Here is a 1153433-nt window from a genome sequence, read left to right on the forward strand (position 1 = left end):
GCTTCCCCTCACGTTTGTCTACCTTCCACCCAATCTTTAGGTATAATCTTGAAATATAATTTTCTGTGCGAGGCATTATTGATCCCCAGATAAAATTATATTCTGCTATGCAATTTCACAGCACCTTGTATTTCCTCTATCTTCATAATAGTAATGGCATATACTGTACAACATGGGGGAATAGGCACTGTTATAAAATTATATACGCACAAAACATATGTATGTGTGTATGTGTATATATATACACATACACACACACATATGTATGTGTCGCTTTGTCTTTCCATCCATCTACCTATCTACTTATCCATAATTCATTTATATATTCTCATTAAATCCTTACTCTGAACCTATGAGGGAGACTCTTACATGCATTTTATAGGTAAGGAAACTGAGACACATAAAACTTTAAAAAATTGGCCAAGTCTACCTTCTCAGCACAGTAGGCAGCAAGTCAGTCTTGTAAAAACCTGGCCAGGCCACACAACTTTATTTAATTGTTTGTATTTCCTGGTATACTATCAGTTCTCGAAACTGGATATTATGTTTGTCTTGTTAATTGCTAAATCCTAATGTCTAGCATGGTACCCGAAAAGTTGTGTTTCATGAATTCACTTATCCAGTAGAACTTGCTTTATGAAATGTTCTGTACTAAGCACTGTTGATATGGAGATGGTTAAAATAAACATGGATTCTGTGTTGCTGGCATTTGTGAACTAGTACTAAACTCAGGTCCAAGGGTTCATAGACAGAACTGAGAAATGTTCATTGGGATGAAAGAAATACTACATCTTTATTTTCATCAATGTCTCATTAAAATGTAGCAGTATTTTTATTTATTTTTGTAGGTTATAAACCATAGTAGTATTAGAAGTACCTGTGACTTTTGTTACTAAAAGGAGTAACAAATATTTCATATCATTTTATAGAAGCTGTATAAATCTCAAAATATTTTTACATTCATTACTACTTTGGCATTATGGTTGTTATTAAGCCCACAAATATATATTGTTATTTAATGTGTTAATAAAGAAGTATGCATATTATTATATTACAACTTTTAAATCTTTAGTAAACCGTATTTCGATACAACTAGTTTCTGTTGTAATCCTAAATGTTTTATCTTGCATATGTAATAAAATTCAGACACACTTCACAAGATGTCAAAGGCTTTAAAGGAACAGGTCTTTAAATTTCACCACATGTCAAAGAATCCCTGGTTTAGGGGATAGGAGAATATAGCATTTTAGAATCCCTGGTCTAGGGGATAGGAGAATATAGTGTATTTTTAATAGCACTGTCTCCATAGTCAGACTACTTGGGTTCAAATTATTGATAGGTGACTTACAATTGATGTGTTCTATGGCAAGTTACTTAACCTCAGTTTATTCTTCTGTAAAATAGGAATAATAATTGCTGCTTTGCATTCTTGTGATAATACATTAAGAAAATGATTGTAAAAGACTTAGTATAATGCCTGACATCTATTTCACTTTTAATAAATGTTACATATCATTAGCAAGAGAGTTAGATACTAAAGGGTTATGAAAAATAAGATTATAAAAAGAAATACAAAGTATTAACAAAGATTTTTGGAACTGGAACTCATATACACTACTGATGGAAATGTAAAATGGTAAAAAACTACTCTGAAAAATAGTTTGGCAATTTTTGAGAAACCTAAACGTATACATACTGTAAGAGTCATGCTTCCTACTTGAAATGAAAGCATATATCCATACAGATTTATCCAAGAGAAAAAGAAAGCATTAGCCACCATAAAAGCTTATACATGAATTTTCATAGCAGCTATATTTGTAATAACCCTAACTGAAAATGACCCACATGTTTACCAATGTCTAACTGGATAAATAATTGTAGTATATCTATATAATGTAATGCTACTTTGCCATGGAAAGGACTGGAAACTTGATGCATTTAACCATGTAAATAAATTGCAAAACAATGATACTAACTGAAGGAAGCCAAACAAAAAGAGTACATACTGTATGCTTTCATTCATACAAAACTCTAGAAAATGTAAATATATCTGCAGTGACAATAAGCATATCAGTGGCTGCCTAGGGAAGGTGGGGGTGATAGATGAGGAGGAGGAGTTACAAAAGGGAAACTTTTTGGATAACAGATATATTTACTATATTTACTATCTTTGTTGTAGTGATGGTTTCATGTATGTGTGTGTGTGTGTGTATATATATATATAACATTTTAAATATGTATGGTTTATTGTATGTAAGTTATACCTAAAAAATCCTAAAAATAACACTTAAAAAACTCCTTTTATTATATTTTACAGTAGTCCTATTAATTTAACAAAATAGTTAAAATATAACAATCACTTCCTTAAAAGATAATCTACAAAACTTCATATAGAAATAATGTATGCGCTAAATAATTTTATCAACTGCGTATAACGCTGAACATCCCAACGAAATAATTTTTCTCACCACTTGTTATTTGTAGTTCTTTATGCCATCATTGAACAATGTTGCAATTGATTATTGTCCAATAACAAGAGTATAATTTTGTCCCATTTAACATATATAATTTTATCTATTGTGAGCATCTAAGCCAGTAAAATAAATTATTAGTCTGGTTATAAAATGGTCAGCTGCATAAAATCTAAGGTATTGATCAATATTAGCTTGTTGCCATATAATTCTATGTTATGTGAAACCTTGGAATAAGCTTCCTTTGTTAAACAATGATTAAATGTTGAATAACTTGAGTTTATAAGTTATCCTTATTTCACAACAATGGATATCATATCAAACTCAATGATTATTTAGGGGAGAAGAGGACTAAGGAAAAGTCAGGCACTGAAAATAATAAAATTTATTCACCCATAAAATTTTCTCACATGGCATTTTAAATATGATAATATATTTTTAAAAAGCCAGATAACTAAACTTATAAAAATTATCACAACTGTGAAGTTATAGTTGGATTAAGGAAAAGTAGAAAATCCTGGCCTTATTATTCTATTTTAACACTCACTCCCTACCCAGCCTAAATCAGCCAAAGGATATTTTTAAAACACAGATACGCATAAAATATCAGATTATGTCTCTGTCTCAAATCTCTTCAGTGGCTTCTCAATACCTTTAGAACAAAAGTCCTTACTATAGCCTGTAAGATCACAAATAATATGTTCCCTTACTTTCCTTTTTTTTTTTTTTTTTTTACTTTGCTCTAATCCCACTGATAGCCTGTTTCTCTTCTAACTTATGAAACTCATTTCCCCTTGGGACATTTCATTAACTCTTCCTTCCTACCAAGAATATCCTTCCGCAGATATTGCAAGACTCACTTCTTTCTTTGTAGTCTCTGCAAAAATGTCACCTCCTCAGAAGGCCCATTTTTTACTTGTGTCTTTAACACTTCCATGACCTTGATCCATTTCTCTTTTTTTTGCTTCACTTTTCCTTTCAGCACTTATCACCACCTGGTATCAAATTATTAATCAGTCAGCCCAGTGATTTTCTCTCTCAGCAGAATACAAACTCCATGATGGGTGTTCCATCGTATGCCTCATTCACCGCTCCATCTCTGGCATGTTAAATAAAAATAACAAAACCAAACAAAAACCAACCAACCAAACAAAAGACATTTGGCACAGAGTCAGCACAAAATGAATATTTGTTAAATAAATGAATGGAAAAATAGTTAATATATAGGATTACTGTTATTATTTGGCTTCCAATAGGTGACTTTAGAAAGCTGTCTATACTCACAGGTTTTTCTCACAATATACGGGAATACATGTTTCCATTGGAAATGACAGAAGTTACTGTAAAAAATCGAGGAATTTTTTTCCAGAAAACTATCTAGACAGGACCTAATATACTAAGTTTATTAGGTCTCTACCTTCAACAATATTTCACCACCATAATTATTACAAGGGAATAACTAATATATGATATTGTGAATCATCTATCTATTAATTTGCACACATTTATTAAGCACCTATTTTATGCTAGACACTTTTCTGGGTGCTGGGAATACCACTGTCCTCGTAGAGTTTGTGGTTTTGTGGGATAGATAGATATTAGACAAATAAAAGTCTGATAAGAACTAGGGGCATCAATACAGAATTTTTAGAAGCATACAGTTATAGGGCTAATTTTATCATAGAAAATTCTTCTTAAACTTACAACTAAAGGATAAATGATAATTGCATGGGTCAAGGGATAAAAGCAGAGAGTACTATAGGAAGAGGAAATAAAGCAGGAAAACATTCAAAAACTGAACAAAGTCCTCCATGCCTGGAGCATGGTGAATGTGGGGGAGAGTGAAGCGTGATGAATAAGATTAGGGTCTCAATCTAGGTAGTTGTAGATTATGTGGGGCTTCTCTTCTTTGTTAGCAATGGTAAAGATCCTGGAGTTTATTGTAAGTACATTGGAAAGCCACTTAAAGTTGTTAAGTAAATGAGTTACATGACTAAATTTGGTAACAAACATAAGCGTGAATGTACTGGTAAGTGAATTAAAATGAGGCGGGCAGTAATTCTAGATGCACAAAGGCTTGTTAAAAGACAGTTTCAGAATATCAGGAAATATAATTTGACTAGATTGCTAGCAAAGAAGATAGAAAGAAATGATGAGAGAGATTCCAGAGATGTTAACAAGGGAGACTTGATAGAACAAGGTGATTGCTTCGAAATTGAGGAGGGTTCAGGGATATGAAGGAGTAAGCATGTACTTTCATGTTTTCAACTTGAGCAATTAAGAGAATGGTGGTGTATTTTCTGGAAAAGCCGGGTTGGAAAGGGAATGATGGCTTCAATTTTGTTTCAGTTGAGTTTGCGATACTTGGGAGACCTTTAAGCAAAGATGTACAGGAGAACACAGATATTAGGGTCTGGATTTCAGAAGACATAAACATTTAAGATGTGGCAGTGTTTGATGGTAAATGAAGCCATGTATCTGGACAAAATAAAGACAGAGTAAGCCAGGAGAAGAGACAAGAGCCTAGGATGGCACCCTGAGGAACTCTAACAATTAATGCTTGGGTAGAGAAGAATGAGATTGTCAGGATTTTGAGAAGGAATGTTCAGAGAACAAGAAAAAAAGTAAATAGATATGGTATTATGGAAGTTAAGGGGATAGAAATTTAAAGAAAGAGGAAATTGTCAACTTTGTCAAATATGGTTGGGAGATACTTCTTTATCTGCATGTTGTATTAGTTACTGGAAGAGATACATTAAGATATCCAATATGATTGTTGATTTGTCCAGATCTCTATTTAGCTGTTAATTTTGCTTTATCCATTTTGAAGGTACATTATTAAAATTGTATTTTTCTATATATCCTATTGATTCGACCCATTTTTTCAGGGTGAAATGCTTTGTATCTCTTATTATATTTCTTGCCTGATACTATATAAACAAATTAATATTTTGGGGGTTAGAGGTTACATGCATCTGGAGACCTATCTGCGTCATTATAAAGTAGTTTTATTCTAAACAACCCAGGGCTGTTTTTTTTTCCTCAGTATTACAATTTTTGTATTTTAACCAAAGTGTTTAATATATAATCTATCATCTTGTTATTTTCTCTTCATCCTATTTTTTTTATTTTTCTACTCTACCATTTTTGCTACTCTTAATTATTTTACTTCTACATATAGTGGATACCCTACATTCATTGCTATTATTGTTTCTTTAAACAGTCAGTTGTTTTTTATACTTACCAATATTTTTACTATTCATAAGAAGCTCATTTATTTTTGCATGTCTGTTTTTCATTCACTACCGTTTTCCTTCAATCTGCAAAATGTGTTTTAGAAAATACATTGGTGTACAACTACTGGTGTGATGGTTAATATTGAGTGTCAACTTGAAAGGATTAAAGGATGCATGGTATTGTTCCCGGGTATGTCTGTGAGGGTGTTGCCAAAGGAAAGGAGACTAACATTTGAGTCAGTGGACTGGGAGAGGCAGACCCATCCTCAGTCTGGGTGGGTACCATCTAATCAGCTGCCAGCGTGGCTAGAATAAAAACAGGCAGAGGAACATGGAAGGCCTAGACTGGCTAAATCTCCTGGCCTCCATCTTTCCCCTGTGCCAGGTGCTTCCTGCCCTTGAACAGCGGACTCCAAGTTCTTCAGCTTTTGGACCCTTGGACTTACACCAATGATTTGCCAGTAGTTCTTGTACCTTCAGCCACAGACTGAAGGCTGCACTATTGGCTTTCCTATTTTTGAGGTTTTGGACTTGGACTAGCTTCCTTCTCCTCAGTTTGCAGACGGCCTATTGTGGGACTTCACCTTGTGATTGTGTGAGTCATTTCTCCTAATAAACTCCCCTTCATATATTCATTTATCCTATTAGTTCTGTCCCTTTAGAGAAACCTGAGTAATACAACTAGTGATAAGTTATCTCAGCATTTGGATAACTGAGACTATCTTTATTTTACCTTCATTTAAAAAATACTGTCTATTTTGCATGATTGCAGATTCGTATGCAGTTGTAAGAAATAATACAAAAAGATCTTTTTTACCTTTCAACCAGTTTCTCCCAATGATAACATCTTGCATAGTTACAGTACAATATCACAAACAGGAAATTGACAGTGAGACAATCTTATTCAGATTGCTCCAGTTTTACATAGTCATTTCTGTGAGTGTGTGTGTATTATTTTCAAAGAAATTTTATCACATATATGTGTTGTGTGACTACCACCACAGTTCCATCACAAGAATCCCTTGTGCTACCCTTTCACTGTCACAACCACTTCCCGCTTAATTTCTGGCATCTAAAGAAGCTAGAAAAAGGAGAGAAACATAAATCCAAAGCAAGAAAAAAGGAAGGAAACAATAAAGACAAGGGCAGAAATAAAAAATGTTGAAAACCCAAAAACCATAGAGAAATATAATTGAAACAAAAGATGGTTCTTTGAAAAAAATCAATACAATTGATAAACTCTTAGCAATAGTGACAAAGATCAAAAAGATACAAGATGCGAATCATCAATAACAATAATGAAACAAAAGGTATCACTGCAAATCTTAAAGCTCTTAAGAGGATAATAAGATAACACTATGAGCAATGTTACACTAACAAATTCCACAAATTAAAAGAATTGGAACAAGTCCTTAAAAATCAGAAGCTACCACAACTCAGCAAAGATGAAAGAGAGAACATGAATAGTCTTGTGGATATTAAAGGAATTGAATGCATTAATTTAAAATCTGCAGAATAAGGAATTTCTAGGCCTAGATGGTTTCTCTGGAGAATTCTACCAAACACTTGAAGAATTAGGCCAAGACTGGATCCAAGATGGCCAGCTAGATGCAGCCAGAAGAAACATTTTCCATTGAGAGACTGGGATGTCAAGAAGATTGGCACACTCCTAGCAGATCATCAGAGTAAAGGTATTGAGAGCAAACAGAGGGAAGACACAGACGCCGGGATGAAGGTGAAGGAAGATGGGAACCCTGCACAGGGCTACTGAGCACTGGGACTCATTCCTGGCACCCAACGACTCCTGCGGAGAGAGTGAGTTGAACAGGCAAGGAGCAACCCGCTATTGCCATAGGCCTCTGGAATTCTGGCAGGAGGAGACTCCTCGACCACTACGGACACTTAAGTTATCAGGGAGAGCTGCTTAGAGACGTGGTAGGGGCAGAACTCCAGCCGAGGTGGAGCCCAAAGGATTTGGTGCAGGAGCATCTGCAGCGGAGCACGGCCAGGGGCACCCATCCCCCTAGGCTCTCTATGTTCCCATAGGAGACTTTAGCCCTAGAAGAATTGTTAGACCTGAACTCTGTAGGGTGGTCTTGCCCATGAGACCGGGTGGTCTGACCTGAGCACGCCTTAATCAGTTGGCCTCTCCCGGGACCTGCAACCTCGCCATGCCTGCATGCAGTGCAGCCCCCAGGTACTTCCTGGGGGCCTGTATCATAGCTCCTGCACTGGCAGACTGCGCCTTACCAGCAGAGTGCTTCAGCAAAGTGGCCTCTGGACACACACAAGCCCGCCTGCACCCTCCTGCACTGCAGCCTCTCCGATGCTACTTTGCCTGCAAGCACTCACCCATGCCCACCCCCACATCACAGTGCCAGCATGTATGTGTGCAGGTGGACCTTGATTTCTCTTCCTTGTTAGTGCACGTGTGTGTGTGTGTGTGTGTGTGTGTGTGTCTGCTGTGCCACTGCTGCCAGCATGAGTGCACCCCACCCTCGCTGTCACTGCTGCACCGCCATTGTCACTGGAGTACTGGTAAGCATCAAGCCCACCAGACCTACCCCCGCCAGTGCTCTGAGCCTATGCTGACACTGCTGCTGGTAAGAAACCAGGCGCACAAAAAAGGGGACTTGCCCCTGGCCCTAAGTGACCGCCACTGCCAGTGTGAATGTACACAGAGTGTGCACACAGTACTGTGCCCAACAGCACCCTGTCCTCATACTAACACCATGATCGGTGCAAATGTATGCACATTTGCCAGAGGGGACTCCCTGCCCCTCCAAGCCATACTGCTACTGCTGCTGCTGTGATGCCTGCAGAGAGGCCAGCATCCTTGCACTCACTAGCACCCTGCCACTGCCAAGGAATGTGCATTCCACCTTGCTGCTCCTGCCACTGCTGCCAGCACATACAAGTGAAGACAGATCTCAGGACACTGCCCAATGAAGTGCTTTGGCTGGCACCACCCATTAGGGCGTTGTGATGAGAAGCCTGGGAGCACTTCGCCCCCTCCAGCACAGCAAGTTTTAATCTCAAGGAACCAAAGAACAAAACTGGGTCCCAATACTATTCTCCCAGAATTATTCTCTCCAGGAGTCCTGAGCTGAGCCTTGGCCCCTTAAAATCTTCTAATAATTAAGCCAGTTGACTGAAGAAATCTTATACAACAATCAAACCCCAAAGGGCATCAAATGGGATAAAAGAAAAAAAATCCAAAGAACAGCAACTTCAAAGATTGAAGGAACATTAGCCCACAAAGATGAAAAAGAACCAGCACAAGAACTCCGGCAACTCAAAAAACCAGAGTGCCTTCTTTCTTCCAAACAGCTACACTAGTTCTTCAGCAAGAGTTCTTAAATGGGCTGAGATGGCTGAAATGACAGAAATATAATTAAGAATATGTATAGAAATGAAGATCATGAAGATTCAGAAGAATGTTGAAATCCAATCCAAGGAAGCTAAGAGTCATGAAAAAGTGACACAAGAGCTGACAGACAAAATAGCCAGTATAGAAATGTACGTAATCAACCTTATAGAGCTGAGAAAACACTCTACAAGAATTTCATAAGACAATTGTTAAGTATTAACAGCAGAATAGACCAAGCAGAGGAAAGAATCTTAGAGCTTGAAGACTGGATGTGTGAAATAAGGCAGTCAGTTAAGAATAAAGAAAAAAAATGAAAAGGAACGACAATAACAAAACATTCCAAGAAATATAGGATTATGTGAAGAGACAAAATCTATGACTCATTGGCACCCCTGAAAGGGATGGGGAGAATGGAAGCAACTTGGAAAACATATTTCAGGATGCCATTCATGAGAATTTACCCAACCTAGCTAGACAGGCCAACATTCAAATTTAGGAAAGGCAGAGAACCCCCACGACATACTTCACAAGAAGATCATACCCAAGGCACATAATCATCAGATTCTCTAAGGGCAAAATAAAAGAAAAAAATGTTAAAGGTAGCTAGAAAGAAAGGACAGGTCATCTAGGAAGGGAAGCCCATCACACTAACAGAAGACCTCTCAGCAGAAACTCTACAAGCCAGAAGAGATTAGGGACCTATATTCAACATTCTTAACATGAAGAAATTCTAGGCAAGCATTTCATATTCAGACAAACTAAGCTTTATAAGTGAAGGAAAAACAAAATCCTTTTCAGACAATCAAATGCAGAGAGAATTTGTTACCAGTAGACCTTCCATAAAGAGCTCCTGAAAGAAGCACTAAATATAGAAAGACTGTTACCAGCCACTACAAAAACACACTGAAGTAAACTGACAAGTGACACTACAAAGCAACCACATGAATAAGTCAGCATAATAAACAGCTAACAACATGATGACAGGATCATATCCATACATATCAATACTAACCTTAAATGTAAATGGGCTAAATGCTCAAATCGAAAGGCACAGAATGGCAAGCTGGATAAAGAAGCAAGACCCAACGGAATGCTGTCTTCAAAAAACCCATCTCACATGCAATGACACCCATAGGATCAAAATACAGGGATGAAAAAAAATCTACCAAGGAAATAGAAAACAGAAAAAAGCAGGGGTTACAATCCTAATTTCAGACAAAACAGACTTTAAACCAACAATGATAAAAAAAAAAAGAAGGACATTGCATAATTGTAAAGGGTTCATTTCAACAAGAATATTTAACTATCCTAAATATATATGTATCCAACACAGGAGCACCCAGATTCACAAAGCAAGTTCTTAGGGACTTTCAAAGACACTTAGACTCCCACACATTAATAGTGGGAGACTTCAACACCCCTCTGATAGTATTAAACAGATCAACAAGGCAGAAAACGTATACATTTAAGACCTAAACTCTACTGTGGGCCAAATGTTTCTGAGAGACATCTACAGAACTCTACACCCCAAGAAACAGAATGGGCTGGGCGCGGTGGCTCAAGCCTGCAATCCCAGCACTTTGGGAGGCTGAGGCCGGTAGATTACCTGAGGTCAGGAGTTCAAGACCAGCCAGACCAACATGGTGAAACCCTGTCTCTACTGAAAATACAAAATTAGCCAGGTGTGGTGGTGCATACCCATAATCCCAGCAACTCGGGAGGCTGAGGCAGGAGAATTGCTTGAATCTGGGAGGCAGAGGTTGCAGTGAGCTGAGATCACACCACCGCACTCCAGCCTGGGCAACAAGAGCGAAATTTCATCTCAAAAAATAAATAAATAAAAAAACCAGAATGTACATTCTTCTCATCTGCATATGGCACATACTCCAAAATCAACCACACAATCAGACATAAAATAATCCTCAGCAAATGCAAAAGAACCAAAACCATATCAGCTACTCTCTCAGACCACAGCACAACAAAAATAGAATTCAAGACTAAGAAATTACTCAAAACCATACAGTTACATGGAAATTAAACAACCTGCTCCTGAATGACTTCTGGGTAAACAAAGAAATTAAGGCAGAAGTCAGGAAGTTCTTTGAAACTAATAATGAGAACAAAGGTATAACATACCAGAATTTCTGGGCCACAGCTAAGGCAGTGTTAACAGGAAAATTTGTAGCACTAAATGCCCACATCAAAAAGTTAGAAATATCTCAAATGAACAACCAAACATTACAACTAAAAAAAAAAAACTAGAGAAGAAAGACCAAACCAACCCCAAAGCTAGAGGAAGACAAGAAATAATCAAAATCAGAGATGAACTGAAAGAGATTGAGACATGAAAAACCATTTGAAAGATCAATGAAGCTAGGAGCTGGGGTTTTTTTTTTGAAAAAAAAGACAAATAAACTGCTCACTAAATTAATAAATAAGAATAGATAGAATATCCAAATAAACACAATCAGGAATGACAAATGGGATATTACCATTGACCCCACAGAAATAACCATCAGAGACTATTATGAACACCTCTATGCACAGAAACTAGAAAATCAAGAAGAAATGGATACATTCCTGGACACATACACCCTCCAAAAATTGAACCAGGAAGAAAATGAATCTCTGAATAAATAACAGACAAATCCCTGAACAGACAAACAACAGATAAATAAAGAGATCCAAGAATGAATTGATAATAAGTAAGCAACCTGCCAACCAAAAAAAAAAAAACAAAAACAAAAACAAAAAACCAAAAACCCAGGACCAGATGGATTCACAGCTGAATTCTACCAGAAGAGCTGGTACCATTCCTACTAAAATGATTCAAAAAATTAAGGAGGAGCGACTCCTCCCCAGCTCATTCTGTGAGGCCAGCATCATCCTGATACCAAAACCTGGCAGAGACACAGCAAAACAAGAAAACTTCAGGTCAATATCCTTGATGAACATCATGCAAAAATTCTCAAAAAATACTACCAAACTGAATCCAAGAACACATCAAAGATCTCATCCACCACAATCAGGTAGGCATGTTGCTGGTGTATAGGAATTCTATTCATTTTTGTATGTTGACTTTCTATTCTGAAACTTTGCTGAAGTTGTTTATCAGCTTAGGAATCTTTTGGGCCAAGACTATGGGCTTCTCTAGATATAGAATCATGCCATCTTGGTATATGTTTCATGGGCACTTAAAAAGATTGTATATTTTGCAGTTTTTGAGTATTGTAAAAATATCAAATAGAACTTGTTGGTTAATGGTATTGCTAAGTTTTTCTATATCCTCGATTCAATGATATGCCTATGAAACTAACATTGGCATTCTTCACAGAACTAGAAAAAACTAATTTAGAATTCATATGGAAGCAAAAAAGAGAACAAAGAGCCAAGGCAATCCTAAACTAAAAGAACAAAGGTAGAAGCATCACACTAACTGATTTCAAAGTATACTACAGGGCTATATTAACCAAAACAGCATGGTACTGGTACAAGAACAGATACATGGACCAATGGAACCACATAGAGAACCCAGAAATAAGACCACACACCAACAACAATCTGACAATCTAGGCAATACCACTCAGGACATAGGCAAGGGCAAAGATTTCATAATGAAGATGCCAAAAGCAATTGCAACAAAAGCAAAAATTGGCAAATGGAATCAATTAAACTAAAAAGTTTTTGTACAGCAAAATAAACTATCAACAGAGCAAACAGAAAACTTACAGAACGGAAGAAAAAATTTGAAAACTATGCAACTGACATAGGTCTAATATAAAGCATCTATAAGTAATGTAAACAAATTTGCAAGAAAAAAACAAACATCTCTATAAAAAGTGGGCAGAGAACATAAACAGACACTTTTCAAAAGAAGACATACACGTGACCAACAAGCATGTGAAAGAAAGCTCAATATCACTGATCAGTAAGGGAATGCAAATCAAAACCACAATGAGATTCCATCTCACACCAGTCAGAATGACTATTATTAGAAAGTCAAAAAATATTTGGTGCTGGTGAAGTTTACACTGTTGTAAAGGTGTTTGCTCTGTGGGTTGGAATGTAAATTAGTTCAACTATTGTGGAAGACAGTGTGGCAATTTCTCGAAGACCTACAGTCAGAAATACCATTTGACCCAGTAATCCCATTACTGGGCATATACTGAAAAGAACATAAATCATTCTATTATAAAGACACATGTACTCACATGTTTATTGCAGCACTGTTCACAATAGCAAAGACATGGAATCAACCTAAATGCCCAGCAATGATAGACTGGATACAGAAAATCTGGTAGTTATACACCATGGAATACTATGCAGCCATAAGACAGAATGGGATCATGTCCTTTGCAGGGACATGGATAGAGCTCTAGGTCTTTATTCTCAGCAAACTAACACAGAAACAGAAAATCAAATACTGCATGTTCTCACTTATAAGTGGGAGCTAAGTGATGAGAACACGTGGGCACGTAGAGGAGAACAACAGGCACTGGGGCATATCAGAAGTTGGAGGTTAGGAGGAGCGAGACGACCAGCAAAAATAACTAATGGGTACTAGGCTTATTACCTGGGTGATGAAATAATCTGTACAACACACCCCCATGACACACATTTACCTATGTAACAAACCTGCACATCCTGCACATGTATTCCTGAACTTAAAAGTTAATAATAACAATAATCTCCATTTATTAGTGGATATAATTGGTTAAAGTAATTATTACATTAGAGGGCACAATGACCAAAACTAAGTGGAACAATAATGTCAAGTAAGTTTGTAGTTAAAGAATGTAAGAGCTCCCCGCCTGAAATTGTCATAGAAGACCAAACAACACTGGACCAATTTTAGGACCCAGAAAGACTAATGCTAGTAGCCTCAACGTGCTTAGTAGTAGATCCAGGAAGGGGAAACACCATATGATGGCCTCTAAAGGAAAAAATAATAAGCAGAAGAGAGGGTGAATACAAGCAAAACAAAAGTTTTGCCTCTGGTATTCTTTTTTTTTTGAGATGGAGTCTCACTCTGTTGCCCAGGCTGGATTGCAGTAGTGCGATCTTGGCTCACTGCAAGCTCCGCCTCCCGGGTTCATGCCATTCTCCTGCCTCAGCCTCCTGAGTAGCTGGGACTACAGGCACCCGCCACCACGCCCGGCTAATATTTTGTATTTTTTTTTAGTAGAGATGGGGTTTCACCGTGTTAGCCAGGATGGTCTCGATCTCCTGACCTCGTGATCTGCCTGCCTCGGCCTCCCAAACTGCTGGGATTGCAGGTGTGAGCCATCGCGCCCGGCTGCCTCTGGTATTCTGACATACCCACTTATGGAACATAGCAGTTGACAATAAACAGACAACGTGAAATAAGAAGCATGTTACTTTTTGTGCTCCAGTCAATTAAAGTAGAATGTGATATAACAAATGGCAAAGCTCATATATAAGAAACTGAGAGTCATTAGTGGGATGGGGAGTGTGGGAATTCCAGATGCAAAGAGCATTCCCTTCTTCCCCAATTCATAAATAAGATAAAAATAAAAGGTGAAAGTAATAGAGAAAAGTTAGGACTAAACCAAACTTTAGAAAAATCACAAGGGCTGTCATAAAGTTCAGTAATATTTGACAATATTCTACAGAAACCTAGAGTAATGGTTATTTTACAAATTTTACTTAAAATTAGAGGGTAAGCGATTAAGCAAATTTATTTCAGAGGAATGAATAAAATTGGCAGAGAAATAGACTGATAAAATGATTGCTTTATAGAAGCAACAAAAGATTAGGAACTAAGATCTTTGGTCCCTTGGTTTGTCACCTTTATTAACTAGTTGTGGAATTTAAGCATAGTACCTCATTTATTAAATACATCTTGGGACTCAAAGGAATGCTTGTTTTCCATGACTCAGTTTTTGGGGAGAATTTTACAAAACTAGGATGAGAAGGAACTTTGAGATGGATAAAGTAGCCTTTTAAAGTTAGTAGTACTTTATAGTAATATTAAAGATAGGATACGCAGGTAGAAATTTAAAACAAATATCACATGTAAAGTTGACTTTAAAGTGAGGAAGGAGTCCTTGTGCTTTGTCGTCATTGGTTATAAATGGACTGTTTCATGTGTTTCTTTACTTTCTTTGTGGCTACAGTATACTATTATAAAAGGCACAATTTTATTTCTTTGTCACTTCAAAACTAATCCTCTTAAGTGCCAAAGTATAAAGTATTAGCTATCTATTTTATTAATTCATAAATATCAACTGTTACAGAAGAATTAAAGAACGGGTATTCTGGTACTTAATTTGGACAAACCAGGAAGAAAGAATGTATTCAGAAGAAAGATGATCAGAGCCTTGATTAAAATGGTGATAATATAGATAAAGTTAAATAACATTAGTTTATACAACTAAAACTGATGTAGTACCAAATATATGACAGGGACAATTACAAGTAAGACCCAAACCATGAGGATTCAAGTAGAAGAGATTTCAGACTGTATTTCCATGACAAAGAAGAAAGTCCTTAAAAAATTAAGGAGGTATAAAAATATTTTCAGATAAAAAAAAGAATTTGTTTTGAGGAATCCTAACCTTAAATAATTACTGAAGGAAGTTGTCTGAACAGAAAAAAAAAAAAAAAACAGAAAAACTCTCGAACTTCAGAAAGGAAGGAACATCAGAACGGGGAACAATAAAATCAGTATAATAGACCAGGATTCTTATTCATTTCTTAAGTCATATTTTATGGTTGAAACAAAAGTTATAAAACTACCTGAGGTGGTGCGTAATATGTGTAGGAAAAATACCTGACAATTATAAGAGCCGTATATGACAAACCCCCAGCTAACATCCTACTGAATGGGCAAAAATGGGAAGCATACCCCTTGAAAACCAGCACAAATCAAGGACAGCCTCTCACCACTCCTATTCAACGTAGTATTGGAAGTTCTGGCCAGGGCAATCAGGCAAGAGAAAGAAATATAGAGCATCCAAATAGGAAGAGAGGAAGTCAAACTATACCTGTTTGCAGATGACATGATCCTGTATCTAGAAAACCCCCAGTCTCAGCCCAAAAGCTTCTTAAGCTGATAAACAACTTCAGCAAAGTCTCAGGATACAAAATAAATGTGCAAAAGTCACCAACATGACTATACATCAAAAATAGTCAAGCCAAGAGCCACATTAGGAAAGAACTCCCCTTCAAAATTGCCACAAAAAGAATAAAACATCTACGAATACAGCTAACAAGGGAAGTGAAGGATCTCTAAGAAGAGAACTACGAACCACTGCTCAGAGAAATCAGAGACGACACAAACAGGAAAAAACTTTCCATGCTCATGAATGGGAAGAATCAATATGCTTAAAATGGCCATACTGCCCAAAGCAATTTAGAGCCTCCTGCTCTCTACTTTTTGCTTAGGATTGTCTTGGCTATTTGGGGGGTCTTTTCTGGTTCCATATGAATTTTAAAATAGTTTTTTCTAGTTCTGTAAAGAATGTCATTGGTAGTTTTATAGGAATACCATTGAGTGTGTAAATTGCTTTGGGCATTATGGCCATTTTAACGATATTGATTCTTCCTATCCATGAACATGGAATGTTGTTCTGTTTGTTTCATCTCTGATTTCCTTCAGAAGTGTTTTGTAATTATCGTCGAAGAGACATTTCACATCTCTAGTTGGTTGTATTCCTAGATATTTTATTATTTTTGTGGCAATTGTGAAAAAGAACTGCATTCCTGATTTTTTTTAATTTAATTTTTAAGTTCGGGGTACATGTGCAGGTTTGTTACATAGGTAAACGTGTGTCATGGGGGTGTGTTGTGCAGATTATTTCATCACCCAGGTAATAAGCCTAGTATCCATTAGTTATTTTTCCTGATCCTGTCCCTCTTCCTTACCTCCAACTTCTGAAATGCCCCAGTGCCTGTTGTTCTCCTCTACGTGCCCATGTGTTCTCATCACTTAGCTCCCACTTATAAGTGAGAATATGCAGTATTTGATTTTCTGTTTCTGTGTTAGTTTGCTGAGAATAAAGACCTAGAGCTCTATCCATGTCCCTGCAAAGGACATGATCCCATTCTGTTTCATGGCTGCATAGTATTCCATGGTGTATAACTACCAGATTTTCTTTATCCAGTCTATCATTGCTGGGCATTTAGGTTGATTCCATGTCTTTGCTATTGTGAACAGTGCTGCAATGAACATATGAGTACATGTGTCTTTATAATAGAATGATTTATATTCTTTTGAGTACATACCCAGTAATGGGATTACTGGGTCAAATGGTATTTCTGACTGTAGGTCTTTGAGGAATTGCCACACTGCCTTCCACAATAGTTGAACTAATTTACACTCCCACCAACAGTGTAAATGCCTTTCTTTTTCTCTACAACCTTGCCAGCATCAGATATTTTTTGACTTTCTAAGAACAGCCATTCTGACTGGTGTGAGATGGTATCTCATTGTGGTTTTGATTTACATTCTTCTGATATTAGTGATGCTGAGCATTTTCTCATATGCTTGTTGGTCACATGTATAGCTTGTTTTGAGAATTTTGTGTTCATGTCGTTTGCCCATTTTTTAATGTTGTTTTTTTTTATTGTAAATTTGTTTAAGATCTAAAGGGAGATTCTTGAGCCACATACAATATTATTCCTAGATAACGATAGGCAGTGTTTTTTAAACATTCATCTTGAGATTAGGTGAAAACACTTATTGTTTCAAACTTAAGAAATGATCTTAGTGTTGGAAATTCAAATTTCAGAAAATAGAAATAATGGTGACCTCAAAGAAAGGAGCAAATTTACCTCTAGCCATAAACATTCTGCACTTAACAGTTACCTCACCTAGAAGTTCATAAATATAATTCATAAATGATAAAAATTGCTTTTGTCTTCAAATTATTGATAAAAATTATAGTCATTATAAACACAGCATATAATTTCGACTGAGAGGGAATTTGTTTTTGTGTATGTTTTTAGCAATTTACGGTAACTCTAATCTCTATCATTTCTGTTTTAGGTGCTAAATGATCAGATAATCAAAATCATTTTTTTGCAACCCACAGCCATTAGTTTGTCATAAGAGGGTTAACGATTGCATACTGGATCATTTACCTGCAGACAGTGTACTTTTTAGATTCATTGCTGCCTCTCTTTGTTCCTTTCCTGCTTCCTGTATTCTAAAGTGCTAATAATTCGTGAAAGATAAGAGAGTATAATATCACAGGGAAATAAGTTAATGTATAACATTTGCATTTTGTTCCAAATGTCCAAAGTGATAACCTAAACATGGTCTCTGAAATTTAGCAGCTTCTTACAAATGAGACAGTTTTAAATCTCTCTTCACACATAAATAAATTTTCTTCCCTTTTTTGTTTTTAAATAATCACAAAGATAACACATTAAGAGAATAATCTAAAACAGGATGACCAAACCTAAAACCAAATGTATGAAAAAAGGTTTACATGAACCATCTCATTTAGTTAAAATCAAAACTAATTCAGATAATCACCTTTAATTTTGCCTTCTAAATATGCTAAGCATTTGAATTCATAAGATTTCTCACCAGTGTAATATTGTGGAAATTATTCCCTATTAAAAGTGCGGCTTCTGCGAAGCAGCCAATTTGTTTTACATATCTGATGTGTATGACAGATCAGAGATTTGTTTTTCATTTTTTAAAGTCACAGTTGAGATACTCAACTGCAATGATTTTGAGGTAGAAAACATAAAATAAGCATTTCCTATTGTATTTTTGCAAAGACATAGGCACAGGGACAGCTCAAGAACTTTCCCACAGTCCAGCTACCCACAAGTGGAGATGGACCCACCTGGTCATTGAGTAACATATTCCTTTGTCTATGCCAAGAATCTGCTCTTGAAACATAGCAACACAGGATGTTACCAAAAATGAGGGACCAACATCTTAGATCATTCTACCACAAAAAGATAGAATCAGAGGATATTAGAAAAAGAAGAGACTGACCTTTCAGATCATTTTTTTCAACTCCCTCTATTTATGGATAAAAACATACTACCTATAGAAAAAAAAAAAAAAAGGAGAGCCCACAATAGAAAAGAGTTAGTAATAGTGTGGAGACAAAACCTCTGAATGTCACTCCAGTGCACTTGACCCTTTGGTAACTCCTGAAGGTCACAATCCCTTAAAGAGTACTGGCTCCAGGTTTCTACACTGTCTTACTGCATATGTTTTGAAATAGTTTCTGTGTAAATAAACTTTCCTCACCTTGTGCAATTTTGAGTGTGCTGTCTGTTTTCTATTATGATATGATGGATACACTAACTCCTAGTCATCTTACAAACATTCTGAGCTTCAGTTTTTCATCTGTAAAAGAGAGGTATAATGTAGATCTCACAGAGTCGAAATGAAAATCAAATGAGATAATGTATATAAATCACTTAACAAAGTACCTGACACACAGTAAACTCCCAATTAATGCTAATTATCACTAGTGGGTATACTATGTCTTACTCTTCTCTATAAATAGAGATGTGTAGAAAATTTTAATATTTCACATGTTTAAGGGAAAAATGTTGTAGGAATATCAGTAGCTACTTGAGAAAATTATTCTATTATGTATTTACCAATTCTAATTAATTAAAGATACACGGTCTAATTTTAATTTATCTTCTTATTCCACACTGAAACCTCCCCAAATGGAAACTGTGAATATTTTAATATCTCATAATTTTACCATTTTCTATCTGGTATTATAAGACAATGACTTAGGATAAGAATCCATCTATCACATTAAAAATATTTTGGGAAAGAATAAAGTTTCTTAGGTAACAAAAGGGGCATCATAAAAGTTTTCAAAAATTGTTTATCTTCAAGATAATAAATATCAACATGACCATTTATCACCGTATCACAGATATATACAGGGGGAATCAAAATATATTTTTTCTTTTTTCTTAATTTTATTTCAATAGCTTTGGAGGAACAGATGGCATTTGGTTGCATGGAAAAGTTCTTTATTGGTGATTTCTGAGATTTTGGTGCACTCATCACCCGAGCAGCGTACACTGTACCCAATGTGTAGTCTTTTATCCCTCACCCTTCTCCCACCCTTCCCCCAAGTCACCAAAGTCCATTATATCACTCTGATGCCTTTGCATTCTCATAGCTTAGCTCCCACTTAAAATTGAAAATATACGATGTTTGGTTTTTCATTCCTGAGCTACTTCACTTTGAATAATAGTCTCCAACTCCACCCAGATTGCTGCAAATGACACTGTTTCATTCCTTTTTATGGCTGAGTAGTATTCCAGCGTATGTATACATATTTTCTTTATCTACTCATTGGTTGATGGGCATTTAGGCTAGTTCCATATTCTTGCAATTGTGAATTGTCCTGCTATAAACATGCGTGTGCAAGTGTCTTTTTCATATAATTACTTCTTTTCCTCTGGATAGACACCCAGTAGTGGGATTGCTGGATCAAACGGTAGTTCTACTTTTAGTTCCGTAAGGAATTGCCATACTGTTTTCCATAGTGGTTGTATTAGTTTACAATGCCACCAGCAGTGTAAAAGTATTCCCTTTTCACCACCATCTGTTATTTTTTGATTTTTTAATTATGACCATTCTTGCAGGAGTAAGGTCGTATCTCATTGTAGTTTTGATTTGCATTTCCCTGCTAACTGGTGGTGTTGAGCACTGTTTCATATGTTTGTTGGCCACTTGTATATCTTCTTTTGAGAATTGTCTATTCATATTCTTAGCCCACTTTTTGATGAGATTTTTTTTCTTGCTGATTTGAGTTCCTCACATATTCTAGATATTAGTCCTCTGTCAGATGCATAGTTTGTGAACATTTTCTCCCACTCTGTGGGTTTTCTGTTTACTCTGCTGATTATTTCTTTTGCTGTGCAGAAGCTTTTTAGTTTAATTAGGTCCCATCTATTTATTTTTGTTTTTGTTGTATTGGCTTTTGGGTTCTTGGTCATGAACTTCCAGAAGCTGTGATTTTTTAAAATTTATGGTATCTATTTCTGTGGAGCATTTTTCACCCATATCCTGTATTGTCCTTTTTAATTTTTTTAAATTGGTTTTCACCTTGCTCTGGTATCTCCTTGTGTAGCTTAATAATCAGCCTCCTGAATTTCAGAGATTTCTTCTTGGTTTAAATACATTGCTTGAGGGACTAGTGTGGTCTTTTGGGGATGTTATAGGACCTTGTTTTATCATATTACAAGAATTACTTTTCTGATTCCTTCTCATTTGGATTAACTATTTCAGTGGAAAAATCTGGAACTCTAGGGCTGCTGTTTAGATTCTTTTGTCCCACAGTGTGATCCCTTGATGTGGTGTACTCCCCATTCCCCTATGGATGGGACTTCCTGTGAGCCCGTCTGCAGTGATTGTTGTTGCTCTTCTGGGTCTAGCCACTCACTGTGCCTACCAGACTCTCGGCTAGTGCTGGGGAATGTCTGCAAAGAGTCCTGTAATGTGACTGATCTTCAGGTCTCCCAGCCATGCATACAAGTACCTGCTCTGGTGGAGATGGCAGCAGAGTGAAGCTGACTCTGTGATAATCCTTGGTTGTAGATAATGTTTAGTGTGCTGGCTTTCCCGAATGCTGGTTATGCTAGCAGTAAAGTTGTCACATGGACAGACTCAGGACCACGGGTTAGCCTGAATGTTGCAGGCAGTAGAATTAGTTTTTGTTTTCTCCTTCCTTGGAGCAGGGTTGTTCTGTCATGTGTTGCTGTAATGTTTTGGGTTGGTTGGCCTCCACCCAGGAGGTGGTGCATTCACAACAGCACCAGCTGCGATATTAAAAGGGGAATATAAGCTTAAAATATCTTAAATAAATGCCAAATAAATGTTCTTTTGCACTGTTTAGAGGTTTAATGTAGACTATGTATATTTCTACAAAATCTAGTTCTCTTATGAGAATTTGATATCCATTTAAGGGAGCTCTTTTCTTTCGATGAAGGTTGATATGAATTTAGGAGACTTGGTTTACATTTTCTTCAACCTGAAACTTTAAATGATGATTGAGAATGTGTAAAGTTGTCCCATATTTTTAAAATAAACTTTCCAAATTGGAAAGAAATTTAGGTCCAAAAAGAGCATAATGGTTCCTTTAGAGTGGACCACAGATAGAATACAAGTTGGAAATAACTTGCAGTTAGATGAGAGTGTCATAAAAATAATACGATTGAATTAATTTAGCTTATATCAGCATCTCTGGCCAACCCTGCTTACGGGGTGCCCAGGGCTGAAATAAGAAGTGTTTCTGCCATTTATTTGCTGGGGTTTTGGCAGACATTCATGGCAGTGCTCATGCGGACCTTAAAGAGTACATTATTTTTATTTCCCTTCTCATTTTCTTAAGCAGTAGTTTTTGCTTTATGACTAATTAGGAGATAATAATTAGGTTCAGAATTTTTTTCTTCATTTTTAATATACTTTGAACCTTGCATAGGCCCCATAAACTAGTTGTATACATTTAACTTTCAGTTTTAATTCCTTAGTCTTAAGAAAAATAGCAATGGACTTAAAAATATACTTTATCTTTCAGAGTAGATTTAGGTTCACAGCAAAAATGAGCAGAAGGTACTGAAATTTCTATACACCCACTGCCCCCATACATGTATAACCTCCCCCATTATCAACATGCCCTACCAGAGTGGTACATTTTTTACAATAATGAGCCTACATTGACACATCATTATCATCCAATGTTCATAGTTTGCAGTAAGGCTCACTGTTGGTGTTGTACATTCTATGGGTTTGAATGAATGCATAATGACATATATCTATCACTATACATTCATTAATCATACAGAGTATTTTTACTGTTCTAAAAATTCTGTGATCAGCCTATTCATCCCTCTCTCTCTGCCCCAATAATAAGGTTTAAATCTAACAAAATATGTACAGCCCCAGGAAACCACTGATCTTTTTACTGCTGCCATATGCTTGCCTTTTCTAGAATGCCATAGGTTTGCCTTTTCTAGAATTACAGGTGGAATCATACAGTATGTAGGCTATTCAGATTCACTTCTTTCCCTCAGTAATATGCATTTAACGTTCCTGCATGTCTTTTCCCAGCTTGATAGCTCATTCTTTTTAGCACTGAATAATATTCTATTGTCTGGATGTACTATAGCTTATTTTCCCTTCACCTACTGGAGGATCTTTTGGTTGCTTTCAAGTTTTAGCAAGTATGAATAAAGCTGCTCTATACATCTGTATGCAGGTTTTGTGTAGACATAAGTTTTCAACACCTTTGGATAAGTACCAAATAGTGTGATTTCTATATTTCATGGTAAGTGTGTGTTTGTCTTGTGAAAGACTGCCAACCTTTCTTCCAAAGTGGCTGGCTGATTTTATGTTGCCACTAACAGTGAATGAGAGTTTCCATTGCTCTACACCCTGGCCAGCATTTGTTGTTGTCAGTGTTCTGAACTTTGTTCATTCTAATAGGTGTGTAATAGTATCTCACTGTCATTTTAATTTGCATTTCACCGATGACATGTGACATAAGGCATCTTTTCACATGCTTAATTGCCATCTGCAAGTCTTCTTTGGTTAGATGTCTGTTAAAGCCTTCAGCTCATTTTTTTGTACTAGGGTTGTTTATGTTATATAAAATTTTTAGTTATTTTGAATACATAATAGTTGTACATATTTATGGGGTACATGTGATATTTTGATATAAATATACAATGTAATCAAATCACAGTAATTGGGGAGTCCATCACCATAAGCATTTATCACTTTTTTGTGTTATGAACATTTTAATTCTACTCTTTTAGTTATTTTGAAACATGCCATAAGTTATTGTTAACTATCACTCTCACTAAAAATCAAGGGAAATTTTCCTCTGGAAATCCAAATTAATGTCAAGGCCATTAAGACCCCAAGGAAAATTTAATTTAACTTATAAAGAAGATATCAAAAATATCTCAAGAAATTTTGGGGACAAAGCTAGACGAGTTCAGGGCTAAACAAGATACAATCAAAATGTAAAAAGCGATGCTTGAAGTTTCTATGACAATTTGTTAACCTCGAGTTGTAGAAACTCCCTTTATCCTTGCTGAATATGATTTTATCATCTAAAGGATTAAATGGTTTTTTTGTGTGGAGATGTTGGGTAAGAAAAATGAGACAGATACATTTGCCATATGGCTGTAGGTAGCAAGATATTTTAGAACACATCAGACAAATATATGCTCATCCATGCTTCATGGTACAAGCATATACCGTGGATTAAATAACTATGGTCTCCAAGTTCAGTTCCTTTATTATTATCATATTCTACAAACCTACTTTAAGGGATATTGTATTGATTTAATCATCATTTATGTACTTATTAAAATATTTCTTGTTTCTTATGTGGTAAGCACTACTATAGGTACTACGGATTTAGTAGTTGAAAACCATGGCCTCAAGCTTTTAAAGCTTACAGTCTATGGAAGATAGACCCACCAATACATATTAAATAATGTGTGATGACTATTATTAAAAGAGAAATGTAGAAGATATGATAACATATAGCTGAAGGAAGCCTCACTGGAGAAATACATAATATTAGGTGATACATATAAGAAAAACTTGCAAAGAACCAGTCATTTTACTATGTATGAGGAGTAAAGTTGTCTGGTAAACATATTAAAACAGTTAAGACAGAAGTAGCAAAGTTAGTAAACGCATGTAAGTTTGGGGACCTCTAAAAAGTTAAGAAGGTCTTAGGCTAAGATGAGGTTGGAAAAGTAGCTTGGGAAATATGTTTAATGATACAAATTCCAAGCTAATGATTATGGACTTCAATCTACATGCCCTGTTAATGTTATGGCTATGCCAGGGAGAACAAAATCATAGGACAGAGAATATGGCACATCTTCATCTTCCCAGAACATGAATTTTACTGGAAGATATGTAAAAATTAGCAGAAGACACATTGTGGAATAGGAGCATGATACTGATGTCACTTGTAAAGGAAAAATAAATTAGGCTGATAAATTTTCAATTGTTGGTAGCAATGTTATAATTCAAATTTATTCAGCACAATAATTACAGAACTGAAGGGATAGATATTTGGTCATTTACTGGCATGGAGCCATTGACAAGTTTAGCTAAGCAATGTCATGCTCATGGTACCTAGCAAGGCTTCAGTTGATGGGCATAAACCGAGTATAGCAATTTATCTTGAGAACATTTTTAATTTGTTAAATATTTATTTTGTAACTAAGAAATTATTTGGTGTGAGATGGTATCTCATTGTGGTTTTGATTTGCATTTTCTGATGGCCAGTGATGATGAGCATTTTTTCATGTGTCTGTTGGCTGCATAAATGTCTTCTTTTGAGAAGTGTCAGAATGGCAATCATTAAAAAGTCAGGAAACGACAGATGCTGGAGAGGATGTGGAGAAATAGGAACACTTTTACATTGTTGGTGGGACTGTAAACTAGTTCAACCATTGTGGAAGACAGTGTGGCGATTCCTCAAGGATCTAGAACTAGAAATACCATTTGACCCAGCAATCCCATTACTGGGTATATACCCAAAGGATTATAAATCATGCTGCTATAAAGACACATGCACACGTATGTTTATTGCGGCACTACTCACAATAGCAAAGACTTGGAACCAGTCCAAATGTCCATCAATGATAGACTGGATTAAGAAAATGTGGCACATATACACCATGGAATACTATGCAGCCATAAAAATTGATGAGTTCATGTCCTTTGTAGGGACATGGATGAAGCTGGAAACCATCATTCTGAGCAAACTATCGCGAGGACAGAAAACCAAACACCGCATGTTCTCACTCATAGGTGGGAATTGAACAATGAGTACATTTGGACACAGGGTAGGGAACATCACACACCAGGGCCTGTCATGGGGTGGGGGGATGGGGGAGGGATAGCATTAGGAGATATACCTAATGTAAATGACGAGTTAATGGGTGCACCACACCAACATGGCACATGTATACATATGTAAGAAACCTGCACGTTGTGCACATATACCCTAGAACTTAAAGTATAATAATAAAAAAATCCCAACAATTAAAAAAAAGAAATTAGTTGATTTTAGTCTCACTCTATGTATATATAAGATTTCCTTAGGAAAATGACATATAAAAAGATAAATCTATATTTTAGCGGTGGCATTTTGCAGGCTTTTTTGCACTCAGATGTCTTCCAGGGAATAATAGGCCAAGTCAACTGTTCATGATTACATTCCTAGAGAGGGACTCTGGATCCTCGGTTTTGAATGAAAAGATACTGGGCTACCTAGTAAAAGATGTTTATATTAACTCTAAGGCGGCAATAGATAAATGATAGATATATTAGGTAGACAAAGTTCAAATAAATACATTTGAAAATCAAAATAATAAAATAAAATCTCTTCAGAAAGTTTCAGATACAATTCCTAAATTTACCTTAACTTAAAGCATTGCTTGACTGAAAGTAATAAGGAATTTTTAGTTTGGTGAGTCTAATGCATGCAGGTGCCTTCTGAATTGTCTGCTTTTCTCAAGCATCTAGGAGATGATAAGCAGGAGGTCGGGATTAACCTGTGACAGCCAACCTCTCCAGATATCTAGGTAATGCCAGGTAATCCAGGAGTGCATCTTTCAGCTTGCTCCACTAGAATTCAAAATGCCACATAAGCGTCCAAGGGGTAGATACAACTTGCCTTCAGAGGACATTGAGATGGAAACATCTTGGTCAGTACCCCATAAAGAGTCTAGACGTACATTCGAGTCCAGATTTGTTTTGATTGTTGTAGTATTATCTTTCATTATTTTATTGTTTTATTATAAAATTAAAAGATACCAAAGTTAAAGAAAATAAGATTTCCTGATTAAAGTAAGTACTTGTCAAACTAATAATAAATATAATTAATATATTTAACTAAATATTTGAATTTTGTGAGAAATGTTAATTATTTTGCTGGCATTTCATGGGAATGTTGGTTTTATGAAATAGAGTTGTGTTTGAAATTACAAAGGAGTATTTATGTTTGTGTGATTGTTAATTTTAGGTGTCAACTTTCCTGGATTAAGGAATACCTGAAGAGCTAATAAAGCATTATTTTTGGGTGTGTCAATGAGGGTGTTTCCAGAGGAGAATGGCTTGTGAGTTGGTGAACTGAGTGGGGAAGATACACCCTTAGAGTGGTCAGGCACTATCCAACTGCTGGGAGCACAGATAAAACAAAAAAGCAGAGAAAAAGAGAATTTGTTTTTTCTCTCTGCTGGAACCAGGACACCCTTCTTCCCCTGCACTTGAACATCAGAACTTCAGGCCCTCTGGCCTTTTCATTCCAAGACTTGCACCAGCAGCCCCCTCGCTCACAGGCCTTCAATATTGGACTGAGATTTACATTACTTGCTTCTTTGGTTCTGAGGTTTTCAAATTTGGACTGAGCCATGCTACCAGCTTAGCTGGGTCTCTAGCTTTTAGATAGCCTGTTGTGGGATGTCTCAGCCTCCATGATTACGTGAGCCAACTCCCCTAACAAATCTTCTTTCATCTATCTGTCTGTCTGTCTGTCTATCTATCTATCTATTTATCTATCATCTATTATGTATTCACCTATCCTATTGGAGAACTCTGACTAATACAGTTTGTAATAAAACAAATTTTGCTAATTGTGTGTACTTACTTATCCTCCTAATCTATAAGACAGAAAAATTCTAAAAATCAGCACTACTATTTCACTGCATTATTCAAACCACTGCTTCTTTGGAATTTGACAAATAAATCATGACATAGATTTATACACAAAAGCTCACAAAATATGCACTTTAGAATCACAAAAAAACTTCTAATCCACAGTCCATTTACATAAAAATAGATATCATAGCTATCTCTCCTTTTCACTCTTTCTACTTTTTCAATTTCCGCTACTCTTCTACCACTTTTACTAACATTTTCCCCAATACAAAGGGAAATTGTTTTCTTCAAGATTTTAGAACAAGAATGATTAATCTGCCTTTTAGCCATTGTTTTACATTTTCATGAATTTTGACTTTATATAGTTTTTATCATTGCCTGATTACATACTCAAGTAAGTATACATTTGAAGATGACAACTATATATAACTACATTTAAGTGTTTAAAAATGGTATCTACATGGCTTTGTCAATATTGTTGAAATGAACTGAAGATTTTTAAGCAAGCATAGTTTGGATTCCACCTGAAAGAAACAGTACATTGATGGTTCCCAAGCTCTAGTCATACCGCAAGTGACCATCTAGGATAGTTTCATATGCCTGTGAATTGATGCAGAAATTTACCTGCAGATCAAAAGTGCCACAGGATATAAACATTGTGTGATGATCACATTCTAGCCAAGGTTAAAATGAATATGTGGTGCTTTGAAAATTTTGAGATTTTTATGTTTTAAAAGCTAGATATTTATAAAATTATGATATTTAAAAATATTTAAATATGCTATTAAAACTCAGTAAAGATATTTTTCCAATGAAAGCAACATATTTTCAACCAGGATAAATTTGGTTTGTATTAGTGGATATTGAGGAACAAAAAGAAGAGATTAGATAAACAGTGCTTCAGTCATGTTCCATGAACAATTGTACCTATAACTTCTTTAGTGAGTCAAGAGAAGCTAGTTCACAGTTACGTTAATATTTTCTCCATGTCTGCCACATTAGGCTCTTAAAGTTCTTTCCTGTTTCTATACTTGCTCTCCTAATACCTTCAATATAGAACATAACACACTAAAAGTATTGATTTACGTGACGGTCATCCCTTCTAGGTCAGTAATACTCAAAAATAGCTGGAAAGCTTGTTAAACATGTGGATTCTTAAAGCCTCACTTCCAGAGTCTGATATAATAGGTTTAGGGTATGCACAGAAATCTGTGATTTTAATCAGCACCCCAAGTTATTTGTCATAGATTATCCTCGGACTACCATTTGAAAATGAAATCTAGTCTATAGGGCAGGATCATGTCATAGTAATTATTATTTTAAATCAGGTGATGAATAAATGTTGAATTTTAAGCAAAGTTCAAAGTTCAATTGTAGACATTTCAATTCAAATATAAGAAGTGGCCCATGATAAAGTAATATCTAGCTTCATAATGTTGAACACCATCCTTTATCACCCGTGTTTCTCAACTGAGAGCAATTCCTTCCCCCCATGAAACATATCTGGCAATGTCTGGAGAAATTTTTGGTTGTCATAAGTGAAGAGCGAGATTGTTACTGGTATCTGTCCAGTTGACGCCACAGATGCTGCTAAACATCTTACAAAGCATGGAATGGCCCCAGCAACCTAGAGCTATGCAGCTCAAAATGTTACTAGTCCCAAGTTTAAGAAACTCTGCTTTGTCATGATCCCACCTTAACCCCTGATCCCCCTTTTTTTTGGGACAGAGTCCCACTCTGTCACCCAGGCTGGAGTACAGTGGTACGATCTCGGCTCACTGCAACTTCCACCTCCTGGGTTCAAGCGATTCTCCTGCCTCAGCCTCCTGAGTAGTTGGGAATACAGGTGCCTGCCACCACACCCAGCTAATTTTTGTATTTTTAGTAGAGGCAGGGTTTCACCATGTTGGCTAGTCTTGTCTCGAACTCCTGACCTCAAGTAATCCGTCTGCCTTGGCCTCCCAAAGTGCTGTGATTACAGGCATAAGCCACTGCACCCGGCCTTCCTGATCCCATTAAGAACTTCTCCCCCATTTTTCCAATGGACATCCTATATGCACATCCATGGGATGGAACATATTCTGCAGATAGTCAAGTGTTTTTCCCTAGATATTTTTTACTTTGCTCTACACATATGCTTTCTCTATTTACTGAACTAATAATGTTACTCACTAGATCAAACTTGGCCTCTGAGTTACAGAAGTCTTTTGAAACATATGGCAGAGAAAATCTTGAAAACCAGTTATATTACTTTCAAGAGTCAGGTATTTTGCAACACAAAAAGCTAAGCCTGGACAGAAACTTGGCAAAAAAATGTGTGCACTAAATGATAGATTTGAAACAGATAAAAAAGATTCAAACCACCCTATCTTTATAGATTAGATAAAGATTGCGGGAGCTGAAAAAATAGCTCCTGAGAGGGGGGCTGGCATCATTCCATCCCAGAATGATGAAAACACCAGGCAGGTCTGGGGCAATCTGAGAGCAGAGGTGAATTGTGATTCATTCTCTGGGCAGAGTCCAAAGAAGAAGCAGGTTTCACGGTGAATTTCTTTACTACTGCATGGAATTACATTTGTGAAGCATAAATGATGCGAAGGCACATGTAAAGAAAGAGCGCTTTAGAGCAAAGAGCATCTACAGCCACAGAAAGTATTCCTAAATTTCCTACGCCATTTAAGAGAAGTGCAGGTATGTTTAAGAGAGGGGCAGATATATTTTCCCTACCAACAAAGTAATATTATGGTAAGGTCTCCACCATTTTCCGTCTTTCTTATTACTAATCACCTCCATAACCTGTGGTCAACTCTGAGGATAAGGGAGGAAGAAAAATTTCCCAAATGACTGAATCAATACCTTAAATGTCTAAGGAGGAAACCCCCCCACCCCGACCAAACAAAACTATACTATCATAATTTATCTGGAAGTGACTAGATTAAATTTTATGCCATGTAGAAGGATGTGAGCTTCAACTAGAGATTATTATCCTATAGAAGTTTACATTTTAGAATAACTATTTTGTTGCTTTAGTATATTTTCCCATATATAGATAGAGACTTGTAGATACACAATAGTTGTTTCAATCTTCGTTTTGCTCATCCAATTGCCTAAGCTATATCTCTTTATAAAAATTTTCTCACTTCTGTCTTGACCCTATCAAAACTCCTGCTGACCTCCGCTTGGGAGCATTCACTGTGAAGTGTATGCGATAATATGATGAAAGTAATTCACATCAACTTATGATAATCTGAAGTGAAAAAGGGAATGATGGATTTCAGAGCAGTGAGTCTATATACTTGCATATTTTGGATGTTCAAATTGAAATATATGTAACTAGTTATGCCGTTTATAGTCTCTTTCACTTGCCATGCCAACTCTTACATTCAAAGGGTATAAAAGTAGACTCATGCTTTCTTCAACTTTGCAAATGATCCTCACTTTACACTAAACAAAGAGTTTTTGCTCATCAAATTTGAATTAGGATCATGCGTACTCAATATGTATAACATACTAGGATACATCAAATACACGGGTATTCTCCTAGACTACAAAAAAATATGTCTACCATCTTAAAATCATTCCCCATGTACAGATGGGTGATTTGAATATATGAATATCAGAGATGTGTTCTTATCTGTAAAAAAGGAATAATAATAATAATACCTGCCTTAAATAGACATGCTTTTGAGGATGAAATGAGATAAAGTTAGAAAACTTTCCTCCAAAATGTTGGTTCTTTCCCCAGGAACATGTCTCTTTCAGGCTCAGAGATGTCAAATATATTGACATTTTTAATATAACTGGACAAATAAATAGGACTAACTACAAGAATTAACAGTTGTACAATGTCAACATATAGTGAGAAACTAGCTATGGACCATGACATATGTGATTTGGATGAAGTAAACTACTATGTAATAGAAGGGAGACTGCTAAAACATTTCTAAGAAAAGCAAATGAGAACAAAATCAAGTATAATTAGAAGTTCTGAAGAAAAATAAGAGGACATAGCTAAAGACATTTTTGGACTTCAAAATATGTTCTTATATTGCTTTTTCTCCTACAAAAGATAGATGCTATTATAGTACTGGACTTATAATAGATAAGAGACTAGTTCTTGTTTGATTTTGTGAAGCATTGTGAGATTAACCTGGCTCCTTTCTGCCCATTCTAAGCCTAAAGTCCTGAGGGTGGTGGGCTGTCACTTTGGCATCTCATTCCAAAATTTGTACAGAATTCAGCCAGGCAATGGATGGATGAAGTGATTATAAAAGTGAAGGTATTTCAGGAAGAAACATAACTGCATTCATAAGTTGTTCCTCCATTATCTCCATTGCCTTTCACAATCTCAGATGTTGGGAAAACATTACAATGCACAAACATCATAGTGTATGGGCAAAATCATGAATGTAGAAGTAAATATTCAAGCTCAAGTATTTTGTAGGTCTGTGATCTTAGTAAGCTATTTTGCCACTCTGACTGTCAATTTCCTAAAGGCTAAAATGTGAGCAATAATATTTCAAACGGTTTTGTTGTGAAAATAAATACAGCCTTTAACTTAGTATCAGCATAGAATAAATGATTGTTTTTTTCAATGAGTGTGTTGAAAAAATGAATTACATTAACTAAAATTTGCTTGGTGTTTGGCATATAACAGGACTCAATAAATGTTAATGACATAAATTGATAAATGAATGAACCAATGAATAAAATAAGCAAACCCAGAGAAAAGTCTCTAATAATATGTCATGAAGTTCTATCTTTGGCCATTTCTTGTTCTTGCCTTCATTGCTTATATAGAAGAGAAGCCATTCTCAGACCAGGGATTTCCATATATCTTCTTTATAACATTATCTGTGGCTTTATCGTGCTGATGTTTACTAAGCCAAAGCACATCTTAGACTCTTTGGTCACCACTGTTTCATAATCTAGTTCAACTGATGTTCCAAAATATTTTACTGAGAACATTTTACTCTTCTATGTATTCCTTAAAAATGAGACTGACTGCTATTAAAATTAACAAAACGTCCTAATTAAAATTATGGCTTTTTTCAAGGTTTCCAGGTTTTATTACCTTTACAACTTTACTCAAGGTTTACAAGTGTTCCATACAATTAACTCTTGTTTCATATATAATAAAAGGCTAGGCATTTTATTATAAATATTAGAGATGCACATACAGTTGACACACTCGTCTCCTAATATCAATTTTAAGGCATGTCTTAGTGCTTTATTATGTATATGAAATTTGCCACTTGGAAAACATATGTATCATACTTGGGATTTCTGTACCTAAGGAGATAATTTTTTCAAAGCTATTGTGAGATAAATATGCCCATGGGAAGACTGTAGAACAGGAGACATTCTCTCATGATCATTCTATAGCATATATGAAGGTAAAGAGAATACCTCTTAACCTACTTATCATAATAAGCATTGCATTGTTACAAAAAAACTGTTGCATTAATAAAAAATTTCCTAAAGTACATATATTATTTTAAAAGTAGCTCCAATATGAAATCAGCAATTACCTTCACATTGGAACTCTTTTCTGTGTTGTGCCTGAGGCAGCTTCCAGAAGTCATACAGAGGTAACAGCTGCCACAAAAAACTGAGGACTTAGGGAAGCCCACAGTACCAGAAATGCCAAGTCAGACTAGGGAATATGACTCAAACCTTGATGATCAGAGAGGAATGTCTGTCTCTGTGTGTGTATGTGTGTGCATGTACATACACGTGCACACATACACCCACACACACTTTGCAAGTCAGATAGCATTCAATTGACAATTACTGTCACATTTAACTTTGCTATGCCCCTTTGAATATGCACTTAGATAAAAAACTTTTCTCAGTATCTTAAATTAATGTATGGAGCCATGGAGTCCTATTCTTATAGCTAGAGTTGGCGCTGTGTAAAATGGCTATTACGAGACATCTCTTGTTCACAGGATGACCCGGTTTTTCAATTTAGAAAATCATCTCATATGTTAAGGAACTAAAATGACATGGTCAGTAAAGCACAGACATGGATGGTACGAATCTAGTTAGCGGGCTGACATATTGCATCATGAACTATTCATACATGAAGTTTTCCATTATTTTAAAGGGCAGCCTGATTGAAATTGAGATTCATTATGTTAATTCTTAAACATACATAGTGTTTAGATCAGGAAGTAACTTTGGTGGTTATCCTCAGTACATCCTTTCTTCCTGTGCATATTCATCCTTTTGTTACGGGAGCAAAGCAATTGGTTCTCTTTTATTTATTTATTTTATTTCTCGAGACAGGGTCTCGCTCTGTCACCTAGGCTGGGGTGTAGTGGCCCAATCTCAGCTCACTGCATCCTCAACCTCCTGGGCTCAAGAGATCCTCCTGCCTCAGCCTCTCATGTAGCTGAGACCGCAGATGCACGTCACCGCACCAGGCTAATTTTTTAAAAATTTTTTGTAGAGATGGAATCTCGCTGTGCTGCCCAGGCTGGTCTAGAACTTCTGAGCTCAAAAGATCCTTCCCCATCAGCCTCCCAGAGTGTTGGAATTACAGGTGTGAGCCACTGTGTCTGGTCTGTTATCTTCTATTTTCTAAAATTCATTGGAATAAGTCATATCCCAAATTAAGATTTAACAGCCTATAAACATTTCTTTACAAGTGCTTTTTTTCCCGAAAGACTATCAAAATAAGAACAATATTTTTCTAAAGTTGATATTTAGAAATCTTTTTCAAAAACTATGTAATAATGTGCACTTCATAGGATTGTAATCTATTAACCTGATACAGTCCTTGACACACACTAGGTAGTAAATACTTGGTATTTGTCATTGTTCGTTGTGGACACTACTTAAAAATCTCTCATTGTACACATAAAATAGAAAATAAATAAGTTTAATGGCTTATTCCTGGTAATGATAAATAAATAACACAATTTATTTTACATTTATTTATTTATTTATTTTGCTATCTGACTAGCAAAGCATGTGTGGGTGTATGTGTGCATGTGTATGTACATGCACACATGTATACACACAGAGACAGACATTCCTCTCTGATAAATATAATAAATAAAATAAATAACAAATAAATAAAAAAAGTCAAGACCAGAAGCAAAATTATCCTGGCTGTCAGTCTGGTGCTCCTTCCCAAATTCAGTACCTCTTCTCTAAGCAACATTTAGAAACAAGAATATCGAATGATAAATAATCAATAAAACCTAGTTATTGAAATTATATCATTGTGGAAGTAACTAGTATGTTTCATACAATCAGAAACCATTAAAGGTCGACAAAGTTATAATAAACCATATGTTAGACAGTTATAGCTACAAGTAATAATATACACAACTTGTCACTAGCAGACACCAAAATTTGAAAGTGACCTCCATCAGTGGACATTGAGAAAGTGAAGAATCTGGCAGTTCAAATAGGGCCACATTCTTATTTGTGGGTCTTTATTTTCCTCCAAAAGAGTCCATGTCCTCTTCCCTAAATTCATTTAGGTCAATTATGTCACCCCACATCACAGTGTCCAATTTTCATGGATGTGTAAAAATTAACTGGACTGAAGAAAATGCAGAAAGAAGGAGAAACAGACAAGTTATGCTTCCCAATTATTGTATTCGGTGGTCCTACAGATGTCATAAACAGATTATCTCAACAACTCAAATAAAAATGCTTTACTTCTACTATTCTATTCTCTCTACCAGAAAACATTCTGTTATATTCATGACACCTTTAAATATAAATTATCTAAGAGCTATAAGATATCCATATATTCATTCTCAGAACAAAACAAAAAAGTGTGAAAATACCAAGGAAACAAAAGTGGATAGTTTTGAGAATTTATCTCCAAAATATTCATTTGGCAATTCCAGAAGTATTCTATCACTCCCTCCTCAGTCACTAATCCTACCACCACCCAGATTCATCTGGGAAGAAATACCATATTAGTATTATCTGCACTAGGTAATTATCTGCACTACATCAATTATATTATGGCTACACAGCATTTTGTGAGATGACCCAGGAACTTAACTGCCATAAATTCCAAACAACTGATTCACAGTTGGAAGCTGCATACATGTTGGCTCAAGAAAGAATCCCTCATGGAGATGTGAGAGAGAGAAATATGAGTGCCAGGCCTACCACGTCAGCCAAATTGGCCTCAGCAATCACTGGGGCAGCACATGTTGTATCCAGAGTGTCTCCATAACTATATTGTTTTCCTTTAATTATGAGCATACAAAATTGAGGCACTGGGATAATGAGAAACAGCAGAAAAATAAGGGCCTATAACATAGAGTCATGTGCACTGAAATGATGTCACAAATAGATGCAGCACCATCGTGAAGTAATGTCACAACATAGCTAAATAGCACAAAGATAATTTAAGCACAGATCTTCTGGAAAGTACACAAATATGGATAACACATATAATAGTGTCCTACACTAGGTATAACAGAGTTATTTTGGTAAGACAATGAGAACGATTAAAAAAAAAAACATGCCCAAACATATGGATTCTTCACAGAGGTAAGCTCACATTTTAGCTTCTATATTTGTATCATTTATCACAGATCTTAAGCTGGCTCCTGTCCAAGGCATTGTGTATTTAGAGTCAGTAACTGTTAAGCTATCTCAGAAAAACATACAGGCTTTTATTATAACCTGAAATTCACAAGAAAATGCTAGGATTTAAAACATGTATTTCTAATATTGTAGGTTAGAAATCTGAATTTGGGGGTTTCTCTCATCATATATGGACTACCAGGGCTATAAGGAGCTATAGTTTTAGTGTGGGGAACCCTGTCATTTTTGTCCTGGGCAACTCTTGAAAAAAGTTATGCCAAAATCACAGTTTTTTTGGATGAAACATTTACAACTGGAAAAAGATCAAAGTCAACACCTTGAATAGAGCCCAGAATCTGATTGGTAACTGATCTGGATATAATTCACGGATGTTACACGCTCTATGCTTTTGGCTCTTCCATCTGCTCTGCATCATTCTTATTCTGAATAGCTAGCACTTCAGTCAGTTCATGCTAATCTAATATTCCAAATTGGACACTGGGATCATAGGACCAAATTATCTGCCTTAAATGAAAAAGACAAATATATCCAAAGAATACACGACTACATGGCTATATGTGCATATCATTGGGGAAGAAATTGTCTTGGATTTTTAATTTTTTTTAACAATTGAATAATTTAAGACATCATATATGTAACATTTTCAATCATGGTATCACAGAGTCTTGCATTAGCATATAGTTTACAGAAATCTAGTCTATACTTACCTAACAGTAATTTACACTAACTGTGTCTGAACACAGGGCTAATTCCAAAAATTAAACAAGACATAAAAGTAAGTAAGATATTATTACTGACTTTTAGGGGACTGGGAGTAAATGTGGGATAAAAAGGTGGAAAACGATAGCACATATATTAGTGCTTATATCATATATGCAAAATAAAAGGTAATTGCTAATGTAGATTGTCAAAAAGTCATGGTGGTTCAAAGGAAAATAAAGAACATTATATCAGGCTGGGGAAGGTGAGGTAAAGATAGATTTCATGTAAGAGGTTGTACTTAACAGGGTCTTGAATGAGGGCTGATAATGTTATAGACGTGATAATTATTTATAAGAAAGAACCTTGAAAGTGACAATCTACCTTAAGGATATAACACAAACATATATACCAATATGAAAATGTTAGCCTACAGTGCATTAGAGATCTGTGGGCATAGTTCATTTCAAATAGAACAGAAAGAAAATATCAGGGAGAGTATGGGGCATAAAGACAGAAGCTCAGTTTGACGTCATGCACAAGACATCAAAGCAAGAAAATTTTACATAAAACTATAAGCAATGGGGAGTCATTAAATTTATGGAATGGAAAGTCATCACTATTAGAACTGCTCTTAAGAAAGAGATTTATTTCCAGAAAATATAATTTACAGGAATATTACATAGATAATTATCTATGTGACTATGTAAGAGGCTTTGAAAGATTTTGAGGACGTAATGCAGGTTGATGACATTGGTAATGTTTAGGAAGGGAGAAGAGAGAGAAATATTAAGTCAGACTCTATGGACTTTGGCAATTGAATTGGAGGCTAAAAACAGAAGTGCAGAGGGATTATGATATGAAGGGACCCATGGGTCGCCATCTCTGGTCTTGGCCCACCATTGTGTACTAAGAGTTACTTCTTCTTATAACAATAATGGTTACTTTTGTTATATATCTCAAATAATTCTGAACTAGATGAAGTTCTTGCAAGAAAAAAAAGGAGGGAGGAAAGATATACTCTTCTTCTCCCTCTGCCCCCAGGCCCCCGCTATCCCCTACAGATTGCCGGGCCATTGGAGAGACATAGATAATGAAAAATTACCAGGGAACAAAAAATTAAAAAAAGACATATTGAAATGATACAATATTCAAGTAATTATTGAATGCAAAAGAAGTCACCACAAAAATGCTTAAAATATGATTAAAAGAGATTAGAACATTTATATTTCTGGTAATATGATGTACACATATCAGTGTGAATAAAAAATGCTGAATGGAGTTGTGTAAACTGAATTATCACCAAGTGAGTTATGCTAAAATACTCATAGTTTTCTTTTTGATCCTTATGAAAATTACATGACTTTGATGGTAGAGCAAATATATAACCATTAGATGTCATATATTTACATATACTACTCAAATACTCTTCAATTAGTCCTAAAAATTGCACCTACATGGCTCTTTATATTTCCCTAATGCTATGTTTATGGGTGAAAGAATAACTGTGCTTTTACCAGAACTAGGGTAATGAATGTGAGCTTATTTAGCAAAAGATGGTAAGTTCAGTTTGGGCTAGAGTTTGATGAACTACTTGGATAGTCTAGAGAAAATAACCACTAGAAAATATGGGGCTGAAGTTGTGAAAGACATCAAAATCAGAGATTTAAATTGTTTTTTTTTTTAGAGACGAGGGGATTAAATTACTATTGAAGAGTGGAGAAAAAAGGTGGCCAAGTTCGGATATCAGAACATTTGCTTGAGAAGATATATCAGAGTAAAAGCTCTTGGATATAGAAAGAAAATTATAACCTGAGTCTATAATTGTTATGAAGTATGCCTGTATTTTCCTTATGGAACTTGATGTCAAAAACACAATTTCAAGTATCTTCTGATGGGTATGCCACAATATGGTCTGGCTATTTGGAGAACACTCTTTGATACCAGCAGTGATCGAGAGGAACGCATGCAAAAGAGGACATGTTCTGACTGAAGAGTTACAGGGTACTTTGCAGGCATCTTTCTGGCTCTAGAACTGAATTATTTTCACACAAAAGAAACAAACCTCAGTCTGGCAATTAATGTGCTATCTGTGTTAGTAGTTCACTGTTAATAGTCTAATGAGCAGAATATCAGTTTGGAATACCACTTTATTTAAAATCTACAAGCCACACATAAGACATATATAATAATTAGGGATCCTAAAATGAAAGTCAAATATTCTCAACCATGCATGTGTGTGCGTGTATGTGTTTGTATGCATATTTAGACATTTTGTAAATCACCAAAGATTTAATTTAGATAGAGGAAGGTTGGAGGTAAGGTGCATATGGGGAAATTGACTAAGAGGATCTTCACATGAGCAAAGAATCCAGGAGGGCCTGGTAGCAAGAAAAATAAAGCAACTTGCAGACAAAAGAATTGTCTGTACTACAAGGAAGAGAAGGCAGGAAAAGGAACATTTTCTATCCATCCATTCACTTATTCATTCAATATATACTTATTGAATACATCTTAAGTGTCAAAGACTGTTTTAGCAGTAGGGTTATAGCAGTAAACAACACAAATGTCATATTCTCAAGAAGCATGCATTTGGGGATGGGGATCCATCTTACAAATGAAACGTTAAAGCCAAATATAAAGTTCTATGTTAGATAGGATGGTCAGAGAAAGCCCGTATGGGGAGTGATGTAGACAAAGTGAGAGAGGAATCCATACAAACTTTTTGGCAGTAAAAGGGTGATCATCCTAGACAAAGGAAAACATTGACTGCAAAAGCCCTAAGTCAGGAACATGCTTGGCAGAGTCAGTCAAGAAAAATCAAGAAAGCTAATAAACTTGGAACAGGGCAAATCATAGGGAAAAGGATGGGAAATGAGATAGAACAGGGATCCAAAGGCCAGATAAGATAAATCTTACAGGCAAAGGTTAAGAACTAGAATTTTGTTGTAAGGCTGGCATGAAGCAATTAGACAGACATAATCTGACATATGTTTTACAAGAAACTCTCCGGCTGCATTGTGAATAACAGACTGAAGGCGGATATAATTGGGAGTAGTAAAACAAGTTAGGATGCTACTGTAGTTGTCTAAGTGAGAATAATTGAGGATTGGACTAGATGAGACAATTAGTGAGATGCCTCTGAAGACTGGTTCTCAAAGTGCAACCTGAACCAGCAGCATCAACAACCCTTGGAAACTGGTGACATGTACAAATTATCAGATCCTGCTCCACCTACTGCATCAGAGACTCTGGGAATGAGACCCAGCAATCTGAGTATTAACAAACCCAGTAGGTGATTCCAATGCCTGCTAAAGTTTGAGAACTGCTGCTTTACAAGTAAAGGCTCCCCTAATTCTGATTTGGGTTCTGAATCATTCGAGCACTTTTGTGTCACTCAGTAAATTAAATGTACATGTGTATGTATGTATGTAGTATAAGAAATATTGGACTTAAAACGTAGGAAATTATTTAATGAGGACATTTGGAGCAATGTGAAGTAGAAAAAAATTAAATATGGGGTGTATAACCCATGTGCACATTGTCTCAGTACCTAAAAACTGAATTTCTTGCTCTAAATGCAGGCCACATTCTGATTCATTTATAATACGGTATCATGCTACTTTAGAACAAGCTTTAATTTAAATTGCCAGCTCTCTTTCATGCAAAAAATATAGTTGAATTTAATGATCTCATTATAAGTGATAAACAATTACTCTGCAGATTTTCAGGCAAGCCATATTTTCATTTTTTAAAAAGTCACTTGTTTTACCAGTGATGGGCATCTACATTAACAAAAACTGTAAACCACAAATCTACATGAGTTGTATATAATTAATGAGTACCACAGTCTAAAATATAGAAATGAGAAGTGACTAAAACCCTGAATATTTTGAGTTGCTGTTTTGAGCAGAAAGCATAATAGGTCATAACAGAGGCTTCAAAATCAAGAAGATTCTAGAAGGTTAATTACCAAAAATAAACCCACTGGGGAAAGCCTCTCTGACTTGATGGTCTGCATTTCCCCTTGTGATTACATTTAACATATATTTCAGGGTCCCTTTGCTGGAAGAAAAAAAGTGAAGAAACAATTAAAAACGTTTAGTATTAACACAATAAAAGTTATTTTAAATACATATATGTATGTTTGTTTACATATGCATCTATCTGCATTAAAAATGACTGTACATTTATATACTCCTCACTGAAAATACATTGTGTCTCAATTACCACTCTGATGAATAGGAGATAGATTTAGAATATTGCTGTACATCCCATTGTGTTTACACTGGGGATTTTGGCAACCTCATAGGATCCCCAGGAACAGATAGGCTGGTTTTGCATTAGAGCTATCTGCCAGAAGATAGTGTTCAAAGGGTACGACGGGCTCTCTTGATCACTGTGGTAATGTATATTCACAGTATATTCAGAAGACAGGGAAATACACTTGACGCCATATATGTTTTTGTTCATACATATAATTTAATTTTTCCAAGAAAGGGCCAAAAGATAGACAAAATACAATTGATGTGTGATTTCTGCAGCTTGATCTTCCTTTCTGGTATTATTGTCTTTTGCTGTCTTTCACTGTTACGATTTACCATTTTCTCACTGAGATTTTACAAGCATCTCCTACATTATCAGTTTTCAGACATGGTTTCAATACACACCCTTAACAAACTGGAGCATCCAGAGTAGGAAGGAGAGAACTGGCACTAGAAGTTGTGCTTAAGTTGCCTGTGACCACTAGTAAGTGACCATAAAAATGTGGGCTCCCCATAGCATATCCACTTCTGACACTATATTCCAGCAGAAAAAAAAAATGTCAAAGAACCTCTAGGACCCAAATGTTTCACCACTTTCCTTATCTTCCAGATGTGATCATATCTTACCATGACTTTGAATTGATTTTCTAAAAGAACTTTGAACATTCCCTGTAATGTATCAAACTAAACATAAACAGTCTGCACTGGAATTGTACATGTTACATAACTTTATCTCAAAATTTATATGTTAGGGATATATTAATATTGCTATTTATCCCTTATTCTCTACTCAACTCTACTAATGAATATTCACTGAACGTATTCAGAGCTCCTTTCTTCCTCCGTTTCTCTACTCATGCGTCTCATGTATTAATAATTTGCATTATAAATATATGTGTACAAATCCTTGTGCTCAATATTTAAAGAAATTTGAAAAGAGGGAAAGAACATTAACTAAAACTTGCTATGAATCATATGAGGATGGTATTATAAAAACACTGTTAAAATATTTAAATTTTTTTTCATAAATGAAGAAACAGATTTAGGGAATATTTCATTGCACTAGGTTACTTGTCTATGGTCATCCAACTAGAAAGTAGTGGAATCCAGATTTAATCTTAGATCTGATACTGAAGCCTCTAGGTTCTTCCTCTTTTCCATGTTGCTTATCCTATCCCTTTCAAATAGTGCACATTATAGACTGTAAAGTCTCAAGAGCAGCAATCATCTCTATTGATTTTTGGCCTATCCATCCACTTAGCACATAATATATACACAATTATTCACCAAAATTTAACTATATATAAAATCAACTGCTAAAGGAATCTAGTATCTTACATAATACATCTAGTAGGTGAATAACAATAATATAAAAAAATACACATTAAATGCCAACCATTATATTAAAAGAACAAAAAAGAAAGATTGAAATTAATTCTGTCTCACAGAACAGGTCAGACAGGTAAGAGACACTGTTGATGTCCCATTTAGATAGGCTTTTAACAGCTCTGTGAATCTCTGCCCCAGTTTCTTCACACTTTACTGCTAAAAGCTGACTCCTGGGACATTGTGAAGATTATTCTTGAGCACTAGAGGGGGCAATCAAGAAGTGACCCCCCAGAAATACAAAAAACCTCATAGACTATTATGAATACCTCTATGCATACACACTAGAAAACTGAAAAAAAAATTGATAAATGCTTGGAAACATATAACTTCCCAAGATTGAACAAGGAAGAGACTGAATCCTTGAACAGACCAGTAATGAGTCCCAAAATTGAATTAGTAGTAAAAAGCCTACTAATCCGAAAGAGCCCAAGACCAGATGAATTCACAGCCAAATTCTACCAGATGTATAACAAAGAGCTGGTCCCATTCCTACTGAAACTATTTTTTTTTTTTTTTTTTGAGATGGAGTCTGTCTCTGTCGCCCAGGCTGGAGTGCAGTGGCACCATCTCGGCTCACTGCAAGCTCTGCCTCCCGGGTTCATGCCATTCTCTGACCTCAGCCTCCCGAGTAGCTGGGACTACAGGCACCTGCCACCACACCTGGCTAATTTTTTGTATGTTTAGTAGAGAAGGGGGTTCACTGTGTTAGCCAAGATGGTCTCGATCTCCTGACCTCGTGATCCGCCCGCCTCTGGGATTACAGGCGTGAGCCACAGCGCCCGGCCCCTACTGAAACTATTCTAAAAAACTGAGGAGGAGGGACTCCTTCCTAAGTCATTCTACGAGGCTAACATCATCCTGATACCAGAAACTGGCAGAGATACAACAACAAAAAAAAGAAGACTCCAAGACAATATCCTCGGTGAACATCAATGCAAAAATCCTCAACAAAATACTGGCAAACCGAATCCAGGAGCACATCTAAAAGCTAATCCACCATGATGAAGGAGGCTTTACACCTGGGATGCAAGGTTGATTCAACATACACAAATAAATAAATTTGATTCACCACATAAACAGAACTAAAAAAAAAAAACCACATAATCACCTCAATAAATGCAAAAAAGGCTTTTGATAAAATTCACATCCATGTTAAAAATCTTCACCAAACTAGGGATTGAAGGAACATACTTCAAAATAGTAAGAGCCACAGCCAACATCCTATTGAATGGGCAAAAGCTGTAAATATTCCTCTTGAAAACTGGCACAAGACAAAGATGCCCTCTCTCACCACTCCTACTCAACATAGTACTGGAAATCTTAGCCAGAGCAATCAGGCAAGAGAAAGAAGTAAAAGACATCCAAATAGGAGGAGAGCAAGTCAAATTATTCCTATTTGCAGATGACATGATTCTATATCTACAAAACCCCATAGTCTCTGTCCAGAAGCTTCTTGTTTTGATACACAACTTCAGAGAAGTTTCAGTATACAAAATCAATGTATAAAAATCAGTAGTATTCCCATACATCAACAACATCCAAGCTGAGAACCAAATCAAAAATTCCACCCCATCTACAATAGCCACAACAAGAATAAAATACCTAGGAATACAGCTAATCATGAAGGTGAAAGACTTCTTCAATGAGAATTACAAAACATTGCTCAAAAAGAAATCAGAGATGGCACAAACAAATTAAAAATCATGCTTATAGAATCAATATCAATAAAATGGCAATACTGGCCAAAGCAATTTACAGATTCAATACTATTCCTATCAAATACCAACGGCATTCTTTAAATAATTAGAAAAAAACTGTTTTACAATTAATATGGAATTAAAAGAGCCTGAATAGCCAAGAAAATCCTAATCAAAAACAAGAAAGCTGGAGGCATTACATTACCTGACTTCAAAATATACTATAAGGGTATAGTACCCAAAACAGCATGGCACTGGTAAAGAAACAGACACATAGACAAATGGTACAGAATACAGAACCCAGAAATAAGGTCACACACCTACAATCATCTGGTCTTTGACAAACCTGACAAAAACAAGCAGTGGGGAAAGGGCTTCCTATTCAATAAATAGTGCTGGGATAACTGGCTAGCCATATGCAGAAGACTGAAACTAGACCCTTACTTACAACATATACAAAAATGAACTCAAGATGGACTAAAGACTTAAATCTAAAATCAAAAACTATAAAAACTCTGGAAGATAACCTAGTAAATACTATTCTGAACATAGGACCTGGCAAAGAGTTCATGACACAGATGCCAAAAGCAATTGCAACAAAAGCAAAAATTGACAAATGAGACCTAACTAAATTAAAGAGCTTCTGCACAACAAAAGAAACTATCAACGGAGTAAACAGACAACCTACAGGATGGGAGAAAATTTTTGCAAACTATGCATTGGATAAAGATTTAATAACCAGAACGCAAAAGGAACTTAAATTTACAAGAAAAGAAGAAAAGAACAAACAACCCCATCAAAAAGTTGGCAAAGACATGAACACTTTTCAAAAGAAAACATACACGTGGCCAAAAAGCAAATAAAAATGCTCAACATCACTAATCACTAGAGAAATGCAAATCAAAACCACAGTGAGATACCATCTCACATGAGCCAGAATGGCTACTGTTAAGTCAAACAATAACAGATTCTGGTGAGGTTGTGGAGAAAAGGGAATGCTTATGCACTGCTAGAGGGAATGTAAATTAGTTCAACCATTTTGGGAAGCTGTTTGGCGATTTCTCAAAGAACTTAAAACAGAATTACCATTGGATCCAGCAATCGCATTATTGGGTATATACCCAAAGTAATATAAATAGTTCTGCATAAAAACACATGCACATGTATGTTCATCTCAACACTACTAACAATTGTAAAGACATGGAACCAACCTAAATGCCCATCAATGGTAGCCTGGATAAAGAAAGTATGGTAAATATACACCATGGAATACTATGCTGCCAAAAAAAAGAATCAGATCATATCCTTTGCAGCAACATGGATGCAGCTGGAGGCCATTATCCTGCACAAACTAACACAGGAACAGAAAACCAAATACCACATGTTCTCGCCTATAAGTGAGAGCTAATCATTAAGTACACATGGACAGAAAGAAGGGAACAACAGACACAGGAGCTTACTTGAGGGTGGATGATAGGAAGAGGGTGAGGATTGAAAAACCATCTGTTGAGTACTGTACTTATTAGCTGGGTGACAAAATAATATGTACACCTAACCCCCATGACACTCCATTTACCTACATAGCAAACCTGTACATATACCTCTGAACCTAATATATATATATATATATATATATATATATATACACACACACACATATATTTCTATTTTTTAAAAATTATACTTTAAGTTCTGGGATACATGTGCAGAACGTGCAGGTTTGTTACGTAGGTATATATGTGCCATGGTGGTTTGCTGTACCCATTAACCCATCATCTGCATTAGGTTTTTCTCCTAATGCTATCCCTCCCTTTTCCCCCTACCCCCTGACAGGCCCCACTGTGTGATGTTCCCCTCCCTGTGACCATGCGTTCTCATTGTTCAACTCCCACTTACGAGTGAGAACATGTGCTGTTTGGTTTTCTGTTCCTGTGTTAGTTTTCTGAGAATAATGGTTTCCAGCTTCATCCATGTCCCTGCAAAGGACATGAATTCATTTTTTATGCCTGTATAGTATTCCATGGCGTATATGTGCCACATTTTCTTTATCCAGTCTATTACTGAAGGGCATTTGGGTTGGTTCCAAGTCTTTGCTGTTGTAAATGGTGCTGCAATAAACATACAGGTGCATGTGTCTTTATAGTACAACGATTTATAATCCTTTGGGTATATACCCAGTAATGGGATTGCTGGGTCAAATGGTATTTCTGGTTCTAGATCCTTGAGGAATCGCCACACTGTCTTCCACAATGGTTGAACTAATTTACACTCCCACCAACAGTGTAAGTGTTCCCATATCTCAACATCCTTTCCAGCATCTGTTGTTTCCTGACTTTTTAAAATATCTTAAAAAAGGAAAAAAAGAATTAAAAAAAATGTGATTTGCAAAGAGACTAATGTGTAGGCTGCCTTGTTTGTAGTAGGAAATCATTTCAGAGAGAAGGCTAAAGAGATGATAGGCATTTTCAAAGAAGTAATAAAGTCTTTGTTTAGTAGATACATGTAAGACATTGAAAGTTTATTTTCCCCCTACATTGAATAAAATGAGTAGGTGTCTATATTTCTGCCTCCATACATTTTAACAAGCAACATTCTAATTGTTTTTCAAGATTGCTTGCCATGTTTCTATATTATTCTTGATATTTCTCTTGATTCTGAAAACCTAAAGGTATTCTTCTTCCTCTTCCCAGTCATTTGTGTGTACTCTTTCTCTATATAAGAAACTTTGACTTTTGTCATAATTCATTATATACTTCTGGCCTAATTTACAGTAAATGTAAGTTTTCTCAATGCAGAGTCAATTTCCAATGACTTCATTCCCGAAACCTTTGCTACTGTCTTTTCCATGGAGTCTATACCCAGTATTTAACGAATTAAATTGAAAACTAAATACTAAACTCTAGATTTTATTGCATATCACCTTTCTTCCTCCTCCACACGCCCTTTGATAGGAATAGGATAGCAGGTGCTCAGAAATATTTTTGCTTCTTTCTCAATACAATGTAGGCATCTATTTTGACATTCTATAGAATAGCAAGGTCATTCAGTCAATGGTTATCTGAATATCCTCTCATCTGCAATTCTCTGGGCATGGGGGAGGAGAGAAGAGAGATGTAGAGAGAATATTTCATTGCTCTTTCTATTGTTATAAAAACAATCTAATTTAGGTTCTTCCTTATTAAAGCCCTGATTAAAAATAACAGTAAAATAAATCATATATGACTCATTTTTAATTATTCTGTACTGTAATAGAAGGGTTCCTGTTATTTGCAAAGTCTACAAATATTGGTCAGTAAATTAAATGATAAATTCTGAGAAAAATCCCATCTAATTACATCTAGATAAATTGACTTAGTGCTGAAGTGACTACTTAGGAGCGTCAGTAGCATCCTTTCTATAAATTATGCCTCCAACAGAGTATATTCTACTTCTTTTGCATAGGAAAAAGTTCTTCATAGTCACCCTGGTAGTGACTACTACAAGAGATGTGTGGCAGTTTAAAATGATGCTTTAAGTAGATTTAATACCTATTATCTATTTTCTCTTGATTTTTCTGCTGCCCCGCTATATTATTTTTTCTGCTAGGAAATGTGAAGGGCATCTATACAATTTTAAAAGGACACACTTCAGAACCAAGTGTTTCTGGCTTTATAACAAAGCAAATAATATACGAACTTGAAATCATTAGAAGTTTCGTTCTTGTGAAAAATTCAATAAAATATACAATATTGATAATTGACCCAAAATGCCTTTAATAGTTTCTATTTATACGCTTTCATGTTAAAATATAATTTTTTTTTTAGTTTTAGCTCAAATATCTTATTCATGAAGGCTTCTCTTGAAGAGACAATTAGTATAATCAAACATCCCATGTCCTCTCTTACATTTCCCAGCTTTCCTGATAGTGATTTTGAAGTCATGTGACTTGTTCTGTCCAAGGGACTGTATAGTTGGATGCCTGTCATTTCTAGGTTTATAACTATTAAGTGCTGTTGGGCTTCTTTCATTCCTGCTTTCTTGTGACAATTTATACTAAGTGTAAAAGATGATGTAAGGAGAAGAGGGAGGAGGGCCAGCTAAACTACAATCAGAGAGATAACACTTGATTGTAGTAACACACTGAGTTTCAAGGCTTTGTCTGTTTTGACACTTAGCCTTATTTATCTTAAATAACATCCATTCCCTGATTACTTTCAATGTACAACCCAACTTTCCAGGTCATTCTATCACCCTTTTCTGTTTTCCTTAGCACTTGTTACCATGTAACATACTATAAATATCACTTTATTTTCTATAACCTTCAACTAGATCAAAAGCTCCGTAAAGCAAGAATGCATTTTTGTTTCAGTTTAGTTTACTGCTGTATCCCTAAAAACTTGGGCTGTATCTGGAACATAGTAGATTCTCCACAACTTTGCTACTTGAGGAAGTTACCTAATTTCTTAGCCTCAATTATCCTTCTTATCGTATAGTCAAGAAGATAAATGAGAACATGTGTAAATCTTCTAGTTTCATATGTAGTATACATTTAAGACATTTAATGGATGAATATTTTAAGAAAACATCACCATCTGGTTATCAGATAAGCTCTACCATAAATTTTCTCAAGATGATCTTAAAATAAATTTTGAGCTATACACCGTAACATGTTTGTCCAATAAGTAGGATTCACACTTTTTATTTGTATCACTGTTCTTTGCAATTTATCAAGATACAATGCAAACATGCATAAAAACACACATATTTTTATACACACAAACATAAGCACACACGTTTGTATGTTTGCCTATGTGTGTACATATGTATGTACCTGTGTATGTGTATTTATATTTGTATAGGTGTGTGTCTATGCATATATGTGTGGATATATATTTATATGAGATAAATAAGTAAACCTTATTTTTCTAGGTATCATCTAATAAATCTGCAGTTTCAATTCTCAATGCTGTAGGAGGACAAAGAAATGTAAATGAATGCTGAATAAACATCGGCTTTTCTCAAGGATAAATGTGAAGGGCAAAAAAGGTAGAGAAAAAGTAGATAAGATGACAGTTACTGCTCTGAGTATACAATGTATATACTCTAAAGTTATCTTTGTTCATTTGACGTATCAAATGCAGGCAACATTTTGCCACTCTTCTAGCAGATGTCAATGCCTATCAAAAGATTTTTTTGAAGGGTGACTCAACCTAAGAAGAAAATCAAAGTAATTCAACATTATCTGCAGTAACACCTAAAACTCATTCCTTTCTGCTAAAATACTACCTGAAGATATTTTTTCACCCCAGAACATTTCCCTCATACTAAACACTAATATCAGTAATACATTTTAACAAAAATTTCATTCATAATAAGGGAAAAAATGGAAAGAAGGTAAAATAAAATTATTAACCAGCATTGTGCTTGAAGACATTCTGAACAGGTCAGAACAGAAATAAACTTTCCAAATTTACTCAGAGAGGAAAAAACTATACAGATACAGAAATATATTTTAGTTCTGACTTTTAATATATTTTACCTGTTTGAAGAGAAAAACTTCTACAGAGAATGGAACTAAAGCAAACATTTCTGAATCATACATTTTATTGTGTGAAATGTCCTTCATTTTCACATTGTTATTTACAGTTTATTTCAGAAGAAGTTACTGCATCTTAACTCTCACTTAACCACGAATGAAGGAGGTAAGAGAAAATAATAGAAATAAATGAAAAATACGTAAATGAAGAAAGATCATTAGGTGTACACTCAGTAGAGCTATGTAGGTGGAGAGGTTTCAAGGGATCAGAGACCTACATATGAGTATTAATACTCATGGTAATTATATCTTCTACTAATGTTTTAAAGGCCTCACTGTTCACACACTAAAAGTCATGAAGAATGAGATTTCACTAAAGTTTTATAGAATTCCAAACAATAATTTTCCCTACATAGTCCCTTTACTGTGAAGCAGTGGAAAACTGAGAACCAAAATCCTCAGATGACTGATTTTTATAAGGGCCATTGCCATATTCTGTTTTACCTGCTGAGTGTTTGAGTGTTTTCAAAGGCAATGTAATATCAGAAATGAAGCACCAAACCAGACTAAAGCATCCATATGCCCTAGATTTTCTGTGAAAAAATTGCAGTGCTGGATTCCTGCTTTAGACGATATTCCGTCTTGTCAAAAATAAGCCCAAAATATCAAATTTCAAAATTCACAGATAAACTTCAGTCCTCATAAAAAAAATAAAGTTGGGAAAGAAAGATTGAAAGTACACTAAGGCAAATCCTTAGGAATTTTCATGTGCCTTTAAAAATAAAACAAGTTAAGTCAATCTGCAGCATAAAGAAAATACAAATGACATCTCATTGGGCTTCTTTTCATACTTGCTTCAATGACAGTTTTATTCTTCTTTATTGATGTGCTGAGGATGCTCACGAGCTTTTCTACTTTCATTTGGAACAAGGTTATGAAAATTTAAACATATTGCTTCTAAATACATTTTCCTTTCTGCCAACTTGGCAGTATTTACCCCAATTTTATTCCCACCTCTTTGTTGCATATTTAGTGGACTCACTTCGATTTCAGTGATTCTCATAGGTTGCTATTCATTAAAATAATCACTTCAATGAATGATACAAAATATTAGTGTTGAGGGAAGGCAGAGAAGTGAAACTAGAAGAAGAAACAACAAGATCCCTCACTTTTAGTGATATGAAAAATGATATGGTGACAATTCTTTTATTTGTCTATTCTTAACAACCAGCTATTAAGCTAGGTTCCATTTGGAATATATACGGTTAAAAATAGTATACAGAAGTAGATTTTACATATTCTACAATTTGCACAAGGGAATTTATTTTGGTACATCATTAATATATTGTCTAGTGACAACATATCTAACTCATGCAGAGAAGACGAAGGAAAGAAGAAAGAGAAATGGAGAGAGTGAAGAGGGAAGGAGGAAATGAGGAAGAGAGAAAACAAATTGCATAGTGCTGTCACACTCACTATTCCCCTATGTACCTCTCTCTCCTCAAGGAACTAAGAGAAAAGATCTGTAGTTTCTTTTGCAATTTCAGCTCCTGAGCCCTTTCTTGCATAGTGTCCATCTACGAATGTGACCTCCTTGTCATGCAATAATTTATAGTAGCTTAAGAATTTTCAATATTAATTTAAGCTGCACTGGTTTTCCACGTTACACTCTGAGTTCCGAATCAAACTCCTACTTAAAGTCTGACTGCAGTGTACTTTCTAATCTTAAAGAATATAAATAAGAATTGTAATGATAAAATAGATGGGGATTATTGAATTGTTAATTGCCTACTAGTACTACAGTGTAATATTGCAGATTTCAAATGTGTAAATTAGACAAATGAAACCAGGCTCAACGAATTTTTCAGATGATGGAATGAGATAACATACATTAAGTCCCTGGTGCAGGGCCTTTCTCATAACATGAAAACAAAAATCTGAAGTTAATATGATTATCTGCAGGTTTGATATTTATTTTTCTCTTGCCTGGATCAGCATTAAATCTTTACATAAGTTTAGAAAGTTTGCGTAATATAAATAAGCTACCTAAGCAGGTTGCATCTTTAAAGTTCATTTGCCAAAAACTTTTATAGAAGTGAGAAGAACATTTCTCATAAAATATTACCAGTTGTTATGACTCATATTAATTGAAAGTCTACTATGTCTTAGATTTGGTAATAAGAGCTTTATATGTCATTTTGTTTAATCTTCATAGTAACTATGGAAATAAATATTTTTCTTTTATAGATGAAGCTTCTGAGGTGCAGAGAGCTATAGTAACACATCTAAGGTTAAGTGGCAACTGAAGTATGTTATGATGCTGTTATGACACATATTAATTGAAGGTCTACTATGTTTTAGACTCTGTAATGAGAGCTTTATATGTCATTTTGTTTAATCTTCACAGTAACTGTGGAAATAAATAATTATTTTTATTTTATAGTTAAAACTTCTGAGGTGTAGAGAGCTATAGTAACACATCTATGGTTAGGTGGCGACTGATGTATGTCCGACTTTAAAACCAGTGTTTTGTTTACAGTCAGCTTACATTAGTTGATGATATATACCATAGAGCATATAGCGATTATGCATCATCTTAGGGTTAGTGTCAGTGCTTCCTGGTATCCTCTATCTATATTATTGTTGTAATGAAGTGCTTTTTATACACTGAAAATGGAATATGTCAGCATTGTTGAAACATGGCTTCCATTTTGTAATTCCCAGAGGGACCCATTTGTAATTTAACAGATATTTTCCTATAAAGAACAAAGTATGCCTGATCAAGTAATAAAAATCTCTCATAATAATTCTCATATCCACTTCAAGGAATATATATATATATACACACACACACATATATATACACATATATACATCTATATATATACACATATATACACATATATACATCTATATATGTACATAGTAGTTTAAGAATTATCAATATTAATTTAAGCTGCACTGGTTTTCCACATTACACTCTGACTTCTGAATCAAATTCCTACTTAAAGTCTGACTCCAGTGTGCTTTCTAATCTTAAACAAATAAGAATTGTAATGATAAAATAGATGGGTATTATTGAATTGTTAATTGTATATAAACGTATGTATATACACATATATACACACATGTGTATATACACACATATATACATATGTGTGTATATACACGTATATACGTATATGTATATATACACATATGCATATATACATATATACGTATGTATGTACATACATATATACACACACGTGTGTATATATACACATATATGTATATACATACACACATATGCGTGTATATATATACATATGTGTATATATGTATATACACACACACATTTTTTTTTTGCCTTTCTGCATTATCACCAAAACTGGTTTGATTAGCAAAAACTAGTCAAACACAGAGTCAAATAAATGACCATGAATATTTTAACTTCCTTAAATAATACATGTTTTTTTAAAAAAACTCATAAATATAATTTTTCGTACCCTGGAATTTACTATAAATTGTCTATTCCACTGGAACCAAAGACATCTGATTTTTGAGGCACTAGTGACTTCCCATTTTTTCCAGTTTTTCTCCTTTCAGAACCATAATGGATATAAACCCACCCACTTCAGCTTGGTTGAGATTACATGATTTTTTTGACCAATAAAATGCAAGTGAAATTTATATCATTCTTGATCTTTGTGAGATCAAATGAATAACATAAGTATCAAGTGAATCATACATTTAATCATAAGTACCAAATGAATAACATGCCGATTCTGAAGAGCATCCCTGAGCCTTCACATGGAAAATAGTTGTCTTGGATTGTTACCAAGAGCCACACAGACTTGATGTAAGGAAGGAAAAACATGGTTTTTGAGTCACTAAAATTTTTTGTTTGTTTAAAATTTTTAAATAAGTAAATGATACACTTGATGTAACAGGACACTACATCAGCACAGAGAAGTGAATTTCACTATTATGTAGGAAGTAAACATTTTCAATAAAATATTTACCAATGACAAACATTAGTGTGTATAATTACGTTTCCATATAGGTAGTAATTGATTACAGTTGTTTCACAAGTCACATTCTATATTCAGGCCAAAATATTGCAAATATCTTAAATGTTATACCTAGCAGTTTTCTAACTATGTGAATCATGGGTTTTCTTATTCCACTCCACATCCTTAAAGTTTTTAAAAAATTATTTTTACTTTCAAATTTTAAATTTGCTGTCAAAAATTCTCTCATGTGTAATATAAAGATTTAAAATCAAGAGAGACTGTATTCTATGACATATATGTATGTGCATATATACATATATATAATATATTTTATGTACTGCATGTATATGATATACATACATGTGTAAATTATATAAAATATAATACATACATGCAAATTATATAAAATACATATGTAAATTATTTCCCAAAGGAAAACCCTGATAAGATTTTTGTTATTAATTACATTATGGTAAAAAAAAACACTAATAGAAAACAAATATTCATACAAGATAAATTTTTAGCAACTAGCTATGTCCATACAAACACTACCACCATAATTCACAAAAAGTAAATCAAAATAGACAATGGTAAAATAAAAGAAAGCACAGTGCTTTTTGGATTCTGAACAATCAGAATTTTGTGTATTTAAAAGTCATTGTATGGTAGCAAATGACTAACTGACATTTTCTTTTTCAACTTTTAAGTTTGAGGTACATGTGCTGGTATGTTATATAGGTAAACTTGTGTCATGGGGGTTTGTTGCACAGATTATTTCGTGACCCAGGTATTAAGCCTTGTACCCATTAGTTATTTTTCCTGATCCTCCCCTCTTCCTATACTCTACCTTCCAGTAGGTCCTACTGTCTGTTGTGTCTGTTGTTCCCCTCTATGTGTCCATGTGTTCTCATCATTTAGCTCCCAAATATAAGTGAGAACATGTGGTATTTGGTTTTCCATTCCTGCTTTTCTTTGCTAAGGATAATGGCCTCCAGCTCCATCCATTTCCCTGCAAATGACATAATATTTTTTATGGCTGCATAATATTCCATGCTGTATATATGCCATATTTTCTTTATCCAGTCTACTATTGATGGCCGTTAGGTTGACTGTAAGCCTTTGCTATTGTGAATAGTGCTGCAATGAACATATACATGCATTTATCTTTATGATATAAGGATTTATATCCCTTTGGGTATCTACCTAGGAATAGAATTGCTGGGTCGAATGTTAATCCTTTTTCACGTCTTTAAGGAATTGCACTTTGCTTTCCACAATGATCAAACTAATGTACACTTCCACCAACAGTATATAAGTGTTTCTTTTTCTTCACAACCTCATCAGTGCCTGTTAATTTTTTGACTTTTTAATAATAGCCATTCTGACTGGTGTCAGATGGTATCTCATTAGGATTTTGTTTCTCTAATAATCAGTAATGTTAAGCTTCTTTATATGCTTGATGGCCACGTGTATGTCTTCTTTTGTAAAGTGTCTATGTTCTTTGCCCACTTTTTAATGCTTTTTTTCTTATAAATCTGTTTAAGTTTCTCATAGATTCAGGATATTTATCAGATGCATAGTTGGCAAAAATTATCTCCCATTCTGTGGGTTGTCTGTTGATTTTGTATCCTGAAAATTTGCTGAAGTTGTTTGTCAGCTTAAGGAGCTTTTGGACCAAGACTATGGAGTTTTCTACATACAGGACAATGGTGTCTGCAAAGAGGGATCATCTGACTTCCTCTCTCAATGCCCTCCATTTCTTTCTCTTGCCTGACTGCTCTGGCCAGGACTTCCAACACTATGTTGAATAGGAAGGTGCCAGAGGGCATACTTTTCTGTGCCAGTCTTCAAGGGGAACGCTTCCAGCTTTTGCCCATTCAGTATGATGTTGACTGTCAGTTTCTCGTAGATGGCTCTTATTATTTTGAGGTATGTTCCTTCAATACCTCGTTTATTGAGAGTTTTTTTTAAGCATGAAGGGGTGTTGAATTTCATCAAAAGCATTTTCTGCATCTATTGAGATAGTCATGTGGTTTTTGTCTTTAGTTGTTTATGTGATGAATCACATTTATTGATTTATATATGTTGAACCAACTTTGCATCCCAAGGGTAAAGCACACTTGAATTTGGAGAATATGCTTTTTGATGTCCTCCTGGATTTGGCTTGCCAGCGTTTTGTTGAGGATTTTTGATTTGTTCACCAAGGTTACTGGCCTGAAGTTTTCTTTTTTGTCATGTCTCTGCCAGGTTTTGGTTATCAGGATGATGCTAGCTTCATAGAATGAGTTAGGGAGGAAGACTCAACCAGGAAGAAGTTGAATCCCTGAATAGACCAATAACAGGCTCTGAAATTGAGGAAATAATTAATAGCCTACTAACCAAAAAAAGTCCAGGACTAGACAGATTCACAGCTGAATTCTACCAGAGGTACAAGGAGGAGCTGGTACCATTCTTTCTGAAACTATTCCAATCAATAGAAAAAGAGGGAATCCTCCCTAACTCATTCGATGAGGCCAGCATCATCCTGATACCAAAGCCTGGCAGAGACACAACAAAAAAAGAGAATTTTAGACCAATATCCCTGATGAACATCAATGCAAAAATCCTGAATAAAATACTGGCAAACAGAATCAATGATAGACTGGATTAAGAAAATGTGGCACATATACACCATGGAATACTATGCAGCCATAAAAAAGGATGAGTTCATGTCCTTTGTAGGGACAGGGATGAAGCTGGAAAACATCATTCTCAGCAAACTATCACAAGGACAAAAAACCAAACACTGCATGTTCTTACTCATAGGTGGGAATTGAACAATGAGAACACCTGGACACAGGAAGGGGAACATCACACACCAGGGCCTGTCGTTGGGGGTGGCGGGGGAGTGGGGAGAGATAGCATTGGGGGGAGTGGGGAGGGATAGCATTAGGAGATATACCTAATGTAAATGACAAGTTAATGGGTGCAGCACGCCAACATGGCACATGTATACGTATGTAACAAACCTGCACTTTGTGCACATGTACCCTAGAACTTAAAGTATAATAAAAAAAATCAACTACTTCATAAATCTCCAAGGTAATAAAACTGTAACCTTTAAACACTAAATAAATAAAAATAAAAACTGAAAAAAAAAGAATGAGTCAGGGAGGAGTCCTTCCTCCTCAATCTTTTGGAATAGTTTCTGTAGAAATGATATCAGCTTTATTTTGTATATCTGATAGAATTCAGCTGTGAATCTGTGTGGTCCTGGCCTTTTTCTGGTTGGTAAGCTATTTATTACTGATTCAATTTTGGAGCTTGTTATTGGTCTGTTCAGGGATTCAATCTCATTCTGGCTCAGTCTTGAGAGAGTATATGTGTCCAGGAATTTATTCGTTTATTCTATATTTTTTGGTTCGTGTGCATAGAAGTGTTCATAGTAGTCTATGAGTGTTTTTTGTATTTCTGTGGGGTCAGTAGTACTATCTCCTTTGTCATTTCTAATTGTTTTTATTTGGATAGTCTCTCTTTTCTTCTTTAGTAGTCTAGCTAGAATTCTATTTTATTAGTTTTTCAAAAAAAGACCCCACAACTCCTGAATTCATTAATTCTTTGAATTTTATGTCTCAATCTTCTTCAGTTCAGCTCTTTTTGATTATCATTTGTCTTCTGCTAACATGGGGTTGGTTTGTTCTTGGTTCTCTAGTTCTTTTAGTTGTAATATTAGGCTGTTAAATTAAGATCTTTCTAACTTTTTCATGTGGGCATTTAGTGCTATAAATTTCCCTGTTAACACTGCCTTAGCTGTTTCTCAGAGATTCTGGTATGTTGTATCTTTGCTCACATTAGTTTCAAAGAACTTCTTGATTTCTGCCTTAATTTCACTATTTACCTAAAAGCCATTTAGGAGTACATTATTCAATTTCCATGTCATTGTATTGCTTTGAGTGAATTTCTTCGTCTTAATTTGTAATTTGATTGTGCTGTGGTCCGAGAGATTGTTTTTCATGATTTCAGTTCTTTTGCATTTGCTGAGGAGTGTTTTACTTTCAATTATGTGGTTGATTTTAGAATATGTGCCATGTGGCAGTGAGAAGAATATATATTCTATTACTTTTGGGTGGAGAGTTCTGCAGGTGTCTATCAGGTCCTTTTGATTCAGTGCTAAGATTTAGTATTAAATATCTTTGTAAATGTTCTGCCTTGATGATCTGTCTAATACATTTGGTGGTATGAAGTCTGTCACTATTATTGTGTGGGAATCTATGTCTCTTTGAATGTCTCTAATAACTTGCTTTATGAATCTGGGTGCTCCTGTGTTGGGTGCATATATATTTAGAATAGTTAGGTCTTCTTGTTGAATTGAACCCTTTACTATTATGTAATGCCTTTCTCTTTTTGATATTTGTTGCTTTAAAGTCTGTTTTGTGAAGTTAGGGTTGCAACAAATGCTTTTTGTTTTCCACTTGCTTGGTAGATTTTTCCTATCCCTTTATTTTCCACCTATTGGTGTCATGCAAGTGAGATGGGTCTCTTGAAAACAGCATCCTAATGGGTCTTGGTTTTTCATGCAGCTTGCCACTCTGTGCCTTTTAATTGGGGCATTTAGCCCATTTTCATTCAAGGTTAGTAGTAATATGTGTGGATTTAATCCTGTCATCATGTTAGCTGGTTATTATGCAGACTTTTTCTGTGTGGCTGCTTTATAATATCACTGGTCTGTGTACTTATGTGTGTTTTTTAGTGGCTGGTAATGGTCTTTCCTTTCCATATTTAGTGCTTCCCTCAGGATCTCTTGTAAGGCATACATATTGGTAACAAATTCCCTCAGCATTTGCTTGTCTGAAAAAGATCTTATTTCTCTGAAGCAACACTTTCATTTGTAAGCATCACTTAATATATTAAATTCTTTTAAAACTATTTTGGATCAAAACCCAAATTACAAATAGTTACAAATTTTACTTCATCCATGTATGGAGAAGAATGGAAAAATATCCATAGTGAGGTAAAGCTAGTACCTGCTAGGTAACAATCTGATGGGTTCCTCATGATTTCTTTGCTTACACTAATAATGTTCTGACCTCTCCTAATACATTCTACAAAAAAATCATTTACTATAGACAGGAATCACTGATTTGCTTCAACTGCCATCTCATAAGAATTAAGTACATTGTGATGGTCTTATCCTGTACACAGAATGAAACACCCCATTTCTTGTCACACAGTTGATTTCACTGCTGGAGGAAACTTCAATCAAATAATTATCTCAGCCTTCAAAAATCCTTCACAACTGCATTACCAAATTAAAACATTTTATTTTAAATGTCAAAATACTTTTTAACATGCAACATTTGGATAGTGAAATTTCTTTTTTCTTACATTAATAACTTACCACTAGTTTAAAAGTTTAAATTAACTCAGAATGAATAAAATCTCTTCATTAGCTATACCATTGACTAAAGCTAAGAGATTTTATCAACTCATTCTTAGATGTTATATGATACTTGGTGGATGTTTGTGTTTGGTAACAAAGAATAATTTTTGCTCAATTCTTATGCTCATTACACTTTTGTGCACAGTTTATTTAGAAAATAGAAAAGACTATCTATGTTGTAAAGTATTATGAATCCCTAAGACAAGCTCATTTTCTGCCACATGGCTGATTCTTTAATAACTTGACCTAGGAATTGTTACTACTAGGGATTGTTGTAAAACTGGAGAATTATTTCTCTATATTTCCCTTTTCTCTGATAGCAAACAGGGTCTTAACCTGGCCAAGGATTCCCTGGGCTGCTACCCTTCCTTCTCCCCAAATTTGGTCTATTTTTTAAATGAGAAGCGCTTTGTTACCATGGCAAAAAGTTTTATATAAATAGGTTCATAGAGCACCTACTTTAGTCTAGCATTTGCTAATAAGTATCAAATGAATAACAAAAGCAACATCCATGCAGTCATATTTAACAAAGGAAAATATATATTCAAAATCATATTCTAAAGAGCCACAAAAATGCAGGATATAATTCAAGAGCAAATGAACATCAAGTATTCAATTGAGCATTGTTTCTGAGTAAATCAGAGTCTTGTTATTTTTGTCTGCTATTCTCTTTAGAGCTCCACCAGTAAAAAGAATGGGACTACATACATCACTGAAGGATACATAGGGATAGATTGGAAATCATGGGTGTGTCTGTTTATAATCAATAAATTGATAAAATATTAAAAGAAAATAAAGTAGCACTCTATAATAAAATATAGCACAACTTCTAAGGAAATTTTTAATATTTAATTGCAAAATCAAAAGACAACAGTTTGCAGAATGTCTTTGAAAACAAACAAACCAAAGCTATTTCAAGTAATTACCCTATATTTTGGTGTCTCACATTTTCTGAGTATTACTTATGTGATGAAAGCAATCAACCACCAAGATCTCTCTTCAAGAAAGGACTTTTTTCCTCCAGCTTTCATCTGTCATCCACTTCAGGGAATCCCTTTGCTGCAAAGAGACAAATTGTTCAAGGTTACACCCTTCCCATGTCAGCTGGTATTTAAGGACTGATGGAGGCAGGATTGTGAACTTCCAGCCATTTAGGCCAATTACAGGTTGATCCTGGCTCCCTGGAGCTCCCTGTGGTGATGACTGAAGCCCAGTATCACAAACGACTGGTCTTTTCTTGATTTTTCACTTACACAGGGTTTGATCAGTAGGTCATCAGTTAATAAATATCCTGCAAACTAAAATCCACCTTATAGTTAGCTCCTGGAGGACCTAAGTGAATTAAGAGACGGTTAATAAGGTAGTTGCAGGAACAACTCCATTATTGTCAATTTAAAAAGGTATTTGAGTCCTTTAGTACTTAGCATTGCCAAACATTAGGTTATGGCTAGTAAGGAAAACTTCATTGATTCAGACATATTGGAGTAGAAGGCTCATCTGAGTTTGAAAGCTTAAAACTCATAACAAAACCACCATAATAGGTGGAACACATGATGGTGGTCACAACATAAGCAAAACTGTATATGCGTGTCTCCGTCTTGGCCTGAGAGGACCAAAGCTATGGGGGGTCAAAGTAGTGATATTATTCTTGATTTTTGCTGGGATGTTTCTTTCCTTGCCAAGTCTTAGACTCCAGGCTACTTATCTTTTTGACTATTCCCTGCTTTCCAAATGTAGGCAGATATACCAAAGATGTTGGCAAATCGTGACGGTGTGGGTTTCCAACCACATGAGAGCTTCCTGGGCCTCCTTCCCCATCCTTGCACCTATAGCCACCGTCAGTGGTGTTTGGAGGCTACAGCTGTTCCTACTGATGCTCATAGGACTCATGCATGGTATATCATCTGTATTCGTGGTGAAAAATGGCTACTGAACAACTTGCACAATGGAAGTCTACTCAAGCTGCCTCCTTGTCAAATTAACATACTAACAGCAGTGATAAAAATGTGACTTTCAACCTGCCCTGTAATTTAGAAGTACTAAATAACAAATGTCGTGGTCAAGGAAATGCTTCTCATGCCAGTCTAATGATTGTTTTTAGAAAAGGATATACATTGACCTTCAATGTAATAAGAAATGCAACACTTTACGGTGTCCAACTGCTAAGATTTATTTCCAACTTGTCAGACACAACTATTTTGCCCAATCCAAATCAAAGGGAATCAAGGCTGTGAAATCCACACAGGACATCAACGCACACATAAATGAAAACTACAGATGTGTCGGAGGCAACCATATACACACAAATAATGTAACTACTAAATTCCATGAAGTAGCTGTCCAGGAATACTTTCCAAATAACTTCAGCAAAAAAGAAACACTATGAAAGCATAAAGAAACTTTCCTAACAACACCACCAAGGCCAAAGCCTACCAGGTCCCCATCTTCTGCAGGGCCAAAATGTTCATGTGCTTAATAAGTACAATATGAGTAGCACAAGTGGGACCAGTCTGCTTGTAGCATGAGGTGACATCATCATCACCTATGAGAAAAGACACAAGATGACTGTGACAAGAGTATTCAATATCAACCCAAAGGAGAACAATGACCTATAATTCTCATTTAGTGCCACTGGAAATGCAGTGAAAATGTCATTCTTCCTGTCTTCAGTTTTGGAATGAATGCAGGTTCTAGCCTGTTTTTCCCACAGGGATTTCAGTTTAATACAGTTCTAGGTGACACCAGAAATCTCATGTTTAAAGCTTCCAATGACTCACTGAGAGCCTTTCAAGCCACCAGTGGAAATTCTTTTAAATGCAATCCTAAGGAAAGTGTTCATGTTACAAACGCCTTTTCAGTAAGCATATTCAAAGTTTGGATGCTTTCAGGTTTTTTGTTTGAAGGTGACAAGTTTGGATCTGTAGAAGAATGTCAACCAGATGAAAATATGATGAGTTCTGTTGCCAGCGGAGGCTCTCATACAGGGATTGTCTTCATTGTCTCAGTTGCTTATCTCATTGACAGGAACAGAACTCATGCCTGGCATCAGACAATTTAGCATTCTAAATTACTCTCTACCACTGTAGATCAACAGTAGTTGCCAGAGGTCTATATTCATTTTCCCTGTGATTAAATTGGCAGTGAAATGGAGGCAAACTTTCTTGTAAACCGTTTTTCTAAAACCTGCTTTATAAAATGTAAAGTATTTTTTTATAAAGTAAGTAAAGCAAAATTTACTTACTATGCACAAAAGAGAATTGAAATAGTGGTGTTAGTTTTACTAACTGGTTAAATATTAATATTTACCAAAGTAGAACTCATAGAGAAGGGGAAGAGTAGTTTTTTAAATAGGCACTGACAACATCATTTAACTCCATCATTTAACTTTGTTGTTGTTGTTGTTGCTGTTGAGACGGAGTCTCGCTCTGTCGCCCAGGCTGGAGTGCAGTGGCACAATCCCGGCTCACTGCAAGCTCCACCTCCTGGGTTCACGCCATTCTCCTGCCTCAGCCTCCCGAGTAGCTGGGACTACAGGCGCCTGCCACCACACCCGGCTAATTTCTTTTTGTATTTTCAGTAGAGACGGGGTTTCACCGTGTTAGCCAGGATGGTGTCAATCTGCTGACCTCGTGATCCGCCCGCCTCGGCCTCCCAAAGTGCTGGGATTACAGGCGTGAGCCACAGCGCCCGGCCTCATTTAAGTTTTTAAGTTTCTGGCATTTGCTTTAACCACTCTTTATTCAGATGTAAAGCTCACATAAGGAAAATCTTGGGCTCTAACATTTATAACTAATGAAGGTTAGCTAATTGTTATACTGACATGTTTAAGAGAGCCAAAAATAATAGAAGAAAGAAAAATCTAAAACAAAATATTCTAAAGATAAAAATTTGAAATGTTTAAATTAAGCTATGAAAATCAGGACTGGCATGGCCCATACAGGAAATGAACAGTAAAACGTGCAAGCATTTCATAAGCAATCAGGACTATCCTTTAGTATTTTTATGTTCTGCCACCTAAAATCTGGCATGTTTTTAAAATGTTAAAATGAGTGCTATTTTTTATTTACAATTTTGTAAAGTGATTTTCTGTCTTATGTTTGAAGTTCAGGCTTATCTTACTTCTGCATTTGTGTAAAATATAGATTTAACTGTACTGATTTATCCACTTAAAGCTTGGTTAGGGATATACTCTTTTTTTTTTTTTTTTTTTTTTGAGACAGAGTCTCACTCTGTCGCCCAGGCTGGAGTGCAGTGGCGCAATCTCGGCTCACTGCAAGCTCTGCCTCCCGGGTTCACGCCATCCTTCTGCCTCAGCCTCCCAAGTAGCTGGGACTACAGGCGCACACCACCACGCCCAGCTAATTTTTTGTATTTTTAGTAGAGATGGGGTTTCACTGTGTTAGCCAGGATGGTCTCGATCTCCTGACCTCGTGATCCACCAGCCTCGGCCTCCCAAAGTGCTGGGGGGGATATGCTCTTAAAGGATCAGTACATATGCAATGCATTACCTTTAACAGTACTGACCAAATTTTCTTTTTGTTTGTCTGGAAACAACAACAGCAAATGGCAATTATCATTTATCCATGGGCCAGACATCAGACAGTGAAATTTACATTTGTTATCCTGGGTTATTTCCTTGTTATCTAAATATGCTTCTTATCATTTTACACATAAGGAAAGTAACTTCCATGTTGTTACATGGTCAGCAAATAGGATGACCGGAGTTTGAGTCACTATCTTATTAAGCTTACCATTCATTATCTAGGCTTTGTCAAATGTACACACTGCCTTCTTCTGTGACAGGGAAAAATTTTAAATAAATATATTCCTACTATTTCTGAGTATATACCTAATTGTTTCTAGGTTAATAAATTTGTATCCTCTTGGCCTGCTATAAGACTTTTTTTTTTCTCAGAGTATAATAAGCTCTCACTAAGAAGAAGTCTATGATAGACAACTCCTACCACTCCTTCATCATTAACTGGACAGTTTTCACTTACCTACACAATCTTTCCTCTCTGCCATATGCCTCAGGCCCAATACTGATTGTTCTCCACTTCAGTAGATTTTCCTAGACATTCCAGGCTTTTAATGCCCTATTGTTCCAGCTTGCTGTCTATTTCACCTCCCCATCATCTCCAAAATATTTTGTTTCCTGTGGAAGCAGAGCTGGTATGAATGCAAAGAGGTTCCTAAAACATACCTATCTCAAAGGGTTACAGTATTTTCTGTGTGATATTCCACAAATAATTCAAGGAAATTCCTCTTTTGTTTAAAAAAATAGGGAATTTTAAAATAAAAATTATGACAATTCTACTTCTATTTATTTTATTTACCTTTTTACTTATCCAGGCCCATTCTTCATACAGTGCAGGTTGAATGACTATGAGGTTTAGAATTCTACACTAATGTACAGTGAAGGCACTCTTAATCTATAATACAGGTGCCTATTGTTAGTCTACCTGCCCGCATACTTATCAATCCATTTATAATCTATTTCTCTAATTTCTTCCGTTAATCATTCTGTTTTAGGGGTAATGGTGGCAAACAGTGAGGAGACCAGAGTAACATTTGTGGCAAAAATGAATTGTGCCAATTAAGGATGGCTTTCTCTAAGTATATGGTTTACCCTTATACAATTGAGCTCTTTATCTATCTCTAAAGTTAAGTGGAAGTTTCTGAAGAACTAATAAAAAGAAATCATTTGTATGAGGAGATGAAGCTTCTTCGTCTTAAAGTGCTTTAAAAATAGAATTTGGAAGCCTACTTGAAGACAAGCATACGCCTTTTCTATAAATGGTGCTGGGAAAACTGGAAATCCATATGTAAAATAATGAAGTTGGACCCTTACCATACAATATCTACAAAAATTAATTTAAAATGGATCAAGGATCTAAATATAAGAGCTAAATCTTCAAAACTCTGAGCAAAAATATAGGGGGAAATCTTCATGACATTAGATTTGGCAGCAATTTCTTGGATATGCCACTAAAAACACAGATGACAAAAGAAAAAATAGATAAATTGAGCCATATAGAAATTAAAAATTTTGTGCATCAGATGACATTATCAAGAGAATAAAAAGGGAACCTATAAAGTGGGAGAAAGTATTTGAAAATAATGTATTTGATTATTGTTTAATATGCAGAATATATAAAGAACCCCAACTCAAAAACAAAACAAAACAAAAAGCTAACAACCCAATGTAAAAATATGAAAAGGGTTTGAACAGACATTTCTCCAAAGATATACAAACAGCCAATAAGCACAGGAAAATATGCCCAACATCACTAATTAAGAAACTGCAAATCAAAACCACAGTGAGATACCATTTCACACCCATTAGGATGGTTAATAGGTAAAAACAAACAACAAAAAATAATAAGTATTGCCAAGGATGAAGAGAAATTGGAACAACTGTATACTGCTGGTAGAAATGTAAAATGGTGAAGCCTCTCTAGAAAACAGTACGGTGGTCATATAAAATGTTAAATATGGGATTACCATATGATCCAACAATTTTACTTCTGGGTATATACCTACAAGAATTTAAAAAGCAGGGACTCAAAGAGATATCTGTATACCCATGTTCACAGCAATATTATTTACAGTTTACAGTAGGTGAAAGAAACCTAAATGTTCATCAATGGATGAGTACAGAAACAAAATGTGGTGTGTTTGTGTGTATGGTTACAGTTGACCGTTGAACAAAGCAGGGGTTAGGAGTGCTGATCCCCTGCACAATTGAAAATATGTGTCTAGAGGGTTCCAGTTCAAGATAACTAACTAGAGACCTCAGGCGGCAGTTCTCACAAAGAAGAAAGTTACAAGTGAATAATCATAACTTGAATAAAATAGCAAGGAAGGGTGCTGGAGTCTAGTGAAGAACTCCTGATAAGAAGCTGGAGCACAGAAAAAAAGGAAGCAAGGCAGTGGCAGAGATCAGCTAGGAACCCTAAGCGACTTGTTGTGTTTTGTCATAAGGGTAAGTGGGAGTATTTTGGCTGCCCTTGTCCCCATGGCAGATCACTGGTATCTGAACTATTGGAGAGCTCACCTGCCTTCACGATCCTAAACACTGGTGTGGACAGCAATTTGGAGATTTCTTAAGGGCACTGCACTAGAATACCAACTCACACTGGGTTGTTTGCCCTCTCCAGAGGCCTCAGAAGTGGTGGTGCTGCATAATACTTAAGAAGCAGCCATCGGCAGACTATGTCCTCCCCCTGAACCTCAGCCCATGAGTCTCCACGTCACCAGAGCCCTCATAGACATTCCCTAATACCCACTTGGATGGTGGCAGCCACGCAGGGCTGCCAGGACCCATGAAAGCTTCTGGATTCCCAGTGGTTTTGTCCTCAAGGAGTCTTCTCCTAAGGGAAACGAGAGCGCAGCACACTGAGAGAACACTTCTTGGAACAAAGGAAACCAGAGTGCATATTTTTCTGTGCTTGAGAGCTCCCCACTTGTTTGGGCACTGTGCACGGCCAGGCAAGGGAGGAATTTAGTTCCATCCCAGTGGCCAAGCAGCATTTATGCTTGTACCCAGGCGTGGAGAAGGGAGCTTTTCCTCCTCCTGCTACAGACACAGCCATGGCTGCTCCTATGGGAAACTGGCAGAAGTGCAAAGGAGGATAGTCTTTCTGGGCTTTTAAGGGGAACTGTGTCCTCAGAGGTAGTGTGGCCACTGGGGAAGGTTTGTGTGAAAGGCAAGGCTCCTTCCCACCTCTACACAGAGTGACAGTGTTCCTGAAACTGGGAGCAGAAAAGCAGAAGGCTATGTGTTTTGGGCTGAGGGAAGAAGTTTCTCACTGAAGCCATTTCAGTGGTGAGCCACAGGACAGGCATCTTTTACGGCTCTCAGCTACATTGCATCCTGGTGATAGATAAAGATGTCTAACTAATGTGTGTTGAAAACACCAGGGCTGAGGCATGACAGGGAAGTAGATTGCATTCCTGCCTGCTGAGGGTATGGAGCTGCATCAGTTGTCTCCCCTGCTGCAGAGATTTCAGTGCATTTCACTGGGAGCTCCCTTGCCATCCACATCAGGGATGGTGCTTGTACTCACCATTGGGGGATATGAGTGTGGGTTTGCCTAGTCCAGCTCCACCCAGCTTTGTACTCTTGCTCTGGGGCTGAATGGGGAGCTCAGGCCACTGTGCATTCCACAGACCAGCCCAATGCCTGAGCCAAGAGAGAGGTTTTCCAGGTGAACAAATACGTATCATACACCCAACTGCTACTGCTGCACCCTGCTGTTATCTGTAAGTGTTACGTACTGGCCTGATGGTTGAATTGCACAACCCAATGCAAATTCTGTTAATAGAAGTGCACAGTGCTTGGGAATGAGATAAGCTACTTAAGGCCTTCACTATCCTGGCCTTGCAGAAGATCATAAGCCTGCTAACGTGCCCAATATACTGCTATTACAACCAGCATTTGAGAGAGCTACCACACTAAGGCTATCTATAACCAAGAAACTCATACAGAGTCATTGCCATCGAAAGTACCCAGAACCGAAGCCAAACCACGCTATACAACATATGTTATACTCATATCCTCAAGTGAACAAACAAATACCATCCAAATGAAAGTAAATTCAAAAATAAGAAGGGCTATTTTCTCCAAAGAAAAACAAAGCAGCAAAATAATTCTAGAAGTATGAAGAAACAGTGTTATGATGCCCTCAAAGGATCACAGTAATTCTCTTGCAAAGGATTCTAACTAAAAGGAAATCTTTAAAATATTAGATAAATGATTCAAAATGTTGATTTTAAAGAAGCTCAATGAGATCCAAAAGAAAAACAAATACAAGGAGATCAGAATATCAATTCAGGATGTAAATGAAAAATTTGACAAAAAGATACATTTAAAAAATTCTAAACAGGACCACTGGAAATGAAAAATACAGTGAAGGAATTACAAAATACCACTGGAAGCTTTAACAATAGACTAGACAAAGCATAACAGAGAATCTCACAGCTTGAAGACAGGTCTTTGGAATAAACCCAGTCAAAAATAAAAAAAGAATTTAAAAAATAAACAAAGTTTTAAAGAAGTCTGAGAATATGTAAAATGTTGAACCTATGTGCCATACGTATTCCTGAGGACAAAGAAGAAACAAGAAGTTTGGAAAACCTATTTGAAGAAATTGAGAAAAACTTCCCTAGACTTGCTAGAGATTTAGACGTCCAAACACAAGAGGCTCAGAGGACTCTAGGAAAATACAATGCAAGAAAGACGGTATCAAGACATACAGTCATTAGACTATCTAAAGTTGATATGAAGAAAAAAATTATAAAATCAGCAAGAGAAAAACATCTAATCACATATTTTAAAAAATCCTATCAGACTGACAGTGGACTTCTCAGTAGAAACCTTACAAGCCAAAAGAGAGGGGTTCCTATTTTCAGAGTTCTGAAAGAAAAAAATCTTCCACCTATGAATTTTGTATCCTATTGGAATAAGCTTCAAAAATGAAGGGGAAATTAAGTATCTCCAGGACGATCAAATGCTAAGAGAATTTGTTACCACTAGACTGATGCTACAAAAATGCTTCAGGGAGTTCTAAATATGGGAACAAAAGATTGATACTTACTATGATAAAAACACAGGTCTTTAAACTCACAGGTCATAAAACTCACAGGTCTTATAAAAATAATTGCACAAGTGACACTGCAAGACAACTAGATAATAATTAACATTATGACAGGAAAAACCTCATATTATCAATATTAACCTTGAATGTAAATGGACTAAATGTTCCACTTTAAAGGTATAGATTTGAAGAATTGACTTAAAAAACATTATTCAACCATATGCTGCTTATAGGAAGTCCACCAAACTGGGAAAGACACTTAGAGACTGAAGGTAAAGGGGTGGAAAAAGATATTCCGTGCAAACAAAAATCAAAGGCAAGCAGGAGTAGCTATCCTTATATCACATCAAACTGACTTTAAATCAACAACAGTTAAAAAACAACAAAAAAGACAAACAAGGTAATTATCTATTGGTAAAGGGATGAGTTCAACAAGAAGATATAAGAATCTTAAATATATATGTGCCTAAAACTGGAGCACGCAGATTCATAAAACAAATACTACAAAACCTATGAAGAGACAGACAGCAATACCATAATAGTGGTAGTTTCAAACTTCACCAACAGCACTACAAAGATCATCAAGACAGAAAATCAATAAAGAAATAATGGGTTTAAATTGGATTTAGACCAAATGAACCTAACAAAAATTTACAGAACATTCTACCCAACAACCATAGAATATCCTTTCTTATAAATTCATGGAACATTCTCCAAAATAGACCATGTGTTTGCCATAAACCAAGTCTCGAAAATTTCAGAAAACTGAATAATATCAAGAATCTTCTCAGACCACAATGGAAGAAAACTAGAAATAAATCTCAAGAGGAACTCTCAAAGCTATACAAATACATGGAAATTAAACAATCTGCTCCTGAATGATCTTTGAGTCAAGAATGAAATTAAGACAGTAATTTAAGAAATTATTTAAACAAATGAAAATGGAGACACAATATACCAAAATGTCTTGCATACATTTAAAAAAATACTAAAAGGGAAGTTGGTAGTGTTAAATGTCAGCATAAAAAAATAAAAAGATCACAAACTAACAACCTGATGTCTCACCTAAAGGAAAGACAAAGTCAAGAACACACCAAGCCCAAACCTAGCGGAGGAAAAGAAATAATAAAGATTAGAGAAGAACTAAATGAAAGTAAGTCCTAAAAAACAGTAACAAGGATAAATACAAAGTTTGTTCTTTAAAAAGATAAACAAAATTGATAGACTGCAAAACTAGACTAACCAAAAGAAGAGAGAAGATTCAAATATGCACAATCAGAAATGATAAAGGTGACATTAAAACTGACACCACAGAAATATATAATATCATCAGAAACTACTATGAATGTCTCTTCACACACAAGCTAGAAAATCTAGAAGAAACAGATCAATTCCTGGAAACATGCAACCTCCAAAGATTGAACCAGGAAGAAACAGACATCCTGAACAGACCAATAATGAGTAGTGAGATTTAACCAGTAATAAACTTTTTCTCAAGAAAAAAAGGGGTCAGGACCAGATGGATTTACAGCCCATTTCAACCAGACATAAAAATAACTGGTATCAATCCTACTGAAATTGTTCCAAGAAATTGAGAAGGAGGGAATCCTCCCTAACTCGTTGTATAAAGTCTGTTATCACCGTGATTCCAAAGCCACACAAAGTCACAACAACAACAACAGCAAAGAAAACTACAGGCAGTATTTGTAAATGCATATGGAGGCAAAAATCCTCAACAAAACATAGCAAGACAAATTCAATAGCAAATCAAAAAATTAATAGAACACAATCTGGTAGGTTTTATTTCAGGGATGCAAGGATGGTTCAATTAAATGTGATTAACCTAACAATCATAATTAAAAACAAAAAACATATAATCATCTCAAAATATGCAGAAAAAAGCATTTGATAAAATTCAGCATCCCTTCATGATAAAACCTTCAAGAAACTAGGCATCAAAGAACATACCTCAAAACAATGGAAGCCATATACAAGAAGCCCACAGCCAACATCAAACTGAACAGGTAAATGTTGAAAGCATTCCCCATAAGAACTGGACAAGACAAAAATATCCACTCTCACTACTCCCATTCAACTTATTACTTACTGGAAGTCCTAGCCAGAGCAATCAGGCAAGAGAAAGAAATAAAAAGCATCCAAATTAGAAAACTGGAAGACAAATTATCTTTTTGCTGATGATATGATCTTATACTTAGAAAACTCTAAATATTTCTCCAAAAGACTGCTAGATTTGATAAATGAATTCAGAATAGTTTCAGTATACAAAATCTAGGTGCCAAAATCAGTAGCATTGCTATATGCCAATAACAATCAAGCTGAGAACCAATCAAGAAGTCAATCCTATTTACAGTAACTACAAAAAAAAAAAACCAAGGAATAAATTGAACTAAGGAGGTGAAAGATCTTTACAAGAAAAACTACAAAACCTTGATGGAAGAAATTGCAGAAGACACACACACACACAAAAATAGAAAAGCAGCCCATGCTTATGAATTAGAAGAATCATCATTGATAAAATGATCATTCTGCCCAAAGCAATCTATAGATTCAAAGCAATTTCTATCAAATTACCAAAATAATTTTTCACAGAATTAGACAAAAATCCTAAAATTCATATAGAACCACAAAAGAGCCTGAATGGCCAAAACAATCCTAAGCAAAAAGAACAAAGCCAAGGTGTTACATTACCTGACTTTAAATTATACTGCAAGCTATAGTAACCCAAACAGCATAGTATTGGTACATAAAATAGACACACATAACAATGGAAAGGAATACCTACAATCAACTGACAGTCAACAATGTAGATAAACTATGGTGAAAGGACACCTTATTCAATAAATAATACTGGGAAAATTGGCCAGTTATAGGCAGAAGAATGAAACTTGACCTCTATCTCTCGCCATACACAAATATTAACTCAAGGTAAATTAAAGATTTAAACATAAGACCTGAAACTATAAAAATAATAGAAGAAAACCTAGGAAAATCTACTGGACACTGGCCTAGGCAAAGAATTCATGACTGAGGCCTCAGAAGCAAATTCAACAAAATCAAAAATAGACAAATGGGACTTAATTCAACTAAAATGATTCTGCACAGCAAAAGAAATAATCAACAGAGTGAATAGTCAACCAGCAGAATAGGAGAAAATATTTGCAAACTGCGCATTTGACAAATGACTAATATTTAGTATCTGCAAGAAACTTAAACAACAAGAAATAAATAACCCCATTACAAAGTGGGCAAAAGACATGAGCATTTTTCAGAAGAAGACATACAAATGGCCAATAAGCATGTGAAATATGCTAAACATCACTAATCAGAGAAATGCAAATTAAAACCACGATGAGATACTATCTTACACCAGTCAAAATGGCTATTATCAGAATGTCAAAAAGTGGCAGATGTTGGCATGGATGTGGGGAAAAGGGACACTTACACACTGTTGGTGGGAATGTAAATTGAAACAATCTCTATGGAAAACAGTATGGAGATTCCTCAAAGAACCAAAAATAGAACTACTATTGGATCCAGCAATCCTACTACTGGATATATTTCCAAAGGAAACAAAATGTTTATATCTAAAAGACATCTGCACTTGTATGTTTATTACAACATTGTTCACAATAGGAAAGATAAGGAATCAACCTAAGTGCCCATCAACAGATGATTAGATAAAGAAAATGTCTCTCTTTCTCTCTCTCTCTCTCACACACACACACACAAACAAATACTACTCAGCCATAAAAAATCATAAAATAATATATTTTGCAGTAACATGGGTGGAACTGGAGGCCATTATCTTAAGTGAAATAATTCAGAAACAGTCAAATACTGCATGTTCTCACTTATCAGCAGGGGCTATATAATGTGTACACACAGAAATAGAGTGAAATGATAGAAATTGGAGACTCGGAAATGTGGGAGGGTGCAACGTGGTTGAGGAATGAGAAATTACCTAATGGGTACAATGTACATTATCCAGGTGATGGTTACACCAAAAACCTAGACTTCACCACTACACAAAACTTCCATGTAACAAAACTACACTTGTACCCTCTAAACCTGTAATAATATCAATACAAAAATCTGGGTATCACTTTTGATTCCCCAATAACTTACCTACTAGTAGCCTGCTGTTTATTGGAAGCTTCACAGATAATATAGTTGATTAACACATATTTTGTACATGTATTATGTACTGTATTCTTTTATTATTATTATTATTATACTTTAAGTTTTAGGGTACATGTGCACCATGTGCAGGTTAGTTACATGTGTATACATGTGCCATGCTGGTGTGCTGCACCCATTAACTCGTCATTTAGCATTAGATATATCTCCTAATGCTATCCCTCCCCCTCCCCCAACCCCACAACAGTCCCCAGAGTGTGATGTTCCCCTTCCTGTGTCCAAGTGTTCTCATTGTTCAATTCCCACCTATGAGTGAGAACATGCGGTGTTTGGTTTTTTGTCCTTGCGATAGTTTACTGAGAATGATGATTTCCAATTTCATCCATGTCCCTACAAAGGACATGAACTCATCATTTTGTATGGCTGCATAGTATTCCATGGTGTATATGTGCCACATTTTCTTAATCCAGTCTATCATTGTTGGACATTTGGGTTGGTTCCAAGTCTTTGCTATTGTGAATAGTGCCGCAATGAACATACGTGTGCATGTGTCTTTATAGCAGCATGATTTATAGTCCTTTGGGTATATACCCAGTAATGGGATGGCTGAGTCAAATGGTATTTCTAGTTCCAGATCCCTGAGGCATCGCCACACTGACTTCCACAATGGTTGAACTAGTTTACACTCCCACCAACAGTGTAAAAGTGTTCCTGTTTCTCCACATCCTCTCCAGCACCTGTTGTTTCCTGACTTTTTAATGATTGCCATTCTAACTGGTGTGAGATGGTATCTCATTGTGGTTTTGATTTGCATTTCTCTGATGGCCAGTGATGATGAGCATTTTTTCATGTGTCTTTTGGCTGCATAAATGTCTTATTTTGAGAAGTGTCTGTTCATATCCTTTGCCCACTTTTTGATGGGGTTGTTTGTTTTTTTGTATTCTTACAATAAAGTAAGAGAAAACATGTTATGAAGAAAATCATAAGGGGGAGAAATACATTTATAATAATGTATGGTATGTATCAATACCATAAGAGTATGTCATTTGTTTACAAGATGAATCATCTCTGAAATGGTGGACAATAACAACTGCAGACCTCAATCTACAGTACATGTAAACTTTTTCTTGTAATGTGATGACTTTTCTCTGATTCTTGGACGTACTTCCAGCATCACTAGTAGCACTTCATATGGGTCCTATGATGTTATGCAGGGTTTATGGTTTTCCACTAAACGTAATTTAAAAATATGAGAACCATGAAAGATAACTTTTTAGTGTGATACACAATTTACTGGAGAGATGAACTGCTCATTTGGAGGTGATTAGCATCACATGGATTTTTAAGTGAATACTCCCTAACACTTGAGTTTACCACAACAGGAGGTGGTTATGAAATTATTAGAACACTACAATATGTACTACAATTAATTTTATAGTTTTGATTTAATGTTGCATCTTTATATCTGTGTACATTTCTCTCAACTGCAAATAGTGCCACGTACGATCTGTGTGTGCATAAGCTTTGATAAATTTTAAATTTGTATAATAAATTTGTGTATATTTTATGATAGTATATGATAAAATAGACTATTATTTGTATATATATAATGCATTAATAATTTACCTTTTTCTTAATTTCTTTTGATATTTCTAGGCTATGTGGTTTGCTGTGAGTTTTTTTCAAATTTTTAAAAATCTCCAAAATTTTTTCTAATATATATATTGAAAAAAATCCACATATAAGCGGACTCAGACTATTCAAATTCATGCTGTTGGAGGGTCAACTACATATACAGATATATAAATACAATAATGTATGTGTATATATAGTATATACACATCCATGCACATCCAATAAAATATTATTCAACCTTAAAAAGGAAGAAAATTCTGACACATTCTATAACATGAATAAGTCTTCACAACATTATGTTAAGTGAAATAAGCCAGTAGAAAAAGGACAAATACTATATAAATCACTTATATAAGGTACCCAGAGTAGTCAAAATCATAGAGACAGAAAGTAGAATGGTTGTTACCAGGGGATGGAGGGAGGAAAAAATGGGGAGTTTTTTTTTTCCTGGGTATGGAGTTTCAGTATGTGAAGATGAAAAAATTATTTAGATGGGTGGTGGTGATAGTTGTAAAACAATGTGTATGTACTTAATACCACCGAACTGCACACTTAAAATTGGCTAAAAGGGTAAGTTTTATATTATCTATAATTTACAATAAAAAGATGACAATAAGATTGATATTGTGTTTCAAAATATGGGACCCATAAATGAAGAAGGAAAACATTGGAATATGCAATACTTTGCTTAACTTCAAGGAGAAGATTAGTAACCATTCAACTAACTGAAATGTAAACAAATTATAATTTAACTATCAATCTATATCAAGATAAAATTTAATACATACATACACACACACACCCCCCCACACACACACATATCCCAGTCAGGTGGAATTAGAGACCCTCAATCTAAAATCATAATGATGCCCAAAAATCAATTTTAGCTCTCACACAGTCTTTGAGAATCAAATACAGGACACAGATATTTCTCCGCAGAGAAAATCGTATATATAAATATATTAATAAAATAGTGCCTTCTAAGATCATGGAGAAGTCCTGACAGCCATGGAGTAGAAAGGAAATTGTCATCCCAGATTTTTCTTTTTTTTAACTTTTAAGTTCAGGGCTACATGTGCAGGTTTGTTAGGTAAACTTTTGTCATGGAAATTTGTTGTACAGATTATTTCGTCGGTCAGGTATTAAACCTAGTACCCAGTAGTTATTTTTCCCGATCATATCCCTCCTCCCAATCCCCATGTTCTGATTGTCCCAGTGTGTGTTGTTCCCCTCTGTGTGCCCATGGGTTCTCATCATTTAGCTCCCACTTATAAGTAAGAACATGTGGTATTTGGTTTTCTGTTCCTGCATTAGTTTTCTAAGGATAATGACCCCCCAGCTCCATTCATGTTCTTTCAAAGGGCATGATCTCATTCTTTTTTATGGCCACATAGTATTCGATGGTGTATATGTACCATGTTTTCTTTATCCAGTCTATCATTGATGGGCATTTAGGTTGATTCCATATCTTTGTTATTATGAATGGTGCTGCAATGAACATATGCATGCGTGTGTCTTTATAAAAGAATGATTTATATTCCTTTGGGTATATACCCAGTAATAGAATTGCTGGGTCAAATGGCACTTCTGCCTTTAAGTCTTTGAGGAATCGCCACACTGTCTTCTACGATGGTTGAACTAATTTATATTCCCATCAATAGTATAAGCATTAGTATAGTATAAGTATTCTTTTTTTCTTCCTCAACCCCACCAGCATCTGTTATTTTTTGATTTTTTAATAATAAATAGCCATTCTGACTGTTGTGAGATGGTATCTCATTGTGGTTTTGATTTGCATTTCTCTAATGATTAGTGATGCTAAGCTTTTTTTCATATGATTGTTGGCTGCATGTATGTCTTCTTTTGAAAAGTGACTGTTCATGTCCTTTGCCCTTATTTTATTGTGGTTGTTTGTATTTTTCTTGTAAATTTGTGTAAGTTACTTATGGATGCTGGATATTAGGCCTTTGCTGGATACATAGTTTGCAAAAATGTTCTCCCATTCTGTGGGTTGTCTGTTTACTCTGTTGATAGCTTCCTTTGCCGTGGAGAAACTCCTTAGTTGAATTATATCCCATTTGTCAATTTTTGCTTTTGTTGCAATTGCTTTTGGCATCTTCATCATGAAATCTTTGTCCATGGCCATGTCCTGAATGGTATTGCCTAGGTTATCTTCTAGGGTTTTATAGTTTGGGGTTTTATATTCAAGTCTTTAATCCATCTTGAGATAATTTTTGTATACGGTGTAAGGAAGGAGTGCAGTTTCAATCTTGTGCATATGGCAAGCCAGTTATCCCAGTATCATTTATTGAATAGGGAATCATTTCTCCATTGCTTCTTTTTGTCAGCTTTGTTAAAAATCAGACAGTTGTAGGTGTGCTGCCTTATTTCTGGGTTCTCTATTCTGTTCCATTGGTCTATGTGCCTGTCTTTGTACCAGTGCCATGCTGTTTTAGTTACTGTAGCCCTGTAGTAGAGTCTGAAGTTGGATAGTTTGATGCCTGCAGCTTTGTCCTATTTGCTTAGGATTGCCTTGGATATTCAGGCTTTTGCTTTTTGGTTCCATATGAATTTTAAAATTGTTTTTTCTAGTTCTGTCAAGAATCTCAATGGTAGTTTAATGGGAATAGCATTGAATCTATAAATTGCTTTGGTCAATGTGGTCATTTTAATATTGATTCTTCCTATACGTGAGCATGGTATGTTTTTCCATTTGTTTATATCATCTCTGATTTATTTGAGGAGCATTTTGTAGTTCTTGTTGTAAAGATCTTTCACCTCCCTGGTTAGCTCTATTCCTAGGTATTTTATTTTTTTGTGACAATTGATCATCCTAGATTTTTCTATGGCTCACTTATATGTAATGTAATCTAAAATAATGACCTGGCAAAATAAGAGTTCTTGTTTAATGTTTTGTTTTATTTAAAGTAATTTTATAAGACAGTTTAAGCAATTAAGATTAACTTTATATTTTGACTTTTAAAATTTAAAGCTTAACGATTTTTCATGCTATTAATTAGATTTCATTGTACTATGTCATTTATGAAGCATAGTATACAAGAGCATTTCTCAACTAATAAGCTAATGAAAACATACTTTTTAAGGCATGAGTCAAAAATGTTCTTTTTAGTGGCAATAAGATTTGTAATGGGGGACACTCTCACCTTCCTGATCATATACACAGATAAAAAATTTAAAGAATTTCATTCTCTAAACCAAAAAAAAATCAGTATATGATAGTAGAACCAGGAAAACAGAACAGCATGCAAGAGAAGAAAAGGGAAGAAATAAAAATAAGTAGGAAAACCAAAATAGAGTGTAAGAGGAAGAGAGAAGGTGAGAGAGAGGGCAAGCAGTAGGAAGGCATAATGTCAAGTTATTGTCATATATATCTTTGCATTACAACTTTAGTTATTTGACTCTTTACTGGAGGGCAAAATTATCTCATCTGCTGTTGCAGCTACATCAATCTAAAATCACAATGGTGCTCACACATCAATTATGATGATACCAATGTTTTGTGACAGCACAATTTAATCAGATCACTGTAATTAAATTTTCCAAGTCATTAAATCACCTTTTACAAAGTATATTACTTTTATTTCAATTATTAATTCAATTTAATGAACATTTCATGCTCTCTTTCCTGTATATTATTTTTTAAGTTATCTTATGTGCCGCCTTATACCCTACAGGTTCATTTTAATTTTCAAAGAGCAATAGATTCAGGAGATAAATGTATTAAACAAAGACATTCAGCACATCTTGAAACATTTCCATGAAGAACAATCACACAAATTAAACAGATTTTAGAAAATATTTAAGACCAGAATGTGTGTGAATATATAATTCCAAAGACAAAGAATATAAATTTTACCCTTGGTGTCATACATTTTGACTGACAATGACACTAATAATTTAAAACTGTAAATCTCAAATGATTAAAAGAGGAAGAAGACAAAGAAGTGAAAGAAGAAAAAGGGACTACTGCCACTACTAGAGGATTTCCTAGAAGAAACAGTAGGAGATTTTCAAAAAATAATCATAGAATAAGAAAGATACTTTTAAGGGTGACGCCAAGCCTTGAGGCCACAAATAAAAAAAAGTTTCATATATTCAGATATATAAATAAGCTAACATTTTACAGAATAAATTTCAGAATAAGCAAAGGCAAAATGATTAACTGGAAAAAAATCGTATTTTTAACTCATTGCAAAATGATAGTTTGTCCCCAATCCCATTACACTCTTCTTCTATAGTATTAGTTTCACTATGCAGAACATGTCAATCTAAAGACTATATTTCCTAGATTCCCAACATCTAGATATGGCCTTCATCAAAGTTCTGACCAATAGTGTTTGACTGTGAGTGAGGCACACTGGTTTTGAATCTTGCCCTTATAACAACTATGGGTAGGTTCCTCTAGATCTCTCCATTCTCCATCTCTGGGGACAGTAAGAACTAGAGCTGTCACATTGGACCCATCATTGGAAGCCATATATTGATCCTTGGGCTCTGTGTGTCTATCAAAACTATTATATGAGAGGAAGAAAAAGAAACTTCCAGTTCATTTAAGCTACTCTATTGGGACATTTTTTTAATATAGCAATAGAAGCTGTCCCCTAAATGACACATTGTTCTTTGAAGTGATAACTTCTCTAGTATTTAAAGATCTCTTTTAACTAAAATAATAAGATTAACAATGCAATAGAAAAATTAGCTAAGGAAATAGTTCATAAAAAAGGAAATAAAAATTGATCTTAAACATATGAAGGGCCGGGCGTGGCAGCTCACGCCTGTAATCCCAGCACTTTGGGAGGCTGAGGCGGGTGGATCACGAGGTCAGAAGATCAAGACCATCCTGGCTAACACGGTGAAACCCCGTCTCTACTAAAAATACAAAAAATTAGCCAGGCGTGATGGTGGGCACCTGTAGTCCCAGCTACTTGGGAGGCTGAGGCAGGAGAATGGCGTGAACCCGGGAGGGGGAGCTTGCAGTGAGCCGAGATCGCGCCACTGTACTCCAGCCTGGGCAACAGAGCGAGACTCCATCTCAAAAAAAAAAAAAAAAAAATATATATATATATATATATATATGTATATATGTGAGAGAATTGTTAAATCTCTCACAAAAGTAAAGAATGAAACAGAGATTCTATTGAGAGGGTATTTTGAACTATCAAATTGCCAAGAATCTGAGAGCTTGGTAACATGTTATGTTCATGAGCATAAGGGGAAACAGGTACTCTTACGAATTGTTGATTAGAGTATAAAAGTGTAAAATGCACACAGACACAAACTTTTTGATATTCCACACCTAGGAACTCATCATATACAAATGCAAAGTGGCATGTGTATAAAGTAATTTATTTAGTCACTGTTTGTTTTAGCAAAGGATCACAAATCACCAAAGTATTAATTGGCAGGAGATTGCTTGTGTAAATTATGGTCCAGATGCTATAGTTTGGATGTTTTGTGCCCTCAAACCTAATGTTGGAGATGGGGACTAGTGGGAGGTTTTTGGGTCATGGGGGCAAATCTCTCATGAATAGATTAACTCTCTTCCTTGGGGAAAAGAATGAGTGACTTCTCACTCTGCTAGTACCCATGAGAGCTGGTTATTAAAAAGAGCTTGGCACCTCCCCTCTCTTTTCCTTTTGTTTCTGCTCTTGCCATGTGATCTGTGCATACATTGGTTCTCCATTGCCTTCTGCCATGACTGGAAGTAGCCTGAGGCCCTCACCAGAAGCTGAGCAGATGGCGGTAGCATGCTTCTTGTCCAGCCTGAGGAATCGTGAACCAAATTAAACTCTTTAAGTTATAAATTACCCAGTATTAGGTATTCCTTTATAGCAACACTAAATGGACTATGATACCAACCAATTAAATACCATAGAGCACTAGAAAAGATTGAGGGAATCCTTTACACACTAATATATAATAATCTCAAAGATATATATTTTACTGATAAAAGGAAAGAACATTATATATAATTTAGCATTTATATAAAATTAGGGGAAACATTAACTTAGACTTGATTATAGTCATAGCATATTTCTGTATTTCTAAAAAGATAAGAAGGAAACTGGTAACCTTATATACCTCTACTAAGGGGAAGTAGATTATTGGTGTATAGGAGTGGAAGAAACTATATAATTTATTTGTGACTTATAAATTTTAAATCATGTGGCCATATTATTCAAGCAAAAAATAAAATATAAAAATCAAAGAGTTGGTAGAACCCCGTATATATTTTTTTCAATTTTTAATAAGATCAAAATTCTGTACCATGGGATAGAGGCTGTATTCCAAATACTAAAGGTAAAATACAACAACTACTACATTAATCATAATGTTGATTATTTTCATTGGTAGAGTAAGATAATTATTAATGCAATACGAAGCAAAAATAAAGCAATTAGAATGAATGACATTCTTAACATTTTGCTTTAAATGCATTAAAATTTGAAATATAGACTTTGAGTTTCAAGAGACAAATGATTTTTACAAATGGGAGGAAATGGGGATAAATACATGAAAATACAGATCATCCATTTGCCCTGTGAACATTTTCACCCTTATATTAAATAGCATGGAGTCTTATATTCAGGATTTGGAATTGAACTTGTGTCTACTAACACTAATGTTCAGTGTAAGTATACACTATATGTTGAAGGTTAGGTTTTCACTCTTGTATTTATAAAGTATGATCAAAGCCCAAAAAGAATTTCTAAAATTTTAAATATCCATATGTATTAGTCTGTTCTGACGCTGCTGATAAAGACATACCTGAGACTGGGCAATTTACAAAAAAAAAGAGGGTTAATTGGACTTACAGTTCCATGTGGCTGGGGAAGCCTCCCAATCACGGCAGAAGGCAAGGAGGAGCAACTTACGTCTTACATGGATGGCAGCAGGCAAGGAGAGAGGGCTTAAGCAGGGAAACTCCCCCTTAAAGAACCATCAGATCTCATGAGACTTATTCACTATCATGAGAACAGCATGGGAAAGACTTGCCTCCATGATTTAATCACCATCCACTAGGTTTCTCCCACAAAATGTGGGAATTCAAGATGAGATTTGGGTGGGGACACAGCCAAACCATATAACAAGTGATATAACTTTGTCTTTAGATAACCCAGTAAGTTTTCTAAATTGTGTGTGTATATGTGTGTGTGTGTGATTTTAAATGTCTAATGCCTGGGAAACATACAACAATAATAAATCTATTCTGTACTTCAACGGAGGGGGATCCTACAATATAAGGCAAAATTATTACACCTTATGATATTCCTCCATTTAAATGTCTTCAGCACAATAGAGCAATAAAGAAAATGTCTTGTAAGCAATGTAAATTTTCAGGCCCCACTCCCTGACCTACTGAATTAGTGACTCTGGGAGCAGTAGAAATAAGTATTTTAACAAGACTTCCCAGTGATTACAGTTTGAAAACTACCATTTTAATTTAATGGGAAGAATCAGTATTAAGTATCACCTAACACAATATTATTTTTTGGCATGAGACCAAACTAAAATAATAAATATCTCTTCAAAACTTTATTGCCAAGTTTGAAATATGATGTTTGAATTGAAACTATATATCTGTATCACGTAAATTAATTATATATATATTATTTATTATATAAACACACATGGTACATATATATATATATATATATATAAAATTACATAGGCTATTTTAGAAGCAGAAGTTCTCTAACCTGGAGTCTATATATTTCCATATAACTATTTTTCTCTACAATTTTATGTATAATAGTTTATGCACTAAAGTCACCCTATTTTGAATATTTGTTCAAATTGTGGAGATCAATTACCATGGAATGCACAATGAGGCATTCAAGAAAATTGAGACTTCTAAAATCTACCACGGTTTTGGAATCCAACACAGCTATGTCCAATGCCTCTTTAATCAATAATAATTTTAAAACACCATCTCTTCGTTTGAAAGAAGCAATTTACCTTCATCATGCTTCACACATACACAAACACACACACACATACACGTGTGCATAAGTTTCTTTAAAAATTTTAACTATGAAGACTAATAAATACTAAAATATTATAGCATGATATTTAAAATAGGGGCATTTTAAAAAGAGATATTTATCAGGTTCCTCTTTTTCATACTAAATTACTATTGAAGTGTTCTCTCATTTCTATCTCTGCAATTTATTTTTAACCCAGTCATCTCTCTTTTATTCTTTCCTAAACTTTTTGCACTTTACACAGAGTGTTGCTTTTCTCATTATCTGAAATCCCTGATCCCTGTGTCAACGCACTCCTAAATTATTCTAAACCATCTAAATGACTTCCTTCATCACAGGTCTGGTTCTAGTTTTCGTGGGTTCTTCATTAGTTCCTAGTTATTTATGGAATAGAGGTAACAATCATGCTTTTAGATATGGAAGGGACTTTATTCAATCTGCTTCATTTTACATGAAACGGAGACCCAGATAGGTTACAAAAGTTCCTGGGGTCAACTCAACAAATTATTGTTAGGGGAGCACTAGAGCACTCAGTCAACTGATCTCAATTGACAATAGCATCTTAAATTTTAATCCAAGACTTTGAAGTTTCAGATTATAATCTAAAGCACATCTTCCCATATTTCCTTTCATAAGCCTTATATATGGATTTATGGAATTATTTACTATTTCCTATACATACCCCAGGTTTACTCACCTCATGCTCATGCTCTTTTTCTCTGCTTAGAAATTCCTTTGTTCCTCTCAATTTTTGAAAATACGTATCTCTAGTATTAAAGGTCCATCTCATATGTCACCTCCTCCATTGAATCATTTGAGATCTCCAAATTATAAGTGGTCTCTTTTCTGAGACCTCTCATAACCCTTAAGCAAATGTCATAATATTTTCTATCTCATATGAGTACTTAATATATGTATTCCGGCCGGGTGCAGTGGCTCACGCCTGCAATCCCAGCACTTTGGGAGGCTGAGGCGGACAGATCACAAGGTCAGGAGATCGAGACCATCCTGGCTAACACGGTGAAACCCTGTCTTTATTAAAAATACAAAAAAAAAAAAGAAAATTAGCCGGGCGTGGTGGCGGGCGCCTGTAGTCCCAGCTACTCGGGAGGCTGAGGCAGGAGAATGGTGTGAACCCGGAAGGCAGAGCTTGAAGTGAGCAGAGATCGCGCCACTGCACTCCAGCCTGGGTGACAGGGCGAGTCTCCGTCTCAAAAAAAAAAAAAAAAAAAAATATATATATATATATATTCCATTCCTCTCTTGAACTATTCTTGAAAGATTTTTTTGTCTGATTCATATCTATAACCAACATAGAGGCTAACAGAGTGTGTTAGGCATAGTATTATCTGTTAAATGAGGATTTAAATTAATGAATCAAAGCACGTTCTCCAATTTTAATGAACATAATTGATATAGTACAGCTATATTGTCTAAAACTGGGAGGTTCTTATATACTTTTGGGGACTACTGAATAGTGCTCAGGTACAATGATTTTTTTAGGATTTTGGAGAGCTCTTCTGAAAGTGTTCTATCCATAAAAATCTTGCTACTTAACATTATAAAGTAATCTGTAATAAACACTATATCAAAGCATTACCAAAAAAATTCTGAAGCTGAAGCTTAGGACAAACTCACTTTAGAATATATTTACCTGTGATCTTGAAGTACCACCTGGTTTACCTTTAAAATTAACATTGTTTTCTTGTGTGGAGTCAGGGTAAGGGCTGGTGGACACCATCGCAAAACATAGCGTTGTTGCTGGAAAAATTGGTTCTCTATTCTAACAACTAAATATTACAACAAAGAACAAACTCAACTTCAACAAAATGTAGGCTGAATTTAATAACTCAGATGATCAAGTTCAGAGTCAGAATGGGAGGGCATAGATACAAGGAGTGGAAAAATTCCTGACAATTTTTTCTTGCTATCTAATAGGAACTCTGTCTCCTGTATAAATTTTTATTCCTATGATTTTGTAGAGGTTCTGTTCTTCTAACCAAATTCAGATGAAGGCAATAGTTGAATCAAGGCAGGTTTGCTCAAGAGTACTCTTCTCTATATTACATTTTTAAATGTTGCATATATTATATTGTGTTCCGTATCATTTTTAAAATTTTACTTATATCTTTTACAGGCTCATGAGTGATATTACCCATGTATTCCCATCCCCAGTAAAACAAAATTAATCGTAATGAGTAAGACTTGTATACATTATACAAGTAAAAAATTAATAGGAAATAGAGTTTTGTAAGCAATATGGTGGAATAGGAAGGCCCAGACCCTCATTTCTCCCATGGAGACACTAATTCAACAACAATACATGAAACCAATTTTCTGTGTAAGAAATCCAGAAACTAGTTAAGAGATTTCTGCAACCCAGAAGAACATGAAACAAAACATGTGGCACCCTGTCATCATAGCCCCTCCCTTCATTATAGTACCACATGGTCAAAAAGAAACTCCTAGCTCCAGATTCTCCTTGAGGAAGGAAAGAGAAAACTTGACACTATCTTCTTATGTTATGACTTTTCAGGGGTCTGTCAAAGGGACTGGTGGCTGTTTCATCGGTCTTAGAGCAATGAAGCGACCCAGCATATTCTAGATGCTTGGAGGTTGTTGAGAACCGAAAAGAAACTGGTGATATGTTGCTTCTCCAGAGAAACATTGGTACAGCTGACAGGGTGATACAGCTCAGAAGCATTTTCCTTAGAAAGAAGAAGACTGGAGCATGTGCACAACACTGTAGCTTTTCAGGAGTCTGCCGGAAAGGCTGATTGCTGTCTTGCCTGTCTTAGAACGCACACAGACCTGGACTGCTCTAAATGCCTAGGGGCTACTGAGACTTGAAAAGAGCTGGGTGGTGTGCCGCTGCCTTAGTGGACCTGCAGTACAGCAAACAGACACCAGAGGGAGCACGAGATTACAAGCTCTTGAAATACGAATTCTGCAAATTGCTCTAAAGGAATCTACATGTGCAGAGAAGATACATCCACAGGAAAGGTCGGACAAGCCCCCAGAATTTCCAGTTGGGATGATTGGTGAAGGTTTTCCCTGTACAAAGCCAGTTTGTAAATAATGTTAGAGGTGTTTGCTTTTTTCAAATGCAAGGATAACAACACAAAGTTGTGAAGAATATAAAGAGGGAAAACGGCTCAACCAAGAAACAAAATGAATCTACAGAAATTGATCCTAAAGAGACAGAGGTATAAGATTACCAAACAAATAACTCAAAATAATCTTCATAAAGATGCTCAATGAAGTCCAGAAAATGATTCATCAACAAAATAAAATTTAAACCAAGAGATAAAAGGTATTTTTTAAATCAGTAATTTTACAGCTGAAAAATTCAAAAATTGAACTGAAAAAATTAGTAGAGGGGCTAAATAGAAGACTTGATTAAGTAGAATAGAAACAATGAGTAAACTTGTAGATAAGTCATTTGAAATGATCCAGTCAGAACTTGAAGACAGGTCATTTGAGAAAAAAAAAAAAAAAACACAAAAGAAGAAGGAAAAATAGGGAAGAAAGCCTAAGGAGCTTATGGGACACCATTAAACACACCAAAATATGAATTATGGGTGTCTCAGAAAGAGAAAAGAGAGAGAAGGGGAAGAAAGCTTACATAAAGAAAATATGATTGAAAACTGCCAAAATCTGGAGAAGAAAATAAACATCAGATTCAAGAAGTCCAATAAATTTCATATAGGATGAAACCCAAAAGACCACAACAAGGTACATTATAATCACATTGTCAAAACTTAAAGACAGAGAATTTTTAATGCAGCATCAATAAAGTAATGGAGAAGGGAACCCCATAAGATAATTTGTGGATTTCTCAAAAGAAATCGTATAGGGCGGAAAAGAGTGAGATGTTTTATTAAAGTGCGAATGACAAAAACTGCCAACTATTGAAATGGTATCCAGCATAACTGTTGTTCAAAAATAAAGAAGAGAAAAAGACTTGACCAATAAAGAAAAGGTGAGCTAGTTCACCAACACTAGACCTGCCTTGAAAGACTGCTAAATTGAATCCTGTAAGTTAAAATGAACAAATGCTAAACAGCAAGATGAAAGTATAAAGCTCACTGGTAAAGGTAAATATACACACAAATGAGAATATTCTAATACTGTAAAGTTGGGGAATAAATCACATTTTAATAATTTTTAAAAATAGTTTTAATTATCATGGATACATAATCATTGTAATTATTTAAGGGGTACATGTGATATTTCTGAAGTCCAAAGATAAGGTACAAAATAACAATAAATATAAAATATGTTAATGTATGCATAATAAAAAAGAATATTTGTGACGATAACATAAAATGGGTGGGGTATGTAGAAGAACAGAGTTCTTGTATGTGCTTGACGTTAAATTGTTATCAGCTTAAAACAGGTTGTTTATAACTACACAATATTATGTGTAAGCCTCGTGGTAATCATAAAGAAAATACCTATAGAATATACACAAAGAAAAATAAGAAAATAAAAGCCTGTCTCTAAAAAAAACAAATAAAAAACACAAAATACCCCCAAATACAAAGGAATGTAGCAAGAGAAGAAAGCAGGAACAAAAGAGCCACAAGACAGACAGAAAACAACTAAACAGCAATAGTAAGCGTTTCCTTATCAATAATTACTTTAAATGTAAAAGACGTAAACTCACCAATCAAAACACACAGAGCAGCTGAATGAATTAAAACAAAAGAAGAAGAAGACACTGCATACAAATGATTCACAATAGATTTAAGTACATATAGGCTGAAAGTGAAGGGATGGAAAAGATATTTCATGAAATGGTAAAGAAAACAGAGCAGGAGTGGCCATACATTTATAAGAAGAAATAGACTTTAAGTTAAAAAATGGTCACAAGAGACAAAGAAGGACATTATATAATGATAAAAGGTCAGTTATCTAAGAACAAATAACATTAATAATTTTATATTTACATATATTTATGCACACACACACATATAAATACGCATACCACACATACACACACACGTACATATAAATACACACACCCAACACCAGAGCACTTAAATGTATAAAGCAAACACTGACAGAACTGAAGAAAGAAATGAGTTACAATAGTAAGACATTTCATTAACCCACATTCAATAAAGGGTAGAACAACCATGCAGAAGATCTAGAAGGAAACACAGGACATAAGCAACACTATGGAGTAAATGGACCTAACAATATATACACGACATTCACCAAACAGCAGCAGGATACATTCTCCTGAAGAGCACATGGAACATTCTCCAGGATAGATCCTAAGTTAGGCCACAGAAAAAGACTTAACAAATTTAAGAAGATTGAAATCATACCAAGTTTTTTCCAAATAAATGGAATAAAATTAGAAATCAACAGAAGGAAGGAAAACTGGAAAATTCACACATATATGGAAATTAAATACCAGTTTTGAATAGCCAATGGATTAAAGCATAAATCAAAAGGGAAATTAGAAAATATGTTGAGACATATGAAAATAAAAATACAACCTACCAAAACCTACGGGATGCAGTAAAAGCAGTACTAAGTGGGACTTTCATAGCAATAAATGACAACATTAAAATAATAGAAAATATATCAAATAAACAATCTAACTCTATACCTCAAATATTATAAAAAGAAGATCAACCTAAGCCAAAAATTAGTATAAGGAACAAAATACTTAATAAAGCTGAAATAAACAAAATGGAGAATAGAAAACTGACAGAAAAAAATTAAATTATCACGAGTTGTTTTTCTTAAAATATTAATAAAAGTAACTTCGAGCTAGACTTAAAAAAAAAAAACAGGCAGAAGACACAAAATCCAAAATGAGAGAGGAAACATTACAACCATTGCCACAGAAATATGAAAGAATCATAAGAGACTATTGTGAACAATTATATACCAATAAATGAATAACTCGGAAGAAATAGATAAATTCATAGAACATACAAGCTACCAGACTGAATCATGAGGGAATGGAAAATGTAAACAGATAAGTTAGTAAGAAGATTGAATCAGTAATCCTAAAATTTCCGATAAAGAAAATCCCAGGACAAGATGGCTTCACTCCTGAATTCTACCAAACATTTAAGAATTAAAGCCGATCCTTCTCAAACTCTTCAAAAAATCGGAGAAAAGCAAACACTGCAAATCTGTCGTTGACTCCAGAACTTCCCTAATACCAAAGCCAGATGAAGACCCTACAAGAAAAGAAAACTACAGACCAATATCCCTAATGAATATACAACAAAAAAGTCCTCATCAAAATACCAGCAATCAGAATTTAATCACATTAAAATGACGACACATCATGACTACACGGGATTTTACCTGGGATGCAAGGATGAGTCAACATATGAAAGTCAATGAATATGACAAACCACATTAAGAGTACAAGGAATAGGCTGGGCACGGTGGCTCACGCCTATAATCCCAACACTTTGGGAGGCTGAGGTGGGTGGATCATGAGGTCAGGGGTTCAAGACCAGCCTAGCCAACATAGTGAAACCCTGTCTCTACTACAAATACAAAAAAAAAATTAGCCAGGCATGTGGCAGGCGCCTGTAATTCCAGCTACTCGGGAGGCTGAGGCAGGAGAATCGCTTGAATCTGGGAGGCAGAGGCTGCAGTGAGCAGAGATTGCGCCACTGCACTCCAACCTGGGCACAGTGTGAGACTCTGTCTCAACAACAACAAAAAGAGTACAAAGAATAAAAATCACATGATTATCTGAATATATGTTGAAAAAGCATTTGACAGAATTCAACATTGTTTCATGATAAAACACTCTCAGCAAACTAGAAATAGGAGAAAATTACCTTACTCTAATATAAGCCATATATGAAAAAACCCACAGGTAACATCATATACAAAGGTGAAAATCTGAAAGCTTTTCCTCTGTCTTTAAGAACAAGGCAAAGGTACCCACTCTAACCACTTCTGTTCAACATAGGACTGAAAATCCTAGACAGAGCAATTAAGCAAGAGAAAGAAATAAAAGACATCAAAATCAGAAAAAAAAACAAGTAAAGTTGTCTGTTCTTGGATGACATGATCTTATATATAGAAAATGCTAAAGATTCTACACACAAGAAAACTCAGAAGTAACGAACAAATCCCGCAAAATTGATAGAAACAAAACCAACACTGAAAAATCAGTTGTGTTTTTGTTTGTTTGGTTTTTTTGTTTTTCTTTTTGTTTTTTAGATGGAGTTTCGCTCTTGTTGCCCAGGCTGGAGTACAACGGCACGATCTTGGCTCACTGCAACCTCCGCCTCCCAGGTTCAAGCGATTCTCCTGCCCTAGTCTCCCGAGTAGCTGGGACTACAGGTGTGCACCACTATGCCCAGTTAATTTTGTATTTTTAGTAAAAGTGGGGTTTCACCATGTTGGCCAGGCTAGTCTCGAACTCCTGACCTCGGGTGATCCACCTGCCTCGGCCTCCCAAAGTGCTGGGATTACAGGCGTGAGCCACCATGCCTGGCCTAAACATCAGGTGTGTTTCTATATAGTAATGATGACTAATCAAAGAAAGGAAATTGAGAAAAATGACCTCATGTACATTAGTATCAAAAACAAAAAATACTTAATAAATTTAAGCAGGGAGATGAAAGATTTGCACACTGAAAACAACAAAACATTGACGAAAGAAATTGAAGAAGACACAAATAAATGGAAATAAATTCTGTGTTTATGGATTTGAAGACTGAATATTAAAATGTTCATACTACCCAAAACAATGTACAAATTCAATGCAATCCTTATTAAAATGAATAGCATTTTAAAAAGAAATAGGAAAAAAAAGACATATGAAACCACAAAGAACCCTGAATAGACACATTTTGAGAAAGAAGAACAAAATTAGAGGCCTCATATTTTATGGTTCCAAACATCATAAAACTACAGTTATCAAAACAATATGGTAATGATGTAAAGATAGACCCATAGATCAATGGAACATAATAGACAGCCCACAGGTATACGTTCAACTCACGTTTGACAAGAGTGCCAAGACTACAGAATGTGGAAAGAATAATCCCTTTCCACATAAGAATAAACAGTGACAGGAATTGTGGATATTCACATGCAAACTAACGATTTTGAACTACGGTGTTGCATTGTACACAAATATTAAATCAAAATGGATTAAAGAATTAAACATAAGACCTGAAATTGTAGAACTCCTAGTAGAAACCTAGGGGGAAGGTGTCAAGCCATTGGTCTTGGCAATGATTTCTTGCATGTGATATCAAAATCACAGGCAATAAAACCAAAAATAGACAAATAGGACTACATCAAATTAAAAAGCTTCTGCCCAGCAAAGGAAACACTCAACAGAGGAAAGGCAGTCTTTGGAATGGGAGAAAATATTTGCAAACTATATATCTGATAAGGAGTTAATATGCAAATTATATAGGCAACTCTTTCAACTCAATAGCAAAAAAAGGAAAAAAAAGAAAAAGAAAGAAAAGAAAAGAAAAGAAAAGATTAAAAAGTGGGCAAAGGACTTGAGTAGACACTTCTCCAAAGAAGACATAAAAATGGTTACCAGGTGTAGGAAAGGGTGCTCAACACCAGGAATCATCCAGGAAATACAGGTCAAAGTCACAATGAACTATCATCTCACACCTTTTAGGATGGCCATTGTAAAACAAAAACAAAATTCAACTGTTGGCAAAGATGTGGAGAAACTGCAACCATTACACACTGTTGGTGGGAATGTAAAATGATACAGCTCTTATAGAAAAAACAGTACGGATATCCCCAAAAAGATAAAAAGAGAACTATAATGTGGTCCAGCAATGGCACATATGGGCATTGTTCCAAAAGAATTTAAATTGGGATCTTGAAGTGATCCCTGCACTTCCATGTTCATTGCAGCATTATTCACAGTAGTCAAGAGGTGGAAATAACTTAAATGTCTATGGACCAATAAACGGATAAAGAACACATGGTATATACATACAGTGGAATATTATCCAGCCATAACAGGAAGAAAATCTTGTCATGTGCTACAACATTCATGAATTTTGAGGAAATTATGCTAAGTGAAATAAGCCAGACACAGAAATGCAAATACTGCATGATTCCATTTATATGAAGTATCTAAAATAGTCAAACTCAATGAAGGAGAAAGTAGAATTGTGGTTGCTATGGGCCAGGGGAGGGGAAATCAGGAGTTGCTTTTCAAAGGGTATAAAGTTTCAGTCAAGCAAAATAAAAATGTTATAGAAATCAGCTGTGCAATATTGTGTTTATAGTTAACAATACTATACTGTATGTACAAAAATTTGTAAAGTGAGTAGATCTCATATGCTTAACACAATAAAAATATTTAAAAAATAATAGGAAATAAAGCCCAGTAATAGCCTTACTACTAAAATAAGTGGTAGTATGTGCCTGTCATGCGTGCCTGTCACATCTTCTTCTACCCTAAGACTTTGGTTAGTATAAAAAAATTCAACTTCTACAGTAACAGATCTTTCTCTGGGAAATTGATTTTAGCCATTTCCTCATAAATCCCAAACAAGTATTCTTTCTAGTTCACTGACACTTCAGTGATGATGGCAAATAGACGAAACTCAGCACTTAAAAAATTAGATGTGTGGAAACACAATTAAAGTGATAGTCACTGACTACAATAATAAATAATGTTAAGTATCACAACTTCACCTAAAACAAGTGTGTGTTCTTGCAGATGCCTAAGAAGGTTTAACATGAGTTGCTCCCCAAAATAAAAAATTGTAAAGAAAGAGTGACTCCTTCTCCTTTCTCTTGAGAGAGTCTTAGAGTTATGACAGTGTCGTCAGCCACCTTTTCTTCCTGTTTAAATGACTGGCAAGGATCAGATGCTCACTACAGAATCGTGTTATTTTTCAAATAAAATCTAAAACTAAAATACTGCACTTCCCTTAAAAATGCTATACGATATGAACTTTAAAGTAGTTTTTTTCCAATTCTGTGAAGAAAGTCATTGGTAGCTTGATGGGGATGGCATTGAATCTATAAATTACCTTGGGCAGTATGGCCATTTTCACGATATTGATTCTTCCTACCCATGAGCATGGAATGTTCTTCCATTTGTTTGTATCCTCTTTTATTTCATTGAGCAGTGGTTTGTAGTTCTCCTTGAAGAGGTCCTTCACGTCCCTTGTAAGTTGGAATCCCAGGTATTTTATTCTCTTTGTAGCAATTGTGAATGGAGTTCACTCATGATTTGCCTCTCTGTCTGTTATTGGTGTATAAGAATGCTTGTGATTTTTGCACATTGATTTTGTATCCTGAGACTTTGCTGAAGTTGCTTATCAGCTTAAGGAGATTTTGGGCTGAGACGATGGGGTTTTCTAAATATACAGTCATGTCATCTGCAAACAGGGACAATTTGACTTCCTTTTTTCCTAATTGAATACCCTTTATTTCCTTCTCCTGCCTGATTGCCCTGGCCAGAACTTCCAACACTATGTTGAATAGGAGTGGTGAGAGAGGGCATCTCTGTCTTGTGCCAGTTTTCAAAGGGAATGCTCCCAGTTTTTGCCCATTCAGTATGATATTGGCTGTGGGTTTGTCATAGATAGCTCTTATTATTTTGAGATATGTCCCATCAATACCTAATTTACTGAGAGTTTTTAGCATGAAGGGTTATAAGTCATACTGCTATAAAAACACATGCACATGTATGTTTATTGAGGCACTATTCACAATAGCAAAGACTTGGAACCAACCCAAATGTCCAACAATGATAGACTGGATTAAGAAAATGTGGCACATATGCACCATGGAATACTATGCAGCCATAAAATATGATGAGTTCATGTCCTTTGTAGGGACATGGATGAAGCTGGAAACCATCATTCTCAGCAAACTATCGCAAGGACAAAAAACCAAACACCGCATGTTCTCACTCATAGGTGGGAATTGAACAATGAAAACACATAGACACAGGAAGAGGAACATCACACACTGGGGCCTGTTGTGGGGCGGGGGGAGGGGGGAGGGATAGCATCAGGAGATATATCTAATGTTAAATGACGAGTTAATGGGTGCAGCACACCAACATGGCACATGTATACATATGTAACAAACCTGCACGTTGTGCACATGTACCCTAAAACTTAAAGTATAATAAGAAAAAATGCTATATGATAGGAATGAAAATCGGTTGATATAGGGTGATCACAAATTACTAATTTTTACTTTTACCATTCTGTTTTCCCCTCCTATTGTAGTAGCATTTTTTGTATTACAAATGGAAAGTAGAAGGTAATAATATTCCTGAAACAAAACATAGTGAAAATCATCTGAAGAATAAACAAAACGAAGAGAAAAAAATAAAGACAATGCCACAAGTAGTCGAAATTAAACAGGAGTCCTTGAAGGTGTATATATTTTTGAAGATATTTTTCATAATGTGCTTAAACTTAATTGGGGAGGTAGTGTGGTGCAGAGGAAAGAATGCACACTGCAGAATCTTGCCATTTTCTATCTGTCAGACCTTAGACAATCCAACTAATTTTCATATCTTCACAGAATAGGAATATTGTCAACCACAAAATAGGAATATTCTCAGCTAATGTATCAGCTTGCTGTGAGAATTACAGATTATTTTGTGTATTGGCCACCTGCTGATATATATGTGTCTCAGAAATACAGAATTAAAAATGTGTAATTGTTCAGTAAATTATAGCCAAAATTATGGTCACAGTCACGATTTATTGTTTGGGTGAAGAGACTTTTGCCCATTAACAGTCTTTCCTGTCCTCACTTTCTACATGTTCCCTAAACCTACAAAAGACCCTTTGTTTCTTCAGTAGCTAAAAGCTGTCAACATTTGAAGAAACGTTTGTCACTTCTCTTGGCTCTCCTATTACATAAACTCTCTCAGTCTTGGTATGTAGCTATACACAGTACATCCAAGTAATCCTGACTGACTCTAATACTCTCTCACTTGTCTGTCTTTATTAACTCTCAGGGGAAGATGTCTGGTTTGTATGGCCTAAAATGTATACAGTTTGTTCTTTTTAAAAAAAGAAATATAAAATTTTGAATACAAAATTACATGGAGAATGTTTCTTTATACTGTGAAAGGTGATCACGACAAATTTGAAAAAACTGACATATACCCTCAAAAAACAGTCCCAAAAAACATTTTTATTAATGACTGCTCAAAACACCATTCTCCCTACAATTTTGGCTGCATATTTCTGATCCTCTTTTAATATGACAGAGATTGTTATTCTGTCTAGAGATAATGAGGACTAATTCTTTCTATTAGCATAGTGTGTTTTGTTAATAAATGGTATAAACAGGTTTTGTCAGGTTTACAACTCATACTGATAGTGTTATTTAATGTTTAGGTTTTTTTTTTTAATTTGAGGAACCTCTTTTATATGAATTGTAAGAATTCAGTGTATTTTAAGTTTTCTTCTTCCAAATGTAATCCTAAATATTATTGCAAATAATGATGCTCATTAGCCAATTTGCTGTCAATAACTCATTTCGGTGGCATAATGTTCTATGTTATCTTTGTTGATGTCAACATTTCTAAGTAAACCGGCAAGAAATTTAATTACATTTCAATACAGTTCATATAACTCACTCCTCTTCATTAATTGACTCATCAGACAAATACAAGAGCCTGTTCATTACTTCTAATAGAACTTTATCTCTTCCTGTTATTACTATTTTGATTTATGATCTGAATTTTAATTACTTTGTTATATTGTTTTGTTTCATTATTTCTTGATGTCATAATTATTTCTATTAATCCCATTGACCTTTATTATTTTCATTTCATCTTGCATTCGACAATTGTTTGATTTTTCTCTAACATGTTTTGTTTTAAAGATGGATAAAACAAGAGAAGATAAAATTCATGCATTTCAAATCAGAAACCTATTGTTTATCCTTGTTTTATCAAGACTTTTCAAAATAAAACTCTTTCAAATTGCAGATAAAATGACATACACCCAGATCTACTACTCTTTAGCTATTATCTTCAACATGTGCATAGTCCTCCAATATAATTGGAAGTAGGTATGTGTGCCGGAGGATTCATGATAGAAAGAGATAGTTGTCTTAACAAGGTGTCATGATGTATTGCTTTTGTGTCTTTTACAAAATTACATGAGCACAAAAACATTTTGCTAGGAACTCTTCCAGTTCTCAACGTTTAAGCTTGATTCCTTAGTTTCATGGTAAATTTGTCTCTATCATTAAGACTTCAAAGGTGCCCCTATATCTTACATCCTAAGATAATGTGCCTTTTCTGTTGAGCAAACTTTTAAAGCCTTCTTTCAGTCCTTTTCGTCATAGCCAAACTTTCCTAGACAATAGTTTTCTAATTCATTACAATGTCTTCTGATCCTGATTCTACATATTAAACATATGAATTTTAACAAAAATCTCTTCCTTAGAAAATACAATATACTCTTTTTCTTTTCATGTTCTATAATGATGCTTTAGCATTTTCTCTTCAGTTGGTGTTACCGGACTGAATATTTGTGTTCCCCAAAATTTAGATGTTGAAATCCTAATTGCTAAGCTGATGGTATTAGGTGGTGGGACCTTTGAGAGGTGATTATGTCATGAGGATCGAACCCACATGAATGAGATTAGTTCTCTTATAAAACAGACCCTCCCCCGCCCCCAGAGCCCTCTTTCTTTTTCCCATCACCATGTGAAGATAGAAGAAGTTGGCAGTCTGCAGCACAGATGACAGTCATCACTCAAACTCGACCATGCTGGCATTGTAATCTTGGATTTCTAGCACTCTGACCTTGGATGTCCAGCGATAAATAAGTGTTTGCATTTAAGTCACTGAATCTATGGTAATTTTTTACAGCAACCCAAGCTGAATAACACAGTGGTCATTTTCTTCTTAAAATTCTGTCTTCCTTTTGCTTTCTTTACTTCCCTATTTTCCTTCTGGTCATTTCTTCTTGGTTACATTTATGGACTTTTCTTCTGCTGCTTTTCTTAAATGTATCTCTCAAGTCTTTTTTTTCCTTGATCTTGTCTTTTCCTCACTCAAAGATCTCTCCCCATCCACACTTATTGCTTTAAGTACCCCTATTTTTGGAGAAATCCCTGAATTATACTTCTAACCCGAACTATTAGCTCCAGCCAATTTCCCATCAGGTATTCAAAACTCAGAAAATCCCCAGATGAATTATTCTTTTAATAGCTTCTTCCTTATTTTGTGTCACAGTGAACTACATTATCATTTAAAAATGTGTTCCAATATGGAAATAACTTTGTCTTATTATTTCCTTCAGCCATCATTTTTGGGGTGAGGGGTCCATAAAAACATCTCTATTCAAAGGCATAAAGATCCTTCTCTCCTGGTCAATTGAAAAAGAAATATGTTTGAGAATTTATATTGGGACTAATTTCTTCTTATTTATGTGAATTAACTTTCACTATCATACACTGAGTGAAATCAAAATGTTCAACAAAAATCAGAGGAATAGTTTTAAGCAAAAGGATACTTTCTAAAATAACGCATAAGTTCCCTATCAGCTATATCCAGCACTGAGCTGACAGTCATAGGCCTTCTTGAAATGCACCTGATCTATCATGGCTGCAATAATCACAGGCCTTGCATAAATCCTCTAAGAGGAGCCAGGAAATGAATAAGATGTCCATGCTCTATTTATAGCATACAAAGGTCAAGTTTCTAGCTTCACTGTTTATTTATCCAGTTTCTTACTGGCTGCCACAGATCTTCAGCTGGGAACTCACAGAGGACAGTAGCCACGGTCGGTACTCAATCGGAAAAATTAACTGGAGTTCCGGTAATGTGGAATGTTTTGATAGGTTGCACATGCAGCTACTTTAGTATTTGACATAAGCAGGTTATAAGATTATAAGGCCATGTTGAGAAACATATCACCCAGGAAATAATTAATTCTTGTATTTGAATATGTTCTAAGATACCTTCCTATCACCTTATGTTTATAATGAGGTCTATTTCCTTAACATACTTACTGAAACACAGGGCAAGAGGGATTTGTCATCTTGCCAATTCCGGGTGAAAAATGTCAAGACTGTGTGTGTGTGAGTGTGTGTGTAGGAGTGTGCATTTGTGGAAGGGAATGTGTCGAGGGAGAAAAGGAAGAAGGGAGAGAGAGGAAAAGGCAGTATCTGGGGGGCGGGGGAGGTGGCCAGGATGGCTGACTAGAAGTAGCTAGTGTGTGCAGCTCTCAGAGAATGGATGGGATGAGTATATAACCTTCAACTGAAACATTCAGGTACATGCATTGGAACTAACTGGAGAATCAAATCTCTGTTCTCGACTCATGCAGAACAGAGAAAAGCAAGGCAGGATGACAGCCCACCCAGGCACAATATGGAGCCAGGGGAACCTCTCCAACCCAGGGATGTGGTGAGTGAATGAGTGACTCCAGGAAATCATGCTTCTTCCATGGATCTTTGCAACCCTTGGATCAGGAGATCCCGTCATAAACCCACTCCAGCAGGGCAGTCAGGCAGACACACAGAGCTATGTGCAACCTTGGCAGAGCAGCCACTCAGGCACATGCAAAGACCCAGGAGCCTTAGCTATCCAGGCTTTCCAGGCTTCCTGGCAAAGGTAGCTGCAACTCCAACAAAAAGGGAGGTTAGATCCCTGTACATAACTCTAGGAAAGGGGCTGAATCCAGGGGCTGAGTGGCAACAGTTGGCAGGTCCCATTTCCACAGCACCTGATAAGACCCACCACTGGCTTGGAATTCCAGCCAGCCAGTGGTAGCAGCAGTGCACCTCCCTAAGACAGAGCTCCCAAGGGGAGTGGCAGGCTGTCATCTTTGCTACTTCGGTGATTTAGCCATTCCAGCCTTTGGGTTTTGGAGAGTCCAAGATGACCAGGGACAGAAATGGTCCCCCAGAACAGCATAGCTGCTCTACCAAAACGTGGCCAAACTGCTTTTTCAAGTGGGTCTCTGATCCAATTCTTCCTTACCGGGCAAGACCTCCCAAACAGGGTCTCCAGCCACCCCCACCAGTGCTCTCTAGCTGACAGATTTCAAACATCCCTGCCTCAGAGATGCCAGAGGGTGGAGCAGGCCTCCCTGCTTTTTTAAGTGGGTCTCTGATCCCATTCTCCCTCACTGGGCAAGACCTCCCAAACAGGGTCTCCAGCCACCCCCACCAGTGCTCTCTAGCTGACAGATTTCAAACATCCCTGCCTCAGAGATGCCAGAGGGTGGAGCAGGCCTCCCTGCTTTTTTAAGTGGGTCTCTGATCCCATTCTCCCTCACTGGGCAAGACTTCCCAAACAGGGTCTCCAGCCACCCCCACCAGTGCTCTCTAGCTGACAGAGATTTCAAACATCCCTGCGACAGAGATCCCAGAGGGTGGAGCAGGCCACCATCTTTGCTATTTGGGTGAATTAGCTGTTCTGGCCTTTGGCCTTTGGAATGTCCAAGGCGACCAGGGGCTGAAGTAGAACCACAGTACAGCACAGCTGCTCTATGAAAATGTGGCTAGACTGTTTTTTAAAGCTGGCCCCCATCTCATTCCTCCTCACTGTGTGGGACCTCCCAGATCGGGTCTCTAGCCACTTCCTACAAGTGCTTTCAGGCAGCAACATGTCCGTATCCCCCTGGGATGAAGCTCTCAGAGGGAGGGGTAGGCTGCCATCTTTGCTGTTTTGTAGCCTTCACAGTTGATACCTCCAGGTACTGGAAAATCCGAGGTAACTAGGGACTGGAGTGAGCCTGCAGCATACCACAGCAGCCCTACGGAAAAGTGGCCAGATTGTTATGTGAGTGCCCATTCCCATATCTCCTCACCATGCAGGTCCTCCAGGCCTTGGCCTCCAGCAACCCCCTGCCAGAGCTATTAAGCCAGGAGCAGCTCTGCAACTTCCTGGACACAGCCCCCAGGGGCAACTGAAAGCCTCTCTGCCACTGCCTCTACAGTGGAACTGCCCTCGCTACTCTCAGACTAATGAAGGAGCAAAGACCCTAAGTGCCTTAAACAAATCTCCAGCAAGATGCAGGCAACACAGAGGAGGTCAGTCTGTCTCCCATAGGTCCCAGATACTCCCCACTGCTCATAATGAGACAGAAAAGCCTCAGCTTGGGCCCACAGCACAGACACTTCATCCTGGGCTGATTGTACTGATTGCTGACCTACATCTCTCTGGGGTGGAGCCTCCAGCAGATAAGCAAAAGACCCTTCGGCACAAGTTCCCTTCTTCTCTGTCTCCAGGTTGGGGTAGGAACATAAACACTGAGATCACCCCAGAGTTGCAATGGGCAGCACAGGGGTGCCACGCTAAGATCTACAGCCAGCACTCAAAGGGGAGAGGAACCCACACTCTCAGAGCATTGAGAGGGAACACAGCTGTAACTGTGAGGAAACACAGGGAAGCCACCCAACTGAGCAAGAGTCTACCAACTGAGCAATATGTCTAAGTGTCCAAAGCTTCAGCCCTCAAAATACCTTGCTAACATACTCTGAAACCAAAGACAAGAAGTCAGCTTCAAATAAAGACCATTCACAAAGGCTTGGCCTGGTGAAAACATGCAGAAAACAAGTCTATTGACTGCTTTCAATCTATACTACAGTAAAAGGAACACCCACATGCAGAGATCAGAGAGAATCAACCCAAGAACTCCGGTAGCTCAGATGGCTAGAGGGTCGTATGTCTTCCAAACAGCTGCATGAGCTCTCCAACAAGAGTTCTTAATCAGGCTAAATTGGCTGAAAAGATAGAAATGGAATTCAGAATATGGATAGAAACGAAGATCACTGAGATTCAGGAGAATGGCAAAACCCAAACCAAGGAAACTAAGAATCAGAATAAAATAATAAAAGAGCTGAAGTACACAATAGCAGGTATAGAAAAGATCCTGATGGATCTGACAGAGCTGAATCACACAAAACAAGAATTTCACAATGCAATTACAAGATTTAACAGCAGAATAAACCATGCTGAGAAAAGGATCTCAGAACTTGGAAGACTGGCTCTCTGAAATAAGACAGTAAGAAAAAATTTAAAAAAGAAAAGAAGAAAACCTCTGAGAAGTAGGGGATTATGTGAAGAGGCCAAATGTATGAATCCTTGACATCCCTGAAAGGGTGAGCAAACAACTTGGAAAATATATTTCAGGATATTTTCCATGAAAATTTTCCCAACCTTGTTAGAGAGGCTAAGAGTCAAACTTAGGAAATATAGAGAACCCCTGCAAGATTCTACACAATAAAATCAACCCCAAGACAGATAATCATCAGATTTTCCATGGTTGAAATGAAAGAATTTTAAAGGAGCTGGAGAGAAAGGGCAGGTCACTTACAAAGGGAACCCCATCAGCCAAAAAACAGATGTCTCAGCTGAAACCCTAAAAGCCAGAAAAGGTTGGGGGCCTATATTCAACATTCTTAAAGAAAAAATATCTTCTACCAATAATTTCACATCCAGACAATCTAAGCTTCCTAAGCAAAGAAGAAATAATATACTTTTCAGATAAGGTAATGATGAGGGAATTCATTACCACCAAACCTGCTTTACAAAGAGACTTTAAAAGAAGCACTAAATATAGAAAAAAAAAGATTGCTACCAACTAATACAAAAACACTCTTAAATACACAGACCAGTTACACTATAAAGCAACCACACCAACAAGCCAGAATAATAACCAGCTAACAACACAATTACGGGATCAAATCCACATATATTGACACGAATTTTGAATGTAAACGGGATAAATGCTCCATTAAAAAGCACAGAGTGGCACTATCTCACTCCAGTCAGAATGGTCATTATTAAAAAGTCAGAAAATAACAGATGGTGGTGAGGTTGCAGAGAAAAGGGAGCAGTTATACACTGTTGGTGGGAGTCTAAATCACCTCGGCCATTATGAAAAACAGTATGGTGATTCCTCAAAGGGCTAAAAGCAGAACTACCGTTCAACCAAGCAATCCCATTACTGGGTATATAGCCAGAGGAATATAAATCATTCTACCATAAAGACACATGCATGCGAATGTTCATTGCAGCACTATTCACAATAGCAAAGACATGAAATCAACCTAGATGCCATCAATGATAGACTGAATAAAGAAAATCTGGTACATATACACCATGGAATATTATGCAGCCATGAAAGGAAGTAGATCATGTCTTTTGTGGGAACATAAACGGAGCTGGAGGCTATTATCTTTAGTAAAATCGGGCAGGAACAGAAAACCAAATATCACAAATTTTCATGTATAAGTGGAAGCTAAATGATGAGGACTCATGAACACAAAGAAGGGAACAACAGACACTGGGTTCTAGTTGAGGGTGGAGGGTGGGAGGAGGGAGTAGAGCATAAAAGATAACTATTGGGTACTGAGTTTCATACCTGGGTGATGAAATATCTGTACAACAAACCCCCATGACACAAGTTTACCTATATAACAAACCTTCACATGTACCATTGAACCTAAACTAAAAGTCAAAAAAAAAAGAAAACATTTGTGTCAGTGCCAGAAATAAAGACACTGAAAATGTGCACAAAAGAAAAAGACAGTAAAAAATTAGAAATAATTTTAAACTGGCTTTCTAGTATTACCATATTATTCAACACTGCAACCATCTCTAACACTTCCAAATCTTTTTTCTACACCATCCTCTTTTCTACAGCATATGTACCTGTTTTAGTTGAGTCTTCCACCATTATATAGCCTTGAATGTTAAAAAAAAAAAAATCAAATACTAAATGTCCCTGCTTTGGCTTTTCTATTTATCACATGAATCTATAACATACCCATGAGGTTGACTTTTCAAAATACAAATGTGTTTATATTGCTTCACTTTTAAAATGATCCACTCTATCCCCAATAACTTAAACATAAAAATTAAAAGTCAATATTCCCTCAAATGAAGACATACAAATGGCCAACAAGTGTATGGAAAAATATTTAACATTGCTAGTCATCACAGAAATGCAAATCAAAACCACAATGAAATATATTCTCACCCCAGTTAGGATAGCTAGTATCAAAAAGACCAAAAACAACAAATGCTGACAAGGATGCAGAGAAAACGGAGCTCTTATGTAGTGTTGTTGGGAATGCAAAGTAGTATAGCCTCTAAGGAAAACAGTACAGAGGTTCCTCAGAAAACTAAAATAGAATTACCATATGATCCAGCAATCCCACTACTAGGCATGTATCCAAAGGAGAGGAAATCAGTACATAAAAGTGATATCTGCACCTCCATGTTTATTGCAGCACTAATCACAATAGATAAGATATGAAATAAACCCAGCTGTCCAAAAACAGATAGGTGGATTAAAAAAAATATGGTATATATACTCAATGGAGAACTATTTATGCATAAAAGGAATAACATCCTGTCATTTGCAGCAACGTGAATAGAACTGACATACATCAAGTGAATAAGCCAGGAACAGAAAGTAAAACACTGCATGTTTTCACTCATACACAGAAGTTTTTTTAAAAAGTTTATCTTATATAAGTAAAAGTGGAATAGAGGTTACTAGAAGCTTGGAAGGGAAGGGAGAAGAGAGGAATAGAGAGAGCACTGGTAAAGGAAATAAAATTTCTGCTAGAAAAAAGCAGTAAGTTCTAGAGTTTCATAGCACCATAGGATAACTATAGTAAACATTAATGTGTATTTTCAAATAGCTAAGAGAGAGGACAGTAAACATTCCCAACACAAAAAAATAATAAATGTTTGGAATAATCATGAATATGCAAATTACCCTGATCTGATCACTATACATTGTATGTATTAAAATGTCACTATGTATCCCCAAAATATGTACAATCATTATGTGCCCATTTAAATCATCAATATCAATTCACGTTTTGACCCTTACATGGGCCTCAATTAATAGACTGCATGTGAGATGACTGAGGGTAGAGAACATAAATATCTGTGAGTGTGATAAAATACTTGGTTTACTTGGGGACAGATGTGAAAGTAGAATAATAAAATTGTTAGGAAAATATAAATATGTGTGTAGATAACTTCTTTATAATTCAGATGTAAGTATTTGAACAATACACTAGGTTATTATGCTTCTACTGGTATGAGATATTTAATCTGTACAATGTACAGCAGGATATAAGCAAAAATTAAACAAGAAATATGGCATTTCAAAAAGTAAGAGGAATGGCAGAGACACATTGGAAAGATAAATCTTCAGTCCAATATCTGATGAACATAGACACAAAAATCCCTAACAAAATACGGGCAAACCAAATCCAGAAGCACAACAAAAAGTTAATTCACCACAGTCAAGAAGGCTTCACTCTTGGAATGCAAGATTGGACCAACACACACAAATCAATAAATATGGTTCACCATAAAAACAGAAGTAAAATCCAAAACAATATGATTATCTCAATAGATATAGAAAATACCTTCGATAAAATTTGGTATCACTTTATGTCATCAAAGGAACACATCTCAAAATAATAAGATCCACCTATGGCAAACCCACAGCCATTATACTAAATCGGCAAATGCTGGAAGAATCCCCCTTGAGAACCAGAACAAGACAAGGATGCCCATTCTCACCACTCCTATTCAATATAGTGCTGGAAGTCTTAGCCAGAACAATCAGGCAAGAGAAAAAAAGCGAATCCAAATAGAAAGAGAGGAATTAGAATTATCTCTCTTCACAGATGATATGATTCTAAACCTGGAAAACCCTGAATATTCCATGAAAACTACTAGAACTGATAACTTCTGTAAAGTTTCAGGATGCAGAATCAATGAACAGAAATCAGTAGCATTTCTGTACACCAATAATGTACAAGCTGGGGGCCAAATCAAGAAAGCAATCCTATTTACAATAGCCACAAAAAGAATAAAATACCTAGAAATACAGCTCATCAAGAAAGTGAAAGACATCTACAAGGAGAATTACAAAATACTGTTAAAGGAAATCAGAGTTGATACATACAAATGGAAAAACATTCCACACATGGATAACAATAATCAATATGGTTAAAATGGCCATACTTCCCAAAGCAATTCACAGAATCAATGCTCTATCAAACTACTAATGTCATTTCCACAGAATTATAAAACACTATTCTAAAGTTTATGTAGAATCAAAAAAAGAGCCCAAATAACCACAGCAATCCTAAGCAAAAAGAACAAAGTTGGAGACATCACGTTACCCAACTTCACACTCTACTACAAGGCTACAGTAAACAAAACAGCATAATACATGTACAAAACCAGAAGCATAGACCAATGGAACAGTTTAGGGAACCCAAAAATAAAGCCGCATACCTACAACCATTTGACCTTTGACAAAGTCAACAATAATAAGCAATAGAGAAAGGACTTCCTGTTCAACAAATGATGCTGGGGTAACTCGCTAGCCATATGCAGAAGATCGTATCTGGACCCCCTTCCTTGCATCATATACAAAAATTGACTCAAGATGCGTTAAAGACTTCAATGTAAGAACTAAAAGTATAATAATCCTAAAAGAAAACCAAGGAAACACCATTTTGGACATCAGCCTTAGGAAAGAATTTATGACCAAGTCTTCAAAAGCAACTGCAACAAAAGCAGAAATTTACAAGGGAGATCTAATTAAACTAAAGAGCTTCTGCACAGCAAAACAAACAATCAACAGAATAAACAGACAACGTAGAAAATTAGACAAAATAGTCACAAACTGTGTATCTGACAAAAGTATGACATCCAAAATCTACAAAGACCTCAACAATTCAACTTGCAAAAAAAGGGCAGAGCGTCATGGCAGAATGGAAGGCTCCATGCTGATCTCCCCAAAAAGGATGCCAATTTAACAACTATCTACATAAAAGAAAAGCACCTTCATAAGAACCAAAAATCAGGTGAGCACGTACAGTACCTGATTATAACTTCACATCTCTGAGAAAGGCACTGAAGGGTAGAAAAAGCAGTCTTGAATTGTTGACACCACCCTTTTTCCCCTTCCCCCGGCATTGGCAGCATGGTGCACACGGCATTTTTGTTTGATGGATAGAGGGAGAGTGCAGCAATTCTGGGGCATTGAACTCAGTGTTGCTCTGTTATGGCAGAAAGAAAAACTGGTCTACACTCAGCTGACACCCACCCACAGAGGGAGTATTTAAAACAGCCATAGCCAGAGGTGAAGTGCTGATCCCAGCAGTCAGAACTTGAGTTCTCACAAGCCTCACTACTGTGTGATAATGAACTCTGGGGTCCTAAATAAACTTGAAAGGCAGCCCAGGGCACAAGGACTGCGACTCCTAGGTGAGTCCTAGCGGCGAACTTGACCCAGAGCCTGTGGACTTGGGTAGGGGAGTGGCACACAACTTACTAAGACACCAGCTGGTGTGGCTAGAGAGTGCTGGCATGATAGCCCACGGCTTCAAAGGAGACCCCTTCTTTCTGCTTGAGGAGAAGAGATGGAAGAGTGGGGATGACCTCGTCTTGCATCATGGATACCAGCTCAGCCACAGGAGGATAGGGCACCAGTCAGAGTTGTAAAGCCTCTATTTCAGGACCTAGCTCCGAGATGACATTTCTGGACACACCCTGGGCCAGAAGGAATTCTGCTGCCTTGAGGGGAAGGATCCAGTCCTGGCAGAATTTGTCACCTGTTAACTGAATAGCCCTTGGGTCCAGAATAACCTGCTGTGATACCCATGAGCTATGTTAAGGGCCTTGTGTGAGACTCAGATTTGCTGGCTTCAGGTGAGACTCAGCACATTCTAAGCTGTGGTGGATGCAGAGTGACACCTTCTGCTTGAGAAAAGCAGAGGAAAAAGTAAAGACCTTTTCTTGTACCTTACGTACCAGGTTGGCCACAGGGGTATAGAGAACCAAGCAGGCTCTTGGATTCCCCAATTCTAGAACTTGGCTCTTGGACGGCATTTCTGGACCTGCCCTGAGACAGAGGGGAGGTCATTGCCCTGAAAAGTGTGTCCCAGGCCAGGCAATATTCACCACGAACTGACTGCAGAGCCTGAGGAAAACATTGGCAGTAGTCTGGCAGTACTCCCTGTGGGCCTCTAGTGGCAGTGTCCATGGTGTGAGGCTCCTCTGCCTTTGGAAAGGAGAGGAAAGAGTGAAAAGGACCGCATCTTGTGGTTTGAATGCCAGTTCAGCCACAGTACAATAGAACACCAGATAGAGTTAGTAGGTTTTCGGCTCTAGGACAGCACCTCTGGATCCACCTGGGGCCTGACGGAACTCACTGCTCTTATGGGAATGACATAGGCCTGGCTGTCTTTGCCATCTGCTGATTGTAGAGCCCAAGGGCCTTGAGAGAACATAGGTGGTAGCCAGGGAGTGGTTGCAGAAGGCCTTGGGTGAGACCCAGGGCTGTGCTGGCCTCCAGTCTGACCCAGAGCAGTCCTTGTGGTGGTGGCTAGAGGGGTACTTGTGTCACTCTACCCCTCCTGCTCCAGATAGCTCAGAATGGAGAGACACTGTTTGTTTGGCAGAAAGTAAGGGAAGTGAACAAGAGTTTCCGCCTGGTAATCCAGAGAAGGCAGCCCCTTCCCAGAGCTCCACTAGGGAGTTCCCCAGTGGGGACTCTAAGTGTGGGCATCGACCCCACATTTCCCCTTGCACTGCCCTACTATAGTCTCTCTGTGGGAGCTCTGCCACTATGGCAGGCTTCTGCCTGGGCACCCAGGCTTCCTGATACAGCCTGTAAAATCTGGGAGGAAGTTGCCAAGTGTCCTTCACTCTGGCAATCTGTGTGCCTGCAGACTTCACACCACATGGAAACTGCCAAGGTTTACAGCTTGTGCCCTACAAAGTGGTAGCCTGAGCTGTACCTGGGGCCCTTTGAGCCACGGTTGGAGCTAGAGTGGGCTGAATGTGGGAAACAGTTTCCTGAGGCTCCACAAGGAAGCAAACCTGCTCTGCCCCCTACCTTTTCTCCATTGTTTTAGATATTAGCACTTGGCTCCCTTTTAGTCACACAAATCTCTCTAGCAAGTGGCTGCTCTGCATCCTGCTTGTATTCTTCTGAAAACGCTCTAAAAAAAAAAAAAAAAAAAAAAAAAAGATAACCGGGCTGTGAATTTTCTGCTTCTCTTTTAATTGTAAGTTCCAAATTTAAGTCATTTCTTTGTTCCCGTATCTGATAGGGTTTTAGAAGCAGCTATTCCACATCTTAAGTGCTTTGCTGCTTAGAAGTTACTTTGACTAGATACTCTAGTTCATCATTCTCAAGTTCAACTTTCCATAGATCCCTAGGACATGGACACAATGCAGCCAAGTTACTTGCTAGGGTGTAACACAGGTAAAATTTACTCCAGTTTCCAATAATTTCCCTATTTCCATCTGAGGAAATGGAAGCCTGGCCTTCTATCAACATTTTGGTGAGAACTACTTAACAAGTCTGTAAGAAGTTTCAAACTTGCCTCATCTTCCTGCATTCTTCTGAGCCCTCCAAATTCTTCCAACCTCTGTTTATTACCTACTTAAAAAGACACTTCCACATTTTCAGTTATCTTTATAGCAATGCCCTACTGATTGGTACAAATTTTCTGTGTTAATCCATTAGCATTACTGTAAAGGAATACAGGAGATTCATTAATTTATAAAGAAAAGAGGTTTATTTGGCTCACGGTTCTGTAGGCTGTACATTAAGCAAAGTGCTGCATGTGCTTCTGGTGTGGTCCTTGTGAAGCTTACAATCATGGTGGAAAGCAAAGGGAAGCAGGTGTACCACATGGTGTGAGAGAGAGCAAGACAGAGATGGGAATGTTCCAGGCTCTTTTAAGCAACCAGATCTCAACTATCAGAACAAGAACTCACTCATTACCGTGGAAAGGGCAAGAAACCATTCATGAGGCATCTGTCCCCATGACCCAACCACCTCCCACCAGACCCACTTCCAATATTGGAGTTCACATTTCAACATGAGATTTGGAGGGGACAAAATACCCAAACCATATCAGCAAATTAGTTGAGTCACTGTGGAAAGCAGTTTGGACATTTCTCAAAGAACTTAAAACAGAACTATCATTCACCCAGCAATCACATTACTGGGTATATACCCAGAGGAATATAAATCATTCTATCATAAAGACACATGCATATGTATGTTCATGATAGCACTGTTCACAACAGTAGCGACATGGATCAACCTACATGCCCATCAATGGTAGACTGGATAAAGAAAATGTGGTACATATACATCGTAGAGTACTATGCAGCCATTATAAAGAATTAAATGATGACCTTTGCAGCAACATGGATACAGCTGGAGACTGCTATTCTAAGTGAATTAATGTAGGAACAGAAAACTAAATACTGAATGTTTTTACTTACAAGTGGGGGATAAACATTAAATACACATGGACAGAAAAATGAGAATAATACACACTGGGACTGTTCGAGCAGACAGATTAGAGGCAGGCATGGGTTGGAAGGCTAGCTTACAGGTACTATGCTCACTACCTGGATGATAGTATCATTCATACACCAAGCCTCAGTTACATGCAATTCACCCAAGTAACAAACCTGTACATGTACCCCTGGAACCTAAGATAAAAGAAAAAAAAATGGTAAACAAAAAATCATAATAATTTTGTTTCAAAAACACAAATACACAGATTAATATCTAAATACTAAATAAAATATTACAGGCTTGCTTTCACAGAAGAAAAATTGGTACATATACATCATGGAATACTATGCAGCTATAGAGAATGAAATCATGTTCTTTGCAGCATCATGGATGCAGCTGAAGGCCATCATCCTATGAGAATTAATGAGGAACGGAAAACCAAATACTGCATGTTCTCACTTATAAGTGGAAAGTTAACGCTGAGTACACACAGACACAAAGATGTGAACAACAAACATTGGAGACTACTAGAGATGGGAGGATGGGATGGGGGCAAGGATTGAAAGCCTAACTATCAGGTACTATACCTGGTACCTGGGTGATGGGATCATTCATCCCCAAACCTCAGCATCACACAATATAGCCATGTAATATACCTGTACATGTACCCCCGAATCTAAAATAAAATTTAAAAAAAATAACAAATAATGAGGGTACAAGGACACAAAGATGGAAACAATAGACATTTGAGACTACTTGGGGGGAGAATTAGAGGGGGGAAAGGGTTTAAGTACGATCAGGTAGTACGCTCAATACCTGAGTGACAGGATCATTCATGTATCAAACTCCAGAGACATGAAATTTACCCATGTAAGAAACCTGCACATGTACCCCCTTAACCTAAAATAAATTTTTTAAAAAAGGGAATGAAGTTGTAATTTAACACAAGGAAAACTGACGATTCATTTTATTTGGCTAGTATACAACCTTGACTTCAAGGTACTTTTAAGGATAGTAAAATAAAATTATAGGCTTACTTTACCTATTAACATAGAAATAAGTTATACAAATCTGATGATTACATTTAAGAGACATATTTTCAAGTAGAGTGATTTGCTTTTATCAGGAGTACATCAGAAAAGGAGAAATATCAAAGCTATCTTAATATAATTATTACAGTAATTTGAATCAAGGAGAATACGAATTTCAGAAATAATTATGTACCAAAAACCTACAGCAAGCATTTAATGGACAAACTTGAGATATATTCTTTTTAAATCAGAAACAAGGCAAGCATGATTTATATCATCGTTATCGTTTAACAGAGTATTTGTATTCCTGACCATTACTATAGGACAACAAAAAGGGGAAACATGAAACCTAAGAATTAGACGGTAGAAATCTGAGTTTGGTACATGTTATGATGATCTACATTAAAAAAAGAAAGAAAGAACAGACAAGGCATTAGAACTAATAAGAGAGCACAGTGAAGCTACTAAATATTTAATCTAACCAAACCAATTAATAATTTTATTCCATGCTAGTAAAACCAAACATAAAACATAAGAGCAAATTGAGTGCTATTTACAAAAGCAACAGAATTTGTGCAGAGCCCATTATTTAACTTAAAGAGTGCACACTAAGATACAGGTAAGGGAATAGGTAAAAGGCTAACGAAACAAGTAAGCTCAGAGGGGAATCTGGGCAAAATATATAAAGGACCCTCTGTGGTATTTTGCAACATCTCATGAATATGTAAATATTTTAAATATAAATTTTTTAAAAAGCTTAAAGACAGACCCACGTATTTAAGGTGAGTTGATGTATTATAAAAGTGATACAAAAAATAAATTGACAAAAGGACTGCTTAGTTGATTTTGTTGGGAATATTGATAACTAATTGGCAAACAATAAAAATGATTTCTGATTTAAAAGAAGATGTAATTACAGATGCCAAATAAACAAAAGAGAAAAATATAAAAGACAATGCTATTTTGCATCAATATTCATCAGGAATATTGGCCTGCAGTTTTCTGTTTTTTGATATGTTTTTGTCTGGTTTTGGTATCAGGGTAATACTGGCCTCAGAGAATGAGTTTGAAAATATCCCCTCCTCCTCTGTTTCTCTGAATATTTTGTGTAGGGTTGGTATTAGTTCTTCTTTAAATGTTTGCTAAAATTTAGCATTGAAGATATTGGGTCCTTTGCTTGTTTTTGCTGGGATACTTCTTATGTCTTCAATCTCATTACTTGTTATTGTCTATTCAGGTTTTGGATTACTTCATGGATCGATCTTTGTAGGTTGTATGAGTCTAGGAATTTACCTGTTTCTTCTAGGTTTTCTAATGTATTGGCATATGGTCGCTCATAGTAGTCTCAAATGATCCTTTGAATTCCTGTGGTTTCAGTTTTAATGTCTCCTTTTTCATCTCTGATTTTATTTATTTGGGTCTCTTCTATTTTTCTCAGGTTAAATCTTCTGTTTACTTCAAGAAAACAATGTGTTTTGTTGATCTTTTATATTTTTTCTTTCAAATTTATTAATTTCTGCTCTGATCTTTATTTCTTTTATTCTATTAATTTTGAGTTTGTTTTGCTCTTGCTTTTCTAGTACTTTTAGGTGCATCATTAGTTTCTTTGAAGTTTTTCTACTTCTCTTATGTAGGCAAACATTTATATAAACCACCTTAGTAGTGCTTTTGTTGTATCCCATAGGTTTTTGCATGCTGTGTTTCCATTTTCGTTTGTTTCAAGGAATTTTTAAATTTTGTACTTACTTTGTTCATCGACCCACTGGTCCTTCATACTTTTAAACTTTTTGTTTTCTATTTATATCTTATTGCACGATGTCTAGAAAAGTTGTATAGTTATTATTTTTGATAGTTTCATCTTTTAGTATTTATTCTCATGATACGAGTTCATATGACACAGTTACAGTATTATAATATTCTATGTTTGTCTCTGTAGTTATTATTACCACTGAGTTTTGTACTCACTGGTAATATTTCTTATTGTTTGTTAACGTTCTTTTCTTTTAGATTGAAAGACTCCCTTTAGCCTTTCTCGTAGGACAGGACTGGTGTTGATAAAATCCCTCAACTTTTGTTTTTCTGAGAAAGTCTTTATTTCTACTTCACGTGTGAAGTCTATTTTCACTGAAGATACTATTCTAGGATTTTGTTTTTCCTGTAGCACTTTAAATATGTCATGCCACTCTCTTCTGGCCTGTAAGGTTTCCACTGACAAGTCTGCTGCCAGATGTACTAGAGCTCTATTTTATGTTATTTCTTTTTTCTTGCTACTTTTAGGACACTTTCTTTACCTTTGACTTTTGGGAGTTTGAATATTAAATGCCTTGAGGTAATCTTCTTTTGGGTTAAATCTGCTTGGTGTTCTATAACTTTCTCATACTTGAATGTTGATATCTTTCTCCAGGTTTGAAAGTTCTCTGATATCCTTTTATATAAACTTTCTACCCCTATCTCTTTCTCTACCTCCTCCTTAAGGCCAATGACTCTTAGATTTGCACTTTCGAGGCTATTTTCTAGATATTGTAGGTGTGCTTCATTAATTCTTTTTTCCTTTGTCTGCTCTCACTGTGTATTTTGAAATAGCCTGTTTCCCAACTCACTAATTCTTTTGTCTGCTTGATCTATTCTGCTGTTGAGATACTCTAATGGAGTCTTCAGTATGTTAAAGTTTCAGCTGCAGAATTTCTGCTTAATTTTTTAAAAAATATTTCAATTTCTTTGTTAAATTTATCTGATAGAATTCTGAATTTCCTATCAAATGTATGGGTTTTTGTTTGTTTGTTTTTAGATGGAATCTTGCTCTGTTGCCCAGGCTGGAGTGCAGTGGTGCAATCTCAGCTCACTGCAACCTCTGCCTCCTGGGTTCAAGTGATTCTCCTATCTAAGCCTCCTGAGTAACTGGGATTACAGTCATGCACCACCACACCCGGCTTTTTTTTGGTACTTTTAGTAGAGATGGGATTTCACCAAGTTGGCCAGGCTGGTCTTGAACTCCTGACCTCAAGTGATCCTCCTGCCTTGGCGTCCCAAAGTGCTGGGATTACAGGCATGAACCACCATGCCTGGCCTCTCGTGTTATCTTCAGTTTCATTGAGTGTCCTCAAAATAGCTATTTTCAATTTTCTGCCTGAAAGGTGACATACCTCTGTCTCTACAGGATTGGTTTCTGGTTCCTTATTTACTTCATTTGGTGAGGCCGTGCTTTCCTGGATTGTCCTGATGCTTGTGGATATTTGTAGACATCTGGTCATTGACAAATTAGATATTTGTTGTTGACTTCACAACAGGGGTTTATTTGTACCCATCCTTCTTGGATGGCTTTCCATGTATTCAAAGGAAATTCAGTGTTTTTATCTAAGTCTTTGGTCACCGCAGTCATATCTTATTAGGGGGCACCTCAAGCCCAGTGATGCTATGACTCTTGCAGACTTGTAGAGGTACCACCTTGGTGGTCTTGACTGAGATCCAGGATAATTCTCTGGAATGTCAAGCAGATAAACTTTTTCTCTTCCATTACTTTTTCCAAAACAAATGGAGTATCTCTTTGTGCTGTCTGGGGCTGGGGTGGGGGTGGTGACATAGCACCCCTGTGACCACCACCACTGGGACTGCATGGGTCAGACCTGAAGCCAGCATAGCACTGTTTCATCCAAGGGCCATGGTGACAGCTGCCTGTCTACCGCTGGTGTTCACTCAAGGCCCAGGGGCTCTTTTGTCAGCAGGTGGCAAATCCAGCCAGGCTGGTGTCCTCTCCTTCAGGGAGGTCAGCTCCCCACTGACCCCAGAGTAGATCAGTGCTATCTGGGAGCCTAGGCTTGGAGTTGGGAACCTTAGGTATCTCCTTGGTTCTCTATTCTACTATAGCTGAACTGGTACTCAAGCCACAAGACAAAGTCATTCCCACTATTCTCTCTTCCTTCCTGATGCAGGAATCTCTCCCAGTGGCCAAACTGCCCCAGGCCTGTGGTGAATACTGCCTGGTTACCAGTGATGTTCACTAAAGGCCCAAAGGCTCTTCAGTCACCTTGTGGTGTATGCTGCCAGGCCTTGGTCTCTTCCTTCAGGACAGTTGCCTCCCCTCTGGCCCACTGTCAATATATGCCATCCAGAAGCCAAGGCCTGGAATCAGGGACCTCAGAAACCCAAGTGATGCTCTACTTCACTGTGTGGCTGAGCTGGTGCCCAGGCAGTAAAACAAAATCCTCTTTATTCTTTCCTCTCCTTTCCTCAAGCAGAAGGAGTTTTTCCCCATGGCCACCAGAGCTGGAATGTGCTGGGTCACACATGAAACCAGCACAGGCCTGCATCTGACCCAAGGTCTGTAGCAAGTACAACCTGGGTACTGCTGATGCTTATTTATGGCACAAGGGATCTTTAATTGAAGGTGATAAATCCTATCAGGACTTGGTCCTTCTATTCAAGGAAGGTGGTTAATTTCTGATCCTTGATATGTCTAGAATTGTTGTCTAAGAGTTAGGGCCTGGAATGTGGGCCTCAGGACTCTGGCTGGTGCCACATTCTACTGTGGCTGAGCTGGTATCCAAGGTACAAGACAAAGCCCTCTTTTTCTTTTTTTTTGTAATGAACTCACATTTTATTTAACTTCTTGCTCATTTTTAATCCCAAATAAGTTTAGGGAATTCCTATTTATTTATTTTTCTTTTTGTTTAATATTTTTTTTCATTATACTTTAAGTTCTAGGGTACATGTGCACAACGTGGTGGGACTGTAAACTAGTTCAACCACTGTGGAAGACAGTGTGGCGATTCCTCAGGGATTTAGAACTAGAAATACCGTTTGACCCAGCCATCCCCTTACTGGGTATATACTCAAAGGATTATAAGTCATGCTGCTATAAAGACACATGCACACGTATGTTTATTGCAGCACTATTCACAATAGCAAAGACTTGGAACCAACCCAAATGTCCATCAATGATAGACTGGATTAAGAAAATGTGCCAAAGCCCTCTTCACTCTTCCTTCTTCTAGTCTTGAGTGGAAGGAAGGAGTCTCTCCTGAAGCTGTGAGCTGCATTGCCGAAGGTTGGGGGAGGGGTGACACAAGCACTCCCTTGGTCTCCCCAGCTTGTGTCTCACTAGGTCACATGCACCCCAAGTCCACTGGCTCTGAGCCCAGCACAGCAAGAGAACTGGGCTAGGAATTGCAGTCCTTGTACCCTAGATTACCTTTCAAGTTTATTTAGGACCCCAGCATGCTTCAGCCCATGGTGGTGTGGCTAGCTGTAATTCAAGCTCCAACCACTAGCATAGAGGATTCCCTTACAGCTATGACAGAATTGAATTCTACCCATGCTCCCTGGGCACCTGCAGAATTCAATTCTGTGTAACTTTTCTCTGTGACAGGGCAGCACTGGGTTATAATGAAAAGTCCCACAATCATTGTGCTCTCTTTCCCCTAAGCACACAGATTCTCTCTCCTCTCTTAGTGGCCAGTGTCAGGGGCTGGGGGAAGGGTGGTGTTGGCAATTTAAGACTTTTTTTTTTTTACTCTTTTCAGTGCCTCTTTCCTTGATGTAATGTTAAAACTAGGTACTCTGATTACTCACTTGGTTTTGGGGTTTTATGAAGGTGATTTCTTGTGTGGGTGGTTGTTTAATCTTGTGTTCCAGCAGGGGGAACAATTACTGGAGGGTTCCTTTTGGCCATCTTGCTCCACCTCTTCCAGGTTGAATATGTTTCTTTTTCTGTAATGCCATGTGATTAAATAGCGATGATAGAGAGACAGATGATGATGTGTGAAAGAGCTGAAATTCTCATCTACGATTATAGGAAATCAATGAACAATGTGAAAAATAATGAACCCAAGCTATCATACTTTCTTCTTTTAAGAATGTAGAGGTAACTATCTGTATAAAGAGTTAATGAAAACATCAGTGATTGCCTCTAGGGAGTAAAATGTGGGGTGGGGGCGGTTAAAGGGAAGAAAAAGCCAAGCATTTATAACAATAAAAATAAATGCTTTTTAGCATGATTTAATACTATAAACTAAAAATAAGTAGGTATAATTTATTGTGCACATTGTTTCAGAAAATATTTTAAGCATTTTACATGTGTAATCTAATTTAATACTCACAGAAAAGCAATGAGTTACGTATTATTTGTTACCTCCATTTCACAGATGAATAAATTAAATCATATAGAAGTTGTTACTGCCTAAAGTCACACAGTGTTGGTTAGTGGTGGTGTCAGTGTTTATTAGATCATAAAAGCATAAGTGGTCAGACTCCAGAAACTTTATTAAGTGTCATTCTATGCTTTGATAAAAACATAGAATATTTTTTATTTTTTAATTCATTTATTTATTTAATCAACTTCTTTATTTATGAGACAGAGTCTTGCTCCATTCCACAGGCTGGAGTGTAGTGGTGCAATCATAGCTCACTGCAGCCTCAAACTCCTGGGCTGAAATGATTCTCCCATCACAGCCTCCTGAGAAGCTAGGTCTACAGGTGTGTGCCACCATGCCTAGCTATCATGATATATATTTTGAAGAGGAGCCACATCAGGAGAAAGATGGGGCAATAGTCACAGTGGGAATTAAGAAAATATTTGCTTTTTTTGTCCTTGAGTTTTTTGTATGGTTATGGGAGTAATTTGGGATGGGAGAGTGATGAGAGAAAGAAACAGAGACTCAGATCAATTGAACCATACAAATGCTAAAGGAGTATGTACACATCACTGAGAGGAGATAAGCAAGGTAGATGTGCCTCTGAGTGGTGAGAAACTCAAACTAAAAACAGAGGTTATGTATAGGTGTTCCATCTGACAATCACAGCTGAGTTTCCAGCTGACAAATGGCACCAACTAACTATCAGCCATGTAAGTAAATAATCTTGGACATCCAGCTTAGTCTAGGCTTCATATGTTTCCTGTCCCAGTAACAGTTCTTTTTTTTAAAAAAAAATTCTCTTATTTTATTAGTTTCAAATTGCTAAATGGATTTTCCAACCACCTCAGATCCCTTAATGTTTGCAAATGGACTAGAAATGGGAGTGGAAGAAGAGAAGCCTGTCAGGTTTCAGAGTCTAATCCAGTTTCACAATTCACTTACAATCTGATACCCATCTATCTCCTTTTGGCACTCAAAAGCCCAGGTCTTTCCTGGAAGCAGCTAGGCACCTCATTACCTACGAGGGACCACACATAGATCTGCTAAGCTAGGTGTTGAGAACCACTGAATCAGAAATAAAAAAAGAATTTGGGCCAAAAGCAGTCAGCACCCACAGGGAACACAGGCACAGCTCATACATGAGCAGCCAGAATATGACAGCCATGCAGAATCCAATATTAGAGGCAAATGACCCAGTTACATCATCTTATATGGCGTTTCTTCTGTTATTCCATTTAAAAATGAGATATAATTTATAAACCCCTATTTAGAGTATATAATGTATTTGTATTATATTCACAGAATCCTGCCACAATCACTACAATCTAATTTGAGAATACAGTCATCACTCCCTAAGAAATCTTATACACACTAGCAATCACTCCCCATTCCTCCCTCCACGCTGAGCTTCAGAAAACCACTAATCTACTTTCTATCTCTATAAATTTACATATTGTGGACATTTCCTAGAAAAGGAATAACACTATATGAGGTCTTTTGTGATTTACTTCTGTTACTCAACATTTTCAACGTTCACTTATGTTGTAGCATGTATCAATACTACATTTATTTTTATGGCTGAATAATATTCCAATGTATGAATATACCAAATTTTGTTTACTCCTTCATCAGTTGATTGACATCTGGATTGTTTCCATTATTTGGCTACTGTGAATATTTTGCCATGAATGTCTGTGTAAGTTTAGGTTTAAACACTTGTTTTTAATTATTTTTGCTGTATCACTTGGAGTGGAATGGTAACTTTAACATTTTGGGGAACTGCCAAACTGTTTTCCAAAGCAGATGAACTATTTTATGTTTCCACAAACAATGTATACGTGTTCAGATTTCTCTTCATTTTCACCAACACTTGTCCTTACATGTCTTTTTCATCATAGCCATCCAAGGGGGTATGAAGTTGCATTTAATGGTTTCCAATGAATTTTCTACTTAAAAATGATGTTACATATCATTTCATGCACTTACTAGCCATTTGTATATCTGTTTTAGAGAAATATCTATTCATATATGTTGTCATTTTTAATTATTTTTTCTTTTAATATAGAGTTGTAAATTTTTTTACAGGGTCTAGATACAAATCCTCTATCTGATATATAATTTGCATTTTTCCCATTCGGTGGGTTGTCATTTGACTTTCTTCATTGTGATTTTTTTTAAACATAGAAGTTTTAAAATTTGATGAAGATTATTTAAGCTATCCTCTCTTCTGTTTTGCTTTTGGTGTCATTCCCTAAAACAAGGTCATGGACATTTACACTTATTTTCTCTTAAAAGTTTTTTCTTTCTTTCTTTTTTTTTTTTTTTTGTTTTTTGTTTTTTTAGACGGAGTCTCGCTCTGTCGTCAGGCTGTCGAGTGCAGTGGCGCGATCTCAGCTCACTGCCACCTCTGCCTCCCGGGTTCAAGCAATTCTCCTGCCTCAGCCTCCCAAGTAGCTGGGACTGCAGGAGTGCGCCACCATGCCCAGCTAATTTGTGTGTGTGTTTTTTTTAGTAGAGACAGAGTTTCACCATGTTGGCTAGGATGGTCTCCATCTCTCGACATGATCCGCCCGCCTCGGCCTGCCAAACTGCTGGGATTACAGGCATGAGCCACCGTGCCCGGCCAAGAGTTTTATAGTTTTAGTTCTTATATTTCAGTCCCTGATTCTTTTAGAGTTAATTTTTGCATATGAGGTGAGGCAAGTATGCAAATTCACTAATTTGCCTGTGAATATACAATTGTCCCAGCAGCATTAATTAAAACAAAGTTCATTTCTACTTTAATTGTCTTGTTCCCTTATCAAGTTCCATTGGCCAAAATGTGAGGACTTATTTCTGGACTCTCAATTCAATTCCAGTGGCATATATGCCTACATGTACACCACTGCCACTCTCCCTTGATTATAATAGCATTGTAATAAGATGTTAAATTGGAATCTATGAGTCCTTCAATTTGTTTTTCTTTTTAAAAGATTAGTTTAACTACTTTGGATCCCATGTGATTCCACATTAATTTTAGGATGAGCAGTTCAACTTTTGCAAAAAATTGAGGTTAGCATTTTTGATAGGGGTTGCATTGATTGCTGTAGATCAATTGTTGTGTACCATTTTGGCAAATATTGCCATTCTAATAATATCAAGTCTGCCAATTCAAGAAGATGGTATGTCTTTTTTTAATTTAGATCAAGCTTGCCCAACCCTTGGCCCAGGGTCACACGCAGCCCAGGATGGCTTTGAATGTGACCCAACACAAGCATCTAAACTTTCTTAAAACATTATGAGATTGTTTTTCCTATTTCTTTTTTTTAGCTCATCAGTTATCATTAGTGTTAGTGTATATTATGTGTGACCCAAGACAATTCTTCTTCCTCCAGTGTGGCTCAGGGAAGCCAAAAGATTGGACATCCTTGATTTAGATCTTCCATAGTTTCTTTCAGCAATGTCTTGTAATATTTACTGTACAAATCTTATACTATTATGGTTAAATTTATTCCTAAATATTTCATCATTTTTGAGGATAATGTAAACCAAACCATTTTTAATTTCATTTTCACTTTCTTTACTGCTAGTGCTTAGAAGTAAAATTTATTTTTATACATTAATCTTGTAACCTATAACTTTGAAGAAGTTATTTATTAGTTCTAACAGGTTTTTAGTGGATTCTTCAGGATTTTCTATATATAATATAATGTCTTCTGCAAATAGAGTTTTACTTCTTCTTTTTCAAACTTGATGCTTTTTATTGTTTTCTTGCCAAATCACCCTTGCTAGGATGTTTAGTACAATGTTAAATAAATGTTTTAGGAGTGATGTCCGCTCACGTCATTTTTTGTCCTCTATTCTATTGATATGGTGTATTACATTGATTGACTATTGAATTTTTAACCATACTTGCATTCCTGAAATCTGGGATAAATCCTCCTTGTATATGTATATATGTGTGTATGTATATATAAAACATGTAATATATGTATATAAATATACATATATGCATACACATACACACACATTAAAGCATGTCTATATGTCTTTGCTTTCTTTTCTATACATTGGATTAGTTTTGTAGTATTTAGTTGTTTAGAATATTTGAATCTATATTCGTAAGGCATATGGCCTATAACTTTTTCTTTAGTGATGTTCTTGTTTGCTTTTGGTATCAGAATAAAGCTAGCATTATAGAGTAAGTTGGGAAGTATTCCCACTTCTGTATTTTGGAAGACTTTCTAAAGGATTGCAATTAATCATTCTCTAAATGTCTGATAGAAATGATCAGTGAAGTCATCTGGGCCTGGGCTTTACTTTATATGTAGGTTATCTAGTTATTAATTCCATCTTTTCCATTGTTATTGGTCAATTCAAATTTTCTTTCTCTTTTTGAGTCAACTCCAGTTGTTCGTGTTGTTTTAAAGTATTTATCCATTTTATATGTCATGTTAGTTTACATATGTTTCTTCATAATATTCCCTAATAAGTTTTGTTTTTGCTTTTATGAGATTGATAGTTATGTCCTCTCTTTTTGTGATTTTGATAGTCTTCTGTTTTTGTCAGCCTACCAAAAGATTTGTCAATTTTGTTGATATTTCCAAAGAACAAACTTTGGCTTGCTGATTTTGCTCTCTCTATTCTACACTTCATCTGTGTCTACTCCTTTCTCTATTATGTTCTTTCATATGATTGCTTTGGATTCAGTTTACTGTTGTTTTTCCTGTATCTTAGTTACTGATTTGAGATTTTTCTCTTGTTAATAAAGGAATTTGTAGGCATAAAAATTATTTCAGCATTGCTTTAGTTGAATTCCATAAGTTCAGTTATGTTGTGTTTTCATTTCTGTTCCCCTCAAAGTTGTTTTTTTTTTCTAATTTCTTTTGAGATTTTTTTCTCTGACCCATTGGTTATTTGGGCACGTGGTTTTTAATTTACACATATTTGTGAGTTTCTAATATTTTCCTTTTGCTATTCTAATCTAATTCCGTTGTGGTTAGAGAACATATTTTATATGATTTCAATTATTTTAAATTCATGAAGGTTTGTATTGTGATATAGTATACTGTCTATCATGCAAATATTTCATGTAGTTTTTAGAAGACTGTGTATTCTGTTATTCATGGGCATAGTGTTTTATTAAGGTCTATTAGGTCAAGTTCATTTATACTATTTTTTATCCTTGTTGATATTCTGCCTAGTTGTTGTATCTATTATCAATAGTGGGATATTGAAGTTTCCAACTACTATTATTGAATTTTCTTATTTCTGCTTTCACTTCTGCCATTTTTGTTTCATGTATTTTCCAGTTCTATTCTTAGGTACATACAATCTTATAATTATTTCTTGCTCATAGACAAAACTTTTATAATTCTAAAATGTTCTTATATAGGGAAAATTTTTTCATTTTAAAGTCTATTTTATGTTAGTACAGACACTCCAGTTCTCTTATGATTCCAATTAGTACGTTATGTTTTTTCCCATAATTTTAAAAATCTATTTATAATTTGAATCTATAATGTGTCTTCCACATATATTATGTATATGAATCTTTTTTTAAAAATCCAGTATGATAATCTGCCTTTACATTGAACTGTTCAATCTGTTTATCTTTGATGTTATTATTAATATGACTTGATTGGCATTTGTCATTTTGTTTTATTTCTTCTACATTTCTCATGTCTTTTTCTTGTTTTTTTTTCTTTTCTGTTTTCATTTTCATTAAATGAATACTTTCTAGTATAACATTTTCATTCCTGTAATATTTTAACAAGAGCTTCTTAGTTATTTATAAATAGTTGCTCTAGGGCTTACATTATGCATCTTACCTTCTCAGAATTAACTTCAAATCTATACTAAATTAAATGGAATATAGAATCTTTACCACTATATAGCTCTATTGTTTTCTGCCCATTTTGTGAATTCATTGCTATAAACATGTCATATATGTATGTGCATATATATATGAAACCTGACAATATATTATTATATTTACTATTGAATATGTTTTTACATATTTTTTAAGGAAGCTAAGATAAGAGAGAAGAACAAGTATATATTTACAAGGCTTCTTACATAATTTTTCTTATTTACACTATCTGGTTCTCTTTATTCCTATAGATCGAAGTTACCATTTAACATCAAGTAGGAAAATAGTTTTTCCTACCTTCTGCTTTTGTTCCATTACTGTCAAATATATTACATTTCTATATTGGTCTCACAATACAATTATCACATTTTATAAAATTGCTTTTTACATATGTTAAGAGAGGAAAATGAATATACATTTATATTTTATTTTAACATTGCCTGTGTAACTGCCAACATCAACACTCTTTTTTTTAATGTCGATTCAAATTACTGTATGATGTTCCTTGGTTTTAGCATGAAAAGCTTCCTTTAGTACTTCCTGTGAGGAGAGTCTTTTAGCCACAAATTATTTGATAGTTTTGTTTCTATATTTTTGTAAGATAGTTTTGCTGGATATAAGATTCTTGGATGACAGATGTTTTTCTTTTATTGCCTTTCATTCTTCTGTAATGTCATCCCCCTGACTTCTGGCAGCCATTTTTTTAATGAAAAGCCACCTATTAATCTTATTGCGGTTCATTTGTATATGATGAGGTTTTTTTTTTTTTTTTTTTTTGCTGCTTTCAAGGTTTTATCTGTGAGTTTCAACATGTTGACTACGATACTTCTAGGTATGGATCCTGTGTTTATTCCAGGTGGATTTTTTTAAGTTTAAAAAAATATTTTAATATTTTTCATCAAGTTTGGAAATTTTCAGTTATTATTTGAACACTTTTAATGCTTTTTAAAATCTTTCCTTTTGGTACTCCCACTGCAAGTATATTGTTGTGCTTAATGAGGTCCCATATTTGTCTGAGCTGTTAATTAGTTTAATTGTTTTCTCTCTGTTCTTCAGTTTGCATAATCTCTATTGATTTACCTTGAAATTTACTAATTCTTTCCTTTGTCAGTTCAGGCCTACTGTTAAGCCCTACTATTCAATGTCATTTTCATTATTGTACCTTCTAACTCAAGAATTTCCTTCTGATTCTTTAAAAAATAAGGTCTCTTTTTCTTGATATTATTCAACAAGACATTGTTACCATACTGTTCTTCAATTTTTTAAAGTACATTATTTCCCTTTGTTTTTTAAACTTATTTATAGCATTTTCTTTGAAGCTTTGTCTGAGAAGACTAACATCTGTGTACCCTCAAAAGCAGATATTATTGCCTTATTTCAATTTTGATTATGGGTCTGATTTTTATATTTCTGTGCATGTTTCATAATATTTTATTGAAAGTGGATATTTTAGTATATTATGTCAACTTTGGATATAAAATTCTGCAAGGCTACTTATTGCTGGTGTTTATTTCTTTGTTGACATAGCTGGGCTACTTCAATGAAGTATCTTTCTCCTGAAGTGTACAACCTTGATATGGTCCTCAGAAGGTTACACTTTGGCACGCAAACAATTTTCCTGACCTTCAGGGATGAGTCTGGCTTTAGCTGGACTTTGACTCTCTCTTTTCTTGATCTTCCCATTAAGCTTATGGTTGATTTACTGTATTGTTATCCCACTGAGATATTAGCCTTCTCCAACTGCTAACTCATGGGTTTATTATTTTCAACAATATTCTCAGACATTACTTGCTCTACATTGATACCCAGCCTCTTGGCAGGAGCTTGGTGTAAGGCTTGCTCTAACCTTCTCCTAGGCAGATCTCTTTGCTATGGAGCAGGAGTTAGGTGGGAAAAACTTGCTTTTCACCAGGCATTCCCTCAGGATTCCCCATATAAAGCAAGCACTGGGCAGGGGGAGGGGGAGTAGGTAGGCAGATCAATGTTGCTCTCTGGTTGCTGCCACCACCCAGTATGGAACTTCCACAGCCCAGAATCTAAGAGAATTGAATATTCTGATTTTGACCAGCTGCTGAATCTACATGGAATAGTTCTTTAATTATAGGCAACTGGTGGGGATGGGAGCTGCCACTTGCCTAGCAAGCCCTCTGGAGCTCTCCTGATTAACAGAGCTATGTAGGTAATGGGTCTTCTTTCCTCACCTGCTCCTTGGCCTGGATCCATCCTACAGAGCAAGAGTTGCAGACGGGGAATTGAGAGCTATGCTGCTGCTACTAGCCACATGATAGAACTCTTCTACAGCATAGGGTTGTAAAAACAGAATCTGCTAATGTTCACTGGTTACTGAAACTACTCTGAATGGCTCTTCCACCTCAGGATATTGGGGAGATTGGGACTGCCACTCAGTCACCAAGTCAGGGAGTTATAATAATAGTCATTAGATCAAACGGCAGGATCTCTCACAGTTCTTACATAGTTTGAATTTCATTTAATAAATTATTCTCAGTTTGTTGCTAGCCTTTTGATGAATCTCCAGAGGCTTTGAGTAATTGATTTTGATAATTGTTACCAGCTTAATACATGTCTTTTCAGGGCAGAGTTTTCTCTAAGCTTCTCTCCCTACCCTTCCAGAAGTTCCACCCAACCACTATTGAGTACAACTACCAAGTTATCCTAGTTAGAACAACCTAGCTAAGCCTAGTCAACACACATAACAGTTAGAGATAATAAAAAATTATTGTTTTAAACAGCTAATTTTGGGGTGGTGTCTTATCCAGTGATAGATAACCAAAACATGTTTCCGGATCTATTTCAATTTTTTTAAATTGTCTGTTGTGGGATATATGAGTCAAGGCTGTTAATCTTTACTGAGAAAAGGGAAGATAATTATTTTGAACACATAAACATATTTGTAAAAGTAAGTATGTTCACACATTTTTGGAAGTGACATACAATATCCTATCATGACTAGGATTCCTTAAACATCTTTTCTAGTATAAAAAATGTGAAGATGAAAGATATTTATAATCTTGTTTTAAACAACACACTCCAGATTGCTTTTGGGATCAACCATATGAACTGCCAGAATTCTTCAGAATAGCTATCATTCTTTATTTTCTATCCATTTTGTCTCATCCATTATAACAAGGGGCACAGTGACAGTCCTTCTATTTCAAAAAAATAAAAAGAAAGGAAAAAAGAAAAATAAGAAGTCCTTGACATTTTTTTGACATGGGTCTCATGAATTTTCTTCTCATTATATTATGCAGTTTTCAAGGCTTTGTAAATAGAATTTTCCATGTATAACTGCCTACCACTTTAAAAAGGTACACATAGACTTTAACTGCCTATCAAATGTGAATGAACTCCAACTTGGCAGAAAATAGCTAATATATTCAACTTGAATGCCATCCTTTACCAATACTTTTAAATCCCTGCAAATCTCAACTTAAGTCAGGCAGTATTAAATTAAAATACTCTTTGGTAATTCTGAAAACAACAATACTTGTTGAAAATATTTAAAATGTTATGCACATATTTTCTATAAGAAAATTTCTGATGTCAAGAAGACATTTTGTGTTTTTTTTTCTGATGTTATATTTTTCCTTTGAAGTAAATCAAGAGCTGGCAATTGTGCTCTTAGTGAGTTTGCTAGCAAGTCAGGGAACAAGATTGAAAAAAAAAACAGTGAAAATTTTAGATATTTATTTGGAGTATAGTTTCCAGTTCAATATCTCCTGCTTCTTTGACTACATAGCTTTACTAAAGAGAAAAAAATATATGCTTTGGTATATCTGTGCCAAGTTAGCTATATCTACATATGGGTAACTAAGGGAAATGATTAACTTTAAAATGGAGATGAAATATAACCAAAGTATGTCATTTAAGTGATGATAAACTATAATTTATGAATTACCTAAGAATATGACAGTTTTCAAAACTCTCTTTCAATACCATTATAAAGTATAATACCTATTTGGCCAAGGTGGCTGACTAGAAGCAGCTAGTGTGAGTCACTCTCACAGACAGGAGAGAGAGTGGTGCATAAGCACTAGCTCTTCAAGTGGATTGTACAGGAGTCCACACTGGGATTCATCAAGGAAGGAACAACAGCCCACGGAGAGCAGAAAGGAGACAGGCAGGACAGCCATCTACCAGGGATTAGCATGGAGCCAAAGGAGGCTCCCTACCACAGGGAAAGGGTAAGTGACTGCCCTCAATCTGGGGAGGGAGTGAAGGGCGCATGAACTGTGGCATGCGTCCAGCATGTCACAGCTGCTATACAGAAAGCAGCCAGACTGCTTCTCACTTGGCAAGGCCTCCCAAGTGAGTTTCCAGTGCGGCCACCCTACTCCCACCTGATTACTTCAGTCACTGGAAGCTCTGTGTTTCTTTGGGGTAGAATTCCCAGAGACAACCAACAGGCTCTCTGCCATTGCCGTTGTATTGACACCTGCCCTTGATGTACTTGGCCTGAAGAGCAAACAAAAACCCCAATTGCTTTGCTCACACCTCCAGCGTGTGGCAGCTACTATAATGTAGAGGAAGCCAGTTTCTCTTCCCTGTGAGCCCTTGGACCCCCTCCTCTTCACCAGGCAGGGCCCCCAGCTTGGGCCCATAGCAAAGCTACTCTATCCCTGGCTGAACATTCTCGTTTGCAGTGGCTCTGTCTCTCTTGAGTAGAAATCCCACAGACAACTTACAGCCCCTCTGCCTTGACCATTGCCATGGTACATGCCCTTGCTGCCCTTGGGCTGGGGAGTAAAGACCCTGATTACTTTGCTTGCACCTCCAGCATGCTGCAGCTGTCCTGCAGACAGGAGGCCAGAGTGTCTCACCCATGAGCTTCCCACTCCCCTGCTCTTCACAATGTAGGGACTCCTCGCTTAGACCTGTAATGTGCCACTCCATCCCCAGCTGATCATTCCAATTAGCAGTGGCTCCGCATTTCTCTGGGGTGGAGTTCCCAATAACAAGTGAAAGGCGTTCAGCCATTGTCATTGCCAAAGTCTCTGCTCCTGCTGCCTACAAGCTGGGGAATGAACAAAAAGCCTGAGCTCACCCCATAGCTGCAGTACACAACTCAGAAATGCCAAGTTGAGATCTGTGGCCAGCACTCCAGCGGGAGAGGAGCCTATACTCTCAGAGCACTAAGAGGGAGCATGGCTGCAAACGTGAGGGAATAGAGAGGAGCCACATGGCTGAGAAGAGCGTATCTACCAGCCATTATGCTTGAGCGTCATCTACTGAATTGCAGCCCAAACTATAACACCAAAAATACTTTGCTAATATACTCCCCTGTGAAACCAAGGGCAAGAATTTAGCCACAAAAATCCTGCACAATGACTTGGCCCTCTGAAAACATCCAGAAATAAAGCCAACTGACTATACTCAAATTATACAACAGTTAAAGGAACATCAGCCCACAGAGAAGAGAAAGGACCAGTGCAATAACTCTGGCAACTCTAAAAGCTAGAGTGTCTTCTTATCTACAAGTGACCATACTAGTTTCCCAGTAGTGGTTCTGAACCATAATGAAACAGCTGAAACAATGCACATAGATTTCAGAATCTAGATGGCAATTAAGAATATGAATATTCAGGAGAAAGGTGAAACCCAATCCAAGAAATCTAAGGAATCTAGTAAAATGATTCAAAAGCTGAAAGACAAGATAACCATTTTAATAAAGAACCACACTGATCTGATAGAGCTAAAAAACTCACTTCGAGAATTTTATTACATAATTGGAGGTAGTAACAGCACAACAGGCCAAGATGAGGAAAGAATCTCAGAGTTCAAACATTGTTCTTCAAATCAACTCAGTCAGAAAAAAAATTTTTAAAAATTTAAAAAATGAACAAAACCCCTGAGAAATATGAGATTATGTAAACAGACCAAAACTATGACCCACTGGCACACCTGAAAAAGAGGAAAAGAGAGCAAGCAACTTAGAACACATATTTGAGGATACTGTCCACAAAAATTTCCTCAACCTTGCTAGAGAGGTCTACATTCAAATTCAGGAAATTCAGAGAACGCTGTAAGATACTATGCAAGACAACCATCCCCAAGATACATAGTCATCACATTGTCTAAGGTCAATGCAAAAGAAAATTTATTAAAGGCAGGTACAGAGAAAGGGCAGTTCATCTACAAAGAGAACGCCATCAGGTTAACAGAGAACTTTTCAGCAGAAACTCTACATGCCCGAAGAGATTGGTGGGACTATATTCAGTACTCTTAAGGAAAAAAATTCCAACAAAGAATTTTGTATTCAACCTGAAGCTTCATAAGCAAAGAGAAATGAAATCCTTTCCAGACAAGCAGATGCTACGAGAATTCATTACCACTAGACCTGCCTTATAAGAGCTTTCTAAGGGAGTGCTAAACATGGAAATGAAAGACTGTTAATGGCCACCACAAAAATGCACTTATATACATAGACCACTGATACTATAAAGCAACTACACAATCATGTTTACATAACAACCAGCTAAAAACATGATCATGGGATCAAATCCACACTTATCAATATTAACAGGCTAAATGCCCCACTTAAAAGGCATAGAGTAGCAAGTTGGAGAAAGAAGCAAGACCCACCTGTATGCTATCTTCAAGAGCCCCATTTCACATGCAAAGACACCCATAGGCTCAAAGTAAAAGGACGGAGAAACATCTTTCAAACAAATGGAAACCATAAAAAAGCAGGGGTTGCTATTTTTGTTTCAGAAAAAAACAGACTTCAGACCAACAATGATCAAAAAGGACAAAGAAAGACATTACAGTATGATAAAGTATTCAATTCACAAAGAAGACTTAACTATTTCAAATATATATGCACTCACCACCGGAGCACCTAGCTTCATAAAGCAAGATATCAGAGAGCTACAAAGAGAATGAGATGACCACACAATAATAGTGGAAGACTTCAACACCCCACTGACAGTATTAGATAGATCATACGCAGAAAATTAACAAACACATTTGGGAACTATACTCTACACTTGACCTGACAGGCATCTAAGGAACACTCTGCCCAACAAGAACAGAATGTGCATTTTTTCTCATTTGCACATGGCATATAATCTAAAATTAATGACACACTAAGCCCTAAAACAATTTTCAACAAATTCAAAAAAACTGAAATCATGCCAATCACACTCTTGGACCGCAGAAAAATAAAAACAGAAATCAATGAAAAGATTTCCCAATACCATACAATTACATGTAAATTAAATAATCTGTTCCTGAGTGACTTTTGAGTAAACAAAGGAATTAAGGCAGAAATCAAGAAATTCTGTGGAACTAAAGAAAACCAAGACACAATGTACCAGTATCTCTGGGACACAGATAAAGCAGTGTTAAAAGGAAAGTTTACAGCACCAAACGCCCACACCACAAACTTAGAAAGACCTCAAATTAACAATCTAACATCACACCCAGAAGAAACAGAAAAACAAGAGGAAATCAACCACAAAGCTAGCAGAAAAAAAGAAATAACCAAAATCAGAGCCTATTTGAGTGAAATGGAAATGACAAAAAGATACAAAAAATCAAGGAAACTAAAAATTGTATTTTTGAAAGACTAAATAAGATTGATACACCAGTAACTAGACTAATACAGAAAAAAAGAGAGAATATCCAAATAAACACAATCATAAATCACAAGGAGGACACTAACACCAACCCTACGGAAATACAAAAGATTTCTCACAGACTATTATGAATATCTCTATGCACACAAAGTGGAAAGCCAGAAGAATTAGATAAATTCCTGGAAACATACAACCTCCCAAGATTGAACCAGGAAGAAAACAAAACCCTGAAGAGACATATAATGAGTTCTGAAATTGGATCAGTAATAAAAAAGCTACAATCAGAAAAAGCTGTAGACCAGTCAGATTCACAGCCAAATTTTACCATGTGTATAAAGCAGAGGATAACAATCTTACTGAAACTATCCAAAAAGTCAAGGAGTAGGGCCTCTGCCCTCACTCATGAGAAAGCGGGCATTATTCTCATATCAATACTTGGCAGAATCACAGTGAGAATAAAAAATAAATAAAAAAACTTCAAGCCAATATCCCTATTGAACACAGATGCAAAAATCCTCAATAAAATACTAGCAAATATCCAGCAGTATATCAAAACCTAATCCACCATGATTAAGTAGGCTTTATCCCTGGGTTGAAAGGTTGGTTCAACATATGCAAATCAAGAAATGTGATTCCTCACATAAACAGAACTAAAATGTAAAACTACATGATCATCTCAATAGATACAGAAAAAGCTTTTAATAAAATTCAACATTCCTGGGTGTTAAAAACCCTTAAAAAACTATGCACTGAAGGAATATGCATCAAAATAATAAGAGCCATCTATGAGAAACCCACAGTAAACCTCATACTGAATGGGCAAAAAGTTGGCAACGTTCCCCTTGAGAACCAGAACAAGACAAGGATGCCCACTCTCATCACTTCTATTCAACATAATACTGGAAGTCCTAGCAAAAGCAATCAGGTAAGAGAAAGATAAAAAGCATGCAAATAGGAAGAGAGAGAGAGTCAAACTATCCCTGTTTGCAGAAGATATGGTTCTATACCTAGAAAACCTCATAATTTCTGTCCAAAGGTTCCCACATCTTATAAACAACTTCAGCAAAGTTTCAGGATACAAAGTCAATGTAGAAAAAATAGTAGCAAGCATTTCCATGCACCAATAATTTCCAAGCTGAGAACCAAATGAAGAGCACAATTCATTCACAATTGCCACAAAAAGAATAAAATACTTAGAGACAGAGGTAACCAGGGAAGTGAAAGATGGCTGCAACAACGATTGAAAAACACTGCTTAATGGAATCAGCAATGACACAAACAAATAGAAAAACATTCCACACTCATAGGTGGGAAGGATCAATATTGTTAAAATGACCACAGTGCCCAAAGAAATTTACAAATTGAATGCTATTGCTATCAAACTACCAGTAACATTTTTCATAGAATTATAAAAAAATCTGAAAATCATATGGAAAAAAAGAGCTTAGCCAAAACAATCTTAAGGAAAAAGAACAAAGCTGGTTATATCACACTACCTGACTTCAAACTACACTACAAGGCTATAGTAATCAAAATGGCATGGTACTGGTACAATAACAGACATATAGACAAATGGAATAGGTTGGAGAACCAAGAAATAAGGCAGTACACCTACAACCATCTGATCTTTGACAAAGCTGATAACAACAAGCAATGGGGAAAGGACTCCGTATTAAATAAGTGGTGCTGGGAAACCTAGCAAGCCATATGCTGAAGATTTAAATTAGATCTCCTTTCCCTTACCATATACAAAATGAACTCAAGATGGATTAAAGACTTACATGTAAAGCCTAAAAGTGTTAAGAACCCTAGAAAAATAGCTAGGAAATTCCATTTTGGACATTGGCCCAGGCAATGGTTTCATGATAGAGACTCCAAAAGCAATGCAACAAAACAAAAATTGACAAGTGGGACCAAATTAAACTAAAGGGCTCCTGCACAGCAAAAGAAACTATCAACAGAGTATGCAGATAACCTACAGAATAGGAGAAAACATTTGTCAATGATGAATCTGATAAAGGTCTAATATCCAGAATCTATAAGGAACTTAAACAAATCAACAAGCAAAAAACAATCCCATTAGAAAATAGACAAAGGACATGAACACACACTTTTCAAAGGAAACCATACACATTGCCAACAAGCATATAAAAATGCTCAGCATCACTGATGATTAGAGAAATGAAAATCAAAACCACAATGAGAGAAAATCTTCACCAGTCAGAATGGTTATTTATTAAAAAGACAAAATAAAAACAGATGCTGGTGACTTTGCAAAGAAAAGAGAACTCTTATACATGGCAGGTGGAAATATAAATTAGTTCATCCACTGTGGAAATCTGGAGATTTCTCAAAGAACTTGAAACAGAAATACCATTTGACCTAGCAATCCCATTGCTGGGTATATATCTAAGGGATTATAAATCATTCTACTATAAAGATACATGCACATGTACATATATCACAACACTACTCACAATAGCAAAGACATGGAATCAACCTAAATGCCCATCAACAGTGGACTGAATAAATAAAATGTGGTACATACACACCATGGAATACTATGTAGCTATAGACAAAGAATGGGCTCATGACCTTTGCAGCAACATAGATGCAGCTGGAGGACATTATCCTAAACAAATTAATACAGAAACAGAAAAACAAATACTGCTTCTTCTCACCTACAAGTGGGAGCTAATCATTTAGTACACATGGGCACAAAGTCAGGAAAAATAGACACCAGGGCCTATTTGAGCGTAGATGTTGGGAGGAGGGTGAGGTTCAAAAAACCACCTATTGAGTACTATCGAAAAACCACCTATTGAGTACCACATTCATTACTTGGGTGATGAAATAATCTGTACACCAAACCTCTGTGTCATGCAATTTACCCATGTAAGAAACCTGCACATATACCCCTGAACCTAAAACAAAAATTGTAATGGAAAATATGGACCTATTCAAACTTAGAAAAATATAATTAAATGGCTGTCAACATAAAAAACACTTAGCAGAGAGAAAATATTATGAAAATGATAACATCTCTGGTTACCTTATAGCATATTTTCCCTTTCTGCACTTTTCTATACTCAGTTTCATAAGTATAGTAATAATTGTATAAATTAAAATTAATATGTCAAACTTACAAAGAAAAGTGTTGTGTTATAAAAACCATATGTTTTAAAAGTGCTATGGTATATTTTCTCTCTTAAGAAAATTTTGACTTCTTGTAGTTTTTTAATGGTAACCTTAATTAGAGAAAACCTGTTATTCAGTTAGGTAAGTATCCTCAATATTTCTGTAGAATCTCCGAAGTGGTAGGTTTTAAAATATACATTTCAGAATCAAAACCCCTCAAAACTACCATCAAATTTGTCAGATAAGCCTACAGCACAAACCCACCAAAGGCCCCCATAATGTAGAACAATAAGTTTAGAATATTTTCTTGAGTTTATTCAATGGATTACAAATTTAATTAATAGTTTAATAACTCCATAGTATTACATATTCCTTGAAAAAAATACATACATATATTTTAAACAAAAAATTGTATTTCAATTAAAATGTTTATAAAGATCACAATGTTCAAGTATAAAATTACGTGATACTGTCTAAAAATCATAACAAAAAAAATTCCAGAAACTAAAAAACTGAACACACATACTCTCCCCCAACTTTCAAATTTGTTGCTTTGGAAGCCTATATGCTAAAATCTCAGCAAGGAATGCATAGCAATCAGCAAATAGGTATGTGAATTTATAAATATGTTTTTTCCCACATTAGGAATCCTAAAAGGATGGGATTTTTAAAAACGATATTTGATTATTTATTTAGAGACAGAGTCTTGCTCTGTCTCCCAGGCTGGAGTGCAGTGGCATGATCTCGGCTCACTGCAACCTCCACCTCCCAGGTTTCAGCAATTCTCCTGCCTCAGCCTCCCGAGTAGCTGGGATTACAGGCGCACACCACCACACCCGGCTAATATGCACCAACTTTCTTAAAAGCAGACTTTAAAAATCTGATTTTTAAGAAAAGACATATAACTTCAATTGGAGTTTCATTCTGGTTTTGTGCCCACTTTGTGATAGGTCCTAGAAGTACTAAAGATAATATATTCACTTTTAAATTTCATGAGAGAAGCCTGGGCAGGAAAAAAAAATAAAGTTAAGCAGAACATTTACAGATCTTTTGCTTTTTGTTTTAAAAAGAATTTAAAAAGGACACTCGTGGCCTCATATATTTACTTATTAATGTTAGATTAGAAATGGAGAAGATAAAAATGAATTAATCACAGATTATGGAAAAACACGAATAAGTCAGGTAATATAGTCAATATAATTTATAGAAAACTGCGCATTTTCCTTGGTGCTGCAAAACCTGGATATCCATATACAGAAGAATAAAACTAGACCCAAGTCTCTTACCATGAACAAAATTCAATTCAAAATAAATAAACATAGGACATGAAACTATAAAACTAGTAGAATAAAATACACAGAAAACACTTCAGAACGTTAGTCTAGGCGATGATTTTATAGCTAAGACCCCAAGAGCACAAGCAACTAAAACAAAAATAGACAAATGAGAATATATTAAAATAAAAATATTTTGCACAGTAAAGGAATCAATTAGATTGAAGATCCAACCTGTTCAATTATAGGGAATATTTGCAGAATAGTCATACAACAAGGAACTAATGTCCAGAATATACAAGTAACTCAAATGACTCAACAGTAAAATAAACAAACAAAAACTGAATACTGCTATTAAAAGGTTGGTAAAGGAGCTAAATAGACATTTATCTAAAGATATACAAATAGCCAAGAGGCATGTGCAGAAATGCTCAACATCATTAATCATCAGGGAAATGCAAATCAAAAACACCATGAGATATCATCTTACTCCTGCTGGAATGGCTATTACTAAAAAGAGAAAAAATATCACAGATGATGGTGAGGATGCAAAAAGGAGACTCATATATTGTTGGTGGGAATGTAAATTAGTACAGCTAGTATGAAAAATAGTATGGAGATGTCTCAAAATAAGAAAAATTGAATTACCATGAAATCCAGCAATCCCACTATGAGGTATTTATTCAAAGTAAAGCAAATCAGTATGACAAAGTGATACCTGCACTCTCATGTTTATTGCAGCACTATTCACAACAGCAAAGATATAAAAGCAACCTAAATGTCAACAAATGAATAGATCAAGAAAATATGATTATTAACAGAATGTAATTCTATTCAGCCATAAAAAAAGAGTTAAACCATGTTATTTGCAGTAACATGACTGGAACTGGAGGTCATTATATTAAGTGAAATAAGCCAGACACAGAAAGGAAATGATCACATGTACTCACTCATATGTGGGAGCTAGAACAGTTGAATTCATGGAGATAGTATGTAGACTGATAGTTACCAGAGGCTGAAAAAGATGTGGATGTGGGAAGTGTCTGAAGAGAGGTTGGTTAATGGATACACACAGAAGGAATAAATTCTAATGTTTGATCACAGACTAGGGTGACTACAGTTAACAACACTGTATTGTACATTTCAAAATAGGTAGAAATGAGGACTTGAATGTTCTTAGCACCTAGATATGATAAATGCTTGTGGGTTTGGATATCCTAAATACCCTGACTTTATTATTATACATTCTATGCATGGTACAAAATATCATATGCCCCCCATTCCTATGTACAAGTGTGTAACAATTAAAAAAATACCTGAAGCAGAATTGACACAGATGATACAATTGGTAACCAATATGTTTAAGAAGCCAGAGAAAACATATATAATATTAAGTAAAGACATAGAATACAAAATATACTCTAAAGCCAATTTTATTGCTAAAAACGTCAGTGACTAAGGTGAAAACTATACTAGGATTAAATATAGAATAGACAATGAGATGTAAAGATTAAGCCATCTGTAAACATGCCAATATAAAGTATCTAAAGTGAACACTAGAGAGTAAAAATACTGATAAATGTGAAAAGGAGCACACCAATAAGATTTGGCACAACTTAAAGCAAACTAATATACATGTATTTGGAACCCCCAAAGGAAAGAAAGGAGTGAAAGGAAATTGTATTTAAAAATAATAGACAATATAAACTCAATATTTCTACAAAAGCTAGGCGCAAGGAACCTGAAAACAACTATAGCAATGAACATCTTAATCAGACTATGTAAAAACAGTGGTAAAAACAAACATTCTAAAGCACCCAGGAAATAAAAGACATATCACAAGCAAAGGAACTAAAACAACGAGTAAAGGGAAAAAGATAACAGCATATCATTTTTTGTTGTTTTTGTTAGAAACAATGCTAAGAAGTAAGCAGTGGTACAATACATTTATAGTATTGAGGTAAAAATGGCCGTCACCTTGTAATTCTGTATCCACTGAAAATATTTTTCAAAAATGAGAGTGAAATAAAGGCATTTGAGATATACAAAAGCCTCAAGAACTGGCCACCAGTAGACCTTTCCTACAAGAAATCTTAAAGGAAGTTATTTATGTAAAGGAAGTTATTCATACAAAAGGAAAATGTTACCAAGTGGAAATCCTGGGTTATGCAGAAGAATGAAGAACACTGGAAATGTTTCTTATTATTTAATTAGTTTTAAAAATAATTTACTCTTCACAGCAAAAACAATGAGTTCTGGGTTTTATATGTAAAAATGTGACAATGATAGCACAAAAACTAGGAAGAGAGAAATGCAAGGAGAATGTTCTAAGTTTCTTATACTATATATGAAGTTGTATAATATCACTTGAATGTAACTGTTGTAATTTAAAGAGGTAGATCATAAACCAAAAAGAAAGCACTAAAATAGCCTAAGAATGAATTTAGCTAATAAAAATCAAAGGATAAAATTAAATTATTAAAAATACTCAAGAATAAAAAAGAAAAAAATGAAAAAAGAGAAAAAATAACAAAGCAAATAGAAAACAAATAGCAAGATGGTAAATTTAAACCCAAACCTTTCAACAATCATATGAAATATACATGGTCTAAGTGAGCTAGTAAAAAGGAAGATCCTATAGAACTGGATAAAATAGGAACACCAAACTATATTTTGCTAAAAAGAAACTCACTTTAAAGACACAAGTAGGTTAAAAGCAAAGAGATGGAAAATACCTAATCTGGTTATACTAATCATAAGGAAGCTGGAGCATCTATATTAATATCTGACAAAATAAACTTCATAACAAATGAATGTTCCCAGGGATAAAAAGGGCCATTTCTCAATGATATATTGGTCAATTTAGGAAGAATATATAATCATTCTAAACTTTCATGCACCTTAAAACAGATTTTCAAAATAAGTCATACAAAAAGTATTTTAATTGTTAAGGGGAAATAGAAAAATCCATAATTGCAGACAGAAATTTCAACATTCCTCTCTTTACATTTTATAGGACAAGTAGATAGGAAATCAGAAATGAAATAAAAGTTTTATAGAATACAATAACCAAATTAACCTAATTTACATTTGTAGAACATTTTCTCTCTTGATGGAATAATGTATTCTTTTCAAATGCACACAGAGCATGCACCAAAGCCAAACCTACTCTGGACAATAAAACAAGTGTCAAATTTAAAAGGATTCAAATCATACCACATATGTGCTGTGACCACACTAGAGTACAATTAGAAGTCAATTATAGAAAGACAGCTGGGAAATTCTCAGATATTATACTTTTAAATAACTTAAGCAGTAAATAAAGATCATTGAAATTGGCCAGGCGTGGTGGCTCACACCTGTAATCCCAGCAATTTGGGAGGGGGAGGTGGGAGGATCACTTGAGGTCAGGAGTTCGAGACCATCCTGGTCAACATGGTGAAACCCCGTCTCTGCTAAAATTACAAAAATTAGCCAGGTGTGGTGGTGCGTGCCTGTAATCCCAGCTACTGAGAAGGCTGAGACAGGAGAATCACTTGAACCCAGGAGGCGGAGGTTGCAGTGAGCCGAGATCAGGCCATTGCACTCCAGCCTGGGAGACGAAGCCAGACTCTGCCTCTAAATAAATAAATAAATAAATAAATAAAATAATAATAATAATTGAAATTATTTTGAACCATATGAATATCAAAGCAAAACATATGAAGAAATGTGTGATGTGGCTAAGGAAATGATTACATTGGAATTTTTAGCACAAGGTGCCTATATTTGAAATGAAACAAGGTGTTAACCAACCTCAGTGTTTACCTTAAGAAACAAACGAAAGAACAGCAAATTAAATCCAAACTAAACAGAGAAATATAATAAAAATCCAGAGTGAAAATTAATAAAAGATATAGTAGAAAAACAACAGAGAACACATGTAATAAAAATGTTAGTCTTTGAAAACATATATGGATGGCAAACGAGCACATGAAAAGATGATCTATAGTGCAAAATAAAATAAGATACAGTGACATACCTATAAGAATGGCTTATTTTTTTAACTGACTATATCAAATATTGGCAAGAATATGGGATGACTGGACCTCTCATCTACTATTAGTGGGAATTCAAAATGATACAAATGCTTTCAAAAGAAGTTCAAAGTAGTCCTGAAAATGTTAAACATGCACTTACCATGTGTCCAGTCATTCTGCTCCTAGTTATATCTTAATAGTAGTAAACTCATATTTGTATACAAAGGCTTCTTTACAAATGTTCACAGCAACTTTATATGAGCAAAAGCCACCCAAACAAACAGAACACACACACAAAATAACAAAGCAGAAGAACTCCAAATTATCCATCTACAGGTTTATAAATAAAGTATTTTGGTATATCCATATAATGGAATATTATTTAGCAAAAATAAAGGAAGAAACTATTAAATAGGCAATAACAATGATGGATTTCAAAATAATTATGCTGTGTGAAAGAAGTCAGACAATATAAAGTATAAATAGTACATAATTTCATTTATATAATGTTCTCAAAAATACAAATGTATAGTGACAGAAAGCAGATGAGGGGCTACCTGGGGGTGGAAGTGAAAGGTAGGGGTAGCTGTGAAAAGATGAAAAGGAGGTTGGAGGAAACTTTTGGAAGTGAGGCATTTGTTTATTTTAATTATGACTGTGTTATCACAGAAGTATATATCAAAGCTTACAAAATTGTACATGTTAAATATGTGCAGTTCTCTGTATACCGAGTATCCCTCAATAAAGCTAAGATTTGTAATAATCAATTACACAACCTAACCTTTATATGTATAAATCTATAAATGTTACAAAATGTAACGGAGTGGTGCAAGATGGGATGCATTTTGTGGTGAACTAATTGTTTTTGAAATTGTACATATTCTTCCCTATGTCTAGATAGTGTGACATAATTGAATGTAAAATATCAAAATACCAGAATAATAGTCACTGATCTCAACTAAACAGCTAGCAAAATTTGGGCAGTATATTTATCCTCTCAGTTCATTTATGAAACATAGGGGTTTTCCTCAAACTCTTCCCAATTCTCTTGTTCTATATCTAAATCTAGGCAAAAAAATAAATAAACTTCTGGTGGAGCCCCACCCCTCAGTTGATGTATGACTATGTCAACAATGCCCTTAAATTAGACACAATGATACTCTTTCTAAAGTGCTAAATTTTCCAAAGTCTCAAAATATTCCGAATATGAGATTGATAAAGGAAGCAAGAAAATGTAAAACAAGGCCTATCTCCAGTATTGTAGCTCTCTTTTGGTAATCTTTACATATCTCTCTCTTCTCTCAGTTTCCTTTCTTACATGGAGGTATTTGTTTATATTCTCCCCAATACTTTCCATTTTGAACGTTAGTTATCATGGTATAAGGTTTCACATTCAACATTTCAGCAGTGATCACAGGAGTCACTAATTGTAACTGAAGTTTGAACGTTCAAGCATCTCATTACCCAAGTCTCTAGTTAGATATTAAAAAGTAAAGTAACAATTATAATTCTTAAAAATTTAAGAATTGCACAAAACTCTAAGGTAGGTATTATTTAGTTAACTGTATAGAGGTGAAACTGATAGAATAATGATTAAGTTATACTATCTATATGATGCTCTATACCCCACTCACATTTAGTCTAGATTGAAATTAAAACTATCCCTGCACAGTACTTTATCTTACAAAAATCACTCATATTTCATAAGCTATAATAAGATAAAAGCTTATGGATTTTGATGCCTAGCCTTCACCTTTCCTATTGCCATTATGTACAAAAGAAAAATTGATTCTGACCTTGAAGTCACAGTGTTAAAAATAAATCTCTGCAGCACTGATGTTTCTTTTCTGTCTCTGAAATAACTGTTTAAGCTCACTCAGGGGATTACTCTAATGATCTACTAGCTTTTTATAAGTTCTGAAAAGAAGTAAAAGAGAGGTTTGTGTAGGGAAGTGTTTATCAGTTCCTAACACATTTCAAGGAAAAATATACGTGTGTGTAAATGGTGCTGAGTATCCCCACACAGATATTTCATGTGGCCTATATCAATCAAGTTAATATCTACTATTGAGAGAACATGTATTTTCCAATCACCTTGGGGGAAAATTAATGTTTTATAATCCATAAGACATATGGAATTCACAACGACAGAATATTTATTTAAAATATTTACTTACAAAGCCAACATGATTTTCAATTGATGGCATACATAAAGATGGGACAAATCATGCCTAGTAACAAGCAAATACACTTTATTTTAAATTTTCTAATTATGGTCCTTCATTAATCTTGATGTAAATTTAAATTAATGTTTTACTAACATATGCCTAATTGATCATTGTGGTACACATTCACTATATTACTTTTTATACAAATTTAGTTATGTTTATTGTAGAAGATAGACAAATTACACAAAAAAAGTATTAAAAGAGAAAACATACATCCACTGATATATTACAAGAATGTAATTCTCTAATTTGAACTCCTACATAAGAAATCAACTGAGATTACAAAGGAAGTAGAAACTGACACAAAAAAATACTGTACAATCACCATCCTTGAGACAACTATGACTTTAATGAAATAAATATTAAAACACAGAGATCTTTTTCCAGTAATGACAGAATAAGGTCTTACCAGAATGCAGAAAACAAATAAAAAACTGAAAATTATACCAAAAGAGATATATGAAGGAAATGGAGAATGAAGAGAAGATTCCAGAATCTAGTGGTGAGTACATACTCAAAGAGGGGAGTGTAAATGAAGTGAAAGTCCATTTTCATGAATTTGAGCCTGGGGTCAGGTACAATTATTCAGTGTGTGTTGTTGCAGGATAACTGCTGGGAAAACTGTGGTGTTTTTGGTCCAGAAAGTCAGAAAACTGAAGCTGAGGAAACTGTGCCTGAAGAACAGTGTGAAGGAATCCAGGAAGTGGAAGTTACAGAGAGAAAACACCTAATTCTCTCTGTCCATATTTGCACCTGATCCCTGACACATGCATGCACAGTGTGTATGAGCCATTGTTTGCCAACTCTAGCATAAAGGACAGCGGATATATGGACCTATAGGACTGAATAGTTTCTACAATTCATGTAAAGTGATAAACTATTTACTATAACTGGAAAGTACGAAGTTAAAGATGCTTGATTTTTCAGTAATAATGCAAAGACGTATAGTTAAAATAAAAATTATCACATAATTTTATTTTTTAGTATACTTTAATGTTTCCAGTAGAAATAAAATTTGAAAATATAAAACTGAAAGGTAGACAGGAAAAGAGAAATAGATAAAAAGAAGAAATAGGAAATAAAATAATAAAATAATAAATAAATAATAAAATAAATAATAAATAAAACAATAAATAATACATGAAATAAATAATAAATAATAAAATAAAAATAAATAAAAATACAAACTAAACCATATAGTACATTTAATATTAGTAGACTTCAATCAAAAGGCAGAGATTTTAAGAAGGGATTTTAAAAAAGAGACTTAGCTTGCTGTCTACAAGAGATGCACTCTAAATACAGAGTCACAAATAGGTAGAAAGCAAATGGATAGAAAACGGTATACCACAAAAATAGTAAGTATAAGAAGGCTAAAGTGGCTATATTAATGAAAAAATAGATATTAAAACACACATACTACCAAAGATAATGAGAAATATTTTATAGCAATAAAGATGTCAATTCTACAGAAAAATATTATGAATGTGTATGGCTCTAATAATAGAGTTTCCAAATGCATGAAGAAAATATTCACATAAATAAAGCAATAAACCAACAATTCCAAAATCAGAATTGAGGATTTTAAAAGCCCACTCTCAGCAGTTGATATAACTGAGCAAAAATTCAGCAGACATACAAAAATAAAAAAAATATACTTATCAGTTGACTTGACTAGTATTTATGGAAGTCAAACACAATAACATCAGAATATTTATTCTTTTCATGTACACACAGTATGTTACATGATAGACAAACATGCTGAACCATAAAGCAAGTCCCAATGATGTTTAAAAGAATGGAATTCTGACCATGATATAATCAAATATGAATAACAAAAAACTAAAAAGAATTTGGAAACTAAAACACACCTTTCTAAATAATAGATGAGTCAGAAAAGAAATCAAAAAAGAAATTATGAATTGTATTGAACTGAATGATAAAAAGTAAAAGTTGAGACATGTAGCTTAAGCAGTTTTTAGAGGGAAATTTATACCTTTAAGTATTTGTGTTAGAAAAGAAGGAAGTATAAGAAGTAAAAGAAAGAATGGCAAATTAAACTCAAAGTAAGTAGATAGAAGGCTTTATAAAGCTAAGAGCAGAAATCAACACAATTGAAGAAGTAAACCAGAGAAAATGAATGGAACTAAATTCTGGTTCTTGGAAAGATAAGTAAAATATGTAAGCTATTTTAGAAGGACCAAATTAAAAGAAATACAATGGAAATACCAATTTCTGGAATTAAAGACCAGGCATCACAGCAGATCCTACAGAAATTAAATGGATAATAGGAGAATATAATGAATAACACTATGCCCATAAATTTGACAACCTAGAATAAATTTTTTAAAGGATAAAAATGAACAAAACTATGCAAATATAAACAGAAAACTTAACTACTCTTATGTTAAATATGGACATAGTCCTAATGAACACAGATACAAAATGCTTTAATGTTTTAGCAAGACGAATCTAACAATATGTAAAGATAATACATCATGACCAAATGTAGTTTATCAAAGTAATATAATGTTGGTGTACACCTCAGTAAGATGACAGACATCCCAACTGTATGTATGTATTTATGTATTTATTTGTATGCCATTTGTCATATCCGTTTTTTAAGCTTTGTCAAGGTATATATAACAGACATACAAAAATTTACATTGTTAATGCCTACATTTTGATGAATTTATATATATAAATATATAGCATCATCACCATCTAGATACTAAATATATTTATCACTTCCAAAAATGTCCTGGTGCTTTTGTGTGAGTGTATTTCTGTGTGTGCATAAGAACACTTAACATGAGATATATCTTAACATATTTTAAAGTGCAGAATACTGTACTGTTTACTGTATTATGCTGTACAACAGATCTCTAGAACTTACTCGTCTAGCTCAACTGAAATTTTATACCCATTGAACAAAAATTTCACATTACCCCTCCCCCACCCTGGCAACTATCATTCTTCTGTTTCTATGAGTTCAAATATTTGTGGTACCTCATATAAGTGGAATCATGCAGTATTTGTTCTGTGATTGGCATACTTAACATCACTTAGGTTTGTCTATGCTGTTCACAAAGAGTAGGATTGTCTTCTTGTTTAAAGCTTTGTGATATTCCATTGCATGTTTTCAAATCCATTCATCTGATGGATATTTGGTTTTTTTCCATATTATGACTATTATGAGTAATGTTGCCATCAACATGGAGGGGCAGATATATCTTTGAGATCCTGATTTCAATTTTTTGGGCTATATATCTATAAATTGAATTGCTAGTTAATATGGGAGTTCTATTTTTAATTTTTGAGAATATTCACACTGTTTTCCATAGTAGCTGCACTATTCTTCATTTCCACCAACAATGTATAACAGTCCCAATTCCTCCACATCTTTATCAACACTTGACATTTTCTGTTTTTTAGGTAATGGTCATCTTAAAAGGTATGAGGTGATATCTCATTGTTCTTTTGATCTGCATCTCCCTGAAGATGAGTAGTGTTGAGCACCCTTTCATATATCTCGTGGCCATTTGTTTGTTTTTTTTTGAGAAATTTCAATTCATGTCCTTTGCCATTTTGTAATTGGGCTTTCTTCCTACTGAGTTGTAGGAGTTTCTTACATACTTTGGATATTAACCTCCTATCAGATGCACAGTTGCTAATATTTACTTTCAACACAGAGCTTGACTTTTTACTCTACTGTGTTGACTGTCTCCTTTGCTGTGCAGAAGTTTTTTAGTTTTTCTATTTTGGGGTTTTTGCTTGTGTTTTGGTGTCATATCTAATAAATCATTGCCAAGACTAATAAAGAAGGTCATAAACAAGGTTTTCCTTTATGCTTTCTTCAATAAGTTTTACAATTTCAAGTCCTACATTTAAGTCTTTAATCCATTTTGAGTTTATTTTTGTGCACAGTGTAAGACAGGGTTCCAATTGTATACTTTGCATGTCAATACCTAGTCTTCCCAGTATCATTCACTGAAGAGACTATTCTTTCCACACTTTGTGTTCTTGACATCCTTGTCAAAGATATATTGACTGCATATCTGTGGGTTTATTTCTGGAATCTCTATTCTGTTTCATTGGTCTCCGTGTCTGTCTTTATGTTAGAATCCCACTGTTTTAATTATTGTAGCTCAGTAACATATTTTGAAATCAGGAATTGTGATGCCTCCAGCTGTGTTCTTCTTTATCAAGATGACTTTGGCTATTCTTTTGTGGTTCTATATAAATTTTAGAATTGTTCATTTCTGTAAAAAATGTCATTCAGATTTTGATAGGAATTGAATCTGTAGATCACATTGGGTAGTACAGACATTTTAACAATATTAATTTTTTCAGTCTATGAACAGGAGATGTCTTTTCATTTATTTGTGTCTGCTTTAATATATTCCATCAGTGTTTCATAGTTTCCATGTATACGTATTTCCCCTTCTAAGTTATATTTATTCCTAAATATTTTATTAATTTTGGATGATATTGTAGACGTTATTGTTGTCTTATTTCCTTTTTAGTTAGTTCATTGCTACTCTGCAGAAATACAACTGATTTTTATATGTTGATTTTCTATCCTGCAACTTTTATACATTTGTTTATTAGTAACAATCTGAGTTTGAAATGGGCAAAAGTTTTAAATAGACACTTCACAAAAGTACATGCAAATAAATAAAAATCACATGGAAAGCCACTAAAAGTCTCCAGGCATCTGAGAATAAAAACTGTCCATGGAATGAAAACACTACAGATACAGTAATGTGGCTAATGTTAAAACTATTGAACATATCAAGTGCTACTGAGGATGTGGAACAAGCAGATCTATCATACATGTTTGGTGAGATTGCAAAGTGATCAAATATTCTAAAAAACAGTGAGGCCGTATCTTATAAAGTAACTGAGACAACAACCATAAGACCTTACAATTTTACTCCCAGGTATTTTCTAAATTAAAAATATGCTGATATATTATGTATCCATTATTTTAATAGACCAAAACCAGAAACAATCCAAATCTCCGTCAGCTGGTGAACAGATAAGCAAATTGTGGTATATTCCACACTGTGGAATACTATACAGCAAGGGTAAGATATTAATTAGTAACACATGCAAGAACATGGATAATTTAGTGAAGGAGATCAAACACAAAGTACTACATATTATATGACACCATTTGTGTGAATTTCTAAAAAAATTTAGGGTAACATGAAAAGGACAAGTGGTGTCATGGGACCAGTGGTTGGTATAGGGAATCAAGAGTTCAGAATAAAAAAAATAGAGTCATGAAAATATCCCACATTTGAAATGTGGTAGAGGTTACATGCCTATATAGAATTATTAAAATTCATCAAACTTTACACTTCAAATGAGTACATTTTATGATATATAAGCTATATGTCAGTAAAATGAGACAACATTTTAAAGTCTCAAAGCACTCTTGTTGGTTTTTTGCTCTACATTATTTACATCCCAGTTTGAGTATTTTAGATTTTTTTTTTTGTATTTTTACTCCAAGCTTTTTGTTTTCTCCATCTTGGTAACCTCTCAATTTTAGGACTTCAACTATTACTTTAAGTTGTCATGTTTAGGCTATAGGCCTCACATAATGACCTGGGTTCTTATATATCTCTCTGGCATTTCAAACTCAGCATTCAAAAACTGAAATGAGTCTAACCCTTTCAGATTTATCTCCCCAGTGTTGCCAGTATGATCTTTACGAAGAGCTGCTCTCATCATTTAATTCTTATTATAAGCTTCAGTGGCCCCCTGCAGCTGTAATGATGCAATCTCTACTCCTCCATCACAAGGAGTAGGCTTTATGATTTGACTTTGGCTTAGTTCTTCATTATCTACATCATGGCTCAAAAATTAAAATGTTTTAGGGTGTGTGTGAAGGAGGCAGAATGAAAGGGAAAAAAGTAGTACAGGCACATTTCATCAATGTCTCCATTGTCAGGAATCCACAGGTGTGCTGGTGAAATGGAGAGTGAAGGCATCACCTGGGGACTTTAGGAAGTTGTCCTACAGCTCTGTCTACTGGGCCCAGATTTCATAGTAAAATGTTATAACTAGATATTTGAAAGAAAAAAAACATACTTATAAATGGTAAACACTGAGTAAACCAAGTGAAATTTTCCAGCATTCTGGATTGTTACTCTGTAGAAATGCAATTGATTTTTGTATGTTGATTTTGTTTCCCGCAACTTTCCTGAATTCATTTATTAGTGACAATCCAAGTTTTAAATTGGCAAACATTTTAAACAGACACTTCACAAAAATATGTATGAATGAATAATAATTTAGACTTTCCACATGGAAAAGACACTCAAAATCTCCAGACATCTGAGAAATAAAAACTGGCCATGATATGAAAACACTATACACGGTAATATGGCTAACATTAAAGCTATTGAACATACTACCTGCTACTGAGGATGTGGAACAAATAGATATCTCATACATATTTGGGGAGATTGCAAAGTGATCAGATACTCTGAAACACAGTGAGACTAGCAAATAATTAGCCCAGCAAAACACTGTCTTTTGTCACCTGAAAAAGCCTTATGTATATATACATTCTTTAGCATTTAACTTAGTTATCACTACTAAGGAAGGCTTCTTTAATTTCTTCTTTAAGAAAGTAGTATGATTTTAATGCCTTTTGTTTGTACTTCCAGGATATTTAATATTTACTGTCTACTCTATCAGATGTAGTTTATAAATACTTTACTAATACTAACTCATTTAATCTCCTTCTCAACACAATGAAGTAGGGGCTTTAATTATTCCCACTTCACAGATTGCGTAAATGTAGCACATAGCGGTTTAGTGACATTCCTAAAATATACAGTTAGTAAATAGTGAAGTCAGGATTCAAATCCTGATAATATAACAAGAGAGCCCATATTATTATTCACCATATTGCAATGATTCTCAGATTTTATGACATGGTACTGTAACAATCAGTGTGTGTATGTTTGCTCTCTGAACTGTTAAATACTTAATATCAGGGGTTCTGTTTTACTTTTTCTTTAATTCACCAGGCTTAGAACTTATTAAGCACCTACTAAATGTGAATTGAATGAATGAATGCATGAATTATTGAATAAGATGAAGAGGTATGGAACATTTTCAATACTGTTTCTATTATGTTTAATGTTCAGAGGCTACATACGCAATATAAAATTCCAAACAATACAAAAAGTTGCAAAGTATAGATTGTATGAATTAAAATTCCTCTATTTTTTATTCTGTCTTGCTTCCCCTGTCCCTAAGTATAATTTCCAGAGATTTTATATTCTTCGAGAAATTTTACAAGAATCCCTATGATTTGAAAAAGGAACTACAGAATCAACATAAGTAAATATTAGGCTCTATTTTAAGAAAAATACTCAAATTCTAGTCTCAAAAGAGATTAAAGTAAACATTCTATAGCCTTTAATTTTCTTTAAAACTATTAGAAAGTCATAGTGTAGCTTATCTTAACTATTTTATGTAGGGAAATTAAACTACAGTGTTTATTTTAATATTGCCAATGCTATTAAATTTAAACTTGAATTTGAACTGATGGAGGAAAAATGAGCTAGTCTAAGCCACTCAGAAAATAGTAGCCTATTGGTTGTCCTGCAACATGGAAGGGAAAACTAGCAGGATCTGGACTCAGGACAGACGCTGCTTAGCAAATTCCAACTACAAATTAGTTGGTGGGAAGGAGATCAAAAGACCTAAGTATACAAACACTTATAGATTGATGACCAGTACTCTACATGTATGATCAGGATTCCAGATAGCTTGATGAGAAGACAGAATTGAGGCATAAAGAGGTACAAGGCTGAAACATTACTTAGGTAATAAGTACCAGACAGATAAAAACTTCTTACTGTGTGATACAAGAATTAACAACACCTGCTATAAAGACACATGCACACGTATGTTTATTGCGGCACTATTCACAATAGCAAAGACTTGGAACCAACCCAAATGTCCAACAATGATAGACTGGATTAAGAAAATGTGGCACATATACACCATGGAATACTATGCAGCCATACAAAATGATGAGTTCATGTCCTTTGTAGGGACATGGGTGAAATTGGAAATCATCATTCTCAGTAAACTATCGCAAGGACAAAAAAACCAAACACCACATGTTCTCACTCATAGATGGGAATTGAACAATGAGAACACATGGACATAGGAAGGGGAACACCACACTCTGGGGACTGTTGTGGGGTGGGGGGAGGGGGGAGGGATAGCATTAGGAGATATACCTAATGCTAAATGACGAGTTAATGGATGCAGCACACCAGCATGGCACATGTATACATATGTAACTAACCTGCACATTGTGCACATGTACCCTAAAACTTAAAGTATAATAATAATAATAATAATAATAAAAAGAATTAACAACACCAAATACAAGGCAATACTGTTGCTATATCAAATCTCCAAATAAAACCTCAAAATAACAGTAAATATATTCTACTTCTTTGGAGTGCCTATGTTTGGAAGGAGTTGGACTATTTTACTCAGTGCCTACAGGCTGACTATGTCTGGTAATCCATCAATCAAATAATTACTTTCCCCAAGGCTCCCTTATGGCCCATCTCCAGAGAAAAGAATCTGCGGCTCTGCATCTGAGCAAGAATGTGTCAGATACATTTTCAAACAGCCAATTCTGCCACTTGCAAGCATGCCTAGGACCTAAAGCATGTTGCTCTTTTTAGTCAACAATACAGATAATTAGGGTTATCCCTGGGCTTCTGTCAGGGATTTCAACCATAAACTGATGAAATCCAGGGCTTGTCAAAATCATGCTGGCAGCATCTGTTAGTTGTGGGAAAAATTTAACTATTTATTAAGTATCAATTAGGTATCAAGCCACATGTGGAAAAGTATTAGGTATTATGAATATAAAAACTTTAGGAAGATAGGCAGGAAAATGGCAGATAGGAGACAAGACTAACGTGAAGCTCCCACTTGACAGAACAGTACGTGCAGACTCACACTGTGAACTTTTGCTCCAAGAACTAGCACAGGACCATACTAGGAAAACCAAAAGAATTCACAGACCCTTTGAAAGCAGAAGCTTGCTGCTGCAAACTCCATAAGACATCTGAAAACTGTTAGTTCCCAATGTGTGAGAGGGGAAAATCTGCCTCCAGACACTCATCCCCACTGGGGAACCTTAAAATCCAGATCACGGAAGAAGGATTTAACCTTACCTAGAGTTGAAACAGATTTAGAGAGCCAAGTGAAATATAAAGTAGAAGAAGCAATGGGAAGAGCCCCGTAGGCAGTCCTGGTTCCCAGCTTGAGCCCAAGGAAGCCATCCCTGGCTTTATTTCACAGGGGTCCTTGGGGAAGGCAGCCAGTGGAATGGGGGAGGGGCCACAGGGTGAAGGAAAGTTCTAGCTGAACTTTACAATAATTTCGACTGAGTATGAATTTTCCTGAGCATAATCCAGTGGGGCGAACAAGAAGTGCAGATAGGATACAAGCACAGAAGCCACAGATGATGGTGCAGGCAGCTGGCGAGGGGTGAGACCTGAGAATTCTGTTTGCTTTCTCAGTGGGGAGGCTTGTAGCCTGGGGCAAGATCTGAGCCCTGTGCACCAGCAGCCTGGATATAAACTCTGACTTATGGCAGGGCACAACAGTGAGGGCTGTCACTGCCGGATATACCCCAAACTTCCCTGACAACCTGTATGATGCAGCAGAGTCAGCCATAATCCCCCTTGGAACATAACTCCATTGCCCTGAGAACCAACCCCCACGCCCCACAGAGGCCTTAGCAAGCCCCACCCAAAGGTAGGCTGAGCTCAGGCCTGCCTAATTATGCCCCCAGCTGATGGTTTTTCTCTACCCACCCTGGTAGCCAAAGACAAAAGACATAAACTGGGAGCTATTTGGCCCTGCCCATCACCTGAGAAACCTGAACACCTATCCTGGCCAAGGTAGGCAAGCTTATATCCCACTTCTACTACTGCAGCTGGTGCTCTCTTGAAAGTGTCACTCCCTGGCCGGAGGCCAAAGATCTCAAGCCATTACATCAAGTGATAACTGAATAACCCTGCTCCAAAGAAGGAGAAAACAACAGCTACTTTTACCACTTGTAACTTCTTGGCTAATCAGAAGTCCTGAGTCTGTCCACCTGGCAACTTCACTGCTAGCATAACCAGCATTTGAGAAAACCAGCACACTAACCAAAACTACAACTAAGGACCCTCACAGAGTCCACTTCACTCCCTGCAACCTCCGCTGAAGCATGTGCTGGTATCCATGGCTTGGAGGCCTGAGGATGGATCATTTCACAGGATTCTTTGCAGACATTCCACAGCACGAGCCAGAGCCTGGTAGCCCTGCTGGGTGGCTAGACCCAGAAGGGCAATAACAATCACTGCAGTCTGGCTCTCAGGAAGCTCCTTCCCTAGGGGAAGGGGGAGAACACCACATCCAGGGATCACCCTGTAGGACAAAATAATCTGAACAGCGGGTCTTGAGATCCGTTCTTTCCACTGAAACAGTCTACCAAAATGAGAAGGAACCAGAAAAGTAATTCTGGTAATATGACAAAACAAGGTTCTATAACACCCCCAAAAGATCATACTAGCTTTCCAGCAATGGATCTAAACCAAGAAGAAATCTCTGAATTGCCAGATAATGAATTCAGAAGGTTGATTATTAAGCTACTCAAGGACATACCAGAGAAAGGTGAAAAACAACATAAAAAATTAAATAAAAAAAAAACCAAATACAGGGAAAGGATGAAAAAGTCTCCAGAGAAACAAATATCATAGAGAAAAGACAATCACAACTTCTGGAAATGAAAGACACACTTAGAGAAATTTAAAATTCACTGAAAAGTTTCAACAATAGACTAGAACAAATAGAAGAAAGAACATCAGAGCTTGAAGACAAAGCTTTCTAATTAACCCAATCTGACGAATACGAAGAAAAAAGAATTTTTAAAAAGAATAAAGCCTCAAAGAAACTTGGGATTATGTTAAACAACCAAACATAAGAATAATTGATATTCCTGAGGGAGAAGAGCAATCTAAAAGTTTGGTAAACTTATTTGAGGGAATAATTGAGGAAAACTTCACAGGCATTGCTAGAGATCTAGACATCCAAATACAAGAAGCTCAAAGAATACTCAGAAAATTCATTGCAAAAAGATTATCACCTAAGCACATAGTCATCAAGTTATCTAAAGTCAAGACAAAGGAAGGAATCTTAAGAGCTGTAAGGCAAAAGCATCAGATAACCAATAAAACAAAGCTGATCAGATTAACAACAGGTTTCTCAGCAGAAAATCTACAAGCCAGAAGGGATTGGGGACCTATATTTAGTTTCCTTAAACAAAAGAATTAGCAGCCAAGAATGTTCTATGAAGTGAAACTAAGCTTCATAAATGAAGGAGAGATAAAGTCTTTTTTCAGACAAACAAATGCTGAGATAATTCACTACTACCAAGCCAGAACTATAAGAAATGCTAAGAAGGAGTTCTAAATCTTGAAACAAAACCTTGAAATACACCAAAATAGAACCTCCTTAAACCATAATCTCATCGGGCCTATAAAATAATAACACAATAAAAAAAGGTATTCAGACAACAACTAGAATGATGAATTAAAAAGTAACACACATCTCAATACTGACATCGCATGTAAATGGCCTAAATGCTCCACTTAAAAGATAGAGAATGGCAGAATAGATAGAAATTCATCAACCAAGAATCTGTTGTCTGCAAAAAACTTACCTAACATAAGGACTCACATAAACTTAAGGTAAAGAGGTGGAAAAATATATTCCATGCAAATGGAAACCAAAAGTGAGGAGTAGCTAGTCTTATATCAGACAAAACAGATTTAAAAGCAATGACAGTTAAAAAAGACACAGAGGGACATTATATAGTGATAAAAGGATCGGTCCAATAGGAAAATATTACAACCCTAAGTATATCAGCACCTAGCACTGGAGCTCCTACATTTATAAAACAATTACTGCTAGACCTAAGAAATGAGATAGATGGCAACACAATAATAGTAGAACACTTCAATACTCCACTGACAGCATTAGACAGGTCATCAAGACAGAAAGTCAACAAATAAGCAATGGACTTAAACTATACGATAGAACAAATGGACTTAACAGATATTTACAGAACATTCTACCCAACAATTGCAGATATACATTATTTTCATCAGCATATGGAACATTCTCTAAGATAGACCATATGATAGGTCACAAAACAAGCCTCAATAAATTTAAGAAAATCAAAATTATATCAAGTACCCTCTCAGATAACAGTAGAATAAAATTGGAAATTAACTCCAAAAGGAACCCTCAAAACTACACAAATACATAGAAATTAAATAATCTTCTCTTGAGTGATCTTTGGGTCAACAATGAAATCAAGATGGAAATTTTAAAAATTATTTGAACTAAATGATAATAGTGACACAACATATCAAAACCTCTAGGATTCAGCAAAAGTGGTGCTAAGAGGAAAGTTCAGACCATTAAATGGTACATCAAAAAGTCTGAAAGACCACAAATAGAAAATCTAAGATCACACCCCAAGGAACTAGAAAAACCATGAACAAACCAAACTCAAACCCAAGAGAAGAAAATAAATAACAAAGATCATAGCAGTTCTAAATGAAATTTAAACAACAATGACAACAACAAAACAATACAATAGATAAATGAAACAAAAAGGTGTTTCTTTGAAAAGATAAACAAAATTGATGGACCATTAGAGAGATTAACCAAGACAAAAAAAGGAAGACCCAAATAAGCTTGATTAAAAATGAAGCGGGAGATATTACAACTGACACCAGAGAAATACAAAACATCATTCGAGGCTACTATGAACACCTTTACATGCACAAACTAGAAAACCTAGAGAAGATGGATAAATTCCTGGAAATATACTACCCTCTCAGATTAAACAAGGAAGAAATAGAAACTCTGAACAGACCAATAACAAGTAGCAAGGTTAAAACAGTAATAAACAAAATGCCAACAACAACAAAAAAAAAGTCCAGGACCAGATGGATTCACAGTGGAATTTTATCAGACATGCAAATGGGAATTGGTAACAATTCTACTGAAACTATTTCAAAAAATAAAAAGAGAATCCTTCCTAAATCATTTTATGAAGCCAATATCACCGTAATACCAAAACCAGGAAAGGAAATCACAAAAACAACAAAAAACTACAGACCAATATTCCTGATGAACATAAATGCAGAAATCTTCAACACTTATACATTGCTTGTGGTAATGTAAACTGGTACAACCACTATAGAAAATAGTATGGAGACTCCTGAAGGAACTAAAAGTAGAACTATCATTTGATCCAGCAACTTCACTACTGGATATCTACCCAGAGGAAAAGAAGTCATTATGTGAAAAAGACACTTGCACATGCATGTTTATAGTGATAGTGGCACAACACACAATTGCAAAGATATGGAACCAGCCTAAATGCCCATCAACCAATGAGTAGATAAAGAAAATTTGGTATATATAGATACCATGGAATACTATACAGCCATAAAAAGGAATAAAATAATGGCATTTGCAGCAATCTGGATAAAGTTGGAGATCATTATCCTAAGTGAAGTAACACAGGAATGGAAAACCAAACATGGTATGTTCTCAAAAGTGGAGCTAAGGAATAAGAATGCAAAGGCATAAGAATGATATAATAGATTTTGGGAACTCAAGGGAAAGGGTGGGAGAGGGGTGAGGGATAAAAGACTACACATTGGGTACAGTGTACACTGCTCAGGTGATGAGTGTACCAAAATCTCAGAAATTACCATTAAATAACTTACCCATGTAACTAAACATCTCCTGTTCCCCAAAACTATTGAAATACTGAAAGAAAGAAAGAAAGAAAGAAAGAAAGAAAGAAAGAAAGAAAGAAAGAAAAAGACGGAAAGAAATTCTTTAATAAGACTTTGATATGGTTTGGCTGTGTCCCCACCCAAAATCTTATCTTGATTTGTAATCTCCCAAATCTCCATGATCCCCATGTGTCAACGGTGGAAACAGGTGGAGTTACTTGGATCATGGAGAGGGTTTTGCACATCCTGTTCTTGTGATAATGAGTGGATCTCAAAAGATCTGATGGTTTTATAAGCATCTGGCATTTCTCCCACTTGCAATCACTTCGTCCTGCCACCCTATGAAGAAGGTGCCTGCTTCACCTTTGCCTTCTATCATGACTGTAAGTTTCTTGAATCCTCCTCACCCATGTGGAACTGTGAGTCAATTAAACCTTTTTCCTTTACAAATTACCGAGTCTTGATTATTTCTTCATAGCAGTGTGAGAATGGACTAATAAATTGGTACCACAGATTGAGGTACTGCTATAAAGATACCCGAAAATGTGGAAGTGACTTTGGAACTAGGTAAAGGCAGATATTGGAACAGTTTGGAGGGGTTAGAAGACAGGAAGTCGCGGGAAACTTTGGAACTTCCTAGAGACTTGTTGAATGGCTTTGACCAAAATGCTGATAGTGATATGGACAATAAAGTCCAGGCTGGGGTGGTCTCAGATGGAGATGAGGAACTTGGAACTGAAATAAAGGTGACTCTTGCTATGCTTTAGCAAAGAGACTGGTAGTATTTTACCCGTGCCCTAGAGATCTGTGGAACTGTGAACCTGAGAGAGATGATTTAGGGTATCTGGTGGAAGAAATTTCTATGCAGCAAAGCATTTAAGATGTGACTTGGCTGCTCTTAGAAGCATTCCGTTTTATGCATTCACAAAGATGGTTTGAAATTTGGAACTGACGTTTAAAAGAGAAGTAGAGAATAAAAGTTTGGAAAATTTGCAGCCTTAGGACGTGATAGAAAAGCCTATTTTCTGAGGAGAAATTCAAGCTGGCTGCAGAAATTTTCATAAGTAACAAGGAGCCAAATGTTAGTCACCAAGACAATGGAGAAAATGTCTCTTGGGCATGTCAAAGGTCTTCACAGCAGCCTCTGTCATCACAAGCCTGGAGGCCTAGAAGGAAAAAACTGTTTCATGGGTTGGGGGCCTTGCTGCTTTGTGCAGTCTTGGGACTTGGTGCCCTGCATCTCAGCTGCTTCAGCTGCAGTTATGGCTAAAAGGGGCCAAGGTACAGCTTAGGCCATTGTTTCAGAGGGTACAAACCCCAAGTCTTGTCAGCTTCCATGTGGTGTTGAGCCTGTGGGTGCACAGAAGTCAAGAATTGAGATGTAGGAACCTCCACCTAGATACCAGAGGATGTATGGAAACACCTAGATGTCCAGGCAGACATTTGCTGCAAAAGTAGAGTCCTCATGGAGAACCCCTGCTAGGGTAGTACAGAAGGAAAATGCGGGGTTGGAACCCCCACACAGAATGCCCACTGGGGCACTGCCTAGTGGAGCTGTGAGAAGAGGGCCATCATCCTCCAGACCACAGAATGGTAGATCCACTGACAGCTTGCACTGTGTGCCTTGAAAAGCTGCAGACACTCAATGCCAGTTGATGAAAGCAGCAGAGAGGGGACCTGTACCCTGCAAAGCCACAGGAACAGAGCTGCCCGAGGCTGTGGGAGCCCATCTCTTGCATCAATGTGACCTGGATGTGAGACGTGAGACATGGAATCAAAGGAGATCATTCTGGAACTTTTGTTTTGTTTTGAGATGGAGTCTCGGAGTCTCGCTCTGTTGCCCAGGCTGGAGTGCAGTGGGACAGTCTCGGCTCACTGCAACCTCTGCCTCCCAGGTTCAAGCAATTCTCCTCCCTCAACCTCCTAAGTAGCTGGGATTACAGGCACGTGCCACCATGCCAAGATAATTTTTGTATTTTTAGTAGAGACAAGTTTTCACCGTGTTGGTCAGGCTGGTGTCAAACTCCTGACCTCATGATCCGCCCACCTCAGCCTCCCAAAGTGCTAGGATTACAGGCGTGAGTCACCACGCCCAGCCCATTATGGAACTTTAAGGTTTAATGATTGTACTATTCAATTTTGGACTTGCATGGGGCCTGCAACCCTTCTGTTTTGGCCAATGTCCGTCATTTGGAGTGGGTGTATTTGCCCAGTGCCTGTACCCTATTGTATCTGGAAGTACCTAACTTGATTTGATTTTATAGACTCATAGGCAGAAGGGACTTGCCTTGTCTCAGATGAGACTTTGGACTTCGACTTTTGGGTTAATGCTGGAATGAGTTAAGAATTTGGGGGACTGTTGGAAAGGCATTATTGTGTTTTGAAATGTGAGGGCATGAGATTTAGTGGGGGTCAGGGGCGGAATGATATGGTTTGACTGTGTCCTCACCCAAAATCTCATCTTGAATCATAATTCTCATAATCCGTATATGACAAGGGCAGGACCCAGTGGAGGTAATTGGGGCATGTGGGTGGTATCCCCTGCACTCACTCCATCCTGCTGCCCTATGAAGAAGATGCCTGCTTCTCCTTTGCCTTCTGCCATGATTGTAAGTTTCCCACATCCTCCCCAGCCACACATAACCATGAGTCAATTAAACTTCTTTCCTGTTATAAATTACCTAGTTTCAGGTATTTCTTCATAGCAGTGTGAGAATGGACTAATACAGACTTTAAGAAGCATAAACTATAGAAAGAAAAATTAATGAGTTTGCATCAGTATCAAAGATTTCTGAATAACAAGAACGATCAATACAGTTAACAGATGAGTGACCCTCTGGAAAAAGATACTTATGGCATCTAAAAGGGACAAATGGTTAATAAACAATATACGAGCAATTCCTTTTTTTAAAAAAAAAGCTTTTGGATGAACAAGTGTGTAAATTCACATTATTTTTTGAGTAAGGACAAAGAAAATGACAAAAGATTTTGCTTATGGAAAAAAAATGCCCACTATAGTCCTATTAATTATAAATTGTGTAGAAAATTATTATTCAAGGATGTAACTTATTACCTAATTTTAGCAGAAAAAATAAATCAGGGATTTCCATAGGCCTATCAAAATATGGTGCAACTTTCTATAATGATCTAATAAAATTTGTGTATAAGTTTCTTGTGGATATAATCTATATCTATTCAACATCCTCATCCATTCTTTGTCTAACATACTGCATCAGGCACTTATAAAAATAGAACAAAGGTTTTCTTAATAAATAATAGACCTCAATCATAAAGTCCAGAAAACACACACTCATTCAACAAATGTTGATTAAACTATATGTTCCAAACATTGTGCTATGTACTAGATGTAGATTGCACAAATATAAGCATAATGCTGTTTTCATGAAACATACAGGTTAATGGAGACAAAAAAGCACAGTGATGATAAATGATATGTGGCATAAATAATAGAATTCTATGATAATTAATAACTATTACTGAGATAATATTGTCATTGAAAAGGGTTTTCATCTTCTCTCAGGAGTTGTCATTAAAAAAGGAGTCAGTCCTCCAGGAGCTGGTTATTTGAAAAGATCAACAAAATTGATAGACTGCTAGCCAGACGAATAAAGAGGAAAAGAGAGAAGAATCAAATAGATGCAATAAAAAAATGGCAAAGGGGATATCACCACCGATCCCACAGAAATACAAACTACCATCAGAGAATACTGTAAACACCTCTATGCAAATAAATTAGAAAATCTAGAAGAAATGGATAAATTCCTGGACACATACACCTTCCCAAGACTAAACCAGAAAGAAGTTGAATCTCTGAATAGACCAATAACAGGCTCTGAAATTGAGGCAATAATTAATAGCCTAGCAACCAAACAAAGTCCAGGACCAGACGGATTGACAGCCGCATTCTACCAGAGGTACAAAGAACAACTGGTACCATTCCTTCTGAAACTATTCCAATCAATAGAAAAAGAGGGAATCCTCCCTAACTCATTTTATGGGGCCAGCATCATCCTGATACCAAAGCCTGGCAGAGACACAACAACAAAAAAGATAATTTTAGACCAATATCCCTGACGAATATCGATGTGAAAATCCTCAATAAACTACTGGCAAACCGAACCTAGCAGCACATCAAAAAGCTTATCCACCACAATTAAGTCGGCTTCATCCCTGGGATGCAAGGCTGGTTCAACAAACACGAATCAACAAATGTAATCCATCACATAAACAGAACCAATGACAAAAACCACATGATTATCTCAATAGATGCAGAAAAGGCCTTCGACAAAATTCAACACCCCTTCATGCTAAAAGCTCTCAATAAACTAGGTATTGATGGGCTGTATATCAAAATAATAAGAGCTATTTATGACAAACCCACAGCCAATATCATACTGAATGGGCAAAAACTGGAAGCATTCCCTTTGAAAACTGGCACAAGACAGGGATGCCCTCTCTCACCACTCCTATTCAACATAGTGTTGGAAGTTCTGGCCAGGGTAATCAGACAAGAGAAAGAAAGAAAGGGTATTCAGTTAGGAAAAGAGGAAGTCAAATTGTCTCTCTTTGCAGATGACATGATTGTATATTTAGAAAACCCCATCGTCTCAGCCCAAAATTGCTATAAGCTCATAAGCAACTTCAGGAATGTTTCGGATATAAAATCAATGTGCAAAAATCACAACCATTCCTATACACCAATAATAGACAAACAGAGAGGCAAATCATGAGTGAACACCCATTCACAATTGATACAAAGAGAATAAAATACCTAGGAATCCAACTTACAAGGGAAGTGAAGGACCTCTTCAAGGAGAACTACAAACCACTGCTCAACAAAATAAAAGAGGACACAAACAAATGGAAGAACATTCCATGCTCATGGATAGGAAGAATCAATATCGTGGAAATGGCCATACTGCCCAAGGTAATTTATAGATTCAATGCCATCCCCATCAAGCTACCAATGACTTGCTTCACAGGATTGGAAAAAATGACTTTAACGTTCATATGGCACATGTATACATATGTAACAAACCTGTACGTTGTGCACATGTACCCTAGAACTTAAAGTATAATAAATATATATATATATATAATAAATAAAGTTCATATGGAACCAAAAAAGAGCCCCCATAGACAAGACAATACTAAGCAAAAAGGACAAAGCTGGAGGCATCATGCTTCCTGACTTCGAACTATACTACAAGGCTACCGTAACCAAAACAGCATGGTACTGCTACCAAAACAGAGATATAGACCAATGGAACAGAACAGAGGCCTCAGAAATAACACCACACATCTACAGCCATCTGATCTTTGACAAACCTGACAAAAACAAGAAATGGGGAAAGGATTCCCTATTTAATAAATGGTGCTGGGAAAACTGGCTAGCCATATGTAGAAAGCTGAAACTGGATCCCTTCCTTACACCTTATACAAAAATTAATTCAAGATGGATTAAAGACTTAAATGTTAGACCTAAAACCATAAAAACCCTAGAAGAAAACCTAGGCAATACCATTCAGGACATAGGCATGGGCAAGGACTTCATGACTAAAACACCAAAAGCAATGGCAACAAAAGCCAAAATAGGTAAATGGTATCTAAATAAACTAAAGAGCTTCTGTATGGCAAAAGAAGCCACCATCAGAGTGAACAGGCAATCTGCAGGATGGGAGAAAATTTTTGCAATCTACCCGTCTGACAAAGGGCTAATATCCAGAATCTACAAAGTACTCAACAAATTTACATGAAAAAAAACAAACAACCCCATCAACAAGTGGGCGAAGGATATGAACAGACACTTCTCAAAAGAAGACATTTGTGCAGTAAACAGACACACAAAAAAATGTTCATCATCACTGGGTCATCAGAGAAATGCAAATCAAAACCACAATGAGATACGATCTCACACCAGTTAGAATGGTGATCATTAAAAAGTCAGGAAACAACAGGTGCTGGAGAGGATGTGGAGAAATAGGAACACTTTTACACTGTTGGTGGGACTGTAAACTAGTTCAACCATTGTGGAAGACAGTGTGGTGATTCCTTAAGGATCTAGAACTAGAAATACCATGTGACCCAGCCATCCCATTACTGGCTATATTCCCAAAGGATTATAAATCATGCTACTATGAAGACACATGCACACATATGTTTAATTGTGCCACTATTCACAATAGCAAAGACTTGGAACCAACCCAAATGTCCATCAATGATAGACTGGATTAAGAAAATGTGGCTCATATACACCACAGAATACTATGCAGCCCTAAAAAAGGATGAGTCCATGTCCTTTGCAGAGACATGAATGAAGCTGAAAACCATCATTCTGAGCAAACTATCGCAAGAACAGAAAACCAAACACCACATGTTCTCACTCTCAGATGGGAATTGAACAATGAGAACACTTGGACACAGGGTGGGGAACATCACACGCTGGGGCCTGTCCGGGGGTGGGGGGCTGGGGGAGGCATAGCATTAGGAGAAATACCTAATGTAAACGACGAGTTGATGGGTGCCGCAAAGCAACATGGCACATATACACCTATGCATCAAACCTGCATGTGGTGCACATGTACCCTAGAACTTAAAGTATAATGATAAATAAATAAATAATAAAGAATAAAAAAGGTGTTAGTCATGGGTGCCAGACTACAGCAAACAAGGAGAATCACTTAAGGGGTTAGATAAGATTCTGTTTTTCACTCTTTAAAAAGAATTGTAATTTTTAATTTTTATGGATACATAGTAAATATACATATTTATTGGGGTACATGATATATTTTGATACAGGGTAAATGAGGCAGCCATCACCTCAAGCATTTATCCTTTGTGTTACAAACAATCCAATTATTCTCTTTTAGTTATTTTAAAATGTATAACAAATTATTGTAGACTGTAGTCACCTATTATGCTGTCAAATACCACATCTTATTCATTCTATCTAACTATATTTTTGTACCATCAACATCCCCACTGCCCCCTGCCGACTACCCTTCTCAGCTTGCGGTAACAATCATTCAACTCTCTATCTCCACGAGTTCAATTGTTTTAATTTTTAACTTCCACTATACTACACAAATGGGTGGGAGCATGCAGCTTGTTTTTCTGTGCCTGGCTTATTTCACTTAAAATAATGTTCCCCAGTTACATTCATGTTGTTACAAATGAGAGGATCTTATTCTTTTTTATGGCTGTATATTATTTCATTTCATTTATTTCATTGGAAGTTCATTTATTTCTGCTCTGACGTTTATTATTTCTTTTCTATACTTCTGGGTTTGCTCTCACTTTTCTATTAATTTTTTGTTTTTTGTTAGCTGATGTATTTATCATTATACTTTAAGTTCTGGGATACATTTTCTATTATAGTTCTTTAAGGTGCACCATTAGGTTGTTTATTTAAAGTTTCTACTTTTTCATGTAGGCACTTATTGCTACAAACTTTCTTCTTAGTACTGCTTTATCTGTATCCCATAGGTTTTTGTATGTTGTGTTTCCATTTTCATTTAAGAAATGTTTAAATTTCCTTCTTAATTTCTTCATTGACTTGCTGGTCCATTGGGAGTATGTTGTTTAATTTGCATGTGTTTGAATAGTTTCCAAAGTTATCATTATTGATTTCTAGTTTTATTCCACTGTTGTCAGAGGAGATACTTGATATTATTTCAATTTATTTGAAATTTTTATGACTTGCTTTGTGGCCTAATATATGGTCTATCCTTGGGAATGATCCATGTGTTGAGGAGAAGAATATGGATTCTGCAGCTGTTCTGTAAATATTTATCAGATGCATTTGGTCTATAGTGAAGATTAAGTCTGATGTTTCTTTGCTGATTTTCGGTCTTGATGATATAGCTAATGCTGAAAGAGGGCTGTTAAACTCTCCAGCTATTATTGTATTGTATTGGAGTCTCTTTCTCTTTAGTTCTACTAATATTTGCTTTATATATCTGGGTGCTCCAGTGTTAGGTGCATATTTATTTACAATTGTTATAGCCTCTGGTTGAATTGACACATCTATCATCATATAGTGACCTTCTTTGTCTACTTTTATAGTTTTTGTCTTGAAATCTAGTTTGTCTCATATAAGTATAGCTTCTCCTGCTCTTTTTTGGTTTCAGTTTGCATGAGATACCTTTTTGTTTTCAGCCTACCTGTGTCCTTATAGATGACGTGTATTTCTTATAGGCAACAGATCCTTTGGTCTTGTTTATTTATCCATTCAGCCACTCTATGTCTTTTGATTGGAGAGTTTAGTCCATTTACATTCAGTGTTATTGATAAATAAAGACTTACTCCTGCCATTTTGTTATTGCTTTCTTGTTTTTTTTTTTTTGGAAGATTTTTAGAAAATAATTTTAAGATATTTTCTAAGAAAAATGTTCTGAAAATGATTTCTAGCTTACATGTTCCATACCTGAAAGAAAGCATAGTATGTGTAGAAAGTGTGTGAATGGAGATGGAAAGATGCCTGCAATACTGTCCATTCTTTCGTATCACACAGTGTTTGAAATTTATAGGAATCCATGTTGTTGGGAGATGCTGAAATTTGCTGCCAGTAAATACTTCTCCTTTAGCCTGGGTATACAGGTAGCATAAAAGAACAGGGAAGCCAAGGATTTTAGAAATCAAACATTCAGTCTGGTATTTCCTGGCTTTTTTTTTTCACAAAAGTATATGCTGAAATTAAGAAAATTTGTTTTCCTACTTTCTACTGAAATATGATCTCCTTGTAACATTTGGCTTCGTGTCGTTCCTGTATCATTCTGTTGGCACTGTTCATACACTTACCTGTGTGGCACTTGTTTGTCTATAAACATGTTTTTTTTTCCAATAGGTTGGAAGCTTCAATAAAGGTAGGGATTGGATGCCAATTCTAAAAAGATACTAGCTGCCTCCAATGAAATCTGGTTAAGTGCAGAATAATTTCTACAGAAAACAACTCTTTTATTTAAAACGATTTTTTACTGTTAAAAAATAGAAACAGTAGCCTGGAAATGGAGAAAAATCTATCTCTGAGTTTCACTGTAAATACTAAAAACTCAGTAGGCTTGTTTCAAGGGAGTGGGAACTGGACCTTTTATTTGCTTTTCTGTTACCATTTAGGCAAATATAAAATTTACAGCTGGTCTCTCTTATGCTGTCAGAGCAATTTGACTTTTCTTTTTGGATTTGACAAGAGGGAATATTCTTGTCTTGAATGCCATTAATAGTAATGTAACACATGTACATCAGCTATGAATGAATCCCAAATGCTTTAAATAGGTCTATGTAAAGAAATGCATAAAACAAAGGATGAAAAGAAAGTGCTACCAAGGGAAGGGGAGCTGTAGTTGTATGCTGTTACGTTCTAAGCATCAGTTGATATTCGGATTCTGTTTCACCAAAAAAACGAAACAAAACAAAACAAAACAAAAAACAAAAAAAACCCTAAAACACCTATTTTTTGTGTATGAACTATTAAGTGACAATCACCTTAAGACTAGCTTGCTTTCTTTTTAACATAAGAATCTAAAATACACTAAGAATGAAAACTTGCAGGAGTCCTTTGATAAAGAAAAATTCCATGTCTTATATCAAGTTTAATATTTCTAATAAGCAGGTGCCAACATTTATCTAACATGACATTCCCATTCCCTGCAGTAATACAATGCTAATTGATCAAAGTTTACAAACGCAAAATGTATTTTATTAAACATAGCATGAGAGCAGAATATGTAGAGTGTGCTTGTGCTTGTATTTGATTGACATAACACTTAATTTTTTTTTCATCTACTCAGCATGAATGTTAAACTGTTGGGAAATATATCTAGCTTAGGCAGTCTATGGTCACTTTTGCAAGCAGAAAAAAAAGCATCTCTTAGTTCTGGCATCAGGTGGACCAGATCCCTTCATTTTTACTTGTAGATATTTTAGACAAGTTAAGCATGTGTTAGATTTAAGCCACTGTCTTTCAAAATACCAACTTCTTTATTAAAGTCTTTTATTTTCACATGGCAGTCCATAAACCTTTCTGATTTTTTCAACAGGTCTTTCAAGTTCTATTGCTGATTCTAAAGAATTGGATTTTTTAGGAGGAGGAAGAGTGGGAGTAGCTAGAGACAGTGTGTTAGTGATCAATAGCCATATGCTTAGATTCATGCAGTTTATGTTTATATCCTATTTCTACCTCTTGTGATTTGTGTTAACTTGATTAATGGGTACATTTCTCTTCCATTAAGTTTTCTTTTCCATAAAGAGATACAATATCAGCACTTCCCTCATGAGGTAGCTGTGAAGGTCAAATAAGGCAACATAAATGAAGTGTTTAGTGTGGGGAATGGCAATTGTAAATGCTTTATTAAATTACCTACCATCTTGTTATTACTATTATCACAAGTAAAAAGTTAAATGTCACATAAATGGAGGCTATACTTAGAATGAGTGTGTTAAGAATGTATAGTTACCTTATATGCATACAATTTCTACTGAATAAATTAAAAATTATTTTTAAGAGTTAGATTTAAAATAATTTTCATTGATAATATGATGTAGATTTTTGTCAAATTTAATGGTATATTAGAAACAAATTTATTTCAAAGGTTGATTTCCTGATGGAAGTAGTGTATTACTACAAATACTCTCATTTTCTACATATTGCCATTATTTTAAAATAATCTAGATTAATTTTCAGGGGTAGTAAATGTTACCAGTTGTCATCTTTCCACAAAAGCAGTCAGGTTTCCTTTTATCTTATTAGCATGACATTCAAATCTTATTTTCTAATCAAAACATTTTGGGATCAATTATGCTAACAAAGGTTAAATGGAAATATGAAAAGAAAAATTAGTTTTTTCTTGAACACATATTTGAATTCAATTTTGAAAAGGGGACATGGGAGTTATCACTATTTGAATTAGGCAATTTCTATTAATTTTAGAAAATAAAGTACTACTTGTTTGATGGGAGCAACAAATATTTTATAAAGATTTAATGTTTATAAATTTATAAAATTCCTTACAATAGAAAATGATTACTTTTATATTCAAGCAGAATTTACCATACAAAAATATACAATAAATATGCTAAGAGCACAGCTCCAATCTCTCATGACAATTCCACCAACTTTCTTAAACAAAAATTTCCTGTTTTGTTGTGGTTAATGCATTCTCACAGTAGAAAATAATTTTCTATTTTTCATTGATAATATGATGTCAAGGCAAAATTAAGACACAAGTAATGTTACTTCATAAGGATTTCCCAAGAATTTGTAAATTATCACATTTGGTGCTCAACCTACTAGACCATAAAATATCAATGTTGCCAAAATAAAATGATTACAACGATTACAATGACAATAAAGACAATGACAGCGATGATAGGAATTCTTACCTGTACTGAGAGTTTTCTACGTGTCAGGGACTGTGCTAAACACATATACATATCCCTGTTCCATCATTATAGGAACTTTATAAGGTATGTACTTTTATCTATCCCATTTTACAGATAAGGAAATTACTATGGTTTGAATGGATGTGTCTCTTCCAAAATTCATATGTTGGAACTTATACCCTAACACGATGGTATTAAGATATGGGGCCTTCTGGGAAGTGATTAAGTCATGAGGACTCTCCCTTCATGAATGGCATTAATGCCTTTATGAAAGAGGCTTAAGGGAGCTGCCTGCGCCTTCTCTATCTTCCACTACATGAGCACACAGCATTAGTTTCTTTTGCCTGTCTTCTCTTATGCCATGTGAGGTTGCAGGACAAGGAGTTATACTGTAAGGAGAGGTGGACCCACACCAGATACCATGATTTTGGACTTCTCAGTCTCCAGAATTCTGAGAAATAAATTTCTGTTGTTTATAAATTACCCAGTTTATGATGTTGTATTATATAGCGGCAGGAAAGGACTAAGAGAAATTAAAGCTTAAATAGGTAAATTTGACTTTACTCATTTAGTGTGTTGTAGAAGTGGTATTTAAACCAAGGACTGTAAATGTATGAGAGTCCAAGCATTTAACAACCAATGCCTTATAAGCAACAGTCAAAGTTGTGTAGAAGGATGTCCTTCAGCTCTTGCTAAAGAGGACAATATTCAGGTGGTACAGCACATCCTTGGCCATGCTTACCTCCTCAAGGAAAAAGCAATGAGAGTTGTATGTTGTTTATCTTTTTCAATAACTGAGGTCCTAACAAGGGCTCCAAGTTAACACCTAAGGGCCCCTGAGGTATGTCATTTGACTCTGTTCCACTCAGGCAATCATCAAGGCACCAAGGAAATGCCCACTCCCAGATATAGGTGACTACAGCAACTTGTCTGTCTTGAACACTGGAGGAAAGGTGAATGCATTGTGTCATGCCCATTACTCATTCATGGTTCTATATGCCATGACACACTGATTGAGATTTGCTCCAATTTACAGTAATTTAGTAACTGTCATTTACCTACCAGACGAATATGTTGATTATGTCAGTATCACAGACCCATACAAAGAAATTGCTGTATTCTATCAATTTGAATATGTGTCTTTTCTGAATCACTATAGCTCTCTCTTCCCTACAATACAATCAATCTTGATTATACATTGCCATACAATTTTTACATGTACTTTTCTCTTTTAAAAAATATACTATAATTCCTTGAGTTTCAGGCCTGGGACCTCTAGATTTCTTTCACATTCCCCACAGTTCTGAGCAGTTGGGCCCAATAGCTCAGCATAATTTTGCTTGATGATCATTCTTCAAGCCTGTATTTTATGCTTCATCATTCATAGCCAAGGTGGAATTAATGCTTTGAGTTTTAATAGTAGGAATGAATGTATTCATATGTATATTTCTTTTTACTCAACCTGCCTTGAGACAACAACTCCCACTTTTCAGATGCTGGCCAGGAGGTGGAATGTACTTTCTTATAATAAAACACAGTAAAGTCCACCCACCTTCAGAAATTCAATCCCTTGATCAGGATGTAAAAGCAGCTATTATGTGTTTGGCGCTGTAATCGGTACTAAAGTTTATAAGAGAGAAGACAGATGCTGTTAGAAATCTGAAATCTCATTGGAGAGCTCTGTAGCACTTTAAAACAAACAAATTACCCACACTGTAGCAGAAAACATATGTAAAAGCTGTAGGATACATTATAAACATGCCAACATGGAGTAATATAAGACGATATGTACCTACTTAACTATTTCTGTGAGACACTACAGTCAAAGCTTGCAGCTTTGCCCCTAAACACATCATATTTGCTTGAACCCTTTTTATCTTTTCTATGGTAGTTTAATCACATTAGATCGGAGCTGACTGCTGGTTGACAAAAAGCTATGTCCCATCTTTTATTCAAACCAAGTAACATGATATCCCAGAATTAAAAGGTCCAAACACTTTTCTGTTGCTCTTTTTTTACGTACATATTTTCACTTTTGAAATATAAATATAACTCAGTGGTTGGGAAACTAAAACCAGCAGTCCAAGTTCAGTCTGCTTCCTGTTTCTGTTAAAAAATTAAAAAAAGTTTTATTGGAATACAACCACACCCATTCATTGATGAAGTGTTGTTACTGCTTTCATGCTAGACAGTATTTTGGAGACCACATGGTCTGCAAAGCTTTAAAATATTTATCTTGTCCTTTATTTATAAAGCTTGCTGACAACTTTTTAAAATTAATATTTAGTTCAATAAAATGTAGTAATGTGTTTCTCAGACATTTACCATCTATATGTATCAACAAAACATCCTGAAGATTTTTTTTTTTTTTTTGAAACGAAGTCTCTCTCTGTTCCCCCAGGCTGGAGTGCAGTGGCACCGTCTTGGCTCAAGCAGTTCTCGTGCCTCAGCCATGTGCAAAACCACACTCAGCTATTTTTTTTCATTTTTTTTTTAAATAGAGATGGGGTTTCTTTTTGTTGGCCAGGCTGGTCTTGAACTCCTGACCTCAAGTGATCTGTCTGCCTTGGCCTACCAATGGGCTGGGATTACAGGCATGAGCCACCACACCTGAAGACCATTTCCTTAAGTATGGATAGGGAGTCACAACACCCAAATACAGTAGTCATTCAGAATTGTTTGCAATGTGTCATTTTCTATGAAGTATAAAGCATTTATTCTAGGTTATTTATATGCTATAGAAATATTAGATAAAAACAACCAAAGGTGGTAGCTTTAGCATTTTCATAACCTTCATCAAGTTTACAAATAGCAAAATACTTTATTTCCTACTGTGGACGTGTGCTGGGTTAGGGTCTGAGGATATTGAAGTGAATAAAATATAGTTTGGTCTTTAATGTTTTCACACTCTAGTTGGAAGAGAGAAAATTATAGTGAAAAACAACATTTTTAGTGTGATAAAGGCCCTGTAGGAAAACAGCATATAAATGAGGAGGTAACCCCTCTGTCCAAGGGAATTGGGGAAGATCTGCATAAGACATGGTATTTGACCTGAATTCCAAATGATGGACAGTGATAATCAGGTAGGGAAGGTGGTCTAGGCAGAGAAAGGGGCACATTCAAAGGCAGAAACTTTAAAGGGTATACTTTATTGTGCTCAGTGAGGCTACATTTATGACACTGTTCAAAACATTAAATATCCTGTATGTCATAATTACTGTTGATAAAATCAGAGAGGAGAGATTGGAGAAAGAAGACCAGTATGTGAGGGACTAAGAAAAGTGAGAATTAGAAAAAGCATAATGTTGGAAAAGAGATAAAGGTTATTAAGTAGATTTCACAGAATTTCTTGACCCATTGCATATGTAAATTAGAGAGAGAGCAATCAATATTTGAGGCAATTAATTTAATACAATTGCAAAATGGTTCAAACTGTATGTACAAAAAATGGTTGCTTATGTTTACATAAAGGTTCAGCTGTAGAAAATGATAATAAAAATGAAGATACAGTCAGCCCTTTGTATCTCTGGGTTTTGCCTTCACTTTTTTTTTTTTTTTTCTTTTTGAGATGGAGTTTTGCTCCTGTCGCCCAGGCTGGAGTGCAGTGGCGCGATCTCTGCTCACTGCAACCTCTGCCTCCCAGGTTCAAGCGATTCTCCTGCCTCAGCCTCCCGAGTAGCTGGGATTACAGGTGCACGCCACCACACCCAGCTAATTTTTATTTTGTATTTTTAGTAGAGACGGGGTTTCACCATGTTGGCCAGGCTGGTGTCGAACTCCTGGCCTCAGGTGATCCACCCGTCTCGGCCTTTCAAAGTGCTGGGATTACAGGCATGAGCCACCGCACCCGGCCTTGCCTCCACTGCTTTAATCACTGCATAATGAAAAGATTTGAGAACCAATCAAAACACAAATTTGAACACAATACAGTATTATAACTATTTGCACAGCACTTACATTCTTTTTGGTATTGTAAGTATTCTAGAGATTATTCAAAATATATGGGAAGTTGTGCAATGCTCACATGCACATGTTATGCCATTGCATATATAAGGGACTTAATGATCTGTGAACTTTCTTATCGCTGGATCCAATCCTCTGCTGATACTGAGGAATGACTATATGTCAAGGGAAAAACTAGAAGGAAGAAATAAAGATAGCTTTTATATCAGGAACATAATGTGGTTCCCATTGGTACTGGGAAACTTCGGTTTGTGCCCCAGACACATTCTCCCCCACCCCCCGTTTTTACATCATACTCCGCCAGGGAATGCTGACATGTATGGATAATATCTGTGGGTTTAAGTGATCTTTGACACCTGGTGAGGTTTGGTCAATGGATATCCTCAGAGGGAGAGAAGAGAGTGAGCCACGATTCCCCTGCTTCTTCCCAGGTGAAGTTCTAGTAGGTCAGTTTTCTCTCTTAAGAGAAGGTTACTGTTCCTCTCTCAAAGAGGCTTTCTCTGGAAGCCTCTCTGCTTATGAATAGTGAAAAATATCCATTTTTTCTGCCTCTTTTGGCCAGAGGAGGTGACAGTTCTGCAATTCCTAGCTCTGTGTTTCTGCTCTTTCACTTTTTAGCCCTTTTATAAACCCTTGTTGAAATAGCTTAGTTTGAACGGATCAGCTGTTACTGCCGTAAAATTTAAGATTTCTTCGTCTATTTAATAATAATTTATTCTCTACCTACTTTGTGCCAGTATTCTTCTGGGTGTTGGGGAGTCAGCCTGGAACTCAATGAAGTATCTGCTCCCACAGAGTTTATAGTCCATGAGGAAAAAGCAAAGAAGATGGAAAGGAAACTCGGGTATTTGGGCTTCTTTCTTTCCAAAGCTTTAATAAAATTACAGTAAAGAAATACAAAAGAAACATTTTATAAACAAGAGAGGGAGAGAAGACTATTAGGAGATAAGAGATTCCAATGAATTTTCAGAAGATAGAAATGAGATGGAAGCACAAGATGAATTATACTATACAAGAGACACAGATACAAGTTTATTAATATACATAAGGCCCACACAAACTTCTTGCAGGGCCTACATTATGTGAAACTTAGCAGTGTGATACAATCTGGACTGGGGATCACCAACCTTGGCCCAGGGATTTCCAGGAGACAAGGCCACCTCAATGCAGATGCAACACTCATAAACCTTAAAACAAAGCTTGCCCTTAATATTCTTACCTTTACCTAAAGCTATTCTTATAACTTACACTCCTTTTATAAAAGAAATACCTGGTAACTGACCCAGACTGAATACAGGTATAAGAAAGGGGGAAGAAATCCCCAAACTTTGAGAATGATCCTCAGATGGATACCTTCCAGTCAATTGGTCATCTGAACCCTTGACTGTATCTGGACCATGACACCAGCCTGCTCCCGCTGTCCACCTTGTAAGAGCCCTGCCAGAATAAACTGCTTGAGCATCAGGCAGTGTCTAAGACATATTTGATGCAAATGAAAATAAATGGGAAAAAATTACTCCTGCAGAAGCTGGTTAACTAGGACCATCTGAGAGCCCTAAACAGGACACAAATAAAATTATAACTAAACAAAAATACAGAAAACATGGGCCATCAAAAAGGGTGAACCAATAAAAACAAAAACAAACAAACAGACAAACACAAATAGGCATTCCTAGAAGAGAGAATAAAATAAATGCAAAGAAAACTTAGAAAATAAAAAAAATAGGTTGGCAAAAACCAAAATGAAGCATGAATCCCCAGACAGCCCAATGGTGACAATGTCCTTGTGCTGAGTAAGAATAAAAATCCCCACAGCTCAACATGGCATCTTAAATTTTGAGAATGCCAAGGATAAAGGCAAGCTCTCAAAAACTTCCAAGGAGGTGAAATCTACAGAGACAGATTCCTGACAAAGGAATGAGAATTGGCCTACAATCAATTGCCCTAGCATTACTGCATGGTTGTTGTCTAAGTTCTGTGACAGCGACTTTGAAAATAATATTGTATATACATTTAATCTGCCTATCAAGTGTAAGGACAAAATTTAGGTATATTCAGAAATTCAAAAACTGAAAAAGTTACGGCTCATGCACCTCCTCTGAAGAAATTGCTTGAATCTACTACACTAAGAAACTAGAGGATGAAAACCAAGAAACAGGAAGAAAAGAGGATTTAATAAATGGAACTCATCTAGGAGTCAAGTGGCAAAAATTCCAAGATGACATCTCTATAGTAGGCTTAGAAAGTAATAACTGCAAATTAAGTTGAGAGTCAAATGTCTCTAAGATTGCTTTATTGAAGAAAACAACTGTAAGGAATTCCAATAATAGAGTGTAAATAAAAAGATGTAAGTTATTAGTGATGCTACAAAACAGGCTTTCCCACCAATCTTAAAATAGAAAGAGAAAACCAGTAAATTCAGGGGTGGGGGTAGCATGATGAAAAAGAAAGTCATGGTTTAATTGTGAAACAAACCAAAACTTGTCATGATTGACTTAAATGCAAAAGTATCCATTTGACCTGAATCAGAAGTGCTTTCTGTGAAGTGCCACAAAAATTGTGAGATGAGACATATGCAAAGTAGTGTGCACTTAGCACACTACTTTGTTGCATAGTGAACCATAGTTAGAGTCAAATTCATCTAACTACTTGTTTTCAATTTAAAAAATAAGCACAGAAGCAATACATGGGCCACTTAAATATGGTTACAGAAATAAAAGTAAATGCCATTAACCCTGACAAATTAAAGGTAAAGGTGAGAGTAAAAGGAAGATAAGATACAAGAAGTGGATGGAAGTGTAGGTTCGCCAATCTCCTACCACTCATAGAAGAGAATTTGAAATCTTGACAAGTCAGGAAATAATCATATAATTCCATGTTTATGTCTGTTTTTTTATTCCAAAAGTAAACAAAAATACTAAATCAAAAATATTAAGTGAAAAATACTGTTAATAACATTATCTTTGTGATTTGAAGACAACTGATATTCTCTTAATAAAAAATTATAATAGGAGATAGTTTCTAATGGTAGGAATTATTAATCAGTAGAAGTAAAACAAGAAATAGTTAAAACAGTTAAATGTGTCAGATGCTAGTAGGTGGAGATAGAGACTGGGGAGAGGGATAGAGGAAAGCCAAATGGAATTATTATCTTGTGCATTTATTACTTTGATATTTTTAAAAAATAGAATACTATTTAATACGCTGTTCTATGTAACCTATTAGGCAAAACTGAATTTGTACTATATGTGACCCTCTGTATTTTAAGGATATCTCAACCAATTATATTTTTGTACAAATAAAATTACAGGAGCAATCATCATGCTAAAACTCTAACATGATTTAATTCAAAAGAAATAAGATTAATCCCCAAAATGTGTTTTGACAAGTAGAGAATATTTAAAAATACAAACTACTTTGCACTAATGAAAATTATTGAGTAGGAAAATAAAATAATGATGAGAAACAGGAGAGGTGATGGGGCTTCAATAAAAAGGTATTACTCAGATGAGTAAACCATGTTCATTTGACTTCCATCTTTTCCTGAAAGTTTGGAAATTTAAAGCAGAGTCTTTCCCAAATTTATATTCCAATTTTAGGCACACATTACTGCCAATGGGTATATGAAGACATGCTCAGCATCACTAATCTTCAGGGCAATGTTTATCAAAACCACAACCTCACACCTTTTAGAATGGCTATTATCAAAAAGACAAGAAAAACAAATTTATTTTATTTTATTATTATTATACTTTAAGTTTTAGGGTACATGTGCACAATGTGCAGGTTAGCAAACCCACAGCCAATATCATACTGAATGGGAAAAAACTGGAAGCATTCCCTTTGAAAACTGGCACGAGACAGGGATGCCCTCTCTCACCACTCCTATTCAACATAGTGTTCAAAGTTCTGGCCAGGGCAATCAGGCAGGAGAAAGAAATAAAGGGTATTCAATTAGGAAAAGAGGAAGTCAAATTGTACCTGTTTGCAGATGACATGACTGTATATCTAGAAAACCCCATTGTCTCAGCCCAAAATCTCCTTAAGCTGATAAGCAACTTCAGCAAAGTCTCAGGATACAAAACCAACGTACAAAAATCACAAGCATTCTTATACACCAATAACAGACAAACAGAGAGCCAAATCATGAGTGAACTCCCATTCACAATTGCTTCAAAGAGAATAAAATACCAAGGAATCCAACTTACAAGGGATGTGAAGGACCTCTTCAAGGAGAACTACAAACCACTGCTCAATGAAATAAAAGAGGATACAAACAAATGGAAGAACATTCCATGCTCATGGGTAGGAAGAATCAATATCATGAAAATGGCCATACTGCCCAAGGTAATTTATAGATTCAATGCCATCCCCATCAAGCTACCAATGACTTTCTTCACAGAATTGGAAAAAACTACTTTAAAGTTCATATGGAACCAAAAAAGAGCCTGCATCGCCAAATCAATCCTAAGCCAAAAGAACAAAGCTGGAGGCATCATGCTACCTGACTTCAAACTATACTACAAGGCTACAGTAACCAAAACAGCATGGTACTGGTACCAAAACAGAGATATAGATCAATAGAACAGAACAGAGCCCTCAGAAATAACGCCGCATATCTACAACTATCTGATCTTTGACAAACCTGAGAAAAACAAGCAATGGGGAAAGGATTCCCTATTTAATAAATGGTGCTGGGAAAACTGGCTAGCCATATGTAGAAAGCTGAAACTGGATCCCTTCCTTACACCTTATACAAAAATTAATTCAAGATGGATTAAAGACTTAAACGTTAGACCTAAAACCATAAAAACCCTAGAAGAAAACCTAGGCATTACCATTCAGGACATAGGCATGGGAAAAACAAATGTTGATGAAGATATGGAGAAAAGATAATCTTTGCACATTGTTGGTGATAATGTAAATAGTTACAGCCTATGGAAAACAGTTTGAGTTGTCCTCAAAAAATTAAAAATAGAATTACCATATGATTCAGTAATTTCTTTCAAGGGTATATATCCAAAGGAAATAAAGTCAGTATCTCAAAAAGACATCTGCCCTCCCATATTTGTTGCAATATTATTCACAACAGCCTAGATAGAGGACCAGTGTGGTGTTGATGGATAAATGGATAAAGAAATGTTTATACATATATATGTGTGTGTACATATATATATGTGTATTATACATGTGTGTATATATATATGTGTCTGTATATACATTATATATATTATATATAAATAAAATTTATATATATTAAATTATATAAAATTTTATATGTATATATAAATTTTAATATATATAATTTATATATATATAAATTTTAATATATATAATTTTTATATATATATATAAATTCTGTCACTTTCAACAACGTGGATGAATCTGAAGGACATTATGCTAAGTGAAATAAGCCAGACGCAGACAAATACTGCATGAGTTCACTTATATGTAGAATCAAAAAAAGTCAAATGCATGGAAGCAGAAAGTACAAAAGTGGTTGTCAAGGCTTTGGGAATGGGGAAATGGGGAGATGTTGGTCAAAGAGTAAACACTCTCAGATACAAAGTGAATAAGTTCTGGGGATCTAAAATATCGCATGATACTTATAGTCAGTAATTTTGTATTGCTTACTTGCAATTGGCTAAGAGAGTAGATCTTTTTTTTTTTTTTTTTTTTTTTTTGAGATGGAGTTTCACTCTCTTGCCCAGGCTGGAGTACAATGGTGCAATCTCGGCTCACCGCAACCTCCGCCTCCCGGGTTCATGCGATTCTCCTGCCTCAGCCTCCTGAGTAGCTGGGATCACAGGCGTGCACCACCATGCCTGGCTAATTTTGTATTTTTAGTAGAGATGGGGTTTCTGCATGGTGGTCAGGCTGGTCTCGAACTCCCAATCTCAAATGATCCGCCCACCTCGGCCTCCTAAAGTGCTGGGATTACAGGCATGAGCCACCGTGCCCGGCCCGAGAGTAGATCTTAAGTCACTTTACCACATACACAAACAATAACAACTAAATGTGATGACAGATGTGTTAATTTGGTTGTGGGAATTGTTGCAAAATGTATATCAAATCAAGTTTTATGCATTAAATATGAATACCTTTTTGCGAATTATGCCTAAATAAAGCTGGGAAAAATTGGTTGGTGAGTACATGTAGTTCAGCTGTATCATTTTGTGTACTTTCAGTGTACTTAAAACACTTGAACATTAAAAATAAAATAATGGGCTTGGTGCGGTGGCTCACGCCTATAATCCCAGCAATTTGGGAGGCCGAGGCGGGCGGATCACCTGAGGTTGGGAGTTTGAGACCAGCCTGACCAACATGGAGAAACCCTGTCTCTACTAATACTACAAAATTAGCCGGGTGTGGGGGCACATGCCTGTAATCTCAGCTACTCGGGAGGCTGAGGCAGAAGAATTGCTTGAACCCGGGAGGCGGAGGTTGCAGTGAGCCAAGGTCGTGCCATTGCACTCCAGCCTGGGCAACAGAGTGAAACTCCATCTCAAAAAATAAAAAATAAAATAAAATAATAGGCATGCCCCATAAATGGTGGGCAAACGACATGAACAGACACTTTTCAAAAGAATACATACATGTGGCAACAATCATAGGTAAAAAAATCTCAACATCATTGATCACTAGAAAAGTGAAAATCAAAACCACAATAAGATACCATCTCACACCAGTCAGAACGGCCATTACAAAAAAGCCAAAAAATAACAAATGATGGCAAGGTTGTAGAAGAAAAAGGAACGCTTATATATTGTTGGTGGGGGTGTAAATTAGTTCAATTGTTGTGGAAGACAGTGTGGAGATTCCCCAAAGACTTAAAGACAGTAATACCATTGACACATATATCCCATCACTGGGTATATACCCAAAGGAATATAAATCATTCTATTATAAAGACACACAGATGCATATGTTCATTGCAGCCCTATTCACCATACTAGACACATGGAATCAACCCAAATCCCCATCAATGATAGACTAAAGAAAATGTGGTACATATACACCATGGAATACTATGTAGCCAGAAAAAAGAACAAGATCATGTCTTTGTAGGAACATGTATGGAGCTCGAGGCCATTATCCTTAGCAAACTAATGCAGGAACAGAAACCCAAATACCGCATGTTCTCACTTGTAAGTGGAACTAAATGATGAGAACACACGATTACATAGATGGGAACAATGTACACCGGTGCCTATAGGTGGGTGGAAGGTGGGAGGAGTGAGAGGACCAGGAATAATAACTAAAGGATACTAGGCTTAATACCTGGGTGATGAAATAAACTGTACAACAAATGCCCATGGCACAAGTTTACCTGGGTAAAAAACCTTTACTTGTATCCCCGAACTTACAATAAGTTTTTTTAAAATGGCTGTGATGCATTCTTCAGCATGCCAATTGCATTTTTCAGGTCCAGAATTTGTGCATGACACTTTGTAATTATTTCCATCTCTGTTAAATTTATCTGATGGAATTCTGAATTCCTTTTCTGTGTCATCTTCAATTTCTTTTAGTTTCCCCAACATAGCTATTTTGAATACTGTATCTGAAAAGTCTCATATCTCTGTTACTCCAGGATTAATCTCTGGTTCCTTGTTTAGTTCATTTTTTGAGATCTTGTTTTCCTTCATGGTCTTGATACTTGTAAATGTTCTTCTGTGCCTGGGCATTGAAGAGTTATGTATTTACTGTAGTCTTTGAAGTCTGGCCTTGTTTGTACTCATCCTTCTTGCGAAGGCTTTCAAATATTCAAAATATGGTAGATGTTGTTACCTAAAGTTTATCTGTTTTAGGGGCATGCCAAGCCCAGTAATGCTGTGGTTCTTGCAGACTCCTAGTGGTAGCACCTTAATGGTCTTGGACAAAATTGGGGAGGATTTTCTGGATTACCAGGCATAGACACTTATTCTCCTCCCTTACTTTGTCCCAGACAGAGTCTCTCTCTGTGTTCTTAGGCCCTTGGAGCTTCAGATTGAGTGACACAACCATGCCTGTGGCCACCATCACTAGGATTGTGCTGGGTCAGACCTGAAACCAGCACGGCACTGGGTCTGCTGTAACCACTCCCTGGCTACCACCTATGTTTTCTCAAGGCCCTGAGCCTCTACTGTTAGCAACTGGCAAAGCCAGCCAGGCCTGTGTCCTTCCCCTTAGGGCATCAGGTTTCCCTCAGCTCTGGGCAGGTCTAGAGGTCCTATCCAGGAGCTAGGCACCAGAGTCAGAAACCTTAGAAGTCTACCCATTGTTCTGTTGTATTGTGGATCACCTGGCATTCAAACCACAAGATGTGGACTTTCCTACTCTCTCCTGCCCTTTCTGAAGTCAAGGGAGCCTGATCCCAAAGCCACCACCATCATAGGCCCATGGGGAGTACTGCCAATATTCCTGAAGTCCAAAGGGCTCTTCGGTCGGCATGTAGTGGTGAATATTGCCTGAGGTTGGATTCACCCTTCAGGACAATGTGCTCCTCTCTGGCCAAGGGCAGGTCCACAAATGCCTTCCAAGAGCCAAGTCATAGAATCAGGGACTCCAGGAGCCCACTTGGTCCTCTATGCACCTGTGGCTGAGTTGGTATCTAAGGTGCAAGCCAAAGTCTCCTTTACTTTTCCCTCTGCTTTTCTGAAGCAGAAGGAGTCTCACCTTTTATCCAGCACTGCTGAGAATATGTTAAATCTCATCTGAAACTAGCAAGTCTGAGAGTCTCACACAAAGCCCTTAATGTAGTACCTGGGTATTGCTGCTGCTGGGTATTCAAGGACCAAAGGCACTTCAGTTAGCATTTGATGTATGCTGCCAGGACTGGCTTTCCCTTCAAGGCAATAGGTTGCCACCTGGCCTGGGGTGTGTCTAGAAATTTCCTCTGGGGGCTATGGCCTGGAAAGGGGGCCTCATGACTCCGATAGGTTCCCTATCCTCCTGTGGCTGAGCTGGTTTCCAAGATGTAAGACAAAGTCCTCCCCACTCTTTCCTCTCCTCTCCTCTCCTCTCCTTAAGTGGAAGGAATGAGTCTCTTTTGGAGTCAAGAGCTGTGCAGAAGGAGTCTAGGGGTAGGGGATAGGTGATGCCAGCAAGCCCTTAGCAATCCAGGCTGGTGTCTCAGCAGGTCATATGCCCTCCTAGTCCTCTGGCTCTGGGGCCAGTTCAGCACTAGGACTCGTCTAGAAGTTGCAGTCCTTGTGGCACAGATTGACTTTCAACTTTATTTATAGGTCCAGAGCGCTTTAGCCCATGGTGGCAAGTCTTGCAGGAACTCAAGTTCCAACTTCTTGGATCAGTGCTTCCCCTAAAAAGGGCTGTTTTAAATGCTCCCTTTGTGGATGGGCATCAGCTGAGCTTGGACTGATTTTGCTTTCTGCTATAACAGGGCAGCACTGAGTTCAATGCCTCACAATTGCTGCACCCTCCCTCTCACCAGTGCACAGAAATGCCCTCCACGCCACACGGCTACAGCAGGGGGTTGGAAGAGGGGTGGCACTGGCAATTCAAGACCACTTTTCCTACCTCTTCAGTGCCTCTTTCATTGATTTTAATAAGACTAGGTACTGTGAGTGCTCACCTGATTTTTGGTTCTTTTGTTTTTTATTTTTAGGGCCTGCATGGTTCCCTTATGATTTTTCGTTCTTATGAGTGTGATTTTTTGTGTGTAGATGGTTGTTAAACTGGTTTCCTTGAAGGGGATGGGGATAACCAGGGTAAGTCTTCTATTTTGCCATCTTGCTAAACTACAGCTCTTAATGGATTAAATGATAATATTTCCTTACATAGCCAGAGATTTTAGAATTTTGAGTGATTTATGATGTTACATTAACATTACCGTATCTGTATCTCTCATTTTCTCTGTTATTTTCAATACAGGCTATGATATTTGTTTGTAAGTTCTTATACAAATTCATGAGGGTTTGTCAATAAATCCAGTAGCTCTGATTACAATAAATTATTTCCAATAAGCTGTAAATACTCACTGGAAAAAATACTTAGTAGGGTTTAACTGTGAATATGATAGTGAACATTAGGGCCCCTCAGATAATAAGCATGGCACCCACTAGGTAGTTTTGTTTTTATTCTCTCCCACCTCCCACCCTCCACCCTCATATAGGCCCTGGTGTCTGCTGTTCCATTCTTTGTGACCATCTATACTCGATATTTTGTTCCCACTTATAAGAAAGAACATGTGATATCTGATTTTCTGCTCCTTTATTAGTTTTTTAGGATAATGGCCTCCAGCTCCATTTATGTTGCTACAAAGGACATGATCTTATTCTTTCTTATGGCCGCATAGTACTCCACAGTGTATATGCACATTTTCTTTATTTAGTCTATTGTTGGGCATTTAGTTTAATTCCATGTCTTTCCTATTAAGTTTAGCCCAAGTTCTTCACCACTGCCTTTATCATTGCCCTTTTCACAACTCAAACTTTGAATATTTCTTGTCTGGTGAGACTGAAATAGCCTCTGAAGCTGCTTCTTGTCTCTAGTTTTACAGCACTGACATTAATCCTCCTATTGCTCTCTGTAAGACATCTGATGGTGTCACCTTCTGCCACAAATTATTTGACGATTCCTATTCTGATTATCTATTGCTTTTTAAAAAAATACTGCAATATCTGGCAGCTTAAAGCCATTTTAGTTCCTCACGATTTTGTGGGTAAGGAATTTAGAAAACGCTCAATTGGGTGGTTCATCTCTGGTACACTGATGTATTGGCAGCAGCTGGGGCAGCTGGGGCTGCAGGCTCCATTTCCAAGATGTCTTTTTAAATAACTTTTGACCCTTCCGTGTTTCTTGCTCTGCTTGCCTTTCTCTGTCTGTTTCTATGCCTCCGACTCTCTCTCCATGGCATATCAACTTTCAGTACTCTCTACATATCTTGGGTTTTTTACAGCATGGCGGTCTCATGGTGGGCATAGTTATTACAAGACACCTACATTTCAAGAGTAAAGAGTCCAAAAGACAAAAAGTGTATGGTTTTAGAATCTTAAAACCAGGGCCCACAAACTGGAACAGTATCACTGCTACCATATACTATTGCTAAAAGCAGTCACAGTGCTTTCCTTATTTCAAGGGGATGCTAGACCTCAAATCTTTACGGGAGAAATTTCCAATAATGTGTGGCAATCTTTAATCCAACACAACTTTCTAATGCTTTCAATATAAAGTTCATTCTCCACACACTATTCATCATTGGGCCATTGCCTATCTTTCCAGCATCAATTCATGCAACATCCATCAAACTAATCTTCACTGGTCTCCACAAACACACACATATATTCCAATAATAGTCTCTCTAATGCTCCAGGTTCTCCCAGCCTTTCATATGTATTTAGACTTCTATGTTCCACTGAAGACAACAAAGAGCTAATAATCACTCCATCACCAGAGTCAATGTTGTTGAGGAATGAACTATATTCAATTTTAACTTTAGAACTATGTAGAAACGAAATGAAATTTCCAAATGAAAGCACTTTTAAATCAGAAAAGTTTAAGATATAAATATCAGCATCCAAAATAGCAACGTGTTCCAGCTATTTCATAGACTTTTAAAAGACATAGACTTTTAAAAGCTCATATCTTTTATGTACAGGTAGGATGCCTTTTTGGTGTCATTTTTACAGTTAGTATGAACATGTGCATCTTCCAAATACACAGCCATGCAGTGTCAGAGCAAGTCACCATAAAACATCACCAAGCAGCAGCAGCAGAAAGAGAGAGACCTCTGAATTTAAAGTATGCCTTTTGGCCGGGTGCAGTGGCTCACGCCTGGAATCCCAGCACTTTGGGAGGCCGAGGTGGGCGGATCACGAGGTCAGGAGATCGAGACCATGCTGGCTAACACAGTGAAACCCCATCTCTACTAAAAATACAAAAAAAAAAAAAAAATTAGCCGGGCATGGTGGTGGGTGCCTGTAGTCCCAGCTACTCGGGAGGCTGAGGCAGGAGAATGGTGTGAACCCGGGAGGCAGAGCTTGCAGTGAGCTGAGATCGCGCCACTGCACTCCAGCCCTGGGTGACAGAGCGAGACTCCGTCTCAAAAAATAAATAAATAAAAAAAAGTATGCCTTTCATGAGCTACAAAGATGATGAGTTTGTACAACACTTTATGCTCTGTTATCACGTAAATTTTAGCCTTCCCAAATATGAAAACCTGCCATGGAATCTTCAATATTATGTATACAAATACTAGCCCATACACTACACCTTATTTGCCTTTATCATGGTCTACATTGAAAGAGAGTAAAAAGTCTCCTATACAACCCTAACATGTATAAGAATAACTTGATGGTAGAATAAAAAGTTCCTGAAGACTATAAAAACTTATGGTGTAGATTTATGATTTCATATGAATCCTCATGCACTCCTAAGGGACATTAACCAGAACAACAAAAACCTTTTCTGTTTATGAGATTTCATGTTTCAAAGATTCTATCTCAAGGAATTTCTCTCTGCTGTGAAAATACCTATACAGTTACACATATACACTACTGAATAGCAAATACCTACATGCCGATTATGCAGACAAATCTGAACTCGATTTGTCCCCAAGATGTCCCAAACACTCTTCTCAGGGTATCTGACTCCAATGAAATAGGACTGTGTCTCAAATTCAGATTTTGAAAGGTATCTTCTTTAATTATCTTCACAACTTCAGGCATAGATAATACAACTAATTTTAAAAATACAAGTCAATATTCATGGAATCAGAATGTCAAAAATCCTTAGCACTGACCTAATACGCCTCATAACTTTTGCAAAGATTACTGAATTCTTCCATCCACTCAATAAAAAGGAGAATCAGGATAGTGATCTATTTTAATGTGCTCTCCTGATGCATAAGAAGGTTGGTGAACTACACCTTTTACAATTATCAAGCCCTGGAGTCAGAACAAGTTCGAATCCAACTTTTACTACTTATTGGCTAAGTAAAAGCATGTAAGATTTTGAAATTCTCTATATCATGGTCTCTCAACTATAAAACATAGATCATAATATTATGTCAGGATTAAATTATGTGTGTCTTCATTATCATGCTATTCAGAATAGCAAAAACATGAAACCAACCTAGGTGCCCATCAATCATAGACTGGATAAAGAAAATGTGGTGGCCAGGCACGGTGGCTCATCCCTGTAATCCCAGCACTTTGGGATGCCAAGGCGGGTGGATCACGAGGTCAGGAGTTCAAGACCAGCCTGACCAACATGGTGAAACCCCGTCTCTACTAAAAATGTAAAAATTAGTCCGGTGTGGTGGCACACACCTGTAATCCCAGCTACTCAGGAGGCTGAGGCAGAATGGTGTGAACCCAGGAGGTGGAGGTTGCAGTGAGCCAAGATTGCACCACTGTACTCTAGCCTGAGTGACAGAGAGAGACTCTGTCTCAAAAAAAAAAAAAAAAATTGGTAAATAAATATACAACATGGAATACTATGCAGCCAGAAAAAAAATGAAATCATGTCCTCTTCGACAACATACATAGAGCTGGAGGTCATAATCCTAAGTGAATTAATGCAGGAACAGAAAACCAAATGCTACATGTTCCTACTTATAGGTGGCAGCTAAACATTGTGTACACATGGACATTAACATGGGAATAATAGACACTGTTGATACTAGACAGAGGAGGCAGGCAGGGGAACATGGGTTGAAAAACTCCCTATTGGGTATTATGCTCACTAGCAGGGTCCAATACACCCACTGAATAATGCTACACATCTATCGCTAGTATCTAAAAAACTGAAACTTAAAAAGTAATTAGTGTATTCATTGTCTAGTGACTCTCAACCAACAGTAACTTTTTTATTAATAATCTTTATTTGGTGGTTATATTTTTTGAGACTCCATTTATTGTGTCTAATCTGAATTTTCTCAGAAAACACTAAGATCATTTATTTTTAAAATGTGTAGCCTTATTATATAAATGATACAATATATATGTTTCTAATATCTTAATTTTTCTGTAGGCATGGCAGGAACAATATTTATCCACTCTGAATATGATATGATATAAGATGATATCAAGCACAAAAACCTATGCTCACAATAAACTAGTATGTTTTGCTTTTCCAAAGTAGGTTTCTTTTGATTCTCACTCCCAACATGAAACAAATTTTATTATTACTACTTTATAGATGAAGCAGCAGCCTCATAAATGTCGAGACTCAGTCATGATCTGGTAGCTAGTATCAAAAATAATTAAGTTGTTCCAGTTCATCCTCATTCTATTCTGCCTTTCTGTTTTTGTCTCTTCCAGCACAATTAGCTATATGGTCACTCACCATTCCTGCTCTCTTTCCACAAGATAAGAGTTTTTGTGGGGAGAAGGCTGTTAAACAAGGGATTACAATTTGTACCCTCCTTATCATGAGAGGCCACGTGCCTTGTTCTGCCTTGCTAAATGTTAATAATGTAATGTGTATCCCTCTTGAGAAAAGGGAAACTAGAGACTTCTTGATGCTGCTAGTCTTCACCAGCAGCTTTGAGGCCTTGTTAAGGAAGGCAGCATTATGAAACAGATGAGTAAAAACTCCACTAACAGACTGCATGAAGCCAGAATGAACGCTATACTCACTACTTGAATTCTAGTTGAGACCATATGTTCTATGTCCATACTTTAAAAGGTATACAGTTTGTGAAGAGTTAGAAAACCAGGGAATTCCAAAAGGTAAGTACTATAACATGTAATTGAACACAGATGAACATAGAAGGAGCACAGATAATGATGGTGAACTCTAACTCGGAGTCTAGAAAAGGCTATATAATGTAAAAGATATTTAAAGTGATCCTTAAGAAATAACCAGACTTTGCCAGTTAGAGAAAGAAACAGACATTCAGTGAAAGAATACTCTCTCCTGTGCCAACAGACTAAATGAACTCTCCAATGATGTGACAGTCTTATTTTTAGTATTGTCTTCTATTTGAACACTATTCCAGTTATCTACTGATGTGTGAAGAAAACACAACTGCCAAATCCAGTGGCTTAAAAAATAATCATTAATTAGTTCATGACTCTACAATTTAAGCAGAGCTTGATGAAGAAGGCTGAGTTCTGCTCTGTGTGGCAGTAGCAGAGGGGGCTTAACCAATGGGCAGTAGAGTGAAAGAATCATTTAATATGGCTTACTTACAGGGATTACAAGTTTGTACTGGCTGTTGACTTGGTTCACAGCCTGGGATGAAGACTTTGATTTGTCATCACATGGGCCTTTCCATGTGCCCTATGATTTCTCAGAGCATAATTCTCTCTAAGGCCAAGGGTACCAAGAGAGAGAAATAGGTGGGTCGTATCATCTTTTATGACCTATCCTGGAAAGTCAGAGTGCCGCTTTTGCCATAGTCTTTTAGTTTGGATAGTTACAAAGGCCCATACAAATTCAAGAGAAGGGGACATAAACTGCATGTCTGGAGAGATGAGTGTAAAGGTGCTAGAAAATATAATCTGATAGAAACACCACAGAATGAGAAAAATCTAAGGATGAAAAGATGAGTTAGTATCTACCTGAAAAATCTATTCTAATCCCAAGATGTCATGCCAAATTCACAAAAGAAAGCTTAGGTTGTGCTTCTACTTGACTGTTCAGAATTTCAAGTTTGTTTCATATTACCTTTCACATAAAGTGCTTGAGGTTGACAATATCTGATATAGCACTGGAAGCTATTGATCTAGGCTTTCCAGTTTGATTTGAAGTGTGGCCAGCTGCATTGAGAAAGTTGTGGTTGATGGTTCTCAGTTTCCAAGAGGACAAAGTAAATATAATCGCTTAACAGATGTGTCATGTTACATTTGAGAGAATTATAGAGTGAGGCAGTTATAAGACTGTTGGATAGCTTACTAAAATGGGATCACTTCAGACACCTTCAAGAAAATGTATAATCTCGTTTGCTGAATTGTTTCAACTCTAATCTAAATTAGAATCAAATAGCGGATTCAATGACTTTGATCTTCTTAGAGATTCATCTTTTACACTTTGATTGGTTAAGTTTTATGTGCACACTCCACATTCTATAGATTTAAGGTTTAACATGACCTACTCTCCTGCCTCCAGGGTATATAGTTTAGGAACAGCAGGAAACCATATAGTTGTAAGATAATGTGATAAGCATTATAGCATAGAAATGAACACTGTTAAAGGAAATGGAAAAAAAGAAAAGGCAGTAAGCTCTGGAGTTTTAGAAAAGGCCCCAAAAGAAAGACATTTAACGTGACCCTTTAAGAATAAATGGAATTTTTCAGGTAGAAAAGAGATATGAAAACTTAGTATAGCAGCAGACATATGACACAAGCTCTGTGCTGCATTTGAATTTGTGTGATAACCAGCTAAACATAAGGTAATTTTATTTTTTATTTATGTATACATTTAAAATAATAATGAATCTATTACATGTTAACATAAACATATCTCTATGAAAAAACTGCTATATCTCTAAGACAAAATGGAATTCGTAACATTGTTTTACATATTTTCAAATTTCTTAATCATCTGGCTTAATTGAAGACAAATAGATACTCATCTCTGCTTCTGTACCTAATTCATTGCAATGTGCTGCTTCAGTTGAGTTCTGTGAAGAAAATACATATCCTCACACAGTAGTTTCAGTACAGGAATTTTTTTTTGTTTTTTGTTTTTTAACCTTTTATTTATCTATTAAATTGTATTCTTTATTTCAATAGTTTTGGGGGTACAGGTGGTTTTTGTTACATGGATTAGTTCTATAGTGGTGAACTGAGATTTTAGTGTACTCATTGCCTGAGTAGTGTACACTGTACCCAATATGTAGTCTTTTATCCCTTACCTCCTTCCCAATCTCCCCTACCCTGTCTCCAAAGTCCATTATGTCTTCGTTTCCTCACACCTCAGCTCCCACTTATATGTGAGAACATACAATATTTGGTTTCTCGTGCCTGTAACTTCCTTAGAATAATGGGCTACAGCTCCATCCAAGTTGTTGCAAAGATATTATTTTATTCCTTTTTACGGCTGAGTAGTAGTTTCGTTGGTACCTATATGCCACACTTTTTTAATCTACTCGTTGGTCGATAGACACTTAGGTTGGTTCCATATCTTTGCAATTGTGAATTGTGTTTCTATAAACATGTGTGTGCAGGTGTCTTTTTCATAGAATGACTTCTTTCAGAAAAGTATTTTAATGATGTTTTCAGATAGTTTTGGAAATTATTTGACACTGCACTAAAACTCAGCAAGTGGTAGTTTCTTAGGTTTAGTTGCAATGTAAAATTGGAAACCATATTGACATTAAAAATTTTTATGATTTTAACGATTAAAATAATCAAAATCCACTAGTCTATCTTGCATGGCTTAATTTTTATTGTATATATTACAGGTGTACAACATGATGCTCTGATATACATATTGAAATGTATACATAATGAAATGACATATACTATAATCAAGCAAATTAACATATCCATAACTTTATACAGTTACCTATTTTTAGTAGTAAGAGCACCTAAAATCTATGCCATTAGCAAAATTTCAGTATACCTTTTTTTAGTACAGTTCTTATGAAATGGCATACTGGTATATGAAAATTGATTCATCAAGTAAATGCAAATAAAAAACACAATAAGATATCAACCCACACCTGTTAGAATGGCTATAATCAGAAAAGGAGAAAAGGAAACCCTTGTATACTGTTTGTGGTGATGCAAGTAGCTACAGAAATTATGGAAAACAGTATGAAGGTTCTCTGAAAATTAAATATAGAAATACCACATCACCCAGAAATCCCTCTTCTGGGTATATATCTAAATGAAAGGAAGTCAGCACCTCATAGAGATAACTGTGCTCATGATAATTTCAGCATTATTCAAAATAGCCAAGATAAAGAAACAACTTAAGTGTCCATCGATGTATAAATGGACAAAGAAACTGTGGTGCGTGTGTATATGTATACATATAAATGTATAATAAAATATTATTTAGCCTTAAGGAGATACTGCCATTTGTGACAACATGGATGAGCCTAGGAATCATTATACTCTGTAAAATAAGTGAGACACAGAAAAATACTGCATCATGCCACTTATATGTGAAATCTAAAAGTTGAAGGAATAGAAAGAAAGTAGAACCATTGTTACAGGGACAGGGAGGGGGAGAAAATGGGGATATGTAGGCCATATGGAACAAACTTGCAGTTATATAGGATGACTAAGTCTAGAGGGCTAATGTATAGCATGAAGCAGTTTTATTATTATCATTATTTATTAAATAGCAAAAAAGAATCCTTAGCCATGAGATTCTGGAATACCAACAGCTTTCTAGCACAGAGACCTTGTTTTATATGAGTCGTCTCTGTTGTCTTTTACATAAAAGGAAGTAAATGCCGTGTGGTGAAATCAATGATGGTCAGGAGGAAATGCAGGTTCACAACTTTAAGTGAACTGAACTGTGGAAATGAAATTTCATCAGGTGGCCAGAGAAAAAAAGCGGAGCCATGAAGAGAGAGATACTTTTCAGTCCCTGACAACGTGTTATCAAAAGAAAACACATTGTCAGGAACAAAACTTCTAGACAAAGGAAAAATGTACAGAGAAGTAAATGCATATTGACTGGAACTCATCCTCAGACATGTGTAACAGACACACAGATTGACATGTGTAAGACACATAGATCTATATATACAAGCGGTTATTGGTTAACATTTATTTTCTCTTAGATGTTTAAAAATGGGAAACAGATGATACCTGATGAAGTTCTCACTACGGTGTTAAAATTGTGTAATGTAAAGAATAAAAGCCCATGGCTCAGACTAATAGTTCTAAAATTTGAAAGGGTATCAGAATACCCTGGAAGGCTTGTTAAAACGAAGACTCTGGGTCTCACTCCTGGAGTTTCTATTCAGCAGGTCTGGTGTGAAACCCAAGAATGTGCATTTTTTTAAAAGTTCCCAGGAAGTGTTGATGCTGCCTGAATTGTAATCCTAAATTGGAATCTTGCCTCTATCACTTAACAGTTATTAATCTTTGGGAAAGTTAACTTCTCTCTGTCTCATTTTCTCATTTGTAAACTAAAGATATAACACAGTGTTGAGGGGCTCCACCCATATACTCCCAGCACTCACCTTTCCAATTCATGCTGCTGGAGTCCCACTGCAAAAACCTGCCACTGTCCGCCTAAGGACCTATGTTAGGTGCATCCACAGGGCTGACCGAAAGTGCTAGCAAGTTAGTGTGCAAAGAGAAGCCCTCAGCCAATGAGGGAGAGAAGCTAGAAAATAATGCTGCTGCCTGCTGTCTCTCAGGTGGGAGGAGTCTTAGGCATGTTCTCACCAGTGGTTCTCAAAATGTGGTCTCCAGACCATCACCTAGGAACTCGTTAGAAAAATTGCAAATTCTTTGAACCTATCTAAGATACATTGACTCAGACTCTGAGGATGAGCCCCAGAAATACAGTTTAACAAACTCTCCAGGTGATTCTGATACACAACAAAGTTAAGAACCACTGCTCTATACCATCTCCCAGAGAATACCAGCAGGATTGAGTCCAAGATGCCATGAGCAGCAACCTGCTTATTAAAATATCCTGTATTCTCTTTCATTCCTTTACAACCTAACCTCTCCAAATCTCTTATTGGTACTTTCTAGTGTTGCCTCACTTACACAAACACACACAAATAATAAAACGCACATACTCAAATCCTTAACTCAGTCTCTGCTTCTGTGGGAATCTATTCTATAAGAAAAGATATTAACAGTGCCCATGTGTCATAGGGAAATGATGAAAACTACATGCTATAATTCACAAAAGGGCTTCAAACAGTCCCTGGCACATGTTTAGATGGTAAAGAAAAGTTACATTTGTGATTATTATTATTATTCATGGAAATATTAATGTACAAATGTAAACAAATTTAACATTTGAATGTTCTAACCAAAATGAAAAAATAAAATAAACATTGTTTTCCATTTTTGCAAGTCAGACAGCACTACAATTTTATAATACAATCTTATCAGGTTCTTTTTCCATAATAATTTTCACCTTTCCTATGTATAAAATCTGTTGTAGTTCAATTAACTCTCCGTACACTTTTGTCACTGCTGACATTCTGTGACTTAATAATTGTTGTCACTTTAATGGGGATATCACTCCTTAAACATTCATCTGTATAAACTTGTAAACTCAGGTCCACCACAGTGTATTTAAAAATGTGTTTGAAGTGGGAAGCTGTCATTCTATTACTGAGGTATTACTAAGAAATACAGCCCAGGGCAATATCTGTGGCTTCCTAATACAACTGATATTTGGGTAATTTGACATGATTATAAATGATAATTACCTGGTAAGTAAGCCCCATAGTAGTAATATCTTCTTTTCTTACAAAAAAGTGCTTTCTTATCAGCTCTGGTTTGAAGTTCCACACAGATGTTTTTCAAAATGGAGATTCACTAGTGGGAATCGTCTTCAGCAGGGGTCTAGCATCTATTTAATCAACACAGATGATTTTAAAAATGCGCTGAATCCACCCAGTGAGCATATCTCCAGAAATGGATTTCAGAATTTAGCAGCTTAAATAATATGGGATATACTGAGTATTGAAGATTTTATTTAAATTTTTAAAAATAGTACAATAAACTCATGTATCCCTTCAACCTAAGTTCATCAAATTTTAACATTTTGTCAAATTGGCTTCATCTCCTCTTTATTAAATATACACATTCACAAACGCAAACACACATACATACACAATTGATGTTGCTGAATATTTGAGATTTAAGACATCAGGATCGTTTACTTCTAAATTCTTCAAAATTTAACTTCTAACAACGGGGCATTTTTTTCCTTTTTGAAACAGATATTTTGTAACAGCTTTTGGTATTATAAAATTCATAACTAAAGCACATGCCTATGCATAAAATTAGAAATAAAACTATATAAACTTTAAACTGTATTATTACAGAAAATATTAGGAGAGTTAATATAACAGAAAAATAAAAGAAGAGTCATCTACACTGGATATCAAAATGAAGACATCCTATAGTATGTTATCACTATCTGTACATTTTCAAAATACTGAATCCTTAATTCCTAAGAACCACAAGAGACCTGGACTAGCTAAAGCTATCTTGAACAAGAACAAACGTGAACACATCAGATTTTCTGACTTCAAATAAAATTACAAAGCCTTAGTAGTCACAACAGTGTGGTACCAAAATGAAAACAGATACATAGACCAATGGAACAGAAGAGCTCAGAAATAAAGCCCAAAATATATGGTCAAATAATCTGTGACACAGGCACCAAGAATACGCAATAGGGAAGGGATAGTCTCTTTCACAAACATTTATGGAAAAACTGGATATCCACATGCAAAAACAATGAAATTAGACCTTTATCTCACACAATATACAAAAATTAACTCAAAATGGGTTAAATATTTAAACCTAAGGCCTGAAACTACAAAACGATGAGAAAACATTGATATATTTCTGAACAAAACAAAATACAAGCTTTCCTGACAGTACACAGGCATTGAAATACTGGAAATTCAGGAGTTAAAATAGTGCAAAAGTGCTTTGCATTGATTTATAAAATACAGTGTCTATACTCTGACATACGTAAACAAGTTTCCCTCCTACAGGAATATTTCAGGGCATTGTAAAGTTGTGTGTAATGGAGGGATAGGTCTCTGCTGTTTAAGACTCAGTAATGCATAACAGGATATCTACCATAGCTTGCTTTGACTTCTTTCATACCCAGTAATTTCCTAGACACCTTGTCAGGAATTACAACTCTCATTGAGATGAAATGATTTAAACAAAGCAGAGAAAATACGAAACACTGTTTACAGCTAATGCATTAATTTTTGTTAATGACTATTCTGATTTATTTATTTATTTATTTTATTTATGATGGAGTCTTGCTCTGTCACCCAGGCTGGAGTGCAGTGGTGCGATCTTGGCTCACTGCAACCTCCGCCTCCTGGGTTCAAGCAAATCTCCTGTGTTCAAGTGAATCTCCTGCCTCGGCCTCCCGAGTAGCTGGGATTACAGGCGCCCCATACCATACCTGGCTAATTTTTGTATTTTTAGTAGCTATGGGGTTTCACCATGTTGGCCAGTCTGGTATTGAACTCCTGACCTCAAGTGATCCACCCGCCATGGCTTCCCAAAGTGCTGGGATTACAGGCATGAGCCACTGTGCCTGGCTTTACCTTTTAATTCAACAACTGATAAACAAAACAAAAATTTTATTCATTTGACAAAAAAGTAAAGCCTGACAAACTGTCTTCTCACAATTACCATAATGCTTGTAGCTATAAGCAAACCTTTTTTCTGAGATTATAAGTAGCAGTGATGAGCCTCCAGATGGAGCATTATTACAAATGATTCAAGAAACACAGATCCTTTAAGTCATCTTGATTTATTTGCTAACATCATTCCACCCATCCTGCACCTCTCCACAACAATCCCTTTGCAGAATATTACTATAAAATGAAGGTAGAAATATTTCTCCCTTTGTGCCTAAGTAACTCCCAATGTCAAAATAATAATGTAGTCATAAACAAATATGATGCGCTATGTATCAAACAACTCTAGGATATTAAGTCAAGTGTATACTGAACTTAAATACTAGCTATGCAGTTTTAAAAATTATAACCATGTTCTCAGTGATTGTGGATAATAGTTCAGCACAGTGGGATAAAGGCAAATAGGTCAGTTACCTGAAATTAACTGTATTTAAATGATTATGATTTAATATACTATCTCTTCTCAAAAGTACATTTTACAAAATAACCTTGGGGTAATGAAATTATTCTACAGTAAATAATTCATTGTTTGAAACACTAATGTCTCCCTAATATACTTTTATCTAGAAATAGCAAGGAAAACTTCGAATAGATCGTCTAAGAAAGAACATTGTAATTCAACAGAGAAGAGACGGGAAATATCTAAGGCAAGGAAGGAAAGGTAAGCAAGGCAGCCTGCTCCTCCAGGATTGTCTAGGAGCTCAAAGAGGCTCCCCAGTGTGAGGAAAGGGTGAGAGATCCGAGCAGTTTATATTCCCATAGTAAACTCCTGCAATCCTAGCCACAGGCCAGCCCCTCGATCCTCATGGGCCCTGAACATAGGGAGCTGCCTGGAGATCATGTGAAGGCATTGCTCTACACAGGGAGCTCATGCTAAGTCCTACACATACCCACGGGACGCAAGCAGGTACAACATAGTGTCATTTTGAGAGCCTAGCTCCCATCAGGTGGCATCTTGTCCTGTGGTCTAAAAGCCCCTTCATCGCCACATCTCTGAAGCCGCCTTGATATCCCTGCCCACAACTACTGCTACTGCTGGCTATTCCCACTGGAACTGAAGTGTGAGCCTGTGGCAGTGTCCCGGACATGCCCAGCAGTGGAGCTGCCACACATTTGCATATTCCCAGAGTGTAGACTCCTCAGGCTTACAACTGCTGCTGTTACTGGCTGCTCCATCTGGCAGTGATCCCACTGCCCCTAGCAGCAGGGTTTACAATAATTTACACACGCCCTAAGGAGAGACTCTCCTGTCCACAGGCATGCACCAATGCTAATTGTTGCTGCCAGTGAGTGCTGAAACACACCTCACTGGCAGTAAACCCACTACCCTCACAAGCATCAAGGCTGCCAAACATTTGCACATGCCCTGAAGACAGGCTACTTTGCCTGCAGCCACAGCCATCACCAGACGTGGCCACTGGGTGCTGAAGCAGAAGCCACTGGAAGTGACCCCACCAACTTCAGCAGCAGGGTCACTGCACATTTGCATGTACTCTAAGGACAGGATCCCCATCCACAGCCACTGCCACTATTGGCTGTTGCTTCCAGGTAACCCAAGCGTAAGCCACTGGCAGCAACCCTGTCAACCTCAGCAGTAGAGCTCACATGCATTTACGTGTGCTTTGAGGACAGGCTCCCCTGCACACAGCTGTCACTGGTGCTGAACTGTGCACTGCCCAGTTGCCTGGTTATGGCTGCTGCCACTGACAGCACCGTGCTCTTTCCGGGAACAGGGCCATAATGTACTTCTGCATGCTTGAGGAGAGGTTCCTCTGACCACCACCACTCCTGCCATTTCCACCTGAGCACTCCACAGGGGTCCTGAGGACAACCATATTTCTGTCCACGATGGCCAGTGGCCAGATGTACCATCAGGGAGCCTAAAGACAGAGTTGCCCAATTTGACCCCACCCTTCCCAGTGGCAGATTACATTATCTGGGCTGGGATTGCCCAACTTTGTCCATCACAGTTAGTACCTGAGCACTTTGCCCAGGGGCCTGGAGATGAGCCCACTAAGCCTGCTATTACAAGCACATCTGGCACCTATCTGCATGTGCCACCAGTGGGTCAAGGGACTAACCAGCACAGCTTGATGCAGCCACTACTAACACCAGTATGGATCCCCTGAGAGCCAGAGGGTTAGTCCATCATTTCTATTGCCATTGTACATATCATACCCACTGCCCATGGACCGAAGGACCTACCCAGCCTACCACTGCCACTGCTGACACCCAAGCAAACTGCCTGCAGGCCGAAGAATCAGGCTGCCTGAACCTGCTAATACCAGGGCTAGCGTATCCCAAACAAGAGCCCAAGGACAGGCACACTCGGCCTGCTGCTGCCACCAATGGAGCCTGAGAACTGGCACACCTGGTGTCTCGATTCCAGGTGAAACTTCACCACAGCCTCTATTTAAAACCATGCACAAAGCCACTGAGAAAATCACAGAAACCATTGAGGCCATTCACAGCTAAATAAATTATATGGGAACTACACTAGTGCACACACAGAGAGTCAAAGCTAAAGTGCCCTAACCAATCAATACCATAGGTATATCTTTTGTAAGATGTCTTCCCCTAACAGCAAATTCAAAAAATTGGAAGAAGCAACTGTTATACCAGATGTGCAGATATCAATGTAACATAAAAAGGAAGGAAATATGCAACACCAAATAAATACGATAATTCTCCAGCAACAGAGTCCAATGAGAAAGGTACGAAATGCCTAGAAAATCATTCAAAATAATGATATTAAGGAAGCTCAATGAGATGCAAGGGAACACAGATAAACAATAAAAAGAAATTTTAAAAAATTACTAATGAGATAGATATCATAAAAACAGAGCCAAACAAAAATCCTGGAATTGAAAAATTAATTGAATAAAAATTATACATATATATATATGTTTAAGAGCTTCAGCAACAGACTACATGAAGCAGAAGAAAGAATTTTAGAATTTCAATGTAGGTCTTTGGAAATAATGTAGAAAAAATTAAAAAATATAATTAAAAAATGAACAAAGCCTACATGACATATGGGATACCATAATTTTCAAATTTTTACTGTCCCAGAAGGCAAAGATAATGACAAAGGGATAAAAAACCTATTTAACAAAACAATCATTGAAAACTTCCAACATTTAGCATGAGATGTAGATACACAGATACAAGAATCTCAGAGATCCCCATATAATACAATGCAAAAAGGACTTCAACACTACACATTATAGTCAAATTGTCACAAGTCAAAGTCAAAGAGAATTCCAAAAACAGCAAGGGAAAAGTATCTAGTCACTTATAAAGGAACACTCAGACTAACAGAAAATTTCTCAGCAGAGATCTTATAGGTCAGGAGAGAATGAGATAAACAACAACAACAACAAAGAAAACTATGAGTTCTAATAAACAAATTCAGTAAAGTTGCAGGATACAAAAACCACATTCAAAAATCAGTGCATTCCTATATTAAAAACACGAATGAACTAAAGAAGACATCCAGAAGGCAATCACAACTACAAGAGCTACAAAGAATACCTAAGAATAAAATTAATGAAGGAAATGAAAGGCCTCCTAAAAAAGTAAAAAACCTACAAATCGCTAATGAATGAAATTGAAGAGAACACAAACAAATGGAAAGATATCCCATGCTCATGAATAAGATGAATTAGTGTCATTAAAATGACCATAATGCAGAAAGAAATCTACAGATTTAGTGCAATCTCTAGCAAAATACCGACGTCACTTTTCTAAAAAACAGAAAACAATCCTAAAATTTGTCTGGAAGAAAAAAGAGGCTGCATAGCTAAAGCAATCCTGAGCCAAAAGAACAAAGCTAGAGGTATCAAACTACCTATGTCCAAATATATTACAAGGCTCTAGTAATTAAACAGCATATTATTACTTTTTTATTTGAATTCCTTTTATTTTTAAACTTATAAGTTCAGGGGTACATGTGCAGGTTTGTTACATAGGTAAATGTGTGTCATGGGTGTTTGTTGTACATTTTTTCATTATCCAGTTATTAAGCTTAGTACCCATTAGTTATTTTTCCTGATCCTCTCCCACCTTCCACCATCCACCCTTTGATAGGCTTCAGTGTGTGTTGTTCCCCTCTATGTGTCCATGTTTTCTCATCATTTAGCTACCATTTATAAGTGAAAACATGCAGTACTTGGTTTTCTCTTCCTGCATTAGTTTGCTAAGGATAATGGCATACAGCTCCATTCATGTCCCTGCAAAGAACATGATCTTGTTCTTTGTATGGCTGCATAGTCTTCTATGGTGTATATATATGCACCACATTCTCTTCATCCAGTCTATCACTGATGGGCATTTAGGTTGACCCCATGTCTGCTATTGCGAATAGTGCTGCAATAAACATACCTGTGCGTGTGTCTTTATGATAAAACATTTTATATTCCTTTGGGCATATACCCAGCAATGGGAAGGCTGGGTTAAATAGTATTTCTGTCTTTAGGACTTTTAGGAATCATCACACAGCCTTCTGCAATGGATGAACTAATTTATACACTCCCATCAACAGTGTATAAGCATTCCTTTTTCTCCACAACCTCACCAGCATATATTATTTATTGGCTTTTTAATGATAGCCATTCTGAGTGGTGTGAAATAGTATCTCATTGTGGTTTTGATTTGCATTTATCTAATAATCAGTAATGTTGAGTTTTTTTTATGTTTGTTGGCTGCATGTAAGCCTTCTTTTGAGAAGTGTCTATTCATGTCATTTGACCATTTTTAATGGGTTTTTTTTTCTTGTAAATTTGTTTAAGCTCCTTGTAGATGCTAAATATTAGACCTTTGTCAGTTGAATAGATTGCAAAAATTTTCTCCCATTCCGTAGGTTGTCTGTATACCCTGTTGATAGTTTATTTTGCTGTGCAGAAGCTCTTTATTTTAACTAGATTCCACTTGTCAATTTTTTCTTTTGTTGCAATTGCTTTTGTTATCTTCATCATGAAATGTTTGCTCATGCATATGTCCTGAATGGTATTGCTGAGGTTGTCTTCCAGGATTTTTTATAGTTTCAGGTTTTACTTTTAAATCTTTAATCTATCTTGAGTTAATTTTTGAATATAATGTAAGGAAGGAGTCCAGTTTCAATCTTCTGCTTATGGCTACCCAGTTATCCCAGTACCATTTATGGCATAGGGAATCCTTTCCCCATGATTTGTTTTTGCCAGGTTTGTCAAAGATCAGATAGTTGCAGGTGTATGGTCTTATTTCTATGTTCTGTATTCTGATCCATTGGTCTAAGTATCTGTTGTTGTACCAGTACTATGTTGTTTTGGTTACTTTAGTCCTGTATTATAGTTTAATGTTGAGTAGCGTGATGCCTCCAGCTTCGTTCTTTTTGCATAGGATTGCCTTGGCTATTCGACTTCTTTTTTGGTTCTATATTATATTTAAAAATTTTTTTCTAGTTCTGTGAAGAATGTCAATGAGAGTTTAATGGGAATAGCATTGAATCTATATATTACTTTGGCCATTATTGCCATTTTAACAATATTGATTCTTCCTATTTATAAGCATGGAATGTTTTTCCATTTGTGTCATCTCTGATTTCTTGGAGGAGTGTTTTCTAGTTCTCCTTGAAGAGATCTTTCACCTCCCTAGTTAACTGTATTCCTAAATATTTTCTTCTTTTTGTGGTGATTGTGAATAGGAAGAGTTGGTTTGTGATTTCGGTCTCGGCTTAACTGCCGTTGGTGTATAGGAATGCTAGAAAATTTTGTACACTGATTTGGTATCCTGAGACTTTGCTGAAGTTGCTTCTTCACTTAAGAAGCTTTGGGGCTGAGACTATGGAGTTTTCTAGATATAGAATAATGTCGTCTGCCAACAGAGACAGTTTGAATTCCTCTCTTCTAATTTGAATTCCCTTTACTTCCTCCTCTTGCCTGATTGTCCTGGGTATAACTTCCAAAACTATGTTGAATAGGAGTGGTGAGAGGGGGCATCCTTATCTTGTGCCGATTTTCAAGGGGAATGCTTCCACTTTTTCCCATTCAGTATGTTTGCTGTGGGTTTGTCATGTATGTCTCTTATAATTTTGAGGAATATTCCTTCAATATCTAGTATATTGAGAGTTTTTGACACGAATGGGTATTGAATTTTATCAAAAGCCTTTTCTGGATTTATTGAGATAATCATATGGTTCTTGTCTTCAGTTCTGTTTATGCGATGAATCATATTTGTTGATTTGCATATTTGGAACCAACCTTGCATCCCGGGGATGAAGCCTACTTGATCATGGTAGATAAGCTTTTTGATTTGCTGCCGGATTCACTTTGCCAGTATTTTGTCAAGGATTTTTGCGTCAATGTTCATCAAGAACATTGGCCTGGCACTTTCTTTTCTTGCTGTATTTCTGCCAGGATTTGGTATCAGAATAATGCTGTCCTCATAAAATTAGTTAGGGAGGAGTCCCTCCTCCTCAATTTTTTTTTTACATAGTTTTAGTAGGAATGGCACCACATCTTTGTACATCTGGTAGGTTGAGCTGTGAATCCATCTGGTCTTGGGCTTTTTTTGGTTGGTAGGCTATTTATTACTTCTTCAATTTCAGAACTCGTTTCTTCCTGGTTAAGTCTTGGGAGGATGTATGTGTTCAGGAATTTATCCATTTCTTCTAGATTTTCTAGTTTATGTGCATAGAAGTGTTCATGATATTTTCTGATGGTTGTTTGTATTTCTGTGGGGTCACTGGTAAAGTCTCCCCTGTTGTTTCTGATTGTGTTTATTTGAATCTACCCTCTTTTCATCTTTATTAGTCTATCTAATGGTCTATTTTATTGTTTTTTCAAAAACACAGCTCCTGGATTCATTGATTCTTTTTGAATTTTTTTGTGTCTCAATTCCTCCATTTTGGCTCTGATTTGATTATTTGTTTTCTTCTGCTAGCTTTGAGATTTGTTTGCTCTTGGTTCTCTAGGCTTTTTTAGTTGTGATGTTAGGTTGCTAACTTGAGATTTCTCTAACTTTTTGATGTGGGTATTCAGTGCTATACATTCCCCTCTTAACACTGCCTTAGCTATGCCCCAGAGCTTCTGGTGCATTGTATCATTGTTCTCATTAGTTTCAAAGAACTTCTTGATTTCTGCCTTAATTTCATTATTTACCCAAAAGTCACTCAGGAACGGGTTATTCAGTCTTCACGTAATTGTATGGTTTTGAGTGAATTTCTTAGTCTTGAGTTCGAGTTTGATTGCACTGTGGTCTGACAGACTGTTATTATTTCATTTCTTTCACATTTGCTGAAGAGTGTTTTACTTCCAATTAGGTGATTGATTTTAGAGTAAGTGCCATGTGGGGATGAGAATAATGTATATTCTGTTGTTTTGGGGTGAAGAGTTCTGTGGATATCTATCAGGTCTATTTGATCCAGTGTGGAGCTCAGGTCCTGAATATCTTTGTTATTTTTCTGTCTTGATGATCTTTCTAATATTGTCAGTGGGGTGTTAAAATTTCCCACTATTGTTGTGTTTGAATCTAAGTCTCTTTGAAGGTCTCTAATAACTTGCTTTATGAATCTGAATACATCTGTGTTTGGTGGATATATATTTAAGATAGTTAGCTCTTCTTGTTGAAATGAAGCCTTTACCATTATATAATGCCCTTCTGTGTCTTTTTTGATCTTTGTTGTTTTAAAATCTGTTTTGTCAGAAACTAGGATTGCAACCTCCACCTTTTTTTCTGGTTTCTATTTGCTTGGTAGATTTTCCTCCATCCCTTTATTTTGAGCCTATGTGTGTCACTGCTTGTGAGAAGGGTCTCTTGAAGACAGCATACCAATTGGTCTTTTTTTTTCCAGCTTGCCACTTTGTGTTTTTAAATTAGGACATTCAACTTATTTACAGTTAAGGTCAGCATTAATATGTGTGGATTTGATCCTGTGACTATGACATTAGTTGTTTATTTTGCAGACTTGTTTCTGTGGTTGCTTTATATTTCCACTGGTTTCTGTACTTCATTGTGTTTTTGTAGTGATTGGTAAAGGTATTTTCTTTCCATATTTAGCACTTCCTTCAGGAGCTCTTTTAAGGCAGGTCTGGTGGTAACGAATTTCCTTACAATTTGCTTTACTAAAAAAAAATCTTATTTTTCTTTCACTTACGAAGCTCAGTTTGGCCAGATATGAAATCCTGGGTTGGAATTTCTTTACTTGAAGAATGTTGGATATTGGCCTCTGATCTCTTCTGGCTTGTAGGGTTTCAGCTGAGAGGTTCGCTGTTAGTCTGATGGGCTTCCCTTAATAGGTGACTTGGCCTTTCTCTCTAGCTGCCCTTAACATTTTTCCTTTCATTTTTAACTTTGGAGAATCTGACGATTTTGTGTCTTGAGGATGATCTCCTCATATCTTACTGGGGTTTTCTGCATTTCCTATATTTGAATGTTGGCCTTTCTAGCTAGGTTTGGGAAGTTCTCACGAATGATATCCTGAAATATGTTTTTTTTTTCAAAATTGGTTTCATTCTCCCCATTTTTTCAGGTACACCAATCAGTCATAGATTCGGTCTTTTTACATATTCCTGTATTTCCTGTATGCTCTGTTCATTCTTCATTCTTTTTTTAAATTCTTCTCTGCGTGTCTTACTTCAGAAAGACAGTCTTCATGCTGTCAGATTATTTCCTCTGCTTGGTCTATTCTGCTATAAATACTTGTGATTGCATTATAAAATTCTTCTAATGTGTTTTTTAGCTCTATCAGGTTGGTTACATTTTTCTCTCTACTGGCTAGTTTGCCTGTCATCTGTAGTGTCTTATGATTTTTAACTTCCTTGCATTGGGTTACAACATGCTTTTTCTTAGATCATTGAAATTCATTTTTATCCATATTCTGAATTCTCCTTCTGTCATTTCATCCATCTCAGCCTCAGCCCAGTTTGAAACCCTTGCTGGAGAGGTGATGCAGTCATTTGGAGGAAAGTGGGTGCTCTGGCTTTTTGAGTTTTCAGCGTTCTTACAATGATTCTTGCTCGTCTTTGTGGGCTTATCTACCTTCAATATTTGAGGTTGCTGGCCTTTGGCTGGGTGTTTTTTCTTTCAAGAGTCTGGTCACTTCTTAGGGCTGCTGTGGTTTGGTGGGGATCAACTACAACCCTAGTCACCTTGGATTTTCCTGTAACTGGAGGTATCCCCAGTGAAGGCTGTGAAACAACAAAGATGACAGCTTTCCCCTTCCTCTGGGAGCTCCATCTCAGGGAGGTATAGACCTGCTGCTGGGCTGGATGCACCTATAGGACGTGGCTGGAGACCCTGGTTGGGAGGTCTCATCAAGTCTGGAGAAACAGGATCAGGGGCCCGCTTAAATAAGCAGTCTGGCCATGCTTAGCTGTCTTGTGCTGGGGTACCACTTCCATCCCCAGTTGGCTTGGGCTCTCCAAAGCCTGGAGACTGAAATAGCTAAGTCTCCCAAAAAATAAAGATGGTGGCCTCCCCCTCCTCCCGGGAACTCCATCCCAGGGAGAATTCAAATCTCTGTGGGCCAGAGAACACTGGTGGGTGTGGCTAGAGTTCCTGATTGGGAGGTCCCACCCAGTGAGGAGGAATGGATCAGGGACTCACTTAAAGAAGCAGTCTGGCCATGTTTTGCCAGAGAAGCTCTGCTGTGCTAAGGGATTTCTTCCATTCCCAGTTGGTTTGGACTCTTCAAAGCCTGTAGGCTGGGATTGCTGAGTTGTCCAAAGAGCAAATATGGTGACCTGCCCCTCTCTCCAGGAACTCTGTCTCAGGTAGGCAAAACACTGTTGCCAGTGGCTGGCTGGATTTTCAAGCCATTGGGTCTTAACCTGTGAGGAACCATGGGAGTGGGGCCCACAGACCAAGACTGCTCAGCCTCCTTCGTAGGGGTATATACAGAGTTGTAACTCTCGCTTTGCCAGAGTTGCAGTTGCTTTTGCTGGGAAGCCCTGAGGAGGAGTATGTAATGCTCTTGGTTCTCTGTGTATGCCTTGTGGTTGCTTTGTGGAGACTCCAAGTAGCTGTGTGTGTCAGACTGAAGGCACTGGTGGAGTGGATTCATGAGGGGATCTCTTGACCTGAGGGTTGCAAAGATCCATGAGGGAAGCATTGTTGATCAGGGTCGCACATTCACTCACTGCTTCCCTGTGCACTGGGCATTCCATTGGCTCTGTGTTGCTCCTGGGTGGGCTATCACTATGCCTTGCTTTTCTCCATTTTCCATGGGTCAAGATGTTTCCTTGATTAGTCCCAATGTGTGTACTTAGATGTTTTAGTTGAGGGTGCTCTATTTACTTGTCCCTTTAGTTCCTCTCTGTGAGACTCACACACTGTAGCTACTTCTTGTCAGCCATCTTGGCCATGCTCCCCCAGCATATTATTGATACAAAAACAGATGCGTGGACTAATGGCATAAAATAGTGACCCCATAAATAAATCCACATATTTGCAGTCAAAGGATTTTTGACAGAGGCACCAAGAACATACACTGGTGACAGGATACCCTCTTCAAGAAATGTTGCTGAAAAAAAATATCCATATGCATAATATTGAAACTGGACCCATATCTCCACCATAAACAAAAATCAACTCAGGACTTCAACGTAAGACCCAAAACTCTAAAATGACTAGAAGAAAACTTAAGGGAAACACTTCAGGACATGGCTCTAGGCGAAGACATTATAGCTAAAACCTCAAAAGCACAGGTGACAAAACCAAAAATAAGAAAAATGAGACTATATTAAACCAAAATGATTCTGCACACCAAAGAAGACAGTCAACACAATAAAGGGACAAACTGTTAAATGCAAGAAAATATTTTCAGAATATTTATTCAATAAGAGACTATTATCTCAAATGCACGAGGAAATAAAAAAACTCAACAGTAAAATAAAAACAAATAATTCCACTAAAATGGGCAAAGACACTTATCAAAGGAAGTCATTCAAATGCAAAACAGGTACATGAAAAAATGTTCATCATCACTAATCATCAGGAAAGTGCAAATCAAAACCATAATGAGATACCACCTTACCCCAGTTAGAATGGCTATTACTGAAAAGAAAAAATAACAGATGCTACCTAGAATGTGGAGAAAAGGGAAACCTTATACACTGTTGGTGGGAATATAGATTAGTACATCCACTATGGGAAACAGTATGAAGAGTTCTCAAAAAACTAAAAATATAACTACCACTTTATCGAGGAATCCCGCTGAGTATTTATGCAGAGTAAAATAAATCAGTATATCAAAGAGATAACCTGCACACCTATGTGTGTTGCAGCAATGTTCACAATAGCAAAGGTCTGGAATCAACTTCAGTGTCCATCAACAGATGAATGGTCAAATAAAACGTGGCATATATAGACAATGGAAAGCTATTCAACAATAAAAATCAATGACATCAGGTTATTTGTAGCAACATAAATGAAACTGGAGGTCCTTATATTAAGTGAAATAAGTCAGGCACAGAAATACAAATACCACGTGTTTTCACTCATGTGGGAGTTTTAAAAGTTGATCTCATGGCAGTATAGAGCTGAAGGATAGATACAAGAAGAGGGGAAATGTGTGTAGGTGAAGGGAAGATAAAGAGAGGGTGATCAGTAGGTACACAGATTAGAAGAAATAAGTTCTAATATTCAGTATCAGAGTAAGATGACTATAGTTAAGAACAACGTACCGTATACTTCAAAATAGCTAAAAGAGAGGACTTCAAATATCCCCGGCACATAGAAATGATAAATGCTTGCTTGAGATGATGGACATTCTAAATACCAAGGTGAACATTACACATTCTATGCATGTAATAAAACATCACATCTCCCTCATAAATACGTACAAATATTACATATCGATAAACTATAAATATTAAGGCAGTAAATGTGAAGTACAGTATTGTAAATGTCTATTTCCATATTTAGCAATGGAAATCACAAGGAACTGATATAATTTAAAGAGGAATCTTTGTTATTAAATGGTAAAGTGTGCCTCTCTGACCTGATATAGGTGTGACTAGATAATACAAATTGTTCTATGTAATTTACACACGATTTTAAAAATTATAAAGTAGAAATACTGATGCCAAAGTCTTTGTGAAATGTGTTAAAGTAAAATAGTCCATGGTATATTTAGCTACTGACCTCTATTCTCTCCTAGTTATTATGGCAAGATGATGAAATCACAAATGCAAGACAGACGTTTTTCCACCCAGGTTAGTGTCCTGCATAAAAGAGAAAACACGCCTTTGTTTTATGCCCAGTACTACACGTGGCAATACTGAGACATATTTTAATAAAATAAAATAGTAAAATATATGCTCTAGAGCAAACTTTTGCTATAAGAATACATGAGATTTACCCAAATTCCTAATTCAGTTTTGACATGGATATTTTAAAAAGTCATTTAGCTTCAAAATGCGTATTAAGTCTACCCAAATTATGAAATTCCTACACATCCTGTATCTAAGAGCACTAATTCTGTTTTTTTCACTCTAAATAAGCTATATCTAAAGAAGATATAAGCATTCAACTTATGTATACATCACCAAATTCCCCTGAATGACACCCTCAGGAAAACAAAACAACCCAGGGAAACTATTAACTAAATACATGTATGGAAGTATACATAAACATACATGTACATATCTATATGTGTACACATCATATATATATATATACATGTAGATATCTTCTCACAAAAAACACATGTTAACTTAGTCTCTTATCCATTTTTTGAAGTGGCTTCCTTCGGCAATGTCAAATGTGATTATATTTTATGTCATGTTAACATTGGATAGTAAATTGAGTGCAATGGCTTTCAGAGTGCAGGTTGTAAAACAGCTGTCAAATATCAACCAGAATCACATTTGAATTTACAACCTAGAACTGAAAGGTCCTTTCAACCTTTTGCACCGAATATGGAAAGAAAAAGATTTAGAATACATTTTGACTTTTGAGAGTTGATACATTTAATAAAGGCTTGTTAAAACAAAATAGCTGTGAATGAATAACATATTGCAAGACACGACTAAAGGAACATTTGTGAAGAGTCCATTTATGCACTATGCCATTTTTCACTACAAACTATGAATATCCTGGAGGTAACATTTTCCAAAAAGTACAGTGTTTTATAAAAAAGAGTATTGTTTATTTAAAAACTGTAATTTGTAAACACAGTCATGTAATTATTCCTGGCTAAAGTATTTTATTTTAGTTGTAAGGAAATTACTATGTTTACTTTAAAAGGCTTAAAAAATACTAGCTAGTGGCACAGTCTTAAAATCATAATATTTAAATGTAAAAATATTATAAAGCAACATGCAAAATATATTATTTAAAATATATATCTAAAGAGAATATATAATATATAGAAGAAAACATTAAAACATCAACAGACTTTCCATATGGTGGTGAAATTAGATGGTAATCTTTATTTTATTTACCATGCTTATATGCATTTCCCAAATTTTCTACAGCAAGTTGCTATTACTTTGGTAACAAAAAAGTAAAATATCCATATATCTGTGAAATTATATTTTCTCTCTCTGACCATGTAAACCTATATGGATCTCTCTAGTTGGTAATAAAGCCAGGAAAATTATTACAGAAAAGGAAAGAACAATCAAAATTAGATGTGTTTTCCATTTTGTGTCTCATCTATGGTATAGGCTATCTTATTGCCTCTGCATTCCGAAAAAAAAAAATAGAAAAAAGAATGAGAGGTTAAAATAACAAACCTATTTTTCCTTCTTTCCAGAACTGATTTCTGATAGTGTCTTTTTCTATATCCACCTTAATTCTTCCCCTTCAAAATAATAGACAGTTTTCCCACCTTTGGATTTCTTACTGGTAAATTGTTGTCTTCACTCAGGCCAGCAAGTGAGCTTTCTCACACTTCAAGAGAAAGCAAAAGCAACATATATAAAGCAAAAGAAAAAGTAGAAATACTGCAGAAAGGCATTTTTTAATGTGCAAACTGGAAGGCTGAGTTTTAGCAGTTTTCTAAAACTGGCCCTAGCATTCACCATTGAATTGTGGAAAGATTGCAGCAAAGCTCTATGTCCAATTGAATCAAATCATCCAGAGCAGCTCTGTCCAATAGAACTTGCTGTGATGATAAAGATGTTCCACAGCTTCTCTGTCCAATAAGGTTGTCTATTAGACAATTGTGGCTAATGATTAAAATGTGACTAGCATTGCTGAAGAACTGAATTTTAATTTTATATGATTTTAATTAGTTTAAACATAAATTGCTACATGTGACTAGCATATCCAAAGTATTCAACTTAACACATAATACCCTTGATCCTAAAAAATGAAGTTGTAGGGTAAAAAAGAGTAAATAAAATGTCAGGGTGAATTTTAATAGCTTTATTAAGATATAATTTGTGCATCATAAAATCAATTTATTTAAAATGCATAATTCAACAGTTTTTTAGTGTATTACAGAGTTGTCAAGCATTACAAATATCTAATTTTAGTTTCATCACCCTAAAAAACTCTATATATTAATATTCATGCCCCACAGCCCCCGCCAATTCCAGCACTAGGTAACAACTAATGTACTTTCGATCGATATACCTTTGCCTATACTGGACATTTCATATGGTATCGTAGAACGCGTGGTCTTTTGTGACTCCTTTCACTTAGAAGAATGCTTTCATAATTGATCTATGTTCCAGTATGTACCAGCACTTCATTATTTTATTGCCAAATAATATGCCATTGCATGAATGTAGCACATTTAGCCAATCTATTTGTCAGCAGATGGATAAGGTGGTTCTTTTCCACACCAACTGATATGAACAATGTTTCCGTGAAGATTACTGCAAATGTTTTGTGTGAATATGTTTTCATTTCTCTTGCCTATATACTTGTGAGTGAAATTTCTGGATAATGCTCTTAACTCAATGTTTAACATTTGAGGGACCACCAAACTATTTTTCAAAGCAACTGCACTATTTTATATTAGCATCTGTAATGTATAAGGGTACATATTTTTCCACATTCTCCCCAACAGTTGTTTTTGTCTCTGCCTTTTATTAGAGCTATCCTAGTGAGTATGAAGTGGTATTTCACTGAGGTTTTGGTTTGCAATTTTTTTATTACAAATGATGTTGGGCATCTTTTCATGTACTTATTGAAGCAGTTTATTTTGGAGAAATTCCTTTTAAAATCCATGACTCCTTTTTAATTAGGTGGTTTTTCTTTTTATTATTGACTCATGAGTTATTTATATATTAAGAATAGATAATATATAAATAACATATATCCCCTTATCAGATAATATATATCCCCTTATCAGATATATATTTTGCAAATATTTTTCTCATTTTGTGGGTAGTCTTTCACTTTCCTGATTTCCTATTTGCAGTAGAAAAGTTTTAAATTCTAATGAAGTCCAATTTATTTATTTATTTTTTTGTCACTCAGACTTTTCTTATTGTATATAAGGAAACTTTGCCTAACTAAAGTCACATAAACTTAGTTTTGTGTTTCACTCTATGTGTTGAAGTTTAATTCTTACATTTAGATCTATTATTTATTTTAAGTTTTGCATACAGAGTGAGGTAGAAATCTAATTTTATTCCTTTTCATGTGGATTGTCAGTTTTTTCAGCACCGTTTGTTGAAAAGGTTATTTTCCCCATTGTCTTGGAACATTTGTTGAAAATCAACTTAACATAAATGTAAAGGTTTATTTCTAGACTATAAATTCTACTCCATCATTTATACGACTATCCTTATGCCACTACCACACTCTGTGATTACTATTTTTTTTTTTATTTGAGACAGAGTATCGCTCTGTCGCCAGGCTGGAGTGCAGTGGCACGATGTCAGCTCACTGCAACTTCCACCTCCCAAGTTCAACCGATTCTCCTGCCTCAGCCTCCCAAGTAGCTGGGACTACAGGCTTGCGCCACCACGCCCAGCTCATTTTTGTATTTTTAGTACAGATGGGGTTTCACCATGTTAGCCAAGCTGGTCTTAAACTCCTGACCTCATGATCCGCCCACCTCGGCCTCCCAAAGTGCTGGGATTACAGGCGTGAGCCACCATGCCCGGCGATTACTGTAACTTTCTAGTAAGTTTTAAATCCAGGAACTGTGAGGCCTCCAACTATATTCTTCTCTTTCAAGATTGTTTTGGCTATTCTTGGTACTTTGTACCTCCATATGAGTTTCAGGATCAGTTTGTTAATTTCTCCAAAAAAAAAAAAAAAAGTCAACTGGGGTTATGGTACAGAATACATCAAATCTATAGATTAACATGTGGAGTGTTGACATGTTAACATCTTTTAATATGTGAATTTCTATTTATTTCAATCTTTTAAATTTAATTATTAACCTGAAAATGAAACTAAGAAATCCATTTGCAATAGCACCAACAATAAAAATACTCAGGGGTAGATTTAACAAATTCACTGCAAGGCTTATATCCTTAAAATGGCAAACCATTGCTGAATGAAATTTAAAATATCTATATGGGTTATGTCTGTTTTGTTTCTCTGTCCCTTCTTCACTGCTTCTTTTTGATAAATGAATATTTTCTATTATAACATTTTAATTCATTTCAAGACTTTTAACTGTATATGTTGTTTCTTACTGACTGTTCTGTAGCTTGAAATATGCATGTTAATCCCTAAATATAATTAAAACTATGTTCACATAATTCCAGTGAGATATAGAAACTTTACCTTCATATAGCTCTATTTTCTACCCCCATATTGTGATATTGTTATACATATTACATCAGAACATGTAACAAACCTGACAAACTTATTGTTATAATTGCTACCTTATATAACCTATGTCTGTTAAAGATGCTGACACAACAATGCACAGTACGTATATATTTTTAGAGTTTACTATATTAATATTCTTATTTACCATTTCTGGATATCTTCCTTTTTCATTTTTTTCCTTTGTTGGCTCAAGTATCCATCAGTTAGCATTTCTCTACTTCAACAATTTTTTTTTCTCACCTACCTCTTTTGTACTTTCAGTGCCACATATATTATATTTCAATTAATGTATGTCAAAACCTAATAATACACATAAAGATACAAAGATATGTCATGTTATGCATTTGCTTTTCAGTAAGTTAAAAGAAGTAGGCATATGCATCCATAGTATCTTTTATATTTACTTATATAGTTATACTCTTTTTTTGTGTGGATTCAAATTACTGTCTGATGTCACTTGTCTTTATTCTAAAGAAACTGCTTTAGTATTTCTTGTAAGGCATGTCTGATAACAATAAATTCTCTGTTTTGTTTACTTGCTATTTAGCCTTCATTTTACATTTATTTACACTTTACTTTTGAAAGTTAGTTTTGCTGGATGTATAATTCTATTTTGTTCTGTTTTATAATTTCAAATTTTATTTTAAATTCAGGAGGTAAACATATAGGTTTGTTACATAGATATAGTTTGTGATGCTAAGGTTTGGGGTACAGATCTCAGGTAGTGAGCATAGTACCCAGTAGTTTTTCAGACATTATTTCCCTCCTTCCCTCCTCTCTCTGGTAGTTCACAGTGTCTATTGTTTCCATCTTTATGGCCACATGTACTCAAAGTTTAGCTCCCATGTATAAGTGAGAACATGTGGCATTTGGTTTTCTGTTCCTGAGTTAATTCATCTACAATTATGGCTTCCAGCTGCATCCATGTTGCCACAAAGGACATAATCTCATTCTTTTTCATGGCTGCATAGTATTCCATGGTATATATGTACCACATTTTTTTCCTGTGAAAGCAACCATGTAATAGTCTATTTAGTATTAGACATTAATTGGTATCTTTGAAAAAAATATTTTGATTTACATTTTCTTCTACTTTTATTTCAATTTCTGGGGGTACATGTGCAGATTACTTACCTGGATAACTTGAGTGTCACCGAGACTGGGTGTATAAATAATCCTGTCACTCATATAGTGAGCATAGTGCCTGATAGGTAGCCTTCCAAACCATGCTCCCTGCCCCCAGTCTCCCCACTTCAAGCAGTCTCCAGTGTCTATTGTTCCCAACTTTGTATCCAAGTGTATTCAGTATTTAGCTCCCAATTCTAAGTGAGAACATGTAGCGCTTGGTTTTCTGTTCCTGTATTAGTTTGCTTGGGATAATAACCTTCAGCTGCATCTATGTTGCAGCAAAGGACATGATTCTTTCTAATGGCTGTGTAGTATTCCATGGAGTATATGTCCCACAGTTTTTTGTTTTTGTTTTTTTGTTGTTGTTGTTGTTGTTGCTGTTTTTTGGCAGAGTCTCACTCTGTCACCCAGGCTGGAGTGCAGTGGCACGATCTCAGCTCACTGCAACCTTCGTCTTCCAGGTTCAAGCGGTTCTTCTGCCTTATCCTCCTGAGTAGCTGGGACTACAGGTGTGCGCCACCACACCCAGCTAATTTTTTTTTTTTTGTAGTTTTAGTAGAGACGGGTTTCACCATATTGGCCAGGCTGTTCTCGAACTCCTGACCTCATGATCCGCCTGCCTCAGCCTCCCAAAGTGCTGGGATTATAGGCGTGAGCCACCGTGCCTGGCTGTCCCACAGTTTTTTTAAACCAGTCCACCATTGATGGGAATCTTGGTTGATTCCAGGTCCTTGCTATTGTGAATAGGGCTGTGATAAGCATGCAAGGGCATGTGTCTTTTTGGGAGAATTTATATTCCTTTAGATATATACCCAGTGGTGGGATTGCTGAGTTGAATGGTAGCTATGTTTTAAGTTTTTTCAGAGACCTTCATACTGCTTTCCACAGTGGCTGAACTAATTTCCATCCCCACCAGAAGTGTATCAGCATTTCCTTTTTTTCTGCAACCTCACCTTCATCTGTTGTTTTTTGACCTTTTAATGACAGTCATTCTGACTGGTGTGAGATGGTATGTCATTGTGGTTTTGATTTTCATTTCTCTAATGATTAGTGATGGTGAGCATTTTTTCATGTGTTTGTTGCCTGCACATACGTCTTCGTTTGAGAAGTGTCTGTTCATGTACTTTGCCTATTCTTAACGGGGTTGTTTTTTCTTTGTTGAATTGTTTAACTTACTTATAGATGCCAGATATTAGACCTTTGCTGGATATGTAGTTTGTGAATATTTTCTCCCATTCTGTAGGTTATCTTTCACTCTGCTGATAATTTCTTTTGCTGTGGCAAAGTTCTTTAGTTTAATTAGGTTCTACTTGTCCATTTTTGTTTTAGTTGCAATTGCTTTTGGGGACTTAGTCATAAATTATTTTTGAAGGTTAATGTGTACCACATTTTAAAAAAAATCTAATGCCCCATTGATAGCCTTCTAGGTTGATTCCATGTCTTTGTTATTGTGAATAGTGCTGCAGTGAACATACGAGTTCATGTGTCTTTTTGGGAGAATGATTCATTTTCCTTTGAGTATCTCACTATATTCTAGACTCAATTGTTACTAATGAGAAGTCAGTTAATGTTTTGGCTGTAAGCTTGTACCTGATGTGCACTTTTGTTTTGCTACTTTCAAAATTTTCAAGATTCTGACTATTATGTGGCCAGGTGCTAAAGTCCTTTGGTTTACTATACCTGGAGTTTATGGATCTTCTTAGATGTTTGGAACAATGTTTTTAATCAGCTGTGGGAAGTTTAAACCAGTATCTTTGAATATTTTTATTTTTGTGTTTTCATTCATTTTTATTTATGATTGACACATAATAATTGTACATATTTGCAAGGTATAATGTGATTTTTTGACACATGTATATATTTTGTAAGATCAATTCAAGGTAATTACAGTATCAATCACCTTAAAAGGTATCATTTCTTTGTGATGAGAACATTTAAAACCCATCTACTAGCCATTTTGAAATATGTAATACATTTTTGTTAACTCCAGTCATCTTACTATGCGGAGAACATCAGAATTTATTTCTTCTTTCCAACTGTGCCTTTGTACCTGCTGACCAATCTCATGCCCTCCCCCTCCTGCTCCTCTTCCCAGCCTCTGGTCTCCACTATTCTACTCTTTACTTATATGAGAACATTTTTTATATTCCACATATAAGTGAGACCATGCAGTACTTGTTTTCTGTGCCTGGCTTTTTTTCACTTACCATGATGTCCTCTAGGTTTATCCATGCTGCTGCAAATAACAGGATCTCATGCTATTTTATGGCTTAATAGTATTCCGTGATACATATATACCACATTTTCTTATTCATTTATCTGTTGACAATAAGGTTGATTCTATCTCTTGGCTATTGTGAATAGTGACGCAGTAAACATAGGTGTGCATATATCTCTTTGCCATGCTGATTTCATTTCTATTGGGTATATATGCTGTAGTGGGATTTCTGGGTCATATGGTAGTTCTACTTATAATGTTTTGAAAATCCTTCATACTGTTTCCATAATGCCTGTACTAAATTACATTCCCACCAGCAGTGTGTAAGTGTTTCCTTTTCTCCACATCCCCAACACTTGTTGTACTTTGATTTTGTGATAGTAGCCATTCTACCTTCACTGACATAATACCTCATTGCAGTTTTTGGTTACATTTTTCTATCAAAATACTGATGACATTCTGCACAGAAACAGACAAAAAAAAGTATGTAACCACAAACTACCTTGAATAGCCAAAACAATCTTGAATAAACACCAAAGCTGGAGGTATCAAACAGCCTGAATTCAAAACATGCTACAAAGCCATAGTAACTAAAACAGCATGGCAGTGACATAAAAACAGACGCATAGACCAAAGGAACAGAATAGAGAATAGAGAAATCTACACATGTACAACCAACTGATTTTTGACAAAGTGCTAAGTACACAGAATGGAGAAAGGAATGTGTTCTCAATAAATGGTGTTGAGAAAAATAGATATTCACATAGAGAAGAATGAAATTATACCCATATCTCTCACCATATAGAGAAAAATAACTCAAAATGGATTAAAGACTTAAATAGAAGACTCAAACTATGGAACTACTAGAATAAAACACAGGGTAAAACTCTATGACATTAGACTCGGCAAAGATTTTTTTTTTCGATAAAACTAAACAAGCACAGGCAACAAAAGCAAATACAGACAAATGGAATTACAGCAAACTACAAAGTTCCTGCACAGCAAAGGAAACAATGAACAGAGCAAAGAGACAACCTACAGAATGGGAGAATATATTTGCAAACTATATATCTGATAAGGGGTTAATATCCAAAATATGTAAATAATTCAAATGACTCAACAACAACAGCCTGTTATTTGCAACAACATGGACTGTACTGGAGACCATTAAGTGAAATAAGCCAGGCACAGAAAGACAAACATCCTATGCTGTCACTTATTTGTGGGATCTAAAAATCAAAATAATTAAACTCATGGACACAGAGAGTAGAAGGATGGTTACCAGAGGCTGGGAAAGGTAGTGGGGGGTTTGGAGGGAAGTGAGGATGGTTAATGGATCCAAAAATACAGTTATAAAGAATGAATAAGACATACTATTTGATTGTACAACAGGGTGACTATGGTCAATAATAACTTAATTGTACATTTTAACATAACTAAAGGAGTATGATTGGATTGTTTGTAACACAAAGGATAAATGCTTGGGGGCATCGATACCCCATTCTCCATGATGTGATTATTTCACATTGCAGGCCTGTTTCAAAACATCTCATGTGCCCCATAAATATGTATACCTACTATGTACCAACAAAAATTCTAAAAAAATTTAAAGTGAGCAAATGTGACCCTATTTTGCTATCAAATAGTAGGTCTTCGTTGTACATTTAAAAATAACTAAAAGGGTATAGTTGGATTGTTTTTTAACACAGAAGATAAATGCTTCAGGGGATGGATACCCTACTCTCCATGATGTCAATATTATGCATTGCATGCCTGTGTCAAAATCTCTCATGTACCCCAGAAATGTATATATCTGCTGTGTACCCACAAAATGTACAAATTACAAATAAATTGAGCAAAAGACCCGAATTGACATTTCTCAAAAGAAGACACATAAATGGGCAACAGGTATATGAAAAAATATTCAACATTTTTGAATATTATTTTGTTCCTTTTTCTCTACCCTCTTTCTGGTTTTCCCATGAGAGTCATCTATATTAAACAGGTTAAAATAATCAAAAGCAATTGGCTCACAATAAACAGAGATGAGACCCGAGTGTGATAACAAGAGAGGAAACTAGTCAGATGCTTAATAGGAAGATCACGAAAAGAGAAAGTACAAGAAAACCCAGCTGAAAGCACCATCATCACTGGTGGTCAGGAAGACTGTATATAAACCCAAGGCTGCCACGTCTTTGGATTTAAAACATCCCAAGGTGAATATTGCAGAAAAAATAAACTTCACTGAATCAATCTAGCCGAATCACCAAACAAATGAACAAGTAAACAAACACAATGCACTCCAAAAGAGGGATAGATCAGCATGAAGAGTTGCTATATTATCTAAAATCTCCAGTTTTCAACAAGGATTTTTATTAATTTTTTATTATACTTTAAGTTTTAGGGTACATGTGCACAACGTGCAGGTTTGTTACATATGTATACATGTGCCATGTTGGTGTGCTGCACCCATTAACTCGTCATTTACATTAGGTATTTTTAAATCCTCAAATTCAGAATGAAATAAATTGACCTAGGTCACAGATCTAGTGGGTAACAGAGCTATAATCTAACATACTGGAAAGCAAGCCTCTTAAATATTAAGTTCCCATTTATTGTGGGTTTCTATGTGTGAGACCCTGTGCTAAATACTTTATATGCATTATATTACTTCATCTTGCTCTCAACAATCCTCTGTGATGAAAATTATTATACTCAACTTTCAGATAAAAAAATGAGATCTGGAAAAATTTACAACTTGCCCAAGTAAATGTTGGACTAAGGATTTGATAAGATAAATAGCAAAACATTCCCTGCTTATAGGCTGAGGCCTCAGAATGACAGTTTTATATACATAGTCTGTTTTGCTACAATGGATGTTTTAACAATGCCGATTAGCTTATCCACATTAGGTAAACAAAGGAATAATAGTAGTTTAATGTTAAAGCCATTTTGAATCACTAGCCTTATTTCCTAGTAGGTTAATATTTTGATGTGACTGGAGCAAAATAACTTTCACAAGGCTTTCATAATTAATGGGAAAGCTTTAGGCATATGTGAAGACCTTAAGAAAAACACACTTGAAAATCCCGGAAAAATGTCCTCCAGATTAAAAAGTGGTTGATGTAGTGACTTCAAGAATCACTACACTTTCAGCAATGTTAAACTATTTGAAGAAGGACCTACAAAGAGATTTCTCCAGTGTCTTTTTTTTTCTTTTGTAAAGTGATGTAGACTACTAAACCCAGAGCATAGTGTTAATTTCGATACAACTGGTTACGAGTAGAAACAAATATACTCAAGGACCTATATCTTGAAGAAAGAAGAGTGAGCCTGAGAGTGTAAGGTTGAAAAAGATGAAGGGCCTGTGACACTAGGTATAAAATACAGTGGAGATGCAACTTCATTAATGGTTTACTAAGATGCATTTTAGAAATGTTTTTAAATTCTAAATTTCTGACACAGGGTTAGCATTGTTTTTCTTAGAGTTTGGGTTACAGTGTTCCTGAGGTTTTGAGTGGTTTCCCTCTTACTCTATTTTCCCAGTAAACCCCTATGCTTAGTGTGTACTTTTGCATAACAAATGCTTTTCAATAACACAGATACTATAGAAGAAATCTCACATATTAAAACTACATCCTTTAAAACTAAATTGAATTGCTTACATTAAAACTCCCATGCTTATACTGGATTTACATGTCCATATAGATTAGTGTGGCAATTTTTTTAAAATTAGCTGACATATAATCATTAAAAATTTGGGGTAGAATGACATTTCAATACATGTACAAATTCTGTAATAAATTATTTAGCATATCCATCAGCTCATACATTTATCATTTCTTTGTGATGAGAATATCCAAAATCCTATTAGCTATTTGGATATATGTAATACAATATTGTTAATCACAATTGTCACTCTAAATTGAACAGTAACTTTGTACCTATTGACCAATCTCTTCTTATCTTCCCTCTCTCCTACCCTCCTCAGCCTCTGGTAACTACTATTCTATTCTCTGATATATGAGATCAATATCTTTACATTTCACATGAGTGAGAAAATGTAGTATTTGTCTTTCTGTGCCTGGCTTATTTCACTTAAAAATAATGTCTTCCAAGATCATTCACATTGCTGCAAAAGACAGGATATACCTTTTTTATGGCTTAACAGTAGTTCATTGTGTATATAATACCACATTTTCTTTATTTCATTCATCCATTGGTGGACACATAGGTTGTTGCCATTTCTTGGTTACTGTGAAGAGTTCTGCAATAAATATGAGAGTGTAGGTATCTCCTGGAAATACTGATTTTATTTTCTTTGGATATACACCCAAGAGTGGAATTGCTAGATCATATTGGAGCTCTATTTTTAATTTTTTGAGGAACCTTCACACTATTTTTCATAATAGCTATACTAATCTACATTCACAATAAGAGTGTATAAATATTTCCCTTTCTCCACACCCATGTCAGCACTTGTTATTTTTCATCTTTTTGATAAGTCATTCTAATTAAGGTGAGGTGATGACTCATTGGGGTTTTGATGTATATTTCCATGATGATTAGTGAGGTTGAGCATTTTTCATATACTGCTTGGCCACTTATATGTCTTTTTTGACAAAAATACCTAATGAGGACTTTTGTCCATTTTTTGATTAGATAATTTTTCTGCTACTGAGTTGTGTGAGTTCCTTAAATATTCTGGATGTTAACCCATTGTCTGATGCACACCTTGCAAATATTTTCTCCCATTCTCTAGGTTGTCCCTTTGCTCTGTTGATTGTTTCATTTGTTGTAGAGAAGCTTTTTAGATTGATGTGATTGATGCAATCCCATTTGCCTATATTTGCTTTTTGTATTGTCTGTGCTTTTGAGGTTTTTTTTTTTTTTTTTTTTTTTTGAGACGGAGTCTCGTCTCTTCCCCAGGCTGGAGTGGCGCGATCTCGGCTCACTGCAAGCTCCGCCTCCTGGGTTCACGCCATTCTCTTGCCTCAGCCTCCCGAGTAGCTGGGACTACAGGCGCCCGCCACCACGCCCAGCTGATTTTTGGTGTTTTTAGTAGAGACGGGGTTTCACCGTGTTAGCCAGGATGGTCTTGATCTCCTGACCTTATGATCCTCCCACCTTGGCCTCGCAAAGTGCTGGGATTACAGGCGTGAGCCACTGTGCCCGGCCGCTTTTGAGGTTTTATTAAAAAAAAAAAAATCCTTGCCTACACCAATGTCATGGAGCTTTTACCCATGAAATTTTATCCCTGTGATTTTATAATTTTGGTTGTACACTTAAGTAGTTAATTTGGAAAATTTTTTTGTATATATGTCGAGGTAGAGGTCTAGCTTCATTCTCTGCATGTGAATATGCAGTTTACCCAGCATCATTTATTGAAGAGATTGTTCTTTCACTAATGTGTGTTCTCGTCACCTATTGCAAAAATTTGTTGGCTATGTGTCAGATGCATTTGTTGCATTGGTCTATGTGTCTATTTTTATGCCAACACTATGCTGTTTCAGTCACTATAGCTTTCTAGTCAATTTTGAAGACAGGTAATGTGATGTCTCCAACTTTGTTCTTTTTGCTCAGAATTGCTTTAGCTATTCTGGCTCATTCATTTGTGGTTCCATGTAAATTTTAGGGTTGTCATTTCTGTTTCTGTGAAGAACGTCATTGGTATTTTAGTATGGACTGCATTGAATCTACAGATCTCTTTGGATAGTATGAACATTTCAACGATGTTAATGATTCCAATCCATGAACACATGATATCTTTCCATTTATTTGTGTCCTCTTCAATTTTTTTCATCAATGTTTTACAGTTGTCATTGTAGAGATCTTTCATCCCTTTGGTTAAAATTATTCTTCAGTACTTCATTTTTTTTTGGTAATTATTGTAATTGGAATTGTTTAATTTCTTTTTCAGATATTTTGCTATTAAAATGCTTCTTTTTGCATGTTGATTTTGTATTCTGCAAATTACTGAATTTGCTTATTAATTCTAGCAATTTTTGGTGGAATCTTTAGGGTTTTCTATATATAAGATCATGTCATCTGTAAAGAGGGACAATTTGAGTTCATCCTTTCCAATTTGGATGCCCTTTATTTCTTTTTCTTGCCTAATTGTTCTGGGTAAGACCAACAGTACTATGTTGAATAAAAATGATGAAAGTGGGCATCCTCATATAGCCAAGACAATCCTAAGCAAAAAGAACAAAGCTGGAGGCATCACGTTACTCAACTTCAAACTATACTACTGGACTACAGTAACCAAAACAGCATGATACTGGTACAAAAACAGACACACAGACTAATGGAACAGAACAGAGAATTCAGAAATAAGACCCTATACCTACAACAATCTGACCTTCAACAAACCTGACAAAGACAAGAAATGCAAAACGGATTCCCTATTTAATAAACGGTGCTGGAAGAACTGACTAGCCATGTGCAGAAAATTGAAACTGGACCCCTTCCTTACACCTTACACAAAAATCAACTCAAGATAGATTAAAGACTTAAATGTGAAACCCAACACTATAAAAACCCAGAAGAAAATCTAGGCAATACCATTCAGGACATAGGCATGAGCAAAGATTTCATGCTGAAAACACCAAAGGCAATTGCAACAAAAGCAAAAATTGACAATGGGATCTAATTAAACTAAAGGGCTTCTGTACAGAAAAATAGTCTATTATCAGAATGAACAGACAACCTACAGAATAGGAGAAAATTTTTACAACCTATTCATCTGACAAAGGTTTAGTGTCAAACAACTACATGTAACTTAAATTTACAAGAAAAAAACAAACAACCCTATTAAAAAGTGGGCAAAGGGCATGAACAGACACTTCTCAAAAGAATATATTTATGCAGCCAACAAACATATGAAAAAAACCTCAACATCACTGATTATTAGAGAAATGCAAATCCAAACCACAATGAGATACCATCTCATGACAATCGGAAGGGCAATTATTAAAAAGTCAAGAAACAACAAATGCTGGTAAGGTTGAGGAGAAAAAGGAACATTTTACACTATTGGTGGAAACATAAATTAGTTCAACCATTGTGGAAGACAATGTGGTGATTCCTCAAAGATCTAGAGGCAGAAATACCATTTGACCTAGCAATCCCATTACTGGGTATATACCCAAAGGAATATAAATCATTCTGTTATAAAGATACATGCATGCGTATGTTCATTGCAGCACTATTTACAGTCATAAAGACATGGAATCAAACCAAATGCCCATCAATGATAGACTGGATAAAGAAAATGTGGTACATACATACATGCCATTGAATACTATGTAGCCATAAGAAGGAAACAGATCCTGTTCTTTGCAAGGACATGAATGGAGCTGGAAGCCATTATCCTTAGCAAACTAATGCAGGAACACAAAAGCTAACACTGCGTGTTCTCACTTACATATGGAAGCTTAACAATGAGAACACATAGACACATGGTGGGGATCAACACACACTGGGACCTGTCACAGGGGTAAGAAGAGGAAGACCATCAAGAAGAACAGCTGATGCATGCTGGGCTTAATACCTAGATGATGGGTTGATCTATGCAGCAAATCACCATGGCACACATTTACCTATGTAACAAATCTGCCCATCCTGCACAAGTAACCCAGAACTTGAAATAAAAGTTAAAAAAAAAAAAAAGAATGTGAGCATCCTTGTCTTGTCATATATGGATTTGTAATAATTTGTCTTATATGACCTTTACTGTGTTGAGGTATGTTTATTCTACACCTAGTTTGTTGACAGTTTTTATCATGAAGGGATGTTATATTTCATCAAATGTTTTTTTCTGTATCTATTGAAATGATCATATGCCTTTTGAGTTGACTCTGTTAATGTGATATCATTTATTGCCTTGCATATGTTGAAACATCCTTGCATCTCTGGGACGAATCCCACTTGATAATGGTGAATGACCTTTTAGTGTGCTGTTGGATTCAGTGTACTAGTATTTTGTTGATGATTTTTATATCTATATTCATCAGAGATATTGGCCTGTAGTTATCTTTTTTTGTTATGTTCTTATCTGGTTCTAGTATCAAGGCAATGTCAGACTTATAGAATGACTTTGGGACTATTCACTTCTCTTTAACTTTTTTGAAATACAACTGTCCCCTTGTATATACAAAAGATTGGTTTTTGAACTCTTGCATATAATAAAATTTGTACATACCCAAGTACTGCAGTCAGCCCTGCAGGAGCTGCATATACAAAAAGTTGGCCCTCCATATATATAGATTTCACATCCCACAAATACTGTATTTATTTGAGTTTGGTTTTAAAAACCCACATATAAGTGGACCTACACAGTCCCAACCCATGTTGTTCAAGGGTTAACTGTAGTTTGAAAATAATTGGAAATAGTTCTTTAAATGTTCCATAGAATTCAGCATTGAAGACATCAGGTCCTGAGTTTTTCTAGAAAACATTCATATTTACTGTTTCAATCTTGTTACTCATTATTGGTTGGATCACACTTTCTATTTCTTCATAACTGTGGTGGGTTGTGTGTGTCCGGCGATTCATCTGATCTTCTAAGTTTCCTAATTTGTTGGTGTATAGTTGTTCATAATAGTCTTTTATGACCCTTTGTATTTCTGTGGTGTTAGTTGTAATACCTCCCGTTTCATCTCTGATTTATTTGGTTCTTCTGTTTTTTCTTAGACTAGCTAAAGTTTGTCAATTTTGTTTATCTTTTTAAAAACGAACTCTTTTTTAAGTTGATCTTTGGTATTGCTTTTTTAGTCTCTACTTCATTTATTTATGCTTTGATTTGTATAAATTTTTCTTTCTAGTAATATTGGGTTTAGCTTGTTCTTGCTTTTATAGTTTCTTGAGAAGCAACATTGGGTTGTGATATTTCTTTCATTTTTAAATCTTGGTATATATTATTATACAAGTCCATAAGTGTTTTCCATAAGAATGTTGTGTTTTCATTTCTGTTTGTCCCAAAATATTCTTTCAATTCTGTTTAGTTTCTTCACTGACACAAGAGCATGTTGTTTAATTTCCATGTATTTGTATTTTACTTTTATAGGTTATTATTTTATTTGTTAACCTTTAAGTTTGGGGAAAAAAAGTTTGGGGTACGTGTGCAGGTTTATTATATAGGCAAATTGCAAGTTGTGGGGGTTTGGTGTACACATTATTTCATCACCCAGGTAATAAACACAGTACCCAAAAGGTAGTTTTTCAATCCTCACCCTCTTCTGACCCTCCACCCTTAAGTAGGGCCCAGTATCCATTGTTCTCTTCTTTGTGGCCATGTGTGCTCAATATTTAGCACTCATTCTTAAGTGACAACATACAGTATTTGCAGTATTTGATTTTCCATTTCTGTGTTAGTTCGCTTAGCATAATGGCCTGCAGTTCCATCTGTGTTGCTGCAAAGAACATAATGTCATTTCTTTTTATGGCTGTGCAGTATCCCATGGTGGGTATGTACCACATTTTCTTTATCCAGTCTACCCTTGATGGGCACTTAGGTTGATTCCATGCTTTGCTATCTATTGTGAATAGTGCATGTGCCTTTATGGTAGAATGACTTATATTCCTTTGGTTGCATACCCAATAATGGAATTGCTGGGTCGAATGGTGTATTAGTCTGTTTTCATGCTGCTGATAAAGACATACCTGAGACTGGGCAATTTTCAAAAGAAGAGGTTGAAAGGACTTACAGCTCCACGTGTTTTGGGAGGCTTCACAATCATGGCAGAAGGCAAGGAGGAGCAAGTCACATCTTACATAGATGGCAGCAGGCAGAGATGATAGAGACCTTGCGCAGGGAAACTCCTCCTTATAAAACCATCAGATCTCGAGACTTATTCACTATCACGAGAATAGCACAGGAAAGACCTGCCCCCGTGACTCAATTACTTCCCACTGGATCTCTCCCACAACACATGGGAATTAAAGATGAGGTTTGGGTGGGGACACATTGAAACCATATCACATGGTAACTCTGTTCCTAGTTCCTTAAGAAATCACCAAACTGTTTTCCACAGTGGATGAACTAATTTATATTCCCACTAGCAGTTTATAAGCATTCCCATTCCTATACAACCTTGCCTGCATCTGCAATTTTTTGACTTTTTAGTAATAGCCATTTTGACTTGTGTGAAATGGTATCTCACTGTGGCTTTTATTTGCATTTCTCTAATGATTAGTGATTTTCAGAATTTTTTCATGTTTGTTGGCCACGTGTATGTCTTCTTTGAAAAGTGTTCATGTCCTTTGCCTACTTTTTAATGGGGTTGTGTTTTGCTTGTTAATTTGTTGAAGTTCCTTATAGATTCTGGATATTATACCTTTGTTGGAGGCATAGTTTGCACATATTTTCTCCCATTGTGCAGGTTGTCTGTTTACTCTCTTACTGTGCAGAAGCATGCCAGTTTAGTTAGTTCCTACTTATCAATTTTTGTTTTTGATGCCATGCTTATAGTGTCTTTGTCATGAAATCGTTACTGGGTCTTAAGTCCAGAATGGTATTTCCTGGGTTATCTTCCAAGGTTTTTATAGTTTTCATTTTTACATTTAACTTTTGCATCCATCTTGAGTTGATTTTTGTATATGGTGTAAGGAAGGGGTCGAGTTTCAAACTTCTGCATCTGGCTAGCCAGTTATGCCTGTACCATTTGTTGAATAGAGAGTCCTTTCCCCGTTGTTTTTGTCAACTTTGTCAAAGAGAAGATGGTTGTAGGTGTGTGGCATTATTTCTGGGCTCCATTTTGTTTTGTTGTTGGTCTATGTGTCTGTTTTTGTGGCGGTATCATATTATTTTGGTTACTGTAGCCCTGCAGTATTGTTTGAAGTTGGTTAATGGGATCACTCCAGCTTTGTGCTTTTTGCTTAGGATTGTTTGGGCTATTCTGGCCCTTTTTTGATTCCATATGAAATTTAAAATAGCTTTTTCTAATTCTGTGAAAAATGTCATTGGTGGTTTGCTAGGAATAACATTGAATCTTTAAATTGCTTTGAGGAGTGTGGCCATTTTAACAATATTGATCCTTCCTACCCATGAGTGTGGAATATCTTTCCTTTTGTATCATCACTGATTTCTTTCCACAGTGTTTTTAAATTCTGTTGTAGAGATTTCTCACCTCTCTGGTTAGCTGTATTCTTAGGTATTTCATTGAATTTGTGTCTATTGTCAGTGAGTTCTTTTCTTGATTTGGCTATCAGCTTGGAGGTTTAGTGCGTAGAAATGCTACTGATTTTATATCCTGAAACTTTGCCTTAAGTTGTTTATCAAGTCTAGGAGCCTTTGGGCAGAGACTACGGGCTTTTCTAGGTATAGAATCATATTGTCTGTGAAGAGAGTGAGTTTGTCTTCCTCTTTTCCTATCTGGATGCTTTTTCTTTCTTTCTCTTGCCTGATTTTTGGGTCTAGGACTTCCAGTGTTATGTTGAACAGAAGTGGTAAGAGTGAGCATCCTTGTTTTTTTTCAGTGCACACATGTGGTGGTGGGAGAGGGCACACAAGTTCTGCCTGCAAGTGTGCCTACAATGTAATGAGGAAAGCTTCCAGCTTTTGTCTAATTAGTATAATACTGGCTGTGTGTTTGTTATAGATGGCTCTTATTATTTTTACGTATGCTCCTTTTATGAAATGTTTGTTAAGTTTTTAACATCAAGGGAGGTAGAATTTTACCGCAAGTGTTTGCTGCCTCTATTCAGAGGATCATGTGGTTTTTATTTCTAGTTCTGTTTATAAGATAAATCATATTTATTGATTTGCATATGTTGAACCACCATTGCATCCCAGGGATAAAGCCTACTTGATTGTGATGGATTACCTTTTTAATATGCCGCTGGATTTGGTTTGCTAGTATTTTGTTGAAGACTTGTGAATCTATGTTAATCAAGGATATTGGCCTGAAGGGTGGTTTCATTTGCTGTGTCTCTGCCAGGTTTTAGTATCAGGATGATGTCGGCCTCCTAGAATGAGTTAGGAAGGAGTCCCTCCTCCTCAATTTTTTGTAATAGTTTCAGTAGAAATTGCACCAACTCTTATTTATACATCTGGTAGAATTTGGCTGTTTCTGTTTGGTCCTTTGTTGGTAGGCTTTTTATTATTGATTCAATTTTGAAAGTCAATATTGGTCTATTCAGTGATTCAGTTTCTTTCTGTCTCAGTCTTTGGAGGCTATATATTCCCAGGAATTTATCCATTTCTTCTAGGTTTTCTAGCTTATGTGCATAGAGGTGTTCATAGTAGTCACGGAGGCTTTCTGTATTTCTACTGTGTAGGTGTTAATGTCTCTTTTCTCATTTCTGATCGTGTTTATTGGGATTTTCTCTCTTTTTTTGTCTAGCTAGCAATCTACCTTATTTATTCTTTCTGAAAACAAACTCATGGACTCGATCTTTAGTATGATTTTTCATGACTCAATTTTCTTTACTTCAGCTCTGATTTTGGATATTTGTTTTCTGTTGGCTTTGGGGTTTCTTTGCTGTTGTTTTTCTCATTCCTCTAGGTGTAATGTTAGGTTGTTATTTTGAGATTTTTCTAACTTTTGAAGTAGGTATTAGTGCTATATTTCTTTCTTAACACTACTTTAGCTGTGTCCCAGAGATTCTGGTATATTGTATCCTTGTTTTCATTAGTTCCAAACAATTTCCTGATTTCTGCCCTAATTTCACTGTTCACCCAAAAGTCATTCAGGATTAGGTTGTTTAATTCCCATGTGATTGTATGATTCTGAGCGATTTTCTTAGTATTGATTTTTATTTTATTACAATGTAGTCTGTGAGGGTGGTTTGTATCACTGCAGTTTTTTTTTAATTTGCTGAGGATTGTCTAATGTTCAGTTTTGTAGTTGATTTTAGAGTGTGTGCCACGTTCAGGTGAGAAGAATGTATATTCTGTTGTTTTATGGTGGAGAGTTCTATACATGTCTACTAGGCCCATTTGGTGAAGTGCTGAGTTCAGGCCCTGAATATTTTTGTTAGTTTTCTGTCTCAGTTTTCTGTCTAACACTGTCATTGTGCTGTTGAAGACTTCACCTCTTATTGTGTGGTTAACTAAGTCTCTTCATAGGTGTCTGAGAACTTGCTTTATGAATCCCGATGCACCTGTGTTGGGTGCATTTTAGTATAGTTAGATATTCTTGCTTAACTGCATTCTTTATCATTAATGCCATGCTCTTCTTTGCCTTTTTAAATCATTGTTTAAAGTCATATTGTATGAAATTAGAATAGCAATCCCTGTTTTTTTCTGTTTTTTGTTGGCTTGGTAGATTTTTCTCCATCCCTCTACTTTGAATTTATGGGTGTCCCAATATGTGAGATGGGTCCCTGGAAGATACCATACAGTTGGTTCTTGCTTCTTTACTTTCCACTCTGTGCCTTTTAACTGGGGGCATTTAGCCCATTTACATTCAAGGTTAATATTGATATGTGTAGATTTGATCTTTTCATTGTGTTGTTAGCTGATTATTAAGCAGGCTTATTTGTTTGGCTGCTTTATAGTGTCAATGATCTATGTTCTTCAGTGTGTTTTTGTAGTGCCAATAATAGTCTTCCTTTCCATATTTAGCACTCTCTTCAAGACCTCTTGTAAGGCAAGTCTGGTGGTAACAAATTCCCTTAGCATTTGCTTGTCCGAAAAGGATCTTATTTCCCAATCACTTACAAAGTTTAGTTTAGCTGGATATGAAATTGTTGGTTGGAATTTCCTTTCTTTGAGAATGCTGAATTTAGGCCCCCAGTCTCTTCCAGATTCTAGGATTTCTGCTGAGATGTCCATTAGCCTGATGGGGTTCTTTCTGTAGGTGAACCCTACAGAAATTGAATCTTTAAATTGCTTTCAAGCAATTTATAGCCATTCATGTTAGCCAGGATGGTCTCGATCTCCTGACCTCATGATCCGCCCGCCTCGGCCTCCAAAAGTGCTGGGATTACAGGCGTGAGCCACTGTGCCCGGCCTTTTTTTTTTTTACTATTTCTATCTTTCTCTTTCTTTCTCTCTTTTACTCCCTCTTTGTCTCTCTGCCTCTTTCTCTTCTCTGTCTCTCTCCTCTCTGCCCCTTCTCTCTAGCTGCCTTTAACATTTTTTTCTTTCATTTTAACCAAGGAGAATGCGATGACTATATTTTCTTGAGATGGTTGTTTTGTATATCAATAGTATCTTGCAAGGGTTCTCTGCATTTCCTAAATTTGAATGTTGACCTCTCTAGCAAGATAGGGGAAATTTTTATGGGTGATATCCTGAAATATGTTTTTCAAGTTGATTGTTTTCTCTTTCAGAGATGCCACTCTGACGTAGATTTGGTCTCTTTAGATAATCCCATATTTCTTAGAGGTTTTGTTCAGTCTTCTTTAATCTTTTTTTCTTTATTTTTGTCTGAATGAGTTATTTTAGAGAACCAGCCTTCAAGGTCTGAGATTCTTTCCTCAGCTTGGTTGATTCTCTTAATTTTATTGGTTGGTGATGAGAGTGGGTCATTCCTTGCCGTTTCACTCACCCCTGCCCCAGGAGTCACTAGCAGGCAGGAACAAATCCCAGTGCTTGGTAGCCCTGTGCAGGGTTTGCAGCTTCCTCCCCATTCAGCCCAGCATCTGTGTCCTGCCTCTATCCACTTTCAATTTTATAATTCGTTGATTCTCATAATTTTATTCTGAAATTTTTGAAGTAAGATTTTCAGCTCTTTCACATCAGTTTGACTCTTTCCTAAAATGGCCATTTTGTCTTTTATCTCCTGTATTATTTTGTTCAATTATTTCTTAGAATAATTGAATTGAGTTTCAACTTTCTCCTGAATCTCGATGATCTTTGTTCCATATTCTGATAGAATTCCATATTCTGAATTCTATTTCTACCATGTCAGCCATTTCAGCCTGGTTAGAAACCACTGCTGGGGAACTAGTGCAGTTGTTTGGAGGTAAGCAGATACTCTGTTGTTTTGAGTTGCCAGAGTTCTTGTGCTGGTTCTATCTCATCTCTGTGGGATGATGTTCCTTCAATCTTTGAATTTGATGTACTTTGGATGAGTCTTTTTTCTTCTTTTGCCTTTTCTGATGCCCTTTGGGGTTTCATTTTGGTATAAGGTGTATTCAGTTGACTGGCTGCCTTTCTGGAAGATTTCAGGGGGACAAGGCTCGGTTTAGCACTCCTGGGCTGCCTGCTCTAATACTGAGGGGTTGATGTTGGGCTCCCAGCTTTGTTCTCTGGCCCCTTGAGGTTAGGAGCATGCTATGCTGGCGGGGCTGAGATGTTCCCGGACTGTTCACTGCAGCAGTCAGATGTTTGGTGTCATCCAAAGTGCTTCATTGAGGCAGTGGCAGTGGGTTCCATTCTATTTTGCATGTCCCAACAGCAGCCACATGGCAGGGTGCAAGTGTGGTGTCTGGGGCAGGGTCCTGGTGGGAGCAAGTCTGTGCCATTCCTGTGCACTTGCATACCAGCAGTGGTTGGGGGAGCAGGGGCCTGTTGGGCATGGGGCTGCTGGCCTCCATGCATGTATTTCAGCAAAAGTAGTGGTGGTTCAGTGGGGCTGATGCTGTCAGTCTCCAGTGCACATCTACAGTCATGGTGGCCATGCAGCAGGTGCAAGGTTGTCAGCATGTGTGTGTATATTTGTGCAGGCAATGACCACGCAGTCCAGGGGACAGGATGCGCTCATGCTGGCATCAGTGGTGAGACAGTGTTCGAGTGCACACATGTGGTGGTGGAAGAGGGCATGCAAGTTCTGCCTGTGAGTGTGCCTACAATGAGAGGGGGGTGTAAGGAAAAGTGGTTCAGTGGAGGCTGGGGGAATGGGTAGGGGTGGGCTAGTATGCATTAACAGGGCCACTGTACTGGAGGTCTGATAGGTACATTTTGCTCTTGAAGAAGCTATGAGGGCCCCCAGGAAGCACCCCAGTTGAGTATCCAAGACTGTATTGTAAGTGTGCACTGCCAGGCTGGGGCCCTAGGGGAGGCCAGCAGATGGGGGTTCTCAGATCAGACTGCCCCTTTTCAAGGGCAAGACTGCCCTGCTCTGTACACGTCCAACAGCCCCCTAAAGAGTAAAGTCTCCTAGAACAGCATAGTGACACATGGGGAATGGGCATCCCTGGTCATGCTCCACTGAAGGCATTTCTGCACCAAACTCTCTGGACCCTGCAGAGTCTGGAGTCTTTCCCCTATGACATCTCTAAGGAGCTCCCTGGAAGCTCAAGTATCTGTGGGGGTCATGGGGTCTCCTGGTGCCAAGATTTCAGTTGCTCATGATGAGAGTGGGTCATTCCTTGCCGTTTCACTCACCCCTGCCACAGGAGTCACTAGCAGGCAGGAACAAGTCCCAGTGCTTGGTAGCCCTGTGCAGGGTTTGCAGCTTCCTCCCCATTCAGCCCAGCATCTGTGTCCTGCCTCTATCCACTTTCAATGCCTTCCCTCCAAATATCTGCTCTGAGTGTGTCAGTCTTCCCAACATCCCAGTCTCTCATGGACAGATGTTTCTCCTGGCTGCATGTAGTCAGCCATCTTCAATCCCGCCTCCACGTTTACTTTTAAAAGTTGCTAAATTTATCCCGTTATTGATTTCTAGTTTTATAGCATTAAAGTCAGAAAAAGATACTTGATTTTGAATTTGATCTCCTTAAATTAGTTAAGACTTCTTTTGTGGCCTGTCATACAATCTATCCTGGAGAATCTTCTATGTGCAGTTATGAAGAATGCATAGTCTATAGCTGTTGAATGGAATATTCTGTAACTATCTCTTAGGTTAGGTATATTTGGTGAAGAGTGCAGTTTAAATTCAATGTTTCTTTGTTGATTTTCTCTCTTATTTGTCCATTGTTGAAATTGGGCTGTTGAGGTACACTACTATAGTGCAGTCTATCTTTTCCTTTGGATGTATTAATATTTGCTTTATACATTAAAGTGCTCTAATGTTGAGTACATATTTAAAATTGTTCATTATTTTGCTGAATTGAACCCTTTATTACGATATAATGACCTTCTTTATCACTTTTTACCATTTGTGACTTAATCTATTTTATCTGATATAATGTAGTTATTACTGCTTTCTTTTGGTTTCCATTTGCATGAAATGTATTTTTATAGTCTTTCAATTTCAGTCTATGGGTGTTCTTACAGGTGAAGTGAGTCACAGGCAGCATATAGTTAGGGTTTTTAAGAAAATTTTATTAAGCCACTTTATGTATTTTTAACTGGGTAATTAATCCATTTGCATTAATGGTGATATTTGATAAGGAAGGACTTACTAATGCCACTTTGTGAACTGCTTTCTAGTTGTTTTATTGATCTTCCTTTTTTTCTTCTACGTTCTTCTCTGGCGGCTAAGTGATTTTTTCTCTAGGAATATTTTGATTTCTTGCTTTTTGTTTAGTGTATCTAACATAATTTTTGGCTTTGTGTTAAACAGAAGAATTATAAAAAACATGTTACAATTATATGGGTTATTTTAAATTGATAAATTTGTTCACAAAAAAAGAAAATAAAAATACAGGAAAAATCTACCATTTAGTTTATCTTCCCCCAATTCTTAATGTTTAATATCACAATTTACATTTTTATATTGTATTTTTCTTAATGAATTATAGTTATCTATGTTCTCAATAGTTTTGCCTTTTTAGCTTCATACTAAAGATGTGATTTGTACACCACCATTACATTATTAGAGTATCCAGAATTTGATTGTGTAATTTATTTTTTCCAGTGAGTTATATACTTTCAGATGTTTCTGGTGTACTTATTACTGTCCTTTTATTTCATCTTGAAGAATTCCCTTTAGCATTTCATGTAAGATAATTGTGGTGGTAAATAATTTCCTCGCCTTTCATTGGGGAAATTGACTGGTGAGAACTGTAAGCCCATTACCACTTCAGCTGTGACAGCTCTAAAGGGAAATGTAATCCCAGGACCACCACAGTCGGAATCCTTTAGCCTCCAAGGGTAACACAGTGCTGGATTGCACCTAAAGCCAATGACCACCTAGACCTGTGCAGCACTGGGACATGCCCAAGGCCTACTGCTGCTATGGCTTGCCTACCACTGAGGGTTATTCAGGGCCGGAGGCTGCTGTAGTTACCTGGTGGTAATGTGGGCTGGATCTTGAATTCTTCTTGCCAGGGCCACTGGTTTCATTATGGCCCAGGGCTGGGCCTAGAGGCTTCATCTTTGGCCACGGGGTTCTGCTCAGTACTCAGCTTTACTGAGGTGGGCCCCAGGCCTGTGTTGTGAGGCAAAGTGTTATGCTTGCTTTTCTCTCCTCTCTTCAAGTCAAAGGTCTTCCTGGAGTTTGGGGATAGTCAACATAGTTAATACATCAACATACGCTGATGTAATGTTGGGTCTCATCCAAAACCCACTGCCACTGAGAGCTGTGCAGCACTGGGGCATGTCTAAGGCCCACAGGTGCTATGGCTGCCACTGAGGTTTCTTTGGGGCTTGAGGTAACTGCAGTTGGTCAGTGATGATGCAGGCAAGAACAAGAGTCTATATAGCCAGGGTTACAGGTTCTTTTCTGATGCCAGGGAGGGTCTAGAAGCTCCATTTGCAGGTATCGGCCTGGCGTCAGGAGCCTAAGGGTTCTGCCCAGTACCGTGTTTAACTGTGTTGGGCTCAGTACTTTGTTCCAAACCAAGGTCCTCTTTCTTCCCCCAAGCAGATATTGACTCTCTCTTCACTCTGCTGCTTTGGGTTGGTGAAAGAGTGATTCCGGTAATGTAAACCTGTCCTTGTACGTTCTTCAGTGCTTCTTTTCTTCTTATTATTATGCTACAACCAGGAACATTGCCATTGATATATTCTTGAAAATTGCCACTTTAAGAGAAAAGACGTACAGCAGGTTCTGGAATAACATTGTTTCATTCAACATTATTTTGCTATAACACTGATGAAGAAAAAAAAATGGATTTCCTGAATTCTTATGAAGGTTTTCTGGTGCGTGGATAGTTGTTCAAATTGATGTTTCTTTGGGGGAACAATCCCTGGAGAAGTTTACTTCACCATCTTGTCCAGCTTTTTGGTATAGGAATTATTAAAGATTGAATAATAAGTGTGTAAAAATCCATAACAAATATAGATTAGCATAAATAAAAAAACGGAGTTTGAAGTTTTAGCTTCCATAGAAGAGCATTATCAATTTCTATTAAATTATCACCCAGTCTGAAATGAAGTTTTGAGTTACCGTTGGTAAATGGCTTGCCTATTCCAATAAGTATTTGCATTTTGGAAACAGGTTATAACAAAAAGTAACTCATGCACAGTTTGTCTACCAGCCCATCTGGGAATTTAGAAGTTTATTTCTCATTACTGCCAAGGTTGGTATTCAAAGCTGGTAATAAATGAAGAAACAGTGGACATCAGGCTCAGAAAGACTCACTCCTGAAATTAAGTAGTTATCTGGACAAAGAGAATGTATTTCATTTGTTGCTTTCTTTGCTTTTTTCTATTTTACAAACTATACTAGGAGATCAGATGGATCTTTAAATAGATAAGGTTTAATGGTCATAAAAAGGGTAAACTTAGCTACCATTTTACCTGCTGGCTGCTTACCTTTTTAAAAATCAGCTAAGTGGATAGCATTAGGAGAAATACCTAATGTAGATGATGGGTTGATGGGTTGATGGGTGCAGCAAACCACCATGGCACATGTATACCTATGTAACAAACCTGCACATTCGGCACATGTATCCCGGAACTTAAATAAAAAAAAAAAAGAAGTGTAGGCTCATTTCAAGATACATTTCTCCTAATTGCATTTTGGAGGAAATGTTTTTCAGAGCAGCTCTTTTAGAGAAGGCCAAAGTCCAAGTATAGGAAATCTTAAATGCACTTAGATGATCCTCATTGCTTCTTAGAATGGAAAAATAAATATGACTGATTGATTAAGGGAAGAATTTGGCTTTCCTTCAAGGAATAAGTAGGTAGCAAAAAAAATCAGCTAAGTATGATATTTTTCCATTTAAAATCATTTATGAAACTGATTTTATAGTAAACTGTTATTATTTTGTTATTTTATAGTAAACTGTTATTATTTTATTAAAGAAAAAATAATGTCAGGTTAGTAAATAATAAAATCGTATATAATATATCTAAGAGGAATGACCAATAATTTAAATAACTGTGTGAACAAAACTCAATGCCCTTTAAAGAGAATGACTCTCCACAATGTATCACTCATAATGTCCATTGTACAACTACAAATTGTTGTCTAGGCATAAAAATAGTAGAAAAATGTGTTCCATAATCAAGGTGAGAATATCAATATTTGAAAAGTGATTATCATACCCTAACTTGAATCTGTGTTTTATGAGGATGTTACTGTGGCATTTTTCTCAGTGGGAATCTTAAGTCTTTAAAGACTGCCAAAAATAGGTTGCTATGTTGACTTCACACTTCTGATTTTCTAATCTGGTACAAGTTTCCCAACAGGTTCAATTTAATTGTAATCATATATCTATGACTCAGTTGTATGTTCACTAATACCTATATAGCATCTAATATCATCTACTATCTGTATATACTAATTCTCATTTAATTAACTTATGCTTCTTCCTTATCAGTTTTTTATTGCTAGTCTTAAAATTTACTAGTTTTCCATTATCATCTTCTCTGATATGCTGTCCCTTGGCCCAAATTTGAAGAGCCCACGAACTATAACAACTTTCTATTCTGTTTTCCAAGACTTTATTTACTATAAACTCTTTATGCTGAGGAACATTTACTATATCCAGCACTTTAATGTCTATAGACAGAACTCCAGCAATCAGACAGCAAGCCTAAAATCTATGTAATAATACTGTCACACTTGTTTTGATTCTGTTATTCCTATAGCTGTGTGAAAGAATATTCTGTTTTTTTCTGTAGTAAATAAGTATAATTATTTTAGTTATACATATTTAGAAAGAAAACATCAGATACAATTCAAATTTCTTAGATTGAGGAATACATATTTCTATTATCTAAAATAAATCAAGTTTTCAAATTTCAGATGCTCCCCAAATGCTATATGCTACCACAATAACACCTAGCTAATTATCACACTATATCTTTGACCGTGCCATTTCCAAGTTATTGCTCCTTGGTTTTCTAAAAATTTCAAAGCCCAACTTAAATTTTATCTCCCTTTGGAAGCTTTCCCTTCTAATAAATACTTCTATCTGCTTATTTTCTCTCCATCCATACAACAATAAACTTCATATTTTTTTCATAAACAACTATGCTCACAATTATGTACATAAAATGCGAGCAAATTAATATATGAAGACTTTCAGCAATTGGACAAAATGTGAAAATGCAGATATTTTCAGATTTCCTTGTGTTCTGTGAGTAGTAAAGGAAGTTGTGCCTAGTGTCTCTCCCCCTCCCCCCCCCACACAGAGATAAGAAAGAATGTCATTAAATAAAGTCGTGGCAAAAACAAAATCTATGCTTAATAGCATTCTAATTGATCTCATGAACGTTTAAAATTTCTAAATAAAAGAATGAAAACTAAGTCTTTAAAAATATTTTGCTATCTTTAGTATCTCCTATAGTTACCTACTTTTAACATTGTAACATTATCTTTATTCCTCTTCCCCTTTACCTCTACTTATTTTCCAGTTCTTTTCACCTTTTTATAACCAAAGGCGAATTTAAAAGTTCAAAACTATAATAATGAGATGGGTAAGGCAAATCATAATTTATTTCAATAAATTATCAAAGTAGAACAGCTTTGTAACCCCAATGATTTGCTTTTTGCAGAGAAGCTAAAGGCTAGCTTTACAGTAATAAGATTGATAGAACTTTCTAAAGACTGATAAAATTGAAAGCTTCGTGATCACTCTTTCTTCAACTATTTCTTCTCAGCCGACGATATTTTTTTCCTCTAATATCTGATCTGCTGCATCTTGGTATTCTATCTAGGTTTCAAATGCTTTTCACTGAGAGTCAATTTTATTCAGTGCTCAGGATTCTCTTATCTGCTGCTTAAAAGGTAACTTATTTAGTTGCATTTTTTTCCTAGAAGAAGCATATCAATAAAGGGGAGAATATTGTTTTTTCAGTTTCCCCCTGGGAAGATAAAACTCAGTAATCTTTTTGCATAGCAGAGATAAAAACAGACAAATGTAGTCAAGCCCACACAATACACAAGAGAATTCAATTTGATGTCCCACGAGGCCCATGGAAAGTAAATGCATGCATTCTCTCTGCTCAACAATTTAGATCCAATCAAGACGAATTGCACATTTACATGAAAATTCATGGTAGAAAAAACAGGATATTTACTTTTACTTTTCAGATGCTTTTGATGCAGCAATAACAGGAATATTAGTTATAATGCATTTCAAAATATAACTCATTTAACAAATCCTTACCGTAACACACTGAGGCCTCTCAAAGGAGAAACTGCAGGTCTTGAATAACAAAATTGAGTCATGCCTTTCATGCTGAACTCCTATGTTCTTTAAAGTGCACAGCCCATCATTAACATTCAATATTAAATAACCATGAGTACCAGTTCACATCTAACAGTACTCCTTTCTCCATCAACCTTCATCCATCCGCATGTTAAACTCTAGCAGGATCATCAATTTATCTGGAGAAAAACCGACCTTTCATGTTTCTTTTATTCTACTTGGGTAAAATCTGAAAAATATTCATCTCTTTTGCAAGCTTTCTTCAGGGCTTCCTTTCCATAAATTACCATAAAAGCCAAACCTGGATGAATCAATAGGCTTTACCCAATATATCAGATGTGCTGAAATAGAGACAGGTAAAAAATTATCACAAGTCATCAATAATAAATTAGTTTGTCTGCAGTAGTGATATCAGGCCAATATGAGGAAGGACTTACTCCTGAGCTATTTATCCTATCATAAGAAAATTCCAGTGATGAAAGATACAATTTAAGAACAAAAATGTGTTCATCAAATTATTTTCCTCTTACTTTCATCAAGTCAATTAACTGAAAAAAATACTTTAAATTCTTTCTTCCACTCAACTGTTTTAGGTACTTCTGCCAAAAAATAGGACCACAGTGTGCTATACAGTCTCCTACAGGAAATTAATCAGAGATTCTGTGAACCCACAGAAGTGACACTGAAATTAGAGTAGATTTGAGATTTCAAAAGGAATCAATGTAGTAGGAAAACAGTGGGTGGCAAATTGATTTCAAAATAGCAAAACAAGCTGTAGGAATCTGTGAGTCAGAAATGGATATTTAAAATATATTATTTTGAAGTAATTATAATAGCCTGTAGACTATTAGTAAAACCATTTTACATTCTAATCACTAACAATGTCATAATTTCTTAATTAAATATAATACATATAAAGTCTATATCATGAGAAACTATAGTTTTCTCATTGCCAGAAACAATCAATCCATGTCTAAAGAAGTACCTTTAGTTTGTGTTCGTTGCCATTTTAAAAGTGTGGATAGAATGATGAGTACACTATGAATATCACAAGAGCAGTTGAAGAGGCAAGCATTAAAAGATGGACAGAAAAATCTCAAACATTGGGAGAATAGTTATATGTTGCTATTGAATGTAGAAAGGGGATTATGAGGACAACACTAAGGGCGGGAGTGGATTACAATGTGTATAAGCAAAGACTTGGAACCAACCCAAATGTCCAACAATGATAGACTGGATTAAGAAAATGTGGCACATATACACCATGGAATACTATGCAGCCATAAAAAATGATGAGTTCATATCCTTTGTAGGGACATGGATGAAATTGGAAACCATCATTCTCAGTAAACTATCGCAAGAACAAAAAACCAAACACCGCATATTCTCACTCATAGGTGGGAATTGAACAATGAGATCACATGGACACAGGAAGGGGAATATCACACTCTGGGGACTGTGGTGGAGAGGGGGGAGGGGGGAGGGATAGCATTGGGAGATATACCTAATGCTAGATGACGAGTTAGTGGGTGCAGCGCACCAGCATGGCACATGTATACATATGTAACTAACCTGCACAGTGTGCACATGTACCCTAAAACTTAAAGTATAATAAAAAATAAAAAAATAAAAAAAAAAATAATAATAAAAAAAAAAAAAAAAAAAAAGAATTCCATCACAGAGAGTATTGCCTTCCACAATGCCATGGTCTGCCTTCTAATCTTCCAAATTCCAACTCTCTGAAGTTGTTCCATCAGAAGCAAGACATCTGCAAAGCTTACTATGGATGAGTATCCCTTTCTCTGTATAGAACTCACTAAATGACTTCAGTATCATGTCAGAAACAGATATTTCAACTCTACACTCTGTCATTTTTCTATTCTACTTCTAATCAACTGTAAACAAAATGGGCATAACTAAGAGAACATTTTCTAGAGATGTTTATAAAGTTTTGTTTTGAAGTTAGAAAATAATTTACTTTGAATTTAACTTTAGCGATAATTCGTGATCATTTTTTCACTACCCTCTTCAACTTCTGTCAACAACACATTAGACTAGCCCACAGTTCCTAAATCAGTATTTGTCAATTCTCTCTCTTTATTAGGAAACGTAGAAAAATAATAGGTTACAAAATAAAAAGAATTACCTATTCCTCTAGTCATTTACTTCGGCAGCAATTTCAATGTCTTGTCAGTACCTATGAACAAAATAGAAGGCTCAAGGTGTAGCTACTTAATCTGCTCTTTCTGCACTAAGGCAGAAATGGCTAGCTTCACCATTGCAGACTCTGAAGAAAGTAAAGTTTATAGCCTCACTTTACCAAACATTAACCATTTAGTGGCTTTCCTTGGCTTTAATTCTGGATCAAGTTCTTGAGTACTGTACTTTGTGTACTGTGCACTGAATGAATAACTTTGCATTTGTATTTACGTTATTTTCATTTGGTAATCCAATCTATCTGGAATTACAATGTCTTTCATAAGAATAATATATTTTTAAAAGAGGTCATACATCTTTGCTAACATGTACTTTTGGAAAATACATGGCCTCTCCCTGACAGCAGTCACTTTGGGTTAAAAACTAAAAATCAAATCTCTTACTTATAAGTCATGGTTTCAAAAGACCTTCCTTTGTAATTTGCAAGTTAAACAAATATGAATATTACACAGTTTTTTTTACCATTGATTCAGATTATAATTTATAGCTATAGTACCTGCCAGAACATCTCTTAGCTTCCTCTTAGCAACTCTTCCCTCTTCTAATCTATCTCCCTCTGTACTGTAGCCAGGGTGATATTTTCAAATTTGAGCATCTAATCAACTGAAGTTCTTTCTTGCTTAAAATGTTTTAATGCCTTTGAATCCCTCAAAGAACCCACACAACCATATCTGTTTTCGCCTACCCCTCCAGTCTCATCTCACATCTCCCTCTCTTCTCTTGCCATATTGCTATCAGTTTCTATTTCCGCCAACCATTAGCTATCATTTGAAACCCTCCTCCTATGATATCCTTCTCCCTCCCTACTATATACACAAAAATACTTTATCTTTCAGATAACTTCCTTGGGGTGAGGGGATCTATGCTGACTTCAGTTTATGTCAATTTATTTTTGTTATGGGCTCTCAAAAAATAATGTTTTCTTTCTTTTGAATTTCTTATCTTGAATGTTATTTGTGTATTCAATAGTGGAATTGTTTAATTGATGCCCATTTCATATACTAGCAAAGCTTCTTCACTGTGACATTGCTAGCATTTGGGCTGAATAGTATTTTATGATGGAGGCTGTCTTGTGCACTATAGTATATTTAGCAGCATTTTTAGCCTCTGTCCACCAGATTCTAGTACCACACTTCCCTCCCCACCACAACTAGAGTGTGACAACCGTAAATGTCTCCAGATATATTCGCATATATTGCACCAGGGTACAGTTACCAAACCATTAACTCTATGAATGTAGTGACCTATTTTTTGCTCATTATTTTATTCCTATGCCTAAGATAGTGCTGAGTTTTAGTGGGTACTTAATAAATATGTTTAAATGATAAATGTTGAGTCATGAAGTTTTTTTTATAGCAGAATTTGAAAACATACCTTGTCAAAATGTGAGAGCCATGAAAAATGCATCTAGCCATTTATTTTAAAAGCTTTCAAAAAAAAGCTTTCAAATGCTAAGAGAATTGCATATTACTGTCTATACAAAAAGGAAAAGTTAATCTAACTATGCTTCAAGCATTTTTTCAAAAAGCAAAACATTTAAAACATTGTGATGTAGGAATATGTGAAAAATCTACCATTTAATAAAGTTACCCTCTTTCAAATTACTTTACCACTACTTAAAGGAGGACGTATAGAGTTGTTCATGTTGATAAAGGTAAAATATTATACTTGCCTCCGCATATTTCCTTAGCTCAATCTGATTTTAAAGTAATAAGCTGAAACTTATTTTCTACATGACTGAATACATAGATTAAGTTTGGGCTGGTAAAATTACTATCTGCTCTTACCAGTGTTTAATGTTTTTAAACATTTAACCATTGAACAAAAGATGGGTACTATACTTCAAGGGAATTATGCCTTTATCTCTCCTGGTTTTTTAATTCAAAATAGAAGCTTGACTAATGTTTATATAAATATGAATAAAAATTCAAATCAATTAAGTCAAAAGATTTTGTTGTGATAAGAATAACTTTACCAGTCTATCTTTAATTCATCATACAAGACCCAGTGTTCTGAAGTTGTGTTACCAGATGCATTATAATTAAGTTAATAATGGATATAATAGTGATTTATTTGAATGCATCCACTTCAACTATTCTCTCAAGTCCTGTATATCTGTAATTTATCTGTTCTTAGATTTGTTTGGTATTCAGAATAGAATTATCACTTTGGATTAAACAAGACACAGTTTTATAAATGTTGTATAAAGGGTTCTGGGAAACAACATGGAAACCATTTATTTTACTAAATACACTGGAACTGGCTCTTTAAAAGTATGGTATCCTGAAATTAAGAGACTCACCAAAATTTTCTGGGTATATAGCTGTGAGTTAGGTAGAATAGTTAAGGAAATAAGACACAATCTAGAAACATTTTTTTTTCCTCTTTCAGTTCTACCAGACTTCAATGCTTTAATATTTATCTCTTGAACACTTTGCATTTTTCAGTTAAAGTATGTCATCTAACTACAGAAAAATTATCCTTGATATGATTCAAGAGGTGCATGATGCCACTGAAAATAAAATACAAGTTAACTGGGTCAAAGGAAACCAAGCTGATTATCGTACCCACTTTGTAGCTACAATCCCACGTGATAATACATAGGCCTATGAGGAAATATGTACACTGCTCTGCTAGAGTTGTTTTTACCAGGAAAGTGGAGCTAAATCTTAACACTGGAGTCAGGTTCTGAAATTAAACAAAAAAAATACATATATGCATAATTACCATTCAAAATCTCTTAGGAATGTGTCTTATTGGAAAATACTATTGCTCAATGAAAACATTATACTGGGGACTAACATCTCATATTAATTCCCACCTAGACAATATTTCCTTTAGCATGGGTACAGATGGCTGCTTATTTAGTGGAGTACCAGAATTAGTCAAAGGTTTGCTTTTAGAGGTCATGAGTTATGACTCATCCTTAGGAGAATGAAGTGCTTCCATTCTGAGAGGCACATGAAAATTCAATCTCCTGAGAGAACATCAGATTCACATCTTTTGCCTCGAGCTGCCTGCAGGATATATGCTTATAAATTAGAGGTGGAAAAAGGCCCATAATAACATTTATATTTTATCTCTAGCTTTGTCCTATACTAAAATTTTCATATACTAAATGCATGTCTTGCCTAGCTACAGAATCACAAAAATGGACTTATTTTCATTTGTATCCTCATATCTAAACATAAATTGGCAAACTATATACACTTACAAATACTTTATTAATGTAAGAGTTTAATCTGATGTTTATGATTTCGATATTTTAAAATTTAACTTGATAAAGTACAAAATTCAATTAGTTACAGGATTATAAAATACATAAACCAAATCTATAGGGTCTATGATGAATTTCTTTTTTTTCCCTGATTTCAAATCTTCATTCCCTATAAATCCTACCCCATCCACTTCTTTTATTCAAGAAATTTTATGCTCTCCATTACCCATGGGTTCCCTTCTAAACAATGGCTCTTGTCTTCCATAACTTGACTCTGGTTTACTTTCAACTTTAGACACCACTACTTCTATATACGTACTGGTTTGGTTCTCCTAATCATTGTCACATAATCATTTTATTTCTTGCATCTTCACAATGTGTTTATCCCATATCTCTGGTCCTAAACGGTCTTCCCACCAATAATTTCCAACTTAACTCCTACCAGCTCTGTTATAACCAAAGCAAGCCTTATGTCCTCTAATTCTGCCAGAATACTTCCCTCTTCTTAGCTCATATGATGACAACTATTAATACCTTGTCATTTTATTGAGAATTCATATTCTAGTTAGAGCCAGGTTCTTTTTATATATTATTTTATTCAATACTTAAAGCAGAGAAATAGAAGGATGACTATTCTTATGTTACAAGCAGGATAACATAGGCTGAGAAGTAAATTACTTGAGGTAAAAAAACACTAGGGTAGAGGAGCTGTAACATGAATCAAGAACCCTTTAACCCTCAAATTATGCTATTTCCACATATACCAAGAAGCCTCACAACATCTTTGTGTGTTCCATTTAGACTTATTAAATTTGCTATGTTATTATTCCTACTGTGTTTTATGTGAGTAATCTCTAATCAACTAGATTTTGATTAATCAAAAGCCATTTCCTAAATATCCTAATGATAGTCCAAAACACAGAAAGTGTTTAATACAATCATTGAGCCATTTTCTAATAAGACCACATTGAGTTTTTATGTCTATTTTTTTTTCTGATGCCACCAGCAACAAAGTACAGCAATTCATTTAAAAACAAAACAAAGATGGAGGAGCCAAGATGGCCGAATAGGAACAGCTCCGGTCTACAGCTCCCAGCGTGAGCGACGCAGAAGACGGTGATTTCTGCATTTCCATCTGAGGTACCGGGTTCATCTCACTAGGGAGTGCCAGACAGTGGGCGCAGGCCAGTGGGTGCGCGTACCGTGCGCGAGCCGAAGCAGGGCGAGGCATTGCCTCACCTGGGAAGCGCAAGGGGTCAGGGAGTTCCCTTTCCCAGTCAAAGAAAGGGGTGACGGACGCACCTGGAAAACTCGGGTCACTCCCACCCGAATATTGCGCGTTTCAGACCGGCTTAAAAAACGGCGCACCACGAGACTATATCCCACACCTGGCTCGGAGGGTCCTACGCCCTCGGAATCTCGCTGATTGCTAGCACAGCAGTCTGAGATCAAACTGCAAGGCGGCAGCGAGGCTGGGGGAGGGGCGCCCGCCATTGCCCAGGCTTGATTAGGTAAACAAAGCAGCCAGGAAGCTCGAACTGGGTGGAGCCCACCACAGCTCAAGGAGGCCTGCCTGCCTCTGTAGGCTCCACCTCTGGGGGCAGGGCACAGACAAACAAAAAGACAGCAGTAACCTCTGCAGACTTAAATGTCCCTGTCTGACAGCTTTGAAGAGAGCAGTGGTTCTCCCAGCACGCAGCTGGAGATCTGAGAACGGGCAGACTGCCTCCTCAAGTGGGTCCCTAACCCCTGACCCCCGAGCAGCCTAACTGGGAGGCACCCCCCAGCAGGGGCACACTGACACCTCACATGGCAGGGTATTCCAACAGACCTGCAGCTGAGGGTCCTGTCTGTTAGAAGGAAAACTAACAAACAGAAAGGACATCCACACCGAAAACCCATCTGTACATCACCATCATCAAAGACCAAAAGTAGATAAAACCACAAAGATGGGGAGAAAACAGAACAGAAAAACAGGAAACTCTAAAATGCAGAGCGCCTCTCCTCCTCCAAAGGAACGCAGTTCCTCACCAGCAACGGAACAAAGCTGGATGGAGAATGATTTTGACGAGCTGAGAGAAGAAGGCTTCAGACGATCAAATTACTCTGAGCTACGGGAGGACATTCAAACCAAAGGCAAAGAAGTTGAAAACTTTGAAAAAAATTTAGAAGAATGTATAACTAGAATAACCAATACAGAGAAGTGCTTAAAGGAGCTGATGGAGCTGAAAACCAAGGCTCGAGAACTACGTGAAGAATGCAGAAGCCTCAGGAGCCGATGCGATCAACTGGAAGAAAGGGTATCAGCAATGGAAGATGAAATGAATGAAACGAAGCGAGAAGGGAAGTCTAGAGAAAAAAGAATAAAAAGAAATGAGCAAAGCCTCCAAGAAATATGGGACTATGTGAAAAGACCAAATCTACGTCTGATTGGTGTACCTGAAAGTGATGCGGAGAATGAAACCAAGTTGGAAAACACTCTGCAGGATATTATCCAGGAGAACTTCCCCAATCTAGCAAGGCAGGCCAACGTTCAGATTCAGGAAATACAGAGAACGCCACAAAGATACTCCTCGAGAAGAGCAACTCCAAGACACATAATTGTCAGATTCACCAAAGTTGAAATGAAGGAAAAAATGTTAAGGGCAGCCAGAGAGAAAGGTCGGGTTACCCTCAAAGGGAAGCCCACCAGACTAACAGCGGATCTCTCGGCAGAAACCCTACAAGCCAGAAGAGAGTGGGGGCCAATATTCAACATTCTTAAAGAAAAGAATTTTCAACCCAGAATTTCATATCCAGCCAAACTAAGCTTCATAAGTGAAGGAGAAATAAAATACTTTACAGACAAGCAAATGCTGACCGATTTTGTCACCACCAGGCCTGCCCTAAAAGAGCTCCTGAAGGAAGCGCTAAATATGGAAAGGAACAACCGGTACCAGCCGCTGCAAAATCATGCCAAAATGTAAAGACCATCAAGACTAGGAAGAAACTGCATCAACTAACGAGCAAAATAACCAGCTAACATCATAATGACAGGATCAAATTCACACATAACAATATTAACTTTAAATGTAAATGGACTAAATTCTCCAATTAAAAGACACAGACTGGCAAGTTGGATAAAGAGTCAAGACCCATCAGTGTGCTGTATTCAGGAAACCCATCTCATGTGCAGAGACACACATAGGCTCAAAATAAAAGGATGGAGGAAGATCTACCAAGCAAATGGAAAACAAAAAAAGGCAGGGGTTGCAATCCTAGTCTCTGATAAAACAGACTTTAAACCAACAAAGATCAAAAGAGACAAAGAAGGCCATTACATAATGGTAAAGGGATCAATTCAACAAGAGGAGCTAACTATCCTAAATATTTATGCACCCAATACAGGAGCACCCAGATTCATAAAGCAAGTCCTGAGTGACCTACAAAGAGACTTAGACTCCCACACATTAATAATGGGAGACTTTAACACCCCACTGTCAACATTAGACAGATCAACGAGACAGAAAGTCAACAAGGATACCCAGGAATTGAACTCAGCTCTGCACCAAGCGGACCTAATAGACATCTACAGAACTCTCCACCCCAAATCAACAGAATATACATTTTTTTCAGCACCACACCACACCTATTCCAAAATTGACCACATAGTTGGAAGTAAAGCTCTCCTCAACAAACGTAAAAGAACAGAAATTATAACAAACTATCTCTCAGACCACAGTGCAATCAAACTAGAACTCAGGATTAAGAATCTCACTCAAAGCCGCTCAACTACATGGAAACTGAACAACCTGCTCCTGAATGACTGCTGGGTACATAACGAAATGAAGGCAGAAATAAAGATGTTCTTTGAAACCAACGAGAACAAAGACACAACATACCAGAATCTCTGGGACGCATTCAAAGCAGTGTGCAGAGGGAAATTTATAGCACTAAATGCCCACAAGAGAAAGCAGGAAAGATCCAAAATTGACACCCTAACATCACAATTAAAAGAACTAGAAAAGCAAGAGCAAACACATTCAAAAGCTAGCAGAAGGCAAGAAATAACTAAAATCAGAGCAGAACTGAAGGAAATAGAGACACAGAAAACCCTTCAAAAAATTAATGAATCCAGGAGCTGGTTTTTTGAAAGGATCAACAAAATTGATAGACCGCTAGCAAGACTAATAAAGAAAAAAAGAGAGAAGAATCAAATAGACACAATAAAAAATGATAAAGGGGATATCACCACCGATCCCACAGAAATACAAACTACCATCAGAGAATACTACAAACACCTCTACGCAAATAAACTAGAAAATCTAGAAGAAATGGATAAATTCCTCGACACATACACTCTCCCAAGACTAAACCAGGAAGAAGTTGAATCTCTGAATAGACCAATAACAGGAGCTGAAATTGTGGCAATAATCAATAGTTTACCAACCAAAAAGAGTCCAGGACCAGATGGATTCACAGCCGAATTCTACCAGAGGTACAAGGAGGAACTGGTACCATTCCTTCTGAAACTATTCCAATCAATAGAAAAAGAGGGAATCCTCCCTAACTCATTTTATGAGGCCAGCATCATTCTGATACCAAAGCCTGGCAGAGACACAACCAAAAAAGAGAATTTTAGACCAATATCCTTGATGAACATTGATGCAAAAATCCTCAATAAAATACTGGCAAACCGAATCCAGCAGCACATCAAAAAGCTTATCCACCATGATCAAGTGGGCTTCATCCCTGGGATGCAAGGCTGGTTCAACATACGCAAATCAATAAATGTAATCCAGCATATAAACAGAGCCAAAGACAAAAACCACATGATTATCTCAATAGATGCAGAAAAAGCCTTTGACAAAATTCAACAACCCTTCATGCTAAAAACTCTCAATAAATTAGTTATTGATGGGACATATTTCAAAATAATAAGAGCTATCTATGACAAACCCACAGCCAATATCATACTGAATGGGCAAAAACTGGAAGCATTCCCTTTGAAAACTGGCACAAGACAGGGATGCCCTCTCTCACCGCTCCTATTCAACATAGTGTTGGAAGTTCTGGCCAGGGCAATGAGGCAGGAGAAGGAAATAAAGGGTATTCAATTAGGAAAAGAGGAAGTCAAATTGTCCCTGTTTGCAGATGACATGATTGTTTATCTAGAAAACCCCATCGTCTCAGCCCAAAATCTCCTTAAGCTGATAAGCAACTTCAGCAAAGTCTCAGGATACAAAATCAATGTACAAAAATCACAAGCATTCTTATACACCAACAACAGACAAACAGAGAGCCAAATCATGAGTGAACTCCCATTCACAATTGCTTCAAAGAGAATAAAATACCTAGGAATCCAACTTACAAGGGATGTGAAGCACCTCTTCAAGGAGAACTACAAACCACTGCTCAAGGAAATAAAAGAGGATACAAACAAACGGAAGAACATTCCTTGCTCATGGGTAGGAAGAATCAATATCGTGAAAATGGCCATACTGCCCAAGGTAATTTACAGATTCAATGCCATCCCCATCAAGCTACCAATGACTTTCTTCACAGAATTGGAAAAAACTACTTCAAAGTTCATATGGAACCAAAAGAGAGCCCGCATCGCCAAGTCAATCCTAAGCCAAAAGAACAAAGCTGGAGGCATCACACTACCTGACTTCAAACTATACTACAAGGCTACAGTAACCAAAACAGCATGGTACTGGTACCAAAACAGAAATATAGATCAATGGAACAGAACAGAGCCCTCAGAAATAACGCCGCTTACCTACAACTATCTGATCTTTGACAAACCTGAGAAAAACAAGCAATGGGGAAAGGATTCCCTATTTAATAAATTGTGCTGGGAAAACTGGCTAGCCATATGTAGAAAGCTGAAACTGGATCCATTCCTTACACCTTATACAAAAGTCAATTCAAGATGGATTAAAGATTTAAACGTTAGACCTAAAACCATAAAAACCCTAGAAGAAAACCTAGGCATTACCATTCAGGACATAGGCGTGGGCAAGGACTTCATGTCCAAAACACCAAAAGCAATGGCAACAAAAGCCAAAATTGACAAATGGGATCTAATTAAACTAAAGAGCTTCTGCACAGCAAAAGAAACTACCATCAGAGTGAATAGGCAACCTACAACATGGGAGAAAATTTTCGCAACCTACTCATCTGACAAAGGGCTAATATCCAGAATCTACAGTGAACTCAAACAAATTTACAAGAAAAAAACAAACAACCCCATCAAAAAGTGGGCGAAGGACATGAACAGGCACTTCTCAAAAGAAGACATTTATGCAGCCAAAAAACACATGAAAAAATGCTCACCATCACTGGCCATCAGAGAAATGCAAATCAAAACCACTATGAGATATCATCTCACACCAGTTAGAATGGCAATCATTAAAAAGTCAGGAAACAACAGGTGCTGGAGAGGATGTGGAGAAATAGGAACACTTTTACACTGTTGGTGGGACTGTAAACTAGTTCAACCATTGTGGAAATCAGTGTGGCGATTCCTCAGGGATCTAGAACTAGAAATACCATTTGACCCAGCCATCCCATTACTGGGTATATACCCAAATGACTATAAATCATGCTGCTATAAAGACACATGCACACGTATGTTTATTGCGGCATTATTCACAATAGCAAAGACTTGGAACCAACCCAAATGTCCAACAATGATAGACTGGATTAAGAAAATGTGGCACATATACACCATGGAATACTATGCAGCCATAAAAAATGATGAGTTCATATCCTTTGTAGGGACATGGATGAAATTGGAAACCATCATTCTCAGTAAACTATTGCAAGAACAAAAAACCAAACACTGCATATTCTCACTCATAGGTGGGAATTGAACAATGAGATCACATGGACACAGGAAGGGGAATATCACACTCTGGGGACTGTGGTGGAGAGGGGGGAGGGGGGAGGGATAGCATTGGGAGATATACCTAATGCTAGATGACGAGTTAGTGGGTGCAGCGCACCAGCATGGCACATGTATACATATGTAACTAACCTGCACAATGTGCACATGTACCCTAAAACTTAAAGTATAATAAAAAAAAAAAAAGAAAAAAAAAAAAAAGACAGAACTAAGGACCACATTAAAAAAAAAAAAAAAAAAAAAACAAAAAAAACATAGTGTGGAGAAAAAGGAACATCTATACAATGTTGGTGGGAGTGTAAATTAGTTTGACCATTGTGGAAGACAGTATGGAGATTCCTCAAAATCCTAAAGACAGAAATACCATACGATCCAGCAATCCCATTACTGTGTATATACCCAAAGTAATATAAATTGTTCTATTATAAAGACACATGCACACGTATGATCATTGTAGCAGTATTCACAACAGCAAAAACATAAAATCAACCTAAATGCCCATCTGTGATAGACTGGATAAAGAAAATGTGATACATATACAACATAGAATACTATACAGCCATAAAAAGAATGAGATTATGTCGTTTGCAGGAAAATGGATGAACTGGAGGCCATCATTCTTAGCAAACTAATGCAGGAAAAGAAAACCAAATACTGCATGCTGTCACTTAAAAGTCGGAGGTAAATGATGAGAAAGCATGGACACAGAGGGGAACAATACACACTGGAGCCTATTGGAGGGTGGAAGGTAGGAGGAGGGAAGGGATCAGAAAAAATAACTAATGGATGCTAGTCTTAATATCTGGGTGACAAAATAGTCTGCACAACAAGCCCCTCATGACACAAGTTTACTTATGAAACAAACTGGCACATGTACCCCTTAGCTTAAAAGCAAAAAAGAAACAACATAAAATAAAAAATTCTGATGAAACTGTTTCTAAACTCTGCTATAATAAAAGTTAATTTTTCACCTGTAGCCCTCAAGTTCCTTATCAGTAAAATGAGCTTAATTGTGAAGTCATTTCTAGCTTTAAAATTTTGGGCCAGGCCGGGCACGGTGGCTCATGCCTGTAATCCCAGCACTTTGGAAGCCTGAGGTGGGCAGATCACGAGGTCAGGAGATCAAGACCGTCCTGGATAACACGTGAAACCCCATCTCTACTAAAAATACAAAAAATTAGCTGGGAGTGGTGGTGTGTGCCTGTAGTCCTAGCTACTTGGGAGGCTGAGGCAGGAGAATTGCTTGAACCTGGAAGAGGGAGGTTGCAGTGAGCCGAGATCGTGCCACTGCACTCCAGCCTGGGCGACAGAGTGAGACTCCATCTCAAAAAGAAAAAAAAAAAAACTGGGCCAAACTCCCAGGATTATTAGGCAGTTCAAATGAGATAAATGTAAACAGTCTTCAATATGAAATACTATGTAGATATATAGAACTGTTATTAATTTGGGTTTAAGATTAATACATAAAATAATAAATTCATTTGCAATATGTCCTAATAACTAGGAGACTTGATCGTTTAGTGGCTCTAATTCTCAAAAATGTGTTGAAGTTGAATTGTATTTTTATACAGAAATCAGGTTAAAACCCAATATTATTATACACATTGTTACCAACTTCTGATTTTAAATATTAGAAAACACTATACTAAATACTTATAATAGTTATTTTTTGCATTACTTTCAATATACAGTATATGTGGTAATTGGCTTGTTGACAGCATGTTGGCTTTTAACATTTCCAAATTTAAGTTTTTGTACTTAGTTTTTGGTTTCTCTGTTTTACTTATTTTGTAATAATTTCCAGGGGAAGAAGTCTCAAGTTTTCTTTGAGAGCTTGGCTTTCTCCTTTGATTTCTTCACTTTGTATATGAGAAAAAGAACTGCTTATGGAAATGCAGTATTTCATATTTTAGTAATCAATCAAAAGCAATAAATACTGCACAATCAGCATATTAGGAATGCACTTAGATATCTTATTGATCTCAGGAACATTAACACTACCAGCATTATGACCACATTCTGCTCTTGGATACATATGCTATTCTCAGTGGCTCGATTTCATTAAGAGCTGTGTTCATATAGGCAAGGGCAAAACTACACTTAAAAATGGACTCAGTAACTGCCTGTAAATTTATTTTAGGAGTTTTATATTTTATTATATATTTGGGATATAGCATGCATACCCTGTATTTCTTGGTAAAAACCTAACTATAAAAAAAAACCAACAAATGAACCTTTAAAATATGCATTTACTTCTACTGCTCCATTTGGAACTTGTCAAATTTGGTTAATATGAAGTTAACTGTTAACATAATAAAGTACACTGGCCTATATGGATCCTGTGGTGAAATTTCCAATATCATATATGTATTAATTGTGAAGTTATTTGAGTTTGGTACAAGTACACACATAAGAATCCACCGGAAATATAAATACAAGTAAAGCATAACAATTCAGTGAATTCCCTTTGGGATCTGTCAATATGGGGAAAAAAGAGTTATTGGGTTCTGTTATAAAACTCGTTTTGCTAAGGATAGAAAACCAAATACCACAATGTTCTCACTTACAAGCGGGGGCTAAATGATGAGAACACATGGACACATAGAGAACAACACACTGGGGCCTACTGCAGAGTGGAGGGTGGAAGGTGAGAGAGGATCGGGAAAAATAGCTAATGGGTACTAGGCTTAAAACCTGTCTCTGGAAATATCTGCACAACAAATCTCCATGATACACATTTATCTATGTAACAAACCTGCACATATACCCCTGAACTTAAAATAAACGTAAAACAAAAAACACTTGTTTTGAAAACACAAATTTGTTTCAGCGTAACTATTAGGAAACAATTTGAGAATGACACAAATTACGCACTGCATTTGTGCAGTGTCATGGGTGAGAACCGCTGGGTGAACTCAGAAATTGCATTCTGCTCAATGGAACAATGGAGTTGGACACAAAACACATGCACTCACCTCAAGTATATACCAGCTACCTCAGTTCACTCCCACCCACATCTGGCATTCAAACTTCACTTCTTATTTCAGATAGCCCACATTCTATCACTTCACAATAACTAACAAAAGCAAACCCTCTGCATGCTCACTTCCACGAGCATTGAGCCTTTTTCAAGGTAAAGTGTCTTATTTATTGTATTATTTATATACATCTTAACCATCTAACATGTATAAAACCATGATCCCATTTTCATTAGATTCTTAGATATTTTTATATGACACTGACAAAATTTTTTAAAAGTGTCTTTTTGCTTAACTCCATTTTGCATAGACCTTGTGGCTTTTATTCTACAATTTTGCATAGTGCAAAGAATTTTAGGAACACATATGTCATTTTATAGCAGAACTCGGTAGACCATAAAACTATATATAAATAATTTTGAGAACTTATATTGATCTGATAGAGACAATGATAATTTTACAAGATTATTAATAATCTATTATATATATTAGGCATAATTTTATGCATGGAAAATTATGCCAACTCTGATTTTTAGGAAAATATAGATATAAAACAAACAAGGCAAAATAATTTCATTTAATGGAGTCAATATTTTTATCTTCATACTACTAAAGCAATAGTTGGAAACATTTAATGTTTTACTTTCATGAACCTATTAATGATATGGTCTATGTTATTAAACTTTTGAGGTAAATATAATTTCTTTTTTATATGATCACCAGAACCCCCACTCTCAATTTGCTCAAGAATTATTAAATACTCTTCTAGACACTACCGCACAAGTAAAAAATTGTACAAATAAAATTGCACACCCTACTGAGAAAAGAACTCTATTTTAGTAACCTTGGTAAAAATTAGACTATTTTGAAGGTTATTATATTATAATGTACACCCAGAGTAATATTTAAAGCTGACAAATTAGGCCAGGCATGGTGGCTCACACCTGTAATCCCAGCACTTTGGGAGGCCAAGGCCAAGGCGGGCGGATCACTTGAGGTCAGGAGTTCGTGACCAGCGTGGTCAACATGGTGAAACTGCGTCTCTACTAAAAATACAAAAATTAGGTGGGTGTGGTGGTGGGCGCCTGTAATCCTAGTTACTCAGGAGGCTGAGGCAGGAGAATCGCTTGAATCCAGAAGGCGGAGGTTGCAGTGAGCCGAGATCGTGCCACTGCACTCCAACCTGGGTGACAGAGCGAGACTGCATCTCAAAAATAAATAAATAAGTAAATAAGTAAATAAATAAATAAATAAATAAATAAAAATAAAGCTGACAAATTAAAGTCATATTTATTTTTATGCTAAATCTATAGATGTTTCAACAATACAGTATTTTATAGCTTGGAACAAGCTTATCACATATACAAAAAAATCACTTACATTATAGAAACATGACTTAGTTTAGAAAACTAGAAAAGGTCAAAAATAGCAGCACATACTTATAATTCATATCTTTCATTTGAAACCTATGAAGACTGAATAAAGACATATGATATATATATCTAAGGAAAAAGCAAATAAAAAAAGACTGCTAATATTAAATTGTCTTGAAGTTAAAATTAGCCAAATACTCAATACCATCCCTGCTGAAGTCCTGTGACATTTTCAGAAATATTTTAAAAATCTGAAATGCAAATTAATGAGTATTGTCTTCCATTGCCTTAGCTGTCTTTTTCCCATTCATTAATACTTAGTTTTAAGAAATCAACATATACTTATTCTACTACTGGTAGGTAAAATAATTCAAGTTTCATTCTGTTTTCTAATGCTGGTTTAAGATAATATTTCCAATGTTTGAGTGCAAAATTATTTACTCAGAAAATTCAGTGACAATTCAACTTCACTATAATCTACTTACATTTAGAAAACAAATTTAAAAAGATGCTTATCTTTTCTCTTTGCCTTTAGCACTATGGGAAAAAATATTTTTGAAATTATTTAAAATGCAATTAAAAGTGATTTTTAAATTTAATTTGATTAGCAAACTAAAAAGTCAATCACGTTTTAATTCTACGGATCAATATCAGAAAACCAATCACAAAGCAAATAGTATTAGAAGTTAATTTCATATAATGTTTTTACTTTTATTCATCTACTTAGGGATAAATTTACAGATGTATTTAGCTTCAAAAAACATTTATTCGTTCTGTCAGTCTGAATTTATTGACCACAATGTACATGCTAAGGTTAAAAACAATTGTACAAAGGCTTATCTGCCATCAGGATGTATATAGTAGTTTATTTTTATTTTTTGTGCAAACTTAGTAGGTATATATATTTTGGGGTTACATGAGATATTTTGATACAGGCATGCAATGCACCATAATTACACCAGGGTAAATGGGGTATCCATCACCTCAAGCATTTATCCTTTGTGTTACAAACAATTAAATTATACTTTTAGTTATTTTTAAATGTGCAATTAAATTATTTTTGACTATAGTTTTTCAAAATTAAATATCTCTTAAGATTTCCAAGCCTTTTAACTGCATATATTTTTCAGAGATTATTAGCATAGAAAATTTAAATAATCGACTCTTCCTGCACTGCTTTAAATCATGCAGTACCTCCCCACTACCTGTAAGACCATGTATGATCTCAGTATTCAATTTTGTCTTATGCCACACTCAAACACTGCACTTCAGCCATAACTACTATTTGCAATATACCAGAATTCACCACGTGACTCTTGACTCAAGTGCTTTAATCTTGCTGTTTCCTCTGTTAACATTCCTCCCTGAATCCTTTGCATGTCTGGTTCCTTATAACCTTTTCCCAGAATCTTCCATCATCCATGTTTTTGTCTGTTTGTTCTTGTTCATTCTCATTCTTATATTCATTAGTTCAATCTCTACCTGTCTGTCTGCCTGCCTGTCTCTCTCTTGCTCCCTCATTCCCTTTCTGCAGGCCTCTGTTTCAGCCTCTGAAAATCATCAAAAACGTGTGTGTTGCAGTGCACACAAATTCACAGTCTTTAAGGTTTATATCAAAAATCGAAAATTCTGCATCATACATGATAAATATTTTCAACTTGGGTAGATAATTCCCAACCATTTTCTAAAGTGGCCCTGTAAATTTATATTTCTGCTAAGAGCTCCTGAAGCTTCACTTCTCAGTTATCACTTGGCATTAACAAACATTTTGAAGCAATTTTTGCTAATCTTATGAGAGTGAAGTGATATTTTATTGTGGCTTTAATTTATATTTTCCTGATTATTAATGAGGCTAAGCATCTTTTCAAAAGCTTTGAATTTCCTCACTGAAAAGTTCCGAGTCAAGTATTTTACTCAGTCTCTATAGGGCTTTTGATAGAAGCTCTTCACACAATCTGATACATGCTTCTACTCAGTTATATGCATTGGAAATATCTTCTTCTGCCCATTTATTGGTCTTTCTAATTTTTTAATAGTGTCTGTTGATAAACAGAAGTTAATGATTTAAATGTAAATGCTATTTTAAAAATGTTTTCCCTTACGCTACTGTTTTAAAGTCTTGTTTAGCAAAGCACCCATCTTCAGGTCAGGAAGTTAATCTCAATACTCTTCTATCTATTTAATGTTTCTACCTTTCAGCCTTTAATCCATTTGGAATTCTTTCCTTATACGGTATGATCTGAAGATTCAGATTTCTTTCTTTCCACATGGACAGGAAATTTCTCAGCACCATTTGAGAGAGAACATCCATTTTCTACTGTTCTTCAGCACTATTTCTGTCATAAATCAAGTACCATTTATGCCAGAATCTGGGTCTATGCTCTCTATTCTGCTCCATCAGTTTACTTGTCTACCGTGCAAATAATGCACTCAACTTGATTACCATAGCTTTCTTATATGCTAGGTTATATTGCAGAAGAAGCTCTTCGATTTTTCTTCAAGAATATCTTTGTTATTCAGAGAGAAAAATACTACAGGTTCTCACTCATGCATGGAATCTAAATATGTCATACTCATAGAAACAAACAACAGAATGGTGCTTACCAGGGCCTGGGGTTAGGGAAATATCGGGAGATGTTAGGCAAAGGTACAAACTTTTGGTTACACAAGACAGTTTCTGGAGATCTAATTTACAACTATATGACAATAATTATATTGCATGGTACACTTGAAATTTGCCAAGAGAGTAGATCTTACATGATCTAAACATAATGAGAAAAAATGGTAAATATGTGAAGTAATGGATATATTAATTAGCTTGACTGTGGTCAATATTTTACAGTATACATGTGTATCAAACCATCAAGTTGTATACCTTAAATATATATAACTTTTAATTGTCAAAAATACCTCAGTAAAGTTGAAAGAAGAAAAAAGTGAATGTTTTTGTTTTCCTGGGCCATTTACAGTTCACTATAAATTTTAGAATTGGCTAGCTGGATTCCAAAACAAGAAAAGCAGAACACCTGTTAAAATTCTTATTTTGGTTTCTTTTGGTCAGCTTTTAAAAGAAATCTTCTTTTTAATACTGACCACTGACCATTTCAATCCATGAACAAAGTAAGTTTGTTTATATTTTAGTCTCTCAAGTTTTTTTTGTTTTTTTTTTTTGAGACTTAATCTCGCTCTGTCACCCAGGCTGGAGTGCAGTGGCACGATCTCTGCTCACTGCAAGTTCCACCTCCTGGGTTCACGCCATTCTCCTGCCTCAGCCTCCCGAGTAGCTGGGACTACAGGCGCCTGCCACTGCGCCCGGCTAATTTTTTTTTTTTGTATTTTTAGTAGAGACGGAGTTTCATCGTGGTCTCGATCTCCTGACCTCGTGATCCGCCCGCCTTGGCCTCCCAAAGTGCTGGGATTACAGGCGTGAGTAGTCTCTCAAGTTTTATTATTTCCACTGTGATGATTGTGAGCATCTTTTGTTGGATTCTCTCCTAGGTACTTGATAATTTTTATGCTACTTTATGTTGTATTGTTATTGTCATTTGTCCCAAGTTATTTTTGAATTTCCCTTTTGATATCTTCTTTGACCCAGTAATTGTTCAGGAACATGTTAATTTCAATATATTTGTGAATTTCCCAGAATTCCTGTTACTGATTTCTAGTTTTATACCATTGCAGTTGGAAATGATACTTGATATGATTTCAACCTTTTTAATTTTGTTATGGCTTGTTTTGTAGCCTAACATATGGTCTTTCCTGGAGAATGTTCCATGTACACTAGAAATATAAATGATATCTGATTTTTAAGTTTACTGTCTTAATATTTGTTTTTAATATAAAATACATTAAATTTACCTGAGATATAATTCATATACCATAAAAATGATTCTTTTAAAATTTACAATTCAGTGATTTTTAGTATACAGTAAGTCCTTACAATGTCATTAATAGGCTCTTTGAAACCGCAATTTTAAGTGAAATGATGTATAATAAAACCAATTCGGCCAGTTGCTGTGGCTGATGCCTGTAATACCAGCACTGTGGGAGGCCAAGGTGGGTGGATCACTTGAGGTCAGGAGTTCGAGACCAGCCTGGCCAATATGGTGAAACTCTGTCTCTACTAAAAATACAAACATTAGCTGGGCATGGTGGCAGACACTTATAATCACAGCTAGTCAGGAGGCTGAGGCAGGAGAATCACTGGAACCTGAGAGGTGGAGGCTGCAGTAAGCCGAGATCATGCCACTGCACTCCAGCCTAGGCAGCAGAGTGAGACTCCTTCTCAACAAAAGAAAAAAAATATTGCCATAGGCTAATTGAAATACATAAGAGTAAATTTCCCATGGCATATTTCTGGTCACAAAAACATCACCAAGCTTCCAAATAAAGACCACAGACTCTTTTAATATTAAAAATTAAAGTCAATATGAGCTATACATACATTTAAGAAAGATTAATAAATACAAGTAAGAAAATTATTTACCAGTTTCGGTGAATAATTGAGTAACAGTGGTTGTAGGTTAAATTAAGGCAGTGGTGCGTTAAATCAAGGAATAAATGTCTGCAAATTGAATATTGTAAGGAGCACCTTTGACCATCACACAGTACAAAAACAAACAGTAACAAATTGGGTGGGCTGAATGCTCTCAAATCACATTGTTTATTGTTGTATGTTTGCATGATTATCATCTACTTCACAAATTTTTATTTTATAATAATTTGTATTCATTTATTTTCCAACTGACTTATTTCAGCTCAGGGTGGTGGGTGGCTGGAGCTTATCCCAGCACCTCAGAGTACAAAGGCAAGAACCAACCATGGACAGGATGTCATTCCATCGCAGGGTACATTTACTTAAACTCACACTCACTCATACTGGGACAACTTAGACATACCAATTAACTTAACATTCACATCATTGTGATGTGGGAGGACACTGGAGCATCTGAAGAAAACCCATGCAAGCGTGAGGAGAATATGAAAACTCCACACAGACAGTGGTCCCAGTTAGGAATCAATATTTTTCTCTCATCAATGTTATAGTGAAACAACATTGAATGAAAGAACATTATTCAAGGACCTGCTGTGTTCAAAAATTTGTGCAACAATCACAGCTATCTAATTTCAGAATATTTTTTATCAACGCCAATAGAAATTACATGTCCATCAACATTCATTTCTCATGCCAACCCAAAGACTCTGGAAACCATTAGTCTACCTTCAGTCTTTATAAAGATTTCTATTCTGGATGTTTTATAAATCAAATTGCACAATATGTGGTCATTTGTGCCTGGCTTCTTTCGCTTAGCATATGTGTTTAAAGATTCATCCACGTTGTAGCATGTATCACTACTTTACTTTATATAGATGAATAATATTCCATTGTACATATGTTGCACTTTTTAAATCCATTTATTAGTTGATGAGCATCTGGATTTTTCCACTTTTTGGCTATTATAAACAACATTGCTATGAATACTCACATATAAATTTTTTGTGTATGTGGACATATATCGTCAATTCTCTTGAGTGGAACTGCTGGGTCACGTAGTAACCCTGTGTTGGAGTGGAAATGCTGGGTCACATGGTATCCCTGTGTTGAACTTTTTGAGTTATTAAACTGTTCCCCACAGCAGATGCACTGTTTCAAATTTTCGCCAGCAATATATGAGGTTTTAATTTTTTCCACATCCATGCCAACACTTACAAAATGTGTGTCATTTTTATTCTAGCCATTCTAGTAGGTGAGAAGCAGTATCTCATTTTGGTTTTGATTTGAATTTCCCTAATAACTAATGATGTTAAGTGTATTTTAATGTGCCTATTGTCTATTTGTAGATCTTCTTTAGATAAATGACTATTCAAAATTTTTTCTCATTTTTAATTGGGTTATTTGCCTCTGTATTATTGAGTTGTGTCTTAGTCCATTTTGTACTCTTATAATAGAATAAGCAAGACTGGGTAAATTATAAATAAGATATATTTTTTACAGTTCAGGAGCTGGAGAAGTCCAAAATCAAGGGGCTGGCATCTTAAGAGTTCCTCTTGCTGTGTCATCCCATGTTAGAACACAGAAAGGCAAGAGCGTGCAAGAATGAAAGAAAGCAAGAGAGAGTTGAACTTGCTTCTATAACAAACCCACTCTCACAACAATAAACCCACTACCAGAATATAATTAATCTATTCATGAGGACAGAGCCCTCATACCCTAACCACCTCTTAAAGCTCCCACCTCTTAACAATGTTGGATTGGGGATTAAGTTTCAAACACATGAACTTTGGGGGACACATTCAAACCATAGTATTTATGCCTGGCCCCCAAAATTTATGTCCTCATATGCAAAGTACATTCATTCCATTACAAAAGCCCTTGTTTTTGTTGTTGATTCTCTAATAAAATAAATTACAGAATTGGTTCTCATATGCTGAACTAACTTTGTATTCCTGGGACAAATTCCACTTGTTCGTAGTCTGTAATGCATTTTCGTATGTTGACAGTTTCAGCTTGCTATTATTTTGTGCAGGATGTCTGTAAAATTCTTCCATGTCCTTTACGTATTTATTACCAGTTTTCATTATTCCGTCATTCAGATTTAAGTTATTGTCTGTTGTTCTTTCATTTCAGCCCGGAGGCTGAGTATCAAATTCCTATGATATGTATAGTAGGGCTGATGTATTAGCAAATAACTCTCTTGGCATCTCTCCATTTGGGAATGTCTTAATTTTTCCGTTTTTTGAAGGATAGTTTTTCTAGATATAAATTTCTTGGTTGACTTTTGGCAGGGCGCGGTGGCTGACGCCTGTAATCCTAGCACTTTGGGAGGCCGAGGCGGGCGGATCACGAGGTCAGGATATCGAGACCCTCCTGGCCAACACGGTGAAACCCCATCTCTACTAAAAATACAAAAAGTTAGCTGGGCGTGGTGGCGGGTGCCTGTAGTCCCAGCTACTCCAGAGGCTGAGGCAGGAGAATGGCGTGAACCCGGGAGGCGGAGCTTGCAGTGAGCCGAGATCGCGCCACTGCACTCCAGCCTGGGTGACAGAGTGAGACTCCGTCTCAATAAATAGATAAATAAATAAATTTTTTGGTTGACTTTTAAAAAATTGTTAGCACTTTGAGTATATCATCCCACTGTCTTCTGGCCTCCATGGTTTCTGATGAGAGAATAGCTGTTAATCACATTGAAGACCCTTTTTATATAAGTAGCTTGTCTCACCGATTTCAAGTATTTCAAAGGTTTGATTATATGTTTACGTATAGATCTCTTTGAATTTATCTTACATGGAGTTTTCTAAGATTCTTAGATGTGTAGATTAAATCAAATTTGAAAAGTTTTTTTCAACTTTTAAGTTCCAGGGTAGATGTGCAAGGTTGTTACATAGGTAAACGTGTGCCATGGTGGTTTGCTGCACAGATCAACCCATCACCTAGGTGCTAAGCCCAGCATCCATTAACTATTCTTCCTGATGCTCTCCCCCAACCCCACACCCCCATGACATGCCCCAGTGTGTGTTGTGTTGTTCCCCACTCATGTGTCCATGTGGTTTCATTGTTAAGCTCCCACTTATAGGTGAGAATATGTGGTGTTTGGCTTTCTGTTCCTATATAAGTTTGCTAAGGATCATGACTTCCAGCTCCATCCACATCCCTGAAAAGGACATGATCCTGTTATTTTCTATGGCTGTATAGTATTCCATGGTGTAATATGCACCACACTTTCTCTATCCAGTTTAGACTTTATCCAGTCTGTCATTGATGGGCATTTGGGTTAATTTTCAGCCTTTACCCCTTCAAATATTTTTCTGTCCTTTTCTCCATCTTCTTGTCAGCATAGTTGATGTTGCCTCATAGGTCTCTGAGTGTCAGTTCTTTTTCTTCGTTCTTTATTCTTGCTGTTGCTCACACTGAATAATCTTAATTGATCTACAAATTGGCTGAGTTTCTTTTATCTACTCAATTCTGCTGTTGAACACCAACAGTTAATATTTTTATGTCATTCATTGTACGTTTTCAATCCAGAATTCCTATTTGGTTTGTGTGTGTGTGTACATATACATATATACACATATATGTATATATACATGTACACACATTTTTTATATATATATATAACTTTATCTCTTTACTCATTTTCTCCTATGGTGAGACATTTTTCACCTGCTTTCCTTATTTGAACATGGTTTCAATTAATTATTTGAGCATATGTGAATAGCCAATGTAAAATCTTTTATTAATAAGTGCAATATCTGGGCTTCTTCGAACATAATTTCTATTGACTTTTCCTGAAAATGGGCCATACATTCTTATTTCTTTGTACATATACTACTTTTTTTTGAAAACTGGGCTTTTAAACTAATACAATGTGGCAACTCTGGAAATTAGATTCTCCTTCCTTTTCAAAGTTTATTGTTGTACCTTTTTGCTGTTTTGTTTACTTGTTTAGTGACTTTTCTGAACTCATTACGGAAAAGTGGTATTCTCTGTCATGTGTGGCCATTGAAGTCCCTCCTCAGTTTACTTCTTAGTGGTCAGTTAATGATTGGACAAATATTTTGTTAAATATCTAGAGCCAAAAAATTCAGTTTTTCCTGAAGGACTCTGTACTCATATGAATACCTTCATTACTCATTCTAGCAATGTACAACTCTGCCTTAACTTCACTTCCTGCATTGTCAGAACCTCAAGGTCAGTCAGAGGTTAGAGATTAAGGGTTGTTAAGCCTTTCCTGTGCATTTTAAACTCTGGACATGTGCATAGCCCTATGCTTGTGTGTAGCGACTTGATTCCCAAGAAGATGTTGGATTTTTTCAAACCACCCTATGGGCATCTTGTTCCTCGAATTTTACTTTCAAGGTTTTTGATTAGCCTGTTGTTTTCATCATCTCTTATTCTCCCAACGAGCAACTGCAATAAGCAATTGCCTCTGATTGTTTTTGAGAAACAAACCTAGAAAAGCTGTTCACGCTTCAGGAGCTGTGAATAAAGACAGATTTATGAGTGGGATCTTTGTTGGAACCATGATACAGGGAAAATTATAAAAATTATCTGAAAATAGGGCTTTGAAAGATCACCCTTTTTCGCCCCAGAGTCACTTATTTTAAAAGCTACCTTCAAACTGGGAGTGGGAAATTGTAACAGAGCAAGTTAAAACACCACAACGTTTATTGTTCTTACCAATATTCAGTTGCTATTGAATAAACACTACCTAGATTGCTAAACACTTTTGATTAATTTCCAGAGTTTTGAAAAATTATATTCTGAGGATTTTTGTTCATGTTCTCAATGCTTTTATGGAGGAGAGGATATATGTAGTTGCTTATTCTGACTATTTTGCTCAAGTTACTACCTAATTTTACTATATTGATGTTTTCTTTTATCCATGTACTTTGCTAATATTTCTTAAATTGTTTTTCTGAAGATAATTTTGTTTTCATAGGAATACAATAATTGAATATTCAAATAAAGACATGCTATTCTCCTTGCAATTCTGTACCTGTAATTTTGTTTTGTTTTGTTTTTTTGCCTTACTGCAATGTCTAGAACTTAAAGAATCATTCAGAGTAGAGGTAATGATAATGGGCATCTTCCTCCTGTTCCCAGTCACTATGAAACTTTGAGTATTGTCATAACCTCAGATTAAAAGATTTCCCTACTCATCCTAGATTGCTAACATTTTTTGTTTGAGTCACTGGTGAATTTTATAAAATTATTTTTTCTGCATCTTATGAGATTATTTTATTGTCGTATGTCTTAAATGTGTTAATATGGTGAATTACCAAGAATTAACTACATCAGTCAAAAGCCATGAATGCATAGTTATAAGAAGACCAGCTATAGCAAATAAAAAAAAAGATCAGGAAGTAGTAATAAAAATGCTTTTCTTTTCTAAAAAATGAATATTTGGACACACACAGTTTGTACAAACTGCTGAGGAGAACACTAAAGATAACACTGGTCCAATTTAATGAAGTTTTCCACTGTCAGCTCTAGCAGGTGCATGGAATTGAATAATTACAAGAGATTTTTGGCAAGTTCTACATTTGTCATCTCCCTTAAAAGCTTTGGTGACTGGAAATCATGTCAATAACACTAAAATATTCAAATAAGCACCAACTATATGTATAGGCCAGGGTTGCAGAACATGTACACTGTTTTAAGGTTGCCTGGATTCAAAACCCAGATCTGCCATTTAATAGCTATGACTGTGGGCATCACACTTATTTTCCTGAGCCTCAGTTTCCTCTTCTGCTACTATATTAACATTATCTTCACAGAACTCTTGTAAGGATTACATGTATTATATATGTCAAGTGCTTAATAGAGACTCTGGTAATAGAAAATTCTACACAAGTGTTAGTTATGATTACGTATTTTTTGACCACTTTAACAGTTCCACCTTAGATGGGTTCTATCACTGATACTACCTTTTATTTCTATAACTACCATAAATTTTCATTCTTATTTATTATTGCTATTTAGATTGCTAGTATAATACCCATCCCAATAAATCAGTACTAATATTGGGGAATTAGATTTTTTAATCACTGTCCCCAACTTTTACTACAAAGATCTATTAAAGGTGAATTAATGACAACTTTAGTCTACCATACAGACATAGTATGGGATTTATAATTTCATTAAACCTTTAAAGACTTGTATTTCAATGTTGCTTATATTTAGAATTTCAATAAAACTTAACTATAAGAGAGCTTCAAGGATAATAATGTTCTCTCTCTTATGAGTTTCATACTTGTATATGTTCTTCTGTTGCTGTTTAGTGTCCCTTAGTTTAAACTTGGAGAACTTAAAAAAATGGTAACCATGTGAGGAGATGGATACCTTAATAGCTTAACTAGAATAATCATTTTACTATGTATGAGCATATCAAAATAACTTGTACACCTTAAATAAATATATAATTTTCTTTAGAAACAAGTAAATAGTAAAAAATAAGATTTGTTTTGACATTATAACTGTTTCAGGATCCTTAGGGTGTTAACTTTTCCACCCAGAAACCTCTGTGGCCAGTGTTGCCTTTGTCAGAGTTTTGGTTGGGCCCACTGGGCTCATTCCACTCACTCAGCCTGGCAGACTGCACCTGTCTTGTGCTACTGGCCTGTATCCCATGCCTGCCAAGGGTGAGCCAGGCATGTAGTGGCAAGGGGTGTGTGAGCGAGTGTGTGTGGTCCAGACACTGCACACAACCAGGCACACCAGTGGCTGTGGTGGTGTGGGCAGCTCCAGGCACCGGCTCCATGCAAGGCTGTGGTTGAATCAGATTTACTACAAGTGGCTTCTACTATGGGCACCGATATCTGGATGAGGGAAATATGCTGGTACCTGGAAGCTTGGAGACACCAGGAATCATAGAGCCCCAAAGAGGGTGTCATAGCCCTGGTTCAGGGAGCCCTTAGGTCTGGGCTCCCCAAAGGGCCACAGCTCTTCTGTCCTTCTTGTCACCCACAACGTGGTGAGCAGTGTGGTGGGGGGGGGCATTTCATCCCTGTTTTTGTTACAGCTCTTTAGTCTCACTATTTGGTGGGTCCTGAGTTCTTGTCCCACATCTAGAAAGAATGAGGTACACCGACAACTGGAGGGTAAGCAAGGCAGAGAGGAGGTTCATTGAGTGACAGAACAGCTCTCTGGAGATCCGAAGTGGGTAGCTCCTTTCAGCAGGCAGGTGATCCTGACAAGTGTCTAGGTCTCAGTGAAGAGGAGATGCATAGTAGGTAGCTCCTTTCCACAGGCAGGTCATCCTGACAAGTCAAGCAGATCCAAAGTGGGTAGCTCCTCCCTGCAGCTGGTAAGTCCTGACATCTGTGTGAGTGTGGCTGAGTCTGGGGTTTTCATGGCTCAGAAGGGAGGATGCAAATGCTAACTTGTCCATGGACTGCCATGGGTGCGTCCAAAAAAAGCACCATACATTCTTACTCTGGGCCACAGACTCCACCTGGAACTGACACCCTGGCCTCCAGGCTTCAGGCTGTCCCTGGCTTGAAGGTGGGGCTTCTGGAGGGACCGGTCCCTTTCCATCCAGGAACCTGTCTGCCTCCCACTGCCATCAACATGCCATCCATGGCACCCATGCTGTTCATGCCGAGGGGTGCCTGCAGGCCTTCACTGAGCTGCCCTCAGCCCTCCCTGCTCCCTGTCTCCCTCCCATGCTCATTGGGACCCGAGGTCTGGCGGGGGCTGAGGCAGCAAGGGGGCCGGCATATCTGTGCTGCCCTGAGCATGCGCACACCCACCAGGTCATGACAGTGCCCAGGCTTGGCTACAACTCTGCTCCACACTGGAGTGGGCACCGGGAGCGGGGAGAGGCCAGGGAGGGGGAGCAGACCCTCCTGAGCCTGCAGGGGCAGGGGGAGCTTCTTGGGCCCCTGAGAGTACAGGGCTGCCCAGGTCCAGAGCCACAGCTGGGTGGCTACAGCTGCACCCAGGAGTGCAGGGCTCCCACCCTGCCAACTGGGTAGGGGGCTGGGCTCCCACCTGTTTCTGGCCCCTGCCAGCTCCATGGAGCATGCAGCCCTGGCCGTGCCTCCTTGGCTGTAGCTGGCATCCTCACAGCAGCCCCTCCAGACATGCTGTTGCTGGCATCTTAATGATAATTTTATATTTCTTATTAAGTATTTCCAAGTTGTGAAGTAAGCTCTCATCCAAACGCTGCTATAAATTCTTCCAAAGGTAAGAAGTATCCCTTAGTAATCATAAAACAAATTAGTTCCAGTCATATAAAAAAGGAGAAAATAGAGGTGAATGTTCCATTGCATTGATGATTCGGAAATCATAGATGATATTCTGAATCAAGCCAAGAAATCAAAGGACATTAGACGCAACAATAAAGAGGATGAGGGATTTTAGAGGTGAGAGAATCACTTGGAGGTGTAGGAGTCAAGAGAAAACTTCCCATTCACCTTCTGGAGGTTTGCATAAAAAATCAACTCACAAAAGGCAGATTAATAGGAGAAAGGGCATACAAATTTAGTTTAATGTGGAATTATAGGAGGATGATTACCCAATAACCCAATTAGGTATAGATGATTATATAGTCGTCTTCTTAGGGGAATAAATAGATGAGAAAGTGTTGATTATTTTAGGGGGTACTAAATGACTTTTATGGAAATTCAATGGGCTTGAATAACACACAATGGCCTGGAACAAAGTCTGTTTGGCCCTTAGAGCAGACAATGGTTTGTAACAAAAGTCTGTACAGGTTTGTCGACATTCTTTAGTCTTTCTTCCTGCAATGAGTTCAGTTAATGAAAGCTCAGGGAATGGACAAGAGGAGGTTGTTTTATTCTTTGGTAGATCCAGACTTTAGGCAGGTAAAACAGCTTCAGAGGACAATTTCATCCTGTACTTTGGGTTGTACACAGGATTGAGAGCAGGAGGTGGAGAGGGTAGGGTGTCAGACCTTGAGGCTTCTTGTTCAGCTCAGCATGTCAAAGTGTCATATGTGGGGCATTAGTTTCTGAGCCCCAACAGGGGAAAGCTCCCCCGAATTTTGAATCACTACTTCATTTTAACTAATGGCAGCTTGTGAGATAATACACCTTCCCAGGTTTTATTCGACCTTCATGATGTAAAACAGAACTGGTTAAAATGATAAATGACACCATGGTAAAGCCTGAAACGTTGTTGATTAATAGACAATATTAATTAATTCATTCATTTTTCCATTTGTCTTTCATTCAGAAAATATAGTTAAGTACCTGCTATGAAGTTGGTGGGGGAGATATAAGAAGAAAAGGACAAGTGTGATACCTTTCCTCATAGAGAGTGGTAGACAATAAACCAGCAAGCAAGCCACAAGTAGACGAAATAATTTTAGTAACTTTAGTGCTTTTAGTAAATGCTAATAATAAGAGTCATATGATAATGAATAGAACTTTGAGCAGGTATATTTTAAATAAGTTTGTAATGGAAGACTCACTGAGGAACTGACAGGAAAAGCATTTAAACCGAAACTTGAAAGATAAGCAATCAGCCATAGGAAGGGCTAGTACGTATTTCTAGCACCTACATCCTACAGGCCCAGAGCTTGCATCAGTAGTGAATCATGGCATATTTTTCTGGAAATCCTGAAGGAAAACTCAGTATCTTTCACAACTTCCTGCTGCCAACTCAATATCATATTCCTACAAGCTAACGAGATGAAAATTACTACCATTCTGGGTCCGGATCTCTTATAACAGTAATCTTTATTTACCACAACTCTTAATTCTGCCTTTTATTCATTTTCTTGTCCAGGAAAATTCCCTCTCCAGAAATAATTTCTCCCATGATATTTTATGAACAAAGCTTTGTCTTTGCATTTAGGGACTTCTGCGGCTTATCTGTGTAGAGGTGATAAGTCTATCCATCCAAGAGAGAGTGTTGGGGTGCTCTTAATTTTCACGTAGTATTGTTAATTTCTCCATTACCCTATCCAGATCTATTAATTACCAGTCTCCTAGACTTGAAAAACTTCTCAAATAACACAAACTTTAACTGGCTGTTCAGCCCACTTTATGAGAATTATATTTTTGAAGTATTGTGCATTAATCCCTCTATCTCAGCAAATTTTCCCCAAACTTTAAAAATCAAACTCTCATATTTATGACAAGGAACTTGACCTTGCTGGCTATACTGCCCTTTCATCCCTGATAGTGGCCCCTAGGACTCTCTAGAGGACCTTTATTTGTGTGAATAGAGTTGCAAGCCACAGCTCCATGTAACAAACATCCTTTCATCAAAAGAGACCATAAAACAATATTATATTTCATAATTGGACCATTAAAAAAATCTTATTCATCTACAGAATTGGACTTAATAAGTAGCATTTTGTTGTTATGTTCCCCCATTGCTTTAATAAAAATACAAGATATGTTCTTATGAAATAACCTATTACAATTTCCAGAGAGATATTTTTGAGGATGTATTTATCTATAGGTTGATGCAAAAGTAATTGCAGTTTTCGCCATTAAAAGTAATGGTAAAAATCGCAATAACTTTTGCACCACCCTAATACAACATTCCTCTTACTTGATCCCTCATGTACAAGGTTTAGAGGAAAAGTTTTCTGTGCCTTTTAGTGTTAGACTATTCTATTCTCTTCAGTAATCCGGAGTTATCACACTGACTACATCTCCCTCTACTTTGCTTGTCACAAACTCGAAAAAAATTTCTCAATCACACACTTATGTAGGCCTGCATGTATGAATTATACCTCATCTTTTCCCTTTGACCTGTTTGATAATTTATGCCATTTACTTTATTAAAATTGTTTGTTGTATATCTACTATGTACCAGAGAATGTGATATTTACAAATGAAAACCATAATATGCAGGACATGTCAGGGACAACATAGGAAACTGGAAGAGGGCGACTGGCCAAAGAAAAGGCAACAGTTCTGAAATGCTATGGTTGGATCACCTGAATCTCACAATTATTTGACTTAATCCTCCCTTGTCCAGCCTTCTCCTCACTTTGCCATTGCCACCTCTATGAGTTACTTGAATGTTTTTTCCTCCTTAGTAAAAGAAAGATTTAACTCTAAATTCTGATGTATAAAATATCTGTGATTATAATGCTAAATATTTGATTTAGCAACTAAATGGGTTTACCATCTTAGCAGCTTTATTAAAAAACAAATTATTTCATAACATGTACTCCTCCTGATTAATCTCTCCATGAGACACATCTCACAATAACAACATGTACTAAATTAATAACTTTAAAACATGGAATAGTCACAGATAATATCCACTGAATTTGGTTAAAGGTTTGCCTCACATCAGAGGAAGTGACAGATTTTTTTCTTTCCCAGGAATTGTATTAGTGAGTAGTTTTTCCCTGTGGGGATCTTGCTACAGATAGGCTTATTTTTTAGGAATTTATTGAAGTTTCATCTTCATGTCATTAATATCTCTGCTTCCCATGTTGCCCATTTCCAAAAAATCTTTACATTGCATTTGGAGTGACATAATATTTTTTTCTTAAATAAGGGATTGGGGACTAGAAGATCCGTGTCATGAAAACAGAATTTGAGTAGCCTACTGTAAAAAAAATCTAGGTGGTTGAATATAATAAACTTGATGCATACATATATTTTACATAGTCAAAGCTATATACTTTTGTCTCAAAACAAAATATCCTATTCCTTAGTTATTTTTTAAATTCCCCTTTAACTACGACTTGATATAGTAAAAAGAGTAAAAATGTTGGCGTTTCTCTCCTGGTTCTGACATAACTCTTTCAAATACATCATAGAAGACCATTAACTCCCTGCGTATCTGTATCCATCACAGTGCAGACAATATATAGATGGCACACAATGGGATAATTGAAATGAGGTAGACAGGGTTAAATTAACCAATAAAGACTGTGAAGCATGCAGAGATTAATAATACTAGAAAGCTCTTATCCTCCTGGGCCTGAAGGGAAAATGGAAAGGAGATAACTACGGGGGCCTAGTGAGAGCTGAGCTTTGGAAGACAGCGTGTACAAAGGTGGCTGTGGCCATAGTTAGAAAATGCAGGCCAGGCACCATGGCTCATGCCTGCAATGCTAGCACTTTGGGAGGCTAAGATGAAAGGATCCCTTAAGCTCAGGATATCAAGACCAGCCTAGACAACACAGTGGGACACTGTCTCCATTAAAAATAAAAATAAAAAATTAGTAGGGATTGATGGTGCAGGCATGTAGTCCCAGCTACTCAGGAGGCTGAGGCAAGAGGATTGCTTGAGCTCAGGAGGTCAAGGATGCAATGAGCTATGATCATGCCACTGCACTCCAGCCTGGGCAACAGAGATAAACCTTGTCTTAAACAAACAAACAAACAAACAAAAGAAAACCACATTTACCCTGACTGTCAGCAGGGAGTGAGTCAGGATAATAAATACCACTTTCCCCTTCAATGCTCACCTCTCTTGCCAGTGATTTCTATTGGGTTAACAAAACCAGAAGCCAGAGTACAGAGATAATTGCTTACAGAGTCCATAGAGATCAGTCTTCTAGGTATTAAGCAAGGTGGAGAAAGGTAGAGTATAAAATTAGATGGGTGAGAGGAAAATGTCTTGCACAGTAATCAATTCTATTATCTGCGCAACAGTAGAAACAATAATTTCCTGACTTGCTTGGCTTACAGGGAAGGTTTAAGACTAAAATGATGTTTCAGATAATAATATATAACCTCTAAAACATGTCACAATGAAGTGTCAAAATATCTGGCTGTTTAGCAATTTAGAGAAAATTTGCAAAACAAAATTAGTTTTCTTATTTTAAGTCTATTTTGTTCTAATGAAAAGCTTAAGAAACTGAGAGATTTTGAAAATCATGGTACTGAAAACATTCCCTGTTGTGAGATATTCAAATTGTTTTTAATTCTCATTTGTGTAAATGAAACAAAGATGAATATCTTGGTTTCTAACACTTGTTTCTCTGATATAAATTCTTGGGCTCTTGACACTCCATTGTCAAATTGTTTTCACAAAACCTGCACCTCTTCACACTCTTTATTTTATAATGGTAAACTGGTACCTGATTGCTTTATTAGCAATTAATTTTCTTACTGATTACACACACATATATAACATGCCTTTGCATTTAATAGTTTCTCAAAATTGTGTCACTCTTTATCAACTTTTAAACCATTTACCTGGAATATTTTATCTGCTACAATATTCATTATATATTTTCCTCAGTTTTAAGTGTAAAATTATAATTTTCTCTTTAATCCATCTGAAATTTATGTTGGTGTAAAGAAAAGATCTAACAGGTCTAATATTTAACAAATTTCACAGCATTACTGAATATTGTTTTATTTTCTGACTAATCAGAGTTCTTTATCATATCATTGAAAGATTTATGTTATCTTTAAATTACAAATAGAGAAAGAACAGTTTTAATGTATCTTGAAATCAATTACAGTGCATTGTGATTTTTCTTGATTGGTTCTATATTTCCTGAGCCACTGAATATTCCAGGAAGTTCTTGAGGCCATCACAAACGACTTGATTAATGTTTTGAGTTTTTCCCATTAAAATTTGGACATTGCTTCAGTGTTTTCTAGTGTTAATGTTATGCCAACGTCTGAGAGCTACTTGATTTTTGTCCTTAAGTACACAAGTTTTGTTGGCTTGTTTGTTCTATTCAGATTTCTACAGAATTAATTTTTTAAGTACCAGGATAATTCTTAAAAAATACATTTGAAACATTTTCTGTAGCTCAATCTAATGTTCCTCTCTTCAGTTGTGGCTTTGTCTTTGGCAAGCACAATTGTATATAAAATATTTTCCCTCTTTTTCTCCAAATTACATTTAGGTTTATATACTGATTTTTGTCTTTGTTTCAAACAGATTCATTTCTTAATTCCATCCTCTACAGAGCCCATGTTTCTGGTGTTATTTTTGTTATCAGCACACCTGGTGAAACTTTTAGTTTCCATATTAGGTCGTTAGATTCCTTGCAATCTATGCTTAATTTTATTTAAGTTTATTTAACTCTCCATTTTCATTTTGCATGATTGTATTTAAAGTCCATCATCTGTAAATTACATTTTGAAAAGTATTCAGAGTAGCAAGGTTTACATGTCATTTGAGAATATATGGAAGTTATATCTTTTTTCTTCAGCTGTGACATTTTTGAAGTAAATATTTAAGACATGCTAGTTTTCTAAACTGTTGAGACTTTTTCACAAACACCAGACTCTTTTCTCTATTCATACGTCCTTATAAAACAATATATCTAGACACATTGTTTGTCGATCTTTAGATTGTTTCTGGTGCCACTCACTGCCCAAAAGGATTTTGATATAACCCTATCTTAATTTAAAGCTGAAATGTAGGTTGATGTGCGCATCTTCTGGAGCAATTTAGGGTGCAATCAGAGATTTATCATCTGACTTTGTGGGCTTCATGTGGGCCTGTCCTGACAGTTCCCTAAAAGACAAAGATCCGTGGTTTTTGCGTTGCATTGCAGATCTTTAGGAGTTCTTGGAGGTGCTCTGGTGCCTTCCAAGGAACAAGCAGGAGCCTTAATTAGTGCTGTTCTGGCAACCAGGCTTCCATTTCAACCACATGTGTTCTAATTTATAAGTTTAAGTATTTGCTTTGTATATAGAATTAGATGCAAATGCAAACAATGTCTCATAGAGCAGTGCTGCTTAACATCTGTATCAGTCACCTGGTCAGCTTTTTAAAATGTACTTTCTCATCCTGTGTCTCTGGCCTAAGGCCAGAATTTTGTAATTCTAATGAGCTACCAGGTAATGCTGATGGTACAGCTCTGTGGAACACACTTGAAGTAGCTAAGTAGTCTGAGAGCCTTTGAGTAATCTCAGCTATGCTATAGCCAGTTGTTATGTATAAAATTGCTATTGTTTAAATGTGCCCTTCTGAAATTCAGGTTTCACCAATTCCATAGTATTAAGAGGTGGGGCCTTTAAGAGGTGATTAGGCCATGATAGCTCCTCCCTCTTGAATGAGAATTAGGCTCCTAGTTATGAAGCTTTCAACAGTACCTTACTTTTTTTGCCTGTTGCCATCAGAGAACAAAGGGTCTCTTCCTCTGGAGAATGCAGCAACAAGGTACCATTTTAAAAAGACAGAGCAGCCCTCACCAGACAACAGAAACATGATCTTGAACTTCCCAGCCTCCAGAACTGTGGCAAATAAATGTCCCTTCTTTATAAATTACCAACTCTCAGATATTATGTTATAGGAGCCCAAAAAGTCTAAGACAAGAACATGATGCACACTAGGAGGCACTTTTCCCAGAGATCTCTATGTCTCTGTTCACAGTGCTTTTTGTGAGGAACTATATTGTTTTTATAATGCATGGTGTTGCCAAACCTGCTCTTAAAATCCTATAATGTTCCTTACTAGTATCTGTCATTTTCTTGCTTTTTAATATTTTCTTGTGGTGATTTGTCATAGTTGTAGCTGTCTATGATCTCTTAACCAAACCTACTGAGTTTGAAGAACTTCATACATGAATTCTCCCCCTTCAAAATTGAAGAAAGTTACTTTGCATCCTTTTTTAAAGTCAAGTCGGGGATGTACATGTGTTAGACAACCCCAGTCAGACGCAATGTAGCAAGATTCTTCTTCTAAAGGGAGTGAGGAAAAAAAGAGAAGTAAAATAAAGATAGTGAGAAGAGGGAGCAGATGCCACTCTCTGGTGAGGATGGTGCTTATAGAAAAGGACATGGGAGATGTCCAAGAGGGACATGCCATCTACACATTAGCAAGTATTTAAAAACAAACTAGGTTCTACTTTGGAGGTGGAAAATTCTCTAATAAAACAGAAAGAAGCATAATTTGGATATTGGTCCACAATGCATACCTTCCAAACCGGACCCTCTATTTTGCTTCTCCCACTTTTAAAAATTCCTCTTAGTATTTACCTGAGAAAATACAGAATATTTTAAATTAATTCCCTTACAATGAACATTAGCTAGCATAGTTTCTGTTGTGGGCAATTAACCATCCTGACTAATACAGTACTCCCTAAAACAAATATTTAATTTAAACACAAATTGTTCCCTGTATTAAACAATAATAAGATAGAAAAAATAAATTTTTCCTTATGAGGCATACTAATATCATGAGAGAGGGAAGGACACTATGAATAGATGAAGAAGTTTTTCTCAATGTTTAATTTTCCAAAGTCTGTAAAAGATAATTAAAAATAAACATACAAAGCAGCAGAAATCACTAATGGAAAGAGGAAAGGAAAATAATTAGATATATTTCCACATAAAAAAATCATATGAGGTGAGTTTCATTTATCTGCCACATTATAATGCACATTTTGTGTTGTTAAGGTCACTAAGTCCAGGAAGCATAATAACTTTCTTTTTTTCCAATAGTATTGATGAAATCTTCACTTGCATTTCTGATCTGCTTCTCTTAAACTGGCAAAAAACAAAATGCTGTAAATATGTCTATGCTACCCAAAGCAATTTACAGATTTAATGTAATCCCTACCAAAATACCAAGGACATTCTTCATAGAAATAGAAAAAAAACTATCCTAAAATTTACATGGTACTACAAAAGATCCAGAATAGCCAAAGTCATCCTGAGCAAAATGAACAAAACTGAAGGAATCACATTACCTGATTTCGAATTATACTACAGTGCTATAGTAATCAAAACAGAAAGTTACTGTCATAAAAACAGACACACAGATGACCAGAAAACAATAAGAGAACTGATAAATAAATCCATGTATCTACAGTGAACTCACTTTTGACAAAAGTGCCAGATATATACATTAGAAAAAGAACAGTCTCTCAACTGTTGCTGGAATACTGGAAATCATTATGCAGAATAATGAAACTAGCCCCTATCTCTTACCATATACTAAAATCAAATTAAAATGGATTAAAAATTTAAATCTAAGATCTCAAACTATGAAAATACTACAAGAAAACATCGGGGAAACTCCACAGGATGTTGACATGGGCAAACATTTTTTGAGTAACGCCACACACGCACAGGCAACCAAAGCAAAAATGGACAAATTGGATCACATCAAGTTAAAAAGCTTCTGCACAGCAAAGGAAACAATCAACGAAGTGATGAGGCAGTCCACAGAATTGGAGAAAATCTTAGCAAACTACTAATCTGACAAGGGATTAATAATCAGAATATATAAGAAGCTCAAACAACTCTATAAGAAACAATCTAATAATCTAATTTAAGAATGGGCAAAAGATTTAAATAGACATTTCTCAAAAGAAGACATATGGATGGCAAACAGGCATATGCAAAGGTACTCAACATCATTAATCATCAGAAAAATGCAAATCAAAACTCCAATGAGATATCACCTCACCCCAGTTAAGATGGCTTATATCCAAAAGAGAGGCAATAGCAAATGCTGGCAAGGTGATGGAGAAAAGGGAACCCTTCTACGCTCTTGGTGAAAATGCTGATTAGTAAAATCACTATGGGGAACAGTTAGAAGGTTCTTCAAAAAACTAAAAATAGAGCTACCATATGATCCCTGAATCCCACTGCTGGGCATATATCCCAAAAAAGAAAATCCGTGTATGGAAGAGATATCTGCACTCCCATGTTTGTTGCAGCACTGTTCACAATAGCCAAGATTGGATTTAACACAAGTGCCCATAAATAGATAAAGTGTGGTACTTATGTACAATGAAATACTATTTAGCCATGAAAAAGAATGAGATACTGTCATTTGCAACAACATGGATAGAACTAGAGGACATTTTGTGAAATGAAATAAGCCAGGCACAGAAAAACAAACATCGCATGTTCTCATTTGTGGGATCTAAAAATCAAAACAATTGAACTCATAGACATAGAGAGAAGGATGGTTATCAGAGGCTTGGGACAGTAGTGGGGATGGTTAATGGGTACAAAAATTATTTAGGAAGAATGATTAAAACCGAGTATTTAGTATTTTATAGCACAACGGGGTAACTATAGTCAATAATTTCATTGTACATATAAAAATAACTAAAATAATATAATTGAATTGTTTTGTAACTAAAGGGATAAATGCTTGAGGAGACTGATGCCCCATTCTCCTTGATGTGATTGTTACACATTGCATGCCGTGTCTTTATCAAAATATCTCATGTACTCCATGAACATATACACATTCTACGTGCCCATAAAAACTAAAATTTAAAAGAAATTAGGGAGGGCACTTTTCATGTCTTCATATTTTCTTGAAATTTTATTATCATTAGCCAGAAATCAAAAGAATGAAGAAAATGATGGAAATATTTCTAAAATAATAAGCAATACATGAAATGTAAAGAAAGGATAAAAGATACTTATTATAGTCATAATTTACTCATTTTAGGTACAATTTGTTTTCCTTAAATCATGTATGAGAAATTAGGGTGAAAGGAAATTATAAAGACATATATATTCTTCCTTTTCAAGGTAGTAATTGGTTATTAAAATCTTCTCTAAATCCCTGAACTCTATTAAGCATCTAAGAAAGATATTATTTAGAGCAAAAATTCTACTAAGGATGTCACCTTTGTGAGAATTATTTCTAATCTAAAGCTGACACATAACTGGACATTTCTCAAACTAGAAGAAATTACAGGAAAATATCCATCTATGCATATCTGTTACAGTTTTTTCAAGTTAACTAAGATTTTAAAATTTAACAAAATTTCACTTTCCATACTGTCTTATTTTTTATATCTTCTGAAGTACACAATCTACAATCTGTTCCATTATTCTAGAAGTGTCTTAGCACTTTTTGATAAATAAGAAAGATGCAAAATATATAATTTCATAATCTACACTTACATATCACATTTTATATTTTTATATCTGACTACTCCTTTTAAGAAGTACTTCATTGATAATATTCCATAATGGCACTGTATGAAATACATTGCAACACCAGTTCCTCTATGAATTCTGTTCATTGATGACTTCACTTAAGAAAGGTTTGTGCTTAGTGGACAGTATTACATAAATAATCCCTCTTAACATCTCTCTTTGCAGAAGACCCACATGAAATTCCATCTTCAGTTTAAAGACTAAGTTCTGTGTTCAGAAACATTCTTACCCAATTTAAGAAACTATATTCAAGGGGAAAAGTATGGGGTGTTTTTCTCAACTGAGGTCAAAGTTTAGTCTTTGGCTATCTAGAAATAGGATAGAAACATCAACTACCAGAAAGAAAGAAAATGTTCACAGGGAGAACTCAGAGTGAAATATGATTTCATCTTATGGACATTTGATTGGGTGCTTTTGTCTTCACGCCTTTAACTAAAAGCACTCACACTTAAAAGAATGAGAGCACACTTCTTACTTCTTGGATATTTTATTTCTACTAGGATGCTGAGTAGCAAGTGGAGGTTCAATAAATGCTCACAAAACGGGCAGAAAAAGCTTTATGGCTTCATGAAACTGTAATATAGAGGCTTCTTGGTCACTGAAAGGCAAATAAATATAGATCTAAAAAGTACATATATGCTTCCCCAAGAAGAAATCTGTCAATTCTTATAGAATGAGACACCGACTATAATAAGTACTCTCTTACTTTTTACTAATGTTACTTAAGTGGTAGAAACAAACTATGAAATGGCACATCTAAAAGATATTTTTTTCCTAAGAATCTTTTATTTATTAAAGAAGTTCTACTAGTAGTTTAATAGGCTTATTTTAATTCATTAAAAGTATAATGTAAGTAAAATATAGAGCAAAAAAATCAAGGTTTTGAATTTTTAAAGGATTAATCTAATAATGGATAAAATTTTCTAATGTCTATACTTTTAACTTCAAATTGTAAAACTATAAATTAACTAAATGTTATTTCTCCCTTAAGTCTTTGTTTCCAATTAGGTAAGATTTTTCTATTTTTTCTGTCTCATTTTACATTGTAACTTAAATGACATATCATATTCTCTCTTGTAATATTGTCACTTTTGTATTAATGTTATTCTGCTACTAAATGATCAGTTCCATGAAGGCATGCTATAGATCTCATTATTCGTCACAAGTTTTTATTACCTGTTTGCGATAGATTCCATCTATATCCATGATTCTTCACCCCTCCCTGTATCTACACCCATTGCTATGTAACTTTGCATTTCCTTCCAGTCATAGGTAAGGTAACAGGCCTGCCAATTGACATTGAGCTCAACTGTAAGACTTGCTTTAACCAATGGGGAATTATCAGACATGGTGCAAGTGGAGGTTTAAAACAGACTTGCACATGGGCTTTGCTCTCTTTTGTACCTCTACCATTAACATAAAAACATTCTCAGGTTTGTTTGCTGAAGGATGAGGGGTGTGTGGAACACAGCTGGGTAACCCAAATCATCAAGGTCAACCTAGTTAAAGTGGTAATCAGCTGACCCTAAGACATGTGAGGAAGTTCAGCCAATCCCTACCTAGAGAACTAAATACTGAAGAAAAATAAGAACTCTATGTTTGGAGTTACTGAGTTTTGGGATGGTTTTTATAAAGTCACAGGTAATAGATCTACACTAGAATAGTATATCTATTGGTATAATATATTGTAAACAATATGTGCTCCAAAAATGTGGAATTAAAAATACTTTATTTTGAAAATTTATCTTCACAGACAACAAAGAAGGTATAACTAAAACAGAGCCACCAGACTGAATGAAAAATTTGCATTTGAATATGTTTTCTTTAATCAGTTTCCGGTACTATATAATACAGTATAGCTCAAGCACATTCAACTACAGGGATATCCAAATGACCCAATAAGATCAGAGTACTCCAACACTTTGGATATGCTGACAGATTTGTGTGTGAGTATATAACCCACTAAGGGCCATATAAAATTTTTATTTAAATTTCCTTTCTATTTTTGAGGTTTTAAGAAAAGGGAGAAGTATAACATATAGATTCTTATAGTAATTTTTCTCTCTTCAAGGGAGATTCACCAATAAATCAGAGATACAAAGTATGCTCTCAGAAAGCTGTTTAGTCATTTAACAATATTAGCATAAATTTGAATATAGTACAAGAGAGAATATGATGTGTCATAGTGTTACAAGGCACAATGGGAAGAAGTAGGAGAAAATTACAATGTACAAAGATAGTCATTGGGAGTAGAAATCAGAGACACACAGAGAAAAAGACTTATGATTTTATTTGAAGCACTGTATGAAGCCTTGCCTGAATTCTGTTTTAAGTTTTTAGGCTAATACCTCCTTTATATTTTTTTTTATGAGCTAGCTAGTAAGTGATAAGTATTACTGAACAAACAAATGGATGATTTTCATTAAAATCAACATAGGTCATAGTCTCTATTCTTTATACCATAGCCAGTTGACAGTATATTATATGCCAGACTATAGTGCAAAGTGCTAGTCTCCAGCCAAAGTTTCAAATTCAATCTCTCATTTCCACAAGAAGAGGTAAACAGGGAACAAGTAAATTTTAATTTAAAAAAAAAAAGTTGGGAAAAGTAAAAAGCCCAGAGTTCAGTCCCAGGGTAATAAAACATACAGACTGATGCAGGGACCAGCAAAGCATGTGGGAAATAATACAACACGGTGACTTTACAATCTCGTTATACATGAAAACGTTATAAATCCCATAAGATAACTAAGAAAGAATGCAAGGTTACATATTTTAAAGGCTCTATTTTTGTACAAGAGAATATGATAATTGTAGGCTCTTAGTTTAACGGGAGATAAAAATAAATAAAATATAACTTGATGTGTGCTACATATTGAAACATAAATATAATATTAGATCTCAGCACTCAGATCTTGATTTCTAATACCATGCTCCTATAAAATACACTGAGGACTCTGGGAGACATTGCTCATTCTAGTAGGTCTGGAGTGGGGAATATGAGTCTGGAGATATATGGTAAGTTAGTGCCCCACACATACACACATGGATATGGGTATGTCAAAAGGACACAGGAGCCAATGGGCAAAAGTCTTGAATAATTTGTGAAGCAAAATAAAAAATATATTAGATTATAAACATAAAGAAAATATTCATAAGTCATGATATAAATTATTGAATACATAGTGGGAGAGTAGACAATAGCTCATGCAGAATAATTCCAAATAATTTATGTAGATATTTTATGTTAAAAAAGGTAGAGCATAGCTCTTCATTCCTTAAGAGTGGGCTGTTCATTGTGACTTCCTTCCAAGGAGGGCAATATGGAAAGGATATAAAAAAAATAACTTTACAGTGGAAAAACCTGACAAGCACTTTCCACCAGGTGACTAAGGGCAACGTCAACAGTGATAAGTCATGCTTGATAGCATGTACCCTTCATATGATGTCATAAAAATGACACTTTACCTGTGATATCACCCATAAAAACTCTAATTATGAAAAAAAGTAAGACAAATTTCAATTGAGAAACATCCACGAAATACATAACCAGTATTTCTCAAAACTCTCAAGAGAATAAAAAATAAGAGAGGTCTAAAATTGTCACAGCCAAGAGAAATCTAAAGAGATATGACAACTAAATGTAATATGGTATCCTGTATGGGATCCTGGAATGGAAAAAGATAGTAGGGAAAAAGCTGAGAAAACATGGAGTATGAATGTTAGTTGATCATTATGTATTAATATTGGCTCACTATTTGTTACAAATGTACCATACTGGTATGTTAATAGGGGAAATTTGGTATGAGGTTTATGGGAACTCCTTGTACTACAACTTTTCTGTAAATCTAAAATTGTTCTCTCCTCTCTCTATATATAATGTATATACATGTATATATATACATATATGCATATATATGTATATAGCTTTCCCTCATACACACACATATATATACATATATACATATATATGTGTGTGTATGTGTGTGTGTGTGTGTATGTGTATATATATATATATATATATATATATATATATATATATATATATATCAATGATACCAAGAAACCCTAGAAGAATGTGTGGTGTGTAACCATCTACCTATCTACCTGAGGAGGGGTCAGGGGTCAGGATTTTTACCTCAGGATAAAAATCTCTGAGAGGTGGCAACATTTGGGTTTGGCTTCAAAAGAGAAATTGGAACTTGTTAGACAAATAAGGGGATTGAAGGCAGAAGAAAGAACAAGAATTGATGTTTGGAGGCAAGTGAAGTCGTGACGTGTTCAAACAAAGAGGACAAATTCACGGCCACCAGATAGAGTTGGGAGAATTTTGTGGCTAGAATACAAAGGCTTTGCATACCATGATAAAGAGTTTGGATTTTGTTTTGGAGACAACAGACCCCACAGAGATGCTTAAGCAGGAGTGGAGTCTGTATTTGGCTTTAAGGACAGTAACCATAATCACAATGGAGGAGATGATATGAGGATACTGGAAGCTGGAATCCAATTAGACATTTCTACTGTCTCCTGAGTACATATTTGAGGTGATGGATATATTATTTATCTTGATTTAATATTCTATACTATATTCATAAATCATAACATCACATTGTACCCCACAAACATATTGTAAATTTTTCAATTTACAAGTAAAAAATACAGAGGATGTCAACTACAGCAGTAGAAATAGGCTAGATTTGGGAGTGATTTCATCAATATCATCAGTATTTGGTAGCAACCTGATTGTAAAAGGTGACTGAAAAGTAACCCAAAAAAGATTCTAAATTCCCCAGTTTAGATCAGCAGGTAGATAATATTGTTCTTTAGGGTAAAAAGGAGGGCCAAGATAGTTTGAAGTTATAAGAAAAGGAATAGAAGAGAGATGACAAAATCTCAGTATGATAGTGAAAAAGCTTAGTTCACATGCATTTCGATTTTTATCACCCATGTTTGTATTCCTTCCTATTGGATGACATTCATTTCTTTTTTAGTATAGATATGCCTGTAACTAACGAAGTAGAACAGTATCTTGGTTAACTATTAGACTGCATTGGCTTACTTATTATCATGTCATTACTAGCTGTGTAACCTACGGTTTGTTACTTTATGTCTCAGTGTCTCACTTTTCTCATCGTTAAATAGATAAACTTTCATGGGCTGCTGAGATGACTGACTGAATTACTTCAGGTAAATCATATATAACATTGCCAGGAACATACTAGTTGCTCAATGGACATTATTCATTACTACTTCATGTCATATTTTTGGCAGAGAGGAGGATCAAAGCAGTGAGTGACATTAAAAAACATTTTTTACAATGCTTCATAATAGAAAATGTACTGCTAGATACATGGAACTGTTAACTTTTTTCCCAGTAGCCATATTTGAAATGCATGATAGGTTGTAGTATCTCCAATTTATAGGCAAGGAAACTGAAGCTCAAAGCACTTAACATACTATTCCACCATGTAAAAGATAGTAAATTACTAAGCCTGGTGGAGACCTTATGCCTTGTCTTTTTTTTTAAATATTTTTAAGTTTTGTGGGTACATAGTAGGAGTATATATTTATGGGGGACATGAGATATTTTGATGCAGGCATGCAATGTATAATAATTACGTTATGGTAAATGGCATATCCACCCCCTCAAGCTTTCCAGCATTTTTTCCATGTCAGAATTTTGCCTGTTTTCAGTGATTGAAATATATTAGAGTGCATCATTGATACATGTGTAAGCAGATATAGGTACAGATTTTAGCTTTGTCCCTTATCTGAATGATTCTGGAGGAGTTACTTCTCTAAACTTGGGTTAATCAGAATTATGGGATAATATTTGCTTTTTTTTTTTTTTTTGAGACATGAGTCTTGCTTTGTCGCCCAGGCTGGAGTGCAGTGGCGTGATCTCAGCTCACTGCAAGCTCCACCTCCCGGGTTCATGCCATTCTCCTACCTCAGCCTCCTGAATAGCTAGGACTACAGGCACTTGCCAGCACTTCCAGCTAATTTTTTTTATTTTTTTATTTTTTTAGTAGAGATGGGGTTTCACCGTGTTAACCAGGATGGTCTCGATCTCCTGACCTCGTGATCCACCTGCCTTGGCCTCCCAAAGTCCTGGGATTACTGGCATGAGCCACTGTGCCCGGCCAATGCCTTTTAAGGCATTTAGCCACTAATTAAGACAATGCATATAAAGCACTTGACAAGTGGTTGGCATATGGGAAGGATTATTTATAATCTAGTCCTTATTATTCTTATGCGAGTCTTCTAACATAAACCTTAGTCTCTATGGAAGCACATTAATAGGTTTTCTGCGAAAGGAAAGTAGCTTAGTCCTGAAAATAAAGTATTGTTAGTTCACTATCTAATGCATACAATATCTTTCACAGCATTAATGTTGTGCTTTTAAGTGTCCAGCCAGGTATTCAGATTTAGCTATGATAAATCATAATTGTTATCATCCCTTTTATTGCTATTATTATATAGCACAAAAATTATGGATAGCTTTTATTCAGGAAAATCACCATGAACATTGTGATCACAAGCTGTAAAGTACAAGGCTTCCAATTTTATACTTCAAGAAAACAGCAGAAAAGCCACTTCGGTTCATTAGTTTTCAGTTTGTATCACTAGGCACTTTGCCATATTCTCACCCTAAATTATCTTACACTGATGAGATGCCAGCTTAGAGCTGGCATTTTATGTATTATAGTTATACTTATTTCAGAATAATACAGACTACTTTTATTCCAAAAGATCTAAGACTTATAGAAGTAGGGTTAATTTTATGATTTCAACAACCATCAATAAGTACACAAGTTAAAAAGCTTAAAGCAAAATAGATTAGCACACAGTATATTTTTTCTGTTGATTTATTAAAGATATGTGGTGATCATTTTTTACATGCCATGTATTATGCTACTAATTATCTCAAAGATGTCTAAGATGTGTACTGAAAGGGTTCATCATCTAGGTATGAAAACATAAATAAAAGTATAGAGCGAGTATGACAAGGAGAGGAATTAGAAAAATCAACTTGGTTTATATAGGAAAAGGGTTTTTATATGCCTCGATATTGGATTTGAATGCATTAGAGGAGTTTTGTTTATTTTTTGTTTGGTTTTATTTTGCTTTAAAAGCAGGATGAGTCTTACATGACTTTAATGACTATAACAAATGACACAATTAACTGTTCTCCTTGTAAATAGAATGCGTAGTGATTTTTGTGATAGTGCATGATGATAATGACAGCTATTGATGTTTGAGTCCTCAGTATGTGCCAGGCACTGTTCTTAGTGAATCATTGTATCATTGGACTTCCTCAACAACCCTATGAGATTTGTACCCTTAATATACTCATTTTACAGGTGGGTAAACAAATGATTTGATGATTGAATACATTGCTTAAAATCTCACAACTAGGAAGTAGGGAAGTCAGGATTTAAATTCATGAAGTAAAATTCCTTCACTGGGGTTAATATTCTGGTGGATAGAGAATCCCTTCCTAAATGAGTAAACACAAATGTAGGAAATTAAACAAACCCCAAATGCTATGCTTTCTGAACTTAGAGTTGATTACACAGGAGATCCAGATGGCCCTGGATCTCCTTATTTGTTCCTGGATAGGGAGAAGGAATATGATTTATCCCATTTCTTCTCTTTTTATCTCCATAAGTCTAGTAACAGACACAAGAGTAACACTTAGCTTGTACTAGGCTCATCTAATACCTCTTTATCTGGACCAGCATTTACCCTAGGTCTTTCATAAATTACTACTTTCATAGTCTATTTATTGGTATATGTAAAAATAAAGTTCTGTTGTAAACAAGCTTTGGAAGTAGTGGGAAATAACCAGTTTAACATGCCTCCTCCAAGCAATATTTCTCAGAACCTTTCCTACACATTGTCAATAGAAGCGATATACTATGCAGTATTTTCTAAATTTACTTAACCAAAGTAAATTTCATTTTTTAATTGGCATTTCATGTGCCTACTGTTCTGAGACACATTTTGGGGAAGACTCTTCTAGAAAGTTCAATATAATTTCAAAACATAATAATCACAGAAAGAATTCATATTGCTCTCTCACTCGCTCTCTTTCTCAGGTAAATCTCTTTCTCAGGTAAATCAGGTGTCTTTCTATAGGCCTTGTTGCTTAGCTACAAAGTAACCAGGAAAGCTTAATGAAACATCTGAAAATCAAATTATCAAAATACATTATTACATTATATTATAGAGAGAGTCATTTGGCTTTTTTCATATTAGGAAGAGTCATATTCAAAACCTACAAGGTAATACAAGCCATCTGATAACTTAATTAAATAAGCATTAGAGCACATTTTGGGAGCACTCTATTGTAAATAACAGAATTGACAACCATGTTATAGGATCTACATGAACTATTCCCGTAAAAGTGTCTCCCTAGAGGATTTCAAGTAGATACTTATTCAAATACGAAATAGCACACATTTTCTGAAAGAGGAATAATACAATCAGAAGCTTCTATCTTGCAATGTAAGGTATGAATTATTTGTTTCCATTAACTTTTCTTTTTAAACTTGTCAGCAATGTTTCCTTCTTGAAAAATCTCATAGTTTCTACAGAGATCATTCACATTATCTTTTTGCTAGTTTACAAATTTCCCCACATCCAGTATTGACATAATCTCTTACCTCAGTAACTGACACAAACTAGGTACCTAATATTTATTAAAATAATGTATTGATTTGTACTTTTCCCAGAGGAAGGAGAACCTTCATTCACTACTACTAATCTAATAGATTTTTCTTTTCTGTTTACATTACCCTTTACTAAATTCCCATACCTCTTAATGCCTGTCAAAGTGATTCTTCCTCCTTTACCTTCAGTAGTATTGCTAATAATAGCTTTCAGCTTCTACCTGTAGTCACCATCATGACCAAATTTGTTTGAATACCAGTACCAGCAGCCTTCTTTAAAACGGCCAAGAATTGCAACCACCCAAGTATACATCAACGAGTGAATGGATAAGCAAACCGAGGTATATCCATATGAGGAGATACTATTTGGCAATACAAGAATGAAGTAATGATACATGCTACAACATAAATGAAGCTTGAAAATATCATGCTAAATGGCACATGCCAGTCACAAAAAGCCACTTGTTTCATAATTCAATTTATATGGCAGGTTCAAAAATGTCATACCTATAAAGATACACATTAGATTAGTAGCCTAGAGCTAGAGATGGAAATAGGGATTAATGGCAAATGGGCACAAGGAATCTTCATGTGGGGACGGAAGTATTCTAAAAACTTTATTGTGGTGATGGTTGTATAATATGGCAAATGTACAAAAATCATTGAATTGTACACATAAAATGAATTTTATGACATGTAAATTATATCCCAAAATTGTTTAAAAAAAAACTACTGAGTACCACTGTACTTAAAATGAATTCTGTCCATTACCATCAGCTTATGAGTTAACATACATTGTTTTATGTAAAAGTTATCTTTCTATAGAGACAGTCATACTGTACCAGAAATGCTTTTGATATATTCTTCTTCTAGTAACTATTTGAAATTTGTGGTAACTATTTTAGAAGCTCTCATTTAGTGACTGTGCTCCAACCATCAGGAGACGCACATTGTATTTTCAGTGTAGTTGGTTGTATTACCCTGGGCCATTCCCTTCCCTTATTTATCTAAAAAATAATGATGCTCTTCTTTATAAAGTATTTAAATATTCATATTCAAATGGAATATCTTCCAAATATGGCATACCTTCAAGTAAGCTATTTAAATAATATACTGAAATGTGATTATTGCTCTAAAAAAGGGTGGTTTTTTTTTTTTTCCCAAAGTTTGTAGAGTAGAAGAATGGTTACCAGAGGCTAGGAAGTTACATTCGATTTTGATCAAATGCATTGAAAATGGAAAGCTATATTGCCACTATACCAAATTTCACCCTCTTGTAAAATAAAAATAGACCAACATGTATTAAAAACTGGAAATCAGATACTATTTTATAATAATACATTCATCCACAATTACTCAGTGGGTACTTAGAATGCAAAATTTTATGAGTAATTAACCAGCTGAAAATTAAATATATTTCAATATATATGAAAATAAAAAATACAGGTGATCTATGGTTGCAAAAAATATATATGTAGTAAAAGCTATTTTACCTGAAAGCTATTTTTTGTAATTCAGATAATTAGAGGATTACACAAAATGCTTTTAAGTTAATATAGTTTGCATATAGGTATTTTGTAGAATCAGAAGGTAAAATAAATAGATTTTTCACCATTCCTATGGTTTTTCTTATCAGGAAGAGTTGAATGAAGTTTGATTGATATGTTATTTTTCTAAGAATGTTTTTCTCATTTTAAAATTGCTTTTCAACCTAATTTTCTGAATTTTTTCTTAGCTAAAGTGACTAAAACTTGCAAAAGTCTGAAAGTTTCTCTGATAGTCTCTGAACACTTTTACACAAAATAGGAAATTTGAAAGTCAAAGTCTTAGAGAATAAACATCCACAGACTCTTATCTTTAAAATGGTAATTCCATACAACTAGAAAATTAACAAAGTCTCTTCTTTCAAGGCAATCACTAATCTTTCCTATAGTAAAATATTAGGCTGAATCCTAATTTATCACTGAACTTACGTTCCTTCTTCTTTGCTAATAAATCCTTGAATTAATAAATAAAATGAAACAGTAAAATGGATTAATGGAATTTCAGTAAGGATTAAATAACATAACATACCAAATATTTTGTACATTGTCTGATATATAGTATTCAATAAATGAATAATAAACTTAATAATTATTTGCCCAGTAAATACCAATGAATTCTAATCTAGAATAATTATAAAGGTACAAGCTATTCTGGATTTCTCATGTATTTCTACCACAATTTGGACACTAAGAAAGGGCATTGACTTTTGTGCATATTTCTAAACATTATTCTCAAACTTTGTCCAAACCATTTACTGAAAAAATACCGCTAAGTGATTGTCATAAAGGAATAACTAAAGGTAAACATTTTCTTTAACAACGAAGAAGTGTCTTAAAAACAGCCTTTAAAACTCATGGTTTTATTATTCCACTTTCTCCCTCTTCCTTACTCCAAATCCTAGTCCAACAAATTAAGCTCCAATCACTTTTAGTTTATTATTATTTTTTTTTGAAGGAGTCTTGCTCTGTACCCCAGGCTGGAGTGCAATGGCGTGATCTCGGCTCACTGCAACCTCTGCCTCCTGGGTTCAAGTGATTCTCCTGTCTCATCCTCCCGAGTAGCTGGAATTACAGGTGTGCACCACCCACGCTTGGCTAATTTTTTTTTTTTTTTTGTATTTTTAGTAGAGATGGGGTTTCATCATTTTGGCCAGGCTGGTCTCGAACTCCTGACCTCAGGTGATTCGCCCACCTCGGCCTCCCAAAGTTCTGGGATTACAGGCCTGAGCCACCACGCCCAGCCTCCAGTCACTTTTAGATATAGTAAGTGACATGAAATGGTAATTTTTTTCTACAACTTAGTTCCCCGCACTTGTCTCATGATTTAAAAATCAAAAATCACATGCTGTGTAAAGAGTACTATTAGAAATATTCAGCAATCTTTAAAAGCTGCAATTTCATAGTTATTCTTTATTTCTCTATAACTTTGACACCGTCTAAGACATTTCAAAAGAATTCCAAACCACTACAAGCAACCAAACACCATGAGGAAGCACTGTGTATGCCTTCTCTATCTACTAATTTTACTGAATGATTAAAGGTTTATGGATATGAGGAAACCCCATCTTCTTCTGAGAGGTATTTTTGAAAGTGTTATGAGGAGGGCTTCAAAATGGCTGAGTAGAGGCACTGAATATTCACTTTGCCACAAATAATAAGCAAAATAGTGAGTACATAACCATACCTCATATAGAACACCGAAGAAAGAATGCTGGAATTTCTCAGGGCAATGATAGAAAACACCTGAGGCAAAGGAGGACCTGGAGGTGAGACAGCCAAACTGGTGCGAATCAGCTGGAAGCCCTGAAATGCTCCCCAGTGCAGGAAAAGGGTGAGAGACCTCCATGGTTCACATTCTCACCAAGGACTCCTGCAATCCTAGTCATGGAAGAGTCCCTCAACCCTCACAGGCCCTGAGACTGGTATAGGGCAATGCCTGGAGTCTGCACGACAGCATTACCTCTAAGAGGGAACTCACATTGGGTCCCATGGATCCGCGGAGACCCAAGTAGCTACAGCATGGCACCATTTTGAGTGCCCAGCCTCCATCAGACTGCATCTCACCCTAGGGCTCAACAGCCCCAGCATTTCCACATCCCTGGAACCCCATTCACATCCCTCTACTTCCAACTGGACGGCTGGAGCTGCACAAGGCTAGTTGGACCCAGCACAGCAACAGAAACCCCAGCATTCTAGCACACATGGACAGTACAGCAAACTAGGGAGGTGTCCCAGGATAAAGTTAGTCAAAGCACATTTTCCCACAGCCTAGAACCCACCTGCCTGGGGCTGATACGACTGACAGCAACCTCACTTCCACTAGCTGCAGGGCCACAGTGCACTTGCATGTGACCTAATAACAGGCTCTCATTGCTACAGCTGGAGGACAAAGTACATGTTCCCCTGAACCTGAGAGCTGCCTGCTGAGGTGGCTGCCTTCTGTGCCCCCAGGAGCAGGGCCACAGCATACTTGCAGGCACTCTGAAAATAGAATCTCTCTTCACCCACTGACGTTGCTGCTGCCACCCAAGCACACCACAAGCAGCCTGGGGATTGCCACGCCCTGCCCATCATAGCCTGACCTGATGCACATCACTGGGGTGGTCGAAAACAAGCCCATCTAGTCTGCTACAGCTCACCCTCCTGCCCAGTGCTAGATAATGCTGCTAGGGGGATGGGGGTTTCCCCACCCTGTAAGCCACCCCAGGTGCAAACACAAACCACCTGAGAACCTAATAATAGTCCAAGAATGCCTGCCTCCACTAGCACCCAAGGGTGCTGTCCAGAGGCCCTGCCCTATTTACCACAGTTTATGCCTGTGTACAACATCAGGGGGGCCTGAGGATAGGCCATCCCCAAATGGGACTGCTTCCCTCAATGCCTGAGCACAGCAACTGAGGACATGGGAACCACCCCACTCTGTCACACTGGCTCTGCATGCACACTACCAGGGGTCTAACAACATGCCCAGGAAATCTGCTGCTGGGCCCAAGCATGTTGACCAGAGGACTGGGGATTGCCTTGCCCAGTGCACCACAACTGGCATCTCTGTACTTCTTCCAGGGGCAGCAGGTAAGGCCTGCCCAGCCTGCCACCACAACTGCTGGCACGCACCTGAATGTTCCAAGTGGGGGTCTCAGAAATGACACAACCCATCACACCCATCACTAACATAAGCACATGCCACCTGGGAAACCAAGAATTGCCCCACCACCATTATTGCAACTGTCCATGCCACACATGCTGCTCAGGAGCCCAAGGACACATTCACCCACATAGCCTATGGCTGCCACTATGGGGGCCCAAGGAATGGCCCGCCTGACAACCCCGTCCCCAACAAAGCCTCACCATAGCCTTCAATAACAACCACACACTAAGCCATTAGGACATTATGGACAACACTGACATTGTTCATAGCCAAAGAAATCACATGAAGACTACATTACTGCATGCACCCACGATCTAAGCAAAAGTGCCCTACCTACCCAACCGACAACATAGATATATCTTTAGTAAAAACTCTTCCCCTATGAAGTCAACCCCCCAAAATTGGAAGAAGTGACTATAGTACCAGATGTGCAGATATCAATGTAAGAATGCAAGAAACATGAAAAATGATGGAAAGTAACACCTCCAATAAACACAATAATTCTCTAGCAACAGATTCCAATGAAAAAGGAATCAATGAAATTCCTGAAAATCAAAATGATATTAAAGATGTTTAGTGAGTTACTAAAAAAACTAAAAATAGAGCTATTATGTGATCCAGAAATCCCACTGCTGGATATATACCCTAAAATGATGAAAATCAGTGTATCAAAGAGATGTCTGCACTTCTATGTTTCTTGCAGCACTAGTCACAATAGCCAAGATTTGGAAGTAACCTAAGTGTCCATCAACAGATGAATGGATTAAAAAAAGTGGCAATTATACACAACGGAGTATATTAATCCATGAAGAAGAATGAGATCCTGTAATTTGCAACGACATGAATGGAACTACAGGGCATTATGTTCAGTGAAATAAGCAAGGCACAGGAAGACAAATATCACGTGTTCTCACTGATTTATGGGGCCTAAAAATCCAAACAATTGAACTCATGGACATAGACAGTAGAAGAATTGTTACCAAAGTATGGGAAGGGTAGTGGGGGTGAGTGGTGGGGGTGAGGTGGGGATGGTTAAAGGGTACAAAAATTTATTTAGGAAGAATAAATAAGACCTAGTGTTTGATAGCACAACAAGGCAGCTATAGTCAATAGTTTAGTTTTACATTTAAAAATAAATAGAAGTATAATTGGATTGTTTGTAACACAAAGAATAAATGCTTGAGGGTATGGATACCCCATTTTTCATGATGTGATTATTATACATTGCATGCCTGTATTAAAACATCTCATGTACCTCATAAATATATACACTATGTACCAGCAAAAATTAAAAATAAAAGAAATGAAAAAAGGACATTCAGTGAGATACAAAATAATGTATATAAACAATAGAAAAATCAGAAAAATAATTCAGGATGTGAATGAGAAATTCACCAAGGAGACTGATATCATAAAAAGAAACAGAAATACAGTAATGGAATTCAGTGAATGAAATAAAAAATATAATCTAGAACTTTAACAACTGTCTATATCAAGCAGAAAAAGGAATTTCAGAACCTGAAGACATGTCTTTCAAAATAACCCAGTCAGCCAGAAAAAATAACAGAATAAAAAAGAATGAAGAGAGTCTACATGATATGTAGAACACCATACAGTGACCAAAAATCAAATTTTGTGTATTCTGGAAGGTAAGAGAAGGTCAATGACATAGAAAATCTGTTTGACAAAATAATAGCTAAATACTTCCCAAGACTATCAAGAGATTTAGACATTAAGATACAGGAAGCAAATAAATCCCCAAATAGATTCAATTCAACAAAACCTTCTCCATGACATGTTATAATCAACCCGTCAAAAGTCAAAGACAAAGAGAATTCTAAGAGAATTATCTTAGTAGCAAGAGAAAAGCACCTAGTCACATATATAAGGGTTTACCATCAGATTTACATAGTACTTCTCAGCAGAGACCTTACAGGCCAGGAGAAAATGGGATGATATATTCAAAGTGTTGAAAGAAAAACAAAAATCTGCCAGCCAAGAATACTCTATAATCTGCAAAGTTCTCCTTCATAAATGAAGGAGAAATAAAGTATTTCCCAGAGAAGCAAAAGCTGAAGGAATTCATTGCCACTGAACCAACACTACAAGAAATGCTCAATGGGAGTGCTAAACCTAGAAGCAATAGAACAGTATATACCATAAAACAAACAAACAAACAAACAAACAAAAAACGTGAGAATATAAAACTTACTGGTAAACACACAAATGAGCAAAATAAGAGTCAAATGTCACCACTACAGAAAACCACCAAAATCACAATGATAACCGAAAAGAGAGAAAGGAACAAAAGATATACAAAGCAAACAAAAACAGTTAATATAATGAGAGGTATATGTCGTCACCTATCAAAAATAACCTTGAATGTAAATAAATTAAATTTCCCAGTTAAAATATATAGAATGACTGAATAATGAGATCAATTATATAAGATAGAACAATTCTAAATATGTATACACTCAATACTGAAGCACCCAGATATATAAAGCAAATATATCAAATCAAAAGGAAGAGATAGACTCCAATACAATTATAGTGGGGGACTTCAACAGCCTACCCTCATTAGATGGATATCGTCAGAAAATCAAAAAAAAAAAAAAGAAAGAAAGAAACACTGGCTTTGAAATGCTCTGTAGGCCAGTGCGGTGGCTCATGCCTATAATCCCAGCCCTTTGGAAGGTCAAGGCAGGTGGATCACTTGAGGCCAGGAATTCGAGATCAGCCTGGCCAACATTAGCTGGGTGTGGTGGTGCATGCCTGTAATCCCAGCTACTCGGGAGGCTGAGGTAAGAGAATCACTTGAACCTGGGAGGCTGAAGTTGCAGTGAGCCGAGATCGCACCATTGCACTCTGGCCTGGGTTCCAAGAGCCAAACTCCAACTCAAAAAAAAAAAAAAAAAAACTCATCCTTTTTATGGCTGCATAGTTTTCCATGGTGCCACATTTTCTTGATCCAGTCTATCATTGATGGACGTTTGGGTTGGTTCCAAGCCTTTGCTATTGTGAATAGTGCTGCATTAAACATACGTGTGCATTTGTCTCTATAGAATGATTTATAATCCTTTGGGTATATACACAGTAATGGAATTGCTGAATTGCTGGGCCAAATGGTATTTCTGGTTCTAGATCCTTGAGGAATAGCCACACTGTCTTCCACAATGGTTGAACTAATTTACACTCCCACCAACAGTGTAAAAGCGTTCCTATTTCTCCACATCCTCTCCAGCATCTGTTGTTTCCTGACTTTTTAAAGATTGCCATTCTAACTGGCATGAGATGGTATCCCATTGTGGTTTTGATTTGCATTTCTCTAATGACCAGTGATGAGCTTTTTTTCATGTTTGTTGGCTGTATAAATGTCTTTTTTTGAGAAGTGTCTGTTCTTATCCTTCACCCACTTTTTGATGGGGTTGTGTTTTTCTTGTAAATTTATTTAAGTTCCTTGTAGATTCCGGATATTAGCCCTTTGTCAGATGGATAGATTGCAAAAAACTTTCCCCCATTCTGTAGGTTGCCTGATGATAGTTTATTTTGCTGTGCAGAAGATCTTTAGTTTAATTAGATCCCATTGGTCAACTTTGGCTTTTGTTGCCATCGCTTTTGGTGTTTCAGCCATGAAGTCTTTGCCCATGCCTATGTCCTGAATGGTATTGCCTAGGCTTCCTTCTGGGGTTTTTATGGTTTTAGGTCTTAGGTTTAAGTCTTTAATCTATCTTGAGTTAATTTTTTATAAGGTGTAAGGAAAGGGTCCAGTTTCAGTTTTCTGCATATGGCTAGCCAGTTTTCCCAACACCATTTATTAAAAAGGGAATCCTTTCCCCATTGCTTGTTTTTGTCAGGTTTGTCAAAGATCAGATGGTTGTAGATGGATGGCATTACTTCTGAGGCCTCTGTTCTGTTCCATTGGTCTATATCTTTATTTTGGTACCAGTACCGTGCTGTTTTGGTTACTGTAGCCTTGTAGTATTGTTTGAAGTGAGCAAGCATGATGCCTCCAGCTTTGTTCTTTTTACGTAGGATTGTCTTGGCTATACGGGCACTTTTTTAGTTGCATATGAAATTTAAAGTAGTTTTTTCTAATTCTATGAAGAAAGTAAATGGTATCTTGATGGAGACAGCATTGAATCTATAAATTACTTTGGGCAGTATGGCTATTTTCACAATATTGATTCTTCCTATCCATAAGCATGGAATGTTTTTCCAATTGTTTGTGTCCTCTCTTCAACATATGCAAATCAATAAACGTAATCCATCACATAAACAGAACCAATGACAAAAACCACATGATTATCTAAATAGATGCAGAAAAGGCCTTCGATAAAATTCAACACTGCTTCATGCTAAAAACTCCCAATAAACTAGGTATTGATGGAATGTATCTCAAAATAATAAGAGCTACTTATGACAAACCCACAGCCAATATCATACTGAATGGACAAAAGCTGGAAGCATTCCCTCTGAAAAATGGTACAAGACAAGGATGCCCTCTCTCACCACTCCTATTCAACATAGTATTGAAAGTTCTGGCCAGGACAATCAGACAAGGGAAAGAAAGAAAGCATATTCGAATAGGAAGAAAGGAAGTCAAACTGTCTCTGTTTGCAGATTACATGATTGTGTATTTAGAAAACCCCATCGTCTCAGCCCAAAATCTCCTTAAGGTGATAAGCAACTTCATCAAAGTCTCAGGATACAAAATCAACGTGCAAAAATCACAAGCATTCCTATACACCAATAACAGACAGAGAACCATATCATGAGTTAACTCCCATTCACAATTGCTACAAAGAGAATAAAATACCTAGGAATACAACTTAAAGGGGTGTGAAGGACCTCTTCAGGGAGGGCCTTTTAAGAAAGTATAAGAAACAGTGTTGAGACAGGCCTGCTTCAGAGATCAATAGTACATTTGTATGATTGGAGAATTAGAGGCAAGGTATTGGGTCTCACTGAAACTAAATGGTCTTAATTGGATCTTGAGTGGTTTTCTGTCATAAAAACTTATTGATCTTCACCACTTTCCACCCAGAAATTAAAACACCAAATGGAACAACTCCATATGAGCTCATTCTTTCAATTAGAGCACTCTACCTTATGAAGATTTAGAAATTAGTTGTTGAATCTTTTATGAAATATAAGGTGCTTACAGCTTGGTACTTTCTTCAGGTAAATATAACTTCAAACGTCCCAGTTTTTCTGAAAATAGCAACTAGTTTATTAGGGCTCAATTTATTATATCGACTCATTTAGTGGGAAGACCTCTGGCATTCTAAACAATTTTGAACATACTCATAAACCTAGAAAATCAGCAAAAAAGCTACCCAAATGCCAAAGTAATGCTTTAAAGTGCAAGCACTTAATTCCATAAGAAAGGTTTTATTCAGCCATTACAAACTCTTTATATACTACACAAAATTATATCCAGGCTCTGAAAACCTCTTCTTTCCCAGATCGACTGTTAATTATCTTCTTTTAAACAACCATCAGTGATTACCTAATTTCTAAAATAGCCCTCCTAACTGGTCTTCCTGTTTCTACTTGTTCCTTCTTATTTTTTTCTCAACACAATATTCAGGGTTATTTTTAAAACATGTAAGGCTCCATCATGTCACTCCTAATCTCAAAACCCTCCAATGCTTTCTCCATTCAATCAGAATAAAAGCCAAAAATTTTGAAATGTCTATCTAAGGCCCTAAATCACCTGGACTCTGATTACTTCTTGATATTATCCCTTTTCCTTTCTCCTTGCCTCACTCTTTTAAAAACATGTGGACTTTCCTGCTGCTCCTTGAACCCAACAAGCTTGCTTCTACCTTAGAGTCCTTTCTCTGGGTGATCTGTCTACATCAAGAGCTCTTCCCTTTAATTTCTGCACAATTCCGTCCTTCACTGCTTTCAGGTGTTTGCTCAAAAGTCAATATCTGAATAAACTTTCCCTGAGCCAGATGTTTTTAATTATATTACCCTTATTATCCCTGAAACCTCCATTCCCTTTCCTACTTTGTTTTCCTCTATAGCGTTTATCAATATGTGAGATATCATCTATTTTATTTGGCAAGTGTCTGTCTTGCTCCATTTGAATATAAGCTTCATAAAAACATAGATTTTCTTTTTCTTTTTTGGTTGCTGCTGTATCCCAAAAAAATCTAGGCCAGTGCCTGACATATACATGCAATATATACTTTTGCATAGAAAGGGAAGAAAATAAAAAAGAAAGCGAGGAAGAAACAGAGACAGTAAGAATATTTCCGTATGTGCAGCACTTACAGGTATATATATGATATATAGATATTATTCAAGTTTTGCTGCCAAATTAAACTTTCTAAAAGGTTATAAGTATTTTGAAAAAAAAATCTAATGCATGCCTGATAATTTCAGGATGAAACGTTTAGCAAACTTTTTCACTATACTGTCGCATTCTGCCACATACACAATAAATTCCCTAAACACGCCATACCCATTCACATGTTACTCCAGATATACCTAATTGTTTACAGCTTCATAAGTACAAAGTAATATTTCAAACATTAGCGCTTTACATAAGATGTTCTTACTTCCAGGAATCCCATTTCCCTTGCCCTTCAGTTAAAGAACTCGTATTTGTATGTCCTAGGTAAGTCCTTTCAGAATTCATTTTAAAATTTTCTTGGCCGGGTGCAGTGGCTCACGCCTGTAATCCCAGCACTTTGGGAGGCCGAGGCGGGTGGATCACAAGGTCAGGAGATCGAGACCATCCTGGCTAACACGGTGAAACCCCGTCTCTACTAAAAATACAAAAAATTAGCCGGGCGTGGTGGCGGGCGCCTGCAGTCCCAGCTATTTGGGAGGCTGAGGCAGGAGAATGGCGTGAACCCGGAAGGCGGAGCTTGCAGTGAGCTGAGATCGCACCACTGCACTCCAGCCTGGCCGACAGAGCCAGACTCCGTCTCAAAAAAAAAAAACTTCTTTTTAAAATTTTATGGGTACATATTAGTTTTGTACATATTTATGGAGTGTGTGTGATATTTGTATACAGGCATACAATGTGTAATGATCAAATCTGGGTAATGGGGACTCTTTAAGTACTGCCTTTATGATTGTCATCCATGCTTGCCTCTGTCACAGCAATAATATTCATTATTTCAAATTAATTTGTGTCTCCAGTATACTAAGCAGTAATACGCTCCATTTTAATCACCTTCTCCCTTTCCTGGTAAATCCTATAGTCCCACTACAATACTTGAGATAAATCAGTCTGTAATTTTACTAAGTGAATAAAAAAGTAAGTAAAAGGATTCCTTTTTGAATGACAAGTTACATTTATTTAGGCGAACAAGATAGAGTAGCATTAGTACATGATAAATGTGTTTCATATCACTGGGAAACATAGACATTGTTTAATAAACATTAGCCATTTTAAGAAAAAAACTTACATTAAACCACATAATGAAATAAAGCACATGCTAATTAAAGATTTTAATATAGGTAATAAATACATTAAGATATTAAAGATTAAATCAGTTTTTCAAATCTTGCAGTAGAGAAAGCTTTCATGAAAATGACACCAAAGGGAAATTCACAAAAGACTAACAGATTTTTTTACTATGTAAAATTTTTATGCATCGAAAAATAAAAACAAATGTACCATATTCAAAAAGAAACATATAAGAGTGAAAGCCATAATGATCTTATTATGTAAGATCCTGTATGAATAAGTTAAAAAGTATTCCATGTAGAAAACAAGGAACATGAACAGATAATTCTTTTTTTATATATACTTTAAGTTCTAGGGTACATGTGCACAACATGCAGGTTTGTTACATATGTATACCTGTGCCATGTTGGTGTGCTGCACCCATTAACTCGTCATTTACATTAGGTATATCTCCTAATGCTATCCCTCCCCCCATCCCCACCCCACGACAGGCCCCATGTGTGATGTTCCCCTTCCTGTGTCCAAGTGTTCTCATTGTTCAATTCCCACCTATGAGTGAGAACATGCAGTGTTTGTTTTTTGTCCTTGTGATAGTTTGCTGAGAATGATAGTTTCCAGCTCCATGTCCCTACAAAGGACATTAACTCATCCTTTTTTATGGCTGCATAGTATTCCGTGGTGTATATGTGCCACATTTTCTTCATCCAGTCTATCATTGATGGACATTTGGGTTGGTTCCAGGTCTTTGCTATTGCAAATAGTGCCACAATAAACATACATGTGCATATGTCTTTATAGCAGCATGATTTATAATCCTTTGGTTATATACCCAGTAATGGGATTGCTGGGTCAAATGGTATTTCTAGTTCTAGCAGGGATGCCCTCTTTCACCACTCCTATTCAACATAGTGTTGGAAGTTCTGGCCAGGGCATTCAGGCAGGAGAAAGAAATAAAGGGTTTTCAACTAGGAAAACAGGAAGCCAAATTGTCCCTGTTTGCAGATGACATGATTGTATATTTAGAAAACCCCATCGTCTCAGCCCAAAATCTCCTTAAAGTGATAAGCAACTTCAGCAAAGTCTCAGGATACAAAATCAATGTGCAAAAATCACAAGCATTCTTATACACCAATAACAGACAAACAGAGAGCCAAATCATGAGTGAACTCCCATTCACAATTGCTTCAAAGAGAATAAAATACCTAGGAATCCAACTTACAAGGGATGTGAAGGACCTCTTCAAGGAGAACTACAAACCACTGCTCAACAAAATAAAAGAGGATACAAACAAATGGAACAACATCCCATGCTCATGGATAGGAAGAATTAATATTGTGAGAATGGCCATACTGCCCAAGGTAATTTATAGATTCAGTGCCATCCCCATCAAGCTACCAATGACTTTCTTCACAGAATTGGAAAAAACTACTTTAAAGTTCATATGGAAATAAAAAAGAGCCCGCATTGCCAAGACAATCCTAAGCCAAAAGAACAAAGCTGGAGGCATCACGCTACCTGACTTCAAACTATACTACAAGGCTACAGTAACCAAAACAGCATGGTACTGGTACCAAAACAGAGATATAGACCAATGGAACAGAACAGAGCCCTCAGAAATAATACTACACACCTACAACCATCCAATCTTTGACAAATCTGACAAAAACAAGAAACGGGGAAAGGATTCCCTATTTAACAAATGGTGCTGGGAAAACTGGCTAGCCATATGTAGAAAGCCGAAACTGGATCCCTTCCTTACACTTATACAAAAACTAATTCAAGATGGATCAAAGACTTAAATGTTAGACCTAAAGTCATAAAAACCCTAGAAGGAAACCTAGGCAATACCATTCAGGACATAGGCATGGGCAAGGACTTCATGTCTAAAACACCAAAAGCAATGGCAACCAAAACCAAAATTGACAAATGGGATATAACTAAACTAAAGAGCTTCTGCCCAGCAAAAGAAACTACCATCAGAGTGAACAGGCAACCTACAGAATGGGAGAAAATTTTTGCAATCTACTCATCTGACAAGGGGCTAATATCCAGAATCTACAAAGACCTCAAACAAATTTACAAGAAAACAACAAACAACCCCATCAACAAGTGGGCGAAGGATATGAACAGATACTTCTCAAAAGAAGACATTTATGCAGCCCACAGACACATGAAAAAATGCTCATCATCACTGGCCATCAGAGAAATGCAAATCAAAACCACAATGAGATACCATCTCACACCAGTTAGAATGGCGATCATTAAAAAGTCAGGAAACAACAGGTGCTAGAGAGGATGTGGAGAAACAGGAACACTTTTACACTGTTGGTGGGACTGTAAACTAGTTCAACCATTGTGGAAGACAGTGTGGCGATTCCTCAAAGATCTGGAACTATGAACAGATAATTCTTTAAAAAACATAGATGGCTGCAAAAAAACGTAAGAGTACAGCTATCTCTTCAATATATTGATTTTCTTTCTTTTGGGTATATACTCAGAAGTGGGATTGTTGGATTATGTGGTTGTTCAATTTTTAGTGTTTTGAGCAACCTCCAAACTGTTCTCCATAGTGGTTGCACTAATTTACATTCCTACCAACAGTTTTACAAGGGTTCCCTTTTCTTCTTATTTTTATTATACTTTACGTTTTGGGATACATGTGCAGAACCTGCAGGTTTGTTACATAGCTATACACGTACCATGGTGGTTTGCTGCAACCATCAACCCGTCATCTACATTAGGTATTTCTTGTAATGTATTGCTTGTCTTTTGAATATAAACCATTTTAACTGGGGTAAGATGATATTTCATTGTAGTTTTGATATGCATTTCTCTGATGATCAGTGATGCTGAGCAAATTTTCATATGCCTATTTTCCATTCATATGTCTTGAGAAATGGCTATTGAAATCTTCTGCCCATTTTCTGATAGCAATTTAAGACTTTTCCTATAGAGTTGTATGAGCTCCTATATTCTGGTTATTAATCCCTTGTGAGATGAGTAGTTTGCAAATGTTTTCTTCCATTCTGTGGGTTGTCTCTTCACTTTGTTGATTGTATCCTTGACTGTGCAGAAGCAACCTAAGTGTTTATTGACAGATGAATAGGATAAAGAAAATGTGGTACATATACCCAATGGAGTACTACTCAGCCATAGAAAACAATGAGATCTAGTCGTCTGCAACAACATGGATGGAACTGTGTATTATTTTAAGTAAAATAAGCCAGGCACAGAAAGACAAACATTGCATATTCTCACTTGTCAGATCTAAAAATTAAAACAATTGAACCCATGGACATAGAGAATAGGAGAATGGTTACCAGATGCTGGAAAGGGTAGTGGAAGGCTGGGCTTGGGGTGAGGATGATTAACAGGTACAAAATAAATAGAAAAAATAAATAAGACCTACTATGTGATAGCACAATAGGGTGACTATAGTCAATAATAGCTGAATTGTACGTTTTAAAATAAAGAATATAATTGGATTGTTTGTAACTCAAAGAATAAATGCTCGAGGGGATGGATACCCAGTTCCTCATGATGTGCTTACTTCACATGGTACCTCTTAAGTATATAGATCTACTATGTACCCATAAAAATAAAAAATAAAATATATAGATGGTAATAAATACATAATGTGGACTCCAAATACAAATCAAAGAATACACACATTTAAGGGATGTCTTTTTTCACCTATCTAACTTACTAAAAAATTAATGAATTATATCTAATGCTGGATATAATATGGAGAAAGAGTGGGTAGAAACATCTAGACCATGTTTTCAATGCAATTTGGTAGTGCTTGTCAAGTCTTAAAAATATGTGTTTCCATGAAATCCAGACATCATAATTTATCATAAACATGAGCTAGTATCCAAAAAGTTTAGCACACTGATATTCATAATCCAGAAAATCGTAAATGAATTGTCCAGCATTGAGGTATTCATTAAATAGATCGGTATATCCACTCACTGGAATATTAATACAGAGGCAGTACAGCATTGTGGTTAAAAGTCAAACTGACGTATATCTGACTCCAAGCCTTGCCATGTACTATCTGTGGGCCTCTGCACATTTTTCTTAACTTCTTAGCTTCAGTGGTCCCATATATAAAATGGAAATAATACTGGAACATAATGCATAGGTTCGTAGAGAAGATTAAATACATCAATGTTTATAAACCACACAGCACAGTGATGCATAATAAGTACTATATAATATTATTAAAATATTGAGGAGAAATATTTCATGACTTGGAAATATATTTGCACTTTATTATGGGGGGAAGCATTATAAAATAGATAAAAATTTTTTAATGAAATATATATGTCTCAAAACGTTTAATCCATATTATTGTCCGTATCTGGATTTTTTGAGTATAAGCTTTCCTCTTCATAAAGCAGTGTGACTCTTCAAACACAAGAATATTTCAGGTGTATCAATTAATCAGTTAGGACTCAGTAATAATTTACCTATTATATACAAATGGTTTCTATGCTGGGAATGAAAAATCAGGAATTAGAAAACAGGAGATTTAATGTCCATATTGATGTCTATATAGACCACACTTTTCTGCTTTCTTCTAGAAATTTTCTTTAATTTTAAAATTGTAATCTTTAATTTATTAAATTATTTAAATCTATGTTCCTCAAGTATCCAATATTCTCAGGTAACATATATTGACTTTCAAACTGATAAGTTTATAGGAAACCAAAATATAAAACATTAAGAAAAATAAAAATCTGAGTGTATATAGCTTATTTGGAAAGCACAAAGCACTAGTTGGACAATGGGTACAGAGAATGAATGACAATAAGGAGGGATATGGTAATAAGTAACATATCACAATAGTTGAATGGAAATTAGTCATGTTTTAAACCCTACCAAAGGTATAAAATCTTTCTCAGAATCTTTGCATTGGAACTGTGATGGAACTTTCAAGAAACATCGAGGTTGCTCAGAGGGATAATTTACCAACACTTTAGGCTATGTGTGTCAACAGAGCAACTTTTGATGGTTCCAAAGGGTAGGAAAAAAATTAAAGAATTTTTAAGATTAAAATATATATGTCCATGAGCTAGACAAAGATTTCTTAGATACAAATTTATTAAAAGTGCGGAGTATTTTTTAAATGACAAATTGAACTTGTTCAAAATTGAAAACCATTGTTTGTCAAAAGACACCATTACAAAAATTAAAAGATGACATCAGTAAAAATTGCAGAGTAAGTAAATACAAACTTTGGCCCTCCATAAAAGCAACAACAAAATCTAGGAAATAACTGTCTGATTCAACTTTTACAAACTGTATAAATTAAGTAAACTATAGCAGCAAACTGGGGAATCGTTATTCAAGAAATAAGGCTTATTTTTGGTAATTACAGCTTTTTTCATTTTGTGATGTTTTACGTTACACCATTCCCATTATCCATCATCCACTTGCCAGCTCAGCAGAAAGACCAGTGCACATTCCTGGTACCAAAGAGAGAAGACCAGACCACATTCAAAAAAATCAGAACTAATTTCATGTTGTGACATGTCTGGGACTGAGACCAGTGGGATACCATCAAGTAGAAAAACACACACATAATAAATACCCAGAAGAAGAAGAGAAAGATAATTCATCAGGAAGATATAATAATTATAAATGCATATGCACCTAGCAATAGAGCCTCAAAATACATGAAGCCAAAACTGACAGAATTTAAGTGAGAAACAGTTCAACTAACATTACTGAAGACTTCAATACCCCCCATTCAACAAGGAATAGAAAAACTAGACAGATCATCAAATAAACATAAGACTTAAAGAACATTATATAACAACTATACCTATACGTAACTGGTATCTATAGAACATTCAATCCAAAAAGAGCATATTTGGATAATTCATAAATATATTATAACTAAAACAATCTATTCCCAATTAATTAATAAGACAAGGAAGAAATTATAATGGAAATTAGACGATACTCTGAAAAGAATAAAAACCAAGACTAAAATACAATATACATACCAAACTTTGGAGATTCAGGAAAGCAGTGCTCAAGGAAATTTCTTAGCTGGAAATGCTTTTATTTAAAAATAATTAAGATCTCAAATCAATACCTAACTTTACACCTGACAAAACTAGAAAAAGAGCAACCTCAACCCCAAACTAAAGAAAGGAAGGATAAAGGTTAGAACAGAAATAAATGATATAGCTAACTAAAAATATAATATGATCACAAAAACCAATAGTTGGTTCTTGGAAAGGTAAACGCAGTTGACAAAACTAGCTATTCTGACCAAGAAACGAGAGAGAGACAGAAAGAGTGAGAGAGAGAAGAAGAAAAAGGAGGAGGAAGAAGAGGAAGAAAAAGGAGGATGAGAAAGGAAGAGGAAGGAAGGAGGGAGGAAGAGGAGGAGAGAAGAGAGAGACAGACAAGATTCAAATTGTTAAAATCAGGAATGAAGTGGGGAACATTACCAACCACCTTACGGAAGTATTGTTAAACATGCACTTAACATATGATCCAGCAATTTGAATTTGGGGTATTTATCCAAAGTAAACGAATATGAATTTCCACATAAATCTTACAAGCTAATACAGTTTGAATATTCATAATCTGAAAATCCAAAACCTGAAATGCTTCAAAATTCAAAACTTTTGAGGCATTGATACGATGCTCAAAGAAAATGCTCACTAGAGCATATTAGACTTCAAATTTTTGGATTAGGAATGCTCAACCAGTAAGTTTAAAATGCAAATTTTGTAAAATCTGAAATTTGAAACACTTCTGTTCCCAAGAATTTTGGATAAGGGATACTTATCCTGTATTTATAGCAGCTTGATTAATAGTAGCTGAATATATGAACTATCCCAAAGCTCCATCAGCTTTTAAAGGGATAAAGAACATGTTAAATGGATAGAATAGCAACTATGGAAGAAAACTCAAAAACATTATGTTAAATTAAAGAAACCAGATACATAAGATAACATATATAATTTCATTTAAATTATATCCTAAATAAGTCAAATCATTAGTGACAGAAAGATCAGAGATTGGTTGTTTCAAGAGGTGGAGATTGATTGTGAAGCAGAAAGAGGGATGAGGAAATTTTCTAAATCATTATTATGGTGATGACATAATGTGTTTATACATAGAAAAAAACTCATTGATATGCACTGAAAATTCATCAATTTTAAAACTATACCCCACTGTAATCTTAGCACTTTGGGAGGCCAAGGTGGCAGATTGCCTGAGCTCAGGAAGTCGAGACCAGCCTGGGCAACATGGTGAAACCCCGTTTCTACTAAAAATACAAAAAAAAAAGTTAGCTGAGTGTGATGTACATGCCTGTAGTTTCATTTACTCAGGGGACTGAGGCAAGAGAATTGCTTGAATCTGGGACGTGGAGGTTGCAGTGAGCTGACATTGCGCCACTGAACTCCAGCCTGGGCAAGAGCAAGACACTGTCTGCCCCCCAAAAAATAAAAACAAAAAAAAACAAAAAAAAACTATACCCCAATAAAACTGTTAAAAATATCACTTACAAATTCTGCCATCAAAGTAGATACCTACCCTTTGAAAATGTGAGTTTGCCACTCTTGTAATCAAGAGATGGATTTTATTTCCCCACAGCTTGGTTTTGGGCTGGATCACATAATTTGCTTTGGCCAGAGATACAAGAAATGATACATATTCAGATACTTAAAGAGTTCTGCATTTGGTATTGCCCCCAACTTACTGCTGAGACCATGAAACTATCATGTGATGGAACCCAGGCAAACTTACTGGGTGATGAGACAATCATCACCCCAGCTGACACTAGAGTCCTACAATCTTATCAATATATTCTTCAGCCCCAGCTGACCCAGGCTAAATATAAGTGATCACTCAGCCAACTCACATAACCTCAGAAACAATAAATCTTGGTGTTTTAAACCAAGGACTCACAATCACGATGGAAGGCAAAAGGCACATCTTACGCGGCAGCAGACAAGAGAGAGCGAGAGCCAGGTGAAAAGGGAAACACCTTATAAAACCATCAGATCTCATGAGACTTATTCACGACCACGAGAACAGTATGGGGGAACTGCCCCCATGATTCAATTACCTCCCACCAGTTCCCTCCCACAGTGTATGGGAATTATGGGAGCTACTACTCAAGATGAGATTTTGGTGGGGACACAGCCAAATCATATCATTTTACCCCTGGCCCCTCCCAAATCCCATGTCCTCACATTTCAAAACCAATCATGTCTTCCCAACAGTTCCTTAAAGTCTTAACTCATTTCAGCATTAACTCAAAAAGTCCACAGTCAAAAGTCTTATCTGAGACAAGGAAAGTCCCTTCTGTCTATGAGCCTGTAAAATCAAAAGCAAGTTACTTAGTTCCTAGATACAATGGGGGTACAGGCATTGGATAAATACTCCCATTCCAAGTGGAAGAAATTGGTCAAAATGAAGAAGATAAAGTCCCCATGCATGTTGAAATCTAGCAGGGCACTCAAATCTTAAAGCTCCAAAATGATCTCCTTTGATTCCATGTCTTACAACCAGGTCATGCTGATGCAAGATGTTGGCTCCCATGGACTTGGGCAGCTCCACCCTTGTGGCTTTTCAGGGTACAGTCCCACTCTTTGCTGCTTTTATGGGCTGGCATTGAGTGTCTGCAACTTTTCCAGGTGAACAGTGCAAGCTGCCAGTGAATCTACAATTTGGGGGTCTGGAGGATGGTGGCCCTCTTCTCACAGCTCCACTAGGCAGTGCCTCAGTAGGGACCCCATGTAGGGGTCAACCCCACATTTCCCTTCTGCACTGCCCTACCAGGGGTTCTCCATGACGGCCCTACCCCTGCAGCAAACTTGTTCCTGGACATCCAGGCATTTTCATACATCTTCTGAAATCTAGGCAGAGGTTCCCAAACCCCAATTCTTGATTTCTGTGCACCTGCAGGCTCAACACCACATGTAAGCTGCCAAAGCTTGGGGCTTGCAACATCTGAGGCCATGGCTCAAGCTGTACCTTGGCCCATTTTAGCCATGGCTAGAGCAGCTAGGAAGCAGGGCACCAAGTTCCTAGGCTGCACATAACAGGGGGGACCTGGGCCTGGCCCAAAAAACCATTTTTTCCTCCTAGGCCTCTGGACTTGTGATGAGAGGGGCTGCCACAAAGTTCTCTGACATGCCCTGGAGACATTTTCCCCATTGTCTTGGAGATTATCATTTGGCTCCTCATTACTTATGCAAATTTCTGCAGCTGGCTTGAATTTCTCATCAGAAAATTGTTTCTTTTTTTCTATCGTATCATCAGGCTGCAACTTTTCCAAAATGTTATGCTCTGTTTCCCTTTTAAAACTGAATGCTTTTAACAGCACCCAAGTCATCTCTTGAATGCTTTGCTGCTTAGAAATTTCTTCCACCAGATACCCTAAATCACCTTCCTCAAATTCAAAGTTCCACAAATCTCTGGGGCAGGGGCAAAATGCCGCCAGTCTCTCTGCTAAAATATAGCAAGAGTCATGTTTACTACAGTTCCCAACACGTTCCTCATCTCCATCTGAGACCACATCAGCCTAGATTTCATTGTCCTTATCATTATCAGCATTTTGGTCAAAGCCATTCAAAAAGTCTCTAGGTAGTCCCAAACTTTCCCACATTTTCCTGTTTTCTTCTGAGCCCTCCAAACTGTTTCAACCTCTGCCTGTTACACAGTTCCAAAGGCACTTCCACATTTTTGACTATCTTTACAGCAGCACCCCACCTCTTGCACCAACTTACTGTATTACTCCACTTTCACATTGATAAAGACATACACAAAGCTGGCTAATTTATAAAGAAAAAGAGGTTTAATGGACTCACAGTTCCACGTGAGTCATAATCATGGCAGAAGGCAAAAGGCACATCTTACATGGTGGCAGACAAGAGAGAATGAGAGTCAAGCAAAGAGAGAAACACCTTATGAAACCATCAGATCTCGTGAAACTTATTTACTATCACGAGAACAGTATGGGGGAAACCACCCCCACGATTCAATTACCTCCCACTGGGTCCCTCCCACAACATACGGGAATTATGGGAGCTACAAGTCAAGATGAGATTTGAGTGGGGACACAGGAAAACCATATCAACCCTGTCCTACTAATCCGAAAGGGTGAATATATCGCTACCCAATACAATGTTACTTGAAAGTCATGCAACTAATAACATCATTATTCTCTTCCTAGTGCCTCCCAATTGTCCTGATGGAAAGGGACTTGTCATAGGTGAGTTTCATTTTTTGTTGTCAACATCATGTTTACTGGAGTTTAGATTACAAGAGAAATCATACTTTTTAGGTGTACAGTTCTGAATTTAAATATGCATTCAGTTCTGTACCTCTACCAAACACAGAATATAGAATATTTCCATCACTTCAAAACATTATCTTGTACCACTCTGTGTTAATTTTCCAACCCTACTGTCATCTTTTAGGAACCAGACACCAAAATATAAAAGGAAAAATTATATAGTCAGAAAGTAGAATGGAATTTTTACAGGATTTCTTGTTTAATAGGTATGGAGATTCTGTTTGGAATCAAAATTTTATGAAATTGGATATTGGTGATGGTTGTACAACATTATAAATACACTTAATGCCACTGAATGGTACACAGATAACAATGGTTAAAATGGTAAATTTTATGTTATGTACATTTTACCATAATAAAAATCATATTTGCCTTATTTTAAATTTATGTAAATTGAATCTTATAGGGTATACTTTGCTATGGCTGGATTATTTTGTTCAGTGTTATTTGTACAGTTCATCTATGTCAGTACATATCGTTGGAGTCCATTTATATTCATTCTGTTCTGTGAATATAGCATGATTTACATATTCAGTTTATTGCTAATAAACATTTTAGCTGTTTCTGGTGCTGGACTATTCCACATAATGCTGCTATGAAGCAATATTTTAGATTCCAAAATAGGAAAAAAAATAAACCTTTAGCTTTTGCCACCACAAATTGTAGATAAATGAAATCAATTACCATAATTCTCGGTCAATAATTTCAGAGATTACTGAGTCAGCATAAGCAATCATAAAGTGTCCTATGTATATTTATTAATATACTTGATTTAATTATTTCGAAGTAACTTTTAGCCTATACCCGTTTTTCATTTTTACCCTTGTTCATATTTGATTGGTATAAATGTGTGAGAATATTAAGGTATCTTCCCTAGATTCTTGCTTTTGTCCCAAATACCACATTACTGCACTCTAAAAATTAGGTTCAAACTTCAAGGGGAGTGAGTATATTTTGCTGGAAGAGTTTGCTCTGTTGCCCAGGCTGGAGTGCACTGGTGCGATCTTGGCTCACTGCAACCTCCACCCCCCGGATTCAAGCGATTCTCCTGCCTCAGCCTCCCAAGTAGCTGGGACTATAGATGCACAGCACCATGCTTGGCTAATTTTTGTATTTTGAGTAGACAGGGTTTCACCATGTTGACCAGACTGGTTCTGAACTCCTGACCTCAAGTGATCCACCTGCCTTGGCCTCAGAAAGTGTGGGATTACAGATGTGAGCCACCGTGCCCAGCCCTCGAAATCTTGTTTCAGGATTCAGGCAAGTACTATACCTGTATGATATATTTATGTAAGTGTTATAATAATGGAGACTTACATATTTTACATATACATACATGCAGTGTTTTGGTTAATTGTTAAATATATCTGTCCTCAGGTTGAAAAGTGGTTTATATAGTCTTGTGATTTTTAGAATTCTTCTAAATTTTGATTCCAAGACTGTATTTTGCAAGACAGGTTGTCAATGCAACCCTGTCAAATTTATATATAGAGACACAAATCTAATTTTCGTTTTTTTCAGGTTTTATTGCCTCTTTAGAGTAAAAAAAGTACCAACTTTTTGGAAAGCATTTTATTCACTCAAATTAGCTTCTGAACCTTATTGCATCCACTTTAGGCTAAATCTGCTAAGTTAACATTGACATGTCTTTGCAAACACTTCCATGATGATGGTTTGGAAAAGATGTGTTGACTTTCAATTCTAAAGTTACTAAGTGTGGAATCCCTGATCTGCCTGGCCACAGCATTATTCATCATCTGACTAAATTCACATGAATAGAGATAACTATATTAATTACAAATACTACAAATTTTAACTAGAATAAACAAAGAGAAAGGTGACTCTGCATGACATATAATAGCCAAGACTGCAATTCATGTGTTAGGTGTTTATACAGTACTTCATACAGTATTTAATATATGAAACATTGGGTTGAGGGATACTTTTAAATTTTGTTTTCAGCCGGGCGCGGTGGCTTACGCCTGTAATCCCAGCACTTTGAGAGGCCAAGGTGGGTGGATCATGAGGTCAGGAGTTCAAGACCAGCCTGGCCAAGATGGTGAAACCCCATCTCTACTAAAAATACAAAAATTAGCCAGGCACAATGGCACGATGGCAGGTGCCTGTAATCCCAGCTACTCGGGAGGCTGAGGCAGAGAATTGCTTAAACCCGTGAGGCGGAGGTTGCAGTGAGCCGAGAGCAAGCCACTGCACTCCAGCCCGGGCGACAGAGTGAGTCTCCATCTAAAAATATATATAAATAAAATTTTTAAAAAAAGTTTTTACTGTTAGTACAAGGAGGTAAACATGATTAAAGCTGAATGGCTAGGAAGTGAGCTCTAATAACATAAAATTGAGAAATACACTGCTTTCCCCTTTTGAAATTGGAATGAAATTTAATTTGAATACGCCACTTACCTAGCACTTTGCTATAAAGCATACTAGATCTTGAAAAAAATTCTAACAGGGAAGAAATGAAAATTGCCGACATATGCTATCTTGGCATTCCCATGGATATAAGATGAATTATGATTTTTTGTTTTCATAATATGTAAGTTAATGTTAGTATTCCTAGCTTTGCAATACCTGTGTGACCTGGTATTTATGAGGAATTGTTTCCAGGACCGCTGTAGATACCAAAATCCACAAATCCTCAAGTCTCTTATATAAAATGGTGTGCTGTTTGCATATAACCTACGCAAAACCTCCTGTACACTTCATCTCTAGATTACTTATAATACCTACTAAAATATGTAAATGCTCTATAAGTAGTTGTTATACTGTATTGGTTTTACTTGTATTTTTTATTATTATAGCGTTTTTATTGTTTTTGCCTGAATATGTTAAATCTGAAGTGGGCTGAATCCATGGATGCAGAACTCACAAATACTGAAGGGCGACTTTATTTTAAAAAGTGGAAAGGTAATAAATTGATAATCAGTCTTTGTGCATTTGCTCATACTGGATTTTAAGTAATTACAGAAACAAGAATACAGAACTTTCTTAGTCTTAAAATAATTATTCAGTAGCTTGTCCAGTAATCTTTAAAAGACTAAACCTATTGATAAGTATATTGTTGTTTAAAATTGCATAATTTATTGTCAAATATGAATCGCTAAATATCTTTTCTATAAAATCATTCTGGCATACTTGTAGCTTTTATCAATTAATTATGTCAGCTATTTATTAGCTAAGAGATTGTAACTCCCTGAAATAGCCTCACAAATATAGCCACAGATATCATGGTTGTAGACAATAAGCGGTATTTAGTGATTGAAACAATATATATCTTAGCAAATATGCTACACTCTTCACTCTAGCCATGGCTCTGTGGAAAACACATCTGTTTTCTTCTCATCATGTCACATTATCTCTTATATCCATTGGTTCCTCATTAAAAGGATGAAGAAAAAAATAGTACCCTGTATATACAAACTTATACTACAATTCTTGAAGCTTATTAAATTTTCTTATAAATATTTCTTAATGACAAAGCATTATTTCCAGTATATACAGTGCCTCATATGGAGGATTCAATAGCAAAGTTCCCAAGGGTTGTAGAATTATTGCTTACTCTGCTAAATGATCAAGAATAACCTTTATTAAGCAAATTATGTTTAGAGAGATATTACTCTCTATCCCCACTAATGTTAATTTTCTGATGTCAAATGGATTTGAAAAGTGCGGCTAACTCTAACTCTTGGAAATTAACAGAACAGATTAAAGATTGTTAACAGTCTATAATAATAAGCAATTTTTTTAACCTAAATATCCTCAAGTATTGCTTAGATTCCTCTTTTATTACATAGCTAAACACTAAAGAATTCTAGACTAAAATATTATTATTTAAAATTATTCTCACATTCTTATGATTGTTTGGTCTTTTATCAACTATTGCCAAAAATCTGAAATAATACATATGTCTACCCCAACACTTAATGGCTTAAAATAATAGCCATACATGGGTTAGCTAGACTTGGGCTGATCTTTGCCAGGATCAGTAGAGTCAGTTATGTTCTATGTGTCTCTCATCTTCCTTAGCCTAATAGTTTAGCAGAATAAGTTCATTTCATGGTGATAGAAGAGGCACAACAGAGCAAACAAATACCAAGGCATATTAAAGCCTAGGTTTGGAACTGGCACACTTTTACTATTGTTTCATTCTATTTCTAACGTAAGTTACATGGCCAAGTACAAAGTCAAGGGAGCAGGGAAACACACTCTGCCTTTACAAGAGGAACTATGGAGTCACACAAAAATATTATGAAAATAAGAAGAGATGAAACATTAAGATCAATAATACAATTTACCATAAGTCTTTTCTCTCATTTCAGGCTGTCAGCTGTCAAGTCAACTGGTATAATTGTGAATGTTTCTAATGTGCTTCTAATAAGATTTATTTAGGAATTTAAATCACAAAAATGTACGTAAAAATAAGAACTCACAAGTTCTCATCAGAGGCTGTGTGGTTTTCTTGGGAATAAGTTTCAACATACACCATCCATAAACTTGGTGGCTTATAGTGTGGTCTGCTCAGGGTATCTATTTATTTACTTTCTGGAAATGAAATGATGCCTGAAGCTTAGCTCCAGATATGAATATTTTTTACTATCAGCTTACTTTTCTTTTTTTCCACTTCGTAATTTCTATCTGTTTAATTAATTATTAAAATGAGGATAAGTCAAGGAGGATATCAATGAATAGAAAATTTTGTGAGCCATAATTATACATAAACCATGCAACTCTGGAATCTACAAGAATATAGTAGATTATTATTTTTAAAAGTCATTTACTTTTTTAATTTCGTGTAGGTGGAGTTATAATTTTCCACTCTATTGACTTTGGACTTGGCCACAAGACTTATTCTGGCCAACGGACAGTAAGAAAACATGATGTTTGAAACAACCAAACAGAAATGTTTAAAGACATTACAAATTTCCATTTGTGTACGTCTTTTCAGTTCTCTACATGAAGTGAACAAATTCCAAATCAGAGCTCATCATTCAGTCTGAGCCGAAGAAAAAGATACATGAAACAGACTTGATTCCAACTCATAGTCAGAAGTGAGTGGAGCAATAGGCATGTAACAGGAGAGAGAAATAAACAACCGTCCTTTTGGGACACTGAGATTTGCAGTTGTATCTTATGTATCATCATCTAGCAAAACAGAATAATACACAAGATTTATATATCGGAATGTGGGAATTCTTTATAATTAAGTAGCTAGGATGTAACTGAGTGCTAAATTAGTGCAGAACAAAAGAAAATCTGAGAATACATAGAAGACTAAAAGAAACGAATATTACCTTCTTAATCTCTTCACTGCTCATTTTGTGCCTTGCTTAGGTGTCACTATTGTCTATATTTCATAGAAAATTGAAAAAAATGAGTTAATTAGATCATGTATTTGGATTGCTGGGAAGTCTTTTTTAAAAATACTTTTGTCCTACAATACTAATACCTGGGTACTATGAAACAATAAGTACAACAAACCCCAGTGACACTTGTTTACCTATGTAACAAACCTTCACATGTATCCCCAACCCAAAATAAAAGTTTAAAAAAAAAGAAATATTAAAAATAAATAAATTTGAAAAAAATACTAACATAATCTTAATATACCTTAGAAATCCAACATTTTGGTTTTATGCATCATGTTTTAGACAATTTTTTCACAATTAAAAGCAGCCCAAGATAATCATCAGACTCAGTTTTTGATACATTGCTTGCACAATTTGGTATGCTCATGAGCTGTATTTTAGCAACAAACAAATCAATTTCACATTTGGAAGCTTTCACATTTGAGTTAACTGAACTCTGTAGCCTCATTAATCCTTAATCTTAAGAAACAAACAAAACAAAACATAAAATGGTAAACAACCTTCAACTTACCATGTACATGTGTTGCACTATTTGAAAGGAAAACTCTAGTATACTTAGCTTCTCATTTGGGGCTCAATGTGCCCCATTCTACTTTTCTATTCTTCCACAACATGAACTTTCATAGGCATTACTAAGAAAAAGTTAAACCACATGATTTGCTAATTTAAACATATTTAAACATTTAATAATTAAATTACCATATACATAGCTTAATATATTTTGTATTATAGATCTTCACTGGTAAGTAGATTATGGTTAAAGGTTCCTATATGTCAGTAGTTCTTAACTTTTAGGGATTAGCCATCGTCTTGAAAATACAAATATAAATGTTCTTTTCTTTAGCAATGGGCTAGGAGCCAGACAAAAATGACTGAGAAAAGAAAACAATGTAGAAAACTCTACATAGCCTTTTAAAAATAGAGCTCAGTGGACGCTTTGCTGGCTACTTCCTAGGTAGGATAAATACTGCCCATCTCTTACTAGAAAAACATAGATTTTTAAGTGACCCAATGTTCCTATGAGAATGTACATTATTTCACCTGCTAGAATTCTCTTGTAAAATGTAGAAGAAAAAAATTAATTGAAAAACACATAGATCCATGTCCCTTCATCTAAAACTCACACCTATGATTCACAGAAAATTACTAGGCTACCAGTCATTTCAGATTTTGATGCTAGGCACAAATTCCCTGCCCGAATTCACTGTATCACTACATGAATATACGTCATTAGCCACATAAATTATTTTGAACTGAATTATAGTAAATTATACAGTATTACTGTTCACATAGCTTGAAAAGTGTTTTCTGACTCATTCTTATAACTTATTCTACATAAGAAAATAATAAGTTTAGAGAGATTTAAGTATAAAGCATTATTTTTAAAACTCTTTATATGAGGGCAAACATTTGTTAATATTATCTAATTATTCCTCGAAATAAATTATTTGGTAATTCATTTTTGTTTTTTAGAAACTAAAGTCTTAGAGTTAGAATTAAAAAAAAGCCTGCAAACAGAAACAATGTATTTTCAAGTGTTATTTTTCAGATATATTGCAGTGCATTTTAATTTTATAAAGTCAAAAGAATTTATAAGTAAATAAACTATCCAATGTCACTTTCTGCTATCCTGAATAATTATCAATAAATGCATGTATTCATAATGCTCATTTGAATATGAATGGGAGCCTGTCAGGGAATAGCTTGTATGTCCATTTCAGTTTTACACAATGGGAGGTATGTGATCACACATAACGTACTTCACCAGAATAAGGAGATAAAGCTGTAAGATGTCCCTTGAAATTAAAAGATTTCTCAACACAAAATTCTCAGATTCATCATCCACAATCAATGTAGATTTGTTTATAAATTGGTTTTAGCAAGACTCCTCACGTTAAATCATGCCACATGTAAAATAACATTCCAAACAGTAGGATGGCTGTAGTGTGGGAGAAACAGAACAATCTAAGTTTTAATCTCACTTTTGTGATTGACTAAATTTGACGTATTGGGTTATTTAATATTGGAGTGCCCATCTCTTTATCTAAAAAGGGAAAATAGTAAGTTAAGAATTCTTACGAATATTAAGTAACATGTTTCTCATCACAATACAGTAGATACCAAAATCATGTCACAGACATGTTGTGTTAGAAAACCAGATCTGATACAGTGTACAGTGTAGCAATAGGTAGCGGAAGTATAGAAGTTCAAGCCTTTGCCTTTACTTTCAACTCCTAAAATAGTTCACTTGGCATTTTCCCCCTGGATTCTTTAAATATGCCTTATACTCTGGTGTATACAAATGTGTGCCCCTACCTTGCAACTACTCCTAAAACAGAAATTTGATATGAGGACTGAGTTTGGAGCCCTGAAATCAGTTACTACCAGCAAATTCCTAAAGTCCCCATCAACATGTTTACCTATCTGAAAGGATGCTCCCTTTCTACTTTTTTCTGATGATCTGTATGGATTCTCTTCCTATCACATATTATTCTCCTTTATGGAAATTGTGTTCTATTATTTGTGTTATATTGTTTATCTCCTGATAACTATTTGTTACAGGATGTGCCTCAGCATTCTTACCTTAAAAACCAATGGGATTTCTAATCTCAGAGTCATAGCTGAGTGTGTATACATTCAATGATTTTATAGCTCATGCTGGTTTTCCTATTCATCCATGATTTTTGAAAATAAGGATTCTTTCTAACTACTACTCACTGGTTGAACACCTTAAGCAATCTTTATCTAGGGTACAATGCTCCAAATATTAACCCTTATTATCCTTTATAATAAGGATATAAATTATCCTTCTATTACTTCCCAAACTCTGTTGTAATCTGTTAGTCTATTTTAATATACTTCAGGCCCTGGGAAAACTAGTGAAACTAGGTAGGACCATGACTTTGACAATCACTTGATATACAAGGTAAGATCCAAAAGCAAAAAATTGTTTCAATACTGTGTCTGCTATTACTTAACTCATTTTTCTTTTATCGATAAATAATGATTGTGAAAACTAACTGAAACTGCCCATGTGAAAATGAGTAGCACAGATCCTAGTTCATATAATTAGAATATTTTGAAAGACAGACAGAAACCGGCCCTTATCTTAAAGTGTTTAAAATCCTCTTATGAGAGATATGTAGAACAGCAATCAACCATATCATAATGCAATTAATAAATAATGAGGTGCTAGATGATAAGCTACAGAATTCAGCAAGTAACAAATATTCAGGCAATTTGTCTTTGAGATACATGTGCATACTAGAGATTTAAATATGATGATAAAAATAAATGAAGAAAACACATGATGAAGAAGACCTTACAAAGAGTAATTAGGAAGATGTGATACTAAAATCACTAAAAATGCAATACAGTTATCCCTTTGCATCCATGAATTCCGCATCCATAGCATCAACCAACCAAGGATCGAAAATATTTGGAAAGAAAATTCCTCCTGTATAGACGCTTTTTCTTACCATTATTCCCCAAACAATACAGTATAACACCTTTTTGCATATAGTTTACAAGTAATCTAGAGATAATTAAGGCATATGGGAGGATGTGCATAAGTTATATGCAAATACTATGCCATTTTACATGAAAGACTTGAGTACCCAATAATTTTGGTATTTGTGCGAGGTCCTGGAAGAAATTCCCCCAGAGATGCTGAGTATTTAATTCTTATTCCTTTTATTAACGTGACTTGCTAAAAGTTTAAAATATATGATCTGATTAAACTTCTAAAATTGTCTAGTAAAAAATAAAAAAGATAAAAAGTAAAATATCAGATATAAAAGGATAAAATAATTACACATTAAGACAGGTTAGAACATAAATTAAAAGATAAATGAAAATAATGAAGATGTTAATAACTACAAGATCAAGAAAAAGACATCAGTTAGGTAGGTTAGAGGCCTTAGGAAAACATGAAACTTAATGGTCATACAATAAATATCATACCATTTTAAAGTTCTGGATCTTAAGCTTTTGGCAAAATTTATACACACTTCTTACATATTCATATACATATTTGATTACTGAAAATTGTGTGGTAACTCTATTATCATAGTCCTCCAAATCTTACCCTTTATACATTTTAAACTTATTAGAAAAAGAGATAAATATATAGTACTATTTCTAAAAGGAAAAGAAACCCAAAATATGTACAATTGAAATCATAGATTGAGTGCTATTCCCCCAAGTTTCCAAATTTTTTACGTATGTTACATTTTTTTTTAATCTTGAAAAGCCAAAAATGAACATACTATTCTCTTGAATTATTTCAGTAGATTTGCCTCAAAGAGTTTAAGGTTCATGCTGGTTTGCCTATCTAGCTATAACTTTGTACAATGGGGTTTCTAACTACTGCTCATTGATAGTTCACCTCAAGGTTGTTTAACTACCATGTCAATATCTATAGGCATAAATCTGCAAGTATTAAGAGTTACAGGGTTGTCCTGAATTTTTAAATGATTTAATGCTATTTGCTTTAATCTTCTGTTGCAGTGAACTTTAAATCCTCCAAGCAAACATCTATTGATTATAAACAAATTATAAAATCATTGCACTGAACTTTTGTCAACCATATTGTAGACTTCTTTTCAAGAGGAGAAGATATTACTAAATATTATCTGATGCATTATTTCTAAACATTTGTCCCAAGAATGACTGTAAATTGACATCTGCTGGAAACATATTATATAGACCTTTCACCAAAATCAAACATAGCAATATATAAATGTACACAAATCCATCTGTATTCATGCACACATATGTGCCTTCTTACATATATGCATATCTGAATACTGAAACACAGACTTTCATAATTCCTTTATTTTTTTCTTAAAATCAAATTTACACAAAAGAAATATTTGAACATGTTCAACATGTTGTCAACTACTAATATAAAATTTTAATGCACAGAGCTGCCAAAATCCACCAAAAAAGGAAACCTTTAAGAAATATTTTTTTATATTGTGATATCCTGAGGAAAAAAATCACTGAATGGCCTTTTTCATTACTATTTAGTGTGATAATTACTAGGTGCTAGTCCTCCTTCTTCCAGATAAATACAGTGTGGTAAAGGAGAATGAACAAAAATGTAGATGACTACAGACAAGATTAATGAAGACTACATCAGAGCTATTCTCAGGGTGCTGTGGAAACTGTCTAACCAAAATTTGCAGAAATGGTATTTTGAAAGGCTTCTGGAAGGTATAAAAGTTGAAATGAGTCCTGAAAGATAAATAAGCATTATCTGAGGGGAAAAAGAAAATAGGTGAAGGACAACCCAGAGACTTAGACAGCAGGTATTCATGGAGGGTATGAAATAAGATGGTCATAATTTAGAGACTTCAAGTAGCACGGTATAAAGAACACATGTGTTTTGAGGTGGATAATGCTGAAATACGATACTGAAGCAGTAAGCTGGGACCAGTCCAGATTAAACACTCTGATAAGGTTGTACATTATCCATATTTTATTAGGGGGAATTAAAAAATAAAACCATTAGACAGCAAAATGACACAATCATATGTGTGCTTTAGAAGGAAAACCCTAGTAGAAGCATGGCATAGAGAGCAAAAATCAAGAAAAACTGCTCAATGAAGATCTGAAATAAGGTAGGGGTTAACAAAAAGAAAAACGTGGGGAAGATAAAAAAAAAAAGTGAGGCAAAACCTTAGAAGTCTTGGTGAATGAAAGTCTTTGGTAACTGAAAGAGTTAATATACATAAAGAGATGGCTCTTTGGTGTCTTTAATGGACATCTAGGTGACTAATGTTACTGTTTGATGAATTATAGAAAATATGAGAAGACAAGTTTGCAGACAGAGTTAAGTGGATGAGTACAATTAATAAAGTGTAGGTCTTATTATGCTAGAGAACATTGACTTTGTAATATTCAGTGGGACATTACAGTTCTGGAGCTTATGAGATGAGATAAATCAGAATGGATTTATAGAACTGAAGGTCAAAAATGTAGACAACAGAATCGCTAATTGAAATATAAGTTGAATAATGAAGAATATGTAGAGGGAAAAGGATGATTGGAATAAATCTAAAAGAAATAACAATAGTTAAAGTTGAGACAAAGAAAGTATAGTCAAGATACAAAGCAAAATAAGGACAGCCAAGAAGATGGAAGAAAACTAAGGGAGAGTGTTTCTTCATAAGTGAATGAAGAAATTTAAAAATTTTTAAAAATTCTTGAAACTAATGAAAATTTAAACAAAGCATACCAAAACCTATGACTACAGCAAAACAGTTCTAAAAGGGAAGACTATAGCAACAAACACCTAATCAAAATATATTAGAAAGATCTCAAATAAATGCCTTAAATGTTAACATAAAGAAATTAGAAAAACAAAAGCAAACTAAACCCAAAATTAGAAGAAAATAAATAATAAAGATCAGAGTATAAATGAACTAAACAGAGAGGAAATAACATAAAAAATCGAGTAAACAGAGTTGTTTTTTGAAAAGATAAACAAAATAAAGAAACCTTTAGCTCAAGCTCAACTAAGACAAGAAGCATATTGAAATCAGAGATGGAAAAAGAGACATCACAAGTGATACCACAAACAATGCAAAGGATCATAATATACTATTATGAAGAACGATATGCCCAAAATTGAAAATCCTGGAAGAAATGAATAAATTCTTGGACACATACAACCTACCAAAATTAAATCATAAAGAAAGTGGAAATCTGAACTGACCGATAGTGAATAATGACACCAAGAAGCAATAAAAAAGTCTCTCATCAAAGAAAAGCCCAGGACCTTACAGCTTTTCTGATGATTTCTACCAAATATTTAACAAACTGATACAATTTTTTAAAAACTATTCAAAAAAATTAAAGTGGAGGAAATTCTTTCAAACGCATTCTACAAGGCCACGATCACTCTAATACCAAAAATTAGGCAAGGACACAATTTAAAAAGAAAAGTACCAGCCAACATCTCTGATGACCATACAAGGAAAAACCAACAAAATACTAGGACACCCAATTTGACAACATATTAAAAAGATAATTCACCATGATCAATTGGGATTCATCCCAGTTGTACAAGGATGATTTGATATATGCAAATCAATAAACACAAGACACCACATGTACAGAATCAAGAAAAAAGCCAATATGATCATTTCAATAGATGCAGAAAAAGCACTTGATAAACATCCCCTGTGATAAAAACTCTTAAGAAATTAGGCACAGAAGCAATGTACCTCAACACGATAAAGTCCATATAGGACAAATGCACAGCTAATATTGCACTGAATGGGGAATAGGTGAAAGCTTTTCCTCTGAAATCTGGAAAAAAATACAAACAAGAATGTCTACATTCATCACTTTTATTCAGTATAGTGCTGGAAGCCCTAGTTAGGGCAATTAGGCAAGAGAAAGAAAGGGCATCAAAATTGGAAAGGAAGAAGTCAAATTGTCTCTGTCTGCATATGACATAATCTTATATATACAAAACCCTAAAGACTCCACCAAAAATATTAGAATAAATTTATTCAGTAAAGTTGCAAGATACAAAATCAACATATAAAATCAGTAGCATTAATATACACCAATAGCAAACTATCTGAGAAAAAAATGAAGAAAGCAATATCATTTACAATAGTTAAAAAATAAAACTAGGAACACATTTAACTAATGGATTGAAAGAGCTCTACAATGAAAACTATAAAACACTGATGAAAGAATTAGAAGAGGATACAAATGGAAAGATACTCTGTGTTCAAGGATTAGAGAATTGATATTGTTTAAATGTCCATACTATCCAAAGCGATCTAAAGAGTCAATGCAATCTCTATCAAAATACTAATGGCATCTTCACAGAAATAGGAGAAAATCTAAATATTTGTATGGAACCACAAAATAACTCAAATAGCCAAAGTAATCTTGAGTGAAAAGAACAAAGCTGGAGGCATCACACTACATGACTTACTACATAGCTATAGTAACCAAATGAGCATCATATTGGCATAAAAAATAAACATAGAGACCAACAGAAGAGAAGAGAAAACGCAGAAATAACTCCACACACCTACAGTCAACTGATTTATACAAAAGTGTCAGAAACATTCAATGAGAAAAGGACAATCTCTACAATAAATGGTCCTGGGAAAACTGGATATCTGCATGCAGAAGAATGAAGCTACATTCCTATCTCTCACCATATAAAAAAATCAACTTAAAATGGATTCAAGATTCAAATGTAAGACCTGAAAGTATGAAACTACTAGAAGAAAATATGGGGGAAACTATTCATGACATTGGTCTAGGCAAAGATTTTTTTGATATGTCCTTAAAAGCACAGGCAAAAGAAAGCAAAAATAGACAAATGGAATTATAACTTACTAAAGAGTCCTGCACAGCAAAGGAAACAATGAATGAAGACACAACATATAGAATGGGAGAAAATGCTTGCATAGTATGCATGTGACAAGGGGTTAATAACCAGAATATATAAGAAACCAAATAGCAAAACAAAAAACAACAAAAAAAACCAAAAACAAACAAACTCCAATTTAAAAATAGGCCTAAGACCTGACCTAACATTTCTCAAAAGAAGATATACAAGTGGCCAACAGGTATATGAAAAATTCCTTAATAAGACTAATCATCAGGGAAACGCAAATCAAAACCACAGCAAGACATCACCTCACACTTGTCAACATGACTATTATCAAAAAATTAAAATAAAAATAACATTATTCAGCTCCCATTTATAAGTGAGAACATGCAGTGTTTGGTTTTCTGTTCCTACATTAGTTTGCTTAGGATAATAGCTTCCAACTCCATCCATGTCCCTGCAAAGGACATGATCTCGTTTCTTTTTATGGCTGCATAGTATTCCATGGTGTATATGTACCACATTTTCTTTATCCACTCTATCATCGATGAGTATTTGGGTTGATTCCACATTTTTGCTATTGTGAATAGTGATGCAAAAAACACACAAGGACATGGAGGGGAACAACACACACTGGGGCCTGTCGGGGGGTGAAGCAGAGGGGGGAAGAGTATTAGGAAAAATAGCTAATGCATGCTGGACTTCATACCTAGATGATGGGTTGACAGGTGCAGCAAACCACCGTGGCACACGTTTACCTATGTAACAAACCAGCACATCCTGCACATGTAGCCTATAACTTAAAAAAAAAACACCCACTTCAAACAGAAAAGAATTATTTTTAACACTCCTTTTAAATAAAAATTTAACACACACACAAGTAAAAAAATAAAAAATATTGGCATGGATGTGGAGAAATGGGAACACTTATACATTATTGGTGGGAATGTACATTAGTACAGCCATTTTGGAGAATAGTAAGAAAGTTCTTCAGAAAAACGAAAATAGAACTGTCATATAATCCAGTAATCCCACTACTGGGTACTATCCCAAAGAAATGAAATTGGTATATTGAAGAGATAGCTGTACTCCCATGTTTATTGAAGCACTATTCGCAATAGCCAAGATTTAGAATCAACATGCCACTCAACAGATGAATAGATAAAGAAACTGTTGCACATATATACAATGGAATACTGTTAGCCATAAAAAAGAATAAAATCTGTCATTTGCAGCAACCTTCATGAACTGGGAGAACATTATGTTAAGTGAAATAAGCCAGGGACAGAAAGACAAATATAGGATGATATCACTCATCTGTGGAATTTTTTTAAAAAAATAAACTGATCTCATAGAACTACAGAGTAGAAGACCAGATACTAGAGACTGGGGAAGGGTGGAGAAAGGTGGAGACTGGGAGAGATTGGTCAGTGAGTAGAAAATTACAGACAGGAGGAACAGGTTCTGGTGTTCTATTGCATATTAGGATGGCTATAGTCAACATTATTGTATGTGTATGTCAAAATAACTAGAAGAGAAAATTTTGAATCTTCTCACAATAAAACATTTTGATATTTAAGGTGATGTAAAAGCTAATTATCCTAATTTTTATTACACAATGTATACACATATGAAAAAAATCACATTGTACCCTCTAAGTATGTACAATTATGTGTCATTTAAAAATAAAACATTTTAAGAAATAGATGAAACATTGTCAAGGAGATTTGTGAAGGAAACAGTGACTTTGCTACCTAGTATGCATTCAGCCTTCCTCTCCCCTTCTGGAAAAGATCATGTGATTTCTTTGGGGAAACTACCACTTTTTACTATCAGGCCAGGTTGTTGGATGGTGTTGTCATCTAGCAATATTTGAGAAACCGATTCCTCTTGTCAACGTTCTTGATTCATGCATGACCATATGACACAATCAAAACCAATGGTAATATTTTGAGTCTTTATGTGAAAATTCACTAATAAAGAACATTGCTTAGGTTTTTTAACCATCATTAGACACAATGCTGTTTCTGGGAACCATCACATGAAACAAAAAAAAAGCAGGAGCAGCAGAGCCAAGTGAAACTGTGTCCTACATTGTGGCTGCTGCTGCTGCTTTTGTTATAGGCATCAATGAATTCAAGTACTGTGTCAGCCTGAGTTCCATTTCTTTTACTTTTGTCACTTTATATAGAAATGTCCCTACAGCATACAAGATGTTTACAAGTGTCAAATACAAAAAGAATAATAAGATATGAAGACACAGACCTATTTAGCAATGAAATTATTTGTAAAGTTGACCAGAGATTTTTTTGTTGTTCACATTTACAAATGTAAAAGACATGAATTGCATCCAGCCATCATAGATTGTTCTACCAAATAAGCCAGGAGATGGAAAAAGTAAAGAAGTGGGTTTTATAAGGGGTTAGTAAGCATTAGTATCAAAATGAATGCCTAGAAATTTGGATTCTCAATGTCAGAATTATAGTATTTTTGTAAGAAGAGTCCCATCAGATGTTAAGTCTACTTGTATTCAACTATAAATCAGAGAAGTATCAGTGTAAATGTAAAAATTCATGTTTTGTGCTCACAATGATATCTTTTCTACCACCAAAAATGCATGTTTTAAAACATCTTTAACATTTCAGGGTCTTCTATTATGTTATTTACATATATCACTTTTATATTTTATTCCAAATACTATAATTTCAGCAAAACAGTATAGAAAATTTGCTTGTATTACATGGTGAAGGATGAGACGTGTGTAATAACTCATTATGATATACTTAATAGACCAGTCCTTGGTACCAGCAAAAGTAAAAAGCAGCATTAAATGGATTTTTTTTTTTTTTTTTTTTTAGATGAAGTCTCGCTTTTTCTCCCAGGCTGGGGTGCAGCTCACTGCAACCTCCGCTTCCCAGGTTCAAGCAAGGCTCACGCCTCAGCCCTCCAAGTAGCTGGGATTACAGGCACACGCCACCACACCTGGCTAATTTTTGCATTTTTAGTAGAGATGGGGTTTCACCATGTTGGCCAGGCTCGTCTGGAACTCCTGACCTCAAGTGATCTGCCTGCCTCAGCCTCCCAAAGTCCTGGGATTACAGGCGTGAGCTGCCACACCCAGCCCTGAGATATCTTCAAGAATTAACAAGTTATGATGGAAAGAATAGCAAATAAATTGTAAAAAATTTTAAATATAAAACCATAACAAATTTTGACATCTATTTTACCTGAGAGTATATCTTCAAAATATATGTTTCAGTCGCTTGTGGTTATTTTAAAAAGTTAATGTATTCAATTAAAAATATTGTACTTTACAGAGATAAAATTTTCAGGAATCTTGTTTCTGGGTACACTAAACCATTTCTTACTTTGATACGTTAAGCACCTCACATATTGTTTTAGTTATTTTGGATAATTGGAATCTAGTATTTAAACTAAAAGGCTCTTCAATAACACACAGGTAACAAAACAAGCATCCACTAAATTTATGTATTTTATAACAATTCATAATGAGTCTTAGGGAAGTGTTATAATAGAATCACATTACACAATTCATACCAAAAAAGGACTACAGAAAAATGCAACTTTTATTTAAAATAAGAGGGATAGAAAAACTCCATTTTTTACATTTGCTTAAATGAAGAAAATTTAAAAATGTTTATTTAATTCATTTATGTGGTTAGAGCAACAAAGAATGCAAAACAGGAAGGAAACGGCAGGCCTACTTTATACAAACAACACAAGGAAACTCCTTATTTTTGTAAAACTCTACATAAGAAACCCTATAGCAAATGTCATACTAAAAAGGGAATTTTGGATGCAGTTTCTTTAAGATTGGCTAAAATATAAGGATTCCTATTAGGTTTACACATATTACTAGAGATCTTGTTCAATGCAATAACAGAATAAATAGATATAAGGGCTATAAGAATAGGAAAAGTAGACATATATCTGTCATTACTAAGAAAAAATTTTGCCAAGCAAACTACTGGTCACTTAAAGAAATTTTTTCCTCTCTTTCTGCATTTAAATACAAAGCATTGAAGTTACTATTTTTGTCTGTTTCTGGAGAGCTAAAACTGATGTTTGTGCTCTTATTAGAAGCACATTTTTACATGTCTTTGATTAAGCTTATTAATTATGTTATTCAAGTTATTCATGATAATTTTGGTCACTGTAAATCTTTGCTTTTAGGGGGTAGTTAAGTTTCTCAACTAAAATAGATGATTATATTCCTTTTGGAATTTCTATCACAGTGCTTTTATATGTTTATAAAATTGAGTTGCTATGTATAGCTATGTTCATTGTCATTGATAAGAATTTAAAAATTATACTGTCCTTTATCTAGAAACTATCTTAACAAAAAAGGCAAGACAACTGTTATAAACCTGTTCATAACCTACCAAGGAAAATAAAACTAGATATGTTTGTTGAATTTAGTAAATCTGCATGTTTAAAAGTTCTTCACATATTAAAATGTTCTACCATCCTTATTTTTCTGTTACTTAACTAATTAGTACCCATGCTACTATTTCTTTTTCCCCTACAATTATAATGTATCTATATATTTTGATTTATCCCAATTAACATCTAATTAACCCATTCATCATCAATTTATAATGTGAGGAAATTTTTCATTGTAATTTCTGCAAATATTTTTTCTAACTCATTTATTTTCCTCACTATTTTGGAATCTACATAAGTTAGAGAAGTCTATGATTTAACTGTACCTTCTCATTTTGAAGAAAAGACTGACAAATTTATAAAAAAAAAAACCCTCATCTTACCAGTAACTAGTTCTCCAGAAATTATTATTTGGTTATTCAACTCACCTAAGTTTTTTATTTTCACTATTATTTCTGTAAAGGTATTTTCAAATTATTCATTTTTGTAATGATGTGCTTCTTTCCAATTAAAGTTATAATCATACTTCTTTATATCTTTGAGAGTATTTATAAGTTGTTTTACATTCTTGTTTTATTTGGTCCACTAAACATGTTTGTATAGTATAAGATGCTCCTTTTGTTGTCTTTGTAACGTTATATCTTTTTTTCTCTGTTTACTACTAATATTCATATAGTTGTGTGTGTGTGTGTGTGTGTGTGTGTGTGTGTATATACATATGGGAGATGGAGTCTCGCTCTGTCACCCAGGCTGGAGTGCAGTGGTGCAATCTCAGCTCACTGCAACCTCCGCCTCCTGGGTTCAAGCAATTCTCCTGCCTCAGCCTCTCAAGTAGCTGGGACTACAGGCACATGCCGCCATGCCTAGCTTATTTTTTGTATTTTAGTAGAGACAGGGTTCCACCGTGTTGCCCAGGCTGGTCTCAAACTCCCAAGCTCAGGCAATCCGCCCACCTCGACCTCCCAAAGTGCTAGGATTACAGGTGTGAGCCACTGCACCTTGCCTGTATCGGTATCTTGTTTGAAAATCTATATTAAATAATAAGCACTAAAGCTTTCCCTAAGCTTGTGCCCCCTCTGGTGAGTTTATGGAGTAAATCCGAACATATGTCTCAAGATGGAATCCTCTAGAGGTATAGTCTGGGCTCAATCAGTCCCCATCCATCACTTTTCATTAGCAGATGCAGTTTTTAGAGAATTTACACATGAGCCCTCTTCTGGAGGGCCATGTTTTGCATTGATATGGGTAAGAAGAGGGATGCCAGGGATATGGCTAGCATGCTTTCTCCTATTATTCATTCCTGCTGCAACCAGACTCAGGAGCCACTTTGACCAGTAGTAGACTAATTCTTCTGTTTCTTTGTCAAGTGGACTTTTAACAGAATGGGGAAAATTCTAAACCAACTGTATAAAGCATTGAATTTCAATCCAAAACATATTTAGAATATACTCAAATTTTATAAAAGAAGCCAACTTCAAATGATTTTTTAAAATCAGGTAAAGTAATCCTGAAATTCACTCTGATTTACTTCCTGCACTCTAAAGGAAAAAGGGTGCTAGAAAAAATATTTACCTTTACATATATAAATGAACAGCTTAGCATTAAGGATACAGCCTAAAACTCAATCCCACAACTATCACAGCTAGGAAAGTCATTAAGAGGAAGCTGGTGTTTGGAACCCTGCCAACCTGCATCTATCATTCTCAGTTTTTGCTTTATATTAGTGGTAAATTTAGTTCCCAATATATAGATTATCTAACTCTGACTAAATTTGTCCAACTTCTTGACCTTTCATGAATTGACAACCCACTGTCACACTTAAGTCACTTGATAATTGTGACTTTGCTGATCTCTGGCAAGGCCTAAGACTCATGACTTGAAAACCCTACAGCCAATAAAACTTAATAACTTGCCATTAGGTTTCTAGTTAAGTCAGACAAATATGTACTTAAAAATTGAAATAGTTTATTAGATTATGTTATTTTATCCTTTTCAGTGTATACCTTTACTTTTAGATAACTAATATATCCAAAAGAGAACAGGACTGTTGAAAAACTATTTTTAGTAAGCTATTAAAATTAAGTATATACAAGCGATATTATCTTCACTGTGAAGCTAGTAACTTAATTATATCAACGTAAGAAAATGTCACAGCATAAAAGGTTTTATTCACCAAAGAATTCATTCAAAGACATAGACTATGTGATAGTCTATATACTGCTATAAAACATTGATTTAATTTGCCTAATAGTCAATATTAAATCTACATGTGTAATTAATAATTTACCATTACCAAAATAATCTTAGTACAGGCTGCCTCATTTTACTGTGTTTCACTCTTTTGCACATTGCAGATACTGTGCTTTTTTCAAATAGAAGGTTTGTGGCAACCCTGTGTCAAGCAAGTCTATCGACACCATTTCTCCAACAGTGTGTGCTCACATTATGTCTGTGTCACATTTTGCAAATTCTCACAATGTTTCAAGCTTTTCCACTATTAATATATATGGTATGGTGATCTGTGATCAGTGATATTTGATTTTACTATTGTAACTGTTTTGGGGCACCACAAACCACACTTTTATAAGACAGTAAAACTTAATTGATAAATGCTGTGTGTGTTCTGACCAGCTGATTCCCATCTCTCTCCCTCTCTTCAGGCCTCCCCATTACATAAGACACAACACTGTTGAAATTAGACCAATTAATAACTCTACAATGGCCTCGAAGTTTTCAAATGAAATGAAGAGTCACATATCTTTCTCTTCAAATCGAAAGCTAGAAATGATTATGCTTTGTGAAGAAGGAATGTTGAAAGCCAAACTAGGTGAAAAGCTAGGCCTCTCACACAAAACATTTAGCCAAGATGTGAATGCAAAGGAAAACTTCATGAAGGAAATTAAAAGTGCTATTCCAGTGAAGACACAAACGTTGAGAATACAAAACAGACTTATTACTATTATGGAAAAAGTTTGAGTGGTCTGGATAGAAGATCAGATCAGCCACATTTCCTTAAGCCAAAGCCTAATCCAGAGGAAGGCTCTAACTCTCTCCAATTCTATGAAGGCTGATTGATGAGGAAGCTGCAGAATAAAAGGGGGACTTAGCAGAAGTTGGTTCATGAGTTTAAAGGAATGTAGCCATCTCCATAAAAGTGCAAGGTGAAGCAGCAAGTGTTGATGAAGAAGCTGCAGCAAGTTATCCAGAAGATCTAGCTAAGATCACTGATAATGGTGGCTACACTAAACATCAAATTTTCAACACAGATCAAACAGCCTTCTATTGGAAGAAGCAACTAAAGACATTCATAGCTAGGAAAAAAGTCAACACCTGCTTCAAGTCTTCAAAAAGACATGTTGACTCTTGTTAGAATTGTAGCTGATGACTTAAGTTGAAGCTGAAGCTTACTTACCATTCTAAAAATCCTTAGAAATTATGTTACATCTACTCTCCCTGTGCTCTATAAATGGAACAACAAAGCCTGGGTGACAGCACTTGTGTTTATGACATGATTTACTGAACATTTTAATCCAGAAAAAAAGGTTCCTTTCAAAATATTACTGTTCATTGACAATGTACTAGTCACACAAGAGCTCTGATATTAATATTACAAGGATATTAATATTTTCATGACTGCGAACACAACATCCACTCTACAGCTCATGGATCAAGAAATCATTGTGACGTTCAAGTCTCATTTAAGAAATGATTTTTGAGAGGCTAGAGCTGCCACAAATAGTGATTTCTATGATGGATCTTGGCAAAGAAAATGTAAAACCTTCTGGAAAGAATTCACCATTCTAGAAGCCACTGAAAACATTCATGATTCATAGGAGGAGGTCATAATATCAACATTAAGAAAGATTTAGAAGAAGTTGATTCCAGCCCTTATAAATTAGTTTGAGGGGTTCAAGACTTCAGTGGAGGAAGTCACTGCAAATGTAGTGAAAATAGCAAGAGAACTAGAATTAGAAATGAAGCCTGAGGATGTAACTGAATTGCTGCAATCTCATGATAAAACCTGATGGATGAGGATTTACTTCTCATGGATTAGCAAGGAAAGTGGTTTCCTGAGATGAAATCTACTCCTGATGAAGTTGCTATAAACACTGTTGAAATTATAACAAAGGATTTAGAATATTAAATAACCTTAGTTAATAAAGCAGTGGCAGTGTTTGAGGATTGATTCCAATTTCGAAAGCAATTCTATTGTGAGTAAAATGCTATACAATAGCTCCACATGCTACAGAGAAATCTTTCACGAAAGGAAGAGTCAATTGATGTGCCTAACTTCATTGTTGTCTTATTTTAAGAAATTGCCACAGTCACCCTAACTTTCAGCAACCAATATCCTGATCAGTCAGCAGCCATACATATCGAAGTAACATCCTCCACCAGCAAAAACACTATGACTTCCTGAAGTGTCAGATAACCGTTTGCATTTTTTAGCAATATTTTAAATTAAGGCATGCACATTGTTACACACAATGCTATTACACACTTAGACTACAGTATAGTGTAAGTATAAATTTTATATGAACTGGGAAACAAAAAAAAAATTTGTGTGACTCACTATTGTAATATTTGCTTTATTGTGGTGGTTTGAAGCTGAATCTGCAATATCTCCAAAGCATGCCATATTTTACCTCTAAAAAATAATTTGCATCATACTTAAAGGACAATGAGGAAAAGAGAAAAATCCCAACATTTACACATTCCCAAAGTACATATTTTCTTCTGTATACATCATTTTTCAAGTTGAATGGTATATTATTAATTCCTTAACAAAATATATAAAGAATTTTAGCAATTATTTTTAAAAATTGGTACTTTCATATTGGTTGCAAAAAGTTGTATTAGCTCCTTCAAATATATACATCAATTTGTTGCTCAGGGAGGAAAAAAAATCCCTGAAAACTGTATAAAATTAGTATGCATATATTTGTAAACAAGTATAGCATCATAACACAGTTCTTTTCTTATCAGTTTTTCCTCTTCAAACGTTGTGTTCTTAAAGCAAGTCATACATCAGGCCAGGCGTGGTGGCTCATACCTGTAATCCCAGCACTTTGGGAGGCTGAGGTGGGTGGATTACAAGGTCAAGAGATCGAGACCATCCTGGCCAACATTGTGAAACCCCGTCTCTACTAAAAACACAAAAATTAGCCAGGCGTGGTAGCAGGCGCCTGTAATCCCAGCTACTTGGGAGGCTGAGGCAGGAGAATCACTTGAACCTGGGAGGCGGAGGTTGCAGTGAGCCGAGATCGCGCTACTGCACTCCAGCCTGGTGACAGAGCGAGACTCCGTCTCAAAAAACATACACCTATGACACTGTATTTCAAGGCATACACCTATGACACTGTATTTCAATCTTAGTTGTTACAGGATTAACTATTTATCTTATCATAATGGACTACTCTTGCAGTAATAAAATCCTCTTGAAAATTATGCATTGTTGATTCATGAATGTATAGCCCAAAGACTTGTCCCAAAATGCAGATTTGTCTGTCACCTAGGGCCACTTAGAACTGCTTTTTAAAAAAACTTTTGGTCCAGCATCATATGAAGATTTTAGGAGTGCACTAGGAAACAATAGCCTGGTTTCTACTTTTTTTTTTTAATTGATGTCAGAACTTCCGATCAAATCAGGAAGAAATTGAATCTTTCCTCAACATGTTTGAGTTCCTCCTCTTTATTAACTTAGTGATCACAATTGAGGAGTATATTTATTATTACTAGTCCACATTTATCTCCTCCTTTAATCAGTTATTACTTTTGGCATGATTATTTTTGATACAATTCTTTTCTTGATGTCAGAGTAATATCTACTGATTTCAACTCTCATTTTTATGTTTTGTCACATATTCTATTATTTTTTGATATGAACTTTCACTCTATGTGTGTCCCAATCAAAAGTCTATAATCTTCGCTTTATTTTAGTAAAGCCTTACAAGGCATCTTTCAAAATTATAGTCAAAATGGCATGTTTAAGCTTAGATAAATGCATAGTGTGTTTCAAATTGTACACACTGTACCATTTCTGACAGGAGGGAGCATCTATTTTAACTATGCCCTAATGAGCACTAAACCTTCTGATTTCAATTTTATACATCTGATGATGGCATGAATTTTTTTGAGACTGGCTTCTGGCTTGATACTTTTCAAACTTTGGCATACCATGCCCTTGTGTCAGTAGCTTGATGAGTGGGCAAAGTGGAGAATAAGGAGTATTCCCAGGCATTCCTCTGGGAAGGTAAGCACCATTGTAACCACACTTGGAAGGATGGCAAAACACATCACTATCCCCCATAATCTCCAAATCAATGTATTCCCAACTCAACTTTCTCTTTACTAAACATTGAAAATGCCTGCAGTCACTGCAATGCCCCCGACACAAAGGAAAGTATGACAGAGAAGTCAAAATGAAAAGAGACAATGTCTTAACTAATGATGGTTTAAAAATCTTGGTTTTGAAAATTTTACAAAAACAGATTTCTAGGACTCCTGTAGGGCTTTAGAAGGGGCTCTGCAATTGTAGGACCAGGAAGCTTAAACTTCATTAGCTTCCCAGTAAAGATGCCTCAGCTATAAAGATAAAACACAATTTTGTATATGTTTTACTTAGGGTTTCTCTTGGTCATTGATAAAAGTTTCTTTCTGGGACATAAACTTTTCACATGTTACCTAAGTTCATTTTGAGGTCTGAATATTTTTTAGCATACTTTACTTGTTATCTCCTCTTTCTGGTTTTTCCTCTTGCAATCTCACTTATCCATGTTCATCTTGAAGGCACATCTCTCTGGCCAGATCTATAACTCATAAAGGTACCTCACGAAGCTTCTTAGGCAATTTTATTTATTTTATTATTATTTCAGTAGTTTGCGGGAAGAGGTGGTATTTGGTTACATGGATAAGTTATTTAGTGGTGATTTCTGAGCTTGTGGTGCACCCATCACCAGAGCAGTGTACACTGCACCCAACGTGTACTCTTTTGTCCCTCACCCATCCCCACTCTTCCTCCCAAGTCCCAGAAGTCCATTATATCATTCTTATGCCTTTGCGTCCTCATTGCTTAACTCCCACTTACAAGTGGGAACATAACGATGTTTGGTTTTTCATTCCTGAGTACTGCACTTAGAATAATGGCCTCTAACTCCATCCAAGTTGTTACAAATGCCATCATTTCATTCCTTTTTATGGTTGAGTAGTATTCCATGGTGTATATATACCACATTTTCTTTATCTACTCATTGGTTATTTAGTCTGGTTTCTTAAAGTATTTATTAACAATTTTACCAAGTCTCTTGGTCCAAACAAAACAAGAGCATTAGGATCCTAAGTTATGACTAACTGGCCTATTAATTTGGTACAGTTAATCTTGATCCCTGCTTCTCCCAATCCTCTACACCACTCACCCCCACCGTGATTTATCACCTAGGTAGGATAGGTAATTCTATCAAGGCTCCAGCCTTGCTCAAATAATCCATGGAGAATACTGTTTATAAGAAGCCTACTTGTAAGGCCCAGAATGCCTGTTTTGAAAATTCTTCAGTCATTTAAACCAGTTTATACTATATATTTATTGCCATGAGCTCTGTGCCAGCCACATGGCAATATTGTGAGATATTCTCTTAAGAGAAAAAGAAAACTGGAAGAATGTATTTATTAACTAAAATGTTAACTGGGAACATTTCCTAGGAAGTCATATGATGGCCATAGTTTTATCTGTGTAATATATCTATTATAAAGACAAATGAGAACAGTATATGGTAATCATTAAATGTGAAGGCTCTGGACAGAGACTGCCAAGTTGAAAGTCCTGGTCTACAATTTATAAATGGTATACACCCTTAGGAAAGTCAATTGCCAGTCTGTGACTCAGTTTCTTTGTCTGAGAAAAGGACACAGACTGTAGTGAGTATTAATAAACTAATATATAGGAACATTTAGAATGATCCCAGGCTGGTAGCAAATAATCTAATTATGATTAATTAATTAATGACTCACACTATGATACTTTGTATGTTTAAAAGTGATCCTGAGGGTATATATATTGTGTGGTACATACATAACATATACTGATGTATTAATAGGTCATTTAAAGGTCACATGGATAAATCAATAAATTTGTATATTAAAACGTATATATACAAAATAATCATATCCTGAGACAGTACATTTTTAAATTACTTGCTTAGTCGTTTTAAAAATCCACCAGAGGAACTCTTTTATGCATTTCTTCACCCAGAGTGAAAAAGGAGATGTAACTTTTCAAATTCTATTTTTCTTGCTTCATTTTTAGCTGACCAATCATTAAAAAATTATCAAACTGGAAAAAAAGCATTTAAACTGAAAATCTCAATCAAAACATAATAAGCAGAACTATAATCCAGTATCAACATATTTTCCTCTGCCTAAAGCTAAAATACCTTTTCTTATTAAGAACCATACAAGAATCCCATTCCCCTTGCAAAGGAGGCACATTTATCTTAGGGTAAATTGTGCAATATTACCATCATAATTTCAAAGGAAAGAATGAAAAGCAAGCACAACTCTCAAAATGCTCGGGCTAGTGTTCACTAAATTCTGTTGTCGTAGTTGTTAAAATGATTTCAGGGATAAAAAGAAAACTGAAAACTAAACCTTTTATATAAGATGCCAATAAAGTTGCTACATCATCTGAGTTACTCAAATCCAGGTTTTATTTCATAAATTTTAACCTAGCAAATACTAAATCTTTAATCTTAGCAAGGTTACATAGTATAACTGTAGGTCAACTAGAGCAGACACCAAGAGACCTGGAGTGGGGGACCTCGTTCCACAATGGTTGCACAAACTTGAGAAAATCAATTCAAGTCTCAGTACTTACTGTCAAACTGTCAGAGGAGTTTTAAAGATATATGAGCATAATTCTATACTAGATGAGAGATTAGGGCCACATAAACCTATGGATGCTCAGATAAACATCAAAGAATTGTGACATTGACCAAATCAAATTTAACAACACAAACCAGATTTTAAATTTTAATACTTAGGGAAGACAACAAAAATTTCATTAAAATGGTAACCACCAGAAATAATCTGAACTAAGAATCACAATGCTACAATAACATTTGAGAAAACACATTAATATGACATACTACTAAATTATTTGAAAATATATCACAACAGAATATGAAATACAAATGTAATATTATTTTAAAGGCACTCTAATAGATTTAAACAAAAGAAAAGCAACTTCAGCAAATTCAGATGGTTACTTTTTCCTGAAATATATATAAATATTAATGTGCAAATTTTAAAAATATATTTCCATCTTATAATTGAAGCCACATCTGAGTAAAGAACCCTGATTAAAGTTTCAGGAATACACATTTGTGAACAATAACAACAAAACAATGGTAACAAGAACTTCTTAGCAAATTACTATATTAATGAAGCAAAGAACAAAACCCCAAATGCAACTATTGAGAGCCCAATTGTCATAAGCATACTATTTCTTAAAATTATTGATCTCTGAATTATTTTTCAATAACTCACAAGGTCAATAAATGCAGCATGTAGGGAGCATTTCAGAGTGTGGGACAAAACCATTCCCGTGCATACACATGATTAGACTAAGTTTCCAATTTATTTGGCCTTAGATAACGAACATCAGCAGAAGGTGGGTAGCTATGCGGGGCAGGTTAGTAATTGAGCGAGGACTGACTTCCTTGCATTCAAGGTTTCTTGTGAAGGAACACTACCTATGGGAGGGCCAGCATTCTATCTGAGAAGTTACACTCATTGCTTCCTTTTTAGACTCAGGGCTTATATCATAGTTTTAAAGTTTATACCAACAGTGCACTTTCTGAAATGTCAGGGTATATTTACTAATATGTGTTTCTATTAGTGTTTAAAATCAACTCACAAAAGCCACATCATTGAGAGAAAACTGAACCAGTGCTGAGGTAGCCTCAATAAATACCTGTCTCTGTATAAAGACTATTTTCTCAAGAAATAGCCCTCATAATTAATACTCCACAGAATGTGCTTCGAGGTCTGCCACTCTAAATATTTTGAACTTTAGCCTTGGAGAATAACATTGGTGGTGCTGCACACATAAAACACTCTGGGCTCCCTACTGATTTGATGTCACTGTATTTATGAACTTGCAGTCAGAAACAGCCATATGCTATATACTACTGAAATTATTACAGAGCTGTTCTTGAGTGGTATTACCAAACACATAGTACACCTTAGTATCAGTACCTACAAAAACTATGGCCTGTATGAGAAATTCATTTTAATCTTTTGGATATTGTAAACCTGTGGAGTATACACATTTAGTTCTTTTCTTTGGCTGCTAGGAAGCTCAAAGCCCAATTTGTAGCTCACAGCTAGATAACGTGTTGACTCTTATGCTGCTTACCTTCAGATTTACCCATTTCCCTGCCTTTATCTTCCCTTTGCGCCAATTACATATTTAATATGTTGCCTCAAGTTATTTCAAAAATAATGAAGAGACAATGTGAGTAGAGAGGCAAATATACTGTTTTATATATTCACAAAAACTATGCATATTTATTTTATATATATTTATATAAAATATAATGGGCATTTATTTTACATATGCTTATGTACAGAACTGAGTTTTTAGCCCAAAAAAATAAAAGTGATAAAGCTATTACTAACCTAATAGGATTAAAGGCATATAATGTAAATGTGCACCTTTATTTAAAGAAATTAAGTAACAACAAAAAAGTATGCCGGATCTTGTTTCTGAAGACCTTGATTTGAAATTTTTCATTTTAATACCTAGATGACCTTAGCTGATTAAATTTAATAACATTTATAAAAATGTTTTGAATTGTAAAACTCCTTAAGTAATCAAGGTTTTAAGATGCAATATAAATCAATCAAACAAAAAAGTTAGTAGGAGTGACACTAGTGGGAAGTGAGTTTTTAGGAAGATTCTTCCTTTCCAAGAAAGGCTTGAGGGAGTGAGACACTTGATTTTGAGGAGGCCTCCATGTAAGGTCAGCTGATAGAATTTACTAGAAATTATATAAGGGTCTTCCACAGGCCCTTCTCACTTAAAAAAAAATCCTTGTAAGAGAATACACCTGGCCTGTCTGATTATCCCTAAGACCGTAAATTATGGATTTACGAGCCACAGTTGTGTTAGAGAATGGATGTTAATCAGGTAGTCTTTCTTGCAAGGTCTAAAAGAGAGAGATCCTGAAAGGAAATGGATCATCTGGGCCTGTACAGACCACACAGAATTACTACTCATCAGTCACTGAAACAAACTGTGTGTCAGTGCAGGAATTGGCACCATAGAAAGCTTCATCTGCTGGTTTGGGACTTCCCAGCTGCTGGGTTGGTAATATCCCTAATATCCCCCTCTAATCATTAGTAAACCTTGGTGCATGAGGCATTGTACTAGTCCATTTTCATGCTGCTATAAAGACATACCCGAGACTGGGTAATTTATAAAGGAAAGATGTTTAATTGACTCACAGTTCTGCGTGGCTGTGGAGGCCTCAGGAAACTTGCAATCATGGTGGAAGGGGGTGCAAACACGTCCTTCTTCACCAGGCAGCAAGAGAGACAAGTGCAGAGTGAAGGAGGAAAAGCCCCTTATAAAACCATCAGATCTCGTGAGAACTAACTCACTAACAAGAGAACAGCAAGAGGGAATTGCCCCCATGATCACTATCACCTTCCACGAGGTCTCTTCCCCAAGAAGTGGGGAATTACAATTCAAATTACAATTCAAGATGAGATCTGGGTGAGGATACAGAGCCAGGCCATATGAGGTATCTATCTCTACCCATTTATCTGCCTATCAATTTATCGATAGATTTATCTGTCCACCCAAATATACACCCATCCACCAACCCAAACAACTATGGAAAGGAAATAATATTTAGAAAAAGCTTAAGTGACAATAAAACAAAGAAAATGTCAACAACATTTGTCATTGTAAATAAAATAGACAGAAAATATGATGCAGCCAGATAAACGTGATTTCAAATCAAGCTGTGAAAACTTAGGCAATTTATGTAACCTTTCTGAGCTTCAGTTTGAATGCCTATTAAGTCCGAAAGTAATAAAACATCCATAGTATTGCTATAAAATTACCTGACATGTAGATGAAGCAAACAGCACAATGTTCAAAAATCAATAAATGGAAATATAACCCGACTTTAGCAAAAAGAAAATAAATATAACAGATTCCCTGAAACCTTCATAATATTTGAACAAAAGTAAAAGCAAATATAATACATGTAACAAAGTTTGGCTTTAGTCTGAGTATCAGCATAAAATTTGTTATATTTTTGCCCTGGGCCTTTGGAGATAGAATACTTACTACAAAGTCATTCTGGAATTCCCAAAATATGAGTAATCAATGACAATATTATCAAATAGGTTAATATCATCTCTATTCAGGTCAAAAATGTAGCTAATATGTAAAAAGCATGACATCAAATGTAGAGTTGACATCCATATATACACATTCAAATACAATACACATTGTAGATGAAACTTAGTAATGTCTCCTCATGTCAGCTCAAATATGAATATGAATAATGTAAATATTATTGTAAAATATGTTGAAATAATTCATGATAGTTGTGAAGCTGTTGATGTAATATACAAAAATAATTCTTAATAATTTTAAATAGTTAAACAAATAGGGAAATCAGTTGTGAGTTTCTATATATGTAAAGAGATTGTACTGGTGTACCTAGGTAACTTTAGGTAGAAAGAAAATATTTATAAAAATGTCACCAATAAAAGGAAAAGAAAAGAAATTAGATAATAACATAACTAGTTTTGTAGACTTGTTTTATGTGCTAAAATTCATAACATTAAAATACACTTTAAAAAAATTTATTGTCTAGTTATTTTACTGCATTTAAGCCATATTCCTCAGGAAAACATTTTATTTGTGAATTCTTCATATCTCTTAAAGAAAAATTAAAAGCAGAATGCCAAATTCACCACCTCAAACCAAAAGAGAAATATCTCAAAAATCATGCAAAATGTCATGAAAAATCATCGTTGATGTAGATACAATAAAGGATACAAGGAATATGAAGAAGTGTATGTTACAGATAAATAGGGTAATCTCAAAATATGTTCCACCTCCACTGGTCTGGGTTGAAACTAAAGTATCTATTTGGTATTATAAATGTTATTTATACTGACTGTAGAAGCAATATCAGAGTTGACAGTCTTGAGAAATACAAAGTCAAACTTATATAAATTTAACTTCTGAAATGTTTAAATGTTTAAACATTTAAATATAAATATAATGTTCAATATGTTATTAATGTTTAATATGTTTAGTGTTTAAATATAATTATATAATTTATTTTAGATACATACAAAACAAGTATATTCTAAGATAGAGATACGTGACTTTAAATTTTATTTCTATGAAATATTGATTTCAACGCTCAACATTTAATAAAATGTATATTAGGTACATCTCTAAGTGGGAATTCAATGATGACTTCATTAGATGGAAACCTCATTCTGCTAAGAGGGGAGCATTTGATGATGTCTTAGCTATTTTGTTAAAAATAAGAGAAATAAGAGCAAAAATGTCTACTTTCAAGTTAATTCTGATTCAAAACAGAAACAAGAGCTAATGGACAGCATGAAACCTATAGGAAGCTTGGAAACTGTGTTAAGAAGAAAAAATTAAATGCCAGAAGCAGACATACATAATAAAGACTAGGAAAACACATTCAAGAGAAAGTAAGTTAAGGATAGGCTGAAAGGTATAAATGGGCAAATATCATGAATATGGACTCTGAAAGATTTATTATATATATTTTGTATACTATATATATTTTTAATATTTTCTCATTTTTTAATTTTTGTGGGTACATAACAGGTGTATATATTTATGGGGCACATAAGATGTTTTGATACAGGCACGCAATTTGACATAAGCACATTATGGAGAATGGGGTATCCATCTGTTAAAGCATTTATCCTTTGAGTTACAAATAATCCAATTACACTCTTTATTTTTAAATATACAACTAAGTTATTATTGACTATAGTCAACTTGTATTGTATCAATTTACATTCCTAACAACAGGGTACAAGAGTTTTCTTTTCTTTTCTCCATTTTCTCGCCAACATTTACTATTGCCTGTCTTTTGGATATAAGTCATTTTAATTGGAGTGAGATGATACCTAATTGTAGTTTTGATTTTCATTTCTCTGATGGTCAGTGATGTTGAGCACCTTTTTATATACCTGTTTGCCATTTGTATATATTCTTTTGAGAAATGTCTATTCAAATCTTTTGCTCATTCTTTGATTGGATTATTATATATTTTTTTCCTATAGAATTGTTTGAGCTCATTACACATTCTGCTTATTAATCTCTTGTCAGATAGGTAGTTTGCAAATATTTTCTCCCATTCTGTGAGTTGATGCTTCATTTTGTTGATTGTATCATTTGCTGTGCAGAAGCTTTTTAACTTGATGTGATCCCATTTGTCCATTTCTGCTTTTGTTGCCTGTGCTTGTGGGGTATTGCTCAAAAATTTTTGCCCAGACCAATATCCTGGAGATCTTCCCCCAATATTTTCTTGTATGAATTTCACAGTTTGAGGTCTTAGATTTAAGTTTTTAATCCATTTTAATTTGGATTTTTTATAAGATGAGAAATAGGGGTCTTATTTCATTCTTCTGCAACATGAATATCCAGTTTTCCCATCACTGTACATTGAAGAGACTGTCTTTCCCTCCAGTGTATGTTCTTCACACCTTTGTCAAAACTGCATTAACAGTAGGTGCATGGATTTGTTTCTGGGTTCTCTATTCCACTTCATTGGTCTATGTGTCTGTTTTTATGCTAGAACCATGCTTCTTTCCCATATCTCTGGAGTATCATTTGAAGTCAGGTAACGTGACTCCTCCGGTTTTCTTATTTTTGCTTAAGATAGCTTTGGCTATTCTGGGTCTTTTGTCATTCCATATAAATTTCAGGATTGTTTTTTCTATTTTCTATGAAGAATATAATTGGTATTTTGAAAGGGATTGCATTTAATCTGTAGATTGCCTTGGGTAGTATGGACATTTTAACAATATTGATTCTTCCAATCCATAAACACAAAATATTTTTCCATTTTTGGGTGTCCTCTCCAATTTCCTTCTTCAGTGTTTTATAGTTTCCTTATAGAGATCTTTCACCCAGTATTTAATTATATGTGTGGCTACTATAATTGGGATTAATTTTTAAAATTCATTTTCACATTGTTCACTGTTGGCATATAGAAATGCTATTGAATTTTGTATGTTAATTTGGTATCCTGCATCTTTACTGAATTGGTATATCAGTTCTCAAAATTTTCCTGTAGAGTCTTTAGATTTTTCTAAATATAAGATCATATCATCTACAAACAAGGATAATGTGACTTCTTCCTTTCCAATTTGGATGCAATTTATGTCTTTCTCTTGTCCAATTGCTCTAGCTAGGACTTCCAATATTATGTTGAATAAAGTTCATATGGAACCAAAAAACAGCCCGCATTGCCAAGTCAATCCTAAGCCAAAAGAACAAAGCTGGAGGTATCATACTACCTGACTTCAATCTATACTACAAGGCTATAGTAACCAAAACAGCATGGTACTGGTACCAAAACAGAGATATAGACCAATGGAACAGAACAGAGCCCTCAGAAATAATGCCGCATATCTACAACTATCTGATCTCTGACAAACCTGACAAAAACAAGAAATAGGGAAAGGATTCCCTATTTAATAAATGGTGCTGGGAAAACTGGCTAGCCATATGGAGAAAGCTGAAACTGGATCCCTTCCTTACACCTTATACAAAAATTAATTCAAGATGGATTAAAGACTTAAATGTTAGACCTAAAACCATAAAAACCCTAGAAGAAAACCTAGGCAATACCATTCAGGACATAGGCATGGGCAAGGACTTCATGTCTAAAACACCAAAAGCAATGGCAACAAAAGCCTAAATTGACAAATGGGATCTAATTAAACTAAAGAGCTTCTGCACAGCAAAAGAAACTACCATCAGAGTGAACAGGCAACCTACAGAATGGGAGAAAATTTTTGCAATCTACTCATCTAACAAAGGGCTAATATCCAGAATCCACAAAGAACTCAAACAAATTTACAAGAAAAAAACAAACAACCCCATCAACAAGTGGGCAAAGGGTATGAACAGACACTTCTCAAAAGAAGACATTTATGCAGCCAAAAGACACATGAAAAAATGCTCATCATCACTGGCCATCAGATAAATGCAAATCAAAACCACAATGAGATACCATCTCACACCAGTTAGAATGGCGATCATTCAAAAGTCAGGAAACAACAGGTGCTGGAGAGGATGTGGAGAAATAGGAACACTTTTACACTGTTGGTGGGACTGTAAACTAGTTCAACCATTGTGAAAGTCAGTGTAGTGATTCCTCAGGGATCTAGAACTAGAAATATCATTTGACCCAGCAATCCCATTACTGGGTATATACCCAAAGGATTATATATCATGCTGCTATAAAGACACATGAACACGTATGTTTATTGCGGCACTATTCACAATAGCAAAGACTTGGAACCAACCCAAATGTCCATCAATGATAGACTGGATTAAGAAAATGTGGCACATATACACCATGGCATACTATGCAGCCATAAAAAATGATGAGTTCATGTCCTTTGTAGGGACATGGATGAAGCTGGAAACCATGATTCTCAGCAAACTATTGCAAGGACAAAAAACCAAACACCGCATGTTCTCACTCATGGGTGGGAATTGAACAATGAGAACACATGGACACAGGAAGGGGAACATCACACACCGGGGCCTGCTAGAGGGTGGGGGGAGGGGGGAGGGATAGCATTAGGAGATATACCTAATGTAAATGACGAGTTAATGGGTGCAGCACACCAACATGGCATATGTATACATATGTAACAATCCTGCACGTTGTGCACATGTACGCTAAAACTTAAAGTATAATAAAAAAAGAAAAAAGAAAGTAGAGGAAAAAAAAAACAGTGATGATAGTGGGTATCCTTGCTGTTTTCCAGATCTTAGAGAAAAGGCTTTTGGTTTTTCCCCATTCACTATGATATTACCTGTGGGCCTACCTGTCATTTATGGCTTTTATCATGTTGAGGTATATTTCTTCTGTCCCCAGATTTTTAAGGGTTCTTTTTTATCATGATGGGATGTTGAATTTTATGAAAACCTTTTTCAGCATCAAGTGAAATGATCATATGGCTTTTATCCTTCATTCTGTATATATGATGTATCACATTGATTGATTTTTATTCATTGAACCATCCTTTCATTCCAGGGATAAATCCCACTTGGTCATGATGAATGATCTTTATATCAATAACACATTGTTGAATTTTGTTTGCTAGTATTTTGTTGATTTTGCAACAATATTCATCAGAGATATTGGCCTGTAGTTTTTTTTATGTTTTTTTAAAAATGTGTCTTTGTCTAATTTTGGTATCAGGGTAATGCTGGCCTCATAGAATGTTTGGAAGTATTCCCCCTTCTCTATTTTTTTGGAATATTTTAAGTAGAATTGGTATTAACTCTTCTTTAACTGTTAGATAGAATTCAGCAGTAAAGTCATCAGGTCCCAGGCTTTTCTTTGCTGGGAGACTTTTTATTACAGCTTCAGTTTCATTAGCTGTTGTTAACCTGTTCCAGTTTTTTATTTCTTCCTGGTTCAATATTGGTAGGTTGTATCTAGGAATTTGACCATTTCTTCCAGATTTTCCAATTTATTAGCATATAGTTGCTCATAGTAGGCACTAATGATGCTTTGAATTTCTGCAGTATCAGTTCTAATGTCAGCTTTTTCATTTCTGATTTTATTTGAACCTTTGTTTTTCTTAGTAAGTCTGGCTAAAGAGATGTCAATTTTGTTTAACTTTAAAAAAAACAACTTTTTGTTTCATTGGTCTTTTATATTTTTTGTTCAAATTTATTTCTGCTCTGATCTTATTTCTTTTCTTCTCCCAATTTTGGGTTTGGTTTGCTCTTGCTTTTCTAGTTATTTAAGATACATCTTTAAATTGTTAATTTGAAGTCTTCCTTCTTTTTTGACGTAAGAAATTGTAGCTGTAAACCTCCAAGTTAGTATTACCTTTACTGTATCACATAGGTTTTGGTATGTTGTGCTTCCATTATTATTTGTTTCAAGACATTTTTCAATTTCCTTCTTCATTGACCCACTTGTCATTCGGGAGCATATTGCTTAATTTCCATAGGTTTGAATAGTTTCCACACGTTCTATTGTTATTTATTTATAGTTTTATTTCATTGTGATCAGGGAAGATGATTCATATCATTTCAAGTTTTTGAATGTTTTAAGACTTGTTTTGTGACCTAACATATGGTCTACCCTTGAGAATGATCCATGTGCTGATCCATGGGATGAGAAGAATGTGTATTCTTCTTGGATGAAATGTTCTGTAAATATCTATTAGATCCACTTGGCCTATAGTGCAGATTAATTCTGATGTTTCTTTGTTATTTTCTGTCTGGAAGATCTGTTCAATGCTGAAAGTGGGGTGTTGAAGTCTCCAGCCATTATTATTTGGGACCTATCTCTCTCTTCAGTTCTAATGTTTCCTTTATGTATCTTGGTGCTCTAGTGTTGAGTACATATATATTTAAAATTCTCATATCCTCTTGCTGAATTGACTACTCTATCATTATATAGTGACGTCATTTGTCTCTTCTTACAGTTTTGGTGTTAAAACCTATTTTGTCTGATGTAAGTATAGCAACTTCTGCTCTTTTGTGCTTTCCATTGGCATGGGATAATATTTTTCCATCCCTTTAATTTAAGTCTGTGTGTGTCTTTATAGGTGAAGTATGTTTCTTGAAGGAAACAGATCAATGGATCTTGTTTTTTCATTCATTCAGCTAGTCTGTCTTTTGGTTGGAAAGTTTAGTCCATTTATATTCAATGTTATTATTCATAAGCAAAGACATACTCCTGCCATTTTATTATTTGTTTTCTGATTGTTTTGTGGTCTTCTCTTCCTTCTTTCTTTCCTTACTGTCTTTCTCTAGGGAGGGTAATTTTCTCTGATATGACTTAGATTTGTGTGTGTGGGTGTGTGTGTGTTTCTCTTGTATGTTTTTGGTTTTAGGTTACCATAAGGCTTGCAAATACTATGTTATAACTCATTATTTTAACCTAATAACAACGTAACACAATTTGCATGAAGAAATAAGCAAAAATAAATAAAAACTTCATTCCCCTGCTTTTTATTGTCTCTATTGATATCTTTTTGTACTCACTATGTCTTGAAAAGTTGTAGTTACTATTTTTGTTTGGTTCATCAGGTAGTCTTTCTACTTAGGATAAGAGTAGCTTAAACACCACAGTTTTAGTGTTATAATATTCTGATTTTTTCCTGTGTACTTAAAATTACCAGTGAGTTTTTTCCTTCAGGTGATTATTTATTTTTCATTAGTGTCCTTGTCTTTCTGATTGAAGTACTCCATTTAGCATTTTTTGTAAGACAGGTCTGGTTTTGATGAAATTCCTCAGCTTTTTTTTTTCAGGGAAAGTCTTTATTTCTCTTTCATATTTGAAGGAATTTTTTCCAGATATACAATTCTAAAGTTTGTTGTTTTTTCCTTCAGCATTTCAAATATGTCATGCCACTCTCTCCTGGCCTGCAAGGCTTCTGCTGGCAAATCCATTGCCAGATGTATTGGAGCTCCATTGTATGTTATTTGTTTATTTTCTTTTGCTGCTTTTAGGATCCTTTCTTTATCCTTGACCTCTGGGAATTTGATTAATAAATGCCTTGAGGTAGTCTTTCCTTCGGGTAAATGTGCTTGCTGTTTGTTCTATAACTTTCTTGTGCTTGGATACTGAAATATTTCACTAGGTTTGGGATATTCTCTATTATTATACCTTTTTATAAACTGTCTACCCCTATCTCTTTCTTTAATTCCTCTTTAAGGCCAATAACTCAGATTTGCTCTTTTGAGTCTATTTTCTAGATTCAATAGCCATGCTTCGTTGTCTATTATTCTTCTTTGTCTCCTTTGACTGTGTATTTTCAAATAGCCTGTCTTCAAGCTCACTAATTCTTCCTTCTGCTTGATCAATTTTGAAAGCAATCTGATGCATGCTTCAATATGCGTTTTTGAACTAGAGCGTTTCTGCTTAATTTTATAATTATTTCAATCATTTTGTTAAACTTATCTGATGGAATTCTGAATTCCTTTTCTGTGTTACCTTGAATTTCTTTGAGTTTTCTTAACACAGCTATTGTGAATTCTCCGTCTGAAAGGCCACTTATCTATGTGTCTCCAGGATTGTTCCCTGGTGATTTGTTCATTTGGTGAGGTCATGTTTTCCTGGATGGTGTTGATGCTAGTAAGTACTCCTTGGTCTCTAAAGAGTTATTATTTATTGTAGTCTCACTGTTTATGCCTATTCTTACTCACTATTTATGCCTATTCATACTCATACTCATGTTACACCTATTCATGTTCATTTTTTATTTATAAGCCCTATGACTCATGTAAGAGCTGCAGTCCTTATGGCCTAAACTGCCTTTCAGGTTTAAACACCACAATTTTAGTGTTATAATATTCTGTGTTTTCCTGTGTACTTACAATTACCAGTGAGTTTTGTACCTTCAGGTGATTGCTTATTGTTCATTAATGTCCTTTTCTTTCTGATTGAAGTACTCCCTTTAGCATTTTTAGTAAACACAGAGCACTGTAGCCCTCAGTTGTGAGGTTTGCAGGAACTCAAGTTCCCACTGCTGGTATCAACAATTCCTCTCCGGCTAGGACTGGTTTAAATGCTACCTCTGTGTGTGGGCATCAGCTGAATTCGGTCCAGTTTTCCTTTTTGCTCTAACATGACAGCACTGAGTTCAATGCGTCAAAATTGCTGTGTTTTCCCACCTCCTTTCATATGTTTTATATATAACTTTCTTAAGACTCCAAAGCATGCAAAATGCTGAGTTAATTTTAAATGATGTATTTATGAAAGATCCATAGAGGGAAAAAAGTAAGAGACATCTATAGAAAACAATGTAGGTATTCTTAGAATTTTTCTTAGCTAAAATTATAAAGGCCATCCAAAAGGATGAGGGGAAAATGACCTAAGATAAATGCAAATAAGAATAGAGTACATACATTATAAAAATAGGGACTGAAAAATTTAAAGCACACAAAGTGATTGGGCAACTCAGAGAAACCCAAAAAAGGAAGAGTAAGTTATATGTCAGGGAAGAAAATGCACAAGTAAGTACTAGATCAAATTTCCGAGAAAGACAGTTAAATTATATGTAATGTCAGAGATAATGAGGTATCTTCAATACTTATTCGATTTATTACCTATTGTCATCCAAGTAGAGCAATCATAAAATTCAAGAACCTAGAATGAACAAAATTAAGTGGGAATAGATACCCAAGTTATTAGAGCACTCACCCTCTCTTTAAATAAGTATGGAGATTTAGGTCTTCATTAATTACATTTCAGGACACAAAAGAACTATCAAACGTCACTGTAGGGTAATCATTAATAAATCATGAAGCTTTTATATCAATTCCAGAGATAAAAAATGTTTTATAACTTTTAATGTAGAAAATGATATGGTAGGAGAATTGAGTCCAACATGCAGCAATACATGAAACAAATGTTTTGAGTGAATTAAGAAAAGGGAACAATTGATTGACTAAGAAAAAATCAAGGAAAATTGGTCTCACTTCTTCATATTAATAGAGACAAATGAATCAAAGGAAATCTACAATACCTTTTTCTGTTGCTTTGAAAAGGGGTTATTTTTATTTTAAGTATATTAACAAGGATTTTCATAACAATTTAAGAACATTTATGCATTGAATGATTTTTAATGTATTGGTTAGACACAGCAAAAAGTACAAGTCAATGGTGAAAAGTACATGCTCTCAAATTGGACTTCCCAAATTTGTTTCCTGTTTCATGCTTGGCTGTGTGATCTTACACAAGTTATTCAACCTCTCTTAGCTACACAGGATTATGTAAAATGACCCATAGCCAGAAGTCTTTGCTCAAAAATTATCTTTAATTATTATTTTAATCTTCATTTAATGTATACAAATACACTATAAAATACATCATATTTTCATTTTACAAGGAAAGAAAATTAGGCCTAGAGAAGTTACAAACTATATCCTAGGCTATTTAGGAATAGGTGATTCCACTTTAGGTCTCTTCCTATGATCTGACAGTATATTATTTCTTCAATAGTTTGCCAATTTGAAATTTGTTTTTAAGTTTAATTATTCTAATTTTAGTACTATTAAAGTCTATATGTATGGCATATATATGTATATATATGTGTGTATATATGTATATATATGTGTGTTTATATATGTGTGTGTGTTTATATGTATATGTATCCATCTTTTCATTCCACTACATAATATCCTGTATTTTTCCTAAAATTAGGGTTGAAAAATAATACATTTTACTCAATGCTAACCAAATATAACTGAAATTTTACACTGGCTTAGATTCTTAAAACCATTTATACATCATATTTAAACATTTTATGTTTACCCCAGTAGTGACAATAAACATTATTTTTGTCATTGCCATTTTTCTGCATTGTTGAGTGAAATACTACTGATGAATGTATAAACTACTCTTGTGAAAAAAATGAAGCCTTTCTATGTGGCTTTCATTAAAAATGTAGAGCATTGCTTATGAGAAACATTTGATATAAAGTCATGGGTATCCCTGAGAATCTCTTCTCTGCTCCCATCCCATGCTTCAACAGTTTCCACAGTAATAGCTTTATACGTGCACTGAAATCGTGGGAGAATGCTGAATTCTAGAAATTCAGTTATCCTCCTGGCCTTTTAAATAAACTTAGAGTTATCTCAGAGAAAATTCACCTAAATAACTTGACTCTCAACAAAATGTACATGTGGCATATTTGCTGCTAAAAAACTCTGCAGAAATATAAACTGAGAATCTCAATTTTGATAAGTCTTTGGTGATTGTGAGACATCATATACACACTCAGATCCCCAGATCACACATGGCAAACAAAGCTTCAAAAAATGCTTTTCTACAGGGAACAAGTATAGGTTCTGGAATGAGGCCTGTGTTTGGAAGACATTTTATTCACCAGTTTCATGTTTGAATTTGCTCAGTCACATGCATTGAAGGTATTTATTTGTAAAATGGGGATGAGGGATGCTTCTCGTTTCAGTGTGATTTTGAGTAAATCAAATAGAAAAGATACCTGGAATAAAACAGGAAGGTGCCCAGCACTTCCTTTTCCTTTCTCTCTCTAGTCAGTTACCTAAGAGCCTCTCTTCTTTGACAAGATTTCAAATAATGTATAAGAAAATCAGACTAAAACTATTTCCAAAAAGGCAAAAGTTGAAATATCAGAAAAAACTCATTATGATATTAGTAATCACAACTAATAATTACTTGAATGGTGCTATGAGTTAGGCATTGTGCTAAGTACTTTTCATCCATTACCTCATTTCAAATACATTAAATTACCTCACTTCAAATACATTAAATTATCGTTAGTTTTTATGTCAACGTGATTGAGCCAAGGGGTGCTCAGACATAAGGCCAAAGATTGTTCTAGATGTGTCTGTGAGAGTGCTTCCAGATGAGATTAACATTTGAATCAGTAGGCCGACTAAAGCAAATTGGCCTTCCTGACATGGGTGGGTCTCATGCAATCAGTTGAAGAACTAAATAGCCTAAAGGCTAAGAGGGAACTTCTCCTACCTGACGGCATGTGCTGAGACACTGTTCAGTTTTTATTCCCAGCTTTAGGACTTGGACTGAAGTAAGCTCCTCTTGTGTCTTAAGCCTGCCAACTCTAGGACTAAAATTTATACCATTGGCTTTGCTGGTTCTTCAGCTCCTCAGCTGTAGATCTTGGGCTTCTCAGCCTCCATAATCAAATGAGCCAATTTCTTATAATAAGTATCTTGCCACCCCCACCCAGTACAAGCATGCCCCTCTGCCCATCCGCCCATCTATCCATCCATCCATCCATCTATCTATACATATGCCCTGTTGGCTCCATTTATTTGGATATGTCTGACTAATACAGTTAGCTGTTATTACACCCTCAAGTTGTAGATATTATAGTCTTAAAGAGATGATGGATCATATAATAAAAAATACACATGATGGTGTTCAAGAAGTTCATGGAAAATACATATTATGAAATATCTATGCATGAAGATCAAAAATTTTTGCACCAAAATAAACTTGTGTTAACTTGTTATTACATGTCTGACATGATCTAGTTTGAGGCACTAAAAAGGATAAGACATCAGTTAGAAAAGAGCTCCTAAAAGGGCAGCATTAATTCTGCTAAAATTAAAGCTAGAACAAACATCAAATTTATTGTGAAGCTTGGGTGAAAAAAATGGTGAAATCATTGATGCTTTAGATTAAGTTTATGGGGACAATGCCCCAAAGAAATCAGCAGTTTAAAAATTGATAACCCATTTTAAGAAGGGAAAATATGATGTTGAAGATGTAGCTTGCAGCAGCAGATGATTCACATCAATTTGCAAAAACAAAATTAATCTTGTTCATGCCCTCATTGAGGAGAACCAATGATTAATATAGCAGAAACGATAAGTGAATGACATAGACATCTCAATTGGTTCAACTTACACAGTGTTGACTGAAAAATTAAAGTTAAGTAAACTTCCCACTCAATTGGTATCAAAAGTATTTTGCCTAAATCAGCTGCAGACACAAGCAGGGATTTAAAAAGAAATTTTATACTTGAGAGGCTGAGAGTAGGAGAATCACTTGAAACTGGGAGGTGGAGGTTGCAGCGAGCTGAGATGGCGCTACTGCACTCCAGCTTGGTGCCATAGTGAGACTCCATCTTGGGGGAAAAAAAAAAAGAAATTTTAGACAAGTAGGATCGAGATCTGGAAGCATTTTTTCAAAGAATTGTAACAAGAGATAAAACATGGCTTTACTAGCACAATCATTAAGAAAATGCATGATCAAAGCAATTGCTACCCTGAGGTGAAAGTGGTCCAAGACAAAGCAAAAGTGGGCCAATCAAGAGCAATGGTCATGGCAACAGTTTTCTTGGGATACTCAAGGCATTTTACTTGTTGACTTTCTAGAGGGCCAAAGAACCATAACATTTGCTTACTATGAGAGGGTTTTGAGAAAGTTTGCCAAATATTTAGCAGAAAAATGCTCTAAAAACCTTCACCACAGAGTCCTTCTCTACCATGATGATAGTCCTACTTATTCCTCTAATTACATAAGGAAAATTTTTGGGGAGTTTTGATGGGACATCGTTAGGTATCCACCTTACCATCATGATTTAGCTTCTTCTGACTTAGTTTTATTTCCTAATCTTAAGAAACATTTAAGGGCAGCCATTGTCTTCAGTTAATAATGTAAAACGACAGCACTGACATAGTTAAATCCCCAGGACCCTCAGTTCTTTAGGAATGGAGTACATTGCCATATATGCATATCATATATATGTATGAGGAAATTTATTGAGGGAATTGGCTCATATGATTATGGAGGCTGTGAAATCCCACAATATGCCATCTGTAAGCTAAAGAATCAGGAAAACAAGTGGCATAATTCAGTTCACATCTGAAGGCTTGAGAAACAGGTGTGGGCTAATGAGGGACTGATGATATATAAGTCCTAGAGTCTGAAGGGCCAAAATAAAGGAGCTCTGATGCCTGAGGGCAAGAGAATTTGGATCTCCCAGCTCAAGAAGAGAAAGAGTATTTGCGCTTCCTCTGCCTTTTTGTTCTATTCAGGTGCTCAAGAGATTGGATGATGTCTTCCCACATTGGTGAAGATGGATCTTTTTTACTCAGTCTACTGATTCAAATGCTAATCTCTTCTAGAAACTCCTTCAGTGATATATCCAAAATAATGTCTTTCCTGCTATCTAGGCATCCCTTAGCCCAGTCAAGCTGACACATAAAATTAACCATCACAGCCAGTGGTAGAACTGGAACTAAGTCCATTCTGTTTATCCCCAATGTTTATACTTTTAACTAGTATACGCTCATTAATCCACACACACCTCACTGCATCTGCCTTCCCACAGTCTAGGGGTTTGATTGTGTAGGGCCAGAGAGTTGCAGAAAAGAGTAGAACAGCTTGAGTCTGATACAGACAAGAGCTCAAGTGCAATGACAAATGGTGATCAATATTATACTTTCGTATAGAGACAACATAGGGAGTGCTGAGGACTGTGGAGAACTTTTCTACTTCTTTCCAGTTTGAAGGGAGCTGCAAGCAGATAGCTCTAGTCAAGTCTAACAGTTTGAGAAGGTGGGTACAATGTTGCCAGCTATTTCAATTTCCAAAGAGGGACCAGAAATCAAAATTTTATAGAAACATATACACTTTTTAAATGTTAGAAAATTATACAATTTATCTTGAGAATAATAAAAACATATCTGTAGGTTAAATAGAGGCAGAGACTAAACCAGCACAAACAAAAGCACACAGATACACACACACACAGACCCCTATCCATCTACCTAATCATCCTTTACAGGATAGTACATTATAGTATTAGCCACATTATATATGTAAGGTGTAATTTGATTGATCAATAAGCAATTCTTTGTTCCACATATAGATTCTTAATTTTCAATATATGACATGCTGTTGGGAATCTATTAGGCTATTTATTAGGGTTGCATGTTAGGTGAGACAGATAGTCATATTCATGTCTTATTTCACTTAAATGTTTTCCAATGCATTGTGCATACACACAGCATATTACTTTTAGGGAACTACAACATACCAAAAAATGATGTACAAATAAGTAAAATAAGAAATATGGGTGTGCCAGGGAGAGGGTAAGGAGCAGTAAGAATGAGCATCACAGAACTTGTTCTTGGAATGAGCATTCACTAAATCGATCACAGGAAATTTGACTTTTCAATAGTGATGAGATTAAAGCTCAAAGGTGATTGAAGCTCAAAGGTGAGGAAGGTGGACAAGGTTATTTGATGCCTGTAAAAGATCAAGTCATTAACAGTCACGCACACTGTTTACATGAATGACGATTACATTAGATTCTACTTACAGTCAAACAAAAAGAGCTGAGAAGTTTTTTTTAACCATTTCCCCGCAATATTTGGCATAAGAATACCTCTCAGCTCTTTTTGTTAGACTATAACTAGAAACCTTTTCCCCACAATATTCTTTAAAAATCAAGAAACTAAATACATAATAAAGGAATGGGAGGAAGGCCCCAGATACATATTATAATGTCCTGGGAAATAATTGCAATTATAATGAAGATGTAAATTGTTTTATAAAACCCTATATGCAATGCATATTTCATACAAAAGGAGCCTACTAAAGAGGAATGGCCCAGGGAATGATGTGTTGAAAGGGAATATTTGTAGTGGAAAATAAATAACTTCAGAAGCAAAGGCCCTTGGGTAAAAGGAATGAATATTCCATGAAGCATTCAGCCTGAAAGATTCATACCCTCATTCCAAGCATCCTGGTTGTGTTTCTAAAAAGGGGTTCAAATAACATGTCCTCTGGTACCACCAGGTGTGCTTGTTAAAAACGCAGATTCCTAGGCCCATGTATCAATCAGAGTTTCGAAAGTAAGGGCCAGGAAATTCAATTTTAACAAGTAATTGTGATGATTTTTATGCGTTTCAAAATTAGAGAGTCACTAATTTAGAGAAAGAAACTCATCCTCCACTACCATCACAGAGGGAAGTCACATGCAATAACAGTTTCAGAATGTAGCATGGAAGATCCTGTATTAAACTTTAAAGCAACAATTATGAGAAACCTAATTTCTGTGTTAAACAACCTTTTGTAATATAGATAAGAGAAACAAAAATGGTAGCAGCAACATTAGAAACATTCTACTATTCAGAGGCAAAACTCAAAACTTTTAGCAACTGTTAGGGAATTCTGCTGTTTTTAGTAATTGCAGATATAATTTGTGAACTCTGTTCAACTGTCACATCTGTAGATACCAGGAAGTTAAAAGACCGTAGCAGACATATTTGGCCAGCTACCCAGAAACTACAGCCCTCCTCCCTTCAACACACACATCCTTTCTCCCTTAGTGAGAACCAGAATATGTTCCATTATCAGCCTCTTCTTGAGTAGAATCTATGCCTCTCCTTAACATCAGGGATGAATCTTTGTTATCCCATTCTAATCAAGATAATTATATTACCTTCATTAGTTATTAGTTGAGGAAAAGACATGAATAGAATTTTGATGGGCCCAGGCACAGTGGCTCATGCCTGTAATTCCAGAGCTCTGGGAAGCCAAGGTCAGGGATTGCTTGAGGCCGAGAGTTTGAGGCCAGCCTAAGCAACATAGAGAGACCTTGTCTCTACAAAATATTTAAAAATTCACTGTGTGCCCGGTGCGGTGGCTCACGCCTGTAATCCCAGCACTTTGGGAGGCTGAGACGGGTGGATCACCTGAGGTCAGGAGTTCGAGACCAGCCTGGCCAACATGGTGAAACCCTGTCTACTAATAATACAAAAAATTAGTCGGGCATTGTGGTAGGCACCTGTAATCCCAGCTACTCGTAAGGCTGATGCAGGAAACTCGCTTTAACCCAGGGGACGGAGGTTGTAGTGAGCTGAGATTGTGCCATTGCACTCCAGCCTGGGCAACAAGAGCAAAATTCCATCTCAAAAAAAAAATATATATATATATATATACACACACACACACAAGTGGTGCACACGTGTAGTTTTAGCTATTTGGGAGGCTGAGGTGGGAGAATTACTTGTGCCTAGGAGTTCAAGGCTGAGATGAGTTATGATCCTGCCACTGCCTCTGTACCTCAGCTTGGGTGACACAGTGACACCGTGTATCTAAAAACAAAATAATAAAAAAAAAGCTATGACGAATGAAGCAATAAAGAAAATCTGTGAGGAGCTTCTAAGAATAATCTCCTTTGTATTTTGGCTTCTAGACACTGTTTTGTGGGCTATGATGCTTGAATCTATGGTAACTCTTTTGCAAACATAAAAAAACAAGAGAGACAAAAATAAATACTATATTATAAGGATTGAAAAGAGAGAGGGATGAGGGGAGGGAGAGAAGAAGGAAGGGGAGAGAGAGGGAAGAGGGTGCAAAGGGAAGGGGAGTGGGAGGAAAATGGAAAGAGGGAGATGGAGGCAGAGAGGGAGAGAAAAAGATTGAGAGAAAGACAAAGAGAGATTAGAAAGAATTAGGGCCCTTGGTGGTATATATGAGCCTCTGAGTTAACCCTTTAACTACTCTACCACATGATTGTGCAGGTCCTTTGGGCAATGAAGGACTCCTGTGGGTTTCTTCCTTTACTGACGGGATGTTTCTAGATAAAGAAGGTGACGTGGTCTCTTTTCCCTGTAAACATGCTTGTATCTAGACCTCTTTGTAAACAGACTAATAATATTTGCTAGAATAAAAGGTCCTGACATCTAGAATGTTCTTAGCAGGATGTGCCCAGCTAAGAATTATTAATAACAAATAAACCCATAATCTGTGGAACTCTGAGGCATATGTCCCTCAAATATATTGCCTAAGTCAAAGTCTAAAATGAAGCTATTTCATAGTCTAACCACTTCCTTGCTTATAAGGTAATATGTGAACCTTATTTGAAAACTCTTTGATTACTGTGCATGTCCAATGCAGGAAGAAAAGTCCTGGGGAGCCGCACAGGATGTCGAAGACTTCTACCTGATTTGTTTGATCCTCCTTTTCATCTGCATCCTTGATATTATTAATAATGGTGATACTGGGTAAAACCTTTACTTCAGATGATTCTGATTTGATAATCTTATCCTTTATATTGGCTCATCCTATTAAGTAAGAGAATAATTTTTTGTTGTTTTTCATGTCATTTCAAATTGTGTCTTCTGCATATCAATTGTGATTCTTCCCATGGAAAGTAATGAGATTGCAATAGCCAGTGAAAGAAGTTAAGCATTAATGAGATATACAAGATAAACAAGGAAAACAAAAGAAGCAGAGAGAAATCTAACTGAGGAACTTCTCTAGCTAAGAATTTCATCAATAGCCAGTAAGAAGACATTGTTAATTATCACAATAAAGTTATACCTATATTTTTGAAAATTCACTATTAGATATTCTTTGGGTTTTCTCCCATCAAGCAAACATGTGATCTATTTTTCTCCAACTTACACAGATGGGTCCCTATTGTTTTGACCAGAGATGATGGTACCATATCTGGATACGTGACAAAAGGTGAGCCTATCAGTTACTCTTCTCTGTGAAATTACAAATAGGACTAAGAGTATAACAAATCTTTGTCCATTGCCGGACATGAAACATGCAAACTCTTTTATTTTCTGCTATAGGACTTAACAAAGATAATTGGTATACTGGGGTGGGGGAAAGCAGGAATGCTGTGAGGAGAAATGAGCAGTGGACAGGCAGTTCAAGCAATTTTGAGAAAGTTTATATTTCATACATTCCCACAATTCTAATACAGCTATATATATATATATATATACAACAAAATGGTATAAGATAGAATGTGGTTAACTTACTTAGTCCAGTATTGTTTCAGTTCTCCTCAACAAGCCATTTTTTTCATATTAAACACTGATTTTTAAAAAGTCATTTCAATCATTACACTAAAGACCTGACATTTGAGTTTATTTATGTGGGAAACCAAATAAGTTGATCAAAGCAATTTCTTCTTCCAACCAAGGACAATTCCTGTTTGTATGAGCTAGCCCATGCATAGTGATTCTGACTCACAATTCAAATGTACAGGAAGCAACTACCATTTGCAGGTTTCCATTAATCTTTGCACATATTTGCAAAATATGAAGAAATAAAAGTCTTTTGTATAAGAATTCTCTAAACATTTGTGTATGTGTGAGAGAGAGAAAGATTTAAGTAGATCTTTAAGTTGGAAGAATAATGCTAGAAGCTGCAAGTAGAGACAGGAGAAGCATTAAGATGATAGAGTAGTTTCTGCTAAAATCAAATATTGTGGTATTGCAAAATTCAATTTATTGCATTAAAATAGACTTTAGCTTTACTCAACATCAGAGAGATAACACAATGTCCTCTCTCAGCCTTTCATTTATCTCGTTGGTAGAGAAAATTACTTAGGCGACTCCATTTGTCCTATTTTGAATAATTCTCAACTTTAGAGAAATATACTCGTGTCCCAAGTCCATGACTGATTTACAGTTAAGTTAGCTCCTTAAAATAAGGGCATAAAAAGAATGCAAAAGGTAATCTGGGATTTTAATCATGATATAAATTTTAAACGAAAAATGTGAAAGAAAATAATTTAGTAGAGCAAAATAGAAAAATAGAAAAACAAAAAGTGAATAGAGAGACGAAGAAAAACATAAGTAACATATATGAAGGCTAATTTCTTGTATCTTGACCTTGTAGGTTTTGAAACATTAACTGCAACTGAATGTATCGCTATATTTGCATTTATTTTAATTTCAATACAACAAAGGTGATGTACTCTATATTTTTGTACATTTTAGAAAAACACTCATAGAATAGTCACCATATTATGCTTCTGTTATTTAGAGAACAGTTCAATCATAGCTAATATGGGCCCGTCTTTTCATTATCTCCAAATATTATTGGACAATGATAAAAGTATAAAGTGGCATTAACCAGTGAGAATGACATTAGAGATATTATACGTATGATTTAATTTTACACATTTTAGCTACACAAAATGTACAACAGAGTTATATGTGCAGTGCTTGAGAGAATTAAATCTAATTTTAAACTACACAAAATTTGGGTAAATATGCTAAATAATTTATAAAATTAAAATCCTCTTTTCCCTGCAGCACTTTAAAATTCCATTCTGCATTTAAGAAAAGCATGGAATAAGCTCCCGATATTGATGTCTCGTAACCCAAGATCAACATATAAAGAGAAAGTGAACAGTAATTCTTTAATGACGTATCCTGAACATGCAAATACCACACCCCTACTTTTATTCTGTACTTTTTCTAAATTTTACTTGAAACCTTTCTTTGTTGAGAGCCACAATCATCTGATGATCATCCATACCTTTCAATATTTGATTTATGAGGCTTACATATTTTATACAAACTTCCAGTGCCGGTATGTTTCTCAATAGTTAGTACCATTTTGGGGGTCCCTAGAAAAATTCCATACCAAAAAAAGGATTAACTAGCAAGAACTTCAGAGATATAGTAGGGCTCTTGTTAATCAGCCACAAGTAAAAGCTGCAACACAATAGAGATACCTCTCTAAGACTTGCCTAGGTCAAAACAATTGAGCAAACAAACAACAACAAAAAACCTTCTTCCCTGCCACACTTCAAAATTCCATGTCAATTTCTACTTCCTCCCACCACAATATCTTATCCACCCCTATATCATGACATGGAAGTTGGGAAGGGGAGAAACATCAGGAGAAGCAGTATAGTAGTTCAAACCACTGTGATCTTTATTTTTTTTTTTTGTCCCGAGGAAGTTCCTTTCTATCTTTCATGAGCTCTGGCAATCTTTAGAAAGTTGGTTTATAAGATTTTAATGGTATAGTCTCTAATCTACATCTTTGGATTTAGATTTCTTGCCCATAAAAGACTTTACTGAAACAATCCCACCTATCAAGTAGGATCTACTAGGATAGTGGGAGGAAAATGTACTTAAGTACTTAAGAGCACAGGCTTGAACTGAGTTTGAATCCTAGCTCTATGACTTAATAGCTGTGAGACTTTAGAATAAACAATTCGTTTGTTCTATATATCAACTATTTCTCTGTAAAAATGGGGGGATCAATAGTATCTAAATCATATAAGTGAAGATCACGTAAGATAAAAGTGAGAAAGTGCTATGAAAAGTACCTGAAAAGTATTATGAAGACAACATGAAAACAATAAGGGAACGAAGGTTTTCATATAGTGTGTATATTCATCATGCATCAAGGAGAGAGTGTTATTTAAAGAGCTTTCTGTTATCTGTGACATAAAATTTAATGTTGGAAGACAGATCCTGAAATCTTTCTTTGGAGAGATGGCCCAACCTAATATGGACTACTTCTAACTGAGAAATTAAGTATATTGGTGAAAAACTATAAAGTGGATTTTCTGGTTTCCATTTGTTGGAACCAGGGAAAGCTATTATTTTGTCTCCATATTTTTGGAAAGCCAAAAGGAACTCCCAATATGAAAGGGGAGAGTAGGCTTCAGCAACAGGGTAGTGGACTGCAAACTAAGAGGTGAGCTTTAGGTGGTGGGGTATGGACAACTGACTTCAGGAGTAGAACTATCTTATATCTCACTCTACATGTTCTCATCCTTGGTTGCAATTACTTTCAGTTATTCTTAGATCTTCATCAAACATTACAGCCTGGTGTTATCTGTAATGTGAAGAATGAAAAGAGAGTCTGTGTCCATGCTTGGAAAAAAAAAAAAGCATTTGGGGAAGAAAATAGAGCAGTCTAGAAAAACCTTGACAAGAAGGGAAAGAACATGGCCAACAGAGAAGCCCGGAGTAGCAGACTGAAAAAATATGTGACAAGCAACTAGTAAGACAGACTTGTTGGAACCTTGGGCATTTCTCAAAATTATTAAGGGTGTATAAACTTAATAAAAGATAGGAAGCAGACTTCCTGCAATCATATGGCTAGAGAATGTATGGGAGAGTATCCTTTGAATTTGGGTACTAAATGCAGGTTAACCTCCAAGGCTGCCAAACTTGAGGATACTGCATGACAAATGAACAAATAAGTGCAGATTGGAGGGATAGTACAATGTTTAATCCTGTTGGTGAATTTTCATACCACAAAAACCAAAATCAACATGTGGAAAATGTTGCATAATCATATCAAAGTTAAATGTAAATTATATTCAGGTTACCCATAGTTTGGGCTTCTCTATACCATTGCTCTTCTGTGAATAAAAATAATTGAAGTAATGAATAGAACGAAGGACCATTTAGAAGCTCCTCAAATGTGATGATATTATAGAACAAAAAGTTTAGATTTTCACATCATATACTTAGTAGTCCAGGGGGAACACAAAATAAGAAAGTGAACATTTGAGTATCACACATGACTCTATAACTATTAGAAATACTGTAAACTCCATTGTGATTTAAACGTGACTAATTGAACATACATATTTAACAGCTCTCCCCAAACCCTAATAGAAGTAAAGGAAAAATCATGGCAAATATTCAAAAGGATACACACACAAAAAAGAAAATAGATATTAAAATGTCAACAAAATCTTGGGAGCCAAAACAAATTCAATAGACTTCAATTATAATTACCAATGAAAAATAGAAAAATGATAATTACATATGGGGCAAGGAAGCAGCATGAGAAATTAAGAGAGGACAACAAGAATCAAGCTAATTTGCATCACAGAACCTTGACATGTCTCAAAAATTCAAGGAAACGTGTACTCTGAAACCATGGACATAAATGGGTTAAGTTAAATATATGAATATTCAGAAGTGTGTATAAGGACCAGCTCAGTTTCAAATTCCTTTCCCAACTTCACACAACCGCAATTCACCCATTTCAATAGAAGACAGGAGGTTAATTCTGTTGAACCAGAGAGGACTTGCTTTCAGGAAACTGAGCACAGTTGAGGGAATGGTAGAGGTACTGGACTGAAAACAGAAGAATGATATAAATGAAACTGGTGAAACGAGTCTCCATTCTTGCTTGACTCCTGTCCCCTATGCTTGAGCAGGCAGCCAGATGGTTTCCCTCTGGGTAAACAGATGTCCCAACAGAAAAAAACTAAACCTACAGACATCTGGGAACCTTCTGGGAAAACATCTAGGACTACACCTAATCACTTTACAGTAAACTAGACCTATTAACAAGACCTACCCACATACATCACATACATAGAGATTTTAATCAGCGTTTTGTTTCCTAGGTCTTCAACTTAAATTGGTAGCCAGAGAAAACCAGGTGTCTGAGGAAAGCCTCACCTTGAAAGAAAGATCAAATCAAACAAACAGTAAATATACTTGGAATAAAAAAAAAAGACAATGTCGGCCAGGTGTGGTGGCTCATACCTATAATTCCAGCAATTTGGGAGGCTAAGGCAGGAGGATCACTTGAGTCCAGGATTTCAAGACCAGCCAGGGCAACATAGTGAGACCCTGTCTCTAGAGAAACTAAATAAAATTAGCCAAGTGCCATGGTGTTTGACTGTAGTCCTACCTACTCAGGAGGCTGAGGTAGGAGGATCATCTGGGCCTTGGAGGTAGAGGTTGCAGTGAGCCATGATCATGCCACTGCAGTCAGCCTGGACAACAGAACATGACGCTGTCTCAGAAAAAAAAAAAAAAAAAGAAGAAGAAGAAAAGAAAAGAAAGAAAATACAATATGAAAATTGAAGAATGCTTTAAAGTTATTTCTAATGCATGCAGATATACAAGATATGGCATACCAGAAAAGAACAGACTATAAAATGAAATGCTGATAAAGCTAAAATAACTTCTTGTATGTTCAATATATGATAGCAAAAATAAGAAAACTAAAATCAATAGAAATGTTAAAAGGTAAATATGAGGAAGTTAGGATAAAACATAAAAAGAAAAATGGGAAACAATAGAGAAAGATAAGAAACTTAGACTATATATACAGGTATAAAATATGCAAATAATGGAACTTACAGAATGAAAGGAAAATATGTTGGGCAGGGAATTTACTAGGAAATAATAAAAGAAAATTGCCATGAGTTTGTAGATTGAAAGTTGCCCAGAGGGTCAAGCAGGATGAATGGAAAGAGGGCCACACAAAGTCACAAAATTGCGACATCAGGACACTGGGAATAAAAGTTACAACTATAGAGAGATAATCAAAAATCCAATGCCTTTCTTCTCCCTTTGAAGCTATGGACACTCTAGCTTCTATGCTTTCTTACAAAATAAAAGAATAAGCATCAACTATTTAAAAAGTGATCTTCCCAAAATATTGCTTAAAGATTACATATAATGCTTCCAATTTTATGATTCCAAAGAAAACAACATAACTCAGAATTTTGTAGTTAATCCCCCTTTAAATAAAACAACTCTTAATGGCCCGTGACCATAAGAGGTATTTTTTACCTCAGTCCTTTTCCCCTACTTCTTACTCTGTGACAAAACTGATACCAAAACATATAAATTATTTCAACTATTTTCTTCAGTGGGAAAATCTGGCCTATTTTAACTTTTTTTGCATTTTTACTTGGCAATATTTTTGTGTGTTGGGGGGGCTCTTTCTTAACTTTTTTTTTTTTAATTGAGACAGAGTCTCGTTCTGTCACCCAGGCTGGAGTACAGAGGCATGATCTCAGCTCACTGCAACCTCCACCTCCCAGGTCCAAGTGATCCTTTTGTCTCAGCCTCCTCAGTAGCTGGGATCACAGGTGCATGACACCACACCCAGCTAATTTTTGTATTTTTAGTAGAGATGGGGTTTCACCATGTCAGCCAGGCTGGTCTTGAACTCCTGGGCTCAAGTGATCTGCCCACCTTGGCCTCCCAAAGCGCTGGGATTACAGGCGTGAGCCACCATGCCCAGCCTCTTTTTTAACTTTTATTTTAAGTTCAGGGGCACAAGTATAGGTTTGTTACACAGATAAACTTGTGTCATGGGGGTTTGTTGTACAGATTATTTCATCACCCAGGTATTAAGACTAGTACCCGTTAGTTATTTTTCCTGATCCTCTCTCTCCTCCCACCCTCCACCCTCCACCCTCCAAAAGGCTACAGTGTGTGTTCTCCTCTATGTGTTCATGTGTTCTCATCATTTAGTGCCCACTTAAAAGTGAGAACATGCTAGTTTTCTGTTCCTGTGTTAGTCTGCAAAGGATAATGGCCTCCAGCTCCATCCATGTCCATGCAAAGGGCATAATCTCATTCTTTTTCATGGCTGCGTAGTATTCCATGGTGTATATGTACCACGTTTTCTTTATCCCATCTATCATTGATGGACATTTAGATTGATTCTATGTCTTTGCTATTGTGAATAGTGCTTCAATAAACATACACGTGCATGTGTCTTTATAACAGAATGATTGAAAGAAAGTGCGGCGATTCCCCAAAGACCTAAAGACAAGTGCGTTTCGACCCAGCAATCCCATTACTGGGTATATACCCAAATAAATACTTGACAATGTTTGATGTCTAGATATGTACACATTTTCTCCTCATAATTATCAAATTCCCATTTCTCAATTACTATGATTTTGTATATCTAATTTTGCTCTTATCAGCTTGAGAAAATCTTACCTGCCTTTCTATTCAAGAGATTCAAAACTATTTGATATTTTTCCGACATATGGAAATATGGCCATCTATAACCAATGATGTCATTTCATCTTCAATGTGAGAAGTAATGAGTGGCAATTTGCTCATAGAGCTTTAATCTGAAGACCAAAATTTACTTAGACTGATGCAGAGGTGGCACAAAAACAACTGTCTGCAGTAAACTGAATGTATTAAATACTTCCTAAGCCACTATTCTCTGACCAAAGCATCTCTGTAAATTTCCTCATAAGTGGGACATAAAGCAGCTATAGAAAGCTTTAATTCTAAGGTTTTCTGTTTGAAGTAACAAAAACACAAAACATATAATGGAACAATTCCTTACACTAATGTTTAGCTGTACAAAAGTACAAATGGCAAGCCACCAGGTAAGCAAAGATCTGACTTTATCAAAATAAAGTTGAAATGGTAGTGTTCAGTTACAAGAAACCTACTTTCCTAATGCCACACCTAGATGCATGGTCTGAAAATAGAAATGAAGATTTTAAATTTAATTTATCCCAGAAAATTTGGGAAGTGTAATTACCCTATCTGTAGCTGCAAAGCAGGCTCATAGACAGTTTCCCAAATAACATGTAATTTTTAATAGTGAAAATTTCAACAAGTCTAGAAAGTAGAAAGGGACCTGAAATAAACAAAGATAGATACACAGAACTCCTAGGTTTAGGTAGTTTTCTTATCATGAGCTCCAGATGTCTTCATTCTTAGTCCTGGGACTTGCTCATCTTTTTGTGCTATCGCATCAGGATAAAGATGGGGAACAAATTAATAGAGAAAAGAAGCACCAGTGTAATGGCTCTGCAGCCAGATAATGCAGAGATAGCAAGTCATGTTCACAGTGCAAAAGGACAAGCATTTTCTAAAATAGGAATTCTAATCCCACTGGGTTTCTCTGTGTGTGAATTTAACCTTTAGAATTAGAATTTTTGAACCCCTGGAAATGAACTAATGCTTTGTGTAAACTACATAAAACAGATGGAAGTGTGTTCCAGGCAGCACATTTAAATATAAAGACCATTTCTGTACCTGCAAAAACTGCTGTGCTGCCTCAAAGGATAAATCCAAGTTTAACATCGCAAGTAAAGCTAGCCCACAGCACAGCTCAAATTCAGAGAAGACAAGTACTGTGATTCCTAAACATTTACATTATCACAGAAACAAGAAGTATACACTTGGTCTAACATAAGGACTAGTTTGTTTTTTTCCTAAAAGTGTTAAACTGGACCTTCATTGTGCTTCAAAAATACTTTTCACTTGTTTAATCTCTAGGTTAATTACAGATTTTTTGCAGTTTTCAGTACTGATGATTAGCAATAGAAAAATAGGTAGCTACTTCAAAAACTATTTGAGTTCAATAATTTTCATTGATATTTGTTTTAAAAGATAAATATTTGATAGCTAAAAAAGCTTTATTATGTCATAATAATAATTTAAAATGTATATTTAATGCTATTTCCTAAAGAGAGGGGCATTAATGTTAAAACAAAGTTAGTAGCTATCTACATAATGTACCTGAAAATCCACATCTCGTTAACTACCAGACCTGTTAGAATTGTGCTAACTGTAATTACAGTGAGAACTTGACTGGAGATAAGCTAGCAGCAAAAGGCAGAATAAAATTATAGAGGAACAGAGTTAAAATTCAGTTTGTTTTCCTTATAGAAAGATAATATTCAATTAATGATGGAAATTGGGCCTGTGTTAATCACGGCATTGTATAAATCCCCCAAATCACAACATTAAAACCTAAGCTCAAGAAAGGGGTAAGAAAGTGAAAGAACACAAGGTATCTTAGGTGGCAGGAGATGAGACATCTCTGTTCTCATAATAAATCCTAAATGGCACCCTGAGATAAATACATTACCTCTCTCTGGACAACATGGACTATGTAATGACATGCAAGGGAACTAGAAGGTGACATTTTTTGCAGCTACACACGTGTGTTATTTTGATTTTCTTTATACATTTACAAAAAAATCTATTTCTAATACACACATTTCTGTATCTTAAAAGGTATAAGATGGTAGACATTCAAAGTTTATTTTCCAATTATTTTTAAAGCTAAGCTTATACCTAAAGTTAGAAATGTCTCCATTTTCCTGCTGAGTCACACAGTGCAAAGACTAGCCTTTTGCCAGGTTTATTGAAGCATTTTAAATAATTATGGAAGATTTTCTTTCATCTAAAAATTACAACTCATTATCTGTTTTCCCTCAGTACTTAATCGCAACCTGTAGTACTAATTTTAACCCCTCATGTTATTTTAATAAAACCCAACCACAAATTTTAGTGTAAGAGGTGTATAGATTTTTTTAATGAAAACACCTGATGACAGTCTCGTCTCTACTTCATTAGATTCACAAAGATCTATAACTCCAAAAGTTTAACAAAAAGAGACAAGTAAATATCAGAAAAAAGTATCTATTTCAATCTTTTTAAGTTAATGACTTTATGTTTAATGTCACAATTTTATATACCAAAGACTAACACCGTATTAAACTAAAAACAGGTGTCATAGGCTATGTAGTGTACGTGTGAAAAGATGTCATATGATCTGGCAAATACCACCTTGCTCCCTCTGTCCACCACACCGTTTTTGTGAGTTGCTGCTGGCTGAAGGTTTCTAAAATCCCAACAGAAATTAGTATTTGATATCTGAGAATTGGAAATCAGAATTCCCAGGAATGTTCATAAATTTCTAAAATCCTAAGTTACTCCTAATATACTCCCAATGTTCTACATTATTATTACTAAAAATAAGTTACTCCTAACATGCTTCCAATATTCTACATTATTTTTACATATTGGTAGGGATATATACAAACTATGATTAATACATTTTAAAAAATTAAGTTTACAAGGAAACATAGCTGATAGGAAATGTTAAAACATTGAACATGTTAGTGAGTAGTATTGGATAGGATTTGATTAGCTAATATTCAGACTTCCTGGCAATATTAGTGTCAAAATCACTACACAGAATCATGGATTGAAATCACCAATTTGAGAATTTTTTAGTTCCCAAACTTACTATTTCTGGGAACATCACTTATAGGATTTTAATCAAGTATACTATGCATATAAATTATTAATGCTTATTTTATTGGCTAGAATGATGCATTTTCAATAGCAGACATTCAAAAACACACTTTTAAAACATGACAATAACTGAAAGTAAGATTGAATGATTACGTTGTCACCATTCTTCTATATATATTCTGAACTTGGTTCCCAGTAATGTCAACCTTGATTTTTGACTGACTTGGAGTCTGTGCTTCCTGATTTTGCTTAATTTCCACTTGACTTTGGTGGATTCTGAAGTTTCAAACTTGTAATGTTTTTCTGTTCACTTCTAAGCTGCAGTTCTCTCATGGGGATAATAGTACATTATTCCTGTGTTCTAAAGCTCCTGATTGATCTTTCTCATTATTCCAGACTCAGAAAAAAATGTATATTTCTGAAGAAATGTTAGGAAGCAATTCCCACATGGAAACACCACTGAAAATTACTTGTGAGTTATTGAAGAACACGTGTGTAGGTTATTCACCACATTAGAGGGTTTAAGGCCAGCCCTGAAGATGAACTTTCAATCACAGGATTCAATCATAACTCGGCCTTACCTCCATTACAGAGAAGAAGTATTTAGAAGAAAGGAGGTTACCATTTGAAACTAAATATTTGTTTATATTAGGTTTCATTTTCAATATTAGTTTTAATTTCTTAATACATAATCCATATTTCTTTGAAAATTGAAACTCTGTGTAGATAATAGGATAAAATAGTATTGCAGCACTTATAACCTCACTACCTATAGATTGCTCACAATTACTTCCAGGCAATCCCTCTCATGTGTACAGTTGATGTTGTACTATTTATGCACACATGCAATATGTTATGCGTGTTGATTCATCAGCAATTTTGTCAATAAATTTATAGAATATATCAATTGCTTTTTATGATTGTATTATATTCTATTGCATAGACAACACTATTACTTATTGCTGTATATTTACATGTTTTTTAATTCATCATTATAGAAATCTTCAAGAAACCTTCTTGGGCCTGCCACCTTTTGTATTTTGCAAACTGCTTTTCGATATTTTCTGGCCTTGCAATAAAATACAATTTATGTAAGCATTTTTAACATAATAAAACTGTAATGTTTAATAATTTCTTGATTTGTATTCCTGCCCTAGGTATGCTTGTTTATTGTTCCTCATATCAAATGCATCACTTTTTTGTGGTGAGGGTTTATTTTAAATTTGACAATTTATGTATAAATAATAAAAAATCATGTTTGATGGAAAGCTGGATCATTTTACCCTTTTAATGTCAATTTACTTAATATAGATTTAAGAAATGTGGATTCTTAATATGGATTAATAAATGTAAATATTTTACATCACACTATATTTAGCAACTAAGGTTAATATCTAAAAATGATGAAATTTAAATAGTGATAATTCTATTTCTGGGTGCTAACTTCATCCTATCGCTTTAGCATACATTATTGCAGAACTGTATGATATACAAGAATAACTTCATTTTTTGACAAAAGACAGAGGGCCATATTTGTATGAAACAACACAAACCGTAAATTACCATATTTATTTAGGCATCTAGTGCCAATGAAAGTTATTTATAACTATAGATTAATCAGTAATAACATTTTTAAGATGCCTGAGCATATGTTTAATAACTCAGGTCTGGGCTGTCATGAAACTTTTATTGCCTATAAGAAATGCTAGTAGTTTTCCAGGATATAAACTTTTGCTTCCTAGAGAGTAGAGCACATTATGAACACGTTTTTAATAGGACTTCATTTTCTGATGATGGCAATAATACAGATGTGCACTCTCACTTTTTCTGCCCTAGGCCAGACACCTTTGGATATTACAGATGTTTTATTTTAGAAAATTTTTCAACTGACTTTAAAAGTAGATTATACCTAATTAAAATGCAGATCTTCTACTATTTAAAAAATTTAAAAATAATGGTGCATAATGGAACAAATAAATGCTTTGTGAGGTAGGAACGGAAAGAACTGAAAAGGAGGCAATTTAATAAACCCCTATGGAGAGTGATGTGGATCCTATATACAGGGCCCCTTGATGATAAGAACTTTCCAATCTAGGGAGCATTCAATAAGAAAATGCTTTTAGGAGGCAAGTGTTGATTCTAGGTCAATGAGGAAATATAAACGGGAATAAACGTGTTCATCACAATATTATATCATCCAAGTTTACCATTTCATCTATGTCATAATAATGATGGATCTGACAGCCAAGTATATAAGGGATAGATCTAGTACAGAAGATTAAATTTTTAGTGAAGTCTTCTTATTGTAATTTTTCCCAGGCCTAAAGTTAGTTTATTTCAGAACACATAACTGATATATTTTACTTTGGTTTTTAAGTGTTACAGGTTGTGTTCACTGGGAATCCAACTATGATATAAAGTTTAGAATGTTTATTAAGGAGTTCCCTGGGGCTCAACACTTCTAGAGAGAAGAGGAAAGAAGTAGGAGTGGACACAGAAAAGTCAACTGAACCTTTAGCCCAACAGCAGCTTCTGCCAACCCTATGAGAAGCTCTGGAGCTAGAACTGCCCTACAGAATAGACTAAAATTTAACTGAGATAAAATGGCCTTTTTATGCCCTCATAGATAAGTTCCTGTATGAGGTCAACCCAAGAAAGTCCCATGACCCAGGGCATTTCTCTTCAACTGAGGCGGTCCTCAAAAGGGCTAACAACCAAAGTCTGTCTACCAACAGTACTTCCATCAGTTTGGGTAAAATGTCCTTCTATGAACAGAAATCTGGGCAGTGCATCACAGCATCTACCATATTTAGTTTATTTTGCTCAAAACAGAACATGTTTCTAAATCATGGTTAGCATTTTTTTTCTCAGAATGACTTCAAAATAATGATAGATGAAAACCATTCATAGTTTTCTGACTACACTCTATATGGTTGCCAGAAGTTTTTAATCTATTACTGACGTTTCTGAAAGAATGTTGAATACCATGTAAAAAGTGGGTTTTTTTTTTTAGTATGCACTCTTTACAGTAAAACACTTTGGACTATACCCCTAAAATTGGTGGGATATATATATATATATATATATATATATATATATATATATATATCTTATACATATTAATATAACATACATTTATATGGCTTATATATATAGCTTATGTATTTATATATTGTATATAACATGTGTATCAGCATATTTATATTTTACAAACCTTATTAGTCAAAAAGGTAAGAGTTTTTTAAGTGGCATAATTAAAGAAAAATGAAATTTCTGTTTTTTTTCCTATGGCACAAATACTGCTTTTGAAAATCAGCAATCTAGGTCCTGCCTTGCTTCCAAAAACTACCTTTGAAACTAATACAAGAAGACCAGCCTTTTAAGATAGCTCAGGAATACAATACTTCATCTTAAATAAACAACTTTCAAAAAAAAATCAGAGCTTGATCTGTATCCTATTTCACTGTTAGTTACATGATGCTATACCTTGTGCTTTGCCATACTGACATTTCTCATTTTTTATCATAAAGCCTTGCATGAATATTCATTTTTTCTAGCTTCTGCACAGAAAAAGAATAATCAGAGTAAATAGACAACCCACAGAAGAGAAAATATTTGCAAACTATGCATCCAACAAAGGACTAATATCTAGAATCTACAAGGAACTCAAACAAATCAGCAAGCAAAACAAAAACAAATAATCCCATCAAACAGTTGGCAAATGACATGAATTGACATTTCTTAAAAGAAGATATACAAATGGCCATCAAACATATGAAAAAATGCTCAACATCACTAATCACCAAGAAAATGTAAATTACAACCACACTGAGATACAACCTTACCCCAGCCAGAATGGCCATTATTAAAAATTCAAAAAGCAACAGATGTTAACATGGTTGTGGTGAAGAGGGAACACTTTTACACTGCTGGTGGGAATGTAAATTAGGACAACCTCTATGGAAAACAGTATAGAGATTTATTAAACAACTGTATCTACCACTTGATCAATAAATACCATTACTGAGTGTCTATGCAAAGGAAAATAAGTCATTATATCAAAAAGACACTTGCAAATATGACACCTGAAGATATATTTATCACTGTGCAATTCACAATTGAAATATATGAAACCAAATTAAGTGCCCATCAACTGATGAATGGATAAGGAAAATGTGGTATATACATCCTATGGAATACTACTCGCCCATAAAAAGAAGTAATAATGTCTCTTACAGCAAGTTTGATGGAACTAGAGGCCGTTGTTCTAAGGGAAGTAACTCAGAAATGAAAAACCAAATACCATATGTTCTTACTTACATGTGGGAGCTATGCTATGAATATGCAAAGGCACATAGAGTGGTATAATGGGCACTGGATACTGAGAAGGGAAAGGGTAGGAAGAGGGTGAGGGATAAAAACCTGTATATTTGGTACAGTGTACATTACTTGGGTGACAAGTGCACTAAAATCTCACACTTCATCACGATATAATTAATCTGTGTAACCAGAAACCATTTATACCCCTAAAGCTATTAAAATCAAAAAGTGTTTCTTTCTATTTTCATCATCTTTGCCCACATCCATCATACTCAGGTTCCCAAACATTATGCTTCCTTTTTAGTCACAAACTCATTTGGAGAAAAACAAGCAACTGGATTAAAAAAATAGGCAAAAGACTTGAATAGACATTTCTCCAAAGACAACATACAAATGGCCAATAGGTATATAGATGCTCAACATCACAAATTATCAGGAAAATGCAAATCAAAACCACAATGAGATATCACTTTATTTTTGTTAGGATGGCTATTATCACACACAAGAACAAATAAGTGGTGGAAAAGGTGTGGAGAAATTAGAAATTTGAACCCTTATACACAGTTGATGAGAATGCTATATGGTATAGCCACTGGGAAAAACAGTATAGAGGTTCCTCAAAATATTAAAAATGATATTACCATATACTGCAGCAATCCCACTTCTGGGTATATATCCAAATAAATTGAGGTCAGGATCTTGAAGAGATGTTTGTACTCTCATGTTCATTGCAGCACTATTCACAATAGACAAGATATGGAAGCAGTCCATATATATATATACACACACATATATATGTATATGCACATATGTACATATATGTATATATATAGAGAGAGAGAGAGACAGAGAGAGAGAGAGAGAATGGAATACTATTCAGCCTTTAAAAAGAAGGAAATTCTGCCATTTGTAACAACAACTTGAGGACATTATGCTAAATGAAATAAGCCAGTCTCAGATAGAGATTCCACTTATATGAGTGTTCTAAAATAGTTGTATTCACAAAAGCAGAGAATAGAATGGTGGTTGCCAGGAGCTAAGGGAAGGGGAAATGGGGAATTGTTTTTCAATTGATGTTAAGTTTCTGTTATGCAAGATAACTTCTAGAGATCTGATGTACAAATGTATTACCTGTAGTTAACAATACGGTGTTATGCAGTTCAAAATATTAAAAGGATAGATTTCATGTTAGGTGTTCTTACTAAAAAAAAAACAAAAATATACCTTAGAAACACAAGGATATTTTTGGAGGTGATGTACATGTTTAGTACCTTGATTGTGGTGATGTTATCATGTGTGTATGCATATGTCCAAATTCATCAAGATTTAGACATTAAATGAGTCCAATATGGTATGTCAATTACACCTCAATAAATTTAAAACATTTTTTAAAGAAGAATGTTATAGTTCTGATGTTGGCTAAAATCAATCGGTTTGTTAACAGCAGCATCAAATTAGAACACAGACCTGCTAGGTCCCCAAATTTTTAGTTTGGAGGTACTTCGATAACATCATGTTGGAAATCCGTTTTACTAAGTTTGGTAAGAGGTGTGCTGTGAATGTTCAATAGGTGACTTATTAATTGCTGTTTAAAACCAGTAGTACTGAAGCCTTAGTGTAATCTTTGCTTTGATGTCATGCCATTCTACTCCTCTACATATGACCTCTGAAATCTTATTAAATAAAATTTTACTATGAATCAAAAGTATACTTCAGCGGTATATTAATATGAGAGGATAATAAGTATGTAAAAAAATACAGAGAAAGAAAACATGGAAAAACAAGAATATGAAAATATATTTCAGAAAATAAAATGAGAAAATACATGTTTTTTTCAAGTGCTGTGGTGGAAACAGCACATCTTTGTGAGGAGGTGTTGGGAATAAGGAAGGAGACTTTGAAATTCCCTAGTTAGTTGGTATCACTGGGGATTAATCAGTCTATTCAGAATACCAACTCTCATTCCTAGATACAAGCATGTAAGAGTATGATCATGTGATGTAAGTGACAACTTGCTGTGCGCCCCCAGGTTTAAGTGAAAATAAAAGAAAACAAATCTTTGTTCATCCTTTTAAAAAAACATAGACTTGATAGAGAAAAACTACTACAATTATAGTAAATTGCCAAGACTAAGGAAATACTCATTGAACGAACTTAGTGTCATTTAGGAAATGTTTAGTAATCAGTAATTATGATTTTCTCAAAATAATCTGGTTTAATTATAACTGAAAGTTTCTGTTACTTTTCTCGCATCTCCCATGGACATCTTGAACACAATTTCTTCATTGCTTTCAATGTAAACATTGCCTACTTTTATCAGAGACAGATAATTGGAGAAAATAGCAAGAGAATACACTGGAGACAGTCATTTATTTTGGTAAAAAAAAAAATGATTACTAGTACCAAATAGTAGTTAGTTTCATTTAAGTTTTTGTTCTTAGAACAGAAAGAAGCAGTAAATAAAAGCATGATTTCTTCTGTATATTACAATACTCTGCATTATGTTTCTACATCTAATTAAAGTCCAAATCAAGATACAAATTTTAATTGCTTTATAACCTAATTTGTTCCAATTCCATCAATACTTTTAAAATATTGCCATTGTTTTGATTCAATGAGTATATTGTTTTGTGTCTAGAATTTTAATCCAAATCTTTAAGCAATATCTGTAATATTACCATTACTATGAACCAAATTTTAATTGACTTAAAAATGTTACAGAATATAATAGCTACTGTATTCGTTCCTTCTCATGCTGCCATGAAGAAATACCCAAGACTGGGTAATTTATAAAGAAAAGAAGTTTAATTGACTCACAGTTTCACATGGCTGGGGAGGCCTCAGGAAACTTAAAATCATGGCAGATGGCACCTCTTCAAAGGGTGGCAGGAGAGAGAATAAGTACCAGCAGGGAAATGTCAGACACTCAAAAACCATCAGATCTCCTGAGAACTCACTATCATGAGAACAGTATGGGGAAACTGCCCCCATGATTTAATTACCTCCCACCGGGTCCCTCCCATGACATATGGGGATTATGGGCATTACAATTCAAGATGAGATTTGAGTGGGGACACAGCCAAACTATATGAGCTACTCTATTATGAAACATGTATTTCTATAAAATAAAAAAGTAAGCATTTTTCACATTTGGCTAGCTATAATTAATAATGTATTTTTCATGGAATTCATTTTAGAAATGTTCTTTATAAGAAATTTCCATTTGTGATTAAAAACCAGTCCATTCCCAGACCTATAGTGGCATGACCTCACTAATTAGTTATGCATAAATTTAAAAGAAAAAATGTATTTAGATGTTTAATGTTGGTTAATATATTAATAATTTAATGTAGTTTACATAATATGTAACTTAGGCCAAGCCAAATATTGTCAAGTCTGCTTCTTAATTTTAAAATAAACCTCTATTTAAAGTCATAATATATAGACAGGAAAACATATTTAATAAAATGATATCACAACATCAGGTAAGATATATTATCTGTTTTGTTTTTCACATTTGTAGGTAAGTTCTCGTATTCGTATTGCTAATGACTATCTGATTAAAATCTGTGTAACGATTACAATATTCTCTGGTTCAAATCACTTGACAAATATGGTTTCATGCCCCTATTGAGCACTCTTTTCTACAAGTCTGCCTCATGCACTACTGCATCTACACCCTTCATTCAGTGTTTGTTGCAGTTACCCGCCTTTCTTCAGAAATACTGCAGAATTGAGGCTTATCCCATTTATTTTTTGTCTTTCTGATGCCACATGCCAATATTTGTATATTCCTTCTTATCTACTAAGTTTCATTTTTCACTGTCTTTTAGATCTACTTAAACATTTTATTCTGTATGTATCTCTAACCATCCAGTCACTATCTGTCTTTTAGAATAGAGAAGCAGATGTTCAACAAGATTTAAATGATTCACATGCTTAGGTAACCAAGTCAGAGTAGAAAAAATACAGTTACAAGACATATTCTAGAAAAACATATTTTCATGGGTGGATGTGATATCTTTTCACCTCCGATCCTCCACCCAATACTTATTGTACGGCAGTTTTGAAGAATCTGTGGACATAGGTAGCCCTTTTTGGACACCACCTTTTTAATTCCAATATGCCTCCCATACCTGATTGAAGAAACTATTATCAAAGAATATTTAATAAAGTGATAATATGTTCATATTACATCAATGTATAATCAATTTATTATTATTATTATTATTTTGAGACAGGGTCTTGCTCTGTCACCCAGGTTATAATAATCAATTTATAAAGTAGTATGCATAGTATGTTTATATTAACATGTATGTATTATTATACTTATATATCATATACTACATATGAATAAAAATCACTTTTATCCTGTTTATACAAAATACATATAGGTATTATTAATGTGTTATATCTTATGTTTTCATACATATGTGCATGTGTGTATGTGTAAATATATATGTGCATACACCCACATCTCACAATGTTAATGGTTTAGATTATGGTTATTTATCTGAGATTTTTAGTTACATTATGTCAATTTTTATAGAATATGCTATACAATTACAAAAACTGTATGCCATCAAGAATAATCTGAATGACCATCTTAAAACTGGGATGACTGTCTTTGGTTACTATAGTCTGTTAGGAAAGAAATGATTGAGCAGTGTGGAAGGAAAGGGTATTTCAAATAGGGTAGGTAAATCAGCTGGAATAACCCAATAGATTAATGGGTTGATATATTCTAATTAATATAATTTCTATTTTCCAAATTGAGTTCTATGAAACACTAATCCACAAAATATTTCTGAACAAAAAGACTCCATGCTAAAATAAATTTGGTGAACTCTAGTCTTCTCTTGAAGTTTCTTTTATGCTCTTTAGCATAATAAATTTTCTCAGGAATTATGCATAAAAGAAATTTATTAACTATGTTTAACTCATGTGTCCCAAACTTATTTAATCATTAAATAGTATTAACAGCCCATGGAATAAATAAATGTTCTATGAAGTACAAGCTAAGGAATTATGTTCACATGTAACAGTAGAGGACAATTTAATAAAGAATTTAAAGAGAGAGTTTTGACATTGTGGTGGATAGTAAAATAATAGTTGAAATCAAGTAATTATAGCAGGTGATATTTCTTTTGAGGAATTTAGGAGTTATTAAAAATATATTCTATATTCATCTAAATTTGTTGCTAAGGATGTTTTGGGGGGTCTTAGGCCCAGGGGATGTGGGAAAGGGAAGGCTGCTACACTGCTAAGCAGAGCAGAATGTGAAGAGAAAACACTTGTTATGGCAAACAGCATAACTGAGAACCTGGGACACCTGTAATATCACATGTTCATCTGTGATATCAAACACCCTCCTACATACCCCATATAAAATGAGTCAGGCTCCATTTAATGAAATAGTAATTTAAAAGAAAAAGATGAACAAAAGCCACATAGAACTTATGATAAAGTTCCAGTTAACAAGTACTCCTGTCTGTGGACAGATAGAGGTTAAGCCAGAAAGGATGAAGGTACCAAACAATTTTTTATTTTATATAAATATATATATATATTTTATTATACTTTAAGTTCCAGGGTACATGTGCACAACATGCAGGTTTGTTACATATGTATACATGTGCCATGTTGGTGTGCTGCACCCATTAACTTGTCATTTACATTAGGTATATCTCCTAATGCTATCCCTCCCCCGTCCCCCCACCCCAATATTTTATTTTATTATATTATTTTTCTCTCAACTTTTATTTTTGGTTCAGGGAGTACATGTGCAGGTTTTGTTGCATGGGTAAATTTTGTGTCACTGAGGTTTGTTGTACGAATGTTCCTATCACCCAGGTAGTGAACATAGTACACGACAGGTAGTTTTTCAACTCATACCCCTTCACACTCTTCCCCCTACCAAGGAGTCCCCAATATCTATTGCTTTTCTCTTTGTATGTATTATTGTTGTAAGACTATATACTAAAAGGAACTCCATCTCCAAAAGCTCTGAAATGCCTTATATCATTCATTGTTTCCTAGACCAAAGAACTATTCACTCCTTCATATTTTCACCAACCAGTGATTGCTCACTAATTCCTTCCTAACTTTTATATCAGAACAGTGTTTCTCAAAGTGTGGTCCTTAGACCAGCAGGATCAGCTACACTTAAGAATCTGTGAGAAATGCAACTTCTCAGGATCTACCCTACGACGACTAGACAAGAAACTCTGAGGGCATGGGACAGTAGCCTGTATTTTTAACAAGCCCTCCAGAGAATTCTGATGCGCACTCAAATTTGAGAATCCACTGCAGTAGAAGAATACAATTGATGCCTGCCTAGGATGTTTCTAATAATGGTATCAGCCAGTCCTTGTATCAAATCACAAATCTAATTTTAAATAAGCCAAATTTTTTAAACATAGCATTTATGTTATAAAGTACGAGCAGCCCAAAATTTGTACAGGATTTATCTGAAAATGGAATTGAAAGTTGGCATAATAAAACTTGGTACATATTTCCTCATGGGCCTAATGCAACGAAATTGTGGCAAGAGAAACCATTCCAAAGAAGTCTATTTATACTGTACTTTAATTGTACTACAGTATTGATAGCATTAACTTGAATTCTGAGATGAGTGACAATCAGGTTCAAGAGAGAAATGGAAAGGATAGGAAAGTAAAGAAGGAAAAAAATAAATAGGAGAGAGGAGAAATGGTTACCCCCCCTTATTTGGTATAGTGATAACTACAGGTATAATGCAAAAAAAAAAAATCAGTTTTCTTTGACTCCATTGTAACTACCTACCTATATCAATATTCCAACTTTTAGCTAGCCTCATTTTCAGTAGAGCTGTTCTCCCTCCATAATTCTTACATCATAATATTAGAGTGTGTATATTCTGCTTCTAAGCTTTGAAACTGGTGAAAAAAATATGCCTTCTGGGTTCAAGGAGGAAATATGAGTTAAGCAATATAATAGGGAGTAGTGGTATATATTGCTCCAATCTACTAAAGAGTACTGGGGTTCTAAAGAATTAGAAGTGCATGCTCTAATGAATCCTTTCTTGACACTCTCCATGCTAAACAAATCACATACATCCCTGGAATTAATTTTCCCTGTTATTTGCCAGTTTGTGAGTGCAACATCTAAAAGCTCTTCTCTTCCACGTGCCCCCAACCAAAATTCCAATTTGGGTGATGCAGGTTATCTTACATGATTTCTAGAGAAAATGCAACTAAAGTTAATTACTTCACATTTAACTATGAATGACTAAGAAGACTATTAACTGTCTGGCAAGTTTAGGCAGCTACTCCTGATTTTCAGGTTATTCCCTGCTCTTCTTCTAACCCTCAGGTCTTCTTACCTCTGAATTTTATCACAACAGATATAGTAGACATTGGGTGGTATTTTCAGAGTCTAGAAGAAGGACATAAACAATCTCTGTAAGTATAAATAATAGAAAGTTTGTAAGTTTTGAGAACTGCCAATGATTCTTCACATAATATAATCATGGAAAAGACAGGAATCTTCAATCATCACCACAGAGCAAACAACCAAGGAAGGTTCCTGTGATGATTCAAAACCAGATTTCACAGCTTCTCAAAACTGGCTGCTCATTAGGATTCTTGGTGGATTCTCCGTAGCCAGGTGCCACCCTCCAGTCAAAATAAACGAGAGGCTCTGTAGGAGGGGCCCAGGTATTCATATATTCTTAAAAATTTCCCTATGTAGCTGTAATTCTCAGGATAGAAAACTATTGCCAGAGCATCAGAGTTACTCCAGCCTCCAAATCCAGTCATGCACAAAAGCAAATTCCTCCTTGTAGTTCTTCTGAAGGGCTTGGCAAATATTTCTTTAACTTAGAATACGACACCTTAGATATCCCATGACTTCCCCACCAGGCCAAATCTACTGTCTGCCATTTTGTTCTTGGATTAAAATTCAGTCCCCCTTTAATCTTCAGCAAACTCATACTACGGATTTAATCTGTGTTACTATTTGCTTTGATTCAAAATTTCTATAATTACATTCATGTCAAATTATTACATTTGAAATATATTCAATCCACAAAATAATATGTGGTTTCTTTTACTGTTTTCTATTCATTTGTGATGGTTTGACAAGGGAAAGATAATTCCATAGGACATGTACATGAGGATAATAGACTTTTCTACTTTATATAATACAAATTTGGAATGAATAGCTCCTCTTCAGTACCTCAAACGATGTTACAAGAAGGGACAGTAGGAACAGGACAGTTTGAAGGAGGGGCAGGGTAGATGAGGGCATTTTACATTAAAATATGCTACTCAAGTGGACCAGTTTTCAGTTACTATAGTCACAGGACATAACCCAAAGGTGTTTACAAGTGGTCCTCCCAATCAACTTTATTAGATTAAAATATAGCCATTAAACATTCCACAGAAATGCATGTCCTATACTTGTCTTTGGGTAGTCCTATAGTTGTGGTCATTTGTCATAGTTAAATTATGCCCATTCTCAAAATAGCACATCAGTTCCAAGGGATTATAAAGGTCAGGTTTTACTAGCATGACAGAAATCAAAGGGTGATTTCATGTTCCTTAACTAGGGACAAAAGGTCACAACTATTAAATCTTTAAATCCATGTGCTGTGATGGGCTTTATCTGTTAAAGGAAAAAGAAGAATTCATGATATAAGCTTAATCTAATTTATGACTGTATAATCAGGAACAACTTAGGTGTTTAAGAGGTACTATATTCTTTACTATAACACAAGGCTCAATAGTTAAGAAGCAACAAAGTAAACAAATTTGGATGACTGGCTATACTAACACCATTTCAATTTCCTAAATTATCTTGTCCTTCATAAAAATTCATATAGAGACTGTAAGAACTAAATATTCACAATATCAGCGTCTCTTACAGCTAAGGATGGCCACATAGCATAGCAGTTCTTGCCATGAGACATAGGCAGCAGTCTGCTGAAGGGAGTCTGAAAGAGATACAATTGGTGGTTTCTTCTCCTTTCTTCAGGCCTCAAATAGTAGCTGAACGGTGGCTGTCAGCTTGTAATCAGAAAGAAAAGGCCAAGAGAATCATCAAGACACCAGTCCTGATAGCACTGAAATGTTACACCAATGCCAGAAAAGGCCTACCTCTAGATTTCTTGTTACGTAAAATTTGTTGAGGACATAGTTAGTTGGTTATTCTTTTACTTGTAGTAAAATGCATACCTAACTTAAATCCAGCCTCAACAAAATAGTTTTTATTCCAAATTTATATTTTTCCCATCATTAATAGTTCCAGTATTGGAAATATTTGCCATACTTAACAAATAAATATTTAATAACTATCCCTCGAAAAAGAAAAAAAAACTCCTTATCAGTAATATTGGCCAACTTTTATGTTATAAATAACCCTACTGTATTAGTCCATTCTCACGCTGCTATAAAGAAATACCTGAGACTAGATAATTTATAAGAAAAGAGGTTTAATTGAATCACAGCTCCACATGGTTGGGGAGGCCTCAGGAAACTCACTATCATGGCAGAAGGCACCTCTTCACAGGGAGGCATGAGAGAGAATGAGTGCTGAGCAAAGGGGGAAGCCCCTTATGAAACCATCAGATCTTGTGAGAACTCACTTAGTATCAGGAGAACAGCATGGGGGAAACCACCCCCATGATTCAATTATCTCAACCTGTTCCCACCCTTGACATGTGGGGTTTATTACAATTCAAGGTGAGATTTGGCTGGGGACACAGAGCCAAACCATGTCACCCACCATGATAATTTTAAAATACCAATATGATGTCACTGAATGCAGAGTTAGGAAAAGATTCACACCATTGAATCTCATGAGGCAATTCCAAACAGCCCCAGCACACCACTAGATAGTCCCCTAATTACTAACTACAGTTTCACGAAACTATTAGAGTTCATTGTTTTTACTTTCAATTTCATTGTAACAGAGAACAGAGTTTATATAGACAGGAACTTAGAGCTCAGAATTATTGATTGTCAAGATAAATTGGCTACATTTATTAAATTGAAAGTAGCTATCATAATTTATGTAAAACTTTCAGTAGGAACTTAGAAGTTGTCCTGTCTCAAGCCAAATGCACTCATTAACTTAATACGCATAATTTCCAAATGTCTCCTCGTAGGAAAGAATATAATCTAATTCACTCTCATATCAGATAAAATTTAATACATAGATTTGAAAACAATGTGGGTATAACGTTAAATAACTTGCATGGAAAAATGTTTTAGCTCTCATAAATATCTGTAACTCTATCTGTAATCGGGAATGAGAATGGACGATTCTCTAGTCTTCTAACTAATCTTGCAATAGGACTGCTCTCATACCCAATTACCTAATGAGAGTAAAACTTACAATATAGTACAAAATACTTTAGTAGTTATTATCTATGAAAAGTATTACCTACAACTTCCCTAGCAAAGTCTCTGTGCAGAAGAATTCTCACATATTCACGCAAAGCGAAATCTTAACACTAAAGATTTCTGTTTGTTTTTGTTTTTACTCACCAAAGCAGGTCTTCTACAAACATAAACAATGAATTACCTGCTTTTTGGGGATGATACGAGAATATAATTTTCCTAGGATGGATAAGTACAGGCTTCATTACCAAAGTGACTACAGATATTGAATGGCCTAGTAAGAAAATATTTTCAAATGTAATAGTGTGCGGTTCTGAAAAGAACATGCCTTTCAAAATGTCTCTGATTTCTCGCTCACATTTTGCCTTGTAAAATCCCAAGTAGCTTTGTCTAATTTGACGTTTGTATTATTCTGAGAGTATCTAATTGTTAGTGGTATAGTACTATAAGGTTACAATTTAAGAGCATTAGCTCAAACTGAAAAAATAAGTTCAATTACATTATATTCTTAAGTAAGGATAGGTAAAATACTAAAGGTATAAATCTAATGTGTTTCAAAATAGTTATTTTGTCTACCATTTATATATTACTCTTTGTAATGAGCTCTTTATAATCATGATGTATGGATAAAATAAAATCTATCTACCTACCTTTGGATATAGCAATCTTTTATAGTTGGGATTTGTAATAAAATATGAATTATATCAATGTGAAATTGGCCACCAGAAAGATCTTTTTATAGTAGACCTCAAGATCAGATCAAAGATAATCTTTATTCCTTTTTTTTAAAGATAAAAACTACTTAGCTGATTTTCTTCTGAAAAAAAAATCTGAGATTATTTCAAAAAACCTTTCATGACACAAACCCATAGGTAAATTTTATTCAATTATTCATGTATTATCCTATGCCAGTAAAAGATCTAAAGATGTAGCAAGATGCTAAATGATTACAAACCACAAAAATGTCATAAGAGAAATCAGGGCTAATTAAATTTACAACTGATTTTAAAAGATTAACAGCATGGAGCTGTATATGTTAAACTGGGATATTTCTAATTACAGGAAAGCATCCAAATCAATAGATCAAATACCCATATTTGCTGTTTCCAAGCAAGAAAAGACAGTTGCAAATTCATTGTCTTGAAATGCTTTTAAACACTGAGATTTTACCTTTAGGTTATCTGTAGTTTATGTCTGAAAGTGTAAAAGTTCTGTTTCTGTTTCAGGTTATTCATTTTGTAATAAACAATTTTCTCTCGAAGCACAGGGCTTCCCATGGGTAGTACTCACATTATGATTGTTGAAGTCACGTACATCAACCATAATCAGTCAAAAGTATTGTTCCTTGAGGAAATGAATTAAGAGTATGCAGTTGTGACGGGAGAAAAAATAATTGTCAAAGTTTCACATTGCTATGACTCCTCATCGAATGATGAGCTGAGACTAATGTATAAAATCAATCTAATGAAGCACAAACTTGTATTATCAATGTACATTATAATCATCTCTGTCTTCAATTTTTAAAAATTCTGATTACAATGTAAAAAAATCTTCAATAGCGCTACAAAAATATGTTTAAACACCTTACATAAAATTTATTTTTATATCCCTCGAGGCATTGTTACAACACGCTCATGTTGTCTAAATTTCCCTTGACATTTAACTAGGTCTAGACACAATCTAAACAAATTTTTAAGTGTGCTTTTTCTGGTATTACTATTTGCCCCACCACATTATATTTTTGCTGTGCACAACAAGTGGCTACAAAAGAAAAAAAATCTTTAGTAATAGTAGCCACCTTTTAACTTTAGAATTAACAAAACAAAATCAAAACTGTAACATATTTATATATATACACATATGTGCGTGTGTGTATATATATATACATATATAACAAAAATGCTGGTTTTATAAATGTACAGAAACTAAAATATTCAAAGCAAATATTAGTTTATCTTTTACTTGAGGGCCTCTAAACCCTTAAAGGAAATGACCTATCAAAAATACGAAGATATATATTGAAAATTAGATAGCCTGTTGGACCATCTATATATTACTCTTTGTAATGAGTGACAACTCACCCCACCTGATTTAGATTCCTAACAAAAGCTGAATTTCACAGATAAAAATATAACAATTCAATTATTGCATTTTTAAAGTGACTCTCAATAGTAGAATCGAGTATGGAATGTTACACATAAGTAGATTAATTTTTCTTTAGATATGAATTTAAACTACCCATTTCCAAGACACACAAATTTGCATGAATGTCGTTTTCAGAATATCTTTGTGGATCCTTTTCTTATTTCCCCCATGTTCTGGCAAGTTTAGATGTAGCATAATGATAAATAGAATTAATTTGTAGAATTAATTCCTAAATTAACACATTTTTTCCAAAACAATGATCTGCAACAGATTTATAGTAGATATCCCTCTGCATTTTTCAGATAATTATAGCTGCAAGGTTATTGTCCAATAACATGTATAAACAATAGCAATTTTAAAGCAATGTATGAAACTACCCAACATATTTTTTCACGTTATTATTTTAGGGTATCTACTTAAAGCCAGTTCTGTTAACCTTGGCGCTGAATGCTAAGGGCATTCTATTTAAGAAAGTTTTCCATTCTTCACTTTAAAATCTAAGAAGCTTGTTAGATAACCTAAATAATGGAGTGAAAAAAGAAGGAAACTGTGGTTTTAAATTCGAAATAACTGATTTCTCCCCAAAACTGTCCGAAGCACCATTGTTTTGTGACTTATAGCTATCATTATCAACTCGTACTACTTGTAAAAAGACCTTACTAAAGTTCTGAAGAAATTCTGCTCTGCTAGCTTCTGAACACTTTGCTGGTGTGCAATTTACACAACTCCTGTGTTTCTTACTAACTTTCGTTTTCTTTTGTGATCTTTCCTTTAACCTCACTTCAGAAATATACTTGGACAGTGACTTCATACCTCTGTCCTCTTCAGCATCCAGCAATGTACATAAAGAAATCTTGAATGGTCCTGTGATTTTAACGTCCACAATTTGCTGCGTCTCCAAAGGCGAAAGGAGCGGGCTCAGGCAGCTGAAAAACTTCATCCTTAGAGAGAGCTTAACAGCTGCTTCCATTTACAGCTTTAAAAACGTATCCTGGTTTACAAGAGTTTGCATATGTAGGCCAGACTACCAAACACCAGAAGATTTATTACAAATGAAATTTACACGTGCATGGGGGTGGGAAGCGCTGCAAAAACCTTAGACTCCTCACTTCTGCTGCTTTACTGATTTTCAACTCGTATAGTTGTACCTCGGGCATGCAAGTCTTCCTGTCTAGCGCTCTGACGTTTTCCTTCAGCACAGCTGAGGTGAAACTTCTCAGATTTCTTAACTCTGCACTTGGCCACGCCCTGACAAGGCAAGCTGTCCTTCGCCGGCCCTCCCTCCCTTCCTCAAGCTACCACAATATTTATTTGAACTCAATCTGACCAATCCTTTGTGTTTAATTTTTAAAACAACCTACCATCCTATAACAAAATTCAATATCCAGTGGGCTTTCTTTAAAAAATAATAAATAAACCCCCCACTGATATCCACTTGGCCTAAAAGGAAAACTTGGGTTTCTGCTTTCCCTGAGAGCAGCACTCCCTTATCCCTGGAACGCCGCGCCCTGCGTGGTTCCCCGCCCTCCCCACGCGCGGGGGCGCCCTGACAGTCCCCTGCTGCTCCTCTGCTGGGCGCCACAACTTTCCCCAACCCGTGCCAACTTCCAGGGCACAGCCTCTGCGGAGAGTAGCAGGGTACAGTGAATAACCCAGACACTAAAAAGCAAGGCAGCGGGGGTCCTACCAGCGCGGCTTTTGATGACGTCGGTGAATCCGTCCTCAGCGGCATTTTCTGGGGTCTCCTGCAGACCCCTCAGCTGTGCCATAACCAAACGCCACGCGCCTCAGCTTCCTCACGCCCCAAACTTTGGAAGGCAGGTGGGTCCGCGTGCGGTCCGTTTGATGCTCTCCACAGCAGGTCTCGCTGAGGATCTAGTGTGTCTGAGGATGGATTTTCCCTCCTCCCTAGGCCCTCAGCCACGGAGATGGGGATGCGGGGGGCGCGGGGCGGCTGGGGGGAGCTTGAAAACGCAGAAACACAGACACCTTAGCGTGGGTTGGTTGAAAGAGGGCGCCGTCAAAATGCCCACCCCATCCTTAGAGACGAAAAACAGGTGCTGTTCCCAGCTCCTGGCTCTAAAATAGAGTGGGCGAGGCCTGGAAGGTGAAAGCTGAGGAGGGACCTGGTGGTCAATACACCCACAAGCAAGTTGACGACTCGCTTTTCCACGCTGCGCAGAATCGATGCAAAAACAGGAGCAATTAGGGAGCCGCTTGCCAAAAGCAGCACATGAGGTCATGAATGATTTAGCATTGCCACTTAGAAGATGACTACACTGACAAGAAGGGTCACTGGTTTTAGCTATCTGGGTCACTTACACGTGTGTACCCCACTTTTGTATCCTGACTTGAGTGCACTGACCAGACATGGGTAATATATGCCAAGGACTATCCATTTTCTTAGGAGATTTCACCAAAGCTACCCACTCTTCTCTCAGTGCATATGTTCACTCTGACTGCCTCCTCCATTCCTTCCTCCCACCACTGAGGCTAGAATTAGATTGGACTATAAACAGCTCGTATGACTTTATTTTCTAAAAATTTCAGAAGTGACTTTCATTTGGTTAGTATCCTTACTCCCTCCCCCACCTCCCCACACACATAACTCATCCTGCCTTTCTTCCTGCAGTAGCCCAATAACTTTAAATCCTATCCATCATCTACTGAAGAAAAATTAACTTTGCAAGAGGAACTTGGCAAGGGACCTAGCAATAGCTAAGGATTTTCTTTTCTTGTTTTCGTCTGCATTTTCATTCAAAGTAGATGCTTATCCTTTTCTAAAACACTGGCTCTCGACTATGACTAGACATTGGAATCATCTGTGGAGTTTTACCAAAAAACTGTTTCCTGGTTTCCACACCCAGAGATGCCGATTAATTGTTCTGGTGATTCCAATGTGCAACCAAGTTTTTAAAACATTGATAAAATGGCCTGTACACAGTCAATTTGGCGCCTTCTTTAAGACAATTTTGCCAGCGACTCTGTTCCATTCCTATTATAATACCTTTGATAAAAACCTAATATGTTTGCCGTCCTGTTTTTCATTGCCAAGTTGACCCTTTTCATGGCAGTGGATACTTTATTTTGACAAAAACTTAGTGGTTAGTCTTGACTACAGAATTTTCTTAGATTAAACCTGCGCTGACTCTCAGGATGGATTGTTAACTGGGTACCTTTCAATTAGATCTTGATCTTGAGAATTTCTGCCTATTGGAAATCTTTGTTGACAGCAGACCTCTTAGGTTTCCCAAGTGCCCATTTTTTTTAGACTCATCAGTTCTATTTTTAGCAATTTCAAGTGGGAAATATTTAGAATTATAGCACAGCTCCTATTAAAGAGAGGTATAAAAGTATGAAAATTATCCAGAATTTAAAAAAAAAAGGGTTGTGACATAGTACATTTTATATCATCAAGCCACTACTATTAGAAGAATATGGTATTGGAACAGGAAGAGACAAAATGGAAAAACAAAGTAGTACTCAGAAATAGATCCAGCCAAAGGGAATGTACTAAATATGACATTTTAATTCATTCATTAAAAAACTGAATATATAATGATTATCTTTTCATAAAGTTAGACTTTCCTAACTTAAACTAAAAAAATTCTAGATAGATTACAGATTCAAATATACAAAAATGAAACCAAATAAGTGATGAATCTATAGCAGTTTGAGTTATGGGGCATTCTTAACCCAAACACTAATTCCAGATGACTTTAAGGAGAAAAATGGGCCTGGGGCAGTTGCTCACACCTGTAATGCCAGCACTTTGGGAGGTCAAGGCTGGCAGATCACTTGAGGCCAGGAGTTCAAGACCAGCCTGGCCAATGTGGCAAAACCACATCTCTACTAAAAATACAAAAATTAGCCAGGCGTGTTGGCGCCAGCCTGTAATCCCAACTACTCGGGAGGCTGAGGCAGGAGAATCACTTGAACCCAGGAGGCAGAGGTTGCAGTGAGCTGAGATTGGGCCATCGCGCTTCAGCCTGGGCCACTCCATCTCAAAAAAAGAAAGAAAGAATAATGACACTTGCTACTACATAAAAAATAAATATTTCTATAAAGCCAAAGATGTTATAATAGAGCAAAAAGACAATAAACTGAGAAAATACACTTAGAATATCTATCACAAAGACTTAATATCTCTATTTTAATACAAGTCTACAAATTGATTTGAAGACAAAAATACAATTTAAAAAATATATAATCTGAACAGAAAAACCACAAAAGAGGACAGGCAAATAACCAATACAATTATGAGGAAGTAGTCAATATTCTCATAGTCAAAAAGGCAAAATGAAATAACATTTCCTGCCCATGAGCTGGACGAGAAAACAAACAGATGGAATAACATTCAGTGCTGGAATGGGTGTGAGAAAAGAAGCTCTTAATAATCTCTACTGGTGAAGTATTGATACAATATTTTAAGAAAGTAACCTGAGAACAGCTATGGAAAAGTCCACAATCTTTTGCCCATCAATCCCTCCTTAAGAATCTATCAAAAATAAAATCACTAGTATGTAAGGATATATGTAAGATTGTTTACTGAAGCCGTGTCTAAAAGAATACATTCACTGAAATCACTCTAAATGTCTTTCAACTCAGAACTCACTGAAGCAATCTGATTATACCAAATAATGGGGTATTTAGTACCTGCTAAAAGTATGTTATGTACCTTATACAAATTATTATCAGACTAAATACAGTGCTATATTCGAAGAACAATATATCACAACAAAACTGGGTGTATTTGGGCAAGGAAACGTCATTTTTTTTCTTTTTCATTTCAGAATTTTGTTTTAATTTTTAATTTTTGTGGGTACAGAGTAGGTATATCTATTTATAGGGTATATGAGATATTTCAATACAGGCACGCAATACATAATAATCACATCAGGGTAAATGTTGGATCTATCACCTCAAGCATTTATCCTTTCTTTGTGTTACAGACAATCCAATTATACTCTTTACGTTATTTTAAAGTGTACAACAAATTATTGTTTACTGTAGTCACCCTGTTTTGCAAACAAATACATATCTTATTCATTCTATCTAACTATACTTTTGTACCTATTAACCATCCCCACTCTCCATCCCATTGCCCTTCACATCCTCTGGTAACCATCATTCTACTTTCTATCTTGATGAGTTTAATTGTTTTAATTTTTAGCTCCCACAAATAAGCAAGAACATGCAAAGTTTGTCTTTCTGTGCCTGGCTTATTTCACTTAACATAATGACCTCCGGTTCGATCCATGTTGTTGCAAATGACAGGGTATCATTCTTTTTATGGCTGGATAGTTCTCCATTTTGTATAAGCACCACATTTTCTTTATCCATTCATCTGTTGATGGACACTTACGTTGCTTCCAAATCTTGGCTATTGTGACTAGTGCTGCAATAAACAAGAGAGTGCAGTTATCTCTTTTATATACTGATTTCCTTTCTTTTGGATGTATACCTAGCAATGAGATTGCTGAATTATATAGCAGGTCTATTTTCAGTTTTCTGAGGAACTTCCAAAGTGTTCTACATAGTGTGGTTCTAATTTACATTTCCATCAACAGTATAAGAGGGTTCCCTTTTCTCCACATTCTCACCAGCATTTGTTATCACCTGTCTTTTGGATAAAAGCCATTTTAACTGGGATGAGATGTTATCTCATTGTAACACTTGAAAACCAATCGATGTGACCCATCACATTAAAAATATGAAGGATGAAAACAAATATAAAAAAAGTATTGGAAAAAATTAATTCCCTCACATGAGCACGTGCACTCTCGCGTGCACACACACACAAACACACACACACCCTTCCTGGGAAACTGGGAGTAGAAGAGATGTAACTTGATCTGATAAAAAGTATCTATAAGTAATCAACAACAATGTATTTAATTAATATACTACTTAATATAATAAGTCAGGAAAATGAAATTAAAGGTATACAGTTAGAGCGAAAAAAGCTTTTATTATTTACAGACTAAACATGCATAGAAAATTCGAAGAACCATCAGATAAAATATTAGAATTAATAAGTGGATTTAATGAGGTTTCTGGATACCATGTGAATATCCAAAAGTTAATTGTAATTTTCAAGAGTAAACAGTTAGAAAGTGGTATTATTTTAAAATAATGCCATCAATAAAGCAAAAATAATAAATGTATAAAATATGTTTGAGATACCTAAGCAGAAACATATATTATGAATGAGAGGATTTAAAGAAAACGTATCTAAATGGAGAACTATGTCATGCTCATGGGTTGGCAGAATCAACGTTATAAAGATGTAAACTCTCAAAAATTGATCTGTAGAGTCAGTGAAATCCTAATCAACCCCATCAGGAGTGTGCGTGTGTGTGTGTGCGCACGTTATAAAAATTTATGTGGACATGCAAAGGTCCAACATAGCCACGACAATCTTAAAAAGAACAAAGTGGGAAATTTTATACTAACAGATATTACCAATTATTATGAAACAATTGAAATTCAAACAGTGTGTTTTTGGTGTGAATACAGATAATTAGAACAATGGAACATAAGAGAGAGTCTAAAAACAGGCTCACACATATATAGTTACCTGATTTACAGCAAAGGTGACACTGAAGTTCAGTAGGGAATGAATCGTCTTTTCTATAAATTATGTGGGATCAACTGGAGATTAGATTTTAGACTTAAATGTGAAAGCTGTGAAAGAAATAATTCTAGAAGATAGCATAAGAGAATAGTTTCATGACCTTGGTGGGGACATTTTTTAAACAAGATATAAAATCACCAGCTTAAAAACATTGGCATATTGGCTTCATTAAAGCAAGAAATTTTACTCATCAGAAGGCTTCACTAGGAGATCACAGAGTGGGAAATGATATGTTAATGAAATGTTATATTAAGCAAGCAAATTATACTTTAATATTTATAGTATCTCATTGAAAAAATAAAACTCTATATGAGTGTGTGTTTTGTTTAAATAAGCAACTACAGAAAACATACATATGAACACACAAAAGAGACACTATGAGATTATAAAAGTGAAGGAATATTTTATGAGCCTCTGAGCTGCTTAAGCTTCTAAAGGCTGATAGAGTAGGTAACTAGAAATGTTGCTTATTATTTCATTCTTTAAAAACATTTTCAAAAGTTAGTTTGAAGTCTGCCTGGAAACTGTCTGGTGAAGATGATGAAGGCAATGAAAAGGAAACTATTAAAATCTTTAAAATCTTCCTTATTCCAAATCCACACTGTTGTATTGTCATATTGGCTTCATTAAAACAAGAAATTTTATTCATCAGAAGACCTCAGTAAGAGACAGAGAGACTGAAAAAGGAGATCAGAGAATGGGAAATGATATTTGTGTATACGTTTAAAAAAAAAAGCTAGTATCCAGAATATATTTTAAAAACTCATAACAATCAATAAAAATCTATTTTTAACAAAATAAGTGAAAGATTTTAAAATATGTTGCACCAAAAAGATATCAGAATGACCAATAAAAATATGAAAGAGCCAGATACAGAGCACTTGCCTGTAGTCCCATCTACTCAGGAGGCTGACACAAGAGAGTCACTTGAGCCCAGGAGTTTGTGTCCAGCCAGGATAACCTAGGGGAGACTTTGTCTCTTAAAAAAAAAAAAAATGAAAGGATGTTTAACATTGTAAAAGCATCAAGTAATTAATATTAAAACCACAAAGCAAAACAACTACATACCCATTGTAATGGCCATAATCAAAATTAAAAAATAAACAGAACTGAAAATACTAAGTATTGTTGTAAGTGTGATGTGATTGGAAAACCCTTCCACACTGTTTATGGAAGTGAAAATTGACCCTCCTGCTTTGACAAACTATTGGTAGAATATACTAAAACAAAAATGTTGCATTCTGCATGACATATAAATTCCACCTTTAAGTAAATAATCAAAAACAACAAAGATAGATTAATCAAAAGATAGGAACAGTAAGGTTCAGTGCAGCGTTTGTCATAATAGCCACAATTAGAAACAACCCTTATATGCCTCAACATTAAAATTAATAAAGATACATGGCTCTATTCAAATAAATGAATGCTATACAGAAATAGAAATGAATGGACTACTGATACATGCAATACCATGCATGGACTTCACAGACATAATTTGAGTGAAAGAAACCAAACATAGAAGGTGTGCATTATGTAATTATATTTATGCAAGGGTTAAAAGTAGAGAAAACCCAACCTATGCTAATAGAAAACCAGGTAGAACCAATTTATGATGTTACACGATAAAAGTGGTTACCTTTAGAAGGAAGCAATGTTCGGGACCAGGTAACAAAAATGCTTGTGAGATTATTAAAATGCCTATATCTTGATCTGGGTGATCGATATACTCAATGTTAATTGTGTAAAAAGTAATGAAGCTCTGCATTTATGATTCATGTATTTTTATGTATGTATCTTTCTGTGTCATATTCCGTTTTTTAAAATAAGCATAGATTAAAGTTACATGTAAATATTTTTAGATATATTTGTGGAATGCTGTATGAAACAAGCAAATTATAGTTTGATATTTATAGTATTTCAGGGAAAAAATAAAACCCTATATTATGTGAGTGTATATATTGTTTAAGCAACTGTATAAAAATGTGTATGAACACACAAAGGGGAAACTATGACATTAAAAAAGTGAAGGAAGATTTTGTGAGCTTCTGAGCTTCTTAAGCTTCTAAAGGCTTATAGAGTAGGTAGCTAGAAAGTTTGCTCATTATTTTATTCTATTGAAAACATTTTCAAAAGTTAGTTTGAAGTCTGCCTGGAAACTGTCTGTGAAGATGATCAAGCAATAATCATCTTATAGTCTTCCATATTCCAATTCTAAACTGTTGTATTTATTTCAACAAATATAAAAATAGATTTCCTAACATTTTCTTATTCAAAAATGTTGGGGTTAGAGAGGTTAGAATACCTCTCTTTAGATGAGCCATTTACATCTAGATGACTGCTTAACTGGCTCATACAAATTTCAGATATTGTTCCCTTAGGATATTGTCCAGAGTAAAAGAATTCCATGGACTCCTGCAGAACGTTCAGTTACTCTACACCACAGAATGCATTTGCACCTAAGGAGATATGAGACATTCAAATAATATCATGTCAAAGAGTTTTTTTCAGATTACCTGCTAAAGCCATTTATTATTATTTTTTAAATTATACTTTAAGTTCTGGGATACATGTGCAGAACGTGTAGGTTTGTTACATAGGTATACATGTGCCATAGTGGTTTGCTGCACCCATCAACCTGTCGTCTACATTAGGTATTTCTCCTAATGCTATCCCTCCCCTAGCTCCCCCACCCTCTGACAGGCCCTGGTGTCTGATGTTCCCCTCCCTGTGTCCATGTGTTCTCATTGTTCAACTCCCACTTATGAGTGAGAACATGCAATGTTTGGTTTTCTCTTCCTGTGTTAGTTTGCTAAGAATAATGGTTTCCAGCTTCATCCATGTCCCTGCAAAGGACATGAATTCATCCTTTTTTATGGCTGCATAGTATTCCATGGTTTATATGTGAAGCCATTTATTTTTTGAACTGTCCAACTAGAATATGAACAATATAGTATAATTAACCAAAACTCCGCCAATTTAATTGTGAATGGATTATTATATCTTAGAAATTCTCAAATATGGCACATATGTATTACACTAAAAATAAGCCTTCCACGAAGTTTCATGTAGTTTCCTTTAGCAGAGAATGCTGAACTCTATTTTAGATGTATGTTTTATGTACTGTCATCACTTTATATAGAAATATCCATCGATTGCATGAGAGAACTTTCATGAATCAACATGGCTATTAGTTTTCTCTTAACAGAGATATTTTAGAAAACACAGTTAGAAATATGTGTATTTTAGGGATGCAGAGAAAGCATTTTTCCCTAGGAGACTGGAAATTTAGTTTATATTTTTAGATTCCTGTCATGGGTTCTGCAAATGTTTCTAAGAAACATTTTCTACACAATCAAGGATAATTTGAATCACAACATTTTCTTATTCTTCCAAATGTATATTTTTTAGGGATCTCTTTGAAATTTTTGACTACTAGAATGATCTAAATTTAAGCATGCACTTGCCTTCTGGTGTGTCCTCAGACTGGGTGAGTTCTGGGAGAAGAGGGAATGTTGCCTCAGTAATGATGATCTACTAATGCTAGAGCTAAAACCTATGTGTTAGACTTTTCTGTTAACTATCTAAAATGATCAATATCCCTTGCTTCTCAAGATCAGTTTCGTAGATTGAATCTTGTAAAGAGGTTAATTTTTCTCATCCTCACTGATCATCATGCTAAGTCCCAGAGGTAAGGAATGGTAAAGAAATTATACCTCTTGATCGGGTAGTACCGAAGTTCTGGAAGAATGTGTAGAATTGAAGATGTTCCTGTCATAAATTTTAGAAATGCAATTTGTCATATGGTAAAGAAAAAAATGATGCTCTGTATGGTTAAGAGAAGATTTGGGCAACAACCCAGTTGTATTTGGCGAAATGAATCTGTGTGTAGAAGTTGTTTATTTTTACTTTTGGCTTCTGTCTGCGATAAAAATGAATGATCAGCATTTCTTTCTAGACTTGGTCCATAACAAATTTATTTCCTATTTATATAGATCATCTTAAAGAGACCACTACTGTCTGCAATTCTAATTTTTGGATTTTTATCTTGGCCTGAAATTTTCACTCAGAAACTAGTATGCTTCCTTCTATTACTCACTAAGCTGGCCTTTGACTTGACATTATGGACTTTTGGAAACAGCTGTGCTATAACTGTATCTCAAAAATGTTTACTCCTCATCAGTTATTTAATCAGGAATGGCTATGCATTTGATAATTTTTGGCAAATACTGGGTCTCCAAACGATAATAGTTTTAGAACTGCTGATGGTAGTAGCTACTTAGTAGTTTATTCCAGCCTTTAAAAAAGAAAATGAAATTCAGAATGCTCTCTAGGTCACACAGAAAATTAGTAACAGATCCATAACTGGAAGTAGATTCTGAGACAAGAAATTGAAGGAACATAATTTATTTGGGAGGCAATACCTGGTAATACTTTGCTGCATAACAAGCCACCTCAAAATGCAGTGGCTTAAAACAATGACAGCCTTTATTTTGTTTACAAGTTTGTAAATTTAGGCAGCATTTGACATAAACAGCTGATCTCTGCCCCAGATGGTATCATAGGGAGAGGCTCAAAGGCTGAGGACTAGAATTTTCTAAAAACGTATTCCCTCCTCACTCATGTATTTGTGGTTGATACTAGCTGCTAGTTGAGACCTTTGCTGGGTTTGTGATCAGAACATTTATACATGGCCTTTCTGCATTACTGCTTGGCTTCTTCATAGCAAAGAGGCTGGCGTCCAAGTTGATAGTTAGAAAATAGAAAGCCAGGAAGAATCTATAACATCTTTTATGACCTAACTTTGTAAGTCATCCAGCGTCACTTCAGCCACATTAAAATCAGGAAGCCCATCACCAAGGCATCATACTTGAAGTCCCATGTCTCTGCGCTCATTTCCTACTACCCCCTTCTCTTTCTCAGTTTGCTCCAGCTATACCCATGCCTCATAAAATATTCCATCCTCAAAGATTATGTGTCTTGTCTTGCAAAAACCTAAACCATTCAGAAACAGACATAAATGATTTACCTTACTGAAATAGGGGCTAATTTTTTCCAGTATCTCATTCCAACCTGATCGCTTTATGTGTATTTGGGCATATGTGTGCAATATAAGGATATTTATTCAGCATCTGGTATATCCTAGGTGCTGGAAATACAGCGGTAAGTAGACAGTCTCGTTCTATGGAACTTCCAGTATTTTTGGGGAGGTAGGAAAACATTGCTCAAATAATCACAGAGATATAACCTTTCAGATGTGTCAAGGAAATATACATGTTGCTTTAGTGCCTATAATAGCAACAATTGGCTTCTTTGGAAGAGGGTAGAGAGGGCTTATTTGAGGAAGAGATGATTCATTTGAGATCTATAAATAAGACCTAACTCACTGAAAGATTTTTTTTGAAGTCCTGTTAGGGTCAATGGCCTACTCATGATCTTCTTGTAAATATAAAATATATATATATTTCAAACTTAATATGTTGAAAACATGGCTCAATCTCTCCTACCCATCTCCACCAGATATGGTCTTCCAAATGCTGTCTTCATCACTGTGAATAGCAGCACCAATATTCCAGTTTTGCAGGACACAAGACTTAATTATTCTTAACATCATTCTTAATATCATTCCTTAATATTCACTTTATTTTTCATACCTTACCTTCAAATATATCCAGAACCTGACTATATCTTCCTACCTCCATAGCTGCTTCCCTGATTCAAACCATCATCATCACTCTGCTGATATGTTGCATACCCTTCTATATGTTTTTCACTGGTTTGTAACCCATTAGTGAGCCATAAAATTAATTAATTTATGCCTTGTAAATAGCAGTAAAACAATGCCTTGCAATATAATAGAAAATATTGAATTGCATAATGCATAGATCAATTTTTTGTAAAATGTATTTCAGTTTTATTTATAAATATATAAACATGTAGACATATATGTCTAGATGTATATGTACACATGTGTGTGTCCATATATCCTGAATCTCAATATAAAATACTCTTACTGTGTATGAATTTAAAATTTTTGAAAGGTATTTGGATTCTTCCTGCTTCAACTTGTAGCCTCACTCGGGAGTACTCTGAAAACAGTAATCAGAGGGATTTCCTCTACAGGCAATACATTTTAATTAATTAATTAAATATATAAGGCAGATAAAGATACATCTCTATTCAAAATACTTAATGGACTCCCATTTCGTTAAAAATAAAAGCCTATTGTAAGTCATTACAATGGCCTGTGAGTCACATATTCAGCCCATACCTTCTCCCTTTCTCTCTAACCTCATCTCCTGCTAATCTCACACTTGCTCATCAAACCCAGTCAAACTGGTCTTCTCGCTGTTTGTAAAACACTCCGAGCACATACCGACTTCAGAACTTTTGCACTTACTATTTTACCTGCCTAAAGATACTTCCCTTTATGTAAGTTCATGTCATCCTCCCTCGCCTCTTTCACGTTTCTTACCTTCTCATTGAGTCATCCATAGCCTGCCTATTTTAAATTTCTGTCATCTATCTTCAATGCCCTACAGTCCCCATCATCCTTGCCTATTTTATATTTCTCCATAACGCTTGTAATCTCTGATGTACCATGCATTTTACTTATCTGATTATTTTCTGTTTCCCTTGACCCACATTAGACTGTGAGCTTCATATGGTAATTAGTTTTGTCTATACTGTAATCTGCACAATTCCCAATGACTAGTACACTCACTATTATGTAGAAGGTAATCAATAAGTTGTTGAATGGATGGAGGGAAGGAGAAAAGGAGGGAGGCTGGATCAATGGATGGATTAAAAAAAACAAATGAAAGAAATAGAATTTCAAGGATCGGGAATGAGACATAAAACAGCTCTCTAAGGCTGGGTGCGGTGGCTCATGCCTGTAATCCCAGAACATTGGGAGGCTGAGGCGGGCAGATCACCTGAGGTCAGGAGTTCCAGACCAGTCTGGCCAACATGGGGAAACCCCATCTCTACTAAAAATAGAAAAATTAGTCAGGCGTGGTGGTGCACCCCTGTAATCCCAGCTACTTGGGAGACTGAGGCAGGAGAATCGCTGGAACCAGGGAGGCAGAGGTTGCAGTGAGCCGAGATTGCGCTGCTGCACTCCAGCCTGGGTGACAAGAGCAAGACTCCAGCTCAAAACAAAAACAAAAACAAAACAAACAAACAAACAAAACACTCTCTAGCTGGAGAGTCAACAGAGGATGGAGGATGCTTTGGTCCATGGCCATGAGAAAGACTGAAAAGAGGCCAGTGTAGCTGGAGAGGAAGGAATGAAGTAAGGATTGGGATGGAGGAATATATGGCTAGAGAGGTATTCAGGAGTAAACCAAAAAGCACCAAAACACAAAACTAAGGGAATTACTCTATATCCTAAAAATACTGGGAAGCCTTTGAAGGCTTTTAAATTTGGGAAAGCGGTGGAGGGATCAAGAACAATGGGTGATGTCATTATCTTATTTACATTTTAAATGATAGGGAAAAACAATAATTCATAAACATGGTTTAGGCCTAGTGAGAGAAACTATATCTCTCATCAGTTTAATCTGAGTTCATAACATTCTCTAGATCCTAAACGGTCCTAGTCACATTTCTGAGTCAGTTCTTTGCTTAGGTGTATAATTCATTGACTCTTTTATTATTTTATTTTATTTTTATTTTTATTTTTCCATTAGTTATTGGGGTACAGGTGGTATTTGATTACATGAGTAACTTCTTTAGTGGTGAGTTATGAGATTTTGATGCACCCATCACCCAAGCAGTATACACTGCATGATATTTATAGTATTTTATCCCTCGCCCCCTCCTACTCTTTCACCCATGTTCCCAAAGTCCACTGCATCATGCCTTTGCATCCCCATAGCTTAGCTCCCACATATCAGTGAGAACATATGATGTTTGGTTTTCTATTCCTGAGTTATTTCACTTAGAATAGTAGTCTCCAGTCTCATCCAGGTCACTGCAAATGCTGTTACTTCATTCTTTTTATGGCTGCATAGTATTCCATCAGATATATAAATGCATTATATCATATATATTTAATGCAGATTACATAATATATAATGTATTATAATATATATACAATGCAGATGACATCACACACACACACATAGATATATATTAAATGCAGATATATATATCACAGTTTCTTTATCCACTCATTGATTGATGGGCAATTGGGTTGGTTCCACAATTTTGCAATTGTGAATTGTGTTGCTATAAACATGCGTGTGCAAGTATCTTTTTCGAATAATGACTTCTTTTCCTCTGGGTAGATACTCAGTAGTGGGATTGATGGATCAAATGGTAGTTCTAGTTTTAGTTCTTTAAGGAATCTCCACACTGTTTTCTATAGTGACTGTACAAGTTTACATTCAACCCAGCAGTGTAGAAGTGTTCCCTGTTCACAGCATCCACACCAACATCTACTGTTTTTTGATTTTTTGATTATGGCCATTCTTGCAGGAGTAAGGTGGTATCACATTGTGCTTTTGATTTGTATTTCCCTGATCATTAGTGATATTGAGCGTTTTTTCATCTGTTTATTTGCCATTTGTCTATCTTCTTTTGAGAACTGTCTATTCATGTCTTTAGCCTACTTTTTGATGGGATTGTTTGTTTTTTACTTACTGATTTGCTTGAGTTCGCTGTAGATTCTGGATATTCCTCCTTTTTCAGATGTATAGATTGTGAAGATCTTCTCCCACACTGTGGGTTTTCTGTTTACTCTGCTGACTGTTCCTTTTGCCATTCAAAAGCTCTTTAGTTTAGTTAAGTCCCAGCTATTTATCTTTGCCTAAGCCAATATCTAGAAGGGTTTTTTCCAATGAGTTCTTATGTGTTAAGTGAGTATCCTGAAGGCAGCAGATAGTTCCTTGGTGAGTTCTTATCCATTCTGCAGTTCTGTATCTCTTAAGTGGAGCACCTAGGCCATTTACATTCAGTGTTAGTATTTAAATGTGAGGTACCTTTGCGTTCATTGTGCTCTTTGTTGCCTGTGGACTTTGTGTTGTTTTTTTGTTTTGTTTCTTGCTTTTGCTTTTTAGCTTATATTTTTGTTTTATAGGTCCTGTGTAATTTATGCTTTAAAGAGGTTCTGTTTTCATGGTTTCCAGGATTCCTTTCAAGATTTAGAGATCCTTTTAGCAGTTCTTGTAGTGGTGGCTTGGTAATGGTGAATTCTCTCAGCACTTGTTCGTCTGAAAACGACTGTATCTTTCCTTCATATATGATACTTAGTTTCTCTGGATACAAAATTCTTGGCTGATAATTGTTTTGTTTGAGGAGGCTGAAGATAGGGCCCCAATCCCTCCTAGCTTTTAGGGTTTCTGCTGAGAAATTTGCTGTTAATCTGATAGGTTTTCCTTTATAGTTTACCTGGTGCTTCTGTCTCACAGCTCTCAAGATTCTTTCCTTTGTCTTAACTTTGGATAACCTGATGACAACGTGCCTAGATCTTTTTGTGATGAATTTCTCAGATGTTCTTTGTGCTTCTTGTATTTGGATGTCTAGGTCTCTAGCTAGGCTGGGGAATTTTCCTCAATTATTCCCCCAAATATGTTTTCCAAGCTTTTAGTATTCTCTTCTTCCTCAGGAACACTGGTTATTCTTAGGTTTGGTTGTTTAACGTAATCCCAGACTTCTTGGAGGCTTTGTTCATATTTTCTTTTTCTTTTTTCTTTGTCTTTATTGGATTGGGTTAATTCGAAGACCTTGTCTTTGAGCTCTGAATTTTTCTCTTCTACTTGTTCATTTTTATTGCTGAGACTTTCTGGAGCATTTTACATTTCTAAAAGTGTATCCAAAGTTTCCTGAATTTTTTATTGTTTTTTCTTTAAGCTATCTGTTTCATTGAATATTTCTCCCTTCACTTCTTGTATCATTTTTTGGATTTCCTTGCATTGGGCTTCACCTTTCTCTGGTCCCTCCCTAATTAGCTTAATAAGTAACCTCCTGAATTCTTTTTCAGGTAAATCAGGGATTTCTTCTTGGTTTGGATCCATTGCTGGTGTACTAGTGTGATTTTTTTTTTGGGGGGGGGAGGGTGTTGAAGAGTCTTGTTTTGTCATATTACCAGGGTTGGTTTTCTGGTTCCTTCTCATTTGGGTAGGCTCTGTCAGAGGGAAGGTCTAAGGCCGAAGGCTGTTGTTCAGATTCTTTTGTCCAGTGGGGTGTTGCCTTGATGTAGTACTCTCCTCCTTTTCCTATGGATGTGGCTTCCTGTGAGCCAAACGGCAGTGATTGTTGTCTCTCTTCTGGTTCTAACCACCCAGCAAGTCTACCCGGCTCCAGACTGGTACTGGCGGTTGTGACACTCTGTTCACATCAGAGTTCTGTGATGTGAACCGTCTATGGGTCTCTCAGCTGTGGATACCAGTGCCTGTTCCGGTGGAGGTGGCGAAGAGTTCGGTGGATTCCCTGAGGGTCCTTAGCTTTGGTGGTTTAATGTTCTACTCTTGTACTGGTTGGCCTCCTGCCAGGAGGTGGCGCTTTCTAGAAAGCATCAGCTGTAGTAGTGTGGAGAGGGACTGGTAGTGGGCGGGGCCCTAGAACTCCCAAGATTCTATACCTTTTGTCTTCCGCTGCCGCGTGGATAGGGAAGGACCATCAGGTTGGGGCAGGGCGAGGCGTGTCTGAGCTCAGACTTTACTTGGGCGGGTCTTGCTGCAGCTGCTGTGGAGAATGGGGGTAAGATTCCTAGGTCACTGGAGTTGTGTACCTAAGATGATTATGGCTACCTCTGCTGAGTCATGCAGGTTGTCAGGGAAGTGGGGGAAAGCCAGCAGTTACAGGCCTCAGCCAGCTCCCACACAAACCGAAGGGCCTGTCTCACTTCTACCATGTCCACGGCTCCCCAACAGCCCTGAGTATGTTTCCAGGTGGAGGGCGAGAGGGGCTTGAAACTTGCCTGAGGCTCTCCGCCTCCCAGCTGCTAAAGAAAGGGCTTTAGTTCCCTGCCCCCCACCCCCGCCCCTTCCGCCGCCTGTGAAGGGACCCACCGAGCTCCCAGGGCCTTTCTGCTGCTTCCTCTACCCCTGTATTTTGCCCGGCTCTTTAACTTGACTCAGCTTCAGGTAAAGTCAGAAACTTCTCCTGCAAACAGACCTTCAACTTCTCCTGTAGGGGTGTGTGTTCGGGAGAGGAGGGTCTCCCTTTCCCACTTTTGCAGCTGGGGCACTCACAGTATTTAGGGTGTTTCCCAGGTCCTGCAGTAGTCCGCTTCCTTCAGAGGGTCTGTGAGTCCTCTCAGGATTGCTGATTTGTTCTTTTAGTTGATCTGGCGCTAAAATTCACAGTGCAAGTCTCCAGATGCTGTTCTATCTGGAGCTGCAATGTAGTCCTGCCTCCCATCCGCCATAATCCCCTCCATCTCCTAATTCATTGACATGTGAGAAACCCTTCAAATTTATGCTTCTGGAAACCCTGAGAATGTAAAGATCATGGCATTATTCCAAGAAGAGATGTCGGTTTATTTAATGTACTTTATTAAGCAAGATGCAAGTCGGATGTTATGATTTTCAGTTACAAGTTTTTCCTATATCTATAATTTGAAGATTATAGTATACTGAAAGCATTAGCTTTGGGCTCAATTATAAATGTATTATCCAAAGAACTTGCTGTATTATCCAAATTTAAATATAAAATAGTCTTTCAATAACGACTGAGTTCTAAAAGTAAAAATAAAAGGAAAGAAATAATTATACTTTAGACAAAAAACCGTACTCAATTTAACACATACCAGACACACACACACACACACACACACACACACACAGACACACACACACACTCCACACACACAATTAGCCTGGTGGGCTATAAGTAGAGTGAATGAAAAATAAGCTACATTGTTTTATTTTTATTGTGTTAATGCAGTAATGAAGTTAAAATAAATGCGATGTCTTCTTTTGAAAGGTATCTGTTCATGTAATTTGCCCTCTTTTTAATGAGGTTGTCTTTTTCTTGTGAATTTGCTTAAGTTCCTTATATATTCTGGATATTAGACCTTTGTCAGATGCATAATTTGCAAAAGTTTTCTCCCATTCTGTAGGCTGTCTGCTCACTCTCTTGATAGTTTCCTTTGCTATGCAGAAGCTCAGTTTAATTAGATCCCATTTGTCAATTTGTGGTTTTGTTGCAGTTGCCTTTGGTGTCTTCTTCATGAAATATTTGCCTATGCCTATGTCCTGAAAGATATTGCCTAGGTTGTCTTCCAGGCTTCTATAGTTTTGGGTTTTACATTTAAGTCTTTAATCTATCTTGAGTTAATTTTTGTATATGGTGCAAAAAGGGGTCCAGTTTCAATCTTGTGTATATGGCTAGCCAGTACCATTAATTGAAAGGGAATCCTTTCCCCATTGCTTGTTTTTGTCAGGTTTGTCGGAGATCGTATATGTGTAAGTGTGTGGCCTTATTTCTGAGTTCTCTATCCTGTTCCATTGGTCTATGTGTCTGTTTTTGTATTAGTACTATGCTGTTTTGGTTACTGTAGCCCTACAGTATAGTTTGCAGTCAGGTAGCATGATGCTCAACACCAGTGATCATTAGAGAAATGCAAATCAAAACCACAATGAGATGCCATTGTACACCAGTCAGAATGGCTATTACTAAAAGGTCAAAAAATAACAGATTCTGGCAAGGTTGTGGAGAAAAAGGAATGCTTATACACTGTTGGTGGGAGTGTAAATTAATTTAACCATTGTGGAAGACAGTGTAGCAGTTCCTCAAAGACCTAAAAACAGATATACCATTTGATCCAGCTATCCCATTATGGGATATATATACCTAAAAGATTACAAATTATTCTATTATAAAGACACATGTATGTATATGTTCATTGCAGAATTATTCACAATAACAAAGACATGAAATCAACCTAAATGCCCATCAATGTTAGACTAGAAAAAGAAAATGCGGTACATGTACAACATGGAATACCATGCAGCTGTAAAAAAGAATGAGATACTGTCCTTTGCAGGGACATGGATGAAGTTGGAGGCCATTGTCCTCACCAAACTAACACAGAAACAAAAAAAAAACAAACATTGCATGTTCTCACTTATAAGTAGGAGCTAAAGGATAAGAACACATGGACACACAAAGGGCAACAACACACTCTGGGGCCTTTCTCAGGGTGGAGGGTGGGAAGAGGGAGAAGATCAGGAAAAACAACTAATGGGTACTGGGCTTAATACCAGGGTGATGAAATAATCTGTATGACAAACTCCCATGTCACAAGTTTAACTATATAACAAACCTTCACATGTACCCCTGAACTTAAAAGTTAAAAAAATAATAAAAAATTAAAATTAAAATGAATGGGATAATATTGTAATTCAGAAAATTGCTACTAATCAAAATGGGAAATCAATGAATGATTGATATGTTTTTTCATAAAGGACTAATTATAATACTATGCTTTGGGATTTTGCAAGATACTATAATGAACTCGTAGATACCTTCAAGTGTTTCTGACTATCACCTACCATAGGAAATATATTTTATTTGTACTTACACATACAACACACAAACTTACACACATATGTGAAAAATGAATTAAAGTCTCCTGAAGCAATGATCACCCTTTTCTTTGTTGGGCATGCTAGTATTTCCTCTTCTATTATGTCTTATCTTATTCTATCTCATTTTTATAAATACTGACTATATACTACTAAATTGATTTTATCATCAACTAATGCGTTATAACACGTAGTTTGTAAAAACAACTTGTATACAGTAATGGTTGCTTTCTGCAGAGGAGTAGTAGAAAAATTTTTATTAACTCCACACATCAAATATTGAGATAAAAATAAGAAAACACCTAGTTGATTTATTTTTCCAATGTGCAAATATTCAGGCAGTTATTTATATTATTTATATTGATATCATTTATGCAACTTGTAAATCTGTGCTTAACTGTTGTTCAAATAGCCTCATGGTAAGGGTCATTCACATTGTGCTGCAAGGAAATTTTGAAGGACTTTATTTTCAAATTGTTATTTGGATATATGTGAATCAAGATGTAATAACTATCTTGGCTCCAGAAGTTCTTTAAATTTTTATCCCCATGTAAAAATGTGTATTTATCGCTCTATTAGGGACAATTAATCAGGGAAATCTCAAATATTAATTCCAAACATGCACCATCAGTGGGCTGAATAACTGTGCATATGAATAATGTATATGTCCTTCTGTGTATCTATGGTTACTGCAATTTCCTCTTACGTTGTAATTTGTAAAAGTTATACAAGAGGAGTTTAAAAATAGTAGAGTGTAAATGTGACTGGCGAGAGGAGTTGGTAACAATAGACAACAACCCAGAAGAATATTAACTAATCTACCTCAATAGGACCTACTGTACCTTACTTGTGAATACCTGAATCCATCCCCAGTAGGTCTAGGTGGATCAAAGGGACCATAGAGAACAAAACCAACAATTGCAAAAGATCTCACATAAACGGACTACTAAAATCACTTGTCTTAAACCATGGGTGTTAAAAAAAATCTGTATTTTCTGATTCATTAAAAGCACATTTTAGACCACATATGTAACCTAAACCCTATTATTTTTTAGATAACAGCAAAGAGTTAGTATCTCTACTTTCCAGGATGTGAAATTCTGCTGTAAAGCTTTATGGTATTCTTTTCTTAAACCTTTTTCAGTAGAAGATAAAAAAACTGCCATTTCAAAGCTGCAACAAGTTTTTCCAGTCACAAGAATTGAAGCCTCATTGTTCTATTGTTTTGGGAAATAAAATGAACATTTGAAAAAATCTTTTAATTTCATAAATGTGAGATCCACACCCTCCTCAGAAATAGGGAGATTTCAGATGCTGTGGTTTTATCAAGGTTGTATAGGCAGGGATCATGTTTCCTTTTGAGAAATGATTATTGGCTCTATATGGATTTAAAGATCGCTTTATGTGAAATGGTGGTTATACTCATGGCATTCTTTTTTTTTTTTTTTTTTTTTTTTTTTTGAGAAGGAATCTTGCTCCATCGCCCAGGCGGGATGGAGTGCGGTGGCGCGAACTTGGCTCATTGCAAGCTCTGCCTCCCAGGTTCACGCCATTCTCCTGCCTCAGCCTCCTGAGTGGCTGGGACTACAGGTGCCCGCCACCACACTGGCTAATTTTTTTTTTTTTTTTTTTTGTATTTTTAGTAGAGACAGGGTTTCACCGTGTTAGCCAGGATGGTCTTGATCTTCTGACCTCGTGATCCGCCCACCTCGGCCTCCCAAAGTGCTGGCGTGATTACAGGTGTGAGCCACTGCGCCTGGCCACTCATGGCATTCTATGTAGCTTTATCTGATCTATTTATTTGGGGAAGACAAGGAGATGAGAAGGGATTTGATTGCAGTTTTGGTTACTGTAGCCTTGTAGTATAGTTTGAATTCAGGTAATGTGATGCTTCCAGCTTTGTTCTTTATGCTTAGGATTGCCTTGGCTATTCAGGCTCTTTTTTCGGTTGCATATGAAATTTCAAATAGTATTTTTAATAATTTGGTGAAGAATGTCATTGGTAGTTTTATAAGAATAGCATTAAATCTGTACATTGCTTTGGGTGGTATGGACATTTTAACAATATTGATTCTTCCTATCTATGACCATGTAATGTTTCTCCATTTGTGTCACTTCCGATTTCTTTGAGCAGTGTTTTGTGATTCTCTGTGTGGAGATTTTCACCTCCATGATTAGCTGTATTTCTAGGTATTTTATCCTTTTGTGGCTATTGTGAATGGGATTGCATTCTTGATTTGGCTTTCAGGTTGGGTGTTCTTGATGTATAGGAATGCTACTGATTTGTACATTGATTTTATATCATGAAAATTTCTAAAGTTGTTTATCAGATCAAGCAGCTTGTGGGCAGAGACTATGGTGTTTTCTACATATAGAATCGTGTCATCTACAGAGATATTTTGACTTCTCATCCTCCTATGTGAATACCTTTTATTTTTTTCTCTTGCCTAATTGCTCTGGCTAGGACTTCCAAGAGAGAGGGCATCCTTGTGAGGGATGGCATCTTTGTCTTCTGCTGGTTTTCAAGGGGAATACTTCCAGCTTTTGACCATTCAATGTGATATTGGCTGTGGATTTTTCGTAGATTGATCTTGTTACTTTGAGGTATGTTCCTTCAGTGCCTAGTTTGTTGAAGGTTTTTAACATGAAAAGATGTTGAATTTTTTCAAAAGCCTTTTCTGTATTTATTGAGATGATCATACAGGGTTTTTGTTTGTTTGTTTGCTTTTTAGTTCACTTTATATGGTTTGTCACATTTATTGATTTGCATATGTTGAACCTTCGTTGCATCCCAGGGATAAAGCTTACTTGTACTTCGTGGATTAGCTTTTTAATATGCTGCTGGATTCGCTTTGCCAGTATTTTGTTGAGGATTTTTGCATCGATGTTCATCAAGGATATTGGCCTGAAGTTTCTTTCTTTGTTGTGCCTCTGCCAGGTTTTGGAATCAGGATGATGCTAGCCTCACAGAAAGATTTGGGGAGGACTCCCTCTTATTTTTCGGAATAGTGTCAGTAGGAATGGTACCAGCTTTACCTTATACATCTCGTAGAATTTGATGACAAATTTTTCTGGTTCTGGGCCTTTTCTGGTTGCTGGCTTTTTATGACTGATTCTTTTTAAGAAATCGTAATTGATCTGTTCTGGGATTCAATCTCTTCCTGGTTCATTCTTGGGAGTTTGCGTATTTCCAGAGGTTTATCAGTTTCTTCTAGGTTTTCTAGCTTGTGTGCATAGAGATGTTTGCAGTAGTCTTTAAGGCTTTCTTATATTTCTGTTGGGTTGGTGTTAATGTTCGCTTTGTCATTTCTGATTTTGTTTATTTGGATCTTCTCTCTATTTTTCTTTATTAGCCTAGCTAATGGTCTATTTTATTAGTTCTTTCAAGTAACCAGCTACTGAATTCATTTATCTTTTATATGGTTTTTTACTAGTTCAGTTCTGATTTTGGTTATTTCTTGTCTTATGCTAGCCTTGGGATTGTTTTGCTCTGGTTTCTGTAGTTTTTCTAATTGTGCTTTTAAATTGTTGATTTGAGATCTTTCTAAGTTTTAGATGTGGATGTTTAGTGCTATAAACTTCCCTCTTAACACTGCTTTGGCTGTGTCCCAGAGATTCTGGTATGTTGTATCTTTTTTCTCATTAGTTTCAAATAATTTCTGGATTTCTGCCTTAATTTAATTATTTATCGGGAAGTCATAAATATTGGGAGCAAATTGTCTAATTTCCATGTCATTATATGGTTTTGAGTGATTTTCTTAGCATTAATTTCTATTTTTATTGCATTGTGGTCTGAGAGCATTGTTGGTATGATTTTGGATTTTTCAAATTTGCTGAGGATCATTTTATGCCTGATTGGTTGATTTTAGAGTATATGTCATGTGCAGATAACAATGTATATTCTGTTTTTTTATAGGTGGAGAGTTCTGTACATGTCTATTAGGTCCATTTGTTCAAGTGCTGAGTTAAGGCTTCAAACATCTTTGCTAGTTTTCTGTGTCAGTGATCTGTCTAATATTGTCAGTGGGGTATTAAAATCTCCCACTTATATTGTTTGGTTATCTAAGCCTCTTCACAGATCTCTAAGAACTTGCTTTATGAATCTGTGTTCTCCTATGTTGGGTGCCTATATATTTAGTATAGTTATGTTGTCATGTTGAATTCAAGCCTTTACCATTATGTAGTACCCTTCTTTGTCTTTTTTGATCTTTGTTGATTTAAAGTCTGTTTTTTTGTGTGTGAAATTAGAATAGCAACCCCTGCCTTTTTATGTTTTTGGTTTGTTTGGTAGATTTTTCTTCATCCCCTTACTTTGAGACTATGAGTGTCATTGCATGTGTGATGGATCTCTTAACGACAGCATACCATTGGTTTTGCTTCTTTATTCAACTTACCACTCTGTGTCTTTTAATTGGGGCATTTAGCCCATTTACATTCAAGGTTAATATGGATATTTGCAAATTTGATCCTGTCATGTTGTTAACTGGTTACTTGTTATTAACAAACAGAATTGTTTGTTTGGCTGCTTTATATTATCACTGATCTATGTACTTAAGTGTGTTTTATGGTGGCTGATAATGATCTTTCCATATTTAGCACTCCCTATAGTTCTTAACTCCAGTCACCCTAGTCTGCTATAACATGAGGATGCATGTATCATGTTGACATACTGATTTCCTTTTCTTTGGAGAGACAGCCAGTAGTGGGATTGCTGGATCATGCAGTAATTCTTTTTTTTTTTTCTTCTAGAAATCTGTATACTGTTTTCCACAGTAGACATATTCATTTACATTCCCATCAACAGTGCACAAGAGTTCCCTTTTGTACTCATCATATCCAGCATCATTTTTTTTTTTCTTCTTTTAAAACTTGTTTCTTAGGTTCAAGAGTACATTTGCAAGTTTGTTAAATAGGTAATTGCATGCCACAGGGGTTTGGTTTATAGATTATTTTGTCTGTCAGGTATTAAGCATAGTACCAGTGGTAGTTTTTTTATCCTGACCTTCTCCCACCCTCCATCCTCAAGTAGGCCCTGGTATCTGTTGTTCCCTTTTTTGTGTTCATATGTACTCAATGTTTGTTTGTTTATGATTTAGGATCTCACTGTCAGCCAGGCTGGAGTGCAGTAGAGCAATCACAGTTTACTGCAGCCTCGACTTCTTCAGGCTCAGGTGATCCTCCCACCTCAGCCTCCTGAATAGCTGGGACTACAGGTATGCATAACCATGCCTGGCTAATTTTTCAGTATTTTTTTTTTTGCAGAGACAGAGTTTTGCTATGTTGCCCAGACTGGTCTCATCTCCTGGGCTCAACCAATCCAACTTGCTTAGCCTGATCCTCTCCCTCCCTCCTCCCACCCTCCACCCTCTGAAAGGCCCCAGAGTATGTTGTTCCCCTCTATGTGTCCATGTGTTCTCATCAGTTAATTTCTATTTATAAGTGAGAAGATGCAGTATTTGGTTTTCTGTTCCTGCATTAGTTTGCTGAGAGTAATGGCCTCCAGCTCCATTCATGTCCTTGCAAAGAACATCATCTCATTCTATTTTTATGGCTTCACAGAATTCCATCATGTATATGTACCACATTTCCTTTATCTAGTCTATCATTGATGGCCATTTGGGTTGATGCCATGTCTTTGCTATTGTGAATAGTGCTGCAATGAACATGTGTGTATGTGTCTTTTTAACAGAAGGATTTATATTCCTTTGGGTATATACCCAGCAATGGGAATGCTGGGTCAAATAGTATTTCTGTGTTTAGGTCTTTGAGGAATCACCACACTGCTTTCTACAATGACTGACTTAATTTATACTCCTACCAACAGTGTGTATGCATTCCTTTTTCTCCACAACCTCATCAGCATCTCTTATTTTTTGACTATTTAATAATAGCCATTCTGACTGGGGTTAAATGGTATCTCATTGTGATTTTGGTTTGCATTTTTTTTAAGTGATAAGTGATGTTGAGCTTTTTTCATGTTTGTTGGCTGCATGTATGTCTTCTTTGATAAGTGTCTTTTTACGTCATTTGTCCACTTTTTATTGCAGTTGTTGTTTTGTAAATTTGTTCCTTATAAATGTTGGATATTAGACCTTTGTCAGATGCATAGTTTGCAAAAATTTTCTCCTATTCTGTGGATTGTTTACTTTGTTGATACTTTCTTTTGCTGTGCAGAAGCTTAGTTTAGTTTTATTCCATTTGTCAATTTTTACTTTTGTTGCAATTGCTTTTGGCGTCTTCATCATGAAATCTTTACCTGTGCCTATGTCCTGAATGGTATTGCCTAGATTGCCTTCTAGGGTTTTTATAGTGTTGGGTTTTACATTTAAGTATTTAATCCATCTTGAGTTAAATTTTGTACGTGGTATAAGGAAGGGGTTCAGTTTCAATCTTGTGCATATGGCTAGCCTGTTATCCCAGCACCATGTATTGAATAGGGAATCCTTTCCTCATTGCTTGTTTTTGTTAGGTTTGCTGAAGATCAGATAGTTGAAGGTGTGTGGTCTTATTTCTATGTTCTCTATTCTGTTCCACTGGTCAGTGTATCTTTTCTTGTAACAGTACCATGCTATTTTGGTTACTGCAGACCTGTAGTATTGTTTGAAGTTGGGTACTGTGATGCCTCCAGCTTTGTTCTTTTTGTGTAGGATTTTTTGGCTACATGGACTCTGTTTTGGTTCCATATGTATTTTAGAGTAGTTTTTTTCTAGTTCTGTGAAGAAAGTCACCTGTAGTTTAATGAGAACACTATTGAATCTATAAATTCTTTTGGGCAGTATGGCCATTTTAACGATATTGATTCTTTCCACTTATGAGCATGGAATTATTTTCCATTTGTTTGTGTCATCTCTGATTTCTTTGAGTACTAGTTTGTAGTTCTCCTTGTAGAGATCTTTCACCTCCCTAGTTATCTGTATTCCTAGGTATTTTATTCTTTTTGTGGCAATTGCGAATGAGAGTTTGTTTATGGTTTGGCTCTCCGCTTGACTGTTGTTGGCATATAGAAGTGTTAGTAATTTTTACACATTGAGTTTGTATCCTGAGATTTTCTGAAGTTGTTTATCAGCTTAAGAAGCTTTTGGGCTGAGATGATGGGGTATTCTAGATATAGGGTCATGTCATCTGCAAACAGGGATAGTTTGATTTATTCTCTTCCTATTTGGATACCCTTTATTTCTTTCTCTTGCCTGATTGCCCTGGCCAAAACTTCTAATACTTTATTGAATAGAAATGATGAGATAGGCTATCCTTCTCCTGTGCTGCTTTTCAAGGGGAATGCTTCCAGGTTTTGCCCATTCATTATGATGTTGGCTATGGGTTTGTCATATATGGCTCTTATTATTTGGAAGTATGTTCCTTCAATACCTAGTATATTGAGCATTTTTAAAATGAAGGAATGTTTAATTTTATCGAACACGTTTTCTACATTTATTGAAATAATCATGTGGTTTTTGTCTTTAGTTCCATTTATGTGATGAATCACATTTATTGATTTGCATATGTTGAACCAACCTTGCATACCAGGGATGAAGCCTATTTGATCATGGCAAATACACTTTTTGTTGTGCTGCTGGATTCAGTTTACCATCATTTTATTGAGGATTTTTGCTTTGATGTTCATGAAGGATATTGACCTGAAGGTTTTGTTGTTGTTGTTGCATCTCTGCCAGGTTTTGGTATCATAATAATGCTGGCTTCATAGAATGATATAGGGAGGAGTCCTTCCTCCTCAGTTTTTTTTTTTTTTTTAATAGTTTCAGTAGAAATGGTACCAGTTCTTCTTTTACATCTGGTAGAATTCAGCTGTGAATCCATCTGGTCCTGGGCTTTTTTTGGTTGATAGGCTATTTATTGCCACTTCAATTTCAGAACTCTTTATTGGTCTGTCAGGGATTCAGTTTCTTTCTGGTTCAGTCATGGGAGGGTGTATGTGTCTCAGAATTCATCTATTTCTGCTAGATTTTCTAGTTTAATATATCATATTTTCTTCATTATTCTCATGATGAACATTTAGGGTGATTTCATGTCTTTGCTATTGTGAGTGCTGCTGCAATGAACAAAAGCATGCATGTGTCTTTATGGTAGAGTTATTTATATTTCTTTGGATATACCCAATAATGGGATTTCTGGGTCAAATGGTAATTCTGTTTTTAAATTCTTTGAGAAATCTCCAAAGAGCCTTCCACAGGGGCTTAACTAATTTACATTCCCACCAGCAGTGTACAGACATTTCTTTTTTTCTGCAACCTTCCTAGCATCTGGTATTTTTTGACTTTTTAATAATAGCTATTATGACTGGTGTGTGATAGTATCGGATTTTGGTTTTAATTTGCATTTATTTAATGATTAGTGATGTTGAAGCATTTTTTTCATATGCTTGTTGGCCACGTTTGTGTCTTCTTTTGAGAAGTGTCTATTCATGTCTTTGCCCATTTTTTAATGGCAGTGTTTTTTGCTTGTTGATTTATGTTCCTTAGAGATTCTGGATATTAAACCTTTGCCAGATGCATACTTTTTAAACATTTTCTCCCATTCTGTAGGTTGCCTGATTACTGTGTTGATAGATGGTTTTGATGTGCAGAAGGTCTTTAGTTTAATTAGGTCTAATTTGTTCCTTTTTATTCTATTGCAGTTGCTTTTGGCATCATCATCATGAAATCTTTCCCAAGGCCTATGTCCAGAATGGCGTTTTCTAGGTTATCTTCTAGGGATTTTTATAGTTTTAAGTTTTACATGTAAGTCTTTAATCCATTTTTAGTTGATTTTTGTATATGGCATAAGCAAAGAGTCCGGTTAAAATCTTCTGCATATAACTAACCAGTTATCCCAGCACCATTTATTAAATAGAAAGTCCTTTCTGTATTGCTTGTTTTTGTAGATTTTGTTGAAGAGCGGCTTCTTGTGGGTGTCCAGCATTATTTTTTGGCACTCTATTCTCTTCCATTGGATAGGAAGAATCAGTATGTTAAAATGGCCATATTGCAAAAACCTATTTGCATATTCAATGCTATCAATCTACCAATAATATTCTTCACACAATTAGAAAAAATGACTATGTTAAAATAAATATGGAACCCAAAAAGAGGCCAAATCTCCCAGGCAAAAAGAGCAAAACTGATATGCAGAAAATTGAAAGTGAATCCATTTCTTACACTTTATACAAAAACTAACTCAAGCTGAAAAAAAAACTTAAGTGCAAAACCCAAAACTATAAAAACCCTAGAAGAAAATCTAGGCATTACCATTCAGGACATAGGCATGGGCAAAGATTTCATGACAAAAACATCAAAAGCAATTACAACAAAAGCAAAAATTGACAAACAGAATCTAATTAAACTAAAGAGCTTCTGCACAGTAAAAGAAACTGTCATCAGAGTGAACAGACAGCCAACAGAATGGGAGAAAATTTTTGCAACCTATCCATCTGACAAATGTCTAATATCCAGAGCCTACAAGGAACTTAAACAAATTTGCAAGAAAAAAAAAAACCCTAAAAAGTGAGCAAAGAACATGAACAGGAACTTATCAAAAGAAGACATTTATGTTGCCAACAAACATATGATCATTAGAGAAATGCAAATTAAAACCACAATGAGATACCATCTCATGCCAGTCAGAATGGCGATTATTAAAAAGTCAAGAAACAACAGATATTGGTGAGGCTGCAGAGAGATAGGAATGCTTTTACACTGCTATTGGGAATGTAAATTAGTTCAACCATTGTGGAAGACAGTGTGGTGATTCCTCAAAGACCTAGAACCAGAAATACCATTTGACCCAGCAATTCCATTAAAGGGTATATACCCAAAGGAATATAAATAATTCTATTATAAAGATACATGCACATGCATGTTCTTTGCAGCACTATTCACAATAGCAAAGACATGGAATCAACCCAAATGGCCATCAATGACAGACTGGATAAAGAAAATGCAGTACAAATCCACCATGGAATACTACACAGCCATAAAAAGGAATGAGATCCTGTCCTTTGCAGGGACATAGATGGAGCTGGAAGCTATTATCCTTAGCAAACTAACACAGGAGCAGAAAACCAAACACCACATGTTGTCACTCATAAGTGGGAGCTGAACAATGAGAACACATGGACACAAGGAGGAGAATAACACATGCGGGCCTGTTGGAGGGGTGTGGCAGGGGAGGAAGAGCATCAGGAAAAATAGCTAATGTATGCTGGGCTTAATACTTAGGTGATGGGTTGATAGGTGCAGCAGACTACCATGGCACAGGTTTATCTATGTAACAAGCCTGCACATGTACCTTGGAACATAAAATAAAGAATAAATACTCAGAAAAAAATTCAAAGCTGAAGGTATCACATTACCTGACTTCAAACTATACCACAAGACTACAGTAACCAAAACATCATCGTATTGATATTCTTTGTAGTGGCCATTTTAGCTTGGGTAAGATGATACCTGCATGTGGTTTTGATATTCATTTCCCTGATGATTAGTGATAATGAGCATTTTTTTTTTGATACGGAGTCTCGCTCTGTTGCCCAGGCTGGAGTGCAGTGGCACAATCTCGGCTCCCTGCAACCTCTGCCTCTTGGGTTCAAGCGATTCTTCTGCCTCAGCCTCCTGAGTAGCTGTGGCTACAGGTGCATGCCACCACACCCAGCTAATTTTTGTATTTTTAGTAGAGACAGGGTTTCACCATATTGACCAAGCTGGTTGTGAACTCCTGACCTCATGATCCGCCCGCCTCGGCCTCCCAAAGTGCTGGGATTACAGGCATGAGCCACCGCGCCCAGCCGAGCATTTTTAAATATATAATTGTTGGCCATCTGTATGTCTTCTTTGCCAATTGCTTTTTCATGTCTTCTGCCCACTTTTTATTTTTTTTATTATTATTTTTTGAGACGAAGTCGCACTCTGTGGCCTAGGCTGGAGTGCAGTGGCATGATCTTGGCTCACTGCAACCCCTATCTCCTGGGTTCAAGATATTCTCCTGCCTCAGCCTCCCAAGTACCTGGGATTACAGGTGCACACCACCATGTTCAGCTAATTTTTTTTTCTTTCTTTTTTTTTTTTGTAGAGACAGGGTTTCACTATGTTGGCCAGGCTGGGCTTGAACTGCTGACCTCAGGTGATCCACCTGCCTTGGCCACCCAAAGTGCTGGGATTACAGGTGTGAGCCACCACTCCCGGCCCTGCGCACCCTTTAATGGAATGATTGGTTTATTTATTTGTTGAGTTGTTTGAGTTCCTTGTATATTCCAGATATTAGTGTCTTAATAGTTTGATGAATAGTTTGCAAATTTTTCTTCCATTCTGTCTTAATGGTTTGGATGAATAGTTTGCAAATATTTTCTTCCATTCTGTAGGTTGTTTCTTCACTCTCTGCATTGTTTTCTTTGCTGTGCTGAAGTGTTTTACTTTAGTATAGTACTATTTGTCTATTAAGGTCTTAGCCAGCAAATCTTTGCCTAGACCAATGTCCTGAAGTATTTTATGTATGTTTCCTTCTGGTAATTTAATAGTTTTGGTTCTTAAGTTTAATAATTTATCTTGAGTTGATTTTTGTTTATAATGTCAGAGAGTTCCAGTTTCATTCTTCTGCATATGGATATCTAATTTTCCCAGCACCATTTATTGAGGAGCGTATTCTTTCCCCAGTGGGAAAGGAAATCTTTGGCACCTTTGTCTAACATCAGCTGGCTGTAAGTTGGTGGATTTGTTTCTGGGTTCTGTATTCACTTTCATCGTTCTATGTGTCTATTTTTGTACCAATACCGTGATGTTTTGGTTACTATAGGCTTGTAATCTATTTTTACATCAGGTAGTGTGATGCCTCCAGCTTATGTTCTTTTTGCTGAAGATTGCTTTGCCTACACAGACTTTTTTTTTAGTTTCTTATGAATTTTAGGGCTTAAAAATTGTTTAAATGATGACATTTTTAATAGGAATTATATTAAATCTGTATGTTGCTTTGGGCAGTATAATTATTGTAATGAAATTAATTTTTCCGATCTATGAGCGAGATGAGTCTTTACATTTATTTTTGTCCTTGTCAATTTCTTTCATCAGCATTTTTCAGTTTTGCTTTTAGAGAGCTTTCTCCTTCTTGGTTAAATTTATTCCTAGGTGTTTTATTCTGTGTGTCACTATTATAAAGGGAACTGTCATCTTGATTTCTTTTTTGGCTATTTATTATTACCTTATAGAAACACTTGTGATTTTTGTATGTTGATTTTGTATTCTACAACTCTACTGAATTTGCTTATCAGCTCAGAGATTTTTGGTGCAGTCTTTTGATTTTTCCAAATATATAAGATCATGTCATCTACAAAGATGAACAATTTGAATTCCTCATTTACAATTTGGGTCTCTTTTATTTTTCTTGCCTGTTTGCACTGGATGGGACTTCTACTACCATGCCAAATAGGAGCAGTTAAAGTTGGCATCCTTCTGTAGCTCCAGTTCTTAAAGAAAAGACTTTCACATTTTTCCTATTCAGTGTGTTGTTGACTGTGTGTTTGTCACATATGGACAAATGAATTGAAGATATAATCCTTTTATGCTTAGTGTGTTGAGAGTTTTTGTCAACAAGGGATACTGAATTTTCCCAAAGGCTTTTTCTGTGTCTATTGAAATGATCATATAGTTTTTGTCCTTCATTCTCTTGATATTATGTATTATGTTCCTTGATGTGTAGATGTTAAACCATCTTTACATCCCTGATATAAATACTGCTTGATCATAGTGTATTATGTTTTTGAAGTGCTGTTTAATTCAGTTTGCTAGAATTTTGTTGAGGATTTTTATATCGGTGTTCATCATGGATATTGCCCTATAGTTTTCTACTTTGTGTGTGTCCGTATCTGGTTTTAGTATCGGGGTAATGCTGGCCTCATAAAATGAGATAGGGAGAGTTTCTCCCTCTTTCATTTTTTGGAATAATTTTAGGAAGATTCATATTAATTTTCATGCATTTGATAGAAATCAGCAGTGGAGCCACCCACTCCTGGGCTTTTTTTTTTTTTTTTAATGGAAGGCTTTTTATTACTGCTTCAATCTCATTACTAATTGTTGGTCTATTAAGGTTTTCTGTTTCTTCTGTATTCAATTCTGATAGGTTGTATGTTTTTAGGAATTTATCTGTTTCCTCTGGGTTTTCCAGTTTGTTAATATATAGTTGTCCCTAATAGTCTCTGGTAATCTTTTTTGTGGTATTAGTGGTAAAATGTCTCATTTTTCCGTTCAGATTTTGGTTATTTAGATCTTTTCTTGTCTTTATTAGTCTAGTTAGTGATTTATTTTCTTTATTTTTTGAAAAATTAACTTTCCCTTTCATTCATTCTTTTTTTGTTTTTAGTCTCTATTTTGTCCAGTCCTGTTCTGATATTTATTATTTCTTTTCTTCTCGTAAATTGGGATTTGGTTTGTTCTTGCTTTTCTAGTTCCTGGAGATGTATTATTAGATTATTTATTTCAAATCTTTTTACTTTCTGATGTAGGTTTTTATTATTATAAACTTTCCTCTAAGTACTTTTTTTCCTGTAATCCACAGGTTTTAGTATGTTGTTTTTCCATTTTCATTTGTTTCAAGAACTATTTTTATTTTTGTCTTAATTTTTTCTTTGACCTATTGGTCATTCAGGAGCATGCTGTTTAATTTGTATGTATTTGTATTTAATTTGTATTGTATTTGTATGTAAATTGTATACAAATTTGTATGTAAATTGTACACAAATTTGTAATTGTATTTGTACACAAATTTGTAATTGTATACAATTTGTACACAATTGTATACAAATTGTACACAAATTTGTAATTGTATACAAATTTGTATGTAAATTGTATACAAATTTGTAAAACATTCCTCTGCTTTTTTGTTTCTACTTTTATTTCTTTGTTATCTGAGAAGGTACTGAATTGGAAACATTTTTGAGTCTTTATTTGTGGCCTAACATAGAGTTTATCCTGGAGAATGTTGCACGGGCTGTAGAAGAAAGTGTATTCTATAGTCATTGGGTTTAATGTTCTGTAAGTGCTTTGTAGGTCTGTTTGGTCTAAAGCCTAGTTCAAATCTCATTTTTCTTGTTGATTTTCTGTGTAGATTATCTGTCTCCTGCCAAGATTGTGGTGTTGAAGTCCCCCACAATTATTGCATTGAAATCTATCTCTCGCTAAAGATGTAATATTTGAATTATGAATCTGTGTACCCTATTATTGGGTAATATATCCTGTTGCAGGATTAATATTTTTTGTGGGTAGATGCTATATATGTATATATAGTATTGGGGTATATGGGATATTTTCATACAGGCAATACTGCATAATAATCACATCCTAGTAAAAGGGGCATCCATCACTTCAATTATTTATCCCTTCTTTCTGTTACAAACAATCCAATAATACTCTTTTAGTTACTTTAAATTGTACAATAAATGATTGGCAACTGTAGTTACTCTGTTGTGCAATCAAATACTAGTTCTTATTCATTCTGTCAAACTATATTTTTTTAACACATGAACAATCTCTACTTCCCTCTACTCACATTACCCTGCCCAAACTCATAACCATCATTTTACCTGTATCTCCATGGGTTCAATTGTTTTAATTTTAACTCCTATAAATGAGTGAAAACATGTGTTGTTTGCCTTTTTGAGCCTGGCTTATTTCATGTAACATAATGTCCTCCAGTTGCATACATGTTGTTGCAAATGACAGGTTCTCAATCGTTTTTTATGGCTGAATAGTACTCCATTGTGTATATGTACACATATGTTCTTTATTCATTAATCTGTTGATGGTCTCAGGTTGCTTTCAAATCCTGCCTATAGTGAATAGTGCTACAATAACTAGTGCTGCAATAACTGTGGGAGTTCAGATATGTCTTTATATACTGATTTCCTTTCTTTTGAATATATACCTAGCAGTGGGATTGCTGGATCATATGGTGGTTCTGTTTTAAGTTTTTGAGAAACCTCCAAACTGGTCCATAATGGTTGTACTAATTTACATTCTTACCAACAGAGTACAAGGGTTCCCTTTTCTCCACATACTCACCAGCATTTGTTATTGCCTGTCTTTTGGATATAAGCCATTTTAACTAAAGTGAGATAATATCCCATTGTAGTTTTGATTTGCATTATCTGATGACCAGTGATGTTATCACCTGTTCTGATACCTGTTTGCCATCTGAACGTCATGTTTTGAAAAATATCTATTCATATCTTTTGCCCATTTTAAAATCACATTATTAGATATTTTCTATACAATTGTTCATGCTCCTTGTATATTCTGGTTATTAATCTCTTCTCAGATGAATTGTTTGCAAATATTTTCTCCCATTCTGTGCGTTGTCTCTTCACTTTGTTAATTGCTTCCTTTGCTGTGCAGAAGCCTTTTAAGTTGATGTGATCTTATTTATATATTTTTGCTTTGGTTGCCTGTGGTTTTTGGGTATTACTCAATGAATCTTTCCCCAGACCAATTTCATGGAGACTTTATCCAACATTTTCTTTAGTAGTTTCATAATTTGAGGCCTTAGATTTAAGTTTTTAATCAATTTTTATTTGATTTTTATATATAGAGAAAGATAGTGGGCTAGTTCTGTTCTTCTGCATATGGGTATCCAGTTTTCCAAGTACCATTTATTGAAGACTGTCCTTTCCCCAATATATGTCTTACCACCTTTGTCGAAAATGAGTTCACTATGTATGTATGTTTTTATTTATGGGATCTAAATTTTGTTCCATTGGTCTATGTGTCTGTTTTTGTGGCTGTACCATGCTATTTTGTTTACTATGCCTCTATAGTATAATTTAAATCAGGTAATGTGATTTTTCTAGTTTTATTCTTTTTTTCTCTGGATAGCTTTGGCTATTCTGGGTCTTTTGTGGTTTCATGTAAGTTTTAAAATTGTTTCTTTGGCCAGGCATGGTGGCTTATGCCTGTAATCCCAGCACTTTGGGAGGCTGAGGCGGGCGGATCACAAGGTCAAGAGATCGAGACCATCCTGACCAACATGGTGAAACCCTGTCTCTACTAAAAATACAAAAATTAGCTGGGCGTAGTCGCACGCCTGTAGTCCCAGATACTTGGGAGGCTGAGGCAGGAGAATCACTTGAACCCAGGAGGCAGAGGTTGCAGTGAGCCGAGATCGTGCCACTGCACTCCAGCCTGGGCAACAGAGTGAGCCTCCGTCTCGCCGTCTCAAAAAAAGAAAAAAATAGATTTTTTTTTTTCTATTTTTGTGAAGAACATCACTGGTATTTTTTTTTTCTTTCTTTCTTTTGAGATGGAATCTCACTCTGTCACCAGGCTGGAGTGCAGTGGCGCACTCTTGGCTCACTGCAACCTCCATCCCTCAGGTTTAAGCATTCTCCTGCCTCAGCCTCCTGTGTAGCTGGAATTACAGGCACCTGCCACCATACCTGGCTAATTTTTGTATTTTTAATAGAGACGGAGTTTTGCCACGTTGGCCAGACTGGTCTCAAACTCCTGACCTCAGGTGATCCACCTGCCTCAGCCTCCCAAAGTGCTGAGATTACAGGTGTGTGGCACCACACCCGGTATTTTGATAGGGATTGCATTGAATCTGTACATTGCTTTGGGTAGTATGTACATTTTAACGATACTGTATTTTCTAATTCGTGAAAATGGAATATCTTTATATTTCTTTGTGTCCTCTTTGATTTCTTGAATCAGTGTTTTATAGTTTTCATTATAGAAATATTTCTTTCCTTTCATTAAGTTTATTCCTAGATATTTTATTTTATTTGTAGCTATTGTAAATGGGATTACTTTTTATTTCTTCTTCAGATCATTTGCTGTTGTCATATAGTACTGTCTTTTTAAAAAAATGTTTTTGGCTTAAAGTCTATTTCTTCTGACATAATTATAGCTACTCCTGCTCACATTTGGTTTCTATTTGCATGGAAGATCTTTTTCCATCCCTTTACTTTCGGTCTATATATGCCTTTACGTGTAAAGTGTATTTTTTTATGTGTACTATATAGTTGGTTGATGTTTTTGTGTTTTTTAATACATTTTTGGAACTAATCAACAAGGCTATTTGTTTTAAGTAGATACTTTAATCCATTTACAGCCAAGTTTATTATGATAGGTGAAGTTTTGTTCCTGTAACAATGTTAATTGTTTTCTGATTATTTTACCTATTTTTTGTTCCTTTCTTTCTCTCTTATTGATATTGTTGTAGTTTGGTGGTTTTATGTACTGGTACTGACTGAGTCCTTCTCTTCCTTATGTATGTTTGATTTACTAATCAGTTTTATATTTTCATGTGTTCTCATTATAGTAAATGTCTTCCTTTCCTTTCCATGTTTAGGACTCCCTTTAGCATTTCTTGTAGGTCCACCCTAGTGGTGATCAACTCCCTCAACTTTTCTTGTCTGGGAAAGATTTTATTTCTCTTTCATTTATAAAGGATAATTTTGCTGGATTTAATATCCTTGGCTAACAATTGTTTTCTTTCACTGCTTTGAATATATCATCTAATTCTTTCCTGGCTATAAGGTTTCTGCTGAGAAATCTGCTGTTAGTCTGATGAGGGGTACATATATAGGTACAGATGTCTAGATGCCTTACTCTTGATGTTTTTAGAATATTGTCTTTGTCTTTGACTTCAGTTTGACTATAATGTGCTATGCAGAATGCCTTTTTGCGTTGTATGTTTGAGAATCTCAGATGCTCCTGTATCTGGATTTCTAAATCTCTCACTAACCTTGGGATGTTTTCATCTGTTATTTTGTTAAACATTTATTTGAACTCTTTTGCTCTCTCTTTGCCTCATAGGGCACCAATAATTTGTATATTTGATCACTTAATGGTATCCTTTATGATATGAAGGCTTCACTTATTTTTTTATTATTTTACATTAATTTTTATCTAACTGGATTATTTCAGAACATCTCTAAGTTATAAGATTCTTCTGCTTTATTTAGTCTATTGTTGAAGCTGTATAATATAGTTTATTTTTCATTCAATGAATTCTTCAGTTCTAGAATATCTGTTTGGTTCTTTTTTTTTTTTTAGAAAGCTACCTCTTTGGTAAGCTATTCATATCTCCTTCATATCCTATATTATTTTTATGATTCTTTGTGTTGTCTCTCAGAATTCTCTTGCATCTCATTGAGCCTATTTAGAATCAATAATTGAATTATTTTCCAGAATTTCATAAATTTCTTTTTGATTGGTAAATGTTACTAAATAATAATTGTTTTCCTTTGGAAGTGTTATTTTATTTGCTTTTTCATGTTTCATATATTCTTATGTTGATGTCTGTGCATCTGGTGTAACAGTCCCTTTTTCTAATTTTTTATATTTGCTTTTGTAGGGAGAAACATTCTCCTGAAGATATATCTATTATGTTGGCTGGGTAAGGCAATTTGGTTTTGATTCTGAGTATATGTAATAGCATGTATTTTCTTTATGATTTCTTCAGCTGTGAACAGTATCAGTGGTATCTGTTATTTCCTTGGTGGCTTAGAGTACAGTTATTCATGGAGGCTGTGGATAAGCTTTCCTGGGGCTGTGACACCAGGTAAGCCAGTCTTTGGGCCATTTGGGGCCCAAGGTGCCATACACTGGCACCATTGCTAGCAGATCCAGGTGGATCAGCCTCTAGGTGGCTTACTTGGATGCTGATACTGGCAGTGATGACCCAGGTAGGTGTGAAGATTCTCAGGCCCCTGTGCAGCTGGCATGACATGGAAAATGGCAGTGGCAGTTGTGGAGTGATCCTCTGGGTGCCAAACAGTGTGTGCTCATGTTAGCAGTTGTTGCAGTGGGTTGGGTGGACTACTGCCCAGACCCGCAGGTAGTACCTGCAGGTAGCTGCCAGTTAAGGTGTTAATAGCTGGGTAGGTAAGTCTTATCTTAGGCCCCCAGAGGAGTGTTTCAGTGTCAATGGTGGTAGGCTGGGATGGGCAGTCCTCTGGCCCCTGGATTCTGTGCCCTGACCAAGAGTAGGGATGAAGCTGGGTCAGCCAGGCTTGTCCTCATGCCTCTCATCAGCGGTGTGTGCGGGCACCAGCCATGATAGGCAGGGTCAGGGCAATGCCACTGATGGAATTCTCATGTGGGGGGCAGCAGTAGCCACATTTCTGCCCTGCTGCTGGGCAAGGCGATGCTGCCAGAAGGTAGAAAGCATGTGCCGCTCACAGCTCAGCCCTGGCCCTGCTCATGCCTTACACTTTGCTGCAGTACACTGCCTGTTTTGTGCCTCAGCCCCAAGTGCAGTAGCCCACACCTCAATCACACTTCAGCACTTGTTGTGGTATCCTATACTTCACTTCACACCTCAGCCCTGGGAGCACCAGCCCACACTTCTCTTGTGCCTCAGCCCCAGTGCCTCTGGGCTCCTGGATAGTGTGCAATATGTTGGGGATGGGGCTCTAAAATCGAGCCTTTCTGTACCTGTTTATGACTCAGGGAATGCGTGGGACCCAGCATTAGCTCTATCTCTGGAACAGTACCATCGCACGATCTGCTGGCAACTCCCTATGTTATTTTCAGGGCCCACGAGGGTCGAAGGGCTCTCTTAGGGCTAGGATTGTAGGCAGCCAGAAGAGAATGTAGGCTACTGATAGTCTCTCACTTCCCCTTTCCCTGTTTTGAGGAGTCTCTCTTCACTTCTAGCCAGTCCCAACAGAGTAGACTGCCTCACTACTTCTTCCTTCCTTGCTTTAGGTATTTCTTGTCACTTCTCTGTTGAATTCTAGAGTTCTGTCTTGAATGAGCTATGCAAAATGTGATTATCTGCTCACTATTTCATTTATTCTTAGTGGAGGAGGTGAGTACAAAATGCCTCTAGTCAGCTATCTTGATGTACTCTCTCAGATTAGATATTAAATGTCCTCTCGAAGGTGATACCAACAGTGGAAATTTATCATTAGTACATTTTCCCAAAAAACTTAACATACTTTAACATCATGAAGTATTTATTAAACTGCTGTATATACATGGCACAGTGCTCTGAAATGTTTTGCCCTGGGGATTTTGACACTAGAGATTATTGTTTCCCCGTAAAGATGACAAGATTTAGCAAAAAAGTAAAGTGAGTTGAAGATTCCCAATTCAGTGGCAAAGCTGAAACTAGAAGCTACCTCACGTTTATATATTATTTACATATTTTAATTATGGGTTTATATTTTAATAATTGTGAGACTGTATTTTACATAGTTATCAATATTCTAAGCTTTTATGTATAATATTCACAATATGTAAATCGTAATAATATAACAGTATTTAAGTACACTCAATATTTAGAGTATTTAAAATGATAATATAAAACTATTTATTAAAACTAATTTTACTAGGGAAAATATTCATGTAGTCAGAAGTAAGTTTTGATGAATTATTATCATATACAGATTAAAATTAAAATTAGTTTATTTTGTTTTTTATGGTACTCTGACTTCTTATTAACATTTGAGTGGGAATTTGATTGGCAAATCTTACCACTGACCTCTCACCTATATAAGAGTTCCTCACAGCTAAATGTTCACCAATGATGGTTTTGATAATGATGGTTGTGCTAATAAATACAACAGCAAAGTTTTAAAATGTACTACCTTATTAAAAGCAACCCCATAATTTCTAATATAGCACTTCTCTGGTAATCTGCATGAGAATGTATTTCTTGGACTTAGAAACGTTAGTAAGGCTTCCTGCCATTTAACACTCCCCCAGACCACTGCATACCCCTAACATGTCCCAGGTCAGTTTATTGGTTAAGGATATAGGACAGATTGGCGCACAGAAAATGTAAAGTTCAGGAGATAGTTCAGAAAGTTCAGAACTCAGTGGCAAATTATTTAACTTTTGTACATTTCTGACCACCTAGTTTTATCTACTTTTAATAAGCCCAATCTCTTGAAGCATCAAGTGACAAAGACTGCTCCTAATCTAAGTCAATTTACAGAAGCCATCTGTAATGGTTTTTAAACATGACCACAAATTATTTAGTACCAATTTTAGTGAGAAATTGGATGTATGCATACCCTAATGTTAAATCTGGGTTGATTTGCGAAGCTTCATCCGTGTAGTATGTAAAAAGTGATGCTATATTACTTCTGAAGCTAGCTTGTAAAAGGCCATACAGCTTTGTTCTTATTTACTGGAGCACTTTCTCTAGGAGCCTGGAGCCACCATATGGGAAGTCTGAATACCCAGACATTATCTTGCTGGGTAGGCCATATCTATGTGTTCCAGCTGACAGAATTGAGAATCCACAGAGCCCAGCTTTCTAGTCATCTGTGTCAAGGCAATAGATACATGAATGAAGCCATTTCAGTAGACCAGTTTTTCTATCAGCTAAATACTATTTAGAGACTTGTGTAGACACCATTGGTTCTGTTTGAATTTCTGACACACTAACTTATGAGATTAAAAAATGATTGTTTTAACACACCAAGTTTTGGTGTGGTTTGTTATGTTACAATAGATAATTTAAACACCATGACTTCAGGAAAATAAGCTTTGCCTCTCCCATCATTCATTAACTTTTATATTCATGTATATATACGATAGATATTTATGAATGTCTTCAATGTGCTATATCTGTTTGGGGCCGTAAGAATATAATGGTAAATAAAACACTAACCTTCCTATTTTCATAGAATTTATATTCTACACAGTAAAAGCCAATAAAAATGTTATAAAATATGTGCAATGTATCAATTGGTGATTATTGAAAAGATAAAGCAAAATAAAACAGGATAACAACATATTGGAGAGTACCAGACGTGAGTTACTATTTTATATAGCATGGCCATAAGTGGCTTATTTGACGTTATTTAATCAGAGTCCATAATAAAATGAGAATGTAAGTTATATGAGTATCTGAGGAAAGAACATTACAAGTAAAATGAGACCTAAAGAGAAGCAAATTTTTGGTATGTCTGAGGAAGACCACAACTAGGTCAGAATGGTGTGAATACAGTGGAAGAAGCAGAGAGTATCTTCAGGTAGGTTACAAGATGTTCAACCATGTAGAAGGTTGCTTTTTTTTTGAGACGGAGTCTTGCTCTGTCGCCCAGGCCGGAGTGCAGTGGCGCGATCTCGGCTCACTGCAAGCTCCGCCTCCCGGATTCACGCCATTCTTCTGCCTCAGCCTCCCGAGTAGCTGGGACTACAGGCGCCCGCCACCATGCCCAGCTGATTTTTTGTATTTTTAGTAGAAACGGGGTTTCACCATGTTAGCCAGGATGGTCTTGATCTCCTGACCTCGTGATCCACCGGCCTCAGCCTCCCAAAGTGCTGGGATTACAGGCGTGAGCCACCGCGCCCGACCTGAACCATATAGAAGCTTTTAAGATGGTAAAAGGCTTTTAATTTTATTCACAATGAGAAGATAAATCATTGTAGAATTTTAAATAGAGAAGTACCATGTCATGATTTAACTTTTAAAAGATGCTCTCTGGGTGATGGAGAGAGAAAAGAGTGTAGGAGGGTAGGGCCATAAAAAGAGAGACAACTTCTAATTTCTGCAGTAGTCCAGGTCAGTGAAGATGATGATGTAGCCTAATGTGGCTCTTGTGTAGGTGATTAATATAGTAAAATGTCTGTTTAGGATATATCTCAAAATGGAGTTGATATGGATAATATCCATGCAGCAGGTAGAAAGGTTGTGCACCTGTGATGAATATGACATTTAACTCATTTAAATATTTACCAGATTAGAGAAAGAAAGGTCTGCTGGACTTACACAGATGCTAAACATACAGACTTTCTACACTGCCTTTTGCTCAAGACCATCCCCCTATGATTTCAATTGTTTTCTATTTCTCAAATCTCACCCTCCTCCAAACAACCCTCCCAGTTGGGACTAAAGTATTGGCTACCATCCTATTTACTGTTAACCTCATCAGCATGTGAATTTTTTAATTGTAATATGAATATAATGCCAGGCTGTAGCCATGGTGACCAGGAACTAAACATACATAGTTTAATCTTCTTTGAGAAAATTTACTTGTCCAGATTCTTCCCATGTCCTTGGCTTATCTTTGGACATAATTGAGTCTTCTTTATCTCATTTTGTCTTTCAACCATATACATTCTTTCTAGTTATATTGATGACCAAGACAATATTGGCACACACTTAAAATTTTCCAAGTACTTATGTCCATGTAATCTCTGTCTTCTTTACATGACTTCTAAATCAAACTTATTGGAGTTTACACATGTTCTTTATACTAATTTTGTTCCCATACCATTATATTTATTTCTTCAATGTATCAGATCCTATAAACCTTTCCTCTAGTAAGACATGACCCACTCAAGACCTCAAACACTGAGGAATCTGTTTAATATCGTGGTTTTGATACATGTTTAATTGTGTGGATAAGTGGGTGATTACTAGACAATAGAACATGGTTAGAAGTTTTCTTTATGGATTATTAGTGAAACATAACTAAAGGAGAATTATGATCTATTTGTCCTGATACCTTTGATCATAGGTACTAAAAGTGATATTTCCATGTCCTAGTAATTAATTCATACATTATTATTAAAAACAGGGACTAGAGCACAAATTAGGAATCCCAGAAGATATAAGATTAGAATGAGAATGAATTTGGGATGTTTATATTTAGTCTCTATTTTTCATACACGTGTTCATACATACATCTACAAAGTGCTAAGCTCTTTGTTACTAATTTTCACATCATGGTAATAAGTTAGCAAGAACGACAGAATATATACTGTTGGCTAGTTTGATAGAGCCAAAATAATATAGAGAAGCAAATCAAATCTGTGGGTAAATAGATACTGTGTTAGAGAAAATGGTATGTTTGCACCAAATTGTATTTGTTTCATCTTCTTGATAAGACCGTATTTCCCAACCTCTTTCACAGCTCAGTTAAGGTCAAGTGTCACTCTCAAGTATGGCCATAAAACTGCCCATACAATTTATCTATATTCTTTTTTCCCTGTACTGTGGCAATCTTGGAGGTCATGTGTTTTAAACTGTTTAGTCACCTTATAAAAGGAACATGGTTTCATAAATCACCACATTGAGTACCAATACCACCCAGATTAACAACCCAACCCATATTGGCATGTGCCATGAGGAAAAATTAAATTTATGTTTATTACACCACTGAGATATCAGTGTTTATTACTTATTGCAGCCAAACATAGCCTATTCTCAGTTATGCATGGATGGAAAGGAAGGGAAGGGAAAAGGGAAGGGAGGAGGGAGGGAGAGAGGAAGGAGGGGAGTAGAGGGGAAAGGAGAGGAGGGAAGGGGAGGAGAGGAGAGGGGAGGGGAGGGGAGGGGAGGAGAGGAGAGGAGAGGGAAGGAGGGAAAAAAAGAAATATCAAATTCAGCATAAGGGTGAGAGAAGAAGCAGGGGAGATAAGTTTCTTGTCCAAAAGAGTAGATATGTTAGACATATGCCATTTTTCATTCTAATCAAAAGTCCCCAAGTACACAGAAACCATTGACCAGAATGTAACCGTTTGTACATGCCAAGATAAAAATTATAGGTGTTTGTTAGTTTCACACTGATTTCTTCAAATTAAGCAATTCAATTATGAATTACCACAATGTAGCTTTATTTGTCCATAGCTTTTTATTTTTTAATGTATTTTCCAGCAAATTTTTTCTTAGTCAAAGACATACTTCAGTGAATCTCAGAAGCATCTTCTCTTCCAGGAAACTCATACCTGTTCATTTCAAGTCATTATACACTGGCAGCTGAGGAAGACAGCTGTTATCTAAATTCCATAAATATTCTGTGGAGGCTAAACTTTAGAACCTCAGTGATTCCAAACTAGCTGTGTTCTGAACTCTTGCATTTTGATGAGCCTCTCCTTTTATTGCCTTCCTGTATAAGAAAATGTTAACAAATCAGAGATCTAGATTCAATACCAGACTAAGGTGGTTGTATAAATGATACATAATTACTGGCGAAATGCCCATATTATTACCATTAAAAATAGTGGAGTGGACACATTTACTATCCCTAGATGTCCCAGAATACTTATCTTGACCATAATGAGTTTTTTTATGATCCTTCATCATATAGAAAATTTACCACCTTTAAATGAACACATTGTTGATGCCCCCCCCCCAACACACACACTTAACTTTGCAGTCGTGTATGTATTTCTCAGTTTAATTCCTTAGGATGTATGATAGCATCTAAGGAATGTCTGTTATCTTCTCATAGGAGAAGAATAAGAAATAACTATCTTTACCTACTTTATCGTGTTAATGTGTTTAGCATTTTTATTCTGTAGCACACTAATGACTTTTATGTACAGGTTTTTGGACTGAGTGCTTCTGGCCCAGCCACTTATATCATTGAGTATGGTTGATTTTCTGTGAACCTACACATTGCACTAATCTTTCTAATACAATGCTGGAGAATCAAGCTCAGAGTACAAAACATTGATGTTATATTTCAAAAGGCAGATGGGATTGCACATTATATTATATATTAGAAAAATAGGGAAGGGGTACTAAGTCTCCCTTGTTTTTCTCTTTAATTGGCTTACAGCTCATCAATACTGGAAATAAACAGCTCCAGAGGCTAAATGTGGCAAATGCAGCAAATTCAGCAAATCCAAGTCCCTTAGCATTATATAATGTTGATTGCATCCATTCTACAGAATTTTAATTTGATATCACTCTCATGTTAATCCATTTATACATTTTAGTGGGCAATAAAAGAAGTTATGGGCAATCACAAAAAGTACATAGTAGAGCTATGTGTGACACTGATGTCAGAAATTTATATTTTTGTGGAAAATTTTAAAAGGGGATCCCATGGTGGTAGATTTTTAAAATTCTAATAACAATTTTTAAAATTTCTAATAAATTAATTAGAAAAATAACTTAAATGCACCCAAGAGTGGTGAATTTTAAAAAATCACAAGGTAGGTAAAGCTTTAAGTGAAGTGATTAAAACTGAAAGTAAGGGCATTTGAGACATGAAAAGTGATCTAGGTCTTAAGAATTACAAACTGTGTGTAATGCATTTTACCAACAATAAAGTAACATGTTCTTTATCCTTGCGATTAATCATTATAGTAGTCCTTGGGCACCCAACTAAAGTGAGACATAAATCAAATTGACCCAATCAACACTCAGTAACTTTAATGACATAAACAAGCAGCCAGCCTTTACCAACATCTTACTACATTTAACAGTCCCGTATTACTACCCAATGTGTGGAGACAGCACAGTAGGCCACAAAGAGTACCAGCTTATGGAATTTTGGTTTTACAGCCGTCACTAGCTTTATGAAATTGGGTAAACAATAAATTTTGTGGCCCTTCAGTTTCCTCTAAATAATGAAAACAGGAGTATCCATTCTTTCTTACTATGCAGGTAGCTGCAATTGTCAAGTTAATTTCTGTAAACCTATATTGAATATTATAGCACTCAAGACAATTGTGAAATATTAGATTCGCTTCCAAATAAATTTGTTTAGATGCATGGTGGTGTTTGTTTTTCTGGAAGAAAATTGCTGAGCATCAATGGTAATCTCATATATATAGACCTCAGGTAAATATAGGCCAGATTTTAATTATTAGAAAAAGAGCTAAACTGAATCACTTAGGCTAAACAGAAAATGATAATTGAATTTAATTATTAACATAGGTGCCCATCTGTAACCCTCACTGGACATTAATCAGACCTTCATTAAGACACAGTTTTGTACTGATTTCCATGTTTTATAGATAATTTATAGAAACTGATAGAAACTGAGCAGAGTTCATATCATGAAAAAGGGGAGAAAATACAATTATTTAAAGAAAATGAGTTAGAGAATTGAACAATATGGAAGGTCAAAAGTTTAGTGTCAGTTTTCAAGCACTAGATAATTATTAAGAGATTCCTCCCTGTTCTTCTTAATCATTTTCATTTTAACCAACCATATATACTGATGCAGTTATGTTCATAACACTGCACTGTGCCAGATTTAACAAAAATAACACCAACTAAAAAATTAAATATAGTCCTTCCCAAGGAAGCCGTGTAGGATTTTGCAGTCAATTTTGGGGGGAAATGGGCCAGCATAGATAAAGCATTTAAAAAACAATGCTTTCTTTACATCTATCATAAAGGTCCAGTATGACTTTATAAATGGGCCAGCATAGATAAAGCATTTAAAAAACAATGCTTTCTTTACATCTATCATAAAGGTCCAGTATGACTTTATAAGAAAATAGTCAAGGAGATTATTTGGAAAAGAAACTCCCAATAATGTTTTGGACTTTGAATCCTTTATGATATTTAATACTGGACGGATGAGTACCTGCCTTAGTTAAGTCCTGGAATATGAGATGTATTTTCTAGGTTTAGACATGCTATTATCTTTCTACTTTAATTCTTTTAAAAGTTTTAAAAGAGAAATTAAATGTAAGTTTTTGAAAAGACAATAGTTAATTTATTTGTATAAGGAAAAAGCCATCTCTAGTGAGTGATTGCAATTAAAAGTTAAAAACTAGCAGATGTATACTTTCCCTCTTATGCACATAAAAACTAAATCCATACTATTTCCTCTTCAGTTGTTTCTCCGTATATCTTCTCTATTACTATTTATGGCAGGATTATTCTCCCAGATATGCCCACTCTGAAACCTACTTAACTTTTCCTTCCATTTCCTTTACTCCTACATCCAAATGATTGGTTAAATGCCATTGAATCGACCACTGTACTATCTTTCCTTAATTCTACCAATTAATTTTTTCTTAATTCCACCTCTCTTAATTTCACCAGTTACATTTAAATTTAAATTTCAGCTTGTAGTATTAAATCCCATTATTTATATTGCATGTTGTGGCCATACTCACCTCTCTAAAATTTTCTCTTATTGTCAAAGTGCTACTTTAAAATTTTCAGTGAATTAAGTTTGTCTAAAGCATGACATCTCAAAATGCCATCCCAGAGTCAGCAACATTAAAATCACCTTGGAGCTTCTTAGAAATACAGCGTGTGAAGTCTTATCCGGAAACAACTGATTCAGAAATTCTGAGGACAAAGCCTAGTAATCTGTATTTGAACAAGCCCTCCAGTTTTACATTTTGTTGTGTTGAGACTTTATTTTTAGAGCAGTTTTAGGTTTATAGACAAAATGAACAGAAAGTACAGAGAGTTATTATATACTCCAACTCCCCCACACATACATTATTTTTCTATTTTTAGGATCTGGCGTTAGTGTGGTACATTTTTTAGAGTAGATGAACCAATTGGAACATATTGCATTTTTTTCGAAATTTATTTTACTGTGGTAAGTACACAACATGAGATCTATCCTGTTAAATTTTTAAGCACAAAATAGTTTTGTTAACTATTGGTACAATGTTGCTTAGCTACTTTTAGAATTTATTCATTTTGTATGACTTTCTGTATGTTTATTAACAACTCCCAACTCTCCATTTCTCCTACTCCCTGCTCCTGGCAACCGCTATTCATTCCACTCTGATTCTATGAGTTTGACTATTTTAAATATCTCCTATAAGTGAAATCATGCAGAATCTGTTTTCATATTCCTGGCTTGTTTTCCTTAACATCATGTTCACAGAATTTATACATGTTGTCACATATTACAAAATTTTCTAGTTTTGAAGGCTGAATAATATTCCATGCATGTGTGTATGTGTACACACACATACACATACATATATATGTCTTACATTTTCTCAACCATCCATGGACATTTGGATTGTTACTGCATCTGGACTATCATGATTAGTGCTGCAGTGAACATGGGAGTACTAACGCCTCTTCAACATTCTGATTTCAGTTCTTTTAGAGAATTAACTAAAAATTAGTTTGCTAAATCATATCGCACTTATATTTTCATTTTCTTTTTGAGGAATGACCATAATGTGTTCCATAGCAGCTGCACCATTTGGCATTCCTAGCAATGGTGTAGAAGGGTGGCAACATCCCCACATCTTCACCAGTATTTTTTGTCTTTTTGAAGATAGCTATCCTGACAGGTTGAGGCAGTATCATTGTGGTTTTGATTTGCATTTCTCTGATGATTAGTGACTTTGAGCATCTTGTCATAAACCTGTTCGTCATTTGTATGTCTTATTTGGATAAACGTCTGTTAAAAGTCTTTAACCCATTTTAAAAATTGGGTGATTAGCTTTTTTTTGCTGTTGAGTTGTAGGAGTTCCTTATATGTTTTGGAAATTAAACCCTTATCAGATATATTGTTTGCACATTTTTTTTCCTATTCTTTAGGTTGCCTTTTCACTCTGTTGATAATTTCCTCTGCAATGCAGAAGCTTTTAGTTTAATGATATCCCAATTGTTTCTTTTGCTTTTTTTGCCTACGCTTTTGGTTTCATGTGCATAAAATCATTGCTAAGATTAATGTCATGATGCTTTTTCACTGTTTTCTTCTTGTAGATTTCTAATTTGAGATTTTACACTTAAGTCTTTAATTCATTTTTAGTTGATTTTTTTGTGTGTGGTGTAAGTTAAGGGTCCAATTTCATTCTTTTGCATGTGTATATCCAGTTTTCCCAACAACATTTATTAAAGAGACTATTCTCTCCCAATTGTGTATCCTATACTGTTTTAATTAACATAGCCGTGTAATATATATTGAAATCAGGAAGTGTGATGCCTCCAGTTTCATTATTTTTTTTCTCGAGTGGTTTGGCTTTCTGGTGTTTTATTGTGGCTCCATATAAACTTTGGGTTTTTTTTTTCTATTTCTGTGAAGAATGTCATTAAGATTTTAATAGAGATTGCATAGAATCTTTAGATAGCTTTGGGTAGTATGGTTGTTTTAACAACATTAAGTCTGCCAATCCATGAATGTAGAATATCTCTTTACTTGTTTGTGTCTCTTTCAATTTCTTTCATCAATGTTTTATAGATTTCAACGTACCAGTCTTCCACCTACTTACTTTATTCATAATTATTTTGTTCTTTTTGATGCTATTGTAAATGTGGTTCTTTTCCTGATTTCCATTTCAGATAATTCATTGTTAGTGTATAGAAATGCAACTAATTTTTACTCATTGATTTTATATCCTGGAACTTTACTGAATTTGTTTATTAGTTTTACTAGGTTTTTATGGAGTTTTTGGAGTTTTCTATATCGAAGGTAGAAGATTATGCCATTTGTAAACAGGGAGAATTTCACTTCTTCCTTTCTCATCTGGATGATTTTTACTTCTTGATCTTGCCTGATTTCTCTGGTTAGAACTTCCAGTACTATGTTGACAAATGGTGAGATTGGGCATCCTGCCTATTTCCTGTTCTTAGAGGAAAAGACTTAAGATTTTCCTATTGAGTATAATGTTAGCTGTGGGCTTGTTATATATGAACTTTTCTGTTAAAGTCATTTATTTCTATTCTTAGTTCATTGAGAGGTTTTTGTCTTCTGGTTGTAAAAAGATGTCAAATTTTGTTTAAAGATTTTTATGTATCTATTGAAATGATCTTGTGGCTTTTATTCTTTACTCTGTTAATGTGGTATATCCCATTATTTTATTTTTATATAGTGAATCATCCTTGCATTCCAAAGTTAAATCTCACTTGGCTATGGTGTATGATCCTTTTAATGTGCTGTTGGGTTTAGTTTGCTAGTATAATATTGGAGGATTTTGGAATCCATATTTATCATTAATTTTGGACTGTAATTTTCTTTTCTTCTGATGCCTTTGACTAGCTTTTTTATCAGGATAATACTCACCTCAAAAAAATGAATTTGGAAGTGTTCATTCCACTTCAGGTTTTTGGAAGATTTTGATAATATTTGATGTTAATTCTCATCTACGTGTATATTAGAATTCACCAGTAAAGTCACCAGGTTCTGGAAGTTTCCTTGTTGGGAGGTTTGGATTACTAATTCAATCTCCTTGCTGTTTATAGGTCTGTTGAAAATGTATATTTCTTTTCATGGTTTGATCTTAATAGGTTGGGTGTTTCTAGGAATGTATCCATTGATTTTTTTTTTCTAGGCTATCCAATTTGCTGGCATATAATCATTCATAGTAGTCTGTTATTATCATTTTTATGTCTATGGGTTCAGTTTTGTCTTCTTTTCATTTCTGAATTTATTTATTTGAATTTCCTCTCATTTTTTTAGTTTAGCAAAAATATTGTCAATTTTATTTCTTTTCAGAAAACTACCTCTTAATTTTGTTAATTTTTTTTTCAATTGTTTTTCTATGCTCTATTTCATTTATTTATTCTCTAATATTTATTATTTCCTTCTTTCTGCTAATTTTGGGTTGAATTTATTCTTTTACTAATTTCGTGAGGTATAGAGTTTGGTTGTTGATTTGAGATCTGTTTTATTTTTAAACGTAGGCATTTACTGCTATAATCTTCCCTTTTACTACTGCTTTTGCTGAATCCTATAAGTTAGGGTATCATGTATTTTTGTTTTCATTTGTCTCAACATTTTTTAAATTTTTTTTATTTCTTCTTTGACCCATGGTTGATCAAATGAGTTGTTTAATTTCCACATATTTGTGAAGTTCCTAGTTTTCCTTCTGCTATGGATTTCTAGTTCTGTTCCTTTTGTGGTCACAAAAGATATTTGGTATGGTTTCAGTCTTATTTTTTATGTCTTGTTTTGCGACCTAACATGTGATTTATCTTGCAGAGTGTACCATGTCTGCTTAAGAAGAATGTATATTCTGTTACTTTTTTGTGGAATGATCTGTATAGTTCTGTCACATCCATTCGAACTATAGTGTTATTCATAGCCACTATTCCTTTGTTGATTTTCTGTCTGGTTGTTCTGTTCATTATTTGAAAGCTTTTATTAATACTATTGTTGTATTACTGGCTACTTATCCCTTCCATGCTGTAAATATTTGCTTTATATATTTAAATGCTTTAACATTAGCCACATATATATTTATAATCATTATATATTCCTTGTATATTTACACTTTTGTCATTACATATTAGTAATGTCCTTCTTTGTCTCTTGTGACAACTTTTTACATAAAGTCTATTTTTCCTGATACAAGTATTGCCACCTTTGCTTTTTTGGGTATTATTTGCCTGTAATATTTTTTCTTTATTCTTCCACTTTCAGCTTATATGAATCATTAAGTATAAAGCGAGTTTCTTATACACAGAATATAGTCATATCTTGTTTTTTTGTTTCATTCATTCACTCTATGTATGCTGCAAAATCCACTGATGGTTTTATGGGGATTTCCTTGTACACTTTCCTATCATTGTATTTTAAGTGTATGTTGTATATTCTGGATATAAGTACTTTGTCAGATATGTAACTCATAAACATTTTAACCTGGTCTATGATTGTCTGTTCATGCTTTTAACAGTCTCTTTCACAAAGTACTTTTTTATAGTTTTAATGAAATCCAACTTATCAATTATATCAACATATCTAAAAACTTATCACCAAACCCCAAATGTAAGATTTTCTTACATTTACCTTTGAAGAGGTTAAAGCTTTGTGCTTTATATTTAGGTCTATGGTCCATTTTGAGTCAATTCCTTAATGTGTAAGGCCTGTGTTACATTCAGTATTTTGTATGTGGATATGCATTTGTTTCAGGATCATATGTTGAAAAATCTTTCCTCAGTTTAAGGATAGTTGTCTGTTTAGAATTGCATTTATTCCTTTGTTAAAGATAAATTTACTATATTTGTCTGGGTCTGTTTTTGTACTCTCCGTTCTGTTTTGTTGATTTATTTGTCTGTTGTTTGCTAATACCATACTCTCTTGGTTATCATGCTCTTATAGTAATTACTGAAGTTGGGTAGTATTAACCCTTCAACTTAGTGCCTCTTCTTCAATATTGTTTTGGCTATTCTGTTTTTTTTTATGTTTTTTCCTTTCAATATAAATTTTAGAATGAATTTATCAATTGATTTATCAATTGGATACAAAGTAACTTGGTGAGATTTTATTGAGATTGCATTCAATCTATAGATTAATTTGGAAAGAACTGACAATTTAACAGTATTTAGTCTTCTTATCTGTAAACATTAGATAGCTGTCCAATTATTTAGATCTTCAATTGCTTCATCAGTGTTTTGTGGTTTTACTTATATAGAACTTGTGCATCTTTATATATATATACACACTCACACACACACACACACACACACACACAAGGTCTTGCTCTATCACTCTGGACAGTGATTGGAAAGGAGTGGCATGATCATGACTCACTGCAGTCTCAACCTCCTGGGCTCAAGCAATCCCCTTGCCTTAGCCTCCTGAGTGGGACTACAAGAGACTTTTGTATATTATCCTTCTATTCTGCAACCTTGCCATGATTGTTTATTAGTTCTAAGAGGTGTTTTGTTTGTTTGTTTTGGTTTGTTTGCTTTGGAGTGTTTTTTATGATTGCTTAGTATTTTTCATGTAGGAAGTTATGTCATCTGTTAACAAAGGCAGTTTAATTTAGTTATTCCAAGTCTGTATACCTTTTATTTACATTTCCTGTTTTCTGTTTCATCAGCTGGGACTTCTAGTATAATATTGAATAGGAGTGGTGATAGTGGACATCCTTGCCTTATTCCTGATCATAAGAAAAAATAATCTAGTTTCTCACCATTAACTGTGATGTTAGCTGTAAGTTTCTTGCAGATGTTCTTTATCAAATAGAGAAAGTTCTCTTTCTAGTTTGCTGAATGATTTTTATCACGACTAAGTGTTGCATCTTTCTCAAATACTTTGTCTGCATCTGTTCATATGATCATATGGTTTTTCTTCTTTAGCCTGTTGATGAAATTATGTTAATTTATTTCTGAGTGTTGCACCAGTCTTGCATACCTGAGATAACTGCCACTTGGTAATAGTGTATATTTCTTTTTTTATAGTGATATATTTAATTTAGAAATATTTTTGAGGACTTTTACATTCATGTTCATGAGAGATATTGGTCTGTGCTTTTCTTTTACTTGCAATGTGTTTGTTTGGGTGAGAGTAATGTTAGCCTCATAGAAAGAGTTCTATTTTCTGCTTCTATCTTCTGGAAGAGGTTGAAGATAATTGGTCTAATTTCTTCCTCAAAAGACTGGTAGAATTCATCAGTGAAGCCATCTGGGCCTGCTGCTTTTTGTTTTATAAAGTTACTAATTATTGGTTTAATTTCATATATATATATATATATTCATTAAGATTATTTATTTCTCCTTGTATGACTTTAGATAGATTGTGTCTTTAGAGGAATTGGTCCATTTTATCTAAATTATAAAACTTGTGAATATAGAGTTGTTCATAGTGTCCCTTTATTATTCTTTTAATATTTATAGGATTTGTAGTGATGGCTCTCCTTTCATTTGTAATATTAGTAATTTGTAGTAATTTATGTCTTCACTCTTATTATTTTTTTGGTGAGCCTTACTAGAGGTTAATCCATTTTCAAAGAATCAGTTTTCAGTGAGATGTGTCTTTGGGCTGTGCCTTTCACAGGTGCTTCTCAGCTTTCCTCTCTTCACTCCTTAGGTAATACAGGAAGGCTATAGAGAACTAGAGTTTGGTATTTACCTTCTACCAGATGGGTTAGCCTGTAGTCAAAATCTAGTTCAGGTTAGGCTCTGGTAAAATACTTTTCCTTGAGGCCAGGCCTTTGTTAAGAAGTATCCAACACTCTGGACAAATTTCAAGTGTTTATTTTTTCCCTTCCCCTGCTGAAAGCTTGAGGGAATTTTCCTCTGAAATGTCAAACTCTTTACATTTTGGACTAGAAACTAGAAAACCTCTAGGAGCTTTTGATGCACACTTGATTTTGAGAAGTACTGGCCTATAGGATACATTCTAAACTCTTTACCATGAATTCTAGGTTTGAATTAATCTGTCTCCACCAAGTTTCTAATGTTATTTTCTGTATTCTGCTCTCTCTATATTTTCTATTATTTTAAAAATATTTTTATATTCATTCCTATATTTTATCCTTCCCACTTTTTCCTTCTGTCCCTTTGCCATTTGACTATAATGCTCTTTTCTTTCTCTCTTTCTCTACCTCTCCTATCTTTTTTTGTCCTTTCTCTGTGTGTATATATACACACACATATATATACACACATATATGTATATATAAAATCTCTAATGTGTATATATGTGTGTGTATAATCTCTAGTCTATAAAGATATCAATAATTCTTTTTCTTCAACACATATTTTAAGCGTTTATTAAGTAGCAGTAGAGGATAGAAGGAAAAAGAAAATATTTTTGCCGCTTTCCAGGAATTTATTAACCACCACGGGAGATAAAAACATCTATACAATTCCATGCCTTCAATTTCACAGAAGTAAAAGTTTAGACACCAGTATAGTGTTTGTTTTTATACATACCTGTAGGGAAAAAAACAAATGCCTAAATCATTTTCTAAGACCTATTTTGTTATTCTTGAAGTGCAACCCAACCAGTGTCATTGAAAATCATAAGCTACATAAACATCATATTTTATATTTTACATATGAACTATCTCATTTACAGAAAATAACTGCCTCTAGTGAAACGACTCAACTCTTTTCATTTAACCTTCTCATTAATTATGTTTAAATATTTTTCAAAATTATTTGGAATGTGCTAATTTGTAAGCCTATACATTGTAGGAAAGCAGTTTTTAATCACAAAACAGAGGTATCTAAATAAAGTTGCAGAAGATAGCTTCTCTGGTAATGATCAAGCAGAAATTTGATTTGTCACTGCATTCTACTAAAGTACCTTGAAGGAGAGAAGGCACCCGTAAGTATTTCTACAAAGCAGCCAAGTTGCCTCAAGATTGTGGCTTAGAGCATTACATGGTATCCCGCTGAAATGTGGCATCAATTGTTTTCAATTCCAAATGATTGCGGTTTTAACTCTGCTCGTAGTTGGAGACACAGAAACTATAGAAAAGTCAGAAGACCCTCTTTAGATTTATCACCTTGCATAATGATGGTGTACTTGTAATTTACTCACTCATTCAAAAATACTGTAGTGCTAATGTGATGGTTAACACTGAGTGTCAACTTGACTGGATTGAGGGATACAAAGTATTAATCCTGGGTGTGTCTGTGTGGATGTTTCCAAAAGAGATTAACATTTGAGTCAGTGGGCTGGGAAAGGCAGATCCACCCTTAATCTGGTGGGCACAATCTAATCAGCTTCCAGCGAATATGAAGCAGGTGGAAAAACCTGAAAAGGAGAGACAGACCTAGCCTCCCAGTCTGCACCTTTATTCCATTCTGGATGTGTCCTGCCCTCGACCATCAGACTCCAAGTTCTTCAGTTTTGGTACTCGGACTGGCTCTCCTTGCTCCTCAGCTTGCATACAGTCATTGTGGGACCTTGTGATGGTGTAAGTTAATACTTAATAAACTTCACTTTATATACACGTATATATATATCCTATTAGTTCTATCCCTCTAAGAGGACCCTGACTAATACAAATTTCTAGACAAATAGTTTCTGTTGTCATGTGGAAAGCAAAGAAATACCTTCAATGGGAAGTAGAAAACTTCCAGTGAAGCTTTTGATGTTAATTACACCTGAAGCATCCACTAACACAGTACTTCCCATACTTTATTGTACATAGGTATGACTTGAGACCTTGTTAAAATGCACATTATGATGCACTTTGGGCATGGCCGAAGATTCCTCATTTCTATAAGGTTCCTAGTTAATGCTGCTGCTTAATTAACTGTGACTAGCAAGACTCTAGTATATGGTAAGCTTTCTAAAAGAAGAGGCTGTATCTTACTTGTGTTTGCCCTTAAGCCTAGAGATATTTTGCTTACTTTTATTTATCACATCTATCTATCTCTCTAACTTTCTAAAAGTTATTCAACGCTGTTCATAGAGAAATATCAGATATTTTTAAATAAGTTAAATTAAAAGAAACACAGAAATCAGGGCAAAAGGAAAAAGTAAGATTAAGGAATTTGTTAAATTTAGTTTTCTACTAGAAGCGAACCTACATTGTGGCTCTGAACATTGATGCCCTTATGTCCTGGGCACAGTCTTGGTTTATGCCCATTGCATCAATGTAATTATTGATAAAAACATTTACTAGTCTAGGTTAAACGGAACAAGCGGATACCCTACTGTTAGCCCTGGTAAATAACTCTTAACCTGGAAAAACAATGCCTTACATTGATTAATGAGCAGTGTAATGTATGGATGGAAAGAGTCTTTAAGCAAATGCCCAGATATTGGAAAGAAAAGATCAGGATTCTATGATATTCTTAAAACAGTTATTAATTTTACCACTGTGAATATTGATGGCACATTAGACCTTAAAACTATAGTTATTTTACATATATAGGCAATTAATGTTTTTAAAAATATTATATATCAATAAAATATCTTGATTTTTTTAAACTATAAATTATTTTATAATATACATTATGATATTTATATATAAGTTCTTATCTTTAGGATTCTTGAGAATTAATATTTTAGAAAGAAAATATCTAGATGCAAATCTAGATATATAAGATGACTATTAATCTTACATTCCCTAAAGGGACCCACAAAAATAATGAGGGGCTTTCTCTTAGATGGATGACTTTTCATTTTGCAATTAAAAAGGGTGAGAAGGCCCTTCATCAAACTTTTATTTAGGGCAAAATAGGTGTCATGAAAGAACTTAAGGCCATTACTAATTAATAATATAAAGTAACAAAGCAGAAAAAAGTAACCTTTCATAGATTTCCTGTAGGTTTTAAGCAGCTTCATTGATTAGATCTTGATAGTAGTAAGAATTCTAAGAAATACATAAGATAATTTAGAGTATGTTCAGATATTTATATTTATTATTTTTATATGCATAATTGTATTTGAAATTATATATAATTTAATTTCTTATTTTAGAAATAAGACTCTTTTCAACAAAAAACTTAAAATTTGCAATTATTAAATCTCTGCTGATGGCACTGCCCATAAAAAAAAGGTTGTGTTTGCTAACCTAAGAGAAATTTACCTAATAAAATAATTTAATTGCAGAGGTTGTCCTTGTTCTAGAATAAATAACATCTTCCTAAACATCTTACTAAAAGATCTCTTTCAAATCTGCTGGACTGTGTTGGATGCATCTATAGTGGACTTCCTTCAAGCCTGTCTTTCTTTTAATTTTAAATAAATTTTCAATTTAAATAAAATGACCATATTCTATTTAAATTACTTGTTTAACTGTGTAACTTCCTCACCAGACTATTCATTCTATGAGAATAGCAGATGTGTCTTTCTTGTCTTTTTGATATCCAGCCCCTAGCATGGTACTCTGCATATAATAGAGGCTCAGTAAATAACTGTATATAAAGCAAAAGTTGATAAAGTTTTAGACATTTTGTATAGTAAAAACATAATCCAAACTATAGTTAAATTATTGTGATACAGAAAGTGGTAGATGACAGCAAAATTATTTACCATCTAATCTGAATTTACAAAATATTAAAATAATGATTAATTTGTACAAAAATGTGATTGCAAATGTAATATTGCTTTAGTCTATGTAACTATATGCTCCTTTGTTCCTTGCAATTTTTCAAATTTTTCAACATTTTCTATTGCTTCCTTTCATTGTTCATCCTTTTTCTTCAAGTCTCAATTTAAAGGTCATGTCTTCAGGGCAACCATTCCTGACTACAGTATTTTTGTGTGTTTCAATACTGTATTTATTTCCTTTATGGCTGTTATCACAAAATCCAGTTTTCTTCTTTATTTGTTTATTATCTATTTTCCTTCTATTAAATTCCATGTGAGCAGTGACATTGCCAGTTTTTACCATTGTATTCTTAACTCCTAGGAGATTGCCCAACAATTTAATGACAGAATTAATGGATGGATGGATGGATGGATGGATGGATGAACGGATGGATATACAAATTCAGAGATGTGACAGTAAGTTCAGCAAAACACATGTTCATGAAAACATAGAAAAAGTAAATAAGATAAAGCTATTCTGTTTCCCACAAAATAATTCCTGATGTATTTTTATGCTTGGATACACAAGCTACTGCTTGAGTCTAAAATTTATCAAATTCATATATTAGTAATCTAGGATCATACATCGTTGTTAAGCTATGTGTTTCTTAAGATCTACCTCTAATTTGACTATAGGCAATGAGGTTTTGGTGCTTTAAAAGCCTACTCTTGCTATAAAAGGGAATTTATCATTTTAAATTTTACTTTGTTAGAAATCACTTAAAATAATTAAACACAGTTTTTTAGTCAGTTTCAAGATATAGGACATATTATTTGTACATATGTAAGAATTTTTAATTTGGCATAATAACTTAAGACTTATTCTTTAAAGTGAGTATTACATATGCATGGGAGGAGCTTGAACCTAGAGATATGGTAAAAATATATCAGAGCAATTATATAGCTTATCTTAAGATGACAGTGATTTCAAGGTTAATTCTTAGCCCAACGTATCCAGACGATTATTACATTCTGTTCCTCCTTGTGTAGGTCAGTCTGGCTGTTGAAAATGCTTTCTTACTTGATGAATCTTATCAAGTTCACATTGTGGCATTTTCTCCAGCTTTTAAATAATTTTTTCTCTAATGTGATAAAATGAGAGTAATAAGAATAATGCACAGTTGACCATCTTGAACAAAAGGTGTGGGAATACAGCCTTTACATAATGGAAAAAAAAGCAGAGAAGGTAGGCGCAAATCTCCATATCAGGGAAAATCTGAGTAGAAAAGAAATGACCTCATTTTTGTCAAGAGTTTCCTTCCTTCATTCCTTCCTTCCTTCCTTCCTTGTCTTTCTCTCTTTCCTTCTTTCTTTTTCTTTTCCTTTCCTTTCGTTTCCTTCCCTTCCCTTTCCCTTCCCTTCCCTTTCCCTTTCTTTCCTTCCTTTCCTTCTTTCTTTTCCCTTCCATTCCCTTCCTTTCCTTCCTTTCCTTTCTTTCCTTCTTCCCTTCCCTTTCCCTTCCCTTCCCTTCCTTCCTTTTCTTTCTTTCTCTCCTCTCTCTCTCCCTTTCTTTCCTCCTCCTTTGTCTTTCTTTTTCTTCCTTCCTTTCTTCCTCTTACCTCTTCCGCCTCTGCCTCTTCCTTCTCTTACTCCTTTCTTCTGTCTTCCTAAAAAGAATATTTTTTGATGCAATACTCTGAATTTCTCTAGGGAAATACAGTACATTCATGTTTTAAATGTATACCTTATTGGATCATTGATGCCAAGGGACAAGTCAGGTCTACATCATAAAATTGGTAATCTTGTAGAGATCAGATTAACTGAAGTTGCTTTTTATAAAACTTTTTTTTATTTCAACTTTTATTTTAGATTGAGGGGGTACATGTGCAGGTTGTGCTACATGGGTATATTTTGCAATGCTGAGGTTTGGGGTATGGATTCCATCATGCAGGTAGTGAGCATAGTACCCGATAAGTAGTTTTATCACACATGCCCCACTCCCATCCTCCCCCCTCTAGTAGTCCAGGTTGTCAATTGTTTCCATGTTTATGTCCATGTATGCTCAATGTTTAGCTCACACTTAGAAGTGAGAACCCACAGTACTTGGTTAACTGATCCTCTGTTAATTTGATTAGGATTATAGCCTCCAGCTTCATCCATGTTGCTGCAAAGGACAGAATTTTGTCATTTTTTTCTGGTTGCATAATACTCCATGGCATGTATGTACCACATTTTCTTTATCCAGTCCACCACTGATAGGTACCTAGGTTGATTCCATGTCTTTGCTATTGTGACTGGTGCTGCAATCAACCTATAAGTGCACATGTCTTTTTGGTAGAATGATTTATTTTCTGTTTGGTATATATCCAGTAATGAGATTGCTAGGTCATGTGGTAGTTCTGTTTCAGGTTCTTTGAGAAATCTCCAAACTGCTTTCCACAGTGGCTGAACTAATTTACATTCACATTCCCACCAACAGTGTATAAGTGTTCCCTTTTCTCCACAGCCTCACCAGCATCTGTTGTTTTTTTGACTTTTTAATAATCACCAGTCTGACTGGTGTGAGACGGTATCTCACTGTGGTTCAGATTTGCATTTCTCTAATGATAGTGATAGTGAGCATTTTTTCATGTTTTTTTCATATGTTTGTTGGCTTCTTATGTGTCTTTTGACAAGTGTCTGTTCATTTCGTCTGCCCATTTTTTAATGGTGGTATTTGCTCCTTGCTTGTCAATTTAAGTTCCTTATAGATTCCAGATGCAAGACTTTTGTCACGTGCATAGTTTGTGAACTTTTTCTTCCATTCTGTAGGTTGTGTTTACTCTGTTGATAGTTTCTTTTGCTATGCAAATGTTCTTTAGTTAATTAGATCCCACTTGTCAAATTTTGTTTTTCTTCCAATTGCTTTTAGGGATTTAGCCAAAAATTATTTGCCAAGGCCAGTGCCAGTAAGGGTATTTCCTACGGTTTCTTCTAGGATTCTTAGAGTTTGAAGTCTTACATTTAAATCCATCTTGAGTTTATTTTTGTATATGTTGAAAGGTAAGTGTCCACTTTCATTTTTCTGAGTGAGGCCAGCCAGTTATCCCAGGGCCATTTACTGAATAGGAGTTAGTTTTCCTATTGCACCACTTATTTAATAGGGGGTCCTTTTTCTATTGCTTGGCCTTGTCGGAGATCAGATGGTTGTAGGTGTGTGGCTTTATTTCTGAGATTTCTGTTCTGTTCCATTGGTCTATGTGTCCATTTTTGTACCAGGACCATACTGTTGTGATTACTGTAGCCTTATAGTATAATTTGAAGTTGAATAGTTTAATGTCTCCAGTTTTGTTCCTTTTTCTTAGGATTGTTTTGGCTATTGGGCCTCTTTTTTTGGTTCCATGTGAATTTTAGAATAGTTTTTCTAATTCTTTGAAGAAGATATTGGTAGTTTGATAGGAATACTGTTGAATCTCTAAATTGCTTTGGGGAGTACAGCTATTGTTTTTGAGAAATTGCTGATATATCTAAGATTTAGGAAACATGGGACTAAAACTCAAAAATTGTTTCATTGCTTAAAACTTGAATGTACAATAAGAAATAGTTTTTTAAAAAATTTTTGTCAGTCTTTAGTTCTCTTAAACAGATATTTTGAAGTATAATGTGACATTCAGCCTCAAAAACGTCATGCTAAGTGAAAGAATCCAGATCCAAAAGACTACATATCGTATGATTCTGTTTGTACGGCATTTCTAGAAAAGGTAAATTTATAGGGATGGCAAGCAGATCAATGTTTGCCCTGCAGCTGGGGATGGGAATGTGGAATGATCACAAATGGGCACAAGAGAGCATTTTGAGGTGATTCAAATGATCTAAAGCTGGGTTACCATGATGATTGCACATCTAAAAATCATTGAATTGTACATTTACGAGGGGTGAAGTTTATGGCATGTAAAGTATGACCATTTTAACAATATTGATTTTTCCAGTTCATAAGTATGGGAATAATTTTTCATTTATTTTTATCATCTCTGATTTCCTTCAGCAGTTTTTTGTAGTTCTTCTTATAGAGATCTTTCACCTCCTTGGTTAGCTGTATTGCCAGGTATTTCATTTTCTTTGTGGCCACTTAAAATGGGCTTTTGTTCTTAACTTGCCTCTTAGCCTGGGCATTATTGGTGTATAGAAATGCTACTGACTTTTATACAGTGGCTTTTTATCCTGAAACTTTACTAAAATTACTAGTTCTAGAAGCCCTTTGGCAAAGTCTTCAGGGTTTTCTAGGTGTAAGATTACATCATCAGCAAAGAGAGATGGTTTGATTTCTTCCTTTCTTACACTATCAGTGGGGTGTTGAAGTGTCCCACTGTTATATATGGCTGTCTAAGTCTTTTCATAGGCCGTGAATAACACGTTTTGTAAAACTACTTACTTCAATTTTGGGTGTATATATATGATACTTCAGTCTTTTTGTTGGATTATACCCTTTATCATTATGTAATGCCCTTCCTTTTCCTTCTTATTTTTATTGGTTTGACCCTTTTCCCACTTAGAAAAAGAAAAAGTGCAGCTTGCTGCCAGTGCTCATTTAATTTTATATAAAGACACTCTTAGAGGCTGAAGCAAATCTGACTGATTTTCAATATGAAAATAAAATATAAAAACTGTTCTTGGAGTTATTTCTAAACAGAACTAATATCACAATCGTCTGAATAATCAGAATTGTCTATTTTGGAAAAATCAAATTCATGAAATGAATCTTTGGCCAACAACTCTTTGAGAACAATGTTAACATCATGCGTAGAAATGCTGTGTTTTCTAGGATTTCACATTTTCAGTGATTGATAATTACTATATTTTGTAAATAGAAATACCACTACTAAAAACAGAATGCTATAAATAGAATTCTGTCTTTTGTTTCTAAAGTCAATATGCCAGAGTGATGTGAAAATAATAAAAGTAAGATATTTTGTGGAAAAATTACTACTCTCTCTCCCTACTAAAATGTAAACTCCATTGAGGCAAAGCTTTCTCTCATGTTTGTTCATTGCTGTACTTGAGCAACTATAACATTGTCAGATGTTCAATACACATTTATTGAATGACTGAATTAATATTAGGGGACTTATATCATATACAGGTTCTTTGTTTTACATCTTGGGGGCTTCTGTTTTCTAATAATTTAAATCCTGATCAGTATATCATGCTGCTTCTACCACCCATAAATATACCTGCTTACTTGCTTCTTTCTCAAGTAAAATAAAACTCACAAGTTTTATTAAAGTTAACTAAGATGTCTATATTTTAATAAAGCATAGTTATTAAGTTAAGCATACCAGAAAAGTGATATTATAAAGTTAGAATATTTATGCAGAGATATATTTTAAAATAAGAATCTTTAGAAACTGAAACTTAGAGTATAATAAATCAATTCATTTGCTTGCAATAGCAAATAGTTGTCACATAGAACTATATTAAAGAAATTTAATACATGTGAACATTACCAGTAGTTTCATGTATGGTGCAGTTTAGTAAAATTCTATCATAAAGTATTTTATAATTATACAAATAATTTAAAAGTTATTTAGTTTACTACACATCCTTTTTTTGGTTTTGTTTTTTACTTATCATCTTTTTCCATGACAGATGGTTCTCATAAAGCTATGAATTACAATAAACTGCCTTTTGGTTACCGGGATAGCCACATTACCCAGGCTTAACCAACTATGTTCATCAATATTACTGCCGAGCGAGAAAGTTCCAATTATACAGTTTTAGATTGTTGAATATACCAATCTGGCTTTGCACAGTTCTATGTACTAATAAACTACCTTCTTTGTAAAAATTAGCCTTCATTGATTTTCTTTTTTTAATTTTTAATTTTTGTGGGTCATAGTAGGTGTATATATTTATGGGGTACATAAGCTGTTTTAATACAGGTATGCAATGCATAGTAATTACATCATTGAAAATGGGATATCCAAACCCTTAGGGATTTTTCTTTGTGTTATGAAAAATCCAATTTCACTATTTTAGATATGTTTAAATGTACAATAAAATCATAATTAACCATTGTCACCCTATTGTGCTATCTAATATTAGGTCTTATTAATTCTTTTAAAATACTTTTTTTTACTCATTAACAATTGCCACCTCTCTCACCCTGACACCCATTACCCATCCCAGCCTCTAGTAATGTAACCCGCCTTCTACTCTCTATCTCCATGAGCTCAAAGGTTTTGAATTTTAGATCACACAAAACTATGCTTATCCTAAGTAAAAAGAGTACATAATCAACCAATGAAAAATAATGACCATAACAACTTTTCATGACATAATTTGATAGGATATAAACAGAAACAATAAAAAGTTAAGAAGCAGAGAGACAAAGTTAAGACAGAGTTTTTACTCGGTTTATTTTTGCTTTTTTGTTTGTTTATGCAAATAACATAAAGTTGTTATCAGGTTAAATATTACCCACTCCACTGCCCTTTCCAGCCTTGAAAACTATCCTTCTACTCTATCTCCATGAAATTAATTGTGTTGATTTTTAAATCTCACATGTGAATGAAAACATGTAAAGTTTGTCCTTATGTGCCTAGCTTATTTTACTTAATGTTCTGTAGTTCCTTCCCTGTTGTTGCAAATGACAGTACTACATTGTGTATATGTACCACATTTTCTTTTTGCATTTGTCTGTTGATAGACACTTAGGTTGATTTCAAATCTTAGATATTGCAAATAATGCTGCAACAAGCATAGAAGTGCAGATATCTCTTGGATGTACTGATCTCCTTTCTTTTGGGTATATACCCAGCAGTGGGATTGCTGGATCATATGGTAGCTCAATATTTAGTTTTTTGAGGAACATGCAAATGATTCTTCATACTGGTTGTACTAATTTACATTCCCACCAACAGTGTGCGAAGGTTCCCTTTTCTCTGCATCCTCGCCAACATTTGTTTTTGCCTGTGTTTTGGATATAAGGCATTTTTACTAGGGTAAGATGATATCTCATTATAGTTTTGATTTGCATTTTTCTGATGATCAATGATGTTGAGCACCTTTTCATATGGCCATTTGCCTTTTGTATGTCTTCTTTTGAGAAATGTCTATTCAAATATTTTACTCATTTTAAAAATCAGATTATTAGATTGTTTTCTACAAAGTTTTTTGAGCTCTTTATATATTCTGGTTATTAATTTCTTGTCAGATAGGTAGTTTGCAAATTTTCTCTTTAATTATCTGTGCTGTCTCTTCACTTTGTTGTTTAGATCAGGGGTTCCCAACCCCCGGGCCATGGACTGGTACTGGTCCATGGCCTGTTAGGAACTGGACCACACAGCAGGAGGTGAGCAGCACGAGAGTGAGCATTACCACCTGACCTTTACCTCCTGTCAGATAAGCATTGGCGTTAGATTCTCATAGGAGCACAAACCCTACTGTGAACTGCAAATTTGAGGGATCTAGGTTGCGTGCTCCTTAAGAGAATCTAATGCCTGATAATATGAGGTGGAACAATTTCATCCCCAAACCAACTCCCCTCCTGTCCCAGGGAAAAACTGGCTTCCACGAAACTGGTCCTTGGTGCCAAAAAGGTTGAGGACCACTGGTTTAGCTCCTTTGTTTTACAGAAGCTTTTTCTCTTTATGTGATCTCATTTGTTTATTTTTGCTTTGATTGCTAGTGCTTGTGGGGTATTGCTCAAGAAATTTTTGCCCAGAACAATGTCCTGGAGATTTTCCCCAATGTTTTCTTGTAGTAGTTCCACAGTTTGAGATCTTAGATTTAAGTCTTTAATACATTTTGATTTTATATTTTTATATAGCAATATGGGATCTAGTTTCCTTCTTTTGCATGTAACTATCCAGTTTTCCCAGCACCGTTTATTGAAGAGACGGTCATTTCCCCAGTGTATTTTCTTGGTACCTTTTTCAAAAATAAGTTCACTGTAGGTGTGTGGATTTGTTTCTGGGTTCTCTATTCTATGCCGTTGATCTACGTGTCTGTTTTTATTGCAGTAATATACTATTTTGGTTACTATATCTGTAACATGATTGAAGTCAGGTAATGTAATTCCTCCTTTTTTTTTTTTGTTTTGTTAAGATAGGCTCGGCTGCTCTGGGACTTCTGTGGTTCCATATAAATTTTAGAATTGTTGCTTTTTCTTTTTTTGTGAAGAATGTCATTGCTATTTTGATAGAGATTACATTGAGTCTGTAGCTTGCTTTTGGTAATATGGACATTTTAACAATTTTGATTCTTCTAATCCATAAACGTGGAATATCCTTCCATTGTTTGGTGTCCTCTTCAATTTCTTTTATCAGTGTTTTCTAATTTTCATTATAGCAATTTTCACTTCTTTGGTTAAGCTCATTCCTAGGTATTTAATTTTATGTGTGGCTATTGTAAATGGGATTACTTTTTTATTTTCTTTTCATATTGTTCACTGTTGGCATATGAAAATGCTACTGATATTGTATGTTAATATTTTATCCTGCAACTTTACTGAATTTGTCTATCAGTTCTAATAGTTTTCCTTTGAAGTCTTTAGGTTTTTCCAAATGTAAGATTATATCATCTGCAAACAGTATAATTTGATCTCTTCCTTTCCAATTTGGATGTTGGTTATATCTTTCTTTTGTCTTATTCCTCTAGCAAGGATTTCCAGTACTGTACTGAATAACAGTGATGACAGTTAGCACCCCTGTTGTGTTCCATATCTTAGAAGAAAGGCTTTCACTTTTTTCCCATTCAATGTTATACGAGCTGTGGGTCTGTCATATACGACTTTTCTTGGGTTGACATATGTTCCTTTTATGTCCAGTTCGTTTAGGGTTTTTAATGTGAATACATGTTGAATTTTTTCATTTTTTCAACATCCATTAAAATGGTCATATGTTTTTATCCTTAGTTCGTTCCATTGATATGGTGTATCACATACATTGATTTGCACATGTTGAAACATTCCTTCATCCCAGGGATAAATCCCACTTGATCATGGTGAATAATCTTTCTAATGTATTGTTGAATTCTGTTTGCCAGTATTTTGTTGAAGATTTTTGCATCAATATTCATGAGATATATTGTCCTGTAATTTTCTTTTTTTTTTTTTTTTGATGTTTGGAGGGTAATGCTGGCCTTGTTTTGTAAGTTTGGAAGTAATCTCACTGCCTACATTTTTCGGAAGAGCGTGAGTAGGATTGGTAGTATTTCTTCTTTAAATATTTGTTATAATTCAGCAGTAAAGCCAACAGGCTCCAGGCTTTCCTTTATTTGGAGAATTTTTATTATGACATCAATCTCGTTACTTGTTATTGATCTGTTCAGGTTTTGGATTTCTTCCTGGTTCAACGTTGGTAGGTTATATGTATTTAGGTATTTGTCCATTTCTTCTAGGTTTTCCAATTTATTGATATATAGTTGCTCATAGTAGCCACTAATGATCCTTTGAATTTCTGTAGTTTCAGTTGTAATATCTCCTTTTTCATATCTGATTTTATTTATTTGGAACTTCTTTTTTTCTTAGTCTGGCTAAAGGTTGGTCAATTTTTTTAACTTTTCAGAAGAAAAACCACAACTATTTGTTGTATTGATCTTTTCTATTGTTTTATTCATTTCAATTTTATTTCTTTCTGCTCTGATCTTTATTTCTTTTCTTCTACTACTATAATTTTGATTTTGGTTTGACCTTGGATTTTAAGTTCATTAAGATGCATCATTAGATTGTTCTTGAAAAGTTTTTCCTCTTTTTAAATGTAGGTCCCTATAGATAAAAGCTTCCCTCTTAGTACAGTTTTTTTTTTGTATCCAATAGGTTTTGGTATGCTGTTATTTTATTATCATTTGTTTAAGGAAATTTTTCTCTGTTTTTTCTCAATTTCTTCATCGACCCACTGGTCATTCAGGAGCATACTGTTTAATTTTCATATATTTGTATAGTTTTCAAAATCCCTCTTGTTATTAATTTCTTGTTTTATTTTATTATGGTCAGAGAAGATATTTGATATAATTTTATTTTTTTGAATGTTTTAAGACTTGTTTTGTGAATTAATATTTGCTCTATTATTGAGAATGATCCATGTGCTGAGGAAAGGAATATATATTCTGCAGCTTTTGGATGAAATGCTCTGTAAATATTTATTAGGTCCATTTAATCTGTAGCGTAGATTAAGTTTGATATTTCTTTATTGATTTTCTGTCTAGAAGATCTGTCCAATGCTGAAGGTAGCGTGTGGGTCTCCAGCTATTATTGTTCTGTGTTTTCTCATTCTCTTTTGCTCTCATAGTATTTGCTTTATATATCTGGATGCTCCAGTATTGGGTTCATATATATTTAAAATTGTTAGGCCAGGCACAGTGGCTCACACCTGTAATCCCAGCACTTTGGGAGGCTGAGGCAGGTGGATCACGAGATCAGGAGATCGAGACCATCCTGAATAACACGGTGAAACCCCGTCTCTACTAAAAATACAAAAAAATAGCCAGGCATGGTGGCGGGCACCTGTAGTCCCAGCTACTCGGGAGGCTGAGGCAGGAGAATGGCGTGAACCCGGGAGGCGGAGCTTGCAGTGAGTCGAGATCGCGCCGCTGCACTCCAGCCTGGGCAACAGAGCGAGACTCCGTCTCAAAAAAAAAATTGTTATGTTCTCCCGCTGAATTAACCCATTTTCTTTACATAGTCGCCTTCTGTGTCTCTTGTAGTTTTTGCCTTGAAATCTATTTTGTCTGATGTAAGTGTAGTGACTTCTGCTCTTTTTTGGTTTCCATTGGCATGGAATATCTTTTTCCATCCCTTTATTTTCAGTCTAAGTGTGTCTTTATGAGTGAAGTGTGTTTCTTTTTGGCAACAGTTCAGTGAGACCTTTTTTTTTCATCCATTCAACTAGTCTATCCCTTGTCATTGGAGAGTTTATTTCATTTATATTCAATGTCATTGTTGATAAGCAAGGACTTACTCCTGCCATATTGTTGTTTTCTAGTTCTGTGGTCTTCTCTTCCTCTTTTCATTTCTTTCCACCTTCCTCTAGTGATAATAATTATCTCTGGTAATATGGTATTGTTTTTTGTTTTTTTTTGGTATTTACTATATGCTTTGTTTATTTGAGGTTATCATGAGGCTTGCACATATTATCTTGTAACCTATTATTTAACCTGATAAAAACCTTATGTTATTTTCATAAACAAAAAGGCAAAAAGAAAACTAGTAAAAACTCTATGTCCTAACTTTGTCCCTCTGCTTCTTAACTTTTTATTGTTTCTGTTTATATCCTATTGTACTATGTCATGAAAAGTTGTTGTGGTCATTATTTTTCATTGGTCGATTATTTAGTCTTTCTACTTAGGGTAAGAGTAGTTTACTCATCACAGGTACAATGTTAATAATATCCTATGTTTTCCTGTGTACTTACTTTTATCAGTGAGTTTTATACCTTCAGGTGATTGTTTATTGCTCATTAATGTCTTTTACTTTCTGATTGATGGACTTCCTCTAGCATTTCTTGTAGGATAGGTTTGGTGTTGATGAAATCCCTCCGCATTTGTATTAATACCCTTAATTTTACAGAAGATAAAATTTACTTGAGAGAAGTTAAGAAAATTATCCCTTGCTAGTCTACTAGTTAGTGAATGTTCCAAAAATCACCAAATATCCTAATATTCAGTCTTCTTATTTTAAATATGTCTTTAAAACTTTTTTGATGCTTTTTCTTCTGCCTCTGCTGTTTCTTCTTTCTTTGTGAAAACATCTACTTTTTATACTGTTATGAAAAGAATATTGATACAACTGGGTCCTTATACTTAAGTACAACTTCTGTCAGTTCTGCAACTTCATGACTACTTAGTGGATTTGGTAACATCAATTGTCTCCAACCATCTGTTTGTAGCTTATTACAGAAACGGGATTATTTTGCCTTAGGGGATCCATAATGAGCTCCAGAAAATCCTAGATGTCATCTCCATTTTGAGCTTTTTAACCAATTCTCGCTTCTCATATATTTTCTTTTTCTTATTTAGTAGACCAGAAATGTAGAGAAACCCCATGGCCATCATCAGCCATTACTTTGTCATTCTTCTAATTCCCTACTTCTAAGTTTCTACTTTATTTAAATGTTAACATTTTTTAAAATCTATAAAGTATTTTTTGTGAGGTGTAATAGAGATTTCCCCTGATCAGTAAAATACATTCCATCTTCATAGTTTACAACTATAAGTGAGTAGCAGCTGGCCAGGAAAAGTTCATATTTGCATGCACCCATATAGTTATGAACATATGATTAGTTTTCATCAATGGAATGTAGGTGAACATAGTGAGTGCCACTTTTGGATCAAGACTTTGAAAATATAAATCTGCCACCTTTTTTCCCATTTCTCTTCATTGATTTGCTGTATATTTAAAATGATAAGGCCTATGAGCTGTACTGTTTTATATGGTGGCCATTAGCCACATGTGACTATTTCAATCTAAAATAATTAAAATTTAATACAATTTAAAATTAAGTTTCTCATTTACACTAGCCACATTTCAAAAATATAAAGGTTATATTGTCATTATTGCAAAATCTGTTATTGAAGGGCACTGACTTAGATAATGGTAGAGATAAGATGCAGAGAGCCTTGTTCATTGCATCTTAGTGAGGAGAGCCAATCAGCTATTCACCTCTGATGAGTGCATGAAATAAACTTCTAGTTTAGTCCAGTGTACATCTATATATTTGGCGGTCTTTATTTCTTAGTATTTTAGATTGTCCTAGTTGACATAGAAGCTAAGTGGTTATTTTAAAAATATTTTAACATCTTTTTAGACATTTGGAAGATTTCCTACCTCCTTTTATTTTTTTATTTGTTTTTTTCTACATTTAAAATCAAAACAATATAGAATATGTTTTTTTAAAGTAGAATGTTTTAAGATGTAGTGTATTCAAGAAAAAAGTCCAATAGAAACTTCTCATGGTAATGCATCCACAGTGAAAAAGCCATGATGAAACTTCAGGTTTCTTTTTCCACCTTCTTACCTTATAAGATAATATCCTTAAAAGTACAAGCCCAGGAAGGGCATGGTCTTTGGGCTCAGATTCTTTGGGTTTGAGTCATGATTCTGACACTTCATATTTACAACCTTTGTAGTTTTATGGCCATCTATAAATAACAATAATCGAAAAAGTCACCAGAGTTCTGCACATAGAAAACAATATATCAGTTTAATTGCTGATAAAACCTGGGCTGGAGAATATGAATTAGATATGTGGCAATAATGAGCTTCATGATACTCCTGACCCCACCAATTTAGATATTGGCACAGTCTACTGCAGGCAAAGCTTGAGTCTTCAGGGAAGACTTGCACAGAATTGTTGCCTTTCACTGCAGAAGGGGGTTGAGAAGGAGAGTAGAGTGCAAATTTTCAAAGTTTAGGAATTTCAATACATTAACATCACCAAATTCATAGATTTGGACCAAGGTATATCTGACAATTAAATTAGCCACTGTTGAGAGGCAAAGAAGTGTAGCAGAAGACCAGAATAATATAAGGAAAATTTATTGTCAAGAAAACCAGAGAAATAATAGAGAAGGCTTTAGCATTGTGAGTTTGTTTCTTTACAGTAAATGGAGATGGTAATAGTGCTTAGGATTGCTATGACCATTAAATGCTATAATTTTAGTAAAACATATAATGCTTTATGAATGGTAAACTTTTACTAATTCTATTAGTAATAATAATGTCATTTTTTATTGTTGTTGCCTGAACATTTATAGTTGTAGATTAATTATTTGGTAAACTTACTGGAGGGGTGATGAAGCAAAGTTGATTAATGGGTACAAATATATAGTTAGATAGAAAATATAAGATCTTTAGTTTGATAGATCAGTAGGTGATTATAATTAACATTAATCTATTGTACATTTCAAAATAGAAGAAAATAATTCAAATGTTTCTGGAATAAAAATATATAAATGTTTAAGGTCATGGATATACAAATTACACCCACTTGATCATATGGATATATCAAATTTTCACGTGTACCTCAAACACATGTACATCTATTATGTATAAGTACAATTTTATTTAAAAAGTAAACATTTTAGTTTTTATGAAGTAGAATTTTTTTAATGAAGCTAGAAAGAATGAATACTTGGGAATTCCTAAGGGATGACAATAACTAATGAAAGTTTTATGGAAAGTAGGAAAGTTGATGTTTTATTTTCTCTGTAAATTTGACTGGCTCTGGATCAGGCCTGAAACAATTGCTGGCAAACAATATGGGAGGTAAGTTTTGTATCTTAATCAAAAAATTAGAAATTAAGTATTCATTCTTTGAAATAGAAAATATAATGAGCACATATTATTATAATTAGCACTTGCAACTGGAAAAATATTGGGGACCATTAAAATTTAACAGGAATGGAATCATTCTTCCATCTATTAATTTTTACTAATCTATTGGATAATTCTTTAGTGTCATAGTACATCACATTGCACTGTGGGCCTGTTGGGGATGCAAATTAGCTCAACATTCATTCTGTCTTCAAAAACTTGTAGACTAATATATGGAATTTAGTTCTAAATATTATAATCCTTATAATCCTATAATAAAAAGTAAAAATTAGAGCTTTGGGAGTTTAGAGAAAAACATTTTCAATTGTAGAATTTAGAGGAAGTATTATTTTCAGCTGTGGCGTGGTTTGGGGGAGGAAAGCTTCAAGGGAAGTTTGAAGGAGGAGATAGCATATGAACTCAGTTACATTTGGACAAAAGTCATGGTGGTAGGGTTTTCCATGCCAATGAAACGAGGTAAAAAAATTATTTCCATCTGGGTAAATTAAAGATACACAAATAAAACAGAAGCAATTAACAAATGTAATATAAATTATTTGCCAAATAATTTTATAGTTTTACTTAGTATAAGAAAAATGTTGAACTTATGTTAATAGATCTAGATAATCTAAAAACTAAAATGTTTAAGATTGACTTAATTTAGAAAGTTTTGAATTGGTTTAAAAGGAATGAATGAAAATAAACAAATGACTTAGATGTAATTTCTGAGGAAGTTTTATATGTTAATAGTGAGCTATTCTAAATCTTGCTACCTTCTTATAGACACATTGGAATAAGAATCAGTTGTACAGATATGTACTAAAGATGATGGAATCTTGAAGTGAATGTACAACATAAATAAGAAATGTATATCATTCTCTTTAACATGAGCACATAGTATTTTTAAAACTAACTTGAAATATAGTAAATTGTCAAATTTAAAATACAGGTTTGGAGTATTGCATTCAATTTCAATTATAAATCTCAAAAAATATGAGTAATTTCAGAAACTTTACAAGTAATAAAACAAATCTTCAATTGTTATTATTTTATTGGGTAGATAAAATAAATAATATAGGCAGGCACATGTGCACATATGCACACCCATGCATACATAGATTCACAGGATGCACATAAACAGCATAGCACATGCAAGTTATTTATGCATGAAAATTTTTAAAGTTATACTATTATAACAGGTATAGTGCCATTTGTTTAATCTCTTTAAATGAAAGGTATTTACATTTAAAAATATTCCAGTAAGATTCACTATGCCTATTATATTTTAACTTTTTATAATTTCTATTATGTTTAGTGTTATCTGTGATATTGGGCCATGCATAAAAGCTAACAATAAAGAAATTTCCATGTTTCCACACTGGACTGAATATATCCTGAAATTGAATACTGAACAATGAATTATATTATGCAAAACAGAAGACATACAAGCAGAAAAGGCTGAAGTATTTTAATGGCACTTCAAACGCTTCACATAATGGGAACATAGATGGAGGCACACTTTTTTTCTTTGATGGCTCAACCCCTCTATTTCAGTTTCATGAACCTTTTGTTCATGTCCTCTCTAAAAGAATTTTAAAGAACATTTTAGATGTTGCACATTTATGATGTCATATATTTTTATTATCTAAGTTTTATTATCTAGAAGTGGCAAAAGATAGAATTTTTGGCATATTGCATACATTGTCATTTTAAATAAAACAGTTACATTTGCTTAAAATATCTCAGATCATCCAAATTCCATAATGATCTGATACAACCAAACTGTTACACAATATAATGAATAAACAAACTCTTATTTCAAAATCTGAAATTATGTATTATTTGTTTTCCCCCTTGTAATTATATAAACAGTGCACTTCTTTCACATAAACTTAATATAATACATTTTGTTTTTGAAAATTCTTATTGATCAAAGCAACTTAAGTTTCTTCAGCAAAATAATATGTATCTAAATTGAAATTATATTTTGTAAATTTTCAGTTACCATAAATCTCTAAATGCTAAATTTTCTTCTGTTTGGTTGCCAATTGTAATTCTTAGTAGTAAACAATAGGTCAAAACAACATGCATCTTTTATCAATTTTGGGAAATAACCAAAGTATAAAAATTATTATAATTATTTCTAAATGAGATGGATGAGTTACGCTTTTGTTTTTTCAATTGACTTATTATGTATCTGTAGGTAGATATTACTTATTGCTACAGTAAGTCAAAACACAATATTCTGTTTTTTTTCTCATTTAATAGGGATAAGTGCTGAGTAAACCTCTTCATAAACAAATAGATGATAATACAGTTATGATGTTACAGCAATGTTTCTCAAGTCTTTGTACTTTTTTTTTTTTTTTTTTTTTGAGACGGAGTCTCGCTCTGTCGCCCAGGCTGGAGTGCAGTGGCATGAACTCGGCTCACTGCAAGGTCTGCCTCCCAGGTTCACGCCATTCTCCTGCCTTAGCCTCCTGAGTAGCTGGGACTACAGGCACCTGCCATCACGCCAAGCTAATTTTTTTTTTGTATTTTTTAGTAGAGATGGGGTTTCACCATGTTAGCCAGGATGGTCTCGATCTCCTGACCTCATGATCCGCCCGTCTCGGCCTCCCAAAGTGCTGGGATTACAGGCGTGAGCCACTGCGCCCGGCCACTTTTTGTAACTAAATGAGGCCTTCTTCAATTTTGTTGTAAGCAAATAATTGGAAATCCCTCAAATTGCAAAATGCTTTGATACCTAGTCACTGGTGGTATTAATTTCCTTAACATAAGCAGTAATTTTGCAAATTGTTGAATTGTTAAACCTACAGGTATTAAACCACTGGACAACCCTAATATAATTAGTCAAAGGGAAGGCTTTCTTTTATAAAATAGGAAAATAGTGAAGGTGAAGAGGAAGTGGGAACCAAGATGATGCCTTCACCCTATGAAAGGTGTATGCTCACTTTTACTCATACAAATCCATTTTGGGACAGACAACACATGGTATTTCAGGATACGGTAATTGCTTTGCTTTAAAATTATCTATACCCTTATATCTTTTTGAGTGTCTTCAGGTAGCCAAGAGGTTTCAGGCAGTGGAATTCGCTGTTGTTTTTCATCCCTGTGAGCAGGGTTATTCTGTCATGAGTTGCTGTAATGGCCTGAGGTAGCTGGCCTCCAACCAGGAGGTGGTGCTTTCAAGAGAGCACCAGCCACAATAGTAGCAGAAGGATCTAAGCTTGCCCTAAGTTGGCCAGGGAAAGTATTCTGGTTTCTCAGGTGGTGGGTGGGGTCATAAAGTTCCCAGGAGTTTATGTCTTTTGTGTTTGGCTACCAGGGCGGGTAGAGAAATACCATGGGCTGGGGGCAGGTTTAGGTGGGTCTGGGCTCAGACTCTCCTTGGGAAGGGCTTGCTATGGCCACTGTGAAGGATGGGGATGTGGTTCTCAGGCCAATGGGGTTATGCTCTGGAGATTATTATGGCTGCCTCTGCTGTGTTATATAATTTGCCAGAGAAGTCCAGGATGGCTGGTAGCAAAAAACTTCACTCAGCTTCCACGCGGTTGGCAAGGTGGTCTTGTTCCCACAGTGCCCTGCTCAGATCTTGCCCCAAGCTATCAGCTTCCCTGTTGAGAAAGCAAGCTTGCTTTTCAGGCCTCCCCCTATCTCATCTACCCGCAGTATTTGCTGTGTCTCCCTGTACTCGTATCTGCATCAGTTCTCATTTGCCCCCTGGATTCTGCTCAAGAAAATTTATGCCCAGTTGAAATTATTACGAATTTAGTTCGAAGTGTCTTTCACACTGTGACCCCTCCCTAATCCTGCTGGCTACCTTCCCCAAGGGCCTCTGTGAGATATAGTCTGGGATGGCTTCCCTGGGAACGAGCTGGAGACTGGAAGTGCCTACAAGTCTCTTCTTGCTTCTGTTTCTACTTTAGTATTTTGTGCAACTCCCTAAATCTGTTTCAGCTATAGGTAAGGTTAAATCCTTTTCCCATGATCTGGATTTTCAGATTCCCCAGTGGGGATATGTGTTTGAAGGTAGGCTTTCTCCCTTTCACACTTTGGGAACTCACAGTTTTTCACTTGTCTCATGGAATTTGCAATAGTGTGCCACTTCTTTAAAAGGATCTGTAAATTATTTCAGTTTTCTGGTACATTTCTGTGATGGTTCTTGGAGCAAAAGTTCATGGTGTGAGTCTCTACACACTGTTCTGTCTATCTAAGTGGTAGCTGCATGTTAGCCCTGTCTTCTATCTGCCATCTTTGCTAGGTTCACCTGTATTATCTTTTTGATTTGTTGTTGGCTTCACGTTAGTGGTATTTTGTTGGATATTTTTGCATCTATGTTTATCAGGGTTATTAGCCTATAGTTTTTGGTTTCTTGCATCCTTACTTGGCTTTTATATCAAAGAAATTATGGCCTGGTACAATGGATTAAGAACATTTTCCACCTATTCAGTTTCTTGAAACACTTTGAGAAAAAAAAATGGTTTTCGTTCTTTTTTATGAGTTTGGTAGAATTCAGCTGTAAATCTATCTGTCCCTAGGCTTTTCATTGTTTGGAGCTTTTTTATTACTGATTCAATCTTATTAGTCACTATTGGTTTGCTCAGGTTTTCTAATTATTCACAGTTCAGTCATGGTAGACTATATGTTTCTGGGAATGTATATATTTTCTCTGGATTTTATCTAACTTTTAGCACATAGTCATTTATAATTTTTAAATTTTTTAAATGTAGGATCTGTTAAAATATCTCCTTTATATATGTAATTTTATTTATTTGGACGTTTTCTTTTTTCTTTTTTTATGGTTAAGCTATCTAGTATTCTAGCAATTTTGTGAATCATTTCAAAAAAACAAAGTTTTGTTCCATTGATCTTTTGTATTGTTCTTTGTCCCTATTTTGTTTAGTTTTGCTCTGACCTTTATTATTAAATTCCTACTAATTTTGATTTTGGTTTGTTCTTACTTTTCTATTTTCTTGAGTTTTATTTGTAATATTTCTACTTTTATGATGTAGGCATTTATTTATATAAACTTTTCTCTTGCCACTGCTTTTGCTCTATTTCATAGGTTTTGGTATATTATATTTCCATTATTATTTCTTTCAAGAAATTTAAAAATTTTCTTCTTAATTTCTTTATGAATACAATGGTCATTTAAGATCTGGTTATTTAATTTCATGCAGGTTCCAATGTACCTCTTATTTTTGATTTCTAGTTTTATTCTTTTGTGGTCTAAGGTACATGACATGATTTCAATTAAAAAAAAATCCTGAGACTTATTTTGTGTTCTACCATGGGATCTATCCTAAAGAATGTTCCATGTGCTGATGAGAAGAATGTGTACCTTGCAGCTGTTGTATAAAATGTTCTGTAAATATTTGTTGAGTTCATATACTCCAAAATGCAATTTAATGTTTTTTGGTCATTTATTTTTGTCTAGATCTAGATGATATGTCATATGCTGAGATTGGGATGTTGAAGTGTCCCTCTATTTTCATATTGGAGTTTCCTCTCACATTTGATCTAATAAAAGTTGCTTTATATATTTGGGTGTCCTGGTGTTCAGTGAATATATATTTACAATCATTATATACTCTTGCTGAAGTGGTCCCTTTATCATTATATAGTAACCACCTTTGTCTCTGTTTATCATTTTTTACTTTAAATCTGTTTTATTTTATGTTAGTGTGGCTACTCTTGCACACATTGGGTTTCTGTTTGTGAGGGCTGTCTTTTTCCAATCTTTTACGTTTATTCTGTGTCTTTACAGATGAAGTGGTTGCTTGTAGACATCATATACTTCAGTCATGTTTTTGTAATCTATTCAGCCAATGTGTGTCTTTTAGGTGGGAAATTTAATTCATTTACATTCACCATTATTATTGATAGGTAAGAATTTATAATTATCATTGTGTTGATTGTTTTCTGGTTGTTTTGAATGTCCTTTATTTCTTTCTCTATTCAATAAGGAATAATCGTTTCTCTATTATTGTTTATGTTATGTTTGTTGGCTTTCTGTAATGGTAACTTTTCAATTCTTTCTTCTTTTCATTTGTGCATCTGCTTTACCAGTGAGTTTTATATTTTCATGTGTTTTCATTATGGTGGATATTGCCCTTTTACTTCCAGGTTTAGGGCTCTTAAAGCATATTTTAGCACCAGTCTAGTGGTGATGAGCTTCCTCATTTTTTGCTAGTCTGGGAGAGACTATACATATCCTTCCATTTTAAGGACATCTTTGCTAGGTGTATTATACTTGGCTGACACTTTTTCTTTCAGCACTTTAAATATATTACACATTCTCTCCTGGCCTGTAAGACTTCTGCTGAGAAATCTGCTCATGGTCTAATGTGGATTCCCTTATATGTGACTTGTTTCTTATGTCTTGTAGCTTTTAGAATCCTCTCATTGTCTTTGAATTTTGGCATTTTGATTTTAATTTGCTTTGGAGAAAACTTTACTGAGATGAATCTATTTAGAGATTTTGAGCTTCCTGTGGAGAGTTGCAATGTTTTTGCTATTCTCTTGATGAAATAATTTTCTATGCCTTTGCCCATCTTTTTCCCTGGAATTTCTAAAACTAATATTTGGTTGCTTTATGTTTTTTTATATGTCTCATAGGCTTTTTTTATCTTTTTAATTTATTATTCTTTCTTCTTTTTCTGACTGTTATTTCAAAATACCTATCTTTAATTTCAGAAATCCTTTATACTGCTAGATGTATTCTATTACTGAAGTACTCAATTACTTTTTTTTATTGTTAATTCTTGTGTGTACATAGTATGTGTATGTATTTATGAGGTCCATTAGATGTTTTGATACAGGCATGCAACATAATCACATTGTAAAGAATGGAGTATCCATCCACTCAAGCATGTATTCTTTGTGTTACAAACAATCCAATAACATTCTATTATTTTAAAATGTACAATTAAGTTATTTTAAATGTACAATGAAGTTATTATTTACTGTAGTCACCCTGCTGTGCTAGCAAATAGTAAGTCTTATCCATTTTTTCTACTTTTTGTATCAATTAACTTTCCCCACCTCCCCCTCAACCCCCCAGTACCCTTTCCAGCCTCTTATAATCATCCTTCGATTCTCTATGTCCAGAGTTCAATTGTTTTGATTTTTAGATTCCACAAATAAGTGAGAACATTCAATGTTTCTCTTTATGTGCCTGGCTTATTTCACTTAACATAATGATCTCCACTTCAGTCCATGTTGTTGCAAATGACAGGATATCATTCTTTTTATCATTGAATAGTACTCCATTGTGTATATGTACCACATTTTCTTTATCCACTTGTCTGTTGATGGATATTTAGGTTGATTCCAAATATTAGATATTGTGAACAGTGCTGCAGTAAACAAGGGAGGGCAAATATCTCTGTAATATAGTGATTTTCTTTCTTTTGGGTATATACCCAGCAGTGGGACTGCTTAATCATATTGGTATCTCAATTTTTGGTTTTTGGAGGAACCTCCAAACTGTTCTCCATAGTGATTTTACTTATATACATTCCTGTCAACTTATGTACATTCCTGTAGACAGGGGCTCCCTTTTCTCCACATCCTCACTATCATTTGTTACTGCCTTTCTTTGGATATAAGCCATTTTAACTGGGGTGAGATGATATCTCATTATAGTTTTGATTTGCATTTCTCTGATGATTTATGATGTTGAGCACCTTTTCATATGCCCATTTGTCATTTGTATGTCTTCGAGAAGTATCTATTCAAATATTTTGCCCATATTTTGATCAGATTATTTGATTTTTTTCAACAGAGTTGTTTGAGCTTATGACATATTCTGGTTAATAATCCCTTGTCAGATAGTAAATTTGCAAACATTCTCTCTCATTCTCTGGAATGTCTCTTCACTTTGTTGATTTTTTATTTGTTTACAGAAGCTTTTTAACTTGATGTGATCCCATTTGTCATTTCTACTTTCCTTGCCCTTACTTGTAGGTTATTGCTAAAAAAAAATTGACCAGACCAATGTCCTGGAGATTTTCCTCAAAGCTTCCTTCTAGTAGTTTCATAGTTTGAGATCTTAGATTTAAATCTCTAATCCCTTTTCGTATGATTTTATATATGGCAAAGGGGGTCTAGTTTCATTCCTTTGAACATGGATATCTAATTTCCAAGCACCATTAATTGAATAGACTGTGTTTTTCCCAGTGTATGCTCTTGGAACCTTTGTCAGAAATGAGTTCACTGTAGGTGTGTGGATTTGTTTCTGGGTTTTCTATTTTGCTGTATTGGTCTGTATGTTTTTATGAGAGTAACACCCTGTTTTGGTTGCTATAACTCTATAGTACAATTTGAAGTAAGGTAATGTGATTTTTCAGTTTTCTGCTTTTTGTTTAGGATAGCTTTGGCTATTGTGTGTCTTTTGTGCTTTCATGTAAATTTTAGGATTTTTTTTTCTTTTTCTGTGAAGAATATCCTTAGTATTTTGATAGGGATTGCATTTAGTCTGTAGATGGCTTTTGGTAGTATGGACATTTTAACAGTATTAATTCTTGAAATCAATGAACATGAAATATCTTCATTTTTATGTGTCCTCTTCAAGGTATTTCATCAGTGTTTTAACAGTTTTTATTATAGAGGTCTTTGACTTCCTTGGTTAAGTTAATTGTTAGGTATTTAATTTTATTTAATTTTATGTGTAGCTATTGTAAATGAGATTACCTTTTAATGTCTTTTTCAGATTGTTCACTCTTGACATATAGAAATGCTACTGATTTTTGTATGTTGATTTTGTATCTTGTAACTTTACTGAATTTATCAGTTCTAATAGTATTTTTGTGTAGTCTTTAGTTTTTTTCAAATATAAGATCATATCGTCTGCAAACAAGGATACTTTGACTTTTTCCTTTTCAGCTTGGATGCCCTTTATTTCTTTTTTTTGTCTGATTACACTAGCCAGGACTTCTAGCTATGTTGAATAACAGTGGTGAAAGTGGGCATCCTTGATATGTTCCCAATTGTAGAGAAAAAAATTTTATATTTTCCCTATTTAGTATAATACTAGTAGTGAGTCTGTTGTATTTAGCTTTCATTAAGTTGACATATGTTCATTCTAGAAGCAGTTTTTTGAGAAGTTTTATTCTGAAGGGACATTGAATTTGTTTTGTACTTTTAGATAATTTCTCCCTGCTCATTAACATCCTTTTTTCTGATTGAAATACTACCTTTAGCATTTCTTGTAGGATAGGTCTGGTATTGATGAAATTCCTTAGCTGTTGTTTGTATGGGAAAGTCTTTATTTCTCCTTCATGTTTGAACAGTGTTATCAGCAGATATACCATTTGAAACTAAGTACTTTTTTTCTTTAACACTTTAAATATATCATGCCACTCTCTCCTGACCTGTAAAGTTTCCATTAAAAAGTCTGCTGCCAGATGTATTAGAGCTTCATTGTATGATATTTATATATTTTATCTTGCTACATTTAGGATACTTTCTTTATCCTTGACCTTTTGGAGTTTGATTTTTTTTTTTTTTTAAGACTGAGTTTTGCTCTTGTTGCCCAGGCTGGAGTGCAATGGCGCAATCTCAGCTCAACGCAACCTCCGCCTCCCGGGTTCAAGCAATTCTCCTGCCTCAGTCTCCCGAGTAGTTCGGATTACAGGCATGTGCCACCACGCCTGGCTAATTTTGTATTTTTAGTAGAGACGGGGTTTCTCCATGTTGGTCAGGCTGGTCTCGAACTCCCGACCTCAGGTGGTCTGCCCACCTTGGCCTCCCAAAGTGCTGGGATTACAGGCATGAGCCACCACACCTGGCCGGGAGGTTGATTATTAAAGGCCTTGAGGTAGTCTTCTTTGGGTTAAATCTGCTTGGTGTTCTATAACCTTTTTGTACTTAAATATTTATATCTTCTGTGCAGCACACCAACATGGCACATGTATATATATGTAACAAGCCTGCACGCTGTGCACATGTACCCTAAAACTTAAAGTATAATAATAATAATAAAAAAATAAAGCTTCTGCTTCAGTGCAGCTAAAAAAAATATTTATATCTTTCTTTAGGTTTGTTAAGTTCTCTTTTATTATCCCTTTGAATGAAGTTTCTACTGCTGTCTTTTTCTCTACTCTCTCTTTAAGGCCAATAACTTTTAGATTTACGATTTCAATGCTATTTTCTAGATCCTATAGGTGTGCTTCGTTGTTTTTTATTCCTTTTCCTTTTGTCTCCTCTGAGTGTATTTTCAATTAGCCCATCTTCTAGCTCACTAATACTTTCTTCTGCTTGATCTATACTGCTCTTAAAGGACTCTGATGCATTCTTCGGTATGCCAGTTGCATACTGTATGCCATTTTTCAGCTCCAGAATTTCTGCTTATTTTTAATTACTCCAATCTCTTTGTTAAATTTTTCTGATAGAATTCTTAATTCCTTCTCTCTGTTATCTTAAATGTCTTTGAGTTTCCTCAACACAGCTATTTTGAATTCTCTTTCTGAAAGGTCTCATATCTCTGTTTCTCCATTACTGGTCCCTGGTGTCTTATTTTGTTCATTTTGTGAAGTCATGTATTCCTGGATGATGTTGATGATAGTAGATGTTCTTCTGTGTCTAGGCATTGAAGGGTTAAGTATTTGTTGTAGTTTTTACTTTCTGGGCTTATTTGTAGCCATTATTCTTAGGAAGTCTTTTTAGATATTTAAAATGACTTGGGTCTTGTGATCTAAGCTGTATCTGCTTTAGGGAGTACCCTATGCCCAGTACCAGTGTGGTTCTTGCAGACTTGTAAAGGTACTGCCTTTATGGTCTTGGACAAGATCCAGGAGAATTCTCTGGTTTACCAGGCAGAGACATGTATTCTCTTCCCTTACTTTTTCCAAAACAAATGGAGTTTCTCTCTCTCTGAGCTGAACTACCTAAAGCTGGATGAAGTGATACAAGCACCCCTGTGGCCACCAGCACTATGGCTGCACTGGATCAGACCTGAAGCCAGCACAGTGCTTGGTCTCACCCAACGCCTGCTGTAACCATTTCCTGGCTACTGCCAATGTTCACTCAAGACTCTGGGGCTTTATAATCAGCAGGTATCAAAGCCAGCCAGGGCTATATCCATTTCTTCAGAGTGGCAAATTCCCTGAGGTCCCAGGTTGGTCCAGTGGTGCTGTTCGGTAGTCAAGGACTAGAGTCAAATCCTTAGAAATCTACTTCATGTTCTATTATACTCCAGCTAAGCTGGCACTGAAACTACAAGGCACAGTCCTTTCCACTCTCTTCACGTTTTTCCAAATGCAGAGGAGCCTCGCTCCGTAGTCACTGCCACCACAGGCAACAGGGAGTACTGCCAGACTAGCACCAATGTATTTTTAAGGCCCAAGGACTTGTAAGTCAGTTTCTGGTGAATGCTGCCTGGCCTGTTAGTCACTTTTCAGGGCAGTGAGCTCCCATCTGGCCCTGGGCAGGTCCATAAATGCCATTTATGCCCCCTGTTCTGGGATTGGGGACTCCGAGAGCTCACTTGTTGCTCTACCATCCTGCAGCTGAGCTGGTACCTAAGGTTCAAGACCAAGTGCCCTTTACTTTTCCTTCTGTTTTTCTCAAGAAGAAGGAATTTTGCCCCATAGCCACCATAGCTGGTAGTGCACTGAGTCTCACCTGAAGCCATTATGTCTTAAGAGGCTCATTCAAGGCCCTCAACATGGTACGTGGGTATCACTGCTGGTTATTCAGGGCCCAAGAGCTCTTTAGTTAACAAGTGATGTATACTGCTAGGAATGGGTTCTTCCCTTCAAGTCAGTGGGTTCCCTTGTATCTCAGATGTTATCTAGAAATTTCTTCCAGTAGCTAGTGCCTGGAACAGGGGCTTCATTTCTCTTACTGGTGCCCTATTATACTGTGGCTGAACTGGTATCCAAAATGCAAGACAAAGTCCATCCCAGTCTTTTCTCTCCTCTCAAATAGAGGGAAGGGGTGTCTTTTGTAGCTGTGAGCTGTGCTTCCTGGGGTTAGGGGAGGAGTCATGCCAGCACTTCCTTAGCCACCCCAGCTGGAGTCTCAGTAGGTTACAGGCCACCCCCAACCCCGTCACCAACCAAGTTCACTGTCTCTTGGCCCAGTTCATCACTAGGACTTGCCTCAGCGTCGCAGTCCTTGTGGCCTCTCCTGTCTTTGAGGTTTACTTTTAGACCCAGAGCACTTTAGCCCTCAGTGGTGAGCAAGGTATGTAAGAACTCAAATTTTCACCATTGGGATGGCAAGTCCCCTTCAGCTAGAAATGCTCCTTCCATGGGCAAGAGTCGGCTGAGTTTGGTCTGGTTTTCCTTTCTGCTCTAACAGCACAGCTCTGAGTTCAATGCCTCACAATTACTATACTCTCTCTCCCCCAGTACCCTGAGATGCTTTCCACACCATGCCAATCCTGCTGGGGGATAGGAAAGTGGTCATGTCAATGATTCAAAACTACTTTTTCTGTCTCCTCACTGCCTATCCCAGTGATATGAAGTTAAAACCAGTACTATCAGGACTCACCTGATTTTTGTTTCTTATGAAGTTATATATTTTTTTCTTTTCTGTATAAATAGTTGTAAAATTGGTGTCCTCACATGGGGGACTATCAATTGAGCATTCTATTCTGCCACTTTGCTTCCCCTCTCTCTCATATATTTTCTTGTTTGTATTTTTTTATTACATTCATTAATTTTTTAGTTCTAGAGTTCCCATGTGTTTCTTTTTTAAGATGTCTATTTCTTTGTTGAATTTCTCATTTATATCCTGAATTGTTTTTCTGGTTTCTTTGTATTATTTTTCCATATTGTCTTTATCTTACTGAGCTTTTTTGATAACATTATTTCTATTTTTTTAGGCATTTCTTTCTTGTTTTTCTTTTTTGGAGTCGGAGTCTTGCTCTGTCACCCAGGCTGGAGTGCAGTGGTGCAATCTCAGCTCACTGCAACTTCCATCTCCCGGGTTCAAGCTATTCTCCTGCCTCACCCTCCCGAGTAGCTGGGATTACAGGTGTGTGCCACCATGCCTGGCTAATTTTTTGCATTTTAGTAGAGATGGGGTTTCACCGTGTTGTCCAGGCATTAGCAGTAGCAGTAGCAGTGGTAGGTCAACCGTTGGGCCCCTGAGCAGAGCACACGAGCACCAGTAGTGGCAGCAGCAGGCTGGACAGACTATTCCAAGGCCATGAGGTGGTGCCTAAAGGAGAGTGCCAGAGACTGCACCAGTGGCGGTAGGCTGGGTAGACTGGTCACTTGGCCCCTGAGATGTGCATACAGTCACTGGATGTGGCTTGAATGGGCCTATTTTTAGGTCCCCAGAAGGTGTAGATGGGTACCAGTGGTGGTTGCTGGGCTGCATTAATCCCCAGGAACCCAGATAATGTTTGTGGGTGGTGGTCATGTTGAGTGGGACATACCTGTCCTCAAGCCCTTGAGAATGTGCAAGGGCACCAGCGTCCAATGGCAGGGTGGATTTATCTCTAGGCCTCAGATAACATTTGTGGGCACTGGGGGGTGGTGATGGTGGGTGGAACACATCTTTCCTCATGTCCCTGGATCATGTGTACAGGTGCCTGATGTGGCAGGCAGGGCAGGTTGATCCCTAAGCCTCCAGATGGTTTACTGGGTCTCTGGTGGCAGTAGTGGTCATCAGTGGTACAGATTTATTCTTAGGCCACTGATCAGCATGTGTGGTCTTTAGTAGTGACGGATGGATTAGATTGATTCCCAGTTCCCCTGGCGGCATTTGCAGGTGCCTGGTAGTCCTGCCACTGGTAGGGGAAGGGTTGCTATCAATGGCAGTGGTCCTAGGCAAACAACTCTCAGGATCTGGGGAGCATACACATTGGTTCCCTTTGTCCTGGAGGCAGCCTTCCAGATGGACTGCACCATCCACTACCCAGAGTGTAAGACACTGTGTGAACTAGAGTGCTGGGGACCCTCCTGCACCACTGGATCCAGTTGGTGGTGTGATACTGCAGCCCTCTGAGTGTATGTGGAGAGATGTCAGTGGGGTTTCAGAAATGAGGAAATGCAGGGATTATTGGACCCTAGGGCAGGATGCAGTCTGGGGTGCTGGACTCTCAAAATGGCACTGTGCTGCAGATGCTTGGGTCTCAGGGGCTGTGTGGGACTCAGTGTGAGCTTTCTCTCTGGAACAACACCATCACATGGATTCCACGCACCTCTGCATACTAACCTTAGGGCCTGGAAGTGCTCTCCTGTGGCTACAATTCTAAGAATCCAAGGTGCGAATGTTGAGGGCTGGAGATATCTTGCTTACCTTTTCCCAGCAATAGGGAGTTCCTGCTGGCTACAAGCCAATTCCAGTGGGGCTGGTTGCTTTGCTTCCCTCTTGTTCTGTGCCTCAGAGTTTCCCTGTCACTTCACTGGGGAATTCCAGTGTTCTCTCTTAGAAGCTCTATTTAATGTGTGGTTAGCTCATTGTTAAGTTGTTCTTTTTTGGAGAAGGCAAGTCCCGGTCACCTCTATTTAGACATTGTGAATCCCCCTCCTATACTGTGTTTTATCTATTTATAGGAAACAACAATAAACTGTTAAATAAACTGCAGCTTTTCTTATCAATTTATTCTTGCTTATAAATCCACAATCATTTTTAATTAAAAAATCTTTTAAGGCTTTCATATGAATAGCTTTAAATTTATAATTCAATCAAAAGATAATAGACAAGAAAAAACAGAATGTAGTGTGATCTTTTTACATTTTTTATACTAAGTATGCCATATGTATTTGAGAAGTACATAGCAAATATCTAACTAATAGAGCTGTTAAGATTATGGTTTGTGGGTTCTGTTAGCCAAAGTTGAAACCCCACTTGGGTATTCACTGATTATATGAACTTACTCAAATTACTTCTTAATGAATATTTCTTTCTCCATCTGTAAAATAGTACCTGTCTCATAAGGTTTTTGTAAATAAGGCAGTCCATGCAATTTGTTATAATACTTGGTATGTAATTGATGTTCAGTAAATATTATTTGTTGTAATTTTTAAACATATCATCCTTAGGATAAACTCCAAAATTGTAAGGCCTTGAGTATTCTGATCTCTACCTATCATTTAATATATGGGAGTTTTATGTATTAGAAAAACTAGATTTACATTGTAGAGATGAGAAAATTCAAACTATGTAGTGACTTAAAAATATTTTTTCTAAATTATAAAATATAAGTTCAAAGGGACCAAAATCTGTGAGAAAAGAGTTTGAATAAATTTTGGTTTAGTTTCCTGACTAAAACATTAGACAAAACCACAAATTATGGAAGAAGTCCCCTTGAAAGTTACATTTAGGAGAGAAAATTTTCTGAACCTAGATTCATTTCAATGTTAAGGGACTTGTTTCTTCTTTCTAATATTACCTTGAGTGACATTTCTATCTAAAATTGACACTTATAATATCTAATTTTATTTGCTTCTAGGTGAGTTCTTGGATGAAGTGCATCCTTATAGCTTCTGGGGACTAATCTCAAGTCATCTGAATTTATTAACAAATCCATGATCTGAGATAAATGACTCTCTAGATTCATGCTATAGTTATTTGATAAGTGTTGACTATCATTAACCCAAAAAGCCACATTTTGGAGGAGCACAAACTTCTTGTAGAATTAATATGATATTAACATAAAATGCTTCATTTTATGGGGTCTGGTTCAGAAATGCATTGCTCTCCCATCTCCGTGATCAAATTGGACCATAAATTACATGCTGGGCTGCTTTTTGTTGCTTTGGGATGCTGGTACGCTATTATCTCACTGCTAATGGTAGCCTTAGTGGCTTCCCCCGGTGTTCCTTCCAAAGTTTCCAGGCCATTGTTTTAAAAATATGTTTTGGTCTTTTATAGCAAGTGGTTGTTAACATGTTGTTTGTATAATAGAGAGGAAGTGGAACTTCACAGTCTTTACTGGTGGAGAGCCATTTTCAGTTGCCGCTTTGCTTATTAACAAGAAAAGATCTTAATAGTTTCTGAGAAAATTCAGTCCCTTTTACTCAACTTACAATCTCTGTGGGGTTTATAGAGAATCTTTTACAGAGAATGAAAATCTGTGTTTAAAAGAATGTAAAGAGGTTATGTGTGGGATTATAAATGGTATTTAAGTACATATTAGGCATGCTTTCACATTTATGTTTATACAGAATTCAAAAAATAGTGCATTCAGTTTGCTGTATCCCATTCAAATATTTATCCCTTCGTGATTAATTACAGTTACAGAAATGACTACATAGTTTAAAAGGTTAAAAATGAAGAAAGATTGTCCTACGGATTTTTGGTACTAGTTCTTTGCATGTCTGGTAGAATTTGGCTGTGACTTCATCATGCCCATAGCTCTTTTCTGGATGGTAGGGTTTTTTTATTAGTGTTTCAATTTTAGAACTTGTTATTGGTTGGTTCAGTGGTTCAGTTACTTTCTGGCTCAATAATGGGAGGTTGGGTGTTTCCAGGAGTTTACCCATTTCTTTTAGTTTTTGCAGTTTGTGTGCTTATAAGAGTTGATAATTGTTTCTGAGGATTTTTTTTTTTTTTTGCTATGGGGTTAATTATAATGTAGCTTTGTTGTTTCTGATGTGCTTATTTGGATCTTCTTTTTTTTCCTTTGTTATTCAAGCTAGTAGTCTATTCTTATTTATTCTTTCAGAAAACAAATTTTGGTTTTATTGATTCTTTGTATTTTAATGTCTCAATTTTCAGTTCTTCTCGAATTTTGGTTATTTATTTTCTTCTGCTAGATTTTGGTTTACTCTTGTTTTTCTAGTTCCTCTGGGTGTGACATTAGGTTCTTAATTTGAGATCCTTCTATCTTCTTGATGTAGGTGTTTAGTGCTTGATATGGTTTGGCTGTGTCCTCATCCAAATCTCATCTTGAATTGTAAACCCCGGGTGTTGAGGGAGAGATGTGGTGGGAAGTGATTTGATTATGGGGGCAGTTTCCCCTATGCTGTTCTTGTGATAGTGAGCAAATATTCAGATATGATGGTTTTATAAATGGTAGTATTTTTCTGCACTCACACACACTTGTTCTCTCTCACCTGCCACCATGTAAGACGTGCCTCTTCCCCTTCTGCCATGACTGTAAGTTTGGCCTCCCCAACCATGTGGAAGTGTGAGTTAGTTAAACCTCTCTTCTTTATAAATTACCCAGCTTCAGGTATGTCTTGATAGCAGTGTGAAAATGGACTAATACTGTAAGCTTTTCTCTTAATACTGATTTCGCTGTTTCTCAAGGATTCTGTTATATCATGTCTTTTTAATTAATTTCAAATAATTTTTTGATTTCTGCCTTAATTTTGTTCTTTACGCAAAAGTCATTGAAGAAAAAGTTGTTTCACTTCCATGTAATTGTATGATTTTGAGAGATCCTCTTGGAATTGCTTTCTATTTTTTTATTGCACTGTGGTGTGAGAGTGTGCTTATTGTGATTTTATTTTATTTTTTGAAATTTGTTGAGACTTGCTTTATAGCCAAGCATGTGGTTGGTCTTAGAATAGGTGCCATGAGTAGATAAGAAGAGTGTATATTCTGTGTTTGTTGGGTGTAGTATCCTAAAGATATCTACTGGGTCCGATTGGTCAAGTGTTGAGTTTAAGTTCGGAAATATATTTGCTAGTTTTCTGCTTTGACGATCTAATGCCAGCACCTGTTATTTTTTGACTTTATAATAATGACCATTCAGACTGGTGTGAGACGGTATCACATTGTGGCTTTGATGTGCATTTCTCTAATGATCAGTGATGTAGAGCTTTTTTTCATATGATTGTTGGTCACCTATATGTCTTCTTTTGAAAAGTGTCTATTCATATCCTTTGCCCACTTTTTAAAGAGGTTGTTAGGTTTTTTTTAATAAATCTGTTTAAGTTCCTTATAGATTCTGGATTTTAGAACTTTGTCTAAATGTTTTTTCCCATTTTTTAGATTGTCTGTGCTGTTGATAGTGTCGTTTGCTGTGCATAAGCGCTTTTGTTTAATTAGATTCCATTTCTCAATTTTTTCTTTTATTCTAATTGCTTTTGGCATCTTTATCATGAAACATTTGCCTGTGACTATTTCCTGAATGATATTGCTAGGTTTACTTCCCAGGTTTTTATAGTTTTGGGTTTTATATTTACGTCTTTAATCTATCTTGAGTTATTTTTTGTATCTTGTGTAAGGAAGGGGTCGAGTTTAAATCTTGTCCATATGGCTAGCCAGTTATCTTAGCACTATTTATTGAAAAGGGAATCATTTCTCCATTGCTTGTTTTTGTCAGGTTTGTCAAAGATCAGATAGTTGTAGGTATGTAGTCTTATTTCTGAGTTCTCTATCCTGTTCCATTGGTCTCTGTGTCTGTTTTTGTACCAGTGCCATGTTGTTTTGGTTACTGTAGCCCTATAGTATAGATTGAAGTCAGGTAGGGTGATGCCTCCAGGTTTGTTCCTTTTGCTTAGGATTGCCTTGGCTATTTTGGCTCTTTGTTGGTTCCATATGAATTTTAAAATAGTTTTTCTGGTTCTATAAATTGCTTTGAAAAGTATGGCCATTTAAACAATATTGATTCTTTTTATCAATGAGCATGGAATATTTTTTCATTTGTTTGTGTCATCTCTGATTTCCTTTAGCACTGGTCTGTAGTTGTCCTTATAGAGATCTTTCACCTTCCTTGTTAGCTGTATTCCTAAGTATTCTATTCATTTTGTGTCCATTGCGAATGGTCGTACATTCTTGATTGGGCTCTTAGCTTGACTGTTTTTGGTGTATAAAAATGCTAGTGATGTTTGCACATTGATTTTTATATCTTAAGACTTTGCTGAAGTTGTTTGTTAGCTTAAGAAACTTTTTGACTGAGACTATGGGGTTTTCTTGATATAGGATCATTTTGCCTGCAAACAGGGATAGTTTGACTTCTTCTCTTCCTATTTGGATGCCCCCTAATTTCTTGCTCTTGTCTGATTGCCCTGGTGAGCACTTCCAATGCTATGTTGAATACGAGTAGTGAGAGAGGGAATCTTTGTCTTGTGCTGGTTTTCAAGGGAAGTTCTTCCAGCTTTTTCCCATTCACTTTATGTTGGTTGTGGGTTTGTCAAAGATGGCTTTTTGAATTTTCAGCATTCTTGTGCTGATTCTTTCTCATCTTTGTGGGCTTATCTACCTTCAATCTTTGAGATCGCTGACCTTTGGATGGGTTTTTCTTTTATTTTCTCCTATTTGATTATCTTGAGTGCGTGATTGTGGCATAAGGTTGATTCAGCCAACTGGCTTTGTTTCTGGGAGATGTTAGAAGACAAACACTCAGTTCCCAACTCCTGGGCTGTGTGCTCTAACTCTGGGGGACTTGTATCGAGCCCCGACTTTGTTCTCTGGCTCCTTGAGGTTTGGAGTCCACTGCGCTGGCAGTCCTAAGGTGCAGCAGCTTCAGCAGAGTGTTAGTGGATGTAGGGGTGGCTGCGTCACTGCAGGCATTACCACAGTGGCACAAGCAAGGCAGCTGAGGGGGGCAAGGGGCGCCTTCTGGATACTGTGCGCTCTTGAACTGGAGGTGATGTTGCCTTGGGGCTGGGTGCTGGCCAGCACAGGTCTGGGTGCCTTCTCTGTGCCTCACACACAGGAGTGATCCCTCAGGGTGTGAGAGGATCCTCTGTTCTCTTCAAAGTGTTAGCGCGAGGGCTGGATGCTGGTGGAGGTAGGGCTTGCTGGTTCTGTGCCTGCCAAGACTCCAACTGCAGTGGTGGTCCTGGGGGACAGAGGGAGGAGACTACACTCATGTGTGCTGACGGGACAGGTAAAAAAAACCCACTCTTGCAGACACGCACCAGCTGCAGTATGGGGAGGGTACATCTGGGGTGGTGCACAGCCCTAGGGGCTGCCCTGCTGGAGCTCTACGCTGGTAAGGCATAGCCTGCCAGCATGGAAGCTATGGTGTGGGCCACTAGGGCACTCAAGACTGACCTGTAAGCAGGTGTGGCCAGGCTGGGGCCCTGGGAAGACCAATAGACCAAGAAGTGCTCAGGTCGGACCAGGCCCATTGGATGAGCAAGACCGCTCTGCAGAGATTGGGTCTGACAGTTCCCCTAGGGCTAAAGTCTCCTATGGGAGCAAGTCAAGCCTATAGGGATGGCTATCGCTGGCCATGCTCAACTACAGACACTCCTGCACCAAACCCTCTACATCAGTGGCCTTGCTGTTCCACCGATTCTCTAAGTAGTTCTCCCTACCACCTCAAGTGTCCGTGGTGGACGATGGGTCTCCTTCGCAGGCTTCCAGAGGCCTGCGATGAGAGTGGGTTGCTCCTTGCCAGTTCAACTCACCCTTTCTCCTGAGGCGGTTGTGGTTCAAAAATGAATCCAGTGTGTGGCAGCCCATGCAGGGTTTCCAACTTTCTCCCCCTTAATCCCAGCTCCTGTGTCTTTCCTCTGTCCACTTTCAGTGCCTTCCCTCTGAAGATCTGTTGAAAGGACACCAGTTGCTTCAGTCTCTCCATGGGAGGTCTTCCACTTGTCTGTGTCTAGCTGACCATCTTTCCTTCCCCCCTACTTTCTTGAGGCACAGAGTTAAGTTGTTTATCTGAAATCCTTCTTCTTTTTCAATGGTTGTGGTTACTGCTGTTAGTGTCCCTCATAGTACTGCTTTTGCTGCATTCCATAACTTTTGGTATGTTTTATTTATTTTTGTTTTCATTAGTCTCAAGATGTTTTCTAATTATTTTTGTGATTTCATTTTGTACATTTGTTGTTCAAAAGTGTGTTGATTAATTTCTATATATATGTGAATTTTCCAAGTTTCAACTATTGATTGCTAGTTTCATTTCAATGTGGTTGGAAAAGGTACTTGTTATGATTTCAGTCTTCTTAATTTGTTAAGATTTGCTTTGTGACCTACCATGTGATCTATCCTGGAAGATGTTTCATTTGCTATTGAGATGAATGTGTATTCTGTTGCTGTTCAGTGTAATATGTCTTTTGACCTATTAATATTTTTCAATCCTTTATTTCCTCATTAAACTGTTTTTTTATTTCCATTATTTAATTTTTGGTTTGAAATACTCTATTATTGTTTTACTATTTCTTCATTTAATTATGTCAATGTTTATATATTTGGGTTCTCTTATGTTAAGTGCATATATAATTGTTATATATTCTCAGATAAATGGCCCTTTTATCATTATATTCTTGTAAGAGTTTTCACTTAAAGTACTTTTTGTGTAATAAGTATGGCAACCTGTACTCTCTTTTGATGCTATTTGCATGCAACAACTTTTTCCCTTTTACTTTCAGTCTATGTGTGTCCTTCAATCTAAAGTGAGTATCTTATAGACAGCATATAGTTTGATATTGTTTTATTCTTTTCCTATCAACCACTCTACCTCTTTTGATTGGAGAGTTTAATACATTTACATGTAAAGGAATTACTGATAGGGAAGGACTTGCTGCATTCATTTTGGTACTGTTTACTTTCTTGACATAGCTATTTTCTTCTCCTTTTATTCTCTTGCTGCCTTCCTTTGTGTTTTGTTGATATTTTGTAGTGATATCTTTCCAGTATTTTCTCATTTTCTGTTCTATGCCATCTGTGAGTATTTTCTTTGGGGTTTCCAGGAACTTATAAAAAACATTTTATACTTATGACAATTTGTTTTCAGCTGATAACTATGTAACTACATCAGTGTACAGAAACTCTGCCATTTTACGTCTCCCCCACTTTGTGTTATTAACATCACAAATTACATATTTTTACTTTTTGTATTCAATAACATAGTTTTGTAGTTATAATAATTTTATACTTTATAAGTTTGATGACAGAAATAAAACTGATTTGCACACATTTATTTATGACATACAACGTGTTGTTTCAATATACATATACAGTGTGAAATGATTATCAAAATCAATCAAATTAATGCAGTAATCACCTCACAGTTACCTTTTTTTCTTTTTTGTGGTGAGGACACTTGAGATCTACTCTCTTAGCAAATTTCAAGTATACAATACATTATTGTTAAATATTGTTACCATGCTGTACATTAGATCTCCAAAACTTATAATAGAAAATACATATAATTTAACAACGTCTACCAGTTTACCCACCCCCTGACACTTGGCAAGCACCCCTCTACTCTGTTTATATGAGATTGACTTTATTTATTTATTTATTGTTTTGAGACAGAGTCTCGCTCCATAGCCCAGGCTTGAGTGCAGTGGCATGATCTTAGCTCGCTGCAACCTCTGCCTCCCAGTTTCAAGTGATTCTACTGCCTCAGCCTCACTAGTAGCTGGGATTATAGGCCTGTGCCACCACACCCAGCTAATTTTTTGTATTTTTAGTAGAGATGGGGTTTCACCACGTTGGCCAGGCTGCTCTCTAACTCCTGACCTCAAGTGATCTGCCCACCTCGGCCTCCCAAATTTCTGGGATTACAGGCATGAACCACCATGCCCAGCAAAGTTTGACTTTATTAGGTTCCATGTATAAGTGAGATCATGCATTGTTTGTCTTTCTGTAGTGGCTTATTTCACTTAACATAAAATACCCCAGTTTCATTCATATTGTCGCAAATGGCATGGTTTTCTTATTTTTATGGCTGAATAACAATGACTAATTATATACATATATATAAACATATATAAACATTCTATTTATTTATCTGTAGAAAGATGCTTAGGTTGTTTTCATATCTTAGCTATTTTGAATGACATGGTTTGGATGTTTTGTCCTCTCCAAATTTCATGTTCACATATGACCTCCAATGTTGGAGGTGGGCTTAGTGGGAAGTGTTTGGGTCTTGGCAGTAGATCCCTTATGAATGTCTTGGCACCATCCTCATGGTTATGAGTGAGTTCTCCTCCTGGTAGCTTATGTGAGAGCTGGTTGTTTAAAATGAGTGTGGCGCTTTCCCCCCTCACTCTTGCTCCCCTCTCTCTTTTGCTCCCACTTTCACCATTTGATGTACCTGCTTCCCCTTCACCTTCTTCCTCCATGAGTGAAAGTTTCCTGAGGCCTCACTAAGAGAAAATGCTGGTGCCATGCTTTCTGTACAGCCTAGAGAATGACAAGCCAAAACAAAAATTTTAATTTTTACCTACATTTATTGAGTCTCTTCGGTCTGGTAGAACATAACTGAACCTAGTCATTTCTGTAGAACTGTTAACTCAGTAATTTTTTTTTTTTTTTTTGAGGTGGAGTTTCACTCTTGTCACCCAGGCTGGAGTGCAATGGTGCGATCTCTGCTCCCTGCAACCTCGCCGCCTAGGTTCAAGCGATTCTCCTACCTCAGCTTCCTGAGTAGCTGGGATTGCAGGCACCCGCCACCACGCCCAGCTAATTTTTGTATTTTTAGTAGAGGTGGGGTTTCACCATGTTGACCAGGCTGGTCTCAAACTCTTGACTTCAGGTGATCCACCTGCCTCGGCCTCCCAAAGTGCTGGGATTACAGACATGAGCCACTGCGCCCGGCAACTCCGTAATTTTTAAATTCAATCCATAATTTTCTACATTAGGAAAGGTTTTACATTCCCTCTCCTTTTTTTTCTAAGGTGGTATTTAACTACAGGTGTAGATGACAGGCTCATTTAGAATCAAAGATGTATTCAGGGAGGAATTATCTGATTCTAGATTGTCATGTGTCCATCTCATGTATCCTTTGCAATAAATATCGTTCTGTATTGCTCTCAGCTGTAATCATTTTTCATCCTGATATTACCTAAGATAGTCATGCTATCTCTGAAATTGTAGTTGTAAGATTAATGCTGTTTTCTACTACAACATGACATTATTTCAACAATGAGATCCTTAGAATCTACCACCTAACTTCCTTGCTTGTTTCAAATCCTTTTTTTTTTCTTTGCTTACTTTTATGCCTTTCCTGGGAGCAGAGAAAAATCTTGCTTCTCTCTTCTGTCACACTGCAGCCACAAAAAGCTTCACAAACTGTCTCAGAGCAAACTGATCTTTCTAGTAAAACTTGACATCTTTGCCTAATTTGTCTGCTGTTACACGATGCTGAAGTGTAGTAAAGGCTGGAGTCTTGAAGATCTCTAAGTCATATGATAAACAAAGCACAGATTTCTACTCTTTGTAAATTGTATTCTATTTGGAAGTTCTATTCCCCTCACCTTCCTCAAAACTTGAATGTGCTTTAAGTGAGGCATAATTCAAGATCCTTTTAAGAAACACTCTCCAGCATCTAATATGTATGTTTCTTTTCTTACTCAGCCTCTGCCCCCTCTTGCCAAGCCAAGCAGTTTTAGTGAAATGTCTGCCGTGGCCTCCCTTCCATTGGACAGTGGCAGCCAAAGACTAGCTTGAGTAGTGACCAACAATTTGGGAGACAAAGTTATTGCAGGTAGATGTGCACAGACACATGCACACATAGGTAAATATTTCAAAAAATAACTTTGTCACAGCTAACCCTATTCTAATATTGCTATGGAACATACAATATGATAAACACATAGTACATATTCAGTATGTTTGTGAATTTAAAAATGTATTGGTTCTGCTCTCTTCAAGACATAATCCCATAGTTCTTGGAGGTTTTGTTTGTACTTTTATATTATCCTTTTTCTCTAATTTTGTGTGCCTGCCTTATTTCAGCAAAATAGTCTTCAAGCTCTGATATCCTTTCTTCCACCTGGTCTATTGAGCTATTAACAGAAGTTATATAGTTATACTAGTGTTTGCATTGTGAAGGTCTCATGTTGTGTTTTTCTGCCCCATCAGGTCATTTATGTTCCTCTCTAAACTGGTTATTCTGGTTAATAGCTCCTGTATGTTCTAGTTAATAGCTCCTGTAATGTCTTATCGTGGTTCTTAGCTTCTTGCAATGAGTTATAACATACTCCTTTAGTTCAGTGAAGTTTGTTATTACCCATCTTCTGAATCCTACTTCTTTCAATGTATCCATCTCAGCCTCAGCCCAGTTCTGTGCCCTTGCTGGAAATGTGTTGAGATCACTTGGAGAAGAGGCACTCTGGCTTTTTGAGTTTTTAGCATTTTTGCTTTGATTTTTTTCCTCATCTTCATGGGTTTATCTACCTTTAATCTTTGAGGCTGCCGACCTTTGGATAGGGTTTTTGTGGGGTCTTTTTTGTTGATTTCATGGTTATTGTTGTTGTTTTCTGTTTGTTTTTCTTTTAGCAGTCAGGCCCCTCTTCCATAGGGCTGCTGCAGTTTGCTGGGGGTCCACTCCAGACCCTATTCACCTGGGTCCCTCCTGCCACTGGAAGTATCACCAGTGGAGGCTGCAGACCATCAAAGATGGCAGCCTGATCCCTCCTCTGTCCCAGAGGGGCACCGACCTGATGCCAGCCAGAATGAACCTGTATGAGGTGTCTGGAGACTCCCATTGGGAGGTCTCACCCAGTCAGGAGGAGCAGGATCAGGGACCCACCTAAATAAGCAGTCTGGCTGCCCCTCGGCAGAGCAGGTGTGCTGCTCTGGGGGGATTCCCCCTTGTCCAACCTGTCCTGACTCTCAAAAACCAGCAGCCAGAAAAGATTAAGACGATTGATCCACGATACCATAGCCATCCCTCCTCCTAGGTGCTCCTCTCAGGGATATCAGAGTTCTGTCCATAAACCCCTGGCTGGGGATGCTGAAATTCCTGTAGGGAGGCCCCGCCCAGTGAGAAAGAGTGGATTGGGGTCCCACCTAAAGAAATATTCTGGCCACTACCTGCTTCAGATACTGTGCTATGCTGTGGGGAATTGCTCCTGGTCCATACTGGCCAGTCTCGCTGGCACCAGCAGTAGGGGAAAAAGGCCAGCTGGAGCCGCAGTGATTGCGACTGTCTCTCTCCCCCAGGAACTAAGTCTTCTTAGGCAATCTCCAGCCTGCTGCGCTGGCCAGTTGGGATTCCAAGCCAGTGAGTTTTACCTTGTGGGGCTCCATGGGAGTGAGGCTGCTTGGCTTCCTGGCTTCAGCCTCCTTCCCACTGGAGTGGATGGATCTCTTGCCTTACTAGAGTTCCCAGAGCCAGAGTATGCAAATACTCCTGTGTCTCAGTGCCTGCTCGAGTTTCTGCCCACTTGCGCAGCCTCTGTGAGTCTGCACAGCAGTGTTCTTGGGATCCAAGGCCCTGGTGGCGTGGGCTCACGTGGGGACCTCCTAATCCTCGGGTTGCAAGGATCCGTGGGAAAAGCATGATCTTCAGGGAGGCTAGCACAATCCCTCACCACCTCCCTTAGCTGGAGGAGGGAGCTCCCTTTGCGCTGTGTAGCTCTCGGGTGGGCCCTCACTCCACCCTGCTTTTTATTGCTCTCTGTGGGTCACGCCAACCACCTAGTCAGTCCCAATGAGAGAACCTTGGCACCTCAATTGAAGATGCAGAATTCACTCGCAGTTTTCATCCTTCTTGGTGGGAGGTGCAGAGCAGAGCTGTTTCTATTTGGCCATCTTGGCTGCTCCCCTCCGTATGTGTTGTTTTTATGTTCAGATTCAAATAATCCTAATACATGGGGAAAAATTAATGATTTCTTTCTATATGTGTATCTGGTTGGCTACTTTATTCAAATAATACTTAGATGGATGCTGATTGGACACATTTCATAAGCCAATGGCTATTTGCTGCATGGTGACAGTTTAGTTTCTGTTTCCCTGAAGTCGGAGATTTAAACGCAAAGAATTTACTTGGGTGGGGCAGGGAACACCAGCAGAGGCATTGATGTGTAAGACAGGGAAGGCAAGGCAGCTGATAATGAGTATGTTCTTAAGCCAGTTACCACAATGGACAACCAAATATTAATCTTGCAAGCAAATCCTGTAAAACTTTTTAAAAATGCATGCTTTCACATTATCCCAGCTATGGGATGCTGGAACTGTGATGTTCATACCTGCACACCAACCAGTCATTTGTTAAGGGCCGTCCTTGGGAGTTAGGAGTGGGTTGGGGAGGTGATAAGGGGGATTGTTTTCTAGGCACTTCTGGGCAAAATGGTCTCTGGCAGTACTACTCAAGACATTATCTGTTAACAGAACATGTTTACCAATTATGGGAATAGCTTTCCAAATTGCCAGTGCATATAAAGTGGTGAATAGATTGCAAGGAATCATCTAATAATAGATTAATGGGGCTTGAGAACAAGATGGTGAATTGGGCATGCATTTCTTACCTCCTATTGCATTGAATTTTCAAGACATGGGGAAAAAGAGCCTTGCAAGGGAAAAAGTCATTAAAGCAGTGGAAAGTAAGAAATGGTACCACCAGTAGTCTAGAAATGTTGAGAGACTTCTAACAAGAGGAAAGTAGGTAGAATGGCATTGACAAAGAAAATTAGATCCCAAAATATGCAGAGAGGCTTCTTATAGGTAAGAATGGTTCTGTGGAAGCTCTAAGCGTGGGGTCACTTCATGAAGAAATGGAAGAGAGTCTTGAAGTGTATATCAGGGTGATTAATTAGAAAACTTTGGAGCAGCAAAGTTTTTTTTTTTTTTTCCTCTCCACCTCTTTTATTTGTGTTGAATACTTGGCAGAAGGCCATGAGTATTAGTCCTGAGGCTGAGAATGAACAGCAGAGCTCGTATTGCCTTTAGACACCCAGAAGAGGCGGGGAATCTCTGACAGTCAGAGGACAACCGTATCAGGAACATGTTCCCTTTCCCTTCGCTCTGCCAGAGCAGACCATGGTAAACAGATTAGGCAGGAGATGGAGACAGAGGTGCTCAAAACAATTCTGAGCACACCAACATGAACTATCAAATATCTGAGGGAAATAAATATCATAGAAAGCAAAATGCTAAAATTAAGCAACAGGAGATTTAACACTCCCCTCCTTCACCAAATGAGGGGGAGGGGAGACACTTAATATGGTATGGCTGAAGAGTAGAATGTTCTCTGATAATTGGTGAATTACCAAGTAATATTGAACCAAATAATTCTTTACCAAAGCAAGTGAAATGGGTACATGCTGGAACATAAGAGGGAAAACCGAACCTTGGTGAAAAGAGATCCAGATATACTATTGTTATTCTAGGTAGATTTCCAGAGAGAGAGGTTAAAATAAATGTAAAGAGGAAAAGTAACTAAATCATGGAAGAAAATTTCCCAGACTTACTGCTGACCACCGGCAAGTTGGATGGCAAAAAGGATAAATGTTAACTATCCACACATAGACACATAGTGATGAAATGTTAGAACAGTGACGATAAACATAAAAACCTTTAAATGGTTTCATACAGAAAAATGAAACAAAAACAAAGCAAAAACATGCAGAGTCTCCACAAAAGAGAATGAGTCATATCACTGTCACACTTATTATCTACAACATCAGGTAAAAAACGTGGAGCAGGAATACTTGATATTAAATAATAGCATCAAGAAAAGCTCATCAACATTAAATACAACTGATTTGTTAGGAAAGAGAAGTAAAATTCATCAAATGCCTAATGGATTAAAACTTTTGTAATATGATTTTATCTCACCTAGAGGTAGATAAGGCATAGAGATACTAATTACTCAAAGCAAGACAGAAGTTATGAGTAGATGTATGATACAAACTCATGTCTTTTAGATGCTATGAGCTCTTGTCCTATCCATTGCTATATTCTTTGTATTTCTTTTTATTATTATTCAAAAAATATTTGTGGTTACATAGTAGGTGTATGTATTTATGAGGTACATGACATGTTTTGGTACAGGCATGCAATGTGAAATATGCACACCATGGAAAATGGGGTATCCATCCCCTCAAGCACTTCTCCTTTCTGTTAAAAGCAATCTAATTACATTCTTTGTTATTTAAAAATATACAATTAAGTTATTATTGACTTATTGCTACCCTATTGTGCTATCAAATAGTAGGCCTTATTCATTCTTTCTATTTTTTTGTTTTTGTATCCATGAACCAAACCTACCCCCATCTCCCACCCAGCCTCCACTACCCTTCCCAGCCTCTGGTAACCATCCTTCTACTCTCTGTGTCCATGAGTTCAATTGATTTGATTTTTAGATCCCACAAATAAGTGAGAACATGAGATGTTTGTTTTTCTATGCCTGACTTATTTCACTTAATGTAATGATCTCCAGTTCTATCCATATTGTAGCAAAAGACTGGATCTCATTCTTTTTATGACTGAATAGTACTCCACATTTTCTTTATACGTTCATCTGTTGATAGACACTTAGGTTGCTTTGGAATTTTAGCTATTGTAAACAGTGCAGCAACAAGCATAGGAGTGCAGATATCTCTTCAATATACTGATTTTCTTTTTCGGGGGTATATACCCAGCAGTGGGATTGCTGGATTTTATGGTAGCTCAATTTTTAGTTTTTGGAGGAACCTCCAAACTGTTCTCCATAGTGATTGTACTAATTTACATTCCCACTAACGGTGTACCAGGGTTCCCTTTTCTCCACATTCTCACCAGCATTTGTTATTGCTTGTCTTTTGGAAGCCATTTTAACTAGGGTGAGATGATATCTCATTGCAGTTTTGATTTGCATTTCCCTAATGATCAGTGATGCTGAGCACCTTTTCCTATGCTTGTTTGCCATTTGTATGTCTTCTTTTGAGAAAGGTTTATTCAAATTTTTGCCCATTTTTAATCAGATTAGTAGATTTTTTTTCCTATAGAGTTGTTTGAGCTCCCTATATATATTGGCTATTAATCCTTTGGCAGAGAGGTAGTTTGAAAATATTTTCTCCCATTCTGTGAATTGTCTTTTCACTTTTTTGATTGTATCCTTTGCTGTGAAGAAGCTTTTTAACTTGATGTGATCCCATTTGTCCATGTTTGCTTTGGTTGCCTGTGCTTATGGGGTATTGCTCAAGAAGTCTTTGCCTAGACCAATGTCCTGGAGATTTTACCCAAAGTTTTCTTGTAATAGTTTCATAGTTTGAGGTCTTAAAATTAAGTCTTTAATCCATTTTGGTTTCATTTTTGTATATGTCAAGAGATAGGGGTCTAGTTTCACTCTTTTGCATATGGATATCCAGTTTTCCTAGCACCATTTATTGAAGAGACTGTCTTTTCCCTAGTGTATGTTGTTAGCAGCTTTGTCAAAAATGAGTTCAGCCAGGGGCGGTGGCTCATGCCTGTAATCCCAGCGCTTTGGGAGGCCGAGGCAGGCAGATCACGAGGTCGGGAGTTCGAGACCAGCCTGGCCAACGTGGTGAAACCTCGTCTCTAATAAAAATACAAAAAATTAGCCGGGCGTGGTGGCAGATGCCTGTAATCCTAGCTACTCGGGAGGCTGAGGCAGGAGAATCACTTTAACCCGGGAGGCAGAAGTTACAGTGAGCCGAGACCATGCCACTGCATTCCAGCCTGGACAACAGAGCAAGGCTCTGTCCCCCCGGAAAAAAAAAAAAAAAAAGAGTTCCCTGTAGGTGGGTGAATTTGTTTCTGAGTTCTGTATTCTGCTCCATGGGTCTATGTGTATGTTTTTATGTCAGTACAATGCTATTTTGGTTACTAGAGCTCTGTTATATAATTTGGAGTCATGTAATGTGATTTCTTCAATTTTATTCTTTTTGCTTAGGATAACTTTGGCTATTCTGGGTCTTCTATGATTCCATATAAATTGTAGGATTGTTTTTCTTTATTTATGTGAAGAATGTCATTGGTATATTGATAGAGATTGCATTGAATCTGTAGATTACCTTGTACAGTATGGACATTTTAACTATATTCACTCTTGCGATCCATGAACATGAAATATCTTTCCATATTTTTGGTTTCCTCTTCAATTTTCTACATCAGTGTTTTATAGTTTTAATATAGAAATCTTTCATTTCTTTGGCTAATTCCTAGATATTTATGTGTGGCTATTGTAAATGGGACTACTTTTTAAATTTCTTTTTCACATTGTTCAGTGTTGGCATATATAAATGATACTGATTTTTGTATATTGGTTTTGTATCCTGCAACTTTACTGAATTAGTTTGTCAGATCTAATAATTTTCTTGTGGAGCCTTTAGGTTTTTCCAAATATAAGATCATATCACTAGCAAATAGAGATAATTTCAATTCTTCCCTTATAATTTGAATGCCCCTTATTTATTTCTCTTGTCTGATTGCTTTAGCTAGGATTTACAGTAGTATGTTGAATAACAGCTGTGACAGTGGGCATCCTTGTTGTGTTCCAGATCACGAAGAAAGGCTTTCATTTTTTCTCTATTGAGTATGACACTAGCTGTGAGTCTGTTTTATATGGATTTTATTATGTGGGTGTTCGTTCTTTCTAGTCCCAATTTTTTTGTGGGTTTTTATCGTGAAGGGATGTTGGATTTTATCAAATGCTTTTTCAGCATCCCTTGAAATAATCATATGGTTTTTATCTTTCATTCTGTTAATATGATGTATCACACTGTTTGATTTGCATATGTTGAAATATACTTGCATCACAGGGATAAATCCCAGTTGGTGATGATGAATGATCTTTCCAATATAGTTTTGAATTTGGTTTGCTAGTATTTTGTTGAGGATTTTGCATTAATATTCATGAAAAGTATTGGCCTGTAATTTTTTTCTCCTCCTCTGTTTTTTGGAATAATTTGAGTAGAATTGATATTAGGAGTTCTTTAAATGTTTGGTAGAATGAATCATTGAAGCCATCAGGTCCTGACCTTTTCTTTACTGGGAAACTTTGTATTACAGCTTCAATTTCATTACTTGTTATTGGTCTGTTCAGGTTTTGGATTTCTTCCTAATTAAATATTGGTAGGTTGTACGTATCTAGGAATTTGTCAATCTATTCTATATTTTCCAATTTATTTGCATATACTTGCTCATAGGGGCCACTAATGATCCTCTGAATTTCTGCAGTATCAGTTGTAATGTCTCCTTTTTCATATCTGATTTTATTTGGATTTTCTTTGTTTTTTCTTAGTCTGGCTAAAGTTTTACCAATTTTGTTTAGCTTTTCAAAAAACCAATTTTTTTCATTGATATTTTGTATTTTTTAAAATTTCACTTTCATTTATTTCTGCTCTGAGCTTCATTATTTTATTTTTCTTTTACTAATTTGGGGTTTGGTTTGCTCTTGCTTTTCTAATTCTTTAAGATTTTTAGTTAGACTGTTTATTTGTATTTTTTCCTCCTTTTTGATGTAGACACTTAAAGCTATAAACTTGCCTCTTAGTACTTCTTTTGCTGTATCCCGTAGGTTTTGGAGTGTTGTGTTTCCGTTATAATTTGTTTCAAGAAAATTTGCAATTTCCTTATTAGTTTCTCCACTGACCCACTGGTCATTCAAGAGCATATTTTTTAATTTCAGTGTTTTTGTATAGTTTCCAAAATTCCTCTTGTTCTTAATTTCTAGTTTTCTTCCATTGTGGTTAGAGAAGATGCTTAATATTATTTCCATTTTTCTGAATGTTTTTAAGACTTGTTTTGTGACCTAACATATGGTCGATCCTTGAGAATGATCCATGTGCTTAGGAAAAGATTTTGTATTCTGCAGCTCTTGGATGAAATATCCTGTAAATATCAATTAGATTAATTTCGTCTGTAGCGCAGATGAAGTCTGATTTTTTTTATTGATTTTCTGTCTGGAAGATCTGTCCAATGCTGAAAGTGATATGTTGAAGTCTCCAACTATTATTGTGTCAAGGTCTATCTCTCTCTCTTTAGCTCTAATAATATTTCCTTTGCATAGCAATCAAGCAAGACCCCCATCTCAAAAAAAAAAAAAAAAGAAAAGAAAAAGAAAGAGAAAGAAAAGAAAAGAAAAGAAAAGAAAGCAACAGCAGCCATGAGGATATTTGGAAGAAAATTTGACACATGAGTGCTGTTGGTAATAACTTTGTAAAAATTACACAAGCCGTGGAGCATGTTGTTACGACAATTCCAGACTGAAATATGAGCGTAAGACAACATAGTTATATCAACTGTGACAAGCTTCCAATTTCCTGTTATTACATTGAATTTCACGTGCTTGCATTAACATCAGAAATACAGTATAATATATATTAGATACACACATACACAGATAGTTTTACCACCCCCCTCCTAAAAAAAAGGAGAAATGGAAAGGCATTTCTATATAAACAATAAAATAACAAAAGCAACATAATAAACCAAAGTACTTGTAAAGCCACAACATAAGCAAGGATTGATGTCCCCCAATACACAGGACTGATATGGTTCTGTAAAGTTGCAGCTGATGCTAATAGCATGGCTTGGAAGCAGTCATAATCCAGAATGCATACAAAGGCATAAGAAATTCTCATTCTGAAAGTGAGTGCTTAACCCAGAAACATAGGAAGCACAATGCCATTGGTAGAAACACTCCAGTAAGTGTTAACACTCATACTGGCACACTAGGAATACTAGAGTACTCTATACTGACTTAAATACATTTAATATCCTCAATAAACAAAGGGATCAAGTTCATTGTATTGGTTATTAGTTAGAAATTACGAAAAAAAAATGAACCAGGGAACAATAAGTAGACATTTATGAAGAATAACTATTGTGGTATTTTGAAAAAAAAATGTGTTGAAATACAGTAAAAATATTAACACAAGTTTTTTGCTGAATAAACACAGCCAAAAAATAAGTTAGTAGGCAGAAAGGTCAGGTGTAGCAGTATTCTGAAACAGATTTTAAAATATATATAAAAAAGGGAAGCCATGAAAGAGAAGACTGGAAAAATATATAGATCACCTTAATTTTTTAACTAAGATTTCTGAATGAAAGGGTTGAAAATTGATGGGTCCAAAATAATTGAAAAAATCATAAATAAAAATTTTCCAGAATTGAAAGTACGTATGGATCCTGATATTGGAATAACTCTTTTGGTATATAGCAGGGCAAATGAAAAAATGAAACTTGTCCAGAATCTTGTAGTTTCAATTTTGAGTCACAGATAAGAAGAAATTTCTAGAAGTTAACCACAGTACACTTTCAAATTCCCCTAGAGAGTGGTTAAAAATTCTCAACAAATGTGTCAATATTTTCTAAGTATGAAATTTTGGGCGATTAATATACATGATGGCTGGTGTTGGTGCTCTTACTTTTTTCTGTTTCTTTCAGAGTAGAAAGTAATGTTTAACTACATTAATCCTATTTAAGATTTCTTTTCAATCATTATTTAAAACTGCTATAGCAATTAAAGGATGTTTTACTGTTTGGTATTATGTCATAGATTTGAAAATTATTGCTGTAAAATATCATCAGTATTTTAATGAATGGAGAGCATCGTCTATGTGTATTCTGAATTCTTAGTCTTGCTGCCCACATGTATTAAATTGTATGAGCTATTGAGAAGAGAAGAATCTCATAAGTAAACAGGAAAACCAGGATAATATTCCTATAAGCACTCTGATACTATTTTTCTCCTTGCTACAAAATGTCTTTTTCTACTTTTTAAAGTGATTCATATTTATTTTTTATGAAATTATCTATCTTTGAATCTATATAGTCTATCAATATATTTGAATATACAAAATCATCTCTGTGGCTACTGTTTTATATAATATCCCTCATTTTAATTCATATATTTTAAGTTATCTATGATTTAAAACAACTAATATTGGCATTGAATTTCAAAATCTACAGATTTTAGTGTCAGTTTAATGGAATATGCAAGCAGAGGTCAACGGCATGATCTTTTTATAAATATATATTTAAATAAACTATTATGTACGCATATTTTACATAAGATTATATTCTCTGAAGTTCATGTGACAGCTTTCAAATGTAGCTAACATGAATTGTCTTTAGATGAAATTACATCTTCTTTGTAAGCTATCTGTTCCCTTTACCATGTATTTAACTACTAAGCATGGAGTAAAGGGGAAAAGATACGAGTCAGTGTCTAAGTCAAGGATATAAAATAAAATACCTCCTATCTCTGAAAAGCTTAGACTGCAAAATTTGTTGAGCAAATATGCATAGTGATTTAACAGTTTAACTTTTCTTCCCTCATATCAGAACATTCAGCTAATGTATTTACTATGAGAATTTCTACTGTTTTTATGAGTGGAAGATTGAGGTTAGGTTGAGGTACAAAATAAACTACCTAACAAAAAAATCCGCAAGCAAACAAAGAATTGTACTTATCTACTGCTCAAACTTTGGGAGGAAAAGAGATGTTATGTACCACAGTTAAAAATATATTTCTGTATATAGCCATGCCCAAGGGCAGTAACGATGTCTTATTTAAATTATTACCCCTGATGCCTACAACATATAATTTTGCTACACAGTTGAGTAAGCTGCCTATATAAACTAAGGTTTAAAGGAAAGTTCACAGATACTTAATAGAATTGATAGTTAAAGTACAAATAAGACTTTATATGCCTGGTTATTTTGTAATGTATCTACTCTAGAGTATTGGAATAAAAAACATGAAGGACATTGGCCTGCACTCTTCAAAACTATCAAGGTCATGAAGACAGACCTCTTCCTGATTAAAGGAGACTTAATAGATACAACACCTAAATGCATATGATTTGGATCCTAAACAAGGAAAACAAAAAGATTTTTTGTTGTTGTTATTCTTTTTTTTTTTGAGATGGAGTCTCGCTCTGTCGCCCAGGCTGGAGTGCAGTGGCTCGATCTTGGCTCACTGCAAGCTCCGCCTCCGGGGTTCACGCCATTCTCCTGCCTCAGCCTCCCGAGTAGCTGGGACTACAGGCGCCCACCACCACGCCCAGCTAATTTTCTGCATTTTTAGTAGAGACAAGGTTTCACTGTGTTAGCCAGGATGGTCTCCATCTCCTGACCTTGTGATCTGCCTGCCTTGGCCTCCCAAAGTGCTGGGATTACAGGCATGAGCCACCGTGCCCGGCGTGTTGTTGTTATTCTTTTGCAATAATGGACATGAAATTAATTGGTGAAATCTGAAAAAGTTTTTAGATCTAAATAATAATAGTGTATCAAAGTTAATTTCCTGATTTTGATAATGTCCTATGACAAGCTTGTCCAACCTGCCACCCTCCAGCCACATGCAGCTCAGGATGACTTTGAATGCGGCCCAACACAAATTTTTAAATTTTCTTAAAACCTTATGAGTTTTTTTTTTTTTTTGAGACTCGTCAGCTATCATTAGTGTTAGTGTATTTTATATGTGGCCCAAGACAATTCTTCTTCCAGTGTGGCCCAGGGAAGCCAAAAGATTGGACACCCCTGTTATGGCTAAGTGAAAGAATTTCCTTGGTTTTTTTTAAAAAAGGAAGTACTGCAACATTTAGAAATACAAAGGCATCATGTCTGCAACGTGAGAGTACACAGGAGAAGACGTAGTAACAGATTAACATTTGAAGAATCTAGGTGAATATTATACAAGAATCCTTTGCTCTATAATTGCAGCAGTTATGTAAATTTGAATTTTTTAAAGGTGATGAATTAAGATACAGACTAAAAGCACACTTCCAAAATGGCAATAACTTATAGGTGAGTTCAGTGAATTGGCAGGGAAGGGAACAATAGAAAGACAGCTTGGAAGATTTTCAATAGCAGCTGTCCATTTAGTAGAACAAATCAGCAGTTCCTGCTTTTTTCTCAATGCTGTGGCATTGTTTTCACTGGGGCTTTAAAGGGAAGTGGCTGCATGCCAGTTTCTGTGTTCTCATCCAGCTGTTCAGACACTAAAATGACTTAAGTAACAAAGGCTGAAGTTTGAGAAGCCATGCAGTTTGCCTCCAAGACAAGTGAACATGTTAACAGAATATTTACAAATTTATTTAAAATGGCAATCATTGGTCCTGAGAGATAGGGAAGAAAGCGTTCTTATTTAACTAAGAAAATGATCAGTAGGTGAAATATCCAAGAGGTGTTTCTTAATACATCTCTATTCTGCTCCTATTTTATCCTGTTATACTGCAGTTCCCTGAATTCTCAAACTCAGAATTTGACAAAGTAGAAAAAAATTAAGTGAATTTACTTGATGTTTTGAAAACAAAACACAAACAGCTTTGCCTAGTACATGTATAAAGTTATTACATAGTCGCTATAGATTGACTTTCCACCTTTCAAAATAATAGACAACAAAAATGAATCTGAATTTGTAAAGCACATTTAACCTCCTCAAGCTCTTGAAATAAAGTTATTCATTAGCAATATCTCAATGATTAAATTCAGGATAACATGGGATTTTTTGAAAAAGTGTGAAAGCAAATAGAAGCATTTAATAGCTGGTTTACTATTTTGTGTTCTGTGGAAGATTATGTTTCAATTTAATAAATAATGAAAAAGAACATTTCCTTCCTATTTTTAAGTAAAAATATGAGTTATATTTGAGCATGGTTGTGGTGCACTTCTTTTGGAGACTTACTTAGTTATTTAACTTGTAAATATCCAGGAAATCTGAAAAACTAAAATAAATCAAATATTTTCATTATAAGTAGCATACCATTTGAATATTTAAAGTATGCTACAAAAATAACACGTAAGGTGTACACTTCTTGTTAAGAAGATTAAAAAAATCAATGCTTATAGTCTTCCAACTCACTCATCATGGGGCTTCATTATTTGAATTTATTCAAAGAGTAAACAAGCAAAACCTCTCAAATCTCATTCTGCATAAATCTGATAATGGTTCTGACCAATTAAAACTTAGGTGACCAAAATAGATCATCTGTACTTTATTACGTGGAGCACTTCACAGAATAATTATTTGAAGGATAAATAAAAGTTAACTACTCTCCATTTTCAAAGCTAGCAAAAACCAGTTCCATTGTATGTTTTCAATTAAGCAACACAATTTACCAGAACCCAAGGATTTTTATAAGCAGTTTATCTACCCCTAATAATGGACTAGACAGTAAAGTAACTTGATCTCTGCCTTTTGTTTTTTTTCTTGGCCAAGGAGGTGATGGTAAGTAACTCTATTTGCAGTGGTGTGAGAGCCCTCTTTTTTCTACTGTAATGCAGTGATTTTTGACTTCACATTATTCCTACATGATACCTTCCATGCTATTCTAATGTCTATATATAATTTTCTGTAAACTACTTTATCATAGACTGTATCATATGAGGCATTTACGAATTATTTCAAGCTTCAATTCTATGGATGGTCACTTCTAATGGAAAATCCACAGTCCAGGATGGTCTATCTGGTGTTTTATAAAAAAATTCACACTCCAGAGGTGGCTACCACAAGCCCCTGTGCTATCTGTATCTCCACCAGTACCAAGCATTTTGCTGAATTTCATCCTAAATGTCAAAAGGAGTTTTAATCAATTAAATTAAAAATTTTATAATTGGCATGATTACTTTCATTGGTGAAATTACAATTTTTCTTCTTATTTAGTTTGGTTATAATATTTTTAAGATATCTCCACTGTTAAAATGAATAAGATATAATAATGTAGGAAGGATCATACAAATAATGTGATTCAGTAATTCTACTACTGGGTATATATCCAAAGGATTTGAAGTCAGGATCTTAAAGAGATCCCCGCTACCCTATGTATAATGCAGCATTATTCATAATAGCCAAGATATAGAATCAACCTAAGTGTCTGTGTATATATGAATGCATAAAGAAAATGTGGTGTATTTACATAAAGTAATACTATTTACTTTAAAAAAGATGGAAATCCTGTCATTTGCAACAACGTATATTAACCTGGAGACATTATGCTAAGTTATATAAGCCAGACACAGAAAAACAAATACTGTATGATCTTATATATGGAATCTAAAAATGTTGAATTCATAGAAGGAAACAATAGAGTGGTGATTACCAGACCTGGGACTTGGGGAGATTGGAGAGAGATATTGGTCAAAGGATACAAAATTTTAGTTAGATAGTAGGAAGTTCAAGAGACCCATGGTACAGCATGGTGACTATAATTAATAACAATATACTGTATGCTGGGAAATTGCTAAGATATTTGGTGTTCTCACCACAAAAACGAAGGATAAGTATGTGAGGTAGTGGATATATTAATTAGTTTCATTTAGTCATTCCACAATGTATACATATGACAAAACATATTGTACACCATAAATATATGCGATTTTTGTCAAGTTATCATTAGAAAAAGAAAGCCCTGTATATGTTTAGCATAAGGCATGTTCAGAAAACAACTGAAAAGTCTCCAAACTTTCACCTCAGGCTGAGGCCTAGGCTCATTGCAATCCTGGATATGTGTTAAGGAAGAGCACCAGCACAGGGACAATCTGCAAATACTGGGAGGGTAATATTGTTTGTTGTTGGTGGTGGTGGTGGTGGGGTGTGTGTGTGTGTGTGTGTGTATTTTGTTGTCATTTTTATAAACTTATATTCAAGAAAATCTCTGTCAAAACTCTAGATGAACAGAGACTTCGGTGATGACTTATGACAAGGAACACATGGATGTCCTTATGACAGGAACACTGGTCACTGAAATAGTTGAGTATTATAGCCTTCAACAATAATAACATCAAAACAATAAACCCTGGAAAGGAGGGGAATTTGATTCCACAGTTATCACATTATAATACTTAAGTGCCAATTTTCAACAAGAAAATAACAAAGCATACAAAGAAAATGAAAAACATGACCCATACAAAGAAACAAAATGAATTAACAGAAACCATCTCTGAGTAAGCACAGAAATTGGACTTATTAGACAAAGACTTTTAAAATGTCTTAAATATATTCAAAGTCTTAAAGGAAAACATGGACAAACATGTAATGAAACTTAGGAGAATAACGTATGAACAATATGAGATTAGCAATTAGAAGATAGAAATTTTTAAAAAATAAGCAAACAAATTGTAGAACTGAAAAGCTCAATAGCTACGATGAAAAAACACTAGAGGCACTCAAAAGTAGATGTGAGTAGAAATAAGACAGAATCAGCAAACTTGAAGATAGGTTAATTGAAATTATGCAGTCTGTAGAGTGAAATGAAAAAAGAAATGAAGAAAAGTGTACAAAGGCTAAGGAACCTGTGGAACACTATCAAGTGGACCAACATATGCATTATGAAATTCTAAAAAAGGGTAAAAGAGGAAGATATAAAGGGGCAGAAAGAATATTTGAAGAAATCATAGTCAAAAACTTTCCAAATTTGTTGATAGATCTAGCTTCATAGTCAAAACCCAAACTTCACTGAGAATTAAAACTTTTCCCCTTTTCTGCTTGTATCAGTCTCAAAAAAAAAAAAAGCCACATTGCAATATATGTCCCTTTATCCTTTTTGTTCATTCCTTTCTTTTTTTAAGCTACACAGAGCACTTCTTTTCCCTTAACTCACAGGATATATTTGCTGAACCTTTTAGGTTTAGGCTCACGAATAGAAGGGATTAAAAGGGAAAGGGCATATGTTTTCTAGTTTGGCTTTTGGCAGATATACTAAGTTGGCATATTTTCTCATAGGGTGTTTTAATTAATGTGAACTTGTGAGAGATTCCCCTGCTGGGAATCTTCAATTGAAATTCCTACAAGGTGAACTTTTTTTTTTCTTCAATAAGCTTTTTACTACTCCAGCCATAAATTTTGAGCATTCAGCAGTCCACCCCTTTATATATTTTTAATTGAATTATTTGGGAGTTTTATTGCCATTGAGTTATTTGTGTTCCTTATATATTCTGTATATTAACCCATTGTCAAATGCATAGTTTGCAAATACTATCTTTTATTTTTGTACATTATCTCTTCACTTTGTTGATTGCTTCCTATGCTGTGCAGAACCTTTTTAGTTTGATGTAATCCTATTTGTCTGTTTTTGCTTTTGTTGCTGGTGTTATTGAGGTCTTATTGAAAAAATATCCTTCCCAGACCAATGTTGTGAAGCATTTCCTCTATGTTGTCTTCTAGTAGTTTTGTAGTTTTAGACCTTAAATTTCAGCATTTAGCTCACTTGAGTTGATTTCTGTATACGGTGAGAAATAAGGATCTAGTTTCATTCTCCTGCATGTGAATATTCAGCTTTACCAGGACCATTTATTGAAGAGACCCTTCTTTCACCAATGTGAGTTCTTGGTGCCTTTTTTAAAGAATCATTTAGATATAAATATGTTAATTTATTGCTGTGTTCTCCATTTCGTTCCATTCATCTATATGTCTGTTTTTATACCAGTGCCATACTATTATGGTACTATAGCTTTGTAGTATATTTTGAAGCTAGATGGTGTGATACCTCTAAGCTTTGTTCTTGCTTAAGATTGCTTTGGCTATTCAGGGTATTTTATGGTTCCATGCACATTTCAGGATTTTTTTTTAATTTCTGTGAGGAATGTCATAGTTATTTTCATAGGGATTGCATTAAATCTGTATATTGCTTTGGGTATTTGGACATTTTAACAATGTTAGTTCTATTCCATGAACATGTAATATCTTTCTATTTATTTGTGTTCTCTTACATTTCTGTCATCAATGCTTTATACTTTTCATTGTAAAGATCTTTCACTTCCTTGGTTAAATTTATTACTAAGAATCTTATTTTTTGTAGCTATTGTAAATTGGATTCCTTTCTTGATTTTTTTCAGATAGTTTGCTATTGGCTTATAGAAATGCTATTGATTTTTGTATGTTTATCTTCTATTCTGCAACTTACTGAGTTTATTAAGTCTAACAGTTGTTTTCTGTACAGTCTTTAGGATTTTCTATATATAAGATTATGCAAACTGCAAACAAGGCAATTCTACTTCTTGCTTTCCAATTTGAATTGTCTTTATTTATTTCTCATTCCTAAGTGCACTGGCTAGGACTTCCAGAGGCATGTTGAATAATAGTGATAAAAGCGGACATTTTGTCTTGTTCCATGTCTTAGAGAGAAAGCTTTCAAATTTTCCCTGTTTAGTGCAATGTTGGTTGTCTGTTGTTGTATATGACCTTCATTGTGTTGACATACATTCCTTTTATACCTAATTTGTTGAGAGTTTTTATCATGAAGGGATATGGAATTTAGTCAAATGCTTTTTCTGTGCCTATTGAAATAATCATAAGGTTCTTGTCTTTGATTATTGTAATGTGATGTATCATATTCGTTAATTTTCTTTAGTGGTTGTTGACCATTTTGACTTTTAATTATCATACTAGACATCTGAAAGATTGTATATCAGCATTAGAGTAATGAAGTATTCTGAATTTTACAATGAATTTACCCATAAAAGTGAGGTGTATACTTTCATATGTTTGCGTGATAGTAATTATTGTCCTTTTGCTTCCACTTTTGACATTCCATTTAGCATTTTTTGTAAGGCTTATTTAGTAGTGATGACTATTTTTCCTTCATTTCTGAAGGAAAGCTTTGTTGGGCATACCATGCTAGCCAGGCAATTTTTTTTTCCCAGTACCTTTAATATAGCATCCCATTCTTTCCTGGCCTGCAAGGTTTCTGCTGAGAAATCTGCTGATAGTCTAAGGGGAATTTTCTTATATGTGACTTGACACTTTACTCTTGCTGTTTTTTAGAATTTTTTCTTTGACTTTTGACAACGTTATTATAATATGCCTTGGAGAGGGCTTCTTTGACTTGAATTTATTTCAAATCTTTTGAGCTTCATGAATCTGGATGTCCATATCTCTCCCAAATCTTGGGTAGTTTTTAGGTATTGTTTTGTTAAATAGTCTTTCTGTGCACTTCTTCATCTCTTCTCCCTTTAAACTCCAAAGATGCAAATATTTGATTGCTTAATAACGTTCCACACATCCTGTAGGCTTTATTTGCTCCTTTTGATTGTTTTTTTTTCTTTCTTGCTGACTGGCTTATTTGAAAAGACTTGTCTTCAAGTTCAGAAACTCATTATTTTGCTTGATACAGTCTGCTCTTGAAAGTCTCAATTGTATATTTTAGTTCATTCATTGAATTCTTTAGCTCTAGTATTCCTGTTTGTTTCTTTTTTGGTCATAGCTGTCTCTTTGTTGAATTTCTCTTTTGGATCCCAAACTGTTCATCTAATTTAGTTTGTCTGTCTGTATTATCTTTTATCGTAAATTTCCTTGGGTCATTATTTTGAATTCCTTTTTAGGAAACTCATAAATGTTTATTTTTGGAGGGTCAATTATAGGAAATGTATTGTGTTTCTTTAGTAGTGTCCTATTCGCTTTCTTTTTTATGTTTCCTGTATCACTGTGTTGATATCTGTGCATCTGATGGAACAGTAACCACTTCCAGTCTCATACAGTGTCTTTCATGGGGAAAGACTCACCTGCCCATGTGTTGTAGGGTGTTGGTTGAGCAGGGTATTTTGGATTTGCTTCTGGGTGAATGCCGTAATGTGGTCTCCATCCAGTTTCTTCAGCTATAGGCAACATCAGTGATGCCTGAGTGTGCCTCAGTGTGCCTCAGTGGTTCATGCTGTAACAGTGTTTGTGGCTGGTCTACCTACTCAGTTACTGCTCCTTGATATTGGGGCACTGGTATAGTCTGTGTTTTGGGGATATTTAGGGCTGGTCAACTTGTGACTTGGGCTTTGCTTCACTAGGGGCTGGACAGTGGGCTGGTCCATGCTGTGGGGTAGCATGGGGCTGGATATCTGATGGCTCTGCTCAGGAGTTGTTCCCCTTAAGGTAGGGTACGAAGCTGGTCCATAGTCTGGAAAAACATGAAACTGGTTGACTGGCAGCTTGGATTGAGATCTGCTTTCCTGAAGGCAAAGTTCCAAGCTGATCCATGCTTAAAGGAAGTGCAAGGATGGCTGGCAAGCAGCTCAGCTCAGTTGCTGCTCCCCTGAGGGTGGAGTGATGGGGTCATGGTTGTTCCACTGGATGTAGATTTCAAGTAGGTTGGGTTGGGGTGCTATAGCCCCTGAAGTAAGGAAGGTACTGTACCTCCTAGGCAGCTTTTTCCTAGGAGTAGAAAGCTGTAACAGCTCAGCTGGGTAATGCTGCGCTATTGTGTGCAAGCATGGCGTAATGGAGGTGGAGCCTCAAAGATGGAAAGATGCAGTAGCTACTGGTCCCCAGAAAGGACATATTTTATTACTGACTCTGGTTTAGGGATGGCATCTTGCAGTAGGGGTTTGGGTAATGTGGGGAAAAGGGCATGATGTTAGCTCCTTTTCTGGAGCAATCCAGCTGTGTGAACTCCTGAAAGCTCCTAAAACTGGATGGAGAGCCTGAGAAAACTGCAAGATTCTCCAGCAGCGAAACCTACAGGTGTCTACGGCATTGATGAGGAATGCTGAGGGCCTTCTGTTTACTTTCTCCCGACATGGGAAAGTCCCTCCTGGTTCTGAGCTGATCCTAACTGGGGAGGTGGCATGGCAATGTCAAGATGTCTCACTCCTTTCTTTATGTGGCAATCTTGAGTGTCTGTGTTCCACAGAATTTCTGCCAGTCTCCTGCTGTACTTTAGCATTCTCATTCAAATACTCTTGTCAAACTATAGTTGTTTATTTGTTGTTTTTTTCCTTTTGTGTGGTGGGTGACAAGCACCAAGCACCGAGCACCTCTAGTCAGCCATCTTTCTGACATCACTCTCTTAATATCTCTTATTGTCTCATTTGAAATCTGTTTTGCCAATACATTTCCCATTACATGTCACCAGTAATTATACTTTGACAGATACCAATGCTGATTAAAGGCAAAGTAAAACTAAAGAAATATTTCATTACCTGAATGAAAAAAAAATCACACTCCTCTATGTTATGTCACAGTTAACTAAAACTAAATACTAATAGTCCTGAGTACTATAGTAGGTACATGAGCCAAATATTTTACTGTTTATACTATGGTTTGCATTAAATTTAAATGTTCTTTGAGTTCAGTATTTTTAAAAAGTAGAAAGAAATTCAAAGATCTCAAACCAGTGGTACAGCCTCAGCTAAGGCACACAGAATGTTTCTCCAGGTAATATGTCTCTAAGCATGAGCTATCAACAGCTTTTCTATTTGTATTGCAATTATAAGGAGCTTCTTGAATTGGAATTTTCAGAGAAGCCATGAAAATGTACTAGTTTAGAGACTCTATGAAAGGAAATAATTCTGATGTAATTTTTATATAATAATTTCTAATATGCATTGTACATTAGGTACAACATTTTCTTCTCTATTTTTATTTGACAAGAAGAAAATTAAAGGTCAGTATTTTTGATATTTTTCTTTTCTCTTTTTTTATCATTCTACAAAAGATGCTAAAGTTAGTCTATCAGTCTGAAGACCAATTGTATTTGAAGCTAACCTATATAGCAAGATTAATTTTTTCTGTCAGTGGTTTTCTGTCACTAAGCAAATGGTCCAAAATGAGCCACTTGACTAACTAACATTGACATGTAATTGTCTAGAAATCTAAATAGTATACTACTCGTATTCAAGAAAAAAATACATTTGGAGGATTCCTGTCACTTTTTTTTTTTTTTGATTCAGGGAAAGCACCCATGAAATTTAGATTTGGGGAAGGGCATAGGGGAACATAGTATAATTGCAGCCTACTTTTACTCACCAGTACTTCAAGAGTAACATTCTATCCCATTTTTACTAAACCATTATATGTTGAAATAAGATTCATTTCAGATGTCATTTTGCAAAATTCCTGTTAAGATTTAAGCACTGGAAAAAAATTTTTTAAACTAGTGCAATTACTTTCTTTTCAGCTACAGATTTTCTTGACATGACTAGCCACAGCTGTCTAATATTTTTTATATTTTAATAAACACTGTATAAGAGGAAACACAAATTTTCTCCAATGAATGCCTATCAACACACATATAATAACTAATTTCCTTGACAGGCTTAACAACGGATAATGTATTACTATTTAGCAACCAATTCTAGTAGACAGATTTGAAAAACAAGCTGTTGTCTAGTTCTATTTCAATATATATACTCATTGCTAATTTAAATGTAGACAAAATCTTACTCAGTCCTCTCTATAAGTCAAGCTTTATCTTGCAGGCAAATGTAGTCAGATATGTAATTTGCTTGTCAGCTATTGCCATGTGTTCAGAAATGGAGTTATTTTTAACATTTTAAAACAAACTTAGATTCTTAACCCAATTAATATTATGTCTGAACCTAAAATTACCAAATTATGTTGGCCTCCATACCCATTCTGTGCACATACATACACAAACACACTCATAGATCATTTATATCTACTAAAGCATTTGTTTTTCATTTTGCTGTATATAGATAATTTCACAAAAAGTAAAGCAAAATCTTGAGAGTTTTAGGAAAGGCAGAGCCATCTACTGCCTTCACCTGCCATACACAAATATTAATTCAACTATGGTTTTGAGAATATAAACACTAGAAAAGCTGATATAATATAAAAAGTTTACAGCATGTCAACCACTGTGAACAAGACATTTAGGTCATTTTTAAACAGTTACTTATCCCCCCAATCATGTGAACAATACAGCTTCTGAATTAACCACCTAGCATTTTAGGAAAACCAGAAGGAGAACATCAGCCATCTTTTTATCTCCCTGTGGTAGGCAGGAAGAATAACCCTCCCCCTTAAAAAAAGTCTATGCCCAAATCAAGAAAACCTGTAAATATGTTGTCTTAATTGGCAAAAAGAAACTTTGAAGACATAATTAAAGTTAAGGAATTTGAGATGGGAAGTTATTCTTAATTATTCAAATGGGCCCAATAAAATCACATGAGTTCTTAATAGTGGAAGAGGAGGGTAGAATTGTTGATGTGGGTCAGAGAGACTGGGTGATGGAAGAAGAGGTAGAGGTGATTTGAAACGTGTGGAAGACTCCACTTACTGTTTCTGTCTTTGAAGATGAAGAAAGGAGGCAGTCTTAGTCTGTTCAGGCTGCTATAACAAAATACCATAAACTGAATTATTATAAACAATAGAAATTTATCACAGTTGTGGAGGCTAGGAAGTCCAAGATCAAAGTCCTAGCAAATTCAGTGTCTGGACTCACTGTCTGGCTCATAGATGGCACTTTGTTGAAGTGTCCTCACATGTCAGAAGGGGCAAGGAGCTTCTTTGCGGCTCTTTTATAAGGGCACTAATCTCATTCATGATGCCTCTGCCCTTATGATCTAATCAGTTACCTCACAAGGGCCCTACCTCCTAACACCATCACCTTGAAGGTTAGGATTTCAATATGTAAATTTTGGGGAGACATAAACATTCAGACCATGGTATGGGCTATGTGCCAAGGAATGTGGACAGCCTCTAGAAGCTAAGAATGATCCTCAGCTGAAAACCACCAAGGGAAAGGAGACCTCTCTTCTAAAACTGCCTGGAACTGAATTCTGCCAACAACCTGAATGAACAAGAAAATAGATTCTCCCTTAGTGACACCAGGAAGAAATGCAGCCCTGATGACACCTAGAGTTTAGCATAGTGCAACCAATGTCAGACTTTCAACCTACAGAGCTGAAAGATACATTTGTGCTGTTTTCAGTCTCTAAGTTTGTGGCAGCAATAGAAAATGAATATACTGTTCTTACAAATTTTGTCTGCATATTTTTATTGGAGTGGGTTTATTTTAAAACAAGATAGGACTTGTGAGTTTAAACTAAAGATTCTTAGAACATTCTGAAATGATATTTATTTTTATGAAATAATTTCTAGTTTAAACACATGAAATTGATTTTAGCTTGCATTCTAAGTCATCTGAGATTTGAAGGATGTTCCATGTCTTAGTCTTATTTATTGGGGCAACTTTGCAATTCCAAAAATTATATATACAAAATGAACTCCTCTTGTTTCTGTGTCACTTTAACTAGAGGCTCTATGTGCAAGACAAAATACCAATCCTTCAGATTTATTTATTTATTTATTTATTTATTTATTTTTAGACGGAGTCTTGTTACATCGCCAGGCTGGAGTGCAGTGGCGTGATCTCGGCTCACTGCAACCTCTGCCTCCTGGGTTCAAGTGATCCTCCTGCCTCAGCTTCCCAAGTAGCTGGGATTACAGGCACGGGCCACCACGCCCAGCTAATTTTTGTATTTTTAGTAGAGACGGGATTTCACCATGTTGGCCAGGATGGTCTCGATCTCCTGACCTCATGATCTGCCCGCCTCGGCCTCCCAAAGTGCTGGGATTACAGACATGAGCCACCGTGCCCAGTCCATATTTATTTTTATACTCAAGCTTTCCCTTTACAAACTTTACCCAAATTACAGTGATAATGCCAGTTACTTTTTCATAAGAAACAGGGCATCTGCAACATTGATTATCAAGTGGTTCTGAAATTCCCACTGCCCACACTTTGTTCTCTCAAGACTTTGAGCATCATAAACTAACTATAATATACATTCATCATGAAGAAAAGATTTACTTTTTACCCTTAAAAAATCACAACCTGCCAGCTGGGCATAGTGGTTCATGCCTATAATCCTAGCACTTTGGGAGGCCAAGGTGGGCAGATCACCTGAGGTCAGGAGTTCAAGACCAGCCTGGCCAACATGGCGAAACCCCGTCTCTACTAAAAATACAAAAATTAGCCGGGCATAGTGATGCATGCCTGTAATCCTAGCTACCTGGGAGGCTGAGGCAGGAGAATCGCTGGAACCCAGGAGGCAGAGGCAGCAGTTAGCCGAGATCGTGCCACTGCACTCCAGCCTGGGTGACAGAGCAAGACTGTCTCAAAAAAAAAAAAAAAAAAAAAAAAACACAAGCTACCATTTTCTTTGCCTGTTTCTGCCACAATGACTCAGTGTGCAAAGTAGTATGATTCACGGGAAGTCTGAACAATCTCTTTCTTTGTAGACTGCACACACACACACATATATATATACACACACACACATATTTACATATATGCATATGTGTGTATATATATATATACATATATATATACACACACATACATATAAAGGTTGAGCTCAAAAAAGAAAAAAAAAATGCCAGTTAGCCATTGTGTGTGCTTTACTCGATTGAGAACTTTTTCTTACTGAGAATGAGCTTTTTCCAACTTAAACCTATTTGTAGGTTTGTGCCAAGTGAAAACAACGAGTATGAGCATAATTTTTTATTTGAATTTTCCTATCACCTTTTAACTCACTTATACTGTTTATATTATATGAATTTTGTATCTGACCTCCTCATGTTGTTGGTAGTTGTATTCATTTGCCTTTCTCTCTGTCCCCAAAATCACCGAACTCATTGAATGACAAAGAAAATGTTCTCAGTAGAAATGCTTGTTGACTCCTTGTGCTCAAAGAGCTGGAATTTAAGGAAAATAGACCTTGAGTTAAAAGACAGCATTTCACGATGATTAAAAATGATAGAGACAGGTGTCAAACAAACTTAAAATACATATGCAATTAATTTGAGGTACAGTTAGTAGGGAACACTTGTTGAGAAATCTAAATTGGCAGGCCATCACTCTAAGCAGGAGAAATAACAAAAGAGGTGACTTGGGGAGATTCAGGAGACAACCCAGCCCTTTGTTAAGAACTGTCAGGGAATACAATTGAGTATGTATGGAGGGCAACAAGATGGAAAGTTATTCACAAGATATCTGAAAAGCAAAATTGGTGTTTCTGAACAGGAGAAGAATGAGAGCAAAGAGAACTAACATTTATTCAGCAATTACTATAAGCCAGGCACGGTGGTATTTGTGTGTGTTATCTGTTTAAATCCTACCATCAGTCCAGAAAATAATATTATCTCTATTTTTAGAAAAACAAACCAAGATTCATAGAAATTGAAGTCATATGAGCAGTTGATAGGGTTTAAACCTAGAACTGCCTGATCTCAGTGCGTCTGCACTTGTTCTATAATATTGAGAGATTAAATTCTCCTTCAACACTTTTGAGCTATAATTCTGCAGAATATCAATAAAGATATTTGAATTGTCCGTATGAAATCATTCAACACTGAAGTTCTTAATTCCTTAACAGTCCTTTTTAAAATCAGGTAACAAATTCTTAATTGTTTTTCAACTTCATGCCATCTCTATATATGAGTATTATTATTTGACTACTTTTAGGTCACATGGAATCTACACATGGAAGGACATAGGCATTGCATGCAGGTATCCGGAATCATTGATATTGGTCTTAAAATTTGGAAGTTTCCACTTTTGTTAAGGTATGTTTTCCTTAATGGTGGAGGTTTTCCAATTGGGTGTACCTCCAGATCTAATTCTTTCATGCAATCCTCATATGATAGGAAGTAATGAAATGAATATCATTAGGCATTTTCAAATTTGAATTGAAACATATTACAATATGTTTATATTAGAGACTGGACAAAATTATCATTAAGATTCTAAGGTTCTACTTATCATTACCATGGATGGGTTTTAAACTGCTAACTAGTTAAAGAACTGTAAATGAAAAAAGAAAAAACAACTTTGATCACTCCTAGCTATCAAATTACCAATTTAAAAATGTCTAAAAGTCATTACTGTTGAAACTATGATTGTTTAGAGTTTAGACAGTTGTATACACTCAAGCAGGGAGGATAAAAAGGGTCGCTATTCTAGAAATCGTTAGCCTATACTTTAAAAAAATTACAGCCATTGATACTGTGATATATTTTACCTGAAATTTGTTCATTTGTTTAAGTATAGACAACTTAATGTCTATATGTTAAGTAATGTCAGTGTTAAGTAATGTCTATACTTACAGAAATTAACAGATTTTAGGAAAAATTTATCAATTATATTGATTATAGCTTAACTTGTATTAATTTTTTAAGATACAGACACAGTGGCCAAAATAAAGAAAAGGTCGATACATTTTATCCACAAAATGGGAATAAAATTACTTTTTTTTTTTTTTGAGATGGGGTCTCGCTCTGTCACCCAGGCTGGAGTGCAGTGGTGTGATCTCCACTCACTGCAACCTCCACCTCCTGGGTTCAGGTGATTCGTCTGCCTCGGCCTCCAGTAGCTAAGATTACAGGCGTGCACCACCACACCCAACTTAATTTTTGTAATTTTTAGTAGAGATGGGGTTTCACCATGTTGCCCAGGCTGGTCTCGAACTCCTGGCCTCAAGTGATTCACCCGACTTGGCCTCCCAAAGTGCTGGGTTTAAAGGCATGAGCCACAGTGCCTGGCCAATAACATTACATTTAAATCCAATTTAAAATGTTTCTATTCTTTAGCATGATTGCAATATAATATTAGATAAAATACATAATAAAGTTAATAAAATCTCTAAGAGAAATGACTGAGAAGAAATTGTTAAAAGTATTAACAATAATTCAGAAATCATGGGTTATGAGTGATTTTTGACTTTTGATTATAACTTTGGATTTCTCTATGATAATCAGATATTGCTTTTACCAAAGCAAAAAGTTTATTAATTGCCAATTGTACAAGCCAATTTGCCTGTATATTTTATAGACAAAGAGGATTTGTTTGTTTGTTTTCCTTGTTCTACATTACATTACCATGAGTTCTCTTAGAATTTTTAATTTGCCACTTATTATTCCCACTGATAAAATAATTCAAGTTGAGTTTGAGTGTATTCATTCCTTTCCAATCTTGGTTTTGAGGTAATATGATTTTTTATTTACATACCATTTAATATCATTATTACCAATGCGTCATTTACATGAACTAATTTACTTAATTTTAAGTGTAAATGTCAATGAATTTTGTTAGATTGTATATCATTTTATTTGTGCTTGCTATTTTAATGCTCCAAGTTTAAAGTTAGAGTGTGAATAACATCCTCCCCCACCTTCACACTTACAATACTGAAGCCCATTAAAGCCCAGGTTAGGAGGGTTTCCTGCTTCCTCCTCTCTTCTACTTTCCTTCTAACTCCATGAAATATTTAAGAATCCCCCCTGAGGATCCTACAGTTGTTAGGAATGTAGTACTTTTTGTTTCCTCAGTCATCCCTGGGGCTCTAAATTGAGCAACTCAATCTTTATTTTGAAGCCAAAGACTTTCAATTGCCACCAAAATTTGCTTTGAAAGTAACCAGTGTTGGATAACAACCTGAAAACTTGGGAGCCCAGTGTGAAGCTAAGGGGCATAGGTAGCCAGCATTATTACTTCAGAGGTGGTATAGCTACATTACATTTAATAAAAACAGATCTTCAACATTCAGTTATTTTTAGATTCTATGATGTTAGTTTCCCATTTAAATTGTATCCTCATAACCAACCACCAACCTCCAATCCTCACAAAATCTTTCCTGATGGTCAATCATGGAGGGGGCGGACATAAAATAAAAATATAAATAAACAGGGTCGGGCTGGTAAGAGAAACCAGAAACTGAGAAGACAAAGTTAGAAACCAGTAATCAACATGAAAATGTAAGGTTCCAGGGGATTTTAAAATCTTTGGGAGAGTTTTGGGTTACACAGACTATGGAATGAAAATTGAAGAAAATTTATGCAGTTAGCAAAAGCTGAGGAGATTTGAAAAATGTGTTCTTTAGCACCTCAACAAATTCTGAAAAGGCCTGGAGTGAAGGTAATGTAAGTATTTTGCTGAGACTTTCAAAAACAAAACCAGGGAGATGGAAAGTATAACATAAAATAATATTGAGGAAAAACAACAACAAATTATTAGAAACTTAAACAAGAAATATAGTTTGGATGGCAAAATCTTCAAAAGGAACTGTATTCAACACAGCAGTACAAAGTCACAGGGATCCTGAGTACATAAGGTCAATCAGGAGGAAAAAGGGGGGTGTGGGTTAAGGCCAATAAAATAGAATTGTTTTTGAAGTGAAAGCCTCAAAGAAATTTTATTTACAAAGATTTTTATTACAGCAATATATTTAATGTAATATCATCGAGAGTCTCCTAAACTATGTTTTGAGACCTTAAACCTCTTTGAGCATTGCATTGTAATCTATGCTACTTTTCAAGAATATTACCACTGTCACCAGTGATTGAATATTAAACATTTCCTGTGTTTTTCTCTCTGTATATTTCTCCCCACTCTTCCTGCTCTTTACTTCTGTCCTAACTTCTTAAAACTATAGTTAAGGGCCCACAAACTCAAATGCCGTCAGGGATGAAGCAGGCAAAGGCAAAATGAATGTATCACAAAAGTAGGTGATGGAGACTGTGAGAAGATAGTGTGTCCGGCTTTTTTTTTCTCTCTCTGTCAAACACACACACACACACACACACACACACACACACACACACACACACACACTTCTATAGTCTGAATCCATGGAGCACTGGTTTGTAACTCCAGGTGTAATTATAGTGTCCTCTGGAGTAAGACAAATAGGAAACCCACTTTCTACATTTGTAAGAAATGTTGACTTGGGCAAGTTATCTCACTTCTATAAGTCTACATTTCCTCTTTTGTAAACTGGGAATAATAATAATAATACATATATATAATATGTATAACAACAACAATATAATATATATATATTTTAAATATTTTAATCTCATTTTTCAAGATGGGGATTACTATAGCACTTTTTGTTAAGGAAATATTGAGAACACATTTCCATCTTCAGTCTTACTCCACTAATAATCTACTAAGTTATTTGAACCAGATTAGTTTTATAAATCTATTTTAAACATTTTTAATATTTAAATATAATATTTAGTTAATTATATTTGTTCCTAAGAATTCCAAAGTATAAATAATTTGATATTTTAACACAATTTATTTTCTTCTTTCATTTCATGTTCCTAGTATGAACTCTTATGAAAGGAAGTGACCACTTATGCTATTTTGACTTGATTCATTTAGCAAGGGAGAAGCTACAAATATGCTGTCCAAAAGATGTTTGTATGGAAACAGTTTCTCCCACTTCAGTCCCCAGATTAACAGGGAGGATTAGTGTTATTTATAAATACCATTTAGATGTTCCTCCCTCTTTTTACTCTTCTTTCAATTTTACATAGGGGATATGGGCTATGAAGTGGGCTTGTCCCATATCTGACCCTGAAGGCTTGAGAGAGATAGTATCCATTGAATGAAGAAAATGGCCTGATGAAAATATGTTGTACAAATAAGCACATTTTTAAAAGTATTTATTTACACTTTATATTGTATTGGTATATAGTATGTTTTATACCAACAGTTATCTACTGAAAATGAAACCCTAGAATGTAAACATGATTTTGGCCTGTGAAATTCCCAGAAAGAAAATTTGGAATAGTATTTCAGAAAATCCTCTTATCAAATACTTCTGTAGATGACAAAAGTAACTTGGAGAGATCATCATACTTTAGTAAATTGTTAAAAGGGTTTTTTAAATTAATGTTAGGTGCTTGGTAGTGGCAGTGAATCAGGTGAACACGATTACAATTTTCCTTATATTTTAAACTGAAAATATTAAATGGGAAAAATAAAAATATGAGTCATTGAGGTAAATGCAGAAACCAGTGCTCATGCATGTACACACATACACACATACACACCTAAATTTTTAAAGGTCTTTTCACATCTTAATATCAGGAAACAAGATAAATATATAAGGGGATATCAACAAATTAATAATATAGAATCTTAATATAATGACATCTATCTAAAAGTTTTCAAGACAAAATAATTTCTATTTAAATAGTGAACGTAGTATTTACCTTTTGTCTTTAACCAGTCCTTTCTTGATAATAAATAGAACAAATACTGTGTCTTCACTGCATATTCAAGGTAGTCTAACTGCTATAAAAAAGAAAGTCAATAACTTAGCAAAATAATAATTAATTGTTCTTTGAAACAACAGCCCAATGTGTTTGTTTCTGATCAACTGGCCCAGTTATCCAGTATTGAAAGTCCATCTGGGAGACACAGAAGGGTGAGAGCGGTGTAAGGGATGATAAATTATTTAATGGGGGCAATGTATACTATTTCAATGATGGTTAAACTAAATGCCTAGACTTCACCACTATACAATATATCCACGTATCAAAACTGCATTTGTAACACCTTAATTTATAATTGAAAAAAAAAGTTTATCTTGGGGAATACACATAGCTTCTCTTAACTGTCTTGGTCTGGGAATGACACATGGCATTTCTTTTTTTCTTTTTTGGTAATAGTTAAACCCATGGGCCTACCTAGTTGCAAGAAGCTGGTAATTATAGCTTAGCTGTATGCCCAGGGAGACCAAGAAAACCAGGTACTGATTAACATTTACAGTCTCTGTCATACCCATAAAGAAAATAATGAAGTGTTTCAGTTCATTTTTTTCTGGCTTTGCCATTTAATGCTTATTAAAGGTGTCAATATGTTTCATATGAAGGCAAATGTAACAATGAAAACAAAGCATTACCAAGAAAAATAATAATTATCAAACATAACAATATTTCCCCTATAATTATAATACTTGTATTTCAAGATATGTAGTTCAGCCTTTGAAATTATGTAATTCTACTTGGATGGTAGTCATGAGCCTTGGCAGATTAGACACCTGAGCATTTGGGACTGAACTAAATAGTTGGTCTTTACCTCAGTTCCAAAAAGTCAAAACGACATATGAAACAATGTTTGGGAATGTTGACTCTTCATTCTAACAGATTCATTACTCGAAGCTTGAGCTACCCCCCCATGTATTAGGCAGCACATAGCATCTATTTATCCAGCTTAATTCAGCTCATATTATTTGACAAAAAGTATCACAAGAATGTATTTTTCATAATTATATAGGACTTTCCCACTCTCCTGAAATACTTTTCTCTTCCTTTGTAGCAACATTATCTTCCAAGGAGGCCTCCTGAACATGTTCAATGGCTCAAAAGACACTGTTTCAGATCAGGACTGTATATGAATGAATGCTATAGTGTTATCAAACCATTAACCTCTGAGCTAATATGATTATCTGTACTTGGGTTAGACAGGTGACATCTCCACCCCATCATTTACTTTGCATCAGAGATTGAATAAACATCTGGAACTCTGCCCAAATACCAATGCACATGATGATCAATTAGTAGCACCATTTTTTTTTGTTGCACTGTATGCATAAACTACAAATGCCTCACACTGTTCCCATTACATCTTTTCATCTGCATATTGACCAGCATAATCAATAAAGGTCTATTGGAGACTTTCTGTTTAGGATCCAGCTTTGGGAGTAAAACTAATAATTCAAGATTTTTTAATGCATAGAAAATTGTCATTTATTACAATTGTCCCTCAGTTTTTCCCACGAACTGAGAAAATACACTGAACGTTTTCTGCCATCTTGGACCACATTAATCACAATGTCTTACCCAATCCTGAAAATCCAGTTTTAATGCCTGGTCCTCAGAACCATGATGTAAATGTTTTAGGTTATAAGAAAATGAAAAATTTGTCTAGCCCATTCAGTAAGTACAGTAGTACCTAGTGCAGCATTATCTTGATTCACACTAAAGTCTAGTAGACTCAAAATGGTTAACTCAATATTGACAGAAGTGCTGAATGTTTCTATTAAGAAGGTCTTCTCTGACTCCTTCCGACTACTGTTGGTTTATCATTGAGCTCTCTTATATTTTTTTCTCCAGATAAAGTAGAATCTGATTCATAGCAATATTGCATGGTATTGATGTGATCTATTAACAGTTAAAAGTGGAAACAGTTCGCCTTGACAATATCCTTTGAACTATTCAGTGGCACTCCACTTTAACACACAAACTTCAGTTTGCAAATAAACTACAATATCTCTCTTTCAGACATACTTTCTGTGCAAAATTCCATAATCTTTTCACATAAATCCTCATGGTAAAGAGCAGCCCGACATCCTCAAGGATCTCATCAATATACAGGAAAAAAAAAAATAGATAGTAGCATCAAGTCCACAAACACTCTCAAACACAGCCTTTGCTTCAAGGATTCCAAAAAGTATTAAAGAAAATGGTTGCCTCTATTTCCCTTAATTTTGAGTTCATTTTAGATCTTACTACCAGGCTGACTAAGCTCAGATCATAGAGGTTGGCAAGGTAGAAGTTATGTTTGACAAAAATGTTTTAATGTCTACTGAAGCAGACAAATTAAATAAACAAGTAATTGTATATGCTAGTAAGTGAAAAGAAGGAAGTACACCTTATGCTTTAATGGAGAGTACATTTATGTGCAGAAAAATTTAAAGAAGGTGGTCAGGATAGACTTAGCTGAAGAGGTCATTGTGATCTGATATTTTAAGAAGAATATGAGCAATCTATGCGCAGTGTAGGCAAATAGTAATTCAAGCAGAGAGAATAGTAAGTATAAAAAGCTGGAAATGGAAATGGGCTTGCTGTGTTGAAAGAATAAACTTGAATGATGTACTTCAAGCCTACTGAGCCATAGGAGAATAGTGGAAAATGTGTTTGGAGATGGAGGCTGAACCAGTGAATACAGATAAATTATGAAATATATTGTATTTCATTTTGAATTAAATGAGAAACTACCAAATGTTTTATTAAAAGAATGTCATAACAGATATTTGTTTCAAGACATTACTGTATTTGCTCCGTGAAGAATTAATCAGATAAGAGCAAGTGTAGAACCTTGGATGTCATTTCAATACTCTGTTAGGTAATGGTTTCCAGAACGTGTAAGTTTGCAGTGGAGATGGAGAAAAGTGAATGGATTTTAAATATATTTTGGAGTTAAAACTCATGGGACTTGCTGAGGAATTGAATATGAGATGTAAAGAGTAAGGGAAGAGGATGAATGAAGATTAATACCTAGTGTTTTTGTTTTGTTTCATGCGTTGGGTTATATTTTGGTAAAGTTGATTATGCTTGTGGAAAATAAGAAAAAATTGGGGGGGGAGAGTGTGTGTTGAAAGCTCTGCTTTTGATATTCTTTGAGATGTATAGTAAGCATCCACACTGAAACATTCAGTAGGCCATTTGATGTGTAAGTCTGAAACTCAAGAGTGTGGTATATAGGGGATACAAAAAAATCTCAAGTCATAAGAATATAGATGGTATTTAAAACATGGATATTAAATGTGATCACCTAGGCTGAGAGAGGACATAAAGAGGAGGGATGAGAGGATACCTGTGGAACTATTTTAATACTTAGTGTTTGGATAGAAGAAGCCAAAAATATATAGAACATCATGACCAGTGATTTACAAGTAAATGTGGTGGCAGAAATGCCAAAAAAGATTATTCAAAAAATAGAGGGTGAATTTTGGCAAAGGTAGCTGAGCAGTGGAATATCGTAAAAACAGAAAAATCCGTTAGATTTTGGCAACAAGGAGGATGTTGATGACTTTGTACAGAACAGCTTATGTAGAATGGTGATATTATGTGTTATGCTAGAGTGAATTGACTGAAGGATGGCTTGAATATAAAAAAAAATCCAATTGGATTAATGGCTTGTCTAAAATAAAAGGAAAATGTACAATTAAATTATTATTAACTATAGACACCCTGTTGTGTAACCACCCAACAGGTTCTCCTAGTCCACTGCTCAGAAATGATTTATCAAGACAGGAGAACTGCAACAGAGAAAGAGTTTAATTCATGCAGAGCCGGCTGAATGGGAGAATGGAGTTTTATTATTACTCAAATCAGTCTCCCTGATAATTCAGAGACTGTTGGTTTTTTTTTTGTTTTTTGTTTTTTGTTTTTTGTTTTTTTTTGTGTGTGTGTGTCTATGTGTGTTTTTAGGATAATTTGGTGGGTAGGGGATTAGGGAGTGGGGAGTGTTGATTGGCTGGGTCAGAGATAAAATCATGGGAAGTTGAAGCTGTCCTCTTGTGCTGAGTCAGTTCCTGGGTGGGGGCCACAAGACCAGATGAGAGTGGCACCTCCTGATTCATCGAATGCAGAATCTGAAAAATATTTCATGCACCAATTTTAGGTTTTACAACAGTGATGTCTTCCCTGGGAGCAACTGGGGTGGTTTCAAATCCTGTGGCCTCTAGCTGCATGACTCCTAAACCATAATTTCTAATCTGGTGGCTAATTTGTTAGTTCTACAAAGGGAGTCTGGTCCGCAGGCAAGAAAGGGGTTTATTTTGGAAACAGCTGTTATCGTCTTTGTTTTAAAGTTAAACTATAAACTATGTTCCTTCCAAAGTTAGTTCAGCCCACACCCAGGAATGAACAAGGACAGTTTCGAGGTTAAAAGCAAGATGGATTCAGTTAGGTCAGATCTCTTTCACTGTCATAATTTTCTCAGTTATGATTTTTGCAAATGTAGTTTCAGTTGTGCTATCAAATGCTAGGTCTTATTCATTCTTTCTATTTTTTTGTACCCATTAACCATCCCCACCTCCCCTCCACACCCACCCACTATCCTTCCTAGCCTCTGGTAACCATGCTTCTGCTCTGTCTCCATGAGTTCAGTTGCTTGAACAAATGGATATCAGAGGATGTAGGAAATGACATTGATCTATTAATAAAAACAATGAAAAACTTGAAAATAACACAAAAAGATAGGCATGTGTTCTTTTAATAACATACTGAAGCATCATCTAAAAGGACACCCCAGGTATTATTTAATTCTCTAAGGTATGTACCTTTATTAACATACTATTGTTTGTGCATACACCTATGAAGTTAAATGTTAATTTGTATTTTTTATGTGATAAAGATGCAAATGATTTCTATCTGGTAGAACAAAGCAATACGATTTTATTGTCCTATAGGGCATTAACTAGTTCTGAATCTAATATAGCAATTTCATTCCAAAAGTCTTTCTTCAGTTTTAATAAATACTCCTCAGCTCTTCAAATGTTCTTTGAATCAGCCTTATTATTCTGCTGATTAACTCTATTATAAGTTCAATAAATTTGACATATATTTATGTATTCTACATTTTTATGATATATTAGTTTGTTAGGGCTGCTATAACAAAATAGCACAGGCTGCAGGTCTCAAACAACAGAAATTTACTTTCTCATGATTCTGGAGGGTAGAAGGCCAAGATCAAGGTATCTCTAAGTTTGATTTCTCCTGGGAACTCTCTCCTTGACTGGTTGCCCTGTCACTGTGTTCTCATATGGTCTTTTCTGTGTGTATGCACATTCCTGGTCTCTCTCTGTGTGTATCTGAATTTCCTCTTCTGATAAGAACATCAGATTGGTTTAAGGCCCTCACTAATAGCCGTATTTTAACTTAATCATCTCTTTAAGGCTCTATTGTCAAATGCAATCATATTCTGAGTTACCAGGGGGGGTTAGGGCTTCAAAATGTAAATTTTGGGGGAACACAATTTAGTTCATAACATGTGAAAATCATGTTTGTTACTTTTTTTTTCAAATTATGCCTTGGTAGTTTTAGAGGTTACACAAATAAATATTTGGCCTATAAGGCTGTATTGTCAAATGCAATCATATTCTGAGTTACTGGGGTGTTAGGGCTTCAAAATGTGAATTATGAGGGAATGCAATTTAGTTCATAATATGAGAATCATGTTTTTTACCTTTTTTTTTTTGAAATTTATGCCTTGGTAGTTTTAGAGGTTACACAAATAAATATTTGGCATGTTGATTCCCCATTCTCTATTTTAAAAAATACTTAGGCCGGGCGTGGAGGCTCACACCTGTAATCCCAGAACTTTGGGAGGCCGAGGTGGGCAGATCACTTGAGGTCAGGAGTTAGAGACCATCCTGGCCAACATGGTGAAACCCCGTCTCTCCTAAAAATACAAAAATTAGCTGGACATGGTGGCAGGTGCCTGTAGTTCCAGCTACTTAGGAGGCTGAGGCAAGAGAATCCTTTGAACCTGGGAGGCAGAGGTTGCAGTGAGCCGAGATTGTGCCACTGCACTCCAGCCTGGTGACAGAGCAAGACTCCATCTCCAAAAAAAAAAAAAAAAATACTTAGACCAACTCTTTCAAACTTCATATTGCCCATATCTCTCAGATACTTGCAAAATGAAACTTGATGTTTGATAGAGGTTGAGTTTTCTGGGAAATAAATGATGAGCTGGAATTACGAGGGAAAATGTTTATTGTAGAGTAACAGATGGGGAAAGAAAAGGGAGATAAGGCAGATTTAGACATGCGGAGTTTTTAGGACATGATTTGTACTTGACAAAACTTCTGAACATCAACTGAGAACTCTGGAGTAAAGATTACTCAAAAGAAATATCCTTCCTTGGAAGTTGCCTATGCCCTTGTACCACCACCATGCTCAGTCATTGGCTGATTGCTTCAGGAGAGCATGACTTTGGCTCAAAAGTTGATAGGGATTCTGTTAAAGCTAACGGTTGGAGGCTGTCAACTAACCACAGCCTTCAGAATTGAACAGCAAGTTATTTCTTGAAGAGGTCTATGAGTGATGTATGTGTAGGTCTGCCACAAAGTTTAAATCACAAGAAAAAAAGAGATATATGAAAAGGGAAAGAAATACAAAACCATTCAAAATATTTTAGTAATGGTAATAATTTATAACATATTTAGTTAATATGTGCCACAGACTATTTAACAGTTCATAATATTATCCTCTTTTTCCCCCATTTTCCTCAATCCAAAGAGGAGAAAATTATAAATAAACGAACTGAATCTTTTTACTGTCAATGATTTTAATTGTCATATTTGAGCACTAAGAAATGTTAGCAACAAAAATACATTGTTTAGAAAGGAATATCGCATTTTTAGTAGCATATTCTTATTTGAAATCATTTAACTTTGAGAGTAATTTATTTAGAATTATATTCTAGCATAAAAATAGCACAAAATTTTAAATAGAAATTAATACATGTCATTTAATAATCCCTCCAAACAAAATTTATTGAGGGATATGCATGCTTACAGGCATGTATAATTCTAAGTATTGAGCTACAAACATTTATGTATGTCTATTAATCATTAGGCTTTTGCAGATTTTCAAATAAACTAAAAACAATATTTTAAAGTTTTAAAGAGAGTGAAACATGTAACACTTCAAAGCCTGAATTTTCATTTTTGACTTTTTTATTTTTAATTGAAATTATTATATTACTTAAACATGCAAGAAATATATAGGGCAGTTTGTTGAAAACATGTATTCGTGGGTTAAGTAATTAGATCCATGTTCATGAAACTGAGAACTATCTGATCAAACTGCTTGAATTAACAGTCCAAAAACTATACACTGAACTGGATATCATCTATAAAACTGATCATCACCTTAAGCAGTTAAATTTTAAAACTCTGTAAATCTGCTTGGTGTGGTATATGGCTTGGCTCTGTGTCCCCACCCAAATCTCATCTCATATTGTAATCCCCATGTGTCAGAGAAGGGGCCTGGAGGGAGATCACTGGATCATGGGGTGGAGTTCTCTCTTGCTGTTCTTGTGATAGTGAGTTCTCATGAGAGCTGATGATTGAAAGTGTGACACTTCCCCTGTGCTCGCTCTCTTCTCTCTTGCTCTCTCTCTCTCTCTTTCGCCTCCACATAAGACATGCCTTTCTTCCCCTTTGCCTTCTGCCATGATTGTAAGATTCCTGTGGCCTCCTCAGCCATGCAGAATGGTGAGTCCATTAAACCTCTTTTCTTTATACATGACCCAGTCTCAGGTAGTTCTTTATAGCTGTGTAAAAATGAATTAGAGAAAAAATATACAGCCAGGGGAGGAGCCAAGATGGCCGAATAGGAACAGCTCCGGTCTACAGCTCCCAGCGTGAGCGACGCAGAAGACGGGTGATTTCTGCATTTCCATCTGAGGTACCGGGTTCATCTCACTAGGGAGTGCCAGACAGTGGGCGCAGGCCAGTGGGTGCGCTCACCGTGCGTGAGCCAAAGCAGGGCAAGGCATTGCCTCACTTGGGAAGCGCAAGGGGTCAGGGAGTTCCCTTTCCGAGTCAAAGAAAGGGGTGACGGACGCACCTGGAAAATCGGGTCACTCCCACCCGAATATTGCGCTTTTCAGACCGGCTTAAAAAACGGCGCACCACGAGATTATATCCCACACCTGGCTCGGAGGGTCCTACGCCCACGGAATCTCGCTGATTGCTAGCACAGCAGTCTGAGATCAAACTGCAAGGCAGCAGCAAGGCTGGGGGAGGGGCGCCCGCCATTGCCCAGGCTCGCTTAGGTAAACAAAGCAGCCTGGAAGCTCAAACTGGGTGGAGCCCACCACAGCTCAAGGAGGCCTGCCTGCCTCTGCAGGCTCCACCTCTGGGGGCAGGGCACAGACAAACAAAGAGACAGCAGTAACCTCTGCAGACTTAAATGTCCCTGTCTGACAGCTTTGAAGAGAGCAGTGGTTCTCCCAGCATGCAGCTGGAGATCTGAGAACCGGCAGACTGCCTCCTCGAGTGGGTCCCTGACCCCCCAGCAGCCTAACTGGGAGGCACCCCCCAGCAGGGGCACACTGACACCTCACAAGGCAGGGTATTCCAACAGACCTGCAGCTGAGGGTCCTGTCTGTTAGAAGGAAAACTAACAAACAGAAAGGACATCCACACCAAAAACCCATCTGTACATCACCATCATCAAAGACCAAAAGTAGATAAAACCACAAAGATGGGGAAAAAACAGAACAGAAAAACTGGAAACTCTAAAACGCAGAGCGCCTCTCCTCCTCCAAAGGAATGCAGTTCCTCACCAGCAACGGAACAAAGCTGGATGGAGAATGACTTTGACGAGCTGAGAGAAGAAGGCTTCAGACGATCAAATTACTCTGAGCTACGGGAGGACATTCAAACCAAAGGCAAAGAAGTTGAAAACTTTGAAAAAAATTTAGAAGAATGTATAACTAGAATAACCAATACAGAGAAGTGCTTAAAGGAGCTGATGGAGCTGAAAACTAAGGCTCGAGAACTACGTGAAGAATGCAGAAGCCTCAGGAGCCGATGCGATCAACTGGAAGAAAGGGTATCAGCGATGGAAGATGAAATGAATGAAATGAAGCGAGAAGGGAAGTTTAGAGAAAAAAGAATAAAAAGAAATGAGCAAAGCCTCCAAGAAATATGGGACTATGTGAAAAGACCAAATCTACGTCTGATTGGTGTACCTGAAAGTGATGGGGAGAATGGAACCGAGTTGGAAAACACTCTGCAGGATATTATCCAGGAGAACTTCCCCCATCTAGCAAGGCAGGCCAACGTTCAGATTCAGGAAATACAGAGAACGCCACAAAGATACTCCTCGAGAAGAGCAACTCCAAGACACATAATTGTCAGATTCACCAAAGTTGAAATGAAGGAAAAAATGTTAAGGGCAGCCAGACAGAAAGGTCGGGTTACCCTCAAAGGGAAGCCCATCAGACTAACAGCGGATCTCTCGGCAGAAACCCTACAAGCCAGAAGAGAGTGGGGGCCAATATTCAACATTCTTAAAGAAAAGAATTTTCAACCCAGAATTTCATATCCAGCCAAACTAAGCTTCATAAGTGAAAGAGAAATAAAATACTTTACAGACAAGCAAATGCTGAGAGATTTTGTCACCACCAGGTCTGCCCTAAAAGAGCTCCTGAAGGAAGCGCTAAACATGGAAAGGAACAACCGGTACCAGCCGCTGCAAAATCATGCCAAAATGTAAAGACCATCGAGACTAGGAAGAAACTGCATCAACTAACGAGCAAAATCACCAGCTAACATCATAATGACAGGATCAAATTCACACATAACAATATTAACTTTAAATGTAAATGGACTAAATTCTCCAATTAAAAGACACAGACTGGCAAATTGGATAAAGAGTCAAGACCCATCAGTGTGCTATATTCAGGAAACCCATCTCATGTGCAGAGACACACATAGGCTCAAAATAAAAGGATGGAGGAAGATCTACCAAGCAAATGGAAAACAAAAAAAGGCAGGGGTTGCAATCCTCATCTCTGGTAAAACAGACTTTAAACCAACAAAGATCAAAAGAGACAAAGAAGGCCACTACATAATGGTAAAGGGATCAATTCAACAAGAAGAGCTAACTATCCTAAATATATATGCACCCAATACAGGAGCACCCAGATTCATAAAGCAAGTCCTGAGTGACCTACAAAGAGACTTAGACTCCCACACATTAATAATGGGAGACTTTAACACCCCACTGTCAACATTAGACAGATCAACGAGACAGAAAGTCAACAAGGATACCCAGGAATTGAACTCAGCTCTGCACCAAGTGGACCTAATAGACATCTACAGAACTCTCCACCCCAAATCAACAGAATATACATTTTTTTCAGCACCACACCACACCTATTCCAAAATTGACCACATAGTTGGAAGTAAAGCTCTCCTCAACAAACGTAAAAGAACAGAAATTATAACAAACTATCTCTCAGACCACAGTGCAATCAAACTAGAACTCAGGATTAAGAATCTCACTCAAAGCCGCTCAACTACATGGAAACTGAACAACCTGCTCCTGAATGACTACTGGGTACATAATGAAATGAAGGCAGAAATAAAGATGTTCTTTGAAACCAACGAGAACAAAGACACAACATACCAGAATCTCTGGGACGCATTCAAAGCAGTGTGTAGAGGGAAATTTATAGCACTAAATGCCCACAAGAGAAAGCAGGAAAGATCCAAAATTGACACCCTAACATCACAATTAAAAGAACTAGAAAAGCAAGAGCAAACACATTCAAAAGCTAGCAGAAGGCAAGAAATAACTAAAATCAGAGCAGAACTGAAGGAAATAGAGACACAAAAAACCCTTCAAAAAATCAATGAATCCAGGAGCTGGTTTTTTGAAAAGATCAACAAAATTGATAGACCGCTAGCAAGACTAATAAAGAAAAAAAGAGAGAAGAATCAAATAGACACAATAAAAACTGATAAAGGGGATATCACCACCGATCCCACAGAAATACAAACTACCATCAGAGAATACTACAAACACCTCTACGCAAATAAACTAGAAAATCTAGAAGAAATGGATAAATTCCTCGACACATACACTCTCCCAAGACTAAACCAGGAAGAAGTTGAATCTCTGAATAGACCAATAACAGGAGCTGAAATTGTGGCAATAATCAATAGTTTACCAACCAAAAAGAGTCCAGGACCAGATGGATTCACAGCTGAATTCTACCAGAGGTACAAGGAGGAACTGGTACCATTCCTTCTGAAACTATTCCAATCAATATTTTACCAACCAAAAAGAGTCCAGGACCAGATGGATTCACAGCTGAATTCTACCAGAGGTACAAGGAGGAACTGGTACCATTCCTTCTGAAACTATTCCAATCAATAGAAAAAGAGGGACTCCTCCCTTACTCATTTTATGAGGCCAGCATCATCCTGATACCAAAGCCGGGCAGAGACACAACCAAAAAAGAGAATTTTAGACCAATATCCTTGATGAACATTGATGCAAAAATCCTCAATAAAATACTGGCAAAACGAATCCAGCAGCACATCAAAAAGCTTATCCACCATGATCAAGTGGGCTTCATCCCTGGGATGCAAGGCTGGTTCAATATACGCAAATCAATAAATGTAATCCAGCATAGAAACAGAGCCAAAGACAAAAACCACATGATTATCTCAATAGATGCAGAAAAAGCCTTTTACAAAATTCAACAACCCTTCATGCTAAAAACTCTCAATAAATTAGGTATTGATGGGACATATTTCAAAATAATAAGAGCTATCTATGACAAACCCACAGCCAATCACATACTGAATGGGCAAAAACTGGAAGCATTCCCTTTGAAAACTGGCACAAGACAGGGATGCCCTCTCTCACCACTCCTATTCAACATAGTGTTGGAAGTTCTGGCCAGGGAAATTAGGCAGGAGAAGGAAATAAAGGGTATTCAATTAGGAAAAGAGGAAGTCAAATTGTCCCTGTTTGCAGACGACATGATTGTATATCTAGAAAACCCCATTGTCTCAGCCCAAAATCTCCTTAAGCTGATAAGCAACTTCAGCAAAGTCTCAGGATACAAAATCAATGTACAAAAATCACAAGCATTCTTATACACCAACAACAGACAAACAGAGAGCCAAATCATGAGTGAACTCCCATTCACAATTGCTTCAAAGATAATAAAATACCTAGGAATCCAACTTACAAGGGATGTGAAGGACCTCTTCAAGGAGAACTACAAACCACTGCTCAAGGAAATAAAAGAGGATACAAACAAATGGAAGAACATTCCATGCTCATGGGTAGGAAGAATCAATATCGTGAAAATGGCCATACTGCCCAAGGTAATTTACAGATTCAATGCCATCCCCATAAAGCTACCAATGACTTTCTTCACGGAATTGGAAAAAACTACTTTAAAGTTCATATGGAACCAAAAAAGAGCCCGCATCGCCAAGTCAATCCTAAGCCAAAAGAACAAAGCTGGAGGCATCACACTACCTGACTTCAAACTATACTACAAGGCTACAGTAACCAAAATGGCATGGTACTGGTACCAAAACAGAGATATAGATCAATGGAACAGAACAGAGCCCTCAGAAATAACGCCGCATATCTACAACTATCTGATCTTTGACAAACCTGAGAAAAACAAGCAATGGGGAAAGGATTCCCTATTTAATAAATGGTGCTGGGAAAACTGGCTAGCCATATGTAGACAGCTGAAACTGGATCCCTTCCTTACACCTTATACAAAAATCAATTCAAGATGGATTAAAGATTTAAACGTTAGACCTAAAACCATAAAAACCCTAGAAGAAAACCTAGGCATTACCATTCAGGACATAGGCATGGGCAAGGACTTCATGTCCTAAACACCAAAAGCAATGGCAACAAAAGACAAAATTGACAAATGGGATCTAATTAAACTAAAGAGCTTCTGCACAGCAAAAGAAACCTCCATCAGAGTGAACAGGCAACCTACAAAATGGGAGAAAATTTTCACAACCTACTCATCTGACAAAGGGCTAATATCCAGAATCTACAATGAACTCAAACAAATTTATAAGAAAAAAACAAACAACCCCATCAAAAAGTGGGCAAAGGAAATGAACAGACACTTCTCAAAAGAAGACATTTATGTAGCCAAAAAACACATGAAAAAATGCTCATCATCGCTGGCCATCAGAGAAATGCAAATCAAAACCACAATGAGATACCATCTCACACCAGTTAGAATGGCAATCATTCAAAAGTCAGGAAACAACAGGTGCTGGAGAGGATGTGGAGAAATAGGAACACTTTTACACTGTTGGTGGGACTGTAAACTAGTTCAACCATTGTGGAAGTCAGTGTGGCGATTCCTCAGGGATCTAGAACTAGAAATACCATTTGACCCAGCCATCCCATTTCTGGGTATATACCCAAATGACTATAAATCATGCTGCTATAAAGACACATGCACACGTATGTTTATTGCTGCATTATTCACAATAGCAAAGACTTGGAACCAACCCAAATGTCCAACAATGATAGAGTGGATTAACAAAATGTGGCACATATACACCATGGAATACTATGCAGCCATAAAAAATGATGAGTTCATGTCCTTTGTAGGGACATGGATGAAATTGGAAATCATCATTCTCAGTAAACTATCGCAAGAACAAAAAACCAAACACCGCATATTCTCACTCATAGGTGGGAATTGAACAATGAGATCACATGGACACAGGAAGGGGAATATCACACTCTGGGGACTGTGGTGGGGTGGGGGAGGGGGGAGGGATAGCATTAGGAGATATACCTAATGCTAGATGACAAGTTAGTGGGTGCAGCGCACCAGCATGGCACATGTATACATATGTAACTAACCTGCACAATGAGCACATGTACCCTAAAACTTAAAGTATAATTAAAAAAAAAGAAAAAAAAATGAATTAATACAGTGTGCCTAAAAATACCTCAAAATTAGATGATTTATGTCTAGATTCTACCTCAATAAACAAATAATGGTAAAATTTGGAAGTATGATTAGGTAATAAAGATGGAAAAAGTAACAGATATTATTTCTATAAATATGTAAATTTGCAAATAAAAGTGATAGATCAATAGAATGACTAGTTAACAATAATTTATTGTACATTTGAAAATAGCTAGAAGATAATAATTCAAATGTTTTTAGTGTAAAGAAAAGATAAATACTTAAGGTATAGATATCCCAATTGGTCTGAATTGTTCTTTTCACATTATATCAATTAAAATATCACATATCCCCTAAAAATATACACATCTATTATATATTTTTATTTAAAGTTACACTCTCCATTGATTAATATTTCCCAAATGGCTTTACCTTGTTTTAAAAACTTAACTCTTCCTTGTGTCAAGTAATTACCTTGGATAATTTCTTTTAAGAGAATTAATAATTATTAAAGGAAATTCTTTATCTTTAAAAAAAACTAACTTTATGTGGTACAGAATCTCCCTTTATTTCCCTCTCTCTGAATTGTAGCTGTGGTAAGGCTTGTAAATTAAGAAGTGTTACACTCTGGTAACATCTTCAGGATATCTTTTTAATTAGTCTCTAGAGTGAAAATTGCCAGAATATTCAAATGCATCCCCAAATAACACATTTTCAGCAAAACTTTGATCCAGGACTTTTTTAGCACATTTGTTCATTTATACAATTTTCTCAAACACAAATTAAGTATATTTTGCAGCCCCTATGATTGAAAACAATATTCTCTCTTAACTCCGCCAGATCCCTAATCACCTTTAAACAAGAAATATTAAGGCCTCCTTTTCTAACATCTATTAATAAATATATCTCAAATTAAAATTTTTCAAGTATTGGATTTTTCTATTTGCCCAAAAGTCCCCTCCCCATTACATATAGTTAATTGTTGCAATGATCCCTAGTAACTTACTAGTAAAATGGCTATTTTCCTCAGCACAACATGCATGGGCTCCAAGTCCTTGTCCCTGCCTTTCTGTTCAGGCTTATCTGGCAACACTCTGTCTTATAATTTAAGTGTTAGCAAAAGCAATGGTAACTCCTCTCTTCCAGATAGCCATTTCAACACATTCTTTTTCACTCTTTTCTAAAAGTGTACTGCAGAAAAAAAAACATTTGATACAATTGAACACCTCTTCATGATAAAAACACAACAAACTAGGCCTTGAAGTAACATATCTAAAAATAAAGGTCATATATGACAAACCCACAGCTAACATCATAACATCATACCGAATGGGGAAAAATTGAAAGTCTTTCCTCTAAGAACTGGAACAAGACAACAATGCCCACTCTCACCAATCCTATTGAACACAGTAGAGGAAATCCTAGCCGCAGCAATCAAGCAAGAGAGAAGAGTAAAACTGGAACATAGGAAGTCACATTTTCCCTCTTTGCTGATGGTATGATCTTATATTATAAAGCCCTAAAGCCTTCACCAAAAATCTCTTAGATCTAATAAATAAGTAAATTTGGAGGATAGAAAGTAAACATACAAAAATAAGTAGCATTTCTATACACCAATAATGAACTACCTGAGAAAGAAATCAGGAAAGCAACCCCATTTACAATAGCTACAAATGGATAAAGAAAATGTGGTATAGAATACTATTCAGCCATAAAAATATTATGTCATTTGTAACTATCGATGAAACTAGAGGTCATTATTTTAAGTGAAATAAGTCTGACATGGAAAGACACAAACATCACATGTTCCCACTCATGTGGGAACTAAGAAAATAGATCTCATGGAGGTGGAGAATAGAATGATAGATACTAGAGGCTGGGAAGAGTATGTGGATGGGGAGCAGATAAAGATCGATTAGTTAGTGGTTACAAGTATGTTAGACGAAAGGTATAAGTTCTAATGTTTGATAGCAGAGTAAAATGACTGTAGTTAATAACAATGTATTGTACATTTCAAAATGGCTAGAAGAGAAAACTTGAAATGTTTCTAACACAGAGAAATGATAAATGATAAATGCTCAAGGTGGTGAACACCTCAAATACCCTGACTTGAAGAGTTATTACACCACTTATGTATGTAACAAAATAAATTTTCTTAAAAAGAAGAAAAAAAGACAAGTGTTCCACTTTTTCTCCCTGTAGCATTCTATGCATGCCTTTATCATTTTTTTCTTCTCATTTTATTGTGATTATCAATACTTGTACAATAGTTTACTTCAATAAGGCATATGTTGTAGACATCTTTGCATCACATGTTTCAGGCTCTGGCAATGTGATATTTTTCTTCTAAATTCACAATAATATTTTCAAGAGTTCATGGATGTTTTTTCACATATAGATAGCCATAGCCTAATGTACTGATATTGAGTGTTCAGAATGTACAAAGAGTAAAATCATAGTGAATATATCAAGCTGAGTCACTTTTTCTCTTTTACTTTTTGTATATGACAACTTTCTCCTAATACTAAGAGAGAGAGAGAGAGAGAGGACTGACTTGAGTAAAAATAAAAATAAAAATTTAGTACCTTTTCCCCTCATTAACCTCCTGCTGGTGGGTTGGCATTGTGTGTGCAATATATTGACTCCCTGTATTTTTCTGTTTCTTTTTTTTCTTTTTTTTTTTTTTTTTTGAGACAAGGTCTCACACTGTCACCCAGGCTGGAGTGCAGTGGCGGGTTCTCGGCTCACTGCAACCTCCGCCTCCCAGGTTCAAGCGATTCTCCTGCCTCAGCCTCCCGAATAGCTGGGACTACAATTTTTAGTAGAGACAGGGTTTCACAATGTTGGCCAGCATGGTCTTGATCTCTTGACCTCGTGATCATCCTGCCTCGGCCTCCCAAAGGGCTGGGATTACAGGCGTGAGCCACTGGCACCCGGCCGACTGCCTCTATTTTTCTAATGCTGTGCTTTTTCTATCAGAGCTTTTTAGAATTCCTGTTAAATGGCAATTCTGTTTACTTCCTGTACTAGAAAACTGATATATATTGTCAGGTGCTGAGCATGGGATAGGTTGTATTTCTAAACACATTACTATTGATTTCTGGCTCCTTTGAAATTTTCCTCCATTGTTCTAAATCTGCCCTGTTAGATTGGTCATGTATTTTCACTGAGACCTTTGTGTTATAACTGAATCCCCATTTAGCTTCCCTCTATTAGGCTTATTTTTCTGTGTTAAAGTTCCTGTTGATTTTGGTAACTTAGAGAAAATACCATGAATCTAGAATCATTTGTATTTATAAAGTCATTCTATCTGCATGAGAACTGTTTGATTCTATTATTTTTGACTGATAATGAGAGATTAGTGAGAAACATGGAATTAGATAGTTTTGCTATATGAACAACCAACCCAATCTCAATGGCTTAAAATAATCATTATTAGAGTTTCCTAGAGGTCACCTGGTTTAGGTTAGACTCAACTGAGGGTCTTGGGTTTAACTCCTTTATGTATCTGTAGGTTAAATGGCAGGCTCTAGGCTGGGAGCCAAGAAGCTTAGCTGCAAAGCTCTGTTCCACGTGCCTTGAATCCATGAATTTTGAGCCATCCTAGATAGTTCTACCTCAACAGATATAATGGAAGACTGTCAGTTTGGGTCCCCTGAGAGACAAATAATAAGATAGTATTGGATATGTGCAAGACTTATTGAGAGAAATGCCCTTGAAGGATAAAGGGGATTGGGAATCAGATTAATGTGGACACACTTTAGACTCCAGTGCAGATCTTATACTTGTGAAAGGGGAGAAAAGAGAGTAAGAAGGATCAGCAGAAGGAGCCTTAGAGTGCAATGCAGTTTGAGAAAGTCTTGGCCAGTTTAAAGGTGAGTCTCAGAACATAGATGCCCATTAGATGAGCCCCAGGAGTCCCACGTTGACATGGGACTGGCTTTTGTATACCAACTCTATTCAGTCACTATCTAAGACCAACCTGAGAAGAGCATGGCTTTTGCATGAATGCGGAGACAAATCCAATGTGTGTGTCAGCTGGAGGCTCTCAGATAATTACTCTTCTCCAAGTTCTCTTTTGAAAAGAAATTTGAGTGGCAAACATAATGATTGCTCCTAAGATTCTTTCCAGAAAATGAAGATCAAGATTTCTTTTAATCAACTAAATATAGGCTCTTGGATTTATTCTGCATTAACTAGCATGTAAGGTTTCACTTCTTGATTAATATAATCATAAGAGAAAGAGAATAAAAAATCTTTTATTTGGAAAGTCACTCAATGAATTAGTTTCCTTGCTGTATGCTCTCTTGGCTGTAAGCTAAAAACAAACAATCCACAATAACCAACACAATACTGAAGCAGAAGATCAAAGTTGGAGAACTGATATTACTCGATTTAAAGTCTTATATTTTAGAAGTTTTATAGTTTCACATAATACATTGAGGTCTGTGATCCGTTTTGAGTTAATTCTTGTGAAAGGTATAAGGTTTGTGTCTAGATTTAATTTTTTGCATGTTGATATCCATTTGTTCCAGTACAATTTTTGAAAATACTATCCTTTCTCCATTGAATGGCTTTTGCTTCTTTGTCAAAGATCAGTTGACTATATTTATATGGGTCTATTTCAGGGATTTCTATTCTGTTTCACTGATACATTTGTGTATTCTTTTACCAATATCATACTCTTGATTACTGCAAAATTGTCATATATATGATTTGCAAATTTTTTTATTCCATCGGTGATCTTTTCATTTTGCTGATTGTTTCCTTTTCTGTGCAGAAGCTTTTAAGTTTGATGTAGTGTCACATGTTCATTTTTGCTTTTGGTGTCGTGTCCAAAAACAATTATTGCCAAGACTGATGTCAAGGAACTTTTCTCCTAAGTTTTCTTCTAGGAATTTTATGGTTTTAGCTCTTACATTTAAACCTTTAATCTATTTTGAGTTTTTTTGTGTGTATGTATGTTGTAGGTTAAAGGTCCAATTTCATTATTGTGCATATGGATATCCACCTTTTCCAGCAAAAATTTTTAAAGAGACTGTCTTTAGATAGAACACCAAAAGCATGATGCATGGAAGAAAAAACATGTATAATTTGAACATTTTTGAAATTAAAATGTTTTGTTCTGTGAATGTTAAGGGAATGAAAAGACTAGCTATTGACTTGGAGAAAATCTTTTCAAAAGACTTATCTGATTAAGGACTTGTAGCCAGAATATGCAAAGAAATCTTAAAATCCAGCTGTAAGAAAACAAATGTTGTAGTTTATTCAGGCTGCTAAACAAAATATTTAGACTGAGTAATTTGTAAGCAAAATAAATTTATTTCCTATAGTTCTAGAGGCTGGGAAGTTCAAGGTCAAGGCACCAGGAGATTCTCTGTCTGGTGAGGCGCCTCTTCCTCATAGATGATACCTTCTTACTACACCCTCACATAATAGAAGCAACAGACAAGCTTCCTCAGGCATCTTTTATAAGGACACTAATCCCATTCATGAATGCTCCGTCCTCATGACCTAATCACCTCTTAATGGCCGCACCCCTTAATAGTATTGTATTGGGGATTAGATTTCAGCATATGCATTTTGGGGGAACACATTCAGATTATAGTAACAAACAAACTACAAATCACAACAGATCAGAATAGACACCTCACCAAAGATGTTAAACAGATTGCAAATGTGCACATGAAAATCTGCTCATCATCATATGTTATTAGGGAAATGCAACTTGCAACAATGAGATGACACTACATATCTATTAGAATGGCCACAACAATGAGATGACACTACATATCTATTAGAATGGCCAACTTTTTTTTTTTTTTTTTTTTAATGATAATACCAAACAAGTAGTGGTGAGGATATGGAGCAGAAACACTCATTCATTGCTGGTGGGAATGCAACGTGGTATAGCTATGATGGAGGACAGTTTGGCAGTTTCTTTCAAAGCTAAACATAGTCTTACTATACAATCCAGCAATTACGTTTCTTAATATTTACCAATGAGTTGAAAACTTACGTCACATGAAAATCTCCACATGAATGTTTACTGCAGCTTTAGAAATTTATAATTTCTAAAACTTGAAAGCAACTAGATATCCCTTAATAGATGAATGGATAAACAAATTGTGATATATCCATACAATGGAATATTATCCAATGATAAAAAGAAATGAACTATCAAGTTATAAAAATACATGAGGGGACTTTAAAGGCTATTGCTACATTAAAGATGCCTATCTTAAAAGGCTATACATGATATGAATTCAAATATATGATATTCTGTAAAAGGTAATACTATAGCAAGAGTGTATTAGTCCGTTTTCATGCTGCTGATAAAGACATACCCAAGACTGGGCAATTTACAAAAGAAAGAGGTTTAATGGACTTACAATTCCAAGTGGCTGGGGAGGCCTCACAATCATGGTGGAAGGCAAAGAGGAGCAAGTCACTTCTTACATCAATGGCAGCAGGCAAAGAGAAGTCTTGCGCAGGAAAACTCCCCCTTATAAAACCACCAGATCTCATGCAACTTATTCACTATCATGAGAACAGCACAGGAAAGAACTGCACCCATGATTCAATTACCTCTCACTGGGTCCCTCCCACAACACCTGGGAATTCAAGATGAGAATTGGGTGGGGACACAGACAAATTATATAATTTCACCCCGGCCCCTCCTAAATCTCATGTCTTCACATTTCAAAACCAATCATGCCTTCCCAACAGTGCCCCAAAGTCTTAACTAATTTCAGCATTAACTCAAATGTCCACAGCCCAACGTCTCATCTGAGACAAGGCAAGTCCCTTCCACCTATGAGCCTGTAAAATCAAAAGCAAGTTAGTTACTTCCTAGATACAATGGAGTTATAGTCACTGGGTAAATACAGCCATAACAATTGTGAGAAATTGGCCAAAACAAAGGGGCTACAGGCCCCATGCAGGTCTGAAATCCAGCAAGGCAGTCAAATCTTAATGTTCCAAAATGATCTTCTTTTACTCCATGTCTTACATCCAGGTCACCTTGATGCAAGAGGTGGGTTCTTATGGTCTTGAGCAGCTCTGCCCCTGTGTTTTTTCAGGGTACAGCCTTCCTCCAGGCTGCTTTCACAGGTTGGTGTTGAGTGTCTTTGGCTTTTCCTGGTACATAGTGCTAGCTGTCAGTGGATCTACTATTTTGGGGTCTGGAGGATGGTGGCCCTCTTCTCACAGCTCCACTAGCCAGTGCCCCAGTAGGGACTCTGGGTGGGGGCTCTGACTCCACATTTCCCTTCTACACTGCGCTAGCAGAGCTTCTCCATGAGGGCCCCACCCCTGCAGCAAACTTCTGCCTGAGCATGCAGGCATTTCCTACATTCTCCAAAATCTAGGCAGAGGTTCCCAAACACTGATTCTTGACTTCTGTGCACTCGCAGCCTCAACACCACGTGGAAGCTGCCAAGGCTTGGGGCTTGCACCTCTGAAGCCATGGCCTGAGCTCTACTTTGGCCCCTTTCAGCCATGGCTGGAGCAGCTGTGATGCAGGGCACCAAGTCACTAGGCTGCACACAGCAGGGGGACCCTGGGTCCGGCCCATGAAACCATTTTTTTTCTCCTAGGCCTCTGAGCCTGTGATGGGAGGGGCTGCTGTGAAGACCTCTGACATGTCTTAGAGACATTTTTCCCATTGTCTTTGGCAATAACATTTGGATCCTTATTACTTATATAAATTTCCACAGCCAGCTTGAATTTCTCCTCAGAAAATGGGATTTTCTTTTCTATCACATTGTCAGGCTGCACATTTTCCAAACTTTCACGCTCTGCTTCCCTTGTAAAACTGAATGCCTTTAATAGCACCAAAGTCACCTCTTGACTGCTTTGCTGCTTAGAAATTTATTCTGCCAGATACCCTAAATCATCTCTCTCAAGTCCAAGGTTTCACAAATCTCTAAGGCAGGGGCAAAATGCCACCAGTCTCTTGGTTCAAACATAACAAGAGTTACTTTTACTCCAGTTCCCAAACAAGTTCCTCGTTCCCATCTGAGACCACCTCAGCCTGGACTTTGTTGTCTGTATAGCTATAAGCATTTTAGGCAAAGCTCTTAAACAAGTCTCTACAAAGTTCCAAACTTTCCCACATTTTCCTGTCTTCTTCTGAGCCCTCCAAACTGTTCCAGCCTCTGCTTGTTACCCAGTACCAACATCGCTTTCACATTTTGAGATATTGTTTCAACAGCACCCCACTACTGGTACCAATATACTGTATTAGTCCATTTTCACACTGCTGATAAAGACATATCTGAGACTGGACAATTTACAAAAGAAAGAGATTTAACGGACCTACAGTTCCACATGGCTGGGGAAGCACCACAATCATGGCAGAAGGTAAAAGGCACATCTCACATGGCGGCAGACAGGAGAAGAGAGCTTGTGCAGGAAAACTGTCCCTTATGAAACTATCAGATCTCACAAGACTTATTCACTATCATGAGAACAGCACGGAAAGACCTGCCTCCATGATTCAGTTACCTCCCACTGGGTCCCTCCCACAAAACATGGGAATTCAAGATGAGATTTGGGTGGGGACATAGCCAAACCTTATCAGAGAGTAAAATAATAAGTGGCTTTCAAGTGTTCAGGGGGACAAAGGGAGGGAGGAATAGGTGAAGCAATGAGATTTTTACAGTTGCCAAACTATTCTGTGTAGTACTGTAATAGTAGGTACAAAACATTATGCATGTGTCAAAACCCATAGAACTTTACAATACTAACAGTGAACCCTTAGATAACCAATGAATTTTAATTAATAACAATGTATCAATATGGGTTTATCAGTTTTAACAAATGCATCACACTATTCAAGATGTTAATAGTGGAAAATTTTGGTGGGGAGGAGTTTTGGAAATTTTCTTGTCCAACCTGCTCATTTTTTGTGTGAACCTAAAACTGCTATAAGAAACTGAAGTTGGTTGTTAATCTAAGAAAATCAAACAATAATGCCAGTACTCATTGACTCATGTTTTAGTGATCTTTGTCTTTCCTTTGACAGGTTTTAGAAAGATATAAATTGCCCTCCTAATTCTGCCTTTTGCCAGTTATATGATCTTGGTCCATTTTCTGAACCTCAGTGTTCCCATTGGTGAAATATGGTTAACAATACGCAACAGATAACATGTTGAGGATACCTGCAGGAGGAAGAGTTGCATGAGATCTTCAATACATGTCCCTTCCTTTCATCTTTTTTAAATATTCTCTCCTAGCAATAAATAAATAAATAAATAAATAAATAAATAAATAAATGTGGGGCTTCCCCAGCCATGTGGAACTGTAGGTCCATTAAATCTTTCTTTTGTAAATTGCCCAGTCTCGGATACCTGCAGGAGGAACAGTTGCATGAGATCTTCAATACATGTCCCTTACTTTCCCCTTTTTCAAATATTTTCTCCTAGTAATAAATGGGAACAGCTTGAGACAAACATCCCTTGCATACTTTCTTATTGAACCATGTTTATTTCAATACCCACTCTCCTTTCCTCAATATAACTCAAATTTTTGTATTTTGTTCTTCCTTTTTTATATTTTCAGATCTCAGAACACAACTTAGAAAGTACCTAGAGTATTTACAATAGGGTAGAAATAAGTTGTTCAGCATTCTATTAAGGAATTATTTTTGGTGAATTGTTGAGGCGAATTGTTTGGTGAATTGACTGTACTCTAGCCATAGCACCATGAGAGATTGAAAAAATAATCATGAATAAAACATAAGTCCTGCTTTTAAGTAATTCACAGTCAGAGAAGATGCATGAGAAGAAACCATACTGATATAGTCATCAACACCTCAGTGTGAATTCATTTTAGATAGCTTTCTCAGACATATTGATGCATGAGATGTGGCCTCAGCATAAGAATGCTATGAATCCCAGTGGGAGAAGGTATCCCTTAAAGGAAGGTGGGGAATTCGAGAAATTGAAGTTTACTAGCACTAAATAATACTCTACTTACTTTGAAATTATATTCATTAAAAGCAAATACTCTCCCCTTAAAATCCTATGCTTTGAAGTGAAAAATTCAGTATGAAAGATTTGTATCGGTGGAAACAAAAAAGAATTATTTATGTACATTAAGCTTTAAAGAGATTTTGGATTTTTAATCCTTTTATATTGTTTCTAAGAAACTCATTTTGGTCTTTTTGCACTATAAAATTAATATTCCTACAGTGTTTGAACTTTTTGTTTCTCCTGCATGTATAAACTTTGAATATAGGTTTCAAAGAAAATTTAATAATCTTGTTTTGTTTTACATTTCCTTAATTAAGGTGTTAATTATGATCAAACTGCGTGACATCACAATTTGTGAGGGTAAAATTCACTTTACCCTCACTCTAATTTTTACTAATTTTATTAATAAATGATGTGTTTTCAGCAATGTTTTAATTCTTTTTATACATGAATATTATTTCCTAGATTAATGATATCTGTAGAACCTGAAATTAAAAAGATATTCTGGAGCAATTAATTTATTTACCTGAATTTTCAATATTAACAGTGTTATTTTCATAATATTTATATTCATTCATTTCATAATTTAAGTTTTTCATGAAACAGTGTATATATTTTTAGGTAATACCCACAATTCTAAGTATGTATGTCCCAAATTTCCTGAAGCTCTCTTCAGAAAAGTTACAGAGAATATTAATTAGATATGTATATTAGCTCTTTATCTAGATAATAGGATATAAAATAGATAATTCAAATATAATAGTATGTTTGCCTTCCAACTCATCCCTACTTTCCTTTTTAAATATAGCATACTTTTAAAATATTATTTTGTATTATTTTAAAGTTAAAAGAGACCAAAAAAAAAGCCCTACCATTTCCATGAAATTAAATCTCCTTTCTAGAAAAGATGTATTCAGCATCTACTTGGGATTCTTTGCTTTAAAACTTCTGAAAGATTTCACAAAATTAAAATAACCATGAAAACATGACCAGCAGCATATATTTTCCAATACAATATCTTTCATCACCTTTATATGTCTGTTGGATTTTTATTTCTCACTGTGTCTCAAACCCTTAGTGTTTTACATAGTAGTTCTGTCTTAAGATATAATGAAACTTGTTTTAGTATAGAGACTTTTATTAAGAATAATACAGTGAATTTTATTATTGTGTATTAGACCAGAATCTAGACAAATATTCTTACAGTGGATGTGGATGTCCTTAAGAATCTGTTACACTCTAGAGATTAAAATTTCTACAATAACATCAAATACTTCCTAGTGGACACAAACAGATATGATATACTATGAAGAATAAAACTTACAATTTAACTGTAGAATTTAGATTTCCAGCAGTGAATATATAAGCAATAAATTATACAAGTGACTTTACCAGCAGTAGTAGCAAATTTTGAATAGAGAATAAAGCAACTGTGTTCCAAACATGTCAGGAGAACATTAGTAGTATCATTATAAATGCCAGATACCCACTCCTGCATCAGTTCCACATATTTGAAATTCACTGGCTTGTGTGACCTCAAAGTTTCCAAATGTTGAAGTTGTATCTGGCAAAGTGAATACCATAACACTACTTACCTTGGCCCTAGAATATTCCCTGTTTTAGGGTTAAAGCATACTTACTTTATTAATAATGATAATTGATGAAAATGTGAATAACCAGTAGGGGAAATGATATTGGCTTGAATGATTCTGAAGATCAGCAACTGAGCTTGCAATGTGATATATTTTTTTTTAATGTTTGAGCCAGCTGGTAAGACCTTGTGTCAGAGGGTAACAAAACTCCAGTTGGTGGGCTGACATTTAGGATTACCAATATATATAGTCCATCTGACCTTTTTTTACACTTCCTTTTGGTGAGACTGATAACTGATATTCAATACAAAGTATTTAAATATAAACAGGTCATATTTGTAGCTGCCACGCTCAGAATAGTGATGCTTTAAGAGTATTCTAGCAGGTCTATTCTGATTCTCTCACTGTTGCAAAACCAGAAAATCTGAGACAGGTCTTAGTTAATTTAGACAGTTTATTTTGCCAAGGTTGAGAACACACCCATAACACAGCCTCAGGAAGCCCTGACGACATGTGCCCAAGGTGGTCAGGGCACAGCTTGCTTTTATACATTTTCAGGAGACATGAGACATCAATCAATATGTAAGAAGTAAATTAGTTCCATCCAGAAAGACACAGACAGCTCAAAGCAAGCCCCACCACACCCCACTGAGGGCTTCCAGGTCACAGGTAGGTGAGAGACAGATGGTTGCATTCTTTTGAATTTCTGATAAGTCTTTCCAAAGGAGGCAATCAGAATATGCATCTATCTCTGTGAGCAAACGGATGACTTGAATAGAATAGGAAGCAGATTTGCCCTGAGCAGTTCCCAGCTTGAAGGGTGCCAAAGATATTTTTCTTACATACTCTGTTTTCTGCTCTTTATCTCTACATTCTCGTTATTGATTGCTATTTCAAGGTTCTGTCATTTCTTCTTTCATTGTTCTCAAAATCACTCTCATTTATTTTCAAATATTCTTTCTGTTATTAAAACCTATTATATTTATAGCAACTAACTGAAAATAAATAAGAAATTAGAATACAAACAAATAAACAACACTTCAACAAATAAATCTTGGGCTGGGCAGGTACCGCTTCAGAGTACCATCTATGCTTTTCCCATTGAAGAGAAACTGGCCATCCCAGAGGTGTTTCAGGCTGGCTATTTACTTGGCCACACTTTGTACTGTCTTCCCCTTAACCACCCAAGGACAGCTATTCCATAAAGGCTAAGCAATGCTTAGTAAGAAATATTTTCCTCTGTTAGCATTTTGAATGTGTAATTTTAATAGAATATGACAGTTAATAGTAGGAGCTGAAGAACAAGAGGTATGTGATGTAAAATAAAAGACAGAAACAACTATAATGTGCTATGACCAAAATGTACATGGAAGCAGAGTAAGTAAGGTTTCAAAAGAGCATAGAAAAACACTCACTAAGAACCACCACGTATCCTGATGAAACTTCAGCCCAGTTCCAGTTTTATTGCGTAGATGTCTCCACAATAGTTTTTTTTTTCTGAGTTAAACGGAATGAGTTCTTGTCGTTTATATCAAACAGGGATATCATTAATTCTGACATGGTCTCAGAGCATCTAAATGACCACTGAGATCCAAGAACCATCATTTCTCTGGATAATAATGTGGCCTCTTTATTGCTCTGCTTCGGTCTTTGCTCCAGAATCTACTCTCCAACAGCAGCCAGAGAGCTCATTATAAATGCATGATAGATAATATCATAACTTGTTCAGTAACCTACAATGATTTCACATCCCAGAGTGAAAATAAAAAGTGCTTGCCATGGCTTAAAGAGGCCTCCATGGCTATTCCTCTATACCTGTCCAGCTCCAATTAGGGGCACTGGCCTCTTGACTCTTCTGGAAATACTCAGCAAACTTTTTTTTTTCCCCTCAGTCATTTGCACCTGTTTCCTCTGCCACAAGTGAAGCCTCTTCCCTAGACATCAACTTGGCTCCCTCTGTCACTTCCCATCACTTTGAGTAGCTTCACCCTAGCCCTTCACCAGCACTCTATGTTCTGTTTATAGTGTCATTATTTTACTAAATTGTTACAACCTGATGGAGCATATATTAACTTATTATGTTTGTGGTCTTTCATCCCCCGCTAGAATAGAAGCTCTACAATGGACAGTGGTTGTTTTAATATATGGGATCACTAGCCCCTGAAATACTACCAAGTACTCATAAAGCACTCAATAGATATTTTTTGAATTAATTAGTTAATATACAAAACTTATGTATCATAACCTCATGATTAGAATCATCTAATTTCACACTGAAGGAATATATGATAGTTAGAAGGGGATAAGGAAAGAGAGGAGAATATGAATAAAAAGGTGGAGTAACTAAATTAAAATACAATGTGCACTTATATCTTCACAATACAACTAAACTTCTTCATCATTTGTCTAGAGATCTGAGACAAAAATCAGAAATAGAGAACAAGGAATGTGAGAATTAAAAGGAAATTACATTTAATAATGATGTTTATGTAAAATGTGATAGGCTAATTTAATATAAATCCAAGAAAGAAGCATAAAATGGAGGATATATGGTAAATATGTGACACATAAAATTTTTATTAAAGCAAATTAGTTTTACATCATTTTATCAGCAATTACTTCCTTATACACAATTCAGTTTCACCTCCTTTGTATATATTTTAAGCTGTAACTTTGACACAATTTATGACAAAGGAAATATATACTTCAATATTATCACACTGTTAGCCGAAAATATTTGAACAAAAATAAGTATTGCTTTCCAAATAATTTTCTTAAAGGAAGTACAATCTTACCACTGAAAATTAAAACAACAATCTAGGTGAATTGTTATATTGTTCCAAATATGATTTATAAGATTCTAATGTTTTTATGACTTATAGGTCTTTTAAAAAACTATTTGAGAGACAGGAATGTATATTAGATTATTTTATCTGGTTTAGGTAGAATAAATGTAAGCAATGACAAGCGATATGTACCTCATCATGCTTATATTTTCTTTTTTTTTTTTTTGAGACAGTGTCTCGCTCTGTCGCCCAGGTTGGAGTGCAGTGGCGCGATCTAGGCTCACTACAATCTCCTCCTCCCGGGTTCACACCATTCTCCTGCCTCAGCCTCCGGAGTAGCTGGGACTACAGGTGCCTGCCACCATGCCCAGCTAATTTTTTGTATTTTTAGTAGAGATGAGGTTTCACCGTGTTAGCCAGGGTGGTATTGATCTCCTGACCTCGTGATCCACCCACCTCGGCCTCCCAAAGTGCTGAGATTACAGGCATGAGCCACCGCGCCCGGCCTCATCATGCTTATATTTTCTAAATATTGAAAAGATTTAATAGCAATCAATTATTCCTTCCTTTTCTCCCTCCTTTATCCTTTCCTTTCTTTCATCATATATATAATATATATAAATATTAGATATATAAAGTGCTTATAATGTATCAACATATGACATCAGTCAAAATCTCTACCCTTAAAACAGACTAGTCAGTCTTCTTTTCTTCATTACGTTTTCATTTCTTTCTGCCTTCCTTTCTTTCAGTTATAAGATGTAATTCAGGAATATATCATTCCTCCCTTTTTTTTTTCTTCTCCTCCTTTCCTTTCTCCCTTCCTTCCTTTTTTATTTTCTTCCTCCCTTCCTTCCACAGGTATTCCACGAATAAGTACATGTAAAAGATCCAAATGATACGGAAGTATAAAGAGTAAAATACAAATGCCTACAACTGCCCTTCTTGTATTCTACTGCTCGGAGAGCAAATGTGGGTCATGAGAATACTCCAAACAAATATTCTGCTTTAGGAGAAGAAGGACAGGTTTTGTATGGAGGTTTAGCAACAGAGTCAGCTGTAGATCCGTTGGTTTGGGGAATAATTTCTCCAAACTGGTTCTTAAAAGAGGGAGGAATTTATGTTGTGAATTAGCTGTCAAAGGCTGGGCAATTTGTGTTTTCAAGAGTGGTGAGGTGGAACAGTTAGGGCCTAAAAATATGTGGGTGCCAGAGTGGGAAATATTAAGTCCTTTGTGGTCTCTTACCTATATTTCATAATTATCTCTCATTGTCAAGTAATGAGATGCTCCCCCTGAGTTCATTTTCTACACATTTAAAACTTATCCCTGTGAACAGGCACATATATATATATATTTTTTTTGAAATGGAGTTTTGCTCTTGTTTCCCAGGCTGGAGTGCAATGGCTCAATCTCAGTTCACCACAACCTCTGTCTCCCGGGTTCAAGTGATTCTCCTGCCTCAGCCTCCCGAGTAGTTGGGATTACAGGCGTGCGCCACAACCCCCAGCTAATTTTGTATTTTTAGTAGAGATGGGGTTTCTCCATGTTGGTCAGGCTGGTCTTGAACTCCTGACCTCAGTTGATCTGCCCACCTCAGCCTCCCAAAGTGCTGGGATTATAGGTGTGAGCCACCATGCCCAGCCAACAGCCAAACATTTTATAATTATTTTAATATTTGTGACAGAATGCTTCCTAAATGGTAACAACAGATTGCTATAAGGATTATTCCCAAAAGAAAAAAATCAAAATTTTTTATTGAATTTCAATAATGACCTACAACTTTACTACCTTCTATGGATATGGGTTATTTATCTACAGGTTAAAACAATAAAAATAGCTGTGTTTCAGGATTTTGTATGATGTTGACTTTCATTTTCAAAATTAATTTCATATTTTCACTCATATTACCTTCTTATTATCACCTGGGTTTTTTTCCTTATTTTTCCACCCCCACCTTCTCATAATTATTATGCATATTAAAACAAACATATATACTATCAAACTGGGAAGGCATAAATTACTGCTGAGTAAAATCCCCATACCACTTTCCTCCAGTCCCACCTTTTGAAGGTAACTATTTCTAGGAGTTTGCTGCACAGTCGTCTTACTATATTTTATGAGTATTCCAGTACACATACGTTAAAGCAAAGGCAAACATTTCATCTATATGTATACATATGTGTGTGTGAGAGTGTGTGTATAGGCATATAATGTCTTTTAAATACAAATTTAATTCTATAATTCATATAATTTTGCATTTAAAAATAGAACAAAATCATCATGGATATTTTTCTGGATCAGTACATAGAGATTTATTATATTCTTTAACTTCTTTGTATTATAGGCAGACTTGTAACTAACAGCTCCTTTCCACTTTCTAATTTAATCTGATTTTGTAAATCAAAGATTGCACCACTTAGAATTGCACTGTATTTACTTACTGGATGAGAGTGATTGTCTAAAACATTCTCCTATGAATCAAGTAGCTAAGTCTTCACAAGTTATTTCAAACGTCACATTCTCACAGCAGCCATCACCAACCACTGTCTATAAAGTTGCACCTCCCAACATACACCCACCCCATCACACTGTATCTTTCCTTTACAGTGCTAAGCACAATATGAAATTATCTTATTTTTGCTTCTTCATTGGGACTAAATCTTCATTAATCAAAATCCTTGCTTGGCCTCTTCTTTGATCTATTTCCCCGTATTTAGATACCTCCCTGACACATAGTACATATTCAATATACATTGATAAAATGATTGAATAGATGAATGCATGGGTGTGTCCTTATTGCATCAACTTTACTTACACATGTACTACCCTTATTTACCTGTCCTTTTACATTGTAGAATGTTGAGAATGCCAGGTTAGTGAACTGTAAGAAAATGATCAAGAATGCATACAAACTGGAAGACCTAGACTCCTAGGAGTAATTTCACAAAACGCAGATCTGAAGCTTGAAAAAATAAAGTTAAGAATAACTTGCAGGGTTTTTAGAATCATTTTCAGAGCATGACTCACAACAGCAAAAAGATCACAGTCTAATTTATTGAGAGTAGATGGGGCAATGTTATGAGATGACAGAAAAAAAAGTAAAATGTCTTAGCTTCTATTTTGTTTCATTTTTTTCTTCTGCCAGAGTGAAAGAGCATCAGACTGGAGGGGATAGAACAAATAATTCAATGAAAACATTGAACTTTAAAACAAGAGGAGAGACTAAAATAATATCTCCCTCAGAATGAGTTGTGTTGTAAGACTGAAGACAGTCTCTTGATATGGATTCTCCTAAAAGTCAACTTTGACTCTAGGCATGGGTGTAAGTAATTTATCTGAAAAGTTATCTAAGAAAGCACAAGTAGGGAACACTAAGGTGGGGAAGAGAGAATGGCAATCAAAGGCATATTAATGAGTGGCTTACTCATACAAGTTTTGTCAGCCTTTTTGGGATTGGGATCAAAGCATCAGCAGTTTTTAAAGTTCCCCAGGTTATTCTAATATGCAGCCAAGTTAGAGCCAGCGTTCAAAAACTTAATATTTAAAGTGTGTTCCTTAGAGCAGCAGCAACAACACCAGTAGCATCTTGGAAGTATTGAGAATGCAGAATCTTGGGCCTGGCCCAGACCTGAAAAATCAGAATCTTCATTTTCACAGTATCCCCCAGTTATACACATGAACATTTAAGTTTGAGAAGATTTAGTACTTGATATGGTTTGGCTGTGTCCCCACCCAAATCTCATCTTGAATTGTAGTTCCCATAATCCCCACGTGCCTTGGGATAGACCTGGTGGTAGGTAATTGAATCTTGGGGGTGGTTACCTCCATGCTGTTCTTGTGATAGTGAGTGAGTTCTCAGGAGATCTGATGATTTTATAAGGGACTTGCCCCCTCCTTCACTCTGCACTTCTCCTTGCTGCCACCATGTGAAGAAGGATGTGCCTGCTTTCCGTTCTGCCATGATTGTAAGTTTTCTGAGGCCTTCCTGGCTGTGCTGAACTGTGAGTTAATTAAACCTCTTTCCTTTATAAATGGCCCAGTCTCAGGTATGTCTTTATTAGCAGCAGACTAATATAGTAAATTGGTACCAGGTAGTAGGGTGCTGCTGTAAAGATACCCCAAAATGTGGAAGCGACTTTGGAACTGGGTAACAGCTAGTTTGGAACAGTTTGGAGGGCTCAGAAGAAGACAGGAAGATTTAGGAAAGTTCGAAACTTCCTAGAGACTTGTTGAATATCTTTGACCAAAATGCTGATGGTTATATGGGCAATAAAATCCAGCCTGAGGTGGTGTCAGATGGAGATGAGCAATTTGTTGAGAAATGGAGCAAAGGTGACCCTTGATATGCCTTAGCAAAGAGACTTGTGGCATTGTACCCCGACCCTAGAGATCTGTGGAACTTTGATCTTGAGAGAGATGATTTAGGGTGTCTGGCAGAAGGAATTTCCTAAGCAGCAAAACGTTCAGGAGGATGCAGAGCATAAAAGTTGGAAAATTTGCAGCCTGATGATGTCATAGAAAAATAAAACCAATTTTCTGGGGAAAATTACAAGCCTCCTGTAGAAATTTGCATAAGTAATGGGGGGCCAACTGTTAATCACCAAGACAATGGGGAAAATATCTCCAGGGCATGTCAGAGACCTTCATGGAAGCCCCTCCTATCACAGCCACTAGGGTCTAGGAAGAAAAATAGTTTTGTGGGCGGGGCCCAGGACTCCCCAGCTGTGTGCAGCCTAGGGACTTGGTGACCTGCATCTCAGCCACTCCAGCCTTGGCTAAAAGGGACCAAGGTACAGCTTGGGTCGTGGCTTCAGAGGGTGCAAGCCCCAAGACTTGGCAGCTTCCACGTGGTCTTGAGCCTGCAGGTGCTCAGAAGTCAAGAATTGAGGTTTGGGAACCTCTACCTAGATTTCAGAGAATGTATGGAAATGCCTGGATGTCCAGGAATAAGTTTACTGCAGGGGCAGAGTCCACATGGAGAACCTCTGCTAGGGCAGTGCAGAAATCAAATGTGAGGTGGGAGCCTCCACACAGAGTCCCCACTGGAGCACTGCCTAGTGGAGTTGTGAGAAAAGGGCCATGGTCCTCCAGACCCCAAAATAGTGGATTCACTGACAGCTTGCACTGCATGCCTGGAAAAGCAGCAGGCACTCAACACCAGCCCCTGAAGGCAGCTAGGAGGGGGGTTGTACCCTGCAAAGCCACAGGGGCAGAGCTGCTCAAGGCTGTGGGAGCCCACCTCTTGTACAGTGTGACCTAGATGTGAGACATGGAATCAAAGAAGATCATTTTGGAACTTTAAGGTTTAATGACTGCCCTATTGGGTTTCAGACTTGCATGCAGCCTGTAGCCCCTTTGTTTTGGCCAATTTCTCCCATTTAGAATGGGTGGATTTACCCAGTGCCTGTTCTCTCATTGTATCTAGGAAGTAACTAACTTGCTTTTGATTTTACAGGCTCATAGGTGGAAGAGCGTGCCTCGTCTCAGATGAGACTTTGAATTTGGACTTTTGAGTTAAAGTTAGAATGAGATAAGACTTTGGGGGACTGTTGGAAAGGCATGATTGGTTTTGAAATGTGAGAACATGAGATTTGGGAGGGGCTAGGCCTAAATGATGTGGTTTGGCTCTGTGTCCCTAAGCAAATCTCATCTTGAATGGTAGTTCGCATAATCCCCACATGCCCTGGGGAAGACCCAGTGGCAGGTAATAGAAACATGGTGGTTGTTACCTCCATGCTGTGCTCATGATATTGAGGGAGTTCTCACAAGATCTGATGATTTTATAAGGCACATGCCCCCACTTCACTCTGCACTTCTCCTTGCTGCTGCCATGTGAAGAAGGGTGTGCCTGCTTCCTCTTCCACCATGATTGTAAGTTTCCCGAGGCCTCCCCAGTGATGCTGAACTGTGACTCAGTCAAACCTCTTTCCTTTAAAAATTACCCAGTCTCAGGTATGTCTTTATTAGCAGTATGAGAATGGAGTGATACAGTACCACACATTGAAATCACTTGTGAAGTTTTACAAACATTAATACCTAAAAACCAAAGGCGCCACCCCCAGAAACAGTGATTTTTTTAGTCTGGTGTACAGCCTGGGAAACGGGCACTTCACACCCTCCTCCAGCTGATTAAATTATGTAACAAGATTTGATGCTGCTGTTATTTCTGTTTGAGTTAAAGAGGTTTCTAGGTTTCTTCTATAGTATCTCAATGCCTCACCCTTATAAAGATTATTGTGCTAATTGTAAAGATTATCATTTCACTTTGATTCTTTGTTTTCTCAATTACCACTGAATTCTATGTTCTATTTTCTTTATTGTCTTGTACTTTTACATCTCATGTTTTTCACTCACCTGCCACTTCCTTACTTGATCCTTCTACCTGAGACTATATTTACAAATAATTCAGTTTTTCACCTTAGCTGCTCTTTAGAATCATATGGGAAACTTAAAAAATACTGATGTTTGGGTACTACGCCAGAGAATAAGATTCAATTATTTGTGGTAGTTTCAAATATGCCTTTTTTTCTTTAATTATAATATTCTGCTGATGACTTCAATGTGCACCTAGGATTGAGAGCCTATGGGTTTATTTATCTTGTCTGAAAATTTAAAAGACAAACAGAAAAGGATAAATGGTTGTATAGAACTTGTAAAATGCTTTCATGTATAAACCCCTTAATAGTTCCGTCTGTGCATTCTCATTTTATTATTTAGTGCTATAACTGTACATTTTTAATGTTTAATAAATACTTGGTGAAAAACTGGAAATAAATAGTACTAAAAATTCTCTTATTTCATTTTCACAACACCCTTGAGCTAGATATTTTTTCATGATGCAGATGAGGTTATTTGGTGGAGTAAGGATCTCCGTGAATTTATGGTTATTAGAATAAGATGGATCATGTTATCATTCATAATATTTTTCCTAGCTAAGGAACAGAACTGGTAACACTTGCTCCATATTGCTCCCAGGGTAACCTCATGTGTATCTTGCTATAACATATGCAATCTAGAGGTATGAAATGTTAGAACAGTTATAAAATTGAGTGCTATGTAAATTCGTGGATTTTCATGAAGATGCATCCAATTCTGGGACAGGAGATGGATTACTTTTCCTGCTATTAAAAATTCTACTCAGGCCAGGCGTGGTGGCTCACACCTGTAATCCCAGCACTTTGGGAGGCCAAGGCAGGTGGATCACCTGAGGTTGGGAGTTCGAGACCAGCCTCACCAACATGGAGAAACCCTGTCTCTACTGAAAATACAAAATTAGCCGGGTGTGGTGGTGCATGCCTGTAATCCCAGCTACTCAGAGGCTGATGTAGGAGAATTGCTTGAACCTGGGAGGCAGAGGTTGTGGTGAGCCAAGATCATGGCATTGCACTCCAGCCTGAGCAACCAGAGCAAAACTCCATCTCCAAAAAAAAAGAGAGAAAAAAAAAATGTTCCACTCAGGCTAAGTGCAGTAGCTCATGCCTGTAATCCCAGCATATTGGCAGACTGAGGCAGAAGGATCACTTGTGTCCAGGAGTTCGAGACCAACCTGGGCAACCTCTACAAAAAATCAAAAATTCGCCAGGCATGGCAATGCATGCCTGTAGTCCCAGCCATTTGGGAGACTGAGGTGGGAGTATCATTTGAGCCCAAGGGACCGAGGCTGCAGTGAGCTACGATCACACCACTGCATTCAGCCTGGTTGACAGAGTGAGACCCTATCTCAAAAATAAAAGTTCTGCTCAAGTTATTGTTGTCAATTTTTTTAGTATAAAATAATTTATATTTTCTAGTATTCAAATAAGTTTAATTATCATCTATTAAATAGGCATAATGTCTAATTTATTGGTTGTAATGATATGAATTATTTATAAGCTATAATTACTGGACCTACAGGAGATGTATAGTATGGTAATTCTTAGTATTAATATTGATTATCTTATCAACGACATCTAATAAGGAGCAGAAATATATTTACTATTAATATGCTAATGAGCATGGCATTCATACATGCTTCTAGATATTCTAAATTTATTCATGTGATAAAATGAGCTTAGAGTTTCTTAAAGTGAGAAGTGTAAAAGCCTGGTCCCTCAGAATGTTAACCAGCTTCAGTCTCAAATAATTCTTGTGATAAAATGTGTTTGAAAAATACTAGTTTGAGTAACTTTTAGTAGGTTCCTTTGTGATGGCCTATTCAGAGCCTATAGTGTGGTTTTATTAGGAATATACAAAGGGTTATAATATAGTATACAGCATTTCAACAACTTATTTGGGTATTTTGAACATCTTATTATATTATGGAGTTGATATTCCTTGGAACACATTTTGAAAAACATCCATTTAAACCATTAGCTTATACCATATCAAGTTAGTCTCCAGAACAACTGACTTTTCTGAAATGCACTTTAATGTTTTATGTTCAGTATCTCTCATAGGTAATTATAAGAAAGATCTCTATAATATATACCATTCACCTTTGCTATGATATGTAATTTTCATCAATGTACACCTTATCATAAAATGATTTGTAGGTTAATTTCTATCGAGAATTTTTAGGACTTTAGTTCCAGAGATACTTATAAGTTCTCTAAATAAGTGCTATGCTTTTCCATGCTGATTATGAGAGTTATGTCGCTACATGATGTTTGGCCTTCCTTGCTCAAATATCAAAAGTCAAATTTTATGCACACTTATTGCAGATTGTAAAAGCTCTCACTGTTGGATATTTTAATTTTTCTTCTTTTCTTGGACCAAATATTCAGAGTCTATACTGTATTTTTATTGTATATAGGTTTTACTTGAAGCCCCTACAAACCATTTCAGAGACGTGGCATAGAAGTAAGCTTTATAAATGGAATTCACTGCCTCCTATTTTTTCATGCCTCTTCTGGGCTATCTGTAATTACCCTTGGCTCCAGTGACTCTATGCTTTTCATTCTGAGTCTCAGCTGGGGCCATGTTTTTTCTCCTCAGGAAATCTTGCCATTTGAGTATGAAAATGCCTCTTTTCCAGTCAAAGCTATCAGAACAAAAACCATTTCTTTATTTAACTCTCATTCATCTTTGCATGAAGGACGTTTCCAGTGGCAGAAACTCCTCTGCATCAAAATCATTAGAAATAAAATTGTTATTCCAAGCTTCTGCCTTTAATACTTTACCAAACATCTATTGAAGTTATATGACCTTTTCTCAGATTAACTGTAGTTCCTATCTATGATCTGCTGAGATTTCCTATTGAATGTCTGCTTCTGTCATGTTTTTAAGGATTGGACCAGTCATGTCCTATTTGTCCCCAGATCAATTACTGTCTTCCCTGCTCTCCCCTTCACTACCGGAGATAGACCACTGAAGACTATATGTCTCAGGTTTCCTTGTCAAAAAGATTCCTGTTGGGTTCGACCAAGAAGAGGTACTGGCAGTTGATTAAAACAAGGGAGGAAGCAAGAAGCCAGAGTATTTCCGTTACCTCTCTCTGATTAAGCAGTGTCTCCACAAAGTTGTTGCTTCTGCAGTATGTTTCCTCTGTGATTCTAGCCTTCAGTGGAAATTATCTTCATTCATGGTCTTAGCTCATACCTTTCATTCCCCACTGTGTTGCCTTAATTTTATCATGTCTTCTTACCCCCTTTGTCCCTTCAGTCCTAGAAGAAGTAAGACCTTCCTGATGTTGAAAATCTCTGGATTACTTTGCTTTTGATTACTTTGCTTTTGTGTGTGTGTATTTTCTATGTATTATTTTCTTTTTTTTTTTGAGACGGAGTCTTGCTCTGTCGCCCACGCTGGGGTGCAGTGGCACGATCTCGGCTCACTGAAAGCTCCGCCTCCCGGGTTCACGCCATTCTCCTGTCTCAGCCTCTCGAGTAGCTGGGACTACAGGCACCTGCCACCACACCCGGCTAATTTTTTTGAATTTTTAGTAGAGAGGGGTTTCACTGTGTTAGCCAGGATGGTCTTGATCTCCTGACCTCGTGATCCACCCGCCTTGGCCTCCCAAAGTGCTGGGATTACAGGCCTGAGCCACTGCACCTGGCCATGCGTGTGCATTTTCATTTCTTCCAACATATTTACGTATTTGCTATAGAACTATCTGATGAGGGTTTCCTTTTCCTGCCTAGAATGTGACTTATATGAGTATTTAAATATTATCTTATTTTTTCCCAGTTTATGATTTCCTTAAGGAAGTATATTTATATTTTAATGAAAAATATATTTCTAAAATGTTCTCACAAAGTTGTAACATATCTAGATTTCTATTTTTCAACTACTCATAAACATTAATGCATTGTGACTTTGTTATTTAGTTGCACTAATATTTGTACACACAAATATATATTTAGTGACAAATTATGACAACTCCTTTTGTACATATATAAGTTGGTTTGATTTTGAATTCAAACCACAATAATGGAAACCACATGTTTTTAAGAAAAATTCTATATAAACATGCTGGGTATATCCACTGCATTGAACTAACTTCCAAAATTAATAGATGTAGGAAAATGCCAACATCACATGCAGTGATAGCTAAGCATGGCTGGTAATTATTTGGTATTATAGTTGAGAACCACTGATTAAATATGCAATTTATAATGTACACTGCTGATATAAGTAGTTTTGTTCTGTTGCTGCTGAGAATTAGCCATATTTCCATGTTACATGTGTATTTTCCATTTCATTTGGGTAAACTCTTAAATATGTAATGGTCTCAACAGTTATAATTTTCATTTATCTTACACAAAAATAGGCATCATTGTATGGTTTTGATAGCTGGTTTGTCATGCAAGGTTTTAATTCTCTTTCCTTCAGAACTAGCATGTTCATGATAAAATAAGACAGATCAAAGAGAGTATATGTTTAAAATTTAGTTTCACTGAAGGAATAAAAATGTGCTCTCTGAGTAGTTAGAAAGTATCATTGATTTTTCTCAGTATGATGATTGGTACAAAATCTATTCTGGAGTTTCTTTTTCATCAAGAAGGACTTAAGGTGGACTTAGATAAAATTATAGTATTAAGAGCGGCTTGAATATAGAGGAAAGCATTAGAACATAGGTTTTATAAATATTATTAAATGTATTTAGGCCATGTAAATAATGGAACCCATATTAGCAGATAATTTTTTTAATTTTGAACTGCAATTAATGGTTTTACTTTTATTTCTTTCCAAAATATCAGAGTCAGTAAATAAGGTTATAAGTAGCAATGGTAATATTGGAAAAGTAGGGACAAGCTTGAAAAGTGAAGTAGAGCACCTTTAAACATTACTTGAGGAAAATTAATTAGGTTTTCTTCATTTAACTTATTTTTTATTAAGGAAATGTGTCACCCTCTGCCACTATCCCTATCACATTAGAGTCTACCTTGGAAAATAAATTCTCAAAATAGCATTTTTTCGAGTTTAAATGAACAAAACATATAGCAACAATGACAAAATTTCACCTTTTTAAAATTCTGTTTCTGGATAATGTATTTTTCTATCAATTAAAATGAAGGTTGCCTTTGTCTCTATATATAAAATCACTTTGGGATGTGTATTGTTTCAATTATTGTGAAATACTGAAATGTATTCAACTAGACCATGTCTAGCAGACCCTAAATTCCATGTTCACGACTTGTGACTAAAATACTTGCAAGAATATAGAGAACAAACAAGAACAGAGGTAGGTGGTTAATTTGGTGTAAGAATCCACGAAAAATTTTCACTAGCATCAAGAACTGTGAAGCAATTACACTGGTTGTAAAAGAAGATGGTAGGGAGCTACATAGGCGACTCTCTCCCTGGTCTTTCCTTGGCTCCAGTGAAAATAAGCCCATGTAGATATTTCTCTGACAAATGCTACTTGTAGTTTGTAGTTCAGGAAGCCAGATTGTGAAAGTGGATTGGTGATAGCCAACAACATTCTGGGAAGTGTAGTTTTTCATACACAAACTGCCAATGTCAGGGTATTTGGAAGGATTCTGGTAGCAGAATTATTCTCCATGAGTTTGGAAAGTCAAGAAGTGGAAAAAAATAAAACACCAAATATTTAGTTTCCATTCTTAATAAGTGGATGCTGCATATTTTTAGTTAAAATAACTTCTGTGTATATTAATTTTCCTGAAATTTACATTTGATATGCAGATACTTTCAGCTCCTTAAATGACAATAAAAGTAAAAAAAAAAAAAGAAGAAGAAGAAATGAAACAACAAGCATCCTATGGAAATAAAACCTTTTCTGAAACCTGTGAGAAAAAATATATCTGTATGCTATTATTTTTCTCACAGTAATGTTTCTTGCAGATGGTTCTTGGAGATTCGTAGAGGTGTACCACCTTGTTGGTCTTTGACGAGATCCAGGCGATTTTTCTCCATTGCCAGGCAGAGACTCGTGTTCTCTTCCCTTACTTTCTCCCAAACAAATAGAGTCTTTCTCTCTCTGTTCTGAGCCACCTAAAGCTGGGAATGGAGTAACACAAGCACCTCTGTGGCCACCATGACTATGACTGTGCTGGGTCAGACCCAAAGCCAGCACAGCACTGTGTCTCACCCAAGGCCTGCTGTTGACCACTCTCTGGCTACTGCCTATGTTTGCTCAAGTCCTTGGAGCTGTACAATCAGTGTGTGGCAAAGTCAGCCAGGCCTCTGTCTTTTCCTCCAGGGCAGCAAGTTCTCCCAGTTTCCAGGGAGTTCAAGAGGTGCTCTCTGGGAGACAGGGACTAGAGTAAATAACCTTAGAAATGTACCTGGTATTCTATTATACTGCAGCTAAGCTGGCACTGAGACCACAAAATGGAGTTGTTTCCACCCTTCCATCCCCTTTTCAAAGGCAGAGGAGCCTCACCTTGTGGCCACTGCCACCACAAGCCCATGAGGAATTCTGCCAGACTACTGCTGATGTTTCCTGAAGACCCAAGGTCTCTTATGTCAGTTTGTCATGAATGCATCCTGACCAGAGACTCAGCCTTCAAGGCAGTGTGCTCCCCTCTGGCTCAGGGCAAATCCAGAAATGCTGTCCAAGAGCCAAGTTCTGGAACTGGTGACCCCAAGAGCCCATGTGGTGCTCTAGCTCCCTGTGGCTGATCTGGTCACAGATCAAGTCCAAGACCAAGCGCCCTTTACTTTTCCCTCTACTTTTCTCAAGCAGAGAGTCTGACTTCATAGCCACCACAGTTGAGAATGTGTCGAGTCTCTCCTGAAGCCAGCAAATCTCAAATTATCACCCAAGGCCCTCAACGTAGTTCCCGGGTATCACTGCTGGTTATTCAAGGCACTCAGACTCTTCAGTTAGCAGGTAATGAATCCTACCAGGACTAGGTCATTCTTTCCCAGGCAGCAGGCTCCTTTCTGGCCTGAAGCATGTCTAGAAATGTCATCCAGGAGCTGCGGCCTAGAAAGAAGGCCTTATGCTTCCAACCACTACTCTATCTTACTGCAGCTGAGCTCGTATCCAAGGTGCAAGAGAAAGTCCTGTTTATTCATTCCTCTTCTCTCCTCAAGCAGAAGGAAGGGATCTTTTTTGGAGCCATGAGCTGTTCATCCTGGGGTTATTGGAGGGGTGATGCCAGCACTCCCTTAGCTGCCAAAGCTGTCGTCTGTTGGCCCAGTGGGTCACATGACCCCCCTAGTCTATTCTGGGCCCAGATCAGCACTAAAACTTTCCTGAAAGTAGCAGTCCTGGTGGCCTAGGCTGCTTTTCACATTTATTTAGAGCCACAGAGCAGTTTAGCCCACGGTGGTAAAGTTTGTGGAAACTTTTTGAGATCAGTAATTCCCCTAAGGCCAGAGCTGGTTTAAATGCTCCCTCCATTGGCAGGCATCTGCTGAGTTTGGTCTCATTTTCCTTTCTGCTATAACAGGACATCACTGAGTTAAATGTCTCAAAATTGCTGTACTCTCTCTCTCCCAGTACACAAAAATGCTCTCCATACCATGCTGTGTCTACCAAGTGGTGGGAGAGGGGTTACGTTGACGATTCAAGACTCTTTTTAAAATAGTTAGGATTCAAATAATAGAAAGGTCTCTGAACTGAAAAAATATTAAGCTTTCCAGTTGAAAGTATTCCATAGGTCCTTATTGGAGAGAAAACCTTATAAACTTTCAGATAACAAGTAGGTTACTTGCAAGTTCAGAGGCCTTTCTATTATTTTAATCCCTGAAGTATTCAATAGATATACACTAACACATACATGATAATAATAAAGATATATACTGATTTGAGAGTAAATAAAATTATATAATTATTTACATTGTCCTGGGAACAAAAAAGAGAAATTCTCAGACATGTTATGATTGAGAAAGAAAACCATCACTGTGTATCAAAAAACAAAGAATTAGGAATTTCAATATCAGAAATAATGCCATTGAAGGCCAAATGCATCAAATATGACAAAAACAGTATTTTGGTATCATAAAAAAAGATGCTGTGCAAATTATACATAGCAGTCATAAAATTTTATGCGACAAAAGACATAATTGTGAAAAACACAAGAAAGAATTCTCCGAGAAATAAAAAGAAAAGTTAAAGTCTCTGTAATGGTTGTAACCTTCATTATACTCCTTTTAAAATTTGATCTGTCAAGTGTACAAAATGTAAGCAAAGATATAAAAGATATGAATGCAATAAGCAAGTCAGCTGAAGATTTATTATTTCAATACAAATAAAGAACAGTATATTTACACTAATGGTATTGTATATAATAGTATATAGTATATACTCTGAGGTAAGGGAATAATTCAGTTAACTGACAAGTTCCATGACCTTGTAAGCTTACATTCAAGTTGAAGAAACAGAAAATAAATTTTAAAATATTTTCAAAAATTTAAAGTTTTCTGTAAGACCTACAAATAAACAGGTGATAAAATTGTATCACCTGTTAAAGGTGATAAATAGAGTAACAAGGCCCCTTAGGTACAAATTAGAATGGAATGCACAGTGTGTGGAGAAAGCAAGGAGTCAGGGTGAAGATCACCTTTAGTTCTCAGCCCCTTTAGTTCTCAGCACCTTCAGGGGTCTCCTTGAGCTGCAGAGCTGTTTTCCCCCAATGCACACCCTTCTCAAGGTAGCCCACTTCTTATGACAGATCAAGGTAGGGTTATGAAGGCCCAGACATTTTGGCTCAGTGCTAGACAACTCTGATAGGTGATGTACTTTCCAGAGCACCCCATAAGATTAGCTGAGCTGTCAGGCCTGGATAAGACTTGCATTTCTCCTTCTGCTCAATTCTGAGTTTTTCTGCTCCTTTCTACAGGTAATAATAACAAGGGCATTCCTTAATAAACATACTGCACACTACACTTTGCCTCAGAACCCAACCTGTAAAATACACAGGAGATCATATACGTATATAGGCCTCATTAAGCTATGGTAGCAACTTAGAGTTTTTTCAAACTGCAGTGGAATTAAAAGAAAAATTTTCAGCATACTTTTCACATGTCCACGAAATACTTACCAATATTGAGCATATACATGGCCATAAAAATGTACCTTAATAAGTTCCAAAAATTAGGTATCACACAGGTCACATGCTCTTGATTTAATTATATGATCTATGGGTGCCTGAGTGTATCGTGAACTGCCAGTAGAATACAACTGAGGACCTCATGGTGTTCAATTATCTTCACTGCCTCCACCATATTTAAAAATTTTTATAATGTTTCACATTCATAAAATTATTCTTGACCTACAAATGTTCTTTTCTTGGGATTAATGAATGCTCATTTCATGAAATTTCTTGATTCTTATTTAGGTATTTGCTATGGTTTGAATGTCCCCTCTAAAACTCATGTTGAAATTTAATTGCCATTGTGATAATATTGAGAGGTGGAGCCTTTAAGAGGTGATTAGCTCATGATGGATGGATTAATGCCATTATAACAGAAGTGGGTTAGTTCTTGCAGGAATCCCGGCTCTGTGTCTTGTGTTCTTACTTGCCCTTCCGTCTTCCACCATCCACTGAGGGATAATGTGGCAAGAAGATCCATACCAGATGCAACCCCTCAGTCTTGAAACTTCCCAGGCTTCAGAACCATAAGCCAAATAAACCTCTTTTCTTCATAAACTGCACAGTCTGTTGTAGTTATTCTGTTATAGCAGCAGAAAACAGACTAAGACCACATTTATTCAAGAAGAGTTAGGTTGTACCTTTTCATGTTTTAGACAATATCCTAGGGACTGTGGATTGAGTGATAAAAATAACAGCCTTGCACTGACTGTCTAGGGGAAGTAAATGAAATTTCAAAAAACACATTCTTATCTAGAATTTTTCTATGTTCTCACCTCCCTCCATCCCTCCCTCTCTTTATCTCTTGCTACAAATCTGTATCAATAATCCCATTCAATTTGACAAATATTTATTGACTGCTTCTTAAGTACTAGGAGGCAATGACCCGTATATTGTGAATACAACACAATAGGTCTTGTGCCTTTAGACAGAGATATTTACTCTAAAAATTTCATAAGGTTTCCCCTATCTAACCAGTAGAATCTTTCCATAGGTCTAGTGAATTTTCTCTTTTCTGTTTTAAGTAAAAGCTCAGCTGTGTTGATTTAGCTCTTGCTACAGCTGCTTCTCTGGGAGAAAATTCTTCTGTCCCTTGTTTGTTGAGGCTACCTGCTCCCAGAGGATCACCCAAAACAGACATTCCTTTATGCTTGCTTGCTGAGAAGTGTGTGAGTGTGTGTGTGTGTAATTCCATTTTTCTTCTAATGAGCTTTTAGCTTTCTGAAAATGAGATACTACTGCGTTTCTGTTAGAGTCTCCTCCACTATTTCTCAGGATACAGAATTGGAAATAAAATATAAGCATAAATACTAGGATATAAATAAAAGGCAAATAAAACTTTATACATAACACCTGGGTGAATCAAAATGGACATTCTAGCCATGTTCAAATATCTACTCAATTGTTACCTTCTTCATGAAATGTTTTGTGATCCATAAATAGGTTAGAATGTCTTTCTTCTTGGAATGTTTATAGTTCTTTAAGATTTTAACAAGATATTCTCATAAAACTTGAAACTTTCATGTTGTTGATAGTTGAAATTAAGTGCCATCCTTCACATGACATATAGATTGATAAAGACAGACATTTTAGCCTAAATGATATAAGTAAAGATGATCAGTATTGCACCCACACATTTACATAGGCATAGATTGTGCAGTGGTTCTTGCCTGTAATCCCAGCAATTTGGGAGGCTGAGGCAGGAGGATCACTTGAGCCCAGGAGTTCCAGACCAGCCTGGACAAAATAGCAAGATGTAATCTCTACAAAAAAGAGTTTTAAAGAATTAGCCAGGCATGGTACTGCATGCCTGTAGTCCTAGTTACTCAGAAGGCTGAGGTGGGAGAACCACTTGAGCCCAGGAGTTCCAGGTAGCAGTGAGTTATAATCACACCACTGCACTCCAGCCTGGGCGACAGAAGGAGAAATTTTTTTTTTTTTTAAGGTAAGGACAAGGAGAATGGTTCCCAAATTTTTCTATAGAATTATATCATCTGGATTTCTTTAAAAATCTTGATGCCTGGCTCCTACTTCAAAAATTCTGATTTACTCTATCTGAGGTGTGAGCTGGGCACACTCAACTAAAACCACTAAATTAGGATCATAGCTCTTCTTCCACAAATGAGAGGTAAAGATATTTAAATTTGTCTTATAAGTTAGGGTAATACCCTTTAAACTCCGATTGTAGAAAGGAATAGCCGTCATTCTTAAGAAAAATGTACTCCAAGATTTGGGGCTGAGTATCTGAGCTATTTTTGGTGTGAAGGCCAACTGGGAAAATCTTGCTGAATGCCTTTCCTGACCAGATACCATTTTGCCTCATGTCAACTCCAGAAAAAAGGCCTGAAGCTGTGTAATTCAAAATAATTTTTAAGACTAAAGAACTGTATCAATTGGGGCTGGGTGAGTTTTGCTGTTGGGCCCTACTGATTGTGCATAACTAAGAATGTTCTATTGTAACTTGTCAAATCACTTAAGTTATAGAAAACTAGCAAAGATATCCTCTAGTAACAAATAGTGCACATGAGTGGAATAGGGGTATGTGTGGTGTGGGTGGCTTGTTCAGGACCTCATCTTTCTGTTGTGGCCAGGATTTCAATGGTATGATCAGAAACTATAATTGCCAAGACAGGCATCCATGCAGCTGCATGGACAGGTGGAACCTACGAGTCGGAATCCTCAAGGAGTCAGTTGATGCACAGTCTAGCCTCATACACAAGTATGCTTTAGGCAAGTCAAAAAAGGTGCCTGAAAGCTGTGGGTGATTGCCCACTGGGTATTGGTACTCGAACTTGGGGATTCTTTGAAATATGTGAAAAGAGGCACCACATGTGAAAGTTGATCATAAGAATTGGGTCATTCTTGTCATAACCAACTAAAACAGAGTTGAAGGGAAAAGGCATTCAGGGTACAAAACATTGCTCCAAGTAACTCTTTGCAAGCCTAACTGGTAAAACTGCTTGTTGTGACCTAAAACCAGTTGTTTTCTATAGCTTCTGAGATAACTTGCTGCAACTCTGGGACTAATTTCGCCTACCACTGTAACTCACCAATTGGAGCTTACCAACTCCCCAAACCCTTACTAGTGTCAAAGAACTTTCTCAAAGAGCAATACGTAACATTTCTCCTTTTAATAAAACCTTTAACCTTCTCTTTGTTATTGAGACATACCAAAGACCACCTGGTCTGCATGTATGCCCTACCATGCAATTCTTTCTTCCCAAGTAAAACATTAAGTTTAGAGATTAGTCTCTTCGTTTTTATTTTGACTCTGACCCTTACTAAAGGCTAGATTTGCTGCTAAACAGGCCTGTCAGCACTTGTCCAATGTATTTTGGATATTTGATAATGTGACCTTATTTGGAAGTCGGATTTGTTGAGAAATCTACCTGTATTTTGTACTTGGCATCTGTGCTTTGGGGCTTTGTCTTATTCCTCTACCGGCCTCACTAGTTATTAATATCAACCAAAATTTAAGAGAATTTAAGAGGGCTGACTGTGACCTTGAAAGCTTAGATTCTAATCTTGGCTCAGTCTTTTCACAAAGGTGTGATTTTAGATTTCTTAACCTGAGTATGAAATAAGAAGCATAATATACCTGACAAATAGTTCTCTTCTTACATTAATTGAAATATTATAGATAATGCATTTGGTATTTCTCCTGATATATAGTAAATGATCAGTTATTAGTAATCATTGATTGTATTTTATATTGCCTGCAATCGACAGTACAATGTTTTGTATATGATAGGTATTTAATAAGTATTTCTTTTTGATAAGAACTGTATTCTGATGACATCAACCTGAAAGAGATGTATGTTTGACTGACTGGATTGAGGAAAGGGGTGTATTTTAGAAAGACAATCTTTTTAAACCCGAACTCTTTTTATTCTAAGCAACAAAATGTTTCCAGAAATATTTGAGACAGTACGAAAGAAGATTGTATATTTGATGGAAAATGATGAGATTTGTAGCTAAAAAACATGGAGCACCTTCAAAGTGTTCAGAAAATTTATTGCCCTATACATTTGGAACTAAGCTGATCAGCAAGCTTAAACAGTATATTTATATGTACTTCCAGTGTAAGCATACTGATATCTCTTGCACCTTGAGTAGATTTTCTTCCTCTTAGTCTTTGATAGTTAGGAGGGAAAAGAAAATAACTTCAAGTGCCATTTTATAGTTTTATTGCTTAGGTATTTCATTCGACTTCTTCAGGCTCAGCTTCCAAAGATTCATTCATCTAAATCAGCCTTAGGCTTCACTTATCTCTAATCCCCCCAAATCATGTTCAGACTGGTGCCATAAAGCAGAGATCTCACTTTAAATTTATTTAACCTTCCATTTCAGAAGTTACAATGTGATTTTTCTTATTCTGCTCAAGCAATCACAAATTTTAAGTTTCTTTGAGTTTGTTCTTTAGTGGAAGCCTTTAGGATGCACTTAGAAAACCCCATTACAAGTAAGAGTGGCAAGCAAATAGGACACATTTCCTCAGCATTCATGTGTTGCTATCCTAGGGCTTACCCACCTTGCTAAAGTGTTCATGACATACTATTTTTTTAAAAATTGCTCCTGACTTGAAATGTAGTGCTCATTCTTATTTAGCTTATATTTTCTCTTTTAAATGTGCCTATACATAACTCTCATGAATTCTTATCAACTAACTTGCACATCAGTTCTGATCTTCCTATTTCTTAGATATCTCTGAATCAGAATTTATCTGATTAAAAAGTGAGTTGAAGAAATTGCTTTTGATAATTTTATTATTGAATGCTTATTTTTATGAAAAATGTTTGCTCAGTATAAAGCACTGCAACACATAGAGTAAAAATTTCCTTCTTTACAGTAAAATATGGACTTCTGTTTTTCTTTGTGTTTAATAGAAAAAAATACTAGCTATTCAAGTGCCAAAAATGGTCAATGTGACTCAGAGTTTCCTAATCTAACTGTAAATTCTCCAACACAAGGAAACTAACATTTGCCCTCCCAAACACTATGTACAAACAAAGTATGTCTTTGTGAAATAAATTATATTAGTACAGATAGGATGTAAGCTTGGTCCATAATGAAAATATAGATTTTTGAGCTGTTTTTGTCATCTCTCCTATTTAAAAAAACTTTTGAGAGGAAGCATTTGAAATGTGGTGTTCTGCCTTTGTCAACACTGTATTACAATGTTCTCCTGTCCTACATTTATTCAGATTTATTAGCTAGAAATTTGAATATGTTCACCTGTATATCCTTGTTATTAACAATTATTGGAAGAATAATTGTTCTTCTAATTAACAATTAGAAGAATGTTTTCAATATATATTGAAATCTTTCTATTGAAACAATTTTAAAAAGGTTATTTGCAGCCAAAATGGAAAGCTATTTAATTGCACAAATTGGTAGACAGGAATCAAAAAATTATGATAACTTCAAGAAATAGAACAGAAATTCTAGGACTCTACCAATCATTATGAATAAACCTACCAAGAAAATGCAGCTTCAAGTTCAACTGTCCATGATGATACAGACTAAAGAAGAAGCATGCATGCTTTTCCATGGCAACTTTCCCATATGTTCTCATTATTTTTGTTTTCTTAGGACATTTCTCTTCTGGAAGTGGCTATGGAAAAAGCGACATGCTATGGTAGACATGCAGGGTCTCAGAATACTTGAGTCTTGGCTTTGCCACATTTCGGTCATGTCATGCCTGTTACCTATTTGTAAAATTATGCGTGTCCCATCTACCTTAATAAATTGTTATAAGGATCAAATGACATGTACTTTATGCAAATTCTTTGAACATTATAAATTGCTATAAAAATATGAGGAATTATTATTCTGCACAAAGCTTTTCCCAATATTGAATCTTAGTAATTTTCAACTTGTTAAGTCAAATAATTAGGTATCGATTAAATATACTCGAGGCATTATTACTTTTTGCTAAATGCTTCTATCATGATCCCTACCTTTTGAGTAGCTTCTCTCAAACCCCTTCTGGGCTTGGATATGTGACTTGCTTTGGCAAATCTGATATGAGTAGGCATGACGAAAGCAGAGGATTGAAATGTTCTTTTGCATTAGTCTTGCCCTCTTGATGTTCTGCCATCACCGTGATAAAAGCTGGTCCAGCTAGCCCAGATAGCCTGCGGGTCTCAGAAGAATTAGGGGCATGTGAAGCAGACCTCAACCAATCTGAGCCCTGGAGATAAAGCCCAGATTAAACCAGCCTAAATCATCTGAATGGCAAACAATTCACAGATGTGAGAATGTAAAATAAATGTTTCTTACTATAAGCCACAGAGTGGAATGACTTGTTAGGCAAAATTATGGTGAGTATATATTACTCATACAGAAATGCATACTAGAGGCAGGAGAGTGCCATCACAGAAACTTAATTATTGTGTTTGTTTGTTTGTTTGTTTTGGAACCAGGTAGCAGGCAATAAGGAAGCTCACTTAGAAGACTGGGATAAAGGCAATTATTTAGAGGCAATGCGTTTTGGTAAAAGAGTTGCTTGACATAATGTGTAAGATATGAAATGAACAGAATGACCATTTACACTGGGTGAGGGAATTTTCTAGGCAGATGGCTAAAAGCATAAACTGATTGCTGCCAGTTACATATAATAAGGCACTAAAAGAGAAAGATGAGAAAGTGGAAAACTGGGTGATATACAAACAAAAAATGATGTTATGACACAGCTTCAGGTTAAAAATCAAACAAATTTAGACTAATGCCCATAAGACATAGCGAACAAAATAAAACTTTATGGGTCCAAGGTATGTATAATTAAGTCTTGAGAGAGAGGCATGTAGATGTGTGGCTTTAGAACATGGCAATCCTGTGTTTAAAGCCAGTACATAGAAAATTCAAAAAATATACACTCTTACAGATTTTAAAAGATTACAGAAAATCTAAATTTCAACTGGCAAGCATTGAATACAAATTATAGGAGGCCATGGTTTTGGACTAAACTCCCACATTAGGCACCTACAGACTAGATTAAAAATCAAAATGGGGTCACCCATGCTTAAGTTCCATATCCCCAATCCCAAAGTAAGTTGTTATCTGACCTTTCAAGAAATCAGATGTTTGCAGATGACATCCTATATAGAGAAAATCCCACTGTCTCAGCCCAAAAGCTTCTTAAGCTGATAAACAACTTCAGCAAAGTCTCAGGATACAAAATCAATGTGAAAAAATCTCTAGCATTCCTATACACCAACAACAGGCAAGCTGAGAGCCCAATCATGAACAAACTCCCATTTACAATTGCCACAAAAAGAATAAAATACCTGGGAATACAACTAACAAGGGAAGTGAAAGATCTTTAAAAGGAGAACTACAAAACACTGCTCAAATAAATCCGAGGTGACAAAAACAAATGGAAAAACATTCCATGCTCATGGATAGGAAGAATCAATATCATTAAAATGGCCATACTGCCCAAAGCAATTTATAGATTCAATGCTATTCCCACTAAACTACCTTTGACATTCTTCAGAGAACTAGAAAAAACTATTTTAAGATTCATGTGGAACCAAAAAAGAGCCAAAATAGCCAAGGCAATCCTAAGCAAAAAGAACAAAGCTGCAAGCATCATCCAAACTGACTTCAAACTATACAACAGGGCTATAGTAAACAAAACAGCATGATAGTGGTACAAGAACACATAGATAGTGGAACAGAACAGAGAACCCAGAAATAAGACCACACAACTACAACTATTTGATTGTTGACAAACCTGACAAAAACAAGCAATGGGGAAAGAATTCCCTATTCAATAAATGGTGCTGGGACAACTGGTTAGCCATATGTAGAAAACTGGAACTAGACCCCTACCTTACACCGTATACGAAAAGTCAACTCAAGATGGATTAAAGACTAAAATATAAAACCCAAAACTATAAAAACTCTAGAAGAAAACCTAGGCAATATCATTCAGGACATAGGCACGGGCAAAGATATCATGATGAAGATGCCAAAAGCAATTGCAACAAAAGCAACAACTGACAAATGGGATCTAATTAAACTAAAGAGCTTCTGAACAGCAAGGGAACCTATCAACATTGTAAACAAGCAACACACAGAATGGGAAAAAAATTGTGCAAAGTATGCATCTGACAAAGGTTTAATGTCCAGCATCTATATACAATTTAAACAAATATACAAGAAAAAAACCAAACACTCCCATTAAAAAAGTGGGTAAAGAACATGAACAGACACTTTTCAGAAGAAGGCATACATGTGGCCAACAAGCGTGTGAAGAAAGCTTAACATCAGTGATCATTAGAGAGATGCAAATCAAAACCACAATGAGGTATCATCTCATACCAGTCAGAATGAGATAATAGCCAATTTCCCAAACAGGGCAGTTTAAATCTTCAATTGTCATGATAATAAAATTTCCTCTACTTTAATCCTTACACAAAAAAGGTAGCCTAGTGTAACCTGATGTTACCTAATTTTTTGCATTGTTATGTCTCCCCTTCCCTGCCTTACAAGAAAAGTAGCTTTAGTAGGACTAATAAAACTATGTGTTACTTGTTTCTGCTTTCTTCAACCCTTCTCTGTCTATAAAGTCACTTCTTCTGCTCAACTCATCAGAACACTTATTCTGAAATGTATGGAATGAAGTGTTGCCTGATTCTAGAATTGCTAAAAAAGCCAATTAAGATTTTTAAACTAAATTTGTTGTAATTTTGTCTTGTGACAGAATTGATGACCAATCAAGGGACTTGATAAAGACTTCTGATAGCCCTGAGACCCCTTGAGGAACACACATAAAGGCACCACTAATCCCCTTAGTTGTGGGTGATGGTATTTTTTCTTCCTCATGGGGCCCAGAGAGCCCCAAATGCCTCTCAGGTGTGAGCTCTGCTGTTTTTTGCATTTGAACCCTCTGATCTTTTTGTAATCATCTAACAGGTTCTTCCTGCCCACTGAACAGACAAAACCAATTCACTGAGACAATGCTATTGCAGTAAGAAAAGAATTTAATTAACATTATGCCAGCCACATGGCAGATGAAGTTATTACTTAAATCAGTCTCCCCGAAGGCTCAGAAGTTAGGGTTTTTGATGAATAATTTGGTGAGCAGGGGGCTAGGAAATGGGTGCTGCTGATTGGTTGGAGATGGAATCATAGGGGTGTGGGAAACAGTCTTCATGCGCTAAGTCTGCCTCTGAGTTGGGGCGGGGGTCGGGGTGCACAGGACCAGTTGAGTCATGAATCACAAGTCTAGTTGGGGTCAGTCTGTTGCCAGAATTCAGAAGTCTTAAAAACATCTCCAAAAGATCAATCTTAGGTTCTAAAATAGTGATGTTATCTATGCAATAGTGAGGGAGTTCTCATGAGATCTGATGGTTTAAAAGTGGCAGTTTTCCCTGCACACTCTCTCTCTCTTCTTCCACCATGTAAGATGCACCTTGCTTCCCCTTCACCTTATGCCATGATTTTAAGTTTCCTGAGGTGTCCCCAGGCATGTGGAACTGTGAGTCAATTAAAACCCCTTTCTTTATAAATTACCCAGTCTCAGTAATTTTATGGCAGTGTGAGAATGAACTAATACAACAGTCTATTCACTCTCTGTCTGAATTACATTTTTTCCCCTGAAAAGAAATGTGAAACAGTCTCCTTATGATAGAACCACACAAAAATTCAGGAGGTAATCCCCAAGTGACTTACCCTCCCTAGAAAAAAACTGAGTTCAAAGCCATAGTTAAAAATTTTCTTAAACTTACAGAAAACCTTCAAAAGTTTTCTAAAGAATTGAGGGCCTTAATTGTAACTTTTCAACCTGAAATACCTGACCTCTGCTAACCATACAACATGTTGGTGAGACCTGGGGAGTTCCAAAAAGGATAAAAAAGGCAGAATAGTGTTCTCCTGAGAATAGTAGTAAAGACCCAATTGCAAATGATTTTTTGAAAGCCATTCCCGGCCGGGCATGGTGGCTCACACCTGTAATCCCAGCACTTTGTGAGGCCGAGGCGGGCGGATCACAAGGTCGGGAGTTCGAGACCAGCCTGGCCAACATGGCGAAACCCCGTCTCTACTGAAAATACAAAAAAAAAAAATTAGCCAGGCGTGGTGGTGGGCGCCTGTAATTCCAGCTACTCAGGAGGCTGAGGCAGGAGAATTGCTTGAACCCGGGAAGCAGAAGTTGCAGTGAGCCAAGATCGTGCCATTGTACTCCAACCTGTGCGATAAGAGCAAGACTCCATCTCAAAAAAAAAAAAAAAAAAAAGAAAGCCATTCCCAAAGTGTTTCAGCTCCATGGCAATTAACAACTAAGAATGACTTTTAGGCCTGCCCTAGGCCACTTGTCCAATAAGCAACCCATAAAACAACAGTTTCTAAAGAATTTTTGCCATTTGTGCAAACAACCAGTAAATTGGAAAAGGGACTACCCCAAAGTTTTCAAAGAAAGCCCCTGAAAACAGGCTACTACCCTCTGATAATCTCCGTGATAAACACCAGGACTGAGTGGCCTCCAAGGGAAGCTCCTGCAAGTTTCTATTGGTTATGCTTTGCCCTGCTTGTTAAAGGGCTCAGCCTTGAAGTTGGTAATTTAATGTAAAAATAAGCAACATTAAAGTGACCACTGTTAAACTGAATGGTCTCCAAAATACAACTTTCTGACATTTATCTAGCTATTTTGAAACTCTTTGTAGAAGATATTTACACCTATAAAGGCAATCTCCATTTATAAGGGCATTTCACTCTCTGCACCTAAAACACTAGAAACTTTTACAATGGAAAATACATTGGTTTAAAATTTATACAACAAACCTTACCTTTCTTTAAGGTACATTTCCTAGTCGGCTTGTTTTAACTGGGCCTTTATCTACACCTTTCTTTTTTCTGCAACTAATAGTGTTTAGATCTATGTTCTGTAAATTTGACTACATGGTTTCATCCGGGATGTTTGTCTAAAGGAGGGAAACTGTTTGAAAAATGACAAAGAATCTTATTGGAGCTATAAGATGTGCATCTGAAACTGTCTTTGAAAGAATTATAACTGAGGAAATTATGACAGTGAAAGAGATCAGACCTAACCAACTATATCTTGCTTCTAACCTTTAAGCTTTCCTTGTTCATTCCTGGGTGTAGGCAGAACTAACTTTGGAAAGGAATTCAGTTCATAGTTTGAAACAAAATTGATGATAGCCCTTTCCTGAAAAGAGCTCCTTTTGTCTTGGGGACTAGTCTGCCTTCTCAGGACTAACAAATTGGCTACGAGATTAGAAATTACAGTTTAGGGGTAATGCAGCCTCTGGCTCCAAGAGTCTTGTAAAACCTAAGAACAGTGCTTGAGCTATTTTGCAGACCCTGCACTGGATGGATTATCTGACACCACCCAGGTCAGTAATCTGGCTCAACCAGTTCTGCCATCCTACCCAAGAACAGAAGACGGCAAGAAAAACTCACTTCAACCCCCTATGATTCCATCTCCAACCTGACCAATCAGCACTCCCCACTTCCCAAGCCCCTACCTGCCAAATTATCTTTAAAAACTCTGTTACCTAAATGTTCAAGGAGACTGATATGAGGAATAATAAAATTCCTGTCTCCTACACAGCTGGCTCTGTGTGAATTACTCTTTCTCCCTTGCAATTCCCGTTTTAATAAATCAGCTCTGTCTCTGCAGCGGGCAAGGTGATTGTGTTGGGCGGTTACACTTCTGCCTGAGTGTCTGTATGTCTACATGTGTTATGTATATGTGATACTTTTCTGCCAAAATGTGTGAGAGAGCTCTAATTAATTTACTTAAAGAAAAAAGTAAGTGCTTAAATAACATGTTTTACCATAAAAAAAGAACCTAACTCAAATGCTTTGGTTCGTGTGACTTGGGTAAAATTTTGGTAAATAAGACTGGAAAAGAGCTGTGTCTTCTGATCAGAAAACAAAACATATATTTGACTTTAGGAGGTGGTGACTGCCTAACTTTTACATGCTGTAGAAAATGGCTAAGAGGGAAATAGGTTAAGATGATGTAAACCAAAAATAAAATTCTAAGATTCCCCCCAAGCTACAGATAGATACCCCCTTTAGTCCAAGGGCATTTCAAAGTAAAATTGAAAATCTAGTTCAGGATCTGACATGCCTCATTATACTCTCTTCTCTTTGGAATTCAGGAACAACTGACCAGCATTAACATTAAAACTGAGATCTTAAGACTGACAAAACAGACTTTTTATAGCAATAAGACACCCAATTCAAGCCTGAATCTAGTATAGCATCACATAACAGAAAGCAAGCCCTGAAAGAAGTATTTTACCCCTAAATATATTTATTTGACATATTTTGAAATGGCCCTGCAAAGCTGTTTCTTGTGAAGAAAACCTACATTCTGTACAGAATCCCCTTTCCTTTCCAGGTCTTTCCTCTGATCCAGGAGAGAATTAATTAAGACTCAGGCAACTTTTTAGGTCTAATTACAGCTCTGAAGACTGCTACCTGGAGGTTTCATTTGCATGATAAAACCTTGGTCTCCAGAAACCCTTATCTTAACCCTTTCTACTGATTCCAGCTCTTTAGATAATATCTCTTTCAACTAATTGCCAATCAGAAAATCTTTGAATCTTCCTATGACCCGGAAGCCCCCCACTCCCTGTTTCTAGTTGTTCTGCCTTTCCAGAATTCTGGGTGAACCAATGTACATCTTACATGTATTGAATGATGTCTTATGTCTCCCTAAAATGTATAAAACCAATCTGTAGCCTAATCACCTTGGGCACATGTTCTCAGAATCTCCTGGGGCTGTGTTTTGGGCCATTTCTCACTCATATTTGGCTCAGGATAAATCTCTTCAAATATTTTACAGAGTTTGAGTCTTTTTTAATCAACAATAATGGCTAGTTTTGTTTCACGTCTCATAAAATTTACCAAAAGAGTTCTAACATAATTGTTAAAAATCAGCATATTAGGTGAGTATCAGTGGCATAAACATTTATAAATTCTTCATAATTTAAAAGCAATTTTTTTTTGATAATGTAAACTCCAAATATCTGAGACAGGTCCCAGTCAATTTAGAAAGTTTATTTTGCCAAGGTTAAGGATGCAATCTCAGGAGGTCCTGACAGCATGCGCCCAAGGTCGTAGGGGCACAGCTTGGTTTTATACATTTAGGGAGACATGAGACATCAATATATGTAAGAGGAACATTGGTTCAGTCTGGAAAGGTGGAACAACTGGAAGCAAAGGCAAAGGCGGGACAACTTGAAGTGGGGAGGGTGCTTCCAGATCACAGGTAGATAAGAGAAAAAGGGTTGCATTCTTTTGAGGTTCTAATTAGTCTTTCCAAAGGAGGCAGACAGGTACGCATTTATCTCAGTGAGCAGAGGGATGACTTTGAATAGAATGGAAGGCAGGTTTGCCCTAAGCAGTTCCCAGCTTGACTTCTCCCTTTAGCTCAGTAATTTTGGGTCCCAAGATTCGTTTTTCTTTCACAGTACCATGAAACGTTAAAGTGAAATTGAGTAATAGATACTCATTAAATGTCTGGGTCATTTTCTAAAAAAGTTAAAATACGAAAACATTTTGATTAAGCCTAAGTGTAAAGTTTATATACTTTGGCATTTTGTTTTTATATGGTATAGAGCAGCTAAATATTTGAGTCTATAAGTAAAGATTTTTTAAAAAATTGTTCTGTGAGGAAGTGCATGTTTCTAAATATTGTAAAATATGCATTTAAAAAATGTTGGTTTGATAGAGTTCAAAATTGCTTATTTCCTAGGTTGTCACAAAAAATTAAAGTTACTGACAGTTAAGAATTCTAACTATATGTGTAATTAAAACTACTAGAAGTAGGGGGAAAATTCTGTATGCAAAGTATAGAAGGAAAGTAAGATGTGTTTTTGCTGAGAAAAATTGTAAAAAATAGAAGGATATATTTTTGTTTAGAAAGAGCATTTTTTTAATTCAGAGATTATTACAGATTGTCCCAAAATACAGAATTGGGAAGGAAATAGAAACAAGGCAGGAAGGTACTAGTTAGTAGGAGAGATGTGAAAAGAAGTTATAAGTATGAGGAGGCATTATTGGTAAAGAGAGATGAAAAGTGAGAGTAATATTTACTTTTGTATGAGAGAAAACTTTGCATGGTTAAAATGATGAGGAAGAAGGGAAAATAGGTGTTTGTCCTAATATGCCAGGCCAGGTCTCCATTAGCAACCAGAGCCGTCAGCCTGTACCAGCACCTTACTGTCACTCTGATGAATGTATAAGTTAAACATTAAAGAACTGGAGAAACTGGTGCCTTAGTACAGAGGCTAGAATGTAAAAACAAGTCCATTAAGATACTGTCTGGGCCTTCTCAGACCTTAGAATTTAATTAAAATAATGGAGACATACTTGCACACCGTGTACCAGGACCCACTTTAGATTAAGTAATTTTTCCAAGTCTCTGAAGTAATTGTCCAGACCCTGGACCCTAGTTAAAGATGAGATAGAGTGAAACACTTTGGCTTTCGGCTTGTAGGTGCACTGAATGTATATAAGCACTAGGAAAAACTTGTAACTTTGAGTTGGTCTGGTGAGTTACTCCAACCTCCTCCCTGTAACCAGCTACAGAAATGAACTCCCTTCTTTCCCAGTCTGTCTGCATCTTGTTATTGAACCATGAGAGCAAGCAGCCGGACCTTGTTCTGTCCAGGAACAAATCTAGCAAGCCAGACAGGAGGGAGCTGCCCTCAGTGGCCAGCCTCTTGCAACGAGATGGTCACTGGGAAACTCCCAGCACCTGCCAGGTACAGTTTGTCCTGAGCTTACCTGATGCAAAGACTGCCCATCCTTCTATTGCTGGGTAAGGGCAGAGGTTAGGAGCAAACATGCTTGAAGGATCATTCAAACTGGATTGTAAGTGGATTGTAAGCCAGAAGACTATTATTTCCTCTATTTGGGCTCACGTAGCCATTTGTTTTGGTACCATTGAGAAAGCAATATGACTTGTTTGTGTAACTGCTTTGCATTTGTTTGAGGATTCATTTGCATTTGTTTGTGAAAATTTGTTCTGTTTGTCTGATATTTGTTAAGTTTAGAGTACTCACTATGGGCAACACTGCATCTATTCCTACAAATAGTCCTCTGGGGAGAATTTTGTCAGATTGGAAGCACTTTGGTTATCCACCCATGACTAAAAAAATAGTCTATTGTAGCAGAGCTTGGTCAATGTATGTTTTGGGGTCTGTGAAATGGTGGCCAGTTTTGGATCTCTAAATTTTCATACCCTCTATCAATTAGAATTGTTCTGCCAGAGGTCAGGCAAATGAGGCAAAATACATTATGTCCAGGCATTTATGTTACTGCTTAATAAGGATGGTAAAGAAAATGGAAATAAGCTAATGGTGCAGTACACTGCTAAAGTCTGTCCCGACTCCCAAGGGGAGAGAGAAAAAACCTCTGAAATCCAACAGTTAATGAACACTCTAAACCCCATAGTGGCTGCCCTCCCATCTCAGGAAAGAGAAGGAATGTCACTGCCAGAGTACAGGGAAGTAGCAGAGCTACTGTCTTCTTCTTGGACTAACCAAGGTACTAATTTTGGCTGGGGAGTCACCGAGTCCAAAGCAGGGCTATTCCCACTACGATAATACCCAGTAGGAGTCAATCAGCAAGGAGTTCCAGCCAGATGTTATTGGGCCTATAATACCACTATATTTGCTACACAATGTCCCACCTGAGAAGATGTGCAGGCTCTCCTAAACATTAAGGTATCTGGTTTTAAATAAAGCAAAGGAAGAGGCGCAACATCTTCATAGTGAAAATCCAAATGACACTCCAGATCCTGACAGGGCGATTCACCACATGGACCCAAATTGGGATATTGTAGAGGACATACATCGCAGTGTAACTAACATGTATACTAAGTGCCCTTATTTTCCTGGAGATCATAAAGGGTTTATACTATTGGATTTAAAAGATGCTTTCTTTTGCATTCTCATAGACACAGAAAGTCAATTGTTGTTTAACTTTGAATGGACAGATCTTGAAGCCGCAATGCAGTTTCAATATTGCTGTACTGTACTCCCACCAGGATTTAAAAACTCTCCGACTACATTTGGAAAAGCCTTCGTTTGAAATTTAAGGAGTTTAAGATTGGAAAATGGAATACTGTTACAATATTTGGATAATTTACTAATAGCTACCCCCTGTGAATGGGAATATCACAATAATACTATTAAAACTTTGGACCATCTAGCAACCTGTGGGTATAAGGTTTCAAGTAAAAAGGCTCAAATATGCCAACAAACTGTGCAATACTTAAGTTTTTTCTTACAGAAGGGAACCAGAGCTCTAACAATTGAAAGGTAAAATACAATCACTTCCATTGCAGCACCCACTACCAGAAGGTTGCTGAGAGGATTTCTAGATGTGGCAGGGTTTTGTCTATTGGATATGGATTCCTAACCATGGACTACTGGTAAAGCCACTGTTTGAACTGTTTAAAGGAGCTAACAATAACATCTTTGACTGGGAGCAAAACACCAGCATGCATTCAAACAACTGAAACGTAAGTTAACCCCCACCCTAGCCCTGGGGCTCCCAAATCCTCATAAGCCATTTCAACTGTGTATGCATGAGAGACTGGGTCTAGTGCTCGGGGTCCTTATGCAGAAGTTAGGAGAAATAAGACAGCTGGTGGCCTACTTTTCTAAACAGCTGGACACAGTGGCTACAGGCTGGCCCCCCTGTCTGAGAGCACTTGCCACCAACTGCCTAGTATTAAAGCAGGCTGAAAAGCTAACCTTGAGAAAGCCTATTACAATCTACGTGCCTCATCAGGTACTAGTGCTACTTTAGCAAAAGAGAGGCTATTGACTGACAGCTGATGGGTTAGGCAAATACCAGGGCAGACTCTTACATGACCCCGCTATGAAATTACAAACCACCAGAGCTCTAAACCCAGCCACATTACTACATCCTACCAAGGAATCAGAGGACCCCATGCGTAATTGTTTGGAAATCATTATCAAGTGTTTTCCAGCTGCCCTGATTTAAAGGATGCGGACTTGCTGCATGCAGACTGGATATTGTTTGTGGATGGGAACAGCCTGGTAGCCAATGGGAAAAGAAATGCTGCATATGCCATGGCAACCTTTTCAGAGGTAATAGAAGCAAAGATTGTACCAATGGGAACCTCTGCACAGAAGGCAGAACTGATTATCCTTGTGAGAGACTTGCAGTTGTCCCAAGTATACAAGGCACATGGAATAAATTGGAGACTACAGTCAGCATGGAGACCACAATCTTCTGGACAGACTAAAAGTATAAATCAAACACTAAAAACAATTATTGCCAAACTGCGCCAGGAAATTCAACCAAGATAGGCTCAGGTAGTTGGCATTGCACTGCTCCAGGTAAAAGTGACCCTCAGAAGTAGGAGTAAGTTAAGTCCCTATGAAATTATATATTAGGAGAACCTTTGCTGCTAATCTGTCTCCGGTTACTAGGGTTGTCCTTAATAGAAAGTCAACTATTAAACAGGATGTTGCTCATTTGGGACAAATTCTTAACATTTTGCATAAGCTTACTTCCATCTGGAGCATTGTCTGGTGATCAAGTACTGCTAAAGAATGGAGGGCCCAACTCAACAACTACAGGAGAAATGGGAAGGATCCTACAACGTGTTGCTGACCACCAATTCGGCACTGAAACTGGTGGGCATGAAGCCATGGGTGGGCATCAAGCCACCACATATGGGTAAAGAAGTTCCTACTAGATGAAACATCCATGACAGAGGACACCAAGGCCCCCAAATGGGAGTTGGAACCCATGGAAGGCCTAAGGTTTCTGTTCAAAAGATGATAATCTATTATTTTATAATATTTTTCTTCACTGTTCCTTTTGTTGTTTCTGCTTACACCTCTAACCTTTTCCTATAATGGGCTCAAGAATATGCAGATAGCCTACAGCAAGACTCTTGCTGGATCTATTACCCCTCTCTAGTACCACAAGACTGCTTTGGTGGGTCTCCCCCCATACAAGGAAAATTGGGTTACTTCCTAGAAAATCATAAAAAATGGGCAGGGTCGCAGGTGAGGGGGATAACTAGAAAAAAAGTATTTCTGAATGGCCTGTAAATAAAACTTTAAATAATCCAGGGCACAGGTTCCTTCTTGAGCTATAGTTAAAACTGAATGTTGTATGTATATTCCCAATAACTCAGAAAACATTTATTTAGCTTTAAAGAATATGAACCAACAGATTGAAGCCCTCTATAGCTCTGCACTGTCTCTCACTAAATTAATAGCATCTTGGTTGGGTGAAGGACCTTCTTGGTGGCAGAAAATTCTGGTTGTCCTAGCCACTCTCTTGGGCATAGGCATAGGCATAACACCATGTTGTGGACTATATTGTTGTTGTATGCTGTTCCAAAACATTCCCTGAGCTCATAAAATCATGTTTCAACAGGCACTGGCTTTGAGTTCCCGAAGCCAAGAACACTACCAATGGCAAGTAGATATTTAACACTCCAATGTCTCTTGACGATGACCCTCTTCAGTAGGAAGTAGCCAGAGAGAATAAGTCATCCACCTCCCCTTACTGCTATTATATTATAGCTTATACTCTGTACTAACCCATAATAGATTAATGCTTGAAACTAACATGATGGAAATCATGCACAAATTGACAGTGATGATTGTGGCAGGCCGGGTCTCCATTAGCAACCAGAGCCGCCAGCCTTTACTGACACCTTACTGTAACTCTGATGAATGTATAAGTTAAACATTAAAGAAATGGAGAAACTGGTGCATTAGTACAAAGGCTAGGATATAAAAACAAGCCCATTAAGACCCCACCTGGGCTTTCTCAGACCTTTGAGTTAAATTAAAATAATGGAGGCATTCTTGCACCCTTTGTACCAGGACCCACTTTAAGTAATTTTTCCAAATCTCTGAAGTAATTGTCTAAACAGACCCCAGACTCCAGATAAAGATTACACAGAGTGAAACACTTTGGCTTTCAGCTTGTAGGTGCACTGAATGTATATAAACCATAGGAAAAACTTGTAATTTTGAGTTGGTATGGTGAGTTACTGCAACCTTCTCCCTGTAACTGGTTGCAGAAATGAACTCCCTTCTTTCCCAGTCTGTCTGCATCTCGTTATTGGACTTCAAGAATAAGCAGTCAGACCCCATTCTGTCTGGGAACAATAAAGGTAGAATGCCAAGATGTTTTTTATAAAAGAAGTATAAGACAAAACCGAACGTTTAAGCAAGTTGTAGAAGATTTGTGGAAGATAAATGTCATGAAAGAAATTTTATGTGTGATCAAGATGGGTAAAATGAGAAGGGAATTATTTATGTTTCTTTCTAGAAATTGAATGTTAATATCAAAATACACTAATGCAAGGATAAAGTTTGAGCCCATGTGTTGGAACAACAGAATTTTTTCAGAGCATTGAACCGCTCTTTAAGAGGAAATTTTGAGAGGTCTATTTTTACTTTTTAGATAACTGGCCTAGGAGGCAGAGATTCTATTTTTTAAGATAATTTATTGTGCTTTGTGGCTTTAAATATTTTAGCAGTTTGGTTTGATTTCCTAGTGACCTATGATCCTATTTTGATCAAATGTTTTAAATCTTTGATATTTGACAAACTTCTCAAAAATCAATGTTAAATCATTTTAATCTCCAAGCAAAGTTGGGACATTCCAGTGATACCTGGAATTTCTCCAAGGATCTGTAAAAGAGAGATATTAAACCTATTGATTTAATGTGATACATTAAATTACATGGGAAGCATTGACAAAATAAAAAATGATGTTTAAGCTTCTACAAGTTATATTAATATAAATATGTTATTAATATGTGTTCTAAAACTGTATAAAGTTCCTAGAAATCTAATATAACTTGGTAGAGATGCTATTAGTCATAATTTTGCTTTAGAAATAACAAAATGTCTTGGCAATTGTGTTATTATTATAATGAACTCTCATCAGGTTTTTAGCCATGTCCATTGTAATTCTTGATGTCTACTGTGAATTCCTTTATTCTCATGCTTTTCTGAAAGCTTCTTGCAAGCAATTATAATCCTGAAGTTTTCTGTCTTTAAGCAGCTTCATGGAAAGAATAAAAAAACCTCTGAAAAGTACAAGTTTCTAATAAGTTTACTTGAATTTTCAAAATTCTAATGAAGAAACTGATGGGTTTGTTAAACTGCTAAACAAGAACAGAGCTAGAATTAATTACATGAGACAATAAACTGATGACAAAAAATGGGCTTTTAAGGCTTCATTTCAAACCTTGCTGGTTCTGTTAGTGTTTTCTTTTCAAGATTTAAGAAGCTGTTTCCTTTAACCTCTCTATAGCTTACAAAAATTTGGAAAAACATACTTTTCTAAACAAAAATTGAAACATTTTCTTTTCCTCTCTCCTTGGTCTCTTCAGAATTCAGAAAGTATTTGTGAGTATTCTTATTTTTATGGCAATATGATTATTTGTATAAGTTCAATACAAAATATGTTTTTTTATAACAAGATACACTTGAAAACATTGTTATATTACCAAGGCTTTGACTGGAACGTTATATTTGAAAATTTCCCATTTGAGAATGCCTGGCTTCAAAAATTTCTGGCCTTAGAGTGAGTGGGCAAAAGTTTTCACTTCCTGGAAGGCTCAGAAACATCAAGACATTAGATACAGAATGAAACATTCAATGTCTGCCTTGGTTTGGCTTATTAGCATTGAGAGATTTTTAAAAGTTCAATCTGAAATTCCTTGTCAAAACTTCCAGCATGGCAAATTTTAAAGGGATGTATTTAATTATTCTTGCCACATAAATACATAAATAATCAGGCTAAATTTGACACTAAATTTATTTTGCAACCACTTTCGTCTTACTATGATCATCTTCGGTAGAAATGGGAGTCACTATAGAGATAAAAATTATTTTCCAAAAGAAAACTCAGTACACCTGTTATTAGATTGCAGTGCTGTTCATTGTTTTCTAGTTTTTCCTATCTACTTATAGGTAACTGGATTCTAAATTCTAAATTCTTCTACTTTTCTCTAATATATGGCTACAACTTTCCAATGAAGAATGAAAACTGCTCAGTTACTGAAGCCCTATAAGCCAAAATTGGACAAATTTTATGTAAATTACAAGGAACAAGTCTCATGCCAGATCTGTGGGTTCCATAGAGTTCACCAGAATATCCTATGCCACAACTGGAGACATTTAAACTTCAAACCAATACAAGAAGTTTCTGACTTCATGCTGTGGACAGCATTTCCAAGACCATCAGAACAAGATTTTCTATCATGTTGAGACTCTTACCCCTCTTAATATTTCCTTATGCCTACCTCTTTCACTTGGCAGGAAAATGCTGTAGTTAAAATTTCACATTTAGTAGATTTAGCAAGTAACTTGTACTTCCTGCTTTAATTTAACCCAGTCATGGGATGCTAGATTACCTATTATTTTCATAGAGAGAAATCTATGCAGATGATGACCTTTATTGTCAACATGGATAAATACAGTGGGTATGATAGAGTGGACTACTTGGTTCAAATGTGTAAACTCCTTGTCTGGTTATTTAATTTTAGTTGGCTTGGTTCACGGGGACCATGGCTAAGAAGCATACTCCAAACTCTTGTTATTATCTTCCTGGTAGTCATAACAGTAGTCTTCCTGGTGTGCCGTATCCACCTAAAAAGTTTTGAATGTTTCTATATAGCCATCGGTCAAACATCAAATATTCTCTCTCTGGCTATAACAACAAAACTCAAAGAAATGCATAATAATGAGGAGGACACTGTAACCCATAAATGACATGCTAAGACAACAAACACAAAATTATGGTAACCAGGAGTAGCAATGATGTCCTATGGTGATGTCTCACCTAGGTGAGAACCTGGCAGAAAGAAGGGAATTGTAAAATAAAAATTTTAGGAGACCATTATTTTGGACTAAGCTTCTGCACTAGGCCTTAACAGACCAGACTAGAAATGAAAGTGGAGCCACCCGTGCTAAAGTTCTATGTTAACATACCCAAACTAAGTTCTTATGTGACCTTCTGAGAAATCAGTAAAAAAAGAGATAACAGCCAATTTTCCAAACAGGCAAGTTTAAATCTTCACTCAGCATAATGGAGTTCCCTTTGCTTAATCCTTACACAGAAAAGGCATGTGTTGGTGATCAGATGACCCCCAGAAAAACTGCAGATGCATAAGTGAGATATAAATGATTATTCTTACATTCCACTGAGTTTTGGGTTAGTTTGCTTTATAGCAATATTAAGCTGACTGATAGAAGCATCATTGCTAGACTAAATTTTTATAAATCTGGAGGAATTTAATGGATTTCAAATTGTTGGCCTGTAAAATGAATGAAAAATATGTTCATAGTGGTAGCACATCGTGTGCTGGTATGAAAGGTTACCTAAGTTTTGAGTCAAAAGAGTAGGGTTCCAGAAACAGTATGTTTTTTTTATATTGGGCTTTTATAAGTTCTCTCAACTTTTTTTTTTTTACCATTTTGATATGTTAGTCTTTCTAATAAAATGATTTGCCTTTTAGTGACAGTATTGCATTTTTGATAAGATTAAGCACAATAACCTGAACTATCTGAAGAAACAAGCATCATAGAGCCATAATTGCTGTGTTAAAAGTTTTCCTAGAATAAACACAAAAAATAATTGAAATACCTATATAATAAGTGATATTAATTACATAGAGTTAATGGACTGGAGGAAAATAAACATTATAGTTATTAAACATGATATCTCAAATTGTTTCTGGTAGAAGGTATCCACGTTACTGGCAGTGAATCTGTATGAGTCTACAGCAACAATTCTTGCCTCCTCAGAAGAAAGAATTTGACTGAGGAGCACAAGGCAGAAAAAGAGACCAAGGCAAATTTCAGAGCAGTAATGAAAGTGTTATGCCCAGACCGTTTGTTCCCCAAAGAAGACCACCAGAGTCAAAGCCAAGTGGCAAGGATCTTTACTACAAGTTCGAACCTGGTCCCTCCATTCCACAGCATACAAGAGGGCCCTGAACAATGCGAGTGTTTGCTTTTTATAGCCTGAAAGTTACAGGGGAACAAAGGAATTCTTTTGGTTCCCGCTCTTTCAGTAAAACTTTGAACGGCTGTCCCCTCATCTGTCCCCTTATCGGAGACTTTCCTGGTGGTGTTTGTACTGGGCTTGTTTGTTTTGAGCCCGGGGGAAGTTTAAGAGATATATGGTGATATGTGGTGGGATGGGAGGATGGGATGTGTTTGTACTGGGCTTGTTTGTTTTGAGCCCGGGGGAAGTTTAAGAGATATATGGTGATATGTGGTGGGATGGGAGGATGGGATGTGTTTGTACTGGGCTTGTTTGTTTTGAGCCCGGGGCTGAGGAATGCGCCCGGCTCTTTTCATTCCCCCCTTTCTTTTCAGGTATTTTTAGAGCCAATCTTGGGTCTTATAAGTCTGATTCTGTTTCAGCGTTTACAGGTTGGTATTGGGCTCTGAGGACCATGAGTTGTACAGTGTTAAACCTTTCTTTAACGAACCGCAAAATTCTGTTAACAACACAAGGTCCTACGGTAAGCAGAAATAGTAGACTCAGCAGGGGTCCAAGGAAGGGGGCTAACAGAGAAAACATAGATGAGTTCCACCATTGGTCTGCAGCTGAAGCAAACTGCCGTGTTCTTACTTCTGTGCTTAACTTGCGTAACTGTTGGACTCGGTCTTCCACGAGTCCTGATTCATTTATGTAGAAACAACAGTCTTCCTTTAGAAACATACACGTTCCCCCTTTTTCAGCAGTGAGTAGGTCTAAGGCCCTCCGGTTCTGCAAGGTTACCTGTGCTAGGGACGTGAGCTGCCGCTGGAGGGAGGCAAGGGACTCAGCTGACTCCTCCATAGCAACGGCAAATTGTTGGTACAGCTTGTTACTTTCTATAAGGGTGTGACCTAGGGCTCCCCCAGCCATTCCGGCCGCCATGAAGGATGCGGTGAGGGAGATTCCTGCAATGAGGGGGAGAAATATGGCTCGTGCAGGTCTCGGTCTAGGGTCTGGGTGAATAACAGCACTAGTCCAGTTACCGGTATACCCTAGGAACTCGCCGGCAGTAAGTAGAGTTAACCGGGGAACTAATGTGACAGGAAGACACAGTAGGTTGGTAACAGAGGGGCTTGATAGGTTTTTAGATAATGTTCCATTACACCAGAAGAATATGCCTGACGGAGCCCTTAAGGTGATGTTAGGGGGCGTTGCAGTGATGTTGCAGAGGCTGGAATTAGTTCCTGAGAAACAGTAGGGAAACTTCTCTTGACTGGGGTTTAGGTATAGTGGCACGTTAGGGATAGGGGCATATGAGAGGTTTTGGTGGTTGTTAGCTTGGGCAGAGGTGGATGATCCCCATGGCAGGAGGACAGCGGTTAGCGGTGGACGCCCTAGAGTGGCACACAGAAAGCAGCCAGACAGGCTGTGAAGTCCTGTAAGGTTGGCAAGTTCTAATCCTTCTTGCAATAATTTTAACCAGGAAAAAGGACGTAAATCTTGTGTCAGGCGGTTTTCTTGTCGCTGGATATTTCCATGGACCAGGGGCCGTACCTGCACTAGACCCCGCCACAGATAGAGGTGACTGCTAGGCCATGTGGAGGCAGAGGAGTAATATACAGCCCCGTGTTGAGGCGTGGTCCAGCGGGAGTTCCAGGGGTCTCTAACTATCCATGTATATGAAAGGTCTCTATCTCGTCTGCGATGGAAGGGCCATCTGGGATCTATCTGTTCTTCTCCACCCCACCATTGATATTTATGGATGTTACATTAGTTATAAGGGCAGCCGGCACTTTGGTGCCACCAATAGTGCTTACAATTGTATTCAGTCTGATCATACTCGAAGCATATTATTGGTGCCACTGGTTTGGCTACTGGGAAATCGGTAAAATTTAGTAAAATTGGGCTATTGCACCCTGAGGAGGGGCAATCTGCACTGGCCACTAATTTCCCGGGCTTATGAGGTTGCCCAGGGTGGGTTTGGTTTTCATAAAGCCAGAATCTCCAGACAAAGGGATTAGGAGCTGGCTTTATGTTTTCCCCAGCGGCCACTAGGGCGACTAATGTTAGAGTTAGACTACCTAACTGCATGTTTGCAGTGAGTTATGCTGCCGGCGCAGGGTGAGTTTTAAGGGGTTGTTCTTAGCTCTGTCCACAGTCCACGTGTCCGGTGCTTCAGCCGCCGCCGCCGTGATTGGCCCCAGAAGGTCGGAGGTTGGGTCCACTGGCTTGACGTGGGTGTAGTGGATCCACGATGCAATGCCTTCTACCTTCAGGGCGGTGGGTGTGGTCAGGAGTACTTGGAGTAGTCCTTTCCACCTGGGCTCTAGGGTCTCTTGTCGGTGTCGCTTAACCAGGACCCAGTCTCCCGGCTGGTACGGATGGGGTGTCGGTGGGGGACTGGTCTCATATAGCTCTCTCAGCTTGGGCCAGATTTCTTGGTGAATTTTCTGTAAGGCTTGTAAGGAAAATAAGAATTCAGAGACATTTTCTGTTTCAGACTTAAGCAGGTCATCTTATAAGCTAGGAACCAGGGGTGGAGGTCTGCCATACATGATTTCGTAAGGGGTGAGGCCCAGTTTGTAAGGGGTATTACGGGCCCAGAACAGAGCATAGGGGAGAAGGACTACCCAATTAGCGCCAGTCTCTATAGTCAATTTAGTTAAGGTCTCTTTTAAGGTCCGATTCATCCTTTCTACCTGTCCTGAACTCTGGGGCCTGTAAGCGCAATGTAGTTTCCAATTTGCCCCAAGGATGGAAGCCAAGTCCTGACTTACCTTAGCGACGAAAGCAGGCCCATTATCTGACCCTATCTGGATGGGGAAGCCATACCTGGGGAGGATATCTTCCAGAATTTTCTTTGCTACGACCTGAGCAGTTTCTCTTTTGGTTGGGAATGCTTCAGTCCACCCTGAAAAAGTATCTACAAAGACAAGTAAGTACCGGTACCCGTACTTTCCTGGCTTTATTTCAGTAAAATCTACTTCCCAGTAGATACCGGGCCTGGTTCCCCTGAGCCTTGTTCCTGCTGCAGCTTGAGATTGGGGGTATGCGTTGTTAAGCTGGCAGACTTTGCAACTTGTCACGATACTGCTGGCCGTCTCAGCTATATGTCTGATTTTGAGCTTGGAGTGTCTGATCAGGTCTATCATCTGCCGGGCCCCCATGTGGGTGGTTCGGTGGATGTGTTCTAACACCTGTTGTCCTAATTTTTCTGGTAGGATGGTTTGGTCATTAGAATCAGTCCACCACCCATTCTGGATTTGTTTCAGGGGAAGTTTGTCAATCCACTGGAGATCTTGTTCTGAATATTCAGGGAAATATGGCAAGTCCCGGGGGCCCGGGTCAGGGAGCTGGAGTGCAAGGAGTTGGCTGGGAGCCTTCGCCACATTTCTTGCAGTTTGGTCTGCCAGAAAGTTGCCTTGAGCAGTTGGAGTAGTTAGTTTCTGATGCCCTGGGCAATGTACAATGGCTAATTTTTCTGGCCTCCATAGGGCTGTTAGCAGAGCTAGGATCTCTTGCTTGTTTTTTATCTCTTTTCCTTCAGCCGTCAGTAACCCTCGCTCCCTGTAAATGGCCCCATGTATATGTGCCGTTGCAAAAGCATATCGGCTGTCTGTATATACTGTCAGCTTTTTCCCCGCCCCTAAGGTAAGAGCTTGGGTGAGCGCTATCAGTTCGGCCTTCTGGGCCGAGGTCCCCGGGGGCAGGGGTTCCGCCCAGATTACCTCAGTCTCTGAAGTTACTGCCGCCCCAGCCTACCTCTGGCCTTGATGCATGAAGCTGCTCCCATCAGTGAACCAGACTAGGTCGGCGTCAGGAAGTGGGCGGTCCTGCAGGTCTTCTCGAACTCCGTGCACCTGAGCTAGTATCTCGGTGCAGTCATGGAGTGGGGCGTCCAGGTCCGGGTTGGGCAGCAGCGAGGCAGGGTTTAAGGTCGTTGGGGGCAGGAAAATTATCCTGAGAGGATTTAGTAGTAGTCCTTGGTAGTGGGTGAGCCGGGCGTTACTCATCCATCGATTAGGTGGCTGTTTGAGTACACCTTCGATGGCATGTGGAGTAATGACCCGCAATTCTTGCCCCATGACAAGTTTATGAGCATCTTGCACCATCAGAGCCGTGGCCGCAATCATTCGGAGACAAGGGGGCCACCCGGCAGCTACTGGGTCTAACTTCTTTGACAGGTAGGCAACTGGCCTCCGCCAGGGGCCTAAGTTCTGAGTTATTACCGCCTTGGCGACACCCTTATTTTCATCCACGTATAAGTGGAAGGGCTTGGTAACATCAGGTAGTCCTAGTGCAGGCGCGGAGAGTAGGGCGGTTTTAATCTGTTGGAAGGCCAACTCGGCTTCGTCTGTCCAATTAAATGGTTGTTGCCCCCGTGTTGCCTGATACAAGGGTTTAGCCAGTTCTGCGAACCCAGGTATCCATAGTTGGCAAAATCCTGCCGACCCCAGGAACTCTCTCACTTGTCGGGTGGATTGTGGCCTGGGGATCTGCAGAACAGTTTGTTTCCGGGCGTCTGTTAGCCAGCGCTGCCCTCCCTTAAGCAGGTACCCTAGATATATTACCTCTGGCTTACAGATTTGAGCTTTCTTTGCCGAGGCTCGGTAGCCTAGATTCCCTAGAGCTTGTAAGAGACCCTTGGTCCCTTGGATGCAAGCTTCTTGGGTCTCAGCAGCAATCAGGAGGTCATCAACATACTGGAGTAAAATTATTTCAGGGTGTTTACGTTGGTACTCACCCAGGTCTTCATGGAGGGCCTCATCGAACAGGGTAGGAGAGTTTTTGAATCCCTGCGGCAGCCTGGTCCATGTCAGTTGGCCACTTATGCCCCTATCAGGGTCATTCCACTTGAAGGCGAAGAGCTTTTGGCTCTGAGGGGCTAAAGGCAAACTAAAGAAAGCATCTTTCAAATCTAAAACAGTGTACCATTGATGTTTAGGGTTTAAGGTACTTAGGAGGGTATACGGGTTAGGTACAGTTGGATGTATGTCCACAACCCTCTTGTTGATTTCTCTTAAGTCTTGTACAGGTCTGTATTCTCCACTATTAGGTTTTCGTACCGGCAACAATGGATTATTCCAGGGTGAGTGACATGGGCGTAGGACCCCTTGGTCAAGGAGCCGGCGGATATGCGGGGCAATCCCTCTCTTGGCCTCTAGGGGCATCAGGTATTGGCGTACCCGCACGGGGTCTGTCCCAGGCTTAAGTTCAATAAATAAGGCAGGACGGTGTTTTGCTAGACCTAAGCCCCCCGTTTCTGCCCACGCTTCTGGATACTGCTGGAGCCAAGTTGCTATGTCCTGGTCAGGGGCCGCTTTCTCCTGGTGGAGCCGGTACTCATCTTCTAGGTTTATAGTCAGGATGGACACGGTTTGATTGTGGGGGTTGGTCACGACGGGCCCCTCAGGGAGGAAATGGATCTGTGCTCCCATTTTAGTTAGCAGGTCTCTCCCCAATAGGGGACAGGGGCTCTCAGGGATGACCAGGAAAGAATGGGTTACATTCTTGGCTCCGAGGTTTACTGTTCTTTGTGTTGTCCATGGGTATTTCTTAACTCCTGTGGCCCCTTGTACCCACGAGGATTTGGAGGATAATTTCCCATTAGTTTTAACTAAGACCGAGTGCTGTGCTCCCGTATCGACCAAGAACTGGACTGGGGACCCCTCCACTTGCAAAGTTACCCTAGGTTCGGGGAGGGGGTCCGAACGAACCCCGTCTTCCCTAGTCTTCGTCTTGAGTGACTAGTACGGGTGTAGACCTAGGGGGTCCGGGTCCCTGTCCTCGTGGTTTCTTTTTGGGGCAGTCTCTTACCCAGTGGCCAGCCCCCTTACAATAGGCACATTGGTCTTTGCTCAGATTATCATGCCGGGGGGGCCGCCTAGGTTGGGTGTACTCTGGCTGTAGATGCTCTTTCTGTACCACTGCTGCCAGGACCTTGGTCATTTTTTCAGTGGCCTTAAATTGCTTTTCCTCTGGAGTATCTCTGTTATTGTAAACCCGCTGGGCTATCTGAAGGAGGTCCTGAATCCGCTTTCCCTCCAAGTCTTCTAATTTCTGGAGTTTTCTCTTAATATCTGGGGCTGCCTGATTTACGAAAGACATTACAATAGCTGCCTGACTTCCTGGAGCCTCTGGATCTATGGGGGTGTACTGTCTAAAAGCTTCCGTTAATCTTTCTATGTAGGTAGCTGGGCTCTCTGTCTTTCCCTGCAGAATAGAATATACTTTAGCCAAATTAGTGGGCTTGCGAGCAGCTGCCCGGAGACCTGCCATTAGAGTCTGGCGATAAAGGTGTAGCCGTCCCCTACCTTCTGCCGTGTTGTAGTCCCACGCCGGCCTGGTCAGAGGAAAGGTTGCGTTTATGAGGTCGGGGTTGGCAGTCGGTTGACCGTCGTCCCCTGGGACCAGCTTTCTAGCTTCTATCTGTATTCTCTCTCGCTCTTCCGTGGTGAACAAAATTCGGAGGAGCTGCTGACAATCATCCCAAGTGGGCTGGTGGGTGAACATGACACTATCTAGTAAAGCCAGTAAATCCTTGGGGTTGTCTGAAAACCGAGCACTCTGAGTTTTCCAGTTATACAGATCACTGGTGGAGAATGGCCAGTACTGGAGCCTGGGGATTCCTGTGTCATCCGGGGGTCCTATTTCCCGAAGGGGTAAAGCCACCATGGAGTCAGGCGGCTGAGGGGGGCTGGTCCGCGAAGTGCGCCCTCGCGTCCTCCCCGCCGGCCCTTCAAAGTTACTTTCCCTTTCAGTGGGCCCATGAGTGCCGGCCACCTCCCGTCCGCCTGCTCCCTCCCGCAGCTCAGCCAGGGGGGCTGGGGCCTGGGGCCTGGAGGTGTACGGAGGGGGTTCTGTGAACAGTGGGTCCCCGCTGTCAGGTAAAACAGGATGGGGGGGGCAGTTGGTTGCTTGGATTTTAGTGGTCGAGCAACTAGTGCCTTACAGGGTTCAGAGGCCAATTGGAAAGGGGACAGCCAAGGAGGCGGGTTCTCAACAAGGTCCTGCCATATGAGGATATATGGGATATGATCTAAGTGGCCCGCACGCCCAGGTAGGAAAATCTTGGACTTTACCCTAGTGATGACAGCAAGTCGGAAGGTCCCTTCGGGCGGCCACCCCACATCAAAGGCAGGCCATTCGGAGCGACACAGAGTAATTAGCTTTCCTTTCCTGATTTCTATACCAAGATCATGGCCCCTTGCTCTAACTTCTTTGAAATTACTCGTAAGGAGAGATAGAGGAGTGCTCTGGGTATTACCCATCCTGTAATAATTTGTAATCTCTTCCTGTAAAGGAATGTGGGTTTGAATCCCTGTGAAGGAAATCTGATCTGACTTACTTATTAATGATATCTAATCGCAGGCGCACTTTGGCAGCCCTGGTCAGAGGCAGCTGCTGCCCGCCAAACCAGGGCAGTTCAGATCGCAAGCGTGCACCGGAAGTCCGGGTCAGAGTCAGCTGCCTGGATCGCGGTCGCGCTGGGGCAGCCCAGATTAGAGACAGCTGCTGCCCGCCCAACCGGGCAGCTCAGATACGGCTGCTGCCCGCCAAACTGGGGCAGCTCAGATTGCAAGCGCGCACCGGAAGCCCGTGTCAGAGTCCCGCCCAACCAGGCAGCTCAGATACGGCTGCTGCCCGCCAAACTGGGGCAGTTCAGATCGCAAGCGCGCACCGGAAGCCCGGGTCAGAGTCAGCTGCCTGGATTGCGGTTGGGCTGGGGCAGCCCAGATTAGAGACAGCTGCTGCCCGCCCAACCGGGCAGCTCAGATACGGCTGCTGCCCGCCAAACCGGGGCAGTTCAGATCGCAAGTGTGCACCGGAAGCCCGGGTCAGAGTCCCACACAACCAGGCAGCTCAGATACGGCTGCTGCCCGCCAAACCCGGGCAGTTCAGATCGCAAGCGCGCACCGGAAGCCCGGGTCAGAGTCAGCTGCCTGGATCGCGGTCGTGCTGGGGCAGCCCAGATTAGAAACAGCTGCTGCCCGCCCAACCAGGCAGCTCAGATACGGCTGCTGCCCGCCAAACCGGGGTAGCTCAGATCGCAAGCGCGCACCGGAAGCCCGGGTCAGAGTCAGCTGCCTGGATCACGGTCGCGCTGGGGCAGCCCAGATTAGAGACAGCTGCTGCCTGCCCAACCAGGCAGCTCAGATACGGCTGCTGCCCGCCAAACCGGGGCAGCTCAGATCGCAATATAGATCAGATGAGAGCCAGGGGACATCTCCCACCGGTCTCCGCTGGCTGTCCTATAGCGCGTCCGCCAGGACTGTGCCAGCTCCAGTTTCAGACCTCGCAAGTCACAGATTCGGATTCAGAACAGACACGGACAGACAAATGGAGACGAGCCAGCTCACCTATCAGTAGATCGATCCTAGCAGATCCGTTGACCAGGGGTCTGGTGGGCTTGGGGAATCCCGGACGAGCCCCCAGATGTTATGCCCAGACCGTTTGTTCCCCAAAGAAGACCACCAGAGTCCAGAGTCAAAGCCAAGTGGCAAGGATCTTTACTACAAGTTTGAACCTGGTCCCTCCATTCCACAGCATACAAGAGGGCCCTGAACAATGCGAGTGTTTGCTTTTTATAGCCTGAAAGTTACAGGGGAACAAAGGAATTCTTTTGGTTCCCGCTCTTTCAGTAAAACTTTGAACGGCTGTCCCCTCATCTGTCCCCTTATCGGAGACTTTCCTGGTGGTGTTTGTACTGGGCTTGTTTGTTTTGAGCCCAGGGGAAGTTTAAGAGATATATGGTGATATGTGGTGGGATGGGAGGATGGGATGTGTTTGTACTGGGCTTGTTTGTTTTGAGCCCGGGGCTGAGGAATGCGCCCGGCTCTTTTCAAAAGTTTATTTAAAAAGGATTTAGAACAGGAAAGAAAAAAATTATGCTGGGAAGAGAACCAAGTGGGCAACTTGAAGGACAAGCGCAGTGCTGAACCTTGATCCTAGGAATTTATAGGGTGGCCCAACTCTGGCATTTTGTGCCTCTTTCCCATGATTCTTTCCTTAGGGTGGGCTGCCTGCACGTGCAGTGCCCTCCTTATCCTTTGGAAGTGAGCACACACAGTGTATTTAGGAAGTTGTGCACATGCCCATCTGAGACTTCCTTCCCTTTTCCAGGGGAGTGCCACCAGAAGATCATACGCTACCATTTTCTCTCTCTTTTTCTTTGTCTTTTTTTTCTCTCTTTCTTTTTTTTTTTTTTTTTTTTTTTTTTTTTTTTTTTTTTTTGAGACAGAATCTTGCTCTGTTGCCATGCTGGAGTGCAATGGCGTGATCTTAGCTCACTGCAATCTCTGCCTCCTGGTTTCAAGTGATTCTCCTGCCTCAGCCTCTCAAGTATCTGGGATTACAAGTGTGTGCCATCACACCCAGCTAATTTTTGTATTTTCAGTAGAGACGGGGGTTTCACCATGTTGGCCAGGATGGTCTCGATCTCCTGACCTCATGATCTGCCCACCTCAGCCTCCCAATGTGTTGGGATTACAGGCGCCAGCCACTGCGCCTGGCCCATTTTGTCTCTTAATGCACATGCCCAAGAAGTTGTTTCTCCCTGGAGCCTGCATTCAATTAACACTTAAGTGCAACAGGTGTGGACCATCAGGAAATGGCCTTCCCCTGGCACCAGCTACCAATTACCATTTTCAGAGAGGCAATGTGATAATTGTCGAATCATCACCTGATTTTCCTGGTGGGTGGGGGAAGCCTTCCTCTGCCCTACTCATGCCTATCTAACTGTCTGTAACATTCCCCCTGTCAAGAGCCCAATACCCCACATCTTTGGGGTAAACTTGGTGGTCAGTGTTCTATAACTACCTCCCACTGACAAAGTGGTGGTGATTCTCTGGGTCTTGGCCTCTTGCTAGCTGTGAGGGTAGGAGGGTGCCTCTTGGTGTTGGTGAAAGCAGTGTATAGCCAGGTCAAAGGGAGATGGGCAGGATTTCACATCCTTCCTGTCCCACTGATGGGCAGCCTGGGGGTCCCCTGTAGAAGGGTGCCTCTTGAAAATTTAGAGGACAGTATCCCTCACTGAGAATCTTCTGGAGCTTGATGGCCTAAAGCAGAGGAGACAAATTAGGTTATTATAATTAGAAGAATGTTAAAATGAAATAAGGTAGTGAAAACAGCTCCAAAAAATCCTGAGGCAGTCAACACTACATGCTAAGGTAACTAGTAGCTATAGACATGCCTGCTAAAACTTGGGTGCATTGAGCTGCTAGCCAATTCCAATGTGTGCCCGTAATTAGAATATTATCTAGATTTTTACATTACCCATCCTGTTTATTTCTTCTGAGCTGCAGCAAGAGATCACTGGTTGGTTCACAGGAATAAGCAGGGTTGTTCTAAAATGCAGACAAAAACTTAAAAACAACTGATGAGACTAGAATCTAATGGTAGGTGTACCATAACTTTTGAAACATAATTTCTGTCTCTCTAGTCCTCATTTTTGTGAAAAACAAATCATGATAGGATTGATTTGTCCAAAAAATAAACTTTAGTCTTATTATACTTGGCCTCATTATTATCATAAAGTGCAACAAGAATAATTATTTTTCACGTAGGCTTTTAACTTGGCTTTGATGGAACTTTGTTCCATAGAAGGAATCTCAGATAAGACTTTTTTAAACCCCAGGCCGGCCATGGATTTGTACCATCAAATACCTAGTGGGGTAAATTTCTCTTCTCTTGAGGTCCCAAAATAACTTTGACCTCCTGATCTGTTAGAAAGTGACATTCTTTACTTACCACAGGTCAGCAACTCTGTACAGGACTGTGTAGACAAGGTATGAAGCCAGTTTTCCCAAGGGGTTTTTATTGGTTCTATAAGTCAAATTTGATTCCTTAAAGGAAAGCATGCCATTCCAGTGAAAGCCTTGGTAAAACAACCCTTTTCTCCAATTGTCCTGTTACAAAAGAAAACATTCTTATGCACTTATGCAAATAACCATATTGCCGTAAGTTAAGAATACTCACACATAGTTTCCAAATTATAGAGAAATCAGGTAGAGAGAAGCAAATATGCAACAAATTTTGTTCACAGGAATATCCTGTACTCACTTGCTACAATCTGTCAGTTGCTCAAAAGAAGAGTTTCCTTGACTCTGAAAAACAAAGCAAAGGATCAGCAACATTTTAAACAAAAAGTCAAAAAAGATTACTTCAGTCTTCTATTAATTCACTTCATTCAGTTAACTGCTATTCTGCTTTATATTCATGAACATTTTAGCTCTCCATGAGAGTCATGAAAGATTTTTCTTTTATTCTAATGTCACAATCTCCAGAGTTATCAGAAATCTGCATTTAAGAACACCTGTTAATATTGTATAGCTGATTATAAAACCACCATTTAAAGAGGATTAAAAAAAGACAACAATTGTCTATGAATGACCAAAAGTCTTAGGGCAGCCACAGTTAAAGAAACAATTGACAAAGAAATGTGTCACCTCCGTGGCACACAACAGTTTTACATAACAATTTTAATTATTAATAACATATACTAAGTTGTATTAGAATTCCATAGTTTTGGAGCACATACCAATAACATATTTATATGAATACAGCTCAGAGAAAGAACTCTTAGCAACTTTTTGTGAAAAACCTAGTTAGTAAGCAGTTTTAATTATGTGCTTGGTTTGGAGCAGATAAGAGGCACAGATAAGATCTGACTCTTTCGAGAATAGCTAGGGGTGTGGCTAACTCCACATATCCCCAGGTCTTACCTACCTGTAACAGCAGGCAAGTTGTATAGTTATGATTCATAGTGAAGCATTGAGGAGGTCTAATAACAATTAAATTGTATAACATTTATTGCATAAATTACCTTTCATGAATCCTTTCACGGCTGACACTGACCATCTTTGACATGCTCGGACATTCTGATTTGTCCTAAATATCCCTCTTTTTAAACAACCAGTCATTTTACTTTAGGACAATAAGATTCCTTCTTATATAAAATCTCTTTTCTTTATAACCTCTCTACCAAAAATACCTCTTTGCCTTTATAACCCTTGAATTAGGCAAAAGTCATTTTCCTTCTGTTAAAAAATTAAAGTTTGTACTGCACATTGCTATGCAGGCCCTGTGAAGGGAGAGTAAAGACGTTATCTACATACTGTAGAATTTAGCTCTCCTCAAGTGATTACTTGGTTAGATTTTTGCTAGGGCTATTAGAGAGGAAGATGAATTGGACAAATATTAAATGAACACCCATCTTGGAGGGTACATTTGTGCGCCAAAGAGGTGAGGAGTAGCCAGACCTTACAAGGCACTGTTGAGAGAATGGTAATTGGTCCCTTAAGTGATATAAAGGGGTGTGAATCTCTTTTTGAGGGAGGGGATGCTATTTGCCTCACACAACAGGTTTATCCCTGTCCTCCTTATTCTGCTCTCGGTTATAAAAGACTAAAGAACCTAATCTGAAGACCCCCTGCACAGGAGCACTGTGTTGCAAGGCTGACTTTCGTAGTTTCCTACCAGTTCATTTTTAAGCCAAACAGTTTAAGGTTAGGAAAAAATTAAACTTTTCCCATTTTTAGGGAATGCATCCAAGGGGTGTGTCCTGTGTATGAAGACACAGTTACTCATCTGCCATTTGTGAAGAGGGAACAGAGGGGAAAAAAAGAGGAAAAAGAAAAAAGAAGGCATCTCCCCTTTCTTCCTATTATCCCCAATGGGGTGTCCCCCATCATCCTGGGTTCTGGACTTAAGCAGTCTTTACCATGTACCATTGGTCCCATCTTGTCACAATTACCCACTTGAGAACAGAGGAGATACTGGAATGAACAGTTGGTCCCTGTTCATTCCTGGAGTTTCAGAATTAACTGGTCCTCACTGTGTACCACCCCCCATCCTTTCATCTCTGTTCTCATGGTAATCTGTTAGCCTGGGACCACCCTTCATCTCTGTTCTATGGGTCTCTTGCATCTGTGGCCTTGGGCCAGCCTCCTTGTCTCCATAACCTTAGAGTGACCCTCACTCCGAGCATTTTACGAATAAAATGATTATCTCTTTTCTTAGAAGATTGTTTCTCCATTAACTGCTGCAAGGACTGGACTTCTTTCCCTCCTCCCTTACAATATGACCTTGAAGATCTTGATACAGGTTGAGAAGGGCATGGAAGTAATTAGAGAAATGGAGGCTGTAGGAGGAAGTAGAAGGAAGTGAGAGAAATATTCATGGAAAGGCTTCATATGCTCTTGAAAATAGCTGCTCTTGGATTCCAGAGGGTCATGTGTATTCACCCTCTGGACATAAAGCAGTAACCTCCGGAGGACTTGGGGCTTGGGGTAAGAATTTCTCCTCTTCCCAAAGTCGTGCTGGCTAAAAAAGCAAGAGGGTGGAATCCTTAAAGGGCCAGAGTGAAGCCGCATGCAGCCAGACAAGCTGGTTATGATAGCTATCAGAAAACTTAGCCCTTGGGCATAACAGCAATGAAAAGCACCTGGTGAGTTCTAAGAAGCTGGCAGAGCTGGGGTTCCAGTTAGTGTCCTGGCCATGTGCCAGCAGGGATGGGAAGAATTGAAGGTCATCTGAACTGGCAAAAAACAAATATAAACCTCCAGAGATATTCGCAAGGGAGTCCATGACTTTGCTGCTGCACAAACGCAGAGAACCATGGGGGCATCAATAACGGAGTGTGTATTTAAGAAGTCACATGGCATGCAAAGTAAAAGCAAAGAAGCAGGCTTGTCCCCAAGGTGGAAGGTCCAGTGGATGTCCAAAGCCATTTCAGAACACACATACAGAGAAAACAGGAAATTGAGCAGTTCAGGTTTTTGGAAAAGAGCTGATTTTAGATGGAAGAAATAAAAGCAGAAGAATCCCCAAACATTGCATAGTTTGTAAGTCTTAGCCTCACCACTCTCAGGACCCTCCTGTCTAAGAGGGCCATTTAGTGCCTCTAATCTTCTCATTGTGAACCCTAAGGTCTTTCGTACCCACAGAAGCCACCTATCGGGGTGAGCTGAGAAATTTGCTGGGGAAACCAGAGTCACCTAAGGCCAAGAGGAATTGTTCTGGGGGTTGGTTAGTAAGCAGGAGAGAGAGAGAGAGAGAGAGGAAAAACCACACACGGGGTTGGATGCCTCCAGCCAAAGAAGACGAGGCATAGAGATATCTTACCACTAAGGAACATATCTGAGTCACGTGGCACCAAATATGTTAGTGGTGGCAAATATCAATATCTGAGTCACTTGGCATCAAATATGTTACCAGTGGAAGGTATCCGTGTTACCAGTGGTGAATCTGTATAGGTCAGCAGCAATCTCAATTCTTCCCTCCTCAGGAGAAAGAATTTGAGGAACATATTCTCCAAAAGAGACCAAAGCAAGTTTCAGAGCAGGAGTGAAAGTTTATTTTAAAAGGCTTTCGAACAGGAAAGAAAGGAAAGTATGCTTGGAAGATACCCAAGCAGGTGACTTGAAGGACAAGTGCAGTGTTGAACCATGATCCTAGGACTTTATAGGCTGACCCATCTCTGGTGTTTTGCACCCCTTTCCCATGATTCTTCACGTAGGGTGGGCTGTCTGCATGCTCAGTGCTCTCCTTACTGTTTGAAAGTCAGCATGCACCGTGTGTTTAGGAAGTTGTGTGCATGGCTGTCTGAGGCTTTTTCCCTTTTCTAGTGGAGTGCCCAACAGAAGACGATTCTCTGCCATTTTGCCTCTTAATGCACATGCCCGGGAAGTTACTTATTCCTGGAGTCTACATTCAGTTAACACTTTAGGGCAACAGGTGTGGACCATCAGGAAATGGCCTCTCCTTGGAGCCAGATGCCAATTATCATTTTTAGAGAACCAATGTAATAATTGTCAAATCATCACCTGATATTCCTGGTAGGTGGGTGGAGCCCTCTCCTGTCTAACTACCTGTAACAAAATGTATTTGAGTATTGTCAGCCCAATCATGATTTTAGAAATGGAGAGATTCTTCAAAAGACCTAAAAATCAATGTTAAAAAAACCTATTTTCCTGTAACCTATGAAATTAGTATAAAAGAAATATTTAAAAAATTGTTTACTTTCATAAAATTTAGCTATTATATGTAATTTATCTTGACATTAGCACTGTGACTCTGAAGCAAAACAATGTTAGTGGCAGCTGAAGTTTTAACTTAAGCAAAATGTATAGGTTTAATTGATTTTTTCAAAATTTTAGTAATAGCAAAGTTGGGAAATGTAAGGTGGGTAATAAATAGAATCTTATAATTTTTTCTGTGCAAATGAAGATGTTTTAAGTATTATTTGTCTTCATCTTTTAAATGCTAGCATAAAATAAAAACAATGTACTAGACATGTTCTATAAACTTTTGTAAACAAATTTACATTTGTTAATATGAAATAAATGGTAACATGACTAATTTTAGAATCTTTATAATGTTGCAAATTGTGTATTGATATACACAATTACAGGCATGAGCCACTGCACCCAGCCTTAATTTTTTTAATCATCAGTTTAAAAATGATCAGTTTTATTACAAATTAGTAATTTTACAATAATATTAAGGGGTTTAATAGGCTCTATTTCTTTTATTCAATTATTGTCTATTTATTTGGATCCAAACATAATTATCACCAAATATTTCATTTTTTCCATTGTTTAACCCCTTAAAGTTCTATCTAAAATGAATTACGTGATTGGACTTAATACATTTTTGCTGATGATAATTATCTCTCTGTCTGTACTCCTGGAGATAAACTCCAACACCACAAGAGTAATGTTAATAGATCCCATCTACATGTAAGACCTGTCTAGACATGGAGACGAGTAGGGGGTTTGAAGGCATCACTTTATGCGAGAGTAACAATAAGAGGAGCCATCCACGCGCTGTATCATTGAAATAAAGTTTAACTAAATCACAAGATGTTGTGGGAAGTCAGGGACCCTGAACGGAGGGACTGGCTGAAGCCATGGCAGAAGAACATAAATTGTGAAGATTTCATGGACATTTATTAGTTCCCCAAATTAATACTTTTATAATTTCTTATGCCTGTCTTTACTGCAGTCTCTAAACATAAATTGTGAAGATTTCATGGACATTTATCACTTCCCCAATCAATACTCTTAAAATTTCCTGTGCCTGATTACTTTAATCTCTTAATCCCGTCATCTTCATAAGCTGAGGATGTATGTCCCCTCAGGACCCTGTGATGATTGCGTTAACTGCACAAATTGTTCATAAAGCATGTGTGTTTGAACAATGTGAAATCTGGGCACCTTGAAAAAAGAACAGGATAACAGCGATGTTCAGGGAACAAGGGAGATACCTATTAGGTCTGACTGCCTGGGAGCCGGGGCAGGACAGAGTCATATTTCTCTTATTGCTGAAAACGGGTAAGAGAAATATCGCTGAATTCTTTCCCCAGTAAGGAATATTAATAATTAACAGCCCTGGGAAAAGAATGCATTCCCAGGGGGTGGCCTCTAAAATGGCCACTCTGGGAGTGTCTGCCTTATGCACTGGTAGATAGGGATGAAACATGCCCTGGTCTCCTGCAGCACCTCCAGGCTTGCTAGGATTAGGAAATTCCAGCCTGGCAAATTCTAGTCAGACTGGTTCTCTGCTCTTGAACCCTGTTTCCTGTTAAGATGTTTATCAATGACAATGTGTGCACAGTGGGACATGAAACTTCATCAGTAGTTCTAGTTTCGCCCTGGCCTTGTGACCTTGCCCTGCCCATTTGCCTTGTGATATTTTATTGCCTTTGAAGCATGTGATCTCTGTGACCCACACCCTATTTGTACACTCCCTCCCCTTTGAAAATCGCTAATAAAAACTTGCTGGTTTTGGGGCTCAGGGGGCATCACGGAACCTGCCGACATGTGACGTCTCCCCCGGACACCCAGCTTTAAAATTTCTCTCTTTTGTACTCTTTCCCTTTATTTCTCAGACCAGCCGACACTTAGGGAAAATAGGAAAGAACCTACCTTGAAATATTGGGGGCTGGTTCCCCTGATAACAAGGAAAAGTTGAAAGAAACTGAGTGGAGTTTTATTCTTTTTATCTTTTAGTTTTTTAAATTTAAATGAAATTGTATATATTTAAAATGTACAGTGTGATATTTTGATATACATATACATAGTGAACTCATTACTACAGTACAGTTAATGTGAATTAACATTCGTGGTTGTATTTTTTTTCTTGTGTTGAGAATACTTGGGACATGCAATCTTAGCAATTTTTTTTCTAAAGAAGACTTATATATATGGCCAATAGGTATAAGAAACAGTGCCAGGCACAGTGGCTCACACCTACAATTCCAGCACTTTGGGAGACCAAAGTGAGAGAATCACTTGAGCCCAGGAGTTCAAGACCAGCCTGGGCAACATGGTGAGACTCTGTCTCTACAAAAATTAGAAAACTAGTCAGGCATGGTGGCACATGCCTATAGTCTCAGATACTCAGGAAGTTACGGCAAGAGGATCCCTTGAGCCCAGGAATTCAAGGTGGCAGTGAGCTGTTATTGCACCACTGCACTCCAGCCTGAGTGACAGCAAGACTCAGTCTCAAATAAAAAGGAAAAAAGTGCTCAACACCACTTTGCATTAGGAAAATGCAAATGAAAACCACCATGAGATATAATCATACCCCAGTTAGAATGGCTAGTATAGAAAGATGAAAGATAACAAGTGTTGATGAGGATGAGAAGAAAAGGAAACCCTGTGCACTATTAGTGTTAATGTAAATTAGTACAGTCATTATGAGAAAATATGAAGTTTTCTCAAAAAGCTAAAAATGGAACTACTAAGTAGATATTTTCACTTTGAAGTTTATCAGAGAAAAATACAACATTGATGAAACTGGAAATAATTAGGTTAAGTGAAATAAGCCAGGCACAGAAAGATAAACATCACATGTTCTCACATATTTGTGAGATGTAAAAATCAAAACAACTGAACTCATGAGCATAGAGAATAGAGGGATGGTTACCAGAGGCTGGGAAAGGTAATGAGGGCTGTGGGAGAAAGTGGGGATGGTTAATGGGTACAAAAAAAAAATGAAAGAATGAATAAGACCTAGTATTTGATAGTACAACAGGGTGACTAAAGTTAATAATAACTTAATTGTACATTTTAAAATAATTCAGAGAGTATAATTGGATTGTTTGTAAATCGAAGGATAAATCCTAGAGATGGATACTCCATTCTCCATGTTGTGCTTATTTCACATTGCATTTATGTACCCACAAGAATTAAAAAATCAAAAATTAAAAAATTAAAAAAGAAAAATACAATGTGTTTATTATATCTTCTAAAAAATTGGTGTTTTGTTTTTTGTAAAAGAAAATACAGTAATTATTTGGTTGATTGGTTCATAACATATGTAAACTAACAGCCAACTAGCAAGAGAACTTGAAATATTAATTTTTTGGCCCATTTTTATTCCTGCTCTTCCAGATGTATGAACTTCTCTCCTACTTAGAAAAAATAAAATGCATAAAAAATTAAGATTTCCATAATTTATTAGTTTTTACTTTCCAAAATATACCTTGATTAGACACAACAGTTTCGGAAGCCAAAATTTTCATTTTTTATATAGGTTTGTTTAGATCAAAGGTATTTGACAATCAAAAGCCTGTACATGAAAAATTTTGAGTTAATTCCACTTCAAAGAATTGGGGAAGAGAATCAATAGACACGTAGACTAGGTAATCTTTAGGAAAGACTGGAGGAGAGTACCTGGGCTGAGGAAGACAGGAGTAGTTGATGCAGCAAGGGTAAGTAGGACTATAGAAACTGACAAGGAAGGAATCGCATCTAATGGAGGAGGAGTGGGATAGGAGATTCAGTACAAAGAGACTGTTGAACACTCTTGCTTAGACTATTAAGCACTCTTGTTTATAGCACCAGAAAGTTGGATAAATGGGAATTGGTGCCTACAGAGTGCTCTGGTCTGAATATGTCCCCTAACATTCACAGTGTTGAAACTTAACTACCAATGTGATAGTATTAAGAAAGTAAGGCCATTAGGATGTGATTAAGTCAGGAGTGAAGAGCCCTCATGAATGGGATTAGTAAACTCATAAAAGAGACTGAAGGGAGTGACCTAGTCCCTTTTTGCCCTTTTTTTTCTTCTTTGACCATATGAGGATATAGTGTCCACCCTCATTGGAGGATACAGCAACAAGATGCCAACTTGAAAGTAGAGAGTGAGCCCTTAACAGACACCAAATCTTCTGGCACCTTGATCTTGTACCAGCTTTGAATATACTTTTAAGTAATTATTGAGAAGTAAATTTTTATTATTTTTGAATTATTTTATCTGTGGTATTTTCTTATAGCAGCAGAAACAGACTAACACAGAGATAATATGTTATCACAGGCCTTTGAGTGAGGCTTGCCTATGATGAGTAGCTGCTGTCATTGTTTTTGTCACTGTTGAGAGGCAATCATGACAGCTCTCTGAATCCCCAAAAGATTTTCCAGATTAAATCAGAACTACCTGTGATTGACTTGTTCAGTCCACTTTATCTGCTTATAATGACAAATCTCTTTCAGTAATATATGGTCTTGAGGCTCCTAAAACAGAGGGCAGGATCTTGACTATCCAGACTACACATGTTGGTGGTGGTTATAACTGTTTAGAAGGGAAACCACTTCTAAACTTCTTAGCCCCAATACTTGTATGAGTCCAAAGCAGTGGTCACAATTTGCTACCACACCAATTCCATTAGTTGTTTATGTGTTATGTTATAAGGTGAACAATTCATATTTTAAATGGGAAGTATAATGGTGAGAATAGACTCTCATCTGTGATAAATTGTTTTCAGGTGGAGTCATGAGTCTTGAAAGATGAGTAAAAAAAATTCCAGGCTTGGGCCAGGATATTGGTGTGAGTGTATACATCTAGCAATAAAAAATTGTTTTAAACATGAAAATACTGAACAACATAAGTCATTATAGATGAATTTGAGGGATCAATGATGAGATAAGGCTGGAGAATTAGGAAATTTCTATATCATCAAGGAATTCTTTTCATTTGAAATCTATTAGATTTTATCCTCTAGGCCAAGGGTCCCCAGTCCCTGGGCCGCGCACCAGTAGCAGTTCATGGCCTGTTAGGAACTGGGCCATACAACAGGAGGTGAGCAGTAGGTGAGCTAGCATTACCACCTACACTCTGCCTCCTGTCAGATCAGCAGCGGCATTCGATTTTAAAAGGAGTGCAAACCTTATTGTGAACTGCATTTGTGAGGGATCTAGATTCTGTGCCCCTTAAGAGAATGTAACTAATTCCTGATGATCTGAGGTGGAACAGTTTCATCCTGAAACAATCCCCCACCTCCCGTCCCATGGAAAAAGTGTCTTCCACGAAACCAGTTCCTGGTGCCAAAAAGGGTGGGGATGACTGCTCTAGGCCAAAGAGATTTTTAAATCTCCATTGAGGAATTTCAAAGAGATGAAGGAAATGATAAGATTTGCATTTTAGAAAGATTACTCTGTGCTGTGATCAAGGATGTTCAGACTGAAAAGAGACCTTTGAAATGCTATAGACCTTGAGTCTTGCTTGAAGTGTAATTAGAACTAAGATACATGGTTCTTTTGAATATACTTGTAAGTAATTATTAAGAAACTTCTGCTATTGCTATTTTTATTTTATTTATTTATGCTTTGTGTGTGTGTGTGTGTGTGTGTGTGTGTGTGTGTGTGTGTGGCAGGGTCTCGCCCTGTCACCCAAGTGGGAGTGCAGTGGCATGATCATGGCTCACTGCAGCCTCCACTTCCTGGGCTCAAGTGACCCTCCCACCTCATTTTTTGATTTTTTTGTAGAGACGAAGTCTCAATATGTTGCCCAAGCTGGTTTTGAACTCTTAGGCTCAAGCAATCCTCTTGCCTCTGCCTCCCAAAGTACTGGGATTATAGGCTTGAGCCACTGCACCCAGCTGTTGCTATTTTTAATATTTCATAATAATTTATCTTCTACATTTTGTTTTTATGAGCATGTATTTTTTATTACAGGTCTGTTGTCCTTTATTTCATGTGGACTATAAAGCCCTATTTTATATCTAGTATACTGAGTCACGGTGGTGGCAGGCAGAAGGAGAGAAAGACAATATTTATTGACCATTTTCTGTTTAATATGTACTCTGCTAGGTTCTTTTAATTTATAGCTACCTAAATGATATTCAGTGAGAAATAGTTAAACAGAAATAAAAGTTTAGCTGCTATATCCAGGGATAGAGTTACTGCTTTTTTAGCAAATATGTGATGGTGTTTGTTTTTCAGCCTGAAGGGACTATATGTTTCATTTTCAACCACAATAAAGAAATAGACTTTCTTATTAAATAATTGTTAAAGTTATTTCAGATGGCACAACACGTGAAGAATGTGTTTTGTTGTAGTGAGTAAGTAAATATAACACACGTACATAAGCCACTAAGTTATTAAAATAGAAAAGCATTTATAGAGGCACACAAAAAGAAAAGTCACATCAAGAATAATCCCTTGTTAACAAAGGGCAGAATAGACCAGAACAAGAATATTCTTGAAGTAGATTCATCAACAGAAGAAAAAGGAATAAAGACTATCATAAAAGAATTGCTACTTGCAGTAATATTAGGTCAAGGATTTTCCATTGCTCTTTAGTGAGGGGTAATGGCAAAGTTAAATAAAACCTTCACTGTAAGGTGTTCACTCCTGCCATTTGTAAGGCTAGATTATGCTATTAATCTTTGATGAAGGTTCTGCTAGTCCCAACAAATACCTTTTTTTCTTTATAAATCTCTTACTTAAGCATGCCATCCAAACATTGTTTGAAATAGATAACTGGATTGGATGATCCTTTATTAACTTTTAATCAAGATTTTGATTCCCAGAATGAAGCATGGTGAACCATATCCCTCACAGATTTTTGTTTTTACTTAATGAAGCTAATTATTACATATTCTACTTGATTCACATAACCAGTCTATACGATTTTATTCACATTTTACAGAAAAATTGAAGTTCAGAAGGAACTATGCATCTTAATCAAGACCACATATCCAGTAAGAAGTAGATATAAGAAACAAACATAAAATTGGGTAATTTTGTTTTATTTTCAGTTGCCATGCCTTTTTAATATTTTTTAAACTGGAACAGTTTCTGGATCTTTTATTGTATTTCTTGACATTGATGTTTTTGAATTGCACAGACCAATTGTTTTGTAGACTGTCTTAGTCCACTTGAGCTTCTGTAAGAAACTGCCATAGACTGGGTGGTTTATGAAAAACAGAAATTTATTTCTCACAGTCCTGGATGCTGGAAAGTTCCATAATCTAGGCACCGACAGATTTGGTGTCTGGTGAAAGCTGGCTTTCTGGTTCATAAAGGGCTGTTTTCTCACTGTGTCCTTACTTGGTGGAAAGGGAAAGAGAGTCTTTTGGGATCTCTTTTATAAGTACACTACCCTCATGATCTAATGACTTATCAAAGGCCCCACCTCCAAATATCACATTTGGGATCAGGACATACATTTAGCCTATAGCATAGACTATCCAACTTGAGTTTTTTTTTTAATTTTTTTTCAAATTTTTTATTTATGTTTCCATAGGATGAGATTCAGGTCATACAATTGTGGCAGGAATACCACAGGAGTTATGCTAAGTTATTGTATCCAGAGGTACATGCATTACTGATAATTTTATCTTTGATCATCTTGGTAAAATGTTGTCTTCCAGGTTACTCCACTATAAAGTTACTATTTTTCCCCCTTAGTAATTAAAAAGTATTTGTAAGGTGATAATTTGAGACCATGTAAATACATTGTTATTTCTTAAGTTTTTACCTAAGAGATTTAGAATCCATTGATGATTCCTGCCTGAATTATTTATTACCATGATGATTGCTGTCATAGCCCATTGTATGCAGCTATGCCAGAATACCACAGACTGGGTAATTTACAACAAGCAGAAATCTATCTGGCTCATGTGTTCTAGAGGCTGGAAGTCCAAGGTTGAGGGGCCACTTTTTTCCTGTGTTATCCCATGGTGAAAGGTATCAAGTGGGTGAGGGAGAGGGAAGGGGACCAAGCCCATTTTTTATAAGAAACCTACTTCCCGGTAAATGGTAATAATCTATTCACAAGAGCAGAGCCCTCATGACCTAATTCTCTTAAAGGTTCAATCTCGCAACACTGTTGCACAGGGGATTAAGTTTCCAACATATGAAATTTAGAGATGCATTCAAACTTTGGCAGTTGCTAAGGGGTACTTTTTAATTCTATCATTTCTTCTTCATTTATCAGTTGGCTTTCTACTATGTGTAAGGATATTCCAACTTGTTGTTTGTTTCTGTGTAGACTGATGGATTATTTAATAGGTTATAATGTTTTAATATTGTTAGTTCATATTATTATTTATTTTGATGTTCTTATTGTCCCAGATTTGGACAAAATATGCTGTTTTTAATATGTTCTTTGTTATTTTAACATGTCCGTATCATTAGTTGAGTACTTTTTTACTTTTTGGCAAAAAGATATTTTAGATTCTTGTAATTGTCCCTCCTCCAGCCTTGGTATCAGCTACCCTTTTTAAATACCCCCAGTTCCTTTTAGTAGAAAATGCCTTTACAAACTAAGATTTGAGGAGTAGGTATGCTGATTGTTATTGGGGAGATTTTGCTTCTAGTCTTTCAGCAGAAACATCTAGGGAAAAAGTATATGTGTATACATACATATATAAACATATGCATACATAAAAATACCCACACATATCTGTATTTTTGTGTATATTTAGGTGTATGTAGATATCAAGCCTATGATTATAATTAGAATCAAAATCATCATTGTGAAATTAAATTTAGGTCTGAACTTTCTTGAAGAAATAACAGATAAAGAAACCTGAGAATATTTATGTTTTCAGGATAGAAATTTTTTCCTGTAATTAATTCTAAGACTTCTTATTGTGATCTTTGTACAAAGCAAACCGCTAATGTTTTTAACAGTAGTTTTATGTGAGTTGCATAAATGTACATAATTAATCATAGATACCTTCAAATGTTCTTATATTTACTCTTGATACAAATCAAACTATTAAACCATTATTCCATTTAAGTATTATTATAGAAGTTTAAATCATTACAGGTCTTGTGACTTGATATTGAAAAAGAGCTTAGTACACATAGTTCAATGACTTTTTAGTCTTGCTATTTGATTATCTTTCTCATATATTACTTGTCTCGATTTAACTTGGCAGAAGCTTGATTACAGAAATGAAATGGTGGTCAATTCAATATTTGGTTCTTTTAAAAACCTGGGAATTGACAATTGTATACATTTTGGGGGCACAAAATGATGTTAAAATTTATGAACACAATATGGAATAATGAAATCATGCTAGCTAACCTACTCATTACCTCAAATACTTAAATTTTATTGCTGTAAGAACATGTGAAATTTACTTTCTCAGCAATTTTGAAAATTAACTATATTCTCCATACTGTATTATTAACTACATTATTAACTATATTCTCCATACTGTGCAATAAATCTCAAAAAGAAACCTATATTCTTCCTGTTCTACTAAGATTCAATGTCCTTTGGCTATCATCTTCCTATTCCCCTCAACCCCAGCTTCTGTAAACCATTCAATTCTCTGCCTCTGTCAGTTTTATTGTTTTAGATTCCATATATGCAGTATTTTTTTATTTCTGTGCCTGGCTTATTTCACTTAACCTATTGTTCTCCAATTCCTTCCATGCTGTTACAAATGACAATTTTGTTTTTAATGTTTAAGGCTGAATGGTATTACATTGTGTATTTATACTAAATTTTCTTTATTCATCTGCTGATGAACAATTAAGTTGATTCTATAACGTAGCTATTGTGAATAATGCTGTAATGAACATGGTAGTGTAGATGTCTCTTTGACAAATTGTTTTTAAATATTTTTGAGTAATTACCCAGAACTGGGGCTGGTGGATTATATGGTAATTGTATTTCTAACTTTTTAAGAAACTATTATACAGTTTTCCATGACTTTACTAAATTACATTCCCACCAATGGTGTACAAGGGTTCCCTTTTCTCCACATCCTTGCCAACATTTATTATCATTCATGTTTTTTATAATATACGTTCTCACAGGCATGAGATGATATCTGTATTAGTCTGTTTTCATGCTGCTGATAAAGACACACCTGAGACTGGGCAATTTACAAAAGAAAGAGGTTTAACTGGACTTACAGTTTCACATGGCTAAGGAAGACTCACTATCATGGAGGAAGAAAAGGAGGAGCAAGTCAGCAGCTTACATGTATGGCAGCAGGCAAAGAGAGAGAGGGAGCTTATGCAGGGGAATTCCATTTTTAAAAAACATCAGATCTCGTGAGACATATTCACTATCATGAGAACAGAACAGGAAAGACCTGTCCCCATAATTTAATCATCTTCCACCAGGTCTCTCCCACCACACATGGGAATTATGGGAGCTACAAGATGAGATTTGGATGGGGACACAGAGTCAAACCATATTATTCCACCCCGGCACCTCCCAAATCTCATATCTTCACATTTCAAAACCAATCATGCCTTCCCAACAGTCCCCCAAAGTCTCAGCTTATATCAGCATTAACTAAAAAGTCCAAAGTCTCATCTGAGACAAGGCAAGTCCCTTCCACCTATGAGCCTGTAAAATCAAAAGGAAGTTAGTTACTTCCTAGATTCAATGGAGGTACAGGCATTGAGTAAATACAGCCATTCCAAATGGGATAAATTGGCCAAAACAAAGGGGCTACAAGTCTAAGCAAGTTCAAAATCCAGTGGGGCAGTCAAATCTTAAAGCTCAAAAGTAATCTGGTTTGACTCGCTGCCTCACATCCACGTCACACTGTTGCAAGAGGTAGGTTTCTATAATCTTTGGAAGCTCCGCATTTGTGACTTTGCAGGGTACAGCTTCCCTCCTGGCTGCCTTCATGGGCTGGCATTCAGTGTCTATGGCTTTTTCAGGAGCACAATGCAAGCTGTCGGTGGATCTACAATTCTGGGATCTGGAGGATGGTGGCCCTCTTCTCACAGCTCCACTAGGTGGTGCCCCAGTAGGGACTCTGTGTGGGGGCTCCAACCCCACATTTCCCTTCCCCACTGCCCTAGCAGAGGTTCTTCATGAGGGCCTACCCCTGCAGCAAGCTTCTGCCTGGACATCCAGGCATTTGGATACTTCTTCTGAAATCTAGATGGAGCTTCCCAAGTCTCAGTTCTTGACTTCTGTGCACTTGTAGGCTCAACACCATGGGGAAGCTGCCAAGGCTTGGGACTTGCACCCTCTGAAGCCATGGCCAGAGCTCTATGTTGGCCCCTTTCAGCCACAGGTGGAGTGGCTGGGGCACAGGGCAGCAAGTCCCTAGGCTGCACACAAAAGGGGAACCCTGGGCCAGGCCCATGAAACCACTTATTTTCCTAGGCCTTCAGGCCTGTGATGGGAGGAGCTGCTCTGAAGACCTCTGACATACCCTGGAGACATTTTGCCCATTGTTTTGGGGTTTAACATTCAGCTCCTGGTTACTTATGCAAATTTCTGCAGCCAGCTTGAATTACTCCTCAGAAAATGGGTTTTTCTTTTCTATCAAATTGTCAGGCTGCATATTTTCCAAACTTTTATGCTCTGTTTCCCTTATAAAACTGAATGCCTTTAACAGCAACCAAGTCACCTCTTGAATGCTTTGCTGCTTAGAACTGTCTGCTGCTAGATACCCTAAATCATCTCTCTTAAGTTCAAAGTTCCACAAATCTCTAGGGCAGGGACAAAATGCCACCAGTCTCTTTGCTAAAACATAACAAGAGTCAACTGTGTTCCAGTTCCCAACAAGTTCCTCATCTCTATCTGAGACCACTTCAACCTGGATCTTATTGTCCATATTGCTATCAAGCTTTTGGTCGAAGCCATTCAACAAGTCTCTAGAAAGTTCCAAACTTTCCCACATTTTCCTGTCTTCTTCTGAGCCCTCCAAACTGTTCCAACGTCTGTCTGTTACCCAGTTCCAAAGTCGCTTCCACATTTTCAGGTATCTTTTCAGCAACACCCCACTCTACTAATACCAATTTACTGTGTTAGTCCATTTTCATGCTGCTGATAAAGACATACCTGAGACTCGGCAATTTACAAAAAAAAAAAAAAAAAACAGATTTAATTGGACGTACAGTTCCACATGGCTGGGGAAACCTCACAATCATGGTGGAAGACAAGGAGGAGCAAGTCACATTTTACATGGATGGCAACAGGCAAAGACAGACAAGAGCTTATACAGGGGAACTCCTCTTTTTAAAACTATCAGATCTCGTGAGACTTATTCACTATCACGAGAACAGCGTAGGAAAGACCCACCACCATAATTCAATCATCTCCCACCAGTTCCTTCCCACAGCACATCGAAATTATGGGAGCTACAAGATGAGATTTGGAAGGGGACACAAAGCCAAACCATATCAATATCCCATTGTGTTTTAAATCTGCATTTCCTTAATGATTAGTGATGCTGATCATTTTTCATGTCTGTTGGCCATTTGTATATCTTCATTTGAGAAATGTTGATATGTACCTGTATTAGTCTGTTCTCACACTGCTAAAAAGAAATACCCAAGACTGGGTAATTTATAAAGAAAAGTGGTTTAATTAACTCACAGTTCTGCATGGCTAGGGGCACCTCAGGGCTCTTACAATCATGGAGAAAGGTACCTCTTCACAGGGCAGCAGGAGAAAGATTGATTGCCAGCAGGGTAAATGCCAGATGCTTATAAAACCATCAGATCTCATGAGAACTTCCTCACTATCATGACAACAACGTGGGGGAACCATGCCCATGGTTCAATTACTTCTACCTGGTCCTGCCCTTGACACATGGGGATTATGGAACTACAATTCAAGATGAGATTTGGGTGGGGACACAGCCAAGCCATATCAGTACCTCTTGCCCACTTTTAAGTGAGTTTCAGTTTTCTTGCTATTGAGTTGTTTGAGCTCCTTATATATTTTTTATATTACCCCATTATCATATGTATGGCTTGCAAATATTCTCTCCCAATTAATAGATTTTCTTGGCATAGTGTTGATTGTTTCCTCTGCTGTGCAGAGCTTTTTAGTATTATGTAATCCCAGTTGCCTATTTTTTTGTGGCCTGTGCTTTTAGAGTCGAATCAAAACAAAAAAAATTATTGCCCAGATCAATGTAGTATCATTTTACTCCTGTGTTTTTTTTAATACTTTTAGAGTTTCTGGTCTTTTATTTAAGTCTTTAATAAACACATATCTTTTTTGCCAAATGAATTTTATCTGTATATGCATCATATCTGTGAATGTCCTATTAAATTTCTCACTGAATTACAAGTGGTATTGGTGTGCCAATGGAATAACTAAGGATAAAAGAAAATGTTATTTTATTTACCCATTCAACAAATATGTATTTAATGGCTATTGTATGCCAAGTTCAGTCTAAGAGATTGTTCTGGAGATAATGGCTGTTATATTCTGTGTAAGGTAGTTGGTATTTGTCAAGAAGAGTGTTGGAGAACATTAAGTGTAGAGTCCTTTGTATGAGAATGAGATGTAGCGCTTGAAGAGATGTCAGAATATACTGGGTTCCTAGAAATTACAATGAACAGATCTTGATGGAATAACCAGATTTAACCTTTTGCACATTTTCATTAATGGATACATTCTCTATGAGAGAGGTTAATATAGAGGTGCTTGAAAGTAAGGATTTGAAATGTCAACATTTTCCAGTTCTCTCTTAGTATACAGTGATGTATTCTTAATCTTTCTAAATACTTTTTTTGGACCAAATGAATTACCAAGTAAATCAAGAAACAATCTTTCAATACCTAACAAAACTGACATCATGAAAGAAACTAGATTTTTTTCAGCTAATGAAATAGCGTACATAAAATTTACCATAATTTTTACATTTTTTCAACATTTAAAAATAATAAGGCATTCTAGGTTTTTAAACCATTTACAACAATTTTTTTTTTCAATCACAAAGAAAAATCTAAAATATTCTTATAGTAAATGCACTGATATAGTTTGGATATTTGTCCCCACCCAAATCTCATGTTGAACTATAATCCCCAATGTTGGAGGTGGGGCCTGGTGAGAGGAGTTTGAGTCACAACGGTGGATCCTTCATGGCTTGGTGTTATCTTCACCAAAGTGAGTGAATTCTTAGGAGATGTGGTTGTTTAAAAGTTTGTGGCATCTCCCACCACCTCTTGCTTTTGCTTACACTATGTGACATGCTTGCTTCCACTTTGCCTTTCACAATGAGTAAAAAGCTCCTTGAAGCTTTCCAAGAAGCCAAGCAGATACCAGTGCCATGCTTGTACAGCTTGCGAAACTGTGAGCCAATTAAACCTCTTTTTATAATAAATTACCCAGTCTCAGATATTCCTTTATAGCAATGCAGGAAGAGCCTAAGATACCTACATACCTTCCATCTAGATTCTATAATTATAATTTTTTTCTATATTCTTTACCATATATATATCTATACTCCCATCAATTTGTCAGTTTATCTTATTTTTACATTACAGTTCCAAAGAAGTTACATACATCAGTAAATCTTACACCTAAACTCTTCAATATGCATATTTACTTGACATCCATATTTATGTTATTTTTCTTACAATATGAATGAGATATAATTTATATGCAACAAACTACACACATTCAAGTCACACAATTTTACAAGTTTTGACATAAGTATGTATACATGTAGGAATCCAACTCTTCAATCAAGATACGGAAAATTTCTTTCACCCACAAAAAAATTTCTCAAATCTTTTTGAAATCCCTCCCTCTCTCTAATCCCTACATAACCACTGATCCGTTTTTTCAACAGCATGTATTATTGTTCACTTTTTAAAATTTTTTATGGATGAAATAATACAGTATCTGACTACTTTTGCTCAGTATAATGCTTTTGAGATTCATCCACATTGTTATTTTATCAACTTATTTTTCCTTTTTATTGCTGAGTAGTATTTCATTGTACTCAAAAATGTTGCTGGGAAAACTGGATATCATTATGCAGAAGAATGAAACTAGACCCCTGTCTCTCAACATATACAAAAATCAAATCAAAATTATTTCTCTCTATAGTCATACTACAGTTTATTTACCATGCTCTTGTTGATGAGCAACTGGACTGTTTGAAGTTTGGTCAATAATAAAACTGAATTTTACATTTTAAAATAACTTAAAGACTTTAATTGGATTGTTTGTAACTGAAAGGATAAATGCTTGAGGGGATACATACCTCATTTTCCATGATGTGCTTATTTCACATTGCATGCCTGTATTAAACCATGTCATGTACCTCATGTTGGAGGCTCAAATGAATAAATCTACTGTTCTTGTATTGCCATTCTTGTACTAGACTTTTGTATTCATGTTTCATTTCCTTGGATGAATGAAATTGGGAAATAGTGTGTAAAATATAATAGTTAAAATACAATATTGATCTTATAAAAAACAAAAATTATCTATCATATGTTAATAGTGTTTTTTTACAGGAACCTCTGTCACACCCTATGCCTTAGGGATTATTCAAATGTTAAACAAATGTATCATAAACAATAGCCTTTTAATTTTTCAGTCACTACAATTCTTTGGATGAAGTTACATGTGAACACAATTGTTTTATCATGAATTTTACTTAGTATATATGGGTGTCAGTATAGTTAACAGACTTATTTTCTAATAGTCTAGTGACCATCAAGCTTTTAAAATTTGAATCTAGATGAGATTGTCATAATTCTGTAATTTTTTTCCTTCACATTATGGAGTAACAAATTGTTAATTGCTTTAGTGGTGAGAACTGAAAAGGAATGAACAAGTTTAATGGTACATTTCTCTTTTTTGTCCCTCAAAATCACCAAGTATGAGATGATTTTCAGAATGTCTAGATTTTGGAATTATCATCATTGTTGATTATTTGGTTTTACCAATACATTTATTAACCTTTTCAGAAAACAATGTCAATGTTTTTGGTAAAACATTGGATTGATTATAAAGACCCTCATAAACACACATACACATACATGCACACACACACACAGGCACAGAAGCATCCACGCACATACAGAGACAGATAGCATCGTAATTAGCTAAGATTACCGCCTTTTATAGCATTGAGGCAGCCACAGATAGCAGAAGTAAAGTATTACTTTTTTGCAATTGCCCTTGGTTCCTAAAATCTCTAAAGAAGGCATTTGATTGTGTGACATAATGCCCACCGAGGCTTGTGCCCTACTTCACTGGAGTAGCTATTTTTTGTTGTATCATTCAGAAATGAAGAAAATAGCCATGATCTGAAATATTAAGAGACTTTCAGGAACTGGAACGTTTCTGTTCTCCAGCCAAACTTAGCATCAGCTAGGCTACATTCCCTAGGAAGAAGGAAGACAACAAAATATCCAGATGCACGGTGATATTGTCCAGCTAAATGTCAGGTGATATTGTCCAGAAATCCTCAAATAATATATCTCCATAATTCCAGTATTCCTGAGAACCAAGTTATCTCCCCAAATATTTGATAATGAAATAATTTAATAGCATGCTTCCTCATTGAATCTTAGGGTGACATCAAAATACTAAAATAACGTTATTTTGTAAGAGCAGAAATATCTTGATTTAGATCTCAGAACTAATATTTGCACTATGCACTACACTCAGTGAAGAAAGGCACTAAATCAAATAACAAAAATCACATTAAGAAACTTGAGAATTATTTCATATATAAAAGCCTCATTCATAGCTCCCACTTCGAACAATTAGGTAAGTGAAAGTACTAAGGTTTGAATATTATCTCCCTTTCCATTGTATATTGTGGCAGTTTTAAAAAGCAAATCCACAATGTTGTCATTCCTCTCCTCAAGAGAGGGAGCTTAATTCCCCTCTTTTTGAGGGTGGACTCACTTAGTAACTGTTCTAAATTTTAGAAGTGTTTGTGTGTCACTTCTGAATTTAACTTATTAAAAAAAACACAGCTTGCATCTTGGGTTCATTCTCTCTCTCTCTCTCTCTCTCTCTCTCTCTCTCTCTCTCTCATCACTTGACCTGGAAAGCAGACTGCCATTTATAATGAGCCCTACGGAGAGGCCATGTGGCAAGAAGCTGAGGCTGCCAGAGGGAATCTGAGGCCTGCCAGAAACCACATACATGAGTTTGGAAGTTAATTCTTCAGCTTCCTTTGAGTCTTGAGGTAGCTACAGCCTGGCCAGAACTTGACTAAACTTCATAAGGGACACTGAGCCAGAAACACCTAACTAAGCAAATTCTGGTTTTATGACCTTCAGAAATTGTGTGAAATAATAAATATTTGTTGTTTTCATTATTCACCATAGCAAAGTCATGGAATCAACCTAGGTGCCCATCAACAGTGGATTGGATAAAAAAGGTGCATATATAACGCATGGAATACTATGCAACCATAAAAAAGAATGAAACCACATCCTTTGCTGCAACATAGTTACAGCTATAGAACATAATCCTAAGCAAATTAACACAGGAACAGAAAAGCAAATATTGCCTGTTCTCACTTATAAGTGGGAGCTAAACATTGGGTATACATGGACATAAAGATGGAAACAATAGATGATGAGGACTCCGAAATGGGGAAAGAACTGGAGTAACGGTTGAAAACCTACCTATTGGGTACTATGTTCACTATTTGGGTAACAGATTCAGTAGAAGCCCAAACCCTAGCATTATGCAGTGCACCCATGTAACAAACCTGCACATGTACCCACTGAATCTAAAATAAACTGTATTTGTTGTTATAAGATGCTAAAGTTTGGGATAAGTTGTTCTGCAACAATAGGAGTGTGTGTGTGTGTGTGTGTGTGTGTGTGTGTGTAGAGAGAGAGAGAGAGATACAGAAAGACAGAAGAAAAGAATATTTTTGGCAAATAAAACTTGCATATTAATGAAAAGAAAGGATATTTTTGATAAAGTAAATTCTAAAATACAATATATAAACTAATACATGTATCTGTTTGGATTTAATAGATCAGAGACCATTGTAAAAACAGTGTGCCTATTGCATAAATATCCCTAATAAAAAACTCACAATTCTTTAATAAAATTATTATATATTTTAATTTTGAAAGATGTTTCAAGGCTGAACTATCCAGATGAAAGAGGTGAAATCCACATAATTATGCTTGAAAGCATATGGTTTTAATTTTTATATTTTTGTAATTAAGTGAAGAAATTAAGGGGCATTGAAGATTTCACCTCTAAGCAGCTCACAGTTTTCCTAAGCTTGGACTAGGTGACAACTCTCTCAATCTCACTCAAAACATATTTTAGTATAAATTAAGGTTAATCTGTGAATAGATGTCAATAACATTTTCCTATTAAATAAATACTTACAAATACCTTGACTTTAAGATACAAAAAAACTACTTGTCATTTAGTATTTTGTATTTTTAACTTGCCAGATTTATGTCATAATATAAATGCCAGAATTTTGTCTAGGTGAAATAAGAATCATCTGAAACACATTCATTATTATTTCATCAGAATAAGCTTGAATTATATTTTTGTATATTTCAGTAAAATTATGATGAGAAAACAAACTATAAAGGCCAAAATATTTCTATTGCTTACTCATTAAAATGTTTTTAAAGATTCAACATTTACATGTTGTTTCTCTGCTTTTTCAGTTCTACCTTATAAAACCTATAACTCTCATTACCACAGTACTTACTCTCCCAACAATCTACTAAAAAACAGACAAAAGCCCAGGTATATCACTGTACTTGAATTTGTATTTTTATTCTGAATAAAAACAATTGACTGATACTCTTTATGTGGAAAAACCATACATTTGATGGACAATAATTTTCCAAAACAGACTTTTTGATATATCATGCCATTAAAAGTTCAACACATTTCCATTAAGGTCTAGAGGCCCTGGTAAAAAGCACATTAATTACAATTGCTGATGACAATAAATTTAAGCATGGATCCAATACTACTAACTACAAAGAATTATACAGACCTAGCAACTTAACAACAAGGGACATTTTGGCAGTATTTTTAGCTGTATATTATATTTTTCTTCTTTGAAAGAGTACAGTATAATTTTACTTGACTGAAAGACACAACGATTAACTTCATCAAGTGTGTGGAAATTCATGAATTTGAGGAAATCTCTCTCTTTAGAATTTTTTTTTCACTTTCTTTTCATCCTTTCATGGATCATTTTTTTAATGCTTCTTTTACCCTATAGGTGGCTTTTAATTACTTTCCGTATTACCACTAGCAGTGCAGGCATCTTACCGAAAATATTTGTGGCTCTGTCTCAGGGTATGAGAAAATATTTGCAAATTAGACTCACATTCTTTAATGACCCTCCCATTACCTTCTTATTGAATTATAAATTGGCTCTGATTCTTTACTTTGATGCCTCACATGATCATTCTTCCTGAATTTCCATTGCAGTTTTGTTCCTTACTGTCTGTTGTTGTTTTGCTCATTCATTCATTCATGATCTATTATTATTTTCATTCTATCGACATCTATTTATTGATTCTCATAATGTATCAGATACAGTATAGGTGAAGAAGACAAACATCAATGAATAGGGCACAATCATTATCTTTCATGGCACTTTAGCAACCATTAATCATTATTACAAACCTAATACTTTAATGTCCATTATACTATGTGCTATAAAGGAAAACAATAGAACTAAGATTATAATGTTGTGGAAATTATCAAATCTAAAAGGGCAGAAAAATCTTCAGCATAAAATCCATATTTAGGCAAAGCCAATTGTAAGTAATACAAATTTGCCACAAGTAAGAAGTAAAAAAAAGGGGAGAAATCTAGGCATACAAAATAACACATGAGAAAACTCTGGAAGGAACAAACTTGTTGGAAATGCTACAAATTGGTAATGTGTCTAGATCACAGCAAGTAAAGGAGAAAATAGAGATGAAGGTGAAGAGTTGGGCAATAATTGGATTGTGCAATGCTTTGTAGGACATTATAGATTTTGGATTTTATTCTAAGTACAGGTAATTTGTGTAAGGCTAGAGCAGCGCCAAATGATCTAGCTGGTAATTCTTAGATAATTACATGTCTTTCATTGTCTGCTTTAAAGTTGTGATCTTAGGAACTTCTAGTGGCTAGGCATAAAACTAGCTAAGTATTTCTTAGAATCCAAGCTTGAGTTGGTGCCTTGGTACTCATTTCTTAGAGAACAGAGGGCAGATATTTATTTTAAAAGCTTTAAGCAACATTGCATAATATAAGGTTAATATAAACATTTCAGCGCTTTTTAAAGCTACCATTTATAATAGCTTACATAAATATTGTGAATACAGTGGGGTTGTTTTGAGGCAGGTCTCATAACAATGTCAAGTATGAATAAGTTTTTTCAAAAATGTGTTAGACAAGTATGGAAAACTATTAAGGATTAAACAATGTAATTTTTAAAGGATATCATGTTCATGGTTTGGAAGGACCAATACTGTAAAAATGTCAAGTTATTTTTTTATAATTTCATATATACTTTCCATGAAATCCTAATTAAATTTACAAAGACCCTTTTTAGTGAAAACTGAAAAGCTAATTCTTCACTTTATATGAAAATTCGAGTGATGAAGCCTAACAAAAAAAAATGTAGGTGAAAAATGAAATCGGAAGGATTAATTCCACAGGATCCCAAGACTTATTGTAAAACCTCAGCAATTGATACAGTGTGTTCTTGGTTCAAGGACAAAAAATACACCAGTGGAATAGTATAGAGAGGCAGGAAACTTTTGGACACTTGCTATATGACAATGGTTTATGCAGAGCATGAGGAGAGTGATATATGTCTTTTCTGTTTGTTTTTAAAATAAATGACAGTGGCTTACTTGAAAGCCTATATACAAAATGTAATAAACTTCATACCTACATCACACCATTCACAAAAATCAATATTAGGTGAAGTGTCGATCTAAATGTGAAGGGCAAACAAGTTTTCTAGGTGAAAAATATTCAAAGGTATCTATTATTTGGGAGTAGGAAAGATTTTTTTATATATGACACAAAATGTATGAATAATTTAAACTATATTAAAATTAAAAATTTCTAGTATTCTGAATAATATGAAAAAGTAAGTCACACAGTGGACAAAGATATTTGCAACACACATTAAAATAAGGGACTTGTATTTAAAATATGTGAAGATTCTTGCAAGTCAATTAAAAAGTCATATAGCACTGTATAAAAATGGTCAAGAGACTTGAACAGGTACTTCACAAACCAGGGAATTCAACTGGACAATAAACATGAAAAGGTGCTCCATGTCATTGTTCATCAGGGCAATTAATATTTAAAACAGTCATTCTTTTTTACTTTAAGTATCCTGGTGGAAGACTAGCATAAAAGAGTCCACATTCTGTCCCTTGAAGATTCATGTAGAGCACATCTACAAAATAGATTTATGTCATCCTAAGTTCCTCAAAAGTCTCATTATTACAGCATCAACTCAAAGTCCAAAATTTCATTGAAATCTCATCAGCTCAATAGTCCCACGTCTCATAATTTAATTTATGTAAATCACCTATGGGTGAGGCTCTAGGAGTAATCTGTCTTGGGAAACAATCCTTCTCCATCCCTGGACTTGCATAATTAAAGAATCATGTTACCTTATCCCAAAATGCAATGACAGAAAAAGCATAAGTAATAGTTACAGACATTCTGCTTTAAAACCAGAGAAAACAAAAGAGAAAGGATTCCCAAAATTTAAAATGTATCTAGGCAAACTCCATCAGCTTTCAAGGCCTTGTAATTATCCTATGTGTTTTTTGCCTCTGACCTTCGGGCTCAAAGCTCCACTCTCTGGACTTGTCATTGATCTTTCCTAGAAAATCTCAAATCTATATTTAACTTTTGCTGAGGTGGCTGAGGGACAGTATTCTTGAGCTTCCTAGATACTGTCTACTTTGATTGGACAGTTCTGTGAGTCACACCCAGAATCTCATAAAAGGGCCTTTTGTGTAAAAATACTGTGACTTTGGGGAGTGATGTCACCAAAATTGCAGAGTAGATGCAATCTGGCTTCACTGTACTTCAAAGAAAACCAAAATGATCTTCAACACTAAGATCATCCCTAGCAATATTCCAGAGCTCAAATATGAGGATGAGAGGATTTCTGGGCCATAGAAAATTGAAAAACTCCAACCAGATGAAAAGAGAAAAGGAATTCTCCATCCTTGAGGCCCCTCTCCCAATCTGCCAGCATTGCATATTGATCATTGCTTTAGGACTCACAATTTCTTTTTTTTTTTTTTTAACTTTTGCTTTTTAAAATTTTTGGTTGAGGTTCAGGGATACATGTGCAGGTTTGTTATATAGTTAAATTGCATATTATGGAGGTTTCATGTACAGATTATTTCATCACCCAGGTAATAAGTGTAGGATACCACAGGCAGTTTTTTGATCACCTTTCTCCTCCTACCTCTATCCTCAAGTAGGCCCTGGTGACTGTTGTTCCCTTCTTTGTGTCTATTTGTTCTCAATGTTTAGCTCCCACTTTTAGGTGAGAACATGTTGTATTTGGTTGTTTGTTCCTGTGTTAGTTCAATTAGGAAAATGGCCTCCAGCTTCATCCATGTTGCTGCAAAGGAAATGATCTCATTCTTTTTTATGGCTGTGTGGTATTGCATGGTGTATATGTACCATATTTTCTTCATCTAGTCTTCTGTGGATGGGAATTTAGGTTGATTCTATGTCTTTGTTATTGTGAATACTGCTGTGATAAACCTACATGTACAAATGTCTTTATGGTAGAAGGATTTATATTCCTTTGGGTATATACTCAATAATGGAATTGCTGGATTGAATGGTAATTCAACCTGTAGGGGAAAAATCCCCTGAAGACAACTGGAGACAGAGAGGAACCAGGAATGGAAACCCAAGTTTTTGAAACTCTGCTCTTTATCTCAGCTAAAGGAGGATTCAAATCAGAATGGCTGTTCAGCAGCACCGTGCTGTAGCAGCCACACTCCATGGGTCTTCTGGGCATGAATGCATAGCCAGTCTTCCCACACATATTCCTTCTGGTATCCCCCCACCTACCAATCTCAGACAGGCGGTGCTTTAACATTTGTGAGAGTAGAGGCAAACCTGGGTTTATGGTGCCATTTAGGAGGTAGCGGCTTAGGATTATGGAGAATCAGAGGCAATTACAAAGAACCTGTAAGCAAACATACCCTAGAAAGACTAAAACAAGCAAGACAGTGAAGACTGGAAAAAATTTAACTAATACTTCATTGTGAAACCATCGACATATATTCACAAGAAACAACGGGAAGCAAGGGAACCATGAACTCCCCAAACAGACAAAAACAGTAAGACCAACCCTAATGAGATAGATAGTGATGTGCAAGGTCTTAGATCAAAAATTCAAAATAGCAGTTCTAAAGAAACCAAGCAAACTAAAAGATAACAAAGAAAGTAATTCAGAAATGTATTAGAGAAATTCAACAAAGAGATTGAAATAATAATTTAATAAATCCAGCAGAAATCTTGGAACTGAGAAATATATCTGCTGAACTAAAAATGCATTAGAGTCTCTCAAAAGAGGAATGGATGAAGCAGAAGAAAAAATCAGCAAGCTCAAAGACAAGCTATGTGAAAACAGAAATGAAAAAGGAGACATAACAACTGATACCACAGAAATACAAAGAATCTTTAGCAACTTTATGAACAACCATATGCCAAGAAATTGGAAAACCTAGAAGGAGTGAATGAATTCCTAGACACATGCAACATATCAAGATTGAACCATGAAGAAATAAAAAACCTGAACAGAGCAGTAACAAGTATCAACATCAAAGCAGTAATCAAATGTCTCCCAACAAAGGAAAACCCAGGACCTGACAGTTTCACAGGTGAATTCTACCAACTATTTAATGAAGTGCTAATACCAATTCTACTAAATTTTCCAAAAAATTGAAGAGGTGTGAATACTTCCAAGCTCATTTTATGAGGCCAACATTACTCGTGATACCAGAATCAGACATGGATCCAACAACAAAAACATGAAACTACAGGACAATATTCCTGATGAACATAAATGGAAAAATCCTTAACAAAATAACAAATTTAAAAGATTACTTACCATGATGAAGTGGTATTCATTCTAGGGATGCAAAGTTGGCTGCACATACACAAATAAATAAAGAGATACATCACGTCAACAGAATAAAGTGTAAAAACCATCCAATCATTTTAATAGGTGCTGAAAAAACATTCAACAAAATTCAACATCACTTTATGATAAAAACGCTCAACAAACTCAATATATACCTCAAAACAATGAAGACCATATGTGAGCCGGGTGTGGTGGCTCAGACCTGTAATCTCAGCACTTTGGGAGGCAGAGGTGGGTGGATCACTCGAGCCCAGGAGTTTGAGACCAGCCTGGGGAGGATCACCTGTACCTGGGAGATCATGGCTGCAGTGAGCCACAATTATGCCACTGCACTCTAATCTGAGTGACTGGGTAAGATGCTGTCTCAAATAAATAAATAAATAAATAAATAAATAAATAAATAAATAAATAAATAAAAAGACCATATATGACAATGTCACAGATAACATCATACTGAATGGGAGAAAATTAAATACCTTTTCTCCAAGATCTAAAACAAGACATGGATGCCCACTTTCATTACTTTTTTTCAACATAGTACTAGACATCCTGACCAGAGCAATTAGGCAAGAGAAAAAATAAAGGGAATCCAAATTGGGAAGGAAGAAGTCAAATTGATCTTGTTCACAGGTAAAATGATATTATATTTACAACAACCTAAAGACATCAACAAAAAACTTTTAGAATTGAAAAGTGAATTTAGTAACATTGCAGGATACAGAACCAATATACAAAAATTGTCATTTATAGATGCCAACAGCAAATGAATAAAAAAACTCAACAAACTAATCCAATTTATAACAGACACAATATATAAAATATCTAGGAATTAATTTAACCAAAGAAGTGAAAGTGCTATACAAGGAAAACTATAAAACACTGATTAAAAATTAAATGGGGCACACAAAAAAGGGAAATGCTCATGGACTGGAAGAATTAATATTTTTAAAAGGTCAGTGATCTACAGATTTAGTGCAATTATGCAATTATTATAAAAATACCAATGATATTCCTTATAGAAATAGAAAAAAATCATAAAATTAATATAGAACCATGAGTCTCCAAATAGCCAAAATCATCCTGAGCCAAAAGAATAAAGCTGGAGTTATCACACTACTTGATTTCAAAATATACCACAAAGCCATAGCAATAAAAACAGCACAGTACTATAATATAAACAGAACATGGATCAATAGACCAGAAAAGAGAACCCAGAAATAAATGCATAGATTTACAGCCAATTCTTTTTTTTTTTTTTTTTTTTTTTTTGGGATGGAGTTTCACCCTTGTTGCCCAGGCTGGAGTGCAATGGCCAGATCTCGGCTCACTGCAAACTCCGCCACCCTGGTTCAAGCCATTATCCTGCCTCAGCCTCCCAAGTAGCTGGGATTACAGGCATGCGCCACCACACCCTGCTAATTTTGTATTTTTAGTACAGACAGGGTTTCTCCATGTTGGTCAGGCTGGTCTCAAACTCCCAACCTCAGGTGATCTGCCCACCTCGGCCTCCCAAAGTGCTGGGATTACAGGTGTGAGCCACTATGCCTGGCCCAGCCAATTCATTTTTAACCAAATTGCCAAGAGCATACATTGTGAAAAGGTAATATCTTCACTAAATTGTGCTGGGAAAACTGGATAAACATGCAGAAGAATGAAGTTAGGGCATTATTTCTCATCATATACAAAACCAAATCAAATTGGATGAAAAACTTAAATTGAAGACCAAAAACTGTGAAACTACTAAAAGTAAACCTTCAGGAAGCACTTTGGGATACTGATCTGAGCAAAGATTTTTGAGCAAGACCTGAAAAGCACAGGCAACAAAAACAAAAGAAGACAAATGGGATTATATCATGCTGAAAAGTTTCTGCAAAGCAAAGGACACAATCAACAAAGTAAAGAGACAACCTACAGAATGGTAGAAAAAACATTGCAAACTACTCATCTGACAAGGGGCTAATAACCAGAATATATGAGGACTGCAAACAACTCAATAGCAAAAACAATTAAATAAATTTGCTTGAACAATGGGCAAATAATTTGAATAGACATTTCTCAAAAGAAGAATGCAAAGGGCCAATAGGTATGTGAAAAATGCTCAGTGTCACTAATCATCATCAGAGAAGTATAAATTAAACCACAATGAGATATTACATTGCTTCTGTTCAAATGGCTTTTATCAAAAAGATAAAAAAGTAATGGAGGCTGGTGAAGATGTAGAGAAAGGGAAATACTTGTACACTCTTAGTGTGATTGTGAATTAGTACAATCACTATGAAAAAAAGTATTGAAGTTCCTCAAAAAATCTAAAAATATATTTACCATACGATGCAGTTATTCTACTGCTGGGTATATATTTGAATGAAAGAAAATAAGTGTATTGAAGAGATATCTGCACTCCCATTTTTATTGCAGCACTTTTCACTGTAGCCAAGATATGGAGTTAACCTAAGTGTCCATCAATGAATGAATGGATAAAGGAAATGTGGTACCTGTACACAAAGTAATATTATTCAGCCACAATAAGGAATAAAATCCTGACATTTACAGCATTGTGGATGAACCTGGAGGTCATTATGTTAAGTGAAATAAGCCATGCACAGGAAAGCAAATACTGCATGTTCTCACTCATATGTGGGAGCTACAAAAGTGGGTCTTACGGAGATAGGGAGTAGAATAATAGTTAACAGTGACTGACGGGGGTGTGTGAAAAGGCGATGAAAAGAGATTGGTTAATGGGTATCAAGTGAAGTTAGATAGAAGGAATATGATCTTGAGTTTGATAGTACAGTAGTTTGACCATAGTTAACAATAATTTATTGTGCAGTTCAAAGTAGCTAACAGAGAAAAACTGGAATGTTCCCAACATAAAGAAAAAATAAATCTTTGAAGTCATGAATATTCCAATTATTCTGGTTTGATCATTAGACAATGTATGCATGTATCACATGTACCCCAAATATTACAACTATTATGTATCAATAAAAAGAATTAATTTAGTATACATGAGTAATAACAACAAAACATTGTGTCCTTGTATTTTACTGATTAAGGTATTAACAGTATGTTAGTCTGTTTTCATGCTGCTAATAAAGACATACCTGAGACTGTGTAATTTTTAAAGGAAAGAGGTTTAATTGACTCACAGTTTCATATGGTTGTGGAGGCCTGACAATCATGGCAGAAGGTGAAGGAGGAGGAAAGACACGTTTTACACTGCAGTAGGCAAGAGAGCCTGTGCAAAAGAACTGCTCTTTATAAAATCGTCAGATCTCATGAGACTTATTCACTATGAAAACAGTATAGGAAAAACCCACCCCATGGTTCAATTACCTCCCACTGGGGCCCTCCCATGACATGTGGGGATTATGGGAGCTACAGTTCAAGATGAGATTTGGGTACACAGCCGAGCCATATCATTCTGCCCCTCCCCCCTCCCAAATCTTATATCCTCACATTTCAGAATCAATTGTGCCTTCCCAACAGTCCCCCAAAGCCTTAACTCATTCCAGCATGAACTCAAAAATCCAAGTCCAAAGTCTCATCTGAGACAAGCCCCTTCCACCTATGAGCCTGTAAAGTCAAAAGCGAGTTAGTTACTTTCTAGATACAATGGGGGTACAGACATTGGGCAAATATACTAGTTCCAAATGAGAGAAATTGGTGAAAATGAAGGGGGAGGGGGGACACAGAAGTTTGAAATCCAATAGGGCAGTCATTAAAACTTAAAGTTCCGAAAGGATATTTTTTGACTCCATGTCTCACATCCAGGTCATGCTGATGCAAGAGGTTGGCTCCCACAGCCTTGGGCAGCTCCGCCCCTGTGGCTTTGCAGAATAAAGCACCCTCTTGGCTGCTTTCATGGGCTGGCATTGAGTGTCTGTGGCTTTTCCAGGTGCACAGTGCAGGCTGCCGGTGAATCTACCATTCTGGGTTCTGGAGGACAGTGGCCCTCTTCTCACAGCTCCACTAGGCAGTGTCCCAGTGGGGACTCTGTGTGGGGACTCTAACCCCACATTTCTCTTCCTCGCTGCCCTGACAGAGATTCTCCATGAGGGCCCTGCCCCTGTAGCAAAATTCTGCCTGCACATCCAGGCATTTCCATACATCCTATGAAATCTAGCCAGAGGTTCCCAAACCTCGGTTCTTGGCTTATGGTCACCCACAGGCTGAACACCATGTGAAAGCTGTCAAGGTGTGGGGCTTGCACCCCATGAAGCCATGGCCAAAACTGTACCTTGGCCCCTTTAGCCACTGCTGGAGCAGCTGGAACACAGGACACCAAGTCCCTAGGCTGCACATAGCAGGGGGTTCCTGGACCTGGCCCAGGAAACCACTTTTCCCTCCTAGGCCTCTGGGCCTGTGATGGGAGGGGCTGTCATGAAGGTCTCTGACATGCCCTGGAGACATTTTCCCCATTGTCATGGTGATTAACATTTATCTCCTCGTTACTTATGCACATTTCTGCAGCTGGCTTGAATTTCTTCCCAGAAAATGGGTTTTTCTTTTCTGTTGCATAGTCAGGCTGCAAATTTTCAAAACTTTTATGCTCTGCTTCATCTTCAGTGCTTTGCCACTTTGAAATTTCTCCTGCCAGATACCCTAAATCATCTCTCTGAAGTTCAAAGTTCCACAAATCTCTAGGGCAGGGGCAAAATGCTGTCAGTCTCTTTGCATAGCAAGAGTGACCTTTACTGCAATTTCCAAGAAGTTCTTCATCTCAATCTGAGACCACCTCAGCCTGGACTTTATTTCCATATCACTATCAGCATTTTGGTCAAAGACATTCAACAAGTCTCTAGGAAGTTCCGAACTTTACCACGTTTTTCTGTCTTCTTCTGAGCCCTCCAAACTGTTCCAACCTCTGCCTGTTACCCAGTTCCAAAGTTGCTTCCTCATTTTTGAGTATCTTTACAGCAGCACCCCAGTCTACTGGTACCAATTTATTATATTAGTCTGTTCTCCTACTGCTAATAAAGACATACCTGAGACTGTGTAATTTATAAAAGAAAGATGTTTAATGGAGTCACAGTTCCACATGACTGGGGAGTCCTCACAATAATGACAGAAGACAAAGGAAGAGCAAAGGCACATCACACATAGCAGCAGGCAAGAGAGTGTGTGCAGAACTGCTCTTTATAAAACCACCAGATCTCATGAGACTTATTCACTATCACAAGAACAGCATGGGAAAAACCCACCCCCATGGTTCAATTACCTCCCACCAGGTCTCTCCCACAATACATGGGGATTATGGGAGCTACAATTCAAGATGAGATTTGGGTGGGAACACAGCCAAACCATATCAAGCAAAATGCTGTCTGGCCACACCATTGGCTTTCTTTCCAGAATCAACTTTCCTCAAAGTAGATCTCCTAGTATTAGTGTCTTTTGCAATCAGGACAGGCCAAAAACATCCGTATTCATCAAGACCTGTTTCCTTTTTGCTTAACAGTTAGTTCTTCTCTCAATTTATCTCCTTCCTTTTGCATTTTACTATAAACAAATCAAGAACAAATCAAGCTGCACCTTTAATACTTTTTTGGAAATCTCCTCAGCTAGGTATCCTAGTGCCTTCTGCTTTTCACATAAATACAGGGCACAATTCCAATAAGATTTCTGCTTCTATGTGAGAAGAATTCCCTGTTCTCTAGCTTACTGTAATAATTTTATCCCTTTCTTCTGAGCCTTTACTGGAAGCATTCTCCAAGTGCAGACTTCTACAAGCTGTGTGTTCAGGTCAGTCTAGCATTTTCTACATGCTCCTCAATGTTTTTCCAGCTTCCACCCCCTCCCAGTCATTTAAACATTCCTAAGTTATTTAAACATTTTTAGATAACTAGCACCTCATTTATAATATCAAAATATCAAAATTAGTTTCCTAATGCTGTTCTCATAAGTTACTACAAACTTAGCACCTGGAAAAAACCCACTAATTTATTATTCTGTATTTCTATATATCACAAATCCTGTACAGGTCTCACTGGGCTATGCTCAAGGTGTTGGCAAGGATGCCTTCCTTTCTGTAGATTTTAGAGGGGAAATTTTTTCTTGCTCACTTAGATTGTTCACACAATTAAATTCCTGCAGTTGTGAGACTAAGGTCTGGTGTTCTTGCTGGCTGTAAGCTGAGAGTTATTCCAAACTTCTAGAAGTTGTCTACATGTTTTAACTCCTTTCCTCCATTTTCAAGTCCCTCTCGTGCTTCAAATGTCTCCTCTCTCGTATACCATTATCACATCTCTCTGACTGACGTTTCTGTCTTCTTTCTCTGCTTTTAATTGCCCATGTGACTACACTGGGTTTACGTAGATAACCCAGAATGATCTCACTATCTTGAGGTCTGTTAATTGGAAACTGTAATTTCATCTTTAGCTTTAACTTCCTTTTCCATTATTATATTCACTGGCATGATGTTAGAGGTTAAGAAATGGACATATTTGGAGTTGGGGGCATTATTTTTCCTTACACTTCAAAGTTGTTTTTAAATGAGGTTCAATTTATCCAAGATTATTTCTCAACCATTTATGAAATCATGAATAAACCCTCAGCTGAACTCTGCTAAAATTATCTCAAAAGTAGCTGTGAAGCGGTAGGCTACAAAATTATATTACCCTTCTTTTTACTTTTGTATTTAGTCACATCCAGTCTCCCTTCATGGAGACACAGAAGTTAGAGGAGAACATCTTTTCCCTTCCTTGGGTTAACAGTTTTGTCTGCCTTCATTCAGATTCAACTCAACCTACAGGTCTGAGATCCGCCCTACTGCTACAACTCAATCCTATGCACTGACCACTGACTATTGTCTTGATATTCTTCTTTCTTTAGATGAGGGCAGATCAGAAGACACTAAGCTCTAAACTTACATGGGATAGGAAAGTACATACTATGTTCCTTACCCCCTACTCACCAATGGAGGCCTAAATGTAGCCATCACATGGAGTACATTGTCTAAGGATTCTGCACTGATTTTTATAGCCTATTTTTCCTATGTCCTGGATTTTTTCATTTTTAGTTGTATATTATCATTGTAATCATAATTATTACATTATTATTTGTATTAAGATAACCCAGGATGAGTATGATACACTTCCACATTAACTTCTTTCTTGTTATTGTTTGGTAATGTGTAAGACAAATCTGTAGTGATCAGAATATTCTAACCATTGGCAAAATCTGAAAAAGTAATAGCAATGATGAGTCTTTCAGTTACTGGTAACTAGAAAAGTCAAATTTATTTCATTTTTGGGTGGCAGGGGTTTCTTGGAGTACTTGACATCTGTGATATGGTGAAGTGTTCTCATTGTCTGGGGTAACACCTGAGGTTTGTTGTCTCATGGCCACGGAGATTAAGGACATGGACACCCAAAGGGTGAGGTTTAGAGCAGAAATTTAATAGGTAAGAGAAAGAAAATATCTTTCTGCTACAGACAGGGGTCCCAGAAAAAATGGTTGCCTTTTTACAGTTTGGATACAGAGGCCTTTATAAGAAACCAATAGGGGGCTGGGTGTCTCATTTGCATAAGGCATGCATTTCTGGTAGTTCCACCCCATCCTAGTGTGCATAGGGGCCCTTAGCTTGAGTTACTCCATGTTGCTTTGTTTCCCCTTATTGCACATGTGCCACACATGTGCCAGGGGACAGAATTTTCCATTGCAGGCATGTCTGGGCAAGTCTCCTGTGTAGCCTTTCTTATCCACATGGCCATGGGGATGTCTTAGGCGAGTCCCCTGGGCAAGGTCCTTTATCTGTGCCTACAACATTATTTTTCAGGCTGTTCTTTTGTTTGAAAGAATTTAACTGAGGACCCACTGTAAAACCAAAGACCCACCCTAACTGTCTGACTGACCAGTTTCTTCCTTTGCCCTCTCTCACTGGTACAAGCTTTGGCCTCCAATATAAAACAAGCAAGTGAGGGTAGCTATCAGCAGGATTAGAGACACACATAGGAAATTATACCTTAATTTAGAAGAAATATGTGTGTGAAAACATGGAAACTAAGCAGTCCTGCCATATAGTGTGTATAAAACAGAATAAATTATATTCCTCTACTGTTTATTTTATTATTTGTTTTATGATATAAATCTACAATAATCTACTCATATTGTTGGTAAACATCTTTTATAATAAGTCCTTTTAGAATCCCAACTTTAACAATAAGTATAAATTTAATAAAGCATTAAATATTAAACATATATCTCAAGTAATTTAATAAAGAAAAAGTATCTTGCACAGAGTTTTGTTGACATAATCATCCTCCAAGAGGGCTATAATATCACTGAAAACACAAAACAGAAGACAGATGAAAGTGAGATGGAGTAGCATCTACTTTAAAAATTGATGGTTATTTTAAAAACTTATTCTTGCAAGCCCTAATTTAACCTGCAGATACAGAAGGTGCAATTACATACTCCTCTGTGAATCATGAGTTTTTCTTATATCAGATGTTTATACTTCTAAATTAATTTCACTCATTTTTTTCAAAGTTCATTCACATATTGAATAAGGTTTACTCAAGGGTTTGATGTGCTACGTACTGTGGTAGGCATTAAAGTCTTTAAAGTAACATTAGGTAAATATTTAAGAGCTAACACACTGCAATCTTAGTTTCTACCTATTGTTATTTAGTCTTTATTATATGCTGATCTTTCTACTTGTAATAACATCTCCTTATCCCCTGAGAACTTCTCATTATTTAGAAATTTAGAAAAATATAAACAGAGAGAAATTTTACATGTAAGAGCCAGCTTAAACAAATATTACTAGAGATCACAGAGCATCCCACCAACCTAATTATTTTTATTCTAGAATACAGAAAAATATTCAGGTTTTAATTATAATATAGATGAATCATTTTGAAAATCAATTATATCATCTGCTAAAAGGATGATATATTTTGTGTTGAATTTTCATAGATTTTTGAGAGAAGATGACAACGAATGATACTCAAAGGTGACACACCATTTACCGTAGATTATTTTTCTGGGTCTGATGTGGGATTTTTTTTGATATATCATAGTTGTACATATTTATGAATTACTCATAATATTTTGATATGTGTTTATAATGTGTAATAATAAAGTCAAAGTAATTGGGATATCTATCACCTTGAACATTTATTCTTCATCTTGAAATGTTACAATTCTTCTATTCCAGCTATATATAAATATATAATAAGTTATTGTTAACTATAATTTTCCTACTGTATTATCAAATACTAAAACTTATTCCTTCTATCTAATTGTATTTTCGTACCACTGAAGCAACTTCTCTTCATCTCCCCCATTCATCCTTCCCTTTCCAGCCTCTTATTTTTTTTTTACTAAAAGTTTGCTTGTGCACATAAAAACAGAAGCAAGCATTGTTAATGGCTCCATATTCAACTTTGCAAATAGTTAAATGATACCAGTATATTAGTGATATTATCAAATGAAACATCTGCAAATAGAAAGTCAGTTAAGTTCTTCCCTGTGGTATAAGTAGTTTAATTTTTTTTTTCTAAGTGATGAATTCTAAGTCAAATTCCTGAAAGTTCATTTTCTTGAAGGTGAAATATCTGAAGTTATCATAAATAATTTATAAAATTTAAGTACAAATTCAGCAATAAAGGTAATATTAGTTATTAGAAGGGGATAATAGGCAATATAAATCTATGGAGCAGAAATATGCTTGGAATTGGTTGTAGCATAAAACTAATTCATAACTGTGTCAAAATAAGATGCAGTATTCTACTGTTCAAAATAAAATGTTAAGTGACCAAAATTTAGAAACTGCTTTATACACGATTAATGTAATAACACTTGTTTTTTGTAATGAAATTGAGGTTGAATAGTTAAAATTATTCAGCATAACAGTATTTTCTATCTTTGTTACCTATTATCAATAAGAATGTAATGATATTTGAATTTTTAAAAGAACTACTTTATAAATCATCTTAGGTATCATACAATGATTGTTGAACTTATTTGTATACACATAAACATATTCTTAAATTTTAGGTGACTTGTTCAAAATTATTTGAAAATCTTTAATGAGAGCATTCAATGAATTCAGCACAAAGGAGTTCATATCTTGAAGCTATAAATAAAATAAAAAATTATGGTAAACAGAGCTTATACACTTTGTGGTACTGATTCCTACTAAAGCAAGTAGGAAGTAACAAAAAAGCAAAAGCAAACAAAATGAAGGTGCAAATGTCCATGAGTTAATTCTGAAATTGCTACTTTGGAACATCTTAACCAGTGGAATTAATCCTTTGATTAACCATGTGTTTTCATTTAGGTACACCTATATACCCTGTATTGCATTAGAAGGAGATCACAGGAGTTTGCAGTATCTAAATCCAGAATCCTTCAAAATAGTTGTAAATATACACAATTTGTTTGACAAGTTTTAGTTGCAAAAACATTTTTAAGAAAGTTTTTGAATCCTGGCAAAAATCTATGAAAGTACTGGGGCTTAAGTGTTTATATATTTAACTACAGAAATAGAATTGCAAATATCCTCTATATAGCAGAATTTTCTCTAAGCTTATATTTCCACATTTATAGTTACCATATTTTCTTAAGAATGTTATGGCATACAAGAACAGTCAATTAAAAATATAAACATTGTAAATTTGCTAATTATAAAATACAGCTTTAAATACTATGATGCCAAATGTTATGAAAAAATTAAAATTACACATCTATGCAAAAATAAAATTTTTAGAAACATACTAGTGGTATAATATTAGAGAGGAAATCTAAGAAACTGAATTAAACATGCCAATATTATTTTTTAATGTATTGAATTGTATTATTGTAGCATTCAAATAATTCATATGAATACTTTCAAAATATTTTAATTTACTCAATGTTGTATATGTTATTTTTAGAAAGTTTTAACTTCGAAAAGTTGTTTGAATAAAACATCTTATATGTTCATTGACATAATAAAACAAATTTTCTTGCTGATAATTTTTATTAAAAAATCTCTTTATAGACCCTCATTTATTTTCAGATGTGTTTAATATAATATAGTATGATGAACATACTGATATAGAACTAAGTAACATCTTTGATGGTCCAACAACATAATGAACAAAACAGCCATTCATAAACTTTAGTAGGGATTGGATTTGGGCCCTGATATACCATGAATTTACAATGTAAGGAAGCTTAGTAGAGAGACCTAGTCTAGAAGAGCTGGATTTCTACTTGGCTTACGGCTTCTCCAGTGGGAATGTATATTGCCAAGTGACACTCACTGAGGGAAGGACCAGTGATCCCCAAAACAAAATCTATAAAACTCTCTAAATACATATGTATGACAACACTGTTTTGGTTATTACCTATTGCTAATATTTCCTGTAATTCATGTCCTCTTTTGGTTGAACATTCATGACCACACTGTCCTTAGAAAACCTGAACTAGTTTCTGAAAACTTCATTTATGGTCTAGATTACTCAAACTTAACCTGTTCCTATGATATTCAAATTAATGGTTTCAGTTTTGTTCTGTGGGTCACCTTGTGTTGTTTAATTGACTTGATAACTGCTATGCTTGGGCCATACGACTCCTGTCTGAACTTACCTTAAGCTACCTGGGAGCTGTCTGTCACAAGGGTCAAATTTGAGGATTTAAAAAATTTTGTACTTAATATGCTCTATGTATTATACATTTACCATATCCTGAAAAAGCCATGGTCATCTGAGAATCTCATTTGTGGCAGACAGGAGGGACTGACCTCTTTTATAACTTGAGCTTATCAGTGTCCACTCTGCTAGCTGGCAGAACTAGTATTGGTTTAGCCTCTATATGAAGCTGAAGTCTTTCCAATTCCCAGTTTGTCTTTTCAAACTTAAAGCAGTCTATGTTACATATATTCATAGACTGAGGAGTCATGATGTGGTTGAGTGACCTCTTAACATAGTCCTCAGCCTGATTTTATATGAACCTTAGACTGTTCATAGCTGTTAATAAGTGACCTCTAGAGATAAACATCTTTAGGAAATAAACATCCCCAAGATATAGACATCTTTAAGACCTAAGATAAAATCCTAGGTCGATGATATGGTTTGGCTGTGTCTCCACCCAAATCTCATCTTGAATTATAGCTCCCATAATTCCTATGTGTCATGTGAAAGACTGGGATGGAGGTAATTGAATAATGGCGGCGGGTCTTGCCTTTGCTATTCTCATGATAGTAAGTCTCATGAGATCTGATGGTTTTATAAAGGAGAGTTCCCCTGCCCACGTTCTCTTACCTGCTGCCATAAAAGATATGATTTTGCTCCTCATTCACCTTCAGCCATGACTGTGAGGCCTCTTCAGCCATGTGGAACTGTGAGTCAATTAAACCTCTTTCCTTTATAAATAATGTAGCCTCAGGTATGTCTTTATTAGCAGCGTGAGAACAGACTAATACAGTCAGCTTCAGTTCAGTCAAGAGCTTTATAAAGGAATCCACAATTCTGAATGAAAACCCTTGTGTCAAATAAAGAACTTCGGTATTTTCTGGTATTTTCCAGATACTACTATTGTTGCACCCCCTCTCCTCTACCCCTGAAGAATTCTCTTATTTACTCTGAATGTTAGCTTTCCTGGACTTTGTGACTTGCTGGGAAGGATTTCCCTTGGAAGATCCTGTCCCCCATTTTCAGTATATGTCTCTCTTCACTTGCTCAAGTGAGGAGAGACATGGACTTTTTAAATTTAACTGTTATTTTAACTTGTTTATACCTACCCATTACTAAATTTGTCAGTGTTCTAAAAAACAATTAAAAATAAAGCTTCAGGAAATCAATAATGCACTTCAGTTAGTAAGGATAATTCTGTGTCAAATGCCTTATTGTGTTTTGTTGGTAATAGTAAGTTTAAATAATTATTTAAACAAGGTCAAAGAATGATAAATCTATCTGTTCACAACTGTAAATATTTATTCAATTGCTGAGATTTATCTTGTGTCAGGGTTAAAAAGCAAGACTGCTCTTCTAATAGCCTACTATTATTTTAACGTATACATTTAGCTTGTTGCTAAAAAAAAATAGGCTAAAGGATTTTTATTTATTTATTTATTTATTATACTGCTATTCGACAACTCTAATGGATGCTTCAAGGGAACACTGAATTCCTGCATAAAATTTTGTAGCATATTTTATGAGTTGACACATTGTTTCGAGTAGTAAGCTCAATGTTGTGTGAAGGGCATTGTATGTGTGAGTTCTTTGTGAACTGGAAAGCCATAAAAATCAGTTTATTCCTTTTTTTTTAACAAGTGTTTCTGAAAGAAAATACTAATGTTACATTTGGATAATTTAAACAAAAGTGAAGTTTGCTTTAACGATAGCATCAGCCTTCAAGAAAAAAGACTTATTCACAGATATAATATCTTTGTCAGCTTTATTGATCTTAACTAACAATAACAAAGATAATGTAAGGTTTTTTAGAGTATGAAAAATAAACATATTGGGGCTGATTTATTTTTTAAATAACTTAAAAAAATATTGCTTCTGTCATATCATCTGTTCCAATAACATTTCTATTTGACATTTATATTGGAAGTAAATTTTAACCTGTAAAATATCTCTGAAATCCATTCAGAAATAAAATAATACTATCTACATTTATTTGGCTATTGAATTTTTGTCGCAATTATAGTGTGATTCCTTAGAACAATGCTATGCAAAACACTTTCAGTTTCTTCAAGGCACGTAGTGCTACACAGTAGGAGGGCTAAAACAATTTATGAACTTGAAAAGTCAAAACACTGAATTAGAAAAACAATGAAGAAAAAGAAAAAGCAAATTAAGGACACAAAGCAACAATCACACCATGAGCTTTTAGAGTAGGGTACGCAATAACATACAGCTTTTGGTTTTTGAAAGACAGCGATAAAATAGAGGGTATATAATTAAATCCTAAATCAGGAAAAAACAAGGCATTTTCTATTTATTTGGGATTGTCTTTTCCTTTTATGTTTTGAGTCACATTTCAATACCTTATCAAACAGCAGTATAAACAGTCTGAATTACATAGTGAGCAATACCTAATTGAAAATGCAATTTTATCCATGTTAATAGGATAACATATAAATTAAATTCAGGAAATTATTGGGTCTGTTACCCACAAAATATGGAAATACAGGATCATAATCATGTAATTTAAGGTCATAAAAGGCATCTGGTCTCAATCTTCAGCATATAAAGTTATTTAATTTGTTCATTGAAGACTTGCATTCCTTATTATCTTGAAAATATCTCATTTTTTCATAATTAAAGATAAATAATCCTTCTTATACAAAAAAATCAATGTTTAAAAGAAATGTAAAAGCCATGTGTTCTTTCTAACTAAAAGTTATTAAGAATATTTTCAAAACAGATCACTTACGAAATTTTATTTTTAAGTAAATAGTATTTTTCTCACTTATAAGTGGGAGCTAAACTACAAGGATGCAAAGCTATAGAATGATATAATGGATTTTGGGGACTAGGGAAGAAGAGGTTGAAGGATGAAAGACTATCTTTTGTGTACAGTGTACACTGTTCCGGTGACAGGTGCACCAAAATCTCAAAAGTCACCACTAAGGAACTTATCCATGTAACTGAAAACCACCTGTATCCCCAAAACTATTGAAATAAAAATAAAAATTAAAGAAAAAGAATAAATAGAAGATTTTGCAAGGCAATAATTTTAAGATCTTTAAGTGTAAAATTTTGATATATTTGTCTTAAAAAATTCTCTAACAAGCAAACCACAAATATCTACTATTCTAGAAAGGTTTTCTGTTTAAGCTGGGCTTTTTTTGTAATTACAAACTTTACATTTTGATGTTGAATAAAAATAAATAGTTCTATTTCATTCAGCAAGCGATTATTAGTCCACATGAGAAATATAATGTCTTATAATTAATTAAGAGTAGCTTTTAAAAAAGATTTTAAAATGTTTTTAAGGAAGTAAATTAATAACAGTACCAGGCCATTTAAATAAAAATAAAAATTAAATAAAAAGAATAAATAGTAAGCTTTGCATTTTAAGATCGACTGTAATGACATTCAACTTGCCATTTTAATTTTATACTTCTTAATCTTTTTATTTTATGATAATTTTTAACTTACAGAAACTTGCAAGAATAGAGCAAATAATTTTTTTTTCTTTCCAACTTTCATCTTAGGTTCGGGGGTACATGTGCATGTTTGTTACATGGGTAAATGGCATGTCCTAGGATTTGGTGTACAGATTATTTCATCACCCAGGTAGTGAACATAGTTTGTTACATGGGTAAATTGCATGTCCCGGGGATTTGGTGTACAGATTATTTCATCACCCAGGTAGTGAACATAGTTTGTTACATGGGTAAATTGCATGTCCCGGGGATTTGGTGTACAGATTATTTCATCACCCAGGTAATGAGCATAGTTTGTTGCCTGGGTAAATTGCATGTCCTGGGGATTTGGGGTACAGATTATTTCATCACCCAGGTAATGAGCATAGTACTCCACTGGTAGTTTTCCAATTCTCACCCTCCTCCCACTCTTCACCCTCATGTAGGTCCCAGTGTCTATTGTTTCCTTCTTTGTGTCCATGTGTACTCAATATATAGCTCCCACTTACAAGTGAGAACATGTGCTATTTGGTTTTCTGTTCTTGCATTAATTTACTTAGGATAATGGCCTCCAGCTGCATCCATGTTTCTACAAAGGACATGATTTTATTCTTTTCTATGGCTGCACAGTGTTTCATGGTGTATATGTACAACACTGTCTTATTTTCCCCCATTTAAAATTCCCTTGTTTTTAACTTTTATTTTAAGTTCAAGAGTACATGTGCAGGTTTGTTACCTAGGTATACTTGTGTTGTGGGGGTGTGTTGTACAGATTATTTCATCACCCAGGTATTAAGCCTAGTACCCATTAGTTATTTTTCCTGACCTTTGTGCTCCTTCCACGCTCCAGCCTCCAATAGACCTCAGCCTGTGTTGTTTCCCTCTATGTGTTCTCGTCATTTAGCTCCCACTTACAAGTGAGAATATGCATGTGGTATTTGGTTTTCTGTTCCTGTGTTAGTTTGCTAAGGATAGTGGCCTCCAGCTCCATTTATGTTCTTACAAAGGACATAACCTCTTTCTTTATTTTCTTTATCCAGTACACCATTGATGAACATTTAGGTTGATTTCATGTCTTTGCTATTGTGAATAGTCCTGTAATGAACCTACGTGTGCATGTGTCTTTAACGTAGAATGACTTATTTTCCTTTGGGTATATATTCAGTAATAGGATTGCTGGGTTGTTTTAAATTCTTTGAGAAAGCTCCAAACCACTTTCCACAGGGGCTGAACTAATTTACATTCCCACCAGCAGTGTATAAGTGTTCCTTTTTCTCCTGTAACCTTCCCAGCATCTGTTATTTTTTTACTTTTTAATAATAGTCATTCTGACTGCAACTTGCCATTTTAAATATAAACTCTTAAAGATCAATTAAAAATACGTTATTACTTTAAGAATATCTGAAACACCTAAAATTTCCAGTAACTGCTGCTGAGGGACAATGACCATTCAATGGCCATAGCATTGTGCAAGCATGTTTTTCAGGGACATCTGAATATAGACTCCAATAATTTTCTCACATAAGGATGTTTTCTTGTTGATGCTGAATTTTACTCAAGAACCAGAGAGCCCAGCATTTATTATTATCAGCATACATTCTGCATTATTTATGTAAGTCCTTCCTGAATGGATATCTAAATGCTAAATATAAAAAGGCGATACAAAAACCATAATTGATCTTTCTAGATCTGGTGAGACACTATTTTGCACATTTGCATCACTGGAAACCAGGTTTCTTCTCTTAGGGCCCCTGGTAACCAAAAGAGACTATGCTAAATATCCTGCATCTGTGGCCATCTTCTTTCCAGTTTTAAGTTTATAGAATAAGTATATATCTGTAGTTTTCATGCTAATTCACAGTATTTTTCTCCAAGTGTTGAGTGGATTATACTATAGGGTGACAGCACCCTCCCAATGCAGCTTCTTCATGGTTTGAGTTGAAGCTCAGACTTAGTGAATTTATTGACAATGTGAGAAGTGACAGGTGTAGTTTACTGGTGCATCAGGCTCTCCATCATTCCCTTATACTTGAATTTTCTGCATCTGTAGGTCCTTCACCTCTTTATCTACACACTTAATTATACTGAGTAGCTTTCTGATTAAGATAGTAATATTCATGATCCAAAACAATGAAAATTGGGAAGTAAAACTACATGGAAAGAAAACCAATAACTTGTAAAATGAATGCAGATAGAAAACAAGTTTTTAAATAAGCAAAAAACATACTAACAGAAACAATAGGATATATTAGCAATATGAGAGAATAAGAAATTATAATTAAAAGGCAAGTATTAATATGAAAATGATATAGTAAGTGATACTGGAGCCTAAATAAATGGTAGAATGTATAAAGCAAAAAGACTATTTTTCAATTTAAAAACCAGGCTGAGAAATAGCCACAGAAGTAAAGATAGAAATATATATATATATATATATATTTATGAAAGAAGAGTTTAAAACATATGGAAGATAGAAATTCCAAAATTCAAATAACAGAAATCCTGGAGAAATAAAAACAAAGAATGAAGAGTTAGAAATATTTGAAGAAACATGGGAGATATAGTTTATAAAATATAATTCAGAAATAAATGTATAGACATTAAAAAATAAACAATGTCTGATTGAAAAAAATTATCAAGTGCTATTAAATAAAATTTATGGGATACAGTTGATTTGGACTAGGCTTTTGCACTAAGGCTAAAAGGCCAAACCAATATAAAGTTAAACTACAGTAGCTGAGCTCTACTTAATTGCAGGAGGCTTTGTACCCAATTAAGCTGTAACTAATTAAGTTGTATTTACACCACACTTTCATTTCCTATAAATGCTGTCAGATCGTGTTATTGGTTGGAGTTCTCTGAACTTGCTTTGATTCAGAGGACTGCCCATTTAAGAATTGTTTATGTTTTGTTTGCTTTGATTTGCTCTGGTTTGTATTGTTTTCCTTTGCTCAAACTCAGTTAAAATTTAAACTCATCTACGGTATGTTTTCTGTTTACAAGTCCCAAAGAGTATTAAGAAAAATAAAACTTATTATTAAAACTTAGTGAATACAGAAGACAATGGAAAATGTGTAAAGATAATTCAATAAGAAAGAACAGAACTACTACAGAGCATTAGACTTCTTAACTAAAGCACTTTCCAGATGAAATGGAGGCATATTTTTGATGATTTGAAGGATAGGAAATTTGAAACTTAAATTTAATTTTTAATGAAATTGTCATTAAAATATGAGCACATAATTTAAATATTTTTAGGAATTAAAGACCACAGAAGATTTACCACATAAAACATAAAAGTCATAAGCAAAACCTTTTGAGTGAATTATTTAAATACAAAGAGGAAAATACCTCCAGGTAACTTATGAACTTATGTCAGTAAGTTTAAACAAATATCTTGACAAAATTGGCTATCTAAAAATGCATACATACATACATAGGTACATACCTAAGAGAAAAGAAAAAAGAGAGTGTCTCCATAACAAATCAGCCTTAATATCTATAAAATATTCACATAGCACCAGTATGAAAGGTGAGTGAGTCCTAGGATACGGACATGAAAAGATAATAAAATTTGTGGTTTTTGAGGATGACATAGATCACTTTTAAGGTATGCTATTTAAAAGAGATGCAAATAAAAGCCAAGAGAATGAAAAATTTGTATATGGACAGAATAAAGATATAATGAGACAATACTAACCAAGAATGCTGGTGTAGGGATATAGATACACCAACTTTTACATGCAAAACTTGTCAGGAAAATAACACAATTCTGAATATATATTGTAGTAAATACTGAGTGTGCCAATGATCCTTCATCTTCAATGCTGAAGCACTAAGCATCCTGTTAGAAATACTAGTAGCAAACAGCTTGCAGGTGAATTCACCTGATTATTGCCCTCAACTGAAGAGTGTTGACTTGTCTGAATCCACACCCACAACCAATGACTGGTCAATGCAAAAGCAGAAAAGCTTGAATTCCTTGTCTTAATTTGGGTATACTCTGCAGGGCCCATCCTAGCGTCAGAGCTTCTTGTGGAATTGACTGAGGCCTTTGTTATGACCACATCACAGCTACTTGCTCCCTGTGCTAGTGATAATATTAAGAGTAATTCCTGAATGCAAATCTCCATCTCCAAGTCTCCTTCATATGGAACTTGAACTGCAACAGTTGGTGCCTGGGTTGCTACCAGAAAGCAGATGCTAACATGATACTTTGGAACTGATCACTTGTGACCCAGCAAGCAATAAAAACTCCATCACTGATGGTAGATGGAACCCTGAGGGCACATGACACATGGTGGTATGCCAATGGTTAAAACATTTACTTCTGGTGAATTAGAATGGTGTACCACAGAAGGGTATGCACTAGCTAGGGCAATGCATCAAGGATATGGTTAGTCTAGGGGCAATAATAGTCACAAGCATAATGGAAATAGGTGGCTGTTTCTGGGGCAATTGATTTTTCAAAAAGATACAATTGATGACAGCAATGGGCCGTCCAGGGCAGCTACTACCATGATGCTGACTGGAGCAGAGAGATGTGAGAGATGATGGCAGAAGTGACTGCAGGAGCAAGGATGGTGTTATTAGGTGGTGGGATGTTCCCTGTGCCCTGCATCCCTGAGGCAGCTGACTGTGCCACCCCCACCCTCTCATGGCTGGACAGGACCCGTTCCCAAGTCTGGAACCTCCACCATGGCCTCAACCTCACTCCCCACCACATCCTGGAGGCCTGCGAGCATCTGGCCAAAGGTGCAGCCAGGACTCGTGGGGCTGCCCCTGGAAGCATCAGATTCATTTGTATGGGGTTGGCTGGGGCCACCAAGACACTTGCACCTCACCCACTGCCCTGGGAGCCGCAGCAATGGAGCTGAGCCAAGTCACCCACCAGCGGGGGAGCAGTGCAGTTGTTCACAAAAGGGCAGGCAGAGCAGGGCCCTGAGGTAGAGCTGGGCCTGAGAGGGTGCCATGCTCTGCAGAGCCAGTGGGATCTGGGAGCAGGCAGGAGCCCTGCCCTCCTGGGCATGGCTGCAGCTGCCCAAGTTGCAACTGAGGACCCAGGCATCTCTGCACTCTTGGGGGCCCAGGAAGGTCCCTTCTTGCCCCTGTGGGTTTGGAGATGTCTGCTCCTGCTGCCTGGCCTCTCTCCACTGTCAGTGCCCACTCTGATCACAGAGCAAAGTTGAGGCCAAGCCTGGGTGCTGTTGCAACCTGGCCAGATGTGCACATCCTCAGGGCAGTGCTGATATGCCAGCCCCCTGCCATCTTGGCCCCCTCCAGACTTTGGGTACCAAGGAGCATGGGGGGGAGCCTAAGGAGGGGTTGAGGGCAGCTCAGCGGCTGGCCTTCAGGTGCCCCTTGGCACAAACAGCCTGGGCATCACAGATGGCAGCACCCTAGGCGCAATGGGGTGGGTCCCTGGTGAAGCCCCACCTTCAAGCTGGGGAAAGCCTGAAGTCTGGGGGCTGTGCTTCTGGTCCCATGGACCAGAGGGGAAACTTGTGGTGCCTTTTCTGGGCCTACCCATGGCTGCCCATGGACCAGTTGGTGCACTCTTCTTCCCCTCTGAGGCCCATAAAAGTCCTAGACTCAGCCAGACTCGAGGAGATGATGGGACAACCAGCTGCAGAGAGGAACTACCCTCTTTGCAGAGAGCTGGACACTCACTGGGATGACCTGTCCAACAGAGAGGAGCTATCCCCTCTGCTGAGAGCTGAGGAGACAATGGCCGACCAGCTTCAGAGAGGAACTACCATCTCTGCTGAGAGTTAGACACTCATTTGGATGATCTACCTAGCAGAGAGGTGCTACCATCTCTGCTGAGAGTTAGACACTCATTTGGATGCTCTACCTAGCAGAGAGGTGCTACCCTCTCTGCTGAGAGCTGAATACTCATTGGGACACCCTGGCTATGGAGAGGAGCTGCCCACTGAGCGTCTCCTCTGAGCTGTTCTATTGCTCAATAAAGCTCCTCTTCTCGCTCACCCTCCACTTGTCTGTGTACCTCATTCTTCCTGGATTCAGGACAAGCACTTGGGACCTGCAGAATGGCAGGGCTAAAAGGGCTATAACACAAACAGGGCTAAAACATGCCCCTTGCCTGCCAGGTTGTGGGTGACAAGAAAAAGAGAAGAGAGAATGAGAGAAGAGCTGTGGCCCTTCAGGGAGCCCAGACCTATGAGCTCCCCAAACCAGGGCTGTGACACCTTCTTTAGGACTTTTCAGTTCCTGGTGTCTCCAAGCTTCTGGGTGCCACATTGTGATCCCCACTATCAGCTTTGGAAGCTGCTTATAGTATGCCTGGTCAGCCACAGCCTTGCAGGGAGCCAGCGCCCATGTCCATGCCTGGACCTGCCTGCCCTGCTGCGGCTGGCATGCCTGGCTGTGTGCAGTGCTTGGACCCCACACTTATTCACACACCCTTTGCCACTCTGTACCTGGCTTGCCCTTGTCAGGCATGGGATCCAGGCCAGCAGTGGGAGCTGAGTGCAGGCTGTGAGGCCGAGTGTGTGGAATGAGCCCAATGGGCCAGAGCAGAAACTTGGGCAAAGGCTCTGCTGGCCACAGAGGTTTCTGGCTGGTGAAGCAACACCCTAAGGATCCTGTAACACAATGAAAGGTCAAGGGTAATTAATCACAATTAAAGTATAAGTGTGAAAGATAGAGTGAGAAATACCGCTTAAGGAAAGTCTACTTTTTTTCTTTATGAAAAGATATTCCCTTTCTGATGCTTAGTTTTATCCAAGAACAGGGAGAGCACAAGGTTAATAAAAATGTCCTTAAACAGAAGTGTTTCAACTATTGGTGTAAGTTATTTCTGTCTGGTGATTCAAGATGTGAGTCAAAAGAGGAAATTTGATAATAACAGTTGATCTTACCTTGCACAATACATGTCACCAGCATCTGTGTTCCTCTTGTTAGGGACTCTGGGGACCAAGATAAATTATGCAGAAAATTGATGCATCTAATTCTGCCCTAAGCTGTCACTTCACATCTGATAACAATTTGTACTTGAAGAAAATTATTTTGGAAAGTTAGCATAACTTTTTACTCTGTGCAAGTGTATAATTTTGCTATCAATCCATAATGTACCTGATGCTCTGAGGCTAAAATTTTACATATTACTCATTGAAGTGCTTACTCGGAACTTTGTGCGTATTAAGTTAAATTTTATTTTTATACACCCATTTGCAATGAATTCAAGCAAACATTTATAATTACTTGTCTTGTAGAGATCCAAGTGTCCCTCTTTGCCAGCTGTTAACCTCAGGCCAGACTAATATAATTAGTTTTGTTAATTACTTCTAGTTCTTCAGGAATAATTGAGATTATTGCATCCTTACTTCACTCTAGAATTAAATTGATGGATTCTTCTCATGTGAGAACTTGTGACCTTTAAGTCCACCTACTCAAAATTTGTTCTGGAACTAATTAAATATATATATTTTTCAGTCTTCCTTATCTATAGAAAAACATAATAATCAAAATGCTCCAAAGCACGCTTAAATGAAAGATACTCAAGTATGTTACTCACAGTGAGGTCATTAGTTTTAAATATTTCTGTTTTTGTGTGTCTGTGGAGAAAGTTTCTCTCTAAGACACGTGCACATTGATTTATGAAATGCACAGATAGTGATAGATAGCCCTAAAATACTTAAGTTTTGTCAGTGTCTCTCAGTGTCAGTGCACATGTACTTATGTAAATAACTACAGTTTCAGTTTATATTTCAAATACTCTCTCAAGTCAGTAAGTGTATAATCAGCATTTAACCATAGCTTTGTTAGAATTTTTCCCTCATTATTCTTGGAATTGTATATAGAAGTATTTAATAACATTGACTTTGATATTAGATATAACTGAGTTTTCTTGTCTCTCCTACTTATTAGATGGATTTCTGTGGACTAGTTGCTTAATCTTGAATCCCCTTATTTTTCATTTAAATAATTGGGATGATGTATATCATTTTTAACTGACTAAAAAGGACAATCAATATAACTTGGTAATCTAAACATCAAAAACATCCAAGAAAATATAATAATTCAAAAACAATTATGAGTAGCCTTTATAGAAAATGAAACACTACAAAAATTGAAAGACGGCCACACGCGGTGGCTCACGCCTGTAATCCCAGCACTGTGGGAGGCCGAGGCAGGTGTATCACTTGAGGTCAGGAGTTCGAGACCAGCCTGGCCAACATGGTGAGACCCCGTCTCTGCTAAAAATATCAAAATTAGCACTATAAACTTTTTTCTTAACACTGCATTTGTTGTGTTCCAGAAATTCTCGTATATTGTATCTTTGTTATCATTAGTTTCAAAAAATGTCTTGATTTCAATCTTAATTTCATTGTTTACCCCGAAGTCATTCAGGAACAGGTTGTTTAATTTCTATGTAATTTTATGGTTTTGAGCGATCTTATTAGTATTAATTTCTACTTTTATTGCACTACCATCTGAGAATGTGGTTTGTGTAATTTGGGGGTTTATTTTGACATTGTTGAGTTGTTTTTAGCTGATCATATGGTCAATTTTTGAGTATGTACCACATGCAGAGGAGAAGAATGTATATTCTGCTTTTGCTGGGTGAAGTGTTCTGTAAATGTTTTATATGTCTGTTTGGTTTAGCGTCACATTCAGATCCTGAATATCTTTGTTTATTTTCTGTCTCAATTATCTGTCTACTATTGTCAGTGGGATGTTGAAGTCTCCCACTATTATTATATGGTAATCTTAGTTTCTTCATTGGTCACTAATAATTTGTTTTATGAATCTGGGTGCCCCAGTGTTGGATGCATACATATTTAGGATAATTAATTCTTCTTGTTGATTTGAACTCTTTATTATTATGTAATGCTCTTGTCATTTTAGAATTATTGTTGCTTTAAAATCTTTTTTGTCTGAAATTAGAATAGCATCCTCTGCTCTGTTTATTTTCCATTTGTTTGTTATATTTTTCCCTATTTCCTTACTTTGAGACTAGGAATATCATTGCATGTGAGTTGGGTCTAAGACAGGATACATTTTGATATTGCTTCTTTATCCAACTTGCCACTTTATGCATTTTAAGTGGGGCATTTAGCTCATTTACATTCAAGATTAATATTGATTTGTGTAGATTTGGTCATATCATTGTGCTATTAGCTGGTTGTTATGCAGATTTGACTGTGTATTTGTTTGCAGTGTCAGTAGTCTATGTCCTTAAGTGTATTTTTGTTGTGGCCAGTAGTGATCTTTAATTTCCATATTTAGCACTTCCCTGTGATTTCTTGTACAGCAAGTCTGGTGATAATTAATACCCTTGGCATTTGGTTGTCTGAAAAGAATGTCATTTCTCATTCACTTATGAAGCTTAATTTGCCTGGATACACAATTCTTCGTTGAAATATATCTTCTTTAAGAATGCTGAATATAGGCCCCTAATATCTTCTGGCTTGTAGGGTTTATGCTGAAAAGTCCATTCCTAGCCTGATGGGATTCCCTTTGTAGGCAACCCACCTCTTCTAAGTAGCTTTCTTTAATATTTTTTCTTTTGTGTCCACCTTGGAGAATCTGATGAAAATGTATCTTGGTGGCCAGGGGTGGTGGCTCATGCCTGTAATCCCAGCACTTTGGGAGGTTGAGGTGGGTGGATCACCTGAGGTCAGGAGTTCGAGACCAGCCTGACCAACATGGTGAAACACCGTTTCTACTAAAAATACAAAAATTAGCCAGGTGCTGTGGTGCCTGCCTGTAATCCCAGCTACTCTGGAGGCTGAAGCAAGAGAATCACTTGAACCTGGGAGGCAGAGGTTGCAGTGAGCTGAGATTGTGCCATTGCACTCCAGCTGCCTGGGCAAGAAGAGTAGAACTCCATCTCAAAAAAAAAAAAAAAAAAGAAAGAAAACATGTCTTGGTGATGGTTGTCTTGTATAGTATCTCCCAGGGGTTTTATGCATTTTCTGGATTTTGATATTGGTCTCTCTAGTGAGGCTGTGGAAATTTTCATGGACAATATCCTCAAGTTTTTTTTGTATTGTGTTGTACTGTATTGTATTTTATTGTTTTGTTTTCATTGCTTATTCTTTCTCCCTTTCTTTCATGGATGCCAATGAATCATAGGTTTGGACTCTCCATAATTCCATATTTGTCAGAGGTATTTTTTATTCCTTTTATTCTTTTTTCTGTACTTTTGTCTAACTGAGTTAATTCAGAGAACCAGTCTACAAGCCCTTAGATTCTTTCTTTAGCTTCATCTATTCTGCTGTTAATACTTGTGATTGTGTTATAAAATCATTATAGTGAGTATTTTTAGCTCTATCAGTTCAGTTTGATTTTTTTTCTTAAAATGGATATTTCATCTTTAAGGTCTTATATTATGTTATTGAATATTTTGTATTCTGTGGATTGAGTTTTGACTTTCTCCTGAATCTCGATGATCACCATTCCTATCTATATTCTAAATTCTGTCTGTCATTTCAGACATTTCAGCCTGGTTAAGAACCATTACTAGGAAACTAGGGCAGTTGTTTCTTTGGAAGTAAGAAGACACTCTGGATTTTTGAGTTGCCAGAGTTCTTGTGTTGGTTCGTTTTCATCTGTGTGGGCTGATGTTCCTTTAATCTTTGAAGCTGCTGTTCTTTGTATGGGTTTTTATATTATAGGATACCCTTTGGGGTTTGACTATGGTATAAGGTGGCTTCAGTTGACTAGCTTCATTTCTGGACTATTTCAGGGGTCCAAAGCTCAGGTCAACACTCCAGGGCTGCATGCTATAACCTTGAATGACTGGTATCAGGTCCCCATATTTGTTCTCTGGCCCCTAGAGATTAAATGCTTGCTGTGCTGGAGGAGCCAATGAGTTCTCTGTCTTCTGGCCACAACACTCTGATAGGGAGTGCCACCCCAGTGGGTGTGGTGGCATAGCAGGATATATGCATGTGCTGGTGGGGTGGTGGTGGTGGTGCTTATACAGGGTTGGGGTTGTGGTGTCCACAAATGCGAGTGTATAAACAGCAATGTCAGTTCAGTGTGGTGTGCAGGCATCAGCAAATTTGGGGTGGCAGCATTCGCATGTATGCACGTGCCAGTGGCAGCTGTTTGCTTGGTGTATGTGTCAGCCGAGTGGAGCAGTGAGGTGCTTGTATGCACACTGGCAAAGCAGTAGGGTGGGACTGTTGGCAAGTGCGCACCAGCAAAGTGGTTGGGTAAGGCTGGAGTAGGGGGAGGCTGCAGGTGGTTGGGTGCATGTCCACAGGGAACCATCTGCTTGAATCCCTGATGGTCAGGTTCAGTCTGTCAGTGAAGGAGCTATGGCAGTGACTGTCAGGACATACCCTGGTTGGTCATCTGAGGTTGTGCTGCAAATGGGTGCAACCATGCAGGGACCCTAGGAGAAGTCAATAGACAAGGGAATGCTCAAATCAGACTGGCCCCATTCCATGGGCATGACCACCCTGCTCTGTTGAATTTTGATAGTCAAGCAAAGCCAAAGCCACCTAGAGGAGCAAGGTGAACCTTAGGGTTTGGGCCTTTCTGTCCATGCTCCCTTTTAGCCATTCTCAAGCCAAACTTTCTGGGCTCCATGCATGCTGGAGTACTGTCTTTGCTACATCTCGAAACAGCTTTCCCTGTTTGCAAATTAAATGCAAATTAAAACCACAATGAGACCATCTCACCCTAGTCAAAATGGCTATTGTTATCATGTTTAAAATAACAAATGCTGGTAAGGTTGCAGAGAAAAGGGAGTGCTTATACCCTGCTGGTGAGAATGTAAATTAGTTCAACCAATGAAGAAAGCAGTTTGTCAATTTCTCAAAGAACTTAGAAAAGAACTACCTTTCGAGTCAGCAATCCCATTATTGGGTGTATACTCCAAGGAATATAAATTGTTCTACTATAAAGACACATGCACACATAGGTTCATTGCAGTGCTATTTGCAATAGCAAAGGCATGGAATCAACCTAAATGCCCATCAATGGTAGACTATATAATGAGAAAATGGTTCATATATACCACGGAATACTACACAGTCATAATAAAAAATGAGATTATGTTCTATACAGCAACATAGATGCAGCTAGAGGCCATTATCCTAAGTGAAGTAACAAAAGAACAGAAATCCAAATATCACATGTTCTCACTTCTAAGTGGCAGCTAAACATTGAGTACACATGGATACAAAGAAAGGAACAATAAACACTGGGGCCTACTTGAGGGTGGAGGATGGGAGGAGGATATCAAAAAGCTACCTATTTATTACTATACTTTTATCTGGGTGATAAAATAATCTCTACACCAAACCCACTCAACGTACAATTTACCTGTATACAAACCTGAACACATACTCCTGAAACTAAAATAAAAGTTTAAAAAATTAAATTAGAAAAATATAAGAGTAAAATGCTATTTTAAAATATTCAATGTAAGCAAATTAAGATTTTAATGTATATTCTCTATAAATTTAAATAATCAAGGGTGACTTTTTATGTTTATTCTTTGAACCAATGAGACCAAATGCAATTAAGTTGAAAATTGTATTGCAAACATTTCTCAAATCCAAAAATATATTGATACTAGTTCAGTTTTTTTGAAGTTGACACACTATTATGGAATTTTAAATAAATTTAATTTGATTAGCATATATAACACACATGCAAATTTTGAAATAACATTGAAATTCAGTCATACACTTTCATCATTTTCAGTGTTATGGCTAATCTTACGAGAGAAATAATAGAGTAGATTATTAAGTGGCTTCATATATATTTCCTCCCTTTGGAATCTGAGTCTCACTTCTGTGGTATTAGTACTTTCATCTGCAGAGAGCATAATGAGATTTACAAGTTATGAATGAAATTTATATGCCTGCTGAAGGAAAGCTATCTCATGTGTATAAAATGTACAGCAAGATGGCAAGAAATATTTAAATGAGGGTACTACAAAATCATACTAAAAAGCTTTGAAATTTGAGGACAAACTGTTTAATTGGTTAAAGCAGGATGTCCCCAGGATGTAGTTAATATTTATCAAGAGATCATGATTACTCTAAAATGAAGTTATAAGATTTGGTTTTGTTTTCAAGTATTTGAATTATTGATATGGCAGAAATTAATAAAAGTATGTGTCACATATTTCTCTCCCAGATCATAAGCAGAGTACCAGTTATTTTGTAAAATAATAACGTTGCTGCTTTTTCACTCCCATAGTTCGGTGAGTGGGAGTGTTACAGCTCTTCTTTTACTCCCATAGTTTGGTGAGTTCTGAGTTCTTGTCCCATAACCAAGAAGAATGAGGTACACAGACACTAGAGAGTGAGTAAGGCAGAGTAGAATTTATTGAATGACAGAAAAGCTCTTGGTAGTGAGAGGGGACCTGAAAGTTGGTTGTCAGCTGTGAGGCTGAGTCTAGGGGTTTTTATGGACTTAGAATGGAGGAAATATGTGCTGATTGGTTTGTGGGTAGGCTTGGAAAAAACACCATTCAGAAGGAGGCACAAAAGGGTATAGAGCCAATTGGGGGAGGGTAGATATAAGTAAAATAGGTGAAAGATAAGGACCAATCAGGAGGAAGCATGCCAAATGGGAATGGGAGTTCTCACTCCAATCCATGGATTTTATCTGGAGCTGGTAGCTTGGTTTTCAGGCTTTAGATGGTCCTTGGCTTGAAGGTTGAGTTTCACCAGAACCCATTCCTGTTTGCCTAGGAATTTGCCTGCCTCCTGTTGCTATCAATAATATCTATTTCAACAAGTATGAAGAGTTCAGGTCTATGTACTCAATAGGAATTTACTATGCTCTGACTACTATTTATTGTTTTTCTGCTTTTGTTATGATATAGGATTAGAAACAAAGAAAGTGAATTTTTAAAACATTAAGTTACCAAAATCTTAGATGGCTTGACATTTAACATTATGATTATCTATTTTCATTATGTAGATCAGTGGATATAGAAAACATCAGGAAAAATGAGTTAAATATAATTTAGTCTATGAATTGAAAGTATCTGATATCCAAATGTTCTACACATATGCAAGTCTTGCTTATTACTGTTCCCTTTCCTGGGCAGTTTTCAGTGGTGATGGTTGGCACAGGAAGTATCTATTGGAACTTTTTCCCTAAAACTGCTACTGTTAACCCCATCAGAGTAATGATATCCATGGTACTTCTTTATTCAAGTAACACTCTTCACATTTCTTGAAAGAACTGAGTCTGAATTAGGAGGTTATTTTGCTTTGCTTTAATATCAGGTCATTAAGTTTTGGATTTGATCCTGGTAACCTGTTTCTGATCACCCTCTGTCCTGCCTGTTTTGAAATTATTACCTTGTTTGCCTTATAGTACAGATAATGTGTCATACTCTTCTGAATGTCCCAGTAGACTATGCAGTTAATGGCCTGTCTAACAACATTCTGAGTGTTGATACACCAGAATTCACCATCCTTCCACTCCATGCATCTGTCACAAAAAATCTCACTGGTTATATTAGATCCTATAATGTCACCATACTTTTCAGATATAATGAATTTTTATCACCATGATTTGTACTGTACTAGCTGTCCCAGTGCTTTGCCTATTCTATACAGTAGGTTTACCTGAAAATCTGCCTCTTATTCTGCCATGGGACAAAATGCTGAATTTTGGCAGAGTGCAATCAGGGTAGCAAGAAATGATGAAAACTTATCCATGACATTCCTATAAACTAGAAGAAGCAAATATTATAGAAAGGATTTTTCTCTTTTGTTTACATTTCCTCTTTGAATTTTAAAAACTTCTTCCCACACGATTTTTTTTTCAATTATAGTCAACAGCTCTTGGAAATGATGATATTTGTATCACTGAAAAAATAAATATATCAATGAATGAGTAAATAAATTGTTTTGGCTTATGTCACATAAGATACAGACTTTGAAATTACACTGGAGGATTTTTAGGTTAATTTTTCTACCTTCTTTGTGAACTGACATTCAGTTATCACCTTTTCCATCAACAACAGCAATATTCATGTACTTTTCTATAATTCTGATTGTCAGTTCTCACACATCTCAGCTTCACCCAACTGTCATTTCTTATTTGAACAAATGGTATTTCAATTCTTTTGGAGTTTATTTTAAGTTAGTTTTTATTATGAGCTATAAAATTGTATTTCCCATTTATATTCAAGTCTTCATTTCTCTCGCTCACTGAGCTCTATACTTCCTTTTTTTGAGATTTGGTAATACTCTTTGGCGGCGAAAAGCAAATAAGTATAGTTATCAAAGATTATTTTAATACATATAATTCAGTTCTTCCCCTTAATTATTCCTGCTTAATCTAGTGATGAGGTCAAAGCCATTTACACAGATGTAATTATCTATCTATATATAATAATTATAAGTTGTGTATGTTATATTATATGTAATCATTGGTATGTGTATATATACAGTCAGTCCTCATTATTTGTGAATTCATATTTGTAAACTGGCCAACTCACTTATATTTCTGTGTAACCCGCAAATCAATACCTGTAATACTCTAGCAGTTATTTGTGGACTGGCACAGAGCAACAAAAGAATTGTGTCACCCAATGTGCAGATTCTCAGCTGAGGCTGCCACTTTGCCTTCTTCTCTCACCTTTGATACTGTAACTCGTTTTGTGCTCGATTTGGTGCCACCTTTTTCACATATTTGTTGGTGATTTCACTGTTGAAAATGGCCCCAAGAACAGTGCTGAAGTGTTACAGAAGTCAGGCATGAGTTATAATACAGAATTCCAAAAATGTGACAAAAATGTGACCAGGGGATTGCAGTAACCTGACTCTGTATTTTGCCTAGGAGCAATGGTTCAGGATTCCCTATATCCATTTTTAAAGGACTTTGTAGACAATAACCACCATGTGTAATGAGGATTGACTATATATGCAGAGAGAATGAGACAAGGAACTCAGTCTTGGCTTATATCACTTGCTGTGGATTAATTGAGGGAAAACAAAGCAAATCTGTTTTCTACCTACATACCAAAAAGGAGAATGGAAATCTTAAGAAATCTGAGCTTTCCTTACTCCCAGTCTTCCCAACAACCAGTGAATAGATGTTATATTTTAGAAACATGAAGAGATAATAAATTCTTTCAGCTTTTAGGTGGAAGAGAAGACTAAAATCTTGAGTTTATGGACTTGAAGGGCTCAAAGGTAGATGTGGCTTCTGTGATACACATTGGGAAGTGGTCTCTAGTGGAAAGGTATTTTTGCCCAGGTTACACACAACAACCCAGTATGTGGCCAGGTCACTAATGTGATAGTGGGTGAATGCTTGAGGTATGAATACCAACCATCAATGGACCCAAAGAAGGTTCCCATGGTCAAATGTGGCACAGACAGAGTGGAGCTTATTTGTCATTGAACAAACGCTAATGGAAGCTTGGACAAATCATCTCAGAGCAGACTATAATAGCTTAAACATAAGAGACACCTCTTTCTCCAAATTTTAACTTTTATTGTATTATTTTTACATGCTTCTCAAGGCTTCCAAAACTTCTGTGGGGTACCAGTGGTTTCTAGGTTTATTGGAAAATGTTTAGCAAAATTATATACATGTGTACTTGTGTTTCCATTTGTCATTTAACTCCCTGTTTTACAAGGTTATTTTTGTCACATTTCCTTCGGTCTGATCAACTTTAAAGCCAATAAATTTAAAAATCTTTTATTGAAAATATAGGGAATGAGAGCATTTAATGGAACCTCTAAAACTATAATATCTCTTGACTGAGCTCCACACACTATTATTGTTTCAAGTAGACCAGTTTAAAATCAAGCACTTTAAGTAGATCACACCTCCTCCAGTAAAACGAACAAACAAAAAACATAGTGATGATACGTATTTCTTGTGATTTTTTTCCTCTTAATTGGACCCAGTCCATTTCCTGGATGGTTTATTTTCTCATGTGACTCTGCTCAGTTTCTTTAGTGACAAACAGATACTGCTCAGTTTTAGTTAATGCACTCTTACTACTGCTTGTGGGCAAATGATTAATGTACAGTTTATAATCCCTATACTACAACTTCAGAAAAATAAATCCTTTGTTTCCTATCAGCTGCTAAATTAGAACTATAATGCTTTCAATTACTTTTCATGAATACTTGTTTAGTAGCTACTAAATACAAGGTAATGTAGCATAGTTTATTTTCCCTATAGGATATTTTTCATTTTATATTCGTTCAGCTTATTTTAGAAATATGAAAACTATATTTGATGTTTCGCTCCTAATCAGGTAATCTCCATTCATTTTATTTTTAACGAATTTGAAATAATTCGCCATAAAATAATATATCTTTAAGAATATTGAAAAAGAGTAGCAATAACTATTGAAAAATGATAAACCATGCTTTATTCTAGTACAATGTATTTAAACAATAAAATATATCCACTACTCTTTCAAGCCCTTCAACTTCAGAACATCATAAGCCACATAATATACACATACACACAAAGACACACACATGCACACATACACAAACACCAGGTATAGGTTTGAAAAGAAGCAAGATATTTAATGAAAAATTGTGTTTTCTCATTTTAGTCTATTTATCCAAATGGCAATGCTAATTTTTGCTACAGACTAGTTACTGTATGTGAAAATTCTTCTAAAATGGGCCTATATTTTCTTTAAATGTATGTATTTTTAATGTTAGAAGTGAGAATCCCACAGGAAATAATGAGCATTTAGAATAATTATTTCCTCAGAGGCCTTTTGATGTCCTAAGCACTCATGGACCATTTTTTAAAACACTGTTGTTTAAGACACTTTCCTTAAACATAACAAATATTAATTGTTCAATAGGCAAGTTCTGCAGTCTACTCTCTTTGCTTGACTTTAAGAACTGTTTAAAACATGTTGAGTAATCTTAGAAGTGGTGGGTTATAATAAATTTCCTTAGCTTAATTATTTCATTCATTGTCAATTTGCATCATTATAGTTTAAGATTTAGTTCAACCTTTTTTAGTGACAGTAGAGAGTATTTAATGTCATGATAACCTTAAAACATCAAATTTAGCCATTTTATTTTAATTATTTCACTTATGGGAACATAGGCAATAGGGATAGGGCATCAATCCAAATTGAGACAAGCCAAGCCACAAGACTTAATGCCAATTCTACAGAGATTCATTTCTCTTGGTATGTTGAGGTAAACACACTGTTCTTTTCTGTTGGGAAACAAGTCTTATACAAAGCAACTCATCAAATTGATCAAAGTCTTCCCATTATTGTAAAAGTTTATTCTTTTAGTGAGAGGCAAATATTTTAACATATTTAACATAAGTAAATTTTGACATACCTATCACATACATTATAATTATGACATCTTAAAAATTTAATGGATAAACTTAATCCCTGCAAGCCAGGTCTCACTATTTTAATTAGTCTCTTAATTTCAGAAGATGATTGTTAAGCAAATAGCAGTTATTTAAGTCAGCTAATATATGATATTGAAAATAAATGTATATTTATATAACAATCACATCTAAAAATGAAAATAAATCACTTTCTATGAAAAGTATTAATAAAATCATAATGACTGATCTATAATACAATTTCATTGTCATGTATATTAACAGTACAAAAGAAGACAAATATATTCGTGGTGACTTACAATATTATATACAAATTTTTGCTTTAAAATACACTTTGATTGTTTTTCTCAATTTTTTCATTGAATTTTAAAAAATTTATTTGGCATGGTAGTGAAGGGATTATGACATATCTATAAAGAATGGAAAAATAAATATTTTAAATCTGTATTTGAATGAATTATGAATGTATTTTATCAATATTTCTTCATAATTATACTCTAATATTGTATTTATTTAGTTGTAACAATAAAAAAATGCTTTTTTACATTAATTTCCATGTAAATATATATGCTGCTTGGAAAGCACAAAAATTTTTTGACACTCCCATGTTTAATGTAGCACTATTAACAATAGCCAATGAATGGAAACCCACGTAAGTGTTCATCAGCAGACAAATGGATTTGAAAAATGTGGTATATATATACAATGGCATACTACTCAGCCTTAAAAAAAATTCTGTCACTTGTGACATCATGGATGAACCTAGAGGACATTATGCTAAGTTAAATAAGCCAGGCACAAAGTACAAATACCACATGATCTCACTTATATATAGAGCCTAACAAGTCAAATTCATAGAAGTAGAGAGTAGAATGGTGGTTAGCAGAGGCTGAAGGGTGGGGGTACACAGGAAAAAGGAAGATGTTGGTCAAAAGGTACAAACTTTCAGTTACACAAGAGAAAAAAATCTGGTAATATATTGGACAACATGGTGATTATAGTTCATGATATTATATTGTAGATCTCAAAATTGGTAGAAGACAGGATTTTAAATGTTCCCACCACAAAGAAATAAGAAATATTTTAGGTGACGAATAGGTTAATTAGCCTGATTTTATTATTCCATAATGTATACAAGTATTAAAAGATCAAATTGTACCTTATTAATATATAAAGTTAATATTTGTCAATTGAAAGTCAAATAAAACTTAAAAAATAAGCACAGAAACTATAGATAATAGTGTCATACAATACTATATTTTAAAATATTTTGATTGCAGACATATACTCCTATGTAATAAGCTAAATATGATTTTGCTCATAAAATGTCCTATTTAAATAAATGCCTTAATATTTTCAATTGTATTAAAACTATAAATACATATAAATCTTAGCAATTATTTCATTAAGTTTATCTTGTATTTATTTTGTGACTGTGCCAGGACAATTTAGGCAACATGGAACAGTTAGAATTCAATTTGTGAGATGGTCACCTCTTTTAACAAATTTATTCTGTGCAGCACACTTAGGAGTAGGTAAATGCTGGTGCATGGGTTAAGATACAAAAGTGATTATTTTAATGGAATGCAAAATGTGTTTCCCTGGCTCTGCGGAATTGCATTTTAAAGGCACCCAAAGAGCTTTCCTTTGAGAAATCAGAAGAAATTCTTTCAAAGACTTCCCAACTTTCAAAGTCTTTAAACCTAGCACCATTATCAAATATCCCCACAAATATTTTGTATACCTTTATTAAAATGTATTACAATTCAGAAATGCTGTTTAATCAAATTAATTTAAATCTTCAGAACAACTTCTGCAGACTCTTTAAAATATTTTTTTTTTCATTGTGCCTTTTCCAGGTTTTGGTATTAGAGTGATGCTGGCTTCACAGAATGAGTTAGGGAGGAGTCTCTCCTCCTTGACTTTTTGAAATAATTTCAGTAGGATGGGTTTCAGCTATTCTTTTTATATCTGATGGAATTTGACTGGGTATCCATCTGGTCTTGGGCTTTTTTTTAGTTAGTAGGTTTTTTATTACTGATTCAATTTAAGCACATGATATTGGTCTGTTCAGGGTTTCAATTTCTTCCTAATTCAGTCTGGGGAGGTTATGTGTTCCTGGGAATTTATTCATTCCCTCTAGATTTTCTAGTTTGTTACATAGGAGTGTTTATTGTAGTCTCCGAGGATCTTTTGTATTTCTGTGGGATTGGATGAAATGTCTTGTTGTTTCTGATTGTGCTTATTTGGATCTTCTCTCTTTTTTGCTTGGTTAATTTAGCTGGTGGTCAATTGATCTTGTTTGTCCTTTTAAAGAACTACTTTTCTAGTCCCTTGAGGTTCAATGTTAGATTGTTTATTTAAAATCTTTCTACTTTTTTGATGTTTATTGCCATACACTTTCCTCCTAGCATTGCTTTTGCTGTATTCCATAGATTTATGGTTTTTTGTTTGAATTTTAATTTTTTTAATTTTTAAAATTTTCTCCTTAATTTCTTTATTGACCCAATGGTCATTCAGTAGCATGCTGTTTAATTTCCATGTATTTGTACAGTTTCCAAAGTTTATCTTCTTATTGATTTATAATTTTATTCCATTATGATCTAAGAAGGTACTTGATATGATTTTGAATTTCTTGTATTTGTTGATACTTGTTTTGTGACATAACATATGGTCTATCCTGGAGGAGTTTCCATATGCTGATAAGAAGAATGAGTATTCTCTAGCTGTAGGATGAAATGTTCTGTAAATGTCTGTTAGGTCCACTTGTTCTAAAGCGCAGTTTAAAACCAATATCTCTTTGTTAATTTTTTTTCCAGATGATCTGTCTAATGATGCGAGTGGGATGTTGTTGTTCCCAGCGACTACTGTACTAAAGTCTATCTCTCCCTTTAGCTCCAATTATATTTGTTTTATATATCTGGGTGCAATGTTGGGTGCATATATACTTAGAATTGTTATATCATCTTGCCGAATTGATCCCTTTATCATTATATAATGACCTTCTTTGTCTCTTTTTACTGTTTTTGACTTAAAGTCTGTTTTATCTGATATAAGTATTGGTACCTCTGCTCATTTTTGGTTTCTGTTTATGTGGAATACCTTTTCCCACCCTTTTACTTTCAGTCTATATGTCTTTATAGATAAGGTGAGATTCCTGTAAGCAGCATATAGTTTATGTTTTTCAAATCCTTTCAGCTAATCTATATCTTCTAAGTGAAAAGTTTAATTTGTTTCAATTCAAGTTTATTATTAGCATGTGAGGGCTTATTCCTGTCATTTTATTAATTGTTTTCTGGTTGTTTTGGATATTCTTTGTTCTTTTCTTTCTGTGTTATTTTTTATCATTGTAGTTTGGAAGTTTCTGTAGGGGTAACATTTGAGTCCTTTCTCTTCCTTATTTGTGTGTTTGTTCTACCAATCAGTTTTACACATTCATGTATTTTCATAATGGTAAATATCATCCTTTCACTTTCTTGTGCAGGACTCTTTAAACATTTCTTGTAGGACCAGCCTAGTGGTTATGAATTCCCTCAGGTTTTACTTGTCTGAGAAGTATTTCACTTATCTTTCACTTATGATGGCTAAGTTTACTGTGTTTAGTAAAGTTGCCTGGCAGTTTTTTTTTGTCTGCACTTTCAATGTGTCATTTCACTCCCTCCTGGCCTGTAAGGTTTTGTTGATAAATTTGTTGCTAGTTTGATGAGAATTCCCTTATAAACGACTAGATGCTTTTCTTTTGCTGATTTTAAAATGATCTGTCTTTGGCTTTTAATATCTTGACTATAATGTACATGTAGAAGAACTTTACGGGTTGTGTCTATTTGAGGATCTTGAGTTTTCTGTATCTGGAGGTCTAAATCTCTTGCTAGAGTTGGAAGATTTTCAGCTATTATATCACTAAATAACTTTTCTCTTCCTTTGCTCTTCTCTTTGCCTTCTGGGCCCCTTAAACTTTGAATATTTTGTTGCTTTATGGTGTTCCATGTGTCACATATGATTTGTTCATGCTTTTTAATTCTTTTTTTCTTTATTTTTATCTGACTGTGTTATTTTAAAAGACCTGTCTTTAAGTTCTGAAATTCTCCTGCTTCATCCTAGTAAATTGTTGAAGATCACAAATTTAACTTTTTATTTCATTAATCAGTTATTTAGTTCAATGATTTCTGTTTGGTTCTTTTTAATATCTATTTGGTAAATTTCTCATTTGTGTCCTGAATTGTTTTCTAGTTCTTTGTATTATTTGTATTTGTTCTTTTTTTTATCTCACTCATGTTCTTTAATATCATTGTATTGAATTTTTCTCAGGATTTCATATTTTTATTGGAATCTGTTGTTGGAGAATGATTATGTTTCTTTGGAGATGTGATATTTCCTTGTTTTCTCATGTTTCATATTGTTACAGTCCATCTGCTGTAACAGTTCTTTCTTCTAGTTTTTTAGACTTGCTTTTGTAGGGTAAGACTTTTTCCTGAAGATGTATATATGGTGTTGCCTGAGTAGGGCAATTTTGCTTTGGTTATAGGTGCATGCAGTAATGTAGTCTTTGTGTAGTTTTATTTTGTACAAATAGCACCAGTGGTGTCTTTGATTTCCTCAGTGGCTTAGAGTGCAGTTATTAGAGGAGGCTATGGTGAAGTTTTTCTGGTGATTAGGACACCAGGTGAGTCCGTCCTCAGGCCCCAGTGGTGGGCCAAGCATGCCTTTTCTTGGGTCCTCAATGGCATACACTGGCACCAGTGTTAGTGGATCCAGGCAGGCCAATTCTTGGGCCTCCCAAGCAGCTTGCTCAAGGGAAAACAATGGCAGTAATGTGCTGGTTGGGTGAGCAGCTCATTGATCCCCTAGGCAGTAGACATGACATAGGCAATGGTAGCACTAGTGATGGTACACTTCTCTGAAGTGGTTCACACTGGTGTCATTGGTGGCTGAGACAGGCTGGGTGGGCCAGTCTCCAGGCCCACAGGTGGCATATGTGGGTGGTTGTCAGCTGTGAGGTAGTAACTGGCTGGCTGGGTCCATTCTCAGGCCCCTGGGATGAGTATTTATGTGCCAATGATGGTGCCAGGGGTGAGGTGATCCTCAGGCCTCCAGTAGTGGGCTCAGGTGGAGGCTGCAGTATTAGTGATGGGTGAGGGGAGCCTGCCTTCAATTTTCATGCAAGTATTCTGCAGCCCTGCTGCTGGGGAGGACAGGGCTACTGTCAGTGGAAGCAGCCATAAACTGATGACTGTGAAGCATGCCATTCAGCCCCAGACAGCAGCTGTGCATGGGGGAACCTGTCCTCAGAGTACATGTAAATGAACAGTTGCCCCACTTCTGGGGACAATGAGGTCATTGTCAATGGTTCATATTTTAATACCAGCAGCAGCAGAGGTAGAGGTGGCAGTGGGCAGGGTAGCCTTGCCTTAAGGCATGTGCAAATGCAAGGTGACCTCATTTTATGGGGTCAGTGGGGTCATGGCAGTAGCTCAGGCTTCAGCCCTTGTGGCAGCATCCGGCAATCACAGTGACTACAAGTGGGCTATGCAAATAGTGCTCCAGAATTGCGGAGATGCCGGCATTGCTGAGCCTCATGGCAGGATTTAGTCTAGCGGGTGCTGGGCTCTCAAAATGGCCCTGTTCTATAGCTGCTTAGGACTTGGGAGTGTGTAGGACCCAGTGTGAGCTTCTTTTGTGGAACAGTGTGTTTACACAGTCAACAAGGCAGGTTTCTATGTTAGTCTCAGGGCCTGCAAAGGTCGAGGGGCTCTTGCAGGGCTAGGATTTTGGGAGTCTGTGGTGGGGATGTAGATGACTAGGGATTTCTCACTTACTCTTTCCCCACACTGGAAATCCTCTCCTCAAGCTAAAGTTTTGAGTGCCAGATTAAGTTTAGAATCCAAAGTAACAGATGCAATGCCAAATCTGGAAGGAAGTCGGAGAATAATTTGTGAAAAACTAAACGAAGATTCCAAAACTGGATGGGAGTAGAGAGTGTAATTCAGATAGAAGAGTGAAACTATGGATCATTTTGGGTACTTTGAGCTCATGTATATATTTTGATAAATATGTAGTGTGGTGGTATATCAGCTGGCTGAAAGAAAAATTTCAAGATAGTCAACCAAAGAACTAGGGGCAATGATGGGCTGGGTGGATAAGCAGGTCATGGATCATAAAGCTCTTTTTGCTTTATGTTTTATTATTTTCCCTGGGCCCCAAGTTATAGTATTTCCCATGCATAGCTCATCCTTGTTTTAAAAAAGATTTATACAGACCCAAACATAAAGAAAGAATGAGATGAATCTGAGGAAAATAAACCTATTATATTTAGAACATACATTTGTTATATTACCCATCAATTGTACTCCTGAGTTTCATACCACAGTAATGATTATCCACACACAAACCTGTGCATGGTTGTTACTATTGAGCTAATTTGCAATATTCAAAAACTAGAAATAACGACAGTGTCCCTGAATGATTGACAAATGATGGTATATTCATGCCACAGAATACTACTCAGACATAAAAATAAATTATTGCTATACTCAACAACTTTAGTGAATACCAAGGATATTATACTGAATGATAAAAGAACCTCAAGAGGTCACATACTGTATTATTTTTCTATATAACATTTTATAAGTGATGAAACTATAGAGATGGAAAGCAGGTCAGTGGTTGTCAAGGATTAGCCATGGTGGAAAAGAGAATGGTGGATGTGACTGTAAAAAGATAGGATAAGGTAGATTATTGTGGTGATGGAATGTTCTGTGTCTCGATTGTGGTGGTGTTTATACAAATCTACATGTATGACAAAATGACATAGAAGTATATACTCACATTGTATCAAGTTGATTTCCTGGTTTTGATTTTGTATTATATAAGATGTTACCATTATAGGAAATGGGTCGAGGGTACATGGACCTCTCTGTATTATTTTCAAAACTCCCTGGAATTCTAAAATTATTTCCAAAAAAATTTAGAAGTATTTGTGACAAAGAGTGCCTGGATTATGTAAGAGAGTGCAGAGTTTTAATATGGAAATAATTCATCAGAGGACTAAAACTATACATTTAAGGCAGGATGATTGTGTGTTTCTATAGTTACTATTTTCTAATATATTGTATTTTAGATGAATTACCAATAGCAAATAATACAAATAGCTGGATCTAAAGAGAATATATAAAGTCAGAACAAATAAATGGTCAGATACCAGAGCCATGGTATTCTGAATCCTTCATGTAGTAAAATTAACCTTTTAAGTGTGAATAAATTATCGATTCACCTCTGAATGAGGCAAAGAACCACACAAAGTAAACACCATAATGTTTTCAAGACCTTATGCCTGTTCAGTATTAGAATGACTGTTCATGAATGGAGAGAAAGTGAAGTGGTATTATGGATAAAGCAATAAATAACATAAGGTAAAATAAAATAAGACAAAACAAAACAAGGAAAGCGAGCACTCAGGAAAGATGATGATGTATTGTAAACATCTGGGGTATTATATATATCAAGTAAACTGTGAAACTAAAGTCCAAAAGGAAAAACAAAGACCAAAAACAAAACAAAAAGCACTTGGCAAAGACATGTAATCTTTTAATTTTTTTCTGAATAAATTTACGATGAAGTAAAAACCAGTATCTTTCAGCTGTATGAATACAAAGATATAAGCATTTCTGTGAGCACTACTTTACATCTTAGGGTCTTCCTTAAAGAAAATAAAGGAACAATTACAGGACAGGGCAGCATAATCAAACATTTTTTCCCTAAGTAAATCTGCAGTTTATTTGTAAAATAGGCAAAAAAAAAATCAAGAAGTTGTTAGAGTATATAACCATTTTTAGTGCTTTTTGTGTTAATATGCAAGGGAGGGAAAGCAAATGGAAAACGGACATATGGAACAGATTTGTTGAAGCAGGCCCCATTGGCAAACTCGATTCTATTGCTTTGTTCATTGTCTACATTCAAATCCAAACACATTAGTTTCTCCTTTATAGTGACTTTGTTTCCATGACATCAAAACACTATTCAGTTTAGGGAAAAACAATCTGTACAGCAAGGTGAGAGTCATGAAGTTTATACAGTCAACTCCCTGAATATATAAATGTGGATTTGTGCATGTGTGAAACCTTGACTGACGTTTCAAATTTGACCTTCTAATCCCGGTAAAATTTTTATTTGAATTTGGTGTTTTCAAGACCGACAAAGAATCTCATCAATAATTTGTAACATTTGTGAACACAAATTTAATTTTTTTTAGTCTTTGTTAACTGTTAGTTTAAATCTGCATTCTTTTCTGACTAGGTTTACCATCAAAAGCACAAATTTGTAAAGAATGTATTCACTTCTTATGTATGTTGATGACAGAAGATTGAAAATCCCAATGAATCAAAACCTTTTATGCTTGTAGGATTACTTCTTGCCATCATTGTCTTTTTTTTCCCTGAAGCAGCCAAGAAAATAAAAGTGTTCTGCAATCAATTTACCAATAAATACCCAGAGGTGACTTTGTAGCCAAAAGATATCCACAATAATGTTGCATCTAGGATTTCTCAAACACTGAGACATCTGTTAACGATTTTTAACAAAATATTGTAAAGATTGAGAGTTCATTTCAACATTATATGTTGTAGTGCATCGATTAGCAATGTTAGACAGAAAAAGTGGATGTTTTGGTTACATATATATTACAACTCTGAGGAAACAATTCTATCTAAAGTTTATTTTCTGAAGGAGTTAATATTCACTAATTCAACTCCAATCTTTTCCCTGGATTAATTTATCTTCTCTCCTTCAATATATATTACATTTTTGCCTTTCTAGTCCACACCCAACTCATACTCAACATATATATATGTATGTACACAACAAATATATATATACACACACACCTGATAGTCATGGATGATAGATTAATAGAGTTGAGTACTTCACTTAAAAAATAGTTGTTAATGTTGCTGAATATGGATTCATTTCACTGAACCTAACCACTGCATAGTACATACACACATATGTTATTATATTGATCTATATGCTAATTTTCCTCAGATATATTTAGATTGGATTGATGTAATGGATTGTATGATGATGTTTCTCAGTTTATTCAGAATAATCTCAGTTTATGCCAATTATCCTAGGATAGTTATGAAGTGTCACAGTTTATATGATAAATTATAGAATCATTCTAGACATGGGATGTGTGTATATTTAATTTAGCTAAGCAGTCTCTAGATTATATCTAATACTTTATACTTCTTTCGGAACATGAGGATTCCTGTTTCAACACATTCTATCAAGATTTACCAGTAACTGACTTTCAGATTTCTGCAACTCTGATGGCTGTAAGAAGTCTCTCTTTGCAGTTTTAAATTGCATGTTTCTCTAATTGCTACGGAGATTTGGTTGTACTTTAATTTATTTAGTTTTAGCCTTTTAAGGTTTTCCACTTGTGAATTAACTACTTATTGCCTATGTGCATTTTATATTGGATGTTCTGTCTTATATTCTAAATATTAACCACTTTTCAATTTTCGATATTATAAATACCATTCCTTAGCCTGTTATATATCTGTTAACATTGTATATAATGTTCTTTATTGAATAAAAATCTGTAACTTTTGATGCATTCAATCAAATTAATCAATATTTTGGCCTAAGTTTTCTCCTTTGTGGAATATTATTGAAGAAGTGTATCCCCATTCCAAAATAACAAAGTCATTTTTCTGTAATTTATTTTATTATTAAGTTGACTGTTTGTTTACTACATATTAAAATATTTAATTATCTAAAGTGCACTTTGGAATAATAGTAAAGGATTACCTTTATTATTTTGTTTACATATTGATCCAGGTTCCCAAAGCCAACTACTAAATATTACAACATTTCCATATCCGCTTTTGGTGGTCCATTTATAATATATTCATTCCTATGTACATATAGCACTGTGTTTAAACTTGTATTCCACTCCATTGCTCTATTTATTCTTTAGTGCACCAATGTCAAATTGTTTCGTTTTGTGTTTTGCTATGACTCTGTAGATTGTTGTGAAATATATAGCGGAGAGCCTCTGTTCTTTGAAACCTCTTATTTATTCCATACATAGTATTTACATGCACCTGATTTTCAGATACATTCTATAAGATATTTAAGTGCATTGAAACTCCAGCTGTTAGTGTTAGTTAGACGCAGAATGGAAGAAGATTGTGGATTGGACAACTTTGCTAATCTCTCTTGTTAGAGCCAATAGTTTGCCTATTGATGCTGTTCAATTTTCTGTGTGGATAATTACATCATGTGAGAATTTAACAGTTTTTTTCCTCGTTTATTTTTCATAATTCTGTTCCCTATTTCTTCCATCGACCAGGATCTACAGTTCTATATCAAATAGAATAAGTGGCAGCGGGAACCATTTTTATGTTTTAAATCTCAAACTGATTAGGTCTAAAGATCTTAATGTCCCTTTCTTTGTTTTAATATGATTTTTAAATATACAGATGAGTTTTGTTTAATGATAGCTTTTGTTGTGGTAAATTCTCTTTTGGTCATAGTTGTCATTTAAGGAATTGAACATTGAGGTTTTTGTTTTCATTAAGGTAATAAGCATTTATCTATTTGTTTGAACATGTTAATCTTATGTTAACCTTATCTTTTTCTGATGAGTATCAGTTTCTAAGAAAAAAATTAAAAATTTCAAGGAAAATTATTAATATATCCGTTCTCTTCATATTTTCCCTGTTGTTGCTTTACTTAATTTGAGGGCATGTTATTGTGTGCATATATGCATGATTACTTTCTCATCTCTACTGTTTTTTTTTTTTTTTTTTTACTATTTTTCAAATAATTCTCCGTTTTTATAAACCTTCCCAACATTTAGTTCCACTAGTACCCAGCAATGCCAGTTTGGAGAATAGAGATGTGTATGTCAGATTGGTTATCAGGTTCACCCATTGTAACAAAACTAATTGAATTTCCACTCATCCATCTGCTGCTCACCTTTCAAAATTTTGTTGCCTTTTTTAATCTTCTGTGCTGTTCTCTTTGTTTATATCTTTGAAAAAATTTCTTCATTTTTAATAGAATGCCAGGAGAATGAAAAATTACATGCATTTGTTTAATGTATTATTTTACCAGGATGCTCCCATTAGTATTTTTTCAAAAAGTTCTGCTTGTTAACTTGCTGTCATCATTTTTTTTCGCTTTCTTGGACTTTAAATATGATGATATTAATGCTCTTAATCTTATCCTCTAGTTATCTTACATACTCTACTTCCCATTTTTATCCTCTTTTATGCCTTCTGAGAGGTATCCTAAAACTGTTCTTCTATTTCTTAAAGTGATTTTTATGTCTCTCTTGTCTTTCATTTGGGAGACTTTTCATTGTTTTTTTTATTGCTAATTATCACCGATAGGTTGTTTTATTCTCATCCTTCTCTTCCAACTTTTATTTTAGGTTCAGGGGATTACATGTGCATGTTTGTTACATGGTTAAATTGCATGTTGCTGGGGTTTGGTGTACAAATAATTTCATCACCCAGGTAGCGAGCATAGTACCCAATAGGTAGTTTTCAAGTCTCACCCTCCTCTCACTCCACCTTCAAGTAGACCCTGGCATCTGTTGTTTCCTTCTTTGGGTCTATGTGCACTCAATGTTTAGCCCCCACTTACAAGTGAGAACATGCAGTATTTGTTTTATTGTTCCTGCATTATTTCACTTAGGATAATGGCCTCCAGCTGCATCCATGTTGCTGCAAAGGACATGATTTCATTGGTTTGTATGGCTGTGTAGTACTCCATCATGTATATGTACCACATTGTCATTATCCAGTCAACCTTGATGGGTATCTAGGTTGACTTCATGTCTTTGCTATTATTAATAGTGCTACAATGAACATACTATATGTCATGTGTCTATATGGTAGCACAATTTATATTTCTTTGGGTATATACCCAGTGACGAGATTGCTAATCAAATGGTAGTTTTTTTTTTAATTCCTTGAGAAATTACCAAACTGTTTTCCACAATGGTGAACTAATTTACATTCCCATTAGCAGTGTATAAGCATTCCCTTTTCTCTGTATCCTCACCAGCATCTGTTATTTTTTGACTTTTTAATAATAGCCATTTTGAGTGGTGTGAGATGGTACTTATTGTGGTTTTGATTTGCATTTCTTTAATTATTAGTGATGTTATCTTTCTTTCATATGCTTGTTTGCTGCATGTATGTCTTCTTTTGAGAAGTGTTTGTTCATATACTTTGCCCATTTTTTATTTTACTTAATTATTTATTTTGAGACATTGTCTCACTCTGTCACGCAGGCTGGAGTGCAGTTGTGCCATCTCAGCTCACTGCAAACTTTGCCTCCTGGGCTCAAGGATCTTTCCACTTCAGCCTCCTGAATAGCTGGGACTACAGGTGTGTACTACCACACTCAGCTATACTCTGCCCATTGTTAATGGAGTTGTTTGATTTTGCTTGTTAATTTAAGTTCCTTATAGATTCTGGATATAAGACCTTTGTCAGATGCATAGTTTGCAAATATTTCCTCCCATTCTGTAGGTTGTCTGTTTACTCTGTTGATTATTTCTTTTGCTGTGCAGAAGCTCTTTAATTAGGTCCCATTTGTCAGTTTTTATTTTTGTTGCATTTGCTTTTGGAGTCTTTCTCATGAAGCCTTTGCCAGGGCCTATGTCCATAACTGTATTTCTTTAGTTTCCATCTAGGTTTTCTTAGTTTTAGATTTTACATTTAAGTCTTTAATTCATGTTGACTTGATTTTTTGTATTTGGTGAAAGAAAGGTGTCCAGTTTCAATCTTCTGCATATGGCTGGCCAGTTATCCCAGCACCATTTATTGCATAGGGAACACTTTCCTCATTGTTTGTTGTTATTGACTATTTCAAAGATCAGATGGTGATGTGGTTTGGCTCTGTGTCCCCACCGAAATCTTACCTTGAATTGTAATCCCCATAATCCCCATATGTCAAAGGTGGGACCAGGTGGAAGTAATTGAAGCATGAAGGCAGTTTTCTCCATGCTGTTCTTGTGATAATGAGTTAGTCTCCCCATATCTGATGGTTGTATAAGTGTCCGGCATTTCCTCTGCTTGCACTCATACTCTCTCCTGCCTCCCTGTGAAGAGGTGGCTTCCGTCATGATTGTAAGTTTCCTGAGGCCTGCCCAGCCATGTGTGCAACTGTGAGTCAATTAAACCTCTTTTCTTTATAAGTTATTCAGTCTTGGGCAGTTCTTTATAGCAGCATGAAAATGGGCCAGTACAAATGGTTATAGGTGTTTGGCTCTATCTCTGGGTTCTCTGTTTGATTGCTTTGGTCTATGTGTCTATTTTTGTACTACTACCATGCTGTTTTGTTTACAGTAGCCCTGTGGTATAGTTTGAAGTCTGGTAATGTGGTGTTTCCAGCTTTCTTCTTTTTGCTTAGGATTGCTTTGCTATTCAGGCTCTTTTATGGTTGCATATAAATTTTAGCATAGTTTTTCTAATTCTGTGAAAAATGTAATTGATAGTTTGATAAGAATAGCATTGAATCTGTAAATTTCTTTGGAGAATATGGTCATTTTAACAGTATTGATTCTTCCTATTTGATCAGTTATTTTAATTGTTTTCTCTCTTTCAGCTTTCACATATACTTCCATGTCATTTTGAACTCACTTGTTAAACTTATTTTAACTCTTATTATCTCTGGTCTATTGAATCTGGTATTTCCATTTATTTGTTGTCTTTCTTTCATGATTTCTGGGCTCCTTACATGAGCTTCTTCTCGTTCCTTTTGTTTGTTTGTTTGTTTTTTCCCATGGACATATATATTCTTTGCTATTGCTACTTAGTCTGGTAATAAGTAGTTGCAGGGAAGTTAGATAGTACAGGCCCTAACTTGAGGCCCTCTTGGTGAGTTTAGGGGAAAAAAAACATTCTCTTCTGGGCTATTTTTTATGTTTTAGATTGCATAATCACAAAAAAATTCTGGAAAAATAATTAAAAAAAAGAACATGAGTGCTAATTTATCTTGTTTCCTGATAATGATTCCTGTGACAGCAGATACTCTGCATAGGTCAATTTCTGTGAAGAGGGAGTTATTACATGAAGGAGTCTTCGGATAGTATGCTTTTGAATATAACAATTTTTGTGAGAGTATCTCTCTCCTAGTATCTGCCTTTTCTTGAGACTTTAAATGTGAAAGGATGATTTTTCATTGTTTCAACAAGTTTTGCTGATTTCCTTTTTCCTTTTCTCCATGATGATCAGAGGAGTACATTCTCATTATTGTAAACTCGGAAAACTTGGAATGGTTAAAAAAAAACACAAAATGATTTAAAAGCCATAACCAGTGATTTGTAATTGAATAAAATACTACATTTAAAATGATGCCAATACATTTGACCATTTCTTCTTGGCATTATATTTCCTCAAAATCACTTTCGTATATATTAATATAAGATCCATAATTTCAAAGAAACATGTAACTTATCAACTACCTTATCTGTGGAAATGTAGTTTGTTTTCAATTTTTGTTATTATAAATAATGTTTTGATAAAGTCTTTGTACATAAATAGCAATGCTCTCATTTTCTTGGGAGACAGTCTTAAACATAGAAGTAGTGTTAAAATGTATGAGTTATTTTGTAGATTTTTGTTACACCAAAACAATAAACTTTCTTTACCCATCAATGCAAATTATAGAAATTGTGATCCAATATGGCATTTTATTTTCAATTAACCTAGATGTCTACTCAGAATTCTTCCCAACACAGCCACTAATCTACTACAAATAAAACATTTAAAAATTATCTTTAGTCTGTATTAGGAATTGAGGATCTAAATTGAGTTTCTACAAAATATTCCCCAATTTTTTATCATTTATTAACAACCACATTTCACTTAATTTTTTGATTGATAGTGTTAAGATTATTCAGTTTTTGTACATGTTTAGCAGCATCCCTTTTTGGACCCTATATTATGACTGATTGATTTAGCTAGGGACTCCTGCACAAGTGATACCATGCTTCAAATCATTGAGCTTCACAGTATTTTGTAGTGTTAGTTTTACCATATGTTTTTACTCTTCTCTAAAGTAGTCTTGACTTTACTTGCTTATTTTTTGCAAGTAAAATTTAGAAATATGTTGATAATCTAAAAATGGATTCCATTGTTACATGTATTAGACATGATTTAAATGTATACAATAATTTTGAAAGAAATTCTGTCATTTCCTTGTGCATACTTCCTGCTATGGTTTGGATGATGATGCCCTTCTAAAATTTATACTGAACTTAATCCCCATTTGGTAGTATTAAGAGGTGGTGCCTTATGGGGAAGTGATTTATTCATGAGGACTCTACCTTCGTAAATGAGATTACCACTCTTATAAAAGAGCTTGAGATTGAAAGGAGCACTCTTTTGCCCTTTCCACCCTTTTCACCATGTGAGAACACAGTATTTCTCCCTTTTGGAGGATGTAGCGACAAAGCACTCTTATGGAATCAGAGAGCCTCACTGCATACACAATCTGCTGGTACCTTGATCTTGCACTTCCCAGCCTTCAGAACTGCAAGAAATAACTTTTTTCTTTATAAATTACTCAGTCTCAAGCAAGTATTCTCTTATAGCAGCACAAATGGTCTGACACAATTTCCATCCAAGAATATATTTTCTCTCTTTATTCCACTTTTGTGTGCTCAGATAATTTTGTTACCTCAATACATTTTTACAGTTTTATGCACGCAAGATATGTATATTTCTTTTCAGAAGCAGCATAATTCTGCTCTGTTTGTTGGTGTAATAAAATAGTTATCTATTATATTTTCTAAATGGATAACTTGCATATGTTAAAACTTTCAATTTGGTATATTTATTAAACACCATCAAATAATGGTTCAAGAAGTTCTATACAGCCCAGTTGAGATAAGTAAAAACAAATCCCAGCATACAGTATATATTAATCTGTTTTCATGCTGCTGATAAAGAACCAAGACTGGGCAATTTACAAAAGAAAAAGATTCAATGGACTTACAGTTCCACATGGCTGGGGAGGCCTCACAATCATGGCAGAAGGCAAGGAGGAGCAAGTCACGTCTTACATGGATGGCAGCAGGCAAAGAGAGAGAGAACTTGTGCAGAGAAACTCCCATTTTTTAAAGCCATTAGATCTTGTGAGACTTATTCACTATCACAAGAACAGCACAAGAAAGACTTGCCCCCATGATTCAGTTACCTCCCACTGGGTCCATCCCGTAACACATGGGAATCCAAGATGAGATCTGGGTGGGGAACATAGCCAAACTATATCATAGTACATAATAAAAAATTGCTACAAATAGAAAAAAAGAGAAAATACTAATTTCAGAGAAAAGAGATGTGTTACCTTCAATGATGCAACAAATAGAATCCTAATTGTCTTCCCAATAAAAACTATAGAAACCAGAACACAGTGAGATTGTATACAAGTTGCTTCAACTTACTGAAATATATATTTTTTAATTTCCATAGGTTACTGGGGAACAGGTGGTGTTTGGTTACATGAGTAAGTTCTTTAGTGGTGATTTGTCAGATTTTCGTGCACCCATTACCCAAGCAGTATACACTGCATCCAATTTGTAGTATTTTATCCCTCACCCCCTTCCCCTGAGTCCCCAAAGTCCACTGTGTCATTCTTATTCCTTTGCATCCTCATAGCTTAACTCCCACTTATGAATGAGAACATACGATGTTTGGTTTTCCATTCCTGAGTTACTTTACTTAGAATAAAAGTCTCTAATTTCATCAAGGTTGCTGTGAATGTCATTAATTAATTTATTTTTATGACTGTGTAATATTCCATCATATATATATATATACCATGGTTTCTTTATCCGCTCATTGATAGATGGGCATTTTGGTTGGTTCCACAGTTTTGCAATTGCGATTTGTGCTGCTATAAAGATGTGTGTGCAAGTATCTTTTTGTATAATGACTTCTTTTCCTCTGGTAGATACCCAGTAGTGGGATTGCTGGATTAAATGGTAGTTCTACTTTTATTTTCTTAAGAAATCTCCGCAGTAGGTTGCAGTGAGCCAAGATTACACCATTGTACTCCAGTCTGGGTGACAGAGGGAGACTCTGTCTCAAAATAAAATAAAATAAAATAAAATAAAATAAAATAAAATAAAATAATCTCCACCTTGTTTTCCATAGTGGTTGTACTACTAGTTTACATCATTCCCACCAGCAGTGTAGAAATGTTCCCTTTTTTGTGTTTGTTTGTTTTCTTTTTCTTTTCTTTTCTTTTCTTTTTTTTTTTTTTTGAGATGGAGTCTCACTCTGTCACCCAGGCTGGAGTGCAGTGGTGTGATCTCCACTCACTGCAACCTTCGCCTCCCAGGTTCAAGCAATTCTCCAGACTCAGCCTCCTGAGTAGCTGGGATTACAGGCACCTGCCACCACGCCCGGCTAATTTTTGCATTTTTAGTAGAGATGGGATTTCACCATCTTGGCCAGGCTGATCTTGAACTCCTGACCTCGTGATCCACCTGCCTCTGCCTCCCAAAGTGCTGGGATTTCAGGTGTGAGCCACCACACCCAGCCTGTTCCCTGGTTTTTATATGATGTCTACAGGGTTTAGCTGCACATACCAAGAGGGATAGGGAAAAAATTGTCTATTCTATCTTTTCTGAAACTGAAAGATCCTAAACCTTTCTTTTAACTTCTAGAATTTATTTTTTCATTTTGCTCAGAAAATGAGACTTGTAGCATGTCTGTTTGTAGTATAGTGAAATTTGTTATTGAGTAATTTATCAACATTTTTCCAAATCCTATTAGTACTTCCATTACACATTTTTTTTTTTTTTTGAGATGGAGTCTCACTCTGTCACCCAGGCTGGAGTGCAGTGTCACAATCTCAGCTCACTGCAACCTCTGCCTCCTGGGTTCAAGCAATTCTCCTTTCTCAACCTCTTGAGTAGCTGGGACTAAAGGCATGTGCCACCATGCCCAGCTAATCTTTGTATTTTTAGTAGAGATGGGGTTTTGCCATGTTGGCCAAGCTAGTCTTGAGCTCCTGACCTCAAGTGATCTGCCCGCCTCGGCCTCCCAAAGTGCTGGGATTACGGGCGTGAGCCACCCCACCTGGCCCCATTACACATTTTTAATTATCATTTCCATTTGTTATGATATATTTTAGTGAGCTTTGCAGTTTGTCTTTTTATTCCTTGACTTTACATAATTTTTGTCATTTATCTTGATATTTCTGAAGACATTTTCTTTAATTACTTATTATTATAGAAATAATTCACAAATGTATTTCTTGCTTAAACAATATAGACAATATGGAGATATGTACATCAAAATAGAAATGTCTACCTTCACAATACAACTAGAAATAAAAATATATGGAATTTCATGGAAGGGCTTTATGTTGTTTAAACTTCGATATATACTACTTGTTTTCCAGAGGTATAGGCTACCATCACCACTATACCTACCAGAAACACGTGGACTGGAGAAGTGCTTTCACCAAGATTGAGTTGTTAATAGACAAAAGTCCAGCTACTTGAACAACAGAGTATTTTTGTAAAATTGATTGCTTGAAGTAAAAATGCTGCAAGTGATTTTCACATTCCAAACTTACAGACTCTGTCAGTTCACCTTCCTCAAACGCTTTATCCATTTACATTTCTATCCAAAATATAAAGAGCATATTCTTCTCTATATCTTTGCAAACACCACACATGTTTAGTCTTTTAAAATTGTGTGAATCTATTGCATAAAATTGTCATGGCTTTGTTGTTTAACCTTTCATTTTTCTGACTACAAGTTATATTCAAGTAGGTTTGTGAAAGTTATGCATTTCTATTTCTGTAGTCTTTTATTTTTCCTATTTCTGTGTTTATACTTACAATGATTATTTTATAGAGAATTTCTTCTTGAGGAAAATGCAAACCAGATTTTTTTAAAATTCAGTCCATTCACTTTAGAAAAGTGTTTTTAGATATTTACTCTTCATCTAAATCTCTATAGAAAAATCTCTCTTTATATATTTTGTTAATTTTTCCCTTACATTGCTCATCCTTGTATAAGGTAGGATTAATACAGATACACAGATCTAAATTGTACTTTGCTTATAGAATCTTACTTCCAGGTCAAAACCTAGCCCTGAGTTTCCAATATTGAGTGGATTTGCAACTAAAGCTGTTCTGATAAATTATGATGGGCTTGTTTCTTCTTCCAGATAGTTCATTCACTAACTCTTTGAGAGATAGAATATATACAAATTAACATTTATTGGATGCATTTTAATTATAAATTTCTATATTTTCTCTTGTCTCCAAGGCTTGACTTATGGGAACTGTTTCTCCTAGGGTACAATGCATGATTATGAATAGTTCTTCCTCTACTTGTTTTTTGTAGTTACACACACACACAAAAGTTCACATGTATTCCTTTTTCTAATTAACCTACTTTCTGCCAGGAAGGTCATATTTTGGTCATGCTTTGCTAGACTTCTCTTGAATATTGTTATTCCTCCTATAATATGACTGCTATATTCTTAAAATAATGTGCTAAGGATATAATCAAGATATATGGCACCATGTTTGTGTACCTTCCACATATAAATATATTCTCATATATACTCAATATAAATATATTCTTAGCATGTATTTATACAGACACAAGTGTGGTCATTGTAGAAGAAATGAGAGACATAGGACCATGGAAGCATAATTCAGCCTCCTCACTATTGTCCTAAGTAATTCTTTGCAGTCTCCAAATTTTCGTAGTTCACTCATCTAAACAAAAGCCCAGTAATCAAGTGAAATCAGTTTTCCCTAAAATCAATTTATGAACTGTCAACTTTTCCTTGCACTTACAGCTTGAAGAGGGTTTACTTTTTTTCAACCTGTATCCTAAATGTCCTATCAATAATATATTCAGCCTGATGGATGGCCAGTGTCAAAGAAAACTAAAGCTGGACAGTAGTTAATGTGGTAAAAACAGACTGTTTTCAGGCCTATTGCAATAGGAGAAAAGAGACCACAGTATAGAACTGGGCTCAATTCCAAATATAGCATGGGCAAGTGAGAATTTATAGCCAAGGAGCAGAGTAGAAGTTGATGGATGGAAAATTACTAGGAGGAAACATCGGGAGTGAGACTGTATTCTGGCTAAAGGAATCTAACAGGATTCTTGTGAAGACAGTCCAGGGTGATCAGATACCTCCTAGGGAATGGTGCAAGAGGAGGGACCTAATCAGATATTGAGGATGAAGATTCTTGCTAAACTAACTTAGCAAGTTTCTTGCAAAATCTAGATTTTACAATGAAATGCACAGATAGGCCTAGGAGAAGGTTTAGAAGCCTGACTAAAGTTTGATCAAGCAAAGAATCTTTGTCATCCCATTAATTAAATATTCTCCATATTCTTACATTTTCAACAATATTTTAGTGATACTAAAGTGCTGTCATCACAGAAACCTACCCACAGGTATCTTTTTATTCCTTAGTAAACATCTGCATAACAGGCAATGAAAAATTGAGGTCTGCCAGGAGGATGACTTAGTACATACAATATTAGCAATCAGTTAGCCTAACCAATGATTTGCTAAAAAGCAATAGAAAATATATTTCCAAATAAAATTGTAGTGAAATTTTTATATGCAATGCAGATAACAAAAGAAGCCATTCCCTCTTATAATTTGGGATGGGGGAAGGTCAGGCATTGGCTATGCCGACCTTACTTATTAACTTTTTTCTCCCTTCTTACTCAAGACCATTTAAATACTGTATTTCAATTTAGGTAACTGTATTCAATTAAAAGTATTTTTTAACATTTTCATTTCATAATAGAATTTTAGCTGTCCTCCCTATTGTCAGTTCCTCCCTTTTGCATCTACCTTGTAAAGTCTCAGAGACTAAACTTCCCAAGGCACAGTTCTTGGCCCGTTTACCTAATCCTTCAGTGGCTCCATATCATCTATAAACTTGAATACAAAATCCTCAATATCTCATTCAAGGCTTTCAAAAAGTAAATTTCCAAATTCTCAGTCAGGTTGACTCCCTTTGTTTGGCGAAAGTCTCCCTGTATTTCTCTTTGTCCATATTTTTGTTCCTGCTATACCTTCTTTTTAATTATAATTTTATTTCAGATACAGAGGATACATGTTCATGTTTGTTACATGGGCATATTGTATGATGGTTTGGAGTATGTATACTGTCACCCAGGTAGTGAGCATACAACCCAATGGATAGTTTATCAACCCACACCCCCTCTCTCCCTCATGCTCTAGTAGTTCTCAGTGTCTATTGTTCTCAAGTCTCTGCTCATATATGTTCAATATTTAGCTTCCAGTTATAAGTGAAAGCATTCAGTATCTGGTTTTCTGTTTTTATATTAATTCACTTAAGATTATGTTCTCCAGCTGTATCCATGTTGCTGCAAAGAACGACTTCTTCATTTGTTTTTATTTATATGAACAGACGTTTCTCAAAAAAAGGCATACAAATGGCAAAAAGAAAAGAAAAAGTGCTCAGTGTCACTAATAATCAGAAAATACAAAACAAAACCAAAGTGAAATACCATCTCACACCATTTAGAATGACTATTATTAAAAAGTCAAAAAATAATAGATGCCGGCGAGGCTATGGAGAAAAGGGAACGATTATCCTCTGTTGGTGGGAGTATAAATTAATTCAACCATTTATTGTGTGATGCTGAGGTCTGGAGTATAGATTCTGTCACCCAGGTAGTGAGCAGACATTGTGGAAGACAGTGTGGCAATTTCTTAAAGAGCTAAAAACAGAACTACAATTCAACACAGCATCCTATTACCGGGTATATATCCAAATGAATGTCGTTCTATCAAAAAGACACATGCACTCACATATTCATTGCCATGCTATTCAAAACAGCAAGGACATTGAATCAACCTAGGTTCCCATCAATGGTAGACTAAAGAAAATGTGGTACATATACACCATGGGATACCCTGCTGTATATTTCTGATTGGGATGCAATTCTTACTGACCTACCTCATGATGTACTTTGAAGGCATACATTAAATGATATGGACTCTCTGAAATATTTCCTTTTTTCCCTAAATTTGGACATAGTGTCTTCTTCAAGTTCCCTCTAGTCGATGCCTACTGCTTTTCCTCTCCATGTTTCCTTCTCCTACTGAGAGAACTCCCACTTATCATGAGAAGCCATTTTTCTCACTCTGATTCTACACAGCTTGACAATTGATTCCCAGACCTGATAAATCAGAGCATGATATAATCCTGATCATAGCAATTATGTCTTATTTGGGTACATGAGTGAATTTATGTTAATAAGATTAAATTCGGGGACAAGGATTAGAAAAGATATTCAATCTTTCTGTTCAGGTTTCTGAGGGAATGAAATATTAGCCGGATCCTGCTAGCAGTCATGTTGTCACCCTGAGAAAGTAGAAAGTCTGAGATGTAAGCAAAGAGAACCAGCACAGAGGAAAGCAGATCCTGGGGCTAGAGAACGTGAGAACAAGTAGTGATGATATAATCTGGGCTTTAGTCATTTCTAAAGTCAGCAGTATCTCTAAATGTTCGGGTTTGTACATCATTAAGCTTTGCCTTTTGCTTAATCCATTTTGGTTGATTTTCTGTCAGTAGCAAATGATAGAGTATTCAATGACTTTCTCATACGGCACTTTATTTGTGTTTGTTTCTTGGAATTGTAATTGAATTTGAATCAGCATTATGGTTAAATTTGCATGTATTTCCTCTTTCATCCCCTCATGTTTCTACCCTCCCATTTTAGCCTCCCACAACCTATGTAACTTCTTAAAGGACATTATTCATATTTTCCCTATCAATTATTTCAAACATCCTAAAACATTGTAGGCACTTGATGCCTGATTTTAAAAGAAATTGTAGCTAGTCCATGTGTCTCTTTGCATGTGAATACAGACTAAAATAGCAATGCTACTCCTCAGTAAAGTGGGGTTTTTTTTAGAATAAAAGACATATTGAATCCATGAGGCCCATTTTCTAGTGATTTTCCCTGCAGAGAAGAAAAATCATTATTTTTGTGACCATGGAAATTCATTATTTTTAATTTTTTATTCTTCAACTTTTAGGTTCAGGGGTTATATGTACAGGTTTGTTACATGGGTAAATTGCATGTTACTGAGGTTTGGTGTACGAATAATCCTGTCACTCAGGTAATGAGCATAGTACCCAATAGGTATTTTGTCAGTCCTTGCCCCATTCCCACTATCTCCCAACTAGTAGTCCCCAATGTCTGTTGTGCCCTTCTATATGTCCATGTGTACTCTTCTTTAGCTCCCACTTATAAGTGAGAACGTGCAGTATTTGGTTTTCTGTTTCTGCGTTAATTTGCTTAGGATAATGGCCTCCAGCTGCATCCATGTTTCTGCAAGGGACATGATTTCTTTTTAGAGTTTTCAAGACTTTTCAGCACATTGACATCAAATAGATTCAACTTCAAAACTATAACCTGGTAGAAAATCTCCCCTATCCTTTAGAAGTAATCCTAAACATTCACTTATGATGGATTAACAGTGGTGTGTGCTCCATACATATTGAAGGAAAACAAAATTAAAGTCAACTATCTCTTTGTGCTTCTGCCCTAGAGAATTATGGAGTTGATGTTTATTTCAAAATAATCATAGATTAAACAAGGAATTGAAGTATTTGGGTCAACAAAGAAATAAACCACTTTTCCTCCTGGAGGAAACAGGAAAACCATAAACATTTTCCTGTTAGATGTGTCATAAGATAATTAATCATACTTTCTCTATTTCTATTTCTACTGTCTGAAACATCAAAAGCAATAAGGAAATGATTTAATACAATGGTTCTTCAAAAAAAATGAAATTCTTATTTTTTTAGTAAAAGTTGAATCTGGCCATGTTACTTCATTTGTGAAAACTTTGGAACATTGATAAACTAACACTCTGTAGTTTATGGCAGTATAATGATACTACCGGCTATAATTATTTTAAAATACAGACCTCTGGATGCCTGTGATCCTTGCTGTTAATAAATAGTGTAAATACTTCATATCTTTGTACATCTTGAGAAAAGAAGAATGTCATTTTTAATTCCTTTATTATGATATTTGGAGTAGATTCCATTCAAATATACTAAATACGACAATGGAATGAAAGCAAAACAAAATGGTCAGCAAAAGTAAGAATTGGCATTTTATTCCCTCTAGTCTTTGCTTTTTGTAAATTCCACATTTCACAAGGCATGTGATTTTTCTTTTAGTCAGCAGGGGACTATCAAGGAATTAGCCAACCAGAAAGTGTCTATGAAAATAACAAGAGGGAATTATCTACCTTGTAGACCACAGGGAAGTAATGTTTTTAAAGCTAGGTCAAGAATTAGGCAAAGAAACCTTTACATTTACAATACAGTTGTAATAACTTTGAGCTTTATGATAGCTATAATATTGCACTTATGCTACATCTGCTATTTTATTTTAAATTCCTGAGCCCTTACATGAAAACTCAAGCTAAAATCCTATAATGAAGAGCCGACTAGACATTCAAGTTACTTTCTTTATTTAAATTCATTGGGATAGTAACATTAATATCCATTCTAAAGCTAGAATACATCAGTTGAAACTTTTGCTTAATGTAAATCAATTGAAACTAATAGAAATAAAGTATCAACATGTTGCCGGTGTGTGGGGGGGATGCTTGGCATACAAGATTCCCCAATATTACGGATTGATACATTATTTAGAAAATTTGTTAAATTTTTTTTTGAAATGATAGTTGAATGAAGAAGGGAGGAAAGAGCCATGTTATTATTTGAGAATTAGCTCTGGGGAACTGGGGAAGTAAACTTATGAGGGTTTCAATTGGGAATCATTTATAGTACAGTATATTACACCAACCAATAGCTTAATTAAAATATGTATCTAGGACAGTAACATTGATCCAAAGGACTTTCATATTTCATTTTCTGTAAAATAACCACACAAAGAATATTTGTTACCTAAGGCCAAGTTTCTAGAGTCTAAAACTACAGAAAAACTTGTAACAAACAATAATCGCTTGGTAAATTGATTTTAGTTTAGAGTACTTCACAGGACAAGACAGGTATTACAGTTTCTGTACAGGAACCCTTGGCCTTAGAAATGAGCCTGCTTGGGGAGTATCTGAGTACTTTTATTTACCTAATGTGGATCTCTATATGTTAGAACTTTCTCAGCCAAACCCAGAAATTTTAATTGCCACTTGTTTTGAGAGCTTCTCATTTCATAGTAATGAAACTCATGTTTTCTATCAGTGAAAAAACAAAAGAACCATTTTAAAATTCAGCATTAAGGAATTCTGTAGGAGTTTATGATAGGAATGTAAAATATAATCACATTTTGTAACTCTGGATAATGTGTGATATTTTATTCACATTCATATGTACTCCTACATACACATACATTGAACATAATTGTGTGTTAATATAGACTGTATATATAACGTGTAATATGTATTACATTCAATATACTTATAAATTAAACTTGTGTGCCATAGACATAAGTATGATGAACCAGTATGTAAGCTAATAAGTTTCTTTTCATTGCTTTTTAATTTCCCTCTTAAAATTTCACATATACTTACTATTTACGTATATCTGTGGGAGATTCCCTAATTTAGAGAAATGTTAGATAGCACCTAGAAAGACTGGTGTGTGAAAATAGTTACTTGAAATTTTCTCCAATATTTCTGATAATAAAGCCACTCCAAATTTTCTCATATTCTTATAATGACAAAGCAATTTTTGTGAATGTAGGATTTTGTTATGGACTAAACCATAATTTTAAAAGTTTTCTTTCAGGACAAAACATTCTCACTACTTTTTTTATGAGAAGAGTGTTAAAAAATTTAAAATTAAAGAAAAATAGTCTGATGTGTGTTTATCACCTGTTAAGAAGTAGTGTAGATCTATAAAGGTGGTTGCAGCCCTTGAAAGCAACAAATATTAGATTTTATAATTATGCCAAAAAAATAAAAAATGTGTCTGTACATAACCTATAAGATATTACAATCACTTAATTTAGAAAATATTGTATGGAAGGAGTAAAAGAGTAAAAATATCTGAAAATTGTGTTTTAAACCAAGGAATTTATCTGTAAAGGAAGGAGAATCCATCAAATCCAAGAACATTTTGAATATTTAATTTTTTTTCTGCAAAAGCCCTCCACAAACCACAGAATGCCATTAACTGTGTTTGAATAACTTGAAGGACAGATGTGACAAATTCTGCTAGATCATTCAACTTCAGTTTCAGGTATTGCCAATAGAAAGTTCTTTCTTATACTAAAACAAAATCAGTCCACTAACAGTTTCTGCTCAGTGTTTTCAATTTCAACTTTTATAGACATTGTAATGTTTCAAGTCCCTACATAGGTGGCTCACTTTGACATGTGCCCAGGTTCTGCATTTACTTCTAAAATTATTGCACACAATTTCAGCTCTGGGAGTGACTGGGTTGATGAGAAAAAATAATCAACTTTCGTGTTGTCAATTTGTACCAATACAGAATATAATGTACCTAATAATATTGTAGCCATATCATATCTGCTTCATATTTAGCTAAACAAAATTTTGATGGAAAAAGAAAATACCCTTATTATTTTTAAATAAAATAAAATAGTTAAAATAAGATTTGAAATTAGGTGTTTGATTTGTTGAATTACTGGGAAAACCAAAGGATAGCCAGTTGCAGATTTAAAAAAATCATGCTTTAAAAAAGGCTTGGGAGGCCAAGGCGGGTGGATCACGAGGTCAGAAGTTCAAGACCAGCCTGGCCAAGATGATGAAACCCCGTCTCTACTAAAGATACAGAAATTAGCAGGGCGTGATGGCAGGTGCCTGTAATCCCAGCTACTTGGGAGTCTGAGGCAGAGAATTGCTTGAACCTGGGAGGCGGAGGTTGCAGTGAGCCGAGATAGCACCACTGCACTTCATCCTGGGCAACAGAGTGAGACTCTGTCCCAAAAAAAAAATCTTAAATTATAATTTTTATAAGTATTTTACAAGGCTAATTTGTTGATATGAAAGAATTCTGACACATTGCAAAGGAAATGGCACAACTACAAAATAGAAGTGGCAGTGTAATGTGTTATCACATTTAGTATCATATTTAAATATAATATTAAATTTTAATTAAGTTAAAAATCATTTAAAACGATTGGCAAATTAATTTGATAAAAATGGCAGCATTTATAATCCTGCAGTAAAGCACATTCTTTTTTTTTTTAACATAAAGAGGCTCCTAAAAATCATCTATTTAGTTAGATCAATTTAGAGATTTTAAAACAAACTGATTTTATTAGCTGCTGATGCTTACCAAAATAAAATCTGCTGATATACAGGTTGTGTAATTTCTCTTTTTGATATTTTGAATTCTGTTTCATTTTGTCTGCAGTGATTTTGTATTAACATATGTATTTTCTTCAGTTTTTAAATTCCATGGCTGTCTTAATCTATAAGATTGTTTATCAATATATAAAATTGTTTGCCTACAAATAGGTCTAAGAGGGTAAAAGATAATCTATATTGAGAATGGCCAGAAATGAAAAGACATCTGAGGTATCATAGAAGGTCTGGAACAGAAACAAAATAAAGTCACAGAACATTCTTTCTGAAAGAAAAACTCAAGAATATCTTCAGAGATTCCTATTTTAGTCAAGGATATTGACACACAGAGAAGAACATGATTAAAGAAAGCTACTATCTAAAATGTTTTAGGAAACTCTAATAAGTTTTATCTAGGAAATTACAACTGGATATGCATATATACACACACAAAATGCATATTATATATATATAATGAAAGCATATGTATACACACATACATGTACATGCATAGCAATTACAAATGGATATATATACACACACATACATATAAATATGACATGCATTAGATTATTTTTAAGGTGTACTATATTTGTTGTTATTTAAAGGTCTCCTTAAATTTTAGCTGTAAAACAAATATAGCTACATTTTTAAAGTTTTTAAATTTTTAGTTTGTGTGGGTACATAGTAGGTGTATATATTATTGGATATGAGATGTTTTGATACAGGCATGCAATGTATGAGACTCACATCATAGAGAATGGGGATCCATCCCCTTAAGCATTCACTCGTTGTTTTACACACAACCCAATTATACTCTTAGTTATTTAAAAATGTACAATTAAGTTATAATCGGCTATATTCACCCTGTTGTATATAAAATAATAGGTCTTATTCATTCTTGGTATTTTTTTGTATCTATTAACCATCCCCATCTCTCCCCTCTCTGCAGCCCCCAACTACCTTTCCCAGCCTCTGGTAAGCATCCTATCCTATATGCCCATGAGTTAAATTGTTTCGATTTTTAGATCCCCAAATAAGTGAGAACATGAGATGTTTGTCTTTCTGTGTCTGGCTTATTTCACTTAACGTAATGATCTCCAGTTCCATCCCTGTTGTTGCAAATTACTGGATCTCATTGTTCTTTATGGCTGAATGGTACATTGTGCATATGTAAAACATTTTCTTTATCTATTCATCTGTTGATGCACACTTAGGTTTCTTGGCTGCTGTGAACAGTGCTGCAAGAAACAAGGGAGTGCAGATAGCTGTTTGATATATTGATTTCCTTTCTTTTGGGCATATATCCAGCCATGGGATTGCTAGATCATTTGGTGGCTCTATTTTTAGATATTTGTGTAAGCTCCAAACTGTTCTCTATAGTGATTGTACTAATTTACATTCCCACCAACAGTTTAGGAAGGTTCCCTTTCTCCACATTGGCGCGAGAATTTGTTATTGCCTGTCTTTTGGGAAAAAAAGCCAGTTTAACTGGGATGAGAAGATATCTCATTGTAGTTTGGATTTGCATTTCTCTGATGATCAGTGATGTTGAGTACTTTTTCATATGCCTGTTTGCCATTTGTATGTCTTCTTTTGGGAAATGTTTGTTCAAATATTTTTCCCATTTTTTGATGGGATTATTTGATTTTTTCCTAAGCCTAGGAATGCCTTAGGATTGTACTCTTCCTCCTCCAGCACACGGAAGCCCTCTCTGTACCATGCCACAGCTGCAGGGGAGTGAGTGAAGGGTGGTGTCCACAATTCAAGACTTGTTTTTCCTATCTCTTCAGTGCCTTTTTCAATGATACAAAGTTAGAAGCAGGTACTATGAGCGCTAACTTGACTTTTTATTCTTATGAAGGAGATATTTTTCTGTGTGTAGTTAGTTGTTAAGCTGGTGTCCTTGCTAGTTGGAATTGGTGGAGCCTTCTTTTCCACCATCTTGTTCCACGCCCCTCCTATATCTACATTTTTTAAAAATCTTAAACTTATAGCTAATGTTTAACCTATAGAACCTGGCATTAGAAAAGCTAGCTTGTAGACAGACACCGTCTAACATGTTCAACAGAATTTTTTACTAAGTACACACTAGGATGGCTTTAATAAAATGACTGAAATATGACTGACACCACCAAATGTTGTCAAGGATTTAGTGCAAACTGAACTCATATATTGTTGGTTGGAGTATAAAATTTGAAAATCAGTTCCACGGTTTGTCATAAGGTTAAACATACACCTGGTATATGATCAAGCAATTCTACTCCTATATATTTAGTCAAGAGAAATGAAAGAACATGTACAGAAAAAGACATGTTTAAGAATCTTCAGAGCTACTTTATTTTCAAGAGCTATATTCTCTTTTTTAAACAAAGGCCTGATAGGTTTCTTAAAAAACCATTGCTTGTCACTTTAATAAGAGGAGTAATAATAGTTTACATCTTTTTTTTTTATTGCCCATGAGATTATAATTATCTCTTTTTTTCATAATAGTGCGTCTAATGAAATCAAGGTTCCTTAGCACTTATTATATAAAGAAATAAAGAATTTTTGTATGACTAATCAACATTTATTTCTGTCTTATTACATGACGACTATCTCCCTGGAAACTTGTAGCTATATTGATGCCTAAGTTAATTATCAGTAACATAGAAAATGTGCAAACAAAAAACCCAGGAGAAAAAAATCAGAAAATATGAATAATCTAATAAAATTTTAAGATTCATACAAGTATAGTTGTATGCCTTTATTTATCAATAAAAACTAATTATTTAGGAGTAAGTTATATTGTATAGGTTTCTTTGACAGGTGCATTTAGTTTTCAAAATAGAATTATTTTTGTTTTAATTTTCACTTTGAGTAGTTTTAATGTAAAGTGTGATAAATATTCCCTCATAGCACAAGTTCTAGCTGGCTCTCATTATGACACCTAAATTGGATAAATTATTCTTGCTTTTCTGGATAGAAGTCATAATTGTAAACTGCTTACAATTTGCATTTATATTCCAAGATACTAGGAAAGTATCAGGCACTGCCTTATTAGATTTTATGACACACTCAGGTCTAAGGTAGTCTAGAAAGCAGCAATCATGTATTGGATTCAGAACTGATTGAAAGCTGGACAAAGTTTAGTTGGATTGGAAAAAAATGCATACTGTATTATTAATAGGTATTTGAGAATGCATTTAAATTGGGGAGCAAAAAATGTCTTTACAGATTAAGGCAGATTATCTGTTGTCAAAATCAACGTATGAGTCCAGATGTTAATAATAAAATACTTTACTCAGGAGGACTATTGCAATAGGGAGATGTTCAAAGCCTAGGCCATAAAAGTCTCAAGTAAAGGGTACATGAGCACAGCTTTTATATACAGAGACCATGAGTGTGGAAAGAAGGGTATGCTGCCAAAACTGCTAGGATGATGCCTTGAAATTTAACAAACTGTATCAAATATTGTAATAAGGGGAAGGTTGAGGTGCATGGGAGGGAGTTTGGGCCTGAAATGGAGCAACTAAGATACAGTGCAAAAAGTTCATGTAAAAAGTTTAAGATCAACTGCCTTTGTCAAGCCAGCTTGAATTTATGTGAAACACGGCATTTGATCAGCCTTGTAAATTCCTTTTCATGTTTAAGAAAGGCTCAGAGACATTGTTTTTGAAAAACTCAGGGATTAGGGAAATCCTAAGTAGGGAATGACTGAGTGAAATATTCATCATAGTCAGATTTTTCATGGTGATATCATTCCTGAAGGAGCAGTTGTACCCTCTGTTGGACATGCAGTTTGATTGATAGTTATTGGGAGATTCTGTTGATGAAGCATTTGGTCAAGGAAATTCCTATAATAATAAATAGAAGGAGAAAAATTAGAGGATGAATGAGAGAGTAAAATCAGTACTTTAGTTTAGGAGGCAACTGTCAAATGGATTCCAAGATATGGGTGCAGAAGACTCTCTTATTGGTGGTATGAGGATGACTATGTTGATGTAATAAATTTTCCTTTGTGAAACCCTTCCATAATGGAAGTGGTCCAATGTAATTATCCTGCCACATTGGCTGGCTGACTAACCCAGGGAATGGTCCACTATTGGAGAATCAGTGTTGATCTCTGTTGGTAGCAGATTGGGCACCAAGCAGTGGCTGTAGCCATTTCAGCCTTGACGAGTAGAAATCCACATTTTCAAAGTCCATGAATAACCTCTGTCCCTGAGATCATGGACGCTTAGTTCATATGCCCATTGGGTGATGACGGGAGTGATCTGGGAAGGAGGCTGGCTGGTATCCACAAATGTGTTATTCAATCCACTTAATTATTGATATCTTCTTCTGATGAGGTTGGTCTTTGGTCAGTATTCATATGGGACACAAATATCTTTATGGTTTTTGCTCCTTCAGAAAGTTCTATCTGCATACATCTTCCCCAAATTTCCCTGTCACCGGTTTTCCAATCAAGTTCCTTTCAAGTTCCTGACTGTCCAGCAAACCATTGGCCACAACCCATGAAATGGTACATAATCACATTTCTCCTTCCAAGCAAAGTGAGCAACCAGTGGATGCTCAAAGTTTTGCCCACTGGGAGAAATTTTTTTTCACCACTGTCCTTCAGGGATGTCCCAGAAAGAGACTGTAGTGCTGCTACTATCCACTTTTGAATGGTACCTGCATATGTTGCAGAATCATCTGTAAACCAGGTCCAAGCCTTTGCTTCTTCTGTCAACTGATCATAGGAAACTCCCCATGAGGCCATAGATGCAGGCTGGGAAATAGGAGGTAGTGTATTATGAGTGGAGACCATGGGCATTTGTACCACTTCATGTAACCTGTGCTTTCAGGGCCAGTTTGGGCTCAATCTTCTATATACCACATTCAGTTCGTGATAGAACACTACTGTGCACACTCAACTTCATGGTTTGATAGATCAGATAATACCCAGTTCATGATGTTTACCTCAGGTCACAAGGTAACTTGGTCACCCATGGCTAAGTGTTCAGTCTCTGCTAAGGCCCAGTAGCAAGCAAAAAGCTGATTTTTAAAAGGAGGTTAGTTACATACAGAGGATTTCAGGGCCTTCCTTCAAAATACTAAGGGTCTGAACTGTGATTCACCTATGCAGGTCTGCCTAAAGGTACAAACAGCATTCCTATAGGCTACTAACAATTCAAACACCATTGGATCTGCTGAATCATAGGGCACAATTGGCAGAGCAGCTTGCAGAGAAACCTGGACCTGTTACAGAGCCTCTGTCATTCTGAGATTCCTTCAAAACTAACAGCTTTTTGAGTCAGTAAATGGGCTAGAGTAACACACCCAAATGAGGAATATCATGCCTCTAGAATCCAAAGAGGTTCAATGGACTTCATGGCTCTTTTTTGGTGGTAGAAAGGGCTAGATACAACAACTTATCCTTCACCTTAGAAGGGATATTTCTACATGCCTTACACCACTGGACCCCTAGAAATTTCACTAAGGTGAAAGACTCCAGAATTTTGTCAGATTTGCTTCCTACGGTCTGACACACAAATATCTTCCCAATCAGTCTACAGTGGCTGCTACTTAGTTCTTATTACTTCCAGTCAGCATAGTGTCATCAATGTAAAGGACTAGTGTGGTATCTTGTGGAAGGAAAAGTTTATCTCAATTTTTATACGACCTGTCAGCCAGAAGGGACAACATAAATTTACTTTTATCAGAACCTGTAGAGTTTGTAATTGTGGGTAATTGACTGCTTGCTAAGAGCTGGAAGCATAGATGAAGGAGTACAAGGCCTCGAGAGTACATTCACCAAGGCCTTTTAAGAAAGTAACAAAGGGGACTGAATACCTTAAGCTCTCTCTCTTCCATCTTCTGATCTTTTGCCACTGCAATCTCAAAAAAAATACAATGGCAAAGGAACCTAGATAATAGAATTCACACAACTCAACTTCAAAGGGAATATAGTAGAGTAGAGAAAGATGAACTCAAAGGTCTAAATGGAGACAAGCTAGCATTTTTAAAATGGTATCTTGCTTTCTGTAGTTGTTTCTTTGTTTTAGCAAACTAAGTGAATATCTACAGAGGTGTTTATGCAAAATCTCTAAATACAAATGTACATAGCTTAGAAGTTATTAGAGTTGTTGCATTTGTCAGAATTGTGGATATTCAAATATTCCTGAAACTGAGAAGGGGTTGTGGCAGACATCCAAGAGGCTAAAGTGGGACCTCATTAGTCTTTGGACTAAAAGGGACTCCTGGGCCCATCTAATATGTGCCCTTTAAATCCTTAGTATACATATATACTATGTAAGTTAATATTCTGTTTTAAATTCCTCATGTATACAGAGATAGGTACACAATAAAAGATAAATATAAGGGTGCGTATATAAGAATGTGTGCATGCAGTACTAAAATTTATCTTGCCATTCTTGCTTGCGTTTCTAAATCATCATTTGTAGTTCTACTTCTCCAGAAACGTTCTCTCAAATTCCTGAAATATTGTTATGGCTAATTAAGTATGTAATTCAATTTTTTGTTAATATCATAAAGAAATTAAGTAATAGTGAAGAAGAATAGAAAAAAATGGCATATTTTATTAAGTTGGAAGCACTTAAAAATAATTCTGAAATAATATATGACAGTATGTGAAGATAAATTAACAATGCCTTTTTGTGCTGCAATATTTTATGGAAATCTTTATAAGTACATACATACTTTTCTTGCATATGTAATGTGCTTCCAATTCCCATTTGTAGTTCTGATATATTATGGTGCATACTGGTAAAGCTATTGTTTTACCTGACTCTTTGTTGTTGTTGTTATCGTTTTCAACTTTGTTGGGGATAGATTTTTCGAAAGCATAAATTGAAAAATTTCTAGTGAGAGCCTTGTCCTTCAGAGACTTCATGTGTTTCCCTATTTTTATGAACGTATTAGTGGCAGCAAATAACAATAATGTTACTATGTAGTTCATTTCCTCTTAGCCACATTCCCATGACAACAGCTAAGTAATTCACATTTCAGAAAAAAAAATTAGAAAGATAAAAGGAGCATAATTACCTAGAATTTTCTGATCCCATGAAAGACAGAAACCTAATAATAAGGCGTTACTGAAAAATAAGAATCTGTCTCCTACTATTTCATTTCTATAATAACTTATGCATTACCTTATTAATAAACGTTAGTGTTGAGTGATTCTTTTGAAGAAATGTCCACATTTTCCATTAATTTAAACAGTTGCATTTTCTTATCATATCTGATTGCTACCAACATTACTGAATTTCTTAAATTCATCCCTATATAAACAAATTCAGGTAAATACACTGCAAATTTAACAATTTCAATTTTTAAACACATTGAAATTTGTTGCAATGCATAAGTGTTTAAATCTGACTAAATTCAGTTATAGTACAATACAAAAACTATGGGAAACCAAACAGCAGAGGTTTCTTATCACTATTTAAAAGTTGATAGACATTCATGAAGCATTAATTTGGGTCTAATAGTGTTTTATATAATGAAGACACAAAAAATAAAGCACACTTTCTCCCAAAGACAAACAGTTTAGAGAATCCATGAAAAAAGTTTAATACCATGTGACAGTTACTCAATTAGTATTATATTCAAAAAACTAGAAAAACATGTAGGAAAGACTTTTCTGTCTAAAATTATCAAGTGTTAACTACAGATAGATCATGCTATTGAAGTAAGGTTTTCAGAAAGAAAACTGGAGAATGACATTATAGGAAGAGGATACAGTATAAACCAAGCTTGGAGCCATAAAATTAGTTCTAGTTTTCAGGAAGGAGGGAATAGTTCAATGTATTTAACATACGGGGTATAATTGAGGTGGTGACTACCAATACAATCTGCAATCAAGTTTTGAAAGAACATGTAGGATTTTTTTTAGTCTATCCTGTGCAAAATAAATTTTATTTTGAAGAATGCATGACTTCATGCGTGGTGTTTTTCCTAGGTTAGAGGCATTGACTTGATTGTATGAGTGGATTTGAGCATGGAAGAGTTTAGACTGGATTAAGAAAATGTGGCACATATACACTATGGAATACTATGCAGCCATAAAAAATGATGAGTTCATGTCCTTTGTAGGGACATGGATGAAATTGGAAATCATCATTCTCAGTAAACTATCACAAGAACAAAAAACCAAACACCGCATGTTCTCACTCATAGGTGGGAATTGAACAATGAGATCACATGGACACAGGAAGGGGAACATCACACTCTGGGGACTGTTGTGGGGTGGGGGGAGGGGGGAGGGATAGCAGTGGGAGATATACCTAATGCTAGATGACGAGTTAGTGGGTGCAGCACACCAGCATGGCACATGTATACGTATGTAACTAACCTGCACGATGTGCACATGTACCCTAAAACTTAAAGTATAATAATAATAATAAAAAAAGAATATTTAGAATAGAAATAGAGATTTAAAAAATCGTACATGAGCCCAGATGGAAGCCATAGGAGAAATTCAGAAGTCCAAAATGAAAACAAGGTAGGCATATAGTACAACTGAGCTATAGTTAACTTAAAACGTATACCACCATAACTTTTATCATCCTCCAACTTGAGTAAACAATGTTCACAAAGACATAAGATGTCACTAAACCCAGAGAAGCCAGAAGATAATATGAGGATGTGAGGGCCAGTTAATCTGTGTATACATGAGCCACATGAAGCCCATCCTGTCCCATATACTTATTTACACACCCCCTTGGAGAGAAGCAGAGGCTACAGTAGAAATTACCAGAAAATATGAGCTTTACTTAAAAGAGTAATTGATGTCTCTATTAACATAAGGTGTCCTATTTACTCTATGAGTTCTTAAACTTTTCTCTGTCTTTGGATTCCAGCAGTTCAACTCTCATATGGCTTGATGTGACCTTTTCATTATTCCTGCTTAGGTGTAACAGTACTTGTTGAATCAATGGATTTGATGGCATTTTCAGTTTTGCAATATTGTGTTCCTCTTATAGATATTTTTCTGCTCTACCTTCCAGTTTATGTATTTTCTATTACCAAGTACAGTAGTTCTTCTTTATCTATGGAAGATACATTTCAGGACCCTGAGTGGATGTCTGAAACTGCAGATAGTTTCAAAGCCTATATATTTTTTTGATCTGATAACTGATAAGGCTACTAAGTGACTAACAGGCAGGTAGCTTATATAATGTACATACAATGGACAAAGAAATTATTCGTATCCTAGGTGGGATGGCAAGAGATTTTATCATGTTCCTCAGAATGACATGTGATTCAAATATTATAAGTTGTTTATTTTTTGAATTTTGAATTTAATATTATCACATTGTGGTGGATGGTGGGTAATGGAAACTAAAGAAGGCAAAACCACTGATAAGGGGGGTTCTACTGTATCTCTTCAATTACTCCTTCTGGTCTATCTTCTTTCTCATCGCCTCTTGGAATCCAATTAATTATAAAATAGAAAATTTCATTGCTCCCTGTGCCTTTTAAAAATATTTCCAACCCCTTTCTCTCTGTTCCTCTGTAGATACTTTCCTCTGCTCTATCTTCCAGTTTATTAATCCTCTATTCAACATTTCCTAATCTGCTATTAAACCATATTGAAGGTCTTGATTTTAATTATTATTTTGTAGTTCATAACATCCTTCGGATCTTATAGTGTATAGTCATTTTCTTCCTTGTCTTTTAAATTCCTGACCACTTAAGTCATAGCTATCTTAAATTTTCAGTCAGAAGAAGACAGGTGATTATTAAAAAGTCAAAAAACAGCAAATACTGGCAAGGCTGTGGAGAAAAGGGAACACTTACGTACTGTTGATGGGGTTGTAAATTAGTTCAGCCACTGTGGAAAGTAGTCTGGACATTTCTCGAAGAACTTAAAACAGAGCTACCATTTGATCCAGCAATCCAAGTACTGGGTATATACCCAAGTGAAAATAAATTATTCTCCAAAAGAAACCCACATAAACTCACATGTTCATCACTACACTATTCACAATAGCAAAGACATGATATCAACCCAGGTGCTCATCAATGGTAGACTGAATAAAGAACATGTGGTACATATATACGATGGAATACAATGCAGCTATTAAAAGTGAAATCATATCTTTTGCAGCAACATGGATGAAACTGCAGGCCATAATCTTAAGCAAATTAATGCAAAAACAGAAGATCAAATAATGCATTTTGTCACTTATACGTGGGAGCTAAATATTGAGCACACATGGACATAAATACGGAAACAATAGACACTGTGGATTACTAGAGAGTGGAGGAGGTGTTAGTTAAAAAACTACCTATTAGGTACTATCCTCACTACCTGTGGGATAGGAATCTGTATTCCAAACCTGAGCATCGTGCAATATTCCTATGTAACAAATCTGCACATGTACCTCCTGTATCTATAAATGGAAATTTAAAAATCACATTATATACCATAAACAAAATTTCTATTTGTCCATTAAAATTGAAAACAAATTTATCCATTGAAATTAAAATATATTGCTGGTTATATATGCTCAATATCTCAATAATTAAAGTCAAATTAACACAAATATTAAGTCAATAAAAGTAGTACAGTTGAAAAATAAAAAGAAAATTCCTTGAGGAGAAAAGTGACACCATATACTATGCTCACTTGTCTTGGTTTCTTTGTCATGTGAACAATGATCTGAAGATTCTTATACTTTACTAGCTTTCTACTCTCTTCAAAATTAAAAAGAAACTGTCTAAAGTTTTCTAGTAGTTATCAGTTGTGTGGTTAATATGAAAAACCTCTTTCACCATTGTTCTCAGATCAATTTTTGATGAAATAATCCATCTATGTTTACTTGGCACATGTAACTGTAGTATGAATGAATTGTACAGTCCTATCACAAATGTAGGTTATCGTGTTTGCAGCCAGAAAACAAAAACCGATTAAATCTATAGTTTCAAGGGATGATCCTGGTGACTACGTGGAAAACTGATTGCACTGGAGGTAAACTGGAGTAAGCATATCAGAGAGTAAGTTACTGCAAAAAAGTTGATGAGTGTGAATTAGAGCATTCGAAACAGAGATAAAGTAATAGGGACATGTTTTTAGTTGTCTTTATAAAGAATTAACTGATAATTGGAAAAGAGATGAGGTTTTATGTCAGTCCTTACCTTATGGATATGACATGATCCTAAGCTTGAAATATTGAGTACATGGTGAGACATTTTTTCAAGACAAGAAAAATTAGTAGGAAAAATAGTCTTTTTCAGGGAAGGTAAAGTGTTGGATTTTGATCTTGTTGAATTTGAAGTTAACAGACTCTTCTGAAAAGTGAGTGTAGGGATAAAAAGACAAGTTAATAAGGCATTCTAATACCCCATTTCTGGTTTTCCAATAACCCTTTCAAATTGAAACTCAATGTAATCCCATAATCACTGAAGCCTGTGGGCAATATATTTTGCTGAGAGCTATGGATATAATGTATCTTAGTCTGGTTTGTGCTGCTCTTACAGAATACCACAGACTGGGTAATTTATAATGAACAGAAATTTATTTTTCACAGTTCTGAAGACTGGAAAATCCAAGATTTAGAGGCTAGCATCTGGGAAAGGTCTTGCTGTGTCATTCCATGGTGGAAGGCAGAAGAGCAAGAGAGAGAGCCCACTCATGAAAGTCCTTTTATTAATATATTAAACTCATTTATCAGGGTAGTGCCCTTATGGTCTAATAATTTCTCAAAGGTACCACCTCTTAATACTGTTACAATGGCAATTAAGTTTCAAGATGAGTTTTGAAGGGGAACAACACTCAAATCATAGCATAATGCATATCTCCAAAATATCCTAAAAATAGTGGGTAGATTTGGAGATACACTTAAAGAATCATAGTAAATTCTACTCTTCTGATTTCTAATTTAGTGCTCTTTACACTATACTATGAAATTTGTGGATGAAAGTTGATGGGTTAGATGCAATAGATACTAGAAGAGTAAAATCAACATGTTTGCTTACTGAAAGGTTATGAGAAAGAAGTTAGGGCCTTCTGAGAGAGGAAAACCTCTAAAAAATAATTGTGATTTTCAAGGTAATATGAATAGATGAATATTGATGTCAATGTAGGAAGACATCAGAGATTTAAAAGGTGATATACTCTGATCCAGTAATGTTTGATGGACCAAATAAATCTCTACATGAACATTAGTTAGAAGAAAAGGGAGATTTATATCTAAAGCTCAGGAAACCATGACTATATTGTAGAACATATGGTCTAGCAGACTATGTAATACTTACAAACCTTGTTTTTGATGCTATTAATATTTATGCAGTTTATATCACTTTTTTGGCAAACATCACACTGTTCTATTTTCATACAAATAAAACCACTGGATCTCTTTCAAGTTAATAGCTGATAAGTTAATTCTTAAAATATGTGTGCTTGTAAACTTTGGGTTTCTGAACCCGAATGCAGGGCATGTAGTATCTCTATGCTAAATTTTAAATTGTTAATTTTTTTATTACCAATGTGTTTCTTATTTTTAAAGAAACAGAGTGAAACATTATATCTTTAAGTGTTTGATCATCCCTACAGTCACAAAATCAACTGATTCTTAAAATATGCCAAAACTTTTTGCCTCATTTTTAAAAAAAGGTCTTTAATGATAAGGTTACATGTATAGACAAATTTAAAAATAGATGTTGAAACAACAGATACAAGAAACAGAAACTACCACTGGATATGAAAAGGTAAATTTCCAGCACACATATGTAAAACAATGCCACATATATGGTGGGAGGAATGCCCTGATATGCTAATTATTCTACAATTCTCCCAATTCTCATATGCTAAGATAATGTCAATGGATGATGAAAAACTATCTTTTGGACGTTTTGTAACTTAATTCTCTGAAGCGTCTGGCTTACACATTTTGTCAATGATCTATCTGAGTGTTTATTGTCTGCAAAAATGGGCATATATTGGCATTTAAATTTTTAACTAATATTCCTAGTCTGCCACTGACTATGGTGAAATATTTCCTAAGTTCATGAATCACTATAAAGATATTTCCTAAAGCCACTTCCTGGCCTGCCATGATGGCATGTGCCTGTAATTCCAGCACTTTGTGAGGCTGAGGTAGGTGGATCCTTTGTGATCAGGAATTTGAGATCAGCCTGGGCAACATGGCAAAACCCTATCTCTACAAAAAATACAAAAATTAGCCGGGTGTGGTGACACGCTGATAGTCTCAGCTACTCGGGAGGCTGAGGTGCAAGGATTGCTTGAGCCTGGAAGGTTGAGGCTCCAGTGAGCCAAGATCGAGCCACTGCACTTCATCCTGGGAGACGAGTGATACCGTGTCTCAAAAAATAAAAATATAAATAAATAAAATGAATAAAGCCACTTCCCAAAGTTATCTTAATGTTGCATCATTCTATAGTGACCTGGCCACAAATATTGACATGAAAAAATTAAATGTAAAATATCTATTTCATTTCTAAGAGTAGAAATTATAAAGATCTGTAGGATAGTTTTATGTCCTCTAACTGGTATTTTAGAAAAGCCACAGTGGATTACATGAAACAGTCACTGGCTGAATTCACACTTTCCTTTTTAGTCTTAAGTAGTTTAATTTTTATATAAAATGAAAACTCAAAATTCATAAGTGTTTTAAAAACAAAGTTGCATATATGAATCAAAATATTAGGTTAACAAAAAATACATAAACTCATATAATATTAAAGGTTGCCTCAAGGAGTATTTTGAAATTATATTAAATGGAAGAGAAAATTATTCTAGGGTTAAGTGTTAACAAAGAGAGTTTCACATAATGACAAGATTTTATCTTGCAACATGGTAAAGAGTTGTTGCTCAGAAACAAATAGGAACAAGGAAAGTTATAATAATCTGGAGCAAGCTCCTGTGAGAATAAGAAAGAGTCTAGAGAAGGAGGAAAGGGAAGTAATACCTAGAGAAGGAGGAAAGGGAAGTGATTTAAAGGATGTGCCAATGATTTCCTTAGAGACAATGAAGAAGTTCATGTTTCTATTGCTATTTTACAAAGGTCGAGAAAGAAGTGAGGATCTAAGGGTTTGAAGAAAGGAAGAATAAAACAGATTTAAGAGAGTGAGGCACAGAGTTAGACACATGAAAAGAAAAACAAAAAAGACATAAGAGTCAAGAAATAGAAACCTAAGAACAAAAGTGAGATTAAAAAGTTTGAATCTCTCAGTGTAAAACTAATCCCTTAAAGGAAAGAATACATACTTTTGATGCAGGCAAATCATAGGCTTAATTGATCATAGCAAAGTTAATAAGCCTCTGAGCTTCAGTTCTCTCACATATATAATGGTATTATAAAAACCTACCTTACAGAATCATTATGAAGATAAAAGTATGTCAAGTAATTGTAAGTGTGTATGTAATAAAACTGATGAAAACTAAATCAGTTCTGTAAATTGTAAATTTTCTGGGTTTTATATTGTACTATATTTATGCAAGATATTAACATTAGAGTATACTTCTTTAAAACTTCCAGTGTATCTATAATTATTTCAAAATAAAATATTTGTAAAAGTAGGCTGGGTGGTAATAAGTTGAAAAAACATTGTTTTTTTTTTTTTTTTTTTTTTTTTCCAGAAGCATAGGGATTCGATTCATGGAGATTCTAATTCTTGGAGACAAATAGAGCAGTATAACTTTAAACCCAAGCCATCTCATTTTATTTAACAGCTGTACTAACAAACTCTCCATACATTAGAAAATGATGCTATTACAGTGTTATTTATATCTTCCGCCGAATTTCTGACTGTCCTGCTGCATGATTCCAGCTTTGCATCTTGGGCCGCTTTTAGAGGATCCAAGTGTCATGACACTAAAAGGTATAATTATAGTTAAATAAAAGTATTGCCTACTGAGAAAATAAGGAGAATTATTCTCCAGAGGCTAGCACTAGGGATGGTGGTGGAAGATGATGGTTGAAATTATAAAAAGAGACATTTTAGCTATACTTACATAAAACTTATTTCAAAATTTGAATTGAAAAATGAGAGATAGTGCTGTTTGGCATGGTGAATAGGCATCACCGGGCATTTTGACGCTGAAGTTGAAACACTCCCGGTTTTTGCTCACTGATTTATCTCCATCACTTTGCATATGGCCTGTCACTTAGTAAGGGTGAAAAATATTTCTTACTAAAATAACATATGACTAACGTAATGACTGAGTTACAATGAATGAAATAATTTGTGTAAGAGATTCCTACAAGAGCAGACAATGCAGCAGGCAGCTTCTACAGTCCCCTGTAACTGTGAGGTTTTATGAGTCAACATAGGTGGGAATAACCCATGTGTAAAATCTGGACAGAAACTTGGATTCCAAATCCTTGATACTAATAGCTTCATCAAGTTAGTCCTAGACTGAGTTTAAAATATGGGACATGTTGGAAGAGAAATAGAGTCGTGTGACAAGGATAGAAATGCAACTGTCATTAAGGTAACAAAAATTAGATAACTTTTCCGAGACTAGCATTACTTTTTCATTCTTTGTTAGCAGCAAGTTTTCCAAGCCCATGATGGAAAATGAAGCTTAAGGCAATATGGAACAATGGAAGTGAAGCCAGTAGAGAGTATTTTCCTACATGAGAATTATTCTGTTGGGTCTGGTTAAATAGTGCTTTCTCTCTTATACAGAACATAAATTCTAACAGAGAACTAAAGTTTGAAGTAAGATTAAACAGTAGAAACAATCAGATTCTTGTTCCAGGTCTTTATTTGTCAGAAAGAAGGACTTCACCTGGGGACATAAACAAGAAAGGAACCTCACCTCTGCCTCAAATGAACATTACATAAGCTGTCACTCCCTAATCACAAGTAGAAATAGATCTGAAAAATAACTGTGGGAGGAATCAACTTGTAACAACCAATGTCACTTAAATAATCAGTCTAACACTGAACTACTTCCTTCCTAAAGAGACCTGGCAATGAATGTGTTTGCAGCATCACTAAAAGTCTTGACAAGGAACAGCCACTCCACAACAAAAATGAGACCCTTTTTTTTTTTTTACTGTAATAAAAGAAAAATGTGTGTTCTGTATTGAAAAATATATATTGCCAATATATGTTTTCTTTACAAAACCATAGGTAGTCACAGATATTTCAAGAATGGTCTACTATATTTGAAATTATTTTCCATAACTAAGTTAATCTCTAGTTTCCTGTTTATCTCAATATTTAGAATCTCTGGTGATTTTACCTATGTTTTCCAGAGTCAAATTTTATTTTTCGCTCACTATGGTCGTCTACTGACAAGTATAATATAATATTTAATGTTTACAATACTCCTGTGAAGTCATTACTCCTATTTAATATATGTGGAAACAGAGAATCACTGCTTAAGATCAAGTTGATAATAAATGGCAGGAACTTCCACTTTTAACCAAGGACTATCAGGGATCAGCTTTACTTTCTTCTCTGAAGCACATACAAAATGGAAAACTATATAAACTGACAATTTTCACAACACTGATTATCAGGCAAAAAAAGACATCGATCCCACTGAAATAGGACTCAAACACAGTAAGCCGTGATTACCCCAGATTATTGCCTTAAAAGAGTTTCATGAACACAGTGTATGGAGGCAGCATGCAGGCTGAGCTCAGCATACTGGCTGAGGTGAACAGAAAAGTGGGAAGACGAAGGCAGCTATAGTTCACAGTGCAGAGTAAGAGAGAAGAGAAGAGCTTCATAAGAGAGAACTCCAGAGATTTGCAGTATTCATTTGAGACAAGAATTCTCAAGTGAACACTCAAGTATTCAGCTGAGTACTGATTAGCACACATGTGTGAGGAAACAATTGGAGATTCAGAAAAAAACAACCAACAGTATTGACAGAAACAGAACCTGTTTCTCAAATAGGGCTTGGAATAGTGCCTTTTCCATTTTCTTTTTAACTTTTATTTTAAGTTCAGGGGTGCATGTGCAAGATGTGCAGGTTCATTACATAGGTAAATGTTTGTCATGGGGTTTTGTTGTACAGATTATTCCATCACCCAGGTATTAAGCCTAGTATCCATTAGTTATTTAATACTGCATTTTCCTATAAGCAACATAGCAAAACACCATGACTCATGGGATATTGAGAGAGTACCCAAAGGTGTCTTATATCAATGTGGGTTTATGCTAGGGCAACCATAAAAAAATTCACAGACTGGGTGGCTTAAACAAGAGACATTTAATTTCTCACAGTCTGGAGGATACAATCCCATGATCAAGGTGCCAGCAAACTTGGTTATTGGTGAGGGCTTTCTTCCTGGCTGGTAGATGGCCACCTTCTCACTGTGTCCTCACCTGGCCTTGCCTCTTTAGTTGCATGAAGAGAGAGAGATCTCTGGTGACTCTTCTCCTTCTTATCTTTTCTTCCTCCTCCTCCTCCTTCTTATTCTTCTTCTTCTTTCCTCCTCCTCCTCCTTCTCCTTCTTCTTCTTCCTCTTCTGCTTTTTCTTCTTCTTTCCTCCTCCTCCTCCTTCTTCTTCTTCTTTCTTTTTCTGTCTTTTCCACTAATTTTATTGGATGATCTCTCCGCCCTTAGGTCCTCATTTAACCTTAATTACCTCCCTAAAGGCCCTATCTTCAACTATAGGGCCATTGAGGATTAGAGCTTTTCTATAGACTGAATATTTTTGAGCCCCATCAAATTCATATGTTGAAATTTAATCCCCAATGTGATAGTGTTTGGAAATTTACCCTTTGGGAGGTGAATAGGTCATGAAGGTGGAGCCCTAATGAATGAAATTAACTCCCTTATAGAAGGGGTCCCAAAGAGCTCTCTTACCCCATCCACCATGTGTAGACACAGCAAGAAGACTTTTGTTTATGAGCCAGGAAGTGGGCCTTCACCAGATGGTAGATCGGCTGGCACCTTAATCTTGGACGTCTCAGCTTTCAGAACTTTAAGAACTAAATTTCTGCCGTTTACAAGCCACCTGGCTTATGATATTTTGTTATATCAGCCTGACCAAGCTGAGACAGGCTTCAACATGTGAAAGGGGGTGGGGAGGTGACATAATTCAGCCCATAACAGTGGGGAATATTTAACCCTAAACTGTGCAGTGACCTGGACTTATCTAGACTTCTTTTCCTTTTAATAATAGCATCCTTTTACTTATTTAGCTACTTATTTATTTTTATTTTTAAAATTTGAGTTTTTTATGTCAAGAAATTTGCTTATTTATTTTTTAGTTGAAACAAGGTAATTTTACATATTTATAGTTCATAGACTTCTTAAAAGCAAAACCCGGAGGAATCAAAATATTTTCAAGTATCATAATTGAGTCCTAAAATAAAATTCAAGAACATGTCTAAAGATACAAAAAATCCAGTACCCAGTAAGATAAAATTAATAATGTTTGGTATCCAATAAAAATTCATCAGGCATGCAAAGAAACAGGAAAGCATAACTCATGATAAAGAGATAAATCAATCAAAACCTATCCATTAATGAGTGGCATCAGTGAAAACAGTAGAGTAGGGAATGCCAAGATTCCAGTCCTCTACAGAAACACCAAAAAAATGGAGTAAAATCTAAATCAACTTGGAGCTCTGGAAAATTGTCAAGTGCTTACAACAACAAAGCAAATGCTCAATTAAAACATAGGTGATTGTGTTATGCCCAGACCGTTAGTCCCCCAAAAAAGACCACCAGAGTCCAGAGTCAAAGCCAAGCGGCAAGGATCTTTACTACACGTTCGAACCTGGTCCCTCCATTCCACAGCATACAAGAGGGCCCCGAACAATGCGAGTGTTTGCTTTTTTATAGCCTGAAAGTTACAGGGGAACAAAGGAATTCTTTTGGTTCCCGCTCTTTCAGTAAAACTTTGAACGGCTGTCCCCTCATCTGTCCCCTTATCGGAGACTTTCCTGGTGGTGTTTGTACTGGGCTTGTTTGTTTTGAGCCCGGGGGAAGTTTAAGAGATATATGGTGATATGTGGTGGGATGGGAGGATGGGATGTGTTTGTACTGGGCTTGTTTGTTTTGAGCCCGGGGCTGAGGAATGTGCATGGCTCTTTGCATTCCCCCCCTTTCTTTTCAGGTATTTTTTAGAGCCAATCTTGGGTCTTATAAGTCTGATTCTGTTTCAGCGTTTACAGGTTGGTATTGGGCTCTGAGGACCATGAGTTGTACAGTGTTAAACCTTTCTTTAACGAACCGCAAAATTGTGTTAACAACACAAGGTCCTACGGTAAGCAGAAATAGTAGACTCAGCAGGGGTCCAAGGAAGGGGGCTAACAGAGAAAACATAGATGAGTTCCACCATTGGTCTGCAGCTGAAGCAAACTGCCGTGTTCTTACTTCTGTGCTTAACTTGCGTAACTGTTGGACCCGGTCTTCCACGAGTCCTGATTCATTTATGTAGAAACAACAGTCTTCCTTTAGAAACATACACGTTCCCCCTTTTTCACAGTGAGTAGGTCTAAGGCCCTCCGGTTCTGCAAGGTTACCTGTGCTAGGGACGTGAGCTGCTGCTGGAGGGAGGCAAGGGACTCAGCTGACTCCTCCATAGCAACGGCAAATTGTTGGTACAGCTTGTTACTTTCTATAAGGGTGTGACCTAGGGCTCCCCCAGCTAGTCCGGCCGCCATGAAGGATGCGGTGAGGGAGATTCCTGCAATGAGGGGGAGAAATATGGCTCGTGCAGGTCTCGGTCTAGGGTCTGGGTGAATAACAGCACTAGTCCAGTTACCGGTATACCCTAGGAACTCGCCGGCAGTAAGTAGAGTTAACCGGGGAACTAATGTGACAGGAAGACACAGTAGGTTGGTAACAGAGGGGCTTGATAGGTTTTTAGATAATGTTCCATTACACCAGAAGAATATGCCTGATGGAGCCCTTAAGGTGATGTTAGGGGGCGTTGCAGTGATGTTGCAGAGGCTGGAATTAGTTCCTGAGAAACAGTAGGGAAACTTCTCTTGACTGGGGTTTAGGTATAGTGGCACGTTAGGGATAGGGGCATATGAGAGGTTTTGGTGGTTGTTAGCTTGGGCAGAGGTGGAGGATCCCCATGGCAGGGGGACAGCGGTTAGCGGTGGACGCCCTAGAGTGGCACACAGAAAGCAGCCAGACAGGCTGTGAAGTCCTGTAAGGTTGGCAAGTTCTAATCCTTCTTGCAATAATTTTAACCAGGAAAAAGGACGTAAATCTTGTGTCAGGCGGTTTTCTTGTCGCTGGATATTTCCATGGACCAGGGGCCGTACCTGCACTAGACCCCGCCACAGATAGAGGTGACTGCTAGGCCATGTGGAGGCAGAGGAGTAATATACAGCCCCGTGTTGAGGCGTGGTCCAGCGGGAGTTCCAGGGGTCTCTAACTATCCATGTATATGAAAGGTCTCTATCTCGTCTGCGATGGAAGGGCCATCTGGGATCTATCTGTTCTTTTCCACCCCACTATTGGTATTTATGGATGTTACAATAGTTATAAGGGCAGCCGGCACTTTGGTGCCACCAATAGTGCTTACAATTGTATTCAGTCTGATCATACTCGAAGCATATTATTGGTGCCACTGGTTTGGCTACTGGGAAATCGGTAAAATTTAGTAAAATTGGGCTATTGCACCCTGAGGAGGGGCAATCTGCACTGGCCACTAGTTTCCCGGGCTTATGAGGTTGCCCAGGGTGGGTTTGGTTTTCATAAAGCCAGAATCTCTAGACAAAGGGATTAGGAGCTGGCTTTATGTTTTCCCCAGCGGCCACTAGGGCGACCAATGTTAGAGTTAGACTACCTAACTGCATGTTTGCAGTGAGCTATGCTGCCGGCGCAGGGTGAGTTTTAAGGGGTTGTTCTTAGCTCTGTCCACAGTCCACGTGTCCGGTGCTTCAGCCGCCGCCGTGATTGGCCCCAGAAGGTCGGAGGTTGGGTCCACTGGCTTGACTTGGTTGTAGTGGATCCACGACGCAATGCCTTCTACCTTCAGGGCGGTGGGTGTGGTCAGGAGTACTTGGAGTAGTCCTTTCCACCTGGGCTCTAGGGTCTCTTGTCGGTGTTGCTTAACCAGGACCCAGTCTCCCGGCTGGTACGGATGGGGTGTCGGTGGGGGACTGGTCTCATATAGCTCTCTCAGCTTGGGCCAGATTTCTTGGTGAATTTTCTGTAAGGCTTGTAAGGAAAATAAGAATTCAGAGACATTTTCTGTTTCAGACTTAAGCAGGTCATCTTTTAAGCTAGGAACCAGGGGTGGAGGTCTGCCATACATGATTTCGTAAGGGGTAAGGCCCAGTTTGTAAGGGGTATTATGGGCCCTGAACAGAGCATAGGGGAGAAGGACTACCCAATTAGCGCCAGTCTCTATAGTCAATTTAGTTAAGGTCTCTTTTAAGGTCCGATTCATCCTTTCTACCTGTCCTGAACTCTGGGGCCTGTAAGCGCAATGTAGTTTCCAATTTGCCCCAAGGATGGAAGCCAAGTCCTGACTTACCTTAGCGACGAAAGCGGGCCCATTATCTGACCCTATCTGGATGGGGAAGCCATACCTGGGAAGGATATCTTCCAGAATTTTCTTTGCTACGACCTGAGCAGTTTCTCTTTTGGTTGGGAATGCTTCAGTCCACCCTGAAAAAGTATCTACAAAGACAAGTAAGTACCGGTACCCGTACTTTCCTGGCTTTATTTCAGTAAAATCTACTTCCCAGTAGATACCGGGCCTGGTTCCCCTGAGCCTTGTTCCTGTTGCAGCTTGAGATTGGGGGTATGCGTTGTTAAGCTGGCAGACTTTGCAACTTGTCACGATACTGCTGGCCGTCTCAGCTATATGTCTGATTTTGAGCTTGGAGCGTCTGATCAGGTCTATCATCCGCCGGGCCCCCAGGTGGGTGGTTTGGTGGATGTGTTCTAACACCTGTTGTCCTAATTTTTCTGGTAGGATGGTTTGGTCATTAGTATCAGTCCACCACCCATTCTGGATTTGTTTCAGGGGAAGTTTGTCAATTCACTGGAGATCTTGTTCTGAATATTCAGGGAAATATGGCAAGTCCCGGGGGCCCGGGTCAGGGAGCTGGAGTGCAAGGAGTTGGCTGGGAGCCTTCGCCACATTTCTTGCAGTTTGGTCTGCCAGAAAGTTGCCTTGAGCAGTTGGAGTAGTTAGTTTCTGATGCCCTGGGCAATGTACAATGGCTAATTTTTCTGGCCTCCATAGGGCTGTTAGCAGGGCTAGGATCTCTTGCTTGTTTTTTATCTCTTTTCCTTCAGCCATCAGTAACCCTCGCTCCCTGTAAATGGCCCCATGTATATGCGCCGTTACAAAAGCATATCGGCTGTCTGTATATACTGTCAGCTTTTTCCCCGCCCCTAAGGTAAGAGCTTGGGTGAGCGCTATCAGTTCGGCCTTCTGGGCCGATGTCCCCGGGGACAGGGGTTCCGCCCAGATTACCTCAGTCTCTGAAGTTACTGCCGCCCCAGCGTACCTCTGGCCTTGATGCATGAAGCTGCTCCCATCAGTGAACCAGACGAGGTCGGCGTCAGGAAGTGGGCGGTCCTGCAGGTCTTCTCGAACTCCGTGCACCTGAGCTAGTATCTTGGTGCAGTCATGGAGTGGGGCGTCCAGGTCCGGGTTGGGCAGCAGCGAGGCAGGGTTTAAGGTCGTTGGGGGCAGGAAAATTATCCTGAGAGGATTTAGTAGTAGTCCTTTGTAGTGGGTGAGCCAGGCATTACTCATCCATCGATTAGGTGGCTGTTTGAGTACACCTTCGATGGCATGTGGAGTAACGACCCGCAATTCTTGCCCCATGACAAGTTTATGAGCATCTTGCACCATCAGAGCCATGGCCGCAATCATTCGGAGACAAGGGGGCCACCCGGCAGCTACTGGGTCTAACTTCTTTGACAGGTAGGCAACTGGCCTCCTCCAGGGGCCTAAGTTCTGAGTTATTACCGCCTTGGCGACACCCTTATTCCCATCCACGTATAAGTGGAAGGGCTTGGTAACATCAGGTAGTCCTAGTGCAGGCGCGGAGAGTAGGGCGGTTTTAATCTGTTGGAAGGCCAACTCGGCTTCGTCTGTCCAATTAAATGGCTGTTGCCCCTGTGTTGCCTGATACAAGGGTTTAGCCAGTTCTGCGAACCCAGGTATCCATAGTCTGCAAAATCCCGCCGACCCCAGGAATTCTCTCACTTGTCGGGTGGATTGTGGCCTGGGGATCTGCAGAACAGTTTGTTTCCTGGCGTCTGTTAGCCAGCTCTGCCCTCCCTTAAGCAGGTACCCTAGATATGTTACCCCTGGCTGTAGATGCTCTTTCTGTACCACTGCTGCCAGGACCTTCGTCATTTTTTTTTAGTGGCCTTAAATTGCTTTTCCTCTGGAGTATCTCTGTTATTGTAAACCCGCTGGGCTATCTGAAGGAGGTCCTGAATCCGCTTTCCCTCCAAGTCTTCTAATTTCTGGAGTTTTCTCTTAATATCTGGGGCTGCCTGATTTACGAAAGACATTACAACAGCTGCCTGACTTTCTGGAGCCTCTGGATCTATGGGGGTGTACTGTCTAAAAGCTTCCATTAATCTTTCTAAGTAGGTAGCTGGGCTGTCTGTCTTTCCCTGCAGAATAGAATATACTTTAGCCAAATTAGTGGGCTTGCGAGCAGCTGCCCGGAGACCTGCCATTAGAGTCTGGCGATAAAGGTGTAGCCGTCCCCTACCTTCTGCCGTGTTGTAGTCCCACGCCGGCCTGGTCAGAGGAAAGGTTGCGTTTATGAGGTCGGGGTTGGCAGTCGGTTGACCGTCGTCCCCCGGGACCAGGTTTCTAGCTTCTATCTGTATTCTCTCTCGCTCTTCCGTGGTGAACAAAATTCGGAGGAGCTGCTGACAATCATCCCAAGTGGGCTGGTGGGTGAACATGACACTATCTAGTAAAGCCAGTAAATCTTTGGGGTTGTCTGAAAACCAAGCACTCTGAGTTTTCCAGTTATACAGATCACTGGTGGAGAATGGCCAGTACTGGAGCCTGGGGATTCCTGTGTCATCCGGGGGTCCTATTTCCTGAAGGGGTAAAGCCACCGTGGAGTCAGGCGGCTGAGGGGGGCTAGTCCGCGAAGTGCGCCCTCGCGTCCTCCCCACCGGCCCTTCAAAGTTACTTTCCCTTTCAGCGGGCCCGTGTGTGCCGGCCGCCTCCCGTCCGCCTGCTCCCTCCCGCAGCTCAGCCAGGGGGGCTGGGGCCTTTACGGAGGGGGTTCTGTGAACAGTGGGTCCTCGCTGTCAGGTAGAACAGGATGGGGAGGGGGCAGTTGGTTGCTTGGATTTTAGTGGTCGAGCAACCAGTGCCTTAGAGGGTTCAGAGGCCAATTGGAAAGGGGACAGCCAAGGAGGCGGGTTCTCAACAAGGTCCTGCCATATGAGGATATATGGGATTTGATCTAAGTGGCCCGCACGCCCAGGTAGGAAAATCTTGGACTTTACCCTAGTGATGACAGCAAGTCGGAAGGTCCCTTCGGGCGGCCACCCCACATTAAAGGCAGGCCATTCGGAGCGACACAGAGTAATTAGCTTTCCTTTCCTGATTTCTATACCAAGATCATGGCCCCTTGCTCTAACTTCTTTGAAATTACTCGTAAGGAGAGATAGAGGAGTGCTCTGGGTATTACCCATCCTGTAATAATTTGTAGTCTCTTCCTGTAAAGGAATGTGGGTTTGAATCCCTGTAAAGGAAATCTGATCTGACTTATTAATGATATCTAATTGCAGGCGCACTTTGGCAGCCCTGGTCAGAGGCAGCTGCTGCCCGTCAAACCGGGGCAGCTCAGATCAGAGACAGATGCTGCCCGATCAACCGGGCAGCTCAGATACGGCTGCTGCCCGCCAAACCGGGGCAGCTTAGATCAGAGACAGCTGCTGCCCGCCCAACCGGGCAGCTCAGATACGGCTGCTGCCCGCCAAACGGGGGCTGTCCGCCAAACCGGGGCAGCTCAGATCAGAGACAGCTGCTGCCCGCCTAACCGGGCAGCTCAGATACGGCTGCTGCCCACCAAACTGGGGCAGCTCAGATCAGAGACAGCTGCTGCCCACCAAACCGGGGCAACTCAGATCAGAGACAGCTGCTGCCCGCCAAACCGGGGCAGCTTAGATCAGAGACAGCTGCTGCCCGCCCAACCGGGCAGCTCAGATACGGCTGCTGCCCGCCAAACCGGGGCAGCTCAGATCAGAGACAGATGCTGCCTGCCCAACCGGGCAGCTCAGATACGGCTGCTGCCCGCCAAACCGGGGCAGCTCAGATCAGAGACAGATGCTGCCCGATCAACCGGGCAGCTCAGATACGGCTGCTGCCCGCCAAACCGGGGCAGCTCAGATCAGAGACAGATGCCGCATGATCAACCGGGCAGCTCAGATACGGCTGCTGCCCGCCAAACCGGGGCAGCTTAGATCAGAGACAGCTGCTGCCCGCCCAAGCGGGCAGCTCAGATACGGCTGCTGCCCGCCAAACCGGGGCAGCTCAGATCAGAGACAGATGCTGCCTGCCCAACTGGGCAGCTCAGATACGGCTGCTGCCCACCAAACCGGGGCAGCTCAGATCAGAGACAGCTGCTGCCCACCAAACCGGGGCAGCTCACATCAGAGACAGCTGCTGCCCGCCCAACCGGGCAGCTCAGATATGGCTGCTGCCCACCAAACCGGGGCAGCTCAGATCAGAGACAGATGCTGCCCACCCAACCAGGCAGCTCAGATACGGCTGCTGCCCACCAAACCGGGGCAGCTCAGATCAGAGACAGCTGCTGCCCACCAAACCGGGGCAGCTCAGATCAGAGACAGCTGCTGCCCACCAAACCGGGGCAGCTTAGATCAGAGACAGCTGCTGCCCGCCCAACCGGGCAGCTCAGATACAGCTGCTGCCCGCCAAACTGGGGCAGCTCAGATCAGAGACAGATGCTGCCCGATCAACCGGGCAGCTCAGATACGGCTGCTGCCCGCCAAACCGGGGCAGCTTAGATCAGAGACAGCTGCTGCCCACCCAACCGGGCAGCTCAGATACGGCTGCTGCCCGCCAAACCGGGTCAGCTCAGATCAGAGACAGCTGCTGCCCGCCCAACCGGGCAGCTCAGATACGGCTGCTGCCCGGCAAACCGGGGCAGCTCAGATCGCAATATAGATCAGATGAGAGCCAGGGGACGTCTCCCACCGGTCTCCGCTGGCCGTCCTATAGCGCGTCCGCCAGGACTGTGCCAGCTCCAGTTTCAGACCTCGCGAGTCACAGATTCGGATTCAGAACAGACGCAGACAGACAAACGGAGACGAGCCAGCTCACCTATCAGTAGATCGATCCTAGCAGATCCGTTGACCAGGGGTCTGGTGGGCTTGGGGAATCCCGGACAGGCCCCCAGATGTTATGCCCAGACCGTTAGTCCCCCAAAAAAGACCACCAGAGTCCAGAGTCAAAGCCAAGCGGCAAGGATCTTTACTACACGTTCGAACCTGGTCCCTCCATTCCACAGCATACAAGAGGGCCCCGAACAATGCGAGTGTTTGCTTTTTTATAGCCTGAAAGTTACAGGGGAACAAAGGAATTCTTTTGGTTCCCGCTCTTTCAGTAAAACTTTGAACGGCTGTCCCCTCATCTGTCCCCTTATCGGAGACTTTCCTGGTGGTGTTTGTACTGGGCTTGTTTGTTTTGAGCCCGGGGGAAGTTTAAGAGATATATGGTGATATGTGGTGGGATGGGAGGATGGAATGTGTTTGTACTGGGCTTGTTTGTTTTGAGCCCGGGGCTGAGGAATGTGCACGGCTCTTTTCAATTGAAACTTGATAAAGAACTTTATGATGTTTTTAATTACCCTTTTTCCCATTCTTCTCTCTTGCTTGGTGGCAATTTTGAAGGTGGAAGCCCACATTCTTGAATGGGTCCCTAAATCTAGAAGATTTAGAATATAATTGTTCTCAAGGAATTATGTCTGTTTGGATCTGTCCGGAGGCTCCCTCCTGAAGTATTGATGTAAGAGGCTTGCCTTTGTTTCACCTACCCAGGACGTTTCTCAGAGTTGAAAAGCAGCTACACAGAGGGCATGCCTAGAAAACATTAAAAGGCAAATAAACAAGTCCCTGCCATCTGGGCGAAAGATAAGAGTTTTGTCAAATAATAGACACACTGAAAGCCTGGGGAAAATAAGCTGGGCAATGAGATAATGTGGGAGATAAAAATTTTTAAATATCCTACCTATACCATTGAATCTAGGAAGCCACACATACCCATCACGTGATGTATGCTCAGAAAAGACCTGATAAGATCCTAAGCTTTTCCATCTGGCTCATCTTTAGGCTCATGGAAAATAGGAAGCAAAAGATAAGGCAGTGTTGTAAACAGACTAGCTAAGCGTAAAAGAAGCTATTCAACATAGAACCAATTAGCACAGTCCAGGAAAGTGCTTTATTTTATTTACTTTGCTCCAGGTGTTCAAGGAAATTTATCAGGCCACTAGCTTATCACTAAGCTAAAAGGAGAGAGATTTCAGAGATCACAGGCAACACAGAATGTATTTTTAACAAAAGTCATTTGGAAAAGTCAGTGAACAACAACAACACAATCTAACAACCACAAAAAGCAGCAACAACAAACACTGGAGAGGGAGAGACTCTGATCTCCATAATTACTATGTTATAACATTCAAAATTTATGGTTTTCAACAACAAAATTATGGGACATGCAAAAAAATCCCTAAATAAATACACACACACACACACACACACACACACACACACACACGAAAGTATGGCCCAAACGACGGGAAAAAATAAATTAATGCAAACTGTCCCTAAGGAAGCTCACACATTGAACTCAGTAGACAAATACTTTAAACCAACTGTCTTCGTATCCTTAAAAAGAAAAAGGAAACCATGAACTAAGGAATAAAAGAAATGGGGATAGTACGAGTCTGAGATGAAAAAAGAGGGAGAGAAAAGGGAAGCAAGAATTTTTGAAGAAATAATGACCCCAAACTCACCAAATTTGATGTTAAAAACACAAATAAACACATCCAAGACACTCAATGGTCTCCAAGTAAGATAAACACAAAGAAATACACGCCAAGACACATTATAATCAAACTGTTAAAAGACAGAGAGATTCTTGATAGCAGAAAAAGAGAAGTGGTTTGTCCCGTTTAAGGCTATCCTCAGATTAACACCTGATTTTCATAGAAAACCCTAAAGAATTCACAAAAAATTATTAGAGCTAATATGTAAATTAAGCAGAGTAGCACAAGATACAAAATTAATATGCAAACAACAGTTATATTTCTGTATATTAGCAAGGAACAATCTGAAAAGAAACTAAGAAAATAATTCGAATGCCAATGACATCAAAATGAATAAAATATTTAGAATTAACCAACGAAATACAAAACTTGCATACTGGAAACTATAAAATTTAACTATATGAAATCTAAGAAGATTTAAAAAATGAAAAGACGTTTCACGTTTATGTATTAGAAGACTTAATATTGTTTACATGACAATGCTTTCCAAAGTGATTTATAGATTCAATGCAATCACTATCAAAATCACAGTGGCCTTTTTTGAAAAAAATTGTCAAGCTTGTCCTAAAATTTATATTGCATTCCAAGGGACACAGGTAGCCAAATTCATCATGAAAAATAACAAAACTAGAGGACTTGCAATTCCAAATTTCAAAACTTACTACAAAGCTATAGTAATCAAAACAGTTTAGTAACTATAATAAGGATAGACGTTTAGCTTAATGAAATAGAGTTGAAAGTCCAGAAATTAAGTTATATCTACAGTCATATGATATTTGGCAAGGGTGCCAAATCATTTAATGGGGAAAATAGTCTTTTCAAAAAATATTTCTGGGACAACTATGTAACTACATATAGAAATTTGAAGTGAGACCATCTGTCTCCTCACACCATATATAAAAGTTTATTTGAAACAGGAAAAATCTAAATGTAAGTGGTAAAACTATAAAACTCTTAGAAGAAAACATATGGGTAAAATTCATTTTTTTAAATTAGGTAATAGATTGTTAGATATCATACCAAAAGTTCAAGCAATGACAACAAACTTTAAAAAGTAAATAAATTGAACATCAGTAAAATTTAAAAAATAACTTTTTTTGCATTAAAGGACACTATCAAGAAAGTGAAAAGACAACCTAAATATTGGGAGAAAATATGCTGTATGTGAAATATCTATTATTACATTAATATAGACTGTGATAAGTTAAAGATAATAAATCGTAAATTGTTCACTTGAACCCATATTTCAATACCAACCGTGTTCTTCCTGTTTTATTTCCACTGTATTAGGGCTAGTGCTAGTTTGGGAGCCACCCTATCTCCTGTTATGCCACATTTTTTTTTCTCTGATTAATGGTAACCTACAATTTCCAGGCTGTCACTTATCTGTCCAGGCATTCAATAGGAATTGTACTGTGTTTTCCTTGTCCCTAGCTCAATGGGGGTAGGGGTGGGGGGCTCTGAACAACTGTTTCCTGCTGTCCATGATTAATCAAGCTATGCAGCAAAATCAGTCCACACAAAAGCCAATTTCAGTGTACAATGTGTAGAAAGAAAAGGAGGAAAAGCAGTAACCCATTCCATCCATTAAAACAGTGAACTCACATGTGATACACCTCGAGGGGCTTTTGCCTTTTTTTCAGTGATGATTCTTTAGTGCCAGAATGGTCTGGGTGATACTAGGGGGATGTAGAACAGCTAATATTATTCTTTACAAGGTTATTGGTACTACACTTCTAATCTCCCATTTTTACAACAGATGCTGGATGTTACTGACACTGGAATGGCAGAATAAGAAATGCAAAATAGTTGTATTTCATTATACCCTTTAATTGCACTTTACAGAACTATGCAAAAGATTTCCTTTATAGGACTGAAGGCACAACAATGCATTTAAATAAAAAAAATGCATGCTGGTGTGTCAAATTAGAATGCCACTTTTTGCCTGTGCCCAACAAGTTATTTCTGTGCTTTTTTTGTTGGTTTGTTTGGCCCACCTCCTCTATTAAACTACAGTTTAGCTTCAAAATTAATAAGACACAGGCACTAAACATATGCTTAAATGTCTACATAAATCTTATTCTCAAAAGATTAATACCATCTGTTGATTCTGTTTTCTAAGTTAGCCTTGACAGATTTAACAATGGACAAATGATTCGTTTCTAGAGATCCTTCATTTATTTTCTATGTGTTTGACTATAAAAGCTTTTGTTTTCTGCTGATAATAAAGTATTTCTATAGTAAGTACCTATTTAGAGGTTGAGCTAGAGTTTTCAGCTTAGGAAGTATCTTACAGACTAGTTGTACTATAGTTACCACGAAAACTGGTGAAATGGAAAACATCAAGTGGTTTTCATTGCTTTTTTATTGATATATATTAATAAGAGTATTACATATTTAGGGGGTATATGTGATATTTTAATACCTGTAGAGAGTGTATAATGATCAAATCAGGATAATTTCAATATCCATCATTTCATTTAATTGCTTTCATTTATTTATTTTTTGGATTTTTTTAAATTTCAACTTTTAGATATATGGGGTACATGTGTAGGTTTGTTACATGAGAATATTGCATGATACTGAGGTTTGAGGTATGGATCCTGTCACCTAGGTAATGAGCATGATACTCAGTAGGTAGTTTTTCAACCCATTCCCCCTCCTTCCTTCCCCCCCTAGTAATCTGTAGTGGCTGTTGTTCATTGTTCCCATGTTTATGAGTGTGTGTGTTCAATGTTTAGCTGGCACTTATAAGTGAAAATGTGCAGGATTTGGTTTTCTGTTCCTGCATTGACTTGTTTAAGATGAAGGCCTCCAGTTGCATCCATGTTGCTGCAAAGGACATAATTTCATTCTTTTTTATGGCTGTGTAGAGTTCCATGGTGTATATGTACCACATGTTCTTTATCCAATCTTCCACTGATAGGTACCTGGGTTGACTCCATATCTTTGCTATTGTGAATAGTGCAGTGATAAACATGTGAATGTCTTTTTGGTAGAATGATTTATTTTCCTTTTGGTACATAACCAGTAACGGGATGGCTGCATCAAATGGTAGCTCTATTTTAAGTTCTTTGAGAAGTCCCCCAACTACTTTCCACAGTGGCTGGGCCAATTTACATTCCCACCAACAGTGTATAAGTGTTCACTTTTCTCCACAGCCTCACCAACATCTTTTGTTTCTTGACATTTTAATAATTGCCATTCTGAATAGTGTAAGATAGTATCTCATTGTGGTTTTGATTGTATTTCTCTAATGATTAGTGATATAGAACATGTTTCCATATGTTTTTTTGGCTGCTTGTATGTCTTCTTTTGAGAAGTGTTTGTTCATGTCTTTTGCTCATTTTTAGTGGGGTTCAAGGAGAAATACAAAACGCTGCTGAAATAAATCAGAGACAGTAAAAATAGATGAAAAAACATGCCATGCTCTTGGATTGGAAGAATCAATATCAAAAATGGCCATACTACACAAAGCAATTTACAGATTCAATGTTATTCCTATCAAACTACCAATGCCATTCTTCACAGAATTAGAAAAAAAAAAAAAGCTACTCTAAAATTCCTATGGAGCTGAAAATGAGCCCAAATAGCCAAAATAATCTTAAGGAAAAAGAACAAAGCTGGAGGAATCACACTATCCAACTTCAAACTACAATATAAGGCTACAGTAACCAAAATAGCATGGTACTGGTACAAAAACAGACATGTAAACCAATGGAACAGAATAGCCCAGAAACAAAGCTAAAAAAAAAAAAACAAGAAGAAGAAAAAGAAACAAACCTTCACACCTGCAACCATCTGATGTTCAACAAGGTCGAGAAAAACAAGCAATGGTGAAAGGGCTCCCTATTCAATAAATGGTGCTGGGATAACCTGCTAGCCATATTCAGAAGATTGAAACTGGACCCTCCCTTTCATCGTGCACAAAAATTAACTCAAAATGAGTCAAAGAATTAAATATAACACCTCAAACTATAAAAAGCCTAGAACACAACCTAGGAAATATTCTTCTTGACATTGACCTTGGTAAAGAGTTTTTGGGTAAGTCCCCAAAAGCAATTGCAAGAAAAACAAAAATAGGCAAGTGTGACCTAATTAAACTAAAGAGCTTCTGCACAGCAAAATAAACTATCCACAGAGCAAACAGATAACCTACAGAATGGGAGAAGATATTATCAAACCATGCATCTGACACAGGCCTACTATCTAGAATCTATAAGGAACTTCAACAAATCATCAAGCAAAAATAATAATAATAATCTCATTTATTGTTTTTAAATTACACTTGTAAGCAGGTTAAAACTTAGAAATATTAATCTCTGCCAATAAATTAAATATATAGTTCCAAGCTTAGATGGAGTGGGAATTGACACACGAGACACAAGTTGAATGAAAATAAAAATGCTATGATGTTAACTGAGGTTTTCTCAATTATATTAAGACATTGATATTATTAAAAGGAAAACTTGATACAAATTAAATTTAACAGAGTTTAATTAAGCAAAGAATGATTCACAAGTAGGGCACTCCCCTGAACCAAAATAGGTTCAGAGAGACTCCAGCGCTACCACGTGTTTGGAGAGAATTTATGGACAGAAAAAGGAAAGTGACTTACAGAAAACTGAAGTGAGGTACAAAAATAGCTGGACTGGTTTCGGCATGGCATTTGCCTTATTTGAACATGGTGTGAGCAGTTGGCCACCTTTGACTGGCTGAAACATGATGATTGGCAAAAGAGTAGGTTAGTCTGTATTCACGTCCAATTAGGTTACAGTTCACTATGTGTGGAGAAAACTTTATGCCAAACTTATAAGGAGGCAGCTTTAAGTTAAACTTAACTTAACAGTATTCAAATATAGTAATATATTGAAGGATGGTGAAGTACATATCTCACTGCTAGTGAAAAATATTGGATAGTTGAAATTTCATCGCAGTTCTACATTCTTATGAATCAATTACAGTCTTCATTCTTCATTTGTTGAATATTATTGATTATTCATTACATCCTATTTGTATGTCATTAGATGTCAATCTACGTTCTAATAAGCTCAGAGCTTTAAATATGAACCAGTATGAAATCTAACTTTAAACTTTCAGCTTTCTTTTTATACTTTTTTAATAAAACATTGGGTTAAACTAGGACATCCATTTTAGAATTCAATAAAAACAATTTTAAAAAGAATGACTGTAACTTACACTGGGTTCTCCTTCCAACACATTAAATTCCAAAACATGCATTCTGAAATGTAAACCTCTTGTGTTTTTAATATACAAATATTTCAAGTTTCAAATTTCAGGATATCACTGTCAGCCATTCTTTATTTTATCTATACAGAATTATTTTACAGATTTTGAGCACGGCCTACAGTAAGAAATACTTCATACATAATGATTTTCACACACATACATTTATTTCTTTAAATGGAAAAAAATTATAAATGATTTCCTTACTATGGCCAAGAACTTTAATATTGTCTTCTACTCCACTCTATTAATGGGTCTTGCAGTTGAAAAGCTCATTTAATAAATATTGTTGAAAATAGGCTAGATTAAATAGAGAATAAAATTTATGAAGACAGATTTTTTTTGTCTTCTATGGAGGAAATTCTTCATATTCTCACTAAATAGTTGATAAAATTGCACCCTCTTAATTCATTGTTTCACCAATTGCTGTGAAATATGGCCCGAAATACACTTTCATTGAAACGGACTTAATTTCTCAGTAGTTTGAAAATAAAGCAAGTAGATATTGAGGACTTCCATTACGACTGTGTTTGTGCTAACTATCTAATGTCACTTGGAAAATTGCACTAAAACAAGTTGGTTGGTGAGTTTTAAATGTCTGACTATTTTCAGGTACTTTCTATGAGATCATGGGACCCTGTGAGTTAGTGGCTGGGTCAAAAGTTTTTGTTTGTTTGCTTGTTTTTTGGAGACAGGGTTTCACTCTCATCACCTAGGCTGGAATGCAGTGGGGCAATCTTGGCTTACTGCAAACTCCGCCACCCTGGCTCACCGGCACTCCACCAGGCCCAGCTAATTTTTGTATTTTTTGTAGAGACAGGGTTTCACCATGTTGCCCAGGCTGGTCTAGAACTCCTGAGCTCAAGTGATCCTGCTGCCTAGGCCTCCCAAAGTGCTGGGATTACAGGTGCGAGCCACTGCACCCAGCCTGGGTCAAAAGTTATAGGAAAACTGCTATATTTAATATTTCAGAAGAGGTCATAAATTGAGTGAAATTGTTAAGAGTTTTTATATTTCATCTACACATGCAACTCTTATGGATTACTATATTATCCATCATCTATCTATCTATCTATCTATATTGGTTAACCCCCTTTTTCACTTACAACAGAGAATTTCAATCATTAAAAAGTGTATTTCAAGTACTTCAAGTAATTTGTTTAAAAGTTAGACATTGTAAACAAATTATAATAGAAAAACATCTTGCAAAATTTCTATATCATCCAGACTTCTTGCTTCTTGTATCTGTGTGTGTGCATGTGTGTGATTATAATGTATACAGTATTTGATTATGATATTTTATTCTTGTAACAAGCAATATGAATTTGAAGCACTCTTTTCTTGTGATAATACCAAGCTATTTCAATTACTTTTTAGATTTTTATACCTTTCATTTTATTTCTTTCTTTTGTTTTAAGGAGAATAAAAAGTGTTACTGAGGGACAGGAAGAGAAATGGAGTCAACCTTATAGAGGGTTCATATAAACTTTTATAGCAATATCAATTAAAGTTTATTAGAGGGAAATATGGATAGAAATGCTATTTTAGGATTGCTGAGTAATTTATTGATTCATACTCCCATCCTAGTAAACTCAGCTAAACACTGATTATCACAAATATGCACTTTATCACCATAGTCCTTATTATTGTTCATGATCATCAATCATTTACTGATCAGCTCTGGAGTGTTAGAAAGCAAATGGAACATCCTTGTTTTGCGAAGTGTTGAAGCACAAAAGGGTATTGATCTGTTGCCACGTTACATTGCCGATTCATGTCTAGTCTGTGATTCAAAGCCGTTCCTCACTTTCTTGCAGAATTATTTTTTGTAGATGTTTCCTCCTAACCAAAACGTTTTATGTGTTTTATTAATGGTTCTCAAGTGTAGTCCTTTTTACTTCTTTTCATGTAACTTCCCTGTCCTTTATGCCTAATACAAAAATTAACATTTATGTGCGAAAAAGGCTATATTCACCCACAAAAAAGTTCTCATGTCAGAAAGGTTTAGAATTACAAATGACTCAGCAGGCCTTTTAAACTTCAACTCTTCAAAGCACTATTCTTGGTGTTGTGAAGAATCAGGGCTAAGACATAGCTGTTGCCCTCAAGGTGCTCATAGTCTACAGTAGCTAGGGGTTCAAGTGCCAGCTCTGCAATTTCCTATCTGAATACAGTTGTGTTCTTCAAACTGTTTGTTGTAAGTCAATTATACTTTGGCAAGTCAATTTACTGGGTCATGATCAACTTAAAAAATACCAGGACATAAGCAGATAGAATGTGATATAATAGAAAAAAAATCTGAGTTCATTGCGTGCAGGAAAAGTAAATTTGCTTTGTGAAACATTTGTCTCACATATGAAGTATATGAATATACATATTGGATAGTGAAATAAAATGTATTTTATACTTTTCATTGCAATCACGTCAACCTACATGTCAACTTGAGTGTCCTAATCAATCGAAGTGTCCATCAATGGATAAATGGATAAAGGAAATGTGGTATATATACACAAAGAAATACTATTAGGGCTTAAAAAGAATATAATTCTGTAATTTGCAGCAACATTAATGGAACTGGAGCTCATTAATTTAAATGAAATAAGCTAGGCAGAAAGACAGATATTGCATGTTCTCACTCATATGTTGGGGCTAGAAAAGTCGATCTCATGGAGGCAGAGAGTAGAATGATGGTTACCCGAGGCTGAGAAGGGTAGGGGTTCCGAGATGATGAAGAGAGTCTGCTTAATGGATGCAAACATACAGTCAGAGAGAAGGAATAAGTTCTAGTGTTTAACAGCACCGTAAAGTAACTAAGTTAACAACAATATATTGTGTGTTTCAAAATAGCTAGAAAATAATATTTGAAATATTCCCAATACAAAGAAATAATAAATGTTTGAGGTGATAGCTATCCCAAATACCCTGACATGATCACTACATATTATATGCATATATCAAAATATCACATTTAATCCATAAATATGTATACGTATTATACATCAATTTTTTTTAAAAAGCTGAAAGTGTGAGAAACACGGATTTGAACTATTTCTTTTCTCTCATGGATCTTCAGATCTCTTATCTATATAATATAAATAAAAATAACAACAAACAATATGCATGTGCCTACTTTGCTAAACCCTTTAGTAGAATAATTCATTTAATTTTCACAATAACAAAAAGATACACATTTAACATGATTTATAAACTTGCCAATGCTGAAATTAAAAATTGATAGGACCAAGATTGGAAATAAGGTTGACTACATAAAAGGAGGACCTAAATTACAGAACTGATAAAGGATAAATGATATGAAAAGTGTTAAATACTATACAAATGTAAAATATTATTTAGACAAGAAAAGTACAAATTCAATTTTCATCGTAGTATAAAGTGATGATTTAACCCAAAGAAAACTGTCGATACTTATATATTTTATTATAAAACAATTTTCTACATATGTTATTTTACCTAGTCTGTTTTCATTTTAATTTGTTGAAGTATTTTGCACATATCTAAATTTTTTATTATCATATCCCAATTTTAAGGTAGTCTAGATAGGAGTTCACAGCATTCACTCACTTTTAAAGTAGATTGATTTTTTGAAAATAATCTTTATTGTATATAGTATAGGCAAATAATCAATGAACTTCCAAAATCGGTAGCAAATTTCCACATATTAACGACCTTTATATTTTGAGTCTCATAGAACTAATCTGGCATATTTGAAAAGTAATAGATGATTAATTCTCTATATAAAATTATTTCAACAAGTAATTATATTTTAGATGTATTTAAAATAGCCTGTATTTATCTCGCTCAAATTCAAGAATGCATGTCGAAAGTGAAACAAATCCTGTTCATTCCTGAACTGACTTACAGTAATAAGAAACTAGAAGTGGACTTAGAAGTTGAAATTTAATGATACATTTTACATTTAGGTGAATATGGCTTAAAAAAGAATGGATACCAATTTCTGTAGAATTAACAAAAACACACAAAGATATTCAAAATGTGTTATACTCCTCCCAAACAAGATATAATGATACCGATTTAAATAACTTTACAGTCACAAATATCAATACAATAAGATTATTTATATAGTAAGTTTTCTTTAAAGTAGCTGATATTTTAACTCTTTGTCATGCAAACCATTAAGCTCATAAGCATGGATTCTTATCAGCCTTCCTCAAGTCTTTACACTTGTCGTAATCCATATTTTTTCTTTGCAGAAGGTTCCCTATGAAGTTTGTCTACTTTTTAATGCATGGTGTGCAAGAAGAAAACGATAATATGAAATACATTTGTCAATTATAAATTTGTCATTTATTTAAATATCACTATATCCTGTACCAGGTGTAAAACCTTTTGATAAATCTTTTTGAGTTGTCAGGATCATAACAAAATTAATTCAAAACAATTGTACGTGATAGGCAGTAAATAAATCTGCCAGATTGTGAGTTTTTAAAAAATGGCATCGCTGTGCTTCATTCTTTTGACTTGACAAGTAATGAAAAGACCTTCATTAGGAGACCATTTCACAGAATTTGACGAATAACTTAAAGACAAATTAAAGATTGTAAGACTGTAAGATAAATAAGGAGAAAATGAAGACCACTGTCGTTTGCCAAATGCATGACGTATTTAACTAATACTCCCATGGAAGTTTCTACTTTTCACAAAGGAGGTTTACATATTTTCAAGTGTTTTCTCAAAGTATCTCCACAAAGGATCTGCATCAGATTCATCTTCAACTCTTGTTAAAAAAGCAGAGATTTTTAAACCCCACTTGAGTCCTACTAAGTTAGACTCTGTGAAGGTTAGACTACAAGATCTTTAATTATAACCATCTTCTGTGGTTAATTGTATTCATAGGAATCTAAGAAACATGCATTTTACACCAGAGCAGAATCCAAATCCTGAGTGGATTTATTTAGAGCGGAGTTCTGCCACCTAGAGTTTTGGAAATTTTCAGGAAAATTTTGGTTGTCATAATGATTGGGGTGCACTATGACTGGCATTGAGATGGAAAGAGCAGGACAGTCCTGCACTATACATAACCATCCCACATCCTCGCAACTTTTGATTATTGTACTTGGCATTCGTAAAAGTGAAAACTGTTGTGATGGTTAATATTAGGTGTCTACTTGATTGCATTGAAGGATGCCTAGAGACCTGGTAAAGTGTCGTTTCCGGGTGTGTCTGTGAGGGTGTTGTCAGAGGAGATTGACATTTGAGTCAGTGGACTGGGAGAGCAAGACCCACGTTCCGTGTGGGTGGGCACCATCCAATCAGCTTCCAGTGCAGCAAAAACAAAGCAGATGGAAGAAAGTGAGATAACGTGGCTTACTAGGTCTTCTAGCTTTCATTTTTCTCCTGTGCTGGATGCTTTTCACAAAGGAGGTTTACATATTTTCAAGTGTACATATTTTCAGACTCCAGGTTCTTCAGCCTTTGGATTCTTGGACTCACACCAGTGGTTTCCAGGTGCTCTCAGGCCTTCAGCCACATACTGAAGGCTGCACTGTTGGCTTCCCTGCTTTTAAGGCTTTGGGACTCAGATTGAGCCACTACTGGCTTCTTCCCCGGCTTGCAGACGGCGTATCCTGGGACTTCGCCTTGTGATCGTGTGAGCCCATTCTCACTACTAAACTCCCTTTTATGTAAACATATATCCTATTAGTTCTGTCACTCTGGAGAACCCTAATAGAATCATATTTATAATCATCTGATAACAGAGACCACTTCTGTTTTTGATATAAACAAAACTTCTTTGCAACGTTCTAATACACTAGGTTTTTATTTTGGAATCACTACTGTATAAATTTAAAGAAGGCTGTGCATTGTTTGGTTTAGAATTTTATCAAGTTGTCTGCTATTTTTGAAAACTGCATCAGTTGTGGTAATGCTGCCCACATATTTGATTTGTCAATACAGTGCTCCTCTCTCAGGCTGCATTTGTAGCTGTTGCATTTATGGTGATTCCATGCATAGGTGAAAGCCTGTAAATGCTTCCTTAGATCTTCTGGTGTAATCAGGCCTGAGCATCAACATACTGAAATACATATCATTAATATTATCAGTTACTTTCCTTTTATTTATCATTAATATTATAGTTAAAGCTTTTTAACTTCTCATTTATTTTTTGGATTAAGGATTATAAAGAAAATATTACAAAATGTTTTTGTGAAAAAGATTATATTAGGTGTGACAAAGATAAGAAATGTTGAGAAAGAATTATCTTAGACCATTCTAGGCCAGAACTTTTTGTAAGATAATTTCAAAACTTCCTTCTAGAAAGGATTTTCGATTCCTGATACAATGTTTGTGCATCTTTCTGTTGCCTCTAAATGAGATTAAGAATTTATAAGACCCAAGATTACCCAATTTATTGGCTGAATAGCCTAAAGATTGATTTTTCTTATATTTAACCAAATGCTTAAATCGCCTCAATCAAGAGTGATATGGTTTGGCTGTGTCCCCACCCAAATCTCATGTTGAACTGTATTTTGCATAACCCCCCATGTGTCATGGGAGGGACCCAGTGGGAGGAAATTGAATCATGGAAACAGTTACCTCCATACTGTTCTCATGATATTTAGTGAGTTCTCATGAGATCCAATGGTTTTAGAAGGGGCTTCCCCCGCCTTTGCTCTGAATTTCTCCTTGCTAATGCCATGTGAAGAAGGACATGTTTACTTCCTGTTCCACCATGATTGTAAGTTTCCTGAGGCCTCCCAGTCCTGTGGAGCTGTGAGTCAATTAAACCTCTTTCCTTTGTAAATTATCCAGTCTCAGGTATGTCTTTATTAGCAGTGTGAGAACAGACTAATACAAGGGGTGATTTTGTCCCCCAAGGGAAATTTGACCATATCTGGAAATAGTTTTGGTTGTCACAACTGTTGGGTGCTACTGGCATTTCATGGCTGGATGCTAGGGAATCTGTTAATATATTAGGTTTGTGCACAAGTAATTGCGGTTTTTGCCAAATGGCAAAAACCGCAATTACTTGTGCACCAACCTAATACTATAATGCACCAGATGCCCACCACACCCCCACAAAACAAAGAATTATCTAGTACAAAATTACCCAGTACAAAATGTCAAAATGCCAAGGCTAAAAGTTTCTACTTTAGACAGTCTCTTTTTCAGTAATATGTTCATCCAAAAAGGGAATTTTTGAAATAGTCCACTCTGAGACCTCTTCCCTTAGTGCTGGCTTGAAAAAAATTTGACACAAGCTTATACATAATGTAGTTGAAAAGCTGTTTTTTCCTCTTTTATACTATTTAAAGTAACTAGCCCTGAGGAAGCTAAATAAAAAGACAAGATAAAATATGTTATAGAGTTGTAAAGTTTCTAGTTATTTCTATGGACTTAACTTATTTTTTTAATGTACAGTGAGATATAAGAAATCATCACAAAATATTTATAAATTATGCTAGGGCTATAAGAAAGTTAATAAATAGGAAATTATACTAAGCCATGTTAAAAAAGAAAATAAGGCTTAGGATGAGATAGAAATAAAGAGGTAAATATTTAGAAACTGTTGAGCAGGAGAAATTTTCTAAATTTCTAACCAAGTGCCTATGAGAGAATTTGAAAATAATGCCAATATTCTAAGTTTTTCATTGGCAATAACAATGCTAAAAGGCTTTAAAAGAAAGATTTGGCACCATCTTCTGATTACATTTAAATTTAAGAATTCTAAAGTTCATATGGAACTAAAATAGAACTTAAATAGCCAAAGCAGTCCTAAGCATAAGAACAAGCTGGAGGCATCACATTACCTTACCTCAATTTTTTTTTTTCTTTGAGACAGAGTCTCACTCTGTCACCCAGGCTGGAGTGCAGTGGCGCAATATCGGTGCACTGCAAGCTCCGCCTCCCAGGTTCACACCAATCATTCTCCTGCCTCAGCCTCCCGAGTAGCTGGGACTATAGGTCCCCACCACCACACCTGGCTCATTTTTTGCATTTTTAGTAGAGACAGGGTTTCACCGTGTTAGCCAGGATGGTCTCAATCTCCTGACCTTGTGATCCACCTGTCTCGGCCTCCCAAAGTGCTGGGATTATAGGCATGAGCCACCGCGCCCGGCCCTTACCTCAAATTATGCTACAAAGCTACAGTGACTGAAACAGCATGGTACTGGGATGAAAATAGACACACATTTCAATAGAACAGAAGAAGGAACCCAGAAATAGAGATACATATTTATAGCCAAATAATCTTTGACAAAGCCAGTAAAAGCCCCCCAACATGGAGGAAGGACATCCTTTTCAATAAATGATGCTGGGTAAATTGGCTATCTATATGCAGAAGAATGAAGCTGGATACCGATCTGTCACCACATACAAAAAATTACTCAAGATGGATTTAAGACTTAAATGTAAGACCTGAAACTATACAAATACTAGAATAAAATCTAGGGAAAATTCTTGTGGACATTGGTCTAGGCAAATAATTCGTGACTAAGACCTCAAAAGCATGAGCAACAACAAAAAATAGACAATTGGGACTTAAATGAAAAAGCTCCCTAACAACAAAATACATAATCAACAGAGTGAACAGACAACCTACAGAATGGGAGAAAATATTTACAAACTATATGTCCCACAGGGGACTAATAATCCCTAATTTACAGGGAACTCAATAACAACAACAACAACAACAAACAAATAACCTCATTATAAAGCAAGCAAATGACATAAATAGACATTTTTCAAAGGAAGATATGCAAATGGTCATCAAACATATGAAAAAGTGATAAACATCACTAATCATCAGAGAAATGAAAACTAGAACCACAATGAGAAATCATCTTACCTCAGTCAGAATGGCTGTTATTTAAAAGGTCCAAATGTAACAGATGATGGTGAGACTGCAGAGAAAAAGAAACACTTAGACACTGTTGGTGGAAATATAAATTAGTATAACCTCTATGGAAAACCTCTATGGAGGGTTCACAAACAACTAAAAATTTAACTACCGTTTCACCTAACAATCCCACTACTGCATACAACGCCAAAGGAAAAGAAATTATTGTATTAAAAAAAACTGTATTCATATGTTTATTGCAGCACTATTTACAATAAAAAAGATATGGAATCAACCCAAGTGTCCATCAACAGATGAATAAAGAGAATGTGTTGTACACACGTGCATGTGCACACACACACACACACACACCAGAATACTACTCAGCCATAAAAAGAATGAAATCATGTATTTTGCAGCAACTGGATGGAACTGGAGGTTATTATCTCATGTGAAACACTTCAGAAATAATAAGTCAAATACTGCATGTGCTCACTTAAAGTGGAAGCTAAATAATGTTTACACATGGACGTAGAGGATGGAATAATAGATATTGCAGACTTGCAAGGGAGGCAGAGGGCGGAGGTGAGGGATGAGAAATTGCTGAATGGATATAATGCACGTTATTCAGGTGATGGGTATACTAAAAGTCCAGATTTCACTACTATGCAATATACCCATCTAACTCTATGTACCTGCAAAAATTAAAAATTAAAACATTAAAAACTAAAAAATTGCACTTGTACCCCTTAAATTTATACAAATAATAGGTTATTAGTTATCCAAAATAAGAGAAAGCTCAAAAATAAGCCCAAGTATTTATGGCCAATTGATTTTCCACAAAGGCACCAGTAACACACAAGGGGGAAAGAACAGTCTTTTCAATAAATCATGCTGGGAATACTAGAAGTCCACATGAAGAAGAATGAAATTGAACCCTTATCTATACAAAGCCCAACTCAAAATGGACACAAGACTTCAACGTAAGACCTGAAATTCTAAAGCTTGTAGAAGAAAACATAGGGCAAAACTGCACAACATTGTTCTGGCAATGATTTCTTGGCTAGGACTTGAAAAGCAGTTAACAATAAACAAATAGTTTGATGGCCTCAAACTAATAAGCTTCTGCCCAGAAAAGTAAACAGAATGAAGAGACCACCCACAAGTTAGGAGAAAATATTTGCAAACCATATGTCTGATAAGGGGCTAATATCCAAAATATATAAGGAACTCAACCAATGTAATATATCAAGAAAACAAATAACAAAACTTAAAATTGGAGAACTATCTGAACAGACATTTATCAAAAGAAGAGATAAGAATAGGTTAGAGATACATGAAAAAGTGCTCAACATCTCTAATTGTCAAGGAAATGCAAATTAAAACCACAGTATGGCCTCATACTTGTTAAAGTGGCTATTATCAAAAGATTAATGATAGCACATGTTGGTGAGGATGTGGATAAAAGGAAACTCTTGTGCACTTTTAGTGGAAATGTCAAGTAACCACAATCATTTAGGAAAATAGTATGGAGGTTTCTCAAAAAACTAAAAATAGAATTACCGTATGTGCCAGCAATCCCACTTCTGTATGTGTATCCAATGTAATTGAAGTCCAAATGTAAAAAAGATGTCTGTATTCCCATGTTCATTGCAGTATTATTCTCAGAAGTCAAGTTATGGAAACAACCTAAGTGTCCATCAGTGGATGAATGGAGGAATAAAAAATATGGTAAATATAAACAATGGAATACTATACAGCCTTTAAAAATAAAGTAATTCTGTCATCTGCAACAATATGGATGGAACTGGAAGACATTATGCTAAGTGAAATATGACAGGCACAGAAAGACAAATACTGCATGATCTCACTTCTATATGGAATGTAAAATTGTCCATCTCATAGAAACAGATAATAGAAAGGTTACCAGAGGCTTGGGTTAGGAAGAGGGATGGGGAAAGGAAAGGTGTTGATGAAAGTATACAACATTTCAGTTAGACTTGAGAGATTAATTTTAGTGACCTTTTGCACTGCATTGTGATCACAGTTAATAACAGTAAATTGTATACTTCAAAACTGCCAAAAAGAACACATTTTTAACCATCCCATCAGAAAAAAAAAGATGAATTTTGTAGGGTGATGGATATGTTAAGTAGCTTGAGTCTTTCTGTAATGTATATACATAGATCAAAACATCACATTTTAACCCATAAACATACACAATTATTATTCATCAAGTATAAATAAAGCTAAAAAATACATAAAATAATGCATTTTCCCAAATTTTAAATATCCAGGCTAAAGTGTCCTTCTTAGTGCTAAGCAAAACCAAATTTCTTTCTACCAACTGGGATTTATGGGGAGGCCAGCCTCACACAAGCCTTCCAAAGAGTGGAGAGTAAAGAAGGAAAAAGACAGCAGCCTTTTTCTGGGGTTATGAAAATATTCATATGCTGTTCAGCTATAAAAAAATAAAGTCAGTCAAGTTTAAAAATAAATATGGGAGCAGCAATATATAAATTGGAAAATTGCTTAGACATTCTTATGAGATGAAAATTACCTTCCTAGAATTTTAAGATTAGCTTACTCAGACATATAAACATTCCCTGCTAATTGCAAATGCACATATTATAATAGCAAGTTCCCAAGTTGCACACTAAATTTCTTTGAAATCTTCAATGATTTCATATGTATATGTTGACATCTACTGGACCATAATTCTAGTTTTGTTCCTTTTTTTCAATTGTGAGAGACACGTAATGTAGTTCAAATAATAAAGCCTCTCAGTTAACAGGGAGCACACACACAAACACACATACAAACACATACATGAATCTGTTATCATGTCCTAAATTCCTCATCAATCATTGTGAAGCGTGTGTGTTCTTATATCAGATTTAAAGTAGGAGATATATACAAATCTAGAATAATATCTTGGGTTTCAAATTCAGAATTGTCATACTAAATCATGTGACATGTTTCCACTTCTATATCCCATATCAAAGTTATGGAGAGATTCATGATACCTCAATCCAGGCAATTTTGGCATTTACCTTCAGAAAAGTTGAGATATTTAGCAAGCTAAAGTGGTTAAAGATATGATAATTGAATGCAATGCATGATCTTGAATTCAGTCCTGAATTGGAAAAAATGCTGAAAATTATAATGTTGAGGCAATTTGTAAAATTTGAACATGGACTCTACATTTTATAATAATATTGTATCAATTTCAAATTTCCTGACATTGATCATTGTGGTGTTGTAATGCAATATAATCTCCTAGATATTAGGACATTCATAATGAAGATTTCAGGAATAAAGCATCTGCATATTTGCAATTTACCCTTAAATGGTTAGCAATAATAGTAATAACTTAATTACCATTATTATTTTTGCTGTTGTTATTATTGTTGTTATGTACTATAGTAATAATAGTATATGCAGTGGATGCTGTGGTGTCTTCTGGGTCAAGGCTGTCTTCTACCACCTGCTAAGAATATCAGCTGCCAACTCACACAGCTACATAACTCACTGGAAAATGTACTCAACTTTAGGGAAATGGCTTGTGCAAAATTAGATCCCTGCTCAGGAAACACCCCTTGGCCAATGACTGGTTAATGTAGTGATAAAAAATGTTCTGGCCTTCCTCCCTCAATTTATGACAATGCTGAAGTATCATCTAACTTTAGAGCTCCTTATAAAATTGACTGAGGCTTCTGTTGCCATGGGATTATGGGTCACGTTATCTCTCTACCTAGTCCTTCCTTCCACAATTGCCTCACAGGAAAATCTTCCTAAGAGCATCTCCTTAAAGTATGCCTTAATAAATCTGCTCATAATTAACCTTGTAAGAGTCTGTTTCCTAGGAACTATCTCGAAGACAATTTGTACCAGGTGTGGTCCTTGGAAGCAAATGTTAAACAGGAATTTGAGGAATATGTTACCTGCTGGCCAGCAGGCGAAAAGATCCAGACACTGATAATAGGTAGAGTATGGTTACTTCCTGACATACGCTGGAGTGGTACATTTGTTAAAATATTCACCAATGATGGACATAAACGTGATACTGGTATAAAAGAACCCTCTGGCAGGTGAAATATCTCTGATATTTAAGTGGTGTAAAGAAAAAATTCCATAAATATAGAATTGAATGGCTGCTGCTATGCATCAACTATTCCTGGAAGAGAGATAATATCAGTCTGAAAGAGATTAATCACCATTTCAAGGCAAAACCTGAAAGTCAGAGGATATCCTTGGAAGTATTTAATGAGACCTTAATCTGCTGCCCCCCAAAAATAGACAAAGCAGAGGAACAGGCTCTAAACTGAATTCTGTGAGTCATGGAGCTTCTGAGAGTGTAGAATTCTCAGCCTCAACAAGTGTCTTATGTCAAAGTCAGGGCCCTCGTAGAAATTATATGGGTTCCGGATGAACTTGAATATAGTTCCACTCCCCTATGTTAGAAATTACTGCACACCTTGTCACCCTTTAAGGGCATGAAAAAGCAATGAAAAGGAAATCTGCCTCTCTCATCAACCTCCCTTGTCACCTCTCTTCCTGGAAAGCACACAAGAACAAGGGTGAAATTCCAGTGTAACTTGTGTGGAGATGTGCTAAGCTTGATAGGAGCAGAGAAGAACTATATGTGGAAGCAGGTGGCTGGTATGTACTGGAAGGAGCAAGGATAATGCGTATGGAACTGGATGCTGAGGGTTCTAGATTAAAGGAGCAGAAAATAGAGTTGGTTAATGGACGATGTATAGATATGTAAGTTCTTTCTCATAATACAGGATTTTAACACCATAGCAAGGACTCCAAGTGAAGGCATTAACATGCTTTGGAGATGGCTCTTGGAATCTTGGGAAAAGTGAAGGACCACACTAAACAAAGTGAAAATACCTGAAATGCTGTGACAGACAGTGAGGCAGATGATTAAAAAGCTCAGAGAAGTGGACATGCTAGATGAATATCTTTAATGTTGGAAAACTTATAAGATGACCATGATTCAAAAGAAAGCCTGAAGTATCTTCAATTGACTAAAGTGATAAAGAATGTACTGGAAAAATAAACAAGGATATCACTGAGAAATTCAGTATTTGCTATCTTCTTTGGGCAGGGCTGATGGTAGAAGATTCTGTTACAGAACTCACTTCTCTGATAGCAATGATGAAGATAGGAATACAAAACATCAGAGGCAAGTTTGAGGTCCTCACCTGTTACAAGTGGGCACAATTATTGCAGTAAATGTCAACATCAGAGTGGCTTCCAAGAGAGCTAAGAAGATGTTTAATAAAATATGATAGTCCTAGTCTGAAGATAGATAGATAGCCCATGAGATTATTGGTAAATATATGCAATCGAAAGAAATCCAAAATGGATTATTAGGAGTCTGAGGGCAGTTGTCCATCCAAAAATTCACAGTCCTTTGTGACTTTTCTGGAGCTGAACCAATTCTCAAAATGATACTCACTGCTGAGGGAGATACTGTGTCCATATGTGAAGTAGTCCGTCCTGAAGCACCCTAATAAGTGTATTCATTAGCAATTTCCCCAGTCTTTCCCTAAGGTTAGCTGTTATCATGTAGTAAGGTAGTTATACATTGGGGAAAGGGGATGCCAAAATCTTTCAAGGATGATTGGATATACGATAGTAGACAGGGACCCAAAGTGCCAAGATTGGACTAATCTGTATTAGTTATTTATTGCTGCCGATGAAATCACCAAAAACTCAATGACCTAAATCAATAATATTAATTTATCTTATGGTTTCTGTGGGTTAGGTATTCACAAGTAGCTTAGGTAGGTGGTTTGGCTCAGGGTTTACTATGAGGTTGCAGTTAAGAGGTTAGCTGGGGGTCACGTTATTTCAAGACATTACTGGATCTGGACAATTCACTTCTTAGTGGTGACTGTATTAGTCTATTCTGTCTGTTATAACAAAAAATCCATAGACTAGATGGCTTAAATACCAAATTTTATTTCTCCCAGTCCTAGAAGCTAGGAAGTCTAAAATCAAGTCACCAGTAGATCCAGTCTGTTGAGGGCTGGCTTTCTGGCATGTAGAGAGCCACCTTTTTGCTGTGTCCTTACATAGCAGAGAGACAGAGAGAAAGAGAGACAGAGACAGAGAGAGCATGAACAAGCTCTCTTGTGTGCCTCTTCTTCTAAGGGCACTCATCTCATCATGGGGGCTTAACCCTCATGACCTAATTGCTTCCCAAAGGCCCCACGTCCAAATATTATACTATTGGGAGTTATGGTTTCAACATATGAATTTTAGGAAGGGCGTACCCAAACATGGAGTCCATACAGTGACTAACTCACATGACTAGTAAGTTAGTGCTAAGTGTTGGTGGGAGGCCTCAAACATTTCCCTGGTGGATCTATTCCAGGACTGCTTAAATGACCTTAAAACATACTGGCTGGCTTTACTCAGAGAGGGGGATCCAAGTTGCCAAGGTGGAAGTGGCAATGTCTTTTGTGATTCAACCTCAGAAGACACACATCGTCACTTCCACCGTATTTTATTTGTTAGATGCAATTCACTAAATTGAACCCCTATTCAAAGGAGAGAAATTAGGCTGTACTTTTTGAAGGGAAGAATGTCAAGTAGTATGTGGACATATTTAAAAACTGCCACAGCCCTTTTAGTATGGGGCACGGTGAGAGCTAGGTAATAAATGGAGTCCATAGACTCAATTGGTGGTCATTTTCCTGGTCTCAAAACATATAACTGAAATGAACTTACTTTGTAGTAGGGACACCCCTCATATTAGTTCCATGATTTGTGAAGTAAAATCTATTTTATTGAGAGGGTGCCAAGTAGGCACCTATGATATAATCAACCTATCAGCCAATACAACCAATCAAAAATAATACCTCATCCCAGAAAAAATGGCAGAAATTAGTGGCACATTCAAATACAATTTAATTAACATAGCACATACAACAAGGAACGATTCATGAACTTAAGCAAGTAGGAAATTAAGTTGCAGCTCTGGGACCGGACATGGCATTTTTGCTAGAGAAAGTTAGCATGGATTCTAATGTGTGTTATGTGGTTCCTGCTTCCAAAAATGCATTTTTACCATTCCTATCACAAAGGCAAATCAGAAACAGTTCATATTCAGTTGGGGCTGGAATGAATATATATTAACAATCTTGCCCCAGAGGTTGGGTTAACCAGAATTCCCTGGTTTAATTTAAGTAATGATACTTAAACTGAAGTGACTTGGAACATTTGAACATTGTGCAAATCATTGCATTAGTCTAATATGTTAGGTATTATTTGCCCCCAGGTACCACAGATTCATCTCGAATACATCATTCCACTACCTCTTGTTATGACAGTAGTTTCTGGTTGATGATATCCATGATAGGAACATTGGGTTCCATGGTTATGTGATCATGGTGTACCTAATTTGCTGTACCATGGGTTCCTTGGTTAAAGGTTAAGTTATTTGATATATCATACCTGGAAATAATATACCTTATAAATCCTCATAGTAGTGATAGCTTAAGTCCTGCAGGTAGATAAAGTAAAACCATAGTTGTGGTGAAGGTCTTCATTCCCAGAGGGTATTTCCAACATAAGACACAATAAGAGTTTCATTGAACTTTTTGCTATGGCTCCTGTTTGAAGATTTTTGGCTCCTTCTGCTAAAAGAGCAGTGGGCGAAGAAGGTAGCCACCATACTGGCAAGGGTAATTACCCTGAAATTAGGAGGAGACAGGTTGCTGTTACAACAATACTCGTAGGAAATAATAAGTTGAGTGCTTAGGTGATTCACTGGAGATCTCTTGTGTTTCCATGCCCAATTTTAACTATAAAAGTGCAATAAGGATGGTCTGGGAATGGTGTAATAATGAGTGGTTCAAACCCTGTCCCCAATCCCCACCACCAGTAGATAGGGGTCTAGGTGATCAAATCAGGCAAGCCTTCTCATCCAGCGGAATTGCCTGTGAGGGTGAGGAAAATGTAGAACAAATAGTGGAAGGGGAAGACATGTATTAGTTATGGATTCAGGACCAACAATAACAGTGAAGGATGTAGTTTAGCCCACTAATCATCCTCTTATAAATTTATCCAGGAATAGTGACTATATGGACAGCTATACCTAGAAGGAGTCAATTTGAATTGAAAAACAAATGGATCTGTGCAGTACCAGTGTCAAAGGGTAGAGTCTGATAGATGCCATTTGGTGCCCTACCAGAGCCAATTTCCTAGATTAGTACACCTCAGCTGCTGTGAATGTTGGCTCCCAATTAATGTCTTACACCTGCAAGCTTTGCTTGAGGATTGTTCTGGGCTGGTGGGAGCTCATCTTTCCTTTGAAAGGTTATGCCTCTCCATTACCTTCTCCCCTTTGTAAATAGCCAACGATTAACTGATATAAAGATACGTAAAGCTGGCCTCCTTCCTTCAAGGCAGGCCACCCATTTGGTATGATTTATGTCCCAGAGATACCTCATCACTCCACTTCAGCAGATCTGGCTGAGCCAAGATTTCTAGGCAATACTGTATCCTTGATGGGTTGTTTCTTTTTCATTATCCTGCTTGTTTAACTTCTCTTACAGGTCTTTCCTCAAGAGCACACCTTCAGTAAAACACATACATCTGAGACCCTGCCTCAGCCTATGCTTCTGAGGAATGCAAACTAAGACCCTGATAGGCATTTAATATTTTTGCTTCTTGGTTTGTTTATTTTGGCAAAGCACATGAATGAATGAGTAAATGAACTTGATATACCACTAAAAGAATGTAAAAAGAAACACAATGAATGCAAATATGACATAAAAACTGCTTTATTTTTAGCTGTAGAAAAATGCAAGTTGAAACAAGTCCATTAGGTAATATCTTCAAGAAAAGTATAAAGAATTTTTAATCTGATTGAAAAGGGCAAGAATTGGAATGGCAAAATTGTGAGTCTAGGAAATTAAGTTCTATTTAATTAGTGCAGAAAAAGGGGTGCATGTTTTATTCAATAGTGCACTGGGGCACTATTATTCCTTTATAAATATTAATCATTAGACAGGATAACCAAAGATATTTTAAATGATTTATAATAAAACTATAAATTTGATGACTCTTTGGTCACATTATTAAGTTTAAAGCATCATATGTAAGTGATTACAGTTCCTTGTTAATTTGGATTATTTTTCTTTACTTTTAACTATTTTTTAAGAAACTTTAAATTTTAGAGCTTCAAGGGACCTTAGAAGTCATATAAACCTACCCCATAATTTTACAGATAAGAAAAAAAACTAGAAAGATCATTTACTATTAAATTTACATAAATGTCATGTAATCCGTTATCCTTATGTTTTCATATTATTTGAACAATTTGTCTCATGTGATTTACATATAAAATATTTTTTAACAACCAGATATTCAAACTACACATATCCTGTCTATGGTAATTCACTATTTAATATATTCTAAGAGCTTTCAAAGACTCTTTTTCAATAACAAGTATATTGGCTTTTTCAGATCATTGATTATATAACAATGTACTGTTATGTAGTTGTTTCTCTCACTGAAGATCAGGCCAAAGGTGGGCCTTTCTTCAAAGAAAGATGATGCCTAGGTCAGGGTGTTATTTTGTTTTAGAATGGTAAGAGCAATTGCTCATTGAATCTTTCATCAAATTTTCCACAAGGCATACAATCAAGAATAAACAACTTTTAGAAATTTTAACTTGTAAATATAAGTATATATTTCCCGTCAGCCCTGTTGTATCTCTAGGTCTGAGTGTTAGAATTATGCTAATTAACTAATTGTCTACCAAACACAAGCTCTGAATTATCACATAATAAATAATTTCTAGGCCTTGATTCCTGTGCTAGACTGTTGATCTATAGAGAGAATTAAACACATCATTGTGTTTACTCAGAAGACAATACATTGTTTTGTCTACTTTTTAAAATTCATTTTTATTTCTTACATATATCAGGCACTCAGAAAGTGATGCAAAATATTGTGTTGTAAATTAAGGACATAACATATTTCACAGAATACCTGGCAAAATAGATATGAGCATATTCAAGGCAGTAATGAGGATAAAAGAACTCTTCAAAAGTAAAAACATAAAATAATTTAAAAAGAAGATAAAAGAATATTTCCATCTTGCAGACCTCTTTTGAGTAGTAAAATTAGCTTCTTTGTAGGTAACAACTAACAGCTCAAACAATGGTTAAGTTTGATTTGATTATGAGACAGCCAGGTGGGAAGTGCTCCCTGGCAGAACCTCCAACCATCCTGCATGCTGGAAGGAATGTGCACTCCGGTAGAGCCACAGAAGCTTGCAGCGGGAAGGAACCAGGGCCTCCTCTTCCTGGGTGGAACCTGGGATTCAGAGTGCAAGGTGGGAAGTACACTAGCAGGACTCTGGCTTTGCTGAAGTTCCCTGTTTCCCTTTTTTCCCCTTTTTGCCAAATAAATTCAACTTTTCTCACCCTTCAAAGTGTCTGTGAGCCTAATCTCTCATGACTGTGTGACAAGAACCCAGCTCTTAGCTGAACAAAGGAAAAAGTCCTGCAACAGCTTTGGTGCCCAGAAGATAAAGCTTGAGAAGGGGTGGGTGAAATGGGGGATCAAAACCTCTCACTGTCACTTGTAAGCCTTTTCATCCTCAGACTTCTGAGGGTAGGGGAAACCCCTGTCGCTCCCAGGGGTCGATGGCCTTTCCATGGCCTTTTCCTTCCTTTTTTGGGACAGACAGGCGAGTGGCAGCTCCTCGCTCCCCCTCTCCTCCTGGCTGGGGCTGGTGAACATCATGTGTCCCTGGCATCTTCCCTTCCCTGGACAAGGGGTTCAGCTCTTTGGGACAGCAATTAAGTTTTTCTCCCTGGTGGAGGAACATTTGCATAAGAATAAGAGGTTCTTCCCCCAGGCATCCTTTTTTCTTCTTCACCCCATCAGCAGTTAACTTTTAAATGGGTTTGTTTTCCTTTTGGAAGATGTTTTACTAAGCTAGGAATGATAAGGATCACTGTTTATATTCTCTGTAAAGTTTTGGTTGTGATAAGGGATCTTGTGGGGACTGGGTTTTCTCCCGTCTGTCTGTGTAGCTGTATATGTGTTGAGTGTGTAACGTCTATAAAAAGAGCTTTAATTAAGTTGGCCTAAAGGAAGACAAGCACTTGGATCAAATATTTTTTAAAGGGAATATAAAAGCTGTAGTACCTTTCAGTTCACGTGACTTTAATCTTTCAGAAATAAAAACAGCTTTAAAGATTATTGGTAAAATGCAGATGCCATCAAAATGTAAACAGGTCAACTAAATTTTGCAGGTCAGATGCAAGGTTTGCTAAGTGTTTTAAGGTTATAAAGTGCTTTTTGGGTTTTGAGAACTATTTGACTTGCTGGTTTCACAGTTGGTACATACCGGGACATACAGAATTAACCACACCCTTAATTATGCTGAGAGGAGTCAAACCTTGGTCGCACTTAGCACACAATTAACACAACTTACCAGGTTTTACATTAACGTTAAAAATTGGTAGGAGTTACCATTATAGCATGTAATTGAAACTACTGGAAATAGATTTACATGTGAGGTGCGTAGGAATAGTAAAATGTGTTTTTTTAGTAAAAGATTATAAAAAGGCCTAAAGATATAAATTCTTGCCTATTATTAAAGGACTGTTTTAAATCAGATAAGATAAAGGTAAAAATTCAAACAACTGGTGGAAGGATTGTAAGAACTAATCTTGTAAAAGAAATTCTGTGTGTGAACACTGACTAAATTAAAGAGGTTATTATATGGTTTTTCTATAAATTGAACTTTGAAATAAAAGCACAACAAGGTTTTCTTAAGGCACTAATCTGCTCTTATAACAAAATTTGTAAAAGGCTGTAAAAGGATTTTGCTTCTTTAAAATTTGAGTCATCATTTAGGCAAAATAAATAATTTATGGTAACCCGGAATTCTATTTCATAAATCAAGTGTTTTAAACCTTTAACATATGTAACAGGCTTCCCAAAATCAAACTTCAGTTTCAAAATTGTCTTTCTTGACACCTGGCTTTTTGGAGGCTCCAGAAGGGCCACTGGAATGTCCAGAAAAGAGGCAAATAGGATTATTTGGCATGTTTAGGTACATGAGATTGCCAAAATGATGTTCAATCTTCTTTAGGTTATATTTTTGTGAATAATGGTAATATATGTTCCAAAATTTTATGGGATTTCTAAAATTCGAATGTCTGAGTATATACTATCAATCATAATTAAGGTTGTTAGTTGAAGTTATTGTAAACCACGGAGGTAATCAAACTTCTTTGTCAATTGTGTTTATAACTGTAACTACCCTGGACATTTTGCTATTCACAGACAATTGTCTTGTTTAAATCTTTTTAAAAGGAAGGTTTATAATCAGCTATAGCACTTTGACAGGTGCTCTCAACTACAGGCTTCTGATAACTTTGGAGATTGTGACATTGAAATAAAGAAAAATGGACAGGACTCATGAAGAGCTGAAATGTTCACAAATATCAAGCAAAACAAGAGTTAGCTAAGAGGACTGAACTCAGGAAACTAAAGCAAATCTTTTTGAGTTTTCTTGGAATATTGCTGATCCTTGTCTTTTTTTTTTCAGAGTCAAGAAAACTTATTTTGAACCATTTGTGACCTTTAATAATTGAGTATGGTATACTCCTGTGAACCAAATTTGGTGCATGTTTGTTTCTCTCTGCCCAGTTCCTCTAGAATTTGAAAACTATCTGAGTATTCATAACTTATAGCAATATAGTTGTTTGCATCAGTGCAATAAGAATCTATTTTTCTTTTGCAACAGAATGTAATTAGAGAAACTGCTTACTTTGCCAAGGCTTTGACTGGAAGGGTATGCTTCCCTTTAAGGGGTCAGTCTTGACTTGCAGAGCTGATAAAAGCCCCTTGGGGAGACTGGCCTCATACCCTTACCTATGCAATCCCTGTATAGGGTTCTGACTTGTGCTTAGTAGAGAATGTCACTTTCTCAGAGGTCCAGGAGCTCCAACTTTATCTCGGGACCTTAAGAGGAGAGGATCACCCAACTCACAGGTATCTGAGTATATATCCATGACTGGGCTCAGCCTTAAAAGGTCTTATCTGGGAATCCTTGTGGAACAGAGTTCCTTCAAAGACAATCCAAAAGGCCTATGTAGAAATAATTATTCGTGCTGCAATTTATACAAATAATCAAGTCAAGTGTTTAAGACTAAAGTCTATTTTGCAAACCACTCAGTCTTATGATGATTTGTTTTCTTTTGACAAAAATGAGCACTGGAGAGAGATAAATTATGTTTCAAAAGTTATCATACATTTTTCATTAAATTCTAGACTCATTAGTTGCTTTTAAGTTTTTGCCTACATTTTTAGACTAGCCCTGCTTGTTCTTGTGAACCAACCAGCAATCTCTGGGTGCAGCTCAGAAAGAACACGGGAGATGGGTAATGTAAACATCTGGATCAATATTCTAGTTTTGAGCAATTATCCTGCAATTGCTGCCAGGTGATGACAATAAATAGGGTTCCAATCACTCGGAGGTTTCCTTTTTGGGAAAGTAAGGCCAAGGGAGCTAACCAAAGCCAAGTACCATGCACCGAAATCGTAGCGAGCATAAATATAGCCACCAGTTATCTGGGTGTGTCACAAGACACCCTTTTCTCTCCCTTGTTGGAGGATGTCTCAATTCCACAGCTTCGCCTTAGCATTTGTCTTATGATAAGGAGTCCAGGCAACCCCTGCCAAGACACATTTTTGTCCCAAACTCAATTCTAAGCTTCAGGTCAAAGTCCTAGGAAGGAAAACTTGATCTAAGGCATCCAGAGGCAAACAATAACAGAGGAAAAAAGGCACAGTGCAAGTGAACATGGCTAATTCCTGCCTATTAAGCCAAGCCTCCTCTTTCATGGATAAAGGTTATGCTAGTATCCATGGCATAAATGAGGTCTAGGGAACACCAAGGCTACTGACAGTAGGTGGGATAGAGACATAGGTGAGAGTGGATAATTTCTATTTTCCAGGCCCTCCCTGCTTCATAGGTGCAAGCCACTTTGGCATCCATGGTGGCACCTGCCAAGGTCTCCAGGATTCAGAGTTACAAGGATGAAAGACGGAAACAGGATGCTCTTCCTTCTCTCCCCCACGTACTCTGGGTATCTTCTAGGAAGAGAAGGGAACCAGGGATGCCTGCTCCCCTCTTTCTAGATGGGTAGCCATTCATCTTCAGTCTGTACCCATTTCAAATGCATCCTGAACTCCCGGGACTCCTTTGAAAAAATGCCTTCTTTTTCCTTTCTCCTCCTCTGTCCTCTCTTCACTGATAGGTAATTATGTCTTCATACTACAGGACAATCACCTGAGATGCATCCTCCAAACTGACAAAAGTTTATTTTCCAAACTTTAAACTGGTTGGCTTAGGATTGGGCTCAGGGGAAAGGAACTCAGAAACCCAACATACCAGCAAAACGGAAAAGTTTATTACGAGTTGGGCTTTTGGCCTCCCTCTACCTGTGCAAAGTCATAAAAGGCCCTGGGATTTTTGAGCTTTCCTTACCCCTCCCCTTGTTTCATTTTGATAAATGTTTTCTAATAACCCAGTTTGTCTCTTCTTGCCTTCATGCCCTCAAACTTCAAACAGTCATGCAACTGGAGCCTTGGAGTATTGCCCTTTCTGCTAGGGACCCTTAGATAGGCCTCTGAGGGAGATCTGACTGCCATTTTCCCCCAAAACAGCACCCCCTATCAGTAGGAAGCAGTTAAGATCAGTCTTCACCCTTACTCCTATGCTTATTCTAACAGGAGTTAGATGTACTTCTTTAGAGGGGGGAACGAGGCAGTCAAGTGGGAATGGCTCCCTGGCAGAACCTCTGACTGACCTGCCCACTGGGAGGAATGTGCACTCAGGTGGAGCCACAGAAGTTTGCAGTGGGGAGGAGCCTGGCCCCTCCTCTTCCGGGGTCTAACCTGGGATTCAATCTGTGAGGCAGGAAGCACACTAACAGGACTGTGGCTTAGTGGAACATTCCTGTTTTTCCTTTTTGCCCTTTTTGCCCAAATAATTCCATTTTTTTCACCATTCAAAGTGTCTGCGAGCCTAATCTCTCATGGACATGTGACAAGGACCTGGCTCTTAGCTGAAAAAGGAAAACGTCCTACAAATTAGAAATACATTTATTGGAGATATTGGTTAACATACTGAATTTAGAGACCTAGTCTGTGAAAGGCTGGTAACTCAGATACATTTTAACTCTCGATAGTTTTATTCACACACTACAGTAAGGCAGCACATAGTTCTAGTTCAAAAACCTCAAGGACAACATTTAGGGTTGAGTAACTTGTGTGTTACCAATCACTTGATTGTTCATAAAATGATACCTTCCAGATACTTTTTTAGGACCCAACTTGCATAATTACAGTTGGTGATCTTGTAAGTCACAACAGTTTGACACTGTTGAGGTAGGGTGACTAAAATTATAAATTGAACGGAGAGATTTTTCTAATAAGAAAAGGCAAAAAGCAACTCTAGAACGCTAAAATCTGAGAATGATTTGATTTAGAAAATCATCAGAGTTGTGGCTAGAATAACAAAATGGATATTAGCCACCAAATTTCAGAACATTTAAAATAGATGTTAGACCATGAAGATAAATGTTCACTTAAGACAAATAGAGAGTAGATAGGATCAAGCAAAAGTGATATACATGTCCAGTGGAATTATTATGAAAGATTTAATAATTTTTCTAGTTTATAATTTATTACTGTGGAAGAAAATTATTACTCTTACACTCTTGTCTTTGGAGTCGTCTATACTAGAGTCAAACCTCTTGCTAATATGGAAATTCTTGTATTTATTGAATATTTCAAATTATAATTGAGAAGTAATGCCAGTAAGGGTTATCTAGTTTAAAACCCAATAATGTTGTAAACTATATGTTAGGGAAAGAGCATTTTCAATTTGGGGAATGAAAAATCTGCTTGAGCTAGACTTAGACCTTGTTAAATGAGTATGATTTAAAATGTCAGAGAAAATAAGGGTGTAGGACATTTTACAGAAAAAAAAAGCAAAAGCAAACACAAAACAATAATTGTCTATGTAAAGAATTGCTCTAGTTTCAATAAAAGAAAATGTGTATTTTAATTAATCTAATATATATTTATGTATATGTTTATATAAATTGTATATGTATTTCAGATAGTAATATTTGGGGGGAAATGACAAAAGTACATGTTGATTTAAAAACTACTATATTTCTTCTATGTTTTTAGAGATTGAAGTTCAACTATTCCTTTTTTTTTTTCTTTTGAGATGGGATCTTACTCTGTTGCCCAAGCTCAGTGCAGTGGCATGATCATAGTTTGTTGCAGCCTCAACCTCCCAGGCTCAAGCAATTCTCCTGGCTTAGCCTCCTGAGTAGCTGGGACTACAGGCATGCACCACCATGCAGCACCACCAGCTAATTTTTGATGTTTTTGTAGAGACAAGGTCTCACTATGTTGTCCAGGCTGGTTTCAAACCCCTGGACTCAAGCAATCCTCCTGCGTCAGCCTCCCAAAGTGTTGGGATTACAGGTGTAAGCCACTGCATCCAGTCCTCAACTATTCCATAATTTTGTTAAAGACATAAAGCTAAATCTTTTAATAAATATTTTCTTTATATAATGTAAATGTAAATCAGCAATGCTATTTTGTATGTCATGACATTGAGTTGTCAGGCAAATCTTACTAATTATGTTGAAGACTCTACTTTATGACCATCTTGCAAGTTCAGTGAAACAAAACCTGGAGACTGAAACAAGAATTAAAAGAAGAGGAGAAATAAACTGCTGTAATTCCCTGAGCCAATAGAGAGACAACACAGCTAACTTCTCTCTCAAATGTTTGAAAGCTCCTGAAGGGAAAAGAGGAGAAATCTAGGTAGAGCTCCAGAGTGTGGAATTAGCAAGAGTCCAAGGACCCTCAAGAATTCTCTAAAAGGAGAGTCATAAAGATGTGAATAATCACACAGTGTATCTTCTAACACGGGAAAGGGTTCGATGGGAGAAAGTGTCCCTCAGGAAGAACAGCAATTTCTTTAACTCCGCTGCATGGAAATAAGGAATCTAAGTTTACTTCAGCTTGTGAGGAAGAATGGGTTATATTCAATAGTAGACTAGGTGAATCAATCCTTCTGTCTGATCAACTATGACCTTCTATCCATTACACAAATCCTAAAAGTGATGTCCATTATGGCACAGGAATATGTGCACCTGAAAAAGTCAGTTCTAGGGTAGAAAAACATCCAGTTAAAAGCTGCCAGAGGTGTGCACCTACTTAGAGAAGAAGACTTGAAGACTTCTTTGTTGGGGAGAAAATATTTGATTTATACAAATGTAAGGCAAATATTGTATTCTGAAATAGTGAGGATCCAGGCAATAGAGTGTGCTCTTCTGCAAAATAATTTGTAATAGCTCTCAAATTTGGCATGAGTGAGAATCACGTGGAAAAATTGTCAAAAATACTGGCACCTGGCATTCTGATTCATTAGACAGGAATTGACATCAGACATCTGAATTTAAAAACAGAAAAGCCTGCTCTGATGATTCAAATTCATGTCAACATCTAAGAAAAAAAATCCCAATATATTTTTTCTTCATTATTTGCAAAGGGAGGTTTTCTAAAGCCTTGCAATTATATTTCCATTTTGAAATATAAGTGATTTTTTTCCTTCTTTCTTGTCTAAGGTTTGAACTGAAGATTTCTCTTTCATATGGCAGAAGCAAATGATTTCTATAGTGCTGTGTCAAACCAAAAGTTAATGTTAAAGAGATGTATTTAGGAAATGTGTGGAATCCCTTGCTCTATGTATTTGAGAAGGAATCACACCTAATATATAGTTTTAACTTATCCCCATTGTTTGTGGTAGTGGTGGTGGTGTTGATATCCCCGAGCATTCAATAAGGTTTTAGATACTGTTGCATTTTATAGCTCTGCTCTGAGAAATAAAAATATGGACTTGTGTCCATGGATGGAGAAAAGTTATAGGATAGGTGTCGTAACAGACCAGGGAAAACCAGTATGAAGGAAAGAAGTAATATGAAAAATAGAGAAAGAGGAGTCCAAAAAATGAGCTAAAGTGACGATCCAAAATCAGGATGTTTTTGTGGAACATGCAATACTTTTGGGATACCTAGAAAAATACTGCAAAGAGAATTTGGGAAATGCCTGGAATTCCAGTCAAGTGGCATGAGGACTCAGCTACAATTTGGGCATTCCATGGTGCTATGAATCTTGAAGCCTGGAAAAATCAGGAAAATCTGCATAACATTTCTAATGCCTCCATTTCATGCTAATCAGTGAAGGCCAGATATAAATTGAGTAAAGAAGTAAAGAAAATGTCACAACTTTCATTTAGGGTGTCATCAATCCCATAATGAATAAACTTGAACTTTTGGGAAATGCATGTGGCTTTTGGAATCACTATATCCATATGACCTCACATTTCCTCAGCCTGACCACCAGTAACATAACTCCAGCTGCTTTGGTGTTTGGGAGGTGACAATCCAAATCAATGTTAAGTGTAAAAGTATAGCAATAACTGGCTTAAGTTCAACCACTCAACTGGCTCTTTTTCCAAAGCAGAAGGATACTCTCTCTGCCTCTATTGAAATGTTGACATGGGCCTTTTTCATATACCATTGAAAGGAAATACAAGAAAATAATATGACTTTCAAATGCGAAACTAACGTCAGCACGGCAAACCAGAGTGATTTCACAGATTTATATTTTTTAGGAAAATCAGTTTTCTAATTTTATCAGTTTATAAGACACTGGCATTATTAAAATGATATTCTTAGTCACCATTGAACATAATGCTTCCCATGTAGGAGAACATAGTTCCAATCCTCAAGTAATTATCAAATAACTACTTCAAGGAATATTCAATATGATTCCACATATGTACACATATAATAATTAGAGTAAGGTATTTGTGGTTGCCTGAAATTATTATAATGAGATATATTTCAGGATTTCCCCAAATCAAATGTGCTTGTTTAATTGCAGTAGAACTGAGGATTATATTTTTGGAAACTTTTCTCCTATTGAGCACTCTCCACCCTTCGTTATCTTTGACCTTTTCTAGTATCATAGTTGTACCCTGATCTCAGATGTATACCTCCAGCTTAGACTTTGGACCTTTCTCATGAACACCAGTCTTATGTATTCAACTGACTCTTCAACATCTACATTTGGATAATGGGCATTTTTAAATCAACAAGTACAAAATAGAGGTCTTGATCTTCCCCCTTCTAAACTGATTCTTTCACAGTCCTTCCATATCCGTTAATAGCAACTTCACATTAAGTTATTTAGCCTTAAAATCTTGGAGTCATCCTTGACTCCTACTTATGACTGTTTACAGCCTGTCAGTAAATCCTGTTGCCATTCCTGGACTGAGCCACCATCATTCTGGACCATGTAAATTGCCTCCAAAGAGTATGTATATATGTGTTTATGTTCAAATCATATAACCAGTATCTATGATGGTATATATTTTCCATATTTTTAAATCAGTTTGTACCAGCAACCAGCTGCCTACAGCCAGTTACATTGTTATTCAAATTGCATGGAACACCCTAAGAAGATGATCTGTTCTATTTCATCTAACATTCAAATTTTATGTAACCAGATAGATTCTAGATTCTATATTATATGATAATTATATTGTATAACACCACATAAAAATTGAGGAAAAGTAATTTAAGTAGTTACTTTTACTTCTTCTACAATTTACTCTCAGTACGGAGTTATCCTGTTGAAACCTTAAAAGCAAGTGAAATCTCTGCTTAAAAGCCTACTCGTAGCTTTAATCTCACTCAGAATAAAAGACTAAGGCCTTACAAGGATTTTACAAGGCTTTCACAGTTTATAGCCTATATGTCTTTTACCTCATTTTGTATCACTCTCTCCCTTACATACCTTTTTTCCAGCCACACTGGTTTCCTTGCTGAATTCTGTCAAACCAGGATGTTCTAACCCCCAGGCTTCTATACTTTTAGTGTTCTCTGTCATGAACTCTCTCTGCTTAGTTATAAAACGGTTTGTTTCCTCATTTCCTTCGGATTTTGCTGAAATATCACCTCCAGAAGGTTTCTCTGATCACCCTATTCTAAATTTAATACCTCTTCTATTTCTTCTTGTTTTCTTGTTCACTGTAGCACATTCTATATTTTACTTACATGTTTTATTTGCTATGTTGTCTTCACAGAAATGCAAGCTCCTCATGAATTTGTGCTTGATTTTTTCATTGCTGTAACCCTCTATTTTAATTGCCCCTGGCACATATTTGTGGCTTAAAAAATAAATATTTGTTGCTGAGTCAATTAATGAATTCAGTGTTGAGCAATATTTTTCTGTATACCACTGCCTTGATTGCTGTGAAAATCTTATAAAAGGATCCAAGTAATTAGTTGAAAATGTACGATTACCACATTATTTTTTGTTCCTTTCTTTTGGGTTTCCTATTGGGTAAATCTAGTTTCTGTTTGTAATGATGTTTTATTCATTTGAAACAATATTCCTTCCCAATTTTTAATGGAATGTAAACTTCATGAAGATGCATCAGCAATTTTATTTCCCATTTTGAAATTTCTTTCTCATATTACACAAAATTGTACAATTTGACACTGTTCGGAATTTTATAGAGCTGTCTAGGCTGATTTGAAGTGATTTTCCCTCATCACTCCTTGACTACACCGTTTAATTCACATGACAAATTGAACAAAAGAGCAGATAGAGTTACAACCTGTAGATCTTTAATTAGTGTCTTCATTATCCAGAGGCACACATTTATAATCCTCTAGAGTCCTTGCTGTGATGCATAGAAGATGGCTGGCTAAATCTGATGAGTTAATATACTCAGATACTGTTATTTTCCTCTAAACTTATTTTTTTACCCCCAAAATAAGACAGTATTTTGTACATTTTACTTCTTGATATAAAGACAGGAGGATATATGTAAGCAGAATATAACTGCTTACCTTTAATAAAACAATTCTAATATGTTTTCAGGTTTCAGTACAGAAACATTGTTAATACATAATATAATTATGGCATCAGACCATTGATTCTGGGAGGTTTCATTTGTTCATGCTTAAAATTACAGTTGCACAGACAATCCTAGTACTATTCAATCATTTGCAGTTGTTTTTCTATATTTCTGTGTTTATATATTCATTTTAATATTTATTCTGATATCTATACACATTAACATTTAGACCATTCAGCTGACTTTTTAAAAACAATGAAACAGATGTCATTTAATTTTTTTACCAATATTTCCATGAAGGTTTCAGTATTGCTCTTTTGTCTGAATTTTTGTTATAAATATGAAAATATGTTTCCCATGAGTAGATATTATTTTGTAAAAAAAACAGTAAACTAATTTATGAACTCTTATATATAACAAAATCAAACAATTTTATGGACTGTAATGTTTTCTCCATTTCTACTACATTTTTGTGTGCTTTATACGTTTCTATTATAGCACTTACCTAAATTACATATTCATTTGCATGTCTTTCTCTTGTATCTATAGACTTGTGCCTAGGATTCTGCTTGATCTTAAAACTTACTCATGAAGGTTTTTAAATAAATGGTATTATCATCATGGGTGAATGTATGATGAATCTACTTTGTGCTAAATAGTTTTCTTTGTAAATCTTTTGCTAGTTTTTACAATTTATAGAGTATTTTTCTTTTTGAGGGATATACACTTATTTGGTCTTCTTGGTTTCCAGATTCAAACTGGAAATATGTTCATAATTTCTTTAATTCTATTTTATAGTCATCAAGGAAAATGGGGGTGTTCATTTTATGTACTAGTTTGTTTCCTATTAGTAAATTTTAGTAATTTCTCTTATTTATACATCTAGAACATTTCTCTTGTTGTTGGTTAAATGTACTAGATCCTCACCAAACTGCTCTAACATAATAATACCTTTCTCTTGTGCCAAACATATACTGTATTCATTTTCCCTTTCCTATTTGTAGAGGCTTCATTCTCTTTTTCACTATTGTGGTAAGGACGCTTAACATGAAATGTATTTTTTAAAAAAACTTTTAAGTGTACAATAGAGTATTGTTAACTACAGGTACAATAGTTTTTTTTCTTTTTTGACCTGAAACATAGTACAGAGTTAGTACACATCTTGCCACAATCTATTTTATTGTATTGGCCCATAGTGGAAGTTTTGATTCATGTAATAAAATACATTTTAAAATTGCAATAAAAGATCCAGGGTGTTAATCTTCTAGCTGGTAAAAACAATTACAAATTCTGCATTTGTTAATATTTTATTGGTTATTGCCACTTTTCCTTGAATTGAAAGGCCTAAAAGATAGATAAATTTTGCCAAATGCTTTATTTTGAGATGTAATTTTTAACCTCATGACTGAGGAGAGAGCTGAAATTTCTCACATAAGGTGCAGCACAAATTTGATTTATGTTCAGTATAATCTCTTATAACTCAGACTGGAAAGAAAATACACAGTTACGAATTTGTTAGTACCTAGAGAAACAATATCTTTAAAGTCAACAGGAGTGGATAAAAAGAAAATATTATGTCCTTTGTTGATATTCCAGTAACTGACCACAATGTTAAGTATATTCGATAGGCCAAATGTGTTTAAAATTTGATTTTGGAAAAGAACAGAAATAGACGATTTAACTATATAGAGTCTAAAAGTGCTTAAAAAGATGTCCTTCGTTGCTTTCTGTTAAATAAAATCTTGGTGATTTATTGATGTCGTTACACCATGTTACACACTCAGCACTCCTCCTCCAATGTTCCCCAGAAAAACAAAATAAATGGCAAGGAAAAGAATCTGCTATTCTTTTTTGGCTTATCTTAGAGCCTAAACCCAAAGACAAAGAACCCTGGGTCAGGAGGAGTTAAATCTTAAGATCCTACTGCCTATAGATATGTACCTACTTTTTGCTTCTTCTGCTAATTCAATTTACTTCACAATAAAACTCACAATTGATCAGAGGTGTGGCTTATGCATTCCAGGGTGCCAATGACGACAGGGTAGATGATGATGATTCTATTTTCTACCTTAGACTTCTTTGAATCTGTGAATACTGAGTTCTAGATGAGATTTCTGCTTTGTGTCAGATGGGAAATCCAGTTGTTTCTTGTTCAAAGCCTGGTAATTCCCTCAACATTCCCCCACGCTCTGCTTATTTTGCTGTTCTAATATTCCTCTACACTTTGCTTTGTGGGATTTCTCATATTGAGAAATGCAGAGACATAAATGTTGGGTTTGCTAACGGTATCCCACAGATCATTTGTCTTCCAACAGTCAACTGGCTCAGTAGAGTAATTGCATCCACAATGTCTTATACCATTCTTACTCCAATCTCCAAACACATAGTGAGTTAATTAATTATGATATTGCCCATTAACACTTTAATAAACCTTATCTTCTCTGTGACCAACCTTAGAGTTATTACTTCCCTAGCATTTTCCTCATAGCATGGACTACTATCATCTGAAATTGCTCCAACACTTTCAAACTTTCGATTAATGCCTGAAGCATCTTGTACTGAATTTCCTTGTCTTACCTTCAAGTATATTCATAATTTCTTTAATTCCATTTTATAGTCATCAAGGAAAATGGGGGTGTTCGTTTTATGTTCTAGTTTGTCTCCTATTAGTAAATTTCAGTAATTGCACTTATTTATAAGTCTAGAGCATTTCTCTGTTCTTGGTTAAATATACTAGCCCCTCACCAAACGTCTCTAACATAATAATACATTTCTCTTGTGCCAAGGATATACTGTATTCATTTCCCCTTTCCTATATGTAGAGGCTTTGTTCTCTTTTTCATTATTGTGGTAAAGACACTTAACATGAAATCTATCCTCCTTTAAAACTTTTAAGTGTACAATAGAGTATTGTTAACTATAGGCACAATGTCATACAGTAGATCTCTAGAACTTACTCATCTTGTATAACTGAAACTTTATACTCATTGAGGAACAACTTCCCATTTCTGCCTGGAAACCACCATTCTACTCTCTGTTTCTATGAATTTGACTATTTTAGATGCCTCATGTAAGTAGAATCATGCAGTCTTGTCTTTCTGTAACTGCTTCATTTTACTCAGTATAATGTTTTCCAGGTCCATTCATATTGTCACATATGGCAGGATTTCATTCCTTTTTTAAGACTGAATATTATTCCATTGTATGTATGTATCACATTTGATTTATCTATTGATGGGTATTTAGGTTGTTTCCATATCTTGGTTATTGGGCAAATTACTTGAACAGATATTTCTTCAAAGAAGACATACAAATGGCCAACAAGTATATGACAAGACACTCAACATCATTAATCATCAGGAAAATGAAAATCAAAATCACAGTGAAATATCACCTCAGATCTCTTAGGCTGGCTATTATATATATGAAAAAGATAGCTGTTGGCAAAGATGTGGAAAAAATGGAACCCTTGTACACTGTTGGTGGGAATGTAAAATTGTTTAGCCACTATGAAAAATAGTATGGAGATTCCCTGAAATTTTTTAAAATAAAAATACCATATGATCCAGTGAAACTACTTCTGGGTATATATCCAAAGAATTGAGATTAGAATTTCAGATATCTGCATTCCCATGTTTATTGAGGCCCGCTTCTAAGACCACAAATCTTCCACAAATAATCTACTTTCTTCCTTCAGCTCAAGCTATTTAGTAGTTTCCAGTTTCTGCTTCTGAAGGGAAATTGTCCTTGGAGCAGCATTATTTCTCTTTATTTATTTATTTGAGACAGAGTTTCATTCTTGTTGTCCAGGCTGCAGTGCAATGACGCAATTTCAGCTCACTGCAACCTCCACCTCCTGGGTTCAAGGGATTCTCCTGCCTTAGCCTCCCGAGTAGCTAGGATTACAGGCATGTGCCACCACGCCTGGCTAATTTTGTATTTTTAGTAGAGACGGGGTTTCTCCATGTTGGTCTGTCCGGTCTCAAACTCCCAACCTCAGGTGATTCGTTTGCCTTGGCCTCCCAAAGTGCTGGAATTACAGGCATGAGCCACCGCACCCAGACCTCTTTATTTAATATACTTTATAATCTCTCTAGAGAAAAAAATGACAAACTATTTTCATGGTGACTTTATCTACCTGATAGCCAAAGCAACAAATTCCTGGAATATGTTCCCTTAGTAATGTTTTTCTGGAGAAATTTATGTTATTTAATTTCAGTTTTAAAATTTTATCTCCATTTTAATTTTTTATTTTCCATTTCCAACCTTCTTTCCCATTCATAGGAAATACTTATAATGTGTTACATACACTTTTGTTTGTTTTCCTGAAAAATGTGCTTTATATTTTATGTGTAAGTAGTTTTAATATACAAAACTGTTATTGTATAATATATCTCATTCTATTTTTTACTGGTTATCATGTATTGCATTATTGTTCAAAGCATTTGCTGCCCTTTGCTGTATGAGGAGTATACTTCCCTTCTCCATTAATATCAGACTTGACTAGGGGACCTTGTTTGGCCAATGAAATGTGATAAGTGGCATGTGTCTTTCTTTGGTTTGTTTGTTTTTTTCATATCTCGATCTCAACTAGACGTTAAGATGTTTCATTGCCAGTTTGAAAGTAAAACGTTGTATTTCTCTTTGCTGCTTTCTTAAGACCAATCTCATGTATAATTAGCCCTATGGATAGTTTAAACCCACAAAATTCACATTTTCCTACAAAAATCACAGATGTTTTCCTAAACTTCCTGTTTCTTCATTCTTCATCATGTCTACTCCTATAATTTGGATATTGTCCATGATTATAGTTCCTCATTGTTGAGGATAAACGCTTTCAACAGTGTTAGATTTAAAAAAAAACAAAACAAAACCCTTACCAATGTATTGTATAACTCTTATATTTAGCATCTTTTGCTGCAACTTTGAGATTTATTTATCCTCCTATCTAAGCAACTCCTCTAAATGTGTTTACAACTCTATTTCATTATTTCAAAAAATGGTGTTTTCAACACGTTTGGGGTCTTTTTAAGAAAACTTTCTGAAGCATCTCTTACAATACCTGACTTTCGCATTTGAATGACAGTTTAGTTGGATATAAAATTCTGGTTACAAAATATTTTCCTTCAATTAAAAAAATATTGTTCTGTTGTCTGCTAGAATCTCACATAGTGTTGAGAAGGCCCATTCTTATTTTGTATTTTTCTGTCTGAAAGTTTTGAACTTTTAATAATTTTTAATTTTATATCTTTTCTGTTTAACAATCCATGACATGAGTTATTTCATCTTTTATTTCTAAGAGTTTTATTTTGACCATTACTTAAAAATTATCCTTCTGTCTGTTATTATTTTCTGCTCTATTGAAGACTATAAGTATCTGAATATTGATAATGCTATTCAAATTCCTCTTTTTCTCTTTTAGTCTAGCTTCTATTTTTGCATGATTTCTTGGTACTTTTGGAAAAATTCTTCATTCAGATCTTCCATTGTACTACATTTTCCATCTGTTTTTTTTACACTACACGTGATCCAATCTATTTGGTTATTGCTTTTAATGATTATAATTTTCTTACCTGATTTTTATAATTTCTAAAAATATTTTTATGTGTATATTACTAATATATTATCATATAAATCTAGCATTATCTGTTTATTTTTAATTACTTGACTGTTAGTTGGAATAATTCTGCTATTGATGTTGTATGCTGTTAATTTTGGATTTTCCTTCAAAATAAATATAAATGATGTTGGATGTTTTGCTTTTGAGTTAATGTTCCCCTTAAGATATCAGATAAATGCTTCATAAACAGATAAAGGAATATTCCCTAGGGAGATGCCAAAAACGAGAAATTAATTTTTGTTAATTCAATTTGGTCTAATTAGAGGAGAGTATAAAATTTCCAGGTAGAAAGGCTAATGAAAGGCAAATAAGCTAGACACAAAATAATACATATATATTCTTCCATTTAAATGAAAGTAAGAAATGGGCACACCAAGTTTATGATGGGAGAGGTCATTGCAGCTTTTGAAGTTAGCATCTTCTTTCAACTATTTTAGAATGTAAACTTTGTCAAAATTCAAGCAACCACATATAAAAAGATCTGTTCCTGGATTTTCTATTATATTGCACTGTTCTGTTTTTCTATCTTTATATAAATAACACACTGTTTTAATCACTGTAGCTGTGCAATAAATCTTGATATTTGACAGTGTTAGTGTGCCAGCTTTACTTTTATTTTTAAAATTGTCTTAGCTAGTTTTGCCCTTTGCATTGAGATATATACATGTCAATATACATATATATAACATGCTTCTTAATTTACACATATGTGCACACATTCACTTAACAAGTTGCTATAATTTTGACTGGTATTGAATTTACAGATGAACATTTAGGGATAATTACATCTTACCATAATACGTCTTCTAATTCTTGAACCTGGACTATTCCTCCACTTACTTAGGTCTTCCTCAATTATTTGAAATAGTGTTTTATATTTTTCATCTTATAGACATTGCACATACTATTTTTAATTTATAAATATATATTGGTGTGGTTTATGCTACACTCGATATCCTTTTTAGCATTCCTTTTTCATTTGTCTGTTGCTGCTATGTAGAAATATAATTAAATACTATATATTGACATTGTGTCAGTGAACTTTCTAAGTTCACTAATTAATTTCAAATATTTGTACACTATTTTGAATTTTATGCATTCACAATTATGCCATCTTCAGTTAATGAGTATTTTGTTTCTTCCTTTCTAATTGCTAAAATTTTCATTCTAAATATACCTAATCAGACTGCCAGAACTATGCTGAATAGAAATAAATATAAAATATATCTTCTTGTTTTTGTTCTTCAAGGAAAACAATTCAGCTTAATTTCATTACATATGATATATGCTTTAGTTTTCCCAAGTAACTTTTTTCAAAATAAAAAAATTGTTTTGTCAAAAAAAATCGTTTTGTTCTTCGTTTGCCAATAGATTTTATCATGAATGGATATCATTAATTCATATTGAATTCCATTAAATGCTTTTTTTCTGAATCCATTATGCTAATCATGTGATATTCCTTCTATTTCTCTTTTAATGTGAATTGTATTGATTGATTTTTAACTTGTTGAGATTTATTTAGAACTTAGCATATGTATTCATGCGAGAAATGTATCTGTTGATTTATTTTCTTTCAATGCCTTTGTGAGGGTTTGTTATTTGGGTTATGTAGACCTCATAAAATGATTTGATGATATGTACCTCTACCACCTTTTGATTACCTGGATGGGTATGAATAATGTTTGATATTAGTTCTTACATAAATGTTTGAGAGAATTAACCAGCAAAGCCATTTGACCTAGAGTTTTCTTTGTACAAAAGTCTTTATTTACAGTTTTAAATTATGTAATAGATATGAATGAAGCTGTTCTGATTTTGTATTTTTTATTGTGCCAGTCTTAACAAGTTATGTTTCTGGGACTATTTCCTTGGAAATAGTATAGTTTTTCTTTTTATTGACATAAAGTTGTCTATAAATGTTCTTATTTCATCTTTAAAATCTGTAGAATCTTTATTTATACCCCCTTTTCATTCCTGATATTATTTTTGTTCCTTCTATTTTCTTGTTTTGTTGAAAAAAAAGCTCTCTTTGCAGTCAATGTTTTTATTTTTTCTGATTGTTCTCTTTGACTTTGACTTTCAGTAGTTCTATTATAATATGCCTAGATGTGGCTTTCTTTGTGTTTGCCCTACTTGGAGTGTAGAATTTCTTGAACTTGGGTTTTGATATCATTAATCAGTTTTGGAAAAAATCTCAGCCATTATCTTTTGCAATATTGCCCTGCACTTTTCTCTCCTCTCTCCTTCATGGCTCTCATTTGCATTATACTGGTCATTTTCACTGTGCCCCATATGTTTCTCATGCTCTTTTTTTGTACTTGTCTTTTTTTGTACTTCTGTTTGCTCTCTGTGTTTCAGTCTGAATACTGGCAAGATAGTGTCAATAACTGCGACATCTCTTGGTTTGTTTCTATTGTCGATCATATTTTTCTTTTGGTCTTTTGTTATACTTGTAAAGTTTCTGTTAAATCCAAGACATTGTTTTGAGTCTGTTAAGTTTCTAAGTAATGGTATTTTCTTCTAGAGTTCGTTTACTCCATATACCTTGGTAAACTAAGGGTCGGTTGATCTTAAATCAAATAGGGACTCAGCCAACTAAGCCTTATAGGTTCATTTTACTTTTGGTTCTTATCTGCTCCTCAAAATTAATCCTCCCACTTCCAAATGAAAGATTAGGACATTTACTAAGATCCTTTTTTCCGTGGTATGTTTTGGACATCAGTTGTGTCACCTCAGAATAAAGAGATTGTTGAAACCTTTACTACTTGTCTTTTAGAAGCTTTCAATTTAGTTTTTCTGCTTTTTACCCTGAAACAGTTTAATAATTTAGCAAATGCCTTCAAGTGAAACTTGACTTCACACTCTGCCCCTTTTTTCTCATGTTGGTCTTTCAAGTCCTGTCTGTCTTGGCAGCCACATACTTCAATTTTTGTACCTTCTGCTTTGTGAGTTTTCTAAAAAGCTCTGTTGGCTTTTCTGCCTCTAAGCAGTAGCATTTTACTAGATTTGCAGCATCTTGCTCCATGCCAAGAATTGGCAAATGTTCCTAGGAAAATTCAACTCATAGAATATTTGCTCACTTGTTTGCAGTTCACTTCTTTTGAGAAATTTGACTACTTAAATTCTGTGGGGTTCAATTTTAATCTGATGGAATGCCTTTAAAGGCATATATGTTTGGATAGATTTTTTTCCTTAATGTGGCTCTTTAAATTTTATAGCAGTAACATTGGTTTTTCACAAGATACTTTATCATAGTCAGGAGCTTAATTCCCATCAAGGCACTTCTGATTAATTTTTTTGGCTACCACTCCCCCAGGAAACAGACATAGTCATTACATTCACCTTTACAGCCTTCAGAGGAATCGACATTGGAAATAGGCACACTCCCTGGTTTTTAGGAAAGTGGTGAGATAAAAAACATCCCTGGAACCCCTTTACCTGTGCTCGTAAATTTCTTATCTCAGCAGGTCTTTTTCATTGCCCATGTTATACCTCAGACAGCAGCACTAGTGGCCCCACTGATGTGAGCCATTTCTCAGCCAAAGAAACATGTTAAAATTTTCCCAAGGCAATGAGTGTCAGCAACAGGAGCAGAATTTTTAAAGTTCTTTAATTCCAAATTTTTCTGGTACAGTCAACCTCAGTTTCTCATCAGCTTAGCTCCTTGATTAAGGATGAAGCTGGGTATCCTTGAGGAAAGACCCTGCTAAGCTGCCAAAAATTTAAACCTATAATATGTCTCCTAGCCTTCTCCAAAGGGACCTATGGCATTTTACCAGAGAGATTGTACACAGAGGAAATAGAAATAATAAGATGTTTGATGATTACTGAACACTGAACTGACCCTAATTACAAGACTCAAAATGTCACTGTGTTGTGCCAATCAGAGTAAGACCCATAGAAGTTAGGTAATGGAATTTTAGCTCAGGTCCTTTTCACACTGGGTCTAGTTGGTCCCCAAACACATCCTGTAGTTATTTCCGTACTTCTAGAATACAGAATTGGAGTAGTTATACTCAGCAACTGGTAGAATACAAATATAAGTTTCCTGAACTGTGGTGTGAGGGGTATTATGGTAGGAAAGCCCAAGTGGAAACCACTAGAACTTCTTCTACTGAGGAAAACAGTATGTCAGAAGGAATAACACATTCCTGGAGAGTTGGCAGAGATGAGTGCCACCAATCAGGACTAGAAAGATGCAAGGGAGATGATTCCCACAACAACCCCATTAAATTCACCTATTTGGCCTATGTAGAAAACAGATGAATCTTGGAAAATGACAGTGGATTATCATACATATAGGCAGATGGTGACTCCAATTGCAGCTACTGTTCCAGATACGGTTTGGTTGCTTGAGCAAATTAACGCATACCTGATATCTAGTGTACAGCTAATAACCTGAAAAATGCTTTTTTTCTCCAAACTTGCTACTAAAGCCCACCAGAGCAGTTTCCTTTCATTTGGCAAGCCAACAATACATCACTCTCCTAACGCAGGGGTATTTCAACTCCCTGGATCTATGTTAAAGTTTAGTCCACCTTGCTTACCTTTCCCTTCCACAAGACATCATCAGACTGGTTCACTAAATTGATGACATTATATTAATTGGACCAAGTAAGCAAGAACTATCAGCTACTATGGACTTATTGATAGGGAATTTGTTTGTCAAATGGTGGGAAATACATCCAACAAAAATTCATGGGTCTTACACTTCAATTACTAGGTACTTAGTGGTGGTGACAATTTTGATATATCCTAGATTTCTAAGTGGTTGTGTCTGGTTCTACCACCGGAAAATGAGATCCAACATCTAGTGGGCTTCTTTGGATTTTGGGGGCAACACATTTTTCATTTGGTTGTGCTACCACATCCCATTTATTGCATGATGAAAAAAGTTGCAGTTTTGAGTGGAGCCCAGAAAAAGGGAAGGTTTGGAAACAGGTTCCAAGCTGCTGTGGAAGCTGCTCTGCCACTTGGACCATATGATTCAGCAGATCCAGTGGTGCTTGAAGTTTCAGTGACAGGTAGAGATGCTGTTTAGAGCCTTTGGCAGGTCCTATAGGTAACTCATACTGCAGACATCTATGAGTTGAAGCAAAGCCTTGCCATCCTCTGTGGATAGCTACTTTTCTTCTGAGAAACAGTTTTTGGCCTTAGTAGAGGCTGAACACCTAGCCATGGACCACCAAGTTCCCATGTGACCTGAGTTGCCCATCATGAACTGAGTGTTGTCTGACCTACCAAGCTGTAAAGTTGGGTGTATACAGCAGTACTCCATAAGCAAATGGAAGTGGTATATATGAGATTGGGCCTGAGCAGGTCCTGAAGGCACAAGTAACTTACATGAAGAAATTGCATATATGCTAATGGTCTTCCTTTTGCTACACTGCCTTCTGTCTCTCAATCTCCATCTCTGGCCTAATGGTAAATTCTCTACAATCAGGTGACAAAGGAAGAGAATAATTGAGCCTGGTATACAGATGGCTCTGCATAATACAGTAGGCATCACCTGAAAGTGGACAGCTGCAGCACTACAGCCCCTCTCTAAGACATTCCCGAAGGACAGGGAAGAAAAAAAAAAGTGAGGGGAAATTTTGCTTGGAACATTTTATTTTTCGTGGAAGGAGAAATGGCCAGATGTGTGACTGCATACTGATTCATGGTCTGTAGCCAAGGGTTTTATTGGATGGTCAGGGACTTGGCAGGAGCATGACTGAAAAATTGGGGACTAAGAAATTTGGGGAAGAGGAATGTATCCTGACCTCTCTGAACAGGTGAAAAATGTTTTTAAAAAGTCCATTTCATGTGAATGTTCACCAAAGGATAACCTTAGCATAGATGGCTTTTAATAATTAAGTGGACAAGATTACTTATTCTGTGTATCCCAGTCAGCCTCTTTATCCCACCTCCTGTGTCATTCTCCCATGGCCTCATGAACAAAGTGGCCATGTTTGGCAGGAATAGAGGTTATCTATGAGCTTAGAAATAAGGATTTCCGCTAACCAAGGCCAAACTTGCTATAGCCACTGCTGAGCGGGCAATAAACCAACTGTAGGTACCAGCAATGGGTCTATGATATGGTACCATTTTCTGGGGTTGGTCACTAGCTACCTTGTGGCAGGCTAATTACAATGGATCACTTCCATCGTGGAAGGGAAGGCACTTTCTTCTTATTAGAAGAGATGTTGCTATGGTCTGAATGTTTGTGTCTCCCCAAAAATTACAGGCTCAAGCCTGTCCCCCAAGGTAATGATTTAGGAGGGGGCCCTTTTAGGGGTTGATTAGGTCATGAGAGAGAGCCTTCACGAATGGATTAGTGCCCTTATGAAAGAAGATTAAGGTATCTTGTTCATCCTTTCAGCCATGTGAGGACACAACAAGAAGGCATCACCAATGAAGAATAGGCCTTCATCAGACATCCAATCTGCAGGCCTCTTGATCTTGGACTTCCTAATCTACAGAATTGTGAGTGATAAAATTCTGTTTTTTATAAATTACCCATCCTAAAGTATTTTTCTTATAGCAGGCCAAATTGAGACAGATACTTACACTGGATATAGATTTGCTTTATTTCTACACAATGCTTATACCCAAACTACTATCTGTGGAATACAGATAATGCCTTATCCATCACTATGGTGTTCCTCAGAGCATTGCTTTTGATCAAAATCTCCCTTTAGAGCAAATGAAGTGCAGCAATGGGGAACATACTCATAGGATTCACTAGTATTACTGTGTTTTCCATAATCTCAAAACAAGTGGCTTGACAGAATGGTGGAATGGCCTTTTGAAAACTCAGCTACAGGATCAGGTAGACAAAATTCCTTGCAGCACTGGGGCAGCATTCACCAGGAGTCTGTATATGCCCTGAATCAATGTTAAATATATGTTGGTGTTTCATTCATGGCCAGATTTCACAGGCCCCAAAATCAAGGGGGGAAAATGGTAGTGGCACCACTCATTATTAGTGTCCCTAATGATGCACTAGCAATAAATGTTACTTCCTGTCCCTGAAACCTTAAGTTCTGCTGGTCTATAGATCTTAATTTCAAAGGGAGACATGTTTCCACTAAGAGACATAAGAATGATTCTGCTGAACTGGAAGCTAAGACTGTCACCCTACTACATTACACTTATGCCTCTGAGTCAACAGGCAATGAAGTTACCTTGCTGGCTGGGTTGATTTGTCCTGATTAGTGAGAGAATGTTGGACTGCAGTTACACAATTGAGGTAAAGAAATGTAAGTCTGGAAGACAGGACATACAGAATCTCTTAGGATATCTCCTAGTACTACCATACCATCTGATTATACTCAATGGAAAGCAATAACAACCCAAATCAGGAAGGACTACTAATGACCCAGACCCTTCATGAATAAAGATTTAGGGAATCCCAGTAGGCAAAGAGCCATTACCAGTTTAGGGGCTTGCTGAGCACAATGCAAATATGGATTGGATAGTAGAAAAAAGTAGTTATAACTATTAGCTATGATCATGTGATCAATTGCAGGAATGAAGATTGTAATTATCACAAATTTTGATGTCTTATTTCATTATGTTTGTGTGTATATATAATATATACCAATGGTTGTATTGTCTTCTTTTACCCACTTATCATCTAACATAATATATTTTAATAATAGTTATTGCCATCATATTATTTTTTACCTATTTTAAACAGTTTTAATTTATGTATCATAAAATTAATGCATTTCAATGATTTTAACTATAGTCACAGAATTGTACAGCCATTACAACAGTCTAATATTAGATTTGCCCAACAACTGTCAATCCTTATTCTTCCCTTGCTCCAGCTTTAGGTAGCCCCTAATCTACTTCCTATCTCTACAGTTTTAACTATTCAAGATATTTCATATAAACAGATTTATACAATATGTGTTCTTTTGAATCTACATTATTTCACTGAGCATAATGTTTTGAGGTTCACTTATGTACTATACACCAATATTTCACTTATCTTTACTGTCATTTTGTTATATAGATCTACTGCATTTTGTGTAACCATCATTCATCAACTCATGGACATTTGAGTTACTTCCACTTCTTGGCTACAGTGAATATTGCTGTGCTAAACACTCACATAAAAATCTTTGTGTGAACATATGTTTTAATTTGTCTGTGATGAATATTTTGGAGTGAAATTGCTGGGTCACGTGGTAACTCTATGTTTAAATTTTTGAGGAACTGCCAAACTATTTTCCAATGTGACTGCACCATTTTACACCATCCTCAGCAACATATGAAGGTTACATTTTCATGACACTCTTGCCAACACTTGCTATCATGTCCTTTTTATTATAGCCATTACAGTGGGTAGTAAGTGGTATTTCATGTGGTCTTGATTTGCTTTTCCTTAGTTGCTAATAATATCAAGCATCTTTTCATGTGCTTAATGGCCATTTGGATATACTCTTTTTTGAAATACTTATTCAAGTTCTTCACCCATTAAAAATATGAATCTTTTTATTATTCAGTTGTTAGAGTTCTTTGTATATTCAATGTATGTCCCTATTGAATATATAATTTACAAATATTTCTCCGTTTCTGAGAGATGTCTTTTCATTTTCTTTTGTTTTGGTGATTGTGTAGAACAACGGAAACTTTTTTCTTTTATTTTTTCAGAGAAAATGATTTTGTTTCATTTATTTACTTAATTATTTTTCTTTCCCGACATTTATTTTGTGTTCAGTGGGTACATGTGCAGGTTTGTTACATGGGAAAATTGCATCTTGTTATTTTCTTGATTGTACTTTTTTGAAATGCAAACATTTAATTTTGAATAAGTCTATTTATTTTTCTTTTACTGCTCTGCTTTTGGTGTCATTTCTAAGAAATAATTGCCTAGCTCAAGATCAGAAAGAAATGTATACCATGGTTTATCCTAAAGTTTACAGTATTAGCTCTTATATGTAGGTCTGCAGTCTACTTTGTATTGATTTTTGCATAGGTTGTGAGGTTCACGTTCAAATTAACTTTTTTTTTCATTTACATGTCCAACTGTCCCCACATCATTTTTTTCCTGTTCACATTTATTTTATTCTTTAAATTTATGAGGTTATATAAATATGCATGTATTTTATGCATATATACAATGATATAATAAAACCAGGGTAATTAGCATATTCATCACCCCAAACATTTATAATTTCTTTTTTTTTTTTTGAGACGGAGTCTCACTCTGTCGCCCAGGCTGGAGTGCAGTGGCATGATCTCGGCTCACTGCAAGCTCTGCCTCCTGGGTTCACGCCATTCTCCTGCCTCAGCCTCCTGAGTAGCTGGGACTACACGGGCACCGGCTACCATGCCCGGCTAATTTTTTTTTGTATTTTTAGTAGAGACTTTACAGCTCCACATGGCTGGGGAGACCTCAAAATCATGGCGGGAGTTGAAAGGCACTTCTTACATGGCAGCAGCAAGAGAAAATGAGAAAGAAGTAAAAGTGGAAACCCCTGATAAACCCATCAGATCTTGTGAGACTTATTCACTATCACGAGAATAGCATGGGAAAGACCAGCCCCCATGATTCAATTACCTCCCCCTGGGTCCCTCCCACAGCAGGTAGGGATTCTGGGAATTCAAGTTGGCCCCTCCAAATCTCATGTCCTCACATTTCAAAACCAATCACTACTTCCCCACAGTCCCCCAAAGTCTTAGCTCATTGCAGCTTTAACCAAAAACTCCACAGTCCAAAAGTCTCATCTGAGACAAGATAAGTCCCTTCCACCTATGAACCTGTAAAATCAAAAGCAAGCTAGTTATCTCCTAGATACAATGGAGGTACAGGTATTGGGTACATACAGCTGTTCCAAATGGGAGAAATTGGCCAAAACAAAGGGGTTACAAAGATCATGCAAGTCCGAAATCTAGCAGGGCAATCAAATTTGAAAGCTCCAAAATGATCTCCTTTGACTCCAGGTCTCACATCCAGATCATTCTGATGCAAGAGGTAGGTTCCCATGGTCTTGGCAGTTCCACCCCTGTGGCTTTGCAGGCTACAGCCTTCCTCCCAGCTGCTTTCTATTGGCTGGTGCTGAGTGTCTGCAGCTTTTCCAGGCACACGTGCAAGCTGTTGGTGGATCTACCATTCTGGTGTCTGGAGGACGGTGGCCCTCTTCTCACAGCTACACTAGGCAAAGCCCCAGTAGGAATTCTTGGTCAGGGCTCTGACCCCACATTTCTCTTCCACACTGCCCTAGCAGAGGTTCTCCATGAGGGCCCTGCCCCTGCAGCAAACTTTGGCCTGGGCATCCAGGCATTTCCATACATCTTCTGAGATCTAGGTGGAGGTTCCCAAACCTCAATTATTGGCTTCTCTGCACCCACAGCCTCAACACCCCATGGAAGCTGCCAAGGCTTGGGGCTTTCACTCTCTAAAGCTCTCTGTTGGCTCTATGTTGGCCCCTTTCAGACATGGCTGGAGCAGCTGGGACACAGGGCACCAAGTCCCTAGGTTGCACACAGCACGGGGACCCTGGCCCAGACCGTGAAACTACTTTTTCCTCCTGGGCCTCTGGGCCTGTGATGGGAGGGGCTGCCATGAAGTTCTCTGACATGGCCTAGAGACATTTTCCCCATGGTCTTGGGGATTAACATTAGGCCCCTTGCTACTTATGCAAATTTCTGCAGCTGGCTTGAATTTCTCCTCAAAAAATGGGTTTTTCTTTTCTACTGCATCATCAGGCTGCAAATTTTCTGAACTTTTATGCTCTTTCCCTTTTAAAACAGAATGCTTTTAACAGCACCCAAGTCACCTCTTGAATGCTTTTCTGCTTAGAAATTTCTTCCACCAGATACCCTAAGTCATCTCTCTCAAGTTCGAAGTTCCACAAATCTCTAGGGCAGGGACAAAATGCGGCCAGTCTTCTTTGCTAAAACATAGTAAGAGTCACCTTTGCTCCAGTTCCAAACAAGTTCCTCATCTCCATCTGAGACCACCTCAGCCTGGACCTGAATGTTCATATCACTATCAGCATTTTTGTCAAAGCCATTCAACAAATATCTAGGAGGTTTTAAACTTTTCCACATGTTCCTGTCTTCTTCTGAGCCCTCCAAACTGTTCCAGCCTGTGTCTTTTACCCAGTTCCATAGTCACTTCCACATTTTTGGGTATCTTTTCAGCAACGACCCACTCTAGTGGTACCAATTTACTGTATTAGTCCTTTTTCACGCTGCTAATAAAGACATACCTGAGAATGGGATGAAAAAGAGGTTTAATTGGACTTACAGTTCCACATGGCTGGGCAGACCTCAGAATCATGGCAGGAGGTGAAAGGCACTTCTTACATGGCAGTGGAAAGAGAAAATGAGAAAGAATGAAAAGCGGAAACCCCTGATAAACCCATTAGGTCTCATGAGACTTATTCACTATCATGAGAATAGCACAGGAAAGACCGGCCCACATGATTTAATTACCACACCCTGGGTCCCTCCCACAACACATGGGAATTCTGGGAGATACAATTCAAGTTGAGATTTGGCTGGGGACACAGCCAAACCACATCATTTAATTAAAATTTAAGTATTAAATAGCATAAAGTAGCCTGGGTGTGGTGGCTCACATCCGTAATCTCAGCACTTTGGGAGGCCGAGAAGGGTAGATTGCTTGCGTCCAGGAGTTAAAGATCAGCCTGGGCAACATGGTGAAACCTTGTCTCTACAAAAAATACAAAAAAAAAAAAAATAGTCACATATGGTGGTGCAAGCCTATAGTCCCAGCTACTCTGAGAGGCTAAGGTGAGAGTAACACCTGGACCTGGTAGGTTGAGGCTGCAGTGAGCCAAGATCATGCCACTGCAGTCCAGCCTGGGTGACAGAGTAAGGCCCTGTCTTAAAACAAAAAATAAAAGTAATTTAAAATAATTATACAGCTTAAAAAAAATTCCTGATTCCCACTATATCTTCCCAGTCAAACAATCCAGGAGTCGAAACCATCAATTGCTTCTTTATAAAAATCTTTCAATGCTTAATTTGAAGGCAACGATAGTAAAGACAATTTTGGAAAATTAAAAAGTAGGAAAAAAAGAAAATCAATCATGTTCCCACTACCTAAACACAACCATTTTCATTTTATGCACATATGTGCTCAGTCTTTTTCTATGTACATAGATATTTGGCATAACTTTAATAATAGTATAGATACCATATGTATAATATATTTGTATGTATCTACATACATCACAATTCTTATTGTAAAGGATGCATAGAAACAGTGGATTAGGTAGGAGATCAGAGTATGGGTCACACTCAAGAATGGGGAGACAGTTACCCCATGCAAAATAATTTTCCTAGATCTTTTAACCAAAATATATTATGCAGATGTGACTTAATGCTAAATCACGTGCCTGTTAATGACTGTTTCTAATTTTACACAATGTAGATTGTGCTGTTTGAGAAGTAGGACTTCTATCAGAAACCCAAAAGTGATGTCTTAAACACAGAAAAGAAGCCTAGTGTGGTCAGTCCAGGGTTACCCTTGTTTTCCAAAACAACATCAAGGACTTAGACTTTTTCTATCTTTCTACCTTTGCCCTTTTTTACATAGAAGTGAAACTCATGATCACAAGATGGCTGCAGGAACCCCAGCCACCATGCTTAATACCAAACAGCCATAAACTGTTTCTTGAACAATTTCCAAATTTCCATGTTTGTAACTGGTGAGTGTGTTTATGTATTTTGTATCCAAGTGTAATTAAGTAATTATAGCTCTAGCAGCACATATATGTGAAAAGCTTAAATAGATATATGTATATACAGACACATACACACATATATAACTTAACTAAAAATTAAGCAATTATGACTGTAGCAGGACATATATATATATAAATATACAATTGACAAAAAGATCTCTAGGAACTTGACCAGAAAGCGTGAAAGGTCACATTAGCCTAGGAATTCAAATGCACCATTATGTATAAGCCTTTGATTATACAGTCCTGTATATTCCAGTGGATTGGAAATAATGCCTGCCCCTGATGCCTGAGAAAAGGTACTGAGCCCCTTAAGACTTGGAAGTAAAATGAAGATACCCAATAATTTATATTTTTGAATGTTACTGGAATTATCTTCCATGAGAAGCATTTGTATTGAAGTTATTTTTATGTCGTAAAGACAATCAGGGGCTATGTGGGATGACCTTAAGGTAATGAAGACCAATATGAAATGCTCAGCTAATAATCTGATACAGTAATCCAGATATGGGCAAATACAGGTCAGAACGACAACAATGACAAGGGAAAAAGAAAGGAAGAGACATTATTAAGAGGAACTTCAAGGACAGATTCTTTCAATATTTAGCAATGTCTATATATGGAACAAATTAAATAAATCAACAATGACTCCAAGATTTCCAGCTCGTATTGCCTGGGCAAAATGACACATAGCTGAGCAAGAATGTGCCAGTATTTATATTTGCAGTTTTCTTTAAAATAAATTGTTAAATGTAAAGAATTAAGTCAATAATTCGATATACTATTTATAGGCTATATATGTAATACACTTTATATTAAAATGATGTTTAAATCTTAAAAGGTAATTCCTACTGGAGAATACCATAAAACACTACCTTCAGCTTTCTAGAGATGGTAAGATATAGCTCGCCAATTATTTTATTCTTTCTTATAATAATAAGAAAACCATGTTTGGAAGTCTAAAATTAAGGCCAAGCATGTAGATTTTAAGATATTCAGATTTCTAAGAAGTGTTAAGGCTACTGTTCTTAGTTTCTTTACTGAAAATAGTATAATTGTCAATGATTTCAAACCTCTAATTGATGATTTTTTTTCTGTTTAGACAATAATTTTTTTATGCAGTGTGTAAATCTCTTTAAAGCCCATAGGGGAAGTGAGCCTGTTTTGACAGTTGCATTATATTCCATACAATGTGTTTTGTGAGTGGATTAAGGATATTCTACAAAATCACTACTAACCTATTGTGTAGATTATTACATACCTTCCAACAGACATTGGATATTTGGGAAATGGGAGAAGGGGCTGTTTTATTACAATTTCAGTCTCTGTGAAGTATAAGGTTAAAAATATTAGGGTCCTTTTTGCAATTAATAATTAACCAGCTTTTGGTAAAAAATAATTTCTAAATCATAAGAAATTTACTAAAATATATCTGCTTTTTATTTAAACATTTGTTATAGATTTGGATTTTGCAAAAAGTGAAATTATCTTTCTTGAGTTAATAACTTTTAAACTGTAACTTCTAAAGAGTGTTTTATGTAATTAGAAAAATTTACAAATAAGTTATTAGAAATAAAAAAAATTAATACTCATTCAAAAGAAGCAAAGACTATTCAATAAAATGAGAATAGCAATCACCCTGAAAGGACACAATCAATCACACACGAACTGGTAATGTTACATAGTTAAAATATGCACTCTTAGAAAACCCAAACGGAATTCCATTTTAACACAGTAGATTTTTATATGACATCATTTTGTTTCAAAGTTTATATATTTGCTCTTTGATCTGTGTGCTATTTAGATGAATAGATAATTGTTTTCAGGGGATAATGACATTTTTTGATGCTTTGCTTTTGTTTTGACATTTGATATTTTGTGGTCTGAAAATATGGCTTATAAAAATGTCTCTTTAGGTAGAATGCTTTAATGTTTTGTTGAGAGTTCTATACAAATGGATACTCCATTAGAGGTTAAAAACTTTCATTCTTACAGACAATCTCTCTTCTCACTCTCTTCTTCTGCCTTTTTCTCTTTCTCTCTCAGAAAAAAAATTATGTAATATTATTTAAATCCCAAGGACTCATATTAGTCTTTTGACTTAAAATACTAAAATATTTTACTGTGATGATTCTAGTATTTTGGTATTGTCTAGGAGTTTTGCTATATGTATTTTCTTGCTTTTTTGTTTGGTGCATAAAAAATATGAGTTTTTAAATTATCCATTGGTTATTAATTTTATTATTATAGAAATGTTCATTAGTGTTCTATTGATGCTTTCACAAATTACCAAAAACTCAGGGGCTAAAAATGATGCACATTTATTATACTATATTTCTGTAGATTAGAAATCTTACACAAGTGTCACTGGACTTCAATCAAATGTTTTCCTTCCTGGATACCCTAAGGGAAAATAAGTTTCTCTGACTTTTACAACTTCCAGAAGCCACTCACAAATTCATTCACTCATGGCCCTTGCCTCCATCTTCAAAATGAGTATCATTGCAGGTCTCTTATCCTTTTGCCATCATATCTTTTGACCACAGCCAGGAGGGGTTCTCTGCTTTTAAAGGTTCATAATTAGGTTGAAACTTATTGGATAATCCAAGATAATCTCTCCTTCTCCAGTCCTTAACTTCAGTCACATTTGCAAAGTCTCCTTTACAGTGTGATATGACATATTCACAGATTACAGGGATTAGGAAATGCACATCCTAGAGTTCTAATCAATGATTTTGGTTCTCACCTTGAATGTTGCCTTTTGTGAAATGAATACTGTCTTATATGATATGAATATTGCCTCTTGTGATTGACATTTGTTCTTGTATGTCAAGTAAATCATATTTCACCCTTGCATTTTTCAACATCTGTGTTAACTTTCTAAAGTGATTTTTTTGGGGGCTAGATATTTGCCAGAGGTTTTTTTCACCTCAAATTCGGTATTTGATAGGAGGAATTCGTCTATTCTACTTTATTGTGATAACTGATATAGTTAATTTTATTTTCTTCATTTTATTTTAGGTATTCCATCTATTTTTTTTGTTTACTAATACAAGAGAAAGACAGTCACCTTCTAACTGTTCTCACTAGGGTCATTTAATTCATTAGGATTAAATTTTTGTGGGGCTACCTATATTTTTATGATAAAATGATATATTCAAGGATTGCATGTAGCAAGTATCACTGTCTATGGGTCCTTGTACATTGAAACTCTGGGCCTCTGGAATAGGTGTGAATCTGCACTCGTGACCCCGGGTGCAACAACAATTTCCTATAAACGTTAACAATAAGCAAATTTTGGTTGTTGAGACTCTTGAGCCAAGGAGTTGAGAACAGAAACAGATTAAGTAGTACATGTATTTATGCCACCATATCCCAAAATCCCATTTCTACATTTACTCTTTATCCAAGCAAAATCAGGCTCTGTCTCAACTTCCTGTGCTAAAGGCAATGGATATTTTTCTGTGATTATGTTAATGAACTTTTTTGGCCTCATTTGGAATTGTTAACTATTTCCACCTTCTTGAAAGTCCTTCTTCACTTGCTTTTCACAAGGTTATATTTCCTCTTTATAAGTTTTTCTGTCACGTCTGTATTCTGTTATAGTTCCTTTCCGTGGCTATTATTTACATATAAATATTTATTAAACTTATCACTAGATCTATTTCTTACTCCATATATATTATTTGGTTAGCCTTATCTTCTCCCATGTTTTCAAAACCAGAATTATCTGGACTTGGTGATTGTGTAGATACAAAGGTTAAGGAAGGATAGAAAGTTAAGATGACACCTGAGATTCTTGATTGGACATTTTAGTTAATTCCTATTAGAATGACAGCATACAAAACAGGTTTGTAAGAAAATAATTATTCAGCTTTGATCATAGTGAGTTTGAGGTGCCTGTTATTCAAATTAAAAATAGTCCTCAATTGAGTATACAGTCCTAATTAGCAGGAGATATTCTATGGATGTATGTCTTTGGCATTCATCTCACTTGTGAAATAATTGAAGTCATGAGACTAGGTGAGAATGTTATAGAGGAGTCTGTGGAGTAGGGGCATGAAAAGAGAACAAAAGCCAGAGTTCTAAAAAACCTCAACGTTTAAGAGTTAGATAGAAGAGAGTATCACAAAATGACTGACTATAAGCGACTGACTATAAGCAATTAGATAAAGTGAGAAAGCTCAGGAGGAGAATGTGATATAATAAAAACAAAGGAAATACATGATTGATGGACAGAGTTGATTGCTCAACTAAGTCATTCCCTCCTTCTACATAATTTATAGAATCTAAAGCATATTCCATCAGCTTTATGCCCAGGGAGGGGAGAAAATACCTTCAGCCCACAGAGTATGAATTATGATTGGCCTAAATAAAATATGCTAATCTCAACTTCTTTGCTGGTGACTATTTTATATATTGGCTTATGACAAAGTGCTAGCCAATGAGAAGTCAGGGAAAATCTTGGGTATTCTGAGAAAAGACCAATGTTCTATGCCATCTACTAGTGGCACTTCTCTTTTTTAGCCAAACATTTTATACTTAATAAACACTTTGACTACAGAAAATTAGGTGGTACAAGCTATAATTCTTAAAATGTAGATTTTTGATGAGTAAGAGAGGAAAACTGGGGGCAAGCACTGACTCAATTATCTCAGGCTGGGGAATTTGTTACCCTTTTTATATAAAGCATAACACATGGTCAATTTTTCTTTTATTGTATTCTGTGATGTAGACTACATTTCAAATGATGAAATAAAAGTAGAAGTGGTAGGGGAATTCCAGGGTGTTGTCATGAGTTGTCCCTTTCTTAGAGTTCACAGAAGAAAGAGTAGCACTTGGGTAAAATATGAGTAGTCTAAAACAGGAGTGTAAAATAAGTAAGAGAGATGCTGTCTGTCTCTACGTAGTAATAAATTAAATAAGCAGGAGGCCATTAGCTTGAGCTGTCTCCATAATTTGAATTTCTACATAACAAACTAAAACCTAACTTAAAAGTGTATTATTTTTGTGTACCAAATAGACAGGTTTTAGCCAATAACAAACAGGAAAGCTTCAGCCAATCACAGGCAGCCATTACCATCCATGAGCATGGGAAATTCTGGAAATCAAAGGAAGAAAAGTGGACCTCCTTCTGGACACTGGGGCTGGTCTCTCAGTTCTCCTTTCCAATCCAGGCTCCCTCTCCTCTCTTAGCATGACCAAGAGGGGCATCTCAGGAAGGCCTTTAACCTGATATTTTTCCCAACCCTTTAGTTGTAGTTGGGGAGATCTCTTGTTCGCCCGTGCCTTTCTAATTATGCCTGAAAGCCCAACTCCTCTGTTGGGCAGGGATATTCTGGCCCATATAAGGACCACCACCCTGATGGCTCCAGGACAAACTCTTTGTCTCCCTTTAGTGGAGACTGGTATTAACAGAAGTTTGTTCAATTCAAGGAAAAATTGGCAGAGCAAGAACTGCCATACCAGTTCAGATCCACCTTAAGGATGCCACTTCCTTTTCTAACCAGAAACAATATCCTCTGAAACCAGAAGTTAGGAAAGGACTACAAGCTGTCATTGATAAATTAAGGTTGCAAGGCCTCCTCAAACCCTGCCACAGCCCTTGTAATACCCCAATACTGGGAGTCCGAAAACCCAACTGGGAATGGAGAATAGTTCAGGACTTCTGCCTCATTAATGAGGCTGTGGTTCCAATTCACACGGTGGTTCCCAATCCATATACCCTACTAACTCAGATACCTGAGGGAACTAAATGGTTCACAGTCCTGGACCTAAAGGATGCCTTCTTCTGCATACCACTATACCCCTATTCCTAGTATTTGTTTGCATTTGAGGTTCCCTCTAACCAAACCACCCAGTTAACCTGGATGTTGTTACCTCAGGGATTCCAAGGCAGCCCCCACTTGTTTGGGCAGGAATTTTCAAGAGACTTCTCCGAGTTTCTTTATCCTGAGGTTAAAGTTTTACAAATGTAGATGACATTCTCCTCAGTGCTCCAACTGAAGAAATCTCTCAGGAGGGCAGTAAGACTCTTAGTTTTCTGGCTAACAGAGGATGTAAGGTTTCAAAATCTAAAGCTCAACTCTGTAAGACTTCAGTGAAGCACCTCGGCCTGGTATTGTCAGAGGGGACCAGGGCATTGGGCAAAGAAAGGATTAAGCCCATCTCCTCCTTCCCCTTCCCCCAAACTCTCAAGCAACTGAGGGGATTCTTAGGCATTACAGGATTCTGCAGACTATGCATAGCTGGGTACAGTGAAATAGCTCATCCCTCGTATCACCTAATAAAGGAGACTCAGGCAGCTAAAACTCACTGGATAATTTGGGAACTGGAGGCTAGAAGGCCTTGGACCAACTAAAACAAGGCTTGCTTAAGGCACCAGCCCTTAGTCTCCCCATAGGGAAGAGATTTAATCTTTATGCATCAGAAAGGAAGGAAATGGCCCTGGGAGGTCGAACCCAGGCCATTGATACCTGAGGAGGCAGTTGTCTGTTAGCCACAGACTCCCCTTAGAAAACAGCAGTCCAGCTACATTATGTAGAGTATAAAAGGTAGCCTATAGGCTACCTAAAGAGCTTGAGTTGGTAGCCAAAGGATGGCCAGTATGCCTCCGGGCAGTTGCAGCGGTAGCCTTGTTGGTACCAGAGACTACTAAGTTAACCATGGAGACTAACTTAACTGTTAACACTCTGCATAATGTGGCAGGACTGCTGTCTTCTAAGGGGAGTCTCTAGCTAACAGATGATGACCTCCTCAGGTATCAATCTCTGCTATTAGAGGGATCTGCAGTCCCATTCAGAACCTGTCCCTCCCTAAATCCAGCCACCTTCCTCCCAGAGGAAGCTGGGGAGCTTGAACATGACTAGAAACAGATAGTAGTATGAACCTAGGTGGCCAGAGAGGACCTCAAGGAAACCCCATTAGAGAACCCAGACTGGATTCTTTTTATAAACAGAAGTTCTTTTGTAAAACAAGGAATCCATAAAGCAGGGCATGCAATAGTTACTCTGAATGATATTGTTGAGAGTGCATCTCTCTCCTCAGGCATGAGTGCTCAACTAGCCAAACTAATTGTCCTCACAAGGGCACTCGAATTCAGCAAAGGAAAAGCAGTTAACATTCATACTAATTCTAAGTATGCTTTCCTAGTTCTTCATGCCCATGCCACTTCTGGAAAACAGTCAAAAGTTTAAAGCCACCAAGTTAACATAATATCAATAAATAGACAACTCAAAAATGGTAGAAAACTTTGTGGCATTTTATTTGCCCTGTGTCCAACTCCGTCCATGGCTCAGCAGTGATATAGAAGACAGCAGTCCATAATCCCAGTGTGAGATTATGGTTCCTGGTTCTAGAAAGAGCAGAATAGAACTTATTTACAATTTTTTTTAATTTTTAATTTTTGTGGGTACATAGTAGGCATATATATTTATAGGGTACAATGAGATATTAGGTATGCAATGCATAATAATCACATCATGACAAATGGTTTATTAATCCTCTCAAGCCTTTATCCTTTATGTTACACACAATCCAATTTTACTGTTTTAGTTATTTTAATATGTACAATTAAATTATAACTTAGTATAGTTACCCTGTTGTGCTATCAAATATTAGATCTTATTCATTCTTTCTATTTTTTTCACAAATAATTTTGTGTGCTGTAACCTGTCTGGAATCTACCTTCAGGATTGACACAAGGTGCTTGCCTTTGTTTTGCCTAACTCAGAACTCATACAACAGTAGAAAATGGTGGACATTCCTCAAAAACATTGTAAGGCAAATGAACAACCCTGGGGCAAAATATTATGGTTGAAGCATACAATAGAGCAACTAAAGCCTGAGAGGAAAAGACAGGATGTTTATTTGAGAAATTAGGCATTCAAAAGTGCTCATGTATAGGAGATAATTTGCCCAAGGCAGGGTACATACTCAGAAAAGACCTGAGAATGCCCTATACTTTCAACTCTCATTAATCTATAGGTTCAGTGTAAGTAGGAAGTGAAGGGAAAAGCCATGTTGTAAATGTCCTGGCTAAACATTGAAGGAGTATCTCAGCACAAATTCAATCTGAAATATTGGGAGAGGGCATTAATGAAAAACCTATAGTACACCTCATTGTCAATGGTGAAAAACATAAAGCTTTTCTTCTTAGATAAGAACAAAAAAAATGCCTGCTTTCATAACATACTTTGTATGGAAGATAATTGCCAAAGCAAATAGAAAAAAAATTAAAAGAAACAAAAGACATCTAATTTGTAAAGGTATAAGTAATATTATATTAACAGAATATATAATCCTATCTATGGAATATTGCAGAGTCCACCAAAAAAGAGAGAAAACGCCTTGAGTTAATACACAACTTTGGCAAAGTTGTAGCTTACAACAGCAACCCAGGAAAGTCAATTGTGTTTCTATACACTAGCAATGAATAATGCAAAAAGTAAGTTAAGAAATCAAATAATTTACAATATCATCTAAAACAATAAAGAACCTAGAGAAAAGGTTAGACAAACAGGTGATGGATTTGTACATTGAAATCTACAAAACATTGATTAAAAAATTAAAGAAGACTTAAGTAAGTGAAAAAATATTCTATGTTCATGGATTAGAACACTATCCAAAATGATCAATACATTCAAGATAATCCCTATTCAAAGTACAATGACTTTTGGGAGAAACAAAGAAGCCAGTTCTCAAATTCATATAAAATTACACGGGGTCCCAAATATCAAAACAGTCTTTAAAAAAGAAGGACAAATTTGGAGGACTCAAACTTCCCAATTTCAAAACTAATTTCAAAGCTAGTAATCAAAGTAGTGTGACAGTAGCAGAAAGACAGACATGTAGAACAATGGAAAAGAACCGGGAATCTAGAACAAATGCATACATCTATAGTCAATAAATTTTAACAGGGATGCCAAGATGATTCAGTTGGGAAAAATAATTTTTAAAATAAACAATACTGAGGCTAATGCATATCTACATTCAAAGGAATAGATTTTTACACCTATGTTATACAATATATAAAACTTAATTCAAAATGGATAAATGACTTTAATATAGGTTTTCAGATCAATTGACATATAGTTTCTCATAATATTCTGTAATAATATTTTAAATTTCTGTGCTATTAGTTGTAATGTCTACTTTTTCATCTCTATTTTTATTTACTTAGCTCTTCTCTTTTTTCTTAGTTTACATTAATTAGTTATCAGATGTTATTTGCAATCCTCACATAACCAAAAAACAAAAATCTATAACAGATACACAAAAAATAAAGAGTAAGAAATTATATCATATCACCAGAGGCAATCACTTTTATGCAAAGGAAGACAGGAAAGAAGTAAAGAGAGGACCAACAAAACAACCAGAAATCAAATAACAAGATGGCAGTAGTAAGTCCTTACTTACCAATAATTAACATTGCATGTAAAAGTACTAAATTTCCAGTGAAAAGACATAGAGTGGGTGCATGGATTGAAAAAGAAGACCTAATTCTGTGCTTCCTACAAGAAACTAATTTCACCTATAAAGACCCAGGAAGAATGAAAATAAAATGATGAAAAAAGATAGTCTATGAAAATGGAAACCAAAAAAAGAACAGGAATAGCTATATTTATATCAGCCAAAATGGAGTCCAAGACAAAAATTATATAAACAGACAAAAAGGTCATTATATAAAGACAAAGTGGTCAATTCAGCAAGAAGATACAACAATTGTAAATATATGTGTACCCAACCCTGGGGGACTGAGATATATGAAGCAAATATTATCAGAGCAAAAGAGAGAAATAGACACCAATACAATAATAGCTGGGGACTTCAACACCCCACTTTCAGAACTGGACACATAATATAGACAAAACAATTAACAAAGAAACACTGGACTTAACCTGTGCTATAGACTAAATAGACCTAACAGACATTTACAGAACATGCATCCAAAAACCGCAGAATACACATTCTTCTCCTCAGCAGCACATGGAACATTCTCAAGGATAGACCATATTTTAGGCCATAAACAAGGCTTAAAGATTCAAAAAAATTTAATTATGTCTAGTGCTTTTTACTGACTAAAACGGAATAAAACTAGAAATTAACAACAGGAAGAATTTTGGAAACTATAAAAACACATAGAAATTAAACAATATACTCCTGAACAATGATTGGGTAAAAGGTGATATTAAGAAGAAAATTTTAAAAGTTCTTGCAAAAAATGAAAATGGAAATATCACATAAAAAACCTATGCAAAAGCTGTACCAAAAGGGAAATATACAGCAATGCCCACATCAAAAAAGTAGAAAAATTTTAAATAAACAATCTACGGATGCATCTTAAAGACATATACCAGAAAGAGCAAACGAAGCTCAAAATTAGTAGAAGAAAAGTAAAGGACAGAGCAGAAATAAATATGATTGAAAATAAAAAAATATGAAAGATTAATGAAACGAAGAGTTTTTTAAAAGATAAAATCAACACACCATTAACCAGCCTAATTAAGAAAAAGGAGAGAAGATCCAAAAAAATAAAGTCAGAGATAAAAAAAGAGACATTACAACTGACAGCACAGAAACTTAAAGGATTATTAAAGAATATTATGAGAAACCATGTGCCAATAGATCAGAAAACCTAGAAGAAATAATAAATTACTGGACACATAAAACCTACTAAAATTGAACCATGAAGAAATCCAAAACCTCAATACAAAAATAACAAGTAATGAGATAAAACAGTAATAAAAAGTCTCCCAGTACAGATAAGCCCAGGACCTGATGACTTCACACTAAATTCTACCAAACATTTAAAGAACTAATACGAACCCCTACACAAGCTATTTCAAAACTGTGAGGAGAAGGAAATATTTCTAAACTTATTCCATAAGGCCAGTATTATGCTGATACCAAAACCAGGCAAAGGAAAATGAAAGGCCAATATATCTAATGAACAGAGATGCAGAAATCCTCAACAAAATACTAGCAAACCAAATTCAGTAACACATAAAAAAGATCAACATTATCAAATGGGATTCATCCCAGGGATGCAAGTGTGGCTCAACATGAACAAATCAATAAACGTGATACAACATATTAACAAACTGAAGGACAAACATCATATGATCATTTAAATAGATCCTGAAAAACGATTTGAGCAAATTCAATATCCTTTCATAATAAAAACTCTCAACAAACTCGGTATAGAAGGAACATACGTCAACATATGAGAAAAGCCATATATGACAAACCCAAAGTTAGTTTCATAATGAAAAAGGAAAACTTGAAAGTGATTCTCTAAGTTCTGGAATGCAATAAGGGTGACCATTTTTACCACTTTTATTCAACATAGTACTAGAAGTCCTAGCCAGAGAAATTAGACAAGAGAAAGAAATAAAGGAGATCCATATTGGAAATGAAAAAGCTAAATTATCTTTGTTTGCATAGGCTATAATCTTATATTTAGAAAAAACTAAAAATTCCACCAAAAAAACTATTAGAACTGATAAATTTAGGAAAGTTGCAGAATACAAAACCAATGTACAGAAATCAGCAGCATTGTGATATGCCAAAAGTGAACAATCTGAAAAAGAAACCAGGAGAGTAATCCTATTTATGGTAGCTACAAATAAAATAAAATATCTAGGAATAAACTTAGCCAAAGAAGTGAAAGATCTCTATAGTGAAAACTGTCAAACGTTAATGAAAGAAATTGAAGAGGACACAAGGAAATGAAAAGATAGTCAGTTTGCATACATTAGAAGAATCAACACTGTTAAAATGTACATACTACCCAAGGCAATCTTCAGATTCAATGAAACCCTTATGAAAATATCTATGACATTTTCTACAGAAATAGGGGAAAAAAATGCCAGAATTTATATGGAACTACAAAAAATTCAGAATAGCCAAAGCCATCCTGATCAAAAAGAACAAAGCTGGAGGAATAATATTACCTGACTTCAAGTTATGCTACAAAGCTGTAGTAACCCAAATAGCATGGTACTGGCATCAAAAGAGACACATAGACCAATGGAACAGAATAGAGAACCCAGAAATAAATCCATACATTGACAGTGAACTCATTTTCGACAAAGTTGCCAAGAATCTGGACTCAGAGCAATTAGACAAGGGAAAGAAATAAAGGGCATCCAAATTGGAAAAGAGAAAGTCAAACTATCTCTGTTTGCAGATGATATGCTTATTTACCTGGAAAATCCTAAAAACTCCTCCAAAAGACTCTTAGATTTGATAAATGAATTTGGCAAAGTCTCTGATTACAAAAAGAATGTACACAAATCAGTAGCACTGCTATGCACCAGCAATGACCAACCTGAGAATCAAAGCAAGAACACAATCCCTTTTACAACAGCTGCAAAATAAAATAAAATTAAATTAAAATAAAATAAAATAAATAAATACCTAGTAATACACTAAATGAAGGATGTGAAAGAGCTCTACAAGGAGAACTACAAAACACTGCTGAAATAAATCATAGATAACACAAACAAATGGAAACGCATCCCATGCTCATGGATTGGAAGAATTGTGTCTGGAATTGGTTCCTTCTGGTGGGTTCTTGGTCTCGCTGACTTCAAGAATGAAGCCGCGGACCCTTGCGGTGAGTGTTACAGTTCTTAAAGATGATGTGTCTGGAGTTTGTTCCTTCAGATGTTCAGATGTGTCCGGAGTTTCTTCCTTCCAGTGGGTTTGTGGTCTCGCTTGACTTCAGGAGTGAAGCTGCAGACCTTCCCAGTGAGTGTTACAGCTCTTAAAGGTGGCACGTCTGGAGTTGTTTGTTCCTCCCTGTGGGTTTATGGTCTCGCTGACTTCAGGAGTGAAGCTGCAGACCTTCCCAGTGAGTGTTACAGCTCATAAAGGTAGTGCGGACCCAAAGAGTGAGCAGCAGCAAGACTTATTGTGAAGAGTAAAAGAACCGGAAGGGGACCCGAGGAGGTTGCCGCTACTGGCTGGGGTGGCCAGCGTTTATTCCCTTATTTGGCTCCATCCACATCCTGCTGATTGGTCCATTTTACAGAGCGCTGATTGGTCCATTTTACAGAGTGCCGATTGGTCCGTTTTTACAGAGTGCTGATTGGTGCATTTACAAACTTTTAGCTAGGCACAGAGCGCTGATTGGTGTGTTTTTACAGAGTGCTGATTGGTGCGTTTACAAACCTTTAGCTAGACAGAAAAGTTCTCCAAGTCCCCACCCAACCCAGAAGCCCAGCCAGCTTCACCTCTCAGGATCAATATTGTGAAAACAACCATAACCATCCAAAGCAATCTACAGATTTGATGCAATTCCCATCAACATACCAGCATCGTTTTTCACAGAATTATAAAGAACAATCCTGAAGTTCATATGGAACCAAAAAAGAGGCCAAATAGCCAAAGCAATCCTGAGCAAAAATAACAAATCTGGAGGCATCACATTACTGGACTTCAAATTATACTACAAGGTTATATTTTCCAAAACAGCAGGGTAATGATATAAAAGTAGGCATATAGACCAATGGAACAGAATAGATTACCCAGAAATAAATCGAAGTATGTACATCCAACTCATCTTTGACAAAGCATACAAAAATATTAATTGGGGGAATGGACACCTTATTTAATAAATGGTACTGGAAAAGCTGGCAAGCCACATGTAGAAGAATAAAACTGGATCACTATCTGTCACCTTATACAAAAATCAATTCAGGATGGATCAAAGACTTAAATATAACACCTGAAACAATAAAAATTCTAGAAGAAAATATTCGAAAAACTCTTCTAGACATCAGCCTAGGCAAAGAATTCATGCCTAAGGCCCCAAAAGCAAATGCAACAAAAACAAAAATAAATAAATGAGACCCAATTAAACTAAAAAAGCCTCTTCATAGCAAAGGAAATAATAATCAAGTAAACACACAATTCACAGAGTGGAAGAAAATATTTGTAAATTACAGATCTGACAAAGAACTACTACCCAGAATTTACAAGGAACTCAAATCAGCAAGAAAAAATAATAATAATAATCCTATCAAAAAATGGCCAAAGAACGTGAACAGACATTTCTCAAAAGAAGATACACAAATGTTCAACAAACACATGAAAAAATGCTCAACATCACTAATCATAAGGGAGCTGAAACTTAAAACCACAATAAGACATCACCTTACTCCTACAAGAATGGCCATTATTTAAAAGTCAAAAAATAATAGATGTTGGCATGGATGTGGGGAAATGAGAATGCTTATATACACTGCTGGTGGGAATGTAAATTAGCACAACCTCTGTGGAAAATGGTATGGAGATTCCTTAAGGAGCTAAAAGTAGATCTATGATTTGATCCAGCCATCTCACTACTGGGTATCTACACAAAGAAAGAAAAAAAGTCACTATATGAAAAGGACACTTGAACATGTATGTTTATAGCAGCACAATTCACAATTGCGAAGATGTGGAACCAATCTAAGTACCCACTGACTCATGAATTGATAAAGAAAATGTGTTATATATACACCATGGAATACTACTAAGCCATTAAAAAGGAATGAAACAATGTATTTTGCAGCAACTTGAATGGAGCTGGGGGGCATTATTCTAAGTGAAATAACACAGGAGTGAAAAACCAAAAATTATATGTTCTCACTTATAAGTAAAAGCTAAGCTATGAGTATGCAAAGGTAAACAGAGTGATATAATGAACTTTAGAGACTAGAAGAAGGTGAGTGGGAGGAGGGCTTGGGAAAAAACACTACACATTAGGTGTGATGTACGCTTCTCAGGTGACAGGTGCACGAAAATATCAGAATCTACTACTAGACAATTCATCCATGTAACTAGAAACTACTTGTGCCCCCAAAGCCATTGAAATATAATTAATAAAAAACAAACAAAAACTGCAAGTTAAAATTGATTAATTCACTATTAGAGACTTCAACAACACTCTATCAGTAATTGACAGATCTAGCAGGCAGAAAATCAGTACAAACATAGACAGCCCAAGCCATTAACTGGATCTAATTGACATAGAACACCTTCATTCAAAAACAGCAGAAGACATAGTCTTCTCGAGCTCACATAGGACGTTCAACAAAATAGATAATATTCTGTAATATAAAACACACCATAATTTTAAAAAATAGAGATGATAAAAGTATGCTGTCACAATATAATGGAATTAAGCTGAATAATAACATAATATAATGGAATTAAGCTAAATAATAACAGAAAGATAGCTGTAAAATCCCAAAATCATTGGAGATTAAACAACATACTTCTAAATAGCATGTGTCTCAAAAAAGTCTCAAAGGAATTTAAAAGCATTTGGTACTAAATGAAAATGAAAATACTACCTATCAAACTTTGTGTGATAGAGTGAATATAGAATAAGGTGAAATTTGTAGCATTGAATGCATACTTTAGAAAACAGGAATATCTAAATTCAACATTCTAAACTCCTATTTTAGGAAACTAGATAAAGAAGAGCAATATAAACCTCAATCAAGCAGAAGAAAAGAAAATAACAAAAGAAATTAGAGCAGAAATCAGTGAAATACTAAACAGGAAATCAATGGAGAAATTCAAATGAAAACAAAAGCTGGATATTTGAAAAGATCAAAAAAAATTTTAATCAGGCTAACCATTAGGAAAAAAAAGGCACGAATTGAAAATACCAGAAAGGAAAAAGAGAACATCATTGCTGATCCCACAGTCATTAAAAAGATAACAAAAGAATATTATGAAAAAGTCTATGCCCGCATATTTGAAAACTTAAGAATGAAATTATACCAATTTTCTATAATCTGTGATGGAAAATAGAAAAAAATAATAATAACTTTTCTAACTAGATCCAGATAGGTTTACTGGTGATTTCTACCAAATGTTTAAGGATGAAATTATACCAATTTTCTAAAATCTGTGCCAGAAAATAGAAAAAAAAGAATACTTCCTAACTCCTAACTCATTCTATAAGGCTAGCACCTCCCTAATACCGAAATTAGATAAAGAAATAACAGGAAGGGAAAACTACAAACCAATATCCCTAATGAACATAGCTGCAAAAACTCACAATATACTATTAGGAAATCAACACCAACAATGTATAAAGTAATTGTACATTAAGTGAAATTATTTCAGATATGCAAGGCTGGTTCAACATTTGAAAAATTAATATAAATAACATATCCCATCAACAGTGTAAGAAGAAAAATCATATGACCATAACAATAGATAGAGAAACAGAATTTAACAATATCCAACACTGGTTTATTACAAAAACTCTCAGAAACCTGAATACAGGAGAAATTCCTCAACTTCATAAAGAAACCTGCAAAAAATAATGTCGGGAATGTTATTGTAGATAAAATTTATATAATAATGTAGGGAATGTTAATGGTGAGAAACTAGATTCTCCATATTATTTCTTCATATTACTGGGAAAAAGGCAGTGAAACCCTCGCTCACAACTACTATTCAACATGGTATTGGAAGTCCTAGCTAGTGCAATAAGACAAAAAAATGAAAATGAAAGATACATAGATTGGGAAGAAGAAATAAAACTGTTATTTACACAGCTGGTGTGATTTTCTATTCAGAAAACCCCTAAGAATAGACCAAGAAAAGCCCTAAACTAATGAGCAATTTTAGCAAGGTTGCAGGATACAAGGTTAATAAACTAAGTAGTTAATGAACTACTTTTCTTTATATTATCAAGGAAGATACATTAAACTAGATAAATTTGTATTAAGACTAGTGACAAATTTATAGCCATTTTAAAGCTTACAGGGTATGTCCTAACACATTTTTTTAAACTATGGTTACTAAAACAAAGAATAGATCAAAACAAAGAAACCGGAGCTCAAAAAGATTCAGAAAATTTACTGCAATAGAGACCAGAAACATTGAAACCCATTGGCTGACTCTTGTATTCTTAGGCCCAAACCCTGGGCACCAGGAATCTCATGGCAGATATTCTGCAATATCCCAAAAAGGCATTCCCCCAATGACCATATTAATTATGGATATAGAAGACAGTGAATGAGAAAGTTCAGTCCATAAAATGGAACTACATTCTGATAGATTGGCTATCCAGAGGGCTTCTCCACTGAAGGCAGAAAATCAATACTAATCCTTTCTAGCAGGCTATGCTATATATTACAGACAAAAAGCTATTGTGAATTCCTTCCTCTTCCCCTTACTCAAATAAAGTTGTTGCATTCCTTCTCCATCATTTTATAATGAATATATTGGGGGCAGGTAATTTATCTTTTTGATATAAAGGCGCCACATTTGGACTTAATGAATAAGAGGATAGATCAAACATTTAATTCAAGCTGGATTTGGTAATTAGATGAGCCTAAGAGAATGTCTCTCTTTGAAAGAATATAAATGCACTGAAAAAAAGTAAATAAATTTAATATGTATATATTGGGGAAAGCACCAGTATGAATATTGAACTAGGAAATAAAAAGGCATGCCATGTTTGGTGACTTCCCAATAGTCCATCAGCCTCCTTTCTTCCTCAGTTTATAGAAATCCAATTTGTTCAAGTAGCAATGTGTGTGTGTCGTTCTCCAAGCCTTAGGGAAGCCATATTTAATATAAACCAAGCAAAATAATCCCAGTACTATTTTGTGAGGGCTTTTTTTTTTTTTTTCTTTTGAGACACAGTCTCGCTCTGTGGCTAGGCTGGAGTGCAGTGGTGCGATCTCGGCTCACAGCAACCTCCGCCTCCCAGGTTCAAGCAATTCTCCTGCCTCAGCCTCCTGAGTAGCTGGGACTACAGGCGAGCATCACCACGCCCAGCTAATTTTTGTACTTTTAGTAGAGACGGGGTTTCACCATGTTGGCCAGAATGGTCTCGATCTCTTGACCTCGTGATTCGGCCTCCCAAAGTGCTGGAATTACAGGTGTGAGCCACCATGCCGGGCCTGTTTTGTTTTTTTGTTTGTTTTTGTTTTTCTTTGAGGTGGATAAGTAACTCACTTATGTCTCGAGCCATAGGGTCAAGGATACTGTGGATTTAGAAAAAAAAATACACCTTTTTCCTTTAACCAAAATGTAATTTAGAGAAGATGGTACTTGGAGATGTTTCAGTCATGTTTAAATCATGAGCGTATAAAACTAACAAAAATACGCCAAGTGTGGCATTGAAGATATGTAGAAAAAGCTTAGCTATTTGTTGTCATTGCTGAGGCTTTTTGCCAGATATGGAATCATTCAATTTTCTTATTATATTAATTAAATGCCTTTATTATGGAGTTTTGTTATCTCTTTTTTTAAATTAGGATATAAGTTACTCTGCTATAACAAAGAGAACTAAAAATATAGAAACTCATACCAGGTGAAGTTTTATTTCTCTACATGTAATAGTTCAGCAATGCATGGGCTATTCAGGGTGAGTGGGCTGCTGGGTCTACGATGCCGTGAAGGAAACGAGGCTTATTCTATCTTATTTCTTTGCTGCCTCTCCACCTCCACCCCCAATGGCGTTGCCCTCATCAGCATGATCAGCATTAACATTATGACCACATTGATATTCTAGCCTTTAAAAAAGGGAAAATGGAGAGAAAACAATTTTATTTTTAAAATAATGTGAGCAGAATGTTGCACACATTCTTTCTACTCACCCTCCAGTAGCAGAAATTCAAATGGCCACACCTAGCTTCATGGGATTCTAGGACATGAAACTTCTAGTTGGGAGTTCATGCCCTGCTAAAACCTTGGGTAAACAGTTGGGTTTACATTGCTCAAAAGACAAACAAAAACAAAAACAAAACAAAACAAAACAAAAAAACAAAAAAATAGTTTTTTTTCTACACTTGTAGCAATTGAAACACTTTAAGAAATAACTGATCTGAACGGTCAAATATTTCTGAGATTTCAACAAGATAAACAATGATAATTATTTTTAATGTTTATCTTTAAGAAGTTCTGGCTGGGCATGGTGGCTTACGCCTGTAATTCCAGAAATTTGGGAGGCCGAAGCAGGTGGATCACTTGCGGTCAGGAGTTTGAGACCAGACTGGCCAACATGGTGAAGCCCTGTCTCTGCTAAAAATATTAGGTTGGTGCCATTTGGCAAAAACCGCAATTACTGTTGCACCAACCAAATACAAAAATTAGCCTGGTGTGGTGGCATGTGCCTGTAGTCCCAGCTACTTGGCAAGCTGAGGCAGGAGGATCACTTGAACCTGGAAGGTGGAAATTTCAGTGAGCTGATATCATGCCACTGCACTCCAGCCTAGGCAACAGAGCAAGACTGTCAAAAACAAAAAAACAAACAAAACCATAAAACAGCCGGGCACGGTGGCTCATGCCTGTAATCCCAGCACTTTGGGAGGCTGAAGCAGGCGGATCACCTGAGGTCGGGAGTTCGATACCAGACTGACCAACATGGAGAAACCCGTCTCTTCTAAAAATACAAAATTAGCTGGGTGTGGTGGCACATGCCTGTAATCCCAGCTACTCGAGAGGCTGAAGCAGGAGAATCGCTTGAACCCAGGAGGTGGAGGTTGTGGTGAGCCGAGATCGCGCCACTGCACTCCTGGGCAACAAGAGTGAAACTCTGTCTTAAAAAACAAAACAAAACAAAAACAAAAACAAACAAAAAAACAGAAAAAAAAACCCCAGGATTTCTTTACTTTGGAAAAAAGTGGGTTCAAAAACATACCATAGAGGAAGCCAGACTGCAGGAATTGAACACAAACGATTATATAAATAATGTTGGTAAGGAAAGTGTGGAAAAATATATAGGCCTGTAAATTTAAGACTACCATTTTAAAGCTGAAATGAATGAGCATATCCCAACATTGGTAGGTAGAACAACAAAAATTAATATGGTGAATTATATCATCAGATATTCAAATGTTAAACTAACTACGTGTTCTTTCACTAAACACTGGCTAATAATGAGCTTTCTTCTTCCCTTTCATATATTGATTGATGGTGATAATATTTTGCTGGATATTTTTCATTTATTACAATGAATTTGTCAGATTTGGGAATCATAGCTTTGCTAGCATCGTAAAGTAAGTTGGAAAATATTCCTGCTTTCTCTATTTTTAAAATAATTCCTTTAAGAGTCAAGTGTTTCTTAATTAAGTAATAGAATTATCAAAGCAAGTCATTTGAACTTGAAACTTCTATGTAAGAAGGTTAATTATAGATATTGCACAATTTATATCATATTTTGTTTCTTTACATCAAAATTTAAAAATAAATTCCATAAATTTAATTATAGCCTTTAGTGTCATTAACATCTGTATGACATATACTATTCCCCCCTTTTCACTCCTGATATTGGAAGTTTGTACTTTTTTTGTTGTACCTTGATTAATTTCCCCAAGGAGTTATGAATTTTAAAAACCAACTTTTACTTTTGTTGATTTTCTCTATTCCATATTGTTTTCTACTCTATTAATTTTGGCTCACTTCTAACTTATTTCTGTAAAATTTGTTTCTTAATCCCACAGATGATAGATAATACACTCAGTATGATTCCCAACCTATGAAGTTTTTTGAAACTTGCTATATAGCCGAGCATATAAATGCTGCAACTTTAGAAATGTGCACTTTATTAACATTTACTTTCTACAGGTTCCCTGTACTATGTTTTATACATTTAAAATTAAAGTTTGATCATTGTTATTTTGTGTATTTTTACTGATTTTTTTTCTGACAAGCGCTAAGAGACATCTATCAAAATCCTCCAATTTGAATGTGAACTTCTCAATTTATCTTTATTTTTATGTCATTTTATTTCTTTATACATGCTTGGATATGTAATTCAGAGCATACAAGCTAAGGATAGTTATATATTCCTAGTTGATTGACTCTTTTATCATTATGGGATTTTTTTCATTATAATTAGTATTCTTGTTTTTTAATAGTTTTTTATTTTTAATTTTTATGGGTACATAATAGGTGAGTATATTTATGGTATACATTACTTTGATACAATCATGCAATGCATAATAATCACATCATAGAGAGTGAAGTATCCATCCTCTCAAGCATTTCTCCTTTGTGTTATAAAGAATTCAATTTCACTCTTTTAGTTACTTTAACATGTATAATTAAGTTATCATTGACTATAGTCACCCTGTTGTGCTATCCAATAGTAGGTCTTATTCATTCTTAGTAATAATTATTGATGTTAGACAATTTTTTCTGAAATCTGTATAGCTACATTGTTTCTTGTTTTGTTTTTATCATATAAATCCATTATCATTTAATTAAAAATACATTATCTTCCTTATATTTAATTTTTTTCTCTTTTAAGCAGCATGCACTTAGAATTTTCTTCAGTCTTAATATCTTTGTCTTTAAATTGGAAGAGTTAGATCTTTTTTAATTTGAAGTAATTATTGATTTATTTGTACTTGAATCCACCAGCAAACTTTTCTATTTGTCCCATTTTCTATGCTCTTTTTTTTGCTATTTTCTTGACTTATTTTTAGTGAATCAATAATTGAATCATTTCATCTTTGATTAGATTATTTTAAAATACTTTTAATAGTTATGCTAGAGATTATAACAGGTCTTATAGATTTATTAATGTCTAACATAAATTTTTAATTTTAACACCTCCCAAATGATGCAAGGACCTTCAACACTTAAAAGTAATGTAGGCTCCTTTATTTTTGTATTGTTTTTTCTGAATATTAATTCTGCATATACTTAAAACTTATGTACCATATATATTATTGCATTACATATTTAATATACTTTTAGATTCACCCACATATTTATCCTTTTCATGGTTCTTTATTCCTTTTCATAATTTTGTGTTTTGAACTGCTACAATTTTTTATTGGTTTTATCTAATGATCTCACTTTGGAATTGCTTTTTGTATAGAGGTTACTGGAGAGAATTATCTCAGTATTTTTTTTCCTTTTCACATAGAAACATTTATTTCACCTGTATTTTTGGAGGATATTTTTATTGGTTATATAATTCTAAGCTGCCAGTTATTAATGCTTACCACTTTAAAGCTGTCAAGTTATTATCCTCTAACATCCAATTTTTCTGATAAGAAGTCATCTTTAAATTTGATTGTTATGCCTTAGGAGGCCACGTGTTGATTAACTTTGGCCATTAAGAGGTTTCTATTCACCTTTGATTTTCAGGATTTTATTATAAATTGTCTAGTTTGGGGGTTGCTTGTTTTTGTTTGTTTGTGTTTTTGTTTTTTCTTTGTTTTGTTTTTGTTTGTTTGTTTTTGTTTTTTGGCTTGGAGCTCTTAGAGATTTTCCAATCAGTGACTTGACAAACTTATTCATTTGTTATATCTCTTCAAATACTGTTTCTGTGTTATTCTGGTGCTCCAATGACCCAAATGTAACTTTTTATTATTTTCCCACCAGTACTTTTCAAATTTAAAAAAAAATTATTTTTTTAAAATTTTTAATTCTTGTAAGTACATAGTGTTTATATTTATGGGGTATATAAGATATTTTGATACAGGCATTCAATAATCACATCAGGGTAAATGGGACATCCATCTCCCTCAAGCATTTATTCTTTATTGGTGCTATAAACAATCCAATTATATTCTTTAAGTTATTTTTTTAATGTTCAAGAAATTATTGTTGACTGTAGTCATTCTGTCATACTATCAAAGACTAGATCTTTTTTTTTTTTTTTTTTTTTTTTTTTTTTTCGGGCAGAGTCTCTGTCTCCCAGGCTGGAATGCAGTGGCGTGATCTCCACTCACCGCAACCTCTACCTCCTGGACTCAAGCAATTCTCCCACCTCAGATTCTTAAGTAGCTGGGACTATAGGTGCACACCACCATGCCTGGCTAATTTTGTATTTTTTGTAGTGATGGGTTTCCTCATGTTGTCCAAGTTGGTCTCCACCTCCTGGGCTCAAGTAATCCACCCGCCTCAGTTTCCCAGAATGCTGGGAGTACAGGCACAAGACACTGCACCCAGCCAAATACTAGCTCTTATTCATTCTAGCTGTCATTTTGTACTGATTAACCATCCCATTTTCCCCCAGTACCCCACTATCATTCCCGGAATATGGTAACCATGCTTCTAAACTCTATCTCCATGAGTTCAATCATTTTAATTTTCAACCTCACAAATACATGAGAACATGCAAAGTTTGTCTTTCTGTGCCTGGCTTATTTCACTTAACGTATGACTTCCGGTTCCATGCATATTGCTACAAATGACAGGATCTTGTTCCTTATTATAGCTGAATAGTACTTCATTGTGTATATGTACACATTTTCTTTATCGTTCATCTATTGATGTACACTAAGGTTGATTCCAAATCTTCGCTATTGTGTAGAGTGCTGCAGTAAACATGGGAGTGCAGATATCTCTTAGATATATGATTTCCTTTCTTTTGCATAATATACTGAGAAGTGGGATCGCTGGATCAATGGCAGCTATATTATTAGTTTATTGAGGAAACTTCAAACTTTTCTTCATAGTGGTTGTAATAATTACATTCTCACCAACAGTGTACAAGGGTTTTCATTTCTCCACATCCTAGCCAGTATTTGTTATTGCCTGTCTTTTGGATATAAGCCATTTTAACCGGGGGTGAAATGATATCTCATTGAAGTTTTGATTTGCATTTCTCTGATGATCAACAATGTTGAGCACCTTTTCATATATCTATTTGACATTTGTATGTATTCTTTTGAGAAATATCTACTCATATTTTCCCCATTTTTAATCTTTTTTTAGTTTTTTTTTCAGTAGAGTTGTTTGAGGTGTATAGATTTGTTCTCGGGTTTTCCATTCTGTTGCATTGGTCTATGTGTCTGTTTTTATGCCAGTACCCTGCTGTTTTGGTTACTATAGCTCTCTAGCATAATTTAAAGACAAGTGATGAGATTCCTCCAGTTTAATTTCTTTTGCTTAGGATAGCTTTGGCTATTCTGGAATTTTTGTAGTTACATTTAAATTATAGGATTGTTTTCTCTATTTCTGTGAAGAATGTCATCTGTAATGTTGTAGGGATTGCATTAAATCTGTAGGTTGTATTGGATAATATGGATATTTTAACAATAGTGATTATTCCACTCTATGAACATGGAATACCTTTCCCTTTTTGTTTCTTCTTCAATTTCTTGCATTAAAGTTTTGTAGTTTTCATTGTAGAGATGTTTCACTTCTTTGGCTAGTTTAATTCCTAGGTATTTTATTTTACTTCCAGCTATTGTAAATGGAATTACTTTTTTATTTCTTTTTCACATTGTTAACTGTTGGCATAGAGAAATGATACTGATTTTTGTATGTTGATTTTGTATCCTGCAACTTTACTGAATTTGTTTATAAGTTCCCGTAGTTTTCCTGTAGAGTCTTGAGGTTTTTCCAAATATAAGATTATGTCATCAGCAAACAGGATAATTTGGCTTCTTCCTTTCCTATGTGGATGCTCTTTAAATCTTTCTCTTGTCTGATTGTGCTAGTTCGGACTTCCAGTAATATGTTGAATAACAGTGGTAAAAGTGGGCATCCTTGTTTTATTCCAGATCTTAGAGGAAAGGGTTTCAGTTTTTCACTACTTGGCATGATACTAACTGTGGGTCTGTCATATATGGCTTTTATTATGTTGAGGTATGTTCCTTCTGTCACCATTTTTTTAGGGTTTTTTTTTTTTTTTTTTTGAGACGGAGTCTGGCTCTGTTGCCCAGGCTGGAGTGCAGGGTTTTTACCATGAATAGGTGTTGAATTTTATCAAATGCTTTTTCAGCATCAGTTGAAATGATCACATGGTTTATATCCTTCTTTCTGTTGATATGATGTATCACATTGACTGATTTGCATATGTTGACCCATCCTTGCATCCCAGGGCTAAATCCCACTTGATCGTGATGAATGATTTTTTAAATGTGTTGTTGAATTCAGTTTGCTAGTATTTTGTTGAGGATCACTGCATCAATACACATCAGTGATATTGGCCTATAGTTTTCTTTTTTTGATGTGTCCTTGTCTGGTTTAGTATCAGGGTAATACTGACCTCACAGAATGAGTTTGAGAGTATTCCCTCCTCCTTCATTTTTCAGAATACTGTAAGTAGTATTGGTAATAGTTCTTCTTTAAATGTTTGGTGAAATTAAGCAGTGAAACCATTGGGTCCCTAGCTTTTGTTTGGTGTGGAAAACTTTTCTTACAACTTCTATCTCATTATTTATTATTAGTCTGTTCAGGTTTTGGATTTCTTCCTGGATCAATCAAGATAGGTTGTAAATATCTGGGAATTTATACATTTCTTCTGTATTTTCCAATTTATTGGCATATAGTTACTCATAGTAGCCACTAATAATCCGTTTAATTTCTGTGGTATCAGTTGTAATGTCTCCTTTTTCATCTCTAATTTTATTTATTTAGATCTCTCTTTTTTATTAGTCTGGCTAAAGTTGTGTCAATTTTCTTTATCTTTGTAAGAAACCAACTTTTTCTTTCATTAATCTTTTCTAATTTTTAGTCTCAAATTTTATGTATTTCTACTGTGATTTTCACTTTCTTCTACTTAATTTTGGGTTTGGTTTGCTCTTTCTCTTATATTTCTTTAAGATGCATAATTCATTTGTTTATTTAAAATTTTTCTCCTTTTATGATGTAGGCATTTATTGCCATACATTTCCCTCTTGGTAGAGCTTTTGCGTAGGTTGTTGTGTGTTGTGTTTTCATTTTTATTTTTCCAATAAATTTTACAATTTTATTCTTAACATCTTCATTGACCCACTCATCATTCAGGAGCATTTTGTTTATTTCCTATGTGTTTTTATAGTTTCCAAAATTCCTTTGGTTATTGATTTCTAGCTTTATTGTGGTCAGAAAAATATTTGACATAAATACAATATTTTTGTAACTTTTGAGACCTTTTTTTTTGTGGCCTAACATATGGTCTATCCTTGAGAATGTTCCATGTGCTGAGGAGAAGAATGTGTAATCTGAAACCTTTGAGTGCATATTCTGTAAGTGTCTATTAGGTCTATTGGGTCTATAGCACAGATTAAGACAAGTGTTTCTTTGTTGGTTTGCTGTCAAGTTTATCTCTCCAATGATGAAAGCTGGGTATTAAAGTCCCAAGCTATTACTGTATTGAGATCTGTCTCTTTCTTAACCTCTAATTGTATTTGCTTTATATATCTCGGTGCTCCATTTTTGAGTGCATATTTACAATTGTTTTATCTTTGATGTAGTTTATATATTTGTCCCTGCCAAAATCTCATGTTGAATTATAATCCCCAACGTTGAAAGTGGGGTCTGTTGAGAGGTGATTGAATCATGGGGGCAGATTTCTCACGAGTGGTTTAGCATCCCCTTGGTGCTGTTCTCATGACAGTAAGTTCTCATGAGATATGGTATTTTAAAAGCATGTGGAACCTCTCCCCATGTTCTCTCTTTCTTGCTCCTGCTTTTGCCAAGTGAGGTGCCTGCTTCCCCTTTGCCTTCCACCATGATTGGAAGCTTCCTGAGGCCTCCCCAGAGCAAATCTTCTGTGCTTACTGTATAGAATGCAGAAATGTGAGCCAATTAAACTTCTTTTCTAAGAAATTACCCACTCTCAGGTATTTTTTATAGCAGTGCAAAAATTGCCTAATGATATCTTCTTGTTGAGTTGACCACTTTATCACTATATGGTAACCTTCTTCGTCTCTTTTTATAGTTTTTGCCTTGACATTTATTTTGTCTAAGTATGGCTATTCCTGCTCCTTATCGGTTTCTACTGGCAAGGAATAACTTTTTCCATTCCTTTATTTTTAATCTGTGTGTGTCTTTATAGGTGATATATGTTTCTTATAGGCAACTGATCATGGAGTCTTTTTTTTATCCATTGAGCCATCCTGTGTTTGTGTTGGAGAGTTTAGTTCACTTTCATTCAATGTTATTATTAATAAGTAAGGACTTAACCAGTCTTTTTGTTGTTTTCTGGTTATTTTGTGGTCTTCTCTTCCATTTTTCCTTCCTTCCTGTCTTCCTTTTAGTGAATTTGATTTTCTCTGGTGGTATGATTTAGTTCCTTGCTTTTTATTTTTTGTGTGTCTGTTGTATTTTTTTTTAATTTGAGGATACTATGAAGCTTGCAAATGCTGTCTTTTAAACCATTATTTTAAGCTGATAACAACTTAACACTCTTTGTACAAACAAACAAGGAAAAAGAAAAGTAATAAAAACTCTACACCATAACTTCATCACTCTACCTTTTAACTTTTGTTGTTTCTAATTATATATTATTATACTGTATATGTCTTGAAAAGTTGTTGTAGTTATTATTTTTATTGGTTCATCATTTATTTGAACTTAAGAGAAGTTTACACACCACCATTACAGTGTTCTAGTATTCTGTGTTTGTCTGTGTATTTAATATTACCAGTCAGTCTTTTACCTTCTGATGATTTCTCATTGCTCATTAACATCCTTTTCTTTCTGATTGAAGTACTCCCTGTAGCATTTCTGGTGTTGATGAAATCCCTCAGGTTTGTTTGTCTGGAAAATACTTTATTTCTCCTTCATGTTTGAAGAATATTTTTGCTAGATATACTATTCTAGGGTAAAACATTTTTCCTTCAACACTTTAAATATGACATGCTGCTCTCTTGGGGCCTGTAAGGTTTACACTAGAAAGTCTCCTGCCAGACATATTGGAGTTCCCTTTTGTGCAATTTGTTTCTTTTCTCAACTGCTTTTAGGATCCTTTCTGTATCATAGACCTTTGGGAGTTTGATTATTAAATGCCTTGAAATAGCCTTTGTGGGGAGTTAAATCTGCTTGGTGTCCTATAACCTTCTTGCATGTGAATACTGACATCTTTCTCTAGGTTTGGGAAGTTCTCTGTTATTATCCCTTTGAATAAACTTTCTGCTCCTATCTCTTTGTCTGCTTCCTCTCTAACGTGAATAACTCTTAAATTTTCCATTTAGAAGCTATTTTGTAAATATATTAGGTATGCTTCATTGTTTTTTATTCTTCTTTATTTTGTGTCCTGTGACTGTATTTTCAAATAACCTGTCCTCAATCTCACTAATTCTTTCTTTTTTGTATGTGTAATTGTGGGTTTTTATTTCACTTGGGTAAATAACTAGGAGTGGGATTACTGGATCTTATGGAAAGCATACATTTAACTTCATAAGAAATGGCCAAACTATTTTCCAGAATAGCCACACCATTTTACATTTCCACCAGCAATAAATGAGACTCTGTTACTCCTCATTCTCATCAACACTTCCTATTGTCACTATTTTTAAAATTTTAGCTATTCAAATGGTATGTGGTGGTATCTCATTGTGTTTTTTTAATACCACATTTTAAAATTTAAAACTTTATTATTTTAATTTTATATTTTCTAATTGACAAATAATTGTACATTTTCATAAGGTGCACAGTGATGTTTTGATATATATAATGTGTAGTAGTCATATCAAGGTGAAGAGCATATTATCATCTCAAACATTTATCATTTCTTTATGTTGCCAAAATTAAATATAGTCATTCTAGCTACTTGAAATGATGTATTATTGTTAACTATTGTCATAATAGAGTGGTATAGAACACTAGAAGTTATTCCTCTTATCTACTTGTAATTTTGTTTGGATTTTTTTGCATTTTTCTTTTTTTTATTTAACTTTTATTTTAAGTTCAGGGGAACATATGCAGGTTTATTATATAGATAAACTTTTGTTATAGGAATTTGTTGTACATATTATTTTTTGACACAGGTATTCAGCCTAATAATATCCATTAGTTATTTTTCATGATCCTCTCCTTCCTCTTAACCTCCACTTATATATATATATGTGTGTGTGTAAGATATATATATGTAAGATATATATATGTAAGATATATATATATACATATCTTAAAATATATATAGATTTTAAATTACTTTTGGCAAATTTTCTTCCTGCTTCCTCTTGTAATCTTGAAAAAAACTTGATAGTTTTTTTCTGTTTGCAACTTTGAGTTTCTGTATGTATCTATGTCTCTACTAAATTCTTATGTTAATACATATTTATATATGTTGACCTGTATTTATATATCTATTATTATTGATATTTTATTGTTATATAAATCAATATATATCTATACATATTAATATGCATATTGACATATATATCAATGAGAGAATTGTGTATATTGACTAATTTTAATTGGTGAATAATTATTTTAAGCAACTTTGAGTCTGTGACATATTCTGATATGATTTACAAATGTGACATGTGTGTCAAAAAATATGGTTTTTTTAATCAATGATTTTCTGTTATATATGTATATTTTTGCATTTTTATTATGGTCCAAGCCAGGTATTCAAAACCCAGGATATATCAAATTAAAAAGTAATTCATAAATTTAAAATTATTATTACGCAACGATTTCATAATTTCTAACGATATAAAAGCACCACAGCTTCTGGGACTTATACAATATTCACTTGTTTGATTAAGACAATATGACAAAATTCCATAAAGGAGATTTTTAAATTGATTCTTTTTCTATGGCAAAATAATATAGAATTTTGTTAATTCTAATTCTTTCAATAACTGTAAACTTCAAGGTGGGAGAAGTAGCACCCCCTCACCCCTCCATTATCTCTGCAAAGTAGCATATTATATAAACCTGTAAGCACCTATGAAAGGCAAAAGAAGGCTTAATGACAGGGGATCATATTCTTCATTGTAACCATTCTCAATATTTCTTCATGAGTATGTATTCCTCACACTAGTAAATAAGAGTAATATGAAGGAAGACGTGTTTACAGTTCTCTTTCCTCTTGATTGACAAACGTACTTATTATTTTGAACATATCTCACTGTGACTGGAATCCTGTCAAAAGTGAATGTGAAGGCAAGAGAGCACATATAATGCACATATTTTATAAAGTGCAAATAAATGAGCAATGGAGAAAAACCCTCTTGTAATAAAGATTTACAGGATGAACAAATGGGTGGTTATTCAGAATTATAGTTGTATATCAAACTGTAGCCTTCTAGGGGGTAATTTCGATAACTGTGATATAAATGAAGATGGAGTGTGGTTGCCAAATGATATGGATTAATGCAGAGAAATTGCCCTCTCAAGTAGCTGGATTTTCTGTGTAACTTTCATGATATTTTCACAATTGTCCACTAATTTATTGATGCTTCATTTGCATGCCAAATGGTGGCATTTTGGAAGAAGTATAAAAGACTACTATGTTTAATCTAATTCAACAAGTATTTATTGCATCACTTACGTATTCAAGCTATTGTAAGGAACACAAAAGAGATAATGAAAATGGTCCCAGCCCTCAAGCAACTTTTAAACTACTGAGGATGACACAGGAAACCATTAAATAACTATTTAACTGCTAACAACTGGTGCAGAGATTGAGTACCATAGAACTTCAGACTAGAGATAAATTAAAAAGCACTTGAATGATCAGGAAATCTTCATGAAAGAGGATGTCAATTTTGCTGTCATGGATGTAAATTTTAAAACAATATCTAACCAATGTATTTTATCACTATGAGCGTGATTGTGTGTTATATCGTGCAGAATATATATAAATGATTAAACCATGTCCTCAAATATTTTATAATTCAGGAGGATAAGAGACAAGTTCACAAATAACTCTCATATAAGGCAGAATATTATATAGTACAAATAAAAACATTAAAAGTATAACAACGTTCTAAGAAGGTGGTTATGACAAATAAATGAGAAGTTGTGGAAAACGACATGGTATTTAAACATGGCATTTTGGATGGTGTTCAAAAGAAAGGTTAGGAAACAGAGAAAAGTAGCTAGTCCAGCATGAAGCAATAGAAATAAAAGCTCCGGAGACGGGAACAGCACAGGCCTTATTTTGGATAAAGTAAACCAGTAGTAAATAAATGTGAAAAATGAAATAAATTATCACACTGAGCATTGGCTTAAAATTCAGGTTGAAGCACTATTCTTATTTCTCTGGGTATGAAGAGCCATTGAAGGTTTAAACAGAGAATAACTTGATTAAAGCTGTGATTCAGAAAGATCAGTGGACCAAAAAAAATTTAATGGTGAAATGAAAATGGTGAATAACAGAAATAGGGAAATAAATTGCTTTGACCTCGTGTATTTTGATGCTGTTAGGTGCTTACAAATTAAGATTTGTTATTTCTTCTTCATCTTGAAACCTTTATCATTACATAGTGTTGTAACCGAGCGAGTTATAGAGAAATGCCACACTCTGAGACTAATTCAGGAGTCCTTTATTGCCGGCGACCGAAAGACGGCTAGTACTCAAAATTCTCTTGGCCACAAAGAAGGGGCTAGATTTCTTTTTTATACCTTGGTCTAAAAGGGAAGGGGGAGCCTAGCTGAAGCAATTTTTACAGTAGCAGAACAGGCAAAAAGTTAAAGGAATTAATGGTTACAGAGATAGTTAACAGAAAAATAAACAGTTCCAGGTGCAGGGGGTGAAACTATCACAAAGAGATAATGCATGGGCTTTGGGTACCATCCACCGAGCACGTCCCTAGGAGCTGCTGGTGCAGCTTGTCTCAATATCTTATTAGTAAGTGCATTCCTGGATGTGCTTGGAGTCAGCTTGCACTAGTTAAGACCTTGAGGAAGTGGGGTGGGTAAGGGGCTGCAAGTGAAGGAGCCAAAATGGAGTCTGTCTGGCTCTCTCAGCTAAGGGAGAGTCAATCAGGTTAAAACAAGGTAGGGCATCACATTAGTACCTGTCTATATTGATACTTGTTCTTGCTCTGAAGTCTTCTCTGCTGAAATTAATATAGCTACTTGACTTTCCTTCTGATAGATGTTAGCATGATACATCTTGTTGCATCACTTTACTTCTATCTTATATATCTACATTTATATTTAAAGTGAGTTTCTTGTAAAAAACAATCTTTGTCTTTTCATTGGTGTAAACAATTGACAATTAATGTGATTATTGATATAGTTAAATTAATATGTACATATTTTTTCTGTTCTTTATCCTTATTTTTTCTTCTACTCTTTTTTCTGCCTTTTGTCATCTTAATTCAGCTTTTTTTGAGATTCCATTTTATCTACTTTTTTTTAGCATATCAATGATACTTATTTTACAACTTTTTAAAATGGGTTGCCCTACAGTTTGCAATATACATTTGCGCTTGTTCCAGGTCCACCTTAAAATAACTTGATAGTGCTTCCTAGGTAATGCAAGCACCTTATAACAACACATATTCCCAATTTTTCTCTCATCCCTTACATCATTGCTGTCATTCATTCACTTATATATAAAGCATAATCATATATTTTTGTTATGGTCATTTTGAAAGAAAACTATCTGTCATATCACTAAAAAAATAAAATTAAACATTTCAATTTTATCATCACTTATTCCTTCTCTAAAGATCTTTTTTTATGGAGATATGATCATCTGACTTGTATAATTTTCTTTCTCTTTGAATATATTCCTCTAACATTTGTTGCAAGGAAGATCTACTGGCAGCAAATTCCCTCAACTTATCTCATCTGCAAAAGTCTTTATTTCTCTCTCATTTTTGAAGGATGGTTTTTCAGGATGCAGAATTCTAGGCTGGTAGGGGTATTTTTTTTCTTCTCAACAATTTAAATTTTCACTCTCTTCTTGCATGCTTTCTGAGGAGAAATAAGATATAATTCTTTTCTTTGTTATTTTATAGGTAAGGTGTTCTTTTACTTCTTCTGGCATATTTTTTCAAAGGGATTATTTTTTACCTCCCCCTACCAAGGTGCACACAGTAATTTTTTCCGATCTTCACTGTGAAAATATAGTTGGGCTCCTGGAGGTAAAGCTCACAAAAGAGTGAACATGCGTCCTAAAACTGAGTCCCCCTGGAGTTTGTATGTCTACTGCTGTCATATTTAAAGTTGAGAAACCAAGTTCATGCTAAGATGAGGAACAAAGTAAGAAAGTCCACTCTTAATGCTCCTATCAACATCATACTGGAAGTCCTAGTTAATGCAATAAAATTAGAAATGGAAGTAAAGGTATACAGATTGAAAAGGAAAAAATAAAACTCTTTTTTTTTTTAGTTGGGATGATCGCTTATGTAGAAAATTTCAAAGAATCCACAAAATCTTCTGGATCAAATATGTGATTACAGAAAGTTTGCAGGTTACAAAGTTAGTATACAAAAGCAATTTTCTTTTTCTTTCTTTTTTTTCTTTTTTTTTTTCTTATTTTATTTTATTTTGTCACCAGGCTGGAGTGCGGTGGCACTATCTTGGCACACTGCAACCTCCGCCTCCCGGGTTCAAGCGATTCTCCTGCCTCAGCCTCCCGAGTAGCTGGGACTACTACAGGCACATGCCACCACGCCCAGCTAATTTTTGTATTTTTAGTAGAGACAGGGTTTCACCATGTTGGCCAGGATGGTCTTGATCTCCTGACCTCATGATCTGCCTGCCTCAGCCTCCCAAAGTGCTGGGATTACAGGCATGAGCCACCGTGCTTGGCCCATTTTCTTTTTTATATACTAGAAGTGAACAGTTGGAATTTGAAATTAGAAACACAATGCCATTTATATTGACAACAAAAACATGAAATACTTAGGTACAATCTAACAAAATATGTATAAGATGTACATAAAGGGAAACTAAAAAATTGATGAATAATTAAAGATGTCAACTTTTTCAAAATTGTCCATAGATTCAATGCATTTCCAATCAAAATTCAAAATTGTTTTGTGGATTACAGCAAACTGATTCTAAAGTTTATGTGGAAAGGCAAAAGACCCCAAATAGCCAACACAACATTGAAGGAGAGCAAAATGAGAGGATTAATACTACCCGACTTCAAGACTATATTGTTACAATAATCAACATATTGTGGTATTGGTAAAGAAACAGAAAAATAGATCAATGGAACAGAATAGAAAGTCCAAAAATAGACCTACATTAATATAACCAATTTATATTTGACAAATGAGCAAGAAAGTTCAGTGGAGAAAGAATGCTCTTTTCAACAAAATGTGCTAGAATAATTGGACATTCATATGCAAAAAAATGAATGTAGACACAGACCTTGCACATTTTACAAGCAATAGCATCAAATGCATTGTAGACCTAAATGTAAATGCTAAACTATAAAACTCCCAGATGATAACATAAGAGAAAATATAGGTGGCCTTTGGTTTGGCCAAGACTATTTAGATACAGCACCATTAGCATAATCTATGGAAAAAAGTAGATACATTGGAATTCTTTAAAATTATAATGTTTTTCTGTGAAACATCCTGTTACAGAGAATGAAAATCGAGTCATACAGTCAGACAAAATATTTTCAAAACATACACAGAATGAAGAATTTGTATTCACAATACATAAAGAATTCTAGAAACTCAACTGTAAGAGAAGAAACATCTCAATATTAAAAACAGATAAAATATCTAAACAGACACCTCATGAAAGAAGATCTGCAAATGGAAAATAAGCAAATGAAAACATGCTCAACAGTATATGTAATTAGGGAATTGTAAATTAAAACAACATTATGATGGTTAATATTATGTGTCAACTTCATTGGATTGAAGGATGCCTAGATGGCTGCTGAAGCATTGTTTCTGGGTTTGTGCAAAGGGATGTTTTCAGAGATTGACATGTGAGTCAGAGTACTGGGAAAGGAAGACCCAACCTCAATGTGGATAAGCACTATCCAATTGGCTGCCAACAGAGATAGAACAAAGGGAGCAGAAGAAGGCGGGTATTCAGCTTGCTGAGGTCTCTTGCTCTGACCGTCCCTCCCCTTGCCAGAAGTTAGCTTTCTCTCTTCATGCCCTTGGTAATCGGACTCCAGGTTCTTTGGCCTCTGAACTCTGGGACTTGCACCAACAGGCTCCTGGGTTCTCTTGGGCCTTTGGCCTCAGACTGAGGGCAGCACTGTCAGCTTCACTGGTTTTGAGGCTTTCACACTTGGACTGAGCCACACTATCAGCTTTTCTCAGTCCCCAGCTGGCAGAAGTCCTATGGTGGGAATTCACCTTTGTAATCATGTGAGCCAATTCTCCCTAATAAATCCCTTTTATATATACATATATCCTATTGGCTCTGTCACTCTCAAGAACCTTGATTGATACAATAAGAAACAACTATATAACAATTAAAATGGAGAATTCCAAAACACTGATAGCACCTAATGCTGGCAAGGAAGTTGAGTAACAAGAACTCTCATTCTTTGCTGGTGAAAATGCAAAATGGTACACCACTTTGGAAAACAGCTTGAAACTTTCTTACAAAACTAATGTTTATAGCAGCTATACTCATAATTTCCACAACTTGGAAGTGACCATGACATCCTTGAATAGGTGAATGGATGAACTATGTATGGCACATCCATTCAGTGGGATATTATTCAGTGATAAAAACAGAAAGACATAGATGAACTAATTTCACTAGGTGGAAAAAGCCAATCTGAAAAGGCTGTATGCTGTGTGATTCCAACTATTTGACATTCTGTAAAAGGGTGAACTATGGAGACAGTAAAAAGGTCAGTAACTTTCAGAGATTTAAGGGTTCTAAGGGAGGGAGGAGTAGATGGAGCACAAGGAATTATTAGGGCAGTGAAATTATTTCTCTGTTGATATTAAAGTATCGATATTAAAATATATACATGTACTATGTACCCACAAAAATTAGGAATAAAAAATTTAAAACAAACAAAAATATATATTTATTTTCATGTTTGGTTTTCACAAATTTTAATATGATGTGTTTAGGTGTGGTTTTCCTTATATTTATCATTCTTGTGGTTTGTAGCATTTCCTAAATCTGTCACTGGTATTTTCCAGCTTCAAGAGTTTCTTAGTCATTAGTTTTTCAAATATTGTTGTTGTGCCATCTTTCTCTTCTATTCTTCTGTAACTCGAATTATACATTTTTATACTTTTCACCATGTCCCAAATGTCTCCTACACTTATTTCTCTGTTATCTATTCTATTTTTCTCCCAATAGCTGGATGTGGATATTTTCTTCTGGTTTATCTTCTAGGCCATTAATTTTCTCTTTAGCTGTCTAACGTACTATGAAATCTATTTACTGAGTTCTTAAAATTGCTCATTGTATACTTAGTCCTAAAGTGTCCATTTTTAATTTCTTCAGTTCTCTGCTAAAATTGTCTAACTTGCCATTCAGTTTTTTGAAATATCACTCCAGATAATTTTAGTTTTTGCCTGATATCTCAAATACCTGACTATATTGTGGGTCAATTGCAATGGTCATGCTTACAATTAATGTTTACTTAAGTTTTGTCTTTTCCTATGTCTGGTTATTTTTTATTCAGGATAGTATGTGCAGAAAATGTACAGATACTTTAAAACTCCATCTGATGTTAACTTCTTCCTAAGAAATTTCATTTTGTTTCCCTCAACCAGATGTGCTAATAGAAGATCACCTTAATCATGTGGTAATGAGTTTATTATTAGAAACTGGGTTTCAGTCCTTGTTGAGATTGAGCTATTTCTAGTTCTCTCTTACTCTTAGAGAATAGCCCTTAGAGATACCAACAGTTTAGGTTGTTAGCTAGGTCCCTCTAATTTGAAGTCTCAGAACTGCCATTTTCTCCCTTAACTCTGCAAAACTTATGAAAGCTATATCCTCAATTAAGAAACTGTCACATTCCCTTCACTGCTAAGCCTATTGCCTGCTAATTTTGAATTGGAAAATTCCCCAAGGACAAAGCAACATCAACATCAAGTTTCATATTCTAATAAAGATATTGGAACTTCAAAGCTGAAACCTTTTAGAGAGGGGTGAAGGAATGCTTCAGAAGTCATAAAGAAAAGCAAAGAAGACATTTACCCTTCTTCTAGTTATACTTCTAGGAAGATACTGGAGAAATAGTCATTACGTTTAAGAGCTGAAATGGAAGAACAGAATTAGTGCCGAAACAGAAAAGCCAAATTTCAGTAAAGAAAAAAAAAAAGATAAAGAGGCCTACATGAAAAATATGACTATAAAAGTTTTCTAAATTAGTTGTCAATGTATGCAATTCATAATTATGACCAGAATTTTAGAGATGACACAGTTGCAGGTAGTAAACAAAAATTAAAGGTGTTAGAGTTATTTTATGTGTGTCTTGATTAATTAGAAGATTCATATTTCATTCTTTGCTTACTTTGTGATTTCTTTCCACTTTCCTATGGACTAAATGGGTATTGTTTTGACAACATTTTGAGTAACTATGTTTCAAGATTGTTTGTAAAAAATCTGTTATCAAATATTGGTAAATTTTGAGATGCTTATATTAAAATATCGGAGTGAGATTATATTTAAGAAATAACAGTATACTAGTCAAAAAACTAAAATATAGTACATTTTAAAATTTAGTTTTTTAATACATACCAAATAAAGTCATCAACTAAAATGAGGGTGGATTTATCAAACACTATCTTCCACTTTCAGGATTGAAATAATTCTAACAGATGTTACAGAACACTATTTTATGAAAGTATTGTCTTTGGTATGCAATTTAGTGGAAATAGCTTATGTTGATATTTGCCTTAATTTAATATTTATTTTTACTCACCCAGGGCAGTAGAGCTTAACTGCAAGCCTGTTATTTAAGAGAAAATGGCCTCTGTTTCTAACATTGTCAGTTCAAAATATAAACAGCATTGAATGTGTCAAACCCATATGTAGGTGGAGAATCTACATCATTATCATTTTATTCAGATTTCTTAGAATCTATAAGATATTGATAAGAAATAGGAGCTTCCAGGAACCATGGAGTTGAAGGGGCGTGAAAAAAAGGGTTAGAGGTCATTAAAGTAAGAACTACTAGTAATTTTCACCTTATAAGAAACAATGGCAGAAATTCAGGTTTCTATGGCATAAATCAAATGATATTTGAAAAGCAAACATTTGAAAAAAATCACTTAATCTCTCTAAGTTACAACTCCTCATCTCTAAAATGAAAATGGTAATAAAAAGCTGTATTTATTTTTATAAGTATTTGCTGAGCCACTGATGGGAAAATATTTTGTGATATAAGCAATGAAATATTTTAAAATTCACTTTGGGAGGCCGAGGCAGGCAGATCATGAGATCAGGAGATTGAGACCATCCTGGCTAACATGGTGAAACCCCGTCTCTACTAAAAATACAAAAAATTAGCCAGGCGTGGTGGCAGGTAGCTGTAGTCCCCAGCTACTCTGGAGGCTGAGGCAGGAGAATGGCGTGAACCTGGGAGGCAAAACTTGCAGTGAGCCGAGATCGTGCCAATGCACTCCAGCCTGGGTGACAGAGCAAGACTCCATCCCAAAAATAAATAAACAAATAAATAATAAATATTGTGGAAAAATAAAATAAATTTTAGGAATGCTTATCTCAGTGTCTTACTTCATTTGGGCTGCTATAACAAGCATACCATAAACTGGGTGGCTTATAAACAACAGATTTATTTTTCACAGTTCTGCAGACTCTTAAGTCTAAGATCAAGGCACTGGTAGATTCAGTGTCTAGTGAGGACCTGCTTCCTAACATGTCTTTTATAAGGGCACTAATCCCATTCGTGAGAACTCTGTCCTCATTAGCTAATCACCTCTCAAAGGCCCTACCTCTTCTACTATCACATTGGCAGTTAGGATTTGTTTTTTTCTTTAACTTTTATTATAGGTTCAGGGGTACATTTGCAGGTTTGTTATATAAGGAAATTCATGTCACTGGGATTTGATGTATAGACTATTTCATCACCCAGATACTAAGCCTGGTACCCAATGTTTTTTTTTCTGCTACTCTCCCTACTTTTAACCGCCACCCTCTCGTAGGCCCCTGTGTCTATAGTTCCCGTCTTTGTGTCCATGTGTTCTCTTCATTTAGCTCCCACTGATAAGTAAGAACATGTGGTGTTCGGTTTTCTGTTCCTTTGTTAGCTTGCTAAAAATGATGGCCTCCAGCTCTATCCATGTCCCTGCAAAGGATGTGATCTTGTTCCTTTTTATGGCTGCATATTATTCTGTGTTGCATATGTACCACATTTTCTTTATCCAGTCTATTATTGATGGGCATTTAGGTTGATTCCATGTCTTTGCTATTATGAATAGTGCTGCAATGAACAAACATGTGCAAGTGACTTTATAATAGAAAGCTTTATAGCTTTATATTCCTTTGGGTATAGAACCTGTAATAGGATTGTTGGGTTGAATAGTATTTCTCTCTCTGGGTTTTTGAGAAACCACCACACTGTCTTCCACAATGTTTTAACTAATTTACACTCCTACCAACAGCATGAAAGTGTTCCTTTTTCTCCACAATCTTGCCAGCATCTATTATGTTTTTACTTTTTAATAATAGACATTCTGTGTTGGAAGCAGGCTGCCAAATCTGGCCGTAAACAGGCCCCCAAACTGGCCATAAACAAAATCTCTGCAACACTGTTACATGCTCCTGATGGCCATGACACCCACGCTGAAAGTTGTTGGTTTACCAGAATGAGGGCAAGGAACACCTGGCCCACCCAGGGCGGAAAACTGCTTAAAGGCATTCCTAAACCACAAACAATAGCATGAGCGATCTGTGCCTTAAGGACTTGTTCCTGCTGCAGATAACTAGCCAGAGCCCATCCCTTTGTTTCAGCCCATCCCTTTGTTTCCCATAAGGAATACTTTTAGTTAATCTATAATCTATAGAAACAATGCTTATCACTGGCTTGCTGTCAATAAATATGTGGGTAAATCTCTGTTTGAGGCTCTCAGCTCTGAAGTCTGTGAGTCCCCTGATTTCCCACTCCACACTCGATATTTCTGTATGTGTGTCTTTAATTCCTCTAGCACCGCTGGGTTAGGATCTCCATGACTGAGCTGGTCTCGGCAATTCTGACTGGTGTGAGATGGTGTCTCATTGTGGTTTTGATTTGCATTTCTCTAATGATCAGTGATGCAGAGCTTTTTTCATATGCTTGTTTCATCATGTATGTTTTCTTTTGAGAAGTGTCTGTTCATGTCCTTTGCCCACTTTTTAATGGGGTTGTTTGTTTTTTCCTTGTGAATTTGTTAGTTCTTTATAGATGCTGGATATTAGACCTTTATCAGATGCATTGATTGAAAAATTTTATCACATTCTGTAGGTTTTCTGTTTATTCTGTTGATAGTTTCTTTTGCTGTGCAGAAGCTTTTTAGTTTAATTAGATCCCATTTGTCAATTTTTGCTTTCATTGCGATTGCTTTTGGCATCTTTGTCATGAAATCTTTGCCTGTGCCTATGTCCTGATGGTATTGCCTAGGTTTTCTTCTAGGGTTTTTATAGTTTTACATTACATTTAAGTCTTTAATCCATCTTCATTTTTGTATATGGCTTAAGGAGAGGGTCCAGTTTCAGTATTCTGCATATGGCTAGCCAATTCTCCCAGCACCATATATTAAAAAGGAAATCCTTTCCCCATCGCTTGTTTTTGTCAGGTTTGTTGAAGCTCAGATGATGGTAGGTGTGTGTTCTTATTTCTGGGTTCTCTATTCTGTTCCATTGATCTATATGTCTGCCCTTGTACCAATACCACACTGTTTTGGTTACTGTAGCCTTGTAGTATAGTTTGAAGTCAGGTAGCATGATATCTCCAGATTATTTATTTATTTATTTATTTATTGTGACAGAGTTTCACTCGTGTCACCCAGGCTGGAGTGCAATGGCTCAATCTCAGCTCACTGCAACCTCTACCTCCTTGGTTCAAGCAATTCTCCTGACTCAACCTCCCAAGTAGCTGGGATTACAGCTGCCCACCACCATGCCCAGCTAATTTTTGTATTTTTAGTAAAGTTTGGGATTCACCATGTTAGCCAGGCTGGTCTCGAACTCCTGATCTCAGGTGATCTGCCTGCCTTGGCCTCCCAAATTGCTGGGATTACAGGTATGAGTCACTGCGCCTGGCCCAGATTTATTCTTTTTGCTTAGCAGTGCTTTGGTTATTTGGGCTCTTCTGTGGTTACATATGAATTTTAAAATAGTATTTTTTTTCTAGTTCTTTGAAGAATGTCAGTGGTGGCTTAATGGAAGTAGCATTGAATCTATAAATTGCTTTGGGCTGAATGACCATTTTAATAATATTTATTCTTCCTCTCCATGAGTATGGAATGTTTTTCCATTTGTCTGTGTCATCTCTTATTTCTTTGAGGATTGGTTTGTAGACTGCCTTGTAGAGATCCCTTAGCTCCCTTTTCAGCTATATTCCTAGGTAGTTTATTCATTTTGTGGTAATTGTGAATGGTAATTCATTCATGATTTAGTTCTCAGCTTGCCTGTTGTTGGTTTATAGGAAGGCTAACGATTTTCGCTTATTGATTTTGTATCTTGAGACTATGGGGTTTTCTAGATATAGGGTCATGTCATCTGCAAACAGAGATAGTTTGACTTTCTCTCTTCCTGTTTGAATACCCTTTATTTCTTTCTCTTGCCTGACATTCCTGGCCAGAACTTCCAATACTATGTTGAATAGGAGTGGTGAGAGAGGGAGTCTTTGTCTTGTGCCTGTTTTCAAGGGGAATACTCTCAGCTTTTGCCTGTTCAGTATGATATTGGCTGTGGGTTTGACATATATGGATCATGTTATTTTGAGATATGTTCCTTCAATACCTAGTTTATTGACAGTTTTTAATATGAAGGGATGTTGAATTTTATCAAAAGCCTTTTCTGCATTCATTGAGATAATCATGTGGTTTTTGTCCTTAGTTCTGTTTACATGATGAATCACATTTATTGATTTGCATATGTCAGACCAGTCTTGCATCCCAGGGATTAAGCTGACTTGAACATGGTGGATAAGCTTCTTGATGTGCTGCTGGATTCGGTTTACCAGTATTCTGTTGGGGACTTTTACATCAATATTCATCAAGAATATTTGTCTGAAATTTGTTGTTGTTGTTGTTGTATCTCTGCAAGGTTTTGGTATCAGGATGATGCTGGCCTCATACAATGAGTTAGGGAGGAGTCCCTCCTTTTCAATTTTTTGGAATAGCTTCAGTAGGAATGGTACCAGCTCTTCTTTGTAAATCTGGTAGAATTCAGCTGTGAATCTGTGTTGTCCTGAAATTTTTCTGGTTGGTACACTATTTATTACTCCCTCAATTACAGAACTCATTATTGGTTTTTTCGGGTATTCAATTTCTTCCTGGTTCAGTCTTGGGAGAGTATATGTGTCCAGGAATTTATCCATTTCTTTTACATTTTCTAGTTTGTTTGCATAGAGGTGTTCATAATTGTCTCTGATGGTTATTTGTATTTTTGTGAGGTCTGTGGTAACAGCCCTTTTGTCATTTTTGACAAAACACACACACTCTGGCTTTCTGAGGTGTCAGACTTCTTGCGCTGGTTCTTTCTCATCTTTGTGGGCTGATGTTTTTCAAATCTTTGAAGTTTCTGTACTGTGGATGGGCTATTTTTTTTTTTTTTTTTTACTTTCATCCTATTTGATGACCTTGGGGGATTGATTGTGATATAAAGTGGATTCGGTCAACTGGCTTCATGACTGGAAGATTTCCCGGGGGCCAAGGCTCAGCTCAGAACTCCTGCCTGGATTGTATGCTGTAACTCAGGTAGACTGGTATCAGGCCCCAGCTTTGATCTCTGGCTCCTCGAGGTTAGGAACCTGTTGTACTGGAGGGGCTGAGGTGCTACCAGACCACTGGTCACAACATTCCAGTGAGTAGTGCCAGCCAAAGCACTTTACAGGGCTTTGACAGTGGGACCTGTCCTTGTTCCCATGTATCAGCAGCAGCTGCAGCAGCAGCATTGGAGGGTGCACACTTATCCATTTGCTGCAGCAGGGTTCTCATGGGTGCTGGGGTGCTAGCCTCGATATGGATATTTGCGGCAGCAGTGGTGGCAGTATGGCTTGGTAGGGTGAGGAGCCCCCACTGGGACTGTGTGCATGTCCCTGCAGGTAGAGGTTTTAGTGTGGAGGTGGGGCATCAGTGGGTGCAGGACTGTGTGCACCCTCTGTGCATGTTCATGCTGGCAGCAGTCTGCTCAAGGCTGGGGCTAGTCTACTGTTTTCCATGCCTAATTTTGCTCTGGTGGCCCAGGCTCAGGGGCAGGGTGCTGGCAGGGGTAGGGCTGGGGTGCTCTGAGCCCGCCAATGTTCTGAAGACAATGGCGGTGTGGGAGGTGGGAGGAAGGGTGAGGGGGCACACTCACGCTAGCAGCAGTGTCAAGGCAGGGTGCAGGAGTTCCAGTACCAGTGTGCTGGCAGGGAAGGGAAGGCTAGGTCTGCCTGGGCATACATGCACAGGCATAGCAATTTGGATGGCGACCATGGGTGCAAATGAGCTGTTGTGTGTCTGCAGAGATCACTGTGCTGAAGCACTCTGCCAGTCCGGTGTGGTCCACCAGCTGTGATGTGAGCCCCAGGAGGCACCTGGCAACTGTGCTGCAAACAGCTGTGGCCAGGCTGGGGACCTGCAGGAGTCCAACAGAATGAGAGGTGCTCTGGTTGTACTGGTCCTGCTTCATGGATAAGATTGTCCTATAGAGTTCAGGTCCAAAAGTTCCCTTAGGGCTAAATTCTCCTATGGCAGCGATTCTAGCCTAGGGGGATGCACGTCTCTGAGAGTGCTCCACTACAGTTGCTCCCACAGGACACCCTCTGTGCTCTGCCCCCGGCTGGAGTTCTGCCCCCACCACTTCTCTAAGTAGCTTTCCCTGACAATGCAAGTGTCCATGGTAGTTGAGGGGTCTCCTCCTGCTGAGATTCCAAAGGCCCACAGTGAATTTGGGTTGCTCCTTGCCTTGGGTTGCCTGTTAAACGCATCCTCTTTGTCGGAGTCATTGGGGGCCAGGAACACGTTCCAGTGTGCAGTAGCCCTCGGAAGTGTTCCTAGCTTCCTCCACCTTCAGCCCAGCCTCTGTGTTTTCCCCCTGTCTGTTCTGCCTCTGACTAAAGCTACAGGATAAAAACATGGCAGCACTGGGATATGAACTCATTTTTGCCTAGCTCCAAAGGCCTTGCTCATTCATGCAGACTCTCAGAAATGAAAAATGATTCCCTTCATCTTCGTTAAATCACATGTTCCTACAGACAAATTCTCCAAAGCTTTTATGAAACCTATGTGATGCTGTAATACAATCGATTACTACAGTATTTATGGAATATACCATTCATAGCTTTAGGCTACACAGGGACAATTATATACCAAGCTCTCTTGAATTCCATCTCTTTCTAAAACCTATGGATTTGAAGTCAGGATGTTTTCAGAAGTCCAACTAGTGTTAAAAATACAAATAGATCAAACATTGTTTCTTTTTATATCTGTGTGACAAGTAATACCAATGTGTGTAATTACAGTGTGGAGAAACCCACGTAATTTCTCTGAGGAAAGTTTATTTCACTGGAAGAAATCATTGCCAATAAGCAATAGAAGCCCTAACCAGTGGCTCTTATTTTGCAATTAGACTTTTTCATCTTGATGTTAGTATATGTGCAGCCAAAGCAAGCACCACTTTTTCATCTTAAGCAAAGCCTAAGTTTGTGTGTAATATAGATGAAGGCTATTACCAGACAAACACCATCAAAAAGTCATTTTATTGGTGTCTTTCTGTTGTGATTTTTTTAGTACCTTTCTTTCTTTCCTACTCCCTCCTTTTCCACAAATACATGTTGAGTATCAATTCTGTGATGCTTGAGGCATTAGACACTTTAATAATAATCCTTTAAGTCTTGCCCGAATTTTAGTTTGATGATATGGTGTCCATTGTGTAGGTGAGGATACATCCTCCGTGAAGTGCAAGGTCATACAACCAAATGTGGAAAAGTAGGTGGGTCTCTTGCTGAAAGGACCTTAACATTGAATGCTGCTGCATGAAGCCCAAGGCTTCAGTGGAGAACCTCAGAAACCAGATAACTCGGCTGGCCGGTTGCGGTGGCTCACGCCTATAATCCCAGTACTTTGGGAGGCTGAGGCGGTTGGATCACGAGGTCAGGAGTTCAAGACCAGCCTGGTCAATATGGTGAAATCCCATCGCTAATAAAAATACAAAAATTATCCAGGAGTGGTGGCACGTGCCTGTAGTCCCAGCTGCTCGGGAGGCTGAGGAAGAAGAATCACTTGAACCTGGGAGGCGGAGGTCACAGTGAGCTGAGATCGTGCCACTGCACTCCAGCCTGGGCAAAAGAGCATGACTCCATCTCAAAAAAAAAAAGAAAGAAAGAAAGAAAGAAACCAGATAACTCTGAGCCATGAGGCATGACATTGGTCTGTCAGAAGTCTGAATAAATAAGTATGGAGATTTCCCTTATTTTGAAGGCATTAATGACTCATTTCTCTAGGATATTGAAGTGAGTTCTCCAGTGGAAGACAACTGGAAAATGAGTGTCCTTGTCTACAGACTTAAGATCTTAATAAAAGTAATCATAAAATTGACCTTGGTGGGGAGACACTGAAACAGGATTACATGGCCTGAGTCAAGTCCTTACAAACAAGAAAGACACAGAGGTAAGAAAAGGAATATTGACTGGAGTCGGGAATGCAGGAGCATGTGTGTGTGTGCATGTGTTTGTGTTTATATAACTAGATAACTTTAGATGAGCCTGGAGAATTAACAAGTCATGCTTGTATTTCACAAAAATGCACTGAAGAAGAGACATGGGTTGGAAATTGTTGCAGATACAATAAGACATAGTGGTGACATGAACCATGAACCTAAGTTTATGATGATGAATTTGAAGAGAAATTCTAGGCCTTGCCTTAGAAAACAAAATAAAAAACCTTGTTCTTCAGGAACACAACGCCCACAGACAAACTTCACTAGAAACAGAATTTGTACGTAGACAGATGTATATATCACTCCTTACTTAGATGAAATATATGCATGTGCTTCCATTTACAGATGGACTCTTTCATCACTGAAAGAAAAAGTGCACTTCAGATCTACACTACAAATATATTTAGATACAAATTTACCTCCACCAGTGTTACATGTTATTTTTGTAAGGTAAATAAGTTACTTGATTTATTATTTTAAACTTATGAGTGCATTTTAAATTGCTATGAATGAAATGAAAATTATTTGAACTTTATCAGATATGTAAGGATATTTGATGTTGCTTGGTAGCTTTTCTCATACAGATCTTATTTTACACATGAGATTTGCCAGGGAATTGAAGCTACCTCCTATTCTGCACCTGTTTATATGATTTGGTAATAGTCTTTTGTAGTGAAGGCTTATGAACATGGTGAAATACATTTATTCTATTGAGAGATATGATAAAATGGCATAACTCGAGTTTCACCTATGATTTTGATAAGTAGTTTTCAAACTTGTTTTGGGGGTTTGATGGAATCCCAAATGGGAAGATAACAATTTTACTATTAACAAGTGTTAACATTATTTTGGCTATGGACTCCAATTTTGGTTAAAAAAATAATTGTCATAATTATTTCATTACAATTTTAATATAAGAAGGATATAATTCTCCTTTTACTCAGCACATTTTTTTTTTTTTTTGAGACAGGGTCTTGCTCTGTCACCCAGACTGGAGTGCAGTGGCAGGATCACGGCTCATTGCAGTCTCCACCTCCTGGGCTGAAGCTATCCTCCCACCTCAGCCCCCGGGTAGCTGGGACTACAAGGTACATGCCACCACACCTGGCTAATTTTTGGATTTTTTTTATAGAGACCAGGTTTCACCATGTTTCCCAGGCTGGTCTTGAACTCCTGGGCTCAAGCAATCCACCCACCTGGGCCTCCCAAAGCGGGGAGGATTACAGGCATGAGCAAATGTGCCCGACCCTATTTCTCTTTTAAAGAATAATTCTAATAATAATAATTTCTGGTTTTATGTATTTTTACAAATAATTGACATGATGATGTAATATTCACAATGCTTCAACAATGTGAAAAAGTATATGTGAATATTAATCACATAATTGATAAAATATATGAAATAATGAAGCCAAAACAGGTCATTAAGAAATATTGATAAACATTAGGTATTGAATTTACAGATGTTGCCAAAGTTGTACATCCACGGGGCCAGTCATCATAAATTATGATTGATGATTAAAATGAGAGCAAGAAATACCCAATTGAGTAGTAAATTGAAAACTGCCTAATCTTCTTCCGATGCCTCTACGATTTCTTTGTACTTGTAAAATATCATTGCACGTTGAATAGGAGTCTTAACAGAGTCATAAGTCCATCCCCTCCTGGCAAACAGCCTTTGAATGATGCCAGGCATTTCATAGCCCTTGCTTAGAATGAAATCCTTAAAGGCAATTGGTCCATAAAGATCGTCAAGAACGTCAGGTTCATCAGGCTTTTTAAGTAAGAGCTTGGGGTCAATCAAAGGTTCATCACTTCTTAGCTTTTTCCACAACTTAGGCTTGAGGTACCATGCTCCATACTTCATCTTCACACGCTGTGCGGTATAAGAATTCGATGGCGTGTGGAATTTCCTGCCCCAGTATTTTTCCTGTGAGAAGAATTTGTCCTCATCCTTTTCATCTAGCTCCATGCTGTACTTCAGCTCTGAGGAACACTCCTTTACCTTCTTAAACTTTTGGTCCTCATGGGTTGCTCTGTACTTGGGGGTAAAGTCAAACAGATTCCTGATGGATTCTTCATCAGCTCCCAGGTCTCCAGCCCACTTGAAGAATTCACGGAGTTTTTCCGATGTGTATCTATATTGAAGAGAGTCAGAAACGCACTCTTTTGTGCTTGGTGTATCTTCCTGAAGCAGTTCTTTTATGTAGGATGCTTGAATCTTGGGAGGCTCCGAGAATTGATGGGACTCTGGAGCTTTGGGAGGCTCCGGGCGGAGACTGGACACCCGACGACTCTTGGGAAGCTCCGGGCGGAGACTGGACACTCGACGAGTCTTGGGAGGCTCCGAGCGGAGACTGGACGTCCGACGAGTCTTGGGAGGCTCCGAGCGAAGACTGGACGTCCGACGAGTCTTGGGAGGCTGCGAGTGGAGACTGGACCTCCGACGTGTCTTGGGATGTTCCGGGTGGGGATGGGACACCTGAGTCTCGGGAGGCTGCAGGCAGGGTTCCCCACAAGGGGGTTTATCAGGCTCGGTGGGTTCCTTAGTTTTCTTCACCCGGGCCTCACAACGATCCCATACGTCCTTCAGCGTCCTCCCAGAATCCAGCACTTTCAGTATGTATAGTAGGAGATTGGACACCTGACTAGTGTCAGGAGGTTCCAGGCGGAGATGGCACACTCCAGTCTTGGGAGGCACTGGGTGAAGATGAGACACTTCAGTCTTGGGAGGCTCCGGGCTGAGATGGGACACTCCAGTCTTGGAAGGCTCCGAGTAGAGACTGGACCCCCGACGAGTCTTGGGAGGCGCTAGGCGGAGACGGGACACTCCAGTCTCGGAAGGCTCCGAGCGGAGACTGGACCCCCGACGAGTCTTGGAATGCTCTAGGCGGAGATGGGACTCTCCAGTCTCCGGAGGCTCCGGGCGGAGACTGGACACCGGAGTCTTGGGAGGCTCCTGGCGGAGATGGGACAGTGGAGTCTCGAAAGGCCGAGGACAGAATTTCCCACAAGGGTATTTACCAGGCTGTGTGGGTTCGTCGGTTGTCTTCTCCTGGCCCTCACAAGGAGCCCGTGCGTCTTCCAGCTTCCTCTCAGAATCCAGTTTCAGCAGCTGTCGTAGGAGACTGGATCTCCGACGAGTGATGGGAGGCCCCGGGCGGAAATGGGACACTCCAGTCTCTGGAGGCTCCGGGTGGAGATGGGACACTTCAGTCTCAGGAGGCTCCGGGCGGAGACTGGACACCGGAGTCTTGGGAGGCTCCGGGCTTAGATGGGACACTCCAGTCTCGGGAGGCTCTGGGAGGAGATGGGACACCGGAGTCTCGGGAGGCTTCAGGCAGAATTCCCCACAGGGATATTTACCAGGCTCAGTGGGTACCTCTGTTGTCTTCTCCTGGGTCTCACAACAAGCCCAAGCGTCCTCCAGCTCCCTCTCAGGATCCAGGTGTTTCAGCACCTGTAGTAGGAGATCTGGAGGCATATCTTCTCCCAGATTGGGGTACATGGCCAAGGGATGCTTGGCCATTAGCTGGGCTTCCACTTGCTCTACGAACGCCTTCCGTGCTAGCTGGGCTGGAGAGAGCTTGGAAAATAGGGCCGCTTTCTTGAGCAGCTTTTTCTTCCTGCTTTTGGGGTCAGCTTGGGGACCTCTGAGAGATATTTTGGGTAGTAAAAACTCGTCACGGCGACAAACGAGCGTATCTTCGGGAGACGGACAGCCGTAGCGGAAGTCGTCCATGCCCTCCTTCACAAATACCCAGTTCTGGGTGTCCATGGGTGGGAACCTCAGGCGCCTGTGCTTGCACTTCGCGAAGCACTTGGAAGGCCGTTTGTTACAGTACGAGGGCTTGGAGTCCATGCCCGGGGACCTCAGCCAGTCCTGCAGCCTCTGGTCCCCCATGGTGGCCCTCGCTGGGGTGCCACGTCTCCAGCTTCTGAGGTTCCTGATCCCTGCCGCTCTAGTCGCTAGGAGACCGCCAGCCACGCGCAGCCCAGGTTCCTTCCTGGAGGCGGAGCAGCGCTGACGCCACCTGCGCAGCCCAGATTCTAACAGGTGTGTAGTGGAATCTCATTCTGGGTTTCATTTGCGTTTCCTAATGACTACTGATATTGAACATCTCTATATTTGCTTATTTGCCATCCTTATCTGTCCTTGGTTGAAGTTTCTGTGGATTTTTTCCCCATTTTTAAATTGTGTTTCTGGATATCATATTTAGTTTTGAGAATACTTGCTGTGTTCTAGATGTAAATAGGTTATCGGATATATGATTTGCAAATTTTTCACTTCATCTTTGGCTTTTCCCTTTCATTGTCTTAACAGTGTCAAAGAGAAGTTTTTTAATTTGATGAAGTCCAATTTATCAGTTTGTTCTTTTATGGATTGTGCTTCTTTTGATGTATCTATGAAAACTTGGCCTATCCAAAGGTCAAGGTTTTAATTTTTGTAAACAGCACAAGATATAGATCAAAGTTTTTATTTAAAAATGTACCTATTGCTTACATATATCTGATAATTTTAGAACTATTTTTGTAAAGACTAAATTTTCTCCACTGAATTACATTTGGAAATTGGTAGAATATCAGTTGTGTATATTTTTTGAAGGTCAATTTCTGGACACTCCTTTCTCTTCCATTGATTTTTCTCTCACACAAATTTCACATTCTGTTGGTTACTTTAGCTTTATAATAAATCTAGAAATTAGGCTGTATTAGTCCTTTAACAATGTTCTTTTACAAAGTTAGTTTTTCCTAGGTCCTTTGAATTTCTATAGAAATTTTAAAGTCAGTTTGTCAATGTCAAAAAAAAAAAAGTCCTGTTGGGAATTTGATTAGGATTCTGTTGAATCTATAGATCAATTTGAGGATAATTGGCATGTTAACAATAGGAAATCGGACCACTGAGAAATGTACAGCTTTCTATTTGTTTATGTGATTTTTCATTTTCTCAGGAATATTGTGTGTTTTTTAGTGTATGTGCCTTTCACATCTTTTTCTCTCCAGATTTTTCCTAAATATTGTTTTTCATACTATTATATGTAGTATTTTTAGTTGCAATTTCCAATTTTTTGTTGTTAGCATATATAAATATTGATGTTTGTATATCCATTGGTATCATACAACCTTGGAAAATTCACTCATTATGTTCAGAAGCATTTTTGTATATTTCATTGAATTTTCTATATATATGATAGTATCATCTGTGAATAAAGACAGTTTCCCTTCTTCCTTTCCAATCTGAATATCGTTATACCTCCACCAGTCCAGTTGCAATCCTTCATTTTCCTTTAAATAATATCAGTTAAATTTTTATCTCTCTTATAGTGCTTAAAACAACGCTATGAAAAGCATTTTTATAAAAAATTTTAATTATAGACAAATTCAGCCTGCGTTATTCCTTAAGCATATCATTTTCTCATCACATAATAATTTTTTCTGTACATTCTTACTCATTTTTAAAGGAAGGTTTCTTACTTCCCTTGTTAGGTGCAGCTGAACAATGTTTTCTACCATTACAAGCAGGTATACCCTAGTTCCTCCTTGTAAATGAGGTACGATCAATGCCTCTCTTGGTTTTGGCTCCTCCTCTGTAAAATAGACACAATATATATTCCTCTTAGGTTTCTCATTAAATCAAAGAACTAGATTATGTGTAAATCAAAATAATCTATATAACATGACTTTGTATAGTGTCTGGAACAGAATAAGCATCCTCTAAAATATTGTTAATTTACATGGTATTACTACAGTTTGAAAATAAAAATATTCTACATTTGATGTCTATATAAAGGAAAAGCAACATCATACATTTACATATCACAAATATTTTCATTTATTGATTATAAGAATCTATGTTAAAGTCTCAAGGTATTTAGTAGATTTCATAATGTGATGTTGGTAAGACCAAATTTGATATGGATTTATTTTTAACTTTCTTTTTTTTTTCCTTTTTTATTTTTATTATACTTTAAGTTCTAGGGTACATGTGCACAACGTGCAGGTTTCTTACATATGTATACATGTGCCATGTTGCTGTGCTGCACCCATTAGCTCGTCATTTACATTAGGTATATCTCCTAATGCTATCCCTCCCCCATCCCCCCACTCCACGAAAGGCCACTGTGTGTGATGTTTCCCTTCCTGTGTCCAAGTGTTTGCATTGTTCAGTTCCCATCTATGAGTGAGAACATGCGGTGTTTGGTTTTTTGTCCTTGTGATAGTCTGCTGAGAATGATGGTTTCCAGCTTCATCCATGTCCCTACAAAGGACATTAACTCATCCTTTGTTATGACTGCATAGTATTCCACGGTGTATATGTGCCACATTTTCTTAATCCAGTCTATCATTGTCGGACATTTGGGTTGGTTCCAAGTCTTTGCTATTGTGAATAGTGCCGCAATAAACATACGTGTGCATGTGTCTTTATAGCAGCATGATTTATAATCCTTTGGGTATATACCCAGCAATGAGATGGCTGGGTCAAATGGTATTTCTAGTTCTAGATCCTTGAGGAATCACCACACTGACTTCCACAATGGTTGAACTAGTTTACAGTCCCACCAACAATGTAAAAGTGTTCCTATTTCTCCACATCCTCTCCAGCACCTGTTGTTTCCTGACTTTTGAATGATCGCCATTCTAACTGGTGTGAGATGGTATCTCATTGTGGTTTTGATTTGCATTTCTCTGATGGCCAGTGATGATGAGCATTTTTTCATGTGTCTTTTGGCTGCATAAATGTCTTCTTTTGAGAAGTGTCTGTTCCTATCCTTTGCCCACTTGTTGATGGGGTTGTTTGTTTTTTTCTTATAAATTTGTTTGAGTTCTTTGTAGATTCTGGATATTAGCCCTTTGTCAGATGAGTAGATTGCAAACATTTTCTCCCATTCTGTAGGTTGCCTGTTCACTCTGATGGTAGTTTCTTTTGCCGTGCAGAAGCTCTTTAGTTTAATAGAAAAATTCCATGGACTGTATGTTACATTCAAGAGCCAATGCTTCAACAATTCTCTGTAACAATACTCTAACTAGCAAGCTCATGTGAGTACTCACTTATCTAAAATGCATGAGAGTTTGAAAAAGTCTTCTATATTCCAAATAATCCCAGAAAAAAACACGTATTTAATCTCCTAAAGTTCAATTGCGCCTATATAAAATTTTTCATGTGACTGTTCATTAAAACAGTTTTTGTTCCTTAAAGCCACTTCATTTTTTTCACTTTTCACAGTAGAATATTATACAAGGGACTCACATCTAGAATACATAAATAATTCTTAAAACTTAATAAGAAAACAAAGAACAGAAAACAAAAAATGTATAATACACAGTAGTTTAACATATAGAGGTATATAGCTAAAGAAATAATTATAGATGTGTGTACATATTGGTTAGTATACATGCTTATGTTTTATAGCTCTGTCTCTGCTGAGAAACTAGAGAAAAATGACACCCAAGTAACAAGTACATCCAGTGCCCAAATCTTGGTTTCTAAATACCATTCTCTAAAATAACAAAAGCAAAACAAAACAGAGATATCCTTGGAGAAATAAGTAATTCTAGGCCTGGGGCAGTGAAAACACAAGATTAGCCTGGAGTATTATGTAATGCCAGAAAATATGGAAGTTCTCAGAAAACAAAAGAATAGAAGCAGATCAGGAGCCAAACTGAAAGGGCACTCAATGGCCAAAGTTAAAACAATTTAGGCAACAAAATGAATTAAAATTTAAAAATTATAACACAATATAAAATAAAATATCCATGAGTCCATACTGATATAAATAATTGTACAAATAAATAAATGAGGAAAAAGGTACAAATATTTTTACAAAGAATTTCAGAAAATGTACAGGGATACTCCTCCCTTCAGGAGGTGGAAGTTAATTGTCCTCCCCAGGGTGTGAGCTGGATTCTAAACAGTAAAATATGGAATGGGAAAAAATAGTGACCTTTTAGTGGAGAAGCCTGGCGGTTCTCTCCTTAAGCAAGTGATCAATGTTAATATCAACAGTGAGAGGTCGCATTGGTATCATGCACTTCTCTGATAGGATGTGATGAGAAAGACACTTCACTTCTGTAGTATTCTCCCCTAAATTCCGGAATCCTAGTCTAATGAGGAGAAAACATCTAACAAACTCAAGTCCAGGGACATTTTACAAAGTTCTCAAGTACTCCTCAAAACCATAAAGGTCATGGGAAACAAGTAAAGACTGAGAACCAGTCATAGACTTTAGATTAAAGAGACATGAAAACTAAATTCAATGTGGCAGGCTGGGTTGGATCCTGGCACTGAAAAAGGACATGGGCGTAAAAAATCTCCAAATCTGAATTAAGTCTGAAGTTTAGTTAATAGTAATATTTCAATGTTAATTTTTTAGTTTAAATGCATGTACAATGTAAGATATTAATTTTAGGGGAAGCTGAGTGAAATGTGCATGAAAATGCTTTGTACAGCCTTTGCAAATGTTTCATAAATCTGAAATTATTCTAAAATAAAAGGTTTCCATTTTAAACAATAGATTGCATCATGATGAATTATCAACAAATCACTATTAATCATACAAGAGAGAAAGCTGTAGCTTCTTTAAAATGCATACTTGTTGTCCCCCCCGCATATACAGTAAATCATATTTTTTTTCTAAGTGGAGCCAGTAATCTACATTTCACATGGTCTTTAAATTATACACACCAATAAGTAAGAATTACTTTTCTAAAGCCCTTTGCCTTTTATAGGCCCCAAAGACTGTCAAAGAGATTAAAAACCACAGTAGTAATGGTATTATCCAAAGTAACCAAATTTGGGGAAAATTAAATTTCTGCATATACTAGATGGAGCCTGAGAACGGAATAATTCCCTTAGGTAACATGCACATACCTGGTGGGCCCACAGGTTAATGAAGTCATGATAGAAGAGTAAAGAAGATACAAAGTTTGGTGACTGACAGTGAAAAAAAAAAAAAAAAACTAGGAGTGAAAGCAACTTACTCGTGCAAACTGCCCTTCTTGAGTTGAAGAAAACTGACATCACTGTAGAGTGCAGAGAAATTACAACTGGCCTGTTCAGTCAAGAAGCACCAACTGTCTTAGTATGAAGTGTTACTCCAGAAATGAATAGTGTAGCTGACAAGCAAAACCAACACCAACAAGCTAATAAAGAAATGTTCAAGCAAGTCAAAATGCTCTGAGTGGAGCAGCATGTAATGAATAAGCAAACAAGGGAATGAGAACAAACAATGAAAATCAATGCGATGAAGTGCACTGGTTTAATGGAGCCTAAGTATTCCCAGTTCTGACATCTTTGTGTGCCTCTGACTGCTCTTAGTTACCTACAACCTTTACTGCATACTTAACTCAGGACACCATTTTCATGCTCCAGCAGACTCCAGTTATCTGCAACCTTGCTGTCTGTTCCACCCACACGCAGCACCTGCCAGCCTTTCTCAGATACCCAATCTTGTTCACTCTGATCCAACCGTCTTTGGAATTCTTTTGCTTTTATTAGCTCTTGCTAAGTTTGCTTTCTGTGATGGTTGATTTTCTGTGTCAACATGGCTAGGCTATGGTGCCCAAATATTTGGTCAAACAGTCTAGATGTTGCTGTGAAGGTATTTTTTGGATGTGATTTAACATTTTATATAGTAGATTTTGAGTAAATCAGATTTACCCTCCATAGGAGGGGTGAGCATCATCCAATCAGTTGAAGGCTTTCAGGAAAAAGACAAAATTCTCCAAAGAAGATGGAATTCTCTCTCCAGACTGAAACACAGGAATCTGTTTGAGTTTCCAGCCATCTGAATCAGGACTGCAACATCAACTTTTGCCTCAATTTCTAACCCACAACCAGCTCTACAGACTTCGGATTTGCCAACCCCCGCAGTCACGTGAATGAATTCCTTTAAATTTCCCTCTCTCTCTCTCTCTCTATATATATATATATAAAACATATAAATTATATATATTATATATATTTATATATAGGATAATAGGAAATAGTTGAATATATAGAATATGGAAATAATAGGATATATTTCCTATTATATAATATATGTAATAGGATATATAATATATAATGCATAATAGGATATATATATTATATAATAGGAAATAATAGGATATATATTATATATTATATATTTATATATAATATATAGGATATATATAATATATATATCCTATTATTTCTATATTCTATGTATTCAACTATTTCCTATTATCCTATATATCACCCTCCTCTCGCTCGCTCTCTCTACATATATGTAAAATAATAGGAGATATGTATAACTCCTATTATTTTCTTATCTTTCTGGAGAAATCTGATTAATACACTATTCATTTTGATCATTTTTCTACCAGTAACAATGTACTTGTCTTATAATGAGATACACTGCAGCAATTTTACCACTGCTACACCCACTGATAGTTTTTCTCAGCAAGGTATAAAATATAGTTAAGGCCTAAGAAATAATAGACTTAAAGATTTCCATTTGTTCTTTGAATAAAAATGCATAGAAGAATTATTCCATACCTTGGCTGAATTATCAGAATCACTTGTGGCACATCTTAAAAGTATATATGCCAAGGCTCTGCCCTGAGCTTGCTGAATCAAAATTCCTCCCATTGATAATGATTTACAACCAAGGGCTGAAATCCCTGGATACATAATAATTTGATCACAGTATCTCAGACAGGATATAGTCCAGCACTACTGATATTAATAAAGAACTTGAGGCGAAAAGAGAACAAATGAATTACACAAGTTCTCAAAAAGTAAAAATGAACAATGTCAGGCTAGTATTTTTATATCTCTAGAAGATTCACTCTATTTCCTTGTATAGATCAATTATACAAAAATATGACAGTATTCCTGTCTCCTTGCATGCATATGTATCACCTGGTCCATTCAATTCACAAATATAAATAGAATGTAATATTTAGAAAATAATCGAGCAGACGCAGCTCTATTTTATAAGGTGGTTCAGCTACAAATGAAATTATCTAGTATATAATTAGAGGACAACAAATGGCTAAAATCTTCGCAATTTTGTTTATGGTTAAAGTAATAAAACTTTGAGGACAGGTAAATGTTACTGTGTCATATCCTCTGATTTAATCAAAAAACACTAGTCTCACTTTCCTATTGATGGAATTTTGGTAGATGCATTCAACAAGCTGTCATAAATCTTAGCTTATTTTCTAGTAGCTAGCAAAAAAAAAAAATCCAGAATCGCTTCATATCATGGGTATGAATAATGTAGAATAATCAATAATCTTGGTTGTCCACGAGTGCTGTCTTAATCTTATTCTTTGGCTTCGAATGCAACATTTGCGTCTTTTACAGAATTCAAAATTTACAGAGTACTGTACACAGACACACATGACCAGCTAAAAGCAATGTTCTCAGTAGTGTCCACTTTACCTGGCTAATGTCCAACGTGTGACGAGCAGGCAAAAATATGCAATATTAGTATTATTTACAGACAGATTGTTACAATTTTAACCGCAATTTTGAAATACGGGCTGTTAATTCTATGTTAAAACCACAGCTCTTAAAAATAACATGCATATATACACATATATTCATACCACAATTCACATAAAGGTCCAAAGTTTAGCTGGTTTTAACGTTAGTGATCAAAGCCTAATATGTATAGGCAAATGTATGTACACAATACATGTGTGAACACACCACAGTTTTCTAAGATATTATTGAACCTGTAACAAAGTGTTGAGTTGTGATTTTATAAAAATAGTTCTATTATATTATTACCTTTGTGCTCATTTGACACAACAGTACTCCTTCAAAGAGTCTGAAGGGTATGCTACATCAACCAGCTATGTAACAGCCTTATAATGCCAAGTGTCCTGTACAGAGGTTTACTCCAATGAACTGGCTTAATTTAGAATGTAATCTAACCAATTATATTTAATAGCATGGCTAGGAAAATCAGCCCCATAGTCTAAAAACCGGTGTCTCTGGGAAAAAAGGAAGTGGACTTTCCTTTTATGTTCTACCTCTTAGAAGGTATAGGAATCACAATATTCTATGCAAAACCAGAGATATTCTCTACCTCTAATCCTTTCCTTTGCTCCTTTTACATTTATAACAAATGAATAAGCTGAATGTGGTTTTTCATTTTGTAGCTGCAATCTCTGTAGACAAACTGATCAACTGAAATACTTACACTGATTTGATCAACATATTTATCAATGAATAAGGATTTAGGAAGTTATTTTCATGATTTGGACAGTTGTGCACCTGGATTCATTTAGAAACTATTGTCTTTTTCTAAATGTTAGAGGTGTTTAATGTGGGGAAGAAAAACTTAAGGAGGGAGACCCACATGGAGGAAATTGCATTTTTCTCTATAGCATAATTCAGGGATACATTGGATTACAGGCCAGAGTGATGATTTGGAAGGAACTAAAAGCACTGATATTTGATAGAGACCTGGTGAACTAAGGAAGCAATTCTAAATAGATTATTTTGGATGTGAAACAGATATTTCCAGTCATCATTGTAGTTTTTAGTCCTTGACAGTGATTTAAGGTCTGAGGAATGCTAAGCAATGTTGCAACACCTGCATGTACATATGCCCTGCACAATCATATGCCCTGCTATCAGTAGCTGCTCTCAGCACAGCTTTCCTCTTTCACCCCAAGCCAAGGAATTTGCCATACATGCAGGCAGTCAAAGTGAAGAGGGTTGCCTTTTAAGAATTATTTTTCATAGTTCCCTTCTCAATTTTCAGTTTCAACAGCCTCTTCCCATTCAAATTGTCTGTGTGTGCCTCACCTTCCTTCTCAAACCACCAGTTCCTTTACAATGCATCTTCAACTTAGGTTATATAAAGAAATGCTAGGCTTTGTCTTTGCACACAAATTCCTCTTTGAGTATACCTATGCTGTATAAATTCATATTACTGCTTGAGTATACATATGCTGTATAAATTTGTATTACTGCCATTCGTTTCAAGAATCACCTCTTTCCTGGCAGGAGAAAATCAACAGATAAGATTACTAATGAGACTGGAGTACTACTGCCTCCAGCACTTAGCAGATTATTAATAAGCCTTTCCTCATGGATTGTTTGTCATGTAAGAAAGCATAACTGAATAGCACCGTACACATAAGCAAAAGTGAAATGTTAATAATATTTCTACCTAAAGTGTATCATATTAATTCATATTAAAATAAATGAGATTTACAATCATATTGGCAGGAATCTACTAAAAGTAATATACTTTCTAGAAATTTGAAACTCCCTAAATAGATGTAACTGTCCTTAAATATTAAAAGACGTACTGGGAAAATGGCAAAAGACTCCAAGAAACCAAGTCAAAATCATATTGTTTATTTTTCATGTATGAACAAGAATTGAAGAATGAAAAGCTCAGAAGGAAGGTAATAAATGTAAATAATACATAGGAAACATTTTACAAGACTTTTACTTTTGTAAATTGTGCGTTTCACTGAGTTTTAACATTAGTTGGTTAAAGTCCTTATCATATTTTTATGAAAGGTGAAGTCAACAAATAAACCATTGAGAATGTGGAAGAAAAGTTCAGAAAATTAAAAACTCAGAGGCCATTACTCATGTCAACTTATAAAAATAATGATCACATTAAACATAACTTACTCTCTTAACATACTGGGTTAATATCGTAGTAGCTTATGGAATCATAGGGAAAGGTTTTGCAAGGATTATGCTTTTCTCCTAGCATGTTAGGAAAAATTTACACTGGATTTTGGTGAAGCAAAATATGTATACTTTCAACCAAGATATTCCGGGTCTTTAGGCTGAGTAACATAATTACATCAAATCTATTTTTCCATAAAATTTACCACTATATGTAGGAGAAGATATAAGAACTTCTGTAGCAATTTCTGTGTTTGTGACAATAGAAGTAAAAATAGCAAAGAAAATATTATTGAATATATTTTAATAATTTAAAGTAAATATATTAGCACATATTTTATAGATTATCAATTTATTAGCAACTAACATATTTATTCATCCTATATATAGGATCAGTTATATATATATATATATATATCTAGAGAGAGAGAGAGAGAGAGACAATGGACATATATATTTTCTTTTTTTAAATTTTATTTATTTACTTTAAGTTCTGGAATACATGTGCTGAACGTGCAGGTTTGTTACATACGTATACATGTGCCACGGTGGTTTGCTGCACCTATCAACCCATCATCTAGGTTTTAAGCTATGCATGCATTAGGTATTTGTCCTAATGCTCTCCCTCACCTTTCCCCCTACCCTCTGACAGGCCCTGTTGTGTGATGTTCCCCTCCCTGTGTCCATGTGTTCTCATTGTTCAACTCCCACTTATGAGTGAGAACATGCAGTGTTTGGTTTTCTGTTCCTGTGTTAGTTTGCTGAGGATAATGGTTTCCATCTTCATCCATACCCCTGCAAAGGACATGAATTCATTCTTTTTTATGGCTGCATAGTGTTCCATGATGTATATGTGCCACATTTTCTTTATCCAGTCTATCATTGATGGGTATTTGGGTTGGTTCCAAGTATTTGCTATCATAACTAGTGCTGCAATAAACATACATGTGCATGTGTCTTTATAGTAGAATTATTTACATTCCTTTGGGTATATACCCAGTAATGGGATTGCTGTGTCAAATGGTATTTCTGGTTCTAGATCCTTGAGGAATCACCACACTGTCTTCCACAATGTTTGAACTAGTTTACACTCCCACCAGCAGTGTAAAAGCATTCTTATTTCTCCACATCCTCGCCATCATCTGTTGTTTCCAGACTTTTTAATGATCGCCATTCTAACTGGTGTGAGATGGTATCTCATTGTGGTTTTGATTTGCATTTCTCTAATGACCAGTGATAATGAGCTTGTTTTCATGTTTGGTGGCCGCATAAATGTCTTCTTTTGAGAAGTGTCTGTTCATATCCTTCGCCCACTTTTCGATGGGGTTGTTTTTATCTTGTAAATTTGTTTAAGTTCCTTATAAATTCTGGATATTAGCCCTTTGTCAGATGGATTGATTGCAAAAATGTTCTCCCATTCTGTAGGTTGCCTGTTCACTCTGATGATAATTTCTTTTGCTGTGCAGAAGCTCTCTAGTTATTTAGATCCCATTTGTCAATTTTGGGTTTTGTAGCAATTGCTTTTGGTGTTTTAGTCATGAAGTCTTTGCCCATGCCTATGTCCTGAATGGTATTGCCTAGCTTTTATTCTAGGGTTTTTATGGTTTTAGATTTTATGTTTAAGTCTTTAATCCATCTTGAGTTAATTTTTGTGTAAAGTGTAAGGAAGGGGTCCAGTTTCTGTTTTTTGCGTATGGGTAGCCAGGTTTCCCAGCACCATTTATTAAATAGGGAATCCTTTCCCTATGGCTTTTGTCAGATGTATATATATATATATATATATGTCATATATATATCTGTCATATATATATCTGACATATATATGTCAGATATATATATCTGTCATATATATATGTCATATATATAACTGTCATATATATATCTGTCATATATATATATATATTTATATATATATTCTACTGGCAAAGAAAATGAACCAAAACAGGCTCCTGGGCCCATGAGATTAAAGCCAATGTCTGTTGCAATCATTTGGCATTTAGCACAAAGACTAACATACATTAAGTCCTCAAAAAATAATTATTGAATACCGGATGTGTTCATGCCATTAAAATTCAGTATGCTGTATCTGTATTTGATAATCCCATAGATCTTTCCTTGTGTTACATCTAAATGAAAAATTACTCTAAGCATTTTCAGGATTATCTCGATCTCTTTACAGTTCAATACAGCCACAAAAATTCAGTGTTCTTATTTGGATGTGTGTTTTCAATCCTGCTAAGTGAGATTGCTGCCAGATGGCATTTCTTAGTGTAAAAATGAAGTTGTCTCATGTTCACCCATATAGTCATGTTGGCTTATTTTACCAGCTGCAAAGTGATGATTAGGAAAGGAATAATATATTAACAGAAGGAAACTGCAGCACCTTCAGTTATTGAAGTTCTCGAGACTCTTTATTGTAATTTATGAAAAAAATCAAAGTTCATCAGAATAAAGTATCACTTTACGTTTCACAACTTCATAAAAAAGAACTTGACTGGACAATATTTAAAGGATGGCTTACATTTCCTGAAAGAAAAATTACATTATGAATCATTATGTAAAATAAGGTGTGTCAAACATTTCAGTAAAAAAGAGTGCTCAAGAATGAAGATACTCCAAGTATATCAGGGTATATAGGCATGGCACATTCAAAAGAAAACTTGCACCACAGAAACTAGATCTATTCTCAGCGAGAAGTGATTGTGTTTAAGACAAAAAACACAATGTGAAATACAATAGAAATTTCTTAGTTTTTACTTTTACAGTTTTATTTCTAAAACTTATAAATTGTTTATTTTACAGATATAAAAACATACCTTTAAGCATACACATTTTTATACTAGTTTTATCTCAGTGAATATTAAAATTGTAAGAATTTCTCAACATTGAGTGTCACTGATTCTTTTTTCTTCCAAAGGAAACACTGTTTAAATAAATAATCAACGTCCACTCCCACTCATTGTTTAAATTTGGAGAAATAATAAGACTAAAACTTTTAACAGGCTGATCAATCCTTTAAATAATATTTTTGAACCCTTACTATGTGGAATTGATCATTGAGCAAATTACACACAGTCTTTGTCCTAGAGGAGTTCATGGTCCTGCAAAACTTTCCAAACTACGTAGGGAGGAATACAACTAAGAGTGTCACTGTCTGCTATTTACAAGTTGTGAGCTCAAAAGATGTGGAAACAATCTAAATGTCCATCAACAGAGGCACGGAAAAAGAAAACGTGGGATATACATACAATAAATTACCATTCAGCCTTTAAAAAGAAAAAATTCCACATATAGATGAACCTGGAAGACATTATGCCAAATGATTGCAACGGATTGCTAAGCGACATAAACCAGTAATGAAAAAGATAAACACTGCATGATTCCACTTATATGGGGTATCAAAAATAGTCAAATTCATAGAATCAAGGAATAGAATGATGGTTGCCAAGGGCTGGGGGAGAAGGCAACGGGAGTTACTAATCCATGGTTACAAGGTTTCCATTGATCAAGATGAATAAACTTTACCAGTGTGGTGGTACCCAGCTACTCGGGAGGCTGAGGCACGAGAATCACTTGAACCTGCGGAGGTGGAGGGTGCAGTGAGCCAAGATGGGGCCACTGCACTCCAGCCTGGGCAACAGAGTGAGACTCTGTCTCAAAAACAAAAAACGAAGAAAATGAAACAAACAAACAAAAAACCAAAGGGAGGGAAACAAAGAAAAAAGAAAAAAAATAAACTCTTAAGATCTGCAGCACATCATTGCCACTATCATACTCTACTGTCTATCATACTCTACTGTGCACTAAAAAATATGTTAGAGTAGGTCTCATGTTAAGTGTTCATACCAGTAAAATTTTGGAAAGTGTGTTTTAGTATGTTACAAATGCTCTAATTCACAATTTATTTATCTGTAAGATATGGGTGATAATAATAAAAATTAATTCAGAATGTTTCTGTGATAATGAAATAATTAATATAGAGTGAACAGCCCAGAGACAGGTAATACTGGTTTTGGATTGATGCACCACTTTCACTACTCTCATTAAAAAGTGATTTTGTTTATTCATATGCATATATACACAGATATGTAAATATATGCACACACATACACACACACACACACACACAGAGAGAGAGAAAGAGAAAGAGATAAGCCACCAACTACTTATGGTCCACTTCCTTATGAGTACATCATGGCGTCTACTGCGTGTATTACTATAGACGCATTCAAAAGAAAACTTGCACCACAAGAAGGGATGATGCAGAACGTTGAATATTGCTCAGCTACAAAAAAAATGAAAGTACGAGGAATATTTAGAACAAGTTTTTATATTAGTATCTATAAAAATATCTGGTAACTAATAGATACTCAGTAGAAATGTATTGAATGCGTAGATGAGAGCTAATCACTGACACTGAGCCAGAACGTGTTTTGTCTTATCAATTGTGTAACTGTTTTTTAAATGATGAAGATAAGTGAAAGTCCAAACAAAGAGTTTTCACAGATTATAATACTAGAAATTGTATCTGTTCACTCTGGACTTATCATGAATAATACTGTGAGTTAATTTTATGTTTCAACTTCACTGGGTCTGAGAGTGCCCAAATACTTGGTCAAACACTATTCTGGCTGTGCCTTTGAGGATGAATTAGGATGAGATTAGCATTTAAATCAGACTGAGTAAAGATGATAGCCCTCCCTAATGTGGGTGGGCTTCATTAAATCAACTGAAGTCCTACATGGAACATATCTCGGCCCCTGCGGAGCGCGACCCACCCCCCAGAAGCGGTTCCACTGCCCACTTCCGGTCCTGTCACAGACTCAGCCACTGCCAGCGACCGCTGACCGCCCCGCTATGGTAAGTGCGCCAAAACTACCACCCCGACTGCGACGCCGCCGTCAACAGCCACGTCAACCTGGAGCTCCACGCCTCCTGTGTGTACCTGTCCATGGCCTTCTACTTAGACCGGGACGACGTGACCCTGGAGCGTTTCAGCCGCTGCTTCCTGAGCCAGTCGCAAGAGAAGAGGGAGCACGCCCAGAAGCTGATAATGCTGCAGAACCTGCGCGGTGGCCGCATCTGCCTTCCTGACATCTGGAAACCAGAGCGTGAATACTGGGAGAGTGGGCTCGAGGCCATGGAGTGTGCCTTCCACCTGGAGGAGAGTGTCAACTACAGCCTCCTGGAGCTGCACTACCTGGCCATGGAGAAGGGTGACCCCCAGCTGTGCGACTTCCTGGAGAGCCACTTCCTGAACCAGCAGGTCAAGGCCATCAAAGAGCTGAGTGGCTACCTGAGCAACCTGCGCAAGATGTGGGCCACGGGAAACCGGCCTGGCAGAGTACCTGTGTGACAAGCTCACCCTGGGCCGCAGTGGGGAGGAGCCCTGAGCCCAGATGGGCCCCACAGCCACGGGGTGCCTTCACCGGGTTGGGCCGCCAGACAGGGTGGGCATGTTGCCCTTCCAGAACGTTCTCTTCAGTTTTTTCCTTTCAGTTTTACCATTGTTGGCAATAAAGTTATCTGGTTTTCAAAGCAATAAAGGTGTCCAGTTGATGCATGCCTGCAAAACTCTCACTATTTAGGAATAAAGGCACCTCCTCATACAAGTTTAAAGTTGATATCCAGCAGTCTCTCCACCCAGCCCTGCCCCATCTGCATGCAGCTCAGGATCTCCAAGGATGGAGGAGGAAGGTATTCCATGGGGCCCTGGAAAGCACATTAGTCTTCCCTTTATAAACTACGTGGATATATGGAGTGGGATGGGGTGGGATGGGCAGTCTTGGGCCCTGGTGTCTGGGGGTGCTTGGGCATCGTAAAGTGTGAAACACGGTCCGGAATTCATCCCCACCTCTGGGGAAGAAGTGAAGGGAATGAGATTGGGCAGGGATTAAAATAAACAAAGAGGTCTTCATCTTGACATGAAAACTTTTGTTTCTTAAATATGAAAATGTTAACATTTGTTGATTCTAGGTAGCAAGCTGGGGATCCTGGAAGATGGCATGACAGAGTACTCTCTGACAAACTCACGCTGAGTGACAGTGACTTAATGGGAATGGGCTGGTTTCTCCATAGACTTCGTAGTAAATCCCTATAGTCACCATTGCTGGGCATCTGTACTATTTCTTCCAATAAAGTCGTTACATATACATATATATTATAGTAAGTCCTCAGTTAATGTTGTTGATAGGTTTTTGGAAACTGCAACTTTACACAGAAGAACTAGTAAGGAAACCCATTTTACCCTAGGCTAATTGATATAAACAAGAATTAAGTTTTGTGGCATATTTCCCATCACAAAACATCACCAAACTTGTAAAGAAAGACCAACTTACTTCCAGTATTAAGCATGGAAATAAATTTGAATTATAAGTACATTTAAAAGATTGATAGAAACAAGTAAAATAATTATTTATCCATGTATTCCAGTTCAGGGGGAGAGTGGCTGGTGCATACCTAGGAAGCTCAGGGAGCAAGGCCGGAATCAGTCCTGGCCAGGATGCCATCTCATAGCAGGTCACTCTCTCTCTCTCTCTCTCTCTCACACACACACACACACACACACACTCTCTCTCTCTTACACTGGGACAATGTAGACACCCCAACTCACCTAACATGCACAACTTTAGGATGTGGGAGGAAATGGGAGTACACGGAGAAAACCCATACAGACATGGGGAAAACGTGCAAACTCCACACAGACAGTGGCCCCTCTGGAAATTGATTTTTTTCCTCATCAACGTTATAATGAAACAACGTTGAACAAATCAATGTTGAAGGAACGATATTCGAGTATACTTATATATGCATAGATTTAAATTTTGTTTATATGTATTTCTTATGTATTTATTTATATGCATTCATTCTACCAGCAGCGGGCTTCATTTTGAATCTCCAGACAAGATTCTGAATTTTTGCTTAGGAAGGCCACCTTTGTTCAAAGCAGTTCAGTGACTGTGTTATTGAAAATGATACATCTGCTTTCTAGATCTTTTTTGAGCCTGGTTTTATTTTTGTGCTCAGGTTTCATGTATCTAACTTCGATTTGGTTTTCTTTGCTTGCTACCAAGAGAAACTTAGCTAATAAATCTCATTATCAATACACCTTTATCGGGTTCTATTGTAATTATTTATAGTGAAGTGAATAGCTCCTCTGGGGTAGCAAATGACATTTTTCACTTTATTCCTAATAGAGTATGCTGAAAGGAAAAAGCATGAAAAATGAAAAGGAAAAAATAGAAAAAATTGTCTCCATGAAAATAGAAGTGAATGCTGCTATCACAGCCACTCCTTATCGCCTGGAAATGTGTTTCTATCATAATTTATGGGGTTTTAATTCCTTAAACCAGCTTTTCCTTTTTTTTTTTTTTTTTTTTGAGACAAGGTCTCACCCTGCCACCCAGGGTGGAGTGCAGTGGCACCATCACTATTCACTACAGCCCCACCTCAGCCTCCTGAGTACCTGGGACTACCGGCCCACACCATCACACTTGGCTAATCTGTGTATTATTTGTAGAGATGTGGTTTTCTCATGTTGCCCAGGCTAGTCTCAAACTCCTGGCCTCAAGAGATCCTCCTGCCTCGACCTCCCAAAATGCTAGCATTACAGGCACTAGCCACTGCGCCTGGCCTTAAACCAGTTTTATTAGACTCTGTTCCCTATCATCATATCGCACAAAATAGCAATAGGTGTTCAGTGAAAAAATGGATTTGTGGCAATATTTTAAATATATTTGTATTTATATATAATACATAATTATATATTTTGTATATATAAATATGTATAAATATTAATATATATTTATATTATATATAAATATAAATTATATATATGCAGAACATATTTGTGTTTATTAAATTAGCAAATTTTTTTGCTTTGTTTTCAGTTTATATTTTTTACTCTAGGAATTTTCAGTCTTCAATATAAAAATATGTTTTGTGAATTTACAACAGGAGGATAAAATATTCAGCATTTTCCCAACTTCCTAATCATGAGATGCTTTTTCTACCAAATTTTACAGAACAATACTCCAAAGAAAATAACTCGGTAAACAACATCAAAGAATCTCATGGCGTGTTATTCCAGAAGCATATACCTGGCAGCTTAACGGCTCTTTCACTGAGAAGTCATTATGCAAAACTTGCTTTTGCTGTGAAAATTCCAGCACAGTAAATTTCAAAGCAAAAAGTGGAATTCAAGCCCCTCAGCATGAGTGTGTGTAGATAACACCCAGAACCATTTTGTTTCCTGATGGATTACTCCTAACACTATATTTCTTTTCTGTTATCCTCTAATTTTCATTTTTAAATGAATGGTTTCTGAGAATGATGACATTGATATTTATCTAATACTTAAAGTTGAGAGGTGGTTTAGTGCTCCCACATAGCTTATACCCCTTCCTTTCTCTACCTATATATTCATCTTATCAGCAGGAAAGTTCTTCCTTTTGATTTTCCAAGATTGCTCATTTTTGGTCAGTAATACATCCTTTGGACAAAAGCAGTCAGTGCCTTAACTCTTTTGGAAAACAAATACCTGTTTCTTTTCTCACCAAAGCATGTTGAAATTCCTCAAAATTCTGGCACTGAGCTATGCGGGAAAAAAAAGACACATATGGCTTACAGTATTTTAATAATAAAGTCCTGGAATGTTAAATAAATATACAAGTAATCTGCAGCATCTTATAGTCCACCTCTTTCCTCCAGTAGAGATCATCAGCATTTTCTATGTCACTATTCAATTTTGAATGGACATCCTGTTGCAGTGCATTCCTCTCTAGGTTCAGTAAAGGACATGTTAAGCTTCTCTCCAGCCCTAAAATACGTGTTGTAATTCTATAAATTGAAACTGCATTTTTCCCAAACAATATTGAACATGAAGCAACACCTAATCATAAACTCTTGTAGCTGTTTTAATTTAAATGTATCCTCACAGCTACTTTTGGGTATACTTATATTCTTATAATTCCAATGAATTTGATAAGGTACTTATTTTATTCCCAGGCAGACATTAACATAATACAGAACTATTATTTTCTAAATATGGAAAATATGTAATTTTTATAAATGATTATTTCATCCTAGAAAATAACAAGGTGATTAAAAATGCTTTTTCACAAGAGCAGCGTTTGAGTCTGGCCTATCTTACTAACCACAACTTTCATTTGTCTGCTGTTTGGCTGTTTAATTCGATTCAACAAACATTTATTCTTAATAAATGAGTTGGTGCTAGGGAGTCAAAGTTAAATGAGACATGGACTTGGCCCAGTTAAGTGAGATGTATTAGCAGTTTGCCAATTTTTTAAGAGTAAAACACACATCCAATATGAGGTTATTTTAATGAACAATTAAATCAAGAGTGAATTTAGGAAGTGTTTTCATTTATAATTTTCCATTCAATGTTTATTAAAGAGATAATGCTACACAGTCATTCAATGAACTTTCACAAACAGTAATGAAATAATTTTTACAAGGTTTGTGGAAGAACGTAGGCCAGTTACTCTTCGTATCAAAACAGTGGACTCTAAACAAATCTAAAGCATCATCGTAATGACAATTATCTGAGTAATTTATAATATGGAAATAATGTATGAAGGAACTACCTATTCCTGATAATGAGGGGATGTTACCTAAGGGAGAGGGAGATTTTGAGCAATAACTCAACACAATGTAATAGATGAGATTTTGGCAAATAAGGAGATTACAAATTGGTTTACATATTTTATGATATTTTTGCCCTGAGACAAAGAATGCACTTGGAAGTATGTTTTCCTCGTGTGGATCACACAGGAGTCTTCTAAGGGACTGGTTTAAAAATATGTTTTCAAAACTAGAAATAAGTTATTTCTACTGTGGATATGAACCTGCAAGAAATCTATTGGTAAAGGTAATCTGAAAAAAAAATAGGGCTTCCTAAATGTCAGCTTTATATACCAGAAAAAAATACAGGTACTAGTTAAAGTCTTTTACAGTATCATGACTTGCTTTCACTAATGAAAATAGCTCACAGTTATTGAGAGCTTGCCATGTATAAGGCACCAGCTTAAGTCATTTATATAAATTACCTCATTTCTGCCTCACAGCAACATAAAATGTGGTGCTATTGTTATACCCATTTTACAGATGATGACAGTGAACTCAGAGAAATTATATTAATTTCTAATGTCTCAAAACTAGTAAGTGGCAGAGGTGAAATTTATCTCAAGACATTTTAAAATTTGATTTATAATTTCTCTGTTTCTCCATTGGTGGTTCAGGTGCATGCTGTGTAATTTCCATGTATTTATGAATTTTCTAAAATTCCTATTGTTATTTATTTCTACACTCATGCCATTGTCAGAAAAGATATTTAATGCCATTTCCACCTTCTTAAATTTGCTAAGACTTCTTTATGGCTTAACATTTTATTTATTCTGGAGGTATTCTCTATGTGCTTGAGAAGAATGTGTATTCTGCACAATGCAGTACATCTATTGGATGTACTGCATTGTGTATATCTGCTAGGTCCATTTGGTCTAAGGTGTAGCATGTGTCCAGTGTTTGGTATTTATTTTCTTTCTTAAAGATTTGTCCATTGCTGAAAGTGGATATTGAATTCTCCTACTGTTATTATATTACAGTCTATCTCTCTCTTCATATCTATTAATATTTGTTTTATATATTTAGGTGGTCTGATGTTGGGTGCATATACATTTACAATTGGTATAGCCCCTTGATGAATTTACCCCTTTATCACGAATGACCTTCTTTCTCTCTGGAGGGAGTTTTTTACTTAAAACTAGTTTTTTATACATATATGTAGCTATTTTTGTCTTTTGGTTTTTATTTACATGAATATATTTTTCCATCCCTTCACTTTTATTCTATGTGAGTCCTTACAAGAGAAGTTAGTATCTTGTAGGCAGTGTGTGACTCGGTAATTTTTGTTGGCCATTCAGCCACTCTATGCCTTTTGATTGGAGAATTTAATCTCATTTACAATCAAGGTAATTATCAATATGTGAGGACTTACTGTTGTCATTTGTTTATTGTTTTCTGGCTGATTTGTAGACACTTCATTCTTTTCTTCCTCTATTGCTGTCTTTGCTTTGTGGTTACCACAAGGCTTACAAGAAACATCTTATAGTTTTAAAAGGCTACATTAAAAAAAGTTTTATTATAAGTACAGGGGTACATGTGCAAGTTTGTTATATAGGCAAACTTGTGTCATGGGAGTTTGTTGTACAGATTATTTCATCACCAAAGTACTAAGACTAGTACCCAGTAGTTATTTTTTCTGATCTTCTCCCTCTTCCCACACTCTGCCTTCAAGTAGGCCCCAGTGTTTGTTGTGCCCCTCTTGGTGTCCATCTGTTCTCATCCTTTAGCCCTCACTAAGTGAAAGTATAATGGCCTCAAGCTCCATCCATGTTCCTTCAAAGGACATTATCTCATTCTTTTTTATGGCTGCATAGTATACCATGATGTATATTTAGCATATTTTCTTTATCTAGTCATCCGTTGATAGACATTTAGGTTGATTCCATGTCTTTCCTATTGTAGATAGTTCTGCAGTCAACATTTACGTGCATGCATCTTTACGTTAGAACGATTTATATTCCTTTGGGTATATACCCAGTAATGGGATAGCTGGGTTGAATGGTAGTTCAGTCTTCAGCTCTTTGAGGAAGTGCCACACTACTTTCCACAATGGTTGAACTCATTTATGCTCTCACTAACAGTGTATAAGCATTCCCTTTTCTCCACAATTTCACCAGCATCTGTTACTTTTTGACTTTCTAGTAATAGCCATTCTGACCGGTGTGAGGTAGTTCTCATTATGGTTTTGATTTGCATTTCTGTAATGATCAGTGATATTGAGCTCCTTTGTATATACTTGTTGGCTGCATTTATGTCTTCTTTTGAAAAGTGTCTGTTCTTGTCCTTTGCCCATTTTTAATGGGGTTGTTTAATTTTTTTCTTGTAAATTTGCTTAAGTTCCTTACAGATGCTAGATATTACACTTTTGCCAGATGCATAGTTTGCAAATATTTTCTTGTATTCCGTAGGTTGCCTGTTTATTCTATTGAGAGTTTCCTTTGCTGTGAAGAAACTCTTTAGTCTAATAAGATCTGATTTATCAGTATTTGTTTTTGTTGCAATTGGTATTGGTGTCTTTATCATGACATCTTTGCCAGTTTCTAATTCCAGACTGGTATTGCATAGGTTGTCTTGCAGGGTTTTTATAGTTTGGGGATTTCCTTTAAGTCTTTAATCCATCTTGTGGGTTTTTTAATATAGTGTACAGTGTAAGGAATTTTGTGTGTGTGTGTGTGTGTGTGTGTGTGTGTGTGAGGAATGGGTTCAGTGTCAATCATCTGCATATTGTTAGCCAGTTATCCCAGCACCGTTTTTTAAATAGGGTGTTTTTCCTCATTGTTTGTTTCGTCTGCTTTGTGGAAGATCAGATGTATGTAAGTTTGCAGCATTATTTCTTTTTTATATAGCATAAGGAACGGGTCCAGTGTCAATCATTGGCATAGGTCTAGCCCGTTATCCCAGCACCATTTATTAAATAGGGTGTTGTTTCCTCATTGTTTGTTTTGTCTGCTTTGTGGAAGATCAGATGTATGTAGGTTTGCAGCATTATTTCTGGGCTCTCTATTCTGTTCCTTTGTTCTGTGTGTCTGTGTTTGTACCAGTACCATGTTCTTTTAGTTACTGTAGCCCTGGAGTATAGTTTGAAGTAAGGTAACATGATATTTCCAGCTTTGTTTCTTTTGCTTAGGATTGCTTTGGCTAATTGGGCTCTTTTGTGGTTCCATATGAACTTTAAAATTTTTTTATAGTTTTATAAATGTACTTTTAGGAATAACATAGATTCTGTAAATTGCTTTGGGCAGTATGGCCATTTTAACAATATTTATTCTTCCTATCCATGAGCATCAAATGTTTTTCCATGGTTTTGTCACCCCTGATATCTTTGAGCAGTGTTTTGTAATTCACAGAGTGGAGATCTTTCACATCCACTGTTTGCTGTATTTGTAGATATTTTATTCTTTTTGTGGAATTGTGAATTGGATTTTATTCCTGATTTGGCTCTGAGCTTGGCTATTGTTGGTGTATAGGAATGCTAGTAATTTATGTACATTGATTTTGTATCCTGAAACTTTGCTGAAGTTGTTTATCAGCTTAAGGAACTTTTGGTCCAAGGCTAAGGGGTTTTTACATATAGAATCATGTCGTCTCTAAACTGGGATAGTTTGACTTCCTGTCTTCCTATTTGGATGACTTTTATTTCTTTCTCTTGCCTGATTGCTCTGGACAGAACTTATAATACTACAATTGAATAAGAGTGATGAGAGAGGGCATTCTTGTCTTGTGCCAGTTCTCAAGGATAATGCTTCCAGCTTTTGACCATTCAGTCTGATGTTGGCTATGGTTTTGTCATAGATGGCTCTTATTATTTTGAGGTTTGTTCCTTGAATGCCTAGTTCTCTGAGAGTCTTTAACATGAAGACATTTTGAATTTTGTTGAAAGCCCTTTCTGCCTCTATTAAGATGATCACATATTTTTTGTCTTTTGTTCTATTTAGGTGATAAATCACATTTATTGATTTACATATGTTGTAACAATCTTGAATCCCAGGGATAAAGCCTGCTTGATCATGGTGGTGCTTTTTGATGTGCTGCTGTGTTTGGTTTGTGGTATTTTGTTGAGGATTTAGCATAAAAGTTCATCAAGGATATTGGCCTGAAGTTTTCTTTCTTTATTGTGTCTCTGCCAGGTTTTGGTATCATGATGATGCTGGTCTCATAGAATGAGTTGGGGAGGAATTCCTTCCACTCAGTTTTTCAGAATAGTTTCCATAAGAATGGTACAATCTCTTCATCATACATCTGGTAGAATTGGCTATGAATCCATCTGGTCCTGGGCTTTGTGGAGTTGGTAGGGTATTTATTAGTGATTCAATCTTGTTGCTCATTTTTGGTATGTTCAGGGATTCAATTTCTTCTTGGTTCAGTCTTGGGAGAGTGTATTTCTTCTAGATTTTCTAGTTTGTGTACATAGAGGTGTTCTAACTAGTATCTGATGATGATTTGTATTAACATATTTCTATGGAGTCAGTGGTAACATCCTTTTTGTCTTTTCTAATCATGTTTATTTGGATTTTCTATCTTTTCTTTATTAATCTAGGTAGCAGCCTATCATATTTTTTTCAAATATTCAGCTCCTGGCTTCTTTGATCTTTTTAATGGTTTTCTGTCTCTCAATCTCCTTCAGTTCAGCTCTGATTCTGGTTATTTCTTGTCTTCTGCTAGCTTTGGGGTTGTTTTGCTCTTGTTCCTTTCAGTTGTAATGTTAGGTTGTTAATTTGAGATCTTTCTAATGTTTTAATGTGGGTGTTTAGTGCAATATATTTCCTTCTTAGCACTGCCTTAGCTGTGTCTCAGAGATTCTGCTATGTTGTGTCTTTGTTCTCATTCGTTTCACAGAACTTCTTAATTTCTGCCCTAATTTCATTATTTACCCAAAAGTGTTTCATGAGATGCTTGTTGAATTTCCATTTAATTGTAAGGTTTTCAGCAATTTTCTCAGTCTGGATTTCTATTTTTATTGTTTGTCATCCAAGAGAGTGTTTGGTATGATTTCAGTTCTTTTTTATTTGCTGAGGATTGTTTTATCTCTGATTGTGTGGTTGATTTTAGAGCATGTACCATGTGGCAATGAGAATAATGTATATTCGTTGTTTTGGGGTGGAGATCTTCATAAACCTCTATCAGGTCCATTTGGTCCAGTATATAATTTGAATTATACTTCTGTCATTTCAGTCATCTCAGCTCAGTTAAGAACCCTTCCTACAGAACTAGTGTTGTTGTTTGGAGAATAGAAGGCACTCTGACTTTTTGAGTTGTTAGAGTTCTTGTACTGGTACTTTCTCATCTTTGTGGACTGATGTTCCTTCAGTCTTTAAAGTTGCTGTCCTTTTGTTTTTGTTCTATTCCTTTATCCTATTTGATTCCCTTGGGAGTTTGGTAGTGGTATAATGTGGGTTCAGTCAACTGGCTTTATTTCCAAAAGATTTTAGTTGTGGGGTGAGGCTCAACTCAGGAATCCTGGGCTGCATGCCCTAACCCTGGGTGAATGTTACCAATCCTGGATTTCTTCTCTGGCCCCTCAAAGTTGGGAAGCTGTGCTAGAGGGGCTGAGGTGCTCCCAGGCTGCTGGTCACAACACTCCAATGGGTAGTGCCACCCAAAGCACTTAGTAGAGAGGTGGCAGCAGTACCAGTTTTTGTTTGCTCATGCCAGTGACAGTGCAGCAGGATACTGGCCTCTGTGCAGATTTTCACAGTAGTGGTTGGTGTTAGCATGGCACAGCAGGGCGTGGTGCCCCCTACTAGTGTCTGTGTGAGCATTTGCGCCTGTGGTGGTGTTAGCATGAGGGCGGGGTTCTGGTGGGCTCAGGGCTGTGTGCGCCCTCTGTTCACTATCACACGGGTGGCTGTGGCTGTGGTTGCTCAGGGTGAGGGTGGGTCCGCTGGTCTCCATGCCTAGTTTTACACTAGTGGCAGTGTTGGCACAAGGGCTAGGTGCTGGCGAGGGTGAGGCTGGTGGATTCCATGCCCAAGAATGCTCCTACAGCGATAACAGTGCAGTGGGGGTGGGGAGCAGAATGCACTAACACTGGCAGCAGTGGCACAGCGGAGTGCACATGCACACATGTGCTTGCAGGGAAGGGAAGGCCAGGTCCTTTTGGACACACGTGCACTGGCAAAGATATTTGGGGGTGGTTGTGGGCAAGTGCATACAGGCAAATTGCCACAGGGGAGGCTGCAGTGCAGGAAGTGCTGACTGGCTGGTGTGTGTCCTCAGGTGCTGCTCTGTTGGAGCTCTCTGTCTGTGAGGTGCATTCTACCAGCACAGGAGCTATGATGTGGGACCCCAGGAGGTCCTCCTCCCCTGGGCACCTGAGACTGCACAGCAAGCAGGTATGGCCTGGCTAGGACTCCCGGGAGAGGCCAGCAGACTGAGGGGTGCTCAAGTCAGACCAGCCCCATCTCATGAGCATGGCCACCGTGTGGAGTTGAGATCTGTCAGTTCCCCTAGGACTAAAGTCTCCTATGGCAGCAAGTTGAGCCTAGGGAAATGGGTGTCCCTGCCTATACTCCATTACAGACATTCCCGCAACAAACCCTCTGGGCTCACACTGGCTGGAGTTCCGCCCCGCCCCTTCTCTAAGCAGCTCTCTCTGCCAACTCAAGTGTCCATGGTGGTCATAATTTATCCTTCTGTCAGGATTGCAGAGGCTCTTGGTGAGAGTGAGTTGCTCCCTGCTAAAAAAGGATATTTTAATCTGATAACAACTTAACTTTAATTGCATACAAAAACTTTACACTTTTACTTTCTCACACATTAAAAATGTTTGCTATAAATAGCTCTTATTATTTTGAGATATGTTCCATCAATACCTAGTTTATTGAGTGTTTTTAGCATGAAGCGGTTTTGAATTTTATTGAAAGCCTTTTCTGCATCTATTGAGATAATCATGTGGTTTTTGTCATTGGTTCTGTTTATGTGATGGATTACATTTATTAATTTGTGTAAGTTTAACCAGCCTTGCATCCCAGGGATGAAGCCGACTTGGTTGTGCTGGGTAAGTTTTTTGATGTGCTGAGGATTCAGTTTGCCAGTATTTTATTGAGGATTTTGGCATCGATGTTCATCAGGGATAGTGGCCTGAAATTTTCTTTTTTTGTTGTGTCTCTGCCAGGTTTTGGTATCAGGATGATGATGGCCTCATGAAATGAATTAGGGAGGATTCCCTCTTTTTCTATTCTTTGGAATAGTTTCAGAAGGATTGGTATCAGCTCCTCTTTGTACCTCTGGTAGAATTCAGCTGTGAATCCGTCTGGTCCCGGACTTTTTTTGGTTGGTAGGTTATTAATTACTGCCTCAATTTCAGAACTTGTTATTGGTCTATTCAGGGATTCGACTTCTTCCTGGTTTAGACTTGGGAGGGTGTGTGTGTCCAGGAATTTATCCATTTCTTCTAGAGTTTCTAGTTTATTTGCATAGAGGTGTTTATAGTATTCTCTGATGGTAGTTTGTATTTCTGTGGGATCGGTAGTGATATCCCCTTTATCACTTTTTATTGCATCTATTTGGTTTTTCTCTGTTTTCTTCTTTATTAGTCTGGCTAGAGGTCTATCTATTTTGTTGATCTTTTCAAAGAACAGCTCCTGGATTCACTGATTTTTTGAAGGGTGTTTCATTTCTCTATCTCCTTCAATTCTGCTCTGATCTTAGTTATTTCTTGTCTTCTTCTAGCTTGTTAATTTGCTCTTTTTTCTCTAGTTCTTTTAATTGTGATGTTAGGGTGTCGATTTTAGATCTTTCCTGCATTCTCATGTGGGCATTTAGTGCTATAAATTTCTCTCTAGACACTGCTTTAAATGTGTCCCAGAGATTCTGGTACGTTGTGTCTTTGTTCTCATTGGTTTCAAAAAACTTCTTTATTTCTGCCTTAATTTCGTTATTTACCCAGTAGTCATTCAGGAGCAGGTTTTTTAGTTTCCATGTAGTTGTGCGGTTTTGAGTGAGTTTCATAATCCTGAGTTCTAATTTGATTGCACTGTGGTCTGAGAAACTGTATGTTATGGTTTATGTTATTTTGCATTTGCTGAGGAGTGTTTTACTTCCAATTAGGTGGTCAATTTTAGATTAAGTGCAATGTGGTGCTGAGAAGAATGTATATTATGTGGATTTGAGGTGGAGAGTTCTGTAGATGTCAATTAGGTCCTCTTGGTCCAGAGCTGAGTTCAAGTCCTGAATGTCCTTGTTAATTTTCTGTCTCATTGATCTGTCTAATATTGACAGTAAGGTGTTAAACTCTCCTGCTATTATCGTGTGGGAGTCTAAGTCTCTTTGTAGGTCTCTAAAAACTTGCTTTATGAATCTGAGTGCTCCTGTATTGGGTGCATATATATTTAGGATAGTTAGCTCTTCTTGTTGCATTGATCCCTTTACCATTTTGTAAAGCCCATCTTTGTGTCTTTTCATCTTTTTTGGTTTAAAGTCTGTTTTATCAGAGACTAGGATTGCAACCCCTGCTTTTCTTTTGCTTTCCATTTGCTTGGTAAATATTCCTCCATCCCTTTATTTTGAGCCTATGTGTGTCTTTGCACATGAGGTGGGTCTCCTGAATACAGCACATTGATGGGTCTTGACTCTCGGTGGGAGTGTAAATTAGTTCAACCATTTTGGAATACAGTGTGGCGATTCCTCAAGGATCTAGAACCAGAAATACCATTTGACCCAGCAATCCCATTACTGGGTATATACTCAAAGGATGATAAATCATTCTACTATAAAGACACATGCATATATATGTTTATTGTGGCACTATTCACAATAACAAAGACTTGGAACCAAACCAAATGCCCATCAATGATAGACTGGATAAAGAAAATGTGGCACATACACACCATGGAATACTATGCAGCCATAAAAATGATGAGTTCATGTCCTTTGCAGGGACATGGAGGAAGCTGGAAACCATCATTCTCAGCCAACTGACACAGGAACAGAAAACCAAACACTGCATGTTCTTACTCATAAGTGGGACTTGAACAATGAGAACACATGGACACAGGGAGGGGAACATCTCACACCTGGGCCTGTTGGGGGGTGGGGGGCTAGGGGAGGGATAGCATTAGGAGAAATACCTAATGTAGATGACGTGTTGATTGGTGCAGCAAACTATGATGGCACATGGATACCTATGTAACAAACCTGCATGTTCTGTACATGAACCCCAGAACTTGAAGTATAATAATAAAAAATTTTTTGAAGTTTGATATCACAATTTATATCTCTGTATATTGTGTATCTGTGATGATTAATATTAAGTGTCAACTTGATTGAGTTGAAGGACACGAAGTATTGTTTCTGGGTGTATCTGGGTGTTTATGGGTGTTGCCAGAAGAGATTAACATTTGAGGCAGTGGACTGGGAGAGGGAGTCTGCCCCCCTCCCCAGGAAGACCCACCCACATTGTGGGTTGGCACCATTCAACCCGCTGTCAGCATGGCTAGAAAAAGCAGGCAGAAGGAGGTGGAAGAACCTGAATTGCTGAATCTTCTGGTCTTCATCTTTCTCTCATACTGAATGCTTCCTGCCCTCAAGCATCAGACCCATGTTATTTGGCTTTTGGACCCTTGGACATACACTGGTGGTTTGCAGGGGTTCTTGGGCCTTCAACCACAGAATGAAGGCTGTATTGTTGGCTTCTCTACTTTAGAGGTTTGGGGACTCAGACAGAGCCATTACTGGCTTCCTTGCTCCTGAACTTGCAGATGGCCTATTGTGGTACTTCACCTTGTGATCGTGTGAGTCAAGTCTCCTTAATAAACTCCCTTTCATACATATATATATATATATATATATATATATATATATATATATATATATATATCTCCTATTAGTTCTGTCCCTCCAGAGAACCCTGTCTGATATAGTATCCCTTAACAAATTATAATAGCTATTTTTATTTTTAATAGTTTCATTTTTTAACTTTCATACTAAAGAATAATGGTGGTCATTTATATGCCACCATTATAGTATTATAATGGTATATTAAATTTGACCATCTACTTTCTTTTTCCAGTGAGTTTTATATTTTCATGCTTTTTTGTGTTACTAATTTGCATCAGGTTCTTTCAGTGTGTAGAAGTCCCTTTAGCATTTCTTGTAATAATGGCCTGAATGTGATGAACTCTCTCAGTTTCTGTTTGTCTGGTTAATTCTTCATTTCTCCTTCATTCTGGAGGACATCTTTGACAGATACAGTATTCTTGGTTGACAGTTTTTTTTTTTATTTAGCACTTTTAATGTATCATCTCACTCTCTCCTGGCCTATAAGTTTTCTGCTTATAAATCTGCTGCTAACCTTGAACTTCCTTATATGTTATGTCCTTTTCCCTTGCTGCTTTCATGATTCTTTCCTTTGATTTTTGACAGTTTGATTATAATATTTCTTTGTGTCGTCTTGTTTACAATGAACCTGTTTGGAAACCTTTGGTCTTTCTTTAGTGGGATATTTATATATTTCTCCAAATTTGGAGAATTTTCTGCTATTATATCTTTAAATGAGCTTTGTACATCTTTTTCTTCTCTCATTACATTGATGCCTGCTCTTTTGAAAACATGGGCAATTATTTTAGTCTTTATAAACTGGCTTTGTCTGGGACAGCCCTCTGCCAGTCAGCCCATCCAGAGATTCTGAGCAAGCTGCCTGCATGTCTGGAGGTAGGCTTGCTGCTGGAGTCATTGTGCAGCCTGGCCTGCTGCCTTGGTCAGCAGGTGGGAAGGCCTGGCACCTGGGTCTGCAGTGTTGGTCCTGAATCCTGGATTCATTGGGGTGGACCTGTTAATTGCATCTGTAGAGATGGGACTAAAGCCTGAGACCATGAGAATGGCCCAAAACCCAGTATGTGTGGAGGCTGGCCTGAAGTCTGGGCCCACAGGGGCTGATATGACATGGGGGTGAACCCTTAACTTTAGTCCTCAACTGCTGGCCTGGCAGTGGGGTGTGTCTGTACCCTAAGTCTGCAATAGTACATGTGGGTCTTGAGTCCATAAGGGCTAGACTGGAGTCTAGGTTTTCAGGGGTGTTCATGCAGTCTCAGTTCATAGGATTCAACCTGACAAAGCAGTTTCCTGGAGTGGTTCTGACCTCGGGTTTGCTGGAACAGGCCTAGACCTGTGTCTTCTGGAGCCTGGGTATGACCTGATGCTGGGGCTGGCATGGAGCCTGTGTCTATGGGGGCTGCCCTGGAGAGTATGACTGTGGGTGTTAGCCTGGATCCTATGTCCACTGATGCTGGTCTGGAGACTTGTTGTGCAGGTGCTAGCCTAGAGGCTAGGTCTGTGAAGGCTTGCCCTGTGGGGGATGGCCGGGGACCTGGGTACACACGTGCCAGTCCAGAATTGTGATCTACTGGGACTGGCCTGGATTCTGGGTCTGCTGGATCAGGCCTAATCCCTGGGTTGCTAGAACATAGTGCCACAGGTGCCAGTCTGGAGGGTTGGGCCACAGAGACCAGCCTGGCACTGGGAAGGCATGGAATCTATGTCTCTGAGTGTCTACCTTGTATTTGAAGTTGGGCTGCTGACTTGGTGCTAGGGCAGGTCTGAAGCATGGGGCCATGAGGGCCACCTCAGTGCTGAGAATAGTCCAGAGCCTGGGGCCACTGGGTTCAGGCTGGCAGTGGGGTAGCTCTGAGACAGACTCCATCTAGTATGCCTAGAACCTGAAGCTACAGGATCTGGCCTCGAGCTGAGGTGGCTGGAGGCTCAGACACAGGCACCTGTGTAGAGTCTGGGGCCCTGGGGTTCTGCCTAGCACTGGGTTTTACTGGGGAATTCTCAGTGTTGGGGTCCAAAGCTAGGACCATTGCTTACTTCCTTCCCCTTCCCCCATATGGAGGGTATCTCTTTCCATACTGTGCTACCTCAAGTTGGTAGAGAGGTAATGAGGGTAACGTGAAGCTATTATTCCTACTCTCATCAATGTGACTTTTCTTATTTCTTTGATATACTAAGGTGCTATAATCTATCACCTGTCATTTCTGAAGATATATTTGTACATGATAATTGTTCCTATTGGTGCTTTCGTAGGGGCACAAGTGCTAGACAGTCCTATTTGCTGACATCTGTCCCTTCGAGCTTGAATTTAAATACATGCCATCTAACCTGAGATCCTGGACACTTAACCATTGTTCTATATGGTAATGAGTAAATCGGAAATTTCTAAGCCCTATGATTATGACAATGTGACATGATCTGTTGTGAGAAGTTAGTAGGGGAGAGATCCTAGAAGCCGGATTTAACAGAAATCTCAGTCCAGTGAGATACAACTACAACAGGTTCAATCAGTTAAGTGCCAATAACACAGATTGAGATGACCGAAAGTCTGAAAAGTCAAGGATTTGGGGGATTTGTCTAAAAAGGGCAGTTAATTTGAACATAGAGCCAATGCATGTCGTCTTCTGCTTTGTATTAAAGTAATTGCACAGGTCTTAAAAAGGTGAACTGTGGCTTTGATTGAGCAGGAGTAAGCTGCTGGGATCCTTTTAAGAACTTCGTTAGAGATATACGATAAAGATAGAAAGATTAAATGTAAATAAGAAGGGGTTATTTTAGATGGCTAGTAGATCAAGCGTATTTTAACTAGTCAATATAATACTTAATAAAAAATAAACAGCACATGAGTGAACATGGATTTTTCAATCCAACATTCTGTGATTAGTAACAGAGTATAATTAACATGTTGCTACCAATCTGAAACTCACATTTTGAGAAAAGCTTTTCAATTCCTTCACTCCTCCAGAGGACTCTAGGAGAGTACAAGGAAACATGTTTTTTTTTTTCTTTTTGCTACATTCTCCCAAAGTTTGCTTTTCTTTTTTCTAGTTCTAAACATCATACAGTTGAAATGCCAACTGTATAATGTTAGTCATCATTCAGTTATTATGTTACTGTTAGCCAATGAAGTTAGAAAGGATGAATTTGTGACAGGATACATCCACATGGTTACCAATACTTTCTATAAAAATGAATCTAAGGCTTTTGTTTTCTGTCGGAGAAAACTAAATTCTGTGCTTACCCAAGAAGAGGCAATTCACAATGTAGGTGAAAGGGGTGAGCAAATCTGGGAGACCAAGGAAGAGATATTGAAATTGTCTATTTTGGGGTTCATACAGGATAGAAGGTACATGTGTATAGGATTGTAATGAAGATTAATAGACTAGACAGAACAAAGGAGGTGAAGAACAAGTTCACAAAGAGTGAGAAACATGGAAAGGTGGAAATATTCACTCTGAAATTTGGGTGGTGGTGCTCTGCTGTCAGAGAAGTGGAAACTTAATAATGAGTAGAAGGAGAAAAGTGGAGATTGCTAGAGCTAATAAGGTCTAGGAAGTAAGTCAGGAGGTTATCTGAAGTGTTATTAGCATCAATGTGGACTCTTCTTTCTGTATCTAGGCAATCTGCTCTGTGCTGTGAATTCCATGCCTGCAAGATGCCAAGACCTTAAATAATAATTATATGATACATAATAAATTAACTACATTTCCATATCACTTTATAATGTGATGTCACAGTGGACAATATCTCTTCCTTCTCAGGAGCCCATTCATTCAGATGTTTTCTCTTCTTCTCTGTGAAAGCATCTTAAGACTGTGAAAGATGAAGTCAAGATATTAGATATTAAAATATTAAGACGTTTGCAACATTGGAAAATTTGTGTATGATAGTATCTTTTGGGTTTGAGTAAAATCATTTTGAAATTGGCATGTTGAAAACATACATCATCTCACTGATTTGGGGCCTGAGGGTATTAAGAATAAATGGAACATAAAATATATATGAACGGGTTATTTAAAGAAAGCAAGGAGTTCTGGGATTGGACTTCACTCCTTCAAATGATTTTCATGAACTCATTTGGAAGACAAATATTTATGTTTAGTCTTAGGTAACTAAGTCTGTCAAGCCATAGAACAGCAGCCACCAACAGTTTGCCATGGCCAAGCAGCAGCAGTTCAGTGGCTCTGAGTGGTGAAAGGAACATGACATGAGTGTGTTTATGGAGATTCCAGAACTACATTCTTAATGCTACCTGAGTCAGCAATTCATTTGCCAATTGTATAAAATCCCCAAGTACTGCTGATTTATGTATGTATGTATGTATGTATGTATGTATGTATGTATGTATGTATTTTATTATACTTTAAGTTCTGGGATACATGTCCAGAACGTGCAGGTTTGTTACATAGCTATACATGTGCCATGGTGGCTTGCTGCACCCATCAACACGTGATCTACATTAGGTATTTCTACTAATGCTATCCCTCCTCTTGCCCCCCACTCCTGAACAGGCCCCAGTGTGTGATGTTCTGCTCCCTGTATCCATGTGTACTCATTGTTCAACTCCCACTTATGAGTGAGAACATGCGGTGTTTGGTTTTCTGTTCCTGTGTTAGTTTGCTGAGAATGATGGTTTCCAGCTTCCTCCATGTCCCTGTAAAGGACATGAACTCATTCTTTTTTATGGCTGCGTAGTATTCCATGGTGTATATGTGCCACATTTTCTTTATCCAGTCTATCATTGATGGGCATTTGGGTTGGTTCCAAGTCTTTGCTATTGTAAATATTGCTGCAAAAAACAGACATGTGCATGTGTCTTTATAGTAGAATGATTTATAATCCTTTGGGTATATACCCAGTAATGGGATCGCTGGGTCAAATGGTATTTCTGGTTCTAGATCCTTGAGGAATCACCACACTATCTTCCACAATGGTTGAACTAATTTACACTCCCACCAACAGTGTAAAAGCTTTCCTATTTCTCCACATCCTCTCCAGCATGTTGTTTCCTGACGTTTTAATGATGACCATTCTAAAATGTGCAAGATGCTCTCTCATTGTGGTTTTGATTTGCATTTCTCTAATGACCAGTAATGATAAGCTTGTTTTCATATGTTTGTTGGCAACATAAATGCCTTCTTTTGAGAAGTGTCTGTTCATATCCTTCACCCACTTTTTGACGGGGTTGTTTGTTTTTTTCTTGTAAATTTGTTTGAGTTCTTTGTAGATTCTGGATATTAGCCCTTTGTCAGATGGATAGATTGCAAAAAGTCTCTCCCATTCTGTAGGTTGCCTGTTCACTCTGATGATAGTTTCTTCGGCTATGCAGAAGCTCTTTAGTTTAATTAGATCCCATTTGTCAATTTTGGCTTTTGTTGCAATTGCTTTTGGTGTTTTAGTCATGAAGTCTTTGCCCATGCCCATGTTCCAAAGGGTATTGCCTAATTTTTCTTCTAGGGTTTTTATGGTTTTATGTTTAAGTATTTAATCCATCTTGAGTTAATTTTTGTATAAAGGGTAAGGAAGGAATCCAGAATGACTACTGGTTAAATAACGAAATTAAGGCAGAAATAAAGAAGTTCTTTGAAACTAATGAGAACAAAGACACAGCGTACCAGAATCTCTGGGACACAAATAAAGCAGTGTCTAGAGGGAAATTTATAGCACTAAATGCCCACATGAGAATGCAGGAAAGATCTAAAATCGACATCCTATCATCACAATTAAAAGAACTAGAGAAGCAAGAGCAAACAAATTCAAAAGCTAGAAGAAGTCAAGAAATAACTAAGATCAGAGCAGAATTGAAGGAGATAGAGAAATGAAATACCCTTCAAAAAATCAATGAATCCAGGAGCTATCTTTTTGTAAAGATTAACAAAATAGATAGACCTCTAGCCATACTAATAAAGAAGAGAGAAAAATCAAATAGGCACAATAAAAAATGATAAAGGGAATATCACCACTGATCCCACAGAAATACAAACTACTATCAGAGAATACTATAAACACCTCTGCACAAATAAACTAGAAAAATCTAGCAGAAATGGATAAATTTCTGGACTCATACACACTCTGAAAACTAAACCAGGAAGAAGTCGAATCCCTTAATAGACCAATAACAAGTTCTGAAATTGAGGCAGTAATTAATAGCCTACCAACCAAAAAAAAAAAAAAAAACAGGATCAGACAGATTCACAGCTGAATTCTACCAGAGGTACAAAGAGGAGCTGGTACCATTCCTTCTGAAACTATTCCAAAGAATAGAAAAAGAGGGAATCCTCCCTAACTCATTTTATGAGGCCAGCGTCATCCTGATACCAAAACCTGGCAGAGACACAACAAAAAAAGAAACTTTCAGGCCAATATTCCTGATGAACATCGATGCCAAAATCCTCAATAAAATACTGGCAAACCGAATCCAGCAGCACATAGAAAAGCTTATCCAGCACGATCAAGTCAGCTTCAACCCTGGGATGCAAGACTGGTTAAACTTACACAAATTAATAAACGTAATCCATCACATAAACAGAACCAATGACAAAAACCACATGATTATCTCAATAGATGCAGAAAAGGCTTTCGATAAAATTCAACACACCTTCATGCTAAAAAACACTCAATAAACTAGGTATTGATGGAAATATCTCAAAATAATGAGAGCTATTTATGAAAAACCCACAGCCAATATCATACTGAATGGGCAAAAGCTGGAAGCATTCTCTTGGAAAACCGGCACAAGTCAAGGATGCCCTCGCTCACCACTCCTATTAAACATAGTATTGAAAGTTCTGGCCAGGCAGTCAGGCAAGATAAAGAAATAAAGTGTATTCAAATAGGAAGAGAGGAAGTCAAATTGTCTCTCTTTGCAGATGTCATGATTGCATATTTAGAAAACCCCATCGTCTCAGCCCAAAAGCTCCTTAAGCTGATAAGCAACTTCAGCAAAGTCTCAGGATACAAAATCAATGTGCAAAAATCACAAGCATTCCTATACACCAATAGCGGACAGACAGAAAGCCAAATCATGGGTGAACTCCCATTCACAATTGCTACAGAGAATAAAATACCTAGGAATACAACTTACCAGGGATGTGAAGAACCTCTTCAAGGAGAACTACAAACCATGCTCAAGGAAATAAGAGAGGACACAAACAAATGGAAAAACATTCCATGCTCATGTATAGGAAGAATCAGTATTGTGAAAATGGCCATACTGCCCAAAGTAATTTATAGATTCAATGCTATTCCCATCAAGATACCATTGACTTTCTTCACAGAATTAGAAAAAACTACTTTAAATTTCATATAGAACCATAAAAGAGCCTGTATAGTCAAGGCAATCCTAAGCAAAAAGAACAAAGCTGGAGGCATCACACTACCTGACTTCAAACTATACTACAATGCTACAGTAACCAAAACAGCATGGTACTGGTACCAAAACAGATATATAGACCAATGGAACAGAGCACAGCCCTCAGAAATAATGCCACACATCTACAACCATCTGATCTTTGACAAACCTGATGAAAACAAGCAATGGGGAAAGGATTCCCTATTTAATAAATGATGTTGAGAAAACTGGCTAGTCATATGCAGAGATTTATTTTTGTAATATGGGACATAAAATTCGGTATTTATTGAGGTTTAAAATATCCATCTATGCTTATCAAGCTAAATACATTGACTTTTACATTGTAATTATAAAATGTGTAAATGTGTATCATTGTTCTTACTTGATAATAAAATATTTGGTTATCTCATTTTTGTTAGAGCAGAGTAATGTATTTAACATTAAATATAAATTAGAATCTAAAGTCTACAGTGGGAACTAAAATTACTGTTAGAATTTGAAAAATGAGGTAATATTTATGATATTATAGCTATTTATTACTGGGCTTCCTATTCAAAGACAATTCTGCTGATGGTGATTATAATCTTTTAATGATGGTATGATTAAGATGCAAATGTGTAAATAGAAATGTAAGGTTATCTTGCAGTATCTTCTAATTTTTTTGACTACCATAATATTTTAAAGATGTTCTGTTAGCAAATGTATATTGTTATTACATTGACACAAAGGAATATATTAACACAGAAGAGAACAGTGGCACAAAAATCTATCTAATATTTGGATTCTGTATCTAAAACAAAAAGATTATTTTACATTAGGCAAATTTAATAGTTCTTTTTCTTTTTAATACTATGAATAAAAATTATTTTATATGTTATATGCAGTACATATATGTGAGAAAAAATATTTCTATTCTTTCACTCTGATGTTCAATTTTAAAATATTGAGATTAAATATTAAGCATCAGTTGTATTTTCTTAAAATTTTATAAAATTCATTGGTATCATAAATGGGAAAAAATTACAAAAGTAAAAATAACCATAAAATTAAGGAAGTTATTTCTTACAAATATGACTCTTCCTCATACCTATTTTAGAATACATAAGTAAGAAATCTCTTCTCTTAAATATCTATATAAGTCACTCTTATTATTACTTGTTAATGACAATGTACTTTTATTTGTAACTATCTCTAAGACAAAATAGATTATATATTGACTTAAATATGTCAAGGGAAGACTTCCCATCAAAATATTAGATCTCTTCCATTTCTCCAAAGGCTTCTTTGCCAATTTTAGTATTAGACATTAGTGATTTACCTATATTAATTATAATTCATTTACCCACATATAACTTACTGTTTCATTATTTACTGAAATATTTATCTTCACATAATACAGCCATGAACCGCATAACAACGTTTGGGTCAATTGCATATTTGAAGGTGTTCCCATAAGATTATAATGGGGCTGAGAAGTTCCTATCACCCAGTGATGTCTTGATGACCTTGACTTTGTGTAGACCTAGGCTAATGTGCATGTTTGTGTCTTCATTTTCAATAGAAAAGTTTACAAATTAAAAGTAAATAAAAAATTTCAAAATAAAAAAGCTTATAAAATAATAATATAAAGGAAGAAAATATTTTTGTACTGCTGTACAACGTGCTTGTGTTTTAACTGTTATTATCAAAGAATCAATTTTTAAAAAATTAAAAATTTTATAAAGTAAAAATGTTACAGAAACCTAATGTGATTTATTACTGAAAATGAAAAATATGTTTTAATAAATTTAGTGTAGCTTAAGTTTAAAGTGTTTTAAAGGTCTTCAGTAATGTACAGTAATGTCTTAGCCCTTCACCTTCACTCACCATTCAGTCACTGATTCACCCAGAGAGACTTCCGGTTCTCCAAGCTCCATTCATGATCAGTGCCCTATACAGTATACAGTTGTATCATTTTAAAAAATCTTTAATAGCATATTTTTACTGTACCTTTTCTATGTTTAGGTATGTTTAGACATTCAAATACTTACCATTGTATTAGGATTGCCTCCAGTATGTACTACAATCACAAGCTGTACAGGTTTGTAGCCTGTGAGCAATAGGCTATACCATATAGCCTAGATGTATAGTAGACTATACCATTTAGGTTTGTGTAAATGCACTCTGTGATGTTTACATAACAACAAAATTACCTAACAATGGATTTCTCAGAATGTATCCACTTCTTTAAGTGACACATGACTGCACTGTTTATGAAATATATTCCTTAGTATCTATTTGAATGTAATGGTATATCAATGAAATAAACTGATAAATCTCTTGACTGATAAAGTCCATTGTGACACAAGTGTCTATTGCCAAGGTGCCTTGTGTCCTCTAGCCTGCTGGAGTCACCTTGGGCTTTAAGATTGAAATAAAGCAGGTCACATTTCATGCTGTATAAAATCCAGTGTCCATAGCATCTCTGAGGATCTTTGGAAAACTCATTTTTCTTCCTCATCTCTGGTTTTATTTTCTTGCCCCCTTTATCTTGCATGTCTCATTTGTATCTTACCTTTTGTTAAAGCCATCCTTCCACATACTGACGTCCAAACGTATCTGCTTCCTAGACAATTTTGGCAGCCCAAATTGATGCTTCATTATACATAGTAATTCGGTTATCTTTATAGTCTCCCAGAGAGTGCCCTAAAGATCTCTTCTATCATGTTCACAGCATTATATCAAGGTATTTTCTGCAACAAAGGGCTATACACAGAATGAGAATATGCCACAATCTTAGGAGGCAAACATATCTGTAGCCTGCTATGATTTTAAATAGTATTTTTCTCAGCTACACATTTAATTACTTGATACTATGACACCTTTGATGGTAAAAAAGCATCACAAAATTAGTGACAGTTTTAAATGAGCAAAAGAACAAAGGCCTAAAAGAAGAATATTTTTACATTGACTACATTTTGTTGCAAATTCTTGTAGAAGTAGAATTTGCCATGGATCTTCCCACTCCAATTCCAACAAATCTTTCTGCTACACTATTAGAGCAATTTAGAAAATACGAGATGTAAAACCTAAAATAAAGTATTTATGTTAGCTATAAACAACGTGATAAGAGCATATTCAGTGGTTGAGAAATGTAATCTCAAGAATATGTGTGTTCAAGTGACACAGAAACTTGATAATGTCATTTCTGATAGTTGTTAAGGAAATGCTTCACTGAGAGTGGAATATCAAAAATGATTGACTATGAAAAAGAAAAACTGAGGTGAACATTTTGGAAGGGTCATTTTATCAAAAAGACATAAGATACGCAACATTCTGTACGATATTTTTTTCTTTGCAAATTTCAAGTTTTAGATATGGGGGGTACATGCACAGGTTTCTTACATGAGTATATTATGCCCAGGTATATTATGCCTAATTAAAAGTGAGTACATGTGGTCTAAATTAAAATTGTGTATTTATATATAGACTGTATTCCATCATTATAATAGTCTGTCCTTATTCGTGAGGAATATATTCCAAGACCCCCAGTGAATGTCCAAAAGCTCAGATGATACCAAATCTTATAAGCCCTCTGTTTTTTCAATCTTATTACTGAGATAGCTACTAAGTCATTAACCAGAGGATAGTGTATACAACATGGATAATCTGGACAAGGGGATGATTCGCATTCCAAGATTCTAGATTTTATCATGCTACACAGAACAGCACCGAACTTAAAAAGTATGAATTGTTTATTTATGAAATTTTTCATTTAATATTTTCAGAATGCAGTTGGCTGCAGGTAACTGAAACCGCATAAATGGAAACCATGGATAAGGGGAGACTAATGTATATAGATTTTGACTCTGATGCTCTTCTACATAACCTAATCATCACTGGAATAGTGTATCATTGTGGAATTGGTTGTATTTTATTCCCCTTGTTTCCAATAACATTACTCAAGGATGTAGTAAGAAGAAACAAATTGTGAGGGTGTGCTCTGATAGAAAAATACACGAGTATAACAAGCCACAGGATACACTAGATGCATTTCCATATGATGCTAATGTTGAGAAACATTTTGCCTCTCTTTGATATAATTATAGTTTGAAAATATGTTATGATATTTAAAAAGGAAAAGCAGCTGCTTAAAAATCAACCTCTCATGGCAATCTCTAAGATTCTTACAGTTCTGTAGCTCATTGTTTTTAAGTTATTGAATTTGAAGATATAATTTCAACCGAAAATTAAAAAGCCTCAAGAATGGAGAGAGTAGACTCTTATTGAATGTAGGAGAGCCAAAAGCAAATAATAAAAACTGCTTGATTGAGCATGGATATTGGACCTAGAAGAAACCTCTCTGCTTGCTCTTTGCATGAAGAATAAAATATAAGAACAGTAAAATAGCTCATCTGTAGTTGTAGAAAGTTCTAAGAGACTCCTACCTGACCCAACTTCCAAGGTCTCTGAGAAGCCCTGAAATCAGACCTGGTTACCTTGGCTCTGCTGACTTCCAGCTTGACCACTCTGTAATATAATTATCAACTTTAATAACAGTTTCTTGACATGTTCACCCAGGATATTAAGAAAATTTACAAAGTATTCAGGAAGCTTTTCAAAATCTAGACAGTTACATTGTTAATAGTTCAAAATTAACCTATTTTCTATCGTCCACCTAAATTTATTTTGAGAAATTTTAATGGTTTCCTTTAATTTAGCAATTCAGACAATACAATACTGAATAAATAAGGGGGCAGGTTCATCAAAGTCTGTGGCAAAATACAGAGAAGGTAGATTCTAAAAGGCTGCTCAAAACCTTTAAAGTTTTTAGGTATAGTAGATTCTAAATTTTGGACCATAATAATCATACATTTCTTTTTAAAAGCTATATTTGGTAAATCATCACAATGATTTTTTTATAATCACACTATTTGGACATAAAACACAATATAAAGTAGTATAAGATAAAACACAATTTTCAATGCACAGAGGTCAAATGTTCATTCCATAGATGTTGAACATAAAGAGGAGAAATAAGACCAACAATCTTCAGATGTTTAAATGTAATAAGAAATTAAAGACTGATTATTTCACTGGATGTTCAGCTTTAACTGGATAACAAACACTTCTAAGCATTTTATGAAATCAAAATATTTCATAATTTTAAAAAATGATTTTAATATTTGAGGATGGATCTTTTTTATATGAGGTATACTATAATACCTTTCACCTGAGGTGGGTGTTATTCGGCACCATATTGCTTTATTTTTGTTTTTTTGTTTGTTTATTTGTTTTGGACGCAAGTTCTCACTCTGTTACCCAGACTGCAGTGCAGTGGCAGAATCACAGCTCACTGAAACCTCAACCTCCCTGGCTCAAGCAATCCTTCCACCTCAGCCTTCCAAGTAGCTGGGACTACAGGTGCACACCACCACACCCAGCTAACTTTTGTCTTTTTTGTAGAGATGGGGTCTCACTATGTTGACTGGGCTCATCTTGAACCGTAGGCTCAAGTGATCCTTCTGCCTTGGCCTCCCAAAGTGCTGGGATTATAGGGACGAGCCACCGTGCACAGCACCATGTTCATTTTTCATGTGTGAAATCATCACCACATCCTTCTCTTAGAAAGATAATGAGATTATTATAGGTAGCATGTGTGAAGCTCATTGTTTTCTCCATATTCTCTCCTCTCCCTACCATTTTCACGGTACTAGAAGTTGTTATGAGGGAAATAATGCTTTTCATCCATCACAGATCCTGTTTCCTGTTTCTGAAGGTTGCCAAGTAAACAGGGACAAAAGTGAATCTGCTCTCCTGCTCTCTGGTCTGTATAGGTGCTTCAGATGCAAAAGGAGCTGCTACCAGATGCTTGTAGGTGTCCCGAGCAGATTCTAGCCAAACTATGTTGTCCCTTCATGTAACTATTCTTTAATATCTATTGCTTATTTTGTTATAAAAGAACTCAAAAGTGGTATGTGGAAAAGAGCTGACAAGGAGGACTAGTAGAAAAAGAAATTCAACCCTGGTCTCACATTTATAGACTCTATTCAATAAAATAAATTCATGCAGTTGACCATACCCACTCTCCTAGGAAGGCTAGGTTAGTGACCACGCATTGTTATGTGACCATGACCCCTGAAAGTCAAGTGTCCACCCCAAGTACTTTATTATATTTTCCTTTCAACCATATATACGATTTTTCCTGAAAGAATAATGGTAAATATAAAGTTTCCCATCTTGCAACTTTAACCGTGATGTTGTTCTCTAGTATCTCTTATTGATGTCTACCTCTTGTAAGTATCCTATTGATCTCCTCTTTAATCCATTCTTAGAGTTGAATAATCCGTTGTGACCAAGATGGCTATGTCATGCTTAGTTGTGAGACATTTTCTACCCTCTGGATCCATATTACAGGTAAGGGAATTTCTGTTCCAGTCTCTCCAATGCTAAAATGACCTGGGAGACAGAACAGAGATGGAGAAGACTATGTATAAAGAGCAGGTGGGCCTTCCTTCATTCTGGAGTGGTCTCTGACACAAACATTTAGTTAGGAGTTAAAGAATATCAAGTATGAAGAATATGAAGCCGACAAAGTCTCAAATTGATGACATACTTCTTCATTAATTTATGGCTAGGTAGTCTGGGCATGGTGGCTCTTGCCTGTAACCCTAGCACTCTGGGGGGCCAAGGCAAGTGGATCGCTTGAGCTTGGGAGTTCAAGACCACCAGCCTTGCCAACATGGCGAAACCCCATTTCTATAAAAAATACAAAAAGTAGCCGAGTGTGGTGGTACGCTGGTAGTCCTAGCTACTTGGGAGGCTGAGGTGGGAGGATTGCTTGAGCCCAGGAGGCTGAGGCTGCAGTGAGCTGAGTTTGAGCCACTGCACTCCAGTCAGGGCAACAGAATGAGACCCTGCCTCAAAAAAAAAAAAAAATCTATGGTTAAGTGAGTCTTCATTGCCTTGTTCTGCTTGGCAAAATGGTGATTTCTAACTTTGGATAAAAGGACCCTTCCTTCTTGGCAGGGAATAAAGGACAAAAATTATGGTTCAAACTAGCAAACTTAGAAAATATAACACACAAAAAAGAGCAAGGTTATTTGTATATTTCCCTTTTTAAATGTTTGTCTTTCCCACTGGATAATAAGCTCCATGAAAACATGGACAGCATTGGTTTTGTTCACTATCGTAGCCCCAGAATTTGGAAAAGTGCTTGGTACATAGTAACTTTTCAATGAATATATGTTGAATAATTGAATAAATGTCATCTAAACAAAAATTTTGAAGACAAAGCAAATGTGACTAGCTTAATACTTTAGAGGAAAATATTACTTTGGTAGAAACAAAATCCCATAAATGTTTTCACATGAACATTTGATAGCACAGAGGAAAAACACCTAAGGAAAAGAGAGAAAGAGAATGGCTTTTATAGATTGTGCTTCTGGGAGGTAACTCTTAAATTGATATTTGATTGCAGTTTAGTTTGGAGTAACTTCTGGATAAAGAACATAGGCAAAATATGTGATACAGCATCAATAAAGCCCTCAGCTTGTCCCCGGGGAAGCCCTGGAGCTGGAAATAGTCTTGAGAATTGGCTTGAATCGGGGAAAGGGGACATGAACTTTATACCTGCTTTACACCCTTGCATTTCCCAGTTATTGGATGTGGGTTATCCTTGGAAGGGTGAGCATGTGACACACAGGAAAGCAGTACACTGTAGCAGAGGGAAAGGCCTTGAAACAAACACAGTGGCAGACTGTCAGCAACCAACACTTAACAGCAGCAAGAAGAATGAGTGATTCCACCTGAAGGGACAATCTGGACACTGCCTGAAAGCGGTAGGCTTCAGAGAGGGTGTCTAAGAACTAGGTCTTGGGGATAAAAATGATACCATTGAATAATGTCAGATACTCCAACAACAACAAATACACATTAGCATGAAGTGTAATGATAGGCTGAAGGAAACATGAGTAGAAATGATACATAATATCTATTATTATAATATGATGATGATGACAAAAGTAAAAAGCAGTTAGTAGTGGTAACTATGTGTCAAAAGTCATGCAATTTACATATGTAGTAGAGTCAAATATTATTTATGGTAACCAGAACTAAATTTACTAATGCATGAGTATCATGATCTTTCTTTTTTTGGCCAGATTACTATAAGCAAAGAGTCTTACTTTATCCATATATGTCCCCAGTCTCTCCTTTTCTGTAAAAGAAAGTCTGACAACTATATAAAGTGGGTATAATAAGAACATTTTAGAAATGGAGAGAATACTGGTTTCTGGAGAGGGCAGGGAAGGGTAGAGTGGGAAGGCGTATTGTGGTTATCAAAGGGCAAGAGACAGGATTCCTGTGGTGATGAAACTGCTTAGCATCTTGACTGTAGTGGCAGATACAAAAAGCTACACATCTGATGATATGTGATAAAATTAAACACACTCACATGTGCAAACACATGCAAACACACACAGGAGTATGAATAAAATTAAGAAAATCTAAGCAAAATGGGTGGATTGTATCAATGCCAATATCCTGATTTGATATTGTACTATGCTTTTGCAAGATGTGTATCCACAAAAGTTTTTAAAAATTAAACAATTAAAATATCATGTTATCATTGTAGGAAACTGTGTAGAAGATACATCACATATCTTTTTATTATATCTTACAATAATAAAGTGATTTACATACTTACAGTAAGTTATGTAATAATTATTTCAATGAAACTTTCAGTGTAAAATTACAAACATAATACTAGTGGGTATTTTTAAAGATTATGTTGCATTTGGGTTCATATTATCACCTACTGCAATAAATTTGGAATCAACTAAAATCAATGCTGTTGGAAGTGTTAAAGTATTATCTAGAAAACCTGCTTAGTTCTTGCCTATTTCCTCCAGGTACCCAACTCATTAGACTGATCCCTACCTTCTGCCACCAGTTTTACAAGAATTTAAATGTGATCACTGTCTGAAAAAATGTGATCATTTTGACCAGCATGCAGAATTTAGTGAGAAATCTATTAAGGGGAGTAGAAGAAGGCAGAGTGCCTTTAAGAATAAAAACAACAATGGTTCACATAAATTGAACACTTATTATGTTTCTGACACTGTGCTAATTTTATGTTCTTTGACTTTTAAATCTTAACAGTATCTTAAAGTACCTCTTATTACTGCCATTTTACAGAGAGATTGCATACATTTCTAAGTGCATGGAGCTACGAGAGGCAGAAGTGGGATTAATATTCACATCATTTTCTAAGCTTCAGATCTTTGCTTCTATGATATATCACATATAAAATATAGCTAAAGAGAGCTCAGGACAAAGGATGACGGACTATGCCTTAACTATAAATTTGGTGAATCCAGGTAGGCATACTGAAGGCTTAGGGGGAAAATCATTCAGGGTAAGGGATCTAGGCAATAATTCAGAGGTCATCTATCCTTGCATTTTAACAACTCTCCAAGAAGAGAAACCATTATTGTCAAATCTCCAGGAAATGGAAAATAGTCATTGTTGAAAAATATATGGTTTTCTATCCTTCTGCAGGCTTTTTCTGTTGGAACTTTAATATAAATATAAGTTTTATCTGATTTGAATTACAGCTTATGGTTGTAATTTGAGAGAATTGTGGAAGTCTAGCTGGGACAATCCTTGAAAAAGCCATTATTGACCATTTTATTCACAAAGGGTATAGTCACCTCTACTATAGATAATCTAATAAGAACATTATGACTGCAGATATCATGTGTGAGACGTGTGTTAGTATAGATACAAACCAGACACACAAATATTATTTTTTCATTCTTTCTGTTCACATCTCTGCTACCCTCATTTATTTCCCACCTCCTCTTTCGTCCTCTTCTGTTTCTGAAAACCTCTTTTCATTATCATTCTCTTCCGTAATTTTTCTCTTTCTTCATCTCTCCTCTCCTGGTTTTGCCTTTCATTGTATTCTCTATCACACAATAGCATTGTCTGTTCTTTAGCACAAATGCAGTCACTTAATGCTTCTCACTTTATCTTCAAAGTGAAATATAAACTAAGCCCACCCTCACATCCCTCTCCCTTCTGTCACAAACCATTTCTCGGTATCTAGACAATAAGCCACAACTTAGATTTCAAGATTTCAATGTATTTTTATGTGGTGTGTTTTTAATGTGATAATAATGACAATTATTCTGAAAATTTTCTTTTTGAAGTTCTTAAATTTGTTTCTCATAAAATACATTCCTAAGTTTGTGTACGTCCCATTTCCAAGTCACATTTTACATTGCGCATTCTAGTTTATTTTATAGTATAGGCTACTTTTGTTTTACAAAAATCATAAGTTGCTTCCTCCCAGCTATTCCTCAGTAAATAACTATTCTCCTCGTGTGGGACTATCCAAACTTAGCCCAACAGAGGTCTTTGCTGGACACCACTTAGAGGCACAGGCCAGCATCCTGCTGTGATGATTACAGATGTTCTCATTTTTGATGAAAGAAGAGAGAAATAACAACCCACAGTTAGCAGTAAGTCCCAGTATACCTGCTTATCTAGCTGAGTGTTCTAGAAATCACAGGCCGAAAATCTGTATCTCCCTGGATATGCATTTGGCCAATTTAGCTAAAGAAAAGTTATAATTTAGAGTCATATTTTCATCTATGTAAGTATGAGATAAAAGCTGTATTTTTTTGTCCTAATTAACTTTAATGTGTTTCTTTCTTGGTTATTCCAGATGTACTTAAGCTGCTGCATTGGTTTATATTCTTCTCTTATTTACAGATTTGTGGAATCTAGATAGAAATCTTTCTAAAGTACTTCAAAGCCCAAATTTATTCAAAATCCACTTTTCAGAATGTTCACAAAAACATTAAAAATATATTCAAAAAGAGAGAAGCAATTGAAGATTGCAATGAAACCTAGTTTATAATTATTTATTTAAAGGTCATTTTTATCTCATTTCCCCAGTGGCTAACAGAAAACAGAGCCCTTCAAATCCCAACGATAATTACAGAGAAGGACAAATGCAATAATGTTCTTGATATTGGGTACTGTAGGGAAAATGTTTGCCCTCGGAGACACATTTTCTTCCATATATAAATTCATAAACAAATGTTACATTTAATTTGAATTCATTTTAGTAGTAATTTTCAGTAGCCTCTCAGCTATATTTAACAGTTTAACAATCTATGTCCCCTGATTCAGTCCAATCATGACAATTATTAATCATTTTTATTTAACAATCTTAAAACTCCTGAGATATTGAGTATATTATATCAGCTCATTTAATACATATTTGAGATTCATGAAACTTTTCATAACCTCAAAAATAGACAACCTGTATTCTTAAAGTAATTGTAAGTAGAATCCCTATACTTTTCTATGGCAAGCAAACCAATTAACACCAAAGTAAGTACTTGCTTGGCAGAGGCCAAAAAATACCTGAATAAATTGAAAACAATATGGGTTGAAAAAGCTAAAATTTTTCTAAACTCATAAAAGATCAAAGAAAAGTAATTACCATAAATCTGTATATCTAAAAGCACATCATTTACTTTGAATAGAATCTTGGAAACCTGGAGTTCCAAGAAAACTTACAGAAAACATTTTTAACCTTTTGAAGAGTCAAGACTCTTTTGAGCATGTAATGAATGCTTATGAACCCTCTCTTTAGAAAAATCTATGCATGAAATACACAAAAAATTGCTTAACTCTAGGTAGTTTGTAGAAAACCTGAACATCTCTTAGAGATTGTATATGCCAAGTTAAAAATCCCTATCTTAGATATAGCCAGATCTTATATTCTACAAAATCTATTTCTTGGCTTCATAACATACATAAATGATAATCTGTTCTTTATTAAATACCTCTGGTTCCAGAAAAATTACTAATTTTAAAAATATTCGATTTTTTGATACTTGTAATTTTTTTTAAGTTCTGCTTTTTATTTTACTATTTAACTGAAATCAGAAGTTCTGAAGTCTGTAGCTACCCAGAGTAAATCCCTTTCACATGATAGCCTTAATACTCAAAGCATAGCTATAGTAGCCTTCTTTGGTTTCTTCTTCTTCAAGCCAAATGTCCCTAAAACCTTCAGTCAATCTTCATAAAGCCTGATGTTCAGATTCCTCAAAATTTTGAGCACTCTCCTATGAATGTTCTCTAAAAGTGTCCTTAAAACGTGGCAACCAAAGTAAGTGCACATGCTATTTGATCAAATAAGAGTTTATTTTCTCTATTCTACAGAGTTAAAACACAGGAGTGGAAAATTGGGTACCTTATTATCTCAAACTTCACTTAATAAGGTTAAAATTAGGAATAACCAAATATAAGTAAGGTTAGAATCTCAACTATGTGATTAACAGAACTTTGAGGCAGAATAAGATAATGGTGCTAACTTCCCACACACTCTTTTAATATTTTATCCATGAAATCTCAGGAAGGCATGACACAACTATCACTGAAACTAATAAAAATGAAAAAAAAAATAAATACACGGTATTCCAAGTGAGCAAAACTTGTATTAACTGAAGGTAGTATTCAGGATGTCATTTTAAAAAGAAAGTGAAGAATTTGCTAGTGTTCTGGACATTGGATCTGGGATGCAGAAATGGCCTGGATGAGATGTCTCTTGAGGCTACCCTTCTGCTTTTCTAATTGAGTGCTTACCAAGAGACTTGTGATTATTTATTTGATTTCTCAAATGCCCTATTAGTGGAAAGGAGATACTAAGGATAGAAAATATAAGCATTCCGATCACTAAAACATAAACTCATCTTCTTATCACCACCATTGTGATTTAATGCAGTCAAAATGATGATTCATACTTAGTTTGAGACCATATAAGTTGAATAACTTTACTGCTTTTATTAGGTCATATGTTTTTCGTATTATACTTTCCATTTGAATCTTGGATGTAAGGACAGAAAAATACCATAAATTTCTGTCTGAAGTTCTTCTAAAACAGATAACACCAGTCAAGATAATTTGCTATAAGGTCAGTAGTACATCTGCTAATATTAGTAGTACGCACACAGAATTGATAGCATAATGGATGAAATTGAGATCCCTTCTATTATCTAAAATTATTATGAACTCACTCAGCTTTCATTATTTAAAAAGTTAAATCTTATCCTCATTAACACCATTGAAAAGTATATTGAACAAGACAATACTGAACACCACTAATAGAGATAGTGATATAATCTGATAGGCTGCTTTTATGGACCACTGGCCTCTATATTTGTTTCCTGAGGCTACTATAACAAATTACCACATATTTGGTGGTGACTTAGAATAACATGAATGTATTCTATCACAGTTTTGGTAGCTGAAAGTCTGAAAATGGCAAGGTTGCATGCCTTCTGGGGAGAATCCATTCCTTGCCTCCTCCAACTTCTGGTGGCTACCCCAGAATTCTTGAGTTTGTGGCTGTATAACTTTAATCTCTGCCTCCATCTTCATATCTTCTATTCCTTTGTGTGTCCAACTCCTCCTATCCTGTCTTATAAGCACACTTGTCACTGGATGTCTGTCCTATCCAGATAATCCAGGATGATTTCTTCATCTTAAGATCCTTAACTTAATTACATTTGCAAAGACCCTTTCTCAAACAAGGTAATATTCACGGGTTCTAGAATTAGGAAATAGACATATCCCTTTGTGGGTCATCATTCAGACCATTATAGCCTCCTAGTCACGTTTTGCCTTATCACTTATTGTATTTTCATCATAGAACTTGGAACTGGAACATTTTAGGATACAGTGACTCTATATTTTAGTAAAAAGTGTGTAATTAATGCCATAGAATGTAATCAACCTCATTAGTAATTCCTCCTCCCTGTTGAACAACTTGAAGCGTTGCAGGACTGAAGACTTTCATTTCCTGTGTAATTATCCCACACCTTTGGTTATGACATCGTTCTGCTAGAAAATAATATGTTAGAGCTATTATTCTAAGACTTCAATCCCTTAGTTGGATCAATATGTTCTGAGATCTGCTTTGAACGGTAGTAGGCTCAGAAGCTTGATTTAATGAATATACCCAGAGGTTATTTAATTTAGAGCAACTGATTCAGATCCAAAAAGACCAAATTCATAAGATACATTTATATAGAGGTTAATATAATACTCTTATCCAATTTTGTAAGAGGACATAATAATAATAAGAGATACCAAAATAGCTAGTTCTCTTAGTTGGTACATGATATCCCTGTAGGAAATTTAGATAAAAACTCATATTAAGAACATAATATAGCCTTAAATATGAAGTATCTGAGCAAGTATAGTGACTTTTTTAGTTTTAAATGGTAGATTTGAACATTTAAATCTGTGCCTGAGTTCTTGACTGAAGCTGTGTAAGTCTCAGGGTGACCTGAAATTGTAGTTTGTTATTCAGGATAGTCTTTCCATGTGGAAGTTTAGAAGACAAATTATTTTATCTTTGAGTGTTTTTATTCTGTATTCCATGAACAACAAACATTTCATAAGGAAATTTGGGGAAGACAATTGTCTAAGTGCCTATTATAGCTATACTAATCATATTAATTTCAGTTTTAATCAAATCATCTTGATTAAAATTTGGATGATCCCGATTCTAGTGACTTTGTAATGTGTCAACTTGGATAGGCTGAACTAAATTTCCAAGAATTCCATTTTCTGTATGTTTATGGTAAGGATTAACCCCAAGACAGAGTCTTCTGAAAGATTTGAAGGGCAGAAGTTTATCAGCACCCATTTTGTAGCTCACAATGTTTTCTTCGATTGACTGACTTATCTTGCTTGCGTGAAGCAGTAACTGAGCCTACACTGGCTCCACTTCCCCATAGATCTTCCTTCAACTTCTCCAGCTCCCGGATCACGTGTGTATTTTTACCTCCATGAAAAAGAATTGCAGCTTCAGCAGGACATTCACATCACAAAGTCAGAGGAAACAAGAACTAACATAGTTCTTGGTTTGTTTTCATCATCCCTACTTCATGCTTGTGGGCTACAATTTGTTCTTGTTCTCTACACTTTGAACCCATATTCTTTCCATGATAGCCTTCCCTGTGCACTTCCAGTTCTACCAGCATCAGATGCAAAGTAAACAGCCTTTCAGATACTGCTTAACAAACTCCCACAATTGCATAAGTAGACCTCAGAGGGCCGAGCTGAGAGCTATGGACAATTATTTCCAGAAATTTAGATCTAATCCAGAAACTTTGCCAGGTAGATTTCAGAATTGCTATGGAACAATGATTTTTTTGTGGCTCCCATTTTCCTTTTCTTTAATCAAGAGTGCCTATAGCACTTATTGCATGCTTGTCTCACTGTTATATGTTGGGTGGGTAATGGATAGGTGGCTCATCTCTTTAGTTTTACAGGTCTACAAATTGAGAGAAACTGTACAGTAATAACTATACTTATGGAACTACATGCAAAAAGGCTAATTCATTTCTGAACCTAACATAGATGATATAATTTTGGACTTTGAGATGATGCTGCAATGGGATAAGACTTTTGTGAAACTTAGGAGGCAGTAAGTGTACTCTGCATGTGGGAGGGATATGAATAATTGGAAGCCAGTGAGCACCTCCAAGATGGCCTTCAGTGATTTCCTCCTTCTGATATTTTTGTCTTTGTGCCCTTGTACATCACCTCCCTCTTGAGAATGGGCTGTGTTGAGTGTCTTGCTATAGCAAAAAGAATGTGATAGATAATGGTGGAGTATCACATCCATGATTAGGTTACAAAAAGACTATATGCTCTTCTCTCTCTCTCTCTGTTCTTATTTTATGAAGAAGCAAGCTGTCCTGTTGTTAGTAACCCCTCTGGTTAAACACCTGAGGCCTGCCAAAAGCTATTTGAGTGAGCTTAGAAGCAGTTACTTTCGTAGTCGTGTGTTCACATAAGACCACAGACCTGGTGAGCACCTTGACTACAGTCTTATGAGAGAACTTAAGGATCATACATCCAGCCAAGCCATTCCCAGATTCCTAACACACAGGAATTATGACATAATTAATATCTGTTGTTTTAAGGCCATAGAATAACAAATTGTTTGGGGATAATTTTTTATAAAAAATAGATCACTAATACATTGACATTGGCTTAATTGGTTAAATGATTATTTATTAAATTTTAACACTTTTACAAATGGAAAATATTAATCATTACTTGTCACATTTATTAATTCCATACTTTTACGAAAAGTGAGAAATCCTATTCTCAGGTACTGAGGTATCATATTAGACTTATGTACCAACAACATATTTCAATTGCTTATTAATGTATCTAGTTTTACTATCCTCTAACTAATAGACCTTCATTTTAAAATATTGTATTAAAACTAAATTTGGAATCCCAATTTTAAATATTCAGTTCATATCTCTTGTTATCAATGATATTTAAAAATAAACCATGTCGGCTGGGCACGATGGCTTACACCTGAAATCCCAGCACTGTGAGAAGACTAGGCAGGCAGATCACTTGAGGTCAGGAGTTTGAGACCAGCCTGGCCAACACAGTGAAACCCAAAAATTAATCAGGCGTGGTGGCCTAGGACTGTAGTCCCAGTTACTAGTGAGGCTGAGGAACGAGAATCTATTGAACTTGGGAGGTGGAGGTTGCAGTGAGCTGAGGTTGTGCCACTGCACTTCAGCCTGGGTGATAGAGTGAGACTCTGTCTGAAAAAAATAAATAAACAATGTGTTCACTCTGTTTGATTGGTTTTCCAAAAAAATTATTAATTTTATTTACATTTTAAAATTTAATTTTAAATTAAATTTTAATTTTAATTTTCTGGAAACATAGGTGTATGTTTATGGGGTATACAAGATCTTTTGATACACACATGCAATGTGAGAGAATCACATCATGGAAAATGGGTATCTGTCCCCTCAAGAATTTATCTTTCTGATACAAATATTTCAATTACACTCTTTTAGTTATTTGTAAAAGTACAATTTATTATTGACTATAGGCACCTTGTTGTGGTATTATATAGTAGATTTTATTCATTTTTTCTAACTATAATACCTTTCTGTACACATTAGACACCCCACATTCCCCCCAGGCTCCTACTACCCTTCCCACCCTGTGGTAACCATCCTTCTACTCTCTATGTCCATGAGTTAAATTGTTTGGATTTTTAGATTCCAAATATAAGTGAGAACATGCAGTGTTAGTCTTTCTGTGCCTGGCTTATTTCACTTAATATGCTGAACTCCAGTTCCATCAACGTTGGTGCAAATAACAGGATCTCATTCATTTCTATAGCTGAATAGTACTCCATTGTGGAAATTTTACCCCATTTTCTTTATCCAGTCATCTATTGCGGGACACTGAAGTTTCTTCCAAATATTAGCTATTGCACGCAGTGCTGCAACAAACATAGCAGTGCAGATACCTCTTCAATATACTGATTTCCTTTCTTTGGGGTATAACCCAGCAGTGGGATTTCTGGATTATATGGTAGCAATAGTTTTAGATTTTTGAGGAACCTCCACATTGTTCTCCATAGTGGGTGTTCTAATTTACACTCCCGCCAACAGTGTACACAGGTTCCCTTTTCTCCACATTTGTTACTAGCATTTGTTTTTGTGTGTCTTTTCGATATAAGCCATTTTTAACAGGGATGAGATGATATCTCATTATAGTTTTGATTTGCATTTCTATGATGATCAGTAATGTTGACTACCACTGCATATGCCTGTTTGCCACTTGAATGTCTTCTTTTGAAAAATATCTACTCATATATTTTGCCCATTTTTTATTGGATTATTGGATTTTTTACCTATAGAACTGTTTGGGCTCCTTGTATATTCTGGTTATTGATCCCTTGTATTATGGGTAGTTTGCAAATATTTTCTGCCATTCTGTGGGTTGCGTCTTCACTTTGTTGATTGTATCTTTTGCTGTGCAGAAGCTTTTTAACTTGATGTGATCCCATTTGTTCATATTTTCTTTGGTTGCTGGCACTTGTGGGGTATAGTTCAAGACATTTTTGCCCAGACCAATGTCCTGGAGAATGTCCCCAATGTTTTCTTTTAGTAGTTTCATAGTTTGAGGTCTTAGATTTAATCCATTCTGATTTGATTTTTGTATATAGTGAGAGAAAGGGGTCCAATTTCATTCCTGTGCATACAGATTTCCAGTTTCCTCAGCACCATTTATTGAAGGGACTGTCGTTTATCCAGAGTAGGTTCTTGGCAACTTTTTTGAAAATAAGTTCACTGTAGGTGTACGAATTTGTTTCTGGGTTCTCTATTCTGTTCCATTCATCTATGTGTCTGATTTTATGCCAGTACCATGCTGTTTTGATAACTATAGATTTGCAGTATAATTTGAAGTCAGGTAATGTGATTCCTCCAGTTTTCTTCTTTCTGCTTAGAATGGCTTTGGCTATTCTGGGTCACTCGTTACTCCATACAAATTTTAGGATTGATTTTTCTATTTCAGTGAAGAATGTCATTGGTATTTTGATAGGGATTGCATTGAATCTGTAAATTGCTCAGGGTAGTATGGAACTTTTAACAATATTGATTCTTCTCACCCATGAACGTGGAATATTTATCCATTTTTTAGAGTCCTCTTCAATTTCCTTCATCAGTTTCTTACAGTTTTCATTATGGAGAGCTTTCACTTTTTTGGTTAAGTTAAATCCTAGGTATTTAATTTTATGTGTGGCTATTGTAAATAGGAATACTTTTACATTTTATTTTTTTACATAGTTTACTGTTGGTATATAGAAATGCTACTGATTTTTGTATGTTGATTTTGTATTCTGCAACTTTACTGAATTTATTAGTTCTAATAGTTTGCCTGTGGAAACTTTAAAATATAAAATATAAAATCATATCATCAGCATACAAGGGTAATTTGACTTATTTCTTTCCAATTTAGATGCTCTTTATATCTTTCTTTTATCTGATTGCTCTAGCTAGGACTCCTAGTACTATGTTGAATAACAGTGGTGACTGTGGGTATCCTTGTCATGTTCCAGATCTTAGAGGAAGGACTAGGTTTTTCACCACTTAGTATGATACAAGTTGTGGGTCTGTTGCATATGGCTTTTATTATGTTGAGGTATGTTCCTTCTGTCCCCACAGCGTTGAGGGTTTTTATCATGAAGCGATGTTAAATTTTATCAAATGCTTTTTCAGCATCAATTGAAACAACAATCATATGGTTTTTATCCTTCATTCTGTTGATATGATAGGTCATGTTGATTGATTTGTATGTTTTGACCCATGCTTGCATCCCAGGGATAAATACCACTTGGTAATGATAATGTACTGTTGAGTTCAGTTTGCTAGTATTTTCTTGGGGATTTTTATGTCAATATTCATGAAAGATATTGGCCTATAGTTTTCTTTTGTTGATGTGTCATTATCTGGCTTGGTATCAGGTTAATACCTCATAGAATGAGTCTGGAAGTATTTCTTCCTCCTTTATTTTTGGAATTGTTTGAGTAGCACTGGTATTAGTTGTCCTTTAAATGTTTAGTAAAATTCAACAGTAAAGCCACTAGGACCAGGGCTTTGCTTTACTAGGATTCTTTTTATTATGACTTTAAACTGATTACTTGTTTTTTTTTCTGTTCAGGTTTTGGATTTCTCCCTCATTAAATATTGTAAGTTTGTATGTATATTAGATCCATCTCATGCTGCTACAAAGAACTGTCCAAGACTGGGTGATTTATAAAGAAAAGAGGATTAATTGACTCACAGTTTCACATGGCTGGGGAGGCTTCAAGGAACTTACAATCATGGCAGAAAGGGAAGCAAATACCTCCTTCTAAACGTGGCGGCAGGAGAGAGAAATGCCAAGCAAAGGGGGAAAACCTCCTTATAAAACCATCAGATCTTGTAAGAACTCACTTGGTGTCATGAGAACAGCATAGGGATAACTGCCCCTATGATGCAATTACCTCTCACTGAGTCCCTCCCATGACACATGGGGATTATGGGAACTACAGTTCAAGATGAGATTTGGGTGGGGACACAGAGCCAAACCATATTATCAAGCAGCTGGCCCCTCCAAGATTTCACCTTGTCAAATTTCAAAACACAATTATGCCTTCTGAACTGTTCCACAAAGTCTTAACTCTTCAGCATTAACCCAAAAGTTCATAGTCTCATCTGAGACAAGGCAAGTCCCTTCTGCCTATGAGCCTGTAAAATCAAAAGCAAATTAGTTACTTCCTAGATACAGTTAGGGTACAGGCATTGGGTAAATGCTCCTGTTCCAAAAGGAAAAAATTGGCCAAAACAGAGGGGCTACAGATCCCATGCAAATTCAGAATCCAAAGAAGTAGTAATTAAATTTTAAAGCTCCAACATAATCTCCTTTAACTCCATGTCTCTTATCCAGGTCACGCTGATGCAAGAGATGAGCTTCCAGGGCCATGGGCACCTCTGCCCCTGTGGCTTTGCAGGATACAATCCCCCTCCTGGCTGCTTTTACAGGCTGGCATTGAGTGTCTGTGGCTTTCCCTGGCATACAGTGTAAACTGTTGGAGGATCTACCATTCTGGGGTCTGGTGGATGGTGGCCCTCTTCTCACAGCTCCACTAGGCAGTGCCCAAGTGGGGACTTTGTGTGGGGGCTCTGAACCCACATTTCCATTCCACACTGCCCTAGCAGAGATTCTCCATTAGAACTCCACCCCTGCAGCAAACTTTGGTCTGGACATCCAGGCATTTCCATACATCCTCTGAAATCTAGGCAGAGGTTTCCAAACCTCAATTATTGACTTCTGTGTACCCGCAGGCTCAACACGATGTGAAAGCCACCAAGGCTTGAGGCTTACACCCTCTGAAGCCATGGCCCAAGTTGTAACTTGGCCTCTTTTAGCCACGGTTGGAGTGGCTAGTACACAGGGCACCAAGTCCCTGGGTTGAACACAGCAGGGGTCCCTGGGTGTGGCCCACAAAACCATTTTTTTCTGTTAGGCCTCGAGGCCTGTGATGAGAGGGGCTGCTGTGTAGGTCTTTGACATGCCCTGGAGACATTTCCCCATTGTCTTGGTGATTAACATTCGGCTCCTTGTTACTTATGCAAATTTCTGCAGCCAGCTTGAATTTCTCCCCAGAAAATGTTTTTCTTTTTTTTCTATTGCATAGTCAGGCTGAAATTTTTCCAAACTTTTATGCTCTGCTTCCTCTTGAACACTTTGCTGCTTAGAAATTTCTTCTGCCAGATATCCTAAATCATTTCTCTCAAGTTCAAAGTTCCATGGATCTCTAAGGCAGGGGCAAAATGCTGCCAGACTCTTTGCACAGCAAGAGTGACCTTTACTCCAGTTCTGAACAAGTTTCTTATCTCCATCTGAGACCACTTCAGCCTGGATTTAATTGTCCATATCATTATCAGCATTTTGGTGAAAGCTATTCAACAAGTCTATAGGAAGTCCCAAATTTTCCCACGTCTTCCTTTCTTCTGAGCCCTCCAAGTCTCTAGGATGTTCGAAACTTACCCACATTTTTCCTGTCTTCTTCTGAGCCCTATAAACTATACATACTTCTGCCTGTTATCCAGTTCTAAAGACACTTCCACGTTTTCAGGTATGTTTACAGCAGCACCCCACTCTCTGTGGTACCAATTTTCTGTATTAGTCCATTCTCATTCTGCTATAAAGAACTGTCCAATTTTTATAGGAAATTTTTAATTTTTAATTGATTTTTACAGGAAAGGGTTTTAATTGACTCACAGTTCCACATGGCTGGGGAGGCCTCAGGAAACTTACAATCGTGGCAGAAGGGGAAGCAAATATGTGCTTCTAAACATGGCAGTAGAAAAGAGAATTGCCCAGAAAAAAGGGGAAAAGCTCCTTATAAAACCATAAGATCTCATGAGAACTCACTTACTATCACGAGAACAGCATGGGAGTACCTGCCCCAATGATTCAGTTACCTCTCACCAGTTTCCTCCCATGACACATGGGGATTATGGGAACTACAATTCAAGATGAGATTTGGGTGGGGACACATAGCCAGACCATAGCAGTATCTGTTTAGGAATTTGTCCATTTTTTATCATTTTTTCTAATTTATTATCATACAGTTGCTGACAGTAGCTATTAATGATCCTTTGAATTTCTGCAATATCATTCTAATGTTTCTTTTTGCATTTCTGATTTTTTAAATTTTGATTTTCTCTGTTTTCTTAGTCTGGCTAAAGGTAACTTTAAAGAGAATTAACTTTGTGTTTCTTTTGTATTGTCTTTTTCATTTCAGCTTTATTTATTTCTGGTCTGATCTTTATCATTTATTTTATTCTACTAATTTTGGATTTGGTTTCCTCTTGCTTTCGTAGTTTGTTAAGATGCATTTTAGATTTTTTTTAAGTTTTTCCTCTTTTTTGATGCAGGCACTAATAGCTCTAAACTTCCCTCTTAGTACAGGTTTTGCTCTATGCCATAGGTTTTGTTATGTTTTGTTTCCATTATTTTTTTCAAAAAAAAAGTTTATATTTTCTTCTTGATTTCTTTGTTGATTCACTGGTCATTCAGGAACATATTGTTTAATTTTCATGTATTTGCAGAGTTTCCAAAATTCCTCTTGCTATTCACTTATTTTTGTTCTCTTGTGGTCAGGTAAGGTGCTTGATATCATTTCAATTTTTTGAATGTTTTTAGACTTGTTTTGTGACCTAATATATGATCTATCCTTGAGGATAATCTGTATGCTGAGATAAACAATGTGTATTCTGCAGCCATTGGATGAAACGTTCTGTAAATATCTATCAGATTCACTTGGTCTATAGTGCAGATTAAGTCTGATGTCTCTTTGATGATATTCTGTCTGGATCTGTGTAATGCTAAAAGTGGGGTATTAAAGTCTCCAGCTATTATTGTATTGGGGCCTATCTCTCTCTTTAGCTCTAATAATACTTGCTTTATATATCTGGATGCTCCAGTGTTGGGTGCATATATATTTTAAATTGTTATATCCCCTTGGTGAAGTGACTCCTTTATCTTTATATAGTGAACTTCTTTGTCTCCTCTTATAGTTTTGGTCTTGAAATCTATTTTGTCTGACATAAGGATACCTACTCCTGCTCTCTTTTAGTTTCTATTGGCATGGATTATCTTTTTTACATCCCTTTATTTTCAGTTTATGGGTATCTTTACAGATGAAGTGTGTCTCTGGTGAGCCGCAGATCAACGAGTCTCTTTTAAAAATTCATTCGGCCACTCTGTCTTTTGATTGAGGAGTTTAGTCCATTTACAGTCAATGTTATTATTGTTACGTAAGGACTTTTGCTATTTTGTTATTTGTTTTCTGGTTGTTTTGTGGTCTTCTTTCTTTACTTCCTGCCTTCGTTTAGTGAAGATGATTACCTCTCATGATAGCATTTAGTTTCTCGCTTTTTATTTTTTGGTTTTTGGTTTGAGGTTACCATGAGGCTTGCAAATACTATCTTACTACCATTATTTTTAACCTAATAACAACATAACACTCTTTGCATAAACAAACAAGAAAAAAAAACTGATAAAAACTAAGTCTTAAATTCATCCTCCAGGTGCTTTAACTTTTTATTCTATTTATTTCTTCTTGTATTGCCTATGTCTTGAAAAGTTGTTGTTGTTATTATTTCTTACTGTTTCATTATTTACTCATTCTACTTAGAATAAGAGTAGTTTACACACCATAGTTACAGAGTTATACTATTTTTACCTGTGTACTTACTATTACCAGTGAGTTTCATACCTTCTAGTTATGACTTATTGCTCATTAACATCATTTTCTTTCTCATTGTAGTACTCCCTTTAGCATTTCTTATAGGACAGGTCTGGTGTTGATGAAATCTCCCAGCTTTTGTTTGTCTGGAAAAGTCTTTATTTTTCCTTCATGTTTGAAGGATATTTTTTGCTGGATATACCATTGTAGGTGAAAGATTTTTTTCCTTCAGTACTTTAAATAGGCTATGCCACTCTCTCATGGCTATAAGGGTTCCACTGAAAAGTCTGCTGGCAGACGTATTGAAGATTTATTGTATGATATTTGTTCTTTTTCTCTTGCTGCTTTTAGGATCCTTTCTTTACCCTGGACCTTTGGAAGATTGACGATTAAATGCCTTGAGGTAGTCTTTTCTAGGTTAAACCTGCTTGGTGTTCTATTACCTTCTCGTACTTGGATATTGATATCTTTAGATTTGGGAAGTTCTCTGTTATTATCCCTTTGAATAAACTTTCTGCCCCTATCTTTTTCTTTACTTCTTTAAGTCCAGTAACGCTTAGATTTGGCTTTTGAGGCTATCTTCTAGGTCCTGTAGGTGTGCTTTGTAGATTTTTATTCTTTTTACTTTTGTCTCTGTTTACTGTGTATTTTGAAGTATCTTGTATTCAAGCTCACTGATTCTTTCTTCTGATTCATCAATTCTGATAGTAAAGGACTCTGATGCATTCTTCAGTATGCCAATTGCATTTTCAGCTCCAGAATTTCAGCTTGATTCTTTGTAACTATTTCAATCTCTTTGTTAAATGTATATGATAGAATTTTGCATTCTTTATCTGTGTTATCTTGAATGTCTTGGAGTGTCCTCAACACAGCTATTTTTGAATTCTTTTTCTGAAAGGTCACAGATCCCTATTTCTCCAGGATTGGTCCTTGGTACCTTATTTAGTTCATTTGGTAACGTTAACTTTTCCTGGATGGTGTTGATGCTAGTAGATTTTCTTCGGTGTCTGGACATTGAAGAGTTAGTTATTTATTACAGTCTTCCCTGTCTGTGCTTGTTTGTATCCATTCTTCTTAGAGGGGCTTTCCCTATGTTTGAAAGGACTTACTTGTTATTTTCTATGCTGTAACTGCTTTAGGGGACACTTTCATTTCAGTAATGCTGTGGTTCTAGTTGACTTGTGGAGGTATCACCCTGATGGTCTTGGATATGATCCAGGAGAATTTTCTGGATTACCAGGCACAGTCTTGTTTTCTTCCAGTACTTTTGATTGTTCTTATTAAATGTGTCTTACACCCTACGTATGACTTCCTACAGTTTTAAATATTAATAATATGTTTAATTATCTACCACATATGTTTATATTTTAGGTTAATGTCAAGCTTATTAAGCTGTACTTTAGTGCATTAAAAAATATGGGTAGCTTTTAGACATATCTACACAATCACCTTGATTGTTTTGGAAGTCAGAATCCTCTTACTAGTATCTTCTGTTTTCTGTGATAGAGAAGAAGGAAGCACATAAGAACTGTGGGCTTTAACTTTCCTTTTTTCTTATCTCAGTTTTCTAGTAACATTAAACCCTCTCTCTCTCCAAATCCTGCTTTACTTCCATTTTCTAAACACAATTGAAATAACCCTATCTGTGATCATAATATCTTACCACAAACCTTCACTTATTTCATGTTTTATGATTTCTGTTTTTTTTTGTTGTTGTTGTTGTTAGTTAGTTGGTGAGGTGGATAATTTGTTTGTTTCTACACTAATCCTAAAATGTTTCATACTATGTTTTTTGTTTTCACAAAAATCAAGTTTTTTTAGTTAAGTTATAGACAGCTAATATATCTACCTTTTATTTCATTATACTTTTAAGCAAAAAATATTACATGAGTGTCCTAACATATTTCTCTCTATTCTGGTTCATAAATATACAAGCATTTATTATTGACACATAGCAAAACATAAAAATAAACACACAACAAAGTATTATTGACTAAATAACCTCCAGAAACATTTTCTGCATTCTTATTTTTTTTCTTGGACTCTTCCACATTCATGTAGGAGTTGGGTTGCTTAAAGCAGCCTACTAATCTTTATGAACCGAAACTATACTCAAGTCCATATTTTTTCTCCTTTCTTATTCCCAATGTGTTTTCCCTCATGTTTATTGTCTCTTTATGGAGCTTATATCTCCTCTCTACATTCATACTTCTATTACTTAATGTACTTATCTCCGCAATCCCTGTCTCCCCCTCCCTCCCTCACCCCAGAACCCCCCTAACTAAACCATTTCACTCTCTTTAACAATACTTTTACAAGCAAACTATATATCTAACCTAAATTCTTACAGCTGTAGGTTCAGGCCATTCTGCTGTTTTACTATCACTTTGGCAAAACAACAACAACAAAAATGTACAGTATTCTTCATAAATTATTTATGCAATGCTTACTTCTTGGCTATTTTACGTATTCTGTCATATTTTCCCTTAATTATTCCTTACAGGATCTATTTCCTACCCTGAACTTTGCCAAAATTGATAGTAACCAACTTGACAAACATAATCAGGGTGCTTTTATGATCCTTGACAATAGTCGTTAAAAATTGCCAGGTTATGACATTAAAATAAATACTTAGAGTCATATGTTAACATGATAATTAGATCAATAACTTGGTCTACAATGAAAAGTCTTCTCCAGATATGCCAAAGGTAACTTGAAATGGAAACTAACAGAATGACCTAAATAAACACATTACTGCTAACTATTAGCTGCTCCCTTTGAAGGGTCTGTTTGTAGGTGTCCTGATGAAATGCTATCTTGATCTTATTTAATATTTTCATTAACAATCTGGAAAATAATAGTATCATTTAATTAAACTTTGAAGTGAATGGAAATTAAGAAAATGTGCAAACAACTGCTGAAGAGAGAAATAATATAAATAAACTAATAGGGGTTAACAAACTGGCAGGAAATGAAATGATTGCAAATAAAAAATAAGTGCTAGCTCATTTACAATAAAATTAGGTGACATTTAAAGAGTTAATATTTTCGTTAAACTTCAAGGAGGCAAAATTCTGTAGTAAGCACTAAAATAAAGGAGACAAAGTACATGTTCTGTATTGAAGGACATCACAATCTAGTGACCAGCAAGCTATAGGGTCCTTAAAATTAAAATTTCAGTGGAATATTGTAAGATCCCTAGAAATGACTCAGAGCTCACTATCCCACTTCAGATTTATGATATGATATGATATGATATATAAACCAAGACCTACATTTTTCACTAAAGACTGACCACAATAATTGTGCCATTTCAGCATTAAGCCATGCTTGCTCTATTACGATCATGAGTTGGAATACATATCATAAAGGGTAAATATTAACAGATACTCCCTGACTCAATGACTTACAATTTTAATATGTCAAGAAAGTGTAAATGCTACAAATCTGGCAATAAACAATCAGTGCATCTGTTATCCACATTGCATAGGTAGATAAAATATCTTTGGATGATTTTCCTGGCATATTTTTAATGAAAAATTAAAGAGAAGATCTTTTTTGAACCTCAAAGAAAATTCAAGTCATATTTTCATTTCAGAATTGGTAAGCAAATGTTAAAACTTAGTTTAGATGACTCAATTTTTTAAATGTGTTACTTTTAGCTCCTGCCCCCAACGTGGAGTGGGAGGCTTTCATGTGGGTTCTTAAAAAAATTTAAATTAATTTTAAACTGTATTTAAGCAATTTAAACTATAATTACAAGCACATCATTAAAAGCTTTTGTTTTCTAATTTCAACAGCCTGGAGACCACCAATATTTATCTTTATCACTAAGGAAACTTTTGTTATTTTCAAATATATAACCCTCTGGTTTCTCTACACCAGTGCTTTTCTATAGGTAGCTGCTAGCCACATTCACTTTTGCAATTTAAAATAAAGTTAAACATAATTAAAAATGTTCTTCTTCAGTTGCACTGGCCTCATTTCAAGTGCTATAGTCACATATATTTATGGCTACTATACTGGAAAGCACAGATATAGAATATTTCCATCATTATCGCATAAAGTTCTATTGGACAACAGTGCTCTATAATAAGATTAAACTTCTTAAAAATATGTCCATTGACAAGGAAAATGGCATCCACCATTTCCTTTTCTTAGGTTTAGGCCTTGATAAATCTCCATCTTGAAACTTGTAGAGATAAAAACAAAACTACTTATTTGTGTAATTTGAGACTTTCTTGATTATGTATAAGTAGAAAAAATACAAAAATAAATTTGATGAGGAGGCCAATATCATACTAAAATATTAACTAAAGAGGTCTATTTATAATATCTATCTTTATGAGAACAGCCTTCTTGCTGTCATTTTTGGCTTTATATCAAGTAAATATTATTCATTAAGTGATAAAGTAAATAAACATTTAACATTTCAAAGTTAATTGATTTTGAATACTAAAACCTGTTCCTCCCACAATCTTTGTCATTCTCAGAGGAAGACTGTGGGAGAAACTGGTGTATTTCTAATCTACTAGTTGCTCAAGTCAGAATATTAGATGTTTTCTTAACTATTCTCTTTCCCCGTAACTCCTGTCACATCCGTCAGCAAACTGTTGATTTTACTTTCAAAATTAAAAAAAAAAAATCCAACCAGTTATTGACACCATCATCAATGCTACCATATTGGCTGAAGGTATCTATCCATCTTATATCATCTTATCCCTTTTGGATAAAACTGTTACTCCTTTTCTAACCTTGACTTTTCACAATCTACTCCCCTCTTCACTGATATTTTAAAACATACTCTGATCATACCACTGTTCTACACAAAATTTTTCAGTGTCTTCTTGTCTCAGAGCAAAATCTAGCATTCTTACTATCGTACATAAAGCTCTATATTATCTGCATTCCCAACTTTCCCAACCTCTGTGCTTCATCAAACATTTTTTTTCCTTATTCATTCACCAGGATCCAGCCACAGAGTTTTCCTTTCTGATCCTTCAATTCACTCTGCATATTGTTGCCTCAGGGCCTTTGCAATTGTCCCCACTCCCAGTAATGATCTTCCTTCAGATATTTCTGTGACTGACCATAGATACTTTTAGTCAGTGCTGAAATGTAGCCTTATCACAAATGGGTTTCCTCAATATTCTATGTAGAATGATAAATCATATCCTTATTTCTGTTAACCTGATTCATGCTTTTTTGTATCACTTGTCATATTATAAATACACTCCTTCAGTTTTTAAATATCTAGTCATCTCACAATAAAGTTCAATGAGGGTATAGAAAATTGTAAACCTTTTTTTGTTCATTGTTGTTTCCCTAGTGACTAGAACCTCATTTGTTAGGTTTCCAAAATATTTGATAAGTAGTTCAACATTAAAATATGTGACAGCTGCAGGGAGTGGTTAACTGAGAGCCTCCGGGTGCAACCTTTGGAATTCGCTGCAATATTTACATTAGTGGCAAGTTCCTGGTCAGTGACTAGGAGCAGCAATGACTGCTCCTAGTCAGTGATTGAGCATAGCAAGGTTAATGAAGCATGACCAATATATGACCTCATTAATGGACAACATGAAGCTATGAAATATAGTCTAGGGCTTTTCTTACCTATCTTCATCTCCCTCTCCCTTCATTGGTGTCAGACATGCTTCATGGTCTATGTCTCTCCCTTTCTATCCTGGTTCCTTGCAGATTATTCTTTCATAGGCATTTACCTCAATACATTTCTTGCACTTCTGTATCTATCTAGGTGTCTGCTTCTGGGAGGACCTGAACTGACAGAGATTACCATTTTGAGTTTACTATTTATTTTTTAGGTATTATAATTATGCATAATAATTTGTTTTGAAAAAGAACTCTGTAGCTATATAAAGGAGAATTTTTTTTTTTTTTTTGACGGAATCTCACTCTGTTGCCCAGGCTGGAGTGCAGTGGCGAGATCTCGGCTCACTGCAAGCTCCGCCTCCCGGGTTCATGCCATTCTCCTGCCTCAGCCTCCTGAGTAGCTGGGACTACAGGCGCCCGCCACCACGCCTGGCTAATTTTTTGTATTTTTAGTAGAGACGGGGTTTCACCATGTTAGCCAGGATGGTCTCGATCTCCTGACCTTGTGATCCGCCCGCCTCGGCCTCCCAAAATGCTGGGATTACAGGCGTGAGCCACTGTGCCCGGCCCTAAAAGAGAAAATTTAAATTGTATAGTGTGTGTGTGTGTGTGTGTGTGTGTGTGTGTGTGTGTGTGTGTGTGTTCGTGTTCTCTCTCCACTAGGGACTCAAGCTTCTCTTAGCATAGTGGTTGTCAGGATTAGTGGCTGAAGAGAGAAAGATCCAGGTACTAATTTCAAGTAAGCATTGAGAGTCAAAACAAGAAGAGCTGAATTAGTCATCCGCCTATGTGGCTGAAAACAAGCAAGTAGCAGAAATAAAACTAAGAATCTTAAATTGAGTGAAATTGAGAAATAGAAATGGAGGCACAAGGCAAGACTGGGATAAAGTGAGATGCCTTGATCATTTTTTACGAAATAAATCATGAGACCTAATGCTGATTTTGTTTTGAGTTCTAGAGGATGCTGTGGGTGAGTGCTTACTGCACATTCACATTACAACATACTTCTTTCAACATGGAAGTAGATGATAAAATTTGAAATACGTTTTTTAAATTACATAGTATTTATTTTAATAATCTAGGTCTTTATTGTTTCAGTCTCTGTTTTGGTATGCCAGAGATTAAGAGCAATGTTCACAAAATGGAATACTGAGATTCTCAACGATTATTGAGAAATTTTCAAAAGAGACAGAGAGACTTAGAAGACATGGTTCCAAGCAGCAATATTGATGGTACTGAATGAAGTACTTAACTGCAGAGAACCACGTTTATAAAATTTTCAGTTCCTTTTTTGGACATTTTCCTCACTTAAGATTTTATTCTGAGTACGCTAACTCTGTTAATTGAATTATAGTATTAATTCATGCAGAAAACAGCAAGTTGATTCACAGATTAGTTTGAGACCTACAATGCAGTAGTACTAAGGGCAATGCCATCTTAAAATGAAAGGAGTATCTAGGTTGGAATGCCAAGATAATCAACCTATAGTATAAGCAAAATGGGAAGAATTTACTTTCTCAGGGTGAAGAGGACGTGAAAGTTTTTTGAGCCTAATAACCACTTTTAAACTGATTAATTAATTTGAAACAATTCTGGGTGCATACTTTGAGTTGGGTACTGATGATCTAGGGATGTTGAACAAAACAGATAGGACCTTGCCCTTGTTGATATTTGGTATGCATTTCAAAATGGTTCTAGGAAGGGTAGTGGGGAGGGAGCAATAAAAGGGTTGGTTAATGGGCACGAAAATATAGATAGCAAGTAGTACAATGGGGTGACTATAGTTAGCAATTTATTATGTATTTTAAAATACTAGAAGAGTAGATTTAGAATGTTCCCAAGACAAAGAAATGATAAATGTTTGAGGTGATGGGTGCCAAAATTACCCAGATTTGATTATTACACCTTTTATGCTTGAATCAAAATATCACATACCTTACATAAATATATATAGCTATTATGTATCTATAAGATGTAAAAATAAAAAAGCTTATTCATTTATTCATGATTTTGGTAATGAACCAATTGAATTGGGAGTATAATTCAAGACTTTCTGTTTTTTTTTTTCAAATACATTTATTTGTAGAGGAAAACATTCTACATAAACACCAGTTAGAAATATTGTAGAAGATAAAAAACACATTCTATTAATCTGGAGTATTAAAACAAGGAGGCATCCTACAAGCAAAATGTTATCAGTGAGATATATTTTGCAGAATCAGCCTATACTCCTTCAGAGAAGTGGAGCAAAGAGGTTAGTGTTAAACATGTTAGAAGCATCCTATGGTGCAGACCTTCACATTTTCTTGGTGTGACAGATTAAAAAGAAGTTTAATCCAATGGCATTTAAAACTGTCAGTGGGCCAAAAATAGTTGACTGGAAGGTAGGAAACAAGAAGGATAAAATTCAATACAAAAGAGATGTGACATTAACACTGTTTATATATCATCACTTCAGTTCACAGTCTTAAGTGTCTGATAGAGCAGCAAAACATTCAAGGTATTTAAATATCTGACCACTAAGATCTGAAAGATATGTATTTCCTTCAATGCGATAGACTGGATAAGGGTAACATGGAGAATAGAATCAGTTATTTGCAGAGTTATACCTTAAAGGTCTTGCTGTGAAGAACGGAGTGTTAATGATGCTCAAAAGGAAATTTTGGTGCAAATTACAGACATCAATACACACATAATGTAGAAAGTTGAGATGAACAGGACAAACAGAAAATGTGGCAGTGACAAGAGATTATCTAGCTTCATTTGACGGAGTTATCAATTCAGCATTTGTAAAAACCCAAGGAGGCAAAAAAAAAAAAAAGTCACATTATAAATTGTATCATTAAATGGGATGATCTGGTCACATGGTTGTTAGGAGACCTGTGTTCTACAGGAAGTGAACACTGATTAATGACTTGATTCATTTTGGAAGGCTTTTGTCTAGTAAGAATATTAAAAGATTTTAGATAAATTTAACTTCCCCTTTCTTAAGATATACTCTCAGGTAAGATGATTAGTTTTTTTAGAAATGGCTGAATGTCAAGTCATGAAGAAATCTGATGAGACATGTAAATCCATGCTTAGTTGTGTGGTTATAAATTTGGAGCCTTCTAATGAGCATCCCTATTAAGCCTTTACGGTTCTCTTATTTGGCAATGTAAGCTCTTTTAATATTAGTTACACATATCTCTCAGGGCTGCAAATTACTCATCTTTAAGAAAACTTTCTATAAAGATTTCCCTTTAGGAGACGGAACTGTTTAATGTTTTCAGCATTAATGCAGCATGCAAACTTACTCAGGTAGTCAACAAAATATTGGGAAAAATATCAATTGTATACGATATGTATTTGTTTTTTAAAACTGCATTTAGAAATATAAATATTATATTACATTAGATCAATGAAATTATGCAATAAAGAACATATTTTTGTGGGGAAGCATATTTGTTTTTCTCCTATTAATTGAACATCATCAGTTCGTCCTTTTTTTAAAAAAAATAAAACCACATATTGTCATTGAATTGGGTTACTGATATCACTTTGGGATGAGTTGACATCTTGCAAATATAAGTTTTCCCATCTTTAAAAAGGATATATCACTTCATATAATGAAATCTTCTTTAATATTTTTAGCAATGCTTTTGTATTGGAAACAGTAAGTAAGCAGTATAGCAGTCCATTTGGAGCTATCACTCTGATATAAAAAAATACAATTTATTTTTATATATTGACCTAGTAAACTATGACTAAGCTAAGTTCACTTAGTTATAGTCATTGCTTTGTAGATTGCTAAGGATATTGTATGTAGATAATTATATTATTAATAGATTCAGTTTTACATCTTCTTATTCAACCTTTAGATATTTATTTATTTTCATTAGTGTGCTGGCTTGAACCTCCAGAAGAGTGTTCAATAGAAGTGTTTACACTGAACACTCTTTCTCTTTTTTACCTTAGGGAAAACTTTTTCAATATTTCATCATTCAGTATAATTTTAGATAATATTTAGATGCCTCCTATCAGAGTTAGAGTGTTCTATTCCTAGTTTTCTTCAAGTTTTTATTATAAATGGGTCTGAATTTTCCAGTGCTTTTTACTGTATCTCTTCAATGATCAAATGTTTTCTGCTTTATTTTGCTAATATGGAGATATATATTCTTGATTTTTAAATGTTAAACACACCTTGCCTTCCTGTGATAAATATCAGTTCATCATAAGGCATATGATATTATATTTAATTTCCTTATTTTAAGAGTTTTTATTTTAGGTTCATGAACAATACTGATGTACAGTTTTTATTGTAATAGCATTTTTGTCAGGTTTTGTTACAAGGTATTCCTGACCAAATAAAGCAAGTGAGTAAGTCTCCTTGCAGTCTCAATATTTTAAATAGTTTTCAAATAATGGTATTAGTTTCTTTTTAAGTGATTCATAGAATCCTGCACTTAAACCATTTGCACTAGATTTCTTTGGTTTTTAACAAGATAATCAATTTCTTTAATAAATATAGGATTATCCATATTTTCTCAATAATTATGTAACCTTTGATAAATTTTGGTTTTTACAAATGTGTCTTTTTTAAATCTGAGTTACCAAATTTCTTGTCATGATTGTTTTTTTAAATGATTGATTCTCTTAAAAATGTAAAAAAAATCCCATTAATTATCTTTTAATGTCTGTAGGATATGTAGTGGTAACCTTTCTTTATTTTCCAATTATAACATCTTTCTTTTGATTATTCTTGCTAGCAATTTAACAAATTGGTTATATATTTAGAGAACCAACTTCTGGTTTTGTTAAATTTTCTCTATTTTTGCATGTGTTCTATATCATTTTTTCTACTTTTAAATTGTTTCCTCTTTTTTCTGGTTTTAGGTATATGTTTTCCCATTTCTAGTTTCTTAAATGAAAATTAAATCACTAGTTTTAATAATCTCTTTGTTTTCAATATGAGTTTTTAATGCTACAAATTTCCCTGTAATCTCTGCTTTAGTTGTATCACATACAAAAGGAGGTATGTTGTATTTTATTATCACTCAGCTTGAAATATTTTATTTCTATTATGATTTTTTTTGACACATGGTAATTTTAAAGTGTCTTGATTGATTTCTAAATTTTGAACTTTTATATTTATCTTTTTCTTATTAGTTTGAATTACATTACCTTTTGGCTATGAATCATAATCTATAACATTTAAATATTTTTAAATTTGTAGAACATGCCATGTGAACCTTGAAAGAATGTGTAATCTAAAATTATTGAGCATTATTGAGCAGAATGGCAATATGGTCAAGTTGGTTTATAGTATATGCCTCTTCTATATTCTCACTATTTTTTTGTCAATCACTGAACAAGTCATATAAAACTCTAAATTTTATAATGGATTTGTCTGCCTCTCTTTTTGACTCCATTACTTTTTTCTTCATGTATCTTTCTGAGTGCTGCCATAATAAAGCACCACAAACTGGGTGGCTTAAAACAGAATGTTGTTGTCTCATAGTTCTGGATGCCAGAAGTCAAAAATCAAAGTATCAGCAGTATTGCTTCTTTGTGATAGATCTAAGGAAAACATTGTTCCAGACTTCTCTCCTAGCATTTGGTGATGGCCAGCAATCATTGGTATTCCCTAGTTTGTAGACACATCACTCTAATCTCTGCCTCCATCTTCACGTGGTGTTCCTTGTTTGTCTCTGTATCTTCACATGGCTGTATTCTTATAAAGACACCAGTCACACTGGATTAAGGGACTATCCTACTCCAATATGACCTAACATTAACTAATTATATATGCAATGACCCCATTTCCAAATAAGGTCACATTCTGAAGTACTTGAGATTAAGACTTCAACAAATCTTTTGGGAAGGAGGCAATTCAAACCATTACAATACATTTTGAAGCTCTGTTATTAAGCATATTCACATTTGTCATTTTTATGTTTTTCTGATGAAATGACTCTTTGGTCTAACATTGTTTCTTCTGTTACTCCTCTTCTTAATATATTTTTATTTATATTTATTGTTTGCTATTGAGTTTCTATCCCAACAACTTTTGTTTTTCCATTCCCACTCAACTGCCTTCCTTATGATTATTTTAATGTTTTCCTAATCCCTTTGGGATTCATTTATTGGCCTTTTAGCAATATTCCCTTTGTACTCTTACTTTATTGTAGTTTGCTATAGATTGAAATATTCAAACTTGTGTTACATAGTTTCTCAGAGTTAATAGTGTACCACATAACATAAAATTTAAGAACCATTATGCCCCATCTAGTATATATGCTATTACAGTAGTATATATTATATCCATATATATACATATATATTATATCCATATATATACATATATATTATATCCATATATATACATATATATTATATCCATATATATCCATATATATATTATATCCATATATATACATATATATATTATATCCATATATATATATACATATATATAGATTATAAACCCCTCAATATTGTGTTTTCCCCTGCAAATAATTATAATCATCCTTTGGTATCAATGGAGGATTGTTTTCAGGACCTCTTGTGGATACAAAACTGCCTAGAATCTCAAGTCTCTAATATTAATATTAAAGTGGCATAGTATTTACATATAACATAGTATTTGCATATAAAATTTTTGTATGCTGTAAATCTCTAGATTAGTTACAGTAATAACTGTTACAATGTAAGTACTATGCAGATAATTGTTATACAGTGTTTAGGAAATAATGACAAGAAAAAAGGCTGTACATGTTCAATATAAATGCAATTTCTTTCTGAAATATTTTGCAGCTGAAGTTGGCAGAATCTACAGATGTGGAAACCATGAATACGGAGGGCTGACTGTGTACATTTTTAAATTAACTTAAGAAAATAAAAAATCGAAATACTTTTGTATATTTGTTTATGTGTATATCATTTGTAGTGCTCTTTATCTGTCCTGTATATTCCAGTTGTACCTAGTATCATTTCCTTATAGTCTAAAGGACTTTTTATTGAAATTTTTATATTACAGTTCTGCTGGCAACAATTCTTTTAGCTTTCATTTATCTGAAAATATATATTTCGAAGGATATTATCATGGGGTATAGGAAAAAAAGACTTTCAGCACTTTAAATATGCAGTACCTTTGATATATGGCCTCTGTTGTTTCTGATGATAAGTCAAATATTCTATAACTCTGTGTTCATTTGAATGCAGTGTGTTTGCTTTTCATGGCTACCATAAGGATTTTGTCTTTTTTTCTTGTTATCACTTGGCCATGCTGTACCTAAGTCTGATCATATTTATCCCTCTTGGGTTTTGATGAGACTCTAGGATTTGTAAGTCAGTTTTTCACAAAATTTGCAAATTATCAGCCATTAATTCTTCAAATATTTCTCTGTCCCATTCTCTTTCTTTTCTCCTTTGAGAAATGCAATTGTGTGTATATTAAACTGTTGTTTGATATTTTCCCAAATATCACTAAAGCAATGCTCATTTATTTTCAATATTTATCCTTCATTTACTTCAGATTTTATTCTTTTTGCTGATTTATCCTTAAATTCACTGATGCTTTATTTTGTCCTTTCCTCTTTCTTGTTAATCCTATGCATAGACTTTTCCTCGTGTTTTAGTTGGCATTTAAAATTATACATATTTATGGGATACAAGGTGATATTTTGATGTGTGTATGCAATGTGTAGGGATCAAATCAGAGTATTTAAAATATCTGTCACTTCAAACATTTATTATTTCTTTATGTTGTGATCATTCAAAATCCTCTCTTCTAGCTTTTTGGAAATATACAATAAATTAGTTACCTTATTTGCCTTAACAGTGCTGCAGAACACTAGAATTCATTCCTTCTGTCTAGCTGTAAATTTGTATCAATTAACCAACCTCTCCCTATCCTCCCTTCCCCTCTACCTTCTCAGCCTCTAATACCAACAATTCAACTATTTACTTCCATGGGCTCATTTTTTTTTTCAGTTCCCCCATGTGAGTGACATGATGTGGTATTTATCTTTCTCTGATTGACTTATGTTGCTTAACTAATGTACTCCAAACTTATTCAAGTTATATGCAGAGATTTTTCTTAAGTGATGTAATTTTAGCTCTAGAATTTCCATTCTTATAGTTTCAATTTCTCTATTGAGATTCTCCGTCTATTCATTCATTCGTTTTCCCCATTTTTTTCTTAAAATATCTCAACACATTTATGATAATTATATTCAAGTCCTAGTCTGCTTACTCAAAGAGCTGAGTTATTTCAGAACCTGTGTCTATTAAGTGCTTTCAATCCTTATTACAGGTCACGTTTTCCCATTTTTTCCTTGTCTTGTGGGTATTACATTGTAGATACTACTAATTTTTTCTTCCACTGAAGACTGTTGATTTTTACTTTTAACAGGTTGTTAAATATGTTTTCTTTGTGGTGGGCAGTAGCTCAGTTCTTTCGACCTTATATTTCTTGCTTGCTTCTAGGCTTCTGTGCATTTTTGGTGTTCCCCATTCTGTGTTCCCCTTCTTTTCCTGATTTTCCCCATCACTTTCTAGATGCTCTTGCAGTCCTGATGAAGCCTACTTGCTTGCCTTTTTTCCTCATTTCTTCCTTGCTTGCTTGCTTCTAGCTTTCTTTTTGATCTGTAGTCACTCCTTGCTGTCCTTGAACTGGAGTGTCTCCTATTAGAAAAAAAAATACTGTTTACAATTAGATTCTATCCAGCGTAAACTCCCCCAGTTTCTGAGTTTGTGCCTGCTTTTGATTATTCCCTTGTACCTGTAATTAGTGCTTTTGTCGGTTTCATTTTGTTTTGTTTATATTTGTTTGTTTTACTTTTGTCTGCATTTTATAGTTATGTATGGCAGGATTGATATGTTGCAAGTTACTCCACTTTTGGTGGGTGGTGGACCTTATTCATTTTTCAAGCACATATACCTTTTATTATGTGTCACTTTGTTTAATTTAAGTATTAACTCAAAATAATACACAAGGTTAAGTACTGTTATTTTAACTCAAAATAATATACAAGGTTAAGTACTGTTATTTTCTTCATTTTATTAGTGAGGCAAATGAAGCATGTAATGTTTACCTAACTTTCCCAAGTCCACACAGCTATTAAGTGGCAGTGGCAGGATTTGATCCCAGCAGTGTGGGTGCTATGATATGCCACATTTATAGCCAACTGTTTGTTCTAACACAAACATCAATTTCCAAAATTGTTTGGGTTTATAAACTTACATCTAAAGTAGCGTATGTGAAAATGACAAATCTACATAAAACGAATACACAGTCCTGAAAGGGTCTATGAATTGCATTTATAGTTGTCCTTTTCCAAGTATCGACAGCAGTTCCAGGATAAGTGGAACACATCTGAACAGAAGAAAGTAGATTTCTGATTTCTAAAATAATAATTTGTTTCTAGCAAGCCATGCTACACAGGAGAATGGTTCAGTATATGGCTGAGAGAAGATATTACAGGGAGGAGAAATAAGTTTTACATTGTGAAAGATGACAGAGAAGAGAATTAGGTGAAGCGGTGCATACTAGTCAAAGTGATGGTAACTAAGTTAAATGAGAAGACAATGTAAGTTAGGAAATGTGTGTTAGGAAAAAGTATTCAGGCAGATGTGTTTTTTTTTGTTTTTTGTTTTTTGTTTTTTGTTTTGAGACGGAGTCTCGCTCTGTCACCCAGGCTGGAGTGCAGTGGCGCCATCTCAGCTCACTGCAAGCTCCACCTCCCGGGTTCACGCCATTCTCCTGCCTCAGCCTCCCGAGTAGCTGGGACTACAGGCGCCCGCCACCACGCCTGGCTAATTTTTTGTATTTTTAGTAGAGACGGGGTTTCACCGTGTTAGCCAGGATGGTCTCAATCTCTTGACCTCGTGATCCACCCGCCTCAGCCTCCCAAAGTGCTGGGATTACAGGCGTGAGCCACCAGGCCCAGCCAGATGTTATTTTTATAAGCAAAATTTCAGAAATATAAAATAATTGTGGAGACTTTTTGAGGTATCTGGAGGAAAGTTGTTATATAAGTGTGACTTATTTTACTTCTTGCTATGAGGCAAAATATTACTTCAAGAAATACCTTTAGCAGGAAGATTTTTTGAATAGGATTTGGAGGTCATATTAGCATTTCATATCAAAATTGGGATAAATCAGCTACTTAAAGAAAGTAAAATCTAAAACCTCCTAATAAGTTTTCAAGGACTTTGTAAAATTTTGCATTAAAAATTTGATAGTTGTGGGGCAGGCACAGTGGCTTACGCTTGTAATCCTAGCACTTGGGGAGGCTGAGGCGAGAGGATTGTTTGAGGCCAAGAGTTCAAGACCAGCCTGACAAACACAGCAAGATGCCATCTATTTTAAAAAAGTGAAAATAATTTGATAGTTTTGAAATAAATACCAATATCGCCCCTCCTGCATAGGACAGTTTACGTAATGTGAAATTCGAAATAGTTTTCAGCTAAAAATTATGAATTCCTTTTTCTTTTTAAAAAATGTATTTATTATTTTAATTGGCAAAATAATGTCAATGGTGTACAACATGATGTTTTAATATATGTATGCATTGTGAAATGGCTAAATCAAGCTTATTAACATATGCATTATCTCATATACTTATCATATTCTTTCGGTAAGAACACTTAAATTCTACTCTCTTAGCAATTTTAAAGTAGACAATACATTGTTATTAAATGCAGTCACCATGATATATGATAGATCTCTTGAAGTTATTTCTCCTGTCTAACTGAAATGTGTCCTTTTACCAACATCTCCCCAGTCTACTACTCCAAATGAGAAGATTATGATTAAGCATTTTTGGCACAAATACAACAGAAGTAATGTCATGATCTTTCCAGTATATCATTTCTGGAGCTATGTGATGTCAATGTATACTATTACTGGTGGTAGTAACTTCAGTCTCTTAGTTAAGCTTGCATTGGCCAAGGTTTGTTTGTTTGTTTGTTTGTCTCTTTCTCTGTGAAGTTACAATTTTCCCTTTTGTCATTAATGATTTATGAAGATACTATGAGACTATGTAAATATCACATTTCTCATACTTTTACCCATTTATTTTCGTTATCATGATTCCTGCCTGTAACAATTATTATTGTGGTGTTTAAATAGTTAGCGTTTTCTGTTGCTGTCATGACTTTTACATTTATTGTCTGGAATTCTACTGTAAGGAAGAGCTGCCCTTTCCCCCATCTGTTTATTTATTTACACAATTATTTATTTATGTCAATATGGAGTCATGGATATTTATTCCCAGATTTGGCTGTTAGTGGCTCCAACAAGTTGGCCCTTGTGTACCTTTCATCACACCTCCATCATTTTTGAGCCCTTTGTTACTTTCTGGCACCACAAAATCAACTTGGTTCGTGTTATCTTTTCCCCACCCCAATCCTGGTATCAACTGCTTATCCAAGGATCTCTAGTTCTTTTACTTGGAAAGTAGTATTTACAAGCTAAGATCTAGGTACCACGTTTGTCAATTTACTGCTACTGGGATGTCATTGCTTCTAAAGCTTTCATCAGAGAGAGCTAAGAAATTGTGTGTGTGTGTGTGTGTTTGTGTGTGTGTGTGTGTATCCTCACGCAAATATCTCTATTTCTAAACCTATTGATTCCTATACATAATAATATCCATGACTTCATACTGACACTTACAATTGCAATAAAGCACCAAGTGTTCATTCTAGTTTTCTTTCTTTCTTATTTGTAACTATTTTCTCTAATGGGGAGAAACCTGACTCTGGTCCACAGTGTATTTCTTTATTTGCTCATTTATAAAATAAGGATAAAATAGCTTCAGAGTTTTAATTCACACTCCTGTGAAAGCAAATTTTCTAACTAGAGTATTTGTGTACAGTTTTTGTTTTATTTTGTTTTCATTTTGCTTTGCCTTACAGGATACATTTACTGTTTTTCAAACTTATTTGTGTTAATTCTTTTTTTCTCCTTTTTCTTTAGCGTAGTTACAATTTTCATTCATAATATAGTTTGGTTTATTTATTACTGCTTTTTATTGTATTTTTGGTTCCCATATTTTTTATTTTAATTATTTCGAAATTTAATTTTTATTTACTTGGGGAGTATGTGAATCTTTAACATAGTTTCAAAATCAGAGCTATATGAAAATGTTCTATGAGAAAATTGTCACCCTCCTATACTTAGTACTCAGTTCTCTGCCCCCATTCTTACTGCGTTATTCCCACTCACCTCTTATTAGTAACCAATCTTGTTAGATTCTGGCTTTTCCTTTCCAAAATATTTTTGAGTGTATATTGTATGTACTCTCTCTCTCTCTGTCTCTCTGTCTCTCTGTCTCTCTCTCTCTCTCTCTCTCTCTATATATATATATATATATCCTTATTCTTACATGAATGGTAGCCTACTATAGGTACTATACCTACCATAGGTACCTTTTGCACTTTGACATTTTTCACTTTCCAATACATACTGGAAATAAGTCTATATCAGTTCATAGGGATCACCAAAATTCTGTATTCATTTTATAGCCTCCTCACACTCATTTGTGTATATGTGCCATAGTTTATTCAGTTATTTTCTCTGTATGATCATTCAGTATTTTTCCCAATATTTTGCTATTATAAAAAATTTCAATGAGTAACCTTCTGCGTATGTGTTTTCATGTTCTTATAGGTACATCTTTAAAGTAGATACCCCAGTTGGGCTGCTGGTTCAAATGTTAAGTGGATACGTAGCCTGGTTAGGACTTCCCATAGGTTTCCTTACTTGTAAAAAAAAAAAAAAAAGAGATAATAATACGTTCCTATCATAGGTATTTTGAAGATTAAAAACATAGAATATATAAAACATCTTACACATAGGAAATACTTAGTACTGCTTTAGTCCCTTGACTCTATTCACTTACTTCTTCAACATTACACACATACACACGGACACATTCACACATATATGCAGTTACGCACTGCATAACAAAGTTTTGGTCAGTGATGGACTACGTATACAATGGTATTCATTCAGTAAGCAAAATCTAATTTATTATTGAAGAAAGAAATTTTGTATAAATTTAGTGTAGCTGACATGTATAGTGTTTATGAAGTCTACAGGAGTGTACTGTGTATCCTAGGCTTTCACATTCATTCACCACTTACTGACTCAATAAAAATTACATATTTTATTATGTATTGCATATTACATTATTACATAAACCTATTATGTAGTGTAGTTGTTATGACTATCACTAATTAAATGAGATAACAGAAGCATATTTTGAAATGCAAGATTATATGTTGAAATGCTTATGATAATCAAGCATCTTGAAAGTTAAATATACACACACCCTATGTGTGTACACTATTCTGAGTGACTTACAGATGTTTGCTGTCTTATGATGGGATTATGTCTAGATAAACACATCATAAATTGAAAATACACATTAAAAATGCATTTAATACACCTAACCTATCAAACATCATAGGCTTTTTTTGTTTGAAAGGGAGTCTCGCTCTGTGGCCCAGGCTGGAGTGCATTGGTGCGATCTCAGCTCACTGCAACCTCCGCCTCCTGGGTTCAAGCAATTCTCCTGTCTCAGCCTCCGGAGTAGCTTGGATTACAGGCACCTGCAACCACGCCAGCTAATTTTTGGATTTTAGTAGAGACGTGGTTTCACCATGTTGGCCAGGCTCATCCATTCTTGCTGAGTATGCTTCTTACACTACTGGCCATTTTGTAAACATGTCCCATTTGTCAAAATACAGACATGGGAGGTATAGATTGCTATTCATTGCATGTGCTGAAAAAAAACTGCTGACCATGGACATTTTATTGAATGCCTCTGCAACACCATCTTGAAATATAACAAATCGTATATGAGAAAGTAATAAAGAAGGATTGCTTCAAATTTGTTAATTTACCTATTTTCCTCAAGCACATGTACGTACATTGTCCGAACAGAAAGAGAAAAAAGCAATATCTTTGGCACTAGCTTCCAGTGGATTCCCTGGAGCTAACTGTGTAAACAACTGCTGTCTCTGACCTTTTGTTGCATGCATTTACAAAAGCAGTACATTTTAAACATATGTTGAATATAAGGCTTTATGTTCTGCAATGGGGATGTAGCAGTAAATGAGGCAGATATAATCTGGGAGTCAAATGTTATTAAACTCTAGCAGCTCTGCAAGGTACTTTATAACATGAGAAACACACCCAGCCACCCACCCCTATTCCCCAAACACAGAAATATAGTTGGTAAAAAAAAAAAAAATGCAAAACAGCAAAGTGTCAGTTCAATTGGTGAGCATAAATTCATTACCACAGGCAAGTAATTTCATGGCTATTTGAAACACAAGAAATAACTCTAGAAGTAAAGAAATATGAGTGATGGAGAGTTGTACCTAGAGAAGCTCTCAGCCTGGAATAATACATTTTACACAACCCACAGAAAAATGCAAATAGAAAGATGTTGTTGGATATGCTCAAGCGGAATGGTGAAATAAAACCGGGCAGAAAAAAAAGACAATCTTAGTCACTTAATACTAAGTGTTTTGCCAATACACTGGTGAAATATATAAATAGTTAACAACAGAAGTGCTGAACTTCATATGACCATTAAGATTATTCTTTGGTATTTATACATAATTTTTCAAGCCTAATACCTTTAATTCTATAGAAAATCCACTTTCCTCCCCAGATTTATGCAAACAGCATAGAATCTTTATTCTCATGGTAAATTCTTGTTCCTCCTACTTTCCACCAACAAACTTTAGATCTAATATCTTATTGCTTTTGCTAAGTTATGTGCAAATGTGAAACTCAGCCTGTATTCCTTAATTACTGAAAAAAGCACTTGTTTGTATCATCAATGTATGTAGCATATTTTAAAGGGTGTTTATTCATGAAGATTTCTATCAAATAATATCTTAAATTTCCATATTAATTTATGTTTGCAAAAGATTTTTAAACCCCTTCCACAGGTATTTTTCCCACTGGCAAGCTTTCTCAGAATAGATGTTCTAAAAAGATTGCTGGGTGTCGTTAAAAGAAAACTAGGCATTGTATAAGCACATACTTCTGGACTTTCTGACCCATATAGGGTCGCTTTACCTTTCCTAGTTTTTGAGCTCTTTGACAACTCTGTTAGTTGTAGAAACTGACAGCAATATGAATGATTCTTGTCCATAATCATACCAATATATTTTGTCCATTAGAAATGCAATTAATCCCTCTCTCTACAAACCACTGTTACATTTCATTATAAATATATTTCAGCATCATTTAATGCTTATATATGTGTGGTTCTTTGAATGTCCTTTGAACTAGTTGCAACATACTAGTTACTGGTTCCCATATCAATTAGCAAATTTAAAAGTATGTTTGGCATGTGCTCATTCTATATTTGTGTGAGAAAAGATTATGAACTCTTGAAACTGTAACTTTCAGGATCTAATACAATTTACTAAATTCATTCTGTCCTTCTAGATAACCCATCTACCCCTGCTTCTTCATTTTCAGAAATTTTTTGTGTGTACTATCACAGAATCAATTACCATTAGACTTATTTGAATAATATATCCAAGGATGTATTTTTGTGCACACTTAAAAACCATAATACCCAGGTTTCTACTTTAAGCATCTGAAAATAATTTGAAGAAATGATAAAATTCTATATATTTTCTAAAGTTCCGTATGTTGTTCTCTTTCCCCCATTAGTGTATGTAATTTGAAAAGAGCAGAATAGATATATACTTCCTATTGATACAGCTTATGCCATGGCTATTAGAAATAAGAAGTATCAACCATGTAGTCTGGCTTTTTTAACCCTGATTCATGCCTGCAGTATATATGGAAGTTTAAGTTGTTATATGTTGATATGGGATTGATTTTATAATGTTGAATGAGTACTTCTTAAATAATTTTCTTATTTTATTACCTTTTTGATTTCTAGAATTGAAAGAATCTCTAATTCTTAGATGTCCTTCAGCCAGGGGGCCTACAAATACAGGCCAGCAATAAAAATAAAATGATAAATCCTTCTCCATCTTTTTTTTCTTTTCTCCTGTGGGAGCCTTCTCTAGGATGACTCATGTCCATTCTTATTCTAGGCAATAATGAACCTTACTACAAAGTTGTGGTCAGTTTCATTTTGCAAAGCCATAAAAAGTTATGAATTAATCACAACTTTATAGTTTGGAACATTATTCACCTATGTTTAGAAGCTCAAACCTTAAAGTTCATCAGGGGAACCTGCCCTTGATAATTCATCGTTATTTCATGTAGGTTCTTTTCTATTTCCCTAAATGTCGGCCGGTCTGAGAAATAAAGGGAAAGAGTACAAAAGAGAGAAATTTTAAAGCTGGGTGTCCGGGGGAGACATCACATGTCGGCAGGTTCCATGATGCCCCCTGAGCCGTAAAACCAGCAAGTTTTTATTAGCAATTTTCAAAGGGGAGGGAATGTATGAATAGGGTGTGGGTCACAGAGATCACATGCTTCAAGGGCGACAAAAGATCACAAGGCAGAAGGTCAGGGCGAAACTTCCATGTCCTGCTGTGCACGCATTGTCAGGGTTCAAGAGCAGAGAACCGGACTGACTAGAATTCACCAGGCTGGAATTTCTTAATCCTAGCAAGCCTGGGGCCACTGCAGGAGGCCAGGGCGCATTTCATCCCTTACCTGCAACTGCATAAGGCAGACATTCCTAGGGCGGCCATTTTAGAGGCCCCCCCAGGAATGCATTCTTTTCCCAGGGCTGTTAATTATTAATATTCCTTAATTAATATGGCTCTGTCCTGCCCGGCCCACAGGCAGCCAGACTTTAAGGTTATCTCCCTTGTTTCCTGAAAATCGCTATTATCCTGTTCTTAAGGTGCCCAGATTTCATATTGTTCAAACACACATGCTCTACAAACAATTTGTGCAGTTAATGCAATCATCACAGGGTCCTGAGGTGACATACATCCTCAGCGTACAAAGATGACGGGATTAAGAGATTAAAGTAAAGACAGGCATAGGAAATTATAAGAGTATTGATTGGGGAAGTGATAAATATCCATGAAATCTTCACAATTTATATTCTTCTGTCAGTCACAACTTCAGCAGGTCCCTCCGTTCAGGGTTCCTGACTTCCCGCAACAAAGAGAATGTTCATATTCATAGGAAGGAAGAACTGACAGGATGGCTGAAATCTCATGTGACTTGAAAACTTGTTATATTCAACTGTAATCATAAGTGTACCCGAACCCATATCAGTCTTCACTCTGGCCATCAACACAGTAGCTGTATTAGAGTAATGGAAAAATATAGTGGAAAAATGAGAACTGTTAAAAGAAATTTAACTCGTACAGATTTCACCTTCCTTTAGGTAATTTGCTATTAAATAAAATGTGAAAGAATATAAATATATGAACATGAAGATAATATTAAAAATAATCATTTTTTAAAACAATGGGATATATGTCTTCCTGTCTTCCTACATATAGGAAACTCTGTTGGCTTAAGAGGAACTGCCAAAACATTATTTATCTAGTGACCAAATAACATGGAAAGATTCCTTAAATCATGAATTAATATAAGAAGTGCTCCTTTGAAAAGTAAAGCTATTGCTTACAAAATCTAAGAAAAAAACCCTTTATTCAGGTTATAAACCATATGATTATATTTATCTTTTAAGTTTTCACGAAGAAAATGTTCATAGTTTTAATGAAAATGAGAAACTGGAATTGAAATGTTATATTATTATAGTCAAAAATGAACTGCATATAAATTATACTGATTCAAGTTTCTATTAATGCAAAAATATGTAATTGGGTCATTATTATTTAAAAACACAATAACAAATGAAACATTTAGCTTTAAATGCTTACTGTAGCATATATTGAACTATGAATTAACTGTCCATTTATCAAAATAAATAGAAAAAGCAAATAATATGGGATACAAGGGTAAAAAATGAACACCACATGGACTGAGTCTATCTATGTGCTGACTGTGACACAGCGGAGTCAATAATTCCATCTTCAATTCTGCTTTGTTGGTCACAGCTGGACTAATCATGCAATAAGCTGCACAGATCATAAAGACAGCCAATATAATCATGTAGGTCAGGAGGGTTGCCCATCAGTCTGCTTAATGTGAATATGATCGGAATCAAAAGAAGTTGGCCACAATGAAAGAAATTACCTAGAAATGTAGATCAAAGAGATATAATCAGCATTAGTAATTCATCCCTGAATACAAATGCAGAATATAGACTATTACTTTTCACAGAACTTTCAACTAACCCTGCTTTGTCAATATACAATGATCCTTCATGAAGATTTTCTTACACAGAGACAGCTTGGAAGTTTCCAGAAAAATTGACTGTCAAAAAACTTAACTTGTCTTAGATAAAGATTGATCATTTTATTTTTCTTTTAAATCATTGGAATGGGAAATATTCTATTTCTTTTTCACAATCCTATACTCACACACACAAATATACACACACATGTATATACAGAAATTCATACATACAATACTCTTACTCTGTTGTGCTGCCTTAAAGAAGAAAACTAAGCCCAGAACCAGAAGTAATCCTAATGTTATTATAAAAATTTGCAAAATATTCATGAAGATTATACATTTTAAAATTTCAGATTTTATTTTAGAAAGAGTATTTCTTCTGGACAGATGTATTTACTAAAATTGATGTTTTTCTTTGTTGTGTCTGTGTGAAAATAAGTGTTTTTTAATGATGTAAAATTTGCACACAATAAAATACACTTCTTAAGTGAACAGATGGATGAACTTCGAAAATAGCATACATGTATGTAATCCATACAGCTATCAAAACATTGACAATGTTGAATTTCACCAGGGCTCTATGATTCCGTAAACAGCTACGATTAAATCTCTTTAATCATTTATGTTCCATTTGGCTTACTGCAAAGAAACACCATTCCTCATATGACTTTGATAAGACACATATATGCCCCCTCTTTACCTATTACAAGGCTGGTCACAGACCCTTCCAATTTCCATTCTTTGTCTCATAAATGATTAACCAAACACTTGTCCCCACTTAACAATTGGAACAAAATCCTTGTTAAACAAACTTGGATTTAGTTTCTCTCCTTTCCTAGATCCCTGAACTTTGACCTACCTTTACCCTGAGCCAGTATAATGCCCCTCCTTATCAGCCCCTTCTGAAAATAAGCTGACTTCAGGGTGCAGCATTCTCTGGTCTACTATCCAAGCACAACACCTTTTTTCATACCACTTTCCCCAGCCTGCTTCTCTCTAGCCCTAGCCTTTGTTACTTCTCTCTTTAAAGAAAAGCTTTGTTTCTAATAAACTTTGAGACATTTACAGATCTCACGGTTCCAGTGATCTTCCTGTTGCAATAGTCCCCTTCCTTCATTGCAATAATCCTTTCAACCAAAGTCCCTGCAACCTAGGTCTACATTTGTTTTTATTTGAGAACATAGAACATTTTCTTTACCCCAGGAAGACTCCTCATTTCCTTCCCAGTAAATCCCTGCCCCATCCTTTAAAGAGGTAAATCCTGCTTTGATTTTTTCTTTTTTAAGAAAAAAGAAACATTTTAAGAAAATGTGTTGCAACACTTCTAGAACTTGAAGTGTGATAATGAAGAAAGTACTTTTGTACCGCTTTCTTTGGCTCAGTATAACAGCAGCACTACTGCTATTATAGTACAGATAATTATTAATATTTGTCGTGGAGATTGTCTTGTGCACTGTAGGATGTTCAGCAACATCCCTCTAGTTTTCTGAAGCTCCTCTCTGAACACTTTCCTTTCTCATCCGTATCAAGTCCCTAAAATTAGAGTTATGACAATAGCCTGGAATGATAATCTATTTCTGCTCTACTCAAGTAGTCCATATTTATTTGTTTGGACTCCACTTCCTCTGGTTGCAGTCTAGAAAATCATTATCCTCAGCAAACTAACAGGAACAGACAACCAAACACCGCATGTTCTCATTCCTAAGTGGGAACTGAACAATGAGAACACATGGATATCACGTGCGTCCATGTGAAGAGACCACCAAACTGGCTTTGTGTGAGCAAGAAAGCTTTTTAATCACCTGGGTGCAGGCAGGCTGAGTCCGAAAAGAGAGTCAACGAAGGGAGATAGGGGTGGGGCCGTTTTATAGGATTTGGGTAGGTAATGGAAAATTACAGTCAAAGGGGGTTGTTCTCTGGCGGCAGGGGTGGGGGTCACAAGGTGCTCAGTGGGGGAGCTTATGAGCCAGGAGAAGGAATTTCACAAGGTAATGTCATCGGTTAAGGCAGGAACCGGCCATTTTCACTTCTTTTGTGATTCTTCACTTGCTTCAGGCCATCTGGATGTATAGGTGCAGGCTTGGGCTCAGAGGCCTGACAATGGACACAGGGAGGGGAGCAACACTCACTGGGGCCTGTTGCGGGAGGGCAGAGTGAGAGCATTAGGGAAAAGAGCTAATGCATGTTGCCCTTAATACCTAGGTGATGGGTTGTTAGGTGCAGCAAACCACCATGGCACACGTTTACCCATGCAACAAACATGCACATCCTGCACATGTGCCCCAGAACTTAAAAAAAAATACATTTTTTTTAGAAAAAGAAAACATCTCTTGTCAGAAAGTTGGAGAGATGGCAGAGATCATCTTGTTTCTCTTCTCTCAAAGATCACAGTCTTATTCTACTTATTGTCAAACATCTAAACAAAGTTATTTGATATTTTTTATTGTGGGGGTTAGTACAATATCAGCTTCTCCTCCATGGCCAAAGTGAAACTCCTATTAAGTCTATTTTAACTGGGCTTTCTACCTTCCCTAATAAATTATTTTAGAGTCTTAATAAAAAGATATTTGAGTAAACTGGTGACACCAATAAAATGGTAAAGATTTAGAATCTTTTGTGTAAGTTTAGGTTTATTTTTCAAAGTAATTTTTATATTTTAGTTCAAGTCTAAGATTCATAGAAGTAAATTTACAAACAGGCTAATTCTTAATAACTGAAGATATAATTACACATTGATTCTTTTCCTTTTCACACACACTAACATGTGTTCCTCTGCCCATGTTTTAAAAATATTAATTGGTGTCTTTACCATATGCCTAGAGGAATTGAGTCACAAAGGGGTGTCATAGAGAAACACATTGGAGGCTAATATCAGCAAGCCAGTGAATTAAGTCTGATAGGTTATTAAAATGTAGGTACCAACATGGCTATGAAAAATTAATGATAAAACTATTGGGTATAAGAAAGCAAGGAATACAATAATAAGCAATGTTTCAGCCAAAGAATGGAATAAATTAGCATATATAAATATCAGGGGCCAGTAGCACTCATGGTATGCTTTTTCAAACTTAAATCTGGTGTCATTTTTAAAGGGTGCCATTTCTGGGGGAAATGAAACACTCCTCCATTTAAATAATTGATGAATCCCATTAATTCTGTCTTCATAGAATATCCTTAATCCATGTTTGTCTCCACATTCTTACTGTCACATGTTATATCTCATATTGTCCTTGGTTGATACAATAGTCTCTTATCAGGGTTCTTTCTTTCTGATCTTTCCCCATTCTAGTGTATCCTACATATTGCTGACAAATTTAGATTTTCTAGCTAATTGTTCCACAAACTTTTAATGGCTTCCCACAAACTACAGAATAAAGATTATATTCCATAGCCTCAAATTGCATATGCTGTTTAATTTGAGGCCAAATGATCTTTTCTGCTTCATCCTTATATTCTGCTGAGTCAACCTACTCATTATTCCACAAATATGCACATAAGCATGACATTGTTGTTCCTTCTGTTACTTATTCCCACTTTGTTTGTTATAAGAATCTTTCCTCAACCACATTAAAGAGCAAGAATGGAGTCATATTTATCCTTGTGTTGCCAATATAGCCTAGTCTCAGATGAAGTTCAGCAAATGTGGTGAGATAGAGTTCCCACTCTCCGTTCTTTGAAAACTAGGATTTTTATGATGTGTGACAGCTCAGAGCAATGTGTTATCTCAATAATGAATCTTCATTGAGCTAGGTAGGTTCTAGGCTTATGATCCATCTAATTCCACTCCAAGTACAAATTAGACAGATATTGTTTTTGTGTTCCAGATAAATATTACACAGATTTCTGCCAGAGCCAGAGGAAACTCAGGTAGCAAGATTGTTATCACATTCCCTAAGTTTTAATTCTGAATGTCAGCCTGTTTCTAATAGGCCTCAGTGAACTAACCAGGAGGACATATTTTAAAAATAAATAAATGAATAAATAAACTTTGAACCCATTTATCTTTTGCCTAAAAGAAACCCACTTCACCTATAAAGACACATATAGACTGAAAATAATGGAATGGAAAAAGTTATTCCATGCCAATGGAAACCAAAAAAGAGCATCACTTGCTATAGTTATATCAGACAAAATAGATTGCCAGACAAAAACTATAAGAAGAAACAAAGAAGATCATTAGGTAATGATAAAAGTTCAATTCAGCAAGAGGAGATAACAATTTTATGTATGTATGCATCTAACACCGGAGTGCCCATATATAAAGAAAATACTATTAGACCTTAAAAGAAAGATGGACCCCAATGCAACAATAGCCAGAGATTTTAATACCCTACTTGCAGCATTGAGCAGATCTTCCAGACAGAAAATCAGCAAAGAAACATCAGATGTAATCTGCAATATAGACAAAATGGATCTAATAGATGTTTTCAGAACATTTCATCTAAGAGCTACAGAATACACATTCTTTCCTCAGCACGTGAATCATTCTCAAGGATAGGCCACATGTTAGGCCACAAAACAAGTCTTAAAACATTCAAAAAATTGAAATAATATCAGCATCTTATCTGACCACAATGCAATAAAACTAGAAATTAATAACAAGAAGAATTTAGGAACCCCTACAAATACGTGCAAATTAAACAATATGCTTCTGAATGACCAGTGGGTCAATGAAGAAATTAAGAAAGGAATTAAACATTTTCTCGAAACAAATGATAATGGAAACACAACATTTCAAAACCTATAGGATACAGCAAAAGCAGAACTAACAGAGAAGTTTATAGCTACAAGTTCCTACATCAAAAAAAGAGGAAAAACTTCAAATAGACAATATAATGATGCATGTTAAAGAACTAGAAAAACAAGAGCAAACCAAACCCAAAATTAGTAGAAGAAAGTAAATAATAAAGGTCAGAACAGAAATAAATGAAATTGGAAGGAAAAAATGATACAAAAGATAAATGAAACAAAAACTTATTTTTACAAAAGTTAAAATGGCAAACGTTTAGCCAGACTAAAAAAAAGGATTGAAGATTCAAGTAAAATCAGAAATAATGAAGGAAATATTATAGCTGATACTGCAGAAATTCAAAGGCTACATATTAGGGGCTACTATGAGCAACTATATGCCAATAAATTGGAAAAATCCAGAAAAAAAATGGACAAATTCTGAAATACATACAATCTACTAAGATTGAACCAGAAAGGAATCCAAAAGCTGAACAGACCAAGAAAAAGTAACAAGATTAAAGCCATACTAAAATATCTCCCAGTAAAGAAAAGCCCAGGAACTGATGGCTTCACTGCTGAATTCTACCAAACATTTAAAGAACAACTAATACCAATCCTACTCAAATTATTCCAAGAAATAGAGGAGGAGGGAATGCTTTCCAACTCATTCTATGAGGCCAGTATTAACCTAATACCAAAACCATACAAAGCCACATTAAAAAAAAAAACTATAGGCCAATATCTCTGATGAATATGGATTCAAAAATTGACTACAAAATACTATCAAACCAAACTCAACCATACATTAGAGAGATAATCAATAATGATCAAGTGGTGTTTATCCCTGGAATGCAAGCATGGGTGAAAACATACAAATCAATCAATGTGATGCATCATATCAACAGAATTAAGGATAAAAAACATATGATCATTTCAATTGATGCTGAAAAAGTATTTGATAATATTCAAAATCCCTTCATGATAAAAACCCTCAACAAACTGGGCATAGGAGGAACATACCCCAACATTATAAAAGCCATATACAACAGACCCACAACTAGTATCATACTAAGTGGTGAAAAACTGAAAGTCTTTCCTCTAAGATCTGGAACATGACAAGGATACCCACTGTCACCACTGTTATTCAACGTAGTACTGGGAGTCTTAGCCAGAGCAATCAGACAACATATAAAGGGCATCCAAATTGGAAAGGAAGAAATCCAATTACCCTTGTTTGCTGATGATATGAGCTTGTATTTGGAAAAACCTAAAGTTTCCACAGAAAAACTGCTAGAACTGATAAACAAATTTGGTAAAGTTGCAGGATACAACATACAAAAATCAGTAAAATTTCTATATGCCAACAGTGAACAATGTGAAAAAGTAGTAAAAAGGTAATCCCATTTACAATAGCCACACGTAAAAAAAAAATACCTAGGAATTAACCAAAGAAGTGAAAGATCTCCATAATGAAAACTACTAAACATTGAAGAAGGAAATTAAAAAGAACACCAAAAAGTGAAAATAAAACCATATTTATGAATTGGAAGAATCAGTATTGTTAAAATGTCCATACTACCCAAAAAGTGAAAATAAAACCATATTTATGAATTGGAAGAATCAGTATTGTTAAAATGTCCATACTACCCAAAGCAAATCTACAGATTCAGTGCAATCCCTATCAAAAGACTAATGACATTCTTCGCAGAAATAGAAAAAACAATTCTAAAATGTATATAGAACCAACGAAAACCAGAATAACCAAAATTATCCTAAACAAAAGAACAAGACAGGAGGAATCACATTACCTGACTTCAAATTATGCCACAGAGCTATAGCAACCCAAACAGTATGATACTGGCATAAAAACAGACACATAAACCAATGGAGAATAGAGAACCCAGAAACAAACCCACACACCTACAGTGAACTCACTTTTGACAAATGTACAAAGAACATACACTGAAGAAAAGACAGTGTCTTCAATAAATGGTGCTGGGAAAACTGAATAGCCATATGCAAAAGAATGAAACTAGACCCCTATCTCTTGCCATCTACAAAAATTAAATCAAACTGTATTAAAGACTTAAATCTAAGACCCCAAACTATGAAACTACTACAAGAAAACATTGGGGAATATCTCCAGGATATCGGTCTGGGCAAAGATTTATTGAGCAATACCCCACAACCACAGGTAACCAAAGCAAACATGGACAAATGGGATTACATCAAGTTAAAAAAGCTTCTTCGCAGCCAAGGGTACAATCAACAAGGTAAAGAGACAACCACAGAATGGAAAAAATATTTGCAAACTATCCCCCTGACAAGGGATTAATCACCAGAATATATAAGGAGTTCAAACAACTTTGTAGGAAAAAATCTAGTAATCCAATCAAAAATGAGCAAAAGATTTGAGTAGACGTTTCTCAAGAGATGTCATACAAATAGCAAACAGGCATATGAAGAGGTGCTTGATATCATTGATCATCAGAGAAATGCAAATCCAAACTACAATGAGATATCATCTCACCCTAGTTAAAATGGCTAACATCCCAAACACAGGTAATAACAAATGCTGGTGAGGATGTGGAGAAAAGAGATCCCTCAAACATTGTTGGTTGGAATGTAAATTAGTACAACCACTATGGAGAAAAGTTTGGAGGTTCCTCAAAAAGTTACAATTTGAGCTGCCATGATCCAGCAATCCTACTGCTGAGTATATACCCAAAAGAAAGGAAATCAGTATATCAAAGAAATATCTGAGCTCCCGTGTTTATTGCAGCACTGTTCACAATAGCTAAGACTTGAAGGCAACCTAAGTGTCCATCAACATATAAATGAATAAAGAAAACATGGTACATATGCACAATAGAGTACTATTCAGGCATAAAAAAATGAGATTCAATCATTTGCAACAACAATAAGCCAGGAACAGAAAGACAGATATCACATGCTCTCACTTATCTGTGGGATTTAAAAATCATATCAATTGAACTCATGAGCATAGAGAGTAGAAGGATGGTTACCAGAGGCTGGGAAGGGTAGTAGGAGGTTTCTTGCAGAGGTGATGATAGTTACTGTGTACAAAATAATGTGTGCAAAAAAGAATGAATAAGTCCTAGTATTTGATAACACAACAGGGTGACTATAGTCAATAATAACTTAATTGTACATTTTAAAATAATACAATTTTATTGTTTGTAACTCAAAACATAAATGCTTGTGGGGATGAATACCCCATTCTCCGTGATTTGATTATTTTACATTGCTTGCCTATATCAAAACATCTCATGTAGCCTATAAATATATACACTTAAAATGTACCCACAAAAAATATTAAAAATAATAAGATTAAATTTTAAAAAATAAGTAAAAACAAAGTTTGAAAGGTCTAAATGTGGTCATCTATGGAAATCAATGAGAAGTAAATGGAAGCTTTGATAGGAACACAGGAAGCTTCCAAACCAAAAGAATCAGCATAGGGTATATACAGAGTTAGTAAGAGAATAGTGTAAATAGTTTTCAGAGCCAAGAGCAAGGCTTTCATAGAAAGTGAAACTCAGGCAGTCCTCAATACATTTTTAATCGTTATAGTACAAGCAACATAGCTTTATAAAAATCCAACAAGGAAAATGACTCTGAGAAAAATCATAAGCTCTCAGAACATGGAAATATGCATGAAAGGCAAATATAAGACAGCAAACACACACAACAGTGAAAGAAAGTTGAAAAAAATTAAAAATTTATTGTAACTTTAATCAAAAAATACATTGTTTTGTGAGCAAATAATTGACCAGAAGAGAGAGGGAATGTATTATGTGTTTATGATATTCACACATGAAAGATTCACTGGTTTTGTGTAAATAAAAAAAATCAATAAGACACTGTCACTGACTGTGATAGATGTGTTGGGCCCCAAATGAAGATTCTGTTGTTTTGGTACAATTTCAAGTTTTAGATTTGAAGAAGTTACATTGGTCTTTGAAAACAGATTTACATAGCTTTGGCAAGCAACAGAGCGCACGTGCAGTAGGAACACACAACAATGGAAAACCTTTCTTTAAGCTTACAGCCCTCAAGAAATATGTTTTAGGATACCAAGGGTGTTCACTATAGCGGGATAAACCATTAACTCTTTCTTCCTCAATTTCCAATGTCTGAAATCATACGAAGTTAAACGGTGGGAAATTATTACAATTAGTGTAAAAGTCTGAAAGACATGTCTCTGTTTTCCTTAAAATGCTGTGGATTACCAAATGATGGTCAGGGCCAGAGAATGCTAAACATTGATATTTTGCCTTACCCTAACATTCAGTCAGCCCTGCCTAATGATGCTTTCCGGGAAAAGTAGATGTCATTTGCATTTCTTGGTACCAGTAGCTTCTCTTGGCGGTTTTTTTTAGAAGGTGTCTACGCCTCTTAAGAGTGACTCCTACAATCCTTCATCCTTAACAGTATTACTTATTCACAGCATGTTCCCCAAAGTTACAACATGGTGCCACTTTTGTAAGTCCCCAGTTTTCCTTACCTCCACAAATAGCTCCTGGATTTCTCACTGGATGGATAACATAGTGTTCTTGCTAAGGTGGAATATTTCATCCTCACTTCTAGGAAGAAACCCATAGCGTATCCGTAGCATCCTTCTAGTGCCAGAAAAAGACTCTTTAAAAAATCTCCTTTTTAAGAGACATATCTAAAACCCTTTCAAAAATACATTAAGGCCGGGCGCGGTGGCTCACGCCTGTAATCCCAGCACTTTGGGAGGCCAAGGCAGACGGATCACGAGGTCAGGAGATCGAGACCATCCTGGCTAATATGGTGAAACTCCGTCTCTACTAAAAATACAAAAAAAAAAAAAATTAGCTGGGTGTGGTGGTGGGCGCCTGTAGTCCCAGCTACTTGGGAGGCTGAGGCAGGAGAATGGCATGAACCCGGGAGGCAGAGCTTGCAGTGAGCCGAGATCACACCACTGCACTCCAGCCTGGGCGACAGAGCGAGACTCTGTCTCAAAAAAAAGCAAAAAACAAAAAACAAAACATTAAGAAAGAGAAAATGAGCTTTTACCACTAGTGTTATAGTCCTAATTACCCCCAAATACAAGTTGTCCTAATGCACTACGTCTCGTGAAATAATGCTTTTATAGGGAAGTAGTTGTCTCTGTTCTATTTATAAATAGAATTTATGTTTATTGTAGATAATTTGAAAAATTTAGAAAGATTCAAAAAAAGGTTTCAAAGAAGAAAATAAAAATTAACAATAATATTTTCATCTACTCATATCCATTGCTAAATGTTGATGTATTTCTCCTAGTATGTTTCTCTGTATATATGTGTAAATGGGTACTCAACAAAAATTCTATAATACTTATAAGATTTTATCTTAATTTGCTGAAGGAATGTTTTGTCATGGACATTTTTAATGTCTTTTGAATTAAAAGAATTAGTAAAGTATTTTAAGGTATATTTTAAATGGATGGTTGATATCATTTTTAATAACATTATTGTGCACAAGCTTCAGGTTTCATCATTGAAATAATATTCATACATTACTTAAAATATATTTCATATGTATCTTTGATTATTTTTTAGGAAATTTATCTTTCTGCATTTATGCATTTAACATATATTTACTGAGAGTATGCTAAATATCAGACATGGTCGTATAAGCACTGGGAATGCAATAGTAAATGAAAAAATCATGGTTTCCATACTCAGTGAAAGATAAAGAGGTATAGGCAGTAAACCAGCATTAAATTAATAAGCATACATTTTCATATTGAGAAAGATTCTATAAAGAAATCAGTAGTATCCTATGATAGAAAATCATGGGGAATGGGAGAGTGAGGGAATCAGTTTGGATGGAATATTTCCCTATCTTAAGACATGGTAATTAAACTGAAAAGTGAAGCATGGGAGAGAGCCTGCCAAGCATGATATTGGAGGCAGGATACTTCCACAGAGAGAGCTTATGTGCAGGGTATCTGTCTTAGGTCAGGTTCCTGAGAAGCAGAGCCTGAGATAGAGAATTGGAGTCATATGATTTATTGAGAGAATGTTCTTCAGGGAAAAACTCTAAGACAGGGAGGAAAGCTGAATAGGGGAGGGGCAAAAACTGAGTGAGGATGTGCTGTCATTCTAAGTCTAGTTTAGCCTTGATCCATGGGGGATGGCTTGTGGAGCATAAAGCGTACTGCAGATCCCTTTCATGAACTAAAGGGCTATTTGATACCTGTGCATCAGTGTATCACTCAGTCATTGGCTGAGGGCTAAATTGGAGGAAGCTGTGGAGGAGGCAGCTGTGGAGGAGGCAGCTGTGAGCTAGCATTCATAGCAGCTGGAGGATGCATGCCTAGACACCACACGTACATAGGTTCTAATGTAAGAGGAAGCATAGGGCCCTTTAAAACTAAAATAATATTGGTAAGTGTTCTAGTTAGTATTTTTGCATAACAAACCAGGCAGATTTGTGGCATAAAACAATAACCATCTTATTACTTTTATGGATTTTATCTGTCAGAATTTCAGACTGAGAACAGCAAAGATGACTTATCTAGGACCTTTGCTGGAAAGAAGCAAATGAACTTTGAGTGACTCAATTGACTGGGAGCTGGAATTGTCTGTTTCCTTCTTTACTTAAACATATGGTGACCAGACTGGATAATTTGAAGGGTGTCCTCAGCTGCAACTGCCATGCCAAGCATTAACATATTCTCTGCATGTGAATTGAATTTCCTAACAACCCTGACTTCTGAGAGTCAAATTCCAAGAAAGCCTCCAGAGAGTAAATTCTTGATACAGACTGAAGTTTGTGTTTCCCCAAAATTTATTTGTTGACATTTTAACCCCAACTGTGATGGTATTAGGAGGTCCGGCCTTTGATAGGTGATTAGGCCACGAGGGCCAAACTCTCATGATTGGGATCAATGTCCTTATAAAAAAGACCCACGAGATCCCTTTCACTCCTTCCACCATGTGGGCAAACAGCAAGAAGACACCCTTCACTTCTAGTTTCGGGTGTCTTTACTATCCCATAGTTTCTTAAACTTCATATATAGACTATTTTGCAATAGATCTCATTGGGAAATATGACAACAATTGCTTAAGTAGTTAGAGATAAGAGGGTATTGAAAAGCCACCGTGAGCTACATCTGGTAGAATGATAATGTGCCCATGACAATACCTAATATTTAAAGACTTAAAAGTGTAGTTGTGAGCCTAAATAATTGTCTAGATTCAACACAAGCAAACCCGCTCAAGTGATCCTATTGATTTATATAGTTCCTATAAGCCATTTTGCCCTCCTTCCCCACAAGGGGACATTGGCATTGTCTGGAGACGTTTTTGGTTGTAACAACTCAGGGTCAGGGGAGGTAGAAACAAGGGATGTTGTTAAACATTCTACAATGCACAGGATGGCCTTCTTCAAAAATTAATCTGTTTGACAGGTTAAGGCTGGTTGTAGTGGCTGTAGTGGCTCACGCCTGTAATCCCAGCACTGTGGGAGGCTGAGGGGTGGGGGGCAGATCACTTGAGGTCAGGAGTTCGAGACCAGCCTGGCCAACATGGTGAAACTCCATGTATACTAAAAATAAAAGAAAAAATTATCTCGGCGTGGTGGTGCATGCCTGTAATCCCAGCTACTTGGGAGGCTGAGGCAGGGGAATTGCTCAAACCTGGGAGGCAGAGAGTGCAGTGAGCCGATATCATGTCACTGCACTCCGGTCTGGGGGACAGAGTGAGACTCTGTCTCAAACAAACAAACAAAAAATCAAAAAAAAAAAAAAACACAAACACACACACACCAAAAAAAATACTAAGTTATGAGGTTAAGAAACCTTGCTATGCATTGGAGGATACTGTGGAGTCCAGACTTTTCTTTGTATGAATTTTCCTGAGTGCCTGGTGGGTCTTTACTATCAATTGTTAAGTGATTGCTGATCCATAATGAGAAGGCAAATATAAAGAATACACAAAGTCATCAACTTTAAATTAGAAATGTAAGATAACTGAAAACTTATAGAATTGATAAGGAAAGACAGATTTTGAAATGTGCAATTGAGACAGACTCATTAATGGCCAAGAATTAAAAGAGATGCTTGAAAGAAACTATTAGAAAGATATGCAATAAAGCATAAGATCAGAAGAGACAAAAGGACAAGGATAATGAATCACCGTAATGGTGAATGAAATTAAAGAGGTTTTTGAAAAGGGAAGGACAGCACTAATGCATTAAGTATAGATATAAATTGGAACAAATAAAAGACAAGACTCCAGTTGGGTACTGTAGCTTGTCTGTGTATAAAACTACTTCTTTGCGGCCGGGCACGGTGGCTCATGCCTGTAATCCCAGCATTTTGGGAGGCCGAGGTGGGTGGATCACCTGAGGTCAGGAGTTCAAGACCAGCCTGGCCAACGTGGTGAAACCCCGTCTCTACTAATAATACAAAAATTAGCCAGGCGTGGTGGTGGGCGCCTGTAATCCCAGCTACTTGGGAGGCTGAGGCAGGAGAATTGCTTGAACTCGGGAGGCAGAGGTTGCAGTGAGCTGAGATAGCACCATTGTGCTCCAGCCTGGGCAACCAAGTGAAACTCCGTCTCAAAGTGCGCACGCACACACACACACAACTTATTTGCTGAGCATATAAAAAGGAAATTACTTGTTAATATTATTATAGATAAACAATTCTATTCAAATAATAGACATTAGACAGAATTATCTAGACAGTCCTAATTCTCAAATTAAATAAAAGGACCCTGAGTTTAGCTGCAATATTTCAATTGTTTCAGTATATTCACATTGATAAACACACAGACACACACACATGTGCACACAGACACACACACATGTGCGCACACACATACATACACATTTTCTATACCTCTCTGTTAACCAGAACTATTGGAATAATATAAATGCCATGACTAGGGAAATAATTATGATATATACATTAAGATTACTGAGAACTTCTGAATATATAAATAATACCGAATTATTTGGAGTTTAAACTAGTCATGGTACCAGAAGAAAGAATGACAAACTGTTGAATTATCATCAAAGCAGTGCTATTGTCACACGAAAAATTCTGACTGAGAACTTAATAACAGAAAGGCATGAGAAAATCAAAATGCTAACAAAAAGAAGCATAAAGCATACTAGGTCATCATTTAAGCTTACCATCATATTCTGAAATACCAAAAGTGATCTCAGACAATTCCAAACTAAACTGTGTGAAAAACCTCACAGTAAACCTTAAAATTTCCTTAGATTCTCATAATGAACTCTTTTTTAAAACAAATGTAATCTCATTTTAGTTTTAAGATTTCAGTGGCTATTTTGTAAATTTCAAAGTGTATGCTTTGTGGTTACATACCTATGAGGTCTTAGTAGAAATAGGTAACTTTGATACCATACAAATACAGAGTTTAATTTTTTCTCATAACTTTAGTTATGAAACTAAATTCTAATTTCTCCAATATTTTTCATAGTCAATGCTAGCATTAACAACTAGAAGAATAACAAGATTGTAAGAGATTCTTATTTGGGTAAAGTCAATATTTAGATTGAATGAGAGAATGGGGAACAGGGTATATTTAATATACAAAACTTTCCACTAATTAATGAAAAGATCTCTTTATATGTTCCCACATGAATCCCAGTCCAAATATTTTCTTTTAGTTAGTCATGAATTAATCCAAATGTTAAAGTTTATGGATAAAATGGGAAGCATATAATAAAATTACTGTAAAATAATTATCCTTCTCGGTAATATCTCTGAGTCACTGTTTGAAGGATCATTATCCTGCCTCCATCCAACCTTGCCATGAAAAATAGGTTTTTGTTGTGTTAAACCACCTAATACTGAGATTTTTAAAAAGCTTTCTGACTTATCACAGCAGAGATATAGACAGGGTCAGGGAATTGGTCTGATATGGTGTGGCTCTGCGTCCCTGTCCAAATCTCATGTTGAATTGTAATGCCTAATGTAGGAGATAGCGCCTGGTGGGAGGTGATTGGATTATGGGAGTGGTTTCTCATGAATGTTTTAGTACCATCCCCATGGTACTGTTCTTGTGATAGTGAGTGAGTTCTCACAAGATCTGGTCATTTAAAAGTGTGTGGCACCTACCTGCATTTCCTTCTGCCCTGTGCATGTGGAGTGTCATCCTCCCTTGAAGCCGAGCAGATGCCAGCACCATGCTTCTTGCATAGCCTGCAGAACCATGATTCAAATAAACCTCTTTTCTTTATAAATTATCCAGTCTCAGGTATTTCTTTACAGCTGTGAGAGAACTAAAACAGGAAATTAGTACTGATGAATGAGGCATTGCTATAAAGATACCTGAAAATGTGGAAGCAGCTTTGGAACTGGGTAATGGGCAGAGAGTGGAATAGTTTGGAGGGCTCAGGAAGATGAGGGAAAATTTGGAATTCCCTAAAGACTAGTTGAATAGTTGTGACCCAAATGCTGATAGTGATATGGACAGAGATGGCCAGGCTGATGAGGGCTCAGATGGAGATGAGGAACTTACTGAGAACTGGAGCAAAGGTCACTTTTGTTACACATTGGCAAGGTTGGTTGGACTGTGTTCCTGCCCTAGGGATCTGTGGAATGTTGAACTTGAGAGAGATTACTTAGTGTATCTGGCAGAAGAAATTTCTAAGTAATAAATTGTTCAAGAGGTGACCTTGCTACTTCTAACAGCCTATGTTCTTATGCATGAGCAAAGAAATGACTTGAAACTGGAACTTATTTTTAAAAAGGAAGCAGAGCGTAAATGTTTGGAAAATTTACAGCCTGTTCATGTGGTAGAAAAGAAAAGCCCATTTTCAGGGGAGCAATTCAAGAAATGTGCATAAGTAATGAGGATTCAAGTGGTAATAGCCATTAAAATGGGGAGAAAACCTCAAAGACATTTCAGAGGTCTATGTAGTCTTGGGACACTGCTCCCTGCATCCAAGCCACTGCAGCTCCAACCATGGCTAAAAAGGGCCCAGGTAGAGTATGAACTGCTGCTTCACAAGGTGGAAGCCATAAGCCTTAGTGGCTTCCAGATGGTGTTAAGCCTGATAGTGTGCAGAATGCAAAAGTTGAGGGTTGGGAGCCTCTGACTAGATTTCAGAGGATGTATGGAAAAGCCTGGATGTCCAGGCAAAAACCTGCTTCAGGGACACAGCCCTCATGGAGAACCTGTACTAGGGCAGTGTGGAGGGGAAATGTGGAGGTGGAGCCCCAACACTGACTCCACACTGGGGCACTGCCTAATGGAGCTGTGAGAAGAGGGCCATCATCCTCCACACCCCAGAATGGTAGATCCACTGACAACTTGCACCCTGCATCTGGAAAAGCTGCAAGCACACAGTGCCAGCCCTTGAGAGCAGGCGTATGGGTTGAACCCTGCAAAACCAGAGGCACAGAGCTGTCCAAGTCCTTGGGACCCCACCCCTGGCATCAGCGTGCCCTGAATGTGGGACATGGAATCAAAAGAGATTACTTTGGAGCTTTAAGATTTAATGACTGCCCTGCTGCATTTCAGACTTGCATGGGGCCTGTAGCCTCTTTCTTTCATGAATTCCTCCCTTTTCGAACATGAGTACCAAATGCCTATACCTCCATTGTGTCTTGGAACTAACTAACTTTTTTGTTTATCTTACAGGCTCATAGGCAGAAGGGGCTAGTCTTGTCTCAGATGAGATTTTGGACTTTGGAATTTTGAGTTAATGCTTAAATGAGTTAAGACTTTGGGGGTCTGGTGAGAAGAAATGATTGTATTTTCAAATTTCAGAAGGACATGAGATTTAGGAGGGACCAGGAATGGAATGATATGGTTTGGATCTGTGTCCCTGCCCAAATTTCATGTCGAATTGTAATCCCTAATATAGGAGGTGGGGCCTGGTGGGTCATGAATGTGGTTTCTCATGAAGGTTTAGCATCATCTCCTTGGTGCTGTTCACATGATACTGCATGAGTTCTCACAAGATCTTGTTGTTTAAAAGTGTGTGGCACTTCCCCACTTCCTCCCGCTCTGGCCAAGTGAAGTGTTGGCTTCCCCCTTTGCCTTCTGCCATGATTGTAAGTTCCCTGAGGCCTCCTCACAAGTCAAGCATATGCCAGCATCATGCTTCCTGTGTCCTGTGCAGCCTGTGGAATCATGAGTCAATTAAACCTGTTTTCTTTATAAATTACCCAGCCTCAGGTAATTATTTATAGCAGTGTGAGAATGAACTAATACATGATCCTTTATCACATGTTTCCAGAAATTCCTACCTACCACTGAGGGTCATACATGAAGCCATCAACTACTCATTCTCTTGACCTGGGTAATGTAGTACGTTAGGAGAAAAGCATGTGGCATCATGGATGAGTGTGAATAATTCATACTAGAATGGGAAGAGTTTAGGGAGCTATGTGCAATACCTTGAGTTAATTGGGTTTCTCCCATGTTTTCCCCAAGAGAAGCAGAATCATGGACACATTTTCATCTGCAGCACAGCAGTGTTACTGAATAGTCACACAAAGGGTGCAGCTGATGTGCCTTGGATGCCTTGGTTGAGCAAACCCAGCTACATAAAAATAACAGCTCACAGTTATTGAGCTGTGCAGGATTCTAAGTAAGTTTTGAATAATTTTATCGGATCTTCAAAAATACAACTATGATATATGTAAGTTTCTTGTTTTTTTGTTAGGAATCAGAAACTAAGCAGCTTATCTAATGGCAAAACCTTATTGATTCATGTGAACTTTCCATCAAAATGTATGTGAAAAAATGATGTAACAGTTTCCACAATCTCCAATCAGATACCTTGGAACATGGCATCTCTTTGAGAAACTTAAAGTTCTACCACCAGCTATGCCTACAGGCTCCCCATTTGTCTGATTCATGTATTTATCCCCTGAATTCTGAGACAAAAACTTACAACTTGGTTGTGTTCTCATATTATTCGGTAGAAGAAATGTATGCCCAGTAAAAGTGATAATGCACAATTAGTCCTGATTTCACACTTACAAACCTCAATTTGAAATGAATATATTATTGGGGTTTTATAAAGCAGGGCTCCCAGATTTCATAGAAATATATCTCCAGAGATTCTCCTTCCAAGAATTCCTTGACTTCAATGTTAAGCTGCATAATTACCATCAGAAGTCTCTCGAATTCTCCACCTCCAATAGCAATTTTCAGAAGCCTAAGCATTTATGCAGATGGATGCCTTAAGGTTCAAAACATTATTCACTGGCAATAGGATAAGAAATTGAGAGAAGCTTTTTAAATATATCTTTTAGACGGCTTAAGTAGTTCACTTGCCAGAGTTCACTGTCTCCCTGAGGCAGATGGATTAAAGCATATATAATCTCTTGAAATGGAGCTTCATCATCTTTCTAGAGCTGTGGTGTTCAGAAGTGTGGCAATGTTTCAGCTCCATGAGTTCAGGATAAGTCATTTTTTACTCAGTGTTCAGCAGGAAACTTCTACTGTCATACTGTTACATCGGTGTATATATTTTGACTGAGTATAAATATACCATTAATTAGGATGGTTATAGCTTTGTATTGATTTATTTCTAGAAATCAGATTCTTGCATATCTGCCCATATAAAACTATGAAAGACATTACTCTGCCTCAGCATACATTTACAATGTTTGATTAAATGCATGCGATACTCAAGTGAATCTTCTCAGTACATAGTCTCATTAGGGAATAACAGTCAGATGCCTGTGTTACCAAGACATACATTTCTTTATAAGGGCACCTTATGTATGATTTTTGTGCTCACTAGAAGTTTAGGGTGAGTACTGACTAAAAAGTATATAACAAAATATGCGAGCCAAGATGGCCGAATAGGAACAGCTCCGGTCTACAGCTCCCAGCGTGAGCGACGCAGAAGACGGGTGATTTCTGCATTTCCATCTGAGGTACCAGGTTCATCTCACTAGGGAGTGCCAGACACTGGGCGCAGGTCAGTGGGTGCGCGCACTGTGCGCGAGCCGAAGCAGGGCGAGGCATTGCCTCACTCCGGAAGCGCAAGGGGTCAGGGAGTTCCCTTTCCGAGTCAAAGAAAGGGGTGACGGACGGCACCTGGAAATCGGGTCACTCCCACCGAACTACTGCGCTTTTCCGACGGGCTTAAAAAACAGCGCACCAGATTATATCCCGCACCTGGCTCGGAGGGTCCTACGCCCACAGAGTCTCGTTGATTGCTAGCACAGCAGTCTGAGATCAAACTGCAAGGCGGCAGCGAGGCTGGGGGAGGGGCGCCCGCCATTGCCCAGGCTTGCTTAGGTAAACAAAGCAGCCGGGAAGCTCGAACTGGGTGGAGCCCACCACAGCTCAAGGAGGCCTGCCTGCCTCTGTAGGCTCCACCTCTGAGGGCAGGGCACGGACAAACAAAAAGACAGCAGTAACCTCTGCAGATTGAAATGTCCCTGTCTGACAGCTTTGAAGAGAGCAGTGGTTCTCCCAGTACGCAGTTGGAGATCTGAGAAGGGGCAGACTGCCTCCTCAAGTGGGTGCGTGAACCCTGACTCCCCTAACTGGGAGGCACCCCCCAACAGGGGCACAATGACACCTCACACGGCAGGGTACTCCAACAGACCTGCAGCTGAGGGTTCTGTCTGTTAGAAGGAAAACTAACAAACAGAAAGGACATCCACACCAAAAACCCATCTGTACATCACCATCATCAAAGACTAAAAGTAGATAAAACCACAAAGATGGGGAAAAAACAGAACAGAAAAACAGGAAACTCTAAAACGCAGAGCACCTCTCCTCCTCCAAAGGAACGCAGTTCCTCACCAGCAACAGAACAAAGCTGGACGGAGAATGACTTTGACGAGCTGAGAGAAGAAGGCTTCAGACGATCAAATTACTCTGAGCTACGGGAGGACATTCAAACCAAAGGCAAAGAAGTTGAAAACTTTGAAAAAAAATTAGAAGAATGTATAACTAGAATAACCAATACAGAGAAGTGCTTAAAGGAGCTGATGGAGCTGAAAACCAAGACTTGAGAACTACGTGAAGAATGCAGAAGCCTCAGGAGCTGATGCGATCAACTGGAAGAAAGGGTATCAGCGATGGAAGATGAAATGAATGAAATGAAGTGAGAAGGGAAGTTTAGAGAAAAAAGAATAAAAAGAAATGAGCAAAGCCTCCAAGATATATGGGACTATGTGAAAAGACCAAATCTACGTCTGATTGGTGTACCTGAAAGTGATGAGGAGAATGGAACCAAGTTGGAAAACACTCTGCAGGATATTATCCAGGAGAACTTCCCCAATCTAGCAAGGCAGGCCAACGTTCAGATTCAGGAAATAAAGAGAACACCACAAAGATACTCCTCGAGAAGAGCAACTCCAAGACACATAATTGTCAGATTCCCCAAAGTTGAAATGAAGGAAAAAATGTTAAGGGCAGCCAGAGAGAAAGGTCGGGTTACCCTCAAAGGGAAGCCCATCAGACTAACAGCGGATCTCTCGGCAGAACCCCTACAAGCCAGAAGAGAGTGGGGGCCAATATTCAACATTCTTAAAGAAAAGAATTTTCAACCCAGAATTTCAAATCCAGCCAAACTAATCTTCATAAGTGAAGGAGAAATAAAATACTTTACAGACAAGTAAATGCTGAGAGATTTTGTCACCACCAAGCCTGCCCTAAAAGAGCTCCTGAAGGAAGCGCTAAACATGGAAAGGAACAACTGGTACCAGCTGCTGCAAAATCATGCCAAAATGTAAAGACCATCGAGACTAGGAAGAAACTGCATCAACTAACGAGCAAAATAACCAGCTAACATCATAATGACAGGATCAAATTCACACATAACAATATTAACTTTAAATGTAAATGGACTAAATGCTCCAATTAAAAGACACAGACTGGCAAATTGGATAAAGAGTCAAGACCCATCAGTGTGCTGTATTCAGGAAACCCATCTCACATGCAGAGACATACATAGGCTCAAAATAAAAGGATGGAGGAAAATCTACCAAGCAAATGGAAAACAAAAAAAGGCAGGGGTTGCAATCCTAGTCTCTGATAAAACAGACTTTAAACCAACAAAGATCAAAAGAGACAAAGAAGGCCATTACATAATGGTAAAGGGATCAATTCAACAAGAAGAGCTAACTATCCTAAATATATATGCACCCAACACAGGAGCACCCAGATTCATAAAGCAAGTCCTGAGTGACCTACAAAGAGACTTAGACTCCCACACATTAATAATGGGAGACTTTAACACCCCACTGTCAACATTAGACAGATCAATGAGACAGAAAGTCAACAAGGATACCCAGGAATTGAACTCAGCTCTGCACCAAGCGGACCTAATAGACATCTACAGAACTCTCCACCCCAAATCAACAGAATATACATTTTTTTCAGCACCACACCACACCTATTCCAAAATTGACCACATACTTGGAACTAAAGCTCTCCTCAGCAAATGTGAAAGAACAGACATTATAACAAATTATCTCTCAGACCACAGTGCAATCAAACTAGAACTCAAGATTAAGAATCTCACTCAAAACCGCTCAACTACATGGAAACTGAACAACCTGCTCCTGAATGACTACTGGGTACATAATGAAGGCAGAAATAAAGATGTTCTTTGAAACCAATGAGAACAAAGACACAGCATACCAGAATCTCTGGGACACATTCAAAGCAGTGTGTAGAGGGAAATTTATAGCACTAAATGCCCACAAGAGAAAGGAGGAAAGATCCAAATTGACGCCCTAACATCACAATTAAAAGAACTAGAAAAGCAAGAGCAAACACATTCAAAAGCTAGCAGAAGGCAAGAAATAACTAAAATCAGAGCAGAACTGAAGGAAATAGAGACACAAAAAACCCTTCAAAAAATTAATGAATCCAGGAGCTGGTTTTTTGAAAGGATCAACAAAATAGATAGACTGCTAGCAAGACTAATAAAGAAAAAAAGAGAGAAGAATCAAATAGATGCAATAAAAAATGAAAAAGGGGATATCACCACCAATCTCACAGAAATACAAACTACCATCAGAGAATACTACAAACACCTCTACGCAAATAAACTAGAAAATCTAGAAGAAATGGATAAATTCCTCGACATATACACTCTCCCAAGACTAAACCAGGAAGAAGTTGAATCTCTGAATAGACCAATAACAGGATCTGAAATTGTGGCAATAATCAATAGCTTAACAACCAAAAAGAGTGCAGGACCAGATGGATTCACAGCAAATTCTACCAGAGGTATAAGGAGGAACTGGTACCATTCCTTCTGAAACTATTCCAATCAATAGAAAAAGAGGGAATTCTCCCTAACTCATTTTATGAGGCCAGCATCATTCTGATACCAAAGCCAGGCAGAGACACAACCAAAAAAGAGAATTTTAGACCAATATCCTTGATGAACATTGATGCAAAAATCCTCAATAAAATACTGGCAAAAACGAATCCAGCAGCACATCAAAAAGCTTATCCACCAAGACCAAGTGGGCTTCATCCCTGGGATGCAAGGCTGGTTCAATATACGCAAATCAATAAATGTAATCCAGAATATAAACAGAGCCAAAGACAAAAACCACATGATTATCTCAATAGATGCAGAAAAAGCCTTTGACAAAATTCAACAACCCTTCATGCTAAAAACTCTCAATAAATTAGGTATTGATGGGACGTATTTCAAAATAATAAGAGCTATCTATGACAAACCCACAGCCAATATCATATTGAATGGGCAAAAACTGGAAGCATTCCCTTTGAAAACTGGCACAAGACAGGGATGCCCTCTCTCACCACTCCTATTCAACATAGTGTTGGAAGTTCTGGCCAGGGCATTTAGGCAGGAGAAGGAAATAAAGGGTATTCAATTAGGAAAAGAGGAAGTTAAATTGTCCCTGTTTGCAGATGACATGATTGTATATCAAGAAAACCCCATTGTCTCAGCCCCAAATCTCCTTAAGCTGATAAGCAACTTCAGCAAAGTCTCAGGATACAAAATCAACGTACAAAAATCACAAGCATTCTTATACACCAATAACAGAAAAACAGAGAGCCAAATCATGAGTGAACTCCCATTCACAATTGCTTCAAAGAGAATAAAATACCTAGGAATCCAACTTACAAGGGATGTGAAGGACTTCTTCAAGGAGAACTACAAACCACTGCTCAAGGAAATAAAAGAGGATACAAACAAATGGAAGAACATTCCATGCTCATGGGTAGGAAGAATCAATATTGTGAAAATGGCCATACTGCCCAAGGTAATTTACAGATTCAATGCCATCCCCATCAAGCTACCAATGCCTTTCTTCACAGAATTGGAAAAAACTACTTTAAAGTTCATATGGAACCAAAAAGGAGCCCGCATCGCCAAGTCAATCCTAAGCCAAAAGAACAAAGCTGGAGGCATCACACTACCTGACTTCAAACTATACTACAAGGCTACAGTAACCAAAACAGCATGGTACTGGTACCAAAACAGAGATATAGATCAATGGAACAGAACAGAGCCCTCAGAAATAACGCCGCATATCTACAACTATCTGATCTTTGACAAACCTGAGAAAAACAAGCAATGGGGAAAGGATTCCCTATTTAATAAATGGTGCTGGGAAAATTGGCTAGCCATATGTAGAAAGCTGAAACTGGATCCCTTCCTTACAGCTTATACAAAAATGAATTCAAGATGGATTAAAGACTTAAACGTTAGACCTAAAACCATAAAAACCCTAGAAGAAAACCTAGGCATTACCATTCAGGACATAGGCATGGGCAAGGACTTCATGTCTAAAACACCAAAAGCAATGGCAACAAAAGACAAAATTGACAAATGGGATCTAATTAAACTAAAGAACTTCTGCACAGCAAAAGAAACTACCATCAGACTGAACAGGCAACCTACAAAATGGGAGAAAATTTTTGCAACCTACTCATCTGACAAAGGGCTAATATCCAGAATCTACAATGAACTCAAACAAATTTACAAGAAAAAAACAAACAACCCCATCAAAAAGTGGGCGAAGGATATGAACAGACACTTCTCAAAAGAAGACATTTATGCAGCGAAAAAACACATGAAAAAATGCTCACCATCACTGGCCATCAGAGAAATGCAAATCAAAACCATAGTGAGATACCATCTCACACCAGTTAGAATGGCAATCATTAAAAAGTCAGGAAACAACAGGTGCTGGAGAGGATATGGAGAAATAGGAACACTTTTACACTGTTGGTGGGACTGTAAACTAGTTCAACCATTGTGGAAATCAGTGTGGTGATTCCTCAGAGATCTAGAACTAGAAATACCATTTGACCCAGCCATCCCATTACTGGGTATATACACAGAGGGCTATAAATCATGCTGCTATAAAGACACATGCTCACGTATGTTTATTGCAGCATTATTCACAATAGCAAAGACTTGGAACCAACCCAAATGTCCAACAATGATAGACTGGATTAAGAAAATGTGGCACATATACACCATGGAATACTATGCAGCCATAAAAAATGATGAGTTCATGTCCTTTGTAGGGACATGGATGAAATTGGAAATCATCATTCTCAGTAAACTATCGCAAGAACAAAAATCCAAACACTGCATTTTCTCACTCATAGGTGGGAATTGAACAATGAGACCACATGGACACAGGAAGGGGAACATCACACTATGGGGACTGTTGTGGGGTCGGGGGAGGAGGAGGGATAGCATTGGGAGATATACCTAATGCTAGATGACAAGTTAGTGGGTGCAGTGCACCAGCATGGCACATGTATACATATGTAACGAACCTGCACAATGTGCACATATACCCTAAAACTTAAAGTATAATAATAAAAGAAAAAAAAAACTTAAAAAAAAAAGAAAAAAAAAACAAAATATGGTTTTTATCTATTTATAATGATTACATTCAAATTTTTATAATTCTACTGTTATTGAAAGCTTCTGGATGTAGTAAGTCAGAGTGTATGATTGCTGTAAAATGAGCCATTGAATTAATTATTTATATGAATTAAAGTTCTCTATTAATACCAGTAAAGATTAATATTAATATTTATTACAACCAATTTTAAATTTGTCTTATATTGAAAGCCGCTTATTCTATTGATTGGATTGACAATAAGTAAAGGTTGTAGATTTGAACTTGTGAAATGTGTTTGTACTGATAAAATATCACTCATATATATTATGCAGTTAAGTTTTACATAATATCTTGCTTGAAAACAGTTCCATATATATGTATATATATAGACAAATATAGATGTACAGATTGATAAATATACATTTATAGATATAAATAGATAAGAAAGAAATAAGATCACAAAATATTTTCATACTAAAAGTACTAGGAATACATAATAATTCTCTATGCATGACATCACTAGGATGCTCATCTTCATTAACATGCGAAAAAATCCTGGTAACCGTTAAGATTATGACATATGCACCTAAAAACAGAGCCCTCATACACATGAAGCAAAAACTAACAGAACTGAAGGTAGAAATAGACAATTCAAAAATAATAGAGACTTCAATAATCCACTTTCAATCAAGGATAGAACAATAAAACAAAATAAAAAAATGAAGTAGAAGATTTGAACAACTACTAGATCTAACAGACATCCATGAAACGCTCCACCCAGAAACAGAAGAATACACAGTTTCATCAAATGCTTATAAGGATGCCACCTAGAAAGTGAAAAAAAAATCCAGAGAATGGAAGAAAACATGTGTGAATATACCTGATGAGGGTCTAGTAACCAGAATATATAATAAACTTATAACCCTAATAAAAAGACAAACAACTACTTTAAAAAATAGGCAAAGGATTTCAATAGATATTTTTCCAAAAAAGCTTTATAAATGGCCAGTGAACACATAAAAAGATACTCATCAACATTAGTCACTGAGAATTCAAATCAAAACCACAATGAGATACCACTTTATGCCCAATCAAATGGTTATAATTTTTAAAACAAAAATACAAGTGTTGGTAAAGATGTGCAAAAATTGGAACTCTCCTACATGGCAGATGCTAACTAAAAATCGTACAACTGCTTTGAAAAACAGTTTGGCAGTTCATCAAAATGTAAACATCATATAATTCTGCAATTCTGCTCCTAGGTATATGCCCAAGATAATTGAAAACATATGTTCTTACCAGAAGCTTGTACACAAATATTCATAGAAGCATTATTCAAAATAGACAAAAACTGGAAACAACCCAAATGTCCATCAACTGATGGCTAAACAAAACGTTTGTAATATATACATAAAATGGAATATTATTCAGCCAGAAAAATAATGAAATACTGACACGTGCTACAATATGAATGAACCCGGAAAACATTATTCTATGTGAAATAAGCCAGTCACAAGAAATCTCATATTGTATAATTCAATTTATATGAAATATCTAAAATAAGTGAATCTATAAAAGCAGAAAATAATTAGTGGTGACCAGGGACTGAGGGAAGGGAGGAATGAGGGGTGATTGCCGGTGGATATAGGGTTGCTTTAGGAGGTGGTAAAAATATTCTGGAGTTAGATAGTGGTGATGGTTGCATAACGTTGTGAATACATTAAAAAATACTGTATTACATACTTTAAAAGGGTGAATTTTATGTTATATGAACTCTCTCTAAATAAATAAGAGGACAGATAATAATACATGTGTTTGTTTCAAATTGCTTAAAGCATTAACAGAGATCTGACCGCACTGACTTAAAGAAAGTGTTTTAATGCACACACATATGCATTCAAATAAAATCCAAAGAGTGTTCAAGGATAGCTACAATAATGTGATAGTTACAATAATATGCTTCTAAAGATATCCATGTTCAAATCTGCAAACCATTAAAGGAAAAAAAAGAGTTTAAATAAACAGGCTGGGAACAATAATTGAAACATATATGATAGGAAAAGGGATAGATAGAAGAGAGATAGCTCCTAGAAATTGAGAAGAAAAAAGCCAAAACTTCATTAAAAATATGGAACAAAAGAAACGTAAATTTTACAGGAATCCAAAGGTCGCTTGACCAAATGAAAATATGCATAAAATTACCTATAATAATATAAATCTAAATTACAACTACACAGCGGGTACTGTTTCTCATAAGCCATATAAGCAAAAATCCAAAAGTTTGACACCATCTGTTGGTGAGCTGTGAGGAAAATGACATTTTCATATAGCTGGTGGAAATGCAACATGGTACAAGTTCTGTGAAGAGAAGAATAAATTTTTGAAAAATAACCAGAGTATATAACTTTTGACCCAGCAGTCCCATTTCTAGGTGTCTGTCCCACAGATATGCCTGCACAGTTTTGAAATGACAAATCTGTACACATGCCTATTACAAAATCATTTGCAATAACAAGATATTTGGAAAAACATGGATATTAGAACAGTCCAAGTATCCAAAAATGGGGAACTTGTTAAATAAATGATGATACATGAAATTCAGTATTGTACAGACATGCAAAAGAAAGAGGAAATTATCTACACCGTGTCATTGAGAAATGCCCAGGATATATTTTCAAGTCAAAACAGCAAGGTATGTAAAAATGTGTATAATGTTATATTTATATAAGAGTGAGTGTGAGGATCATTATATGTCTGTGTGTGTGTGTGTATATGTGTGTGTGTGTTTTGCTTACACTTGCTCATACACCAACAATTATAATTACCTATGGTATGATAGTGGGGATAGAGAATGGGTAAAGGGTACAGTGGTGAAAATGAGTCTTTTTCCTATATTTTATGTGTCTTATAAGACACATTACATATTCAAGATATGTTAAATAAAACAAATTTAAAATTACAAAGAGGGAAAAAATCTTTGAGAACAATTCTTGGATCAAATTCAGTTTTGTCAGAACATCCTCATGATGTAGCCCAAAGTTTCTGTCTCTTATGAAAGCCAGTGGTTGTTAATCTCTAATTTCTCATCCTCATTTATCTAATAACACATCACTTTAAGAATTGAAAGTCTTTACTTGCATGAATGCCAGAACTGAAGCAACATTCCAAGTACTAAAGAATGAGTTCACCTCCAAATGCATCCCTCTAATAGTCAAGTAGATGTGTTGAACACTGTTGTAGTGGCCATAATACTTAAAGAATTAAGCATTCCACACAACAATTGATCTCTTCCATGTGCTTACTTTACAGGGAAGCTGGTACTACTCCTGTTTTTGAAAAAGGACTACTGTTTTTTTTTTTCTTTATTTTTGGGGTTTTTTTTGTTTGTTTGTTTCTAAAGCTGACTTTGAGATGTGGAAACCCTAACATCAATGTGCTCGGTATGCTTTTATGGTAAAGCCCAGCTATTACAGTCTGAGGTTATGAAACCAATAATGAAATTAACATTACAAATGACATGGACACTATTTTTGGAGATATATAATTTTCACATGCATTGTATTCCATGTAACTAAAATTGCTGAGCACATAGCATATCACATCAGCGAAAACACCAAGGGAAAGTATAATACCACATTATGAGGATTTCTCTAGCCACAAAATTTTACAGCCAATAACCAGCAATCAGGACTTACTACGTTGATTAACCAGGTACATAAAGCAGTTGTCTTTACATAACAGTGTCCAAGTAGAAAACTAGAGTCACCCAAGCACAACCCTTAAAGATTTAGGGCAAAACCAGCCATATATATATATGGAATATGTGTATATATATATATATATATATGGAATATATACATGGAATATATACATGGAATATATACATGGAATATATACATGGAATATATATATGGAATATATATATGGAATATATATATGGAATATATATATGGAATATATATATGGAATATATATATGGAATATATATATAAATATATAGGGAATATATATATGGAATATATAAATATATATGGAATATAGATATGGAATATATATGGAATATGTATATATGGAATATATATATGGAATATATATGGAATATATATATGGAATATATATGGAATATATATATGGAATATATATGGAATATATATATGGAATATATATGGAATATATATATGGAATATATATGGAATATATATATGGAATATATATGGAATATATATATGGAATATATATGGAATATATATATGGAATATATATGGAATATATATATGGAATATATATGGAATATATATATGGAATATATATGGAATATATATATGGAATATATATGGAATATATATATGGAATATATATGGAATATATATATGGAATATATATGGAATATATATATGGAATATATATGGAATATATATATGGAATATATATGGAATATATATGGAATATATATATGGAATATATATGGAATATATATATGGAATATATATGGAATATATATATGGAATATATATGGAATATATATATGGAATATATATGGAATATATATATGGAATATATATGGAATATATATGGAATATATATATGGAATATATATGGAATATATATATGGAATATATATATGGAATATATATGGAATATATATATGGAATATATATGGAATATATATATGGAATATATATGGAATATATATATGGAATATATATGGAATATATATATGGAATATATATATGGAATATATATGGAATATATATATGGAATATATATATGGAATATATATGGAATATATATATGGAATATATATATGGAATATATATATGGAATATATATATGGAATATATATATGGGATATATATATGGAATATATATATGGGATATATATATGGGATATATATATGGGATATATATATGGGATATATATATGGGATCTATATATGGGATATATATATGGGATCTATATATGGGATATATATATGGGATCTATATATGGAATATATATATGGGATATATATATAAATATATAGGGAATACATATGGAATATATATATAAATATATAGGGAATATATATATGGAATATATAAATATATATGGAATATAGATATGGAATATATATGGAATATGTATATATGGAATATATATATATGGAATATGTATATATGGAATATATATATATGGAATATATACGGAATATATATATGGAATATATATACGGAATATATATACACGGAATATATATACGGAATATATATACACGGAATATATATACGGAATATATATACACGGAATATATATACGGAATATATATACACGGAATATATATACGGAATATATATACACGGAATATATATACGGAATATATATATACGGAATATATATATACGGAATATATATATACGGAATATATATATACGGAATATATATATGGAATATATATATACGGAATATATATATGGAATATATATATGGAATATATATATATGGAATATATATATGGAATATATATATATGGAATATATATATGGAATATATATATATGGAATATAGATATATGGAATATATATATATGAATATAGATATATGGAATATATATATATGAATATAGATATATGGAATATATATATATGGAATATAGATATATGGAATATATATATATGGCATATATATATGGGAGACGTATATATGGCATATATGTATGGGAGACGTATATATGGCATATATGTATGGGAGACGTATATATGGGATATATATGTATGGGAGACGTATATATGGGATATATATGTATGGGAGACGTATATATGGGATATATATGTATGGGAGACGTATATATGGGATATATATGTATGGGAGACGTATATATGGGATATATATGTATGGGAGACGTATATATGGGATATATATGTATGGGAGACGTATATATGGGATATATATGTATGGGAGACGTATATATGGGATATATATGTATGGGAGACGTATATATGGGATATATATGTATGGGAGACGTATATATGGGATATATATGTATGGGAGACGTATATATGGGATATATATGTATGGGAGACGTATATATGGGATATATATATGGGAGACGTATATATGGGATATATATATGGGAGACGTATATATGGGATATATGGGAGACGTATATATGGAATATATATATGGAATATTCATATATGGAATATATACATGGAATATATATACATGGAAGATACATATGGAATATATATACATGGAAGATACATATGGAATATATATACATGGAATATATATACATGGAATATATATATAAGGAATATATATGGAATATATGTATGGAATATATATGGAATATATATGGAATATGTAAATAAGGAATATGTATGGAATATGTATATAAGGAATATATATATGGAATATGTATATGGAATATGTATATAAGGAATATATATGTAAGGGGTACATACAGAATATATATATAAGGAATATATATGTAAGGAATATATATATGGAATATATATATGAAGAGAATATATATGGAATGTGTACATATATGAAGAAAATATATATGGAATATATATATGAAGAAATATATATGGAATATATATATGAAGAAAATATATATGGAATATATATATGAAGAAAATATATATGGAATATATATGAAGAAAGTATATATGGAATATATATATATGAAGAAAGTATATATGGAATATATATATATGAAGAATGTATATATGCAATATATATGAAGAATATATATGGAATATATATATATGAAGAAAATATATGTGGAATATATATATATATGAAGAAAATATATATGGAATATATATATGAAGAAAATATATATGGAATATATATATATGAAGAAAATGTATATGGAATATATATATATGAATAAAGTGTATATGGAATATATATATATGAAGAAAGTGTATATGGAATATATATATATGAAGAATGTATATATGCAATATATATATGAAGAATATATATGGAACATATATATGAAGAATATATATATGGAACATATATATGAAGAATATATATATGGAACATATATATATGAAGGATATATATATGGAACATATATATATGAAGGATATATATATGGAACATATATATGAAGGATATATATATGGAACATATATATATGAAGGATATATATATGGAACATATATATATGAAGGATATATATATGGAACATATATATATGAAGGATATATATATGGAACATCATATATATATGAAGGATATATATATGGAACATATATATATGAAGGATATATATATGGAACATATATATATGATGGATATATATATGGAACATCATATATATATGAAGGATATATATATGGAACATCATATATATATGAAGGATATATATATGGAACATCATATATATATGAAGGATATATATATGGAACATATATATATGAAGGATATATATATGGAACATATATATATGAAGGATATATATATGGAACATATATATATGAAGGATATATATATGGAACATATATATATATGAAGGATATATATATGGAACATACATATATATATGAAGGATATATATATGGAACATACATATATATATGAAGGATATATATATGGAACATACATATATATATGAAGGATATATATATGGAACATACATATATATATGAAGGATATATATATGGAACATACATATATATATGAAGGATATATATATGGAACATACATATATATATGAAGGATATATATATGGAACATACATATATATATGAAGGATATATATATGGAACATACATATATATATGAAGGATATATATATGGAACATACATATATATATGAAGGATATATATATGGAACATACATATATATATGAAGGATATATATATGGAACATACATATATATATGAAGGATATATATATGGAACATACATATATATATGAAGGATATATATATGGAACATATATATATGAAGGATATATATATATGGAACATATATATATGAAGGATATATATATATGGAACATATATATATGAAGGATATATATATATGGAACATATATATATGAAGGATATATATATATGGAACATATATATATGAAGGATATATATATATGGAACATATATATATGAAGGATATATATATATGGAACATATATATATGAAGGATATATATATATGGAACATATATATATGAAGGATATATATATATGGAACATATATATATGAAGGATATATATATATGGAACATATATATGAAGGATATATATATATGGAACATATATATATGAAGGATATATATATATGGAACATATATATATGAAGGATATATATATATGGAACATATATATATGAAGGATATATATGTATGGAACATATATATATGAAGGATATATATGTATGGAACATATATATATGAAGGATATATATGGAACATATATATATGAAGGATATATATGTATGGAACATATATATATGAAGGATATATATGTATGGACTATATATATATGAAGGATATATATATGGACTATATATATATGAAGACTACATATATGGAATATATATATATGAAGACTACATATATGGAATATATATATGTAAGGAATCAGAGGGTGATTCCTTCTCTCAGATAATTGTTCCCTTTTATTATCAGCTTATAGGAACTTATGGTGACCCTACATTCTCTCTGCTAGGATAGGAAACAACTTGAGGAGAAAGAGAATACAACTGACAACAATTTTCCCACTGCCAAGGACAGGTTCTAAATAAAACTTGGATGAATTAATTACTGATGTGTTTCAGTATTCGAATTTTTTTTTCTTTTTTTCTGAGACGGAGTCTTGCTCTGTTGCCAGGCTGGAATGTAGTGGCATGATCTCGGCTCACTGCCACCTCCACCTCCCAGGTTCAAGGGATTCTCCTGCCTCAACCTCTTGAGTAGCTGGGACTCCAGGCATGCACCACCACGCCCACCTGATTTTTGTTTTTTGGTTTTTTTTGTTTTTTTTAGTAGAGATGGGGTTTCACCATGTTAGCCAGGATGGTCTCGATCTCTTGACCTTGTGATCTGCCTGTCCTGGCCTTTCAAAGTGCTGGGATTACAGACTAAGTATTCTAATATTTGTTATATATACAGGAATCCTGATCACCCTTGGGAAGTGATTTTCCTGAGTTTGATCACAACCCAAGTTGATAGCTATATGGCAAGTAACTCTTTCACTTGCCTTTCTTCCATGCCACTCTGGTGTATTCATCAAAAAGTACTTTTCCCTTGTCAGCTACTGAGACTTCTATTCTCTGTGATAAAAGATTCCATATCCTTATTCCAAACAACTTGCTTACCAATCCCATCTTATCCAGATCCATTAGTGAACCTCCTTGCATTATATTGTAACAATGGCCAAACTACATAGGTGTCTCTTGAAAACAACATGACTAATTCATATTATATTATTCCTGTGAAATTTATACATAAAAATGCTACTTGTACTCTACCCCAAATCCACAATTTCCCATGACCTATGGCTTTCACTCCTGATATTTTTTGCAATATCAACAGCAGTACTGTCCTCCTAACCAATCAGAAACTGGAGGAGCTACAGGGTATCTATTAATTTCTGTAAGACATCTTCTAATACGCAAGAAAGTAACACAAACCTTATCTTCATAGACCCCCTTCATAAGAAGAAATGCATGGCTCATCTGATATTTACAACATCCCCTCCCTTCCAAACCCTGTACAACAATTTATTGGATCATTCAAGTTGATAAAATTAATTAGCTATATCACATAGTTTCTTCAATTTTTTCCAACTACTAATATGTAAATATGGCACAATATCTCACTGGATTCACAACCAATCCAACGTATGAAACAATGAAGTTGTTCAACCCAGAAGAGTCAAGTTTTTCATCAGGTGGACTGTCCATGCCACCCTAACCAGACTGAAGGAATTTGAAGGACTGAAGGTTTCAGCTCTGTTACTGACTTCTTAAAGCCATAAAAACTCTTCCTGATTCAAGTGTCTGATGAGAATGATTCCAACAGCCTCTCCCCCTCCTTCATTTTTTGGTCAATCTTTACCCAAATCTAAATTCCTGTCCCAGTAGTCTTAATCTCTTAGAATTATTGTTAATTTTTGGCTCTTTGGCATATCCAAACTAAACATTAACACAACCCAGAGAAGAATGCACAGCATAGAAAGAAATAGGAGCTATATTTTATTCCCTCCCAGGAATGATCTGTTTAAATATGCTCTTGAGTAAGACATATATTGAGCAAAACGAATATTTCTTTTAATCTGGAATGTCCTTTTTCTATATACCATAGTCCAACTAATATGAATATATATATAAAGTTATTTAAAGTTTTATAAAATAGTCAAGTTGTAAATTTAAAATTCTCTTCAACACATATATATACATACCAACACACACAAAATAAAGAATTAAACATTTCTAATAATGATTATATAAAATCCACACTTACCATACACCGTATGTTGAGTTGCAGATTCAGAGATAATATTAACATGTGAACATGTATGTCAAATGGTTAGTAATTAGAAAAATATGTGCTAGGTGCAGCAGCTCATGCCTGTAATCTCAACACTTTGGGAGGCTGATGCAGGAAAATAACTTAAGGCCAGGAAATCGATACCATCCTGGACAACATATCAAGACCTTGTCTCAACTAAAAATAAAAAATAAAGAAGTTATCCAGGCATGGTGGTGCATGCCTGTAGTCTCACTCAGGAGGCTGAGGCAGGAGGATCACTTGATCCCAGGAGGTCCAGGCTGTAGTGAGCTGTGGTGGTGCCACTGCACTCCAGCCCGAGTGACAGGGAAAGACCTTGTCTCAATTAAAAAGAATAATGAAAAGAGAGAAAATCACAGGAGTTCAGGAACAATGGGCACATATGTATTCTATATTTTTCATCATTTTACCTACAATGAATATGTGAAAGAACCATATAGAAATTCCATCATTGTCAGGTATTATGAAGTTTTGCTACTAATCAGGTTTTCTGAGTTTTTTAAGTTAAAAGGGTCTTAAAATATTTTATTATTATATTATCATATTGTCAGTAATTCTCTTCCACGTGCTAATATTAAAGCAAGTTATATAGTAAGAATACCAGTTAAGATTCTGTGTTTGATAATCCTCTATGGTTCCTACCCAGTGAGAATGATATAGGACTACAAATACCCAGATTCAATTCTATTCTATTCCATTCTAAGTGGAAAGCAATTCAAGAGAAGAGCTGCTGTGCTCTTACCAGGGGTGTAACAGGGCCCATAATTCCTTAACTCTCATTGAAATACTTTTTTCTAGGTTTTATTTCAGCATAAGTTATTTCAAAATATAATACACATATTTTAAAAGATATTTCTACCAGTAGTTATTAAGCAAACACTCATGGAACCTCCATTTAAGTCAAAAACAATATCAACCACCTGCCAGAAAATTTCAATTTATTCCTTATTAATTTGAGCACCTTCCTTAAGTTATCTTAATATTTTGGTAATAATTTCCTTGTTTTCCCTGTCATTTTAACACCAGTGATGCATCACTAACTGATATTTTATTCCTATGGTTATAAAGTATAATGTATATGTTGTTTCTCATCCTTTTTTGTTCATTATTTTGTTGCTAAAATTCATCAAGTGGTGTGTATCTATAGTTCATCAATCTTCACTAATTTTATTTATCCATTCTGCTGTCCTGAGTAATTGGGATGTTTCCAGGTTTTTGGCAATTAAATTCAATATTATGAATATACTGGATATGTGTATCTGGTACATATAAGCACTTAGGTCTCCAGGGAAACACTAATATAACTGTCTGCATTGATTTAAATGATCTATTTGTCCTGTCCAATGTAGTAGCCAATAGCTGCTGGTGGCTATTGAGCATTTTAAATACAGCAAGTGAAACTAGGGAACAAAGTCTTAATTTTATTTCATTTCATTATGATTAAATTTTATACTTAAATAGATACATGTGACTAGTGCCTGTCATTTGATACCACTGACTAACTTGACAAGTATTTTAATATTAAAGATCCCTGGACTTGAAAGGTGGAATAAGTACTTCTGATTGCACAAGAGAGTTTACAACAAGAAAATTAAAATTAAAATTCAGGACTTTAAATAATTATCTCAAGTGACAGTCAAATGAACAGAGGGTTTATATGTCAGCCTTAAAAAACCATCTCTTATTTCTTATAACATCAGAAGCAACATATCTAAAAATAGGACCCCAAATTAACTGCAATATTTGTAAAATTGCAATGAAAATTTAATTCATAGATTGTCAAGTTTCAGATGTAAAATTTATAGCATCCATTGGAAAGTAGTGGGACTTTAGGAATTAAATGTGAATGTCTTTTAAAAAGAAATCTAAAGATGAAAAAGATATAAGAGACTTAGACTTTCAAGTCTCCCTGATGTTCCCTTGCTGCTGGAAGCTGACTCTCCTTCTGCCCTTGAAGAGACTAGGCTTTACTTATGTTAAGGCAATATAATAACATCAACTCAGGCAGTTGTTTTGCAAGTAGATACATATTCTCCTCAAGTCTCATCACAACCATTCCTTATTTGCTATAGAACTATAAATAACTTTAGACAAGGGTATGCTCTGAAGCAAAAGTGCTAAGTTAGACCTAGAAAGAAATACAGTGTATTCCAAAAGTATTTCAGAAATTGGGGAAATATTTGCAAGAGTAGATTCTGAGGGAATCTCTGGTCTCGAAGCAAGTAGGATATTATAAATTATTGGGCTAGGCTCAATTTACTGATATGGATACACCAAGCAAAAATTTGAGATGACATATATTAAAGTGAATTGGAAATGACTCTAAGAATTTATTTCATTGGTTAACTGAAACTTGGACTTGTGAAGGCTTTTATTCAATGATGTTGAGATGCTAGAACTTTTATGGCATACATTAGTGAAAGAAATACAAAGATTTAGAGAGAGAGGGATATTGTAATGGCTTTGTCATGTACATATTAAATATCTATCTCTACCACTCTCTTCAATAAGTCCCAGAAACCATGCCCTTTACTGAGGATCTGTGAAATATAGTCATGCATTGCTTAACAACGGGGATATATACTCGCAAATATGTCATTTGAGGGTTTTGTTGTCATGCAAACATCATAGAGTGCACTTACAAAAACCTAGGTGGTATAGCCTACTATACACCTAAGCTATACACCTAACCTAAACCTATTTGTTCCTAGACTATGAACCTGTACAGCATGTTGCTGTACTAAATACTGTAGGTAATTGTAATACAATGTAAGTAGTTGTGTATCTAAACATATCAAAATATAGAAAAGGTACAGTGAATATATAGTATAATAGATTTAAAATGATGTATCTGGATAGTGCAGTTACCATGAATGTAGCTTGTATGACCGGAAGTTGTTCTTAGTGAGTGAGTGAATAGTGAGTGAATGTGAATGCCTAGAATATTACTGTATACTACTTTAGGCTCTATGACCACAGTACACTTAGACTACACTAAATTTATGAAAACGTATTTTTCTTCCTTCAATAATAAATTTACCTTAGCTTACTGTAAGTTTTTACCTTATAAACTTTTAAATTTATAAAGGTAGAACGAGTACTTTTGATTGACAGGAGAGCTTACACCTTAAAAGGGGTACTTAAGTACTTATTCCAGCATTTTAACTTCTTGACTCTTTTGTAATAACACTTAGCTTAAAACACAGACACATTGTATAGCTGTACAAAAATATTTTCTTTATTTTCTTATTCTATACGCTTTTTTCCATGTTTAGTGTTTTTTATTTATTTATTTTTACTTTTGAAACTTTTTTGTTAAAAACTAAGACACAGACACACACTTTAGCCTAGGCCTACATAGGGTCAGGATTACCAATATCACTGTCTTCTACCTCCACACCTTGTCCCCCACTGGAAGGTCTTCAGGGGCAATAACATGCATGGAGCTGTCATCTTCTATATAACAATACCTTTTTCTGGGTACCTCCTAAAGGACCTACCTGAGGCTGTTTACAATGAGCATTTTTTATAAGTAGGAGTATACTCTAAAATAGCAGTAAAATATAGTATAGTAAATACTAGGTGATAGAAATATTTTAGCTCCAGTATAATCTTATGGAACCACTGTGGTTTATGCAGTCCATTACTGACTGAAACATCAGTAAGTGGTCCATACTGTAACTTCAGGTGGGAACTTCAGCTTCTTGGAAACGTTCTGTGGTATCTTTCTTTTGTACTGCAGATTGTAGGAGATGTCACCATTAGTCTACCAATTTCAGTGGGGTTAACAGTATTTCAGAGTGACAAAGGCTAAGTTACGGTGTTTAATGATCTTAGACAAGGTGGACACATTTAACAAAACGGACAGCAGAAACAAAATGGTAATTACAATATTTTGACCTATAGGATCTTTGGCAGTAGGATATTCATCAAATAAATTTTATATATGAGCAGTCTATAAAAATATTACTTCATCTCTCTAACAAAAAAATGTCTAGGCCTTGTAGCCAGAAACTGGACTTGAGTTGTCAAATGGTGACTCACTCCCACGTTGCTGGACTTAAGCCAGTTCATGAACTTTAGGCCCTTGGACTGATAGAGAGTCCGGGCCCCCTTGAGGAAGAGCCCTGCAAGACTGTGAATATTTCTTGAAGCCATCTCCAACATTATCTAACGTCATTTACAAAGGTTATTGCATATTGCAGAAAGAGAAATATCCAGATGTTTCAGAGATTACTAGACACTCATATGAATTGACAATAATTGCTGGGAATCAAAACTATCTCTCTGGTCTATTAGTTAAATAAAAACATGGAGGTTAGGGATAAGAGTAGAATTGACCTAAGTCAGTCTCTTATAGGGCCAGTAGAGCAAAAACTCACTCTGTGGCTATGTTTTTCCCAGTTCTTTAATGTGTAATTACCTCCTTCAACCATAGATGACAGTGAGAATAAAAAGGACCAAATGCAAGTTGTTTTGACTTCCTCTCTTCACCAGGAAAATTAACCAAAAGCGCTTCTGATTCCCAGAGAAAACTGCTGAGTTGAGTCCTACCATCAAAGACTTGAAAAAATATATATATTCAATTTAACTCATTTGTTTGCCCTGCACATATCTTGGAGACTGACTGTGTAGCTGACTGACATCTGATTGTAAACTTAATCAGACGTTGATTTAATTTACAGCCACTGTTACAGCTGTGGTACCTTTACTGGAACAAATCAACACAACTCTAGCATGGAGAAATAATTATCGATCTGGCAAATGCTTTTTTCTCTACATGGATTTGCGAGGCACAGTAGCAGAAGATCATTTTCACTGCATTGTTTCAGGGCTGTGTCAATGTGCCTACTTCCTGCCATAAGGAGGTTAACAGAGATGTTCATGATGATATGCCTCAGAATACCATAGTTCACTATATTGATAACATCAAATTGACTGGACCTGATGAACAGCAATTAATAAGATATATTTTGGTAAAATACATGGGCATTTAGTGTATATCCCTGAGCCAATGGGCAGACAAAGAGGTTATTCCACTGGCTGAAGTGGTTATTTGAGACTGCCAAGAAAAAAATGGTATTGCTGATACATGATGGGAAAGAATAAGCTATGCTGGCAACCCAGCAGATTCTTTAGGATTCTCTATTACTTTATTGTACGATAGCAAATGCTAATAGAAAAGTTTAGCAACCAAAACACCCCCATAGAAAAAATGAGGAGTCAAATCTTTTAGTAATGTAGTTTTAGGTTATCCTGACAGGTAAAGAATCCAGATTGATTAAAGCTTTTCCTGAGGACAAAAATAATACGGAATAGTTTCAAAGAAGGAACGTATATCAACTCAGGCCTTATAATAACCTACAGAAATAACAGACACATCAGATATGCATATTTTCTTTCTTGATTGTTATGTGTGTATATATATGTACATGTAATGATATTTTTTTTATCCCTTATCCTTTCCAGTTACTATTTTATATGAGGATCTGGGGTATAGTTAACTTTACTACTTAGTGTTTAGGTTACAGAGCATTTGGAATAGCTTGTGACGGAGCTAGAAATGGATTTCACATTGCCCAGGGACGCATACTTTATTTGTTAAGACTCTTTTAGGAAAGAAGAGGTGAATGTCTTTGTATAAAACATTGGCACATCTTGTTAGCAGAACCATGAAGAAGCCATTATTGCTGCTATGTAGAAGTTCAAACATGTGGTGTGGTTTATAATTTAATGCAACGTAGCCAAAGGGGAGGACGGTGTCAGTCACTTATGTAGCATACTCTACTCCAAATCCACCATTTAATAATATTTTACATGATAGGCCTGTGTAAAAAAAAAAAAAAATGCTTACCTTTGGCCAGCAAAGGCACTAGAGAAGATTGGAAGGCAACAGGAAAGAAGAAGAGATATCTTTGCTGTTCCTGCTAATAAAATAAATACCAGTACAAAAATTTTGCCTTAGTAGCTGCAGTTACTTGCAGCTTACATTTACTTTCTGAAATCCCAGAACTAATGGCATTGTTCCCTACCATTGGTGTTCAATGTTGTTGAAAAAAAAGGAATGAATAAATACATCAATGTCAGGGTTGAGATTAATTCAATATAATATTTATTCCAACTTATTTATTACACAGAAATTCTTGAGAAATATACTTGTTTACATCAAGTAACTAAGAGAAACAAAAATATTGAAGAATAAAAAATTAAGCATAATAAATATAAAGTTCAAGAAATCTCCTATTTTTCTTTAAAATCCACAAGAAATTATATATGTGTAATCTACATGTGGTAGTTAGGGAAGAGTTAAACAGCAAATTTCTAACTGTAGCAAGCAAATAGGGAAACATTTTCATTCATAATGAAAATAATGAAAATGCCATGAAGAGAAAGGTAGTTGAATTATGAGGGAAATATTTCTAAAAAACACTTAGCTAGAAATATATTTTTCCTCCACCTGAAAACATAAAAGTTCCATCATGTTTCTTATTGAAGAGACTTACAAAAATAATTATATGGGTGAACTACATTTCTAGACATTATTATACTTCATAGACTTTTACCAGAGCAATTAAGAACATCAGTAGGATAACATACACTAAATAAAATTGATGAACTTTAGGTAATCAAGTCGAGTTGACACTTTAAAAGCACTGAGTAATTACAGAGAAGAAAATTAGTCCATAGTCTAGCAACACGGAGATGAACCTGTTTGATATGGACTAGAAATAGACATAGAACTGAACAAATTGGGTTAGAGACAGATCCAGGAACTAAATACTTTGTGTATCCTGACTTCCAGTGCAATGATACATGAGGTAGGTACTGTACTCATAGAACCTATCGAGCATCTAGACAAAATGTAGATTCTTATTCAGTACATTCTACATTTCTAACAAGCTCTCAAGTTAAATGGATGGAGATGTAGAGGACTCTGCCTTACCATTCTTTTTCCACAATAAATACTACTATGACCAACAAATGAAATATAGTAAAAGATCATTGGTGGATAAAATACATAATATTGATAATATTATTGATGAATAATACTCCTGAATAAAAAAATGAATCTATCACTTTAGTAGATGTGAAGTACTTTCAAAATTTATAAATAATACATTTTAGGAAGCCTGCAAGCCTGGGTACCTTTTTCAGAGAATTTCCATCTTTAGCACACTAACAGAAGTGGGAATCTAAAATGCTTCAATACATAACTTCTTCCTGTGATTATGGCTAAACAGACCTCTCATCCAGGGCAAGACACATAGTTTCTGTCCTCTGGGAATTTGGAGGACAGATTCATTTATAACTTATTGTGGACACTAGTTATAGAAGGTCATGTAACCTCAAGGGTTGAAAGTGACCTCATTTGCATTTCAACATTATGGATTGTGGTCAATAAAAGAAAAGGAAGGCAGGATGCAGAGAAGGGAGCAACACAGACATAAGCAGAAAAAGAAAAGGAAAATCCATAAAGCAAACAGGAGATGTTAAGGTGAAGCGACCTTGGTCATGGAAGACTTTTCATATTTTGTGTTGAGTTTCAGGTAAGGCTGTTTGCCGCTTTGCTTTTCCTGAAATTTCCTTTATTTTTTCCTTCAAATTAACTCCAGTGATTTTCTGGAATTTTGTTTTGTTTTGTTTTTGCAACCAAAGGATCCCCTCACAGGAAAGCTCAGAATCCGTTATTCTTTTCAAGAGGTGGGGAAACTGAGGCCAAGGTATCTTCTAAGTAATTCTAACCCAAGATCATGTATCTAGGAGGTTTAACCACTCCTCAGCCTCCAGTCAGAAATGACAAGATCATTCTAAAAGAATGTGCACCCATGCACTCACTCATACAATAAATTCATATCAAGAAATATACTCTGTGGAAAATGTATACCTTGTGAGAACATGTATGTTGGGATATTGATATGGTCACAAAAACTTGGAGAGAAAACAGTAAATATACAAAAGTGAGGAAGTAGTTATTTAAATCATAGTATAGCATTTCCTTTACATTATATGCAGGCATTTTAAATGATTATTACAAAACTACATAATATTGACATTTCTAGGAAAAAATGTTTAGTTCTTAAAAACAGAAAACAAGTGTTTATTAAAGGTCTTGCAACCTAGTAAAATTTATATGTGTATGGATAAGTATGGAAGAAATCAGGTCGTCTGCTATTGAGTTTTAGTTTGTGAAATGTATGAAAATGGCTATAAAATCGACCTTTTCTACCAATAATATTATAATATTTATCTGTGAAATAAATATGGATGATAAGTTAATTTATTGTAGGCCAAAATATGTAAAACATGAACTTAGTCAGGAAAATACAAAACACTTCCATCTTCCACAATTTCATTAGCTAGAAAAACAATTTATGAAGATAAATAGTGAGAACTATTAGGGAAATATTAATGTTAGTCATTACCAGTAGCTAAACTTTTTAAACAATTTTGAAAAATTGTGGAATCCTATAAAGTAATTTAGCCTGTGGCTTATAAAAGTAAATTATTTCATTTAATTTAATGCAACAAACATCTGTATGACAATGTAATTGGGCCTAATGAAAAAGATAAAACAATCTACTCTCAAGAAATTTGTAGTCAAGTTGGAAAATAGATATAAAATAATATATCATAATGTATTGGGTGGAACAGTATTAATATATCAACCACACAGTTCCATTTCTTGAATTTTTGAATAAATTTCCTTGATATCTGCCCCATTGCCTAATAACTAAGTTGTCTTTTCTGTTTTAAAACATGGCTTTCCTTTTATCATATTTCCATAACATTTATGTATTTGTCAAAGGTATTTCCTTCTACAAAATGTGTCCCATTTGTCCATCATGCTATCCTACTAATTCTCATTCCAGCAACCATGCTGTTCAAATGACTGTGACTGATCAGGAGGCTTAATTAACTTGTCAAGGGAAAGATAGTTGTTTTCAGTCCATTTTCACTTTTCCATATGGCAAAAAAGTCCATCTCCAGCATGCATTTATAGATATATGTGCTGCATTGTGAAATGATGGCAAATTATCTAAACTTACCCCCTAGAAATTAGAATGAGGGCTACAAATAAATAATAATAAACACCAAAGGTTTCTTTTATTTTTTTTCTCAGAGATTTACATCCCAATAGGTGAAAGAGTAACCCCATCTTCTTTGCCAGTGCTAGTTTCAGAAATAGATGTGTAATGTGATTTAGAACATTGAGACACAAAGGAAGGTTTTGCTCAGGGGTTCTGGGAAAGCTCTTCTATATTCTTTTGATTTTTTTTTTAACAGACAGTCTCACTTTGTCACCCACGCCCAAGTGCAGTGGCACAATCATAGATCACTGCAACCTTAAACTCCTGTGCTCCTGTCTCAGTAAGTGGGACTACAGGCTCCTGTCATCACTTCTGCCTAATTTTTTATACATATATATTTCTTTAGAGATAGGGTCTCCCTATGTTGCTCAGGCTGGTCTCAAAATCCTGGCCTCAAGCAATCCTCCTGCCTCAGTCACCAGAGCCACCACATCAGGGCTGAAATTATTATTCATTTATTTATTTATGCATTTTAGAAGCAGCTCTCCCCTTTCTTTTTTCTCTGTTCCTTTTTTGATATGGGGTCTGAATTTGAGTAAGCCGTCTTGCTCCTAGTCTATGAATGAAGCCAGCCACCAGTAGAGAAAAGAGCAAAGAGAATCTGTGAGCAAAGGAACACAATTGCCAACTCTGAAGACTGCTTATGTGTTATGAGACAACACATTTTCATGTTTAAGCTATTTTGGTTTTGGCTTTGTTGTTTTCTGTGAAGACATTCATTCATTCACTGACAAATATTTACTGTGCAATTAATATGAACTAAGAAATGTTCTAAGGGTTGGGTGACACAAGAAGTGGGAAAAAAAGCTAAAAATTTCTACCTTCATAGAGACCACATTCTATTGGATTATAATGAAATCATTCTACCTGATGAAGATTTATAATAGTGATTTTGAAATAAATTCATAATTTGGAATCAGTCCTAGGACATAGATACACCTTAAAGTGCAAAACTTTTTAAAATTTTGAGAAGAAAATTACATAGTTATAGCAGAAGCTGTTGAGGTCACCTTTAGTTCCCATTCATGTCTATGGATTCCTCTGCCTATTCTCTGGATATAAGAGTCCAGAAATGCCATGAGGGAGAGTGAATGCTCCAGATGCAATCTTCAACCAATCAGGAATGGGAGTCGGCGGGTTTATGTCCCAGCTCCCTGACCCCTCAGTGTAGAAATTCGAAGGTTTATTCTCCCATGGATTTAACCTGATCACTAATGCACCCTTTAGATTCCTTACTACCTTCTTGGTTTCACTTTCCCACTTTGATGCCATATTTTCTGAAATCACCTCTCAAACCACTTGTACCAAAATCCTTGTCAAAGAGTCCACATTTGGAGGAACCCAAACTAAGATGATGGTAAATACAGCTATCAATTGTGTATCTCTTCTTCTCCATGCTTCTTCTTTAAATTTAAGCTGCAGCATTCTCCAGTGATACAGAAATACCAGGATAAAAACAAGACAAGAGAATTTCTCTCCTTCATTCTATTGTTCTTCCACTCTTTCCTTCTTTTTTTTTTCATTTTCAGACAATATCCTGGGCCTTATATAAATATCCACAGTACTTATTAGTCCTGTTTAATTTTCTGTGACTAATTCTTCTGATAGGTCTTTCTGCCCAAAATACGTAGCATAGATTGGAGACTACAGAGAAGTCAGCCAATCACAGGGAACACAGTGAGTAATGTGTTATGTTGATAATATAACGATCACTCCATCCTGTTTATATGTATCTGTGTTGACTCCCTGTAAAAGCAGCAGCCCAATGCCAGGAAAAAAATTGAAGATAAACTTTCCTGTGACAACATAAGGTGTTTTATTTTTATTTTCATTTTTAATCAGAAGACAAAAAATAAAAACTACTTTCACAACTACTTAAGGATCTTTGTAAGGTTTTTTTGCAGTTTTATTAAAATCTTGGTAATAGAAATGCATATATTTTTATTCCTTGTGTCTTATAGCCCATGAAGTTTTAAAGTATGTCAGCTAGTTTTCATTTTCTATATTTAATTCTTCCTTTTTTTTCTTACTGGCATAGAGCTGGCATAATTCACTGAAATTATTTACTAAATTCAGTTATTTTAAATTTGAAATACTAACATTCTTTCCAGTTCATTGAGCAAATTGTATACGACACAAACCTTTTAGTAATTGTGAAGTTAAGCTGAATTTATGCAGGGTAGATTCTCTGCTAAATTGAAAATAATTCTAGGATGTATGTCTGGTTCTGTGTGTGCGTGTGTGTGACCATGTGTTCATGAATGAGCTCAGGTATGTATGCTTGGAGGAGAACGTGAGGTGAAGAGGGTCATTTCAGGCAAACTTCTATAGTGTTTGTTTTGGATTAAATTAGACTGCTAGTCTGAACTAAGAAGTAGTATTTCTCCTAATTAATCAAGCTAGTCCTAGGTACATTTTGCATGTCATTCATTCTGACCAAATGGGAAACACTCTCCGTATTCCCCTTAATTATTAATCTATGCTGTTTCTATCAAAAGGGCACAGATAAAAGGCTTGAAGAGCTTCCAATTTGAAATTAATCTTTTTAACTTCCAGTAAGTTATTGGGGTGGCCCACAGAATCAAGGTACCTCTTATATTGTAAAATCTTTACAAGTATCTGTTTCCCAAATGGGCTTTACCTCTGCATCATCAAAACCTAGAGCCCAGGCCATGATGACTTGGGAAGCTGGTGATATTCCCAGTTAGCATTTTATGAAGTACATGGCCTTAACTAAGAAGAAGTCAATTTTAACATTCAAGAAATATCAATGGTAGTGGGCCTCAATCTTTATGATTCATGAGGTTCAAGGACTGTAGCTGGTGCCCGGAATTTAGCAAGTGGTGCCTATCTACATATAACTTGGCCTTTTATCTTAACCAGAACTCTCAGAAACTGTAGAGCAAGTAGCTCTGTTGCTTATAGCCTTTGAAGTATAAGCATGTATGAAACTGAATAACTTCTACCAATTCTGATTAGCCTGCCTCCATTGGACTACAGCTTTGGAACTTATGAGAGGAATCATCACTTAAATGTATTACTTTGAAGCACAAATACCTGCAAAACTGAACTCCAATTAATCCTAGTCTTATTTGTGGCTATCCAAACAAGGTTCCTTCATTCAGCCAGACTCTAGACTTTAAACTGGACACATAAACGTATTGACCACCATATTAGCAGCCTTATAATCAAGCCCACATACCAGGCATTGTGGAGGAAACAGTACAGTTGAATCATTTACTCCAACTCAATCTGCAGGAAATTGTCTTCATGTTTTCTAGTTATTTCTGCCCTTGTCTTTGCATGTCTCTAGTGTTCTGATCTTAAAAGCAATTATGTGATACATATTTTCCCGGTGAAACCCCTTATTCTCTGATGTTATAGCTGGATGAAATGCAAATATGCTTAACATACCATCTAAAAGAAACATCAGATAAGACACCATAGAAGGACAGATAGAACTATTCAAAAGTGACAGTCAAGTTTAGTGCAGGAAATAAAAAGCCCCCTTCCCTTAATGCATGTCAGCAAACCAAAAAGAATAATGGGAACATCACTGTATAAATGGATGCTATTTAATGTCCAGTGCTCAAGTCTTACATATTTTATCAATGAAGAAAAATGACTGCAGAGAAACCACCAAAAAGAAATTTAATTTGCTTGAACATCAGAGCAGGCTTTAAAAAGCAGAATGAAAGTTTTCAAAGCTATTGCTATTTCTCAGCTTCCCATATTACTGGGAAAAAATTGCTGGCAAATACCATGTCAAAAGGTCATTCAACTTTTTAGAAGATGCTTGTTTGAAAATTCTTATTTCTCTCAATCTCTATGGATTCCTTAATCTTACCATCTTTTTGTGTCTGCAATGAATTTTAGTATAAAGGAATGGCTTTCTAGATGAAAGAAGTCAAATATATTTAGAAAGAGCCATTGAAATTCCAAGGACATTTTCTTTCTTGTGTTTCTTGCTTTTGAAGATATGAATAGAACAAATAAAGTTTATAATAAATCCAGATATTTTCAATTGTTAACTGATAGCCCTCTGAAACCATAAGTGTGCTATTGTGAAATACAGACTTCCAAATATCCAATACACATTTAATCATAATAATTAACTCCTTTCAACCTCCAAATAATGTTTATATTTCCCTCAAAATTGATTATTCATGTTACTACCTCATGCAATTTCATATTTCATTTAGTTACATTAATATTCTATTAGTTCTGGGCCAATATACACTGGAAATTTTGTTACTTTATGACTATATCTCACTATATATTACCTAATTGCATTTTTCCAATTCCAAAGTAAGATTTTAAAAAATGAATCCTATGAAAGCATTCCTATTTCTCCACATCCTCTCCAGCATCTGTTGTTTCCTGACTTTTTAATGATCGCCATTCTAACTGGCATGAGATGGTATCTCATTGTGGTGTCGATTTGCATGTCTCTAATGACCAGTGATGATGAGGTTTTTTTCATGTTTGTTGGCCGCATAAATGTCTTCTTTTGAGAAGTGTCTGTTCATATCCTTCACCCAATTTTTAATGGGGTTGTTTGTTTTTTTCTTGTAAATTTGTTTAAGTTCCTTGTAGATTCTGGATATTAGTTCTACCATTTTGGAAGACAGTGTGGCAATTCCTCAAGGATCTAGAACCAGAAATAACATTTGACCCAGCAATCCCATTACTGGGCATATACCCAAAGGATTATAAATCATTCTACTATAAAGACACATGCACATGTATGTTTACTGCAGCACTATTCACAATAGCAAAGACTTGGAACCAACCCAAATGCCCATCAGTGATAGACTGGATAAAGAAAATGTGGCACATGTACACCATGGAATACTATGCAGCCGTAAAAAAGGATGAGTTCATGTCCTTTGCAGGAACATGAATGAAGCTGGAAACTGTCATTCTCAGCAAACTGACACAGGAACAGAAAACCAAACACCACATGTTCTCACTCATAAGTGGGAGTTGAACAATGAGAACACATGGACACAGGGAGGGGAACATACCGGGGCCTGTTAGGGGGTGGGGGGCTAGGGGAGGGATAGCATTAGGAGAAATACCTAATATAGATGACGGGTTGATGGGTGCAGCAAACCACCATGGCAAGTGTGTACCTATGTAACAAACCTGCACGTTCTGCACATGTATCCCAGAACTTAAAATATAATTTTAAAAAGAATCATATTGTTGATATCTATGAAATAATTGATTACTTAGATAATCATCTGGCATTTTTATTCATGCTGGGCCTCCTGGGCCTGCTAGCACAGACCATTTTTTTCCATAATGCAACCCTCAATTAATTGATGTGGTCAATATCAGTGATTTAATTCAATAAAATGACCATTATCTCTCTTCTTACATGATGCCCCATGATCAGGGGTTGTGATCTGTTCACTTTTATCAAGTTGTTTAGATGTACAAACACAGCTAGAAATTGCATTTTCAATATCTTACCAATTTGGTTATATTTGCTATAATAAATATTACAGTAATAATTTACTGTAATAATTACTGTTTCATTTATCTCACAATAATTATTTAATATTATATAATATCTAAATATAATAAAATATAACATTTGTGATAGTTTTAAATATTTACATAAAATTAGCTGGAACGGTATTATTTGAATGCAACTGGCCTAAAATTAATCACTTGCAAGCTTAGCTGTAAATAAGGCCAAGGGTTGAAAAAACACTATAAAAATAATCATTTGACTTGGTCTTTATACCATTTGTACTTTCTGACTTTCAACTTATTCTCTTCTGGCTTTTTCCCAAACCACATTAATAATACTGTTCCTTGCTAATGTTCATTTTTTAAATTAATATTTCTTATTCCCTCTTGATACCACATGGGCTTATCTTACTTGGGTGCACTGTGTGATTTGTAACACAGTTCACTATTTTTTTTTCATCTTGATATCCTCTCCTCCTTTGACATTTGGAACACCACACTTGTTTTCACTCTACCTCATACAAACTCTTTATCATTCTCTTTTATTGTTGCAGTATTAGTTATCCATTGCTACATAATAATATTACCACACACTTAGCAACTTAAAACAGCACACAATTATTATCTCAGAGTTTCTGTGGGTCAGGAGTCTGAGCACAGCTTAGCTGTGCCTTCTACTTTATGATCTCAAAAAGCTGTACTCAAGATGTTGGCCAGATCTATCGTCTCATCTGAGGCTTCACTGGAGGATTTGCTTCCAAGCTCACATGGTTATGGGTAGAATTCAGTTCTCTACAGTATGTGAAACTCATGTTCTCGGTTTTTTTGCTGGCCAGAGACTGCCCTCAATTTTTGGCTATGTAGGCCAGAAATTCTCCCAATCTGAAAACTTTTTCAAATCCAGGCAGAGTCTCTTAGCAAGATTGGGAATTACAATTTTATGTAACAATCTTGTGTAATGTAATCATATGCATCCAGTCACCTTTGGTTGGAAGCAAGTCACAGGACTTGCCCATACTCAAGGGGTGAGTAGTACCCAAGGACATGAATACCAGAAGGCAAGGACCACAGAATTCACCTTAAAAACTGTCTGCCACAGTATCCTATTATTTTACCATTTCCTACATTGCTATTGGTCCCCAATACTTTGTTTTTACCTTTTCTTTTTGCAGCCAAGACCAGACTAAAAAGTCAATTGCCTGTTGGATAGTCCATGGATACTTCGAACAAAATATATCCACAATCAACTCCATCATTTTTCAACCTTTTTCTTCCCCTACAAGCCTGACATTTATTTGTTTGTCTTACTTATCTCAGAGAATTTAATGTCCAGCTACCCAGTTAAATGCAACCAGAGCCTTCTTTGTCTCTTTTCTCTATATCTAACATCTTTAGATCCCCACCACTTCCGTCTTTCATGAATTTATTTAATAACTCCTAATGTGAAATTATTACCACACGCAGATGGTATAATTGTCTATTTAGATTGCCTATGAAAATCAACTAAAAACACTACAAAAATATGTGAATTCAGTAATATAGCTGCATGATAGAATTACATGCAGATTCCAGTAGATTTTCTGTATACAAAAATAAACAGGTGGGAGATCTAATAGAAGAATAGTCCCCAGTTATAATGGCAACAAAAATTAAAACTAAATTGACATACAATGTAAGACTTATGTGAAGAAAACTATAAAATTCAGGTGAAGGGCAAACACCCCGAACAAAAGAAAGCCTGTGTTCTTAGGTAAGAAAGATCTATATAAAAAGGCATCTATTTTTCACTACGTAATTTTACACTTTACTATAATCCAAGTTAAACTTATTAAGAGGTTTTTGTTGAAAACTTGATCCTTAAGTTAGTTAACATCAATTTTAAAATAACCGAGAAAATATATAAAATAAAAACAAGGAGAAAATAAATGAAAATAAAATGAGTCTCACTTTGGGAGGCTGAGGTGGGAAGATAACTGAGTTCAAGACTAGCCTGGGCAACATAGCAAAACCCCATCTCTACAAAAAAATACAAAAATCAGCTGGGTGTGACAGCACACTCTTGTAGTCTCAGCTACTCGGGAGGCTGAGGTGGGAGGATCACTTGAGTCTGGTAGGCAGAGGTCGCAGTGAGCCAGGATCATGCCACTGAACTCCACCTTGAGTGACAGAACCAGACACTGTCTCAAAAACAAACAAACAAACAAACAAATAAATAAATCAAGTCTAAGCAATTATAATGGTGTGGTACTGGCCCAGACAATTCATTTAATATGTGATGAAGTTTGAACCTTTGATCATGAAAAAAAACATTTTGATTATTCAATTAGTTGAATAACATCTATTCAACTAGATGTTATAAATTAATAAATGTCTATATTGCATGCTATGAGATAAAAGGATAATTTTCAAATGTATCAAAGGCCTAAATATAAAGAATGAAACCATACAGTACTAGAATAAAGAATGTCCGTATGGCCTTGAAATTGATAAGGCCTTCCTCATTGCGACCATGAATCTGCACGTGTTAAAGGAAAGACTGATAATTGAAGCAAAACTAATTTTGAAAAATATATTGGATACAAATACCGTAGGCACAGTCAAAAGACAATTGACAACCACATATGAAAATTACACTGGCGTACCATTTTTCATCTGAACGGATTGGCAAAAATCCAAAATTTGATATTGTAGTCTGTATACGAGTCTGTATAAAAGAGACATTCATAAACAAATGCTCCTTGATTTACGATGGGTTTAGTTAGACATAACCCTATTGTAGGTGGAGAAGCATAATGAATGTACATCACCTTCATGCCATCAAAAAGTCACAAAAACTCATAACTTGAACCATCATATGTCAGGGGCCGTCTATACATTGTGGGTAAAGTGTACATTGAAACAGACGTAATGGGAGAGTAGTTGACAATATTTAGAATAGTCGCAAACAGTTTTCATTATACTGTCCCAACCCCTTATCTTTTCACACAAAACCCAGCAAGCTGAAAGCTTTGTTTACCTCACTTGTATAATCTCCCTTCACTCCCTTTAAGAGAAATTCTCATTTCACCCTTCCATGCCTTTATAGATGCTATTATGTCTACAGGGAAATTTGTTCCTCTAATCTCCCACTCTTCCATTTACCTAAATCCTATTCGCCCTTTGAATCTCCACTCAAGAGACATCTTCCCCAGGAATCCTGCCTCATTGCCCTCTCTGATTTTCTTTCCGGTTCCTACTTTGATTATTCTCTCTCTGCAAGCTTTCACAACACTCTATGTACAACTCCATCAAAGAACTTATTAAACTCTTTTGTAAATTTTGAGCTTCGTATCACCAATCCCTAACAAAGTATGTGACAGACTGGAAAGTCAGAGCTAACCTAATTCAACAACTAACAAACATTGGTTTTTAACCCCTAAATGACCCACATTGCCACAAAATAATTTAAAACATCCATATTATCAACACAAATGTTTGAGCAATATCATAAAAATCAATTCACCCTCCCATGTACTTTTGGCAATGAATATGCAGTCAAATTATAGGCATAATTTCCTACTACTCCAATGAATAACCCTGCACATACCTGACACTAACATTTAAATTAAAAGTTTAATCAGCCAAAGACCACCAGGAACAAGACTGTAGTCAGAAAAATAATCGGATTTATTCACTCAGTGCAACAAGGGAGGATATGCCAGAGGAATATTATTCCAGAGGATGGAAGCATCCTTCCTAAAGGTTAGGTTTGCTGAAGCATTATGAGGGGATCATTTCTGGATTGGATACTGTTTCTAGGGTGGGATTAGGAGGAGATTAGCTAGGGATTTGATGCGGTCATGAAAGAATTACACCTTAGCAACTGGGCATCCCCAGCAATAGATGGGAATAGCAGAGCAAATCTGGAAACATCATTGATAAGAAATCACTTAAAGAGAAGGATGCTACAACGTTTTACACTTTCATTGTGATTTTGGGAGCAACAATGATTACAGTAAACTACATGCCTGGCTTTGTATGTGTCTATCTTCCTGGTCTGGTTAACTACAGGACTTTTGTTCTTTTTTAGTCCAATATGGATTTTCACTTTTCCAGTCCTGAACATGTTTTCACTTTTTCAACAATCTTTGAAAACCAGAATGATAGGACTATCATAGCCCTTGGAATTTTAAACCTAGCTCTTTCATTTACTGGTTTAAAAACTTTTAAATTTTAGTTTAGTCTAATGACCTCGTATGTAAAATTTGATAAGCATATTTGTTCAAAGAGCTGTTATTTTAAGGATTAAATAATCTAAAATATTTAACATACATAATATAGTACCTCCATATAATAGGTATTAAATATGCCATAGCTGACAAGAGGAAGAGGAAGAGTAGGAGTATAAAATTTCAAAATAACTGGTAGTGAAGACGAAACAATAATCGGACTCACTGTTGTTTTCCAAAGACGTATTTTTTATTAGAGTCAAAGAAACTGTCACTGAATTTGAAGGGGTAAAAGATTTGTTGGGATCAGCAGCCAAGTAGAATAGAACTTTGAAGGTCAGAACTAAAAGTTCAAATTCAGTCTGTGAGATTGTTGGAAGATACAGAGTAATATGCACTCTGGGAGAAGTTTCAAATACCATCCCAGCTGGTGTGAGTGATGTGTCTATTATATTTTTGTCAAATTTGGCACCATCCACCTGTCTCACATCAGAGCATTATATGAAAAGAATAGGCTTTTCCAAAGTATCAAGTTGTCAAAATGTTTCAATCCCCTTAACAAAACTGTTGTATTTAGCTCCATAGTACATCTGTATCATTGAAATAAGGCCCTTTACTGCTAAAAAGAAATTATCCAGGAAAAATGAAAAGAGGAAAAGGAGAATGTGTATGAAAAAACTTAATGATAATAACCACAACTATCCCCAACCTGGATTCTACTTCGTACGTTTCTGTCTGAATGTGCCACATTTTAGTCTCTTTAAACTGATGAAAAAATAATCATTTCCCTATTCAGAAACCTAGACTCAAATATTTATTGAACACCCTGTATGTGCTGGCCTTATGTTATACGCTATGGATAAAACAGTGAATTAGATGTTCATGCTCCCTACCCTGATGGAGCTCTGATTACCTGGTAATCAGAAAAGTAATCACGTATTTGTAATTCACTGTGATAAGTGCTTTATGAGAAGGGAAGTGAACAATTAAAGTGCAAAGGATTATAGGACTTTCTGGGGAGGATGTAAACCTAGACAGTCGCTGTAGCCCTCTCTTTCAACTTTGATCCAACTTCAAACTAGCACCTATGTGTGAAAGAGTTGCTAGATTCAGAGGCAGGTGGACACCACAAGGTGAAAAATCAGCCACTTGTTTTGTTGGGATCTGATCCTACAGAACTGGCAATGGACTTTTCCTATTTGGGTGAGACCAAAGTCTGTAACCAGCTGCAGAAAGCTTTAGGAAGAGACTTAGGACACCACAATTCCTAGGGAGAACTTGCCATCAGTATCCATGGATGTCCAAGCAGAATGGTGATGCTGGCTGCTGGGATTGTGTCTGGCAGACCTACTGGTCTCCATGAATGCTGAAAAGCATCTCAGGATTGCAGATGAGTTTATCTGAATTCTCATTGCTCCTGAATTTAGAGAACATCGGTCTTTGTAACTGAATAAATAGGCAGCAGAGAGGCTTCCTTCTGATGTTTTTATGGGGAACTGACACTTTGTGACCTAGGGTATTTATTGACAGCCCAGATAGCCAGCGACTACTCATTCTTCACCGTTCTAGAGAGTGCTGCTGCTTGAAGTACCCTAGACATCAAACGCTACCCCCAAGGATGAATGGAGCCAAGAGAAAAGACAAATAACAAAACCAATAAGAGATTCTGAAACCGGGGAGAGAGAAAAAAAAAAGTAGGACAGCCAAGACAGGAGGTAGGCAAGTAGGCATAGATTAATAGTTTAAAGAACTTTTATTTGCAACATATAATTCTGAAACCAAAACAAGCAAAAACCAGAAAAAGGTTTTTAAACTTAACAATTCAGCAAAGAATTTTTAACTGAGAAGAGCTTCATTATTGATAAATGAATTAGTGAACTGAAAAGTCAAGATAAACTATATTTCAAAATACAGATATAATAAAAAACAGGTGGTAATTTCAGGAGAAAAAAATAGCAGCGCTACATATTGGATCTGAAGATCCAAGATACAAATGTAAAGAGTTCCAGAATGAGAGAGCAGGGATATTAGAGAAGAGGGGAAGATTAACCAAATAATAACAGAATATTCCCCTAAACAAATAATAACAGAATAGTCCCCTAAGGTTAAAAAAAAGACTTCAGTCTGAATATTGAATATATTCATTTAAGCCTATTTAGGCTTGATGAGAAATGATCCTTAAGCATATCCTGATAAAATTTCTGTACTCCAAAGATAAAGAGAAGAACCTTACAAAATCTGAAAGAGGCTGAAAAACGGAAAGGTATATACAAAGGAAAAGAATCAGGCATTAGATACTTGAAACTAGAGGAGCAATCTATAAGCTAATGAGAGAAAAGATACAATTTTTAAATTCTGAACCCAAAGAAATAGCTCACCTGTCAAAATATTTTTTAAAATGAAGAGAATATAGCATACACATTTTATGAAGAAAATTACCATCTAACCAAATAATTATTGAATCAAACAGAAAATGTAAGATAGAAAAAGATAAATAGAAGAGGAAATAAGAGAAAATCTAAATTTTTTCACTCATTTTGACTCTATACATTTATAATACATGATATATAATATATGATACATAATATATACAGCCATGCACATATAAATATAAATAATGCATGATACAGTGACTGTTAGTGAACAATATGGAATATTTAAATTAAAGAATCATAATGCAGAAAATACAAGTAATAGTGTAGATTAAAAATGTTTAATTAATAAACCCAAACCTAGAGTTAGAAGAGAAGGCTAGTAAAAGTAAAAGGTCTTTAATGACACTTGGTACAGATATGTTTATTTCAGCACTATTTATAAAATGAAAACAGAACTAATGATTTTAATAAATCATAGTACAGACACCATGAACATTATGTGACCATTAAAAATAATAAATAGAAGCTATCCCAATTGTTTTGGATAGATTTACAACATTTGTTGTTTAATGAAAAGACAATGTGCAGAGTTGCATATATAAAATAAATCCCTTATATGTTTGAGTATGTGTGTACACCCATGTACATAATTACATGAGCATTGAGAAGAATTTGAAATTATAAACACTGGTCTGTTAATATTGGTTACCCTCTTGTGGGGAGTAGCACGAAGAAAGAAGAGAGAGCACAAAAAAAAAACAAGTGAAAGAAAGATAATTGTTTTTAACAGTGTCCTTTTTAAAAAAGAAATTATGTATTATGTAATCTCAGTTATAGGTGTGTAATATATGATGTATATGCACAAAGAGATATATGGAATGATGGTTAAGGATGGTTATTAAAACTTTAATTGAAGTTTCCTTGAGGTAGTAAGTTTCAGAAAGTATATATTTTTCTATATTTACACACATATATATACAAAGATTTGTAAATATAAGGCTATCATAATTACAAATTCACAAAGGAATATTGACATTATCATAATTGTTCCTTATTGAACACAAACAAATGTCAGTAACTAGACTCACAACTTTATATATAACATATTTAATTCTACAAAATTTTTTAATTCTAAAAATGTATTATTGTCACATGACAGTTGAGGAATCTGAGTTTAAAGAAGGTTGTATTTCTTACAAAGGTGATAGAGATAGTGAGAAAAATTCAGATCTGACTGCCTCAAAATACTTTCTTTTGAATACTACTCAGTACTTTCCTCTTTCTGTCCTCCTACTCCAACCCATCGCTGTGCCTACTCTCCTAGGCACACTTTCTTCCTTTCACTAAAAAATATTTTTAAAGGTGTTTGATGCCAAAAGATTATTCTCTTCACTGAATTTGTGCACTAACACCTCTCAGTTCTGCTTCCTGGGCATTACTGGACCTGCTAATTGTAACTATGACTAAGCTATTACCTTCACATGTTGTTTCCATTTTCGAGGGCATTTCACTATTTTTTCTTTATGTATTATAGATATTAGAAATAATTCGTTTAGAAAGTGTCAGTGTGTGTGAATAAACTTCATAAAGCCATAATTTTTTCTCACTTTTAGTGAGTCACATAAGCTGAAACTTCCTTCTTTTTTTTTTTCTTTAAAACATTAGTTGAGGGCCGGGTGCGGTGGCTCACACCTATAATCCCAGCACTTTGGGAGGCCAAGGTGGGCGGATCACTTGAGGTCAGGAGTTGGAGACCAGCGTAGCCAACATGGTGAAACCCCATCTCTTCTAAAATTACAAAAATTAGCTGAGCGTGGTGGCGGGAGCCTGTAATCCCAGCTACTCTGGAGGCTGAGGCAGGAGAATCGCTTGAGCCTGGGAGATGGAGGTTGCAGTGAGCCGGGATGGAGCCACTGCACTCCAGCCTGGACAACAGAGTGAGACTCGATCCCCAAAAAAATAAATTAATAATAAATAAATAAATAAAACAGTTGAAATCAAGACAGTGCTTCAATAGGCACCTCCTTCTTATGTATCTAATATTTCTAAACAGGTTGAGAAATTGCCTTACTGGGTGGGGATGTTTCCAATATTCTTACTCTTATTTGTCAACCTTACAGTTTTAGCCTTCAGTTATCAACCAGGATTTTTAAAAATTATTTTTTTCTTTAAAACTTTGGTTTAAATCAGGACAGTGCTTCAAAAGGCACTAAACTCTTCTCCAAAAAAAGATCATTTAATAATTATTCATATTTATTGATTGCTCACCATGTTTGATGTTATTTCAAGATAGATTTTCATGGTGATTTCGACTTCAACTGAAGCAATAAGACCTTTACAAAAACCTGGTATGGAACATCATTTTCTCTCTTAAACTAAATGAGACAGTAATTGCTTTTATTTATTTGGTTTGCTACCAGTAAGATCCATTAATAGAGAATACGTATTACATTTACAAGATACTGGAGGTTCTTTGTTTAAACCACTTCATTGAGGTAAAGTAAAATACAAAAGCTGCACAAATTTAATGTATACAATTTGAGTTCAGAAATAAGTATATATGCATGAAACCATCACCACAATCTATGTCATAAACCTGTCCATCACTTTCAAAAGTTTCCTCCTGCCCTCTTATTTGTTCTTATTATTATGGTGATACAAACACAACATAAGATGTACTCAATTAGCAAATTTTTAAGTATACAATACAGTATTTTTAATGGTAGACACTATGCTGTACAGTAGATCTCTAAGACCTATTCATCTTGTATTGTCTAAACTTTGTACCCTTTGACTAATACCTCCCTATTTTCTCATCCTCCCAGCACCTGACAACCACCATTCTATTCTGTGCTTAACTGACTTGTATAGAAATGTACGACCTTAGAGAATTTATGCTGTTGGTAGTTGACACATTCTCTGTCCTCACTGAAGACTATTATCATTAGAAAGTTTAATTACAAATTTCCTACACTTTCTAAATATTTGCTTTAATGAATTGAAAACATTTTAAACAAAATTCAGTGTCTGAATTTAAAAAATACATGTGTGTCTAGAAGCACAAATACCTCATGATCTCACTTATATGAGGAATCTGGAAAAGTTGAACTCATAGAAATTGAGAGTCGAATAGTGGTTATCAAGGGCTGGGGGACAGGAGAAGGATGAGGAAAGGGGAGATGTCAGTTAAAGGGTACAAAGTTTTAGTTAGACAGAAGTAATGAGCTTTAGTGACCTATTGCAGAGAATGGTGACTATAATTGCTAGTAATGTTTTGCATATTTCAAAATTACTAAAGGTAGATCTTAAATGTTCTCACTATAAAAAATAATGAATATGTCAGGTGATGGATATGGTAATTAGCTTGATTTAAGCATTTTGGAATGTAAATGTATATCAAAACATCATATTATAACCCACACATATATGCAATTATTATTTGTCAATTAAAAGTAAAATAAATTTTTAAAAATACGTGTGAGCTTATTTTGTGAGAAACCCAGTGGAGAGATGTAAACTCTGCTTCAGTCCTATCTCAGCTGTTCTCCTAAGAGGACCAAGTCTGGTGTTCAAATTTTTTAAACTTATTTTGTATTATTTAACTTATTGTTTTAACTTGTTGTTTAACTTATTCTTTTAACTTATTTTGTATTACCATTTTCATCTTCATCACTCTTTCCCTAAGCACTAGCCTTTCAGGGCTCCCAGTATTTATTTATGGCGAAAGTTTGGGGACAGTAATAACTCAGGTATAAATTGGATAATAAGAAAATAAAACAGTGACTACTAGCCCATAATGTTGAACGTACACAACACTTATAGAATCTTAAAAAACCTCAAATAAAGCCACTCTGCAAACGCAAAAGGAACTAGACATCTCCTTTTTGTGACAGACATGACTGACTGCTACTTTTTTTTTTAACCAATGTTAGCTGCAGTCCAGCTTTAAACCTCTCATCTCCTAGAAATATATCATATACTTGTATATGATATCCAATGACTCAACTATCCCTGTTAATGACATCATATCCGGAATAGGACGCTGATCTCTTGAACCCTCCTGAGCGCAAAGCACAAGCTCTAATCCTGTAAGGAGTTCCTCCCAAGTCCTATTTCTGAAGGACTCCTCGGATTTCCTGCAATATGGTCCAATTGGCTGCAGCAAGCATGATAAACCTCATCTCATTTTTCTACAGGTGTGTTCCTGGTGATATGTGGTCAGTAAGTATCTTTTATATATTATTTTATTATTTCTTTACCTTAGAGCATGTTTACTGAAAGGTAGAAGGAAAATGTAGCTTATATCCACTGCTGTGAAGTATTGTGGCAAACTGTGCATAAGCATTCCCATTAACAAATACATTAAGCTAAATATTTAAAGAGTAGATGTTATACCAGATCTTTATTATGAAGATATCCTTTATGGACTTTATTAGAGAAATTGGTTAGGGTGTCAGAATAGGCTGAGCACACATGTTTCTCATTTAAAATACAAACCCACGCTGTCTAAATTTACACTATCCAAACATCTACAGGAAAAGATTAGGATCAGATATTATATTGGAGCCCCCTGAGTGGGACACTGGAGAGGGAAAACAACATAATGTGATATGTTTTTTGGCATTTTCTTCACTTTTAGTACCTGCAGTTGAATCATATGTGTTACAAACACAAAGAGAAATATGCTATCTTACTAACCACAGTGTTCTGAATGGACAATTATTTAGATGGATCATGAGTGAAAGGCGGATTGGAGTAGATAAGCAATATTTTGATGTTGCACTTACGTGTCAGAAACTATAAAGACACTCATTCAGGTCATGTAAAATCTGAGAAAGAAAGCATCACTATCCCGTTTCACGGTAAGAAGTAGTAAGAAGCTTCTCAGATTCAGAAGTTCTTGTACCTGCCATTGCACAGTTAGCTTATTAAGGGCTTACAACCTCTCCAGTGTTTCAGATTGTGGCTGGAATGTAAACCAAAGGTGTTGGAAGTATGAGCACTTTCAGGGTTGAACCTTAAACTTTGAAGTCTAAGAATAATGCTCTTAAAACAAGATAAAAGTGAAAAAAGGGAGTACTTTGTGAAAATTACATGTGAGGATGACTAAAATAAATATGCTAAAATGTAATTAGGAGAAAGAAGTGGCTCAGTTTCAGTTATTTGTTACCATTTTTTTCCCTCATGTTTTATCTGTATGTAAGACAGCATTCCTGAAAAGGCATAAAGTATTTTAATGCAAAGTTACAATTTGGTCACAAACTAGTTTTACAAACTAGTAATTTGTACTTCTCTATTTCCTATCTCAGAATTCTGATTTCCTATCTAAGAATTCTTCTCTTTCTTGAATTACTGGCATCAGAGATACCCTTGCACATTAGAGGGATATGTTCTTACCCAAAAAGGTGGAATAGTGCCTTGAATATCCCAGCAGAAATATCACAATGTCGAGACAATTAGTAGGCATGATACACGCAATATTCATGTAAGAGATACATGCAGGGAGCAGCTACTGGTTTTTCATTAAGTTCTGTGCTTCCAGCTGGCCCAACACTCACAGCTATCACTCCCCAGATCCCATCACATCATAAGTCACAGCTCCTCTATCTCTGCATTTACCTAACTCCTATTTCTAATGAATAAGCTCTTTGCCTTTAATATGCCTCCCGCTGTTTTTGCTGCTGCTCTAAAAATATGCCTTTCTTCTGTCTCTGTCGCTTTGTATTCAACACATTTGTAAATTTACATTATACTGCTGAGTGGGAGACGTTTTTGTCTACTTTCAATACTACAGGTCTTTTATCTTTTGATCTTTGCCCATAGAGCTGTGACACTGGGCTAAATCCTGTTATTCCAGTATACACTGAAATTCAGTGCTTGTGTGTGTCAACTACATTAGGCTAGATTATGCTACAGTAAGAAAAACTCCTTCCTCGTTGCAGAAAACAACAAATATTTATTTCTCACTTTTGCTACATTGCCTGCTACATTATTTTGTTACATACTTGCGACATGTTTTGCTATATTTCTGTTGGCCCGGAGGCTCTGTCTGTGACTAAATAACCCAAGGTGATGGTTTAGTCATATTTTCAGATGTGATCAGTTACTGTAACATGGGGAATATGACATATCTTACTTCCTCTCACATACCATTGGCCAAAATTACCCCACCAATCAAATGGAGCAGAGCAATGCAATCCTACCTTGTTCTGTGAGGCAGAGAGCTGGAAATAGTTGGCAAATGGCATTAATGGCTACTACATGAAGCATGCATAAAGGGAAACATTAACACATTTAAATGGCCTACTGTTGTCTTTTTCATGAAAGTGTTCTATTGGGTCCCGGTAAGAAAAGAATTAATATTGACCGAATACTATGTTCCATGCCTTGTGCTTGGATCATTCTTTCAGATCTTAGTAAATTTAATATCATTCCATTAGAATAAATTATCTCAAAAATCAGAGAGAAATACACTCAATATTATAGAAGTAGCAAAAATGTATGCAAAGCCCACAGTGTCTTCAAGCTTCCACTTGATTCTTGTATTGCAAGTATAGTCCCATTCTCCATTATCCCCGCTGTCTTGGTTTGCCTGTTTCTCCTCTGACATCTTTCTTTAATCCTTAACAATAAATCCCCCAATGGCAGCAATTGGGCCACTTTGCCCCCTAATTAGTCTTATTTATGGGAGTATCAGGATGAGATTCAAGGAACCATAGACTAGTCATTAAGTGGCTCAATATCAAACAGTCCATGATATTATATTGACCATTTCCTTCTCTTTCAGGGCCGTTGCTTTATTTTTAAATTAAAGTTATGTTATTTATTCTTTCTGGCTATTTTGTGTCTAATTATTCTCTGTACTTAAATCCCTGTTTGGGTGTTTCTAATTGTCTCAATCTCTTTAAAATAGGAGACATTTATTTCACAGCCCCAGTCCCCATGCCCCAACCCTGCTTTTCAGGATGCTGACTGCCCAAATGCTCTGCCCTGTTACTACTGTCCTCACTCCTGGTTCTATTCCTGTTGGTTCCTTTGCTCTCAAATCCTGAAGGTCCCTAGACTGCTTTGTTCACTAATGGCAACAGGAAATATTTCCAAACACAGAAATCTATGCAGGATCAGCAGGGAGTTCTATGTCACTATTAGGTGACTAATTGCTCCACAAATGATCATTATCATGCAAGTTCATAAAATAACAAGCCATCACATGTTTCTCCATTGACCTATTAATGTGATAAATTATAATTATTGCTTATAGAACATTAAGCCAGCCTAGCATTTAAGTAAATCTTGTGTGTTTATGTTCTGATTATTTAATTCATTGTAGTACTCAGTTTGTGAGTTTTCCCCTCTTCAGCTTTCCCCTACGTAAATTGAAAATAATATATTTTTCTTTCTGTGATCTCTGTGAAATTTAGAGTGCTTTTGCCCAGTGTCTACATAGAAAGAGAAAAGCTGGGCAGAAAAAGCAAATGGAATAGAATGAGCTCATGAAGTGGCTCTTGCTCTGATTTCCCTGGCTTGAGGAAACAGAGAGAGCAGGAAAGGAAGTGCACTAAAGGGACCAGGACTTTGAAAATTTCTCCTAAAAATCAGCCAGAAAGAAAAACACCATGCGCTAGCAGTGGCAAATAGTATGTCCTTAAACCCAACACATTGTAGAATTTCTTATAAAGTTTAGGAACAGAGTAAAGAGAAAGGTAAAGGAAGAGCTTTGGATGCCCCTTAAACTTTATCTCCATACAGTCATCTAGGAAAGTAGGTGCACTTCAGACCCCAGAATATTGTAAAGCCATGAATATCACACTACAGTCACATCTTAGAGGTCCATGTCTGCTAGCTGTTTTAAGCTTTAGCACTCCAAGGGAATGAATTTCGAATTGATTTCTCAGGACTCAATTGGATAGCAGAAGTATTAGTAGCTTTCTCACTGTCATGATTCTACACTGTACAAGTTACTTGGGTTAACTGCTGAAAGAGTAAATACAAAATGTTTAATGGCTCAGACACAATATGTGTTTATTTCTGTTTATGTAAAAAATCCAGGACAGTTCAATATAATCTTCCCAAATTTTCTACTTGAAAATTGAATGGGTTTTCTTGTTGTCTTGGGCAATGACCAATAGCATGTTCTAATTTCAGTCTGCACCGTATTAATAACTTTCTACGCTCTAACATGGACAGATTGAGAACTTATTCCCAGAGACTCAAAACACCAAGTCCACTATTTTTGGTATCAGGGACATGGTACTTTGGAAAATGTTGGTGAAGTTAATAACAGTTTTAAAGGATATGACTTCTCTCTGCCTCAGCATATGGGCATTTGTCAGACTTTAATAGTATTGCAATATAATGGTAAGTATATAAGATATTATGCAATATATTATTTATATGCTATCTATTTGTTGGAATTTATAGATTTGATTTCACTGGGTAAATGAGACAGAAATACTCTGTAGGAATAAAAATATGTGCTGTATCACTGGGGTTAGCTCAAATGGGGCATAAAGAATGAGTGATTTTTCATTTATTATTGGATTAGTGAGACTAAATAAGCTGGAGAACTCAGCCGCATTTGAGTACATGCATACTCATTTTACCTGATTGCTCTCTTCCCATAAGTAAGAGAGGTTTGATACAGAAATAACTGGAAATTGTACTGGCATGTTATTTTGCAAGCAATATCCTATTGATGTGGGCTGATGTAAGGAAGAAAGAATAGCACAGAAGTGTGAAGGTGACTCATAACGCCATGTTCATATTATTTTCTATAAATAAGAAAGATAGCATGCATCATCATCAGTACAGCTGAAGGAATCAGCTTTTTACCCTAGTGCCAAGCTATATTATTTCACATTTATACTATTGTTATGAATATGAACAGTGAAGGCTCCAGTGGAGAGTCAAAATGATTTTGAGGATATGCACTTTCTCCTATACAAGACATTCCATTTTTCTTCCTTTAATAGCTGTTGATGCTAAAATACAAAATGCAGCCTGATAAATATCTAACCTACTAAAATATAATTCCACTTTGCAGAAAGATTTGGATGGTGCTACTTATTTTTAATATTCTATTTCCTTCAGGAATGAAAAGAAATGCTGGTATTGCATAATGTTTCATTTCCTATTATACATATTCAGGGAATTTATCATCTCGCCATAAATATAAAATTTAAGCAACAAAATAGAATGACTGAAGACCTTGCATTTTTTAAATCTCTTCTTTAATTTTCTGGGATTGAGGTGGCATCACAACTTGGCGACCTGCCATTAGAGCAAGACTTTTGTCAGCAAGAATCCTTGTTTAGGATTACGTTGAACAACGAACATGCAGATTATAGGTAAAGACAGGAAGAATGATGCTTCCCCTGTATTTTCCCTTTTCTTTAACCTTTAGGAAATATTTTCTTTTCTTGCCTTGGCTGTTGTCATTGCCTCTTGGAGTCCTTACTTTCATCTGACCAAATTATTTCACTGTGTTTTTCATACAGCAACTGGGGCAAAATTGAAAAAAGAAGAAAAATAGGCAACAACTGCTTAAAATGTTTGAATTGCTTTCCACTCTACTCTGAAAAAAATATATAATTCTTCTCATTTTGGCCTGAAAAGGACAAGTTCTTCCATCCATTCTCTCCAACTTTTTCCAGCAGTATTGTTTCCATCACTCATTATTTAGGTGACCATACATTCCAACTTATCTATATTTACTATCCCAATTTACTTTTGCTGTACAATAATTCCTTCCAGTTTATTATTTGCCCTGTTGATAATTTATTATGATAATATTTGTTTTGATACTCCAACTGTCCCTCATTCATCCCACAGAAGACTGGCTTCTGTGTCCTCTTGAAAAGTCCCAACTATTTTATGAGCACTTCCTTGCTATTTATTCAGTCTGTTACAAAGTACTTTTATTAATAGTCATATGGAAATAGTTCAGTACCTATTTGGTTATCCTTCCATTGTACTTTCTTCTTCTGCCATTATCTTATCTCATCTAGTACTATGTGACATACACGTGCAGTTAAAATAGTCTTCACATCACATGTGGTTAAATCTGACAAAAAAAAAAAAAAAACCCAGCAGGATCCTGTCTCTTTTCCTGATTCTTTTAGTTTCAAAATCACTTAGACTTCCCTTTTCAGAGCAGCATGCACGGCTCCCACCGACAACATGAAGGGAACTTAGATTAAACTGGGTAGTAGTAACAGCTAATTGCTTGCCATTTACCGTTGTGGTGGGAGACAGATTGTTTTTTGAAACTTATTTTTATTTTTTTATTTCTTTAATGAAGCCTAATTTATTTATTTACTTTATTTAATTTTTGTTTTTATTTTAAGTTCCAGGGTACATGTACAGGATGTGCAGGTTAACATGGTGGCACTGCCTACCATTTGGATTCTTTGTTCCATGTTGTGGCTTGAGCACTAGGCAGCCATTTGGCATTTCAATAGGAAACTTGAAAATTATTGGTTAAGTATATGTAAATTATGTGTAGAAATTAGAGATTTAGCAATCTTGCTATAGAGCCTATAAAAGGTAGTCAGAATATTATTGCTATATTGATTTTGTAATTTACTGTATGTGATAAATGTACAATTATTCACTTTGTTTGACAATGTTCTTTTTAAATTTTTTTGCAGTAAACCCTTCAGACAGCAATGTGTTGAAAAAGAAGAAGAAAGAAAGCTTTATTAAAAATTTTCTCACTGATATTCCATTTCTTAAGAGTTGATTTTGTGCATGAGTAATTAGCACAAAATGCTCGTAGACAATAAGTATCTATGTGGATAATATCACTAAGCATATGCAATCAAGACACAATCTTTTGAAGAACATCATTTTGAGAAGACAGTGCCTAAAGATGACGATTTAATATGTACAGTTGCAGAGGTATGATGAAGTAACACTAAAAGTGACTTTTTTTTAGACTAAATAACTGCTGATCTAAATGAATTTCACTAATTTCAATTGTCACTTTTCTTGGGCATGTACATTAAAAATTGCTGTTAATGTGTTGGCTTCATTAGCAAAAGAAATTCATAAGTAGTTAAAGAATGACAGTTTTATATTATCATCTTCAGATATTTCAAAAGGAAATTTCATTAATTTACAACCAATAATGGTTCAATTTTGTCATCCAATTAATAAAATCAAAGTAAAACCTTTGCAAGTTCAATCTGTCAAAGGTGAAACATCTGACATTATGAATGCTCTTATACATTCAATTTAAGGTTTAATATTGCATATAGAATTACTACTGGAGAACACAAATGTAATGGAGCACTCTGTTGTGGTGAAAACAATGTGTTTAAATTAAGAAATCTACTAAACACAAATAAATCATGGTACAGACATAATTTATATTTGATAAATCCAAATAAAAACTCTACATGTCAAAATTTACATATGTAGTAACCAAATTAGAAAACGTGATGAAATTAATGTTGATTACAACATAAATCTTCAATTTGGCTGTATATATCTTCTTTCTTTGCTGTCTGTCTTCAATTGGATTTTAGAAATGTTTGATCTGCTGAAAAACTATTTTGTAAATTGTCCTGTGCTTTATAGCTTTATTCAACTTTTTAAACAAACAATTCCTCTTATATTTTGGTTTCGTATGGTTCATATTTAGTTTTAAATTGTTATTTAAAAAGTTAATTTTAAGCAGAGCCATAATTCATCATCTTTTCAAGATTTTATTGAATAGCAATCATAGGAAACAAGATTTTCAAACCAGTAAACTTTAATAACCATCTCGAGAGAAGTTAGTGAAAAATTTAAAATGTTAAAAAATGACAAGTCAAGAGTGTAGAAGATTTAATTTTAACACTTGATAATTATACTTTGGAAATATTTTGCCTTTATTATAAGGATCTTTTGATGGAGCTTCTTTTTTGTACAAATTTACGGGTTACATGTGCAATTTTGTTACATGTATAGATGGTATAGTGGTCAATTCAGGGTTTATAGGTTACCCATCCCGTGAATAATATATATTGTGCCCATTAACCAATTTTTTGTCATCCATTCCCCTCCCAATCCCTCACCTTTCTGAGTGTCCAATGTCTATCATTCCAGTGTGTTCATGTGTACACATTATTTAGCTCTCATTTACACATGAGAACATGTGATATTTGACTTTCTGCTTCCGAGTTACTTCACTTATGACAATGGCCTCTAGTTCCATCCCTGATGTTGCAAAAGACATAATTTCATTCTCTTTTATGGTAGAATAGTATGCCATTGTGGAAATATACCACATTTTCTTTATCCATTCCTCCATCGATGGACACTTAGGTTGATTCCATATCTTTGCCATTGTAAATAGTGCTGCAATAAACATACTAGTGCAGATATTGTACTGATCTCTTTTCCTTTGGATAGATAACTGTATGGGATTGCTGGGCTGAAAGGTAGTTCTATTTTTCGTTCTTTGAGAAATCTCCATACTGTTCTCCATAGAGGTTGTACTATTTACCTTCCCACCAATCGTGTATAAGAGTTCCTTTTTATTTGCAAATTCGCCAATGTCTGTTATGTTTTGTTATTTTAAAATAATAGCCAGTTTGACTTGTGTAAGATGATACCTCATTGTGGTTTTATTTTGCATTTCTATGATGATTCGTGGTATTAAGCATTTTTTCATAAACCTGTTGGCCATTTTTATGTCTTCTTTTGTCTTTTTTACAACAGTTTCCTTTCACTAAAAAGTGCCCACTTTTAATGGGATTATCTCTTTTTTGCTGTGGCGTTGTTTGAGCTCCTTGTAAATTCTGGATATTTGTCTTCTGTCAGATGTATAATTTAAAAATATTTTTCTCCCTTTCTACAGGTTGTCTTTTCGCTCTGTTGATTAATATTTTCTGCTTTTCAGAAGCTTTTTAGTGTAATTAAGTCCCATTTTTCTACTTTTATTTTTGTTGCTTGTGCTTTTGAAGTCTTAGTCACAAGTTCTTTTCCCAGCCCAATGTCCAGAAAATGTTTTCCTGTTGTCTTTTCTAGTACTTGTATAATTTTGAGTCTTATGTTTGTCTTTAATTCCATCTTGAGCTAATATTTTAGTATGGTGAGAGATAGATATCCAGTTTCATTCTTCTGTATACGTCAATCCAATTTATCCAGTACTATTTATTGAAAAAGGTGTCCTTTCTCCAATGTATGTTCTTGTCAGCTTTTGTAAAAGATTGATTGTTTTTAAATATGTGGCTTTATTTCTGGGTTCTGTATTTTGTTCCATTGATCTATATATCTAGTTTTGCCTCCAAGTTAGCCTGGTCTCCAGGTCTATGTTTCTCACCATTATCCATCACCTTGTCTTGACAGAGCCACAAGTTAGGAAAATACGTTGAAAGAATAGGGAGCTTTATTTTGTATAGCTTTTTTATTCTCAGCTGTGGGCTCAATTTAGTCTCCTAAGCAAAGGGTAGGTCCTGACATGTGTTTCTTAATTAAAATTTACATCCATTATTAATATTCCCTATGGCAAGTAGCTTACATTGTATTTTGTGATATGACTCTCCAGTAGGCAGAAGACTTTGCTTTTAATGTTTATAATATCACCTTATTGTCTACGTGATAATACACAAGCCACTTAACATATCTACATGTAATATGGACATTTGGTGAGCAGATAAAATAATACATGTGAACATCTTTTAAAAATGTAAAGCAGAAACTTTTGTGTGGCTGCATTAGATGTAATATCTAATACTATATTGTTTTTGGTCTGAGAGTTACCAAAAAATCTCATCTCAGAATTTTGACTATCAGGTAAATGTGTACCCTTTAGATCCTGCCTTCCCATTCTCTTTATGAGCAAAGAGAACTATGCTTTCACAGACTACTGGTGTTTGAAAGTGGAGCACTGCAGTATTCTGTTGTTTTAATAATGCCTATCTTGCCTGAAGCACTAAGAAAACAATTTGAATCTCCTAGTCAAGTGTGTGTGTTTTCTATCAATATGTAGTTATCATGCCACCAAGTGTTGTAGTTCTGAATGGCAGTGCTCTCACAGTGAGCTTTAAATCAGTTAATTACTACATTTGCTTATTTTGGTGGGGGAAAAATTACCTTCATGCTACCACAATTCTGTTTTCTTGAATGTTTTTGATATTGCTTTAATTACATATACATTGAATGAGTGCTCATATGTTAATAAAGGAGTATTTGCTAATGTGTTGAATGTGGCTCTAGAAGTATAATTTCTTTAGCACTTTGATAATACAGCACAAAAGATAATAAGGAAAATAGTCTAAATTATCCCCCACAAGTCTACAGTAGGACTGACCGCAGTGTTATTAAGATTTTCAGGAGTTTTCCTGGCTATCAATCAAAACTTCTAAAAGTCATCCCTGTGTTTATATTTTTACCATATAAACATTTCCTACTACTATCCTTTTGTAAGTCTATGTAAGTATGAGCATGAGTTACTAAATCATCCAATCAGCTATTTGAATAGAGGAAGGATTTTACCTAAAAGCAATAATTTTTCTCTTTTGAAAATGTGAGGAAATCAAGCATAAAAGTAAAGAAAGGGATGGAACAAAAGAGGAAAATGAGGTAGTAGGACTGTACTAATAATCAGAGTAGCTAACAAAAGGTCAAAGGGTCATGGCCAAGAGAAATAAAATCTAAGACAACAATAAAGTGATAACATTAACATCTATATGAATAGAGATGTGCTCTCCTAAATAGAGTCCTTTATCAGAAACAAAAACAATAAAGGAAGCAATGTGATAACGAAACAGAACAGCCAAGCAACAGAATGACATTAAATTCCAATTGAGATAGTACACCTTTTGCTGAACATATGGGATACATTCTTGGGAATCTAGCGACTGAAACATAGCATTTATAGTCAATAAGGAAGTACTCAACCAATGCAAGAAATAACCAAATAATAGATAGCTTCCACAAATATGGTGCTATAAGTGTTGTTGCTCAATAAATATTTATTGAGTGAGTGAATGAATTAACGGTTAATGAAGGAAATACTCTTCATTTTCAACATTGATTCCCTAATTAAGGCTTTCATCTCCTTCACACCTAAAATTCAGTCATTTCTACATAACCATCACAACAAATATGATGGTTATTATTTGACTGAATATTATTGTGATTTAAGAAAATAAAATCAATGTTTCAATAGTTACTGATTGCTATTTAACCAACCATCTCTAAATCTGTTGAAACATTAATCTTAAAAAATATATTATTTTTCACCAAGTGCCTCTGTGTTAATTGGGTTCAGCATAGTGGTCTTTGCTTGGGACCTCACATGTGCTACCAGATAGGGGCTGGGCCTGGATACTGTTGGCTACAGTATCTACATGCTACATACAATTTCTCCACAAGGCTCAGGCTATTCACAGCATGGTTACTGGGTTCTTAGAGACATCATCCACAAACAAACATTCCGAGAGACAAAAAGTAGAAGAACATCTGTGTCTGTAAATTGGCACGTCATAATGTCTGTGATATTCTGTTGCTCAAAGCACTCAAAGAACCTGCCCAGATTGAAGGGGAGAAAAGATAGGGTCTAACTCTTGAAGAGGAGAAGGAATCACAAAAAATAGAGCCATCTTAATTTATCTAAATCAACAATACAAATACTAATAATAGACATATTTTACGACGAGTATGAGAATGATGAGGATGAGATGATGTTGTGTATTTCTTACTAATCCTTACATCTTCACATAACCCCATATCCTGATTTTTTGCATGAGGAAACTGAGGATGAAAATAGTTATGTAACTTGGTGAAGGTCACAACTTGGTGAGGGCTCAAACTTAAATATGCTTTTTCCATTTTATTTCATTATCTTCTCACCCTACCATGAAATCTACTATAATTCCCTGTGCTCTCCCAAACCAAAGCTAAATTCCTTTGTAGAATTTCATCAATAATCTTTCCTATTCCTGCTTATGCAATCTTACATGTTTCTGCATCCCACGGTGTACCCTCATTCCATTAATGCCCAGCTATTAACCCATATATATTGTCCCAACTTTGCCTTGTTCCCCTTACCTGAAATGCCCTCATCGCTTCCCACCACCTCCAATCTAAATTCTACCAGCCATTCATACATTTCTCATAGCCCATCATTTTTTTTTCTCTGAACGTCTCCGTATCTATCTATAGCAGCCCATAGTTATGTCCCATTTTAGTGTATCAGCTGTTGGACCTCAATTGTTGGTGTTTTCACATGTTAGTTTTATCATTCCAATTGTATTGCACATTTTGTGGCTGTATCTATATCACCACATCTGGTATTCTTTCTGAATTCCTTGTAGCCTCCATCCTCTAAGACTGGTTCATCAGAGAATTGGCAATAAACTTCAACATGGTGCTTTAGTCACACTAAAGTCAATTGAAACCTTCCATACAAAAATGATCAATGAAAATATTAGTCTGAAGTAACTAGCTTGACCATAGTGAAGTGAAGCATAGTATGCAGATGATACACTTATGCAAATTTTGCGCTATGTTCATCCTTGAGCCTTCTCAGCAAATTAGAGGGAAAACCTACAGATCAAAGTGGCCCAGCAAAGCTGCAGAGTTATTGACTACATGCTGTGATTTCTGAATTTCTATTAAAGAGCATTTTCTCTTCTACTAGGTGGAAATGGAAATGGCTTTAATAAGATAATGTATTCCACAATTCAGAATGAAGCTTAAGGCATGTGTTCACTAGAAGCATATGATCTTTTCCATAGAAGGTTCTGATCTGTCTTATGAAGAGTAGAGGGATTAAGAAGTGCTTGGGCATATTGTAGGGAAGTAGGTATTTCAAGAAAGGAAAAAGGATACCTGTTAATAGTTTGCCTAAGGTGGCATTTGCTAATGTTTCTAACTTCAAAAAAGAGAAAAGAGGACATCCTAGGGCATAAGTCCTCCGGCTGTCAAATAGAGAAGTTGGCCTGATAGCCTACGGAGTCCCTACCATCAGACACTCCCATCCCAATATCCTTCATACATACATGTAACCACTCATTGCAGGTTGGAGATTATTTAAATGCTGGCTTGAAATGTTGCTGAGCATTAGGAGGAGGATAAAGTGGGGCAATATTTTACAGCATCCTGCACCACTTTCCTTATCCCATACAATTACTAACTATTTTCCTGAGACAAATTTCCAAGTCAAATTGTAAATCAGCCATGAGTCTTACACAACAAAATGAACTGATCAAGCTCTTCATAGTGTCAAGTCCTCAGGTAGAGATTTTAGAAAGTAGTTTAGGAGGCAGGATAAAGAATATAGCCAGCCAGCTTGTCTTACCATTAACTTTATTTCCCTTTCTATCAGGGACAGGTAATCTTGTTTAGCTGGCCACTTAGTCTTAATAAGCCAACATGAAAGCTCTAATGGGAATGCTAAAAATCTCATTTATAAGAGTCAGATGATTTCTGGTTACCAGCGGCACAATTTTCTATCTCCAGTTGACCAGGTATTTGATGTCTACTGGTGTGAGAAAAATGACTTTATAATGGGGAACTGAACAAATGTTTGAGTTTTATTTTGTCTTGAGGGTAATTATTACTAGAGTTCTCTTGCCCTTGTTTTGCCTCTCACACTAAAAACAATATTTCAAAACTGAAATATGTGCCATGGAGTAAGGCATGTGGTTGTGCAAAGAAAATTGTAAGGTTTGAAAATAGTCTTTCTTGGCATCCCTGTCTATTCCAAATCTAAAATAATTTTAGAATAAATTGGAGCACTCTGAATATTTATAAATGATTTAAGGAATCCAGTATATCTAGTTTCTCCAAGAAAAGTCATGTCAATGATCCTTGGAAATTCTTTATGTTTATCCCTGTCCTACAACATGGCAGGGAATGGGATGCTCCATGAAGCTTCCAACCTTATATCATGTTGCTCCTTGTCTAATTTAGAGCACCGAGAAGGGCATGATACATTGCTTTTGCTACTCTAGCCTCAGCGGTGGAACATCGAACCCTGACATGGATGTTCTCTATAGTAGACCCTGTCCCTTCCCTGTGTTTTGGCCACATCCTATCCCTGCTACTCTGAGCCTTTGGCTTGAAGAGAGCAGGAATGACTGCAAATTTGGTCTCTGCACTCTGTTCAATGAGGAGGTGGAGAGAGTGACTGCTATTGCAGCATGTGCAGCAGATGCATCTGCCTAAATCCATATGCAGTAGTCACAGGGAGAAAACATTGTGGGCTCTTTTTTCTGGCAAAGGAGGCAAAAAGGCCCAACGTGTCTCCCACCACACCTACAAACAGAGCTGGGCAGCAGCTGAGACAGCCATAGCCACAGTTAGGAAGGAGTGAATTAATTATTCTCTTCCTCACTTATATTAGATGTTAAGCAGTTGCCCATAAGCAGCTCTTTTCAGCACTTGTGCCATACATTCCTACTCATTTTTCATGCATTCTAGAGCATATGGGTTGTGTAATTGGATGGTTCACCCAATCCCATCACCATCTGCTCTCCAGATAAGCTGCACAAGCCTTTGGTAAAGTAATGAAAGATTTGACTGTCCAAAAGCCTCTTCTCCCAAGCAAAACTTTATACTTTCAAAATAAGTATATTATCATAATGAATTCTGTCCATATATGTCCATATAAATTTTGTTATTACTTCACATGTAAAAAAAGCCCACAAAATAATTTTGTTGAATTGAATCTATACTGTTACCAAGTATACAGAAATAATAATTGTATTAATTTTAAAATAAAGTTGCCTTCAAAATGGTACCACAGATTCACATTTTAAATAGATTTGTCTATGTGGAAATTTCTCTACATATCAGTCACATCAACAGTCTTCTCAAAAAATATGAAAATGAATTAATTTGCATGTTTTTGCCGAAAAAATAATCTCACAAACTTCAATTTGACTTGTGAGGTGTTGATTTCAAGATGTGCCAGGATTTGAAGTGGATTCTAGTCATAATACAACTAGGTTGCAGTGACACTTCTCTGTGATTCTATGCTCTCTCCTCCTTCTTGATTTGTCTTTATTTTCAGACTGTTTATAAGATGGATTGAGCATTTTCCAGCATCACATCCAGACATGACAAATCCAGAAGACAAAGAATCTGTATTCCTATGACTCTTTCATAGAATTGAGAAAATGTCTCTTTAAAGTTCCTCAGATTTTTTTCTTATATTATTCACCAGAATTGGTTGAATATCCATTTCTATACTAATCATGAGCAAGCAAAATAAGGTTTTCATGATTAGCTTACATCAGTCCTTGGAAAGTCAAGCATCAAGAGTATTTATAGTTATCCATTAAATACACACAAAGGCTTCCAATAATCTGTTTACTTTGATATCTTCCTGCCATCTAGTGGATTATGCATCTGGCTTATACTGGGGAAATGTAGGAAATTTTAGGTTTTCCAGCCATATTTACATGCCAAAGTGGTCTAGATGCTTACTCTTAACTTCTTTAAATAGTTCAAAAAATTACACTCAAGGTTATCTTCGCATAGAAACACCAATTCTAGCATTTGTTTAAATTGTTCAGATGGAAATATAAAAACAAAATGATGTAGCCAGACTAACTTTAAGAAGTATCACTTCTGATGTGTGTTCCTGCAACGATTGCACTTATTGACAGGTGTTATTTGTGTTTGAAATCTCCTTGTACTTATTCTTCTTCAAGTGAGATATTGAAGAAATAAAACAAAGAGGCTGGGAACCACATTTAATGCCAATCGGAAATGCACATGTAAAACAACAACAAAAATGTTCCTTATTCCTTATCTGAGTCTAGAAAGACGAATGGATAAAATGCAGTATACCCAGAATAAATCTCAAAGAAGACAATATTAAATATGAATATGGATTCAGTTTCCCCAAAGGGAAACCTATGTATGGTAGGAAAACCAGTGATTATTATGTCTAGTGCACATTCCCAAGATGACAAAATTGACTTCTTAGTAACTTTCGTTTGAAGAGGCTGGTCAGGCATTTATCCATTTTTGCTAAACCTAGACTATGTTTTGAAATTATAAAAACAGAGAATTTAACAGTGAAAAATCATAGAACTGTTATTTTCAAGTTATATCAAGAAACTGATTCAGTCTTAAAATGAAATTGCTTAATCTACTCATGTTTTTTTGCATAAGAATTCAGTAGTCTTAGAACATTTTCTAAGAGTAAGTTTTACTTTTCCATTCTTCAAGTTTTGGACTTTGGTGCCAATAAGTCAATCATATCATCATTTGTGCTCTGTTTCTAAGACTTTTAGGACCTCTGGAATATTTCCAGTTTAAAAGTGAGCAGAATAAAATAGCAGAATGAGCCACGAATTTTGGAAACAATGGAACTTGAGAAAGCTCTGGAGCCTTGAAAAGCTAAGCAGGAAACGACATTTTAAGAGTCTTGGCCAGGCACGGTGGCTCATGCCTGTAATTCCAGCACTTTAGGAGGTTGAGGCAGGTGGATCACTTGGAGTCAGAAGTTTGAGACCAGCCCGGCCAACATGGTGAAACACTGTCTCTACTAAAAATACAAAAATTAGCCAGGCATGGTGGTGTGCGTCTGTTATCCCAGCTGCTTGGGAGGCTGAGGCAGGAGAATCACTTGAACCTGGGAAGTGGAGGTTGCAGTGAACCAAGATCATGCCACTGCACTCCAGCCTGGGCAACAGAGTGAGACTCCGTCTTAAAAAACAACAACAACAAAGAATCTTAACTACTTTATATTTAAGAGAGATATTGCCAATAAATAAACAAATGAGGACTCTTGCAAAATGCACAAGAGAGTAGGATTATTAAACTATATTTTATTTTATTTTTTAATTTTCTTCTTGATGTTTTCAACCCACAATGTTTAATGTGAGGCATTAAAATGTTATGGTTAGTTCAGAATCATATTAACATTTAAATACTGTATGTATGTAGTCTAAAATGTATTCTTGGAAGTATTATGTATTTAAAACCTTTTTATATAATTCAAACTGATATTCAGTGCAATAAATATAGATGGCACTCAGTTATCAATCCTTTTAAATATATCTTTACCATTTTGAAGGAGGTGGTTTTGCAACATTTTCTGTACTTTTGCACTTGTGTTCTGCTTTAATCTCCTATTTATACTGATTTCAAAATAGATCCATTTAACTGTTGGCTACAATGCACAAATAGTCAAGATTAAACTTCACTATGGTTTGTTGAGTGCAGCAAAAGATAGCAAGTCTCATTTTGCTGAGGAGATTCTGGCTCTATTCAAAAGACAAAAAGGAAAAGTAATAATGTAGGATTAAGCAGATTTTAATTTCCCTTGTTTCGACCTTTGACTCTTTTACCTTTTGTATTGTCTCTTTTCTGTTTTGCCCCTTTTGCTACCTCCTTCTCTCCTGAATGTTGAAAAACTGTAAGGCTTGCAAAAACAGCTATGAAAATAACTTTTCTGACAATTGCCAGGAGGAGATTGAATCAAGGATCCTGAGCAAAAGGCATAAAAAAATCATTCCAAACTAGAGTTTTCCAGTAGTTAAAAAAGAAAACTGCATCCTGTCTTGCACCATTTTCTTCTCCAGGCTCTATAAAACTCCAGTACAGACTCAAAGTCCTTTTCTGTCTTATGACTTTACTAAAAATTTACTGCTCTTCATTGAAGATGCTATATAAGCTGAAACTCAAAGCTTTTAGGAAGAGGGAAGGCAGAGAGCTTTCCTCCATTTTCTTCTTCTTAATTGTCTTCAGTTGAACAATCCTCCATATTTTGAACAGGCATATTCTGGTGTCCCATAGCACAAAAGTGGCATGATAATTCCTAACTCTAGTTTTCAATCTTGGGGTATGTGTACTTCATAATATATCTGAGAATCTTTAACAAAAGTAAACCTGATTTTTTTCATGTTAAATTTAAGAAATATTGATTTATATACTATGTTTCTACCATACCAAAGAGGAGACCTCTTCTCTAATATAATTACAGAACCAAAGAGTATTCCAACTCCAAAACATTTTTTGGTTTTAGTCACTGGAAGTTCTCACTTCTCAGATTGGCAAATGACTTCTTCTGAGCTTCTAAACAGTATCCCCAAAATGAAGCCAATGTAAGCAGCCACAAGTCTGCTGGGCAAAACAACAGCAGCAGCAGCAACAACAACAACAACAACAAAAACAACAACAAAATAGGCATTATCTTTCAGCTTTCAGTCCTTTTACTGGTGCTTGGTGTTATATAAAATATGGCTTTCCACTGCTATTGTAATCAACAAGTCAACAGCTTCCACTTTCACTGCACAGACATTGTGGCTTGAGCATTCCTTGCTACCCAATAGGAATTTGTTTGCTGATGTCCTAGGAACAGGACAGAGGCAACTATTTCATCCAGGCTTTGGTCAGGAAACTAAAGAGGGAGTATAATTTTGCCAAGAAATCTACAGTTATCACTCAATTTATTATAGTGTTGCTCTCTGAGGAATGGCAGGATAAAATAAATCTGGGAAAAGCAAAAGACAGTTTAATACAAAGGGAGCCCAGAAGGTTTCAGATCATTCCATTAAATCAGGGCTAGACGAGGGCCTTAGCATGAACACTGACTTCCAAAGAGGATGAATAATAAAAACAACTAAACTTTATGGAGCACTTACTATGTGCCAGACAGCAATTTATATGAGATAGGTTGTATTTATTTTTTAAGAGGTGAATAAACTGAGGAAAGAATGCAAGGTCACAAATCTAGGAAGTCTTTGAGCCAGAACTTAGACCTAGATGTTCTTTCCCTTCAGAAACCGTGATTAGATGTATTATTCCACATTATCTCTTGAGAATACTTGAAAAGGCTTTCTGTTTTTATTTGAAGCTGTATGTTTCACGTGTGTCAATCAGAAGACTCTGTGAACATTAAGTAGAGTCTTTTGCCTTAGAAAAGGGGCACTTCTATGTTGGGCAAAAACTTTTTTACTCTGAACACAACTAGAATTCTTTACACTATGCCCCATGCCAATGAAAGAGATCGTGAACTTATTATAATGCCATACATAGCTCCTATACATCTCTCAGTGGTATGGATTGTGTTCCAGTAGCGAAAACAAAGGTATTTTCTATGCAGTAATGTTTTCGCCATGAGACCTACCCTTACTGTCTTGTTTTAAATTGCAGCCTGTGCTCATCATATACTCCAGGTCTTCACCCTAACAAAAGTCACTAGGACAGTGAATAGAAATTCTGAAAGCCCTCTATTCAGGACCATGGTAGGACTGTACTGTACCAAACTTGCAAGTTCAGCTTGCCCATCTGATTTATTTTAGGTAATAATATATGAGCGCAAATGACAGGTAGCACTTCTGGCTGAATCCCTTTAATAGTAAACACTTAATTTACCACTTTCTCTAACTGCTGCCACAGGAACCAGCCATATTCCAGATGGTTGAGTGAGTAACAGAGTCTTTGTTGTTAAAGACATTAAGATTTGGAGGATAGTTATATTAGCAAGACCTAACATCTTCTCACAAATATAATTTCTTTCTATATGCTATAGTGTATTTATAGACTATATAATATATATACACATATATATTTTCTTTTTTATCATATAACTTATTGCATTCTAACATACTGTACAAAATTTACTTTGTTGGTAAGTAAAGTAGTGAATAAGCAGAAAGTAGTAAGCTTTAACCTATTATCAGAATATAAATTCCAGGATAAAAGGGGAACTTTTTCTATTTTGTTTCATATTGTGTGGCAAGCACTTAGAACGTGATATGCCTGGCATATAGTAAGGGTTCAATAAGTCTTTGGAGAATGACACTATTCATAAATGATGTAAGTTTCAAAGATCATTAGGATGCGTAGGAAATGAAATTACTTGAACAATAAAGATAAATTAAGGATGTTTTAGTGATATGACAGCCCTGAAATTCCCTAATAATGGATTTATTTCAATGGGGGAGAAATTGGCTTCATACTTTAAGCAACAAGGCTCTGGGAGCCATACATAGGACATGCAGGATTCTCAGCTCTTTCAAAAATGTAGGGGAGATAGAGATTTAGGTTTGGATTTTATAGACCTATGGAGGACCTCTTGAATCAAATATTATTTGAATGAAAATGAGTTTAGTTTATGAAGTTTGTCAGATTCAATTTGAAAAGCAAATTACAAATTAAAACACACCCACTTCATGTAATAATTTTTCAAAATAATCTTAATAGTTTTTTTAATTTAATAGTTTTTAAAAATTTACATTGCACTATCCACAAGCTTCATCTGAGATAGGTAAAATATAATTGAAATTTCAATATTTAGACTAATTATTTGTATTATTAAGAGAGGAATCCTAAGGCAGATGACCTTTTGATTAGAATAATCATAACTATCTTAAGCAAAGGTAGCTGGCATAGACTAGTCTAGAATGGAGGTTGAGAAGTAGATTACTTCAGGTATCAAGTAATAGGCTTTAGAATCTATTCTTGCCTAGCTAATCTCTTAGGGTTTGGGGGCCTTAGAACAGACAAGAGAGGAAGCAGTCAATATATAGTTTAAGGGAGAAAAATGGCCATTGAGGTACAAAATAACAGAAAGATTCAGAAAACTTAGAGAGCAATGATTTCTTAGTCTCAATTTTAAGTGGATTTCTAGTCCATGCTATTCTGTACTCTGCCTTATCACAAAGTCTTTTGCACACATTCTTGTGTTGGTTATACACTGAAGAAAGAAGGAGGCTGGTGAAGATGAAATGTGGAGTAACATGAGTGGAAAAAAAGATCAACAGTGATAGAGAAACAAGCAGGGACTCAATCTTTTTGGTGAACAGAAAGTCAGTGTCAAGGAGAACATAACATCCATGGGAGTCTATAAAAAAATCTTGAAGACTCCAAATTTCCAAATTCAGGGTAAAAAAATACAAGGTAAAGACTTACTGTTTAAATGAAATCTCTAGTAAGTAAAGTAAAATTCATTTACTCACCTGTTTTTAAAATTAGGGGGAAAAAGCTTTCTATACTCAGATAAAGAATATGACATACACCCAGGTGTGACATCCTTTATATGAATGCATAAAAGCTCAAAGTTAGATGTGAATGAAATTAAAACAATGTAAGCCCTTATTCTCTCATCCACTCAAATTTACCTCTGGAGAGGTAAACATAATTAAGAAATTTTAAATTTGCAGATTGGGTTCTGTGGAAAGCTGACTCTGAAAATGAGTTTTTTGTATGAGAGTTTATGATCAACATCTGTGGAAGGAATTGAAGGATGTAGAATTGGTCAAAGATGGAAAGTGGGCTACAGTAAAATTTCAACCAAGGCTTCAGTAGAGCCCATGAAGAAATCTGGGATGATCTTTCACAGTTATTCCACATTGCAGTAAGGGGGTTAGGCCTTTCTATCCTAACAATGACCAGTCACTATGTGTGGGCCCTGTGATCTTAAGAAAAGCAAGAATCTTCAAGAAAAGACTGACAGCCCACAGCTACCAGCAAGCAGCCCAACTACAAGCTAAGAAGTGGAGGGAAATTCTTTAATTCTGAACAAGGCTCTGGGCAATACATAACAACATTCATTAAAGTATCATCCTAAACATCTTATTTATGCATTTTGTCATATCACATGACATATTACAATATACTTAACACAATACAAATTAGCAAAATCATAGGTTCATTATACTCATTCTACTACATTTTTAAACACTAAGTCTTAGATCTTTCTTTAGTTTAACATACAAAATTTTTATCATTCTTTTAAACAATTACTTAGTTTTCCATAGTATTGTTATACCATAAATTTCATTAACTCTTCTTATAAGAATAAACATTTATGTCATATTCTAATATCTTCTATTAGAGGCAATGCCACAGTGAACTTAATTGTTTAGGCTTGCATATATACAGGGTTTTTTGTAAGTATGCATTCTTAGAAATAGCATTTCTGGATCACACATATGGACAATTGTGGTACATGATGCTAAATTCTCCTTGAATTTAGGTCAAAAATAGGTCAGTTCACATGCCTTCGAGAGGTACATGAGACTGTATATTTTCACAGCTCTACCAAGACTGTGTGTTGTAATTCTTTTTAATTTTTGGCAATATGATGGAATATAAAATATATTTTAATTTGAAGTACCCAAATTGATATGTAACTGAACTTAATTTCCCATTGTTGTACATAACTATTTGTTTTTCCTCTGAATCACCTGCTCACATCATTTGCCTGCCTATATTTTTTATTGTTCAACTATTTTTCTTGACATGCAGGCTTTATTTAAAGCTACTCTTTTATTTCTATTCAATATCTTATATTTTAATTTTTGTTTATGGAATCATAGGCCATAAGAATTTAAAACAAACAAAAATAACCTCAGTACACCAATACTAAAATCAGTGAATCAAACAGGAAAAATTATAAATAACAACCAAAATATGTTTTTCCCTTTACCAAAATTTGGAATTCATCTCCTGTTAGTGATGTTATAGCAATACAGTGTCCAAGAAGGAAAGAAAGAAATCATGCTAGGTATTTCACACAGAGGGGATGCAACGTATTGAATTCTTTATAAACATGTTGATTTAAAGTTTAACTTTTCATTTGACAGTGCAAAAAGAAAAAGAAAAGGTGGGGAAGTCAAGGAGGTCCCGCCCCTTGACTTCTCAGTATTATTTTCAGGTACTTCTTTGGTCAATCCTAGAAAAAAACTGTTCAACAAATTGTTGATCTTTAGTTTCCTCTCAATTTCTCTTTTGTTCCCCACTTATAGTATCAAAATATGTTCTTTTCCCTTAAACAAAATGTCTCTAGCAGTTTATTTCTGCCCTGAAGCCTTCCAATCACAGAAAGAAACAATCAAAAACCCATTTATCTTGCGAAGCTATTGGTAAGATAATGAGTCAGCTCTTTTCAACCTTGCAATCTTTTAAAGAACTACAATAAAAGGAAACTACTTAAATTCTCAAATTAATTTATTCTGGAGGAAATTGGGAAGCCATATATGTATATAAGGTGGTATAAAAAACAGGGCAGACAGCAAGTATGTATGTTTGGGAGGGCAGTGCTTCAAATCATTCCACGTACATGTGTCATTTACTCCTCCCACAAAGATATAAAATGCAGGAAATCAACCCACAAAGTGTAGCCAGGTTTCCTTTTCCCCTGTGAACTGGAACACTTGGAAAAAACCAGTGTGTCTAGAAAAACAAAAGATAATGTTTTCTAAGAAAACAGTAACATGGTTCCAGCAGAAGAAAGCCATATGAGTGTGCTTAATGTTAAACATGGGAGCTAAATGTTCAATTCAAAATATTAGTTTTAACTGTTAGCCCTTTGTGCCACTTTGTGACATTAAAAATTTCATACGCCTTTCAAGCCACAGTCTCTACATCAATAAAATGTGAAGATTTGACAAGTCAAGTGCCCAAATTCCTCTCAGATTTAAACGTTCTGTAGTCTATGATCCTGGCTTTCTAGGTCTTTAAGCAGTACAGCCACTCTCTTCAAAACCAGACAGCACCTCTCCCTCTGCTTTAGGGGAATTCAAGAGATATCAGATTAATGGGACACATTATGATTAGTAAGTCTAGAACATTGGAGTGCATCAAGTCATCTGGTGATTTTACAAAAAGACAAAAAAGCTCAGGCCCCTCCTTGAAAGTTCTGGGTCAGTAAATTTCAGTAAGGTCCCATATCCCTGCAATTTTAACAAGCTTGCCAGGTGTTTCTTATGCCTACCAAAGAACTACTGGTTTCAATTTTGGCATTTATATATAATCTCTGACCTACACAGTGGTCTAATTTCAACATCAAGGGGTTAGGATAGACTTGAGTGTTTTTTTCCTCTATAATTTTTCATATATATATATTTGCTCTTACAGTAGAAATCCATTTAAGTAAACTGCACTACTGGAAAATTATTCTTTTCAAAGTGATAGACCTTTTGCTATCACAAATTATTGACTGCTCTGGATACAATTTTGTGATTTTGAAAACTCAAGGTGTAAAGTACACTTTGCAAATCTCTCTGAGAAAGATTGCTTCAGAAGTTGGGAAGCAATCAACTTTTGCTGGGCACAGTGGCTCATACCTGTAATCCCAGAAATTTGGGGGGCCAATGTGGGAGGACTGCTTGAGCCCAGAATTTCACTGCTTGATCCCAGCTGCAGTGAGCTGGGATCACACCACTGCACTCCGGCCGGGGCAACAGAGTGAGACTCTGTTTCAAAAAAAAAAAAAATTTGAGAAGTGCTGTGTGGGAGACTCCTAGCATAATGAGCAGAGAAGAGGTGCTGTCCAAAGTCGTCATGGTGCCAGGATGATAGCGGTATCATTTGTATCATGGGATTTAAAATATTTGAGTTCAAACACTTCCTGAGAAAATACAAGAATTATTTTTAACGCTAATATTGAACACATCTTTGACTCTAAATCTCTCATTTTTTCTCCACTTACAAAGAAAGGAGCGTCCCTCCTCCTGAATAAAACCTAAGTAATCTGTCTCTGAATTTGATCCCATCCAATTCTGAATCCTTAGGACCTTTTCCCATTCTCCCATCACAGACATTATAGCACCTTCCCATCTCTCCTTCATTTATGATGGTTTTTGTCTACTTTGAGATATGCACTGGTCTCCTCATCCTTTGTAAGATAAAAAATGACTGTTACCTGCATCTGCTGCTTCCTCTAATACACTCCTGTTCCTCACCTTCCTTTCACTATCAAACATTTCACATAAAAGTTCATGAATTACTTCACTCATCTTCTCCATAAAAACCAGCCTTCTTATTTATGTTATTCTGAATACCAAAATGCACAAAATCTAGTTCTCTCTCTCTCTTTATATATCTATACGTATAGGAAGGTAGATAAATATAGATATATCTAATTAGCTAAATCCAATGCCTTTTCTGCCTTCTTCACATTTCTTCACCTACTTTGTATTTTTGCTAAATATGTCACTATTCACCCACCCACTCTGATCAATGAAAATGTTAGTATTACTACAATAGCAAATAAACTGTGTTTCACTTGTCACTAAGTACAAAACTTTAGTGGCTTAAAATAGCATATGTGTTTCTCTCTCATGAAATAAGACCAACATGGGTTAGTTGTGGAATGTGGAAGAAAGGACTCAGCTCATCAACATTCAGGGACTCAAGATGGAAGAATGGTGACCTCTTGAATATTATCATTTACCAAACCAGATAAAACTCTAAAGTGTCTCACACCAATTATTAATTTCTTCAGCCAAGAAGTTGCATATGTCAAGTTCTCTCACACAATATTGTCCAAAATTACACAGCCCACCAAACCATAGATAGTCCAGGAAATGAGATCTCCCAGTTGCTTAAAAAGTAAAGAACCAGAAATATCTTGTGAGATGCATAATCCATACCACAAATATTTTTAAAAATCCTAGGCTTACTTAATACTAAATTAGTATGGTGTTCCACTTTGGTTTATTTTATATTTCTTCTTACACAGCCCCCACATACTGTAATAACCCTATATTCTACTCTTTCTGCACTAACACTCTTATAGACCTCACCAACTTTCATGTAGTTAATTATCTCTTCTATGTCAATAATTTTTAACCTATATTTTCAAATATTCTTCTACTACTTGTATCACTCAATAGCAGACAGGGTATGTGAAATAGGTGCTGGAAAGTGACTTCACTTTATGATGAAGTCACACTATTAAAAAGCTGTCCTATAACATCATAAGTTCCATAAGCAAAGGCTTAAGAATGAGAGCTCTTCAATGGTAACACAACAGGAAATATCATCTTGGGATACAGGGAGATAGATGGCTACATCTTTCCCTTCAATTTTTCAAATAATAGACTATATTGTATCTGATAAGAGAAGATTTAGATTCAAATACAGCAAATATATTTCAGCACATACTGTGTGTCAGACTTTGTGTTAGGAGTGTTCACATTTATTATCTTGCTTAATCCTTACAGCAATAAAAGAATCTAATGATTTAAGATAAGAATATAGAGGTTTAATAATAAAGAGTATAAAATAAGTCTTAGGAAAAAGCAGAAATACTTTAGAACTTTCCACCCAATCTCATTCACAAGTAACTTTGTGATAATTACTGTAAAGGCAGAATGGTTTGAATACCAAGACCTCTGACTGTAGACATTCCTATTGCAGGCAACATTTTAAAAATTTCATTCAATGGATCTCATGATCTAGTAGTAAAATTGCTATGCAGCGTTTTAAACACAAAACTATAAATACTTTATGAATTATCTAAGAAATTTTCAAATTTAATTTCTACTATATGTGATTTTTTTGTCACCCCATCTCTGTAAGGTAACATGCAAATCTGTCACATATGTATACTTCCTGTAATTAGGACAACTAAGATTCCCACTTCCATACAGTGACATTGATTCATAACCTTTTTCTATAACAAAACAATGGCACTTTTTACATAATACCACAGTTATAACATAAGTGTGAGGAGGTAACTCTGTTACCTCCTCAAATATTTTTCTACACCCACTAGCAGCCGCAGATAGAAATCCTATAAAACACAGTATTTTAAAAGAGACAAAGTGACAGCTAATATACCATAAATAAGGGGAGTCCATCTGTATAGAGGACCAAATATAACTTTCTGTCTGACACATTCCCACTACTCAGCCCTTCTGCAAATGCAGAGACAAGTTACTTGTTTCAGTCTTTAAAAAATGTGTCATTAACCCAGAAGCTTTGCCCTGTTCTTTTGCCTCCAATCTGCTTTATCACCATTTGCATAATTAGTCCATCTGAGTACTACTTTGTTGCCTGTACCCCCAGATCTATTCTACCAATGCCAGCAGGAGGACCAGAAGGGGCTCAAGGAATCATGCACTCTATCATTTTATAAAAGGAGAAGCTCTGGTTCTTAATTGATCATTACCGCAGTTACAGATGAAGGGATTGAACCCAACTGTGTGTTAACATTGTCAAAGGAACATGTAACTAGATTCTACCAGGAAAATTCAACAAAAGTTTAGCCTTTCCATTTTTAACTGTGGCTACAATTTTCAATGCAGTATTTTCAGGACAAAAATGTAGTCCCTAAAAAATGTTCTCCTCCTGTGTTGAGGGCTACAGAAATGAGTACTTTCAGAATATAGCAAATTTTACAGATGGCATCATGAAATACCTTATTTTCTCTTTCTTTTCATGCTGTACTATGCTTGCCTCTTACTTACCTTACTGATCCTCTTTTATTTCTTTCTATTAACGTCTGTTCTATGGTTTCTTTTTATCCTGACAGTGTTTTGATATCTCCTAACTCAAAATTTTTGGCTAGTTCTCCTAACTTCTGTTCTTAGCTCTCTTCTCTAATGTAATATTTCTATAGTTGAGTCCACCAGTAATGACAGCCATGTTCAACAATTCTGAAACACAGCTGGGCGTGGTGGCTCATGCCTGTAATCCCAGCACTTTGGGAGGCCAATATAGATAGATCACCTGAGGTCAGGAGTTCAAAACCAGCCTGACCAACCTGGTGAAACCTTGTCTCTACTAAAAATACAAAAAATTAGCCAGGAATGGTGGCAAACACCTGTAATCCCAGGTACTTGAGAAGCTGAGGCAGGAGAATCACTTGAACACTGGAGGTGGAGGTTGCAGTCAGCCAAAATTGCACAACTGCCCTCTGAAAATTGTTTCCATAGCCTTATAATCTGGGAGAAGCTGAGGTTAAAAAGTTTAAGAACATAATAATTAAGGTTAATAAATTTGGATAGGGTTAAACTTCAGCTCCATCACTTACTAAATATGTTTTAATTTCCTCTTACATAAAATGAGGATATGGCAACATAATTCATATGATTATTGCAAAGATCCCATTAAAAATATTTGTAAAGCACTGAACACAGTGCTTGGCACATAGTGTTTACAGAATTTGAGGGCAAGTAACTTGATAAGTTTTGGATGGGTCCCCACTAAAATCTCATATTGAATTGTAGTTCCCATAATCCTTACATGTCATGGGAGGGACCTGGTGGGAGGTAATTGAATCATGGGGGTAGTTACCACCATGCAGTTCTCGTGATAGTGATTCTCATGAGATCTGATGGTTTTATAAAGGGCTTTTCCTCCACTTTGCTTTGCACTTCTCCTTGCTGCTGCCATGTGAAGAAGGATGTGTTTGCTTCCCCTTCTGCCATGATTGTAAGTTTCCTGAGGCCTCCCCAGCCCTGCAGAACTGTGAGTCAATTAAACCTCTTTCTTTTATAAATTACCTAGTCTCAGGTATTTCTTCACAGCATCATGGGAATGGAACTAGTATAGTAAATTAGTACTGGGTAGTGGGGTGCTGCTATAATCATACCTGAAAATGTGTAAGAAACTTTGGAACTGGGTGACAGGCAAAGATTGGAACAGTTTGGAAGGTTCAGAAGAAGATAGAAAGATGTGGGAAAGTTTAGAACTTCCTAGAGACATGTTGAATGGCCTTCACCAAAATGCTGATAGTGATATGGACAATGAAGTCCAGGCTGAGGTGGTCTCAGATGGAGATGAGGAACTTGTTGGGAACTGGACTAAAGTCTCTTTGCTATGCAAAGTCTGGGATGCAGGGCATGAAGTCAATGCAAAGAGACTGGCAGCATTTTGCTTCTGCCTTAGAGATCTGTGGAAATTTGAACTTGAGAGAGATGATGTAGGGTATCTGGCAGAAGAAATTTCTAAGCGGCAAAATGTTCAAGAGGAAGCAGAGCATAAAAGCTTGTAAAATTTGCAGCCTGATGATGTGAAAGAGAAAAAAACAATTTTCTGTGGAGAAACTCAAGCTGGCTGCCGAAATTTGCATAAGTAATGAGGAGCCGAATGCTAATCACCAAGACAGTGGAGAAAATGTCTCCAGGGCATGCCGGAGGCCTTCACAGCCATCTATCCCATCACAGGCCTGGAGGCCTAGAAGGGAAAAAATGGCTTTGTGGGCCAGGCCAAAGGCTCTCCCGCTGTGTGCAGCCTTGGGACTTCAGGCCCTGCATCAGCTGCTTCAGCTCCTACTATGGCTAAAAGTGGCCAGTGTACAGCTTGGGCCATTGCGGTAGACGGTGCAAGCCCCATGCCTTGGCAGCTTACATGTGGTGTTGGTCTTGCTGGTGCACAGATGTCAAGAATTGAGGTTTGGGAACCTCCACCTAGATTTCCCAGGATGTATGGAAACACCTGGATGTCCAGGCAGAAGTTTGCTGCAGGCACAGAGCCCTTGAGGAGAACCTCTGCTAGGGCAGTGCAGAAGGGAAATGTGGGGTCAGAACCCCTAGACAGAATCCCCACTGGGCTACTGCGTAGTGGAGCTGTGAGAAGATGGCCACTATCCTGCAGAACCCAGAGTGGTAGATCCACTGACAGTTTGTACCATGTGCCTGGAAAAGCCCCAGACACTCAATATCAGCCTGTGAAAGCAGCTGGGAGAGGTGCTGTACTCTGCAAAATCACAGGGTGGAGCTGCCTAAGGCCACAGAAGACCACTTCTTGCATCAGCATGAGCTGGATGTGAGACATGGAGTCAAAGGAGATCATTTTTAAGCCTTTATGATTTGACTGCTCTGCTGGATTTTGGACTTTCATGGGGCCTGTAGCCCTTTCATTTTGGCCAATTTATCCCACTTGAAATGGGTGTATTTACCCAATGCCTATACTCTCATTGTATCTAGGAAGTAACTAACTTGCTTTTGATTTTACAGGCTCATAGGTGGAAGGTACTTGCCTTGTCTCAGATGAGAGTTTGGACTTGGACTTTGGGGTTAATGCTGGAATGAGCTAAGACTTTGGGGGACTGCTGGAAGGGCATGATTGTGTTTTGAAATGTGACGACATGAGATTTGGGAAGGGCCAGGGGCAGAATGATATGGTTTGGCTGTGACCGCCCCCCCCAAATCTTATCTTGAATTGTAGCTTGCATTATCCCCATGTGTCATGGGAGGGACCCAGTGGGAGGTAATTGAATCATGGGGGTGGTTATTTCAATGCTGTTCTCATGATAGTGAGTGAGTTCTCATGAGATCTGGTGATTTTATAAAGAGCTTTTCTCTTTTTACTCAGCACTTCTCCTTGCTGCTACCATGTGAAGAAGAATGTGTTTCCTTCCCCTTCTGCCATGATTGTAAGTTTCCTGAGGCCTCCCCAGCCCTGTAGAACTGTGAGTCAATTAAACCTCTTTCCTTTATAAATTACCCAGTCTCAGGTATTTCTTTATAGCAGCCATGAGAACAGACTAATACATAACTCTTGTGAATTTTGAAATTCAGTTAAAGAAATGTTTCACTGCCTGAAATAAAGTGGCTCTCTCTGCCATCTAAACTTTTAAATTACTTAGTACTACTGGAATATAACAGAAGATTCGTGCCTTTAACAGGGATGAAGCAGGAGAAATCAGTCAGAGGAAAGGAGGGTTGGTAAACTTGATCTTTGCCATCTGTTCAAATTGCACTTAGTATAGTGAATCTTTTTAACAGAAGTCATTTTTTATCTATTGTATGTGGCTTTGGCAAAAGTAGTTTATTATTGTTTTAGCTTTACACCATAGACCCAAGATATGAATAGTGGGAAGGAAATATTATTACAGCTTGGTTCCCCTGTATTCTCTAGAAGATCACTAGAATATTGATTTCCTTTTGGCCTGATTCACTGTACAATGGTTTTATATGGGTGGGTTGTAAAAAACAAGAATTTATATATATATATATATATATATATGCACACACACACACACACACACACATACACATATATATGCATATATAATTATACACATACAATTTCCTGTCTGTTTATTATCCATAATAAACACCTATTTTTATTATTTCAAAATAAATTATATTGAGATTTCTTGATTTGCCTGGAGAAATAAGGACAAGGTGCCTAGCTAAAATTAGAATTAAATGACTGGATTTTAGAGACAGGAATACGAGCTTGGCTAGGTCTCAACTTACACTATATTCAATTTAAAAATCTAAGAAATGGCAAAAGCAATTCAACACATTTCTAGAAATTAAATGGTAAAGCCTAAGAGTGAAGACTGAAACAATGCTACTGAATTAAGCTGCTGCAATCATTATGTACCTGTGGTTCCCAATTTTAATGTATTTTCACCGCATCAGGAAAACTTCCAGAAGACTAATAAAGGTGTTAAGAAGTAAAGCTAACTCTGACATACAGTCTCCCTGGCAATATATTTTTGTATTTTGTTTTGTTGTAATGCTGGTGACACTCCAGTTTGGTGCAGCCACAGGAACTGACATTTTCCAATCACTCTGGCATTTACAGCCCCCTCTTCACTCCGCATCCCACTGGGATCCTCCTCCTCAGAATTCACCAGCAAGGCTCGGCCTGCCTTCGCCACTGCCAGTCTTGTTTCATTTTGGTTTGATGAGTGGAGGTGCAGAGAGGGTGAGAGTGTTGTAACTAAGGACAGAAGTGAATGATAGCACATTTGTATTACCCAGCTACCCTTTTCTATTCCCAACTGAAGATCACCCTTAGGGATATGTGGTTTAAAAAGTAGCTGAGAGAAATAGCCAAAGGAAGAGGAAAATGGATGCAAGAAAGAACATGAAACGAGCCTTCATACCACTCTCACTCCAGTCTCCCTTTCCTCTATTGCAGTTTTTCTCTTCTCTATCCTGATTTTTCCTCCTCAGACAACTCTATTCCAGATTCCTTGTTTCTTCATTTGTGAAGCTCATCTTCATCTCTGCATGTCCTTGTCTCTGTCTTACTCGAAGCCAATCTCAGGGCCATGCCCCTATACATGTTTTTATTAATCCACCCTGAGTAATATGGTTGGTAAAATTCAAAGTGATCAAAAATGCCCTTTGGGATTGCATATATAATGTGAATTCCCTTGCTACTTTATATGACTACATGAGAAAGTTTGAACTCTCTGAAATAATGATAGGGCACTATAAAATGCATGGCGTTATTAATATAATCATATTTTTTCATGTTATAAGTACCAGAAATAGCAGGTGTCTGTATTCTGCTAACAAGCTCTGTAGCTACACATGCTGACATACTGGGAGTTCTAGAGGCAGTTCTAAATAAGTATAAAAATGCAACAAATGGCAAACCATTTATTAATCTCTTTAAGCTAAATTTTTTTCAAGTTATTTTTACAGTATCTTTTAAAACAAAATCCCAAATGAAAGTAAATAAATTCTAAAAATTATAAAGCCTAGAATTTCACAGCATTGCCCAAATAGTTACGAGCTTTGTCCATATGTCAGTAGAGTTACAGTAAACTTAGTGATTAAGTTTTTCACTCAACACATTTCCAATAATTGCTTTTTCTGGATAGTGCACTGTACTAAATCCTATGGGAGATACACAAATACATAAACAATAGTCCTTATGCTCTAGAATTTTAAAGTTTGGTTATAATGGAAAGCATATAGTCAAATAAACCCACAGATGAATGTCAAATAAATGAAGCACATAATGTATAGTATAGGAATTTAGAGTAGGAAAAAATCCTTTTTGGAGAAAATGATCATAGAAGTTAAAAGGAGCAGATGGCATTTAAACTGGACACTGAAATAAAATTCTACTTGGCAGAAAATTGAAGAGGTGATTAAAATAGCAATAACAACAGCAATTTTAATAATAATAACAACAAAGCAATCATGATGAAGTTGTTCATTTTTGGAGCATGTCCTATATAATAATTTCAATGTTAACCCTTTATCTGTCTTATTTCATTTAATATTCAAAACAACCCAATGAGCTAGGAACTATCATTATGCTATTTTCAAAGATGAGGAAATTTGAACTTAGGGGAATAAAACAATTGGTCAAGAATATAGGGAATATAAATAAAAAGACCATAGTTTGAAAATAGGCTATTGTACAACATTCAAGCAAATGTACTGGTTCCAGTCTGTTTGTCTTAGATTCATTCATTGTTCTTTCTTGTCTCTATTTTGTGTCACATGATAGCAGACCCATACATGCAGCTTACTTTTTACCAGATTCAGCCAAATAGAGACACTGATGGGATATGACGGGTTAGAAAGAAGCTAAGAGATTTCTCTCCATTGTCTCTCTACTTTGGTTACCTCTTCCAGCAGCCACTGTGTAACCTCCATGGCTCTACTATGTGTGAGACAAAACACGTATGGTCCAATATTGACCAGGTTATCTGGCCCTGGGCTCCCTCACAATCTTCTCCTTAACTGTCCAGTATAGGAATTGATTGAAGTAGATTCCTGTTCCTGCTAATCCCTCCATTATCCTGCTAGCCCTTCTTTACTTCTCAGCAATTTCATCACTGGTGCTACTAATTTCCACTATTAAACTCCCATTTGTAGAGACTTGATGTGATTTCTATTTTATTTTTATCTATGAGCAGATACAATAAAATAAAATTTCAAAATATATTTAAAAGAAAGGACACAAGCAAAGATTTCAAAGTGAGGAAATAGTAGCCACATTTACAAAGCTAATGGACTAGTTTTATTGGAGTAGGGAACTCAGGAAGTGGAATTCTGAGAGTGAGTTTTGAAGGTACAAGATGGTGGATGAGTTTGAATGGTGGGGTTTATGCAACAGGAAATACAGAGTGATTCAAAGTTCGGAAAGAGTAATCTGAAATTCAGCAGTATGGGTTTGGTGAAGGAATGATGTCAAAGAAAAACTGCACCAAATTGAGTAAACGGGCAAGGAAGAATATTGCAACAGGAGTCAAGACGATTACAAAAGGAAGAGAGATTGCACTCAACTCTGCTGAGGTAGAAAAATGGGAGAGATGTTAAGTGCCAAAGATAACTAGTGGAAAAGAACTGGAGGACCTCAGGGAGGATGTTGGTCAATGTGATTAGGCCATCTGTGTGTGCTAATTGATGCTTATCTAAGTTAGGCTCCTACCCTCCCACAGAGACTGAAAATAGGGGTGCTATCTTTCTTGATGTTTACATTTCAAAGGGATGGCTTCCAGGTCCTTGAGAAAGACATTCCTGGGTTATAAAAGTCAGAAGATGCTGGGGGATTTATATCTCAGAGGGGCAAAGAATTTACAATTGCACTTTTTCTAAAGTAAATGCCTTAAGAAAAGAAAGGTCAGGGACCTACAGTCAAGAAGAAACCTGTCTAAAATTTAGTCAAGCTGAGGAGAACATTAAGGACATCTTGATCAGTGAATAAAATTAAGGAAACCAGTAGAAGGTCATATAAGGTCATAATCTAAAGGTGTAGCAAAGAAAATGTGTAAAAATAATCAACAGAAATTGTCTGCTGGTTAGATATAGGTCAGGAAGAATAAGAAAGGGCAAATACAACGTAAACTCAACTATTTTTCTCAGAGGGATGTGGTGAAAAGAGCCAGGCACATTCCTCAGCCCCGGGCTCAAAACAAACAAGCCCAGTACAAACACATCCCATCCTCCCATCCCACCACATATCACCATATATCTCTTAAACTTCCCCCGGGCTCAAAACAAACAAGCCCAGTACAAACACATCCCATCCTCCCATCCCACCACATATCACCATATATCTCTTAAACTTCCCCCGGGCTCAAAACAAACAAGCCCGGTACAAACACCACCAGGAAAGTCTCCGATAAGGGGACAGATGAGGGGACAGCCGTTCAAAGTTTTACTGAAAGAGCGGGAACCAAAAGAATTCCTTTGTTCCCCTGTAACTTTCAGGCTATAAAAAAGCAAACACTCGCATTGTTCGGGGCCCTCTTGTATGCGGTGGAATGGAGGGACCAGGTTCGAACTTGTAGTAAAGATCCTTGCCGCTTGGCTTTGACTCTGGACTCTGGTGGTCTTCTTTGGGGAACAAACGGTCTGGGCATAACATCTGGGGGCCCATCCGGGATTCCCCAAGCCCACCAGACCCCTGGTCAACGGATCTGCTAGGATCGATCTACTGATAGGTGAGCTGGCTCGTCTCTGTTTGTCTGTGTCTGTTCTGAATCCGAATCTGTGACTCGCGAGGTCTGAAACTGGAGCTGGCACAGTCCTGGCGGACGCGCTATAGGACGGCCAGCGGAGACCGGTGGGAGACGTCCCCTGGCTCTCATCTGATCTATATTGCGATCTGAGCTGCCCCGGTTTGGCGGGCAGCAGCCGTATCTGAGCTGCCCGGTTGATCGGGCAGCATCTGTCTCTGATCTGAGCTGCCCCGGTTTGGCGGGCAGCAGCCGTATCTGAGCTGCCCGGTTGATCGGGCAGCATCTGTCTCTGATCTGAGCTGCCCGGTTGGGCGGGCAGCATCTGTCTCTGATCTGAGCTGCCCCAGTTTGGCGGGCAGCAGCTGTCTCTAATCTAAGCTGCCCCGGTTTGGCGGGCAGCAGCCGTATCTGAGCTGCCCGGTTGATCGGGCAGCATCTGTCTCTGATCTGAGCTGCCCCGGTTTGGCGGGCAGCAGCCGTATCTGAGCTGCCCGGTTGGGCGGGCAGCAGCTGTCTCTGATCTAAGCTGCCCCGGTTTGGCGGGCAGCAGCTGTCTCTGATCTGAGCTGCCCCGGTTTGGTGGGCAGCAGCTGTCTCTGATCTGAGCTGCCCCGGTTTGGCGGGCAGCAGCCGTATCTGAGCTGCCCGGTTGGGTGGGCAGCATCTGTCTCTGATCTGAGCTGCCCTGGTTTGGCAGGCAGCAGCCATATCTGAGCTGCCCGGTTGGGCGGGCAGCAGCTGTCTCTGATCTGAGCTGCCCCGGTTTGGTGGGCAGCAGCTGTCTCTGATCTGAGCTGCCCCGGTTTGGTGGGCAGCAGCTGTCTCTGATCTGAGCTGCCCCGGTTTGACGGGCAGCAGCCGTATCTGAGCTGCCCGGTTGGGTGGGCAGCAGCTGTCTCTGATCTGAGCTGCCCCGGTTTGGCGGACAGCCCCGGTTTGGCGGGCAGCAGCCGTATCTGAGCTGCCCGGTTGGGCGGGCAGCAGCTGTCTCTGATCTAAGCTGCCCCGGTTTGGTGGGCAGCAGCCGTATCTGAGCTGCCTGGTTGATCGGGCAGCATCTGTCTCTGATCTGAGCTGCCCCGGTTTGGTGGGCAGCAGCTGCCTCTGACCAGGGCTGCCAAAGTGCGCCTGCGATTAAATATCATTAATAAGTCAGATCAGATTTCCTTTACAGGGATTCAAACCCACATTCCTTTACAGGAAGAGACTACAAATTATTACAGGATGGGTAATACCCAGAGCACTCCTCTATCTCTCCTTACGAGTAATTTCAAAGAAGTTAGAGCAAGGGACCATGATCTTGGTATAGAAATCAGGAAAGGAAAGCTAATTATTCTGTGTCGCTCCGAATGGCCTGCCTTTGATGTGGGGTGGCCGCCCGAAGGGACCTTCCGACTTGCTGTCATCACTAGGGTAAAGTCCAAGATTTTCCTACCTGGGCGTGCGGGCCACTTAGATCATATCCCATATATCCTCATATGGCAGGACCTTGTTGAGAACCCGCCTCCTTGGCTGTCCCCTTTCCAATTGGCCTCTGAACCCTCTAAGGCACTGGTTGCTCGACCACTAAAATCCAAGCAACCAACTGCCCCCCCCATCCTGTTCTACCTGACAGCGAGGACCCACTGTTCACAGAACCCCCTCCGTAAAGGCCCCAGCCCCCCTGGCTGAGCTGCGGGAGGGAGCAGGCGGACGGGAGGCGGCCGGCACACATGGGCCCGCTGGAAGGGAAAGTAACTTTGAAGGGCCGGCGGGGAGGACGCGAGGGCGCACTTCGCGGACTAGCCCCCCTCAGCCGCCTGACTCCACGGTGGCTTTACCCCTTCGGGAAATAGGACCCCCGGATGACACAGGAATCCCCAGGCTCCAGTACTGGCCATTCTCCACCAGTGATCTGTATAACTGGAAAACTCAGAGTGCTCGGTTTTCAGACAACCCCAAAGATTTACTGGCTTTACTAGATAGTGTCATGTTCACCCACCAGCCCACTTGGGATGATTGTCAGCAGCTCCTCCGAATTTTGTTCACCACGGAAGAGCGAGAGAGAATACAGATAGAAGCTAGAAAGCTGATCCCGGGGGACGACGGTCAACCGACTGCCAACCCCGACCTCATAAACACAACCTTTCCTCTGACCAGGCCGGCGTGGGACTACAACACGGCAGAAGGTAGGGGACGGCTACACCTTTATCGCCAGACTCTAATGGCAGGTCTCCGGGCAGCTGCTCGCAAGCCCACTAATTTGGCTAAAGTATATTCTATTCTGCAGGGAAAGACAGAGAGCCCAGCTACCTACTTAGAAAGATTAATGGAAGCTTTTAGACAGTACACCCCCATAGATCCAGAGGCTCCAGGAAGTCAGGCAGCTGTTGTAATGTCTTTCGTAAATCAGGCAGCCCCAGATATTAAGAGAAAACTCCAGAAATTAGAAGACTTGGAGGGAAAGCGGATTCAGGACCTCCTTCAGATAGCCCAGCGGGTTTACAATAACAGAGATACTCCAGAGGAAAAGCAATTTAAGGCCACTAAAAAAAAATGACCAAGGTACTGGCAGCAGTGGTACAAAAAGAGCATCTACAGCCAGAGGTAACATATCTAGGGTACCTGCTTAAGGGAGGGCAGCGCTGGCTAACAGACGCCCGGAAACAAACTGTTCTGCAGATCCCCAGGCCACAATCCACCCGACAAGTGAGAGAATTCCTGGGGTCGGCGGGATTTTGCAGACTATGGATACCTGGGTTCGCAGAACTGGCTAAACCCTTGTATCAGGCAACACGGGGGCAACAGCCATTTAATTGGACAGACGAAGCCGAGTTGGCCTTCCAACAGATTAAAACCGCCCTACTCTCCGCGCCTGCACTAGGACTACCTGATGTTACCAAGCCCTTCCACTTATACGTGGATGGGAATAAGGGTGTCGCCAAGGCGGTAATAACTCAGAACTTAGGCCCCTGGCGGAGGCCAGTTGCCTACCTGTCAAAGAAGTTAGACCCAGTAGCTGCCGGGTGGCCCCCTTGTCTCCGAATGATTGCGGCCACGGCTCTGATGGTGCAAGATGCTCATAAACTTGTCATGGGGCAAGAATTGCGGGTCGTTACTCCACATGCCATCGAAGGTGTACTCAAACAGCCACCTAATCGATGGATGAGTAACGCCCGGCTCACCCACTACAAAGGACTACTACTAAATCCTCTCAGGATAATTTTCCTGCCCCCAACGACCTTAAACCCTGCCTCGCTGCTGCCCAACCCGGACCTGGACGCCCCACTCCATGACTGCACCGAGATACTAGCTCAGGTGCACAGAGTTCGAGAAGACCTGCAGGACCGCCCACTTCCTGACTCCGACCTTGTCTGGTTCACTGATGGGAGCAGCTTCATGCATCAAGGCCAGAGGTACGCTGGGGCGGCAGTAACTTCAGAGACTGAGGTAATCTGGGCGGAACCCCTGCCCCCGGGGACTTCGGCCCAGAAGGCCGAACTGATAGCGCTCACCCAAGCTCTTACCTTAGGGGCGGGGAAAAAGCTGACAGTATATACAGACAGCCGATATGCTTTTGCAACGGCGCATATACATAGGGCCATTTACAGGGAGCGAGGGTTACTGACGGCTGAAGGAAAAGAGATAAAAAACAAGCAAGAGATCCTAGCCCTGCTAACAGCCCTATGGAGGCCAGAAAAATTAGCCATTGTAAATTGCCCAGGGCATCAGAAACTAACTACTCCAACTGCTCAAGGCAACTTTCTGGCAGACCAAACTGCAAGAAATGTGGCGAAGGCTCCCAGCCAACTCCTTGCACTCCACCTCCCTGACCCGGGCCCCCGGGACTTGCCATATTTCCCTGAATATTCAGAACAAGATCTCCAGTGGATTGACAAACTTCCCCTGAAACAAATCCAGAATGGGTGGTGGACTGATACTAATGACCAAACCATCCTACCAGAAAAATTAGGACAACAGGTATTAGAACACATCCACCGAACCACCCACCTGGGGGCCTGGCGGATGATAGACCTGATCAGACGCTCCAAGCTCAAAATCAGACATATAGCTGAGACGGCCAGCAGTATCGTGACAAGTTGCAAAGTCTGCCAGCTTAACAATGCATACCCCCAATCTCAAGCTGCAGCAGAAACAAGGCTCAGGGGAACCAGGCCCGGTATCTACTGAGAAGTAGATTTTACTGAAATAAAGCCAGGAAAGTACGGGTACTGGTACTTACTTGTCTTTGTAGATACTTTTTCAGGGTGGACTGAAGCATTCCCAACCAAAAGAGAAACTGCTCAGGTCGTAGCAAAGAAAATTCTGGAAGATATCCTTCCCAGGTATGGCTTCCCCATCCAGATAGGGTCAGATAATGGGCCCGCTTTCGTCGCTAAGGTAAGTCAGGACTTGGCTTCCATCCTTGGGGCAAATTGGAAACTACATTGCGCTTACAGGCCCCAGAGTTCAGGACAGGTAGAAAGGATGAATCGGACCTTAAAAGAGACCTTAACTAAATTGACTATAGAGACTGGCGCTAATTGGGTAGTCCTTCTCCCCTATGCTCTGTTCCGGGCCCGTAATACCCCTTACAAACTGGGCCTCACCCCTTACGAAATCATGTATGGCAGACCTCCACCCCTGGTTCCTAGCTTAAAAGATGACCTGCTTAAGTCTGAAACAGAAAATGTCTCTGAATTCTTATTTTCCTTACAAGCCTTACAGAAAATTCACCAAGAAATCTGGCCCAAGCTGAGAGAGCTATATGAGACCAGTCCCCCACCGACACCCCATCCGTACCAGCCGGGAGACTGGGTCCTGGTTAAGCGACACCGACAAGAGACCCTAGAGCCCAGGTGGAAAGGACCACTCCAAGTACTCCTGACCACACCCACCGCCCTGAAGGTAGAAGGCATTGCGTCGTGGATCCACTACAACCACGTCAAGCCAGTGGACCCAACCTCCGACCTTCTGGGGCCAATCACGGTGGCGGCGGCTGAAGCACCGGACACGTGGACTGTGGACAGAGCTAAGAACAACCCCTTAAAACTCACCCTGCGCCGGCAGCATAACTCACTGCAAACATGCAGTTAGGTAGTCTAACTCTAACATTAGTCGCCCTAGTGGCCGCTGGGGAAAACATAAAGCCAGCTCCTAATCCCTTTGTCTGGATATTCTGGCTTTATGAAAACCAAACCCACCCTGGGCAACCTCATAAGCCCAGGAAATTAGTGGCCAGTGCAGATTGCCCCTCCTCAGGGTGCAATAGCCCAATTTTACTAAATTTTACCGATTTCCCAGTAGCCAAACCAGTGGCACCAATAATATACTTCGAGTATGATCAGACTGAATACAATTGTAAGCACTATTGGTGGCACCAAAGTGCCGGCTGCCCTTATAACTATTGTAACATCCATAAATACCAATGGTGGGGTGGAGAAGAACAGATAGATCCCAGATGGCCCTTCCATCGCAGACGAGATAGAGACCTTTCATATACATAGATAGTTAGAGACCCCTGGAACTCCCGCTGGACCACGCCTCAACACGGGGCTGTATACTACTCCTCCGCCTCCACATGGCCTAGCAGTCACCTCTATCTGTGGCGGGGTCTAGTGTAGGTATGGCCCCTGGTCCATGGAAATATCCAGCGACAAGAAAACTGCCTGACACAAGATTTACGTCCTTTTTCCTGGTTAAAATTATTGCAAGAAGGATTAGAACTTGCCAACCTTACAGGACTTCACAGCCTGTCTGGCTGCTTTCTGTGTGCCACTCTAGGGCGTCCACCGCTAACCGCTGTCCCCCTGCCATGGGGATCATCCACCTCTGCCCAAGCTAACAACCACCAAAACCTCTCATATGCCCCTATCCCTAACGTGCCACTATACCTAAACCCCAGTCAAGAGAAGTTTCCCTACTGTTTCTCAGGAACTAATTCCAGCCTCTGCAACATCGCTGCAACGCCCCCTAACATCACCTTAAGGGCTCCGTCAGGCATATTCTTCTGGTGTAATGGAACATTATCTAAAAACCTATCAAGCCCCTCTGTTACCAACCTACTGTGTCTTCCTGTCACATTAGTTCCCCGGTTAACTCTACTTACTGCCGGCGAGTTCCTAGGGTATACCGGTAACTGGACTAGTGCTGTTATTCACCCAGACCCTAGACCGAGACCTGCACGAGCCATATTTCTCCCCCTCATTGCAGGAATCTCCCTCACCGCATCCTTCATGGCGGCCGGACTAGCTGGGGGAGCCCTAGGTCACACCCTTATAGAAAGTAACAAGCTGTACCAACAATTTGCCGTTGCTATGGAGGAGTCAGCTGAGTCCCTTGCCTCCCTCCAGCAGCAGCTCACGTCCCTAGCACAGGTAACCTTGCAGAACCGGAGGGCCTTAGACCTACTCACTGTGAAAAAGGGGGAACGTGTATGTTTCTAAAGGAAGACTGTTGTTTCTACATAAATGAATCAGGACTCGTGGAAGACCGGGTCCAACAGTTACGCAAGTTAAGCACAGAAGTAAGAACACGGCAGTTTGCTTCAGCTGCAGACCAATGGTGGAACTCATCTATGTTTTCTCTGTTAGCCCCCTTCCTTGGACCCCTGCTGAGTCTACTATTTCTGCTTACCGTAGGACCTTGTGTTGTTAACACAATTTTGCGGTTCGTTAAAGAAAGGTTTAACACTGTACAACTCATGGTCCTCAGAGCCCAATACCAACCTGTAAACGCTGAAACAGAATCAGACTTATAAGACCCAAGATTGGCTCTAAAAAATACCTGAAAAGAAAGGGGGGGAATGAAAAGAGCCATGCACATTCCTCAGCCCCGGGCTCAAAACAAACAAGCCCAGTACAAACACATCCCATCCTCCCATCCCACCACATATCACCATATATCTCTTAAACTTCCCCCGGGCTCAAAACAAACAAGCCCAGTACAAACACATCCCATCCTCCCATCCCACCACATATCACCATATATCTCTTAAACTTCCCCCGGGCTCAAAACAAACAAGCCCAGTACAAACACCACCAGGAAAGTCTCCGATAAGGGGACAGATGAGGGGACAGCCGTTCAAAGTTTTACTGAAAGAGCGGGAACCAAAAGAATTCCTTTGTTCCCCTGTAACTTTCAGGCTATAAAAAAGCAAACACTCGCATTGTTCGGGGCCCTCTTGTATGCGGTGGAATGGAGGGACCAGGTTCGAACTTGTAGTAAAGATCCTTGCCGCTTGGCTTTGACTCTGGACTCTGGTGGTCTTCTTTGGGGAACAAACGGTCTGGGCATAACAGTGGCTTTAATAAAAATGAAATAAGTGGAAATAATAACCCATTGGTATAAGGGGAAAGCCAATTGAATGGATGACCAATTCGAATTACTAGATTGATAATAGTCATTAACCAGTCGAGGACTAGCAAACCTCCAACAACATTTATTAGATGTATTTCTGTCTGAGAGAATGGAGAAATACTAATTATTTAAATGTAACCACTACTTTATTTCCATGTGGTTTTTTAAAACATATTTTGAAGACAAATAATGGGAAAGTAATATGTATCACTAAAACCTTGAAGTGAATAACATAATTTGATCCTATTTTTATCTTTCTCTAGGTAAAGGAGAAAAAAAAAGATAGGGATGAAATAAACAAGAATGAGGTGATGTTTGCCCACATTGTGGGTCAATGTTTTCATATATTTATCTCATGTAATTCTCAAACAACCATGAAGCATGAAGAAGATATTATCTACCCTATCTTCAGATTAAACTTTGTTTACAAGGTAACAACCAATTGCAGAGCCGCCTTTGAATCTAAGTCTACCGAACTTCACGATCTATACTCTGTTTGCTACAACAAGGTGCTTGGGATAAGTAGACTTCAATGAGCAGAGAAATTGATTGGAACTTGCATGAAATGATGACAAGTTTTTCTGATCAAAGGCCTTTGCTCTGCTAATGCATCAAATTACAGGTGGTTTCCTCACAAACACTCAATTTTTGCAGAGCTATTCACACTTCAGGTGAAAGTATATTTTTTTTTCAAGGATTAACCATTATTATTGGCTTTTCATATGTTAACTAAATCCATGCTGTTGTTGAAGGCAGTGCTACAGTTTGATGTGCTTGTTTGCAATGATGCAACTTGGTCGCCCTCTGGAGGCTATTTTTAGGATTGACTAGCACGTCTTAATTTTGAAGAAAGGTCTTAACAATTTAACAACTCATTTTAAAGGTGTGGAAATTATGTATATATCATACTTAATTTTAAAGTTTCAAACCATTGGGTTCAAAATATTGAGAATATTTAAAAATGTTCAATTTAACATTTTATGGCACAGAATATTTGGAATTTCACTTTCCATTTGGAAATATAGATGGTCATGATTCCCTTTTCATCATGGAAAATCTATCTATACTGGAGTTCTTTTTTTCTTCCCCACTAAGAACACAAGGGCAATTAGCTCTATATAATAAAAAATAAACTATATGATATAATATTTTTCACTTTATTGGAAACAAAATCTGTGGTTTTAGGTACAGAAACCCATCTCTATATTTCCAGATTATTTGTATTTTCCTTTCTACCAGAGACAAAAGATGACAGCTTACAAAGATCTTTCTAAACAGAATGTCTTGAAGGATAAAAATGTTTTGTTCCCTAGTTTGTTCTTTTCAGTTTTTTTGTTGAAAGAGTATTATTCCAGTTAGTGAAAAATATACAGGCAAAGTGTTTTCCATATATTTATGACAGCTGCCATGACTTAGCTGTAACTATTTTTCACAAAGTAAGCAGTTATGAGTTGCAACTTTAAACCTAGTGATTCTTTATTTGATTAAATGAATGTCAGTTTTTAAACAAATGAGCAGATGGAGAAGTCAGCCTCAGTCATTCTTTGGAGTACATCATACAACCAGAGTTGTATAAAAGTCCTGTAACATGAATTTGTTATGGAGGTCTCTCCAGTCTCCTGAGACCATTTCACACTGTTTCTCACTGTGACTTTACAGTCCATTGCTAAATGTTTTAGTGCAATGTTGGAGACCCTGAAATATTTATTTATTTTTTTTATTTTATTTATGTATCTATGTATTTATTTATTTATTTATTTTTTGAGACGGAGTCTGGCTCTGTCACCCAGGCTGGAGTGCAGTGGCACGATCTCGGCTCACTGCAAACTCCGCCTCCCGGGTTCATGCCATTCTCCTGCCTCAGCCTCCCAAGTAGCTGGGACTACAGGTGCCCGCCACCATGCCCGGCTCATTTTTTTTGTATTTTTAGTAGAGACGGGGTTTCACCGTGTTAGCCAGGATGGTCTTGATCTCTTGACCTCTTGATCTGCCCGCCTCAGCCTCCCAAAGTGCTGGGATTACAGGCGTGAGCCACCGCGCCTAGCCGACGCTGAAATATTTAACAAGACAAATACATAATGCTTATTACATGGCTTTCTTATATCACTCCTCAGTTATTTCCTTGTAACAACTAGACACAGCCCCAAGGCCCTATCCAGCAGAAAGGTGGTGTCAAGCACTGCGTGTTGTATTCTATGATCTTTGGCCCTCCAATTGCCTTTTAGCCACTTTCTTGACACCTCAACACATGTTCCAGCAGAACATTTCTTGAGGCACAGACTTTTAGGGAGTCTTGAATCCATGCTGGAAATGGAGAGGGGAGAATGGAGGAAGAGAAGGGAAAAATATAGGAAAGACAAACACAAATATTTTTTATAAATCTTTCAGCCACAAAAATTATAGGCACCATGCAGAGCAAGTGGGGAAATTTAGATTCATGCATTAATTTACCAATTAGAATGACAGATAAGAGTGAATAAAGAAGTATCTAAGAGGTAAATTGGATAGGATTGGCAATTGACAGGATATAGTGGATGATGAGAGAGGGTGAAGTCAAAGTTAATGGCTAGACTTCTGGTTTATATAACTGAATGAATGGTGCCACCATACACTAAGACAAAAAAAGATGGAGCAGGACAGATTAGAGGTTGCGGGAGAGCATGCATATGTTGAGTTTTATGTTTATTTAAAATAAACAGGTTGAGATGTTAAATAGGTACTGGATATACAGAATTTAAAACTGAGGTCTTGGATACAGCAGGTCTTCAAATAACGAAGTTTCATTTAACATCATTTAGTCATAAAGTTGATGAGAAAAAAAAAATTAACTCCCACCTGAGGCCACAGTCTATGTGGAGTTTGCACATTTTCCCCATGTCTGTGTGGGTTTTGGCCTCATACTCTGGTTGCTTCCCACATCCCAAAGCTGTGCACATTAGCTGAATTGGCGTGTCTACATGGTTCCAGTTTGAGTGAGTATGAGTGTGTGAGTGACTGTGACCTACGATTGGATGGCTTCCCTGCCAGGGCTGGTTTTTGCCTGGAACCCTGAGATGCTGGGATAGGTTCCCATCACCCACCATTCTGAAATGAAATAAGCAGGATGGAAAATGAATGAATGAATGAATGAATGAGTACAAATTATTGTCAAGTAAAAATTTGTTAAGTACATGACAATCCTACAAATGCACATTTATTATCATGTCAAAAGTGCTCAGGGAGCATGCTATATTTCCTATTATTTGTTTTTGAACTTTATGGTACAAGGGGGTACTCCTGAAAATTTTCACTTTGCAAACATTTATTTCATAATTTAACCCATCACTGCTGTGACTGCCATCATTCACTGATTCGCCAAAAAAAAAAAAAAAAAAAAAAAGTGGATCACTAACTATCTTACTTGATTTTATCAATTTAACTTAAATGTATGTGTAGCTCACATTTATTTCAATGTTTAATATTAGAAGTGTTTTTGTTTTTTATTTATAAGTTTGGTGATGGTTTTGTTACCAAAAATAGTCCATTAGAACTTATCTCTTATTTATATCTACTAGCCTATGGAAAAATTGGTTTCATTATGCATAGTTTTGCTTAAAGTCAGAGTTTTCAAAAATCTATCCACAATGTTAAAAGAGGACTTATTGTACATGTATGTCCAATTTTCATGGGGGTGGAAATTAAAGCTGTGGAAAGAATTTATATTTCCATAAAATATCTTCATAATTTTATAGAAACCCACATATTTTATGCTACTAAAGTGAGAGAATATAATAGTCTAGAATTGAATTTTGAAAAATTTTAACACTTAATGTTTGGAAAGAAGATGTATCTGCAAAAGAGATGGAGATTGAGCAACCACAGAGATAAGCGAAAACCAGGAGAGTCTTAGCCCAAGGAAAATTAAACTTAAAAGAGGGAAGCAAATTCTACTTACAGATCAAGTAACTAAAAGATTGTATCTTTTAGTTTCTTGAGGACATAGAGCCCCAAGGCCCAAGCCAACAAGATCAGGAGATCGAGACCATCCTTGCCAACATGGTGAAACCCCGTCTCTACTAAAAATACAAAAAATTAAGCTGGGCGTGGTGGCGCGTGCCTGTAGTCCCAGCTACTCGGGAGGCTGAAGCAGGAGAATTGCTTGAACCCGGGAGGTGGAGGTTGCAGTGAGCCGAGATTGTGCCACTGTACTCCAGCCTGGCAACAGAGCAAGACTCCATCTCAGAAAAAAAAAAAAAAAAAGATAATATCTACCCATTGCTTCTATGAACTTGGAAATTAGTAATAAACTGTTTTTTATTGGAGTGGTAAAGGCTGGATTCTGTTAGAAGTAGACTAAAGAATGAGTAGGTGATGAAGTGAAGATACTGAATACAGAAAAAAACATTTCTTAGGAATTGAAAAATTATGGTTTTGAAAAAGAGGAGAGGGGAAAGATAATCAAAGCAGAGGATGTGTGGAAAAATGGTGAGTTTGATTTTGCATTTCTTCTTTGTTTTATTCTTCTTTTTAACTGTTTTTTCCCTAATTTGGAAGATGTTTTAATGCTAATGGAAGGGTGAGAAAAATATATTAAATAATATAAGGATTCTGAGAAGGTAGAAGTAGATGTAATCCAAAGCAGGATTGAAGAAATCGCCTTTAGTATAAACAGGGCTTTTGTTCTATTAAATGACCAAAGGGGATAAAGATGTGAGCAGAGGTGGTAAAGGCATTATGTTCACTAACAGAAAATTTCCTCTTTAATGTCTTTTATTTTCTTTTCTGTGAATTAGAAGAGATTATCTCCTGATAGTACAGCAAATGGTGGGAATATAGACAGTTAAAGATAGTGTGGAATGATAGAAAAACACATTGTAAAGAATGTAATGACTGTTCCTGATAAACGAAGCAGAATTAAAGGTCAATATTGAAGGATCTTTGATGTCACTGATCATGAATTTATAAAGGAAACAATCTAAACCTTTATGTAATTTTCTCAGGTAGCCTTTTAAAGGTAGAGGTCAAAAAAAGTGAAAGCAGTGGTTTTGGGTTTATCCATGTTTGGACACAATGAAAAGACACTAGAGCAAGGGAGTTTAGAATACAATCAGAAATAATAGGCATTGGAATCTAAAATAATAAGGAAGGATGTAAAGGCAATATTAGGAGAAAATAAAGAAGAAAATAGACTTGTTTCAAAGTACAATCATGGTACAGCTGCGATTTGAACAACTAAACTGGAATGTGAGAAGTTTGTTTCAAGGGCACGCTTGTGTTAATGATTTGGGAGGTGGAACTGTATAATTTTTGTTTGTTTTTGTTTTAAGACCATGTCTCCATCCCTTTTCTCTGATTTTTATTGTAGAGGATAGCCTCACAAAATTGAATTTTCCAGTATGCCTTGACAATAAGCTTCCCATTAGGTTTGACCAAAGGGAAGCACTGATGAGATAATGGAAGGAGGGAATAAAGGAGAACACAGAATGACCTCCTTTTTGAAATTTTTTTTTTGAGATAGGATCTTACTCTGTGCCCAGGCTGGAGTGTAGTGGTGTGATCATGGCTCACTGCAGCCTTGACTCCCTGGTTTCAAGTGATCCACCTGCCTCAGCCTCCCAAGTAACTGGGACTACAGGTGCATGCCATCATAGTTTTGTTTCGTTTTGTTTTCATTTTTTGTAGAGACAGGGTCTCACTATGTTGCCCAGGATGGTCTTGAATTCATGGCCTCAAGCAATCCTCCCACCTTGGCCTCTCAAAGTACTGGATTACAGGCATGAGCCACTATGCCCGGCTTGCCCTCCTTCCTTGAGGGGCATAGACATCTACATCTGAGGCTTTGTCTCCTTCATGGGTACAATTCCTGTTAGAGATTTTCTCCCTCTATATTACCAGAATCACCAGCACCCATTCCAATTTTGCTTAGGGAATTCCCTCTTGCCAAACTCTGAGTAGCCTCCTTATCCCCATTTTGACTCTTTCGCTTTGCCAATCTTTGAAAAGAAAAGGTTATTATATTAAAATGCGCTTTCTAAACTTCCTGAAGCAGACCATCCGTCCTTCCTGAACTCTAATTGATTAGTCCCAGGAAACAGACCTTCAAAATAAGACTACAGAATTGTTGTTTATCTCTTTGAACTTGAATGTAGTAATGACCTCAGTACCAATGTAAAGAAAACAAGCACTTCTTCCAACCAGTGGAAGCATGATTATTTAAGTTACCACCAGTGTTTGTTTTGGATAAATTGCCAGTCAAAGAAAATCCTTTTGGAGGTCAAGTGTCTACTGTGTTCATTGTGGTAATAATATCTATAAGCACTGTGGGGTACATTAGCTGCTTCTGACAACACCAGAGAGCTTACAAGATGCAAATGATAAGTTGAGTGTTAAACCTCTCAGATCAACGCATGGGAAGAGACATAGACAGCCCCCGTGAGGGACTTAAATGTTTCTCAGGTTTTGTAGCCATAGAGCAGACATGGCTGAGGATCAAGCTTCAAATCTAAATTTGTGGGTTGCAGAATTAAAATAAAAGCTCAATGCCCATCTTTGTGTTGAGTCTCATAGATTAACATCAGGACATTGATCAAGAAAAAATTCAGTATTAAAGATTTAAGGTAAGGACAGGCAGGCAGACTAAGATTAATATGAAAACTTTTACCTTAAAACTTCCTGACGTTTCCTTGACAGTGAAAACAAACCTTCATCTCCCAACCCCAGTCTGAGGAAATTCAGCAATGTCTTTTGCTAAACATACTTCTAAAGACCTTTTCTGGAGTACTTAATTTTCAAAGAGTGTCTACTTTTCTCAAGACCCACTCACATTAGCACTTATTTTTTCCCAGCCTGTAACTATTCAGAGAGGAGAAAGAAAAAGAAATCTGTCAAGCAGACAGTTGGGATGGGTCCTTGGTAAAACTCCTTCAAACAGAGAAACACCTAGAAAAATCAAAGCTACAGGCACAGATAGAGCAGCCTGGGGAAAAATCAAGTTACAGTTGCACTAATAAGGGAGCAAGGCCCAACACAGAAACGTCTTTGTCCTTTGGGTAATCAGTGGGATCCCAGGAAAAAGTTTCCTCCCTTTTTCAGGCATGTACATGGTGGGCTCCATGGGAACTTGCACAGGGGGGTGGGGGCTTACCTAAAACACACAGTTGCATAAACAAGAGAAGCTGCATTTTGTACTTGCCTAAGAGATGCCCACAGCTGCACAGATAAAGAGAGTTACAGACAGCTACACAGATAATGGAAGTTACACAAACAGCTACAAAGATGAGGGGAGTTTCTCATACAAGCTTTTGGATTCAATTGTAAAAATGACAACCCTCTTTCAGGCCCCCTCTCCACTGTGGAGAGCTTTCTTCTTTCACTTATTAAACTTTCGCTCTGGCTGGGCGCGATGGCTCACACCTGTAATCCCAGCACTTTGGGAGGCCGAGGCGGGCAGATCATGAGGTCAGGAGTTCAAGACCAGCCTGGCCAAGATGGTGAAACCCCATCTCTACTAAAAATACAAAAATTAGCCGGGCGTGGTGGTAGGCGCCTGTAATCTCAGCTACTCAGGAGGCTGAGGCAGGGAATTGCTTGAACTCGGGAGGCAGAGGTTGCAGTGAGCTGAGATTGTGCCACTGCACTCCAGCCTGGGTGACAGAGCGAGACTCTGTCTCAAAAATAAAAATGAATAAAATAAAATAGAGTATATAATGTGAATTTTTCTCCAAGTCCTCCTCAAAGTGGTTTGTAACAATTTTCTAGGGGGATTGTTTAACAAGAAAAGGGGGAAACTCAGAATTTTTCAGAGATTATTAAGCTAATTTCACATATCTGAGGTTCAAAAACATCACTGTGATCTTCAGGTCATAGTGGGGTTTATGGAGGTCATATGATAATTGGAGACTTGATATAAATTCACCTTACTATAACCTCTGTGGATTCAGTAAGCTACACTATATGTCCCCATGCCTGAATGCATTGTTGGAGACATACTTAGAAAAAAGAAAACAAAATTCTCATCCATAGCAAGAGCTATTAAGATGGAAAGGGCCATCACTTCACATCAATTAGAATGTCGATGATTTAAAAAAGAAACAGAATACAATAATAAAAATAACAAGTAGTGATGAGCATGTGGAAACACTGTAACTCTTGTGCATTACTAGCAGGAATGTAAAATGGTACAACCTTTGTGTAAAACATTCGGAAACTTCCTCAAAAAAAATGAAAGACAGAATTACCATATGATCTAAAAATTCCTTTCCAGGGTATGTACCCAAAATAATTGAAAGGAAGGACTCTGACAGGTATTTATAGACATCCATATTCACAGCTTCATTATTCACAATACCAAAAAGGTGAAAATGACACAAAAGTCCATCAACAGATTAATGCATCAACAAAATGTGGTATATGCATACAATGGAGTATGATTCAGCCTTAAAAAGGAAGAACATTCTGACACATGCTATGGCATGGATGAACCTTAAAGACATTATGTTAAATGAAATAAGCCAGAGACAATAGGACAGGTATTGTAGGATCCCACTTATAGGAAGTGTCTAGAGAAGTCAAATTCATAGAGACACGAAGTAGAATGGTGGCTGCCAGGATCTTGGGATGGGGAGAATACAGTGTATTGTTTAATGGGTATGGAATTTCAGTCGGGGAAGATAAAAAAAAGCCTGGGGATGGACTGCAGTGATGATTGCTCAACATCGTGAATGTACTTAGTGCCAGTAAACTGTATATCTAAAAGTAGTTAAATAGTAAATTTTATGTAATGTATATTTTACCACAATAAATAAAGATAGGGCCAAGTGGGAGCCGCTGTAACTGCCCATCCAATTCAAAATAATACATATTATTTTAAAATGTAACACCACCTCTCTGGGGAATTTGCAGAGCCTAAAATAACCATGCAGATGGTAAGCTCTGTTGCCTGGCACATTTAAGTAATCTGCTTGGTTTATAAAGAAAGTTAAACGGATTAAGGACAATGAAATGATTATCATAAAGTAATGAGGTGGCTTTTCTAAAAAAAAACTATTGGGTTTTATGTTTTTTGGAGGCATTTTTTATTTTGGGGGGCAACTGAAGACAGTGCTAGCTGCTGCTATACAGCTATTGACCTGGAAAATGCTCTTTGTCTCCACATCAATTAGTAAGCATGATGAGAGATAGTTTATGTTAACCTGACAAAGATAGAAGTACACTTAAACTTTGTTTGGCTTTCTCATGGACTGTGCCAACTCTCCTCATCTCTATAGCACTATAGTCCCTGGGGAGATTAATCACCTGGATGTCACGAAAATATTACGGTAGTTCATTATATTGATAATATTATTATGACTGGATGTGATGAGAAGAGATAGAAAGTGCCTGAGATATGTCAGTAAGACACATACATGTCAAAATGTTGTAAATAAACAACATGAAATTTCAGAGTGTCGAATATATCACAACCTCAGTATGATAATGTATGCAGAAACAAACTCCAGAAAGCACTGAAGATCAGTGCTGATTTTGTCTTTTGGGGGGAGGCATCACACAGCACACAGCTAGGCTTCCAAAATATTCTTTTTATATATCCCCAAAGTCCCATTCGTGCTAATTGCTGCTCTTTACTTTTAACTCCTCTTTAATGTACTCACTTTCCCTTTGTTGTTCCCCATTCTTCTTATTCATCTGCCCTCTTTAATCATTTCTCATTGAGACTAGCCTGGGCCATTCTTTATATCAGCCTCTCTCTCTCTTACCCATAGCCCGTCCCCCAAAAAGGCTCTGTGCTACTTAAGTAAGTGGATACCTCTTTTCCTCAGAAGATTGCAAAGGGAAAGGGTGTGGGTATATAAAAAAGCCTGATAATTTAAATCTCTATTGGTTCCCATAAATATATTACATCTTAAATAAATTCATACATGCAGTAATAACACAAATCAAAAATGTTCACAAGCTACCAGACTGTCAAATTATATATGATATGCAAAATCACATACACATACTATCTGATTTACAGGGTTTTTTTTTTGAAGGACCCCGGGGGTTTTGGGCAGCAGCAGGAACCATGTAAATGAGAGCTCTATAATTCTATAATATCTAATTAGCACTGACAGTCTCCCCAGCATCAGCCATATCCTCACTCCACAGGCTCTGCCATGGTGAGAGGGCATCAGTCTAGTGAACTGCTGGTCTGCCTCAACCCAACCAAGCCCTTCACTCTGAGATGTCACTAGAGCTCTTGGTTACTTTTTTTCCCCCTAGATTATTGGGGAACAGGGGTTGTTTGGTTACATGAGAATTTACTCATGATTTACAGTTTCTTTCTTTCTTTCTTATTATTTTTTTTTTTTTTGAAACGAAGTTTTGCTCTTGTTGCCCACGCTGGAGTGCAGTGGTGCGATCTCGGCTCAACACAACCTCCGCCTCCCGGGTTCAAGCGATTCTCCTGCCTTAGCCTCCCTAATAGCTGAGATCACAAGCATACACCACCATGCCTGGCTAATTTTATAATTTTTTTTTAGTAGAGACGGGGTTTCTCCATGTTGGTCAGGCTGGTCTCAAACTCCCAACCTCAGGTGATCCGCCTGCCTCTGCCTTCCAAAGCGCTGGGATTGTAGGCATGAGCCACCGTGCCTGGCCTATGATTTACAGTTTCTAATTTAAAAAAAATGTGTTATCACACCATTTAAAAATTTGATTTAAATAACCAAAAAACAATAATTGATAAACTATCAGAATTTTAAATGTCTACTTTTATAAAGGTACCATTAAAAATGTAAAGGCAAGCCACAAACTGGAGAAAATATTCATGAAACACGTATATTTGACAAAGGATTTGTATCCAGGATATTTTAAAAGCTCATAAAACTCAATAATGCAACAGTATTTGGGAGAAAGTGTACTGACATCCTCAATTCACTTTGAAATATATCTAAGACATAAGATGGATTGATAGAAGGGCAGAGAAATGGATAGATAGGTAAATATGTAATAAATTCAGAAAAAATGTTAATATAAGCATGTAAGTGATAAGTATATGAGTGTTCACTATTAAATTATTTCAAACTTTACTATATGTTTGAAATGTTCATAATAGCTTGTTGGAAAAAGTTTTCATCTGACTCACATAACTAATTTTTATGCTGTACCTCATAAAGCTAAATCTGAAGCAACAAGATGTTGCTATATCCTTTTTAAAAAATAGAGGAATAACGTCTAGATTTTCCAAAATATGTAATAATTTATCCAGCATCTGCAGTTAGAGTATATGCTCCTAAAACCTCTAGATGATAAATTCTGTTTGACAGTTTGCTCCTCTTTTCATCCTTGAAATATCTCCGGGGGAGAATTTTGCCAGTGGTGCATCTTTCATTCACATGTTAAAACAAGCAAACAAAAAAAATCATCTATCTGGCCACCTCCTTTGGAAGAGCTCCAAGGCAAGTTTCAGATAGCATGAAGCAAACATTCCTACAGAGTATATATCTTCTTTTTCGTAGGCCACAATAAGATGAAATTTTAAGAGATCAACATGTGAATGCACCCTTGCTTCCAAAAGTAACATTTACTCTTATATTTTGCAACCCAGATCAAAAAGAGTGGGGATTTTAAAGGGCAAATATTTTTCCTATCAAATTTTCCTTCTTCAGAAATGAAAAAAGCAAGATTTGAACTGTGAGTAATGTATTTTTATGTTTGTGTTGAAACTCCATATTTTCAAAGTCTATTGAATGTCTTAGTTCAACTAAATTCTTATAAAAGTAATAAGAAAAGATGAAGAAAGAAGTAAGCAGTGTAAAGTAGAACCAGGGGAAAATATAAATGCAAGAGATTGACTAAATGAACCAGAGGGAAAAAGGATGGAGTTCTAGAATGACACTGTATATGGCCAGAGTCAGATCAGTGGCCCCTATAAGAGAATAAAGGAGAGTTGTTTTAATCCTGCATCCATAGTTGAGGCTGTTTGACAGAAAAGTAATCTACTATGACCTTTAAAACCTTTCTATTATATGTTAGCAATGTAGGTGTTAACCCATTGCAAGAAGAGTGATATTTCCAACAGAGCTGCAAACCACTAGCTTAGAAAGCCACATGGAAAAAGAAATACATTTCCCGTTGTGAGAGCATTGTGGTTATGTACAGTGCAGTGCCCGGTGCTTATGCCTAGCTTTTGGATGCTGAGGATGTTGACCACACTTGCTATCCCGTCCATATTCATAGGTGCGAAAGCTGGTTAAATTAAACCTCAGGGGTAGTCCTGCTGGGAAATAGCAATTCATAAAGGGCCAGTATGTGCTCTGAGACCTGTGAGTCCAACTGGAAAAAAAGAAACTCTGCCAGTTTTCTTTAACGATAGAGGTAGAGCTTATCTTACTAATAAAATTATGCAAATTATTATATTGCTTTAAAAAATTTCTGCTGTGTAACATCCTTGTGGAGAGTATTTAAATTATAGAAAGGGGAAAAAGAAAGAGCTGGCAGAAGCAGCTTCCCTTACCATGAATCTTCATAGTCTGCTCTAGTGCAGATCACTAGGTCAGACTTAAACTTGTTCTAAATCACTCTACTACAGACCCCCAGAATGAATTAAAACATTCAGAGTTGCTTTTAACTAATTATTACATGTCGAGCACTGTTCTAAGCAGCACTCAAAAATAATTGAACATGCGTTCAAGTCATAGTCAAGGTTTATGTTCACTCTTGTGTCACCATCTATGTCAGTGGTGACCTTTAAATTGTGTTGTGCACAAATATACAGTCATGAATGGTGGTTTTTTGGGGGTATTAAGAATAGAACAATGAACAATATAGACGAGATCTCTGTTCTCATGGAATTTAATATGTACTGTCTAGTTTGGGAAAAAGGAGAATAAATGAGTAAAATAAACAAAAGTTTCAGGTAGTAATGAGTCACAAGCAATAATACAACACGTTATGCAGTACAGAGTGGCACGAGTCACAGTAAGGGAATAGTTACATTACAGATAATATGATTAAGAAAGACCTCTCCCAAGAGTATATCTTTTGGTTGAAACTGAGTAAGTAAGAGCCAGCCATATGGAAATCTATATGAAGAACAATCCAGCCAGGAGAAATAGCAACCACAAAGGCCCTAACATGGGAATGAGGTTAGAGTATTCATGTTCCAGAAGTTGACAGAAAATAAATATGGCTAGAGTGGAATAAATAGGAGGAAAGTTGCACAAACTGTGAGTGGAGTATTTGGGAGATGCTATATCATGTAGGCCCTGTAATCCATTGAGTGTGATTTCATTCAATAATAATAGGAAAACATTATGGAGTGTTGAAGTGCAAAACTTAAGCATAAGAGATATATGATTGAATTTATGTTTTTTGTAGATTACTTATGGGGAATTTCCTAGAAACCAACAAGAATTCAAGAACAGTTAGAAGTCCATTTTAATAGTTCATGTAAGGGATTCTAGCGGCTTAAAGTGATAGAAGTAGAGATGAACAAACCACCAACTAATAAATAAGTTTTCAAGAACTAACAAATTTTCAAGAACATTTAGATAATTCATCTGAAATACACTGTGTGTGTGTGTGTGTGTGTGTGTGTGTATGCACGTGCACGCATGCATAAAACTTAAGATGCATCAGGTCCCTGAAGAAAACACCAAAATATCAATGGGTTAATAATTCAAGACACAAAATTGACTGAGTGGTGTGTGTGTGTGTGTGTGTGTGTGTGTGTGTGTAGTCTTCAACTATCTTAGATTCAAAGAAACAAAAAAATCTTTTGTTGGAATACTGTCCTACAGAGACTAGAAGTATCATGCTCTTTTCGATTATGTCTATTTAAAGAGAACAATATGGCCGGGCGCAGTGGCTCATGCCTGTAATTCCAGCACTTTGGGAGGCCGAGGTGGGCAGATCACGAGGTCAGGAGATTGAGACCATGGTGAAACCCCGTCTCTACTAAAAATACAAAAAATTAGCGGGGCGTGGTGGCGGGCGCCTGTAGTCCCAGCTACTCAGGAGGCTGAGGCAGGAGAATGGCGTGAACCCGGGAGGCGGAGCTTGCAGTGAGCCCAGATCGTGCCACTGCACTCCAGCCTGGGTGACAGAGCTAGACTCCATCTCAAAAAAAAAAAAAAAAAAAAAAGAAAATGAAAAAAGAAAAAAAAAGAGAACAATATATTGGGGATAATCAACTAGTCCTGCAACAAAGAGACCTGACTTTGGATCTCAGCTTAGAATACTAGAACATTAATGCTTAGGATACTAGAATATTTTTATTTTTGAGACAGAGTCTCGCTCTGTTGCCCAGGCTGGAGTGCAATGGTGCGATCTCAGCTCTAGAATATTAAATGTGGGCAAGTTGTCCACATTTGATGAATTTCGGGTTTCTTATTTACAAAATAGTAGACTGGATTCAGTGATTTATATGCTCCCTTTCTGCATTAGATTTCAATTCTACAGAACCATGTTGGTACTCTCGGTAAACTTAGATAAATCTTAAATGTTTGGGTAAATGTGTTTGGCCCAAATGCATTTACCCAAACATTTAAGGTTCATCTTAGTTTACTGACAGTACCAACATGGTAAACCCCCATCCCATCGTGCTAAGAATAAATTCTACATTTGTTTGTCATAATTTTGAAATCTATCTTTTTTCTCAAGTCACGTGCACATTCTGGAGGCTTAAAGTAGCCCTAGAAAACATGGTAGAGGCTCTGTACCCAGTCCTTAAGCACAGATTTCATCTCTGTTGAACTTTCATGGTCAATTTAAATATGCTGACTCTACTGCTTCACTGATAAACTTGGACCACAGGAAAGTACGTGTCTGGGCCCATTTTACCTGCATGTCCTGCATAAGTATTCTTACTAAAATGCCGCTGTCTCTCTGGAGATATGCCGTATCTACCTGTTGCCACAGTGAACTGCTAAGTTTTCTGCTATATAAAGATATTCCACCTCTTTACAGCCTCAAGGACAGTTGTCCTTCTTCCTTTGGATGGTCTCAAAGGGTTACCTATTTTTCCCTTCTTCCCTTCTGTATCTAGGAAATCTTGTAGCTTTCAAAGCATTTCAAATACAGAGGAAAATCTTTTAATCCCAGAAAGCAGCAACTTTTTACGGTAACACAAATCTCCCCTGAAGTAAATAGGAACAAATGTTGACTATCATCTTGAAGTAGTGGTAGTAGAGTCACTGGAGAAAACAAACACAAATTAACATTTCAATAAATTATACTGCCACAACTACAAATAGTTAGCTCTTCAAAAAAATTTATTCATATGTCAACAAAATCCTTGTGCTGGAGACTCCAGTCTCTAATAGCTTTAGTGTCTTTAAGGGAACAATCACCTGACATCTATCCCTCACCATGCAAACTCTGGAAAGTTTGCTATACTGTACATCCCATTAGATCTTACTTGCAATAAATCTTAATAAACTTAGAGATAAAAATGTTGATTTTAAATGGTAAATTCTAAATATATATATTTACTTGGAGGCTGACTGTATTTCCAAAGATGTTATTTCTGAATGTTACTTCAGATCATTCCCAATCACCAAAGAGACGACCACTATCCTAAAGTTGTGTGAATCGTCTGTGTTCATGTTACCATACTTAACACAAATGTATTCTAAAATAAAACACACACACCTTCAGTGTATATACTTTTTAAACTTATATACTTTTTGAGACTGATTTTTTAAAAGACACATTATATTGTAATCCACCCATGGTATCGCACACACAAATATTTAATTCAATTTAGCAACTGAATAATATCATTTTTGAGAATGTGCCATAATTTATTTCTCAAATTCCTTTAAGATGGCCATTTAAGTAATGTCTACTTTTTTATGATAAATAATGCTATATGAAGGTTATTGAAAGAGAAAAAATAAAATAGGAAAAACAATATAAACAATGCTACATTAAGATTCCAATGTGCATAGTTTCTAGTGTGCATGCGAAACAATTTCTTTGATGATAGAGAGGTTGAATTTTCTAAGGTTCTTGGCCCATTAGACTTTTTTTTTTTTAATGGGGTTTGTTGCTCATTTGTCTACTCCATTGCGGAAGTTTTTTTTTTTTTAAACACAATCCATTCATGTTTTTCTTTATTGTTTGTGGTTTTTAATGTTGTGTTTAAGAAAACCTTCTCTAACCTAATGTTGTAAAGCTATTTTCATATTTTCTTCTAAAATGTTAATATTTTACCCTTAATATTTAAATTTTCTTTCAATCTGGAATGATTTTGTGTGCTTTATAGTAGGTTCTGATTCGTCTTTGTTCATATGGCTTTCCTATGCTCTCAACATCATTTATTAAAGGGTTCATCCTTTCTCTACAAGTTTGTAATTTCACAACAATATTTTTCTTAAATCTATCCAATCTACATAATTTTCTGGGCTCCATGTTCAGTTCAGTTCTCTGTCTGCACCTTTTTTCTGCCAATACCACGTGGTTTTCATTACTATGACTATTTAAATATTTATATTAGGTTGAATAGTTTTTTTCCTTCATAATTATTCTTAAATTCTTCGTATCTTCCTCAAAAGTTTTTTGCCAGTTTTGACTTCCTACTTGTAATTATCGACTTGGCTGGGCCACAGTACCCATATATTTGGTCAAATATTATTCTAGGTGTTTCTGTGAAGTTAATTTTTAAGATGAGATTAACGTTTAAATCAGCAGACTCTGAGTAAAGCTGATTACTTACCCTCCATAATGTGGGAGGGCCTCATCCAATCAGTTGAAGGTATTAATAGAAGAAAACTAATCTCCCCCTCAAAAAAAAAAAAAAATTCTGCCCACAGACTGCCATTGGACTCCAATTGTAACATAAATTCTTCTCTGAGTTTCTAGCCTGTCTGTGGCTCTCTAGTTGTTCCAGAACCATTTGTTGTAAAAGCTATTCTTTCTACCATTGAATGGTTTTGACACCTTGTCAAAAATCAGTTTACCATAGACATATGGTTTTATTTCTGGACTTTTGATTCTGTTCTATAAATCTATATATCTATCCTTGTGTGAGCATACCACTGCCTTGATAATTGCCTTGTAGTACGTTTTGAAATTAAAAAGTGTGAGTCCTCCTACAAGCTAGAATCTGTTAGTATAATTTATTATTTATTTATTTCCTGTTTGTTCTATTTGTTTTACTAATTAGTTTATCTTCCCAGCCCAATTCATTTAATTCTTCTGTTGAAAATGTAGTTCATTAATTTTTAAAATGATTTCTTTCAAATATTCATACATAGGTATATAGAAAGCTAGATAGATACATATTACAAGTATTGATTTAAAGGTTTCCTGGAAGGTTTTCTTTTTCTTTTCTAAATAATATACTTAATAAATTCTAATACTAATTCTTCATTAAATAATGAAAACAAAGTTCACAATGTAAAATATCAATGCAGTAAAACTAAACCACTATAAATATCCAATAACTCCAAAAGAAGGAAAGTAAAAATGAAAGAGTATTGACAAGACAAATAAAAAGAAAAATAGTTTAAACAATAAAAAAATCAGTAATTACATTTAATGGAAATGAATTAGTTGCTTCAAATAAAAAGAAAGTGTCAGGCTATATAAAATTACATGTAACTATATGTTACCTTCAAAAGCCATACCCAAAGAAAGTGGAAGAAATAAATAATAAATAAAAGAACAGAAAGTAATGACACAGAGAACAAAAAATAGAGATTAAAAAGCCAACACTTGCCTCCTATAAACGACTAATAAAATCAACAATGTACTTGAGAGACTATATATTAAACAAATAAAAAGCAATAAGGGGTAAAACAACCAATATCAGAAATATAATGAAGTCATAAACATATATCTTACCATGTTTACAAAAACAAAAATGGAGATACGTTTACGAATACACTTTAAAACTTTTAAATATCACAATTCGCTAGAAACATACAACATCAAAATACATTTAAAAAGAAATAGAAAATTATATATACATTTATACATTATAGAAATTGAGTCAACACGCAATCCTCTTTCTATGACAAACGCTTAAATCCCAAAGAGTTTCACCAGTGTGCTCTAATAAACATTCAAAGATGAAGTAATTCCAATCCTACACAGAATCTTCTGAGAATAGAAAAGGAACACTCTCCACTTTTTCACTTCATATTTTCTTAATTTCAGGAAGAGGAAGAACAGTACAAGAAAAGACAATTACAAGCATTGCCATCCAAGGGAATAAATGGTAAACATAATATAAGCCAGTTGAATCCATCATTATATTAAAAGTTAAATTCACATCAGAAAGAAAAAATTATTTTATACTACAAAATTAAGGAAAGTTACTATGTAATAAAGAAATTACATAAAAAGTATCTTATCGCTTCAACAGCAGATACTTGCACACACGTTTAAAGCAGCACAATTCACAACTGCAAAAATATGGACCCAGCCCAAATGCCCATCAATCAATGAGTGGATAAAGAAAATTTTGTGTGTGTATATATATATATATATATATATTACACTGCTTGAGTTATAGGTGCACCAAAATCTCAGAAATCCCTGCTAAAGAACTTGTGCGTGTAACAAAACACCACCTGTTCCCCAAAAACCTATTGAAATAAAAATTAAAAATTGAAAAACATAAATACAATTTTCCAAGTCAGTGGACAAAAGATAAAAAGGCACACAAACACAAAAACAAAACCCTTAGAAAATCTTACCAAAGTATAATAGAAATAGAAACCTTTTTAATGGAAAAAACACCATCAAACAATAACATCACAGTTAATGTTAAGATGATTTAAGATTGATTTTGAAATCAGAAACAAGACAAGAATGCCTTCTATCAGCATTTCTATTTAGTGTTGTACTGGATATCCTAGCCAGGGCAGAAAGTCAAGAAATAGAACCAAAATGCCCAAAGATTGGAAAGGAAAAAACACAACTGGTGATATTCCTATACAACATTGGTAAGTACTGAGAAAATACAGAATAATCTACAAGAAATTGCTAGTATTTATAAGAGAATTTAATAAGATTTCTGGATAAAAATCAATAAAAATAAATTGTAGTTTTATATAACTGCAACTAACAGAAAGTAAAATTAAAAATAAATAAATCTTTTCTGATGGCACAAAAAGTTGAAGCGGTAATAAATCTAACAAGATGTGTAAAGTCTCTACAGACAATATTATAATACTTTTTCAATTTGTACTTGTCAATTAAGGAATGAATTTTTAAAAAGGAAGGGTATAGAGACACAGCAAACAGACAAGAATATGTATAAGCACTTGTATGGTAGAGTCATCGCTGCAGCTTACTAAAGAAATCAACTATTTGATTAAGAAGTGGTGAGCGATAGGGTATCCATAAGGAAAACATTTATAATTAAAATTTGACACTTACTTCACACCATAAATAAAGTTATTTCCAGGTAATGACCTAAATCTGAAAGATTCACAAATATATTTTAAAAGACAATTTAGGAGGTTAGCTTCATGCCACATAGTAAAAAGTTATTTTCCTAAGATAGGAAAAGTACAATATTTTTTTAAAATAATATATTTAACTACATTAAATTAAGAAATATTTTCCACTAGAGAAAACCCCAGGTAGTTAAAAGGCAAGCTATGCAACAGAGCGTGAAAAAATCATTGTAACTGATAATACCAATAAAGACCAGCTATTCATAATATAAAAGTACTCTTATACAGCCTGAAGAAAAAGACAACCTAATTTAAAAATGGGAAAAAATTTCAACAGATTTTTTTACAATGACAAATTTCAAAAGTCAATTGTTAATGAGATGGGCATTCATCCTTCCCATTGTCAATAGATAAGTATATTTAAATATCACAATCTCTTTAATAGACATGAAAACTAAAATTCAAACCATAATGAAGTGCCATTACATAACCATTAGATAGGAGGCATTAACCCATTTATGCCTGAGGTTGCAATGTTTTGAATTTTTCCAATCAGACCTTGGTGATGACTTGAGCAGTAGGATATAAATAGCTCCCACATGGTTAGCCTTCCAATAATGGAACACTAGGCATAAATGGGCTAATAAGTGAAAATAACTAATGTTGTCAAATAATTTAAATATGAGAAACTTCCACTGTTGTTCGAAGTGAAAATTGATTTGACCCCTTGTGAAATACCTTGACATTATCTTGAGGTTAAGGATATATTTTTTTCTGTGACTCATTCCATTCCCGAAACTTCCCTGTGATGCTGCATTCCACTACCAAGGGAAATGTGTTCTCATAAGCACCACGACACATACACAAAAATGGGCCGGGCGCAGTGGCTCACGCCTGTAATCCCAGCATGTTGAGAGGCCGAGGCGGGTGGATCATCTGAGGCCAGGAGTTCGAGACAAGCCTGACCAATATGGTGAATCCCCGTCTCTACTAAAATTACAAAAATTAGCCGGGCGTGGTGGCGTGTGCCTGTTGTCCCAGCTACTTGGGAGCCTGAGGCAGGAGAATCGCTTGAACCCGGGAGGTGAAGGTTGCAGTGAGCCGAGATCAGCCACTGCACTCCAGCCTGGGCGACAGAGCGAGATTCCATCTCAAAAAAAAAAAAAAAATTGTGCATAGCAGCATTGTTCATGACAGCCACAAATTGGAAGCAATACACATATCCATCAATAGTATTATAGGAATGCATGTATAAGTGGTAAATTTACAAAGAAAAGCAGTGAATTGATTAACACACAAGTTAAGTAAGTGGCTATAGATTTTATTAAGGGAGGATTTTGAGATGATGCAAGGCAGAGGGAATTCCGAGGTGTTGGCAACTTCTTATTTCTTGACCTGTATAATGGTGATGTTTGTTTTTACTTCATAATTACTCATTAAATGTACATATATTTTATTTAGTTTCTATATACTATCACTAAACAAAACAAATATTGTACCTAGGGTTCTAAGTACATAGGAATGCTGCTACAGAAAAATACTTGTCTCCACAGTGATGCTGGCTGGGGCAACACCCAGGGCAACAGGATAATTGCCTTTCCTAACAATCTCATGTGAATGCATAGTTTGTTGAATCTTTTTCACATCAAGATCCCAAATCAAAAGAGAGCCTGGGAATTATTTTTAAGTTTACTAGAGCCGGCAATTTAGAAAGGCACACTAGAAAGTAGACAAACTAGACCCTGAATGTCAATTATAATACCATCTGAACTCTTCAAATATCATTGGTTCTTTAAGTTGGCTTGTTAATGAGATGGGCATTCATCCTTCCCATTGTCAATAAACAATATAGTGCATATATTCACTGAACTGTGTCACAACTCACACCTGCTAAGTGACATTTTCAAACTGACTTCGTTAATTTGGTCTAGCATGTAGAGAAATAATCTCTCTTGCTTTACCAGAGCCCTTAAAACTCCCGAACCCAATTTCATTATTTACATACAACTACACTTCCAAATCCTCCTATAAATAGCCATTCTGTCCATTAAATACAGGAAGGAGTTTGGTTCAAAGGTTGCTCTGAAGCATTTTCTTAATGGAAAAAATATTTCATCAGAAAAATAAATTTTCATTCTCCTCAGGTTTAGTCTTTCAATGGGCATCAAGTAATATTCACTCTTGCCTCAAATCTAAAACACACACATAAACAACACACAAATCATCCCTGACTACACAGGCCATGCCACTCTCTGAATCTCGGTTTTGGCACATGGTGAATTAATGAATCATGGTTTGTTTCCTCAAACTGCTATAGTGCACACAACACACACACTCGCACAGACCGATTTTCTAAGTCTTTTACAATATCATCACACACAAATAAATGGAAAAACTATTCCATGCTCATGGATTGGAAAAATCAATTTAATAAAAATGGCCATACTGCCCAAAGCAATTTACAAATTTAGTGCTATTCCCCATCAAACTACTAATGTCAGTTTTCACAGAATTAGAAGAAAGTTATTCTAAAATTCATATGGAACCAAAAAGGAGCTCAAGTAGCCAAAGCAATCCTAAGCAAAAAGAACCAAGCCAGAAGCATCACACTACCCAACTTCAAACTATACAATAAAGCCACGGTAAGCAAAACAGCTTGATACTGGTACAAAAACAGACACCTAGACTAAAATAACAGAATAGAAAACTCAGAAATAAAGTTGAACACCAACAACCATCTGATGGTCAACAAGGCTGACAAAAACAACCAATGGGAAAAGGACTCCCTATTCAATAAATGGTGCTGGGATAACTGCCTAGTCATATGCAGAAGATTGAAGCCTCCCTTTTACCATCTACAAAAATTAACTCAAAATGGATTAAAGATTTAAATATGATAACTCAAACTAAAAAATCCCAGAAGATAACCTTGGAAATACTCTTCTTGACATTGGCCTTGGCAAAGAATTTTTGGCTAAGTCCCCAAAAGCAATTGCAACAAAACAAAAATAGACAAGTGGGGCCTAATTAAAGAGCTTCTGCACAGCAAAAGAATCAACAGAGCAAAGAGGCAACCTACAGAATTGGAGAAGTTATTCACAAACTATGCATCTGACAAAGAACTAATATCCAGAATCTATAGGGAACTTAAATCAACAAGCAGAAAACAACCCCATTAAAAAATGGGCAAAGGACATTAACAGACACTTTTCAGAAGACATAAAAGTAGCCAAAAAACATAAAAAAAATTTTCAGCATCACTAATCATCAGAGAAGTGCAAATCAAAACCATAAGGAGATAGATATCATCTCACACTGGTCAGAATGGCTGTTATTAAAAAGTCAAAAAATAACAGATGCTGGCAAGGCTGTGGAGAAAAGGGAACACTTATACACTGTTCATGGGAATGTAAATTAGTTCAGCCACTGTGGAAAGCATTCTGGGGATTTCTCAAAGAAATGAAAACAGTGCTACTATTAGATCAGCAATCCCATTACTGGGTTTATACCTAAAAGGAAATAAACCATTTTACCAAAAAGACACATGCACTCATATGTTCATCACTGTGCTATTCACAATAGCGAAGGCATGGAATCAACCCAGGTACCCATCAATGGTAGACTGGATGAAGAAAATGTGGTACATATACACCATGGAATACTTTGCATCCACAAAAACAATAAAATCATGTCCTTTGCAGCAACATGGATGGAGCTGGAGGCCATAATCCCAAGCAAATTAATGCAGGAACAGAAAGTCAAATACCACATGTTCTAACTTAAAAGTGGGAGCTGTGCATTGAGCACACATAAACATAAATAGTGGAATAGACACTGTGGACTACTAGACTGTCTAGGACAGGGGATTGGGCTAAAAACTACCTATCAGGCACGATACTCACTACTAGGGTTATGGGATCTGTACTCCAAACCTCAGCGTCACACAATATTGCCATGTAACAAATCTGCGCAGGTACTGCCTGTATCTACAATAAAAGTTGATAGCACAACAGGAGGACTATAGTGAATAGTAATTTAATTGCACATTATAAAATAACTAAAAGAGTATAATTAGATTGTTGTAACACAAAGAATAAATGCTTGAGGGGACGAATACCTCATTTTTCATGATGGTATTATTACACATTGTATGCCTGTATCAAAACACCTCATGTACCCCAAAATATATATACCTACTAAGTGCCAACAAATATTAAAAATAAAAAATAAGTGATAAAAGTTGAAATTTAAATAAGTAAATAAATAAATTATAATTACAATTAAAAGGGAACACTTTTACACTGCTGACTGAAATGTGAATTAGGACAACCATTAGGGAAAACAGTATGGAGATTCCTTAGAGAACTAAAGGCAGAACTACCATTCGCCAGCAGTCCCACCACTGGGTATCTACCCAATGGTAAAAAAGCCATTACATAAAAAGACACATACACACACATGTTTATAGCAGCAAAATTCATAATTGCAAAGATATGGAACCAACCTAAATGCCCATCGAGGGATAATGAGAGGATCAATAAAATCCGCTGTATATACACCATAGAATACTACTCAGCCATAAAAAGGAACAAAATAGTGTCATTTGCAGCAACTTGGATGAAGCTGGAGGCCATTCTTCTAAGTGAAATAACTCAGGAATGAAAACCAAATATTGTATGTTTTTACTTATAAGTGAGAGCTGAGCTATGAGGAGGCAAAGGCATAAAACCGATAAAATGCATTTTGGGGCCTCAGGAGGGAAGGTTGGAAGGAGGGTGAGGGATAAAAGACTACACACTGAATACAGTGTACACTGCTCAGGTGACAGGTGCACTAAAATCTCAGAAATTGCCACTAACAAAATTAATCCATGTAACTGAAAACCACCTGTACTCCAAAAGCTAATTTAAAAAAAACCCCTAAATACAAAAAAAATCAAAAAATGAAATGAAATGAAATATCATCGTAATTGAATAAGCTTACAATCTTGTTATAACTAAGATGTCATGACAAGATTTCCTAGTATGGTACCATAAACCATCAATCTCAGATGACTCAATCATTCTGAAAATCTCTACAAAATATAGCATTCTACAGTCGTAGTTCCCTTTTTGCACAGCTCCTACCCGGCTCATAGAGAAGAGAATTTTTTGTGAATAAGTTATAACTTCTCTTTAAACATCCTTTCCATTTTTAGGCTACTTGAGATTTCATAAATTTAAAGCTGTTAATACAATGAAGTCAAATCTTACCTTGATATCTGATTATGTGCTAGCAAAGATTATTGTAATCAATAATTTAAAATCAAAATTTAATTTTTGTAATCAAAAATTAAAAATAATTTTTTAATATGGGATAAATTCATAATTACCCTTGAAAACCTCTTAAATCAATCATAATATACAATGTCAACTAAATCATTTTTATCAGTTTCTCTAAAGCTTCTTTAGTCAATTTCCTTTACCCATGGCTCCCAATTAGCTCTTTAATTAATTATTTGAAACTGGCAGGGAATCACAAACCCCTAAACAATGTATTTTTCTTCTTCTCATTGGTACATAATAGGTTTTCTTTTCACTAGTTTCAAGCCAGGTTTCAAATGAAGCTGGAATTAAATACTGTATCAAATACAGTGGCCCCTCCAATTTTGCCATATCATTCAGGGATCTTTCCTCCCTTTTCATAGACAATCTAATTTTCCTTTTAGAATCCACCTTGAATGATGCAGACACAAAAACCACCTTCTTTAAATTTCTTTCCACTATTCATACTTTGCCCAATAACACCTAGTGAAAAATTCCTATAGAAATGAATAACCTCATGAAAATTATTAACTTGTGCATTCAGGTTAAGCCATGCATTCTCAAACTCGACAGTCAGTGCTTCCATGTCAAGATTACTGCTTTTCTCATGTTACCCTCCTGCTGAAAGAGTGTTCATTACATCAACCTGCAGAAACTGTGTGCACTCCCCTTCCTCAGTAACAATCTGGTAAGTAGTTTAGATGAATGATGGAGTGTTTCTTGGCTGATTTCTATGCTATTCTTTGATGGAAGCACGGCCATATGTTATGTCACAGTAGAATAATCTCAGACAAGCCCACAAATACATAAATCCTTAGTTACATAGATTTTAATGTCTGGAAGAGCATGAAATTGTTTCTGTTACTAGAAGAAAACACTACTTTACAAATACAAGACACATAGAGATTAGCAGTTGACACAGACAATTCTTTCTTTTTTATCCGTTTAAAATCCATACAGTTTATCTTTAATGGCATCTCTGAAGGTTTATGCTAATTTTCCACTTCTTCCACAGTGACCTTATTTTCTTTGTCACTCTTCTCTCTCTTCAAGGTCATTGTTATCAGAAAATAGGCTCCATTCTTCTTTATTTTCAGCCGTCTAGGTATGTGGGTAAGCATATTGTGGGAGACCCTACAAACTGCTTCCCCTGAAGACCCTATGAAATAATCTTTAGATCTTTCAGCTAAACATCTATAATCAAAATTTCTCTTGGAAACATCAAAAGCCATTAGTTGATGTTATGATAATAGACATTTTTCTCTCTTTTCTTATGTTAGCTGAAGCTCTCTTCTAGGAAGGGGAATGAGGAAAGAGTAGTTAAAGTAGGGAGCAATCTTACCTTACTGCATAAAATTGGGGAGATAGACGAGCACTATGTGGCACTTTTTCTATTTTTTAATTTTTATTTTTTTATTTTTTATTTTTTTTAGACGGGGTCTTGCTCTGTCACCAGGTTGGAGTGCAGTGGCATGATCTCGGCTCACTGCAGACTCCGCCTCCTGGGTTCAAGCTATTTTCCTGCCTCAGCCTCCTGAATAGCTGGGACTACAGACACGTGCCACCACGCCCAGAAAATTTTTGTATTTTTAGTAGAGACAGGGTTTTATCATGTTGGCCAGGATAGTCTCGATCTCCTGACTTCGTGATCCACCCTCCTCGGCCTCCCAAAGTTCTGGGATTAAAGGCGTGAGCCACCATGCTCGGCCCGGCACTTTTTCTTTAGGAGGTGATGGCACAACAATTTAGTATTCTTATAAGAGAAGCGGAATTTTTAAAATATTATTACTTTTTTAAGGTAGAGAGAATGTACCTCCATAATAATGCTTTCTGACTTTTTACTTTGTTTCTTAACTTCTGAACCCTAAAGCTATTCAGGCACTGTTTTTATGGTAGTTCTGGAACTATCAGATAGTAGGAGAAATTATAGATCTTTCTCCAAAGTCAAAAGTCAGTTTACTAACCAGAGGCACAATTTAAAGACTTTTTCCTTCAAATAAATCAAATCCCTGTAGTCTTTAACTCAAAAATTCCCTTACCTCCATTGTTAATTTGCGAAGATAAAATTTTAAAGTTCACTGAGCTATATTTTCCACCTAAATTATGTACAGGTTGAGCATCCTTAATCTGAATGAAAATCTAAAATTCAAAATGCTCCAAAATTTAAAGCTTTTTGAGCATCAATATGACACCTCAAGTAAAAAGTTCCACACCTGACCTCATACGATGGGTCACAGTTAATACACAGGTACACAACACACGGTTTATTCAGCTTCCCCAAGGGAAAAATGATTCTGCCAGCCATTTAAAAAAGACATTCAATAGAATGCCTCTTCCTGCCTAGATGCTTCTGGGGCCCCACTACTGCTTCTGAGGTTTCTTCTCACCTAGAAAAATAAGATAGAGTGTACAGTAACTTTTTAGTAAAAACACAGCATTGTATGTGGAGACTGAAAGCTTGCCATTGTTTGTTGTTGCTGTTGTTGAACAGTTGATACAGGTATTCTGGTAATGCTACTGTGCTGCTTAGTTATCCCAAAAACATTATGTTTTTACCGTATTAATAGTATATCATTTTGTATCGTCAAGTATTTATATGTGAATAATTGTAAAGAAATGAATGCTTATGAGTAGCATATAAATTCAGAGTCAGGAATGATGGTAATGCCAAAAAAACAGATTTTCCACATGGGTGACTGCAATAGTGACACCTTTGCTTCCAGATGCTTCAACATATACAAACTTTGTTTCATGCACAAAATTATTAAAAGTATAAAACTATCATCAGGATATGTTTATGTCTACATGGAACATAAGTAAATTTAATCTTTAGACTTGAGTCTCATCCCAAGATATCTCATTATGTATATGCAAATGTTTCCCCATCTGGAAAAATCCAAAACCTGAAACACTTCTGGTCTCAAGCATTTTGGAAATTGGATACTCAATCTGTATTCCATTAAAATAAAAGGATAAGGGATACTAAATAGGCCAAGATCCTCTCATGTCATGTCATGTCTTCCAACAAAAGTAACTGTGATAACTACAATGCCATATTTGTTATCAACTATGTGTCTGTTACAAAATATACTATTGGAAGACCAGGTTAATGATATATACTTTGAGAAATTCCAAGCTAAAGAATTTATTTAAGTAAACATGCAAACACTTCATTTATTTTTATTATGTTATTATAGTTTTTAGACAGCTTTTCAAGCCAACATCTCCAAGAAGCTACAAAGTTTCGCACATGCTCTCCTCTAAGTACCTGTTCTGATTGATTATAAACCTCAGTGCTGATGAAAAAAAGGAAAGACTGTACTCCTATGACTTCAGTCTGCCCATTGGTGATTGAGACAGGACCCTTGTCCTGTCCCTCCGGTGTCAGTGGTCTCTGCTAATGTGGGATGAGTTCCCTGTGTGACCTCAGCATGGGAAGGGGCCATGGTTAATTCATATCTTTGCCTCTTTTACCATGGAAAACCTTCAAAATAGAAGCCACATCTTCAACCACTGCCAGCAGTAACCCCATTCAACTCATTTTCTGGGTTACGATCACAGTAACTCAGAGAAAGAGTCGGATTCAGATAATGAGTCAGAGAGGGTTACTGCTAGCAGTGGCTGAGGATGCGACTTCAGTCCTCTTTTAAGCTGAGTTTGACAGTGACCTGAAGGTTTGGTACTACTATTATCTCTTACCCAGAAAAATCATTTCTTCTACCATGTCTTATCTGCTATTAAGCACATTCAGTGATTTTTAAAAAATCTCAGACACTTAAAATTTGGCTAATAGCAACTCTATTGGGTCTTTTTTCTGTATTTTCCAGATTTCTGCTTAAATTTTTTAACATATGGAGTACAATTATGATAGCTATTTTGATTTCCTTATCTTCTACTTCTAACATCTGTGTCAGATATGGGTTTCTTTTGAGTGATTGATTGTTCTCCTCATTATAGCTCATATTTTCTGGTCTTTTTATACCTGGTATTCTTTGGTTTGACACCATAAATTATGAATTTCACCTTGTGGTGGTGCTGAATGTTTTTTATTCCAATAAATATTATTGAGTTTTGTTTCAGGACATATTTAAGTCACTTGGAAAAGTTTTAATCTTTTGGAATCTTGCCTTTAAGATTTGTTTTGCTCTCAAAAACTCTGTCAGCTAAGTGTTTTAATATTTACTTTATAGATTATAAAAATTAAATGTATAGAGATTATGTAAAAGTCATATACTTGTATGTGATAGGTTCTCAAAAATTGTCATTAAAGAAATAGAATTCAAATCCCTGTGATTCTAAAGACACCATGCTGTCACTCTATTTTCCATCTGTTTTTAATGAATTCACTTATTAATCAGATGGAAAGTCCCTTAAAGATATCTTAAATACAAAATGTGAATACCACGCTAAACAATAACATATAACAGTTTTCTTACCACTGACTCTGTAACAATTCAGTATTCTAATCTGGTCTTTCTATTTAACACTAACTATATATTGTTATAATATGTAAAAAATATACAGCTAAAATTTATATTGAAAATAATCTTTGTTTTTATATTTTGATATTATAAAAATGTTTCACTATGTTGCAAATAGCCAGACTATTCTAAAATACTTATTTTCAGTGATGTCTTAAATCCTTATTTTCCATTAATAATAAGTAAGGCAAACAGCTGACTACACCACTGATCCAAAAGGATGATTTGGCAGTTCCTGCCTCAGAGATTATGTTCATTTTCATGTTTATATTTTATTTAATTTACTTTGGAAGAAATGCTTTCATTTTCCTCTTTGTAACTAGAATAATCCCCATTATGATTTCAAAACAGTAGCAGTAAAAAACAAAGGCTTATTTTATTTAAAGCCAGAAATAATCAAGTTATAACAATGCACTCATTCACTCACCCCTGCACACACACACGCATGCGTATCTACATACATAGACACACACACACGTGTGTATGTGTGTGCACGTATGCATATATGCATGTGTGTGGTGCATATATATGTGTGTAGTGTGTGGGTGTATGGGTGTATGTGTGTAAAAATGTAAAATTCTGACTTATGTGGTATTTATTCATGAATAAACTCTAATGGATAGTCCTTACTCTTTGTTTTGGTCACCCAATCTATGAACCAATACAACACTTATGGAAAACCTCACTTTATGAGACAGAACCTGTCTGTCCTTATAGAGACTGAAAATGCCAGCTACTTGATTTCTGAGCATCCCTGAAAGCTATGGTCTAGCATGTGACTGTGGCTCTGTCAATCAATTTTTTTCCCCCTCTGGAGAATGGACTAGAAGCTATTAATAAGACTAAAAAACTGCTCAGAATCTATTCTAGCAATAGAAAGCAGAAGCTACTTTCAGTATGCAGAAGAAGCCTATCAGTGATTCAAATGATGGTATTTAGTGACCCATTTAATTATTATTTGTAGTTCCAGCTATAGTGTGTCTGCCCAGGGATTCTAGCAGTAAGTTGTTTCCTGGAACAATTCCACAGTGTGATTACTGGGCATAATTTTAAGCTGTTCAACTCCAGTCCTGATTCTTGAACCTTTCAGATATTTTAGATAATCTAGAAACTGCCCAATATCGTTTTAGTAAGTTTAATTTCTGTGTGACTAAGCCACAGTAAGTCATGATTATTCTGACTGACATAAAACTTGATACTAGAAGAGATCAAAGACAATAGATCCTTAAGGAAAGGGGGAAAATCACCTCTTTCCCTAAAAAAGAAAATTGTTATATAGCCAGTTTGGCACTGAAGGAAGTAAATCTCCACTTAATAATAAAGAATGAGACTCTAGCATTCTGTACCACAGAATGAGAAACAAATTCATGAAATTATCCTTGGTGTCTCTTGGAATTGAGTGTTTGTTAATGATTTGACTAAAGAAATCCAAGTAGTGGCTGTCCTATAAAAGTATAAAGGTCACGAGTATTCCAAATCTGTAGGATAGCATAGTTGCTTGAAAAGGCATTGAGATTTGTAAATACAATGAGAATGTCATGCTCACATCATAATTTCCTTTCAAGGCAGTATTGAAATATAATTGACTTTCTTTTAAAATTTTTTAATTTTTTATTTCTGTGGGTACATAATAGGTGTATATATTTGTGCGGTACATGAGATATTTTGATATAGGCGTGTTATGTGAAATAATCACATCATGGAGAATGGAGTGTCCTTCCCTTCAAGTGTTTATCCTTTGAGTTAAAAACAATCCAATTACACTCTTTAAGTTATTTTTAAGTGTACAATTAAGAACATGTGAAGTTTGTATTTCTCTTCCAGTCTTATTTCACTTAACATAATGATCTCCAGCTCCATCCATGTTGTTGTAAATTGCTAGATCTCATTGTTTTTATGGCTGAATAGTACTTACTCCATTGTGTATATTCACCATACTTTCTTTATCCATTCATCTGTTGATGGACACTTAGGTTTCTTCCAAATCTCAAACGTCTCCCTGGTTAACACTCTCAGAAGAAGGCCTCCTGGTTTCTAACACCCAGATTTCATGGAGAGCACAATCTCTCACAAAAATTTTATTCAATATTTATGGAGAAAAAATATATTTATACTCTCAAAATGCAATATATTATTAACAAACAAGATGTCATTTTACAATATTTATAGAAATGCCTTAAGCATTTAATGGTTAACATAATATTTGTTACTTACATGTAGTTTTTTATGGCACTTTGGTAATAAATTATTTAGGAATTTGAGTTGACATGAAACACAAAACACTTTTTATTTAAAAAAAATAAAATAGGCCCCTCATTATTTTCAGGCAAAATATCTGATTTTTAGGAACAGATTACTAATGCTAAATGAGAGATGACTTAAGTGGCTTTTCCTCTTTTCTTCCTTTATACCTTCTCTCTATTTTTATGGAGATACTTAATGATAGTTAAAATTTAAATTTTGTACATAGGTTATAGAATATCAAAAATATATATCTGGGTCAGGTGCAGTGGCTCATGCCTGTAATCCCAGCACTTTGAGAGGCTGAGGCAGGTGGATCACCTGAGGTCAGGAGTTTGAGACCAGCCTGGCCAACATGGTGAAACCCCATCTCCACTAAACACACACAGACACACACACACACACACACACACACACACACACACACAAAATAGCCAGGAGTGGTGACAGGCACCTGTAATCCCAGCTACTCGGGAGGCTGAGGCTAGAGAGTTGCTTGAACCCAGGAGGCGAAGGTTGCAGTGAGCTGAGATCGGACAACTGCCCTCCAGCTTGGGCAACGAGCGAAACTCCATCTCAAAAAAAAAAAAAAAAGATATATGACAGAAATACAGTAGAGTAGATGTACTTTTCATCTAAAGAACCTGGGCGTGAAGCTGGATACAGTAATTAATGAGCATTTTGCGTACAGTCCAGTTGTTCTCAAGCAGAAACAGTTTTAACCCCCAGAGATATCTGGCAATGTTTGGAGATATTTTTGATTGTAACAACTGGGGAAGAGGTGCTACTGACATCTAGTGGGTAGATGAGAGGGATGCTGCTGAACATCCTACACTGTACAGGACAGCCCCTCACAACAAAGAATTATCTGGACCAAATGTCAATAGTGCTGTGGTGAGAAACCCTGATCTGATCTTGTATGAAGATAGACCATTTACATTTCAGAAGGATACCTACAAATAATATTATTTCTCTTTAATAGAGGTGAAGAAATAGAAAACAAAAGCTGCGTGTTTATGTGCTAGTGCAAGAGGTAAACTCTAAAGAATGTTTGCTACTATTTTGGCCACTCAGCATAACCATTCCCTATGTTTTAGGAATCTCCCAATTTATTAGGCAAATTGTCCTTCCACTATAGAAGCTAAAGATCCCAAATACTTGTTTTCTCCGCCTCTTTTGAACCTAGGGCCAAAGCACCAGAATTGGGTTCTATCAATTTCATGCACGTTCTTCAGATTTGGAATTAGAAGCTGCCAGTGATGTGGAAAAGTACAATTGTAAAATCTGTTCTGGTCACACAAAAAAGGAATAGTGGAAACAACATCCACTTTCCAAAAGCAGCAGCATCTAATGCCCAGTGTTTGCGAGTTCAGCATTACACTCTGCAGAGTAATCAAGTACAGTCATGCCCTGCGTAACAACTTTTCAGTCAGCGATGGAACACAGATACGACTTTGCTCCCATAAGGTTTCCATCACCTAGTAACGTGTTGATGCTGACACTGTGCATGCCTGGGCTAATGTGTTTGTTTGTATCTTAGTTTTTTAACAAAAGTTTAAAAGGTTAAATAATTTAAAAAAACTTAACTAGGAAAGAGGAGACAGCAGGGAGGTGTGCCTATAATCCCAGCTACTTGGGAGGCTGAGGCAAAAGGATTGCTTGAGCCCAGGAGATAGAGACAAATCCGGCAACATAGCAAGATTCCCATCTCTAAAAAATATGTATAATAAAGAAGAAAATTTTAAAGGAAAAAAATAAAATAGAAAAGAGCGTATGGAATAATAATATAAAAATATTTTTGTGCAACTGTACAATAGTTGGATTTTAAGCTAAGTATTACTACGTAAGAACTACAAAGTTAAAATATTTAAAAGTTTATAAAGTAAAAATGTTACAGTAAGCTAAGGTTAATTTATGATGAGAAAATAAACCTTTCTATAAATCATGAGTAGCCTAAGTGTACAGTGTTTACAAAGTCTACAGTAGTATACAATAATGTCCTAGGCCTTTTCATTCACTAACCACTCAATGTCTCGCTCAGAGCAACTTCCAGTCCTGCAAGCTCTATTCATGGTAAGTGCATATAGGTGTAGCATTTTTAATCATTTATACTGCATTTTTACTGTACCTTTTCTATATTTACATATGCAAATATTTAGCATTGTTTTCTAATTGCCTGAAGTATTCTGTACAGTAACATGCTGTATAGAGTTATAGCCTGGGAGCAATAGGCTAGACCATATAGCTTAGGTGTGCAGTAGGCTATGCTGTCTAGGTGTGTATAAGTACACTATGTTGTTCGTAAAATGATGATATTCTCTAAGGATGCATTTCTTAGAACGTGTCCTCATCATTAAGCAATGCACGACTGTATTTATTTCCTTCTTAATGCTGTCAAAGTCAAATCACGTTGCTTAAAACTAAGAGTTCTTTCTGTTAAAATCAATTATCACTTAGTGAGCTCCATCCATTGGCATTGTCAAAATGTAGAGGAGGCTATATAAATAAGACACAGGCTCTGTTAATGACCTTGCTTGTAGGGGAAATGTACTGGGTGTTATAGTACATACATGTACAAGGAGCTATTGGGATACAGCTGGAATTTTTTCTTGTGCTCATTTTGATTTCTTCTTTAATTTGTGGATTATTTAAGTAAATTGCCTAATTCTTAAACCTTTGGAGATGTTTTAGTTTTTTTTTGTTACTAATTTCTAATTCAATATCTCAACAGTCAAAATATTTTTAATGCTAATCTTTAAAACATGTTGAGGCATGCTTAAATTACAGTCACATAATGAATTTTGGGCCATGGTCTATATGTACTTGAAAAGTGATTTCTATCTTTGTTGAGCAGAGTGTTTTGTATATTTCCATTTGATCAAACTTGATATTTGTGTTAAAAATCTTCTATGGGCTTTTGACTAATTATTCTTCCTATTACTGAGAAAATTGCGTTAAAATTTTTCACTATGACTGTGGATTTATCTATTTGTTTCTTCTTTTCTGTCAGTTTTTGCTATATGAGCTTTTGAGGAACATTACTATTTGTATGAAAATTTAGAATTATTACATTGTTTTAGAAGACTGATCCTTTAATCATTATGAAATGTGAAATATATTCTGCTGGTACGCCATTAGAATTAATAACATAATTTAATAAGGTTGCTAAATACCAAGTCAATAAGAAAAAAAAATCACTTTTACTTGTATACATCAATAGCAAACAGGAAATTACATTTTTTTAAATGATGCTCTTGGCAGTAACATCTAAAAAAATGAAATGGATCAGAAAATATCTAATGAGACCCCTACATTAAAAACCATAAAACATTACTGAGAAAAATTAAAGAATACTGTATTAGTCTGTTTTCAGTCAGCTGATAAAGACATATCCAAGACTGGGCAATTTACAAAAGAAAGAGGTGTGTTGACAGTTCCACTTGGCTGGAGAAACCTCACAATCATGGTGGAAGGTGAAAGGCATGTCTCACATGGCAGCAGACAAGAGAAGAGAGCTTGTGCAGAGAATCTCCCATTTTTAAAACCATCAGATCTTGTGAGACTTATTCACTATCACGAGAACAGCATAGGAAAGACTGGCTCCCATGATTCAATTACCTCCAACCAGATTCCTTCCACGACACATGGGAATTGTGCAAGTTACAATTCAAGATGAGATTTGGGTGGGAACACAGCCAAACCATATCATTCTGCCCCTGGCCCCTCCCAAATATCTTGTCCTCACATTTTAAAATCAATCATGCCTTCCCAACAAACCCCCAAAGTCTCAACTCATTTCAGCATTTCAAAAGTCCACATTTCAAAAGTCCACAGTCCAAAGGCTCATCTGAGACAAGGCAAGTCCCTTCTACCTATGAGCCAGTAAAATAAAAAACAAGTTAGTTACTTCCTAGATACAACGGAGTACAGGCATTGGGTAAATACAGCCATTCCAAATGGGAGAAATTTGCCAAAACAAAGGGGCTACAGGCCCCACGCAAGTCCAAAATCCAGTGAGGCAGTCAAATCTTAAAGCTCTAAAGTGATCTCTTTGACTTAATGTCTCACATCCAGGTCATGCTGATGCAAGAGGTAGGCTCCCACAGCCTTGGGAAGCTCCCCTGTGGTTTTGCAGGGTATAGCCCCCCTCCTGGCTGCTTTTATGCGCTGGCATTGAGTGTCTGTGGCTTTTCCAGGCACATGGTGCAATCTACCATTCTGGGGTCTGGAGGATAGTGGCTCTCTTCTCATAGCTCCACTAAGCAGCGCCCCAGTGGGGACTCTGTGTGGGGGATCCCACCCCTGCGTTTCCCTTCTGCACTGCCCTAGCAAAGGTCCTCCATGAGCACCTTGCCCCTGCAGCAAACTTCTGCCTGGACATTCAGGTGTTTCTATACATCCTCTGAAATCTAGGCAGAGGTTCCCAAACCCCAATTCTTGACTCCATGCACTTGCAAGCTCAACACCATATGGAAGCCACCAAGGCTTGGGACTTGCATCCTCTGAAGCCACAGCCCAAGCTCTATGTTGGCCCCCTTCAGGCACAGCTGGAGTGGCTGGGTCCCAGGGCACCAAGTCCCTTGGCTGCACACAGCATGGGAACCCTAGGCCAGGCCCACAAAACCACTTTTTCTTCCTAGGCCTCGGGGCCTGTGATGGGAGGGGCTGTCGTGAAGACCTCTGACATGCCCTGGAGACATTTTCCCCATTACTTTGGGGATTAACATTCGGCTTCTCTTTACTTATGCAAATTTCTGCAACTGGCTTGAATTTCTCTTCACAAAATGGATTTTTCTTTTCTATTGCATTGTCAGGCTGCAAATTTTCTGATCTTTTATGCTCTACTTCCCTTTTAAAACTGAATACTTTTACAGCACCCAAGACACCTCTTGAATGCTTTGCTTCTTAGAAATTTTTTCCACCAGATATTCTAAATCAACTCCCACAAATTCAAAGTTCCACAAATCTCCAGGCCAGGGGCAAGTCTCTTTGCTAAAAGTAAGAAGAGTCACCTTATCTCTAGTTCCCAACAAATTCCTCATCTCTATCTGAGACCACCTCAGCCTAAATTCATTGTCTATATCATTATCAGTATTTTGGTCAAAGCCATTCAACAACTCTCTGGGAGTTCTAAACTTTCCCACGTTTTCCTGTTTTCTTCTGAGCCCTCCAAACTGTTCCAACCTCTGCCTGTTACCCAGTCCCAATTAGCTTCCACATATTCGGGTATCTTTTCAGCAGTGCCACACTCTACTGGTACAAATTTACTGTATTAGTCCATTTTCATGCTGCTGATAAAGACTTACTTGAGACTGGGCAATTTACAAGAGAAAGAGCTTTATTGAACTTACAGTTCCACGTGGCTGGGGAGACTGAACAATCATGGCGGAAGGTAAAAGGCATGTATCACATGGTAGGAGACAAGAGAAGAGAGCTCGTGCAGGGAAATTCTCAGTTATAAAATCATCAGATCTCCTGAGACTTATTCACTATCATAAGAACAGCACAGGAAAGACCCCCCCGCCCATGATTCAATTACCTCCCACCAGGTTCCCTCCACAACACATGGGAATTGTGGGAGTTACAATTCAAGATGAGATTTGGGTGGGGACACAGCCAAACCATATCAAATACCTTAGTAAATTAAGGAATATACAATGTTCATGAAATGAGGAACTCAGCTTATTAAAGAGATCAATATCCCACAGATTAGCCTAAGTTACAATGTAATCAACCAAATTTCATTTTTTTCTTTTAAGTTTTGTGTTTTGCTGTTGTATTTTTTGTCTTTTTGCTTATTTATTTTTTGTTTATTTGTGGACATTTACAATGGTTTTAGAAGCACGGGAAAGTCTGCCCTCCTACAATAGAAAATTGCCACTTTCTCTCTCATTGATGTTGAAATCCCACATTTAAATATTCACTGTACAATTTTACTTTCCTTTGCTCCTCTTTTAGTGGCACTCCTCCATTTCTCTGGGAGATCCAACACTTGAGGGCTTATGAGCCGTTTCAGTATGAATGAAAGGGAGAAGAACAGAACAGAGGTAAGAGGCATCGGGAAGGGTAAAGAAAAATGAGATCAATAAAGACAACCACAGGCTATACAGAGACAGGCCTTTTTCTATTTCTCAGTCCTACTTGGAGAAGCTCTGTTTAACAAAATTTAGAAAAGCCAATGGGCAAAGTATTTCTGCTTACTGCTTTATTGTCTATCCCAGTGTAAGCCACAAAATGAATTAGTCACCACCTGTTTAATTAAAAAAATTAATTTAACACTTTAAATTTTTAAATAAAAGTTGAAAAATAAAAATCATATCTTTCTTTTTTAGTTGATATATCATCTGGATTCCAAAACATGATATTCTGTTTTCTTTGGGACATAAGAATAAATGTTTTGATGTTTGTGACTATGTGATTAATTTGCCACATGGACTGGGAACAAAAAGATTTCAATACTTCTTAATATTTAAAGTTCAACCATTTGTCTTTGATAAAATGCTGAGCTCAGCAGTTCATATTTTTCTCATTTGTAAGATAGAGGGACTGAAATAGCTCATGAATGGGTTCTCTTTTACTCCTTTAAGAGTACATGACTCTAAGTCAGATGTTCATTTGATTATTCAGGAAATACTTTATGAATAACGCAAGATAATTATATATGACTCTTCTCTTTTAAACATAGCAATTTTTTTTCTAAATTTTTTTCAGTGAAGGAGTAGATGTAAGTATCTATTTTGCTAGAAATGAGGATTACAGCAAAGTCTAAGGTTTCACTTAGTTTAAAAAGTTGAAGATAAAAGAGTGAATATTGTTAATATCAACATTATTTAGAAAATAGGTTTTACATCTCACAGATTCCATTCAGAAACTCATAACGTTTTAAATCATCCAGAAATGCTCGAAGGGCAGACAACTTATTCTGTGTGTGACACTTATAATAACACAAAACTTTGATTTCTTAAATATGATTTCTAACTCAAACTCCTTTATTTACTCTGGCAAAACATATAAAAATAAAACAAAATTAAATTAAGTGACCAAAAAAGATGTAAATTGTCTGTGTTAGATAATATTTAAAATATAACTTCCTGATGTTAGAATGCCCTAACTTGAGAAAGGTGTCTGAATCTGCTGTAAAGAAATACCTGAGGCTTGGTAATTTATAAAGAAAAGGGATTTATTTTGCTCACTGTTCTTCAGGCTATAAAGCATGGCTTCAGTATCTGCTTCTGCTGAGAGCCTCAGAAAGCTTCCAGCTATGGCAGAAAGTGAAGGTCAGCAAGCATCACATGGTAAGGGGGAAGGAAAAAGAGAGGGGCGGGAGGTGCCAGACTTTTTTAAGCAACCAGATCTCACATGAACTAATAGAGCAATAAGCAATAACTCACTAATTACCAAGGAAAGGGCACCAAGCCATTCATGAGGGATCCTCCCCCATTATCAAACATCTCCCTTTAGGCCCCACCTCCAAAATTAGGGATCAAATTTCATCACGAGATTTGGACGGGACAAAAATCCAAACTATATCAACAGGCAAATTAGTAGATGAATTATTTAAAAGCTTGCTATCTCTACAGTTTGATGCTTTTAGATAGGATTTAATCAATCAACAAATAGTTATATCCAAAGTTACTTAGACTAGTGGTCTTTAAATTGTGGTTTTTGGAATTTTGAGATTTTTCACAAGGAGATTTAGAAATTTACCAAAGAGGTAGGGATACAAATAACCAAAGCAGCATTTATTTAAAAGTTTGCAAATTCATTGGATTACATATAAAATTTCGATTTAAAGGTGGAATATGTTGCTGTAAACATTTGGATACCACTGATTTATGCGTAAACAATACTTTCAATTATATAGATTAATAAGGTAATTGATTAAAAATAATATCTATTGCATATTGAGCATTTATTAAATACCAGGCACTGTTTGAGTGCTTAAGGTGCACTAACTTACTTCATCCTAACACCAATCCAGTGGTCATTATCTGTATTTTACAGATGTAGAAATGAAGACACTGGACAATTAAATAACTGTTCCAATTAGTAAATAAAGAAACCATGACCAAACTCAGACTATTTAGCTCCAGAGTGTTCACTTTTACCTATGACAGTAATTTACTTTCTTAGGACCTCCTTAGGATAATGGACATTTTTGAAAGCTAGACAAAAGTGAGAAAGTAGAATAAATTGGGTTTCTGTTCAGAAAAACAGCATTACAAAAGTGGCATTAAAATATTCATCTAGTAATGAATGTAGGATAAATATATGATAGCAGAGCCTAGGTTTGGGTATTTGGGCTTATTCATTCATTCACTCATTGGACAAATACTCAATGAGCCAGTCACTCTCATTTGCACTTAGGTTACGTTGATGAACAAAGCATACAGAAAATTCTGTCCTCTTGGACCTTGCCTTCTAATGGAAACAGAGACTAGAGTAGTTTCCTGGGCTTAAGGGCCTGGCCTAGGAAGTTAGCAATAAGCCTGTGAAGTAAAGAATAGGTTAAAACTATTTAAACAATTTTTTTGTACCTAAAAGTTATGACAATGGTAGAAGGATGGGAAAATCAGAAAGGAGGACTAGTTTTGGAAAAATGAATTGTTTTGAATAGCTGATTTTGAAGAAATAGCAAGACATCCATTTGTAAATATTTAGAAGGCAGTTAGCAATAGAAAGCTGAGCTTTAGTGAGATTAAACTACATAGATACCAGAGTCATTAACATTATTATTAGGTAATATTCATCCAATGGCAAGTTTTAGTTGGAATCACAAAATCGAATAATATTCTTATGGAGAAGGAAAGTCAGCAAGCCAAACACTGAAGATTTGTGAATTCTCAAAATAATAGGAAAGGAGAAGTAAAAAAGATGCATTCAAAGTAACAAACTGATTTGCTGAATATGTAAGAGGAGTAACAAGGTAGAATATAGTCACAATTCAATGTAAATATAACAGTCAACTACAGTCAATAAAATATCAAAAGCAATGGGGATTTTAAAATAAATGAGTCAGAAGGAAAACCTTTTATTTGGGAATCCTAAAGCCATTATTGATGTTCAAAATAAAATCTTGCTAGAATGTTGAATGAAATCAGGGTAAAATGAGAATATAAAGAATGCATAAATGCCACTTGTTTTACACATATCCTAGTACAAGCTAGGGGAGAAGTAGATTATTAGGAAGAAAGATCTCTTTTATTTTGGTAGTAAGGGCATCAAGAACAGAAAAGTATTTGGAAACCACAAATAAGCTGATGATTACAGAAAACATTACTTAGCTTTTAAAAAGCTGTGAAACAAATAGCTTACTAAGATGCAGACTAATTCCTTAGTCTTTCCACTACTATATGCTACTACCAAGAGAGTAACAGAAATCTGTCACATATTTATAACAATGCTTGCTCATTTTCCCAGCAATTTTTTCTTAATCTACTGCCTTTTGCTTCCTTGACTTGGCAATACAATAGGATTTTAGTGCAGGGACAATAGAGCAATAATGCTAGACTCATTTATAATCCAAACTTTTCAAACATTTTCCCACATGAAAAGCAGTTAGGATTAATTAAAAAGAAAGCAAAGTGATAAATAAGAAATCTTCCTCTTATAAAGATTTTTAAAAACCTTTGTTCTGAAAAGCAGATATGAATCACTGACAGCATACATTCAGATATTAGCTAGGTGCACTCAAGCTTTCTTCCAGGGTAATTCTGCCCCCTACAGTCTTATCAAATGAATGAAGGTGACTTTAGCTTGAAAGAAATCTGCTAAGTCTCTGATTTAGGCAGGAAGACAATATTTGGTTCATAAAATATCCCTGACCTATTAAATTTGAGGACCCTCTAACATAAAAGGTAACTTCACAGAATTTAACAAGTGGACATATGAGTGGCTGTGTGATAACCACTGGAAAACAAAATTAAGTTTTATGAAAATCTAATTTTGTTCTCTAGTACTGAAAACATTATTGGTGACAATGTTGAATTTTACCAAAGCCCAATAATTCTGGAAACTAGCAAAGATTAGGAAATTCTCCTGCCTTTTGTTACCCCAAAATAGCTTATTGCAAAGATCTATCCTTCCCAATAGATAAGATTCAGGGATGCCTCCCCTTGTTTTACTATGACATGGTCAAACAAAGATCCTCCAAATTCGCATATTTTGCCTCATAAATTATTAACTGAATTGCTTGGCCCTACTGATCAATCAGAAAAAAAAAATGCTTGCCAAGTTTCTCTTTCCTTCATGCCCCTGAACTCTGACCCACCATTAACCTGAGCCAAACCATAAACCTTTCGGAGAACAGGCTGGCCTCAGAGTAAAACATTTGATCTAGGATCTGATCGAGTGACCCTTTAATCTTACTTCCTCTGTTGTTTCTAGCTTTGTCTACTTCTTCCTATTGAAGAACAGCCCTTTTTGCCTAAACTTTGAGATGCTTGCAGGTATTACGATCAGAGCTTTATCCCTATTGTGATAGTTCTCCTCCCCCTATTGCAACAGATGTTCACCCCTACTTTGCAATAATCTTTTCAAATAAAGTCTCTCCTTACTAAGCTGAGATTTCTTTTCACTTGACATTTGACAACTAGTAGAAGGAAGTAAATATTGCTGCATTTAGATATATGTGATTGTTGAGAATTGAAGACTCTAAGTACTAATTTGATGTATTTAGTGAATTATAAGTGTTAAATAATATAACAGAGTGCACGAAGATATATATATTTAAGCATCTGCTATGTGCAAAGGTATCTTCTACCAGGACACAATTAAACAAATCCATTTGTTCAGAAAGCACATACGTTAGTGCAGAAGACTACAATAAAATCATCATGAGATGAGTTGACAGAAATATACACAAAATGTTATGCAAACATTTGATAAAGTCATTTATTTTGAATGCCTAGAGTGGGTAGCAGGAAAATAATGTGACAGGAAAAGTTTTACAATGGAGGTGATATCTGAGAAGAGCATTAAGTGTTGAGACATAGGGTTTTGTTAGATGAGCAAACTGTGAATAAGCTGCATTTGGCATTGGGAACAAAGTGATCACAGAAAAAACAAGATATAACATGGCTTGTCTGGATAGTAAAAGTAATTGGAATTGACGCAATTGTAGAGCATGAATGCAAAACAATTGAAGGGGAGCTGGAAAGATGAGCAAACACAAAGCAGCCTTTTACAAAACTATGCAGAATGGGCACTGCACAACTCCAAGGAGTGTCATTCATATTGATGTCAATTTGAATGGCTCTTCCTGGAGTTGTGTATAGCCATATGCAATAATTAATAGAGTATTTTTATGCTAAGTGTATATGGTAAGATGAGTCTGGTAGCAAATAACAGAAACCAAATCTGTCTGCCTTCAGATTCAAGGGGATTAATGGGAAGGACATCAGAGGTTCATGACAATGATATGGGGCTGGAGGAGAACCAGGGCATTTTGGCAGGTTACAGAACAGGAAGTTAGAGAGCCAACTTTTAGCAGGAGCAATTTGGCCAGAGTGCTACTGACTGAGGTACAGGGTACTACCAACATCATTGCTGTGAAATAATTGTAGCCATCTCTCATTGTTGCAGTATTTTGTTCTATATTCAATCTTCTAGGTGAGAAGCCTCTCACCAAGCCTGAGCTGGGCTCTTCTCAATGGAAAGTCTACAGAGTAGAGATTATCCTCAAAATTGTAAGGAGGTACTGGACATGAACAACCAAACATGAGAAATATTTTTGAACATGATCTAAAGCTTAGACTTTATTTTCTAAGGAAGGAATTGGCAAACATTCTCTTAAAGGATCAGATAGTAAATAGTTTAGGCTTGCCAGCCATATGGTCTCTGTGGCATCTAATCAATTCTTGAAAGCAGCTATGCACAATACTAAATCAATGGGCATGATTATGTTCTAATAACACTTTGTTTACCAAATAGGTGGTCTGACTACTGGTATTAGCTTGCTAAAGACCCCTGTTCTCAGAGATGTGAAGGCTTTACAGAATTGCAAGTCTTTGTCATATGTAATCAGTTGGCCATTTCCTCTATGACTAGATGAGGTGGCAGCTATGAAAGAAACAAAAAGTCATAGTCTGTGTTCTTAATAAAGTTATACAGTAATAGATGAGGCCAAAATAAAATATACAATAATTGTAATACTTTATTGCACATAATAACAAAATTAATTTGTAAGTATTCACATTTTCTCAGCTTGCCCCCAAATTGTAGAATTACAAATCTAGTTTAGCCCAGGACCAGATGGATTCACAGCCGAATTCTACCACAAATACAAAGAAGAGCTGGTACCATTCCTTCTGAAAATATTCCAAACAATTGAAAAGGGGGGACTCCTCCCTAACTCATTTTATGAAGCCAGCATCATCCTGATACCAAAACCGGGAAGAGACACAACAAATAAGAAAACTTCAGGCCAATATCCTTGATGAACATTGATGAGAAAATCCTCAATAAAAAACTGGCAAACCGAATCCAGCAGCCCATCAAAAAACTTATCCACCACAATCAAGTTGGCTTCATCCCTGGGATGCAAGGCTGGTTAAACATATGCAAAGCAATAAACATAATTCATCATATAAACAGAACCAAAGACAAAAACCACAGGATTATCTTAATAGATGCAGAAAAGGCCTTTGATACAATTCGACATTCCTTCATGTTAAAAACTCTCAATAAACTAGGCATTGATGGAACACATTTCAAAATAATAAGAGCTGCTTATGACAAACCCACAACCAATATCATATTGAATAGGCAAAAGCTGAAATCATTCCCTTTGAAAACCAGCACAAGACAAGGATGCCCTCTCTCACCGCTCCTATTCAACATATTATTGGAAGTTCTGGGCAAGAGAAAGAAATAGAGTATTCAAACAGGAAGAGAGGAAGTCATGTTGCATCTGTTTGCAGGTGACATGATATTATATTTAGAAAACCCCATCATCTCAGCCAGAAAACTTCTTGAAATGATAAGCAACTTCAGCAAAGTCTCAGGATACAAAATCAATGTGCAAAAATCACAAGCATTCTCTTACACCAACAATAGGCAAGCAGAAAGCCAAATCACGAATAAACTCCCATTCACAATCCCTACAAAGAGAATAAAATACCTAGGAATAGAGCTAACAAGGAATGTGAAGGACCTCTTCAAGAAGAACTACAAACCACTGCTCAAGGAAATAAGAGAAGGCACAAACAAATGGAAAAACATTCCACCCTCATGGACAGGAAGAATCAATATCATGAAAATGGTTATACTGGCCAAAGTAATTTATAGATTCAATGCAATTCTCATCAAACTACCACTGACATTCTTCACAGAATTAGACAAAAACTATGTTAACTTTCATGTGGAATCAAAGAAGATCCGTATAGCCAAGGCGATCCTAAACAAAAAGAACAAAGCTGGAGGCATCACACTACCTGACTTCAAACTATACTACAATGCTACAGTAGCCAAAACAGCATGGTACTGGTACCAAAACAGACATATGGACCAATGGAGCAGAACAGAGACCTCAGAAAGAACACCACACATCTACAACCATCTGATCTTTGATAAACCTGACAAAAACAAGCAATGGGGAAAGGATCTCCTATTCAGAAAATGGTGCTGGGAAAACTGGCTAGTCATATGCAGAAAACTGAAACTGGACCCGTTCCTTACACCTTGTACAAAAATTAACTCAAGATAGATTAAAGACTTAAATGTAAAACCCAAAACCATAAAAACCCTACAAGAAAACCTAGGCAATACCATTCAGGATGTAGGCATGGGCAAAGACTTCATGACACAAACACCAAAAACAATTGCAACAAAAGCCAAAATTGACAAATGGAATCTAATTAAACTAAAGAGCTTCTGCACAGCAAAAGGAACTAGCATCAGAGAGAACAGGCAACATACAGAATGGGAGAAATTTTTTGCAATCTACCCACCTGACAAAGGTCTAATATCCAGAATTTACAAGGAACTTAAACACATTTACAGGAAAAAAAAACAACCCCATCAAAAAGTGGACAAAGGATATGAACAGACACTTCTCAAAAGAAGACATTTACACAGACAACAAACATATAAAAAATGCTCAACAGCACTGATCATCAGAGAAATGCAAATCAAAACCACAAAGAGACACCATCTTACGCCAGTCAGAATAGCGATTATTGAAAACTCAAGAAACAACAGATGCTGGCGAGGCTGTGGAGAAATAGGAACTCTTTTACACGGTTGGTGGGAATGTAAAGTATTTCAACCATTGTGGAAGACAGTATGGCGATTCCTCAAGGATCTAGAACCAGAAATACCATTTGACCCAGCAATCCCATTACTGAGTATATACCCAAAGGAATATAAATCATGCTACTATAAAGATAAATGCACATGTATGTTTATTACAGCACTGTTTACAATAGCAAAGACATGGAAGCAACCTAAATGCCCATCAATAATGAGACCGGATAAAGAAAATGTGGTACATATACACCATGGAATACTATGCAGCCATAAAAAGGAATGAGATCATGTCCTTTTCAGGGGCATGGATGAAGCTGGAAGCCATCATCCTCAGCAAACTAACACAGGAACAGAAAACCAAACACCGCACGTTCTCACTCATAAGTGGGAGTTGAACATTGAGAACATGAACACAGAGAGGGGAACAACACACACCAGGGCCTAGTAGGGGGTAAAGGGTGAGGGGAGGGAATTTATAGGATGGGTCAATAGGTGCAGCAAGCCACCATGGCACACATATACCTATGTAACAAACCTGCACGTTTCCCCACTTTTTTTTTAGAAGAAATAAAGAAAATAAATAAACTGTGGCTTGGAGATATGTTTGCCACAATGGAGTTTTCATTTAAGGAAGTCTGCCTGTATCCTACACCAAGCATGTAATACAACTCATATTCATAGAAATTGTCATTAAAGCATAATCACAGTGGAAAATCAACAACTCATCACCCACTCTCTAAAACCTTCTCTCCAGTATCCTCTCCTTGTGTTCCTTTCACTTACCCAAGTACTTCACTATGTAAAGTTCCTCTAAGAACAGAGTTTAAAGCATGTCCATCACAAAGTTGAGTGTGAACAATAGGTGAGATCCCTAATGAATAGTTATACTCCCTTTAAGAAGTCTAAACAATTCCTAGAATCAAGTGGAAGAAAAAAGGTTTGGCTTATCTTCTCTTAAAAATGTCTTAAAGATCCAGTCCATACAGTTTCCATATGGTTGAAAGCAAGTTGATTTGAAGGGGGAACTATGGGTTTTTATGGGGTTTTTGTTTGTTGTTTGGTGTGTGTGCCTGCATGTGCAATGATGTTCTCATTTGTGTGTGTGTTTCAATTTAACCAATGTTGAGGAAAAACATAGGAAGATTGAAACTGCAGTGGTCCCAGAAGCATGCCTTTAAAGTCGTATATTTGTCAATCTCTAGACTTGAGACTTTTTTTTTTTGACAGAGTTTCGCTCTTGTCGCCCAGGCTGGAGTGCAATGGCGCGATCTTGGCTGACTGCAACCTCCGCCTCCCAGATTCAAGTGATTCTCCTGCCTCAGCCTCCCAAAGTAACTGAGATTACAGGCACCTGCCACCACGCCCAGCTAATTTTTTTTTTTTGTATTTTTAGTTGAGACGGAGTTTCGCCATGTTGGCAGGCTGGTCTTGAACTCCTGACCTCAGGTGATCCACCCTCCTTGGCCTCCCAAAGTGCTGGGATTACAGCAGTGAGCCACCGCACCTGGCCGACTTGAGACTTTTAAAAGCTCACCAAACTACTCAATTACTGTTTTTTACATTTGAAAAAAAATGAAGCTTTTTCTAACTTTAAAGTTATATGATAATATGGTCATTTTCAGTTTTAACTCTTTAATAAAGATTCCCCATCTAAACTCTTATTTATTTCTAAATTCCTATGAGTAAGTAGATAGTTGATTATTTGAAACTTTCACTGATTGGGTCCTTTCCACTCAAATAAAGCCAACTGATCCACAGAAATATACTTAAACTGTCCAGAAGGCAGATCTAAATGTCTCCCTACAATCATTGTATAATAATATATCTTTAATAAAATTCTCTGTAAAATTGATTACTAGGAGGTCTTAAGTGTTTCACAAGCCTAAATATGTTAATTAAAGAAGTAAAATGTGTGTTTCATTGTTTGGTTTTCATATGTTTTATTTTTATTAAGCTATTTGCTAGAAAAAATACGTTTCTACAAATAGTGTGCACACCATACCGTGCATCAAAAGTTGAAGTTATTTTGGCAAGAACAGAATCCTCATTATCAGTTAGCACTTCCCAGTAAATTTTCAATAATATTAAAATTAGCTATGGATACATTTATGATACTGTCTTTGTTCACCTTTTATAACTTAAAGCCACTAGAAATTGTTTTCAAAATATATATATAAATATTCATGAATTACTTTATTAGTATTTTTCATAACTGAAAGATCTGTCTCAAGTCCCACTTGTCTTACCTCTTCAATAATAGGCGATAAGTGATGTATTGTCATTTTTGCAAGCCCAAATGTTTCACATTTGTGAAAGGAAAATTGTGACCAGGAGAATTTGTGATGTGACTTTATATAAAAATATATGTGTGTAAATAACTATGTGTGTGTATATACACACATATATATTCATATATGTATACACATACACATATATGTGCATAAATTCTGTATGTGTGCAAACATATATGTGTGTGTGTTCATATATATATATCCACCCATCTTTCCACTCACCCATCCATATATCTATTAATTTAGCTTGCTATCTTCCTGTATACAGTATTACTACAATGATAAAATGGGATCAGAGTTTCAAAAAATTTAGAATTCAAAAGATCCTAGGGGTAACTTGGAGACAAAGAATTTTATTCCCAGAGCTCTAACACTCCAAGAGAGAATCAGTAGTAAGAACCCAGTGGGAAAATAATCCACATGTACTGATTACCAGTTCAATTTCATTCCCCAGCACTACACTGTCTTTGCACAGATATTTGATATAAAGATAGATATATACTGAACCTTAGAAAATAGTGTCAGTACTGAAACTACTTTCTGTGCTGAATACCCTGCCGTCAACAAGATTTTCATTTGAGTTTTGAAATTTACTGATGATTACTGTCAGTCCCACCTCCACCTCCTGTCTCTCCTCCTAGGCATTTTTCAATACGAGGAGGACTTCCTGTCAGATATCAATCAGTTCTTCCAACCAGAATTATCTATTAAAGTATTGTCTTTAAATCAGAGAAAATTGATGTTTATGTCAAAGACAGCTTTGCTGACTCACATACAAAAATTACAAATAGCATTTGACTGCTCTATCCTCAGCTATATGATAACTAGATAAGTGGAATATTCTTTCTACCATAATTTTGTTTTATAGCAAGACACAGGTACTAATTCCATGCAGTACATGCCTAACGTAATGATAAACAGATGATCCCTAGCATAGCTAAACACTTTAAAGAAATTTCTTTCTCAAGTAAGAAATTTACCTTTTTTTTTTTTTTTTTTTTACAATAGAAGAGTTTTGATCTGCCCCTGTCATCCCCAACTGAATTAGTTACATGATTTCCTTTTTCTTTTCTTTTTTTTTTTTTTTTTTGAGATGGAGTCTCGCACTGTTGCCCAAGCTGGAGTGCAATGGCACAATCTTGGCTCACTGCAACCTCCGCCTCCCGGGTTCAGGCGATTCTCCTGCCTCAGCCTCCCAAGTAGCTGGGATTACAGGCGCACACCACCACACCCAGCTAATTTTTTCTACTTTTAGTAGAGACGGGGTTTCATTCACTATGTTGGCCAGACTGCTCTTGAACTCCTGATCTTGTGATCTGCCTGTCTCGGCCTCCCAAAGGGCTGGGATTACAGCTGTGAGCCACCAAGCCCTGTCGATTTCCATTCTTTATGTTTCCAGCTTATCTATTTCCCAAAGACCAGGTCATATCTGATTACCTTACAGTCTATGAATATATTTTTGTGTGTGTGAAGAGTGGGTCTACAGTAGGAATAAAGTTTGCCTATAGTCATTTTCTATGTTGCTCTAAAATTATTCTAAACTCCTCTAATAAAAACTTACAAAGAAACCAGACAAATGTGCATATGGATATGACTATGAACTAGGAAACATCCAGATGCCTTGGAAAACCCTAAGAGAAGAAGGAATAACTCACGATATGTGGAAATGCAAGTGAGATAGGTGAGCTGGAAAATATATCATCAGTATAAGCCTTAGATTTATTTTGCATAATTGAATAAAATTCTTTAAAAAGGTGAGTGTTTTAATTAAACTTGACAAGTGACAATTAAGTTAAACATAATCTTTTGTTTACAATCACTTTGATTGGGGACAGAAGGAAATTAGAAATTAAAGTTTGTTGGCTGGGCACGGTGGCTCACGTCTGTAATCCCAGCACTTTGGGAGGCCAAGGTGGGCGGATCATGAGGTCAAGAGATCGAGACCATCCTGGCCAATGTGGTGAAACCCCGTCTCTACTAAAAATACAAAAAATTAGCCGGGTGCAGTGGCATGCACCTGTAATTCCAGTTACTCAGGAGGCTGAGGCAGGAGAATCATTTGAACCTGGGAGGCAGAGGTTGCAGTGAGCTGAGATCGTGCCACTGCACTCCAGCCTGGTGACAGAGTGAGACTCTGTCTCAAAAAAAGTAAAAAATAAAAATAAATAAAAAATAAAAATAAAAATAAAAAAAGTTTGTTAGAAGCTATACTGTGATTAGCAACATCTATATGAAGATACACCCTCCAAAAATATCTCCTGTTTATTATTTCTTTGTTAGAAGTCCTCTTGATGTTAAAAACAACGCTACAGAGAATATAATTATTTTTCAATCATATGTTCCCCAGTCAACAATTTTGCAGAAATAAAACATACTTGTATCTCTAAACTCAAGATAATTTTCATAACACAATGGTTGGGGAAAATCTTGATTACATTCCAACAACATTTGGTAAGACTTCCGAATCTTGTGTAAATATTTTGAAAAGCCTGCAATGTGTCTTAGAAAGGAATGTGAAACTCTGATATTACTGGGGTTGAGAGAAGTCATGTTACTGCAAACAAAGGATTTTTGTTAACATTAAATTTGTTAATAGATTGTTAGGTGATTGGGAAATGTTGTTTTAAAATATATACACAGAAACATAACAGGTTTTTAAAACATTTGTTTTATTCCATTTCAGGATATTTGTTGGGGTTGTTGGCAAAACATTAACTAACATTTTACAAGATAAAATAGTAAGAAATAGCTTCTTGGTTAATATGTTTAATAGACTTTATATTTCAGAACTATTTTAGGTTCACAGCAAAATTGATAGACAGTATACAGTTTTCCCATATGTCCTCTGCTCCCACACATGCATAGCCTCCCCTATTTGGTACATTTGATACAATTGATGAACTCACATTGACACATTAGTATAAACAATATGACTCCATAGTCCAGATGCCATAGTTTACATTATGGTTTACTTTTGGTGTTGTAAACAATATGGGTTTGGACAAATGTATAATAACATGAAGCCACTGTGAAAGAAAAATTTGAGACAAATTTAGCTGCATTTAACTGAGCAAAGAATAATTCCAGAATTGGACAGCCCTCAGAACCAGTAAAGATTCAGAAAGCTCCACTGAGAAATGTGGGCAGGCAGTATAAAAGAGAAGGGGAGAGAAGGGGAGGGGAGGGGAGGGGAGGAGAGGAGAGGGTGAAAGAGATGTACAGAGAATTTGATTGATTTTAGCTGGGTATTTGCCTTACATGTACACAGCCTGATCAATTGACCGCCTGTGATTGGCTGAAGCTCAGCTGCTGTCAATGGCTGAGACTCAGCTATTTGTTACAAGAATATATTCTTAAGATAGGTTGAAGTATGTTTACATACTAAGTTAGGGTGTAGTTTGCTATATAGGGATTCAAAGTATGAAGTCAGCTTTAGGCCAAACTTAGCTTAACAGCATCATTATAGTATCATACACAGTAGTTTCACCGCCCTAAGCACATCTGTGTTCCTCAATTTCCTGGTTAATATTTTGATACAAATTGTCTTATGATCATGAATGGATTCCTAATGTTAAACAGGAGATACTTTTACAAATAATATTTTGTTTACTTTGTTTTACAAAAATATCATCTTATCTTTACCACAACACATTAATTTAGTTATTATTACCATTTGCAAATAAGGGAACTGAGGCTAAGAGAGGTTAAATAACTTGCGCATGGTCACATAGCTCATGAGTGGAGGAGATCAGAATCCAATTCAATAGCTCCGAAAGTTTTAAATATGTAGGAGTACTAAGTTCAACCAATCAAATATTTATTAAGTTTCTACTGTATGTAACATTTGCTATTAGGCATTATGGAGGGCAAAGAAAAATACCTGGGGTCAGGTGCAGTGGCTCACATCTGTAATCCCAGTGCTTTGGGAGGTTAACGGCGGAGGATCTCTTGAGGCCAGGAGTTTGAGACCAGCCTAGGCTACATATGGAGAGTCTAAATCTACAAAAATAATTTAAAAATTAGCCAACCTTGGTGGCACATGCCTGTAGTCCTTGCTACTCAGGAGGCTGAGGTGGAAGCATCATTTGAGACCAGGAGTTTGAGGCTGCAGTGAGCTATGTTCATGTTAATGCACTCCAGCCTGGGTAATGGAGTGTTTTTGCATTACTGGAGTTTCCAATCAAGTAGAAGGAAAGTGCATACATTTCTTTATTATAAAGATCTAAAAGGAGATTTAAAAGTTAGGAAGATGAAAAATGGCAAGTACTTATGCAAACAGGAGTTTTATAGGCCATCTTGATGAAAACTATATTTAATATAGGACTTGAAGAATATAGATCTTGCATAGGAATTTGATATGAGCTAGGGCATAAAGGGTAGGACATCGCAACCACAGCCTACAATGGGAACAAAGGCCTGGAAGCAATGGTGTCATATCAGGGAGATGTAGGCATGCATATCCTCAGAAGCACCTTCCTTTTTTCTTTCCTTCTTTTCTTCCTCTCTTCCCCCATTTATTTATCTACCCAGAACGTGTTTATTTAATATCCGCTATGTTTCAGGAACTGAATAGTAAAACACAGATTGATCCATTCTTAGTATACACACATTTTTTTTTATTGGAGGAAGGGGTAGAGATCTGTGATAGAGTATAGCAAGCAAAATTTTATTTTAGATGAGCTGGTCAGGAAGGTCTCTCCATGGAAATGATGTTTAAGCTGAGACGTGAACGATGAAAATGCAGTAATATTGGGAGAATCAGAATGACATTAGGAAGGACTTGCACATTTTCTTTTATTCTATATACAATAAGCTTTCAAAGATGTTTGAAGAGTCTGATGGTTAATATTGAGTGTCAACTTGATTGGATTGAAGGATGCAAAGTATTGTTCCTGGGTGTGTTTGTGAGAGTGTTGCCAACAGAGATTAACATTTGGGTCAGTGGATTGGAAGAGGCACACCCACCATCAGCCTGGGTGGGCACCATCTAATCAGCTACAAGTGTGGCTAGGATAAAATCAGGCAGAAGAATGTGGAAGGACTAGATTGGCTGTCTCCCAACCTTCATCTTTCTCCTGTGCTGAATGCTTCCTGCCCTTGAACATCGGACTACAAGTTCTTCAGCTTTTGGACTCTTAGACTTACATAAGTGACTTCCCAAGGGGCTCTCGGGCTTTTGGCCACAGACTGAAGGCTGCTCTGTCGGCTTCCCTACTTTTGAGGTTTTAGGACTTCTTGCTTCTCAGCTTGCAGACAGCATATTGTGGGACTTCACCTTATGACCGTGTGACTCAATACTCCTTAATAAACTCCCTTTCATAGATATATATATATATATATATATCTCCCATTAGTACTGTCCCTCTAGAGAACTCTGACTAATACAAAGAGAGAGATTATAGTCTAATGGAGGAAGTAGGAATTTGTGTTTCCCCTGAAAAATAAAAAGTCTCCAGGAAATGATACCATAATGGAGCCCAACTTTTCCACCCATTGCAAATGCCACTTTTTAAAAAATGACTATCTCCCTTTGGTCAATCTGTAGTGTACTAAATTTGTTGAAGGCTGTGGGCACTAAGAACTAAGCAGAAGAAGCAACTTGATTATAGTAGAGTAGTTTGAATTTAAGCAAAATTCTGTCCTTGAAATATACAGATGTTTTTGTAATAGAATTTGAAAATTTTGTGGGTTTCTTTGAATAATGAACTCAGACCCTGCACCCAGTTACTCTCCTTAAGAGCTATTACGACACCTAATTAGTACCATAAAATGGAGAGTACACTTAAGATAGATGTGAAGTAAACAATTGCCCACACCAGACCCTGTTATATCTGCTGGTGGAAATGCAGCTCTTCCCCCTGGGTGAAAGAGGCAACTGTGCTCTTTGTGACTGGAGGTTGTTGAACAAAATCAGCAACCTCACTACAACATGATCATGTAAAGTGCTGGGCCTGAAGAATAACTAATAATAATGGTTAACCATTTATTCTCCCTTGAGCTCAGTATCCCATCCTCTCCTCCTCTTTCTACTAGGCTTAGGAAAAGCAGAAGATAGCTTTAAAACTTGTTTTCAGGGCCAAAATTGTACAGGTTGTGTGCTGAGTATATCTAAGGTGTGTCATTCACTTTATTGTTTATATGAATAGTGCCTCCTGAGGTTCTATAATGCACAATCCATGAATCTGTATATGACTTCCTGCTTGACTTGATTTTATTCATATATTATGGGCCTTTATGTTGATCATTCATTTTTACATTCTATGCATTTTGAGTAATACAAACCTGGTATCGGTTTCATCACTGAAGCCACAAAACTGGGTTTTAGCTATCTCTATATATCTATATTTACATACAGGCAACAAGCAAAATTATGTACATATGGCATATAATTTTATTTATTTCTCATAACAATACTAAGAAGAGGGTTTTTTATTATAAACAATGAGACATTTGCAGAAATGTGAAGTAACTTCCTAGTGAACAACAGAGCTGAACCATGGCTCAGAGAACCATGTAAGATAGCTAAAAAGTGAAGAAAGGCTAGAAGCAACACATTCACAGAGTCAGCAGTAATAGAAAACTCATCAAGAAAATAAATCTGGATAGAGCCAGGAAAAAAAAAGAAATCAGAAGTGGGATGAAATTTTGCAATATAATCACATTTTTATTTCTATAATTAGATGTAAGCATAAGGAGGAGATAAAGATAATTCCCGTGTCAAGCCTATGTAAGTGGAAGGCTTAAGATATGTTAACCTGAGTCTCATGTTTTGATTGAAAACAACCACCTGTATCTATTCCACAGACCTTGTTTAAATCTAAACATATTCTTTATCACTGTAACTCTAGGAAAATGACTTTATTTTCCTGGGTCTCAATGCCTTCATCTGCAACATGAGAGTAGTAATATCTACCTCGCATGGGACTTGAAATCAAATAAGTAAGACACAAGCAGAGTCTCCAGCATTTATAGTCACTCAATGAATAACTATTAATGTTATCATTAATCTCTGGTATGGGAAAACTATTATATAATAAAATGATCTGTAATTCATTATTTTGAAAATCAAATAGAATGCAAATAATTTCAAATACTACGCCCTTCCTTTTTTAATTCTCACCCAGCAAGAGTTGTGCTTCAGACAACAAAAAGAGAGTAATTTCTACTTCAAATGAAAAGTAATCTTAATAAGTTTTTTCATCATGTGCCACCATATGCTAAATATGACCATAAATCTTCACTACCCCTCCAATTGAAAGATAGAGTATTATCTTTTACTTTTGAGTTTGGGCTAACCTAGTGACTTGCTTGCTCAAAAGAATGCAACAGAAAAGGGGTTCTTGAAATTCTAAGGCCAGGCCATAGGAAATATGACAGTTACCACCCAAAGCTCTTGTAATGCTCACTCTGGGGGAAGCCAGTCACTAACAATTCCAACTGCTTTGAAATTTCCAAATTATGAGGAATCCCAACCTGCATGGAAAAGTTTCATAAAGAAAGGAAGAAAGTGTAAGGAGAGACAGAGAACAGCAGTCCACAGTTTTTTCAACTATACCAACTCAGAGAGAAGATACGTGAGTGAAGAGGTCACCTTAAATATTCCAGCCCCAATAGATGTGATGTAAAGAAAATCTTAGACAGAACCAAGGATCCCAGACTTATAACCCAAGTTAAGTCATCTATTTTTACCTCTAGCCATTGAAGCCAGCACAGCTGAAGCCCCAGTCATTGTGGCACAGTGATAAGCCTTTCCCAGGATGCTTTGCCTTAATTTTTGACCCAAAAGTCCTGATTATAACAATTTTTTTTTCTGTCGACCATGGAATTTTGCAGTGGTTTGTCACACTGCAACAGATTATAACAATTTTTTTTTCTGTCTACCATGGAATTTTGCAGTGGTTTGTCACACTGCAACAGATATCTGGGGCATATGCCTTGGGAGTTCTAATAGTTCTAAAGCCACAGAATAACTTCTACCCATATGCAGGGAAAATGAAATATCTTGCTTATTTTCATTCTTCTTTTGAGTCATAGAATCTTTTCAGGAGCTTCTTCAGACTGAGTAAATAGAAGAGAACTCTTGATTCCAAAACTCCATCATTACAAGCTACAATGGAAAAGCCAAATTCTGCTTGCACATACCCCATTGTTGTGCAAGTCATAAACAATTGATTGTTTCCTGAAGTCATAAACAATATCTGGGCCAAATTTGTAAGTACTTGAAACTGATTAAAAGTAGGCAATATTCCATCTTCAACGTTTTTCCCTCCAACTCAACTTTTGATGATGCTCTAGTTAAACTCCAGGCTTCCTGATGCACCTCCAATCTCTAAAATAAGTAAAGAAGTGGGATCTTCAGAAGACTTCAGATATCCAGCATACAAGAGATCAAAGAAAGACCAGAGCAGCAATTGTACTGTCCAGAGGAAAAACTGCTGAATGTACACTGCCATATCCAGAAGGAAAGCCACTAGATGAGAGAACTGAGCATACAGCACAGCTATATTGTTGACTAGTATTGGAAAAATTAAGGTCAATAAATAGGTTTCTGGAATGATGAGCCCTATGCCATATTACTTGCACCAGAGTTGGGACTTAACCAGCGTCAAAACAGTCCAAGACCCAGAATCATTAAACTTTTAGCCCATGTCAGGGAGCACCAAATTTTTGGGGCTATTAATTGATGTGTTATGTTTCTGTGCATAAATTTTACTGTCTAGTGAGACTAACTCCTGGTCTTCGGGTATCTTGCCTGCAATTTTTATTGTAAGCTCTCTGCTCCCTCTTAGGCTAAAATGTATGGCCTCAGCATCAGATGTTATTTATTGTTGGTGCTTCTGTCCACTAAGGAAAGATAGAAATATAAAAGCAATCCTGGCTCTCTGACTTTCCCTCATAACCCCCTCCTTTCTCCTTTTCCCTCTCTCCAATAAATTAGCCAATTTTTTTCTCTGTCCAATGTATCATCATGGTTAATCAATTGTGCTTCTTGGTATCTCTTAATTTTTTTCATTTTAATATAATTCCATTGTCCTGACTCAGATCCTTGTCTTGCTAGGCTTCCTGCAGCTGCCCTCCATATATTTCTGCTTCCCCATGACAACAATTTCTTCTCATATTCATTCTGAACACAGCTACCAATATTATTATTCCTAATTTGCAAATTTGATCATCAATTATCTGCCTAAAATCTTTATTATTTTTCCACTGACCTGAGAGAAAGTCCAACTTCTGAATATGTCATAAAGGTCCTCATTTTCTTGTCTTGGTCTGACAATTTAGCTAATCTCTTCACACTTTATACACCAGTAATTAAAACGTGCTATCCTTATTGTTTTACAACTGTTAGCAGTTGCTGTTCTCGCTGTCAAGAATGTTTATTTCCTTTCACTCACTTAGAAAAGCTCCTATTCATTCTTTAAAACCCAAACATACACATGACCTCATCAATGAAACCTATTTTCACTTCCCCCACCAAATTAAATCACTCTCCCTTCAAAATTCTAAAACTACACACATATGGTACTTCTGTGTAGCTCAACTGTTTGTTACACATTAATGACAAATCAGTTCTTTAAAAGGCATCCATACTTGTATCCCCAACATCAAATAACATGTCTGACATTTAATAAGCACTGAATACTTGAATTAACTATTGAATTGAATTGACTACTCTCGAGAACACTAATGATTGTTAGGGTTTCCTGAATCAGGAGTACAAATTCATCTTGGATTTTTATAATACTGCTAGTCTTGATTGAGGGAAGATGATCATTAAGTTTAAAACAGACTTCCCTCTGTGAAGAAAATATCTGCAGTCAGAAATAATAAATAAACTCACAAGTCTATAAAGGAAACTGGGTGGTCTGGTGCTTTTGTTCTCACCCAAAGACCTGCTGAGATTTGATTCGGAGGGGGAAGATTGGTTTTCTTGCTTAAGTTAAACGAGGCATCAAATAAATGTCAAAACCATGATATAGACTTAGATTCTTCACGTCACACCAATAAAGTTACTATCCTTCCATCTCCCTTAGAACAAATGCAAGAAAGCCTGCTGTGGGCCCCCAAAAAAACAGTGACTGTAAATTTACACGGTTCCTTAAACTTCCAAACTGTGTATTGAAAGTGAATAAATGCCCTGTAATTACACACATGTAAGCAGATTATTTTCATCAATAATGGTTTTATATTTTAAAAGAAGTATTTTTCCATCCAGAATTTGGTCACAATGTCTTATATCTGAAATGTTTAAATATAAACATTTAATAATTAAGACTACGATTAGAAGGCCTTATAGTATTAGCAAACACTTATTATAAAGAGATACATTTATATCAACCCAAACTAAACTTCCAGTTAAAGAGATACATTAATATCAACCCACACTAAACTTCTAGGACTTCAGAGGGAAAAAAAATAAAACATGACAAAATGCAAAAGATACACAAAGTACTTACTTTAGCTTTGTACCAGTGAAGGTAACAGTCTATTGTACAGATTGAAATAAGGAAAGCAATGAAAGAGTAAAACTTTTTAACTGATACAACAAGCTGTCTGTTAATGCTGGTTGAACTCATGGGCAAATACTACTACTGCACATTTCCACTTAATGAGACAGGTTTATTTTAACACTGTCACCGCTGGTTTTGTTCACTAAGACCATGAAAATTTTAGCATGCATATGTACACTTGAGTTGAGAGTCAGGAGACTTCTTAAAGTGTGCACTCCTGGCCCCTGTTTCAAAAGATTATTAAGTAGTTGGAATAGGTTGGAACCAGGAATCTCTATTTTATGAACTGAGTTGAAGATTCTGATGTGGAAATTCTTCATACAAAACTTTCAGAAACTCTAGTTTAAGTAGGCAGAGTTTCAGGGCCTATTTTGTGCAGAATAAACCTGGTATATTCTTGTTGTCCTATACCCTTTTCTTTTCTCTCTCAAAACTTTCTGGCTTAGTGATAACTTGTATGACGACGTATTTGTCCCATTAGTCTTAGGACACAAAGGCATCTTTCCATAAGTTTAAAGATTTTATAGACTTTAAACCTGCTCAGAAACCAGAGAAACAGTTGACCCTTTAAAGGGTACAGGGGCAAAACAACTTGGCCCAATTAGAGAGGTATGCAATCTTCCAGAAGCACCTGAAGAATTGCCACTTTCTCCTTGGAATCAATTGTGCCAAACAGACTTCATTAAACCAGTTAAAATCACTTACATTGGTTTCATTAGGATTTACCCACACTCCTGGAATTTGACTTGAGCTGAGCTAGCCTTTCCTATGTGAAAATTTGATGAGCCATTTGAATCGCAGTATTCAATTTCTGTTTTCTCACCTCTTTGAACACATCTTTAGCCTTTTCTCCCTTATGAGAAGATTATTATGCACAAGAACAAGGGCATAATTTAAATGATTTCACTGTAACAGCAAATCTCTATTGTGATTCCAAGAAATTCACGAGTGCTTTGGAATTGGTGCAATGAGTATGTGATCTCATATTTATTTACTCCTAGTGCTGTCATCATACTGATAAATTCTGTCTACACAAGAAAACATTTATATTGTTCAAATGTCTGCAGATAATTTTTTTTCCTTACAACTTTAATATTAGATTGAAGGGGTACATGTGTCATTTGTTACATGGGTAAATTGCTTGACATGGGGGTTGGGTGTACAGATAATTTTGTCACCCAGGTAATACCCAATAGTTAGTTTTTCAATCCTCACCTTCCTCCCACTTTGCAATCTCAAGTAGGCCCCAGTGTCTATTGTTCCCTTCTTTGTGTCAGTGTGTACTCAATGTTTAACTCCCACTTACAAGTGAGAACATGCAATATTTGGATTTCTGTTCCTATGTTAGTTTGCTTAGGATGGAGCTCCAGCTCCATCCATGTTTCTGCAAAGGACATGATTTCATTCTTCTTTATTGTTGTGTAGTATTCCATCATATATATGTACCATGTCTTCTTTATGCAGTCCACTGTTGATGTGCATCTTGGTTGATTCCATGTCTTTGCTATTGTGAATAGCACTGTGATGAACATACGCATGCATGTGTCTTCGTGGTAGCATGATTTATTTTCTTTTGGGTATATACCCAGTAATGAGGTTGCTGGTTCAAGTAGTAATTCTATTTTAAGTTCTTTCAGAAATCTCCAAACTACTTTCCACAGTGGCTGAATTAATTTACATTCCCACCAGCAGTGTACAAGCAATCCTTTTTCTTCATAACCTTGCTAGCATCTGTTATTTTTTTACTTTTTAATAGCCATTCTGACTGGTGTGAGTTGATATCTCATTGTGGTTTGGATTTGCATTTCCCTAATGATTAGAGCTATTGAGCATTTTTTCATATACTTGGTGGCTGCACGTACATCTTCTTTTGAGATGTGTCCGTTCATGTACTTTGCCCATTTCTAATGGGGTTGTTTGGTTTTGCTTCATTTGTTTAAGTTCTCTATAGATTCTCATGTTAGACCTTTGTCAGGTTCATAGTTTCCAAATATTTTCTCCCATATATCAAATGAACAAACATTCTGCCATAGAAAGTTTTGGCTCTGTTTCAGAATGGTTGGCTGGTATCAGCATCCATACTTATTTTTCATTACCCTTTACTCTCTAAAGAAGACTTAATTTCATATGATTACTTAGCATTCCTGATTTGATCTACTTCAGTCTACACCTACCTCACTTATTTAACATATTTGTATAGTATTTCTTGCCAGTTAAGTTAAAATATCTGCCAAATCTTTTCCAAACTACCATTTTCTGCATTCAACACATATATCCTAACCGAGAACTTGCCTGACCTAGTGCTAGGTGCTAGGGTCACAGTTAAGAAGTGCAGTGCTGATCAAGAAATGGGTTGAATTTTAAAGAAGGCAAAAGAATAAATACATAATGACCCTCTGTGTGGCGGATGCTCTGAGAGAGATTCAGACACATGGTGTAATGGAATGATGTAGGAAGAGCAATAGGGATTGCTAATAAAAGGTCAAATCTCCTTAAATTTACATGATATCTGAATTATATCTTATAGGACTAGTAGCAACTCACCAATGGAATGAGGGCATGAATTTTATTCTAGGCCAAGTAAAGAATGCGTGCCACAATAGAGATGCATAAAAGAGCTTCTAAAAATCAGGGATCAGTAAGCAAAACATTTTGGCTCAATCATCACGATCTGGGGTAGAAGACGTAGAGGTCTGAGTACTTTAGCAAAAGATGAAGAGATGGGGCCACAGAGGTAATAAGTGGCCTTGTCTATCATGCCTAAGAGCTGAACTAGATCTTCTACACAATGCACACTCCATGTGATTTTAGTAAAAAGAACAAAATGATTTGATTTTTAGAATTATCATACTAGCAGAGGTGTGAATAATAGATTGTAGTGAAGTTAATTGTCCCACTTATGGAGTGGTAGCATTAATTAGGTGAAACATGTATAAACTCCTGAAATACAGCCGTGGTAGTTGCATGTATATTGTATGGATACAGATTCAAGAAATAATAAAGAAGCAGGGTCGAGCAAATTTGGTGACTGCTTGGAAAATTTAAAGACAACCCCAAATATATAATTTAGGTGAGTGTATGGATCGTGGGAGGCTCCACTGTCATAAGAAATGCAGTATAACTAGTTTGTCACAGTAAAGGGAGAGATGATAATTCAGATGGGATGCCTGAGAGCTGAGATTCCACAGTCAATTTTTAGTGGCAATGTCAATCTATCTATAATAAAATATCAAGTATGCTTCTAAAATTAGAATTAAGATGCTACCTGAAGTCAAAGAAGTACAAAGTATTTCCTGTAAAAGTATGTTCCATGGTAATAGATGAGGAAGATGGATAGAATCCCTTGGCACAGGAGTAATTACAAAGGAGAAAGAGGGAAAGAAGAGAGCAAAGATAACCAAGACACGAAAGAAAAAGGGGTAGAAAGAGAATAAACATTTTTTAATAGCCCTATTTTTTCTCCCCTACTCACCCAAGAGAGCCTCTGGGGAAGAGCTAAGCAGCCATTTGCCTCAGCTGAGTACAGTTTGATGTTATATCAATAATAGTAGCTAATGCAGCAATTACCAGGTACTAGGCACTACTCCAAGAACCAAACATTTCTTAACATAGTCAGTCTTTTCAATAAATGTATAAAGAAAGTATATTACTTTCATATACGAGAATATCACACAACTAGCAAATGTCAGGCATGAGATTCAAATTTTGGCCCTCTGTCTCCAGGGTCTGTGTGTTTGATAATTAAAGGATACTACTTCTTCAGTTTGAACATCACTTATCTAATGTAAACACATTGTGCCTAAGGGGGAAACAAGGCCATGAGACGTTTAATGACTTTTCCAGTGTCACAGTGCATTGTAGTAGCAGAGTTAGATTTAAAACCCATTTCAAGAACTCCTACTAGAGTATTGTGGCCTATGAGCTACCATGCAATTGAAATGTGAAGACTAGCAGTCTTTACTTTTTTTAATCCTTGTTATTTATTATTTTATTAAATAAAAGTCATTAGTTTTCACATTTTCAACTTCTTCCTGAGATTTGTTTTTTCTTTTAAGTCCTTTGAGTGTCTCTCCCATTCTACCCAGTTACCCTTCCAAAGCAATGTTGTTTTCCAAATTATCCAGCAAAAATATATGTTTCAATTTATCTAACAGTGGACATTAATGACAGATGCTTTATTGAAGGATGAAATGCAGAAATAAATGAAAGAGTAGTGTTGAAATTGAACAATGCATATGTAATGAATGAAGGAATAAAGTAACAGTTCAACATAATGCCATTAGTAAGTGCCAGAAAATGATTCTCCATCTAATGGAACAAAAACTATTCTTCCACTTAGGGAAAATGAAGTATATTTTGTTCCCTAGAGTATTCTCATAAATATTAGCTATTGGACACTTTAAAGATAATATAATGATAGAGTGATGCTTCACATGTACACATATAGTCATTTATAACTCTTGCTGGCCTTATGTGTGTGCATATGCGTATGTATATTTTCCCACAATAGTTATGATGATGCAAAGATACACACACGAACACAACTTTGCATAGCATTCAATTTGTAGCTAATAGGAGTAAAAGAAATACAAAGATTTCTAATATATATATATAATCAATATCTGATTGTATATTTAAAAAGAACAAACACTGTTTTGAAATAATGATTATTAAAAATGGGAAACAGCACATATGCTCATATATTATTTCATAGCTGTACAGAAACTCTGGAATCCTAGAACTTGAAATTTTGAAATGTACAGTCTTCCCACAGTACTCATGGGGAATTTGTTCAACGAACCCCCACAGATACCAAAACTCATGGATACTCAAGTCCCTTACATGAAATGGCATAGTATTTGCATATAACTTACATACGTCCTCCTATATGCCTTAAACAATCTCTAGATTACTTATAATACCTAATACAAGTGCTGCATAAGTAGTTCTTATGCTGTATAATTTAAAAATTTGTGTTATTTTTATTGTTGTAGTTATTTTTATTGTGTTTCTGGAATATTTTTCATCTGTGATTGGTTGGATTCATGGATACTGAGCCTGAGGATATGAATGGTCAACTGTGTTTTTCTTCTCTTATGCAATCGTTTTGTGGTATGCAATGCTTTTCATGAGATTTAATGTAGTAGAGCAGAGAATGAGTGGCAATCCTAAAGGGAAGTCTTGCAGAGCGCTTTAAATCCTACATATATGGAAAACAAACAGCTGAAGACTAGGAGATGAATCAACTTCTTTAAAAGACAAAAAAAAAAAAAAAAGTACAGATGTGTGTTAGACAAACAGCTTGACCAAATTTGATTCTTGAGAAACACACACATGGTTGATATTAAATCGGCCGCCAGTGCACTGACACTCTGAAAGTAGGCCATGATTTCTAAATAATCTCACTCTATTTTTATATCAATTAATAAATCCTTCCAGGACTAAATAAATTGGATACAAAATAGCTGTGTATAGAGAACGGTTGAAGAAACTTTTTTTCACCTTACATTTTGACAGAAAAGGGCAATGGTACTTCTGATAGATAAGCTGCCTGAGGGAATGCAAAGGGCTTAGATACTTGAACAAGCCCAAACTGCTGTCGAAGTGCCAGCCATGGGTATATTCCATGTTACTGGACAGAAAACAGTCCTAAAAGAAACATAGATGGTGTCTTCTGTTTCTTGTAATGATAAAGATACAGTTCACTTTACCAAATATAAAAATAGTATTGAAGGAGTGGCCTCCATATACGAGAAAAGGAGAGAGAATCGCCAACCACATTAATTCCTGTTAATTCTTCTCAAAAGTATGCATATTTCAAAGCATCGTGTTGTACACCATAAACGCATACAATTTTACTTGTCAATTTAAAAATAAAGTTAAATAGAAAAATAGAAATGCATTTTGGTGCAAAGGGAACTATGAAAAAAATTACAAACTTTCTGACATGAATGATCTGCAAGAGAATCTCTTTCGTAAAGTTATTCAATTAGTTGCACTGGAAATTTTAAATTAAAAGATCTAACGTTAATGAAATTGTTGAAAGTTTTTAGGAACCTGCTGAATTATACATCTAGCAAGAGGTAGACAAGGAAGTCAAGTACTTAAGTAGAGTCATCCTCAAACTTTAGTATACATGAGAATCACCCAGCGAGAAGTAAAAATCCAGTTTATCAGTCCATAGCCCCCAGACCAACTAAATCAAAACCTCTTTCAGTGAGACCCAGGCGTTACTATTTTTAAAACTTCCCTGGTAATTCCAGTGTGCAGTTGAGTTTAAGAACTGCTGTTTTACTACAGTTGAAAGGTTTCTTTTAGTGATATTCTGGTACAGGTTAAAGAAAGAGATTAAATGTTACAATCAGGTCAAAGCGAGTTAGGTGTCTTAAAGCATTTCCCTAAGGCTTATGTGTTCCCTTTTTTTTTGTCTTTTAAGTAGGATGATGATACATACCCCATTAGGTAACTGTGAAACTTAAATTAAGGTTAATGTACACAGTAATTGAAACCTGACAGTTATTAAGAAGTGTAATTATTTTTCTCCTCTTCATACATTTATACTGTCACTCATGAAAGTGCTTTCATTACATTTGTCCTTAATTTGTTTCATTTCCTCTTCTTTTCTTCTTGTTCCTCCTTCACCTCACTTAAGCCCTCCTCCACATGCATTTTACCTCTTCTCCCCTTTCTTTCTGATTTTATCTTCTGTATTTGCCCTTCTTTCTTTGCTTAAGTTCAGTGTCACTGATGGGACTTTGAAATGAAGACTTTGAGAACTTGTTTTCAGGTGTTCTGTGATTGTTTCAGGTATTTTAATCCCAAATTAAGATTGGTTTTACTTCAGCAGATAGCATTTTTCTTCCTCCAGCTTTCGTAACAGCCAATCCCCAAATAACATACACAAATTATTTCCAGTATATGCTTTGGCCACTGGATGGTGCTCAGGGTACACATTCGGTGTTCCATGATTAAGTTACTTCATCCTACTGAGTTAAAATGTATCCAGAAACCATACAACATTTAACAACTTTTGAGAAGGCACTGGTAAGATGGGGAGACTTAATTTGAGGAAAGTATACCTGAGTATAATATTAGCTACTCGAAGGTCAGTACCACCCAGAAGGTTAAAGATGTATGAGTCCTATATCCCACATATACAAATAGAAATGACTTGGGCTGGGCATAGTGGGTCACGCCTGTATTACCAGGGCTTTGGGAGGTTGAGACAGGAGTATTTCTTGAGGCCAGGAGTTTGAGACCAGCTTGGGCAACATGGTGAAACCCCATCTCTACAAAAAATACAAAAATTAGCCAGGTTTGGTAGCTCATGCCTGTAGTCCCACCTACTTGGGAGGCTGAGGTGGGAGGATCACTTGAGTCCAGGTAGTGTAGGCTGCAGTGAGCCATGATCACACCACTGCACTCCAGCCTGAATGATGGCCTGATACCTTATCTCAAAAAAAAAAAAAAAGAAGAAGAAAATAATTGGCTTGGTGGTAATAGGAACATAGCTAAGAATTGTGTCTTTGCAGCGTTATTTCTGTGATAACACATGTGAATTTTGGAATAAAATGGCTACATTCAAAACCCTTCACCTAAATTTACTACTGCTATCAGTTAGGATATTTAATAGTGCTACATAGCAACCATACTGCTGCTCAAAAAAGAGTGGCATACATTTTCAGTTCAGATTTAAATATATAATTTTTGTTTTCTATAAATAGTTTTACAAGACCTTATGCATGGGTTCAGAAAAGAAAAACTGATGATTAACAAAGGAACTGAACAGAACACTATCAATCAGAGCAAGCCTGGATTGCTGAAGTGAACTGATGAAGTCACTGGAGAAATACAGCCTAGGAAGTATTTCTAGGTTTTATGTCCGAATTGTAAGCAATTAAAAAAAATAATGGGGGCCGGGCGTGGTGGCTCACACCTGTAATCCCAGCACTTTGGGAGGCCGAGGCAGGCAGATCACGAGGTCAGGAGTTTGAGACCAGCCTGGCCAACATAGTGAAACCCCGTGTCTACTAAAAAATACAGAAAATTAGCCGCGCATGGTGGCAGGCACCTGTAATCCCGGCTACTCGGGAGGCTGAGGCAGGAGATTGCTTGAACTGGGAGGCAGAGGATGCAGTGAGCCGAGATTGTGCCATTGCACTCCAGCCAGGGTGACGGTGAGAGACTCGGTCTCAAAAAAATAAAATAAATAAGAATAAAAATAAAAAATAATGAAAAAGACTAAATATTTTCTTTTATTAACTTCCTTAAAAAAAAGTTGCCATCCCATCATAGACAATGCTGATGTAAGATCACTGCATAATACCAGGAAGCAGATCAGAAGCAACAGGACATGTGTTGGATTACAAAAGAAATAACAACTATGTCTAACTAAAACTTGCCTAAGGCATCTTTTTAACTTCTAATGTGAGAACATAGATTTTAATATCTGATGCCACCGTATAAAGTCCCTCACTTCTTTAATTCACATATATAATAAATAATAATGTTTTCTCAAAAAATACAAAAGATAAATGAAACAAAGAGCTGATAATTTGAAAAGATAAAATTGATAGACTGTTAGATTAACAAAGTAATGAAGACAGAAGATCCAAATAAGCTCAATTAGAAACAAAACTGGACATATTACAACTGATACCACAGAAATAGAAAAGATGATTCAAGTCTACTCTAAACACCTTCATGAGCACAAAATAGAAAATCTAGAGATGCATACATTCCTCAAAACATACAACCCTCCTAGATTAAATGAGGAAGAAATAGAAACACTGAACAGACCAATAACAAGCAGCAAGATTGAATCAGTAATTTTAAAAATGCCAACAACAGCAACAAAAAGGCCAGGACCAGATGGATTCACAGGTGAGTTCTATCAGACATTCAAAGAACAGTTGGTACCGATGCTACTGAAACTATTCGAAAAGATAGAGAAAGAGAGAATCTTCCCCAAATCATTCTATGAGGCTAATATTACCCTAATAGCAAAACCAGGAAAGGACATAACAACAACAACAAAAACTACAGGCCAATATCACTGATAAATATAGATGCAAAAACCCTAAAAAAATACTAGCTAACTGAATCCAACAGCATATCAAAAAGATAATACATCATGATCAAGTGGGTTTCATACCAGAGATGCATGGATGGTCTAACCACGTACAAGTCAGTAAATGTGATCTATCACATAAACAGAATTTTTAAAAAATCATATGATCATTTCAATAGATGCAGAAAAAGCATTTGATAAAATCCAGGATCCCCTTATGATAAGAACCCTCAACAAAATTGGCATAGAAGGGGCACACCTCAAAGTAATAAAATCCACCTATGACAAGCCCATATCCAACATTATACTGAATGGGGAAAACTTGAAAGTATTTACCCTGAGAAGTGGAACAAGACAAGGATGCCCAATTTTACCACTACAATTCAACATAGTACTGGAAGTCCTAGCCAGTGTGACCAGACAAGAGAAAGAAATAAAAGGCATCTAAATTTAAAAAGAGGAAGTCAAACTGTCCCTGTTCACTGATGATATGATCATATAGCTGGACAACCCTAAAGAATCATCCAAAAAGCTCCTAGACATGATAAATTAATTCAGTAAAGTTTCAGGATACAAAATGAATGTACACACATCAGTAGCACTGCTATATGCCACCAACTAAGCTGAGAATCAAATCAAGAACTCAATCCCTTTTACAACAGCTGTAAAAAATAAAATAAAATACTTAGTAAGAAACTTAACCAAGGAGGTGAAAGATCTCTACAAGGAAAACTACAAAACACTACTGAAAGAAATCATAGATGACACAAGCAAATGAAAACACATCCCATGCTTACAGATGGGTAGAATCAATATTGTTAAACTGACCATACTGCCCAAAGCAATCTATACATTCAATGCAATTCCTATCAAAATGCCATCATCATTCTTCACGTAACTAGAAAAAAACCTTAAAATTCACATAGAACCAAAAAGAACTTTCATAGCCAAAGCAATATTAAGCAAAAAGAAAAATGAGGAAGCATCACATTATCCAACTTCAAATTATACTACAAAGCTCTAGTTACCAAAACAGCATAGTACTGATATAAAAATAGGCACATAGACCAATGGAACATAATAGAGAACTCAGAAATAAAGCCAAATACTTATATCCAACTTATCTTTGACAAAGCATACAAAAACATAAGGTGAGTAAAGGACACCCTATCCAATAAATGGTGGTGGGAAAACTGGCAAGCCAAATATAGAAGAATGAAACTACATCCTTATCTCTAACCTTATACAAAAATCAACTCAAGATGGATCAAAGACTCAAATCCAAGTCCTGAAATGATAAAAATTATAGGAGATAACATTGGAAAAACTCTTCTAGACATTGGCTTAGGCAAGGAATTCATGGCTAAGAACCCGAAAGCAAATGTAACAAAAACAAAAATGAATAAATGGGATCTAATTAAACTAAAAAGCTTCTGCAGAGCAAAAGAAATCATCAGCAGAGTAAACAGACAACCTTCAGAGTGGGAGAAAATATTCACAAACTATGCATCCTAAAAAGGACTAATAGCCAGTATCTACAAGGAACTCAAATAAATCAAGAAAAAAACAAATAATCCCATCAAAAATTGGGCAAAGTACATGAATAGACAATTCACAAAAGAAGATATAAACAGCCAACAAACATATGAAAAAATGCTCAACATGACTATCAGGTAAATGCAAATTAAAACCACAAAGAGATACCACCTTACTCTTGCAAGAATGGCCATAATAAAATCGTCAAAAAATAATATATTTTGGACTGGATGTGGGGAGAAGGGAACACTTTTACACTGCTGGTGGGACTGTAAACTAGTAAAACCACTATGAAAAACAGTATGGAGATTCCTTAATGAACTAAAAGCAGAACTACTATTTGATTCACAGTCCCGCTACTGGGTATCTACCCAAAGGAAAATAAGTCCTATAAGGAAAATAAACACTAATATACACATGTTTATAGCAACACAATTTGCAGTTGCAAAATTACCAAACCAGTCTACATGCTCATCAACCAACAAGTGGATAAAGAAAATGTAGTATATATGCATTATGGAATACTTCTTAGCCATAAAAAGGCACAAAATAATGGCTTTTGCAGCAACTTGGATGGAGCTGGAGGCCATTATTCTAAGTGAAGTAGGAATCGACAACTGAATATTGTATGTTCTCACTTATAAGTGAGAGCTAAGCTATGAGCATGCAAAGGCAGAAGAATGATACAATGGACTTTGGGGACTCAGGGGGAAGTGTGGAAGGGAGGTGAGGAATGAAAGACTACACATTGGGTAGTAGTAAAATGCTCAGGTGACAGGTGCACCAAAATCTCAGAAATCACCACTAAAGAACTTATCCATGAAACCAAAAAACTACCTGTACCCCCAAAACTATTGAAATAAAAATAAATTTTAAAAAAAGATAAAAAATAAGGAAATTTCCATAGTGAGACAAGGAATTCCTGAAAAAGCCCACCTTGCACTTGTCTAGGGGAAGGAACAGGAGAGGTCAGAATGTTCGTGATTTGGCTGCAGTTTCTAAGGCCTTTTCATTTTAGTTCAAAGAGTTAACATGCCAAAGTACCAACATTGTGAGGCATGAATTTCAGGGTCCTAATAATAGTCAGAAAAATGCAATTCTCACCTTCAACACATTTACTAATATATTACCTATAGGCACAGAGGGTCCCAATACAAAAGGGGACCCCTTTATATTATTTTTTGGCGATTTAATTATGGCCATTCTTGCAAGAGTAAGGTGGTATCTCTTTGTGGTTTTAACTTGCATTTACCTGATAATTAGTCATGTCGAGCATTTTTTCATATGTTTGTTGGCTGTTCATATCTTCTTTTGAGAGTTGTCTATTCATGTACTTTGCCCAATTTTTGATGGGATTATTTGTTTTTTCTTGCTGATTTATTTGAGTTCCTTGTTTTGTACAATTTTTTGTACAAAAATTGTACAAAAGGGGTTCCTAAAAGTGTTATTTGCAAATATACTGAGTTCTTACTCTGTGTCACTTGGAATTTTCAAATGTCTAGTAGTAAAAACTTATGTTCTACTAATATTAAATTAGTATTAGAACTCTAGATAGTTCCTTATTACAATTTTAATTTTCAAATGTAGGTTCAGTAATTTTTGAGTAAACAACACTTCTAGGCATTGTTACAATTCATTGATTTTCAAATTTCTCTCTATGTTGTCCTTAAGTTTTATAGTGGTACTTCAGAAACAATGATGAGAAGTCAGGACAAGGCCCATCATTTAGGGTTTCCAGGACTAATATCAACTTTATATTTGCAAATTTTACACCTTAGAATTCTTTGAAAATTATTATCAAGAAAAAAAGTTTTGAAAACAACAGATATAGACAGATACTGTAGTGGGCTGAAGAGTGTCGCCCCAAAATCCATGTCAACACAGAACTTTGGAATGTGATCTCATTTGGAAATAGGGTCTTTGCAGACGTAATTAGTTAAAGTCTTGAGGTTAAAATCATCCAGGATTCAGGATGAGCACTAAATCTGATAACTGGTGCCTTATAAGAGAGAGAGTAAAAAAGGAGATTTGGGCATAGAAAGGCATGCAAACACAGAGGAGACAGAGACACAGGAACAAGGTCTTGTGAAAATGGAGACTGGGATTCAAGTTATACTATCACAAGCTAAGGGATGCCAAGAATTTCCAGCACCTACTAGAAGCTAGGATAGGTGCATGGGACAGTTTCTCTGAGCCTCTAGACAAAACCAAACTTGCCAATACCTTGATTTTAGACATCTGGTCTTCTAAATTGTAAGTGAATATATTGTTGTTCGAAGCCACAAAGTTTCTAGTAATTTCTTATGGTAGCACTGGGAAATTAATACAGATACCAAGAATAATTTTACTTCAAAATTACCTTATCAACTCAGTAGCAAAATTAGTGAGTGGTTCCCACATATTTTACAAAATCCTGAAACCTGCAATAGGCAGAATAAGTAAATATCACCCTTAACGAAGAGTATTCTAGAATGATGATTATACTATAAATTCATTTGGCCTTCTTCCCAGTATTTCCTCTTCTGTCACTACTGATTCTTTGGGATAGCCAAGTTCAAGGTGACTCATGACTGGTATTACTTAATGACAGTCCATAAATGGTCCTATTCATACCTGCCAGAGACCTTTCAGGACTGATATGAGAGCCAAAAGTCATGGGAAGGTCTGGCAGTGATTGTGGTCTGCAGATCAAAGCACTTCCTGAAAAATGTAATAGGCCAAGATATTTGGGGAAAAGCAGACAAATGAGGAAGAATTCCTAGTCAGAGCTAATTTGAGAGTGGGGATAAAAACTACCTGTTAAATGATTTACTGCTCTTAAGCCATAGATACTATTGACTTTATTCTGCTGCAGTTTCTAAGGCTGTTTTCTGCTAGTTCAAAGAGTCAGGAAAGAAGACAAAAAAGATATGTCTTGAGATTATGTGCCAGTTTTTGCCAGTATACATGCTAATGACCTATTTCATACCTTAATCATCAAAAATATTATTAGTGGTATCCCTGTTCTATCTTTATTTTTTCTACTACCAATAAGTTCCTCATCTAATATAAAGATTTCTCTTAAATATTTGTACTCAAAACCTTTTATTGGATTGCATTTGTATACACATGAAGTCCTTACATCTTAGCCACAATTCAAGCTTCCTCTTGGTGTAAATTAATCTATCTTTTCATCTTTACCTTGCACTATTCCATTAAATAATCCATGCACACTTAAGAAACAAAGTGTGTATTGCCAAACTTACTTTGCATTTACTTTTATTATTCTTTATCTTACTCATTCCATACATTCACTTGCTATAATCTCTTCATTTTCTATGTATCAACATCATATCTCTTTTAAAGTTTACACACTTCCCTCGTCATCTAAGATAAATTAATCTCTTCTTTAATAAACCCCAATAATTTTAGCATATTATTGATATAATACTAGACATCTCATTGAATTTTAGGTATTTTTGAAATCATAAAATCACAGAACATTCTTTATAGAACAAACTTAGTAGTATGTCTCCAAGTATCCCTAACTTGCTTGATGAAAATAATCATCTGGGAGGGTGCTTAATGGGAGAAACTGTCCCATGAACCTATCTTAGCTCCTAGTAGTTGCAGGAAATCCTTGGCATCCATTCGCTTGTGATAGCATAACTCGAATCCCAGCCTCCATCTACACAAGACCTGAATATAGATTCCTGGATGCTGCCTCAATTCTACTTCATCAGAGGAAGAGTCTGGACATACGTACATTTAGCAATGTCCCAGATAAGTTTATAACCACTCGAATTTGAGAAACACTAGTCCCATCAATTCCCCTTATTACATAAGTGAGGTAACTGTAATCCCTGCCTGAAGATAACCACCATGTCCAGAGACCATGTGAGTAATTAGTGACAGAATGAAAATCGAGGCTAAGGTAATGTGCTCTTTCCATAGCATAACTCTCTCACATATGATTATAAGTCTTAGAGAATGAAACTGGGTCTTTATTGTTTTTTTTCTTGTGGTGTTTTGCACAATAAATTACACATGCCATTGGAGAAGTGGATAGTGAAATAATTTTAGGGAAGTAGACTATGAACTCTATGTCAATAGCTTCCAAATAGGTTAATAAAAACAGGCAAATGGGAAGAGGCACAGCAAGGTGGCAGAATAGAAAGCTTCATTGATTGACCACCCAGCAAGGACATGAAGTTAGCAGCTGTCTACATAGAAACAACACTTTCATTAGAACCAAAAATCAGAAGAGCCCTCATAGTACCTGATTCTAACTTCATATACTAAAAGAGGCACTGAAGAGATAGAAAAACAGCCATGAATCATGGATGCCTCTCCTCCCCAACCCCTGAGAGCAGCTGTGCGGTACTAAGAGCATCTCTTGGCGCTGTGGGAGGCAGAGCACAACACTTGTGAGGCATTGAACCCAATGCTGTCCTTTTAGAGCAGAAAGGAAACCCGGACAAAACTCAGCTGATGCTCACTCATGAAGGGAGCATTTAAACTCATCCTAGCCAAAGAGGAATTGTCCATCCCAGCAATCTGAACTTGAGTGCCTGCAAACCTTACCACCAAGGGCTACAACAGTCTGTGTCTCCAAGTAAACTTGAAAGGCAGTCTAGGCCATAAGGACTGCAAATCTTAGGCAAGTCCTAGGGCTGAATTAGGCCCAGAAAGAGTGGCCTGGGGGAACACACAACATACTGAGACACGAACTGGGGCAGCCAAGGGAGTGCTGACATCATCGCCTCTCACCTAAACCCAGGCTACACAGCTCATGGCTCCAAAAGAAACCCCATCCTTCCACTTGGTCAGTAAAGTTGCAGCATACAAAATCAACATACAAAAATCAATAGCATTTCTATATGACAACAGTGAACAATGTGAAAAAGAAATTTAAAAAGTAATTTTATTTACAATAGCCACATGTAAAATTAAATACCTAGAAATTAACCAAAGAAGTGAAATACCTTAATAATGAAAACTGTAAAACACTGATGAAACAAATTGAAGGGGACATCAAAATATGGAGAAATATTCCATGTTCGTGGGTTGGAAGAATCAGTATTGTTAAAATGTCCATACTGCCCAAAGCGATCTACAGATTCAATGCAATCCCTATCAGAATACCAATGATATGTTTTACAGAAACACTAAAAACAATCTTAAAATTTATCTGGAACCCCCAAGGATCCAGAATAGCCAAAGATACCCTGAGCACAAAGTACAAAACTGGAGGCATTACATTACCTGACTTCAAATTATACTAAGGAACTACAGTAAACAAAACAGCATGGTACTGGCATAAAAACAGAAACATAGACCAATGGAACAGAATAGAGAACCCAGAAACAAATCCACACACCTAAAATCAACTTATTTTTGACAAAGATGCCAGGAACATACACTAGGAAAAAGTCTTTTCAATAAATGGTGTGTTGATAAAACTAGATATCCATATGCAGAAGAATGAAACTAGACCCATATTTCTCACCATATACAAAAATCAAATCAAAATGGATGAAATATTTAAACATAAGATTTCAAACTATGAGACTACTATAATAAAATCTTGGGGAAAATCTCCAGGGCATTGGTCTGGGCAAAGATTTTTTGAGCAATACCCCAGGAGCACAGGCAAAAAAAGCAAAAATGAACAAATGGGATCACATTAAGTTAAAAGGCCTTTGCACAGCAAAGGAAACAATCAACTAAGTGAAGAGACAACCCACAGAGTGGACGAAAATATTTGCAAACTACCCATCTGACAAGGGATCAATAACCAGAATATATAAGGAGTTCAAACAACTCTATGAGAAAAATATTTAATAATCCAATTAAAAATAGGCAAAAGTTTTTAAAATGTGTTTCTCCAAAGAAGATGTACAGATGGCAAACAAGCATATGAAAAGGTGCTCAACATCATTGATTATCATACAAATCAAAACTACAATTAGATATCATCACACCCTAATTAAAAAGACTTATATTCAAAAGACAGGCAATAACAAATGCTGGAGAGAATATGGAGAAAAGGAAGCCCTCATACACTGTTGATAGGAATGTAAATTAGTACAACCACTATAGAAAATATTTTGGAGGTTTCTTGAGAAACTAAAATTTAAGCTATGATATGACCCAGCAATCTCACTGCTGAGTATATTCCCAAAAGAAAGGAAATCAGTATATTGAAGAGAGCTGCACTCCTACATTTGTTGTAGCACTGTTCACAATGGCTAAGATTTGGAAGCAACCTAAGTGTCCATCAACAGATGAATGGAAAAAGAAAATGTGGTACATATATGCAGTGGATTACTATTCAGCCATAAAAAGAATGAGATCCAGTCATTTGCACCAACGTGGATGGAACTGGAGATCATTACGTTAAGTGAAATAATACATGCACAGAAAGACAAACTTTGCATGTTTTCACTTATTTACAGGATCTAAAAATCAAATCAATTAAATTCATGGGCATAGAGAGTAGGAGGATGGTAACCAGGGCTGGGAAGGGTGGTGGGGGGATAGGAGGGTTGTGAATGGTTAATGAATTCAAAAATATAGTTAGGTAGAATGAATAAGAGCTGGTATTTGATAGCAAAAAAGGGTGAGTACAGTCAACAATTATTTATTGTATATTTTTAATTAACTTGAAGAGTATAATTGGATACTTTGTAACTCAAAGGATAAACGGTTGAAGGGATGGATACCCCATTCTCCATGATGTGCTTATTTCACATTGCATGATACATGAAAACAAATCATGTACCCCATAAATATATACATCTACTATGTACCCACAACAATTAAAAATTTAAAACTTAAAAAATAAATAAAATTACTTGACATAGTAGTTTGTATAACTGAAAACATCATATTTAAAAAGAGCCAGAGAGAAATCATAAATACCTACTCTATTTTGAATAAATATTGGCACTCTACTTGAGAAAATTATTTCCCAGTGCTCTCCTGTGACTTGCAAGGAACTATAAAATATTTTCATTTGAACTTGACAACTTAAAAATGTGTACAATGGAATTCTCTCATGTGCAGAGTATATGGATCTTATAGGGAAATACAGCTCAGGCAGATGGGAAAATTCCAGTCTCATTTAAATACAGGAGGAGCTAGGAGGTTTGAAAAGATAAATAGAAATAAAAGCAGTATGGATATCTGGGCATATTGTTTTAGAAAATAATGAACACTCTCTTGATTCTCCATTCTGAATATAAGATTATTTCACTCATAATGAAACCTCTAGGTTTTTGTAGCGTTGTTCTTATTTTTAAAAAGCCCACTTGTACCTTCTTGGTGTCAGAATTTGTTTCTGTCTTTGTAATGTCAATGCACTTGGTTTGATCTGACAAGTTTAATGTCATTTGATAGGATGAAAGCCAACCATTTTCTGAGAGCTGAGTGCTTGAAGGGCACTCATCCATTTTGTAAGAAAACTCTATTCCTTTCTAGTACTTCTATAGTCCTTTCTTTTTTTATTATTATTATACTTTAAGTTTTAGGGTACATGTGCACAATGTGCAGGTTAGTTACATATGTATACATGTGCCATGCTGGTGTGCTGCACCCACTAACTCATCATCTAGCATTAGGTATATCTCCCAATGCTATCCCTCCCACCTCCCCCCTCCCACAACAGGCCCCAGAGTGTGATGTTCCCCTTCCTGTGTCCTACAGTCCTTTCTTTAGATAACAGAATGAAAATCAATACATTATGAAGTCTGAAATCCTGTCAGAAGAAAAAAAATTAACTCTCCAGATTTTCTAGCATCCTAAGATGTAAACAGAAAGCTATGATAAATATGTTATTTTACCTACAAATAAAAGCAACTGCCTTTAAAAAAGAACTTACCACGCAGTAGTCACTATAATTACGTAAATACATGTTTTCAGTATTTCATTTAGTACAGTATTTAATAGTGTTTTATTTAATGGCCACAAAAATGCCATCAGAGAGGTATTTTTATTTTAGTTTTACAGATTAAGAAACTGACTCATAGAAACTTGAATTCATCAAAGTAAAATGACAATAGATGAAAAGACTTGATTCAAATTCTGATCTGCCTGACTCCAAATTCTAGGTAATAACCTTTTGCTACACAAAGCATGTTTCTAAGTGCGTCTTATTAACCTCACAGGGAAGCATGTTAGAAATACAGAATAAAGGGCCTACTAAAACCTACTGAATCAGAATCTTCATTTTAACAAGTTCCCTGGTTGATTTTAAAGCACCTTAAAGTTTGAGAAACCTGTTACTAGGGTTGAGAGTGCCTGTCCTCTTGTAGAACCCAGTGATATATATGTTATTAAATTTAGTAATTGGCACAGACTATCCTTTGAACAAAAGTCAGGCTCCTCTGAGTCCTCTTTCTGACTAATCCCTGCCCTTGGGTTCTGTGCTTGGCCCATTTCCTCCAACAGCAAGAATCCTGCTGGGTCAGATTAGCAAAACTCTCTTGCCCTTGACATCTGATCCCTGACCCCTGGTATCTGACCACCTTTGATAGCTTATCAAATCTCTTATCTCATGCCCTCTATATCTTCTCACTCTTGCCGGCCTTCAATAATACTCCTGTAGGGTGCAGTGGTTCATGCCTGTAATCCCAGCACTTTGAAAGCCTGAGGTGGGAGGATCTCACGAGGCCAAGAGTTCAACACCAGCCTGGGCAATATAGCAAGACCTCATCTCTACAAAAAATAAAAAATTAGCTGGACATGGTGGTGTGCCGTCCCAGCTGTTCAGGAGGCTGAGGTGGGATGATCACCTGAGCCCAGGAGTTTGAGGGTGTAATGAGCTATAATAGGCACCACTGCACTCTAGCCTGGGTGACACAGCAAGACTCTGTCTCAAAAAAATAAGATAAAATAAAACTCACGTAAAGTTGGTTTACCCAGAATTCCCCTTATCATAGATATTTTCTCTTATTAGTTTCCCATTCGCTCACCTCCACTATGCTCTTTGGTTATAAATTCCCATTCCCCTTTGTGTACCTGTATTGAAAGTTGAGCCCAATATCTCTCCCCTACAAATAAACAAAACAAAACAAACAAACAAACAAAAAACATTGCTGTGGTTTCCCCGAATAAAGTCTGCCTTAGCGTCTTTAACAAGTGTCATGAATAAATTTTTCTTCAACATAATCCAAGAGATATAAACTAACTGGTAGCTCAAACATTATATTAGCCCTAAAGTATGAGTTTTAAAATGAGAGCAGTATATTTATATCACACATATTTGCTTTAAAATTTAGTTAGAATATGAAACTTTTGAGAACATGAAACTAGCATGCCTCCATGTTCATTTTAATAAAATATTCAGGAGGCTCTTGTTAACATAACACTCTGTGAGTTACTATCTACAGAAATGGATAAAGAGAAGTCATTGCCTTCTAATGGAATCACTGTCAGATTCTTCAATTAAAGAAATAAAAATGGGTAAATTAAAATTGCCTCATTTTTCTTTTTTCTCTATCCTCATTCTTCACCAAACTCTCTTCCTCTCATGTCTTACTTCTCTTGAATCTTTTTGTTGCTTTCTTAAGAAAGTAGACTCCAGGGTCCTTCAGCATTGTTCAGTCTCACATTCATCCTTCAATGGAGTGATTGAGAAAAATAAGCCCATGGAGTTTGAGAATGATCAAACTCATGTAGTAAGAAAAGGCTTAGCCCTTTCATTATAACTAACATGTTATTCTCTATCCCCAAGGGAGAGGTTGGTTCTAATAATAAGTTCTCCAAGAACATAAAGCAATGAATACAAATTTTGGAAAGAATAAAAAGATTCTAGGGAGGCATGCCCCTTAGACCTTAGAAAGTTTCTTAATGAAAATGAGCAGGTGAAGAAAGCAAAAATGATCTTAAAATTAGACTCTAGACTAAATTATCTGTCAGTTTATTATGGTCAGTTTCAAATGTCTGTGCTGGCTATGACTTATTATTGTTTTTGAAATGCATAAAATATTCAATGACTAAGTAAGATCGTTTAAATGAGAGATACTTATTGAAAAGATTAAGAACATTTGTTTAAAGTCTTTTAAATACAAGCTTAATAGTTCCAGGCGATCAGGAAAATATAATTTAACTGTTTGTTATAATATATATAAGAAACTTAATATATAGATAAGCTTATACATATATATGTATATAAAGCATATATGTATACAAAGCATATATATACACACACATATATAAGCTTATACATATATATATACTTGTATATATAAACTTATATAAACAAGCTTAATAGTTCCAAGTGATCAGGAAAATATAATTTAACTGTTTAATAAACTTTATATATATATAACAAAATTATAACTGTTTGTTAAAATATATAACATTTGAAAATAATGGGCTAGGAATTGTCTTTCTTTTACTACCAAGTAGTTTTTAAAAAATGAGTCAACTGGATTCTTGAAAGCAAGAATCCAACTGTTTTCATTAAGTTCTGTCATCATTCATTTCTTTCAATTATCTTCCCTTTCTTGTTGACCATTTTTCCGGACAGCACCACTTTATCTATTTTTAAGATCCTTTGATGCCAACCAGCACAAAGGGGCTACTGGCTCCACCTTCATTATTCCTGAACTGTTGGTGGATATTTACACCATCATTTACAATGAAAGCCTGAGCCAAACGTAAGACACTGTAATCATCACAGTCACTGTGATAAAATGTTGGTGTTTAACTGAAAGAGGAAATACATTGATTTGGTTCAGCTGACCTGAAATCATGAACGAAACTTAAGTAATTACTTTCCATGTCAGGAAAAGGGAAAACCACAAGTTTAGCAACTTCTGTTGTCAGCATTTTTACTTTATTTGTTTGTTTGTTTTCTTAGAGAGGGAGTGTTGCTCTGTCATCTAGGCTGGAGTGTACTAGTGTGATCATAGCCCACTGTAACCTTGAATTCCTCGGCTCAAGGGATCCTTCTGCCTCAGCCTTCCAGGTACCTAGGACTAAAAGTGCATGCCACCACACCCAGCTAATTTATTAAAAAAAAAAAATTGTAGATACAGGGTTTCTTTCCCTATGTTGCTCAGGCTATATTTATTTATTTTTAAAGTGAGTAACAGAACAAGGTTTTAACAGAAAATAATTCAACAACCTTTTCCCTGGAAATAAAAATTATTTTATAATGCAATGTCACTTTCTCTTTTATTTCCATTGTTGATATTATAAGGTATTGACTGGAAGAAAAAGCCTTCAGTAACTTTCAATTCACTTCCTGGCTAAGAATATTGGAAGCTGAAAGTAATATTAGATATAAAGCAGTTCAATTTTCATATTTTATTGATGCAGCATCTGATATATAGAGAAGTAAGGTACTTCTCCCATAATCACGTCACTGATTGCCGAATCAGGCCTAAGAATGCAAATGTCAGTTGCATGTGATTCTAATCACACTATGAACTATTAATAAATTCGGACTCAAGTTTCTGCTTTGTATCTGTTATCTCATGAAAAGAGGACTGGGGCAGCATAAGGAATATCAAATCCAACCCATTTTCTGTCTCAATGGATAAGATCTATATTTCTTTCCAGTAAGGTTCTAGAAGGACGAAGATAAATGGAAGTCATAAACTGTAGTCCAAAATTAAGATACATGAGACTAAAATCAACCCTGGCCATAGAGTAGACCCTGATAATTAAGCAATTATCTTATTGACCAAAATGAGTCACTGATATAAAGCCCAGGTCTTCATTGTAACATAAGGATTAACTTGGAAAGTAAAAGCCTGAATAGAATCAAGAGGATTCACAAAGGACTGGAGAGGGAACTCAAGATTCCATTATTACAATACCACTAATCAGATTTGATGTAAAATTTTTCTTCACTCAATAACTTTAAAATAAAGCCACAAACACAGTTGACTTAGAAGGTAGACTCCGAGGCAAAAACAAAACAATAGCAAAAAGATTCTGAAAGGTCCCTCTTGCAAAATGAAACACTTATTTTAAATTATTAAGCAGGCAAACACAAAAAGTTACTTGTGGCCTCTTATGGTGAGTATGTTAGTGTAAGATACAGTGCCTGACTCAGGGTTCTCATAATCTTACGGAGGAAGGACTAACATGCATGATGTGCTAGTCATTCTCTGTTTGCTTATACATTCAGCTTCATTTTCTGCTGGTATCTACACTGTTGCTTTGGAAGGTTGTCCTATTCAAAATTCCAGGATCCCTTGTTGGTTTCTATTTGAGTTCAGCCAAAGAAGAACATTAATGGCTATCAGTGAGGAGAAGAAAGGTTGGGGGATATCTCTCTACTTCTGTACTCCGGAGCCACATCTTAGGCAATTGTTTAACCTCCAAGACTAGCTCTCCCATGGTGCAGGACCACTTCCAAGGTGCTAGTTCTCACCTTTTTGGTACAGTTTTTCCAACTCTTGCCATTCAGCTCTAGAGGTGGTAAAAGCTTCTTCCTGTTGCTCCTCTCTGAATAACAACAATTCTTTGTTTTTTGCCTTTACCTGTACACATCTCTTTCTTTCTTTCTTTCTTTCTTTTTTTTTTTTTTTTTTTTGAGGTGGAGTCTAGCTCTACCGCCCAGGCTGGAGTGCAGTGCCGTGATCTCAGCTCACTGCAAACTCCGTCTCCCGGGTTCACGCCATTCTCCTGCCTCAGCCTCCTGAGTAGCTAGGGCTACAGGCGCCCGCCACTGCGCCCAACTAACTTTTTGTAGTTTTAGTGGAGACGGGGTTTCACTGTGTTAGCCAGGATGGTCTCCATCTCCTGACCTCGTGATCTTCCCGCCTCGGCCTCCCAAAGTGCTGGGATTACAGGCGTGAGCCACCGTGCCCGGCCGTACACATCTCTTTAATAGTAACTTCATTAAAGTTTATTCAATTTAAATATTTGGGATGAATTCTGTTTCCTGTCAGGACCCTGACTGATATGCAAGAAACAAATACCAAACAAAAAAAAATAGTTTATTATATGATTCAAAAAAAATATATATATAGTTGGATTTTTCTCCACGTGCATATAGAGGAAAGAGTATTTCAACATATTGGATTATTATTCTTTGTATGACTGTGTGTGTGTGTGTGTGTGTGTGTGTGTGTGTGTGTTTTGTGGTGGGAGAAGGGAAAGGGTGTTCTTTGGTGAAATACTTTTATGAAATACTGTTGCCACAAATGTTAACAAATATTTCTGCTTTCTATCTTTCAGTTTTTAATATGCTAACATTGTCTGTTAGTTGCTAAAAATAAATATGTATATGCAGCACATAGCAAACATATCTGAACACAAATCCTATTGTTCTTGGGTCATCTCCCAAGATCAGTGATTCACTAACCATAACAGGGAAAGCACTGGGTGGGTCAGCTGAGGATAGAAATCCAACTTCCTTGTAGCCATAGAATGATTGGACTTGTGTCTTGAACTTTTCCCATGGGGTCTCTCTTAGATATTTTTCTCCAGGATTTCACCAGAAGCCTACTCAGTGAGAGGCATACATTTTTTTTTTTTCAGAACTGAAGATCCTGAGCTCAAGTACCTCACAGTCTTGTCCCAAGATAATGTTTTCCACCAGTGTATGCTGAGTGTTGCAGTTTGAGGATGTCAAGACAATAAGGAAGTTTTGATTGGGCAAGGCTGACAGGCCTCCCACAAAGAACTAGGAGGTGAAAAAACTTTGAGGAAGTCACCAGGCTCCAGGATTATATTTTGGGATTTTAAGCTATATTATTTATTAGTTTCTAAACTCAGAAGTTATTACTTTTGGAGTTCTGGCTCACAATCCTTAGGTAATAAGAAATTTTGAGTTGAAACTTGAAAAAAATGAATTTATTGAGTTATATTTGTAAATATTATTTTCAAATAGAATTGCTACTTGTATATATTATTCAGTATATTTTCTTCCAGGAGACATACCTACTTTGGAAGCCACAGTACAAATGTAACATTATTTGATGACATGGAATTGGAACAAAGCAGTTATCTGAAACATCTTAGTGGCTAGTATATCTATATCTCCAAGGCACAGATATTTCCACCCTTACGCTCACATTCCTTGTTCACATGATAAAGATGAAGGCATGTATAAAATATTTGTCTCTAACTTCTCCTTTTTTATGCTTCTGTGACAAATCATTATGTTTTATATTTATATACTCTTTGGAGAATATTCTTTTGTTTCTCTTATCAAGCAGTTATTATAATTGCTGTCAGTTCAAGGAGGAAAAGAACAATATCTGTTTTGTTTATGATCGTATTCAATTGCTTGACACAGGTGTGGCTTGTAGCAGATGCTCAATGACTGAAAAATCATGGCTTTTTCATATGTTAATTCATTTAATCAGTAAATGGACAAGATTTTGGGGTCAGGTCTATATTCTAAATTTGCAAAATCATGTATTTCTACTCTGACTCAATATGTTAGTTTTATAATTTAAATCTTACAATACTGTTTTACTTCCCTATCTTCCCATTGCTCTAATTACTCTCTAGTTTTCCCACCTAAAATGTACAGTACAGTATTCTTCTGATGACTGAGGTTTCCACTGCTTCATTTCGTGTAAAGAGATTCTAAAGTAGCCACAAAGTATATTTAACCAATTCATTTCAATTATTTCATGTATTAGATAAAATGAGAAATATATGGTCTCTAGAAGGGTTCTGTACACTTAGCAATAAGACTACAAATATTTTTTGAAGATAAAGAAAGAGCAATATTGAGCAAGCAGAAGAAAATTCTTAGGGAGAAGCTTCCATAAGACTTCACATTATTTGAGTTGCAAGTTTCAAGTAAGTTAGTTCTATACTGAGCCAGTTCTCAAATTACCTCATAAAATACAGGATGCTCTTTATTACTAATGGGCTTAACATTTAAGGATTTGTTAATATCCCAAATCATAAAAAGTGAAAGGATAAAGTAAAACAGGGGCATTTTTGGAAGTGTGGAAACAGGAACATTTCCTCACTTCCAAATCGGGGATATGTCCCCTAGATAATAAACCTCTAAAGTTTATAAAATGAGTCTTTACTTGATCCAAATCATACAGTGATGGTCAATTCAAGTGAGTAAATTGTTGCCAGAGAATTGAATCTAACACAGAGATGCCGGCAAATTATCATTTTGAAAAGAACTTTTACTATTTAATTATAATATTAGTTTCAATAAATTTGATTTTTTGTCAAAGTTTTAAAAAATAAACATTTCAATAATCGTATGTAAGTAGTAGTGTTTAGAGTTGGAATAAAACATGAACATCAACTAGTGCAACATCCTAATTTAAGAGACACTAAAATTGGAGCCCAGTATTTGATCTGTATATCTGTGCTGGAGCCAGGATAGGGATTTCAGTCCCCAAAAGCTGACCCAGTAGTCTCTCCTCTCTGACATAAATTAAACCTGATTTTCATGAATAATATGTGACATGTTATCCTAAAGCTAATTTATACGAAAGCATAGAATCCTTTAAATGAATAGAAGTCCATATAATTTTTATAACATTGCTGACAAGTATGTTGTTACTTTTTATTTGGGGAAAAATCCATAAATTCACATAATTTGGAATAGTTTATCTTAAGGGAATGCATGTAATTGAGAGGTAAAATCCTTTTCACTGAGAAAGTGATAAAGAAACTTGGACAACTAAAAAAAATTATGTCCTTTAGTGGGTCATGAAATAATTCTGTTAAAATTTGAAGGAACTGAAAGAAAGTAAAAGATTACATGAAGAAATGGACAACTAAGATCTCTAGAAAGAGTAAAACAAAATTCAACTGGCTTCTTCTAACTGCCAATGATAATATATATATTGAGAAGATAAAGATAAACTAAAGAAGGACTACTCTGTTTTAAAACAGGATGTAATTAAAATATAAAGTGCCCGGGACAGTCTTTTCAGCCAAGATAAAGTTCAAAGTTAAACAATGTCCTTCAGAGCAATGAACAAAAATCTGGACAGTAAAATGTGGTCTCAGGATAAAAATGAAGTAAAGGGTGTAGCTATAAATTTTTTTCTTAGGACCTCAGAAGCACCTTTGGAGCATCACTCACAAACCCTCTTTGCTAGGCCGCAGAACTTCTAAGAATCTTAAAAATGTGGTCTGGCATCATGCTCATAGGTGGTCCAAGATACATAAAGACCTGTCTTGGAAAGAAAGGAAGATGTGGCTTTTGTCTAATGGAGTGACCACCCAACAAGAATCATAAGCAAGGGGTGGGGGATGGGGCAGGGGGAGAGGAAGGGAGGGAGGAAGAGAGAGAAAGAAAGAGAGAAATAAATAGAATTTAATTAATAATTAATTTGTACTATTAGAAGCACCATGAGCTTGGACCAAAAGGAACAGAAACTGTTCAGAATGAGAATAATCTTTGGTACTCTCAACCTTCTGCACACAGGAAGCGCACCAAGAAAGCTATTCAGATACAAACATGGGCCATTTATTTTGAGAAATATAGGATGGCTCAGAAGGCTCAACTAAGATCCCAGAGGACCAACTGGTGTTTCAGCAATGGCACTGGGCCCTAACCAAGGATCTGGAAACATGCTTAGTTGAATTTTAGAATTGATGTGGACTATTCCTCCTTTTAAATAGAATTGTCTATTAAGGCTATCCTATCCTATCTCAATAGTGTTAGGCCAGAAGTGATGAGGGCAGATGACTTGTATTCTGATTGAAAGGAATAGAGCTCAAAGAACAGCATCTGAGGAGTCTCTTCTGTACCTGGACCTGATTAAGATGACAAGGTCCTGGATGTTCATGTTATTGCCATAAGAGGATAAGACTTTGGCAGTCTTGGAAAAGGGTGAGTGCATTTTTTTCACTTGAATAGGATGTAAATATTTTCTGTCCAGAGGGATGACTGTGGTGGATTAAAAATGACCGCACATCGTTTGGGCTCCTGTCTTTGAGAGATTTTCTTTTCCCTCCCTTGGAACATACTCTGGCCTACAGTTGCTTTGACCAATGGAATACTGCAAAAGTGATGCTATGTACTGGTCTAGATCTATAATTTAAGAAGACTGGTGCTTCTACTATGGTCTCGTATAAACCTGAGCTGCTATGTAAGAACTCTGATTACCCAGGGGCTGCCAGGCTAGCCAGTCAAGAGACTGTGGAAAAAGACCATGGGGAGGCACAGACGAGCCAACACCCTGTTGGTCCAGACTGAACCATTAGAGCCACCTCAGCTAATTCATCTGCTATAATGGAGCAAAAGCAAGCCTTACTGCCCCCTCTCTGAATTCCTGAGCCTTAGAATTTTGAAGTGAAATAATGATACATTTTTGGTTTCAGCCATTATGTTTTGATGTAAGCCATTATGCAACAAAGGATAACTAGAGCACAAATATAGTATATTCATTAATAATATGCAAAATATTTTGTGGCTTACAAAAAGTGGACAACGTTCATTGAAGGTGAGAAATATTTAATGAAACATTATTTTCTCTTTCTCCCAATCATTGTGAAACTCATTTATTGGAATGCAATGAACACAATTCATAAGAACTGATGTCAACACTTTGATGAAATATAATTATTAACTCTAAAATTGTTTTCGTATTTTTCCAGCTTCACTGAAGTATAATTGACAAATAAAAATTGTATATATTTAGATGTACTTGATGTTTTGATATACATTGTGAACTAATCTCCACAATCTAATTAACATATCCATCACCTCACCTACTTGCCATTTTCTTTGCTGATTTTATGGTAAAAACATTTTTTAAAAATGAAAGCCACATGAAATGGACTTACTCCATGAGATAGTGTATTAGGTCAATTAATAAGGAAGAAGTACATTTTAATAATATGGATTATATTCAGTTATAAAATTTGGAAGCATACATCATGACACCCTTGACTCATTTATTTTTTCAAGCAGCCTACACCAAAGAAAAATCATACTGGGTTTTTCATTATGGTTCATACCCTACAGGTGGCTCTCAATCTCTTTCCTTGTTAGTACAGTATTATTGAATCACCCTTTCCTGCTCGTAATTTATTTGTGTTATTTTTTAAATTTGGTCTCTAAATAAGACAAATGTTTATGACCTCTGTTAATCAGCATTGCAATTATATCTATATATTTATATACTTATATGAATATGTAAAACTAGAAATTTGGATTTATACTGAAAAAGTCACAGAATAATTGCATTATGGTCATGAACACTCATTTCCAAAAAAAAGTGGTATGGAGTTGTTTCTCTGTTTCTAAAGCCCATCTCAGCTCTGGAGATGGATGGTACTCCTTGGAACATTCTAGAGTCTCTACCCAAGAGCCCCTTGAGCAACTGAGAAAGAGGTGGAGCCAACTCTCGGAAACCTTTGCAGCCTAGGTTACCCGCATCACTCTTCTGGGGTCATTACCGCTTGGGCGCTCATTTTGAGAGGCTTCAGACCAAGCTTAAAAGACCATGAGTTACAGTCGCCTTCCTCCCAATGTCGAAGGCATGACTTCCCTCAAGGTGGACAACCTGACCAACCGCACGTCGGCCAACACCCTGCGACCTGTGTTCAAGAAGTATGGGAGCATGGGCGACGTGTACATCCCCTGGGATCGCATCACTAGACAGTCCCACCGCTTCACCTTCATCCTCTTCCACTTCAAGCACCAGGTCGAGGATGCCATGGACGCTCTCGACGGGATCATGCTGATGGCCAAGAGCTTTGTGTGCAGGTGGCACGCCATGGTCATCCCCCACGTTTCTACCGTAACTTCCGCCGCGTAACGTCTTCTAGCAGGTATGAAGGAGACAACTACAAACGCCAGAGGCTCAGCCGAGGGCGTCGTCATCCCAGCCGTTCCTGTAGCAGGGGCCGATCTGGATCCCAGCGGCAGATCTCCCTTCAGCAGCTCGAAGTCGAAGTCCTCTCACTAGAGTCGAGGTCCCCTCACTCCAAGTCGAAGTTCTCTCGCTCACGCACGCGCTCGGGCACTCGCTCTTGCAGCCGCTCTTGCACTCACTCTCCATCAACCTCTGGATCTGGATCTACCCGAAAATCCAAATCCAGTTCCTCTTCAGTGTCTGGATCTTGTTCGCTGACTGGGTCCAGCTCCTGGTCCAGAAGCCTCCCACCGGATACAAGAAGGAATGCAAGTCTAGATGGCTATCCAAAAGTGCCTCCAAGCATCGTGAATAGGAAGGAGTGGTATCATTAACCATTAGATTAATCATTCATCAGCAAGCAATCTGAGGACTGGGTAGGGGAGTATACTTAGTTGACTGATGAATCCTTGGAACAAGCCACTAGCAATTGCATAGCTTGTTTTGTAAAATGTATAACCTTTTACTTGTTTTAAGCCTTGCCTCAGGTGATACATTTCATTTTATGTGGCATTTTGTTGCTTTTATTTGAGTAATAATATTTGAATATCTTGTAAATTGGTGAGGTGAAATATTTCAGTTCTGATCATTGGTTTGGATATTTGAAGTAAAATTGCATTTTTGGCCAGGCGCGGGGACTCACGCCTGTAATCCCAGCACTTTGGGAGGCCGAGGCGGGTGGATCACTAGGTCAGGAGATCGAGACCATCATAGCTAACACGTTGAAACCCCGTCTCTACTAAAAATACAAAAAATTAGCCGAGCGTGGTGGCGGACGCCTGTTGTCCCAGCTACTCGGGAGGCTGAGGCGGGAGAATGGCGTGAATCCGGGAGGCAGAGCTTGCAGTGAGCCGAGATCGTGCCACTGCACTCCAGCCTGGGCGACAGAGCAAAGACTCCGTCACAGAAAAAATAAAAATTCATTTTCGTTAAAGTGCTGACTTTTTTTATTTGAATGTAAACCGATTGTTAACCTAATTTGTGGCCTCTTGATTTAAGAAAATGTGTATAGCCACTTCATGTTGAATAATCCAAAATGGTATAGTGATTAACTCTTTATTGCCTTCATTCTTTAAAATTAAACACCTAGGTAAGTTGTTATGAATTTATTCCCATGTGCTATTTATTGTTAGGTCTAAATGGTAATCTGAACCCACATTTGTAAGAAAACATTACAGGTGAAAAGAATTGATTTTTTAAAGTATTATTTATCAATGCAATTTAATATCTTATGTACTTTTGTGTACTGCACAGTTCTACAGCAGTTGAGTAATGTTAGGTGGCTGTTAAGGTGATGTTTCGCAATGCAGAGTGCTTGGCTATTTTATTTTTTTTCCTGGTTGCTCTTATGCTGGGCAGAAACAAAGGATGGTCCAGTTCATTATAAAGTCTGACAACTACATTTCCAGTCACCCAGGCCATGGGCATATCTATCTATCTATATGAAACAGAGCATACAATGAGTACATTTAGCTAATAATAAATACATCTTTATTTTTGCCTCTCACCCCTAAAACGGTAAATCTGATCATTTTCATTTGTAAATTTAAATATGAAAAATATTTTTAGAAAGCAAACTATAGCTCTAAGTACTGGTAACATCATCTGTTGTTTTGTTTTGTCTTTTACTTATGCATATTCTGTACTAGCCACTTTCTGAAGTTTAATGAAAATGTTTTTCTTGGTGTTTTAAAACATTTTTAAGTTCATTGATTATACTCTTATCTATGAAACTGTGAAATAAAAATCCACTGATGTTATCCATTTTAAATGTCTTATGAACTATAATTTATCAAGAAAACAGAGTTCCACGCTTCAGAGATCCAAAGTGTAAATATTTTAATTTAGCAGCTACACTCAGTGTCTCACATATCTGCTACTGCCTTATGGCTTTTTTTCCCAAGGCTGTCGTGACCTCCCACTGGCTCAGATCTGAATCTTCTTAACTTCCCTTCTATGGCTCAATACACCATTTCAACTTACTGGCTTTAAGTTAATGGAAGACAGTTCATCCTAGCTTGACTTTGGAGTTGGGGCTGGCACTGAATCCCTTGCTTCTCTTTGAACTCAGCATTTGCTGGTACTACTTCTAGCCCCATTCAACCTTTTCTCTTGACTTTATGGTGGTCAATTCAATTCCCACTGCCCCATTCCCTTTGTCTGAGCCACTGATTAAATCAAACTTTGAAAAATACGTTCAACCTGCTCACATTACAGTTTATGAAACTAGAGTCTAGAAACATTAAATGATTGAACAACTACTGGTGGTAGGCTTCAACTTCCGTCTCAATTCTCAACCCAACCCTCTTTCCTATACATTGAATTACTTCAGTGTATTGTCTCTGAATACAATGAATTGAAATGATATTTGGGAACATTATTCGTAATGGTTGGGACCAAATATTAAACACAAGATTTAAAAATAGACAAGAAGTGTAATGTAGCAGGCCTCAAAGTTTGAGAGGAAGAGATTTCCCATTGCAGAGGAAATTTCAAAACTTAAGTCTACTATAACTAGCAGCCAGAGATAACACTGAAGTTAATGGTTATTAACCTAACCAAACATCTGTTTTAATTTTTCAAGACATACATACCACACATATATGCACAGACAAGCACACACACCTCCTCACACTCTTTGAGATTTTGGTAAACTTGGGCATCTTAAAAATCCCACCAGGGGGCTAATTGGTCACATAACATGATTTCACTCTTTATTAAGGTATTAGTCAAAGACATTTCATTTCCCACCAGGACTGTTTTCTTTCTTAATATAAACCAAATGTTCTCTGGTACTTTACTTCAGAATATTTTCTCTTCATTTCAGAATTAAATGAGTATTATTTTGCCAAGGTTTTAAAATACAGTGTATGATAATATGAAACAAATACAAAAACGGAAATTTTGAAAGGACCTCATGGTACAGAGAAGTAGGAAATTTATTCAATGGAATTAACATTATATGTCATGACCACGTTTAGTTTATAATTAAATGAATGAGTTTGTTCATTTCTTCCAACTCAATTATACTAAATTGTGGTGCCTAACAAATATGTATTAAACAAATGATTAGAATAATTTATTGGTTTTTTAAATTATTTTCATACAAACTAAACCCAATTCAGATATAAATTATATAAACATATTAACTTTATAGAATGGACAAAAGCAAGTAAGTTTTACATGACAAATTTATTAAAAATTACTTCATGAGTTCTGATCATATCACTCTCCTGTTGCAACTATTAGGACCCTTCCTTGTTAATGACGGAATTCCTTCAGAAGCTTACACTTAAAATATGGAATACATTGGCTTACAGATCTAAAAATCCTAAGGCACATCTAGCTTCAGGCATCTCTCCTAATTTCTCTCCTTTATCTCTCTTTCTATTTGTTTTCCTGTGTCTCTTTATGTTGGCATTCCTCATTTCAGAAAAGGAAGATAGCCAGAAGCATCTTTAGGTTTATATCCTACCAGGTTAGCAACCACAGTAGAACATAATTTCTCATTTTCAATAGTTCTAGCTAACATCTCGCACTTAACCCTTAATTTAACTGCTTTAGGTTACATGCTCATGCTTAACCAATTACCATTACCAGCATTGTGAGACAGCTGATTGGACATGGCTGGGTAACGTGTCCGTTTCTTGAGCCATTGCTGTAAATTCAGCTGCGTTGAAACCACCTGCGCCAAGATTGAACTATTAGTTTTTCCCTGTGGAAAATCAGGCTGCTGTTATGACTATGGTAAATGGATGCTTAAGCAGCGGGAAAAAAAACTCTGCTGCTTGTTCTAAAAAAATAACAAAATGTCCTAATTTGTGTCTTCTTTCATGCAGGAATAAATCAAAACTCAGTTTGTTGTCTTTGTCAGTTGTTCCTTCTTGGTTTCATTTCACATTTCCACCTCAGCCCCAAAGTTGTAGCCACTGTTTCCCAGGACAAGCCAGGGTCTTTCAAGTCTGTTCCTTCTGTCTGATATCGTTTCTCTCAACCAAAATATGCCTAACTGGCACTTGCTATCTGTAGAAAACCATAATTATCTTTAAAGATTCAGATTTAAATGTAATATCTCTGTGAAATGTTTCCCAACTCCCATTACATAACCAATGCCAATCAGTTGTCTGTAGTTACACAAAACTACATATATACATGTTTGATAGCCTAAATATATTGTGTTTTGATAATTTTATGTGATGTTTCCATCATATAGTATATGAATTATTTAGAGTTTACAATGTTGCAACATATGATGTCTCTCTATTTACTAGGACATAATGGGCTAAGTTTATGTTGGATGGATTAATTTATTAACTATGTCAAATTACATAACTCATACCAATTTCACTAGCCAAATCTTGCCCATATAGGAACAACTAAAATGAAGGATTAAAACAAGTGTCCAGTAGGGCTGGTAATATGGATGAGGGCAGAATCACTTAGAGGTCTACTTTTTTTTTTTTTTGAGATGGAGTCTTGCTCTGTTGCCCAGGCTGGATGGAGTGCAGTGGCTTGATCTCAGCTCACCGCAACCTCCGCTTCCCAGGTTCAAGTGATTCTCCTGCCTCACCCTCCCGAGTAGCTGGGATTACAGGTGCCCACCACGCCTGTCTAATTTTTATATTTTTAGTAGAGACGGGGTTTCATCATGCTGGCCAGGCTGGTCTTGAACCCTGACCTCAGGTGATCCACCCACCTCAGCCTCAGATAGCATTGGTAAGGAGTACTATCTTCACCCTGCCATCCTGGCTGCACTGACACACATGGAACAAAATCAGCAAAGTCAGCACTCATTAATGTAGGTGAATTATTATGGATCTGTTTAGAAAGTGCCTGTTACATTCTGGTTAGCTTTGTTTCAATATTTATAATATTTATGAGAAAGGAAACATAAAATGGAAATAAATGCCTTTGTGGAGAATTCCTTCAGGAATTATCTTGCCCAAGAGTTTTAACAGAGCTTGAGGGATTGTGGAATGTAAGATGAAATCATTAAGAGTTTAAAGTGAAAGGACTCCACTGAAGAGATTCAGCTCCGGCTCTGGTGAATTATCAAAAAGTGTGGGCTTTCATAGTGATTTTCTATGATTCAAGGGATCCATCCATGAGAAGTCCCTGGGCACCTGAAATGTGAATTACTGCCTGTAACTAGGATGACTTTGCATGGCAATTTGGAAAAGTCAGGCTGCGTAATGGAACTAGCTGCTTTCGAGTTCTGCAATGTAGATTACAAATAACTCGAGCACATTAGAGCCTGAAAAAGCCCTTTGGAAGCCTGAGAATAGGCTCAAGTGGGTAGAAGGAGGTGAAGAACAGTTCCTGGAACTGCATAAACTCTCAGCAATATTTGCTACTTTTGCATAAAATAAAATCTAACCTGAGGCAGGGCGCAGTGGCTCATGCCTCTAAGCCCAGCACTTTGGGAGGCCGAGATGGGCAGATCACCTGAGGTCAGGAATTCGAGACCAGCCTGGCCAACATAGTGAAACCCCGTCTCTACTAAAAATACAAAAATTAGCGGGGCGTGGTGGCACGCACCTGTAGTCCCAGCTACTTGGGAGACAGAGGCAGGAGAATCGCTTGAACCCAGGAGGTGGAGGTTGCCATGAGCCGAGATCGTGCTACTGCACACCAGCCTACGCGACAGAGCGAGACTCCGTCACAAAAAAAAAAAAAAAAAAAAAAACCTAACCTGAGTACAGTGTCACCTTGGTAACAATGGGGAAGATAATGGACGCCTAGGCAACAGGCAACAGCTTCTATCAGGCACTGAGCTAGAGACCTGTCTCAGCCTAGGACTCACCAGTAGCTGAAGAGCTGCAGGACCACCTGAGACCTAAGGGGGAGGAGCCTATGAGAAGGTGGAAATGACTGAGTGGTATCCTGCCTCTCAGAAAAAGCACCAACTGCGCACAACTAAAGCCCACCTGGTACTTTAACACTACAATCTCATTGGCATATATAGAACGATTGAACAAACAACAGCAGAATACACATTTTTCCAGAATCCATGAAATATTCACCCAGATAGAATATATTTTCAATCATTAAATATACCTTTTCAAACTTAAGATAATTGAAATCATACAGAGAATGTTGCCTGATCATAATAAAATCTAACTAGAAATCAGTATCAGAGTGAAAACAAGAAATTTTCTAAACATAGAGATTAATAAACACACATCCAAATAATCTCTAGAAAAAGGAAATGATCCCAAAGTAAAATAAAAATTACACACCACTGAATGATAATGAAACTCGAAAGTATTATGGTAAATGTTAATGCAACTAAAGCAACAATGAAAGGAAAATTCATAGCATGATATGTTTATATTGAAAAATAAAAGGTTCCAAATCAATAATCTAAGTTTTTTCCTCAAAAAATTAGAATAAGTTGAGCAAAATAAACAAAAAGCAAACATAAGGAAATAAATAATACAGACAAGAAATTATTCATATCTAAAACATAAAAACAATAGAGAAATGAAACACAAAGCTGTTTCTTTGAAAAATTTGGACAAAATTTAAAAGCCTCTAACAAAGCTGGCAAAATGAAACACCAACACACACACACACACACACACACACACACACAACCAATATCAGGGTTGAAAATGAGAATATCACTAAAGATCCTGCAGCCATTTAAACGACTATAAACAAATATTGCAAAAAAATTTACACTCATAAATTCAATGACTTAGAATAAATGGATCAATTTCTCAAGAACTGTATCAATATCAATACCCTGCTTGTAATACTGTACTATAGCTTTGCCAGATTTTAACATTTGGGAAAACTAAAGTATGAACAGAATTTCTCTGTATTATTTCTTACAATAGCATGTGAATCCATACTCATCACATCACCCCCCGAATATTTACTTTTTAAGAGAAACCTTTATTTTTTTTTTGGAGACGGAGTCTCGCTCTCACCCAGGCTGGAGTGCAGTGGCGCGATCTCGGCTCACTGCAAGCTCCGCCTCCCAGGTTCATGCCATTCTCCTGCCTCAGCCTCCCGAGTAGCTGGGACTACAGGCACCCGCTACCATGCCTGGCTAATTTTTTTGTATTTTTAGTAGAGACGGGGTTTCACCACGTTAGCCAGGATGGTCTCGATCTCCTGACCTCGTGATCCGCTCGCCTCGGCCTCCCAGAGTGCTGGGATTACAGGCGTGAGCCACCGTGCCCGGCCAGAGAAACCTTTTTTAAAAAGACTTGAAAGGTAAGGGAGATTCAAAATGAGAATCTCCATTGCTGCCTTTGAAGGTGGTGGGAGCCACATAGCAAGGACTTGATAATGGCCTCTAAGAGCTGAGGGTAAACCTCGGCCAACAGCCAGCAAGAAAACAGTGACCTCAGTTCTATAGTCACAAGGAACTGAATTCTACTAACTACCTAAATGAGCTTGGAAGTGGGTTCTTCCTTAATCAGTCCCCTAGATGAGAATACCACCGATTTCAGGCCTATAAGACCTTGAAGAGAGATCTAGTAAAACCTTGCCAGTATTCTGACCTATAACACTGTAAATTAATAAAGAGATGTTTTAAGCCATTAAGTTTGTGATAATTCCATATGCGAGAATAGAAGACTAATACAACTTCTCACCTAGGATCTTTCCTGTGTCTAGGCAAAGAGTAAATTTGAGTCCTAGTCAAGTAAATGGCTCAATGTCTTGGTTCTAGGTGTACTCTGACCTTATTATCGTGATGGTACTGCAGAAAATGCAGTTCTTGACCTTTGACTTAATTTTTTTCATTCACTCTTTTCACTTGTTCATTCTTTCTTTCTTTTTGTTCTTTTTTTTTTTTTTTTTTTTTTGTAGAGAATGGGTTTCGCCATGTTGACCAGGCTGGTCTGGAATTCCTGGATCCGCTTGTGTTGGCCTGCCAAAGTGCTGGGATTACAGGCCTGAGCCACCACATCCAGCCTAAATTCTTGAACTTTGAGAATTATTTTCCACTAGAATAGAATCCGTTCCTAATTCCTAATGTTGAAGGTCCAAGTAGACAATGTCCTTCCCATGTAAACATTCACTAATATCTCCTCTCTCTGACCTTACTTCACATAAACCTATCCAACCTTATCAGTGTATGCTACTCGTATCAAAATTCTGATTGAATACCCTGGCTTTCAAATTATGGAGCCTGATATATTTTGCTTTAAAGCAATTGTTGAGTATTATAATGACCCCCAAATCATATCTACCCTTCTAAATACAAAAAGTAGAGAATATTTGTACCTGAATCTTCAAGCACCATCTAATCTTTGTTTATTATGTTAAAATCTATCAGTTTAAATCTATAGCATTGATTCTACTAGTAATTTTAAGCCTATTTCCTTCTTAAGAATTTTCTTATATTTTATTTAATTTTATTTATTCATTTATTATTTTTAAATTTATATTTATTTATGCTGACCTAATTAAAAAACACTAAACCTTATCTGATTAATAAATTCTTTCTGAAAGAAATTATAGATCATGGATAGGGTGTTTGATAGCAATGTAAAATACATTCTTTTTGGCTAACCATGATAAAAAAACTCTCTCTTGAGTAATGCTACCTTATATAAATTTCCTTTTATTTCTTCTGTATCTTTATCTTCAAAATATTCTTTAAAATAAGTAACCAAGTATTTTACATGTTTCCAATATATGAGAGGGCAGTGTCTGTATCCCTTCCATGAGAAGTTTTCTGGTTTGAGTCTTTGAATGGAAATCTGACTTGTATTGCTTTTCTGTCACTTCATTTAAGATTTGAAAGTTCTTTCTTATCCTATCTCAGACCTTTTCATCATGCAACAATAAGAGAATCTCTTTTGTGTGACACTTGAGACTCCCTTTTTAGTCATTAAACAGTGTCTTTAACATCACTTCAAAATCTTTGGATGCTTGGACAGCATTTGCAGAAAATTCATTTTTCCCTCATCCATCATTCTTCCAGGACTGAGACTATTTATCAGCCAACTGTGAGTTTTGGGTTTTCCATTCTGACATCACTAGTCATGAAGAAGCAACCCCAAACCCCTGTCCTTGTTGTCATCTATTAGGATAATGTATTTCTTTTTTTAGTAGCACTTGTGACTACCTAAAGTAGATTTATTATTTATCTTGTGCTTGTTTCTTTTGCCACTCTGACCTCAAAATAAAAGTTCCAAAACACTCTTTTGTTGTTGTAACGAATACTACAATTCTAAAGACTAGCCCTGCTTATTGCATACAGTATATATTCAATTATTACATGTCAAATGAGTAAAAATTCTTCCGTAGAAACTTTTTGGTTCTGTTTTAGAATGTTTGGCTGATGTCAGCATATATACTTATTTTTACCCTTTACTCTCTAAAGAAAATTCAGTTTCATATTATTACCTAGCATTCTGGATTTGATCTACTTCAGCCTATACCTCTCTTACTTAGTTAACATATTTGCATGGTATCTCTTGCCTGTTAAGTTAAAATATCTGCCAAATTGATTCCAAACTAGTTGTTCCTGCATTCAACACTTATAATCCTTACTGAGAATATGGCAGGCCAGCTGCTGGATGCTAGGGATGGAGTTAGGAACTGGAGTGTTTATCATGAAGAAATGGGTTGAATTTTAACGAAGGAAGTGAATAAACATATAATGACCCTCTGTGTGATAGATGCCCTGATAGAGATTCAGACACACCGTGTAATGGAATGATGTTGAAAGAGTGGTTCACAGTAATAAAAGGTCAAATCTCCCTAAATTTAGATGATACCTGAAATGAATCTTATAGGACTAGTAGCAACTAGGTAATGGAATGAGGACATGAATTTTATTGTAAACCAAGTGAACAATGCACTCCACAGTAGAGATGCATATTCAGGGAGCAGTAAACAAAACACTTTGACTCAATCATCATAGTCTGAGGTAGGAGAGGAAGAGGTCTGAATACTTTAGCAAAAGATGAAGAGATGAGGCCACAGAGGTAATAAGTGGCCTTGTCTATCATGCTAAAGGGCTGAATTAGATCTTCTACACAATGCATAGCCCATGTGATTTTAGTAATAGGAATAAAAAGATTCGATTTTTTCAATTATCATACTAGAGCAGAGGTGTGAAAAATAGATTGTAGCCAAGTTAATTGTCCCACTTATGGAGTGGTGGCATTAATTAGATGAAAAATATATAAAGTCTTGAAATAAGGCTGTGGTAGTTGGGATGTGTATTGTATGGAAACAGATTAAAGAAATAATAAAGAAGCAGGGTCAAGCAAATTTGGTGACTGCTTGGATGATTTAAAGATAACCCCAAATGTATGATTTAGGTGACTGTATGGATTGTGGGAGGTTCCACTATCATAACAAATTGAGCATACTTGTTTTGTCACAGTAGAGACAGAGATGTTAATTCAGCTGGGATCTCTGAGATTGGAGATTCAGAATCAGGTTGAGTGTCAATGTCTATCTAGCTATGAGGAAACATCAAGTATGCTTATAAAATTAGAATAAAGATGCTAATTGAAATCAAAGAAGTAGAAAATATTGCCTGTACAAGTATGTTCAGTGGTAATAGAGGAGGAAAATGGATACAATCCCTTGGAACACGAGCAATTACAAGGTAGACAGAGGGAAAGGAAAGAGAAAAGATAACCAAGATACGAAACAAAAGAGGAGAGAGAAAAGCTCAATAATGTAACATAAGCCTCCCAAAATAGAATACTTTCAGAAGAAGAGGACGTCAAGAGTCCACTGAAAGAAATTTCTTTAGCTTAAAAATAGTTAAATATCTTTTAAAAAATTAAAACACTCTATTGGAAACATGATTTTAAATAAATGCCTAGAATTCTGCTATATGGCTATAAATCCCATTTATTAGAAATTAGAATACAGTTGAACATTTAATGTTTATTTATTTTTGCTATCTTACACACCACTGAAGAAATCCTTGTGGATATGTACATATATTCTCTGAAAAGAAATTTACAGTTGTAAATATTACCAAGTAAAAAGCTATCAACTGTTTCAAGGCTTTTGATATACAGGCCAGAATGTCAAAAGAAATTAACAATTTACTTTCACTCCAACAATTTTCAAGGTTTTCCAAGCAGTATGTTATTACCAATGTTGTCTTTTATATCACAGCAAACAACAAATGCAATAGCACACATGTATCAAAATATCCCACGTCACCCAATAAAATTCACAATTAATTATAAACAAAATAAAATTTAAAAAAGCAATTTTCAACTACTCCAAAAAGAAATATTTATCAAAATAATAGACAAAATATTTATTGCTTTAATTTTAATTTATTTGATTTGTAGTGAGGCTAAATTTGTCATATTTAACTCTTTAATCCTTCTGAAATGTATGTATTGATTCTCAGGTAGAACTTCCCTAGTTAACATGGTATAGTATTGAGACTCATATCTAGCACCCTCTTAATGCTTCTAATTAAATAGTAATTCTACCAATGTTCTAACATTAAATGTAAAATTGCTAATTTGTTTAAAGAAGATACTCTCCATTATGTTTAAAAAAATGTTACTATCGAAAGATATCAGAAATGACAGAAATAAATGGAAAATCATTCTATGCTTATGGACTGAAGGAATCAATATCGCTCAAAGCAATTTACAGATTCTAGGCTATTCCAATCAACCTACCAACATCATTCTTCACAGAACTAGAAAAAAAAAGATTCTAAAATGTATATAGAACCAAAAAAAGGGCACTAATAGCAATCCTAAGCAAAAAGAACAAAGCCAGGAGCATCACACTATCGGACTTTAAAGCTACAATAACCAAAATGGCATGGTGCAGACACAAAAACAAACACATAGACCGACAAAACAGAACAGAAAACTCAGAAATAAAGCCAAATACATACAACCATCTTGTCTTCGATGAGGCCAACAAAAACAAGCAATGGGGAAAGGACCTCCTATTCAGTATACGGTGCTGTGATAGCTGTCTAGCCATATGCAGAAAAATGAAACTTGACTCTTATACCTCTTATCATACACAAAAATTAACTCAAGATAGATTAAAGATTTAAATGTAAGACCTCAAACTATAAAAATCCTAGAAGAAAACCTAGGAAATGCCCTTCTCAACATTGGCCTTGGCAAAGAATTTTTGGCTAAGTCCCCAAAAGCAACGGCAATAAAAACAAAAATTGACAAGTGGGACCTAGTTAAACTAAAGAACTTCTGCACAGCAGAAGACAGTATCAACAGAGTAAACAGATAACCTACAGAATCAGAGAAAACATTTGCAAACTATGAATCCAACTAAGGTCTGAGATCTAGAATCTATAGGGAACTTAAACCAATAAGCAAAAACAAAGAACTGCATTGAAAAATGGTCAAAGAACATGAAAAAACGCTTCTCAAGAGGACATACAAGCAGCCAACAGAAGCAAATCAAAACCACAATGAGATACCATTGCACACTAGTCAGAATGACTATTACTAAAAAGTCAAAAAACAACAGATGCTGGTGAGGCTACAGAGAAAAGGGAATGCTTATATACAATTGCTGGGGATGTAAACTAGTTCAGTCACTGTGGAAAGCAGTTTGGTGATTTCTCAAAGAATTTAAAACAGAGCTACTGTTCAACCCAGCAATCCCATTACTAGGCATATATCCAAAGGAAACTAGATCATTATGCCAAAAAAAAAACCATATGCACTCATATGTTCATCACAGCAGTATTCACAATAGCAAAGACATGGAATCAACCTTGGTGTTCACCCATGGTGGACTGGATAAAGAAAATGTGGTACACATACCATGGGATACTACAGAGCGATAAAAAATGAAATCATGTCCTTTGCAGCAACATGAATGGAGCTGGATGTCATAATCTTAAGTGAACTAATACAGGAACAGAAATCCAAATACCCCACGTTTTCACTTATAAGTGGGAGCTAAACATTGAGCACACATGGACATAAATATGGGAAGAGTAGGTACTGTGGACTACTAGAAGCAGGAGGGGGAGAGAGGAGTAAAGCATGGGTTGATAAATTAATTATTAGGAAGGGGGCAATATGCCCATGTGACAAACCTACACATGTACCCCCGTATCTAAAACAAATTATGTTATTTGTAAAAAATTATATATTCCAAAGGAAAAAAGATGTCAGTCATTTACAGCTTAAGACTGGAAACTGATGTTAAATTTTGCAAAAATGACTGTTGGGAATGTATTATGGCTGATTAAATTATTAGCAGTATTATTTTTGTTGCTCCTGAATTAGTAGAATAACCCTTGTTTGGGTTTGTTTTTCTATAGTTTCAAATTGGCCTCCAGTTTTAATTAATGTATTAGGTGCTAATGTCAGAATTTTCTTCTTTCTGTAAAATAAATTTGAATTTTTTTCCAAAAATCTCAGTTGTAATTTATATGATTTGAGAATTATTTGTTCTTTGACCATTATTTATTTCTTACTTATTAAGGAAAACACTACATTCAGAGTTGTTTGTATTTATTTATTGAATCATTTATCAGTCTCTTTCATGATGGTTTTCAACTTTCTTTGGTTGTCTCCTTGAGGAGCTTAACAATCAACCTTCTGAATTCTTTTTCTTGTGTTTCAATGACTTTATCTTGGTTGGATTCCATTACTGGAGAGGTAGTATGATATTTTGGGGGTGTTATAGAACCATGATTTTTCATATTACTAGTGTCACTTTTCTGGTTCCTCCTCATTTGGGTAGAGTATTTCTTCTAATTATTCTTAAATTTATGTTTGATTTGACTTAAAAAATTTTTCCCCTTAAGGATGTGACTTTAATGCTTATAGTTAATTATACCCTAATTCAATTCTTGGTGCTTTCATGAGTGAATACTGAGTAAGAGTTCCTAGGTTACAGAGCATCTTTGTATGATGGCTTTCTCACATGCTGGTTGTAGTAGCAATGTGCTTGCTGTGTGAGCAAGTTCACTTTCTCCTATGGGGTTGGAATGGTAGAGGTCTCTTGAAGGTTATCTCATTCCCTTGTGGCATGTACTTTTTAAATTTATTTTTTTTCCAGCATTTTACTTACTGGTTTGATGGTTCAGGCATTAGGTCAGTAGGGGAGGTGCCCCTGGGTAGGAACAGGTTGTGGGTAAAGTAGATGGGTAAATTCAATAGCCAGTGGTGGGCAAAGGTAACAGCATTGATAGAAGTGGCTGGGGGAGCTCTCAGTGAGTCTCTCTGAGTTCTCATCAGAGGGAAGGGTTGGAGCCACCTCAGCTCCCCTGCCAAGTCAGCAGGAAAGCTATTCACCTCTCAGACATATGGCTGTCCCAGTGGTCTGGCTATTCAGATCTGACGGGCACCATTTTTCATCTGTAGAAAAGTTAATGTTCCAAGTAGAGAGAAATTGTGACTCTGTCTCTTGTGCAAACCTGAACGTGGAGGATGCTCCTCTTGAGGAGATGCAGTTACCCAGAAGTTCTCCAGAAAGGTTAGTAGCTGTAGCCATGCTGAGCTCCTGTGGGAGAAGCCCTGATATGGTTTGGCTGTGTCCCCACTCAAATTCCATCTTGAATTACAGCTCTCACAATTCCCAAGTGTCACGGGAGGGACCCAGTGGGAGGTAATTGAATCACAGGGGTGGGCATTTCCCATGCTGTTCTCGTGATAGTGAATAAGTCTCATGAGATCTGATGGTTTTATAAAGAGGAGTTCCCCTGAACAAGTTCTCTGTTCCATGCCATCATGTAAGATGTGACTTGCTCCTCCTTGGCTTCCACCATGATTGTGAGGCCTCCCCAGCCATGTGGAATGGTGAGTCAATTAAACATCTTTTCTTTATAAATTATCCGGGTATGTCTTTATCAGAAACATGAAAGCAGATTAATACAAGCCCCAACTCTGCCTGTGGTGTTGATGAAAGAGTGGGGAAAGACATCCCTTCTCCAAGACCCTTCACGTGCACCAGGGCTGTCTGATTGTTCATCACTGCAACAGTGCCTCTGCTGAAATAAATTTCCCACCAGTGGAAAGATCTGGTGCTCAAGGCTTTCCATCTAATTATTTTTTGTCCCAGTGGGGTGTTCCCTTGATGTGGTGCACTACCCCTTACCATGGGAGTGGGAGTCCCTGGGAACCAGACTACTGTGAATTTTGTGGCTCCTCTGGGTCTAGCTATCTAGTGAAGTTGCCCCACTCCAGGTTGATGCTAAGGAATGTCTGTAAGGGATCCAGTGATGTGAGCTTTCCTCATGTCTCCCAGTGGTGAATAGCCTCCCAGTGGTTATACACAGCCTTAGAGTGTTGGCTTTTTCAAACACCAGTTATAGTAACAATGAAATTGTCATGTGGACAGACTCAGGACCTCCTGGTTAGCCAGAGTTGTGTAAGCAGTTGTGATAGCTGAGGTCACGCAGTTGTTTTCTCCTGCCTGTGTGCAGTGTTATTCCACCAGAAGATGCTGTAATGGATGGTGTTGGTTGATCTTCAGCCAGGAGGTGACACTTACAAAAGAGCACCAGCTGTGCTATTAGTAGTGGGGTTTTTCTTGCCTTGTGCTTCCCAGGGGTGGGGTACTCTGGTTTATCAGGCAATTGGCAGGGCCATATCACTCCCCAAAGTTCCTTTGTGTTAAGCTACCAGGGCAAGTGTCAGGGCAAAGTCAGGTGAGGGCTGGGTCAGGCGGGTTTGCACTCTGACCCTCTGTGTTCAGAACAAGCACCAGCCCTTGCGGGTGTTTGGGAAATGGAAGCAGTTCCCAGGCCACTTGGATGATGTCCAGAGGGGAGTGTTTCTTCCTCTGCTGCACAGCAGAGTTCATGCAGGGAGTGGGGAGTAGCAGGAGGCAGTAAGCCCCACACAGATCCCACACACTACGTGAGGCATATCTACTCCTGCGGTGTTCCACTGGCAGCAGCGAGCTAAGTTTCAGTCAGTCTGCACTCAAAACTTGCAACTGTCCCAGGTCATAAGCTATACATGTGGAAATAGCAACTGTGGCATTCAGGCCATGCCCCTCCCTGTCTGCCCTGCAAAGCCAGGTGCCTGGCTCCTGCACTCGTGGCTGCAGCCCACTTTTTGCTCACCACCCCCATTATCTCCACCAAAGGTTTTATCATGAAACCCGGTTGAAGGCTTCTTTCAACCTGCAACCACAGCCTGAACTATTTATTTGGCTGAACTCCGCAAGGTCAACTGCGAGGAACAATAAGGAATGGTTTCCCTCAGTCCACGCTAGAGATTGGTAGTGCACGCAAGGGTCTTCACGCTGCTGCTCCTACTTTTATATTCCATGACCCTACTCAAGTCAGTTCCTGTGCTGGGTAGGGTTCGTGCCTTCTTCCACGGCCTGGAATTGTAGGATCTCCAGTGAGAATGTATATCCAGGAGGCAGTTTCACCCCCTCTCACACACCCTGACTACTTGTAGCCCTTCTGATTCACAGTGTAGGCAGCAGGCTGCTGTTTCCTTCAAAGGGTCTGTAAATTCCTTTGGTTTTCCTGTTCAGTTCCTGCATTGCTTCTTGAAAAAATGCTCATAGTGTGAACCCCACCCCTGGGAAGCATAAGGCAATACACACCATTTTGTCCTTTCAAGTGGGAGAGGTATGCTAGCAATGTCTGTAATCTGCAATCTTGGAAAAAAAAGAATTACTTTTCATACAGTATCATTTTAATTTGTTATGGATATAATGTTTTATCATATTTTTCTAATATGAATTTTCTAGCTCTTTTCTATTTCCTGAATATGCTTGTTTCTCCCAGGATTTGTTTCACTGGGTTTTTAAAATATTTATCTTATTCTCTTTTGTGTCACACCTCTCTCAAATATTTCAATAAATACTTATGGAGCACCTACTCTGGGCAGGCCAGTATTCTGAGTGCAACAATAATGTAGTGAAAAATACAAAATCTTTGCTTTCTATGAGGTTACATTATTCTTGACATCTAACAATGTTTTGTTTTGTATTCACAGTCAAGGATGAGAACCATGAGCTCTGATTATGTGGTTAGAGATTGGCTTCTGAAATGCTTACTTTTCCTGTGAAAATAGTGGAGATCTGCCACGACTCTGAATATCTACAAATGTTGAAAGAATGAGGTTTTGTTCTGAGGACCTAACAACCACCCTAAGCATTGTAGTTCTACCTGGAGATAGTGTTTTCATTTCTAAAAAAAAAAAACAAAAAAAACCTTTTAAAAATAAGCATTGGTAAATGAATAGTTAAATGTCATTCTGTCAGGAATTTTGCTTGAGAGAAAAGCTATAAAGGTTAAGTGAGTGACTCTGTTACACATAGACTTTCAGTCTACTTCTCCCTCTTGACATCCTGAGCTATTCAGACCTTCTTTTGGGCAGATATAAATCGCCGAAGCTGTAGCCCTTTCCTTGTATATTTTAGGAGGGGTTTCTTTTTCTTTCAAATTTCAGAATTATTTATCTTTAGAGGCAAAGGTAATGGCTGTGTATGACCAGCCAACAAACATCTTGAACCAGTGCCTATTTTTTTTGTATTTTTAAAAAATCCAATATAAATTAATTTTACAATTCAGCAATAAGGAGTTTCAGAGGTTTCATTTTTTTCATTTTTTTCTTTTCTTTTATTTATTTATTTATTTATTTATTGAGACAGGATCTCACTCTATCACCCAGGCTGGAGTGCAGTAGAGTGATCACAGCTCACTACAGCCGGGACCTCATGAGCTCAAGCAATCTCATGTAGCTGGGACTACAGGTGCACACCATCACACTGTGCTAATTTCTTTATTTTTTGTAGAGACAGGTTACCGTCATGTTTCCCAGGCTGGTCTCAAACACCTGGGCTCAAGCAATCTACCTGCTTTGGCCTCCCAAAGTGCTGGGATTACAGGTGTGACCCAACATGACCGGCTGACTTTCAGAGTTTTTAAACTTGAAAAAGGATATACCCATCACTTCATTTTTATGACAAAAGTCACTTATTTAAATCTTAGGCACTTGTTACTATGATAATTGTATTAATCAAAAGGTTTATTATTCAGAAATTACAATTTTAGCGAACTGATTACAAATTATTTAAAAATCAAAATGAATTTAGTGACTCATAATACTCCAAAGTTTGGGGGCAGTGCTGATAGCTTCAGATGCAGGTGTGTGAATATAAAAGTGAATAGAAAGCATTTTCTTTGACTTAGATGTTTTCCTCTCTGAAGGTTGTTTTTCTTTTTAAGTCTTTATCCAAAGGATGAGAATGATAAATGACTAATATCCACTCTACTTTTATACATTAACAATTCACTGAACATACTGAAAGAGAGAGCCTTCATCCAAAATACTGACTCAGTTTGGAATTTCTTTTCAAACCTGAAGGGTAAGAAACACTAATGTGCCAGGTCTTGGTCACATTTGCAACATTAAAATATGGAGGTGGGATCCCCCCAAACCAAACCAGATGGACATGTGGGCGAATCATGAAAGGTAGCAATATAGGTCCTCTAACAAATATGGTTCTTTTTTTTGTTTTTCACTCTCTTCTTGAATGAATTCTGATAATATATATTTTACTAGAAAATGATCCATTTCATCCAGGGGTTTGGATTTTTATAGTGTATTTATGTTCAACACATTATGCTAAAATCAATGTATTTACTCCTACATTTTTTGTTTCCTCTCTTGTTCCCACATCTTATATTTTGTCTTCCCCTCTTTTTTTTAATTAGACTAATGATAGTATATAATCTCCATCTTAGGGTTTGATCAGAGAAGTAGAACCACAATAGGAATATATTTTAGAAATTAGAGCTGGTATGATAGTGGGGATTTGTTAAACAGTTTATGTAAGTCCATTGCCCCAGCGTGTGGTGCTGACACAGAAGTTAGCAGGGCCAGCAGTCAGGAAGGAGAGATGGTTTGAAATGGAGACATAAGGATAACCTGGAACCTGCAAAGATAAGCTGCAATCCATTTAATGAACTAAATCCAACAACACATTAAAAGGATTATATACAATGGCTGTGATCAATATATATTTAATCTTTGTTCCCACTTCCTGGCACACAGCTCCTAAAAAAATCCTTGTAATCTCCATAGTAATGAGTGACTGGCTGAGTGCGGTGGCTCACGCCTGTAATCCCAGCATCCCAGCATTTTGGGAGGCCCAGGTGGGTGGATCACCTGAGGTAAGGAGTTCGAAACCAGCCTGACCAACATAGTGGAACCCCATAATCCCAGCACTTTGGGAGGCTGAGATGGGCAGATCACGAGGTCAGGAGAGTGAGACCATCCTGGCTAACATGGTGAAACCCCGTCTCTACTAAAAATACAAAAAATTAGACAGGCATGGTGGCGGGTGCCTGTAGTCCCAGCTATTCGGGAGGCTGAGGCAGGAGAATGGCGTGAACCTGGGAGGCGGAGCTTGCAGTGAGCCGGGGTCGTGCCACTGCACTCCAGCCTGGGCGACAGAGCAAGACTCTGTCTCAAAAAAAAAAAAATACAAAATACAAAAACTAGCTGGGTGTAGTGGTGCATGCCTGTAATCCCAACTACTCAGGAGGCTGAAGCAGGAGAATTGCTTGAATCTGGGAGGCAGAGGCTGCAGTGAGCTGAGATTATGCCATTGCACTCCAGCCTGGGCAACAAGAGCGAAACTCCATCTCAAAAAGCAAACAAACAAAAAACAAATAAAAGACTGACTTACGTATGCTAGTAAGATGATTAGTGGCTAGGAGCCCCTAGTTAGCTTCAGGGTGAGTGCTGGTCACAAGAAAGACCAAGGCATAATTAAAGGGTTGAAACTTTAAGCCCCACTGTGTGATCGTCTCAGAAGAGAGGATTGGAGATTGAGTTAACCACAAATGGCCAGTGATTTAATCACTCATGCCTACCTAATGGAAACTCTATAAAATGACAATGTTGAGAGAGCTTCCCGGTTGGTGTACATATTAAGATGTTGAGAGGGTGGCATATGCAGAGAGGGCATGGAAGCTCTGTGTAACCCTCCTCTGATACTTTGTCCTATGCATCTCTTCCATTTGGTGTTCCTAAGTTGTATCTTTTATAATAAACTGGAAATAGTAAGTAAAAACACTTTCCTGAGTTCTGTGAGCCACTCTAGCAAATTGTTTAACGTGAGGATGGGATTGTGGAAACCCCCATCACAACTTCATAGCCAGTTCAAAAATACAGGTGGCCAGGACTCGCAATTGGCATCTTCAGTGGGAGCAGTGTTGTGAAACTAAGCTCATAAACTTGTGGAGTTTATGCTAACTCCAGGTAGTGTGTTAGAATTAAATGGAATTGTAGGACACAGATATGGTTTGGATTTGTGTCCCCGCCCAAATCTCATGTCAAATTGTAATACCCAGTGTTGGAGGAGGGGCCTGGTGGGAGGTGATTGGCTCATGGGGGCAGATTCCTCCCTTGCAGTTTTCATGAAAGTGAGTGAGTTTTCACTAGATCCGGTTGCTTAAAAGTGTGTAGCACTTCCCCATTCTCTCTCTTCCTTCTCTCTGACCATGTAAGAAGTGCCTGCTTTCCCTTCACCTTCGGCCATGATTGTGTTTCCTGATCCCTCCCCAGCCATGCTTCCTATACAATCTGCAGGACTGTGTGTCAATTAAACCTCTTTTCTTTATAAATTACCCAGTCTCAGGTAATTCTTTACAGCAATGCGAGAATGGACTAATACAGACACCAAGTTGATAACCAAAGAGTTGGAAAATTGTTTGCTCTGGGGGAAAAACCCCACACATTTGGTGAGAGAAGTATTACAAGTAAAAATAGATCAATGATCAGGTGGGGTTTATTCCTGGGATGCAAGGGCAATTGAATATACAAAGTCAATCAATGCAATATGCCAAATTAATAGAAGGAAGAACAAAAGCCACACAATCACCTTAAATGATCCTGGAAAATATTTGACAAATTTCAACACACTTTCATGATAAAAAGAGCTAACAAAATAGGAATAGAAGGGAATTTTCTAAATATAATGAAGGCCAAATGTGAAAAGCCCACAGCTTTGATAACATAACATGATCTTATATGTAAAAAACCCTAAAGATTTCACAAAAAAGTAGAATAAATAAATTAAATAAAGCTGCAGGATACAAAATCAACACACAAAAATCACTTGCATTTCTATATGTTGACAAGTAATAATATGAAAAGGAAATTTTAAAAATTCCCATTTACAATAGCATCAAATAGAATAAAATACTTAGTATAAACTTTACTGAAGAGGTAGAAAGGCTGATAAGCTGAACACTGTAAAACAGTGATGAAATAAACTAAGGAATATATAAATACATGGAAACAGATTTCTTATGAATTGGAAGACTTAATATTGTCAAAATGTCCTTATTACCCAAAGAGACCTACAGATTCAATGGGATTCTTATCAAAATCCCAATGGCATTTTTTGCAAAAATAGAAAAGAAATTCTAAAATGTATATGAATTCTCATTGAATCCCAAATAGCCAAAATTATCTTGAGAAAGAAAAACAAACTGGAGGCCTCATACATCCAAATTTCAAAACATATTACAAAGCTACTGTAATCAAAACACAGTGGAACTGGCATAAAGACAGAGATATAGACCAAAGCACAGAATAGAGTTCAAGAATAAACTGTCATGTATATGGTCAAATTATCCTTGGCAAGGGTGCCTAGTACACAATGGAAAAAGCAAAATTTCTTCAACAAATGATCCTGGAAAAACTGGACATCCACATGAAGAATAATGAACTGTGACTCTTACCTTTTACCATATATAGAAATTAACTCAAAACGGATTAACAAACCAAATGTAAGGGCCAAAACTATAAAACTGTTACAAATAAACATGGAAAAGGCTTTATGACTCTGAACTTGGCAATGTTTTCTTGAATAAAACACCAAAAGTACAGGCATCAAACACAGAACTACACAAATGAGACTATATCAAACTTGAAAACTTCTCCATAACAAAGGAAACAATCAACAGAGTAAAAAGGCAACCTATGGAATGAGAGAAAGTATTTGCAAATCCATATATCTGATAAGAGGTTAATATCTAGAATGTATCAAGAACTCTTACAACTCAACAAAGAAAATTAAATAATCCAGTATAAAAATGGACAAAGGACTTGACATTTCTCCCAAGATAATATACAAATGACCAACAATATATGAAAAGATGCTCAACATCACTAACCATCAGGGAAATGCAAAATGAAACTAAAGGGGATATCACTGCACACCTATTAGGATGGCCACTATCAAAAAATCCTCATGTTTGTGAGGACAGGGATAAATTGGAACCCTTGTACACTGTTGGTGGGAATGTAAAATGTTGCAACTGCTATGGAAACCATTTTAACCATTTTGGAGGGTCCTCAAAAAATAAAAATAGGATCACCATATAATCTAGCAATTCTACTTCTGAGTATATATCCAAAATAATTGAAAACAGGATCTTGGAGAAAGTGCAAGACAGTCAACTAGAAGCAGCTAAGGTGCACTTCTCTAAGGAGAGAAATAGAAGGGGTGAATAAATACAGCACTTTCAACTGAAGCATTCAGGTACATGCATTGGGATTCATCAAGAAAACAACTCAACCCATGGAGAACAGAGAAAGCAAGGCAGAAAGACCTCTCACCCAGGAACAACACGGAGCCAGGGAAGCCTCCCATATAAGGGAAGCTGTGAGTGAGTGAGTGAGTGACCCTGGGGACCAGCATTTCTCCCACGAATCTTTGCAACCCTCAAGTCAGGAGATTTCCTTGTGAACTCCATCCACCAGGGCCTTCAATCTCACATACAGAGATATGAAGTGTCCTAGCAGAGCAGCCGCTCAGGCACATTCAAATCCCTGGGAGCTTTAAATACATGGGCTTCCTGGCAAAAGCAGCTGCAACTCCAGCAAAGTAGGAAGTTAGACCCATATATTACCCCCCTCCCCCCAGAAAATGGGCTGAATCCAGAGGGCTCAGCAGCAATGGTCTGCAGGCCCCACTTCCACAGCACCTTGCAGGATAAGACCCACGGGCTTGGAACTCTAGTCAGCCACAGGTAGCAGCATTACACCTCCCTAAGACAGAGTTCCCAGAGGCAGAGATGGACCACAATCTTCGCTGTTTCATAGCCTTAGCCATTGTTGCCCTTAAGCTCCGGGGAATACAAGGCAACTAGGGACTGGAGCCATCACCCAACATAGCACTGCTACTCTATGAAGGGCTGTCAGACTGCTTTTTCATGTGAGTCCCAAATCCTGTTTCCCTTCAGAGTAGAATATACCGTCTGAGATCTACAAACACCTCTACTGGTGTTTCAGACCCTGGCAGCAGGTCCATACCTCCCTGGGATGGGACTTTCAGGGAAAGGGACAGGCTGCCATCTTTGTTGTTTAGCAGCCTTAGACATTGTTGCCCTTAGACTCTGGGGAATCTAAGGTGACCAGGGACTAGAGAGATCACTCAAAACAGCACAGCTACTCTACGAAGAGGCAGCCACACTACTTTTCCATGTTGGTCTCAGACCCTGTTTCTCTTCACTAAATGGAATCATCCAACTGAGGACTGCAACCACCCCTGCAGGTGTTTTCAGGCTGACAATAGGTCAGTAATTCCCTGGGACAGGACTCCCAGAGGGAGGGATTGGTGACCATCTTTGCTGTTTTGCAACCTTAGCCATTGTTGCCTTCAGGATTTGGAGAATCTGAGGTGACAGGGGCTGGATCAGACACCCAACACAGCACAGCTGCCCTATGAAAAAGCAGCCAGACTGTTTTTTTTTATGCAGGCCTCTGATCCTATTCCTCCTCATTGAGTGGAACCTTCCAACCTGGGTTGCCACGCACCCCCATCAGTGTGTTCAGGAGGGAGGGAAACAACTCTGTACCTTCCTGGGAGGGAGCTCCCAGAGAAAGGGGCTGGCTGACAACTTTGCTGTTTCCCAGGCTTCACTGTTGATACCTTCAGGTACTGGAAAATCCTAGGTGATTAGGGACTGAAGCGACCCCCCAGCATACTGCAGCAACCCTCCAAAAAAAGTGGCCAGACTGTGTTATCTGGGTCCCAGATCCTGTATCTCCTCACAGGGTGGAGTCTGCTGGGCTGAGTCTCCAGCCACCCCACAATGGGGCTATCAAACCAGTATCAGCTCTGCAACAACCTGGGACAGAGCTCCCAAAGAATGCACTGGGTTGCCATCTTTGCTGTCTCACAGCCCTCACCCTTACTGTCTTCCAGGCTCTGGAGAGCCTGCAGGGAATATGGGCTGTTCCAAACCACCAGCACAGAGCACCCATCTCACAGAAAAGTGGCCAGACTATTCTCCATGCAGGTCCTGGTCTTCACTTCTCACTGGACAGGGCCACCCAACCTGGGACTCCAGCACAACCACCCTGACCCCGCCTGAGCACCTCAATCAGAGGCAGCCCAACATTTCCCTGAGGAGAAATCCCAGATCAACCCACAATCCCCCTGACACTGCAGTTGCACTGGTACTGACCTAACAGCCCTCAGGCTGAGGAAAGAACAAAGGGTCTAGTCACTACACTGGCACCTCCAGAACACCACAGTCACCGTACAGAGAGGAGTCCAACTCCTCTTCCTTGGAAACCCTCACCCTTACTCTTCAGCAGGCAGGGCCCCCAGCTCATGACTTTAGAACAGTCACCTCACCCACTGTAGAGCATACCCACTGGCGGTGGCCCAGAGTTTCTGTGGGGAGAGGCTCCAAGAGTCATCCAACAGCCCCTCTGCCACTGCCATGGCAGCAGTTCTATTCCTGCTGCCCTTGGTTTGGGGAAGAAACAAAGAGCCTGAGTGATACACCTAAGCTTACAGCATGCAACAGTCACCATAGGAAGAGGAGAGCAGTCTCCTCTCCTCCCAGTGAGGTTAGCCCTTGACCCCCTACTCTCCAACAAGTAAGCCCCAATCTCACATCAGCAGTGCAGCTGCCCCACCCCACTGGCTGAACACTCCCAGTAATAGCAACTCTGCTTTCCTCAGAGATGGAGCCCCAGGGGCAACCAAATGCCCCTCTGCCACTGCCTCTGCTGTGGTACTACCCTGTAACCCTCAGACTAGCAAAGGGTATTGTCCTATCCACACCTCCAACAAGCTGCCATCAACCCAAGGAGAAGAAGCCAGTCTATCTCCCATGGGTCCCATCCACCCCTTCCCTGCTTGTCATCAGGCAGGAAATCCCAAGCTTGGGCCCACAGCACAGACCCTCCACTCTGGATTGATTGCACTGAGCAATTGCTGGCCTGCATTTCTCTCAGGTGGAGCCCTCAGGAGACAAGTAAAAGACCCTTGGCCACAGCTACTGCTAAGGTCCATTCCTCTGCTGCCTCCAAATTGGGGAGAAAACATAAACCCTGAGGTCATCCCAGAGCTGTGGTAGGCAGCCCAGAAGTGCCAAGCTGTGATCTAAAGCCAGCACTCAACTGGGAGAGGAGCCTACACTTTCAGAGCATTGAGAGGGAGCAAGGTTGCAACTCTGAAGAAATATAGGGGAGGCACACAACTGAGCAACAGCATACCAACTGATCACTACACCTAAATGCCACCTACTCGATCACACCCTAAAGCTTCAACACCAAAAATGCCTCGCTAACATACCCCCATCTGAAACCAAAGACAAGAAGCCAGCTTCAAATGAAGACCCTGCACAAAGGCTTGGCCCTGTGAAAACATCCAGAAAAGAAGTCTATTGATTCTACTCAATCTACGCTGAAGTTGAAGAAACACGCACATGCAGAGACAAGAAAGAACCAACACAAGAACTCCAGTAACTCAACTAGACAGAGTGTTGTATGTCCTCCAAATGATCACAGCACTTCTCCAAAAAGAGCTCTTAACCAGGCTAAGCTGGCTGAAATAACAGAAATAAAATTCAGAAGATGGATAAAAATGAAGATCATTGAGATTCAGGAGAATCGCAAACACCAATTCAGGGAAACTAAAAATTACAATAAAATGATACAGAAGCTGACAGATGAAATAGTCAATATAAAAAATAACCTGGGATTTGGGAGCCAAGATGGCCGAATAGGAACAGCTCCGGTCTACAGCTCCCAGCGTGAGCGACGCAGAAGACGGGTGATTTCTGCATTTCCATCTGAGGTACCGGGTTCATCTCACTAGGGAGTGCCAGACAGTGGGCACAGGTCAGTGGGTGCACGCACCGTGCGCGAGCCGAAGCAGGGCAAAGCATTGCCTCACTCGGGAAGCGCAAGGGTCAGGGAGTTCCCGAAAATCGGGTCACTCCCACCTGAATACTGCGCTTTTCCGACGGGCTTAAAAAACGGCGCACCACAAGATTATATCTTGCACCTGGCTCGGAGGGTCCTACGCCCACAGAGTCTCGCTGATTGCTAGCACAGCAGTCTGAGATCAAACTGCAAGGCGGCAGCGAGGCTGGGGGAGGGGCGCCCGCCATTGCCCAGGCTTGCTTAGGTAAACAAAGCAGCCTGGAAGCTCGAACTGGGTGGAGCCCACCACAGCTCAAGGAGGCCTGCCTGCCTCTGTAGGCTCCACCTCTGAGGGCAGGGCACAGACAAACAAAAAGACAGCAGTAACCTCTGCAGACTTAAATGTCCCTGTCTGACAGCTTTGAAGAGAGCAGTGGTTCTCCCAGTACGCAGCTGGAGATCTGAGAAGGGGCAGACTGCCTCCTCAAGTGGGTCCCTGACCCATGACCCCCGAGCAGCCTAACTGGGAGGCACCCCCCAACAGGGGCACACTGACACCTCACACGGCAGGGTACTCCAACAGACCTGCAGCTGAGGGTCCTGTCTGTTAGAAGGAAAACTAACAAACAGAAAGGACATCCACACCAAAAACCCATCTGTACATCACCATCATCAAAGACCAAAAGTAGATAAAACCACAAAGATGGGGAAAAAACAGAACAGAAAAACTGGAAACTCTAAAAAGCAGAGCGCCTCTCCTCCTCCAAAGGAACGCAGTTCCTCTCCAGCAACGGAACAAAGCTGGACGGAGAATGACTTTGACGAGCTGAGAGAAGAAGGCTTCAGACGATCAAATTACTCTGAGCTACGGGAGGACATTCAAACCAAAGGCAAAGAAGCTGAAAACTTTGAAAAAAATGTAGAAGAATGTATAACTAGAATAACCAATACAGAGAAGTGCTTAAAGGAGCTGATGGAGCTGAAAACCAAGACTCGAGAACTACGTGAAGAATGCAGAAGCCTCAGGAGCCGATGCGATCAACTGGAAGAAAGGGTATCAGTGATGGAAGATGAAATGAATGAAATGAAGCGAGAAGGGAAGTTTAGAGAAAAAAGAATAAAAAGAAATCAGCAAAGCCTCCAAGAAATATGGGACTATGTGAAAAGACCAAATCTACGTCTCATTGGTGTACCTGAAAGTGATGGGGAGAATGGAACCAAGTTGGAAAACACTCTGCAGGATATTATCCAGGAGAACTTTCCCAATCTAGCAAGGCAGGCCAACGTTCAGATTCAGGAAATACAGAGAACGCCACAAAGATACTCCTCGAGAAGAGCAACTCCAAGACACATAATTGTCAGATTCCCCAAAGTTGAAATGAAGGAAAAAATGTTAAGGGCAGCCAGAGAGAAAGGTCGGGTTACCCTCAAAGGGAAGCCCATCAGACTAACAGCGGATCTCTCGGCAGAAACCCTACAAGCCAGAAGAGAGTGGGGGCCAATATTCAACATTCTTAAAGAAAAGAATTTTCAACCCAGAATTTCATATCCAGCCAAACTAAGCTTCATAAGTGAAGGAGAAATAAAATACTTTACAGACAAGCAAATGCTGAGAGATTTCGTCACCACCAGGCCTGCCCTAAAAGAGCTCCTGAAGGAAGCACTAAATATGGAAAGGAACAACCGGTACCAGCCGCTGCAAAATCATGCCAAAATGTAAAGACCATCGAGACTAGGAAGAAACTGCATCAACTAACAAGCAAAATAACCAGCTAACATCATAACGACAGGATCAAATTCACACATAACAATATTAACTTTAAATGTAAATGGACTAAATGCTCCAATTAAAAGACACAGACTGGCAAATTGGATAAAGAGTCAAGACCCATCAGTGTGCTGTATTCAGGAAACCCATCTCACGTGCAGAGACACACATAGGCTCAAAATAAAAGGATGGAGGAAGATCTACCAAGCAAATGGAAAACAAAAAAAGGGAGGGGTTGCAATCCTAGTCTCTGATAAAACAGACTTTAAACCAACAAAGATCAAAAGAGACAAAGAAGGCCATTACATAATGGTAAAGGGATCAATTCAACAAGAAGAGCTAACTATCCTAAATATATATGCACCCAACACAGGAGAACCCAGATTCATAAAGCAAGTCCTGAGTGACCTACAAAGAGACTTAGACTCCCACACATTAATAATGGGAGACTTTAACACCCCACTGTCAACATTAGACAGATCAACGAGACAGAAAGTCAACAAGGATACCCAGGAATTGAACTCAGCTCTGCACCAAGCGGACCTAATAGACATGTACAGAACTCTCCACCCCAAATCAACAGAATATACATTTTCTTCAGCACCACACCACACCTATTCCAAAATTGACCACATACCTGGAAGTAAAGCTCTCCTCAGCAAATGTGAAAGAAGAGAAATTATAACAAACTATCTCTCAGACCACAGTGCAATCAAACTAGAACTCAGGATTAAGAAACTCACTCAAAACCACTCAACTACATGGAAACTGAACAACCTGCTCCTGAATGACTACTGGGTACATAAAGAAATGAAGGCAGAAATAAAGATGTTCTTTCAAACCAACGAGAACAAAGACACAACATACCAGAATCTCTGGGACGCATTCAAAGCAGTGTGTAGAGGGAAATTTATAGCACTAAATGCCCACAGGAGAAAGCAGGAAAGATCCAAAATTGACACCCTAACATCACAATTAAAAGAACTAGAAAAGCAAGAGCAAACACATTCAAAAGCTAGCAGAAGGCAAGAAATAACTAAAATCAGAGCAGAACTGAAGGAAATAGAGACACAAAAAACCCTTCAAAAAATTAATGAATCCAGGAGCTGGTTTTTTGAAAGGATCAACAAAATAGATAGACTGCTAGCAAGACTAATAAAGAAAAAAAGAGAGAAGAATCAAATAGATGCAATATAAAATGATAAAGGGGATATCACCACCGATCCCACAGAAATACAAACTACCATCAGAGAATACTACAAACACCTCTATGCAAATAAACTAGAAAATCTAGAAGAAATGGATAAATTCCTCGACACATACACCGTCCCAAGACTAAACCAGGAAGAAGTTGAATCTCTGAATAGACCAATAACAGGATCTGAAATTGTGGCAATAATCAATAGCTTACCAACCAAAAAGAGTCCAGGACCAGATGGATTCACAGCCGAATTCTACCAGAGGTACAAGGAGGAACTGGTACCATTCCTTCTGAAACTATTCCAATCAATAGAAAAAGAGGGAATCCTCCCTAACTCATTTTATGAGGCCAGCATCATCCTGATACCAAAGCCTGGCAGAGACACAACCAAAAAAGAGAATTTTAGACCAATATCCTTGATGAACATTGATGCAAAAATCCTCAATAAAATACTGGCAAACCGAATCCAGCGGCACATCAAAAAGCTTATCCACCATGATCAAGTGGGCTTCATCCCTGGGATGCAATGCTGGTTCAATATATGCAAGTCAATAAGTGTAATCCAGCATATAAACAGAACCAAAGACAAAAACCACATGATTATCTCAATAGATGCAGAAAGGCCTTTGACAAAATTCAACAACCCTTCATGCTAAAAACTCTCAATAAATTAGGTATTGATGGGACATATTTCAAAATAATAAGAGCTATCTATGACAAACCCACAGCCAATATCATACTGAATGGGCAAAAACTGGAGGCATTCCCTTTGAAAACGGGCACAAGACAGGGATGCCCTCTCTCACCACTCCTATTCAACATAGTGTTGGAAGTTCTGGCCAGAGCAATTAGGCAGGAGAAGGAAATAAAGGGTATTCAACTAGGAAAAGAGGAAGTCAAATTGTCCCTGTTTGCAGATGACATGATTGTATATCTAGAAAACCCCATTGTCTTAGCCCAAAATCTCCTTAAGCTGATAAGCAACTTCAGCAAAGTCTCAGGATACAAAATCAGTGTACAAAAATCACAAGCATTCTTACACACCAACAACAGACAAACAGAGAGCCAAATCATGAGTGAACTCCCATTCACAATTGCTTCAAAGAGAATAAAATACCTAGGAATCCAACTTACAAGGGATGTGAAGGACCTCTTCAAGGAGAACTACAAACCACTGCCCAATGAAATAAAAGAGGATACAAACAAATGGAAGAACATTCCATGCTCATGGGTGGGAAGAATCAATATAGTGAAAATGGCCATACTGCCCAAGGTAATTTACAGATTCAATGCCATCCCCATCAAGCTACCAATGACTTTCTTCACAGAATTGGAAAAAACTACTTTAAAGTTCATACGGAACCAGAAAAGAGCCCGCATCACCAAGTCAATCCTAAGCCAAAAGAACAAAGCTGGAGGTATCACGCTACCTGACTTCAAACTATACTACAAGGCTACAGTAACCAAAACAGCATGGTACTGATACCAAAACAGAGATATAGATCAATGGAACAGAACAGAGCCCTCAGAAATAACGCTGCATATCTACAACTATCTGATCTTTGACAAACCTGAGAAAAACAAGCAATGCGGAAAGGACTCCCTATTTAATAAATGGTGCTGGGAAAACTGGCTAGCCATATGTAGAAAGCTGAAACTGGATCCCTTCCTTACACCTTATACAAAAATTAATTCAAGATGGATTAAAGACTTAAACGTTAGACCTAAAACCATAAAAACCCTAGAAGAAAACCTAGGCATTACCATTCAGGACATAGGCATGGGCAAGGACTTCATGTCTAAAACACCAAAAGCAATGGCAACAAAAGCCAAAATTGACAAATGGGATCTAATTAAACTAAAGAGCTTCTGCACAGCAAAAGAAACTACCATCAGAGTGAACAGGCAACCTACAGAATGGGAGAAAATTTTCGCAACCTACTCATCTGACAAAGGGCTAATATCCAAAATCTACAATGAACTCAAACAAATTTACAAGAAAAAAACAAACAACCCCATCAAAAAGTGGGCAAAGGATATGAACAGACACTTCTCAAAAGAAGACATTTATGCAGCCAAAAAACACATGAAAAAATTCTCACCATCACTGGCCATCAGAGAAATGCAAATCAAAACCACAGTGAGATACCATCTCACACCAGTTAGAATGGCAATCATTAAAAAGTCAGGAAACAACAGGTGCTGGAGAGGATGTGGAGAAATAGGAATACTTTTACACTGTTGGTGGGACTGTAAACTAGTCCAACCATTGTGGAAGTCAGTGTGGCGATTCCTCAGGGATCTAGAACTAGAAATACCATTTGACCCAGCTATCCCATTACTGGGTATATACCCAAAGGATTATAAATCATGCTGCTATAAAGACACATGCACACATGTGTTTATTGTGGCATTATACACAATAGCAAAGACTTGGAACCAACCCAAATGTCCAACAATGATAGACTGGATTAACAAAATGTGGCACATATACACCATGGAATACTATGCAGCCATAAAAAATGATGAGTTCATGTCCTTTGTAGGGACATGGATGAAATTGGAAATCATCATTCTCAGTAAACTATCACAAGAACAAAAAGCCAAACACCACATATTCTCACTCATAGGTGGGAATTGAACGATGAGAACACATGGACACAGGAAAGGGAACATCACACTCTGGGGACTGTTGTGGGGTGGGGGGAGGGGGGAGGGATGGCATTGGGAGATATACCTAATGCTAGATGATGAGTTAGTGGGTGCAGTGCACCAGCAAGGCACATGTATACATATGTAACTAACCTGCACATTGTGCACATGTACCCTAAAACTTAAAGTATAATAATAATAAATAAATAAATAAATAAATAAAAAGAACCTAACTGATCTGAGAGAGGTGAAAAACACACTACAAGAATTTCACAATGCAATTGCAAGTATTAGCAGCAGAAAAGAGAAAGTTGAGAGAAGAATCTCAGAACTTGAAGACTAGCTTTCTGAAATAAGACAATTAGGCAAAAATAAAGAAAAAGGAATGAAAAGGAATGAACAAAACCTCCAAGAAATATGGGATTATGTAAAGAGGCAAAATCTATGAATCATTGGCACCCTGAAAAGAACAGTAAGAAAGCAAATAATTTGGAAAATATATTTCAGGATCTCATCCATGAAAACATCCGCAACTTTGCTAGAGAGGCCAACAGTCAAATTCAGGAAATACAGAGAACCCCTGCAAGATACTACCCAACAAGATCATCCCCAAAACACATAATCATCAGATTTTCTAAGGTCAAAATGAAAAAAAAAATTAAAGGCAGCTAGAGAGAAAGAGAAGATTTCTTACAAAGGGAATATCATCAGGCTAGGAGCAAACCTCTCATCAGATACTCTAAAAGTCAGAAGAGATTAGGGGCTTTTATTCAACTTTCTTAAAGAAAAAAGATCTTCAACAAAGAATTTCATATGCAGCCAAACTAAGCTTCATCAGTGAAGGAGAAATAAGATCCTTTTCAGATAAGCAAATGCTGAGGCAGTTGGTTACCATCAGACCAACCTTACAAGAGATCTTAAAAGGAGTAATAAATATAGAAAGGGAAGACCATTATCTGCCACTACAAAACCACACTTATATACACAGACCAGTGATTCTATAAGGCAGCCACACAAAGAAGCTGGCATAATAACTAGATAAAAATACAATGACAAGATCAAATTCACACATATCAATACTAACCTTGAATGTAAATAGGCTAAATGCCCCATTTAAAAGCCATAGAGTGGCAAGCTGGATAAAAAAGCAAGAATCAATGGTATGCTGTCTTTAAGAGATTCATCTCACACTCAATGACACCCATAGGCTCAAAATAAAAGGAAGGAGAAAAATCTACCAGGCAAATAGAAATGATAAAAAATCAACGGTTGAAATCCTAATTTCAGAGAAACAATTTAATTCGACAAAGGTCAAAAAAGACAAAAAAGGGCATTGCATAATGGAAAAGGTTCAATTCAACAAGAAGTCCTAACTATTCTAAATGTATGCACCCAACGCAGGAGCATCCAGATTCATAAAGCAAGTTCTTAGAGACCGTCAAAGAGACTTAGACTCTCACACAATAATAGTGGGAGACTTCAACACCCCAGACAGTATTAGACAGAACATCAAGGCAGAAAATTAATCAAGATATTCAGGATCTAAATTCAACAGTGGAACAAATGGATCTGATAAACTTCTATAGAACTCTACCCCAAAACAACAGAATATACATTGTTCGTATCACCACATGGAATATACTCTAAAATTGACCTTCAATCAGACATAAAACAATCCTCAGCAAATGCAAAAGAACTGAAATCATACCAAACATATTCTTGAACTACAGCACAATAAAAAATAAATAAAGACTAAACAAATCGCTCTAAACCACATGACTACATGGAAATTATACAACTTGCTCCTGAATGACTTTTGGGTGAATCATGAAATTAAGGGAGGAATCAAGAATTTCTTTGAAACTAATGAGAAAAAAAATACAACATACCAGTATCTCTGGGATATAGCTCAGGCAGTGTTAATGAGGGAAGTGTATAGCACAAAACACTCACATCAAAAAGTTAGAAAGATCTCAAAGTAACAACCTAACATCATAATGAAAGGAACTAGAGAAACAAGAGAAAATCAACCCCAAATCTATCAGAAAACAAGACATAACCAAAATCAGAACTGAACTGAAGGAAATCGAGACACAAAGAAAGCATTCAAAAGATCAATGAACCCAGGAGTTGGACTTTTGAAAAAAATAGTAAGATAGATAGGCTGCTAGCTAGACTAATAAAGAAGAAAAGAGAGAATATCCAAATAAACATGATCATAAACAACATAAGGTATATTACCATTGACCCCAAAGAAGTACAGATAACCCCCAGAGAGTATTATTAACGCCTCTATGCACACAAACTAGAAAACCTGGAAGAGATGGATAAATTCCTGGACACACAAACCTTCCCAAGACTGAACCAGGAAGAAATTGATTCCCTGAACAGACAAAAAGTGAGCTCCTAAGTAGGATTCAGTAATAAATAGCCTACCAACCAAAAGAAGCCAGGGACCAGATGAATTTACAGCCAAATTCTACCAGATGTACAAAGAAGAGCCGATAACGTTCCTACTGAAAACATTCCAAAAACTTGAGAAAGAGGACTGCTCCCCAACGCATTCTATGAGGCCAGCATCATCCTGATACAAAAACTTTGCAGAAGCAAAACAACAACAACAACAAACTTCAGGCAAATATCCTTGATGAACATTCATGCAAAAATCCTCAAACACACACACACACACACACACACACACACACACACACACACACACACACAACTCACAAACTGAATCCAGCCGAGTAGCACATCAAAAATCTTATTTATCTATCCCAGCACTTTGGGAGGCCAAGGCAGGCAGATCAGGAGGCCAGGAGTTTGAGACCAGCCTGGCCAACACAGTGAAACCCCGTCTCTACTAAAAATACAAAAATTAACTGGGCGTGGTGGTGGGTGCCTGTAATCCCAGCTACTCGGAAGGCTGAGGCAGGAGAATTGCTTGAACTTGGGAGGCAGAGGTTGCAGTGAGCCCAGATCGTGCCACTGAGCCTGGGTGAAAGAGCTAGACTCCATCTCAAAAAAAAAAAAAAGCTTATTTCCATGATCAAGTAGGCTTTATTCCTGGATGCAAGGCTGGTTGAACATATGCAAATCGATGAACCCAATTCATCACATAAACAGAACTGAAGACAAAAACATGATCATCTCAATAGATGCAGAAAAGGTTTTTGATAAAATTCAACATTTCTTCATGTAAAAAATTCTCAACAAACTAGATATTGAAGGAACATACCTCAAAATGATAAGAGCCATCTATGACAAATCCACAGCCAAATTCATACTGAAAGGGCAACAGCCTTCTTTTGAGAAGTGTCTGTTCATATCCTTCGCCCACTTTTTGATGGGGTTGTTTGGTTTTTTCTTTTTTTTATTATTATACTTTAAGTTTTAGGGTACATGTGCACAACGTGCAGGTTTGTTACATATGTATACATGTGCCATGTTGGTGTGCTGCACCCATTAACTCATCATTTAACATTAGGTATATCTCCTAATGCTATCCCTCCCCCCTCCCCCTACCCCGCAACAGTCCCTGGTGTGTGATGTTCCCCTTCCTGTGATGCAGCCAAAAAACACATGAAAAGATGCTCATCATCACTGGCCATCAGAGAAATGCAAACCAAAACCACAATGAGATACCATCTCACACCAGTTAGAATGGCAATCATTAAAAAGTCAGGAAACAACAGGTGCTGGAGAGGATGTGGCGAAATAGGAACACTTTTACACTGTTGGTGGGACTGTAAACTAGTTCAACCATTGTGGAAGTCAGTGTGGCGATTCCTCAGGGATTTAGAACTAGAAATGCCATTTGACCCAGCCATCCCATTACTGGGTATATACCCAAAGGATTATAAATCATGCTGCTATAAAGACACATGCACCCGTATGTTTATAGCGGCACTATTCACAATAGCAAAGACTTGGAACCAACCCAAATGTCCAACAATGATAGACTGGATTAACAAAATGTGGCACATATACACCATGGAATACTATGCAGCCATAAAAAATGATGAGTTCATGTCCTTTGTAGGGACATGGATGAAATTGGAAACCATCATTCTCAGCAAACTATCGCAAGGACAAAAAACCAAACACCACATGTTCTCACTCATAGGTGGGAACACATGGTTGTTTTTTTCTTGTAAATTTGTTGGAGTTCATTGTAGATTCTGGAGATTAGCCCTTTGTCAGATGAGTAGATTGCAAAAATTTTCTCCCATTCTGTAGGTTGCCTGCTCACTCTGATGGTAGTTTCTTTTGCTGTGCAGAGGCTCTTTAGTTTAATTAGATCCCATTTGTCAATTTTGTCTTTTGTTGCCATTGCTTTTGGTGTTTTAGACATGAAGTCCTTGCCCGTGCCTATGTCCTGAATGGTATTGCCTAGGTTTTCTTCTAGGGTTTTTATGGTTTTAGGTCTAATATTTAAGTCTTTAATCCATCTTGAATTAATTTTTGTATAAGGTGTAAGGGAGGGATCCAGTTTCAGCTTTCTACATATGGCTAGCCAGTTTTCCCAGCACCATTCATTAAATAGAGCATCGTTTCCCCATTTCTTGTTTTTGTCAGGTTTGTCAAAGATCAGATGGTTGTAGATATGCAGCATTATTTCTGAGGGCTCTGTTTTGGAACCAAGCCAAATATCCAATAATGATAGACTGGATTAAGAAAATGTGGCACATATACACCATGGAATACTATGCAGCCATGAAAAATGATGAGTTCTTGTCCTTTTTAGGGACAGGGATGAAGCTGGAAACCATCATTCTCAGCAAACTATGGCAAGGACAAAAAACCAAACACCGCATGTTCTCACTCATAGGTGGGAATCGAACAATGAGAACACGTGGACACAGGAAGGGGAACATCACACACCAGGGCCTGTTGTGGGGTGGGGGGAGGGGGGAGGGATAGCATTAGGAGATATACCTAATGTTAAATGACCAGTTAATGGATGCAGCACACCAACATGGCACATGTATACATATGTAACTAACCTGCACGTTGTGCACATGTACCCTAAAACTTAAAGTATAATAAAAAAGGACACTTAAATAAGCTGAAAATAAATCAGAGAAAATTATAATGAGATGAAATTAAAATGTGAATGATAAAGAAATGAAGTACAAAATTAGAAGGTCTGCATTTATCTAATAGTATTTCTAAAAGGTGAAACTGGAGTAAATGTATTCATTATTTGAAGAAATAGTTGGTAAGCATTTTATCATAGGTGATGTTAGAATTAAATATTCAGAATTAAGCAGGACATGGAATCTCCAGTAAAATAAATGAAAACAAATATATGACTATACACCTGTATCAGAACCCTCCCATCAGCCTCATTCTTCTCTTGTTCCAGTGTTTACTGGGCTCTGGCAGCCTTCTTATATAGACCACTTGAGAATGTCTAACTTACTGTTCATAGCTTCCCCAAATCTACCTTCTCCTTTACTCTCTTCTCACTCCAGCAGGTGCTCTTGCTGCCAAAGCAACCCTCACAGTGTTCCCACAGGCTGAGCCAGTGGAAGGATTCTTGCTCCTTTCTCCACACTGCCTCCCCATGGTTTTGAGATGCATTTTCTAGGACTTCTAGGAGTTTTGATCAAGATCCAGCTTGATCATACATTCTCACATTGGATCACCCTCCTTCCCTACCTTAGCACTCTTGCCCTGCAATCCTGGTCGCTTTGATTATATTCCCCAATAAAATAATAGCACTTAAATTTTTGTCTCAGGCTCTGCTTTCTGGGGAACCAAGGCTAAAAAACAGCTCATGAACCACAGTACATTAATAGCAAAGAGAAAAGTCTAAAAAGCAATTTGGAAGAAATACAATACCAAATAGGAAGAGCAATTAGACTGGTAGTAATTGTCCCATTATTAACAATAGAAGCAAGAATATAATTGAAAAATATTATCCTCAAAGTGCCAAAAGAAATTACCACTATATATAAAATACAATACTCAATAACCATATTAGAAAATGAAAGAAAAGACACTTTCAGACAAAGGCAGCTATTTTTACCTAGACTCTCATGGGTAGAGCTTCTAAGGAATAGGTTTCTATGGAAGAGAATTAAGTTTACAGGAGACAGTGGGATTAAAGAAACAATGGTAGACAAAGAAATGGATATAAGTGTACATAAATCCAAGATGGATTAAATGTTAAACATCACATAATTGAGTGACTAAGTTGGAGGCAGATTTAAAAATACAGTGCAATTAAGTTCCAGACAATAACTACATGGAAGATAAAATAAACTATGATCAGAATGCTTTTAATTTCTCATTTTTTCTGGATATTGTACAGATATTAAACGTAAGACTGTGATAATTCAAGTATGAATGTCAGCACTCTAACCACTAAATATCTGGCATTTAGAATAGGTAACCTTCATATTTGTTGAGGGAAAAATTGTTGAATGAAAAATTCAAGTTACAAAAAACATACTATTCATGCAAAGTCAAAACACACATAACCAGAATAAATATTGTTTCTAGCTGCAAAAAAAGTCTTCATGTAAAAAATATGGATGGTAGAATATAGTCAAATCTTAAGCAGTGTATAACTCTGAACAGGAAGAGAAACGCTATGAATGTTAAGGGCTGTCAAACGTATAACTAATATTTTATTTCTAAAACAAAAGTTATCAATCAAATATAGAAAAATCACATCTTAAATCAGGGTTTTGGATAGACTGGTGGTTTTCTGTTGTTGTTTTTTTTTTGTACGTTTGAGACAGTTTGTAATAAGCAAGTGTTAAAAATTTATAATAGATTTGTGTTATTTATTAACTCATTAACTCTTATATCATGCTTTCTCTTCTCCTCCTTTGACAAGTCTTTCTTCTCTCCTCTTTCTCCTTCTTATCACTAGTATAAAATCTTGTACATGGCACACAGTAAGCACACATTAAATATTTGTTGATATGAATAACGTATGTGAATGTACTTTGCAAAGTAAGTTATCATAAGTATAATCTCCTCACAAAAATAGCATAATTTCCTCCAAGAAGTGAACTGCTGTAAGCTGTGTAATATTCTATGGAGTACCTCAAAATTAAAAGATGTAAAAATTATGTGTACTATATTCCCAAACCTATACTAAATAATATTAAAGTTGAAAAAATTTGACTAACATCAGTATATTAGCTAAAACTTTTAAAAATAAATGTCCTACCAAATTGCTAGGTTCCAGAAAGTTGCAGACTAGAGCACTTTCTTAAATGTGATTCTGATAAAATTCCTGTAGACCTACTTTTGCAAACAAACATTTCTGTAGTGAAACTGTTACTATATATCACTGGATAAACCACAGCATATATGAATAAACTATTTATTGCTACACAATTATATATAACTTATGTGGAAGACTATTAAGTATCCTAGTATACAAAGGCAATCTATTAATCTAAGAGTATAATTTATAAAAGAGGTGAGAATAGATACCTTATTGTTATGCCAGAATAAATGCTATCAGAATTGCACTTGAGGTACTGTTATAAAGTAGGACACTTGCTGGAAGAGAAAACAAATTATCAAGTGTGGGAGGTAAAAGAAAGAATAATGAAAATTTTAACCTCTTTTCACAGAATTGTGGGCAATACATGCTTTAGCAAAGAAACTAAAATGACAAAAAATAGTTTTTTTAAAAAATATTTTATTTCTGGTTACTAGGTTCTGCCAGAGCACTTCTAACCAAATATATACATGTGTGTATATAGATGTATATGTATATAAATCATGGCCAAATCATATGTATATGTATATATACATACATATACATATACATATGATTTGGTCATGATTTTTAAAGTAATGTGTTTTTTTCAAAAATTGCAGTATTTCACAAAATATAAACACATAATATTTTGCCCAATGTTATTTGAGATTTAATAAAAACTATCATTATCTAATGTCCTCATAATGAGATTCTATACTATGCAAGAACAAAACAGAATTGAAATAATATATTAATATCCACATATTATAGTTAGTACAACCAGGGTGGCACATTCATAAGAGATGATCTCAAGACCCACAAATATATCTGCATTCACAGACCTCAATCTACTCTAGCATTAGTTTCACCACCCCATTTAAAAATATTGTGAACCTTTCTCAAAAGTCTAAGTCAAACTCTCTTTCACAGTCAACTGAGATATCACATACTTATTTCATGGACACCAAGGGAGAATTGAACTCTGGTATCAAAATATGCTTTGAGTCCACTGAGAGACTCTTTTAGAGCCACAGTCTATATACATAATAAAAACTGTGAGTTGATAATCACAACATAAAACTCATTTGGTGTTTAAGCATACAGTGTTTCCTTGAAATTGATGTTCTATGGATCTTTATTATATTAATATTACTGGAAAAGAGATAAAAATTTTAAATTATATTATGCTTCATAAAAACACGTACAGTTGGCAATGTCTATAAACAAGTCAAATCTTTTCATTTGTATTTTATGTTTTACATTTTTAGAAAAGTTTCAAACTCAAATAAAAGTTGATGGACAAGTAAAATAAATGAATGTCCCAATTATTGTTATGTCCCAATTGTTATAGTGCAATATCACCACAACAATTCCATCTTTCTCTACACACACACACGCACAAACACACACACATGCACATGCCTCTCTTTTATCAAACAATCTGAAATTAGGTTGAGGACGTCATATTTCACCCTGTCTACTTCATTATTCCTCTCCCTCGTCTTAAGGATCCTTTATACATGTCCATTACCACACTTTAAAAAATTAACATTAGATCAATACTATTATTCACTATACTAAAACTTTCCTCATTTGCACTCTGGTCAAAATGCACATTTGTACATAGCTTTTTTCTTTTTCCCCCATGATCCAATTGATTTATTCAACCATTTTTTTTGCTATAATGGCTCTTTAGGTTCCCGTGATCTGCAGGTGTTAATCTGCTGTCCTCTACTTTTAATGGCACTGAGTCCTTTGCAGAGTCAAGGCCAGTTGTTCTTCAGTATATTCCACCTTCAGGGTTCATCTGAATGTTTCCCTATGTTTAGATTGAGATCAAATATTTATGACAAAGACATCACATAGATGATGTTTTGAAACTTTCACTACATCTCATCAATAGGCATATAATATGAGAATATAACACTATTAGTGATTTACGAGGTGACTACCAGTCTTTCCATTGTAAAGTCATAGTTTCCATCTATAAATAATAATTAATTAAAGGCATTGTGAATATATTGTTCTCCATACTTTCTTACCATATAGTTTTAGCCATTGATCCTCATATGAATCTATTTTGACATCAAGGGTTACAAAATACCAAGTTTCTAATTCTGAAATTTCTTTTATATTTATTTGCTGAGATCATTTGGTAAGGAAGAATACCTCCTATTTTTTCTATTTCTCTCACTTCTTTTTAAATGCATTATGAATATTTCTTTGCTTATTCATGGAAATTTTTAATTAGTTCATTTAATATCATTCTTGTCTTTAATGGTCACATAGTACAAAATTTATCCATTAAATTCACCCTCAAACTAGCTCCCGAATCCTTTGAATGTGGTTCCATTTGTGTTTGAGCACTTCCTTACATTCTGGTTCACCTTGTACTTCCTCTGTTCTTTCCTATAATCAGTCATCTCTCCAAGGAACCTTCATTCCTTTCAGCAAGAAATTATTTTTAGAAATCAAGGTCTCAGTGTTATTTATACTCTTTGGTACTGGCACGTCAACATGTTAAAGCCTTACAATTATTTCTAACTCTTTTTCACCCTAATTATTTTCTAGAGTTAGAATATAATTGTTATATTGAGATGCAGTGTTTTTTTAAAAAAAAAAACAACAATCGACACAATTAAGGGAGGGTGATATATTTTGATTCTGCATTATTCCTTTGTTTCTCTAGGAGCTCTAATCTCCTCCACTTGCTTTATTCTTTCTCTTAATTTTCAAAGTCCAAGGAATGCCCATCCCTTTCCAAGTTGCTCCCTTTCCTCCAGAATCACTGTCTTCCTATGACTGTTACCTCTGATCCTATATTTTCAGGTCCCTTCCTTTGAATTCTCAGTAGCCAATATTCTGATCCTTCTTATCCTATACCTCTTATACCCGTTCTTAGTATTTTCCCTCTCAAGGTAGGACCTCATTTTTTTTTTTACCATTTCAGAGAGAGAATTGTAGGTTTTACTGACTAAGAAGGTAAAGGGATGCAAATTACTTATACATGTTTTAATTCCAGACAACAGAATAGTGGCTATTAGCAATAAAATCAGTGAGTATTCTGAACATGTTCAATTTCCAGGTAGGGGATTTTATTGGAAATATGGATCTAGAGCTAGTAGAAGAAGTTATATTTAGGAGTCATCCACAAAGAGGCTTGAGAAACAAATGAAAGTGTATATTGAGAAGTGCGTAGAGAACAATGTTAAGGGGGCTGTGGAGAAAAAACAACATTTAGAAGATAACTGAAGGAAATCATAGAGGACAAATAGTACAATCTAATTTTTCTCCCTGAGTGCAAAACCACTTTTAATACTATTGTAATAAGAATTTATTATGACCTCTTCATGATACTGCCATTTTTTTTGATCTTAACAATCATCATCACATCCCAGAGCTATCTCATGACAAGAGCTTTCTAAATACTAATTGCCTGAACACTGAAGAAAATTAATATCTGATACTAAGGTGTAACTTCTCTGTAATTCAAAAAAGGGAGGCCTTCTGTTCTTGAAATACTCAAACTAAACAGGATAATTTTACCTGAAGCTGTTCTCACAACCCTGTTTTTCAGCATTATAAGTTTGCTAATGGACAAACATGCTCATAACTGAAATATTTAAATTATGTAAAAGTATAACTCTACAACCTGCAGAACTAACATTTGATGCATTTTTCCTGGTCTTTCAATGCTAAGTTTTTATTGCGTGTATGTAAATATCATTTATTGAAGGCTTACTAAATACCAAACCCTGTGTTAAAACACTGTCTTAGGACCTCCTTTTTCTAAGGGAAATTTATCTGTGTTTTGGCACTACTACTATCCCGCTGCATGTTCCTGATTTTCAAGCAGTCTCATCTGGATCTCTTCAGCCTGGGTTCCAGAGCAGAATCTGCTGGTTTCATGTTTTTCTTCTCCCTAGCATATATAAACTCAAGTTGTACTGCTCTTTGACCTTTAATTATGCTGTTGGCATAAGATTTATATGGTTTTATTTGCTTTCCTTGTTGACCTCTGGAGCATGTGTAGAAATATTAGGATTTAAGAAGCTGCTGTTGTTCTACAGGAATTCAGAGGTCTGAAACAACCACTTTATGTTTGAAATTATTTTTATGTTTTATTTAAATTTTTAACTTGCATTGCATGCTGAGTTATTGTTCACTCAAAAAAAGGGGAAGGGCTTTAAAAACACAAACAATATAATTGTAAGATTCACAATAATATTATTTTTAATTAGACAAGGGCTTATGTCTCTGAACCAAGTTACTTTTATTTTTGAGGTTCACTTACACTGCTCTGAAAATTCTAAAATCAAAAACAAATTTAAGAATGGAAGAGTATTTTTTCATAATTTCTTCTGTCTAGCACTTCTGAATTAACTAAGAAAACAATCACTTATGTGCCTATTGAATAATGATGTGTTAGACATCAAAAATTAATTTTAATCAGTTTCTCATTTATTTTTCCGTTTCGTATAGTGTTCAGATGGTTAGACTGTATTTAGATGCCTGCCTTCTTTTTAACTAAGAAATAGTAAATCAAGTGAGAGTACAAAAAGAAAACAAATGACACTGGGAAAGATTATAGCATCTAATTGAACAGAAGAAAACCTAGGAACTTATCAAAGTCATTTAAAATTTCCAATCAGCCATTACCAATGTCTTCTTAAAGTTTAGTAAGTGTGTTTTCCATTTTGCCAGCCAGGTCATTAATGATCAATTCTCTCACTCCCCACACTGGTTTACAAGCTACAATGATATTGCAGTGCTTGTTAGTAGGACTACAAAAAGTAGAATCAAGATAATGTCAATCCTGCTATACACCACAGCCATATACGCTGCTTTGGGCAAGAGAGAGTGGGGTGGGGAAGGGTGAGCACTGGGGAAAGGGGATTACCTTAAGTAGATAAGTATACAGCAAACAATAAGTAGTTAAAATAAATACAAGTTTTTATCAACTTGAATTTCTGGCCCCATATCCCAATGCAGTAAATGCTGGTAATCTGAAACAGACCACATAGGATGCTCTACCTTTTCTAAAGTAGTTAGGCTTAAATAGCTTTATGTCAAAGCAGGCCATACTCTGTTTAAATTCTTCTGTAATTTATTCAACAAAAATGTGAGTTTAAAATGTGATCGGTTCTATACTATAAGCTAAAATATTCTTTGTTTATACCTTTCCAAAGCTTACAGTCTATTGGAAAGGAAGCAATGAAACAATAATACCAAATACATGCAATTAAAAATATTGACAAGTTTTCATGTGAAAAATGTGCTATTTTGAGACACACAAATATAACAGCAGTCATGATTTAGATGAGGGATTGGAGAAGATCTCCTTGAAGGTATCCTGAGAATAGGAGTTAGCCTAAGGGAGAAAAGGTAAGCAGGAATGGGGATGACATGGCAGGCGTTCAAACTTCAGCTTCCTTACTTTCTAATTTGGAGCTGTGTGAAAACAAGAGACAGAAGAAAAACGAGCAATAACAAAATGGCCTGTATTTAACAGAGTAGCTCATTGGTTTGACCAATGCTCTAGCCATTTTGGTGAAATGGGTAGAACCACTTTGATGAACTAAAATTTTAACACAGCATCCACTTCCCAAAGTAAGTAAGGCTTATTCATTCTAAAGAATGCCTAGACTATCCTCCTCTTTTTGGAGGTGTTATGTGAGGGATTAGAAAATGGTCAGAGAGTAGCTTTGAACTACTTCTCGTGGAAGCAACATGCCTGATTTTGAGCAGATGGTCTCTCAGAAAGAAACCTCTAGAGGCATCCTTCACATTTCTGGTCCTTCCTTAATTGTCTGCAGTCACAACTCCTTCTCCTTCTTGTCCCACTGAAGACAGTATTCTTTTTTTATTTATTTTATTTTTTTATTATACTTAAATTTTAGGGTACATATGCACAACGTGCAGGTTAGTTACATATGTATACATGTGCCATGTTGGTGTGCTGCACCCATTAACTCGTCATTTAACATTAGGTATATCTCCTAATGCTATCCCTCCCCCCATCCCCCACCCCACAACAGGCCCCAGTGTGTGAGTTCCCCTTCCTGTGACCATGTGTTCTCATTGTTCAATTCCCACCTATGAGTGAGAACATGCCGTGTTTGGTTTTTTGTTCTTGCGATAGTTTGCTGAGAATGATGGTTTCCAGCTTCATCCATGTCCCTCGAAAGGACAAGAACTCACCATTGTTTATGGCTGCATAGTATTCCATGGTGTATATGTGCCACATTTTCTTAATCCAGTCTATCATTATTGGACATTTGGGTTGGTTCCAAGTCTTTGCTATTGTGAATAGTGCTGCAATAAACATACGTGTGCATGTGTCTTTATAGCAGCATGATTTATAATCCTTTGGGTATATACCCAGTAATGGGATGGCTGGGTCAAATGGTATTTCTAGTTCAAGATCCCTGAGGAATCACCACACTGACTTCCACAATGGTTGAACTAGTTTACAGTCCCACCAACAGTGTAAAAGTGTTCCTATTTCTCCACATCCTCTCCAGCACCTGTTGTTTCCTGACTTTTTAATGATCGCCATTCTAACTGGTGTGAGATGGTATGTTTTAGACTGATAATCCTTCCACCTGTCTTCTAGATTTCATATATTATCATTTCTTCAAAGACATGGCTTCATCAGACTCATGTTTCATTATCTTCTCCCCATCTACTGGTTCCTTCACCTCCAATAATTAAGAAAATATTCATTTAAACTACCAAAATCTTGAAAAACAACTCTTCTTTAATTCTGCATCTTCCCCACCCTGCTACCACCATCAACAGCAATCTCACCACTCCTTTCATGCACTTTATTCCTCAGTTTCTTTGGAAAGTGATATAAGCTCTGTACCTCTACTTCTTAATCCCTATGCATTTCTCAACTTACTGGAATTTAAATTATTCTCTAGCCACTCCACTAATAAAAGCAATCACTGCTATCAACAAGGTCATCTAATTTTTCAAATCCAATTGTAACTTTTCTGGGATCATTTTACATGACCTCTGAAACCCCCAAAATTGTTGATCACCTCCATTTCCCTGAAATTCCTTTCTCCCTTGATTTCTATGACCCCTCCAAAGATGTTCCTTGCTTATCTTTCCCCTCTGCAAGATCTTCTTTTGGTGCTTCCCAGAGCTTACTTAAAGTTTTTCAAATACATGTATATTTGGAAAATAAATGTTGTTCAGTAAGTGCTCCCAATCTTTTCTCTTCTGTCTTTCAACAAAAGAGGTTCTGACTGCTCTTTATTAGTCTTTCTGTTGCCATCAGCTCTCTGAAAGGAGACAGACTTTCACAACATATTTTTTTTTCCATTCTAATCCACATTGAATTAGGGAAAGAGGAAGAAGTAAACAAATAAGAGAAATATATTCTTGCTTAAGAAATAGTTATTGGCAGAGTGTCTAGAGAGGATAACAGAGAAGATTAGGGTTCAATTAAAAAGTTTGGAAAAGATAAGCTAAAAATAATTGTTTGGTGAAAAGAAAGTGCATGGGAAAATGGCATTTTAAACGAGTTTCTCTAAATGAAATGTATCTTTGCCAGAGTTTGATAAACACATGTAAAAGCTCCAATTATTTTGAAGTTCATTTGGTTCATGGGCTGTGTTTCTTGTTCTAAAACACAACTCTCAGACTAGAATATGGGTTTCATTTATTCAATTGTGTTATCCACAGATTAGAACATAGGATGCCTCATTTTGTGAAAATTCACTGAGCTGTGTACTTTTATGATTGCTACACTTCTCTGTAAGCTATACTTTAATAAAGGACTTATTTGTAAATATTTTTTTCTCATGGTGATTCATGGCAGCCCTTCCTAAATTTATATCCTACTCAGACTCAGCTTTTGAGCTCAAGACATAAATTTTCAACTACTTAGCAGATAATCCCAATCCTGTGAACCATAGACAACTATATACAACATGTTCAAGTGGAAAACTTGTTTTACTCATCTATTTTCTACTTCTGTAAGCAGGACCACAATATAGCCAGTTGTTCGGAACAGATATTTCTTTTCCATATAATCCAGGTTCTGAGGCAGGCCCAGATTATCCCCATTCCTTGTTCCACGTACACACATCTATCATCTTAGTTAGTCCATGCCACATTTATAAGCCAAAAGAGTATACACATCTGGTCTTTTTAAGGGCAGTTATATATCCCACTATCCATTCTTGTCAATCCTTCCACAAAAATCCTGTTTTTTCTTTTTAATCTAAACATATTTCTGTCCATTCAGTTTCTTCAGCAGAACATAAGAGCATCCAAAACTCATTTGGTTTTGCCAAATTATGGAGGTTGTTGTGAAAACTTTGCAGCTCTTAACTGATTTAATCCTTAACAAAATTTATAAGGAAAATATTATCATTATTATCTCAGTTCGATAGATATAAATCTGAAGCATCAAAAGATTTCATAATAGCTAACAATGGGTAGAACTTGGATTTGAACCAAGGTAGTATGACTTCAGAATCTCTGCTGTTAAGCAGCTTTCAAGACCCAGTACATGTTGTTCTTTCCAACCTTCCTTTTATTGACTTCTTTTGCATTTCCTAAAAATATCATGTTTTCTATCTCTGAGAGCTTTTAGATTATTTTCCTCTCACCTCAAAAACTCTCCTCATAGTCATGGCCATACAAATCTTGTCTACCTGAATAACTCCTCTTTCACAAAGTAACACATATTATCTTCTTCCAAACTTTCTCCTGACATCTCCATCTTTATCTTATGAGATGACAGGGATACCTTTACCACTACTTTTTTTTAACCTGCCATTATAATTGTTTTCCGTCTTATTTGTTGCCCTTATTAAGAAAAATTCATGAAGCTAATCACTGTTTAATGATAGTAATCTATGCATTATGTGGTATACAATTAACGACATAAAGTTATTGTCTACTAAATTGATAAAGTTACAGAGCAATAATATTTCTGTGACTAATTAATGGTGAAATAATAACTCAGATAATCCAAACCAACCAGGGGCTGAAGGGATCCCCCAGCACAGATTGCTCTACCAAAACACGGCCAGACTGCTTCTTTAAGCACGTCCTTGCACTCTTCCTCCTCACTGAGTGGGACTTCCCTACAGGGGCCTCCAGTGGCTAGATGTTCCCACTAGTGGCTAGATGAACCCACTGATGATCCCTGGTTGACAGAGATTTGAATTCTCTCTGGGATGGAGTTCTCAGAGGGAGGAGCAGACTAATATCTTTGCTGTTTGAGCAACTCAGATGTTCTGCGGGCTTTGGAGAGCCCAAGATGACCAGGGCAGAAGTAGAACCCCAGCACAGCACAGCTGCTCTACAAAAGCGTGGCCAGACTGCTTCTTTAAGTGGGTCCCCAATTCTGTTCCTCCTTACTGGGCGGAACCTCCTATCTGGGGCCTCCAGCCAACACACTGGTGTTCTGTGGCTGAAAGATTAAAATTCTCCCTGGGATGGAGTTCCCACGGGGAGGGGCGGGCCCCCATCTTTGTTGTTTGGGCTTTGAAAAGCTCAAGCTGACCTGGGGAGGGAGCAGCATGGAAACACCGCACAGCTGCTCTGTGAAAGTGTGGCCAGACCGCTTCTTTAAGCAAGTCCCTGATTTATTCCTCCTCACTGTGCAGGACCTCCCAACCAGGGCCTCGAGCCAACTCTACCACACACAGGCTCAAAATAAAGGGATGGAGAAAAATCTACCAAGTAAATGGAAAACAGAAAATAGCAGAGATTGAAATTCTAGTTTCTGAAAGAAACAGACTTTGAACCAACAAAGATCGAGAAAGACAAAGAAGAGCCTTACATAATGGTAAAGGGTTAAATTCAACAAGAAGAGCTAACTATCCTAAGTATATCTATATCTATCTGTCTATCGATCAATTGACAGAGATGCACTTAGCATAGGAGCACCCAGATTCATAAAGCAAGTTCTTAGAGACCTTCAAAGAGACTTAGACTCCCACACAATAATAATGGGAGACATTAAAAACTCACTGACAATATAAGACAGATCATCAAGATAGAAAATTAACAAAGATGTTAAGGAACTGAGCTCAGCACTGGGTCAAATGGACATGATAGATATCTACAGAGCTCTCCACCCAAAAACAACAGAATATACATTCTTCTAATTGCCACATTGCACCTACTCTAAAGTCGATCATGCAATCGGAGGTAAAACACTGCTCAGCAAATGGAAAAGAACCGAAATCATAACAAACAGTCTCTCAGACCACTTTTTTGAATCTAATTCAAAATCAGGACTAAGAAATTCACTCAAAACCAAACAATTACATGAAAATTAAATAACCTGTTCCTAAATGACTTTTGGGTAAATAATAAAATTAAGACAGCCATCAAGAAGTTCTTGAAACTAATGAGAACAAAGACACAACATACCAGAATCTCTGGGACACAGCTGAGGCAGCGTTAAGATAAAAATTTATGGCACGATATGCAAACATCAAGAGTTAGAAAGATCTCAAGTTAACAATCTAACATCACAACTAAAAGAACTTGAGAACCAAGAGCAAACAAATTCCAAAGCTAGCAGAAGACAAGAAATAAACAAAATCAGAGATGAAGTGAAGGAGATGGAGACATGAAAAACTATTCAAAAGATCAACGAATCCAGGAGCTGTTTTTTGAAAAAATTAATAAAATAGATCACTAACTAGACTAATAAAGAAGAAAAGGAAGAAGATTCAAATAAACACAATAAGAAATAATGAAAGGAATATTACCACTGATCCCACAGAAATAAAATCATCACAGAATATTATAAACACCTCTATGCACATAAACTAGAAAATCTAGAATAAATTGGTAAATTCCTGGACACATACACCCTCCCAAGACTGAACCTCCTATGGAAAGTATTTCAAAAAATTAAAAAGGAGGGATTCCTCCCTAATTTATTCTATGAGGCCAGCATCATCCTGATACCAAAACCTGGGAGAGATACAAGAAAAGAAAACTTCAGGCCAATATCCTTGATGAGCACTGATGAAAAAATCTTCAACAAAATACTGGCAAATTGAATCCAACAGCACATCAAAAAGCATATCCACCATGATCAGGTAGACTTCATCACTGAGATGCAAGGTTAGTTCAACATACCCAAATCAATATATATGATTCATCACATAAAGAGAACTAAAGACAAAAACATATGATATCTCAATGGAGGCAGAAAAGGCCTTTGATAAATTTCAACATCCATTCATGTTCAAAACTCTCAATAAACTAGGTAACGAAGGAACATAACTCAAAATAATAAGAGCCATATTCGACAAACCCACAGCCAACAGCGTACTGAACAGGCAAAAACTGGAAGCATGTCCCTTGAAAACTGGAACAAGACAAGGATGCCCTCTCTCACCACTCATATTCAACATAGTATTGGGAGTTGTGGCCAGGGCAATCAGGCAAGAGAAAGAAAGAAAAGGCATTCAAATAGGAAGAGAGGAAGTCAGATATCCCTGTTTGCCGATGACATGATCCTATATCTAGAAAACCCAACCGTCTCAGCCCAAAAGTTTCCTAAACTGATAAGCAACCTCAGCGAAGCCTCAGCATACAAAATCAATGGGCAAACATCACTAGCATTCCTATACACCAACAACAGTCAAGCTGTGAGCCAAATCAGGAATGTACAAGTTCTGTACAAGATCCCATTCCCAATTGCCACAAAAAAGAATAAAATACTTAGGAATACAGCTAACTAGGGGAGTAAATATCTCTACAAGAAGAACTGCTAAGCATTGCTCAAAGAATGGAACACAAATGGAAAAACATTTGATGCTCATAGATAGAAAGACCCAACCAATATTGTTAAAATGGCCATACTGCCCAAAGCAATTCATAGCTTCAATTCTATTCCCATTAAACTACCATTGGCATTCTTCACAGAACTAGAAAAAACTATTTTAAAATTCATATGGAACCAAAGAAAGAGCCCGAAGAGCAAGGCAGCCCAAAGCAAAAAGAAAGAAGCTGGAGGCATCATGCTACCTGACTTCAAACTGTATTACAAGGCTACAGTAACCAAAACAGGATTGCACAGGCACAAGAACAGAAACATAGGCCAATGGAACAGAATAGAGAACCCAGAAATAAAACTGCGCACCTACAACCATCTGATCTTGGACAAACCTGACAAAAACAAGCAATGAGGAAATGATTCCCTTTTCAATAAATGGTGCTGGGAAAACTGGTACCCATATGCAGAAGACTGAAATTGAATCCCATCCTGATTTAATTCTCAGCTTGGTCGCTGGTTGGTGTATAGCAGTGCTACTGATTTGTGTGCATTGATTTTGTATCCTAAAACTTCACTGAATTCATTTATCAGATCTAGGAGTTTTTGGATTAGTCTTTAGGATTTTCTAGGTATACAATCATATCATTGGTTAACATCGACAGTTTGACTTCCTCTTTACCAATTTGGATTTCCTTTATTTCTTTCTCTTGCCTGATTGCTCTGGCTAGAACTTCCAGTACTATGTTGAATAGAAGTGGTGATAGTGGGCATCCTTGTCCTCTTCCAGTTCTCAGGGAGAATATTTTCAACTTTTCCCCATTCAGTACAATGTTGGCTGTGGGTTTGTCATAGATGGCTTTTATTACCTTAAGGTATATCCCTTCTATGTCACTTTGCTGAAGGTTTTAATCATAAAGCGATGCTGGATTGTGTCAAATGGTTTTTCTGCATCTATTGAGATAATCACATGATTTTTGCTTTTAATTCTGTTTATGTGGTGTATCACATTTATCGGCTTGCAAATGTTAAACCATCACTGAATCTCTGGTATAAAACCCACAGCTGCAAAATAAAATAAAGTAAAATAAAATACTTAGGAATATACCTAAGAAGGGAGGTGAAAGATCTCTACAAGTGTATTAGTCCGTTTTCACACTGCTGATGAAGACATACCCGAGACTGGGAAGAAAAATAGGTTTACCCCTACCATGAGAACAGAATGGGGGAAACTGCCCCCGTGATTCAAATGATCTCCCACCAGGTCCCTCCCACAACATGTGGGAATTATGGGAGTACAATTCAAGATGAGATTTGGGTGGGGACACAGAGCCAAACCATATCATTCTGCCTCTGGCCCCTCCAAATCTCATGTCCTCACATTTCAAAACCAATCGTACCTTCCCAACAGTCCCTCAAAGTCAACTCATTTCAGCATTAACTCAAAAGTCCACAGTCCAAAGTCTTATCTGAGACAAGGCAAGTCCCTTCCACCTATGAGCCTGTAAAATCAAAAGCAAGTTAGTTACTTCCTAGATACAATGGGGGTACAGACATTGGGTAAATACAGCCATTCCAAATGGGGGGAATTGGCCAAAACAAAGGGGCTACCAGCCTCATGCAAGTCTGAGATCCAGCGGGGCAGTCAAATCTTAAAGCCCCAAAATGATCTCTGGTGCCATGTCTCGCATCTGGGTCATGCTGATGCGAGAGATAGGCTCCCACAGCCTTGCGAAGCTCCCCTGTGGCTTTGCAGGGTATAGCCCCCCTCCTGGCTGCTTTTATGGGCTGGCGTTGAGTGTCTGTGGCTTTTCCAGGCACATGGTGAAAGCTGTCAGTGGATCTACCATTCTGGGGTCTGGAGGACAGTGACCCTCTTCTCACAGCTCCACTAGGCGGTGGCCAGTGGGGACTCTGTGTGGGGGCTCTGACCACATATTTCCCATCTGCACTGCCCTAGCAGAGGTTCTCCATGAGCACCCCGCCACTGCAGCAAACTTCTGCCTGGGCATCCAGATGTTTCCATACATCTTCTGAAATCTAGGCGGAGGTTCCCAAACCTCAATTGTTGACTTCTGTGCACTCGCAAGCTCAACACCACATGGAAGCTGCCAAGGTTTGGGACTTGCACCCTCTGAAGCCATGGCCTGAGCTCTATGTCAGCCCCTTTAAGCCATGGCTGGAGCAGCTGGGACCCAGGGTACCAAGTCCCTAGACTGCACACAGCACAGGGACACTGGACCTGGCCCATGAAACCATTTTCTCCTAGGCCTCCTGGCTTGTGATGGGAGGGGGCTTCCGTGAAGACCTCTGACATGCCCATTGTCTGGGGGATTAATATTTGGCTCCTCATTACTTATGCAAATTTCTGCAGCCAGCTTGAATTTCTCCTCAAAAAATGGCGTTTTCTTTTCTATCGCATTCTCAGGCTGCAAATTTTCCAAACTTTTATGCTGTGTTTCCCTTTGAAAACTGAATGCTTTTAACAGCACCCAAGTCACCTCTTGAATGCTTTGCTGCCTAGAAATTTCTTCCACCAGATACCCTAAATCATCTCTCTCAAGTTCAAAGTTCTACAAATCTCTAGGGCAGGGGCAAAATGCTGCCAATCTCTTTGCTAAAACATAACAAGAGTCGCCTTTGTTCCAGTTCCCAACAAGTTCCTCATCTGCATCTGAGACCACTTCAGGCTGGACCTTATTGTTCACATCAGTATCAGCATTTTTGTCAAGGCCATTCAACAAGTTTCTAGCAAGTTCCAAACTTTCCCACATTTTCCTGTCTTCTTCTAAGCCCTCCAAACTGTTTCAACCTCTGCCTATTACCCAGTTCCAAAGTCTCTTCCACATTTTGGGGTATCTTTTCAGCAACACCCCACTCTACTGGTACCAATTTACTGTATTAGTCTGTTTTCATGCTGCTGACAAAGACATACCAGAGAGTGAGAAGAAAAAGAGGTTTAATTGGATTTACAGCACCACATGGCTGGGGAGGCCTCAGAATCATGGTCGGAGGCAAAAGGCAATTCTTACATTGTGGCGGCAAGAGAAAATGAGGAAGATGCAAAAGCAGAAACCCCTGATAAAACCATCAGATCTCATGAGACTTATTCAGTACCACTAGAATAGTATGGGGGAAACTGCCCCCATGATTCAAAGTATCTGCCACTGGGTCCCTCCTACAACACGTGGGAATTATGGGAGTATAATTCAAGATGAGATTTGGATGGGGACACAAAGCAAAACCATATCAAAAAGGAAAACTACAAAACACTGCTGAAAGAAATCATAGACAACACAATCAAATGGAAAGAAATCACATGCTTGTTGATGGGTTGAATCAATATTGTGAAAATGATCATACTGCCAAAAGCAATCTATAAATTCAATGCAATTCCCACCAAATACCATCGTTATTCTTCACAGAACTAGAGAAAACATTCCTAAAATTTATATGGAACCAGAAAAGAGCCCACATAGCCAAAGAAAGACTAAGCAAAACAAACAAGTCTGGAGGAATCACACTACCTGATTTCAAGCTATACTGTAAGACCATAGTCACCAAAACATCATGGTACTGGTATAAAAATAGACACATAGACCAATGGAACAGAAAAGACAACCCAAAAAATAAAGCCAGATACTTACAGCCAACTGTTCTTCAACAAAGCAAACAAAAACATAAAGTGGGGAAAGGACAAATGGTGCTGGAATAATTGGCTAGCCACATGTAGGAGAATGAAACTGGATGCTCATCTCTCACCTTATACAAAAATTAACTCAAGATGGATTAAGGACTTAAATCTAAGACCTGAAACTATACAAATTCTAGAGCATAACATTGGAAAACCCCTTCTAAACACTGGCTTAAGGCAAGAATTTCATGACCAAGAACCCAAAAGCAAATGCAATAAAAACAAACATAAATAGCTGGGACCTAATTAAACTAAAGAGCTTTTTCATGGCAAAAGGAACAGTCAGCAGAGTAAATAGACAACCCACAGAGTGGGAGAAAATCTTTAAAATCTATACATCTCACAAAGGACTAATATCCAGCATCAACAAACTCAAACAAATCAGCAAGAAAAAAAGCAAATAATACCATTCAAAAAGTGTGCTAAGGATATGAATAAACAATTATCAAAAGAAGATACATAAATGACCAACAAACATACAAAAAAATGCTCAAAATCACTAATGATCAGGGAAATGCAAAATCAAAAACACAATGCAATATCACCTTACTCTTGTCAGAATGTCCGTAATCAAAAAATCAAAAAACAGTAGATGTTGGCATGGATGCGGTGATCAGGGAACACTTCTACACTGCTGGTGAGAATGTAAACTAGTATAACCACTATGGAAAGCAGTGTGGAGATTCCTTAAAGAACTAAAAATAGAACTACCATTTGATCCAGCAATCCCATTACTGGATATCTACCCAGAGAAAAAAAAGTCATTATACGAAAAAGATACTTGCACACGCAGGTCTATAGCAGCACAATTTGCAATTGCAAAATCATGGAACCAATCCAATTGCCCATCAATCAATGAGTGGATAAAGCCTGTGTGTGTGTGTATATATATATATATTCTATATATATCTCATATATCTATCATAATTATCATATATATCACATATACATATCTCATATATATCTCATATATGTGATATATATCATATATATTAATATGCCATATATATCATATATTGTATATATAACATATATGTGATATGATACATATATGATGGAATACTGCTCAGCCATAAAAAGGAATCAATTAAAGGCATTTGCAGTGACCTGGATGAAATTGGAGACTATCATTCTAAAGGAAGTAATTCAGGAATGGAAAAACCAAACATCATATGTTCTCACTGATATATGGGAGCTAAGCTATGAGGACACAAAGGCATAAGAATAATAAAATGGACTTTGGGGATTTAGGGGAAAGGGTGGGAGGGGGGCGAGGGATAGAAGACTACAAATAGGGTGCAGTGTATACTGCTCGGGTGATGGCTGCACCAAAATCTCACATATCACTGCTAAAGAACTTACTCATGTAACCAAACACCACCTGTACCCCAATAACCTATGGAAAGATAAAAAATAAATTTTTAAAAAAATTTTAAAGATGGATTAAATGCTTAAATGTAAAACCCAAAACTATAAAAACCCCAGAAGGCAATACCATTCAGGACATAGACACAAGCAAAGATTTCATGACAAAGATGCCAATAGCAATGGCAACAAAAGCAAAAACTGACAAATGGGATCTAATTAAACTAAAGAGCTCCTGCACAGCAAAAGAAACTGTCAACAGAGTAAACAGACAGCCTACAGAATGGGAGAAAAATTTTTGCAAACTATGTAACTGACAAAGGTCTAATAGCCAGCATCTATAAGGAACTTAAACAAATTTATAAGAAAAAACCAACCCTATGAAAAAGTGGGCAAAGGGCATGTACAGACACTTTTCATAAGAAGACATACCAGTGGCCAACAATCATGAAAAAAAGCTCAACATCACAGATCATTAGTGAAATTATAATCAAAACCACAGTGAGATACCATCTAACACTAGTCAGAACAGCTACTATGAAAAAGTCAAAAAATAACACATGTTGGCAAGGTCGTGGAGAAAAAGGAACATATATACACTGTTGATGGGAGTGTAAATTAGTTCAGCCATTGTGGAAGACAGGGTGGCAATTCCTCAAATACCTAAAGACAGAAGTACCATTTGACCCAGCAATCCCATCACTGGGTATCTACCCAAAGGAATATAAAAGGTTCTATGGTAAAGACACAGTATATTGATTGCAGCACTATTTACAATAACAAAGACAAGGAATCGACTTAAATATCCACCAGTGATAGACTGTATAATGAAAATGTGGTACATATACACCATGGAATACTATGCAACCATAAAAAAGAATGAAATCATGTCCTTTGCACTGACAGGGATGGAGCTGGAGGCCATTAGCCTTAGCAAACTAACATAGGAACAGAAAATGAAATACTGTGTGTTCTCACTTATAAGTGGGAGCTAATTGATGAGAACACATGGACACATAAAGGAGACAACACACACTGTGACATTTTGGAGGGTGGAGGGTAGTAGGAGGAAGAGGATCATGAAAAACAACTAATGGATACTAGGCTTAATATGTGGGTGATGAAATAATCTGCACAACAAACTTCCATGACTCAAGTTTACCTATGTAACAAACTTGCACTTGTACCCCTGAATTTAAAGTAGAAGTTAACAATAACTCCTCTTTTGTTTTTTTTGATATTTAATTTTTGTGGATACATAGTAAGTTTATATATTTGGGAGTATACAGGATATTTTCATACAGGCATACAGTGTGTACTGATCACATCAGGGTAAATGAGGTATCCATCACCTCAAGAATTTATCCTTTATGTTACAAACAAACAATCCAATTATACTATTTTAGTTATTTTAAAATGTACAATTAAATTATTATTGACTACAGTCACCCTGTTTTGTTATAAAATACTAGATCTTGTTCATTCTTTCTAACTGTTTTTTGTACTCATTAAACATTCTCACATCCCATCAACTTCCACTACCCTTCCCAGCCTCTGGTAACCATCTTTCTCTCTACCTCCATGAATTCAATTGTTTTAACATTTAGATCCCACAAATGAGTGAGAACATGTGAAGTTTGTCTTTTTGTGCTTGCCTTATTTCACTTAACATAATGATCTCCAGTTGCATCCATGTTGTTGCAAATGACAGAATCTCATTCTTTTTGTGGCTGGATAGTACTCCACTCTGTATATGTGCCACATTTTCTTTATTCATTCATCTGTTGATGAATGCTTAAATTGCTTCCAAATCTTGGCTATTGTTAATAAGTGCTCCAATAAATATGGGAGTGCAGACATCTCCTCGATAAACTCATTTCCCTTTTTTTGGCTTTTAGCTATATACCTAGCAGTGGGATTGACGGATTGTATGGTAGCTTTATTTTTAGTCTTTTGAGGAACCTCCAAATTGTTCTCCATAGTAGTTGTACTAACTTACATTCCCACCAACATCGTAGAAGGGTTCTGTTTTCTCCACATCCTCTCCAGAATTTGTTATTGCCTGTCTTTTGGATATAAGCCATTTTAACTGGGGTGAGATGATATGTCATTGTAGCTTTGATTTGCATTTCTCTAATGATCAGTGATGTTGAGCACCTTTTAGTGTACCTCTTTGCCATTTGTGTGTCTTCTTTTGAGAAATATCTATTCAAATCTTTTGCCTAATTTTAGTCACTTTATTAGATTTATTCTTATAGAGTGAGCATTTTAAATATCCTTGTTATTAATCCCTTGTCAGATGTATACTTTGCAAATGTTTTATCCCACTCTGTGGGTTGTCTCTTGACTTTGCTGATTGTTTCCTTTGCTGCACAGAAGATTTTCAACTTGATGTGATCCCACTTGTTCGTGTTTGCTTTGGTTGCTGTGGTTGTGGTGTTTTACTCAAGATATCTTTGCCCAGACAAATGTCCTGGAAATTTTCTCTAATGTTTTCTTGTAGCAGTTTCATAGTTTGAAGTTGTAGGTTTAAGTTTTTAATTAATTTGGATTTGATTTTTGTATAGGGAAAAAGATAGGGGTCAAGTTTCCTTCTTCTGCATGTTCATATTCAATTTTCCCAGCTTCATTTATTGAAAAGACTGCACTTTCCCCAGTGTATGTTCCTGGCACTTTTTGTCAAAAATGAGTTCACTGTACATGTATGGATTTGTTTCTGGGTTCTCTCTTCTGTTCCATTGGTCTATGTGTTTGTTTATTAACTTATGTTTGATTATAATTTTATCTCAAGTGAATGAATGAATATTTGAACCAGTGTGAAATTTGTCCTTTCAAAAATGTCAGCTTCAGGAAGAATGCAAGTGCCGCAGTAAATACAATTTTTTAAAAAGCACCATCTAATCAGGCAAACCAGTCAAGTAATCTAGGATATTAGGGGGTGGCAGAGCACAAAACCACATTTCACTGATATTAGATGCTATCAGTTCAAAGGGAGACATCTCCACCGGTGTTTCATCATTTCTAGTTCTCTTGTAACAAATACGTAAGTACATACAAACATAAAAATGCAAAAATAAACATCATAACTTCTCTAGTACTGTGCCAGTGGTGCTAAACACATTTTACTAGAAATTCTTTTAGAAAATAAACTATTTTTTATGGATTATATATGTAGTATGTGTTATTAACAATTTCATCTAATTTGATTTATAGAAATACATTTAAATCATTTTAAAGCTCAATTTAAAATAACTAAGAAAAAGTATCAGTTTTAGAAATGCAGTACTGGTAATGTATCAATAGGTGTGAAGTTTTTGTTGTTTAAGACATTAACATCAAAATAAATGTATGATTCCATAAAGAAGTACTCTATGATTTTGATGAATTTGTTCAAACACTAATTCAGGTTGACATGGAGAAATTACTTTAGAAAAATATTAGAAATATCCTATAGGTTTTACCTATTTTCTTTTCTCTTATCTGTGTGTGTGGTGTTTGTGTGTTTATATTTCCTGTCATAATGCTTTGTAAATATATCCTAATAGAGAGAAAAATCTAACCAAACCAAACAATATGAAACAACAGTTTTTATAAATTCATCAGAAAACATCATGTAGATTTGAGTTGAACAAGCCTAACCACAGAAACAAAATACACAGATCATAGAACAATTCTATATATATTGCTGAAAAATGATACTCAAATTGTCCATTATCTTTTGTATTGAAAAAAAAGAATCCTATGCTATCACATGGCAAATCTAAGAGCTGTTTACCATCAGGTCCAAATCCCATCTGTTTTTAATTTCACATTTTCAAGTAGATCTGGCAAATTTTCTTGATAGCTATGAATGCTCATAACATTTCGTAAACCATATTTCATACTCTTAAATTATCAAATTAATGCAAATCAGTGTTTATTAATGCCACTAATTCCTTGAACATTTTTTCATGATAGGTATTAACCTTAACCTAAATAAAAGTAAATAGGATCTATTAAAGCTCCTAAGAGGAAAATAATTTTCTTCTCAGCTCAGTGAATTTATTGCAAACAGAAGCAATATTGTGGCCTAATATGAGTAGTGAACAGTTTGTACACTGTTGACTCATCTACAAATCTCCATTTACTTAGTAGTAAATCAATGTAATCTAGACTGAAACCCATGGTGTTGCAGTAGTCGTAGTGAAGACTATACATCCAACTTTGTTAGTGTTGTTTGATCCTCTAATTAGAATATGAAATATAGAGTTTTAGTGACCCAGTAGAAAAATTAATAGAGAGAAAATTTAAATACGCTATGATCAATTTTGAATGCTTTATGTTTTAGGATTCTATACGGGATACAAAAGCTGTATAATACTTTGAGACAGAATACTTATTCAGTTGGATTCAATAAAAATTTTAGATCCTATTATATGCCAGAGTCTGTGCTAAGTATTGTAAAAACATACCAATAAAAAAGTAAGAAATCTTGACTACAATGAGCTCATGGAATGGTATATGAGAAAATATATACCCAATGACCCTAATGCAGTTTAATGGGATAAGGGCCATGGAAGAATTTCAAGTTGCAATAGATAGGCAGATGATGGAAATACTTGCTTTGTCTCCTAATGCTGCAAAATGGTTCATCTAGGGGAAAGTGGCATTTTAGGAGTCCTTCAATGAATGACATCTCTTTCAAAGATGGAGGTGGAGGAAAGAGCAATGTAGAAAGATTCATTTTCAAGGCATAAATAGTAAAACGATTTTAGGACACAGTGAAATATTCCCTCCGCCAGTATTATCATGGAAGAAAATTGAAAACAGGTGTTGGAAGCGAGATGGCATATTGCCATCTGTAGAAAATGGTAATTAATAGTATATACAGAAATAAGTAAAAAAATTTATTAAACAAACGGAGTGACATGGTCAGAATTAATTTGAAGATTATTTTCATGCTAGCTTCTATGAACCGTTAATGTGAAAAGCGAACCTGTACCTCAGCAAAAAAATCATAATTGGTCAAAATTATTTAAAACAAACATTTAACCCCCTTACTCATAGGGCAGAAGCTCTACCCCAGGCACAACAGGCTAAGAATACTGGGGACCTAGTGGCCCTTGTCCCAGCTGCTCATTGGCTGGAATTTCCACACTAGGAGAAGCAAGTGAGAAAGACCAGAGGCTACTATGCCACCCAGTGTTCTGCAGGGCTATCATGCTAGTTATCTGCTGCAGAGCAGACGCTCAGAGAGTTTGCCAAGTGAGAAGAGGCAGTCAGTAAGAAAAGAGACCTCCAAATCCCTCTCCAAAGGAAAAGACTTTATTGAAACAGAGACTGAGAAAGCTCAAGCCTAAAGTTGCTATCAACAACAGTGGAGATTTTGGTGGTGAGCAGAGAAGAAGTTAGTAGCTCAATGAGACTGTCAAGCTAAACCACAAGCCAGGTAGTTTACCAGAGAAGCAGAGAAAGAAACACCCTGTGTAGTGAGAACAAAGCTCAAAGTCTAGCCCTGAAAAGGATTCCTAGAAAGGTGCAGTTTACGATTCAAAGTATTGTCAAAAAATGTCCTCAATAAAACACTAGCAAACCACATCATGCAATATATAAAACAGAGTATACGTAGTGACCATGTACAATTTATCTCCAGAATTCAAGGTTAATTTAATGTCCAAGACACAATAATGTAAAACATTTGATATTTGGTATTATCAAAATATAGAGGACAAAAAATACAATCATCTCAAAAAATGCAGGAAAATTTTTTGAAAATATTCTACATTGCTTCATGACAAAAACACTCAACAAATCAGGAATAGAAGAAAGTGCATTCAACCTGACAAAGTGTCTATGAAACTTTCACAGATATCCTCATATTTAATAATGAAAAACTGAATGATTTCCCTAAAAGATCAAAAGAAAGATAAATATGGCAATTCCTACCACTTCTATTCAACATTTTACTGGAGGTCCTAGTGAAGTCACTTAGCAAAGAAAATAAAATAAAAGGCATCCAAGTTGGTAAAGAAGAAATAAAACTGTCTCTATACATGGATAATATAATCTTGCATAGTGAAAATCCTACAGAATCCACTAAAAATGCAAATAGAACAAATAAATTCACTAAGGTTGCAGGATACAAAATCAGTACAGAAATACCAATTGCATTTCTATATACTAGAAATATCTATTCTACTACTATATAGTAGTAATGAGTCATCTTAAAATTAAAATCAGGGCATAATTTTACTTGCAATGGCATACAAAAGAATAAGATATATAGAAATGAATTTAACAAAGAAGTATAAAACTTAAACTCTGAAAACAACATTACATTGCTGAAAGACACAAAAATCCTAAATAAATGAAAAAAACATCTCATAATCATGGAAAAGAAGACTTCATATTGTTAAGATGGCAATACTTCCCAAATTTACCTGCCTAGTAAGTGTAATCCCTATTAAAATCCCAGCTAGCTTCTCTGCAGAAACTGACAAATTTGTCCTAAAATTAATATAGACATTGAAGGCATGCAGAATAGCCAAAACAATCTTTAAAAAGACCAAAGGTGAAGCTGACACTTCTATACTTCAAAGCTTAAAACAAAGCTACAGTAATCAAAGGAATATGGTACTGGCATAAAGCTGGGCATATATATCAATGGAATATAACATAGAGTTCAGAAATCTACCTTCACATTTATGCTTAGTTGATCAGTAGATATGCCAAGATAATTCAATGGGGAAACAATATTCTTCAGCAAATGGAGCTGGGACAACTGAATATCCACATGCATTAGAATGAAGATAGATGTACACCTCATACCATATGCAAAAATTAAGTCAAAATGGAAGTATAAGAGCTAAAGTTTTAAACTTTTGTGATCTCAAAATAGGTAACGGTTTCTTAAATATAACACCAAAAGCAAAGGACGAGCAACAAAAGACAAAATAGATAAATTGACTTCATTGAAAAATATTTTTGAAAGTTTGTGTTTCAAAGGACACCATCACAAAAAGTTAAAAGACAACCCACAGAATGGAAGAAAATAGTTGTCAATTATGTATCTGTTAAGGGGATTGTATCTAGAATATATGAAGAAATCTAACAAATCAATAATGTGTAGATAAATAGCCCAATCTTCTTTATTATTATTATTATACTTTAAGTTTTAGGGTGCAGGTTTGTTACATATGGCACATGTATACATAAATAGCCCAATCTTTAAATGGGCAAAAGATCTGAGTAAACATTTCTCCAAAGAAGACATACAAATTGCAAATAAACACATGAACAACGTTTGATATCATTAACCATCAGGGAAATGCAAATTAAAACCACTATGAGATACAACTTCACATAGTATGACTATTATAAAAAAGACACATAATAACAAATGTTGGTGAGGATGTGGAGAATTAGAACCCTCCTACACTGCCATTGGGCATGTAAAATGGTGTCACTGCTTTGAAAAACAATCTCGCAGTTCCTCTAAAAGTTAAATATGAAGTTAGGCTATGACCCAGCAATTTTGCTTCTAAGCAAATGCCCAAGAAAAATAAAAATGTATGTCAAACAAAAATTATACAAAAATGTTCATAGCAGCAATATTCACAGTAGCAAAAATTGAAAACAACCCAAATGTCTATCAACTGATAAATGGATAAATAAAATATGGCATAGCTATACAAAGGGATATTGCTTGGCAATAAAAAGAAATGAAATACTAACACATGCTACAACATGGATAATCCTTAAAAACATTATGATAAATGAAAGAAACCAGTCACAAAAGACCACATATTCTATGATTCGATTTATACAATCCAAAATAAGTTTGTCCAAAATAGACAAATCTATATACACATGGTAAATTTGTGGTTGTCAATACCACAGGGAGTTGCGGGGAGGAAAACTAGGGAATGCCTAATAGGCATGGTGTTTTTGGGGGGTTGATGACAATGTTTTGAAATTGATTGTGGTGATGGTTGTACAACTGTGTGAATATACAAAAAGCCACTGAATTATTCACTTTCGATGGATTAATTGCATGGTATGTGACTTATATCAAAATAAAGCTTTTATTATAAACAAGAAGGATATCCCACATCAGTGAGAATGGAGGGAATAAGCTAGAAGAAAGAGGGGCCATTAGAAGATTAATATATTTCTTCTGATGGGACACATTGAAAATAGGATCTAGACAAATGTAAGCAAAGTCGTATATCAGATGTAAAGCATATTTGTGACTAGATAAAAGATGTTTCTCAATTGAGAAATCACCAATGAGTTTGTACTTTGGTATTTTTTCTTATACAATATATTGTATTACTACAAGAAATAATTTATGTTTCAAAAGATAGCTGAAAACAACTTCAGCTTTTAACTTTTTAATTTCTAGAAATTATCATATTTTGGTCTGTTTATTGCATTACACTTGCAATGTTACAGTGGCAGTTCTTTCCTCTTGGAAAGTTGCACTTTATAAAATAGAGCATCTTGTTTGTGTTTCCATTTGCAAATACAGACAGACATCTAAAATTTCACAGTCATGTTCTATTCATTTGATTATTCAAGTAATAAAATATGAGCTTTCTGGATATTTCAGCAAGAACAAATTCTTCATGTTTCCATAGTGACAATTAAGGGAAAAATTAGATGAAATTGAAGTTCAGAGAAGATTAACAGAAATTAAGAATGCTTATTAATGAAGAAATACTAAACAGGAGAGCCTAAATATGGAAAGCTTAGAAAAGCAGAAAATTAAGCTGAAACACACTTATATACAAATATCTGACAGATGTCAAAAGAGGGAGCAGTGATACATAGAAGCCAAAAATAAAGATAAATAATGAACAATGTCATGTTAATAAAGAAAATAACATCAAAATAAAAACTGAAAGAGTAAGTTAACTGATAGTATAAACTGTAGCAGAAAAATCTGATATTAAAAATGATTGCTAGATTATAAATTATAAAAAATGTTTTTATTGTACATTAGCATAGAAGAATAAAGTTACGGTAATGATGACCTTTAAGAAACAGCATTAGCATACTTTTTATTACTTTAAGAAGCAAAGAATGGGGCAGCTGAGCAAAGAGATACACATTCTATGCTGATAATCACTTTTCGGAGATATGACTTTGGGAGATATTACATAACCTCAGCAGGTTTCTTTCCAATATCCATGTCTCCTAATATTGACCTCTATGGCCAGCATAAAATGAGTGAAGATTATTTTTATACAGTAATGCAATATCTTTCATTATAGAGTGAAGTGAGTTTTGGAAGCATTAGTTGGAGCACATAATTCTTATTCTTTGTATTTCACTTGCTAATTGCAATAATGGAGATGTGAAATTTCTGTTGCACCTATATCTTTCCTAATATGGGAATAATATATGCCATATGACACAGGGACAATAGTGAACGTTCAAAGGTATTTGAATATCCATTTTTTTCCTATAACTGGCCATTAACTTTAGGCAATTTACTAATTGTCTTCGTTTCTTTAACTGAAAATACCACTTTCTCCTTGGCCTTAAGTGGAGATGTTCAGCCTATGCCTCATACTGAAGGGACTAATAATAACAATTTAACAAAAAAGAAAAATATTTACAAGCAATGATCTTTAGATTTAGAGCAAGTTCCCATTTTCCTGACTACCTGGATTTTTATTCCCTTGCTTCATATTTTAGCTTCTGATACCAATCTTAGATTATCCTAGATGTATTGATTAATTTTATTTCACTGATTTGCAATGTTAACCTGCCCTACTCAAGACTTAATTCTATGTACTTCAAAGATGAAATTTAGGCCAGTCGTGATGGCTCATCCCTGTAATCTGAGCATTTTGGGAGGTTGAGGTTGGAGGATTGCTTGAGCCCAGAATTTCAAGACCAGCCTGGAACACTTTAAATAACCAAATGTGTGGTAAAATAAGACACAGGTTGTGGCCATGGTTGAGGTATTATATGGAATCTGCAATTTGTGTATGAGAGAACTTTTGGTGATGGCAGAAGAAAAGCTATTCTCGTTCAAAATTATAAAATACCTAACATTGCATGCTAAGTAGTTTCATGTTCACTTTTTGTATGTTTTAAAGTAGATGAATATCACGAGCATTAGGAGAAAAAGAAAAACAGTAAAATATGAATTCTAAGGGAGGACTCTGTTTCACTAGGGCGGATGTAATTCACACTTTCAAATGAAGTTCATTAAGAATGTGATAAAGTATTTGATGGTTAAGTCTTTGGTGTTCTTTGGGAATACAACTTCATAAATTGGTAGACACGAAAGCAAGAATAAGTAAATTATATTTCCTCTTGTGGTCAAGGTAGTGTAGAAGAGACCAAATTTACCTTCTGATGAAACAGCTAAAAAGTCAGGGGAGAAATAAAACAATAGTTTGCAAGGCTAACATCAAGCTGGACATCAAACAGCAGAGACTGATCCCTGAGAGATGGGAAACAAATGAAATGGACCCTATAGTTGCCCCAGATTATTTATTGAGTTTCTGGGCCATTGCTCATGGAAGGAGAAAAACAGGCAGAGACTAGCAGTGTCACTACGTTCAGGAGATGGAGCTAAGACACTCCAGAGAAAAAGGTAAGTAGAATTTTCAAGTCAGAGTACCAGAGAGGAGAATAATGTACAGAGAAAGAACTTCAGAAAGTTGCAAAGTCCTACTCTCAATTTAATTCTTCAGCAGATTACTGATCAACTCATGTATGTGAGTAAATGACCTAAGGCCAGGGCAGAAACTATTTACAAGAATTATAGATAGTAGTCTCTGACACTCACACAGAGTCAAGAATAGTGACTTTTCCTGTTGGCCAGTCTAGAGAACCTCAAGATTCAAAGGGAATTGGAAAACATACACGGAAGGGTATTGCCACAGTAATGGGGAATATTTAGCCATAGATTGAGCACTGCTCTATTTCTGTCTTACAAAGTATTTTTAAAAACCCCAAAAGCAACAAACTATCTCCAAGCAACTTAACAGCATTGTAGAACAAAAGTCAAAAACATTCATAAAAGTACATTATCCATCAGCCAATAAGGTAAAATTTACAGTGTTTGGTATCCGATAATAAATTGCCAGGGATGTAAGGAGGCATTAATCTTCCTATAATGAAGAGATGAGATAATCAAAAGACGTCCAAAATTAACAAGATATTAGAATTATCTAAAAGACATTAAAATAATTGTCATAACTCTACTCAAAATGTTCAAAAAGTTAAGTAGTGAATCAGAAGATACAAAGAATTCCTAAATCAAACTTCTAGAAGTGAAGAAAGTGTAAGATTAAAAAAAATTCGGCATTCATGACATGTAAGACATTGCAAAAGAAAAGATTAGTGTACTTGAAGACTTGGCAAGATAAGTCATCTAAAATAAAATGCAAAGAAAAGAGAAAATTTAAAAAGATCATAGTATCATTTAGGTGTGAGAAAACTTCAAGCAATTCAAATATATGTGTAATTGAATTCTCTGAAGAAGAGATGAAGGGAGAACAGAAAACATGTTTGAAGAGACAATGACAATTTTTCCCAAATTTGATGGAAACCAACAAATCCAAGAATTTGTACAAATCCACACCATAAGAAACATAAAAAAAGACACCAAACCACATAATTATATTGCTTAAAAATAATGATAAACAGATAGTCTTAAAAGCAACCAGGGCCGGCCACGGTGGCTCACGCATGTAATCCCAGCACTTTGGGAGGCTGAGGCAGGTGAATCACGAGGTCAGGAGATGGAGACCATCCTGGCTAACATGATGAAACCCGTCTCTACTAAAAATACAAAAAATTAGCTGGGCGTGGTGGTGGGCGTCTGTATTCCCAGCTACTCGGGAGGCTGAGGCAGGAGAATGGCATGAACCTGGGAGGTGGAGCTTGCAGTAAGCTGAGATTGTGCCACTGCACTCCAGCCTGGGCAACAGAGTGAGATTCAGTCTCAAAAAAAAAAAAAAAAAAAAAAAACAATCGGGGAAAAATGGTATGACACACAAAGAAACCAAAATTAGGGCAAAATCAGACTTCTTGGCTGAAAAATGCAACTGAGAAAAGAGTGGAGCAGTCTATGTAAAATATAAATTTAAAAAAATCAAACTAGAAGTCTACAAACAACAAAAAAGCATATTTTTAAAACAAGACAAAATAAGGACTTTTCAGCCATGCAAAGTGAACAAATTCATCACCAGCAGAAATGGAATATAAAAAATATGTTGAGTAATTTGCCTCAAACAGAAAGAAAATTACAGCAGTAGGAAATAAGGGTCTACAAAAAGAAATGAAGAGTAGTCAAATTGATAACTCCATGAGTAAAAATGTAAGATTTTTTACAAATTAAAATAAACAGAAAATGTAAAATAAATAGTGTTGTATTATTTAAGCAAAAGTAATTTTTGAAAAAGTAGTGTGGATTTTATAACACATATAAAGCAAAATGCATGCCAAGAAAAGAACAAAATGGGAGGATAATTAAAATAGAAAACAGAAAAACAACAGAGATAAATCAATAAAATGAAAAGCTGCCTCATTCATAAGATTCATAAAACCTATGAACCTCTGGAGGGGTTCCAAGATGGCCGAATAGGAACAGCTCCAGTCTACAGCTCCCAGCATGAGCAACGCAGAAGACGGGAGATTTCTGCATTTCCAACTGAGGTACCGGGTTCATCTCACTGGGGCTTGTCAGACAGTGGGTGCATGACAGTGGGTGCAGCCTGCCGAGCATGAGCCGAAGCAGGGTGAGGCATCACCTCACCCGGGAAGTGCAAGGGGTCAGGGAATTCCCTTTCATAGCCAAGGGAAGCTGTGACAGATGGCACCTGGAAAATCGGGTCACTCCCACCCTAATACTGCACTTTTCCAACAGTCTTAGCAAACGGCACACCAGGAGATTATATCCCATGCATGGCTCGGAGGGTCCCACACCCACAGAGCCTCACTAATTGCTAGCACAGCAGTCTGAGATCTAACTGCAAGGTGGCAGCGAGGCTGGAGGAGGGGCGCCCGCCATTGCTGAGGCTTGAGGAGGTAAACAAAGCGGCCGGGAAGCTCAAACTGGGTGGAGCCCACCACCGCTCAAGGAGGCCTGCCTGCCTCTGTAGACTCCACCTCTGGGGGCAGGGCATAGCCGAACAAAAGGCAGCAGAAACCTCTGCAGACTTAAATGTCCCTGTCTGACAGCTTTGAAGAGAGTAGTGGTTCTCTCAGCATGGACTTTGAGATCTGAGAACGGACAGACTGCCTCCTCCAGTGGGTCCCTGACCCCCGAGTAGGCTAACTGGGAGGCACCCCCCAGTAGGGGCAGACTGACACCTCACACACCCGGGTACCCCTATGAGATGAAACTTCCAGAGGAACGATCAGGCAGCAACATTTGCTGTTCAGCAATATTTGCTGTTTTGCAGCCTCCACTGCTGATACCCAGGCAAGCAGGGTCAGGAGTGGACCTCCAGCAAACTCCAACAGACCTGCAGCTGAGGGTCCTGACTGTTAGAAGGAAACCTAACAAACAGAAAGGACATCCACACCAAAACCCCATCTGTACATCACCATTATCAAAGGCCAAAAGTAGATAAAACCACAAAGATGGGGAAAAAAACAGAGCAGAAAAGCTGCAGGCTAAACTTATCTAGGTACATAAACACTCACACACACATGCACACACACACACATGCTCTTCCTGCATTCCTGACTCCAGTCAATATTCCTTTTCTTACCTCTGTGTCTGTCTTGTGTCTTCATACATAATCTTCTCCATTGTTAGGACATCATTCAGACCATGTGATCCTGTTTCAGTGTCTCCCCACCAAAGTCAATTTCATGATTACTTTTATTAAGATCTTATGTCTGTAGACAAGGACACTCATTTTCCAGTTGTCTTCCACTAAAGAACTTACTTCAATATCCTAGAGAAATGACTCATTAATGCCTTCAAATTCTGAGAAATCCCCATACTTATTTATTCTGACTTCTGAGGGGCCAATACCATGCCTTATGGCTCAGAGTTAACTGGTTTCCGAGGTTGTCCACTGAAGCCTTGGACTTCATGCAGCAGCATTCAATGTTCAGTTCCCTTCAGCAAGAGACAGACCTACTTTTCCACATTTGGTTATGTGACCTTGCCCTTCAAGGAGGATGTGTCCTTATCTACACAATGGACACCATATCATCAAACTCAAATTCTGGTAAGACTTAAAGGATTACTTACTGGAGTGCCTAATGCCTCAGGCATCATAGAATTGATACTCAACATATATTTGTGGAAGAGGAGGGAATAGGAAAGGAAGAAGGGTACAAAAAATCACAGCAGAAAGAGACTATAAAAATAACTTTTTGATGGTGTTTATCTGGTGATAGCCTTCATCTACATCACACATAATCTTAGCTGTTGCTTAAGATGAAAAAGTGGTGCTTGCTTTGGCTGCACATATACTAACATTAAGATGAAAAAGGATAATTGCAAAATAAAAGCCACTGGTTAGGGCTTCTATTGCTTATTGGTAATGGCTACTTCCAGGGAAATAAACTTTCCTCAGAGAAATTATGTGAGTTTCTTCACACTGTAATCACACCCATTGGTATTATTTGTCACACAGAAATAAACAGAAACAATGTTTGATCTATTTGGATTTTTAACACCAGTTAGACTTCTGAAAACATCCTGACTTCAAATCCATAGTTTTTAGAAATACAGGGAATTCAAGAGAGCTTAATATATCATTGTGCCTGTGTAGCCTAAAGCTATGAATGCTATATTCCATAAATACTGTAATAATCAACTGTATTACAACATCACATAGGTTTAATAAAGGCTTTGGAGAATTTGACTGTAGGAACGTGTGATTTAACAAATATCAAGGGAATTATTTTTCATTTCTGAGAGTCTGCATGAATGAGCAAGGCCTTTGGGGCTAGGCAAAAATGAGTTCATATCCCAGTACTGCCTTGTTCTTATCCTGCAGCTATAGGCGAGTTGCCACATAGAATCTCTGTTTCTTTACTTTAAACATAAAATAGAAATACCCATTTCACTCGAAGTTTTGAATATTAAGTGAGATATGAATGATTGTACATGTCTTGGTTGTGAATTAATTTTGCCTCTTCTCTCTTCATCATTTGGGAATGAGTGAAGTTGTGTTAAACGTGAAAGATCTCTTTGCTTTTCATTTCCAATGTGAAAAAAGGAAACTTAAGAAAACATTAGGCAAAACTTGATTAATTTCTTTAATTCTAATGTTTAGACCCAATATATGTGATGAAGGAAATACTGAATTGAATTGGAATATGCTACCAATAAACATCTTTTACTTGTCCATTCAGTTGTATCTTAGGTAAAATAAGACTAGACTACACAGAAAATACTGAGAGATGAAATTGCCCCCAAGGACCATGGAAAAGTCAACTATTAGTCTTTGTAACATACATTTTGAGCTCAATGGGAACTGAAGAAAGTGTACCTTATTGAACATCAGAAGATAAACAGTATTGGAAATATGCTTCTTGCTAACACTCAAAAACATATTTTCAGGCAGTAGACTAGGGATTAAAAACGTAGTCACAGTCTTATGCTATTGTAATCTAAAAAGTGACCGTTACTACTTTATCATTTTCAAATTCTTCCTGACAGTTGAGTTGAGTAACGAGGAAAATAACCATATGCTGTTAATATCACAAGTTATAGAATACTTACCAATTCTTGTATGCTATCAAAATATAGAAATTAAAATCACCCTTGTTCAGGATAAATGTGACCTAAATATATATAGAAACACATGTCCATTCTACAGCACCAGAGACACACTATGCAACCTGACTTCTTTCAATCCTAAAACAGATTCTTAACCAGCGACGATAAAGAGTTAGGTCGTTTAATATTATGAAAATGGTTGCATTTCTGTTGACTTTCAGGAGCCAGTCCCCATGTATACATGGAAGTCGAAGAGTTCCTTATGAGAACATAATATGTACATCAAAGGCAGCAGTGATATGTTTCATTTCTTGATAAACACTGAAAGAATGAGCCCTAATTCTTGTATAATTTATAAGTTTGATATGTGAGGGTCAGAGTGAACATTATTTTAGGTAGGAGGACAGACGGGCAAATATGGGAAGGTAGCATAACAACTGCCTAAGCCCCAGAAGAAAAAATAATAATAATACAGTTATTTACTAGCCCCAAAATTTATAATGTAGGTGTTATCCCTTGTGGTCTCTAGCTTGCAAACTGCTTAAATATTTGTTAAAAAAAATTCTGACCCCATAATATCTCAAATCTTTTCTCATTTGAGTGGTTGACAGCTACATGTGATTCTTTTTAAAAAAATTTTTATTGTGATAAGAACACTTAACATGATATCTATCCTGCTGACAAAAATTTAATTGCACAATACAGTATTGTCAACTATAGGCAAAATGTTATACAGCAGATCTCTACAACTTTTGCATCTTTATATCAATGGAAGAGTAATTCCCCATTTCCACCTACCCCCACCTCCTGGAAACCACCATTCAACTGTGTTTCTATGTGTTTGACTATTTTTGATACCTTATATAAGTGAAGTCATGCAGTATTAGTTTTTCTATGACTGGCTTATTTCAGTTTTCACAATGTCTTCCAGTTTCATCCATGTTTTAGCAGACGACAGTATCTCCTTGTTTTCTAAGCCTGAATAATATTTAATAGTATATTCATATCACATTTTCTTTGTCCATTAATCTGTTAACAGATATTTTGGTTGTTACCATATTGTGGCTGTTGCAAATAGTGCTGCAATGAACATGGAAGTGCATATATCTCTTCAAGATTATGTTTTAAATGTGTTTGGATATCTACCCAGAAATGGAATTACTGGATCATACGCTAATTCTACTTTTAATTTTTTGAGGAACTACCATGCTATTTTCCATATAAGAGTTCCTTCTATATTTTGCACCATTTTACCTTTCTGCAAATAGTATATAAGCCTTCCAATTTTTTCACAGCCTCATCAACACTTATGTTTGTTGTCTTTTTATAAATGGTAGCCATCGTAACAGGTGTAAGGTAACATCTCCTTGTGTTTTTGATTGGCATTTCCCCAATGGTTAATGATGCTAAACATCTTTTCATATACCTATTGGTCATACGTATGTCTTGTTTGGAGAAATACGTGTTCAAGCCCTTTGCCCATTTTAAAATCAGTTTTTTATTTTTGTTCCCATTGAGTTGTAGGAGTTCCTTCTTTTTTTTTTCTTTTTTTTTTTTTTGAGACGGAGTCTCGCTCTGTTTCCCAGGCTGTAGTGCAGTGGCGAGATCTCAGCTCACCACAACCTCCGCCTCCCGGGTTCAAGCGAATCTCCTTAGCCTCCCGAGTAGCTGGGACTACAGGCACGCGCCACCACGCCCGGCTAATTTCTGTATTTTTAGTAGAGACGGTGTTTCACCATGTTGGCCAGGCTGGTCTCAAACTCCTGATCTCGTGATATGCCTGCCTTGGTCTCCCAAAGTGCTGGGATTACAGACGTGAGTCACCCCGCCTGGCCGAGTTTTAGTTCCTTCTATATTTTGAATATTAATCCTTTCTCTGATATACAATTTGCAAATATATTCTCCCATTCTGTAAGTTGCCTTTTCACTCTGTTGATTGTTTACTTTGGCATGCAGAAGTATTTCAGTTTGATGTAGTCCAACTTGTCTATTTTTGGTTTTGTTGCTTGTGCTTTTGGTATCATATCCAAAAAATCATTACCAAGCCCAAGGCCGTGATACTCTTCACCGATGTTTCTCTTCTAGGAGTTTTACAGTTCCAGGTCTTACGCTGAAACCTTTAAACCACTTTGAGCTAATTTTTGTGTATGGTCTAAGAAAAGGGCTCAATTTAATTCTTCTGCATGCAGGTATCCAGATTGCTCTTCCTTGTTGAACAGACTATCCTTTCCCTATTGTGTATTCTTGGCAGCCTTCTTGACTTATACCTTAGCTACCAGATTTTCCTTCTGTAGCCTGGGGGAAGTAACTATCGTCTAAAAATCATTCAATTGGCCGGGCGCAGTGGCTCAAGCCTGTAATCCCAGCACTTTGGGAGGCCGAGGCGGGTGGATCACCTGAGGTCAGGAGCTCGAGATTAGCCTGGGTAACATGGTGAAACCCCATCTCTACTAAAAATATAAAAATTAGCCGGGAGTGGTGGCGCACGCCTGTAATCCCAGTTACTTGGGAGGCTAAGGCAGGAGAATCACTTGAACCCAGGAGGTGGAGGTTGCAGTGAGT

The 1153433-nt window shown here is 36.2% G+C and overlaps 1 protein-coding gene, 1 long non-coding RNA gene and 1 pseudogene across 3 annotated transcripts; 2 read left to right on the forward strand and 1 right to left on the reverse strand.

The window, feature by feature from the left end:
• The first annotated feature begins 382053 nt into the window (after positions 1–382053).
• LOC134729832 (uncharacterized) lies at positions 382054–959558 on the forward strand. Of its 2 annotated transcripts, XR_010111316.1 has the most exons (6): positions 382054–382541; positions 503197–503297; positions 567920–568096; positions 749455–749558; positions 949561–949585; positions 956014–959558. It is a non-coding gene; the product is annotated as an uncharacterized LOC134729832 (long non-coding RNA). The 2 variants fall into 2 exon arrangements; XR_010111317.1 differs by lacking the exon at positions 503197–503297.
• Positions 801812–809113, reverse strand: FAM47A (family with sequence similarity 47 member A). Its single transcript, XM_034949488.2, has one exon. The coding sequence runs from the start codon at positions 805125–805127 to the stop codon at positions 802791–802793; it is 2337 nt and encodes a 778-aa protein (XP_034805379.2). The 5' UTR covers positions 805128–809113; the 3' UTR covers positions 801812–802790.
• LOC100982422 (ferritin heavy polypeptide-like 17) lies at positions 819048–820434 on the forward strand (annotated as a pseudogene).
• Positions 959559–1153433: the final 193875 nt, after the last annotated feature.

This window comes from Pan paniscus, chromosome X, assembly GCF_029289425.2.
Source record: "Pan paniscus chromosome X, NHGRI_mPanPan1-v2.0_pri, whole genome shotgun sequence".
Classification (NCBI taxonomy): domain Eukaryota; kingdom Metazoa; phylum Chordata; class Mammalia; order Primates; family Hominidae; genus Pan; species Pan paniscus.

What these genes read in the sequence shown, in the direction of transcription:
- FAM47A (XM_034949488.2), bottom strand. Translation starts at nt 805,127, where the DNA reads ATGGGGGACCAGAGGCTGCAGGACTGGCTGAGGTCCCCGGGCATGGAC.